Genomic DNA, 1,152,220 nt, shown 5'->3' on the forward strand with positions numbered 1-1,152,220 from the left:
TCACAAGTATCCTTGAAAGTGAAAAGAGGAGGCCGAGAAGGTCAGAGGGATGTGGGGTGACTCAGCATGCTGTTGCTGGCTTTGCAGAGGGAGGGAGGGGACCCCAGCCAACGGATGCGGGCAGCCTCCTGAGGCTGCAAAAGGCAAGAAAAGTAATCCCTGCGGAATTCCCTTGCGGTCCAGTGGTTACGACTTGGCACTTTCACTGCTGTGGGCCTGGGTTCAATCGCTGGTCGGGGAACTGAGATCCCGCAGGCTGCATGGCTCGGCCAAAAAAAAAAAAAAGTCATATCTGCAGCCCCCAGAAAGGAAGGCAGCCCTGCCAAGACCTTGACTTTGGCCCAGTGAGACCTGCATTACATTCCTAGTCTGCAGAACTCTGGGAGAACACATTTCTATTGTTTTAAGCCCCAGTGCTAACGGCACTTGGTGAAGGCAGCCCTAGGAAACTAATAGAAACGTCTCCCTTCCCACTTCTGGAGGCCAAGGTGTGGGCAGGGCCGTCCCTCTGAAGGGCCTGGGGAGCGGGGGGGCGCCCTTGGCCTCTTCCAGCCCTGGTGTTCCGCACCCTCCTCGGTGCCCTCGGCCTGCGGAAGCATCATGCCGCTCTACATCCCGGTCACGTGGCCGTCTCCCTGGGCGCCCGTGAGTCCGGATTTCCCTCTTCTCGTAAGGACACCAGTCGTTCTGGATCCGGGGCCCAGCTTGATGACCTCATCTCATCTTGATTCCACCTGCAAAGATCCTATTTCCAAGTGAGGTCACACTCACAGGGTCGGGGTGGACACCATTCAACCCAGCACAGCAGCTGGCGTTTCTCTACCAGGACGGCTCCTGGGAAGCAGGTCTGTTACAAGGAGGGTCTGGCCTCTCGCGCCCTCTGGGGTGCTTTGAGTCTGGGCGCCCGTGTGCCCACTCTGCACAGTGGTGTTGGGTGCGTGGCTTTTTCTGTGCCCTTTCTTTCTCTTTTTGCCCCCGAGTTTGTGGTCCCCTGCGTTTCTCCCTAAGGCTTTGGCTAGCGGTGTGAGGACACTGGGAATGGGGGTACCCCACACACCGGGGGCCCCTCTTGACAGGCTCGGGCCCCTGTGGGGAAGGGCCTTTGAAGACCTCCGCACCCCGTACCCCCCTTCTTGCTCTCTGGACTCAAGCCCAGCCCCCCACCTCCAGCCCCGGCAGGGAGAATGTCACGTTGGGATTCCACCCCTTTCCCACGACCATAACGCTCACTTTATGCAGATGCTGGGATTTCATAAAGCTGTCTCTTTTCTCCATTCTCAAAACCACAAGAGACTCCAAGACCTCCCCTGCCCCGTGTGGTCTCTGGCTACCACCCCACTTTCTGGTTCCCTTTAGGGCAAGGTTAGAGGGATTTTACAGGTGCCCAGCCCTCCCCTCTCTGCTGTCTGCAGACCCTCCCGTCCAGCGCACCAGCCCTCGACGGTGGTCACCAGGGTCCCCACGTCTGACTCATCGCTCAGCAGGAGAGAGACTCGGTCTCCACTTCCTTCTGGAGAGACACCGCCACCCCTCACCCCCTTCGACCTTGAAACATGGGAGTGGCCGTGTCACATCCCTTTCCTCTTGTGCCCTCACAAATGCAGGCTTCAAGCATCCTCTACCCAAACCGGAATCTCCTGCCCAAATACGGTAATCGGTGGAGCAGAAACCCCTTTCGTCAAGATACTGATCTATTTTTAAGAACAACTGCTAATGACCGCAGCTCCGAGCGTCAGGGGAGAGTTGAGGAAGGATACGGAGAATTATGTGCAAGCGAGAGTTCCTGACTGGCCCGTCCACCTTCAACTCTGCCGCTGGAGTCCCAAGGTCAAGGTCAAGGGCTTCATCGTACATTTCTCCAAAGCTCCACATAGCTGGCCGCCTGCTCCTCCACTGCTATCCAACCCGTTTTGCTGGGACCCAGAGCCACTGGAAAATCAGCCTGGCACCTGTCGGGTCTTCACCACCAGGCGGCCAGGCTCCGGTGAAGTCACTTCCGTCTGGGTCCGCTCACCTGCCAGCCCCCTCTCCCCTGAGGCTCTGGTTTGGAGGATACACCAACACAGGTAAGCCTGCAGGTGCAACTCCCCGGCACTAGCTCGGCTTCCTTTGTGAGGCACGTGCCTTTTAGTCCATGTGGAAGTTAGTAAATGCTGATTTTTCATGGTTACACAGCCTTGCTGTGCTTTGGTTTTTCCCCTGCATTTTGTACTGTTCACTTATTTAATACGTCCTAGTTCCATAAAGCACTTTAAAATGTTATTTCCTCTAAAAGGCCTGATCTCCAAAAGAGCAAGGTGTTGCAAAGAACATTTAAAAACATCTGCTCAAATGACTTCATTCTACTTGAAAACGCCTGTGAACGACGTGGTTGGTTTTCGTAACAGCAAGTCACCGCGTGCTGTGTGGCGATTTCGGATTGTCACGGTACTCTGCTCTTCTCTAATGCGCTTTGATTTTCAAGTGGTGCGACTGTTTGGCACCAAGTGGAACAGTTTGAAAATATTGAAGACCGTCCATTTTTTATCACCTAGAATTTAGAAGTGATCAGGGTTTTGAAAAGAGGCCCAGTGTAATTTTGAAAGGACTTGCCGTTTTGAAGCTTTGCAGTGTTGTGCTTTCCCCGCCTAGCGAGAAGGGGCCACCTCAGCATCCAGCTATAAAGGGGGCGAAGGGCTCCAGCGGCCCCTCGGAGGTGCGACCCCTGCCAGTGAAGCGGGACGTAAGGACGGCAGATGGACCGGAATGTCCCCGACGGCAGCCTGTGAGGTCTCCGTCCGAAACCGGGAGGCTCGTAAGCTCCGTCCTGTAGGAGCTCAGCCTTAAGCCAAACCTTCTCTTTAAAGCCATCCGCGATACCGTGCGGAGACGAGGCGCTCAGGTCCGTCCACCTTCAGGGAAGAGAGAGCAGGGATGAGTGTCTTCCAGTGGATGACATGGACACGTGCCTTCTGAGGCCAATAAAAACCGGCAAAAGACACACGTCCAAGTCTCCAGGGCCTGTACTTTCCTAATAAAATCCCTACAGCAGCATACTGGTTTTGTGTACTTGCTTCTTCAGCTGCTGTTCAGAGCCATGTGGTGACCACAATCGTACACTCTCTAAATTCAGGTGGAAAGTTAGGGGCTGTCAGTTCTGTGCCTGGCTGGCTTTCTGGACAGGCTCCCCTCGACAGCAGAGCGTGTACCTACCTGGCTCTCTCCCTGGGCTGACTCCCAGCCCCCTCCCCGGGGTGTAGGGCGGCAGCCCACGCTGCGCCCCACCTGCCTGCCGCCTTCACGCGCCCCGGCCACGCGAAGCCCAGGGAAGCGCTGGCTCACCACACCTCCCTTTTCCCTTTCGTGCCTAATTCCCTACAGAGAAAGTGTGTTTTCTGACGGCACAGGTTAATGGTCTTCAGAATGCAACAGATCCTGAAGACAGAAACTGCACCTCTGGGGGATAATGTATTTCCTAGAGCAGTGCTTTCCAACCCTTCTTATTTATTTTTTTAACCCAAACTCACACCTTCAGCCCCTCTGAGAATTGGTGTTACACTGAGTCATCGGTCCTCAATCTGTCTGAACCCCACCAGTCACGACCTCCTTGTGTTTTTCTGTACTTTGTATTAAAAACAACAACAACAAGATAAATCAAAACGAGCAGGGTGTTTGCGTTTGTTTTTCTGTTTTCCCCAAACACAAAATTATATTTTAATACAGAGCAGGCTCAAGAATCACTCTCCTAGAGAAATCAAAGGGCTGCGTCAGGAACAGGTATTTTATTGTGACTTTTTGTCAGTTCCTGACCCAGGACCCTTTACCCTGTGACAGTCCAGGAACGCTCATGACGTCCACACGTAAACGCAAATACACGACGACTGTGGACAGACCACGCAGAGAAGGAGCCAGTGGGTCTCATATTCGAGGTGCTTTTTATAATAAAATTATACCAAAAATACAGCAACAAACAGACAACAGTTTATTAGACAAAATGAGAACCCCCATGTCGCGTACAACACAACCAGAGTCGGTGACTGCGGACAGCTCCGGTTCACAGTGAACACTCCCCACCGTCTCCAATCACACCAGTGCTGTTCAGAAGAGGGGTTTCCTTCCACCCACCGTGGTGGGTCTTTAGTCTCGACGGTACCAGAATGAAACCGTACACAGGACTGACCAGGCAAGGTTTAAAACATGCGTTAGGCTGCTCTGCAGGTCGAGACGGAACACACGGTCTTAAATAGTTTTTAATGAAACATCACGCTCCTAAGGAGAGAGCAACAAGAAAGCAATGGCGACGGTTTAAACGCTCAGCGTTACGTGAAGCGGCAGACGGAACACAGCCACCGGCCGCCTGTGCCGAGGACCCGCACGGGCAAGACCTGTGGCTCAGGAGACAAACCATCAACGGGACTCTCCTATAAACCCTCGGCAGCACCTGACCACACTTCTATTTCTTAACAAACCCTCCCCTTCCTCAACACAAACAGATGTTTATTCATCAGAGGAGAAGAAAGCGAGAACCTGTCCTGTGGGAAGGAGAGGACGAGGTCTGTTTGACACACCAGGAAGCCAACCAGCACGGGCGTCGTCTCCCGAGACTTTGCGCCGCGGCAGCAGGTGTCTGTCAGAGGGCAAACCAGCTGCAGGGTGACCAGGGGCCTTTAGCAGGGCTCAACCACAGGAAGGCACTTACCTAGGCCGCCGGGGGGGAAAAGAAGGAACCAACCCCAGCACCATGCAAGTTTTAGGGAAGTCAGCTGTTTGCTCTCCGAGCCCCCAGAGCACCTTCCCACGGATCTGTCCGTCCATCTGTCCGTCCAACAGACCTGACGGGGGTGCAGGAGCATCAGGTCCTCCTGCTGGCGGGCGTGCCGTTTGCTCTAGACCGCTGCAGGTCGTATTTCACGGAAACAATAAGGAAGAGCAGGAGGGTAGCTCCTTGAATAGCAGCCAGAAGAAAAAAGTAATAGTTCAAATAGCAGCCGTTGATGTTGCCTAGAGAAAAGAAAAGAAAAAGCAGCACGGAAGCTGCACTTAGAGAGAGAGTTTAAAAGATTTTATGTATTTAACTTGGTTCCTACGAAGGTCAGGGTGACTTTTAACTGTGGTCATTAAAAAAGGAAAAAAAGGCCTTCCCTGGTGGCGCAGTGGTTACGAATCCGCCTGCCAACGCAGGGGACACGGGTTCGAGCCCTGGTCCAGGAAGATCCCACATGCCGCGGAGCAACTAAGCCCGTGCGCCACAACTACTGAGCCTGCGCTCTAGAGCCCGCGAGCCACAACTACTGAAGCCCGCGCACCCTAGAGCCCGGGCTCCACAATAAGAGAAGCCACCGCGATGAGAAGCCCGCGCACCACAACAAAGAGTAGCCCCCGCTCACCGCAACTAGAGAAAGCCCACGCGCAGCAATGAAGACCCAACACAGCCAAAAATAAAATAAAATAAAATAAAAGAAAAGAAAAGAAAAAGAAAAAAAAGAGAGAAAAGAATCCTACCCCTAATTCAAAATACACAAGTGCTTTGTTTCCAAAGCCACTGAGAAGTCAGCTGCATCTCAACACGGGCTCCGGGCTGGGGCCTCCTGCTCCCCACGTGAGGAGGAGCCCCCCACGGTCTCCACGCCAGATCCTGCAGCGGACGGCCCTCCTCGCCTGGGTCTGCAGTCTGCACATGTGCCAAGACGGCGTGCGCATCGGGCCAGGATGCAGCCTGGACGTCACGTCAGGTGTGAGTGCTGGACTCCCGCGTCGTCACCTGACCTCAAACAAAGCACCGTCACAGGCTGGGACAGACGGCTGGACGCACACTCCACGCACCAGGGGGACGCACAGCTTGCTTTTCACATTTCTCCTTAAAAACTTCAGGCTGCAGGCTGAGACACAGGCGCCTGCTTTCACCCTAAGAGCTGACACACCGAACGGCCGACTCTGCCCCGAGCACCACGCGAGGCGCGCTACGTGCGAGGCTCTGCTCGGTGCCCGACCAGTGCCGAGGCGGCGGAGCTAGGGGCGCGGACCGCGGCGCTCCACCAGGGAGGCTCAGACCCCGGCGTCTGGGTCTCGGGGCCCAGGTTCCCCGTCTGTCAAATGTGGAAACGGCACCCGGGCCACGTGGCCGCCTCCCCCTCACAGGCCCCGTTAGGAGCCCCAGTCCACACGTAGGTCCGGGGCCACCAGGGCTGTAAACCTGCCGTCTGTCCCCTGAGAAGCGGCCGCGCGGCGTGGAGACGCAGGGCTGTGTGTAAGGACACCAGAGCCGCACACAGCGCGCCACCCCGGCTCCCAACAGACGGCCGTTGCCACAGCCCTGGAACGGTGGACCGCTGACGCCGCTGGTCGGACACACTGCCGAACAGAGGAGCAGAGAGGGGCGTTTCGTCAGCAGCGCCTCTAGAGGATGCTGGCGTGTTAGGAAGAAAGCGGCTGTGCTCTCTGACCGGCTTCAAAAGCATCTCCCACTGGCTTATTTAAGACGCCAGACTTCCTCTCCTCTGAAGGTCTCTGTCAAGCTGGGTTATTCTGGAGCTTCCTTTTTCTGCCTGAACGTATACTCATTAAAATCAGATGTTTAACACTGCTTGTATTTAACAGAACTAATGAACAGATATAATACACATGTTTGTATAATAAGCACTCGCATGTTTTTAAAGAATTCTCACTCCTTCAGGCTGTAGAAGACAACGATTTCGTAAGTTTACTGCTTTGGGGGGAGATCCAGTGACACGAGAGCTTCTACCTGACCGTGCTGTTTCTTCAGCAGGGGTCACAGAGCCGAGACAGCGGTTAGGGCCTCGCTGCGAGCGGGCTCACCCTGGTCACGGAGACCCCGGCCCCCCCGGGCCCTGGTTTGCAGACGCCAGCGCTGCAGTGCTGGTCGGTGGCCCCGCGGCAAGGCTGTCGTCACAACACCAATCACGCCGTTCTGAGCGCCAGCTCTGAAACATCCACCCTCCCAAACTAAAGAGTCATTTACAACTTGCAAAGCTCAAAGCGGGCAGGCCGAGCAAACTGTACACGGTGTTTTCCCTGCCAGGGCCGGTCGCAGTCTGGTGTTAGGAAGGGTATTCAGAACTGGGTCCACCACCTAGAAGTGATCACCCTGTACTTTCTTGGGCCTCTTCACAGACAGAAGGTAACTGCATATAAAGACGGTAAATTTTGGGTGTTTCATATTTGATCAGACAGACTCCTGGGCCCCAATAAACATGGGTCCCCCAAACATATGCACAAGAACATTCCCAGCTGCTTTATTTGTGACAGCCTCAAACTGGAGAACCCACGAACACCCACACGCAGCAGAACAGATAAATGAATTCTGACTTATTCGTACGACGGATACTCCGCAGAAATAACAAAGAACCAATCACTGGGATGACCCTGAGAACTCAGTGCTGAGTGAAAGGCCACGGTCACGGCAGAGGACGAGAGAGGACACAGGACTCAGCGGGGCCGACGTCAGAACAGAGTTCATCTTGTTGGGGGCCGGGGGCTTAACTCAGAAAGGACAGAAGGAACCCTTCCGCGTCCTGCATTCTGATCTGGATGAAATGCACACCAAGCTGTGCCCTTGAGACCAGTGCCCTTCACAGTACGGATGTGACCCCCCATCTGAATAATAATAATAATGAGGACAAGCAGGCCTGGGGAGGACAGGGAGAGCGGAAAACAACGAGGTGAGAATCTGGGGACGCTTCCTTCAGACGTGGTCCTGGAACCTGGCAGGAAGTTATCCACGTGTCAGTCAGGAAATGCTGAGCCAGCCCCACTGCCGCCTGAGCCCTAATGCAGGCAGACCTGCCGAAGGGCAGAGCGGGGAGAGCCCAGGACACAGAGAAGCCGTGAAATCTGGGATCACACCTGCTGCTCCTCCGACAGGAACAAGGACCGGGGGGCGGGGGGAGGAGGTGTCACCTGTCCCAGTCTCTCTCCAAACCACCGCCCATGACAGCCACCTGCCCCTAACGAGCGGGAGCCGACCTGCCACGTCCTCTCACATCACTGGACACGGGGCTCCGGGCAGAAAGGACTGAGGGAAAACAAGGAGAGGCCACCTTGCACTCGTGTAGAGGGCAGCCGATCCAGGACACACGACAAGGCGCTTCTCTCTCGTGAAAATAGCACAACAAACAGAATCCAGGTCCAGCATCTGGCCACGTGCGCCACGTGCATCAATACTGGACATAAACCTCACAATGAAAAGTTTTAAAATTACCTGTCGGAAGTAAAGGACGAGTGACAGGTAAACTACCAGTTATTAAATTAGTAATGGCTGGCGGGGGGGGGGATGGATTAAATCACTGGAAAGCAATGAGAATGACAAAAACCAATCGATCCTTTAAGATACACGTGAGAGTAAAAAAACAGAATCTATATCTTAAGAACTACCGAGGTGTGGTCCCTATAACAAGTCTTTCTTTGAAGGAGGTCTGTCGCACGTACAAAACAGATGACGTGACAGCAAGAGCGCAGGAGAACTCCCAGAACCCTGTGTACCTGGACTTACCCTCCAAGGGGCAGGAGAAATGGGCACAGCCCCTCCTCAGCACAGCCAGGAGGGCCTGCCCCGCACACCACTGGCTCTCACAGCCGCACCGGCTGGACACATCACCAATGGAGCCCAGGGGCGGCAGGGGCTCTGGTTCTGGAAGTTGCATCAGGGGTCTCTGGGCCGAAACGCCCCCCTCAAGACGGGAATTTTAACTGAATCATGGGAGGGCTTTTGGAATTCTGCAATTTCTGGAGAACAGCCTCTACGCTTTCACCCGATTTTCAAGGGGATTTAGAACCTACAAGTGGCTCAGTACCCAGGGGGTACTGAGCACAGAGAAGCCACAGAATCTGGGATCACACCTGCCGCTCCTTCTACAGGGGACGGCAAATGCCACATGCCTAAACAAGGAAAAGCAACACGGTGGTTTTTACTGGTAAAACATACAAAGAAGAAACACACCTCCATCTCCTGGGTCTGTTTAAAGGCTACCATAAATACGGAAACAGCAAAGCTTTCATCTCTCGGGAGTGATTTTGCTCAAGATGCCACCTACTGGTATTAGCTGTAAAATCCCATTATGATTGATAATGAGTAATACTTGTTTTTAACAAGGCAACTTATCTCTTTTTTTTTTTTTTTTTTTAACAGCAGGAAATTAAAAGGTACCATCAGGAAAAGAAAAAAAATACGAAAATAAGATACTGGGTTGGCCAAAAAGTTCGTTAAGTTAGTGAATACGTTGTTCAATAAAGTTCTTCATGAAAATGAAAAACGTGGCTTTACTTAAAACCAAACAAACTTTCTGGCCAACCCGGTAAATGAAGGGAAGTTTGTGATACAGATTTTATTGGCCTCGTATTAAAATAAAACTAGTGCTGGACCTGAAGGTGGGAGGGTCAGTCTACTCATCACCGACACGCCGAGAGAGGCCGACCTGGGGCAGGAGAGGCCCACCCAGGAGACCACCAGGGACGTGGGTAAACGAGGGGAGGCGGGCGGTCTGACGGGGCGCAGGGGGCAGGCCGGGGGCGCTGGTCACTGCCTACGACGGGGAGCGGGGCCGCGAGGGGGGCCTCACCGAAGTCCGTGTGGCTGCTCATCCACCCGATGGCCTTGAGGGACACCAGCGCCAACAGTCCCGAGCCCACGAAGGACCCGACGCCAGAGAAGAAGAAGAACAAGCCCATGATGGCGCTCTGCATGGACTTGGGGGCGGCCGAGTACGCGAATTCCAGGCCTGGGGAAGAAAAGGAGGGCGTCTGGGGAGAGGAGCGGGGTGCCCGCGCCGCTGCCCTCAGACCCCCGGGCTGTGGGGCGCGGCTCTGAGACCGCGCCGGGCTGGCTGCTCGCCTCCTGCGGTCACAGCCCCTAGAGACTCCGGGAGGTGGCCAGTCACCTCCCGCCCTCACCCCTGAAGGCAGCATTTGACTTGTCAGCTCTTGGAATTTCTCATTCCTCATGGAAAGAGTCTGAAGAAGCAAAATTTGCCTACATTCTTAACTAACGGGATTTTGCACACAAAGTACTTACACTAAAATGGGGAAATCTACTCAGGAATTCTATCTGAAAGGCAAGGAATTTAAGAACAGTTTCAGCAGGTGCATCTATAAACCGAATCACCGCTGTAATAAGCAGACATGGAGATTTGCACCGTGCTCTAAAGGAAGGGCCACCCCATGCAACTTATTCCCTCCTCAAGTTCATCAGCCAGCCCGCGAGAGCTCTGCAGGAGGCAGGAGAGGTGAGAACCGCCGCCCTCCCAGCCCCACCGCTCTGGGCGTCACTCATTTTCTCCTTCCCTCGCTCGCAGCAGCTGGGAACAGGCCTGCACAGGATTTACTTGTCCACGTGTCACCACGTGATCTCACCAATAGGGAAGAGAGGCCTGTGAGAACAGGTTTTAAAAACTAGGTTTGCTTCCTTATAAATCTGAACGAAGACACTGAGAGCCAGGCAGCGAGGGACCCCTGAGGCCCGGCCGCGGCGGCAGGACAGCAGGGCTCGGTTACTAGCAGGTGCCAGGCAGCCCCTACGGGGGGTCTTCCTTCTTCTAGCCTCTCTCCTGCGGACCCTCTACGGTAGGTGAACTGCACGTTGATGTCTTGAGGATCCTTTTACACCAAGAAAGGAGAGCCTCAGCCGTAGCCTGCTCTTTCCTCACCAATTCACAATCTGCACCACAAGTGCCCGCCAGCACCCACCAAGCACTGTGCTGTTTCTGTCTCGACGCAGCCTAACAAAGAAGGAAACAGCACGGGCTTCATCGTGCTGCGACAGGATTGGACGCGGATGGCCCGACAGGAAGGAAACCTCACCTGCGATGCTCGCAAATATTTCACTGACGCCAATCAGCACGTACTGAGGGACCTGCCACCAGATTGGCAAATCCGCAGCATAGTAAACGACATTTCCAATGGTCTGGTTAATGGTCTTCTCCTTCACGAGGTCCAGCCGTTTGCTTTCCAAAATTCCTACAATTCATAAGTAGGTTATGAGCATTTACTCATTAACATTTGCAATTAAACTCAAAAACTAGATGCTTGGTACAAGATGTCTGTTGATGATTCTGAGAAATACATGAAAGGATAATGCCCAATGACATAGCTTCCCCCAGAACCCCCCGACCTCAGGAATCTCCCTACTTTCCGCTTCCGAGGTAGGTTACTAAAAAACAGAGGTCACATAATCCATACTTCATGGGGACGCTCTGCGGTGCCTTATAAAACCAGTGTTCTACATGGTTAACGCAATCCTCACATCTCTGGATTGCTCACCTAAACACCTTTTATTTCTTTTAAAAGGAGGAGCAGGGGAAACCTAAACAGTCCTGCAATAAAAAGATTAATTGTGCTATTTACTTATCAGAAGGTAATAAATTTGGAGATGTTTTTCCCTTCAAGAGAAGGGACTTAAGCTGATTCACTGATCGTCATCACTATTACAACTACCACTACTACTACTAATGCCAGTTTCCTTGTGTAGACGGGCTTAACCTTATCAGCAAAGTAGAGTCGTCCCCCCTTATGCCTGAAACCCAGGACAGTTCCACATCCTACATATACTATGTTTTTTCCTGCACACACATACCTCTGATAAAGTTTAATCTATAAATCAGGCACAGTAAGAGATTAACAACAGTAACTAATAATAAAATAGAACAATTATAACAATATACAGGAATAAAAGTTACGTGAAGATGGTCTCCCCTCTCTCTAAATATCTCATTGTACTGTGGGTATTTTCAGACCACTGTTGACCGTGGGGTCACTGAAACCACGGAAAGCAAAACCAGGGATAAGGGGGATGACTGTAGCCCGGACTTTTCGAACCACCCTCTGCCCTCAGCAGCACCAAGACCTCATTGGATCATCGGTCATCTGTCTCGCGGGGCAGAAAGACATGGGAAAATAAGCAAGATCAGAAACAGCGACTCTCCACAAAACAAAAGATAAGCAGATCAAAATAACGCTTAAAACAACAACGTGTAGGACCAATTTCTTAAGGTAAAGATGTCGCTAGGTTTTGTTTTTAAAGGGTTCTAATTGCAAATGAAATAACGGGCCATAATATCTAATGTATATGTAAAAATATACGTATTTAAAACCGTATGAGGAAGGACAGGAGTCTGGGTAGAGGACCACGGAATATATTAAAAATATTCCTTTTAAAACCTGAGCATGGGGGTTTCCCTGGTGGCGCAGTGGTTGAGAATCTGCCTGCCAGTGCAGGGGACACAGGTTTGAGCCCTGGTCTGGGAAGATCCCACATGCCGCGGAGCAACTGGGCCCGTGAGCCACAACTACTGAGCCTGCGCGTCTGGAGCCTGTGCTCCGCAACAAGAGAGGCCGCGATAGTGAGAGGCCCACGCACCGCGATGAAGAGTGGCCCCCGCTCGCCGCAACTGGAGAAAGCCCTCGCACAGAAACGAAGACCCAACATAGCAATCAATCAATCAATCAATCAATTAAAAAAAAAAACAAAAAAACCCCTGAGCATGAGAAAGGACCAGGGTATGACTGACCGGATGAAAGACAAACTTTGGAATCTGCAGCCCACAACACATCTCAAATGAAATGCCCAAACAAAGAGAAAACACATCAAAGGGCCAAGGGCAAGAGAGACCTCCCAGAGGTGAGTCGACCTGCACACCCGTCCTGCGGCGGAGAAACACAGAGCGGGCCCAGGCGTGCAGAGCGCTTGCTGCCCCGGAAAGGGGCGCGTGCGGCTCGGCCCGGCGGTCCTCAGGACGCGGGTGGCGGCACCAGGGGCCCCGTCCACAGTGGCAGCTCTGCTCCCTGGCAGGGCAGCGGGCAGCGCCAAGGGGGCTGTGGCGCCTTCAAGGCACAGGACAAAGCGCCGCGGGCTTCCTCGGCGCGGGCCGAGCGCCAGCCAGCCCGGGGCCGCTGCCCTGAGACCGGAAGGTCACCGCACTGTGTTGGCCACTGACCCTCCGGCTGGAAGGGCTCCGTCCAATCCAAGAGCAGAGAGGGAAGCACCCACTCAGCCTGTTTTAGGGGAACAGATACTGAAGCTGGAGAAGACTCTTGTCCTCCACAGGAAAGGCAAGAGAGGCTTAAGACAGTGCATGTGTGTCTGTGTGCGTGCGTGTCTGTGTGTCTCTGTGTGGGTGCATCTCTGTGTGTGTGTGTGTGTGCGCGCGCGTGTGCGGCTGTCTCTGTGCGTGTGCATGTCTCTGTGTGTGCATGTCTCTGTGTGTGTGTCTGTGCGTTGTGTCTGTGCGTGCACGTGTGTCTGTGTGTATGTGTGCGTGTCTGGCATGTGTGTGCCTGTGTCTGCACGTGTGTCTGTGTGTCTCTGTGCGTGTGCGTGTTTGTGTGTGTGTGTGCGCACGTGCGCGTGTTGGGGCAGTACTGGTGGGGACGATACACGGATCTAGTACTTCTGCAAGGCCTGGCAGAGAACGGAAGTAAACTGTCGGACGGGATCTGCTCTGCGCTCTTATTAGTTAGGAAAGCATGACTCTGTGAGGACTGGGGGTGAACGGGTAACGGAAACGAAGGGGCAAGGGGGACACAAATAACGAGGGTCGAGCCCCAAGAGGCAAGAACGTGAGAAATCACTGAAGCTCCTCTCTGGTGGGCCGGCTGGCCGGGCAGCGCAGAGAACAGAGGCCGAGGGAGAGCGCGAGCCCTCCAGACAACAGGGGCTGCGCAGCCGGGAGAGAGGCCGGCAGAGCTCCTGACGGACGGGACCAGGAGCACGGGCAAGGCCGACGTAAGGGCAGATGCTGGGAGAGCCGGCAGAGCCATCGACGGGCCAAATTCTTCAGTTAAAGACACGGACTCACATCAGGTCAAAACGAAAGAAAACCCAACGCTGCGGGCGAGGCAAGAACTGAAGCGTAAAGCGGCAGAGGACTGCGTGAGGCAGAGGCCGAGCAGAGCCACCGAGAAGGGAGGCGTGCCAACCTCAGCGCGCGGGCATCAGGAGAACACGCCGAAGGTCAGGCGCACGGCCCTGCGCCCGGGCGCCGCCTCGTCCACGCTCGCCGCGAGCCCGGGAAAAGCAAGCCAGAGCCGGCAGCCGGGCAGAGACAGGGGCGCCGAGTCTCAGCGACCGTCGGGGTGTGAGCTGGGCTTCCGCCGGGCCTGAGGGTCCCCGGGTGCGCCCCCGGCCACAGCGCTACTGCCCGAGGACGGCGCGTGCCCTCCCCAGGGACGACGCAAGCCACAGACCCTCGTGAGCGAAACGCCGCCATCTGCTAGGAATGCAGCGAGGCTCCGAGACACACGAGCCCTGCCGGTCCTCACCAGAGCGAGCAGGTGGGAAGGTGAGGCTCTGCCGGGCAACTGGCGGCATCGGAGACCCAAGGGCAGACCCAGGTCCCGAACTTTAGGGGCACTTAACACCTGTGCCCTCGCGGGGCTCTGTTCCAACGGGCCTGCGCTTCCGCGTTCACCAGACCCCGCCCACACCACCGCATCCCTGCACACGGGCCGTCGCCGTGATCCCAGGCCCCTGGCAGCACTGGACTTCAGGGCTCCTGCTACAAGGGATCCGACCCACCAGCCGACGGTAGGACAACCTGCGAGCCATCCTATGCAGCACCCCACGAACGTTTTTAGAAAGTAACACTGGCCAAAACGGAAGCCTTGAAGTCCACGGTACAGAATTATAAAGCCAGGATCTTTCCCAACTCCTCAATTAAAGCTTTTTCATTAACAAATGGATAAACAAAAGCATCAATATTATGAAATGAAAAAACTTCTCTAAAATTACTCTTGGATCAAAAAGAAAATAAAAACCATAGTTTCAATATTCGTAGGAAGAAAAAACACATTACAACAAATCAAAGCGCAAGAGACCTTGGTAAAGCAACAGTAACAGGCCAATTCATGCCATTATGTGGTTTTTACTGTTAAGCAAGAAAGAACAAATAGACGTGAAGAATTTAACTCAAGAAATGAGAAAAAAAAAACCCCACAAAACAAACCAAAGGTAATAGAAATTAATATCTTAAATTCTTCACTTAGAAAACATAAAAACAATCAAATGATAAATTCAAGACAGACGTCTAAGGGAAAATTATAAAATACAGTCTTGGCAAGCCTAACAAAAAAAGAGCACATAAAAAAGGGAAACTAGACATGAGGAAGGAAACACAACAGCTTTATTTAAAACACTATTTTTATCTCCATTCTAACAATTTTTCTAAAACTCAATAAATGATTTACTAGGGACCTTAAAAAAAATAAAAAGCTTAAGTGATTCAAGAAAAAACAAGATCTGTACAAAACTGAGAAAAAGGTAGAAAAGTTTTATTTCCTTTCAGAGAGGATGTACTCATATGATTTTCTAGGCAAAGACGTGGAACTTCCTGGGAGCAGACAGATAATCCTCATCCTGTTAAAATACTCCCTGCCTTCAGAAATAGGGAGTTTGGACTTCCCTGGTGGCACAGTGGTTAAGAATCCACCTGCCAATGCAGGGGACACAGGTTTCAGCCCTGGTCCGGGAAGATCCCACATGCCTCGGAACAACTAAGCCCGTGCGCCACAACTACTGAGCCTGCGCTCTAGAGCCCGTGAGCCACAACTACTGAAGCCCATGCACCTAGAGCCCACGAGCCACAACTACTGAGCCCAAGTGCCACAACTACTGAAGCCCGTGCACCTAGAGCCCGTGCTCCGCAACAAGAGAAGCCACCGCAATGAGAAGCCTGCGCACCGCAATGAAGAGCAGCCCCCGCTCGCTGCAACTACAGAAAGCCCACGCACAGCAACGAAGACCCAACACAGCCAAAAATAAATAAATAAACTTATTCTTTAAAAAAAGAAAAGAAATAGGGAGTTTACCAACACCTTTTATGAAGCTGTATAACCCTGACACCAAACCAGACTGATGTTGGTTAGACAGAGACGCACAGTCGCTCAATAAAAGCAGATTATTGAGCAGATTGGAATTAGCAGATTCCAATCAGACCTTTTAACAAACAGGGTGTATTTTAGAAATTCAGGAACAGTTAAATACCAGATGTTAAAATAAATAAAAAACATGAGCAGCCAAAGGCAGGGAGGTGGGGTGGAGTAAGGAGGGCATGCAATCCTCCTGAAAACCAAACTAAGATATTTGAGAGAAACTCAACGTTCATTTCTGCCAAAAACACAAACTTAGATATAGCTAAGATATTTAACATCGTCAGGAGTCCGTATGCAGACTAAGAGGCGAGAGTGAACTTTCCACGGTGAGGAGGTGAGGTGCTCTCAGCAAAGTCAGGGACACAGGGGGGCGCCCATCACCACCAGCAGCCTTAGACAAGGCCGGGCCGCCCTGCCAAACAAGGAGAGACACAGGGAGGCGTGGCAGGAAGGCAGGAAAACGGGACTCCCCGGTGGTCCAGGGGTTAGAACTCAGCGCTCTCACTGCCCAGGCCCGGGTTCAATCCCTGGTCGGGGAACTAAGGTCCCACAAGCCGTGCGGTGCGGCCTGAATAAACAAATAAATAAATACCTTCTTTTTATAAAGAAGGCAGGAAAAGAAACTATGTTAATTTCAAGACGAGCGACCGTCTGAAAATAATTCACTGAAACTCAGAATTTTAAAAAATCTCCTAGGTGAGAAACCAAAATACATAAAAGCAGTTAGGAATAAACTTAACATAAAATGTATAGGACCTAAATGAAGAAGCATATAAGACTTCACAAGATGTCATAAACAAAATTAAAGGGAAAATGAAAAAAAATGGGAAAAAATATTCGTAAAATGAGATAAAATTCTGAGTAGTGACAATCTACACTCTATTACAAGAAAAACCCACTAGAAAACTGTTCACAACACACGAACTGTACACAGAACAGAATGTCTGACACATTTTGGGAAGAAGTCTTAAGATCACTCATAGTACACATTAAAGATATACAATGCTGTAACCCTTCAGATAAGAGAAGATGAACAGAACACAATAATCAGTGTGACAAGGGCACGGTGAGATCAGACTCGCATCGGCACGCGGCTCTGGCCCTTTCATGCGACATGGGCACACGTGTGCAGACGTGTCAGGGTGTACACACAGCACTGCTTCAAGTAAGGACAGACTGGAATCAACCATCATGTTTAATAAGAGGACTGGTTTTAAAAACTGATAGTACGGCCCAAAATGGAATATGATGTCGTTGTCAAAAACCATAATTTAAATTTGTAATTGACTTGGAAAAATGGTATGTATTATATATAGTACACAAAAATAGCTTATAAACTGTGAATAGTTTGTTCCATTTCTGTTGTTTAAAAAAGAACAATTTAGCTGTAATAAAATATTCTGGGAAGATATAAACACAGGTGTAGGTGTGTCATCACTGGATGGTGGGATCAGGGGTGAATTTAGGTCTCCTTGCACTTTTATCTATGTATTTTTAACGACCGTGGATTGACTCTAGGATAACAGCTTTTAAAAAAGTGCTGTGGACCAGTGGTTCTGAACTCCTTCCTAACGAAAGCTATGACCCAGAAAAAGGCCCTCAGATGATCCTGTCCCCATTCCAGGCTGCTCTCATGCCCCGAAGCCCGGGCACCGACTCCTGCCTAAAATCCGCTGTGGTGACAGAGCATCCACGGCACGGCTGGGAGGAAGAGCAGACCGTGAGGCACACAGACGGGTACTGCCAGCCTGGGAGGACGGAAGGTAACTCTGTCATGTACACACATCAAACAAGGATGCAGTGATTACACTTCCAAGGAGTCAAGAAGTAAAGCAATTTCACTGCAGTGATTACCTAAACACCCAACAACAAAGGACTGCACGTGAATGTTTGACACGGAAGGATATTTTAGGTTTTTTTTTTTTTTAAAGCAGGTGACAAAGGAAGTATAAACACACACACATCACATCATACATAATTTTTCCCATGCACTTGCAGAATGGTGGTAGAGGATTTCCTTGGGTGGTGGAATTATGAGTGCTTAAATCTGTGTGTATGTGACAGAGAGAGAGAGAGAGAGAGAAGGAAAAGGAGGAGGAGGAGGGAAATGGGGGGAGATGGCTCATCTGTATTTGGGGGATTTTTCTACCTCCCAGTAGTAACAAGCATAGCTTTTATTACACTTTTATGGTTTCCTTACACTTAGTTTTCCTTCATCAGGCTCAAATCTGCTTACACATCAGGATCTCATTTTCGCAAACACAGAAGGTGTGTGTGTATGTATGCAGAGACACACAAACAGGATTAGACAGATACACACCATCCCAGGAATGAGCATCTCTGGGGAAATTACAGTTGATTTTTATTTTCTCCTTTATGTTTCTAAGGTTTCCTTTTCTCCAGTGAGCATCTATGATGTTAGTAAATTAAGAGCACACAATATGACAAATTAACACACTTCTTTTTTTCTCAAGCAGACTAGAAGAAACTCCTTGGACATGCTTCATTCTCATCTAAGAAAATTTGAAGAAAGAATTATTACCGGCAGGGATGGTACTAAACGGAAGATCCTGATTTATTATGGTTGAATGTAGTAACTTAAAAGGCAAAATAGTCACTTTTCTATTAAAACTTTGGTTTGCTGCAATGATCTCAGGTCTCTATTCAAAGGTCATTAATGTTCCAATTAAGTAATATTCACTGGAGCTGGAAATGAAAAGGCACGTAACACCGGTTACTGCTTACATTAAATTTAATAAATTGTGCTTAAGTCCAGTTGCCAGGTATTTAAACTCTTTAAACCAGTGACCATTAAGCTCCTTTCCAGCATCTGGCCACTCAGCAAAGAGAGCCTCTTTAGGACACCAGCCTCAGCGGTCTTCCGCGTGTTAAGTGATCAATTCAGATGCTGAAGTTCAGAGCGGTCGTGGTCACACGGTGCAGAGCACCTGCCTCTCCGCAGGCGCCCGTGGCCACCTGACGGCAGCCTGACCTGCTGAGCAGTAAGTCAACTGCCGGCACGGCCCGCGCTTTTAAGACAGCGCTGCCTGCCCCGCTGGACAACAGTCACCCGTCTGCTGTCGCTTCCCACGTAAACAGGCAAAGAAACCACCGGGAAGCCCCCGGGGTTCTCAGGGCAGCCCGGAGAAGCTATCCAGCCATAAATGAAACTGGAAGACGAGACGGTATTAGAGGAACCAAAGCCGGAGTCTGCTAGAAGATGCCTGGGGAACCGGCAACCTCCCCTTTCCCACAGGGAGAGGACAAGGACTCCTTTCCAAGGGTGTGACTGGCTGGTCGGGGCACAGAGAGGGGCTCCCCGGGCCGGGAAGAAGCCGGGCCCACGGCAGGCACGCAGGGCACCGCCCCGGCACGGCGGCTCTGCCCACCACCGACTCTGCGGCGCGAGACCTGCAATCAGAGCCCCGCTGTAATCCAGCTCTCGTTTGCTCTGGCTTTTACTTCCCCATGTGCACCGCACTGGAAGAGAAACGAATCACACAGCAGAAACGTCATTCAGACACGCCCTCCCTTTAACTAGCTATTTGATTAAGAAAGAACATAACTGTCCCCTAAGATGTCCCAGCGTCTGCAATCTAGACGTCTTAAGCCTAGGGACTCATTTCTTCAAATCTACTGAGTACTGTATCAGTAGCTAGGCCTATACTGAGAGCCACGTTCGCCCTGGCGAGAGTGGATGAGGCCGCTGTGACGCGCTGTCGGGAAACATTAAATTCCATCTCAGCCGTGCTCACCATTACGTTCCTCACAACAGAGGTGATATAAGGGTGACTCAGGAACAGCAGCTTTGCTTGTCTTGTTATGTAACTAAGCTATTTCACGGTTCAATCATTTTCAAATATTAATGAAGGAAGAGCTCCAAAGCAAGGTGAGAAAGTCGGCAATACCTCAGTTTTATCAGCACACGATATGTCAGCTTATACTTCAGAATCTAAGAATTATGCAAACAGAATGGAGCCCCCAAAAGGTGCGGGAATACTCAGGCATTAGTTCTAACCTCTTTCTCTTTTTCTGGAGGCTGGAGGCTGGTTACAAACCTGTATTTGATTTAAAAACAAAACAAAACAAAAAAACCTTTCGCTCCAGGAAGATGTACGTGAAATTTTACATTTAAAAGTGCAAAGGGTTCAGGGCATATGGAGCTGATTAATGGACCTGACGTTAAGAATCATAGCTCTGAGGATTATTTAGCACCTCTAATTTATGACATTTCATCTACCCAGCAGTTAACAGTCGTCTGAAATCTAAGTCACGAGGAGCCAACAAGCCGCCTTTGATTCAACCCACAAGTCACTTTCCAGAGCGTTTCACCGGTTACAGTTCTAAAAACAACAGACAACAGGCAAATCCTTAGGAAACAAATCTTACGCTTCATAAATGAAAAACTAGAAAGTGAACACCACGCAGGTTTGGAATAACCCGTATATGTCCTCTTTTGAAGTACACACACTTCCTGAGTGTCACGCGGCGTGTGGCCACCTTCCGCATCACCCACAACCGGAGCCAGAAACGGCTTCTCACCTGCTGCGAAGGCCGAGCACATCACGAAGAACATGCCCACCGCGATCCTTTTCAAGGACGATGGCAGCAGCCCGTTTCTTCTCAAGATGGGATCCACCAGTTTATCTTTCAAGGGGATTAACAGGAGGATGAGCACAGCATCGAACATGGTCAGCCAGGCTGCCGGAAACTGCAAGCGGGAGACACAGGAGACACCTGCTTATTTTTCTGCAGTGTCGGCAGTCACTCGTTTGACAACTAACACCTAAATGGGAAAAGCTTATTTCAAGCATAGTTCATTTGTACAAAGTATAACCTCCTAGGAAAATAGCCCGTTTCAAGACACTGGTACTGAGAAAAGGCTTCCATTTCTAAAGGGATTTGCATTTGTTCTTCTGTGCTTTCTCGGGGGAAAGAAGAATCAGGTGAAATATTAACGTCAGGAGTCAACTTAATCTAGCAAAGGACAGAACCAATGGGAAACAGTCTCAGAAATAAGTAAAAATTCCATTTCAATAGGAATGCTTTTGGTTCAAGCTAACTGCTGTCATTACAAAGTATCTACCATTGGTAGAAGAAAGCCATTTGTCACGTAAACCCCCAAAGACAATTTTCAGATCATTTCAACTGTTCTCACCGTATGAGGATTGGTAGTAATACTGGAAATTTCTGGAATCTTCAAATGAAGACTTTGTAAAACATACGTCGTCTGCATCTGGGTGTAAAAAGCAGCTGTCATTACACGAGCACGGCTGTCACTCACTCGCAGCGTGTGCCCTCCCCCACACTACACTGTGCTGAGACTTGCAACGCTCAGGTTTGAAAACACGGGTCAATTATTTGGTCACCATAAAAGTCGTCTGGAGATGAACTTTGAAAAAGAAGTAACCATTATCCCAATAATATTAAACCATATTAAAAGGCGGGGTCTGGAAAAACAGAAGCATCCCCATTCTTAGCTTCGTTTTAAGGTTTTCAAAACATTTCAATCAGCAAAAATGAGTCCGTAACTAAAAACAAGATTCCAAGATCCTGAAGACTCATGACAAAGAAAGCCAGGAACCCTGCGCACTTCAGGGATGGCCAAAATGAGTGCCGGGGTAGCGTTCACAGGGAGATAGAGGAAATTAAACCTGAATGTCACCACTCACTTGAAAATACACTGTCCAGTAAGGTATCAAAGCCAAGAAAACGGGGACAATCTTGACAAGAGCTTTCACATCTTCCACTTTATCTTCCGGGAATGGCCCTCCATGAGACATCTTACATGAATCAAACAGACTGTGTTTAGAAGATTGCTGAAAGACTCCAATGCCTTCACTTTGGGAAATAAAATGAAGGAATTAGTTTTCTTCCACCCCCAGAAATCAATTATTTGGTAACAAATTAAGTTTGGAGGTAGGAAACCAGCTTGCTGTGCTGAATTTGCTTAAACGCCATTCTGTTACCTACTAACCGTCCCCCCAATACAGCTACCTAGATTATTCCTCAACACTGGGACACATGGACACAGCCGGCAGAAGGATTTCCTAGCCAGAGTGAGAATGTGGCCACCATCCTTTTCTTGAGACTAGGAGATACGGTAGGAGCGCCCCTCACCGTCTGACAGGTGGCTGACCTCATCCCCAGCGCTGTCACACCGGCCACCAGCCCCACTGTGTTGGGGAAGGCCCGCAGTTTCATCCGAAGCTAATGACAACTACATCGGCTGCATCACTGGGTGAGCACTTGAAAAAATTACTGTGCCGGACTGTTTGGATTTTAAATTAGGTCATTTATCACACGTCAAGACTTGACGACCACACCGACTTTGTTACAAGCCCGAGCTGCTTTACTGTTACACCAGTGTGACCGGGAGGGAGGCTCGCAGGGAAGCCACCAGCTCTTCGGCAACGGAAGAGCCGAGGGGGGAAGCGGCGACGCTCCTGGCGATGACGATAACGTGACGATGTGACCTCCCACGAAAGCGCCCTCATCAGCTAGCTACCGTTAACCAGGCTCTCACTAGCTTACTGAGGCCTCGCACTGACCCTATGAGAGGGGGCCTTTCCCACCGCACGAGAAGGAAAAGACGGCTTTACAAGGTCATTAACCTGCCCAAGGTCGTACAGCCCTAATCTGTGCATAAGGAGAGCACAGCTGGAGAAGTCTCTAGACCACCAACTTTTCTGCAAGCTGGTCCTCTTCTAAGACTTCAAAAACCAACCTAAAGGGAAAACAGATTCCTAAGTCCAAATTGACTTCACCACGCCATGTGTCCATGAAAACCCAAGTGTCCACAAAGCAATGGTGTTCTCTTGCAGAACTCTCTACCAGGTACCACCCACATAGATGCACTGAAAATTTAATGATATGTTTTGCTAATGGCATTCAATCTGTAGCCTAAACATCCAGGATCTGAAACCCTGCTTCTGCCTAATTAAAATGAGGCCCCGGTAAAGCACTACTGCTTGCTGCTGAGGCAATGAGGCTTCAACTGCTAAAAATTCTTCAGTGTGGTCCCACCAGCTGCAGTTCTGAATTATAAGTCTGAATGCCACACCGACCCACTAGAATTCCAGGGCACTGGGATGGTTAGACGTGCCGGAATTCCGCACGGGGACAGCTGAAGCAGCTAGAGACGTTTAGCCTGGAGCGAAGGGGCAGGGCCACAGAGCTGCTTTGGTACAGCTTCAAATCTACCACGTGGGAGGAACGTCAGACAGCTGTTATGGTTCCAAGGACATAAATTAGACACACGCAGACAAGCCATGAGGAGGCAGACAGACACAGGGTCGGCCTGCAGAAAGAAGGTTCCTGCAGAATGTCAACCTCTGGCTCAGGGACTGAGCGCCCATCTCGACACCTGCCTTGATCAAAATATTCCGAGAGGCTCAACTCCAAAGGGTCCTGGGGACCTTTCTGGGGGGATGGACATACTCTGTATCCTGACTGCATTCTGGTTACACGATGGAATCTGTCACAATTCCCAGAACTGTATAGGTAAAAGGGACGTATTTTACTCCATGTAACTTATGCATCAAAAAGTAACAACAAAAAAATTCTGAGGTCTCTTTTTGAGCTAAGTTCTGGACTTTTCTTCATTAACCTGCATCTAGGGTGACTGACCTTCCGCCACAGTTTGCCCAGGACTCCCCGGGACCCGGGACCTTGCGCTTTAAGACCTCAGGTCGTGGGCAAGCAGCGCTAAGCCCGGGAAGTGCCCTGCAAAGGGGGTGATGCAGTCACCCTACCTGCATCTCGGTTCTGCCCTCCTGCCCTTCTCAAAGAGCGGCTGCAGTGACCCCTGGGGGACGGGCCACGCTGACCCGCGCCGCAGCTTCCTGCTTAAGGAGCACAGACAGGCAGCGACCAAGTAAGTGACTGCTTGGTTTCTCACTCAAAAGGAGTGCATCGAGTAGTACACTGGCTCTTCGATGCCCTCGGCAAGGTTCTGTCTTTATCACCTTACATGACTACGTCGTCGGGGGCCTCCATCTCACATCAGCAGTGAGAGGAGGGCCAACGTGCAGGTTAGAAATGAAAAGCACGAGCCCAGGAGGGAGGCCGCTGGTCTGTCCTTAAGATGGAGACAGAAGTGCCTCACACCCGCCTCCTGGAGCTGGTGTGAGACAATTCAACCTCAGCCCCGTGTCCCCCTCCACGGTGAGCACAGGACAGACAAAAGCCAGCACTTTACTTATGACGGTTGGTAAGTCACGTGGAAAACTGAGCCTGTGATGAGAATAAAGTGCTCACCCACTAGGACTGCGTTCCCTGATTCGCTTTTGGGGGCAGCACGAATACACCAGGATCCTGAACACGTCAGTGAAGGCGCTGCCATCGGGCGGCTTGGTGATGAAGAAGGTCTGGCCGCAGAGGAAGACCACGAAAGCCACTCCGATGCAGACAGCGGGGATGATGTAGCCGGTGACAAAGCTCACATTCTGCTGAATGTAGGCAATGCCCCCCAGAGAAACGATCGCTCCCAGGTTAATGCTCCAATAAAACCAATTAAAAAATCTTCTCGTGGCTTCTGGACCGCGATCTTTAACCTAAAATAACCGGGAGGAAAGAGACTTAAAAACGTGTGATCATCCTCAAGGACGAAAAACATATACGATGTTTTCATATATTACTATATCTTTATATCAATTACTGTTGTCCTCACAGCCTTTAAGAGATGCAGCACATGGGAATTCCCTGGCGGTCCAGTGGTTAGGACTCTGCACTTTCGCTGCCCGGGCCCAGGTTCGACCCCTGTTCAGGGAACTAAGATGCAGCCAAAAAAACCAGAAATGCAGCCAATCAATCAAAATGGTGTTTACAGATACAACTGAGGGTCCCCTGACCAAAAAAATGTATCTTACGCTTTTAATTACTACAGATTCTGGGTAGTGTTTCTCTTAACTATACTTAAATCCAACAAATCCTAGAGAGTTTCTCCAAGTGTCTCCCGTGGACCACCTGCTTTGGAAACGCCTGGCATGCTCCTTAAAAATACAGACTCACAGGACCCACGTTCCAGGACTACCCACTCACCATCTCTGGGGTTGGGGCCCAGGAATCTGCATTTTAAACAACTTTCCAGAGGACTTCTACTCACAGCCATATAGCTCCACGCCTTGATAAATCTGGAACAAGGGGAAAATTACAGACAAACTAAAACCGCATGCTGTTTTTAGGCCAGGAAGCCTCTCACTGGAATCAGGAGACGTTCTGATAAGGACAGAGATCCCTGGAAGGTGCAGAAATCACTGATTTCCTGAACGCAGACAAACACAAGCAGGTTCTAGGTGCGCACTCTCCCCAAGACCTGCCCAGCCGGAGCCCGTCCTGGCGGGGACAGTCGTGTGGGGTGGGCACCCCGTGACGTCCCTCCCTGAGGATGGCTTCTCACATCTGCGTGGACACCACGGGAATGTGCTCTGCGCCAGCCAGAGTCATTCCTAGCCAGTTTCACCTCATAAAATGTTTAAACAAACTTTATTAGCTAGAGGCTGACGCTGGATCGTGTACAAAGACTGTCAGGTGTTGCTGTCTTGGGAACTTCTGTTGTCTCATCCTTAAGTTACAGGTTACGAAAAGGCTGGACAATTCCTGGTCCAGTAACAGATCCGAATTCTGATCCACAGAGCAATCTCCTTTCCTAAGTGAGAGAGGAGGTTTTCAGTGGGGGCCTAAACAGCCAGTTGTGACGCACAGAAATCACCTTTTCAGCCCTCATATTATGCAACATGACACTTTAACCTCTACTTTTTAAGATCAAAGTACAGGCGTAAATATAGTCAAAATCGCTTGTCCCTCCAAAAAAATTTAATCCAAAATGATTAAACATGGATATTGTGATAACAAATAATATGCTTGAAGTAATTATCTGGTAACCACCGTCTCAAACTGAAAATCTGAGTTTTAAATAAACCGCAGGAGGAGGAGGAGCTTAAACTTGACTCCCACCCACGTCAGAAGTGAACAGAGGTCCTAGACCAAATGCTGGCATGATTACTGAATAAATGATCTGTACGGAGGATGTCGTACATTTCTAAGACAGACAGCTCTCCATGAGAACACAACGCGTTTATTTTTTTATTGTTTTTGGCTGCACCATGCAGCTTACAGGATATTACTACGCCGACGAGGGATCGAACCCGGGCCCCCCGGCAGTGGAAGCGCGGAGTCCTAACCACTGGACCGCCAGGAAGTCCCCACAGTGCGTTTAAATGACACTAAAATGGACTCAAATATTCATGCTATCCTGGAAACAGACCACAGGGAAGAAAAAACTGTAAGCAGACACGGTTACAGAGAAAATGTAACTAAAGATATAAAAACAAGTAATTAGAGTGGAGGGAGGGAAAGTTTAAAAGGGGGCCAGTAAACATAATATCTAAAGTTAATGCAGGGGCTTCCCTGGTGGCGCAGTGGTTGAGAATCTGCCTGCCAATGCAGGGGACACTGGTTCGAGCCCTGGTCCGGGAAGATCCCACATGCCGCGGAGCAACTAAGCCCGTGAGCCACAGCTACTGAGCCTGCGCTCTAGAGCCCACAAGCCACAACTACTGAGCCCACGTGCCACAACTACTGAGCCCGCGCGCCTAGAGCCCGTGCTCCACAACAAGAGAAGCCACCGCAATGAGAAGCCCGCGCACCGCAACGAAGAGTAGCCCCGGCTCGCCGCAGCTAGAGGAAGCCTGCGCGCAGCAACGAAGACCCAACGCAGCCAAAAATAAATTAATTTTGTAAAAATTAAAAAAAAAAAAAAGCAGACAATATACGTATTAACTGAACTACATCTCGGCCCTTCCCAGTATCTACAGTGGCACGGCACACATCCTGGCCAACTTGGCAGTCGACTTATTTGAACTTCCAAGTGTAATTCACTAAAATTACTTCAGGAACCTAAGCCTATCACTAGACCCTAAATAACCACATAGCAGTGATTTTTCTTGAACAAATGGGAAGCCGGCTCCTATAAACCGCAGGTCACATGCCTCCGTGCCCTGGACTGACACCCGCACTTCATGTGGGTCACGTTACATCACCGTCCGTACACCTGCCTCCCGCCCCACCGAGCAAGGATAAACAGCACCATCATATGACCGGTCAAAAGACACGGCTGCGGCCAGCTCAAGAGAAGCGCAGCTAAAGGAACAGGATCCTGGGGAGTGAGTCAGGCAGTCGGCTGATTTGGAAAAATTCCTTTAAACACGCAACAGCGCAACTTTTTTTCTCCCTCTAGAAAAAATGTATCTTTGCTCTCTTTGTCTGTAAAAAAGAGTTCCTTCAGTTCACTCTTTCAACTACAGGAGCCATCCATTAAGAATGACTGTGACCTTTGAGGAAGGTTAATCACTCGGGGGAAAAGACAGGGCTGACGTGATTTACATCAGCATCACCCCGGACTCTGGTGTACATCTTCCTTCAAAAGTCAGCTAAGGCCTCCTTCTCAGGGCTGCACAGCATGACCCCATTCATCTCTCACTCAGAGGCTTTCCTAGAGGCCCTGTATCGCAGACAAAGGCATCAGTGATAGAGAAGCATAAAGGCACCTTCAAAGTATTACTCAGCCATAAAAAAGAATGAAATAATGCCATTTGCAGCAACGTGGATGGACCTAGAGACGATCATACTAAGTGAAGTCAGTCAGACAGAGAAAGACAAATACCATGATATCACTTATATGTGGACTCTAAAATATGACACAAATGAACTTATTTCCAAAACAGACTCACATAGAAAACAATCTTATGGTTACCAAAGGGGAGAGCTGGGGGAGGGATAAATTGGGAATTTGGGATTAACAGGTAACACACTACTATATATAAAATAACCAACAAGGTCCTACTGTGTAGCACAGGGAACTATATTCAATATCTTGTATAACCTATAAAGGAAGAGAATCTGAAAAAGAATGTATATAAATGTATAACTGAGTCACTTTGCTGTACACGTGAAACTAACACAACACTGTAAATCCACTATACTTCAGTTAAAGAAAAGAAATCCTGGGAGTTCCCTGGTAGCCTAGTGGTTAGGATTCCCTGGTGGCCTAGTGGTTAGGATTCGGCGCTTTCACTGTCGTGGCCCGGGTTCAATCCCTGGTCTGGGAACTGAGATGCCGCAAGCCGCGGCACCTCTGGGGGACGCCTCTCAAATCCCCTTCAAAGACCAGCCAGCACCTGGCACAGAGCAAGCACCTTGGCTGAGGGGTACTAACATTTTCCTTTTACATGTTTTTTTTCACTGAGATACAATTCTCATAATAAAAAATTCACCCTGTTGAAATGTACCACTCAGTGGTTTTCAGTCTATTCACAGATGTGCAACCATCACCTCTATCCAATTCCACATTTCTTGTCGCACCAGCAAGAAACCTCCTTTTACAGTAGCTTCCCTTTCCCCTCTCCTGACTCCTGGCAACCACGCGCCTCCTCGTCTTTATGGAGCTGTCTATTCTGGACGTTTCACATAAATGGAATCATGTAACATGTCGTGTTCTGTGCCTGGCATCTTTCAGCGGCACGATGTTTTCCAGGTTCATCCACGCTGAAGCACGTACTTCACCCCTTTTTACTGCTGAAGGATACTTCACTGTATGGAGAGACCCCACGTGCTTTATCCTCCCATCAGTTGATGGACATCCCCTTAACTTTTCAGTAAAAATATTTTTAAACATACAGAAAAGTTGAAAGAATAGTAAAGCATACACTTCTATAGCCTTCATTTACAGCCTTAGTTCCTTTTCTGTATATATATATGAAATACTCTTTTGGCTGAACCATTTAAAAATAAGTTACGGCATCATCATTTCACTCCAAAGATTTCATCATGAATCTCCTAAAAATAAGGCCATTCTTCTACATAAACACAAACCATTATCACACCTAAGAAAATTAACACCAATGCAACTTTATCTAATATGTGGTCTATAATCAAGTTATCACAATCGTCCCGATAAATGGCTTTTAGAGAAGCTGGGCTCCAATCACGAAGCACATGTTGTGTTTGGCTGTCAAGTCTCTCTGATATACTTAAATATAGAGTGGTTCTCCTTTTTCCATGGCAGTGTCACGTTAGAGAAGATGAGGTCAGTTCTCTGGCAGAAGAGCACGTTTCTTTTTAAGGTCCACATCTAATTACACACCAAAAGAGCGCAAATTCTGTCATGTCTTCTAGAGAACCTCTACAGAACCACTCATTCTTTTCAGGAATGTTAATCCCTCGTCTATTATCTACTGGAGAGCAGGAACTTTTAAGTCAGACTTTCCGGGTTTAAACCCAGCTCCTCCACTCACTTGCTGTGGACCTGGGTAGGTCAGACCGCCTAAGCCTCCGTTTACTGTAAAACAGGGACAATTAGGGATATAAATTGTTGTGAGGTGTTAGATAAGATCGCATAGGAAGAGCACTCGGTTCAGTAAGGGGCATAACCTGAACACTCAGGGCGCACTTTAGTCCTGTGGCCTGGTCTTTAAAGAAGGGTAACTCCCAGTCCTGTGCCTTCGCGGTTGGCCCGTGAGCTGCCGGCACCCCCAAGGCCAGAGCCACCGTCACAGAATGCCCATCTCAGTTAAAGGACACATTAAGAAATCAGACCTGCACCTAAGCCCTGGCCTGACCACTCTCTACCTATAGGACAACAAAAGAAATAAATCTTTTTGCACCTCCATTTCCTCATTTAAAACATGGGTATAAGATTCACATGAGGTTCAAATGAGCTCAAGTATGGAAAGCACATTCCATGGTGCAGAGAAGGAAGTGAAAAATTCAGGACATTAGGCAACTATTATTTCCAACATTATAAGGTGTCGCCTTTCACAGGTGTGATTAAAGTTCAGATTCAGAGGCCAGGCTCTTGCACCCTGGCTCAGTCATGTACTAGCTCTGTATCACTGGGCAAATGATTTAACCTCTCAAGCCCCAGTTTGCTCATCTGTAAAATGGGCACGGTAACAGCAGAGGAGTCCTGTGAACTGACAAGAGTGCTCGGCACAGGGCCTGACGCACAGTAAGCCCTCCGTAAATGTTTGCAATCACATGGCTACTCAGCGCAAAACCCCAGGAGTTATCCTCCCTGTTGCTTGCATAAGATCCGCCAGCAATCCCGGCCCCTCTACCTCCATAACTTATCCTGAATCCACCACTTCACTCCATGTCCACTGCCCCATCCTACTGCAAATCTCTAACCTCTCACCTGGCCAGTGAAACAGACTCCTGTCTGATCTGTCTGCTGTCAGCACTTCCCATACGACCTAGTCTCTACAGCCGACGTCCGCAAACTTTTTCTGTGAAGGGGCAGGGTGTAAATAGTATAAATTTTAAGTGACGTTCAGCCTGTCACAACTACTTGATTCTGCTACCATATTGTGAAAGCAGGCACAGCGTATGTGACCAGGAAGGTGCAGGGCTGTGTTCCAATAAAGCTTTACGTGTAGAAGCTGAAATTTGAGTGTCCTATCATTTTCATTTGCCACAAAAATATTCTTTTTACTTTTTTCCTATCGTTCAAAAACCTAAGTATCAGTCTTATTCTTAGCTTGTGGGCCCTCCAAAAACAGGAAGTAGACCAGATTTGGCTGGCAGGCCGCAGCTGCCAGGCCCACGCCCTACAGAAACTGAATTTTTTAGAAACATAAATCAGATCACATTACCCCCTGCTCAAACCCCAAAAAAGGCTCCCTACTGTATTCAAAACAGACCGCATACTCTTTACAAAGCTTCACATCACGAAGCACCTGCCTGCCACCCCTGTTCCCACTTCTTCTTTTGTTTGAAACATACTTGTCGCATAACCTTCCATAAGTTTAAGGCATACAGTACGTGTAGACTTGGTACACTGATGTGTTCTGTACTGCAACACGACTGCCACGGTAGCTGTAGCGTCCCTCTCTTCTGGCCCCAGGGCCTTTGCACTTGCGGCGAGCCAGTCCAGAAACTCCTCTGCTCTCCCCCAGGTCTCAACTCCTAAAGGCCCCCCCCTAAAGGAAGGAGGCCCCTCGGTCTGCAGCCCCCGCGCGCCAGCGCCCACCCTGCGCGGTCCCCCGCGGTATTTGTGTTTCCCGGTCCGCGGGCGAGCCCGCCCCCTCGCCCCGCACCTGCGCGGCCCTCACCTGGTCGGCGCCGAAGGGCGTGATGTTGGCCTTGACGGCGCCCACGCCCAGGCCCACGAGCACGAGCGCGGACAGCGCTGCGGGCGCGCAGTAGCGGGCGGGCGCGTCGGCACACGGCGTTGCCGAGCAGTTGCGGACGCGCGTGGGGCGGGGGGCCCCGCAGAGCGCCGTGCGCGTGGCGGGCGCGGCCAGCAGCGGGAAGGCCAGCATGCCGAGCAGGTAGAGCGCCAGGCTGAGCAGGATGGCGCGCGCCCGGCCGAGCCGCGCGTCGGCGAGCCAGCCCCCGAACGGCGACACCAGGTAGGTGAGGCCCATGAAGAGCAGCAGCGCCTGGCTGGCCTGCGCGCCCTCCCAGCCGAACGCCGTGCCGTTGAGGAACAGCACCAGGTTGGCCGTGACGCCGTAGAAGGCGGCGCGCTCCAGCAGCTCCGTCAGCAGCACGGCCGCGCACGCCGCGCGCCGGCCCTCGAACGCCGCCCGTCGCGCGCCCAGCAGCGGCGTCCGCTCGTCGCCTGCGCCCGCCATGCGCCCCACCGCACGCCGGCAGCTCCGCTGCGCAGGGCTCAGCCCGGCTCTCCCGCCGCCGGCGCCGCCGCCGCCCTTCTCGCGAGACTGGCCCCGCCGGCCTTCTCGGCCCGCCCCGCGAGCGGCCCTATTGGGCGAGCCCGCAGCACCGCCCGCCGGGACTTCCGGTTCCGCCCCGGAAGCCTGCCCGGGCGGGGGACCTGCTTCCGCTAGCGGTGGTGGCGGAGGGCTGGGGTGTGACCCCAGAGAGGGTTTTGAAAGTGAAATCAGAGGCAGGCCCTCCGAGGTTCCGAACCCAGACTTCTTACGGTGGCTTCAGCCTCTGCCTGCCCTCCAGGCTAGTTTGCTCAGGCTGGCCCCTGCTCCCGCGCCCGGCCTCCTGCCTCCCTGCCCTGGGACCAGGTTTCTCTGTGCTCTGTTGACATTGCGAGCAGAGAGTTCTTTGTGGCCGTGCGTTCTGTGCATTGTAGGATGGGTAACGGCATCCATGGCCTCTCCTGCACTAGATGCCCGTGCCACCCCGCTCTCCAGTTGTGCCAACCAAATCTGTCTCCAGACGTTCCCAAATGACCCGCGGTGGAGCAAAGTCGCCTGCACTGAGAACCACCGCCTGAGAACAAGCTCAGAGCCTTGTTTCCTTGTCGCATGGCTGGCCTCCTGTTTTCCTTCAGCCCTCAACTGGAGTGGTGACTCCTTGTAAGCATTTCTTGACCAGCCCATCTAAAGTGGATCCCACGCCCATCCCCTTACCCTGTTTTAGTTCCCCCCATGGTAACTGCCACATTTTTTGTTTATTCCTTTGTCCCCAGCTTGTACGTGGTCCCCGCAATGATGAGCTCCATGGTGGCAGGGTTCTTGTGTGTCTTGTTCTTCACCATGCCCTCCGGCAGCTACACCAGTGTGGGACATTACACCGGAGTGGAGCGGAAGGGTGTTCTCCAGAAACGGCCTCCAGCATGGCTTCAGAAATTGGGACCCAGGGCTGTCATAATTCAGTTCATCTGAGACCATTTCTTCTTCCTCCACCCTTAACTCCAGCTAAAACCAGGATGGGGCAATTACCTGGGAAGTGGGCTTGCTGGTAGGTCATCTGGGTAAGTAGTCCTTCCTAAAAGGCTTGAAGTAGCATGTATTAACTTTTTTATTTTTCAAAATGTCTGATATCTTGACTGTTGCCTAGCAAGGTGCTGGCACACAGTAGGCAGTAGATACATATTTAATGAGAGAATAATCGGATGCCAAAATAGGACTTGTCCCACCCTATCCATTAGTGCTAATCACCTTCAGCTGTCAGCTCAAATGTCACTTTCCTGATCTTCCCAGATTAGAACAGATCCCCCTTTTAATATGTCATTAGAGCACAGTATACGTTTTTCTTACACCGCACCCATTATAATTTATAATTATTTATTTTGTGAAGCTCTTTAGCAGCTGTCTTCAAAGCTAGGAGGAATGAGATGTTGTTTGTTTTGTCCCCTACTATATTCCTAGAATCTAGGACAGCACTCGCCAGTGATAGATATGTGTGGAATTAACTGAATAAGTGAATGACTGAATATTTGTTGAATTGTAAATGGTGCCGGAAGAGTGTCTTACGTTCACCTAATTTTTTTTGAGACTCCCGTGATGTTCCACAGCATGTATTAGTATCCTAATTTCGCTAGTGGAAAAAGCAAGCCCCTCAAGATGCCGGTCTAAGATCACACATCTCGTAGGCATTAGAACTCAGACTTGAGTAAAAGGCTCAAAACTAATTGCTAGTCCAGTGCTTCTTCTACACCCCAGCTGGTACATAAGTCAAAAACCACGAGTATCTGTTTTAAGACTGACGGCGTGATACGCTCAGGCAAAGAGCAGAATAACATTAAACATGGAATGAAAATAAAGCCGTTCACCTTGAATCATGTGGTGACTTAGTGGTGAAGCTCTGCCCAGAACAGACGTACCATTTTGGATGGCAGCAAAGCTAGCCCAGTTGGGTTGTCTTGTTTGAGAAGGATAAAGCCAGGTGAAAGGGGGGTGGGAGGTGGCAGTGACAGAGCTTAGGATGTGCACCCAGGACTCGGGAGCACTTGTTGCTGGTCCGCGGGAGGTCTGCTGTGCACCCCAATCTGTGTACCAGAGGCTGCAAAACAAATCCAGCGGGCAGAAATGTTTTCATTTGGTTGCGATGTTTAAAAGAAGCGAACCAAGACCATATAATTCAAGATTCCATTTCTATGAAATGTCCAGAGTAGGCAACTGTATGGGGACAGAACGGAGACTGGTGTGTGATTGCCAGTGCTGGGGGGAAGGGAAGATTGGGGAGTGACCGCTAAAAGGTGCAGCGTTTCTTTTTGTGGTAATGAAACGTTCTGAAATCGTGGTGATAGGTGCACAACTAAAAACCACTGAATTGTATACTTTTTTTTTTTAAGGAATTCCTTTTATTTTTTATTATTTATTTATTTATTTTTAGCTGTGTTGGGTCTTCGTTTCTGTGCGAGGGCTTTCTCTAGTTGCGGCGAGCAGGGGCCACTCTTCATCGCGGCGCGCGGGCCTCTCACTATCGCGGCCTCTCTTGTTGCGGAGCACAGGCTCCAGACGCGCAGGCTCAGTAGTTGTGGCTCACGGGCCCAGCTGCTCCGCGGCATGTGGGATCTTCCCAGACCAGGGCTCGAACCCGTGTCCCCTGCATCGGCAGGCAGACTCTCAACCACTGCGCCACCAGGGAAGCCCCGAATTGTATACTTTAAATGGATGAACTGTATGGTATGTGAATTACATTTCAATAATGCCGTTACCAAAAAAAAAAAAAAAGTGAGCCAACAGTTAAAAATTGGGAGGTTTCACATATAAATTTGGATGCCCTGCTGCTCTTGAAAACACAGACGGGAGCCCTGGCAACACTGGGACGTGTGGCTGCCTGCGACACTGGTGAGCACCTCCCGCTCCTGCTTGAACCACGCCTCTGGTATTTGTGCCTTTGCGCATTCTTTGCAGGTCACAGTGCCAAAGGGCTGAGCCTGTGACCTGCTTTGGTGAAGAGACTGGCAGAAGCGTCCCTGAGCCAGGCCTGAGCGCAAACCTTAAGAATTTCTTTTGTGCCTTGGGAGCCCTGAACCAGCTACCTTGCTGGAGAGACCACGCATTGGGGGAGATTCTGCCGCTACATGGAGAAGGGGTCCCGGTGCCTCAGCCTCCCAGCCCACCTTCCCGATGAAGGAAGACACACAAGTAACCACCAGCAAGACCAACAGGACAAACTGCCCAGCTGAGCCTCCACCCAGATGGCAGAATTAACAGATCGCAGGTGAACAAATTACATAGTTGTCCTGTTAAGCTGCTAAGTTCTGGGGAGGTTAGTCAGGCAGCGTCAGGTAATGAGAACACACCTGCCTTCCCCCAGAGCCATGATCTGCTGACACCAGGTAGCCGCCCCTGCCTTTAGACGGGCCACCAGCTGTCTGGCTTACACACATCCTCCCAGCTCTCTGTTGTCTTATTTTTCTCCCAGTAGAGAAATCGTTCCCCGCATCTGCACTGTCCACTGTCCAACTTAAATTCGCTCACATTTCATACAGTGAAGTATTTTGTTTCTCAGTCATACCAGCCACATTTCAAGTGCCCAGTGGCCCCCGGTGACCAGTGGCTGCCACATTGGACAGCACAGTACTGGTCACTCCACCGTTACAGAAACTTCTGCTGGACAGCCCTGCTCTGTATTAACGTGCAGCGGGCCCGATTGGCTGTTTGTCACCAACATCCACACCCTCTTTCTCCCTGCTCCCCACCAGCTACCCATAGAGCTCAGAAGAAACCAGCTTCATCTTTGTTTCTGGATCTGACTAGTCAACACCAGTGCTAAGTCTCTAATGCGTCTTCACAGTGTTCAGAAACCCGGACTCTAGCCATTCTGCATGTGAATTTCCCCTGGGACCCAGGAGAAGACAAGTGACATAGATGGGCCCAGTCAGGCTAAAGGAAAGGACTTTTACTCAGTGACTGCAAGAGAGATACACCCTTCCAGACCAGGCGTGAATTAGGACGCCCATAGCCCTAGTTGCCAGGGGGGGGGGCAGCTATTTCACAATCATGTGATAAGCCAGTGTAGGATGAAGCCAGCTGTGTGGATAGCACAGTAAAGAATCAAAGAGATGTCACATAACAAAAGATAGTAAATCTGATATTGTTTAAACCACTGTGTTGGATTTTCTGTTAACGTGTAGCCGCAAATCACCTATTGTGATTCGATCAAAAACTGGGAAAATAAAAAATATAAGGGAGGGCAGCCTGATATTTCTCCCCACACACACAGCCCAATTCACTCTTAGAGTTTTCTCTCAGAAAACCGCTCGTGGGCTCTAGAGCGCAGACTCAGTAGTTGTGGCTCATTGGCTTACTTGCTCCGCGGCATGTGGGATCTTCCCGGACCAGGGCTCAAACCTGCGTCCCCTGCCTTGGCAGGCAGATTCTTAACCACTGCGCCACCAGGGAAGTCCTCTTAGAGTTTTCTGCCTGGTCCCTGTGATCAGTGAGCTCGCAGCCTGTGTACTAAGCCCCAGTGATTGAATACCTAAAGAACTGATAATTGATGTACGTTGAGTCTCGCCACTCTGTTGGGTATACTTGTGATACACCCCCTGTTCCTGAAAGTAGTCGTATGAGTCTCTCCCATGCACCTAAAATAATCAAATAAATAAAAGACCTAACTCATACAGCAGGCGTCCAGGGATAGGTGACACCGTCTTATCAAGTTTTATGGGCGGCCTCTTTGCCTCCAGGGCCCTCTGGGAAAGAGGACCTTACCGCAAGTATGCTTGTGGTGTGGGCTGGAATTGGAAATGCGCTGTTTGCTCAAAACCCAGGGCCCTCCCTTCTCCGCCGTCACCCTGTCCCCTGTGCCTTTCTCGGAGCAGAACTCAGAGAAGATGCCCTCTGATGGGAGGTATTCAGAAACCACCCAAGGTGGAGGGCATTTCAGGGGCTGCCCAATTTCTCTGACTTCTCTCGTGATGTTTCTGCTTCTCACTTCACATCTGCATGGCTCAGCCCTTGCAACCAGACAGTGGCATGTGCTTACGCACAGTTTCAGCTTCCTCAAAACGCTGGCTTACAAGTAGTCATCGTGGACTTTCTCCACCTCCACGCGTCGCTCACTCGGTCAACAAACTGCTGACCACCTTCCCCACGTGTCATGACGGCTCCTTGTCAGCACTCACGGCCAGTGCTTCTGCTTTTCTGTTTCCCAGTTCCCTGCAGAGGGACTTAGGCCCAGCTCATCTTTGTGCATCAGGCCATGGCATAGGTCACTAGCTAAAGTCGCAGGCCGTGTCATCGGTCTTCCGACTCTCCTCAGGTATGGAAAGTTGTCAGAAATTCTGTTTATTGCAGGGAGTCCCTGTTGCAACAGTATCTGGCTGGGGATAATCTAGGTAGAAGCAGAAAATAGAAGGACTAAAAACAGAGCCAACCAATGGAATGGAATCAAGTCTTATTTTCTGGAGCCCAAACCAGAGCCATACTAACCCGCCTTTGTGAGAATGAATTCAGCTTTCAGAATGACCTGTGTTTTATTTTTACAGAAGATGTGAGAGCATGTGACCAGGAAGATGGGTTTTGATTTGACTTTTTTGAAGCACTCGCTTTATTTGACCTTTGGAGTAGCAACCTCTGCTTCTTGGGTTCTTTCCCTCCTGGGTTTTAAAGACCCACAAGACATCTGCAAAAGTCGGGCATTCACAGATAGAAAGAGGGCGGTATAAGAGGGAGTGAGAGAGTTAAGTAAAAGAAAGTGAATTTCTGTTTCTTCCTATTTGAAGTACAAGATGTGAACAAATGTGGGACCACGCCTAACCATCCTCTTTTAACTACCACTTTTAAAAAATTCCTTATAAATAATTTATGTTGCAATCATAAAATAGATAATTGGTAGTTAAAGTGTATTTATTTTGAAAATTAGGCCTTACAGGAAAGATCAATGGAGATGCATCCAAAGGATAAAAATTGAAGCACATACATAAAATAATTCATCATGTGATAATTAAAGGTATTTCCAATCCATGGGGAAAAGAATGGATTATTCAATAAATTCTGTTGGAAGAAAGTAAATGTGGGGAAAATTGGCTTCACATATTGTACTGACATAAATTCCAGATGGATAAAATATTATCATGGACAAATTGAAAAGATAAAAGCGTTAAGAGAAAATTGGGCAAATATAAAATCTCAGGAGGGGAATGGTTTTCTAAGCCTAACACTAAAGCCATAAAGGAAAAGTTAATTGATTTGACTCCATAAAGATATAAAACTTATCTGTAAAAAAGAAAAGAACAATTGCAGTTAACAGCAAACAAACTGAAAAAAAATATTTGAAGTACATATGACAAAGTTGCTGTCCTATTTTATAGAGTTCTTTGGCATCTTATGAAATGTATTGGATAAGCATCCAATAAATAAAATTGGCAAAGTGAATGTCCAGGCATCATGGGGAAGAGCTGTCCCGTGGGCCTAGTCAGCACCTATTCCTCCTCTGGTAAGAGAACCTGGATTTTCTAGGGAAATCAGTGCTCCCTGTGGTTCAGGTAGGACTGGCTGGTCCCCTAGGCTAGGAATGGTCATGTGACCTAAGCCCATCCAATCAGCAGTAGTCCATCTATTGCACTACAGCGGCTGGTTCAAAGATGGACATGCGACCCAAATTAGTTTAATCAGAGCTAACCCCATGACTTATTCTGGAGTAACCAGGAAAAAACATTCCTCTTTCTGCTAGATTTGGAATTATAAAGATGTGAGCCTGGAGTTGCTGGGAACCATCTTGTGAAACCCAAGAATTAAGCAACCCAGAAGAAGGTTGAAATGAAGTGAGAACGCCCTTGTTTCAAAATGACATTTTCTAGGTCTTGGTTCTGACCCTGGCTTAAAGTAGCTTCCCCCCCAACCAGACATTTCAAGTGTGAGCCCATAAATTCTCATTTTGATTAAGCAAGAGTGACTTTCTGTCATCTGCAATTGAAAAAGCCCCAACTAATACAAGCAGTACATACACATGCCTGCACAGAGAGAGAAAAGAAAAAATACAATGCCCTTCAGGAAAAGAAAAATCAAATTTCACCGATGATTACAAAATGCAAAAAGAGGGATGCTTTGTCACTTGAATGGAGAAATACCCAGTGTTGGCAATGTTTTGGTAGATGAGTGTGCATGTAAATGACCAATGCAGAGTTACATTGTACGACTGTTCTGGAGGACAATTAGTCACTTGTATGAAAACCACATTTGCCTACACTTTGAAAGTGCAATTCCATTTCTGGGAACTTAAGAATGTGTGCAGAGACTTAGCTATAAAATGTTCATTGCAGTGTTGCTTAAAATAGCAAAAAGATTAGAAACAGCAAAGATACACGATAAGAAGGCACTGGTTAAATAAATTACAGTGCTTGCATACACTGTAATGTTATGAAGTCACTCGCATGTTACTGTAGAAGTAGGTTCTGAGAAGTATCGCTGATATGTCATTGTATTAGTTTTCTGTGCTGTGTAACAAATGACCCCAACCTTAGCGGCTAAAACAACCGGCACTTATTATCTGGCAGCTCTGCAGGTCGGGAGACTGGGCATGCCTGACTGGGTTCTCAGCTCAGGGTCTCACGAAGCTGACAGCGAGGTGTGGGTGGGGCTGAGATCTCACCTAGAGTTCTTTCCAGCTCCTGTGCTTGTGGCCGAGTGTAGTTCCTTGAGGTGGGGGGGTTGGGGGCCCATCTCCTGCTGGCTGGCATTTGGGGGCTGCTCTCAGCCCCTCGTACCTGCCAGTACTCCTTGTCACACAGCCCCCCTTTATCCCCAAAGCCAGCAATAGAGAATCTCCCTGACATCGTATCCTCTCTCATACTTTGCATCTTTCCAACATCAGGAAATGCCCAGTCCCTTTAAAGAAACAGCTGTTGGGTTTGACTCACCCTGCATATGGAGGGCAACTGATTTGGGAACTGAATCACTTCTGCAAATTCTCTTCACAGCACCACCTGGATGAGTGTTTGAACTGGAAGAAGGTGTAAAACAGGAGGTGGGAAATCTTGGGGGCCAAGTTAGAATTTTGCCTATCACAATTGCAAAAAGAGCAGTTACTCCCCCCCACCCCAAAGTGTAGAGTGTTCCTATTTTTTTGTAGCAATCACACACAAAAAGCAGGATACAAGTCAACAACTGAGTCCAAAAGAGAGCCAAAGAATCATAGTAAAGAATTCACATTGCCTGTGTTACTTCGGGAGGTCTCCTGCTTTCTGTGTCTCAGTTTCCTCGTCTGCAAAGTGGTGAGAACCATAGTACCTACCGTCTAGGACTGGGAGGAGACTGAGGAGCATGGCAGAGTGCTTAGAACCTTGCCGAGCACAGGTGAGCGCCACTGTTACGATGATTATTTGTGCAGTCTGGAAAAACTTGAAACCAAAGTGTTCATATAGCCTTTTTCTCAGATAGTGGGATGCTGTGTGATTTTAAAATTCTGTTTTGTTTATCTGTATGGCTATGTAACAAAACTTGGTTGTGTAATAAAAATAAATTGAAAATTTTAAAGGTTAACTATGGGCCTCTGCAAATAACAGGTTGTTCCTGGAAGCAGTTAGAACATCTTCCCTTTAGTACACCTCCAGTGTGCACAGAATTGGACTTGTGTCTCTTCCGTAATTAGAAATAGGAAGCCTTATAGCTGCACCAAATGCTGTCAGGCTCACTGTCTCATTCAGCAGTGCTGAGAATCTTTGGGGTGAGCGTCCTCCTGCTGAAAAGTTACGAAATGAGTCTGCCCAGCCATCAAAACAGCAGTGGGAGTCATAGGCCTGCTTTCTTGCCCAAAGCTCACAGGGGAAATCACTTACTCCTGGTTGACTTCCACATGTTCATTAAACAACACCAGAAGGAACTAGTTACTTTCAGACCAACAGCTTTTCTTTTTGCATTTGGTCACTTTCAAGTGCTGTCAGTGAAAGCCAGGAAAAGGAAGCATCGCCAGTGCGCTTAAACCACAGTTCAGTTCTGCGTGTATCTTTTTTTTTTTTTTTTTATGAAGATCTCTCTCTCTGTTTCTGTCTCTGTCTCTGTCACACACCCAGCACTTGTAGTTCTCAGTACTATGGAGAGGAATGATGGTGCAAAGATGGAAAACTCTGATGGAAATAAAGAAGCAGAACGCCTCACTTATTAATATCATGAAGGGAAAAAAAAGAAAAAAAGATGTCAAGTGTTGCTTTTTTTTTTTTTTTTGTCTGCACCACGTGGATTGCAGGATCTTAGTTCCCGGATCAGGGATGGAACCCAGGCCCTCGGCAGTGAGAGCGCAGAATCTTAACCACTGGACCTACAGGGAATTCCCCTGAAGTGTTGATTTTTATTACAGACCCATTTCTAAAGTCAATATGCCCACAGTGCCCTCCCTTGAAAATGCTATCACTTTTATACAGGGTAGATAATTTTCCCTGGTGCTAGGAACTAAAGAGATGGTCTGAGCAAACACTATGATCAAAGGAAAAACAAATTTTTCTCTACATATATTTTAAGACCCTTATGTTAGAAGCATCTGGATAAATCTCCTAAGAGATGCCAACAACCTTTTCTGTTCTACACCGCCCCCCCTGGAATTATTTCTACATTATTCAATAATAACACTGTTGTCTTCGTACTCTTTTATATTACCTACTTGGGAGAATCATAAAAGACTTCATCAAAATGAACTAATTAACTATGATACTGTTTATAGTTCTTATTTTCCAAATGGGTAAACGGAAGCCATGAAAGCATAAAGTTATGGGCCCCTAAAGATATGTCAGAATCTCTTACCTCATGGAACTGGTGTATTCCAGAAAAATCGAATAAAAGCCAGCTTCAGCCTAGCAAATCCTATTGTGGCAGCACTGACTTTCACTAAAAAAAAATCAGGAATGTACTCTCATGGGAATAAAATCTCACAACAGAGCAAATTCAGTGGTTTTATTTAATCCAACAAACATCTGTTGAGGGCCTTCCCAGTGCAGGACTTTGTCCCCAGCAAGCGGAGGTTAGAGTGGTGAGTGAGCTCAGGACCAGGGTGAGGGGTGGGCTGACCACTCCCTGATCATGAAACAGAATGGGGTCAGTACAGAAGGGACAGAGAGCATGGGGGGGGGAGGGGGAGGCCTTCGTACATGCAGCCATCTGTGAAAGGCGCCTCTGAAGTGGATTGAATGGTAGCCCTGAAAAAGGTAATGTCCACATCCTAGTACACCATTTTATTCAGGGTGGCAATGTACCCAGCTAACAGACTGTATTTCCCAGCTGCCTTGGGTGGAAGATGTGGTCATGTGCACAGTAAGATAAAGTCACAGACGCGGTGTGTAATTCCAGGAGGGGCCCTTAAAATGAAATGCACCATTTTGCCCTTCCTTCTTGCTGGCCTGTAATGTGAATGTGATGGGTGGAGCTCTGGCAGTCACATTGCACCTAGAGGCCATCTTAAGAATAAAGGCCAGGGACTTCCCTGGTGGCGCAATGGTTAAGAATCCACCTGCCAATGCAGGGGACATGGGTTCAAGCCCTGGTCTGGGAAGATCCCACATGCCACGGAGCAACTAAGCCCGAGCACCACAACTACTGAGCCTGCACTCTAGAGCCTGTGAGCCACAACTACTGAGCCCGTGTGCCACAACTACTGAAGCCTGCGCACCTAGAGCCCATGCTCCACAACAAGAGAAGCCACCGCAATGAGAAGCCTGCGCACCGCAACGAAGGGTAGCCTCCGCTCGCAGCAACTAGAGAAAGCCTGCGTGCAGCAACGAAGACCCAACGCAGCCAATAAATAAACAAATAAATGAATAAAATTTTTTTAAAAATAAAGAATAAAGGCCAAACAAGACCATGCTGGAGAAGAAAGAGAGAGGTCTCTGTCCCTGGTGACTATGGAGCCAAGATATAAACTTCAACTTCTAACAACAGGAATACAGATTGAGCTCACAAAGGAACTGAAATGCACCTACAACCACTGTGGTAAACTGGGGAGCTCAGGTCCCATCTGTTAAACAAGGAGGCCACCTGACTGGGGGGGCTTAAATGCCCAGCTTCTTCCTTAATCAAACCAAAACCTAAGCTGCAAATGCCTCAAGGTTACAGAATCGAAACCTAAAGACAACCAATCACGAAGAGCCAACTAGACTTCCAGCAGTAGCCAATTAATAATTTCCTTACTTTGCTTCTGCCTTTTAGGTATGAAAGCCTCACCGCAGCTACTGTTTGTGGGCCCTCCTGGCCGCTTCCGGTTCTGTGCTACCCAACTGGAGTGAACTTTTGCTCTAACTAAAATTTTAAATAGCCCTCAGTTTCTCTCTTAACACTTCTGAAGGGGCGCCTGCTTCTTAGCTCTGTTTACTGTGGGAAAGATGGCTACTATTGCCCCATCTCTCATTTTCAAGAGACACCAGAAGTCCCTGGTGGTGGTCCCATGGAAGTGGACACCGCTCACCCTGGTCCCTGTGGGAGGGACTCGGCCATCACCCCTGGTGCCGGCCACCATGGAAAGGGGCCCGCGGACCCCTGGTCCCCATGGCAGCAGCGCGCAGCCAACCTGGTCCCTCTGAGTGTGTGTGTGTGTGGTGGGGAGCCTGTGGCCAACTCTGGTCCCTGTGGCAGGAGATTGTGGCCACCCACCTCTTATCTCTGTGCGAAGGGACCCGAAATCACCTCTGGTGACAGTCCCCATGGAAGCAGACCTGCGGCCGCTCCGGGACCCCCGTGGGAGTCTCTTCTGGTTCCCTTGGGGGCCCGAGGATCCCCTGCCGCTGGTCCCGTGGGAGAGGCCCCGCGCCCCGTCCCCCACCCCCCCCGGACACGCCCCCGTCGCCGCCCCGCGCGCCCCTGACCCCCGGCCCCGGAACCGGCGAGCGCGGGCGCGGCCTGGGGAGCGGCGGGCGGGCTGACGGACCCCGGCCGCCCCGGCCCGCGTCCCCGCCCCGCCCCGGGCCCGGCCTTGGCGGGCGGTGGACGGCCGGGCGGCGGCGGCGGCGGCGCCATGCGGCTCCTGTTCCTGGCGGTGCTCCGGCGGCACACGGGCAACGCCATCACGGCCCAGCGCGTCCGGTAGGTGCGGCGGCGGCCCGGGTCCCGGCGGGGGCACCGGCCGGGGGCGCGGGGGTCGGCCCGGCCTCCCCGAACCGCGCGCCCAAACGGACCGGCCGGAGCGCGCGGGGCCCGGGGAAGCGCGGGGCGGCGAGGGCCGCGTGTCCGGCTCCGGCGCGGGTGCCCGGGGCCCGCCCGGCGCTGCGGTCCTAACGCTCCCCCGAGGCCGCTCGGCCGGGGACGCCGCTGGTGCCCGGCGCCGGGGCGGCCCCGCGAGGCAGGCAGCGCGGCGGAGGCTGCTCGGCGTTCTGCGGCCGCATCTCGGCGCGGCCGTCGTCACGGACGCTCCGTATGGATCGTGAGCGCCCTAGGTTTGGGGAGGCGGCGACGGAACGCGAAGTCGGGGCTTCGGGACGCGGCACGTCGGCGGGGACGGGAGAGAAAGAATACAAACACATGGGTATAAATATGCAGTGATAGCTCTAGACCCGTGTACACGCACCCGCGAGGGCCAATTGTGCGCGTGCGCTGTTTTAGGCGGGTTGCTCCGGGGAGACCTCCGTGTTAGAGTGACATTTGCGCGGCATCCTGGGTGCCACGAGGGTCCCTTGAAGCTGGGGCGGCCTGGCGGGGGTGGGAGTAGGGGTGGACCAGGATTTCCAGGCAGAAGGAGCAGCAAAAGTGCAAACCAGTGTTACTGGACCTGCCATCCAAAGTAGCCTTTCCTTGGACTTCCCTGGTGGTCCAATGGTTAAGACTCTAAGCTTCCACTGCAGGGGGGCACGGGTTCAATCCCTGGTCTGGGAACTAAGATCCAGCGTGCCTGCGAAGTGTGGCGAAAAAACAAAACAAAAAACCCCACAAAGTAGCCTTCCTTCTTCTCCTCTGCCGTTTCCACCTTCCCCATCTCCTTGCCTGGTTATCTTCTTAACATTTATCTTTTCCTGCAGTTATCTTGTTTTCTAGGTTTATTCCTCCCCTTTTTCTCTTCTCCCTGCTGGAAGGTAAGTCCCCAGGGCAGGGAGGGAGCTGATTAGTGCCCGAAGTTTCATAGCAGCTTTTCTTTCTTTCTTTTTTTTTTTTTAAGCAAACTGACTTGCATCATGAAATTTCTCAATTGACTTCCCCTCTGTGGGCCTTCTTCCTCATCATCCAAATGAGTGATTGGGGCTACACCTCCCCTTTCACATCCCTTTCTCCTCAAATATGTTAGTTCTCCTAAAGAGCAGCAGGGGCAGGATACGTCAGTCTTCTGAAGTTTAGGGTTAGGTTTTTCCCACGAGGATTTTCACGGCACAGGTTTATCTTAAGTCAGTGGCACCGCCATCACTCATTTGGAAGGCAGCTATGCTCACCACTGTTTATTTATTTATTTTTTGGCCATGCTGTGCGGCCTGCGGGATCTTAATTCCCCCACCAGGGATCGAACCCATGCCCCCTGCCGTGGAAGTGCGGAGTCTTAACCACTGGACCGCCAGGGAAGTCCCAGCTGTCACCCATTTGGACATAAACAGCCAGGAGGTACATGGTGGTCTCTATCCTCATGGAGCACATTCCAGTGGGGGAGAGAGAGATTGCAGGATTAACCAGAAATGAAGGAGGTGACTGGGGCTGCGGCTTCAGAGGAGGACTCTCTGAGGAGGTGACATTCCGGCCAAGACCCCAGTGACAGAAGGAGGCAGCCACTCAAGGATCTGGAAGGATGGATGGACCTGGGACAGGGTAATAGCACGGACACAGGTCCTGGGGCCAGAGCAAGCTTGACAGGCTTGAGAAACAGAAAGAATCCATGCTCTCTGGACTAAGGCAAGGAAAGGAGGTCAGAGAGAGAGAGGGGCCAGCCCAGCAGAGCCTGCACCCGTAGTTCATGCTGTGGAAACTAGAGAGAACATCCATTATTTAACACCCCACTCCTCACTCGAGCTGTACACCGGAGCCCAGATCGTCCAAAGGCTTGCAGCCACCAAAGGTCCCTCAGGGGGGCCAGGCGGGCACCTCCACGGACATTCAGCAGGGTGCAGGGCCCTTTAGTTACTTTGTTCTGTGTTTTCTTGGCTGTGCATGACGCGGAATAAAGATTGTTCTTTGTGCTTTGCTCTCTCTTCAGAGCCAGGCTTTGGTCTCCCCTTCACTCAGGAAGGATGGCTGGGGGGGTGGGGGGGAAGAAAAAGGGAAAAGCGGAAGTTGCTGGAAGACATCTTCTGTCTTGTGAAAGCCTAGGTTCCTTGAGGAAATGATGCTCGGTGTCCTGAAGGGGAGGGGGAGGGAGGTTTCCATGGTGACAGACTTCCCTGGGAGCCAATTACCAGGAAGCAGTGAGAACCAGAGGAGCTCCTCAAACGTTCTCTGGGGAAGACCCCTGAGACCCTCCAGGGACCCTGGGCAGCAGCGGAGGGAACCCCCCCCTCCAATGAGTAAGATCGGGGTCCTCATCAGTCTAGCAGGGGAGGGTGTCTGAGTTAATTAAGAAGGGACTTAGAAGGAACGAGTCTATTCTTGCACACTCAAGCTTGTAGTTGTGAGTGAACACCCGATACATAAATAGCGATGCTGACTTGTGATGGGCACATCCGTACAGGACTGGACGTGTAGGATGCTCTGGGGAACCACCCCAGGCTAGACGTGGGACGGTTCAGGCGTCGCAAACTGAGAGAAAGACACAAGCTCTGGAGCAGACCTCCTGCCTTCACAAGGCGGCTTCCCTGCTTAAAATCCCTAAGATCTAAGCCAGGTTACATAATGGCAGCTCAGACCTGCCACACAGGCTTGTTATGAGGATCAAATATGAGTTAATACGTTTTCAGTGTTTTGAACCAGGCTTGGTGCTTAGTACACACTGAATAAACGTGGGCTATTCGTAAGAATATGAACGTGAGTTGGCGAGGCAGGGAAGGGTTAGTGTTGGGGGGTGTCTCAGGCAGAGGGGCAGCAGGTAGGATGTGGGCAAGAGCGGATCCCTTCCCAAACTGAGTTGTGCAAACTTAGCAGAATAGAATGTTCTAGGTCAGTGATTCTCCATGGGAGCAGAGGCCAAGAGAATGTGCAGAGGAGGAAGGAGTGATTTTGCCCCCGGGGGCATGGAGTAGTACATGGAGGCATTTTTGTTGTCGCAGCTGGGGGTGAGGGGCTCCTGGCATCCAGTGGGTAGAGGCCAGGCGTGCAGCTACACACCCTGCAACGCTCGGCACAGCCCTACGACAGAGATTGAACGAGCTCAAAACGTCCGCGGTACCGAGGCTGACAAACCCCGCCCTCGGGGGAGTCTGCAGACGTGGCTGAGAGGCAGGTAGGATGCAGGTCACGCAGGACCTGCAGTTTTGTGCCAGGCACGGGATGCAACCATGAAACGCTATCAGATTGATATGTCGTCGAAGATGGTTTGGGCTGCAGCCTGAAGGGTGGATCAGGATGGTGGCAGAGGAGATGCCATTTGGAAGTGACATATTTAAGAAGTGAAACGCACAGGGCTTGACAATTGAATGTGGAGAGTGTCAAACGACAAAATGAATACAATTTAGTGATGACGCTGATTCCCCTTATTCAAGGGAAAACAGTCTATGGATTTGGGGGGCACAATGCCTCCCAAGCAGCCTAGCCCTCTTCTGAGGGATTTTGGCTGAGAGCGAGTTTTATAGAATCTCAGAAGCAACAACATGGAAGCAGGGCATGACTGGCTAGGCCATCGGGGATTTCCTTACAAGGTAGCAGGCCCTATTTCTCTAGGGTCAGGGACCCCGGCAAAGACGAGTCAGAGCATCGTGACTGATGTGTATTGTTTCCTTGATCATGAGGCCTGTCCTATAACACAGACTGACTTACGCTGAGATTTGTGACATCAGCCGGGCCATGAGGTGGCCTCCACTTTGTGGGTCCTGATCTACAAATTAACTTCATCAGGAGTGAGAGGAAAAAAAAAAAAAAATCCACAACTTCCTTCATTATAGAGGGAAAATACTGAGAGAAAACCAAGAAAAGCTGGGTATATTGGGGTTTTTGTAGTAACCTTGGGCCTCTGCTGTCGAGGAGTTTTTTAGAAGGTGTAGGTGATGGAGAAGGCATGTGGGGGGAATATTTGTCTGCGGATTGATAACTAGAGAGGGACTGTTTTATTGTCTATGTTGCACCCTACATATCCTTCGGTATAATCAGTCTGCCCTGGGTCAGGTAACTTTCCCTTCTAACCTAGGGGCTGTTTGCCAGAATTTTTAAAACCCTAATCAGGGCCTACTCTCTGGGGTTGTCTCCTAAGCACTTATAAATGTTAGAAACCTGCGTCAGAGGTGTTTTTTCACCTCTGAACAAAAAGGAGCTCTGTTTGGGGTATGCGGTTTACTGGCACTGCTGCGTTGGCTCTTGTGTGGACGAGAACCAGGGAGCCTGGCCTGCCCAGCAGGGCTGCTGTCTGCACCTCCATCTGGTCTGTGTCCCCATGGTGTCACCTGACTCAGCTAGAAGACGGGTGCAGCGAGGGGACCCACGGGTCCCCGTTCACCTCTAATCCCCTGGGGCTGCCAACAGTTTCCAGAAGAACCAGGCAATGTTGAGGATCCTCTAAATCAGCCGAAGGGGTTCAGATCAGTTGCTAACAGTAAAGGTCGAAGTTTAAATTGCACAAGTCATAGATGTAAAAAAACTAAAAACAAAACAGTCACACCGTTGCTTTAGTGATGAGGTAACAAGGGATCAGAGTTTCAAAGTGCGCCTCCTGCTAGGCTAAAATAAATAGCAGAGCTGAGCAGTTGGCCAGAGATCATCCACCTGCACACCCAGAGGTATTTACTCTCTGACCATTTCCAGGGAAGGTATGCTGACCCCTTGCTCTAAACCGGACTATCAGAGACTTGCTAGACTACTGGGCCTCACACCTAGAGTTTGTCTGCAGCACTGCTAAGGGTTTAGGGAAATGCAGGAAGAGAGATGGAAAAGAAGGGAATTCCCTGCCAGTCCAGTGGTTAGGACTCTGCACTTTCACTGCCAAGGGCACAGGTCCAATCCCTGGTTGGGGAACTAAGAGCCCACAAGCCGCAAGGTATGGCCAAAAAAATTTTAAAATAGAATACATACATACATACAAAATAAAAAGAGAGAGAGATGGAAAAGAAGAAAAGGTGAAGGATTGAGGCTTGCTAGGTCCAGAGTAGGGAGTCCTAGAAGTCAGTGCTTGGATGAGTGCCCTGGCACCCAAGTGAGTGCAGTGTCCCCGAGTGAGAGCAGCACTTGTACAGTGGCTGTGACTTTGTGTTCTTCCTTCTGTGGTTCTTCATCTGGAAAACGGTGTATAAAAGAGTTTTTATTTGAATGGGAAGCACTTTAGATAACAGAAGCAAACAAGACTTTCTGGAAACTCACTGGAAGGGAAAAAAAAAAAAGGAAGAAAGGCAAACATCATGGCATCCAATGCAGCCCTGACCCTACTGCCCAGCTGCCTTCTGCTGGTCTAAGTTTGAATTCTGCTGTGAGTGCCGAGCATATGGGAAGGAAAAAAGCCTGAGCCTGTTCAAGTTTTCTACTTTTTCTTTAGAAGATGCCAAGGAAATGATGCCGAAAACTTGACCTCTGTGCCCCGGTGCCAAATCGAATCTCAGAAGCAGAGTTCTGGGTGAAGTAGAAAACAATAGCTTTATTGCTTTGCCAGGCAAAGGGGGTCACAGTGGGCTAGTGCCCTCAAAAACTGTGTGTCCCGACCTGGGAGAATTTGGTGAGGAGTTGCTTTGGTTTTTGTTTGTTTGGGCCGAGCCACGCGGCATTCGGGATCTTAGTTTCCCAACCAGGGATTGAACCCATGCCGCTGCGGTGGAAGTGTGGAGTCTTAACCACTGGACCGCCAGGGAAGTCCCTGAGGAGTTTTATAGCAATGGGTCAAGGGCGGGGTTGCTGATAAGGATCAGGGTGTGTGCAGGGCCTACATTCCTTTAATCTGGCCTCAGGTGGTCTCCTGGTGAGCTTCTGTGGTTCTCAAGGTTATCAAACTGTGACCTTCTCTCTGGAATGAAAACTGCTTTATCAAGTAGTGAACATCTTCCATTTGTTGGGGGTTTTAGTTCTTCAGAAGAGCTCAAAGGTATTGTTCTGTGTATCCCTTGAGGTGGAACCAGGACCCTGCCCCAAGGTTTCTTTTTTATAGTTTTATAGTTCTTTTTATAGTTTCTTTTTTTTAAATTAATTTTTATTGGAGTATAGTTGCTTTACAATGTTGTGTTAGTTTCTGCTATACAGCAATGTGAATCAGTTATATGTATACATATATCCCCTCTTTGTTAGATTTCCTTCCCATTTAGGTCACCACAGTGCATTGAGTAGAGTTCCCTGTGCTATAGAGCGGGTTCTCATTAGTTATCTATTTTATACATAGTAGTGTCTATATGTCAATCCCTAGCTCCTAATTCATCCCATCCCCCTGCTCTATTGTGTCCTGACTCCTCCCCCCTTGTCTCTGCATCCCCTCCCTCCGCTGATTAGCAACTGTTTGAACCTGCCCTTTGGGACTCAGGGAAGGTCATGGAGGCTGCAGCGTATTTCCTACAAACAAGAAATGGGGGACACAGAGGGGCTTCTGAGCCCAGTAGCCCCACAGGGTCCTGCTCAGTTTCAGAAACTTCAGAGGTACATTAAGTCAGTGGGAAGAGGCTATTTCCTTTCCTTCCCCTGATGTAATCATTGTCGGTTATTGTCTTCATTTGGCGAATATTTATTATTGAGCATCTCTAGTGGGCACAGCACTGTGAAGACCCTGGGCGTGGAGCCAGGGAAGGACAGGTGAGCCCTGCGGAAGCCAGCAGCCGTTCAACCAGAGAATTTTTAGCACATCAGCTCAGTGCTAAGCCCTGTCATTCGAAAGAAGTTTCCAGCCTTCTAGCACGGACATACGATTACACAGATTATTTAATTACAATATGATCAGTGCTAGGAAGAAGTGCTGGGTGGTAAGAGTATGTTCAAAGGACAGACCTAGTTCTACGGGGGGGCGGGGGGGGCGGGTCTGGGAGGCTCCCCTGAGTAATAGTTTTTTCTTTCTCATACAGTTTTTTTTATTGAGATATAATTCACATACCATAAAATTCACCCTTTTAAAAGCATCCAATTCAGTGGTTTTTAGTATATTCATAAAGTCACACACCATTGCCACTATCTAATTTCAGAACATTTTCAGCCGTCTCAGAAGGCACCCCAGACCCATTAGCAGTCACCTCCCCATCCCCCCCACCCCAGCTCTGGGCAACCGCTAATCTTTCTGTCCCCATGGATTTGCCTATTCTGGACATCTCATATAAATGGAATCATACACTATGTGGTCCTTTCTGAGGACTTTACATAATGCATCAGTACTTAATTCTTTTATAGCTGAATAATACATTCTGTTGATGGGCATATCACATTTTGCTTGTCCATCCATCAGTTGAAGGACGTTTGGGTTGTTTCCACTTACTGGCTACTATGAATAGTGCCGCTGTGAACACTTGCGTATGAGAAATAACTTTTTAAGCTGGGGTTTCAAACCTGTAGGTTAGCTGGGTGAAGAGGGAGAGAGGTTGGGAACAGCATTCCTGGCCAAAGGAACTGTATGTGCGGATGCCCTGAGGCAGGAAGGGGCTTGTGGAGTTGAGAAGCCGAGGCAGCTGAAGAGCCAGCAAGAGAGAGCACCCGGCCTGGCAGGCGTGAGCCAAATCATTGCCACAGTGAAGGCTCTGGATTGAATGCTAACAGGATTACAGGGCGAGGGACTGAGGTGGCGACACAGGGAGGGAGAGGATAGATTCGAACATGATTTGGAAGGACCTGGGATGATGCAGCAGAGGAGAGACAAGATGTCAGAGATGCTCGTGGGGCTCTGGTGTGTGCTGCTGAGTGAGCAGTGGCCACTTCTCACTGTGTTACTCAACCGAACCTTGGGTCCACTCGCCCGATGCACGGCAAAGCCAATCTACTGACACCAGGTTGTGGTGAAGGAAAGTACAGTGTTTATCGCAGGTGCCAAGTAAGGAGAATGGGCAGCTCGTGCTCCAAAGACCCGAACTCCCCAATGGTTTTCAGGGAAGTGTTTTTAAAGGCAACATTTGGGATGAGGGCTGCAGGGTGCATGCCTTTCTTTTGATTGGTTGGTGGGGAGGTAACGGAGTGCTGTTCTGGGAATCTCAATCCTCAGCCTTCTGGTTCCACCCAGTCTGGGGTCCACATGCTTACGCTCAGTGTGTAGTCACCATCCTCCACCTGGGAGGGGTCTTAGTTCTTGCAGAACAACTCAAAGAGATGCATCAGACTGTTATCTGTATCACTTCAGGAGGATCTAGGACTCTGTTTTATCACTGAACTATTCTTTCTATTTTTTTCTTCTTCTTTTTTTAAAAATTTTTTCCTTTTTTATTTACTTTCGTTTTTGTTGTTTTGAACTATTGTTTCTTGACTGCTTCTACTCTGTTTCTGTGTCCCCTCCCTTTCCCTAAGTAGTGACTGCTTGAGTCTACTCTTTGGAATTCAGGGAGGGTCTAGGAGACTAAAGCCTTTTTCTCCAAACAAGAAACAGGAGACAGGGAGGGGCTTTGGGACCCTCTGAGGTCAGAGGACTGTTGCCATGGAAGGGATGGAGGGGCATGGGGAAAAGATAACCCGCTGTGGTTGGAGATTCTGATGGCTTACAAGGAGCTAGATGCAACAAGTGGATTTTATATCAGCGAACAAGAAAGGCTCTAAGCTGCTGGTCTGTGATCCTCACAGAGATTTTCAGCCTCACGTCACTGAAAACCCAACCCCAATCAGCCTGGGCAAGGACTGAGATTTCACGGCTTATCCTATAAAAAGTCTGGAGGTGGAGCGGGCTTCAGGTGTGATTTTGCAGCCAAGATGACATGGACAGGAGTCAGTGGCTCTCTGTGTCTTGGGTCCACTTCCCACTCCTGTCAGGTTTTCTTTCCTAGCACCTCCCAACCCTACATCCATCCAGTTCAAGCCCAGCCAGAAACAGTGAGTTTGAGTGTCTGAAAGTGCAGCCCCAGGTCCCAGATTGCATACCCCGGGGTGGGAGTGTGCGTAGGTGGGGTACTGTGGTTGGATCCGGGGGTTGGGTGCTTCCCGTTCAAATGAGTGACGGGGACATTCAAGGCTGCAGGAAGCAGGGACATGGCAATGGATGCTCTGGAGGCCACACGTTTCAGAGTGAAGGCTTTACTGATTCTTATCCATGAAGGAAAGGGGAAAAGCAGACCTGTGAACTTTTGAAGACTTAAGGGAATAACAAACATTGTTGGCATTGAAGGAGCAGGAAATAACTTGCAGGGGAGATGGTTAAAATTGGGAAGTTTTTTCACAGAAATTCAAATACCTGGCTTCTCTTGGCGAACTGGCAGAACTGGCCACCATGAGACGGTGTCTTCATGGTACCCGCTGTCTAGAGCTGAAGAGGATTTAATCCAGCGTGTTCACACATAAAGGGAGCCGCGTGTGTCATTTAAAACGTTCTAGTAATCACTTTACACAAAGCAGAAAGAAACAGATTAAATTAATTTTAGTAATACATTCCCATGAACTCAGTACATCCAAATATCATTGCAGCATGTCATCAGTACAGAAATTACGAATGAACTGTATGTGTATTTTACACTCAGCACCACTCTGTTCAGACTTGCCATGTCCACAGTGCTCCGTTGGCCCACTTTGCCTTATTAGACAGTACAGGACTGACCCCTGCAGATGGGACCTTTCTCTCCCGTTTGGGGGAGGGCTCCTCATGCCTTATGGTCCCCACCGCCCCCCGTCTCCCCATTCATTTATTTCAACAGCCTGAGCCCAGCAGACATTTGGGTTTGAGACCTGATCTAGACGCTTTGCCTGTTTTGTGATTGTATTTTTGCTTCCTTTTAAAAAGAGTGATTTCCTAACAGTAATTCTCTTGAGTACAGGAATCCCATTAGAATTGCATTAAAAAAGTAGATACACTTTACTGTTTACAAAACACACCCACAAAGATAACATGCACAGTAACACCATGTCCTGCAAATGGGTTATCATCTCACTTCATTTACGGAAAGGCAAGGGGGACAGTGCTCTGTGCAGTTTACCTTTCCGAACTGGGGCTCACGGGTTCACGCGGGCATTGCATCCACACAAAGACCTTCATCTCGCTGAGCTCCACCACGGATTCAAGACCAGCATCGTTTCTTTTAATGTATCAGACAGTCCTGAAATATTGTCAGAGGGTAACATTTCACAGTTCAACACAGGTGACTTTGCCCCACCAGTGACATGACACTGTTTCCCCCCCAGGTGAGCCTTGGTTGACATCACTGGGCTGCCAGTAGGTGCTGTGTCCTGTGAGAAACATTGGTCCCAGCCAGCTGTTCACGCTCAGAGGCCCACAGCGTGGGATGGCCTTAAGGAATATTAGACCCCTGTTTCCCATCTCAGGATCATGCAGGGGCTCATGGCTATGGAATGGAATGCAATTCGTGTTGCCTGCCCTATCTTTTTTTTTTTTTCTTTAATCAAGACATCATAGTTTATGGAAATTCACATAAGTTAAACACACAAATGATTAAGCTTTTTTGTGTACTCAGTTAAAGGGGATGGCTTTCAGCCAGGTGGAAGCAGGTAGAGTCCCACTGAATCTTTGAATCTTGGGTCAGGGGTGTGCAAGGAGCTTCAGTCAATTCCTGGAACATGCTCAAAGTCTCTTTAATTTATTGGAGATGCTTTCATTCTCAAATAAATAAATAAATAAAAAGCCTTCCTTAAGCCAAATAAGCCAGAACTCCTGGGACATAATAGGTGCTCAGGGAATTTATTAGTTGAATCAAGTTATCACTCACAGAAGTGATGCCGAAAGCTCGGCCTCTGTGCACCAGTGCCGAATCAACTCTCGGAGACAGAGTTTTGGGTGAAGTAGAAAAGAGTAGCTTTATTGCTTTGCCAGGCAAAGGGGGACACAGCGGGCTCCTGTCCTTGAAACTGTGTGTCCCAATCCAAACTTAAAATTGGGAAGTTTTGGGCTTCCCTGGTGGCGCAGTGGTTGAGAATCTGCCTGCCAATGCAGGGGACACGGGTTCGAGCCCTGGTCTGGGAAGATCCCACATGCCGCGGAGCAACTGGGCCCGTGAGCCACAACTACTGAGCCTGCGTGTCTGGAGCCTGTGCCCCGCAACGAGAGGGGCCGCGACAGTGAGAGGCCCACGCACTGCTTGAAGAGTGGCCCCCGCTCACCGCAACTGGAGAAAGCCCTCGCACAGAAACGAAGACCCAACACAGCCAAAAATAAATAAATAAATAAATAAATAAAGCTAGTGTTGAAATGCCATTTGAAAATAGGCTTAATAAATCAAGAATGAGCCGTTATCTGTACCTAACCACCCCCATCCCATATGCCCTACCCTATAGATTCTGCATCAGCCAGAAATCTCTCAGGTATGGATTTCCTAAGTAGAATTCATATTGTCTCTTTTCCATTTATCAGCACCTTTTTATTTTTGGCTTCTCATTTTAAAGTTTTAAAAAGATGGAATAACAATTATTTCACCCATCCTCTGAAGCACGTTGCATCCTTAGTTTTGCACGATGTGTATTTTTAGGCTGAAGCGAGCTGATAGCTAGACTGCCTGCAGGCTTCTGTCCTGGCTCTGATTAACAGTTGCCATCAGCATTTCCAGACGATTTCGGGGGTGCGTGGGGCGGTGGCAGTGTTTGGATCAGCATTAACAGTGGAAATGATAAGATCAAGATACTCAGCATGCTTCAAGAGCAGAAGCCAACTCAAGTCTCCAGGCCTCCTAGTCTTTCTTTCTTGGCCCAGTGACAGCTGCAGTCTTGTGCGTTTAATTTACAACACAAAAGAGAAAACAGAGAGAAAATTTAGCATTCCCGTAGTAGAGTAGGTGATGATTCTCACCATATTCCCCAGAATGGGTGCGGGCTTGAGGATTTGAATCTAACGTTTCTTCAGAGGTCCTGAGTTCCCCTGAGGCTCCCAGGGTATAAGCAGGTTGGTCATTTTATGGTCATTTTGCTTAAAGATTCTAGATCCTTCATTCTTCTATGTTTACTCTTATTATTTGATACACTGTTGCCCCTAAGTGCAAGCCAGCTAATCCATCTGGTGTTCAGCTGAAGAGTAACAATCTTTATTATTGCTGGAGTTAGCGGGGGAAAAAATGGCTATATTGGGTTTAAACTTTGTACTATAGTATCTTCTGGATGATTTAAGAGATTTTCAAGGGTAATTTTAAGTGTCCTTGATTGCCACCTATGTGCTGATTTTGTGGTTTTTTGTTTGTTTTTTTCCAATTTTTTTTTTTTTTGGAGTATAGTTGATTTACAATGTTGCATTAGTTTCAGGTGTACCGCAAAGTGATTCAGTTCTCTACACACACACACACACACACACACACTCACACATATTCTTTTTCAGATTCTTTTCCATTATAGGTTATTCCAAGATATTGAGTATGGTTCCCAGTGCTATACAGTCGGTCCTTGTAGGTTATTGATTCTGTAATAGAAGCACTAAGTACAATGTGACTGCCTCGTTCATATAACTGCATCCCAGAGTGATTGTGGTAACAATGGGCTCGGAGAACAATGGAAACAGTGAGAGAGACGGCTGTGTTAGGAGCAGGGGCTGTCAGATTTCACCGAAGGCAGCTGGCATTGGGGAACGTCGGGACATGGTCATGGGGCTCAGAAGACATGATGCGTTGGGTGTCCTGCAGGTGGAAGGGCTGGACTGGAGCTAAGGGTGTCAAGAGTGGGATGCGCCTGGCTGTGCAGGGGATGCAAGCTATGAAGGGTGCTGTGTGCTAGGCTAGGGCGTTTGGACTTGATCCCAGAGACACGTTCAGCCGTTAGTTTATTCCGTAAGCAAGACAGATCCAGGCCCCATTCTCATGGAGTTGACAGTTGGGCTGACTACCCCAAGCCATTTGAGGCTTTTTGTTTTGTTTTTTTAATTTTTTTTTGTCTGTGCCATGCAGCATGCAGAATCTTAGTTCCCCAACCAGGGATCAAACCCGCGTCCCCTGCAGTGGAAGCACAGAGTCTTAACCACTGGACCGCCAGGGGAGTCCCCATTTGAGGGTTTTAATGAACCTGGTTGGATTGGTTGTATATTCACGTGCACCTCAAACAATTTTAAAAGATAATATATGCACCTGGTCAAAGAATCCAGCCACGCAAAATGGTGTGTGATGAGAAGATAATCTCTCCCCCACCCTGGTCCCTGGTCCTCTTTAGACAGAATCATCATTATCTATTTCTTCTGTATCCTTCTAGAGATGTTCCGTGCACACATACTATATATGCACAAAGTGTTCTTCACCTTGTGAAGAACACTTCATTAACAATGTGTCCTCTTTTCATTAACAATGCATCCTGGAGTTCATTCTAAATGACTTCACAGTGATCTGCACTCTTCATGGCATCAGACCTGAGTACCTCATATGCGCTATAATATAACTGGTCCCCGACTGATGCTCACTGAGGTCAGTGTTAGTCTATTTGCTACTTCGGATATGGCCTCGGTGCTCATTCTTGGGTGCATGTTTTGTACTGATATCCAAGTGTGTCTTTGGAATCAGTTCTGAGAAGTGGAGTTGTTTGGTCACAGAGTTTGTGCATTTTAAATATGTTAGCTGTTTCTACTTTGCCCACAGAAGAGGTTGTACCAGTTTACCCAGTATAGGAATGTTTATTTCATGAAGCCATAGGCAGACTTTTGATCTTTACAAATTTTCTACATTAAAAGGATGACTGAAGTTGATCACCATTTCTCATATTTAAAAGCCCAATTGTAGGGGGTTTTTTGTTTTTGTTTCGTTTTGTTTGGCATGGACTGAAATTTTATGGTGATACCTATTTTTCTATTGGGTTAAGTTTTTTTCTTATTGACTTACGAGAGTTCTTTATATATTAATCAAATTAGCTTCTTTCCTTCTGTAAGTGTTGTAAATAGTTGGTTTTTTTTCCCCCCGGTTTCTCATTTGCCCTTTGATTTTGCTCATGCTATTTCTGCCATTCAGGAAGTTTCTTTTTGGTTTATCAGATTTGTATTTTAGATTTCTGTTGCAAGGAACTGAACCGGGGTGAGAAGAAAAGAGACATATTTGAAAGATATTTGGGAGGTAGAATGGAAAGGCCATGGAGTATTTCTTGAAGCTAATGATAATGGGTGACTTTTGAATTCTTGATTAAAAACTGAGTCACAGATGCCTAAACACAAACTTTGAGAAACAGGAGAAAAAAATGAAAGCAAAGAATTAAAGAAGGGAGCTTTCTGATACAGCAAATGTCACTGGAAATGGCCGTGGGTGCCTTGTGTCTCAAGGCTGCCAAGCCTTCCTGAATTAGCCCTTCATCCTGCTGGCCTTGGTCGCAGCCATGACCCCAGTCCCAATCCTGGTATCTGAGACTGGTGGATGAAGGTATTTTAGGTGGATTGTCTCTAAAGGACAATTCAGAAAATATGTATTATTAACTTTTGATTTGATTAATCTTTGGATTGATTTTCAGTTTTAACCACAGAAGCAACTTGTGTCCTTTTAATGTTTTTTTCTCCTGTCTTTTTCTTTCTCTGTGTGTTTTTTGATAAAGGGACCATCTAGAAGCTGCGGGTCACGTGTGTATTCTGAAAGATGCCTTGGACTTTGAAAGCCCATCTGAAATTTCCGACTTCATCAAGGCTGAGAGCTTGGAGGCAGCTATGGCTCTTCATCTATATAGAGGGGGTAGACTTTTGCCAGGTAACCCCCCTTCCCCAGAGGTGGGGCACTAGCAGTCAGGAGACCAGAGCGCCTGCGATTTCAACTTAAACATCCATGAAGCAGCTTATCCCCGCTCAGAAATGGAAGGGATACAATCTTTTTGCTTTGCTCTTCTAAACGGAGTAATTTTCTAAAAACGATGTAACTACACCAATTGAGAATGGATGCATATACACTGAAGCTGTTTTTACGGCATGAAGAGTCTTTTTTTTTTGCAAGTTTTTTTTTAAACTATTTATTTATTTATTTATTTATTTATTTATTTATTTTTGGCTGCGTAGGGTCTTCATTGCTGCGCACGGGCTTCTCATTGCGGTGGCTTCTCTTGTTGCGGAGCACAGGCTCTAGGCACGTAGGGTTCAGTAGTTGTGGCATGTGAGCTCAGTAGTTGTGGCTCACGGGCTCTAGAACACAGGCTCAGTAGTTGTGGCTCACGGGCTGTAGAACACAGGCTCAGTAGTTGTGGCACACGGGCTTAGTTGCTCCGCAGCATGTGAGATCTTCCCAGACCAGAGATTGAACCCATGTCCTCTGCACTGGCAGGCGGATTCTTAACCACTGCGCCACCAGGGAAGTCCCTACGGCATGAAGGGTTTTATCCTGAATGTTTTTGATGTGTATTTCTTAACTCAAAGTCTAATTTTCAAAAGTTAAAAATGGGACTCTTTCACAAAATATGGAAGTGAGCACATAAGAGAGAGTTTATTCAACTGATTTATTAATGAAGAAACTACTAAGATGCTAAAGCCAGTTTAAAGAGCATTTGAGGGACTGAGATTTTTTTTTTGAATTTTATTATTTTTTTTATACAGCAGGTTCTTATTAGTCATCCATTTTATACATATCAGTGTATACATGTCAATCCCAATCTCCCAATTCATCACACCACCACCCCCACTTTCCCCCCCTTGGTGTCCATACGTTTGTTCTGTACATCTGTGTCTCTATTTCTGCCCTGCAAACCAGTTCATCTGTACCATTTTTCTAGGTTCCACATATATGCATTAATATACAGTATTTGTTTTTCTCCTTCTGACTTACTTCACTCTGTATGACAGTCTCTAGATCCATCCACGGAGGGACTGAGATTTGAACAGGCTAGGATTAGGTTGGCTGCAGAACTGGTTATGTCCGGCAGGGCAATCAACCCGTAAGCTTTGGGGCTTTCTTTTCTTTTTTTTTTTTTTTTTTGGCCGTGGTGCATGGCATGCGGGATCTTAGTTCCCCAACCAGGGATTGAACCCGTGCCCCCTGCACTAGAAGCTCAAAGTCTTAACCACTGGACCACCAGGGAAGTCCCGAGGGTTGCGGGAGCTATCTTTTCTACTGGTGTATTAGTCAGGGTTTTCTAGAGAAACAGAGCCAAGAGGAGGTATAGATATAGACATAGATACAGATGTAGGTATAGATACACACACACATATATGTACGTGAAAATTTATTATAGGGATCGGCTATGTGATTATAGAGGCTGAGAATTCCCACAGTCTGCCATCTGCAAGCTGGACACCCAGGAAAACCGGTGGTTTCATTCAACCCGAGTCTGAAAGCCTGAGAATTGGGGGGCTGATGGTTTAAGTCCCAGTCTGAGTCTAGAAGCCCAGGAACCAGGAGTGGTGATGTCCGAGGGCAGGAGAAGATGGATGTCCCAGTTTAAGCAGAGAGCATGAATTCACCCTTCCTTCCCCTTTTAGTTCTATTCAAGCCCTCAACGGATTGGGTGAGGCCCACCTGCATTGTTGAGGGAGATGTTCCTTCCTCAGGCTACAGATTCAAATGCTAATCTTTTCCAGAAACATCCTCCCAGATACATCCAGAAATCATGTTTTACCAGCTCTCTGGGCCTCTCTTAGCCCAGACAAATTGACTTCTAACATAAACCATTACAACTGCAGCAAAATGATTTGCATCTCTGCCTGCACAGTATTGGATGCAACTTCACAGAGCATGAGCTCTTAATTAATAGTAAATACTGAGGTCAAACAACAGTACCTTCTCTTAGAAAATGAATCCACGGGGACCTTTAAACACTGCTTCCAGGCTTCCCTGGTGGCGCAGTGGTTAAGAATCCTCCTGCCAATGCAGGGGACACAGGTTCGAGCCCTGGTCCGGGAAGATCCCATATGCTGCAGAGCAACTAAGCCCGTGCGCCACAACTACTGAGCCTGCACTCTAGAGCCCGCGAGCCACAACTACTGAGTCCATGAGCCACAACTACTGAGCCCGCGAGCCACAACTACTGAGCCCACATGCCTAGAGCCCATGCTCCGCAACAAGAGAAGCCACCGCAGTGAGAAGCCCACGCACCACGATGAAGAGTAGCCCCTCCTCGCCACAGCTAGAGAAAGCCCGCATGCAGCAACGAAGACCCAATGCAGCCAAAAATAAATAAATAAAAATAAAAACAAAAACAAAAAACACTGTTTCCTTGGACCTCGAAAGGATGTGCATGCAATCATCGTCTTGGCTTTAGCTACAATTTTTGGATATTTCTTCTTAACCCTCCTAAGGCCAATTTGACTTCACTGAGAGCCCAGCGGCCACCGGGTAGAGGCAGGACAGATAATTTTGTTGTTGAGCCGTGAGTGGCTTTTTCCAAATATGAATTAAATGACATGGCAGTGGCAGCTTTTCAGGAGATAGTATGTCACTTGAGGCCCCAAATTACCTACAGTAATCATCATACGGGGATAACACTTCACTCAGCAAAATGTGTCAGCTTCTGAAATTTTCAGACATTTCATTGCTAAAGGTGACTTCCTGTTTCCCTGCACTGTATCAAACCTTATTTAATCTTCCAGCTCTCTCTCCTGCTTCCCACACCATAGGAAATTGGACCCTCTCTTCATATACAGGCCTTACTTTGTATATTTAAGTGCATAACTTAGCGATCTTTCCGAATCAGTGCTTATGCTGAAAATCGGTCAGTCCCAGTAGTCGGCTGAGAAAAAAATCGCGTGGTTTCCTGAACCTTGCTTCTTAATCAGACAGCTGATGCTGCCTGTTCCTTTAGGTTCAAGCCTAAAGCATGTTCTCAACAAGAAACAGAGGAAGAGATGAGTCAAAACCTTAATTTCCCTTTGCTGTGTAACATATTCATAGATTCCAGGAATTACAGGTGGACATCTTTGGAGGCCATTATTCTACCTACCACAGACCTTTCTCTGGTCCCCAAAGATTCAAGTCCATCCCACATGCTAAAATCATTCACCCTATCTCAGCATCCCCCAAAGTCTAAGCCCATGGCAGAAGAGGAATCATCTCTACCACACTCGCCTTTCCGTGTCTGCCTGGCTTTTTTGTATTTTTGGAAAAGGTCACACCAGTCCATAGTAAGAAATGCAAACAGTATAAAATGTTATAGAGAGAAAAGAAGAAAGTTTCTCTCCTGTTCCAGATCTGTCATCTTCCGGGTTCCTTCTTTTTTTTTTTTGGCCACGCCGTGCAGCTTGTGGAATCTTAGTTCCCCAGCCAGGGCTCGAACCTGGCCCCTCAGTGAAAGCATTGAGCCCTAACCACTGGACTGCCAGGGTCCCTTCTATAGAGGCAACAGCAGCTAGGTTTTTTCTGTTTATCCTTTCACAGGTGTTCTTTGTACAGAGAAATGTATGTTTATTGTTTTCCTACACACATATTGTGTTAATCAAAATGCACTTGATTTTTTTTTGCTTAAAAAAATTTTTTTTTTAAGTTTTCATTTGAGTTTTTTACTTACAGCCTTTCTGTACCTCTTGTGTGTTATTGGTGTGCTTAGTAGCTGAAGGCTGAATTCTTCGCAGTAAAGTGAGAGGCACTTCACCAGAAAGAAAAAAGATAGAATCTGCTCATTTGCGTGACAAAACACTTCTAAGGCAGATACAAGGAAAGATCTGTACCTTTTCCACTTACGTATTGAATCTCAGTAGAGATGGCTTGTTTGAGAAACCCCAGTATGAACTCAAGTTAGATCTGGTCTGTTTAGTGGTTTGCCTTTGCTCTTTTGAAATTTTTATTGACCTCTGGTAGTCCTTCTGGGGAACGCTGTTTGATGAGCACAGTTTAACTTGATCTGTGCACGCTTGGTGCCTTGTGAAATGACCAGGCCAGGGAATGTGCCTTCCATCAGCCCAGGGCCCTTCATTCAGAATAAATACGGCCCCGGGGGGGAGTCCTTTTCCACTTGACACGCGCAGCATCTCCAGTATTTTTGGTTCCCATATATTTGTGCCCTCCACGTTTTATCGTTGCTGTTGTACTGTGTGTGCCTGAAGATACAGTCTGTGTCTCTTTCCTCTCCCTCTTGGTTCCTTGCCAGCACGGTGACTGTTACTATGAACAGCAGGTCTAAATTTGAAGCCCTCTTTTTCTGTCATGAACACCAGTAGCTCCAGATTAACCCATTTCCGAACGATACGCTTGGCTTTGATAGATGGAGGCTAACATTTTTCATGTGTTAAAACTGAAAGCAAATTGATTTAAAATCGTCTTGTCTCACGTGATTAACCCCATGTCATGTTCATAACAGTGACACCTGTACTATTCAGAAGAGCTGGGTAAAATTCAACAAACAACCAAATATGCTCCCTACGTTCTGGGAACTTCAGTTTTTGATATCGTTGCTTTGGGATGATTAGCGAGGGGTGTTTCCAAAGGTAAACTGTGCTTTGTTAATTATCCTGTTTTGCAGGTCATGGAATTCCTTTTGGAATCATCTTTGGTGGAACTGATTTAAATGAAGACGTTAAGCATGGAGAAAAAAACAAAGTGATGGGAAAAGTCCTAGAAGAAGCCAGGTAATACTTAAGAGAATTTCACAGGAGTTAAGCATCTAACCCTTTTGGATGAAATTCACTGACACAAAAAGACAGAGGAAACCAGTAGTTTGGGAGGTTTACATCTTACCATGTAGAATCAGTTTCTTTCTTTTTGTTCATCTTTCATTTGGTGCCTGTTTATTTTGCCACAAATAGTCATTGTAAACAAGTTATTGCACTTGAATAGTTCTTTGACTACAGTTAATATTGGACTGTAGAATGTTCTTAGAATGTTCTGAGTGGTGGAAGAAACAGAATTCTTGCTAAGAGATGAGACGGATAAACTCAAGCTTTATTAGCACACAAATTGGGGTTGACTTTGCATCAGGTTTGCCCAAGCAGAATATTTTTTCCAGTTTTCTTGAGATACGATTGACATGCAGCACTGTTTAAGTTTAAGCTGTACAACATAATGATTTGACTTGCGTACTTGAAACGATGATCACAGTAAGTTTACTGCACATTCAGCATCTCGTATGGATACAAATTTAAATAAATAGAAAAAAAACCCCTTTTTTCCTTGTGGTAAGAACTCAGGATTTACTTGCTTAACTTTCACGTGTAACATACGGCAGGGTCAATTATGTGTATCATGTTGTACGTGACATCCCTAGGACTTATTTATCTTATACCTGGAAGTTTGTACCTTTGGTTGCCTCCATCGAATTGCCCCTTCCCCCCTCCCCGCCTCTGGACACCACGAATTCAATCTCTTTTTCTCTGAGTTTGTTTGTTTGATTGGTTGGTTTTGAAGTATAATTGACCTACAACCCTATGTTAGGTCCTGTTACACAACATAGTGATTCAGTATGTGTCTACATTTGAAGATGATCCCCACGATAAGTCTAGTTTCCATCTGTCACCATACAAAGATGTTACATAGTTACGTACTGTATTTACTGTCTATCCATCTATGTGATTATTTTAACTTGCTGGTCTCTAAGTTCAAGCACATTTTAACAATGCTGCCTTTTTACTTCCCCACCCTGCTCCCCACAACATTTACTGTTTTTGACGTCGTATTTTACATCTTTTTGTTTTGCATCTCCCTTAACTACGTAGATTGTGGTATACAGGTGATTTTCCTACTCTTTGTCTTTTAACCTTCCTACTAGCTTTATACATGGCTGATTTACCACCTTTACTGTATATTTGCCTTCACCAACAAGATTTTTTCTATGGTAATTTTCATGTTTCTAGTTGTGTCAAGTGGAATCTCTTTGACGTGACTCTTAACCTATACGGATTTCTGGGCTATATATAAACCGTTTGTGAGAGCGACCAGCGAGCGGGTTTCTCAGTGGGGTCACTGTGGGTATTTTGGGCAGGATAGTTATGCATTGTGGGGCTGCCCCGCGTGTCCCTGGCTCTGGACCCTGCGTGTCCACAGCACCTGCCGGGTACTGCAGCAGTTAAACACACCTGCCCATGTTGCTAGCCCCTGGGATGGGGGTAGTTATTGCCCCTGGCTGAGAACCCAGAGCTGTACTTCCCAACCTTTTTCGTGTCGAGGCATTCTTAGAAAATGATAATATCTGTACAGCATTCTGGAGCGAACTGGGAGGCTTGGTGGGGAAACAAAAACACCCCATTTTCTCTTTATAACAATCACAGTCATAATAACTGACATCATAATAACATTCAAATCCTCTCTGTTCATATAAAAATTGTGAAAAAAAGAGCTAATGAAATCGAAAGAAGAAATATACATGCGTACCCAAAGCAAAGCAAAGCGCTCTTCTTGGCAGGCTTTCTGGGGTGATTCCACGCAAGGATTGGCGTGGGTGGACGTGATCTCTACCCCCCGTGCACCCACTGGCTGCTGATGAATCAGAGTCTCACCTGCCATCGAATCACCCTGAATTCAAAGCTTACCAAAAACCCAACCAGTACTGTTGAAGCATCCTTTCAACTCTAGTAAATTTTTGAATCATTGTGGAAAAAAAACCAAAAAACCAGGTGATGAATTTTTAAAATGTGGACACACTGCTTTATTAATTTTTTAACCACTTTACTGAGGATTGATTGCCATGCAAAAAGCTGTACGTAATCAACGCACACAACTTGATGAGTTTGGAGATCAGTGTACACCCGTGAAACCATCATCACAATTTATGCTATAACCATGTCCATCACCTCCAAAAGTTTACTCCCACCTTCTTTATTTTTATTATTTTATTTTAATTTTTATGATAAGAACACTTAACAGAAAATCTACCCTCTTAGCAAATTGTTTACATACAGTATTATTACCTGTAGGCTCTCTGCTGTACAGGAGAGCTCTAGGGCGTATTCATCTTGTACAACTGAAACTTTGTGACCTTTGACTAATACCTGCCTGTTTTCCCCTCCCTCTGTTTCCCCCTCTCCCAACCCCTCCCATGCTACTCATGCTTCCATGAGTTGGACTACTTTAGATTCCACGTGTCGGCGGAATCCTACCGTATTTGTCCTTCCGCATCTGGCTTGTTTCCCTGAGCATAAATGTGTCCCAGGTTCATCCATGTTGTTGCAGATATCAGGATGTCCTCCTTTTTTAAGGCTGAAAAGTATTCTAGTGTATGTGCATGCCACATTTTCCTTATCCATTCATCTGTTGATTGACATTTAGGTTGCTTCCATGTCCCCAGTAAGTGGCCAACCATGAATTTTCTTTTTTCTTTCTTTGTTTTTTAATTATTATTATTATTATTTAAAATCCTTATTAGAGTATAATTGCTTTACAATGGTGTGTTAGTTTCTGCTGCATAACAAAGCTATACTAACCATGAATTTTCTGTGGCTCGTCTGTAACCCTCGCATGGCTGAGAAGCTGTGGGAATCCAGACTTCTTCACCTGTATGTAACTGTCCCATTTCTGATCCATACCAAGGACAGAACCCCAGGTTCTATTTCGCAGCCTAGTTTTTTGGTGGGGAAAGATAGGTGTCAATCTTGCCCCTTAAAACTAGGATTACAAATAGATGGCATTGCATTTCAGGACCCTGCTTCTTCCTGAAGACTTCCTGGACATAAATGTGGAAATGCAACCTTTTTAAAATAGAGTGCGCTCCGTGTATGTGTGTGTGTTTTACAATAAATGAAGGTATTAAAGCAGTGTTGGCTTACCTTGAAAGGTGATCTATCATTATAGGTTTTCTTCTTATTGTTCTTACACTCTAAAAATTTATTGCCTTAAGATTCCTGCAGTTTGTAATGCACTGTCTCATAGAAGGAAAATCATTCTGCTTGGGAGAAACAATATGGAATGAATTCATCTTATGATATTATCATTAGCATTATTCATTATGTTGTTATTAAAACACACATTGATTTTTATTTGGGGATATTGATTGGAGTTAGTGGGCAGGGAAGTTGCATGAATCACCCATTTCTTGTCCGACACAATACAGCATACTCTTCTGTAGAACAAAGCATTGAACTTGTCTAGCTTTATAACAAGTGTTTCATTTAAATAGTTATATTTTCCCTATAAGGTATATTTTTCAACTTTTTTAGTATTGAAAACTTTTCCTGTATGGTATAGTATGCGAACTTATTTTAGCATCCACTTGTTGGCTTATGAATATTACAATAAGTATTTGGTAGTTATAAACACCAAAATTAAATAAGGAGTATTTGAAATTTGTGGAAATTGTTTAGTGAAGGCTTATCCAGGTGCATATTAGAAAAACTTAACATTGCCAAGCAAATGAGCAAAAGAGACTTTGTATGAAATGAATTGCCTCACAAATACTCTCACGATTATGGAATCAATGGCACGTGAAATTACTGTTTTGTAGGTCAAAACTGGTTGAATGTTGGTAATTTCATATGGTTTTTGAGCTACAGTGTTACTAAAGATGTTTTTGACAAACAGAATTCTATGTCAAAGTAAGTATGTTTTGAAATGGCAGTGTTCAAGCAAAAGTGCAAAAGTGGTACTTTTATATTTTTCCTAAAAAATGTGTTATTTTATTTTTTATGTTACCTTAAATAGTATTTTATTTTTTTTTATTTTTTATTGAAGTATAGTAAATTTACAGTATTGTGTTACTTTCTGCTGTATAGCAAAGTGATTTAGCTTTACATATATATACACTCTTTTTTAAATATTCTTTTCCATTATGGTTTATCACAGGATATTGAGTATAGTTCCCTGTGCTCTACAGTAGGACCTGTTGTTTATCCATTCTGTATATAACCGTTTACATCTGCTGACCCCAAACTCCCACTCCATCCCTCCCCCAACTCCCCTCCGCCTTAGCAACCACCAGTCTGTTCTCTACGTCCGTGAGTCTGTTTCTGTTTCGTAGATAAGTTCACTTGTGTCCTATTTTAGATTCCACATATAAATGATATCGTATGGTATTTGTGTTTCTCTGTCTGACTTACTTCACTTCGTATGATCATGTCTTGGTCCATCCATGTTGCTGCAAATGGCATTATTTCATTCTTTGTTATGGCTGAGTAGTATTCCGTTGTATATATGTACCACATCTTCTTTATCCATTCATCTGTCTATGGACACTTAGGTTGTTTCCATGTCTTGGCTATTGCAAATGGTAGAAATGTGTTATTTTAAATATCTTTATCTTCCAAGGATCTTTGGGCTAGAAACTCTCTTAAAAGGTAATCTATTAGGTGGGTGTAAAGCCAGGGCCACTGTTTCTATATGAGGAGCCACAAGAAAGACCGTGTTATCTGTGGCCCTGGAATAAGTGGCATGTCTTTCAAGTTAGCTCCAGTTCACCCCTCTGACTCCGAAAACATTTTCACATGCACCTTTGAGGAGAACCTTCCCAAGACTCTCATCCTTCCCTGCCATCTTAAACCGATGCTGTAGCTCCTACTGATGCCTCATCTCGGGTCCCGAAATGAGCAGGACGTGATGGTGGGGACGGTCACATGGGTGGGGGACGGTCACAGTCAGCCGCCAGGCTACCATGCACACAGAGTCCGCTCCGCTCACCTGGGACATTTTCCTGCTCTTTCCTCCCCCTCTCCACCCATCCCTCCCCCTCACCTGCTTCCTGTTGGAATTTAAGGCAGAACTGTTCCTTCTCTTACTTACACACGTATACAGGCAGCAGGTATTTTTGCCCGTCTCCTGGGTGCCAGACACTCCAGGGGCTGGGGAGGCGGCCATGAACAGAGCAGTGTTCCAGCTCGTGCGGAGCTGACATTCTCACCGAAAAGCAGAGCATCACGCTTGCCAAATGAGCGGCTTTAACATTCCACAAAACCCACCTTGAGAATTGCACTTGTGCATTTATTCATAAACGCTGTTATGGGGTAAAATGCTTGGTCTTTTGTGTTACTGACCTTATTCTTTGTTCGATGGCTCTTCTTGCTTTTGGGGTCTTTTTTTTTCTGAAAGTTTTAGGCTGTCAAATAATTTGTTCACTGGCCACATGGGGTGCCCTAATGTTTTGCACAAGTCCCAGTAGCGGTGTTAGTACTAGTAGAAAATAATAATAGCAGATGTTTGTCAGATGTTAAATGAATTAGGGACCAGGAACTGTGACAGGCAATTTACATGCATAGTTTGTTCTTTGTTTGATTCTTAAGTTTCTCATTTTTGCAGTTTTCCACAAAGGAAGGTTTCTGCACTCTCCTTGCAGTTGCTATTTTGTTGCTTTTCTCTCCTTTTTATCCTCATTTCTTGGAGTAAAGTTGATGCCCTCAGAATACAGTTTATTTGTGTTTCTTGCCAATGTTCGGGGGGCGTGGAGAGCATCTCATAAGTGATGCCAGCAGTCCGATCCCTACTGGGCTCAGATGCAAGGTCTGATGTGGTCTGGTCCTGCTTGCTCACGTTTATTCTACCGAAAGGGAAGGATTCCGTATTTCTCCCTTAAGTAAGAGGCATGCAATTGGCTGTGTCTGCGATTGGTGGCTGGTTTTGGGAGAGTGGGGAGGGGGAAGAAGGAAGGCTTGGAGAAGACACAGGCAGGGGGACGTGAGCTCCCCTTTCCAGGTCATGCCAGTGGGGAGGAATCATCTATTAAGGGTTCTGGTTTTTTCTTTCTTTTTTTTTTGGCCACACCAGGTGCCGCTTGCGGGACCTTAGTTCCCCGACTGGGGATAGAAACCGCGTCCCGGCTGTGAAAGCACTGAGTCCTAACCACTCAACCGCCAGGGAATTCCCTATTAATGGTTCTTGGTTGCAACAAGTTTTACTGCACTGTTTGCGCACTGATGACTTTCTATTTCTACCACTCATACATTTGTTAATTGGAATTCTACTATAAGGAAGAGTTGTCTGTTTGACCCCATTTACTTATTCAATTATTTAGTTACATCAACATGGACCCATGGCTATTTATTTTGTTTGACTCTATGGGTTACCCATCACTCCTATTACTTATTTTGGTGCCCAAATCCCCCCAGCCATGGCCATTGGAGATATTTTGTTGACTCCTGCATCCTTTCGACAAGCCCTTGCCATGTTTTGAGTGCTTTCTACTTTCTGGCCCCATAAGATGTTCCTGGTTCATTCCACGTGTACCCAGTCCTCCTTCTGGAAACTGCCATTTCTCGATGAATGGGGACATTAACTTTCCTAACCCACGAACATTCAGTAAATCTTGAACACTTTTGCCTAGTTTTCCTTTGGCGAAGCCAGTGGACCGGATCACCTGCCCCTGAATTTTATCTAAGTTCCTTGCCTCTCTAGTGCATCTTGTTTTCTGTCTTTTTTTATTTTTAATACATTTATTTATTTTATTTTTGGCTGCGTTGGGTCTTCGTTGCAGCGCGCGGGTTTCTCACTGTGGAGGCTTCTCTCCTTGCAGAGCGTGGGCTCTAGCCACACGGGCTTCGGTAGTTGTGGCACGTGGGCTCAGTAGTTGTGGCTCATGGGCTCAGTAGTTGTGGCTCACAGGTTCTAGAGCGCAGGCTCAATAGTTGTGGCGCACGGGCTTCTTTGCTCCACAGCATGTGGGATCTTCCTGGACCAGGGCTCAAACCCGTGTCCTCTGCATTGGCAGGCGGATTCTTAACCACTGCGTCACCAGGGAAGTCCCTCTTGTTTTCTGTCTTTATCTCTGCTTCTCTCACCTTCCATGAAGGAACAAGAAACATAGGAAGTTTTGAGCTTCATTTGTTCATTTTCTGCAGACAGAACTTTTTTTTTTTGGGTGTGAGTGGAGATGAAATCTAACAGCCAATGACCATGACTAATAAAGATTGATCGCCCTGTAAATTCAGCTACTTACCTGTCTCTCACAATTTGTTCCAAAGAGCTGTTTCACAGTTATGTTAGTTAGATTCTGCCCTAATCATTTTCATTATTTTTGCTCACTTTCCTAGATTCGCTGTCGCTTTCACGGAGTCAATGAAGGAAACGGCGCAAAGGCAGTGGGTACGTGTTCATTTCGCGTTCTGATTTGGGTTATGCTGGTGAAGTTGCAGGATCGGAGAACAGAAAAGCAGTTTTATTAGAGCTGACATGGTTCCCATCGGCACCACCCATGGTGGCGACAGCACTGTGTTGTGTTTCCCATATGCTGATGTTTTTTATTTGGGTAGATACTCTTAGACCGTCACTGATTTTTTTTGTTGTTCTTCTTGAATTGCAAAAATAGCCCAATAGCCAGCTCTTTTCTTTTTTGTTTTTTTGTTTGTTTTTGCAAATCTCTCTCTCTTTTTAAAAATAATTATTTGTTTATTTGGTTGCACTGGGTCTCAGTTGCGGCAGGCAGGCTCCTTAGTTGTGGCATGCGAACTCTTAGTTGCAGCATGCATGTGGGATCTAGTTCCCTGACCAGGGATCGAACCCGGGCCACCTGCATTGGGAACGCAGGGTCTTAACCACTGCGCCACCAGGGAAGTCCCCGCCAGATCTTTTCATGCTTTGTCTGTTTTCATTTTATGTGCTCAGATGGGATGATTTATGGACTACACTGTAAATGTTGCAGCATCCTTGTACACTTTGGGAGTAGCAATCCCTTAGGTGGCAGCTGGAGTTTCCTAGGCTGGACTCTTTATTTGAAGGGCTTTAATGACTAGAGGGCTTTGTACCTCTACAAGTTAATGCACTTACTGACTTTTAAAATTCACTATGACTTGGCGGGGTGGGGTGAAATGAGCTGGCGGGAATCTGAATCCTCCGTGGGGAGTTCTGTAGAGGACTGGCGGGGCAGGTGTGTGCAAAACTAAAGAAGAAGCCAGCTGCAAGGTTGCTTTCCTCTGGTGGATCGTAGGCACGATGCTGTTTTCTCAGATGGTGACCCCTGCAGTGCCCTTGGGCCACCAGCGTTGCTGGTCCTTGTGCGTTACCAGCAAACCGTTGTGCACAGCACTTAGGCCCTTGTCATCTGGAGGCATTATTCCTGTTGGTGGCATTTTACAGGCTATGCACATTCTTTATCTATAGGCTTTCACTTTGTAAAATCTAACGCTTGGAAACGGCTGCAATGGGACAAGGGCAAATGCAGTCTTTTGTGGGGCTGGTCGACCTTTGCCAAAGCCCAGAGTGCTGTGTGCACGTGAACGTGAAGATTCCCTGCAACCAGAGTGTGCATATTCTTATTTTTTACCTCAAACTCCCCAGGCAGAGAATCGAGGGTGCATTTTTCAGTGCAATGTAATGAATGAAAAACGGCAAGCTTCCTGGCTCCGAGTTTCGTGTTTGTATCAGTTTGACTGTCCATCTGCCTTACGGCAGTGATGTACCAGTGGTTCTCAAAGGGGGGGTCCCTGGGACTCTTTCAGGATCTGCACAAAGTCAAACCTATTTTTGTCATAATGCTCAGACATTATTAAAGGCACGATTAAAGGCAAAAGCCTTTTTCACCATGTGAAGAGCAGTGCCGAGGAAAACGGCTGACGCCTTCATCATCCTGAAAGCAGGGGTACCCATCTGCACCGATGGATTATTCACCACCACCCACTTATAGTTAAAAAAAAAAAAGAGCCAGTTTTTCACTTAAGAATGTCCTCGATGAAGCATAAAAGTGATAAATTTTTATCAAATTTTAACCTCTGAATACATGTGTTGTTTTTAATGTTCTGTGTGACGAAACAGGAAGTATGTATCAGCTCTTTCTGCTGCCTCTGAATGACGGATGGGGGTTACCTTGAGCAAAGGCCCTGGTGCAACGTTGGGGTTGCAGACTGAACCAGCCATGTCTTAACACAATTTTTTATCTGAAGGAGTGGTAGCCAAACTATGGTTACTCAGACTTGGGCATTTGGCAGTCGTTTTCTTAAAAATGACTCGATCGAGTGAGTCACTTCAAGAAAAACAACAGACAGTATCTATTGCCAACGATATCATTTAAATTTTCAAGCAAAAATTAGAAGCTGGTAAGCCACCAGGAGGTGGACAGCTTCCCCTTACATCCTTCCCTGATGAGATCAGTGGTTGTGTTAACAAATGTGAATTTTTTTTTTTTTTGGATGCTGTATAATGAAATGGTTCAACATTTGCGAGATCTGCATCACTCAGTGAACCAATAGTTTTCAAATGACTAATACGCGGCATCACAGAATCATGCATAGGTAACAGATCCATCAAAGTGCAAGATAGACCTCTGGATTCGAATATATCAGGGTATGATATAATTTCAGGTTCCATATTGCAACTAACCTTTAAGAAGCTACCGTTTGTTGAGTTTTGGTGTCATGTCCAAGAATAATACCTATAATGATCTGAAAAGGCCCCTTAAAGGCCCATATTAAAATACTCCTCCCCTTTCCAACTACCTATCAGCAAGAAGCAGGATTTTCCTTATACACTTCAGCCAGAGCAACATATGGACACAGATTGAATAGAGCAGCAAATATGAGACTCCAACGGCCCTCTGTTAAGCCAGACATAAAAGAAAGCTTTTCCCTGCTGAAGCAAGTTTATCCTCCATGATTTCCCCCCCTTTCCCTAACTTCTCAGTTTTAAATGTCACCTTTGTCCATAAAACCTATGGCCCTCCAAAACTGGTACAGATGTGTTCACTGCTGTATCAGTTATTTTTGCTACATAACAAATCACATCAAACACAGTGCCTTAAGACAGCCATTTATCATTTATTCTTTGTGTTGTCTGGGCGTTTCTGGCCGGGGTCAGCTCAGCGGGTCTGGGTGGTCCAGCGTGTCTTTGCTCACGTGCTGGGGCCTCGGCTGGCATGGCTGGGACAGTTGCTGTCTCTCTCCATGTGGTCTGTCACCCTTTATTAGGCTCAGCGGCAGGAGAGAGCAGGCATCAGTGCATGAACAGGCTGCAAGCTTCTGCCTGTGTGTTGTTTGCTACTGTCCTGTGGGCCAGAGCAAGTCAAGCATGGAGCTATAGCCTCTACCTCATTATGGGACGATCTTCAGGGTGGCCTTAAAAAGCAGGGATGCAGGGAGGGGGCGGTTTATTAGGTCCATTTTAATAATCCACTGCACTTAGTGCTTATCCCTCGAGATTGTAACACCTATTTATTTATTGATTTATTGATTGATTTTTGGCTGCGTTGGGTCTTTGCTGCTGCGCGCGGGCTTTCTCTAGTTGCCGTGAGCAGGGGCTACTCTTCGTTGCGGTGCGCGGGCTTCTCATTGCAGTGGCTTCTCTTGTTGCAGAGCACGGGCTCTAGGCGCAGGGGCTTCAGTAGTTGTGGCACGCAGGCTCAGTAGTTGTGGCGCACGGGCTTAGTTGCTCCGCGGCATGTGGGATCTTCCCAGGCCAGGGATCAAACCCGTGTCCCCTGCATTGGCAGGCGGATTCTAAACCACCGCGCCACCAGGGAAGTCTGGGATTAACTTTTCGTTGTAATGATGAGAAAACTGCGTTAAATGCATAGACCAGTTACATTTTGGGCAGGCTTGCTAGCAGTGGTGAGAATATCTAGCAGTGTCCTGTTGAAAGATCTTTTTCTTGGCTGCGCCGCGCGGCACGTGGGATTTCAGTTCCCCGACCAGGGATTGAACCCGGGCCCTCAGCAGTGAGAGCGCCATGTCCTAACCACTGGCTGCCGGGGAACTCCTGAAAGGATCATCTTGCATGTCAAGATTAAGTTGACCGTTTGCCTGTCACCCAGGAGGTCAGCCACACCAAATCTACCCTAATCCTAGGTTAGCAGTCTTTGTTTTCAGACAGATGCTTTTCCAAATATAATAACAAGGCATTTGAAGAAAGGAATGGAGAAGTCAGCAAAAATTGTTTTGTCTTGGATGATGATGTCACAGGCAGCATCAAAAAAGCTCATAAAAGAAAGGATGAATTTGTTTTTATTGTTTAAAGTTGTGGAGGTTAGTTATTAAATTCGAATGTGAACCTGTTTTTTAATACAGCTTTAGTACTTTTTTTTTGGTGGATGATTTTTCAATAAAGTTCAGCTCAATACCTTTATTTGATTAGTTTTTGCAAATGGAAACTGTGTAGAAATAATATAAAGGTTCATTGTTCAGCCATATCTATGTAATGCTTTGAGATGGATTTTTGTGGAGAGACTACTTGTAGTTACGTGTTTGGAACAGTGATGCAGTTTTTGAGTAGTTAAGTTTCGTGCTGCATTATTGAACTGCCAGCTTTTGTTTTTAATTCTTTCTTCTTTATTTTGGTGAGCAGGCTTGGCTCAGGTACCAACTTAGTTAACCCTACATAATTATTATCAAACCAGAATCAAATTCCAATTATCCCAGGTTAGAAAGATTTATGGTCTTTGCTTCTTACTGCTTTTGTGATTTCATGTAGAGTCTGTATAGATAAATATAGTTTTGAGCATAAAATCTGGCCTAAAACTTGTTATTTTCTCAAACTTCATTTTTATAAAAACACATGCTCACTCTTGATACCAATACTGTTAATAGAAATACAAAAATGCAACCTACAAAGGTGAGCCATGGATGTAATTTACAGTTTTCTGCGAGTCACATTTTTAAAAGTAAGTGGAAACAAGGAAAATCAGTTTTAATAATCTGTTTTACTTAATCCACCTCCTGGAGTTAGCCAGCCTGCAAAGGATAAGGGTAAGGGTACTCTCCCCAAGACTGCCCTCACTTTTGACACCAACGGCAAGTTCAGGGGGTCCCCATAACCACCCTCAAGTTTGAGAAATGGCTTGAAGGACTCAGAACTCACCAAGAGTTACACTCGCTGTTATGGTTTATTACTGGGAAAGGATACAGACTAAAATCAGCCAAAGGAAGAGACGCAAGGGGCTGGTCCTCCATCGCCCTCTCCCTGGTGCAGTCAAGACATTTTACCCTCTGGCTATTGATCTGTGATCATCTCAACCTCCAGTTATTGATCTGAGACATATGCACGGAGTTTTGCCAACCCGGGAAGCTCACTGAGTTTGGTGTCCAAAGTTTATCCTGGGGCTTCATTGCATAGACTTGATTGATTGATTGCGCACATGGTTGAATCCAGTCTTCAGGCAGATTGATACCACTTGGCCCAAAGTGCCCAATTTCCATCACATGGGTGGTCTTTCCGGCATGGCCAGCCCCTACCTAAGACTGTTAGCTGTGGCTGTTCTCACCATGCCCCTTAGGAATCACATAGATTATTTCCTAGAAGCCCAGGGCAAAAGCCAGACCACCTCTTGGCCAAGGCCAAGTTCCTAACTGCTCAGCTACTGTATCCAAAATCTTATTATTTCAACACATGAGCAATATAAAAATGCCTAAGGTGCTATTTCACATTTTTTTGGTACTCCGTCTTTGAAATTGAGTGTGCATTTTACTTTTCGGAGGCACATTTCCATCCAGACCAGCTCCGCTTCAAGGACTCAGTAGCCTCACGGGCCCAGGGCTGCAGTATCGGACAGTGCAACATACCACAGATATGCACGTGGGGAGCATCCTGTTTCAAGATTTCCAAAACGTATGCTCCGATCTGGTCGTGGGAGACATATTAACACGAAGGAGACATATTAACACGAAGGAGCAAAGGAGTTCAACATATTTTGCAAGCTGTGGGTTAATTTCAGCCCTCTGAGAAAGCTAGGATGCTCCTTTGGAAACATTATTTTGGGACCTACTGTATAGCACAGGGAACTTATCTCAATGTTTTGTAATAACCTAAAAGGGAAAAGAATCTGGGGAAAAAAATAGATACGTCTGTATGTATAACTGAATCACTTTGCTGTACACCTGAAAGTAACACAACGCTGCAAATCAACTATACTTCAATTTTTTTAAAAAAAGGCAATGAGGGGGAAAAAAAAAGAAACATTATTTGGGAGGCTGTGTTGATGATCATCTTCTGTCTCTGGCTGACTTTACACAAATTAGTTTGCTTGCATTTCGATAAAGAGAGCTTTACTTTATCTCTTTTAATTTGAAGTGCCGTTGTTTGGGCCCGTTGTTATTTTTTGTTTAGTGTTGTTTATATCAGCCTTAATTTGACAGCGTGCCTACTCTGTAAGGGGCACTGTCCCAGGGGGCTTTTCACTGGCGTCTGCCTGCTGTGTAGTTAGTACTTAATCATCCAAGTTCAACATCGGGCGTGTTTTGGGATGGTGCTGCTCTGTTGCTTTGTGATATTATAACCTTGATTTGGTGTTTCTAGGAATTTGATTCACTGCACATGTCTAACTGTGATATATGCATTGTGCAAATCTAAAACTAGTCTAAGTAGAGTTTCGATTTCTTGCTACAGTGTGTAATAGACACTCAGAATGCAAATTTGGGCACTTCTAATTCTAGCCCATGTTTAGAATACTTTCTCTAAATTCACCAGACTTTTACCAGAAAATGTAACTATTTCACCAGTATAATTAAAAGCAAATTAGGTATACACATACCTTAATCGAAGGCTTTTCTCTCTGCAGAAACAATGATTGCGGTTTAATTTGTCTCCACTGGGTTCAAAACCCCACAGGTCTGTGTAAAGTTTAACTGCACTGTTCACATGCTTTTCCTAATAAGTACTCAGCTAAGAGGACTTTCTCTAAATTCAAATATTTATTTATGAACTATTTAAAAAAATCTTGAGCATGAGTAAATACTGTTTGACACAGTTACTGAATTCAGAAGAAGCGCAGTGATAACCAGCATGGCACATGGATACACTTTGTTGAGGTTAGTGCTGAGCTAAGCTTCCTGGTATTGTTACTTTTTAGTGATTTTGTTTAATTTGGAAACTTTGAGTCCCTGCCTTCTGGGGCCTAATTTATCTACCCTGCCTTGGCACTCTTTAAAGAAAAATAACTTTCTGGAAGCAGTTAGGCAATACCTAAAGAGATATTTTACTTTCATTGTGTACATATACTCATCACAATTCTTTTGGAAATTGAAATACAGAAAGCAAGACAGATCTCATTGGCTGTCACATGCCCGTTCAGGGCACAGGGGAGCTCAAAAGGCTGATGTAGGTGATAGTTGTTTTCTAATCTGAATGAGCTGCCTCTCGCCTAATTGCTGAATTATGTTGTCCTTTGAATTACTTGTTACTTCTTCTTCTTCCTGCGTGGCCCGTCGCTTTGTATTTGATCATCTCCAAAAATCACGTTGACAGCGCAGGAGCTACACAGACCACATCTTTTATTATAGTTTCTGTTGTAATGTGAACTTAAAAACATTCACCCCTCTGTTTCATCTTTGGAAACCCTAGTTTGTATGCTGGCCCTCCCCACAAATATCCTGTAAGGGAAACTCCAGGGATTGGTCATATCCTAGGAAGCTAATCATTTTTAATAACTTCTATTAAGATTGGCTTCCCTCAGAGATTTCTTGATAGAACTGCGAGTGTTTTTTGCATTTTTTTTCACCATGTGAGATCCCTGGGAATTGAAAAGTTTTAAAGGAACTCAAAGGATGGAGAACTCATCAATTTCAGAGCATAGATTCTGAGTTAAACTTTCCCATGACCTGGGGCACAAACTTTTGGAATGATCAGAAGCATTGCTTTAATTCATCAGATTGCAAAGGCAGAGGACAGTAGGGGAAGCTTTTGAATAAAATCAGCAATGATTCCATGTTATTTACTCCATAGATTTAACTGTATTTTTTAAAAAATTTTATTTATTTTTGGCTGTGTTGGGTCTTAGTTCCTGTGCTAGGGCTTTCTCCAGTTGCGGCAAGCGGGGGCCACTCTTCATCGCGGTGCGCGGGCCTCTCACTGTCGCGGCCTCTCTTGTTGCAGAGCACAGGCTCCAGACGCGCAGGCTCAGTAGTTGTGGCGCACGGGCCTAGTTGCTCTGCGGCATGTGGGATCTTCCCAGACCAGGGCTCGAACCCGCGTTCCCCACATTGGCAGGCAGACTCTCAACCACTGCGCCACCAGGGAAGCCCAATTTAACTGTATTTTATTTTTTAATCTTCCTGGGAATTTTCTTGCTGGCATTCCTATTTCTTGAGTTGCTGGGCTAGATTACGTGTTACACATGCATCCTTTGATTTTGCCCAGGGTTGTTTTAGTTTCATCTTTATTTATAGCCTGTTTCAAGTCAGATCCCATAAAACTGGATCCCAATTCAGTTCTCAGACTTCCTCCCCATCTCATTTGTGGATTTTTTCCTGTTCTTTTAAACAGAATTTTTAAAATTAATTAATTAATGGATTTATGGCTGTGTTGGGTCTTCGTTTCTGTGCGAGGGCTTTCTCTAGTTGTGGCAAGCGGGGACCACTCTTCTTTGCGGTGCGCGGGCCTCTCACCATCATGGCCTCTCTTGTTGCGGAGCACAGGCTCCAGACGCGCAGGCTCAGTAATTGTGGCTCATGGGCCCAGCCGCTCCGCGGCATATGGGATCTTCCCAGACCAGGGCTCGAACCCGTGTCCCCTGCATTGGCAGGCAGACTCTCAACCACTGCGCCACCAGGGAAGCCCGATTTTTTCCTTTTCTTGAAAAATCTTTCCTTGTCTGGTTCAGTTGCAGGAATTTAGTGACAAGGTTGTCCCCCCTCCTTTTTATTTTGAACATTACTATTATTATTATTAGTTTGCCACGCCATGTGGCTTGTGGCATCTTGGTTTCCCCGACCAGGGATTGAACCTGGGCCCTGGCAGTGAAAGCACTGAGTCTTAACCACTGGACCGCCAGGGAATTCCCTGAACATTATTTTCTTTCCTTACTTAAAAACAATTTCTAAGGAAAAAGAGAAGAGGGAGAAAAGAAGAGACCCATGTCCCCTGAAAAATGCCCAATTTCTGTGTTTTGTGATGTATTTTGAAAGCTAGACACTTACAGGCCATGATTTCTTCTAAGTAATTTGTAGCTATTTTTAAATGACTTTTAACAAAGCCATCATCAGAAGTTGTAAGTTAATATTTTTGCCACCTGGAGAGGATGAAATAGTGCATAGATTTTAAAAGTAGTATCTATTGTGGTTTCCATTTGGTAGAAAGTTTAATTTCAGAAGGTTATATTAATAAAAGAATGGGAAATCTTTTTGTTGTTGCTGTCTGTCTGGTATTCCATTATAAAAAGGCATAAATGAGCATTTGGGTCTGTTACAATGTCACATGTATTTATAGGTATTTGTAGAGCACTGACTTTTTATATTTAGTAGTGGGTCAAATTAAGTAATGGTTTCTCATAGACATTAAAAATGGAGAAAAAAATGGAAAATCTTCCCTCTCCACCCTTCCTACATACACACACACACACACACACACATAAACACACACACACACACACACATAAACACATAAACACACACACACACACACACGAGTCTTCTTTTTCATTTTATGCATCAATGAGCTGATCTTCCAAGGGAAATGATATATATAAGGACTTCGACTCATGTTGTTTCAAGGCAAGTGAAACAACAATAAATACTGAGCAAAGAAAGCCAATTTGTATTTAGAGCATTTTAATATAGAAAATGATTTTCAAAATCAATATAAGCCAATTGGCTTTTGCCAGATCGCTTTTCTTACCATGATTAAAAATAACTCAAATGCAGATTTCCTTTATACTGTGCCTCTGTTTTCTAGATTTGCTTGGATAAGATCTTCAAATACCACTCATGACATGTTTTAAAAGTCTATATTGGACTTGATACTTACTTATTTTGGGGGGGAGTTCAGTAGATTTTGGGGAAATAATCCTCAGAGATAGGTAAAATCAGCAGATAACCCCAGACATTTCCATATAGAGTCAACTTATTCTGTTTATAGAGTTGAGATACCCTTTTAATTAATTAATTTTTGTTTGTGCCCAAAGGAACTTTCTTGAGAGGAGCATGTGGGGTTTACATATTTCTAATTGCACGGCACAGTTCTAATGAAAATAGTAGTAAGGCTGTAAACTCCATTTTGCCTGACAGTCATGAATTGAATTTATATAGAATTATATTGAATCTGTTTTTGTCAAACACTTGTATTACCTTTAAAGTTAAAATGCTATCCGGGTATATTTTTGACAGTGCTTCAATATCCTTCTTATGGACGTTTTTTGAGCCAATGTTGTAGACTTAGGTCTGGTTAAAGAAGAGGTACTCTTAGCCTGCACTCCATTCCAGTACAATTTTCTTCAGCTTTCTAGTGAAATTATAATTTAACAAAAAGGAATATTTTAGGGCTCTAAGCTAAACTCTGATTTCAAATGGCTGCTATCAGCCATTTTTTTTTCCATTAAGGTTAATATCTTTTTTAACCAGTAGAGAAGAGATTTTTGAAGCTCTTTTTTTGCAGGCTCGCTATTTTACGGGCATTTTAAAAGGGGCTGCATCCTGCTATGTGGGGTATTGAGGAGGATACTCGAAGACTTTTAGAGGTCTCAGGTACCTCTGATGGATAAATATAAAATGTAATGCTAAGGTCAAAAGCAAAACCAAATCAAGACTTGTATCTGTACCAACTTCCTTTTTTTTTTTTTTTTTTTGGCCGTGCCGTGCACGGCGTGTGGGATCTTAGTTCCCCGACCAGGGATTGAACCCGCACCCCCTGCATTGGAAGCCTGGAGTCTTAACCACTGGACCACCAGGGAAGTCCCTCTGTACCAACTTCCGTTCAGCCGTCCTAAGATGGCCAGATGCTGCCTCTCCCAGAACCTTCCCATCCACCAGGCAGAGGGCAGGGTAACTCCCTCTTCTCCCCATTGATCGTCTCTCCCTTGTCGGGACTGCCTCACCTTTAGTTTGTTTCCCAAAACATAAAGCTGATTTGAGGATGAAGGTCAAAGTGGGTCAGCAGACCACATGCAATACGCAGGATCCTGGTCACCTTGAGGACCACCGGGGGCCCTTCACACACATTTAGGTAGAGAGAGCACGAAGATGCAACTTCTGTGGTGGCCACTCTTTACCTAGTTTAGTCGTTTCATGCATGGAACTGATATTTAGGCCACATGGTAGAAAGATGCACCTTTTTAGACTTTATCACCAAAATGACCATATCTTTGATCACTTACGAGAAACAGCCCTCTGCACCTACTTGACCCTGCTGCCCTTTAAAGCGGATTTCTCACTCTGCTCCTGTAACATCCACCTTTGGGTCTAAACCTGATTTTTAAAATATTTATGTCACTGTTTCAAAACGAGCTTGAGAAATGGATTCTTTTTCTCTCTAGTAGTTTTGTGAAGTTCCGCCAGAAAACACCACCAGGGATAGTAAGTTTATATCTGGGGACACATATCTAGATCAGTCATGCAAGTGTCACGGTGTCCCTTGATGTCAAAGAGGCTTTTGGGGAGGTCCTTACAGGGTCCTTGAGACCAGTCCATTCACATCCTGGAAGAATCTGCCCCCTGGTGCCTGTTCTCTTGTTTCCCAACATACTGGGTACCCCTCCTCCTCCATCCCCATCTCCTCCTCCATCTCCTCCTCCATCCCCATCTCCTCCTCCATCCGCATCTCCATCTCTATCTTCATCTCCTTCTCCATCTCCATCTCCTGCTCCATCCCCATCTCCTCCTCCATCTCTATCTTCATCTCCTCCTCCATCTCCTCCTCCATCCCCATCTCTTCCTCCATCTTTATCTTCATCTCCTCTTCCATCTCCATCTCCTCCTCCATCCCCATCTCCTCCTCCCTCCCCATCTCCTCCTCCATCCCCATCTTCTTCTCCATCTCCGTCTTCATCTTCTTCTCCTCACTCCCTCCTCCCCTTCCCCCTCCCCCTTTCTTCTCCAAAGGTGGGGAGTGTACTCTCTCTATTCAAGGATTTGTATCCACAAACAACATTTCCCAAAACTTCTGCCTTCAACCTCAGCTCCTGATATGCACCTGATGGGCTGTATCCTTGGCATGTTCTCTGTCTGAGCTTCATAACTTTTCTACTAACATAGTAACTATAAGTTTGTAATATTGCATTATGCCTGATTTAAGGGACATCTTTGTACTTCTTACCTTAGATAAGCTGTGTTTTTAATGGGCTAACCCCCATTAAAAGCAGAGGTAACTCTTTGCTCTGATAAAGTAACTAGTCTGTGAGTGGCTGTGTAGATGATTCTTTGTGATGTTTTCCAAGAGGATATTTTATATATATATATTTTTTTTTAATTAAGCCTTTCTTACAACACTTCTTAATTTTATTTATTTATTTATTTTTGCTGTGTTGGGTCTTCGTTTCTGTGCAAGGGCTTTCTCTAGTTGTGGCAAGCGGGGGCCACTCTTCATGACGGTGCGCGTGCCTCTCACTATCGCGGCCTCTCTTGTTGCGGAGCACAGGCTCCAGACGCGCAGGCTCAGTAGTTGTGGCTCACGGGCCTAGTTGCTCCGCGGCATGTGGGTTCTTCCCAGACCAGGGCTCGAACCCGTTTCCCCTGCATCGGCAGGCAGATTCTCAACCACTGCGCCACCAGGGAAGCCCCAAGAGGATATTTTTATGGCCTTCATTTTATTTCTAAACAGCAATGGGAATGGACTCGCAAACTTACTTTTTTTTCTTTCTCCCCTCTTTTCAAAAGCCACATGCTAAGGATAAGATCTATGTCCAGAGTCAAGGTAAGAAATTTTAAATATATATATATTTGAAAAAAAATGAGTCTTTTATCTTTTAGAGATACCTACTGAAATGAAATAACATGATGTCTGGGATTTACTTGAAAATAGTAGAATGGGTACACTTTTATTATTTTTAACATTAAGATAAAAATAGGAGTACATTATAAAAGAATAATTTAAAATGTAGAAGAATGGATAAAGAAGATGTGGCACATATATACAGTGGAATATTACTCAGCCATAAAAAGAATGAAGTAATGCCGTTTGCAGCAACATGGATGGACCTAGAGATTGTCATACTGAGTGAAGTCAGACAGAGAAAGAGAAATACCGTATGATATGTGGAATCTAAAAAGAAATGATACAAATGAACTTATTTACAAAGCAGAAACAGACTCACAGACTTAGAGAACGAACTTATGGTTACCAGAGGGGAAGGGTGGGAGCAAGGGATAGTTAGGGAGTTTGGGATTGACATGTACACACTGCTATATTTAAAATAGATAAACAACAAGGACCTACTGTATAGCACAGGGAGCTCTGCTCAATATTATTTAACAACCTAAATGGGAAAAGAATTTGAAAAAGAATAGATACATGTATATGTAAAACTGAATCAGTTTGCTGTACACCTGAAACTATCACTACATTTTTTTTTTAATAAATTTATTTATTTATTTATTTTTGGCTGTGTTAGGTCTTTGTTGCTGTGTGCAGGCTTTCTCTAGTTGCAGTAAACGGGGGCTCCTCTTTGTTGTGGTGTGTGGGCTTCTCATTGTGGTGGCTTCTCTTGTTGTGGAGCATGGGCTCTAGGCACGTGGACTCAGTAGTTGTGGCTAGCGACCTTCAGTAGTTGTGGTGCACGGGCTTAGTTGCTCCGCGGCATGTGGGATCTTCCCAGACCAGGGCTCGAACCCGTGTCCCCTGCATTGGCAGGCGGATTCTCAACCACTGCGCCACCAGGGAAGTCCCTATCACAGCATTGATAGTCGGCTATACTCCAATATAAAATAAAAAGTTAAAAAAATAAAATAAAATGCAGATCACAGATCACTTAAAAGAAGTGCAAATACTCTTATCAGTGGCATGTTTACAAAAGGAAAAAGAAGAGCTTGTCCGTTTGAGTTGAGTTGGGGCCCCAGAGCCCTCTGCCTCCATCTCCAGCCCTCCCTGCCCTCCCCAAGTCCTGCCCCTGTGGTGGTCTCTGACATCCTTTCCTGAGACCCTCAGTATCTCCTAAACACATCTAGTAAACCACTGACCCGCAAAATAGAGATCAGGGAAACAGTAGCTCCAAAGAACATGTAGCTGATTCTGAGCTTAGGTTTGAACCCGAGCTGAGCCCAGGGTCACGCGTACAAGTCCACCTTATAAACATCACATTATCAAGGCCCTAGTGGTTTCAGGAATACTTTTAGCAGCAGAATCACTCATCAAATGAACTCTTTCTTGGAGCCCCCATTTAAAAAACGATGCACTGAGTCAGTATGCATAAAAGGGATGTGTGAGTGTCAGGGCAGGCCTGGGGTTGGACCTTCCATTCCTCTGCCACGGCCCCTGGTTTATAGCCACGGAAGATGTTGGTGCTGCAGGAAAAACATGGGCTTTGATGCAGCGCGTGGGTTTGGACGCAGCCTCTGACACCTAACATTTTGTATCCCGATTAACCTCGATGAACCTCAGTTTCCAGCCGGATAAACTAGAGGACTCAACCTGCTTAACAGGGCTTAAGGGTTTCCAGGACCGGCTGGAACACATCCACTCACAGTCTCTGCTGGGGCAGGCGTGGAGTGGACTTTACTACAAACTTTACTAACTGTCGTTTGTATTAGTCAGTGTGAACGGCCAGCTTACAAGTGCCTTGGAGAGGCAGTTCGACGACTTAATTTACATTCCATAAAATTTCACATCTTTTCTGCTCTCGAGATAATCTGTTAAACGTTGCCTCTGGATTTTGGAAATCTTAAAATGTTCATTTTTTCAGAGAACTTTAAACTGAAAGCTGTCTGAAAAAGTGACACAGATAGCAGGAAATTATGTATGATTTACAAGGTTGAGATGAGGAATTTTAAATACAGACATAATTTCTATGTAATTTCTTTTAGAGTTTAGTTGGGAATGTTTTGGATACCTGTCACCTATGTGCATTTTTTAGGAACTTAAGCTTTCTGTGACTTAGAGACAGTTTGGCCCAGGAATGGATGGTGGGGTTGAAAGTGATGGATCTTTTCTCCTTGGGAACTGTGGGCGAATTTTATTTTATTTTTTATTTTTGTTTTTGGCCTCACTGCGTGGCACGCGGTATCTTACTTCCCCGACCGGGGATCGAACCCGGGCCCTCGGCAGTGAAAGCGCAGAGCCCTAACCACTGGACCGCCAGGGAAGTCCCCTGTGGGCGCATTTTAAACCTCACAGGCTTGGAGGGATTCATGGGAATTCAGCAAAGCCCTCAGAACTTTAGTTCTTTATAAGAACCGAGTATGACGATTATTTGAATGTCAACACAAAATAACTGGTTATGTCTCAACAACATGAACTTTCTTTTGTTCTCTTTCCTTTGACCCAGGAATTGCAACAGTGCCGAACACCACCTTTAACTGGAACACCTTCCTTCAGCGTTCAGGTAAGAGATGAAATCTTCTGGTAGGATTTTGACGCAAGTGCATCTTGCCAACTTGCATCAGTTCCTTGCTAGGTTCACATGGTTTTGAAGAAGAGGCTGTCAGGGTCGAAGAAATGGACTCTTTGGGTAGAACAAAGGAGGGAGCAAGGCACGATTAGAACAAACTTCGCTTCTCCCCGTTTGCCGAGGTGTCATCAGTGGTCCCGTCCCGGTGAGGATGGGCATGCAGCTGAGATGCAGGAGGAAGAGTAGTGCCAGCCTCTCTGACGCTGCTCTTCGGACAAACCTCCCAAACACCTAGTATCATGTGACATTTGTCCTTATTAAGGATGCCAACCTCCTGTGTTCATTCGGTGTTACTTTATTAGCTACACACATAAGAAGTGACTCTTGTGGGACTTCCCTGGCGACCCAGGGGTTAGGACTTGGCGCTATCACTGATGGGGCCGGCTTCGATCCCTGGTCGGGGAATTAAGATCTTGCAAGCCGCGTGGCATGGCCAAAAAAAAAAAAAAAAAAAAAATGTGACCATTGTAAGATGGAGATAAGATTAAGAAACAAACTTTTAAACCACTTGAAATCTCAGCACCAAAAAGGAACTGCTATTAGTGTTTTGATATATCTTTCTCAACAATTTTACATATCTATATTAATGCTTTTCATGCATTTATATATAATATTAAATTATAGCTGTATTAACCTATTATATATTTTTGTCTTTTAAAATCACGTAAATATATAAATATGTGATATTTGTATATTTATTGTAAATGCATAATATGTATGATACCTATATTATATTATATATAGATTATATATAGATTATATATAATTAGGTGTGACTTTATATTTTATGTTTAAATAATACATATGTATAAATAATCATATATATAATGATTTTTAAAAGACAAAAGTAGAGTCAAACTGTACTTACTGCTCTAACCTGCTTTATTTATTCATTATGTTAGTAACAATATGAGCTAACTTATTCATTTTTAAAAATTTCTAAACTAAAGTAAAATTTACGTGGCGTGAAAAACAGACCTCTAGGGTAAGATTAGATGAGTCCTGACAAATGTATAAATACCCTAATCCAGACAGATCACATTTCCACTGCTCAAGAAAGTCCCCTCTTGTGCTTTTCCACATTTAATTCCCATCCCTCTGTAAGGGACCCCTATTCCAATTTCTGTCATCATCGATTCGTTTTACCTGTCCTTGAACTTCATCTAAGTGGAATCATACAGTAAGTACTTTTTGTGTCTGGCATCTTTTTTTGCTCAGCGTAATGTTTTTGAGATTCATGCATATTGTGTGTATCTGTAGCTCCTCCTTTTTTATTACCGAGTCCTATTCCATTGTATGGATGTGTCACACATTGCTTCTCTGTTCTCCTGTTGATGGACTTTTGAATTCTTTTCCATTTTTACGTACTATAAATAAAACTGCTCTCCACGTTCTTGTGCAAGGATTCTGGTGAATAGCTTGAGTGTAGGGTGGATACACGCTTAACTTTATAAAAGAAGAGCCGAAGAGTTTTCGAAAGTCCTGTACCATTTTACAGTCCCACAGACGTTGATGAGAGACCGAGTTATGACACGTCCTTGCCAACAATTGCTGTGGACAGTCTATCCAATTGTAGTTATCCTAGGGGATCCTGAAATGGTGTTTGACTGTGGTGTTGGGCATTTACGTGTCGATATCTTCCTTGGTGAGGTGTCTAGCCAGGCCTTTTGCCCAAATGTTTTAGTGTGTTGTCTCTGAATTCTTGGTCTGCAGGAGGGTTTTGTGCCTTCTTTTTTTTTCCCCGCTGGGTACAAGCTTTTTGTCAGATACATATATTGTGAATGTTTTCTTCCATTCTCTGGTTTACCTTTTCATGTTCTTAACTATGTCTCTTGAAGAACAGAGGTTTTAAATTTTGTTCAAGTCTAGCTGATCAGTTTTTTCTTTCATAGTTAGTCCTTTTGAGTCCTGCCTAAGAAATCTTTGCCTACCCTAAGGTCAAAAAGATATCTTCCTTGTTTTTTCCTCCAGAAGTTTAAGCTTTTCCATTAGGATTGTAATCCATCTGAAATTAAATTTTGTGTGTGGTATTAGGAGGTAGGGATCGAAATTCATTTTTTTCTGTAAATTCCAGTATCATTGAAAATGTTTTTCAGTGAATTGCTCTGGTTCCTTTGCTGAGAATCAGTTTACTGTGTGTGTTCCTTTGCGTCTGTATAAATCTACCCTTATGCCAGTATCATGCTGTCTTGTTGGTGTAGATTTATGGTACGTCTAGAAATCAGATAGGGTTAGCCTATGACTTTGTTTCAGAATTGTTTTAGCTCATCTAGGTTTTTTGCATATCCATATACAAAATTTAGAATCATCTTGTCAGTTTCTATAAAATCTTGTTGCATTGAATCCACAGATCATTTTAGAGAGAATTGCTTTCTTAACAATAATTTGTCTTAAGATCTCTGAACATGATGTGTCTTTCCATTTGCTTGGGTCTTATTTATCTTCATAATGATTTTTACAGGTCTTTCATGTCTTTTAAAAATATTCTTAAGGATTTTATTATTTTTGATGTGCTATAAAGGTTTTCTTTTTAATTTCAGTTTTGAATTTTAGTTGTTGCTAGTATATAGAGATACACTTGATTTTTGTAATACATTGGCATTATATCTTGAAATATAAATTTGTTGGTTCTAATTACATCATGTTTTTAATTCCTTTATTGCATTTAACATTCTATAAATGTATCCAAACAATCCTTTTGGCTGGGAATTTAGATTTTTTAAACACTTTTTGATATGCAGTGATGAAAGTGCTAGGATTTTAATCTTCATATGTTTGCCCAATTGTTTTCTTAGGAGCAATTCCTAAAAATAGAATTGCTGGATTAGATTATGCATTTAACCAGCGCTTTCACACATCTTACATGAGGTGTAGGTGTGTCTCCTTGGAAAGGTGACATCAGGGTGCACGTCCATCAGTGGAGCTATGAGGGTACCATGTTCTCTACATGCAGCGCCATTGCGTTTTCTGTGCGTGTTATGATCCAAACATAATTACGGTGTTTAAGCAAAGTTTTATTGTATTGTACAATATCTTTAAGTGTAAAAAGTTTAGTTGTCCACAAATGAAGCCCCTAAGCGTATGCTATTTGGGATTATAACTGCCTTACAGGCTGATCAGCCCTGTAATTCTGGTAAAGGTACTAGAACAGCTAAAATTATCTCAGCAAATGCAGTTTGAGGCCTAAGAAGTCATCTCTTTTAACCTGAAATACTTCTCTCTAAAGACGACAATGCAGAGGTACGATTGGGGGAGTTGAAGTTGCAGGTCCTGCTGTAAATCTCAGAGAAGAAAGTGAAAATGCAAAATCAGTGCCCTGCCCTCAGCAGACAGGAAGACACCCCAGGCCTGTTTTTACTCCGAAGACTTCAGACAAAACCTCCAACACATACTCCGTGTCAGCGTTCGCTTCCCTTGAAAAGAAGAAATTTCCAAACATTTGATTAGAAATAATTTTCCAAGTGTTTTACATCAATCTCAGCAAGAATGGCAGAACTCTTGTCAGCATTACAAATGAACCCACACCATCCAATTGCTTTATCATGTCAGGAAGTGTAAGCCGTTATTCAGAACCAGGAGGCCCATTTTAAATGGCCTGTTGTAAGGTTATTCCATCCTCTGTATATCAGAGGTCACTGTTGCGGTGTAACTAAGATTCATAATTTCCAAAAGGAGAGTGATTTGTCATCAAGGTCTGTACCCTGATGGTTGCTTGTTTTCACCGGTCTTACTGTTGAGTGATTAACGGAACAGCCAGGAGATTTAAAATACTCCGCAGACAACATCCCCTCTTGGGAATGTTGGCTTCAGTTTACTCTTAATGTGTGCGATCAGAAGCTGTAAACGCGTTCAGAATATATGGGCTCAGGGAAGCTCCGGCGGGGACTGTGGGAGCTGACTGCTGGAGAATGGCTTAAGAGTTAAGATGGAGAATTCAGCGGCGTCTCAGGGTTTTATGATCAGGTGTCTGTTCTCATTTCTACAGTCATTCATCTTTGTCAACTTTCAGACTCCAGAGGTAGACCATCTTTCTCACCCGTCCTCTATCTCACCCTGGCCTCTGGAACATTCTAAACCTATGATTATGTTTTGTCACTTCCACTCTGGGCTGAGACAGTGAAAACAGAAGTTACAATGAATTTGATGCAGACCGTTAGTGATCAAATACTCACCCTCTGGATTTCTATGAACTGTTAACCTTGAAATCAAAGGTAGTGGGTTGGGAAGGGCCTCACTGAACACTGAATATAAATAGGTGGGTAGCGGATTAGTCCCCAGGGTTTATAGTCACCTTCTTAAATATCTGATGTCAATTTCAGGGTTAATTTTCCTTTAAGGTATGTCTCGGGTTAGCTGAGAATGTTCAGTAATATCTCTAAGCCCAAGCTAACAAATTAACTAAGTCTCCTTAGTTTAAAACATGAAATCAGTTTTATGCCAACCAGATTCCATGATCAAACAGGTCAACTAGGAACAAATAAAGAATAAAATAGATTAAAGGCACTAAGTGGCATTGTTATAATTTTTCACGCGATGTTCTCATTAGCACTTCCGATCCGAAGGTATGTGTTTAGACATCAAGATAGTTATCTGGTCTTTGTGTTTTCAGGTGCATCTTAAATGTTATGATTCAGTGATCCAGGATTTTTGCTTTTAAATGCCAGTAAGTAATGCATCTAGAGTAATGGTGCCTCTCAGGCCATCAAATCCCGAAACTGTGAAAGCTTAAACTTGACCCGGACACACCTTCTTGGTTTTTATTTTCATTTTATTTCTATTTTCATTGTTTATTTAATTTTCTCTCTCTCTTCCTTCAAACTCTATTTGTATTTCTATATGGAAACTCTCATATGCAAAACTCATATGGTCATATTTTCCTTCCTCAGGCTATTCCTAGGAAAACTCACTTGTTTTTTCACATGGAAAATTCATGTCATTAGATCCCTGTATGCGTTCACAGCCCCCCAAATGAGATTTTTCAGCTAAAAGTCACTAAGTCTAATCAACAGAAGTTCTTGAATTCTTTTCTCCTTATAATCACGCATGAAAAAAAAAAAAAAAAAAGAGCTGCTGGAATAGAAAACGGCAAAGAAAGTGGCTTAAACGTGGATCGGGTTTCTATTCTAGAACCAGCGGACGGATGAGTCACTTAGAGGATTTGGGAGCGTGGTGCTTAGTCTCTTGGGACCGCTAGGGTGCCAGACCATGAAATCAACACGTTTCGTTGTGGAGATAAAAATACCGTTCTCCAGGAAATGGTAATATCGGAAAGACACGTAAATGGTTGCATTTGTAAGGGATGAGTTCCAGCCCTGACTTGTGCGAATCCCAGATGTGAGAGGAAATGTAAAGAGAAGAAAAATAAGCTTGGGGTTCAAATGAGGAAATGAAATCTACTAAAAAAATTAAGTAGGTACCTGCCTCACCTCCAAACCTCTAGAGGCCAGCACGTTTTAGTTCTTTTTTAAAATCTGAGAATGAACACGGTGCATTTCCCTGAAGTTGGCCAAGGCCCTGGGAGAAGCTGAAATGGAATTACTTAAGAGTTGATGCGTCCATGAGGTCGGGCCTGAGACCTTAGTTGTTTGATCAGGATTTTTGAACTTCATTTCCTGAAAACGATATTGGTGTATGTGAAAAGTGCATGCAAGCTCTCAAACCCAAATGCTGTCTCTGCATTTAATTAAGAAAAAAATATTTTTTTTAATCCTAGAATAAGACAAAGCCAAAAAACAAAAAACAAACAAACAAACAAACAAAAGACAAAGCCTTTGGTTCTTTGTTTGATCCTATGCTAATATAGGTTTCTAAATTCCCATGACATTTGATCTCCTGCCCAAGAAGAAGAGGGGGAAAGAGGCAAGAGAATATGGGGTTAACTCCTTCTCTCTCTAGGGTCTGGTAGGTCGGGGGGGGGATCTCAAAATCAGTTTAGTGAACTGGGCAGCAGCACCTTTAAAAATTGAAATGAAATAGAATAGAAAATATCAGAGCGCCTTGTATGCAATAGGTCTAAATGATTCTTTGAAACTGTACTGTGTCTGTGTGTGTCTGTGTGTCTATATGTATAAACACATATTTCATGTGTACAGGGTTGCAGTATAGTGTGTACATCTTACTGTAAGTCATAGTCAGAACATTCTGAAGATCAGTGTTGTAAATTATGGATTATTCTCTCTCGAGGTTGGCTTTCCTAGGGATCCTGGGGTGGGGTACGTAGAGGGCCACTTTTCTCCAGCTTTACCTCACCAGAAGGCCAGCGGGTCTTCCGAACCTGCTGTCCTGAGTAGCTAACACGTGTCAAATCGAAGTCAAGGAACAAAGTAGGTTTCCAGAATCTACACTTGTCACAAAGCAAAAATAAAGAATTAGATGCAGCCTTTTTACCGAGACATCACATCGGTTCTTAAAATAGGGCTTTCTTTGGATGCCATCTCTGGATGCCGTCTTTGTGTTTGTTTTGTTTTTGTATTTACTTTTTTTCAATTTGGTAATACAGTTTCTCTGATTTCCCCCTCTTTTTGGTACTTCCATGGTTCTCCTTCTACCTTCCTTTTTTTCACTCCTTTTATATAGTTGAATGGATATTCCATGTATTTACATGATGATGATGATGTAAGGGATGTTGTATCCTTCTCACTGTATCACACCTGGAGACACGTAACATCACCTTCTTCCATTACTGGCGATTTTTTAAAAAATATATCAACTCTGTGTGTGCGTGTGTGTGTGTGTGTGTAAATCCATGTGCGCTGGGTTAAGTTTTCCTCCGTTAGTTAAGTGGATGTCTTTCTCGGTTTCCCCATGTCCAGGTGTTATATTTCCTTTGTAATCAATAAGTTATTTTTGAGAAGGCACTTGTAATTTCTGTCCTCATCAAACTTCCCCTCACCAGTTTTAGCATTCATTGATGGTTCTTGCCTAACTATGTAGGTTTTGGCTGTTTTTCACACCTGACCTTCCTTTCCTTAATGGTATTCTTCAACTTGTATCATTTTTAAATTTTTATTTATTTTTTATTATTTTTATTTTTGTTTTATTTTTTTGTGGCCGCACCACTCAGCACACAGGATCCTAGTTCCCTGACCAGGGATTGAATCTGTACTCCCTGCAGTGGAAGCGTGGAGTCTTAACCACTGGACTGCCAGGGAAGCCCCTGCATCATTTACTAAAGAGAAGAGCTTGTCTCCTGACCCCAGATTCAAATGCCTGACCTCAAATTCTTCTGATCTCAAATTCAAATTCTGGACATAGCCTCTAGCTTAAATGTTTGGTCAAAGAAGTATTCACTAAGGTCTGTTTTTCTAAGATTAGTTTCAATACTGAAAATATAGGAAAAATATATAACAAAAAAAACTCAACATATCTTAATGAAATTGTCAACAGTTAATTCAGAGACTGTAATAATGGTTTAAGGTTTTTCTAAGAGGACATCTGAATCTTAACATTTCAGTAAAGGCTTTCTCCAGTGCTGGTTATGAATTATTATTATTATTATTAGCTTTTGTGATTGTGTCAGAGTGCTGTCAATATATCTTATTACATTCATTCTAATTATATTACTACTCAAGACTTAAAGCACAGAGGGAATGAAATTATTTGCATTAAGAATTGGATAAATGAATGAAAACCTTCTCCTTGAATGATTTTATGTCCAATTACATATGTTTGGAAGCGGTGAAGTTTTAGGCTAGCTTGGGTTAATATTAATAATTTCTTTTTCTTTAATGAAATTTTATAAAGAAGGCAGGGTGGCTTCTTTTCTTTTCTTTTCCTTTTGTGGGGATCCATGCCATGTGGCTTGTGAGATCACAGTTCCCCGACCAGGGATTGAACCCAGGCCATGGCAGTGAGATCGCCCAATCTTAACCACTAGACCACCGGGGACTCCCCAGTATTAATCATTTCTGTTGACTGCATGATCTATGGCTGCCGAACAGACCTCCTCAACACATGGTGACTTAAAACAACCGCCATGGATTTTCTCGTGATTTTGCGGATTGGCGGTTTGGACTTGGGTCACCCCTGCTTCCACTGTGTGTGCTGGGCTCACTTGTAAGTTGGGCTGAGGCCTGACGGGTCCTGCATGCGTGGTTGGGTCTCTCTCCACCAAGTCTCATTCCTAAGGAGGCAGCCAGGCCTGACTGTAAGGCCAGCAGCATCCCAGTGGGTGGGACGTTGGACACCAGGCTTCCCATGGCCAAGACTTGGAAGTCACTCCCGCTCTGTTATTGATGCCAGTCACCAGGTCAGCCCAGCGTCTAGGGGTGGGGAAATGGGTTCCACCTCTTGCTGGGAGGGACCACAAAGAATGTGGCCACCTGCAACTCGCCTTACACGACAACTTTCAATGTAGCAAACCTAAACCTCTTATTTTATGTATCTGTGGGCACGTATACATTGCACGCGTGTCCCTATATATAGACATATATGAACTCAAGAGGTACATATAAACCATCTTTCTAGTTTCATAAAGAAAAGATTCTTCCTAACTGGAATTGCATGGAACTATTTTCTAGGACCTGTGGCTGACATTTCAGTAATAACTGAGTCAGTTCTTATCACCTCACCCTTCTGCATTGCAGCAAAAGTACCTTTACTTTATTAGGCCAAGTTCAGCTCAGGTTGATTCATCAGGAGGAACAGTTAGTTCATGCAGTGAAATGAAGATAAAACTTAGGCGTGGGAGCAGCTGCCTGAGAGGTCAGAGCCCAGCAGCCTCTGAGCTGTGTCTGTGGGGCCACTGTCACCGGGTCATCGGTCCAAGTCCTCTTCGTTGAAAATACCCTGAACTCTTCTGTTGCAGAGATTAACCAAAGCGCTGACAATCTACATGTGTTTCTCCTGATCTGTGGACTCCGGCAAGTGAAAGACCCTCTCTATTTGGTGGATGCATTCTCGGGTATGTGTTCTCAGGTGACCCTTTGCCTGTGGAATTCCACTGGGGTCCCTGTCTTCACGTGTCTCTCCTTAGGACTTTGAGTTTTCTCATTTTTTTGGCCCATCAGCAGAACTGTTTCTAGATTGTTACTTTGGAAACAACTAGAAAAATAATCTCGCTGTGTAGTCATTTCAGTTGTTTCCTACTTTCCTGTGCCCTCAGCTTCTGAGGAAGTCATAAAACACAGCCAATAATGATAAGTCTAAAATAATTTTATCTGGCAATATTTTACACATGCCAATTTGTATGATACATCTGGAGTTTTGTTACATTGCTTAAGTTAATCTATAGACTCTTCAGTATATTCTAAAATCCATATTGAATTGTGATGGCATATCCATCCTAATTACCTAATAAATTAGATATCTGAATAATGTGCAACGTTCTAGAAAAAAATATTTTCCTTAAAACCATAAAATGTCAAATACTTACATTTAAAATAATTATAAGTTGACTAATATGAATGAAAGCAAAATGATATGAAATCATTTATATTGTAGCGTAATTAATATTAAACTGATTTATGTTTTCAGCTGTGACTTAAAACCATTTTAAAAGTCTTTTTTTTTTCTTTTTTTCTCCCCAAGAATGGCATCAAGAGGAGCCCAACATTTATATGGTTATCGTTGGTCCTGAAGTAAGTTGATTTGCCATAAGCATTGATCTCATCTCTGTTTCCTCTTTATTCTTCTTATATATTTTCTAAAATCAGTTTCTGTTACTTTTCTAACCCAAAGTTTATTTCTTTCTTAAGTAAATAAAGTCTGCTTGCCTTTTTAACAATGAACACCAGACCAAGCTTAAAGATTATGAGGCTTTATAAGTCTTTACAATTAACTTATTACTACAAAGGGTAAGAAATTCTTACGGGAATACAGAGGAGTCATGTAAGGAAAGTTCATGTAAGTCGGTGTATAAGGCAAACGTTCCATGTGGTCCAGATCGTCTTTGAAACTTCCTGGAAGTGCTCAACTGACAAACACAGAGCTGTTCCTTCACCCAAGCACTGGATTAAGCCATTGACTTGCATTCAGGAGCCGAGCGGGGTGGAAAAGCACAAGAAATACAGTCTGCACTGGGGCATGTCCTTGCCTGTCAGTGGCCGTTGTCTGGGGAACAGAGACCAGTGGCAGGGCTTGGAGGTGCTGCCTGTCACTCCCCGGGACTCGGGATGTCCCCTCTCCCCTCCGGCAGATCCGGAGCAAGCATGTGCTCTGTCCCAGAGTCAATTCTAAGTGCTCAGGATGCAGAGAGTCTGGGTGCTGACACACTGGTCATCTCATGAAAGTGAACGCTGATTTGCTCCAAGCAGTTTGGAAAATAAAATACGCATCCCGCCAGGTGGGATGTAACACCGCAGTAACAAGGCCTTTTCTTTTTTCGTGGGGCTTCTGTGCCAGGGCTGCACGGTGCATCCCCTGCGCCCTACGACGGCTCACGCTTCCTTTCCCTTTTGCCCAGCGGGATGGCTGAGTCTTTGCATGTTCAATGCCTGCATGACCTCCCTGTTCTGTTCTGTAATTCCTCCTCTCGTGGTTTCCTAGTTCCCTAGGGACCCACCGAGCATGCAGGGGGGGGTGGCAGGCTTTTCTTTCGAATACTAAAGACCTTTGGAAATACTACATTTACCTCGACAAAGGCCCCCTAAAAACATATCAAGGGCTAGAATCTGTGCAGCCACATTGGTTGTCACATGGAAGAAGAATCACCCCATCATCCATGTTCTTTGTTGGTATAACAGACACTCACACACACAGGCACGCACATACCCAGGCCTGCACGCACATACCCGCATCGCTCACACGCTCAGGGCCAGCCTTTTGATGGTTAACAAGATAATCCCTAGTGCACTAATGAATGCATGTTGAGCAATGAATGTTAAGTCCCATAGTGGCAAAGTTGTTACTATTATTATTATTTTAATTCTCTTTCCATCCTCCTGTTCGAAGAGCATGATTGACTGGAAAAGTTTTAGTTTGATGCTAAATTCCTTGCTAACCAAGAGAGAAGGCCTGGGGTTAGAGCCATGGCAACAACAGTTATCCTGAAAAAATTTAGCAATGTGGCTTTCTTTTCCATTGTTTTTACTTTTATGGTTTTGTTCTACTTATGGTGTGTGATACTGGCTTTCCAACGCTGAAAATTTCCTTTAAAAATGAATTGATTTCGCAAAAAGTAGTAAATAAGCAATAGTACAGCTGGGGCACAGATGTGACAAATTGTGAAAGTACGCAAATAGCCAAAGTTTGGGAAACAGTTTTTATCGAGAATCAGTCGGTGTGCCCAGTGGAAGAAATACCGAAAGAACAACACTTGGTGGAGAAAAACGTTCGCAAACATCGGGCTAATGATGATCTGATTTCTCTGTTTGACTTTTTCTGTCGTGTTGCCTGTTAAGGAAACCTAGAGGGAGGTGGCAAACTTCGAAGCACTAGTTTAGCACTAAATATGTGCCAGAAACCCTTTTCCAGAGACATGAAGACCAAGGCAGCATTTGAGCTGATACAGAGGTCAGAGAAGAGGGAGTGACCAGGACACGTGGTGCTTTCCTGCATTTATTAAGCACCTTCATCTTTAACTCAGTTGCCTACAGGTGAAGGATGCCATTTGTTTCATAAAGGCTTCCTAAGTCATAGTCTTTTAGAAGAAACACTGTTGTATTGTTTTTTACATTAAACACTTAGGAAGGCTTTTCCCTTCTCAGGACAAAGATATTTATTCTGCCATTTGTTTTTGGAACATACAACATTCCCTCTAACTTTAGTTTGCCTAATTTTAAAAGAGCAGTGAGTGTAAAAAATGTGTCTCTTTCCTCCTAATTTCACTGCAGGGAAACTTGTCCCTCAGGCTCCAGGTTGGGAGGCGGTAGGGGAGGGTGGAGACTGTGGCCAACTGTGGAATGAATGGTGGGCGGGGCACGATTCAGCCACAGCAAGGTTTGCCTTCAAAGATGCAGCCTCCCTTGTCAGGCTTGCAAGAGAAGCCACAATCCAGAGGCCTTTTTCTTTCTCTCTTTTGAAAAAATGCCTGTGTGTGTGAAATGTCTTATTTTTAACTGCTGGGAACTAATTAGACAAACGTACTTATGCTTGTGCATGCGTGCACACACACACACACTCTCTCTCTCTCTCTCTCTCTTTCTCTCTGTTTGCCTTGTTGGCCCTACAAAATGCATCTCTGTATTTTCTCTTTTGTAACTTCCAGAGGGAGGCAATCCGAAGTGGTTTTGAGCAAAGGCTGTCATGACTTTGCCTGTTAAGGATCAGAGAGCAGAGGGTGACGTGAGCTGGGCGAGGCAAAGCAGGTTTGCAGGGACCGTGGAAAGACGTGTCGTGGGAAGCTTAAGTACTTCCGCAATTCCAGTGGCCCCTCCTCTCTTTTTCCAAACTAGTCTAACAAATCTCTGATATACCTGAGGACGGGATGCTTACTGGGCAAGTGCGGGTCTGGGACGAGTCTTGTAGAATGCCCCACCCCCAGGGCCCCCGTGGGACCGTTCTGAAGCTGCATCTTCAGCCACCGAGCTGGTTTGCTTGGTGCAACAAGGGAATGAATGAGAGAAAGAGGAGCCATGGAAGGGCGCTCTTGAGTGAAGGGTGGCGAAGAGTTATGACCTGAGAGTTGCTAGTCCTTAAGTTCGTTGCCACGAATCAGTAACAGTTCGCAAGCACTTCTTCCACAAGGCACTCCACTATCTATAACTAAAAACCCTCTAGGAAACGGGGAAAGGCATCCTTGGGTTGCAGATTTGCTGCTTAGCAAAAGCGAAACCAGCCGTAAGCGCCTGGCACTGGTCAGGCAGGCGCACTCGGCCCAGAGCTTTACTGAGACTTGCTCACTTCTCCTCCACCGACGGGAGAGACTGGATCTTCCAGATCTAACTCTGCCTGCAGGGATGCAGCTGCCTTCTCAGCCTTGCACGGACCTGAACGCAGAAGCCAAGGCTTTGGACCCGACTAGTGTTGATCTGTCTTGGTCCATCCGGGCGGCTCTAACCAAGGACCGCAGATGGGGTGGTTGACAAACAGCGGCGATTTATTTCTGACGGTTCTGGAGGCTGCGAGTCCAAGACGAAGGTGCTAGCATGGTCATGTTGTCGTGAGGACGCTCTTCCTGTCTTGCTGCGTCCTCGTGGTGGAAGGGGCGAGGGAGCTCTCCGGGGTCTTTTGTAAGGACACTAATCCCATTCATGAGGGCTCCAGCATCATGACCTAAGCACTTCCCAAAGACCGCACCCCCCCCCCCACCAATACCATCACCTTGAGGGTTAAGATCTCAACGTATGAATTTTAGGGGGGACACAAGCATTCAGCCCCCAGCAATATCCCTGCCTTGTAAAAGGTCTTCATCAAATCTAAAGAGCCATTACAATAGCCATTACGGCAAACACCTTAGTGTCATCCTAGCAGACAGAATCATTTGAGTTTCTAAATTTCTAAGGCAGCACTTGGAATCCAATTAGTCACAGACTCCTTCAAACCTCTTGTTTCCTTCTTGAGTCCCTCTTCCCTACAAAAGATTTTTTTTCTTTTTTTTTTTTGGCCATGTCACACCGCTAGTGGGATCTTAGTTTCCCGACCAGGGATCGAACCCCGGCCCTCGGCAGTGAAAGCGCGGAGTCTTAACCACTGGACCGCCAGGGAATTGCCCAAAAGACTTAAAACCAATACATGTAGACACACATTTCAGATCCTCCAGTGATTCAGATAAGGCTAGTGTCTGTTAAGTTTTATGTTTGTTTGCTTTTTCTCCATATGCTGGTCAATGTTTAAAAACGGTTCTGTTGGGGAGAGCGGGGTGGGATGCCCTGTTTTCTAACAGCCCTGTTGGCCTATTTCTATAAAAAGCTTTTACCACGGCCAGACAGCAGGTAAAGCCAACTCCTGCACATTTTACATAGTGACCCACTACACACACACACGCACACACACACACACCAGAAACAAGCTTTATTAAACAATACTCTTGCTTCATGTATTTCACACTCTGATATTTTAAAAAACCTGTTCCATGTCTCTGCTTTGCTATTCCATGTCATTAAAATAAAGGTTATTTTTATTCCAAAATTGATTTCATGATGTGCTCCCTGATCTGAAGTTTGGACAACACTGACTTGGGCCATGCTTGATGGTGTGTGTTTGTGTGTGTGTGTGTGTGTTTCTCTCCATCCACTAAACATATTCCCTCTTGAAAGCCAGTGCCTTGGCTGCTTCCTCAGTGGAAGATTCCCTCCCCACATCTTGGGCTGGCTCAGATATGCTTCTCCTGACCCCTCAATTTAAACAAGCTCTTCCCCACCATCATTGTAAGCTTTCCAAGCATCTATCAGTTTTCAGCATCAAGAATTCAATTTAACATCACTTTTGAATTCAGAACTAGGAGGAGACTAAAAGGATTTTACACTTGAAATTGAATATCTGCTACAATGTTATGGGTTAATATGCTGATCTTTTGGAAATAGATTTGAGAAGTGGGTCAGAGGTCAAATCTTGGGACACATTAAGATTCATCTTTTAACCATTATCTCTTAGAGTAGCTCAAACACCCCGGGTATTACAATGATCTTTGACATCTACTGTGAGTACACTCTTCTTCCACTCATCTTTTTCTTTGATAACTGCTAAGCTCAGTGACTGAATAAACTCTTTAAGTCTAAATTACACACTTTTGGAGGACTGTAGCCTTTCCAGGTCATGTGCAGGGTCTCTTAGTACAAAACTGCATTGACTCTGTTAGTTAATTATTATTAACTAACCTACTATTAGGGCCTATTATTAGGGAACAATCGCAGTGCATGCAGCAGCGATTCCCTCTCTCTCTGTCCACGTCTCTGCGCGGAGCCTGGTCAGATCCGAGACCCCAGTGAAGACCTGGCTACGCAGCTCAGCCAGTGCCCCCTTGGATGCCGCATCCGTCCAGCTTCAGCCCGAGGGAATTTATTAGGAGGTGACAAGGGCTACTAAGACCAGGTTTGGCTGCATCCATTTCTTAGTCTCTGGATCATTCCCTTCAAGGTCCACGGTCCAGCGTGGGTTACATCCCGCCAGTTTGTAAGGAGGGGAGCAGGCACCCGATCCCACTTCCACCAGACCACATGCAGCGGGAGGAGGTGAGGAAGACGCCCAGACGAAGCAGCGGAAGAGGTGAAACGGATGCCAAAGAGTCAAAGCAAAAAATCGATGAGCACGGCATATGCGGATTACCTGTTTGCTTTTATGAGTGATCAAACAAGAACTGGATACTTTCATAGGTCACTTAATGGAAATCAATGTGGCCATTACTTGTTCTTGTTTGTTGTCCTAACCAGACTGCATGCTCCCTGGGGAAAGGGGCCATGTCTATTCTAGTCACTGGGATATGTCCGTATGCCTGCAGCACAGTGGCACTCAGCAAGTATTTCTTGAAGGAATGTACAAGGAGGTAAATAAAATTATATATATATGTAGTGGGAGAGTGAAATTGTCCACCCCAAAATGTCTCTTTGGCATGCGGATTATTATTTATTATTATTTCTAGCTGTAAACAATCAAGGCCCAAAAGACTCAGGAAGAACTTTTGACCCTCCCCCTAACTGCCCAGAGAATGTCGATGGAGGACCAGGAAGGGAGCGTCACCACAGGTAACCACAGCATGAACTAGGTGTGGAGACAGGGAGGAACCCAGCAAGGTCTGTTTGTTAAATTCCTCTCTGTGGCCCATTGTCTCTGCCTGCCCCAGCAAACATTTGTTCACCAAACATTTGCTTTTCCATCTCCATGTGAATTGCCTTCCTTCACTTTGAGGTCCCAAACCCCTACCCTCCACATCCTCTTCTGTCTTTAGCTGATAACTTAGTTTTCCTGGGTCTCTCCCATGTATACATGTAATTAAACTTGTGTTTGATTTTTCTCCTGTTCATCTGTCTCACGTCAATTTAATTCTTAGAACAGCCAGAAGAACCTCGAAGGGGAGAGGAAAATTTCTTCCTCCCAGGCAATATACATACAATTATATGCATATGTGTATATGTGTTCATACATATACATATGAAGGTACATATATACAACAATATACATACTGTTCATGTAAATGAACACGGAAGTAAATGAAGATGTCCAAGCCTGTTGAAGTTTTGCTCACAAACGTCAGCATATTGCGTCAAAGGATGACACAATAAGGGGTAATTGCTACATTAAATAACAGCTGAGCACCATTTTCACTGCCAAGAACACTCTTTCCCTGAGGGAAAATCACTGAGTAAACACCAGGGACCAAACATAATGGCCACATTGATTTCCATTAAGTGACCTATGAAAGTATTCAGTTCTTGTTTGATCACTCATAAAAGCAAACAGGTAATCCGCATATGCCGTGCTCATCGAGTTTTTGCTTTGACTCTGACATCCATTTCACCTCTTCCGCTTCTTCGTCTGGGCGTCTTCCTCACCTCCTCCCGCTGCATGTGGTCTGGTGGAAGTGGGATCGGGTGCCTGCTCCCCTCCTTACAAACTGGCGGACGTAACCCACGCTGGACCGTGGACCTTGAAGGGAATGATCCAGAGACTAAGAAATGGATGCAGCCAAACCTGGTCTTAGTAGCCCTTGTCACCTCCTAATAAATTCCCTCGGGCTGAAGCTGGACGGATGCGGCATCCAAGGGGGCACTGGCTGAGCTGCGTAGCCAGGTCTTCACTGGGGTCTCGGATCTGACCAGGCTCCGCGCAGAGACGTGGACAGAGAGAGAGGGAATCGCTGCTGCATGCACTGCGATTGTTCCCTAATAATAGGCTGAGCTCTTTTTCAGGACATGTTAACTAACAGAGTCAGTGCAGGCTGGAGGTGTGTCTGCCAGGACAGGGGAGCCCAGGGCCTGGACTGCATACAGCATTCACATTGGTTCCTGCCGTGTCCAACGGCCGGGCTCGGAAGGCAATTATCACACTCTTCTTTGGAATAGTATTGCTGTGCTTTTTGAGTGGCATTACCTTTCTGCCAACGATTTATAAAATAGAGTAAATGTTCTTGTGTGTGCTTTGTATTTTAGATGCGATACATATGTTTCCTTCTGTGGTCATTCTTAGCAAGAACATTTCAAAAAGCGGGATCTCAGTCCCCTGTGAAATCTATCTAATCCTTCATTACTGTTTACTGCTGGCAAGTTAGTTAACACCTTTGGGCCAAGATTGCATCATCTGTGTCAGGCAAAGTGTAGTCTTGCATGGCTGTGTAGTAGAGTGGTTGTGTGCTAGCTGGGTGAACTTCACTGCTCCGGGCCTCAGTTTTCCCCATCTGTAAAGTGGGTGTGACTAAGAAAACGTAACCTGCCTCATCGTTTCTTGAGAGGCCAAAATGAGTGCATACTTGGCCCAGCGCCTGGTTCGTAGGCGGCATTGTACAGGCATTACATGAAAGAACTTTCTGTGCTGATGTTTCCTTTCTGTGTTGACATGCTAGAATTCTGTTTTTGCTGCAGAATGGTTTAAGGCATTGGTTTTCTCTTAAAGCTTCTTTGATCTCTTGGTCCAACCATCTCGGCAAAGCATGTGGTTTCTGCTCGCGGCGGTGGGGGGGGGCCTGGAGTGGGTGCATTTTCTGATACTCTTTGGTAAGCAGTGTGGTAGGAACATTCAGCTCCAGCATGACAGCTTAATGACTTTCCACCGTAATTTCGTATATCAAAGATGATTTTCCTTAAGCCTGGGAGTTGAGACAATATACTTTGCTGGAAAGTAAATAAGCTCAGAAGGAGGAAATGAGAATTTTCTTTGCTACTTGCAGTGTTTTCACTTTTTAAAATTTCATAACATGTGCTTTCATTAAATAAAAATATCTACCCTTCTTTTTTCCTTGCCTTGTGTTTTGTTCCCCTTGGCTTCACTAAGAGATTTGAAAATGAACTGATGCGGAAGACACACCCAGAAAAGTTTAATGCAGTTTGTACTTTCAACTTGAAACTTGCTGTTGTTATACCTTCAAAATTTTAGTTAAAGGGTTAGGTATTTCAGCTGTCTTGTAAAAAAAATTTTTTTCCCTTCATGAATTCTTTTCCCCTAAATAGTTAATCATGAGAGCAGAAAAGTGTTAAAAAAATTAAAAACAATGGGGCTTCCCTGGTGGCGCAGTGGTTAAGAATCTGCCTGCCAATGTAGGGAACACGGGTTCAAGCCCTGGTCCGGGAAGATCCCACATGCCGCGGAGCAACTAAGCCCGTGAAACACAACTACCAAGCTTGCGAGCCACAACTACTGAAGCCCATGTGCCTAGAGCCTGTGCTTCATGACAAGAGAAGCCACCGCAATGAGAAGTCCACGCACCACAACGAAGAGCAGCCCCCGCTCGCCGCAACTAGAGAAAGCCCGCACGCAGCAACAAAGACCCAATGCAGCCAAAAATAAATAAAATAAATTTATTTAAAAAAAATTAAAAACGAAGAATTTCTAAGTAAAATTTATCACAAGTAAAACATGCATGTCAGAATTAATGTGTATTGCCAAAAGAAGCCTTTCATTGCACTGTTTATCTTTTCATGACAGGATGTTAGGGTTATAATGCAATTCAGTGGTTTAGGATAATTTGAATGAAAAGGATCAGAAGTGGGAAATGGAAAGGTAGAGCCAGTATAGAACTAGCATGACCTTGGGAGGAAAATGAACATGTCTAAGGAGAAGAGATGGACAAGTACCCCAAAAAGTAGGCCCACTTTTGGTGGGAGTTTGGGAAGAGATGTTACTTCTGGTTTGGATAACCGGGCAAAGTTTCTCTGAAAGGTGACATTTTTCTGTGCCTTGGGGGATGAATGGGTTTTAGGGATGGAGGGTGGCATTCCTGGTGGAGAGGAAGACATGCAATTAGGAGAGAGGTGAGAAGTGGAGAGTAAAGTTTACGGAGTCTGTGCTCATACTGCTTGCCGCATGACAGGCCAGTAAATCAAGAAACGAGTAGCTGGGGCAAGGAACAGCAACTTTATTCGGAAAGCCAGCAGACCGAAAAGATGGTGGCCTAGCGTCCCAAAGAACCATCTTCCCTGAGTTAGAATTCAGGCTTCTTTTATACTAAAAGTGGAGGGGGTGTGGTTGGTTGTCACAAACTTCTTGGAATCCTTTGTTCTTGCAGCTGTCGGTGAAAGTCAGATCAGGCTGTTCCTGTAAACTTCCAACAAGACAAATGTTATTCTCTGTTCTGCAGCTTTTTATCTCCCTATGAATGGAAAAGTGTTATAGCTTGAAGCATGGGCTCTTGTATATTTCAGACTACAGGCAACATTCTTAACTTGTAGCAAAAGCAGTAGAATAGGAAAGTTAAAGTAAAAGAAACAGATCCAATATGGAGTCAGATTTGTTCTTCCCTGTTACATAAATAAGTAAGTAGGGAGGGGTTCCGTAACCCACATGTGCTTTGTGTAAACTATATGATAAAAATCCTTTGAGTAGAAACCAGAGGGGCAGTGGAACTTGGGTAAGAGTGCCATCTCCAGAGTCAGACTGCCTGAGTTTGACTCCTGGCCCAGCACCTTCCTAGCTGTGTGATCCTGGCTAAGTTACACCAGCTCTCTGAGCTCCACTGTCCTCCCTCCTAAAGTGGGGATAATGACTGCAGGATTGTTGGCAAGAAGTAATGCACACATAGGACTTGGCGTAGCTTAGGCCCAGAGTAAGCAGCGAGTGAGTACTGACTGTTAACAGCAGTAAGCAATAAATCGTGCATGGCTTTGAGTTTATTCTTTAAAGATCTTTCTAGCAATAGCATTGTGTTTGTAGCTCCTTGTGTCCCTCTGTAACCCCACTGTTGCCCCTAGCTTGCAGAGCTCCAGCGTAAGGACAAGGGGGCTGAGTAAGGAGGTCTCTGTACACTGGCTCCTGCAAAAATGACTGCCTGCAAGTCCACGGAGGGTGAAGCCCCCAGGAAGCAACTGACTACAAAAGCCTCTTGCGAGAGTTCTCCCTGAAGACCTAAAGAGACATTTCTCCAAAGAAGGCATACAGATGGCCAACAGGTACATGAAAAGATGCTCAACATCGCTAACTATTAGAGAAATGCAAATCAAAACTACAATGAGGTATCACCTCACACTGGTCAGAATGGCCATCATCAAAAAGTCTACAAATCGTAATGCTGGAGAAGGTGTGGAGAAAAGGGAACCCTCCTACACAGTTGGTGGGAATGTAAGCTGGTGCAGCCACTACAGAGAACAGTATGTAGGTTTCCTAAAAAGCTAAAAATAGAGTTACCACATGATCCAGCAATCCCTCCCCTGGGCATGTATCTGGAAAAAACTATAATTAAAAAAGGTACATGCACCCTTATGTTCATAGCAGCACTGTTCACAATAGCCAAGACATGGAAACAACCTAAATGTCCATCGACAGATGAATGGATAAAGAAGATGTGGTACATATATATAATGGAATATTACGCAGCCATAAAAAAGAACGAAATAATGCCATTTGCAGCAACATGGATGCAACTAGAGCTTATCATACTAAGTGAAGTAAGTCAGACAAAGACAAATATGATATCACTTATGTGTGGAATTAAAGTATAACACAAATGAACTTATTTTCAAAACAGAAATAAACTCAGACACAGAGAACAGACTTGTGGTTGCCGGGGTGGGCGGGGGCGGGGAGTTGGGGGGTGGAGGAGGGATGGAGTAGGAGGTTGGGATTAGCAGATGCAAACTATTACATATAGAAGGGATAAACAACAAGGTCCTACTGTAGAGCACAGGGAACTGTGTTCAGTATCTTGTGACAAACCATCATGGAAAAGAATATGAAGGTTACATATATATACATATATATATATATAACTGGATCACTTTGCTATATAGCAGAAATTAACACAACATTGTAAATCAACAATACTTCAATAAAATAAAATAAAAAGGGTGCACCCTGTACTGGAGAGGTGGAGAAACTCATCGTTACAGGACTGTAGCAGCTTGCAGAAAAAAGACATTATCACGTCCACTGAACTTCTGATTGGCAGGCGTTCCTTCCCGTGTCTGGTGCGAGAAATTGCTCAGAACTTCCAAACAGATCTGCACTTTCAGAGTGCAGCTACCTGTACTTTGCGAGAGGCCAGCAAGGCCCGTCTGGTTGTCTTTTTGGAAGACACCAGCCTGTATGCGATCCATGCCCAATGTGTAATAGTTAGGCCAAAGGACATCCAGCCAGCATGCTGCTTACACCGAGAACATGCTTAAGACGACTCAGATGGGAAACCTGTCATTGTTTAAAAAAAATTCTCTTCTTGTTTGATAGTTCTGAACGTTAGATTTTTTTCCCCCCAATGGATGCAAAAGATACCTAAGTGTATGATTGTTGAGTGGAAAAATAGAGGGCAGAAATCAGGGATTGGCAGTTTTTCCATTTTCATTTTGTATGTGATTTTTTTTTTAAATTATTATTTATTTATTTATTTATTTATTTATTTATGGCTGTGTTGGGTCTTCGTTTCTGTGCGTGGGCTTTCTCCAGTTGTGGTAAGCAGGGGCCACTCTTCATCGCGGTGCGCGGGCCTCTCACTGTCGCGGCTTCTTGTTGCGGAGCACAGGCTCCAGACGCGCAGGCTCAGTAGTTGTGGCTCACGGGACCAGTTGCTCCGCGGCATGTGGGATCTTCCCAGACCAGGGCTCGAACCCGTGTCCCCTGCATCGGCAGGCAGATTCTCAACCACTGCGCCACCAGGGAAGCCCCTGTATGTGAATTTTTAATGTAAAAGCAGAGACAGTAATTCAGGTCATAATGTTTCAGCAAACAAGTTTCAGAAGTTGAATTTTATAAAAATTATAAATAAACCTGTTAAAATATTCTGGATAATGCCAGCGTTTGGATTTTCTTAAAGCAAGTAAATTTCTGTTTTTAAACATTTTTATTGAAATATAGTTGATTTGCAATGTTGTGTTAGTTTCAGGTGTACAGCACAGTGGTTCAGTTATACATATATACATACATGTATCTCTATTCTTTTTTAGATTCTTTCCCATTATAGAATATTACAAGATATTGAGTATAGTTCCCTGTGCTATAAAGTAGGACCTTGTTGTTTACCTATTTTATATATAGTAGTGTGTATCTATTAATACCAAACTCCTAATTTATCCCTCCCCTCCTCCCTTTCCCCTTTGGTAACTATAGTTTTGTTTTCTATGTCTGTGAGTCTATTTCTGTTTTGTAAATAAGTTCGTTTGTATCATTTTTTTAGATTCCATATAAAGCGATATCATATGATATTTAAAACAAGTAAATTTCCAGCTGATGGCAACTTAATGGTCTTTGCAGCATTTTAATCGTATGGTAGATTCCATCCATTCACTACACTTTTCTGAGTTGCTTTACATACCTGTGTTTAGTGGTTTGTGTCTTCTGTACTGTTCCTGCAAGTTTGTTATTAAAATAAATTAAGCTATAAAAAAAGTCTAGGAATAATTTCAATTTCTTTAGGCATCCAGATTTGCTGTGTTCGCCGTCAAAGTGATGTCATGATCTCGGGGATGTAAGTGTGCTTTGCATTTCTGGTTCCTTGGGATACATCTCAGGCGTATGAGTAGTTTGAAGGATTTGGGGTTACATGCACACACAGCATTTCCTTGCCAAATGGAACTTAAATGAAGTTTCTGGAAAACACAAAATTATTCAGTTAGTATGATAAACTCTCTAGGGATATCATATTCATTAAACTGACTTGGTTTGTAATTCCTGGTACCTACTGGTGAAGTGTGAATGAGAATAGAAATTGAATCTGCTTTCACTTCTAAGCTCATCAGCAGTAATAGGACAAGCCGGCAGACACTGCCTTCCTAAAATGTGTTTACACCCTCATCTGCCTCTATCTTTGAAGACACGTTTAGAATTTTGTCTTACACATGCATAAATTTAAGAATATTTTGTCAGTTATTTTAAAATTGTTTTCATTGTTAATAAAACCAGTGGAGGGGTGGTGCAGGGCAAAACCAGTCTATCGATTGTTTCATTGAAGAGTTTGCAGTTGGATGAACCAGATGTGATAAATATCTTCTGCAGCTCCATCCTAACTAGGCTTTATAGGAACACTGTGACAGATGGAAAAGTATCCCTTAAGATCCTCTTGGTACCTCAGTAAGTAAATTTACCTGAGAAGAGCTCATTGTGCACAAAGAGTATTATAGTTTGGCTTCTGATGGTTGGGAATAAGGTGTGCTCCTCCGTGGATACAATGCTTACCTTCAGGTGTTCGAGTGTCTTTCTCTTGCTGAGAAATGTGGCAGTGTCACTGGGAACGTACGCATTTGAGATTAAGTGTATACATATTTTTGTGTTAGTGGTGCAATCTGCAGCTTTCATTCTTATTCTTTTTAGAAGGGCTTTGATATTTAACTGTGTTCTTCTACTACTTGTATAGCAGTTACTATGTCTCAGAAATAGTTGTAAGCGCTGTACGTGTTTCTCGTTTTACGAGATGAAGAACCCAAGGCCCAGAGACGTGCATTAATGTGTGCACAGCTGTGTGGCTAGTGGCTGGTTTTGGGGGTGACTTCACCTGGGCGATCTGTCTCCAGAGCCCCTCTCAGCCTGTACCGCCTCTCTCTCTGGCCTCTGGATATCTACATACAAGTTTGCTTAAAAACACATGGTGTCAAAAATGTTGGTATAGCGGATCAGCTTGAAAACACTGCTATTAATTTTTGCATTAATTCAACAGACATATTGACCACCAGGGATGCAATAGGACAAAACACGGTGCCTGTCCCAAAGGACACATTTCCTCCAGATGTGAAATAGGAGTGAAATGCAGACTCAAGAATATTAGATTGTAACTAATTAAAAAGTTGGACTTGGTTTTTTAATTAATTTATTTATTTTTTATTTTTTGGTTGGGTTGTGTCTTCGTTGCTACGCATGGGCTTTGCTCTAGTTGCGACGAGCGGGGGCTACTCTTCATTGCGGTGCGTGGGCTTCTCATTGCAGTGGCTTCTCTTGTTGCGGAGCATAGATTCTAGGCACATGGGCTTCAGTAGTTGTGGCTCGCGGGCTCAATAGTTGTGGCTCGCGGGCTCTAGAGCGCAAGCTCAGTAGTTGTGTTGCACGGGCTTACTTGCTCCGCGGCATGTGGGATCTTCCTGGACCAGGGCTCGAACCCCTGTCCCCTGCGTTGGCAGGCGGATTCTTAACCACTGTGCCACCAGGGAAGACCTGGACTTGGCTTTTTAAAACTTGCAATATAATTCATATGCCATAAAATGCGCTATTTTAAAGTATATAATCCAGTGGTTTTTAGTATAGTCACAAAGTGTTGCTACCATCACTCCTGTCTAATTCTGGAACATTTTCATCACCCCCTCAAAAATCCCACACGCATTAGCAGTCATTCCCCATTCTCCCCACCCCCCCGTCCCTAGCAACTACTACTCTACTTTCTTTCTCTATGGAATTGTCTATTCTGGACATTTCACATAAAAAGAGCCACAATGTATGGCCTTCTGTGTCTGGCTTCTTTCACTTAGCATCATGTTTTCAAGGTTCATCCACGTTGTTGCATAAATCAGTCCTTCATTCCTTTTTGTGGCTGAATAATATTTCGTTGTATGGACAGACCACATTTTGTTTCCCATGTGTCAGCTCATGCATGTGCCCTTGGCTTTAAAATTGTGTGTCTGGGAACGCTCCCTGTTAGAAATAAAATTTTAATGTGATCAGATCCTTTGTCTTAGAGGTACCAAGGGTTCCAACTCCTTCTGCCTCAAAGGTTTTATGACAAAATCCACCACTGTAATGGACCAGACAATCCTTTCAGTGAAGTGTTGTGTTGTCAGATTTTCCCTTGACTATAAGTGACTTCTGTTTCAAGACCTTGAGTTGGGTGGACGGCTCTTGCGCTTTTGTACCTGGGGCTTCACCAGGCTCTTATCTTACAGGCCAAACAGGAAACAGGAATACAGTTGGCCCCCTGTATCTGTGGGTTCTGCATTTGTGGATTCAACCAACCATGGATGGAAAATATTCAGAAAAAAAATTCCAGAAAGTTCCAAAAAGCAAAACTTGAATTTGCTGTGCATTGGCAACTATTCCATTGCATTTATATTATATTCGTATTGTAAGTAATCTAGAGGGATTTAAAGTATACAGGAGGGTGTGCATAGGTTATATGCAAGTACTACACCATCTTATATAAGGGACTTGAGCATCTGCGGATTTTGGTGTCTGAAGGGGTCCTGGCACCAACCCCCTGTGGATACTGAGGGACGACTCTATATGTATATTTCTTTAAACTTTCTCTCAAGTCCTTCTCTTTTCCTTATTACTTTGTAGTAGCTGGACTCAGGGCTATTATTTCCTATTTGATTTGTTTTTTCCCTATCTGAATTGTTACGTTTGGCTCTGTTGCCATAATCTGCAATTCTCTTGAGACTTAGATTCACTTACGGCTTTTCCTAAAATTCATCTTTGTCTCTTTTCAGGTTGATCCAGTGTTCACAAGGGAAGTAAAAGCCAAAGTAAAGAGGTAAGTGTAGGTGTTTTGCAGGAGAGGAAACCTAGTGACCGATAAATGATCCCAGTTGCCAGCCCTCGCCGTGTCCCAGGCTCTGTTCCCAGCAGTTTGCTAATAATTCCTCCTTTAATCGCCTGTGCGATCAGGGTGATCCTGTACCATCCTAGGCGCTGTTATTTTCCCCATTTACAAGCCAGGAAGCTGATACCCTGGAAGCATCAGCAGTTCCCTAAGGGGCGGCAGCACGGACACACGTGTGAAGACGTGCAGCCTCACTAGGTCAGGAAGTTCCCAGGAAACCCACTTTGAGGTTACAATTGTCACTGATCACATCGGCCAAAACTGAAAAGACTTAAAACCTCTGCTGGTGAGGGTGAAAATTGCTGCCACCCCTTTAGAGGGCAATTTGTCAGAGTCTTTGTTATCAATTGCATTTGTCTGCCAGTAACCCAATGACACTGGCTTACACACCCTGGGGCTTAACTGCTCACATAAAAAAATCTGAGGTCGTTGGTCCAGGACCAAGTAAGACTTCAGCTCCTGTCTTGCTGTCCTGCGGTCCCTACCTGTGGCTTCCATCCCTAAGGTGACAGTGGCTGTAGAACTCACGCATCACATTCCGAATTTTAAGTGGGGAGATGGGGAAGGGCAAGAGCCAGAAGGGTTACCTTCCATTTGGGTCAGCCCCTTTTTTTTTTTTTAATTTATTTATTTTATTTATTGGCTGTGTTGGGTCTTCGTTTCTATGCGAGGGCTTTCTCTAGTTGTGGCAAGCGGGGGCCACTCTTCATCGCAGTGCGCGGGCCTTTCACTGTCGCGGCCCCTCTTGTTGCGGGGCACAGGCTCCAGACGTGCAGGCTCAGTAGTTGTGGCTCACGGGCCTAGTTGCTCCGCGGCATGTGGGATCTTCCCAGACCAGGGCTCGAACCCGTGTCCCCTGCATTGGCAGGCAGATTCTCAACCACTGCGCCACCAGGGAAGCCCTGGGTCAGCCCCTTTTTATGTGAATTTCCTCACACCCTCAGGTTTCCAGCTCTTCTCACTGGCCACACCATCACCCCAGGGGACTGGAAAACTGATTTCATCCCCATATGCCATTAGGTGTCTTTATGTTGCTCATAGATACAGAATGCATGTATGTAAAAGTATAACCAATTATGTGAAAGGATAACCTCAAAATCCTGAGACTGGTGGAGAGGGGTAGGGGATGGGGAAGAATGTCTGTATTTTTGGGTGAAAAAAAAAAGAAAACAAGATAAAACCTATGTGACAAAGTGCTGGGAACCTGGGTATTGGTTGAGTTTCTCTATTTTACTATTTCTCTGTTTATGATACATCTATGATTCTCTTTCTTTGTATCTTTAAAAAAAGAAGTGAAGAAAGGTTGCATTATTAGGAAAGGTTTGTTTTCTAAATCATTCACAGAAAAAACGGCAAGAGCTGTACCTCTGACGTCCAGTATCTGAGAAGCACGTGTCTCCTTGGTCAGAGGGCTTCAGAATGACAGCGGGTGTGTTAACAGGTTTCCTCTCTCTTATCAGGGATGGATATAGAATAGATTCTCACTCCAGTATGGTTTTCTGTATTGAATCCTTTAACAGTAATGCTTCCCTGTGGATCTAGGGTATTTCTCCAAAATTGTCGTCTCCCCTTCTACCAGCCCCTCCCCGTAAGATTCCCAGCCGTAAGCTGTCTCTCTGCTCCATGTTGTTCCAGGACTGCTGGGGTACGATTGATCGGGGAGATAGCTCAGGAAGACCTCCACGCGGTCATGAAGAATTGCTTCGCGGTGGTGAATAGCTCTGTCTCTGAAGGCATGTCAGCCGCAATCCTGGAGGTAATGATCTAACGGGTACTGAAAGTGGAAATATGAAATTGTCCATCACCCCTTTTCTCAGTTATGGAGGTGATGCCTTTGTCAATAAAGTTGTGCCCTTCTCAAAGCTAACAAAGTGAAACGGCATTTCCTCGGGAGTTCTAAAGTCGTTTTTAAGTTCTGTCTGGGACTTAAGAATACTATTTTCTTTCTCCTTGCCATTTTTCCTTGCCAGCTACAAATTGAAATAAAACTAGGATAGTGTCGCCTCTCTGACTTGCCACTTAGCTTCAACGGGAAGACGGCTGAGGCTCTGAAGGGTCGGGACAGGATGTGGGGTGAAGGTGTGTTTTGTAGGGAGCCTCCTTTTGTCTTGATTTCTTCTCCCTCTTTTCAGTGTGTCCTATGATCCCAGAATTTAGGGGATAAGAAAGGGTTGGGCTTGGATTTCCCTGGCGGTCCAGTGGTTAAGACTCTGTGCTTCCACTGCAGGGGGCAAGAGTTCTATCCCTGGTTGGGGGGCACAAGTTCGATCCCTGGTTGGGGAACAAAGATCCCGCAGGCACTGGCGCAGCCAAAGAGAAAAAGAAAGAAAGGGTTGGGCTTGTGCACATGGCAGGGGGTGGGGCTTCCTACATGGAGGAGAGTAGTTGCAGATGCACAAGGCGGTGGGGATGAGGGTGGACCTCATCTCTCTGTCTGGTGTTCAGCTCTGAAAATCTCTTACGCTACTTGGGCTAAGTGTGCACAGCCCAGCACAGCCCTGCAGTCTGTTGCTGGAGTTATCTGTGTTTTGCAGGGAGAGGCTGAAATAAAAAGCCCCTGCTCTTGATCCTGGCAGCCTCTGGATTGAGTGTATCAGCTCTTGGGTTAGAGGGACTTAATCCAACCTCACAGCCCTTTGCAATCTCTTCTCCTCACTGAGCGTTTTACGTGATGGGGTGTCTTACCAGGATATCTTAAACTGCTTCGTGCTGATGACCTGAGTAATCCCCAGCGTGCCTCTAATGCAAAAGGATTTTCCTTTCCCTTATTTTGCTGTCGGTTCACAGCACACTGGGTTCCTTTTCAAGAGTGATCTTAGCAAAGAGGAGACTCCGTCCCTCCCGTCATAACCAGCTTTCAGTGCTGGATTTTCTTCATATCATTAAATCACAAGCCATCCCTCGCATGGAATCTCCTTTAGTTCTCACACAATAGATGCCTTGTAAGTCCTCTTGGTTAGCGCATGATAAAACTTGCTGTAGAAACAGAAACGTTTGGCGATTGGCCCTCCAGGTCTTTAAATCGTGTTTCACATCCCCCTTCTCAGGACGCTGGTTTCTTACTTCAGGGTCTACTTAGAGCGCTGCTATTATTTCATCATAAGTATTTGTAACATCCATTTATTCCTTTGGATGCTAGTTGAATTTACCATCCAAAGTTACAATTTGTGAATTTCAGTGTTTCAGAGACCATGGTAAATAATTAAAGCAGGGAAAAAAAATCATGCTCCCTAAATTTAAGAAATGACTGATGTCGCATGCCTAATATTTTCTGTGAATGTGGCATCATTTAAAAAAGCAAACAAAGAAAACCAAAAACAAAGTATTGTGGGCAGGGGTAGTATATACTGACGCCTGTAATTCCAGTGTTCAGAAGCTTTCAAAGCACAGAGCTTGGATTTGTAACGTGTTCATCTTCAGCCAGATGTTGAATACCTCAATACCTCAGTCTAAGCCTAATGATTAGCATTAATCTCCGTTGTGGTTTAGAATCAGCTTTCGACCAGAGTCACTGGAGCGATACATTGTACTCTCCCTGTTAGCTTTAAACATGTACATTCTTACAGTACCACATCCTCAAGCCATTGCTGAATCGCTCCTTTGTATGTAAATACACATTTTTTTCTCCCTCAACTTCTTAAGAAAAGGTAAAGTGGAATTTGGGAATGATTTTATAACCAGCACACGCAGCAGTTCATTGCAGATGAATTGCTGTCAAATTTCATTTACTTCAAAGGAAAGGCAGCTGTTAGCAATTCTGTCTGCCTTCAAATGTCGACACTGTGTTCCTTTTGAAAATTCCAAAATAACCTTTGGGCTGAGGGTTTTGAATGAAACTGATTTTAGAGGAGTCCTGGAGGGTGGATTTCATTAGAATCAATTCAAAGAACCAAAGTGGTTAATCACAGAATAAGTGCATATCACTTTTGAAGGAAGGGATCCTTTGACCTTTCAGAATTAGCTTTGTTTTGTCATGGAAGCATGTGAAAATCCATTTGCTATGACACACTTCTTTTGCTGATAAACTCCAAAAATCAAGCGTTAGCTGGATGCCCGGGCACTAGAGTAGACACCCCTACAAAGAATCTGTTGTTTCAAGTTTGGGCTTATTATGGAGTTGAACTCTACACAGAATTAGAAGAATACAAAAAATTATTATTATCATTAATTTTTGTTTTGTTTTGGCCATGTGACATGCGGGATCTTAGTTCCCCGACCAGGGATCGAACCTGGGCCCCCTGCAGTGGAAGCGCGGAGTCCTGACCACTGGACCGCCGGGGAAGTCCCAGAAAGTTATTTGCTTATCCCACTCTTCCTCCCTGGGCTCTCCTCCCTGCCCTGGAGCTCACACACACCCACCCCCCAACCTCCAGGTCAAAGTTTTCACTGCCCAGAGGAGAGGAAGGCATCTTCTAAAGCAAAGAGCAGTAAGAAGGTAATTCTTGGGCTCTTAGCTTCCAGGCCCAGGACCTAGTGATGAAAGATTCATTTCAGGGCTTTTCAAGGATAACTGTGACCCTGTGTCATTTTGGCTAATTTCAAAAGTGTGTGGGGCAGAGCTGCGCCCTTCCCACTTGTAAAACGGGAGGGCTTTTGGAGTTGTCACAACTAGGAGGCTGCTACTGGCATTTAGTTTGGCGGGGAGGGAGTGCAGACAGGCAAAGTAGTTTTCAACGTGCAGGACGGTCTTTGCGTCAAAGGTCTGTCCCCAAGATGCCACTGGCATCCCCGTCGAGAAACGCTCTAAACTCCGTGGTGTCAGATCCAAACGCACTGTGCGTGCACATCATTGGAGCCCTCGGACCGGCCGCGTCCCCACGTGACAAGCAGTGATCAAGGTGCTGGACGTATGCCCAGTTAAGGCCACTGAAATGCACGCAGACCTCTCTGCAAGGAAATCTGGACCCCAGAGGTTTCAACCTCGGGTGTGCATCAGGATTCCCTCTGAAGCTTAAAAAACCATCGGTATGCGTGGCGGCGCCCTGCAAAAGCCCTCTTGGCTGTGCTGACGCGGAGCCCTGGTGGCCGTGCTTCCAAAGGCTCTTCTGTGTGTAGACTGGGGGCCGTGTCTCTGGAAACCTCTGTTAGCCCCGCTGAAGACGGTGCACCAGCGACAAAGCTTTTTAAAAAGGTCAAATAGGAAGCTTCCACCTCCCTGCTGGAAGGTTGAAGAGCTCATCGGGGGGCAAGAGAAATTCAGTGACTGCAAACTCGACCGGCTGTTAGGTGCCCCTTCAGCTCTGATGTTTCCTCTTTTTTTGTCCCAAAACGGGGCCCCAGATTCCAGGTTTGAGCGACTCTCTGCTCCAAGCCCCACCCCCTCCACTGCCCCTTTCCCTCCACTGTCACGACCAGAAGGGGTTCAGAGGGTGAGCTTGCCCATCTCCAAACACCGTCTCGCCCAAGACATTGCCAGTCCCGGTTCTCATCAGGACCAGCTTCACAGCACTGCTGTATTCTGGGACTTTGCCTTTCTTGCAGACACAGTTTGTTTTTAAAGAGGTGACTTCACACCTGAAGAAAGTGACTTGTGAATCAACCATCTGATTCCTTAATGCCATGTCTTGGCTCTATGAAAATAGCATTTCCACGTGCTTACTTATTCTTAAGATGCCTCCTTTCTTTGTTTTTCTTTTTTCTTCTATTGGAGTATAGTTGATTTACAATATTTTGTTAGTTTTAGGTGTACAGCAAAGTGATTCAGTTATACATATGTCTATGTATCTATATTCTTTTTTTCTGATTCTTTTCTATTATACGTTATTACAAGATATTGAATATAGTTCCCTGTGCTATACGGTAAATCCTTGCTGTTTATCAAGACGTCTCCTTTCTTAAAGACAGTTTATTTATAAGAGGGGACTTTGAAATTAGTTTTCTCTGAATATACAGCTTTCAGAGTACATTTAAGTATCATCTTCCTCCATCCAACTCACAACTTCAAGACTCAGATTGTATTTCTCTCTTTCTTTTTGAGGAATAGTTGATGTACCTTATAAGTTTCAGATGTTCACCATAGTGATTCACAATTTTTAAAGGTTATACTCCATTAAGAGTTATTATAAAATATTGGCTATATGCCCTGTGCTGTACAATATATCCTAGTAGCTTATTTGTTTTATATGTAGTAGTTTGTACCTCTCAACCCCCTCCCCCTATCTTTCCCCTCCCCCTTCCCTCTCCCCACTGGTAACCACTAGTTTGTTCTCTGTATCTGTGAGTCTGCTTCTTTTTTGTTTGTTTGTTTTTTTACGGGGGGGATTCCACATGTAAGTGATATCACACAGTATTTGTCTTTCTCTTTCTGACTTATTTCACTTAGCATCATGCCCTCCAAGTCCATCCACGTCATTGCAAATGGCAACATTTCCAGACTGAATTTCATCCTTTCTGCTGAACTGCAGTTTTCCTTGAAGGCAAGGAGCATGTCCTCTGCAACCTTGAACCCTCCCCCAAAGTCTAGCTTTGTACCATCAATAATCAATAAATATTCATTGGATTGAGCAAAGCTAAACTACTATACGGTATCACCTCTTTGACTCGCCTTTAATCAACTGGTCTCATCACCCAAACCTCCTGTGTCTTGCCCTTTGCAGGTTGATGATTATTTGTTGAATGAGGGACAAGGAATGGGTGATCTCACTGGCCCACGGCCTTACTTGTGTGTTGGGTGCTTGGTGTGCACTGGTTGATATACAAGTAAGTCTGTACTACAGGAGGGATGACGGGATCTTTTTTTTTTTTTTTGCTGAAACAGGGATATAAACTCTGTCCTCCCTCAGGATCGGCCGGTTCTGAGATTCTCTGATGGCCAGTTTTATAGACCTACATTTACATCTTCATATCTGTATTTATAGAATCTCCTCTCAATCTGTGTGTCTGTCACAGTTTCTCCAAAATACACCGATGCTTAACGACATCAGTGGATAAATGTACCATTTGGATTGGAAGATGCTCCAGGGCCCACCTGGGACAGAGAACGATGAGAACAGAGCTAGCCGCGTGCCCTGACATGTGTGATCAGCCTCTAGCGCGCCTCCCCTTTAAAATGAGACGGTGGGGTGAGATGAGACGGCCTGGAAGGTCTCATCTACGTGGAAGATTCTGCAGTCCCTTGACAGATGCCTGGAAATGGAATCACAGTGGGTCATGCCAGTTTGATGCGCTAATGACCTGAACAGGGTGACGAGCAGGGAGAGGAGCCATCAGACATCATGTCGTCTCACTCACCGTGACTATATTATGACCCTGTAACTTACATGGTCAATGTCAGCTTAAGCCATCAACCACCTAAGTGGTATTTGTGCAGAATGACATCTGAAATTTTCATTCACTCTGGAAAGTTTAGCCCCTCGTTCCCAAATGATAAAACTGGAGCCCAGGAAGAGGTCCGGTACCGGGTGTCGAACTTCGACTCCGTTTCCCCAGAATGACTGATGAGCAATGAATTTGAGACCCGCCGTGTTAGTCGAGGGCAAAGCCTCCACCAGGGCAAGACCAAGGTCTCACAAGTCCTGGCTTGTGCCCTTCTCCAAAATACCAGACTGCACCCACGGTATGTCAGAACCCAAGGTCCAACCAGTGGGTTCATAAAGCACCTGGGACCCTAATGTTGAGATGCGGCCGTTTGGGTCACTTTTTGCCTGTGCTGCTGAGTTTCCTTGTTTGTAGTTTCCTGAGTGTAGTGACAGTGGAAGGTCCCAATTTTTACCCTGCACGGTGAGAGCGGAATATCACGACTCGGAGACTTTCGATGACCATGAAAGGCCGCCAGGAGAGGCCGTCGCGGTGCTGGGGAGGGGGCTGTGCAGCGGGGGACGAGCAGGAGAGCTCCAGTCCGAGCAGCCGGCCAGCTCCACCGCCTTCCCCGATGGTGGGAACAACATCGTCTCGGGGGCAGAAAGGAGGGCTGTCCTCTCTCCTCCGACCTCATCCAGGGCCTGGATCTCAAACCCAACGTGTACTGGGAAGACACAGGCGACAAAGAACCGGAAGACCAGGTGCGCTCACCAAGAAAGCTGCTGACAAGAAGACGATCATAGTGTGAACCATTGACATATAATTAATTTACGTTCAGATGCTTCTGGAACATTTGATCCGCAAGCATTGGTTGAGCTCTTAACTATGTGTCACACATGGCTCTGGGCACTTGGGCGTTGGTAGCGTTTGTGCCACGTGAAGTCCTTGGTGTCAGAGCTTCCCATGGTAATATACTAAGCGGCTGAGGTTGGGGAACTTTACCTTTCTGAAAACCGAATGTCACCCCTTTGTGACCAAATTGTTTATTACGTGAAATTAGACACCGCCTGCCGAATTGGAGTGCCTAAAACATCCTTGTGTACAGTAAGAGCCAGAATATTGGTTTGCTGATAGCATCCCCTCAGGGCTGCCTCTGGACACCAAGGTGTGAAGGGATGTCCCTCTCACCTGCTGAAAGGCACCAAAGGCACCGGTCACATGAAAGTTGGGTTGGCCCCTGTGAAAGTCACCATGGGAGAGTCAATGTAGAGAGCTGAAATGGAGCTGGGAAGGGCTGGCCTCATCCTGTATGTTTCTAAGTGCCCCGCTACCGGGCAGGTGAGACCAGCACTGCATGCCGCGCTTCTGGGCATCTTTTTGAGGCCTCGATGCCGGGTTGTGCCAGACTATGGGGTGCCCCAGCCTGGCTGATCCCAGCCCTTTGGGACCGGAAAGGCTGCCTAGTGGATAATCGGAATGATAAATCGTGCTTCTCCTCACTGTTGTGCGTGTGCCAAAGGGACGTGTGCGGCCCTGGTGGCATTCGTGTAGCTGGCGCTGGAAGAAAATTACTCGTCGGGGAAAGTAACGATGGTGGTTAAAAACGTATACTCCACGCTGCCGCCGAAGAAGTGTCCACTGAACAATTGGAGAGAGAGGGTTTCTTTGTGACATCGCGGTAACGATGTCAGACAGACCATTACAATATGTAGTGTCCCAAGACTCGCAAATGCAGTCAGTCATTAAGATTCAGTATGCAGTTGGAAAATCTGGGGTTTGGATTGGGAAATCATTTTCGGCAAAGCTTTTGGGGTACTTTCTCTGCGGTGCCAGGGGTCCAGTTAAGCTAAGACGTTATTCTCCCACAGACTGGCTCGTCTGGCCGCAGAAGCTCTTACGTGATCGCCCACCTCGCCTTTGTTCTTTTCGTCCTTTTAGGCGATGGATTTGGAAGTCCCTGTGTTGGCAAGGAACATCCCTGGGAACGCGGCAGTGGTGAAGCACGAAGTTACAGGATTGCTGTTTTCCGACCCTCAGGTAAAGGCGAGCAACTTCCCCATGTTCACCTGGTCTGAGTAGCTTTCGTTTGTGTGCGGTGATCAAGAGTCTGTGATCTGCGTCTTTGTGATTAGCTCTTGGCGTTCCCTCTATAATCAGTAGAAGAGTGTGTGGGGCAGTGTCACTGTGGTCACATGGGCAGCTGCCTGGACGTGTCCCTAAAAGAAACCTAGGGACTTTCAAGAAACCCGAGACTTGAGTTCTGTTCCTGAGGCCGCTGGTGATGATCACCGTGACCTTGAGGCAGTCCCTTCCCCTCTTACATGCTTGGGTTTCTGGCTTCTTTTTTTTTTTTCCATTTATTTTATTGAAGTATAGTTAATTTACAGTATTGTGTTAATTTCTGCTACACAGCACAGTGACAGTTATACATTATATACGTATTTTTTTCATATTCTTTCCCATGATGGTTTATCACAGGATACTGAATACAGTAGAGCTTGTTTGTTTATCCGTCCTACAGATAGTATTGGGCTGGCCAAAAAGTTCGTTCAGGTTTTTCTGTAAGATGTTACTTTTTGGCCAACCCGATAGTTTGCATGTGCTAACCCCAAACTCCCAAACAGACTTCTGGTTTCTGAAGCAGGCACTCTCCAGATACCATCCTACACTTCCAGGACATCTCCTGGTGTTCGGAAGACTGCCATGTATCTGCTCCCTTGCAATCCTTCAAAGCGGCGTACGGAAGAGGCAGCGTAGTTGTGTTTATCCATGTGTGTATCTGAAATTAGAATAAAGGTGAATGCAGCTGACAGTGGGCACAGCTGGTGGACCCAGTGTCATCTGGGGCACACCTGTGCGCCAGTGCCTCCCAGGACATGTGTGAAGGGGTCCCGGTCACAAAGGCTGAGGTTCCAAGGATATGCCTACACTTGAAGCCCTTGGGACCCCGTGCAGGGCGGGTAGCCCGAGTCTCCAAGCTCCGTCTTGTCCGCCGTACAGTTGCAAGAGCTGATGATGGCGCTTGCTCTTGGAGGCGTGGTGTGGGCTGAAGGGGTTGATACACAGGGCTGGGCCACGGGCACGGCGCGCGGCCAGGGCTCTGGGTCCCCGTTAGGACCCAAAGGAGAGCCCACTGCTGCTGCCTACGGCTCGTGTTCGGTGGCAGCAAAAAAAGAATCTTAGGCCCATCCTTTGCTCTTCAAGTCTTTGGATTTAGAAAGTAGGTTCTACTCACTATCATCTTTATGAAGGCACGTGTTACATGCAGAAATAAAGGGACTTATAGGTACAAGCTCGGGTCAACTCCAATATTTGAAGATTCCGTTTTTCAGCTTTCCTGCCGCAGGTATTTAATCCCAGATCGCTCCCCCTTCCCCTTCCCCGTAGTATAATTATGCGTCACCTAGTTTCACTGCCCTCTTAGCACAGTCACACGAACAAGATGGAAGCCAGCTTCCCTGGGGGCGGGGCGGGATTGCAGGGAGTCGGGCATCACCCGGTGCTGTGTGGATGCAGCCGCTCACCTGGGAAGCAACTGAAAGCGCAAAGGGCAGGCCCGGGGCTTATCAGTGATTATCTAACAGAAGGTACATCCAACACGAATGCCTCTCCTTTGAATAGCGACCCCTAAAAGCTAAAACGATACCAGCACACGAAGAGTGTGTAGCAGTTCCTTGCCGATCCTCCAGACAAAGGCATGTGGCTTTTTACCACGTCCTGCATCTCTCAACGTCAACGCCAGCCAAGCTGGAGGTCGCAGAATATTGTCTCCCCGTGGGCAAAGAGATTTTATTTTCATCTCCCCAAACCCAGTGTCTATTTATTTTATAGCTCGATTTCAGAGCACTATAATTTTGTCAGTGAGTGTCTGAACAGCCATCACTTATAAATGGCTGTATCGGGTCCGGTGCTAGAACGAGAGCAGTTTGGTATCCTGACTTCATTTCATGTTCCTTGTAAGGCATTCCTTTCAATATTTGCAAATAACTGTCCTATCTCTGACACGTCCAAGTTATTTCTGCCGGTTACCGGCTTCCTGTGAGCTATCAAACGCAGTTCCGCAGCACTCATACAGTTAAGGCGTGGGCTTATTTTGTTTCCAGCGCTTCAATGTTACTTTTACAAAGGATGTTAAAAAAGAACAGAATGCTCTAGGTTTCATCTGGGGGGAGGCTGCGTTTTTTTAACACATTTTGAAAAGTGTGCTCGACGCGGATGTCACACGTGACTTTGTTTTAGAGTCACGATCAGACTCTACCTAGCACGGAGTGGGAGCTGTTGCTTCAGAGCAGACATGCGTTTTCCATAAGTCAGTGGCCTTGGTTACGGTCATCTAGGCTCAGGAGCGTGGACGGAATCAGCCACTGGTTTGTTGCCAGTGTTTGCAAGGTTTATTCCAAGTGTGTATTCAAATAAGTATTCAAAGCTCCATTTCACTTATTAAGAAGGGACTTCCATGCCAGGGTGTCAGCCTCATAAAGTTAATGTAGATAGATGCATAGATAGATAGATACATAGATCCATACATAGATAGATACATAGATACAGACAGACAGACAGACATATCGAATGCAGAAAAATCATACTTTGGATTTTCAACAAAATGATGATTAAAAGTATTCAGCTGTGGTAGGAACAAAATAATCTCTATTTTTATACACCTCAGCCCCGGAAAACCTTAATTTAAGTGAAGCTTTCCAAACCTACTAAACATTGATTTTTTTTTTTTTTTTTTTTTTTTGGTTACTGCGACAATCCCATTCTTTTTAAGAAGAAAAGAACTGAGCTATTTTATGGCTACATTTTATAGCTTCGAAATTAAAATCCATTTGACGTTTAATAGAAACTGTGAATCCATTTTCTCTCTCAAGGACAGACTTTCGAAGTGTGGCCCAAACTAATTTCGCTGGGAGGTTCTGTTTGTTTTTTAGGCAACTATAAAAAAAATCATAACTTTCGGAATAATGATAATGGTGACAGCTAACGTTTATCGCATGTGTGTTATGTTCCGGTGTCTGTTCTTTGCCATCAGCATGGATTTACACTTTTATTAAGACTGTTTCATTTTAAATCTTTGACTTTTTTTTTTTTTTTTTTTTACTTTATTTAATAACTTCAACCTCAGGAAGCCAGTGTTCTTTTTTTTTTTAATTAATTAATTAATTAATTAATTAATTTTATCTTTGGCTGTGTTGGGTCTTCGTTTCTGTGCGAGGGCTTTCTCTAGTTGCGGCAAGCGGGGGCCACTCTTCATCGCGGTGCGCGGGCCTCTCACTATCGCGGTCTCTCTTGTTGCGGAGCACAGGCTCCAGACGCGCAGGCTCAGTAGTTGTGGCTCACGGGCCCAGCTGCTCCGCGGCATGTGGGATCCTCCCAGACCAGGGCTCGAACCCGTGTGCCCTGCATTGGCAGGCAGACTCTCAACCACTGTGCCACCAGGGAAGCCCTAAATCTTTGACTTTTGATGGTCAGTCAACAGTTTAATGTTTGGAAGAAGCAAGGCGTGTTGGAGATACATCAGCCTCCAAACTTTTGTTTGCGCAGAGCTGTGCTTGGGTCTTGAGTTTTCCCCCTCGAAATCTGAGTGATCCTGGACACGTTTCTTCTTCCTGTGCTCGTTCCTTGATCTGTAAGATGCAGGTAATGATGCCCGTCTTTGGGGAATAGCAGAAAGCACGTGGGGTGGAGTCCCGTCCCTGGGCTCAGAGGAAAGCCGCGTGGACGCAGAGTTCATCATATTCACGGTGCTCCGCTGGGTGAAGTTGTTGGCTGCCGCTCGGGAGCTGTACAGTCTGCTGAGCTCTTAGGCTTAAGCAGTGGAATTAAGCTCAGTACAGCAAGACGTTCTCCTTGTGAAATCTGGCCAGCATCATGCAAAATATCATTTCTCTCTTTCTTCTTTTTATTTTTTACTTAAAACAACTTTTAACTTTTTAACCAAACATTTAGAGTTCTTAGATGTTAAATACAACTGTGATGTGTAAGCCCCCAACCAGTCCCTCTGAAATGTAAAAGCACAGATGCAAGCTTGTCCAGTGTTTGTTGGATTTCCATTTAAGCCCAAAGGAAACTCTGGGCAAACTCTGCGTGAACCAAAATGGAAGTCAGTCCAACATTTTTTTTGCATGGATTTGTCCACAGGGTGACCATATTGTTCATTGTGAAAAACCAGGTACCTTTGAGAGTGAAAGGGGTGTTATTGATAATTATGCTGGGGTGACGGCCATGAACCTGAACCAAATGCTGCAGGTAAAGACCGTCTGCTTGAAGAGCTGGGATCAGATGCATAGCTGGTATTTGTTAGGGATCAGCGGTCCGTCCAGCCACGCAGGGGAGTTACAGTTTTCTAATAGCCACGTTGAAAGAAAATAAAAAGAAACAGAGGAAATTCATATCAATAATATATTTTATTTAGCTTCATCTCTCCAAACTTGCATCATCTCAACATGTAATCGATATAAACAATTCTTTTCCCCATCCCACCTGCCCATAGAACTGACCTTTGGTTTCAGTGCAATATAAACAATTTTTAATGAGATCTTTACATTCTTTTTTTTTTTGGAGGCTCTGAAATCCTGTGTGTATTTTACCCAGCAGCTCATCTCAACCTGGAGATTAAACTTGTATCGAAATACTTGGTTTGCATTGAGACTCCGTACCATTTGCAGCTGAAAAAGTAGATTCACTGTCCAGGTTGTTGCAAGTAGACTTGTAAAGCTTTGTAATACCTGAATCAAGCACCAGTGTTACAATTTCAGTTTAAGTCCATTCAGGTGAATAATTAAAAATGCAGTTCCCGGGCACACTGGCCCCATTTCCAGAGCTCAGAGTGGGTGCTGGACGGCACTGCTGCCAGGAGAGGGAGCGATGGGGCAGGTGGTCCCAGCCAGGTCTCCTCTGTGTGCCGGGCACCACGGTAGGGACCCTGCCCGTTTCTCTTACTAATCCTCACGGGAACCCCCCCGCAGGTGTTACTGTGATGATCCCAGAGAGGGTGAGGCATTTACCTTCGAAGCTCAGCGGGAGATGACGGGGTTGGGACTCGAAGTCTCAGCCTGATGGCTGCTCGGCCACCCCTGAGAGCGCTTGCACGATTCCTCGTGTGGCTGTCTCTCCCTCTCCCTCTGTCTCTGTCTTTCCTTCTTTCTCTGTCTCTGTTTTTCCCTCTATCTCTGTATGTCTCTGTCTCTCCCTTTGTCTCTGTCTCTCCCTCTCTGACTCTCCCTCTCTCTGTCTTTGCGTCTCTCTCTCCTTCTTTCTCTGTCTCTGGCTCTGCCTGTGTCTCTGGCTCTCGCCCAGTTTTCTGTGCCTGTCTCTCCTCCTCTCTGTGTCTCTCTTTCTCCCATCTCCATCTTTCCTTCTTTCTTTTTTTTTTTTTTTTTTTAAAGAAATTCACGTTCTTTTATTTATTTATTTATGGCTGTGTTGGGTCTTCGTTTCTGTGCGAGGGCTTTCTCTAGTTGCGGCAAGCGGGGGCCACTCTTCATCGCGGTGCGCGGGCCTCTCACTGTCGCGGCCTCTCTTGTTGCGGAGCACAGGCTCCAGACGCGCAGGCTCAGTAGCTGTGGCTCATGGGCCCAGTTGCTCCGCGGCATGTGGGATCTTCCCAGACCGGGGCTCGAACCCGTGTCCCCTGCATTGGCAGGCAGACTCTCAACCACTGCGCCACCAGGGAAGCCCCTCCTTCTTTCTTTATCTCTGTCTGTTTATGTCTTTCCCTCTATTTCTTTCTCTCGCCCTCTATCTGTGTCTCTCTCTGTGTCTCTGTCTCTGTCTCCCTCACCATCTCTCTCTTTCTCCCTCCCTCGCCTCCTCTGTTGCCTGGGCAGAGAGGGGACACTTTTCCATGGGGCCGTCCTCTAAAAGGATTCTGCTCACCATGTTGTCCGACTTCCTGGGGAGAACGGACCTCTTTCTAAGGCCCAGTCCCGCTTCGCTTCTCTGCCTGTGGCTGGTCCCTGGGGTCAGAATGACCCAGAGGGCTGGAGGTGGTGGGGGGAGAGGGACGCCTCGGGTGGGCACAGCGCGGAGCGGTGCTGCGCGGAGCCGGGCCGGGAGCCAGTGAGGGATGGAGCTCAGGGCCCTTCCCGGCTCTGGTCCAGGCTTTTGCCCTCCCGGCCGGCAGGCAACGTCTGACAGTCTCTTAAAATAGGAGGACGGGAGGACAGTTTCTCTTCTGCTTGTGGACTCTCCACCCGCCTTTACGGGGCAGGAGGCTGCATCTCGGACCTGACCTTCCGGCCTGACCTCTGCCGGCCGCCCGTGTCTCACAGGCTACGTGTGCGACTCTCAGACCCGCCGGCTGTGCACACCCGCTCTGCGTGTGAACAAGCACCTTGAGGTTTGGGGGCTTTCTTTTTTGAAAGTGAGAGTTTTTAGCTACTTTATTAAATATATTCAGTTTCAAGGCTCTGACCATCCATGATCGCCACGATGCAAAACGTGTTCACGTGTAAAAAATACCCCTTCCACATGCTTTAAGAGGAATAACTGTGTTTTGCAATCTATGCGGCATGAAATAGAATTTGATATTTAGAAAACCAGCTAACTGTAGTTTGGGGGCTTGCGATTAGGAGAGCGGCCTGCCTGGCCCAGCCTGACCACACCAAAGGGACCCTCGGCCCCAGCGCTGCCGGCTAATGCCCTGCCCATCACCCTGTGAGTTTGTCCCTCTTCCCGGGGGCCTGGTGGACTCTTCTGGTGACGAGATGTCAGGACAGCAAATGCGGTGCCCAGCCCGCTCCAGGAATCAGCCCTGTAGGTGCGTTTGCAGTTGATCCTGAAATTCAGAGTAAGGAGGTGATGGTGACTTCTTGGCACTTGCAGAATTCAGGTGAGTGGGCTGTGCAGGACCCTCGGGGGCTGCAGCTGCCAGGGTGACGCTGTAGGAGAAGGCGCGGGACCCCGGCAGCCGGCTCAGGCCCCCTCCCCGCGGCCTCCCGGCCAGTGCGGCGGTGCGCACACACGAGCAGCCCCGCACCACCGTCCTGGGCTCTGTAGCTACGTGCGGCTTCCATCTGTCTCCGCCTCTCAGGGGCTCTGCCCCCAGAACACTGCTGTATCCAGACCCTTACACCCTCCCCCCATTCCAAGGCACTGCTGGGTCTTGTCTGGACGGTTAGAAGAGCTTTCTCTGCTCCATCCCGTGCACTCTCCTCCTAGCAGCCAAAGGGACCTTTATAAAATGCAGATGCCGTCCCATCCATCCCCGGTGCAAAACCCCTCTGTGACTTCCTGTGGCCGCAGAGAAAAGGCACCTCCCGGCTCAGCTTCCGGGTCTCCGCGCCTCTCTTCCTCTGCTCCCTGCCCACCCCTGCTTCTTCCCGCAGCCGGGCCGACAGGAGCAGCCTCCTTCCCCCTCGGCTTCACTGTCTCTTTCTTGAGAGGCTTCGGTGGCCCCCAGTCTCCCTCCCCCATCTTCTCCATCCCCCCCCCCCCACCCCGTGCTTTTCCTTCGTAACCCTCTGCGCAGTTCATACACGCGCCCTTGCTTTTATCGTACGTGACCTCCCCGCCCGAATGAATGAATGCCCCCTGGGGTGGTGGTCATGCTGTCTTATTCACGTGGCCCCTCGTGGTGGTCCTGGCACAAATGGGTGCTCCGTAACTATCGGAAGAGGTACTTACCCCAGGGCATTAAAGGGATGATCTTTCTTGGAAAATAACCAGACGCCTTTGGTTATTTTACTTTGACGTGAATCTACACCGCATGCCACCCAGGTGTAGTTGAACTGCTTTCTTTTCCTGTTTTCTTTGCAAAGTAGCACATGACAGCCTCGGCCCCTGAACTCTGCCCGGACTCCAAGGTGTCCCTCCTTGGATGGTTCTTTCCACGGCCTCGCTGAAGTCAGCATTCCTTGGGTGACACTGCCAGTTGGTGTCCTGTTCATGCCATCTCCCCCGAGTACGACCGGGATGACTTAACTGCAAATTTCGTCGCACATTTCTTCTGGGTTTTGCTCTTTCCCTCTGACTTTCTGCCGCTGGCAGCGTGCCCACCAGAGCCATCTCCCGGGTCCACCTCTTCTCTTCCAAGCCTTTCCTCACTTCCTTCCCTTTCCTTCCTGACACCCTCCTCTTCCCTGCCTCCGAACCAGCCAGGGGAGCATGGGCAATTTTCTGCCAGCTCGTGTATTGAAATGACGCTCTGGTCGGAATCCTGGGAAGCAAGAGAGTGGGAAACGCAGAGAATATTCACTATCCTTGCTTTTAGTTTAATCAGTAGTTCCCAAATCTCATGGATCTGTGCGGTAGCTTTGTGGGTTTGCTCCATCCTCCCGTGAAGCAGCCAGGCCTGGTGGAAAAGGACCTCGACTCTGGGCTGCACTGTCTGAGCTTAATTCCCATTTCTGCCACTTACTGCTGTGTTACCTTGGGCAGGTTCCTGGACCTCTCTGTGCCCCCGTTTCTGTCTCTGTGAAAAGAGTCATAGTCATAGCACAGAGTCCTCGTTCCTCTTCTGCAATTCCAAAATCCAGAGAGCACTTGAAAACCAGTTTTATTTTTAGTAAGTTGGGTGCCAAAACTCAGTTGGCAGCAAACTCACATCTGAGCTGATGTGAAGTTATTCGTGGCTTTGTTTATCCTGCTTGGTGGGACGATTCTTAAGTGTGATTTGGAAGTTCTGGTGTGTTGTTCATGGGGCGCTGTGTTAGACCCCTGGAGGGCGTATGTTACTAAAAGGGCACGTAGACCATTTTATTAAAAACCCCAAATCCTGGATTCTGAAACATGGCAGGTTGTTACCTGGGTATAAGCTCTTGATAACTGTTGACTGTTGTTATCAATTCTGACCAGTTCTGGCCCCCGCGGGAGGCTCTTGGCCAGAGACCAGGTGTCACCGTTGAGAAGGCAGAGAGCAGGTTGGCACCTCGCCGAGGCTTTCTGCTTGACTCAGCCAGGCACAGAAGAGAACTGAAAGGCGGTTCGCTTTCTCACCAGGTGGTCCACGGTCGTTCACTACCGCTACCTCTCACGGGCCACCCGAGAACAGTGGTCTAGATCACAGGCCGGAGCCTCCAGGGCTCTGCCCCATCTCTCCTGGGCATCGCTGGGTTTGGGACCTGGCTGTGAGCTGGCTTGTTAGATGCGAGCTCAGCAATTGTCCTATTAAAGGGCCTGAGCTTGCAGTGTGAGTGAACAGGACGCATAGCCAGACTCTGCAGCCGCCAGTCTTGGAAGGGACGGGCGGGAAAGAGCCAGATCAGACTCGCAGCTGCCGCCATTCAACGGCCACGGGTCACGGTCAGGGGCCCGAGCCCCTGCCACCTTCTCCGGCTCTGCATCGGGCGGGCGGTGTGGGTGGGGATGATCTACCGGGAAATTGCTTCTAAACCTACCCAGGTTGGCTTCTGTTCCAACATCCGCCCAAGATTCTCACAGCTGTTGTTGATATTCGTTTTAAAGTCAGCCCTTCTCTCTAACCATCACGTTGTCATGTGAACAAGCAGCCCTCCCCAAACTCAGGTATCGCTGCTGCAAGTTTAAACGATAGGCTGACCATGGAGAACAGTATGGAGGTTCCTTGAAAAACTGAAAATAGAGTTGCCATATGATCCAGCAATCCTACTCCTGGGCATATATCCAGAGAAAACGATAATTCGAAAAGATACATGCACCCCAATGCTCATAGCAGCACTATTTACAATAGCCAAGACATGGAAACAACCTAAATGTCCATCGACAGATGAATGGATAAAGGAGATGTGGTACATATATACAATGGAATATTACTCAGCCATAAAAAAGAATGAAATAATGCCATTTGCAGCAACCTGGATGGACCTAGAGATGATCATACTAAGTGACGTCAGACAGAGAAAGACAAATGTCATATGATGTCACTTACATGTGGCATCTAAAATATGACACAAAGGAACTTACTTACAAAACAGAAACAGACTCACAGACATAGAGAACAAACTTACGGTTACCAGAGGGGAAGGTGGCGCATAAATTAGGAGTTTGGGATTAACAGATACACACCACTATATACAAAATAGATAAACAACAAGGTCTTGCTGTATAACACAGGAAACTATATTCAATATCTTGAAATAAACCACAATGGAAAAGAATATGAAAAAGAATATATATATCTGAATCACTTTGCTGTACACCTGAAACTAACACAACATTGTAAATCAGCTATACTTCAATTAAAAAAAAAAAAGACTGGGAATTCCCTGACGGTCCGATGGTTAGGACTCCATGCTGTCACTGTCAGGGGCCTGGGTTCGATTCCCCGGTCAGGGAACTAAAATCCCACAAGCCGTGCGGTGAGGTCAAAAAAAAAATAGACTGAAGGTTTATGCTGGATAATTCCAAGGCTACTTGCACGTTCTTACAAGTGGTCCCCGCTTTACCCAACGGCAGGAGTCATCGAGAGAACAGATAACGGAATTATCATGTGGCCACGTGTACATATACATCATTGTGAACGATGGCATGTGGATGAAGCTTAACACTAGACCAGCGAATGCTGTTTTGTGTTAAGAAAAACAAGACAGACGCGTGCATGTCACTTCTAGATGGATCTTGAAGTGTGATTCTCGCAACTTACAGTTGTCAATAAGATGAATCTTTCTTTTTTTTAATATGTCAATTTATTTATTTATTTATTTTTGGCTGCATCGGGTCTTCGTTGCTGCGCGCAGGCTTTCTCTAGTTGCGACGAGCAGGGGCTGCTCTTCGTCACGGTGCCCGGGCTTCTCATTGCGGTGGCTTCTCTTGTTGCGGAGCACGGGCTCTAGGCATGCGGGCTTCAGTAGTTGTGGCTCGCGCGCTCTAGAGCGCAGGCTCAGTAGTTGTGGCTCATGGGCTTAGTTGCTCTGTGGCATGTGGGATCTTCCCGGACCAGGGCTCGAACCCGTGTCCCCTGCATTGGCAGGCGGATTCTTAACCACTGCGCCACCAGGGAAGTCCAAGATGAATCTATTCTGTGGCCAAATAACTTGTGTAAAATAGGGTTGGCACAGTTGTCCATCTTAGACTAGTGTTTTTCGTAGTCTGACTCTCCAGAATCTCCTGGAGGGGAACTATTAGAAAATACGCATGTGTTATGGACTGAATATTTGTGCCTCCACACACTCACCCCCAAATTCACATGTTGAAATTCGAACCTCTCCTGTGATGGTGTTAGGAAGCGGGGCCTCTGAGAGTCCATTAGGCCGTGAAGGTGGAGCCCTCACGAATGGCATTAGAGCCCTAATATAAGGGACCCCACAAAGATCCCTCGTTCCTTCTGCCATGTGGGATTATAGTGAAAAGACGACCATCTCTGAACCAGGAAGCAGGTCCTCACCAGACACCGAATCTTCCAGCGCCTTGATCTTGGACCTCCAACGTCCAGAACTGTCTGCTGTTTATAAACCACACCCTGTCTGTGGTATTTTCTTATAGCAGCTCACACAGACTAAGACACCATTCCTGGACCTCGCCCCTGACCTACCCAGTCAGAATCTTAAAGTGAAGTCTGAGGACCAGAGGCACAGACTAAACCTTAATTAACTCCAGGGTTCCGAGGAAAACCACGATCCACGATCGAAACGACAGCACGTCTGTCAGTCTCCAGAAACCTCCTTGTCAACACGTCCCATCAGTGAGCTGTCATATTCGAAGCATCTGGAGAAGCAGCTTCAGGGTTGTCTAATTGAACATGCCTTCGGAGCCTGAAATCCAGAGTTGTTATGCAATTGACTTCCGCTTCTCCTGGAAGAATACGTATGTATCCCTTACAGAAGGTGGTCGGAATGCAGTGCTCTTTCAAACCATCCCGTGTTCAGTCTGCCAGCTCCCGTGTTCTCTCTGCATGAGACGTTTGTTTCTCGTTGAGGGGCTCCCCCCTGCCCCGTGGCTTTCAGCTGACACGGTTATGAGAAGGATCCCAACAGGGGTCTAAATATCCATCCTGTAAAACTGACACTGCTTCTCATGCCCTGGATCTGGCTGGTACCTCAGGGCGACAAGGCAGGTCAAAAGGATTTAGTGAGAAAAAAACTTTTAATTGAAATGTAGTTGATTTACAATATTATATTAGTCTCAGGTGTACAGCATAGTGATTCAATATTTTTATACATTATACTCTATTTAAAATTATTGTAAAATATTGGCTGTATTTCCTGTGCTGTATAATATATCCTTGTAACTTATTTATTTTATACGTAATAGTTTGTACCTGTTTGTACTTATACCCCTATCTTGCCCCTCCCTCCTCCCCTCTCCCCACTGGTAACCGCTACTTTGGTCTCTGTAGCTGTAAGTCTCTTTCTGTTTTGTTATATTCATTCCTTCGTTGTATTTTTTAGATTCCACCTATAAGTGATATAACATACAGTGTTTGTCTCTCTCTCTCTGCCTGACGTATTTCTCAGTGAGTTTTTTCCACCAGCAGGGACTACTCAGAAAGGAAGAAAACTCTGAAAACAGTCAACTGCTAATTGAATAATTATGGAAACAAACCATGGTGTTTTACATGATTTTTTTTTTTTAACTTTAGAAATCTATAACCTAAGCCAGTGTTTGCACACCTGTGGTCCTGGGCTGGGTCTGGTCTGCACACATGTTTTGTTTAGCTTGCTGTTTACTTAAAATTTTGAATTACTTGTTGGTATTTAGCATGGAGTGCTTTTACATAAATATGCCAAATTTCGACTTCTCTTGAAAAACACAGCAAACGTGGGAACAAGTGGAGGCCCCTACTCACTGAGGCAGCCGGGGTTCGGCACTGTGGGCCTTCCCCGCCGGGAGCCGGCGCGCGCTTGAGTTTCCAAGTCTGATCTAGAGCAGTGCCTACATCTGTCTTTGAACTCTCTTAAGATGTGGAATCCCAATACTTGGTTTCTATTTTCTTTTGTTTTAGTGTGTGTACCCTTTAATGCCTCATAACTTATTATCATGAATAATTTTCAAGAATAGATCATTACATCGCATAAATGATGAATTCTCCCCTCCCCCCGTCAAGGCTTGGTGAGCGGATACGATGGGTGTTCTGGCGCATTCTGCAGCTGGCAGTTATATAAAACCTTTTGGGCTTTGGCTGGGATGATGATGAATTGGCATTTGTACTTGTTTCCTGGAAGTTTTGCTACAGCTCTCATGGCGTGGTCCTTTGGTCCATCGGATGAGTGTCTGGTCGCTGGTACGGGTGGTTGCTGGGCATCTCGGTCCAAGTGGTCATTCATCCTCCAGCAGGCTACCTCAGGCTCCTTTATGGGGTGGCCTCAGGCTCCAAGAGGGTGAGAGTGGGAGCTGTTAGACCTTTTGGAGCTTTGCTTGGAAGTCAAACTACATCACTTCTGACCTATTCTGTTGGTCAAAGCAAATTCCAGGGCCAGCCCAGATTCAGGAGATGGGGAAACAGACCTCCTTCCCCCTTTATTGGAGGAGTGGGTGAGCCCTATTTCAAGGAGACGTCATGCAAGGATGGGGGACTGCGGCCACCATCTTGCACACAGCAAATGACAGTCTGTGTCAACGGGCTTTTCTCATTGTCCGCACGCGTGTGTTCAGAGTATTTATTGCCTTAGTATTTAGTTGCCTTAGGAGCTGTTTTAGCCCAGAAGAAAATAATCCCAGGGCCTCAGGGAGTGACTCTTACGATTCAAGAGTGAGATTTTTCTTTCCTTCTCTTTCTTTTCTTTCAGCCGCCCAGCCAGGGTTTTTTTGTGTTTTTTTGTTTGTTTGTTTTTTTATTTTTCCAGCCAGGGTTTTATGCCAACGGCCAAGATGTTTCCCACTCCTTACCCAACTCTCTCTTGCTTTGTTTAAGTCAGTGTTTTTTGTTCAGTCTTCCATGCAGAGAAGAAAAAAAAAAAAGTGCGCTTTATCACATCCTATTCCTAGAAACTCTCATTCAGGATTCTGTTATAAAATGGTCATATATTCTACAGAAATCATAAGCAGGGGGCTGGGTTTTAGCCAAAGTGTCTGCATCAGATAAATCAAAGATATGACCAGCATCATAAAATAATGTACCAAAGCTGTAAGCCTCTCGAATAATTTTAATAAGAATGTTGTTCTCCTATGAGATGGGAATAAATAAGTTACATTTTTATTATAAAAAGAACACCAATTTACCATAAAGTGTATATATACTACATAAAAATATAATTCCACTCTATTGTAAATATTGCTCTTTATATTGCTAGCTATAAAAAATCATCCAACTGTTAATTAACAATAATTTTGAGAATACGTGGGCGTTCCTTGTAAACGGCAAAGCACTGTGCATTAATCTTAGGCACTGTTGCCTTATTGGAATTTACACGGGTTGGGAAATCACAGTAATAATGATAGCTAAGTCTGGGCTAGGCGCTGCCCTGAGTTCTTTGTATTAACTCATTGAATCCTGTCAACACGCTATAAAGCAGGTACTGTAATTATTCCTAATTTAAAGATGAAGAAACCAAGGCTCAGAGAGGTTACGAAACGCACCCAGCATCACTCCCGTGAAGGGTAGGGTGTGAATTTAAATGCAGGCCTCCTGGCTGGTGAGCCCTGCTTTGACTTATGTGCAAATATAATAAATAATGCGTGTTCCCCTCCCCCCCTGAATACTCTTTAGCAATCAAAAGAATTCTAGTTCTTTCCAATTATGAAGGGCTTTGATATTAAAAAGTGGCCATTTTTTCATTGCATCAGCGTCTGCAAGCATCAATAAACATAGAGCACAGCACACTTCCTCCCTCTGAAGCGACAGAAGGAAAGTGTAGAAAATCGAGGCCGGTTAAATCCCCTGTCCCCTCCTTCACCCGTGGAGTCTGGGGCAGGGCAGGGCTTACCCATCCAATGCCCACCGCCCCTTTGGAGATGATCACTGTGGGGCCCAGAGAGGTTAACTAGCTTGCCCAAAGCCACACAGCTAAGTTATGTGTCGAAGAAGGATTTGAACCCAGATCCGAACCAGTGGAAGCCTGGCCCTTTCCACTGCACCAGGTGATGTATCACGATTTGAAGACACACTCCGTGCCCAGGAAAGATGAAAGGATCAACACAATGGAGAACAAACGTGGCAGGGGTAGTGTTGTCTAGAATACAGGAGCTCAGATTCTGGAGTAAGACCTGACTTCCTATCTCAGCTGATACAAAGGAGGGAAGAAACTGTGGATCTAAGATTTACTGTCAGGGTCAGGACTCAGTGACCGTGAGAAGCAGCAGCTTTGAGCGATCTAGGGAAGAAAGATGGGGAAGCAGAATCGATGACGACAGTGTTTTTCCACGATGTTCACCCTCGCACGTGTGTGTGTGTAATTTCTTAGTCCCAATGTTTGCGCTAACTCGCATCCTTCCGAAAGGCCCTTTTCTCCAGAATACGGTAGGTGGGCAAAGGAGGGACCAGGAGCGAAGGCAGACACGGGCTTTTGGATGAGTCTGCAATCCCCCTTCACCAGTTACTTATCTCTCTTTCTCCTCCACCTCCTTCTTTGCAGGAGTTTGTTCGGCTGGCAAAGAGACTGGGGGGCGATCCGGCGTTAGAAAAACAAATCGTGGCCAACGGAAGGGAGTATGTGAGAATGTATCATTCGTGGCAGGTGGAGAGAAACACCTATGGGCACCTGGTCAGGATGCTGGAGGGAAGCAGTGAGGACTAAGGGCGTGCCTGGTGCAGTGAGATGCTCAGCCCTGGGCAGGTACCCAGGGGCAGGGCTCTGGGCAGACACCCAGGGGCAGGGCTCTGGGCAGACACCCAGGGGCAGGGCTCTGGGCAGGCACCCAGGGGCAGGGCTCTGGGCAGGCACCCAGGGGCAGGGCTCTGGGCAGAAGGGCCATCCAATCCAAATCAAGCCGGGTTCACGGGAACCGTAGATTTATTTGTCCTAAGACGATTCATCCAGAACCTCTCTGTGCTTCCAGCCCAGATGTGTTTCCTGATCAGTCCTCATGGAGATGCAGTACTAATTGGGGCAGGGTAACTGGTTTTAAGGGGCATCAGGGAGGGAGTTTGATTAGCTGCTTTAGGACTTCTAGGGACAGTAGGGGCTTATTTGTAAGCTGTCACAGGGAAGGGTAGGCCCCTCTCCCCTGTCTTCTGATGACCTGTGACCCATCACTGTCTGTTCAAAGAGCAAAAGCAAAAATCAGACGTGTTGGCTGAGAGGGGTACTGGCAGTGATTATAACGTGGTACAGACCCTGAAGCCAATCTGGGGCCCCGACGGATGTGCGGCTGGGCCCCCAGGCTCTGCAGGCTTCCTTCTCTAAACGCTGGAAACAGTGCTGTGCATGAGTTGACCTAATCAGTCATGTAACTGAAAGAGCAGGGAGTGCTCTAAATAAGCAGGCAGACCCCCGCTCCCCCCATAGGCTCCACCCACCTCCTGGTTGAATTTGGGTTGAAAACCAGTTGGAACAAAGCCCATATCGCCCATGGCCTGGAAAATACTGGAGCCTGGCTCTTTGGGTTCAGCATCAGGGACCCAGCATCAGGGATACAGCATCAGGGACCCAGCATCAGGGACGCAAGGATGAGTGTCGATCTGGTCACCAGCCTGCAGCCCATCGCAGGACCGGCACTCAGGTCCCCTTGACCTTATCCAACACGGGGCGAGTTTAGCCAAGTGTCGTCATCACAGTAAGGACATCCTGGCTGCACCGGTGCTGCATCCCCCAGACCCTGTGCTTGTCTTCCTTGGTGGCGGTATTTGCCTCTGTTGGATCCTGAAATCCCTGCTCTCTCACGGACGTTCCATGACAACAATTGGGGGTGAAATGCTCCGTTTCTCGTGGGAGGTGAGGAAACGACCGGGTCCAGAAGAAGGAGACGAAGCCGGCTCCAAGCCCGTCAGAAGAAGCGTTTCCTTAGTGTTTGTTCCAATACCTGCAGGCCCTGGAGTGGGGAGGAGGGAGCTGCGTCATCTTTGCCTCAGACTTCACGACATCTTGGACTCTTTTCTTTCCAACCGTCCTATTTTTGTAAACGACCAAACCTACATCTTGTTTTTAAAAGAGTAAACCTCAGACCGAACATCTTAAACTCTAACGACTTGGGGATAAGAACAGCACGTTTATGGACTCTGTACCGTGTCACTTCCTGTGTCGTTCCGCGCCTCAGTCTCAGAACAGGATCCCTCCCCACAGGCAGTTACCTGGAACCCGAAGATACTCCTCGCAGCCAGGATTAGCTGTCCTGCTAACAATACCCCTCACAACCCCCCCTTTCTTGGCATCTGAGGGTCACTAGGGTCGGGGCTCCCCTGTGGCCATAGCGAAGAGAGGGAGGGAGAAGCAGAGCCCAAACTCCAGGTGGACAGCTCCATGTGAGTCTGGAATCAGCGATGCCAGCCTAAGAAAAGGCCACGTGTTGTCCCGGGTACCAACCAGCAATGCTGCTGTTGATAAGATGCTGGTCGTCGGGAAGCTCCGCTCTCGTCCTGGTTGCGTGACACGGTAGGTGCCTCGCTCCAGTGACCCTCGGCCTCGTTCATTCGTGTCTTTATGGAAACACTCACACGTGCTGCATGCCCTTTGGGGAAGGGCGTGTTGTTTTTAAATGAATAAAGTGTCACCATCCGCTCTAGAGAAAGAGCCCCTGTGTGTTCCTTTCGTGAGCCTTGTTCTGCAAGAAACAGACCCTCCACACCCTGCCGTCCCCGCACGTTAAAAGAAGGAGACACTGGAGCATCTCATTAAGAGGGCATTAAAATGCAATTGCGATTTTAATACCAAAGTATAGACGTAAAAAAAAAAAATGCTTTTCTATAAATGTTCTAGATGCTCTCAGTTTCATACTCAGTTAACTTTATGTTTAAACATTTTGTGTATAGTTTCCAGTTTGCTGATGTACAGGTGTGGAGGACTCAATCCACTTCCAGATAGAACTAAGATACTATAACCTTCACACGCGGAGGGAAGATGCATTTAATATAGCATGGTGTTACCTAGCAAAGAGGCACTGTTCACCACTGGCGTACAGCTTCTGCCGGAAGAAACCTCCTCACCCTTCTCCCACACTCTCACAGCGAAGTTAAATACAAAAGCATCGTTTTGATCTGAAAGGCTTATCAGGTATCTTCAGGTTTCCAAAAGCAGGCTCTCCATGCACATGGGAACAGGCGGTCCAGCCTGATGCCCGGTGCAGCCAGCAGACCTAGAATGTGCTGCTAGCTGGTCTCACCAATCAGTTACGGATGGGATGTGGAAATCGTTTGCACTCTCAGCCGGCGTTGTGGCTTCAAGGGTTCATTGCATTTCTGTGTCATCCTCGGTAACAGTAGTTAGCACAGCTGCGTAAACTCTTCCCTTGAAGCTGCGTGGTACTTGACCTTGCAGTTCGTTTACTGCAGCCCTCATGAGATGCTGAAAGCTAGCTCTTGTCTTCTTCCTCCTTCCCTCCCTTTTTCGCTTGGCTCTCCCCATGCCCCAGCCTCCCATCCCCTTTCTGACCCAATCTCCCCTTGGAGAGTCAGGGGACTGACGTGGAATGACACACAGGAAGTCTTCCCCACCCAGAGCCAACCCTCACCAGGGAGGCCACTTAGTAAAGCAGCAGTTCCTAGCCTCGGCTTTTAAAACTCCCGATGCTCGGTCTGCATCTCAGACCAATTACATCAGAGTCTTGGGGTCGGAGGTACCCAGACCTAAAGCTTCCCTGGTCCGACGTACAGCCGCCATACACCGCTACTGGCTGGAAACCCCCCCCTCTTGAATACGGACCAGAATTTCATAGAAAACAAGGACCATCAAAGAAAACGTTGGATTGTGACTCTGTATTCAGAAATGAATCCCAGCACTAAGAAAATAGGTTACATTGGTCTCATGTTTACTAAGATTCATTTCTGCAGGTAGAATTGAAACTCGAAGCGCAGGGCCAAGAAATACTTTGCACCAACAAGTAAACAAAACCATCCACGGGGATTTCATCAGTATTCCCCAGAGCTTCTCTTCTTCCTTTGATGTTGAAGTTTTCTTTTGCAGCGTCTGCCCTGTCATCACCCTTACAGTCACTCGTTACCTGGTTCCGTCCTGCCAGAGCCTCATTTGCCTGGGTTTCAAGTAATTCTCCAAAATCCTTTTCATCAATTTCAGGGAAATCCTGCATTTTCTGCAAGGTTTGCGATTTTACTTTTTAGTTGATTTACATTGTGTTGGCATTTAAACACTTTGAACATGGGACAGTCATTAAGAGGGGCCAACTTGACACTGGATGGGAGGGTATCAATTAGGATTAACTCATTAGGGTATTAGTTAATATTAGGGTATTAGCCATATTAGGGTACGGCTGACAGAAAATCCAAAAGAACGGTGGCTGAAGCAGAAGATGAACACATCTTCTTTTTCTGTCAAGTAAAGAGATTAACAAAGCACAGATGGTGTTTCCCGGGGTCAGGGACTCAGACCCCTCCATCCTCAGTATGTGGCCATCTCTACCTCATGGTGTAAGGTGGTTGCGCAAGCTCCACCACCATGCCTGAATTCCAGACTGAAGGAAGATGGAAGGCGGGAGCAAAGATTTATTTCCTCCCTTTCAGGACAATTCCTGTTTCTGAGTACATACCATGCCCACACCCAGTTGCAAGGGAAGCTTAGGATTGCAGGCTTCTCTCTCAGCAGCCATGTGCCTAGTTAAAAAACAAGGGTCTATTAACAAAAGAGAAGGGGATGAAAGACCAAAGCAGACCATCCTAGAACTATGGGACAGTTTCAAAAAGTATAGTGTGCATAATGAGAATGCCAGAAGGAAAAGAAAGAGAGAAGGAAGCAGAAGAAATATTTGAAACAATAATGACAGAGTTCTCAAGATCAATGTCAGACACCAAACCACAGATTCAGGAAACTCAGAGATCACCAAGCAGGGTAAATGCCAGAAAAATACACACCTAGGGTTATCATATTCAAACTACAGAAGGTCAAAGATAAAGAAAATTCCTGAAAGAAGTCAGAGGGAACAAAACCCACTTCACTTAAAGAGGAAAAAATATAAGGATTATATCTGACTTCTGTTATGGATCCATGCAAACAAGATGAGATTGGAGTGAAATATTTAAAGTATAAAAAAAAAAAAAGAGAGAGAAGGGGAGAATGCCTATTTGGAACAGCTTGCAGTGCAGTAGCCACTGTGGAAAACTGGTTTTAGATTCTGTAGTCGTTACAGCCATTCTACATTTTACTAATCACTGAAGACCTTTTAATGCCAAGAAAAGTGTCTTCCACAAGGTTTTCATTAAGCCTTGAAGACCATCCCAACACAGCCCACCTTTTTCTCCCCAGGATCCCATTTGTATACAAGCCCTCAGCCAGGGCCGTGTATCCATTATTATCTCAGACCCTGCAGCTCCTCAATTAAAAATTCAAGAGTTAAAGAGTACACGGGCTCCCATCTAAATCTCCTACAGTGTTTCTCTGTGTTAGGTGAAACACAGCCCTGGAAGACACAATAAAATGAAGTGTACTGACCTCATCTACGTAATCCTGGTCTTTCCACCGGGTGTTCTTCTGGTTACCCTGAATGAGTAAGCACAGCGCTGCTCATGTCAGAAGGTCTTGGGAAGTATTGTAGAAATCGTTTCTGAAATGATCCATGAGCCAGAGTTTGACTGAAACAAAGCAAGAATTTGCATTGAAAAACAAGATGCTGGGACTTCCCTGGCGGTCCGGTGGTTAGGACTCTGCACTTTCACTGCTGTGGCCCGGGTTCCATCCCTGTCTGGGAACGAAGATCCTGCATGCCGCGTGGTGCAGCCAAAAAATAAATAAATAAATAAATTTTAATTTATAAAAATAAATAAATTTATATATATTTTAAAAAACCACACACACAAGATGTCATGAAGTTCCAACATGCGTAGTGTTTCGGTTCAGTGTTTAGCAACAAAAATCTTGCGTGGTCAAAATTATCTGCAAAGACTCCCCACAAGTCTGGCATATTTGGTTGTGTATTTACAGCCCCGCCCATTAAGTCACGTGCACAGGCAAGTGTTAGAACCAGGGAGGGAGGTTGAAGAACGTCACCCTCTGAATGTCTGGTTATCAGACGGTTCTCATTTTATATATAGAACTGAATCCCTAGAAGCACTCCCTGTTTCCCAGTGGGGTTTGTTCCATTCCCTTCTCATGTTATCTATCTAACCATCCATTCATTCAGCCAGTATTTCTTTCTTTTCCCCATTGAAGTATAGTTGATGTACAATATTATATAAGTTATAGGTGTACAATAGAGTGATTCACAATTTTTAAAGGTTATCCTCCATTTATAGTTATTATAAAATATTGGCTGTATTCTCTGTGCTGCACAATATATCCTCGTAGCTTATCTCATACCTAGTAGTTTGGAACTCTTCATCCCCTACCCCTATGTTGCCCCTCCCCCCTTCCCTCTCCCCACTGGTACCCACTAGTTTGTTCTCTTTATCTGTGAGTCTGCTTCTTTTTGTTACATGCACTAGGTTGTTGTTTCTTTTAGATTCCACATACAAGTGATATCGTACAGTATTTGTCTTTGTGTGACTTATTTCACTTAGCGTAATGCCCTCCAAGTCCATCCATGTTGATGCAAATGACAAAATCTCATTCTTTCTTATGGCTGAGTAGTAGTCCGTCGTACACATGTACCACATCTTCTTTCTCCATTCATCTGTGGATGGTCACTCAGGTTGCTTCCATAGCTTTCACCAGTATTTCTTGCAGTAGTTGAGGCTGGCACTGCTCCCTGGTGCAGATACAGCAGTGAACACTCTCTGCCCTCATGGGGGGTCTCTTCCTAGTGGGCTTAACTCTTCCCACGGACATGGATGGATGCTTGCCACAAGCAGTCAGTGAGCGTGGAGCCAACCCTCAGGAAGGGGTCAGGATCGGATCAAAAGTCAGTGAGAACATGACCCACAGGGCAGTTACACCCCAAAAGTTGGAATGAAAACCGCATCCAAGGCGCTACAGCTAATTTCTAAGAGAATTTTATTAGACTCTAAAGGAACTTCTGGTAAAAATGAATACAAAAAAAGGTGTGTGTGTGTGTGTGTGTGTGTGTGTGTGTGTGTGGTGGGGGAATTTTAAAAAATAACTTCATCTTTATCTGTGGCCACAATCTATTTTAAAGAGATTATTTTACAGTATACTTCTTTCTTCAAACTCATTAATAGTCCTTGAAAATCCAGTCTGAGAGAAATATCTTCCCCCCAAATTACACAATTCTGCTAAATTACAAAAGAAAAAAAAACTAACATCATGATACCTTTCTCAGTAGAAGCCCTTGAACTCATTCTACGACCTTCAGAAAGCCTCAGCTATAAGGAGAGTCATGCTTCATTTAAAGTGGATTTTCTTCTTTAGCATCTAATATAAAAATATGCTAAGTATTTCTCCCAAATCAGAAAGGTTAATAACCAGACATTTGCAAGAAGCCAGAGAGTGAGGAGCAAAGTAATAGTAGAAGACTAGCTTTCTGACTTGGTATTTGGTGCAAATTCCTCCATTTTAGAAATAGTTGGGAAAACAGCTCACAGAGTCTAAAGATCTGCTAGATTTCCGCTTGCTAAGAAGGGTTTCCTCTCTGTGTTACCGAGTCTAACCTCACACAGCTCGCTGTACAACGGGTCAATAAAGCAAGAGAGGAGGTGTAGGACAAGGAAAATGAGCTTTATTCGACAAGCCAGCAGACGGAGAAGACGGTGGACTAGTGTCCCAAAGAACCATCTTCCCGGAGTTAGAATTCAGGCTTCTTTTACACTAAAAGGGGAGGGGTGTGGCTGGTCGTTGCTAACTTCTTGGTGCTGGAATCCTTTGTTCTTGCATCTGTCCTCCTAGGTCAGGTCACTGTGTTCCTATAAACCTCCAACAAGACAAATGTTATTCTTGTTGTGCAACTTTTTATCTCTATATGGGTGGAAAAGTGTTACACCTTTAAAGGTCAGAGCCTTGAGAATGAGCTCTCCTGTATATTTCAGGCTCTAGGCAACATTCTTTTACAAAAAGTGCAGAGCCAGCATGACTCAGCACAGGCAACAGGACACAGGGGTTAGAGCTAAAGGAATAGATCCAACATGAAGTCAGGTTTGCTCTTCTCTGTTACATCCTGTACTTTTCTATCCGGTCTCTCCCGATGTCTAAATGCATTTAGAGCTCAGTGGGCATATAAACGATGAAAATACACAAAGTGCTTGAAAAAGCAGCTGCATTTATGACTTAAAATGGTGTCATTACTCCAATTCTGTCAGTAATCACAAACATTAATTGGACACTCTCTGTGTCCTGGGCACAGTGCATCATGCTGATGACCTTGAACTTCAGCCTTGAACTTCAGCCGAGCCCTGTGTTCCTGGAAAACAGCAAAAGTTAAGAAATGCTCCCACATGCTTATGTTCAGGGAAATGGTTTACTGCAAAGGACTTCCCTGCCCCACATGACTTAGATGAACTCAGGGATGCACCCGTGTGTACCTCTCCTTCCCCAGGTTCTGGTCCAGCCTCAGCCTGAGCCAGCAGACAGCCCATCCATCAAATCCACCACCTGCAATAGGCTGGCCTCAGGACACAGCCTTCTCCCACTCATCCCAGTTCCCCACACCCGGCCCTCTCTAGCCTTGTGTACTCTCCCTAGAAAATAAAAACTCACTTTGCCTAAACCTACAAGACGCTTGCAAATGTTACGGTCAGGGGGTCCTCTCTATTGCGAGAAATCCTCAAGAATCCTTTCCAATAAAATTCCTCTTTACTAAGTCAGGATTTGCTTCTTATTTGACAGTGCCTTATCTGCAGTATCTCAATCCTCACACCAGCCCCGTGACTTAACAGGTGAGGAAACCGAGGCTATGAAACTGGTCCTGAGTCACGGGGCTGGAAAGGGATGGAGCCAGGAAGCATACTTAGCTGGGCTGCTTAGAGCATTTTCTCCTCTCTCTCTCTCTCCGTCATTCTCCTCTGCTCCCCCCATTCTCTTTCTCTCTTTCTCATTCTCCCCCCTCTTCTCTCTCTCATTCTCTCTCTCTCTCCCTCTCTCTCTCTTTCTCTCTCTCTCCTCCCTTTCTCTCCTTGTCTCTCTCTCTAACACTACATGTTGGAGATATGGACTATCTCCATATTCCATGCAGTTAGTAGTTAGGTAGACTCTAAGGAATCTAGTTTGCACACGAGTTAGACAAGTGTTCAACCCAAGTCAAAGGGAACTGAAAAGGAGCAGAATATGCGACCCCTAAATGTGCCACTTTGGCATACGGATTATTCTGAGCTAAAGTCAGTACCAAGATAGGCCTGCACACACAAACGTTTCTAAATAACACTCATCTTCCATTCGTTTCCCCATCTATTTACCTTCCCACAGTTTATTGCCCCTAGAATCTCAAAACCCTTTTCCTTTGTCTTGTCACTTCTCCACAAATATCTTGCCCTTTGTTGAAAGGGTATATAAGTCTCCAGGTCTGACCACCTCTGTAGGGTTTTCATTTCATTTCTGTGAGCCTCCATATGCATATGAAATAAACCTTTTCCTCCTGTTCATCTGTCTTTTGTCATTCAGATTTGCAGGACCCCAGCCACTGAACCAAAGGGGGAAGAGGAAAAAGGGTGTTTTTCCTCACTTAAGTTTTAATATCAGCGCGTTTATTTTGAATGAATTACATAGAAGAATCGCTCTTTGTTGATAAGTAGCACCGAGATGGAATCTTGATCAATAAGTCTTAAATAAGATTTTGTTGTTTTTAGAGTGTTTTTTCTAGTAGCCTGGAAACAGCTGTTCGCTGGATAACCTCATAAGCTATGATACTGCCTTTATGCAAACTTTTTTTCTGTTTTTTGGAGGCAGAATAGTATACCAATATATTAACTAAGTATATATATTTTGCACACACACACACAGATGTGCGTTAATTCTTTATGAAAATTAGACCATTTTGAGCTTATTGCATTTGGGTGTGGAGATGGGCATTGCCTGACCAAAATCAGATGCGAAAGTCAAATTCTTGGTGTTGAGTTGCTAAGAAGCCTTTTGAATTTCAGGAGAGAGAAAACAACCGTCTTGAAAACCAAGGCTTTTGAATTGCAAAGCAGGGGGTTTTGAGAGAGAGAAACGTTCTGCGGGTCAAAAGACAAGATCTGGACAGTGTATCAGAAGCAAAGTCCCGAAGGACCTGAGGCATAGCCTCTGTGCTTTCATTATCAGATTGGAAAGAAAACAGCGGCGGAGTCAAGTCACCTGGGCCCGGGAAGTGGGCCCAGGCTAGGGCTTTGGGGGTTGCGGGGGAAGTGTTGGGAGGAAAGCCTGGAGCCTGGGGTACCGGTGGAACAGGATGCGTGTGCCCTCCTTCCCCTCCTCCGCCCTGCCTGGGGATGAACTAAATCAGGGACCTGGCAATCAGGGCACAGAAGACCCCTCCCCTCACGGAGCTTTGGCCGGGTGGTGGGCCCCAGAGCTGCATCCTGCCCCCAGTGGTCTCGGAGCTGGAGGGGAAGCCCCCTGTTCTAAAATACAGTGTATTGATGGAAAATCTGAGGTGTAGCAAAGCAACAAATCAGCTGCCATTTCACAGACAGTCTTTTTACTCCCAGCTCCCAAGAGGAGGAGCACACCGTGTGTTGAGGGCCACACAGGGAAGCACCAGGGTCCATCAGGAGACGGAGGGAGCCTTTATTGTGGTTTCCACAGGCAGGAACGTGCTAAGCAGGGTGAGTGGCATTGGGATGGGCTAGTGTGGACGCTTTCAGGAGCTCTGGGGCATGGGGGCTGCCTCTGGTTCGCAGGGACTTGGCCCTTGGGGATTAGGATGGGGATAGTGGCCCTGAGTGTGAGAGCCCCACAGGAGAGGTGATTTGGATGTGGCTCTGGATTGGTTGGTTTGCATTTGAAATTAGGCTCCTGGCCGAGGACTCCTCCCAAGGAGTGGGGAGCGCGAGGGGGGGTGGGCAGGAGGTCGAGGCAGGGTGACTCAGGCCCATCCCTGCGGTGTCCAGAACAAGGCATGTCCTGCACGTGCATGCAGGGCAGACGTGAAAGCATCACGTTTACAGAAGCAAGTGTAACGGGGAAGAGCTAAATCGGACTCCACGCTGGATCTGTCTCTTTCACTGTATCTTTTCATTGTAACCTTCCGTTGCTTTTATTATTATAATCGTACATAATGGCCTGCCTCGGGGAACCCTGCCCCTCTGATGTTCGGCTCACGGGGAGACACCCTGACCTGCCCACCTGCGGATGGCTGCAGAAAAGAAAAAGCTAACACATCCCCTCCCCAAGGCTGGCCATTCCAGGAGATGTTTTGCAAGACTGGTGGCCCTTTTACTTTACTTCCTCACGCCCTCTCCCTCTCTGATTCTGTAGAAGAAACCGGCATCCAGACCCAGATGAGATGGTTTTTCGGAGACACTAGTCTGCCGTCTTCTCGGTCTGCCGGCTTTCCGAATAAAGTCGTGTTCCCTGCCTCAGCACCTCGTCTCCGATTCATCAGCCTGTCGTGCGGTGCGCAGAGCGAGCTTGGACTCGGTAACACTAGAAATATGGTTAAAATACCATATTTCAGTGTCAGAGCCCCGGGGGAGAAAGGAAGGGGAAAGGGGAACCCTGAAATGGTTGTGTTTAAACCTGATATGCAAGACAATAGTAATATTAATAATACCAAATGCTACGGAGAGCTCACCATGGGTCAGCCATGATTCTGAGTGCTTTCTGTGGATTTAATCTTCACAATAAGCCTAAGAAGCAAGTATATTTATGATTCACATTATACAAATGAGGAAAGAGAGGCATAAAGAGGCAGAGGATATCTTACGGCACCCAGTTTGTGGTGATTTGTTACAGCAGCCATAGGAAACTAATACATCCATAAAACTCAACCTTAACTTGCCTGTGAACAGTACCCGTAGTACTGTTCTAGATGCTGAGGATGAAAGAGAAAACAAACTTTTCTGTAAAGCTTCCCTACTCCATCCTCCTTTATCAGGTGCAATTCTTATGTCTTCCTCTGTATTATCTCTGGTCCTTGTACTTAAGGACCATCGATCATTCCCTGAGAAGAAGACCAATTTTTCATTCACGTCTCTTTCCCTAGGACATTGCACAGTGTGTGGCTGAAAGCATGTGCTCAGAAACTACTTGGTGAATTAAATAAAATTGCAGATTTTTTTTTTTTCTCTTTTTGGCCGTGTCACGCCGCACACGGGATCTTAGTTCCCCCATCAGGGATTGAACCCACGCCGCCTACAGTGGAAGCGTGGAGCCTTAACCACTGGACCGCCAGGGAAGTCCCTGAATTAAATTAAATTGAATTATAAAGTTTTAATAAAGCCTTTTCAAAAGAAAAAAAAAAAAAAGGAGGCAGAGGAAATGCTGACATGACAACTTTACCCGGAATTGAGCGGTCGGGTCTTTCTTGTCCAGCGGAATGAGAGCCTGATGGCGTCTAAGTTAAGTTGCTACAGCAGATGCTGGGATATGTCCTTCATGCTCTCCAGCAGGAGGGAGGACTTCTTGCTCTCAGCCCTGTCTGGTGATGGCCCAAGTTAGAGAGCTTCCTTCCTGGAGGGCCCCCTGAGTCCAGGGATCAGCTGATGTGGGTTGTGGAGGCCCAACCTCCTCGTCCTACCTTGGACAACTCCGTGGGGATGAGTCCTTCTTTGGGTGAGCATTGCATCTCTGTGTTTCCAGACGCTTCTTTTCCTTTTCTTCCACAACAGTCTCCATCTCAGGGTCTGGTTCCTGGGGACCCCAACCTGTGACACTTCCAGAAAGAAGACATCTGATCTTTCCCACACTTGAATACATGGCTTGAGAAAGTTGCATCGACCACGTACAACTTTCTACATTTAGTACCAACTGTTCTTGCTTGAGAGAATATAAATATCATCCGATATGTCTTAGGAAGGCAAAATCTTTCTGAACTCCTAGTCAGAAAAAGTGATGGAGTTGTCAACTGAAAAAAATGCACAATGTGAGAGTTGTGAGTTGAGTTTTATTTGGGGCAAAAATGAGGGCTATAGCCCAGGAGACAGCATCTCAGATAGCTCTGAGAACCTGCTCCAAAGACGTGGTGGGGGGCGGGGGGGAGGTCAGCAGATACGTGACTTTGGTGAAGGGGTGCGTGCAGTCGAGCACACATCTTGGCAGAAGGTGGCCGCTGGTCACGAGGAGCAGATGTCACCACTCGTGATGTTAGTGCTTTTCCAGACATGAGGAGATGCAAGAAATTAGGCTCATAAAATCTTCTCCTGAAAATGTCTATCTGAAGGCCTGTTCTGCCAGTTTTTCCCAGAGCACCGAGCGCCTCCTTCCTGATCTCCACCCTGAACTCCTTTCAGGGGGTGTTGAAGGTCAGCGGCTGCAGTGGCCAGTGACTTCATCCTTGTAGAACCAGAGGGCGAGTGACAGTTTTTATCTTTTCCGTGATGGTTTATTACAGGATATTGAATATAGTTCCCTGTGCTATACAGTAGGACCTTGTCATTTATCTATTTTATATATAGTAGTTTGTATCTGCTAATCCCAAACTCCTAATTTATCCCTCCCCCTTGGCAACCACAAATCTGTTCTCTGTCTATCTCTGTGGGTCTGTTTCTGTTTTACGGAAGTTCATTTATGTCATATTTTAGATTCCACACATAAGTGATATCATATGGTATTTGTCTTTTTCTTCCTGACTTACTTCACTCAGTATGATAATCTCAAGGTCCATCTATGTTGCTGCAAATGGCATTATTTCATTCTTTTTATGGCTGAGTCGTATTCCATTGCATATATGTACCACATCTTTATCCATTTATCTGTCAATGGACACTTCGGTTGTTTCCATGTCTTGGCTATTGTGAATAGTGCAAGTGACAATTTTTAGTTGTCAGGGTGAGGTCAGATCCCTGCTACTGGCCCACCTCTGCAGGAAATGAGAAAGAATTCCCCAGGTGCCCACCCTATCCTTTAACTCTCTTTGCTGGGGCTTCCTTCCCCACCTTTACTGTTGACAACCCAATACACGCAGGTGAATCTGTATTGAGATGGGTGTTTTGCAGTTACCCCCTCTCCCATTTCCACGACTCTCTAATAATCATACTAGTCTTGCGGCCCCAAATCCACGGGCATGGGTGATATCACGAATAGAATTTTCAAGGTGTTAAAAACATAATTCTACAAATGCGACTATGTCAGGCTTCATTTAACACATTAATGAGGGAATCGGTGGGAAATCAAAGCCAGTTTAAAGGACATGAGGAATTGATGTCTATGTAGTCAGTGAAATTCTAAGAATTATAAAATAGGATCAGGTAAAACTGTAGTTATTGTGGTTGGCTTCTCTAAATCATTTGCATTGCAATTTGACAAAAATTATTTTAAATATCTAATTGTTCAGATTTGTAACATGTCTGATTCCTAATCAATTACACACACACACCTACACACACACACACAATCTCCTCCTCCGAACTCTTAACGCTGGCTACAATTAGTTGGTCCAGGAATGAACATTCAATCCAAGATAGGCAATCAGAATCTCTCCCTGAGAATTTTGAGATGGAAAGAGAGAAAAATGCAAGCAGACTGTGGAATGAGGAGAGAGAGACAGAGAGAGAAAGAGAGTTTAAGGCATTCATTTTCCAGAATCTGGTTGTTCCTGCTGTGTTTCTTGTCTTTGGTTTAAAGTGACACCCCCTATCTTTAAAATAGATTCTCTGTTTTGCTTCTGTCAGTTTGAGTTGGATTGCAGTGACATTCTTATAATTACCTGAGTGCTGCTGGTGAGCAAGGCTGCTTGGAAGTCTGGAGCGTCATTAATACAGGGCACCGAAAGGTCAAGTTTAAAAGCTCTAAGCTTGAGCCCAGCCTTCGTGGCTCCTGAGGTTCCTTGGCTTGTAGCAGCATCACTCCAATCTCTGCCTCCGTCTTACCCAGGGTATTCTCTGTATGTTATGAACTGAATTGTATCAAATTCATATGTTGAAGCCCTGACTCTAAATGTGACTGTATATTGAAGGTAAGGCCTTTAGGGAGATAATTAAGAAAACATAAAAGCATTAGAATGGGACCCTATTCCAATAGGACTGGTGTCCGTATAAGAAAAAGAAGAGCTACCAGAGACCTCTTTTGCTCCCCCCATGCCCAGAGGAAAGGCCACGTGAGGACACAGCAAGAAGGCGGCCGTCTGTAAGCCGGGAAGAGCGGTCTCCCTGGAGACCAACCCTGGTGTCTCCTTCACTTTGGACTCCCAGCCTCCAGAACCAAGAAGATAAATGTCTGTGGTGCTAGCCACCCCGTCTGGTATTTTATTTTGGCAGCTTGAGCAGACTGATGTACTGTGTCTTCTTTTCTCTCTTCTAAAAGGACACTCGTTGGATTTCGGGCTCACCCTAATCCAGGGTGATCTCATCTTGGGATGTCACCTTACTTACATTTGCAGAGATGCTTGGTCCAATAGGATCATGTTCCAGGGTTCCAGGTGGGCATATCTTTGGGGGCCCAATTCAACCCACTCCACCATCAGGCGTAATTTTTAGCCAATTTAAGACCACCCAGGTATAAGCCAATGCAGGGCCTCTGTTTTTATAGAGCGTAACGTGTGTGGCACGCTCCGGAGTTGTGCAGTGTACGTGGTCTCCTGCACAGACGCAGGCGACCTTCTGGGAATGTGGGTGGAGGGCGGGGCATTTGACACCAGATCCCGCGAGATCATGTGGAATCAGGAGGCTGGTCCAGTGGAAGAAGGGAGAGCATCAAAGCCCCCACTAAAGATGTGAGCACTTTATAGCTACTTTATTTATTTATTTCTTTATTTTTGGCTGTGTTGGGTCTTCGGTTCGTGCGAGGGCTCTCTCTAGCTACGGCAAGCGGGGGCCACTCTTCATCGCGGTGCAGGGACGGCTCTTCATCGCGGTGCAGGGACCGCTCTTTATCGCGGTGCGCGGGCCTCTCACCATCACGGCCTTTCTTGTTGCGCAGCACAGGCTCCAGACGCGCAGGCTCAGCAGCCGTGGCTCACGGGCCCAGCCGCTCCGCGGCATGTGGGATCCTCCCAGACCAGGGCTCGAACCCGTGTCCCCTGCATTAGCAGGCAGATTCTCAACCACTGCGCCACCAGGGAAGCCCAAGATGTGAGCACTTTAAAAAATCATCCAACTGTCATGTGCTTATCCTGGGAGTGGAATGGGTGTAAACTCTCTTTAGGACTATTTGGTTTTCTGTATGTGTGTGTATACCTATATATGTAGATAAATGTATACACACAGAGTACACAGAACAGCTTCTCACTGAAATAACACTGTACTGATTCCTTCCTGCAACTAGCACTAAATATATATTTTTTAATATATGTATACTTAAATCCATACATAAATATATATTTAATGAATTTATTTTGACTTATAAATTAAATATTTTATAAATTTATAACTAGTTCTAAAATTATATGTATTTGTAAATATATAAATAAAATAATAAAAATTAAAATTATCTATAATTAAAAATAAAATTATCCTATTAATTTCATTAATTATAATTTATAATTATCTATAATTAAAGGTAAATTGTATCTATAATTTTTTTTTTTTTTTTTTGGCCGTGCCACGCGGCATGTGGGATCTTAGTTCCCCGACCAAGGATCGAACCCGCACCCCCTGCATTGGAAGCGTGGAGTCTTAACCACTGGACTGCCAGGGAAGTCCTTGTATCTAGAATTATTTATATATAACCAAATACACAAATATAAATTATTATTTATGTATTTTATTAATTGTAATAAAAATTATCTATAGTTAAGAATAAAAAATTATCTACAATTGTACATACAATATATTGTATTTACAAAATACATGATGTTTTATATATATGTATATATAGAACAAAATATATAAATATAACCTTTGACCTAGCCATTTAACTTTCAGAAATTTATCCCAAAGACACAATCAGGGATGATTAAAAGCTTGTATGAAAGGTAAATCCATCACAGTGTTAATTATAATGGCCAATGATTTCAAGCAATGCAAATATTCAGAAATAATGGATTGGTTAATTAAGTTACTGTATAGTTCTTACATGGAATAGTGTGCAGCCTTTAGAAATTATAGTATAAATGATATGACTTGACAAGGAAACACAGGCACCCTAGTGTGTGGAGTATGATCTCAGTTTTATTAAAACTTACACATACATGTGCATAAACCAGAACCTGTAATGGTTCACGCACGTGTATTTGGGTGAGGTTAGGGTTAACATTTATTTTCTTAGGTGTTTTTTCTGTGGCCTTCAAGTTTCCCAAACTGACCATACGTTATTTTTGTAGGTTAAAAATGATATTTTTTAAATAATTAAAGAGATGAAGCAGGAAAAGTAATCGCTAAGCCCTGACATCTCCATCCCTCAGTGACTATGTCTCGAGTTCCCATTAGATCCAAACCCTAATATGAGACGGTACCATGTGATTTCTGGAACGAACTAGCTGAGGCCACGACCCAAAATGAAGGGCATCCGTTCCCTCTTTTTCTTAGATGTCTCACTGGAGCGATCTCTTCAAGAAAGAGTCTTACAGATCTTCATCGAGAACAAAAACTATGTTTCATTTAAGTATTTCATGGGCCTCTGACTTAAGGCTGTATTTCAGTCTTCTTGGAAGTAGTTAATAAAATAGTAGCGAAGGGGGAGTTGGACGCAGACAAGGACACACTTCAAATACGGTGCCCTAGGGCTGAAAGTGGAAATGTTTATTTCATACCCAGACCAGCACCTGACTTTAATCTGAGAAGGTGTTTTTTTTTTCCCCTTTTTTTTGGTGGTTTTTTTTTTTTAACATCTTTATTGGAGTTTAATCGCTTTACAACGGTGTGCTAGCTTCTGCTCCACAACGAAGCGAATCAGTTATACATATACACATGTTCCCACATCTCCTCTCTCTTGCATCTCCCTCCCTCCCACCCTCCCTATCCCACCCCTCTAGGTGGTCACAGAGCACCGAGCTGATCTCCCTGTGCTATGTGGCTGCTTCCCACTAGCTATCTATTTTACGTTTGGTAGTGTACAGATGTCCATGCTCTCTCACTTTGTCCCAGCTTACCCTTCCCCCTCCCCATATCCTCAAGTCCATTCTCTAGTAGGTCTTTGTCTTTATTCCCATCTTACCACTAGGTTCTTCATGACCTTTTTTTTTTTTTTATCCTTAGATTCCATATATATGTGTTAGCATACGGTATTTGTTTTTCTCTTTCTGACTTACTTCACTCTGTATGACAGACTCTGGGTCCATTCACCTCACTACAAATAACTCAGTTTCATTTCTTTTTATGGCTGAGTAATATTCCATTGTATACATGTGCCACATCTTCTTTATCCATTCATCCGATGATGGACACTTAGGTTGCTTCCATGTCCTGGCTATTGTAAACAGAGCTGCAATGAACATTGGGGTGCATGACTCTTTTTGAATGATGGTTTTCTCAGGGTGTATGCCCAGTAGTGGGATTGCTGGGTCATATGGTAGTTCTATTTTTAGTTTTTTAAGGAACCTCCATACTGTTCTCCATAGTGGCTGTATCAATTTACATTCTCACCAACAGTGTATGAGGGTTCCCTTTTCTCCACACCCTCTCCAGCATTTATTGTTTGTAGATTTTTTGATGATGGCCATTCTGACCAGTGTGAGATGATATCTCATTGTAGTTTTGATTTGCATTTCTCTAATGATTAATGATGTTGAGCATTCTTTCATGTGTTTGTTGGCAATCTGTATATCTTCTTTGGAGAAATGTCTATTTAGGTCTTCTGCCCATTTTTGGATTGGGTTGTTTGTTTTTTTGTTATTGAGCTGCATGAGCTGCTTGTAAATTTTAGAGATTAATCCTTTGTCAGTTGCTTCATTTGCAAATATTTTCTCCCATTCTGAGGGTTGTCTTTTGGTCTTGTTTATGGTTTCCTTTGCTGTGCAAAAGCTTTTAAGTTTCATTAGATCCCATTTGTTTATTTTTGTTTTTATTTCCATTTCTCTAGGAGCTGGGTCAAAAAGGATCTTGCTGTGATTTATGTCATAGAGTGTTCTGCCTATGTTTTCCTCTAAGAGTTTTATAGTGTCTGGCCTTATATTTAGGTCTTTAATCCATTTTGAGTTTATTTTTGTGTATGGTGTTAGGGAGTGTTCTAATTTCATCCTTTTACATGTACCTGTCCAGTTTTCCCAGCACCACTTATTGAAGAGGCTGTCTTTTCTCCACTGAATATGCTTGCCTCCTTCATCAAAGATAAGGTGACCATATGTTCGTGGGTTTATCTCTGGGCTTTTTTTTTTTTTGGCTGTGTTGGGTCTTCGTTGCTGCATGCGGGCTTTCTCTAGTTGCGGCGAGCGGGGGCTACTCTTCGTTGCGCAGGACAGGCTTCTCATTGTCGTGGCCTCTCTTGTTGCGGAGCACGGGCTCTAGGCACACACGCTTCAGTAGTTGCGGCACGTGGGCTCAGTAGTTGTGGCTCGCAGGCTCTAGAACTCAGGCTCAGTAGTTGTGGCGCACAGGCTTAGTTGCTCTGGGGCATGTGGGATCTTCCCAGGCCAGGGCTCGAACCCGTGTCCCTTGCATTGGTAGGCAGATTCTTAACCACTGTGCCACCAGGGAAGCCCCTGAGAAGGTTTAAGGAGGAGAATTGAAGTCAACTTTCCAGTTAACTCTGGGGTGGTGTGTAAAGGACCAGTATGGCCAATGTTGAAATTAACCTAATTGAAATTAACCGTTCTGTGACTGTCAGTTTGTCAGCGTGTCAAGTCCACCTAAGACCCTACCCTGTGAAATCTTGACATTTGGTAGCAAGTGTGCTCAGTGGATTCACTGCAGGCATTCAGGATGCCAGCTTCAATTCAAAGGTAGCCAGAGTCACCTCAAGATTTAATGACCAGCCCAGGAGCGACGAATTAGCCAAACGTGGATGATTTCTGAGCTCGCAGAGCTAATCTCTCATTATTTCATAACCTCAGTTATTAGAATCTGAAAACCTCCAAAGAAGGGGCTTTATTTTTCCTGGTAGAAGGCAGTGGTGGTGAACTACAGTGGAAAAAAGAAACTAGCCCTCTTTCTATATGAGCAGTTTATAGCACGAATCAACTCAGAAACATATAATTAATACGTCATTATCATTAGATGGGAAAGCATCATCCATCTTTGGACTTTCTTGTCCTGCCTCTGGCTGAGTCTTCACTGGTGAGCAGTGAAGCTCAAACAACAAAGCTGCAGTTGGGGAAAATCTTTTTGGTTAATCTTTATCGCCCATAACACTTCAATGAAAAAATAAAGAAACAGTTTGTCAAGAGCTTGTCACAAGCCATGGAGGCTTCCATGTGGAAACGAACCATTTAATGCCTCAGTGGGAACCAAGGATTTTTCATTAAGTTGTCCAGTGTAATTTCATCATTCTGGAAAGTATTCCGCTTTCTTCTGTTCTTTTGGGTTGGATAAAAGCTAGTCGTTAGAAAGTCGACAGCTCTATTTAGGTGCCCAGCTGCATGGTCAGGGCAAAATTCTTGAAGCACGCGCTTAAGAGCCATTATTTACCACTTCACTCTTAATTGATTTGTGAGTATGTCTTTTCATGATTTGTTCTTTCACGATGGACACTTGATTATTATCTCTGTGCCTTCAACTACAGTCCATTCTGATCTCATCCAGGTTTGCCTCGGATGGGGTTCACGCATTTATCCATTATCTGTTCACTCAACAAATAACCTTTGACCATTTATTATGGATCAGACACTGTTGTAGACATTGGGGAGTTTGGCCGTGAACCAAGAAGGGCAAGCATCCTACTACCCTCACAGGGGGCTATCTTCTAGAGGGCCACATTCCTCACATTCCCGGACATAAGGACCTGTTTCTAGACCTACCAAGCCTTTAGGGAGATGGGAACCAATGTCATTTCTATCCCTTTACATGACATATCTTTGACTTGCGTAATCACCCTTCTAGATAAAGGTTATTTTATCGGTTAAGCTTAATTTAATCAAGCATTAGCTGACATCTGATGGGGTCTGAACCATTTTCAGAGATTACTTGTGCCACAGAAAGGCCCAAATTATTACCGGGGCCCTGGGGAAATAAAATGAGAAGCAGTCACTGTAATCGAACGTTAAGTGATCCGTCAAAATTTATGTGTGCAAACACGCCCATACATGCACACACATGCACACGTATCTCTAAGACTTTCACAGAGAAATGTTGCCCATCGGCTTATAGAAGCTATCTTTCTTCCCCTCTCTTTGGATTCAACATGAAATGGAAATATGTTACATGGACACCGGCTACTATGTCTTTTAAACAGACGTTTTAAAAATATGTTTGAAGGGGGACATCCCTGGTGATCCAGTGATTAAGACTCCGCGCTCCCAATGCAGGGGGCCCGGGTTTGATCCCTGGTCAGGGAACTAGATCCCACATGCCGCACCTAAGACCTGGTGCAGCCAAATAAATAAATAAATATTTTAAAAAATATGTTTGAAGTTCCCTAGGAATCAAGGCTTTTTTTTTTTTTTTTGGAATTTGTAACACTTTATCAAGGTCACACTGTTTATAACATTATATACGTTTCCCATGTACAACATTATATTTTCACTTCTGTATACACTGCAGAGTACTCACCACCGAAAGTTTAGTTTCCAGGAATTCCCTGGCGGTCCAGTGGTTAGGACTTGGTGCTTTCACTGCAGGGGGCCTGGGTTCAATCCCTGGTCGGGGAAATAAGATCCTGAAAAGAGAGAAACTGGGGAGTTACCCAATAGACCAAAAGTTTAGTTTCCGTCTGTCACTGTACCGTTGACCCCCTTTACCCATTTTGCCCTCCCCTCCCCCACCCCTTCCCCTCTGATAACTGCTACCGTCTTCTCTGTATCTGTGTGTTTGTTTTTGTTTGGTTTGTTTCTTTCCCTTTTCTTGTCTTTTTTCCTTTCCTTTTCTTTTCCTTTTATAGTCCACATATGAGTGAAATCATATGGTATTTTTCTTTCTCCATCTGACTTACTTCACTTAGCATAATGCCCTCAAGGTCCATCCATGTTGTCCCAAATGGTAAAATTTCATCTTTTTATGGTGGAGTAGTATTCCAGTGTGTGCGTGTGTGTGTGTGTGTCTCTCACACCTTCTTTACCTATGCATCTATCGATGGACACTTAGGTTGCTTGCATATCTTGGCTGTTGTAAATAAAGCTGCAATAAACGTGGGGGTGCATATAGCATGGGGGGGGGCTCATGGCCCCTTCCTCCATCTTCAAAGCCCACAGCATAATATCTTCAAATCTCACTCTCTGCCCTCTGCTTCTATCCTCACATCTCTCACTATGACTCTTCTGTTTCCCTCTTGTAAGAACTTGTGATGACACTGAACCCACCTGGATGATCCAGGAGCTTCTCCCCATCTCAGGACCCGTAACTGAATCATACCTGCAAAGTCTCCTTTGCTATAAAAGGTAACAAATCCACAGGCTTCACGGATTAGGACATGGACTTCTTTTGGTTGGGGGAGTGGGTCATATTCCATTTACTACAACGTCTAAACTGAGAGTTGGGGGAGGGGACAGAAACGTAGAGCTAATTTGATTAATCCACATTCCTGGCTTCTGCAAATCCGTTTATTCCAGGTCTGTCCTATGAATGTGTCATTTTGAGAATCAGGTGGCAAAGTGATCAGCTAACTACTACTCAGAGAACATTGATTAAATCCTACTGATACTGACTGGGGTTCTGGGCCTTCCCCAATCAATACAAATTGATCAGAGGCCAGAGAAGAAATTCAGGCAAGGCTTTGTTGGGGCCCCTGCTGCAGCAGGGGGGAGCGAGAACCAGCAACAGGTTCCTTTGCTGGCTCCCCGAGGCAGGGCGAGCTGGTTCCTTATATGGGGTGAGGGTAGGGGTGTGTCCAGGGGTCGGGCCAGAGGCGTGGCTTAAGTAGTCTGCCCACCCCTTTGTGGTGGTGTGCGCAGGGCGTATGCACAGCGCCCTGCTTTTGCTCCCAGCTCTTCAGAAGCAGCGGCTGGGTTTTTTTTTTTTTTTTTTTTTTGGTCTTTTTGTATCTTGTCCATAACTCGCCCCAGCTGTGCATGCACGCAGTTATTTTTAGTCCCTTATAACTTCTTTGTATTTTATTGCTTGAGGAGACATTTGTCTAGGTGCAAGCACTGCAGCAAAGGGTCCCAGCTCCCAGCCTGTCTCACTACAATGCACATTTGAGCCATCTCGCACTAAGTAGGTTCTTAGTGAGATTCTGTGGAATTTATGAGTGATAATCGTGAGAGCTTGCACTTATGTAGTTCTTCCTTTGTTTCAGCTCCTGTTTTATTACATTAATATCAATCTACACATTCTAGGCAGAAGGTAGTAAAAGCTTTCTCTGGAGGGTTATGGTGTTAATACATTACTGAACTTTTATTTTAGTTAAACCTATTCAGTTTTTTCATTATTTTCAAGGAGTGCTATCTATAGAATTGACTCCCAATGGTGTTGGGCTTCTAATTTCAGCTTCCTTAGAAGACTGTTTCCCTGGGAGTAGGAGCAAAGATTAAAATTGGGCCTGAACAGCTGGCATTTATCAGGTGTCAATAAACCATTTCACTTAATAGCTCTTCTTTTTTTAAACTTTTATTTATTTTTTATTTTTTGGCCGTACCGCGCAGCATGCAGGATCTTAGTTCCCCAGCCAGGGATTGAACCCATGCCCCCTGCAGTGGAAGCTCAGAGTCTTAACCACTGGACCTCCAGGGAAGCCCCTTAATAGGCTACTTGTTGTTCTTCCACACTGTCTTTCATTAAAACAATCAGCAATGATTTAGGAGAGGAGCCCAGAAAGAGGAGGTGGGAGGGCTGCAAAGTTGACCCCAGTGTCTTGCCAATACTCATCGAGAGTCTATTTTCCTACCCCTGGGTGGGAATCAGTCTGGCCTTTTGACTTGCTTTGGCCAATAGAATGCGACAGAACCAGTGTCTTATGAGTCCTGAGTCTGGACCCAAGAAGTGCTGCATGTTTCTGATCGTTTTCTTAGGAACCTGCAGAACCGCTACGTAAATAAGCCCAGGCTAGCCTGCTGGAGGATGAGAGCCTTGGTGGGACAGAGAAGAGCCATTCCAGCTGAGGCCGCCCTAGACCATCCGGCCCACAGCTGACCACAGATACATGGGCGAGCCCAGCCACAGTCAGCGAGCGTGGCTTAGATCAGCAGGGCCACAGATTCCTGAGCAACAATTATAATAATTAACAAATCATTACAATAAATTATAATTCATAAACTATCGTATATTACAATTAATAATAACAATACATAATAGTAAAAAATAAGCCATCCATTTTCATTCCAAGTCACTGACATTTGGTGTGGCTTTTTTATGCAATAATAGATAAACAAAACAGAGTGAACTTGGGTGGGCTCTTCAGGCTGGATCTAAAAGAATCACAAAGATGCTGGCCACGTTAGGGTCAACCTTTTCAAGCATCATATTGTCTTAACTAGTTCTAACTCAGAGGTAGTAACGTGATCTCTACAGTTATTAAAGCCAAACTGAGTCCATACTTTAAAATTGGGACATTTCATAAAGAAATCCCAATTTTGGCCTCTTTCCAGAAAAATGAGGCATCTGTTGCTGCTGAGTGTGCCTTCCCCAAGGGCAGCAACGTGCTGCGGTGACTCTCGGCTGCTGCTTCTGGGGGATGGATGCGCGCTTACATCCTCGCCGCTTGGTTCTGACCCCTGTCGTCAGTTGCAGTGTTGAAAACCAAACCGGAGCACGCTGGAATGTCAGGATTCTAGCTCCTGGCTGACTGCACACGTTTAAGGTCGTCCTTCTGCAGCCAGACTGCTTTGAGCTGAGCCCCGGATATGCCATTTTCTAGCTGTAATAGCAGGTATACTTCTCAATCTCTTTATGCCTCGGTTTCCTCATCTGTAAAATGGGAATACGAAGGTAACTGACTCTACAGGTTTGTTGTGAGAATCCAGTAACTTATGACATGCAAAGTGATTTGTCCAGTGCTTGGCACCTTGAAAGCACTAGGTGAGTGTCTGCTATCCTTATCATTATGATCTTTATTAATTTCTGTTCCCTGTAGGTATGTGAGTTTTAAAACTTCTGCTCGACTTCCCTTTTACTGCTTTATCTCCCACCCTGTTCCTGTGCTATGAATTTACACCAGTGAAAAGAAAGGACAGCGGTTTGGAATATAGATTGGGGACATTGTAAGATTCCTAGGATATAGATTTTCAATTCTGTGTGGAGGTTTTCCCTCGACTCCATGGTAGGAAACATCTCTAGGGCTATGTTGCCCTTAAGAAAATCCCACAGGTACAGCCACTTTGGAGTGCAGTTTGGCAGAAAATATTAAAAGTAAAGATGTGATACCTGGTGACTAGGAAATTCCTCTCCTTAAAGGGCACTCGAGCTTCCCTCTCATGGTGCATGGGTAGTCAGGGTAGCGTTTGTGCCAGAGTGATGATGTTGACAATAAATTTCGTTCTTAAAAATGGACAAAAATAAAGTTGGCTTCCTTTCCGTGTAGAGTTCCATGAATTTTAGCAATGTATGGATTCATGGAATTAGCACCAGGACCAGGATACAGAAAATTCCTTGTGCCTCCCTTTATTTATTATTTTTTCAAGTCAAATAGTTTTTTTATTTCTAAACCAAATTTCTTTTCTAGATCCTTGCCTCTTTTATTTTTCTAAAATTTTTAAAATTGGAGTATAGTTGATTTACAATGTTGTGTTCATTTCTGCTGTCCAGCAAAGTCAGTCAGTTATTTACATACATATATCCACTCTTTTTTAGATTCTTTTCCCATCTAGCTCACTACAGAGTATTGAATAGAGTTCCCTGTGCTATTCAGTAGGTTTCTTTTTCTTCTAATTAGTTAATTAATTAATTAATTAATCAATTAATTAATTAATCTATCTTTGGCTGCGTTGGGTCTTCGTTGCTGTGCGCGGGCTTTCTCTAGTTGTGGCGAGCGGGGGCTGCTCTTTGTTGTGGTGCGCGGACTTCTCATTGAGGTGGCTTCTCTTGTTGCAGAGCACGGGCTCTAGGCGTGTGGGCTTCAGCAGTTGTGGCTCGCAGGCTCAGCAGTAGTGGCTCACGGGCTCTAGAGCGCAGGCTCAGCAGTTGTGGCGCATGGGCTTAGTTGCTCCGTGGCATGTGGGATCTTCCCGGACCAGGGATCGAACCCGTGTTCCCTGCACTGGCAAGCGGATTCCTAACCACTGCGCCACCAGGGAAGCCCTAAGCAGTATTTTTCTGTTTTAAAATCTAACCCCTTAAATTAGCAATACATTTACATGGTACAAAAATAATATCCCTGTTCCCCTTCCTCCTTTCACCCCAAACAGGTCATTATTTCATTAATTAATTGTGTATTATTACAGAGCATCTTTATGCAAGCAGAAGCAAATACAAAATATATTCATACTTTCCCCACTTTTTCGTAAAAATAGTTGTCTGCTATACATACTGTTCTGTAACTTGCTTTTTTTTTCACTGAAATGTGTCTCTGTCTACATCAGTACACATTTTTCTCTTTCCTTTTTTCAGATGCACGGTGTTCGATTATATACTTTATTGGATAGTATAATGTAATTTATCCAACCAGTTCCTTGCTGATAGACATATGGGCTGGTTTCAATCTTTTGCTATCACCATTCAATCTTTGGCAATGCAGCAGTGAATACTCTTGTGTACATGTATTCCTGCATTTGCACATATATGGGTGGGATATATTCACAGCGATAGAGTAGATGGGTCAAAGGTATGTGCATTTGTAATTTTGATGAACATTGCCAAACTAATCCATATGGAGCTTGTATCAGTTTACGCTTTCACCATCTACGTAGAAGCGTCTGCTTTCCCTCAGCCTCACCAACACAGCGTGTCGCCATGCTTTGGGATTTGTGCCAACCTGCTAGGTTAAAACATAATATCTCAATCTGCTTCTAATCTATACTTGTGATACTAAGGAGTCAAGTTGAACCTTTTCCCATATGTTTGAGAGTAATTTTTTTTCCCTGTGAACTTTCTGTTCACAAATGGCATTTTCAAGTCTCTAATGAAAGACCTGGTTTTCCCGTACCGGGTCTTTCATTAGAATACCTTTACCTCCCTGCAGTTTGGGGGGGTTCCTCAAGACCACCCTCAAGTTCTTGATTCACTAGAAGAACTCCCAGAACTCATCAAAGCTGTTATGCTCATGGTTACAGTTTATTGCAATGAAAGGGTACGGAATAGAATTAGCAGGTGGAAGATGTGTGTAAGGTAGGAGTACATCATGTGTAGCTGGCTTAGCTTAGAGGAGTAGTACTTCAACACGGGCTCTTCAGGGGATTCCTGGATGACCCAGTTGGAGACACCTAGAGTTTGAGTAGGGGGAAACACTGGGTCAGGGCTCTTGTATTAGTCAGGCTGGGTTAACTGATGTCAACAGTGGCTAACACGGTTTGTTTCTTGTTCATGTAATAGTTCGGGGCATGGGTATAGTGGGCATCCTTCCACATGGTGACTCAGGAACCCAGGTTCTTTCCATCTTGTGGCTCTGCCCTCCTGTAGGGCTTCTTCATTAGGCTGGTAGATGGGGAGAGAGCCTATCCAGAGGCTTTCTATGGTCCAGACCTTAATTGGCAGGTATCATTTCCACCCACATTGCATTGACCAAATCTCAGGCATTTGCTTTATTCCACTGCAAGGGACACTGGGAAATTCAGTTTAGCTGTGTTCCCAAGGGGAAAGGAAATTGGGTTTTGGTGAATGCTTAGCAGCATCTGCCACAGTCACTGAACTAAACAGCTTTATCTCCTTGCTTTTTCCTCACTGCTGGGTAGGACTGAGTTCACCTAAGCTCGCTAGCGTCAGAAGCAGGGGTGTGAGGTCAAGGAGGGCCATGATACAGGAGGAAGGAAGGCACTTCAAAGGGGGAGACAGCCAATCAGCCAGGAGGGTTCCCTGATGAATTAGTAAATGCTGGCTCCAGAATCTTTCCTGGATCACCTGTTAGTGCCTTCCTTGCCATGCAAACGTTGCTAAGTATTTTTAGCAAGACCAAAAGTTCCCTTAAGCACCATAATTATCTCCGTTGGGGATATCAGGAGAGTTTACAGTTAAAGCAGGAGTCGGCCTTCTGCCCTCATGATAATAAGGTACACTCTGTGCTGTGTTTATGGCTTTGGGACAGAACATTCCTGCAGCAGCCTTTTCATATGAACTGGGGACTCACTTGTCCTTTGGGGAGCCAAAGAGACATAATTTGTCATCAGTAGAGCAGGGTGAGCTATTCTGACCCACACAGCTCCCACCTCAGGAGGGAAGAAAATCAATCAGCACTCTGTGGAAAAGCTTCCCTTGTTAGACCCAGCTCTGATGAGACCCCGGGGGTCTTGCTGGTCTGAAGGCAGCACACAGACTGGCTTCCGTGGAAATGAAAAAAAAAAAAAAAAAAAAAGCTGAGGTCATGCAAGAGAGCTTTCTCAGAAACTGGGGGCTGTCTGAAGAGAAATCGAACCTGGGCATTTGGATCCCCCAGGAGAGAAGTCATCTGTCGGAATAAATGGCCTGAGAGAGAGGAGGTTGATTGTGAGGGTCAAGAGAGTACCGTTGGGGGTCAGATCCCCCAGATTTGAGGTTAGGCACCTCCAATGACCAGCTTTGGGGCTGTGGGCAGGTCCTCTGTTACCTCGTACGTGTGAAGCGGAGCCTGTCAAGTGAGTCCTCGACTGGCCAGCAGAGGCTGATTGTTTTCCAGTCAAAAATGACCCTCAGATCTCAGAGACTGGCAACCACTGAGGTTCATTTCAGGCTCACATCGTACGTCTATCGTGATAGAATGGCTCCCAGCTGCGATGCTGCCACTCTTGTGGCCGAAGAAAAAGAAAAAAGGTGAGGACCATTCAACGACACTTAGAACTTCTTCTGGGAAGTAACGAAAGGCACGTCCGCTCACATCCCATTGGCTAAAGCAAGTCAGTGGTTATGCTTGACGTCACGATTCTCCCACAGAGGCTGGTCCTTAACGGAGAAGCAGGAGCGACTATTTTAAACAACTCTACAACCTACCCCAGATCCACAGTTCTTCGTTCAGATCCTTCGGTGCTCAGCTGAGCTTCCAGATTTACAAATTTCCGAGTTTCACACACACACACACACACACACACACACACACACACGCTCGATCTTTATTATCTATCTGTCTATCTATCATCTATTCTGTCTACCATCCTTCCATCTATATATCTATAGCCATCCATCTTCACCTATCTATTTGCCTACCTATCTGTGTATATAGATATACACTATATACAGTCTCTAATATATAATATAGATATATAATAGATAATATGGAATAATATATTATGTAAAATATTTATATAGAGAGAATATATAAATATAGAGAATATTTATATGTTATATATTATGACTATATACATATATACTTATATATTTGTATATTTACTACATACACCCTTTTTCTCTCTCCCCTAATATAAATTAATATGCTCTCTATGTATGGCGTATACATTCCCTCTCTCTCTCCCTTTATCTTTTTATTTATCTATACATAGGGAGAGATAGTGTATATATATAGAGAGAGAGAGAGACAGACAGACAGAGGCAGAGAGAATGAGTGTAGTGTATATACAGTTAGATAGGTGTATATATAGTAAAATACTCGGTGTTGCCCACCCCTGGGGGAGCACCCTATCATAAAATTGTTTAATACTTACGCAGCAAAACGCGTACAAGAGTTATGTAAATGTGCTAAATAAGCACTTTACAGAGGTCCTCATTATTTGACCAGCACAGAGTTTTGCTGCAAACCTATGAAAAACGTTTCTGGATTTTGAGATTTATTTTATGGATTTCGGAGTTGTGGGTGTGTGAGGACGAGGAGAACCCTTCGTACTCTCCCTGGCATGGAGCAGGACCTGAGTAAACGTCGACACTGTCCTACGATTTTAGGAATTGTAGGTTGTAGCGCATCCCTTTGGCAAAACCAACCACAGGAGACAGGAGGATTGAGGAGTGACAGTGACCATTCAGGAGACACTTCATGGCCCGAACCAGGAGGAACTCAACCCAATGGCTCCCTGTCCTTGGAGGAAGCAGGGACAGCAGGTTAAGAAGATGATAAACTTATGTTTGAGTCCCAGCCTCAGCATCTCTTAGTGCCTGACCCGGGAAAGGTTACCTAATCTTTCTGTGCCTCATGGTCCTCATCTGTGCAATGGACATTCTAAATTATTTTGTCTGAGGTTTTTGAGATGATACAAGAGGTCGTTTCCCTCGATGGTAAGTCATTGCTTTCATCAGCAAGTAGTAGATGGTGGAGAAAAGCTATAACCTTTGGGGGGAAAGCATGATATGCCCAGGAGACAGTTAGGAAAGGAAATCATTGTAGGGAACATTCTTAAGGTTACAATCAAAGAAGGCAAACTCCTCACTTGACTGACAGGCTCAGAGGGGTAAAGTGACTTGCCTGAGGTCACACAGGAAATCCTTCACACAGCCTGCCTTGGGGCTTCTATCTTCTGATACCTATTTTGTTTCTGAAATACAGAATCATATCCCTTTATTTTTCGAATACAGAAGCAAATAGTCCCAAGTTTCTTAGTATCAGCAACCAGTGTTGGTGTGAATTCAGGAAGAATGGAAAGTGATCTAATAAGTACGATAGATTGCGAACGCATTTACAAATCCGTGGTCAAGTGCAAGTCATACCCATGAGAGCCAGGGCCCTAAAAGTTTCCTGCAAGACAGAAATGGCAAATTCATGTTCTGAAACACAAGCCGATCTGGAGTACTCAGCAAGCGTGCAGTCTCCAAGCCCTGGGTTAAAATTTAGAAATGACTGTCCCAAAGTATTCTTTCCCTTTGAGATGTCACCACAACCGAAGGCTGCTGAAAACTGTTCAGGAAGAAGTTATGCCATGTCTGCCTGGGGTGCTGTCTGGGTGGGGAAACCTATAGACTGTGACAGATGTCAGGAGACAAGTATATACAGGTATAAACTGTGGCAACTGGATGCACCAAATGAGATCCTTCCAAGAAATATTTTTGGCTGCTCAGTCTTTGGACTTTATTATTCCTCCATTAAAAAAAAAAAAAAAAAGAAAAAGCAGGGACTCCCCTGGTGGCGCAGTGGTTAAGAATCCACCTTCCAATGCAGGGGACACGGGTCCGGGAAGATCCCACATGCCGCAGAGCAGCTAAGCCCGTGCGCCACAACTACTGAAGCCCGCGTGCCTAGAGCCCGTGCTCCCCAACAAGAGAAGCCACCACAATGAGAAGCCTGTGCACCACAACGAAGAGTAGCCCCCGCTCACCGCAACTAGAGAAAGCCTGTGTGCAGCAACGAAGACCCAACGCAGCCAAAAATATAATTAATTAATTAATTAATAATTTTTTCAAAAAGAAGCCCAAATTAGTTTCTGCGGCTTACACTAAAGAACTCTGAGTGAAAACAATGGAGTCAAAACCATTCTTTTACAAAATTTTGATCTCATCTCATTCTGTTAACTTTTTAAAAATTGTGATAAAATATGCATAGCATAATATTTATTATTTAACCATTCATAAGTGCTCAACTTCATGCACTCCCTATACCCAAAACGTTTCATCGTTCCCAACAAAAACTCTGAACCCATGAAACAATAACTCTCCACTCCTCCCCCTGCATCCCCAGTAACTTTTGTTCTACTTTCTGTCTCTATGAATTTGACTGTTCTAGGTACCTTGCGTAAGTGGAATGATACAATGTTTGTCCTTCTGTATCTGGCTTATTCTACCAAGCATAATGTTTTCAAGGTCCACCTATGTTGTAGCATGATATCAAATTTTCATTCCTTTTTTGTTTTGTTTGTTTGTTTTTGTTTTTTGGCCGTGCCACTTGGCTTGCAGGATCTTAGTTCCCCAGCCAGGGATTGAACCTGGGCCTTCAGCAGTGAAAGTGCCAAGTCCTAACCACTGGACCGCCAGGGAATTCCCCTTCATTCCTTTTGATGGCTGAATAATGTTCCGTTGTAGATACACACCATATTTGTTTATCCACTCATCTCTTGATGGACACTTGGGTTGTTTCTGCCTTTTGAATATTGTGAATAATGCTTCTAGGAATGTGGGTATATGAATAACTGAGTCTCTGCTTTCAATTCTTCAAGATCATTCTTGCTGATCCCTTACAAAGGCGCCATGCTGGAAAACTTCATCTCTCTCTCTCTCTCTCTCCTTCTCCCTCTCCCCTTCCCTCCCCCCTCTCTCTTTCTCTCTCTCTCTGTGGGAAAACCAGCACACACAACTTCTTATTTCTCTTACCGAACAAGTGTTGATGAATCTGAATTTAATTGTCTCTACTTTACTTTGGGGTTCTTCTAAATCATTAGTTTTTCAGCAAAGCTCTTTCATTATTTCCAGAACATTACATGCTCATTTGTAACTAGGGACCTCAGCAAAGCCATTCCCTTCCTGCTTCCTTCCGCATCCCCTGTGAAAACTTACCAGTCCTGTGTGCCACCTCTCCAAGGCTTGCAAAGTAATAACAGCCAATCTTAACTGAATCATGTCAAAAATAATGGATTAACATCACTCTTCCCTGGGAACACATTTGCATCTGCTTAGGACCTAAAGCATCTTAACTTAAAGCAATGTCACCTGCAGGGATTTGTGGCATCCAGCTACCTAGATGGTGGGAAGGATAATTTGAGTTTGAGGACTTTTCTAGGTTAGGAAGCCCCCTCATCACAACAGCTGACCATCAATCTGGCTGTCAGCTTTGCACAAAGAAAGATGTGAGTCAGCCCCAAAAGCTGCCCCCGCCCCCAGCCCTGGCTAGCTGCTTGCATCTGCTTTGCCAGGGAACCCTGCGGATCCTGAGAGAGAGGCTATTTTTCACAGCCCCTCTCTCCCACTAACAGCCAGAACATCCACTCAAAGTTCATTTTTGTTTTTGAGAGATGTGACATTTTTTCAGTCAGTTAATGACAAACTGGGTAATTGAAGTGTGTTGGTCTGGGATGATACTCAGATCAGGGGAAGACATATGGCTCATATTTGAACTTGAGACTTTGGGTGAAAGAGTAGGAATCTGCGTCTGCACACACACACACACACACACACTCTCTCTCTCTCTCTCTCTCTCTCTCTCTCTCTCTCTCTCCCTCCCCAGCTGGTCTCCACAAGTCACAGCTGGTAGCACATGGGTGCCAGCTGGTCCTTTCAGGTGGGTGTTTTGAAGTTTGTTTTAAGTTCTCTTTGTACCTTGTCTGGAGACCAGCACATTCCAGAAGCGCTGCTTGTATTCTTCACCTGTAAGGGGGGTGGAGGGGGGATGGGAAATGCCTCTTTCTCCCAGTGGGTCCGTGCTCGTTCGCCTCTCGCCAGCCCGCGCTGCAGACAGTACTCAGAGCCATCTTGTACACATTGCAAACAAGATCCTGGCCCACCTAAGAGCTTCTCGTTGCTCTGAGAATCAAAACCTGCTTCCTGTATCACAGCCACCGAGGTCCCCGCCGTATGATCCCGCCCCTGACTCCAGTCTCACCTCCTGGCACTGGGCACTCAGGGTCCTCCCTGCCCTCTCTCCTTAGCCCCTCTGGCCTTCCTCCTGTCCCTCGGGCATGCTCCCCCTGGGCCTCTGTGGTCCTCTCTCCTGCGATAACCAGCCCCCCGCCCCGTGCTCAGAAGGCTGGCTCCAGGGTCACATCCTGTACAGAGACCTCGTGGTCCACCTTCTCCAAAGACCCATCTACTCAGGACTTGACTGTATCACCAGGTTTATCATCTTCACGGCACGGGTCAGTGTCTGAAATGACCCAGTCCATTTACTGCTTTCCTCGCTCACTCTTTGCCCCCATCTCCATCCCTTACAACGAACGAGAGCTCTGCGCGGGATCCTACACCGCTAACGCTGCCCGGCCAGCAGAGGACGCTCGAAGGAGACGTGGAAAATGAATGAATCCTTGTACACCTGTAATTGTATAACATCGTACATCAACTATACTTCAATTTAAAAAAACGTAGTTTATTCGTTGAAACCTCAACATTTAATTGAAAAAAAGATTAAGAATAAATAAAACAGTGAGTACGAATACAAACAAAAGGAATGAATGGATGGATAAGCCCCTTGTGGAACTGCCAGAAAATTAAGCGACATAAGCTCGTAGCACCGGGGCTGGGCATGCAGTTGGCGCCACATTAATGTTGTCTGTCGTTATTACAGTTGAGAAGTTTCACTGGAAGGTAGAGCTCACATCCGGGCCACAGTTCAACTTGGTGCGGGTTTCGGAATGTTTTTTAAAACTGAGCCACTCATAAAATGCTGGAGGGTTTACGTTAAATCCCGATTTCTAGATTCTTTGCCACTCCCCCTCATCACCCCCCGCCCACATCAGAAAGTCTGGCGGCGACACCAGACTCACATTTCTCATGGCAGCAGCTGGCTGAGGTGCTGCGTTTCCCTGGGGGTGTCTGGCCTGCCTCACCGCTGCTGGCACTATTGGCCCGGCCCCCGCGAGCATCTGAGTTTGCAGGACGAATGGGCGCCTGGTGATCCTAGCAGGAGCCCTGATTCCTCAGGGTCTACCTCTCTGAAGCAAGGGCAGGGCTGAGGCAGGGGAACTGCAGTAAATCTACGCTCTCTTTCCTGACACTCCAGAGCCCCAGACGCATCCTCGGGCCCCTCATGGCTGTGTGGTCTGGGCTGCAAAGCTGCGGTGCCTGGGTTTCCCTGAAGCAGACCGGGGTGGGGGGTGGGGGTCCCGGATCTGGCTGACGCGTCTGTGGGTGATACTCCTCCAGCCCCCAGCTCTGTGCACCCACGTGAGCACGGGCGGCTTAACATCCCTGCGAGAACTCAGCAAGGGGCCCTTCTGACGCAGGAGTGGTCCAGGGAGCGATTAGGATGGAAAAGTGTCCTGGCTTTTCCTGGCTAGGAAGCTTCCCACTCTGTCACCCCGGAAATATATGCCGCTGCCGGATGCTGGGCTCCGGTGGCTGGGGCGAGGGGCGCGCCCTGGGGCTCTTTGAAAGTGGCGGAGGGGACAGGAGAATGGTCCCACGCATGCGCATTCTTTTCTGAAAGGCTCATTGTTATAATTCGCCAGCATAACTAGGGTGTGTCTTTTCCAGATGCCTCAGCGTAAAGTATTGATTGGTAAGGAGCTTTCTCTGGAGCAGAAAAAACTCTTCCCCAATCCTGTTTGGTCTAAGACCACTCTTTTCTGAGGTTCACACTGGTCACAGTAAATATTTTATGTTCAACAGGCTTTTTATAACATCTTAAGAGTCTCACGGTTACAGAATTTTCTCCCTAGTCGATGCTTCCTGACGACATATCAACAGGCCCTTTAATCTCATCAATAAAAAGCTTGTCTCAAAAAAAAAAAAAAAAAAAAAAGCTTGTCTCCAAGCTATATTTTCAGGAAGATTTGCTTCAGGGAAGCATGCCTGCAGACAGCTAATTCCATCTGTGGAGTGTGACTTCTTGTTATAACCTCATGGATCGATTTATATCATCTCTAGAAGATTAGGGGACTCATTTTGGGGGGTTCATCCAGTATTCTTTGGTTGCTAGCGACAGAAATTAATTTTGACTAATTGTTTTCCCCTGGGTCAGCTTTCTTTCTTTCTTTCTTTTTTTTTTTTAATTTTTATTGGAGTATAGTTGATTTACAATGTTGTGTTAGTTTCAGGTGTACAGCAAAGTGATTCAGTCATACATACAAATATATCTCTATCTCTTTTGATTTTGACTAATTTAAAGAGAAACAGCCTTTATGGGATATCTTACAAAATAAAAACTGGGGGGAGGGATAAATTAGGAGTTTGGGATTAACAGATACACACTACTATACATAAAATAGATAATCAACAAGGACCTACTGTAGAGCACAGGGAACTCTACTCAGTACTCTGTAATAACCTATATGGGGAAAGAATCTAAAGAAGAATGGGTATATGTATACTTATAACTGAAGCACTTTGCTGTACACTTGAAATTAACACAACATTGTAAATCAACTATACCCAGATATAAAATAAAAATTAAATTAAAAAATAATAAAAAAGATAATAATAGATTTCAAAAAAAAGGAAATTAGGCTGGAAACTAGACTTAAAATGGACAAGAAAGGACCAAGGGATGAGAACATGCGTAGGGTGCAGAAACTGGGGGCACCTGGGTGGACATCCTTTGAGTGGAGGAGATCCAGGCATCTTGATTGACAGCTCCACCAGACTGCATCTGTTAGGGGAAACGTAGCTCCTCCAAAGCAAATTTGCAATGCTGTCACCGGATTAAGGGTGATACCAAAACAGCAAAACAACACATGACCACCATGCCCTCTTTTATTTTTTTTTAATTTTTAAATTCTTTGGACATAATGCAATGCCTTTCAAAAGGCAACTTTTCAATACAAACTTTAAAATCAATAATACCAACTTTTTCTCTCTAAAACTTGCTGTAGCAAGTCGAGGTGCTTTATTCTGGCATTCACAATTGAGAAAAACGTTTTTTTTTTTTTTTTTTTTGGAGGAGCTTACATTATTTTTTTCTTTTTTTTTTTTTTTTTCCGCACACACACACTGTATTTTATTTTTACAAGAGATAGATAGACTGACACCAAGCATTGTACATGGATGACCACAACAAAAGCAACAATGATTGCAATTACCAAACATGAAACACACTTATACTATGTCATAATATTGACATTCAGTCCAGTAATCCTCCACTGTAACAGCTCCTTTACTTTGCAGTGAAAATTGATTTGTATATTCTTTTCCTCTGAGTCCTTGTGGGATTTTTTTTTTTTTTAATTCAGACAGAAAGTCACAAAAATTATACTCATCCTCATCAGTTCACTCAGTCCCATGTAATTAATTTCTTTTTTTATCTTGATCTTTTGTTAGCAGTTTTATGAGTTCATCAGTTTTTCATTAGAGTTCTGAAAATGCTTATTCATTCAGTTCAGCAGTACAGTCAGTTACCAGAAACCTGTACTTGTCAGAGTCTTTTCCATGAATTTCTTGAAGATGAAACTCTTTTATAGGAACATATTTGCAAAATCATCAGAGTACACCCAGAACTGTCTGTAAATGACAAAAGACTTAAAAATGACCATGGTTAAAGATTTGATGAAAGTTCATAATAATGCAGTTGACAAGAAAATTAGTTATTTCTGAGATATACATTTTAAAGTAATAACTAGGATTATTACTTATAACATTATACCAGAACATATAAGATTTTTAGACGTTTCCTGTAATGTCTGAAACATTTATATTAACATATTTCCATACATATTTCCATACAAATACAAATATAAGATTTTTAGAAATTTCATGTAATGTCTGAAACATTTATATTAACATATTTCCATACATATTTCCATACAAATACAAATATAAGATTTTTAGAAATTTCATGTAATGTCTGAAACATTTATATTAACATATTTCCATACATATTTCCATACAAATACAAATATAAGATTTTTAGAAATTTCATGTAATGTCTGAAACATTTATATTAACATATTTTCATACATATTTCCATACAAATACAAGATTTTTAGAAATTTCATGTAATGTCTGAAACATTTATATTAACATATTTCCATACATATTTCCATACAAATACAAGATTTTTAGAAATTTCATGTAATGTCTGAAACATTTATATTAACATATTTCCATACAAATAACCCAATGAAAGTTTAGTATTAGTTGTTTTGTTTGTTTTTTTATACTGCAGGTTCTTATTAGGCATCAGTTTTATACACATCCGTGTATACATGTCAATCCCAATCGCCCAATTCAGCACATCACCATCCCCACCTCATCGCAGTTTTCCCCCCTTGGTGTCCATATGTCCATTCTCTACATCTGTGTCTCAACTTCTGCCCTGCAAACTGGCTCATCTGTACCATTTTTCTACGTTCCACATACATGCATTAACATACGATATTTGTTTTTCTCTTTCTGACTTACTTCACTCTGTATGACAGTCTCTAGATCCATCCACTTCTCAACAAATGACTCAATTTCGTTCCTTTTTATGGCTGAATAATATTCCATCGTATATATGTACCACAACTTCTTTATCCATTCGTCTGTTGATGGGCATTTAGGTTGCTTCCATGACCTGGCTATTGTAAATAGTGCTGCAATGAACATTCGGGTGCACGTGTCTTTTTGAATTACGGTTTTCTCTAGGTATATGCCCAGTAGTGGGATTGCTGGGTCATATGGTAATTCTATTTTTAGTTTTTTAAGGAACCTCCATATTGTTCTCCATAGTGGCTGTATCAATTTACATTCCCACCAACAGTGCAAGAGGGTTCCCTTTTCTCCACACCCTCTCCAGCATTTGTTGTTTGTAGATTTTCTGATGATGCCCATTCTAACAGGAGTGAGGTGATACCTCATTGTAGTTTTGATTTGCATTTCTCTAATAATTAGTGATGTTGAGCATCTTTTCATGTGCTTCGTGGCCGTCTGTATGTCTTCTTTGGAGAAATGTCTATTTAGGTCTTCTGCCCATTTTTGGATTGGGGTGTTTGTTTCTTTGATATTGAGCTGAATGAGCTGTTTATATATTTTGGAGATTAATCCTTTGTCCGTTGATTCATTTGCAAATATTTTCTCCCATTCTGAGGGTTGTCTTTTCGTCTTGTTTATGGTTTCCTTTGCTGTGCAAAAGCTTTGAAGTTTCATTAGGTCCCACTTGTTTATTTTTGTTTTTATTTCCATTACTCTAGGAGGTGGATCGAAAAAGATCTTGCTGTGATTTATGTCAAAGAGTGTTCTTCCTATGTTTTCCTCTAAGAGTTTTATAGTGTCCAGTCTTATATTTAGGTCTCTAATCCATTTTGAGTTTATTTTTGTGTATGGTGTTAGGGAGTATTCTAATTTCATTCTTTTACATGTGGCTGTCCAGTTTTCCCAGCACCACTTATTGAAGAGACTGTCTTTTCTCCATTGTATATCTTTGCCTCCTTTGTCATAGATTAGTTGACCATAGGTGCGTGGGTTAATCTCTGGGCTTTCTATCTTGTTCCATTGATCTATGTTTCTGTTTTTGTGCCAGTACCATATTGTCTTGATTACTGTAGCTTTGTAGTATAGTCTGAAGTCAGGGAGTCTGATTCCTCCAGCTCCATTTTTTTGCCTCAAGACTGCTTTGGCTATTCGGGGTCTTTTGTGTCTCCATACAAATTTTAAGATGATTTGTTCTAGCTCCGTAAAAAATGCCATTGGTAATTTGATAGGGATTGCATTGAATCTGTAGATTGCTTTGGGTAGTATACTCATTTTCACAATGTTGATTCTTCCAATCCAAGAACATGGTATATCTCTCCATCTGTTGGTATCATCTTTAATTTCTTTCATCAGTGTCTTATAGTTTTCTGCATACAGGTCTTTTGTCTCCCTAGGTAGGTTTATTCCTAGGTATTTTATTCTTTTTGTTGCAATGGTAAATGGGAGTGTTTCCATAATTTCTCTTTCAGATTTTTCATCATTAGTGTATAGGAATGCAAGAGATTTCTGTGCATTAATTTTGTAACCTGCAACTTTACCATATTCATTAATTAGCTCTAGCAGTTTTCTGGTGGCAGTTTTAGGATTCTCTATGTATAGTATCATGTCATCCGCAAACAGTGACAGTTTTACTTCTTCTTTTCCAATTTGTATTCCTTTTATTTCTTTTTCTTCTCTGATTGCCGTGGCTAGGACTTCCAGAACTATGTTGAATAATAGTGGTGAGAGTGGACATCCTTGTCTCGTTCCTGATCTTAGAGGAAATGCTTTCAGTTTTTCACCATTGAGAATGATGTTTGCTGTGGGTTTGTCATATATGGCCTTTATTATGTTGAGGTAGGTTCCCTCTATGCCCACTTTCTGGAGAGTTTTTATCATAAATGGGTGTTGAATTTTGTCAAAAGCTTTTTCTGCATCTATTGAGATGATCATATGGTTTTTATTCTTCAATTTGTTAATATGGTGTATCACATTGATTGATTTGCGTATATTGAAGAATCCTTGCATCCCTGGGATAAATCCCACTTGATCGTGGTGTATGATCCTTTTAATGTGTTGTTGGATTCTGTTTGCTAGTATTTTGTTGAGGATTTTTGCATCTATATTCATCAGTGATATTGGTCTGTAATTTTCTTTTTTTGTAGTGTCTTTGTCTGGTTTTGGTATCAGGGTGATTGTGGCCTCATAGAATGAGTTTGGGAGAGTTCCTTCCTCTGCAATTTTTTGGAAGAGTTTGAGAAGGATGGGTGTTAGCTCTTCTCTAAATGTTTGATAGAATTCACCTGTGAAGCCATCTGGTCCTGGACTTTTGTTTGTGGGAAGATTTTTAATCACAGTTTCAATTTCATTACTTGTGATTGGTCTGTTGATATTTTCTGTTTCTTCCTGATTCAGTCTTGGAAGGTTATACCTTTCTAAGAATTTGTCCATTTCTTCCAGGTTGTCCATTTTATTGGCATAAAGTTGCTTGTAGTAGTCTCTTAGGATGTTTTGTATTTCTGCAGTGTCTGTTGTAACTTCTCCTTTTTCATTTCTGATTTTATTGATTTGAGTCCTCTCCCTCTTTTTCTTGATGAGTCTGGCTAATGGCTTATCAATTTTGTTTATCTTCTCAAAGAACCAACTTTTAGTTTTATTGATCTTTGCTATTGTTTTCTTTGTTTCTATTTCATTTATTTCTGCTCTGATCTTTATGATTTCTTTCCTTCTGCTAACTTTGGGTTTTGTTTGTTCTTCTTTCTCTAGTTTCTTTAGGTGTAAAGTTAGATTGTTTACTTGAGATTTTTCTTGTTTCTTTAGGTAGGCTTGTATAGCTATAAACTTCCCTCTTAGAACCGCTTTTGCTGCATCCCATAGGTTTTGGGTCGTCGTGTTTTCATTGTCATTTGTCTCTAGGTATTTTTTTATTTCCTGTTTGATTCCTTCAGTGATCTCTTGGTTATTTAGTAACATATTGTTTAGCCTCCATGTGTTTGTCTTTTTTACGTTTTTTTCCCTGTGATTCATTTCTAATCTCATAGCGTTGTGGTCAGAAAAGATGCTTGATATGATTTCAATTTTCTTAAATTTACTGAGGCTTGATTTGTGACCCAAGATGTGATCTATCCTGGAGAATGTTCCGTGTGCACTTGAGAAGAACGTGTAATCTGCCGTTCTTGGATGGAATGTCCTATATATATCAATTAAATCTATCTGGTCTATTGTGTCATTTAAAGCTTCTGTTTCCTTATTTATTTTCATTTTGGATGATCTGTCCATTGGTGTAAGTGAGGTGTTAAAGTCCCCCACTATTATTGTGTTACTGTCGATTTCCTCTTTTATAGCTGTTAGCAGTTGCCTTATGTATTGAGGTGCTCCTATGTTGGGTGCATATATATTTATAATTGTTATATCTTCTTCTTGGATTGATCCCTGGATCATTATGTAGTGTCCTTCCTTGTCTCTTGTAACATTCTTTATTTTAAAGTCTATTTTATCTGATATGAGTATAGCTACTCCAGCTTTCTTTTGATTTCCATTTGCATGGAATATCTTTTTCCATCCCCTCACTTTCAGTCTGTATGTGTCCCTAGGTCTGAAGTGGGTCTCTTGTAGACAGCATATATATGGGTCTTGTTTTTGTATCCATTCAGCCAGTCTATGTCTTTTGGTTGGGGCATTTAATCCATTCACGTTTAAGGTAATTATCGATATGTATGTTCCTATGACCATTTTCTTAATTGTTTGGGGTTTGTTTTTGTAGGTCCTTTGCTTCTCTTGTGTTTCCCACTTAGAGAAGTTCCTTTAGCATTTGTTGTAGAGCTGGTTTGGTGGTGCTGAATTCTCTTAGCTTTTGCTTGTCTGTAAAGCTTTTGATTTCTCCATCAAATCTAAATGAGATCCTTGCTGGGTAGAGTAATCTTGGTTGTAGGTTCTTCCCTTTCATCACTTTAAGTATTTCATGCCACTCCCTTCTGGCTTGCAGAGTTTCTGCTGAGAAATCAGCTGTTAACCTTATGGGGGTTCCCTTGTATGTTATTTGTCGTTTTTCCCTTGCTGCTTTCAATAATTTTTCTTTGTCTTTAATTTTTGCCACTTTGATTACTATGTGTCTCGGCGTGTTTCTCCTTGGGTTTATTCTGTATGGGACTCTCTGCGCTTCCTGGACTTGGGTGGCTATTTCCTTTCCCATGTTAGGGAAGTTTTCGATTATAATCTCTTCAAATATTTTCTCTGGTCCTTTCTCTCTCTCTTCTCCTTCTGGGACCCCTATAATGCGAATGTTGTTGCGTTTAATGTTGTCCCAGAGGTCTCTTAGGCTGTCTTCATTTCTTTTTATTCTTTTTTCTTTAGTCTGTTCCGCAGCAGTGAATTCCACCATTCTGTCTTCCAGGTCACTTATCCGTTCTTCTGCCTCAGTTATTCTGCTATTGATCTCCACTTCATTTAGTTGTTTTTCTGGGGTTTTTTCTTGTTCCTTCATCTGGTACATAGCCCTCTGCCTTTTCATCTTCTCTGTCTTTCTGTAACTGTGGTTTTTGGTCCACAGGCTGCAGGATTGTAGTTTTTCTTGCTTCTGTTGTCTGCCCTCTGGTGGTTGAGGCTATCTAAGAGGCTTGATGGGAGGCTCTGGTGGTGGGTAGAGCTGACTGTTGCTCTGGCGGTCAGAGCTCAGTAAAACCTTAATCCACTTGACTGTTGATGGGTGGGGCTGGGTTCCCTCCCTGTTGCTGTGGCGATCAGAGCCCAGTAAAACCTTAATCCACTTGACTGTTGATGGGTGGGGCTGGGTTCCCTCCCTGTTGGTTGTTTTGCCTGAGGCAACCCAACACTGGAGCCTACCCGTGCTCTTTGGTGGGGTTAATGGCAGACTCTGGGAGGGCTCACGCCAAGGAGAACTTCCCAGGACCTCTGCTGCCAGTGTCCTTATCCCCACGGTGAAACAGAGCCACCACTCGCCTCTGCAGGAGACCCCCCAACACCAGCAGGTACGTCTGGTTCAGTCTCCCCCAGGGTCACTGCTCCTTCCCCTGGGTCCCGATGCACACATTACTTTGTGTGTGCCCTCCAAGAGTGGGGTCTCTGTTTCCCCCAGTCCTGTCACAGTCCTGCAATCAATTCCCACTAGACTTCAAAGTCTGATTCTCTAGGAATTCCTCCTCCCTTTGCCGGACCCCCAGGTTGGGAAGCCTGAGGTGGGGCTCAGAACCTTCACTCCAGTGGGTGGACTTCTGTGGTGTAAGTGTTCGCCAGTCTGTGAGTCACCCACCCAGCAGTTATGGGATTTGATTTTACTCTGATTGCGCCCCTCCTACCGTCTCACTGTGGCTTCTCCTCTGTCCTTGGACGTGGGGTGTCCTCCTTGGTGAAGTCCAGGGTCTTCCTGTCAATGATTGTCCAGCAGCCAGTTGTGATTCTGGTGCTCTCGCAAGAGGGAGTGAGAGCACGTCCTTCTACTCCGCCATCTTGGTTCGAGAAAAACGTTTTTTGCAAGCTTCATAGAAAAACATTGGAGCAAATTAAAAATCATTGCAGCAATGTACAGAGATCTCATATTCCTTTGATTTCCCCCTTCTTTTTTGATTTCTACATCTTTTATATTATGAGAAGACATTACCAAAGAAAAGACAATAAATTACTACAAAAGACAACATTGGTGCTTAGGGAGAAAGGATAGTGAAAATCAGCTCTTTTATGTGACCAAAGAATCTCTTTATTTAATGTCCTTATTAATGTGCACTGAACCTAAAAATGTGAACATCTAGGTATATATATATATATATATATATATATATATATATATATATATATATTGCTTAATTCCAGTTTCACCTGCATTAGATAAACTGTCTTGTAACTTCCTTCTTAAGGAATAATTGTTATATGTTCATTTCTTTTCCTCAATTTCTCACTAATCTTCAAATCATTTTGGAGTAAATAGTACAGTAAGGTATTATATAAACATGAAACATGTAAGTACTACAGTAAGGCATTATACTATATACCCTCATTTTAAATTTAATTTTATTTGTTTTTTAATTGAAGTATAGTTGATTTACGGTGTTAATTTCTGCTGTACATCAAAGTGACTCAATTATACACCTATATACATTCTTTTTTTAATATTCTTTTCCATTATGGTTTATCCCAGGAGATTGGATATAGTTCCTTGTGCTATACAGTAGGACCTTGTTGTTTATCTATTCTAAATGCAATAGTTTGCACCTACTAACCCCAAACTCCCAGTCCAACCCTCTCCCTCCCCTCCCCCTTGGCAACCACAAGTCTGTTCTCTATGTCTGTGTGTTTGTTTCTGTTTCATAGATAGGTTCATTTGTGTAGATAGGTTCATGTTTTAGATTCCACATGTAAGTGATATCATATGGTATTTGTCTTTCTCTTTCTGACTTACTTCACTTAGTACAATAATCTCCAGGTCCATCCATGTTGCTGCATCTCTTTTTTATGACTGAGTAATATTCCATTGTAAATATGTACCACATCTTCTTTATCCATTCATCTGTCGATGGACATTTAAGTTGTTTCCATGCTTTGGCTATTGTGAACAGTGATGCTATGAACATAGGCATGCATGTATCTTTTTGAATTATAGTTTTGTTTGGGTATATGTCCAGGAGTGGGATTGCTGGATCCTCTGGTAATGCTATTTTTAGTTTTCTGAGGAACCGCCATACTGTTTTCCATAGTGGCTGCACCAACTTACATTCCCACCAACAGTGTACGAGGGTTCCCTTTTCTCCACACCCTCTCTAGCATTTGTAATTTGTAGACCTTTTTTTTTAATAGATCTTTATTGGAGTATAATTGCTTCATAATAGCATGTTAGTTTCTGTTGCACAACAAAGCGAATCAGCCATATGCATATACATGTCCCCATATCCCCTCCCTCTTGAGCCTCCATCCCACCCTCCCTATCCCATCCCTCTAGGTCACCACAAAGCACCGAGCTGATCTCCCTGTGCTATGCTGCTGCTTCCCACCAGCCAACTATTTTACATTTGGTAGTGTATATATGTCGATGCTACTCTCACTTTGCCCCAGCTTCACCCTCCTACCCCATGTCATCAAGTCCATTCTCTATATCTACTTCTTTATTCCTGCCCTGCAAATAGGTTCATCAGTACCAATTTTTTTTTTTAGATTCCATATATATGTGTAAGCATACGGTATTTGTTTTTCTCTTTATAACTTACTTCACTCTGTGTGACAGACTCTAGGTCCATCCACCTCACTACAAATAACTCAATTTCGTTTCTTTTTATGGCTGAGTAATATTCCATTGTATATATGTGCCACATCTTCTTTATCCATTCATCTGTTGATGGACACTTAGGTTGCTTCCATGTCCTGGCTATTGTAAATAGTGCTGCAATGAACATTGTGGTACATGTCTCTTTTTGAATTATGGTTTTCTCAGGGTATATGCCCAGTAGTGGGATTGCTGGGTCATATGCTAGTTCTATTTTTAGTTTTTTAAGGAACCTCCATACTGTTCTCCATATTGTCTGTATCAAATAACATTCCCACCAACAGTGCGAAAGGGTTCCCTTTTCTACACATCCTCTCCAGCATTTATTGTTTGTAGATTTTTTTGATGCTGGCCATTCTGACCGGTGTGAGGTGATACCTCATTGTAGTTTTGATTTGCATTGCTCTAATGATTAGTGATGTTGAACACCCTTTCATGTGTTTGCTGGCAGTCTGTATATCTACTTTGGAGAAATGTCTATTTAGAGCTTCTGCCCATTTTTGGATTGGGTTGTTTGTTTTTTTTTTTGATATTGAGGTGCATGAGCTGCTTGTATATTTTGGAGATTAATCCTTTGTCAGTTGCTTCATTTGCAAATATTTTCTCCCATTCTAAGGGTAGTCTTTTCGTCTTGTTTACGGTTTCCTTTGCTGTGCAAAAGCTTTTAAGTTTCATTAGGTCCCATCTGTTTATTTTTGTTTTTATTTCCATTTCTCTAGGAGCTGGGTCAAAAAGGATCTTGCTGTGATTTATGTCATAGAGTGTTCTGCCTATGTTTTCCTCTAAGAGTTTGATAGTGTCTGGCCTTACATTTAGGTCTTTAATCCATTTTGAGTTTATTTTTGTGTATGGTGTTAGGGAGGGTTCTAATTTCATTCTTTTACATGTAGCTGTCCAGTTTTCCCAGCACCACTTATTGAAGAGGCTGTTTTTTCTCCATTGTATATTCTTGCCTCCTTTATCAAAGATAAGGTGACCATGTGTGTGTGGGTTTATCTCTGGGCTTTCTATCCTGTCCCATTGATCTATATGTCTGTTTTTGTGCCAGTACCATACTCTCTTGAGTACTGTAGCTTTGTAGTGTAGTCTGAAGCCAGGGAGTCTGATTCCTCCAGCTCCGTTTTTCTTTCTCAAGATTGCTTTGGCTATTCGGGGTCTTTTGTGTTTCCATACAAATTGTGAAATTTTGTGTTCTAGTTCTGTGAAAAATGCCAGTGGTAGTTTGATAGGGATTGCATTGAATCTGTAGATTGCTTTGGGTAGTAGAGTCATTTTCACAATGTTGATTCTTCCAATCCAAGAACATGGTATATCTCTCCATCTGTTTGTATCATCTTTCATTTCTTTCATCAGTGTCTTACAGTTTTCTGCATACAGGTCTTTTGTCTCCTTAGGTAGATTTATTCCTAGGTATTTTATTCTTTTTGTTGCAGTGGTAAATGGGAGTGTTTCCTTAATTTCTTTCTTTTTTTTTTTTTTAAAGAATTCCAAGATACTCTTTTTTTGTTTTTTTTAAGGACACCAATTGTACTTGAACATTTGTTACTTTAAAAAAAAATTAATTAATTTATTAATTTATTTATTTTTGGCTGTGTTGGGTCTTCATTTCTGTGCGAGGGCTTTCTCTAGTTGTGGCAAGTGGGGGCCACTCTTCATCGCGGTGCGCGGGCCTCTCACTATCGCGGCCTCTCCTGTTGCGGAGCACAGGCTCCAGATGCGCAGGCTCAGTAGTTGTGGCTCACGGGCCTAGTTGCTCTGCGGCATGTGGGATCTTCCCAGATCAGGGCTCGAACCCATGTCCACTGCATTAGCAGGCAAATTTTCAACCACTGCGCCACCAGGGAAGCCCCCTCCTTAATTTCTCTTTCAGATTTTTCATCATTAGTATATAGGAATGCAAGAGATTTCTGTGCATTAATTTTGTATCCTGTTACTTTACAATATTCCTTGATTAGCTCTAGTAGTTTTCTGGTAGCATCTTTAGCATTCTCTATGTATAGTATCATGTCATCTGCAAACAGTGACAGTTTTACTTCTTCTTTTCCAATTTGGTTTCCTTTTATTTCTTTTTCGTCTCTGATTGCTGTGGCTAAAACTTCCAAAACTTTGTTGAATAATAGTGGTGAAGGTGGGCAACCTTGTCTTGTTCCTGATCTTAGTGGAAATGCTTTCAGTTTTTCACCATTGAGAACGATGTTGGCTGTGGGTTTGTCATATATGGCCTTTATTATATTGAGGTAAGTTCCCTCTATGCTTACTTTCTGGAGGGTTTTTATCATGAATGGGTGTTGAATGGGTGTTGTAGGTTTTTCTCTTTCATCACTTTAAGTATATCCTGCCACTCACCTGCAGAGTTTCCACTGAAAAACCAGCTGATATCCTTAAGGGGATTCCTTTGTATGTTATTTTTTGTTTTTCCCTTGCTGCTTTTAATATTGTTTCTTTGAATTTAATTTTTGTTAGTTTGATTAATATGTGTCTTGGTGTGTTTTTCCTAGGGTTTATCCTGTATGAGACTTGATTAACTCTTTCCTTTCCCATATTAGGGAAGTTTTCAACTATAATCTCTTCAAATATTTTCTCAGACCCTTTCTTTTTCTCTTCTTCTTCTGGGACCCCTATAATTCGAATGTTGGTGCATTTAGTGTTGTCCCAGAGGTCTCTGAGATTGTCTTCAATTCTTTTCACTCTTTTTTCTTTATTCTGCTCCTCGGCAGTTATTTCCACCATTTTGTATTCCAGCTCACTTATTCATTCTTCTGCCTCAGTTATTCTGTTATTGATTCCTTCTAGTGTATATTTCATTTCAGTTACTGTGTTGTTCATCTCTGTTTGTTTGTTCTTTAGTTCTCTTAGATCTTTGTTAAACATTTCTTGTATTTTCTCAATCCGTGCTTCCATTCTATTTCTGAGATTCTGGATCATCTTTACCATCATTACTCTGAATTCTTTTTCAGGTAGATTGCCTATTTCCTCTTCATTTATTTGGTCTTGTAGGTTTTTACCTTGCTCCTTCATCTGTGACATATTTTTTTGCTGTCTCTCTTTTTTTTTTTAATGAGTGGGATTGGGTTTCTGTTTCACCAGTTGTTTGGCATGAGGCTTCCAACACTGGAGTTTGTAGGCTATTGGGTAGAGCTGGGTCTTGGTGCTGAGATGAGGAACTCTGTGAGACCTCACTCTGATGAATATTCCCTGGGGTCTGAGGTTCTCTGTTAGTCCAGTGGTTTGGACTTGGAGCTCCCACTGCAGGAGCTTCCGCCCAACCCCGGGCTCTCGAACCAAGATCCCACAAAGCCACGTGGATGGCAAAAAAAAAAAAAAAGAGAGAAAAATAACAAAGTAAAAAATAAAATTAGACTAGGAAATTAACAGATATGTTAGAAAGAATGTAAAAATAAAAATATAGATGAATCAACAACCAGAAGGTACATCAGTAGCACAATAGTAAAAAAGAAGAGGAGGGAAAAAAAAAAAAGGCAGGGGAAAAGGCCTTGGCTGTGGAGGGCGGGGCCTAAGCAAGGGCGAGGTTTGGGTGGTGGGCGGGGCCAATGCTCAGGACCCACAGGGCTGGAAAAGGCCCTGGGGGCCATGGGGGGCGGGGCTTAGGCTCAAGGAACAGAAGGGGCCCAGGCGTGCCCCCCAGCCCTGGTCTCAGAAAGCGGGGACCTCACCTGGGAGCCCAGCAGGCTTCCTGGGCTCGAGTGGGCGGGGCAAACGCCCTCCTCTCCTCTCCTGCTCCTCCGGTCTGGGAGGGCCTCTCGTGCCTGCCTCTCCTGTTCTCCGCTTGGCCTCCTTCCTGTGCCCCCAGGACCCATGCGACCTGGAGGGGGCTTTGGAGGGCAGCAGATGGCCTGGGAGCTCAGCAGGCTCCCCGCCCCAGTGGGCCAGGCCATCGCCCTCCGCTCCTGTCCCGCTCCTGTCCCGCTCCTTCTGGAGAGTCCCTCCCGCCTGCCTCTCCTGATCTCCCTGGCCTCAGGGGCACCGATCCTTTCTGGCCTCCACTTCTCCTCCCCCCTCAGTCCTTCCCCCTCATCCTACCGGTTCACTCTGGGGTTCCTCCCATTTCCTTGGGTGTCAGAATCTCCCACCAGCAGCCGGCAGGCGCCCTAGTTGTGGGGAGACACTAAGTCTGTGTCTTCCCACACCGCCATCTTGACTCCGCCCTCCGTAGACTTTTTAATGACGGCCATTCTGACCCGTGTGAGGTGGTACCTCACTGTAGTTTTGTTTGCATTTCTCTAATAATTAGCGATGTTGAGCATCTTTTCACTATGCCCTCTTTTAACTGATCCTCTCTTGATGGACGCAGTGGTTGTATTCAAAATATTTAATAACTAGTACTAACCCTGACCAATCAGAGTGGACCTGGTTCTGCACACCTGCAGGGGCACAGCAGTGAACATCAGCTCCACTGCAGGTACACACAATTGCACTCTTACAGAACTTTTTCCCTCTCCTGAAAGCTGGAGAAGTAAAAATAAACACATCCTGGTTTCTTGTTTGCACTGTCTTCCTTCTCTGTAGATTCATCTCTGGATAATTTTTGAGCCCGTATGTCTAACAGGATGAGCATTGGGTTAGGAATTCTGACATTCTGTCATTTCGACTCATCTTCAATCAGGTCCTGTTGTTCTACCTGGGGTCTCAGGGTTCCCACTGTAAAACTGGGGCAAGGAACTTTTAAATCCAGTTGAACTCAACAAGTTTCTTAAGGTCTGGTTCACCTAGCATCTCTCAGCAACGGGTAACCAAGTCGTTAATTGTAAAAAAGCTATATGCCCTGAATGAGCCGGCCACTCAGAATCCGGCTGTTTCCTTAGACTGAACAGCAAGATCACCTAGAAGTTGAAGATTTCGGTCTCTCATGTGGATAAAAGTTAAAAGTACACGCACTAGTGCCTGTTTAGCATCTCTGCTGTCAGAGCTAGCTTTACACAGAGAAACCTTCCCCTCCAAAAAAAAAAAAAAAAGAAAACAATGCCAAAATGGGGTCTGTTTTCGTCTTGAAGAGCAACAGCTTAATGTCTCAGCCATTTAGAAACCAAATCACCGGTATGTTTACTAATGAAATATTTCATGCTCTTTGGAACCTTTGAGGGGAGAAAAGACAAATGCTCAGGCCGATCTATAAATCACGTTAAATAATTTCTATTCTTTTCCAAGGAAACTTTTCACCCTCTGTGTGTTATATTATCTGTGTGAAACAGACCCTGGCAGAGGGAAAAATGACAGGATACTTTAAGCAAATTTAATGAAGTAGCTCCAAATATTGTCTCAAAATAAATGAAGTGAATAATGCAAGAGCGTATTCCTGGGTCTCTTTTCACAACAATAACCATTGTGTGAACCACACACCAGAGGCCATTCAGATGGATAGCTGAGTGTAAAGGTGCCACTGTGATGTATTACATACCAGGAGACAATAGGCAGCTTCAATTGCTGTATTTGATTTCAGTAATTCTTTGCGTCCAGGAACTGGGAAGAAATAGGAGGGGAGGGGAGAATGAGAATTACAGCCCTTTCGAGCCCAAGTTTTTGCTTTAGATTCCATCAAATAGCCCAGACGGGTTCTTGGTTTTTTGCTTTTGGTTTTTTTGGTTTTTTAATTTTATTGAAGTATAGTTGATTACAATGTTGTGTTAATTTCTGCTGTACAGCATAGTGACTCTTATACATATATATTCTTTTTCATATTCTTTTCCATTATGGTTTATCACAGGGTATTGAATATAGTTCCCTGTGCTATACAGTAGGACCTTGTTGTTTATCCATTCTGTATATACTAGTTTGCATCTGCTAATCACAAATTCCCAATCCATCCCTCTCCCACCCCACCCCTCCTTGGCAACCACAAGTCGTTCTCTATGTGCGTGAGTCTGTTCCTGTTTTGTAGATAAGTTCATTTGTGTTGTATTTTAGATTCCACATATGATATCATATGATATTTGTCTTTGTCTGACTTACTTCGCTTGGTGTGATAATCTCTATGTCCATCCATGTCACTGCATGGGTTCTTGGGTTTTAACTCTTCTGGGTCTATTGGTGGGACCCCCTCTGTTTTCTGAGGGAACATTAGTCAGAAATTAGCGGCTCCCATTGGGGTGGACCTTTGTCATCTTTTTTTTTTTTTTAATGTACTTTTTTTTTTTTTAAGAATAATTATTTATTTATTTATTTATTTATTTTTGGCTGTGTTGGGTCTTCGTTTTTCTGTGCGAGGGCTTTTCTCTAGTTGCAGCAAGCGGGGGCCACTCTTCATCACGGTGCGCGGGCCTCTCACTATCGCAGCCTCTCTTGTTGCGGAGCACAAGCTCCAGACACGCAGGCTCAGTAGTTGTGGCTCACGGGCCTAGTTGCTCTGCGGCATGTGGGATCTTCCCAGACCAGGGCTCGAACCCGTGTCCCCTGCATTGGCAGGCAGACTCTCAACCACTGCGCCACCAGGGAAGCCCTGTCTTCTTTTGATTGTGCAACACTGGCGATCCCTTTAGGGAAGCCCTCACTGTTCTCTGCTGTAGAAGCTGAAAGAGTAAGATTCTGTCTCTGACGGCGAGGGGTCAGCACATGACCTGGACTTGGCCAACCTGATTCTTTCTCCAAGATTCTGATTCTTGAGTAACAGGTACAGGGAGATAGGGGATATAGGAGGTCACACCTGTGGCCGGGACATTAAGTGGCTTTTGTCACCTTTGCTGTGGTTTCCAATATCTGGGTCTCTGTAGTCCCCTTGGTTCCTGCTCATTTCCCAGGTTTTTTATCCCTGTCTCTGATATCTTTCCAATAATGGGTCAGTTTCCGTTGCTTGCCACCAAGAAAACTGACCATCTTAAATAAGCTTCTTAGAAGAAAATGCCATTTTTTTGCCACAGGGAAAGAGAGGTGAGGTATTTTTAAAACATCCTGGGGCTGAAAATAAGAAGATAATATGCCAAACACTCATTAAACTCTTGCTGTATCGGAAATGGTTAAGTAGTTTGTATCTGTTAACTCAGTGCTCACAATTATATTTTAAGGGAGTTCACTATTATTTCCATTTTACAGATTAGAAAATGAAAGGTGAGAGATGATCAATTACTTAAGTACATCAAAGTAAAAAGTGGAAGGGCCAGACATTGAACCCAGGGAGTCTGGGTCTAGTTCTTGCTTTTTAAGGATATTCCATTGCCTCTCTTGAACGGTAAAACTGCCCACACTCAAGATAATGCCAAACAATGAGGCAGGTCAGGAAAGCCTCTTACTGTGGTCACAAGAATAGTGACTTATTTGGTGGACAAGGTTTATTTTGATGCTCCTGTGGGTTCTCTCTGCATCCTCTCCAAACAAGGTACCTGAGAGCAATTTCCCATCACTATTGCCAGTTGTATCACATCATTTAGGTAGCACAGTAGGCTAGAAATATTATTAATTTGGATATAATGGAGGTGGGATTTGCTGCTTTTGGCAATTATCTGGCAGCCGTGTGCCCTCTGTATAGGTCCTGGCTAAGCTTCCTGTACCTGGTCCCTCTCAAGCCTTGTAGAATTAAGATTCCTCTATCCAAGGACATCATTATCTAGTCACATCAAGGCCTTGCACACATGTTACTTTGTCATTTTCATACCGTCAGTGGACAGACAGCATAGCAAAAATGCCTAAAATTTTACTCAAAATGGCACGTGAGAGTTAGGAGCTCTGGTTACTCAGAGTCATCTTTGAAATCAGGAAAGGTGGTTTTGGGGTAATTTCACAGTAGCACAGCTGGGGATGCAAGAGGCTTGGTAAGCTTTCCTTGGGGCTTCCTACAATGCTGACAGACCACTGCCACCATCTCTCTTGGGGAAGGAGGAGCCTTTATTGATTATCACCCAGCCCAGACCTCAGGAATCCGTTAATAAAGATTTATCCTTTGTGTTGACTGCAGAATTCGTAACTTGTGTAAGATTTATGCATCAAATTACTCCTTGCCCCTCCCACCCCAAGCTTCAGCCTCTGTTCTTCATGGGATTACTTAAGCTTTACCTGGCTACCTTTTCTCCAGGTATAGCTTTTCTGGCTTGGCCAACCTCCTTCTCATCTTGCAGATTTGGAAATACAACCCAATTACTCTCAATGTCTCCCAATTACTGTCCAGGTCTTGCATCTAGATGAGCACATATTTTTATTCTTCTTTATTCTCCACTGGGTTGATAAGCATCACGGACAGGTCTACTTATCATTACCTTGTGGTAACGACCAAGTTGAGTGAGTTCTGGGCTCAGCCTTGGCGTTGTAAATGCATGATCGCCAGCGCAGCCCTGTTAACAGATTGAGAAGCTGCAATTAATATGATAACGTTTCATGCAGGACATTTCATCTGCAGATATAAATCACAAGGAACATGCATTGTGTTCAGCTAAGGTGAATTCAGCTGAATCACTGAGAAGTTATGGTCTCACTGGGACAGCTGAATGCCTTGAAAACAAAAGTAGAAAATGAAGGAATTAAAGTGAGTTTTTTTTTTAACGATTTTTTTTGATGTGGACCATTTTAAAAGTCTTTATTGAATTTGTTACAATATTGTTTATGTTTTATGTTCTTTTGTTTTTTTGGCCGTGAGGCATGTGGGATCTTAGCTCCCCAATCAGGGATCGAACCCGCACCCCCTGCATTGGAAGGTGAAGTCTTAACCACTGGACCGCCAGGGAGGTCCCCTAAAGTGAGTCTTATCTGTAGCAGACATACACAGATGTAAGTTGGGATTGTCACCTTGAGTTGCTGTGTGTATGTGTGTACATACATGCCACATGTATCTATGAAACAGGGATTAAGAATGCAGGCTCTGGAGGTAGCCTGTCTAATTTCATATCCTGGGTCTGCTACTTATGAGATGTACGATCTTGGGCAAGTACCAAGGAACTCAGAATTTGAGCCCAGGCATTCTGGCCCCAAGTCCAGGCCTTAGGCCACCGTGCTGTACTGCTTCTCTAGCATAAATAATAAGTCAAGAAGACAAAACAAATATCCTTCCCGCTCCACCTTTTGTCCTCTGATTCTTTCCAGAGTCAAACAGAGTTACTAGTTTCTTATTTTTTAAGATTTATTATTGTTTTTATTTTTTAATTGAAATATAGTTTCAGGTGTACTGTACAGTGATTTGATATTTGCATAATTATGAAATGATCACCACAATAAGTCTAGTAACCATCTGTCCCCATACAAAGTTATTACAATATTATTGACCGTATTCCTTATGCTGTATATTACATCCCCATGACTTATTTAATATATGAATACAGGTTTGTACCTCTTAATCCCCTTCACCTATTTTGCCCCCCACACTCTCCCCTCTGGCAACCACCTCTTTTTTCTCTGTTTCTACGCATCTGTTTTTTGTTTTGCTTTTTATTTATTTATTTTTATTTATTTATTTATTTTTAGAGGTGATATTTTAAATTTATTTTATTTATTTTTTGGCTGTGTTGGGTCTTCGTTTCTGTGCGAGGGCTTTCTCTAGTTGTGGCAAGCGGGGGCCACTCTTCATCGCGGTGCGTGGGCCTCTCACTATCGCGGCCTCTCTTGTTGTGGAGCACAGGCTCCAGACGCGCAGGCTCAGTAGTTGTGGCTCACGGACCTAGTTGCTCCGCGGCATGTGGGATCCTCCCAGACCACGGCTCGAACCCGTGTCCCCTGCATTAGCAGGCAGATTCTCAACCACTGTGCCACCAGGGAAGCCCCTGTTTTGCTTTTTAGATTCCACATATAAGTGAGATTGTGGTATTTGTCTTTCTCTGACTCATTTCACTCAGCATAATACCCTCTAGATTCATCCACGTTTTCACAAATGGCAATATTTCATTCTTTTTTATGGCTGAGTAATATTCCATTGTGTATATATAGTGTTTATTTTTGTATATGGTGTGAGGATGTAGTCCAGTTTGATTCTTTTGCATATAGCTATCCATTTTCCCCAACACCATTTATTAAAGAGGTTGTCCTTTTTCCACTGTATATTCTTGCCTCCTTTGACATAGATTAATTGACCATGTAAGTGTGGGTTTAGTTACTGGTTTCTTATGTATTGCTCCAGTAATAATAGATTTTGATTAAGCGTGACCTAGTCCTAGTCCTTATATCCACATGTTTGACTTAATGATAGAACACAGAGTGTTCCATATTATATAAAGACGTCCTTCATTCCTTTTAGGATGCTTTACATAAACTCCACGGCATAGAGCTGTCCCTGGTGTGAGACACGGTGTGGGCACTCCTGCTAGAGTTGACATCATGCTGGTGAACAGGGGTGTGGGCAGCTCAGCCAACACCCAGGTTGACTTTTCCAGAGCCACCCACAGTGACAACACCCCCTTGATGGCACTGGTGGCACTGTGGCCAACGTCTTCCCCAGAGACACCTATTTTGATGATGATAGAAGGGGGTTCCTGGGATCCTGTAGTGACTTCATATGTCCAGGGAAGACCCTACGGACCCTCTATAACCATGGAAACTATAGAATCCTATGTGGCAACAGGAAGCCACACTGACTCTGGAGACTAAAGAATCATCATGGCCTTACCAACATGTATCAGTTAGCTATCGCTGTGTAACATCCAAGCACAAAAATCCAGTTGCTTAAATTCATAAATATTTCTTTAGTTCCTGAGTCTGTGCATTGGCTGGACATTTCTTCTGACCTTGGTTGGGCTTACTGATGTTCCTATGTCAGTTGGTGAGTTGACTGTTAGATCGATTTTGCTGATTTTGGCTGGACTCTCGGGTGTCTGGGGCCTTGACAGGATGACTGGATTTCCTTTACTGCTCTACATGACTCATTCTCTGGCAGGCTACCCCAGGCTTGTTGACAGGGAGGCAGCGGGCTCCAAAGAGTGAGAAGGAGCAGGCCTCTTGAGACCTAGGTGTGGAAAAGACACAGTGTCACTTCCACCATACTTTGTGGGCTAAAGCAAGTGACAAGACTAGCTCAAATCCAAAGGGTGGGGAAATACACTCTACCTCTTAATAGGAGGTACTTCAAAGTCATGTTGAAGATGGTGTGAAACACAGGGAAAAGAATTGGAGCCCCTTTTTGCAGTCAATGCATCACACCAGTAGAGTATACTGTCCCAGAAGCTTGGAGACACTTACGGGTTGAGAAGAGGCCTTGGAAGCCTGTACTGACCCCTTGGGGCCTGAGATCTGTTTATAACCCGGAGACCCAGAGGAGCCCCATGGACTCTGTAGCCAGTTCCCTGTTTATGGACATTTAGATTGTTTCCAGGGTTTTGTCATTACAAAGAGCTCTGCAAGAAATATCCTTAGGCCTACATCTGTCTTTGTGCAAATGTGCAGGTCCAGTTGTGGGATAAATCGCCTAGTGTACTTTGGAGAGAGAGTCTTTCTTTTCGGGGGGAGTGCTTGTCGAGGTATCTAAATAGCTCCACACAGGCTCCATGCAAGAACGGATCTCCTTGAAACCTGCTCCTAGAGGCTGATTCATCATCGGAGACACCAGTGTCTGGGGCCAGCGGCCATCCTCTGCACCCAACCTCTACTCATCACCCCTCCCCAGCATTCAGCATTGTTCTTCCCGACAGCATTCTACTGACTGCTTCTCCCGAGGATCCCTCTGCCGGGCACGCTGAGCCAAGGGCTGCATTAAATCAGATCTCTGTTGAATGGCTCAGTAATGCAGAGCACCCCGAATCCAGTGCTGCAAGCCAGGGCTGTTGTTTAAGGAGAGCATTCTTTGCCCATCTCTGACCTCAGGAACCCACCCAGCACCTGCAGGTGAAAGCCAAATGCTAAGAGGAATGCTATTGATTAGCACTGGAAGGGAGAAGACCGCAGAGTCTTAAATGCTTATTAATGGCTAGAAAAAGGACTGATGCTGGGATTTCCGGCATGACGATAAAAGGGCAGAGAGCGAAGTTAAAGAACTGGAATAAAAAATCTCAGCATTGAGCGGGCTGGTTCCCAAGCCTGGCTATACATCAGAGTCAACTGGGGAAGCTTTTAAAAATACAAACTCCTAGGCCCTGCCCGAGCCCTACCAACTCAAAACTTCTTGGGGCGGGGTTCGGGGGAGGATCTTTCAAGCCATATTTTGTAAAAGCTCTCCAAGTGGATTTTACGAACTGCTGATGTGGTCCAATGCTGAAATCCACTCCTCATCGCCCGTGAAAGATGAACCCCGTGATATTTACAACCATGATAAATTCTGTTTATGAGGACTGACTGTAACCAGGCAAAGTGCATTATTTCATCATGTCTCCTCCCAACTCTCTCTAGACGTACAATTATTAGTCCCGTTTCCCACGTAAAACAATTGAGGATTAGAGGGATGGACTGAACAAGTAGGCACACAGCTGGGGAGTGGCTGAGCACAGATTCAAATCAGAGACCATCTGATCCCACAGCCTCTGCTCTCTTTATCCTGAGCCGCTTCTTCTGTAAAACGGGGTTAGCAGGGGCCGCAAGCTCAGACCCTCACCCATGATCCCAAAGCTTTTGCTCTCAACCCATGGACTTCACTGCAGCACTAAGGAGAAGGCTTTTGCCCACTGAAGATAATGCCCGCAGACTGTTCTAGGTCCCTCTGTCTCTGGGGAACATAATAAAAAGAGAATATAGGGCTTCCCTGGTGGCGCAGTGGTTGAGAATCTGCCTGCTAATGCAGGGGACACGGGTTCGCGCCCTGGTCTGGGAAGATCCCACATGCCACGGAGCAGCTGGGCCCGTGAGCCACAACTGCTGAGCCTGCGCGTCTGGAGCCTGTGCCCCGCAACGGGAGGGGCCGCGATAGTGAAAGGCCCGCGCACCGCAATGAAGAGCGGTCCCCGCACCGCGATGAAGAGTGGCCCCCACTTGCCGTAACCAGAGAAAGCCCTCGCACGAACCGAAGACCCAACACAGCCAAAAATGAATAAATAAATAAATAAAGTAGCTATAAAAAAAATTTAAAAAAAAAAAAAAAAAAAAGAGAATATATATATTATTTATATACATATATGTGAAGTGTGTGTATGTGTATACACACAGATGTGTGTACAGGCATGTGTATATAGGTATATGTATGTATGTGCATAAACGTTTATGTATCTATATATGGACATGTCTGCATGTGTATATGTATGTATACATGTGCATAAAGGTATATGTGTTTATAGACGTATATACGTGCGTCTGTGCATGTATGTCTATTTATCATCTCCACACATATGCAGCCAAGGAGACTGGGATCCACAGGCCTTCTTTGCACCACCTCTGGGAGAGCCTGTGAGATGGGCTCTAGGGCCTGTGGCACAGCTTACCCATTGTCCCCAGAATCCATTCTTCTTGTCTTCCTTTTAATAAAAGAATTCCCCGCCCTTGGCCCTGGCACAGGGCAGCCCAGGTGGAGACATTTCCCAGTATCCCTTGCAGCTACGGGTAGACCCATGACAAGTTCAGGCTAACCGGATGTGAGTGGAAGACAGATGAGCAAAGTCAGGGTCACGGCCTTCCAAAAGGAGATTGCTCGCTCTCTCCTGCTTTTCTTTCTTTCTTTTTTTAAAATTTATTTATTTATGGCTGTGTTGGGTCTTCGTTTCTGTGCGCAGGCTTTCTCTAGTTGTGGCAAGCGGGGGCCACTCTTCATCGCGGTGCATGGGCCTCTCACTATCGCGGCCTCTCTTGTTGCAGAGCACAGGCTCCAGATGCGCAGGCTCAGTAGTTGTGGCTCACGGGCCCAGTTGCTCCACGGCATGTGGGATCTTCCCGGGACAGGGCTCGAACCCGTGTCCCCTGCATTGGCAGGCAGATTCTCAGCCATTGCGCCACCAGGGAAGCCCTTCTCCTGCTTTTCATTTCTCCCTTTTCTCCCCGTGGGCTGGAATGAGGACACCGTGGTGGTGACACAGCTCTGAGTGGTTCTCAGCCAGAAGCACTTTTGCCCGCGCCCACCATCAGGCACCTGGAAATATTTGGAGATGCTTTCCACTGGCACACGGGGGAGGGGTGCCTCCTGACACCTTGTGGGTAGAGACCAGGGGTGCTGTAAAACATCCTATGATACACAGGATCGCCCCCTCCCCCAAATAAATAATTATCCGGCATCAAAATGTCGATTGCGTGGAGGTTGAGGAAGGATGTAATAAATGTCTCTATTTCCTTTTTCCTACAAGCTTAGCTTGTACCACAATAGGAGACTTTATTAAAACATAGGGCACCAGAGATACCCAAATGATTGTGACTTAGATGCCATCCTGGGAGACCAGAAATGCCCTTTTATTATCAGGAAGTATATAATAGAAAGACCAGTTTTTAATGATAAGATGTTTGATGGAAGGCAAGAGACTGACGCTCTCATTAATACAAGCAAAATATAATTTCCAGGAAGGCCACTGGGAGCTTTCAGAATCACGGGGGAGATTGGAAACAGGCAGGGAGCAGGGTAGCTTTGGAGACTGGGAAGCAGAAACTACAAAAATGGTTCCAAGCAGGAACAAACTGGATGAGTAACTCCTGATGGGATGGATGTATTTCATTGGCTTCTTCTGTCCTCGGGTCACTTGTTTGAGAGTTAACGGCCCTCGAGAGCATCTACCTGGTTAGCCAAGCTTAGACTCTGAGCCCACCTGCTGGCTGGGCACCCAGTACAGATCTGAAGGCTGTGATTCAGGGACTCTCCAGGTGACCTCTGACTTTTGTGACAGAAGATCAGCCACCTGCCTGTACTCTCCCACCAAGCATGCACACAACAGAGTAAGGTAATCGCAAAGGAATTTGGAGTGACAATAGGAGATGGGGTTGGATGCTCTTGTAGCCCAAACCAACGACGTATATTGGGAAGTCAGGAGGTGAGATTCAACCTCTGGCTTTGCCACTGTGACACCAAGAAAATTCCTTTGATATTTTGGGGGCCTGATTATCAAGACTAGAATCTCAGATGATCCACATCCTCCAACTCAAAGTTACTCAGATCCACTCAAGCAGGTGTAGAAGATGATTAATAGCTGCTGGTAATAGATTACCCTCCTTGCCAAGATCTATATATTGACACATACAGCTCAGGCCATTTTTCTGTCCAATTACACATCCGCCAAAAAAGGGAAAATTGTAATTGCACATATTGATCTATCTCAGTGGTTTGAGGGGCATCAAGACTGACTGGGAATTATCTTCAAAGCCTTCATATACTTGAAAGCATCTCAGAAGTTGGGAGGAAACAGAGCATGGTCTGCTGTGTTGTGAATAACCCGTCTAGCCATAGAAAGGCAGTGAGGGAATCTCATCATCCCATTCATCCCACTTGAAATCACCCGAGTTTGAACCACGGGTGCTCTTGTGTCTGGTGAGTGGGGAGCAGGGCCAGGAGTGGGCAGGCTGATCTGCTTAGTTCCTCCCCTTCAGGGCCTTACACCTAACCTCAGAGCAGCTAATCTTTCGTCTCTGTGGAGGTGCTCTAGGAGTGAATAAGCAGTGGGGACCCTTGGTTGATATTGGTTGACCTTTCCTGCTCTCTGTCCATTCCCCTTTCTTATGGAAATCAGAAAGCTCCCCTACATCTTCCATGAGCACTATCCTTCCTTCAACCTCAGCCATGTGATTTGAAGGGGGATGATTCTACCCCCCTGCTGAGGAGGTGGGTATAGGATGGATGTCTGCCCCATCAAAGATTTCCATTATCCCCCAGTGATAAGGTGACTGGTTTGAGAATGGGCACCTAACTCAAGTCAGATCAATGACTCCAGTTCTGGATTTTTCTTGGAGCCATTGGGAAAGATATGATCCCTTTCCTTAGTGGTTGTCTGGGCTGTTGGATATAAGCCAATCAATGTGGGGAAGGCCTCTTTTTTGCTACTTGGAGAGAGCCTTCCTGAGAAGGTTGGAGTAGCCAGTCTCCAAGATGGCCCCCCTATGATTCTTAGCTCCTGCTATTAAGGGCCTTGTGTGGTTCCCTCCGAAACTGAACAGGACGAATCTGTGTTACCAACAGAATAGTGGAGATGATGACATGTGACTTCCAGAGTTGGGTCCTAAAGACACTATGGCTTCTTTCTTGCTGTCTCTTGGGTCCCTGGTTCTGGAAGCAGCTGCTGCCATGTTGGGAGGTCACTCAAGCAGCCATTAACAGAGTTGTGTTCAAAGCGTCCTAACAACAAGCACTAACTTTGCAGAAGCATATCACCCAGCCCCAGTCGAACTGTCAGATGCCTGCAGCCCCAGCTGAGAGATCCTGAGCCAGAACCACCAGAAATGCCATTCCCAGACTTCTGACCCTCAGAAAGTGTGATGAGTAAAAAATGTTCATTGTCTTAAGCTGCTAAGTTTTGGGGTAATTCGTTCTGCAGCAATGAATAACAAACACATATTGTCAGCCTGGGCTGTGTCTAATCTTACAGCCCTGAGAAATGTGGACTTTCTAATGCATCTTGACGACACCATTCTTCCAAACGGGATTGTCCCGAAGATGAACCTTACGCCATCCGGTTTTCATTAAAACCCTTTCTTCTTGGCACCGTGGTTTGGGTTCTGTCTGGTTCCATGAAGGAGTCAGTTCTGCAGTCCTGAAAACATCGCTGAGGGATTCTTTAGGCCACAGACTCATTATTTATGCTTTCTCTCTCTCCTCTCTCTCTCTCTCAACCACAGTTATTTTCAAACACCTTAAGGAGAACACTGAGTTTTGCATATTCCTCGAGGCTTTTTAAAACTGGGGCGATTGAGATTTTGTTGATTTATCCATGGAGGAAAATACAATCAGGGAAGTCTTCTCATTTGTAGGTGCCTGAGCTCTGCTCCAGGGACCCTCCAGTTTCTGTGCCTCTCCTCCCTGCAGTAAATCGTAGGTGACAGGCATGTCTGGGAGAATGGCCCTTGGGAACACAGAGATTCACACAGAGAGCAGCGAGAACTGCCTGGTGTGGCATCGGAGGCTCCCACGGCTGCCAGGGTGAGGGATGGCTGGGGATGGTGACCAGGAAGGTGCCCCCTCAGGGCAGAGGGGGGCCTAGGATCATCCTGAATAGTGGAAATGGATGGTTCCCTTTGGGGCAATGAAGACTTTGAAATATCAGTGGGATATTAAGTTTAACCTGGTGACTTGATAGATATTCTTGGGTTTACAGTTTCCTAAGATGATGGGAAAAAAGAAGGAGCAAAAGAAAAATAAGGGTCTCATCTTCTAGGACCTCCATCTATCTACTAGGAAATTATAAAACTCCACTTCCCCTGGGGTCCGTTTCTCTCCTGGGGCGTAGCACTCTCTCACTGTTCTAAGGCTGAAAAACCCTGATCTGTTTTGGTAGATGGGCACAAGATTCAAATAGGTGGCTGGTTGGAGACAATGACCTTCAGTAACCCCGGTTCTCCATAGATCTAAGGCTAGAGCAGTCAAGGGACAAAAGAGAGGTAGTGCCAAGCTCATGGCCAGAGGGGACGCCACCTAGCAGGGTCCCCAAGGATCCTCCATGACCAATTCAAGATGGCCACCTTCACCAAGGGCTATTGATGTCTTAACGACTCTTTCTGCATCCACACCAAGAAGAGCTTGCTACTTGGTGAAGGTCCCATGGATAGCCTTACAAGGTCACTCCAACCATCTTAAATAGGGCAGCTGTGGTCTTCTTGTGTGATAACCTTGCTTGCTATGGCAAAGCTTTGCATCATGAAGAGGAAAGCACAGGAGAGGGTGTGGAGAAAAGGGAACCTTCCTACACTGTTGGTGGGAATGTAAATTGGTGCAGCCCCTATGGAGGACAGTATGGAGGTTCCTTAAAAAACTAAAAAGAGCTACCATATGATCCAGCAATCCCATACCTGGGTGTATATCTGGAGAAAACTCTAGTTCGAAAAGATGCATGCACCTCAAAGTTCATAGCAGCATTATTCACAATAGCCAAGACATGGAAACAACCTAAATATCCATCAACAGATGCATGGATGAAGATGTAGTACATATATACAATGGAATATTACTCAGCCATTAAAAAGAATGAAATAATGTCACTTGCAACAACATGGATGGACCTAGAGATTATCATACTAAGTGAAGTCACACAGAGAAAGACATATACCATATGATATCGCTTCTATGTGGAATCTAAAAAAATGATACAAATGAACTTATTTACAAAACAGAAACTGACTCACAGACATAAAAACAAACTTATGGTTACCAAACAGGAAAGGGAAGGGAGAGGGATAGATTAGGAGATTGGGATTAGCAAATACACACCACTATATATAAAATAGATAACCAACAAGGACCTACTGTATAGCACAGGATACTCAATATCATGTAATAACCTCTAATGGAAAAGAATCTTTAAAAAGTTATATAACTATATCTATATCTGTATCTATCTGTATCTATCAATCTATCTATATATAACTGAATCACTTTGCATCCATCTGAAACTAACAACATTGTAAATCAGCTAGATTTTAATAAAAATTTTAAAAAATGAAAAAATTTAAAAAACAAAGCAGAAAGCATAGAAGCCAACCAACCTAAGTGGGGCTTAGCTGGCGTCAACGAGCAGGAAGTGGCAGCCAGGAAGTGAGAGTTTCTGTGGCTCAGTGGTGAAAAGAGTGGTGCCCTCAGAGAGCAGCAGTGGCCACCAAGCAAACCACAGGAGTGGGGTCCGTGGAGGCCCTTCCAGGCAGGGCCACTGCTATATTGTCAAAGATACAGTGGTACAGGTGAAGACATGTCACTCAGCCAGGTGACATTGTCTCCATGTTGCAGGTGATGAAGTTGAGGCTGGCTTGTGTTGGTTCCCCGGCTGCATTACAGAATCCAATCTTAGCACCATGAAACGCTTCAAACACCAACATGGGAGGAGCTTCAAGGCGGCAGAAGAGTAAGACACGGAGATCACCTTCCTCCCCACAGATACATCAGAAATACATCTACACATGGAACTGCTCCTACAGAACACCCACTGAACGCTGGCAGAAGACCTCAGACCTCCCAAAAGGCAAGAAACTACCCACGTACCTGGGTAGGGCAAAAGAAAAAAGAAAAAAGAGACAAAGAATAGGGACGGGACCTGCACCAGTGGGAGGGAGCCGTGAAGGAGGAAAGGTTTCCACACACGAGGAAGCCCCTTCGTGGGCAGAGACTGCGGGTGGCAGAGGGGGGAAGCTTCGGAGCCGCGGAGGAGAGCGCAGCCACAGGGGTGCGGAGGGCAAAGCGGAGAGATTCCCGCACAGAGGATCGGTGCCGAGCAGCACACACCAGCCCGAGCAGCTTCTCTGCTCACCCGCCGGGGCGGGCGGGGGCTGGGAGCTGAGGCTCGGGCTTCGGAGGTCAGATCCCAGGGAGAGGACTGGGGTTGGCTGCATGAACACAGCCTGAAGGGGTTAGTGCGCCACAGCTAACCGGGAGGGAGTCCGGGAAAAGGTCTGGAGCTGACTAAGAGGTAGAAGACCATTGTTTCCTGGTGCGTGAGGAGAGGGGATTCAGAGCACCACCTAAACGAGCCCCAGAGATATCAAAAAATACCTAGAAACAAATGACAATGAAAACATGATGACCCAAAACCTACAGGATGCAGCAAAAGCAGTTCTAAGTGGGAAGTTTATAGCAATATAATCCTACCTCAAGAAGCAAGAAAAATCTCAAATAAACAACCTAACCTTACAACTACTGCAATTAGAGAAAGAAGAACAAAAAAGAAACCCCCAAAGTTAGCAGAAGGAAAGAAATCATAAAGATCAGATCAGAAATAAATGAAAAAGAAATGAAGGAAACAATAGCAAAGATCAATAAAACTAAAAGCTGGTTCTTTGAGAAGATAAACAAAATTGATAAACCATTAGCCAGACTCATCAAGAAAAAAAGGGAGAAGACGCAAATCAATAGAATTCGAAATGAAAAAGGAGAAGTAACAACTGACACTGCAGAAAGACAAAGGACCATGAGAGATTACTACAAGCAACTATATGCCAATAAAATGGACAAGCTTGAAGAAATGGACAAATTCTTAGAAATGCACAACCATCCAAGACTGAACCAGGAAGAAATAGAAAATATGAACAGACCAATCACAAGCACTGAAATTGAAACTGTGATTTAAAATCTTCCAACAAACAAAAGTCCAGGACCAGATGGCTTCACAGGCAAGTTCTATCAAACATTTAGAGAAAAGCTAACACCTACCCTTCTCAAACTCTTCCAAAATATAGCAGAGGGAGGAACACTCCCAAACTCATTCTACAAGACCGCCATCACCCTGATACCAAACCAGACAAAGATGTCACAAAAAAAGAAAACTACAGACCAATATCACTGACGAACATAGATGCAAAAATCCTCAACAAAATACTAGCAAACAGAATCCAACAGCACATTAAAAGGATCATACACCATGATCAAGTGGGGTTTATCCCAGGAATGCAAGGATTCTTCAATATATGCAAATCAATCAATGTGATAAACCATATTAACAAACTGAAGGAGAAAAACTATATGATCAACACTGATTTATGATAAAAACCCTCCAGAGAGTAGGCATAGAGGGAACTTACCTCAACATAATAAAAGCCATATATGACAATCCCACAGCCAACATTGTCCTTAATGGTGAAAAACTGAAACCATTTCCACTAAGATAAGGAACAAGACAAGGTTGCCCACTCTCACCACTATTATTCAACATACTTTTGGAAGTTTTAGCCACAGCAATCAGAGACAAAAAAGAAATAAAAGGAATCCAAATCGGAAAAGAAGAAGTAAAGCTGTCACTGTTTGCAGATGACATGATACTATACATAGAGAATCCTAAAGATGCTACCAGAAAACTACTAGAGCTAATCAATGAATTTGGGAAAGTAGGAAGATAGAAAATTAATGCAGAAATCTCTTGCATTCCTATACACTAATGATGAAAAATCTGAAAGTGAAATTAAGAAAACACTCCCATTTACCACTGCAACAAAAAGAATAAAATACCTAGGAATAAACCTACCTAAGGAGACAAAAGACCTGTATGCAGAAAATTATAAGACACTGATGAAAGAAATTAAAGATGATACAAACAGATGGAGAGATATACCATGTTATTGGATTGGAAGGATCAACATTGTGAAAATGACTATACTACCCAAAGCAATCTACAGATTCAGTGCAATCCCTATCAAACTACCAATGGCATTTTTCACAGAACTAGAACAAAAAATTTCACAATTTGTATGGAAACACAAAAGACCCAGAATAGCCAAAGCAATCTTGAGAAAGAAAAACGGAGCTGGAGGAATCGGGCTCCTGGACTTCAGAGTATACTACAAAGCTACAAGAATCAAGACAGTATGGTACTGGCACAAAAACAGAAATATAGATCAATGGAACAGGATAGAAAGCCCAGAGGTAAACCCACACACATATGGTCACCTTATCTTTGATAAAGGAGGCAAAGATATACAATGGAGAAAAAACAGCCTCTTCAATAAGTGGTGCTGGGAAAACTGGACAGCTACATGTAAAAGGATGAAATTAGAACACTCCCTAACACCATACACAAAAATAAACTCAAAATGGATTAAAGACCTAAATGTAAGGCCAGACACTATCAAACTCTTAGAGGAAAACATAGGCAGAACACTCTATGACATAAATCACAGCAAGATCCTTTTTCACCCACCTCCTAGAGAAATGGAAATAAAAACAAAAATAAACAAATGGGACCTAATGAAACTTAAAAGCTTTTGCACAGCAAAGGAAACCATAAACAAGACCAAAAGACAACCCTCAGAATGGGAGAAAATATTTGCAAATGAAGCAACTGACAAAGGATTAATTTCCAAAATTTACAAGCAGCTCATGCAGCTCAATATCAAATAAACAAACAACCCAATCCAAAGATGGGCAGAAGACCTAAATAGACATTTCTCCAAAGAAGATATACCGATTGCCAACAAACACATGAAAGAATGCTCAACATCATTTATTATTAGAGAAATGCAAATCAAAAGTACAATGCGATATCATCTCATACCGGTCAGAATGGCCATCCTCAAAAAATCTACAAACAATAAATGCTGGAGAGGGTGTGGAGAAAAGGGAACCCTCATACACTGTTGGTGAGAATGTAAATTGATACAGCCACTATGGAGAAGTGTATAGATGTTCCTTAAAAAACTAAAAATAGAACTAGCATACGACCCAGCAATCCCACTACTGGGCATATACCCTGAGAAAACCAGAATTCAAAAAGAGTCAGGTACCAAAATGTTCATTGCAGGTCTATTTACAATAGCCAGGACATGGAAGCAACCTAAGTGTCCATCATCGGATGAATGGATAAAGAAGATGTGGCACATATATACAGTGGAATATTACTCAGCCATAAAAAGAAACGAAATTGAGTTATTTGTAGTGAGGTGGATGCACCTAGAGTCTGTCATACAGAGTGAAGTAAGTCAGAAAGAGAAAAACAAATACGTATGTTAACACATATATATGGAATCTAAAAAAAAAAAAAGATTATGAAGAACCTAGAGCAAGACGGGAATAAAGACGCAGACCTACTAGAGTATGGACTTGAGGACACGGGGAGGGAGAAGGGTAAGCTGGGACAAAGTGAGAGAGTGGCATGGACATATATACCCTACCAAATGTAAAATAGATAGCCAGTGGGAAGCAGCCACATAGCACAGGGAGATCAGCTCAGTGCTTTGTGACCAGCTAGAAGGGTGGGATAGGGAGGGTGTGAGGGAGGGAGATGCAAGGGGGAAGAGATATGGGAATACATGCATATGAATAACTGATTCACTTTGTTATAAAGCAGAAACTAACACACCATTGTAAAGCAATTTTACTCCAATAAAGATGTTATAAAAAAAAAGATATAAATGGTATCCATATTGGAAGGGAAGATGTAAAACTGTCACTATTTGCATATGACTTGATAATTTATATAGATAATCCTAAAGTCTCCACCCCAAAACAAAAAGAACCAAAAACCAAAAAACAAAACAAAAAAAAAAACACCAACAAGGGAACACAGAGGACTTCAGGCAAGCTCAGCTTTCTTCCCAGGAGCTGAGGCCACACTGAGGTCTAAGCCCAGATTTCTGCCCACATCTGCCACTCACAGGAGTGGGATTGGAACCACGTTCAGTCCTGCTGTTTTCTGACCTTAAGCTGCCTGGTGGGTCAAGGGAGCCGGGACAGGAGCCAGGAAGCATGGCTGAGTGGAACTTGCCTCCTCGGAACTATAGCACCAGCGTCTCTATGTCGATACACGTGCTTCAAAGGGTAGATTGGGAGCAGGGCCGCCAGTGGAGCTGGGAGGCCCAGCCAGCACAGAGGCCTTTGGGGAACGTCGGGCTCCTGGGCGACATAGCAAAGAGCAAAGCAGAGACAGTCCGTTCTCGGCTGCCTAATTGGCTCACACCAGCTATGAGGCACTGGCAAGAAAGTCCCCAGTCGTTTTCTTCAAGTTGGTAGTAAGAATCCCAATTAGACCTCAAGAGACCTCTTCCCTCTCAAGATGCTGTGTTTGTTATGCTCCTTCAGGCCAAGCTGACATTGGCAACCAAGTCATGCAGATCCTTAAAGGGGAAAAAGGACCCAGTTTGGCATGAATCCGGTGCCCCCTCCCTCTGCGTTCCCATCTTTACAGGAAGGTTGGCTCTCAGGAGTCCAGCCACTCAATAAACCAAGCAGCTTCTACTGGACGACTAGTGTATTAATCAGGTGGGAGTAGGTACTGCTGTAAATAAACCAAAATAGCAGTTAGTGAAACAGAATAAAGGTCTCTTTCTCGTCAAGAAGGGTCTGGGAGGGTCCGATCCTCTCCAGAGCCACGAGAGTCCTGCAGCCACTTAGGGACGATCCCAGACTCCCTCCAACTGGTAGTACTACATGCCAACGTGTGTCTTCCCCAAATACCATATGATATCACTTATATGTGGAATCTCAAATATGACACAATAAATAATAAAAAAACAATAAAATAAAAGATGACAGAAATGAACCTATCTATGAAACAGAGACAGATTCATGGACATAGAGAACAGACTTGTGGTTGCCAAGGGAGGGGGGTGGGTGGGAGAGGGATGGAGTGGGAGTTTGGGGTTGGTAGATGCCAACTGTTACATTTAGGATGGATAAACAACAAGGTCCTACTGTAAAGCACACGGAACTATATTCAGTATCCTGGGATCAACCATAATGGAAAAGAATATAAAAGACGAATGTATATACGTACGTATAACTGGATCACTTTGCTGTACAGCAGAAATTAACATTGTAAATCAACTATATTTTAATTTAACAAACCCCCCCAAAACAAAAAACATATGTCTTCCCGGTCACGCAGGCAGGATAGGAGAGAGCGTGGGGCGCTCACTCACACTTGCTCTTGACCGCCCCTTCTGGGGGTGACCTGTCATCCCGGTTCACTCGCTGCCAGAACTAGTCACGTGGACCCAACTGAACCGCAAGGCTGGCTGGGAAATGTACCGAGAACGACTGTCTCTACCACAACTTCCATGTGTCAAAACACGCCCAAGTATTTGGGGGCTCTAGACAAAGAAGGGAAACCCCTCCCTTCCCTGGGGATATGACAAAGCCAGAGAAATGTCTATTTGTCAGTAGACTTTGGAGGTACTGATTGTACGGGGCACAGCTGGCAGGATTCTGACTAAAGTGAAGACGTCCACACAGTGAGGTTGATCGGGGAAGAGGGGGGATATTTAATTCTTACCATGCTTCACTCACAGACAGTAAGCCAGCAAGGTCTGTATAGAAAGAGAGGAGAACAGGTATTATCTTCTACGCCCCTCTTGAGGGCAGGAGTTGCATCAACCTATATTTGTCACCCCTGAAGTGACCAAATCTGAAGACTTGTCTACTGGCCCAGGGGAAGATGCTGGTGTCACATCTATGAGGCAGCATAACTACATTATAGTAGTTTCCTAAATTATTGTTCAGTTTCCTGGTTTCCACTAGGTGGCCAGCTTAATTTATCAGACTATGCCTTCGTCACTCATGCTCTGTAAACCATTCATTGTCTGTCTGCCCAACCATCCACTCACTCAAACGTTCATCCATCCATCTATCCATCCAAACATTTGTCCATCCATTCAAGCATCTAATCATCCATCCGTCCATCCATCCATCCAAACATTTGCCCATCCATTCAAGCATCTGATCATCCATCCATCCATCCATCCATCTGAACAGCCATCCATCTAAACAGCCATCCATCCATCCAAATATTTGTTCATCCATTCAAGCATCTATCATCCATTCGTCCATCCATCCATCCATCTGTCCATCCATCTAAATAGCCATCCATCCAAACATTTGCCCATCCATTCAAGCATCTAATCATCCATCCATCCATCCGTCTGTCCATCCATCTAAACAGCCATCCATCCATCCAAACATTTGTTCATCCATTCAAGCATCTATCATCCATTCGTCCATCCATCCATCCCTCCATCCATCCCTCCAGACAAATGTTTACTGAGTGCTGACTCTTGCTAGGCATGGCCCTAGTCATGGAGTACACAGCAGAGGGCAGGTAGGACTACATCCTTACTCTTCTGGAACTTACATTCTGCTAGGGAAGACACACAGCAAACAAGAAAGGCAGTACTTGGAAAGGACAATGCCAGAGTTGTCTACGGAGTCTGTAAGATGGGATGATAAGAGAAGGGGGACTTGAACGGGAGGGGGTGTGAGGCTACTCTAAGGGGGGCAGAGAAAGCCTCACTGAGGATGTGACATATGAGCTGAGACCTGAATGGTAAGGAGGGGTCAAGCCTGTGACAGTACGGGAGAACAGAGTTCCAGAAAGGAGAGGCAAAAAGGGCAAAAGCTCCGAGGTGGGGATAAGCATCTTTTGTTAGAAGAATAGACACAAGGAAACCAGTGGGGCTGGAGTTAGTGAGCAAGAGGGGCTGCAGTGGGAAATGAGGGTGGGGTGATGGGCACCGCTGCATCATGTTGGGCCTGTTGGCCACGATACAAAGTCCAGATTTCACTCTAGGATTTATGGGCATCTATTGGAGGGTTTTAAGCTGGGGAGTGACATGATTTGAATTATGGGTTTTTTTGTTTGTTTTTGTTTTGTTTTGTTTTGTTTAATTAATTAATTAATTTATTTATTTATTTTTGGCTGTGTTGGGTCTTCGTTTCTGTGCGAGGGCTTTCTCTAGTTGCGGCGAGCGGGGGCCACTCTTCATCGCGGTGCGCGGGCCTCTCACTATCGCGGCCTCTCTTGTTGCGGAGCACGGGCTCCAGACGCGCAGGCTCAGTAGTTGTGGCTCACGGGCCCAGTTGCTCCGCGGCATGTGGGATCTTCCCAGACCAGGGCTCGAACCCGCGTCCGCTGCATTGGCAGGCAGATTCTCAACCACTGCGCCACCAGGGAAGCCCCTGAATTATGTTTTTAAAAGGTCACCCTGTTAATTTTCATTTAGCAAACATTGACTGTCTACTTAGTAGATTCATTTAAGAGCCATGAAATGCTCTGGAGGCAGGGGGAGCAAAGGAGAGCAAGACAGAAACTTTTAAACTTATAAAACAAACGTTGGCCATCATGCTTTGAGTCTATTAGCGTAACTGGCGGATCTTACTAGATTGAACATCAGGGAAAAACCACCGTGAGAAATTCAAAGTCTGGCTGTCCTGGAAAGAGGAGGGGACACAGAGTCTGCTGGCCCATGGGACTCTTTCATGGGGATCCAGCCAGAGAGTGATGGGTGGGTTTCCAGGGTGGACCCACGCAGTTTGTTTGTGAAGGGATTTGCTACCTCTTCTTCAGCATGAACCTCAATTTTCTGGGGTCCTGTACATGCGGTTCCAGGGTCTTCCTGAATGTCCAGAAAGCAAAGCTCATGGGAATGGAATTGTGGGCAGGAGAAGTGAGGAAGCCAGGAAGAGCCAGTAGGGGATCCATTGCTTTGTGGGCCCAACATCCATTTTTACGGCAAAAATATCTTGATTCTCCCTTTGAAGTTTGTCCTTTCTCACTCTGAGTCCCTACTTTTTTTGTTTTTACCGGAGATTTAATGTACATTTATTCTTAACACGTGGACCATAGAGTATAATGATTTCACACTGAATAAAAGATATCCATTAAGCCAAAGAAGGAAAAAAGGAGGAATTTACATCAAGTTTTAGCTACATTGTTTGAAATACAAATATGTAGATTTTATCACTGAAAGAAATCTCAATTGTGTTTCTTCATCAGAAACTTCAACTGAACCTAGAACTTTTCCACACCTCGATTAGAAAGAAAACAGAACAAAACAAAAACCCAGAAAAAAAAATAAACTATAAGTTGATTGGCTGCTGAGACAGCAAGGCACTAATCTCTCCCCCAGGCTCCAGCTGGAGGGAGATGTCTGTGATGGAGGCCTGAACATTACATTTTGCAGGTGACAGACTTGATTTATGTTCAGCTTGTGACTCCAGTCAGCCAATAGGGGTCAATTGAGGGACTTTATCTGAAAGTGTCAGGACACTTACTGTCTTTACTCTGAGATTCTTTGCTGTGAAACTGCCAAGGATAGGGCTTCCGGAGGCCACTGTATGGAAGAACTTTCCCTGAGCCTCAAGTCAAACAGGCAAATACTAAGCCCAGAGTAAGAAAGGGGAAGAGATAGAACCCTGGGTCCAACCATTCCTGAAGCCAGCTTCACCTCCGCTTGTTCAGTCCTATGGAGCAATAAATTGTGTCCACCTCCCCTATTATTTTTCCTGAAGTCCAGTTAAAAAACAATTTTTTAAATCACTTGCAATGTAAACATCAGGATAGGACTTTTCCCCTCCTAAGGGGACTACTTCCTCCCTGGAGTGGGTAGAATTGTCTCCCTCAAAAGATGTGTTGAAATCGTAACCCTCAGAACCTCTGACTGTGGCCTTATTTGGAAAGAGGGTCTTTGGAAAGAGACAAGGGATTCCAAAGATTGCCAGCAACCAACAGAAGCCAGGGAAGAAGCATGGGACAGATTCTCTCCTTCACAGCCAAGGGAGGAACCAATTCTATTAACTCCTTGATTTTGGACTTCCGGCCTCCAGAACAGGGAGAGAATACATTCCTGTTGTTTTAAGACCCCTAGTTTGTGATATACCTCCCAAAAGACATGTAGCCTTTTTTTTTTTTTAATCTATTTATTTACTTATTGGCTGCGTTGGGTCTTCGTTGCTGCACGCGGGCTTTCTCTAGTTGTGGCGAGCGGGGGCTACTCTTAGTTGTGGTGTGTGGGCTTCTCATTGCGGTGGCTTCTCTTGTTGCGGAGCACGGGCTCTAGGCGCGCGGGCTTCAGTAGTTGTGGCACATGGGCTCAGTAGTTGTGGCTCGCGGGCTCTAGAGCGCAGGCTCAGTAGTTGTGGTGCACGGGCTTAGTTGCGCCGTGGCATGTGGGATCTTCCCGGACCAGGGCTCGAACCCATGTCCCCTGCATTGGCAGGCGGATTCTCAACCACTGCGCCACCAGGGAGGCCCCGAGACACGTAGCCTTAGCACTCTTCAATCCTCCTATCTACAGGAGGCTAGATTAGCACTCCGCCTGCCCCATCATGTGATACACACGTCAGATGGGGCCAGATGCAGGCACAATGTATGGTAGAGAACTTAACGGGAAGGCTTTTGGGGCCAGTCAGGGGTCAAACTTGCATCCGGATCTCTGGCCACAGCATCCTCTCCGCTCTGCCCCTGTCCATCATCCCTCAGGTCATCACTGATCGCTGGGCAGGAGGACCTGAGCCGCCCTGGGGGAGCATCCCTCCTTCACCCGCATTCCTGCCGGAGCCTCCGTGGCTGCGGCCACAGCCAAGCGGGGGGGGGGGGGGCGGGGGCATCCCCGGTGAGGCGCTAACGACTGCAAAGCGGGGGGGCGGGGGCATCCCCGGTGAGGCGCTAACGACTGCATCTTGGAAAGTGGCACACGGCGTAGTTAACCTGCAGTTCTGAGCTTCCCCAGAGGGAAACAGACAAACCACTCTCTTGCTCTCCCAGGGTGTCCTAGCACAGCCTCATTTGTAAAGTGGGTGTGAAACCCAGGAGGTGGTGAGGCTTTTCTAGATAAGACACGTTCCTGGAAGCCCAGTGCCCTGGTGGGTCCGCGGAGCAGTCAGCTGCCCTGGGTCTGCACACAAGTTTAGCTGCCCTAGACCTCTGGACAGAGGTCGGTGTTATGGCTTTAATTGTGTCCCCCAAATTCAGGTTTTGAAGTCCTGACCCCCCAGTAACTACATGTGACCTTGTTTGGAAATAGGGTCTTTGTGGATGCAGTTAGTTAAGACGAGGTCTTCATGGAGCAGGGTGGGTTCTACTCCAACTTGCCTGGTGTTCATCTAAAAAGGGGAAATCTGGACACGCACACGGGCGCGTCCTGTGGAAAACACCACGTGAACACGGAGACAGAGCCGGGGTGAAGCGGCTGCAGGACAAGAGACACCAAGGGTGGCCGGCCACCCCCGGGAGCCGGAGAGGGGCTGGACCAGAGTGTCCCTTAGAGCCTGAGAAGGAACCAGGGCTGTCGACACCTGATCTCAGACTTCTGGCCTCCAGACCGTGGGAGAGCACATTTCTGTTGTTCAAGCCGCCCAGCTTGCGGGACTTCGTGAAGGCAGCTGGTAACGGATTGCTCAGGTCTGGGGCACTAAAAGCCGCAGGAAGCCATGGCTTCCACTGGGGGGCGCTGATGATCCCGGTCTCCATGGGCTTGGGGGTCTGGTCTTAGCCAAGAGGACCTGAACTGTCTCAGGGAGGGGGGCCGGGGGGTGGCGCGGGAGGTGGAAATGAGCAAGCAGGGCAGGCTACGAGGAACCCAGCAGCATCACTTATTTTATTCACAGCCCCAAAGACACCCTGTTGGAAAGTCAGTTCGTTACGACGTTCATAGCATTTCTTTCTCAGGCTCTGGGCGCACAGAGGGCTGTGTGATCATCGTAAGCTGTGTTCTCTAGGCGATGTTCCCTCTCTTCCCAGGAGACACAGGGGTGCGCTCTCTCTTTCACATAACGATACACTTCTGATTCTGTCTTGAGAATACACAGCTCCCTCCATCTATTTTTGTTTTCTGCACCTGTGGGTTAGAGACATGGCTCGGGAGAAGTATTTCCCTATTAGAAGAGAAACGGTGACATAGACGGCAAATGAAAGTTTGCCCTCTGGGTTGGGGAGAATGGGTGTGGAAAGGCCTGCAGGGACGTCTGTCTGCCTGGAGACGACAGCAGCAAATTCACCATGTCCAATTAGGGCCAAGCTGGATTGTAAGCCCCATTTTTTCCAGAGTGTCTGCATTTTCAAGAGAAGGCAGAGATCCAGATTTTTTAGGTGAAATGGCCAAAGTCTTAAATGTTGACTCAGTCTTCTTCTATTCTGTAACCTGTTTTATTATCCTTCATACAATTTATGACCATCTGAAAATTATTTCGTTTGCTGTTAATCCCCCCAGCCCCGGCTAGAGGTAAGGTCTTTGAGCGTCGGCCTGGGTCTGTTATATTTACCGCTCACCTCCTGTGTTTGCGCTAGTTCCTAGCACATAGGAGGTGCTCAATAAATACCAGGTGAATAAGTGAATGATCCATCACTTGATACTGTTTGCACAAAGACAAGGATTTCACACAACTTCTTTTTCTGGGGAATCATCTTGGGACTGCATTTGATTACTAGAGGAATCTAAAACTCAACCTTTTTTAAAAAAAGCCCCAGCCCAGAGTCACCACGGGCACATACGTGCCTCAGGAAATTGACCTCTGAACGTACGTGTGAGATCCAAAGACAGGACAGAGCCCTTTTTGCTCCAGCCCAAAGGGAGGCTGGACTACACGCTTGCCTGCCGTGGTTCTCACTTACTGCCATCAGTCAGCAGGCTTTTAGCAGAGAATTGCACATGTGATTGATTTGCAAATCCTTTCAGGTCCTGAAGGAGAGATACTAGTACACAATGTACTTTGTCATCATGTGTCAACATCGCCTCAATGCAGAGAGAGGCATTATGCTATGTAAGACTGTAATTAGATTGTTGCTGGGATCCTTCAATCTGCTTTTTCATTTCCCCAAAGCTCAGCTTTGGAGAGCCATTTGCCATGGATGCCAGCCGCTGGGAGGGGGTCAGTGTGTAGAAAGACAAAGGACAGCCATAAAAGCCGCAGAAGGCAAATTTTATATTTACAGTCGGTAAGTTTATAAATATATATTACATTCTTACTATCTACAATACATTCTGCACGCAGACAGATTCGAGAGGGGGCAGCGGCAGCGTTATGAAACGGAACATCACGCGGGAAAGAATGAAAGAAATAAGAGGGGGTTACTGAAAGCAAAGGATTATCCTTGAAAAGGGGTGACAGTTTAATCACCCAGCCAGACAATGTCAGTAAAGCAGGGGAGAGAAGCAGGTAGCTGATGGCTGCTGGAATCTCAGTCTTAGAGCAAACGGACAGCACCTTAGTTTGGGGGAGAGTGCTGAGGTCGAGAGGGTGAACTGGTGGAATTTACACACTTGATCTCAGGAGAATTCAATTATATGCATAGAGACTGAGAGAGAGAGAGAGAGGAAGCAGAGAGACAGGTTCAGAAAGACACAGGGACAGAGAGGCACACAGAGAAAGAGAAACTGACCTTAGAACCCAACGCTCGAATAACCCAGCTCTCTGCCCCATAGGTGGTTATCTCAGGTCCCTCCATCCCTCCAAGGTGGAGAAGAAGCCTCCCATGCCCCCCCCCCGCCCCCTGTGTGTGAATGGGCCAGGCTTCCTGCCCAACCCACCTCATCGCACACCCCGAGTCCCACCTCTCCCCGCCCTGTACCCTCCGTGTGGACACCCAGATTTATCTCATCAGCCTTGAGCAGCAGACTGGTTGAGACCGTCCAGCCGCATCACAGAAGAGCCCTCCCTCCTCGCTTTCCAGAAAAGCAAGGGGAAGGAGCATCCCTGAGTGCTGAATTCCTTGTGAGCGCTGCTGACCCGCAAAGACCAGCCTCTTCAAAGAAGGACACGTGTGAAGTTCGCCCAGTGGGGCTTCAGTGTAGAATGTCCCCTGGTGGTTGGACACAGAGGCCACAGTGGAAGACAGGGAATGGGGACACTGCCCTCCACTGCCGAGCGACCAATGACTTTTGGAAAGGTGGCGATGTGGGGTGTGGGGGGAGGAGGAGTACAAACGTGAACATAGTGAATTTGCTTTAAAAAAAAAAAAATGTCTGGTTCTTCGAACCCAGTTGAAAGTCTACACCCAGGCTCCCTAGTTTACTAATAAAGGGATGCTCTGAACGGCTCAGCGGGTTTTTGTTTGTTTGGGTGGTTGTTCTTGGCATCTAGTTACAAAGGTATTGGTGGCCTATTCGCCCTCTTGTTCCCTTTCAATCCTTGTCAGCGATTGCCTTGCTTTGCCCCAGGCTTTGGGAGATAATTAACTCGAAACTCGAAACTCTTGCTTCCCAAGAGCTGCCTCTAGATGGCGCTAGACTCCACCTCTGCTTATACTCACAGCCAGATGTGCTGCCCGAGGTCCAGTGACACGCTTCCTCCCACCCATCCCCTTAAGCCCCCAACCTGAGTCTCATTTTTCTCCTGTGGTCCACAACATTGAATACGTTAGCTGTGTGGCTTTGACAATATCCAAATTGCTTTGATCAAAGAAAGTGAGATGGCAAGAGAGGGATTGTTCTTTCCTGGAGGCTCTCTGAAGTTCAGTGATTCAGAACTCGTCTTTCCTCCAATTTAAAAATCTTGCCATGCAGGATAAACCCCTTAACATTGACAGAAACATTGGACCCTGGACTGTGGACCTCAATTCCAAGTCGGGGCCGCCCCAGGGGAGCCAGGGTCATTTTCTGTGGCTCTGTGGATAGCGTCACCCTGATCTTGTCCTGTCTTTTTATTTCCCCACCGGGCACACCGTTGCCCCACATCCCCAAGTTGAAGGCCGAAAGGTGAGTGAGAACCAATGTCTGTGAAGGCCCGGCTTACACATCTTCACGTAATCCTTCCATGTAGCTGCGTGACTCCTGGCATCCCCCAGGGTCCAGATCCTGGCAGACCCAGTTCATGGCATCCTCACTGCTGGTCGCTATGGAGTTCACGGTGGGGCATCTATCATCCGTAGAGACGGTGGTGAAAGTGGTGAACTTCACTCTTTTCCTTTTTGAGGTGGGGGACGTTGGGGGCTCACTTTTCTGATCTGTCCCATCCATGAGTGTGGGTCCTGAAGGTTTGAACAGCTGTCCGTTGATGCTGTTTTGGGAGTTGCTGCTGAGGAGATACTTACTCTCCTCGAAATCCATGCCCCTGTCGATGGCAGTGATCTGCTCATCTTGGGAGGAAGCCAAGTTGATGTGATTCTCCAACAATTCGGCCCGGTGGCTCAACCCGACCCAGTCATGGTACTGACTCATACCTTCTTGTTCTTCGAAGGGAACCTGTTTGTGCCTGTACTTCAGTGCAAAGGTCACACAGTTTATTAGGAAGACCAAAATGGCCAGGCAGAAGACACCCAACAGGGCATACATCCCAATTTCCAAGTCGCTCAGCCCTTTGGAGGCCTGTGTGAGATCATTCTCATCCATTTCCCCATAGCTTCTGGGCAGGTCCACCTGGGCTGGGAAGCTGGTGAGGTCAATGGAGATGGTCTGCAAATGGCTGTCATCATCCAAAAGGCTTTCCTGGCCATGGTTCTTCTGGAAGGTGGACCTTTCCGTTGTAGAGCCCCTTCCTTCCATGAGGCCCACAGAGGAACTGCCGTAGTACCGTCCCTCTTGACTCCGCCATTCTTGCGAGGGTTTTTTGGGTCTTCTGTCACTGACATTATTATCCAGGTGACCTCCTGCCCCCATGTGTCTGCTGTCACTGGTGTTGGGATTGGCATCGTTTTGGCCAAATTTAACTTTGATGTTGGCCGTCCCCACAGCCAACACACTCTTCCGCTTGGATTTCTGGCATGATTCACAAATAACCATTTCGACCTTCACCAGGGCACCCTGTCCTTCGGCTTCAGCGGTGATTATAGGCCACTTGAATTTGGGGTCTTGGTGGATCGAGACCACCTTCTCATCCAGTGATGTGGCCATCAGGGAGAAGTCTTTTGCATCGTAAATATCCAAGGGGGTGACAGAGCCATCACTGAATTGGACCCAGCAACTGATGGCCGCTTCCTGTTGAAGAAAATAAGTAAGTTCATCAAAATGGGCCCCAAAGCTCACTGAATACAAAGTCTTAGTAAAAATAGACACTCTGTCGCAAAGATAATACTACAAGAACAATGGGAAACCTTTTATGCAGTGTAGAAATAAGAGGCAAGAAATACTAAGGGTATGAAAGAAAATGAATTCTTGTAAAGATGTAGAAGCCAAAGAAAACTACAACAGCAAAATGACAATGATGAAACAGGACCAGGAATAACACTCCCTAATAAGATTTGCTTTCTTTCCTCAGGTGTTGAAAGAAAGATGGCTTCTTTCTGCGGTGCAAGATCTACTTCTGCATAGTAATAAACTGCATATCAAAGGAGATTTACCGGTTAGTGGGGTCATTTACAAATGTTACACATTTAAACGAAAAATATTTATTACGTTATTTTTAAGTTGCTTTAATACCGAGTCTCCGTGCATTACTCACAACACAGGTTAAAACCCCTAACCTAAACAAGGGTGCCCCAGAGGGGCTGCGGGCTTTGGTTGTGTTGGTCCTGCTACATCAGCATCTAAGGATGGGTTTGTATTGGCTTGTGGACAGTCTTGGCTTGGAGGTGAAGAGTAAAACCAACCAGCCAGAGAGAGGGTTAGGGCTAGGGTTAGGGCTGGGGTTAGGAAGGGTTAGGAAGCTTTCTGTTGGGAGAATCTTTGTCTTCCCATCCACTCTCCAGCCCAACCACTTGGGGGAAATTGGGAGACCCAAAAGTAGCCAGGGTCAAGACTTGTGTCCATCTCAATCCCTTGTCTTTCTACTTTGTTGCTTTAGACCAGGTTTCCTTGGGACTAGTCTGTCCAGGGAGATGGTAATAGACAAGATAACCTCTAAGCCTTCAGTTTGAGTGAAGATGTCATTGGCCTTGACAGCGAACTGGGAGACCCATTGCTCCCTCCCTCCTCCTAGCTCCCGGAGAAGCTGTTCCACCCCAAACCCAGAAGGATGCACAGCCCTAAGAGGCTTGTGTTCCTGCCCACCTGGCCACAGCTGATTGGACCCATAGGACGGCTGCTGTCAGAGCCACTCACCTCTGCAGCTCTGAGCCAGCCGGCATCTCCCGCTCCAATTTGAAATAAGCAAGATGGGAGTGAAGCACTTAGTGGTGGGAAGATGAGTGGGAGCTCATATAAAACTGGAGAATGAAGCCCCACGATGGATCGGGTGTAGGCAAATGTCTGGGCACAGCATTTATTTAATGAGATAATGGACATGAGACCCCCCCCCCCAGTTTCCCCAAGTTCTTATAGCTGGGGTCTAAGAGGGTCCCACTATCCTTGTAATAAATCCTGTGTTATTTAAACTTGCTTGAGGGGATTTCTCTTTCTTGCAACCAAAGAGCCACCGACCACGACAGAAGTTAAGTTTTCCTGGTGGAGTCTGGTCTTTGGAACTGAGAAGGGAGCTTCTCACATATGACTGGGGGTCTCTGCTCCTCCTTCAGCACAGCCAGTAAGTACTGACCTTGTTAGCCATCGGCTTGGGCTGGCTGCTAAGTGGAAAATGCCTCCAAGACACAGGGCAGAAGCCACTGGATGTGACCTTGGTTTACCTGGGCCTTCTGATTGGCTGTGAAATTGCAGCTGGAAATTCAAATGCACGTTGGATTTCTTGAAACTGAAATGTTGGAGCCAAGTTGCAGGCAGGGACTAAGCTCCATCCAAAGCAAGCACGGAGCAGACCTCAGGGTCACGTGCCTAGCTCTGCATGTCGGAAATGGATTAGCTCTGTGGCCTTATTCTGTCTTATCGCTTCCTTAACTCCTAACTGGCAGTCACCTGATTTGATCGCCCCAGGAAGACAGGAAGAAGCCTCGGGTTATTTCTCCTCTGCTATCTGTAACTTGCATCCTGGCTGGCATCATGCCCTGCGAAAAGGGAGGTTTGTCTTTGGCAAGAATTTGTATCCGTTATTGAGACCATCCACTTTCAAGTGCTTTCTAATCCAAACCCCTGCACACAAAGACCACAGTGAAAGGGCAAGGGATTAGCTAACACCTGGCAGGGGAGCCTTCAGTGATGGGTACGGGCTGGGAAAATGGTAAGGCTCTGTGTGTCCAGGGGCGGGTCCAGCCTAGCCCACCTTCCTGCCCATAGTCACAGCCTCAGCAGGTGCAAGAGGGGGCCCAGATGGTAACGTACCTGCCGAGGGGAGAGCTTCCAGGAAGCGCTCCTGACCAATAAGGAAAGCTGCCCGAAAACCCCCTATGTGGGCTGGAGGCCTTCTGGCATCCCCACAGGAGGACAGTCCTGTCTCATGGGGCGCAGAGAATCAGTAGCCTGAGACCACTGTCCTTGGGCATTAAACAAGGCTCACCAAAGTCTCCATCCAATTTCTTTCTAAGAAATAAAGTTTCTCCATCTCGGATGAGGGAGGAGATCAGATGACATTTCCAAGTGCGCTTCCAACATTCCTCTGTTTGGAAACCATCGTAACAACACACAAACATGCACCACACGATACACACCACAACACGTACACATACACAACACACACTACACACTACACACATACATAACACAAACACACATATGCACAGCACACACACATACACACAACACACACACTCTATTAGCGCACACTGGTTTCCAACAAAGAGAAAAAAGGCCATGACTGATGTCACCACCGGCTTGTTACCTCTGCTTTGAGCTAAACGACAAATGTGGAAGCATCTCCTCCAATCTCCTTCCGACCCCCAGACCCGTTTCCCCGTTTTTTTGAGCAGGGACTTAGCAGAAGGCTGTGGACCCCTCCTTGGAGTCTGTTCCCGCCCTCGCTTTCACGCCACTGCTCGGGGAGGTCAGTGGGGTCCAGAGCCAGGACCGCCTGGGTGGGGAGAAGCAGCACAGGTGACGCACGATGGGGCGCGAGGAGACCGCGTCCAGCCTCTCTGCTCCTGGTGCCTGTAATCCTTCACTCCTGGCAACCTTGCTGTCTGGCATCTCCGTCGGGGGGCGCTAGGAGGCCTGAGGCTGAGCAGCTGCCCCTTCACAACGCCTTTCCAGACTGCGGAGCACCCGATGTGCGAGCCCACTCTTCTGCGGGACCCTCCACCCCAATTAGTGGTTCCACCACACGGGCAACATGATCTACGCGTGACCTCACCCCACTGTGTGACCTCACCTGACGTGTGACCTGCTCAAGGCGGAAGCCCACCCAGTGAACGACCCCACTGACATGTGACCCAACCCCACCACGTGACCCCAAGAGACGTGGGATTCCCCCGCTGGTGTGGGCCCCACCTGCTGTGTAACCGCACCTGATGTGTGACCTCACCTGGGTGTGACCTCACCTGATGTGTGACCTCACCTGATGTGTGGCCTCACCTGGGTGTGACCTCACCTGATGTGTGACCTCACCTGATGTGTGGCCTCACCTGGTGTGACCTCACCTGATGTGTGGCCTCACCTGGGTGTGACCTCAGCTGATGAGTGACCTCACCTGGTGTGTGACCTCACCTGGTGTGTGACCTCACCTGATGAGTGACCTTACCTGGTGTGTGACCCCCCCCCATGTGTAACCCCCCCTGGATATATCACCCCACCTGGTGTGTGACCTCACCTGGTGTGACCCGCCTGCTGTGTGAGCCCCCTGACATGTGACCCCTTCCCACGGTGCCCCATCCCCACCCCACACCTGTCTGGGCCTTTGCAGAAGTTCTTGAGCCACCGCGGTGGCGAAGATGGCTCTGTTGCTCCCAGGGCTGAGCTGCAGGGAGAGGGACAGCCCCGCCACCAGCTGCACCCCGAGGTCTGTGATCGTCACCTTCTCGTCCAGCACGGTGATGGTCTTCTCGGCCAAGATGGCATCTGACAGAGGCGACAGGATCTGAAAGGCAGAACCGACACTGGAAGGAAAAGCTCTCTGTGGTTCCAGAAATCCCCCCGATGGTGTAAACGATGCACCGTGCAGGGGGTGGATAGAGACAGACAGAGCCAGAGGAGCCGGAAAGAGCAAAAACGGGTCTTTCCCACTCATGCCTTCTGCTAAAAGATACAGCTTGCTTGTGAAAATATAGCCATTTTTTAAGTAACAGCAAGATGGATATCAAGGAGTGGATGGGGTAGGACCTGGCCTCCCACCCCCAGCATCAAATAAACTCCACTGCCTACCATGCACTGCCCTCAGACCTTGAGAGGAAGAATGAACATTTTCACTCATTTCAGCACTAACTTTACGATTCTTCTAACAGCATGGATCATTTCTACTATTACTTAGTGCATATTTTGTTTAAAATTATTTTATGTAAATAATTTGTTTAGTGCATATTACTTAGTGCATATTTTGTTAAAATTATTTTACGTAAATAATTTGTTTAAAAAAGCTTCATAGTGTCATAGAAAAACAGTTTCGATATGCTAGCTATATATGTCTATATTTCTCTCTTCTACACATGATCACCAATGACCAGTTACACTCAAAGAAGAGACGGTCGGTCCATGTACCACCTAAAGCATCCTGTATGTCACCGGGAGCTCGCACTCTACACTTTGGGGAACACTGAGCAGTGACACTCAGTTGCATTTTGGAATATCAGCTTGCGTCCTCTGATAAACTCAGCTGTGAGTCCTACCCTTGACGCCGATGTCCCAAAGTCTCATTTGTCTCTGGACACCTGTGATGCCCTGGGGAATGAAGCTTCCGTTCAATTTAGACCCTGAAGAGGAAATCCTGCTTTGGAAGATTGTCTGTGGAAGCACCTCTGCTCTCCCCGCCCCTCATCCAAGTTACAAAGTGCTGATTTAGACTCCCCTCTACGAATCCTTAACCTTCTGGGTGAAACAGGTTTCATTCTCCCTTCCCCAGCTTTTTTGACGTATTTCTCTTTTCAAGTTGTTGGTGATATTTATGAAGATATATCTCAAGATAGTTTTCCCTGGATTCATTAAATTCCTTTGTCAAAGCCCCATATTTCTATTCAAATACCTTCTTCAGTTTCTAAATCTGGTTAGGACAACTTGAATGGCGCTGGGTATGAAACATGAGTCCCCAGAAGAAAGTGGCCAAATAAATTTATAACTCAGGAGGACTCAGTGGGCATAAATAAGAGGGAAAAACGAAGGGTCTCAGGAGCAGATGCCCCACTAGGACAATTTTCATGTTTCACGCATGGGAAGCTGGCCCATTCACACTCATTGATTTTCACAGAAATACTTGATTTCTGAACAGTGTTTTATTGCGTCTTTGTATTTAAATGATCATTTTGAGTGGTTAGTGTCAAGCTGTCGTCTTGGTTCCAGTTTCCAGATATCAGCATCACTTTAGCCCATGGATCAACTTTAATTTAGATCTTTCAAGCAAAAGTCAACTGTGAAGATTACAAGTGCTTGTCTATGGGGCAGATATGTTTTGTTTGACATAACACTTCAAAATGGGATGAATGGCCATCCTTAAAAAACAGAGGATTTCGTATGAAAGATAGATTTCTAGCTATTCTGGAAAAGTTGCAGCATCTCTCCACACTGGGCTCCCATTTCCTCTTGGCACCTTTTGGAGATGAGTAGCAGCCTCCCTTTGCCACACTCCTCACCACTCCCTATTGTCCTCCTAACACTTAGGGCCCAAATCAGTCATCCTCTTTCACCTGATGCCCTGGCTGCTTTCTTCACAGAGGGTACCTTCACAGCTTTTAGAGAGCATTGGAGCATGTGACTCCTGAGTCCCAGTTCAAAGTAATTTACTTTCCCCCTTGAATAAAATGATCTCTTTTATTTTTATTTTTTTCCAGTGGCTAAATTATTTTATTAAATTAAGTATGTCATTTGCAAATGGTTTCATATGAAAATTAAAAGCAAAGTTATAAAACATTTTTAATAAACAGTACAGAATTAACAGCAAAATTACATTTTCTTGATTGTACAAATAAAAACATTTTGTTTCTGATAGACTGAAAATTTTCTAATGTATTCTCCAACTGACAGCTGCAATATTCTATTTTAATGAGACGTCTCAGGGTTAATTCAATCATTTGATAATAATGGGTTCAAAAATGATCTCTCTTAAATATCAGCCCATTTTCCAGAATGTTTTAAATCTTCTACAATCTAATATAGTTTCACTTTTAACTGCTTTAGAAACCTCACTGTTTGGCTAATAGGATGATCACCTCTTCTATAAATGGGGCAGTCACTGAGGAACAATATTTGCTCTCAGACAGGAGGTAAGTAACTCCCAAGTGACCTCCCAGAACCGTGTCTTGTGAAGGTGTTTGTTTTAAAGCTCTCATGTTGCATACTGGTTCACCCCATCCATTCCTAGCAGTAGGTGCTTACAAGACCAGTGGAATCATAATAACTCTGTTGCTTCCTTCAGTACATTTCTGAGATGCTCCAGGTTTCGTCATGTGGCAGGCTGGGACCTGGTGGAGACAGCTGAGCTTCATGGCGGGATGGGAAGCTTTTCGGTGACCATGGTCAGTGAGGTGGAGTGACCAAGTGAGAAGCTGCTGGCCACACCCATGATTCTGATGAGCTTAGCCCACCCCAAGAGCTTTTTACAAAATATTTTTAAATTACAAAAATTTTATTTTATATTGGGGTATGGTTGATTTACAATGTTGTGTTAGTTTCAGGTGTACAACAATGTGATTCAGCTATACATGTACATGTATCTGTTCTTTTTCAGATTCTTTTCCCATTGAGGTTATTACAGAGTAATGAGTAGAGTTCCCTGTGCTATACAGTAGGTCCTTGTTGGTAGTGTATATATGCTAATTTCAAACTCCTAATTTATCCCTCCCCAGACCTTTCCCCTTTAGCAACCATAGGTTTGTTTTCTATGTCTGTGAGGCTGTTTCTGTTTTGTAACAGTTCATTTGTATCATTTTTTAAGATTCCACATATAAGGTTTATCATATGATATTTGTCTTTCTCTGTCTGGCTTACTTCACTTAGTATGATCATCTCTAGGTCCATCCATGTTGCTGCAAAGTATTTCATTCTTTTTTTATGGCTGAGTAGTATTCCACCACATCTTCTTCATCCATTCATCCATCGATGGACATTCAGGTTGATTCCATGTCTCAGCTGTTGTAAATGGTGCTGCAGTGAACATTGGGGTGCATGTATCTTTTTGAATTCGAGTTTTTGTCTTTTCCAGATATACGCCCAGGAGTGGGATTGCTGGATCATATAGTAGCTTTATTTTTAGAGCTTTTGCCCCAAGATGGTAACATCCACCATGTCTTAGAGACAAATAATGTCTTGGAGTTTCAAACATGACCCATCCTGAGAAGCCAGTCCATCATTATACCTCTTCTGTTGTTTATTTGACAGCTTCTTTCAGTCTGTTCACTCTGAAAATGGATACTGTCAAATAGAGGTACCGTATGATCCAGGGATCCCACTCCTGGGCATACATCTAGACAAAACTCTAATTCGATACACGCACCCCAATGTTCATAGCAGGACTATGTACAACAGCCAAGACATGGAAGCAACCTGAATGTCCATCTACAGATGAATGGATAAAGAGGATGTGGTACAGATATACAATGGAATACTACTCAGCCATAAAAAAAAGAATGAAATAATGTCATTTGCAACAACAGAAATGGACCTAGATATTATCACACTAAGTAAGCCAGACAGGGAAAGACAAATATCATATGATATCACTTATACGTGGAATCTAAGAAAATGATAAAGTGCACTTATTTACAAAACAGAAATAGACCCACGGACATAGAAAACAAACTTATGGTTACCAAAAGGGAAAGGGGGGGATAAATTAGGCGTTTGGGACTAACATATACACGCTACTATATATAAAATTGATAAACGACAAGGACCTACTGTATAGCACAGGGAACTATATTCAATATCTTGTAATAACCTATAATGGAAAAGAATATGAAAAAGAAGAGATGTATACATATGTATAGCTGCATCACTTTTCTGTACACCTGAAACACAACATTGTACATCGACTCTACTTCAATTAAAAAAATAAATAAATAAAAATGGATATTGCTCTAAGTGACAACAAACAGCCGAGTTCTTGTCTGGGTAGAGACGTGACAGGAATACAGAGAGTCTTTGCCTTGGGGGTTTCTTACCTGAATGGTGGTCATCCCGAGCTCCTGGCCAATCAGGACTTGTCCCCCTTGCAGCTTGGCAATCCGGGGCTCCTCCACCTGCATGAAGTCCTTTACCAGCTCCGTGATGTCCACCTGCCAATCTGAGCCCAGCAGGTGGGCCAGCTGCCCCCCGGGCTCAGCCACCTCGGCCACAAACTGAGTCAAGACCCGCACCATGGCATGCTGGTACTGGAGAGCGCAGCCCCGGCCTTTCTTCTCGTCTTCGTCCTCTTCCTCGCTGTCCCGAGCTGGCCTGTCAAGGGGTCAGTTCGATTGAACAGATGCTGATTTGTTGGGTCAACGGTTGGGGGCGGGGGGTGAAGCATGGCAGGGGCTGCAGAGGTGAGTGGGCATGAGCCCTGCCTTCGGGGAGTTCACAGCCCAGGGGGGAGGGGCTCAGACAGATGTGCAGGGGTGTTGCTCAGGAGATCTGAGCACTGCTGTGGGCTGACCAGTACTGACCAGTCAGAATGGGCTGGTGTGGTCAGCAGAGTTCTAAGGTGTCCCCTCTGAGCCCCATATCTCCTGGTATTCACTTTGTGAAATCCCCTTCCCTTTGGGTGTGGGCTGGACCTAGTAAAAGCTTCCTCCAATGAAAGATTACAGCGGGACTTCCCTGGCGGTCCAGTGGTTAAGACTCCACGCTTCCGATGCATGGGGCACGGGTTCAATCCCTAGTCGGGGAACTAAGATGCCACATGCCACGCAGTGTGGCGAAAAAAAAAAATTACAGCAAAAGTTATAGAATGTCACCTTCAAGATTAGGTTTTCAGAAACTATGACTTCTGTCTTGTTCAGCCCTCTTTCCTTGGTTCTTCTCTCTTGCCTGCCCTGATGAAGTCAGCTGCCATGCTGTGTGCGGCCCTATGGAGACGTCTTACAGCTGGAAACAGCATCCTCTGGCCAACAGCCAGTGAGGAGCTAAGACCTCCCAACAACCACATGAGCTTGGATGTAGATCCTTCCCCACCAGAGCCTTGTGATGAGACTGCAGCCCCAGCTGACAACTGGACTGCAGCTCGCGAGAGACCCAGCTAAGCCTTGCCTGGATTCCGGATCCAGAGGAACTGGGAGATAATAGGTTTTTCTTTCAAGCCACTTGGTTTTGGGATAAGCCACTAAATTACGTGGCAATAGATAATTAATAGAGTAAGGCCCTGGATGACCAGTGTAGCCCTACAAACCAGTACCCGAGGGAAGTGAGTGTTTAACTCAAGGTAAGGTATTTTGTGATAACAGATGCAGAAAGGACCAGGCAGGAGGCAGATGTTAGCAGATGTTAGCTGCTCCCTCGACATCTGATGCCTTATGTGCCGTCAGTCCTTCCCAGCACCATCACGGTCTCCATCAGAAGAGCCGCTCCCTCCTCGAAGTGGTTCTCTTGCCGTATCTGAGCTGGACAGTTGTGACAGCATCTGGACTGTTCACGATCACACTCGGCCAGTCCTTGGGTGAGTCTTTCCCTGCAACCACTTGCCCTCAGTAGCGTCAGTAATCACGCTGAACTCCATTCTCCCCACTCAACCTCAGAAACCCCCATGGTTAAGGAAAGGGGCATTGCTGAAACCATCTTCCAACGGCACACAGGACCCAAGCCTTCATTCCTGAAGCCCTGCCCTCTCCCAGCTGCCATAAGAACTCAAAGGGGTGGACTTCCAAGGGAAGGAATATAAAAGCTGTCCCTCACCTAAGTACCAGTTCACTCCTCCCTGCTGAGTACCCAGACTCCAGGAATATCTCCTTGTCTAAGTCTGCACATGCTCACTTTTGACTTTCTACAAGTCCCTTGTATACGATTCCTTAAGCATGGGTTTCTCCAAGGTGACCAAGTCTCTGAACAAAACTCTCTTTGTACCTGATGCCTGTTTATTTGCCTGATGTGGGGGGTGCAGACTTATCAGCCCATCTAACGCCATCAGAGTGATGCACCAGGCACACAGGTGACAAGCTTCGGACTTCATCTCCCCAAGGGAAAGTGATCTCAGTGTTTCTGGGCTGGAGGGACAAAGAGACTGCCCAGGTCAGCCAGCATCTGTTCAGACAGCTCTCTAGTGGACCTCTGTTGCCTGGGTCCTCCAAGAATCAATTCTTCCCTCCTCCTGGTATTGACCTCTTGGTTCAGGCAGGGTTGACCTCTTTCCCTAGCTCCTCTGGCCCCAGCCAGGGGAATGTGGCTTCAGCCTAGCTGGCCAATCAGTGTATTCTGTCTCCTCCCCCTCCCCTCCTCCCTTCCCCCTCCCCCCTCCTCCCCCTCCTCCTCCTTCTCCTCCTCGGCTACAGTGATTAGATCAGGAATGGACATATAACCCAAGTGAGGATAACACTGAACTCCAGGATTCTTGCATGAGTTATTGGGCAAGAGAGGACGTACTTTCTGCAGAGTCGCAGAGAAGGTAGAGTGAAAGTCTGGAACCTCATGAGAAAAGCCTGATGGGTGATGAAGCCAACACAAAGCAAGCAGGAGCCAAGAGGTGGAGAGAGAAGCAGTCCTTAGGGTACCAAGGAACCCCTGGGACCAGACATGCCTGCAATCAGCTACCCTGTAAGTTTCCGTCTTCAGCCTAAGCGCACTTGGCTTGGGTTTCTGCAATGGCGCCTGACCTGCACACCCACCTCTTGTTGGAGACGATGGGGACTCTCCAGCCCTTGATCTGGTTGAGCTCGGTGTCCGAGACCTCGATCTGCAGGGGCAGACGGGGCGCCCACACCACCATCTCCAGAGGACTGGTCAGGTGCTGGTAGGTGAAGTTCACCACCACGTTCACCTTGCCCTTCATTTCCTTCCCGTTGACGAAGACGTAGTCACATCTGTCAGAAACCTGGGAAGAGGGGAGAGAAGGGTGGGGGACGCATGAGTTTTTATCACATCCCGAAGGAAGAACAAGAGAAAGCGGCGGAGGAAAGCAGCGTCGTGACTCTTTTGGGGTCACAATTATGAGGAGTTAGTCCTAACGCGGACACTGGATTTTGCTTTCTGAGACAGCAGAGGCTGTGATGACAGATGCCACGGGGCCCCCTCCACCTCTCCTGGGAGCTCTTCAACTGGGTGGGTACACTCACCCCTGCCTGCTGCAGGTGCTTTGCTGCACCTCCTCTGACAGACTGCCCTTAGGTGCTGGAGCCGAACCTGCAGAATTACCTGGGTGCTCGGTACCACTCAGCCCACCTTTCTGCCCGATGACGACTTCCTGGTTTGCCTCAAGGAGGGACGAACCGTGTGTGCACAGTTCATGACCCGGAGCTCCCCTGGGGATCGGCCGAGGCTCGATCTCATCTGAAGCCATCCCGGCTCCGCTTCTCCCCTTTCTGCATCCAGCCTCCCTCACTCCCGTACGGATGTCTCCAGAGAACACCCTCGGCAAGTCACGTGCAGACAAGCTCCCATCTTAGCTGTGCGGGCAGATTCCTCGTGGTTCCTGGGAACGTCTCAGTGGGATTCTCCCCACCTGCCCGCCGTGGTAACTAGCTCAGTGATTCACTTCCCGTCGCTTCCATTTAGGTGTCCTGTCCTGCCCCCCCACTCCCACCTCCACGTCCTGGAGTCAGTCCCCAGATACACCCGCCGCCCTCGAGTCCGTGGCTCAGGCTCTGCTTTCCAGAGAATGCAGACACGTTAATCCAGGCCCCTGTCAGCTCATTTCATCCTCAGAACAACCCCAAGACAAGCATTCCCATTAGCCCCATATTCCAGATGAGGAAGCTGAGAGTTAAAGGAGCTTGACGGTGGTCCCACGATTCGGCCCTGGGGTCTGGCTGTGGAACGCACGTTCACAGCTTGTGCTGCTGTACCAGACTGCTCCCCTCTGCCCACGTCTGAGAGAAAAGCCAAGTTCAAAGAAAAGACCTTGTCCCCTTGTCTTTGTCTCCCAGCTCTCCAGGGGAGCTCGTGCTCATCCTAAACACGACTTGGGGTAAAGCTTTGGGGTCGTGTAGTAGCATGAACGATGGCCCCCAAAGATACCAGGTCCTAATCCTCGGAACCGGTACGTTACCTTATTTGGCAAAAAGGACTTTGTGGGTGTGATTAAGTTAAGGATCTGGAGATGAACAGATGACCCTAGATTATCCAGGTGGGCCCTAAATGTAATCCGAGTGTCTTTACAGGAGAGGAACAGAGGGACATTTGACCACCGTGACAGAGGAAGGACATGTGTCACCAAAGCAAGATGCTACACGGCCGGCTTCGAGGGTGCAGGACAGGGCCAAGGAATCCAAGGAAGGAGTCTCTAGAAGCTGGAAGAGGCTGGGAATCATTCTCTCCTAGGGCCTCTGGGGGGAGTGCGGCCCTGCTGATACCTTGTGAAGCTGATGAAGGACTTCTGGCCCCCAGAACTGTGAGAGAATAAACATGTGTGGTTTTCAAGTAACTTTTTTTTTGGCCACACTGCACAGCTTGTGGGATCTTAGTTCCCTGACCAGGGATCGAACCTGCGCCCCCTGCGGTGGAAGCGCAGAGTCCTAACCACTGGGCCGCCAGGGAAGTCCCTAAATGTGTGTGGTTTTAAGCCACTGGGCTTGTGGTCATTTGTCCCAGCAGGAGATGGCCACAGAGAGGGAGAGCAAGGATGGGCAAGGGCCACGAGGGCTCCTTCCCTGCTCTGGAGCTTGGCTGGTTGAGCTTGGAGGGAGGATGGGCAGGAGCAAGGCCCCCGGTTTATTGAGCACTTAATACGTGCCCGGCCGAGCAGCTGAACACATCCCAGGCGTGGTCTCAGTGAGTGGTCACGAGAACCCAGGACGTGGGTGCCGTTACTGTCAGTTCACGGGAGGCCAACCTGAGGTCCAAGACATTAGGTACCGTTTCCCAAGGACGCACAGCTGGGAAGTGGAAAAGACCAGACTCAGCCCAAGTCTGCCCCCAGCTGCCCCGCCTCCGGCACGGGCATCACTCTTGCCCGGACGCTCTCTCGCAGTCTGTTGTTTTTTAAAGGACGCAGGCCTTCCCTCCAGCACTTAGAGGGGTGTGAAGGAAAGCAAAGCAGGAATCACTAGGTTGTTCAAACATCTTAGAAAGGATTGCTGATGACGGCCCCTTTGATCTTCCTGGTGAGGAAACAGGGGCACAGCACACACATGGGGGCACTGGGAGGCTTGGCCTCCAGGGGATGGTCAGTGATTCGGAGGGAAACACGGGCCCGGGTCCACTTATGAGCTGGAGCTGGTGGTCCTCCTATAGCGGAAGTACTTAAACCTGATTGAAAGGCAGAACGGAACCAGCCCAGGTGGTTCTATTGTAACTTGTGTCCTGGCCACGGCCCTTTCTTCTTCAGGGCTAGCGAGCCTTGAATCTTAGGCTTTCTCTTTTTACCCCTTTCAAATCTGAATCAGGCTGAATTGCCACAGATGAGCCGACAGAAAGAGAGAGAGAGAGAGAGGAAATACTGACAAGACTTGGTTTCAGAAAAAGAAGCTGTTTCATGACCTTAATTTTCTGGGCCCTCTTGCCAAACCAGGGGTTCTAAGAAAAGACACGTGGAGATCATCGTGGGTAAAGGCCCATCCCCTCAATCCCCCTGTGGACGAGAGATGCAGACGCCTGGTGTGCTGGGCATAGTCATGAGCATAAAATTAAGTCTCCACGTGTTTTTGTTTTGATTTTAAAACTCCGTGTTTTTTCCTTGAGGAAATAAGAAAACGTTGGGGCTAGACACGGGCAAAAAGGATGAAGAAGGTAAGCAGAAGGAAAGCAGGGCTTGACACCTAGGCAGTTACTCTTAGCAGACATGCGTCGAGGCAGCTGATGCCCGGGACTTGGAAGGCCAGTGCTGGGTTGGCGAGGTAGAGATGGTGTGAGTGAGTGAGTGAGTGAGTGAGTGAGTGAGTGAGTGTGTGTGTGTGTGTGTGTGTGTGTGTGTTTACATCAAGTAATAAGAACAGCACCCACCTTTGATGGGAGGTTTGTAAATCTCTGCCCCCAGCCCCTCTGCTTTTCCGTGCCCGGCCCCTGTCCTTGCTCTGCGCGTGGAAGCATCACTAAAACTGTCTGCCAACCACACCTGGTTCTTCCTTGGTGGCATGGTGGGACTGTCCTTCTGGCTCACCTGTCTCACTCACCCGTCGGCGATAAGCTGTGAGTGGAACCGACACGGGTCACCTCCTGCGGGAACATTTTAATTTCCCACGAGGGACCTTCCAGAGGTCCCTGTCCCTCCAGCTAGGGGCCCGGCGGGGGAGGAGGTGGGGGCCGCCCCTCCAGCCCGGGCTCCTGAGAGTCTGTGACAGGGACAGCCCCCCACAAAGCCACAAGGGATAGGCGGCATGGGTGGCAGGTAACGCCTCTTGTTTGAAGTCACTGATATTTCAGATTATTTGTTACATCACATTGATGGAGTTTATTCTGACCACTGCAACATGCCTGGGCATAATCTGATTAATAAAAATAATCTATTTTAATAAAAAGAGAACGACAAGTCTGTTCTCTGGGTCTGTGATTCTGTTTCTGTTTCGTAGACAGGTTCATTGGTGCTATATTTTAGGTTCCACCTATAAGTGATGTCATGATGTTTGTCTTTCTCTGTCTGACTTACTTAAGTATGACCATCTCTAAGTCCATCCATGTTGCTGCAAATGGCATTGTTTCATACTTCAATAAAATAAATTAAAAAAAAAATAGAACGCACCAAATTAACGGATTGAGTAGGCTAGGGCTGGGTGAATAAGATCTACGAAGACAGATAAGATAATGAGGTGGCGGCTGAGAGGATCCTAATTCTTGCAAACTCGAAACAAGCCAAGAATGTAATTGGGGTCTGCACCAGGGGTCAGAGGTCTTCGTCTTATACGGGCTACTCACGCCTCGTCCCTGAATGCCAGGGTACGGGACCTCCCCGCCTCAGGCTAATGACTTTCTCGTGGGGGTAAGACGGGAATAAAGACACAGACCTACTAGAGAATGGACTTGAGGATACGGGGAGGGGGAAGGGTAAGATGTGACAAGGTGAGAGAGTGGCATGGACATATATACACTACCAAACGTAAAATAGATAGCTAGTGGGAAGCAGCTGCATAGCACAGGGAGATCAGCTCGGTGCTTTGTGACCACCTAGAGGGGTGGGATGGGGAGGGTGGGAGGGAGGGAGATGCAAGAGGGAAGAGATATGGGAACATACGTATATGTATAACTGATTCACTTTGTTATACAGCAGAAACTAACACACCATTGTAAAGCAATTATACTCCAATAAAGATGTTAAAAAAAAAAACTGCATGCAAACAAATAAGTAAAAGGGAGGAGACACATGGGGCCTTTCAGGCTGCACCCTGGAGGAGGGTGTGTGTGAAGCTGCAGAAGGATTTGAGTAGAATATAAAGACTGAGGGCTCCTGGGGGAAAGACTTTGCGGGTAAGTGAGTGGGGTTTACTCAGCCTGTGTGCTGGGGAGTTTGGGGGCATGACACCTGCCTCGGGGGGACGGATGCTCGTGAAAAAAGCGTGGCCGTGAGTCTGTGGTACCGCTGGGACCTGCTAGTTGTCGTCCTTGCATGGACGGGACTCCAGCCTAGGGGGCGTCAGAGATCTTTCATTTTTGGTAACGCTTGTGACTCAGCCCGGCCGCTGCAAGTTATGGCTGTTACTGCCTTGCTGGCTCTCCCGGTCTCTTGCTGCTTCCAAAGACTTTCAAGTCTGTTCAGAGGAAGCAGCAAAGGAAGAGAAGGAGGAGGGGGAGGGGGAGAAGGAGGAGGGGGAGGGGGAGAAGGAGGGAGGGACGGAGAGAGACTTTGAAGGGCTTCCTCTGACGTCCCTGGCCTCACTGGAGATGCCTGGTGGTGGTGAGGTCTTCCCACCCCTGCTCATCCCTGGGGCAGTCTGTGGCCAAACACTGGCTGTATGAGCACATCTTAGGACAACCTCTGCAGCCCCTCTCAAACTCCAGAGCCCGCCTGGGGGAGCAGGGTCTCCTGAACCCCACCTGTGGAAGGCTGAATAACGGCTCCCAAAGATGTCAGGTCCTGATCCCTGGAACCTGTCAATGTCACCTTCTATGGAAAAAGGGTCTTTGTGGATGTAACTAAATTCAAGGTTTTGAGATGAGAGCATCCTGGATTACGGGCCCCGAATGCAATCCCAGTGTCCATATCCGGGAGAGGCAGAGGAGGCTGGACATAGACGAACAGCAGCCCACGTGGAGAGAAGCAGATGAGGCAGACGCTGGAGTGACGTGGCCATAAGCCAACGAATGCCGGCTGCTACGGGCAGCTGGAGCAGCTTCTCCCCTGGAGCCCCCAGAGGGAGCACGACTTCAGCCTCCTGGCCTCCGGACTGTGACACAAAGCATTTCTGCAGTTTTAAGACCCAGAGTCTGTGGTCGTTTGTGGCAGTGGCCACGGAAATCTAACACGCCATCCTGGCCCACCTCTTCCCCTGTCGTGTTCTGCCCCCTCATCCCTCACCCCCTTACTTCCTGGGGGTCTTTCCTCAATGAGTCTCATGCACATGGTGCCTGAGCTCTGGGGAACCTGACCTAAGACTTGTTGACCTTCATTTGGGAAGACACCAGCCTGACACCCCCAAGGGCAGACCTGGCCCCCGACTGCATCCTTGACGTCTGCCCAGGACAGACCAGCTGAGAAGTGTCCTTGCAAGAGCCGATGGGGCAGAACTGGTCCTTCCAGCCCAACATCCGTCTTTCTCTCCATCTACCTGGACGTTGCATTTGAGTGTTAAACATTACAAACTCCCCCTGGGAGCTGAACCAGAGAAACGGGATGGTCTAGGTGAGCTGACAAGACCTGTTCATTCCTTCTTGTCTAAATACAAGTGACTGTACACGTCCAATAATTCATGGCAGTTAAGTTAAAATGAGGTCGTTCAGGTGAGAAGAGATTAGGACACACGGAGAGACGTCAGGGGTGCTCACATGCCGAGGGCAGACCCGGTGAGGACACAGGGAGAAGGCAGCCGTCTAAGTGCCCAGGAGAGAGGCCTCAGGAGAAACCAACCCTGCCAACACCTTGATCTTGGACTTCCAGCCTCCAGGACTGTGACACAATACACTTCTGTTGTTTAAGCTCCCCTGGTCCATGGTATCTTGTTATGGCAGCCTTAGCAGACTAATACAGCCTTCAATCCAATCCCTAGAGATTGTTTTCCTACTTCTGGAGGAAATGGCCAGCCTGAATGTGGGGGAGGCTGGCAGGCAGCTCAGGGGACAGCTGGTTCCTAAGGGGGCTTCTCTATCAGTGATGGTTAAAGCTAGCATTGACGACTTTTATTACCCGGCACCTTTCCAAGGGCCTCCATGCAGGGACTTGTTTCATTCTGACAGTACCCCAACAACGCAGGAAGTATTATGATACCCACTGTACAGATGAGCAAACTGAGTCACAATGAGGTTAGGGGAGCTCAAGTTTGCACAGCTAGGAAGTATTGGATCTGGGATTTGAATCCAGGCCATTCTGGCTTCACAGGCAGCCATCCTGTTCCTTACATGAGACAGTGTGATTATGGAGCTCTCTGGGAAGCAGATGCTGACATGGTTTATGAGGCAGTGACATCTGTGAAGGAATAAGGAAGGAATAAGGATGGGTAGGAGAGCTCTCAGATCAGATGCCGATCTGACAACAGTTCTTCCAGCTCAAACGAGTAGTTTGGAGCCAGGATTGGATGCCCAGTGGAGGAGCCCTGCTTTGGTGAAAAGGACCAGACCCTTCTACCACCCTCTTAGTGAGAAGCTGGGGCTGCCCCCAAGAAGAGTGTGAGCCAGCTTGAAACAGGGTCCCAAGGAGCTCACAGCTGGAGGATGTCAGCTGCCAGGGCTCCTTGAAGCAGAGCAGAAAGTGTTACTGAACCGAACCTAGGTCTGCTCACCCAACGCACAGCAAAGCTGATCTACCGACACCTGGTTGTGGTGAATAAAGTACAGCCTTTATTGCAGGGCACCAAGCAAGGAGAATGGGCAGCTCATGCTCAAAAGACTCAAACTCTCTGATGGATTTTAGGGAAGGGTTTTTGAAGGCAACAGTGGGGGTGAAGGTTGCAGGGGGTGAACACTGGTTGGTGGTGAGGTAACAGGGTGATGTTTCAGGACTCTCCTTTATCAATTTTCTGGCTCCAGCAGGTCTGGGGTCTATGTGCTGGTGGTCAGCATGCAGTCAACTTCCTCCACCTGATGGGGGTTTTAGTAAGGATATGACTCAAGGATATATGGCTCAGGATATTATCTACAGCCCCTGAGGAGGAACTAAAGGTCCTTGACTTTGTTTCATGGTTAAACCATTATTATTTTATCCTGCCTTACTACTTTCCTTTGTTTCTACATTTTCTCACTTCTCTGATTAAATTTGCTATTTGCGGGGCTTCCCTGGTGGCGCAGTGGTTGAGAATCTGCCTGCTAATGCAGGGGACACGGGTTCGAGCCCTGGTCTGGGAAGATCCCACATGCCACGGAGCAGCTGGGCCCGTGAGCCACAATTGCTGAGCCTGCGCGTCTGGAGCCTGTGCCCCGCGACGGGAGGGGCCGCGATAGAGAAAGGCCCGCGCACCGCGATGAAGAGCGGTCCCCGCACCGCGATGAAGAGTGGCCCCCGCTTGCCGCAACTGGAGAAAGCCCTCGCACGAACCGAAGACCCAACACAGCCAAAAATAAATAAATAAATAAATAAAATCAAGTAAAAACTTTAAAAAAAATAAAAAATAAAAAAAAAAAATAAAAATAAAAGGAGTGTTTTAAAAAAAAAAAAAAAAAAAAAAATTTGCTATTTGCAACTTGGGGAAGGCCTAGGAGGCTAAAGCTTTTCTACAGACAAGAGGCAGGGGACATGGTGGGGTCTGTCCCTGGGAAGGTCCCATAGGGTCCTATTTGGTTTCAAGAGCCGTTTTTGGAAGGAGCATCTGGGGGCCCTTCTGTGTCACCACAATGGGTCTTTTCTTATGACATTGAATAGGGATATTCTGGCATCTTTGGAATCATCTATATTAGGTAGCCTATTTGTTTCCTTCTAAAACCCTAAATTTAAGTTCCCAAGAAACTCCATTATTTTAAAATCAAAACAGAACATTTTTACACAACCCTACACTCTCACTTTGTCTTTCCTGGGTCAGAAGGAATAACACATTCAGTGAACGTTCTCTTTTCTTTGTTCTCAAAATTATCCACCATGTGGCCTGTGTCACAGGGTCACCATTGTCTTCTCATGGTTGCCAATGAGTGCTCTGATAAAAAAGAATTTTAGTAACAACCAACCCAAGTAACTCTTGCCCTGTGCCAGTCTCACACTGTCAACATTTGGGGATGGATATTTCTTTGCTACAAAGGGCATTGTAGGAGGTTTAGCAGCACCTCTGGTCTCCACCCACTACATGCCAGCAGCTACCTCCCATCCAGCTGTGACAACAAAAATGTCTCCAGACACTGTTAAACGTCCCTTGGGCTGAAAAGTCACCCTCCGTTGAGAACCATCATTTTGAGCACTTTTTCGTTTGTTTGTTTTTTTTTAAACATCTTTATTGGAGTATAATTGCTTTACAATGGTGTGTTAGTTTCTGCTGCATAGCAAAGTGAATCAGCTATACGTATACATATATCCCCATATCCCCTTCCTCTTGCGTCTCCCTCCCACCGTCCCTATCCCACCCCTCTAGGTGGTATGACAAATTTTAAGCAAAGAAAAATGGGAATCGTAGAGCAAACGTCCATACACCCACCACCTAGCTTCTGTAATGAATACATTCTGGATGGGCTTTATCACACATCTATCCACTTTTCAGCCCTCTGTCCTCCTTTTATGATTCATTTCAAAAGAAGCAGCAAACATCCATTTTCCCTAAATGCTTCATCTCTCCCAACTAGAGTTCAAGAATCAATTCCTTTCCACTTAAAAAAAAAAAAAACTTGTACTATTGTCAGGGATGGAAAACTAATATCATTGTACATAAATAGAATTAACTCCTCTTAAATAAGGACAATGAAAACACAGCAGGGTTAGAAGAAACCAGTAGCACTCGTCCAGAATTTTTTCACAATGGTGGGGTCTGTGTAAGTTTTTCCTTCTGGATAAATCCCAAGGCAGTCTAGTGTCACTAAGCTCTGGATCCAGATGTTCCACAATGTTTTATATTATTCCAGCTCCTTCACTCACTGGCTGTGTGACCTTGGGCAAGTCACTTAACCTCTCTGTGCCTTGGTTTCCTCATCTGTAAAATGGGGGTGGTGATAATAGTTCCAGCTTCATGGGTTGTTTCAAGAGTAAATGAGTTAATATATGTGCAGTTCTGAGGCTTCTGCATGCAAACACTCAGTACAGCTATTGACCGCTCTATACCTTAGGGTCTAGTATGACGAGGGTGGCAGGATAGATGCACAGCAGCTGTGGGGGGTGCTGCTCAGATCTCCCTTCAGCAGGAGCCCGCCATCAGGAGCGCCATTTGCTGGCATCCGAGCATGGTGATGGCACAGGGTGGCCATTTTGACCCAATGTGAGCTTTCCAGGCCATCTGCACAACAGCCTGAGAATTCTGAGCTTTGCTGCAGGCAAGCTCCTCCTCCTGATCTCTGTCCCCACCAATCTCCTTTCACAGGGATCAGACCCACATCACAGTCTGCTAACTCTCACTCCCTCTCCCCTTTATCCTCCCCTCTGATTGATCTCTTGCACCTGTAGCTCTGCTCGCTCCTGAAGATGTACACTGACCCTGAAGGTGACCCACATGCTGGGATCTGAGACCCAGAGCTGAGGGAGGAAACAGAAAACTCTATCACATCTTCCACCTTTCCACCCTCATTTAGAAAATTCACCATTAGTGATTCATTCCTTTGGCTATGAAGCTTTTTGGTCCCTACTAACCAGAGAGAGAGCCACACTTAAGTCTTTTTAAAAAATTCTACATCATTTTTTCTGTTTAGTTGTAAATGTAACATATATACAGGTGAACATTAAACACATAAATAAGGTTGCATGAATAATTACAATGCAAACTCATATACCACCAAGCCAAGAAGTAACTGTTTGCTACAGAAGCAACCCCAACACTCTCCCTTTCAGTCTTATCAGAGGTGCCTAAGTAACAAGAGAAGAAGCAAAGAGATGCTGACAGGGGAATGGGAGGACCAGGGATGTGCTCTGCCTGCTCCCAGACTCTGCTCGGTATCTCACTGCTGGGGGGAGATACTGGGGGCCGTGCTGCCCGAGCCAGCCTGTGACCCTCCGTCTGAATCACGCGGGTGCTAGCTGGTCCTGCATCTCGTTGGCTACACACATGACACAGGTATACAAGGGGCAGGCAGGTCCTCTGCTCACTGATGTGGAAGGAGCCAGGATAGACCCCGAAATGAGAAAAGCCAGTGCTGCTACGCGTCAAGCGCCCACGCGGAGGCCAGACTGGCTGACAGGTCATCGAAATTCTCCTCGACTGGTTTCCAGAGCATCACTGCCCTCAGTCTCCAGGCGGCCCCCGCCACCCCCGGGACCCCCGGGGTCTCTCCGTGGCAGAGCAAGGAAGGGGTTTCTCTGCCTTGGAAGGAGTCCTGAGGACCCAGCATATAGCAGCCCGCAGAGCAGGAGGAAGTAGCAGCAACTTCATGTTTGAATAAAAGCTCCAGGAGGATATGTAAGGAAGCAGTGAAACCCACAGAGAGCGGGGGCAGATTAGGAGGCCCGGGCCATGGTCGGGGGTGGCGGCTGGGAGGTCTCGAGGGGCATCGCCCAGACCCTCCTTTGGGATGGACTGCAGTCGGCACCCAGCCCTCGCTGTCTCCCCTTGGGCTGTGCCTCAGCTGCAGAGGTCACCTCCTTGTGGCAGGTCACGCCCGGTGCATGAGAGAGGAGGGGGCACTGCCCAGCGGTTCAGCCGGCAGGGGACAGAGCCCCTGCTGTGGCCCGATTTCTCCCTCTGCCTGATGCTCTCCCTCTTTCTCTTCACTGGGCTTGATCCCTAAGAGACATCTTGGGACTTCCCTGGCGTTCCCGTGGTTAAGACTCCGCGCTTCCATTTCAGGGGGCACAGGTTCGATCCCTGGTGGGGGAACTATAAGACCTTACATGCTGAGCAGATAGGCCAACAAAGAAAAATAAAAAAAGACCTGAGACATCTTGGCCCCAAATTCCAGCTCAGCATCTGTTTCTGCAGAACTCACCTGTCTTAGTCAGCTCAGGCTGCCATTAAAAAATGACCAGACGGGGTGGCTTATAAACATCAGACGTTTATTTCTGCCATTTCTGGGGGCTGGAAGGACAAGACGATGGCTGCATCAGATCTGGTACCCGCTACCTGCTGCATAGACGGATGTCTTCTCTTTGTCCTCACAGGGTGGAAGGAGTGAGGGAGCTCTCTGGGTCTCTTTTATAAGGGCACTAATCCCAAAGTGAGGGCTGCATCCTCCTCACCTAATCACCTCCCAAAGGACCCACCTCCTGCCACTGTCACCTTGGGCGCCAGGTTTCAACGTATGGATTCTGGGGGGACACAGACCCCTCAGTCTATAGCACCACCTATGACACGAGCTTCTTAGTATGTCCTTTCCTCCAGGCAGCCCTCGATTTGTCTTGTGTTAGTGGAGAATGGTTCATGTCAGCAGGTTCCTCACCTTGAATGGTCATGGACCAAGGTCACGGTTCTGATGGCTGAGTTTCCACTAACAGGGTGCTACGCAAGATGAGGACTGACGACATTTCTCTGTTATTTGAAACCATGTGGAATATTGCCAAAGAAGAATAAAATCTAACAGATGCAGACCTCCAAGATCTTCTGCAGACCTACGATAGTGGATTGAATCCCCCCAGATTCCTGTCTAGCCAGCACCTCAGATGATGACCTTATTTGGAAATAGGGTCTTTGCACATGGAACTAGTTAAGATGCGGTCAGACTCGATTAGGATGGATTCTAAATCCAATGAGAGTGTCCCTGTAAGAGACAGAAAAGGACACACAGAGACGGAGGGAAGAAGGCCAGTGATGACAGAGGCAGAGGTTGGAAGGATACGGCCACAGCCAGAAGATGCCAGGAGCCCCCAGTAGCTGGAAGAGGCAGGAAGCCTCCTCCCCTAGAGCCTCCGGAAAGAGCGCGGCCCTGCCCATGCCTTGATTTTGGAATTCAGGCCTCCAGAACTGCGAGAGAATGAATGGAGTGACCCAGTTTGTGGCAATTTGTTATGGCAGCTCCAGAAAACGAGCGGACCTCCTAGGCGAGACCTCCCAATTAAGCCAATGAATCTCCATTTTGACGGATGCCACGGCTGATTCTCATTTACACTGACAGTTCAGAGCTACCGACGGGAGGGCGTCCCACGCCCAGAAAAGGGGTAGTTCTATTACCCTCTCATTCCACAAAGAACGGGCGGATCTGAGTAGCTTCTTACAAAGATGAAATCCACCCGTCTGTTCTGAAAGGCTCTGGCTTTGATTTCATCTTCTAAGGTGAATGAGAACGGATGGTGAAGCCCCCTGTCCCTCTCAATCCTTCAACAAAAGCCCAGCTTTCCTGGCTGCTTTGCGCCGTAGGATTCTCTGCTTAATATCCAGCAACGCTGGACAGCAATCCTTACGAGGCCAAAACAAATGCCATCTAAAACACGCGTCGCAAATGCAGCCTGATGGTGCATGTGTCGACTCAGCGTTACCTACTGAACATGTTTATTCACCACCGCCGTAAGTGACGTTACTGGTGGTACAGGGGTCCTGGACCAGCAGTTCAGGGGGTGCCCCTGCAGCACCTTTTGTTTGGTGGAGGTGGTGGGGTGGCAGTGCCATGGCTGGAAATGACTGCTACACTTCTGACATCCCTCCCTCCCTCCCCCTCCCTCCCTCCATGCATCCATCCCTCCCTCCCTCTCTCCCTCACTCCATCCATCCATCCATCCATTCATCCATCCACCCATCTATCCATCCATCCTTCCTTCCTTCTTTCCCTCCCTCCTTCCTTCCTTCCTCCCTTTATTATTTAAATAATCTTATTATGACTTATTTTTCTGTCTAACTTTTTTATTACCTACAGATAGGTGTACACATCATGACTGTTCTGCTCAGTGACATTTCACAGTGAACAAAGTCGTAACCTGAACCCAGTTCAGAGCCAGAGCACTGCGGTTCACACCGAAGCCCCTTATGCCCTTCCAGCCCTAGCCCCACCCCGACCTGGGTAATGGCTAACTGCTTTCCTGATATCTTTGCTTAGTCGTCCCTGTTTTCAGTCTTTGGTATAAATGGGATCACATCCCCTGTACTTGTGTTTGTGAGACTGATCTATGTGGTTCATTCCTCCTCATTGTGTGAATACACCGCAGTTGATGTACCCATTCTGCTATCTGTGGACATTTGGGGGTTTCCAGATTTTGGCTATGACACATAGTGCTGCCACGGACCATCATACACATGACTTTGGATGAACAGACATAGGCTTTTCTGTGGGTACATACGTGGGTCACAGAGTTTACATGCACCCCACTTTTATTTGTACAAAAAATGCACAGAGCATTCTTTAAAGATGCAAACTTATCATATTACTACCACATGACTCTCTGGACACTATTCTAAAAACTCATCCAAGGTTCTCCACTGCTTTAGGGTAATATAGTAGATTCTTCACATGAGCCGCCAGGTCTGACATGGTCTGGCTCCTGCTGGCTTCCTTGGTCTCATGCAACACAACACTTCTCCTTGACCCTGCATTTCACTGCCTTTCAGTTCCCTGGAGGTGGAAAGATGGGACAGGCTCCTTAATCGAGACTCCAGGATGTGATGGAATCCATGGATGAGTGGTTGGGTCTTGGACATCTAGAAGGGTGAGGATGGTGAGGAAAATCGGGCTCACCCACACCCGGGCATCATGGAACTCAACAGAATTGGCTGGAAATCACTTACTAAAGAGAGGTGAGGCCAGAACACATTCCTTTTCTATTAATAAATAACACTCAGACTGTATGAAAGAGAAGACACGTATGCACGCATAGTAGAGACATATTTCAGATAATATGGAAGTGGAAAAGTGAGTCAGGAATAGTGAGTCTGCTAGATGGACACCAGGAGCCTGCGGGCACCCTGGCCGTCAGGAAGGCTGAGCCCTGCCCCCAGGCTGGTGGAAGCCCGCGCCCAGGAGAGCCACGTCACAAGCACCAAGGTGGCACGTGATGTTACCTGGAGGAGTTCCTGCTACTTCCTGGCCGGACTGGCTGCAGGCTTTGGTGCAGGGGGCCCAGCAGATGGCAGGTGAGGGCAGCTACACCTCCCCTTGGCTGGACACGCTCTCTTTGAGGGCATGGAGGAGGGTGTAAGCAAACCATCTTAGGGCCCCCCGTTTCCCTTCCCAAACGGGACAAAAGAAGCAGGGTAGCAACCTTAGGCAGAAACATCCGGCACAGATTTCTTTGGCTTTTGACTGAATTTTGCGGTGAAAATGCTTCTCCAGGCCACCTGCAGAGAAGTTCTCCCTCCCCGCCTCTTGGCAGGCACCACGAGGAACTCCTATCTCCAGCAAGGTCTCCCACAGGGAATCCCTTATCCAGTGAGACCCCAGATCTGTCCTCACCCACAGAGTCTTCCTCTGGTGCACCCCTGGCAGGCGAGTGCAGGAGAGGCTGGGTCAGTTAGGAGATCTGACGGGTCATGCTAAGCCCGAGGGCTTGGCACAGAGATGGAGAAAATATGCTGTCGCTTCTCACTTAAAAAATGATGCAAATGAACTAATTTACAAAACAGAAATAGACGCACAGACATAGAAAACAAACATGGTTACCAAATGGAAACGGGGTGAGAAAGGGATAAATTAGGAGTTTGGGATTAGCAGATACTCACTACTATATATAAAATAGATAACCAACAAGGACCTGCCGTGTGGCACAGGGAACTATACTCAGTACCTTGTAATAACCTGTAATGGAAAAGAATCTGAAAAGGAATATATATATATATACACACACACACACACACACATATATATATGGCTGAGTCACTTTGCTGTACACCTGAAACAACCACAACATTGTAAATCAACTACACTTCAATCAAAAATAAAATGATAAAAAATTCTTCTTAGGTAAAGGAGCAGCTAACCAACCCTTGTCATTTCTTAGCGAGAAAGGCACAAGAATACTGCAAATCTAAATTTACATGACTGATGGAGAATGATAGTAATAACAGCTAACGTTTAGACAAGCCACAGCCTGGGAGAAAATATCTGCATGCATCTGATAAGGACTGGCCACCAAAATATACAAAGGATTCTTAAAACTTAACAATAAGAAAAAATAAATAAAATGGGTGAAAGATCTAAACAGATACCTCGCCCAAGAACGTACACAGATGGCAAATAAGCACATGCAAAGATGTTCCACATGCCATCAGGGAACTGTGAATTAAAACAACAATGAGGGCTTCCCTGGTGGCGCAGTGGTCGAGAACCTGCCTGCCAATGCAGGGGACACGGGTTCGAGCCCTGGTCTGGGAGGATCCCACATGCCGCGGAGCAACTAGGCCCGTGAGCCACAACTGCTGAGCCTGCGCGTCTGGAGCCTGTGCTCCGCAACAAGAGAGGCCGCGACGGTGAGAGGCCCGTGCACCGTGATGAAGAGTGGCCCCCGCTTGCTGCAACTGGAGAAAGGCCTTGCACAGAAACGAAGACCCAACACAGCCAAAAATAAATAAATAAAGTGTAAAATTAAAAAAAAAATGCTTCTATAAAAAAAACAACAACAATGAGATACCACCACACACCCACTAGAATGACTAAAATCCAGAACATTAACAACACCAAATGCTGGCGAGGATGCAGAAAAGGGACACTCTCCTTCATTGCTGGTGGGAATACAAAATGGTACACGGCCACCCTGGAAGACCGTTTGCCAGTGTCTTACAAAGCTGAGCATGTTCTCACAATATGATCCAGCAATTGTGCTCCTTGGTATTTACCCAAATGAGCTGAAAAACATACGTCTACATGAAATGTTTTTAGCGGTTTTATTCATAATTGCCAAAATGTGGAAGCAACCAGGATGTCCTTCAGCAGGTGAATGGATGAATAAACCGTGGTCCATCCAGACAAAGGAGTATTCAGTGCTCAAAAGAAATGAGCTATCAAGCCAGGCAAAGACGTGGAGGAACCTTAAACGCATGTTGCCGAGTGAAAGAAGCCTATCTGAAAAGACTACACACTGTACGATTCCAACTCTATGACGTTCTGGGAAAGGCAAAACTCTGGAGACAGGAAAAAGATCAGGGGCTAGGAAGGAGGGAGGGATGGATGAATAGGCAGAGCACAGAGGATTTTTAGGGCAGTGAAGCTATTCTGTATGATACTGCGATGGTGGATACATATCATCATGCTTTGGTCAAAAATCATAGAAGGCACAACATAGAAGTTTCACCAAGAGTGAACTCAAGAAAATGAAATAATGCCGTTTGCGGTAACATGCATGGACCTAGAGATGATCATACGCAGTGAAGTAAGTCAGAAAGAGAAAGACAAATATCATATGCTATCACTTATATGTGGAATCGAAAATATGACACAAATGAACTTAGCGATGAAACAGAAAGAGACTCACAGACATAGAAAACAAACTTATGGTTACCAAAGGGGAAAAGGGATAGGAGAGGAATAAATCAGGAGTTTGGGGTTAACAGATACACACCACTATATATAAAATAGATAAACAATAAGGACCTACTCTATAGCACAGGAAACGATATTCAATACCCTGTAATAAACCATAATGGAAAAGAATCTGAAAAAATATGCATACGTATGTATAACTGAATCACGTTGCTGTACACCAGAAACTAACAGAACATTGTAAATCAACTCTACTTCGCTAAAGACGAATGGAAACTATGAGCTTTAGTTATTAATAAAATATCAAAACTGGTTCAAAAAGCCCCCCTAGTGTTTATTATAGTATTTTCTATACTCCAGAAACTGTTCTAAGTGCTTTTCGTGTTTTATTTAATCTTTATAATAACTCAGTGAGTTAAGTATTGTTATCATGACTGTGTTTTTTGAGAGAGGAAACTAAGGCATCAAATGGCCCAGGTCACAGCCGTCAGGAATCTAAGCATCCTAGTTCCTGGGGCTGCACTTCCAGGCTCTCTCCTATACTGAGCCTCGGACTCCAACCCAGAACACGCCAGTCAGCTCCGAAATGACAGTCTGATCTCAGACGGCATGGCCATGCAAAGAAATACTGCTGTCAATAAGTCCAGGTTTCCTTTCAATGATTTTTTTAAAATTCATAAAGCTTTGTCATAGGTTGGAAGCATTTTAGATTGGCTTTTCAAGTCTGAACACCTCCTTGGAGATTTTCTTTTCAACTGTTAATTATTTTTCAGTATAAGAAATGGAAGTTGATACGGGTTCATGGTTTAAAGTCACACAGAACAGGAAGAAGCACGTGCAGTGAAATGTGAGCCCCTCCCCCTCCCAGCCTGAGCTCCCCGGGATCCCCACCCTGAAAGTAACTGTCGTCGTCAGTCTCTTGTGCCTCCTTCCAGAAGACTCTATGCATGCACAAGCATTTAAGTATATATTTTCTTATTTTTTTAGAAAACATGATGGCCAACATTCTATGTTCTGTGCTTTTTCCTTAAAAAATATAGCTTGTGGGTAGTTCTAAATCCTTCTCAGTCCATTTCAGGTTTCTAATATTCGAGAGTCTAAGAATCAAAGCCATACTTTTGAGTTGCCATATCCCACTCCTGGGCATATATCCAGACAAAACTATAATTCAAGAAGATACCTGCACCCCAATGTTCATTGCAGCACTATTCACAATAGCCAAGACATGGAAGCAACCTAAATGTCCACTGACAGACGAATGGATAAGAAGATGTGGTGTATATACAATGGAATAGTACTTAGCTATAAAAATGCACGAAATAATGCCATTTGCAGTTACATGGATGGACCTAGAGATTATCATACTAAGCGAAGTAAGTCAGAAAGAAAAAGACAAATATCATATGATATCACTTATATGTGGAATCTAAAATATGACACAAATGAACTTAGCGATGAAACAGAAACAGACCCACAGACATAGCAAACAAACTTATGTTACCAAAGGGGAAAGGGGGGTGGGGGAGGGATAAATTAGGAGTTTAGGATTAGTAGATACAAACTACTGTATATAAAATAGATAAACAACAAGGTCCTGCTGCATAGCCCAGGGAACTATATTCACTACCCTGTGATAAACCATAATGGAGAAGAATCTGAAAAAGAATATGTATATCTGAATCATTTTGCTGTACACCTGAAACTAACACAACACTGTAAATCAACTCTACTTCAATTAAAAAAAAAAGTAGGGGATGGTAGAGATTAAGTGTCTGATTTCAAGAAGCTGATGGTATCGTCAGCGGCAAAGACACACATTCAGATCATGGTGGGATTGAGAGAATGAAACAGAACCACTGCTAGGCTACAGAGGGATGAGGGAGGGGCATGGAGACAGGGGAAGAAGGCGATATTTTAACTGAGACCTGAATCTTAAGTCATGGGTCAACCATGAGAGGACATGAGCTGAGGGTATTTAGGAAGAGGAAAAAGCAAGTGTAAAAGTCAGACAACAGAAATGACCATGAAATCTTGGAGAAATAAAACAAGTGCAGGACACGATGGCCGAAGCCCAAGGGAGAGAAGCAATGTGGGTGAGTGGAGGTTGGCAGGGCCAGATCATACACGGTTAAGGTGAGGAAGTTAGATTTTAGTAAAAGCACTGCGTAAGGCCATTAGGATGCTTTGTGCGTGGGCCTGGTTTACATGTTTAAGAAGCCACTTTGGCTACTTGGTGAGACATAGATTGTGGGGAGCAAGGGCTGAAGGCAACGTCCCCAGGTGGGTGCTAATGTCGGTACGCGAATGTCTGAGGAGAAGCAGGATATTTGCACGGCAGCAGGGTACCACCCCGAGATTAACTGCAAAGGGGAAGAAGTGACTTCACGGTGGAGACACCTGGCCGACACCACCTCCGCCACGTCATCAAAGCGAACATCACTGGGGAGGAAACCACATGGATATCCCATCACATCACTTTGGGGCTGTGTTTGTCAGAAAAGCATAACCTCCATCTAATCAGGAGAAAATATCAGACAGATCCAAATCGGGAAACACTCTACAACGTATCTGACCGGGACTCTTCGAGAATGCCAAGGTCATGAAAAATAAGTAAGGACGGAGGGATTGTCCATGGGGCTCACCTGGCCCCAGGAGGACCAGTTGCACCCACGCCCCGGACCTCCAAGTCTCACCTGTAGGCACACGTACTTCTGTTTCTAAAAAAAGTTGAGTTATAACTTACTACCCCAATGTGCACGCATCTTAACTGTACAACTCGGTGTCTGCTTGCACGTGTGTACACCTGTACAGCTCTCCCGACTCCAGACCACCCGCAGCCCTCCCAAAGTATCCCTCATCCTTCTTTCCATCACTCCCCCACCCATTAACCCTGATTTTGGCTTTTCTTCCTATGGATTAGTTTCACGCGTTCTAGAACTTCTAGAGAAGAAATGATATTCCACGTCCTCCCTTCTTTCCGGCTTCATTAGCTCACCTTTAGGCTTGTGAACTATGTCCACGCTCACTGCTCTTGTTGAGCAGCGTTTCATTTTTCTTTTTTTTGTGAGAGCAGCATTTCATTGCAGGAACCCACGACTCTATGTTTATCTATCCTCCTGGCTCATTTCCAGCTTTGGGCAATCACACATGCTGCTGCTGTGAACGTTCTCATACACAGCTTTTTCTTTTTAATCTTTTCTTTTTAATTAAAAAAATTATTATTGGAGTATAGTTGATTTACAATGTTGTGTTAGTTTCAGGTGTACAACATAGTGACTCAGTTATACATATATATAATATATGCATATATATATATCTATTCTTTTTCAGATTCTTTCCTCATATAGGTTATTAAAAAATATTAAGTATAGTTCCCTGTGCTATACAGTAGGTCCTTGTTGTTTATCTATTTTATACACAGTAGTGTGTCTATGTTTATCCCAACCCTCTAATTCCTCCCTCCCCACACCCTTTCCCCTCTGGTAACCACAAGTTTGTTTTCTATGTCTGTGGGTCTGTTTCTGTTTTGTAAAGAAGTTCATTTGTATCATTTTTTTTTTAGATTCCATGGATAAGTGATGTCACATGGTATTTGTCTTTCTCTGACTCAGCCATAAAAAAGATGGAAATAATGCCATTTTCAGCAACATGGATGGACCTAGAGATGATCATACTAAGTGAAGTAAGTTGTATACAACTTTTGATGATGCATGCATGCCCTCATTTTTCTTGGATGAATTTGCTCAGTTCCGGACAGACCTATGTTTCATCCCCCGCACTTCCTCTTCTTTCTTGGCGGATAAAGTCAGTTTCTGCTGAGCTCTTGATGTAATTACATTTCCGCATCCCGTTACAATGTAGTGGCTGCAGCTGTAACTAATCCCAGGAGGAAGACGAGAGGAGAATGGACCGTTTACCTTCGGGATGAAGTACATCCGAACAAGCCTGGGACGGCGGGGGAGATGCCTGATGGTTATTAATGATGCTTCATGCTTTTCTGTCAGTTCCCACAGAGCCATGATGTGACCCGGATTAGAAATAATGGGACGTCTTCCTGGAAGTGTGCTCGTTGCTAGAGGGATTATGTATGTTGACATTAGAAAAATCTAGACCCACCAGTAGGCACTCTTCTGGGATACTATCTCCTAACAGAAATTGTATCCCAGAGGTTGAGCGCAACATCCTGGAAACTCATCCCTTCCATCCTTCTAGAATTTAGCAAGAAACTAGCTCAGTGGGTCTGAGTTATGCCAACATAAGAACACAATTCTGGGCTTCGCTGGTGGCGCAGTGGTTGAGAATCTGCCTGCCAATGCAGGGGACACGGGTTCGAGCCCTGGTCTGGGAAGAGCCCACATGCCGCGGAGCAACTGGGCCCGTGAGCCACAATTACTGAGCCTGCGCGTCTGGAGCCTGTGCTCCGCAACAAGTGAGGCTGCGATAGTGAGAGGCCTGCGCACCGTGATGAAGAGTGGCCCCCGCTTGCTGCAACTAGAGAAAGCCCTTGCACAGAAACGAAGACCCAACACAGTCATAAATAAATAAAAATAAAATAAATTTAAAGCTGCAGTCTCTATAAAAAAAAAAAAAAAAAAAAAAAAAAAAAAAAGAACACAATTCTTCCAGCTCAGGGCTCCTTAATCTCTGTGTGATGGAGAAAACTATTTCTTTTTCTTTAATTTCCATCTGGCACAGACTAACAGTTTTGTAAAATACAATAAAAATGTGTTTGTTTGGAGGATGTGTCAACGTTGAGTTGCTATAAGCCTTTCTATCAGTAGATGCTCACCCTTGACTTCTGTACCTGGCTCACTGAGGATGTGTAGCAGAGAATATGTGGGTCTGGGCTCATCCACGGACCACCCTGAGCCCACAGCGATGAGACACGGTCCTCTCCCTGGCCAGAAGCTTCCTCTCGAGACATCATCAACACGGCATTCCTTGCCCCTCCCAATCTCTTGCTAATTTACACAGTGCACAGGGCCAGATCACCTTCTGGAGGAGACGCCCTGCTTGCCCAGCCGTGCCTGACCCAAGCATGCCTCTCTGTGAGGTAAGGGGAGCTCGGAGCATTGCGTGCTTCTTAATAAATCTCCCTTTACTTTTGCTCAATGCGAAGCGAGAAGTACATGGACTTTAAAATTAGCCCAGGCCAGACGTACAGACAGAATGTTGAAATGCACTGATAATAATATCTATAATCACTCTCTATATTTATATCTATGTGTCCATATTCATGTAAATATCTGTGGCATCTATTTCAGTGGCATTCCAGAGCCAATTAAAAATCTTTGCGGGGCTTCCCTGGTGGCGCAGTGGTTGAGAGTCTGCCTGTCAATGCGGGGGACATGGGTTCGAGCCCTGGTCTGGGAGGATCCCACATGCCGCGGAGCAACTAGGCCCGTGAGCCACAATTGCTGAGCCTGCGCGTCTGGAGCCTGTGCTCCGCAACGGGAAAGGCTGCAACAGTGAGAGGCCCGCGCACCGCGATGAAGAGTGGCCCCCACTTGCCGCAACTAGAGAAAGCCATAGCACAGAAACGAAGACCCAACACAGCCATAAATAAATAAATAAATAAATAAATAAATAAACCCAAAGTTTTAAAAAAAAAAAATCTTTGCACTCAGCCATAAAAAAGAATGCAATAATGCCACTTACAGCAACGAGGATGGACCTAGAGATGATCATACTAAGTGAGTAAGTCAGCCAAAGACAAATACCATGTGATGTGACTTCTATGTGGAATCTAAAAAAATGATACAAATGAACTTCTTTACAAAATAGAAACAGAGTCACAGACACAGAAAACAAATTTATGGTTATCAAAGGGGAAAGAGGGGGCAGGGATAAATTAAGAGCTTGGGATTAGCAGATACAAACTACTCTATATAAAATAGATAAACAACAAGGACCTACTGTATAGCACAGGGAACTCTATTCAACATCTTGTAATAACCTATAACGGAAAAGAATATGAAAAAGAATAGATTTATACATATGTATAGCTGAATCACTTTTCTGTACACCTGAAACTAACACAACATTGTAAGTCAACTATACTTCAATTAAAAAAAAAATCTTTGGGTGGTTTTGAGACCTGGGGGACATGGCTTTCTCTCTGTTGTCTCCGTTTTTTCCTTTTCCAGCAAGATCTTGTTTGCAGTTTCTGGCCCCCAGACCTCTCCTCCAGCAGAGTTCCCGGAGCACTTGAATGTATATAAGGAAGGAACAGATGTCAGAAGCAGCGAGAGATGCTACAGTGGGTTTCTTCTATCTCAGTTTAATTAGCGTAGATAACATCTCGTGTACATGAGCTCATTCAAGGCTGCAAGCGTCCCATTCGTATCTAAGGAATTTGCCTAATTGAAGAACAAAAATATGACAGCACGATGGGGTGGTGGGTGAATGGTATGGGAATAACTACATGAAAATATGTACACATTTGGCAGGAATTTATATTAGGGATTGAATTAGCATTCCTGGAATTAACACAGGGTTCTAGTTCAATACATTTTTCAAGAGTCTGATAAAATGAACGAGAACCGAGAGTTTTTTTCTATCTTAGTAGCACTAAAATTTTAAATTTAACCAAGAGCTTTTCTCTTCCTTATTAGCATCAGGCAGTTACAAGAGAGGGCTAAATTCTACATGAAAGGACGTGTCATGAGCGCTAACAGATTGGGACGCTGAGGTGCCAAGAGTCATGAGGAAGATGTCACAGATGCGGTGATTTTGGGCGTGGGATGCCCTGCAGTTGAAGATGACATCGGAGGGATGCAGTCCAAACTAAGTCAGTGGTTTCAGGGAAACATTTAGAGGAAAAACATTTGGCGTCAAGGACCGACAGAAATGCCCATCAATCACAGAGGCCGAGAGAGAGGGACTCATAAAATGAATGAATACATCTGCGTCCAGGCTGTCTTATCATACTAAAGGTACCAAAGCACACATTTCCTTGATTAAGTTTTTTATATTTCTAATCACTCACATCCAAAGAGTGCTTTTTCTCCTCACCTTAGGATCTTTTAAAGAAAGACTAGCTCGTGGTGTGGAACAACGCACAGACAAACCTTTCCTGCCCCCTCATGCTAAATGCCTCACTGGCCCCAAATCCAAACAACCCTGGAGCTCCTGAGGCTAATTTCATGACAGCGGCTGAGATTCAACAATCATCAGATGTGGGGAGACTTGCCCAGGGCCTGCGGCTTCCGGCAGGTCCGGAAGGTTTCCCAGGAGCCAAATGTTTGTCCTTACTCATACACAAATGAAAGCAAATAAGCCAAATGCCCAAGAAAGTCGGCCATTCAAGAATATGTAAACAACCTACGCTCCAGGCCTTTGCTAAATATTGGGGCTTTTGAAAACGCTTCTATTCTACCCTCGAGTTTTGGCCAGGTTGAAAGCAGAAGGCCACAGAGACACTCCCTCAAGCCAAGAAAGAAGCAACTAATTCAACCACAGCAAAACAGATCTTTGCTTAACCGGTGTATCTAATTTTCTGAATGAAGATGTCTGGCTGATCCAGAGGAAGGGTGAAGATGACTGGCATTTTGTGCCTCCTGTGTCTTGTCTCACACGCGCTCACCTGTGATGGTCCTCCTGCAGTCAGCACCTGCAGGCGTAGCCCAGAAGATTGTCTCCGACTGCCACACTGACACCTGGAGGAACTGGTTCATGGGGTGACCAACCATCCCGGGTTGCCCAGGATGGAACAGCATCCTAGGAGGTGGGGCTTTCAGCACTCAAAGTGGGGCAGCCCTGGGCATATCAGGACAGCTGGTCCCCTCCTGTTGGCCGCCGGGATGCACGTGCACACTTGAAGTGCAAGGGCGCTAAGGGTCCTGGTCGCCCCTGGACCAGTGGGGGATGGGAGCTGGTAGGGGATTACTCCCCTTCGTGGTGTCGTGGGCAGATGATTCTCAGGTGCCCTCTGCATGCCTCCTATGAGGGTCCTGAGCAGGACTGAGCCCTGTGGCCCACAGCTCTCTGGTGGCTTTCCTCCTTCCCTGCGTCACTCTCCCCAGTCCTCCAAGCCTGAGCCCTGTGGCCCACAGCTCTCTGGTGGCTTTCCTCCTTCCCTGCATCACTCTCCCCAGTCCTCCAAGGCTGCTCCTCGGGATAAGTCTCCAAGATGAAGCACATGCATGCAAGCTCAAAAATCACAGCACTGCCTTTTGGGGGAAAAGCAGAAAGACACACTTTCTGAAATAATTTTGAGCACTGTGGTGCTTGCTGAGATGTGTCCCCCAGGTCCCCGTCTCTAGGAAGGAAGGGTGAGGTCCCCCCAGCTGCCAGGAGTGCGGCTGGAAGGTGGTCCTCCGCTGTCAGCCCTCGGCAGATGGCTTCCGCTGAAGAAAGCCACCTCCCCCAAGGAGGCTCTCCTTCCAGGGAGGCCCGCACCTGGCGACTGATCAGTGGTCGGGGGGAGCGTGCAGAGGCCCAGCATCCTCGCTCCAGCTCCCGGCCCCAGGACCCCCTTGGGGCCTGCTGAGCCCTCCTGGGGGCTGCATTGCACTCAGCCTCGCCTCGCCCCACCGTGCTCTGCCCCCTCCCTTCTACACGTGTGGATCCCCAAGGAATATCCTGCAAGCTAACCTCCATCTCAGGGTCTGCTTCAGGGCAGCCCAGCCTGCTCCAAGCACTTTCTAGAATATGCTAGACACTTGAGACACAACAGTTAAAAAGTCCTGTCTTCGTGGAACTTTAGGAAGGGATTTGGACAATGACCAAGATACAGATTCAGGGCACAACGTCAGGGAGTGAGATGCCCTGTGAAGATGCGTAAGGAGCGATGGGGCACAGAGTGAGGGCTCCTCTTCCAGGTAAGGTGGGCGGGCGGCATGTCCTGGGGGAGGAGCCATGCTCTAAAGAATCAGCCAGGGCTTCCCTGGTGGCGCAGTGGTTAGGAATCTGCCTGCCAATGCAGGGGACACGGGTTCGAGCCCTGGTCTGGGAAGATCCCACATGCCGCGGAGCAACTAAGCTCATGCGCCACAACTACTGAGCCTGCGCTCTAGAGCCCACGAGCCACAACTACTGAGCCCACGTGCCACAACTACTGAAGCCTGCACGCCTAGAGCCCGTGCTCCGCAACAAGAGAAGCCACCGCGATGAGAAGCCCATGCACCGCAACGAAGAGTAGCCCCCGCTCGCCACAACTAGAGAAAGCCCGCGCACAGCAACGAAGACCCCAACGCAGCCAAAAATAAATAAATAAAATAAATAAATTTAAAAAAAAGGACTCAGCCAGTGTAGGGACTTCCCTGGTGGTCCAGTGGTTAGGACTCCATGCTCCCAATGCAGGGGCCCCGGGTTCGATCCCTGGTCAGGGAACTAGAGCCCGAGTGCCGTAACTAAGACCTAGCGTGGCCAAATAAATAAATATTAAAAAAAAAAAGAAAAAAGAATCAGCCAGTGCTGATGGTCAGTGAACGACGGCACACTACAGAACATCACACCTGCCGGTTATCCCGGATGTGACTTAGATGCTGACCCACACTAAGACTGTGGGGCTGAGCCCACCAGGTGTGGTAGAATCATCATCACGCCCAGAGGCTCTCGTTCAACTGGACAAAGGTGAGAACCAGGCATCAGCGCTGTAACAGACCCCGAGGTGTTTGATGTGCAGGTGGGCTGGCCCCACTCACCTAAGCACTCATTCAGTTGATGCAAGTGGAAGAGCATGACACACAGATAACAAAAAGTACTCATGAGAAACCTAAACACACGTTGTCTTTTACATGCCATTACGTATGTACATAGTCACATGTAGCATATACATGACTGCATAAGTATGTGTGCACTCACATACAGAGCACATTGGAGAGGTATTCCAGAACCCAGTGCATTTTCCTGATTTTGGGGTCCAAAGATGCCCGCTTTGGGAGAAAACTCACGCCCGCATACAAGAGATTCTTGCAGGTCACGAGCAGGTATCAGAATCCAGCATAGTCCAAATATGTCTAGTGAAAAAATCATGAATAAGGACTTACCTAGCAATACTGACAACTTTATGCTTTAATACCAACCAATTCTATTTCCCTAAATTTTCCTGGAGCCTGTCAGACCCCAATAACCATTCTAATAATTAAATTCCGACTAAGAGCACACAATCTTTGCTCCTGGACCCTTTCAATGAACTAACCAAAATTAAAAGCAAACATTTTCTTAATATTTCCAAACTTTTGCAAGAGGACAGACACTGAACGTTTAGCTAGGCTTCACTTGAATGGTTTCACATTTAGTCATCCCAAATTGTTGAAATCAAGACTGCAGAGATTCATGGGCACAAAGCAATTATCCTCTGTTTACAAAAGAGTTGAATTCTAAGTTTTATCCTACCCTTCACTCTCATTTTTATTTGCCATGAGTAATTCAAAAAGCATTTTTAAGGGAAAGAAAAGCTGGTATAATCAATTGCTCTTAAAGAAATGTCTTCCTTTAAATATTTTTGCCAGGAATCTGTTTGTAAAATAGTAGAAAAAAATATATACATATATATGTGACTATATACATGTACATATAAAATATATAACATAACATATACATGTAATATACATGTAATACACATATAAAATACACATAATTAAATATTATAAATTATGTATATTGTGTATATAATTATAATAATATGATATAATATATCCTATATATGATATATATATTCTGTATATCCTAAGTTCCTAAATTAAGAGTGTCTTAAGGAAATAGGAATGTAGTCCTCACACTTAGAATTTTTGAACAGTTAAATTATGAGTAATTGTTCCTCTGGTCAATTAAAAGCAACAATTTCCATTTTCAGAGACCTTTAATAAAGAGACAAAGAAGAGATTTGTCCCAAGCACCCGTGGAGGTTGCAGATTAACCAAAAGATCATTGGGAAATTAAGTGGGATGTCACTGATTCTAGGTTAGCTGTCCTAGGCTGCAGGGGCCCTGGAGACTCACACATCAGGTTTCCCGTCAAGAGAGCCAGCTGCAGGGTGAGTAGCTGACTGACAGCCTTCGGTTGCTACAACTTTGGACCTGACGCAGTGTGTTCATCTCTCCATCTCTTGGCTGTGCTTCCCATATAAGTAACTATTTGTCGACAGTGTAAATGTCACTTCTTAGGTGTAGCTCCCTTGTGCAGTACACAACCTGAACAACCATACAGGGTGAACGTGAGAGCTGCTCAAACTTGGGCAAAGCATCTTACCTCTCTAAGTCTCTATTTCTTCTGTAAAAAGGGAATAATCTGAGAATCTCCGTCAGAGTGTTATCTGAGGATCCAATAAGTAAATGTTGTTGCTGTTACTATTATTTTCCCTCTTCCCCAGCTGCTTCTGGCTGATGGCTGAGCCTGGTGGTGCTGCCTGACTGAGCACCCCATGAGGGCAGCCTGTGCTCTGGGGACCCCGTGCGCTTGCTGGAACTTCTCAAACTGTGCTGAATTCGGGGCACCTCCTGCCCAGTCCCCCTTGCTTCCCACTCTCCTTTCTCAGGCAGCAGACCTGCATCTTTCTTTTTTTGTAGTAAGAATGTGTAACATGAGACTTACTCTCTTAACAAATGCTCGAGTGCACAAAACTGTCTTGTTAACCAAGGGACAGTGTTGGCAGATCTCTAGAACTTACGCACCTTGGAACTTTGCACCTGCTGAACAACCCCTGCATATCCTCAAATATCCATCAGGTGATAAAGAAAATGTGGCATTTACAAACCATGGAGTATTATTCAGCCTTGAAACAGAGGTCCTGCCACATGCAAGGACAGGGGTGGATGTGGAGGGCACGTGCACACCTGCAGCTTGATCTGAAGACTTCTCTGTCTTTACCCTGCCCTGTGCCCTTTATCTCCATGGGCGTTTCTCCAGTTATCTCCAGTAAATCATATCAATGTCCAATTCTGTCTTGGTGTCGGTTTTTTGTGGGACTTGAACAGACACATAGGCTGAGTCTGGTTATAACGATGCTGGTGGATATCAGGTGCTTTTGTCTCTCCAGCATTTATCCCCACTCTTCTTTTCAGGCCCTCCCCTTTGCCCCACCTACACAGCGACACTGAAGTGAGGTGGACCCTCCATCTCCACGTGGGCACCTGGCTCAGGACTTGCTGAGTAGAGCGTCTCATTTCCTTGCAGTCTTCAGTTAGTTGAAGGTGCAACTGGCCGATAAAAGTTCTATCCACGACAGTTGTTGGAGCTATGGGAATATAGGCAGGTATGTATTTCCTCCAGGGTTACTAAGCTGGAAGAAGATAAACTAAGAGCTGTTGGAAATCGTATTTGCCACCTCATAGAAGAGGCTGCCTGAGAACGAAGCTGGTACTTAGGGAAGTAGAGCCAAGAGATGGAGAGAGACAGGTCCTCAGGACATCTCTTGAGCTGCTGGATCCAGCAGTACCTGAAGCTCATAGGATTTTAAAGTTATAGGAACCAACACGGTATTGTGTATATATGTGTGTGTTTGTGTGTAAACTAGTTTGAGTTGGGTTTTGGTCACTTGCCAGAGAAAGAGTTCTGAAAACCCAAATTACTAACAACAGAGTTACGTATGACACTGCACTTTCTCCAACCAGTCTTGAAATGTTTGTTCTCATCAAGTACACAGACAGAGACAAACAGCATGAAACTCTAGCGAGGGCATGATTTATTGCTCTCCCTCTGCCCACCCTGTGATTCAGGACTGGCTCCGTTTCCTCCTTCTGACAATAGCTTTAGCTCAAGGTAATTCTTTTCCCTGATGCAGACAGGGGTTGGAAATGATTTAGAGCCTTTATTCTTTGCCAGACACTGTTCCAAGGACCCTGTGCACATTATCTCATAGAGGCCACATGAGCGATGTGTGAGATAATTTGTATTATTATTCCCATTTAATAGTTAGAAAACTGAAACTCCAAGAGGATAGCTTGTCCAGTGGTATTCAGTAAGTAACTGAAGGAGGCCTATTTCAAGCCTAGGCCGCCCACCTCCTAGCTTGGGTTCTTCACTGTTACACGAGATACAGGATTGTGTTCTTGGCCCTTACAAGGCATATTTCCAAGGACTGAGGGAGACTCTGGGCTCAGCAGGTCAGAAAAAGGTTGTCTGTGGTTAATGGTCTGATCTTTGATGGTGGACAGACTAGCCCACTGTAACCACTCGTTATGGGGTGACGTTGGGCACTTAAGCAAAGACCTAAATGATTCCTCTCATGGCCATTCCTTTGATTATCCCACTTCCGGGATAGACCTCATCCTGCAATTGGCACAGGTCTTGGCTGGACCCATCACAGCACCTGGCTACAGTGACTTGTCCAAGAATGTGCCCTCAACCCAAGCTGGACCAATCAGAGTCCTGCCCTGATATTTTGCTTCAAAGGAAAGTCTATGAAGAGACATTCTTTCATCCTCTCTGGTCATGGGTCTCCATGGTGGAAGAAATACATGAATTTCTCGTGACCGTGCTCCCATTGCCATGGGGAAAGCTTGCTGGGGGTAGGAGGAAATTATGTGAACACAGGCAGGAAAGACCAGCCAAGATGGAGAAATCAGAGACTGAGGACAGTTCCTCGGTCTTTTCTGATCACTCAAGATCTTGACAGTTCAGGGAGTATCATTCAGTTATTTGGGAAAATGCCCCTTGATTTGGATATGTCTGGTATTTACTCATGATTCAATTGAGGTTACGCATTTTGGGGAACAGTGGTGTGCCTGTCTCAGGGGGACATTAGCACCACTTCAAAACTCTATTCAAATTTGAAAAAGAATAGATACATGTGTATGTATAACTGAATCACTTTGCTGTACACCTGAAACTAACACAACAATGTTAATCAACTCTACTCCAATATAAAATAAAAATTAAAAAAAGAAAGTTCTATAGCTTCCATATATAAGTTCTAAATGAAAACCAATCATCATCATCATCGTCATCATCACCTTTTATGATTGCCAACCCTGTGCCAGGTACTGCGTGAATTACTTCTTAGTCACGAACTCATTAACTCTCACGAAAATCTGATATGATAGGTACTATCACTACCTCCATTTGTCAACTTAGAAACTGCGGGTCAGGGAGACTAAGTAACCTGCCCAAGGTCACACTGGTAGTAAGTGGTTAAGTTAGACCTTGAATCCAAGTCTTAGTGACTGTATGTCCCATATTATATTCACCCTTCCTCGAATCTGATATTCACCCCTTTCTGCCCATACAGTGTTCAGTGCTGCAATGTGTCTACTTTTCTAAATTCCCTTGAAGGTGCTTGGCTATGTGATACCTTTTGGACAATAGGAAATAAGCTAATGTGTTCTGGGAATATTTTGCTTTCCTGATATAGTTTGCACTCCTTTTGGTTTCATTCTTTGTCCTGTTTGGAATGTAGACCCATGGCTGGAGGTGAGGCAGCCATCTTGCAACCATGAGGCAACAAACCTGAGCAAGAAAACCAACCTGCTAAAGATGGTGCCGAAAAATGAAAGAAAGAGGCTGGCTCCCTGTTAGCATCGCTGAGCAGCTACAACAGCTCTGGACTCCAACCTGTGGCCTCCTTGTCACAAGTCCAATCACAAAAATAGAATTTTGGTTTTGTTTTTGTGTATGTTGCTACCGTCAGATCCTTGTTATTTTTAGTGATGTGTGATCCTGACTGATCCCCAAACACAAATACAGCTTCCTTCTGTTTAAGGCATGCTAGTTTCTAAACATTTTTTGTAAAATTTTTAGTCAAATTTGGGGGTCACCAAAGTCAAATGGCTACAGAGGGTATATACCATAATATAAATAAATGAGTTAAGTGTGAACTAGAAAGCTCCCTCCCAGGCAGAAGAAGAGCAGCTGTTAGATTATCTCGCCGTTGCCTTGTGAAAGAGGGGGTCAGCTACCAGTTATTTCATTTTCTAAGAGAAGCTATAAATCCCATTTTAATGTAACTTCTAATGTAACAATTCCAGATTTTAAAATCTTGGCCACTAGTCTAAAACTTTAAGGCCAAACACAATGTGTGTATTGGCTGCACATACCCAAGGACCTCGAACTGGCAACTTCTGACTTAGAATAAAAAGCTGGCATCATGATATTTATTTATTTTAGGGATATGGGAGAAGAAAAGTGCTTCAAGAAAGCAGGCTGGAACTTTGTGATCTTTGAACCAGCCATAAAAACAAACAGCAAAAACACGTTGACAAATAGAACCTTCTCACATTGCCACTGTTCATCAACACAGAGGCTGGAAACCATGAAATATTGTGACGGGAAGCCCGTTCTTCCAGTCTCTGCTGTGTCTCTAATTGTAGCACCCACACCCATGACCCCACCTTCATTCTGATGACAAATGGTTGCCCCCAGACTTAGCCTTGGACGCTGACTTTTAGAGGTGGAAACAGCAGCCCTGACTATTTTAGTAAGAGCACATTAAAATCCTCCCCTCACCCAAACACTGCCTTTTTTTTTTTTTCAATATTAGTTGAAGCCTGCAAGGATCAGGAAAGCTGAGTCCCAGTTTATAGTTAGAAAAACAGAGAGGGGAAAAAATTATCAATTCTCTAAGGTCCAGCAGGAGGAAGTTTGATGTTGCCTGGAGCAAATGACACGACTCTCAAATTTTTTCTCCTTCCAGTAGAGTTTCTGGCTCCAAAGAAGGGGTGTGTGTGTGTGTATGTGTGTGTGTGTGTGTGTCTGTGTGTGTGTGTGTGTGTGTCTGTGTGTGTGTGTGTACGTTGGGAGGTCTGAATGGTTTTTAAGTTGCTGTTACTTGCAGTGCTGGTTTTCAGAATCTTCGACTTCCATGGCTAGAATGGCCACCTAACCAATCAGATACCAGTTGTAAACTCTTGGTTCAGTCACAGAGTGGAATCCTGCTGAACGCCCACCTTGGTCACAGAGAAGACCCAAAGGGGTAAGGACAGAGGGAGAGAAAGGAAGCCTATTTACCCGACTGATTCCACTTGCCACTGGTAAATAATGACATCAAAGCACATTTGAAATCTTGTCTCTGCCGCAGAACTGTTGCCTGGTCAAATAAACAACTGGTTCTTCCAAAGGCTGTATGCACTTATTTTAGTGTATTTCAAAGTCTGTAGAAATACATGTGTTTTTCAAACCTGCCATGAACTTGTCCCTCTTTTTTGTTTATTAGGATATTATTCACATAACAATAATATTCAACAATATTAAGCATACAGTTTGATGGATTTTGGTGTTTGCATACAATCGTCACAATCAAGATACGGAACAATCGTTCACCCTGTGAGTGTCCTCACGTCCCTTCTTATGGGATTCCCTTCCTGCACTCCTGACCGCAGGCAACTACTCATTTGCTTTCTGTAGTTATAGCTTTTTTTTTTCCCCAGTATTTCATACAACTGGAATCCTACAGTATGGAGTTTTTTATGTTTACTTCTTTCATGTAGCATCATGTTTTTGAGATTCATTCACTCCATTTGATGGCTAAGAAGCATGCCCTCGTATGTGTGTAACACAATTTGTTTATCCATTCACCATTCACTGGACACCTGGGCTGCTTCCAGGTTTTGGCTTTTATGAATAATATTGCAAGCCCTGAATTTTGCCTTGATTTTTAGCCCTGCACATCACACTGATGGTCTTGCAGATATTACTTAGAAATATATAAAAATAGAGAGATGGAAATAACTTGGCTTTAAACAAGTTTGTCACTGGTATCACTAAAACCATGAAAGCCACAAGACAGTTGATGCCCTTGGTGTTTACGTTCCCTCTCAGGTTCAATGGCCAACATGATTAGATGGGAAATCATTCATTCAGCCAACAAATGTCAATTGAGCACTTTTGATGTCAAGCCCTGTTCTAGTATTTGGGGACACAATTGTGAATTAGATGGAAAAGGTCTTGGTGCTTTTGGAGATTACAGTTTAAAATAGGGGTTGGGGCAGGAGGTACACAAAGTGAAAAAATAAATGAACAAGAGCATTTTGGGTATTTAAAGGGCCTGATGGTGAGCCCTTTTTTTGATTGAGTGATCAAGGAAGGCCTCTTTGAGGGGTGTCGATAGGAAAAAAATGTGGTCGTTTAGGGAACTCAGTTGACAACTGTCTTTAGACTTAATTGAAAGAGACCAGGCATAACCTAGGACAAATTATTGAAAAATAGGCTTCTTTGGGGCTGCCCTCTAAAGACTCAAAACAAGCACCATTTTCATGGAAATGACAAGATTGTTTAAAGGTAAGACTAGCCGGAAGCAATAAATTGGACATTTTCTCATAAGTGGACAAAATGTATGTATGAAACAAACCGTGTCCCACTAGCCTCAGATTTGTGGTGCACCTTGAAAGGTGCCCCCTTGTCTCCTGCTCCAGTCCCAAAGACAGAGACCATCACCTGCACGTATGTCTTCAACATCAGCAGATGGTGACCTTGATCCTCTGCATGAGTGAAGAACATCATATGCCCCCAAAGAAACAATAACATGAATTAGAGATAACAAACAGATTTACAACCATGGTATCAGTTTTCATTTATATCCAGTTTCTGTGTGGTTCAGTGGGTTGGTTTTATATTCTTTGTTTACTGGGTGTTTTGCCGAGTTTAAAGCATTTATGAAGATCTGACATATTAAACTTGTGATTTTAATTGAATGCTTGGAATTTTATAATTGATTATGTTTATAATCAATATTTAAATCTCATTTCACCTCATCTGTAAAATTTGTTGAATTCAAAAGTTTTAAACTTGGAAATTGTCCATTTCCAATTGGATGTCCATTTAAAAGTTTTAAACTTTTGAATGGGAGTAATATATGACAACTTAGGGTGAGTTGACTGATTGGTTAAAGATTGATCAATCGGACAGGAGAGACAATACGAGGAGTTGTGAGCACTGTCTTCTGAGAGCAACGGTGCCAGTGGGAAATTCTCTCTCTCTCCATGGCTTTTCTTTGCTGCCCTCTAGTCATAAGTCTTCTCAGGCAAGCATGCCCCTTTGGGTGTATGACGTCTACTAGCAGTGCCAGGCAATTTTCCAATAATACACGCTAATTTCCAAGACTGACTTTCATTGGACCAAGCTGGGTCCCATGACCATCCCTCAACCAATCACTGCAATCAGAAGGATAAAATTTTCTATTCTGCAAGACTTGAGCCAGAGAGGGTTGAGTTGGTCCATTCAAACCACAAGAACACATGGGATACTCCTCCTGACCCTCCTCAGAAAACCTCAAGGGGAATGGCCAGGCAGAACCAACGTACCCTAGATTGATTAAAAACTGCAGAAATAAGGAGAAATAACAATTCTGAGTTCTTGGCAGCCCATGCAGATGAAAAGCTTTTTATTGAATTCCTGTGCTTCTATACTATTCTTATTTTCCCCCTGAAAGCCAGTACAGTTTGAGAACTCAAATGATGCCCTTCAGAAGAGAGGTGAGCAGATCTGCTGACCAGCCTGGTGACCCCGTCCACTTTTGCGCTCCCAGAGGAAATTCCCTGGATTTTTTTTGAAAAATAAATTTATTTATTTTATTTATTCATTTTTGGCTGTGTTGGGTCTTTGTTGCTGTGCACCGGCTTTCTGTAGTTGCGGCAAGCAGGGGATACTCTCCGTTGTGGTGTGCGGGCTTCTCATTGCGGTGGCTTCTCTTGTTGTGGAGCACAGGCTCTAGGTGCACGGGCTTCAGTAGTTGTGGCACGTGGGCTCTAGAGCGCAGGCTCAGTAGTTGTGGCGCACGGGCTTAGTTGCTCCGTGGCATGTGGGATCTTCCCGGACCAGGACTCAAACCCGTGTCCCCTGCATTGGCAGGCAGATTCTTAACCACTGCGCCACCAGGGAAGTCCTGGATGTTTAATTTGGAGCTGTCTTGTGACAGCTGAGCGGCTGCCCTGATTCATTATTTAGCATTTCTCTTGCTGGACCCTTATCTACTCAAAGAGCTGATCAGTGGCCTGAGGGCTAAGATGATATCTTCTTACCTCTCCTGGTATCCTCCCGTACTCCTAGCATTGAGGCTTCCCTGCAAGAATCTCAATTAACGAAGAAGAAACGGGGGGGAGAAAGGAAAAGAGGGATAAACCAGGGTGAAGGACTCAAGAACAAGCAGAGCATGGAAAAGACACAGCAGGAATCACGTGCTTGTCGCTCTGTAGTAGAGGTTATGCTAATGGCCCCTGATCACTCATGCCCCCCCGACAGTGTCCAGATCCTTGGGGAGTCTCTTCCCACATCGGCTCTGGGCTTCATGTCAAAATGATAATTTTCCAACTCACTTTGGCTAATGTAACATCAGTGAGCATGACACAAAGGCTTCTTGCTAGGTGCCTACCTGTCCTTTAGGAGCCCAGGAAGCCCCAGCCGGCCAAGTGGAGAAGGCTGATGCAGGAGAACCGAGGCCACCAGCTGACAGCCTAGCTGACCGCCAGACCTGTGAAAGGGTGTCTGAGATCATCCAGCCCTGGGTGGGCTTCCAGACGACTGTAACTACTTGTGAGATCACTGCAGAGTAAGTCTCAATTGCAGTCATACATATATTTGCATATAACTGGTCGTTGTTTGAAGCCACTCTGGTTTTTCATGCAGTAATAGATAACTGATACACACTCCATTTGCAGTCATCGAAGGCAGTATATGTGTGTGTGTTTAAACACATATATGAATTATTTATATGCATGTATTATTTTATACGTGCATAGGCTGAGACACAGTGTTCCTACAGAAGCACATATAACCAAAACGAAAGTTGTAAAAAGCAAGGCTTGCTTTTGCTACGTCATGCATGTTATTTCCTTTCTTTTCATTCCATTCTTTCTCTTGTTCCCTCTCTTCTTCTTTCTCTAGTTCTGGTTAACCCACTAAATTGATTTCACAATCCACTAATGGCTCGTTACTCACAGTTTGAGACCCTGACCTAGAGAAGAGGCTTTTAACTTCAACGAGGAGGGAGGGGTTGGGGGGATGAGCTTCCAGTGGTCATTCCTTAAATTTATATGAAGATTTCTCAGTGTAAGTGGGCATGTACGTTTTCCAGGACAGAACCACAGATTTTGTCAGGTTTAAAGACCCTGCCACTCGTCCTGAGAGTCACCCTGTCTGGGTGACATTATCCACAATCACATGGTCACCAAGGTGACGTGACAGTGATACCCTGAATCTCTGTCTCCAACCCTGAGCTCTGGGCTCACAGCCAACAGCCTATCGGACATTTCCAACTGGATGTCCATTAGTTTCCAAACTGTTTCAATTTTTTTATTGTGTGAAAAAATTTTAAAATAATTTAATACACGTAATGCCTTTCTTTCAATTTACACTCTGATACATTACAAAGTATTGTTCACTTCACAAAACAAAACCATTTCCAGATAATTTTTTGACAGTATCCAGAAGTACGTAAGCTACAACCAACAAATCTGTACAGTTGGGAGGAACGATAACGGCAGGGACCCAGCAGAAGCATTTTGACCCCTCTGGGGCAACAAAGTCCATCCACACGGTCCTTGGGATGTTCCAGGATGACAACTGCAAGTCCCCTCTGCCCCAAACCAGCTCCTCCTGCCATTTTCCAAGCCAGAAGCCTGGGAAGGCATGCTTTTTTTTTTTTTTGATTGAAGCATAGTTGATTTACAATGTTGTGTTAATTTATGCTGTACAGCAAAGTGACTCAGTTTTATACATACATATATATATATATATATATATATATATATATATATATATATATGCACATATATATTCTTTTCCATGATGGTTTATCACAGGATATTGAATATAGTTCCATATGCTATACAGTAGGACCTTGTTGTTTATCCACTCTCTATATAATAGTTTGCACCTACTAACCCCAAACTCCCAATCCACCCCTCCCCCACCCCCTCCCCCTTGGCAACCACAAGTCTGTACTCTATGTCTGTGGGTCTGTTTCTGTTTCTTAGATAAGTTCATTTGTGTCGTATTTTAGATTCCACATATAAGTGGTCTCATATGGTATTTGTCTTTCTAACTTATTTCACTTATGATCATCTCTAGGTCCATCCATGTTGCTGCAAATGGCATTATTTCATTCTTTTCAATGGCTGAGTAGTATTCCATTGTATGTATATGTACCACATCTTCTTCATCCATTCCTCTGTCGATGGACACTTTGGTTGTTTCCATGTCTTGGCTACTGGGAATAGTGCTGCTGTGAACATTGGGGTGCATGTATCTTTTTGAATTAGAGTTTCGCCTGAGTATATGCCCAGGAGTGGGATTGCTGGATCCTATGGCAACTCTATTTTTAGTTTTTTAAGGAACCTCCATACTGTTTTCCATAGCGACTGCACCAACTTACCTTCCCCCCAACAGTGTAGGAGGGTTGGGAAGGCATTCTTGGTGTTTGCTCAACACCCACCAAATCAGTCACCCAAACTGTGTTGATTCTACCCGTTTTACCTACTAGACATCTTCACAGATCCTTTCCTCCCGTCTAGACTTTCTGCGGTTCCCCTGGTTCCAGTTCTCATTATCTGTTCCCTGGACTGTCACCGTCCCTATCCACTTGCTGGCACGTTGTTTTGATTTGTCAGGTCTAGTTTCTGCCACAGCTACCAGAGTGGTCTTTGAAAATCACCAATGTTATGCCATCACTCACCTGTTTGAATCTACATTAGTCACCCAAACACCATCCACGCTACGGAACGACAAATAGTTAACACTCCTTTGCAAGGAAGAACCACACGTCACCATCCGACCCCTGCTCACCTGTCCAACTTATGCGACGTCCCACCTCTCACTATAGTTTTCAGCAACGTTTCCCTCAAATCGACAACGCTCTTACTCTGCATAGCCAGCTGGCAAACTTTTACACATCTTCCAAATCTCAGCTAAATATTGCCTTTTCTAGGAATAATAACAACACAGTAGTTCTGCTGAGGACAGAACCCCCTCTTCCAAGGGCTTCCTGTGAGTTAGTTCATCTGAGCTGCACACAGCCCGACCAGAGAGGTGCTGCTTGTATCCTTATTTTACAGATGGGGAAACAGGCACAGGCTGAAGTTCATAGAGCTAATGAGAGGGCACAGCCAAGACTCAACCCCGGGCAAGTCTGGCTTTGAACTCACACTTTGTTCACTAAAAAATGCTTTTTATTTGGAAATAATTTCAAACTTACAGAAAAGTTGCAAGAATAATACAAACAGTGCCCTTGACCTACATTCATCTACTGTTAATATTTTACCCATTTGCCGTAGTTTGTTCTAACCATGAGTCTATTATCTATCTATCACTCTATCAATTTATCTATCTATCTATCTATGTTTTCTTTTTGAACAATATGAGAGTGAGTTACATACATCGTGGCCATTTGCTCTTAGAGACTCAAGTATGTTATTTCTCGAGAACAAGGATATTCTTCTTGAGAAATACATACTTCAGTCTCTAAGAGCAAATGGCCGTGATTACCATGGTACAGTTATCAAATTCAGGAAACAACATTTTATTTAAATTCATCTAATCTTCTGTCCATATTCCAATTTCCTCCAATGACCCAGGAATCATTTTTTTCTCTCCAGTACAAGAGCCAGTCTTAGATTGGGCATTGCATTAGGTGTCATGGTTTTTCTTTAATTTGGAACATTTCACCATATGATATCGCTTATATGTGGAATCAAAAAAATGATACAAATGAACTTATTTACAAAACAAAAACAGACTCACAGACTTAGAGATCGAATTTATGGTTACGGGGGGTGGGGGAAAGAATAGATTGGGGGATTGGGATTGACATATACACACTACTATATATAAAATAGATAATCAACAAAGACCTATTGTATAGCACAGGGAACACTGCTAAGTATTCTGTAATAACCTAAATGGGAAAAGAATTTGAAAAAGAATAGATAAAAAAATTTTGGAACACTTCCTTGACCTTTTGTTCTCTATCACAATACTGACATTTTTGAGGGATATCGCCAACTTTTCAAAATAAGATGTTCTCCATTTGGGGTCAGTCTAACAGTTTCCACACGATTAGATAACTCTGTGCCTTCCCAGCTGGGATGCTACCAAGGGGATATTGTATCCTTCTTGGGGGGAATCCCATCATAGGCACTAGATGTCCATCTGCCCCTCATTAGTGATGTTAACTGATGCCCTGGCCAAGGTGTTGTCTGATTTCTCCACCCTAGAATTACTACTTTTTTCCTCCTTGCAACGAATAAGCTTTCTCTGGGAGACACTTAAGACGGTGAGAACATCCTGTTCCATCAAACACCCCCTCCCACCCTAGATTTAGCATGACTGACGATTCTTGTCGGAATCAACTTCAGTATTATTGTTTCAAAATCATGACTTTCCATTTCTAGCACTCCACGTTTCCTGACCAGCACCTGCACATATGCCATGATTTCCTTCATTCTTCCAGATTTAGGCATCCCTCATCTATTTCCCCATGCTACTATAATAGTAATGTATTGCTTTGCAATTGTTTTATTTACCTAGCTTTTTCCTCTATTAAACCTACAAGCTAATTGAGGGCAAGCACCCCACCTTTTCCACTTTGTATCCGCAGTGCTTATGAAGAGCTTGTCCTAAAATAAGCACTCAGTATTTGCTTTTGAATGAGATAAAATCTGTAGCCTAGTGGGGTAGACAAACTAATGGTCCCCCAAAGATGTCCACATCCTAATCCCTGGAATGTAATGCCTTACGTGGTATAGGGAACTTTGCAGATGTGATTAAATCAAGGCTCTTGAGATGGAGACATTATCTCTTTGGCTACCCCAGACCCCTTCCTGGGACCCTCAAGACATGCCCATTATACAGCAATTAAAAAGGGAAGGGCAGGCTTCTGGCATTGCCTCTGTGTCTGCTGCCTGCCTCTGCTCTGGTTTTTCTACGCCTCTGCTACCTTTGTTATGTATTTGTATATCACCTGTCCAAAACCCCGTGCCTTTAATATTATTATTTAGTTACTCTGTACCTTTTATAAATTCCAGCTTGATTGAAGTATAAAATTGTAAGATATTAAAAGTGCACATGGCGGGGCTTCCCTGGTGGCGCAGTGGTCGGGAGTCTGCCTGCTAATGCAGGGGACACGGGTTCGCGCCCTGGTCTGGGAGGATCCCACATGCCGCGGAGCAACTAGGCCCGTGAGCCACAACTACTGAGCCTGCGCGTCTGGAGCCTGTGCTCCGCAACAAGAGAGGCCACAATAGTGAGAGGCCCGCGCACCGCGATGAAGAGTAGCCCCCGCTTGCCGCAACTACAGCAAGCCCTAGCACAGAAACGAAGACCCAACATAGCAATCAATCAATCAATAAATAAATCTTTAAAAAAAAAAAAAAAAAAAAAAGTGCACATGGCGAAGATTTGATGTATGTATACATTGTGAAAGGATTCTCCCCATTTAGTTAATTAACACATCCATCACCTCAGATATTTATTTTTTGTGTGTGTGAAGATTTAAGTTCTACTCTCTTAGCAAATTTCAATGATACGATACAGTGTTACCACCTATAGTCACCACAGTGTACCTTAAATCCTTACACCTCATTCACAGTATCTACCTTTGAATCAACTGTTTTAAAATCAATTCACTTTATGAATTATATGAAACATTTAAATAGCTACATAGTTTTTTTTTTTTAAGTTTTTTGATTTTTAATTTTTTTAGCTGCACCACAAGGCTTGCAGGATCTTAGTTTCCTGACCAGGGATCGAACCCGTGCCCCCTGCAGTGGAAGTGCAGAGTCTTAACCACTGGACCCCCAGGGAATTCCCTAAATCAATTCACTTTAAAACAAACAAGCAACACATTCTGGCTTTCCGTGGCTGGGCTGGGACATTTTCCCTGTGGTCTCCAGCCTCTGTTGCTAGGTGATAGGGTGTCGAAATAGAGCATTTTTCTATACTCCTGCCAACTTGAAAATTCCATCAGCCGAGGTCTTAATGCAGAGACTCCAACCCATCTCATCTTCAATCTGCATTTTGATCAGTGTCAGGGGAGGGAAAGCAGGGGCAGTTGGGCTTGTTAACTCTCCAGTCCTCTTAACTTTCTGCTCAGTGAGGCAGGCGCACCACGAATGTGCTTGAAAATCCCCCGGGGGGGACCTGAGATAGGTCTGGGGTCTGCAGTAAGGAGCAGTTTGCCTTGGGCCGGCCGCCCTTTCAAGAATCTCCAGCCACTGCTGCAAGGGTGTTTTCTCACCCAGACAGAGAAGGATTCTGGAGCATCAAGGGAGAGAATCAGCATTCCTGGAGGCCGGCTCTCTCTCTCTCTTCTGTAACACAGAAGTTATATCCTGCATACCTGGCATTTCCTCCTGTAAATTTCACACCCCCCCCCCCGCACCCCGCCCCACCACCTTCGCCTTCCACTGCTCTGAATCACAGGTCTTTGCAAACCAAACCATTCCCAGGCTTCAATGTCAGCTGCCTTCCAGGTAGGTCAGGCCACCTGGAGGTAGGGGTGGGGATGGGTAGGAGTGGGGATGCCGGGGGATGTCCCCACTCTTTCTCTCTTGTGTTTTCCATAGCATTTCTGGTAGGGGCTGGGTCCCTCCGTGGTTCTGGAGACACCGCCTCCTCCGTTCATCCTTCCAGACCTACTGCTAATGGTACGTGCTGTTGCTAATCTCTCGATTCTTCCATGATCTCCCCTTTGCCCTTTCAGCTCCTTGACACCAGTGCCACATCTTAAGTTGCCTCTCTGGAGCTCGCTGCCTTGGTTTCCAGTGTCCTGAGTGGACTTTGCTTAACGCACTGACTTTGTGTCCAGCCAGGTATGGGGAGAGAGGAAGGATTCAGACACGATGATGTATCAGGTGCAGGCCAGAGAGACGTGTGTAAGGCATCCTTGGAAGAGGGTGCTCACCGATCACAGAGTTTAAAGGTGGCACTGCCCACAGCATAGAGTCTGAATATGGTGGAATCAGGGGGTTTCTGCCTACATAAATGGAAATAGATGCTCTGTCGCTTTTCTGTCTCTCCCCTGAGGCTGGATCTCGGCGTTCAGGTCCCAGTGAAATGTCACAACCTCCTAGGCTCTGCTGGGGAGACGGGAAGAAGAGCTGTACATATTAATCATTTCTACCTTCGACTTTTCTGTGCTTCCAGCTGACTTGGTGAGGCATTTTCGTACTTCTAAACAAATATAATAAATATTCCATCTGACAAGTGAATCAGTGCTTTTCAAAACTGCCAAATCAGAAGGAAGCTGGCTTTTCAAAGAACCCCAGGCTCGGCTGGTTATGGCCGCCACCAGCAAGACCAGGATTTCCTGGGGACCCCCTCGTTTTGACTGAGAATCAGGACAGAGGCAGAGTTACCAGGTGAAGTTTATTGGGGTGACTCTGGGGGTGGGTGGTGGTGCCCCAGTATCTTTGCCTGTGCGCCTGGGATGATGTTGGCTCTGATTTCAGCTGGGAGTCATTTCATGGACCGGAACCTGACATGGGCAATGAATTTTGCAGGAGTGAAGCCCTTTAGAAGTCGTAAGGTGATACATCACAGCTGCCTGTTCCAGGCAAGACCATTCAGAACATTTACTAAGTTTCTGGTTATTCTTTCACTGTGACAATTTTCTTTGAAAATCATAATTCATCTTGTGTTTAAAATGCATGACATCATCACGTTTCATCGGCTCTTTTCTGACAACTGAGAACAGCTTGATAGATTGCTGGGTGGTCCGCCGACCACCGTTTGAGATGTTCTGGGGAGGCAGTGAGGGGGAGTGAGACAGAGACAGTGCGCTGGTGGGATTATAGTTCAGCAGGGTAGCAGAGACACAGGCAGGGACCAGCATCCAGAGGGACACCTGTATCATTCAGATCTGAGTGCTACCTTCCTGCACATTTTCAGAAACTGTGGAAAATATGCTTAAGTTTCCCCAATTTTGCAATTTATATTAGAGAGCCAGGCTGAGATGACACAGATTTATTCAATAATTCAACAAATATTGACTCTTTAGCATCCATGAGGATTCAAGATTTACAGAGTTGTGTAGAAGATGGATCTCGCTTTTGGGTACTGTTTCTTCAACGTTTGGCATCCTCAGATCATTTAATGAGGATTTGGATGCAAAACACAAATTTATAAATAAAAAATAATATCTTAAAATTTAATAACAATGATACTTATATTACTAAGAAGGATCGTATTTCTGATAATTCCCTGTTACATCTCTGAGTCAATGACAGATAGCTTGCACCCTAAGCCGTTTTTCTCACTCACTTGGTTACTTTTCTCTCCCTTCCTTCCTTCCCTCCTCTCTCTTTCTTTCTCTCTTTCTTCCTTTCTCTCTTTCTCTCTTTCTTTCTTCCTTGCTTTCTCTTTCTTTTTCTTTTCCTTTTCCTTCCTTCCTCCCCCCTTCCTTTCTTTCTTTTGTTCAAGTTTTTTTTTTTTTTTAAATTTGGACAATTTTTAAAGTCTTTATTGAATTTGTTACAGTACTGCTTCCATTTTATGTTTTGGTTTTTTGGCTGCGAGGCATGTGGGATCTTAGCTCCCTGACCAGGGATCGAACCCACAGCCCCTGCATTGGAAGGCGAAGTCTTAACCACTGGACTGCCAGGGAAATCCCTCTTTCTTTCTTCCTTCCCTCCTTTTTCTTTCCCTCTTTCCCTCTTTCTTTCCCCCTTTCCCTCTTTCCCCCTTCCTTTCTTCCTTCCTTCATCTCTTTCTTTCTCTCTTTCTCTCCCTGTTTCATTCTTCCTCCCTTCCTTCCTTCCTCCCTCCCTCCCTTCCTTCCTTTCTCTCTCCCTCTCTCTTTCTCTCCCTTCCTTCCTTCCTTCCATTCTTCCTTTCTCCTAGCTCATCAGAGACAGCAGGTAGAATGCATTGGTTCTAACAGTTCTGTATGTCTGAAATGACCACAGACCCAGAGCTTTTGGTGTGGCTTTTTTTTTTTTTTTTTTTTTTTTTTTTAAACAACAGATCATTTTATTTTTTTTTATTTATTTTTTTTTTTTTTAAAGGATTTTCTTATTTATTTATTTATTTATTTATTTATTTTTGGCTGTGTTGGGTCTTCGGTTCGTGCGAGGGCTTTCTCCAGTTGCGGCAAGCGGGGGCCACTCTTCATCGCGGTGCGGGGACCGCTCTTCATCGCGGTGCGCGGGCCTTTCTCTATCGCGGCCCCTCCCGTCGCGGGGCACAGGCTCCAGACGCGCAGGCTCAGCAATTGTGGCTCACGGGCCCAGCTGCTCCGTGGCATGTGGGATCTTCCCAGACCAGGGCTCGAACCCGTGTCCCCTGCATTAGCAGGCAGATTCTCAACCACTGCGCCACCAGGGAAGCCCTTGGTGTGGCTTTTAATTGTCAACTTAGAATTGTTTCCTTAGAATTATGTAATTCCTGCCCCTTTTGCTGCACACCCCCTAAAAGGACATACTCCCAGGACGTCTTTGATCACATTTACACCTCTCTGGCATTACAGAGTCAAGATCAAGAAGCATATTGTTGACCACAAAATAATGAACAGAATATGAAGTCATCTAACATTTCTTTCTCATACACACAGGGAACAGCATACACACAGAACTAACTGGTCTGTATGAAACTCACGTTATCAGTGATTCCTTACATTTGTAAAATAAAATATTTGTGAGAATACACAAATACGAATGATTGCTTTTCCACCTAGAAAGCCACCTGATAAAGGAACTTACCAATACCGTATCGCACTCTCTCTCCAAGCATCTCTCGCATTCAATTTGCACCTGACTTTGCAAGCTTCTTAGAACTAGTGTGCTATGTACTCATTTTATGGTACAAGGAATACATACATCTTTGTTGGTGGTTATGTAATTTTGATTTCTTTACCTTTAACCATGATGCTAGTTTGGCACAAAAAGCATTATGTAGCTCTTGTTATAACAGTTGTATTAGAGAGGTACTTCTTTTGAAATGTCGCAAACATTTCCATGGCTTCCTGTCAGTTTAATAAAATCCAATTTTCAGGGAGTCATTATCATTCTTACTAGTTAGTCTTTTCTCTTTCATAAAAGCTCATCATATTTTCAGATTCACCAGCCTCAGTACATTCAGATCTACACTTGGGATTTGTCCACTCTTTATGTTAATATCATCATTCTAGATAAAATACTAACATTACTATTTTAATCACTCAGTTTGACACTTAGTTAGCCTGTGTGGAATCACTGACCTATTTTTATGAATTCGGAATATAACGACAACACGATAGAAGCAATCCACCTTGCATACTTAACAAATGTCAATGAAACCCACAAATTATATAAAAATACATTAGCTGATATTAATTCCACCCTGATCACTGAATGTTTGCTGCAAATAAAACCCCAGACCATCTGGTCTTTACAGTGCCCACATAACTTTAAAGTTGTAATGATTATTAAGAACAGAATGCGGTTTCTTTGATAATCATAGCTCATCTTACAATGTGTGACATATCTAACTCCATTGCTTTTTCCTCTGCAGCTGTCAAAGCACTCGCTAGATGGCTACATGTAATCTATTAGGAGAAGGGTGTGGAATTTATAGCACAGTGTGTTGGTGGAAGAGTAGCTCAGTTTGGCTGGAGAAATACATTTTGACAGGTGAGTGGGGGACAAGATGGGACTGGGGAGGAAAGCAGAGGCCAGATCGTGAAGTATCTTGGTACTGATGAGTGATAGGTCAGGTTTATATTTTAGTAGCTTGGAGAGGGTAAACTTGGGGACCCAAGGACGACGTTGGGAGTTGTTGTAGAAATACGGTTGAGAGGTGATGGTGGCCTGGTTGAGGAAAGTCGTGACAAAGAAGGAGAGAAGAGGACAGCTTGAAAATATATATATTAAGGAAAATAAGTCTCAGATCCTGAGCAGACTTAAGTGGTAGACTCCCAGTTAACAAGCACATATGTAAGTTGTGCAGGCAGGAGGAGGAAAATGAAGAAGAAGGAGCAATCAGGAATGACTCTCTGCTTCTGAAATAGAAAATACAGGTGGATAAGGAGGTTTCAGAGAAACAAATGCTGCTTCTGATTCTGGACATCTTGCGTTCAAGTGGTCCACGTGACAAGTGAGCTGGCACGTGGCACGGACGCCGGAGCTCAGGACAGGCAACTGAGTTGGAATTCATATTTAAGGATCATCAGTTGGTGTAAATTTGTATCCAGAAGTTAAGTGGAACCATGGAAATGGGTGGAATCCCTCAGAGTCACGAGTGACATCATGAGCGATGAGGAGGCAGAGGACGGGACACCTGTGTTTAAGTTGCCAACTGAAGAATGTCGCCTGCCATCCAGGTCCACAGGATTGAGGCATTCGCCACTGCAGCCACTGACCTTCAACACCCCCTGAAAGGAGTTCAGGGTGGAGATCAGGAATGCGGTGCTCTGTGCTCTGGGAAAACTGGTGGAACAGACTTTCCGATAGATATTTTTGGGAGAAATTTTTTGTGAAGCTGGATTCTTGCATCTTCCCATACTTTGAAAAGCACCAACAACATTGACTAAGACATCTGCTCCTCCTGACTGGCAGAAACCTTCTAGCGAGATGTGTGCTTGGTTGCACGTACCCCCTTCGCCAAAATCACATACATACTGACCTCCCCCCTTATCGCTTCAGAACAGTCTCTCAGAGCCACCTGAGAGGCTGTCTCCCAAGCTATCGTCCTCAGTAAGATGCTGAATAAACTCGACTCGCAGCTTTTATATTGTTGTTGTTGTTTTTTTTAAGTCAACAACGTCTTAGCCAGAAGGATGAGTCATATGAAGGAACAGGAGAAAAACTGGAAGAGTGTATCGTGGAATTTCAGGGAAGAGGGTTTTTCAAGGAAGAAAGAGTGGTCAATTTTGGCAAATGTTGCTGAGAGTTCAAGGAGGATGAGGAAGGAAAAATGTATCTTTTTTTAACAGTGGTTCTGTGTGACCCTGGAAGGAGCATTTTTAACCAAGTGATATGGTAGATGACAGTAGGTTGGGGGTTGAGAGTGAATAGGGGATAGGAGAGGACCTCATGGGTGCAGATGATGCTTTCAAGACGTTTAGCTGTGAAAAAGCCCCAATCTGGTCACTAACTGGAGGGACACCTATATAGAAGGTCATTCCTTTTTTTTCCCTTTTATTATGGAAGGAACTTAAACATGTTGACGTCTGGGGAAGACACCTGTCAAGTGAGACAGATGGGAAAGACAAATATCATATGACATAGCCTATACGCAGGATCTAAAAACAAAATACAAATGAACTTATTTACAAAGCAGAAACAGACTCACAGACATTGAAAACAAACTTATGGTTACCAAAGGGGAAAGGGGGGGGGAGGATAAACTAGGAGTTGGGATTAACAGATACATACTATTATATATAAAATAGATAAACAACAAGGACCTGCTGTATAGCTCAGGGAACTAAACTCAATATTTTGTAATAACCTATAAGGGAAAAGAATCTGAAAAAGAATATATATACATATATGTATATATATATATGTATATATGTGCTGTACACCTGAAACTAACAGAACGTTGGAAATCAACTATACTGCAATCAAAATACATAAATAAAAAAGAGAGATAGATGGGATATGCAGAATAGAAAAGGGAAAATTGAAAAGACAGGGGCAGTTGGGATTCAGAGAGAAACAGGTTCAGCTACAATTCTAAGCATAGGAAGGCCACCTCATCCCCTGTGACAAGAGGGAAGGAAGTTGGGATGACTATAGATGCAGGTGGGTATATTAATCTGTTTCTGATTTCTCTGTGAACTAAGAACTGAGCTGTTGCCTGAGAGGAGAGAGGTGGTAGAGTTAAGCTAGAAGAGCACGGGGCGGGCTTCCCTGGTGGCGCAGTGGTTAAGAATCCACCTGCCAATGCAGGGGACAGAAGTTCAAGCCCTGGTCCGGGAAGATCCCACATGTCGCGGGGCAACTAAGCCCGTGCGCCACAACTACTGAGCCTGTGCTCTGGAGCCCATGAGCCACAACTACTGAAGCCCGCGTGCCTAGAGCCCGTGCTCCATAACAAGAGAAGCCACTGCAATGAGAAGCCACTGCAATGAGAAGCCCGTGCACCACAACGAAGAGTAGCCCCCACTCGCTGCAACTAGAGAAAGCCCACGCGCAGCATGAAGACCCAACACAGCCAAAAATAAATAGATAAAATAAATAAATTTTTTTAAAGAAGAAGAAGAGCATGGGGCACGTGTAAAATACCCACCGCTGAACGTGGAGTGAAGCACTTGTGGAGCTGAGATGAGCTCTGATTTGAGGAATCCAGGACCATCATCAATTACACAATGTATCACGGCTGATTGTGTTTCTGAAGGAACCTACGCTTTGCTACAGCATCAGTTCCTGGTGAATATTTGTTGGGCGTCTGTTGTTTTGGTCTTCACCACACCCACTGCATCCTCTGTTAGATACAGAATTCCTATTTTCCTTGGGGAATCACCTCTCCCCCACTCACGGGCCAGGTGGTTCAAACAGCTCACTTCAGAAGTGGCATCACCCAGGTCTAGCTAGTCAATCAATTCCATTCTGCCTGGTCACATGGACTGGTTCAGAGATGGGCAAATAACCCCAAACTAGCAATCAGACTCAGCTCCAGGACACTAGTTTGAATTACTGGAGAAAAGAATGTCCCTTTCTGTTGCATTGCTGACAGCGTGGGTCATGTAACTGAATCTGCTGATGTCCACTTTGCTGAAGAATGAAGCCAACATGCAAGCACCAACATCCCTAACATGCAGGGATGGGTAGAGACTGGTCCTGATGACAGTGTTTGAACCCCTATACCTGAAATCAGAAGCACCCCTGGACTTTTCAGTTACATGGGCTAATAATTCCCTTGGGGATTAAATTTTCTGACCTTCCAAATGAAGGGTCCTGACTACTACAGAAGGACATGGCCTGATAGATTTGGGCACGGAAAGGAAAGTTCTCAGAGGTAACTAAAAAGAAGAAAGCGACAGGACTTGACGACCGACTGAACATGAGAGATGGCGAGACAGGAGTTTTCCAGTGTGAGTGACTGGAAAGACGGTGGTGCTACTTAGAGCAAATGCAGGTCACGAGTGGACGGAGGTAACAGACTTGGCTTTAGACGAACTGATCTGAGATGCGGCTGGATCACTGCAGGCAGAAAAATCTATGCAAACAAGGCTTTGAGAATTCAGGGGATGTAGCGTTTTATGGAAAAACATGGTTCATTTCTCTCAGAAATGAGAAGTATAGCTGCAGGTGTGGATCAGTAACCTGAGGGTGAGAAACAGAGAAGGAATAAAGCTGAAGACAGGACCTTGTGAGATGCCCAATTTGCAGGATGGATGAAGAGAGAAGTCACAGAGGTAGGTGGGAAACCAGGAGTCCTGGGAAGTGGGAGGATGTGAATGTAGGCAGATGTTATGAGAAAAATAAACATTTTACCAACAACACTCAGAAAGACGGGAAAAGACAGGTGGTTGGAGTGGTCTGAGGTGGGGACAGGGCAAGGAAGGTCATTCGATGGTCAGGACAGCGAGGGGCTGAAGGAAGGAACCAAGCTCAGCTGAAGAGCATAGGGCATGTGTTACGGGATCGGAGAGGTATGTGCAAGTCATCCTGAAGTTAAGGAGCTGAAAAGGGGCACAGACTGAACAATAAACTCAACACCTGTAGAGGCCCTCTGCTGTTTCTTTTATTCCCCCAGCTTCACTGAGATAAAGTTGACTTGCAACATTGTATAAGTTTAAGGTGTACCATCTGATGATTTGATACATGTTTATACTGCAAAATGATGACCACATTAAGGTTAGTTAACATCTCCAGCACCTCACATAGTTACCTTTTTTTTTTTTTTTTTTTGTAATGAAGACTTTTAAGAACTATGTTCTTAGCAACTGACAAGTATATGATACATTATTGGTAACTGCAGTCACCATGCTGGACATTAGATCCCAGAACTTAACTGTCCTATAACTAAAAGTTTGTACCCTTGGTCCAACATCTTCCCATACATCCTCTACCCGACAGCTCCTTGCAACCACCATTCTACTCTTTGTTTCTATTAGTCCATTTTATTATTTTTTGATGTTTTTTAATTGTGGTAAAAGTCACATAATATAAAACATACTATTTTAACCATATTTAACTGTACAGTTCAGTGGCACTAGGTACATTCACATTGTTGTGCAACTCTCACCATCATCCGTCTCCCAGATTTTTCACCTTCCTGAACTGAAACTCTGTCCCCATTAAACACTAACTCCCCATTCCCCCTCCCCCTCAGCCCCTGCCCCCTGGCATCCACCAGTGTACTTTCTGACTCTATGAATTTGGCTATTCTAGGTACCTCGTATAAGTGGAATCAAACAGTATTAGTCTGCACCTATTGTAAACTGGAATGCATTTTTAAGGTTATATTAGTTTATTTTTTAAAGATTCTACATGTAAGTGATTTCATGCAGTATTTGTCTTTATCTGATTTATTTCACTTAAGATAATGCCCTCAACATTCATCCATATTGTCCTAAATGGCAGGATTTCCTTCCTTTTTATGACTGAGTAATATTCCCTTGGATACATATACACCACATTTCTTTATCTTTTCATCCACCCATGGACACTTAGGTTATTTCCACACCTTAGCTGTTGTGAAGAGTGCTGCTATGAATATGGGGGTGCAGATATATCTTCAAGACAGTGCTTTCCTTTCCTGAACACATTGTTAGATGCACCTTTATTCCTTGCGCTTAAAACAATACTGAAAACAACAACCAAAAAATCTGAGCAGAAGCATTTAACTGAACACTGTAGACGTTTAAAACAGGCTTCAAATATAAAAACCCAGAACTTTCTGGTTAGCAAAGCTTTCTGCAGACATTTAGCATGATAACTGATTTATCTCAAGGAGCTATTTCAGAGAGCTGGGAAACATTTATAATAGATTCCTTCTCTGTTAACAAAACAAAGGCAAGCATATAACATCTCACTTCGAAACCAATCCTTTATGTGTTTCCAGTAATTTTACAATCTCTTATGTAACTGTTAATGTGTAAGAAGTTAGATCATAATCCCACTCTTTTCTTTCAGCTTCCAGTAAAGCATTACTTCCCAGAACTTGCTGGTTTTATGTCAAACTGCTAGGTTCTCCCTACATTTACCTTATCGTTTTGGACAATTCCAATTTTTTTCCTGACTTTTAATTTTTCACAGCCCCAGCAATGCCAAGATTTTTGTTAGGATCTTGTTTAAAAGCTAAAGCTTTGAGCAGATTCCGAGACGAAACTTTCTTCTTCCTCTATGTGCTCAAACCCACTTCTTTTTCACTGTTACCCTAAATCCCTGAGTCATAAATTTCTCTTTGCTTCTTTCTACAACCTGGATTGATTCTCACCTGGTGGGCACATTAACACGCTGGCTGGCTTCTCTTCCAATTATTTGGTACCTTGGCCATTCTGGACCGTGAACTGTTTTGAGTACCAGCTCTCCTACGTAGGAAACAGCTAAACAATCCCCTGAATCCTCTGCCCTCTTCTCTCTCCTCAGGCCCTAGAACTTGGAACTTATACTCCCTTCTTGAAAAATAGTTGGAATAGACAGGAAAAACCTAAATGCCCCTCATTAAGAAACAGATTAAATAAATCATGATACATCCACACCACAGAATACTACAGAGCGGTTAAAGCAGAATGATGCAATTCTATGTATGTGTGATATTGTGATTCATAATAAGAAATATATATTTGGTCTTCTCCAGGGTTCCTGGCTCACAGCTCCCCAAACCCTTGGAATTTCCTCAGCTATAAAAACAATGGGAGCATCTTTTGTTGTAATATTTGGTCTCTCATCCTCAGTTCCTGAAAAACTGTTTCAGAGCCATAAAGATGAAATGGGTGTCTTATTATTCATAACAAGCCTCTTTCCACCTCAACAGCGTTCATGCTAATGAGGTGACTTTTGGAAATCCTTTAAAGGTGGGGAAGCTGCCTGCCAGGGGAACTACCCTTGAAGAGAGTGCTGGAACGTTCATTCCCACTCCCTGATTTTCTGGAGCAAAAGGGAGAGGGGCTGGAGGTTGAATCAATCACCAATGGCCATTGATTGAGTCAATTTTGCCTATGTAGTGAGGCCTCCATAAAAACCCCAAAAGGATGGGGTTCAGAGACCTTCCAGGTTGGGGTATCAGAACACATCCATGTGCCACTGTGTCAGGGCCCAAACTTCACTAGGACAGAAGCTCCTCTGTTTGGGACCCCATCTTATGTATCTCTCTCTCTGCCTGTTGATTTGTACCCTTTAATATCCTTCATAATAAACCAGTAATCTAGTAAGTAAACTGATTTCCTGAGTTCTGTGAGCCATTCTAGCAAACTAGATGAACCTAAGGAGTAGGTGTGGGAACCTCTGATTTATAGGCAGTTGATCAAAAGCACAGGTGATGACCTGGACTTGCAATTGGTGTCAGAAGTGGGATGGGGGTGTGTGTCTTGTAAGACTGAGCCCTTAACCTGTGGGATCTGATGCTGTCCCCAGGTAGAGAGTGTCAGAATTGAGCTGAATTGTAGGACACCCAGCTGGTGTTGGAGAATTGCTTACTGGTGGGGAATTCCACCCCTCCCCCCAAACAGACACACATTTGAATTGATTCCTGAACTTTTAGTATGCTTATCTGATATGATCTCCGAGTTTTAGGGTTAAGTGGAAAAAGCAAGGAGCAAGACCCTACAAATAGTGTGATACATTTTTGTATCAAAAAGGAGGGGGTTAGAACTGGATGGGCATTCACTGGGCATTTGAACTGGTTGCTAAGTAGAATGGGTAACTCACTTGGATGAGCTGGGCACTGGGGTTCAGGTGTGCCTTTACATCATTTAAGGCACACCTTAATGTGTATGTCACATTAAGGCACAACTTAATGTTGTCTGTCCTCTCTTGCCTTTACTGTCAAGACAGCATTAAAGTTAATATATGAGTCCTATAACCAGACAGCCTGGGTGCCAATCCTGGCTTCTCCACTTACCGTGAGTCACCATAGGCAAGTTATTTAACCCCACCGAGCCTCAGTTTTTCCATCTCTATAGTGGGGATAATAATAGTACTTACTTTATATGGTTGTTACAAAGATTATGTGAATTAATATGATTATTAATTGGCTCATAGTAAGCACTATATGAGTGTTAATTTTTATATAATCCCTGGTTGGAACGCTTTACCATGGACATGTAAAGCCTTTGGTAAATTAGGGGAAAATGTGTGAAAAAAATAGATGAAGGTAAAAGAGTAAAACATTTCACACACAGACCCTGATCTGGACTCAAAAGACCTCTTGTCAAGCCCAGGAAATGAATGATCTTTTCTCTTCACTGCCTGCCACCTCAGCTCCCGGCATCACCAAAGATGAAAGCAGAGAGAAGCAAGGCTGCCTAGAGAAAAAGACAGTACTTTTGAAAAGGACTGAATAACAGTGTCCACATGCAATAAACACCAAAGGACATGGTACCAGAGGTTCTCAAGCTGGGGGGCTCCAGGCATCAACTTGAAAGTTGACTTGAAAATTCAAATGAACACTTGGAGCCTCCATCCCACCTTCTATGGTGAGACCTTTCCTGGCCTGAGAAACTGAAAATATCAAGAGCTTCACACTCTTCCTGTCAGTTCAGTTTAGAGCCCACATCCTCCTTGCCTCTTGGTCATGACCCTGTGGTTCTCTTTGTACATCCCTGTGACCCCTGCATGGCCAACGCCAAATTCTCTTCCTCCCCCTCCCCCTCCCAGAGGGAGCAAACACACCAGACTTTTACTGATTGTTTCAGAGTAAGAGAGGGGTCTGCTGGGCAGAAGAGGACAGACAACAGTTCCCCCTGCATGCTGGACAGACTGCCAGCAGCACACAGTTGCACGTCCGACCACTAGGGGGCGTCCCTTGACCACGGAGCTCCATCGTCTCTTCCTGGTCCCTTCTCTTTTCTTCCTTCCAAATGTCAGTCTCCAACTTCTAGGTTGTTGCTTCTGTTCTTGCAGCACTCGCTTCATATTTGTCCCCTCCTTCCAGATGATGTCTCGTCCTTAGGGTTAAAGACGGTGGCGGGGTGGAGACAGTGCCGGGTGGAGGGAGTAGTGGCTTACTTTCTGTCCTTCAACAGCTATTAAGGTGGCTTCCTAAATCTGTCAGCAGTTTCCCAAACCCAGGTTCTCTGATACAGCGTTGCCTCTCTCTCCATCCCTCTGCCAGGCAGAGGCGGGGTTGGAGGACCATTGAAACAGTCATCCAGGTTAGGCCACCTGTCTTATGCCGACAAGCGGTCACCACAGGCCCCCTTGAGGATGACCTACTTTGCTGTGTCAGAATCTCATCATTCTAAAAATGGAGTGTTAGGAAGCATCTAATGTCCTGGAGAAAGGGGGCAGTAAAAACCTTGGGGGTTTCTAAAGCAGGGCCCCCCTAACACTCCTTTGGTTCTAGGAAGGAGGTAGATTTTTAAAATCATGTGAAGGTATTGAATGACCCCAAGTGGGGAATTCATCAGGAGTAAATGACTAGTCTGCCTTGGTGACTCAGGATTAGGACAAAAGCCTAATGGTTTGTTTTTTTTTTTGCAGAGCATGTGGTTTCACCTTCTGGAGTGTCATGTTTTGGAGAAAAATGGTTTTCAGTTTTAGACTAAATTGTGTGTCTCTCCCCACCTCCAATTCATATGTTGAAGCCCAATACCCCACTCCTCCCCACCACTGCCAAATGTCTTTGGAGATGGGTCCTTTAAGGAGGTAATTAGGGTCATAAGGGTGGGGCCCTAATCCAAGAGGACTGGTGTCTTTATAAGAGAAGGAAGAGACATCAGGGTCCTCCCCACTCCCCCGGCCCTCACCCATGCACAGAGGGAAAGCCATGTGGGAACACAGCAAGAAGGAGGCCATCTGCAATCCAGGAAGAGAAATGCTGGAAACCAGCACCAATGGCACCTTGATCTTGGACATTCAGCCTTCAGCAGCGAGAAAATAAATTTCTGTGGCTTAAGCTGCCCAGTCTGTGGTACTTCGTAACAACAGCCCGAGTAGGCTAATGCAGTGAACGTGTGAAGTGAGTGAGTGTTGATCTTGGCATCTGTGCAGGCCTGTCTCAGACCTGGGTTAGCAAGGTCTCCACCTCCACATCAATCACGTGGCCCCTGGACTCTGCAAACCCAGGTCTTGACAGTGCCGCCACGTGGCTGCCGGATGCAACAGCGGTTGTGAACCTACCACAGGGCGACCTGTATGGGTGGGAAACTTCCCACCCATGCCCCCTATCCTCCTTGTTCTCTGCAAGCCCCTGTAGTTCTTGGACAATGCACGAGTGGGTGGCCATGGAAAAGAAGATTCTAGACATCCTGATAATAAGGCAGGTGTGTGCTTAAGAAATTAGTTTGCAACAATACAAGAGGTAATTAATTGTATCTGTGTCCAAATTGGTGAAGCGTTTCATGAGATAACAATGCTAAAGCAGCTGCAGCAGTTATTGTTTTAAATAGCATTTTAATTTCTTCCTCCGACAGCCAAGCAACAGCTACTATGAATTCAGTGAGCTTTGGGACTGTACTGTGTGTGTATTTTTTTCCTCTTTCTGCCTCTTTGGGTACATTCTCTGCCCTTCCCTGTCCTCCCCCAGGAAGCCGACGGCCATGAATCAGATCAACAGATCTCCTTTTCCCACTTAGATTCTGGGCTGGGTTTGACCAAAGGAAGACATTGACAGGAAATCAGACGAGGAGCAGGGAAAGGCTGGGGTATGTATTCCTCCCTCAGCTCCGTGCAGGGGTGCTGACTGGCCCCTGGTGCCTCTAGTTCCTGTATACACGGGCACAGCTACTCAGGGGCAGTGTCTCTCCTGCTGTGACTTTTCCTGGGGTCCAGCACCAGCTCCTTCTCCCTGCCCCTCCCCACCCCAGGAGTTAATGGTTTCCCACTGTTACTGTTTCCCGGGTTCTCCATATTGTCTGCCCACACCTCTGAAAATGCCCTTCATTCAATTCTCTTCAGTTACCTCTTCCAGTTTCCCGCTAACCCTGAGTGGTATAGGATAACGGACTCCTTAGTCTACTCTCGTTCAATTGTCTTGACTCCTTAATCCACTTCACCCAAAATTACAATCTACTCTGTAGGAAACAGGAACGTTTAGCTGTATCAGCTGGATGGAAATTGGTGCCTAATGATTGTCTGCTCTTTGTTCAAGTGTGTGATTTCTGTGACGCTGCATGGTCTCCTGTAGGACAGAGGACCCCAATACTGTGACCTTTTCCAGCAACTCAGCGACTTTCCCCATGGGCAGCTTGATTGATAGATATGCAAAGTCTTCAGGAAAAACCCACAATGCATGCTTGGGCTCTGGAGGCTGGTGGGAGATCATTTCAGCTCCCGGCTTTGTGCCCACCAGGACCACCTTCCCCGGTCAGCTAGTGGCAAGAACTGGATATGATCCATTTGCTCTGAACCAAGTTAAGCATTGACATCCCTGGTACCCACAGTTCTACACTGGCCTGGTGGCTCCTTCACCACAATGAGATCTGACTGTGCACCCACTGGAGTGGCTGCAATGAAAAGGGCTAAAGGCATCATTTAAATATTGCTTGAATGTTGGCAAGAACGTGGAGCAACTGGAACTCAGACTTGGTGGGTGGGAAGTCTGGCTGTTTCTAATTATAGGAATCGTATCCCTAGCTTATGACCCTGAAATTTTACTCACATTTACAGGAAAGCCATGAAAATACATGACCATGTAAAGACTTATAAATGTTCACAATGGTATTCATATGAGCTAAAAACTGAAAACGTCAACACGAAAACACACAAACAGTGGTATATTCAGACAATGGAAAACTACTCAGCCATTAAAAGGAAAGAATTATTGATTCACACAATAACATGAATGAGTCTCAGAAATATTGCACTAAATCAAAGAAGTCTCCCACACATACTGAATGATTCCATTTATGTGAGATTTTGAGACAGGCAAACTAATCTATTGAGAAAATCTCAGAAGAGGGCTAGGGTTGACTGGAAAGGGGGAATGAAGGAACTTTCTTGAACAGTGGTAATATTCTAGGTCTTGACAGGTGTTTAGGGTACACAGGTGTATGCTTTTCTCAAAACCCATCACTGGGGCTTCCCTGGTGGTGCAGTGGTTGAGAATCTGCCTGCTAATGCAGGGGACACGGGTTTGAGCCCTGGTCTGGGAAGATCCCACATGCCACGGAGCAACTAGGCCTGTGAGCCACAACTACTGAGCCTGCGCTCCGCAACAAGAGAGGCCACGACAGTGAGAGGCCCACGCACCGCAATGAAGAGTGGCCCCCGCTTGCCGCAACTAGAGAAAGCCCTCACACAGAAACGAAGACCCAACACAGCCAAAAATAAATAAATAAATAAATAAAACCCATCACTGGGTACTGTTAAGATTAGTGCATTTCATGCCATGTAAATTTCACCGAAATAAATGAACTGAAAACAAATATTGCACTCTAGTTAATGATAGGCATACTTAAGTGTTCAGAGGTGAAATGTACTGATGCCTGCAACTAACCTTGAAATATGCAAAGAAATAGATCAGTGGTTGTAGGTACAGATAGATAGAAGTGTAGTAAAGTAAGTACAGCAAAATATTAATTGCAAGAAAACTAGACCCTTCCTGACCTGTTTCCTCCAACACTATTCTCTATATGAATTCCTCCCACCCCCAGAATGGAAAATGACTGCCGTTACAGATGAAGATTTGGCCACGGGCAGGGCAGTGTCACATCTTTCTTCCTTTTTTCCCCTGCAGAAGATAAGCATGTTAAACACAAAGCATTAGAGAAAGTTAAATAGTGACCCCAAGAGAGCCATCCCAGGGAGCCTCGAATTCTTCTGGCTAGATTTTCCCTGTGTTGTTGCTTTTGGTGTAAGTACAGGAAAAAAATAAATCAGAAAACCGACACCTGTGTGACCACTGGCAGAGGCAGGCACTGCCCTGGGATGCATAATTTATGATCTGATTCCCTTAGAAGAATCGGCTTACAGGGTCCCGGTGACTTGCCAACAGCTAAGACCAACACCTAAAACCAAACCATGATGTTCTGTATTAGGGATTGAACATCTGCATTCTCCCAAAATGCATACGTTGAAGCTCCATTCCTTAATGTGTTGCTATTAGGAGGGGGAGGCTTTAGAAGGTTTACACGAGGTCATCAGCGTTAAGACCCCTGTGATGGCACTGGTGACCTTGTAAGTAAAGGAAGTGACGGGGGCACTCTCTCTCTCTCTCCCCACTGAGTGAGGACACAGAAAGATCGTCTGCTAGCCAGGAAGAGGGCTCTCACCAGGAACTGAATCTTCCTGTGCTTTGATCTTGGACTTGCCAACCTCCAGGATGGTGAGAAAGAAATGTCTGTTGTTTAAGCCCCGTCCCCACCCTCCCTCCCCGTGTATAGTATTTTGTTATGGCAGCCAGAGCTGACTAAGACACTCGTGACATTATTAATAGTGACCATCCATTTTATAGCTTACTAGGGGCTGGGCACTGATTTATCATATTTACATGTATTACCTTAATGCTCCCAGCCACCATTTGAAAGCGCAGCTATTATCACTATTTTATGGGTGATCAAAACTAGGTCCAGTGAGGTTATGTAAGTAGCCCACTTACACAGTGAACAATTAGGGGCTGGGACCTGACAGCTAGTCTTTAGGATTTTAAATCAGGCGTCAGAAACTCACATGCCTGCAGGGCTCAGGCAGGAAAAAATAAGCGGTGGGCTCTGTGTAAATGGGAACACCTGACTGGACCGTTCACTCTCACTTGATTCAGTGCTGCGGTTGAATAGGGGCTGATGGAGACTGCAGCAAACTGGAAGCCGACCCCCCCGGGTCTGCTTAAAGGGCCAGATGGATTTCAGTTCCAGCTGACGTCTGATGGGCATGAACGTGGGCTGGGTGTTGCAGGTTTTTTGATATCTCAAGTGCAGGCCAAATCTAGATTCTGACTTGCAAGAGCTAAATATTTAAATATCAGCAACAGATCCAACATTAAAATGCTGTAATTAGCTAATGCTATGTGACTATTAAAATATAGTATTAGGGGACTTCCCTGGCGGTCCAGTGATTAAGACTCCGAGCTTCCACTGCAGGGGGCACGGGTTCGATCCCTGGTCGGGGAACTAAGATCCCACATGCCTCGCGGTATGGCAAAAAAAAAAAAAAAAAAAAGTATTAAAATACAGAAACAAACAATAACAAAAAACTAAAATATTTCTGAACAGAATAGGGAACCTCTGGTGTAAAACTCTGGATGTAACTATTACATAAACTGCCAGGCATTTCTGGTCCTAGGCAAAGGACCATTTGGGGGGGGGCGTGGTCAATGGCAGAGACATAAAAGGCACAGTGCTATTTCCTGGGATTGCTCAGCATCTGAGAAAACACACAGATGCCGAGATGGGTAGCAAGCGGAATCTTCTTAAAGTGACCTCAGGAACTCTATATGTTCCTTGGTCAGCAGACTCGTTGGGGCCAGTGGCTCTGGCCATCACACAGTGGGAGGGATGCAGTAAACTCAGCATCGTATGAGATCAATGGCTTGTTCTCCCCTGCAGGAGGGGCGGCAAAGTCCCCAGCTACTAAGCAGCTAGCTTCCCTGACAACTCCTATAAACAGCTGGCATCTAACACCAGACTACCGGTGTCTAGGTCGTCTGCTGGTTTACCAGCTGATAGGGTTGCTTCACACCTGCCAGGTAAAAAGCAACAGCAGCAGCAAGGGTCAGGGCCCCTCTGCAGGTACCCTGCAGCCCTTGGTCTCAGCACATCTCTCCATGGGATGATGAAAGATCAGGGAAACTTGCCTTCTCTCGCTGCTTCTTGATTCATAATTTTCCCCTTAACACGTATTGTGTGACATTGTGGACTTTGCCTTAACTCACTTTGCACAAGAGGAGACATAATGTAGGTCTACAGGATGTGCGTCTCTGTAACATTTAAATAATCTAATTTAAAAAAATAGATTATTTATTTATTTGTTTAGGTTGCACTGGGTCTTTGTTGTGCCACATGGGATCTTTAGTTGCGGCATGTGGGCTCATATTTGTGGCATATGGACTCAGTTGCAGCATGCATGCGGGATCTAGTTCCCCAACCAGGGATCGAACCCAGGCCCCCGGCACTGGGAGCACGGAGTCTTACCCACTGGACCACCAGGGAAGTCCCTGAATAATTTAACTTTGAATTCAAAGGGCAGTTTGACAAGTTGGGAGCCAGCCCACGCCCCGCATTCAGAGTTTCTAAGATATGCGAGCTCAGGGAAGTGCAAAGAATTACCTTGACCCAGAATACTACAGAGGCTGCCCTAAGCACAGGGGCTCATGCACTCTGTAGCTGCTCAAGGAATGTGTGAGGAGGGTTGGCGGGAACCCTTCAGAAGAAGAAAGCTGTCAAAAATAAGTCTTATTCCTCTGATCTTCTCATAGTGGTTTCCAAAACAATCAAGCCTTTTGCAAAAGGTAAAAATGATAGCCATATTCACAGAGATAAGATGACAAATTCAGAGTTAATAGAAGGAAAAGTACCAAGTCATGATGATTCTTGGAAAAATGTATTCTCTTTTGAAAAAAGTTATTAGCAGTGGGAAAATTGCAGCTTTTTCTATGAGATAGAAGTGTGGTTTCTCAACAGAAAGAAAAGTTCCCACTGCAGGTAATGGTTTCACTAGAGTCTTCTCTTTAGGCTTTTCATTTCACCCTCTCATCCTTTTTTCCCCAATAATATAGTTCGCATACCATAAAAACAACCCTTTTTAAGCGTGCAATTAAGTCGTTTTGAGCATATTCACAGAGTTGTGTAACCATCACCACTTCCAATTTTCATCACCAAAAACAGAAACCCTCGACCCATTAGTAGCCACTACTCTTTCCCCCTCCTGCCGGACCTGGGCAACCAATAATCTACTTTCTATCTCTATGGATTTGCCTCTTCCAGATATTTCATATAAATGGAGTCCTACAATATGTGGCTTTTTGTCTCTGGCATCCTTCACTTAACAGAATGTTTTCAAGGTTCACCTGTGTCGTTACATCCCTAGAGCCGTCTCAGGGCTCCCCAGCGTTGGCACTATTGACATTTGCGGCGGGGTAATTCTTTGTTTCGTGGTCCTGTACTTTGTATTGTAGGCTGTTTAGCATCATTGCTGTGTGCCACCCACTAGATGCTAGTAACATCCCCTCTCATTTTGGCGGCAACCAAAAGCATCTCCAGATATTGCCAAACGTCCATGGGTGGGGGGAATCGTCCCCGGTTGAAAACCACCGATCAGATCAAACCTCTTCCCAAACCTGTCCCCCAACTCCTATTACCATGTAAATAAATAAAATCCGGGAGGTTAATTTACTTCCTGAAATCACACAGTTAGCTAGTGGCCGAGAGAAGGACCAGAACTCTAGCACTTGATACCTACTTTATGTCTTTTTAGCATCTACCTTTCAAATTTAACTTGACTGAAATCAGGCTGCTTTTTACCCAAAGAGCATTTTCCTAAAGCAGTGGTTTTTTTTTTTTTTAATTTTTGGCTGTGTTGGGTCTTCGTTTCTGTGTGAGGGCTTTCTCTAGTTGTGGCAAGCGGGGGCCACTCTTCATCGCGGTGCGTGGGCCTCTCACTATCGCGGCCTCTCTTGTTGCGGAGCACAGGCTCCAGACGCGCAGGCTCAGTAGTTGTGGGTCATGGGCCTAGGTGTCCGCGGCATGTGGGATCCTCCCAGACCAGGGCTCGAACCCATGTCCCCTGCATTAGCAGGCAGACTCCCAACCACCGCGCCACCAGGGAAGCCCAAAGCAGTGGTTTTTAAACTTCATCATGCAACTAAATCATCTGAAGGGCTTGTTAAAATACAGATTACTGGTCACCACCCTCAGAGGTTTTGATTTGGTTGTTCTGGGGTGGGGCCCAAGAATTTGCATCTCTATCCAGTTCCCAGGTGATGCTGATGCTGCTGGTCTGGGGACACCGCTTTGAGAACCAGCGGCTGAGAGTAAGCTCGCCCTACCCTTTATTATGGACTAAGACTCTCAAACACAAGTACCTGCTGTGGCCAGGCAGGAAACATAACTATGAGACATGGCGGTGTGAGGATGTTGTAGCTGGAGCTGTGGCAGCCATTCTGTGACAGTGAGTAAAAAGCCAAGAGAATCACTGGAAGCCAGGTTGGAGCCCTGATATCAGGGGCTGCTGACACAGTCACATCTGGAACTGGCAACCTCTGGGCATGTCACCTTGTAGAATGGATTATAACTCCTATTAACCACTTTTAGTCTGTTGCTCTATTATTTTTATCTGATAGCATCTTGAAAGATCCATTCCCATCTTAGAATGTAAATATGCTGAGGGAAGTTACTTCATCTGTTTTTGGTTTATCTCTGTATTTCCATTATCCGTTATCGAGGAGCGTCTGACATTCAGAGGGGTTTCAAGATGTACTTATTGAATGAATAAATGAATGAATGAATGAATTTACTGCTATGACCCTTGTCAAGCTTCAGGCATCCATATATACCATTTTCATTATTTTTGCCATGTATCTAAATACCACTTCTACTATTACTTTTTTATTTTTTAACAAAAATACCCTTAACATTCTTCCAAGCAAAATATTTGCAATCCCAGTTTTGATATGTTACTTGTATTTTTCTAAGAGAGTAAATGAAATACACAAATACTGGGTCTCAAGAACATCCATCTATGTACCACCTAGAATCCTCATGCTTGCTATGGGTTGTAGTCATGTCCACACTTCAGGATGCCCTGCTGGACCACAGCCAGTCCCTAATTGGGTCCAGGGCAGTCTGACTCTTTCGTGAATAATGAGAAAGTCTCCAAATCCCTTTCTCATTTAGAGCCGCTCCTTCTAGGTCAGGGGTGAGGCAATGAGGGGAAATTGTTCCTGAATGCTCTTATCATATGCAAACTGTGAATAAATAAAAGATAATGACATCTGAGGCTGGTAGAAAAGATCCTCAAGGCAGTAACTAATTCACCAACAGATTTGGGGTACGGATTATAGTGAAGAGAGCAAGCAAATATGCCCAGTAAGTATTTGTTGCTCTAAAGATTAATATACCTTGTCTCCTCCAAAAGTCTCTAAAATGGACTCTATTTTTAGAAAAACTACTTTTGAGGTGAAGGACATGATGCTTTGTGCTCCTGGACATTTCTCTTACATCGCACCTAAAAACTGTAAAAAGGATGTTCCCTAATGAGACGTTATTTCTCAGGCCAGCTCAAGCAGCCTTTTTCTAGCTGCCTCTTTTTGTCCAAACCCCGATTATTTCTCACCAAAGAAGATTTCCAGCCTGGGGGACTCTTCAGCCCATGAGTGGATGATCTTTTCAACACCGGCAGTTTCTGACTCTCATATTGCATTAATCCAATCTTCTTTTGTGATATATTTATGCCGATGTTCAATTCTTCCACCTTTTCCTTCCCACAGCCTCAATTTCCTCTCTAATTCTTTTTGTCCTGATAATATCATTTTTGTAGCTAAGTCATAGGCTGTCACTTTACATTTATGAACGGAGCAAGAAATGTGCGTGGTTATTTTTACGAATGTCCATAATGACTAATGCATCGATCGAATCTCTAGGAAGGGGTTTTAACTTCTACCTAATGGATTGTCCCCCCCCACTGCCCACCCCAAATGCTCAGCTTTTTAACAATCTGCCTGTGCGGGACTGTGTGATGAAAATCTGTCATTCTTTTTCAGATGTTCTTTTAGATATTGTGAAGAAAGCCAAACCTATCTTCCAATTGCTTGAATTTCAGAATAATTTTAAGTTGTGGTTCGAGACAAGAGGGAAAGGCCCATCTATTTTAATAAAAATTGGACGAGAATGAACTTAGCCTGGCTATATAAATACTCCTCCAAAGTCATAATGAGGCCATCTGAAGAAACGATGTTCTGCTTTTGCAAGGGAGATGCAGCGTGGTGGGCTGAGATGACTCCAAGGGGGATATGCAGGGCCAGGTTCTGATGCCACCTCTTACTTGTTCATCTGATATCAAGCATGTCACTTCACATTACGTATTTCAGTTTCCTTATCTGCCTTACAAGTTTTTGTAAATGACGGGAGTATAAGAAACTATTCAGAAACCTGTAAAGTGCTACATAAATAAAATCACCCTAATAAGGCTAGGCCAGCTTGACAAAATTTATTACTGTCACAAACGCAATGGTGCTTTGTCTACCTACCTTCCTAGAATTAGTATCCTTAGCTTTCCAAGCTTGTTTTTGTCACACCCAGGGACCGTCTAGTTTTAGCAGAATGGAATCTCCTATAGGGGTTAGGATGTAAGGCAAAATATTTTAGAGAGCCCACACCCCCCTTTCAAACTCCTTAGAGCAGCATGGCGTTGGATCTGGAGACTGTCTCAGTAATTCCAACACGGTCCCGCCTCCTCCCAGCACTTGACTTGGTCACCGTTTCTTCGGTTGGGCAGTGGATCCAGTGAAGGGGCTTGTACCAGGGACCACGCTGTGGGGAACTAGGTATTTACAAAAGCTAGTGCAGGAAGAAGCTCACATCCAGAGAAGCATCTGGGGAGGAAGATGGTCAGGGGAAGAGGAGATTCTGGCTCCCTTCTTGCCATTGCCCCCAGGGAGCTCCTCTGTGTGTGGAACGTGGGTGGAATCTTATTATTTGATTAAGACTTCTGTCTCTAAGCTCATGCATGTACTTGACTTTCCATGACCAATTCACACACGAGGTGGCCCCACTGGGCTCAGAGGCAGCTGCCATTTATAGCTATGACTCCTGAACTTCAGAAAATCTTCCCACCACATGGCAAAGGCCATGGAGAAAGTGGGTCTCCAAGAGATGTCTGAATATTCAGATGCTTTTGTTCTCTACGCTAGAGAGACGACTCCTGGCCTTCTGGAACTTGCCATCCCCTAGCCTCTTTGCTTGGATGACTCTCTCTACAACCCAGCAGAAAATACACTTCTTTTAATTACATGCATTAAAATCCATTTTGAGGCTTTTGTTGTGGCCTCTGAGACAACGTGAAACATCTCACTGTCAGTAATTCGCTTTGCTGAAGGGCAGCCAACGATGGCAGGTCTGGCACTGCTCGTCACAGATGTGAGGACCGAGTTCAGAGGTTAGCGTCTAAGAAATAAAACGACTTTCCTCGACACGCGCCGTGGGCACTGCCCAGGGCCAGCTGTGACGAAGCAAAGTGCCACGCGCAGAGGTGTATTCAGCCTGAGAAGAAAAACTGCCATTTGGGAAACAGTCTGTCAAGCACGTTGGAAGGGAAATATGCCAATACAGCCAAGGATCGCCTTCAGTGGTCTTGCCCAAACTTCACGGTTACTCTTCTCCTTAACATGGCGCATGGCTTGGAGATTCCTTACCAATGAAGGCACCCAGAGTCCTGAAAAGTCTGTTGGTAAAACCACAATGGGTGAGATTTAATTCTCAGGAAATGGGGAGTTGATGGAACTAAAGGAAAAAAGAATGACGTGAGATACTTATAGGTGGAATCACAAGGAAGGGTTACACTCACTTGTAAGTTAGGTTCTAAGTCAATGAATTCATTCATTAAAACGAATGTTTATTGAGGGCCTAATGAGTGCCTGGTGAGAAATGTCCCCATATGGGCTCCATCAGTCAATACAACAAACAGAAATCCCTGTTCTTACGGGTCATGTATTCTACTGAGGGTAAAGAGACAATGAACAATCAATATGATAAATAAGTACGTTACATAGTAAGCTGGAAAGCGATCCGTGATATGGAAAACTAGATCAGAGTTAAGGAGGATGGAGAGCCCGTGAGATTTTAAATGAGATGAGTAGCCTAGGCTTCCTTGAGGTGATATCTGAGCAGAGACTTAAAGAGGATGAAAAAATAAGAGTAGTCAAAATGACTATCAAAAGCCCTTAAATTGCTTTAAAAAATTATAGAATACATGATATGGGTGAAAAAAAAATGGCTGCATGTTCAGCCCATGCACGTGCATTTGCTACTGGGCTTTGCTGAGGTCGCTACCATCATGAGATCTATGTCTTCACCCCTTGCACCTGGGTTTGCTCCTGTGGCTGCTTTGACCAACGGAACATTAGCAAACGTGAAACAAGCCGAGGTTTCCAAAGCACGTGTGCAGTGAGCTTCTTCCCTTGCTACCCCTGGAACCCTGGGACCATGGTGAGCATGGCAGGAACTAGCCTGCCCGAAGATAAAAGATGCATCGCAAGTCACACCCGCACCCGAGCGGGATGCCAGACCGTAGACCGTCCTGCCCCAGATGAGCAAGCCAGGTGACTGCAGCCCTGTAGATGTCAACTGAGCGGGCCTGGGGTGAGGGGTGGTTCAGAGAAGAGCTGCTCTTTGCCACACAGGTGGGGAGGGGCAAAACGTGGTCTCTGGAGGAGGATGGAAAAACCATTAGCAGGAGGGGTGGGATGGATGAGGAAAGAGCAAAAGGGGCCGCAGTCCGTACACAGTCCCAGCAATGACTCCCAGAAAACCCAAGCCCGAGCTGCTGTTTCCCAGTGCCAGGGAGGGGGCCCCTCTGGAGGCGGCTCTTTTGGAGAAGATAAAGGAGCTGGCTTCTCAAGCTGCAGAAGGACAGCTGTATAGAGTTTCCAGGTTCTCTCCAGTTTGGGAGCCAAGACACAGGGGTCGGGGGGGTGGGAATCCCTGGTGTCTTTCTCTGTGGCAGACAAGGAATCTGGTGTGATGTTCCCCAACTGTTTCAGGACCCAGAGGTGTCGGGGGACGTTGGTGCTGCTTCCTTTATTTCCATCCTACCAAGGCCATTGAGCGATCCAGGCTTGGAGAAACCATGGCTTCAGACCCACAACGAATTGTACAGTTTCTCACTGGCTATGCAGTGCTCACATAGGAACCTGCTGCACTGTGGTCTTATGAAACACGAACTTGGGTCTGATGAAGATGGGGCAGCTTTTATGTTGTCACCAGCTTCCAGGAAGTGACACCAGGGAGGTCAGAGCACTGTCACAAATGGCAGAATCTACACCTGCCATTCTCTCTGGACCACTGCCCAGTGAGCACCATTCAACAGGTGTGCAATTTATTCTCAAGCAGCACAAACAGGGAGGAGAGGGCAGTCTGTACTTAATTTTCTCCTCCCTCTGTATACGTTCCCCGGGCAATGAATCCATTCACATGGTTTCAACAGCTAACTTACATGAAAGCAACTGCAGCTGGACACAGCTAGCCCACAATTCTTTGATCAGCACCCTGAGTCATGCTGAGTGCCTGTATATGCATTTATCCACTTGTTCACATACTCATTCAGCCATTCACTTATGGATTTATTCAACACTGACATACTGAGCCGCTGTGTGCCCTGCACTATTCTAGGCATTCAGAAGATGCTGAAGCCAAGATAGTCAGGTCTTTGCTTTCATGGATCTTAGAGGGAAACTTTCAGATAGTGTTAAGCTCTGTGAAGGAAATGATGGGAAAGATTAAGTAGAGCAATGGGATGGCTTAAGATGGGGGTGGTCAGGAAAGGTCTTTGAGAAAGTGACATTTGAGGGTCGAGTGATGGGAAGGAGGTGGCCATCCCTGGATCTGGGAAAGAGCGTCACAGACAGGAAACAGAAAAGGCAGAGCCCCTAAGTCCCTTCTTTTGTCTCCTGGCTCATCAAGAATTGGCCTCCAAGAGAAAAGGAAAGAAGACCAGGGTAGTCATAACATGGTGAGTGGGGGTAACGCGGTCATAGAGAGGGGCAGAGGCCAGAGGACATGAGGCCTTATAAACCACGGAGAAGAGTTTCGATTTTCTTTCCTGGTGGGATGAGAAGACACTGGAGGGCTTCAGCAGCGAGAGGACACGATCTGATGGAGTTTATGGGGCCACAGAAGGAAATACGGAGACCCAGAAGGAGGATGGGGCAGTTATCCAGGTAAAGGGTGATGGTCGCTGGACTCAGGTCGTAGTAGTGCGGCTGGGGTGTGTGAGCAGATAGAGGAAATGCTGTGGGTAATACAAACTCGTTATAAACCAACTAAGTTCAACCACTTTCCTGCACATCTGCTCCTTCTCTTGCTTAAAGGCCAGGTACTGCCCTCCACCCAGAATGCTGGAAGCCCTCTGAAATTCCTCCTCCTCCTTCATTTCTGACACCCAATCGGTCATCTAAGCCTGCAGACTGCATGGAAAGAGAGCCTCTACAATGCATCCTCTTCTCTTCAGCCCTGTTTTATCATGTCTCGCTCAGATTATTACAGTGACTTCCACACTGATCTCTCTGCCTCCGATTTCTCACCTTGCTTTGACTGATTCTGCACCATGAGGGAGATTTTTCCGAAATGGAAATCTGAAGATGCCATTCCATTTCTGAAATCCATTCAATGGCTCCCATCCCTATAGGATAAAGCCTCAACCTTGGCAGGGCACACGTACTGCTCCCTAGATGATGCTTTCCCACCTCTCCTGCCTTATTTCCCAGCGAGGTCCTAGCCCTAACTCTAAGCAAACCTGCCAGGCGTAGAATCCAGGCTGTTTTCCCCTCTATGCCTTGTTAAAAGCCATTCCCTTTGCCTAGGATGCATTTCTTCTAAACCACATACTGGATGAGAGTCTGTTTGATCTCAGATGACCCAGCTTCAACGCCATCCTCTGACCATCCTCTTCCACTGTGTAGCTGTGACTACTCCCTCCTGTGTGTACCTGCTATACTCAGTTTATTTTTCTATCATCTCCCATGTAATTCTTCATTGCACTATTTCGAAAAACTGTTTTTCTTTTAGTGCAGACAGATTTCTCTGTTTCTTACTGCCACCATGTGTTTTATTCATCTCAGTGTCCCTAGCACCTAGTAGAGCATCTGACACACATCAAACACAGAATATAGCCGGTGGAAGGCATGAGCGAAGGTAAGAAGGATTTCTCTGCCACCCACATGAATGAAATGTGGAGCAAAAGCAACTGACCTTCCTGTTGACTGGTGCATCCAGCAACCAGAACATAAGCAACACCAAAACCAACCACGCTTGCCTTGGTGGGAAGGTGTACTGGTCAGGGTTCTCTAGAGAAACAGAACCAGTGGGATTTATGAGTGTGTGTGTGGGTGTGTGTGTCTCTGTGTTTGTACACATATATTTATATATACATCTATAGATATCAGTGGATATCTGTATCAGATATCCATACCTGATATAGTGTCTATATCAGATACTTTGCTATATCTATGTATCTATTTATCTACCTTTGTATCTATGTATCTATCTATCATCTATGTATCTATGTATCTATCTTTGTATCTATTATCTATCTCTTTATCTCTCTACAGATCTATGTTTTTGTATCTATGTATCTGTATGTATATTTGGCAAAGATATAGATATATTATATATAGAGAGATATTAGATATATAGATATGGCAAAGTGTCTGATGTAGGAACTCTATCAGATGTATATATGATATAGATCTATGTTTTTACAACTATGTATCTGTATGTATATTCGGCAAAGATATAGATATATTACAATATATATAAAGATATTAGATATATAGATATGGCAAAGTGATGTAGGAACTATATCAGATGTATATATCTGATATATAGATATAGATATATCAATTGATAGCTATTGATATTGATCTCTGTCAATGTTTCTATCTATCTACCCATGTATTTATGTCTCTGTCTATCTAGAGAGATTCTGAGGAATTGGCTCGTGAGATTGTGGAAGCTGGTAGAACCAGAGTCTGCAGGATAGACCACCAGGCTGGAGACCCAGGGGAGAGCTGACGCTGGGGGGTGAGTCCAAAGGCAGCCTGCTGGCAGAGTTCCCACTTCCTTGGGGAAGGACGGCCTTTTTTCTATGAAGACCTTTACCTGTAGACGAGGCCCACCCACTTTACAAAGGGCAATCTGCTTTACTCAAAGTTTACTGATTTATAGGTTAGCCTCACCTAAAAACTAACTTTACTGATGCATCTAGAACAATGTTTGATCAAATACTCAGGTACTGTGGCCTAGCCACTTCGACACCCAGACTTCACCGTCACGCATGGGAATGAGAGCATCCAGCTGTTTGGCTCTGTGCTGCTGTGGAACACATTGCCCCAAAGCTCAGTGGCTAAAGCAACAACCACCTTATTGTTTCTCGAGATCATGGGGGTTGGCTGGAGCCCATCTGGGTGGTCTCCTGCTGGCCTCCACTGGGATTTCTCATGCTGTTAGAGAGCAGCATGGCTTGGAGGGGATGGCTGGGAGGCTGAGACTCCCCTCTCTCTCCACCGGGCTAAATAAAGCTCCTTTATGACAGCTGGATTTAAGAACAAGTATTCCAGGAGCCAGCCCGTGTGTGCACTTATCAAGCCTCTGGTTGCATCACTCATTGGTTAAAATTGCCACACGGGGCTTCCCTGGTGGCGCAGTGGTTGAGAATCTGCCTGCCAATGCAGGAGACACGGGTTCGAGCCCTGGTCTGGGAAGATCCCACATGCCGCGGAGCAACTAGGCCCATGAGCCACAACTACTGAGCCTGCGCGTCTGGAGCCTGTGCTCCGCAACAAGAGAGGCCGCGATAGTGAGAGGCCCGCGCACCGCAATGAAGAGTGGCCCCCGCTTGCCGCAACTAGAGGAAGCCCGCGCACAGAAACGAAGACCCAACACAACCATAAATTAAAAAAAAAAAAAAAAAATTGCCACACGGCTAAGGCCAGCGTCAGTGTGGGAGAGGACAAGATGAGGGTGCCAATACCAGGGGGCCTGTTAACAGTCAACCACAGCAGTCAATGCCAGGCTGCATGGCAGTCTTTGATGCCAGAGGGCACGTTACAGGCGGAAGTGGTACCCTTGAGGCTCCCAGAAAGGAGAAATTCCTGTCACTGTCTTCTCACCAGTGAGAAAGTTCTCTGGAGCCAAAGGCCATTTCCTGTCTTTGTTTTCATCACCGTGCATCTGTAAGAACTTACCTTTACCTGTGCCCCAGGTGCATTTCCATTTCCACAGCACCGGAGCTCTTAGATTACAGAACTTCTAAAAGGAACCTTGGTATATTTTAGGCCTGAGGTTACTTCACAATGGCCTTTCAGCCACATTTGGCTCATGGAATTTGTTTCTGTTTTTTTATTTTTAACATGTATCTGTTGCCACCATTTAAAAAAAAATGAGAGATTTTACTTTCAAATGATGAATATACAAACAAAATATGGTATATCTATAGAACGGAATATTATTTGGTCATAAAAAGGAATGAAGTACTATCCATACACGGATGAACCTTGAAAACATGATGCTGAGCGAAAGAAGTCAGTCACAAAACACCACATATTTAATGACTCCATTTACATGAAATATTCAGAGTAGGCAAATCTATAGAGAAAGAAAGATCAGTGGCTTCTTGATGCTGGGGGGTGGGGATGGAGAAATGGGTAGGATGATAGCTAAAGGACATAGAGTTCTTTTGAGGGCAATGAAAATATTCTAAAATTCACTGTGGTGATGGTTGCACAACCCCGTGACTCTACTTAAAAAGCTGAACTGGACCCTTTAAATGGGTGAATTGTATGGTATGTGAATTATATCTCAATAAAGCTGTTACCAAAAACAAAAAAAAAGAAAGAGAGAGAATTTACCTAAAAATCTGGGTTTCTAGTTTCTCTTGAAGAGTTACTGGCTCTGGCAGCACTGGGGCTATGTCTGGTCACAGGGACGATTATTTGGGGCTGACTGGTGGCTGGCCCCTTGAAGTGGGGACCTCCTCCCCAGTTTTACAGAAAGCCCACCACTCCCCGTCTTCCCTCCGAGATTAAGTTACACGCCGGATGCGATTTATCGTTGAGCGAATGTCGTTTTTCTTTTCGTGGAGGCATGTTTCCCTGTGACCGTGGTCTTAACCCAAGAGAGACAAGAAAAGCTGGCCTGGGAGACTGATGTGCTCCTCAAACAGCCCACCACCACCCACAGGACCCACGCGTGTCGCTGCCCCGCTCCCTGCCACCGCTGAGTCTACCGTCCTTGGCCAGGCAGACTCTAACGGAGTCAGGCAACTGTGCACCCCCCTCAGCAACAGGGCAGGGAAGAGGGCAGGATCCGGACAGGCTCCAGGAGACGCGGGGATGCTCTCCTATCTCATGCCTCTCGCTGTCAGAATTCCTCACGTCTCACAAATGATCAGTACGGGACCCAGAAACTGGTCTCATTTCAGGAGCGCTGGTCTGCCTTTGCATTTCAATAGAGGACCAAGGTTTTCAGAGCTACGCTCCCCTGCGAGCTATCCTTTGTATGAGCTCTAAGAGAAGCGTACTTGCCGATGGGCTTTTGTGGGGCAAAAATGCTCACAGGAATCGGGGGCTTAAGGGCTGTGTCACTCCTGGGCACATTCACGGCATCCCCGTAACCTACAGAAGGGCTACACTGGATTTAGTCTCCTCATGGCTTTTATATGTGAAGTTCAAGACCACCCATCCTCAAGCACAATCCACTCTAAGAAGATGCACTTGTGATCACATCCTCAGGGCGGTTTTGTTTTTCCCCCCAGTGGCCTCTTCTTTTTGACCCTGTATTGTTCAGCGATAGTTCATTTAGCTGAGTCTGACTCAGAGAGGGCTTCGTGCTGCTACCCTTCCCGCACTTCCTCTTTCCTACAAAATCATCTTTGGTTGTTTCATCAGAAATGTGGTACATTAAATTCTGGGGAAATCTACCCAAAATAAGAATTCAGAGTAATGATAGTAAAGCTGATCCAAGACCTCAGAAAAAGAATGGAGGCACAGGTTGAGAAGATACAAGAAATGTTTAACAAAGAGCTAGAAGATCTAAAGAACAAACAAACAGAGATGAACAACACAATGGCTGGAATTCCGGTGAAAAACAGGACAGGTGTTCGGGTGAAGGCAGGACATGGGCCTGTGTGTTTCTGCTTCAGGTGACCTGAGCTGACCCAAGCCTGAGCCTCACACGAGAAGAACGGGGACTAATTTGCTAAATAAAGCAAACAGAACCTGGGTAGAAATTATTTCATGGAATCTCAAGGCTAAAACCAATGCACATGAGCTGGGTTGAACCTGGGCTGAAAACGTTTATTTTCTAAAATTACGGAATCATCTTGGAATTGAACTTGAAGCTGATCTTACAGGTTAAAATTCCCACTTCTACCTCCAGGGAAAGAAGATGCAGGAGCTCGTTTACGCCACCCCAAGAAATGGACCAAAGGATACACAGAGCGTCAGGAATACGGATGATCACCTACATATGAAAAAACATGTCTAAGGTTTCAAGAAAAGATGATTTCTGTTATCTGTCAGCATTAGGATGAAGGGTGTGGCAGGACAGAAAAAAAGAATCACATTTTCAATTCAAAAGAGCTTTTAAAACAAAACAAAAGAACAAGTTATCACATGGCAAGTTCTTGATTAATTTGTCCACCTAGAAAGTGATTTTTCCCCCAAATATATCAACAGTTGGTGATTTAGTATATGTCCAACATTCTAAGCTTGCTTCTCAGAGTCAGTTGGTTTAAGATTTCCCATAGGAATGCTTAAAGTTTCTATCTATCTATCATCTATCTATCTGCCTTTCCATCTGTCTATCCATCCATCATCTATCACTTATCTATCCAACAATTCATCTATCTCTATCTCTATCATCCATCTATTATCTATGTCTATCTTTCTGTCTATTATCTGTCTTCTATCTATCATCTATCTGTCTTCTTATCTATTATCTATCTATCTACCTATCATCTACCTATCAATCTATCTAGTTTGATAGGTAGTTATATCTAGTTATATCTGCCTTTCCATCCGTCTATCCATCCATCATCCATCTATCATCTATCTATCCATCAATCCATCAATTCATCTATCATCTCTATCTGTCTATATCTATCATCCATCTGTCTATTATCTATGTCTATCTGTCTATTATCTATCTGCTATCTATCATCTATCTACTTATCTATTATCTATCTGCCTAAACTATCAATCTATATAGTTTGATAGGTAGTTATATCTAGTTATATCTGCCTTTCCATCCGTCTTCTAACTGTGAGGCTTGTAGCTCTCTGCCTTCTAAGAAGTGATGAATCATTGTGTGACACTGGAGCTTTACTTGTGTCTTTTCCTGTAGAGTAATACTTCTAATGAGTGCAAAACAGAGCAATTGGGAATTTCCACAAAGAGGGATACCTGTGCTTATTGGGGTAGGTAATAATCTCTCCACTTTAATGCAGTCATATGTCCAAGCAGCATTGTCTGATCACTTGTGTTCAACCTTCACTGTTTGTCACTCTACGCATGTGCCACCTGTCTTATCATTTACTAATATGTTTCTTTACATCTTCTTTATACTAACAACTTTTAAAATTTAGTCTGGTCCCAAGGAAGAAAAACCGTAAAAATCACAGTTGGATGTCCCAGACATGTTATCCTAGTAAACATTAGAATAAATAGAAACCTACTAACATAGAAAACGTTCTTCTCACCCTCTAGGAAAATGATGTATTCTACCTTAGAAAACACTGCATGAAAGGATCCAGGACATGAATTTTCCTTAAAAGCAAACTGCTCAGTGTGTGAACCCTGGAGGCCTTCCAAAATCGCTATTGTGTTCTTTCAAAGTCTTACCTCAGGGGTGACTTTTCCTTTGGAAATGGCATTCAGTTGTAGGTTGCTATTCAGTGAGAGACTGTTTCTCAGTTCTGAGCCGTGGAAAACACAGCAGTACTCACTGTTCAATTTCTCTGAGCTCATAATTCTCGCCCTAAATATCAGATGCACCCCACCCAGTGAAACACATCCCCTTGGCCCATATTTGGGGTGACCACGCATCCTGGTTGGCCCAGGTCAGCTTTACACCTGTCATCATGAATACTGTCTCCTTCCATTCTCAAAAGTGGCCCAGGGTGAGAAATATACTAAATTATATTCTACCCATAAGCTGTCCCGATGACACTACTCCCTCAGCATCTGAAATCTCAAACACAGCGTCTGTAACATTTAACTTCATTTCTCCTCCCATCCCCCATGAACCTGCTTCTTCAGTATTTTGATGAATGGAACCACTGTCCCCAAATACGCTCAAGCCACCCACGGCTGATCAACCAAAGGGGTCGGGATTGCAGGATAAGAGGTTGTTCTATTGGGGGAGGGTAGTGTTCCTGAGAGGAACTCTCTCTGGTCCTCAGTTCCCCATGAGAGAGGAGAGGAAAGTTCTTGAGAGGTTACTGTCCGTCAAATCATCAGAAGGAAGCCCCCCCCAAATCACCTATAGCATTTGGAGGTGTCCAAACTATCCCCTCTCACAAAGCCAGAGGCTGATGACCCACGATCTGAAAGTTTGGGAGCCCATGGACCAATAAAATGCCTGATACTGCTTGGAGATAATGAAAGTGAGAATAAAAGGATGGTTTGATGTGAAAACTCTCAAGTTGCCAACTGAGAGTAAGGAAGAGGGCTCCTGCTCAGGCTCTGGAATCGGGGCCAAGAGATTAGATAATGGTGGGGGTGAGGCATGCTCGCTGGAGGCAAGAGGGACACGCAGAGGAATGTGGAGCACAGCCCCACCCATTCCTGCAAAGTGCAGCTGGATATGAAGGGCTGTGCTGGCCTGGAGCCAGCAGTCCAGGCATCCCTACTGATGGATAAAACGTGTGATGTTCAATCTGGAAGAAGATGTGCATGGCCGCAGCAAGCCACAGGAGACCACGTATGTGCATGGCCACGGGAAGCCACATATGTGCATGGCCACGGCAAAAGCCACGGGAGACCACGTATGTGTGTGGACAAGCCACAGGCGAGGCCACGTATGTGTGTGGCTGCAACAAAGCCACAGGAGACCACGTTGGGTTTTTCTTTCTCCTGTTGTGTCACCTCCAAGCCAGAGACGTTTGTTCAGGAGAAAAGGGTGTGTGTGACACTTCTTCATCTAAATATCAAGAGAGGCACATCCAGTTGGCTGAGAAGTTGGCAAGATGGCAGTGGTAAGCAGGGCAATGTGCCTCCAAGGAGGCAGACATCCTGGTTCTTGGAAGCTGTGCATAGGTTGGGTTACATGGCAAAGGGAAATGAGGTTGTAGATGGAATCAAGGCTGTGATCAGCTGACCGTGAGCCACAGAGATCGTCCTGGGTGACTGCAGTGGGCCCAGCGTAGCAGTGGAAAACAGAGGCAGAAAAAGAGAATCAGAGAGAGCTGTGACCTTGGAATAACAGACCAGTCAGAGACGCAAAGCTTTGCAGATGGAGGCAGGGGCCACAGACCAGGGGCTGAGGGGGGCCTTTATTTACTTACTTTCTTTTTAAAAAAATATTTATTTATTTATTTATTTGGCTGCACCAGATCTTAGTTGCGGCATGCATGCAGGATCTAGTTCCCCATCCAGGGATCTAACACGCGGCCCCTGCATCAGAAGCGCGGAGTCTTCACCACTGCACCACCAGGGAAGTCCTTATTTACTTTCTTAAAGGCAGATTTTAAATTTTAAGTGGGAACATCTTTGAAGTTTTAGCCAATACACCTCCTGCTTTGTGCATCAGACAAACTTTCCCTAAGGATATTGAAAAGCAAAAAAATAAATACCTTTTTAAAAGCATTTGCCTAAAGCAGACTTTACAAGCCTAGGATTCTGTCCCTAAAGGACGACTAATTTCATCTATCCTAAGACTGCTCTTTTCTCCTTCCCGTTGTATAACATCTCTGAAACCAGGACGCACTTTACAATTAACAGTGTCAGCCTTGGGTCATGTTTTTAGCTGTAGCATTTTTCTTTCTTAGTGGTATTTGAAATCAATGTGAAAATCAATGATGGATTAAATCAGATGAAATATGAAAATTGATTTATTCTTTCATTTTTTATAAGTATTGCATTTTATTATTTTGTTATTATAGCTATTGTAATCCTTTCTGTTTTTACGAGTTTTGCTTTCACTCACAGACAAAACTGGAATCACCACTGGTTTCAATATAAAACCTATTTTTTCCTAGTTTTTGTCCCCTTGCTTTATTGAGATATACTCAACATACAATATTGTGTAAATTTAAGGCGTACAATGTGATGGTTTGATACAAGTATATATTGTGAAATGATGACCATAATTAGGTTAGTTAACACCTCCACTACCTCACATGATACTGGTGATGATTTTATTTGTAGTGAGAACATTTAAAATCTGCTCTCCTAGCATCTTTCAAGTATATAATACAGTATTATTATTTTTTTCTACATGATGTACAGCTTTATTTTTTGGGAGGGGGTACATTCTTTTCTAAAATTAAAAAAAAATTTTAAATTGAAGTGTAGTTAATCTACAATGTTTTAGGTGTACAGCAAAGTGATTCAGTTATATATATATATATATATATATATATATATATATATATATATATACACACACACATTCTTTTTTAGATTCTTTTCCATTGCAGGCTATTACAAGATATTGAATATGGTTCCCTGTGCTATACAGTAGGTCCTGATTGTTCATCTATTTTATGTATTGTAGTGTGTATAATACAGTATTATTAACAGTATTATTAACTGTAATCACCAGGCTGTACGTTCGATCCCCAGAACTTACTCAACTTAAAACTGAAAGTTTGTATCCTCTGACCAACATCTTTAGAGGATGATGAAGTCAAGGAAACAGATTTTCCCCTAGAAACATCCCGAAAGGAATGCAGCCCTACTGACCCTCTGATTTCAGCCCATATTGGCCTTCTAATCTACGAAACTGTAAGATAATTAATGTGTGTTACTTCAAGTCAATACATTTGTGTATTTTTTTTACAGCTGCAATAGAAACTCATGCAGACTTCCAGGGGGTTCGAGCAGCCCCGTCACCAGCCATCCATCCTCTAAAGCAGCCGGAGACCTCCCGCCACCTTCAGACGGATGGCGGCCCCGCTCTGGTCCAGCCCTGCCGGCTCCCGGCCCCATCATGGTCAAGGCACGGTTCTCGTCTCCCCACAAGCCTTCACCGACCTGCCCCTCTCACCGTTGCTCCCAGCTCTTCGCCGACCCTGTCGCTCACTCACTGCTCTCCACTGGTGCTGCTCTGGTTCCTCCCACACACCGAGGGGTTCCCACCTCCGGGCCGTCCTTGCCCGAAACACTCCCGCCTCTGCTCTCACCGACGCACTCACTCAGCTTCCAGATCTGGACCCAGCGCCACTTTTTCAGGAGGCGTGTACATTTTATATACACATATATATGTGCACACACATACACCTTGCTGAAAAGGCACAGAGGAGGAAGATAGGATATATGTATGAAACTATTAAATAGGATATAGGACTACACATATATAAAGGATAAATATAGAATATATATATGAAAAGAGGATATCTATATATGTGGAACTATTATATAAGATATAGAACATATACACTACACATGTATAGGATAAATATAGAATATATGTATGAAAATAGGATATTTATGTATGTGAAATTACTATATAGGATATAGGACATATGTGCTACACATATATAGGATAAATATAGAATATATATATGAAAAATAGGATATTTATATATGTGAAACTATTATATAGGATATAGGATGTATATACTATAACATATGATATATATATGAAAAGACTATGTAGGAAAATACAGATATATAGGACATATAGAAAAGTGAAACTATCTCTTCTTTTCTTCCCCTATAAAGGACACTATATAGATGAAACTTTCTTTCGGATATAGATAGATAGATTATATATAATATACATACATATATGTAATATGTATATTAATATGTAAATAAATAATACACAAATAGGATATTTACATAGATATCCTGTTTTTCACCTCCATGGAAGAAACTATGTATGTAAAACTATATATAATATATATGAAATATACATATAGGATATATATCTGCCTATATATGAAACTATATATTATAGCTTATATAGGATATAATACATATAAGAAAATATCTCCTACTTTCCTTCTCTGTAAAGTATATATATGAAACAATATTTGTGAAGAAATATATGTAGGATATAGGAGACATATATACATGAAAATAGGATTTTCTGTTTTCCTCTTCCAATTGTGAGGGCAGGACTTTGTTTTGCTCACTGCTGAATCTACAGCACCTGAACCATGCCTTCTGTGCATCGAAAACTCAGTATTTGTTCAATAGTTTATGTTTATAATTAAGCTCTTCATTAGACTAGTTATAAGCATTTCAGTGCAGTTTTAATTTTGAATACCATATGGGAGCCTCCATAATATTTTCTGAACTTTGGGCCTCTACAGTCTTAATCTGACTCTGTAAAAAAAAAAGTATTTCCATGTACAGTGGTGGCCCAAATGCTCATCTCTGGTCTTCACCAATACCTGAGCATTACCTGGGCTGGGCCTCTGCTGTTTCTTACGGCCTGACTTGTGATCAGGCCTGCTGGGGAGGCCTGGGATTTGGGATGGATCTCTGAACCCTCCATCCAGTTAATTTGTCGTGAGAAATGTTGCTCAGAGATTTGAGGGTCCGAAGAGGACCCTCATTTGCGATTTGAAACCACACTGATTCTTCTCCTTGACTGTGACCATTGCCTCCAAACTGAGAAATCTAACTCACTAGTTTTACTTGGAAGGGCCCTAAGCTGGGTTTTTATCTTGGTCACAAACACTCATTATGCTCCTGGCACTTTCTCTCCCTCTCTTCTTGGATCAAAGATCACTCCCTCAGGGGAAAGCCAGCAGAAACTTCTGCAACTCACCCTAAAATTAAAATCAAGACTCTGTGTCAAGCTCTTGTGAGACAGAAATCCTCAGTGCCAGGCCCTGAAGGACAAATAATGAAAAAAAAAAAAAACCCAACCTTTTGGCCAAGTATAATCTCAAATTTTGGATTCCACATGTACATTTTTGCCATCCTTTTTCCCCCTATTAATTTTAACTCTGTAGAAGCAGAAGATAAGGATGTGCTGCTGGGTTAGTACTAATTATTACTGCTATCTTCATTAATGAGAATTTCTGATGTAAGTTGGGGTTTGAATCACAGCAGGTGTGTTGTACATTCAGATACATTTTAAATGTGATGTGCGAGCTGGTAGCTGTGTGCCTCATTTTACCACCAATGAGGTTTGACTCCTAAATCATCATGCAAAACACTACCATTCTTTTGTTAGGTTTCAAAAGAACAAAGCAATGGCTTTGTGCCAATGACATGCATCCTGTACATGATACAGTCTTTAAATGCCTGAGCACTGAGTCAGAGGATTTAAAAGGGCTTATGACTCATATCTCATGCCTTAATGCACCTGTTGTCAACATGTTTTCCTTCTTCATATAACAATGTCCTTGTCGTCACAGAATTATAAGTCAAAGAAATAATTTCCATCACAGAAATGGAGGGGAATTAGCCAGGCTCACCATTATAGGCGTGTTAGAATCCTGGAAGGTGCTGTGCCTGCAATTTGGGCTTCTGCCACCAGGAGGTGCCCATCAGGAATCCTTTCACTGATAATGAGCATCTGGCTCCAGGTGTACAGAGATGATGCCTATTGGCATCTAGCAAACAATACATCCGAAATCCAAATTTCACAAAGTATGTGTGTTAACAAAAAATCACTGTAACGGAAAATACCATGGAAAGGGAATGGAAGATCTGATACTTTGTGCCTCGCTGGATGTTTATTAATGTTCAATACAAATCTGGGTTTATTCTACCATTGATTCATTCCACAAACATTTATTTATTAAGTAACTGCTATGTGCCAGGCCTTCAGTTAAGTCCAAGAACACAGAAATGAGTCTGACAAATACCCAGTCTAGAATGTCTCCAAAACTGGCAGTCGTGTCCACACGTAAATAACTGAGGATAACCACATTCCAAGCACAGTCACACCTTTACCTAAGAGTTAAGGTCTAAAGAAAGGTGCCTTCACCTCTAGTGAAATTACTCTTGAAAAAATTTTTAAATTGGGGCTTTTTGGACCATGAATGTACTGTTTGACCTCTGAAGTCTGACTTTTGTCATTTTGATCTTTAGCATCTTGGAAGTAACAGTGTACAATCCTCCTGCACAGACTAATTGCCTACCCAGTGTCTGAGAAAGAAACACTCAGCCCCTGGCTTCTTGTTACCATTTAAGCTGCCACAGAATCCTAATTAGCTGTCACAGTTCTTCCTCCATGTAGGAAACAGAAAACATGGAAGAGCAGCCATGGAGCTGGATCCCTTTCCTCCTGACCTTGTCTTTACGTCCAAGATATTATTATCTCTACAGCCCCCCTCATCAAATCTTTACTCTTTTTTGAACCAGACTAACAGAGCCATTTTAATACAATTCCGAAAATCACCCATCAACTCGATATCCATCATCAGTTGGAACTCCTGCATACTTTCTCTTGGTCGTGGAGGAAGTCCCACCCACCATCCTTGAAATGATCTTGCTTTTTTTTTTATGAAGGTTCAGGGAAATTCCACTGCACAATGAATATATAGATGTCTCCTCACCCCAAAAGAGGAGAATGTTGAGCTGGGTTGTTTATTGATTTTTTTCCTACTGAAGGGAAGTTTCCCTTGAATATCAGAATCTTCCATGTCACAGCCAAGAGATGGAGCTCTTCTCCCTGGTCCACTTTATGACTTCATAGATAAGATCCTTCCTTTCAATAGCTATCAATGGAGTGGCTGCCATTGTTCTAGGCACCGGGAAATCAGCAATGGTCAAACCAACAAGGCCTTGGCCTCATAGGGGTAGACAGTGAACAGATAAACAAGGTCATGGTGATAAGTTCCAAGAAGAAACATAAACCAGGAAGGGGGATGGGGAGTGACGGAGCTAGAGTGCTGCCATGTGGACTGGGGACTTTGGAGTTAAGACCTGAAGGAAGTGAGGGGGTGAGCTGTGTGTGCATCTGGCAGAACAGACAGCAGATGTGTGGAGGTCTTGAGGCAGGAGCATGTCTGTGAGGTCCCGTGAATCTCCAGAAGGCAGTGTGGCTGGAAGGAAAGTCAGGAAATGAGGTCAGATGGTGAGGGTGCACAAGGGAGGACGGGGAGATTGGGTGGTCTTAGTGGCAACTGTAAGGCATTTAGCTTTTACTCTGGGGGAGAGGGAGACGCCACAGGAAGATCTTGAGTGGAGAAGTGATATGATGTGACTCACATTTCTAAAGGAATGCTTTCACTGATGGGTTGAGAATAGTTTTGGGGATGGAAGACAAAGCCAAGAGCAGTAACACCAGTGGGGAAGCTTGGGGAAAGTTCACTTTACCTTCTAACCTTGACCCCACTTATTCAGTTCTAAATTAAACTTGGAAAGATTTTGTGCAGATATTCCTGAAGTTAGGGATGTAGCTAAAAGGTAAATTGCTACTCATAAAACAAGTATACAAGTGATCAAAGTGGCTCTAATCGATTGATTTCTCAACACAATGCAGAACCAAATTTGTCATAAGAATGTTATATCCATCTTACAACTGAAGAAACTGAGGAACAGAGAGTTTAAGAATCCAGGCCCGGTTCTCATTTGTAAACATCAGAGCCAGGATTTAAATCCAGGCAGTTTGGCATGACAGCCCAAACTCTTAAGCACTGTGTGTGCTCTTTTTGTACAGCAATAGTCACGCAGGATGCGGCATTGGCTGCACCTTTAGATCGGACGTATGCTGCTCAGTTTGCTGCTGTCCCCACTACTCCATATTTTCTTTACACATTTAAGTTATCATGTGGATCTTGTATTCTAGGGTTATGATCCCTGGCCTTAATGTTCTCCAAGATCCCTTATGTAAATTCTCTATAAGTGAGGTGGTATGGAGAGGTTATGTGGTTTCTTTCTAGGTCAAAGATGCCAAAGAGCTTTCATCTCTTATACCCATGATAGATGGTATTGAGAAGGACTGCCAGGAATGTCTGAGCATAATAGAAAGATGCGCTATATATTCGACTGGTGATGCTGAGTATTTTGTGTGAGGTATGTTTGCTGACGCTACTCTTGGCTAACCCAGGATGGAAGGCAAGGTTGGCTTGCCCTCTCTGACACACTTTATCCCATTTTCCCAGTTTTCCTCATTTTCCCAGGAGGCAGAATCTCTGCTTGTCCTGATTTTTACTCTCAAAGAGGACAATGATCCAAGCAAGTTCATCCTGACAAAATTTTCAGGAGTGGATATATACAGTCTCTCCCATAAGTACGTTCGATTTGACAAAGGAGTGCAGGGAGAATTAATGCTTAGCCCAATGGTATGATGTCTTGTTGAAGGGACTGCTAGCATCCATGCGTGGAGGAGGTATTTTTGGCTGGGAGTGTGGGCTCTCCATGTGCCACGGTAAATAATCACCCATGAAGGAAAGGCCTGCTCAGAGTCCTTGAACAGAGGTGGGCAAACATTTTCTGTAAAGAAATGGATGGTAAGCATTCTTGGCTGTGCAGTCTCTCTCACAGCTACTCAACTCTGCCACAGCATTGCTAAAGCAGCCATGGACACAGCATAAATAGATCGGTGTTCCTAACTTGTTACCATGGCAGCCGTAGTTTGCCAACCCCTGTCCTGAAGGATGAGTGATAGAAGCGAAAACAAAACGGGTATCATGAATCTTGGTTTCTAATGATGTGTCAAAACTCTGTGAGTTCATAGCAGCATTAGTCACAATAGCCAAAAGGTGGAAGCAACCCAAATGTCCATCGATGGATGAAGAGATAAATGAAATGTGGTCTATCCATACAAAGGAATATGATTCAGCCTTGAAAAGGAAGGAAATTCTGACCCATGCTCCAGCATGGCTGAACCTTGAGGACGTTACGCTCGGTGAAATAAGCCCGACACAAAGGACAAATACTGTATGATCCCACTTATATGTGGTACCTAGAGCGGTCAAATTCAGAGACAGAAAGTAGGATAGAGGCTACCAGGGGCAGGGAGAGGGGGGAATTAGTGTTTGATGGAGACTTAAGTGTTTAAATGGGTATCGAATTTCAGCTTTGCAGATGAAAGAGTTCTGCAGGTGAATGTTGGTTGCACAACAATGTGAATGTACTTAATGTCACTGCCCTGTACACTTACAAATGGTTAAGATGGTAATCTTATGTTATATGTATTTTGCCACACACACACACAAACAAACCTCTCAGTGCCTGAATTTCCTCATCTGAACTATAAGGATAAAAATAGTACTATTACTTGGGGTTGCTGTGAGGATTAAAGAAATGCTCACCTGCTGGGTAATGAACACTCAACACTTATAGAATCACTGCTATTTCTATTATTATTACTGGTATAGTACTTCTATCCACATTTAACCTGTATCAGGAATCAAAACCTACTAACAATTCTGAAATGATGCTTTATATGTTAGAAACTGACAGGTGGATAGAGAAGAAGAGAATTAGGATCTAAAAGGTGGGTCTATGTTTGAGGAAAAGAAATACTGTTTTCTCTAAACTAAAACATTTATTCTTAATCAAGCAACAAAAAATTCTGACACTAGTAAGTCAATTTCAGGGTAGGAACACTATTATTTGGTGTCCAAATAGGATGCTGTGGTAGGAAGAGACAGCACCAGATACATGGACAGAGTTAATGCCGTATAGCCTACAGGCTCTTTTTCTGCCTCTGAAGCTTCATTTGCATCCATTAGGGTCTCCACCAATGGTGAGGGGACAAATATGGGTCCAGTCCCTGCCTCCAGCACGTGGTTTCACCCCACTCTGTAGATACAGATTCTATTCCTATAATGAGAGATTTATTTTCAAAATAACCACCCATACAACCTAAATGTCCATCGACAGATGAATGGATAAAGATGTGGTATCTATATCTATATCTATATCTGTATATATATAGAGAGAGAGATATACAATGGAATATTACTCTGCTGTAAAAAAGAATGAAATGATGCCACTTGTGGCAACATGGATGGACCGAGAGATGATCATACTAAGTGAAGTAAGTCAGACAGAGAAAGACAAATATCATATGATATTGCTTATATGTAGAATCTAAAAAAAAAAAAAAGATTCAAATGAACTTATATACAAAACCGAAACAGACTCATAGGCATAGAAAACAAACTTATGGTTACCAAAGAGGAAAGTGGGGGTAGAAGGATAAATTAGGTGTTTGGGATTAGCAGATACAAACTACTATATATAAAATAGATAAATAACAAGGTCCTACTGTAGAGCACAGGGAACTTTGCTCAGTATCTTGTAATAAACTATAATGGGAAAGAATCTGAAAAAGAATATATAGATATATATTTCTGAATCACTTTGCTGAACAGCAGAAACTAGCTTAACATTGTAAATCAACTACACTTCAGTTAAGAAACAACCAACTCAGCAAGCGTTTCAGGAGTGATACTGGAGTCCAAATCCATCTTCTTTGCTGTGTGTGAAGTGCAGTTCGCTTTGCAATAGAGCAGCTGCCCCGCGGGCAGCTTTAGGGGCTCTTAAGTGTCCCTGAGCCCCACAGCTCTGCCAGTCCTAAGGGGCTGTAGGGGGTGTGTTTTGCTTCTGCTGCTGGGAGCCCACCAGCCCACTCGGTGGTAAGAGCACACAGAGCTCCCCTGGGGCACCCCTGCCCCCTTCCCCCCTCCCCCTCCTTTTCTCAGTTCATGTGCTTTGAGGTGAGGTAGGCTTTGGGCAATCAGTGTTAGGGCGCCTGGGCTTCAAGGATAAAGAGGTCTCATCAGAGCATATCCCAGGATTTATACAGGACTGGCCTAGAAGCCATATATTCTTTTCTCTTGGATTTGCGCCAGTTCTGAGACATCCATTTTGCTCCCACAAGGGGCAGTCTCTGTGAGAATGAAACTCATACAGAAGAAAGTGTGGCTATAGGTGAGGGGGTGGGAGAGACAGAGACAAGAAGAATATTCTCATGGTATCTCTTGAGGTTCTGAACAAAACCCCCCAAAACTAGCCCTGAATGAACTTTTCACTTACATCAACCACACTTATTATTATTTTTTTATATAAACTTATGTCAGTGTGGGTGGGATTTCCTGTTATTTCCAACCCCTAAGAATCACAAAGGATAGTCTCATCAATATCTGAAATGCATCCATGAGCAATCCACTGCGTTCTTAAAAACCCAGCATCCTTGGGAGGCATAAGGTATCACGCCTTCACATAATTTACAGTTCAGCGTGAATAAGTCTTCCAGTGATTTCCTGAGAGGAGGTTTTGATATGGATGGAGGAGAGCACAGGAGCTTACTGGGCCTCTGGCTGGGGAAGGAAGAGAAAGCAAATAAAAATAAAGAGATGGGGGGCAGGGGAGATGGACTTTAAAGACAGACCTGCTGCTCAGAGGTTTCCCAGGAGCCTCTGAACAGGTGTTGAGATGCTTCTCCAAGGACCCCTTGGCTTTCTTTCTCAAGGGCCTCTAAATGACACCAAAACATTATCTACACCAAGTGATTCTCTTTCAACACCTGTGATTCACAGAGCAGCATGGTGACAGCAGTGTAGGTTGTAGATTTTGATTTTTAAGTTTTGCATCAGGTGGTGAGTCCTGTGGATGGATGTGAAATTGAATGCAGGGAGCTTCTCTACTTTCCTTGAGTCTCTGCATTTCTGACGGTGATTTCATGACTCCCAAGATGACTCAAGTCATTCGGAACTCTTTAGGGTACAAATATCAATGCAGACTTCTTTGATGACTGGTATGGTAAGACTAACACAAATTGCTTTGCACAAAAGGACTCCATTCGCTCTTATTTAGGAAGTGGTGTGGTGGGATTCAAGTGTTTGAGGAGTGTCATAAGGAACTGACTTTTCTGCACAGCGGTTCTGGCTTCCTCTGTTGTTTTTAACTCCCTGGCAGGCTCTTTTCTCAAGATGGACCCTAATAACTCCAGCATATCCTCTCAGGGATGAGGAATAAGAACAAAAGGAGATAAAATGCTTCTCTTGCAGGAGTTCCAGCCAAAGTCTCAGGACTGCATCTGACTGGCTGGGATTGGATACTGGGTCTCTCCCTAAGCCAATGACAGTGTCCAGAGGGATGCAATGCTTTGATTGGCCATGACAGGTCACATGGCCGCTGAAAGCTGAGATGGACACAATACCATTTAAATTGCATGGATTTAAAATAAATGAGGGACTTCCCTGGTGGCGCAATGGTTAAGAATCTACCTGTCAATGCAGGGCACAGGGGTTCGATCCCTGGTCCAGGAAGATCCCACATGCCGCGGAGCAACTAAGCCCATGAGCCACAACTACTGAGCCTGCACTCTAGAGCCCGCGAGCCACAACTACTGAAGCCCGTGTGCCTACATGCTCTGCAACAAGAGAAGCCACCACAACGAACGGCCCGCGCACCACAACAAAGAGTAGCCCCTGCTCGCTGCGACTAGAGAAAGCCCACGGAGCAATGAGGACCCAACGCAGCCAAAAATAAAGAAATTAAATAAATAAATTTGTAAAATAAATTAAATGAGCCACGGGTATGAAATACACACTGTGGGAATACAGTCAATAACTATGTATAATATCTTTGTGTGGTGACAGATCATAACTAGACTTATCGTGGTGATCATTTTGAAATGTATAGACATATCAAATCACTAGGCTGTGTACCAGGAACTAACATAGCGTTGTAGGTCAATTATACTCCACAACCAACCAACCAAACAAACAAAAGAGATGAGATTTGTGGTTACCAGAGGCGAGAGGTGAGGGGAGGGGAATTGGATGAAGACAACCATAGGTACCAACCCTTAGTTATAAGATAAACAGGTACTAGGGATGTAATGTACAACATAATAGACAGAAGTAACCCTGCTGTGTGTTATACATGAAAGTTAAGAAAGTAAATCCTAACAGTTCTCATCACAAGAAAAAACACTTCTTTCTATTTCTTTAATTATGTATCTATAGGAAGTGATGGATGTTCACTAAACTTATTGTGATAATCATTTCGTGATGTATGTAAGTCAAATCGTTATGCTGCACACTTAAACTTACACAGTGCTGTATGTCAATTATATCCTAATAAAACTGGAAGAAAAAAATAAAATAATTTAAAAAAAGAATTTTGAAAAAGAAAGAAAAAATTTGCACAAATTTACTGCAAAGACGTGGAGGAATTTTCTAGAGAAAACCAGGTTATTGTTATCAGAAAAAGGGTAAATGAAAGCTGGAGAGACAAAGCATACATGTCCATGATAGGAATCAGCAGTGCTTCCTAAAAGCTGTACAACCAAGAAGAAACGCACAATGGATGATATACCCAATTCATAATAAATAACCAACAAATAGACTTTCTGGAATATAAAATGACATGCAGAGTGTTGCAAACCGGAAGCTGATAAAAGTGTAAGTAATAGACCTCCCCAGGGGTATGTGTGGTTTCTGAGATCTTTCTCTTCTGCAGGTTCACCTTCATAGTTTCCTTAGCGCTTTCCTGGGGCCATGATGGAGAGGGTCCTCAATAAATGATAAACCAGATCGAATGGCATATGGTTTCAATGATAAGAAATAGCAACGTGGAGCAGATTCATCACAGACTTCATGGAAGAAGCGCATCTTCAACAGGACCTTAAAAAGTAGGAACAACTTGGATGGGTCAGAGCAAGCTGGTCAATGGTCTCTTGGTTGAACTTCCCGATCGTGGTTCAATAAATGCTCGTTTGAGGAAATAATAATAAAGTTAAGTAAACCACCCCTCTGCTTAAACTCTTGCAGTGATTATCTGACATCTACAGGACTCAAACCCCAGGACCTGGCTTCCATGGCTCCCCGGCATCTGAGTTAGACTCTCTCTCCAACTACATGTCTTCACGTCAGCTTGTGATGTTTGCCTAGTGAAATGAGACCCAGTTTCCTTATTTTTCAAATGAGGATCTTGCCCGTCTCTAGAAGTGAAGACCATCACTGCGCCTGGTACGTCGTAAACGCTTCAGAGAAGGGAGTTATTTTTATCATTATCATGAACGATCATCCTCCCACATTCAAGCCATGCTGAGCTCCAGTAGTTTTCCAAACATCCCATGATCGCTCACGCCTCTGTCCACTATCTTAGTTTGGAGTCTCTTTTTTTAAAAAAATTAATTAATTAGTTCATTTATTTTTGGCTGCGTTGGGTCTTCATTGCTGTGCACAGGCTTTCTCTAGTTGCGGCAAGCGGGGGCTACTCTTCGTTGTGGTGTGCGGGCTTCTCATTGCGGTGGCTTCTCTTGTTGCGGAGCACGGGCTCTAGGCGCGTGGGCTCAGTAGTTGTGGCACGTGGGCTCAGTAGTTGAGGCTCGCGGGCTCTAGAGCGCAGGCTCAGCAGTTGTGGCGCACGGGCTTAGTTGCTCCGTGGCATGTGGGATCTTCCCGGACCAGGGCTTGAACCTGTGTCCCCTGCATTGGCAGGTGGATTCTTAACCACTGTGCCACCTGGGAAGTCCCAGTTCGGAGTCTCCTGAGAGCAGAGCCTGAGACAAGGATTAGCTGTAGGCAGGAAAGTGGTTCATGGCAGCAGATATGAGAAAGGTAAGGAAGACAAGAGGAGGAAGGAGGGAACAACAACAAAAGGTGTGCTGTTGATTTGGTTGTCCCTGGAGCACGTGGGACTCAGCCCTGCTGGGGGCTTCTGAGCAACTGCGTGGAAGGCACAGACGTTCAGAAGGATGGAGACGGCAGCTGCTCTATGGGTGTAGGGCTGCCCCTGGAGATGCTCACTCCCCAGAAGACTGAGAAAGCTCTCCCAGCTTTGGAAATATCCCTGAGACAGATAAGCTGAGAGGCTCACCAGGCTCTAGGGTGGGACACCGTCAGAGCATGTGCAACAACTTTCTACTTCAGTTACAGCTGAAATCACAGGGGGCCAAGGTAATACGGCCACACAGCACCAAGACCACCTCTGACCACCTTCCTTCATGCTGTTTCCTCTGCCTGCCATGTCCTTTCATGTCTTTTACAATCTAGCCAACTGGATGTATATTCATTCTTCAGGTCTTAATTGAAATATTTCCCCTGAAAACGCTTTCATGATTCAGTTATACATTTCCTCTTCAGTGTTCCTTGTTCATTACTGCACTGTTCATTCATTCATTCCACAAACATCTGCTGAGTACCTACTACAGGCCTGGCATTGTTGTAAGCGACAGGGATACAGCAGCGAATGAAGGGGACCAAGGTAGCACTGCCCTCATGGAGTTTACATCCGGTGAGACAGTGTGACAATAAATAAAATGAAAATTTTGACTATATAATACAGTTGAAGACATATAAATATATGATGTACAATTACATAGACTAGACTATAAATAGATGACATATATGAAAAAATATGATGGATAAAGAGGAAGCAGGGATGGAGAAAGGCAGGGCTGTGTGAAAATTTTACAAATTTGTTCAGGAAAGGCTTTGGCAGGAAGGTAAAGGAGAGAGCAGGCTGGGCAGCCATCGAGGCGAAGAGAGTTAGCAGATGCGGGAGGAGAAAGGGTTTCTGAACTGTAAGAGGAACAGCAAAGTCTCCAGCGTGGCTGGAACAGAGGTAGCGAGAGGGAACTTGGCAAGAGCGAGGTCGGAGTTGAGGCAGGCGTGGCCGGCTGGGCTGCACTTGCCCCGTCCTCATCAACACTTTGCCTTTTCCTTTGAGACGGGAGGAAGCCAGTGGATGGTTCCGAGCTGAGGAATGACATCACCAGGCTTGCACTTGGGTCAACCCGGCTGCTGCATGCGGCCAAGGTGGCCCCTGGGAAACCAACCAGGAGGCCACCGCTTTGACCCAGGAGGGTTACGGTGGCTTGGAGTGGGGTGGTGGCGGGACACCACGGGGAAGGGTTGGCTCCTGGCTCCTTGGTGCGTTCAGATAGCACTGCCAGCAGGGTTTGCTGAAGGATTGAATGTGGGAGAGAGAGAGAACGGGAAGTCCAGGCTGTGCCCTGCTGCTGCTCTGACCCACTCGAAGGATGGGCGTACCATGCCCTGGGTGACGCGAAGGGGCTTCTGGAATAAGCGGGCGGCGGCGTACCATGTAACGCGTCACAGGGCTCCGTCGTCTTCCCCCCCCTCCGCCTTCTCTCCAAGCAACTAAGGACAGGTATGTGCCTCTAACCTGTGGTCTCACATCTGAAACGGGCCCCAGCGCTTAGCGGCGATTCAAAGCTGCGTTTGTCCACTGCCCTCTCGTGGGTGCAAACGCGCCCTGGGGTTCTCGTGGGGGCAGAGAGGTCCTGCGGTCCCTGCGCAGAACAGGCAGGAAGGCCAGTGGGCTCCGCCTAGTCCCGGGACCCCAAGGATGGGAGTCCCCCTCCCCGGACCGCACCCCTCGCCAGCCTGGGGCGTTTGCTGGCATCTCACAGCATCAGAGGAGGTGCCGGGATGCCTCTGTGTCCGCAGTGGGTGGTGGCGTGTGACAAAGCCCTCTCCCCTGCCGACTGGCATCGTGCTGCAAGCTGCCTGGCAGAGCGAACTCAGTCCCCCGCCTGGTGCATCCCCCCGAGGGCCTTCGTTCTAGATCACTTCTGCGTTCAATTTAAAAGGAGAAAGAAGAAGCCGGAGGAAAGGAAAGAGTCTTCGGCACTTACACGAGGCCCGGCGGGAGCTGGGCACCCCGTCCCTAAGTCAAGGAGAGTTCTGCGGGTTGGCCAGGGAAGCGGAGAACGGCTGTGAATCAAAGCTGGGGGTAACTGTATACTTTATACCCACACTGATTTTCCACAAACGCTTTGGGCACTGAAATCACCTCAGAGCGTGTCTGCATACGTGCTCATCTAGCTTCTGACGCCCCCTTCCCTCCCCTTCCCAGCCGGGCGGTCGGGGCACAGTCACCTCTGTTAGGATGGTGGTCCCGCATCCCTCGCGACCCCCCCAGGAGGTGGCGAAGAGGCCACAAGCGCTTGGAAACGCGGAAGGTCAGCGCATCACAGACCTAGACTTCTCCCCAGACCAGTCCTCGCCCTGTTCTATTCCTGGGCAGGCAATGGAAGCGGCAGGATAACCAGAGCGGGATGGGGGGGTACCCCGGAGGGCCCCGTGGTCCCAGCGGGTCGACGAACACTTATGCCGACACGACAGCGCGTTTCTGCGGGGGCCGGGAGGTGTCCACTTGCCTTAATGACGTCTTCGTCGGAAGACCGGCACTCCACAGCCTTGAGCTCTGTCACGGCGCTGTCCTCCTCCACGGAGACCACCTTCACCGGCACGGCCACCGTCTTCCCAGTGAGGATTGCTGTGTTCAGAATCTCCGCCTCCTGGAAGACCAAACGCATCCCGCGGTCACAGCCCTGCACGCGCGCGTGCGGCCCGCCCTCCCCAGCCTCCCTGCAGAGAGCTCCACCCCTGCTCAGGCTCACAGAGCCCGGCCTTGGGCACCGGCCGAGGGGTCACGGCGGCCGGGAGGTAACGTTCCGCCATCACCCAGACTTGCGCAGGGAGAGGATGATGGAGAAGGGGTATCATGTGTAGGGGCAGAGGAGCAAATGTGTCACTAATATTGTGCTTGACAAACCTCACCATGTGCCAGGAACTGTCCTAAGCACTTCATAAATATGGACCTATGAACTCTCACAGCATCCCAACGCGCGTTCGTATTCGCTCCATTTTGTGGATGGCACAGAGAGGTTTTGTCATTTGCCCAAGGTCACACAGCTAGGAAGTAGTGAAGGTGGGATTTGAACCCAGGATGTTCAGCTCCTGAGTCCATGCGTTCGCCATTCCAATTGGTATAAATCCACACAAAATGATTCCAGTGTAAGCAGTCAACTGTTGGCCAGAGGAGCAAGGTGCCTAGATTAGTAATGATGCAGGGGGCAGGCAGAGGCTGTGAGAGACCCTCACTCTGTAGTCTGTCCCTCAGGCTTCTTTCACTTCCTGTCAATTTTCACATCCTGGCCTCTGTGCTTGTCTGGAATGCTATGATGGCCCCAGTGACACTCCCAGAGCCCCATCAATGTGACAGACGCATGCACAACACACACACACACACTCAAGCATGCATTTTCCCTACTAAACACTCCCTCCAGAGCTCAGCTCAACATACGTGTCCTCTGGGACACCCTCCGCTTGCCCCTGTTATTTGCTTGCAGAGGCTGAGGACATGACAGCCCCTCAGAGCCCCGGAAAGAAAGGCAGGGCCTCTCCTTCAGGCACCCGACACAGCTGCCGTTTTACTGTTACTTATAGTCGTTCAATCCTTCCATCCCTCTTCTAGGCGGTAAGCTCTGCGGGCTGCATTTGCTTTCTGCTCACCAGAACCTCGCCCAGAGCCCGTGGAAGGCCTGGAGAAGGGCCCAACAGGGGAGGAAATGGAATTCACATCAGCATGAGCATCTCCTTGCTGTGGACCTCAGTCCTCTGTGCATGAGTACCTTCTTTTTTTAATTTTAATTTTTATTGAAGTATAGTTGATTTACAATGTTGTGCTGGTTTCAGGTGTACAGCAAAGTGATTCAGTTACATATATACATATATTTATTCTTTTTTAGATTCTTTCCTATTATCAGTTATTACAAGATATTAGAGTTCCCTGTGCTATACAGTAGGTCCTTGTTGTTTATCTCTTTTATACATAGTCGTGTGTATCTGTTAATCCCAAACTCCTAATTTATCCCTCCCCCACCTTCCCTTTTGGTAACCATAATTTGTTTTCTATGTCTGTAATTCTATTTCTGTTTTGGAAAGAAGTTCATTTGTATCATTTTTTTTAGATTCCACATATAAGTGATATCATATGATTATCTGTCTGCATGAGTCCCTTCTTCTTGGCACTGGGTACGCAGGTGACTTTTCCCAGACACTGAGCAATGATCCTTACTCTGCACTTCTCTCCCCAGCGCGCCCATGCCTTCTTCGGCTACTCATATACTGTTGTGGCTTGTGAACTGGCACAGTCCTGGGAGATCATATGAGCCCATTTCTCAGATGGAGAACACTGAGCCCTAGGAATCTCATTCTTCTCTGCAGGGATTGTCACTTCCAATCACGTGGAAATCAAAGTCCCCGCGTAACCTGAAATCTCTGTATAACAAGACTTCCGAGTTCTAGCCCATGGCATTCTCAGTTCAAGCCCCGTTCATCACATGTCCATCGTGTTCTAAGAGGTTCTGTGTCAGCACACACACCGAGTTTCCTCTGTCAGTCTGAACTTGACTGACCTAGCCTTGGTACAGCAGCAAGAAAACATCTGCACAGGCCCTAGGAGCTGTTTAGGGAGGCTTTTACATCTCTTAGAGACAGACTTGCACAGATTCTGGTTCATTTGGTTTTCATGTGAAATCACAAACGCCTGTTTAGCCGCACGCCAGAAGAAGGCGTAGAAGTTTATCATCTTAAAATTACATAACTGTTTTCCTTATGTTAACTTTCCATTTCTTATATAACATCTTATTTTTCCTTTATAGGACTTGGTTCATTTTATACTTAGCTCATTTGGTTTAGCCTTTGGAAATGATAATATATATATATACACATATATGTATATAAATATATATTTTGTTCCTTTATTTTAATTCTAAAAGACAAGACGACAGTTTGTAATGTTCCTGAATTTCAACGACCATGCCTCAAACTGTCTGAATATGCATAGGCCTCCAAATGCCCCATTGCTTATGCACCTTTTTTTTCCTCCCCTGTGGGTTCCCAGCCAGATTTTGTTTTATTTTGGGTACAAACATAGTAAAAGAATAAAGGAGCCTAGTCAGAATGTGACGGTACTTTCCGTTGCCTCTGGGAAGGAAAAAGGCCGGGCGTATTTTTCTACTCTAAAGGGTAGAGATCCAAAGGAACTATTCTTCCTTTGGGAAGAAGTGGAAAAAAGCATTTTAACTCTCGGGCCCAAACTGGCCCACTTCACAGGGAAAAAACAGACTAGGGGAGCAGCATTAGGACACCAGTATCAAAGGAAACAATTCTGCACATCAGTGGTGGAAAAGTAAACAGCATGTCTGCTCCAACTCAAAAGGCCTTTAATGCATTTGCAGTCAGGTCAGCATCACGAGAAACGACCCGGGGGTAACCAATGAGCAGCTGTGAGCCCGCACATCTGGGGTGTCTCCTTATCCTCTAAACAGAAAGCATCCCTCTGCCTGCAGGATATCGGTGGGGATTAGGGACTGAGATTTCAGGCTTGGTATTCCCCTGCCTTCTCTGTGCAATTCTTTGACATCGAGAACCTTCTCTTACTCTGCTCAATATTCGGTAATAACCTAAGTGGGAAAAGAATTTGAAAAAGAATAGGATATATATATATATATACGTATATATATGTGTACAGAGTATATATATATAACTGAATCACTTTGCTGTACACCTGAAACTAACACAACATTGTTAATCAACTCTACTCCAATATAACATAAAAATTAAAAAAAAAGAAACCTAGATCAAATCCACCCAATAATCCATGGACTTCATGGTTATACAAAGCAATATATTCCCTACTGCTTTTTTCTTTTTAAGCTGTTGCTGTGTTTTGTTTGAATTAGTTAAGTTTGTTTCTTTCACTTGCATTAATAAAGTTTTGAGTAGTGCAAAAAATAAAATAAAAAATAAATAAGGTGGAAAAAAAAAAAGAACCTTCTCTTGTGCATCACTGGCTTTCTCCAGGACGTGAATGGTGTGTGGATGGCTCACAAAAGTCTCTAGACAAGAGGGTGGTGGTGAAAGTGCCTGCTGAGCCCTGGCTTGGGCTGAGACATGATCCCATAAAACCCTTGAACTCAGCTGCCTTACTGCCATGAGTTCGCCTTATCAGAGCCCCTGCGCCTAGGAAACAGAGGCAGCATCTCTGGAGAAAGCTCCGTGTCAGTTCTTACTGATAGTTCCATGCTCGCCTTCTGCCACCTGGACATCCTGTTCTTGCCAGTAAGTCCTTCCTGGGAATCTGACAACACAGCTGCAGAACTTCAGGGTCACCAGAGGATAGGAGGGAGTGTGGGTGGGGAAAGAGAAGCTGACTGTGGCATCAGAAAAAGGGACAACCTCATGAGTGAGGCCACACATCCTTTTCTTGGAACCTAACTAATTATCAGCTATTGTAAGGAAACAATAACCGTCCTCGTTTTGCTGGAGAAATGATGACCCGCATCTCGGTTTGGAAAGCCCCTAGAATAGATGCTGGGACGAGGGCTCAAGGGCCATTTGTTTGGGAGGTTCAGGAAACTTCAGGAAGGGAGTGGGGAAGGGATACAGGGAGGAAGAGACAGCCAATGAGGGTGTGTGTCCTGCCAGCGACCACAGTGGAGACTAGAGCTTAGTCCTGCAGGGGTTGATCTCTTTTACGAAATAATATACCGTGCATTTTATATATTTCAATATGTTGAAATGGAATATGATATATTTCCCTGCGGGGAAGTTATCTGAAATACACCCCTAAAAATAATTCCACGGAGGGGTAAGGGAGCTGGGGTATTTATACATTCGTCCAGCCTGCTGTGTGTGCAGGCAGACAGGCTTCGACAGTCCCAAGGAAAGCTCCTGGCAGACGGTGACACTGGGAATTGGTCTGGAAGGGTGTAAGGGAAATGCATACAGCATCGACAGTCTGCTGTGACTTAAGTGTGAAGTAATTTGTCATATGGAGGTCTAACGGATTGGAACCAACATTAGAGTGTTTGTTTGTTTTTTAAAAATTTCCTCCTGCTTCTAGGATTCCAATTTTCTCTTTGTGTATGAGCACAGTCATTTGTTCATATGCACTCTTGAAAATTAATTTTAAAACAGAGGAGAAGATAATGGGTACAGGAAAACATTACAGGAGATGGGGAGCAGTCTAAAACACGTCAAAAACAGAAATAGACTCACAGACATAGAAAACAAACTTATGGTTACCAAAGGGGAAAACAGGACAGAGGGATAAGTTAGGAGTTTGGGATTAACAGAGACACACTACTATATATAAAAGAGAGAACCAACAAAGACCTACTGTATCGCACAGGGAACTATACACAATATCTTGTAATAACCTATGAGGGGAAAGAATCTAAAAAAGAATATATATGATGACGGAATCACTTTGCTGTACACCTGAAACTAACACAACATTGTAAACCAACTATATTTCAATAAAAAATTTTTAAAAACACATCAAGAGATGGATCTGTGTGTTAGAGACAGTTTGTAACTCACCCAGTGTGCATTATGCCTTCCTGCCTACTTACGAAAATGCCAATTTCATTTGAGGCTGTAAAATGCCCAGCTAAAATTATTACATTTCTTTGGCTGCACTTAAGCTGTGACACAGTTCTGGTCTGTGACATATAAATGGCAGTCACTGGGTGAACCTTCCATGGAAGTTTTAAAAAAAAACAGATTCTGAAGGTTGTTTCGTGCTACCCCTTTCTTCCTTCCCACTGTGCACAGATGATGCCGGAGTTGGCGCTGTCTCTTGCACCCCCAAAGCTGGAGTTTGCTGTTAAGAGCCACATGGTTCAGTGTAGTTGGTTAAGAGTGAGGAAGCTCATATGGGACCATTGGGTTCAAATCCCACCTTTGACACGATTCACTGGGTGACCTTGGGCAACTTAACTCTTCTTAAAAAAATTTTTTTTATTAAATATAATTTTTTTTTGACTTTTTGGCTTAGTTCCCCAAACCCGTGCTCCCTGCATTGGAAGTGCAGAGTCTTAACCATTGGACTGCCAGGGAATCCAACTTACTTAACTCTTGGTGCCTAAATTTTCTCAACTATAAAATGGGGATAACAGTACCCACCTCTTGCGTTTGCCCTAGGTTTAGGTGAGTTTATAATTGCAGAGTGTTTACAACACTGCCTCGTGCCTAGGAAGTTCTAAGTGTTCGATAAATACAGTAAGAAGTCCCTTACATACGAACCTTCAAGTTGCGAACCTTCAAAGATGCAAACGTGCGTTCCATCAACGTCCGGTGTGAGTGAAGTTGCAACTTGCCCTCCATCTCCTATTTCTGACGATCCTTCAGCTCTACCATCTCCCACCTCCTCTCCTCTTCCAGTCAGTACCTCTTCTTGCCTGTTCACTCGATGTCAGTCCCTGGATGCCAGCTGTTGTACTGGTACTACTGTACTTTTCAAGGGACTGTATAGTAAGATTAAAAATGTTTTCTTTATTTTTTGTGTTTGTTTTTTACGCATTATTTGTGTGAAAAGTATTATAAACCTATTACAGTACAGCACTATATAGCCGATTGTGTTAGCTGGGTACCTAGGCTAACTTGGTTGGACTTGAGAAGAAATTGGACCTACGCACCCGCTCTCAGAATGGACCTCAGAATGGACTTACTGGACCCAAAGGTGCATGATGACTGCAAAGGAGTAGTGTCCCCCAGAATTCCTGTCCGCTTGGAACCTCAGAATACGACCTGATTTGAACATAGAGTCATTGCACATACAATTAGTTAAAATGAGGTCATGCTGGGTTTGAGTGGGCCCTAATCCAATGACTGGTGTTCCCCACAGGAAGAGAAAACACAGTCAGAAGCACAGGGAAGATGGTCCTGTGAAGATGCAGGTGGAGATGGGAGGGATGCAGGCACCAGCCGAAGAACATCAAAGATGCTGGCCTCACCAGGAGCTGGAAGAGGCAGGAAGTGTCCTTCCCAAGAGCTCTCAGAGGAAGCATGTCCTGTTGACAGCTGGATTTTTGATTTGGAGATTCCTGAACTGTGAGAGAATAAATTTCTGGTTTTTTTTTTTTAAATTGAAGCATAGTTGATTTACAATGTTGTGTTAATTTCTGCTGTACAGCAAAGTGATTCCGTTATACATATACATACATTTCTTTTCAACCTCTTTTCCATTGTGGTTTATCACAGGATATTGAATATAGTTCCCTGTGCTCTACAGTAAGACTTGTTGTTTATCCATCCTACATAGAATATCTTACGTTTGCTAACCCCAGACCCCCAGCCCGTCCCTGTCCCCGCCCCCTTGGCAACCACCAGTCTGTTCTCTATGTCTGTGAGTCTGCTTCTGTTTTGTACATAGTTCATTTGTATCATATTTTAGATTCCACCTATAATTGATATCATATGATATTTGTCTTTGTCTGACTTACTTCACTTAGTATGATCATCTCTAGGCCCATCCATGTTGCCGCAAATGGCATTGTTTCATTCTTTTTTATGGCTGAGTAGTATTCCACTGTATATACGTACCACATCTTCTTTATCCATTCATCTGTTGGTGGACATTTAGGTTGTTTCCATGTACATTTCTGTAGTTTTAAGCCACTGCATTTGTGGTGCTTTGTTAGGGCAGCCCCAGGAAACTAGTACAATGGCTGAGCCCCCAGGAGAAGCAGCCTGGATACTAGATGCCCTGCAGCATTAAGCTGGGACTGCTTCCTCTGAACACGTCTGGAGAGAAGACTAAAATCCTGCTTATTTCATCCTTCTGTGTTTGTGTGTCCTGTTACAGATAATCACAATCCTATCTGACACACCCCGGAAGGAAGAAATCCTCATCAGTTTTCACAGGTCTTAGGCTGAAATAAGCAAGTTAAATTGCCTGTTGTCCCGTAATGAGAAGAAAACAATGTTTGGACCTTCAACATTCCTGTGGCTTTTGGAGATCATTTTAACACGTGGTTTTGAAACGATCCCACGGATGTTAAACTGGACAAACGTGGTTGGAATAGAATAAATGCGGTGTCAGCCGCATCCACTGCTTCTTCTCTGAACGAAAGCATCATAAATGAAGCTTTGGGCACCCCATTGGAGGAGCGCAGAGAAGGACAAACGTCCCATTAAACAAACAGAACGGAGAACAAATGGAAGCACCGCCTTCGGCTACGACGTGCGAAGCTTGGCTCCACGTCTGCATCTGGGAAAGTTGGAGGCTTATCTGATCAAAGCGGCACGAAGCCCCATCCCTTAACCTCCAAGCGGGGCGTTTCACATCTTTTAACTCAGTGAGAGAGAAATTTGAAAGATGGGCGTTATGAGGAGGTGGCAATAAAAGTTAACTGGCACACTCAGCTTGATTTTACTTAGATTTGCACAAAGATAGCATTTCCTCTGGGGGTTTATAAGGACAGAAGAAGAGGGTGTAAGCTCTCCAACAAACAAGATTTGAGTGAAATATCAAAGTAAATTTCCTTATAATATTTTTAAAGGAAAATAATGAGTTCCTGGGATGGACAGCTTTTGTTTTCACCTGCCCCAAGTCCTTCTGCGTAATAGGACTTCAGTTTTCCTTTGGGGAAACCATCCCTTCTTTTTAGGACTGAAAATCACCATAACCCTGTGTCGCTGGCCACAGAAGTCGGCAGACCTCTCTGAAGCTACGGCAGTCAGGTCCTCCTACCCTGGATTTGAACTTCATTCAAGGAGAGTGAGGCAAGGGCCAAGGATGTTTCGATTTCGTTCGTCCCATTGGCGGCACCTGGAAAAGTCTGTCATTTGTCCTCTTATCTGTATTTCCACTAAGGTCCTGGTTCCTGCCTTTTAAACTATTTTATCCACTCTCTGAGAGAGCCTGGATTCATTTGATAAATTCCTTTTTTAGAGGGTAGAACTTATGTTAAGTGTTCTCACCACACACACTAGTAATAATAATAATAATAATAATAATAATAATAATAATAATAATAGGGGAGGAAGGAAACTTTGGGAAGTGATGGATATGTCCATGGCCTTGGTAGTGGTGCCGGTTTCACAGGTACTACAGTAAGTCCCCTACATACGAATGAGTTCCATTCTGAGAGCACGTTCATAAGCCCATTTTGTTCCTAAGTCCAACAAAGTTAGCTTAGGTACCCACCTAACACAATTGGCTATATAGTACTGTACTGTAATAGGTTTATAATACTTTTCATGCAACTAATACATAAAAAGAAACAACACAAAAAATAAGGAAAACATTTAAAATCTTACAGTACAGTCCCTTGAAAAGTACAGTAGCGCAGTACAGGGGCTGGCATCGAGTGAACAGGCAGGAAGAGTTACTGACTGGAGGAGGAGAGGAGGAGGGAGATGGCAGAGCTGAAGGATCGTCAGCAATAGGAGACGGAGGGCGAGCTGCAATTGCACTCACGCCTGACGTTGATGGCTCAGGTGCTGGGCTCAGGTGCTGGTTCTTTGCTGGATTCAAGTCTATCCACCCTCTTGAAAAAACGATCCAGTGATGTCTGGGTAGTAGCTCTTTTTTTCTCGTCGTAGATGACACGGTAGCACTGGATTGCATTCTAAACGGCAGCTGCAACCTTCGTGTACCATTCTACGTTCGGGTCCTGTGCCTCCAAAACTAACAGTGCCTCCTGAAATAAGGAAAAGCCCCTTGCCATTTCCTGTGTCGTGAATCTCTTCGGTTCTTCAGTTACTTCTTCTTCCTCTTGTTTCTCACAAAAGCACAACCACCTGTAGAGGATGCACGCACGTGACAATGTATGCCAGACACGTGAACTAACTTATGTGATTGGACATGCGGACGCACGTTCACGGCTTTGAAAGTTCGCAACTTGAAGGCTTGTATGTAGAGGACTTACTGCATATACTTATCCCCAAACTCATCGAGTTGTATACTTTAAATACATACAGCTTTTTACATGTCAGTCATACCTCAAACGTGGTTAAAACAAACAAACAAACAAAAAACAGAATCATTTTCTTTTGCTTACAAAGAATCCTACTTGATAAAGTCAACCAGGAGACTTTAGATGAAAGCACATTGTTTTATAGGGTTTCCTTCTAATTCTTACTGAGAGGCAGACTTTTTATCTCTTTAACGATTATCAATTTGTTAGCCAATTTGCAAACTGGATACTGCGTTAGTTTGAGTTTTCCCCCAAAGCAGAGCCTGAGACAAGGCTCTGGATTGAGTTAACTTATTTGCAGGGGGTGGGAGTGAGGGGCGAGGCATGGGAGGCAGAGAAGGAGGGAAAGCCAACAGTCGGGTGTGCACAGGCTGGAAATACTCATCCCCCAGGGGTGTAACCTCCACACTTAGGCACAGGCTCCCAGGATGTAAGAAAAGCCCTGGACCCACCTGTGGGAAGTTGTCTGAACGACTCAAGCTGGGACCAGGTCAGGGAACTGCCCAGAGGAGGGCTGAGGGCATGGGACAGGGCACCAGTGACAGCAGCTCCAGAAATGGCCCCAGGTGTTAGAAAGTTTCTCCCATGTCGGGTAAGAAATTTCTCAGGATAAACTCTGGGACAAGTATTTTACTTAATTTTTTTAAAAAGAAACACACCTGGACATTCCTGTTTGCATGGAAATACGTGGGCAGAAATCACACTAATTTAAACAGCAGGTTTCAGAACTCATGCTTCTTTACTTGCCTGCTTATCATGCTTGGAGAGACTAAAATAACTTATCACTGAATAGGACCATATCAAATGCTCCACTGAAGCAAAGACACAAACATGGTGGCATCCCTACGGGTCATCAGGAGATGAAGAATTCACACACCCTGAATCAAGGGTCTGCACTGAGGGCACCCGCACCATCGGGGGGGCCGACCTTGTGCCTTTGGGAGCACAGTTGAGATCTGCCTGCAATTTGCAACATTCTTATTCTTTTCCTGATACTTCTGCAACTTCCTGTATTGCTAATAGATTTGTTTTTTTAAAAAAATAGGTACTCGGGCTTCCCTGGTGGCACAGAGGTTAAGAATCCACCTGCCAATGCAGGGGATACGGGTTCGGGCCCTGGTCCGGGAAGATGCCACATGCCGCGGAGCAACTAAGCCCGTGTGCCACAACTACTGAGCCCGCAAGCCACAACTACTGAGCCCGCGCACCTAGAGCCCGTGCTCCACAACAAGAAAAGCCACCGCAATGAGAAGCCCGCGCACCGTGATGAAGAGTAGCCCCCGCTCGCCACAACTAGAGAAAGCCCACGTGCAGCAACGAAGACCCAACGTAGCCATAAATAAATAAATAAAAATTTAAAAATAAATAAAAATAAAAAAAAATAAAAAATAGGTACTCGATTTCTTACCATATTTACCCACTCTTCAAAATATCTTGGAACTAATGTGCAGTTTTGAGAAACACTTGTGAGTCAAGGATCTTAGCTGCAGACAACAGAATCCACCGTAGCTCGTTTCAGCTGAAAGGGATTTGTCGAGTGTGGGCAGAGCCGTGCACTGCTGATGGACTTGAAGGAACATTCTCCACCCACCTCCCAAGGTCAAGGCTTGGAGCCGCAGAGTGGGCCCACCATGGGCTTGCCGCTTCTGCCACCATGAGGAAGCTGACAAATCAGGCAGATTGTTCTAGAATCTCATTACCTCTCCCCAAATCTCAAGCAGCCCAATGGATGCCCACATACTTCCTTGCCCCAGCGTTGGAAACAAAGCATCACAGGTGCCTCCAACTGGCAAAAACCAAATCACAAGCCTAAACCCTCACAGACACTTTGCTCTCTCTCAGGAGAGGCTGCATAAAGTAGGCTTTTGGAATTTACCTGGAGAAGATGAGATTTACACTGTGGGGAGCTCTAAGAACGCCAAGACGATACCTCTGGGGCAGCTACAAATGACAGCTTTCCACTAATGTATCAACACTACATGCGCTGGTATTTTCCTGATGTTAAAACAGAAGAAGGCATATTCTGCTAAGTCTGTTAATTCCCTTAAATTCACATTTTATCATATTGGCATTATTCACCCTCTGATTTTGATGCCAACTCCAATGACACAACAAATAATATCTTATGATTCTTTGTCCACAGCAGACTGCATTCTAGGACCTCAAATGTCAAAGGGATATAAGAAGAAGCGAGAATTTAGGTTTCATACTAAAATAAATACACTGCTGAGTTAAAGACGGATGCCCAGATCAGGCATAAAAATGATTTTTCCCCTTCTTGCCAAAATATATCATATTCAAATGTGACATTTAAAATATAGGTGAGGGGAAACCCTAAAACACCAGTATGGCGTGGGTACCCATCAATCAGAAGAGATGCCTGGCCAATCAGGCTAGATGTCAGTGGTTATGCCATGCAGTGAATTCCAGCTTACACCAGAGAAAGGAAGGCTCAACAAATATGCCATTTGCGCCTCTGTATTTTCCACCCTTGCTGTTAGGTAGGGCCATGTAAACACTTACAGTCACTAAAATGTTATTAGGGTCAATGTTGTTTGCTACTTCTGGGTTGAGGCAGTGAAGCTTTCAAGCACAATTATCCATTCTTTCTCATCACCTGCCCTGACTGAAGAGGCTGCACATTCCAGGTGGCTCAGCTCCAAGATGGTAGAGCCTGTTAAACCCAAGTCAGTGTATGGAGAAGAGCTTCCTGCTGCCCCATGTAGGACATGAAGCAGGAGTAATAAAAATGCTTTCCTTGTCTTAAGGCAATGAGACGTCAGAGCTACTTGTTACTGTAATATAACCTAATCCACCCTGACTAATACACATTTCCCAACTCCAGTTTCAAGAAGTATATATTCATTGAGTTCTGGACTGTGCCCCCAGCCAAAGTAGATGGCTCAGGTATGAAAACTCAACACTGCTAGGTGACTGGCCCTTCATCTCCTGGTTGACGGGCCTGATTCCTGTTGAAATAAGCTGGGGCAGACCCAGCCTAAGTCAGCGGGGGACCGAACATCTCTGCAGCCATGCTCTTCCTCAATGTGATTCCCTCACCGTGGTTAATTTCTTAAATCTTTTCAATGCACTTCCCAACAAAGATCAATAACCTAGTAAATAGAATAGTGACTCATCACCCTGTCTTTGTCTCTTGCTTGTTTGGTCAAGCTCTCTTATTCCAGCACCCCTGCCTGCACCCCTAATGAATACCAAACATGCCAATTCATACCACATTAAACAGAAGAGCCATTAGATGACCATGGAAATACTCCATCTCATTAGTGATAACGGTGCATCACGATAAATACTCTCTGTGCTTCTTTTAACAAGTGAAAGCATCAGTCAATTTGGCACCTGCATTGCAAACAAATTTATAAACCACTCTGTTTTTTTAAGGTACATCAGCCCTTGGGTTTAATGGCTGTCGTGTGGTATGGAGAATTATTTCAGCAGCCATATGGGGTAAAATAAAATTATTCTCCCTCTCGTGGGGAAGCAGGGAAATGTCATACCGCGGAGCCCAAAGGAGGCTGGCGGTCTGCTCATGCCTTTCACCAGTTAGGCTGTTTTTTGGACGCCAGTGAACCACGAACCACAATGCACGGTGCATTTACTTTTTTATGTGAATTTAAAAATCTTACCAAGGTTACACAACCTCGTTAAAATATTACATTTGTGATAAAAGGTTTATCATAAGATACCACGAAAAGCCAACCCACCCATTTTTGTTCTCAGGTAACCACTTTCAACTCTCCTACTATGTTATGAAGACTTTTTTCCATATATCTAAATATCTAAATAACATGCTCTATTACAGTTTCTTGAAGTAGTAGGTTCAAGTATTATCTACTGATTTTCTGGGATGATGGATGAAATCTTCTCTCTCCCTCCGCAGTCTTTTCTGTCCCGGTTCATATGATTAGGTTCCTGTTTTGGTCCCTCTATTAGCCATCTTTTTCATTTTAAGCAAACATACCTCTCATCAAGAGATAACGTGTTGATTCCCGAGTGGTTTAAAAGTCTGTTTGCCCAGTTTTGACACTCTTGCTATGCAGAAGTGGGGTCTAGGGAACCTCCCCTGCAATACAGGCTGGCCTTAGTGACTCATGTCTGAAGCTAAGAATGCAGTGGAAGTGATGCCCTGTTATTTCTAAGGCTCGGCCATCCAAGGCAAGATAGCTTCCACCCGGTTTTCTCCCTGGGGACCCTTGTTCTTGGAGCGCAGCCGTCATGCTGTGAGGAAGCCCAGGCCACTGTCATGTAAATGATCTGGTCGGCAGCTGAAGTCCAGCACTGACCCACCAGATACATCAGTGAGGAAGGCTTCGAGGGGACTCCCCCAGCTGCGCAGAAGCCAGCTAGCTGAGTCCTGTCAACTCCCAGAACCACGCCAGAAAACAATATAAATGACAATCGCCTTGGTTATGCCACAACATGCACTTTCTTATGCAGCGAGAGGTAACTGAGACCCCACACACCTTATAAATGGAGAATATTAGCGCCGCTTAAATGGGCCTTCGGCTCTTAATACCACCTTGACCTCCCAACTTTTCTCATTTCTAACTTTTCCTTTTATCCTCTCAAGGTTGATAATATCTACATTGTGTCCTGAAGTATAATGAAGCCTCCGGTGCTTTGTACAAAGGTTGAATCTAAAAGCTGGAAGCCAGTAATGGATCCATTATACTCATACAAATATCGTTCACTGGGGAGCAGAGGTTCTCTGTCTAGATGCTATTGATGTTTGGGGCCAGAAAAGTCTTTATTCTCGGTCTAGTCTCTGCACTTTACCTATTTTGCAGCATCCCTGACTCAGCACACGAAATGCCAGTATCATCCGCCTGTTGTGACGGCCAAACATGTCTCCAGACTTCACCCAATGCCGCCTCAGTTGAGAACCACCGTGGTAGGACTAAATAGGGTACTAGGACCCATTTCTTTCCACTCTAATATTTACGGATGATGGTGTTACTGATCGCCTGTCTCTTCTACCTTCCTCAATTTATCATTTTCACAACCTTCACTGTTGTCAAGCTCTTTACCGACCTCTCCATTCTCCTGGGGGGTCTTCCCAGCAGAACTTTCCGTGCTTCTGTTCCAACAGATACATTCTCCAAGCAAACTGCACAGATGTAATTTGGGGACTTTCCTTTACTAGATTCAGGGTTTAATAAATATATGCACCAAAGGATGGAAAAAAATTTTAAATGCTAAAGCAGGAGGGAGGGAAATCCTTGATTTTCTTCATCAGCAGCAATTACAAACTCTACTGTCTACAGGGTTTCGTGCAAGCAGGACTGGCTGTCTGTAGTACATGTGCCTTTGAAAACTGAATATAAAGAAATTTTAAAAATCATTTTTTTTTTTTTTTGGGCCAGTGGAGCTCGCTGTTAAAAATGATCCTACAATGGTAAGATCAAGGTCCAGCTCAAATGCTACATCCTTCTTAATCTCTCCAGGTAGAAACAACTGTGTAAATTTTACTATAGATATTATAGAAAATAAATTATATATGGAGACAGTAGAGCATAGAGTGAAGGATATTGACTCTGGAATAAGGCAGCCTGGCTTTGAACCCCAGTTTCTATACCTACTAGCTCTGTGACTCAGGCAAACCAGTGCCTGCACTGTGCCTCAGTCTGTCCATCTGTACAATGGGGGCTGTAAACGTTTCCATGTTATTGGGTAGATGTGAGGATTGTATGCATGAAAAGTACTTAGAACTGTGACTGGCTTGTGACAAGCAAAAATACATGCTAGCTATAACTGGACAAAACTAAAATTCAGAAAGATACATGCACCCCTATGTTCATAGCAGCACTATTTACAATAGTCAAGACATGGAGACAACCGGAATGTCCATTGAGAGATGAATGGATAAAGCATACGTGATACACACACACACACCATGGAATATTACTCAGCCATAAAAAAGAATGAAATAATCCCTTTTGCAGCAACAAGGATGAACCTTGAGATTATCATACTAATTGAAGTCAGACAGAGAAAGACAAATATCACATGGTGTCACTTCTCTATGGAATCTAAGATACGACACAAATGAACTTATTTACGAGACAAAAACAGACTCACAGACATAGAGAGCAGGCTTTGGGTTGCCAAGGGGGAAGTGGAGTGGAGGAGGGATGGATTGGGAGTTTGGGGTTAGTAGATGCAAACGATTACATATAGAATGGATAAACAACAAGGTCCTACAGTATAGCACAGGGAACCATATTCAATATCCTGTGATAAACTATAGTGGAAAAGAATAAAAAAATACATGCTAGCATTGCTATCACCATCCACTCTGCCTGACCTCAAGACCCCTTCCAGCCCTGCCTCGCACCCTGTGGGAGCAGGAGAAAGGGAGCCCAGTGTGAAGGATTTGAGCCCCAGCTTTACACAGCTAGGCGACCTTGGGCACATCGCGTATGCTCTCGGGGGCCAAGTTTTCTCATCTTAAAAGAAGATCTAAATGAGATATGGTAGAAGCCTCCCTCTGTGTTTCCTGCTCAGGCTCTGGACTCAGGCTTCCTGGGTTCAAAGCCCAGCTTTGCTACGTTCTAGTTCTACGACTTTGCAAGTTACTTAAACTCTCTGCCCCTTGTTTTTCTCATCTGGGAACAGAGTTCTAGATAGCATCTATCTCTGAGAGTTCTTTTGAGGAGCAAAGGAGTTAATGCATGGGAAGTGTAAAAACCGCGCGTGGCATCATTAAGTTTTCAGTAAGGTTGCTTATCATCAGTAGAATCATGCGGTACACACCATGACAGATACATATTCAGTATGTTCTTGGCAACTGACATAGCGAGAGAGGGAAGGAGGGAGAAGCAGGGAGACAAAACCATCACACCATTCAGTGAAATCCTGCTGTGTGCTGGGGGCAGGCGGGAATTCTCTGTTCCCTCAGTCACTCTCAGCAACAAAGCCCCTCCCACTGGGAGCCCCATACCGCACTGACAGTCACTCTTGGATTAAGGATGTATTTTTCACACACAGCCTCCCCACCCAGAAGCCAACGATGTCACCTGGTGCTCAACCAAGGAACGCTAATCTGCTTCAACGCCGGAGGAAAAAACGGGAGGTTTTGAGGCTTCTAGACCGTACCTTATCAGCGGTTGAAGGAATTTTCAAGGGCAAGGTGGACTGCGTGTTATTTTCACGTCACGCATTCACTTTGGAACCTGAAATCCCATAAAAGATGGACCTCCACTCCCATGTGCAGTGCCTGGCACACAGCAGGCTTGCAGAGAGACGTGGCTGAATGCAATCTAAAATCATGAGTTCATGCAGATGGCCAGCAGGCACACGAAAAGATGCTCACCATCGATAATTATTAGGGAAATGCATGTCAAAACTACAAGGAGGTACCACCTCACACTGGTCAGAATGGCCATCACTAAAAAGTCTACAAATAATAAATGCTGGAGAGGGTGTGGAGAGAAGGGAACCCTCCCACACTGTTGGTGGGAATGTAAGTTGGTGCAGCCGCTATGGAGAACAGTATGGAGGTTCCTTAAGAAACTAAAAATAGAGCTACCATGTGATCCAGCAATCCCACTCCTGGGCATATACCCTGAGAAAACTACGATTCGAAAAGATACATGCACCCCATTGTTCATAGGCACTATTTACAATAACCAAGACATGGAAACAACCTAAATGTCCATCGGCAGATGAATGGATAAAGATGTGGTACATATGTACAATGGAATACTACTCAGCCATAAAAATAGAATGAAATAATCCCATTTGCAGCAACATGGACGGACCTAGAGATTATCATACTAAGTGAAGTGAGTCAGACAAAGAAAGACAAGTATCATATGAGATCACTTATATGTGGAAGCTAAAATACAACACAAATGAACATATCTATGAAACAGAAACCTACTCACAGACCTAGAAAACAGACTTGTGGTTGCCAAGGGGGAGGGAGAGTGGGGCAGGGAAGAATTGGGAGTTGGGGGTTAGCAGATGCAAACTATTAAATCTAGAATGGATAAACAACAAAGTCATATTGTATAGTATATGGAACTATATTCAATATCCTATGATAAACCGTAATGGAAAAGAATATGAAAAAGAATGTATATATGTGTGCGTGTATAACTGAATCACTTTGCTGTACAGCAGGTATTAACACGACACTGTAAATCAAATATACTTCAATAAAATTTGTAAAAAATTCATGAGTTCTTGGCCACATTCATTCTTCATACAAATCCACATCAGGTTTATTTCTGGAGGAAACATCTGGGCAGGACTGCAGGATCATGCAGCTCAAACCTGGAGCATTTCTATTCACATCCATGTTTCCTATGGAGGCTTTCAGAGCCTCCAGGTGAGGGCTCACATGGCATCTCAAGGGATGGGGCAATTCTCGTACAGTTTGCTCTTGCCTTGAGTGGCACCGTATCTCTTGGTGCAGACAAATGTGCCCGGACTTGGTGTCTCAGGACGTGGTATCAAAGCTTTGGTTTCAACCAGGGGCCTGGGAGGTGATGATGGTAATCTGGTGAACCTGGGTCTCATGCCTGATCAAAAGTGGGCAGTTTTAACTCCAGCTAAGGGATGCCTTGTAGGAACGTGGACCTGGGGTTTGCACATTTCCAGATTTTTTGAGAGAAGCCAAGAATCAATATTTTTATGTAAGATCTCCTGATTTTTTTTACATTTGGCTCACCTTTGGTGAAAGCCCCTTGGAAGCCCAAACAAAACACACGTACAGGTGGTGTCGGCCTGTGGGCTCCCATCTGTGACTTCTGTCCTAGTAGATAATAATCATCCCTAACAGTAAAGTCCTTTTGGATAAAAACGGGAAGAGTTTGAACTCTACTTGTCTGCACTCCCCAGCGAGGTGAGGATTTTCCCAGGACCCCAATTCATCTCTTTGGGTCACCCCATGACCCGTGCTGGCTGGGAATAAGGTCCCCTTTATTCTGGGCCACCTGAAGAAATCCCCTGGTATCACAAAAGCACTGCTTACTTTTGCATTACTAATTTCAAATCTTATTTAGCATCAAGTTTCAGAATTAAGAAGCTAAGTGACAGCTGTTTAATTAGCTCCTTAAGCTGATTAGACAGCATTATTGAAATCCCCTCAAGGAAGAATGTATAAGTGTAGGGAGAACCCAGGGCCATGCTGCTGTCACTGTTTAAATTTTGTAAGATGCTAAACCAATCAGCCAAGCAGTCTTGACATCTTCAAGGATGTGGTCAAATATAGATTTTTATTTATTACATTGACTGCTACAGAAGACTCCAAATGATAACAGTAACACGAACTTCTTTAGATCTGCTAAGGAAACGTGTCCTGCATTGAAAAAAAAAAAAAAGAAAAGAGAAGAAAAAGGAATTTATTGGGGGTTTCTCAAAAAGCACTTTATGATGTGCAGAAATCCCAAGTGTTTAGTTGTGTTGTATTAGGAAAAGGGTTTGAATTAACCTTTGGTCCTCACATAATGGGCTGTAAATCCGCCTCCTAATTAATAAGACAAAGGCATATTAATGAGTTTAAGACTTTAAGCCAATTTTGTCTTCAACATTTTTGTTTTTAAAGTGGAATTTCCAAGGAAGAGAGGAAGCCACCAATTTTTGCCTGATTTTAAATGTGAGTCTGAGGTTGGCTGGACATCCCAGCACTGGAGAAAAGAGTACAAAATGATGGATTTTTTTTTTTTATTTCCACTTTTTAATCCCTGTCTGGGCAACATTGAGCAGAAGAAGTGAAGAGAATGTCAAAGATCTCGCAGCAGAAAGAGAGGCTTAGGAGAGTAAATTCCCATTTGCCTAAATGTTTTAGAAATGGAACATAAGTTAAACTTAAAAATTTTTTAAATTTCGTTTTTAATTGAAGTATAGTTGATTTACAATGTTGTGCTAGTTTCAGGTGTACAGCAAAGTGATTGAGTTATACAAATATATACATTCTTTTTCATACTCTTTTCCGTTATGGTTTATCACAGGATATTGAATATAGTTCCCTGTGCTCTACAGTAGGACCTTGTTGTTTATCCATCCTATAATGGTTGGCATTTGCTATAAGTTTAACTTCTGAATTGAGCTTTAGGGGGATGTTTTCAGGAGGCTGGGGAGGCATGGTCTGATACAGATTTTGTGGGCTGGTTGTGTGTGCTGAAAATTTCACCTCCTTGCTCAAGGCGCAGAGGTTTTTGTTGTTATCTATTTTCCAGACAGCGTATGGAGACATAATTCACATATTATACAGGTCACCCATTTAAAGTGTACTGTTTATTAGTTTTTTTAAAACATAAATTTATTTATTTATTTTTGGCTGTGTTGGGTCTTCATTGCTGTGCACGGGCTTCCTCTAGTTGCAGCGAGTGGGGGCTGCTCTTCGTTGCAGTGCACAGGCTTCTCATTGCAGTGGCTTCTCTTGTTGCGGAGCACGGGCTCTAGGCACGTGGGCTCAGTAGTTGTGGCTCGCGGGCTCTAGAGCACAGGCTCAGTAGTTGTGGCGCACGGGCTCCGTTGCTCCGCGGCATGTGGGATCTTCCCGGACCAGGGCTCGAACCCATGTCACCTGCATTGGTAGGTGGATTCTTAACCACCGCGCCACCAGGGAAGCCCTATTTATTAGTTTTTAATATATTCATAGGTACATGCCACTATCACCACAGTAAATTTTAGAACATTTTTGTCACCTCAGAAAGAAACCCTGTATCCGTGGCTTTTCTTCTCCTCCAATCGCCACCCCTACTCTGACCCTAAGCAATTACTCATCTATCTCCTGTCCCTAGGGATTTCTCTGTTTTAGATATTTCAAAGGAATTGAATTATGCAATATGTGTTGTTTTTTTTAACCTCACTTTTTTTTAAATTTTAAAAATTGAGATGTAATTGATGTATAATATTATATGTTACATGTATAAAATATAGCGATTCACAATTTTTAAAGGTTATACTCTATTTATAGTTATTACAAAATATTGGCTATATTTCCCCATGCTGTACAATATATCCTGGTAGCTTATTTTATAACTAATAGTTTGTACCTCTTAATCTCCTACCCTTCCCTCTTCCCTCTCCCCACTGATAACCACTAGTGTGTGGTATTTTTTAGATTCCACATATAAGTGGTATCATACAGTATTTGTCTTTCTCTGTCTGACTTATTTCACTTAGCATAATGCCCTCCAAGTCCATCCATGTTGCTGCAAATGGCAAAATTTCATTCTTTTTCATGATTGTGTAATAGTCCGTTGTATATATATATATACTACATCTTCTTTATCCATTCATCCATTGATGGATGGACACAGGTTGCTTCCATATTTTGGCAACTGCAAATAATGCTGCTATGAACATCGGAGTGCATGTATCTTTTCAAATTAGTGTTTTTGTTTTTGTTTTTTGGATATATAACCAGGAGTAGAATTGCTGAGTCATGGGATAGTTCTATTTTTAGTTTTTTGAGGAGCCTCTGTACTGTCCTCCATAGTGGCAGCGCCAATTTACATTCCCACGCACAGCGTAGGAGGGTTCCCCTTTCTCCGTATCTTTGCCAGCATTTGTTATTTGTGTTTTTTTTGGTGATAGCCATTCTGACTGGCTTCTTTTACAAAGCGTAACGCCACCAAGGTTCATCTGTGGTGTGGGGTATGTCAGCGTTTCATTCCTCTCATGGCTGAATAATATTCCTCAAGCCGTGGAGTTTTACTGTCTTCCATTTTGCAAAAGTCAATTCTAATGCTGTTCAAAACGGAGTTTGTAAATTAGGGCTCTGTAGACTGAATCCAGCCCACAGACATGCTTTGCTTGGATTATACAGATTTAATTCTTTTTAATGGGTCACAACATTTAAAAATTGGGACATATGCAAAAATCTGGATTTTTGGTTTGTCTTGAAAAATCAGAGGTGTAGGCGATTCTGGGGCATCATTCAGTGGGCATGGAGTAGTGACCTCTCTCCACTTCACCAAGTTCCACTTCTCTGTACAACATGGCCGGCCACAGGAGGCTTTGAATCTGGGGTCCGTTGTTTAGATCGTTGCAGACTGGCAACACGTGTAGAATTCAGCAATGCCAGGATGCAAACATTGCCCAGTCCCAACACTAAAGCTAAAATGTACAGGAAAGTATGAAAGACACAAGGGTAAGAACTCAACTTCCTTTATGACACTTTTTTTAAAGCAAATTTTAAATCCAGTGATTCACTGCCCTCCCTGATAAGAAAGTCTGACATATGACAAAAATACCATTGAGTGCACTTAACATATATCAATCATTGACAGCTCTGGATGTTGGTGAGGGTTCTTCTAAGAAACTTAAACTTCATTTATGGCCTCCAAACAGCAATTCCATGAAACTCAGCATGAATATTTAACTTATGTCTGTTGATAGAATCCTCTTGATATTATAAAGTATTTGCTCTTTGAAAATGGGGGAATTTTTGCCTATAGCCTTGAATGAAACCAGCTGTCAGGCCCTTTTCCCTATCACTACAGAAAAACGCATGTCAAATTGTCAAAGGCAACTGAATTTTCCATAGGCTGGGAGAAGTTTATTGGTTTTATGAAACCAAGGAATTAATTCAGTTGAGGTGGAAAGGACATACAAAATTAAGAAACATGAAAGGGCTTCATTTAACTGAATGGGTGCACCTAAAAGTGGGTCTTGTTTAGCATCTCAACTCTCCAGGGGGACTGTAAGTGGTTCTGAGTGATTTTCTGACCTGCAAGCCACAGGGATCTCAGCAAGACTTATTGGTGGGGCTTGGAGCCCAGCCTTGATTATCTATGCTAATGAGGATTCAGTGGTACCGCTAATTTGAAATGGTGTAAAGTCCAAAAGTCATTTGCAATTTGGCCCCGGAATACATTATGTGCTTTTTCTTTTTTTCACCAGACAACTTCTTAATTATGTTTTTCTTAGGCTAATGTAAAAATGAATTTGCATGTCTTGAGCCCAAACTAATTAGGAAGAGAGGGGACACAATTAACACTATTCTGGGAGGCAGGGGAAAAGTCCATCTGGGATTTTAAATTGGCCATAGTCGCCTGTGCATTGACTTCAGCCTCATAACGTCTCGGCCGTGGAAATGCTTTTCAGGGCCCTCCTTCCCTTTCTTGGTGGTGGCAGTGGCCGGTGCTGCATTTCAGAGGGACAAAATCAGTCTTTTCTGCTGCTCCCCCGGCCTGAGCCTTTATGTCACCCAGTCTCTTCTCGGTATGCAAGCCTCTGATTCTGTGATTCCTGGGTGTGGCTTTCTTCAGACCAGAGAGATGCATGAGGATCACGGGGGCTTGAAGCAAATGAAGATGCTTTACGGACCCTATTTCCAAAGGAAGCTCTGCTGACCAAGCTCATGGAATCTGATCTTACTCCCAACCTGTCTGAAACTACAGAGAAACGTGTGCTGCAGCAAAGCAGCTGCATTTTCAGGGTGTTTCCGGGGCCACGTTGCCATGGAAGATGGTACCCTAGGAGGTGATGTCATTCAGTCCTGGGATATTGAAACCAAGCAGGACCCTGTGGGGCTCCTGGGCACAAAAGCCTTTCTGTGTCCCCTTCCCTGAGTTCCAAAGGGCAGGTTCAAGCAGTTGCTCATCAGGGAAGGGAGGGGATACAGAGACAAGGGAGGAACAGTCAAGGCACAATAGTGCAAGCTTGGGGCAGGGTCCTGGTTCGGAAGGAAGGGATATACGTAACAATAGCTTTGAGCTCTTTGGCAGAACTAAAACCCCACCAAATGGGGTTAAGATGTTAATTATTTGATGAAGAACTCTTCATTCCAGAGAAGGTCACGGTTCGCCAATCACCCCCTGACGCCAGATGATCTCTGGATTGATCAGCAACCCGCCCCTGGACCGTAAGACTCCTCACAACCAGCCCTCCTCCCCCGGGTCGGGACACACAGTTTTGAGGGCATTATCCCGCTGTGGTCCCCTTTGCCTGGCAAAGCAATAAAGCTACTCTTGTCTACTTCGCCCAAAACTCCGTCTCTGAGATTCCATTCGGTACGAGTGTACAGAGGCCGAATTTTCAGCTACAATATTCACATTCTGTTCATTTCCAGAATACGTCTCCAGCTCTGACCTTTCCCATGAGCTCCAGACTTAAGACGCTCCCTACCTACTCGACCCCTCTGCCGGGGTGTCTCAAACTCTCTGGGTCCAAGATAGAACCCGTGAGAGCCTCCCTCAAACCAGCTCCTTTTCTTCAGCGCTCCGTGCCACTGGGCGGCTGGCTGCTGCAGCCAGAGCCTCAGGTACCATCATTCACTATCTTCTTTAGCTCACGCCCCACGTCACATCCATCCACGAGGTCCCGGCCGTGGGAATGGTCCTGTGAGCGTTGTTCCAATACGTTCTGTCAACCCAGCCACCTCCTTCCGCCTCCACTGCCATCACCTTAAATCAAGCCATCAAGATGTGTAGAAGTCAGGGTTATGAAAAAGCCTGTGAAGCCACCCATCTTGTTAATTTTACTCCATAAGAGAGTACTTGACACTCTCAGAAATCATTTTTTCCCCTCTGAATTTATTGCCTGTTTGACCACATCAGAATATAAGCTCCAGAAGGGCAGGGCTTTTGTGCGACCCCTCACCAGCCCAGAGCTGACCCCAGGAGGCAAGTGGGACGCGCACGTCAGACTTCAGAGGGTCACGTGCTTAACGCGGGACTCATCAGTACTCCTTGAGTTGGTGTTGAAGTCCTTCCCATAAACGTCCATCTTCAGCAGACACTCTGCATTATGGCCAGGTTCTCTTTGATATTTTGTTCCACAGTGAAAGCTAAATACATCCTTGGTGGATCCTCGTAGAAATATCTCTTAGCGCTCCACATTTCCTGGCTGGAATTGGGAAATCTTATCACATCCATTACAGCTCGAAGTGAAAAATGAGTCACACGTCTAAAGCGACCAGACTTCATTGGACTTTGTCCAATTCAGAGCAAGAACTTAAGGCAGTGTTGCTTCATTTGCTGGGATCGCCACGCTATGACCACCGTGTGTCACCATTATCGTCATTATTTTTTATTTAGTTCAGCTGGACTTTGGCAGGAGTGTTCCTACTGATGGACAGCCAAGGCAGCATCTGCCGCTGATGAGTTCGGCTGGTCGCAGCACAGTGTTTATGAGCCCAAGGCCATGGGTCCACCCTACCTGGCTGTAGTTTTGCTCAGAATCAGCCGCTAATTTTTGGAATAAATATTCTAAGCAAAACAGAAAGACAATGACATCGAATATAAATGTATCTCATGACTTTCAAACCAAATCTTTAACCCAAATTCTGGCCAGCAGCTTAACACGTACAAGAGGAAGCATGGACATATCACAGCCAAACCATCTTGTATTCCTAACACTCTGGGGCACTCGAGGTTGAGCCCAGAGCACTGGTTCTCCACCAAGGCTATGGAGGATAATCCCCCAGGGAGGGCTGAAAAATACCAATGCCAGCAAACCCACCTCGAACCAGTTATATCAACATCTGCAGAGGGAGACTCAGACACCAGTGTTTTTTTTGTATCTTCACCAGTGATTCTAACCCAATGGTCCTCACACTTTGCTGCACATTAGAACCACCTGGGGAGATTAAACATACTGATGCCGGATCCTGCACTCACGGATTCTGATTTAATTGTTATGGGTTGCAGTCCGGATCTTGGGAGGTTTCAAATCTCCCCAAAGTTCTCATGAGAACCACTGAGAATCATCTCTATCCCTAAAGGACGGTCACTTTCCTTAGTGATTCAAAAGCACCCTCCACTCTGTCTGATGTATAAAACACCTGGCCCACGCACCAACATGGCCCAAGACAAATGACTAGACAGAGAGTGCAATCGGCAAAGCCGTGTGAAGCAAGAGATTTACTGCTCCGTGTTGAAGGAATATTAAAAGAGAGTGATGGTACCGTAAAGGAAAAACAGAAGCAAGGGAAGTCGGCTGAGTGCAGAGCTAAATTCAGGAAGAACCACGTGGGCTCTGACTTGCCTGTTGGTCCCGATCTGGTCCAGAGATTTCAAGCTGTAGCCCAGGCGAGGCAACTGCCTCATAGCTCCAGCTCTTCTTTCAGGTCTCCACTACAATTACCATCACCTCAGAAGGGCTTCTTCTCAACCTGATTTACTATTGTTTGTCCCAGGTCCCCACCTCACAGCCACCTCCCCACCCTTCCCCCATTACGACACCTCCTTTTTCATCTGCAGCTGGAAATGATCTTATTTGTATACATATTTAGTTTTAAAATGTAATTTATGAAATATTATTACATGATGTAAACATGAAAATAATTAAAATGATTGAGTAATTAAGATGAATTATTTAAACTTTTAAGATGTCCACCTCCTATGCTAGACGTTAACATGTGTGAGCACGAGAAGGGTGTGTGTTTTGCTCACGACTCTGATCCCATCCCAGGATGTAATGATGCACAGTGCTGGCTTTCAATCATCCCTGAATGAATGGATGGATGGATGTTACCACGGTTTTTAGAAAAAAAGAATTTTCTTTCCCAGACTTATTATTCTTCTTTTTCATACTCCAACCCCCCAAACGGTAATTTTTCTTTCAAAAAGGATGTCCTGCTATAGTGGCTTTGAAAGCTCTTATATCCTAGCTCATTATAGGATATATTTTTGGTGAGAGCAGGATTGATTCTGTGAAATATGCTTCCTAGTATATTGGAGAAACTGAAGCACACAAGGTGATAAATACCAATGCAACTTGGGAGAATAGATTGAAATCACAAACTGATATTAATTTTTTTTTTACATGATTGGGTCTCTATGTAGCCAAGGGTCAACGGATTAAAATAAAAACAGCAAAGTATATATTTTAAAAATCACTACTGGGCTAAGTTTTGGAATAAATATTCTAAGCAAAACAGAAAGACAATGACATCGAATACAAATGTATCTCATGACTTTCAAACCACATCTTTAATGAGGGCTGTAAAGACTACTTTGTTTTCCTGAGCCATAAGTCAGATATGCGCATAAATACAGGATTTGAAATGTAAATTCTGCTCAGCCTGTGGCGAAACGTGACTTTAGGAGTTTGGCCATTGAGAAGAATTTGTAAAAGTGATTGTAGAAAAAAATTCAATCGAATCCGTATCTTCTTTATTGCAATGCAGGAAGGATGCTCAGAAATTAAAGAATGGAAATTTAAAAAAGGGAAAAGCATGAAGATCATGCTGTTGGTCATTTGCAAATCTAGGGAGGTTTGGAAATGGGGAATTGAGAAGCCATTATGAAAAGACATGATTGGTCTTATTATATTCTTAGAAAGTCCCCCAAGTAAAGGCTTCCAAGCCTTTCTCATTGTAGGCTCTGCAGCAACGGTTAAATAGCTAATCTTTTCTGACTGGTTCCAAGAGAATTTATGTTAATGCCCCACTCTGTGCTCAAGAAAATAAATCTGAACCTGACTTTGGCTTTCAAAGCCTGTGCCTTGAAAAATCTACATTCCTCCAAAATCTGATTTATAATGACCTGTAGTCTTGTTCTCACCTGCCCCGAACACAAAACCCGTATTTCTTTGCTGCTTTTTTACCAGAATGAAGTACATTTCATGAAATTTCCTACTTTATCTAAATCTCTTTAAAATACCATAGGCACACAGACTCACAAATCCATAAAGAGTGCCAATAGTAATGACTTCTTGTGTTAATTGGATAGGTTTTTAATAACTGATACAGAAGTACTATTATTGTGGGTGAATATAATGATTTTTATTCACAAAGGCAATCTATGTGAGTGAAATCCATTATCTTAAAAGTATTTTGATAAGGATAAATCTGTGGAGAAAGGGCTATATATCTCGCCTGCTATTGTTAACTCCATTAAACATGCTGAATAATTAGTTGGCCGAAGACTCTCATAAGATGCACATTAAATGGGTATTTAAGGCATATCTGAGACACTTCATTAAGAGTGACACGGTAAGCTTTACTGCGTACCTTTAATAAACATTCTAGTTAAATTAAAACTTAAATTTATGTTCACTCTTACACTTTCTTTGACAACAGAGTATTGCCTTGAAGTCTATTTTAATATTTTTCCTTCACAAGAACCAGTCCTGGCCATGTTACGTATTTCATAACTGCTGTGTTTAGGTATAATTTACATACAATAAATTCAACCACTTTAAAGAATTTGACGTTTTAGTAAATGTATACAATTTTGCAACTACCACCACAATGCAGTTTTATTTAAAAAAAATTTTTTAACATCTTTTAAAATTTATTTTATTTATGTATTTATTTTTGGCTGCGTTGGGTCTTCGTTGCTGCACATGGGCTTTCTCTAGTTGTGTCGACGGGCTTCTCACTGAGGTGGCTTCTCTTGTTGCAGAGCACGGGCTCTAGGTGTACAGCCTCAGCAGTTGTGGCACACGGGCTCAGTAGTTGTGGCTCATGGGCTCTAGAGCGCAGGCTCAGTAGTTGCGGCGCATGGGCTTAGTTGCTCCATGGCATGTGCGATCTTCCTGGACCAGGGCTCGAACTGGTGTCCCCTGCATTGGCAGGCAGATTCTTAACCACTGCGCCACCAGGGAAGCCCTTTTTTTCACATCTTTATTGGAGTATAATTCCTTGACAATGGTGTGTTAGTTTCTGCTGTATAACCAACACAATGCACTTTTAGAACATTCCATCACCCCTACAAAGTTCCTTCATATCCCTTGGTAGTCAGTCCTGACTCCCAATCCACAGCTGATTTTTTCACTAGTTTTGTGTTTTCTGGAAATTTCACATATGTGTCGTCATACAATACAGCATCTTTTGTGACTGGTTTCTTTCACTTAGCATGACGTTTTAGAGATGACTCTATGTTGCTGTGTATATTAGTCATTTTCTTTTTCACTACAGAGTAATATTTCATTATGAGGATATAACACAACTTGTTCAGACATTTGCCAGTTAATAAATATTTGGACTGCCTCGTTTGGCTATGATGAATAATGCCGATTTGAATATTCACATACATGTCTTTGTGTGGACATATGTTTTCATTCCTTTTGGAGGGTGGAAACACTGGGTCACATGGAAGTTTATGTAACTTTGAAAATCTGCCAGCTGTTTTCCAACAAGGCTGTACCGTTTACCTTCCTGCCAGAAAAGTATGCAGGTTCCAGTTTCTCCACATCCTTTCCAACACTTGATCTTTCATATTTTAGCCATTTTAGTGAGTTGTATAGCTGTATCTCATCGTGATTTTACTGTGCATTTACCTAATAACTAGTGCTGCTGAATATATATAGATTTTAGATTTTATTTACTATTTATTTATTTATTTATTTTTGGCTGCGTCAGGTCTTAGTTCCTTTGCGGCACGCAGGATCTTCGTTGAGGCATGGGGGGTCTTTTGTTGAGGCGTGAGGTTTCTCTCTAGTTGTGGTATGCAGGGGTTCTTTTGTTTTTTGGTTTTTTTCTCTTCTCTAGTTGTGGTGCACAGGCTCCAGGGACACGGGCTCTGTAGTTTGCTGCACGCAGGCTCTCTAGTTGAGGTGCACGAGCTCAGTAGTTGTGGCATGCGGGTTTAGTTGCCCCGCGGCATGTGGGATCTTAGTTCCCCGACCAGGGATCGAACCCGCGTCCCCTGCATCGGAAGGCAGATTCTTTACCACTGGACCACCAGGGAAGACCCTTGAATATATTTTTAACGTGCTTATTTGCCATTTGTATATCTACTTTCATAAAGTGTTTATTCAAATAAATTTGACTATTTTTATAGGACTATGTGCTCTATATCCTGATTTATAGGATTGACATTGAATTATAAGTGTTTTTAATACACACTGGATACAAATTCTTTGGAAAAGATGTTATTTTTTGAGTCCCTTTGGTGTCCTTGAGTGACTATAGTATTGGCATAATCCTGGCCTCATAAAATAAATTGGAAACTTGCTTCTAATTTAAAAGAGATTGTGCAGGTTTGGTATTGTTGATTTTTTAAAATTAAACACCTTTGTTGGTGTATATCTGTCATGCAATCAACCACACATATTTAAAAGTCCACGGCTAAGTGTTTTATGTATACCTGTGACATCACCTTTACAATCAATACAATAAACATAGCCATCAGCCTCAAAATTTCCTTGTGACCCTTGGTCATCCTTACTTACACCCCTGCTACCACCTCTCTTCCCCACCCCATCTCCTGGCAAGTATGCTCTGCTTTCTGTCACTGTAGATTGGTTTGAATTTTCTAGACTTTTATATAAATGGAATCATTAAATAAGTATTATTGTAACATACCACTAAGTTTGAGAAAACCTGTATTGAGGGTTGAACTGAGACCCCCCAAAAAGATATATTCCAATCCTAATCCTCAGTATCTGTGAACCTTATTTGGAAATGGAGTCTTTGTACATGGGATCAAGGTAAGATGAGGTCTTACTGAATGAGGGTGGGTCCTAATCCAATGACTGGTATCCTTGTGATAAAAGGGAAATTTGGACACTGACACAGAAAAGGGGGAATGCTACGTGACCGCCATGGCAGAGGTTGGAGTAATGCATCTACAAGCTAAGGAATGCCAAAGATTGCAGCCACCAGGGTTAGGGTTAAGGTTAGAGAGGCCAGGAAGGATTCTCCCTTAGAACCTTCAGGGAGACAGCATGGCCCTGCTGACCCTTTGATTCAGACTTCTACCTCTAGAAGTGTGAGAGAGTAACTTTCTGCTGCTTTAAGCCATCCAAATGTGTGGGAATTTGCTAAGGCAGCCTTACGACACTAATACACTTTGTCTGGAACAATTGTGATTTCAGTCCCCTGGGTCTGGACCCAGATTTCCTGAACATGCTCCCTCTCAACAGTTTAACAGAACTGGTCTTCTCTTAGCAAGGAAAAGGGAGAAATGGCCGTTAGGTTGGCAATCAATGATGTCCGTCTCCCTGTCCCAAAGGATGGATATCCATTCTTTCGCATTAGAGATAAAAGTGGACTCCGTGTTATCGCAGAACATTTGGAAGCTACATCTAAGCATAAAGAAGAAAATAGACCTAAGCACGAATCCTACCATCCAGACAGAACTACTGTTAAATTGTCATTGCATATCCTCCAGGACTTTTTCCAATATGTATGAATATTTGTTGGTTTTATGTATAAAATGACTCCCTAGTTTGCTTGTGTCATGTGGATGCCTCGCATTTCCTATTCTATTGCTAATGTACACTTGTTCGATCCTGGTCCAGTAAATTGGTTGGAATTTCCCCCAAGATAGCAGTAATTATTATGCTCAAGTAGATGTTACATCACAGAGGGGCTGAGGTAGCTGGGTCATCGTCAATTCTTAGCAAGTTTGTGTTGAATGAATAAGAACTTTAGAATGATCCCAAATGAGCTTGTATCCACCTAGACAATATAATGTTTCTAAACGATAACATCAAGAAGCCGAAGAATGAGGCAAGTAATCAGAATCAGCGCGCAGAATAGCTTCTTGATTTGTGATTAAAAAAAGAAGGCTTTGTGATTTTCAAGTGTTGAATTCACCTCTGTCATCATTATATTTTTATGGATATTTTCTCCCTCAGACTGAACTCTTCAAGGTCGAGGCACTGGGCCTTGTTTATATTTGCACTAATGCCCGATTTCTAAGGTACTTACTTCAAGTTCAATATACGCATACCTAAGCCTATACTTCGCCCACAGACTTGGTTCGCTTCAGTTTTCCTCATCTTAGAGAAGGACATTACCTTCTCTCCAGGTGTTCAGGCTATCAGCCTGGGAAGTTCACAGACATCTCTTCGCTTCCCTGTGCATCACTGTGTTCTGCCTCTATTCAGCCTTCTGAATCTCCCCCTAGCCAATCCCCCTCTCTCCACATCCATCCCAATCCACAGACACCCATCTCCAAGCCGCCATGCTCTCCTGCCTGTGTTTTGGCAACAGAAAGGACTCACTCGTCGGCTCACGCACCTCTAAACATACTCCAGCCAGAAAACGCCTTGTAATCTCCTGGTACCCCATTCCACTTGCCCTTCCCTACCCCTGGCCCCAAACCAACTTCAATACTTTCCATTGCTCTTGGAATAGCAAACCTTCCTTGACTGGCTCCCAGGCTCGGAGTGATACAAGCCATTTGCTACCTCTTCCTCCACCATTTATGACACTTTCCCTGCTCTCTGTTCTCCAGTCGGATTCCTGCTTCCTGCATCTCTGTGAGATGCTCCCTCCTGCCCCAGATTCTCTGCATGGGCTGTTTCCTCAACCTGGAACACCGTTCCATCCCCTGGGACCCTGGTTCCCTCCCATCCACCCTTTAGATCTCTGAGTATCACTTCCTGGGAGAAAGCTCCTCCGACTTCTCTTAATAAGCCAGTCTCTGTACTGTAGCTCTTCTAGCACGTCCTAGCTCTCCTTCATAGTACTTGTCAGAGACAAATTTTTATATTTATTTGTGTAATTATTTGATTAAGATCTATCTTGCTCACCGGATTCTGTGCTCCCCAGGGGCAGAGACTGAACGGAGTGCTGGGAAAAGAGCAGAAGACCAAAGATATTTCCTGAATAGATGATACAGAAAAGGAATGCAAGAAGGGAGAAAACCAAACTTATTTAAGGAGAGAAAAAAATGCATTATCCCCTCTGATCTCACTATTCTGAAGGAGAGAGAGAGAGAGACCCTGAAGACTGATCCACTGATCCTGGGTGTTTGGTCAAGGGGTGCTTTGCGACATCCACTCCTAGTGGTCAAATGGGTCTCAATTGGGACACTAGAGTCCATCAATCAAAATGTCATTGCACAAGTGGCTGTCAGACCTATTCTTTCCTATCCCTGGCAAATGGGATTTTACAGCTTCTCCCATTGACTAGTTCTAGAGTTTAATCCTCCTCCATTCAAGAAAGGTTTCCTTATGTCTAAAAAATTCGCTTTTCATCTTAGGGGAGGAGTAAGGTTTCAGAAGCCTCTTATTTTTGGTGAAATATTTATGCATTTAGAAAGGGTACGGAATGTGTGTATATGGGTACACGGATAGATAGATCTATCTACGATAGATAGATAGATAAAGACCATTTTTATGTCCCTTATACTTTTTGCTTTAAAATCTGTTTCACTTGATAGTTATATAGCCACAGTAACTTTCCTTTGGTTAGGATTTGTTTAGTATATGATTTTACAACCTTCTACTTTCTTTCTGTGTCCTCATTTTTTAGGGGGGTGTGTGTGTGTGTGTTTAACACAAACATACAACGGGTGTATTATATTTTTTAAGCTTAGTCTGACATTCTGGGTCTTTTAATTGCGGAGTTTAATTCATTTTCATTGGTTATCATTACCTATATGTTTGAATTCATTTCTTTTGTGATTTGTATACTTCATGCTTTCTATTTGCCTAGGCTTTTAAAATGTGTGTGATTTCTTATGTCTCCTCTTCTTGTCTTTTTTTTTCTGATTTTTGTTTTTTGTTTTTGATTGTTATTTTCTCCTGTCTTTCAATTTTTCTTCCTCTTCTATTTTCTATACCCTCATCTCCCCACTATTTTCAGTAATTACTCCAGAGATTTTATTTTTAATGGTCCATTGATTCATTCTTTAATCATTTAATTGTTACTGAACTGTGACAAAATGCCAGACCGTGGGAATGTGAAAATGAATAAAGCATCCTTGAGGACACTATAGTTCAGTGAGAGAGGCAATAGTTTTAAATTAGGGTCTACAAGTATGGCCCAAAGCCTGGCTTTCCCATAGCTTGTGTATGGAAAACACTGTTAATGGAATGCAGAACCTAGACTTCGCTTCATGATTCTGTTCAAAACCAATGGTTGGATTTAGCCCTCCAACACAGCAAGGCAAAGCAAAGCAAGCACACGTATGCATGCACCCACACATTCACACACGTGCTTTTGCCACCTCTGGTCAGAATAGATGAACCATCATACAAATCTCTAAATGCTTTTCTGAATGTAACGTAAGCATGTGGAGCCTAATAGTTGTAGTAAAAGCACTTTTACTTGCTCACAGCTTTTCCTCGTGGTAGGTATTTCCTATTCAATTTTACAGATGAGGACTTGTGAGTTTAGCAGTCAGGAGAGTTGAACCCAAGATTTATGAACAAGTCTGGCCCTCTTTCTATTATACTGCAGTTGCTGGATAAGCATAATTTGCATACAGGACATATTTAGGTGATATCTGCCTTGTTGTTGGTAGGCTGTAAAAGTGTATACGGGTTAGACGCCCTGGGGGCAGGGCATGCAAACCCCAGCTTAACCTAGGTCTACTCTTTGCATACACGTGCAGGTGCTGAAGCAATATAATTTTGCACCCCAGATTAGAAGAGCTGCAAAGGGTGTGACCTTTGGCTGATCTCTTTGTCGACACAGGGCTTCATCTCCAGGTATTTTGTAAGTCTCACTGTTCTCATCAGGTGAGATGTGATTTCCATTCTTGTATAGGTGAGTTTAATGAACAGTAAATTAGATTCTTTAATGGGATTTCCTTTAGCATGAATGAGAAATATACAATGTCAATATCAAACAGCAAATTATTCTTGACTAATTTTTTAATGGGTTTAGCTAACAGCCAATTGAATACATCTTAGATAATCACTTCTATGACCCCCGCATCTTGGAATCTTAATGAACTGTTGAAATGCTCTCGTTTTGATGGATTTCATTTTCTTGGGTAAGTGAAGCAGGTACCTGCCTTAGGTTTACATCTGGAATCTTAACACCCCTCAGGGGAGGAAGTGCTGGGGACTCCAATAGTCAACAGTCACTGTTCCCACAAGGATAGGGGCAGCAGTGAACAGTGAGGGGCACCACGGAAAGTGAATGCCACCGACCACAAAACAAAGGACAAACGTTAACTTGTCTCCATGCATGTTGAGTCTACTGTGGAGAAATGAGAAAGGGGCGAGAAATGAAGTGGAAACTAGGAAAAGTGAAGAGGGTGGACTTAGAAAGATTGGTTTATTACACCAGAAAATAAAAATCTAAAGAGCAACTTAACAGCTCTCTCTTAAGCACTGAACAGTATTCCATTGTCTGGCTGTGTCTCCGTTGGGTTATTCATCTGTTGAAGAACATCCTGGTTGCTACCAATCAGGGCTCAGTTATGAATAAAACTCCTCTAAACATTTATGTGCAGCTCATTTCTTATTATGTTAGTATATATTTCTGGATAAAGACAGGTTTTGCCCTTGGTCGATTTCTGATGTCAGCTGATAAATTAATAGCTGTCACCGCCCATATTTTTATGGGGTTGTGGTGTGTTTGTAAAGGGCAGTGACAGACAATATAGTAGGAGACAGGGTATTGCTATGGGCTGCAAAGCAAGTAGTGGGCAAAGCGGTAGAGAGAGAGGAAAATTGACACAATATAAAACAGAACGTGAGAACTGGCATCCCAGAAGGCAGACCTGGTCCACAGATGGGTTCTGCTTAGCCTGCCTAGTGTTAAAAAACAAAAACAAAAACAAAAAACAGAGTTACTTGCCAGCCTTTAAAAATCAGGAAGTTTCACATAAAAATAAAGAATTAGGGATTTTATTGAAAAAACTGGAAAATCTGCCAACTCGAGGTGTTATTCTGGCAGACATCATTTGACTGAGTTGAGAGACAGCTGCTCCCCTTAGGCTAGAATATGTATTGGTTGATTTGTCATCTCTCCTGCCTGGCCCTTTTCATAGCATCCACTGACTTCTACAGGCATTTACGTTTTTCATCTCACAAAGAAGGGTACCATGTTCATAGAGAACTTAAGGCAACTGAAGTTCTTTTAGAGGAAAGATCACTAGAAGAGAAAGGAAGGATGGTGTATCATGGCAAGACGGCAACAAGCAGAAGCATCGAGGCTGCTTTTTCTTTTCAACATACGAACCTAAGCTGGTAGAAGAAGAGAGATGGAAATCAGTGGAAAGAGATGGAATAATAGCTCAACAAGGTCACAGAGGATACTGTACACAATAGGATCAAAAGTTCTCATACCCGAGGGACTTCCCTGGTGGCACTATGGTTAAGAATCCGCCTGCCAATGCAGGGGACACGGGTTCGATCTCTGGTCCAGGAAGATCCCACATGCCGCAGAGCTACCGAGCCCATGCACCACAACTACTGAGCCTGCGCTCTAGAACTCATGAGCCACAACTACTGAGCCCGCATGCTGCAACTACTGAAGCCCGTGCGCCTAGAGCCTGTGCTCCACAACAAGAGAAGCCACCGCAATGAGAAGCCCGCACACCACAATGAAGAGCAGCCCTCGCTCGCCACAACTAGAGAAAGCCCGCGCGCAGCAATGAAGACCCAACACAGCCAGAAAAAAAAAAGTTATACCTGAGACATGCCAAATACATTATTATTATTATTTTTTGTACAGCAGAAACTAACACAACATTGTAAAGCAACTATATCCCAATTAAAAGAAAACAAAAACAAAAACAAAATACATTATTATTTAGCGATAGGCCAGTTTCGTTCATTTACTGGAATGGGAGGGTCTTTTATGGTCCAGAATAAATTATATACTCATACAACCAATTTTTTTCTGCTCATTAAGTTGATAACAAAGGTATGAAAACTGCACACACTATAGTAGGGATTTTTTTGTTTATGTCTCTTGTTCCTTAATCGAAAAGGTGTTTCAAAAGCCTTCTGAGTAGCTCATTTTATTTTCTAGAAAAATGTATGTCAGCAAATTGCTAAAGCTAAAAATCTGGAAGTCAAAGTACAGATTTTCTTTGGGAAGTGGACAAATTGTTATCAATTTATATTTCACTAATTCTTCAGATTTGGGCTTAGTCGTAGAGGTTTTTCTACATTTCAGGCCTCAGAACATAAACAGGCGGACTTCACATGTGCGGAGGGCAAGGATTGGGATCAACATGTAAAATGATGACATTTACAAGGGATGTCTAGACCAGATTGCCAGTTTCTCCCTCTCTGGCTTTCAGAATTCTCAACACATATTAAGCTATCAGCCTCCTAAAATATTACTAAAATATGTCATGCTCTGGATTTGGCAACTAAATGATATTTTCTGGTATATAGATGACCACAAAAACCAAATCCTGAACTGCTTTCTCTCCTGTAATATTGTTCTGTGGCTTCTCATTCTTTTTCACAGACAGGAAACAAAATTTTAATGTAAATTGTCCTGATAAGATTCACAGGGACGTGGAACAAAGGATAGACACAATACTATCGAAAATAACTGGACACAATACTATCTAGAATAACTGGATATAATACTGTCTAGAATAATGAGGCAGAATACTATCTAGAATAACTGAAATAGTCACTAGCTCTCAGGAAAGTTCCCTCATAAGGGGGGGGATGTCCTTCCACACTATCTCAAGTCAAGGTACAAGGTTGGCTAGTGTGGAAACAGAAAATGATTCTGCCTGGCTAGAAAGGTGTCACTGAAATTGGAGGCTTCCAGTCTCAAGGAGCAGTTTTTCATGATAAAACTTGAAAGAATAGGAAACTCTTTGTGCTTTGAAGCAACAAAGTTCCAAGCTAGCAATGACATTTTAATAGATAAATAAGATTGCACTGATTGAATATTTACATACGTATAACACAAAATTTAGGTCAAATCTATAATTATTCTCTATCTTGATATCATGGAGTGGAACATCTGCAAGTCTATTTGCAAAGAAGGGTAAAACGTTTTCATATCAAATTCAAATACCTAATAATTCGAATCACTTTTGACTTGTGATTTTGAGACAAAGGATGATTGTTGAAGAATCTACCCGTGTTGAAATGTTTGCTGAAGGAAACAGCATTTGTTCACTTAATGCTGAAACTGTCATAGATGGTTGATTTCCCCATCAACTTTGTGCTAGAATTCAATATAATCCTCTGATCTCACACTAATTAACTCAGCTATCATGAAAGGATGCTGTAGACACTCTTAATATTATAAAACAGTGAAGATATTCCTCCTTGCAAAATTCATTCTACAAGTAAAATGAAGATAACTCTAATGGATTAACTTTAAAATCGAATTCAGAATCTCATTGTGGTATAGCATAGAAATCACTGAAAGTGCTAAATGAGAACAAAATAAATGGTTATTTACTGCCACACCAAGGACTTAGAAGCTAATGAGAACAGAGGGTTTATTTTAAATTAAAAATTCTGTTTTAAATTTTCTTTTCAGACAAGATTGGTTATTATAGAAGCTATCTCATCTCTAAAATCCCACGACACTATAAGACAGCTCATTAAGCATAATAAAATCACCTTACAATCATGTAGGTACTTAGTCACGTTTCAGAGCACTGAATTAAATTGAAAAATCATGTTTATAATCAGTGCTTCCTGGGGAAGCCCTAAAATGCTTTCCAAATCTTTGACTACCTGAAGTACCCCGTCACATCCAGGCATCATACAGTTGCTTGAAGAAGGTCTTCATAGAATTTAGAACTACCTGCAATTACTATGTCCATTTATTAGTTTATTCATTATCTGTCTTGCCCCCCCAGAGGAGGCACCACCAAGAAGGGGTTGGAGGATACACTTGGTTGTGGAGGGAGTGAAGGCAGCTGTTGTCCTCAGGAGGTCACTGTGTGACAGGTGAGTGGCTGTGGTCCTGGCCGCCTAGCCTCCGTCTAGCTGCCTCTGCTGGCCTTCTTCCATGTCTCCTTCCAGATGGAATCTCCCTCCCTTTGCCCCTGCTGGGTGGCCTGGGTGGTGACTGGTATGGAGTCCCTTTGCCCTACTGGCTTCTGGTTTGGTTCCTGGATGGGTTCAGCCAGTGGGAAGCACCAGAGAAGTGGGAAGCTCTTGATGGAGGGAAGTTAGCACCTGGTCCTCCTCCTTGCAAGTTGTCCCCTGATGGCTCCATCCCTTTTACTGAAGGTCTCTGTAGCTATAAGTCAGCCTTAGCCACACAACCCTCTCTGTCTCCCACTTCTGATAATTACTTTCTCTTCTCACCCAGTCAGGTCTCAGGGGTCTGCTGTCACTATTCATATCACATCCTGTGAACATCTCTGCTAAATTCTTTGTTAAAATTGCCTCATATCTCCTAATGTGAGTGAGTCATGTGTTTTCTACTGGGACCCTGAACGATCCACTGTCCATTTTCTAAATGTGGTTCTAGGGTTTCCCCTGTGATTCTTTAAGCCATTCAGTATCTTTTCACATATATTCCTTTTCTGTCTCTATCAGCCAAGGGAAATATCTGTTATTGCAACTGAGAGCCCCAGTGGACACAGCAATTGGTCACTCCACATGGGCAAGACCCTGGTCCAGCCATGGGGACTGGCACATAGTAGGAACTCAGTATATGTTTGCTGAATGACTGAATGAGTGTGGCTAATGAAAGAAGACTGATGATCCAACATATGTCACAATTATATTGCAATGAATTCTGGAACATTCAAAGTTGTTCCCCTGGAAAATCATCTATTTACTTCATTGCTCAAAATATTCTTGGAAAACGATGCGACCAACAAGGGCTTAATTTCCAATATATACAAACAGCTCATACAGCTCACAAACAAAAAACCAAATAACCCAATCAAAAAATGGGGAGAAGACCTAAACAGGTATTTCTCCAAGTAGACATCCAGATGGCCAATAGGCACATGAAAAGATGCTCAACATAACTAATTATCAGAAAAATGCAAATCAAAACTACAATGAGGTATCACCTCACACTGGTCAGAATGGCCATCATCAAAAGTCTACAGATAATAAATGCTGGAGAGGGTGTGGAGAAAAAGGAACCCTGCTACACTGCTGGTGGGAATGTAAATTGGTGCAGCCACTGTGGAAACACTATGGAGGTTCCTCAAAAAACTAAAAATAGAGTTGCCATATGATCCAGCAATCCCACTCCTGGGCATATATCCAGAAAAGATGAAAACTCTAATTTGAAAAGATAATGCACCTCAATGTTCATAGCAGTTCTATTTACAATAGCCAAGACATGGAAACAACCTAAATGTCCATCGACAGATGAATGGATAAAGAAGATGTGGTACATATATACAATGGAATATTACTCAGCCATAAAAAAATGAAATAATGTCATTTGCAGCAACATGGCTGAACCTAGAGATTACCATACTAAGTGAGGTTAAGCCACACAGAGAAAGACAAATATTATATGATAGCATTTATATGTGGAATCTAAAAAATGATACAAATGAACTTATTTACATAACAAAAACAAACTCACAGACATAGAAAACGAACTTATGGTTACCAAAGGGGAAAGGGGTAGAGGGAGGGAAAAATTAGAAGTTTGGGATTAACAGAGATAAACAACAAGGTCTCATTATACAGCACAGGGAACCATATCAATATCCTGTAATAAACTATAATGGAAAAGAATCTGAAAAAGAATATATATATTATATAACACAACATTGTAAATCAACTATACTTCAATTAAAAAAAATTCTTCAGAACTCTTCTTTTGGAATTACCTTCTTTTTTTAAAATCTTTATTGGAGTATAATTGCTTTACAATGGTGTGTTAGTTTCTGCTTTATAACAAAGTGACTCAGTTATACATATACATATATCCCCATATCCCCTCCCTCTTGTGTCTCCCTCCCACCCTCCCTATCCCACCCCTCTAGGTGGTCACAAAGCACAGAGCTGATCTCCCTGTGCTATGCGGTTGCTTCCCACTAGCTATCTATTTTACGTTTGGTAGTGTATGTGACAAAGAGAGAGAGTGGCATGGACATATATACACTGGAATTACCTTTAGAGTAAAGCAGTTCATTATATGTGTAAATTGCGTGGAGGCAAGCGCTTATTTCAATTTGCTCAGCAGCACGCATCCTTCTCAAGTCCAATCCTCTTGCACATCTAATGAGGGTCTGGGGCAGACAGAGCACTTCTGCACAGGGTGAATTTAAAAAAGCCATGAAGTCCCCAAGCTGCTCTTAGATCAATGGTCCCTCTTAGACCAAATGTCTACTTATGCTTAATACAGTGAGTGATTCATTCATTTTTCTCTATGGGGCAGTTTAAAATGATTTAATGACAGAGCTGCCCATTTTCCCCACGAATATATGGTGCTAGTGGCTGACCCTGGGGAGGATGACCAGATCCTCCAAAGACAAGAATACACGCCCGCCTGGAGTCAGGTTCTGGTCCTTTGGGGGAAGTTCATGTACCCCAGGCTCATGAGATGGGAGGAGAGTGGGAGTTCCTAATTCATACTACTTCTACCCCAGATTTCCTGGTGCAGAGGAGTTGTATTTTACATAAGAGGTAGTTTAGGTCAGCAGGTGCATAAGGTCAAACTCTGTGTCATCAAAAAGAGTTTTGAAAATCGGCTTAATTGCCCATAAATTCCAACTTCCATGGTTTCATGTGTGCGGCCCTGCCCAAACAATTCTCATGCACGATGAAGTTTGGAAGCACTGAGCAAGATGAAAGGAAGGGGTGGGAAGGCAGCTCCCATGTGGACCCTAGGCCACTGAAACTCCTCCACCTTGAGGTTAACCATCCAATCCCTTGCATGGATGAAGGATGGATAAATAATTCTCAAGCGTTCCTGCTCGTCTGCAGGAAGTCCTTCAAGCCTCTGACTTTCACATGTTCACATTTTCCTTGAAGACTCCATGAGATGGAGAGGCTGCATGTGGTGTTAAAGTGTTAAGGTCAGGGTTTTGGGCACAAACTCGGGCTATCACCTACCTTCACTCTCCCCTTCTTCCAGGACACAAGGCTGGACTACATTTCCCAGCTTCCCTTGCTGCCGGGTGTGGTCACGTGACTCAGAATGTCCAATGAATGGACTGAGATAGAATAACGAATGCTCCTTGGAGCATCTCCTTTAAGAGGGCAAGGGTGCCTGCTGCATGTTCTTTACCGACTTGTGTGCCTGGACCTCAGATGCCATGCCTCTAGCGAGATGGCAGAGACACAGGATAGAAGGAACCCAGGCCCCTAGATCACTACTTGGATGAGAGCTCCTTGGTAACTGCAAGTGACACCCTGTAGTTTTATGCGAGTGAGAAATACTTCTATTGTAGCTGGGCCATTGCACTGGGGGGCTTATTTGTTACAGCAGTTTAGTCTCCCTAACTAATAATACAAGGTAGTCAAACCATTCACCTATTTAATAAATATTTATGGATCTACATCCATGTGATGAATAGTATAGAGCCTCCCTGACTTGTATAATTCAAATTTTCAAAACCTGAGAAAATGAGAGGATTGTTTAGAAAATAAAAGGAGGGACATAGGCATAAGATCTCAGGCCAATAAAGAAAGAGAAGAACCAGAATATGGACAGAGTGTTTTGTCTAGAGCAGAGGACTGGTTGTGGGATTTGCTTGTCCCCCTGAGATGGAAGGGCTGTATCCCTGTGTGTGTGTGTGTGTGTGTGTGTGTGTGTGTGTGTGTGTGTGTGTGTGTCTGCAGGGGCAAGGGGCAGGGGGCAGGGGGTACCAGGAGAGAAGGTGATTTCTGACCTCAGGCTTCTCGCCATCACTGCTGGGGAAGCAGTGGGAACCCACAGAAGCGACTGCTGGTGAAGCCAGGCAGAGCAGACCACGGGTTGCCTCCTGGAAAGATTCCAAGTTCCCAAGCCTTGCCTGGAACCCTCAGACACCTCCCAGTTCACGCGGCCAAGATTACCGAGGCAATGGCCCCCCAGCAGTGACCCGACTGGGTGGGCGATCCGAGGACCCGATGGGCCCACCCCACCCAAAGTCCCAGTACGCTGAGCTCATTCACCACACGTTTAAATGACCTCAGAAACAAACAAAATGACACCAGGGTTAATTTTCCAGCCAAACCATAAATAATGGGGTCTGGGTAAAGTAATTAAGTTGAGTGACAGCAAAACAAAGAAATATTTCTTGGTGAACTGAGCCTGTCCACTGAGATCTATATCCACTAGAGTCAGGCTTTGGGTGTTGAGAAAAACGGAGACCTCAGATCTCCTGGCCAGGAGTGGGTTTTCTGTTCCGTGCCTCAGCTGAGCCAAGGGTGGGCGTAGCAAGGCAAGTAGCCTTGGAAGGAAGTGCAGATTTAGCTGGCTCCTTTCTGGTGCCTTTTGGGGGATGCCTCTTTTGTTTTCACTTCACATTGTGGGAGGGAAAGGGACCTACTTTCCCGCAAACTCGAAGACTCCTAGCTGAGCATCTATGCTTCCAGGTGAGCTGGGATCTGATGATTCTTCCCACGGTAAGAATTAGGAAGAGAAATAAACGCACAGTTGTGAAAAATTAATCTCCTACCAAAGCCATTTGAATCGAAAAACCTCTTTGAAAGGAACTGGGAGTGGGCAATAGAAAAACTCAAAACGAAACCCAACCTCGCAGACTCTCCCAGAAGGGATCGGACTTACGGATGCTGGCTTTCTCAGCTGAAGTGGAGGAACTGATGGAGCAACAGGCCGATTACTGACGTTATCTTACTGTGGGAGGGTCTGGTGCCAAAAAGAACTGAAGGCACAAATCCTCCAGCCAGGGCATCCCCATCATGTGGGGTTTTGTGGGAAATTACCCAAAGGAGAAAACTGCATGACAAAGCAAGACTCAAAATTGAAGAGGGCTTTGAAAACGGTGCCTGTGCTTCATGGCATCCCTTTGAAGGGTGGGGAATTTGAGTATGAGCATGGAGTGTTACGTGGCCTTGGTGCAGTGCCCAGCTCTGCCACTTACTGGATCTGGGACTTTGGCAAATCAATCTTCTCCAGTTAATCTCTCAGATCCTTCAGTAATCAAATGGAACTAAATAAGAGTATCTAAATTGTAGAGGTGCAGGGAGGATTCAATGAGATCGTGTCTGTAAGGAGCTTATGGCAGTGCTTGGAACATTCAAAGGACTCAACGAATGTTATGGAGTTTTGTTTCTCCTAAGAAGGCATGCCTGACAAGGACAAGGCTCTTATGACCACTTCTGGGAGGGGCCCCGCCCAGGGACACGTCTGTGAGTCTTCTTTCTCATCTCCCCCACCTCTTGCATCCCCTTAGGGTCTACACATGTCTTTATTTATGTTAAGCAGGTTGCAATCCAGTCTTTCTAGCCTTGAAGTCTCATCTCTCTCTCTACACTGTCCATGGGTAGTGGTCAGGACTCTTTGGTTGCAACCCACAGAGAACCCAACTCAAGCTTAAGCTGAAAGGGAATTTATTGCTTTGTAACGGATGAGTTCAGGCAAGGCTTGATCCAGGGGCTCAAACTGTGTCCCCCTGCAGGGACCTGATTACACCCCATCTCAAAGTGTCAGCTTTGCAAGAGTTAGCAAATAAAAATACTGAATTTCAGATAAACAATTTTTCTTTAGTAAAATTATGTTCAAATATTGTATGGGACATACTTATACTAAAAATAATTTGTTGTTTTTTAGCTGGCAATCTTATGGCTTTATAAGTCTTCAGTTTCCACCTCTCTCTCACTGCACCCCCTAAGTGCAACCCATCTCTGTTCTCCAAGATCAGCACTCTTGAGAGTAAAATAGCCACAGTATTGCCAGACTCCAAGTCTTCAAATGATGTCCATAGAGGGAGAGGAAAATAATTTACAAAGGCGGGAGGTCTCTCTTTTTCAGAAGCACTAGCAAATATCTCCTGACCCCTCATTGGCTTTGATCGGGTTTAAGAGCCGTTCAGGAGCCAATCACTACGTCCTGTTGGGTGGAGCACCGTGAGTGGCTCACATCGCTCCGGCGCCACCCCTGTAGCTGGGAGTGGAGTTAATCCCACCCAAGCCACGGCTGATAGAGGAAGATGGCACTGTCTGAAGGATTCTCCCGTAACGAGGATGGCTAGGTGCTGGGGGTCGGAGGAAACGTGTCCATTTTCCCAAGTAGCTCTTCTCTGATACGACGCATCTTGTTTTTATTGTTTAATCACCAGCAGGAATCCTAGCTTTGAGGCTTCCTGGGATTTTAGGCACCACCCATAGGCAATTATGTGAGCAGATTCTCCAAGAGCCCACTCTGATGTTCTAGGACCAGGTCAGAGACCCACCACGTGATACGCAGCGTCCTAGCTCTCCTGGAGAGGCCACGTGTCCACACGTGACATGCCAAAGGGACTTGGGAAGAAATGAGCTCAAGGAAGAGTGAACTCACCTGTGTTCGACAGGTAAGCGGAGCTCGGCAGCAGAGGCTGTTCTCGTGGCACCCCCTTCCCCGTTTTGACCACCACCCGCCTTTCTCCTGCTCAGGCCACCCCATGATGTACTCCCAAGGAACCAAAGCCTCTTCCCATGCCTGCCGAGTCCAGGGGTGAACATGTGACTCAGGTCTGGGCAATCAGAGCTTTGCATTCTTTCGGGCACAGCAATGGGTCTACATATGGCTATGTGACTTGTGCAGAGATAAGGCAGCAGAAGAGTGTCACTGGGGTTTCTAAGAGATGCCACTGGATTTGAATCTAGGAGGATGGAACTTGAACTTGAACTACTGTGGGCATCCGGACACCACATGGCATTAAGCTGTCTGGGAATGGAGCGGGCTCAAGGGATGGAGAGAAAGCAGATCCCAGTGACCTTGTTTGAGCTCCTGGATCCAGCCACACCTGAAGTCAGTGCTCACTGACTGTCCTATTACCTGTTATTTACATGCGATGTAGAGTTACATGAGCCTTTTCTACCTAAGCCATTTTCGGTTAGGTGATCTATCTCTTGCAACTAATAGAGTCCTAACTGATGCAACAATTAAGAGAGGATGCACAGCCCTCACACTCCACTGTTTAAATAGGACACACTTTTTTTTTTTCCATAAAACTAGACACATGTGTTTGAATTCTATTCGAATCCCTTCTGGATGGCTAATCCTGGCCAAGTCATTTAAATTCTCTGAGCTTCAGTCTCCTCATTTATACAGCTGGGCTAGATCCCACCTAATTGACAGGGACTGAGGATTGCTTTTGAGGATTAAATGAAGTCATCTACGTAAATCAGAGAGTACATATATGAGCCAGTCAGAACACTCTATCAAAGGTAATTATTACTATCATCAACATCATGATTAACAGTAATTGGAGTATCAAACATGCACGTATATAAGGTGACTCTATTCTGGATCTATTCTGCAAAAACGGAAAAGGTGCATTCCATGCCTATAAATTGCTTATCCTCAAATTAAGGAATAAATCATTCCTAATATATATTGGCTTATAGTCGGCCAATGGGAGAAATCATTTCTGAATGGGAAGTTATGTGACAGTCCTAAATGAATTCCGATTGACATCTGCAAGGGGAAGGATAATGACCCGAGCCATGTGTTCACTTTTTGCCTTGGTGCCAGAAGCCAGTCAATTTGCTAGTCAGTCACGGAAGACAGGCTGCCTGCTTTGCATTCACTCATTTGTTCAATTTTTCATTTTCTTGTGTAATATTTCTAGGCACCCATTATCTGGGCTTGAATGGCACTGGACATAGATCGCCTCCTTTCAAAGAACTTACAGTGAGAGAAACAGACAGAAAATAAGCAAACAAATAGATGGACTGGATAAATTTAGAAAACGATAAGTGCTATGAAGTAAATACATAGGATAATGGGGTAATGTGCGTCCTTGGTCCAGTTTCGGGAAGCAGAGTCCGAGATGGGGTTTTGGGGTGTGTGACTTATTGAGGGAGTGGTCTTTAGGAAACACTATACAGTAATGAGGGAAGCAAGAATATGTCTCGAGCGGAGTCCGGGCTTGGTGGAACCTCACGGGCTCCTAGGGTATCAATCATACAGCATGAGTGTCCACAACTTAGATCCATACATCAACCAACCGTTGGCTCCGGGCCACCCTCAGGAGAGGGAAACGGGGGTATGAACATCAGTGGAGATGCTGGGGTTAGAGTTTAGATCTGGGGTTCCCAGCTTAGCAGTGAAAGAAGAGGGCTGTGTGTGGAGGCTTGGGTCACTCTCAATTTGGGGAGTTGAGCTGAGCTATCCAAGGAGACCAAGAAGGAGTGGGCCATGAGGTGGAAGGAGAAAAAGCAGGAGAGCCTGAGAGAACAGCAAGTGTCTGGAGGGAGGGAGGCATGCACTGTCTTAATTCCACCGGGGGTGGTGGTCAGATGAGAAGAGAGGGGCCACCCCTTGACGGAGCAGCCTGGACTTCCTTGGTGGCCGTGAGAAGAGTGGCTTCAGCCATGTGGCAGGGACCGCAGCTGCCTCAGACCGGATGGAAAAAAAGTGAGAAGTGAGCCAGGCACGAAGACATGCATTGAACAATGTTTCCAGGAAAGTGGCTTGTAGCTGGAGGAGGAGGGGGAGGTCTAAGGGAGGGTTTTTTTTTAAATTGAAGACTAGTTTATGAACCATACTATATAAGTTACAGGTGTACAAGCTAGTGATTCGCAATTTTTCAAGGTCATACTCTTAAGTTATTACAGAATATTGGCTATGTTCCCCGTGTTGTACGACATATCCCTGTAGCTTATTTCATACCTAGTAGTTTGCACCTCTTAATCCCCTGACCCTATCTTGCCCCTCCCTCTGCCCTCTCCCCACTGGTAACCACTAGTTTGTTCTTGATATCTGTGAGTCTGCTTCTTTTTTGTTCTATTCACCAGGTTGTTGTATTTTTTAAGATTCCACCTATAAGTGATGTCATACACTATTTGTCTTTCTCTGTCTGACATTTCACTTAGCATAATGCCCTCCAAGTCCATCCATGTGGCTGCAAATGGCAAAATTACATTCTTTTTTTATGCCTGAGGAGTATTCCATTGTATATATACACCACATCTTCCTTAACATTCATCTGTTGATGGACACTTAGGTTGTTTCTGTATCTTGGCTGTTATAAATAATGCTGCTGTGAACACTGGGGTGCATGTGTCTTTTTGAATTTGTGTTTTCCTTTTCTTCAGATATATATCCAGGAGTGGAATTGCTGGGTCCTATGGTAGCTCTATTTTTAGTTTTTTGCAGACCCTCCATTCTGTTTTCCACAGTGGCTGCACCAATTTATGCTCCCACCGACAGCGTAGGATGGTTCAAAGGGAGGGTTTGTATTCGTCTGTGTTAGCGAAGCTCGGCCTTCAACAACAGAAATGTAACTTTCTCACAATTCTGGAGGCTAGAAGTCTGTGATCAGGGTGTCAGCGGGGTTGGTTCTCTCCCTTTGGCGTGTAGATGGCTGTCTTCTCTCTGTGTCTTCACTTGGTCATCCCTCTATGTGTGTCTGTGTCCGAATCTCCTCTTCTTACAGGGATACCAGTCACTAGGGTCATTAACTTAACTTAATCACCTATTTAAAGACCCTATCTTCAGTTACATAATCTTCTGTGGTGCTGGGGTTAAGATTTCAACATATGAATTTGAGGACGTTACATTACAGGATACTACAGCATATTTTCTTGTTGATACAAATGGGAGAAATTGATGATGCAACAGAGAGGAAGAAGTCTCAGGTGGCCATGTCCTTAGGTGGGTTAGAGGGGATGGGTCCAGCGGCACCAGCACAGGGGCTGGTCTCTTCCCGGAAACCCCTGTAGCTGAAAAATTCCCTCCACAACCTACACTTGTGTATTACTGCTTGTCATGGCTGCTCATGTACTATTTGTTGAAAGGATGTACCAATAAAGCAGAGTTTCAGCTAATTTCTTATGGTAATATCCTTGATCATGTCAAAAGACCTTAACTGTATAAGCAATTAGCTTTGAAAATATCAGTTCACCCAAAGGCATAACAAACGAGTTTTCTAATTATTCTTCCCTGCCAGAAGCATCAGCTGTTTTGGTCTTTGACAGGAACCTTCTAACCCTTGTAGGTATGCCATTAACTTCTAGGTACGTACTGAGTTCTGGGCATGTTAAAGGTATAAGGCAGATGTCCCAAACTCAAGTGTCTGCTGGGTTGGGGAAGTTTATGATGGGTGAATGACTACAGAGGGTCAGAGCCATGAGATTCTGGAAAGTACACACTGCAACTGAAGAAATAATTGTGGAAGAAAGTGGGTTCAGGGCTACCTGATGGGTCTTTCACAAAAAAGGCAGCAGGACCCAGGAAAACCTTGAGTGTATCCTCATCGATATGACCCTAGAGGCTCCAGTGTGCCACCTCTGGTCTGGGGTACCACCACCCCTTTCAGAGGTTCATGGTCCATGCGGGGGAAGGTGGGGAGGTTAGCAAAGTCCACACCTGAGGTGTTCAGAGCACAGCTCAGGACAGGACCAAAAAACAATAACTTGTTAATACTTGTGTTCTAGGTACCTCATCCTCCAGAGTAGTCCTACCCTTCCCCACCCTGCTCAGTGACCTGGAGGTTGACCAGCATGTACTATCCATGGCTCCTTGGCCTTGGGTTTCCAGTTGGGTTAGTCCAATGGGGAGCTCCAGCAGCAGACCAGAGAGAAGGGAGAAAGTAAATCTCAGGATTCATTCCCCTGCTTGAGCACCTACTCTTCTCTGCAGGCTCAGTGCTTGAGCACCTACTCTTCTCTGCAGGCTCACTGCTTGAGCACCTACTCTTCTCTGCAGGCTCACTGCTTGAGCATCTACTCTTCTCTGCAGGGTCACTGTGGGCTGGCTGTGTCCTCTGCCGGAGGCCATTGCTCATGCTCAGCGGTCCTCTCCACCTAGCGTCCCTCTGGATTAGAGTAACTGCACCCTCTACTCGTTTCTTGAGATCTCCGGGTGGAAAAGCTTCCTTGCTGTTACTAATCCTGACACACGACACTGTGCCTTGTTGCTTCCCTGCATCCCTTTATTATACTCCTCTCGAATGCCCCCCATTTCAGTGTCCTTTCTTTTTTCTGATGGGATCTAGAAAACACCAACAATGTTGTTGACAATGTTCTAACTGGTTGGAACTCACTTCATCAAATACTATATTATTCCCATTTTGCAGGCAGTAAGACTGAGGTGTAGACTTGCCCAAGGTCACACAAATGGTAAGTGGTGGAGCTGGGGTTTGAACCCAGGCAGTCTGTCTCCAGATGCTGTGCTCTTGACTGCCATACAGAGGGAAGCTCTTTATACCAAGGTAGGAGGAGGCCACATTGATCAGGACAGTCTTAAAGATGAGCTATTTTAACTGCGTCCTGAAGGACGGACATATGCAGAGAGGAGAAAAGGAAGAAGGAGGGAAGGCCACACCAGACGTACGACTGCTGTGAGCAGAGGAGGGGATTCTGCAGATGTGCCGAGGGGCTGACGAGGCAGCTCTTGTCACCCAAGAGTAAAGTACGAGTCCCAGGACAGGGGAAAAGGAAGCAGAACGACATGGCAGGCAGGGTTCTTTAGAATCAATACGGAGAGTCTGAATATAAGACAGTGAGTGTGAATAGTCAGTATGATATCAGATTCAAGTGACAGGAAACTAGTTGAAAATAGACTAAGAGAAAGAAAAAGGAACTTGTGGATTCATGTGACCGGGAGTCCAGGGGTGGGCGTAGCCTCAGGGGCACTGGAGTCTGTGACCTGAAGGAGATCATCGGTCCTTGCTCTCTCCATCACTTGGCTCTGCTTGCCTCCATCATGGTGGTCACTTTTAGGCAGCCCGTCCCCCAAAGTCCAGGCTGCCATCATCCTGAAAGGTCCAGTCTGCCATCATCCTGAAAGGTCCAGTCTTGGTGGGAAGAGAGCAGTCCTCTCACAATAGTTCCTACAGAATCCAGGACTTCACTCTGAGCTGCATGGCTGGGGTCTCACGCTCACCCATGGACCAGTCACCAGGGCCAGAGGGATGACATGCTTTCATTGGTCATTCCAGGACCAAATGACCACCCCTGGAGCTGGGAGGTGGGGTTGGCCCCATCTAAACCATGAGGACTAAGAGTGGGGCAAGGATGGCTCAACAAAGAAAACCTGGGTTGAGCGTCAGGCCACTAAAAGAACGAATGTCCACTATAACGGTAGATGGCAAGCCACAGGAAGTTCTTGAAAATGAGGCGACATGGAAGAACTGTCTGAGAAATATGCTTTTGCTAGGCACGTGGCGTGTAGAGCTATCTACGTGGCCAATAATCTACAGTGTTGTCTAAAACACCTGTACGCCCTTCCTCACCTTACCTGAGCCCCATCTCCCCCGGAGTCACACCCAGTGTTCTTCCTGTGACCTGCGTAGCCGTGCACGAGGGGTCGAGCTACTCCTGCATTCTCACTGCTTCTGTGAAACCATCTCTTCTCTCCTCCCTTTGGTACCTAAACTCCAGCCACCCTGGCCACCTCCGTGGGTCTGCATCACTCTCCCACGGCAGGTTTTTGTACTTGGTACCCTCTCTGCTTGCAGGGCTCTCCCCCCAGAAATCCAGGCGCTCCATCATTATCTTCCTGCAAATGTCATGTTCTCAGTGACGTCTTCTCAGACCACCCTAACCAAAATTTCTAACCCCTCCCCTCCCAGACACTGCTGTCGCTCTCACAGGCTTTATTTTATTCTCTTTAGCACCTAACAGAGCATGCATCTTACTTGTCTCAGTTATTATGTCTTCCCAACAGTGATGTAAAACAAAGATTTTTTTGTTTGTTCATCGCCTAGCTTGGCACCTAGTAGGTGCCTAACAAATAAACACGTTGAGTTGATTGGATGAATTCCACCTCAATCTGCTCCACTGGGGGTTTCTGTCTTGGCTACTAAGGTCACTGATGGCCTTTGTGTTGCCCTATTGGACGGACATTCCAACCTTCTTATCTTTGCAGAGGCAACATTAAGCACAGTTGTCTTCCTGACTCCTTGAAACACTTTCTTGTCCCGGCTCATCAGTGTCCAATGACCACCACGCAGTGCTCCCTCTTCAGCCTCCTGGGCTGGCCCCTCCCTCTGTGCTCAGTCTATTAGGAGCCAAGTGCCAACAGACTGGGACTTGGCTCTCTCCTCCTTCCGTGTTCACCTCCCTCCATCTCCGCTATGACCACCCGATCTCACCCAGATAGACGAGTCTCCAAATGTTGCTCTATCTTATCTCTCTCTGGACCACCCCACATCCCCACCCATTCTTCACCCAGCATCAGAATGAGCTTTAAACAGCTATCCCCTCGCTGGTTTAAAAGCCTCCAGTACCTTCTGATCACACCTTGGAATCAAACCCAACGTCTCACAAGCCCTGAGCTATGCGCCCCCCCAACTCTCTGAGCTCCCCCGTTTCATTCTTTCTCTGCATCATCACATTCCAGCCACAAGTGCCTTCTTTCACTCTTCAAACAGGCCAATCTGGTTCCCGTTTGGGTTTTTCCACTAGCTGTTCCCTCTTCTAATTACACTTTTTCTGATCTTTGCGTAACCAGCCCTTTCATCTTACTCAGATCTCAGACTTTGTCAGAGGGAAACTTCCAGATACCCCAGCCTAAGGAGGTCCTTCCTATTGCATTACCTTATGTCCTTTCTTGAACAGTACTTATTCTGATATTTTCTCCCCACTCTTTTTTCTCCTTCCCCTCCTTCCTTCTTTTTTTTTTTTTTTTAAAGAAATTTCAGATTTTATTATCATATGTTGACACACCTAATAGGGAATATAGTATTTCTATCCCCTCTATTAAGCACCTTAAATATCCTAAGTAAACATAATAAATACATAAATGAATCCTTAAAATGGAAGAAAGGAAGAAGATAGAATTTCCAGATTGAAGAATACTAACAAAGAGGATATCTCGAAGTCTAGAATTATGGTGGGGAAATGCAAAATATAGAAGTGACCTAGAAGTATACTTGCAGTGATCCTATTATTCTGAATTTTTACTTGGAAGCCTAGTTCTAATTTTATCATACAAGAAATTTTACAGAAATTCCCTTTATAACCAATTTTACTGCAAACTTTAGCCTGGAAGGGACTGAAAATCCTATATGAAGTCTTTCCTTCCTTCCTGATGTCTGTTCCACTAGAATGTTCGTTACACAAAAGCAGGGATTTTGCCAACTTTGTGCTCCGCTACATTACCCAGGCCTAAAATGGTGCTTCGTATGTAGCAGACGCTCAATAAGTATTTGTAGAATGAATGAATGAATTCATTAACTGTTCATGGACAGCATGGCAGACAATTGAGAGGTGGGTTATCAGCATAGGATTACTGCAGAGGGGGAGGAGATAAGCCTGGTGACGCCGTACTTAGAATCCTCAGGGACCCTGGTTCTCAGCTCTGCTTCAGCTCCTTCCCCCTCAGTCCCACTGGCAGTCTGGTCCTTTGTGTCTCATTATTGGGTTAGAGTTAGACCCAGCTTCCTCCAAGCAGAGACTACATCTAATTTTCATGCTGTATGCAGAACCCAGCATCTTGTTAGTGAAAGTGCCAGAACAACGGGGCTTCAGCTCCTGCCACTTAGTGATGGATGGAACGTGACCAAGCTCCTCCGAAAGGGAAGGCAGAGGCGTGAATTCAAAGGGGTACCATCTGATGAGTGAGGGACACTGACAGCCGGACCAGAATGGGAAAACCTGGCTGAGGAAGAGAGGAAAGGGTCTCACAGGAATCTGATACGCTCTGGCTTTTCAGAGCTGCAATTTGCTTTGATTCTGTTCTTGGTGCTGGTGTCCTGTAGGCAGAGAAGTTTATGCTGGTTCTTCCTCTGTTCTTTTCTCATTTTTCTTCCTGCAGTGATGTACCATCAGCACCTCTGCTAGAAAGGTAAGTGCTGTCAACAGCAGGTTCCTGCAACCAAAGCTAAATAGCAGCATCAGGATGAGAAACCCAGCCCCCGCCTGTCTGGCCTGGTTACCGCAGAAACCGCCTAGAACACAGGGTACCACCTGAGTTTAAATTCTCAGACTGAAGAGTCAAGGGTGACTTCTGGAAAATGAAGGTATTTAGACAATCTATTCAAGAACTGTCTGCATCATTAGGCAAGATGGTACTAGCCTGCATGTGGAATCTTGTATTTCTGTGAAAACAAAGTTTCGCGACATACCCTACTTAAATGCCATTAGAATCAAGTCTAGACAAATCTCCATCAAGTGACAGAATACGAAATGCAATCGCATATCTAGAGGGTTTCCCTCTGATCTCTGGAAGTGCCTTACATCCTTCACAGTCAAAATCCCATAGGGTTGGCCTGAGCGTGACAGTGTCAAGGGAACGGGTGTGTGATAACAGCTTACGGCTCAAGTCGCAAAAATATGTGCTTTCTGTTTTACTAGGCAAGTGAGATTCTGAAGTGTTCCACCAACAAAAGGCTGAGTGCTTTCAAATTGGTCCTCATCCTCCAAGTTGGTCACATGTCAAAATATTAGCCCCCCTTCGGAATTCATCACAGATAATTACAGTCATGACAAGGTTTAACTTGCATTTTAAAACTGGTTGTCATTGAGTATCTTCCAGGAGCATTTGTGGGCCTGGTTTTCTGAGACGCAGGGATACTTTTGCCATAGACAGTGGTTCCCCATGACTGTTGCCTCGAAGCCTTCATTGTTGAGAGCAAATAAAGGAATAAGGCTCATATTTTATAATGCCACAGACGTGCACACAATGGTTTTGTTGTTGTTTTTTGGAGTATATTTTCCTTAAAGCTGTAGCTTTTAAGTCATGTTTGTGAAGCTGATTTGAAAAAAAAAAAAAAAAAAAAAGACCAAGCCATGTTTTACTGAGACTGAGTGATGCCGTCAAGGGAAACAAGACTAAAAAACCACCAACAACAAAAAAACAAAAATAACAACAACAACCCCCCCCCCAAAAAAAACCCCCAAAAGCAAACAAACAAAAAAAACCCCAGACAATCCACTCTCAGAAAGAAGACTGGGGGCTCCCTTTAGTGGGTATTCAAGAAGACTGTTATTCTCAGCTTTGTAACATCACAGCTAAAAGCAGGGATAGTGAGTTTTCCTGTAATGTTCTGGCTCGAAAAATTATATCTCTTCTGTAGAAGGAGAGATCTCAGGAAGATTTTCCTTCTCCAAAGTTGGGGTGGTTGAATGTCAGGTACTAAAACATCTCAGGGGTGATAGGACCAGAAAGAAAAGGACACCCCAAGCCACACAGCACTTGGCTCTTCCAAAGAAGGTCCCTGGGGCACCAGAGATGACACCGGAGCTTGCTAGCAATGCAGAGTCCCAGGCTCAACTAGACCAACTCAATCAGTCTTCACTGTAACCAGATCGCCAAGGAATCTGTATGCAGATCTGATCTGGGAGGTACTTTTCTATCAAGTCAGGGGATCAAGTCATCAATAACCCTTGACTGTAATACCGAAGGATCACCTACCAGCTTTTTTTTTTTTTTTAATTTTTATGGGGTATAGTTGATTTACAATGTTGTATTAGTTTCTGCTATACAACGAAGTTAATCAGTTATACATATACATATATCCACTCTTTTTTAGGTTCTTTCCCCACATAGGCCATTACAGAGTATTGAGTAGAGTTCCTTATGCTATACAGTAGGTCCTTATTAGTTATCTATTATATATATAGTAGTGTGTGTATGTCAATCCCAATCTCCCAATTTATCCCTCCTCCCCCATCCTCCCCCACCATCTCCAGTAACCATAAGTTTATTTTCTACCTCTGTAACTCTATTTCTGTTTTGTAGACAAGTTCATTCATAGCTGTTTTTTTTTTAGATTCCACATATAAGTGGTATCATATGATATTTGTCTTTCTCCATCTGACTTACTTCACTCAGTATGATAATCTCTAGGTCCATCCATGTTGTTGCAAATGGCATTATTTCATTCTTTTTATGGCTGAGTAATATTCCATTGTATATATGTACCACATCTTCTTTATCCATTCCTCTGTTGATGGACATTTAGGTTGCTTCCATGACTTGGCTATTGTAAATAGTGCTGCAGTGAACATTGGGGTGCATATATCTTTTCGAATTATGGTTTTCTCCAGACATATGCCCAGGAGTGGGATTGCAGGATCATATGGCAACTCTATTTTTAGTTTTTTAAGGCATCTCCATACTGTTCTCCATAGTGGCTGTACCAGTTTACATTCCCACCAACAGTGTAGGAGGGTTCCCTTTTCTCCACACCCTCTCCAGCATGTATTGTTCGTAGATTTTTTGATGAATGGTCATTCTGACCAGTGTAAGGTGACACCTCATTGTAGTTTTGATTTACATTTCTCTAATAATTAATGATGTTGAGCATTTTTTCATGTGCTTTTTGGCCATCTGTATATCTTCTTTGAAGAAATGTCTATTTAGATCTTCTGCCCATTTTTTGATTGGGTTATTTGATTTTTTTGATTTTTTTTTTTTATATTGAGCTGCATGAGCTGTTTGTATATTTTGGAGATTAATCCCTTGTCGGTTGCTTCATTTGCAAATACTTTCTCCCATTCTGAGGGTTGTCTTTTCGTTTTGTTTATCGTTTCCTTCGCTGATTCATGATTAATTTTGTAATTTGAAATCCCACAGATCTTAACATCTTAACACTTAAACTGATGAGCCTCTTAACAAATTGGATATTTCTTTACTTTTGAAACACAGTCTTGTCCTTAAGTGTGTTTGCACCTGACTTCTAATACAGGACTCACCATGTCTTTATTTTGCCAGTTATGGAGACTGAAAAACACACCTAACTTAGACACGTCCTGTACTTGCCACGGTAAAGAAGATACATTCTCTTTGCTGTGCGTCCCATCGTTGTGGAATAGAGAGGATGAACTTTAAAGGACCAGCTTTCCCCTAAAAATGGGGAGCTGGGGCATGAATGTTAGAAAGAATGGTGGCTACTTTGTTCCCCCTGCCTCTCCCACTACGGGAACACTTTTACTCAAAATTGCGGGCTCTTCAAGCTTACAGAAAACAGGACAGAAAACTACAATGAGGTATCACCTCACACCAGTCAGAAGGGCCATCACCAAAAAGTCTACAAACAATAAATGCTGGAGAGGGTGTGGAGAAGAGGGAACCCTCCTGCACTGTTGGTGAGAATTGGTACAGCCACTGTGGAGAACAGTAGGTCCTTGTTAGTTATCAATTTTATATATAGTAGCATGTATATGTTAATCCCTATCTCCTAATTTATCACTTCTCCCCACATTTCCCCTTTGGTAACCATAAGTTGGATTTCGAGATCTGTGAGTCTGTTTCTATTTTGTAAAAAAAAGTTCATTTTTATAAGTACAAGCATTATGGAGAACAGTATGGAGGTTCCTTAAGAAACTAAAAACGGAGCTACCATAGGATCCAGCAATCCCATTCCTGGGCATATATCCAGAGAAAACCATGGTTTGAAAGGATACATGCACCCCAATGTTCATTGCAGCGCTGTTCACAATGGTCAAGACATGGAAGCATTGTATGCATGGAAGTATCTGTCAATGTCCATCGATGGATGAATGATAAAGGAGATGTGGTACATATATACAATGGAATACTACTCAGCCATAAAAAGAATGAAATAATGCCATTTGCAGCAACATGGATGGACCTGGAGATTATCATACTAAGTGAAGTAAGTCAGACAGAGAAAGATAAATATCATATGATATAACATATGCAGAATCTAAAAAAAGATACAAATGAACTTACCTACAAAACAGAAACAGACTCACAGACTTAGAAAACAAACTTATCATTGCTAAAGGGGAAAGGTGGGAGAAAGGGATAAACTGGGAGTTTGGGACTGACATACACACACTACTATATATAAAGTAGAAAAACAACAAGGATCAATGTATAGCACAGGGAACTCTGCTCAATATTCTATAACAACCTAAATGGGAAAAGAATTTGAAAACGAATAGACACATGTATATGTATAACTGAATCACTTTGCTGTGCACCTGAAACTAAGACAACATTATTAATCAACTATACGCCAGTATAAAATACAAATTAAAAAAAAAAAAAAGAAAACAGGACAGAGTCTGCTCCAACAAAAGATGCCCCTGCAGTAGAATACTTGGGTCTGGAACTTCTCAGAGGATGGCACTGGGGGAGGTTTCAGTTAGTGCCTGCATATGGCGTGAAAGCAACACACAGTGAGATGCAGGGTCCCCACTTTATTCCTCCATCAATGGTTCTGAGGACATTACAGGGTTTGATGCTGATGTGATTTGATCATCCTTCAAACACTGCCAACACCTCCACTTTCTTTTGCTTTTAACAAAGAGCAAGAAGCCTTCTCCTGGCAAGGAGATGCACTGGGATTGTTTGCTTTATAATGCTGTTATTTTTAGAGTTATCTTATCGTAAGCAATCATAGCAATAAAGGCGATATAAAGTGTCTTTTAAAACATATTTATTAAAGGAAAAGTTGAGTCTGTTTGAAGAAGAGCATGGAGCTGTTTGCAGAAGTAGGAACACAGAACTGCCACGCAGGTTGTCCTCGCGTGACTAAAATTGGGCCAAGCCTGCTGTGATATAAACAATAACGTGTTTATTCATATTTAGCATCGGTCTATTTCTGTGCCACTTCCCAGCTTTGGAAAGATGCTAAAAACGCAAAACACGTGCTCAGAAAACGCAAACTCCTTGTAGAGTTGAGTTACCAAAACAAATCGTTCAAGAGGGACCCAGGGCAGCTCAAATACCTCACCCCCCAAGAGATGGGAGGACACAGAGATGAAGGTCAGAAGGATCTGTGTTCCATCTTTTTTCATCTGCAGTCGTTTTCAGATCGCTTCCAGGTCCCAGGTCTCTTGTGAGTCACTAAAACTATTCTTGAGATCAGGGAACTTTCTTGCCCCCAAAGGAGCAACGTCTACAAGGGTGTGAGCCTAACCGGGTCTTTCAGACTCTGTCCGTTTAGGAAAAGAATATCTACGTAACTCCCCGATCATTCTTGCATGCAAACTTTCTCTTTATATTGTTACCCAAAGATAAAATGTTTGCTACCCAAGGCACCATTTCGTTGAATAGCAGCTTTGATGGGAACTGAGTCATTGGCAACTCTGAAAAACATACTGTCAATCTGCGGGGAGCGTGCAAAAAAAAAAATTTTTTTTTTTTTTGAGATAGCTTTCAGGGACACTGATGATAAATCTATGCAAAGAGAGCTACTTACAAGCCAGGGATTTATGGAATCTGCCAGTTATTTGTGTCTTTGCTTTTGTCAATAGCAGTACAATTTGCTGTTGGTGTGGAATTAACCACCGACCTAAATCCTAGCAAGCTATCAAAATCTGTTTCTCAGATAAAGTCGTGCAGGAGTGCGATACATTTATCAGTGCCAGGCACGAGGCCATCCCACAGAGGGGGCTGTTTGCAACTCCTTTCAGCGCCGGACAAAGTGGGGAATCAGAGATGAATCACAACCGACTTACACGAAGAGTTTTCAACCATCACTAAGCGCTCATTGTTTAAAAAGTACAATAACACGATCGCTGTCTCCTGGTTTCCTGCAAACTATTTAAGGATAATGACACCCAATTTGTTTACCTAATGCACAGCCCCAGGAATTACTGACAAGGCCAACATGATTTATTGTTCTTACATTATGCAAAGTGCTCCGGGGAGATCATGGCTCATTATGCAAAATCAAAACCATTGCTGTTCACTTGAATGAGTCCCAATGTGTCACTGCCAGGTACCCTCCTTGACTGACGACAGTGTTTGTTAGCGTGCCACTGCCGAGGAGTTCAAGGCAAGACCGAAATGCAAGTACGCAGTCTTATGGGGGGAGATGCAAGTTTGGACCAAAGGCTGGGCTTCCATAGCCAGCATGAATAAAGCAGCACAGAAGGTGTTCAGTAATAAAAAGGTGAACTTCAGGGTCTTAAAACACAAATGGGAGAGAAAAAAGGTGGCTGTGTATAAAACAGAAACTTTACAAACAAGCCTGCCTTTCTTCCTTTATTTTTCTGGCTAGAGGGATTTGGACTTGTGTGCCTGTGAGTCTCTTTAAAAAAAGAGATTTATTCTTCTCAACCACCAGACTTAGCGGTATGTCTGTCAGATTAGAGCTTCATCATTACTTTGAAATATTTGATATAAAAAAAGTTCATTTGATTAGCGATCTACTCAGATTATCACAAAAAATTTCAACATTAAGTTTGTCAAGGGGAAAAAAAAGAGGTAGCTTCAACTGTTGTACATTTTTGAATGCTTGTAAAAAATGATTAAAAAGATTTTTAATCAACTACTCATCAATGCTATCAAGAATTTGAAAGGTTCATTTAAAAAAAGATTTGATGCGGCCATTTCAAGAATAAAACCAGTTATTTAAAAGTTATGCTCAGGCATGCCAGGTAAAGTTTCTCATTAAGAAATTTAAAAGGTTGTATTTGGAAGTTATAAACAAATTTAGTATCTAACGTTTTTCTTAATTGCTTGTATTGTGTTTTTCCTATCATAATCATACCCTCATAAGAAATATACCACTTTTTCAGGGACCCCCATAGATGCTCTGAAGACCCTCTCAATCCCCCCAGGGCTGCTCAAGTGTATACAGATGATAAAGCTTGGGACATGCTGATACCGAGAATGATTTCATAGGGGTAAGAACGCCCCTCTCCTCATATCATCTTTGAAGACTTCCATCTCTCTGTAGAGACCAATGTCCAGGCCTTAGTTGAGTATCAGCTTTCTGGTCGACCCTCTGCCTTTTGCAATGAGCGAATCCAAGGCAGGGGGAGAGATCAGAGAACTCAGGAACAAGGTGGTCCAACAATAGGTCCTCCAGACAGACCTGGTCCTAGGCCAGCTTGAGTCTTTTTTCTTTTTTTAACTTTATTGAGGTATAGTTGATTTACAATGTTGTGTTAGTGTCAGGTGTACAGCAAAGTGATTCAGTTATACATGTATCCATATTCATTCTTTTTTAGATCCGTTTCTCATATAGGTTACCACAGAATACTGAGTAGAGTTCCCTGTGCTATACAGTAGGTCCTTGTTGGTTATCTATCTTATATATAGTAGTGTGTGTGTGTTCATCCCAAGCTCCTGATTTATTTCTCCCCCCACGTTTCCCCTTTGGTAACCATAAGTGTGTTTTCTATGACTGTAAGTCTGTTTCTGTTTTGTAAATAAGTTCATTTGTATCATTTTTAAAAAAATTAGATTCCACATATGAGTGAAATCATATGATATTTGTCTTTCTCTGTCTGACTTGAATGTAAGTTGGTAAACCACTATGGAGACAGTATGGAGGTTCCTTAAAAAACTAAAAATAGAACTACCATATGACCCAGCAATCCCACTCCCAGGCATATACCCTGAGAAAACCATAAGTAGAAAAAATACATGCTCCCCAATGTTCACTGCAGCAATATTCACAACAGCCAAGACATGGAAGCAACCTAAATGTCCATCGACAGAGGAATGGATAAAGAAGATGTGGTACATATATACAATGGAATACTACTCAGCCATAAAAAAAGAACGAAATAAGGCCATTTGCAGCAACAGGGATGGACGAGAGATTGTCACACCGAGTGACATAAATCAGCTTGAGTCTTAACTGCTCTCTCCTTTACATACCACCCCCAACCCCTGCAAGCCCTCAAGTGCAATGCAAGCTTTCACAGCACATTTCCTTGAGGCCTCTATGAGTTTAGCACAGCAGCAAACTTCATATCACGGTGGTGGACATCAAATGAATGATGAACTCAGAGCTGGGGAAGGGGAATCCAGGGGCTGTCATTCCTGGGAATGACCCAATGACAGCAACTGCACACACACAGCCCCGAACGCTCCTGGGTGATGCTATGTTACTGCCGGGTGACTAGAGAAGGTCAATGAAATACCTGGGGAGGAATTCTTCAAAGAAGGGAAGGGATTAGTACAGAAGGGAGCAATAATGATTTCATTCCAGACCAAACACTCTAAGACTCCATCCTAACCCCAGTCTTTCATCTGGGTCCCAGCCATTCTTGGCTTTGAGACTAGAGGGCTACACCATCAACTTTCTAGGGTCAAGTGACCATTTAACTGCATTTGGATTCCTCCTTAGGAAACAGGAGAACTACCGCTGTTTGAAAAAATCACCTGTGGCACGAAGGGCTTCTGTGGACTTTGGGTCTGGGAGGAATAAAGAGAATTTGGCTTTAGAAAGAATCCTGCTTTCCTTCCTTCAAAGAAATCTACTATGTAGTCTTAATAGCCAGCCCTGGATGGTCCAGAGGGTAAAAGCAATGCAGAGAAATGAGCAGAAGACAGGATAAACATCATGGGCATCAACAACTTGCTCAATCTGGGACAATATTTATTTAGACATCATTTTGTTGTTGTTGCTATTTAGATCAGAGGTCTCCCACAAATGCCTAGATGGGGCCAAAAATGGAGGAGACTGGGTGGGTCCTGAGGTCAACTGGAAAATGCAGTGTCTGAATTGGACAAGCTCAGCTGGCTGTGACCAAGCTGAGCTTGTCCAATTCAGACACCTGCAGTTTTTAGTTTTACAAGAGAACTCAGACATCCAGAATTGACATAAAATTTGCCGATGTTCAACTTAGCAGTGAAGTTTAATTTCGTTTTCTTTTAGAAAAAAGCTCTGTGAGTCATCAAAATGCCCTTCAATAGGTGAATGGATAAATAAGCTGTGGTTATTGTTTGTAGATTTTTGGATGATGGCCATTCTGACCGGTGTGAGGTGATACCTCACTGTAGTTTTGATTTGCATTTCTCTAATAATTAGTGATGTTGAGCATCTTTTCATGTGCTTTTTGGCCATCTGTATATCTTCTTTGGAGAAATGTCTATTTAGATCTTCCACCCATTTTTTGATTGGGTTGTGGTTAATAATGAAGTATTCTTTAGGGCTAAAAAGAAATGAGCTATCAAGCCATGAAGAGACAAGGAGGAAGCTTAAATGCACATTCTTAAGTGAAAGAAGCCATCTGAAAAGCCTGCCTACTGCCCAATTCCAACTTATGACATGGAAAAGGCAAAACTGTGGAGACAATAGAAAGATCAGTGTTTGCCAGGGGTAGGGTGGGGGGATGAATAGGGAGCACAGAGGATGCTGAGGGAAGTGGAAATACTCCATATGAGACCATTATAATGGATACATTTCATTACACATTTGTCCAAATCCATAGAAGGCACAACATACAAGTGAACCCTCACGTAAATTATGGACTTCCGGTGATAATGGATGTCAGCGTAGGTTCATCGCTTCTAACAAATGCACCACTTTGGCAGAGAATGTTGACAAGGGGGTCATGCCTTTGTGGGAGCAGGGGGTGAAAGGGAAATCTCTGTACCTTCCCCTCAATTTTGCTGTGAACCTAGAACTGCTCTAAAAATATAAAGTCATAAAAAAAGGTCCTGAGTAGCCCAAGCCCAGCATATCTGACTCATGGGACACCAGTTTGCAGCTTTTGATTCAAAAGGAGAAGTTACTATCATCTAATTAGTGTGTAAGAAAGACACTTAGGGAAATAGGATTTTCTCTCGCAGGGTTAATGGTCGGTACCTAAAACTCGGTGAAGCCAGTAGCACATTAAGTAAGTAACTCTAATGGACCTTGGCAAAATGGCAAAGGATTCTTTTTTCCACTTCCTTTGTTTCTTAAAGAAATTTTAGGAATGAGGACTTCGTACTCATTTAGGAGAGAACTGCCCGAGAGTTCCAGCAACTTGCAAAACATCATTGCTAAAACTGCAAACCTGGAGTAGAAATGGTAACCACACTTCATGCTGTTTGAAAAAACAGTCTGACAATTCCCTAATGTCTACAATCTTTAATATTTGATTTCTTTTTTTTTTTTTTTGGTAGAAAAGCCCAAAACCTAGGAAATCTTTTAGCAAGAGATTAAATAATGAATTAGAGCCAATACTTTAAGGGTGTTAAGTCAATGGGAATCCCACCATCTCTAAAGGTGGAGCTTTTGGTCTCATGAGTGAAAACTGAGAAATCGTGCAAAAAATTTTCTGTCCACCCTTCCCCACGGCTCTGTCACACGACTTGGAAAATCGATAGCAGTACAAGTATCCTATGATGATCTCATTTTTTTTTTTTTAAGGAGCTGCGTCCATTCCCTTCTAAATGACAGGACTTCATAAAGGACAGAGTCAGATAATTCCATTGTATCTGAAGTCCAGTACGTTAATGTAGCGTGAATTAATTTTCTTGGTGTTAAAGTGCAAACTGGGCTAATGAAAGTGACACACTGACTTTTCTAGAGAATAATGTGTGGCTTATGAGGAACGACAGCAGAAATGAAAATTAGCCTCAAGACAATGTTAATTATCTTCTATCCATTAGCAGGAGGGGAACTGAATTACTCATTTTATAGCAAAGAAAACCCTGCTGGCTTCCTAAAGGGAAACTATAGTATTTAATGTTCTAATTAAGGCTAACAATGTAGCTGTATAGAGAGAAGAGAAAGTGAAACACACATAGATAGAAACTGTGAGTGCCATCTTGTTGAGTTCTTTTAACACCCTTATCATCCCTCTAATTTGTAAGGAGGTAAGTCTTAAAAGGCATTCAAGACAGGTGCTACAATGGCAGTCATTTCTATGACACACACACTGACCCTGGGAACGCACAAAGCCGGTGTATTATTGCCGATATAATTTAAACCAATATAATTGTGTTTACAGTGGAGTCATAATACAGTGTTTGTTTTTTCCAAAACAAACAACAAAAAATGAATATCAAATGATTGATTTTTTACAACCAACGGACATTTCCATAGGTCTTTTACCAAGTCCAACTCCCTACTCCGCTGTGGATCTTCAGAAGCCGGCTGAGATGGGCTCATGCTAAGGCTGCTGGTGGATATGTACGGACTTCCCAGCGGTGTGAGCCTGAATTCTGTGGATGCAGAGGCATTTGTTTTGCAAAATCTGGAATACTGTGGCTAATCTAGATTGTCAACTCACTGAGAACGGAGAGAAACTCCTTGATGCCCAGTGGCAGAGTGTAGCGCTCAGATGTATCCAATTATCTTGTATGTCTAGATAAACGGGACCATTAAACCCCTATCCCAACTCTGAATCTGCTCTGGTGGTTGGATGCTAACAGTTCACAGCTCAGGAACCCCTGAGAACTGCCTTTCGCCAATGGGACCTGCCTCCCCTGGTATTATCTGGAAGGTTCTGCCCTTCTTGAAAACCACCCAAACCACTGCCCAAGTCGGACTGATCGGGAAGACAAAAGACCATCTTCTTGGCTTGAAGGGGGCTCATCTCAGTGATGCATTCACACCCTAGAGCTCTCCATGGGGTGAGGCTGAGGATGGGCTTCCCTGAACCTTTGCCTGGCTTCTCACTCAGCTATCTGGTTCCTTTTCCTTCTCTCCTTATAGGTTTCTCCTGAGAACGTTCCCTCAATTAATCACTTAGACGAGAAACTTCATCCCACTCCTAGAAAACCCAACCTGAGACAAGAGTCATAGCCGTGATATTCCTAACCCAGAAATAAGAGTGAAGAAAAAGCGAACGGTTCCTGAGAGGGCAGCTGTAACCTGACTCCATCCTGGGCGGAATTCCAGAAGGAATAAGGCACCTTCAGGTAGGGTTGGGAATATGAGGGCAGAGGGAACAGAGCCTTCCCCCCAATTCCATCCCAGAGCATAAACTGGGAGCTGACAGGGGGTGGCCCCTGAAGACAGCAGCTGAAGTATAAAAAGAATCTGCATGAACAGACTCACAGACTCAGAAAACAAACTTATGGTCACCAAAGGGGAAAGGCAGTGGGGGGGGAGGGATAAATTAGGAGTTTGGGATGAACATATACACACTACTATATATAAAAGAGATAAACAACAAGGACTTACTGTATAGCACAGGGAACTCTACTCAATATTCTGTAATAACCTAAATGGGAAAAGAATTTGAAAAAAAAATAGCTACGTATATATATAACTGAATCCCTTTGCTGTACACCTGAAACTAACAGAACATTGTTAATTAACTCTACTCCAATACAAAATAGAAATTTAAAAAAAATAATCTGCATGAAAATAAGGGTTGAGACAGACACGGACCTTGCTACATCTCCCAGTGGCATAGGTAGTAGAAAGGGCACAGTCGTGGCTCGGAAAGCTGGCGTGTCTGCAGAGGCCAGTGGTCCCGACGAAGACCAGTATCATCTGGGTTGACCCACAACCCCAGGTGGAAAGAAGGACTGACCCGGAAGTTCAGTGACCTTCTCTTGAACCCAATGCATGATGCGGCAATAAGAAAGTCCATGGAATTTGTACCGGATCCTGGAGAAAGTGTGAGTTCAGACTTTGGATCACCTGAGATATAGGTGGAATGCAGGAGTAAATGAAAATCAAGTTGAGAACTAGAAAATTACATACATTTACATTTCTTGCATGGCTAAGTTACTGAGATAATGGTTGTACCCACTGGGCTTCAGAAGCATCTCAGGTCCTGATAATCTGTTGGATGCTACGGCCCCAAAGCACATGTTATGAAAGGTAAAGTATCTAAACTGAAGCATGGGGCTGGTGGTGCTTTTCTCACTTGTGAGGCCAGATGAAGGCACCTTGGTCAGTCTTGTGGGTATAACATTAGCGTTTCTGGGAACCTGTATCTGAATGTGTGAGTTACCTGGGCACAAGAAGAGAAAAAAAATCTTTGATTCCCAGGTCTGCTCAGAGGCTCTATTTACACTGAGTAACAAAGGGGACTTGTCAGGCAGGAGCTGACAGACATAGATCTGTCATTCCTTTATTCGTTCACTCAGGTATTCATGAATCACACAACTATTTACTGAGCGTCTACTATAAATTAGGCATTCTTCTTGGCTTTGGGCATTTAGCAGTGATGGCAGTAGAAAAGGACTCATTCTGATAGGATTACATTCTAGAGGAGAAGAAAGGCAATCCATAAATAAATTATCAATATAATTTTAGACAGTGATAAGCGCTCCAAAAATGATAATCTCTGTTTCCTACATGTCAGACCCTCTCATGAATGCTTCACAGGATTCACTCACTTAATCATGATAAAAACCTCACGAGATGCGTGAAATTGTTGTCCTAATTTGATAGAAGCAGAAACAGAGGGACAGAGGGTGGAGAGATACGCTCAAGGTCATGGCTAGGAAGTGGTGGGACATAGTTTGCAGCCTAGATAGTTCGGTTTCGGTGTCCATATGACTGTGGTTGGCTGTCACCAGCCTGGCATTCTACTGCGGCCAAGTTATAGACGCGCCTCGCCGCATTGCTACACTGTTGCACACTCAGCAGGACAGGACAGCCTGGCAGAGGGGACTAAGTGCTGGGGTCAGACCGGGAGGGCTTCTTCAGATAAGATGCCCAGGAACAGCCTCGCCAAGGAGATGACCTGCAATCTGCAATCTAAACAATGGAAAGGAACCTTCTGGATATCAGCTAGATGTCCTCTAGGTGACATCTAGAGGAAAAGTATTCCAGGCAGAGGAAATATCAAGTACAAAGCCCCTAATGTGGGAATGAGCTTGGCACCTTAGCAGGATGCAAAAAGAAAGCTTCACACCAATTGGTCCCTACAAAGGGGAAATTCTCAGCAAGGGACCCCATCCGCCTACAAACTATAGGAATCCCTTACTTTTACCATCTCGGACATGATGGGGGTTTATGTGGTTCGTATGTTTGACCCAAATCATGTACCTCGTGCACTTTAAAATTTTCTTGGTGTGCATTAGAAATCCATCCAAATTATCCATGTTATCTATTTTTTCTCTCACTTCTTAAATGGGATTATTATGCTTGCATACATATTAAAATACCTTCGACTAGTTTTTTTCTAAAGTACTGAATGATTGTCAAAATATCTCTTTGAAAATGGAATTGCTCTCCATTCCAAATGATGGACAGATAAGGCAAGCGGCCACAGAGGGTTAACTGGCTGGGCTTCGTACTCCAAGACTCTCAGGCCACTTAACAAGATAAGCATAGTAGTTCCTCTATGACGGAGACTTGTCCAGACAATTTCTGTTCTCTCATTCAAGGAAATCATGCCTCGGCGGGTAGTGAGCTTGCAAGGGCAGCCCCCAACAATTCCTCATCTCTGTGTGGTGGAGGAGGAGCTAATTCACCCCCCTCTCCCGCCCACCTTGAATATGAACTTGCCCTGGGATGATTCGACCAACAGAACGTGCTGGAATGACATTTGAGGCCATCAGCAGATGGGCAGCTTCTGCTTCCTTATTCTTGAAACACAACCCTAAATGCTCCCACCTAGAACCCAGCCATGAAGCTGTGAGAAGCCCCCGTCGGGGGAGGGGTCACGAAGGAGAGCCAAGGCTCTCCAACCCAGCCGTGACCCAGCTCACAGCTGACGGCCACATCTGGGCATGCAAGCGAGGCTGTGAGACCATCTGGGACATTTCAGTCTAATCCAGCACCCACATGACCAAAGTCCCCACCTACATCCCTTGGAGCAGAAAACTGCCCAGTTTGTCCCATAACCACGAGAGATCATAAAACAGCTGTTGTTTTAAGGCATTCAGTCATAGACAGCTAAAACAATCCCTTAGTGTCAAATATTGTGCCTGAACAGACTGAAGGCTGAGGGTTCTTTGAGCTTGGAAGCCATGGCTCCCGTCATGCTGACATTCAGGTCAGAAGGGAATGTGACACACAATTGACCCTGCAATTCCACTGCTATGTGGACACCCCAAAGAACTGAAAACAGGCAAACAAAAAAATATATGCACCTGTTCATGGCAGCATAATTCACAACAGCCAGAAGGCGGAAACTCCCCAAAAGCCCATCAACCGATGAATGGATTAGCAAGATATGGTCCATCCTTACATAGGAATCTGATTCAGCCATAAAAAAGGGATAAAGTGCTGACACATGCTACAAAATGGATGGACCTCAAAAACATTATACCAAGTGAAGGGAGTCGGACATGGAAGGTCACATATTGTATGATTCCATTTATATGAAATGACCAGAACAGACAAATCCATAGAAACAGCAGCATGCAGATTGGTGGTTGTCAGGGGCAGGGGGAAGGGAGTGGGAGGAACTATTTCATGGGTACGGGGTTTCCCTTTGGAATGACAGAAATGTTCTGGAACTCGATAGAAGTGGTGGTTGCATAACTTTGTGACTGCAACCGAATTGTTCACTTAAGTGGTTAATTTTATGTTATTTGAATTTCACCTCAATGAATTACATTTAAAAGCAATTATATTACCTTCATGCCACTAAGACAGTATCCTTAAGTGGTGACGTTGTCCTTTGTGCAGGAGGGACCTGTTTAAATCTCAGATCGGGACCATAATGCAAGAACAGGTCAACAGTAAACCAGATAAAAGGTACCATGCTGATTCCAAGAACTGGGAAACCATCCCCAGGTCACTACTATTGATCGATGACATAATTAGAGAAAAATATGTCATCGTAAAAGGGAAGTGATTGAAATTTATTTTCACCTTTATTTTCTCAAGTAAGTTCCTATTTTGATACTTTTATATTTAAATCAAGTTGCCTAAAATATAGATGTGAAAAGTACCTACTTTCTCCTTCCATCATTAGAAAAAATATAATTTCAGTCCACCCCACTCTTCTCTTCCTACACCAGCTATATTCTTCCTTCTGTTTCTGCAGTTTATCTATCAGAATCTGCTTGTCAGAGAGACTGCTAATCTAGATTTTTCTTTAGCCATAGTTTGTGGTAGAAATGATGGAACTTTACTAACCATATCTCACAGTTTCATATTCTATTTATTCAGATTGATGCTTTTTAAAAACATGTTATGGAAGTCTATGATTTTCTTCTAGCTAACAAGAGAGGTTTTTAATTTTTTTAAATGAACAGTTTATAGAAGGCTGTGGCCACCAACCCCTGAGTCCAATTATGGAGAGAAGGTTTCTCTAGTTTTGGGTTCATTAGGGAAAAAAACCAAACTAAAAATAAGATAACTAGAATCAGAGTTTCAGACATACCAGCTTGCTACAAGCCACTTTAGATCGTTATACAGGGAAACCAGCTGATGACAGACGCAGAAAGAGTGCAGAACCCAAAATATATGTGGGCCATGGTGTTTCACTTGTGGTGGCAACTAAAATTCAGAAAACATCACCATGGCCATATTTGAAGCTGTCCTGATCTTCTTATAGATCAGCTGAGATATATTTTAGTTACAAGGAACATGGGTAATCTACTGGGAATGTGACCAAGGAGACAGGCTTGAAGGAGTACATCGTGGGGTTATTTTTAAGAGTGAAAAGTTGGAAGAACAGGACATGGGTAAATAAACCACCGAGGGCTCAGCACACTGAGTGCTACTGTAGTGGCAACGATGCTTTGTGCTCATCACGTTGCATCCTCTTCTGGGTACCAGAAACACAAGATTTCTCTGTCTCCCTGATCCTTAGGCCGGGAGCATGTGATGGAGAGCTGGCAATCGGGAATGAGAGCAGGGGACGATGCGTTGTGTCTGTTCAAAAGCGGTGAAGAGCAAGTGTATGCCCCTAGGACCCAGATCTTGGAGCCTAAATAACGTCTCCAATAAAAGGAATCAGGGATCCTTGGAGAAATGGCAGATTCCAGTCTGTGACATGAAAAGTACAAGGTGAGCCTGGGAACTCTTATGATGGTGGGAAATTTAAAAAGTGCTCAAAAAAAGGATGGTGACATCCCCAAAAGACACAGGACCAACTGGAAGCGTTTTAAATGGACACATCTGGGATCATCTGAGCCAGAAACTCTATCATGAGAGTGATGGATTATATTCCACAGAATAAAACAAATATCCATGGGCCCATAGCTGATATAAACACATAATGGAATACATAAATGAACTGCAATTAATAAATATAGAAGGAATGATGGAAATAGAAAATCAGCAGGGGCAAACTCCACAGTGATGATTGTTTCGGAGTAGAATCATCCAAAGATGCTACAATTCGTGGGCAAAGTATGACAATTAATAGGATATTTACATAGTCTCAAAGTATCTCTGCAGTTATTTAATACATAGGGGAAAACAGAAACATCACAGTTGATAAATCTGGCAGATGCTATCTTAACCAAACGCTCCAAGCTAACCTCACCTGTAACAGGATATAATGACATCATCCACCTGCCAATACAACACACCGAGAAAGGCACAGCATAATTTCCATGGTATTCAAGCCAAAATAGGACATCCTGAATTTAATCACAAGGAGACATTAACCAAACCCCAACTGAGGCACATTTTACAAAATAATTGGCCAATATTCATTAAAAATGGCAAGGTCATGAAAAACTAAGACAGTATAAGGAATTACCCCAGAGTAAAAGTGTATAGTCCTGGACTAGCTCAGTCACGCCAGAAAAGGGCATTAATGGGTGGAATTCAAATAGGTCTGTATTTAGTCACAGAGTTCCATATCAGTGTTTATTTCCTGGTTTTGATCATTGCACTGTGGTTATGTAACACGTTAACATTTAGGGAAGTTCAGTAAAGGGACTATGGGAACTCTTTCCATTATTTTTGCAACATATTTTTAAGCCTAAACCTATTTCAAAATGACAAGGGAGCAAATACAGTCCATGTGTTTCCTTCACCCCTCTCTTTCCCTTCCATGGTATTCTTGGAAACCATGCATTGAGGTGGGAGCATCACGAAATGGAAAAAGCCTGGATCCCTGAGTCACCAGATGAAAAAGCTCCTTGCCAACCTGACGGTAACTCTACATGAGTGAGAAATACATTTTTGTTGTGCTAGGACCCTGAGATTTCAAGGAACATTTGTTACTGTATTATAACCTACATTATTCTGGTTAACATAGCTATGTGATAGTTAACGGGAATAGCTGGTTCTATGTGTAGAGACGTGGATTGATCTCTAGAAATATTGCTGGTTAAAGAAAAAGGAAGTTGCAGGACAATAGTTTCAGAATGACACCTTTTATGTTGAAATAAAACTTCAAAAATTCAATATAGGTTTCACCTGTGCAAGAATGTGTACATGTATGAGATGTGGATGAATGTGTAGGAAATGTGTATTTTTAACATGTGCATGAATGTGTATATAAAAGTCTAGGAAAAGGTCAAGAAGGATACACAATTGAAACAGTGGTCATTCCTGATGAGGCGAGAAGGCATCAGAATGTATATAGGATGGGAATTTTATCTGCATATTTAAAATATGATAATATATTCAGAAATCATTCTTGTAATTAAAATTCAGAATAAAAGCAGGCCGTCTGTTAACTTGTTGACCTCAACGAAGTGATTTGTAAACCCATGGCAAAGATGTATTTTCATAACAGACATCATTAGTCTGGTAGGGCCAGACTCTCTATTTACTGTATAATGAAGTTGCATTTCCCGAGAGGATAAAGTCTCAGAGTCAGAGCAAAAGGCAGAAACAGCAAAAAGTTCATTACTCTTAAAATTTTCCTTAAACTGTCCATAAAGTACAGTGTAGATGGTTTCATGTATCCAACGCAATACAGTGATTTTCATGGACTTGAATATTAAGGAATCATTAGGCTAAAGAGAGAAGCCAGACAAAATTCTAGTTGCAGATGTTTGGGCTAACTCCCTCCAACGTTAAGTATACAATCCCTAACAGTCAATGGCTGGAAAAACAGCCCTGCATGATTTCTTCTATTTTATTTTAATACTTTGTGTCTCTAGTATAAGGCATGCTAACAGATGTGTCCATTGTTGGAGAATTAAGTAAAATAATAAAGTTTCATCTTCCTGGGGTTCATTTCCAAAGATAGTTCGTAAGTTAAAGTAATTACAGCCCAACTTCACTTTACGAGGCTTTCTTTTTTCTTTCTTTCTTTTTTTTTTTTAAATTGGAGTATAGTTGATTTACAATGTTGTGTTAGTTTCAGGTGTACAGCAAAGTGAATCTGTTATACATATACATGTATCTACTCTTTTTTAGATTCTTTTCCAATACAGGGCATTACAAAGTACTGAGTAGAGTTCCCTGTGCTATACAGTAGGTCCTTATTAGTTATCTATTTTATATATAGTAGTGTGTACATGTCAATCTCAATCTTCCAGCTTATCCCTCCCCCACCTCTTACCCCCTGGTAACCACAAGGCTTTCTTAATGGGGACTACATCTTGTCTGTAGTCTTTGCATTTGGCTCTTCCTTACAATGATCTGGAATAATTACAATTCTCTTGCTTTCTTCTTGTTCATCCAGACGTTTTGTCTTGATCTGAGCTACTGAACTGCGACTCAGTCCCCCATCTCTCTCCCCCTACCCGCACCTGGATGGACCAACTTTTGAGACACTTATTCAATACTTTTACAACAGCAGGTAGGCAATGGACTAAGATGCCCAGTAAAAATTGGGGGCACAGGCTATGAAGTTGGAATCTGCGGTCTCTTCAAGGTTAGTTTTGACTTGACTGTTAAGATAGCCCATGGACTGCAGGGTTCCCTCCAGCCACTCCAGAGCTCCCTGGTTCCCTCTGGGATCCTGTGTCACTGGGAGAGGGAGGATGGTGAGGGAGAGAAGATGGTTGGGAGAAGGGCTCGGGAATGATTATAAGGCCATTGCAGAGCAATGATTCCTGGCCTGAGCAGAGGCTGGGAAGCTGGGGAAAGTCAAAGTAAGCATCACATCCAAGGGAGAAGGCAAAAAGGTTTGCTGCAGGGAATCAGAAAGACAAAGTGAATGGGTTTGAAGAAGCCCACGTGAGAAAACCAGGAGGTTAGGGCTTCCCTGGTGGTGCAGTGGTTGAGAGTCTGCCTGCCAATGCAGGGGACGCGGGTTCGGGCCCTGGTCTGGGAGGATCCCACATGCCGCGGAGCAACTGGGCCCGTGAGCCACAATTGCTGAGCCTGCGCGTCTGGAGCCTGTGCTCCTCAACGAGAGAGGCCGCGATAGTGAGAGGCCCGCGCACCGCGATGAAGAGTGGCCTCCGCTTGCCACAACTAGAGAGAGCCCTCGCACAGAAACGAAGACCCAACACAGCCAAAAATAAATAAATAAATAAATAAATAAATAAAACAAAAAAACTGGAGACATTTAAAAAAAAAAAACAAAAACAAAACCAGGAGGTTAGGGGAGACAGGGGAGAGAGTGAGTGAATGTGAGTCCACAGCGCAGCCTGTGGTGGGGAGGAAGTACTGCAGGCTGAGATGATTAGAGCATGCCTGTCACATATGATGGGGTTTATAATCAAAAGAATATACATATATCAATGGAACAGGATAGAAAGCCCAGAGATAAGCCCATACACATATGGTCACCTTATCTTTGATAAAGGAGGAAAGAATATACAATGGAGAAAAGATAAGTCTCTTCAATAAGTGGTGCTGGGAAAACTGGACAGGTACGTGTAAAAGAATGAAATTAGAACACTCCCTAACACCATACACAAAAATAAACTCAAAATGGATTAAAGACCTAAATGTAAGGCCAGACACTATCAAACTCTTAGAGGAAAACATAGGCAGAACACTCTATGACATAAATCACAGCAAGATCCTTTTTGACCCACCACCTAGAGAAATGGAAATACAAACAAAAACAAGCAAACGGGACCTAATGAAACTCAAAAGCTTTTGCACAGAAAAGGAAACCATAAACAAGACGAAAAGACAACCCTCAGAATGGGAGAAAATATTTGCAAACGAAGCAACTGACGAAGGATTAATCTCCAAAATATACAAGCAGCTCATGCAGCTCAATATAAAAAAAAAAACCCAATCCAAAAATGGGCAGAAGACCTAAATAGACATTTCTCCAAAGAAGATATACTGATTGCCAACAGACACATGAAAGGATGCTCAACATCACTAATTATTAGAGAAATGCAAATCAAAACTACAATGAGGTATCACCTCACACCAGTCAGAATGGCCATTATCAAAAAATCTACAAACAATAAATGCTGGAGAGAGTGTGGAGAAAAGGGAACCCTCTTGCACTGTTGGTGGGAATGTAAATTGATACAGCCACTATGGAGAACAGTATGGAGCTTCCTTAAAAAACTAAAAATAGAACTACCATATGACCCAGCAATCCCACTACTGGGCATATACCCTGAGAAAACCATAATTCAGAAAGAGTCGTGTACCACAATGTTCACTGCAGCTCTATTTACAACAGCCAGGACATGGAAGCAACCTAAGTGTCCATCGACAGATGAATGGCTAAAGAAGATGTGGCACATGTATACAATGGAATATTACTCAGCCATAAAAAGAAACGAAATGGAGTTATTTGTACTGAGGTGGATGGACCTAGAGTCTGTCATACAGAGTGAAGTAAGTCAGAAAGAGAAAAACAAATGCCGTAGGCTTACACATATATATGGAATCTAAAAAAAAAAAAAAAGGTTCTCAAGAACCTAAGGGCAGGACAGGAATAAAGACGCAGACATAGAAAATGAACTTGAGGACACGGGGAGGGGGAAGGGTAAGCTGGGACGAAGTGACAGAGTGGCATGGACATATATACACTCCCAAATGTAAAATAGATAGCTAGTGGGAAGCAGCCGCATAGCACAGGGAGATCAGCTCGGTGCTTTGTGACCACCTAGAGGGGTGGGATAGGGAGGGTGGGAGGGAGACGCAAGAGGGAGGAGATATGGGGATATATGTATAGGTATAGCTTATTCACTCTGTTATACAGTAGCAACTAACACACCATTGTAAAGCAATTATACTCCAATAAAGATGTTTTTAAAAAAAGAATATACATATATATGTATAACTGAGTCACAACATTGTCAATCAATTATACATCAATAAAATTTTAAAAAGAGAGATGGAAGAACATTACTAAAGGACAAACTTACGTCAACTGGTGCTATTCACATTCTTTGTATGATTCATTGAACAAATCCATTCTCATCAGTAAGAAAAGATACTGGTCCCTGTAATGATACTTCCTCTCCCATTTCCCAAACATAGCTCTGATGTGGTCAGTAGAGCAATAATGGAAGAAATCTGTCGACTTCCTCCCCATTAGCCTGCCTGAGCGGAGCAAATACCAACACCTGAGCAGCCAAAGATCCTCATAAAAAAGAGGGAACCACCCACATATGCCTCTTATCGCCAGTCAGATCACACCCACGAGAGCAAATGAGGTTGATCCACCCTTTAAAGAGAATCCTTTAACTAGAGAAGGGCAGGGTTAATTACCAAAGGAAACAGACTAGCACACTTCAACCGATTCTCGGGCATCTCAATTCCAGCCTCAGATTTATAAACTTTACTTCTGGTTCCTTATATCCTGCCACCAATTGTCCTTGGTATAGAAGGACATGGATAAATGCAAGTAGAACCACCCAGAAAGTCCAGTTGGTATTACTGAGGATTATAAAGACATTATTTTTAATAATATTCGATGATGAATAATACAGACGTACACATGATCAGTTATGCCATTGTGTGGGACAAGATGTGCGAATAAAAAAGTAGAGAAGAAAGCAAAAGGAGAGAAAAATCTTTTCCTGGCTTTCAATTTCCAAAAGTCTACACTGGAATAGAAAAAAAAAATACAGCCAATGTTAAGATTTGAGGGACTACTCAGTGAGTAATAGCAAGGGTCCTTTAACTTCCTGAATTTGCTTCCTCAAGCTAAAAACAGGGGAAGATAGTCAGTGAAGAAGTGGGGTTGGCGGGTTTCACATAGAGTCTTTGACTTCAAGCTAAGGAGAGATGGGATCTGAGAACAGAGACTCTATTCCATTACTTGTTCCCTGCGGCAAGTTCCCAGGGATGTGGAGAGTCTCCGGAGAGAGGAATTGCCTGAGATTTCACTAGGCTGCCAGAGCATCTTGGACATGTACCATGCCCTGGGTTGTAGAGAAGCACACAGTTCTTGTGTGCCCAGGAGTGGCTTGGAAGTAGCCAAGAGAGCTTCTGGACCTGAAAAGGTGCTTTACTATATAGATGAGGGTAAAATGCTTTTCCCAGTGGCTTGTGTGCATAGGAATTTTCATGGACCAATGCGTAAAAGCCAGATGGGAGAGCTGGCATCTCAGAAGATGCTCACATGAACAAATTATATGCACTCAGATGTCCCCGTCTCCATACGCTTTGGAAATACATTCTGGGACTTCCCAGGATGTAAACAACCCAAGAAGAAAAGGGGAGGTGGGGCTTCACAGTGACTGAGATTAGGTTTCTGACAACTAGCCTAGCAGAACTTGGAAACTTGAAACAAATCAAGTTATTGAAAAGTAATAAAAATATTTATCTTGCACCTTGAAGTTTATGGCTCAGGACACTATTCCCATGGATGGATCAAGAACATTTATGTAATCAGAATAGTGAGTGATACGGACCAAAGTTCAATGTTTCTTCCATGATTCAGAACACATTTCAAGATTTTCGGTGCCTCACATGCAAATTATGGGTACCGGGAAAATCACTGGCTGGCAGATCTTTATGTCTGTTTCCTAATCTGCAAAACAAGGTCATTGGCTGAAATATTTTATAAAGTGAAACAATGCAATGAAGCTTATCGTAAAATCATAAAGCCTGTCAGAAAATTGCTTGCCCTGTGTTAGTGATTTGGGGCTCAAACAAGGAAGGCATCACGGGGAGGCGTCTCCCCATGGTGTGTGAAGATGTTTAGCAGAGGCCCCTGTTCAGGACAGAGCCTCTCATCAGGGCCAGAGCCTTTCTCACTAACCCTGTCCAGACAGCCAACCTTCCGTCTCACAGCGGGAGCTTGTTGGACAGGTGACACCAGCTAGGGCTGCAGGAGGGGCTCTGGGAGGGTTAAGTATTTCTTACATAGAGTTTCAGCTTGTCTTCCTGTTTTCAGTACCACCTCACACTGATTTCCAAGATAACTGGAACCTCCAAGTCCTGAGCTTTTTTATTCTCTCTCTCCCACACACACACACACACTGCCTCTCTCTCTCTCAATCAATATATCCCCCAGACCTCTCTGCAGGTGCTTAGCTACCTCTGGTCTGCTAATTCAGTGACCACCTGAGAGTCTTCTTTCCACAATTTCAATATTTTGTTGAAATCTCTTATATGACTGTTTACTGTTTTCTTCAGGTTATGGGTGTTTTGAAAAAAAGATTCTTCACTGTTGCGATGGTTAATTTTATGCATCAGCTTGACTGGGCTATGGGGTGCCCAGACAGTTGCTTAAAACATTATCCTAGGTGTTCTTGTAAGGAGGTTTTTGAACGAGATTAACATTTAAAGCAAATTGCTCTCCATAATGTGGTGGGCCTCATCCAATCAGTTGAAGGCCCGAGTAGAACAAAAAGAACGGCCCCTGCCAAGCAAGAGAGAATTCTCCTGCACACTGCCTTTGGACTTCAGTGCAACAGTGGCTCTTCCTGGCTCTGTAGAAGACGGCCTTTGGCCTCACACTGGAACATTAGCTGTTTGTGCCCTCAGTCTGCTAGTCTACTCTGCAGACTTCAGACTTGCCAGACTCCATAACTGTTCTTTATAATAAATCTCTTCATATATATATGTGTGTATATACATATAAGATTCTGTATATATACATATATAATGTATACATACATTATATATACATATATAATGCATATATGTGTATATGTATATATACATACATATATAATGTATATATGTGTGTGTATATATAAACATATATATGAAAAAATAAAAAGTATAGATAGGCAGACCTCATTTCATTGTGCTTCGCTTTATTCTGCTTTGCAGATACTGTGTTTTTTTTACAAATTGAAGGTTTGTGGCAACCTTGTATCAAGCAAGTCTGTCCATGCCCTTTTTTCCAATAGCATTTGCTCACTTTGTGTCTCTGGGTCCCATTTTGGTCATTCTCTCAATATTTCAAACTTTTTCAGTATTATTATATTTGTTACAGTGATCTGTGGTCAGTGATCTTTGATGTTACAACTCTGACTTGCTCAAGGCCCAGATGATGGTTAGTATTTTTAATAATAAAGTATTTTTGAGTTAAGGTATGTATAGTGTTATTTTAGACATAGTGCTATTGCACACTTAATAGACCACAGTGCGGTGCAAACATAACTTTTCTATGTACTGGGGAACCAAAAAATTCACGTGACTCACTTTATTGTGATATTTGCTTATTTGCAGTGGTCTGGAACCAAATCCACAGTATCTCTGAGATCCGCCTGTATATATACTATTGGTTCTGTTTCTCTGGACCACCCTAATACAATCATAAATATAAGTAAACAGTCCACCACAGAAATCTAGATTTGGCAACAATAAAGCCTTTTGATTGTGTTGTATGCATTGGGAGTATTTGAATGCATTATCCCATTTAAACCTCCCAATGGTGTTGTAGAGAGATGCTTGGATTGAATAACAACTGCCAAAAGGAAAATGGCAGTACAGGTATTTGTTAATATTAAAAGTGTTTTCAGCTTTATTGAAGCATAATTGACAAATGAAATTATAATATATTTAAAGTGCAGAATATGATGATTTAATGTATGTATAATTGTGAAATGATTACCACAATCAAGCTAAATAACCCATCTATCACCTCACCGTTACCTTTTTATTTGAAAGAACACTTTACATCTACTCTCTTAGTAAATTTCAAGTAAAAAATATAGAATTATTAACTATAGTCACCATGCTGTATACTAGATCCCCAGAACTTATTCATCTTATAACTAGAAGAGTGCACCCTTGGGCCAGCATCTCCCCATTTCCCCCACCGCCAGACACTGGTAACCACCATTCTACTCTCTGTTTCTATGAATTCAACTTTTCTTTATTTAGATTCCACATATAAATGATACCAGAGAGTGTCTGTGTTTCTCTGTCCAGCTTATTTCACAGTCTCATGTCTTGGAAGGAATGTAAGTTGGTGTAGCCATTATGGAAAACAGAATGGAGGTCCCCCCGACCCCGCAATTTAAAATAGACCTACCATTACTATCCAGTGATCCCATTTCTGGGTATATATCCAAAGGAAATGAAATCAGTATCTGGAAGAGAGATCTGCACCCCTGCGTTGCAATGATTGCAAACTTATTCACAATAGCCAAGATATGGAAACAACCTAAATGTCCATTGATGGATTAAAAAATGCACCATATGTATACAATGGAATATTATACAGCCATAAAAAAAGTAGAGAATCCTGCCACTGGTGACAACAGAACAGATATTTTAATCTAACTACACTACACCAGGGTTACCTCTCTAATCACCTCTAAATCACCTTTACGTTCTGTTCTAGAAGCAACAAGATATTCTTTGGGCAGGATGAAAGAATCTCCTGTGTTACGTACTTTGCCTTCATGCTTTTCACAGCCATGCAGCATGATCAGTGGACACGTGTTAGAAGCTTCCTAACCATGCTCTTGTTTCTATGGCTGAGTACTAAGTACATCTGGATGAAACCTGTAATTCTGTTTTACTGAAGTCTATCTTCCTCCCCATAGTTCCATAATGTCCTAGGTGTGTGAGGTACTTTAAGGCATCTAAGAAAGAAAAGGCACCCACTTCTTCCAAATAAATCATAAATAGTCACTCAACCTGTGTTGTACAGAAAGCAGAGCCCGAGGCAGAGGTTATGCGCTATGAACGCACGAGGGGCATGCCAGCCTTGGGGCAGGAGTGCCGGAAAAAAGGAGAGGGGCGGGGAAGGAAGGAAACTGATGAACACACACGAAGGAGCTGGCCAGTGTTTGATATCACGCATGACAAATTGCCCACATTTGCCAGACTCTTTTCTGGGAGACCATACTAATGGATGCTTCTCAGATCCATCCACCTGGGGAGGGATTTATCCACTAGTTTCCATCTTTTGTTGGTCAAAGGTGTGCCCTGCAGGATGCTAATTCCTCTTTGCTTCTGGGTAGCATGTGTGTACCTGTCCAGAAAATCTTGCACATTTCAGAGCGAACAAGAGAGCCCTAGGGCGGGACAGCACAGGCCTAAGGTCAGGCACTGTTTTTTTGTGCCAAAGCAAATTCCCTGGTGTCATTAGGGAGTTTAGTGTTACAGCAGTTGAAAAAAACAGCCCAATGTCCCTGAACCAGGTAGACCTGGCCTTCAGAGAAGGTCTGAAATGGCACAAAGATGTGTAACTGATACAAATTCTTTAGTCCAGCTCTCTTACGCTGCCCTCCAAAGGCCATGCTGGCTAAATTTCACAGTGGGTACAGGGCAAGTATCTTGATGCTAGTGTTTAAGCTCCTGGATCAAGCCATACCTGAACTCTATGTGCAGACTGTTTCTTATGGAAGTCAACCAATATCTCTCTTCTGTTTCACCTAGTTGAATTGGGTTTACAGTCACTTGCAACAAAGGGTTTTAACAGTTTCACATTAGATTGATGTTTCTCAAAAGCACATTTTGGTCCCAAATGATATAAAGAATCATTTACAGAAAGCTAGGGCAGCTCAGAAAATGTTTTATGTGTGACAACTCATGACAATCTCCACCATCCCACCTCTCATCAAACTGGACATTTTTAATGAACAATTGACATTTTTTTAAAACTCTTGGAACCTGCAGACACTATTAATAATCAGATATCATTTTCACATCTTCATTCGCACTAAATTTAATTCACTGCTGAGACAAGAGGGAAGGGTACACTACATCTTTCTCAGATGTCCTTCAGGATGTTCTCATAGTGGTGCTAAAGAAGAGGAAGCTATCATGTCTATGAACCTTTTGTGCTGTAAAGTTAAACCAGTTTCTTCAATGAAACATCCCAGCCTGACTGCTACCCAGTCGCGCTTCATCATTTTCATAGGCAAGCGTCAAACCTCGAGCCCTTTCCCTGTGCTTTCAAAATCTGAAATTAGTCAAACACAAAGATAACCTGAGCGCTTTAAAAGTTGACCAAAAAAGGTGCAAAAATGAAGAAAAAAATAAAACCTCACACTTTTTTTTTTTTTTTTTTTTTGGCGAGTCTCTGCACATTTGGAGTTTGGGCACAAAGAAGATTCATAGAACAATGACTGTTTTAATGGGCCTTTCAAAATGTACAGGGAAGCCAACTAATCTTAGAGGCGATGGTGAATACTTGAGCAGCTACTTAATAAAGATGCAGGAGTGTGTGGTGTGAATGCAATACTCCCTTTGGTCAATCAATGCTCAGAGAAGCTATTAACCCACAGAGCAAAAGGCACCTTGCCAGATAGCTATCTGTAAAAGGAGAGAATTCTGAGAGTCACAAAAATGGGCATGTCATTGACCCGTTCAAGTAAAAAGACATTCGATGTTGTTTGGTAGCCAGGGCTAGGGATGGAAGAACTGGGCTACAGGTAACCACTGGGCACCTGCCCAACTTAAGAGCTCACACACATACAAGTACCTGTTAAGGACCTTGTATTAGTTTCCTGTTGCTGCTGTTAACACATGACCACAAGCCTGGTGACTCAGAACAACGCAAATGGATTCTCTTTCACTTCTGCAGGTCAGAAGTATAAAAGCAAGGTGTCCACAGGGCATGTTCCTTCTGGAAGCTTCAGGGGAGAATCTGTCCCCTTGCCTTTCCAAATATCCAGAGGTTGGGACTTCCCTGGTGGTCCAGTGGTTAAGAACCTGCCTTCCAATACAGGGGACGTGGGTTCGATCTCTGGTTGGGGAACTAAGATCCCACATGCCGCGGGGCAACTAAGCCCGTGCGCCACAACTACTGAGCCCACGCGCTCTGGAGCCCGTGAGCCACAACTAGAGAAAAAAAAAAAGCCCTCGTGCCACAACTAGAGAGAAGCCCGCATGCTGCAACAAAAGATCCCACGTGCCGCAACTAAGACCCAACGCAGCCAAAATTAAATAAATAAATTTAAAAAACATATACATATCCATACATATCCAGAGGCTGCCAGCATTCCATGGCTTGTGGCCCCTTCCAACATCACTCCAATCTGTTGCTTCCCTCCAGCCTCCTCTGAAAAATCCTCACGTGCGTGTCCTACTGTAGCCAATTCTCTGCTTCTCTCCTTTATCAGGACTTTTGTAATCACATCCATATGGATGACGAAGGCAACCTGCTCGTGTCACACCCTTAACCACATCTGCAAAGCCCCTTTTGCCATGTAAGTTAACACTCCCAGGTTCCGGAATTAAGGATGTGGACATCTTGGGGGCCATTATTTATCCCACACAGTCTTGAAAGCGGATGATTGAAATCAAAGCACAAACTCTCATTCTAGAAAGGACTGTCCCATTGGAGCAAGCCCTGGGTTTGGCTGTGTCATTTATTCAAGCTTCTTGCTAATGCTTGATTTTTTTCCAGAGTCTGGTTTCTCAGGTCCCTGTATTATAAATATCTGGATCCTCTTCTGGGTGTTTGTATAGGGCACCCCCCACTACAGAGCTCGGGGCCGGGGTGAGGGCTCACGGCACTGTCCCACTCTCCTTCTCTGTCTCTTAACATTTATTCAGTAAATGTTGAGCAAAGGCCTTTTGGGAGATGTTTAAAGAAAAGAGACTCATACAGGAGACTGAAGTGTCCATGGTAATTTACCTCCTCATCAAACTTGCTTCCAAAGCATAGACATTCTTCTTATTTTTCAGATTGGGAACCAAAGCACTTCAGTTGCATTAGGCACTGTTCTAGGACTTTTATGTATTACTTAATCACATCTACCCTCCTCCCCAAGCTGAGTGGGTGGGTATCACTGCCTCATTTAACAAATGAGGAAACTGAGGTTTAGGGAGATTAAATGAAATACCCAACACCAAGAGCAAATAGGTGGCAGATACAGAATTCACTCTCAGCCTTGTCTAATTTCCGGGCTCTGCCTTTTAAGCACCATATTCTATTGTCCCAAATGATGATGTCTCTGGGAGGGAACAGAATATTTTAGGCAGGTGCATTGTTTTTTGTTGTTGTTTGTTTGTTTAATTTTTATTTTATACTGGAGTATAGTAGATTAACAATGCTGTGTTAGTTTCAGGTGTACAGCAAAGTGATTCAGTTATGCATATACTTGTACCAATTCTTCTTCAAATTCTTTTCCCATTTAGGTTATTACAGAATATTGAGCAGCGTTCCCTGTGCTATAGAGGAGGTCCTTGTTGGTTGTATATTTTAAACATAGCAGTGTGTATATGTCAATCCCAAACTCCCAGTCTATCCCTCCCCCCAACCCTTCCCCTCTGGTAACCGTAAGTTCGCAGGTGCATTGTTAAAGACCTTCACAGCACCAAAAGGCCTGGAGAGCTATCAACTTTTTTTTCTCTTTTTCTCTTTTCTTTTCTTTTCTTCTATCTACAGCATTTATCTTAAGGACATACACTGTAGCTACTGTGAATCCTAGCAGATTCCCAGGCTCCAAAGGCTTTGCTTATGAAGAGTCAGAACGGGGCTTATCCATATTCATAAGGCTTGTCTGCCACACTTCCTACGGCTGGGCTGGTGCCTCCGAAGGGCTCTGCCTCAGTTAGCCAGCGGCGTACCACACGGAGCATTTATTCTCAGCATCCCTGACCCATGCATCAGCTGGTGATACTCTGCTTCAGACTGCGGGTCAGCTGGGCTCAGAAGGTCCACAGAACTTGGCTCCAGGCTCCACATGGGGTTCAGGTCTGCTCCACATGTCTTCTCATTCTTCTGGGGCCGCCTGACTACGCGGCATGTTCTTCTCATAACGATGACAGAAGTTCAAGAGGGGAAACCTGGCCACGTAAGCACATCTCCAGCACCTGCTCCGCTCACATCCGCCAACATCGCCTTGGCCAAAGCAAGTCGCGTGGCTAAGTTCAAAGTTAACGGGAAAGGAAGTGAACTCCATCCACCAGCAGGCAGGGACGCAGCTATAAAACATGGGACGGAGAGCTGGGGTCCCAGTGTAATCCACCATAGCCTGTTCATATCTGGTTTGTTTTCCCTCCCTGATGGTGATCCCCTCACTTCTACATCTGCTTTGATGGAGGAAGAACCAAAAAGTAAAACCCAATGTATTCTACTCCACTTACAAGTTCCTACTCTTAATTCCATCCCCATATATTGAATCCACCCCCAAGCTCCAAGCATCAATGTTTCCACCCGATTCTTCATCTGCACTGTCTCACTGCAGCCCACCTCCAACATCACTGGATGCTCAGAGCCTTGAAGTAGTGCCCTTGACTCAATACATCCCCTCTGGTTTTAACACACTGGCTGGGGTGATCCTTTAAAGTGTAAACTCCCTACCTTTCAACTCTGCACTTACAATAAAATTCAAATTCCAGATCATGCCCTAAAAGACCCCATCTTCTCCAAGGCCCTGCCAACCTCTCTCATGTCATCTTGTAACAGTACCCCACTCTGACCTCGTGTCCCAAGCATACCTGGGTCTTTTTTTTTTTTTTCAGCTCATGAGTAAGTTATTTATTTAAGCCATCTCCTGCCATAAGCAAAGGGATGAAGATCAGTATAATGGTCATCAAGTATAATGGTCATCACTAGATACAAGAAGGTGAGCTTAAGGTCCCCTTTAGCAAAGGGACGGAAGATCAGTATAATGGTCATCAAGTATAAGGGATGGAAAATCAGTGTAATGGTCATCAAGTATAATGGTCATCACCGGACACAAGAAGGTGAGCTTAAGCCCCCCTAACTTTTCTGGTCCATGTGTGCAGAGTAATGGCCCAAACTAGTGCTGTGGTCCCCACTGTAGTGGTCCAGGTTCTCTTTATTCATCTTCACAGCCAGTTGGAAGCAGATTCACATGAGGGTTCTGGACAAGGGTATGGTTACCATCTTCCCAGGGAAAGGGCTTGGACCTGATGCGGAGATGGGGGTAGCCGACCGACTCCCGTCTGCCCTCCTCTCCGGGGCGCGACTTCAGGAAGACGTCCAGCATGCTCACTCCCACCCTGGGGAGCGCCACGAGGCAGGTGAGGGCCTTCCGCACGCGAGCTGAGCCCTGCTCGCCGTGGGTACCACTCGACATGGGCCAACTCAGCTGCAGCCGCGAACGACCTAGCGGCCCAGATACCCGGGATCCGGCTGCTGCCACCATTTTCAACCGGGATCACCGCCTACCTGGGTCTTCTCATTTGTTGTTAGAACTTGCTGTTCTCTTTGTCTGGTGCCCTGGGACCCCGGATCGTCACACTGCTAGCCCTTCTTGATATCCAGGTCTCTTAAAGTCTAACTATGCTTATAAAGAAGCCCGCACCTTCCCACACCCTCACGACGTGGACCCACCACGAACTAAACTGTTCTAAACTGTTCGTATTTTGGTATCACTTGGGCAGTGCCAGTTTCTTCCTTAGAAAGGAATTTAACTGACAGCAGAGACCTTATCAGCCCGATTCAGCATTGTACCCCAAATAGGAAACACAGTGCGAGCTTATATTAACAGCTCTCTAAATATTGCATTGAATTCAAAAATGATCAAAGGCATCTGAACAAGAAACTCACACATGCTCCAGAAAGCTGGAGAAAGCATGGCTTCATAGAGATTACCAGAAACGAAAGCAATATTGCTCTAAGTCTGAGCTGCTCGTCAACGTCAGCTGACGCCTACACGCATCGCTGATACTTGGGAAGTGGAAGCTTGATTTGAGTTTCACAGAGTCCAAGTGTCACTGTCTTCCTGAGGCTTGGCCAAGGGCCCCCAAAGAGTAGGACACTGAGTTCTGTGTTAGTTACAAAGTCAAGGTAAAGGGATTGGGCAGGAATGCATGTCTGAGGACAGAGAGTTATGCGATGTATTGCAAAGCTGATGAAAGACAGCATGATAGGAGTGTGAGCTTTGGAGCTACACCGTCTGAGTTAGAATTTGGTCAGTTTCTTAACCTCTCTTAACCTCAGTCTCACCATCATTAAAAGGAGGACAATAATAGCGCCCACCCCCTAGGTTATCATGAAGATTAAATGGGTTAGTTCATGCAAAGCCCTTGTGAGCACTGCTTGCTACATAGTGAGCAATCCATCTGGCTTGGCTATTATTAGTATAAATAAATATTAATTTGGATCAAATTGTAGATACAAGCAGAGAGAGAGAGGGGAAAAAATCATAATTAGAGCTGTTAAATAACACTTGTTATAATTTTCTGTGGTGCCTTCTCAAAATAAGGTCTTCTGTAAATGCCACTTCAAATCTCAGAATTCAGCAACTCACCCACCAGCCAGCTGTCAGGGAATGGGTTTAACTCGTGGAAGTGGTTCTGTTCAGCCATTTCTTTTTCTCTGACAATGTTATCTCAGGGTTACCCAGTAGAAAAGTTACACTGCTTATTATAACCACAGTACAAACAAGGCCTGGGATTTATATAACACCTTGGATACCAAAAGCTAAAAAGCACATCTAAGTGATGCAGTCCTGCCTCTTTTCACAACATCCACGCAAAATCAAGAGTTTGATAATACTGTCCCCTGAGCAGATAAAGAGATTAAAAAGAAATCAAAGAACTTCTTCAGGGAGACCCAGTAGAGAAGTTCCATAGCTGAAAAGAGGTCTGAAAACCAATGTCAGCATACCAAGCCTTCTGTAATTTACCCGCCTTTACATTTTCAATTTGTTTACTTATGTTTCATCTCTTTCCAAAGAAGGAATTGGAAATATATTTAATAGGTCAAGTAAGAGATCCCAAACTGCATTCCATGGAACAATTACAGATGATGGTCATTGTGACTTGGGAAAAATCCACTGGCAAATAGGATTCCATGGTGAAGAAAATCTTAATTCCCCTCATGCAGAAAAGGATCGTTATTTACAGTTCTGGGTGGTCCTACCGTGGAGAATCCTGCTAACTTTGATTAGCCCAGCATTTCACATCCCTGGCAAAGCATTTTTTAAAATACAAAATCAATACTACTCAGAGCACCAGTGTCCCATGGATCATCTGTTTGGGACATGCTGACTTGAGGAAATCATGGTGCAGAGAACAATGAGGGTGATCATGAGAAATCCAGGGTCAGGGGACTGCATATCAGTCCAGACCACCACCATCTTTGCGTCCAGACCACCACCATCTTTGCGTCCAATTGCTACAGGTGGGATGCAAACGTGGCCATCAGCATCCTACAGGCCAAGAAAAAGGTAGGAATACGAGCAGTCCTAAGGGTCAGCTTATGAACAACAGGTAAATCTGGAAACAGATAGTTTTGGGGGATTTTTTGAGCCTTTAACCCAGGCTTCTTCTTCAAATATTTCAAGATTTGAAATAAAGAAGCAACACAGGACAGCGGGCAAAGACTACCCTGGATTTTTTTCCCTAAGCAAATTTAGCAATTCCAAATGCAACGCGTGACATTCATAGAGGTACTATTTAAACTTGTTTTAAAATTAGTGCTACTAGTTTGAAAATGGTAGTGTATATTAATGCAGAAAGATTTTAGAGTTTCTAGAAGTAGAGAGAAACTCAAAAACACCACGGAAAGGATATAATTTTTATAAATGACCGCAACTATAAGGCACCTATCGTGCACCTAACAGAGCGGGCATTTGGCAAATGACTCCCTTGTTGTTATTATTACTGCTATTAAAAAAAAAACAAAAAACAAAAAACACCAGTGGAAATACCACAGCTTAAGCTTCAATGCTGTGCTTAGTTGGTAATTCAAGCCTAGAGATTCTTTTTGGCAATGAACATCTGATTTATATGAAGGTCATAACCTTAACTCTTCTTCCTATTTCCCAAGCATCCCCAAATTTACATATCGAAAACTAAAGTTTTTTTGATTGCTCCTTGAAATCATGCCACCCCCTTCTTCACCTCTCCGGTTCGTAGCAAACACCTCCTTATTTCCATTTATTTGAAATCAGACACAGACTTATCAGGATCTTCTTCTTTCTCTCGATGCCCACATGACCATCCACCAGCAAGGCTCAACAGCTCTTTCTCGTTATTATACAGTTAGTCCCCTACATACGAACGAATTCCGTTCCGAGATCGCGTTCTTAAGTCCAATTTGTTCATAAGTCCAACAAAGTCAGCCTAGGTGCCCAACTAACACAATCGGCTACATAGTACTGTACTGTAATAGGTTTAGAATACATTTCACACAAATAATACATAAAAAACAAGCAAACAAAAAATAAATAAAACATTTTTAATCTTACAGTACAGTACCTCGAAAAGGACAGTAGTACCAGCTACATCACTGCTGCTTTTATGCTTGCTTCCGGACCTCCTGGGCTTGAAATAAAGGTACTGTACTACTGTACTCTATACAGTACCGTACAGTAAAGTACACAAAAGCACAACCACTTGCAGAGGATGAAAGCACATGACAATGTACGCCAGACACGTGAACTAACTTACCTGATTGGACACGCACACGCACATTCGCATCTTTGAAAGTTCGCAACTTGAAGGTTCGCATGTAGGGGACTCACTGTAACCTCAGGTATCTTGACTCCGCCCCCTTCTCGCTGCCCCTCCCTCTTCCATCGTTTCCCTGCGGGATGCAGTAAAGTAGTCCGCAAATTCTCCTGCTGCCTGCCTCGCTGCTCTCCTCCAATACAATCTCCACTCACAATGTATTTAAAATCCATAAAATATATATTTTAAAATTTTCTAATTGACACCGCCCCCCCCCCCCAAATTCTAACCGTTGAACTTAGAATAAAATCCAGATTCCCGCTTCAAGCTCATCTTGAGACACTTTTCTTTGACTCTTTGCCTTCTGGCCACCCTGGCCACTTTGAGCTGTTTTTTGCCTTAGAACCCACCTGTAGAAGGTTCCTTCTGTCTGCAGTGCCCACATCTCCTGCACTGTGTAGGACTGACATGTCTTTATCCCGCAAGCCTCAGTTTAAACACCACCTCCTTAAGGCTGACCTTCTCTGATTTTCCAAACTAACTGTCCCCCTTCTCCAATCCTTAATTCTCCATCACTATATTCTGTTTGATATTTTATAGCATGTTGTCTGATACGTGCAATGTTCACTTATTTATTTATTTACCTGTTCATTATCTGTTTCCTACATCTTTACCACTAACATCATGGGAGTGGGATTTATGTCTGCTTTATTTACCAAACCTTACACTTTACCTAATACATTCAAGACATGTGCACACACAGAGACATACATATTTGTAGAATATATGCATGATTGAACGAATGAGGAAAACTCCACAAAGGATTCTTTATGAAAAAGGAATATAATTTGATTTCATGGTACAGTATGTAAATAATTTGTAAAACATCCGTGAAAGGATGATTCACTAATTAATTCCCTTCCATTTTCTCTCTGTCACAAAACCCACTTTGGCCAATATATCAAAATACAAGCACGGCTTACTGACTATCATTTCCCTTGAAAATAATCAATGACCCCTTGCCTGTTTAGAAATCATAAATTGATTGCAGCTGCAAAATAAAATAATTCTCCAGAAAGAGCAGAATACTGCTTAGTTAATTCTGAAATGAATAATAAAACACGATAAACAGCCCATGCCACTTAGATGGATTTATTAACTAGAGTTTAGGAAAAGAAAGGGCAGTCATAATTCAGCCATTCCTTCTGGGCCATTCCCAGCTACACGTGCGCAGAGAATATTCGATGGAATGAGAATGTCCTACGTAAGTGGTCTCTACCTGCCAGGACGGGGTCAATAGCAGACTCTAGGTGGATATTGATTAATTCTCCATTTTAGATGTTAATCTAAATGACATTCTTAGAGGTATTATAAGGGACGTAGGTAGTTGCTGGAAAGGAAGTAGGTAACTGTAGCTTTGGGTCAAAATTTGTAAGGAAAAGTAAGTCAGGGTAAGTAGCTTATGTAAGAGGAGAGCCACAGAGTTAGTCTTTAGGATACACGGGATGCTCTTCTGAGCCTCAGTTTACTCATTCATTGGAGGGAGGTCAACCCTTCCTCTCTTTATGTCACCTGTGTAACCTCCTGAACAAACACACTCAGAAGCCAGCTAGGTATTATGGCTGTCAAGAGCAAAATCCATCATCATTATCTTCTCTAAAGAGTGAACTCCAGGGCTTCCCTGGTGGCGCAGTGGTTAAGAACCCGCCTGCCAATGCAGGAGGCACAGGTTCGGGCCCTGGTCCGGGAAGTTCCCCCATGCCGCGGAGCAACTAAGCCCGTGCGCCACAACTACTGAGCCTGCGCTCTAGAGCCCGCATGCCACAACTACTGAGCCCGAGTGCCACAACTACTGAAGCCCGCGCGCCTAGAGCCCGTGCTCCGCAACAAGAGCAGCCACCGCAATGAGAAGCCCGCGCATCGCAACGAAGACCCAACGCAGCCAAAAATAAAAAATAAATTAAAAAAAAAAAAAAGGAGTGAGCTCCACCTGGGTCCCTACGTTCCCTCTGGTTCTCTGTGAAAGTTGAGTCTTAACGTTCTTTTTATGGTTGCTGGTGACATGCTGCTGTTGTTAAACACAGAGGTTTAATAGGTGTTGTTAAACTGTCCACTCACCTATTTAATTACTAGTTCAGCAATTACTTTACCACAATTAGGCACCAAATTATCTCAGTAGCTTTTGTTCCAAGATTTGCCTTTACAGCCCTCTGGGGTTTGTCTCCTTAATATAATTTTGGCTCTATCTCTCGCCACACATGAACGTGGGTGGCGTCCTTAGGGATGAAAGTAGGACTGGGACTGGGGTGTCACGTGGTTAGAGGTGCTCTGTAGGTGATGATCCAACCTGCAGTCTGGTTTCAGAAGGACTCCCCGCCTGACCGTCTAGGGCAGAGCTGGGCTTCGTGCAGGACCTGTGAAATCTGACCTCCATTGTCCCTATTCGCTAACTAGCCCCCGCACATTCGGAGGACTAGGAGTCTTACAGACTGAACAATTAAGATGTGCTCAGTGAAGCTCTTATTGGAAAACGAAACACAGGGCACTCCAAGCTCACTGGAGGTTAAGAGGCGGTCAAATCACATAAAAGGGAATCCTGGAAAAAAAAAAAGAAAAGCGAAGCTAGAGCTCAGAAAACTCTAAGAAAGCAGCCTATAAAAGCTAGAACTGAGTCATTCTTTATACCTGGAACGTTCCCACGAGACACCTGGCTGAGCTGGAAGTGGTCAGTGGGAAAAGGTCACTTGTCACCAAGCAGGGTCACAGAAGGAAGCCAGATTTCTAAAAGTTTTGAGAAAAGAAAAAGAAGTTCTATGGACAGAAAATCTAGATGAGGTCTGACCAAGGGGGAAAACTGAAATTCTGATTTCACAAAGGCAAATGATTGCTAGAGGAAGAAAAGCCAAAAATACCTGAAGGTCTAAGTTTGGCCAGGGAAGGGACAGCTGGGGGGCTTGTGGTGAGAAGTGGGTCTTTTTTTAAATTTAATTTTTATTGGAGTACGGTTGCTTTACAATGCATTAGTTTCTTGCTGTACAGCAAAGTGAATCAGTCATATGTATACATATATCCACTCTTTTTCCTTTTTGTTTAACTTTGTATTTTCTATTGGAGTATAGCCGATTAACAATGCTGTGATAGTTTCAGACGCACAGCAAAGCGACTCAGCCATACATGTACATGTATGCATTCTTCCCCAAAGTCCCCTCCCATCCAGGCTGCCACATAACACTGAGCAGAGTTCCCTGTGCTCTACAGTAGGTTGTCATTAGTTGTCTATTTTATACATAGTGGTGCATATACGTCAGTCCCAATCTCCCTGAGGGAGGATTACAGGAGGGCAGGTGGAGGAGGGTTAATTTAGGAAGGTGGTGACATAGAGGGACCACAGAGAAAGCATCAGTAACCTGGAGCCAGCACCTGCCCTGCTCTTGCCGACCCTTGGGGGAGGAGGGATGCCGTTGGGAGCAGCAGTGATGTTTGGCAGAGGGACCCGCGCCGCGCCCCACGGAACGCGCAGAGAGACAGCCAGCAGGGAAGAAGCTCCACGTCCCTCCACTCCTGCCCTCTGGGCTCCCGCTGGGGCTTCCAGAGGCTTCTCTCTGGCCAAATCCGGCGGCAATCCAGAGGCTCTTGAAGTCCTTTAAGGCAGAATAGGCAAGAGGATGGCAAAGCAAACGGGTCTGCCCAAGAAAAAGAAGATTCCAGGCACAAACATCCAGGAAAAGGAAGGCTTTTGGAAAATGATATCAGCTACCAAAACACCTCATTTCCATTTCTGCTTCGATTCCATTGTCAGAAAGTCATCAGGGCAGAAGTGAGAGTGGTTAAGAAGGAATTAGACCCACACTGGGTGAATAATTTGCAAGCCATCACCGAGCCTTTTTAAGCGAGAGCAAGCCTCCAGAATTGGGTGTATCACTCCGAGGGACAGACAGACAGACTTTGTAGTGTTTTTACTGAACCTGTGAGGAACCATATACAGACAGAGAGGCCCCAGAATAATTTCCAATGAACAAAAATGGACAGGACAGAAAGTCAGTTATGAAAACTGCAGATCAGTAAGCCTGAAATCAACATAGACACAGGTGCAGAAAAGGTTGTTAAAAATATCATGAGTACTTTTAACAAAGAGCTACCAATCCCTAGAAGATGCTATGGCTTCATAAGGACATATCATGCCTGAATAACCTCCGTTATTAATTGGTTGGATCTTATATGCACCATCGTTTAATCATCCAACGAGTATTTTGAGCCCCTACTATGTGCCAGTTAATGTTCTAGGTGTGTAGATACTGCATCCATCAAGGTGGAAAAGCTCCCTGTGTTCAAGAAGTCTAAAATCTAGTGGGGAAGAACACTCGCAAGGAAACGTAAAAATAAGGAGGATAAGTTACGATAATTAAAGGTAAATCAAAGCAGGTGAGCCATGTGATGGAATAAACATGTCTTGATGGCGGTGGGTACAACACTGATTTCTTCACTGATTGAAGAAAACTTATACAGAAGGGCAGGACGAGTGATGAGTCAGCTGTGAGACATGTTTGTGGAAGAGACCTCCAGGCAGGGGAACAGCCAGTGCAAACACCCTGCGGCCAGGGCAAGGTTCAGGAACACCAAAGGATGGGAGTGTGAAGCTTACCAGCAAGGGAGTTGGTTTTAGGAAATGAGGTCAAAGAGGTAGGGAGGGACCAGACAATGAAGGGGTCTTTGAGTCTTAATAAGAACTTTGAATTTTACTTTAAGTGTGGATGGAATTGGATACAATGATCTTAGGCAGAAAGGATGGGTAGGTGTCTGGTGTTTCAAAAAGATCTCCCAGCTGCTACTGGGGAAAATGGATCAGGTGGGAGTGGGGGTGTGGCAAAAGTAAAGGACAGGAGACCACGTTGTTAGGGCAAGAAATTAAAGTGTCTTGAACTTGGGGAACAGCAGAAGAGATCAAACTCAAGGATATACTTTGGAGACAAAACAGGGTTATTGGTTGGCACGTGGGGTACGAAAAGTCAGTACCATGGACAACTCTTAGGTTATTGGTTTGAGAATAGATTTCAGGCTGAAAACATGAGAAGAAAAGGTTTAGGGAAAATTTTTTATTCATTTTTAGAATATGGTAGACATGTTGTATCTGGGATATTGGTCAGACAGTGACAGAATATCTCGCCGTGTTATTGTGGGCAGTGAGAAGTGATACGAATCTGAATGAGGGGGCATCTATGATTTATTCATCTGAGACATCTTTAAACACTTACTGTGTACTACGAACTGTTTTAGATACTAAGAATAAACATGTAAGAAAACACACAAAAATTCCTGCCCCCATGGACTTACAGTTTGAGGAACAAAACAATAAACTGAGGATCAAGTGAAATAGATGGCATGTCCGCTGATGTCTTGTACCGGAGTATTAGCCGGATATATGATCAGGTTCTGGATTTATTGTGAAGGTAGAACTATCAAGATCAACCAAGAGATTGGATGTGAGGTCTGAGAGGGAAGGATTCCATAGTTTGGGTCTGAGCAACTGGAACGATGGAATTACCATTGACTGAAACGGGGACATTTCCAGAAGGAATACGTTTGCAGGGTGAAGATCAGGGGTTTGGTTTAGGACATGCTAGTGTGAAACGCCTACTGAACAGCCAAGAGTAGTTGTGGCAACTGGAGTTCAGGGGAGAATTCCAGGCTAGAGACACACACTGTGGAATTATCAGTGACTAGATGATATTTAACATCACAAGAAGGGATGCAATCACCGAAGGATTAGATTAGGCAGAAAGGAACTCTTAAGGACTTCCCTGGAGCAGAACAGGTGGGTAGATGAGAAGGAATGAGAAAAGGGGTTCAAGAAAGTAGCCCATGAGTTAGGAAGAAAACGCTGGCACGTGTGTTCATCTCAGAAGCTTTGGAATTCCACAGAAGGTGCTCTCCTCATCCACGTTCTGTTCAGAATTCCTAATGAATTGAATGAGGACACTGAGAGGATGCTAATTACAGTTATACATGACATCAAGCTGAGATGTATCATCAAAATGCTCCATCACAGATTCAGGATCCTAAAATATTTCAAGGAGCTGGAATGACGATGGACTGCATCCAACGAGATTAGCTTCCTGGCCCCAAACCCTCCCTGAACCAGAACAATCATCGATAAGATACAGCTGAGGACCCTCATGTGAAAAGAGCAGAGATCTATGGAACTGGGAGTCGACAATGCCACACAGCTTCCCAAGAAGGGTTGTGGCAAACTGGCCAGCGTTCAGGGGAATATGTTGCCCCAAATAAGATATTAAAGCCCAGCTCCATTCTCTTCTTTGTCAGTTCATGCCCTGAATACTATTTTCAGTTCCAGGACTACAAATTAAGTTTGGGATCAAAACTGAGACTCACGGACAATTGAATGCTGAAAAGAAGAGAAACTGTCATCTCCAAGGACACTAACAAACCCAAGGGTATTTAGGGAAGAAAGCCTGGCGTAGTTAGACAGTGATAACAGATGAAAGAACTGAGAGATATTTAAACTGGAGAAAGACTGGATTTGCCAACTCCTCAGGCAGGGAAAACTACACTTTGCAGCTCTCTTGTAAAAGACGATGATGCTAGAAGAGGCCGGAAAGGTAGGCAAGGGGTAGATCACAGACAGTAAGTAGGCTTCACGTGCCATGTTAAGCATTCTGGTGTCTCTTCCCAGAGCAATAAGTCATGTCATTCACATGTTTCAAACAGAAGGTAGTGACATCATCAAAGCTGAATTTCTAAAAGATTACTGTCTGCAATGTAGAGAGCGGAGTGCAGAGGGATTAAGAGTGGATGAAACATATGTTATGACCGGAAATGAAGATAATTTGAACTACAATAGTGGCACTGGATATGGAAGAGAAGGATGGGTTTGAGAATTAGGAGGTAAAATCAAAAGTTCTTGGTACTGGGTTGAATATAAGGATACGGGACAGAGGGGTATCAAAGATGACTTGAGTGGGTAGTGAAATGGCAGAGATGCCATCCACTAGATGCTGAACATTACAAATCTCTCTCTCTGTCTTTATGTATACGTCACCTATAGCTAAATTATCTCTATCATTCATATTCATATCCATATTTTACCCATATCTTTACTTTTACCTATTATGTCTATGGTGTGGGTTTCCCTAAGAGATAGTGCATTATTCTCTATACCCAGAGAAGATCAATAAGAGCCTGTACAGTTCCCTAGTGGGGAGTGCTGTAGAGGGAATTCCATTATAACATGGAAAATTCACAGGCTGTTGTGAAACATATCACCACTGATCTAACAAAATGTCAAGAATTCTATTCAGTGGATGGGCTCAATGCGGCAGTATTTCATAGATAAGAAAAGGGAGATACGAAGACAGAAACTTGCCAAAGTTACTGTGAGAAGAGGTGACAGCGACATGGGTTTTATTTCTTGGGAGTCTCGTTTATTTTCTCCTGTCATTCAGAAAGCTCCTAACATCATCCATCTACCACTTAGTCATACCATAGCCCTGCTTTTTCGTCTTCCAGTTTGAAGATAAATGTATACAGGACCATTGCATGAAGTACACCTTTACCATCCATTCACGTGTGGGACTGATGTTTTACGTTTGCTCATCTTTAGGCACATAGATGTGCCTTATGTCCTGCATCTCTTCAGAGGGCAAGTGATGCTTCTGCATATTCTTACTGGCATAGTTCCACACTTGAACCCTGCTGGTTAACAAGTACCAGACTCTTTCTAGCCGTGTGACTTTCAGTAACTTACTGTCTTTCCATGAGTCTCAGTTTTCCCATCTGAAAAATGGTCACGATGCCTCTCACGTTCTTGTGAAGCTTAAATAAGAAGTTCTATAAAGAGCCTACCTGGTGAGTCAGGTAACAAAACACAGTAACCCCCTAGATACTCAATAAATGAGACAGTCTCTTTCTTTTGCAGGATTGAGCCCTTTTCTCAGTAATGGAATTGTATGCTTATTATGATTCCCCAACTTCACTACCACAAAGGGCATTTCTTTAAATTAAGGACAGAATTTTCTAGAAAGACATGGGCCCTGGGTTCCATCACTCTACCTGGATTCATAGACTGGGAGGTTAACTTTGCCACCTGTCTTGTATCTCGGAAATGAGTTCAAACTTTTCCTATTTTTTAAAAAGGTGAATCTGCTATACACAGCAAGAGGTAGGTAATACCTAACCTGCTTATATTCGTTAAAAGAATTAACTGGCTAGTCACACATATTTTCAAAATGGAGAAAGGCAAGATTTATGGATAGAACTCTCAGATCTCCGGTAACATGCTTAGCAAAATCCTTTTCTTAATTATTCCATTGCTTTTCCATATGTTATCTTATTATACTTGCATATAACTACAAATTCATAAGGACTGATAGCCTCTATTTCCATTTTAAAATTGTCAGGCAAACAGATCTGCATGAAACACAGCAAGCAGTTTAAAGGCTTCCTGCCCCACAGTTTGTTGCTGACAGGTTTAAGAAAAATAAGTTCTGTTAAAAAAATCACTTTGAACTGTAAGTACTACATCCCTCAGGTAGTAATTCTGAGGAATTCTGCTGCAGGGCAGTCATTCTGCTGTTTTACGGTACAGCTGCCTTTTTAGACAAGGCATAAAAAAGTCCCTTCTTCCTGTTACTGTTAATATTTCTCATGTTTTTACAATTAAAAAAGTTTAAAGAGTAACTTCTTCCATCTTTTCTGATCTAGTCATGATATTCTCTGACACATACGATCATTCTATTAGTAGAAAAATGGACACACATGCACTTGCTATGGCCTTGGGGATGAACACCAAGCTTTGTGAACACATTCCAAACAGAGAAATAAACAGACAAACACAATCTAGCCTTAGATGAATTAATCAACCAAAGGCTCACCACCGGCGAGCCATAGAGAATTAAACTGATTCTGAAGGAGAGTGCTGATTCTTTAGGAAAATGTGATTAGAATTAGTTTGGACTTGAGTTTCAGATTGTCCGATTACTCTGTTTCACGTTTGTTAAAATCCCTTTTGATGGGAAATTCACAGGTTATAAATAAACACATTTCAAGGCTTTAAACCTTGGCTGACGCTCAATCTTCAGCTTTTAATATCACCAAGCATTTCAGATCAGCTATGGATGATGAGTTATAGCAGGACAAATATGTTTGCTTCAGTAAGGACCACGGTGCCGTTGGTGATTTTCCGAAGGTGGGAAGTAATCTGTTTCCTACTGTACACAGGTGTGTTTTGCTAATGAAGGATGGGTTCTTTCTTCACACGTCTATTATTTTGATTTTTTGGTCACCTTTTCTATAGGAAGTTTTTCACTGTTTTTGTTGGAGGTTTCAAGGCTTGTTTTGTACGTGATATGGAAAGGTAATTAACTCCTTTCACTCAAAACCCTATGCAATCATATTTGTCCTGTATTTTCCTGCCAGGAATTTTCTAGGCAACTTTCATGTAATTTCATGCTTCTGTTCTTCCTTCCCTCCTTACTATCAGAAACCTGGTTTTATTCAAATATCCATCCTTACTTACAGCCTGTGGATTCAGAGAAGGCTTACGCTACCCGCCCTCTTAACCGAGCATGTCAATACTATCCCCTTGGCTATGATGAGTTTAGGAAGCCAGCCTTAGACTTGTCAGAGTATCCGGTGACTGTTTAGGGGCAGGTGATGGCCTCATCTGGCATGAGCTGACCAAGAGGAAAGACTTCCGTTTGCTAGTTGGAGGACAGCTGTTCTGCTTTCTCTGGCTGAATCCCTTTGCTCCAGTGGTTTGGTGATAAGCATGAAGGGAGCGTGGAGGAGAGGATCAAGCAACAGCCTAGCAGGACTGAAGGAACTACAGTGAAGCAGGGCTGGCACCTGCACCGGCCACCCCAGAGGCTGTCCCTCTCAGCTCCTTAGGGTGGGGCAAGAGAAGTTTGCTCGCTGTGTCTGCGTGTTTGAAGTGGGCCCCCTGTCTCTTGCGTTCTGAAAGTGTCTCAACCGATGACACACTGACAGCTGAGAAATTCAATAATAAGAGGCTTAGGCATCCCACAATCTGCTGGCCACAAGCTAAAGGCCCAGGAGAGCTGGCAGTGTAAGTCCAGGCGGAGGCTGAAGGTCTGAGAAACAGGGGAGCTGGTGGTACAAATCCCGGTCTGAAAGCAGGACAAGATGAGATGAGATGTCCCATCTCCGGGAGGGAGAAAAGGGACAAATTTCTTCCTTTTCTTAGTTTGTAATGTAATATTAATATAGTATAATATAGCATAATATTAAGAAAAGGAGAATAATAATAGACAATGATATAATATATATCCCCTCTCATCTGTCTGTCTGTCTCTGTCTAGATATATATATAGATATAGAGATATAAATACATAGATATAGAGGTAGATATATCTATGTCCCTATCTATCTATCTATCTAACTCCTATTGATTCTGTTTCTCTGGAGAACCCTAATACAGGAGGAGAGAAATGAATAGGGGAGAGAGAATAGGAGGGGAGAAATAGAGGAAAAGATAGTCTCCTCCACCAAAGTAAGAGTACAAAGTGATGTCTTCTTCATTTGCATTCATAACCTTCTCTTTGAAGCAAAAGAGAAATTGCGTTTAAGGATAAATCAATCACTTTTGTTTAGGCTAAATTTAAGGGATAATTGAGCCACACAACTGAAAAGAATGGTTTATACAAACGGAGAAGGCAGATTTTTTTTTTTTTCTTATTTGCCCACATGGTAAAGTTCTAACTCTGCATTTACCACTCGTCACACGAAGATTAATAAAGAACTTGTGGAATTGTTACTTAAAAAGGAGTTTTCTTTAATTCTACACCAACTCAAATTTCAGCATCTATTGAAATTTCCACTTTTCTTAGCATCTGTCAAGAAAATAATGTTTTTTTGTTGATAACTTCCCAGAGTTAAAGAAGACTGGGAAAATATTTCAGTCCCACATGAGACAACCACTACTTTGTGAAAACACATACTTTAATGTGCTATTTGAAAAAATTTTTCAAAAATTTTAATATTTTTTTCTCATTATGACTGCCACATAATTACCAACATGTTTGTATTTAGATTTTTCATGTTTTGTATGAAATGAGATTTCTCTGCTTTCCCATATGCTTTACAGCCAACACTGGCAAATGCTGAATGGCTTCTTATCTAAGACAAACATGGTCTAAAAGAAAGAAAATAAGGTTCCCTGGAGACTCTCTTATTTGGGGCTGTTTTTCACATGCTGTTCTATTACATGACATCTGCATCTGCATTTTTTTTTATTTTTTATTTTTTTAAACATCTTTATTGGAGTATAATTGCTTTACAATGTTGTGTTAGTTTCTGCTGTATAACAAACTGAATCAGCTATACGTATACATATATCCCCATATCCCCTCCCTCTTGCGTCTCCCTCCCACCCTCCTTATCCCACCCCTCTAGGTGGTCACAAAGCACCGAGCTGATCTTCCTGTGCTATATGAAGCTGCTTCCCACTAGTTATCTGTTTTACATTTGGTAGTGTATGTATGTCAATGCCACTCTCACTTCGTCCCAGCTTACCCTTCCCTCTCCCCAGGTCCTCAAGTCCATTCTCTACGTCTGCATCTTTATCCCTGTCCTGCCCCTAGGTTCTTCAAAAAGAATAAAATACCTAGGAATAAACCTACCTAAGGAGACAAAAGACCTGTATGCAGAAAACTATAAGACACTGATGGAAGAAATTAAAGATGATACAAACAGATGGAGAGATATACCATGTTCTTGGATTGGAAGAATCAACGTTGTGAAAATGACTATACTACCCAAAGCAATCTGTAGATTCAGTGCAATCCCTATCAAACCAGCAATGGTATTTTTCACAGAACTAGAACAAAAAAGTTCACAATTTGTATGGCAACACAAAAGACCCCGAATAGCCAAAGCAACCTTGAGAAAGAAAAGCAGAGCTGGACGAATCAGGCTCCCTGACTTCAGACTATACTACAAAGCTACAGTAATCAAGATAGTATGGTACTGGCACAAAAACAGAAATATAGATCAATGGAACAGGATAGAAAGCCCAGAGATAAACCCACGCACATATGGTCACCTTATCTTTGATAAAGGAGGCAAGAATATACAATGGAGAAGAGACAGCCTCTTCAATAAGTGGTGCTGGGAAAACTGGACAGCTACATGTAAAAGAATGAAATTAGAACACTTCCTAACACAGTACACAAAAATATACTGAAAATGTATTAAAGACCTAAATGTAAGGCCAGACACTATCAAATTCTTAGAGGAAAACATAGCAAGAACACTCTATGACATAAATCACAGAAAGATCCTTTTTGACCCACCTCCTAGAGTAATGGAAATAAAAACAAAAATAAACAAATGGGACCTAATGAAACTTAAAAGCTTTTGCACAGCAAAGGAAACTATCAAAAAGATGAAAAGAGGGGCTTCCCTGGTGGCGCAGTGGTTGAGAGTCTGCCTGCTAGTGCAGGGGACGCGGGTTCGAGCCCTGGTCTGGGGGGATCCCGCATGCCGCGGAGCGGCTGGGCCCGTGAGCCACAATTGCTGAGCCTGCGCGTCTGGAGCCTGTGCCCCGCGACGGGAGGGGCCGCGATGGAGAGAGGCCCGCGCACCGCGATGAAGAGCGGTCCCCGCACCGCGATGAAGAGTGGCCCCCGCTTGCCGCAACTGGAGAAAGCCCTCGCACGAACCGAAGACCCAACACAGCCAAAGGTAAATAGATAAATAAATAAGAAAATCCTTTAAAAAAAAAAAAAAAAAAGAAGAAGTGAAAGGGAGATCAGGCATCTAGATAGTTCAAGAGCTAAGGAGGAACTGGTAGGATGTAGGGTTCAAGGATAATTTAAAAAAAAAAAAAAAAAAAGATGAAAAGACAGCCCTCAGAATGGGAGAAAATATTTGCAAATGAAGCAACTGACAAAGGATTAATCTCCAAAATATACAAGCAGCTCATGCAGCTCAATATCAAAAAAACAAACATCCCAATCCAAAAATGGGCAGAAGACCTAAATAGACATTTCTCCAAGGAAGATATACAGACTGCCAACAAACACATGAAAGGATGCTCAACATCATTAATCATTAGAGAAATGCAAATCAAAACTACAATGAGGTATCACCTCACACTGGTCAGAATGCCCATCAACAAAAAATCTACAAACAGTAAATGCTGGAGAGAGTGTGGAGAAAAGGGAACCCTCTTGCACTCTTGGTGGGAATGTAAATTGATACAGCCACTATGGAGAACAGTATGGAGGTTCCTTAAAAAACTAAAAATAGAACTGCATCTGCATTTTAAAGTCTTGAGTTCTTATTAAAAAGACAACAAATGCTTCATTCATGTCTTGACAATACTTTTGGATAGTGAAGTCACCAGGTTTTGTAGAAGCTATGTAGTCAGACATCTGAATTCTCAGTCTTGTCTAATGGGTTTGCAGGCTTCTTTGCAGAGCAAATCTGCAACATCTATGAAAGTTCACCTCTACTGGGCAACATAAAGAGGCACAGTGGAATCCATTTGTGCCCCTTCCAGCATCCAGTTCTTTCCTCTCCCATTAACAGCCACAGATATTTCTTTGAGGAACCATTTCTCTTCCCCCTGGGTTTGGAAAAACGAAGATGTGCAATCTGTATAGTCTTCAGCATTTTGCTACCAAGAGGGAATCAGCCTGAGGATGAATCTGGTTCCTGGATGAGACTATGGATGAAAGAATTTCCAGGAAGCAGACTCAAATCCTTTGTGATATCATGTAACTTTTTGGAGTAAAATTGGTCAGAAGCCAGTCTTTGGACTTTGAGGTTATGCGTGTCTGGAAGACTTGGCTGGTTTCTATGGAACATCTGATCTACCCATTTCCTCAGTACTACAGCCTCAATTTTATTTAGGTTCAGACTTGCCATATCGCACACCCTTGGAGTTGTTCAATGATGCAGCCTTCTTTTGGAGCCTCTACACTTAGCCCAAAGACTTCGTTTCCCAGCATTCCCAGGTAGGACCGTGTGGTTACATTCTGACCAAGGAGATGTAAGCAGAAGTGGAGGGGGAGGCTTCTTATAGGAAGCAGATTCTGGTATTAGGTGACTTTGTTGGTGCCTTTCCTCCTTCCTCTTTAAGTCTATAACTCAGATTTTATGGCTGCAGATTCACTAGCCATTTTGGATAATAAGGTGATTTGAGAATGGAGTCCCATGGTAGAGAGACACACCCCGGTGGATCCTGGGCCCCTGGTGACCAGGAAGCCACCATATTTGTCTCAAAGTGTCTACCTCTGGACTTCTTTCCAATGCAAAAGAGGAAAAACTTCCACTGTTGTTAAAGCCATTGTATTTTGGGGTCTCTTTCATGTAGCCAAATGAATCCAATTTTACACAGTGAACCAATCAATTCTGATTTCTGCATAAACCAGTTTGGATTGAATTTGAAAATGTCCTAACAAATTCACTACTGTCATTCTGTGTCCACCTAAAAGGTCAGCTAAAGCTCTCCATACGGAACTTAGCCATTATTACTTACTATTTTTTCTTATTTTTTAAATTGAAGTATGTTGATTTACAATGTTGTGTTAGCTTCAGGTGTACAGCAAAGTGATTCAGTTATACATATATACATATAACTTACTATTCAAAATGTTATAAGTTTATTGAGTCATTTCATCCCTATAGGACATTCAAAGTTTATTTTTCCTTAATTTCTTGGTAAAATTGTAGAAGAAAAATATTGAAAAAAATAGTAAGTACTTCAATATTTTGTGCTAATATCCCAAAGCATACCTTCTTTCTCATTGCTGTTGCTACTAATAGCAGCAAAAGTGTTTATAGTACAGCCACTAAGTCCCAGATCCTGTGCCAGATATTTTGACTCATTAAATTTTACATCACCCAATAAGGTAAAATACCATTATTATCCCCATTTTCCAGATAAGAAGAATGAGGTGAAGACAGGTAATTTAACTTGAACAGGGTCCACGCAGTTATAAACTCTCAAGCCTGGGATATTAATTCAGTCCCATCTGATTCCTTCTACACCACCAACATGTTTATGGAGCTTTTACTGTGGGCTGGACACTGGTCTAAGTGCTACAGATACAGCATGAACCCCACAGGCCATGTCCCAATTCCCTTCGTGTTTGTAAGCTGAACAAAATCAATCTGTGATATGTTAGGTATCAAGAAATACCATGACGAGAAAGAAGATGAAGATAAGGGGGTCAGAGTGATTGAACATGCTCATTAGACAGGGTGGTCAGGGAAGGCTTTTCTGATGAAGTTGGATTTTACGGACCATGATCTTGACCACATGCTATGTAATGCCAAACTCTGACCCTGACATATAAGCCAGGTGGAGCTGGATGGTCTCTCAAAATTATGTGGATCCTGAGATCTTCCAAAATTTTGAGTTGGGTTTAGGTGGTCTCTCTTGTGAGAAAGATAAGTTTCACAGATAGGAGAGACAACAGCGGCTTGGAAGTTGGCATAAATGTCTGAAAAGCCTATGGATCATCTATGCAATCCCATTTTCTGAGAGGTGTTTTCACCTTCTGGTAATTGCTGCCAAGATTTCAGAGGTCTTGGAGTGAGCCAGGCTTTGAGAAATAATTCAAGAGGCAAGGGATTGTTGGCTCTGACATTCAGTGGCAAGTGTGCTCGTAAATCCGTTACCACCTCTCTCCTTCCTGTACCACCTTCAACTCTTTGATAATGAGGTTAATTGAAAGGTTAATGGAAGGTGTACAGCCAACAAATTTTGATATCATCCAGTGGATATCACCAAAGAGGAAGATGATGACGTTAACCAAACAGCATGAGGGATACTGAGGCAGATTTAAGAAGAATAAGGGTGGGGGTGAGTTTAGGTCTGAGGGTGGGGGGCCTCCCAGGACTTTGAAAAGATGTGAGACATTCATTTGATTGTAAGTGTCAAGAAGGGTTTGGTCAAGAGGGGAATTAACAAGCATGGGGCTGAGTTGTCAAACCTGAGATGTTGATCAAGGCTCAGACTCTCTGCTCTATCTAGCCTGAATCTTGTGGAAACTCTCCACAGAGTAGAATACGATGGGAAATGCATCCTTCTTTACTGCAGAAAATACGTTTCTTATGCTAATGTTACCTTTTAAATTTGTTTCTATTTTTAGGGAAGTCTTCATGCAAGGAGGTCAAGCTTTATAGCACGACTGGACCCCATGGGAGGGATGTTCTCAACCTCCAGAAGGAGGAACTGAGACAAAGATAAGAAGAGGCTATGTCTACATTAGACCAGCGATGGGCAAATTATAGCCTGCGAGCTGTAGTTTTTGTACAGCCTGCAGCTAAGAGTGGTTTTTATATTTGGGAGGAAAAAATAGTTTTTACATTTGGAAAAAAATCAAGAGAAGCAGACTTTTTTTGGTGACACATGTACATTACATAAAATTCAAATTTCAGCACCCAGAAATAGTTCTATTGGAACTGAGCCACACCCATGTGCTTCCGTGTTATGGCTGCTTTTGAGCTACAAGAGTGGGGTTGCCTTGCTGTAACAGAGACCGTATGGCCTGCAAACCTGAAAATATTTACTACCCGTGCCCTCACGGAAAACACTTGCCAATGCCATTGTTTCCAGCCCTATTTGAGCTATTGCTCCTTTTATATAACGAATGAAGTAGTGCTGACTTTATTATCCCAAAATAAGAACCATAATGAATATAATCTACCAACACACATGCTTAAAAAAATCAATATAATGTCTTAACTGAATTATAAAAGGAGAAATAAAAGCGAATCGTTTATAATAAAATAATATGTATTTCAATGCATGCATCTGGGGGCAGGAACTATATAATAAGACATAATGGTGCATCAGATACTTTCACCTGATTGTAGAAGAAGTGTGAATAACACAACCATCAGTGCATATGGACACGGATGCTTGTATTTGCAACACAAACCCCACAACTTTATTGATGCTGTTCCTTATCCAGAATGTCGATTGACAGGAGCTGATGCCATTGACAGAGCAACACAGCCATTGAGAGACTGTGGCCCATCAGGGAAGGAGGTAGGGGAAGCAAAACCCAACCTTTCTCTTCACCCAATATCTGATCTTCTTCCATTGCCTTCCATTGACTGGACCCAACCAGAATCCAGTGGACAAAGCAGCCCACTGGAGGCAATCCATACAGGAAAGACTCCAGGGGCATAGCTCAGGGTGCAGAAGAGTGGAGTGTGGGTCCACAGACCACGGGGCGAACGTGCAGACCACCACCTCAGAAAATAGCATGACAGCCCTCTCAGCTTCCCAAGCCAAAACCTTAGCACTGTACTGTCTAACCTGATAGCCACCAGCTCATATGGCTATATAAATTTTAATTAATTCGATTACATAAAAATTCAGTTCCTCCGAGATATTAGCCGCCCTTCCAGAGCTCAATAACCCCACGTGGCAATGGCCGCCATATTGGAAGGCTCAGATTTTAGAGCATTTGCATCACCTCAGAGAGTCCTATTGGACTGTACCATCTAGTCTAGGCTTTCATCTCTCCCATGCACACACGCTCCTTGTCTATAAGCAGGTTCTGATGGCTATACTTAGAAAGGACATCCTGAGACCTTCCATTTGTCTTCAATATCACCATCATCCTAGCCTAAGTTCTCATCTCTTTCCACTTGGACCATTAAAGTAGCCTCCAATATGGTCTTTCCATTTCCACTGTTGCCCCCTGCCCCAATTTGTTCTTCCCTTAGTGTTCAGTGTGATATTTTAAAAATAGATCATGAATCAGATGAGATTTAAACACAGTAAATCAGAATCCTACTGCACACAGCATGGCTGATTAGGTACCTAATCCCGTGTCTCCCTGCTCTGACCTCATCTCCCCATCTCACTATTCCCCAGCTGCACTGGACGTTCTCTATTCTGAGGTACATCAAGCTGGCCCTGCTTTGGCATCCACTTCTCCTTCTGTCTGGAAAGCCAGCTCTTCTTGGATCTGCCCATGTTGGATCCTTCTTGGAAGCTCAAATGCCACCTCTGCAGAGATGACCCCATCTCAAAGAGCTTGCCCAGCCATTCCTCCTTCTTCTCAACATCCTGTTCTATCTTCCTCCAAGCATAAATCAGTTCTGAATCCATCTCGCTCAATTATTTTTTACTTATTTTTTAAATTAAACTATACTTGATTTACAAAGTTGTGTTAGTTTCAGGTGCGCAGCAACATGATTCAATTATACACATACATATATTCTTTTTTTTTTTCATACATATATTCTTTTCCATTATAGGTTCTTACAAGATATGGAATATAGTTCCCTGTGCTATACAGTAGGTGCTGGTTGTTTATCTGTTTTATATGTAGCAGTGTGTATCTGTTAATCCCAAACTCCTAATTTATCCCCCTCCCTTTCCCCTTTGGTAACCATAAGTTTGTTTCCTATGTTTGTGAGTCTATTTCAGTTTTGTAAATAAGCTCATTTGTGTCATTTTTTTAGATTCCACATATCAGTGATAACATATGATATTTGTCTTTCTCTGTCTGACTTACTTCACTTAGTATGATCATCTCTAGGTCCATCCATGTTGCTGCAAGTGGCATTATTTCATTCTTTTTATGGCTGAGTAATATTCCATTGTATATATGTACCCCATCTTCTTTATCCATTCCTCTGTCGATGGACATTTAGGTTGCTTCCATGTCTTGGCTATTGTGAAAAGTGCTGCTATGAACACAGGCGTGCACATATCTTTTCAAATTAGAGTTTTCTCTGGATATATGCCCAGGAGTGGGATTGCTGGATCCTATGGTACATTTTTACTTATTTACCAGCCACCTCCCCTGAGCGGGATGCGAGCTCTGTTATCCCCTCCACACAAAGGCCAGTGTCTGGCACGTAGAGGGAACTCAGTGAATGTTTTGTGAACGGACTGCCTTTCTGTAGTGTCTACAAAATGAGTTACATTATGAGCATTTGTTCACTGAGAGCAGTTGGTTGTACAGTCTCTGGGGCTGTAATAACCACGCCACAGACAACAATAGCAGTAAGTGTCCTGATTTGTTTTGTATCATGTACCTTTAAAAGCCCTGAGGTGTAGCCACTGCTCTCATTATAAATCACCTCTGGAGAGGACAGCTCATTAGGGAGCATCAAAGGCAGCAGAGCGGGCTGAAAAGAAAAGGCTGTGGCTTTATTCGAAATAAATAATTCATTTTCCGATGACTTTTCCTATTTCAGTAAGACTTCTCAATTTCGTATTTTTATGAGTGTGCTTTCTTGCATTCGCATTTTCCAAAGATCTTTTTGCATACTGAACTGATCAACAGCCTTAACTTTGTTTTCACTTAACTTTGTTTTCGCAGTGCAGTGCACGGGGTTGCGAGCACAGACTCTGGAGCTCATCAGTCTAGAATCTACTTCCAGCTCAGCTTCTCAGCTGAATCGCTTGGGGGCCGTTCTTCAAACACAGTGTGCTTTCATCCATCTGTGAAATGGGGATAAGAGTAGTACCAGCATCAATGGGTCTCTGTTAGAACTGAATGAGTTAATCCCTATAAGGAGGTACCTAGAGCCATACCTGGTACCTAATAAACAGTAGGTACCTGGTGTCATTATTGCTGATGCTGTTTACGGGGGTCATGGTGACTCAACAGAAACACAAAGCAAGAGTGCGTCTTGGAGCAGAGATTTTTCTCAAGGCCTGCTGCAGCATCTTAACTTGCACTTGGTTGAGAAAGTGTAAAGATGAAAGCAGTGCTGTGCTATTCAGTGTGACTGAATTTTCAAAAAGTCTTGAGGAAAACAACAGAGGGTATCTGGCATATTAATTAACAGGCTGACACAGGAAAAGGGTATCACGAAAAGTCAAATAAAAAGGAGCCAAGAATCTGCTTTCATGCCAAAAATGAAAAAAAGAAACTTCATTATTGGAGCCAGAAAAGACAGTTTCCTTCCATAATTTGGGAGCCTTTTCTCAAGTTGTGATCTCAGAAGGCGACTGTCATGGCATATGACCTGCGCTAAGTTCACAAGTGATGGGGGATGAAGCAGCCAGCGTGACCCTATGCCACAGACCCGTATGTATTCCAGTGGGTGGTAAGACTGTTCTCTGGGCTTCTACTATGAGTTGTGACATGCCTTCTGCCAGGTGTGCACACGGGAAGGGGACATAGCTTGATAACAATCACAGAGTTGGCAGGAGATAATTCAGGGAAGGCGGATGTGCTAGAAGATTAAGTCCTGAGGGTTCTAAAGATTAGGGGAGGGTGCAGCGGATGAAAAGGCAGTTCGTTTTATTTAACAAGAGAAATGTATTCAATTCAGGAAAGCTTACTGAAAATGCATTTATTTCATCAGAAGCTTTACAATAGTAAATTATATGGTTATGAACATGTGGGTGAATTTTGTCTGTGAGGTTTACAGGAATGGAATTTCTACTGAATCCTAGATTTAGGAGGACATGCCCTGATCAGCAAGATTTAAGAAGATGCAAACAAGATGAGAAGGGAAGACGTTATTTGATGATTACTTTCTTGGAATCCCAAGAATTACAGAAGAAAGAACTCAAGATTCAATCAAGGAAGTGAAGGGTCTGGTGAAGTCTTAACTGCATGGCCCCTACCTGCCATTGTCTGGGTTACAGAGGCCCTTAATGCAAGCTCATGAGAAGAAGGCATTTGAGTTGGAAATAAATGGAAAGTCAGGAGTGGTGCACTGGAGTCTAGCTGCTTCTACTTTGGAAGAGGGACTTGGAGATCAGAAGGGTTTAGGTGGGGTTCAAACAATAAGGTGACATAAGGAAGGACTTGGAAGGTCAAATGGACATCCTGAGTTTAGGTCTTCCCAAGCATCTTGGGTATGGCTCTTGCCCCTTTCGGCTTCCAATGGTGTGATCTCAACCAGCAAAAAGAACTCAAGAGTGTCTGAATTCCCCAACTTGACTACTGACCTCGATGTGAGCAAGGAAATCATGCGGTAGACAGAGCAGAAGAGCCAATGAGAATCACGTCTGGCTGTAAGGATCCAGGAGGACTCCCTGGAGGAGGCGGCATGGGTGGCGGGCTATACAGAGAATTCTGAGTTGTATCTGTGCTCCCATGAGTGTCACGTTTGAGGAAAGGCTTGCAATATATCAAATTGCACCTCACAAAGAGCATATGGCATGTATGACTCTTTGATCCTGCTTAAAAAGCTCTGCTGGTCTTCTCCAAGCAGCTGCAGGCCTGGGTCTGGGAGACACACCTGTACTCTTATAGTATCTTATGTAGACACCATGAAAGGCTGCCACAGCCAAGTCACTTTAGGGTGAGAGTCCTCCTTTGATTTTTTTCAAGGATAACCTGCCTGTCCAGACTGTATCTCCTGACTACATTTCATCTAAAGTCACAACTCAAGTCTAATCACTAAAATTCAGTGGTCAAGGCTGAGACACAGCGAAATGAGAAACTCATCAGAAACCCAACACGGTAAAAGGGTGTGTCCTTACAATCCAGAGGAGAGCTGAGTCACACACATCCATTCCACACTTAGAACAGCTACCACAGTTAGGGTACCTGAACAGCCACTGCCCAACAGGAATGAAAATAATGTTTGTTTTATTTTAAAATAAAGAGCACATGTTAATATGTTTGAAAGGATATTCCACTAGCTAGATGAATATCAGTATCATCATGTCTGAATCCTGGCGGAAGCTCAAAACACTTATTTTAGCGGAAACTCAGGAGGCAGATAGGAGAGAAGAATAATGAAGAGCTTGAGAAACTGGGCACCCCCTGCCACCCCAGAAGGATGTGTTCCAACTCTTCTAAGAAATGCAAACATTGCTCTCCAGAATCTGACACTGACATGCAGTTACGGATATGTACTAATTAGATCAATGGTGATGCAAACTTAATGACCTTTTCCTCAGAATTTTCTCCCAAAGGACCAAAAAAAAACCAAAAAAAAAAAAAACAACAACGAAGATTTACCCACGAGATAGTAAGGCATCATTTCCTGAACAGAAAAAAAGACTAATGTGATAAAAGTCCTAGAAATACATGAACGGATTTAAAAAAAAAAAGGTTTTAACGCCATAGACATCAGGAAAAAATATGCAAAATATATCGAGGAAGAAATAAACGTCTTTTGGAAAATGAGCTTTGAATGGAAGGGCTTAACTGCATCTCATCTCAAAGCTTTCCTGGAGATGGAATTATACATCCTACAAAGAATAGTGAGTCGTGTGGTCACTCCCGAGTTGATCTCAAATCCTTAATAAGAGTACAAGGAGTCACGGCTGCATTTACTTTTAGCATTTTTGTCTGAAGATTATAGTTCTACCTATTCAAATATGCTGTGTGCGGGTATTTTAATATTTGGAGGTTTTACGAGAACACATGAAACAGGCATGTTTTTTCTCCTTGGATATAATTAGGGGGAGAGGAAGGATGTCCATTATGGAAAAGATCAGTAGATCTGACTACATAAAAACTAAACAAATACCTCCCCCCCAAACTTCTGCATGCTATTATATATACGATCTGCGACATCAGAAGGCAAACGGTAAATTGGGAGGAATATTAGCAGTATGTCGATCAAAAGGCTGGTATCACTAATACATGGAAACTGAAAATAGAAGGTGGTTTCCAAGGGCTGCGAGTAGGAGGGGGACTCGTGTCGAGTGAATACAGAGTTTCAGGGTTGCCAGATGAAAACATCCTGCAGATCTGTTGCACAACAAGGTGAAAATATTTAACAGTAATACAGTGCACAGTTAAAAGGGATCGAGATGGTAAATTTAATGTTTTGTGCTTTTAAACAACAATGAAAAAAATACTTTTTTTAATGACAAAATAAGAAGCTGAATTGCCAATAGGAAAAGAAAGTTGGCTAAGATCAAATGTTTAATAAGGAAATGTTTAAAATGTAAACAAAACAGGGCCAATCAAAGCCACACTGAGACATAAGTTTTGCTTAACAAATTGTCTACTTTATGATTTTAATATTCTGTGCTAGTGAAGTTGCAGGGAAATGGGTATCATTATACACAGCAGGTGGAATAGTAAATTGGTTAAACTTTACAGAAGGTAGTTTGGTGACCATTATCAAAAAAATATTATAGTATTGCAAATCCTTTGATTCCCATCCTTTGATTCAAATGTATTTCTAAAGGTTTATCTCAGGGAATTAATCAGAGACGTGTGCAAAGATTAGAGGGCAAAAAGGTAAATCATAGGATATTTTATAATAGAAAATCCTTTAAACATTTTAAGTTTGTGTGTTGGTATCATGGAGATATACAGAACTTTGGGGTTGTGTCTAAAACTAGAACTTTTTTTTGCCAGTGCCAATAATTTTTAATATATTTTAAACAAGCTTAACATAATACATTGAAAAATGCACAGATCATAACTGTACATCTCCATGAATTCTCTCTTCTAAAGGTAGCCACTATCCTTAGCTTTATGGTTTAGTTTTGCCTGATTTTTGAACTTTATGTAAACACAACCACACAGCTTCCCTCTGCCCCGCTTCTTTTGCTCCACGCTGTATTTTTTTAAATTGAAGTCTAGTTGATTTACAACGTTGTGTTAATTTCTGCTGTACAGCAAAGTGACTCAGTTACATATATATATATATATATATATATACATTATATATATATACATTCTTTTTAAAAATATTCTTTTCCATGATGGTTTATCACAGGATATTGAATAGAGTTCCGTGTGCTCTACAGTAGGACCTTGTTGTTCATCCATCCTATATACACTAGTTTACATCTGCTAATCCCAAATTCACAATCCTTCCCTCCCTCACCCCCCGCCCCCTTGGCAACCACAAGTCTGTTTTCTATGTCTGTGAGTCTGTTTCTGTTTTGTAAATAAGTTCATTTGTGTCATATTTTAGATTCCACATATAAGTGATATCATATGGTATTTGTCTTTCTCTGTCTGACTGACTTCACTTAGTATGATCATCTCTAGTTGCATCCATGTTGCTGCAAATGGCATTATTTCATTCTTTTTTATGGCTGAGTAATATTCCATTGTGTATATATGTACCACATCTTCTTTATCCATTCCTCTGTCCATGGACATTTAGGTCACCCCCATGTCTTGGCTATTGTGAATAGTGCTGCTAGGAACACAGGGGTGCCCTCCCAAATCTGTTCTCCATGTAGTGCTCTTCTAGAAAGATACACCAGTGCCACGGCTGCTGTGCTGAAAACCTTCCAGTGGCCCCCCCATCACATTTAAAGATTCACCTCATTCTAGCTTACAAGCCCCTGTGGGACCCTGAGCTCAACTCAAAGTATTCTGTCCTCATGGACTTCGTGGTCCAGGTGAGCTGGCCTTCCGTCTGCCTCTCTAACATTTCAAGAATGTGTAACACAGATGAGTAGATAAATAGATGCAATGATACCAGATGTCTTTCAAAATCTCTCAGCGAATGTATAATGAACAAAAACAAAGTGAAGATGAAATGAAATGGCAAAAGCTCTGTTTATGGAAGGTAACCCTCCTAAAAATGGCAAAAGTCCTTTCACCAGTCAAGTCAAAGGTGAAATGAAGCAGCTTTCTCTGGAAAAGGGACTCAGAACACTCCAAATACAAAAGACTGGGGGTCGGGACTCTGAAGACTTTACTCTGAGTTCCAGAGGAAGATGCTCAGATAGTATTAGTAAAAACTCATCAGACCAAACGTGTTTTAATGCAATTCATTCATTTCAGTTCAAGAATCAGTGAGCATCCCCCAATGTTCCTAGCAGCATTATTTACAATAGCCAAGACACAGAAACAACCTAAGTGTTCATCAACAGATGAGTAGATAAAGAAGATGTGGTACATATACACAATGGAATACTACTCAGCCATAAAAAAGAACAAAATTTTGCCATTTGCAGCAACATGGATGGATGTGGAGGGCATTATGCTACGTGAAATAAGTCAGACAGAGAAAGACAAATACTGTATGAAATCACTTATATGTGGAATCTAAAAAATACAACAAACTAGTGAATATAACAAAAAAGAAGCAGACGCACAGATATAGAGAACAACCTAGTGCTTGCCAGTGGGGAGAGGTGGGGGACAGGCGATATAGGAGAGGGGCAGTGGGAGGTACAAAATATTGGGTGTCAGACAGGCTCAAGGATGTACTGTACAACACCAGGGTATAGCCAATACTTTGTAATAACTGTAAATGGAAAGTAACCTTTTACAATTGTATAAAAAAATCAGTGAGCATCTACACAGTTCCTAGCACTCTTCTTCTCTTAGGATCATTCCCTTCCCTGAAAGAATTTACAACATAATTGCCAAGGAATTATTTATCCTTTGCATTCTGTAACTAAGTGATCATAGTAAAAGCAATCATTTATTGTATGTTTGACTGTACTCGGCACTCTTCCAAGCCCTCTTGAATTATCATTTTATCCTTACATCAACCTTATGAGTAAGTATTATCTCTCCCCCCTTTATAGATGAGGAAACTGAGCCACAGTGAAATTAAGCACCGTTGCATAGCTAGTAAGAGCAGACTAAGATACAGGTGTCTTATTTTGCTTCCCAGGAGGCTCATAAAGATGAATACAGAATGGAAAACACTCAGGTGCCGGGATGAGGGACCTCTCTGAGCCTCAGTTTCCTCATGTGGAAATGGAGGAGGATTGTTTCAAATACTGCTCATCGCCTCAGAATATCTAATCTCCTCTTGTTTCCTTGTAACAAAACCTGAGCAATGTGCCATGCTAAAAAATCAATTTACAAGCCTTCCTTCCAACTAAGTACGTCCATATGACCAAGTTCTGGCTAATTGGATATACCCAGAAATATTATGTTGGATTCTTGTGAAGACTTCTTGCAAGGGAAAAGGAACTGACCCAGTTTGATCTGCATTCTTACTTTTTCTGGTAGGCAGAATATGGATATGCTGGCTGGCATTCCAGCAGCCATTTTGGACCATGAGGTAACCATGAGGATGGAATCTATACCCTTGACTGCTGAAGCAGAAATAAAGATGGAGCCTGAATCTCAGATAGCATGGGGAGCCATACCAGCCCTAGACCACCAACCTTAGGAGTTTTTTTACATGAAAGAAGAAACCTACTTGTATTAAAGCCACTATTGGCCTGGGTAGAGTGGAGTGAGTGGGGTTTGTTAGGGTTATGGTTAGGGCTTGTTCTCGGCCAAATGCAATTCCTAACTGATAAAAGGGTCAGCTAGGTCTTAGCTGAGATTCTTTCTAGCTCTGCCATTACACACACGCTTCTGTGATTACACGTATCATAGCCAGAAAGGTTGATGTAAGGTGAGAACAGTTTCAGAGACCAGCGGCGGACAGAGAAAGGGGCTCTTGTGAGCGTCGGGACTCCTGTGAGTTGTGAAGAACAAGGGGGTTTGGAACAGGTGGACAGTCCAGGTGGGAGAAATGCTGAGCGAGGGAACCAAGCACACCGCCCGATGCAGAGCCAAGCAACGGAAGCCGCTCAGAGTATCGCTAAAAGCTCATCAGACCAAAGGTGCTGAAAGGGAGCAAATTCAAATAATTACTTATTTGAGACAAATGGTCTCGCCATCCCCAGTAATAGAACCACTAATAGCCTAAACGAAGGAGTGCTGCTGTCACACGTGAAATAATGTACCAGGGGAGGCTCGGTGCCTTTAAAATAAAAGAAATCGTTAATAAGAGCCCTGATCAACTGAAGGACCTCAACAACTTGCGTTTCCTAACGAACAGCATAATAACTAACTTATTGTCACTAGGCAACTGTCCGTGTCACCTTGTCTTGAAAGACTGATTCCTGACGTCCTTTCACAACCACATAATAACACTTGTCAATAGTTCCTAATAGATGGTGAGGGGGAGACAGCAGGCTGTCAACGGATGGGTTGACCGATCCCTCACTTCCGACAGTAAAAGTACTTTTGTAACAGGAGAAAGCTCAAATTACTGACCGCAGACTCACAATCTCAAGGCATTTGCACTGGGAAAATTCACATTAAGAAAATGTGTTATTCCTTTGCAGAGAGGCCCTGGGGAAAGGCGGGGCTAGAAAGGGCGTTAGTGTGCTTTGTTTAGGTGAACCTGGGTGATTAGTCTTCCCACAGACACTGTATTCCGTTGCATAGCAACCAGGGGGTGGGTCCTTTCAAGGATGAAAGCCCATCTCTGTTCCATAAATCCTAGGAAACACGTGGACAGACCTAGAGTCCTGAATCATTTAGAGGTAGATGACAAGTTATACATAGATGGCCTGTGAATGAATTATAGTTAACTCTTTCTTAGATAGGCTTGATTAAAAAAAAAAAATTAGCTCTAACAGGAACAAACTGGTGTTTCGCTTTAAAACTATATTAACGGCTTCTCTTGAAAAGTCAGTAGATATTAAGAATTCAGAATCCGGCTTGGTTTTCCTTCATGGCAAACATGGCAGGGCCTTTTCACTGGGTAGGTGTTTGTCAAGTCACCTGCCGCATTTCACTCAGATACTTGATCTGTTTGGTCTCTGCAGGTGTATGTGTTTGAGATCCTTGAACAGTCTCCAATGTATCATACAAACATCTTGATTAAATCATTAATACTCTTCATATAATGCAAGACCCAAATCTAATTCCTGGATTTTGGTTATTTTCTAAAGGATATTCTAAAGTATTATTTAGAAAAACATTTTTTCAAAATCGGCGATCTGCAGTAACTTCATCATTCAGTTTCCCCTCACCCTGGTTCTGAGCTCACTGGTATGTCCCCACTGTGTGTGGGTCACGGTGTGGTACCTTGCCTTTCCCTGAGGTCTGTATTAACAACCCAGGGCAGGGACATTCTTACCATGGCCAGTGGGATGACGCCAATCAAGTCCTTCTGGCTCACGTAGATCTTGGAGACGCCCAAGTCAGATGTGATGTCTCCTGGATATTCAACCTGCCAGGTAACAAGCTGTGTAGCTGGCGGGTCACTGGGCTCTTGGACTTCTACGTCGATCTGCATGACTTCATAGGAGGCACCATCCGCACTGGAGAGAAGGAGAGAACAACTTTGAGGACTGGGGTGGGCACCCTCGGCAGGCAATGGACTATTTCAATGTGTGTTCGCATCGTCCCTGCAAAGAGCTTGTCAGAAATGCGATCCCCAATGTCCACTGACAGATGAATCGATAAAGAAGATGTGGTACATTTATACAGTGGAATGTTACTCAGCCATAAAATAGAGTGAAATAACGCCATTTGCAGCAACATGGATGGACCTAGAGATTATCATACCAAGTGAAGTAAGCCAGAGAAAGACAAATATCCTATGATACCACTTACATGTGGAATCTAAAAAAATGATACAAATGAACTTGTTTACAAAAAACAGAAATAGACCCACAGACATAGAAAACAAACTTATGGTTACCAAAGGGGAAAGCAGGCGTGGGAGTGGAGGAATAAATTAGGAGGTCGGGATTAAAAGACACACACTACTATGTATAAGATAGATAAGCAACGTGGATTTACTGTTTAGCGCGGGGAACTATATTCAATATCCTGTAATAACCTATCACGGAAAAGAATCTGAAAAAGAATATATATGAATCACTTTGCTGTACACCTGAAACTAACCCAACATTGTAAGTCAACTATACTTCAATAAAAAAAAGAAAGAAAGAAATTCGATCCCCAAAAGAACAAACAACCTTTAAGAAGATTCACAGCCTTGGCCTGGCCTTAGACACCATCACTCAAACTTCCCAACCCTTGTTTTTTGTGAACTTCTCAGAGTCCCCAGGACAGGTGTTTGTGGATAATTACGGGAAATGCTGATTGAATCTCCTAAATGCTTTCTTCCCCGTGCTCCTTCTAGGAGGATGGAGGGTAGGATTCTTTCCCCCACTCCCAGAAATCTCTTTGCTGCCTATATTGGATTTTCCAAAGCCACGGTCCATTCAAGTTGGGTGCACAGAAGTTTAAAGGGCTTTGAGGGTGATGTGGTTTTGTTAGCCAGTGGGGGTGAGAGAGGATTGCAGAGAATCAGAGCTGAGGCATGGACAGGAGAACGGGCCGCAGGACCCACACGGATGAACAAGGAGAAGTGGCCAGATGTTACCTGGCTATAGCAGTCATTCCGACAATGATTAGTTTTTAGACAGTCTGGGTTTTCTATCAACACGTATCCTGGGGCTTCCCTGGTGGCGCAGTGGTTAAGAATCCGCCTGCCAATGCAGGGGACACGGGTTCGAGCCCTGGTCTGGGAAGATCCCACGTGCCGCGGAGCAACTGGGCCCGTGAGCCACAACTACTGAGCCTGCGCGTCTGGAGCCTGTGCTCCGCAACAAGAGAGGCCGCGATAGTGAGAGGCCCGCGCACCGCGATGAAGAATGGCCCCCGCTCGCTGCAACTGGAGAAAGCCCTCGCAGAAACGAAGACCCAACACAGCAAGCAATCAATCAATCAATCAATCAATAAAATAAAATAAATAACTAAATAAATAAAATAAAATAAATAAATTATAAACACGTATCCAGAAATGAATCCAAGTTAGAGTATCAGGATGATTTTTGCAGCTATTTTGGTTAGTTTAATTTACTGGCTACCCCTTCTTCTTTTTCATAGTCTGCTTTTATAAAATGTGTGCTCTTCTAAGTGACAGGTTAAAAAGAAAAAAAAGGCAGAGGTGGTACCAGCCACTCCCTGAGGGAAGAAGTGAAGAAATACAGGTGAGAATTCACCTGGGAGGCAGCAAGGAGAGACACTTTTTAACCCTTCGTGACCAAAGCCACTTCCACCTACCAGATCATTCTCTAGAGATTTGAATTTCACATAATTGCAAAATGACCACTGACTCTGACATCTAGAAGGACAAGGTTTGGCCTTTTATATATATATATGGCCAAGCTATTGAGACATCTTTATCACACCATCAAACCCATGCAAATGTATCAATAAGAAGCTCAGAGATAAATGGTGTTGATTTCGGAGAGACTCCTTCTTAAAGTAAGGGATGAGGTGGGATACTGGGATGTCAGGGGTGACTAGAATAAGAGGAGAGAGGGAGGGAGGAAGGAAACAAGAAGAGGAGGAGGAGGAACAAGAAGGGGAGGAGGAGGGCAAGAAACAGAGAAAAAAGATCAGAAGTACTGCCCAAAGAGACAGCCCCCGTCACAGAGGTTAAATTCCTGCATGAGCACTGATCTCTCACTCAGAACAGGAGTAGCTACAGTTGTTAAGAATCCACTTCCCAATGCAGGGGACACAGGTTCGAGCCCTGGTCCGGGAAGATCCCACACACCGCAGAGCAACTAAGCCCGTGAGCCACAACTACTGAAGCCCGCGTGCCTAGAGCCCGTGCTCCGCAATAAGAGAAGCCACCGCAATGAGAAGCCCGCGCACCACAATGAAGAGTAGCCCCCACTCGCTGCAACTAGAGAAAGCATGTGCGCAGCAACGAAGACCCAACACAGGCAAAAATAAATGAACTAATTATTTTAAAAAAGTGATATCTATCTATCTATATATAGATAGATATACAATGGAATACTACTCAGCCATGAAAAAGAATGACACGCCATCGGCAGCAACATGGATGCAACTAGAGACGATCATAATAAGTGAAGTCAGTCAGAAAGAGAAAGACAAATATGATATGATATCACTTATATGTGGAATCTAAAAAAAGGGTACAAATGAACTTATTTATAAAACAGAAATAGAGAGGCACCTGGTTTTCAAATCTTACAAGACTCACTCTCTCTTGGCTTCTGAAAGAAAGATGTTGAACTCTTTAAGAAACAGTGGTTGCGATAAGAATTAGAAACAAACTGTGTCAGCCACAGTGGACTGATCCCCTCTCTAGGTTTCTTTTCCTAGGACACATGCCATTGCCTTTTTGGAACTTCAAACGAGGGTTTCCACAAGTACGGGAAACTTGGGATTGTGATGCTAGAATGCATCCTGGTTTTTATATTTGGAATTCGCAAGCTTGTCGGTATTCCTTTCCTGTTCATGAAATGGGGCAATCCTTCTTTCGGCTGTTCTGAGCCTTGCCTTCTATGTTTAATCACAAGGAAAGGGAGAGTTGCAGAGCAGAACTGGTAAGAGTTGAATTCAGAAACTCAGCTCCACAACAGAGGTGTATGGGAATTCCTTCAGAGCAGTAATTCCTCATACGCAGTAACGTGACCCTACTCCATACTTTACACCGTTCCCTCCTATTTTTTCCTTCCAGGTGCACTAACCTCAAGCAAACTGAACAATCCTGGCCTCCAGTGGAATATGGGGCTTTCCGTACCCCCATCTCCCCACCTTTTACTCATGGAGTTCACTTTATCAGAAATACCTTTAACAATCTCTCCGTATAGTCAAATTCTTCCCATTCCGCAAGACCCACCTAGAAGAACATCAGCAATAATTTTTAAAGTGCTCTATTTACTTCATCTAATTTTATTCCTGCAGTAACCTTGCATGGTTGTCCTATCAAGTTTGATTTTCTCTTTTCCCTTAGATCCCTTGTCTGGCCAAGATGTAAAGGAAACACAGTTTCTTTTGAGCTAACTTTCCTCTATCTGACGTGCTGATGAAAACACCTTAAGTTGGGAATTCTCAACCTGGCGACCAGAGCAAACTTTAGGAAGGCTGTGTATCCTGAAATTGTATGTTTTTCTTGAGTGACTCCTTAGTTTGCACGAGCTTCTCAATATTTCTGATGCAGGAGGGTGTGTACCAGGTTCCTGACAAGTTCCTCTGTAAATTCTGCATATGGTGATCTAGCTTTGAAATAGCGCATCATGTGTGTCTTGTCGAGTCAGTGGAAATTTGAATTTTAATAACTTTTTGTAAATATTTAGCACTTGAGAGCTTCCAGAACGCTTGCATATTTGGCAATATTTACCACTTCTTCATGTTTACCTGGAAAGCTAAGGGCTGTACCTTTGCAGTTGGAGTGTGCGTTTGAGCCTGAAGCATCCTGAAAAGAGTAGCCACGCTTAGCCTGTGTGGCTAGCACAGAGGATAATGCCTGGTATCTGCTGTGTCACAGGAGATAAATAGAGTAGAATTAAGTAGAATTTTATATAATGTGTCTGCATATTTTACATGCGGTGGTTCTCCACGTTACCTAGGCATTAGCGTTGCCTGGGCAGGGGTAACTTTTCTTGTGGTCCAGTGTTTAAGACTCCCCACTTCCACTGCAGGGGGGCACGGTTTGATCCCTGGCCAGGGAACTAAGATCCCGCATGCCACACATCAAAAAAAAAAAAAAAAAAAACTGCCCAGGGGAATTTTACAAATAAACCAACGGCCGGGCACCGCTCAGATTTCTGATCGTTCCTGAGTGGTACCAGGCACCAGTTTTGTTTTATTTTCTCTTCTTTTTTCTCTTCTCTGCTTTTCTTTTCTTTCTTCCCTTCCATTTTCCTTTCTTTCTTTCTTTCTTTCTTTCCTTCTTTGCCTCTTTCCCTCTTTCCTTCCTTCCTTCATTCTTTTTTCCTTCTTTCATTCTTCTTTCTTTCTTTCTCTCTCCCTTTCTTTTTTCTTTCCTTCTTTCTTTCTCTCTCCCTGTTTTTCTTTCTCTCTCTTTCTCTCTCCCTTTCTTTCTTTCCTTCTTTCTTTCTTTCTTTCTTCCTTCCTTTCTTTCTCTCTCTGTCTACTTCTTCTCCTCCTCCTTCTCTCTCTCTCTTCCCTCCCTCCCTTCCTTCCTCCCATCTTTCTGTCTGTTCTTTTATCCAGGTGATTCTATTATGCAACCAGGATCATGAACAACTGTGTTAGAGGTTTATAAAGGTTTAATTATGTGGATATGCATGCTCTTGGACGTATTTTGTGTATAATGGTATCAGAAACAGAATGTCCTAAGAGAGTGGATTTGGGAAATATGGTCAGTAAAATCGTGAAGACACAGATGAAGCAAGAAGAAGAAATATTCAGGGTTTCTGATGTCCATGAGTATGAAAGTGAGGAGGGACAAGAACAGAGTTCCAGCCAAGGGGGGCAGGGGGACTGGATAAGCATAAAGCGTTCAGATGCCACTTCTGGTGGCCCTACACCCAGCCCCACCCTCCCTACCTCCCTGCTGTCCAGCCCCCATGGGCGAGTCAAATAGCAACACGGATGGGCAACGCTCGATGTGTGAGCTCCATCTGGAAGGCAGTACTGCTGTTGAGTGTGGGCAGGCTTTGCTTGGAGAACACTGCAGTCACCCACGGAGAGGCTCAGGGCTGGACCACATACAGGCCTCAGAACACCGTGGGCATGGAGCTGCCTGCAGGTTTGGTTTCTCCCACTGGTGTAGCTGCTACCAGCACAGATAAGCTAAGAAGCCGCCTTCCTGCCCTGCCTTACTTGCAGCTGTCCTTTGTATGGAAGACAAGAGAAGTGGGAGCAAAGGAAGGAACGCGGGCTCTCATGGGCACCTCACATCCCTACTGGCTGGTTCCACGTGTGTGAGTTTGGAGGGATCTTCTGGTAGTTTATCCTCTTTCACAGACAAGATGAATAACATCTCCTCGATTTGAGGAACTCTTCTCATTTTCCAATAACGTTCCCCTACGTGGGCCCCTTGGTACCCTGGGTTCAAAATCTAAGCCTTTTAGATAAGCAACAAGGACTTACTGTATAGCACAGGGAATCATGCCCATTATCTTGTAATAACCTACAATGGAATATAATCTACAAAAATACTGAAACACTACGCTGTACACCTGAAACTAACACAATATTGTAAATCAACTATACTTTAATAAAAATCTAAGGTTTTTTTCACTAGGAAGGGCTCCCTTTGAATAAAGACACAGGGTTGGTGACATAGCCTGAGGCCTCCCCAAGTTTAAGGAAAATAAAATGCCCTTTCAGGGAACAAGACTCTGGGTCAGTTCAGACACAGGCAATGACCACATCCTCCAGGGCCACGGCTCCAAACTCCAAGAAAGAAAACTAAACGTGAGGCTTTGCAGGACCACCTCAGTGCATCCCAAGGCCAAGAAAGGGCATCGTTTTCAAACAAGAAGAAAAGCCTTGTTTGGGGATGGTCATGCTTCTTTTTCCAGAGTGATGGAATAACTAACCTTCATTGAGTACTTTTAATGTGATAAGCACTGTTTTAAGGCCTTTTTATGTCTTACATCACACAACCCTCAACGTATTCCAATAAATAACTGTTATCTACTTGCAGTTTGTAGACTAGAAACCTAGGCTCAAGAAGGGGAAAATATTTGTCCAGGGTCACCCAGCTACTGCGTGCAGGAGCCAGGCGATCTGGTCACAGGATGCCCACTCCTGACCACTGGGTTCCAAGCCCCCCACCTCTTTTTCCAGTGCGAGGACAGGCATGCTTACTAGCAATGAGGATCATTAAAGCAACTTCTCACCCCGCCAGTAGAAACGCAGGTCAGGACATTACACAGGGCTTCTTCGAGACCCCCAAACTGGATGCTCTGAGTGAATTCTGCACATGCAAAGCTGGGACATTTCTGTAACAAGATGCTTTGAGATGAACATGTCTTGACGGTCTCCTGACAACTCTTTAAGTTCCGTGATGTGTCGATAAATCAAAGCAGAGATGTGGAAACGAGAGCTTTAGATACGGAAGCCTACCATTCATTTGGAGAGATGAGAAACCAAGCAGACACAGACCTGCTAGCACTAGAAGAGTTAAGAGCTAAGTGTTTGAGATGCAAGTCAATGCATCTTGAAGTTACCTGTATTTTTCTCCAGTTTAGAAAACCAACATATTATGGTAGGTCCTTACGAAAAAGCATACCAATGATCAGACCGCGTTCTGCCACCACCCACGTGGGCCACTGGCTTCCACCGCAAGTGTGAGTGTCGCAGGTAAGTTCCTGGGGGGGGTGGGGCAAGAAGAGAGTGAAATGCCATTTCCAACTTAGGTTTTTCCAGATGGCTCTCTAAAAGATAAATGGGTGAAATTTCTGGAAACAAAAGTAAAGCCGGAGAGAGGGCGAATCTATATCCGAATGACCTTCAGATAACAGCCCTTAGGAAATAGTTGGAGATTTCTTCCCAGAACTTCAGGACACTTTCTAGAGGTCATATGAATGAGAGCCATTTATGGCTGGGGAGCAAGTTATGGTGGGCAGTGTCAGGGTTCCCTCCCAAATCTCTTCATATCCCTTCATCATTTCCACATGCCTTACCCCTGGCTTCCAAGTGCTTTCTCTTTTTATAATTTTAGGTTTTTTAGTCTTTATACAATTTTTAAAGGTTACTTTCCATTTACAGTTATTACAAAGTATTGGCTATATTCCCCATGTTGTACAATACATCCTTGAGCCAACAGTTTGTACCTCCCTGGCGCCCAGCCCTATATTGCCCCTCCCCCCCATCAGTGGTAACCACTAGTTTCTTCTCTATATCTGTGATTCTGCTTCTTTTTAAAATTATATTCACTAGCTTGTTGTATTTTTTACATTTCACATGTAAGTGATATCATACAGTGTTTGTCTTTCGCTGTCTGACTTACTTCACTTAGTATAATACCTTCTGGGTCCATCCATGCTGCTGCAAATGGCAAAATTTTGTTCTCTTTTATGACTGAGTACTATTCCATTGTGTGTGTGTGTGTGTGTGTGTGTGTGTATACACACACATCACATCTTCTTTATCCATTCATTGGTTGATGGACACTAAGGTTGTTTCCATGGTGTAAATAATGCCGCTATGAACACAGGGGTACATGTATCTTTTCAAATCAGTGTTTTTGCTTTTTTCAAATATATACCCAGGAGTGGGATTGCTGGATCATATGGTAGCTCTATTTTTAGTTTTTTAAGGAACTTCCATATTGTTCTCCACAGTGGCTGCGCTAGTTTACATCCCCACCAACCGGGTAGGAGGGTTCCCTTTTCTCCACATCTCAGTGCTTTTGTTTTTCATGATATCTACCTGTGACTTTCCTTGGATGGCTCTTCTTGAGTTTCTGGAGCCATCTTGCCCACAAGTGCAAAGAGCTGCACGTGCCTCAGTGCTTCCTGCCCTGGGAGGTGGCCCTTGGCCAGAGTCTGATGATGCAGCAGGCAAGCCCAGCTCCCTGGCCTCCAGTTGGGTCAGTTGGGGGCACTGTGCACGCTCCAGAATCTCCCCATGGGATTAGGCTGAAGCCACCCTGCACGTAACTTCCGAAATGGCACTAGCGCTCGGGTTCTTCTCTTCTTCTTTCACTCTCTCTGCTCTCTTATTGGTTTCTCAGGAACTCTTCCATCATAAATCACTTGCACACACATTCTTGTCTCAGGGTCTGCTTCTTGGGAAACTGAAGGAATTTTTCAAGTAAGGAGGACACCAAGGGCAACTGACAAATGCTATGTGAAAGATTCTGGCAATGAAAGAGAAATGAGGAATGCGTGAAGGGGCGGAGGGGCCATTATTCAAGGTACTAAGCTGTCCTAGCTCCACTTGGAGAAATCCTCCCGACCAAGCCAATATTTGTCTGCAATGGCATTCTGGAAATCCGCATCAGACCCAGACACGGGCAACCAGATGTCTCCCAAATGCAGGAGCCGTGGTCCTTGTTTTCCTTCCCTTCACATCTCATTTTCAAGATTAAAATAAGGATATTACTCAAATTGTTTCTTCTTAGACATTATCACAGGATTAAAAATTTCCATTACTGACATCTTTTTTCTAGCTTTTTCATTAGCATGTTCAGAATAAAAACTTTTCATTATGAAGTAAAATATACTCAATCCCTTTAATGCATGTACTTTATAATGAGATTTTTGTCCCCATAAATTTGTCTTCTCACGTCCTCTTGTTTCTGCCTTATAATACTCTGAGGTCTGGTAACCAGAGTTATTCTAGAGAAGAAAAATGGAAAGGTTGCAGCTTGAAAGAAATCATGCTGCATTTCTTCCTTTTATTCTGTGCTTCGTTGCTCTCTGTCCCAATATTTACTTCATTCATTCATTCATTCATTCAAATGATATTTCTGTAATTCTTACTTACTGGACACTCTTCTGGGTGGTAGAGATGCAGATCCAAAGTTAGCTTAAAAAGATGGAGATCCAGCGGTCGCCCAGACCAAGATGATTCTGAGCATCTCTTTCCATCTCCACACGCAGTGACATCATTTTGGTAACTTGACATTGACTAGCGGGGGCAATATTTTTTTCTTTTTTAAAAAAATTTTTATTGGAGTAGAGTGGATTTACAATGCTGTGTTAGTTTCTGCTGTACAGCAAAGTGAATCACTTATACATATACATATATCCACTCTTCTTTAGATTCTTTCCCCATATAGGCCGTTTCAGAGTACAGAGTAGAGTTCCCTGTGCTATACAGTTGGTCCTTATTAGTTATCTATTTTATATATAGTAGGTGTATATGTCAATCCCAATCTCCCAATTTACCCCTACCCCCCCTTACCCCCTGGTAACCATAGGTTTGTTTTCTACATCTGTAACTGTATTTCTGTTTTGTAGATAAGTTCATTTGTAACCTTTTTTTTAAGAGTCCACATATACGCGATATCATATGATATCTGTCTTTCTCTATCTGACTTATTTCACTCAGTATGACAATCTCTAGGTCCATTCATGTCGCTGCAAATGGCATTATTTTGTTCTTTTTTATGGCTGAGTAATATTCCATTGTATATATGCACCACATCTTCTCTATCCATCCCTCTGTTGATGGACATTTAGGTTGCTTCCATGTCTTGGCTATTGTAAACAACGCTGCAATGAACACTGGGGTGCATGTATCCTTTCAGACCATGTTTTTCTCCAGATATAGGCCCAGGAGTGGGATTGCTGGGTCATATGGTAGCTCTATTTTTACTTTTTTAAGGAACCTCCATACTGTTCTCCATAGTGGCTGCACCAATTTACATTCCCACCAACAGTGTAGGAGGGTTCTGGGGGGGGGGGAATATTTACACCATGGAAATTGGCAAATGCCATAACTCAGGGTTCCCTCCGAACCCCCAAAGAGCAGAGAAGATCCTTGCTCTTCTCAAGCATACAGTCTAGTGGGGAAGATGGTCACGCAATAAGCTGTCACTTCAAAAAGCGTAAATTGGCCACTGTAAGGAAAGGTGAGAATCAGAGGTAGCTGGCGAGATACAAGCTATGTTAGAGGACCCTGGTGTAGTCAGGGAGACACGGACACGTTCGCTGGGGCACCAGGGCTTGGGCTGTGATCTCTATACAGGATGGGTTCCAGGCAGGAGGAACTGCACATACAAATGCCCTGTGCTTGGGGGAGCAGGGTGGGTTGAAGAAAACAAACGAAACTGGTGTGGATGGAACACCCAGAGGGCTTGGAACTGAGGCATGAGATGCAGGGTGGGTAGAGGGAGACAGTCCTTGTAGTCACACTCAGAGCATCTTTTTTTTTCCAGAGTCAGAAAACTACGGCTGGTCAGTCAATTCCAGCCATAGCTTGTCCATGCACAGATCTTAGGCTAAAAACAGCTTTGACATTTTTAAACATTGTCAGAAAAGAAATAAGAATATGCAGGCTAAAACCCCATCGTAGTATTCCCCCACTGAATAAAGTCTTCCTTACTGTTAAAAAAAAAAAAAAAAAAGAATATGCAGGCTAGAAAGCATATGGTACACAAAGTGGAAAGTATTTACTATCTCACCCCTTACGGGAAAAGTTTGCAAATCTCTGCTCTTTATCATGAGAAATTATTAAAACTTTTAAAAAATAATAAACTAACATTGATTTCAATATGTAAATGCTTGGGAAAAAAATCACCACTAGAAGAGATTAGGAGATGGGCAAATATTTATTCCCACTGATGAAAAAATAAATTTGGGTTTAAGAGTTGATCTGAGACTGTTCTGAGTAAGAAAAATAGGAAATGAAAGAGCACGGGTGCAGGCAGAACCCCTGGAATAAAACTGCAGCTAGGATAAGAATTCACAGACCAGACTTATTTGTATAAGATAAGAAAAACTATAGAATGACACAGAGAACTCTATTCAAAATCCTATGATAAACCATAATGGAAGAGAATATGAAAAAAAAGAACGTATATATAACTGACTCACTTTGTTGTACAGCAGAAATTAACGCAACATTGTAAATCAACTATACCTCAATTTTTAAAAAAAAGTACAGAATGGTCTCAATTGAACTAGGAACAATAGGTCAAGCCAAATTATAGATCATTGTAATGGGAGAAAAAAATGGAAAAAAAAAAGTGACATTCTTTCAGATGAGTTATGAGTCCTACAAAAAATGTCTGCAGAACATTAGCATTTGAAACAGAGTAAGGGACATTCTTCATTATGTGGAACCATCTGTCATCCTGGGCCCTGCCCTATACGTGCTGAAAGCAAACCCCAATTATTATGACAATTATTATTATGCTGAACCACACCCAACACTCTCTAAAGAGAAGCACAGACCTGCTGCGTGTCTAGGACCTTTAGTCTGATTTATCTGTCCTTACGGAGTCCTTCCCTGAACCATGTGGGGTTCAGAAGTGGTCATTTCCTTTCTTTTCTCCCAACTGCACACCCTGTTTTGAACACCGCGATACTCCACGTAAAAGTATAAGTGTAGGATCAATGGGGATGAAGGTGGGGGGATGGACAGAACAATAGGAGGGATCCTTGCTGAGGCCTCTGGCTGGGGGGAGAGAAGCAGGCAGTGGTTACTTGCTCATTCCACAGCGCGGGGGGGGTGGTGGGGTGGGACAGTCTCCCTTGAAACTTGCAACCACAGCTACCCTCCATCTGACCACCCAGTGAAGGTTCCTGACCAGGGCATGCTGGGTGGGTTTGCAGTGGGAATGCGGAAAGAGGGTTTTCCAGATCAGTCCACGGATGGGTGGGGTCAGGAAAGGCTCCCACAAGGAAGTCAATCCAAGGATAGGTGAGGTCTCCCCTGGAAACGTGGCCACCACCTTCTGGGCCAAGAAATTCCTGATCCTTCACCTGGATTCCTCCCACTATGCAGTATGGCTTTTGCCTTCCTCGTTCTGACAACAAAGGTGGCTTGCAGAGTCTGCATTTCAGCCTATGGCTCCTTCCTGGATAGGCCCACTGCTGGGGTCTGATGGAGGGGACCCTAGGGGTCAAGCAGTCAAACCACGTATGGGTTTGTCCTTGTCTAGAAACACAAATGAAGTTTAGTAGTCAGGGCATCCTGGGGTACACCAGGACACTGCCACCTGCCAAAGCAGCCCTAGAGCCCCACAGTCTAAATGGGAGTCCATCAAAAGGGTGAACGGTTTGAAAACATCACGATGGCTACAGTGTTGAGAAAGGATCAGAGGAGGACCAGAGAATACCCAGTAGAGATTCAAAAGAAATGAGGTTGTAGGAGAGACACACTTGAGCTTGGGTGGGCGGTAGGAATTTGCAGGACTGATGCTCATGGTGTACGTATATGAGCTTCTGTCTTGATTTTAAATTTTAAGCTTCTGTTGGTAGAGCCACTGTCTTCCTGCCCAATGACTGTCTCCACTGGGTACCACCTTCTACTGCAGATTTGCAAGGAAACAGACACACCACAAAGGTATTCACTGCTCCTGATAACCGCAAAGACACTAAAGCATACAGACCAGCCTTCCCTGCAGCAAGGAAGGGTAAATGAAGAAACTGAAAGCAGGGAAGATACTTTAAGAAGTATAGGGGCTCCTTGTATCTGGACAAAGACTCTGTGATGTGTCATTGACAGAAACATAGACCTCATTCAATGATCTCTCCTCACTCAGCATCTGCGTCCTAAATGTGCATCATAAACGTCACTGTTATGCAAACTATTATACAGAGAATGGCTAAACAACAAGGTCTTACTGTATAGTACAGGGAACTATATTCAATACCCTGTGGTAAACCCTAAGGGAAAAGAATCTGAAAAAGAATGTATATATATGTATAACTGAATCACTTTGCTGTACAGTAGAAATTAAATCAACTATACTTCCATTAAAAAAATAGAAAAAAACAGATTGAAGTTAAAACAATTAACTAAATGTCATTGTTGATTGCTATTTGTATATAGAATGTAATCACATGCAAATACCACGCAAATGTACCGCAAAGGGATATTTTTAATCTTTTAAAAGATGTCATATTTAATAAAATCCACCAATGGAATCTTGGATAGAATTGCTTGCATTACTTGATTCACACATGACATGATTGACAAACGGGGACATGGCAGACATGTTAGTGTTTGAGATAGAGAAAATCAACAAGGATGATGACAATTTAAGAACTTCAAAATCATATGACGTGACTAACAAAAGCACGAGATAATCCTTTGATAAAAGTTGATGAACACCTCGATTACTTTTTCAAAACTGATCAAAAATGAAAGAGGGTTTTTTGTTTTTCCTTCTGAAAGATTACCTCTCCCACCCAATCAATACTGGTTTCAGTCTTTATCTGAGAATAAGGCCATAATTCTAACTTTTGTTTATTTAAGGTGAAATAACCTGATCTTCTCTGTCTTAAGCTTCACTTATAAATGGCAAGTTCCTAATCAAACTCATTTGTACCTACTTTTATTATGACATTTCAACCTCTATTTGACATAGATGGATTTTTTTTTTAGAGTATAGTTGATTTGTTACATTGATACATTTTGATACAATGTTGTGTTAGTTTCAGGTGTACAGCAAAGTGAATCAGTTATACATATACATATAGCCATTCTTTTTTAGATTCTTTTCCCATATATGCTATTACAGAATATTGAGTAGGGTTCCCTATGCTATACACTAGGTCCTTATTAGTTAGGTATTTTATATACAGTAGTGTGTATATGACATAGATGGACTTTAAATGATTTTTTTAAAGATTATGTATTACCCTCAGTGAAAGAGGGTTTCCAACACTCACAGTAAAAGAGACACAGGGATGAAGTGGGAGGGATGGAGAGTCAGAAACCACGAAAGGTCTCCGCTCAGAAACAGGAAAGAAAGGCAAAATCCTATTTAAAAGTGAAATGTTCTTGGAGTGATCCTGGAAGTGCCCCCCCACACCCTCCCATCCCCATCAGGAAGTGTTTTCCACCTGTGAGTTGAAACTTCTGCTGCAGACAAATATAGAAAGAAAAATATAGTAAACTCTTTCCTCTCCGTATCATGACATTTTCTTAAACATATTCACTTGGAGATGGAGAGATATTTTATGTATTTCTTTTCGTTGGGAGTTTTTTTTTTTTATTATTTAAAAAATCCGATTTGTACAGACACATTAGCATCTTGCCAGGGCTGCGGACGGGTAACAGGAATGCCATCAACTCTGCTCAGCATCTCGATGAAACCCTAGATGTGCCTTGGGCAGAACGCACAAAATCAGAATACAGTGGAACTGGCAAGGAAGGGGAGCAACCTAATTATGCGCAATTAGCTCTGAATAGCTCAATCTCTCCTCTTTGGGGATCAGCAAGAGGGTCTATCTTTGAAACACCAGCTCTGCGTGCAGGCTCCTTCACCCTTGTAACTCAGATTGACAATTGTACATGGCATGGCGTTTCCCCTTAGTCTTTGCTCTTGATAATTATTTTTTTTAATTTTATTTATTTATTTATTTATCTATGGCTGTGTTGGATCTTCGTTCCTGCGCGAGGGCTCTCTCCAGCTGCGGCAAGTGGGGGCCACTCTTCACCGCGGTGCGCGGGCCTCTCACTATCGCGGCCTCTCTTGTTGCGGAGCACAGGCTCCAGACGCGCAGGCTCAGTAATTGTGGCTCACGGGCCTAGTCGCTCCGTGGCATGTGGGATCTTCCCAGACCAGGGCTCGAACCCATGTCCCCTGCATTGGCAGGCAGATTCTCAACCACTGCGTCACCAGGGAAGCCCTCTTGATAATTTTTAATGAAAAATATTTCCTCTGCGATTTACTGTATAGTACAGGGAACTATATTCAATACCTTGTAATAACCTGTAATGGAAAAGAAAATGAAAAAGAATGTGTATATAATACATATATATATGTATAACTGAATCACTTTGCTGTACACCTGAAACTAACACAATATTGTAAATCAACTACAGTTCAATAAAAAAATTTTTTTAAATTAGTATTTCACAACTTCAAAAAATGTTTCCTCTAATCCCTCCACTTTTATGTATTTATATTTTAAGAAGAACACACTAAGAGGAAACTCTATCTCAGCGGGCTATGTCAGCAGACGGGTCAAAGGAAGGCAGTTTGGAATGAAATTCTTTGCGTTTTGACAAGGGTTTTTAGTGCCTCGTCTTAGGGGAAGCACCATAGCTCACAAGTGATGGCCAAAGAACTGTCTCTATCAGGAAAGCAAGGTAGGATTCCCCAAACGTGCGCCTCTGACAGCTAAATTGAATGTAAAATCTTAAGCACAAAAATCTAACACCGTCAGCTTGATCCTGAAAGAAACGACAAGCAAAGACGAGTTTTCTTTATCTAGCTGTGATCACTTTAAGCACGCAGTTGAATTGCTGGAGTGGAAACAAAGGTTCTCCGTTCACGTGAAAATGCAAACAGGATTATAAATTGATAGAGATGATCATCCTAGCTCTCCCAATGGTTTTCTCAACTCCCATCCGATGCGACAAATGAAAGCACTGAGAAGCTCAGTTGTTTTATTCTTTCGCAATAAAAAACCAATTAAAATATGTATCTAGGGGCTTCCCTGGTGGCGCAGTGGTTGAGAATCTGCCTGCCAATGCAGGGGACACGGGTTCGAGCCCTGGTCTGGGAAGATCCCACATGCCGCGGAGCAACTAGGCCCGTGAGCCACAACTACTGAGCCTGCGCGTCTGGAGCCTGTGCTCTGCAACAAGAGAAGCCACCGCAATGAGAAGCCCGTGCACCGCAACGAAGAGTACCCCCTGCTCGCCGCAACTAGAGAAAGCCCTTGCACCGAAACGAAGACCCAACACAGCCATAAATAAAATAAATAAATAATTTTAAAAAAATGTATCTAGTTAACTGCTCCTAGGAAAGTGAGCATTCTGTTTCTTTAGGCTTACCTGGTCCACTCCCACATGAACAAGCCACACCACACCCCATGATCAATATGTAATTGTGCTTCAGCCCCTCACGTGCTCCAGGTCTGAGGCTGAAGAATTAATTTGCTGGTTGAGTTAACAGAATGTCAATGAATTTCTCGGTATAAATGTCAACACATTCACTTAAGCTTCATGATTTAAATATAATTAAAGATAAACTTTAAGTCAATGTTGACTTTATGGTTTGGAACATGATGGGTGATTTGCTGAAGTCTCACAAAGCTGCTGGGAAGGAGAATTTCATCAAGAAGTTTGTTTTTCTCATAGAAGCAGTTGTGTTTGTTATCAGTTTCAAGTGAGGAAAGAGAAGTCACTCACATTATTTTATTGAAGGCTTCAAACATCCACCTATTAACCTTCACAGTTCAGGTCACTCCCAGAGAGATTTTACAGCGTGGAAGTTTATTTGGTCTTTGTGAATATTCTCTAAATGAGATGGTAGCTATAGGCAGGGAAATGTAGTGGTTGAGAGAAAGGACTTTGGACCGAATTACACTCAGAAGAGAATCCTATGTTACCAGTTATGTGATCTAATATTTAATCTCCTTCAGCTTCAGGTTTCTCAACTATAATATAGTCAATAATCACAACTACCTCGGCACAAATGATCCCATTTAATCACCATCACCAGGGCAAGGACTCTGTCATACATCCGTGCAGGTCGTGCACTGCCCAAGTCAAAGATATACCGCACTGACTGTGTGAATGATGGCCCTAGAATTGTTCAGTGCACCACCCGCACACTGTACTCAGAGGGCTGACCACCACACCAAGAGATAGATGCGACTGTTGATTAATTACCCATTTTCATATCTGTTTCTCTTAGCAGAGAGTAAACGTTTTGAGGACAGGAAATATTCCTTCCCTTTCTTCTCATTTCCTTCCTCCCCCTTCCCTCCCTCTGTCCCTCCTTTCTTTCATTTCTTTCCTTTCGACTGTTTCTTTTACTCAGACTTTATAGACCCTATATGTTCTAGGTTCTTAGATTAGTATTCCATAATGGAGTGATTCGATAACTGTGTGACCAATGTTGGATTTACTCAAAATCCATTCTCCCCTCCCTCTTTACCAACAGAGCCTGATTTGTTCAAGTTGAAAATACCTACCCCCCCCCCCAACAAAAATATAACTGACTGGGGAGCTAGGTTATGTGTATATTTCTGGCCAATAAGATATAAGCAGAAATCTATTTTGTGGAGCTTCCAGGAAACAAGATTTTCCCCTGATAGAGAGGTGGAGTTTCAGAGGGCATATGATGTTCACCCACCCTCCTTTCTCTTTCTTTCCTGAAACACTGATGTGATGCCTGGAGGTGCAGCTGCCATCTTGTGATGGTGAGGTGGCACAGGAGGAAGGTAGAAGAAGGAGACCCCATTGCATCATTTAGCCATCACACCAGCCATGGAGTACCTACCTATATCTTTTTGTTGTTTGGGATACACAAACCCCAATGTTTTAATGGTAATTATGTTTGGGCTTTGGTTACGTGCAGCTGAATGCCATCCTAATAGTACAGAGAGGGTGTATACCTCTTGCTGTGTGTATCTGCGGTGTCTGTGTGAAGGTCTGCTGGGATACAGGAAACAAAGCCAGGAAAAGGAATGTTTGCTTTTCTGGACAGTATGTGACAAACAGAATGCTCATTGCCCATCTCCTTAATCAACAACCCACCTTTAAAAAATCTAACTTTATAAAAATGATCTGTTCCTCATGCTGTTTTTTGGGGTTTTTTTTTTTTTTCTTTTAATGTAGATATCGGTCTTGCTGTATTAGCAGTTCTATATCTGAGCCTTGTCAGGCGAATTAGGTAAGAAACTGATGGAATTCAGCTGACGGCACACTATACTAATCTGGAGAATACAATCACAAGGTTAACCCATCATGTTTAAGTGCTCACAGGTAGCTGGATCTGATCCACAGGAGCCAGCTCCCCCTCCGTCATTTATTCTTGAAACGTCCCGCCTCGCCGTTGAGAAGCAACTTGGGGCAGATCTAAATAGTTGGGGCTCTGTCTGCCAGAAAGCTAATTTGCAAAGATCGCTGCATGCTGAAAGTGATATGAGACATGACAACTGAATTTTCCAGCAGCAAAGAGAATAGCCGAAGGCATGGACAGTCATCTTAAGCTACAAACAGGGAAAGGGAGGGGGAGAAGTTTCTCTTAAGAAGAGATTAAAGCCAGGTGAGATCAAGTCATTTTAGTGTGCTTGTAAGCTCTCTTTATCTTTGACACGTATAAGGATATAGGACTGGGAAAGAGAACTCCAATTTCAAACACTACAAAGGCCAACAGGTTACACAGTGAGGGGCGCAGCCAGCTGAAGGAAAACAGCAGTGGCAGACACTGTCATCAACCGGAGGAGGTTTCTGGAAAGAAATGCAGTATTGGCAGAACTTCTGATTCTTTTAAAAGGAAAACCCATCAATCCGCTTTTAAAAATTCAAAGCTCCTGATTATTAAACATTGAAAACGAATTCAAAAGTTCTTAAAACCCCATGTAGACCAAACAAATATGTCTTCAGACCAGGTTTGGCACAAATGGTTTGCAATGTCTTCAAGGAAACTTAGAGACTGCATGTTTCATCCTTTGTTGCCACAAAGCTGTGAAAGGGATAAAGGTTTCTGGAGAATCCTCCTAACTTTTGACATCCATGGTTTCCAAGCAGGGCTGGCCCATACAGTGCTCGTGTGAATTAGTTCACTGCCCCTTCTCTCCATAGTGACAGCTCATGGCAAGAGGCATGAGGTTGGGGTTCAGAGCCTTTTGCCTGCAGAACAACTTGAATAATCAGCCTTGTCCATGAGGGGCCTCTGCTAGGTCTTAATCTCAGTATAGAAGGTATATTCTCTTCCCTCCACATTTGGTAAGTCCACTTTTCTTAGTAAAGATTTTACAGAATAAAGTAACACTAGCTATATGACCTATAAAAAAGATGATTTTTATGATGATGACAAAGGTGGTGATGATAATAACGATGATGATGGTGGTGAAGGTGATGGTGATGGTTATGGTGATGATGGTGATTATTATGGTGGTGATGATGATGGTGATGATGATGATGGTGGTGATGGCGATGACGATGATGGTGATGATGATGATGGTGATGGTGGTGGTGATGATGATGATGATAATGATGGTGATGGTGATGACGGTGGTGGTGATGTTGATGATGGTGGTGATAGTGATGATGGTGATGGTGATGATGATGGTGATGGTGATGATGATGATGATGGTGATGGCAATGATGGTGATGGTGATGATGGTGGTGATGATGGTGATTATGATGGTGGTGGTGATGGTGATGATGGTGATGATGGTTATAATGGTGATGGTGATGGTGGTGATGATGATGGTGGTGATTATTATGGTGGTGGTGGTGATGATGATGGTGATGATGGTGGTGATGGTGATGGTGGTGGTGGTGATGGTGATGGTGATGGTGATGGTGGTGATGGTGGTGGTGGTGATGGTGATGATGGTGATGGTGGTGATGGTGATGGTGGTGATGGTGATGGTGGTGATGATGGTGATGGTGATGATGGTGATGGTGGTGATGGTGATGGTGATGGTGGTGGTGATGATGACAATGGTGGTGATGATGATGATGGTGATGGTGGTGATGGTGATGATGGTGAGATGGTGGGGCATTGATTAGACATGGAAAAATACTGAAGTCTATACATATCTATACTTATCTGCTAAACTTAGCTCAGTGTTGTGGGGTTATCAAAAGACACTTAAGAACTCATCTGCGCCACATTGTCTCACCACGCCACGTCATGACCATGAACGGCAGGGCACTTGCTGTTGGGCCAACATATGTTTTGCAGTCCAGATTCTGATTATACCAATATGCTGTTTGTGATGGTACTTAATGTGTGGGCCAGGCCGAGCATGTGATACAATTTATCCCTCAGTTGTTACGAAGAAAGAAGGGGCTGTTGCAGTCAGCCCCAGGCCGGGGAGGTTTGCTGCTGCCGTTGGATAGGTGGGTGTCATACGGCAGAACTGAGGGCTGTGGAGCAGGTAGAAAAAAATATGCATTACTGCTTTTTTTTTTTTTTCCTCTATCACGTCCCCAGTATTTCTTTCAACTAAGAACCAGTGTGGTCAGCTGAATAATGACCCCCAAAGACATCCACATCCTAATCCAAAGAACCTGCAAATGTTTCCTTATATGTCAAAAAAGACTTTGCAGCTGTGACTAAGATAAAGCTCTTGAGATGAAGAGATTATCCTGATTATTCAGCTGGGCCCTAAATGTCATTACAAGTGTCTTCATAAGAGGGAGATTTGGAGATTTCAACACAGGAGAGGGAGAAAACTATGTGACAGGACACAAACAGAAACTGGAGGGGTGCGTTTTGAAGATGGAAGGAGAGGTTATAACCCAAGGAACACAGGTGGCCTCTAGAAGCTCAGAAAGACAAGGAAACAGATTCTCCAACAGACCCTCCAGAAAGCCCTAGCCCTGCTGACACCCAGTGAAACCCAGTGAAACTGATTTCAGACTTCCAGATCTATGAAAGAATAAACTTACATTGCTTTAAGCTACACGTCTGTGATTATAGAGGTCACAGGAAACAAATACAACCACGGACTCCCTCTGTGTTAGAAAAACCAACTTACTAGGGCAATGTGCTATTTCAAATATTTAGAAGGTCACATGCCAAGTGCTATAGACTGAATGTCTGTGTCCCTCCAAAATTCATATGTTAAAACCTAACCCTGGGGACCTCCCTGGTGGTCCAGTGGTAAAGAATCCGCCTTCCAATGCAGGGGACGCGTGTTCGATCCCTGGTTGGGGAACTAAGATCCCACGTGCCGCGGGGGAACTAAGCCCACGTGCCGCAAACTACAGAGCCCACGCACTCTGGAGCCCACGCGCCGCAACTAGAGAGAGAAAACCCGCATGCCACAATTAGAGAAAGGTCCGCACACCACAACTAGAGAGAAGCCCACGTGCCGCAAGGAAAGATCCTGCGTGCCGCAACTACGACCCGATGCAGCCAATAAATAAATAAATAAATAAAATATATTTTTTTAAAAAACCCTATGATATTAAAAAAAAACCTAGCCCTTAATGTGATGGTTTTAGGAGATGGGAACTTTGGGAGGTGATTAGGTCATGAGGGGGAGCCCCCATGGATGGGATTAATGTCCTTATAATAAAAGAGACCCCAGGGAGCTCCCTGGCCCCGCCCACTAGGTGAGGACACAGCCAGAAGAAGCCATCCATGAACCAGGAAGAGGGTCCTCACCAGACAATGAATATACGGACGCCCTGATCTTAGACATCCCATCTCCAGAACTGTGAGAGATAAATGTTTGTTGTGTAAGCTTAGTCTATGGTATTTAGTTATAGCAGCCTGAGAGGACTAGGACCCCAAGTTTTTTTTACATAGACACATGCATCTGAATGCATTGTGGAAAGTGATTTCATGCCATCACTTACATGAACAAATCCTTCCAGCCTAATTAATTACCCCTCCACCACCCCATCTTTCAAACCTCATTCCAATAATAACTGTATTTAAGTGATAAAAGTTTGGGCCTCATAAAAATAGAGAAACAGAGCAGGACCTTACACTCAGCATCATGAATTTGCTAAAAAAAAATTAGGTAGGAAACTTGTTGGTGTGTAAATAAACACTTCCTATTTCCCATTGGTGTCATCCGGGTCACATTTATATTAACTCTAGAAGGCCAAGATCTGGTTAGCCCTTAAAGATTTCAAGATATAAAATTAAGCCAAGTCAACTGAGGATTATGGTAGGGTAATATTTTTGAAAAAAATTAACTGGTTATTTTCCTTTTTCTTCCTTTCACCGCATTCAGGCAGAGAGGATAGTTGGTGCTTAGTGTTTCTGGGAAACAAGAAAAAAATGGAGTTTACTTCCTGGCTGTTAAATTTCAAAAGTTTAGGGTCTCAGGGAAATACAAAAATAATAAATAAATAAAGGAAAGAAATGAAAATCTTGAAGAATAAAAAAGAACGTGTAAGAATGCGTTTCCTCCACTGCCCAGAGAATAGTCCAACATGCTTTCTTCATTGCCCGGGGCTGCGGTAGCAGAATATCACAGACTGGGTGGCCTAAACAATAGAAATTTATTTCTCACAGTTCTGGAGGCTAGAAGTCCCAGATCAGGACCGGTTCTGGTGAGAGCCCACTCCCAGGCTTGCAGACGGTCGCCTTCTTTCTGTGTCCTCACGTGGTGGAGAGAGAGCTCTCTCTTCCTCTTCCTATAAGGACACTAATCCTATCAGATTAGGGCTCCACTCTTATGACCTCATTTAACCTTAACTCCCTCTTAAAAGCCCTGTCTCCAAATACAGTCACTTTGGGGGTGACGGCTTCAACATGAATTTTGGAGAGGGGAGACACTATTTTGTCCATAGCTGATGCCTTGGTCTGTGAGTGGAAGGGGATTCAGAGATGGTAGGAAGAAGAGGTCTCTAGGTGAGATGTGAGGACCCGTGCTGAGGAGAACAGAGTCATGGAACAGACTCACAGCCTTGTTTTGCGAAAGCCAAGGCATCATGACCAGGACCCCAAGAGCTGTGCTGGGCATTTTCAGGTTGCCTGTGAGTATTGCCTTTTGGCCACTGCAGCACAAGTCCTGTCCTGAGCGACAGCAAGAAGGACACTCATTTTTGCCCCAAGACTACTTAATATACTTTGACTTACTTGATGTAAACAACCCATTGCCCCAACAGTATTTCAAGAAGCATCAGAGAAGGAGGAGAGAAGTTGGTAGGGTAGCAGTAGAGTGGAGTACAATGCTTCAAAAACTCTACTTGGATGGGGCTTCAGGTCACCCCTGGGGAACCACCAAAATGTACCCCAGCTCCAGGAAACATCACAACGACCCCTACCTGGCACTCTCCCTACCTGGGCAGAGCAACAGTACTCCAGCCACTTAGAATAGCTATGCCTTTGCATGGTCGACCAGGCGAATTCTCAAAGTGACATAAATGTCAGCCGCAATGCAAAGCACGGGGAGCTTGGGTGCCCTCCAGCTTACTTTATCTCTCATCATTTCTGCCACAACGAATCCAACGGTCATTTGCCACTTTAACTAAAGGAGATAATAAACCAACATCAAATATATTATGCTCAACCTTATAATAATTCAATAACTTATTCACTACAGCAGTCAGTAAACACAGAGCAATTTACAAATAGCCCAGTCACAGGAGATTGTGATTCAGGCAAAACAAAACATCTGCAGTTGTGTCTACACTGCAGACTCAAAATCGGTGTCATTTTAGAACAGAGGTTTATGGTGCTGGCTGCATGTTGGGGATCACCTGGGTTGCCAGGTAATACTGATGCTGAGGTTCTGCCTCCCACAGAGTTTGATTTAATTGGTCTGGGGTGTGCTTTGGGCATGCCTTTGGGTTTTAAAAAAAGTTGCCTTGCATGATTCAAATATAAAGCCATGATTGAGAACCACCATTTTTGAGTGCAAGGAAACTAAACTGTTTTGGGGCAGTAATCCTATCAGATTTGGAGAGGAAGTGTGGAGAAGGGACCATTTAAATCAATGTCCTCACCTGGACAGCATATTAGAATCACCTGGATCAGTTGAAGCCTCCGCTGAATTGGAGGTCAGCATCCCCTTCTCCCCATTCCTTCCTCCTCCACTTCCTAATAGTTGTATCTCCCCAAAGCCTCCTCCCCCAATAAAACTTCTGCACCCAACTCTTTTCCTTAAAGTCCATTTCCAGGGAACCCTACCTAAGAGAAAAGCTCTGCAGAATACATAACGAAGGGAAGGGATACAGATTCCACTTTTGATATGATAGGCATAGGAGATGTTACGGGCTGAATGATATCCCCCCAACATTCATATACTGAACTCCTATTCACCCCAGTACTTCAAAATGTGACTCTTTGGGGAGAGATGACTCCTTTAAAGAAGTCTTTAAGCTTAAATGAGGTCTTTAGGGTGGGTCCTAATCCAAACCAATTGGTGTCCTTGTAAAAAGAGAAGATTGGGAAACAGACACACACAGAGGACAGGCCATGTGAAGACAGAGAGAGAACATGGCCAGCTACAAACCAAGGAGAGAGGCCTCAGAAGAAATCAACCCTTGAGCTCAGATTTCTAGCCTCTAGAACTATGAGAAAATAAATTCCTGTTGTTTAAGCCACCCAGTCTGTGGTCCTCTGTTATGGTAGCCCAAGCAAACTAATACAGAAGGCTTCTCTGGGCATTGGGCATTTCAAACAAGTCATAATTCAAGAGCGATATGAACCATGGGGACATCTTAGAGAACAGCATTCCAGAAAAGAGAAGAGCAAATGCATTAAGCTCTCAACCTACTGAGAAATGTTAAAAGAAACAGAATAAAAATGAAATATTCTTCCTAATTGTTGAGATATTGCCAAGGGCGTGGTCTGCCATATTCCATAGTGGCCCTTCTCTGAGGACCAATATAAAACATCTACTCAGGTCTTGTTACCAAGAGAAGTTGTGCATCTACTGAGTATCTAGTTTGGATCCATTCTGTGGTCACTTTGAATCTTTTACTTGATTGCATTCTTTGGTCTGTAGATCACTAGGACTTTTAGAAAGAAACATCTGGTCTACCCCCTGCAACTGTGCAGAACCATGCGGTGTATATTTCCATTATGAAACCCCACTAGACTTTTCTGTCTCCATCCAAGTTTTCCTTTCCTTTCCTTTTCCCTAATTATTTATTTTTTAAATCTTTTCTATCATTAACTAGAGTCATCAACCACTTGAAATCATTTGTGGAATGAAGTAGGTATAATTACACCAACTATGAAGTATTCATATCGTCAGTATGTTTGAACTACGGTCACCATCTTCAAAGTCAACACATCACATTATTTTGTAATCTTATCAGTTTCTGCTATTGCTGGACAGTATCCTGAAATATTTGCGTGCATCTCTTTTAATGACATTTAATAATCACTACCGCCTCTTTTCTTTTTCAAGGTCACATCAAAATAATCACTTCCTCAAAGTGAAACGTCAAAATATAGTGGAGAACAATTAGGTGCCCTACACCTCAAAGGGTATTTTAATTAAAAGCTGTGAGGGTATTTTAAGGGTGAGAACATGTACATCATACATCCAGTTCTGTAGAGCCAGGCAAGTCCAGCCTTTGAGGCCGCCTTCCAAGTCTAAAGTGGATATTACAAAGTTGATCAAAGCAACGTTACTTTCAGTTATCCAGTACTTTGGGGGCAGTTCTGCCACTCAGCACTCTTGAAGCTAATTGAAAGCTGTGGTCAGGCTGTGTCCTGAAACACACACACTTTCAAAGTTGTCAATGGCTAGGAGTAGGTTTCTCAGGAGCTAATCAAAGGTTTTGGGGGGAACCTGAGGCAAATGATGTCAAAGCCAGCTGAAAGCTAAAGAGCTTTGCCTGAAACAAAAAATTAAATAATGGGGTCTCTCCATGCTTTGCTAGCTCCCTCTTAGGGCTGTCTGCCCTGAGCAGAACGGGCCAGCTCTAAATGGAAGAATGCTGCCTGGTTTTCCATTCAGCTACTTGCAGGATCCCACATCCTAGCTATCGGGACTCGGTGAACTGTGGCAGAGCTGAGCTATTTTCAAACCTAGCCATCAGCACCATTATTGCTGGCTGTACATTTTTAGCGAGGACTCGGATGCCTCTGGGAGGTTCAGTCAACACAAATGGCAGAGCTGACGGAGTAAATTTTGCAATAAATGTCTTAAGCAGATTCAGAGACAGAAACAAATATAAGCTCTGAGTGGTATTTTCAATCACGACATATGCCTTTGGATGCTGTAGGGAGTTAATTGCCCGGGAATACTGGTGTACTCAATCAGATAGGTCTGTTGAGAATAGGCCTTTAATTCAATCAATGGATTACATTTAATGAACCTGATTATGGGTAATAAACGATGAAAATGTGTTATCCTGGGGAGGGCTTTCATTCTAAGATGTGATTTAATGTTGTGGAAATACTCTTTCAGTTCTGTCTAAATTTGTTCACAGCCCTGCTGTCAATTACACACACACACACATACACACACACACACACACACACACACAGAGAGAGAGAGAGACAAGCATAGGTGGTTAAATTACATGCTTAATAGATTGTACTCAATAAGAATAGAAAGAAGGGAAGACATTCTGCACAGTTTTTAGAGTTGCACCTATTGTCTAGGTGGCAGCAATCACCAAAGGTCTATGAATGAATGAATAAATGAATGAATGAAACTGGGCTGAAGATGTCTCTTTCCACAACAAGACATTTGGATTAGTAAGTGGGAAATACATATAATTTAAAAAGATACATGCACCCCAATGCTCAGTGCAGCACTATTTATAATTGCCAAGAAATGGAAGCAACCTAAATGTTCATTGACAGATGCATGGATAAAGAAGATGTGGTATATATATACAATGGAATATTACTCAGGCATATAAAAGAATGAAATAATGCCATTTGCAGCAACATGGATGGGCCTAGAGATTATCATGCTAAGTGAAGTAAGTCAGACAGAGAAAGACAAATATCATATGATATCACTTATATGTGGAATCTAAAAAATGATACAAATGAGCTTATATATTGTACAAAACACAAACAGACCTACAGACATAGAAAACAAACTTACAGTTACCAAAGGGGAAAGAGGGGGAGAGGGATAAATTAGGGGTATGGGAATAACATATACACACTACTATATATAAAATAGATAACCAACAAGGACCTACTGTATAGCACAGGGAACTCTACTCAATATTTTGTAATAACCTATAAGGAAAAAGAATCTGAAAAAGAATACACACGCACACACACACGCATAACTGAATCACTTTGCTGTACATCAGAAATTAACACAACATTGTAAATCACCTATACTTTAATTTAAAAAAAAAAGAAAACAAGTGGGAAATACAACTGTTGAACCTGAGATTTAATCACAAACCTACATTATCAGAAACACCCTTAGTAGTAGGAAAAAATGCCAGTATTCCTCTCCTGGCATAGTTGAGTTTTAAAAGGAAAAAATATTCCACAAAAATACGTTTTATGAGAGGTGGTTGACAAGAAGCTTTCACACATAAATTGAGATGTTACAGAAGGAGAAATATTTGCTTACAGACATAGCCCACAGACCTTGCTGAGCTGTATAGCTTATTTTCTTGCAATGCCAGTGACAAACCAAAGTTGGCCTTACATTGCTTTATAATATCTCTCTGGTATTCCCTAGACCCTGAAACTTCTTCATTTCATCAGTTCTAAGATGACTTTTTCCCTTTTACATTTCCACCCCTTTGAAATTGGCATGATGGCGTTGTCTTTTTGCAAATGTGTGAACTTGGTTGTTTCACCGCTGGTGTACCTGAATAAATGCCACCGTTAGATATTTTTTAGTCAACAATCCACTTCAAGGGACATTTGAGGGAGGAATATGAGTCCTGGCTGTGTTCCGAAAACCTTTCCTTGACATCGTCTGGAATATCAAGAAAGTGTCAAACTCTAGCATTGCTGCTAGAAGGGGTGGCAATGGTTTGGAAGGGCATTCTGAAGACAACAGTTGAGAATCCTTTTACGAGATGCTTTCCTCTTGAAGGTGAGAGGGTATTATTGGGCTGGCCAAAAAGTTCGTTCGGATTTTCCATACGATGTTACAGAAAAACCCAAACATACTTTTTGGCCAACCCATACATACTCTTCAAAAACGGGGTCACTGATAACTCAGAGCTGACGTGACTCAAAGAAGTTAGACTCGATAGGAGAGGGTTAGAAATGCCATAGCCAATTAATTTTGCTCTATCTTCCTTTATGTGATAAAAACCTGAGTCTAAATGAGTCTAAAAGAGATCTTTCATTTAGCATAAACAATTATGAAGAAGAAAGATCGTGTCATAGTTTAAATGGCAGACCTTTTTCTTTTTTTTTTTTTTTTTTTTTGTTTATTAATTAATTCAGGAAAATATTTATTAATGTGACTCAGGAAAAGTCAATAACTTCTTTGTGGTGGGACAGATGTTTTCAGAAGTCCTTCCATGGAAACTTGCTCTCTTCTTATTAAAAGCTGAGTTTAGAAACAATTTCCAGGTAGGAAGCAGTTGCAGGAGATCAATTATTTAAAGTTTACTTATTCAGGAAATATTTAAGTGCAGACTAAATGCCAGTACTGTTCTAGGTTCTAGGGAGCACTTGAGAATAAGACTGACAAGCCCTTGTTCTGCAGGGGCTCACATGGAGTGAGGAGGGAGAAAGGCAATAAACAAATATAATAAACACAACACCAGCTGGCAATAAAGTGGGCTGACTTGGCAGGGTACCTGGATTGCTGCTTCAGATTGAGTGGTTAAGGAAAAGCATTCAGATTTAAGGCAAGACATGAATGACAAGGAGTCAGTCATGCAAAGGAAAGGGAGAAGTACCAAAGGGCACAGCTAGGATGAAGGCCTATGGTGTGAACAAACTGCTGTGTTTGCCGACCAAAGGTACAAAGCAGCATGTCTATTTGCAGCAATATGGAAGAGAGAGAGAATGGCTAGAATGCTGATTGTCCTTAAGAAGATCTGCAGGAATTTGTTCAGTAACAAATTAGAAATGGCAGTAGATTAAGCTATACAGAAATAGTTGGATGAAGACTCTGTTTAAACTGTATCTCTGAGCTGGTGCAAGGGGATTGAGAATTTCCTGAAATTAGTATAAGTGCCCTGATATGAGGAAGTGACCACTTTGAGTTAGACAAGCCTGGAGATTGAGAAAGTGAGGAGCACAAAAAATGATGAGTAGAAACACAGAAATAGAAGAGTTATGGTTAGGATAAGACTTTTCCAGTAGCAACATGTTCCACATGTTGATCTTACTGGCAGCTTAACTCCAGTGTGCTGTACCAATATTACCATTTATTATGTGCGTCATAGCAGTGGAAACACAGGATATAGGACTAAGGATTTCACCAATACCTTAGTGATACTTAGCTCTAGCACCACTATCACACTATTTATCTCCTGTAATGTGGGAATGCTCTGTGCATCTTTTTTTTTTTTTTTTTTTTTTAACCTAGAAGTTTTTTTTTTTTTTTTTTTCATTGTACATGGATGACCACAACAAAAGCAACAATGATTGCAATTACCAAACATGAAACACACTTATACTATGTCATAATATTGACATTCAGTCCAGTAATCCTCCACTGTAACAGCTCCTTTACTTTGCAGTGAAAATTGATTTGTATATTCTTTTCCTCTGAGTCCTTGTGGGATTTTTTTTTTTAATTCAGACAGAAAGTCACAAAAATTATACTCATCCTCATCAGTTCACTCAGTCCCATGTAATTAATTTCTTTTTTTTCATCTTGATCTTTTGTTAGCACTTTTATGAGTTCATCAGTTTTTCATTAGAGTTCTGAAAATGCTTATTCATTCAGTTCAGCAGTACAGTCAGTTACCAGAAACCTGTACTTGTCAGAGTCTTTTCCATGAATTTCTTGAAGATGAAACTCTTTTATAGGAACATATTTGCAAAATCATCAGAGTACACCCAGAACTGTCTGTAAATGACAAAAGACTTAAAAATGACCATGGTTAAAGATTTGATGAAAGTTCATAATAATGCAGTTGACAAGAAAATTAGTTATTTCTGAGATATACATTTTAAAGTAATAACTAGGATTATTACTTATAACATTATACCAGAACATATAAGATTTTTAGACATTTCCTGTATTGTCTGAAACATTTATATTAACATATTTCCATATATATTTCCATACAAATACAAATATAAGATTTTTAGAAATTTCATGTAATGTCTGAAACATTTATATTAACATATTTCCATACATATTTCCATACAAATACAAATATAAGATTTTTAGAAATTTCATGTAATGTCTGAAACATTTATATTAACATATTTCCATACATATTTCCATACAAATACAAATATAAGATTTTTAGAAATTTCATGTAATGTCTGAAACATTTATATTAACATATTTCCATACATATTTCCATACAAATACAAATATAAGATTTTTAGAAATTTCATGTAATGTCTGAAACATTTATATTAACATATTTCCATACATTTTTCCATACAAATGCAAATATAAGATTTTTAGAAATTTCATGTAATGTCTGAAACATTTATATTAACATATTTCCATACAAATAACCCAATGAAAGTTTAGTATTAGTTGTTTTGTTTGTTTTTTTATACTGCAGGTTCTTATTAGGCATCAGTTTTATACACATCAGTGTATACATGTCAATCCCAATCACCCAATTCAGCACATCACCATCCCCACCTCATCGCAGTTTTCCCCCCTTGGTGTCCATATGTCCATTCTCTACATCTGTGTCTCAACTTCTGCCCTGCAAACTGGCTCATCTGTACCATTTTTCTACGTTCCACATACATGCATTAACATACGATATTTGTTTTTCTCTTTCTGACTTACTTCACTCTGTATGACAGTCTCTAGATCCATCCACTTCTCAACAAATGACTCAATTTCGTTCCTTTTTATGGCTGAATAATATTCCATCGTATATATGTACCACAACTTCTTTATCCATTCGTCTGTTGATGGGCATTTAGGTTGCTTCCATGACCTGGCTATTGTAAATAGTGCTGCAATGAACATTCGGGTGCACGTGTCTTTTTGAATTACGGTTTTCTCTGGGTATATGCCCAGTAGTGGGATTGCTGGGTCATATGGTAATTCTATTTTTAGTTTTTTAAGGAACCTCCATATTGTTCTCCATAGTGGCTGTATCAATTTACATTCCCACCAACAGTGCAAGAGGGTTCCCTTTTCTCCACACCCTCTCCAGCATTTGTTGTTTGTAGATTTTCTGATGATGCCCATTCTAACAGGAGTGAGGTGATACCTCATTGTAGTTTTGATTTGCATTTCTCTAATAATTAGTGATGTTGAGCATCTTTTCATGTGCTTCGTGGCCGTCTGTATGTCTTCTTTGGAGAAATGTCTATTTAGGTCTTCTGCCCATTTTTGGATTGGGGTGTTTGTTTCTTTGATATTGAGCTGAATGAGCTGTTTATATATTTTGGAGATTAATCCTTTGTCCGTTGATTCATTTGCAAATATTTTCTCCCATTCTGAGGGTTGTCTTTTCGTCTTGTTTATGGTTTCCTTTGCTGTGCAAAAGCTTTGAAGTTTCATTAGGTCCCACTTGTTTATTTTTGTTTTTATTTCCATTACTCTAGGAGGTGGATCGAAAAAGATCTTGCTGTGATTTATGTCAAAGAGTGTTCTTCCTATGTTTTCCTCTAAGAGTTTTATAGTGTCCAGTCTTATATTTAGGTCTCTAATCCATTTTGAGTTTATTTTTGTGTATGGTGTTAGGGAGTATTCTAATTTCATTCTTTTACATGTGGCTGTCCAGTTTTCCCAGCACCACTTATTGAAGAGACTGTCTTTTCTCCATTGTATATCTTTGCCTCCTTTGTCATAGATTAGTTGACCATAGGTGCGTGGGTTAATCTCTGGGCTTTCTATCTTGTTCCATTGATCTATGTTTCTGTTTTTGTGCCAGTACCATATTGTCTTGATTACTGTAGCTTTGTAGTATAGTCTGAAGTCAGGGAGTCTGATTCCTCCAGCTCCATTTTTTTGCCTCAAGACTGCTTTGGCTATTCGGGGTCTTTTGTGTCTCCATACAAATTTTAAGATGATTTGTTCTAGCTCCGTAAAAAATGCCATTGGTAATTTGATAGGGATTGCATTGAATCTGTAGATTGCTTTGGGTAGTATACTCATTTTCACAATGTTGATTCTTCCAATCCAAGAACATGGTATATCTCTCCATCTGTTGGTATCATCTTTAATTTCTTTCATCAGTGTCTTATAGTTTTCTGCATACAGGTCTTTTGTCTCCCTAGGTAGGTTTATTCCTAGGTATTTTATTCTTTTTGTTGCAATGGTAAATGGGAGTGTTTCCATAATTTCTCTTTCAGATTTTTCATCATTAGTGTATAGGAATGCAAGAGATTTCTGTGCATTAATTTTGTAACCTGCAACTTTACCATATTCATTAATTAGCTCTAGCAGTTTTCTGGTGGCAGTTTTAGGATTCTCTATGTATAGTATCATGTCATCCGCAAACAGTGACAGTTTTACTTCTTCTTTTCCAATTTGTATTCCTTTTATTTCTTTTTCTTCTCTGATTGCCGTGGCTAGGACTTCCAGAACTATGTTGAATAATAGTGGTGAGAGTGGACATCCTTGTCTCGTTCCTGATCTTAGAGGAAATGCTTTCAGTTTTTCACCATTGAGAATGATGTTTGCTGTGGGTTTGTCATATATGGCCTTTATTATGTTGAGGTAGGTTCCCTCTTTGCCCACTTTCTGGAGAGTTTTTATCATAAATGGGTGTTGAATTTTGTCAAAAGCTTTTTCTGCATCTATTGAGATGATCATATGGTTTTTATTCTTCAATTTGTTAATATGGTGTATCACATTGATTGATTTGCGTATATTGAAGAATCCTTGCATCCCTGGGATAAATCCCACTTGATCGTGGTGTATGATCCTTTTAATGTGTTGTTGGATTCTGTTTGCTAGTATTTTGTTGAGGATTTTTGCATCTATATTCATCAGTGATATTGGTCTGTAATTTTCTTTTTTTGTAGTGTCTTTGTCTGGTTTTGGTATCAGGGTGATTGTGGCCTCATAGAATGAGTTTGGGAGAGTTCCTTCCTCTGCAATTTTTTGGAAGAGTTTGAGAAGGATGGGTGTTAGCTCTTCTCTAAATGTTTGATAGAATTCACCTGTGAAGCCATCTGGTCCTGGACTTTTGTTTGTTGGAAGATTTTTAATCACAGTTTCAATTTCATTACTTGTGATTGGTCTGTTGATATTTTCTGTTTCTTCCTGATTCAGTCTTGGAAGGTTATACCTTTCTAAGAATTTGTCCATTTCTTCCAGGTTGTCCATTTTATTGGCATAAAGTTGCTTGTAGTAGTCTCTTAGGATGTTTTGTATTTCTGCGGTGTCTGTTGTAACTTCTCCTTTTTCATTTCTGATTTTATTGATTTGAGTCCTCTCCCTCTTTTTCTTGATGAGTCTGGCTAATGGCTTATCAATTTTGTTTATCTTCTCAAAGAACCAACTTTTAGTTTTATTGATCTTTGCTATTGTTTTCTTTGTTTCTATTTCATTTATTTCTGCTCTGATCTTTATGATTTCTTTCCTTCTGCTAACTTTGGGTTTTGTTTGTTCTTCTTCCTCTAGTTTCTTTAGGTGTAAAGTTAGATTGTTTACTTGAGATTTTTCTTGTTTCTTTAGGTAGGCTTGTATAGCTATAAACTTCCCTCTTAGAACCGCTTTTGCTGCATCCCATAGGTTTTGGGTCGTCGTGTTTTCATTGTCATTTGTCTCTAGGTATTTTTTTATTTCCTGTTTGATTCCTTCAGTGATCTCTTGGTTATTTAGTAACGTATTGTTTAGCCTCCATGTGTTTGTCTTTTTTACGTTTTTTTCCCTGTAATTCATTTCTAATCTCATAGCGTTGTGGTCAGAAAAGATGCTTGATATGATTTCAATTTTCTTAAATTTACTGAGGCTTGATTTGTGACCCAAGATGTGATCTATCCTGGAGAATGTTCCGTGTGCACTTGAGAAGAACGTGTAATCTGCCGTTCTTGGATGGAATGTCCTATATATATCAATTAAATCTATCTGGTCTATTGTGTCATTTAAAGCTTCTGTTTCCTTATTTATTTTCATTTTGGATGATCTGTCCATTGGTGTAAGTGAGGTGTTAAAGTCCCCCACTATTATTGTGTTACTGTCGATTTCCTCTTTTATAGCTGTTAGCAGTTGCCTTATGTATTGAGGTGCTCCTATGTTGGGTGCATATATATTTATAATTGTTATATCTTCTTCTTGGATTGATCCCTGGATCATTATGTAGTGTCCTTCCTTGTCTCTTGTAACATTCTTTATTTTAAAGTCTATTTTATCTGATATGAGTATAGCTACTCCAGCTTTCTTTTGATTTCCATTTGCATGGAATATCTTTTTCCATCCCCTCACTTTCAGTCTGTATGTGTCCCTAGGTCTGAAGTGGGTTTCTTGTAGACAGCATATATATGGGTCTTGTTTTTGTATCCATTCAGCCAGTCTATGTCTTTTGGTTGGGGCATTTAATCCATTCACGTTTAAGGTAATTATCGATATGTATGTTCCTATGACCATTTTCTTAATTGTTTTGGGTTTGTTTTTGTAGGTCCTTTTCTTCTCTTGTGTTTCCCACTTAGAGAAGTTCCTTTAGCATTTGTTGTAGAGCTGGTTTGGTGGTGCTGAATTCTCTTAGCTTTTGCTTGTCTGTAAAGCTTTTGATTTCTCCATCAAATCTAAATGAGATCCTTGCTGGGTAGAGTAATCTTGGTTGTAGGTTCTTCCCTTTCATCACTTTAAGTATTTCATGCCACTCCTTTCTGGCTTGCAGAGTTTCTGCTGAGAAATCAGCTGTTAACCTTATGGGGGTTCCCTTGTATGTTATTTGTCGTTTTTCCCTTGCTGCTTTCAATAATTTTTCTTTGTCTTTAATTTTTGCCACTTTGATTACTATGTGTCTCGGCGTGTTTCTCCTTGGGTTTATTCTGTATGGGACTCTCTGCGCTTCCTGGACTTGGGTGGCTATTTCCTTTCCCATGTTAGGGAAGTTTTCGATTATAATCTCTTCAAATATTTTCTCTGGTCCTTTCTCTCTCTCTTCTCCTTCTGGGACCCCTATAATGCGAATGTTGTTGCGTTTAATGTTGTCCCAGAGGTCTCTTAGGCTGTCTTCATTTCTTTTTATTCTTTTTTCTTTAGTCTGTTCCGCAGCAGTGAATTCCACCATTCTGTCTTCCAGGTCACTTATCCGTTCTTCTGCCTCAGTTATTCTGCTATTGATTCCTTCTAGTGTAGTTTTCATTTCAGTTATTGTATTGGTCATCTCTGTTTGTTTGTTCTTTAATTCTTCTAGGTCTTTGTTAATCATTTCTTGCATCTTCTCAATCTTTGCCTCCATTCTTATTCCGAGGTCCTGGATCATCTTCACTATCATTATTCTGAATTCTTTTTCTGGAAGGTTGCCTATCTCCACTTCATTTAGTTGTTTTTCTGGGGTTTTTTCTTGTTCCTTCATCTGGTACATAGCCCTCTGCCTTTTCATCTTCTCTGTCTTTCTGTAACTGTGGGTTTTGGTCCACAGGCTGCAGGATTGTAGTTTTTCTTGCTTCTGTTGTCTGCCCTCTGGTGGTTGAGGCTATCTAAGAGGCTTGATGGGAGGCTCTGGTGGTGGGTAGAGCTGACTGTTGCTGTGGCGGTCAGAGCTCAGTAAAACCTTAATCCACTTGACTGTTGATGGGTGGGGCTGGGTTCCCTCCCTGTTGCTGTGGCGATCAGAGCCCAGTAAAACCTTAATCCACTTGACTGTTGATGGGTGGGGCTGGGTTCCCTCCCTGTTGGTTGTTTTGCCTGAGGCAACCCAACACTGGAGCCTACCCGTGCTTTTTGGTGGGGTTAATGGCAGACTCTGGGAGGGCTCACGCCAAGGAGAACTTCCCAGGACCTCTGCTGCCAGTGTCCTTATCCCCACGGTGAAACAGAGCCACCACTCGCCTCTGCAGGAGACCCCCCAACACCAGCAGGTACGTCTGGTTCAGTCTCCCCCAGGGTCACTGCTCCTTCCCCTGGGTCCCGATGCACACATTACTTTGTGTGTGCCCTCCAAGAGTGGGGTCTCTGTTTCCCCCAGTCCTGTCACAGTCCTGCAATCAATTCCCACTAGACTTCAAAGTCTGATTCTCTAGGAATTCCTCCTCCCGTTGCCGGACCCCCAGGTTGGGAAGCCTGAGGTGGGGCTCAGAACCTTCACTCCAGAGGGTGGACTTCTGTGGTATAAGTGTTCGCCAGTCTGTGAGTCACCCACCCAGCAGTTATGGGATTTGATTTTACTCTGATTGCGCCCCTCCTACCGTCTCACTGTGGCTTCTCCTCTGTCCTTGGACGTGGGGTGTCCTCCTTGGTGAAGTCCAGGATCTTCCTGTCAATGATTGTCCAGCAGCCAGTTGTGATTCTGGTGTTCTCGCAAGAGGGAGTGAGAGCACGTCCTTCTACTCCGCCATCTTGGTTAATCTCCAGACCTTTTTCTTATGGCAATCAACATATTAGTACATTTTATAACCTGTGGCACTTTAGCTCCAATAGAATACGGTAGTAACAACATCCACTTACACGAGAAGGCAATTAATAAGGTACGTTCCTAAAAACTCTAGACAAATATGTAATAAACTGCTAATTATCTTGAGGATTCACTTAGTAGGCAAACACATAATGCAGAAAAGAAAACTTTCCATTTCTTTACAGGAAATATTTTTAAATGATCAATACTCAAAGACTGCACATTTATGGTACTAATTGAGTATTTTTAATTTAAATTTACATTGAGATAATTGTAGTTTCATGTACAGTTATAAGAAATAACAAAGATCTCCTTTACCCAGTTTCTCCCAATGGTAACATCTGTGCAATATCACAGTCAAAATACTGGCATCGATTTAATCCACTGATCTTATTCAATTTCTCTGGTTTTACTTGTACTCATTTGCGTGTGTGTGTGTGTGTATTTAATTCTACACAATCACAAGTATTGGTTTCTGTATCCATCACCACAATCAGAATACCGAAGAGTGCATCATGACAAGGATCTCTCATGTTGCCCTTTTATGGCTGCACCCATATCCCGCCCGTCTCCCTGCCCCCCATCCCTAATCCCTGGCAACCACTATTCTGTTCCCCATATCTAAAATGTTATCATTTCAAAAATGTTATATAAATGGAATCATAAAATATGTAACCTTTCAGGACTGGATTTTTTTTTTCCCACCCAGCATAAGTTTCTGAAGATTCTTCCAAGTTATTGCATGTATTAATAATTCATTCCTTTTTATTGCTAAATCAGATGTTTTAAAGAAAGAAAATGGATACTGGACCTTTTTGAGTATTGTTTTGAGTGGGTATTCAGATAAGTGTATGAAGAATGTCATTTGTGTGGTCTCCGTAAAGGATAGAAGTGATCCTTCGAAGCTAGTAGTAGCAAATTTCATATAAATCTTTTAATCACACCTGTGAGGTGATAAGAGGGCTGAAAGATACAGCTGAAACTCAGCAGTAATTCTAGAAGCTTACTGTATCTGAAATCATCTTTTCAACACCTGTATTTTCTTTTAACAACAAAGTTACTGCTAAGAGCAACTATGCCTTTTGGTATGTGATTTCTTGTTTCTTTCCTCCTACAAACTCATAGATATACAAATAAACAGTGACAAAGTTGCCCAGAAAACCTAGCAAATGAGGAAGATTAGGCTCTGAATGACTCACAAAAGGATCATCTGCCTCTGAGAACACTGGAAATTACTTCTATCCTTTCAAACAATCACCCGACTTGGAATTACAGCTTTTGATTGCAGTTAGGTTTGGAACATTCTTTCTGGGTTTTTTTAGAATTTATTTAACAAATGCTTCTAGAGTGCCCGCTGCCATGTCTGAGGTAGATTTTCTTTTTATGATTTCCATTTTTCACGTGAGGAAATGTAAACCCAGTATGGTTACAAGAGTTTCCCCGGGGTTCTGTGGCTCTAAAGGGAAAATCCAGTATCTGATTCCAGGCAGTCTGAGGCTAGTATTGCCTCTACCCCCTTCTCATTGTTTACACTTTTCACTGAAGTATGTGATACCTATGCCACGTAGCATAGGTGCAGACGACTTTTCACAAAATGAATCTGTTGGGTAATCAGCAACTGGATCAAGTAACAGGAAATTAACAAAGTCCCAGAAGTTCCTCTCCAGATACTGCCCTTTTGCCAAACAGTAACCACTTATCTGGCTTCTCAAAGCATAGATTTGTTTTGCCTGTTTTGGTACTTGAAGTAAATGAAATCACAGAGAGTGGACTCTCCTATGTCTGACTCATTTAATAAAACCTCATCCCTATTGCTGAATACAATCTTAGATCATTTATTCTCAGAGCAATATAGTATTCCATTGTGTGACTGCATTGGGATTTATTTATTCATTCTACTCTTGAAGAGCATTTGAATAGTTTGCCATTTGGGGCCATGTTCTATGAATATTCTAGTACATTATCTTCTGGTAACATACATGCACCCATTTCCTCTGGAGTATAATTCACTCAGGAGTGTAATTGTTGGGTCAGAATCCATAATCTGGGCTTCCCTGGTGGCACAGTGGTTAAGAATCCACCTGCCAATGAGGGGACACGGGTTCGAGCCCTGGTCCGGGAAGATCCCACATGCCGCGGAGCAACTAAGCCTGTGCATCACAAGAGAAGCCACCACAATGAGAAGCCCGCGCACAGCAATGAAGAGTAGCCCCCAATCACCGCAACTAGAGAGAGCCCGCGTGCAGCAACAAAGACCCAACGCAGCCAAATAAATAAATAAATAAATAAATAAATAAATAAATTTACATTTAAAAAAAGAAGGTGCAGACAAAGAGTTGCATTGAAAGTATTTGGGGGACAGTTGGATTAGCAAAACCTTAAAACCTTATGTATAAAAAGATGAAAATGCAATATTCAGCTACCTAGTCAACTATGAAAATTTAAAAGAGCTTATTGAAACTTTGAGTGAATTCAACAAAACTGAACAAAGCAAAACAAACAATGAATAATAGTCAAAAGACAGCTGGCAACGAACTGCATCACAATAGGATGGGCTCCACAAAGCTGTCTGGGGGTAAATCTCCAAGAGACTAACATTAGGTAGGACTCCTGGGGATTTAGACCATGCTTTTATCTTTTCTGCAGATAAAAACATCTCAAAACTCAAGGTTATCCCTGGGTTCCTAGAAAACAAATGAAATGACAACACTGCTTTCCTGGGTCTATTTATGGAAACAGGGTCTACACCAGGTTATCGTTCCACTTCTTCCTCAAGGACAAACCCTGGCTACTCAATGTGTGCTCCACGGGCCAGCATCTCTTACAACTGGTTGAAAAGAACACTACCAGGCCTGCTCCAGACCTCCTGAAGCAGAATCTGCATTTGAACACAATCTCCAGGTGATTCATACCTACATGACAGTCTTAGAAGCACTGCAAAAAAATGCCCTCTATTTCTTCCCATGTTAGGCTACAAGTGTTTTTGCTTCCGTTTTAAAGTATCATGTTCTATTTTAAATTTTTGGAAAATTCAAAAGAGGAAGCCAATCATCCCTCTCTCCCAAGACAGAATGTGTTGATAGACCCCCTCTTTTTTAAAAGTGGTGATGGATTTTATTTTATTTTAATTATTTATTTTAAAAAAATATTTATTTAATTATTGGCTGCACTGGGTCTTAGTTGCGGCGTGTGGGATCTTTAGTTGCAGCATATGGGATCTAGTTCCCTGCTCAGGGATCAAACCCGGGCCCCCTGCATTGGGAGCACGGAGTCTTAACCACTGGACCACCAGGTAAGTCTGATAGACCCTTATAGAGCGAAACCGTTCCATTTATCTCAAATTGTCTATAATATACACACATCCTACAAACTGCAGTTTTGTCCCTCTCTGCATCCCAATGAGCATTTTAAACGGTTAAAGTGCTTCTTAAATTTACTGGATTACAGATTTACTAGGATATTTGCAGAAAAATAGCTTTGTATCTTGGTTATTCCCAGTGACCTGAAAATAAACAAGTTATGCATTCATCTCCCATCCACCACACTGGCTCAGTAATTGATCTCTGACTCTCTGGTTGGTTTTTAAGAGAACAAGACTGCAATTTCCCTCTTCTTTAAATATGCAGCAAGAATTAGTCGGAAACACAAATCAAATTTCCTATGCACTGACAGGAGAGTTAGGAGACAAGATTAACTGCTAAAAATGTGTCTCTGTCTTATCTTTAGGTTTAATAATTTAGAGCTTGAATTGTTTGCTCAGAAGGCAAACAATGTCTTCTGTTGCATATTTCATGATTGTGTATTACAGACAGCAGTGGGCGGACCCACTGGTGCCCACTTCACGGATCCCTCGGGGAGAGGAGCTTTATTAGGGAAGAGGAGGAAGAGGACGGGATCAACGCTGGCATGCCAGCGCAGAGGCTCAGAGAGAATCAACGCATCGCAGTGAGCTGAAGAACCTCTTAATTAATTTCCACCGGAGACAGGCCACTCTGTGGTGTATGCAGTTCACGGGCTGTTTCTGCAACCTCCTGTTCCTGATGTTCTCTCTACACACTGGCCAATTAGGACAACACGTCCCGGATAATTCACTGTGCCCGAGTCCTGTGTAACCAACTGGTTTACGGGACGCACACAGCCCTAATCCCCTGTTACAATCAGGCTATCTGATGCTGGGAATGGAACGAGCTCTGCCCAATTATGGAAACAGTAACAACAGCATACAGCGATTGTCTGTTTCAAAGGGCTGAAGACACTAATACTAACACCAATACCAACACTAATACTAACCCTGACCCAGCACTAACACGAATACTAATACTAACCCCGACCCCAAACCCAACACTAACACAAATACTAATACTAACCCTGACCCCAAACCCAGCACTAACACGAATACTAATACTAACCCTGACCCCAAACCCAACACTAGTACTAATACTAACCACGACCCTAAACCCCACACTAACATGAATACTAATACTAACCCTGACCCCAAACCCAACACTAACATGAATACTAATACTAACCCTGACCCCAAACCCAACACTAACACGAATACTAACCCTGACCCCAAACCCAACACTAACACGAATACTAACCCTGACCCCAAACCCAACACTAATACTAATAACATTAACAACAAACCCAAACCCAACACTAACACGACTACTAATACTAACCCTGACCCCAAACCCAACACTACTAATACTAATACTAATCCCGACCCCAAACCCCACACTAACATGAATACTAATACTAACCCTGACCCCAAACCCAACACTACTAATACTAATACTAACCCCGACCCCAAGCCCCACACTAACATGAATACTAATACTAACCCTGACCCCAAACCCAACACTAATAACAGTAACACTAACACTGTTACAAATACTAACTCTGATAACTAACACTTAACACAAGTAGTAACCCTAATAGTAACAGCAACACTAACCCTAACCCCAACACTAACACAAATGCTAATACTAACCCTAACGCTAATACTAACCCTAACGCTAATACCAATACTATCCCTGACTTTAACCCCAACACTAATACTAATGCCGGTGTTGATGTTAATACTGTGCTATGTTCATACCAATATGAATGCTAATACCATGCTAATACTGAAATGAATGATACTCTATAAATAAAATAATAAAAGCTAACATAGATTGAGCATTTACTACTTGCTCTAAGCTATTTAAAATATTGACTCATTTAATTCCTAAAAACCTCTCTGAAGTAGAGATATTCCCACTTCCAGGAACAGTTGAAGAAACCGAAGCAGAGAGTGGCTAGGTTACTTGCCCAAGGTCAAATGTCTGATGAAGACAGAAGATTTGAAGATGGGCCGTCTGATGACATAGTTGAGGCTTGTAATTCCCCTCCTGCCTGGGGAAATTTCAGGTCTGAACCCCACAGATGGGTTCTAGGACCTGCCGTATAGGAACCACTGCTATCAGCCAGCGTCGGGACCTCCTCTTTCAGCATCAAGATCCCACTTCACAGCACCGAGAGCTCACCACCAGCCGGGATGCTGGAGGACCAGCTGGGGAGGAAGATGGTTGTGTGACAGGGATTATCACTGTTGTGGATGCGTGGATGTTCCTGTACCTTATAATATCAGTAAACCTTTCTAGAGTATAGTCTACACCAGAGGCTAACAAACTATAGCCTAGGGCAAACCAGGCCTCTCTCTGCTTTTGTACATAAAGTTCTATTGGAACACAGCACACCCACCTGTTTACAGATTATCTGTGGATCTTTAGCGTCACAACGACTGGGAGTGAGTACTTGTGCCGTCAAAGCAAAGGTATTTACACCCCGACCATTTTCTGGTCTATAATTACCACCTGGACATCCTTACCCCTTCACCTCCCCCTGCCCCCATGATGATCTGGAGTCCACGCCACTGACCAGAAACAGGTTTCCAGTCCTTCTGAAGTTTCTAGAAAGCTGCAGATAAAAGGCACAGATGAGTCAACTCAAAGTGGTTTCAACCACAAAGAAAGCATTAAGTGCTTTTTGGAACTAAAAAGATCAGATTGACGCTGGCCTTAGATGCGGAAGGAGCCAGAGATTCCCAAGGTCCTCTGGTCTCTACGTGGTTGAGCCATGAGTCAGGGCAATTCTCCAGAGTAGAACCGAGCTGTTCTCACTGGCAGAGTGGGTACAAATGCCGGGAGGCAAATGATACGACTGTCCGTTATCACCTCCCATTTGCTGATTTCAAAGGACTGTTCTTGGCCCTCATGTTTCTTCTTGCTGGTGACCCTGTGATCACCAGTCCTCCTAAGCTTGTCACCTGACACCACCCGGGTCAACACTTTCTATCTCAGGCTATCTTATCGAGAGAGGGCATGGACTCAGGAGCCAGGCTGCGTTCTTAATCCCAGCTCCACACTCTGGATGGGATGCTGGGAAAGTTACTTAAGTTCTGTTCATCTTAATTTATTTATTTGTAAAATGTGGGTCTTAATATTACCTATCATAGGATTTGTGTGAATCTTAATTATTTAATACGTGCTAACACACATACATACATATGCACCATATATATATCTAGCACACTGTAAGTTCTATATATCTGTTAATTATTATATCTGCTGATTATTAAGATCATTATTCTTTCCATGGCTACCTTTCTCCCCTTAACCTAAGAAAGTCAATCCAAGTTTCTGCCATTAGCATGCTTCTTGTAATTTCACTATTTTCCTTAGGTGAACTCACTTCTACTTGAACACTGACACAATAATGACGTAATAATAAGATTATTAGCAGATGATATGGTGTGCTTGCAATATACCTGTTCTAAACATTTTGAATGTATTATCGTAACTGTTGAGAAAGCCCTCCCCTCAAAGGATACTGATAGGTCGCTGGTGATCTAAATGAGATCCCGAGGCCAGCTGCATAAGGATCACCATTAACTTGTTAGAAATACGAGTTCTTGGGCCCCCAACTATGTATACCAAATCAGAAACTCTGGGTGGGGCTCACAACCTTTGATGTAACACCCCCTCGCCCAATTTTCATCCCTTATGAGAATTTGACGCACATAAAATTTGAGGACCATTGTGATGTGATAACCCCATTTGAGAGTATCTGCACTACACCAAATGTGACAAAGTCAAACGCTTATAAGGACCACACAGGTAATTCAAGTGAATAGACTGGGCCAGTAATAAGAAAAACAATAAGACAAGATGGATGGTAAATGGCTCATGACAGTCCCCTTCATGTTGAAATAAGCATCAGAGGGAGGGACGTGGCTACCTGGAGCTGAGTCCCACCTTAAGACTCTACTCATCTCCAATCTATATTACAGATGTTTTTGATTTTTCAGGATGCTAGATGCCCAGATTTTCAGGTGAAAGCCCTTCATCTTTCAAACAAGGCATGCAATTAATTTTAATTTAAACACGATTCAAAACCACATCCCATGTAGCAACCTAAATGTCCACTGACAGATGAATGAACAAAGAAGATATGGTATATAAATACAGTGGAATATTACTCAGCCATAAAAAAGAATGAAATAATGCCATTTGCAGCAACATGCATGGACCTAGAGATCATCATACCAAGTGAAGTAAGTCAGAAAGAGAGAGACAAATACCATATGATATCGCTTATATGTGGAATCTGAAACATGATACAAATGAACTTATATACAAAACAGAAACAGACACAGAAAAGAAACTTACGGCTACCAAAGGGGAAAGGAGGTGGGGGAGGGATAAGTTAGGAGTTTGGGATTAGCAGATACAAACTACTGTATATAAAACAGATAAACAACAAGGTCCTATTGTACAGCACGAGGAACTATATTCAATATTCTGTAATAAACAGTAATGGAAAAGAATATGAAAAAGAATATATTATATATTCTTATATATACATTTATCTTATATATATCTTTTATATATATATATATATTTGAATCACTTTGCTGTACACCAGAAACTCACACGACATTGTAAATTAACTATGTTTCAATTAAAAAGCAATCCTATGGGACCACGGAAGACATATCTGTGGAACAGACTGAGCCTGTGGCTCTGAGCTTCTGATTTCTGATCTAGACCGTGAAAGTTCCTGGAAGGAAGGGCTATGCTGAATGGACCATCTTTGCCCAGTGTGTGTGACTGCAGAGGCACAGAATGGTGTTCACCGAATAAATGAGTGAATGAATGAATAAACCAAAACGGGCACTAGCCAGCTCTTTGTTAAAAACGTCAATCCACCCTGGTGTGCCAATCTGTTTAAATGGTCAAAATTTAGAGTCCGTGACTTCCGGGGATTTTTCTCCTCTCTTTCCAGGAGAACAGTGGTTGTGTCTGAGGAGTGGCTGAGAGTATGTTACGGGGTTTGCTGAAGACATACTTAACCTTCTTCCGTTTGGATGGCGCGAGGCCAGACTGCAGCCTTCATGTTCTCTTTTTGAGGGCAGCAAAGTTCACATAATTGCCGTCGGCTGCTTCTCAGAAGCTTGGTTACATTGAAGACTACTCTTTTTCCCCTATCCTGAACAACGTTTCAAAAGCCCCTCTGGAAAAGTCTTGAGTGGCTGTGCTCTCATGAAGATAAATAGACTCCAGCTGGCTTGAACACAGCCAGCAACTCATGGCAAACTGAAGTGGTTTCCCTCTTGCAGGTAACATCCATCACTCAAAAATGCCCATCACAACCCACAGTGGTGCATGTACATAGAAGAAGAGAAGCAGGGCTCGCCAAGTACCGACCCCGGGAAACATAAATATCACCCCAGAACTCAATCACTGATCTGTCAGCCGCCTCCAAAGACACATCCACCTCGCGACCAAATAGAAATATTTGCTTGACAGGCCCATCATTTAAAATTAATATGGAAATAAGCGACAAAGCTTTTCATCATCACCACTTCCTCGTTAACAAGGCAGAATTACAAATTGAATTAAACGGCCTCCATCTCAAAGCGGTTTTGTGGCATTGCACGTTTTTCAGTAACAAGCCAAGAATGCTGAACCATTGATCAAACTCTGCCATCTCAGAAAGATGGGCGGGGAAAAAATAAAACTGGCTTCTGAGCTGGGAGGTGTAGCTGTTACTGTCAATTACGATTTCTTCTGAGAAACATGAAGAGATTTTATCCTGTCTCGCTGCTGCTTCCTTCAATACGTTTTTGTAAGAACCGGGAATACAAACCTTGAACATGAAAGGAGGTCATTACAATTGCCTGCTAAGCTGAAATACTTAACTCGGAAACTCGAGGGCTAGACCCAGTTGGTCGATAAAATTATTGAGATCAGTTGGCTTAGAAATGATAAGTGTTTTTCTCACTAATCACTAACTAAGGAAACAGCTAGATCTCTTGGGGCCTGCATTATTTCCTGGAAATTTTGTGGGAGGTTCTAGAAGTGATAAAGGACTCCCAAACCTGGGCCATCCCGGAGTTGGGGGAAGTCGGAAGAGGTACCCCAGGGGGAAGGAGTTTAGAAGCAGGGGTACATCAGTGCAGCATCTGATGACATTCTGGGCTTGGTGGCTCTGATATGCTAAACTGTGCCCATAAGATGCCTCCCCAAACGTACTCAGTGACATGTCCAATCACACCTGCTGAAAACACAACATTGAAAAGACCACCTGTTATATGATTCCATTTATAGGAAATGTCCAGAAAAGGCAAATCTCCAGACGGAAAGTAAGTGTGTAGTGGCCTGGGGCTGGTGGCAGGAAGGGAGATTGACTGCAAAGGCTCACGGTGATCTTTTTGGGGTGATGATGGTGTTTTAAAATTGGATCGTGGTGACGGTGACACAACTCTGTAAATATGTCAAAAGCCACTGAATTGCACACACAAAACGGGAACTTTATGAAATGTAAATTATACATCTACAGAGTTCTTAATAAAACATGACATTGAGGACTGTCATCCGTCCGCCGTGCTCTACATAAGCACCCCTCCAAGGGTATGAGCGCTCCAAACCATCTACGAGTTTCTACCACCAAGTAGAAGAGGAGACTCAAAATAGAAATTAACTTTTTTTTTTCGATTTGAATTTTATTTATTTTTTTATACAGTAGGTTCTTATTAGTTATCTATTTTATACATATTAGTGTATATATGTCAATCCCAAACTCCCAATTCATCTCCCCCCTGCTTCCCCCCTTGGAGAAATTAACTTTTATTATGAAATATTAGAGGTGCCTTTTTTTACCCATTAGCTGGGTGCCAATTATGATGTCTGACAGTGAGAAGGGGAGCGAGAATGAGGAAGTGGTATTCTAGCGTTAAGACTGGTGGGGTGGTGAGTTGCTAAAGCCACTTTGGAGAGGAATTTGGCTGTACTTGGTAAAACAGAAAATATTCATAACCCAGAGTCCAGTAACTCTCTAGTATATACCCGAGAGAAACTCTTTTTCATGTACTCATAGGGATATGCACGAAGATGTTCATTGCAATAATGTTTATCCCGGTGAAAAAGAGACAACAACAAAAATGTCCAAATAAGCAAATGAGCCAAAAAAGGATGTATTTATAGAGTGAAATACTATTTAATAGTTAAAATAATCTAGAAAAATGGTATAGATGATCTTATCTGCAAAGCAGAAATGGAGACACAGACGTAGAGAACAAATGTATGGATACCAAGGGGAAGAGGGGGTGGGTGGGAGAAACTGGGAGATTGGGATTGACACATATGCACTGTTGATACTATGTATAAAATAGACAACTGATGGGAACCTACTGTAGAGCACAGGGAACTCTACTTAATGCACTGTGGTGACCTAAATGGGAAGGAAATCCAAAAAAGAGGGGATATATGTATATGTATAGCTGATTCATCTTGCTGTACAGTAGAAACTAACACAACATTGTAAAGCAACTATACTCCAATAAAACTAATTTAAAAATAGTTTAAATAACCTGATGCATATATATATTTACATACATGGTATGTTTCTATGTGTATATGTATATATATTCACACATATACGAATACGGGTATGGATTAATCTCAAAAAGCAAATTCAGCGAAAGAAAAAATTGCAAAATGATATGTTCAGTATCATTATTTAAATAAATACACATCCACATAAAATTTAAAGGTGCACACCAAACCAAGGGCAGAGGTGGGTCGCGGGATGGTGGGGAAAGAGATGGGATTGGAGAAGGCAGTTGTGGAAGGAACTGCTGTCTCCCGTATTTCATTTCCCTTCCTCCTGCTAATAATAGGAACCTCTGATTTGTGCATTGAGCGTATGGCCCGCTAACCTCATACCACGTGCTTAGGTATAGACACGCAACTAAGCTGTATCCACTGGAAGATGAGAAAAAATCATTTGTGCAACCCCAAGGTCACATCCATAAGTGGGATGTGCTTATCGGCCACCTGCCCTTTCCCTTTCCTACTAACTGAAAGAAGGACTTGATGGTGTTGGGCCATTTGTGTCCAGGTGGACGAGGGCACCATCCTAGAAAACAAGACAATACAAGGAGCCTGGGTCTTATAAGACGGTGTAGAGTGGACCTGCCTTCCTTCTCTGGGTGGCTCGGCAGCTTGGATTTCTGTGGGAGAGATGAACAAATCTTTTATCCTCTTCACATTGCTAGTGATTCTTTCTTAAAGCATCTAAACTCAACACCCTACATAAGGTCATATTTAAAGATGATGTTACATCTGAACATTTTTATTTCTTAACAAATCCAAGAGCAAATATGATAAAACCAAATTGTTTTTCATTTTTATGGAGGTAAGCTATGTCTACATAGTTATTTCTACATCTGTGTTAGTTTTTGTGCTTTCCTGAAACTTTCAAATGTACCCAAGAAAATATAAAGACAGTCACGTCGCTTGTGCACCCGAAATTGTGGTTTAAGGTCTGTTTCCAGGGACTTCCCTGGCGGTCCAGTGGTTAAGAATCCACGCTTCCACTGCAGTGGGCCTGGGTTCGATCCCTGGTCAGGGAACTAAGATCCCGTGTGCCACGAGGCACAGCCAAAAAAAAAAAAAAAAAAAGATTCTGTTTCCACAAGGGATCTATCCATTTGTTTGGTTTGCGGGTAATTTGTTTAATGTCTCAGGCATTTATTTAATGCTTCTCCCAAGCCCTGAGCCGAAGAATAACCCCATTCTTAACCTTATAGGAATATTGTCAATATGCTCCCAGGTTTTTAGCGCCAAGGTCTATACAGAACCCATGGTCCCTTTTGAGCATCTCACCACACACAGTGTATCTCAGCATAGAAAACAGAGTGGATATTTATTAGCCTCTTCAAATAGCCTTTTATAAATTCCTCTTTGCCCTGTGAGCTTTCGGAAGAGTCTTGCTTCTCTGGGAGATGGAGTTTCCCATGCCCATCACTCACCAAGTGTGTGGTTGTCACTTAGGGTCAGAAACTAGACTTAACTGTGTTCTTGATGAACAGGGGTCTTTACAACTCCACCAGTCCTTAACCGTGTTATGCATTTAACCTTTGCAATGAACACCATAAGACTTCATGAAATATAGCCCCAGAAGGCAATGAGAGTGCTATCCATCAAAAACTTGATTGAACACTTTCTCGTTTCTTGATTCCATTAAGCCTATCCCGGGACTGAGGATAAACAGAGAAAAGAATCTGGGAGTTGAGAATTCAGGAAAACTTTAGTGACAATATCTTCACTGCCTGGGAACGTGTCTGACATAATCAGTGATCATTATGGGTTGGTTGAATGATTTTCCAATCAACAAATAATTCTATTCTGTCTCTGCCAACATTCTTCTTTTCCAGAATGGCCTAGAATGGAAAGCAAAGCTTGATAGCAGCACCCACTCTTGAGAATTCACATCCGCTTTAGCTACACTACTTTGATTCATCTCAAGTTACAGAGCCAAGAAAGCAAAGTCAACCCGCAGACATGGAGTTGACAGACTTCTGCAACCAAGGCCTCATATTTAGGGCCAATACTTTGGTTCCTACATGGGAATGTACTGGGGAAATAGTGTACGTAGTACCTGAAAGTCACAAGAGATGAGAGGAGAGTGGATGGGGGAAACTTGTAACCCAGGAGTTACAAGGGAGATCCAGAACGCAGACTAGGTGAAAAGGCCAAGTTCAGGGTTGGTGGGAACAAACACATAAGGCCAAATCTCCAAAATTATTCAGATGAGGCAGGTTGGGACCTGGGACCTGGGCCCCTTTGCTGCAAGGCCTGCAGCTGGACAAACGTCTCCTCCAGCAACGAAATACAAAGAAACTATAAGGGACTAAAAATAATTGCATGCATGCGCAGTTGGGGCAAATTACGGACAAGAAGATACAAAAAGACCAAAAACCCAACTGCCACTTCTGAAGAGCTGGGAGCAAAAACAGGGGGTCAGAAGCAAAAGCAGGGCACTGCCCATGCCCCCTGCACACGACACCACCAAAGGGGTGGGCAGACCACCTAAGCCACACCTCCAACCCCACCCCTGGACACACCCCTACCCTCACCCCATATAAGGAACCAGCTCGCCCCGCCTCGGGGAGCGATCAAGGGAACCTGTTGTTTGTTCTTGCTCCCCCACTGCTGCAGCAGGGCCCCAATAAAGCCTGGCCTGAATTTCTTTTCTGGCCTCTTATCAATTTCTATTGATTAAGGAAGCCCAAGAACCCTGGTTGGTATCACAGATGCAGGCATATCAGTCAACAGAGAGTCCTTTCAGTTTGAACTTGTAACAGATGCTGGGAACTCTAGCCCTGCCAATGGGTGAAAATGGCCCTCACCCCTCTTTATATGCAGAGCCATTTGGGCTACTCTGGCAGTGAAATTGATTCATTCTGCATCTCCAACATCCAATAAACGAACCTCAGGGTCCCATCCACTCAACACTGATGTTTTCATATCAGTATGATGGAAAGTGAGTTGTGTAATTTGCACTTTCTGGAAGAAAAATTCTTGGGGAAAATATATAATGTGGAAGCCAAGTTGCATATATAATATTCTTTGCATTAACTCTCAGTTGTTCCATTTGAGTGGGAAAACTACTATGACCTTTGTGGGAAAACCGTGAGTCATAGCGTGTTGGTCATTTAGAGATTATTCAACAAAGGAAACACACAGCACAATTTATCGTGGTCTGACTTCCCAAACGTGAATAAAGTTCGGCACTCACGTCAAGTCCTCTTAGGACATTTCTCCATCTATAGACCTGGGGTGAAGCATCTCCTACTTCCATTCCACCCCTGCAGTTTTCACTGAACCCCACTGTCAGTTTAATTTTTCTGCACTGAGTTTGGCCATGATGAAACTGCATGATTTGGGGCTGCAGAATGAATGCCTATCATTCTGACCTGTCACTGCTCCACCACCACAGTCTATTTACGAGGAAATGGTGAAAGGGCTCTGGATTCTGCAGAGTCCCTAGAGGGAGTGTACACATAAAGGTGATGGTTATAGGACCACCCAAGGTGCCAGTATTAAAAGATGTGCTTTACACACACTAACCCATTTAACCCTCCTCCTGACCATATGAGGAAGGAATGCTATTCTCCACTTCACGGATGAGCAAGTGAAGGCACAGAGAAGTTAAGCAACCCCTCCTAGGTCACACAGGTGATGAGCAGGGATTGGAGCCCGGGCTTCTGGCTCGAGTTTGCGTGCTCTTCCCTCCACTCCTCTGTTCTCCTGCCTCCTCACCCTCCGTGTCCAGCACAGTCTGGAACTCTCTAGACACGTGATCATGTTTAAGGATGTGAACAGACCCAGCAAGGTCAGCCTGCGGAACGACGCACTTCTTGATGCGTCCCCTGGCTCCGTGATGGTGGTGCCCGCGTCGCAGTACCACCAGGGGAAGTGGACAGAGGGGGATGAGTTCACAGGGAAGCCCAGCCACCAAGGCTCCACTTCCATCCATTTCCACAACCCAACGTCTCCAAGGACAGAAAACAACTACCCCAGGCAGTCTGGGGGGTAAATGTGCTTCTTGACTAGTCAGGTCCCATGTCTGCACTTAGCATCTACTTTTGGAATCTGTTGTTGTTGTTGTTTGTCTAGAGAATGGCAGAGAAAGATGGGAAACTCTTAGGGGAGTCTTGATGACCAACTTTTAACAGATTTCCTAGAAGTCTGCCCCTAAGGCTTCATGAAAGAAATCAAACTCATGTGGTATCTAGAATCCTACATTCGTTTGAGCCTGTACAGCTCCGGTCAATGACATTTTCGCTGGGGACCAAAAGGAAGATGGGCTGTAACAGTCCCTCTGAGTCCCTCTGAGAAGATGCCCAGGAGGCAGGGGTCAGTGCGTATCGCACGGGTCTAGATTTCCTCACTGGGGACTCACCGGGAGTGTTAAATCTCAGCTAGTCAACACGCCTCAACCCTTTAGTTCAAGGACGGGACATGGTCCATCCATTTCATTTTTTAACTGATGGGATAGAGAAAGTGTTTCTTTTACATTGGCCACGAGGCTGAGAGGATGGGCGGGGAGTCTGGTGGGACAGCTGGTGAAGACCAGAGAGACTAAGAATCTAGTCCTGGGGGTATTTCTCACAGAATCCAGAGTCAGCCTTATTTCTGAACGTCTGCTTACATACACCAACAAATTCTCCTTTGTTTAGTAGTTTGGATTGTGTTTCCAGCCATGGGTTATCAAAGAAGACCCATCCAACAGAATCGCTTACCAGGATTGTGGTAGGCTCTTTAAAAGTCCAACTCAGGACTTCCCTGGTGGCGCAGTGGTTAAGAATCCGCCTGCCAACGCAGGGGACATGGGTTCGAACCCTGGTCCGGGAAGATCCCACATGCCGCGGAGCAACTCATCCCGTGAGCCACAACTACTGAGCCCACGTGCCACAGCTACTGAAGCCCACGTGCCTAGAGCCCGTGCTCTGCAACAAGAGAAGCCACTGCAATGAGAAGCCCGCGCACCGCAACAAAGTAGCCCCCGCTCGACACAACTAGAGAAAGCCTGCGCGCAGCAACGAAGACCCAACACAGCCAACAATAAATAAATAAATTTATATATAAAAAAAAGTTCAACTCAGTGTTAAATACAACTTATTAAAGGACTTTAAACAATAGTCTTCATTAGAGGTCCTTCCTAGCCACCTCAATACCCAAAGGATAAAGTTCCCATGGCTTGAGTGATTCTCTTGCTTGTTATCAAAGACTTGTCAGGCAAGGCAACTGCTACAGTAAGCCTCAGAAAGATTAGAAGATTCAATCTAGAATGTTCAAAAGCAGCAAGTGGCTTTAGAAAATGCTCCCAAGCATGTCTCTCTTAGGAGAATCTAGACACATCCTTTAGAATACACACAAATCTCCCTAAAAAAAGACAGTGTAGCCAGGACTAAATTCACAAAACAGATGTTAGGAGTGATGGCAAAGCATTCACCTGAAGTGAGCAATCTCAAATAGAAAACCGCATTAATCATTTTAAATAGATTTCGACCTGTGAAAATTCAGCTCACACATAACTTTTGAGGAACACATCTGGTGGGGAAAGTGCAATGCACTTGTAATGGGGAAAAAAATCAGACAAAAGCAAGGACCCCTCCTGAACAATGTTCATTTGAACAATGAACAATGTTGAACAATGTTTGAACAATGTTCAACAATGTTCAACAATGTCAATGTTCATTTATGTGTCCGATTACCATCTCTTGGGCATCTACTGTGTGTCAGGCAAGGTTGTAACAACTGCAGATACAGAGGAACATGAGAGGGAAAAAAGGTCCCTGCTATAGGCATTCTGTTAAGTGACACTGGGTTAGTTTTATTTTTTTTTAATGAAAACATTTTTTTTATTTTAAATTTTAATTTTAAATAAATTTTTAATGTAAATATAATTGATTTACAATGTTGTTTTAGTTTCAGGTGTACAGCAAAGTGATTCAGATTTTTTTTTACATTCTCTAAAAATCATAAATTCATGACAATGCTGTACAGTGGATGGAGAATAATGAGGACATTAATTAGAAAGGTTGGTCAGGAAAGGCTCTCTGCACAGGTCACGTTCAAGAAAAGAGCTGGATGAAGGGAGAGAGCCAGCCAACAGGTATCAAAGAGAAGCGTGTTGCGGGCACGGGGCAGGGCACGAGCAAAGGCCCTGAGGTTGGCGTGTGCTGGGTGTGCTCGAGGGGATGGCAAGGGTGCAATGAGGTCAGAGAGAAAATGCGCCAGAAACCCTGCGGCCTTTCTCCTTGATAAACACTTTGGATTTTATTCTAAATGACACAGGAAGTTACTTGGAAGTTCTTTAGCAGAGAAGTTGTATTTTTTTGTATGTTAAAAAGAGCACTCATTTTTTCTTAAACATAAAAAATGGATGGACTATAAGAATAAAGGTATAACAATCTAATCGTGGGACCGTGGTGTGGATGTGAATAAAACGGGACAAGTCTTCTCAATGTATATCTTTCCATATCATTTTATTTTTGAGAAACTTAAAGGTTAGTTATTGAGAAAAACCATACATATGAGAATCTCCGTGGCTGCCGGGTGAAGGGTAGTCTGCGGGGCTGAGGGAAGAAGCAAGGAGGGATGTGGGAGAGGGGAGCTGGCAAGTGGCCCGATTAGGGTTTCTTTTGGAGAGCAGACCCAGCAGCATTTGCTGATGGATTCAGGGTGGGCCTTGGGTGACATAAGGAAGTCCAGGATGGCTCCTTCGAAGACTGCCATATTTCTTTACGAAGACAAATCCCTCTCTGCCGACCCTACCCTCCCACAGTTCATCACTTGTAGGGATACAGAGTAAGTAGAAGACTTCCTTTGAATCTTAAAAAAGAGGGGAAACAAGAGTTTATGAAAGATACCGGGTTTTTGTTTAGCATTCTTTTTTTTCTTCTGGAGGGGAAATCTTAATCAAGTTCTCTATTTTTAGATAATGGTGCATTAGACAAATTAATTAAAATGCCCAAACGTCCATAAAACTCAATTTGCTAATTCACTCAGAAACCCCATAGAAAGAGAAGTATCCTTCTTCATAAACATACATACATTTTCATGATGGTTATATAAAAATGAAATTTCAGACTTGTCAAGACTTTAGTTAAGTATTTGTATTTTAGAGTAATTCAGCTTTAGCTTTACAACCTATACTTTTTTAAAACAGTGCCTTTTTATATAATTTAACTGAAAGTGATTTAGGAACAAAGAAAGTTTTTTAAGCAGACTTCAATATATAGTTTTACAAAATACATTCACGTATACATATGTATACACCAATATTTATACATATACATACAAACGTATATACGTGCACCTGCATATATGCACACATACGCTTTGCATGTGTTAATGCATACATGCATATTTACGTATAAGCACACACATGTGCACACACCATATACACATGGTGCACACTGGGCATGCACATAAACTTTCAGTAATGAGATGACAGAGACCGGGCTGCTTCACAGGTCATGTGTTGTATAATTAGATTCTCACGTGAATGGCAGCAAGCACCCCACTCACCCCAAACTGTGCAGTATGCCACCTATACTCCCAGGAGTAGCGCCCTCAGATACAGACACAGGAGATGTGAGTTCTGTTTCCAGCCTATTAATTTTTCTCCTTGCCTTGTTTCTCTCTGCCCCCAACACACCTTGCATATTAATGACAGATTAATTTTCTTTTATCAATGTCCCTATTAGATAAAGCAAAGGTCCCCTTGATCCAAGAAAAACTTCTATAAGAAAAGGCAACTCGAAGTGAATCTTCTTAAGCCAGGGTCCAACGTTTCAAAATCAACAATGAAAAAACATGTTAAGGCTTGATTAAGACTTAATTTAGGAAGCTAAAGTTATTAAAATCAGTTTGCTTCATATCACATCAGCAAAATTTAGGTCCTAATTGCAACTATAGACGGATTCTCAGGAAAAGCAGAGAATGCAAGGCAAGTCATTCCCTAATTAACACAATTTTTACAGAGGTTAAAAATGTTCATTTGTTAAATATAAACCTTTAAAATGCAACACCACACTTGTAACTCTCTTGGCCATCTCTTCATCGGTAAGGATCGTGGAATACTTACAAATGGGAAGTGGCCCTACCCCTCTACCAGTCTCTAAGAAGTTCAGAGAAAAAGGCGTAAGGCTTTAATAAATTTATTAATAAATGATAATTTAATAAAGTCATGTATTTGTTTTATTGGACACGAATATAAAAATATCTAAACCACCATGGTGGGATGATTTGAAATGTCATCATTAATAGATGCTAAATTATTAAAATACACAAGTTCGTTTCTGGATTTTAAAAGTCTGTGCCATTGACCTATCTTTTCCCGAGAAACCTTCCTTTCCTGGCAATCCAACCGAATGTAACGTCCTCCTGACCCTGGGCCATCATCCCTCCCAACACACTGTTTTATTTTTACCATCACTCTTGTCTATAAGCATTTTCTCTTTGTCTCCACATATTACAACATAAGGGATCTTGCTTTCTTGCTTATCTTCAGCACTAGGACAGTGCCTGACATGATACATACTCGCTGAATATGAATTTTTTTCCATTTCTGTATCAGCATTATGTAGTTATTAGCACGTAGATTTATAGTTTATTTGTAGGATGTGTCTTCCTTCGTTACGTCCTTTTTTATGAAATCTTTTGGCTCTTTTAAGCATTTGTTCTTCTAGATGAATTTGAGAATTATTTTGTTATTCTTCTGAATACCCTGTTAGGGTTTCAATGAGCGTAATATTGCATTTATAAATTAATTTGCTGTGAATCTACCACTTCTTGGTATCAGCTTTTTTTTTTAATCATCTAGGAATATGGAATGCTATTTCCATTACTTAAATCTGTTTCTTACCTCTTAGTTGAGTTTGGGAGTTTTTTCCATGTTGTTCCCAAACAACTGTTCTTGAGTTTATTATTGGATATTTGACATTTTTACACAAGGCCATTTAATACCATTGAGAGACGTTCAGAGGAAAAATAACAAAGTATGCTCTGGGTCAGTGGCTCCAAACCTCTTTGGGTCATGAATTTCTTGGAGAATATGATGAAGTTTAATGACATTTATGAACTCTCTGTACATATGAAATGTGTGTATGTGTGTGTGTCTGAGTTTCATGGGTTCCACGACCACGGGTTGACCATAAGTTAGGTAAACCTTCTGTAATGACTTTTTAAGTACAGAAACTGACACACAATCAGAGAGAAATCCTCTTTGATTTAAAGAGATCATTATGTCCGTATGTCTGTACTCCAACTTATGTCTTTCTTGGGAAAAAAAAAGAGTGAGGAATAGAGGTAAATTAAGGTAGAAAGCCTGTCCATCTGACTCTTATACATACGCATGCACACGCACACGCACCTGTGTGCTCACAAGTTCAGGAGAGGACAAGCAAAGCAATATGAACATTTTTCTGGATCCTCCTGGAGAAATCATAAAAATGTTCTGTGCCTTTAATCATTTCTGTTCCAGCAACAAAAACACCATGGGAGAAAAATTTTCATCCTGTAGATACTGAGAACCTGGTGGGTGAATCACTTGTAGGAACTGTGAATGACTGCATTCAGCAATTTGGGAGGTTATTTTGTCAGCAGAGTTCTGAAACGCCCCTGGATTGTTCTAACTTCCGTAAAATACACAGAAGCATTTCTTTACATATGGAGTGTGAAGGCACTGGGTATAATATAAATAGTAAATACACATATTTGAACAGTATTTTATTTCATATTTATATGTTACCGAACTCTGACTGTGGAGCTTAATAATGCATATAAGATAGTAAACATCATTCACTCAATTTGATACACACACAAAAACACAACTCAAATGCCTGAATGGCCCAGAAAGTTGGGCATGTTTATAAACGGATAGACAAAAAACTAGAGGGTTGTAAAATCTGTTAACAGCATTTAATTGGGTAATTGAGCATTGCCCCATCGGTAATGCTCCAGGAAACTGATATGCTTTTAGAATAAATCTTTGTTTTTTTAAACATTTTATTTTAAAATACTTCTTTTATAATGACCATTCACATAATAAAAATCGTAATCATCATAAGCACTAAAGCTATTTCCACTCAGAGAGTAAAAGGCATACTATCACAATACAAAAATTCATTTGAATGATGAATCCTAGAAAAAAAATCTGTATCTAATGAGATCATTGGTCAATATTACATGAACAGAGACCGATAAAATGGCATCCCTATTGGTTTCTCAGGATACAGCCCTTAATTTAAGGAGGTTACCCACCACCCACACAGAAGCCGACTCAGCAGCTGAGTGTACTGTGTATCCGGGTGCTGTGAGTTCTTGGGCTCTCACCTTGACAGCTTTCTAGGGCTGTCACCCTGGGAATTGATGGACAACCGTAAAAAGGGCCCAGCAGCCCAAACCCAAGTCCAGTCTGAGTGAAACTGCATTTGGAAAGAACTGATGCTTTCATGGCTGCTTTTAAAATCACCCTTTCATGCACTCAGATACCTCGTTAAAAATACTGGGTCCTCGTAAAAAAGATGTTGGTGCATGTGTTGGGATTAAAGGGAAGATGTCTTGACATTTCCCAAGGGCGGACCGTTCCTTTACAGGGATTTTATGTCCTCTAATACTTTGATCACCTGCTTGGATCACCTGGCATGCTTGTTTCCACACAGAGATACTGAAGTGCGGGGAGTCTATGTAACTCACCCCAAATACAAGTTGATTCTCTCATTTTTCCAAAGAGAATATTTCTCCAAGTTTCTTTTCACCCAATTGGATATATCTATATTTATATCTGTAACTCTATGATATACATAAGCCTTTAGGGATATAAATGAACTCATCAAATACCCAATTACACAATTTTAATATTTCAAAAATTATGTAATTGTGACATATTGATTTGGAAATATTTTTCCCATGCTGAAATTTTATGATAATTTTGTACAAACTCTCCACATATCTTTTCAACATAACTTCACTTAATTGGATACACACACACACACACACACACACACACACACTCACACTATATATGTAATATATGATATAGAAGACTTTAGGGATATAAATGAACTCATCAAATACTCAGTTATACAAACGTCTTTAAAATTATACAATGTATACAGTGATATATTGACTTCGAAATGTTTATTTTTCTCATGCCGAAATTTTATAATTTTGTACAGACTTTCCACGTCTCTTCAACATAGCTGTCTTTGTCACAGACATAATTTTTTTAGTGATTCAAGATTTTTTATAGATTATACTCCATTTCAAGTTATTATAAAATATTGACTATCTTCCCCGAGCTGTACAATATATCCTTGTAGCTCATTTATTTCATACACAGTAGGTTGGACCTCTTACCCCTATCGTGCTCCTCCCCCTTCCCTCTCCCCACCGGTAACCACTAGTTTTTTCTCTATTAAGTCTGTTTCTGTTTTGTTATATTCATTCCTTTGTTTCATTTTTTAGATTCCACATATAAGTGATAATTTGTCTTTCTCTGTCTGACTTACTTCACTTAGCATAATACCCTCCAGGTCCATCCATATTGTTGCAAATGGCAAAATTTCATTCTTTTTTATGGCTGAGTAATATTCCATTGTGTGTATATATAATGTATATACCATATTATGTATATAATGTATATACCATATACCACCTCTCACAGACACCATTTTTCAATCGCAGTTTTTCAGAACACACGGTTGTTACCCCCATAAAGGTTGTTTGAGGACATATGTAACCACTTATGATATTAACACTGTAAGTTTTACTCCAAGTTGTGCAAATTCCTTCATGTAATATTTGGACAGTTGATTTTCTCATTTACTCTGTAGGTGTGTGCTCATGAGCCTTCAAAACTAACTGCTTACTGTATTGCTTTTTAGACTGAATCTTCTAAATCATGTTTGCAATCACGGTCATTTCCTCGGGAATAATAGTTTGTTAAATTTCATCCCTCCCCCGTCCCTCTGATTTTGTTTAAAATCTGTCCTGTTAAGCTCTGTAAACTTCTAAAGCTAGCATTGGTTGAGTGAGGTTCAGCTGATGTGTCTTCCCCAAATGGTTATTAGCAAGTAAATAAGACGGTTTCAGATGCTCCCCGCTTTCTAGAAATCTCGCTATGATCACACTAAGCAATGTTTCTTTTGACAATCTTTGTTTTCACCAGCACACAGGGCTACAACGTTTTTCCCATAAGCAATTATATTTAGCACAATGTAATCCTTGATTTTTACCTTTACTGCTGTCTCAAAGTTATACGCTTTAAAAAATAATCACTTTGGTATGTGTTCAAAATCAAATGTCATCATGTAAGAAACTTCTTAAGAACTTCAATATAAGAATCCTCCCTCTTTTCTGAAGGATGACTTTTTGGGGAAACTCACCTTATAGTTGTGCATGTAAATGTCAGACACCTGAATTAACCCTAGAATTTGACTCCAAAACGTACGCTCTCCTCATTACACAGCCATTAGCCCCATGTGGCTATCCAGCCCTCGAAATGTGGCCAGTGAGACTGAAAGACAGAATTTTAAATTTTATTTCATTTTGATTTAAATAGCCACAGGTGGCCAGTGGTGTCCATACTGGACAGTATATTATGAGTTCACTTCCATGGAATAATAGTGAGAAGCAAGAAAACAAAGACCACATGGATTTAAAAATACCTGGTTTATTTATCCTGGTCCCAACAATGCCATGGGATGAACAATGCTCGTGCCCAAGGTGCCCGCAAGCAAGCAGGCTCAGATATTCTCTTATTTACCTCCCAAGCCCTTCTTTATATGTTCTTACACTTTCTCTTTGCAAGCTCTCCCAACCCATCTCCTAATTCCTCTTCACAGGTGGTGCTTACAAAACAGGTGTCACTATCGAGAACTGCTGTTGATGTCATTTGAATAGGATTCTATTGTTTGTGATGTAATTACAGGAGCAGGGGCCAACAATTGAGCACACTGCAGTGGTACCCAAGCAGTTCAAATGTAGGCAGATCCCAGCTCCAGTGGTGAAACCCCACACATTTTTTACTATTACAGCCTTGCAAGAAATAGTCTTGTGCATATCCAGCTTTTCGTATACTTGGCAGTGTACACCGGAGAGAGATCTCTTCACATGGAATTGCTGGTCAAAGAGCGCATGCCTGTATAATCATTGGGATATTGTCAAATTCTCTTCCTTGTGCCCTTTTCTATTCATCAGAAATGTAAGAGGGTCTCACTTCCTCACGGCTATGCCAACAGAGGATGCTGTGAAACTTTCAGTCTTTTATTAATTTGGGGGGTGAGATGTGGTAGCTCAAAATACTTTTCATTTGCATTTCTCTTTTTATGAGCAAGATTGAGCATATTTTAATATGTCTAAGGACCATGTGCTTTTACCTTCTGCAATCTGTTTATATTTCTGACCGGTTTTCTATAGGGCCATTGATCTTTTTTCTCCTCTGGTTTTAAAATTTCTTACAGGGATATGGTCAGGTCTGTCTTACGATCTGTAGATATTTTCTAAAGCTTGTTATTTTCGCCTTCTTGTGAATTTTTCCCATGCACATCTTTGTTCATGTCATCCTATTTATCTTTTTCCTTCTGAATTTAGTGTCCTAGAAGACTTTTTTCTCAGTTTCAGATAATAGAGGAATTCATCCATATTATCTACTAATACTTATATTTATTGTTTCAGTTTGTTTTGTTTTTACATTTAAATCTCTGATTCATTTGTTATTCATCCTGGTATGATATGTGCAGAGCAGATCCAATTATGTCATTTTCATATGGCATCTCCAGCTATTCTCATACCTCTTATTAAAAACTCCATCTTTTCTCCACTTATTTGTGATGCTACTTTCTCTTATAATAAATTTCAGTATGATAGAGGTTTTTTGTTTTAAAATTTTCTACTATGTTCTATAGATTTATCTTGCTACCCATGTAACATACTGCAAGGACCAATACTATAATCCTGCTTTAATTACAGAAGATCTCTGATGTGTTTTAAGATCTGATCGGTATACTGCATCATATTCTTCTTGTTCAAGCTATTCCTGAATCTTTTTGTTTGTTTATTCTTCTAAATGAATTTTTAAAGAAACTTGTGTAGCTCCAGAAAAAAAATATATAATGGTAATCTTACTGGAAATGCATTGAATTTATTTATTACTTTAAGGAAAACTGACGTCTTCATGATATAAAGACTTCTTATTCAAGGCCATGGTATATCTTTCCATTTCAAGTGTAGGTTATTTTTTTTTTCTTTTGAACATTTAAGACGGTTTTATAGTTTCCTACATTTTGGTTTTGAAATTTTTTTTGCTAAGTTTGTGCTTCAGCACTTTAATTATTATTATTATTATTTTTTTGCTATAACAAGAGGGATCTTGTTAACTGTTTTGTTGTTGTTGCTTGCATATATAATGGCTATTAATTTTTGTGCTGATTTTTATAAATCCATTATTTCGTTATTTTGTCTTACTCTTTTTCTTAGTTTTCCCATTGATTACTTGGAATTTTCTGGATACATAATTATATCATCTGCAAAGAGAGATGCTTTCACGGCTTCTTTTCCAATTCGTGTGCCTTTAATTGCTTTCATCTGTCCAATTAATGACCTGCTATCACCAATGCAATGTTAAATGGTTGTGAAGAGAACGGACATCTTTATTTTGTTTCTGGTTTTACAGAATTCCTCTCCTTTTGTTAAATGGCTCTAACACTAGCTTTCTGCGAGACTTGAGATTTTCGAGTCCTAAGCTCTCTGAGGTTTCGAGGGGACACGCAGCCCTTCAGCTGTTCATCCCTACACCCCTCCCCCAGCCCCTTCCATCCACAGAGACCTCGACATCCCCTCCTCCCAGGTCCCCAGTCCCCGTCTTTCTCTGTTGTGTGTTCATAGCTTTTTCATTTCTTTCCTATATTTTATATGGTACCTTGGCAGGGAAGGATGTAATATGTGTGTATAATCCTCTCCTTAAACTAGATTTATCAAACGAGAAGTTGACTGAAATATAATCCTCTCGTCCACCACCTTTTTCTGTTCATGTGCTTTGAAAATTAGTTTCTTATCAATAATCTGCATTGGAACAATTAGCCAAAATGCCAGAATATCTCATTTCAAAAATAGTACAAATACACACATATATATATAAAATATCAATATTATTTTAAATTTATATTTAAAAAAGAAATATATTTAATATACATATGGAATACACATATATATGACAGACTATCCTATATATAATATACATATCTATGACATATATATATATATTTATGACAGACATATATATGCGACAAACACTATGGTAAATGCTATAACAGAGGTTTTAGACGGTGAGTTAAAATGTACAAAAACACTCATTGCTTTTGCAGAGTCTAAATTCCTGTTTGGTTTTTTTTCCCAATTCGCGAATCACTTGGTTTATTCCACACAATTACCACACAGATTAGTCAAGTAGTGAAAATAGAAAAGAGGGGAACGAGCCTCTCCAAGAAGTCTGGGAAGGAGGAAAATTCCTGTTTTTAAGGAAATAAAATATTACCGGGCTCTCTCTCCAAAGCATGAACAGCTTGAATAAACTGACTTGTTTATTCAGGAACCCTGTGTGGACCACATTGCTAGTCATCTATCCAAAATCCAGTTCCCTTTTCTCCATTATAAGAACCCCAATTTTGCTTGGGTTGGCAAAGATCCTAACTTTGATAAACCCAAACAATGACTCCACTTGCCTATAGGGTGGCCAGGGCACAGTTTTGCCCAGCATTTAGGATGCGAAAGTCTGCTGGGGATTCTGAAAACACCTTGCTTTCCTGCTGCAAGTGTCACCCCTGCCTCGTTCTTTCTTCAGAGGAGGAAAGAGTGGGAGGAGCTTTCTGAAAACCAAGAGGGAGAAAGCCATGCTTTGGGGAAAGAATAGTGGAAATGAGCCAATCTCGGACTTTCGATGCATCGAGCCTTGGGCCGTCTTCATCTGGACTAATTTTTTTTTTTTTGAGAAAAATATAATCCTCTTTTGGGTTAAATAGGTCAAATTACAGTAGTCCAGTTTTGGCCACAAAGATTCAAACACTATCCAATCAATGCACGTTTCTGGATATTTAATATTATCGGTTTGAGATCAAAAATTCCTATAGAAAGTAAGCTATGCTATTTCCTACAGTTTGGGAATAAAACTCATTTGGGAAGATGGGGTGACTTTTGCACCCTGAGAAATATAGGCTATATTAGAAAACATTAGATAAATTCCTTTTTCAGCAAGCACTATTCTAGAACCTTTAGCCTTTGGAAGATGGTAATACATCCCCAAGGTTTTATGTTCCACAAATATTTATTACATGCCAGGTACTTCGGCTAAGTGCAACATGAATAGGAAACTCTTACCTAGACCTTGGAGAGATTATACTCTATCTATTCTAGGAGACAATCAAACAATATGCTAAATACTGTAATAGAGGTTTTGGACAGTGATTTATTGAAGTACAAACAAAGGAGTAATTATTCTTTCCATGAAGTCATATGAATTAAGTATTAGGAACATCTTAGCTGGCCATGAATTAACAATGTCTTACACTCAATAAGCACTCACAAGATACTTTGTAAATAAAGATGTTAAAAAAAAGATACTTTGTAAATGGAATTAAAGCATTTCACCCTCCAGGGAGAGCACAACCCACACATACCTTTGAGTGCTCTGGCCCTGTGATGCTTTATTATAAAGAACCAAAATCAAGTCACTACAACTGAACTTGTGTGCCTGGCTGACTCCTGTTCAGTCTCCCGGATCTCTTCGTATAAGCCGGGATGCCTTATTACTCTTTCTCCTGACACCAGACACTTTTTCTTCTTAGCGCTTATTACAATTTTAAGTCATGTGTTCGTTTTGTGTTTATTTTTAACGTCCGTTATTCAAACAATATTGGAACCTTTAGGAGGGAAGGGAATGGATCTTTGGCTCGTTATTTTTTCCAAACGTCCAGCACATAGTACACACTCAATAACCACGTTAGCTAAATGAATGAATTTCAGGGTTGCTGTGAATATGTGATAGCCATATTTGAACTTGATATTAATAAGTCATTTCTTCCTTTGCAAGTAGAAGGTCTGGTTTGACACAGAGACCATTTGTGATAGGGAAATGTCAAGACAGAAAGGAAGTTCTAGCTTTATAATTTGAAAAATATCTTATACAAGAAACACAGGTGAGTGGACATAGATAAATAATGTTTTCTGCCCGGGACTAGATTCACTTCCCAATACTGTCTCTGACCCAGAGGAGCTGTGACTCAGGAGACATCTGCTGAATTACCTTTAAAGTGTAAATGTCATTCAAGGGCAGTGGGGTCCACCTGTGGACCTCGCCTGCAGTCCCCACGTTAGTCTCTAGGTGGCGCCATAGGATCCACGTCTTTTGCAATGATGCTCTCCATCCCACATCCTCCAGCAAACTCACAAGTGCATTTGGTTGCACGGAAAGCAAGCAGTGCCCGCCTTTAGGGACCATTCATGTCAGTAAATCTGGTGATCAGACAATAGGTGGAGGCTTTGAGATTTTCACTGAGATCAACGAGAGCCTGATTCTCCTTTGGGGAGATCAGACCTCTGCTATTCTTCACTAATTTTTGGCCACTCTTGGTTTAGAGGTGGGTTCTGTTTGGCTTAAGAAAGTTAATACTTTCCCTTCTGTATTGGGTTGCATAGTAACCCTCAAATATCCATGTGTACAGACTTTATGAGGATGCCAAAGCGATATGCATTCAATAGAAACTGTACTTCGAATTTTGAATTTTGATGTTATCCCAGGCTAGTGATACGCGGCACAATCCTCTCTTGGGATTCTGGGCAGTGGCAGCTGCATCTCCCATCAGCCACGCCATCACCAGGGTAAACAACTGACACACAACCATCCTGGGCCCAGACCACCATTCTGTTTTTCACTTTCACTACAGTATTTAACAAATTACATGAGACATTCAACACTATATTATAAAATAGGTTTTGTGCCAGGTGATTTTGTCCAACTGTAGGCTAATGTAAGTGTTCTGAGCATGTTTAAGGTGGGCCTGGCTAAGCTATGATGTTCAGGAGTTTAGATGTATTAAGTGCATTTTCGACTTATAGTATTTTCAACTTAAGATGGGTATATCAAGACATAAGCCCATTGTAAGTCCGGGAAATTGTGTACTTGGAACCTCAGAATGTGACCTTATTTGGAAGTAGGTTGTTATGGTTGTAATTAGTTAAAATGAGGTCATACTGTATTAGGGTGGAACTTATAAATCCAGCAGCTGGTGTCCCTAAATCCCAATGGCTTCTCACAAAGGCAGATAAGAAGGCCATGTAAAGATGCAGGGGCACAGATGCACGTGGGGAGAAGGCCATGTGATGATGGAGGTGGAAATTGGAGGCATGCAGCTACATCCAAGGAACACCAAGGATTCCCGGTAACACCAGAAGTTGGAGGAAGCAAGGAAAAATCCTCCCCTAGAGCCTTCAGAGGGAGCACGGTCCTGCCTACACCTTGATTCCAGACTTCTAGCCCACAGAACTGTGAGAGAATAAATTCCCGTTATTTGAAGCCCCCCAGTTCATGGTACTTTGTTCCAGCAAATTAGGTGCAGGAAACTAATACACCATCTCTTTTGTATTTTCCTTGGGGAGTCACCATTTCCCCAGTTTAACCCCCAGGTTCAGGTGGGGCTGATGCCATCACCGTGTTCCCATGGTGATCACAGGATCCAGACCTGGTCAATCAGCCTTGGCTGTGATGGGGTCAGGAAGAGAGATATGACCCAGTTTTGGTCAACAAGAGAGGAGTGAATCACAGAAATTCTGTGGAACCTACTGAAGAGTCTCTGTTTCCCCTGGATGCTCTGGGATAAAGATGTGAGTTCAGGCACTACGGCAAGTATTTTGTCACCATGAGGGAGACAGGTGCTGGCAGGAGACGTGTGTGCAGCTTAAAGATGAAGACTTCTACAGAAGACTATGGCAAAGGCAATAACAACCCTGCTCCTGGTAACATCACTTAGGGTAATTAATGAAGCTTAGCCTGAAACCAGAACTAACACTCTACTTTTCAGTGGCTCGAGCTAATATTACCTTTCATGGGCAATCTACCTCAACTTGTATTTTCTGTTACTTACAACCAAGAAAATCCTAAATATATATATTCTTGAAAAAGGCTATACTATATATATAGTTTTCTTCACTGCATCTATGTTTAACCCTACCCCACATAAATGTAAATTGCGAAGTCCGTGGCCTTTTGTTTCAGAGGTAGCAAGTTATCTTTAGAGATTATATATAGCCATGTCTTTTTGTAAAATGTAAACTTATCTGGGGACTAACATTTCTAGGGGGAGGGTTAATTTTTGTTTTGTCCTAGTTGACTATCCCTCACCATCTAACCAAAATGAACCTAGGATATTAAAACTGTTGTAAGTAAAAATTTAAGACAAGCTGGGCAAATTAGTTTCATCTTGAATGGCCATCCTTAGACCCTGGTAGTAATTTCTGGAGAACAGTGTGAAGGAGGATTCTGAGTTCATGACAGCTCAGGGGAAGAGTGTGCTGTGATCAATTAATGATGCCTGTTAGAGCAAGATGCTGTATATCTTTAACTATCACAAAGAACATTCTGAAGTTCATTTTAAAAGATTACACATTTTGGAGGGATTATCTGGGCCACTGCCATTTGCAAGAATAATTGTCAGTCATCTCCACCTCACACCAGTCAGAATGGCCATCATCAAAAAATCCACAAACAATAAATGCTGGAGAGGGTGTGGAGAGAAGGGAACCCTCCTACACTGTTGGTGGGAATGCAAGTTGGTACAGCCACTATGGAGAACAGTATGGAGGTTCCTTAAAAAACTAAAGATAGAGCTACCATATGGTCCTGCAATCCCACTCCTGGGCATATACCCAGAGAAAAACACTCCAAAAGGATACATGCACCCCAATGTTCACTGCAGCACTGTTTACAATAGCCAAGACATGCAAAGAACCTAAATGTCCATCAACAGAGGAATGGATAAAGAAGATGTGGTACATACATACAATGGAATATTACTCAGCCATAAAAAAGAACGAAATAATGCCATTTGCAGCAACATGGACGGACCTAGAGATTGTCATACTGAGTGAAGTAAGTCAGACAGAGAAAGAGAAATGTCTCGTATGGTATTGCTTATATGTGGAATCTAAAAAGAAATGATACAAATGAACTTATTTACAAAACAGAAACAGACTCACAGACTTAGAGAAGGAACTTATGATTACCAGGGGTGAAGGGTCGGGGGGAGGGATAGATTGGGAGTTTGGGATTGACAGGTATACACTGCTGTATTTAAAGTAGATAACCAACAAGGCCTACTAGCACAGGGAACTCTGCTCAATACTCTGTAACAACCTAAATGGGAAAAGAATTTGAAAAAGCATAGCTATGTGTATATGTATAACTGAATCACTTTGCTGTACACTTGAAACTAACACAACATTGTTAACCAACTATACTCCAATATAAAATAAAAAGTTTTAAAAATTGTCAATCATCTCCACACAAAACTGTCACTGACAGGCTCTGCTAGTTTTTACGTGAGTGCTGTTCCAAATCATGTCTAAAACAGCAGAGTGTAGTTTCCCGCGATCAGCATCATGGCAGACCTGTCCAATAAACGAAGAAAACAGCAGGGGGAAAAACGCAAGCCAACAGGACAGCCAGAACAACCGACAGGAAAGCTATTTTCTACACTTGATCTTAGCCAAAAGGCCGAGAAGCGATGGGAAAGCTATTTTCTTTTGCTGGCTTGTTTGTGTGCTTTGTCACGGAGCTCAGGTCCTGCAGGAAGTCACAAAGGCAGGTAATTATTCCTGCTGCTAAGAATCTGTCAGCCCAACTGACTAAATGGTGAGGGATAAAGCCCCTGGGAGACACCCTCATTTCTGTCTGCCTCTAAAATCTGTCTCCAACTAAACCAATACAAAGTAGGTGCAACCTCCAAATGTTTTTTGAGTACTGACATAGGATACCCAATATTAACCTATTAACTGGCGAAACATTCCAGGAATGTTTATATGTTTCCAGATTTAATCATTCCATATGGTGTCAGAAGTGGGCCTTTGGTAACTAGTCTTCATCCAGTTAAGAAAATTCTCACCAATTCCTACAATTTGAATTTGTGTATCTACTTTAAAAACCAAGAAATGGCATTACATTTTGAGACATTTTATTTAGATGTTTATGAGACATCCGTTGAGATGAGCACATATGTGTTTTCATTTATTCTGCTGATCAATGACATTAATCCAGTCATTCTCATCTAGGGGAGATTTTGCTGCCCAGGGGACATTTGGCAATTTCTGGAGATATTTTTGATGGTCATATCTGATGGTGGAGGGTGCTATGTATGACATCTAGTGGGTAGAGGTCAGAGATGCTACTAAATATCCCACACTGCCCAGGACAATATCCCCCGACCCCTCGACAAAGAATTATCTACTCCAAAATGCCAGCAGTGCTGAGGCAAACACACCAGTCTGGAGAGATGGCTAATGCTGATCCCCCTGATGTCCTAATGCTGAATTCCTAATGAGCTACAATCCAACATAATCTCGACTTGGTCATATTCTTAATACATGGTTGGATTTGATTTACTAATATTTTATGTAGGATTTTTGCACCTATGCTCGCAAGTGGTTGACATTTATTTTTCTTTGTTTTTCAACTCTTGTCAAATTTTGTGATCAGGGTAAAGCTAGACTCATAAAATAGTTGGGAATCTTTTCTCCTGTCAAATTTTATTTATTTATTTATTTATTTATTTATGTAATTTATTTATTTATTTAGATTAACATGTAGTACAATTCCCTCTTAGGGTGTGCATTTCTGTGAGTTTTGACAACAGCATAGTTATGTGACCACCGCAATAGTAAAGATACAGAAAAGTCCCATCAGCATTCCCCCCAACCCCAAGATGATTTCCTTGTCCTGCCTCTTCATGGTCAAATCCTCCCTTAACTTCCTTCCTTCCTTCCCTTTTCTCTCTCTCTCTCTCTCTCTCCCCTCCTCCTCCTTCTCCTATATTCTTAATTTTAAAATTAATTCATGCTCATTGCCATTAATCAAACCACACAGCAATGTCAAATAATGCTTTTCTATTTTTCTCTTATTCCCACACCTTACTGGCACTAATGTTAGTATTTAAGAGAATATTTACATACTTGGGGATTAGGAAATGTCCTCTACAAGAGACTACAATTCACATCCATATAATTTTAAAACTTTTGCTGGTGAAAGTCACCACCAGCAAAACCAAAAGAGGCGTGTGTGGTTGCAATATCACCATACAGAAATGTTGCCTACTCGCCATAGGACGAGAGCGCCTACAGTGGATAAGACAAACAATGAGAAACAAAAACATTAGCAGAGGGTATCAACAGACGAGTCCCCAAAGAGAAGCTGCTAAAGGCCAGGAAACATCTGGAAAATGCTCTTCCTCATTAGTAGTCAAGTCAATGCAAAATAGAACCACAAAGATAACACTTTTCCTGATCAGATTAGCGAGAAATAAGCGAACATCTAAGTCTGGGAAGCTCACTGGTAAATAAGAGCTTTTACAAAGCAATTCAGACAAATGAATTGCTTCAACATTCTGATAATTAATCTGGCCAATGTCTATTATCCTAAAAAACTCAACATATTCTTTGACCCATAAATCTCACTTGGGAATCTATCTACAGTAATAAAGCCACCAGTAGGTAAGGATGTGTGCAGAATTATTGATACTGACAAAAACACTGGGAAGAGATTTACCTGTCAGTAGGTGAATGGCTGAATCAATTATGGTTAAACTATTCTTTCGATTATCATGCAGATTTTTAAAAAGAGAAAGAATTCATTCTATAGGTATTGCTCTGGAAGAACATACAGAACATACGTTTAAGTAAAAATATGTTAATCCCTTATGAAAAAACATGCACACACATACAAACACTTATTTAGACAGGTGCGGCCGACAGTTTAAGTCTGAAATGAGATCATCTGATAGTTTCCTTTCTTTCTTTTTCCTCTCCTGCATGGAAACATGAAGACGTGCTCCGCAGATTGGAATCAAACTAAGGATGGAGATCAGCCACCGTGTACTCACATGACGGAGTGCATTGCACATCTCTGCACTGGTGACGGTCCCTGCACCTGCCCTGCCTTGTCACACGAAACACACTCTCTTCTGCGACATTTTGGTGACATTCGCATTAGAGGCCTGACTCTTCCAGAGTTGGGGTGGCGAATGGATTTCAAGAGCCAAAGTTGGTTGACTGGTCGTGGCAGCCTGAAGCCGTATCAGGGCTCAATGGGAAAGCATCATGATTGATCACCGATGCCTTCCACACATGGGGGAGGGGACCGGCGAACGAGAGTCTGCATGCTGCCAACCTAGTTCTAGATGCTGCTCAAGACAGGTGTTCTGGGATGGGAAACAGAAATCGCTGTGTCCGTCAGTAGAAGACACTAGTACCAGATACCTTCAAAATGTCTCCATGCATAAATAGTAACTCCTAATATTATCTATGGTAATATCTGTTGACTTGAAATAGAAAGATGTCACAACTTTGGACAAGGAAAGTCCACTGCATCCTAATTTTTTAAAATATATTGTCCAATCAGAGCCATTTAGGGCATGAAATTCGATTCATTAAAGCCAGACAGATCATAAGTCTAAAAGTCCTTCAATTTTTTTAAGGATTTTTTTTTTGATGTGGACAATTTTTAAAGTCTTTATTGTATTTGTTACAATATTGCTTCTGTTTTATGTTTTGGTTTTTTTGGCCCCGAGGCATGTGGGATCTTAGCTCCCCAATCAGGGATCGAACCCACACCCCCTGCATTGGAAGGTGAAGTCTTAACCACTGGACCACCAGGGAAGTCCATACTTCAATTTATAATAGCCTCCTTTTTTTAAAAAAACTTTTTGCCCACATCCTGCGGCATGTGGGATCTTAGTTCCCTGACCAGCCTCATGGGAAAGTCTCCTGGGCAGCTTTGGCTGAGAAAATATTTAACACTTTTAGGAAATTACATAAAAATTTTCCAACCTTTTAAAAAAATCACCTTCACAAAGATGTATTATTTTCTATGAGTATTATAACTGTCTGCTACTAATGACAGTTGGATGTTGATGGTGATGATGATGATGATGGTGATGGTGGTGATGATGGTGATGATGGTGATGATAATAATGGTGATGATGATGGTGGTGGTGATGGTGGTGATGATGGTGATGAGGGTGATGATGATGATGATGATGATAGTGGTGATGATGGTGATGATAATAATGGTGATGATGATGGTGGTGATGATGGTGGTGATGATGGTGATGGTGGTGATGATGATGGTGATGATGGTGGTGATGATGGTGATGGTGATGATGGTGATGGTGGTGATGATGATGGTGGTGATGATGGTGATGGTGGTGATGATGATGGTGATGATGGTGATGATGATGGTGATGGTGATGATGATGGTGATGGTGGTGATGATGATGGTGGTGATGATGGTGGTGATGGTGATGGTGGTGATGGTGGTGATGGTGGTGATGATGATGGTGGTGATGATGGTGGTGATGATGGTGATGGTGGTGATGATGATGGTGGTGATGATGGTGATGATGATGGTGATGGTGGTGATGATGATGGTGGTGATGGTGATGATGGTGGTGATGGTGATGGTGGTGATGGTGGTGATGGTGATGGTGGTGATGGTGGTGATGATGATGGTGGTGATGGTGGTGATGGTGATGGTGGTGATGATGGTGATGATGATGGTGGTGATGATGGTGATGATGGTGATGATGAAGACAATAATGATCATTGTGATGATGGAGACAGTGAAGAAGGTGATGATGGTGATAGTGATGGTGAGGGTGGTAACAGTGATAATGATGAAAGGACATGAGGATGGGGATGACATGATGATGGTGATGGTGGTGGTGATGATGATGAAATTTCGAAGCATCTCTGGGCATTCATGATTTACTTTCCAAAAAGCTACTTGTAAGTCTTTTCATTTGTGTCCAAGGGGAGTCTATGACAAAACTTCCACAAACAGGACTTCCACTGTTTTTACCATGAAGTTTCCCAAGAATGTCATACTTTTCTCCTCAATTCATACCAAGAATATAGGTGTTAAATATTGGGGCTGACTCTCCAATAAGACACTCACAGTTTTTTCCATCCCATCATCCTTCCCTTGCCTCACCCTGATTTTTGGCTTAGCCAAGGCATTTCTACCTTTTCTGTGATAATACTCTTTAGCCTTCAGAATTCTTCCTGTTTTCTGATGACTCCTAAACATGAAGAATTCTTCACTGTGAAATGACTTTGGGGTTTTAAAAAACATGTATTGAAGTATATTTTAAATAGTATTTAATTCAACCATTGCTGGTGTACATTTCAATTATTTTAATTACATTTACCAAGTTGTGCGACCATCACCCTAGATCAATTTGAGGATATTTCCATCATCCTAGCAAGATCTCTCATGCCCATTTGCAGTTAATCTCCATTTCTACCCTAAGCCCCTGGCAACCACTAATCTACCTTCTGTCCCTGTAGATTTGCCTTCCCTGGATATTTCATGTAAATGGAATCATGCAGCATGTGGCCTTGTGTCTGCTTTGTTCACTTAGGATCATGGTTTTGAGGTTCAGCCACGTTGTAGTATATATCAATAGACCATTCCTTTTTACTGCACAGTATTCCTTTGTAGGACTAGAACACATTGTGCTTATCCATTCATCAACTGATAGGCATTTGTGTTGTTTCCAATTTTTGATTATTATTAATAATGGTGCTAAAATCATTCATGTGCAAGTCTTTGTGTGGATATATAATTTCATTTCTCTTGGGTAGATATCTAGCACTGAAATCGCTGGGTCACATGGTAAATTCATGTTTAACATTTTAAGACAAAGTTTTCCAAAGTTGCTGCACCATCTTCCATTCCCATCAGCAGGACAGGAGGGTTCCTGTTCTCCACATGCTTGAATTGTAGGTTTGTCTTTTAATCCCTACGTTTGTTCCATCGGAATGGAAGCTTTTATATTCCAGTTGATTTTAACCTAATTTACATTACAGGATTAAGATACACCTAATGTTCACAGCAACACTATTTACAATAGCCAAGATGTGGAAGCAGCCCAAGTGCCCAACAACAGATGACTGAATTAAGAAGATGTGATACATATGCATTGGAATATTACTCATCTATAAAAAAGAATGAAGCACTGCCATTTGCAGTAATGTGGATGGACCTAGAGAATATTATGCTTAGTGAAATAAGTCTGACAGAGAAAGACAAATACCATATAATATCACTTATATGTGGAATCTAAATAATTATACAAATGAATATATGTACAAAACAGACTCACAGATATAGAAAACAAACTTGTGCTTACCAAAGTGGAGAAGGAAGAGGGGAGGGGTAAAGTAGGGGTATGGGATTAACAGATACAAACTTCTATACATAAAATAGATAAGCAACAGGGATTTACTGTACAGCACAGGGCATTACACCATTATCCTGTAATAACCTATAATGGAATCTAATCTGCAAAAATACTGAATCACTATGCCGTACACCTGAAACTAACACAATATTGTAAAGCAACTATACTTCAATAAAAAATATTAATCTCTTTTGAAAAACACTTTGGAAGCACCACAACATGCAGATGACTAATGACCATGGTGGTCAAGAATAAAGTGACCACACACACACCCCCTGATATATTTTAATCCTGCCCTGCCCTTCTTTCTGAAAGTGGAACTTTGCTCCTATTTACATAGTCGACTAGACGTGATTCTGTGATACTGACGTGGGGAGCAGGATATGGTATTTGCAGCTGACATTCACCGAACACTTTCCAAGAACAAGCATCTACTGAAGTAATTTCCAGCTTTATTGTGTGTAATCTAGAAAGACCCACTGAAGCAGCTTCAGCTGTCTCCATCCACAGGTTCATAGACTGATGTTTGGAAAAGTTCAGTACATTCCTCAGGGCCACACAGGCCGTAGAGGACTGAGTAGACACATGAAGACCTGCTTGTTCCATCATCAGATCTCTGGGGGGAGAGTCTGACAATTGGTGCATGTTTGAGGAAGAATGGGACATTGCTGTGTGTGGCGCACAGATTTTCAGGGGCCCATGAAACTGGCAGCTGAGAGACAACCATCTCCCCATCAAGATCCACTGAAGGTCACTGTTTGTATTGGCTAGAAATTATGTTCAGGTGCTTGTAAGTGAAACCAGAGGAGCGATTCATTTTTCTCAAATGCCCACAAGTCCAGAAGTAGGCACTCCAGGCTTGCATAACATCTCCTTGTGTCTTCATGACCTAGTGCATGGCCTTCACCCTATGACTGTCTCATGGTCACAAGATGGCTGCACCATCTCAGTCCTTCTGTCAATAATTCAGGAAGGGAGATTATGAAGGAGAAAACAAGGAGAAAGGAGGCTCCCTGAGCAAAAAAGCAAAACCTTTCCAGAAACCTTTTGGGAGCTGTTTCATAGGACCTCGCCTATGAGCAGAGGAGACTCAGAAATGTAATCTTATAGCTGAGACAATTAATTCCCCAGTGCAGAGTCGGGATTTTATAATAAGAAGGAGGATGGGGAAGGCAATGAGCAGTAGCTGCCACCTTAATGTCCAAATGTCTCCCATCACGCTGAGATGCTGAACAATGTCCTCCCTCTTTGATCCTGTCTTAAACTGTTAAACTATTGGAAGAAGCATTTGCTAAGCATGAAGTTCTAAATAATAATAGCAGCAGCTGATACATGGTGCTTACTCTGGACCAGGTACTCTTCTCTAAGCTCTTTGCGTGTATTAATTACATTTAAATCTCACAAACATCATGTGAGGGAAGCACTATCATCATCACCATTATTCAGTGGGGACACGGAAGCACAGAGAGGTTGAGTAATTTGCCTCAAGCCACACAGTCTGGAAGTGGCAGAAGTGGGAGGGGCCACGGGGCAGCGTGGTTCCAACGTACCTGTTTCATTCTCCTGACCCACTGCCTCTCACAAGCAGAATGTGTGGTCTCGTTCAGAGACCTACAACCTCGTAAAAGATGCATGACCTTGACCAAGTTACTTTCCTCCTGCTGAAGCTTTCTTGCTCGTGTGAAACGGGGGTGATGACACAAACCTCAGAGGAAGTTTGTGAGGAATAAACAGGATCCCACACGTGAGGCACACACACTGAACGATCCTCGTAGTATCAGTGCGTTTGCCGAACTGTTTATCATCTACTCGATTTGAATCTCCTTTAGGGTAAGAACAACGACATGTGGATGGTTCGAGAGGGAGACAGACGATCTAGGAGGTAAACGTGCAAGGTCTGGCCGAGAGATAATGCTCCATCACTTCCTCTCGTGTTCAGAATACAGAGCCTAATATTACGGAAGCTCCCTCTGTTTTTAGTTCGATCCTGGTCATTTCCACTCCCTTTGCATCCCAGTTTTTGTAAGAAAAATGTAAAATTAAAACGTACTTTTAAGAGAATGGGCTTGCGGACACAGGAAGGGGGAAGGGTAAGCTGGGACAAAGTGAGAGAGTGGCACTGACATATATACACTACCAAACGTAAAATAGATAGCTAGTGGGAAGCAGCCGCATAGCACAGGGAGATCAGCTCGGTGCTTTATGACCCTCTAGAGGGGTGGGATAGGGAGGGTGGGAGGGAGATGCAAGAGGGAGGGGATATGGGGATATATGTATATGTACAGCTGATTCACTTTGTTATACAGCGGAAACTAACACACCATTGTAAAGCAATTATACTCCAATAAAGATGTTAAACAAAAAAAAGAAAAAAAAAATGTACTTTTAAAAAACTGCATTTCTGCAAAAAAGTAAATTTTGTAAATTTCCTACAGGAGGAAAATAAAATAGTCGATCTTAGGATACCGCAATGCGATAAGTATTAAGACTTTGATTTTACTTCAAGGGTGATTTTCACTTTAATTGCTGTATTAACAGATTTTCCAGGTACTAAGCCCCACTGAGCTGATCCCAATCACCATTTCCCACCTTATCTCTGCTCTTATGGCTGTGTTTTCAAACCTCTCTAGGATTAATGGAAATTTCTGGATGGGTCATTTAAGCTTCTATAAAAATGTATATATGATAGTAAATGTTTTCACCTGACAAACAAAAACACAAAACCCATGAAGAGTGGATACAGGGACAAAAAACAAAAACAGAAGCACAAAGAAGAGAAAACCAAGAACATGGTAGGTCAAATGTAACAGAACTGGGGATAAGAAATCCGTTTCTTTTATGTGAATTTATAAATCAATTTTTAATTGGATAATTCGGCATCCAGGTGTACTTTACAAATATGTCACAACACAACAGCATTATGTTAACAGAACATCAAAACACCTTTCCTTTAAAACAAAAACAAAAGAAAAATAAAACCTTCAGGGCCCGAGTGTGAAATTTAAATGATGAAGACCAAAGAGGTAAAGGCTTCGAATTTGCATTTTTCTATTTTGTAACTTTTTGATTAATGCTATCCATGTTCAAGAATTCTTAACAAGTGTTATTACTTGGATGAGGGATTTCATTGCTTTTATTTGACATAGAGGGTTCAAACAGGAACTCTCATTTTTATTTATTTTTTTAGCCCTAGGACAAAATCTAGTTTTCCTTGGTAGAGAAATGGATTAGCCATGGCCAGTTCTCAATTTTACATATTCATAGAGGCTGACATAAAACACTATTTGGCAAAAAAACACCCAAAACAAAACAAAACCCGAAAAACAATATTTGGCTTCCGGAGGCATTATGCTTTTTATGTAAATGAATGACTTGGACATTTTCTCAAGGGAAAAGCTATTAGGATTCATCACCTGGTCCTCACTCCTTAAGAAAGCACTTGATGAGAACAATGAATTCCTTTCACTACTGAGGGGGTGGGAAGAGAAACATGCCATCAGCGGTGGCTGGATGTTGTCATTTGGACACAGAAGACTCCTTGGGAGCAGCTGAAAAGTGTGAATTTTGCCCCTTAATTGCACTCAACAGTTCAACATCACTCATCAGAAATCACTCATCGGAAACGACCAGGTCTTCGGGAATCGCGCCCTAACTCTACGGGAAGATGGATTATATGAGCTGGGTCTGTCAGTCGGGGTTCAGCTGACATTCACAGAAACCCCCCTTGTGGTGGAGGAAGGGGGTTAAAGATGGGATGACTTTACAAAATCATTGTCAGCGCTGGAGAAACTGGCCCCAGGGTGGGATTCAGGAACCCACGGAGGAGGACCACCACGGAGCAGCTGCAGACTTTACTAATTAGGAATCCAGAATTCAGGAAACACTGCCCCACCAGTGGCTCCTGGGACACACGTCAGCTCTCGTCGGGGAGGTTTTGCCAGAATTGCTGGATCCAGAACAGCGCTGGCCCTGCCAGGTCCACACCAGGAAAAGGATGCCTGCCGCCTGCTGCTTTTCTTGTAAGGTAGTTTCACGTTTTGATTCTGTTTGAGAGCATCTGATGGACAGATCCTTAATCTGCAAGATCCTGGCTGCCAGGGAGTCTGGGAAGTAGAGTTTTTAGCTTTTCTGTCTTTAAAGTCTCAGAGGATGTTGACTGGGCCAGCTGACCATTTCTGCCCCATCTGGGTTTAAATCCAGCTCTGCACTTTGCCTGTGGAACAGCCCTAGATGCCACTCTGCCTCATTTTCCTCATCTGCAAACAGTGATAAGCGTCACCTTTCTCATAGGGTTGAATGCGAGAATTAAATAATCTCTATGAAGCCCATGACAATTTGCAAATGCACAAGAAACGCTGGTTACCCGTGACTTCCCTGACCTTTCCCGTGGGTACGATTCCCCAGCTGCCAACAAGAGCAGACTCTGAGATGGAGACTCACAGGAAGGAAAATGTTCTGGCTCCTTAAACTTGGGGAGGGAAGTGGGGAAATTGCTAAGGGGAGTGGAGGAGACCAGCATATTTCTCAGCCAATTTAGATTGAACACCGAGCTCATACTCTGGCTGGGCTTTGCGGATGCATACCTGGTGGAGGGAACCTGGCCTGAGATTAAGTGTTAATGCTGGTCAGCTTAGACCCACTGGGCATAGGTCCCAGGAGCTCAGGTTCATGTTCTTCTGCCTTACTCTGGGGAGCTTCCGAGGATGGGAGCTGGTCCCGCACATCCTTAACATAGCGAGCGGGATGGACGCCTCCCACCTGTATCTCATCAGGTCCTCACAACTTCCCCTCGCGGGGGCTACTGTCCTTAGCCCATATTTGTGACAAAGGACACTGAGTTTCACAGTGATTCAGTGACTCGACAATCCCAGCAGCTGAGTCCAGAGTCTGCGCTTTTCCAGTTCAACATGCTGCTCTCCTGGATTTCCCAAATGATTATCCCTCTTGGCTACAGATGTTCCAGAAAGCCAACTTCTTTCCTGTTTACCTCTCACAGGATATGAAGGGCAAAGACACATCTGTCATGTCTGGGCTGAGAGCCTGAAAACCCAGCTGCCTGGGGTGTCTCTCATCTTCTCCGAAACGATGCAAAAACGGGATTCCTTTTGGATACTGGATGCCAACCTGTGGGCCCTACTTTACAAACCAGATCCAGCTTCCAACCACACGTTCCCACCTTTATCACTCCTGCTCTGGTGCAAGCCATCCCGGATGATTACAGTAGCCTCACTGGCCTTCCTGCTCCACCGGGACCCCTACAATTTCTTGTTCACGCAGCAGCCAGAAAGGACTCAGAAGAGGCACCCCCCCCCCTCCACTGGTTTCCCATCGCACTCTGGACAGAACTTAACTGCTCGCCACCTGCCCAAGTCCCCGTATGATCTGGAACTGGGCTACTTGGTTGACTCACCTCCTATCGTACCCCGCCGCTGCTCTGCTCCGTCCCCACTGGCCTCCTTGCTTTCCTGAAGCACAGCACTCACAATCCTGCCCCAGAGCCTTTGCACTTGCGATTCTCTCTGTCTTTACTGCCCTCTTCCCACATACGTACAGGACATTCAGGTCTCTGCTCAGATGTTAAAACATCAGTGAGAACTTGCCCTGCCACTCAATACAAAATTTCACTGAACCTACTCCATCACCTTGCTTTATCCATCTCCAAACACTTATCATTCCTCACAGGTTACGTACGTATGTATGTTTGGATTTTACTTCCACCCACTAGAATGTAAGCTTCTTTTAATGCATACCTAGGTCAGAATTTTTTTTTTTACTTTTTAAAAAAAATTTTTGTTGAAGTAGAGTTGATTTACAATGCTGTGTTAATTTCTACTGTGAGCAAAGTGATTCAGGTATACATAGATATATATATACACATTCTTTTTCATATTCTCTTCCATTGTGGTTTATCACAGGATATTGAACACAGTTCCCTGTTGGACCTTGTTATTTATCCATTCTATATATAAGACTTTGCATCTACTAATCCCAAACTCCTAATCCATCCCTCTCCCTCCCCCTCCCCCTCGGCCACCACAAGTCTGATCTCTGTGTCTGTTAAGTCTGTTTCTGTTTTGTAGATAAGTTCATTTGTGGCCTATTTTAGATTCCACATATAAGTGATATCACATGGTATTTGTCTTTCTCTTTCTGACTGACTTCACTTAGTATGATCATCTCTAGGTCCATCCATGTTGCTGCAAATGGCTTTATTTCATTCTTTTTTATGGCTGAGTAATATTCCATTGTATATCTGTATCACATCTTCTTTATCCATTCATCTGTTGATGGATATTTAGGTTGTTTCCATGTCTTGGCTATTGTAAATAGTGCTGCTATGAACACAGGGGTGCATATATTTGTTTGAATTATAGTTTTCTCTGGATATATGCCCAGGAGTGGGATTGCAGGATCATATGGCAACTCTACTTTTAGTTTTTGGAGAAAACTCCATGCTGTTCTCCACAGTGGCTGCACCAATTTACATTCCCACCAACGGTGTAGGAGGGTTCCCTTTTCTCCACACTCTCTCCAACATTTTGCTATTTGTAGACTTTTTAATGATGGCCATTCTGACCGGTGTGAGGTGGTACCTCATTGTAGTTTTGACTTAAAATGCGTAGGTCAGAATTTTTAAGTACAAGCAACAGAAATCAACACTGATGGACTTAGCCAGAGAAGGAAGGTGAGACAGCCCCAGCATCTCCCAGAGGAGGAAAGCCAGGCTCAGCATTAATCATCTGGGAGCAGAGGTAGACAGGATGCTGCAGACCTGGCAGCACACGGGCATGTGATGCTCTAACAAGCAGAAAAAGCTGAGCTCACCTGGCTGAAAGCTTAGTACCTGCCGCGGAGGTCGCTGTTGCTGCAGGGACCACGTGCATCACACCTCACAGCCATCCCCACCTGACCTGCTTCACACCTGTACGTTACTCTCCCGGCCACTGCAGGCAACTGAATTTGATGGTCAAATCAACCGTAAAGGTTGGTTTCTCACCTCCTCGCTTTTCCCACACCACCTCTCTACTTCAAATGTTCTCCTCTCCATTTTCCTTGGCGAACTCTCGATTCATCTTAGGGCCTAGCTCGCCAAGAGACTCCTGGAACCCCCTGGTTTGAGCACCTTAACTCAATGCTCAGATAAGGCACCTGTGCAGACCTGTATTCCTGCCCTTGCCCCATCACTGATCCCTCCTGCTAGGACCAAGAGCCAACATCTATGGTCCGGCACTGCTCTACGAATATTATATATAACCAATCACTTATTCTTTACAACGATCCCACAAGGAAGTATGGTTTATACCATCTTCATTTACAGAAGAAGAAACTGAGGCACAGAGGGTTGAACAAGCTTGGCCAAGGATATTCACCCAGCACGTGGCCAAGTCAAGACTTAGTCTCAGGTTACCTGGCTCCAGAGTCCAGGTCTCTATTTACTATATGAGACTATCTCTCCTGTACACTAGAGTTTGTTTATTGAAATGTCTCCTTCATTAGTGAGAAAAGTCCTAGAAGGGAGGGGATTTGTCTCTTCCATCCTCTCCTTCTGTTGCTGCATCTTCTCTTCTGACCTAAGAAGGATATTTTCATTCTATGGTAACCCACATCTACTGTATGTGAGACCCTAGAATGTCGTTCAGGTCTGTATAACCCTGGAAAGAATACCAGGGATGGTGTTCCAGGTTGCTTCTCCACCAAAATATTCCCCTGGTGACACTTCTCTTGTTCCTTGGTTATTGGGTACGAATCTAGAATCATAAACTTAGGTGTGCAAGAAACATCAGTGTCTCTGTTTTCTACAGCTCAACTCACTTTCTGATTCCAGACCCAATCCGTCTGCCTGGTGGGACATTTAGCCTTTGTTATGCTCAAGGATTTTCCCCCAATCCTCTTGTTAAAGAGTTTTAAAAGAATGGAAACGTGATCATATTTGTATTTCCAAAAGATCAAAAAATTAAATTAAATTTAAAAAGACCTTTGACGACGTCAAGTGTTGGTGAGGATACTAAGTAACTGGAACGTTCCTACACTGCTGTGGGGAGGGGTGGAACCTGGCATAACCAGTTTGGGAAAGTGTTTGCCAGTGTTCATGCTCAACATACCTACTCCTTGCAACACAGAAATCCCATTCCTGAGTATACACCCTCGGGGAATGAGTGCTCATGTTCACCGAAATGCACATGCAAAGATGTTCAGAGGAGCATTCTTCATAACGGTCCCACACTGGAAACAACGCAATTACCCACCAATCAACAGAATGGATAAATCCTGTGCAGTAGACCCATGCAATGGCGACCACACAACAACAAAAGAAAACACTCCTCCTTACAGTAGCATAGATCAATCTTGCTGCTATAATTCTGAGCAAAAGAAGCCAGACACAGAAGAGTGTCTACTCTATGACTTCATTTCTGTGAAGTTCAATAACAGGGAACACTAGTTTATGGTGAGAGAGGTCCAAGTAACTCTTCTCCTCCAGTGGAGGCGGGTCCTGGCACAGAGAGACGAGAGCGTCTGTTGGGATGATGGAAAACTTCTGTATTTAGATCTGGGGGGTGGGGACCTGACTGCATGTATGACATTTCATCACGATTGACACTTAAGACTTTGCACATTTACTGTATATATTAGAACTTGATACTTTTAAAAATTATATTGTTCTATCACCAATTAGGAGTTGAACAGAAATCAATTGTAATTAAAGGGTAACTCAGACATAATATCACAGAGCAGTATGTGTTTTGAGAATCAATTTACTTGTCAGTTCCATGTATAGTATGCCATCTGCTTTGAAAGTTTTGTTTTTTTTAATTTTTTTTATTGCAATTCTCAATGGAATCGCTTTCACAATAGCTTCTTGGCCACTAATTCCTCATTCCAAATCCCCAGGTTTTATCCTGGCACAGGATTAAAAGTAGACCAATAGCTACAGGATTCACAACTCTTTTCCAGGGCTTTCCTCCTACAAACAACACTGCAGGAAGTTAGGGGGAAAGGACACTAAAGCAGGATTTGGGACTTTGGGAATGACTAAATACATAGGAATTAATATTAAATACCCCAAACTGGAAATGCACAAAGTTAATCAGGTTCACCTTTGGGAGCAGATTCCTTTCTTTGCGGGCTCTGAAAAGCAGTATGAGAACTTCTGTTTGAAAAAAATATCCTCATCTGCTAACAGAAAAATCCCTGTAAGTATAAGGTCAGTTCAAACGCCTGATGGCCAATGCTCTGCTTGCATTTATGGTGAGACCATGTTTTGGTTTTTTTTTCATTTTAAAAATTGCACTACAGTTGATTTACAACGTTGTGTTAATTTCTGCTGCACAGCAAAGTGATTCAGTTATACATACATATACATTCTTTTTTTTAATATTCTTTTCCGTTACGGTTTATCATAGGATACTGAATATAGCTCCCTGTGCTATACAGTAGGACCTTGTTGTTTATCCATCCTATAAATAATAGTTTGCATCTGCCGACCCCAAACTCCCACTCCACCCCTCCCCCAACCCCCTCCCCCTTGGCAACCACAAATATGTTCTCTATGAGACCATGTTTTTTAACATTAGCTTAGGTCCTCCCCACTCTCTGGCTTTTTTCTCTTTACCCACTTTCTCTCCACCATTCACACATAGGCTTGTCTGTTCTGTTCTTAGTGTTCAGCATAAGGGCAGGCACAGAGTGTCTTCCAGGCACTGACATTTTTGAAAGTGTGGTAGATTATTCTACCGTTTCCAAATACGTGCTGGCGCTCCGTTTGGTGGGATTCTGCTTTCCTGCCTATTGACATCAGGCTTGGGCATGCGACTCGCTTTAACCCACGGAATGTAAGCAGTCACGGAGGGCACTTTGGGGCAGATTCCTGAAGATTTATGATGTGGCTCTAAGATCTCAGTTTTCCCCAAAACAAACATGTCCTGAGAGCAGCAGCTCCTTTGCTCTTGTCCCAGAATGGCAAAGAGGAGGCCCATAGCTAAACATCACCAAGCAGAGGCTGGCAGTGAGAGTAAAAAGGAAGCTTCGGTGGGCATGAATGAGCCCCTGAGACTTCGGGTTCATCTGTTACCTAAGCTGACTTCTACAAAATATAGTTCTCCTAGGAAACGGGAAAGATGCAGGCGCATAGAAGAAGAAGTGGATTTTGGAGGATCCGTGATAATTTAAGAGTGAAACTTCCCGTTCTCAAGACAAAACGTCGTTTTTTTTCAAATAACTTTACAAGGTAGATATTTGAAAGGAAAGCAAGGAATGAGCAGAGATCGTGGATGTCTGATTAAAATGGCCAGGTTATCTCCCTAAGTCTCAGGGAGACAAGGCCGTAGATGATGAAGAGATTTAGAGACTGCAGAGCCATGGAGACTGTGACTCATCTCTTAACTAGAAGCAAGAACCCAGAGAGGAAATGACTGTGGGGTGTGACGAGGCAAAGGACTCAAACAAGAGGGTAGAGTTTCTCCAGATTCAGCGATGTAAGAGCACGATGGTAAACATCTCACGTGTCCCACAGACGCACGGGGGTATCTAAGAGGCATCTCCATGCAAGTGACCTGTAGCAGGACAGATTCAGGATGTAGAAACAACCTGGACAGACCCACACCTGAAGTCCAGGTAGACCTCAGACATCTCAGAAGATGTCAGGTGGCTAAACGATGGTCAAATCCGACCTCCCTTCACCTTCCTCTTGAATGCTTGGCAACTGCAGACCACTCAGAACGTAGATACAATTGTCCAAAGAGACTGGGAGCCTGGAGAAGCAGGGTGAGTGTGTGAAAGAACCTGAGTTGATTGAGATTGATGGGCCTTCTTCCAACAGAACGGAAGTTTGAAACAGACACTAACTAAGATCAACTATAGAAAAATCATATTAAGTCTCCCTTATGCGAGTTTTTAGATTGGGGTTTGTATCCATCACTATTCTATTTACCAATTATTTTTGAGGTCTTCATTTATCTAAGTTTGATTAGTAATTTTATGGATTTAGAGTCCAGTCAGGAAAACACCGACTCTGTCTGGAGTTTAACAGGGTGACTTTAATCCAGGGGATTAGTTTAGAAGAGGCTGGATGTTCACAGAGATGTGAAAAATTACATGAACTTATCTGTATACACAATCCATTTCAGCAAAAACTTCAAAAGGTATTGGAAGAACCAAAAACCATACGAGGAAATAGCGAGGCAACCCAGGGATCACTGATGGCAGGAAGCCACTCACCTCTCTAGGGAAGGCGGTAACCAGAAGGAGGTGGTCTTACCAGAGCCAGAAACGGAAGCCACCTGATAGGAGTTGGAGTCACAGCGGGGAGGCATGACTGCTGCCAGAAGCAGAGACAAAGAGACAAAGAGACAAAGAGACGTGGGGGTGGGGGGGAGAGGGAGTGGGAGAGAGAAGGGGGAGAGAGAAAGGGAGGGAGAGAGACAGAGAGAGAGAAAGAGACAGAGAGGGGGAAAGAGAGAAGGAGGGGGGAGGGGAGGGAGGGGGAGGGAAGGGAGGGGAGGGGGAGGGAGAGAGGAAGAAGGGGAGTAGAGGGGAGAGAGAGTGGGAGAGAGGAAAGAGAAACCGTCCTGAGTTCTCCTGTGTCTCTGCTCTCAAATCTCCTAAACTTGTCTTCCACTGGCTGAACCTTACCAGCATCCAGTGAGCAAGGGAGGCTGAAAAATGGAATTTGGAACAATCAACCCTTTGTGATCGGGAGTAGAGCAAGGAAAGTGTGAAGAAGGGATCTGTGAGCAACCTGCCAGAAATGCCTGGCCCTACATCTGCCCAGATAATTAGTGCAGCCATTCTTGGGAGCGAGCTCCGTGCCTCCGTGTTAAAGTAGAAATGATCCTGGACTTAAAAGTCTCAAGATTCTTCTCTTTCCCCACCGTGTAACCCTGGGAAAGTCACTGAACAGCCCCCATGTCCTGAGGGATACCAGCCAGGGCTCACAAAGCGGTGAGGGGGTGGTGGAGTCTTTGGATTACCCACCCAATCCCCCTCCATTCTGTCGTGGCACCTCTTGAGTGGCACAGACGGAACTGGAACAGGGTGCGGGAAGTGACCGGAGTCTCAAAGCACAGCAAAACACTGAACACATATTTATGGTTGATGGTGCTAGAATTCACACCCAACACAGCACAAGCTGCATTTGGATAAGACGGGGGAGGGGGACTTTCCTTCCACGAACACAGTCCAAATAAGGACAAGGGAAAAGTCACATGCATTTTGTTCGAGACCCAAAGTGTTTCTAATTCCTGACCTTTACTCATGTTGGTATACGACAAGAAACAGCCTCACGGATGCCATGGGATGCCGCCCAGATCCCTGTTTCTGGATGAAGGCAACGATTCCCCAGCTGATTGGAGCATGGGGGGGGGGGGACAACCTCTGGGAATTGCCCCCGGATAAAGAGAAGCACCTCCCCTGGGGTCATGCTCCCTCCCGGACAGAAGCTCCCATCAAAAGACTGGTCAAGGTGAATTGCAAAGACCTGGTACCCTGGCTTCACCCCAGCTCCAGAGCTCCCCTCGGGGTGGGCTGAGACCTTTGTAGAAACCACACTGAATATGCCCAATCCTGCTTTCGCCATAAGCTTTTCCCAAGGACACACTTCCAAACACGCCCTGTACACACCAATCTCCATCTCAGAGCCATTTCCTGGGGACCCCGCCAGAGATAAGTGTGCATTTCAGCAATGGGATCCTCAAGGCTACCTGCCTCCTGCACTGTGTCCCACGCCTCAAGGTCCCTATAACTCCGTGGCACTGCAGAACTCTAGCATTTGAACCGTCACGTCCCATTCTGATATCATCAAAAACTGCTTTACATGCCCTCTGATGGGAGGAAAAATATGGGAAGATAAAAGCGAAGCTTGTTGAGCAATGACTCATCCTAAGACGGATGCCCAGGTGTCCTTGGACACCGTCTCCCATGGTCTCCCCGACTTCCACCTCCTTATCTTGCCCTCACCCTGCTTCCGCCTCTTCCCTTTCTCCCTCTCTCTACACGCCCTCTCTTCCTGCCCCCTCCCCGCTTCCCAACTGCAGTTAACATGTTTAATTTCCACCCTCTTGCTCACAGCTTCTCTCCTTTCCTCTGGAGAGCCACCCTCCTCTGTTACTGGCCCATGTGATCCAGAAGCTGTGTACGCTTTCCTCCTCAGATCCAGAAATAAGCATCTAAACCAGGCCTGGTCGATAAACATATTTCATATTCTTTGTCCAAAGCCATCGCTTTCAGTTTGCCCATTTGATCCGAATGACTACAATGATCTAAATCCAGCATTTATTTTTCTCTGAACTGACAAGGGAAAGAGTTTCTTTCTTTCAGAATCCAGAGTACTAGGATCTGAGCCTTCAGTTTCTGGAGGCCATCTTTTCACTGCCTGAGGTGTCTGCCTGAGACTAAAGCCAACCCAGAGGAAAGAGGAGACAAAGGTGGAAAGAGGTTAAATGATGGCATCATCATATGAACCCCTGGATCCAGCTATACCTGACGCTCCCCCCACCCTGGATTTTTCAGTTTATGAGTCAATCAATTGCCTTCTAGGCTTAAGACAGCATGGGTTGGGTGTCTGTCCCTTGCAACTTAAAGTCCTAGAGTTCATCCAAATAAATCGATCACAGCAAATCTCACAGCACAGCCCTACACGGCACGTTTTTATTCTTAGGCGTTGCAGGTCAGGCTTCCCAGGAAGCTGACTCTGAGGTGGATTTACACGCAGAGAGTTTACGGAGGAGTGTTACTGGGACAAACATCTGTAGGGGAAGGAAGGAAGGAAGCAGGAAGGAAGCAGGATAGGGCAGAGGGAAAAATCGAACTGTGACGCAGTCACTGGGAGCCTATCCCCGGGGAGGTATGGAGCTTGGGTGGCCCTTCAGGGCCGGAGGTTTTACACAGCTATGTCCTCCAGTCACTGGACACGGGCTGCCTCCTGGAAAGAAGCCAGATGCCCTGGGTGCTGCTCAGGGCAAATCCAGAAGAGGGGCTACATCGATATGTATTGGCTGTTCCCCTCACTCCCAACCCCAGTAGCCAGGGGGGGAAGAACCTCAGGGCTGGAGCAGAAGATCTGCGGGGCGGGGGGCAGTGCACCAAGACCCCCACCACTGGGGCAGCGAGTCCTCGAGGGCAGAGAGAATGGGAGACATTCGAGAGAATATGGTGTGACGTGGTCAGTCCTTCCATCCCTAATACCCAGGGCTGCATGACTGCTGCTTAAACGTGACACAGCCTGACTTCCAGGGGTGTGCAGAGCGCCCTCCAGAGCCGTGCACCTTAGCTGCCCCGCTGGTTCCTATGCAGAAATGACTTATCTATTCATTCGAAGCTACCTGCTGAGAATCCAGTGTGCCAGATGGAGGAGGTACAGCAGGGAATGAAGGGGACAAGATCAGGGCCGCCACACGGAATTAGACATTGAATCAGTATATGGATGAGCCTATGTATTTATTACTTGATGCTGAATGTCCACTTTTGACATGAACATTTCTCAGATCTCTGTCCTTAAAGAGCCCAGCCCTACCCTGCCTTCTGAGCAGTAAATATATCCACTGTTCCACGTGCTACGGCCAAGGCAGGTGCATGAAACTCAATAAAGGGAGGGAATTAAAAGCTGCAGTCAACAATATCTTTCAGGCTTCGGTTTTTCTCCTTTTGTTACTTTAAGAAGGAAAAATGCTGTAAGGGGTGAGTTCTTTATCAGAAACAGCAACTGCGCCTGCCCACGTTTAATCAACTCTTCTGGCGTGAGACCAGGCTGGCATTAGCTGTCTTCTGGAAAGAAATGCCTCCGATTTTGAGCATACGATTAGCGTGGGGCAAAGTCCCCAAGTGGACACAGCATTATTTAACTATCATTTTGACTCTAAAATAGGCTAATCTGAGGCAATGAAAACCCACAGCTCTGGAATCCGAGATGCTGAGTTTGTCCTTCACAGACAGAAACTGACAACTTCTCTGTTTCTCTTTGCATCTCCCCTGACGCAGGGAAGTGACTTTTCGGCACAGAAGCCAGTGAACACATGCACAGTTCGCTTTTCCAACTACTATTCAAAGCTGCACTTTCTCCAATTTTATCTTTTCTTTAAAGAGTTATTTTTAGCTCAGTAAATAGTCTGGCTCAGGGATTTTCTACTTCAGTCATTCTGGAATCTGATGTTTGTTCCATATGCATGCAAATGGCATGCTTATGCAAACTTAATATTTTTATTAAATTGACTTGCTTTCTTGACTTAAATACATTCATTTGGAAGGGAAGTTTTATTGCACAACTGTTAAGTGAAAATGGTGTCATTTGCCATAAATAGAAGGCAGTCGTAAACATAGGCAAGGAGCAAATAAACAACATGATTAATTCTAAGTGTATACTGTTGGCTGCCAAAGGCTCTGCCTCTGACTTATATTTCACTGTGAAAACTGAGGGAAGCGAATACTGGGGTTTAAAGACATCCTGGAATGAATGGATAAAAAAGATGTGGTATATACACATACAATGGAATATTACTCAGTCATAAAAAAGAATGAAACAATGCCATTTGCAGCAACATGGATGGACCTAGACATGATCATACTAAGTGAAGTAAGTCAGACAAAGACAAATATCATATGATATCAGTTATATGTGGAATCTAAAAAACGATACAAATGAACTTATTTACAAAAAACAAAAACAGACTCACAGGCATAGAAGACGCACTTATGGTTACCAAAGGGTAAGGAGGGGAAAGGGATAAATTAGGAGTTTGGGATTAACAAATACACACTACTATATATAAAATAGATAAACAACTAGGACCTATAGCACAGGGAACTATATTCAATATCTTGTAATAACCTGTAATGAAAAAGAATCTTAAAAAGAATATATATATGTATATATGTGTGTGTATACGTGTGTGTGTGTGTATAACTGAATCACTGTGTTCTACACCTGAAACTACCACAACATTGTACATCAACTGCACTTCAATTAAAAAAAAAAAAAAAGTGCATCCTAGTATCAAATAGAGCCTTTCTCTGTAAGGGAATCCGCATGGTTGGAAAAGAAAGGAAAAGAGGTTCACGTTCTTACCCTGTGAACCATCGTTATCTACTGCTGGGTCCACGTACCTGCATTGCAGCAGCTTCAGCTTTCCTAGATATACAATAACGTAAATATTATACACGGTCATTCATTTGGTGATGTGGAAACAACATCAGGATCAGGAGACCTTAGTTCCTTGTCTCTGCCACTAAACTAGCTGTGTGAAACTACCTGATCACTTTGCCCATCTGGGTACCACTCATCTGAGTTGTAATAATCTGTAAGTCTGGCTGCCAGCAAACCACGAGCTCCGGGAAGTCGAAAATTACATCTTATGCATTGCTATCTTCAGGACAGGCACAAAAAGAGATAAGGTCTGTAGAACTTTCAGCATGATGCTCGGTGCGTTGTAGGTCCTCAGTGAATTTATGTGTTGAATGTCTGTGCACCAGGCACTTCACATGTTAATCTCTTTACTCTTGACAATTATACAACACAGTGTTCATTCTGTGTGTTTTACAATTAAGGAAACTGAGGCTTACTTTGGTTAAATAACTTCTTCAAAGGATGTAACAATATATGAAGTGTATATATATATATATATATATATATATATTTAACTTTTTTATTTTGAAACACTTCAAGCCCACAGGGAAAATAGAGGCAAAGACATAATGAAAGCTTGCAAATCCTGCACCTGGATGTAAACGGCTGTCTGTGCTTTGCCATATTTGCTTCATCTCATACTGAAAGGCAGAAGTACTTGAACGTAATATAGTAGTTTGTTATTAATTCCTACACTATACTTTGTGCTACAGACTGAATGTTTGTCATCTCCCCCCACCCCAAAATTCATATGTTGAAAGGCGATGGCCAATGTGATGGTGTCAGGAGGTGGGGGCTTTGGAAGGTGATGAGGTCATGAGGGTGGAGCCCCATGAACGGGATTAGTGCCCTTATAAAAGAAGCCGGAGAGCTCCTTCTCCCCTCCTGCTATGTGAGGACCCAGCAAGACGTTGGCCGTCTGCAACCCTGAAGAGGGCTGTCACCAGAATTCACCCTCACTGCTCCCCGACCTTGGACTTCCAGCCTCTAGAACTGTGAGAACTAAATTTCTGTCCTTTCCAAGCCACCCAGTCTGTGGTATTTTGCTATAGCAGCCCGAACAGACTAAGTTCCTATTTGACACAATGCCACTAACATATCACAAATCAAATATTTTCAAATGACCTAAAGTAATAAGACATGTTATGTACTCCAAATCTTCTAAAAGAAAGACAAGGTACCCAGGTATTCCACCTAGCCGTTAGTCGCCAATAAAGTGTGGTGAAGATTTTGCAGCTCTCTCTTACCCCCATCTGACTTGCCTGCTTTGTATCTTCTGATAAGTGAGATTTCACTGTTCACAGTGGGAATAGAGTTTGATTGAGGGGATGGGGAGGGTGCGGGAAAGAGCATGACTATTGGTGTTGGGAGGTCCAAGGTTCAAATCCCGGGTCAGTCACTTCATCAGTCTTGGGCATTCATCTATTAAATAGTGACAACTAAAAAAAATATCAAACTTCATAAAAATGCTTTGCAAATAAGTTACTTGAGGACAATGTTTAGCCCTGCCTAGTGTTCAATTAAGGAGCAGGGAACTGACCAGGTCAAGTTCTAATAACCTTGCAGTGGGTGGTTCAGACTGCACTATAAGTTTCCACCACACCTACTGGGGCTTCTGAGGCTTAGGAGAAGGCTCTGAGGTGCAACACATCTTTATGTCTTCAGATTTTGTTGGGGAAGCAACCATTATATGACCCTACTCTCCTAATCCACACCCTAAGTGTGGAGCGTTCCTGAGATGGAGGCCAGGTGATGAGCGTTGTTTGGTCCAGATTCTTCTTCCATATTGGGAGAAGCCTTTCCCACGGAATGAACTTCACGATATTGGCCAAGAATGTGGTCATATGACACCTGGCACCAGCCCCACCAGCATATCTGCCCTCCATGGGGTGGAATCGAGTCTTCAGCTACAGCACGAGAGGGGTACCTGCAGCCCATTGCCTGGTGTGGGCTTTTGGGAGGCGCCTGTCCCTTCTTCCTGCGAAGAAAGCATGCCAACCTGTGCCTCGTGTGTTGAGCCCTCCTTGGCATCTCCAAGCCTGGAGAAGATGCAACGGCCCTAGGTCTGTGGGCATCTACTTCCGGTGCTTGGCATCATTAGGATCTTTGTCCTTCACACCATGGAAGGCCTCCCTTGGGGTTGGTAGGTGGATCTTCCTGACTCCCCCGGCCACGCTAGACACCAGCACGAGTCCTGTAGAATCTCAGCATATATGTGGTTGCTTATACAAATGCAGCTTCAAAACGACATTGACAACCAGGTTGGCTGTCCATCCAATTGGTCAGCACCTTGGAGAGGGATGCGATGGGCGACGTGAATATGCTGTCTTCTAGAACCTCACAGTGTGCAAAAAATCTCAGCACACGGAGTATGAGTCCAGGGTTTGAAAAATCTACATTTTCCTGCAGTGTGGCCCTCGGTATCAGCCAGCCAGCGACTTCCTTGGGTACTCCAACAAGACAAAGCAAACCTCCTAAGACAGAAACCATGGTCTACCCCATGCTGGGGGATAAACGGATATGTTTGATTAGTTTAAAGTGAGTGTCCTGGTCTTGTGATGAGGGATTTTCAAAAATGATTTTGACTCTCAGTGATTTTCAATGATGCTTTGATTTCAGTCTAATCCTTATGTAAGTTAAGATACCAGGTATGACTTTTAAGTAGAAGTGAAATGCACTCCTATTAGAAAAGAAAAAAGCGAACTCTTCTATGTTTTGCAAAATTATTAACGATAATGTGCTGATAGTAGCATCAGCAGTGAAACTTGCAAATTCCTCTGCTTCTCTGCAACAAGCAGGTATTAGTGCTTATTAAATAAATCACTTGGCATCCAGACACGCATTTCGTCCCTGGGAAGTTTCCATAACTTCTTATCAAGGTTTCCTGGGCTCTCCAGCAAGTGTGTCTGACCTTTGCTTCCTGATGCAGTGAAGTTTAAATCATGGTCCACAGATGCTCTGTCCTCTGTGAATGCTCACTTCATGAATTTCCCACAAAGTGACTGAAGCTCCTCAACGTTGTCAAGGAAGATAAAATACACAGATGCCGGCAAGGAGGTCTTCATAAATATACATCACCAAAATCCGCTGGAATTTATCCAGCTGGCAACACGGAACTATGATAAACAGGCATTAATCATGCAGAAGCATCGTTAAAACTCAGATCTGCATTACTGCATAGGTGCACCCCTTTATGCATCTTGTCTCCCTGTGTAAACTTTTTGCTGCGTATCTGGTGCCTGCAGACTGAACACTAGTTACAGCTCCTACGGAACTCACACAGAAGTCTGAGTGGCAATCGCAGGGTAATAAATCATGTAAATTAATGAAACATTCAGAAAGAAGGGAACCAGCATATGGGTAACCAAGCAAAACTATTATGCAAAAATCTGTAAAGCCAAAGAAAGAACTTTAAGAATGAAGCAGAGGCAAAGTGAAGTCATTAAACATGTCAAAAATCAGACACCTGACTATAGAGGTTTGTCATTGTCTCAATGCGACCTGCCTAAATTGAGGTTTTTCTTGTGTAACAGGAAAGTCAGATAAAGGCTGGCCAGGATTGAGTAGCAGCTTACTGAAGGCAATAGGAACCCAGGCAGGAGGGGAAACTGAAGATGTATGTCACTTAAGTATATTCTCCTAGAAGCTCCACCTGGAAAATTCCACGTGTGCTTATTACAAGAACCATGTCACGTGCCTTCTTAGTGGCAAAGGAGTCTGGGAGGATGGTTTCACCTAGAACACTGCTCGCTCCCACTGTTAGTGGGGAGCGAGTGCGAATTGATCTTAGGTAGACAAACAGCCATCTGCCACGGTGACACAGAGGCTAGAACAAATAGTTCATCTTGAACCTGGGTTCCTTGAGGTCAGTTTAAAGAGACGAAATGCTATCTCCCGGCCCTGGAGCATGTTTCCCGTTCCTCGTTTCCTCGGAGACACCACATGGGAATCATGATGGATGATACCTCCCCACCATTCCATTTGGCCCACTTTGCAGAGCAGCTAGGAGAAGTACTGGATTTTGCCTGAAAAGAGGGCAGTGCAGTACAGCGCCTGCTTGGGGGTGGCGGGGGGAGTACTGTGCGGACCGAGGGGAGAAATTCTCTCTGTTCATTGTGAGGACAACTGTACATGGATGTGGGCTGAGAGATGGAGAACCAAGGTCCTCAAACTTGCTCTCTCGTCTACCAGTAAAACTCGGAAGCCACCTCCGAAGGGAAGGATGCAGTTTTCAGCATCCACATCCATCCACATTCACAAAGGGATGCTGGTCGCATTCCTTCCTCTTGCTTTTCCTCGATGTTGACTTAACTCCTGTCGGGGTTATTACCTTCATCACAACCCAAGTCTGCGACTGCGTTTCCCAGCCAACATCCGGGAAAATGAAAGGGTGTTCAAATCGGTGGTGAAGTTATCTTAACAGAAACATCCTGGGAATTCATAAGTTGATCATTTTTCTTTCTAAACCTTTGTTGATCCACGGTTTCTGAGTATTTTTTAAAAGGAAGGAAGGAAGGAAGGAGGGGAGAAAGGAAGGAAGGGAGGAAGGAAGGAGGGAGGGAGGGAAAGAAACCTGTTTTTTGCCTCTTTTGGTTTTAGATTCACTCATGCCCCTCCATCCCCCATGCTGTGCAACAGTTTAACCAGGATACAGTGTAAAGATTCTTTTGCAACATTTTAGGATTATCTTTGTAATTCTAGCTCTTAGCACAAACCCAGGCATATGGCAAATTATCTAAAAAATCTTTGCAGACGAAGTGAGTGACCACACCTGTTTGTTTCTGCCTCTGGGCTTCTGCGTGTGGCAGTCCTTTGCCTAGAATTCCCTCCCACAATGTCCCATCCTTTCTAAACCCCAGCTGTGTTCAAAGAAGGGGTTAAAGCTGCTTCCTCCAACTGGACAGGGTCCTTTCTAATAACAACACATGTTCATCTCAGTTGGTTGCAAATAATAGAAACCTCAAACTAACTGAAGCCAACAATAATCATGTAAAAAAGGATTTATCTCACATGCAATGAAACAGTCTAGCAGTGGCTGGACCCAGGGCTTCAAACCAGGTGCAGGCTTAGCTGCTTCCTCTAGTTGTTGTTTTGTTTTGTTTTTTTCTTTTCTTGGCTATTTTCTAGCTTTATTGGGGTGTAACTGACAAATAAAATTGTCATATTTCAAGTGTACAATGTGGTGATTCCTCTTGACTGGGCGATCTTCCCTGTGACTTCACTCCATCCCCTGGACAGGCCCCGAGAGCTCCAGGCTTCCGTGCTCAGTGCCATTAAACCCAGGGGATTGGAACCGTCTCTCCTTTGATGTCTACCCAACAGTCCTAGAATTGAGTCCCATCATGTCTTGTTGACTTGGCTAGGGTTCTATACCCACTCTGGGGCTAATCCCTGTCCCTACTATGTGTGCACGTCTGTGTATCTGTGTTTGTCTGTGTGTGTGCATGTGTGTCTGTGTGTATCTGTGTGTGTCTGTGTGTGTCTGTGTATATGTGTGTGTATCTGTGTAAGTGTCTGTGTGGGTCTGTGTATCTGTGTGTGTCTGTTTATATGTGGGTATCCCGGTGTGTATCTGTGTGGGTATCTCTGTGTGTATCTCTGTGTGTGTATCTGGGTGTATCTTTGTGTGTATCTGGGTGTAACTGTGTGGGTCTGTGTATATGTGTGTATCTGTGTGGATATCTCCGTGTGTGTATCTGGGTGTAACTGTGTGGGTCTGTGTATATGTGTGTATCCCTGTGTGTGTATCTGGGTGTATCTGTGTGTGTCTGTGTATACGTGTGTGTATCTGTGTGTAGGGGTGTGTGTGTGTGTGATGCTGTGTTTGCTCTCCTCCTGTTCTCATATCCCCCCTGGAGCCAGTGTCCTGTCATTTACTCGACCACATGACAGGACGGTACAGGAGAGGTGGCTGGAGCTCTATTTCTCATACAGACACTAAGCAGCAACTATAACCTTCACTCTCTATCACCACTCATGCTACACCCTGTATTATAAACCTCTGTAGAGTCTGATTACCCCTCAGGCCAGAGCTCCTCAAGGTCACATGCTGTGTCTCTGGGCTCTGTTTCCTGCCAGTGCTAAACAGAGTGCGTGACTATCACGCGTTTCCTTGAATGACAGTTTTGAGCATCACTATTGCCATTGAACAAGGACATTTAACTCTTCCTGAACTACTGCACGAGAGACACTAAATTACTATTAATATTGAAAATACACTATGGAATTTTGGAAAAGATGAGACTTCAGATGCAGGGCTTCGGGTGTAAGGCCCTCCCCTCAGCAGTGATGGAGCAGTGGGTGTGATGCAAGGGACGGACTCAGGAAGCAAAGCCAACAGGGGCAGAAACATCTGGGAAACAACCAAGGCACGTTCTTGTGATTTTCCTTGTGAGAACATCATACAAGGGGCTGCCACTGACTTTAAGAGGTCTCCCATTTTGCTTCCAGCTGGGGGATGAAGGAGTTCTGAGATGGTTGATTTAAGGCACTCTAGACACAATGATACTTCACTAGCGAGTGAAAAATGTCTTTACCAACATGAATAACCAAATGATCCTTCAGTTGGTGTATGACACAAGCTTACGAAGCCTTGCATTTGTCCTTCAAAATGGCAAGAGCTTTCTCCCTAGAAATCACCTCTTCAGTCATTGCATTAGCCAAGGATGATACGGTCTAAGAAAGAGCTGACTCTCCTGCAAGAGGATGTACTTCCTGTCTCTCTCTGCCTCTCCTCTCCAGTTTGCCAACACTTCCTTCTGAGCCATTGTCTATGACTATCATTGCAATCCAAGAACTCCATGTCTGCAAACACTGGGCGTGACCTCCCATCTTTAATGATGACAACCAAAGTTCAGTGCAAGAAATCCAGCTAATTAACAGCCAACCTTTAGAGCGTTTGAAAAGAGTCCAAAAGGCAAACAGCACTCATAATCCAGCTTGAATGCCTGGAACCACGGGCAAGATGTCTAAAGCAGACAGATGTAGGTATGGGAGCCCAAAAGCTCGCAGGGTTCATCAATTAATATAGTCAAGTGTCTGGGCTCTGGATGCTGATCCCAAGAGGGAAACTGAGTTTATCCAATAAACATGTATTTGGGTTCTATTACATTCTAGAATTATAAAAGTGTAAGGCAGTCAAAGACAAGTATAGAAAGCCACAGAGATACAACACATAGAGTGCTGAGGCATGAGTGATTCCAGAGAGTAGTTAAGAATGAGCAAAGCTTGGGGGCAGGGGGTGTTGACATCCTGGGTTCAAACCTGACAGCAGCACTTAAACGCTGTGCATCTTTGGGCAGAGTACTTAACCTTTCTGAGTCTCCATTTCCCCAACTTTAATTGAGAATAATCATACACTTGTCTCACCAAGCTTTTCTTTTTTACTATTACAGGAGGTAAGATGAATGACTCAGTTACTATTTTAAAGATTACGGATTTGAGGTGGAAGCTGACTTCAGCAATGCGATTACAACACATTGTGATGACAAACACACAGAGTAGAAAGGGGAGAAAAGGAAGACAAACATCTTAGAAGGAGGAGACTGGGAAAGGCTTCCCAAGAGAGCACCATTTCCCTGGGTGCTGAATTATTACTAAGAGTTCTCCACGGCAGAGGGGGTGGGGAGAGGAAGAAGGGAACTGCGGGCAGAAATCACAGCACGTGCAAAGCCATCGTGTGTTCTGGAAGGGGTCTGATACATGACCCCTTAAAGCTCTTTCGCTTAAAGGGCAGGAAGCAGTGCCTCAGGAGAAGCTGCTGGTGAGATGGGTTTAGACCATCTTGTAAGGACCTTGCCTGACGCGAAAAGGAGATCGAACCTGTCCTCTGGGGAGCCAGAGGCTTTTAGTTCAGGGTGACACAATGGCTGTGTTTTTCCCGAAGGACAACCCTACTTTTCGTGTGTAGAAGGGACTCACAGGGAGGGACAGGGCAGGCAGGGAAACGATTTCAGGGCCCATTGCAATCACCCAGGCAAGACACAACGGTGGGAGGTGAAGGGCTCAAGAGACGCTTAGTAGATGGAACACCCAGAACCACGTGATTGATTGGATGTGCAGAAGAAAGGATGCTGCAGATGTTAAGAGAAAAACCTCCACACTCAAAAAGCACCTGCTTCAGATCTTCATTTTGCCACCTAACCACTCTGTCTGGATATATTATGATGCCTGCGGATACGGTTTCCTCATTTCTCAAGTGGAGATAATTTTAGTGGCTCTTTTTTAGGACCCTCATGAGGATTAAATAAAAGAACATATAAAAAGTTGTTAGCATAGAGCCAGATACATGGAAAGCATCCAGTAAATGTTAGTGGCTGTTATCACTGATTTTATTACTGTTGTCATGATAATGATCGTGGTGACACTGGGGAGGGGGGCGAGGAAACACACCGAGTTCTGTGTTCTCCCCACTCCCGGCGAGCCTGTCTCAGGGGTCCCCTGGCTTAGAAGACAACCCCAATATCTTCCCTTCTTTCCAATCACTGACTCCCTAGTGTCTTCAGATTCTTTCTGGAACAAATGGAGCTGGCCTTCCAGATGGCCCTGCTGCTGCAGATATAACGCAAACAGTCCTTGTGCACGAAATCAAGAGTTTGTGTTTGTCCCTAGAAAATGAAGTGGCAGGGCTACCAACCATTTTCTTTTGAGCTGGAGATAACATAGGCCTCTTCATCTGCTCCCTTTATCAATAAATGATCTTTAGAGCTGGGTTTTCTCTATTTATATCACCCCTCCCACCAACCCATCTGCCACCCCAGACACACCCTCCTTCCGTCTGCTCTGCTCTGGGACCCCCTATAGGCTGCATCTCTGAGATCCCTTACTTTCTGGCTTCTGGTTGGTTTTGGACAAAGGGCAGAAGAAGAGAGCGGAAGGGGTGTTTATACCCCAATTCTACCCTGATTTGCTGCCCAATTTCTGACAGGAGCTATGTCTCTCCATGGTGAGAGCTCCTACCCCCGGGGCCTTCCTCCAGTGGTCCAGTCGACCTGCACTCTGATGATATCATTTTCTCCCTCTGTCCTGCAGACCCGGGGCAGTAAGAGCTTCCTGCTGCTGTTGGTCACTTATTGGGTCTTTCTTGCTGCCCACACCTCTGAATAATCTCTGCATAACTGTTCCTCTGCACACTCACTGTGGGTCTCTTCTGTTTCTTGGCGAGACCTCGGCTGTAACAACAATAAATGGGGTAAAAACTCAGCCGGGCTGGCTCATTTTTGGTATAAGTCCCCCCTCTCCACTGCAAAGGATATTTAAAAAATTAAAAGTAAAACAACGATATAATAGTGTTGCTATTTCACAAGCTGGTATTTGCCTTACAGCTGAGTAGGAAAGGAAGGGGATTGTGTTTTCCTTTGTTCTCTTTTTTTTTTTTTAAGATGGGATTTGAGTCCACTGATAACGGTATCACAAGACAGAAGCTAAAATTCATTATAATTTTCCGCCTTTTCTACTAAAAGATCTTCTGAAGTGGCTTAATCAGACGCATCTGATAAGGTTAATTACACAGTAAGCTTTGGGCATCACACAGAGAAAAAAATGGATTTGGAAGAACTGCTGATGAAATTCGGTCCTAAGGGGATTTGAACACACAGCCTTCCAAGCAGGAAGGAAGAGGCGACAAGCTAAAGAACGGAGTTCCAAAGGAACACCGCGCAGGTGCTAAATTATTCCCCAGAGAGGCCCACGGTGGTTATGAAATTCATCAGATATGACCTACAGGAAGACTGGAATTGAACACACACACATAAGTTGGCTCTCCACTTCTGACAGTTTCACCCAGCGAAGTGGAGAGAGATGACATCCAGCTCCCGGCTGGTAGGTAAGACCCTACCTGGGAGGGTCCATGAGTCATGGACCTGGGAGCTGGAAGGCAGCTCAGAAACTGTGGACTCCACTGTCTCCCTTTAGACAGAAAAAGGAAAAATATTTTTCTCAATTATCAAGAAAGAGCCCAAGGCTAGCGTTTGCTGTCTGAGGCTTGGAACATCACAAGTTTCCTGAATGAGCCCATCAGGGCTCGGGGCTCAGCGGGTTGTAATGATACCAGAAACACCTCCTTGTGGTGTTCCCTGAAGATCTCCGTAACTTTCCCGTCACCTTGGCTCCTGGTGACATTCTGCTGGATGGATATCCTGGGCCGCTCAGAGAACCACCCAGAAATGAGGACGGGCTGCAGACCGGCAGTCCTATTGGTGTCCACAAAAGGATCCCTTCTGCAGTCAAAATCAAGAAAGTAGCCGTTTTGTTCAATGACCAGGATCAGAACACTCTTTCCTCATTTGCAATGCTTTGTTTTTGCACACTCTAAACGACGGGTCACGCTAACTCAGTCATCGATCCATCAAATGTTTATTGAGCCCCCGTTACTTGCCAGGAGCTGTTCTTGGTGCTGAAGTGACGTGGTGGACAAGTGAGACAAGTTTCCATGATGGTGGGCCATGCAGACCATGGCAAAATGATTTCCATTTGTCATGGAAGTATGTATTTCAGAAAATGTGAATTGCCTGGCTAGAAGTATTCTAGAACACTGGTTAAAAGCAAGACTGCATCCAGGCTGGGGTTATGAATTCTTGAGCGATATGAATATTTGGGACTTGCAAAAGAGAAACTGAACTTCCCAGCAATTCTCAGAGGATTTTTGAAATCACAGGTTATTCTTAACAATACTTCCAACATTCTTCACATCCTTTACTCATTATTATGGATAAATAAAGTGTGTCTAATAAGTACTACTTTTTAGTTGCATTTACAAACAACAAGAGCCCATGGTGAATATTCCAACACTAGAAAACACCAGCGAACATTTTGGGGTAGCCTCTGAATAAATTTACATTAAGATTTCATATCAAGGTTAACAGCAATCACAGATTGGGGTGTTGAAATGGCTGATTTAAGGACTTATTTTGCTTCGAAGATATGTTATTTCTTGATATGTCATCCCAAGTGTTGACATAAAGTATGCTGTGTATAAAAACATTTTGCCATTTCTTGTATTAGCAATAATGAAACTCACTGCTAGCAGAAGACAGGGCCTCCAGCAAACATCGTAAGGGACACAGTTACAAGCAAGACCCATTAGATCACAAGGGCTTCAGTCCTACGTGTTGTGGCCTCACTGTTCCCAAATGTCCGCCTTATCCCTCAGTGCCGCTCCCGGTGTCCCCTCTCTTGTTTTTCCCTTGACTTTGGTGGATCCTCCTGAAGCAGGACATCTCCGTGTGGTTTGTTAAGCTTTAATACTTGTGTGAGAATTGTCATACTTTTTCTAGGTTTCCCCACTCATTTTTCTCAGGATTCAAGATTTGGAAGAACAGATGTTTCTCAAGACAGGCTGGGAAGAGATTCCTGCCTGGGAACACTAACTCATGCTGTCTGGGTCTGAGGAGCAGCTGTGCCACTTCCTGACACAGGCCAGCTTGGTGACTTTGGATGTGTGTGCTAACCTTCTACGGGACTCCATTTCCTACTCTGAAAAGGGCATAAAAATTAGCACCTATGTCATGGAATTGCAGTGAGATTCGATTCCTGAAGGTGTAGAAAGCAGTGAAAACGGCGTTTGGCATGTCATTAGCACTGAATAAATGTTAGCTGTTGTTAAAAAGGTTACAGTGGGGGATTGCTAAAGACCACATACAGATGACAAGGGATGGATCGCTGAACAGACGTACTATGTGTTTGCATATGTGCGTGTGATCAGTGCCTATAGAGTTCAGAGAGCTTGATCAGAAGGAGAGACACCAGGAGAGCCACACACACACAGACCTATTAAGGTGATCATAAAGACCTTACTTCCCACTGAGGTGCTGATGACAGACACCCCCATTTTCAGATGCCTGTGGCTATAAAGGCAAACTCAGACTGCCGGAGACAGAAAAATGGAAGTGAAGTTGAGAAGCAGGTGTGTGAAGCATCTCACTGGATATCAAGTGTGCATTAAATGAGCTAAGGTAACGCGGGCTTGTCGGATGTGAACGGAGGTGGTCCTCGAAGAGGTTATGGGGCTCTCTGGCTGCCAAGCTCACCAGTGTGAGTTTAAGTTACGGCAGAGCTGGAAGTTTTAAGGCAACTCTGCTGAGCAAGGCTGAAGGTGATGGGGGTGTCCAGTCAATGTAACTATGAAGAGTAGAGGCTTAGAGGAAATCAGCTGGATGGAGGAGGGAAAGACAAGAAAGCACAGAGGCTTGAAGTTCCGGGTATTTTTACTGGAAGGTTCCGTTCAGGAAGATGAAGCAAAAGCCAAGAGAAAGACCAAGAACCAGAAAGGGGACTCCGAGAGCAAAGCCACGTGTAATCGGCTAACCTGAGCTTTTCAGTGGATGCAGGGAAAGAGATTTGAACAGAAGCCCTTAGAGGGCAGGAGTAAAGATGTGGACTGAGAAACCAGACCCAAAGGCTCTGTTAGTCCTGAGAGGTGAGAGGGGTGTTTTGTTTGTAGATAGACATAGATGGACTCGTATGAAAAAAGTAAATAAACAAAACAAAACCAAACACCAAAAACCAAAGAGAAACCAGGAAAGTGAGATAAAGTCTTTATCCTTGTGTCTCATGAAAGGATCAATCTAAAATTCCATCTTCCTTCTGACTCATTCATTTGTCTTTTTGAGGGTCTTCACATCAAACTGGAAAGGCTCGTGGGGGCTGAGCAGATGTGTAAGCTCTTCTGCAGAGACCAAGGAAAGAAGAGGAGACAACCAAGTGATGGGTGATGGGTACAGATAGGCAGATACATACAAACGAACATGTTCTTCTCAAAGATGGAAGGTTCAGTTCAAGAAGACTAAGCAAGGAGGCATTATAGGATAGACGTTCCAGGAAACTCCAAGACCGTATCTCATTGGATTCTCTAAAATTCCAGAAGGTAGGCATTGCTCTCTCGTGTCACAGATAAAACATTTGAGCAGGAAGAGTTAAGCGACTCACTCCAGGCTTCAGAGCCAATAGGTCGTGAGCTGGGAGTTGAGTCAGATCTGAATGACATCAAAACCCAGGGCATTTCTCCTAAGAGGAGTCCTCAGGCAGAAGAGGTAGGAGAGAAGAGAAATTCACAAACTGAGGAGAAGTGAATCTTTGGTGTGAGATCACTGTAGGGGCATCTTGTTCTGAAAGTTTAAAGAGAGGGATGAGTGGGAGATGCTGTTTAAAGGAGAGCTTATGAAGTTCATTCCATAGAAGGAGAGAGAAACGGAGACAGAGACCAACAGAAGGTGGTGGAGGTGGAAAAACAGAGAGAGGGGACCATGGAGGAAACCTAAAAGGAAGGAGGGCGGTTAATTTTCATCTTAAGATGGACAAGGAATTTGAAACATTGAAATGGTATCACAGACCAGAAAAAAAAAAAAGTGTTACAATCTGAGTTGTAATTTTCGCATTTGTACGATGGAAATAAAATGATGCTTAGGGCAGGGTTTTATGGCTGCCTTTGCAAAGGAAATGATTATGAAATCTATGCGGTTAATAAACGCTATTCACATTACCACTCTCTCAGCCCTCTGACTATTGTGGAGGTTGAAGCATAACACACCCAATTAATTTCACAATGGCACTAAATATCCCTCTTTGTTAGACAGAAATTGCCTGCACAAACAAGGCTCCAGCAATTAAATTTTGGCTACCCTTGGGATATGGTAATAAAGAATTCTTTTGTCCAATTAACAATTTCAAATTGATTATAAACGGGACTTGGCGAATGCGAGGTCAAGGCAATAGAGAATTAACCCACTGAATTCCAAGCCTTCCATGGAATGAGACACGTACCCCATACCCTGTCCATCTTGTGTCTTTCACTGTTTTTATGAGAAGGGAGGTCTTGGCAAACAGAGAGGCAGGCTCCGTCGCCTTTGATTCCGGAAACCTAACCCAGGAATTCTCAGAGCCCACAGCAAACCCCAAAGATCTTGAACTGAAAAACACCTGAAATCCTTAAGAGTTCTGATCTAAGGGACACACAAAGGGATATTGGGTCCAGCCAACGTCACTTGTTCCTCAGATACAGTGGATCAGATTGTTCTGGACAAGAGCTCACAAGGGAGACAGTCCTTCCTGGGATCAAATTTTGGTTTTCTCTCCTACTAGCCTTGCGCAAGCATATCCCCTTAACATCGAAAGAACTTGGTCAAGATGAACAGCATCCCCTAGCCCCATTTCTCTCATTAAAGATAGGGATATTCATAGTTTCTGTATCGCTGGATTAACATCAACAGTGATTGACACAATGCAAGTAAATCGCTTAGCAGAGAAAGCACTCCACAAATAACAAATCATTGCTATTTAAGAATATTTTTGTTCTTGTCATTTGCTACATGCCCAATCCAATTAAATGTCAAAGACTGTCATGTCTGGTCTCCCATTCAAAGTTGGTTTGGCAGGAAGGACTAGTGTAACACTGGTTGGTTGAGTAGACTTTAGGTTTCATATAAAAATTTACTTATCCGAGCCTCAATTAATCACTCCTTCTCATAGTAATAGCTGTTATGAATCTTCTACTACCTATAATAGCACTTGACAATGACATTCACTCATTAACTCACTCATTCAATGAACATTTGTTAAATACACTCTGTGGGGAAAGCACTGTTCTGTAGGTACTTCAGAGATCATTTGGGAACATTGGACAGTCTTCCTGCCACGATGAATTACGTGTATTGCCCCCAAATTCACTATGTGTGCTCTTATTTGTTCTCACACATTACTTCCTTAGCCTGGAATGCTTAGTCCCTGGTGGCCTGTGTAGGAAACTCCTACTCATTCTTCAACATGTAGCTTACATGTCACTACCTCCAGGAAGTCTTCTCAGATATATCCAGGGTTGCATGAACAAGGTAGATTCTCCAAAGTGTCTACTGAGCTACTTTGCACTGCTGTAATTATTTACATCTCCCCCTTTAGTCATCAGCCCTTAAGAGGTAGAAATCTGACAAACAGGGAATCCGACAGATACTATGTACTTAATAAAAATGTATGTTAAATGAATAATTGAGAATAAAAATTTAAATATGCATTCATGATTATAATCCAGCCAAGAAAATAAGTACTACTGCTTTTATAAGTACCTGAATGAAAAAGTCAGTAACACAACTCTGGCTTAGACCAAAAAATTAATAATAATTTATTGGATTATATTCCTGGGAAATTCAAATGGTGAGTCTTGATCCAAACCTGGCTGAATTTAGAGTTTAAACTCTTGTCTTCAGGACGTGCTTTTAGCCGTGCTTTTCTTTATCTCAATTTTATTCCCAAGCAGATTCTCAAAGATGGTGATTGAGCCCTTCCAACATTAAGTGATACCAGCTCCATACCACCCGTGGAAAGAGAGCTATTTTCCTAGTAGCTCCAGCCAAAGTCCTGGGATGGGATCTTATTGGCTATGCTTGAGTCACATGATCATCCCCAACCAATCACTGTGGCCCAGGGGAGTGGGCTGTTCTGATTGGCTGAGGCTGGATTACCTGCCCACACCTGTGAAAGGGAGCAGGTTCCCCTCACACACTCAGGATGCAACAAGGGGAAGAAGAGGCAGGGATGCTGGGCGGTCAGAAGAGCAGACCTCCACCTTTCAAACCTTATAAAGAAAATGAGATGCATCATAGGAATTCGGAAATGATGACAGGGCGGGCATGGAGGGGTCAAGGCATTTGCACTTGGCCTTCAAACCAGGAAGAATTTAGACAGGTAGACGGGACTCATGGGAAGAAGTCACAACAGGGTGATGCGTCCAGTTTTGCGTTTGAGCAATTATAATGGGCTAAACATTTGGAAATACAGTTTAGAACCAGCTCCCCAAAGGCCTTGAGTGCTGGGCTGCAGGCGCTGAATTTTATTTGGAAGCCAGTGGAAGACCACTGGAGCTTTTCACTTGGAAGGAAGAAGGCTGGACCCTATTCGTGCTTTAGAAAGATGAATCAGGCAGCTGCGCGTGCTATGCCCCGGGCGGGCGTGGAGAGAGCGTTTCAATCATCCAGGTAACAGATAACGAAGGCCTGGCGTTCTAAGAAAAGCACACGGGACACGGGGATTGGGGAGCAGCTGGGTGGGGAAAGGTCGCTCCTGAAGTAGTTTTTCCACCCAGGCCAACTCCTCACTTCAGCCATTCGGCGTCTGGGGATGGCATTTATGAGAAAAGCAAAGATGTTTTCAAGCGCTAGCATTACGAGAGGCATTACGCACAGCTGCATTTTTTTTTTCTGGCTTCTGCTTCCCAGGGGTTGCTTTTTCTTTCTCTTGCAGAGAGAAGAGGGCGGTGAGCTAGGAAGGTGAGTTCCGTCACTCTCTGGGGCGCTCGGACCCTGAGCAAGGCCACTCGTGGCTGATTCCTCCCAACGGTGATGACCAGAGACACAGGAGGCAGAAAACCACATCCCTGGCTCCCTTCCTGGACACACGCACATCAGCATTTATTATTGCAAAAGACACGTGGATGATGCCGATGAAAATGTCACCCAGGCATCATTCCTGCATCCCCCGGAGGTTGGGGTGGGGGGACAATGAAACAAACAGAGTTCGTCCCTACCCCCAGCTTCAGAGAAGCTCCGAGCATCTACCCAGCCTCCGGAGACCTTCCGTCAACAGCTTCTGGTCTTTGTTTTTTTTACCTTTTTGGCTTTCCAAAATGCAAATCACGAAGGCTTCATCAAAAATGCAACTAGATCCATAACTGTTTCCCCAGTTGTATCTTGGTGATTCCACTTCTCTCAAATGCTCCTCAGCAGCTCTCCGTGTCTCTCTTCACACTTCATGAAACAATATTTTCCGTAAGATACTTCGCAAACTGCTCTCTCCCCCCGACAGCCGTATATTTCTAATCACGCCAAGCCAAGGGTGCGTGCCGCATGCTGCATTTTACTTTGCTTTATCTTTATGGTTAGATAAACCAGTTTTAATGTCACACCTTTAAAGTCTGGCTTCTTCCAGATGGAAACAGATGTTTTGCTTTCTTGAAGGTGCCTTAATGAGCCGTTCTCTGAAAGAGGCCCAAGTGGTTAAGACAGGCTACTTAAATTCTCCTCTCTTATGCTATGCTCCAAACCTGCATGTCACCTAACAGGGTGGTCCCCAACCTTTTTGGCACCGGGGACCGGTTTCAGGGAAGACAGTTTTCCCACGGAAGGGGGTGGGGGGGGGATGCTTCAGGTGGGACTGCGGGCGATGGGGAGCAATGGAGACCAGTAGGTGAAGCTTTGCTCGCTCGCCCGCCACTCACCTCCTCCTGGGCAGACTGGTACTGGTCTGCGGCCCCGGGGCTGGGGACCCCTGACCTAATACATTAAAACAGCAAGAAAACAAAACTTTTCCTCCCTGACTTAATGAAGACAATTGGCCCACAAACAAGGGCCCTTAAGATCAAAAAGAAAAAGTTTGGTTACATGCTCTAAAGATACAAGAGACTGTATCTTTAAAACAAAATTTTTTTTTAAATACGGTTTTTTAAAATTATTTTCTTATTTCAAAGTAACATACGGTAATTGTAGAAAATTAGGAAAATGCAAATAAGTAAAAAGAAGGAACAAGAATCAGCCACAAATATACCGCTTGTATATAAGTTTTTTAATATAAAGCAATTTGGGTATTTTCTTTCTTTACTTTAAACTGTGTACCTTTGTAATCTATCTACCTACCTGTCTGTCTATCATCTATCTCTTTTCAATGAGGTCAGACTATACATACTTTGGGCGGTTTCCTTTTTTTCCTTCAACAATATGTCATAGATAGCTTCAACAGAATTACTTTCAAGTAGTTCTTTGCTTTTCCCCCATTCTCTTTCATAGAATGACCTGATAGCTCTTTAATACTGTACATTCATTTATTTTGAATTATTTGACATGGTTTTTTAAAAAGTGTTTTTGTGAACAGCCTCATAGTAAGTTCAATTGGTTTATGAAGAATTTTAACTGAGAAAGGGTCAAGGCAGGCAAAGAAAGCACAAGCAAAATGACCAGAACTAGAGAAGTGTTAACTAGAAACATAATATTCTGATCTTTAAATAAAAACAAACCACTCCAATTCCCAACTTGTCTCAGAGCTCTTGTGACTTATATTTCAATTCAACTTCCATTATTCATAAATTGCTATTGTAATTGTATTCCTATGAGTGACGCAAGGGCCTGTAGTCTCACAGAATGATTGCCTTTTAGATATTTACTGCATGTTTCACCCATATGAGACTGTATCTTATGCAGTCATTCAGAGAGAGCAAGATTGCTACTTTTTTGTCTTCCGTTAGTACAACAGACATTTATTCATTGCCTCAAATCAAGAGGTTAAAAATGTCTGTCTTGGGCTTCCCTGGTGGGGCAGTGGTTGGGAATCCGCCTGCCAATGCAGGGGACGCGGGTTCGATCCCTGGCCTGGGAAGATCCCACATGACGTGGAGCGGCTGGGCCCGTGAGCCACAACTACTGAAGCCTGCGGGCCTGGAGCCCGTGCTTTGCAGCGGGAGGGGCCACTGCAGCAAGAAGCCCACGCACCGCAACGAAGAGTGGTCCCCGCTCGCTGCAACTAGAGAAAGCCTGCGCACAGCAACGAAGACCCAACGCAGCCACAAATAAAAATAAATAAAATAAATTTATTAAAAAAAATAGTATCAGAACTATTGAAAATAAGGAGGAAAAGTCATCAGACAAAAAACGTTTTTCCATCTTTAAAAAAAAAAGTCTGTCTTGATGAACAGATAAAGAAGATGTGGTACATATGTACAATGGAATATGACTCAGTCATAAAAAAGAATGAAATAATGCCATTTGCAGCAACATGGATGGACCTAGAGATGATCATACTAAGTGAAGTAAGTTGGACAAAGACAAATATCATATGATATCGCTTATATGTCAATTTAAAAGAAATGACATACAAATGAACATATATACAAAACAGAAATAGACCCACAGACATAGAAAACAAACTTATGGTTACCAAAGGAGAAGAGGGGGGAGGGATAAATTAGGAGTTTGAGATTAACAGATACACACAACTATATAAAATAGATAAACAACAAGAACCTACTGTACAGCACAGGGAACTATACTCAATACTTTGTAATAACCTATAAGGGAAAAGAATCTGAAAAAGAATAGATACATATGTATATGTATAACTGAATCACGTTGCTGTACACCTGAAACTAACACAACACTGTAAATCAACTACACTTCAATAAAAAAAGTCTGTCTTTTCTAGTTTCTATGCATGCAAGACATTTTTGCTTTCGAGTCTACAGATGCTTAAAACAATTAACGGGGTGAAACGTGATAGGAGTTCTCAAAGTGTGTCCCCAGCACCAACTAGGACCTTGTTAGAAATGCAAATTCTCCAGACCTACTGAATCAGAAACTCTGCGAGCAGGCCCAACGATCTGTGTTTCTACAAGCCCCCCAGGCGATTCTGATAAGTGTTAAAATTTGAGAACCACTCCTGTAGGGTAACTGAGGAGTTAAAAATTAAAACAGTCTAATAAGAGAACAGAATGTTTATTCCATCCATCACTCAAGCAATCACTGATCACCTGTTCTGTTCAAGATACACGACGTTGACCATGCCACCAGGCACAGAGAGTGAGAATAATACTCATTATTGCTGCTGCAGTATAGCTCTTCCTTTCTTACAGAGCCAGACAGAATGACCCTTGTATGCTTCTGAAATTTACGCAACGCCTTCAGATTACAAAGGGCCAAACACTGTGGGTTTCCCGCTGGGGCAAATCTGAGTCAAGGGAAATAAGATTTTCCCCTCAGGAAGCTGAATGGATAAACTTCAGCTTCAGTCTTCACATCACTTCGATTTTGTCATTTGTTGTCTCTGTTGAAGATCAAAACCCCAGAAGCACCTCTAAAGTGGAATCACAGAAAATGTTTGGCAAGCTGCAGCTAAGAAACTTGAAACTGAAATTCTCCAGCCCCTGTTGGACACAAAGATAACCTCTATGAATTGCCTCCTCCCCTTCTCACTGGGGTCATATTCCCCTTCAAGCCTTTATAAGACACGCTGAGTGGAAAAGGTACTGACTATGTAATTTTGAAGAGGGATGGAGAGTGGCTGCTGGGTCTGTGTATAGTATGGGAATCAACCTGGAATCTATAGATGAGAAGATATTGGGCTGATCAATCTTTATTCCCATGCAATCAAGCAAAGTAGCGTCTTTGGCTCTCCCCATAGACAGCTCATAAAATGGGGGTATTGATCAAGGGGTCTAAATTTGTCATTTTGACTATAAAAACAATTTGTTTTGTGGAATTGTCATAAAAGATGAATGCATTTGGGTGACGAACTTCAAAAACAATTCCTCTGGGTAACTTTGCAAGGCTTTGCCGCAGGTTTCTTTATGAAGTTACCAAGCAGTTTTCAAGTATTTTTATGGGTGTGTGCGTGTACATCATTTTAGGCGACTGAAGTGCCTACCAACACATCTGGAAGTGTAATTCATACCTTGCAATCCTCTGAATGACAGGATTAATAAACTAGCATTTATTAAGGACTCCCTATCTTGTGTCAGGTGTTTAATGGGGTTTTACTTATGATTCCTGATTGAATTTATCCTCCTGATAATTCTATGTGTGGGGTATTTACTTTTCGTCTTTATTTTTCGGGTGAGGAAATTATTGCTATAGCAGTGATGTCACGTGCCCAAGGACACATAGCTAGTAAGCCAAGAGTGGACTCAAGGCTGTTTGTCTCTAAATCCTGTATTTCTTAAGGGGGTTACAAATATTGCGGAAATTGTACATGCCGGGTTCCAGGCCACATGACAACATGCAACGATGTGTACAAATCTAGAAACAGCTTCTTCCCTCAAAAACGGACATTTATGAAACGAGTTGCTCCTTCAAGGGGCTATAACTAGCCCATACATTGTCTTAGCACCTTTTGCCCCTAGGAAAGCAGAGGAAGGTTGCCATTTGTGGTGAGAGTCTGCAGGTAACCAGGGCTACATGTAAGTTAGTAAACGATCAGAGAACTAGTCCGCAGGGGAAGAAGAAAAAAGTAGAATGTAATAGAGATGAGGGATCCTGAGGACCCAGAGAGACAGAGAGAGATAAGAAAGTAGGTACCCGGGCTTCCCTGGTGGCGCAGTGGTTGAGAATCTGCCTGCCAATGCAGGGGACGCGGGTTCGAGCCCTGGTCTGGGAGGATCCCACATGCCGCGGAGCAACTGGGCCCGTGAGCCACAATTACTGAGCCTGCGCGTCTGGAGCCTGTGCTCCGCAACAAGAGAGGCCGCGATGGTGAGAGGCCCCGCGCACCGCGATGAAGAGTGGCCCCCGCTTGCCGCAACTAGAGAAAGCCCTCGCAGAGAAACGAAGACCCAACACAGCCAAAAATAAATAAATAAACAAAGTAAACAATGCCTTAAAAAAAAAATTCTTTAAAAAAAAAAAAGAAAGTAGGTACCCGAGAATTCTGGGGACCTATGAAAGCTGACCATGTGTCTTCCACTAATTTGTAAGTATTTGGATCTTCAGCATGAATCCTTCATGACATAAGCAAGCATTTGTGAGTTTCTCCTTGTGATCGAATATCCACTTAACTAGGATATAAACTACAGTCTATGAGCTACAAGGAAGCAGATATTCAATCTTTCTTCTTCATCATTGTTTCCACATGCTTAGCACAATACCGGGTACATCACAGGTACTCCACCAAACATTGACCAATGGGTGAATTAATTCCTTAAATACGTGTTGTTGGAAACCACGTTTCTGTACAAACAACACAAGCCAACCCTGAACCCCTGATCTGTGCCTTCTGGGTGGAACTCTGGAGACTTCAACAACAGGGCTTTCCAAAACGCAGACACTGGCAAAGTGGGTCAGTGCGTCCCCTTTGTTTTCCTTTCAAAGATCTGTCTTCTCCCCTTCTAACAGTTCCAATGCCTGTATTAATTCAGGTCAATGGATGACAGAATTATTTCTCAAAGCTAATCCTTCAAAGGCATCTGCATTATAATAGAGGATTCTGGGATACAACAGTCTTCCAAACTGTAGAAATACTATTAATAACTACATGTGTACATAGATACATTCTCTTATAAAACATTCCCCATTAATTTGTTGAGTGCTTGCTCTGGTCTAGGTCCAGTGATGCTTTAGGTAATTTATTATGTTTGATTCTCACATCAATCCATCAATCGGGTGAAGCAGGTGTGATTATTCTCTTGCTAGGGCTGTAGAAACTAAAGCTGAGAAGTGAGATCTTTTGTATAAGTTCACAGAAAATAAGTAGAATAATTGGTGCTCAAATGATGTCCATGGCACCGAAGTGTGTAGGGCTGACATCCAGCTCTCTGTCCTTTTGTTCAGACTAAACCAGGGTCTCTACTGACCCACTGTCTGGAGTGGAAGGGATCCAGTGACAGAAGGCTGGACAGATACACTTCACATTATGCCACACCGGGAGGTGAAAATTCCATCAACTTGCATGGCTCACGTCGACCATCTCTAACCTACAGGCCATGGCAGGGGCAGTTACAGGCAAAGACTAAATCATAGGATATCTCTACCGGCTCAGCCTACCGGTCCACTTGTCCAACTCATGTATCTGACTGTCATGCCAGGAGATATTTCCGGGAATGTGTGACATTGACCTGTAGATGTTGGCACCATATTCTAGCTTCTAAATATCTGAGAGAGACAGAAAAAGAGAGAGGAGAAGACACATGGAAAGCTAAGGTTCTAGGCAGGCTGTGCTGGGGGGGGGAGAAGCTTTCCTCTGCCCTTCTAGCTTCTTCTGGCTGGTCTAAGACTTGTGAAGCAGATAAAGAGGAAAAAGTCAAACAAAAGTTTAATCCCATGTATACCTGGAAGAGACCCAAGAAAACTGAATAACTCACCCAAATGGCTGAGACCCTCACCTTACATACCATCTTCAGCGAAAGGCAAAAGAGGATATTGGGGTAGAGGTTTGGGACCTCAAAGGGGAGGAAGGCAATTCACATGGAGATGGAAGAGCAAATGTTTGGTAAACAGATGTTTGCTGAGCCAGGCAGAGACAATGGAACACAGAGAGGAATTTAACAGACCTTGCAGGTTCCCTGCTGTCTCCATGGCTAGTTCAAACTATGGTACAGGTCCTAGATCTACATTCTTTAGGCAACTAAGGGGAAAGGTAAAAACTTCCTGAGTCTTCTGGGTTTTTTTAAAAGAATAAACCTAAATGAATCCTCATGCCAAAGAGACACATTTTGGGTAGCATATTTTGCTCTCCTCCAGTCTTTGGCCATAATCTGCTCGTTCACTGAATATTTCCTCTGTCCCTACTCTGCGCTAATATCACATAGTCACTCCTGAGCATGCAAAGGTGAATAAAAGACTTTAGGAAGCTTGTACGTTGGAGGAATTAACAGGAAACACACAAGGGGGCAAGACCAATGTGTATAATTATAAACTGGGTCATTGCTATTAGCAGGCTGGGTCTTGAGAGTGCACACCAGGGGGGCCCATTCACTCGATGAACAAGAAAAGTGACATTAACTGAGACATAAAGAGTAAGCTGGACTCTGCCCCGTAAGTAGTGAGGGGCCAGCATAGATGAACATCCTGGTGTAGAAATAGCTTGGTGTTTCAGTAACCTCAGAGAAGGCCACTGTGCTGGACTTTCCCAGATGTGGGGAAGGTGGGATGCTGAACTTATTAGGTAGGCATCTCCCATCTCCCATCTCCCATTCCTGTGCTACTCATTCTGTGCACATGACTCTTCATGCAGCCGGACCTGTACAAACAGGCTTCCCTCCACAAACTGCTTCTTCGATTCAGGGAAGATAGAAGAGAACACACATAAGGCACAGAGAGGGAAAATAATGGGGTCAGACCTTCTTGAAAAGTAGATTTTGTCTTCAGTCTGTCCAACACAGTATTTTCAATGCCCCCTCTATAAAACAAATATTTTGTTTTGTCCTCTTTCATCTCTAAAGTGAAATTCATAGATAAGGGGATTATCTACATCCATAATTCAAAAGAAATATAATGACTTAACCATAAGGTAATGGATCAATGAAAGGAAGGTGATTTCTAATGAAATAATATGCACGTCAATGTGAAGATGCACCACATGACTACTTTGAAAGGCACGATGAAGTCATCAAAGGCTTTTGCCATTTGAAGACGTATCATGAATGTGATACCATGTAAAGTGATAGAATTCTCTGGAAAGCTATACAACTTTTGAAAAAGTTCTGAATTCAATGGAATGCAATCTTGTTTTGCGCCCAGTGATTGCATCCTCAAAATTTGGTGTACATTAAAACGATGCAAAATACATTGTGTTTATATATAAATAGCATCAAGTAGTAAGATCAAACACTTATAAATAGGCTACCAATCTTTCATCACCATTGTCCTGTAGGGCATTTGAAAATTGTGTGTGCATGCAGGACTCGATTCTCTGTTGGATGGACAGTCCCCCGCACTGGAGGGCATTCAACATCCCTGGTTTGTGTCCACTAAACACCAGTGGCACCTCCCAGTAAGTGTGTCAACCAAAAATAATGCCTCCTACACATTAACAAAATGTCCCCTAGGCATATGTGTGTGTGTGTGTGTATCCATGTGTGCACGCAGTGGGAGAGATTGTTATGGAAATTTGTGGGGCTGTTGCTTTTGGGTGGGGAATCACCGTTCTGAGAAGTGATGCTGCTTGTGACCAGAATGACGAAGACACCAGGATGACTTCCCAAGTTTTACATGACCAGGTGACCCACGGCCATATTGAAATATATTTACGTATTAAGAAAGGAGAATGAAAGCAACATGATAAATGGAATGCCATATTCCTGAAAAGAAAAATTCATAATTTCAAAGGCGTCTGTCCACCCACCAATTAACCTATAAATTTATTACAATTCCAATGCACATACCAATAGTAGTTATTAGGAGATTTTCCAAGACAATTTTTAAATCCACATGAAGGAGGGATCTGCAAGAATAACCACCACGATTTTGCAAATGGTGAACCATTACGAAGGAAATGTGGTACCCACGATTAAAGGCAGAAGTATAAAGTTCATACTATTAAAACAGTGTTATACGTGTTCAGTGGAGAGGGGAGCAAGGGATGAAACAGAATATTGAGTCCAGAAATAAATGGATTGGATTCACATATAGAGATTTAGTACACACCAAAATTGGGCACTTCAAATCAGCAGGAAAATAAGACTATATATTTAGTAAATGGTCTCAGAACATTTTGGCTATCCATGGCAGAGTTGGCGGAGGGGAATCTTTAAGGTGCCTGTGAGTTCAAATAGAAAAATGAGAAAATGCAAACTGAAAGAGTACAGAAAAGTGGTTACTGCAAACAAAGTGAATCAGAAATGGTAGAATGTAACAGTAGATTCGATGTAAAGAATGACCCCTACCCCCCAAATGAGCCAGTGTTGAAATTCAGGATGAAAAGCTGCATGATGGTTAAAGGTCGCAGTGCCCTGACTATTCATTTTTCAAGAAATATTTTAGTTTCTTCTAAAAAATAAAATAACATAATTAATTAATTAACTAATTAATTGATTTGTGGATCCCCTGCACAAAAACTAAATTAACTCCCAAAGCCTTGGCTCTCTGACTCTGGGTGTTCCACACTTTGCTTAGGTAAGAGAGTTGCTCGGGTGTGCACAGCCTGGCCCAGGTTACCTTGACCTTGATCATCCCATCACTACCTGGGGCCAGTGACTGACACCTGCCACTCAGTTTGATGCGAAAGCTCACTTCTCTAAATTAATTAAGAGCACGTCTCTGAGCTTGCCATGCTGGAATACTGTCAGGCACACTTTCTCAACCTGGACATTCTGAGCCAAATAATTCTTTGCTTTGGGAAGTGACCCTGTGCATTGTAGGATGTTTAACAGCATCCCTGGCCTCTACCTACTAGATGCCTGTAGCAAACCCCTCTCCTGCCAAAAATGTCTCCAGAATTTGCCAAATCTACCCACACTGAGAACCACTGATATGAGATGTGGTATTTGATTTCTCTTGGTAGTTACATGATAAGAACATACGCAAACTCTTCAGCTGTCTTAAGATTCCTCTGCGCTTTACAGGTTTAACATACTGAGATATTCTAGGCCAACTCTCATATATGCCCCGGGCCCAAATGGAGAGGCCAAGGGAAAGACAAAAAAAAAACTAGATAATTTTTTAAAGTCTTGTATTTTCTTCACTAGATTGTCATCTTCTATTCCAAAAGTATCTCCTCCTCTTAAACCTGGCCTCTTCTTCAAGGTCTAAGTTTGGAGAGAATCAGGTAAAAAATATATTTGACCAAACTGACAAGGCTAGGGTTTGAATTGGTCCTTCATCTGTGGGGCAGTTCAGAACTTGCAGGCCAGTATTTCATTTGGAACTAGACCGAGGCACCCAGCGGTGTCTCTCCAGCCCACATCCCTTCAGTGTGCTGAGAGAATCTCCCTCTTGGCTTCAAAACTGACTACATATGTAGCTGTGTCCAAAATGTCTTGTATAACTAGCAAATCTCAGAGGCTGGGGAGTGTTCCTGGATCCCCACCCTAAACCCAAGAGCAGGGATGCAGGATGCTGACTTCAAATTTTAGAATCTGAGCTTCATGAAGAAGTTTTCTTTGAATGGGACTGAAGCTACAATAAAATGTGACTACCTGCCTTTTTTTTTTTTAGGATTTGGTATTATGCCCTCCAACCTCACAAAGACTTAAAATATGTTAGAAATACATAAAAAAAGAAACCTACACACATGGATGAGGACGTATTCGCTGAGCACTGCTGGAGCCGAATTCATCGTTCCCTTCTCTCTGCTCCCTGCCCTCGGCGGGATTTCCAGCGCCTGCATCTTTATTTTACACCCAGTTGGTTGGGACCATCTCAAGAACTTGGTGTTGAGATGGAGCTCTTTCAGACCAGGGTGTTCTCTCAATCACCTTTGAATCTTCAGCACCCAACAAAGCACGTGAAATGACTTTGATTTTAGTTTGTTAACAAAGTATGCTGAAAACCAGCCCCTTATTATTAAGGGAAGTAGGAAGGGATTGGACCACATGAATAAGCCCTGGTCAAACAAAGCAAAACAAAACCCCCATTTTGCTGCAAATTTATAGACGCTGTAGCTAAGTCGCGAAGGAAGAGAATGATCTTCTTTACTGGTTGAATGTCTGGATTGGAGATCAACTCTGGAGTTTCTGGGAGGATGGAATCCTGATGGACACGACTGGCCTTCATCACCTCTTAAATATTTATGGAGCTCCCAGGATGTCCCAGGCACTGGGGATACAGGAGTAAAATAGTAAAAAATAAAGTAAAATAAGATCCTGTAGCCATCCAGTGGAAGATGGTGCTCTGGGGACCAGCCAAATCCTCGGAGAGCCTCAAGCAGAGCTTTGAGAGGTGCTGTACAATAGAACTTCCTGCAGCGATGGAAATGTTCTCTAATATATGATCATCTCATCCTGAGTCACATCTCTGAGACCCCACATTCAAACATTTCTTTAGGGTCAACTGGAGGATTGTGGATTTCCAGGGTCTAGATAAATTTGTTGCCATATTTAGAAAGTAGGACAGTGCGAAGTGTTGGCAAGAACATGGGGAAAAATGACTCGTCCTGCAGAGCAAGCTGGAAGAACTTGCTGAAATGAAGTAGACACGTCCCCTCCTCCCCAGGGATTCCCTTCTGAGACGCACCCAGAACGATTCTCACGTGGGACCGTAAGGCACACGTGTGAGGATACTGCTGCAGCATCGTCTGTGCAGCAGGGCTCTGGAGCAAACCTGGTGCCCTCGATGGGGATGGGCAAGCACAACGTGGTCCATGACCTCTAAGGAATATTACACAGCAGTTAGAGGTAGCTCACTAGAGATATACACAGCCACACGGATGGACTGTATAATCACGGGGTCACATGATTAAAGTAGGAATCAGAAGAAGCTCTATATCAGAAGTCCAGAGATCTAGAACAGGTGGTTCCTATTGAACTAGAACTTAGGGAAGAGATTCCTACACAAAAATATCCCATAAAACTCTACAAGAGCCACCTTTATGTAAAAGGAGAAAAATATAAAACAATTTACAGAAGGGGAAATTCAGTGGACCAACAAATATATGAAAAGATTCTCAATCTTAGTCATGGCAAAGGAAACGGAAACTAAAAAGATACCAGCTTTCACCTACAATATTGTCAAATTTAAAAAATTAACCTTTACTATGTGCAGTGAATTAGTAAATGAGCTCTCATATGTTACTCGTGATAATGTTAAGGGCCACACCTTTTGGGAAGGTCATTTGGCAGTGTTTACTAAGATTAAAACTGCATATACCCTTTGACCAAGTAAAACTACTCTTGGGACTTCCCTGGCAGTCCAGCAGTTAAGACTCCAAGCTTCCACTGCAGGGGGCAGGGGTTCGATCCCCGGTTGGGGAACTAAGATCCAGCAAGCCATGCGGGGCGGCCACAAAAGAAAAGACTGCTCTTGGGTGGCCCCCAGTGAGCCATTTCTCCCAGTATTCACACCATTCTGTACCCACCCATTGCAACACACCCACATAGATATTGGACTTGACCATGAAGTCCCACTTGCATTGGCCAATGGGACTTGAGGAAGTATGAGACATGAAGAGGTTCGGATCACTCCCTCTTGGAAACCTGAGACCACCATGTTGTCAGAAACTCCAGCCACGTTGAGAGACCATCTGTTGGAGAAATAAGGGGCCCAGCTGACCAGCCAGAATGAGGTCCCAGACCTACGGCCTTAGTAGAGCTGTTTCAGCCAAACCTAGCCATTCAAGCAATCCCAGCCGAGACCTCAGATGTCACGGATTAGAGCTGAACCATCTCCACCACGGCTGTAGCATTACTCCAGTGAGTGGAGTGGTGAAAACTGGATGCAGCCAGGATGTCCACCAACAGGGGGATGATGGAAGGACTACATCCATCCTATAGACGCATGTGTGAGGACCACAGAAGGAAAAATCTTACACCCGCCCATCCAAACACATACCATCCTATCATAAGTGAAAAAGCAAACGGCAGCATCGTGAATAATCCCGATTTTGTAAAAATACATTCAAATCCTTAAATAAATGCAAAATAAATGTGTGTAGGAGCAGGAGAAAAGTGGAAGACTGCACTGGGTTGTTGACACGAGTTATTTCAGGAGGGTGGGAGGAGGGACGTGGTGAGGTGGAGATTATTGACTTTTTAAATGTGTTTTGAAAGTAAGGCACTCATTACATGCACGACTCTGCCAATTAAAGAAAATCTAATGAGAAAAATGGGAGCGCAAAACTGGTTTTTAAAAAAGATCAGCCTCTGAAAAAAATCAACATCAGAAAACTCGGAGAGTAAAGCTGAAGGTGTCTGCAAGAAGTTTCTCTCACGAATTTTAAATGCAGCATTTTTTTTTTTTTTTGCCAGCCTTAAATTCAGATTAATTCTGTGAAAAGTTTCAGTAGCCTTTTTCCACCTGGGTTTTCAAGATTCATTGAATATGATTGTTTGGCACTTTTCCTAGCAAGTTCCACTGGAAAGGGCAAACATCTGGTTTTATCTCTGGGAACATATTTACTGCATGTCTGTGTGTTGCAAGAGGTGTTACTAAATGATCAAACCTTCCAGAGCAAAAGGATTTTGATTCCTTTTGCTCAGGAATTCAAATGACCTGAAAGCTTAAAAAAAGATCTTGTTTTCTAAATACCATACTCACGAAACAAATGGCCCCAAAATGCTGCTGTCAGATAGGTCCCCGTCATTGTGCTTCTTTTTTTGTAGGAAACTTCTGCCTGTATAGTAGAATCTGGACAAATTCATGCCAATAAGCTTGACTTTTTCCTTCTTTTGTCTAATATGTTGTTCTCTACTTTGCCTTCCCATTGGACTCTTCCAGAAGGCTCTGGAAAAAATACAGATGCCTGGGACCCACCCAGAGATTTTGATCTAATTTGGATGAAGCCTGGACGTGAGGATTTGGGAAACAAACCTCAAGTGATTTTAATCTGTACCCAACATTAAGAGCCATTGGTGTTATGATGAATATAAGTCGTAACTATTCTCAACGAACACTTAACATATTCTTATCTTGTTTTTTTTCGAATCCATGACAAATTGAATTATATTTCACATAGTTTTATTATGAACTTCATTTTATGGAAGTTGAGTCGTTTGAAAATTGGTAAAAGAAGTATCATTTAATTTAAAAATTCTGCTAACCAGGAACATAATTTAGAGTGAACACAAGCCTTGTGTGAATGCTAGAGGTTTTCAGAGGCCGGCATGTGTGTCTCCACGTCAAAATATCAATGCCTCACTTGAAACGGACACAAAATATAGTGTCCAGGACTCGGTGCTGTAATTAGGTGGCATTTCGTAGCTCTTTTGTAATATTTTATCAAGGTTGTAGCATTTCTTTCACAAAATTCCTTCCATAAACCCCTGATAAAAAATATCTGCATTTCTCAATGATTTTTCTCTAATTTAGTTTGAACTTGCCAAAACATACGTGGACAAGCTCTCTTTAAAATCATGAACTTTCCCTGAATTGATCTTTACTCAGTTCTTTATTTTTAAAAGTATGTTTCGAGCACTTGATTTACTGCCTCAAATTCCCCTAAACTCTTCCCCTGGACCATATACTTCTCCAGGGGACAGAAAGTTTGTATTCACAGTGCTAGGCACACGATAGGGTAATTAAATGCCTGCTCCCCTGGTTAATATTTTTGCCTGGCAATGTTGTTTGCTATAAAATATCATCCCATGCACTAGAAAGGTCACAAATACTCTGGCTTATTTGAGGAAAGGTCATCAGCTCTCCGGGGACTTGACAAGTAGTGTATTTGCTCTATGAGTGGTGAGACAGACTTCATCTTGTTGCTTTTCTCAAAAGGTCTGATGTGTTCTCTTGCGACTCCTGTGTCTTCATCAGCCCAGGATACTATAACAAAGTACCACAGACTGGGTGGCTTATAAAAAACAGACATACATTTCTCATAGTTCTGGAGGCTGGAAGTCCAAGATCTGGATGCCAGTGTGGTTGGGATCTGGTGAGAGTCTCCTTCTAGGTTGCAGCCTTCTTGCCTCCTCTTATAAGGGCACTAATACCATTCGTCGGGGCTCCACCCGCGTGATCTATTCACCTCCCAAAGGCCCCACCTCCAAATACTATCACACTGGGCATTACCATCACACTGGGCATTATGACAATGACTTCTGGAGGGACACGGACATTCAGCCCATAACATCTTGATCTGGGGAAAGAGTGGCATCCACTCTCCCCTCTCCTCTCTGTCCCCACTTCCTGGGAAAGTTAGAGGCAAGTTAGCATCCTTAGCTCATTTACCCAGTGCTCTCCACAGAAACTTCAAGGAAGTTTATTAACTGAAATCACCCCTAAACACAGCTTTCTTCCATTTATTAGAAATAGCTGGCACATATCAGAAAGAACGCCACATAAGAAATCCACCACCACAGTGAGAAGCCCGCACACCGCAACGAAGAGTAGCCCCCGCTCACTGCAACTAGAGAAAGCCCGCGCACAGCAATAAAAGACCCAACACAGCCATAAATAAATAAATAAATAAATAAATAAATAAATAAATAAATAAATCCAAAGATCTGGGTTTTTAGAATGTGACAATAATTACAATACAAATATCACTGACTGGGCTCTTACTAAGTGGCGGGCGGGGGTACTCCTGTCCCCAGACCCCATTTGTAAGGGACCCTGCTCGGTCACTCCTCCCCATGGGACCAAAGGGGCAGGGTCACCTAAAACTGTGACACGCTTCTAGACCATACTGTGGGGACCCAGGGGACGTAAGAATGTGAGTGTAAGTGTTTAATTTGGAAGGTGATCTCTAGAGCGGCCACAGAGGAATGTGAACGTTGCGAGGGAAGGGAAGGACGCCAATACATGGTGTTACAGGGCATGTGAATCACTGTGGGCAACTGGGTTCAGTGTCTCTGGGGAGCCCCATAGATCTCGCCCCAGATAACCCAACTGTGCACGGGTGAGGGAGCAGGTTGGGAGCAGCTCTGGGTGGCATGAACCCCTGACACATCCAGCATGCCCCACAGATGAGCTGAATGCACTCCAGCCATCAAAACAAACAAACAAACAATGACAAAAAAATCCAGGAAAGTCACAGGCGACTGCATTTGGCAGTTGTGAGGCGAGCTTTCAGGGCTATGGTGAGGGCAGTGGGGCTAGGAGTCAGGCAGTGTCAGTGTTCACCCTCCGGGGACCCTACAACGTGGTGTCCCAATGGACCAAACCCACTTCCACATCTGCACATCCTCTTCCCTGAAGATCCTCTAAAGGATGGACCCACCTTGCCCATGTGTTTACGGCCAGACCCAAGTGGTGGCCCGGGGGCAGCTCTCTGTAGAGGGCACCAAAAGGACTCTTCAAACGCCTGAATGTGTCCCTCGTGGTTACTGAGGCAGTAAGCGTGGGACGTGGTTGCAGCCTGCTTGTCCCACGGCAGGCAGACTCCAAGGCAGAATCTGAGGACTCACGTCCAAGAATTCTGAACTCTAACGTGGCATCCCAGGTAGTTATGGAGGTAGATCTGTCATGGCGGGAGGACAGAGCATCTTTTAGTTATCAGTTTGTTAGCTTGATTTACAACTCTCGAGCATGGAGACCTATGTTGTGTGCAGCAGGTGCTGTGGGTGCCCCTCCTGTGGTCCTGGGCTTCCCTCCTCAGGTGCACTCAGCCTGACTTCCAGCTGCCAAGTCGGCATCTCTGTGCCTCGGGGCTTCTGGTTACTGCTGGAGTCTCCTCTGCTGCCAGGACAGCAGGCCAACAGGCAGAGGAACGGGGCTCCCGGGAGCCACTTCCAACAAAAGCTTGACGGGCTTTGGGATAGAAGCAGCCCAGGTTCCTCACCCTGGGGTGGACGCTCTCAGAGCTTCCCTGTCAGGGGGAGGCTACAGTCATCCACAGGAGGGACGTGCTTGATGATGCCTTTTATTGGCTCTATTCCCTTCCTGGTGTTTTCCTTCGTGTCCACAAAAAATATCTGCACGCCGATGTTTGTCTCAGCACCTGCTCCGGGGAGAATCCAAACCAAGATGGCGCATGGGCCTCCATTGACGTGCTTGTCCCAGGCCTACAAATGTGAGGTATGGGCCTGGCGTGACCACTCTGTCTCATGCACAGTGGTTAAGAATCTCACTCACTACAGCCAAATGAACGAGGTTTTGATGATCCCCATTCAAAAAGGCTTTGAGCGTCAAAGTCCTTTGTCCAGAGTCCCAAACTAAGACCTAAGATAATAATAAAAAATGCTTGTGATCTCAGCTCTGTCCCTTATTTGCTGTGCATCCTCGTGCAGGTGGCATCTGAAGCTCATGATGGGGATGATGGGGAGGTCGTATCCACCTGACCTATTTACTGGGCTGCTGCAAAGGTCCAGGGAGATGATGACACTGAGAGATCAGATACACTATAAACCACAACAGGGATATCAGGATTATTATGTCCACGCTGCCCTAACCTCAGGAGCATGGAATTGGGCCCCCATCTCTTCTCTACCTGTTTATCGTTTTCTTGTTTCATCCTCCTTTTCCTCCCCTCCTTCCTTCCTTTCTGAGGATTGAATGATAAGAATGAGGATTTCTTATTCTATGAAAATCACTATTATTTCGAAGGAGGAATTTTTCTTCTAGAATCAAATTTTTAAAAAGATGAAATTTTCTCCTTGAATGTCCCTCTTTCTCAGTGTCACTTCAGCTGAACAAATACTAAGGTCTTTACTCTGGACTCAGCGCTCTGCTAGAACCATGGAAGCATCAGACATCGGCATTCCTACTCAAAGAGCCTACCAGCTCTTGGGGATACATGTCATCTTTAATCAATGTTTATTGGATCTCAAAAAGTGTTTGGGCATCGAAAGAGAACAACAATATAAGATACTACCTTATTTATTTAAAATAAAATAAGGGATACTTGTAAATGTGTATGTGTCACTTGTATATGTTAAGTGACACACATTCACTGGCTCTATGGTGTTGACAATTGCAGCTGTAAATGCTATTTGGCTTTGGCTTTTTAAAGAACACCATTTTTTATGTGTTTTAGTCCTGTGAGATCATTTGAGGGAAATGGGAATCATTAGATTAGAATATAATTATCTCTTTTAAAACTTTTATTATTTTCTAAAACATGCAAGTAGTATTTCTAAACAGTAGATGAGTTCATAATTACAGACATGCAAGTGGATTTTTAAAATGATCATTATAAAATTCCACCATCCAGAGATAATCACATTAGCATTTTGGTACAGATTTTCTGAAGTCTTTTAAAAAAGTATCTATAATACAACAGTTGTCCACACGACTAGTTGACCCATCCCTTCAGAACAGAGACTAAGCCCTCCTTCTTACTGGCCATCTGGTCAATGAGAGAAAGAGAAAGAGAGAGAGAGAGACATAGTGTATCTAGGCAACCAGAGGCCCACAGAGACAGAGACTAAATTCATGTGCCTCCCGAAATTATAGTAAGCATGCTCTTTCTTAAAATGCTTTGGGCTTAACCTATATCAAGGATATCTTTCCAAATCTATGTCATCATATCTAATGGCCGCATGCTATTCTGTTTAAGGTAGCTACTATAATCCATTTGGTCAATTCCAAATGACTGTATATTTGAGTTTTTCTAGTACTGATCTACTATATACAATACTCAGAAAAAAATAAGCTTCTACACTCATTTCAGTGCACTTGACATACTTTGCCAATATATTTGCTGTAGGTCTCCAGATATCCACTTGGGTTTCTAAGACACACAAAAAAATCAGTTCCTCCAACTCTCAGCCAGAATTTGCAAACTGATAACCCACAGATGTATTTTGTTTGTCCCAGACAAACAATATTTCCAATATTTGAACATGCCATATGAATGTCTGAACGTCTTCTTCCTCAGAAAGATCTCTGGCCACCCTAGATCTATAGCCTCATCCAGCAACAACAAGCAGGGTCTGAGTTTCACTGCCCTGTTAGTCTGCACCCCAGTTTCCACAACAACCCCCCTCCCCATACCCCACTCACAGTTTGTATGCTCATTTATATTTTCTGCCTGCCCTCACTCCCGAGTCATTTCAATGTGTGACCCTCTGTTGGCCGCCATGCATTTCTTTGTCATTGAATGGCATCAACCTTTGTCATCCTACAAGCATTGGAATCTGGGCCAAAATATGAGGTCCCAGCAACTTCAAACAACTGAGTCTCCTTGAGGCTGAATCTTCCCTCTGACCCTATCACCTCGTTAGCTCGTGACATTTGTGAATATCAAATGTGATAACTCATGTTGAAATCCCTCTGAATACAGCACCATCCCCAACGAACGTGTGGTATAATCATCAGCCGGTGGGGAAAATCTTCCTGGTCTATTAATATGACCACTTTTGACTGCTATATAAAAATGAGGGCAAGGGTAGGTCAGGAAGACCAGTTAGGCTACTGCCCCACCCTATAACATAACAAAACACAAAATGTACAATATTCATGTAAACAATGCTCATTGGCTGTTCACCAAAGACCATTTCTTCTCATTTGTGGCACAGAGCTAGACTACATTTCCCAGGGTCCCTTGTTGCAGAGATGGTCATGTGACTGAGGTCAACAGACCGTGAACAGAAGTGATGTGCGGTCACTCAGAACAATCCCAACAACCTCTCCCATGATCCTCCCTGCTCTTTCCCTCCCTTCATTCCATCCTCATGACTTCGGTAACCTTGGAAACTATGTGCCAAAGACAATGGGACCAAAACTTGAAGGAGCCTGGATTTGTCCATCTTTGCTTAGTGGAGAACTATCTATTAGCAATACCTGTTTGGATTTTATATGCATTGGAAGTGAACTTCACTTGTGTATGAGCCATTATCAATTTGGGTGTGTTTGTTAAAAGAAAAAAAAAAGAACGTTCCTTATTAAAGAGTGTCAATGGAAATAATCAATAAACCAATATATAATAGGAAGAGAAAAGAATTTTATTCATGCCAAACTAAGGACTATAGACCAGGAGACACAGATTCAAGAAGCACCTGAATTCTGTTCTGTCGAACTACAAAATGGGGGAGGCTTAGAAAGGCAAAAACTGCAAAATTACATAAGTTGTTTCTCAAAAATTAGGACTGGAGCTGGCAAGAAGTAAAGGTGCTTATTAAGCAAGGATTGGTTGGGGTCTGAGATGGTTGCTTAGTTACAAGGAGAGACCTTAAGACCATAAGGTTGCAGCTGGCAGATGCTAACAGATATCGTTTTGAGAATGGTTGGCGGTATCCTTGAGTCTGATACAGTTCAGAAAAATGCAAGTTCTCAGTAATACAGGAACGTGTCTAAACCCAAGTCCACAATGGCCACCCAGCTCCATTTTTGATGTTTGAACCACAGTTACTACATTTTGAGTTTTTAAAGGCATTCTTTTATTTAATGGTTAAAGCTTAAGCACAATGCATGTTTAATAGGCCACCAAGAGGTTATTTTGGTTACCCTGAAGTTCAAGTGAGATCACGTAGAAGCCAGAACGACTTCCCCACACCTCAATATGTAAAAATGTCTTCCATCAGTAGTTTGTAATGTCTGAAAGATTATCAGGTCGAAAAACTTCCCGGATTTAGTTATGAGTTTCTTTTCTTTTTCTGTCTTTTTTTTTTTTTTTTGAGTTAAAATTAGGAAGAAAAAATAGCAAATGTCAGTTCCAAGCCAATTAAGAATAGATTTGGTTACAAATGCAGTACTTGGAAACTCATCATGAAATACTTCCTGGGGGACACATCTTCTTGCTCACAGAGTTTGCTGAAAAGCAATTAATTTTTATTTTAAGAAAACATGAGAGAAACAGACATTTCACCAAGGAAGACATACAGATGGCCAAGAGGCACATGAAAAGATGCTCAACATCACTAATCATTAGAGAAATGCAAATCAAAACTACAATGAGGTACCACCTCATGCGGTCAGAATGGCCATTATCAAAAAATCTACAAACAATAAATGGTGGAAAGGGCGTGGTGAAAAGGGAACCCTCCTGCACTGCAGGTGGGAATGTAAATTGATACAGCCACTATGGAGAACAGTATGGAGGTTCCTTAAAAAACTAAAAATAGAACTACCATACGACCCAGCAATTCTACTACTGGGCAAATACCCTGAGAAAACCGTAATTCAAAAAGAGACATGTACCACAACGTTCCTTACAGCACTATTTACAATAGACAGGACATGGAAGCAACCTAAATGTCCATCGACAGATGAATGGATAAAGAAGGTGTGGCACATATATACAATGGAATATTACTCAGCCATAAAAAGAAATGAAATTGAGTTATTTGTAGTGAGGTGGATGGACCAAGAGTCTGTCATACAGAGTGAAGTAAGTCAGAAAGAGGAAAACAAATACCATATGCTAACGCATATATATGGAATCTAAAAAAGCCTAGTTGCAGGGCAGGAATAAAGAGGTAGATATAGAAAATGGACTTGAGGACATGGGGTAGGAGGGGGAAGCTGGGGCGAAGTGAGAGTAGCATCGACATATATACACTACCGCATGTAAAATAGTTGGCTGGTGGGAAGCAGCAGCATAGCACAGGGAGATCAGCTTGGTGCTTTGCCATGACCTAGAGGGGTGGGATAGGGAGGATGGGAGGGAGACGCAAGAGGCAGGGTATATGGGGACATGTGTGTGCATATGGCTGATTCGCTTTGTTGTGCAACAGAAACTAACACAGTATTGTGAAGCAATTATACTCCAATAAAGATTTTTTTTTAAAAAAAAGAAAACACGAGAGAGCTTTTCAGTACAAAGCAATCAAGAAAGAAATCTGTGTATAAGGTGCTAGAACATAAGTGCACTTAGATGGACAGCAGAGAACATCTAATTATATATCATATTATTAAATACACCATCACAGAATCCCAATTGGTGCACAAAATATAACTATATGCAGCCCCCGTTTTTCTATATCACCTTGCATATTCCACTCATTACCTAATCACACCTTATAATTTTCTTTTTGCCACGTTACTCATTAGAAGGTCTTTTTTCTCCTCAGACGTCCAAAGGAAATGCAGTGTACACACAAGACAAAGTTGACTTTGCCTTTCATGTGATGACAGTACCTTTTTTTTAGCAATGACACCCTAAATTTTGTGTGTAGGGGCATCTATTTCCCATTATTTAGAGTCACAAGAGGCTGCCCTACCCTCAAGTACCTAAGTCTGCCATGACCAAGCCTGGACAGTGGGGCCTGTCTATACTCTAAGGTTCAGAGGGACACATGGCCCGAGGCAGATCACAGAGTTACAGACCCGGAACTTTTGTTGGGATCACTGTGAATTAGCAATCCTTTTTCCTGACATTATTATCTACATGGTGGGCCCAAGCCACCACATGGAGTCTCCTGAGAATAATGAGTAACAAAGCTGAGTCCAGCAGTGGACAAACCACGCCCTCAAGACACCACCATCTGTGTCCACATATCCAGCTGTACCTGAAGCTACGTACGCTGTGTACTTCCAGGTCCTTGAGCCAATACATGTGTGCTCTCTCATTTTTGTTTTTGTTTAATTCTGAGTTGGGATTCCATCACTTGCAATCAAAGGGCCCAAATTAATCCAACAGTGAATGGAAAAATATTTTCCTATAGCTACGATGATTAAGCATCTATTCTATGACAGGCATCAAACTTGGTAATGCAGAAACCCACTCAAATGTCCAAAACAATATTGAAGGTGATGTCAGTTAACATTTATTAGGTGCTCGCTGTAGGCTGGACAGTACTCTAAGTAATTTTTATGTTGAAATAGTAGTAGATACATGTTGTTAAAAAATTCAAACAGTACAATTTAGTGTACAATTAAAAGTCTCTTCGCTTTCCCAGACCTCATTCCCCAGTTCTTTTCCTCAGAGTTAATACTACAGCCAGTTACTCTGTAATCTCTCGGGAATATTCTACGTAAATAAATGTGCATAGTAATAATATGCACAGATACATGGAGGTGAGGGTGCATTCATTTTTAACCCGTACAACACCAGTTAACATTAATTGACTGGTTATCATGGCCTAGGTATAATTTTAAACACATTACACTTGTTATTTCATTCTCATGACACTCAGGACGTAAGTCATCTTATGAGGAAGATGAAACTCGGACAAATCAGGGAAACCAACAAGGCAGTCGCCTTCCAGGCGTGAATTCTAGAAGCCACTCTGCTCGTGGACATGTTAGGAGATCGATAAATATAACATCCCAGTTATCCACTGGAGTTTGCAAGAAATCGAGGGATGAAGCTCAACTCATGCTGTCTTGTGATCAGGGTTAGGTTGTAGGATGCGTCTCAGGAATCCCGTTGGGAAGGTGGAGGATTCTAAAACCTTTCCCTTCCATGTGAGGAAAAGGGAAGCCTCCTACACCGTCCGTGGGGATGTAAATTGGTGCAGCCACTATGGAAAACAGTATGGAGATTCCTTAAAGAACTAAAGATAGAGTTGCCATATGAGAGCTAGCAATCCCACTCCTGGGCATATATCCGGAGGAAACTCTAATTCGAAAAGATACATACACCCCAATGTTCCAAGCAGCATTATTTACAATAGACAAGACATGGAAACAACCCCAGTGCCCATCAACAGACTAATGGATTAAGAAGATATGGTATGCACATACAATAAAAAAGAATGAAATTCTGCCATTCGCGGCAACATGGGTGGACCTAGACAGTACCATGCTTAGTGAAATGTCAGACAGAGAAAGACAAAAATTATGTGATATCACTTATATGTGGATTTATTTTTAAAAATTTTAAAAATACTACAAATGGATGTATATATAAAACAGAAAGAGACAGACATAGAAAACAAACTTGTGGTTACCAAAGGGGAGAGGGAAGGAGGGCTGGACAAATTAGGGGTATGGGGTTAACAGATACAAACTACTATGTATAAAATAAGCAACAAGGATTTAGTGTATAGCACAGGGAACTATATCCAGTATCTGGTAATAACCTATAATGGAATCTAATATGCAAAAATACTGAATCACTATGCTCTACACCTGAAGCTAACACAACACTGTAAATCAGCTATATTGCAATAAAATCTTTCCCTCTCTGTCTCACTCCCACCACCAAGTCTAGAGTTTGGGGCAGAACCCCTGTTGGAAAGTTAGAATCAACAGATGCAAGCTCATCCAACATTCCTGCCTCACGCTGCTGGGGATGGAGAGGAAAATTAAGAGACACAATCCCCATGGTTCAGGCATTTAATAGAAACTTGGATTTAGGTGGAAAATTAGGTGGATGCCACCTACCTAGTAATAAGAGGCCAGAAATGCTTCTCTAGTGTCTGTATATGGACCCATGAAGAGTAAGCTATTCGTGTTTTATTTAGCATCCTTATTCAGTTTACAGGGAATTAAGAATCAGAGGAGTTAAGGAATATGCCTAAGGTCACACAGCTAAGTATCAGGATTGGAAAATCTCTGTCTCCAAAATGTGCACTCACTGTCATGAGCTGTCTCTCAGAGACATGCTGCATTGAAACACAGGGGCCGCCTACCTACAGGCACACCTTTTCTTTTTGACATGACTCATGCATCTAATTTTCTTAACACCGTAAGCATATGCCTGCCATGTGGACAGGATATGCAAATGACTTGTTTGCCTTGGCATATTAAGAAATGAACAAAGCAGTATAAATCAGCTTATATGTAATGGATTATTCAGCTTTAATCACTGGCATTGCCTCCAATTCTATTCCTGTGCCTCTGCTGGTTTTGATAATATTTTATTGTAGAATTATTACCCCTCCCCCTGAAAAGAAAAAAAAAAAAACAACAAAGCAAGTCATATCCCTCCTCTAACCTCACCAGTATCTTCCCATCACTGAATCGAATCAGATGTCTGTATCCTGGCCTCGGTCCTCTCTCTCTTCCTCTCAGCTCTAAGCACCCTGGCCTCTTGTTGATCCCCAAACACTTGAGTGGTTTCCCCTGCCTTCAACAGTGGATGTCCAGCGTCTAGAACAGCGCTTGGCACGTGGTACATGCTTCGTAATTATCAGCTGAATAAATGGGCAAGCATTTCCAGGCAGGGCAATGAGCATTTGAGGCCCAGCATTTGAGGCCAGCATGGTGAGTAGGAGGAGAGAGGCTCTGAATGACAGGGTACTGTAGGTCTGGAGAAGGGGAGCGGGCAGAGGCGGGCTTGGTTGTATTTTGAAAAACCTAATTTTCTCAACAAAGGGGTAAGGAATTTAGCCGTAAGATAATATGTGTTTCAACTGTCAAATCAGATTCACACCAACAATAGATCAAAGCCATCATCAAGCTTTACCAATAGTTTCAAGGATACAAATGTCTGATAGACACAGGCAAAGCGGGAACTGCTTCAGGACAGTAGGTGTGGACGTTCAGACTTTTCTCCTCACTTTGCACACAGCTGGCCCAGGTGAACATCTGAGGTCTCCAAGCGGTGCATGTACAGAGTGCATGTCACTTAGAAGAAAGCTGGCAGTCATCAAGCATCTCGGTTTTATATGCAGGTGGTCACTAGCTGATGTGATTTTCCTACGAGCCATGACCCATAACTCCATCGATTCCAGTTTTGTTTATGTGGGCAAAGAATGTCTCCTGCCATTTCAGTAAAGAAAGGATGTTGCAGCCATCAAGCCACTGCAGCCGCCCCTGAAGGTGCATGCAACCCTGAGGGGATTCAGGATGGAGAAAAGCAGGATACTGACCCTAGATAGTTAAGGTTCATATCAAAGGAATCATTTCAATAAGCCCAGACTCTTACATCTTCCCATCCATAGAAAAGTGTTAAATTCATTAAATTGATATGTCTGGGTTTTGTGATTAGCAGTAATCTTTTGATGTTCCACTACATGTTTTTTTTCCAGCAAAAACTTTTATATATCCTGGCTCCTCCCAAACCTCTTTGGAGTGGTCCCTCAGAGCTCTGGGAGAGGCCGCCATCTACCATAAGCAATCTTAGGCTAAAGTATTACCGAGATAAGGACACTTCTGCCAGCAAGTGCCAGGAGGTCTGTCATTATGTTACTGAATTGGTCGACTGGACCCGTGCTGGGGTCCTAGCCCCAGCTGAGGCCCCCTGTCCCGGCCAGGGAGGTTCTTTTTCTGCTCGGATGAGCGCAGCCAATAAGGAAACCAATGCTGAGACTGGAACAGCACAAGCTTTTTTATTCAATGGCCAAAGAACGGAGAAGTTGGTTCGCAAATCAACTTCTCAAGCCAATTCGGGCAGAGACTCCATATATAAAACAGGGTCAAAGTAAAAGGGAGGGAATTGGCAAGAGTGGGGGGAATATTCATGACGTATCCAAGAACAGGGGGTGTGGTTCGGACGCAGGACTGATGCAACTCTCCTTTTCGGTCCTTGTCTGGTCTTCTCCGGTGGTTGTCATGGCAACTGTCAACTGTCATAGCACCAGGTGTGCGTGTCATTTAGCTAATGCATGACAGTGAGCGGATAATGAGGCGCAAGGTCCACTGGGAGTCAAGTCTTCTGCCATCTTGGACCTCGGTGGTTCTAGCCAGTTCTTGTTTTTCTTTTTGCACCTTCCTCCTGAAACTGACAGTAATTGGCTTCCATTTGAGGGAGGGGCAGGGGGTATGATCCTGGGATGACCGCCTTGGTAACAATTAGTGAGCGGACGGGAGGTGAGACGGAATCACCCGGCTTCCTTCTTTCTGGTGGTGTCCCCACCACTGCCTCCTACACCGAGGGAGAGAATTGTGAGCCTGCTGGCTAATAAGCCCTTCCTTCCAAACCAAACACAGATGGAGAGCTTTGAAGGGTTTTAAAAAGGGAGCAACACATGACACGATTAGACTGTCTTTTTATTAAGGAGTTGCTTCTGATCACCCTCTAAAGAGAGGGGCACTGCTTTAACATCCTTGGGGTGAGGACCACGGCTCGGGTTTTTTTTTGAATCTCCTTCCACCCTGGGGTAAAAATGCCAACCTCTCAACAAATGTTTTTTGAAGTGATTACAAAGTAATTAGGAGTTTCATTTTGACTTTTACAAATTCATTACAAAATAAGATATGATAAATGGAAAACACGGTAGGTAGGGGATCTAGAAATTCACTATGAAAACACAGAGAACAATACACATGCTTTTTCTGGCAAGAGATTTATATGGAAGCTCTATTAGTGGAGAGCTTAAATGTTTTCATTCATCACCGTACCCTTCACATTTAGTACAGTACATCCATACAATTAATATTTTCCTGAATGAATTTATTGAACGAACACCAGCAAAAAGAAATTCTAAGCTATTGAGAAGGAGAACTGCTATATTTAGTAGTGCACATAACGGATGGGGGTGGCAGGGTTGAGATTTAAGGTGCACATGCACTCAGAGAAAATTACTAAGCCCTTTAGGAGACAATCTTAAAAATCAGGAGACATGCTCAACTGGTTTTAGCAGCAATGGAAAAAAAATATCACGAATGATGACAAGGCTGGCTTGTTGAAGAAAGAAAACTGTTTGGCCCTGTCAGTCTGGACCCCCTGATGCTGAAAGACTAAAGGCTTAAGCAGAGCACAAAGGGGGCAATTACACTAGTTAACGCGGGAAATGATGTTGGCATGGATAATGGGCAAGGTAAGGATATATTTCGGAAACGTTCCAAAGTTCGCAGTAGGCAACTCACCAGCCAGAGATATTCATGTGGGAAGAAAAACAATATGGATCTCAGTAGTAATAATATTATATTTCCCTATTGCAACTTAGAGTGTGTGTTGGGGGGAGATGGGATGGGGAAGTCGTGAACCACCAATACAAGGAGAGGAAGAAGAAAATCCCAAAGGTTTCAGTGGTTTTTGCAAAAGTAAACACTATGCATCGACCAAACCCAGAATGCAGAAGACTACTGAAAGTCACGGGGTACCGATTATTTCCTATTTGCCTCCCCTTCGCCCAAGATTCATGTTCCAGCTCCTGTGAACCCAGGGGCTGACTCAGATGGACCACATCCCCCAGGGGCTCAGATCAAGGTCTCCCCTTGGCCTTCAGCTTCCAAATGGGTTTGCCAATGGGATTTCTGGCATGAGACTAGAAAAGAGGAGGATAGGTGTGGGTTTTCTTTGCCACTTCTCTGCTTTATTCCGGATTGCATATGGCGGCTGTATTCCCTCAAAACTCTAGCTTGTGACAGGTGGTCCCTCATCTGTGAGCCCACCACTTACTGGGCCCTGTAACTCTGCTCCCTTCCTCCCCTTGTCAAGCAAGAGTCATGGCTTACTACCCTTGGGAGTCTCTGGGGGCACCAGTACAGCTGTTATTTCCCTTAATCCCGCTCTGACCTCACTCTTTACTGAAGTCTCTTCCATTCGAACAATCTGGAGTTTCTTGCTGGAACCCTGGCTCATACGAAGTACTTCAGATTCTTTCACAAGGTATTTGAATACATCTAGAATTCCAGAATGACCTGGGAGTGTCAAGCGGCTATAGCTGCAAGGCAGAAACCAACTGTCCATTGGCTTCCGGAAAGTCTTAGAGAAATCCCATTATTTGAGGCTCTTTTTTTCTTACTTAGCTACAGGATACTGACAAATTTCCCAGCCTTGGTTGTTGTGTTTCCCCTTTGAGCAGTGAAAATTACATAGATAAAAAGAAATCACACTAAGACCCTTCCCCCGTGGCTCACCTTCCCACGTGAACCCAGAGAGGAAAAAGGACATAGGAAGCCCAATAATAAAATGTTCCAGTGGTTTCTCAGAGAGTTAAGTATCTCCAGGCACCATTAGAATGAATATCTGCAGGGCTGTAACTTCAAGATGAGACACAGCCTACCAAGATGTTGATGACTAGAAACAATGCTAATTGCAATTTCCCAAATCCTTCTCCTTCTCAGAAATCTACTGGTTGGTTTGGGTCAGAATGCAGAGTTTTGGGTACAAAGCAAGTCAAATACACTTTTAGACAAAATAAAATAATCTACTCAGTCTAGAATAATGTCTCTATTGAGCATCTCCTGTTTGCCTTTATCAGCTAAGCTTCTTTGGTGGCAAGAAAGAGAGTTTGATTCAAGGTTGTTTAAGAAGAAAGAAGTCTCATATGGGAATATAGGACCACCTTATGGAATCTAAGGCTGGGGATATACGAGGACTCAGACAAGATCCGAAGTTAGGGGTCCGTACGGTCAGGGCTCTCTCTCTCCTCACCTCTGCTACACCCCAAGCATCACCTCCATTCTTTCTCTATTTCTCTATCATCTTCTATTTCTCTGCCTTTGAAAAATATGCCTGCCAAATACAGTAAAGTGCCAGCTTGCCTCTATTCATTCATTCATTTAAAATATTTATAGATTCCTTATCACATGTACTGTATTATTCTAGGAGTTGGTGAAACCGTAGGGAGAAAAAAAGGAAGGTGACAAAGTTACTGCTCTCATGAAGTTTGCTTTCCAGTGGGAGATACAGGCCATACAAATAAATAAATAAATAAATAAATAAATGGTGTGCTACACGATTTATTTTATATTTTGTCTAATTATTTACTATCATATAACTACATAACATAATAAAATCACATCCTAGAATATGTAAGTTTGACCTTTAGAAGATGGCTTTACATTGTACATTATAAACCCTGGAGAGAGGACCTGGGTGACGTTGATCAGAACAGATCATTGCACTAGAGAAGTGAACAGAGTACGGTCAGAAATTAGTGTAACATGAAAAGCCATGGATATGAGGTTAAGCATGCTTCAGATATTCTTTGTGTTCCTAGAGTAGAAATGCAATGTTCTACCAGTTGACCTTGGTCCGTGAGATCAATGGCGAGGACGGAGGTATCGTTAACAAGGATGCAGAGTTTTGACCTTCTTGGACCCACAAGGACACATAAACTGAGCACACCAGTAGAGTCTGGTCCCAATATAAGAATTGTTCCTAATGTTCAGATAAGGGGCTTCTTCTCCATGCTGGTGACATCATGAAGAAAACAAAATGAAGCAAAATGGATAGGAATGAGGCATTATGTGCTACTAGAAACGCAATTTGGGGACCTTCTCTGTAGGGGAATCTTTAGGGTAAGTTTGAGGAGGAATTTGAGTACAATCTCACCAAGAGTGAGATCATACATGGGAAGAGTTGTCTTGGTCATGGTGGTGTCACTTGATGTTTCCCCCATAGTGAGATCCAAGTGGGGAAGCAACTCACATGACCTCATCTGTCCCCTTGTTTCCAGCGAGGCTTAGAGGAGCTCCCTGCGTGGAGGAAAGAGACCACCCCAGCCTCTCAATGGCTGTCGTGGGTTGCCTGGACCACCAGCGGTTGTGAAGTCTGCATCTCTACCCTTGCTGCCGTTAGAAAAGGTTAAACACGCCCAGAGGACATGGGGTGGGGTCTTCCCAGACAGAGTGAGGCATTTAAGTGTCTGCTCCAACACTTGATGAACAAAATATGTCATTGCGTGTACATACGCTCAACTGCAGCCTCAATGTCCCACTTCCCCTCTCTCCCTGCTCCTGATGGACAAAGAGAAATTCTATCACAGGTTCCCAGGAACATGCCTACTGAAAGCAGCTCTTCTGCCTCTTCCCTGTTTGCCCATTTCTGTTCCCCTCTCACCTGAAAAGAACCTAATTATAGGAATGAGATCACTAAGCAATTTAACCGAATTCCTGACTTGTGCTCTCCTGAATGCACACCGTGCCTTGCCTAACCTGTTGATTCTTTCCTAGATTAAAAGAAGTCAGAATGAAGAAAGCAATTAAAGAATGACTAGATCTCTACCCCCAGGGGCCCCCTTAGCAATCCTGCAGGCAGATCACTGAGGCAAGATAACATCTGAAGAGTCAGCCAGTCTGCACATAATGGAGAAGGATGCAGAACCCACACCGCCCCAGGAATTCCCTGGTGGTCTAGTGGTTAGGACTCTGTGCTTTCACTGCTGAGGGCACAGGTTCAATCCCTGGTCGGGGAACTAAGATCCCGCAAACTGCGCAGTGTGGCAAAACCAAACAACCAACCAACCAACCAACAAACAAAAAAACCCAACCTCCTGCCTTGATGATTCACTGAGATTCTTCCCCCTTTTTTCCTTTAAAAACTGTCATGGTTGAGCACAATCTTCGGAGTTGGTCTCTGGACAGGAATCCACCTCCCCAGATTACTGGCTTTTCTGATTAAAACTACTTTCCTTTCTACTGACACTTGCCCCTTGAATTACTGGTTTTTGAGTGGTAAGCACCTGAACCTGAGTTTAGTAACACTACTTGCTCCCGAGCCGGATTCCTCTCTGGCAGGAAACTGGACGTTCAGCTCCTGAATGGCCACCACGACCCAAATGCTTAATTGCATTTGTGTTATTATGCATCTCATTTTCTACACCGATGACCCTGGTTCTTTATGGGCATTTGATAAAACATCACATGGGAGTGATAATAAGTGTTTTATGGCAATTCCAATGGTTTACAAGAAAACTGGGCAGGTAAAATGAGTTTAGCTTCAAGACATTGTAATTTCAATTATGATAGCGTTTGCTTCTTTTCTGTTTTCTCCCTATAGTTTTCCCTGTAAATGAGGGTACAGTTTGAGCACCTTCTGTCTACCCCAAAGCACAATACCCTACATAAAGAACAGAACCTAGAAATTTCCGCATCAAAGTAAAATTAAATTTCAGGCTATAGAAAGAGGTGCAAAATGAAATAAAGCTTCCAGGATTAAGGGGAAATTCATACTTAAAATGACAAACAAAGTGAAAACCGTTTCACAGAGATTGAAAGACTCAAGATCCATCTCCTCAGATTAGAAAAATGAGGCAGGGGAGGAGAAATGGAGGTTTACTTAGACGATCCTAAAATACAATCTCACGTCTCATGATTTCTGAGGCTGCTAAGAAAAGTAGCTTGGGGAACCACCCTGCAATTTCTCCCCCCCCCCCACCAAAAAAATCTGATTACATCAGACAGATGTGCTCATTTCTCATTTAAAAACTTTCTAAAACCTCCAGACTTCCAGAATATCCTCAAAGCAATACATGGAAAAAAACTATCAAAAGTTTGCAGCAGATTCTAAATTCAACTAAGGCTAACTCCCAGATGGGAGTTGGTGATAACTGCCTTAAACATCCTGAGACCTGGATTCTAACAGTCCAGGCTCAGAACAATTTCTCCATCTGTGAAATATATGTCTTGGACCAAACAATCCCTACTCATAATTTCTGTGCTTTTCTTAATTCAAGTGATGTTGGGGACCACCGGGGAGACAATATCAAGTATTAGATAATGGCTTCTCAATTTGGCAAAAGATGGGAAATCACAGGATAACAAATGTTAATATATTCCCCACTTAAAGTCACAGATCAAATGAAGAGACACTCAGAGGACACCCTCCCAAAGACTTAAAAATTTTGATATAAGCAGTACCCATATTTAGAAGCCTAGTAGTCCCTAGCTCTATATCTTTAGTCATTTAAAATAATTGCTTCTGCACACTGGCTGGAACCGGAAGTTCTTCTTCTTGTGCCATTTTTGCAATTCTGTGACATGTACTAGAAAATAAAATTTGACATTTTTATACTAATTAATGGTATATAGTCAGAACTGTAACCTGGTGTATAAGACAGGTCTGCAAAGGGCAGAAACCCAGCTTCAACTGGTTTTAGCAAATAGACATGATTGGCTCATGTCTGTGACAAGCCTAGGGAAAGTATGGACTTCAGGTAGAGCTAGATCTAGGTGTAAAACATGGCTATAAGGAATCTGGACCTCACCTTCAATTGGATGCTTTTCTCTGCGCATCTATTCTCAGGAAGAGTTATGCCACGTTACTGGCAAATTAATTACCAGCCGCTCTAAGTTTGTATTCTACCATTCCATGTAGAAAGAGCAGAAAGAAAAAACAAAAAGCTTATTTCCTGCAAAAGTCATGGGAATGATACTCATTGAACCCACATACATATCTCTCACTCATCTACCTATACATGTGTCCAGGGGAATTAGCTAGATTTGGACCACGTTGCTGTCTCCCCTAGAGTTGGAGGATGGAGTTAGCTCTACTCCAAGCAAATGAACTGAGAATTGGGGAGGATTGGTCCCACTTTTATTTAGTTATGTGTTAGTCTGTCTTTTGCCCGTAGAATATAAACTCTATGAGGGCAGGAAAGTTGTCTGTCTTATTTACTACTGTATCCCTAGTACCTATAATACCGAATATCACATAACAGGCACACAACAAATATTTCATGAATGAATGAAAAGAAGAATAAATGATGGTCAGCCAAAAGCAACAGAAGTCCAGTACCCAATTTATTTTGTAACCTTATAATAAGTATGGAGTATCTGGCTGCAGTCCACAAATCTGTAAATCACCAGAAATAGACTTACAGACATCAAAAGCAAACTTATGGTTACCAAAGGGGAAACATTGGGGGGGGGGGAATAAATCAGGAGCTTGGGACAAACACACACACACACACTACTATATATAAGATAGATAACCAACAAGGACCTACTGTTATAGCACAGGGAACTCTGCTCAATATTCTGTGATAATCTGTATGAGAAAAGAATCTAAAAAAGAATGAATGTATGTATATGGATAACTGAATCACTTTGCTGTACACCTGAAACTAATACAACACTGTAAATCAACTATACTCCAATAAAATTTTAAAAAATTAAAAACCCGGGCTTCCCTGGTGGCGCAGTGGTTGAGAATCTGCCTGCCAATGCAGGGGACACGGGTTCGAGCCCTGGTCTGGGAAGATCCCACATGCCGCGGAGCAACTAGGCCCATGAGCCACAATTACTGAGCCTGCGCGTCTGGAGCCTGTGCTCCGCAACAAGAGAGGCCGCAATGGTGAGAGGCCCGCGCACCGCGATGAAGAGTGGTCCCCACTTGCCGCAACTAGAGAAAGCCCTCGCACAGAAACGAAGACTCAACACAGTCATAAATAAATAAATAAATAAATAAATAAAAGACCGTGAATTTCTTTAAAAAAAAAAAAAAAATTAAAAACCCAAATCTGTAAATCGCCAAGACTTATTTTACATTGTTTAGTACTTTCCAATTGCCTTAATATGTATGTGTCACATGCAGAGTCTACAGAAGATTCCCCATCTGGAGAAGGAGATAAAAATCCCAAACAGTAACATATACACACTACTACGTACAAAATAGGTAGATAACAAGGACCTAATAACCTATAACAGAAAGAATCTGAAAAAGAATATATATATAACTGAATCACTTTGCTGTACACCTGAAGCTAACACAATATTGTACATTAACTATACTTCAATTTAAAAAATGGTTTAAAAAATCCAAAAAAGCAAGTGAATTATGGACAGAGTGTTATGGGAGCAGAGAGAAGAGACAGATCCTTTTATCTTTGTTCAGGGGGCTAGGGATTGGCGATGCCCAGAAATGGGGACATTTAAGCTGAATAATAAAGCATGTGTATATTTGGATAGGCAGAGAAAGGAGGGAAGGGCATTGCAGGCAACAGAAACAACATATGTAGATGCACAGAGAATTTTTTTTAAAAAACAGTCTTAAATATTTTATTCACATACTTTTAATCTACACACTGCAGCTGTTTTATAGATTGCATTTCACCGCATCATCACTTAGCTCACACAGGAATCTACCCCAAGTGGTAACCACCATCATCTGTACCATCAAGCTTTTTTAAACCCACTGAATCAATCATAACAATACCACGGAGGGGGTTGAGATGCAGGTAAAGAAGGATGAGAAACAGGCAAAAAGATGGACCCAAGTTTCTGGAATGTTTCTTCTCTTTGAAGCTGCAGCCGAGAGTCTAGTAGGTGTTCCTTCTTTTCCTTCTGTTTTGAAACATAATCATCCAGATTCTTCCTTTTCCTCCTTCTCCCCCTCCTCCTCCTTCTCTTTTTGTTTTCCTTCCCTTTCTCCTTCTTCATAATCTGAGCCATCGCTCGACTGTTCTCTTCTCTCTCTGGAACTCCAAAGCTTCCACGCCCCCTGCAAACTCATCTAAAGCCTATTAATTCCGACATCCAACACTTCATCACTGCGGACCTGTTCCTCTCTGGTTTGGCCCACTGCCAGTCAACATCGTGGCCTTCACGCTGTCCCTCTTCTGTGTACTCTTGAGTATACAGTCCAATCCACCAGATTCGTGAAGGACGATTTTATCCTCTCCTCTGAGAGGTTGGGAACAGCCATGAGCTTCAACTTGAGGACGGCAAGTGGTGCTGGAGGCATCTACGGACCAGACATGCTGAATGGACAGAGAGATTCTAGAATCTGAAGGGCTCAAGAGCGTGCTACAGAGTTTTGTTTATATTATACAATATTCTTTTCAGTTTTTAAAATGCTATATAATATGTGAAAGGTAGTGCTTTGGAACTCTTTTTTCAGGTGTTGGCATGGAGGGAATATTTGATTTTAAAAAATGAAACTGGGAATATCTGAGGAGAGAATCAATTCAGATCAATGGCAATGACGACAATTAAGCACTGACTGCAACGCTGGTTGAAGCTACGGACAAACCAAGACATGAAAGTATAAAGGAAAAAAAAAAAAAAAAAGACCCTGTGTCAGCAGTAATAGTAAAACTGAGAGCACCCTCTAAAGAGTAGGGAAATAAATAAAGTTTATAAGAAAAAAAAAAAGCAGACAGGAACTACATCTATTCATATGTGTATCCCCATGGCTAGTATGACCTGGCTTATAGTTGATCTTCAATAAAGGTTGATTATATAAATTAAAAAAAAATAAAAAGAAAGAAAGTATAAAGGAAAAGGACATTAAATAAGCCTTTACTTTAAAGTAATTTCTCGGGACTTCCCTGGTGGCGCAGTGGTTAAGAATCCACCTGCCAATGCAGGGGACGTGGGTTCGAGCCCTGGTCCGGGAAGATCCCACATGCCATGGAGCAACTAAGCCCGTGCGCCACAACTACTGAGCCTGTGCTCTAGAGCCCGCGAGCCACAACTACTGAGCCCACATGCCACAACTACTGAAGCCCTTGCACCTAGAGCCCGTGCTCTGCAACAAGAGAAGCCACCGCAATGAGAAGCCCGTGCAGTGCAATGAAGACCCAATGCAGCCAAAAATTTTTAAAAAATTAAAAAAAAATAATTTCTCTCCTTCTCCTCCCCAAACATCCTCTTCTTCATCCTCCTTTTCACGAATAGAAGTATTGTGTAAGAGAAAGAGACTGTTTGAATGCTAGATCTGAAAATTCCTAGCTATGTGACCACGGGAAGGTTACTTCATTTACGGACCTGATGTTTCCTCCAGTGTAAAAAGGAAGAGTATCTATCCTGGAAATTGTTATAGAAATTAAAGGAGATGCCACGTGTATCAAAGTGCCTGTAAATGCATACCCCAAACCACGTATACCGGATAAACTAAGGGTTTTAAAAAATACCTTCAGGGAGTAATCAGGTACAGGCAGACCTCAGAGATACTGCAGGTTGCATTCCAAACCACAATAAAGCAAATATCACAATAAAGGTAGTCACAAGAATTTTTTGGTTTCCCAGTGCATATAAAAGTTATGTTTACACTATACGGTAGGCTATTAAGTGTGCAACAGCATTATGTCCAAAAAACAAGGTACATACCTTAATTTAAAAATACTTTATTGGGACTTCCCAGGCGGTCCAGTGGTTAAGACTCTGTGCTCCCAACGCAGGAAGCACGGGTTTGATCCCTGGTCTGAGAACTAAGATCCCACGTGCCGCACCGCGCAGCCAAAAAAATAAAAAAATAAAAGACTTTATTGCTAAAAAGTGTTAACCATTGTCTGACCCTTCAGCGAGTCGTAATCTTTTTGCATTCCTAACATCACAGATCACCATTGCAAATATAATAGTAATGAAAAAGTTTTGAGATATTGTGAGGGTTATGAAAATGTGACAGAGAGACACAAAGTGAGCAAATGTGGCAAAAACGGCGCCAATAGACTTGCTCAATGCAGGGTTGCCGCAAACCTTCAATTTGTAAAAAACGCAACATCTGCAAGATGCAAGAAAGTGAAGCGCAATACAACGAGGTCTGCCTGTATTAAAAATGAGTGAAGGGTCCTGGTCCTCAGGACTGTGTCCTGATGCAAGCTGGACGGTGATTCCTCCGACAGAGGGTACCCACTCCACTCGCACTGATTGTAGCCACAGTGTGGCAGACCCAGATCTTGTCGATTTGCCTGAGAATCAAAAGGCTACATTTGGATGCAAAGTTTCCCAAATTCTAAAAGCACAGGAGGAGGGAAATAAAATGTATATGTAACCCTGATCTGGCCTGCAGTTCACCCTACTGCAACCCGATTATACACGTTGTTTATTGAAGTTGCCACTTTGAGCAATCAAACCAATTGCATGATTCAGAACCTCCCTGCCTGCAGTACGGAAATGTCTAAACCTGTGCCAGCTCAATTTCTCTGAGGCCATTTTAGAGGACTCGGTTTCTTTTCCTTATCACCAGAAGGCTGTTTTAAACACTTGGAAGGTCAGATGAGGCCATATTTAAAAGTTAACTTACTTTTCAATGAAATTTATTGAAGTACAGTTTGCATACTATAAAGGCACCCACTTGAAGCATATAGTTGGATGAATTTTGACAAATGTATTCGGTCATGTAACCACAATCAAGTTATAAAACAGATCTATCAATGCAATAAGTCCCTTGTGAATCTGTGTAGTCAATTTCCAGCCTCTCCACTGCCCTAGGTAACCCCTAACATGCTTTCTGTCACTATTGTTTAGATTTGCCATTTATCGAATTTCGTAGAAATGGAACAGTACACTATGCACTCATTTGTTTCTGGCTTCTTCTACTCAGCAAAATGTTTTTGGGATTCATCCATGTTGAATGGATGAAAGCATCAGTACTTTACTCCTTTTCATTTTCGAGTTTTATTCCATTTACGAGTATTTGGAAGTGTGTTCATAAATTCACCTGATGGGGACACTGGGTTATTGTGAATAAAGCAGCTGTGAATAAATATGTAAATATAAGTCTATCCGTCTTTTTAATAACTAATAGTGTTGAGTATTTTTTTCACGTGCTAATTTACCATCTGTATATGTTCTTTTGTGAAACCTCTGTTCAAATGTTTTGTCCATTTTTTAAATTGGGTCACATTTGTCTTCTCTCCTGGATGCCAGTCCTTTGTCAGCAATATGATTTGCAACTATTTTCTCCCAGTCTGTGAACTTGGTTTCAATATCAAAAACAATATTCTGTATTTTACAGAGTTTCCACATCCATCACCTCATTTTATCCTTAGAAAAAACTTGCCAGGGAGGGAGAAGACACGTTGTATCTTAATATTTCAGACGAAGAAAATAAGAGGAGAAAAAATGACTTAATTTATGTTACATAGCTGTTAACCGACAAATATCGGGCCATTAGTTTAGACCTGCCGTGTTTTTAACCACCTCAGAATTCACTCACTGAAAGGTAAGCAATATGAAAAGCACATTCTTTTTCTTTCTTTCTTTTTTCTTCTTTTTTGTTCCCTGATGTATCTCCAGGGCTTAGAACTGTGCCTGGAACATAACAGTCGCTGAAATAACTGTTGACTAAATTCCTCTCTCTTTTCATAATAAAACTAAGGTCTGACTGATAGAAAACTGCCTCTCACCCAACCTCTGTGTTGCCCTGACTGTTCCTCTCCATCGTGTGACCTAAGTCCCAGCTGCAGCGATTGGTCCAGAGACAGGCACATGACCAAGGCTGGTCCAATCAGAGTAAGTCTCAGGATTTCTGGAGGAATTAATTAGAGAGACACTTTATCGTGTCTTTCCTACTGGATTGGAAAGTGGGATGATTTGATGCTGGAGCAGCTGTACCCAATTTGCCATGAAGAGAGGTGACCTTTCTGAGGATGTAGTCAGTGCAGAGAAGAGCCAGATGACAGACAGAACTTCAGTAATGACGCCAGCTTCTAAACTACAAATCCAGATTGTGTAACAAAACAACAGTAAATATTTACCATCCTCATGTTCTTTAAGGTCAAAGATTTTGGAGCAGCTTAGTTGGGTTGTTTTGGCCCAGGGTCTCTCAGGAGGCTTCAGGCATCCGAAGGCTTGACTGGGCTGGAGGACGTGCTTCTGAGGAGACTCAGGCACAAGGCTGGTAAGTTGGCACTGGCTGTGGCAGGGATGCTTCCGTGCATTCCCACATGGCCTTTCCATGGGCTGCTTGAGTGTCCACATGTCATGGCAGCTGGCTGGCTTGGCCCACAGTGAATGTTTCAACAAAGAGCAAAGCAGAAGTGATGATGTCACTGACGATCTAGCTTCAAAAGTCACACATCGTCACTCTGCTATGCTTTATTCATTAGAGGCAAGCCACTAAGTCTGACCCACACATAAAGGGAGGGTTATTAGACTCCGCCTTTTGAAGGGAAGAATGCCAAAGAATTCCTAGACATTTAAAAAATTTATTTTATTGAAGTATAGTTGATTTACAATGTTGTGTTACTTTCTGCTGTACAGCAAAGTGTTTCAGTTACACATATATGTGCATCCTTTTTATAATCTCTTCCCTTATGGTTTATCACAGGATATTGAATTCCCTGTGCTATACAGTAGGACCTTGTTGTTTATCCATTCTATATATGAGTTTGCATCTGCTAATCCCTAACTCCCAATCCATCCCTCCCCCAACCTCCCTCCCCCTTGGCAACCACCAGGCTGTCTTTAGACATATTTTAAAGCCACCACACCAGCTATACTTGAAGCTCTACTTCAAGAGTTTTTTTGTTTCATGAGCCAATAATTCCACCACTACCATCTCCACCAAATCTCCTAGTTTATTCTTTTTTTGCACCTTGAGTAAACTAGCTGGACCTGGGTTTTCTGCCACTTTCACTAGAAAGAGAGAATCCTAGCTGATATAGAAATCAGAAATATGTCTTCTCATTCTAAATGTAGCATTCCTTCTGATACACCACAGCTGTCAAATTATGGTCTGATTTTTGACACTGAAAGGCTAGATTTTTATGTTGTGTATAGAACACTGGGGCTTCTTAAAAAAATCAGTAGTAATGCACACATCTCTCATCTTGCTTACCTCAATGAAATAACATAATTTATCTGTGCACATGAGCTGCATGAACATGCAAGGCTGTGTTTTATTCTCTTTGCATCCCCAGTGCCTAGCAAAGTGTCAGTTGTAAATCAGATGTTTAATATACATTTGATGAACAGGGCAGATTGAATTGCACTGCTTGAGATGAGTGTCAGTGTTTAAGATGGTTAGAATTCTGCTTCTATGATACATTCTTTTAATAGTTATGATTCGTTGGAAGCTGGAGTCCCTCCATCAGGAATGCAACCCTCCAACTGCAGCCCTGTTCTTACGGGAAAATATGGTCCAGTGTGAGACAAATATGCTCTACGATTAGTGATGTTCCAGAATGCCCGGTGATGGAAAACAAGAACTGCTTATAATAGAATTGCTCTTTAGTCATTCAGAGAGACTCATTTAATCAAAGCCTTCCAACACCAACTGCTGCTTTGTACCATGAGAGGCAGTTTTCAAAGAACATTAACTCTTACATCTCCCCAGAACCCCAATTCAGCATGTTTTTTAAAATTTTAAAAATTTATTTATTTATTTATGGCTGCGTTGGGTCTTAGTTGCGGCATGCAGGATGCTTTCGTTGCTTTTCGTTGTGGCTCGCGGGCTTCTCTCTAGTTGTGGCGCATGGGCTCCAGAGCGCGTAGGTTCTGTAGTTTGCAAGCACGAAGGCTCTCTCCTTGAGGCGCGTGGGCTTAGCTGCCCTGCGGCATGTGGGATCTTAGTTCCCCGATCAGGGATCGAACCCACGGGTCCTGCATTGGAAGGCGGATGCTTTACCACTGGACCACCAGGGAAGTCCCTCAGCATGTCTGGAAATCAGGATTTACCTCCTAAGCACCGTGGATACAATACTACCCACTTTATTTTACTCATCTCTTAATCTAGATGCCTATCAATTTTCCCAGTAGGAAAGCAAACACAACTCTCCCCAGAAGTCAAAACTCTGTGTCTCATTACTATCAGTAAGTTGGTTTTCAGACTTTCACTGCCTTTTAAACTCATTTCAGGAAAGACTTTTTGTACACACACCTCCCCTCACATACTAGTTATGAATAAAATGAATATGAATAAATGAATGAATAAATAAATAAATGAATGAAGAGTCTGAGAAACAATGAAATTTGACATTTGAAACTTTATTGGCCTTATAAAGTCTTGGAGGGGCACTGACAACGAGGCAAGAATCACACCAAGTGCTTTTCAAGCATCGACCTCCTCCATCCTTAGGACCCCTGAAGGCATGTGTCACTATTATGTCCATTTCACACATGTGGAGAGTGAGATTAGGAGGCCATATATCCTGGCCAACGCCACACCGCTGACAGGTGCCAGGGCAGGGACCCTGTGAATCCACATTACCGTTCACTTAACCACTAAGTTTTCATAACTCGGGGGACCTTACTTGAGTCAAACGATCTTTTAGTGCAGCACTGTGGCCGAGAGCTCAAGCTTGGAACCCGTCTCCTTGGGGTTTGAGACTTCGTTTTGCCAATACTGCAGGAGTGAACTAGGGAAGTGTCCTAGATTCCTTTTGCTGCTGCAACAAATTACCACAAACTTAGTGGCCTAAACCACACACATCTACTCTCTTACAGTTCTGGAGGTCAGAAGTCTGAAATCAAGGGTCAGCTGGGCGGGTTCTTTCTGGAGACCTCAGGGGAGTATCCATTGCCTTGCCTTTTTCAGCTTTTAGAGGCGGCCTGCATTCCTTGGCCCCTTGGCCCTTTTTTGAATCCTTTAAACCTCTGATTCCACTGTAACCTCTCTATTTCTATAATCAAGCCTTCCTCTACTTCCCCCATATAAGGACCACTGTAATCACATTAGGTCTACCAGGATAACTCACGATAATCTCCCCATCCCAGGATCCCTAGTGTAACCACATCTGCAAAGACTTCTACCCAGTGAGGTAGCATATTCACAGGTTCCAGGAATTAGAACATAGACAGTTTCTGGGGGGAGGGAAGGAGGCAGGCATTATTCAGCCTACGCCAGGGAGTCACTTAGGTTACCTAAATTTTGCTGGATCTCCGTTTCATGATCCATAAAATGAGGATGGTATTTTTGCCTTTAGTGTTGAGAGAATGAATCAAATGAGCTCAGCGTAAAGTAGTTATAGGTAAAACACTTAGAAGATGTTGGATCATACTCATCTCTTAATAAGTGGAAGATATTAGCAGTCGATTTACTGTTTGGAGGTGTCCCAAAATAGACATTATACTGTAATGAAAAGGGCTAATCTGAGGTTCTGGGAATATCTAAAGATGGAGGAGATGAGGGAGGGGACTAAAGACAGCAAAGCCATTGGGGCTGGAGGGACCACAACTGCCCACCCAGGGTGGGATAGAGCTGAGCTCCATCTTCAGTGGTGTCAAGCCATCTCATTGCCCTATGTTAAAATAGCCCTCGCCAATAAATACTAAATGAAATTTCCCTTCCATGCAAAATTCAATTCACATCTTCTCATAAACCCTGCCTAAGGCTTCTGCTACAATTTCTTAGGCTAAAACCCCTCACAAGATCACTCTGAAATTAGTCTGGAGGCAGTTTTCTCTGTGGCAGGCATGGGTGAATAAGGAATAAGGGGAAATTATGCTTTTTTTTATATTTGTGCTTTAAAAATAAAATTCAACTTCTGATACTATCCATTGAATCAGAACTTGTTGATTTCCTTTATTTTATATGATTTCGATATATGTCCTAAGAGTATTATATAATGGATCAATTCCAATGTATCTTACTAAAAGATAAGCAAGGTACATTGTATCTCATCAGCATTGCAAGTATTTTCATTAATCCAATCCAAAGTGAGTTTAGCTTTGTGTTCTTAAATGTAAACACACACAAAAAATGTACAATGTATGTAATTACTAAGATAATCAGAAGGCAATCATTTTTCAAAGATAATTCTTTTTCCAAGGAGAGTAAACGATTTCATGAATACCTTGACAGCTCCCTTCAAGCCAACCCTGTTTCAGTCCTGAAGAAAACATGTGTATTTCTCTATGGCAAGTTTAGAATAACAATAAAAGAATTAAACCTTCTGGATATTTTATGTAATTAATAAAACTAATCTATGCTTATTATAAAGACTGGCAAATGTCAACAAATGAAGGACAGACTTTAATATCCATGAGAACAGATATTGTTTTGTTTAGCATTGAACCCATGTACAATACAGTACCGAGCACATGCTAGGTTCTCAAAAAAAAAAAAAAAGGTGTAAGGTCTGAATTGAACAGAAAATAAATATCACCCATAATCTCACTGTTATTAAAATTTTGTGATAGAAATTTCATTTTTAGCCTTTGGACTATGTTGTATGTATGTGTATACATATCAGTAAATTAAGAGCATTTTCTTGTATCAATAAATCTTGAAAATAGCATTTTATTGGCCCTGTCACATTCTGCTATGTGAATATGATCAAGTTTTTTAATCATTCCCCTATCCTTAATGTTTAGTGGATTCTAAAATTTTTACTATTAATTAAAGTGTGAAGACCATGCTTAATATTTTTGATTAATTATTTAGGATAAGTTCCTAGAATATAGGACCAAAGGGTTAGTAGTCAACATTTTAACAAATCTTGGCACATACAGATATATTGCTTTTCTGTATGGGAACTTCTATGAAGATTTTCTGTTGTTTGCAATTATACTCATTTGAAGTTCTACTAAAATATGCTTTTCTCAAATGCAGCATAGAGGGGTTTAGGCTTTAACATATTACAGATATTTTGTCCTTGAAATATGTCTCGCCCCACATTTTTTTTTTTTTTGTAGATAGTGGCCACTTTAATTCGCGCAATGATTGATACAAACCATTTGAAGGCAATAAAGCAGTTTGACACACAGAATTTTTTGGCATGAAAGTGGAGAGGGGGTGAAGAGAAGAGATGCTAACATTTTGCCTCACCCCATTTTAAGACACCTAAACTTTAAGGAAGGGTTATTAATCTGGTGTCCATGGAGATGGAATTCAGGGATCTTGGATGGGAAAAATGCATCTTTATATATATATTTATCTATCTAGCCATGAACTGAAATCTGTCTATCTATCTATCTATCATCTATCTACCTATCAATCTATCTATAACTATCTGCCTTTCTATCCGTCTATCCATCCATCATCCATCTATCATCTGTCTATCCATCCATCCATCAACTCATCTATCAACTTTATCTATCAATCTATCTATCAATCTTCTATCTATCTAGCCTTGAACTGAAATTTAGCATATCCTTCAAAAATAAATGCAGTGGAGTTCACTAAAGAACAAGTTTTAGGAGGAGATTAACCAAGATGGCGGAGTAGAAGGACGTGCTCTCACTCCCTCTTGCGAGAGCACCAGAATCACAACTGGCTGCTGGACAATCATTGACAGGAAGACCCTGGACTTCACCAAGGAGGACACCCCACGTCCAAGGACAGAGGAGAAGCCACAGTGAGACGGTAGGAGGGGCGCAATCAGAGTAAAATCAAATCCCATAACTGCTGGGTGGGTGACTCACAGACTGGCGAACACTTACACCACAGAAGTCCACCCACTGGAGTGAGGGTTCTGAGCCCCACCTCAGGCTTCCCAACCTGGGGGTCCGGCAAAGGGAGGAGGAATTCCTAGAGAATCAGACTTTGAAGTCTAGTGGGAATTGATTGCAGGACTGTGACAGGACTGGGGGAAACAGAGACCCCACTCTTGGAGGGCACACACAAAGTAATGTGTGCATCGGGACCCAGGGGAAGGAGCAGTGACCCTGGGGGAGACTGAACCAGACGTACCTGCTGGTGTTGGGGGGTCTCCTGCAGAGGCGAGTGGTGGCTCTGTTTCACCGTGGGGATAAGGACACTGGCAGCAGAGGTCCTGGGAAGTTCTCCTTGGCGTGAGCCCTCCCAGAGTCTGCCATTAACCCCACCAAAGAGCACGGGTAGGCTCCAGTGTTGGGTTGCCTCAGGCAAAACAACCAACAGGGAGGGAACCCAGCCCCACCCATCAACAGTCAAGTGGATTAAGGTTTTACTGGGCTCTGATCGCCACAGCAACAGGAAGGGAACCCAGCCCCACCCATCAACAGTCAAGTGGATTAAGGTTTTACTGAGCTCTGACCGCCACAGCAACAGTCAGCTCTACCCACCACCAGAGCCTCCCATCAAGCCTCTTAGATAGCCTCAACCACCAGAGGGCAGACAACAGAAGCAAGAAAAACTACAATCCTGCAGCCTGTGGACCAAAAACCACAGTTACAGAAAGACAGAGAAGATGAAAAGGCAGAGGGCTATGTACCAGATGAAGGAACAAGAAAAAACCCCAGAAAAACAACTAAATGAAGTGGAGATAGGCAACCTTCCAGAAAAAGAATTCAGAATAATGATAGTGAAGATGATCCAGGACCTCGGAATAAGAATGGAGGCAAAGATTGAGAAGATGCAAGAAATGATTAACAAAGACCTAGAAGAATTAAAGAACAAACAAACAGAGATGACCAATACAATAACTGAAATGAAAACTACACTAGAAGGAATCAATAGCAGAATAACTGAGGCAGAAGAACGGATAAGTGACCTGGAAGACAGAATGGTGGAATTCACTGCTGCGGAACAGACTAAAGAAAAAAGACTAAAAAGAAATGAAGACAGCCTAAGAGACCTCTGGGACAACATTAAACGCAACAACATTCGCATTATAGGGGTCCCAGAAGGAGAAGAGAGAGAGAAAGGACCAGAGAAAATATTTGAAGAGATTATAATCGAAAACTTCCCTAACATGGGAAAGGAAATAGCCACCCAAGTCCAGGAAGCGCAGAGAGTCCCATACAGAATAAACCCAAGGAGAAACACGCCGAGACACATAGTAATCAAAGTGGCAAAAATTAAAGACAAAGAAAAATTATTGAAAGCAGCAAGGGAAAAACGACAAATAACATACAAGGGAACCCCCATAAGGTTAACAGCTGATTTCTCAGCAGAAACTCTGCAAGCCAGAAGGGAGTGGCATGAAATACTTAAAGTGATGAAAGGGAAGAACCTACAACCAAGATTACTCTACCCAGCAAGGATCTCATTTAGATTTGATGGAGAAATCAAAAGCTTTACAGACAAGCAAAAGCTAAGAGAATTCAGCACCACCAAACCAGCTCTACAACAAATGCTAAAGGAACTTCTCTAAGTGGGAAACACAAGAGAAGAAAAGGACCTACAAAAACAAACCCAAAACAATTAAGAAAATGGTCATAGGAACATACATATCGATAATTACCTTAAACGTGAATGGATTAAATGCCCCAACCAAAAGACATAGACTGGCTGAATGGATACAAAAACAAGACCCATATATATGCTGTCTACAAGAGACCCACTTCAGACCTAGGGACACATACAGACTGAAAGTGAGGGGATGGAAAAAGATATTCCATGCAAATGGAAATCAAAAGAAAGCTGGAGTAGCTATACTCATATCAGATAAAATAGACTTTAAAATAAAGAATGTTACAAGAGACAAGGAAGGACACTACATAATGATCCAGGGATCAATCCAAGAAGAAGATATAACAATTATAAATATATATGCACCCAACATAGGAGCACCTCAATACATAAGGCAACTGCTAACAGCTATAAAAGAGGAAATCGACAGTAACACAATAATAGTGGGGGACTTTAACACCTCACTTACACCAATGGACAGATCATCCAAAATGAAAATAAATAAGGAAACAGAAGCTTTAAATGACACAATAGACCAGATAGATTTAATTGATATATATAGGACATTCCATCCAAGAACGGCAGATTACACGTTCTTCTCAAGTGCACACGGAACATTCTCCAGGATAGATCACATCTTGGGTCACAAATCAAGCCTCAGTAAATTTAAGAAAATTGAAATCATATCAAGCATCTTTTCTGACCACAACGCTATGAGATTAGAAATGAATTACAGGGAAAAAAACGTAAAAAAGACAAACACATGGAGGCTAAACAATACGTTACTAAATAACCAAGAGATCACTGAAGGAATCAAACAGGAAATAAAAAAATACCTAGAGACAAATGACAATGAAAACACGACGACCCAAAACCTATGGGATGCAGCAAAAGCGGTTCTAAGAGGGAAGTTTATAGCTATACAAGCCTACCTAAAGAAACAAGAAAAATCTCAAGTAAACAATCTAACTTTACACCTAAAGAAACTAGAGAAAGAAGAACAAACAAAACCCAAAGTTAGCAGAAGGAAAGAAATCATAAAGATCAGAGCAGAAATAAATGAAATAGAAACAAAGAAAACAATAGCAAAGATCAATAAAACTAAAAGTTGGTTCTTTGAGAAGATAAACAAAATTGATAAGCCATTAGCCAGACTCATCAAGAAAAAGAGGGAGAGGACTCAAATCAATAAAATCAGAAATGAAAAAGGAGAAGTTACAACAGACACCGCAGAAATACAAAACATCCTAAGAGACTACTACAAGCAACTGTATGCCAATAAAATGGACAACCTGGAAGAAATGGACAAATTCTTAGAAAGGTATAACCTTCCAAGACTGAATCAGGAAGAAACAGAAAATATCAACAGACCAATCACAAGTAATGAAATTGAAACTGTGATTAAAAATCTTCCAACAAACAAAAGTCCAGGACCAGATGGCTTCACAGGTGAATTCTATCAAACATTTAGAGAAGAGCTAACACCCATCCTTCTCAAACTCTTCCAAAAAATTGCAGAGGAAGGAACTCTCCCAAACTCATTCTATGAGGCCACAATCACCCTGATACCAAAACCAGACAAAGACACTACAAAAAAAGAAAATTACAGACCAATATCACTGATGAATATAGATGCAAAAATCCTCAACAAAATACTAGCAAACAGAATCCAACAACACATTAAAAGGATCATACACCACGATCAAGTGGGATTTATCCCAGGGATGCAAGGATTCTTCAATATACGCAAATCAATCAATGTGATACACCATATTAACAAATTGAAGAATAAAAACCATATGATCATCTCAATAGATGCAGAAAAAGCTTTTGACAAAATTCAACACCCATTTATGATAAAAACTCTCCAGAAAGTGGGCAAAGAGGGAACCTACCTCAACATAATAAAGGCCATATATGACAAACCCACAGCAAACATCATTCTCAATGGTGAAAAACTGAAAGCATTTCCTCTAAGATCAGGAACGAGACAAGGATGTCCACTCTCACCACTATTATTCAACATAGTTCTGGAAGTCCTAGCCACGGCAATCAGAGAAGAAAAAGAAATAAAAGGAATACAAATTGGAAAAGAAGAAGTAAAACTGTCACTGTTTGCGGATGACATGATACTATACATAGAGAATCCTAAAACTGCCACCAGAAAACTGCTAGAGCTAATTAATGAATATGGTAAAGTTGCAGGTTACAAAATTAATGCACAGAAATCTCTTGCATTCCTATACACTAATGATGAAAAATCTGAAAGAGAAATTATGGAAACACTCCCATTTACCATTGCAACAAAAAGAATAAAATACCTAGGAATAAACCTACCTAGGGAGACAAAAGACCTGTATGCAGAAAACTATAAGACACTGATGAAAGAAATTAAAGATGATACCAACAGATGGAGAGATATACCATGTTCTTGGATTGGAAGAATCAACATTGTGAAAATGAGTATACTACCCAAAGCAATCTACAGATTCAATGCAATCCCTATCAAATTACCAATGGCATTTTTTACGGAGCTAGAACAAATCATCTTAAAATTTGTATGGAGACACAAAAGACCCCGAATAGCCAAAGCAGTCTTGAGGCAAAAAAATGGAGCTGGAGGAATCAGACTCCCTGACTTCAGACTATACTACAAAGCTACAGTAATCAAGACAATATGGTACTGGCACAAAAACAGAAACATAGATCAATGGAACAAGATAGAAAGCCCAGAGATTAACCCACGCACCTATGGTCAACTAATCTATGACAAAGGAGGCAAAGATATACAATGGAGAAAAGACAGTCTCTTCAATAAGTGGTGCTGGGAAAACTGGACAGCCACATGTAAAAGAATGAAATTAGAATACTCCCTAACACCATACACAAAAATAAACTCAAAATGGATTAGAGACCTAAATATAAGACTGGACACTATAAAACTCTTAGAGGAAAACATAGGAAGAACACTCTTTGACATAAATCACAGCAAGATCTTTTTCGATCCACCTCCTAGAGTAATGGAAATAAAAACAAAAATAAACAAGTGGGACCTAATGAAACTTCAAAGCTTTTGCACAGCAAAGGAAACCATAAACAAGACGAAAAGACAACCCTCAGAATGGGAGAAAATATTTGCAAATGAATCAACGGACAAAGGATTAATCTCCAAAATATATAAACAGCTCATTCAGCTCAATATCAAAGAAACAAACACCCCAATCCAAAAATGGGCAGAAGACCTAAATAGACATTTCTCCAAAGAAGACATACAGACGGCCACGAAGCACATGAAAAGATGCTCAACATCACTAATTATTAGAGAAATGCAAATCAAAACTACAATGAGGTATCACCTCACTCCTGTTAGAATGGGCATCATCAGAAAATCTACAAACAACAAATGCTGGAGAGGGTGTGGAGAAAAGGGAACCCTCTTGCACTGTTGGTGGGAATGTAAATTGATACAGCCACTATGGAGAACAATATGGAGGTTCCTTAAAAAACTAAAAATAGAATTACCATATGACCCAGCAATCCCACTACTGGGCATATACCCAGAGAAAACCGTAATTCAAAAAGACACGTGCACCCGAATGTTCATTGCAGCACTATTTACAATAGCCAGGTCATGGAAGCAACCTAAATGCCCATCAACAGACGAATGGATAAAGAAGTTGTGGTACATATATACGATGGAATATTATTCAGCCATAAAAAGGAACGAAATTGAGTCATTTGTTGAGAAGTGGATGGATCTAGAGACTGTCATACAGAGTGAAGTAAGTCAGAAAGAGAAAAACAAATATCGTATGTTAATGCATGTATGTGGAACGTAGAAAAATGGTACAGATGAGCCAGTTTGCAGGGCAGAAGTTGAGACACAGATGTAGAGAATGGACATATGGACACCAAGGGGGGAAAACTGCGATGAGGTGGGGATGGTGATGTGCTGAATTGGGCGATTGGGATTGACATGTATACACGGATGTGTATAAAACTGATGCCTAATAAGAACCTGCAGTATAAAAAAACAAACAAAACAACTAATACTAAACTTTCATTGGGTTATTTGTATGGAAATATGTTAATATAAATGTTTCAGACATTACATGAAATTTCTAAAAATCTTATATTTGTATTTGTATGGAAATATGTATGGAAATATGTTAATATAAATGTTTCAGACATTACATGAAATTTCTAAAAATCTTGTATTTGTATGGAAATATGTATGGAAATATGTTAATATAAATGTTTCAGACATTACATGAAATTTCTAAAAATCTTATATTTGTATTTGTATGGAAATATGTATGGAAATATGTTAATATAAATGTTTCAGACATTACATGAAATTTCTAAAAATCTTATATTTGTATTTGTATGGAAATATGTATGGAAATATGTTAATATAAATGTTTCAGACATTACATGAAATTTCTAAAAATCTTATATTTGTATTTGTATGGAAATATGTATGGAAATATGTTAATATAAATGTTTCAGACATTACAGGAAACGTCTAAAAATCTTATATGTTCTGGTATAATGTTATAAGTAATAATCCTAGTTATTACTTTAAAATGTATATCTCAGAAATAACTAATTTTCTTGTCAACTGCATTATTATGAACTTTCAACAAATCTTTAACCATGGTCATTTTTAAGTCTTTTGTCATTTACAGACAGTTCTGGGTGTACTCTGATGATTTTGCAAATATGTTCCTATAAAAGAGTTTCATCTTCAAGAAATTCATGGAAAAGACTCTGACAAGTACAGGTTTCTGGTAACTGACTGTACTGCTGAACTGAATGAATAAGCATTTTCAGAACTCTAATGAAAAACTGATGAACTCATAAAACTGCTAACAAAAGATCAAGATGAAAAAAAAGAAATTAATTACATGGGACTGAGTGAACTGATGAGGATGAGTATAATTTTTGTGACTTTCTGTCTGAATTAAAAAAAAAAATCCCACAAGGACGCAGAGGAAAAGAATATACAAATCAATTTTCACTGCAAAGTAAAGGAGCTGTTACAGTGGAGGATTACTGGACTGAATGTCAATATTATGACATAGTATAAGTGTGTTTCATGTTTGGTAATTGCAATCATTGTTGCTTTTGTTGTGGTCATCCATGTACAATGCTTGGTGTCAGTCTATCTATCTCTTGTAAAAATAAAATACAGTGTGTGTGTGTGTGGAAAAAAAAAAAAAAAAGTTGAAGAAAAGAATGATGTAGGTATACATACTAACATAGAAAGAGCTTCAAATATACTGTTGAATGAAAAAAAAAAAAAAAAAAAAAAAAGACTTGGGCATATGTTGGTGAAATACATCCTCCTTCCATATCCAGTATCCTAGAGGGATTAGTTCCAGGACCTCTGTGGATACCAAAATGTGCAGATGCTCAAGTCCTTTATATAATATAAAATGGTGTAGTATTTACACATAACCTACTCACATACTCCTGTATACTTGAAATCATTTCTAGATTGCTTATAATACCTAATACAATGTAAATGCTATGTAAACAGTTTCCTGCAGGCAAATCCAAGTTTTGCTTTTTGCAACTTTCTGGAATTTTTTTCCCTGGGATATTTTTGATCCGAGGATGCGGAACAGCGAATCGGAGGGCCAAGGAGCGCTGACTGTGTGGGCTGAGTGAATGCAACCCCAGGGCTTAGCAGGGTGCTGGCTGGGTTGAACTGACCTGTGGAGCCCCGTTTCCTTTCTAGGTGTGGCCTCTGGAGCCCGACTCTGTCAGGACCAGCATCTGCCCCTTTAGGGAGGACCCCCGTGCACACCGGAACCTTTGGCGTGCCGCCCGGCTGCAGCTGCTGCCCCCGCGGGCCTGGCGGCTGGACGCGCCGTGCTCACTACCCGCTGAGGCCACACTGTGCTGGCAGGCACCGGATGGGGGCCCCTGCCAGCCGCTGGTCCCACCGCTGCCCCGAGAGAATGTCACTGTGAACGAGGCTCTTGAGTTCCCATTGCTGAAAGGCCACCCCAACATCTGTGTCCAGGCAAGAAAGGGGCGCCAGAGAGCCGGGCTTGGGGTCAGGACCTCCGCGGACTCCCAGACAGTCACTGTCTTCTGAATCCATTTTATCCTTGGGTCCCTGGAGCAAAGTGGTTACCAGCTTCCTGTTTAGGAGTTCCACTATTTACTTCACCAGTGCCTGGCGTGGGACCCTGGGCACCTCACCTTTCTGAGCATCAGTCTCCTCATCTGTTTAATGGGGATGATAATAGTAACTATTGAATACTTCATAGAGTGGTTATGAAGATTAAGCAAGTGCTTCACCTTAGCAACGGGCACAAACTAAATTCTCAATAAATGTTAACTGCTTTGAAAAAAAAATAAAAAATAAAAAAATAAATGCAGTGGTGACAGTGACTTTTCAGCAACAGAAGTCACAGTGATCTTCCTATCACATTGCATTTGTAATAGAGATTTCAAAATATATTCCATCCTTCACGTATATTTAAAAGCGCAGTACTTATCACATGTGCTGCTAGTCTTCGTTCTTAGGGTTTTATTAAGGAAGCACATATACCCCATCACAATGGAAAATATTTTGAAAGATGTAAAAGAAAAATCTATGCACACAACCATGAAGCCGTGTATGCTGACACACATCTTCATTCCAACTTATTACTGGTACTTAACAATCATTCTCTCCACACAGCCCCTTCAGGAATCCATATTGTCTCATTTCTTTGCTAGGGCTTCACACAGGTTTCCTCTGTAAGGATTTGTTATAACAAGCACCTACACACCACACAAAATGCTGTTCTCATCCACCATCCATTCAGCCTCAGGAGTGTGTAATCAAAACCACATTTAGCAAGTATCTCAGACTTCAAGAGTTCCACGAGGAAAACGGTGAGTGGTTATAGACAAACACAATACCCATGACAAAAACTGATGTCGACTGAATTGAAAGAATACCTTGGTATGTTTAAAGAGCCTCACGTGACTTCTGCGCATCGTGAAATTGATCCTAACACAATTACATCCTTCCTCTATAGGTATTCTGTCTGCAACTGAAAAAAACAACAACACTATTTTCTTCTGAAATATTTCAGACTTCAGATTATAGGAAAGGGGTCACTGACCTTGCCATGTGAGTCATCCTAGGCATCTTATTTCTACGGTGTAAAAACTGGATCTACCTTTATGACAAAGATGAAAGAGCCAGAGTCCCCTGCATTTACTGACTGGCATCTTTTGTTTAAAGAAACAAAACCTCTTTAAAATGGTGAGATGAAAGCTTTTACTGCTGCCTGTAATTAGAGTGGCTGGTCAGTGGGTCATTTCTCCTCCTGATGACTACAGAGCATTTAAACTGAAGTTAAGTTTTCCTTTGAGAGGAAGTTTTCTAAAACTTATAAAAGAGCAAGTTTATATAAAAAGAAAAGGAAAATAAATTTAGAAAGAATTCAGGTAACCTGGTGCCTGATAACTTAGTGGATCCCAGTGAAAAGCTGAAAATCAAGAAATTTAAAATGAGATCTAGAAATTGTATATACAGCCACCCCTCAGTATCTTGGGGGATTAGTTCCCACCCTCACCTCCACAAATACCAGAATCTACGGATGCTCAAGTCGCTTATACACAATGGTGTCGTATTCGCGTATAATCTATGCACATCTTCCCATATACTTTAAATCATCTCTAGGTTACTCATAATACCTGATGCCATGTAAATGTTACATAAAGAGTTGTAAATACAATGTAAATGCTATGTAAACAGTTGCTGGTGCGAGCAAATTCAAGTTCTGCTTTTAGGAAAATGCTAAAATTTTTTTAAAAATATTTTTGATCTGCAGTTGGTTGAATCTGCGGATGTGGAACCCGTGGATAAGGAGGGCTTCCTGTACATGGACTCATAGAATATGTCATGTCATGTGACCGGCTCCTACCTCTCAGTATACTTCTGAGATTTATCCAGGTTTTTGTTTTGTTTTTTGGGGGGTTTTTTGCCATGCTGCACAGCTTGTGGGATTTTAGTTCCCCGACCAGGGATTGAACCTGGGCCCTCGGCAGTGAGAGCATGGAGTCCTAACCACTGGACCACCAGGGAATTCCGTATCCACGTTTTTTCATGCATCAGGAGATAGTTCCTTTTCATTGCCATGTAGTATTCCATTGCTAAAATGTAGCACAGTTTTTAATCCACTCACCAGCTGATACACATTTGGGTTATTTCCAGCTTGGGCTATTGTGGAAAAAGCAAAATTATGGATTCAGAAAAGAGACAAGTGGTTGTCTGGAATTAGGGAAGAAGTGGGGATTCATGGCAAATGGGTAAAAAGGGACTTTTTCTGCTGATGGAAGTGTTCTTAAACTAGATGGTATGATGGCTGGACGAAAAAATAAATTTTCTAAAACTCATTTAACTGCACACTTAAAATGGGTTAATTTTAAGGTATATGATTTATAACAAAACCTGTTTTTTTTAAAAAAAAGAGCTCTAGGTAGGAATATAAAGTCCCATGCCCTTATTGCTAATTTTTCTATGTCTCAGTTCAAGTACCATTCCTAAGAAGTGAAAGTCCACCAGGCTAACTGCTGACAAAATCAATCACCAGGGTTAAAAGACTAAAAAGTTACCAAAGAAACTCCTTGAACTGGCACACAGCACGGAAGATGAGGGCTGTCAGAGAAAGGTGCATTTAGAAATGATAGCAAATCCAAAACATGGACACTTAAAATAAGACATCCCATCCAAGAGAACAATAATCAGAGTGAAATTTTTAGAACATAAGAAACAAGGTGATGCTTTTCACAGTTGGACAGTAAACAAAGCTTCTTTGGATGGATCCCATCATTTTTCTTTTGTTTCTTTTTTCAATGTTCCATGAAATACTATTATCTTTCTAAACTGCTCCCCAGGCCTTCAAGAAATAGATGATCCAATTTACAGCATTTGCTTCAGCAAGCTAAGCACACCAGGGAAACCTGGGGGCTTCGAGATGCTTGGTAGGGTGCTGACAGCAAAGGATGGTCGTGGAGGGTGAGGGCACAGATCAGACACTGGAGGTCCGCACAGCTACATGATCAAAAAACTGACTCTCCCACAGAACTTGGCCCGCACTCTCAAAAGTATCTAAGGTACGCGGAAATCTGTGCACCTTTTTTTTGCAGTGGAGACTTACCAAAACAAATATGACTACAAAAGCTCATGAGCCTTTTAAAATTAAAATAATTTTATATTTTGCATTGTGCATATATATTATGCATACATATGTACTTATAAATATAGACATGGATAGGTAAGTTGTAGATATGGATATATATGTAAATACAGAGACAGAGATAAAGATATACAGATAAATAGGTACCGATTTATATAGACATAGACGTGTTTTTTCCTGTAGGACTTTTATTGATAATGTTTTCCATGTTTGGAAGGAAGGACCCTAAGGGCTATGTATCCATGGCTGTAAACACACACATACACACACACCTGTGCACATACACACATTCACTGAAGTTTCAAGTTCAGAAATTTGCATGAAGACAAATATTAGCCCACGGTTTTCTTGACGGGATGTTCTCATGTCACATCAGGTATTTCTGCCACTGCAGACATTTTTGGTCATTCCAATGAATGAAGATGCTTTGTGAAATCACAAGCCCAGGGCAACTCAACATTAGCCATGATCTGTGACCCTGGAGAGTGTTTATGAAGTATTCTGATGAACACCAGCAAGTGGCATCATACAATTATTGTTGCATAAATAGGTTATTATTTATGCTGCATTGGTGTAGCTCTAGCAGAAAAAACAGTCGGTGTTTTTTATTACAGCGCCCTGGAGATCCTATCCAAAGCAAAGGCCATTTCCCCAGTAAAGATGTGCAGCGGTAACTCACTGCTGTTACCCGCTGAAAGTGGGTGTTAAATAATTTAATTCTAAATTTGGTAGTCTACTTGGAAATGGGAGATGTTAAATACCAAATATATGGATGTAATAAAAGTAAAGCAACACAAGGGTAAATTAAGGCAAACCTCACACTTCCCCGTGAGACTGCCTAATGGGATTGTATGCGTGTCAGGAAGTGGAAAATGAGTCAGCCCGAGGTATAATTTCATAGGGAACTAGACTCATAACTCTCCTTCACTGTAATGCCACGTGCTTGAATGATCACCGCCTCCTTTCCGAGTCTATATGTTTCTGATGGGAGTGATACAATGGGACACAACTCGAATGCTATGTTAGGAAGATCTTAAAGCGCTCTCTTCCAGGATGCCTGCCCGACATCCTTGCACACCTTCCTCTGGGCTGTCTTTCAAATGCTGGTCTTTTAAGTAGCAGCCATGCCTCATCCCGTTTATATCTATATTATTTCAGCATTTTTCTGTGGGTCTCTTTTTAGAATTACTAGAGTGGTATCATACTGTACATGTTATTATTCAAGTTTCCCACTCCCCTTAACATCACATTTTCAGGTCAAACTGAGACAGGCTGGGACCTGGGACCTGGGACCCTCTGCTGCAGTGCTTGCACCTGGACAAACCGCTCCTTCAGCAACAAAATACAAAGAAACTATAAGGGACTAAAAAGAACTGCTCGCATGAGCAGTTGGGGCAAGTTATGGACAAAAAGATACAAAAAGACCAAAAACCCAACTGCCACTTCTGAAGGGCCAGGAGCAAAAACAGGGTGTTGGGAGAAAAACAAAGGTACTGTGCATGCCCCCTGCACTCAACACCACCAAAGCGGGGGGGCAGACCACCTAAGCCAAGCCTCTGCCCCGACCCCTGGACCCACGCCTACCCTCACCCCAGATAAGGAACCAGCTCGCCCCACCTCAAGGAGCGAACAAGGGAAACTGTCCTTTGTCCTTGCTCCCCACTGCTGCAGCAGGGGCCCCAATAAAGCCTTTCCTGTATCTCTTATCAATTTCTATTCATTCAGGAAGGCTAAGCGCCCTAGTTGGTAACAAAATTAATGTTGATAAACATTAATAAGGACATGTAGGCAATTCTTCATAATTGCTGCATAAGTTTCAATTGTATGAACGTATCATTTTTAAATCAATTCACCTTTTGATGGATATTCAGGTTGCTTTCAACAGTTAGCTGTTTTTTAAAAATGCAACAATCAACACTCTTGTGCACATCCCTCCATATCCATGGCTAAGCTTTCATCTGGAGGAGCGGTACCTAGACCTGTCATTTTAGGGTCACGTGGATGCATGTTTTTTTGGGTTTTTTTACATTATTATTTATTTATTTATTTATTTATGGCTGTGTTGGGTCTTCGTTTCTGCGCGAGGGCTTTCTCCAGTTGCGGCGAGCGGGGGCCACTCTTCATCGCGGTGCGCGGGCCTCTCACTGTCGCGGCCTCTCCTGTTGCGGAGCACAGGCTCCAGACGCGCAGGCTCAGTAGTTGTGGCTCATGGGCCCAGTTGCTCCGCGGCATGTGGGATCTTCCCAGACCAGGGCTCGAACCCGTGTCCCCTGCATCGGCAGGCAGACTCTCAACCACTGCACCACCAGGGAAGCCCCGATGCATGTTTTAAAAGTCAGTAGCCAGTAGGTCCTTGTTGGTTATCTATTTAATATATAGTAGTGTGTATATTTTAATCCCAAACTCTTAATTTAACCCTCCCCCTCCCCTTTGGTAACTTTCTGCCAATACGATTAGGAGAAATGATATCTTGTTGTATTGGTAACAATACCTTTGTCTGTTGTATCCCTAATGCAGAAGTTATTAAAACAAACTTGAATGGAAATGCTTCTGACAACTTTTAAATGTAAAGACAATCTTAAAAAATGACACAAATGAACTTATATACAAAACAGACTCATAGACTTAGAAAACAAAGGGGAAAGGTGGGGGAGGGATGAATTAGGAGTTTGGGACTAACGTATGCACACTACTATGTATAAAATACATAACCAACAAGGACCTAATGTATAGCACAGGGAACTCTACTCAATATTCTGTAATGACCTATATGGGAAAATAATCTGAAAAAGAATAGATACATGTATATGTATTACTGAATCACTATGCTGTACACCTGAAACTAACACATTGTAAATCAACTATACTCCAATATAAAATATAAAAAAAAAATAAAGACAATGGGGAACCATTGTTCACACTTGATACAGACTCCATGTACAACTAATGTAATTCATCTGGTACTTTGAGAAATTGTCAGTTAGGCTGTGGAAATAAAGTATAATCTTTCATATCTAGGAGGACCTGGGTATGTGTGCTGCATATACTATGTAGTCATTTTAACAATTTAAGGACAATTAATAGATGGGTTTTCTTGAACTGATGTTCTTGATTGATTATTTCAAAGTGTGTCTGTTCACATGTAGGATTATATAAGAGTCTCACAATAGTCCAGCGAAGGCTGACATTGTTAGGGCCGATGGTACAGAACAGGATGTTTTACCTCTTGTTCCCTCTCTGGTGAAATGTGAGACAGCTAGCATAAAAATGAGAAATGAATATTAGATTTCCTGAATCTTACACCCATTCTCTTCCTACTCTTTGTGAAGGAATTATCTTTCAGATGGTAATATGTATGACTATTATAATCCATAAGAGCCAATGATAAGGATACTGAAAGCATTTAAGGCATCAAAAAAATCCCACTCACCACAGAAAAGACATAACATTTTGATAACTTTATACCATTGTCTCAGGTTTTGTTGTTATTAAACTCAGGTTCTGGATGTCAGTAGAGCTGAATGAACTGTCTCGCCGAAGACAGATTGCTAGAAAATACCTCTAATCAAATTATCATATTAATAAAAAACCTCAAGATCTTTTTTTTTCCATCACTTGATCTGTTATCCTGAAACAGTCAAGCAGCAGTAAATTGCAATCATTAAAACTGCTTTCTAAAGCAAAATCGAACATTTTTAAACAATCTATAATATCTCCATTATGAGTAATTTTTGCCTGGAACCACCACCAAAAAAAGGCCAGATCTTTCTGGCTTCAATTTTGGACAAGTCAGCAGATGAATTAAGCATCCCAAAATTGTCAGTATGCCACTCAGCAATAACAAGGACAGATGTCCAGACACTATTAAACAATTTTCCCAGCCACGTTGCATTTTAACTTTATTTTTTGTTTGTTTTCCATATCTTATCTTTTCCTAATTAAAAAAAAAAAACCTATGTTCACTATGGGACTTTTCAAAAATACATACTGAGTCAATGAAGGGGACATACTGAGTCATGAATCACAAGTAATATCGCCATCATAGACAACAGCCTGATTGAGTATCTTCTAAATTTTCCCTGTCCTATATTTATTGATAAACAAAATTGGTATTATCTCATAGGCCCTTTTGTAATCAACTGATTTTCATAACAGATTTATCAAGATATAATTCATATGCTATAAAAGTCACCATTTTAATGTTTACCATCCAGTGGTTTTTAGCTGAACAACCATCAGCAGTATTTAATTTTAGAATATTTTTATTACTTCTGAAAGAAACCTCATATCCATGACCAGAATCTCTCCATTTTCCCCTCCCCAGGCAACCACTAAGCTACTGTGTCTAAAAATTTGCCTCTTCTGGACATCACATATAAATGGAATCGTACAATGTATGGTCTTTCTTGGCTGGTTTATTTTACGTAGTACCATGTTTTTAAGGTTCATCTATGTTGTAGCATCTATCAGCAGTTCTCCCTTTTTTATTGCCAAATAATATTCCATTGCATGGATAGATCACGTGTTTGCCCACTCATCTATAATTATATATATATATATATATATATATATATATATATATATATAATATATATATATATATATATATATGACAAATGCTGCTGTGAACTTGTGTGTTCACATATGTGGACATTTGCTTTCAGTTCTCTCAGGTGTAGAACTAGTAGTGCCGAATCTTATGGTAACCAGGTAATCTCCAGCTGTTCCTGTGGTCATTCTTTCTATGTACTCTTGCTTGATTGGTTTTCAGGTGTTTCTCTTTCTTATTTTCACTTCTTTCTCACTCTCTCTTCTGAAGGTTCTCCTTCTCTTAAAGTTTTCTCTCAAGTTCACTGATTTCATTTTCTACAGCAGCAAATCCAGTAGACATTGAGTTTCTCACCCCATCTTTATCTCACATGGCTTCTTCTCCTTGCTGGCCTCCTCTGTCTTTGATGATACCATGCTTATTTTGAATCTGAGACCACTGATCAATGGTTGAAATCATCTCTATTTCATGCACAAAGTTCTGTCTTTGTCTCTGATTTTTAAGAGTTTTCCCCAAAATTCTTATGGTGATATTTTCATATGCCTATGGGTATTCTGCCTGTTTGGGTATCTGCTCCAAAGGTGTGCTCCTCACCCAGTAACGGCCTTTTACTGTTACTGGTCCAGAGAGGAAATCTTGCTGGTTTTGACATGTCCATGCTCACCTGTAGCAGCACCTACTGGCGATATTAGGAGATAGGCCTGATTTTTTTTTTTATGCCTGGGTCTCCTCCACTCACATTCCTGGTCCTTTTCTTTTTAGTGCACAATTAACACTGGCGATCTTGGGGGTTCCCTGGTGGCGCAGTGGTTGAGAGTCTGCCTGCCAAAGCAGGGGACACGGGTTCGAGCCCTGGTCTGGGAAGATCCCACATGCCGTGGAGCAACTTGGCCCGTGAGCCACAACTACTGAGCCTGCGCATCTGGAGCCTGTGCTCCGCAACAAGAGAGGCCGCGATAGTGAGAGGCCCGCGCACCGCGATGAAGAGTGGCCCCCGCTTGCCGCAACTAGAGAAAGCCCTCGCACAGGAGCGAAGACCCAACACAGCCAAAAAATAAAATATAAAAATAAATAAATAAATAAATAAATAATAAAAAGATTACTGTTAAAAAAAAAAAAGACTGGCGATCTTTTCATCCTCCTTCAACCCAGTCCTGCAGTTTTCACAGACACTTCTCCATGTTTCTAACATACGCATGATAACTTTTCTTATTTATTATTTATTTAATTGGAGTATAGTGATTTATAATGGTGTGTTAGTTTCTGGTGTACAGCAAAGTGATTCAGATATATATGAATATGGTTTATTACAGGATATTTAATATATTAAATGTACTTAACAAGCACGGGCAACATCCTGATTGAATATCTTCTAAATTTTCCCTGTCCCATATTTATTGATAAACAAAATTGTTATTATCTCTTTTCCATTATGGTTTATTACAGGATTTAATATATTAATAGTTCCCTGTGCTATACAGTAGGACCTTGCTGTTTATCTATTTTAAATATAATAGTTTGTTTTATATATACTAGTTTGTAATCATAACTTTTCCAGTGCATTGCTAATGTGGATCTTCACACCCTTATTACATTTCACTGGAAATTTCCATGGGAACCTGGTAGAATGAAGGAGATAGTTAGGTACCATGCTCTTTCCATCATCCTATTGGAAATCCCACAACATTTATTCTTTATAGAGTTCTGAGATCAAGGTTTCTGGTTCCCCAACCCATCCAGTTTGCTTTTCTCTTTGGAGCAGAAAACTAATTCTGAGTTAAGTATACTGCTGCCCGTAATACATGATGTTTCTCACTTCCCTCTGAAGTCTGGTGTGGCCATGTGATTAAGTCCTGACCAATGAGAGGCAGGAGAGTATTGGGGGTTGGCATGAGTTTCTAGAAAAGTTCCTTAAAAGGAATTGACCCAGTGGCAAAGGCTCTTTTCTGTCAGTTTTCTTTAGCCTGCAATGCAGATGTGATGACTGGCACTCCAGCAGCCATATTAATCTATGAGGATAAAAGCCATACATTAATATGGTGTTAAGGAAAGATAGGTGCCTGGGACCCTGATAGTACTGAGGAGTTGCCATGCCAGCCATGGCTTGCCTACATCAGGGCTTCTTCGATGTGACAGAGAAATAAACTTTTACTTTAAGTCACTTTATTTTGTTAAGTCACTCCTATTAAATAATCAAACCTAACAAATGTATTATGAGATGGATTTATCATGCCAGGATACATTTTTCTGAACATACATTCATGTTTGTAATCTCATCTCTGTATACTTTAAATATCTTTTTATTTATGGCATCTCATGTTACTACTTAAGCTATATTTGTTTTAAAATGAAACATGTTGTCATGGGGAAAACAAATCTGAATCTATATTGTATCTCTTTCTTTTACTTTAACCTCTGTATTCTATTGCTTTTGCTACAAGTTAAGAATTTGCCTAGAGCCTGAAATATACAAGACAGCCTATTCTCAAGGCTCTGAGCTTTAAAGATATAACACTTTTCCATTCCTATAGAGATAAAAAGTTGCAGAAGAGAGTGTAAGGTTTACAGCAGCTGCAAGAACAAAGGATTCCAGCACCAAGAAGTGTGCAGCAACCAACCACACCCTTTCCTTTTCAGTATAAAAGAAGCCTGAATTCTAACTCGGGTTAAGATGGTTCTTTGGGACACTAGTCCACTGTCTCCTCGGTCTGCTGGCTTTCCGAATAAAGTCACTATCCCTTTCCCCAACAACCCGTCTGTCAATTTACTGGCCTGCCGTGTGGCGAGTGGTCCGAGCTTGAACTCGGTAACAAAATTACCTATGAATAAATGGAAAAGCAGTATAGTGTGAAGGATTATAAACAGATAATTATGAAAAAGGATTAAATCGAACTATGTACTCTTGCTTGTCTACAATCTATTAACAAAAGATAGAGATTTTATAGACGTATTAGCCCCTAAAAGAGAAGAATTTCTCTTCCATCAGTAGTCTTGCTGGAGAACTGTAAAGCACATATGTTTCTGTCATTCAAGTTTATTTGACCCCATTTCTTTGTACCACCTAAAGTCATTTAAATAGCAACTGTGGCAAACTCTGGAAAACACTCATCTGTGCAGAGAAGAGCAAAGAAATAAAAAGTATGTGACTTTTGTTACACATTTATCTAAGTTTACATAGTGCTCTAACAGTCAGCAAGACTCAGAAAATGTCAAATGGAATTTGATGGACAGAGCGTACTTAGTTATCCTGCTTCTGTTCCATAGTATTTCCTGGCAATGCTTAGTCAACACAGATCTGACAGCTGTGGGTAACATTCATATGTTAGTACTGTGACGGTAAGGCGTTCAAAAACCAAAGTTCTTCAAAAAACAAAGGATGCATTTCAACTTAGATAAGAATCTCCACTCATTCCTGTTGAGTTCATCACTAGCACAAGTGTCTCCTTAATCCATAAAATTACACCTATCACAGGGACTTAACTTCCTTAAGGCAACTTCACAATCCATGGTGCATTATTAGCAATACACAATCCATGACTCTCAAGCTCATAAAGGCTCCCTTTTTTGCATTCCAATGATCTGATGCTGACTTTAAAGAATAACTGAACGTCAAAGAGAGTGGGAAGAAGGTATAAAGCAAAACAGCTTCTGAAGCAAAACCTACTAATGTGAAAACATCCACTCCGTAATACGTTCTCCAATTATCCTTCAAAGAAAAGAGAAACAGATCTTCTGGTCCGTTCGCTATCCCAGAGAGTGGAGCATGCTTCTTCTGTATTTAATTCCATAAAGACAGAAGTGAAATAAAAAATTTTGAAGTGAGGATAAAAGTTGAACATAGAAATGAATGTATCGTATTCAAAAAAGTCTATTTTAACTGTATATATTATATTGAATGGTAATACATGCACATAGTAAAAAAAAAATCACAGTCCAAATGGCTCACAGTAAAAAGTAATTTACGTTCAGCATTCTCCCCCAACTTGCCAGCTCCTCCCAGTAGAAACCACTGTTAGCCCCTCTGCTCAGAAAGTATTCTTCTCTGGGCTTTCCCCAAATGGGGCATCAATATAGATGTTGTTGTGCACCTTCCTTTTTTGAACAGGTGTATCAGAGGCCATTCAATACGTGTACGTACAGATTTGCATCATTATACACAGAGTAACAGAGATATAGTGTAACTCCAGAACATCACTAAACAAGTATTTATGGAGAGCCTCATGTGTCCCAGATGCTGCTGTAGGGACTGGAAACAGCCATCAACCAGACCAACACGGTTCCCCAACTAACAGAGCTTAGAGCTTGCATTCCACGGCTTCCTCAGTAAGCAAAGCCTTCCTGGCTTCAGTGTAAGAACTGGATTCCGAAAAAAGAGAATAAACCTCTGCATCATCATAACATATGTGAGTACATAAATCCCATAAAAATGTACATGTGTATATAGGCACATATTTAAACACCTGTATCATATATATGTTCTGTATACACGAACTATGTATACATATATGACATATTACAAAGACATGTAAAGTACTGTATATGCACATATAGTATTCTATATACACACGTACACATATATTACATACATAGACATACACATGTGTGTTTGTGTATGTCTGTGTGTGTACATATGCTTCTTCCATCATCTAGACCCATAGCAGGAAATAGAAAACTGACATCAGAATCTACAAAGGGATAAGGAATATTCTCCATAGTGAATGGCATGCTGATACCAGACCTTTGAAGGACTAGGTTGATAGTCCATTCGGGGAATTTGTTTCTTAAAGAAGATACTGTTACAGATGAAAGGGAAAAAAAAAAATGGCAAGGACCACACCTATGTATGATTCGATATGTTCTAGAGCTGTTGATTTTTTGTTTCATTTAAGGAAGTGTTAAAACCCCTTGGGAGTGCCTGCCTTACGTGATCCATAAAAAGGCAGCTGCCACTTTATACCTTAATGGGGATCAGCCGTCCTGGTAAAGTTTCCTTATTTCTCCATACGCCCAAGACGACCTGAATGAATACTTAGCCAGAAATGTAATAAAACGTTTCAAAACGGTTCAAATCTCTCTGCATTTCATACATAACACTACAATCACTACTACTCCCACTAATCCGCAGAGTAAATGGCAAGAAGAAACAAGAGGGAAAATCAGCACATTGGTTGAGACTTCTCCCAAATCCCCCCCACTCTTTCTGGTAAAGAATAGTAAAATATCAATCCATCTATCATCTACCTATCTATCAATCTATATCCATCTGGTCTACCTATCTATCATTATCTATCTACCGAGCTACCTACCTATCTGCTTATCTATCTATCCTTCCTAATTTTTGCCAACTTCGCAACACAAAGGAAACCTTTCATGGAGGTGGCATCTCATTTCCCAAATCATATCACTGGCACAGACACCTTCGGAAGTGAGCTTATTTGTAAGCTCATGAAGGTACTCCGTGTAGCACAGCATTACTATGTAAACATTTGGGGCAGAACTCAGATACAGACTTCTCCTTTTCCCCCCTCATCTGCTCTACAAGCAAATCTTCAAGAAAAAAATCTTGTAACACTGGTCACAAAAGGAAAGTCACAGGCCAGAGCTTGACAGTTGATAACCCGAATCCCAGAGCACCCACATGAAACAGAGGAGCACAGAGGGAAATCCACATCATATCACCCCCAAACTGGCATCCAATGATGCTATTTGGAAATAAACCCCCAAAAAGCAGAATAGCTGTCAGCTGAGATTCATGACCTCTATATTAGAATAAATAATGGAAAATAAATATTTTCCAAACATTGAGCTATAAAGTTCAAAAAGCTGACTCCTGAAATAATGCTACATACCTAGGATTGGTCCATTCATAATTATTTCAATTGCCAGCAACATAAAGGGCAAAAATCAACCAGCCTAAAAGTGGCAAAAACAGGTGACCAGATCAGAAATATCTTAGAGCCACAAACGAGGTTTCGGGAAACAGAAATAAAAAACCACTGAGTTTCCAAGTCTCTGCCCAGCTGTGAAGAGACTGTTTCTAACTTGGTGGGTATCAGAGACAGAGTCACAATTCCCTATAATTCCACAGCAGATCATTCACAGGTCCATCAGAAAATCCCGGCACAAAATGCAATCCACGCATTATATTTAAATCGACACGGCAAATGTGGAAGGCACCTCTGTGTGCCACGAGATCGACAAGCTCTGGGTGTTTTGTTTTGTTTTGTTTTACAACAAACTCTTGTTTGAAACACTTGCAAAATGGGCCATTTTATCAGAGCTGCCCAGACTTTTCATTTTACCTAATCATATGGATTAGAAAGAGGCCGTGTTGCAGTGGAACATCATTTCGAGATAAATTCCATTTGCATGGAGTAATCCCTGCAGGTGACCCGGAGCTGTGCTGGGATTGTAAGTAGGTCCACTGTGAATAATAGCCCACCTTTTTCCAAGTGAAGGATTCTATCCATCTCACCTGGAAGCACTAATAATACAGACGACGCACCCCAAGTGCAAACCGCGGTGGAAGTGGTTGTCAGCAAATTTGGGAAAAAGGAGGCCACCGCTGCAGCGAACCTGAATATATGGCAGGCCGCTGGGACTCACCTGTTTTCCGAGCCAGCCGATTTCTTCTGACAAACGATGACAGCTGGTGTGTACTTCCCAGCGTAATCTGTGCTCTTCTTAACCTCCCACACGGAAGGGCTGCTGGCTCTCACCCCAATGATGTTCATGCCTTTCATCACCTTTACCCTGTTGGAGACAGCAAATGCACAGCTGAGACGGCTCTGGGGCATCCCTGGGTTACCGCTGCTTCCGGGGACACAGTGCACTTAATGGCCCATTGTCGCCTGCCAGGTGTAAGCTCGTGTTTAACAGAATTTAATCACACATTGGCAATCCCCTTCCAATCCATCTGCCCTGATTTCCCCCCCAGTCATTCCTTCCTTTAATAGAGAAGCTAGGAACAGTACACTGACATACGCAAGCATCAGTCACGTAAAGAAATAGAGTAACGCTGTGCTAGTGGAAGGCTTTGCTTTTAAGAAAATTAACTGAATACCCTTAGACTGTGAAAACTAAATAGAAAAAGGAAATTCATTAACACTGCAAAAGTGGGATTAAAAATAACAATACACATTCACTGAATGCCTTTTCCATGCCAGGCACTGATGGACCGTTCCTCTGTATTATCTCATCTAATTTCCCAAGCAACGTTCCAAGCTCAAAGGTGGGGAGGGGCTGCAGCTCAGACAGGTTTGGGAATCATGATGGTTCATAGCAAGACACAGGTGCTGAGAGGTGCACAGATGCGCCTGACTTCTACGCTTGTGGTCCTCCCGTGACATCACCATCATCGTCATCACCAGGACCATCATCCCATCATCATCACTGTCACAAAAAACCAGGCGCTCTTCTGAGTTCACAGCAGTTTCATTTCATTTCACTCTCACACACGCCCTGCGAGGTCAGTACCATTTTCATTTTCACTGACCAGCTGAGCAACCGGGGGATCAGGCGGCAGGTGACCCAGGATATGAAACGGCTCCCAACCACAGCGCCGGGCCAACCAGGCTCGGTGCTTTCCGTGGCATCACATAAAACTTCCTGGTGCCGAAGCCACTTATTTGACCTGCTCAAGTCCTTCGGTACCCAACACTGGCCAGTACCTGTCCTGAGACCTAACATCTGCTTAGACTTTAGACAAATTTGCCAAAGCAGGTGTGCCCTCCACCACAGACTTGGCTTATTATTTCTCCCCTCCATTCACTTATTCCTTCCTTCCTTCCTTCATGGAAAGGGACAGGTGACAGGCTTATAGGTTTTTCTCTAGGATATCAGAGAAGCCGGATGAGAGAGGTAGAAGGATGGTTTCCTAGTATGCCCTAATGTTTCTGTAAGAGATTTCAAGTGAAAAAACATATATGGGACCCCCCCCCCGCTCCCCAATTACCCAGAAGGAGGAGAAAGTTTCTGGAGGTTGAATTAATCACCAATGCCTAAGGATTTAATCAACCATGGCTGTGTAGTGAAGCCACCATTAAAATCCAAAAGGAGGGGTTTCAGACAGCCGCCAGGGTGGTGAAGAAGAATGCCCCCACGTGACACCATGCTGGGCTCCAAACTCCAAGAGGACTGACGTTCCTTTGCTCTCGACCTCACCCTATGAATCTCTTCATCTGGCTGTTGGTTCCTGTGCTTTAATATCTTCGGTAATAAACCACTCATCTGCCGTGTGGCTGACAGAGTCATGGTGCTCCGGCCAGGTGTCAGGCCTGAGCCTCAGAGGTGGGAGAGCCGAGTTCAGGATACTGGACCACCAGAGACCTCCCAGCCCCATGGAATATCATTCAGTGAGAGCTCTCCCAGAGATCTCCGTCTCAACGATAAGACCCAGCTCCATCCAACAACCAGCAAGCTCCAGTGCTGGACGCCCCATGCCAAGCAACTAGCAAGACAGGAGCACAACCCCACCCATTAGCAGAGAGGTTGCCTAAAATCATACTAAGGTCACAGACACCCCAAAACACACCACTGGATGCAGCCCTGCCGACCAGAAAGACATGATCCAGCCCACCCACCATAACACAGGCACCAGTCCCCTCCGCCAGGAAGCCTACACAAGCCACTGAACCAACCTTATCCACTGGGGGCAGACACCAAAAACAACAGAAACTATGAGCCTGCAGCCTGTGAAAAGGAGACCCCAAACACTAAGTTAAGCAAAATGGAAAGACAGAGAAATACACAGCAGATGAAGGGGCAAGGTAAAAACCCACCAAACCAAACAAATGAAGAGGAAACAGGCAGTCTACCTGAAAAAGAATTCAGAGTAATGATAGTAAAGATGATCCAAAATCTTGAAAATAGAATGGAAAAATACAAGAAATGTTTAACAAGGACCTAGAAAAACAAAGGAGCACACAAACAGTGATGAACAACACAATAAATGAAATTTAAAATTCTCTAGAAGGAATCAATAGCAGAATAACTGAGGCAGAAGAATGGATAAGTAACCCGGAATATAAAATAGCGGAAATAACTACTGCAGAGCAGAATAAAGAAAAAAGAATGAAAAGAATTGAGGACAGTCTCAGAGACCTCTGGGACATTAAACGCACCAACATTCAAATTATAGGGGTCCCAGGAGAAGAAGAGAAAAAAGAAAGGGACTGAGAAAATATTTGAGAAGATTATAGTTGAAAACTTCCCTAATATGGGAAAGGAAATAGTCAATCAAGTCCAGGAAGTGCAGAGAGTCCCATACAGGATAAATCCAAGGAGAACCATGCCAAGACACATATTAATCAAACGATCAAAAATTAAATACAAAGAAAAAATATTAAAAGCAGCAAGGGAAAAGCAACAATTAACATACAAGGGAATCCCCATAAGGTTAACAGCTGTTTCAGCAGAAACTCTGCAAGCCAGAAGGGAGTGGCAGGACATATTTAAAGTGATGAAAGGCAAAAACCTACAATCAAGATTACTCTACCCAGCAAGGATCTCATTTAGATTCGACAGAGAAATTAAGACCTTTACAGACAAGCAAAAGCTAAGAGAATTCAGCACCACCAAACCAGCTTTACAACAAATGCTAAAGGAACTTCTCTAGGCAGGAAACACAAGAGAAGGAAAAGACATACAAAAACAAACCCAAAACAATTAAGAAAATGGGAATAGGAACATATATATCAATAATTACTTTAAATGTAAATGGATTAAATGCTCCAACCAAAAGACATAGACTGGCTGAATGGATACAAAAACAAGCCCCATAGATATGCTGTCTACAAGAGACCCACTTCAGACCTAGGGACACATACAGACTGAAAGTGAGGAGATGGAAAAAGATATTCCATGCAAATGGAAATCAAAAGAAAGCTGGAGTAGCAATTCTCACATCAGACAAAATAGACTTCAAAATAAAGACTATTAGAAGAGACAAATAAGGACACCACACAATGACCAAGGGAACAATCCAAGAAGAAGATATAACAATTGTAAATATTTATGCACCCAACATAGGAGCACCTCTATACATAAAGCAAATACTAACAGCCATAAAAGAGGAAATCGACAGTAACACAGCCATAGCAAGGGGCTTTAACACCCCACTTTCACCAATGGACAGATCATCCAAAATGAAAATAAATAAGGAAACACAAGTTTTAAATGACACATTAAACAAGATGGACTTAACTGATATTTATCGGACATTCCATCCAAAAACAACAGAATACACTTTCTTCTCAAGTGCTCATGGAACATTCACCAGGATAGATCATATCTTGGGTCACAAATCAAGCCTTGGTAAATTTAAGAAAATTGAAATCATATCAAGTGTCTTTTCCGACCACAATACTATGAGACTAGATATCAATTACAGGAAAAAAAATGTTAAAAATACAAACATATGGAGGCTAAACAATATGTTACTAAATAACCAAGAGATCACTGAAGAAATCAAAGAGGAAATCAAAAAATACCTAGAAACAAATGACAATGAAAACACGACAACCCAAAACCTATGGGATGCAGCAGTTCTAAGAGGGAAGTTTATACCAATACAATCCTACCTCAAGAAACAAGAAAAATCTCAAATAAACAACCTATCCTTACACCTAAAACAATCAGAGAAAGAAGAACAAAAAACCCCCAAAGTTAGCAGAGGGAAAGAAATCATAAAGATCAGATCAGAAATAAATGAAAAAGAAATGAAGAAAACAATAGCAAAGATTAATAAAACTAAAAGCTGGTTCTTTAAGAAGATAAACAAAGTTGATAAACCAATAGCCAGATAAAAAAAGGGAGAAGACTCAAATCAACAGAATTAGAAATGAAAAAGGAAAAGCAACAACTGACCCTGCAGAAATACAAAGAATCTTGAGGGATTACTACAAGCAACTCTATATGCCAATAAAATGGACAACCTGGAAGAAATGGACAAATTCTTAGAAAAGCACAACCTTCCCAGACTGAACCAGGACATAGAAAATATGAACAGATCAATCACAAGCACTGAAATTGAAACTGTGATTAAAAATCTTCCAACAAACATAAGCCCAGGACCAGATGGCTTCACAGGTGAATTCTATCAAACATTTACAGAAAAGCTAACACCTATCCTTCTCCAACTCTTCCAAAATATAGGAGAGGAAGGAACACTCCCAAACTCATTCTATGAGGCCACCATCACCGATACCAAAACCAGACAAAGATGTCACAAAGAAAGAAAACTACAGACCAGTATCACTGATGAACATAGATGCAAAAATCCTCAACAAAATACTAGCAAACAGAATCCAACAACACACTGAAACGATCATACACTGTGATCAAGTGGGGTTTATCCCAGGAATGCAAGGTTTCTTCAATATACACAAATCAATCAATGTGATACACCATATTAACAAACTGAAGGATAAAAACCATATGATAATCTCAATAGATGCAGAAAAAGCTTTCGATAAAATTCAACATCCATTTATGATAACAGTTCTCCAGAAAGCAGACACAGAGGAAACTTACCTCAACATAATAAAGGCCATATATGACAAGCCAACATCGTTCTCAATGGTGAAAAACTGAAACCATTTCCTCTAAAATCAGGAACAAGACAAGGATGCCCACAAAACCACTATTATTCAACAAAGTTTTGGAAGTTTCAGTCACAGCAATCAGAGAAGAAAAAGAAATAAAAGGAATCCAAATCGGAAAAGAAGAAATAAAGCTGTCACTGTTTGCAGATGACATGATACTATACATAGAGAATCCTAAAGATGCTACCAGAAAACTACTAGAGCTAGTCAGTGAATTTGGTAAAGTAGCAGGATACAAAATTAATGCACAGAAATCTCTTGCATACCTATACACGAATGATGAAAAAATCTGAAAGAGAAATTAAGGAAACACTCCCATTTACCACTGCAACAAAAAGAATAAAATACCTAGGAATAAACCTACCTAAGGAGACAAAAGACCTGTATGCAGAAAACTATAAGACACTGATGAAAGAAATTAAAGATGATACAAACAGATGGAGAGATATACCATGTTCTTGGATTGGAAGAATCAATATTGTGAAAATGACTATACTACCCAAAGCAATCTACAGATTCAATGCAATCTCTATCAAACTACCAAAGGCATTCCGCACAGAACTAGAACCAAAAATTTCACAATTTGTATGGGAACACAAAAGACCCCGAATAGCCAAAGCAATCTTGAGAAAGAAAAACAGAGCTGGAGGAATCAGGTTCCTGGACTTCAGACTATACTACAAAGTTACAGTAATCAAGAAAGTATGGTACTGGCACAAAAACAGAAATATAGATCAATGGAACAGGATAGAAAACCCAGAGATAAACCCACGCAGATATGGTCACCTTATCTTTGATAAAGGAGGCAAGAATATACAATGGAGAAAAGACAGCCTCTTCAATTAAGTGGTGCTGGTAAAACTGGACAGGTACATGTAAAAGAATGAAATTAGAACACTTCCTAACACAGTACACAAAAATATACTGAAAATGTATTAAAGACCTAAATGTAAGGCCAGACACTATCAAATTCTTAGAGGAAAACATAGCAAGAACACTCTGTGACATAAATCACAGCAAGATCCTTTTTGACCCACCTCCTAGAGTAATGGAAATAAAAACAAAAATAAACAAATGGGACCTAATGAAACTTAAAAGCTTTTGCACAGCAAAGGAAACCATAAACAAGACGAAAAGACAACCCTCAGAATGGGAGAAAATATTTGCAAATGAAGCAACTGACAAAGGATTAATCTCCAAAATTTACAAGCAGCTCATGCAGCTCAAAATCCAAAAAGCAAACAACCCAATCCAAAAATGGGCAGAAGACCTAAATAGACATTTCTCCCAAGAAGATATACAGATTGCCAACAAACACATGAAAGGATGCTCAACATCACTAATCATTAGAGAAATGCAAATCAAAACTACAATGAGGTGTCACCTCACACCAGTCAGAATCATCAAAAAATCTACAAACAATAAATGCTGGAGAGGGTGTGGAGAAAAGGGAACACTGTTGCACTGTTGGTGGGAATGTAAATTGATACAGCCACTATAGAGAACATTATGGAGATTCCTTAAGAAACTAAAAATAGAACTACCATATGACCCAGCAATCCCACTACTGGGCATATACCCTGAGAAAACCATAATTCAAAAAGACTCAGGTATCACAATGTTCATTGCAGCTCTATTTACAATAGCCAGGTCATGGAAGCAACCTAAATGCCCATCAACAGACGAATGGATAAAGAAGATGTGGCACCTATATACAATGGAATGTTACTCAGCCATAAAAGGAAACGAAATTGGGTTATTTGTAGTGAGGTGGATGCACCTAGAGTCTGTCATACAGAGTCAAGTAAGTCAGAAAGAGAAAAACAAATACCATATGCTAACACATGTATATGGAATCTGAATTAAAAAAAGAAAAAAAAGGTTCTGAAGAACCTAGGGGCAGGACAGGAATAAAGTCGTAGATGTAGAGAGTGGACTTGAGGACACGGGGAGGGGGAAGGGTAAGCTGGGGCAAAGTGAGAGAGTGTCATGGACATATATACACTCCCAAATGTAAAACAGATAGCTAGTGGGAAGCAGCCGCATAGCACAGGGAGATCAGCTCGGTGCTTTGTGACGACCTAGAGGGGTGGGATAGGGAGGGTGGGAGGGAGATGCAAGAGGGAGGAGATATGGGGATATATGTATACGTATAGCTGATTCACACTCTTATACAGCAGAAACTAACACAACATTTTAAAGCAACTGTAGTCCAATAAAGATGTTAAAATAAAAACATATATGGAATGGAAGGGATATAGTAAAAGGACAATGCAATACATCGCAAACAGATGTATAAACTGTTGCAAAAAGTCATGTTTCCTGTTGTGTTTTCTGTTCTTAGTCCCTTGAGGAAAATAAAAAGGGTTTTGAAGCAAGAAAGCCAGGGGACAAATGGGGCAGGTTGACGGGTGACTGGGCGGGAGATGCTGCCAGCAGGGGCAGTCCTGGAGGAGGAACACTCCCCAGATTTACAACCGTGGTACCTGTATGAACACAGAGGCAAGGAGATGGGTCCTGAGTCCATCTCTTAAAACCTCGCTCTTAGATGATCCAGGCCACCCCCTGATATTAGGAGCAAGGCGGGAGGAAAAGATGATGTGTTTAGGACTGGCGCTTGGCGAGAAAAGGACACGCCTACTAGAACTAAGAACGCTCTCTCCCACAGAAACAACTTGAAGACATATTGTGCAGAAGAGTTAACACTGCAGCTCTGAGACCACCGCCCTAGAAAGGCCTATTGGCAAGGCTGGCCCCTGACTGGCATCTGGAAACTTGGATTTCAGGAGGGGTTCCCCAACTCCTTAATAAGAGGGGAACACTGAACCTATGTTTCTTGTGCAAACAATACAGTTGCTGCTGGACACCTGCTTTCTTTCTGGTGGTCTGGAGGTATGGTGCCTGCCAGGCAATGGTGCCCAGGGGACCCGCCCCCAGTAAAAATTCTTGGCCCCCAGGTTTGGATGAGCTTTCCAGACAGACAACAGTTTACCCCGGTTGTCATAACTCATTGCTGGAGGGATGAAGGGCATCCTGTATGATTCTCTGGGAGTGGACTTTCCTGAGCTTGTGCCTGGTTCCCCCAGACTCCGCCCCATGTGCCTTTTTCCTTTGCTGAATTTGCTTTGTGTCCTTTTGCTGTAATAAATCTTAGCCATGATTATGACTCTACACTGAGTCCTGTTGAGTTTTCCTAGCAAGTCATCAAACACAGGGGTGGTCTTGGGGACCCCAAAACACATACTGATTTGACTGGTCTACAAAGACAAGAGGAATCGCTTCTCACATGTGGCCCCCAGGGCTAAAGCTAGCATTTTTAGAAGGTAAGTGCCATGTAAAAATGTTTTGTGTTGTAAATAATCCTTGTAGAAGCCAACGTTTTGAACGCAGTCATTTATAAATTGGGAATTGCATGCACAGGCCAGAAAGCCATCTGACCTTTTGGTGACACATGCTATGATTCCTCATTTAAATTGTAAGCAACCAAGATGGGGTGGTGGAAAAAAGTTCAATTCACTATGGACAGCTGCTATTATATTAAGATGAATTCTAAGGGCTGTCCCAATTACTGTGTACTGGAATTTTATTGAATCAAATTTGCTTTAAATAAATAGGTCATCAACCTGGATTTGGCAATCTTTTTATTATACAGGAGCTATCAGTAGCTAGGCCTTTTCTGATATAGAATGGGCTCTTATTTTTCTTAAATTTTATTCACAGGTAGGTCACTTGGAATTCAGATAATGTTTCTGCAATGAATCATTTTTAAGTTCTTAGGAAAGAACATGGTTGCATATTTAACCCAGAAGTACCCGATATCTGTTGCTAATAATTCTAGGGCAACCACACAAAGTTGTAATTTATAGCATTATTTCTAAGGGGAGATTCTGAAATTTAGTGAAGGGCAATAGGAAATTGTCTTTTGTAGACACAATGTTTTCATAAGAGAAGACACATATCTACAGCATATTTCAGATGTTCTGAACTGGATAAGGGGTCCCTGATCAAGAGACATCACTGAATAGAGTATGTACAGCAAGAATGAATGTGTGCAAGAAATCGAGTGGTTATTTCTCAGAGACACATCTATGCTATACACTGAACACGGTTTATGTTGGGTTCATAATTTTGAAACACTTAGAGCTGAAAGTGGCAGCGTTTTGGAACTATTAAGATAATCCTTAGAGCATGTGAAATTTGGCTTCACTGGGTCTGAACCAAATGCTAATTACTTCCTTTGTTTATGACAGCTGAGTGACTTACATTCATCAGTGGAAGTTTTATAACCTACTTGTGGTTCAATAAATACAGGTTACACTGACAGCTTCATTACACAGAGATAAACATAGCACTTGATTTCCAAAGACGTTTGTTATATATTTACACTTAATAATATATCTACTATAGTGATTTGGGGAAAAGCCATAATTTCCCCACCACAGAATGCACATGCACTGTGGACTGGAATAAACACTGCTTGGCTTAAGGGTATATTGTGTTTTTAAAACATAACAGAGCTATTGTGTGTGTGTGTGTGTCTGTGTATACATATATACACAGACACACACACATATATATACACATACACATATACACACACAAATATATCCATACATAGACATATATACAAATGCAAACATAAAAACACACACATATATATGCACATAAATATAAACACAGAGATATACACACATAGACATACACAGATATATATACACATACATGTGTACACACAGACATATATACATGGACATATATACATACATATATACACATACATACATATACACACAAATATACATACATATACACACATATATACACATACATACACATATACACAAATATACACATACATATACACACATATAGACATACATATATACACACACAGACACACACACATGCATACAGTGACATATACACACATGCACACACAAACACATACATATACACACACATATATATACATGGACATATATGTAGGCACAATACGTATATATACACATACACACATATATACACACATACATATATACACATATACACAACACATATACACACAGAGATATATAGGCACTCACATAAACACACATTATGCATGCATATACACACATACATATATAGGCACATGCCCATATATACACACACATACATACACACATATATGTGTGCATGTGTGTGCTCCAAGCACAGTATCCAGCAACAACGGAAACAGCCAGCAGCGTGGGCCCCGAGCTGTGGTGTACACATTTTGTTTCTGCTCCACCACATCCCACCTCTCACGTGCTGGGCAACAGAAGGATGCAACACACTGCCAGGTGTTGTGGGTTTAGCTAGTGGCATCCTTTCTGATTAACTGATGGGAAACCTGTCTTTCCCCATTGGGAAATTATCCACATTTATGCACATATTCAGAGTATTAAAAATTGCTATTGGAAAATTATAAATATTTATACTATAAACCTGAAAATATGCAATAAATATGAATGAGATTTTTTTTAATTTTAAAAAAAAGCCATTTTAGAGCTAAATGAGTCCTGTACATAATCCTCAGTCTTTCCAAGCATCTGGTTTTCCTCTGACTCTCAGTTCATTCATAAGAAGGTTCCAGGGACCCATCTTTCCTAAGGGCACAAATTCAGAACAGATGTGGTGAGCAGAAATAGGACAGACGGGGCTGCACACCAAATGGGAAGCACACCCGCAGGATGACTATGGATACCAATGGTTAGAAGCTTTGGAAGATGTGACGGTCCCCCCCTACCAGCACCCCTCCCCCCACCAAAACTTAAGATATAAATGCCTAAAGCAGGTCATGAATATTATGAGTAACACTAGGTGAGTAAACCAAACCTGTCCTTTGTTTGCTTATTTGGTCATTGGTTCATTCAACAAACACTTTCTGAGTCCCACCTGTTTTCCAGGCATCATTCACAGTACTGGAAATTCATTAAGAATAAAACATACATGCTTCCTCTTGACATGGAACTAACATTCTAGTGGGAGAGACAGAACACACACACATGCACTCACACACACATTTATTATGTTGATAAGTTCTATGAAGAAAAAGAAAGCAAGACAGGGAGATGGAGAGCCCAGTATGGGGTGGCTATCTTAGAAGATTGATTTTATTTTATTATCCACATACCTGCAAAATGGTAAAGCCAGCAACCAAACCATGTGGGCAAGTAGAACGGAAAAGGGTATACTTTGGGGGGAAATTTTGCCACCCCAAAATGTGGTATTCAGATTATTTCAAGCTGAAAACAAACATGACCCAAAAGACTTAGGAAGAAACTTTGACCTTCCCCCTAACTGCCTGAAGAATTTTGATAGAGGGCCTGTTACAGGAACTGAGCTGTCACCAGAGATACCTGCAAAGAACATGGACCAGGTGTGGTGAGGGGAACTCACAGAGGTCAGAGACCTCGCTGTGTCCCACTGTCCCTGCCTGGCCCAGCAAACACTTGTTCACCAAACATTTGCTTTTCCATCTCCATGTCAGTTGCCTTCCTCCCCACTAAAGTACTAAACTCCTACCCCCAACATCCTCTTTTGTCTTTAATCGAGGATGGTATTTAAGGTGATGGCTTTGGCAATACTGGCAACTTACTCAGCTTTTGTGGTCTCTCCCCTGTATACATGTGATTAAACTTTTGTTTGATTTTCTCCTGTTCATCTGTTTCATCTCAGTTTAATTCTTAGACCAGCCAGAAGAATCTAGAAGGGGAGAGGAAACTCTCCTCCTCCCCAGCAATACACACTGGATATCTTCTAGATTTCATTTGATCTTTGCCTGGCATGTGAGCGGGGAGTACAATTCTCCTTGTTCCTATTGAAAATAGACCAACACCCAATAGTCAAGGATGCTATTTAAATATTCCACAGCTCATTATGTGAGACTCCAGTTTACAGATTCCTTGGGAAAACCAAAGCCTTGATATAGACCAGGTCCCTTAACACAGCCTCCCAATAAACGATGGCTGAGTTGGGAGGAGGTGGAAAAGGAATGCAGAAGATGTTGCACGAGCACATCACACTTCTGGAAAGACAGGGCAAGTTATTTGCCTCATTGGTACCAAAGCATTAAGTGACCACACTCTCTGAACTTCCCATATGTCCATGATTAGAATAGGGCCACCTCATTCTTTAAATGCTATTGAATCTCCCATCGTGGAGTCATCAAATAAATCAGCATACATGCAAGAAAAAACGTCCTATTCTTTGTCGAACATAATGAACTCTACAAGATACAGTGGGCCAAGTCCATAATGCCCAGTAAAAAATCATTTTTCTCATTACTATTATTATTATTATTATTTCCCTTGTTACATAGAAACCCGGACACGTATTTTGAATCAATCTTCACTCTCCTTCCATCTCACCCATACAATAGTCACTACCCAAAGCCCTGGTTTTCCTAAAAAAGCAAAACAAAGTGAAAAAAAATCCATCCGTGCATTCTCGTGGGAGGTGGAAGATGCAGACTTGAAGTTCACATTGGTCTTAGAAGTTCCATATTTCGCCAAGGCCATAATCTCAGCAGAGCAAGCAGGATGAGTATTTGCAGAATAGCAAGCCTGGGTGGCCTTCCTCAGTAACTAGTGTTTGGGAACATTAGACCCCCTTCCCTGTTCCCAGGGCACCGAGAGGCGCTGGGGGCTGGGATGTGTCTAGTTCCCGGGTTTGGGCCAAGACCTAATTTCATTGTCTCTTATGAGCCCCAATCCTCTAACTTCACTACAGCACATAACAGAGCTGGACTACCGTTTTCTCTAGCCTTCAAGGTTACCAGGGTTTTAGAGGGACTGTTTAAATATACTTCTTTAATTAAGGGAAACATTCTAAACTAAAGCCAGAACTATGGTTAACTAACATATTTTCAGGGACCCTTTTCTGAGGGATGGTTACTTTTTTTTGTTTTAGAAATATATATTTTTAAAATGTATTTATTTAATTTTTTTTTTTAATAAATTTATTTATTTATTTTTGGCTGCGTTGGTTCTTCGTTTCTGTGCGAGGGCTTTCTCCAGTTGTGGCAAGCGGGGGCCACTCTTCATCGCGGTGCGCGGGCCTCTCACTGTTGCGGCCTCTCATTGTGAAGCAGGCTCCAGATGCGCAGGCTCAGTAGTTGTGGCGCACAGGCTTAGTTGCTCCGTGGCATGTGGGATCTTCCCGGACCAGGGCTCGAACCCGTGTCCCCTGCATTGGCAGGCAGACTCTCAACCACTGCGCCACCAGGGAAGCCCTATTTAATTTTTTTTTTGGCTGCATTGGGTCTTCGTTGCTGCGCACAGGCTTCAGTAGTTGTGACACGTGGGCTCAGTAGTGGTGGCTCGCGGGCCATAGAGCGCAGGCTCAGTAGTTGTGGCGCACAGGCTTAGTTGCTCTGCGGCATGTGGGATCTTCCCAGATCAGGGCTCAAACCCATGTCCCCTGCATGGGCAGGCGGATTCTTAACCACTGCACCACCAGGGAAGTCCCAAGGGATGGTTACTTTTTAATTAACATTTTTTTTTCATTGAAAATAATCATACAGGCATGTTGGTGAATGTTCCAATATTACAAAGGGGGAAACATGAAAAGTTTCACTGCAGACTTCTATCCCCCTACTTCTCCCCAGTTTAGTGTCCATTTTCTGGGCGATCAACACATTGAGAAATGTAGATCTCTAAAAAATACCAATGGCAACACACTGTACGCACTTTTACACATCTTATCTATACATAAAAATGTATCTTGTAGTACGTCTATATCAGCATTTAAAGATCCACTTCCTTCTATGCACTACTCCAGTGTGCAGATTTATTTGAACAAAATCTAATTGCCTGGTGTCATCTGATGGACCCATAGGGGGCTTCCAATCTTTGCTACTACAATCTGTGCTTCAGAGAATTTCCATACACAACCAGCTTTGCACGCACACACAGCAGGTCTACAGTGTAAATTCCTAAAAAAAGAAATTGCCAAGTCAAAAGAGATGCCCATGTACAATTTTGATAGAACTTGCTAAATTACCACTCAAAGAGATTCTACCAATTTGCACGTTCACTGAGAGTGTCTTAATGTGTCTTTTTGATCACTACAGATCTAATCAAAACAATATTTCATCAAGTCTGAGGGGACACTGAATATTTTTTCATATCCCTATAACCTTTTTTACTAAATGCCTGTTCACATCCTTTGTCCATTTTTCTATTGTTTTGTTGGTCTCATTTTTAATGTCTATTAGAAAACTGATTAGTAAGGAAATTAGTCCTTTGATTCATCTGGAATTCATTTTAGTGCGAGAAGTGAGTGAAAGAGGGATCCAGCCTTACTTTTTACCCATATAGTTTCTACAAGCACTATTTATTAAATGATTCACCCAGCATCTGTTGATTTAAAATGCCATCTTTAACATGCACTAAATTCGTCTTTTTTAGGCTTATTTTTGGCCTCTCCATTTGCTTTTATCGATCTGCCTTCTCATGAGCCAGTACCCAAATGTTTTACACACAATAGCTTATGACGTTTTAATATCTGGACGGGCTATTTCCTTCTTATTCTTTCCTTTTCTTCCGGAGTATCTTGATGCATATTTCAATCGGAATCATTTCTGTCGGCACATTTTCAAAGGTGGCCTTTCAGTTTGCAAGAAAAAAGAAAAGGAAAATGTGCTCCTGTAACATCCTTCTCTGAAACTGAAGCTCGTACGTGTCAATCAATTGGTGAGGGGTGATGGCCACAGCTGAAGTTATCTCTTCGAAGGGTAACAGGCAAGTGTGCTGCTGTTGGGCGCAGGGTGACTGCTGGATCCGAACACACCACCGGCTGCTTCACACACAAGGTTCTTTACAACAGTGATAGCCTTCCAGGGATTTGTGGTTTGCCTTGAAAGTATTCCAGTTCTTTGGGGAACAGCCTTGGGTCCATGTGTCTGATGGGGCTACCCTTAGCCAATCAGCACTCTTCTTCCTTCTGGTCACAGTGGTCCGGTCCAATCAGCACTCTTCTTCCTTCTGGACACAGTGGTCCAGTCCAATCAGACTGATGGGCTTGGGAATTTTCCAGGATCTACAAGAAAAGAACCGCCTCCTGCCCCCCACCGGATTCTCACCCCTGACCTATCCAGAGCCTTGGGAGGGTGTGGAACTTGAGCTATTGTGCTGTGCAGGGACCGAGCTTGAAGTGACTCCAGGAACCTGGAGGAGAGAGATGGGAGTCTGGCTGGTCCTTGAGTCCTGACTCCAACAGTTAGAAAAGAACGGAGACCAGGCCTGAAGATTCCTCAAGCAGACAAAACCACTTACCCACATCAGCAAAACGAAGTGCAGCTTCTTTCATGAACGTAAGTGAAACTGAACTTAGCTTATGTCTTGTAAGTGCCTCTGATACTCACAAAAGAAACCTAAGTCATCTTCCTAAAAATGATGTAAGATCATCACTTTGAACCAATCCCCTGCCATCTGGAAACCCCCGTGGTAATAACCTATGGTTGTAAAGGTTAAACCATCCTCATGTCCATGTTATAAGCCAACCCGTAACGTCATGCCTCTGAGCTTCACATCCATTTTGAACTTGAAACCTCCCAGTTGGAGAACTGTTCTTATAAGCACGATAAACTCTTACTAAATACTATTCAATTGATCTGGTGGCTTTAACTTGCTGTTTCTGGATTTTTGACATAACCATGTCTGAAGCAAGATCTACGCCTGCCTGTTCGTTACCAATTCCCCATTAGCTATCACCCATCCAATTCCCCTCCACCCCACATTTTAAATTTTGTTTTAATCATTTCGAGTTTGGGCTTTTTTTTCTTTTCATTGTTACCTTTACTTTTTTAAAAAAATGTGATAAGAACACTTAATGTGAGATCTACTCCGTTAACACATTTTTAAGCGCACAACACCGTATTTTATTCATTATATCTGCAAAGACTGTATTTCCAAATACAGTATCTCCACAGGTACCGGGAGTTAGGAATTTAGGGGGACAGAACTCAAGTCACAGAAAGGTCAATTCAGTGGGTTCTCTGAGAACTCTAGTGGACAGCCTTTTATTAATGCAATTCCACCCAAACGTGATAGACAATTAAAATTGGTTCTACCCGATATTCTCCAACTAAAAACTGACTAGAAAACGTCCCGTGAATCAATTAGTGAATGTGTCTTTGCTTAAAACTCTAATGTTGAAATAACACTTTTTTTAAATTAATAAACTTTATTTATTTTTTTTAATAATATTCTTTTTTTTTTTTTTTTAAACCCCACATTTATTTATTTATTTATTTGTGGCTGTGTTGGGTCTTCGTTTCTGTGCGAGGGCTTTCTCTAGTTGTGGCAAGCGGGGGCCACTCTTCATCGCGGTGCGCGGGCCTCTCACTGTCGCGGCCTCTCTTGTTGCGGAGCACAGGCTCCAGACGCGCAGGCTCAGTAGTTGTGGCTCACGGGCCTAGTTGCTCCGCGGCATGTGGGATTGTCCCAGACCAGGGCTCGAACCCGTGCCCCCTGCATTGGCAGGCAGATTCTCAACCACTGCGCCACCAGGGAAGCCCTAAACTTTATTTTTTAGAGCGTTTTAGGTCTACAGCAAAATTGAGCATAAGGAGAGAGATCCCCTGTGTACCCCGTGTACCCCTCCGCATACACACAACCTTCCCCCACCAACACCCTGTGGCGCAGTGGGTGGACCTACAATGACACCTCACCATCACATCTCATACTGTGTTTCTGGAGAGGAAAATCAATACACCACATAAAAGAATCTTGTCCAACAAAGAGAAGAGATGTGTGGTTGCCAAGGGGGAGGGGGGTGGGGTAGGGATGGAGTGGGAGTTTGGGGTCAGCAGATGCAAACTATCATATGAAAAATGGATAAACAGCAAGGTCCTACTGTAGAGCACAGGGAACGCTATTCATTATCCTGTGATAAACCAGAATGGAAAAGAATAGAAAAAAGAATGTATATATGTGTATCATTGAATCACTTTGCTGTACAGCAGAAACTAACACAACATTGTAAATCACGTGTACTTCAATTAAAAAAAAAAAAAAAGAATCCTGTCCGGAAAATGGTATAATTTTGCAAGGGCAGTTATGGAGACAAGATGTAGCCTCATTTTACAGATGAAGAAACTGAGGCACAGAGAAGTTAAGCAAGTTGCTTAAAGTCACACAACTAATAAATGGTTAAGAGCCAGTTCCAGGAGCCCTACTCTTACCCACTATGTTCTACTACGACTTTTCTCTCCCCGTAGGGTATCTTTTGGCCACCTTGACAGTCCGCGCCCTCAGCTACCTTCCCTGTCCCTCCAAGGACACATGGGGACTTGGCCCATGGATACCTCTATACCACACAATTACCATCAGGCTGACACAAATTTAGACCTCGCCTCACCAAACCCTGATGATCAGGTCGTTGAGTAACCAACCCTTTAGGCAATCTCCTCTCAGAACCCAAACGCTGCTTGCTAGCAGAGACCCTTCTGGCCTTGGAGTTCCTGATGACTTTTCTGGCAAATTCCTCTCTTCCTGATCAGGGTTTCTCTGCCCCACTGGTGGCAACAGAGACACACAGCTCACCGTGTTCCCACTACCTCTGGCCCCTTTCTTCTTTCCACAGTCCCTCAGGCCCACATTTATGTCCTCAGAGGTGGGATTTGGTCTTTCCACATCCTCTTCTCCCCCTCCCCCTATACATTGTGCAGTATAACACAGTCTATTGATTCTGTCAGGTCTCCCTCATGGCATGTGACCAAGGCAGGCAGGGATCAGGAAGATTGCCAAGAGATTCTTCTCTCACTCCATAAACCTGACTTTCCAACGGATGGTCTCTCTGAGGACGAGAATCCCACTTTGGAAATTAGGACCTGAATATTGACCCTTTTTATTTCTCTCTTGGACTTCCAGCTGTACCATTCCCCACCACGCCGCCATGGGGTGGCTTCAACTCTTTCAGCTCCCCCCTGAATTCCACACCTGTCAGCTGCCCTCACACGTTATTGGCCAAAGCAAGTCACGTGACTACACCTACCTTTAAGATGTGGGTGGGAAAGGTGATCCTACCACCTGCCATTCCTAGGCAAACAGATGCCTTGAACTAAGAAGAAAGTCGTTTACCCACACGAAAGTATTTCCAAAAAATTATCAACTTTCTCATTTTACAAATGAGAAAATAAAGACTTAGAAGAGATTAGAAAGACTGGCTGTTTCCTTATAACACCTGAGTGGCCTGTTAGACACCCAAAGGAGAGGGGACACTTCGGACATGTACTGTCACTTGCTGAGCATGGCAGTTGGTAGGGCTTTACTCAGCTTTTCTTCCAGGTACGAGGTAGGATTTACTTCTCCATTTCCCTTTGAAGTGAGGTATGGGCTTGTGGGTCTGGCCAATAAAATGTGGGCTAGAGGGGCATGCATCACATTTGGTGAGGCTGGAAGAGTTAAAGCATGCCCCCAGTGACTGTGAATGCTCCAGATGGTGGCTTTCCCATCATCTGGGACCCCGACTGAGGATACACCAAAGCAGAGGCACCAGCAGATGTGTAATGTGACAGAGAAATAAAACTGCGGTTTCAAACCACTGAGGTCTGGGGGTTGTTTGTTACAGCAGCATAACCTAGACTATACTGTCTCTTAGAGAACTCCTTCTCTGACTGCTTTTCCTAGTAGCAAGTAAACTGAAAGCTTGAGTAAGAATCTGTGAAGGTTTACTCAGGCTGGATTAGGTAAGAGGCAAACTCACCTGGTAGTCATGGGAAACATTTATTCTTTGGGTAGAACAGAGAGAATTTTCCAGAATCTATGGCATTCACTGGGTGAAAAAGGACACATTCCATTTTTTAAAATGTATTTTATTGAAGTATAGTTGATTTACAGTGTTGTGTTAATTTCTGCAGTACAGCAAAGTTATGCATATATATATGTTCTTTCTTGTATTCCTATAGTCCTATAGAATTTGGCAATATCTTTCTTTTGATGCAACTTTTTATAAATTAAAAAAAATTTTTTTTAATTTATTTTTTATTGCATTATAGTTGATTTACAATATTGTGTTAATTTCTGCTGTGCGGCAAAGTATTTCAGTTATATTGTACATATATATATTCTTTTTTACATTCTTTTTCATTATGGTTTATCACAGGATATTGAATATAGTTCCCTGTGCTATACAGTAGGACCTTGTTGTTTATCCATTTCTATATATAATAGTTTGCATCTGCTAACCCCAAACTCCCCATCCACCCCTCCCCCTTGCCCCTTCCCCCTTGGCAACCACAAGTCTGTTCTCTATGTCTGTGAATCTGTTTCTGTTTCATAGATAAGTTTATTTGTGTCATATTTTAGATTCCATATATAAGGGATACGTGCCGTTTTTGAAGCTAGTTATTATTCCACCGTGATGTGTTTTCCTGTATCTTTATATTTAAAACAATCCTGATAGAGAAACTTGATGCTGAAACCTTGGGAGCCAAAGATGAGGACTTAATCCCTCTGCTTTCACACCTGGAAAGGGGGGTTTATTCACCAAGGGAAGGCTCAGGATTCGTCCTCTCTGATTGCCCCTCGGAGGCTGTTCTTTTGTGCTGTAACTCCTGAGACTCCTGAGTGACACTGAAGCAGAATCCTCAGCGGCACGCCTGAACTAGCTCCTCTGTTGACACTGCGTGGCGGCCCTGCACAGCCCACATGCTGCAAGGCTGGTATTTGTCAGCAGCCGGCTGCTTCACTTTCTACAACACTTAAGGAACAATTTCACAGCCATTACCACCCTGCAATCACGACACTGGCTGGAAGCTAAGTATTTAGCTGGTTGCAAACTACAAAGCAATCCAGGGGAGGTGAAGACAGACACTTTGATAAATAAGCAGGGACAGCTCGTACATTTTAATCAGTTGACTAAAATCTCCATTCAGCTTCACTTTCATCACCTCAGTCCACTTGGTGTTTAGCAGATACGGGAGATTGCCTTTTCCAAAGACGACCCCAGCAGCATCTGTCTCTGGTCCTCCATGCCCTTCCTACACTGTGAGCTTGTCTCTCCTTCCAGGAAGGAGGAAGGCTTGCATGGAGGGTGAAAGAGATGCTATGAGACTGTGAATTAGGTCATAGACGATCCATCAGCTTCCACGGTCTTCCCATGATGCTGAGCAGCCCCTGAGCAGTCTGAGACTGCCATGCTGTAGGGCAGCCCCACCGCTAACGAGGCCATGTGCCAGGGTCCTGGCTGACAAGCCCAGCTGAGGTCCAGGAAGGAGCAGGCATCCAACATCAGGCATGTTCGCAGTGAGACTTCAGAGGATTCCCGCCATCAGTGGTCTTGTCTGACCTCTCTGAAGCCTTCCTGGTTGAAGCCTCAATCATCATGAAGCAGAGACAGTTACTGTGTATACAGCAGTCCCCAGTGCCTGACACACAGAATCCACCAACGTAAGAAAACGATGGCTGTTACAGCATCAGGTTTGGGGTGCTCTGTTATGTAGCACAAGAAAGTACAACAGCGTTCTGATGCAAAACTGGAAAACCTTTGCCCGCCTGTCCTTGGTTTCCGTTGGAGGCTAGGCTCTACCTGGGAAGGTGGGTCTCTCCCTCGGAAGTCATAAATGGCAGCCCATGGACTGAATTTAGCCTACAAGTCTCTTGTCTGACATCGTTTTATTCCATTTTGAAAATCTGAACCAGTTGTTTTAAAATTAAGACATTTCTGGGACTTCCCTGGGGGGTCCAGTGGTAAAGAATCCACCTTCCAATGCAGGAGACGCGGGTTCGATCCCTGGTTGGAGAACTAAGATCCCACATGCCGTGGGGCAACTAAGCCCACACGCCACAACTACTGAGCTTGCACGCCTCAGAGAGCCTGTGTGCCACAACTAAAGAGAGAAAAACCCTCACGCCACAACTAGAGAGAAGTCCGCGCGCCGCAAGGAAAGAACCCGCATGCCTCAACGAAGATCCCGCGTGCCGCAACTAAGACCTGATGCAGCCAAAAATCAATCAATCAATAAATCTTTTAAAAAATAAATAAATAAAATTAAGACATTTCCTTTAAAAATCCACATCATTGGCTTGTCTTGAAACATAGTATTGATATAATAATACTTGATCTGCTGCCTTAAACACCAATCGGCTGAGACCACCACCTGTAAACAGTACACGTGTTCTTCAGTTTTCCATGGTCTCCACCATCCCCTAGTGATCTCCAAACACAAACATCTTTCTTACACCCAACCTGAATTAATTCACTCAATTTTATTACCTGCCCGTCCCCTGAAGGCAACTGAGTTTGGGACCCCTGCTTTTGCCCTTGGAATTAACAAAGGGTCCGATGTTGCTTTTGCATCAGCAACTATAGAGTCTAATGATTTAAGTACGGTCCTGTGACATTAAACAACAAGGGGAACTCAACGTCCTCTGATATTTTGGTTGAGGTGATGAATATATTACTGGAAAGACAGAAGTAACATACATGGGCAGAAACAACAGTAAGTCCTCTTCTGACTGGAAAGTCCTTGTACAGAGATGAGTGAGGCTTCTCTCCTGCTCTAAATTCCTTCCCGTAAGACTGGAAAGGAGGATGTCTGTTGAGGCCTGAGAGCCAATGAATAAACTGTGTTCGGAAAGAAACATCACAAAGAAACGAGGAAGGTGAACGAAGGTGAACCCATGTGTTACACGGACAACTTCCAGCAAAACCGTTCTCCCTATTCCTGATGGAGTTTCAGTCACTTGAATTATTCTCTCCTCTAGCCCTACTGTGACTTAAAACATCCAGTCTTCCAAACAGTGTATTCTCCCCAGCTATTTTACTGTCTCTCTGTGTCCTTCCAAGACACCAAATATCCCACCAGTTCTTAGGATGCCAGTGAAAACAACGCCAATAGGAACTGCACCGTGTCACTAAACCCAACACAATGCCTTCTTGCCCAACTTGGAAAGAGAAGCTGATTATACAGAACTTAAACTCATTGTTTACTGGGGCTCAACAGCCCGGTGGCATTGATGTAGAGCTGGCTGGGTATCACCCAGATTGAATGCGTAAGAAAATATTTAACCTACAATAGAGCATATTTGAATTTGAGGATGCCCTAATGAAAAGGCAGGTTTGTTCCAAGCATTACCTTTCAAAGAGCAAGCCTGCAGGTGGCATGACCTGGGTCTGCAGCCACAGAATTACCCTGCATTGACCCCCTGGCAAGATGGTAACTTGAGAAGAGTTGGATTGTCTACTGGGTAGAACAAGTGTCAGGCCTTGTGAAATACACTCACAAAAAAGCTAGGGAAACAAGAGACATGTATGGCTAAGGTATTGATCTATAAAAGGACATAGATTGTCATCAGAAGAAAAAAGATTTTTTGGACTTTTGAAAATGTATTTTGTAGTTCATATTTTATTTCTATTTCAAATTAATTAGCAGAAGAAAGTGGATCTCATGATCTGACAGTGCCCATGACTTTTAAGGTTCTTAATGTGACTCTGCTAATCTATGTCAAATCTCCCCTAGAATCTGAACAAAGTGAAAACAAAAAGGAAAGATAAAGAAAATAAACTTGCTTATGATATAGATTTAAGTGAATAGATTTTTTCTGACATTATAGTTTTAATTGTTTATGCTCCTTCCTGTAGATAATATAGATGAAAATAAGAAAGCTGGGGGCTTTCTTGGTGGTGCAGTGGTTGAGAATCCGCCTGCCAATGCAGGGGACACGGGTTCGAGCCCTGGTCTGGGAAGATCCCACATGCCGCGGAGCAACTAGGCCCGTGAGCCACAACTACTGAGCCTGCGCGTCTGGAGCCTGTGCTCCGCAACAAGAGAGGCCGCGATGGTGAGAAGCCCGCGCACCACTATGAAGAGTGGCCCCCGCTTGCCGCAACTGGAGAAAGCCCTCGCACAGAAACGAAGACCCAACACAGCCAAAAATAAATTAATTAATTAATTAATTAAAAAAAAAAAAAAGAAAGCTGGGCACATATGTCAAAATTGGATAGTTACATCTTAGGCGATTGGGTCACAAGTGACTTACATATTTTGCTTTGCATTTTCTCCATCAAGACACCACTTTCTATCAGGAATATGCATGAATTATGTACGAAGGGAAAGTTTAGAAGATGTCACATGCAGTTTTACATTTCCTTTTTGCCTTCATTGCTTGCATATATAATTGGGCTTAATACAGCCTTGAGGAATGTGCAGGGCAAAGGGAAAAACATTCACTTGTTTTCTGAGCTGTTCATCCTCGAATGTAAACATCTGCAGCCGACCATCCCCCCATCAATTGTCCGCACTTCCATCCCCCCCATCACTTGTCCATGCATCAAAGTGGGAAGCAAAGGTATCTCTGTCTGGGCTACTACTTCTGCCAACACCTGACCACTTGGCATCTGGATCTGCACTGGGCTGAAAGAGGTCCCTGAAACTCTGCTCCACCGCTCCAAGCTCAGGCAAATCCCGACACATCCCTCATTACCACGGGGTGCCTCTCACATCTTCCTCTGGCAATGGACTGGGGCTTTATCTCTCAAAGGTGCTGAAGTGAGAAGTACAGGGTTGTCTCTGTATTTGATGAAAATTTGCTGGAAAGATCTCAAATGCTCCTTTCTATAGTAGGTTACCCTTCTTTTAAATCAGTGAATGGAAATAATATCACAATTTTACTTGGACCTGTTTTAACATCAGATGACCCAGTAACCTAGTCGCCTGGCTTGCACAGATCCTGAAAATGCACTGCCCAAAAAGGTAGCCCCTGGTCATGTGACTCTATTTAAATTTAAAATAGTAAAGATAAAATAAAATAAAATCAGCTCTTCAATGGCATAGCCAGAATTCGAGAACGTGACAGCCACATGCAGATAGAGGCTACTCTGTTAGATAGTACAGGTAGAGACCATGGAAAATTTCATGGGATAGCAATGCCCTTGAATAATTTTTACAAAACTAGGCACGCCCAGGCACATTTTAAAGTTGACATTTAAAGCTTTCCCCCCTCAGCAACAAAGGTTGAAATTTTCAGTATATTGTAACGACTGACATTTTAAAATTAAACTGTTGTATCATTCTTTTAAAAGTATTCACTGGAATCGAAATATCATGCTGATTTGATATCCACCATTATTTGTTTTTAAAAGGTACACAGACAACCCCTTCTTTACCAGGTTTGAATTTTCTGTTTCTTCTCTTTTAGTTTGCATATCCATTTTATTTCTTTCAACAGAATTTTATCTTAATGTGTTCTATTTTTGTGGCAAAGTCTTTTATTGATCACTCTGTCATACTTCTCTGCAACAAATATATGTATATAAATTCAAATTTATTTTTCCTGGTGTCCGGAAGTCTCTAAATGTGGTTTTTAAAATTCTAGATTGAGACGCATTACAATTATGTTCAGTACGTGCTTAGGAAAAAAATATAGATCTATAACTTTGAAAGAATAATTATTCAACATAAGACAGTGAAGGATTAGTGGAAAGGCATTGATTAATAACAGGAATGGGGTTATATAGTCAGGAGAGTCTATCTTATGCTCAAGTAACAAACAACCCTGACTCTTACTGGTTTAAATTAACAGGTTTATTTTTTGCTCAGATTTGACATTCTATGTGGATAGGCAGGAATTCAGACTGATGGAACTCATACTGTGATGGTGGCATCATTGCACGGTGCTTTAGAATTTGCCAACCAAAGGAAGAGAGAGCATAAAATATCACCATGTGTTTTATACATGCTTCTGCATGGAAGTGATGTATATTTTGGCCAAAGTAAGTCACATGACCGCAGCTTATTTCACGAGACCAGAGAAATGCAAGGCTCCTGTAGGGTCCCATCCGGATAGAAAAACTGAAGCAAGTCTAGAATGTTCCAAGTGGAAAGTATTTAATACTAGGAAGCAGAAACTATTGGCAAGCTGGAAATGAGGGCTGGGAAGCTCCTTCCAACTATCTCCACCATCTGCTGCATGAAAGTGGATGATTTCCAGCACCATCTCCCCAGCTGCTGGGAATCTCCACCACCTCTGAGAAGCCACAGGAGAACCATGCCTATTCTTTTCTACTTTCCAAATCCTCATGCGTCTCCTTGGCAGACTCACCCAGAATGACGTGGGAAAAGGGCGTCTGGGAAGTGAAGGTGCAGGTTTCTGCTCCGAGATGCAGAGAAGGATATAGAAGGGGTATCAATTATGGTGAGTTGCTAAAAGATGCTCTAGGTTCAGGAACCTTCTTCCCCAGTTAGGACATATCAGTGGATCACAGGGCGCATTTCATGTAATGCAAGAATAAGACGGTCAACTTCTGTCACAGTCCTGCATCTCAGTGTCATAGGTGTGGTCCAACGCACTTTGTTACAGCGACATCACTCAGGGCTCTCAACTCCTTAGAGGAGAAAAACCACATCGTGATCCATCCTCAAAAGGGATGTTTTAAGGTCTGACAATTCGATCAGGTTCCCCTCCTGCTTTGTTGAAAGCAAAGCATTAGAAATCACGTGGTTTACAAAGGGATGTGTTATCTAGCCATTAGAGTAATCTGCTTTCTCAAAGGCATGCACCGACATCACTAAACTGGCTACCGGTTGTCAGCTCATATGCTTTTACCCCGTAGGGCAATCCATCATAGGGAGATCCTCCGTGGGTGAGTAGAGCAAATACGAAGCTGACCACCTTGACGGGTACTTTCTTAGCAGATCAACTTTAGGAAAGAAGTAGAGAACTCAGAAAACAGATTCTCTTAAAACGACCTAAGTCTATATACTCCTTGAATGGCTTGGTATAACCCCAGGCATACACATGCCCCAGTTTAAAGACCTTTACAATTTAACAATTTCTTCAAAATTCCCAAAGAGGAATAGAGCTCAGGTAGATGAATAATCACAGCACAACCCGCCAACACCCAACTGAACACACCAGCTATTTTTCTTCCAGCAGCTACAAAGACTCTGAGTTTTCTGCACATGTAATATTTTGTACGTCTTGAGAGGTTACATGAGGTACTACCTGAGAGAACAGAGAGGAAATCTATTTTAATTTCATTCCTCTTCACCTAACATGCAGAGGTTAGGATTTAACCTTGAACGCTTCCTCCTCCCTAAATCAGAAGTGTTTATTAATAGTCTTTCTACCTTGGGCTCAGTGTTGGAAGATACCCCGCAGAAGTCGACTAGACAGATTCTTTGATATTAAACCCACTTTAAAAGACTTCAAGTTCTCTATAATATTTTTTGATGTAGAAAGAACAAGCATACGTTGCTTTCTGTCGTGTGAATCTAATCTAAATCCGAAAGATACAAGGGAAGTTTTCATATTGAAAATCTGCTGGTAAAATAAGAAAAGACATGGGCATGGCTTCAAGTAAGAGGAGACGTGCAAAGTGGAGTGGGGTGTGGGTGGGAAATGAACACCTGTAGGGGCCAGAGAAAAGTATAAACATTAAAAGAAGGCATATTTTGGTTCAATGTGGAAAGTGCCAGAGCACTCAAAACTAACTGAGGCTTAAGGAGGCAAACTCATGAAGTGCTGCAATCTGTAGATTTCCAAGAATGAGCCCGATTATCCATCGGTGAGATCCAAGGGTCTTAACAGTAATTCCCCTACATATGAATGAGTTCCGTTCCGAGAGCACGTTCGTAAGTCCAATTTGTTCGTCAAGTCCAACAAAGTTAGCCTAGCTACCCAACTAACACGATCAGCTCTACAGTACTGTACTATAATAGGTTTTTAATACTTTTCACACAAATAAAAAACAAACACAAAAAATAAAACATTTTTAATCTTACAGTACAGTATCTTGAAAAGTACAGAAGTACGGTACAACAGCTTGGCATACACGGGCTGGCATCGAGTGAACAGGCAAGAACTAAAGATACTGTACTACTGTACTCTATACAGTACTGTAAAGTACACAAAAGAACAAACACTTGTAGAGGATGCACGCAGGTGACAATGTACACCAGACACGTGAACTAACTTACGTGATTAGACATGCGAACGCATGTTCGCATATTTGAAAGTTCTCAACTTGAAGGTTCACATGTAGGGGACTTGCTGTATTTGATAAATTAAAAACATTTAATATGCATCATCTGCGTACCTGGCACTTGCTAATTGCTAGGGATATAGCAGCACACAAAATAGTCCCAGTTCATACTCTCACAGAGCTTATCACCTAAGTGGAAATGAATCAGTCAGGTTAGGGCATGTGATGCTGCAGTAACAAATAACACCTACAAAATAAACAACGCAGGTTTATTTCTCATTTGTGCACCTGCTCACCCAGGGTCAATGACTTCGTCCCTCAGGGGGGGCCAAGAGAGGTTGTACCATCTGGAATGTTGCCAGACCACCACTGGAGAAGAAAAGATGGAAACTTTTTCACACCAGTTTTTACTTGCATCCACCTCAGAGGGACTTGTCACTTTCACTTATTTGTCCTTAGTCTGAGTAAATAATATAGCATGCCTAACTTCACGGTGATGGGGAAATATAACCCACTTCTCTTCCTAGAGAAGATATTAGTGGATGGTAGCAATGGCCAATCAACGGAGACAGATGATAAGTGACTGATAGATCATGGTGAGCGTTAATGAAGAAGTCGTCTAAGACGCCATGGGAAAGTAAACAGGGGATCTAATTGAGGTTGAGAGATTCAGAGAATGCCTCTCCAAGGGGATGATGCTGAATTGGGGACGGAAAGGAGCTAGTAGGATAAGAACCTAAAAATCCCGTCCCACTTAGAGGGTCAATGACCTTATCATTCTGACTCTAACTAGACTGTACCTATGCCTAATGCAGGATAAACACTCTGAATATCTCATCCAACCAGTGTCTGAGCACCTGTTATGTGAAGTTCTTTCCCAATGCCCTTGCATGAAAGCCTGTGCCCCTCTCTGCCTGTGTTGCTATTCACCAGGGACAGAAGGCAAGGCTAGCTTCTCCAGAACTAATCTCATTTATGGAACACTAAGCATGCAGTCAGTGCTGTTGTTCATAGAAAAACGCTCAGAGTTTCTTCATGCCACTCTAAGAGTTTCCCTGATTGAAAATCCACAGCCGACAAGAACCAGGAGTTCCCGAGGTACCGCAGGAGTTAGAATAAATTATGGAGAGCAGTCTAGCACAACATAAGCTATTTAGAGCTGCATAATATACCCCGCAAACTCTTATTAAGGGCTGCGGTTTTCAACCCTATGAGACAGAAGCTAGTTATCATTATGCATCACCATGAAAGCAGATTAAAATTAAATCAATTTGTTTATCTCTGGGTTCTGTGCCCAAACTAACAGTTCAGAAAGAAGAGCATTCTGTCCAGATAACAGGACAACCCTCATTCAAATCGAGACATTAAAAATATAAATCTCGGGAGGTTTCAGTGCTGAATTTAATTATCAAAAGAGCAGAAGACCAGCTTATGAATGGTTTACACTATGAGTTAGAGCTGGAATCCTTGGACACCATCCACTTGAATTAAAGGTAGGTAAAAATTTTCTGTATATGATAATTCCGATCATAAGTGGATTTCTCTCCAGAAAGAGAAATGCCACTTTATTTTGATGGCTTTTGTATGTGTGTGTTGGTATATATACATACACACATTTCTTTTAAAATATTTTCCAGTGAAACATCGAAACTTTGGTAGAATACTCTATGTATGTAATACTCTATGTATTTATTTATACTCTACGTATTTATAAATTAATAAAATTTATGGAGGCCTTTGGCTTCAACTAACCAAGGATTTTCTCCAACTCCCAAGTATCTGGCTCAAAGGTACATGCCTCTGAGTGTGGATAATCTATTACAGCTGATTTCCACTGGACGGTCCACGCCCAGGTAATTCTTGGATTCCCAAATCATGTGTTTGACAAGTGACATTGAATTTAGCGATTTTTCCATAGTAGAATGTAACGGATTGGGAGCATAAACTACTCTCAGTCAGGAAGCTAATGTTGCTTCAGGACCAATTAGCCCAGTTTAAAGAGTCATCCTTACTAGCAAGCAACACTACTTTTCATCAAATCAGTTAGGAAATCATTCACAGACAGATAACCAGACAACAGAGAACAGATTAGAATAGAGAGACTGTGAGTAGCCCTGGGTCCCCCAAACCTCCTGGAATCTCAGGGAGTAGTAGAAATAGCCCCATCCTAGCAGAAGGAAGACCCGGATTCCAGCTCAAGATCGGGCAATCACTAGCTCTTTTTTTCTTAGACAATGAGCCCGACAATCTCCCTGAACCTCAATTCTCAAGAATCAGCAAAGCCTGTGTGAGTACAAGCCCTTAACCACTGCATCCTCTGCCATTCCCCGAATTATCCCCACGCTCCCATATGGGTGTTTAAGTGCCCATGTTCTTCCTTGGTCTAGGATGTACTACGACCTCTTCCTCACCAGGATAAATCTCATGCTTCCTTTGTGACTCCGTTTATAGAAAGTCCACTAGTGAAGTCATCCCTGATTTATCCTTCTTTGACCAAGTTAGATAAACTTCCCCTGTTCTCCAGCAGTCCTTCTATTATGGCATCTACCACCTTGCATGTAATCAACATGCAATCAATGTGTAATTTATCATACTAAATAGCAAGCTCCTTTATCTGTGTACTTCTCATCAAGATCACCCTAGCCTCTAGCAGAGCCTTACGCATTATAGGTGCTCAATTAAAAGGGTGATATCACATGGGTTATTTTAGGGGGTGCTTTCATTTACTGCAGATACAAAACTGGGATACTAAAATTATATAACAGAAGATAACTGCGAGATATAACTCCTCAAAATAACATTTAAACATACAGCATTTCTCTGTCCTCTCCATTCCTCTGTTCATCTCTGTAAAACTTCCAAGACCTTGTTCAAGGACCATGGTGACATAAATGTCCACCTTCCGTAGGAAGGTGACATCAACGTCCACTTTTCCAGAATGCACGCAGCTTTGGTTTGCTCTTTTATGTATTTTTGATCCTCAGTGCTTTGGTTCTGTACACAGGTGCACCATAGTTGCAGATATATATGGATGTTTTTCCCCATCCTTCTTTCTTCTATTCCTCTCTTTACCCTTCTTGAGGGATAGAAGGACCACAACCCAGTCCTTCTACAGAGACCCAGAACTGGTCAGCACAACAGAACAGTTAACCTATGTGAAAGCTTACGAGAGAGATGTTCATTTCTCCGGTAGATACTTAGTTCTCTAAAATCTGAAGGACGTAAAGCCTCCTCCTGCACTGAACATCAAAGATCAAATAAAGCTGTCCTTTCAGGAAGAATTCCTGGGGACCCTGGGGGAAGAACAGCCTGATTGGGAAAAGATATAAGATTGTCAGGGAGGAAAAAGAGAAGGTTGATGGCGAATGAAACCCTTACCTGAATGTCCAGCTGAGATGGAGTTTTGTATCCGGGGGTAATAATCAAATGATTTTTAACAACTGGTACCTTACTAAAACCAGTCGGAACAGCCATGTATTCTTATTTAGCTGCCCCTGATCTGGGATGGCGGGGTCAGGGGGCGCTGAAAGGAAATGGTACCGAAGAAAGCATCAAACCCTTGGCAGAGCTGATAGGAGGTAAGTGCTTATTTCTGAAGACAGAGGCCTGCTACTTTTACACACTGGCAGTATTTCAGGTAGACTGACAGAGTGAACAGACCAAGAGGAACATAATAACAACAGCATAAGGTGTTTCACAGGATTTTCACTTATTTCTCCCATAGAATCTGGTCTATGCAACAAATTTACTGATTATCTTGTCAACCTGCCTGATTTTTCAGATGAGAAGACAGACACAAGAAGTTGAATGACACCCCCTTGGGACTTCCCTGGTGGCGCAGTGGTTGAGAATCCGCCTGCCAATGCAGGGGACACGGGTTCGAGCCCTGGTCTGGGAAGATCCCACATGCCACGGAGCAACTGAGCCCGTAAGCCACAACTACTGAGCCTGCACTCTAGAGCCCACGAGCCACAACTACTGAGCCCACGTGCTGCAACTACTGAGCCCTCGCACCGCAACAAGAGAAGCCACTGCAATGAGAAGTCCACACACCGTGACGAAGAGTAGCCCCCGCTTGCTGCAACTAGAGAAAGCCCACGCGCAGCAACAAAGACCCAACACAGCCAAAAATAAATAAATGATATAAATAAATTAAAAAAAAAAAAGTTGAATGACACACCCGAAGTACAAATCACTGATCGGTGGCAGCACTGGCCTTAGAATCTGCTTCTCCTTGACTTGTTGAATTTATTGAAATAAAAGCAGGCATTTTTCTGATGGGTCATGTGACACAGTTGCAGTGCGGTCATAGGATCTGACAGGGTTAACAGACTAAAAAGAACTTGAAACAATAGCCAGGTGCCTTCTGGCGAGACAAAGCTTGAATCCTCTGGGCCAAGGTCGTCTTCTTTGCTCCTCAATAACTTTGAGGACAAAGGGCCTCACGACCTCCTTGGACAGCTGTCTGGAGCACCTGCTATTTTGTCACTCACCTTTCTTTAACTCTTCTTTAGTTAAAACAGTGCATTTTTGTTTCTCCAGAGAACATTTCCCTCACCCACCCCCGAAGCCGTGCGGCTTGGGTGGAAATGACCCTTCTCTCAGTTGCAAGAGGGTTCTTGATGGCTTCTATCAGTGATTCTCCAAGGATAGCCTGGGTACCCGCAGGGAACCCCCAAAACACTTTCAGGGATTCTGCAAAGTCAAAACTATTTTCATAATGAAACCGAGATGCTACCCACATATTTTACTATGCTGTCATTTGCACTAATAGTGCAAACGCAACCGTGGATAAAACTGTCACCTTAGCACGAATCAAGACAATGAAATCAACCTGCGCTCCTAATAATGATATTATTCATGGTATAACACAAAGTAAAAAAAATGCCAATTTTACTAAAGGATGCCCTCGATGGAACAGTAAAAATGATTATTTTTTATTAAATGTGTCCTTGAATACATGTCTTTTTAATATTCTGTGTGAAAACTTTATGTATACACTTCTACTACATACTGAGTTCTTAGGGTTTTCTTGAGGAAACATATGCATGCTATTCTCTGAGCTGTGAGCTGAGCTAGCTACTTTTATTTTCATGGAACACCACTTTCATTAAAAAAATATCTAACAAACTATGGGTATTCAGTTTGCATATTTGACAAACAATAATGAACAAAGCGAGCCTGCCATTTCAAGAAAAACATCTGACAGTACTTATTACCAATGATCCAAGTACAGCTTTCATGCAAAAGGTGAATTTTGGAAAACTAATATCTGCCACTGTGATTTCTGAAAGATTTTCAATGGGTACAGGCTTCTTCTGATGAGACTGCTACTGATGTTTAAAAGCAGCAGTGAATTTTTGATGCTGTGTAATAAATGGGCCACTATATGAAAGTTGTACTTAACCAGTGAATCAGTATTTTCCAAATGACCAATGCATGATGTTATAAGTCATGTTTAGGTAAGGGAACCAGTCAAAAGTTTTAGTATCCACATTGCCACTAACCTTTAAGAAGCTACATGACAAGTTTTGGTGTAGTATTAAAAAAAATACACACATACACACACACACAATGATCTCTTTTCCAACTACATCTACATGTGAGGCCAAACTCTATCTATACATCAATAAAAACAATGTTATCACCACAGATTGAATGTAGAAGCAGACATGAGAACCCAGCTCTCATCTGTTAAGCCAGACTAAAAAATTTGCAAAAATGATCAAGAGTGCTACCTTTCTCATGAATTTTATTTCAGCTTGGAAAATAGAGTTGTATTTTATAAAAATATATCATTACATTAATGTGCAGTGGCTTTACAGTTGTTTTTTATTTTTATTTATCTGTTTTATTTTTTGGGCTACGCCGTGCAGCTTGCAGGGTCTTAGTTCCCCAACCAGGGATCGAACCCGCACTCCCTGCAGTGGAAGAGCAAAGTCTTAACCACTGGGCTGCCAGGGGATTCCCAGCTGTTTTTTTTTTTTTTTTTTTTTTAGAAATTCACGTTCTTTTTATTTATTTATTTATTTATTTATTTATTTATTTATTTATTTATTTATGACTGTGTTGGGTCTTCGTTTCTGTGCGAGGACTTTCTCCAGTTGTGGCAAGTGGGGACCACTCTTCATCGCGGTGCGCGGGCCTCTCACCATCGCGGCCTCTCTTGTTGCGGAGCACAGGCTCCAGACGCGCAGGCTCAGTAATTGCGGCTCACGGGCCCAGTTGCTCCGTGGCATGTGGGATCTTCCCAGACCAGGGCTCGAACCCGTGTCCCCTGCATTGGCAGGCAGATTCTCAACCACTGCGCCACCAGGGAAGCCCCCAGCTGTTTTTTTTAAAACAAATTCATAAATACACATTTTTTTTCATTGCTGAGTTTTAATTTCTAATGTGGTAATAAGTATTGATAGGTACGATCTAAATAGACAAACATTTTTTGGAGTCCTCAATAATTTTAAAGAGTGTGAAGAGAGCCAGAGACAAAAAAGTTTGAGAACTTTTAAGCCAATCAGTGCATCCCAACGTCTGGCCATCGTAGGTGGTTTCAGGGATGGACCTGTGACCTGAAGAGAACAAAAGTTAAGAAGATGTTCTCAGACCTCTGGAAGAGAAAAAATTAATTTTATCACCCACTAGGGCTTCCAGGAGGTGTGTGTTATGGGACCTTCAAGGCGAGAGCCGACAGCTGCTTGGGTCTGACAGCTCCACACAGGATATGGTGGAACACCCAAGTCCGAAAGCAAAGGTCTTGGGGATAGTGTTTGAAATGCTGAATTAAACCTCCCTAAAGGCACCTTGTACTTGGCATGTTCAGTTTCACAAGTATATATTCCCTTCGCTGTTAAGTCAGTTTGAGTGTTTTCCGTCACTTGCCACCAGAAACCTAACTTATACAATTGCCCCGGATGATAGCCTATCACCCGACAGTCAATAATTCATGGCACTGACACATCAAAATTCCCTTCCGCTAGAACTTGAGGAGAGTTTTATATCCTGGGAAGCAGACATATCCCCAGAAGACTTATGAATCATTATTTTATGACATAATTTTCCCTAGGACTGTTTCTTAGACATTAACTTTGATCATCTTGACACCATTATAGTTGAATGTATCTGTTGTATTTTAAAATCTCAAATCAAATTGTTCTCCTCCCTGAGAAGTCCCCCTGCACATCTGCAGAAAGGCCGGTCATTTCCTAAAAAATTTGTTTCTAAAAAAAAACCTTCAAACACGTGAAACTAACATAACATTATAAATTAACTAGTCTTCAATTTTAAAAACCCCACAGATTAAACTAACAAAAAAGAACAGCGTTTGAAAATATTATGTGACTACCACACAGTAAGGAGAGCATAGAAAGTTTCTATTAAGCAATAAAAACTTCTTATGTTGTTTCATTATTTTATTGTATTTTATATGTTATATTAATAGATTATTATCTTTAATGTTATATTAGTATACCATTATATTATGTTATTTTATTTGCATTTCTAATCCATTATCATATGTTTGAAGAGAATCTGAATGCTTTTTATTGTTCGGTTGATTCAACAGAAATGAAAACAAAGTAGGTACCTGTTTACCTGTGGACTTGTTTTTTTAAAATTTATTTTACTGAAGTATAGTTGATTTACAATGTTTTGTTAATTTCTGCTGTACAGCAAAGTGATTCAGTTATACATATATATATATTCTTTTCTTTCTTTTTCATATTCTTTCCATGATGGTTTATCACAGGATATTGAATATAGTTCCCTGGGCTATACAGTAGGACCTTGTTGTTTATCCATTCTCTACACAGTAGGTGGCATCTGCTAACCCCACTCTCGCAATCCTTCCCTCTCCCACCGACCTCCCCCTTGGCAAACCTGTGGACTTCTATAGTAACTAGTTCCACAGGTCAGGAAGTTAAATATAGTACAAACAGGGACACACTATCCACTCCTAAAGCAGTGATTCTCAAACCCTGGCACACATCAGAATCACACTCAAGGCACCAAATCACAGGCTGCTGGGTCCCACTGCCAGAGTCTGTGACTCAGCAGGGCTGGAGAATTTGCATGTCTCCATTGCCAGGTGACCCTGAAGCTCTTGGGCCAGGGGCACACTTTGAGAACTGCTGTCCAAGAGTAACTTAGAGCTACATGCCACAGGTAGTTGTTAGATATTAAAGCTTCAACCAGCTAGATGTGGAAACACTAGAGAAGCAAGAAGATTTGAGGTAGGAGAGCGTCTTCATTCAATAACCAAATCAGTAAGATTTCACATGGATGGTCTTCTCATTATAACATAATAGAGATCCTCTGACCTTGGTCAATGTACCTATCACGCCAGCAGCATTAAAAGTACACAAATTACCTATTGCATAGCACAGGGAATTATACTCAATATCCTGTAATCTATAATGGAAAAGAATCTGAAAAAGAATAGATATATATGCATAACTGAATCACTTTGCTGTACACATGAAGCTAACATAACATTGTAAATGAACCATACTTCAATTTTAAAAACCCCACAGATTAAACTAATAAAAAAAGAACAGTGTTTGAAAATACTATGTGACTACCACACAGTAAAAAGAGTATAGAAAATTACACCGGTTGGTAATTGTAATTGTATGATGGCATCTTTTTCTCTACCAAAATATTTTCTTTAATCTTCTTTTCTAAATTTTCATCCCAACTTTTCAGAAGTTTACTAAACTTTATATTGAACAAAGAAAAAAAAAAAAAAGTCCAAGGAAATCAGAGGTGGAAACAGAACTGGAGGTAAACTTGGACATCTGGGGACAGTTTCAGTACACAGGTACAAAAAATAGATAATGGTTTTTAGATCAGCGTTATAGTAAGATGCTCGCCACCCGCCACAGCAATTATGCAAATGTCACCATCTTCTGGATTTGATCAGTGATTTCAATGCCCGCTAATACCCTCCTGTGTGCTCATTACCATAAGAAGTGCGGGGTGACAGAGAGGTGAATGAGAATAAAAGCATTTCTCCTCTGTATGACACTGCAGAGTGAAAATATTTCAGTATTCAAAATTTTAAATACAGGTTTATTTGACTTTTCAAAACTACGTTTGTAAAAGGTGTAAAGCGCAAAATGAAAGTACTGCTCAAGGTTATACAACGTGCCAATTTCCAGAACACCCATCCAAGCTGATCCTCCGGGCTTTGCAAAGGAACCCGGAGGAAGAAGCAGCTTCATTTCACCAAGCTCCACTGTGAGGGGACTGCCTGCTGGAAACGGACACCTGGCACCAAAACTCAGGGTGAATTATCACCCAGTTGCTGCTACCATATTGGGAAGAGGGAGCTTTCTATTTTCACTGTTGGGTTTTTGTGGGAGGTGGATGGAAACGTACTCTGAGCGTTTTTTCATTAAAGTGGTCATAGCTCATCAGCTCAGAACCCCTGTAAAGCAGCTGGTGTGTGATTTTTCCTGGGCGGCAAATAAAGCCAGCTGTTCCTTCAACTCCAAAGGAAGGGGCTCTTACTTAGTTAAAAAGAATGAAATAATGCCATTTGCAGGACCATGGATGGACCTGGAGATTATCAGACTAAGTGAATTAAGTCAGACGGAGAAAGACAAATATCATATGATATCGCTCTATGCGGAATCTTAAAAAAAAATGATACAAACGAACTTGTTTACAAAACAGAAACAGACTCAGAGATTTAGAGAATGAACTTATGGTTACTGGGGGAAAGAGAGGGTGAGGGATAGATTGGGAGTTTGGGATTGACATATACATGCTGCTATATTTAAAATAGATAACCAACTAGGACCTACTGTAGCACAGGGAACTCTGCTTGATACTCTGTTAATAACCTAAATGGGAAAAGAATTTGAAAAAGAATAGATATATGTACACGTATAACTGAATCACTTTGCTGTACACCTGAAACTAATGCAATGTTGTTAATCAACTCTACTCCGATATAAAATAAAAATTAAAAAAAAAAGTATTAAAATGAAAAAAAAAATAAAGGAAGGGGCTCTTAGTAGAGGAGCAGGATGACAGAATAAATTTTTAAATATTTCTCTGTTGGCTAAATAAGGCCACCCAGAAATGACTCAGTAGAGACAATGGTGGGATCAAAAGACCAAACAAACAGTGGGACATCAGTTAGGATGCTTTGGCTTAATGTAACAAAAGACCATCTATAAGCTGCTTAAATAAGTAAGGAGTTTATCATCTTACAAACCATTAAATACAGAGGCAGAGCAGTATCAGGGTTGGTTAATTTTGCAGCCCAGTAAAGACTCTTCTTTGCTGCTATCTAAGCCTGTGGGCTTCCTCTCCTCATGATTCCAAGACGGCTACGGTACTTCCAAGCTTCTCAAGGGGGTGCAACGACATCAGTCTTAATTTAGTTTTATCTAGAATTATACTCTGAGGCAGGACTCAAGTGCAAGGAGTTTATCTGAGAAGCAATTCCAAGAATCACCAGCAAAGACTAGAAGACAACTTGGAAGGAAAGGCAACAAGTTACAGATTCATTATTAAGCCAGTTGCCACTACAGCTAACTTCTGGTTAATCCTGCTGGAAACTCTGATAGCCAGCGTGCAATACACAGACCAGCGTATATGCAACTGCCCTAGATATTGGATGAGGGCTGCTCCTGGGGTTGCTAATTCCATGGCAGTTGTCCCCAGAGGGATGGGCAAAGTGAACACCAAAAACAGTCCCCAGAAGAAGAAGTGAGGATCCTGGCTGTTGATGTTGGGTGGGAATGTACCAAAGTGATAGGAGCAAGGAGATGTGGTCCAGGCACCAACAGCACCTGTTAAAACATCCATCAGACAAGAAGGGGGTTCCCTCCCATATGCTTTACGGTTGGTGTTACTAGTGATTATAGCAGTGATACTGGGAAAGGGAAAATCGTTTCTCAAAAGTCCCTTGGGTCACATGCCCACAACTGAACCAATCATCGACATGCATAACCAGATCCCTCAGGCTGGCCTGGTAAACCATGACGGACCCTCCGGGGCTGGAAGGGCGTCTTATTCCTCCAGCCCAGGAAACATAAAGGATGAACACAGAAATGACCTGGGCTCCGCAGTCACCAAGGAGAAAGAGTGGAGGGGCTGGTGGAGGAAAGCAGTCCTGTTTGGGGGAATTAGCCTAGGTTAGAGAGAATTCCATTTATTTAAATGTAACTGGAAGAGAGGACCTCTTCTTCCCTGTCCCCAGATGGATACTGCTGAACAGAAATTTAATTCTTACTGCAGGGGGGCTAAAAATCCCTGTGAATGTTACAAGTTATTTGCAGATTACTCTTCACTCTCCATTCAAATATTAATTTAAAATTTAAAATGTGTGCAGGGAATGGAGGTGGGGGGCACATATAACTTAGCAGTGCTTTGTAGAAGAACTTAGTGGTCATTTTGAAGCATGGGCATTCACAAAGCTTATCTCTGTAAATCTAGGGAGTGACCATTTGAAAGTAAACTGATCCCATTCTTAATCCGATATTCCGGATGCAAAGGGAAGAACGCTACCCACTACCTGAGAGAATGGAGAAAAAGGCAATAAGGAGAAACTTGAGAAAACATGTCATCCTTCATGACAGATTTTAGACAGTGCAAATCAAGAGAATGAATGCCTGCTCTTGGGAGATGAAGATAACAGTCAGTCAAGAAATACAACAGCTAAAAGCAATAAGGGGTCTCTGGGAATTACGCTGATGGGGATTGTTGAAATGACTTTCTGGCCCAAGAAGAAGCCACTGCAGCTCCGGGTGCCACGTCAGCAAAGCAAAACTCATGTAACTTTCACATCCCTATAAATGCTCCGTTTAACCAGAAACACAGCATATCCAGACAGCCAATCCGAAAACGCCAAACCAACTCTGGGCCTTCTCACCCCAAACAAGGTTGAGCCTGTGGCCCCAGAAATTGATGTTTTCTCTTTTTCTCTGCCTTTCTCTTTAGCCTTTATCCTAGAAAAGCTTCCTGCCTTCTGCCCCGTTTTGCAGTCCTCTGAAAGGAGACTGCCAGCTTCATGAAGCGTTATTTTGCTTGCATCGCCTTCTTTAATCATGAAACAGGGAATACGAGGAAGAGGTAGAAGAGGAGCACACCCTAGACCTGCTCCCTCAGGCTGCACAGAACCTAGAGCACTGAACTCTGCTCTGCGGGAGATGGTGCTGGCCGTGGACCACAACCGGCTTCACTGCTCCTCCCAGTGAAGACACACTTACATCCCAGAGTGTCATCCACACTGACTCAGACATGGGGACACACTTACATGGGACATGAACTTGAATTGTGTAAATTCAGAACAGCGCAATATAAAACACGTTAAAAAAAACCCTTGCTGTATGCACACTATTTGAAATAGCACTGAACTGACTTGACATTACATGTAAGTGATGCGGAGCAGGCAGGAATAAAGACCACAGCCCTGAACAAACAGGGGGAGCGTCGCAGACAGTGTTTGCAGACTAGAACGGGATGGTGGGTAGAATATGGGGAGACAGGTGTGGATAGAGGGCAGAGGGGTCTGCTTATGAACCGGAGGTACACCCACAGCAAGACTTCCATTTCGAAATAATCACTCCTTAGATACTGTTACTTGGATTCTGGGGAAAGCCAGTTCAGTGCGGTTGAAGTCTTTTCTTTCTTTAATTGAAGTATAGATGACTTACAGTGTTGTGTTAATTTTTTTCTGCTGTACAGCAAAGTGATTCACTTATACATATATACGTTCATTGTGTGTGAATATATATAAATATATATACACAATCTTTTTTTATATTCTTTTCCATTATGGTTCATCATGGGGTATTGAATATAGTTCCCTGTGCTCTACAGTAGGACCTTGTTGTTTACCCATTCTATATATAACAGCTTACATCTGCTAACCCTAAGTTTTCTCTTTTAAATTAGTCTGATGGCCACAAAAGAGCAAAGCAGCTTTGTGCGGGGGTCTTGGGATGACTGAATATCCAGGGTGGTAGCCTTGGAGACCCCATGCCTGTAAGGGGTGGCCAGTTCTTATAAGGGGATGATGCTTCAGCCAGTGGACAAGATTCATTACCATGAGGAATGGTCCACAGCACGGCTGGAGATAAAAGGAAAGAGCAGAGGACACTGAGGTGGGCAATTCTACAGAGACCTGAGCCCAAAGCTTCTGCTTTCCCATATGGACCAGAAGAGCCTGATCCGAGAAAAGGGAGGGGGATGATATTTTCACCGCTCCAGTAACATTTATCAAGTACCCAGTAGCTTCAACTTCTGGAGTCTCTACCATGTGGAATTCAGAAGATGTCAGGTTAAGCAACATTATGTTTAATTTTCACAAGGACTCAGCCTAATAATTATTACCTCCATCTGTATCTCAGGAAGTTGGGACATCTGAGGTTCAATGACTAGTCCAGGCTAACTCCGTTAGTAAGTGGAAGAGGTGGCATTTCCCTGTAGGTCTCTCTGACACCCATGTCTAAAGTTGTTCACATTCTCCACCTAGACTTTAAAAAATAAAACTACGGATCATGACAATTTGGAGGGTTTTCTTTGTTCACATATTCACAGTAGCTTTATTTCTAATAGCCCCAAATGGAAACAGCCCAGGTATTTACCAAGAGGAAAATGGATAAACAGTTGATAACATTTTCAAACAATGAAAAATTACTTAGCAATAAAAGTACTGATACATACGACTACATGGATGAATCCCAAAATATTACTTTTGAGTGAAGGACGCATTCATTACGCAGAAGAGTATGTGTTGGGCTTCCCTGGTGGCACAGTGGTTGAGAGTCTGCCTGCCAATGCAGGGGACACGGGTTCGAGCCCTGGTCTGGGAAGATCCCACATGCCGCGGAGCAACTAGGCCCGTGAGCCACAACTACTGAGCCTGCGCGTCTGGAGCCTGTGCTCCGCAACAAGAGAGGCCGTGACAGCGAGAGGCCCGCGCACCACGATGAAGAATGGCCCCCGCTTGCCGCAACTAGAGAAAGCCCTCGCGCAGAGGCGAAGACCCAACACAGCCATAAATAAATAAATAAATAAATAAATAAATAAAAATTTTTAAAAAGAGTATGTGTTGTATGATTCTATTTATAAGAAACTCTAGACCAGGCAAATGTGAGCTGTGAGGGAAAACAAAATAGAATAAGGATTGCATCTGGTGGGGGAGAGATGGGACTGACCAGGAAAGGGCATGAGGGAAATTTGTGGGGTGATGGTAATGATCTCTATCTTGAGAGCGTGATACCTTGGTTGGAATTCATCAACTAGTACATTTCAAGGGAATCATTTATTGGAACTCATCAACTACTGCATTTCATTGTATGTCAATTTTATAGTAGGAAGAACGATAAACAAATATTGAACTCTAGTTAATGATATGCGTGCTGAAATATTTAGGTGAAGTGTATGGATGCTTGCTAATTATTTTGAAATGCATCAAAAATAAGATGGATCAATAAATGCAAAGACAGATACACTGATAAATGTATGATAAAGCAGACATGATTAAAATGTTATTTGTAGAATCTAGATGATCGGCATGGGTGTCAACTGTAAAATTTGATTAACGTGACGGCATGTTTAAAATTTTTTATAATAAAATGTTGGGGAAATATGTATGCCTGAACTCCATCCATTTTGAATCAGAATCTTTGGGGATATTAAAACCCAAAAACTGGGACTTTCCTGGTGGCACAGTGGTTAAGAATCCGCCTGCCAATGCAGGGGAAATGGGTTCAAGCCCTGGTCCGGGAAGATCCCACATGCCGCGGAGCAACTAAGCCCATGCGCCAGAACTACTGAGCCCTCCTGCCACAACTACTGAAGCCCGCACACCTAGAGCCCGTGCTCCGCAACAAGAGAAGCCACCGCAACGAGAAGCCTGCGCACAGCAACGAAGACCCAACGCAGCCAAAACTAAATAAATAAATTAATTAAAAAAAAAAAACCAAAAACTTTACAAAAATTTAACACAAGCCCAAGCTGTTACACACACCGGAATTCGTATTTCTGTTTTTCTAGGGAATGGATGATGTTACATGAGCAGGAGAGGCAGTTGTGTGCAGAGCAAAACACATTGCAAAATACGCTGACGCCCGTTCACTTGTCTGCCAGTGCAGGGGTCAGATGTTATGGACGCCCTTTTGAGCAGGGAGGAAGCTGAAGTTCAGAGAAGGAAAGTGATGTGTCCCAGCTTACACAGCAACTCAGCATCCGAGTTATAAGGAACATCTAGGAATTGGGTCCACGGCTCTTTCCCGTATTGGGGAATCTAAGGTTCACTGTATCCTTCAGGGTTCTCAGATATCAAATGACAGATGATGGCATACGAAATCAAGTAAATGAGAAAGACCTCCAGCTAAGGAAGCAGCAAGGTCAAAAGGATAGAAGTTACGAAGAAGCTTGATGCCAGAGAAGAGGAGATGCAGATGCCAACCATTCCACCATGGAGATGGCTCCTCGTAGAGATGGAACCAGAGGGACAGTGCCGCCAAAAGTCTATAGGAGGGCAGGTCATTTCCTCATCGCGTCTGCTAGGCGGTACGTATCAAGTCTAAAGAGATCTTTCTGCCACCCAGAGTGTGTAAGGATGTTTTTCAGAAGAACTGGTCATTGAAATGGAAATTCTCAGTTTCCCGGCTGATTTTCATCACATGAGCACGGTTGATGGTCCCTGCATTATTATGGCTTCCCAGCTGCTGTCTGTTGAAATTATTCCATGCTCTTTGCTTGCATGCAGGTGTTAGAAATCTCTCCAAAAACCAGTGAGTAAATAAATCTTTACGGTCAAAAGTGAAATGATTATAGGAGCTGGTTGGTAACGTAAACGGGCTGGGTGTCAAACAGGAAATAGGAAGTGATGGTACCTGTCCGAATGGCCGTCACCAAAAAGTCTACCAACAACAAATGCTGGAGAGGCTGTGGAGAAGAGGGAACCCTCCTGCACTGTTGCTGGGAACGTACATTGATACAGCCACTACGGAGAACAGTATGGAGGTTCCTTTAAAAACTAAAAATAGAACTACCATATGACCCAGCAATCCCACTACTGGGCATACACCCTGAGAAAACCATCATTCAAAAAGAGTCATGCACCCCAATGTTCATTGCAGCTCTATTTACAATAGCCAGGACATGGAAGCAACCTAAATGTCCATCGACAGATGAATGGATGAAGAAGATGTGGTACATATATACAATGGAATATTACTCAGCCATAAAAAGGAACGAAATGGAGTTATTTGTAGTGAGGTGGATGGAGTTAGAGTCTGTCATACAGAGTGAAGGAAGTCAGAAAAAGAAAAACAAATACCGTATGCTAACACATATATATGGAATCTAAGAAAAAAAAAAAAGGGTCATGAAGAACCTAGGGGTAAGACCGGAATAAAGACACAGACCTACGAGAGAATGGACTTGAAGATATGGGGAGGGGGAAGGGTAAGCTGTGACAAAGTGAGAGAGTGTCATAGACATATATACACTACCAAACGTAAAATAGATAGCTAGTGGGAAGCAACCACATAGCACAGGGAGATCAGCTCGGTGCTTTGTGACCACCTAGAGGGGTGGGATAGGGAGGGTGGGAGGGAGGGAGATGCAAGAGGGAGGGGATACGGGAACATATGTATATGTATAACTGATTCACTTTGTTATAAAGCAAAAACTAACACACCATTGTAAAGCAATTATACTCCAATAAAGATGTTAAAAAAAAAAAAAGCACTCTTTTTTACTTTTTTTAGACAAGGGGGAGATCCCTGCCAGAAGTTCTTTTTTGTTTTCCTGATAAATTTATTTATTTTTATTTTTTATTTAATTTTTAATTGACGTATAGTTGATTTACAATGTGTGTTAGTTTCTGGTGTACAGCAAACTGATTCAGTTGTGTATATATACACATATATATACATACATATATATATATATATCTACACATATTTTTTTCATATTCTTTTCCATTATGGTTTATTACAGGATATTGAATATAGTTCCTGGTGCTATATAGTAAATGCTTGTTGGTTATCTATTTTATATATAGTAGTGTGTATATGTTAATCCCAAACTCCTAATTTATCCCTCCCCCTCCCTTTCCCCTTGGTAACCATAAATTTGTCTTCTACCTTTGTGAGTCTGTTTCTATTTTGTAAATAAGTTCATTTGTATCATTTCTTTAGATTCCACATATAAGTGATATCATATGATATTTGTCTTTGTCTGACTAACTTCACTTAGTATGATAATCTCTAGGTCCATCCATGTTGCTGCAAATGGCATTATTTCATTCTTTTTTTATGGCTGAGTAATATTCCATTGTGCATATGTACCACATCTTCTTTACCCATTCATCTGTGGATGGATACTTAGGCTGTTTCCATGTCCTGGCTATTGTGAATAGTGCTGCTACAAACCTTGGGGTGCATTTTCATTTTGAATTAGAGTTTTCTCCAGAAGTTCTTTATCTTTGGGGAGGGTTGGGGAGGAATTAGTAACTGGCTACAGATATAAGAACAAACGCTCCAAATATATAGATAAATATCTATGTCCAGATGACCTTTTTGCTATTTTCTACTCCAAGTCTAGATCCCCACACAGATTTTGACGATAAACTAGCACCGCAGGGGAAGGATACTGAAACAGGTAATACACATTCTTGAGGACAGCCGGTTGATTTCCACTTGGTTCTTTTGGGCCGGTGGAGCAGGTTGATCTTCACGGCTGGTTTAGTAAATTTACTGCCACAGTCCCGCGGTGAGGAGAGAATGACCACATCTCAACATAAAAACATTTATTCCAATCTCCCCAATAGGATTAAGTCCATTAGGCAGTGAATCTTCTGTTGCAACATTGCTGTGATCAGACGGACTTCATTGCCTGGATTGTTCCCCGGACGTTTAGAGCACATTTCTCTCTTTTCTGAATTTGACCGTTTTTCATCATTTCCTCCTAAGACCACGTTAAATGATTCCCTTCTGTCTTTCTGGCTTCAAATCTGTTACATTATGTTCCCTTTTAGTTACCACTAAAGATACATATTTAGTTGATTTCATCTTCCTTCATAAATCAATTTCTTCAGTATCTTGGTTCATATGTTGTTCTTTTTATTTTTAATTTTTTTCCTCCTACAAACCCCTTCCGATTTGCGTGCATCTCTCTGATAATAAGGTGCCTGCAATGAAATGCACTTTTCCAGGTTTCATCTCATTTGTGAGGCTGAGACGAGCAAACCCTTCCCAGAGCTCTCTGCCACAGCTCCCGAGACATCAAGAAAAGCCAGATCAGCGTGGTCCCTTTCCTGACACAGTCACCGATGAAACAGATCTTTTTAGCACACGGCCACCCCAAAGTCTTTCTTACAACATGTGAGGCCCCAGTTCCCATCAATTACCCGTTTTTCATATCACAAGTTCACTTTAAGGTGCAAATTCTTCCAAATGCCATTTCACTTTTTGCCCCTCTTTCTCATCATGCCCAAAGAAGAGGACAAAGGATTTCACTCCCTTTCCTCTTGGCTGCCTGTGTGGAGGAGACATGACGGCTGTATCACTTAGGGTGCTGTAGCAGAGACCAAAAGTAAAAGCGTCTTCAATAAAACAGCAGTTCATTTTTTATTTTTTCTATTTTTTAATTGAAGTATAGCTGATTGACAATGTTGTGTTAAGTTTCAGGTGTACAGCAAAGTGATTCAGTTATATTTTTTTTTAAGATTCTCTTCTCTTATAGATTATTGCAAAATATTGAGTATAGTTCCCTGTGCTATACAGTAGGTCCTTGTTTTTTATCTTTTTTATATATAGTGGTGTGTACATGTTACTCCCAAACTCTTAATTTATCCCTCCCCCACCTTTCCCCTTTTGTTTTCTATGTTGGTGAGTCAGTTTCTGTTTTGTAAAGAAGTTTATTTGTATCATTTTTTTTAGATTCCACATATCAGTGATATCATATGATATTTGTCTTTCTCTTTCTGACTTATTTCACTTAGTATGATCATCTCTAGGCCCATCCATGTAGCTGCAAATGGCATTATTTCATTCTTGTTTATGGCTGAGTAGTATTCCATTGTATATATGTACCACATCTTCGTTATCCATTCATCTGTCAATGGACATTTACCTTGCTTCCATGTCTTGGCTAACAGCAGCTTATTTATTACGCTGTGTAAGCAGCCCAGGGCTCATATGGTGGTTCAGTGGTGATGGGCTTGGAGCTCCTTCTGGCTTCACTCTCCTTACTGTCCTGTCCGGGAAGGCTCCCTTCCACACCCTCCTCCGAACCAGCATGGAGGAGGGAGGGAGACTTGAGGGCCGGCCGCCTTTCTATGGCACAAGTGAAAACTGCACACGTGGTCTTCGTCACATGGCATAGGGTGTCACCCAGCGCAAAGGAAGTTTAAATGTCCCGTCTTTATCATCACGTGACCAGAAGAGGTTGTGGTTGTGTTATAATGAGGAGGAAAAAGGAGAAAAAAAAAAAGAATGTTAAGGACAACCAAGAATCCCAAGCATCCACAAGACGGATGAAGGTAGAATACCGTCAGATCATTGGGAAGGGAGGAAGATGTAAATAAACTCTGAATAGCAGAAGAAAACCCCGGAATGAAGTTGAGGAAAAGAGACATTGTGAAGGTCCTGGCAAAGGAGATTCTCTCCCTGGCTTTCTACAAGTTCCTGAGGCAGCTGTGAATGACAACATCACTTACCTACTACAGGTGTCTTCCCTCTGAGGATGGCTGTGGGGAGAAAGCCCTACAGCATGCACCCTCCAGGTCATAAAACGTTGTCATGTTTCAGTATCAACTAGAATATCATAATGTTTCGATATCAACTAGAATAGCACACTCTGGAAGAGGCTGAAACAGAAATGAACACATAGGGTGCTTTGTAGTGTTATGACACATGCCACTTTCTCTTATTGAAAACAGCATTCACAACAAATAGAGAATTAATTCCACCATTCAATCAACATTTAGAATGAGATTGGTTTTTGGTTTTGGTTTTGTGTTTTCAGAACTGTGATGGGGCCATAAAGATACTTATCAAGTGTCTGCTATGAGACAGTCCCTGAAGGTACAGTGCTCGATGATTTTTTGAAAGTCCTGCCCTCAGAGAAACTTTTTTTCAAGAGGCAAGCGTTGTTAGCCAAATAAATTTGTGCAGAATTCATTCCTACAGGAATGAGAAAACAGGAAACATGGAGGGTTTTGAGCTCAAGAGTGAATGATGTGATGCATATTTTGAATGGATCATTTTGATTGCTTAAGAGTTAATTGAAAAGATGAATGAAAAAAATCATCTTTCCATAAGAAACTCGAGATGGATCCACCCTGACAGTGAAATTCAGCACCAGCAACAAAAGTAGTCCTGAGTGAGTAACCTAGAGAATTTGCACTGATCAAGTTGAATATGGATCTAACATTTGAAAAAACAAAAAACAAAAATGGCTTTCATTGCTCTAAATCACATTATCTGTTCTAGTTTCCATTGTAAAAAGTAGCATATTTCCCTGAATCTAAGACACCACCTATTTGCAAGACGTGTGAGTGTTCATATATGACTAGGAAGGCAAAAACACTGCTGAATATAATTCTAAGACACCACCAAGTGTAACACCCATCTGATTTCAGGAGTGAGAAGAGAGAGTGACTCGGAATTGGTAAAACATGGTGAGATGTCTTGCTTTCCTGTCGCAGATGGTCTTCTATCCCCCGGTTCTACTGATCAGCTTTCTAGATGGAACAGTAGGTGGTGAGAACAACGAAAAGGCAACCCCAAATTGCAGACTGTTGAAAGACCACTCTTGCCTCTCCTAAGCACTCTGCAATTAGCTTTGCTTTGGAATCTCCCATTTCACAGGATAATCCAGTAGTCCTATAGAATTTGGCAATATCTTTCCTTTGGCCCACCATTTTTTTTTTTTAATTTATAAAATTTTTTTTAATTTTTTTTTATTTAAGTATAGTTGGTTTACAATTTTGCATTAATTTCTGCCATGCAGCAAAGTGATTCAGTTATACACATACACACATTCCTTTTTATATTCTTTTTCACTGTGGTTTATCATAGGATATTGAGTATAGTTCCCGGTGCTATACAGTAGGACCTTGTTGTTTATCCATTCTATATATGTAATAGTTTGTATCTACTAACCCCAAACTCCCAGTTCATCCCTCCCCCACCCCCCGCCCCTTTGGTAACCACAAGCTTATTCTCTATGCCTTTGACCCAACTTTTAAGTATGTATTAGGCAGCTATGTTTACAGACGTCTGAAAGGATAGAGGCACAAGAATATTCTGCAGCACTACATGAAATGAAGACTGAAGACAAGCTAAATATCCAACAGTCGGTGACGGATGACATAAATCGTGGTACATTTACCCAACACAATACTATCCACAAGTTAAAAAGAAAGAGTCTGCTCTATATGTTCTGATATGGAACTTACATGGAAATACCACATAAGATACATTGTTAGTGGACACAAAGCAAGATGCGGAACTGTGCTTTATTAATATGCGTGAGGACAGAACGCGGATTATACAATACCGTCGACCCTTGAACAACGCAGAGGTTGAGGCAATGATCCTCTGTGCAGTCAGAAATCTGCAGATAACTCGGTGGGCCTCCGTATCCACAGTTCCTCCACAATCTCAGATTCAGCCAACTGCTGATGTAGTAATCACAGAACTTGTGGCTTAAACACGAACCAGGAAAGCCCAGAAGCAAGCCCCTTGTTGTTGGTAGGGCCTTGGAAAGCTGTCAAAATGGGACCTCTAAGGATTTCTCTTAGTCTGACATCAAATGATACGTAATAGGCGGTGGCTTAAGATCAGGGTGATACGTGGAGAGGTAGGGGAAAGGAAAAGCGCTGGTGAACAGTAGCTGAAATCATGCAAGCTTTAAAAACCCTAGAAGCTTTAAGGAACTTAATATTTTAGAAAACTCCCTGTCAAGTGGAGGAGTTCCCTATGACATTTGATCACAGCTGCCCTTGCTTCTACCTCCCGAGGACTGAAGGTGAGAAGTATAGCCTTGAAATTCAGCACAATGCTTATTTATTTTAGCCTAAAATAGTGAATACTGAGCAACTAAGGAAAAACCTCTTCCACTCAGAAGTCGGTCTTCATTCTTTGAGAATTGCTGGTTTCCCCCCAAAGCCAAAACCATAATTTGGTAGTGTTTGGCATCAATATTTTTTCTCTTAACTCATAGTCTCTACACTTTCCCTGCCTCTTGCTACCCATCCACTTTCCAGTACATTTAAAATCAGTCCAAGCCTTTCCTGGCTTTCAGGTGTCTGAGACCTGATTTATTTCATTGATATATTAAAACACACTTGAGTTCAGCCCATGTATGTGACCAGTTTTCCTTGCCTTTCTCCCATGCTGGGTAATGGAATTTTTACGGCATCATAAAATATCTGGGGTCACATGGCGTTTTCATCTTCTGTTTCCTTGAGTTGGTATCGTTTTACCAGCATGCCATAAAGGAAAGCTTCCTTCACCATCATTGTGCTGTCTGGGACCCTACCAGCTTGTATGTTGCAAGTCAGAACGAGAGACGTTTGAAGCATTTGACTTCCCTGACCCTAGATGTACGCTTGTCTCTCACCAGTTAACCTATTTTCGTAGTGATTGGTCTTACGAAATGTGTATTCTGACTGTTGAAAGAAATTTCACAAGACCCAGACCTCAAAGGGCTCTAGGTACTCCTGGACATGATTTCATGCCAACTGGGGAATGTATTCTGGCTTTCATCTCCCTGCTTCCCTTCCCATTCCTCCTCCTCCTCATCATCATTATTGAGTAGGCAATATATATATATACATGAAAAAATTACAAAGTACAAAGATATATGCTATCAGAATAATCCTCTATCTAACGTCTCCCAGTAATCCAGTTTCTGAGCTGTGTCCTTTTCCTTGGGTCTCTCCTTTCAGACATCTGCTTTTACCTACATATAATTCTTGTTATATATAAGGATTATAGAAGATATGTAGTCGTATAGACAGTTGACCCTTGACCAGCATGGGTTTGAACTGTACGGGTCCACTTGTATGTGAACTCTTTTCGATCAGAAAGCTTTAAAGGTTCCATTTTGACAGATTTCCAAGGCCTCCTACCAAAAACGAGGGGCCCACTTCTTTCTGGGCTTTCACGGTTCATGTTTTAGTCAGAAGTACCGTGATTACTACATCAGCAGTTGGTTGAATCTGAGACTGTGGAGGAACCGTGGATACGGAGGCCCACTGAGTTATCTGCAGATTTCTGACTGCACAGAGGATCATTGCCTCAACCTCTGCATTGTTCAAGGGTCGACGGTATTGTATAATCCGCGTTCTGTCCTCACGCATATTAATAAAGCACAGTTCCGCATCTTGCTTTGTGTCCACTAACAATGTATCTTACGTGGTATTTCCATGTAAGTTCCATATCAGAACATATAGAGCAGACTCTTTCTTTTTAACTTGTGGATAGTATTGTGTTGTGTAAATGTACCATGATTTATGTCATCCGTCACCGACTGTTGGATATTTAGCTTGTCTTCAGTCTTCATTTCATGTAGTGCTGCAGAATATTCTTGTGCCTATATCCTTTCAGACGTGCTATAGTTCACATATAGCTGCCTAATAAATACTTAAAAGTTGGGTCAAAGGTGTAGAGAATAAACTTGTGGTTACCAAGGGGGAGGGGAGTGGGGGAGGTATGAACTGGGAGTTTGGGGTTAGTAGATACAAACTATTACATACAGAATGGATAAACAACAAGGTCCTACTGGTATAGCACCGGGAACTATACTCAATATCCTATGATAAACCACAGTGAAAAAGAATATAAAAAAGAATGTGTGTATGTGTATAACTAAATCACTTTGCTGCACGGCAGAAATTAATGCAAAATTGTAAATCAACTATACTTAAATAAAAAAATAAATTTAAAAAAATTAAAAAAAAAAAGGTGGGCCAAAGGAAAGATATTGCCAAATCCTATGGGACTATTGGATTATCCTGTGAAATGGGAGATTCCAAAGCAAAGCTAATTGCATAGTGCTTAAGAGAGGCAAGAGTGGTCTTTCAACAGTCTGTAATTTGGGGTTGCCTTTTCGTTGTTCTCACCACCTACTGTTCCATCTAGAAAGCTGATCAGTAGAACCGGGGGATAGAAGACCATCTGCGACAGGAAAGCAAGACATCTCACCATGTTTTACCAATTCCAAGTCACTCTCTTTCCTCACTCCTGAAATCAGATGGGTGTTACACTCGGTGTGTCCTACAATTATATTCAGCAGTGTTTTTGCCTTCCTAGTCATATATGAACACTCACACGTCTTGCAAATAGGTGGTGTCTTAGATTCAGGGAAATACGCTACTTTTTACAATGGAAACTGGAACAGATAATGTGATTTAGAGCAATGAAAGCCATTTTTGTTGTTTTTTTTTCAAATGTTAGATCCATATTCAACTTGATCAGTGCAAATTCTCTAGGTTACTCACTCAGGACTACTTTTGTTGCTGGTGCTAATTTCACTGTCGGGGTGGATCCATCTCGAATTTCTTATGGAAAGATGATTTTTTTCATTCATCTTTTCAATTAACTCTTAAGCAATCAAAATGATCCATTCAAAATATGCATCACATCATTCACTCTTGAGCTCAAAACCCTCCATGTTTCCTGTTTTCTCATTCCTGTAGGAATGAATTCTGCACAAATTTATTTGGCTAACAACGCTTGCCCCTTGAAAACAAGCTTCTTTGAGGGCAGGACTTTCAAAATAATCATCGAGCACTGTACCTTCAAGGACTGTCTCATAGCAGACACTTGATAAGTATCTTTATGGCCCCATCACAGTTCTGAAAACACAAAACCAAAACCAAAATCCAATCTCATTCTAAATGTTGATTGAATGGTGGAATTAATTCTATTTGTTGTGAATGCTGCTTTCAATAAGAGAGAGTGACACGTGTCGTAACACTACAAAGCACCCTATGTGTTCATCTCTGTTTAAGCCTCTTCCAGAGTGTGCTATTCTAGTTGATATTGAAACATTATGATATTCTAGTTGATACTGAAACATGACAACGTTTTATGACCTGGAGGGTGCATGCTGTAGGGCTTTCTCCCCACAGCCATCCTCAGAGGGAAGACACCTGTAGTAGGTAAGTGATGTTGTCATTCACAGCTGCCTCAGGAACTTGTAGAAAGCCAGGGAGAGAATCTCCTTTGCCAGGACCTTCACAATGTCTCTTCTTTTCCTCAACTTCATTCCAGGGTTTTCTTCTGCTATTCAGAGTTTATTTACGTCTTCCTCCCTTCCCAATGATCTGACGGTATTCTACTTTCATCCCTGTTGTAGATGCTTGGGATTCTTGGTTATCCTTAACATTATTTTTTTTTTCTTCCTCCTCATTATAACACAACCACAACCTCTTCTGGTCACGTGATGATAAAGACGGGACATTTAAACTTCCTTTGTGCTGGGTGACACCCTATGCCATGTGACGAAGACCACGTGTGCAGTTTTCACTTGTGCCATAGAAAGGCGGCCGGCCCTCAAGTCTCCCTCCCTCCTCCATGCTGGTTCGGAGGAGGGTGTGGAAGGGAGCCTTCCCGGACAGGACAGTAAGGAGAGCGAAGCCAGAAGGAGCCCCAAGCCCATCACCACTGAACCACCATGTGAGCCCTGGGCTGCTTACACAGCGTAATAAATAAGCTGCTGTTAGCCAAGACATGGAAGCAACTTAAATGTCCATCGACAGATGAGTGGATAAATAGGTTGTGGTACATATATACAATGGAATACTACTCAGCCATAAAAAAGAATGAAATAATGCCATTTGCAGCTACATGGATGGACCTAGAGATGATCATACTAATTGAAATAAGTCAGAGAGAGAGACAAATATCATAGGATATCACTTATATGTGGAATCTAAAAAAAATACAAATAAACTTCTTTACAGAACAGAAACTGACTCACCGACTCACCGATAGAAAACAAAAGGGGAAAGGTGGGGGGCAGGGATAAATTAAGAATTTGGGAGTAACATATACACACCACTATATATAAAATAGATTAAAAAACAAGGACCTACTGTATAGCACAGGGAACTATACTCAATATTTTGCAATAACCTATATGAGAAGAGAATCTGGAAAAAATATATAACTGAATCACTCTGACCTGTGGATACACCAAAGAAACAGGAATTGCTTAACGCCAGAAACACAGAGCACTTCCTAGGGCTTCCCCCTCCATATTCTGAAATGGTTTTAAAAGCTTTCCTAAGCTGATGTAGGTTAGTAACCCCATAAGCCACACAACCGCATTTGAGACAATAATTTGCCTCTGGTGATTTGCGCATTTAAGATTCGTCAAGAGATTTTATTGACGGTTATCAGGTAGACTGCCAGCTAAGCCAACATTAATGGCCACATCCAGAGGAAATTAATACGCTGTTTCCCTATCTGTCAGGAGCAGTGATGGTCAAGAGAGATTCTCAGCGATGCACAGCAAGTTGCCTTCCGTTTTCATTGGAACAAACATAAAGAGAGATAGATTACATACTATACATTAAGCCAAACTATAGGGAATATTTGGAAGTATGGCATCCAATCAAAAATGGCTAAAATAATTTTCCACTGAGATTAGAGAATGTGTGTGGCCAAAAACAATTTCAGTAATTATATTCATCATTGCACCAATATCTTCAGAGCTTTCCTAAGTCCTGTAGAAATTATCCCTCAGTACTGTACACTCTGCCTTTTCATACTGATGTTTCCCGTTTGCTAATCTTGTAGGTTTCTTGGAGCAGATTCCTTACCATCCAAGTATATCCTGTCTTCCACCTCAGACACGTTATGTGTACTTGGTATGAACATAACTGACACTTGCTGAAAAGCTTTCCATACCTGGGACTGCTGCCTGGATTGTGGACAGATCACTTCCCATGGCTCTAAGAATGAAAGCAATGTAAATTTACCTTATTTAATAGACTCGGGGTCTATAATCAGAGACGGGGAGAGTGGAAAGCAAAGTACGAAGCCATACAAGTTAATAGTTTCTTTTTACACAGGAAGAAACGAAGGCTGGAGAGAATTAATTTGCTCCTAGACACAGATCATGTTCCAAGTGGACCCTGGGTGGGAAACCCGATCTCCTAATTAATTCTCAGTGAAATCAGATACTATGCACACATGAATGTGAATAGAAGCTGACATTTAAACCTGTCATTAATACAACAACACTATATCAAGTGCCTGCTTTGTACCTATGCTGTTTCAGATCGTGAGGGTAGATTTATGGATCTTATATTCTAGGGAGGTGGGAGGAACACAGGTAGTACATATGTAAAACAAGGTAACTTTAGGAAACAAAATGCAGTGACGTAACAGGGATGCCCCTGGTTGAGGATAGAGATCACCTCCCTCCGTGGGGCATCTCCAGTGAGTTAATAAGAAGCAGTCAGCCAAAATGGCAATGTGAATTACTGGACCCGATTCTTCACCCCTTCCTGGATTCACACCCTTTGCTATATGACTTCACAGTTCCTCCCATGAAAGGGACAGGGACATTTCTCCATCCCTGACTCTGAATTCAGCCCATGGGACACGCTTTGGTTAATGGAATGAGGCAGGCAGGCCTTTGAGCCAGTTCTCAAGAAGTCTTGTGTATTTCCATCCGCGCTCCTGCACTTTGTCTGTGGCCATGACAACATCCCTAGGCTGGCCTGCTGAACCCGGGAGCGAGAAGAGAGGCACGTGGAAGACAGCCAGCCCCAGAAGAGCCAACCGGTTGCAGATGTGTGAGAGAGCCCAGTCGAGACCAGCAGAACCACTGAAGTGGGCCCAGCCTGCATCAGCTGATCTCTAGCCAACCTCTGACTATCTGGTGACATAGGACCCATAGGAAGGCTGACTCTTTCAGTTCATGCTGCCTGTCTTTAGGGGCTGTCTGCTCTGCAGCCCTGTGCAGCCATAGCTGCATTGTATGTGCACACAGCTGCACTGATACGCTTGGGAAGAATGTCTCCAAAAATGGAACAATAATGTCGAATGTTCCAAGGCAAGTTCAGGTCAGACTTTGAGGAACAGAAAGGAGTCCAATGTGACTGAGCAGCTCACTAAATGTGTGGAAGCCCACAGAACGTCGTTCTAAACAAGTAGAAAGGGGCTAGAGTGAGTGTGGTCCCGTGGGACATGGTGGAGATTTTATCACAGCTACAATGGAAAGATATTGGAAAGCTGTAAGACTAGGAACTGACACGACCTGTATAACTTGTTGATACATAACTGAATACTCTGCAGAGCATCAGATACAGGCCGGTGAGACAAGAAACAGGTAGATGAAAGCAGGCTATTTCAATAGTTGCCATGAGACGATATACTTCTTCATGTCCCTGAACAAGTGTATTATATACGTGTATGTATGTGTGTGTGTGTGTGTGAGAGCACATATATATAATACATATATACATGTATTATATACATACTACATTACATGTATAATCAGTTTTACATATACAAATATTTTATATATATACTACATTACATATATAGTATATTATATATATTACATATATGATCAGCCTTATCATATACGATACATACCGTACCTATATATTATATATGTATATATGTATATATCTATATCTGTATTTAATAGTGGATAATATTATCAAGATAGCGGGCCATAGTTGTGCTGATATCAACTGGGGGAATATTAAAAAGAATAGTGATATAAACCTGCTCGATTTATTTGCATAAGTCGGTGACCAGAAAGTCATAAAATATTTTTCAGGTCCTGAAATAGGTACAGTTAGAAATAAAATATACCCCAATCTTCTGTAATGAACACCCAGTATTTACATAAAACAGAGCTGTAGCATTTCCCAGGGTGATAAGTAAAATGATTTTATAAAGAGAAACGTTCCGTCAGAATTCCCCAGAAGCAAATAACACACGTACACAGTCCAAGTAAGAGCGTCCCCTGAGAAAGCAGTATCACCTCTCAACCCATCCTATAAGCAGGTTCCCTCAGGCAGTCCGAGGAGGAAAATGTCATTCCCCTTAGAGGACCATGGAAAAATTCTTTGAAAAATAAAAATGTATAGCCTGGAAATCCAAATATCATGTTTAGGTTCTCACCTGCCCTTTAACTATGACATAGCATTTGAACTTGTAGGTATACTGGCTGAACCATTCTCTGCAGATCACTACATGCTCCAAAGGTGGCTCTGCCATTATCCATAGACCGACCATTTCCCAGCTGGGTCCTACATTAGATGCGCTTTATTGATGAGTCCACTCAAACATGTTTTTTTAAATGCCATTTGAGGGACTTCCCTGGTGGCCCAGCGGTTGAGACTCCACGCTCCCAGTGAAGGGGGCCCGGGTTCGATCTCTGGTCAGGAAACTAGATCCCATATGCTGCAACTTAGAGTTCGCATGCTGCAACAAAAGACCCCGCATGCTGCAGCTGAATGATACCGCATGCTGCAACTAAAAGATCCCACACGCTGCAACTAAGACCCGGCGCAGCCAATAAATAAATAAATATTTTATAAATAAATAAATAAAAATTTAAAATGCCATTTGAAAAAGAGCAGTGGCATATCAGAATTCAATCAAAAGTAGTAGGGAATACAAGAATTTCAAAGGTGGGAGCTCAGCCATGACGTTCTTTGCACACACAAAAAAAATCTACAATAAAATTCGACCACAAATATAAATTTTTGAGGGGTAGAATCCTGGCACACTGTAAGCAAGATTCCTAGGACAGACTCTTAGGAAACGCAGGAGTGTTTTCACACATTTTATCTTCCATGAGAAAAACGCATCCTACGAAATGCTCCTTTTTTTTAAAAAATTCTATTTATTTATTTATTTGTTTGTTTGTTTGTTTATGGCTGTGTTGGGTCTTCGTTGCTGCGCGCGGGCTTTCTCTAGTTGCGGCGAGCAGGGACTACTCCTCGTTGCGGTGCGCGGGCTTCTCGTTGCGGTGGCTTCTCTTGTTGTGGAGCACGGGCTCTAGGCGGGCGTGCGGGCTTCAGTAGTTGTGGCTCGTGGGCTCAGTAGTTGTGGCTCGTGGGCTCTAGAGCACAGGCTCAGTGGTTGTGGCACACAGACTTAGTTGCTCCGCGGCATGTGGGATCTTCCCGGACCAGGGTTAGAACCCGTGTCCCCTGCATCGGATTCTCAACCATTGCGCCACCAGGGAAGCCCTGAACTGCTCTTTATTCCTTTCTGGGCTGCTGAGGAACACAGTGCAGCCTGGAATGACTCTCAGGCGTGGCTGCAAGGGGGCTGTAAAGACAGACGTGCTGCAGGTCAACCCCCCACCCCCCAGCCATCTAAACTCATCAAACGAGACTGACATCTGAGCAAAGCATCCAGACTCTGGAGTTTCTGTGGTTTTTCTTCACCCCAAATACAGCCATCGCTCTCTCCCTCTCAGCAGCACGTTCCTATCTCTATCACAAAATTAAAGGTAAATTTTTGTGTGTTTGTATTTTCTATAGTCACTATACTTCTAGGTTTGTATTGGCCCTAATGGCAGAAAATAAGCAAAAAATGGTACAATCAAGGTAAATATAAGTCAAAGCAATACCACCAAGAGAGGAAAAATAAAAGCAACAACAACCAAAAACAATGGATGGAAAAGTCATGTTTCACTGAAAAACTGCTTTGATTTCTATATTATATTGGTCGTGGATATTGGATATCAATTTCCCTGTGTTCCAAGAAGTTTTTCCCTCTTAATCTGATGCCACAAGCCATATTTCCACCTCTTCCTCACCCAAAGTCCATGTGGATTGGTGGGTTGATTCTATCCCAAGCTGAGCTGGGCATTTGATCGAGGCCTGGACCATCATACCTTTTCATAGTATTGCATCATATTTGTCTCACAGATGGATATTTGATGTGATTAAACCAGCCACAGAAAATCCCTAGGCTTCTGAGGGATACTGGGGACTACTCTCTTTGCCCTGGGATTGTTCAGGGACAGAATGCACGCTTGAGGTTTCTGGAAGCCATATTTTCATCAAGGAGGGGAACCAATGGAGAGCAGAAAGCAGGGCTGAGAAGCAGAGAAGCATTTATTGCCACTGGCTGTGTTTTAATCCTAGAACCAGCCACACGTGAAAGCAGGGCCACCCCTGGAATTCCCAGTTTTATGAACCAATAAATCCCTCATTCTGCTTAATCTGGTTTCAGTAGCGTTTCTGTCCCTTGCAATTAACACATTCACAACTGATATATTTTGGTGCATGTCGTTGTAATTCTTTGTGTATAATCTAAGGCAGAAGTAATAATAAATATGTGACTTGAAATTACAGAAGCTGTAAATACCAGTGGTTATATATATAACCTTCATAAAAAAATTCCCTTCCAGTCAAATAAAGAAGAATTTGAAACCAACACATGACTACTCCTATCATATAATTTGTTTCGTACATTGGAATGTATAATCGGGGCTTCCCTGGTGGCGCAGTGGTTAAGAATCGGCCTGCCAGTGCAGGGGACACGGGTTCGAGCCCTGGTCTGGGAAGATCCCACATGCCGTGGAGCAACTAAGCCCGTGAGCCACAACTACTGAGCCTGAGCTCTAGAGCCCACGAACCACAACTACTGAGCCCACGTGCCTAGAGCCCGTGCTCCACAGCAAGAGAAGCCACCGCAGTGAGAAGCCCATGCACTGTAACGAAGAGTAGCCCCCGCTCACCACAACTAGAGAAAACCCACGCACAGCAACGAAGACCCAACGCAGACAAAAATAAATAAATAAAATGAATAAATTTATATAAAAAAAAAAGAATGTATAATCGCTCAGAAGTTGTGACATTTTACATAAACTTAGAACCACAAAAAAGTTCACTGTCATGAATCAGTAGAACTCATGTATTTTGTAATTCATGCATTTTAAATGTTCCATCCATATCTCATGAATGTTGTCATGATCGCTTGTACTGAATGGATTATGATTATTTATTTCCGTCTCTCTAGTTGGAGTCTATTCACGCTTGTAACTTCAGTACATAGGCAGCGTCTGGCAATGAATCTGTGCTCCGTCAGAACATCTGTAAGGGCCAACTGATAACATTAAAAGCCATCAGGGGACACGGGGAGGGGGAAGGGTAGGCTGGGACGAAGTGAGAGAGTGGCATGGACATATCCACACTACCAAATATAAAACAGATAGCTAGTGGGAAGCAGTCGCATAGCACAGGGAGATCAGCTCCGTGCTTTGTGACCACCTAGAGGGGTGGGATGGGGAGGGTGGGAGGCAGGGAGACGCAAGAGGGAAGAGATATGGGAACATATGTATATGTATAGCTGATTCACTTTGTTATAAAGCAGAAACTAACACACCACTGTAAAGCAATTATACTCCAATAAAGATGTTAAAAAAAAAAAAAGCCATCAGGGAAAAAGGTTAAAGGTGAAAGCTGGGCAGCCTGTCTCTGTTTATTACAACCACACTGTGAGTTAAGAATGTGCAAACATCTACCCATATCTCAATATCCTATCTTCCCCAAAAAGCGAATACTGATGCCAGGACGTATTAATGTAGCTATCAAGAATCTCTTTAAATTTTGCTTCTAAAAGCAGACAGCAGTAAGGCCTGGATGCAGCTGGCTTATTTAAATGTAGGGAGGAGACAATGACAAAATGAAAAGCACAAGAAAAAATAGTTGAAGAATAGAAAAAAGGAACACAGGAGAGGAGAGGGAAGTTGAGTTAATATTGGAAGTTTATACCAGTCACCTCCAACTCTCATGACGTCAGCTTTCTGGCCTAGTGACTGCATTTCTTTGGGCCCAGTATTGATTTCAGTCACAGGGACGTATGCTATTTTTGATTCAGAGCATCACAGATATCATCATGTCCAGACCTGACCCAATCGCCTAGTCTCTGGTAATTGTTTTCAGTTGAACGAGGAAAGAAAAGATGCATTCAAATCACTATAATGCAACTAACCAATCGGAAAATGACATAGATAGGGAAACTCCCTCCCTCATGCCTGAAGCATCATCATACTTAGATGCTGAAGCATGAGATTTAATTATCATTGTCGTTATCTAAGCTTGACTAGCTGCAAATGAACCTCAAGTTCCAGGTACACATCCAAGGCACAAAATTAAGATGCTGTCAGCAGACTTAATATTAAACAATACAAATGCGTACCTTAAGAAAATAGTTTTAATTAAAACAGCCTTGCCCTTGGGAGAGAGAAGGGGAGTGAACACTTGGAGACGTGAGATATCAATTTCAGAACAAAGATTTTTCCCACTTGAGTGACCTATCCACATATTAATTTTAGAATTTTCCTCTTCATAGTGTAGATATTTATAAAAATGAATCACTTTTCCTTAAAATTTTCCTTATTTTAAGGAAAATCCAAGACAAACCCAAGATGACCTTGATGGGGCTTACTCTTAAAGGTTCACATCATTGGTCCTCTTTCAGATTTTTTTTCTCACATATTTTGTAGTTTGTGTTCTGTGTCACACACAAAAACACATCAAAACATGATGGGTGTGATTATAAAAGTGACGTACACTTGTGGGGGACATTACTGTGGATCTCCTCTCTTACAGATTCATCCCTAAATGTACATGTACAAAATACAAAGTAGGAGGCAACTGGAAAAGGACACAGATGCCCTCACTTTAAATCCTCAATATTCTATGAAGGTTCTAACCTCTCTCTCACCTCCAGGAAAAAAACGACCTTGTCGCATCTTATATTCTCCTGAACAGTCCTTGATTGACACTTGGATGTCAGGGCTAGAAAATTCTCTAGTTTCTTTTGTAATAACTTCATACCTCCTACGCAGCTGTTCAATTATTAATGGGGCAATTAGGGCTCCAAATATAGTATTTGTATTTAGGGAGAAAATGTGCTGATTAGCAAACACTCATTTGGAAGCCTTGAGAGTCACGTTTCCCACTGTAAATTAATAACCAGGCAATGGAGTTTTTCATATATCCCTATTTTTACGGGTTGGAGTTCTTGGTTGCAGTCAACAGCAGCCATATTGAATCTGCGAAGGCCAGATAACCAGGCTTAGTTGCTTGGAAGCCAGAAACAAGGCAGCCAGGAAAAAGGCTCTGCTCTACCCCAGAACTGTTGTAGCAACAATATCACAGCAGATGTTACTCCTTCTGTGCAGCTGTACAGGCTACGGATTAGATGACACACAAACCAACAGAGCCGGCTGGGAAGGACCAGACCCTCAGCCGCCATGCTTCGTAATTTCTCTGCACAGGGTAACCTGAGCTTTTATGGTGCTCACTTCTCCCCCTCGGTCTTGTGAGCGGTGTCTCCTTGGGAGAGCAGGTTATAGACGGAATCCTAGCTACGAAGGTCTTTGGGAAATGTCATATTAGGTTTTTTTTCATCCTTCACAGTATAAAAGGAAAGTTGGAAGGGAGTCAGAGTGGGTATGGATGGAGACAAACTATAGATGTCTCTACAGACTTTCTTGAGTAAAACCTGGGGCAACTGGCAAGGAAGATGGAGAAGGATGAGCCACGTGGGGAAGCTGCTAAACTTCCCCTGTATCCACGAGGTGGTGTAGATTTTCTCAGTTACCAGCTTGCTTAGAGAGAAGCCTGCAGAGAAACGGAGCAGGGACGTAGCTTTGATGGGAGTGGATGACAGTTGAGGACCAGGCTTAACAAGATGGAACCCGTGAGCACACCAGCATCGCCCTCCATCACTCCAACCCGAGACAGGTACCACCAAGCTGCCTGAAACTAAGAAGCAGCTTCCTGGAAAAAGGCAAAGAGAACTCCAAAAGAATTGACCAAAAGAACCACACTGAATTACCTACGACCGACTGAGATGACTTTTCCGCCGCTTGGGTAGAAAGAAGGGTGCAAGAAAGAGAAGTTACCTTAAATTTGGAGGAATACAACTGCATCTCTTACGTACCTGAGTATATCATCTGATGTAAGCACCCTCTACAGAAATGCTTGGTGTAGAGTGTAACTGTCAGAATGAAGCCTTATTCGAAAGCATGCGTTTGTCCATAGAAAGGGCAGTAAATGCAATCGTTCCTTTGCATTTCCAACGAGGCTTTATTATGCTCTTCCACCGTGGTTGGTTTCCTTGTCTCTCTTGGCAATGAAGAAAGAGAATTTGTTCTCATCTCTGGATCTCCAGCACTAACATAGTTCCTGGCTTTTTGAGCACAGGTGGTCCCCACGTTTATCCTGAACAAGAATCCACGGGAAGAACTCAGAGAATTCAATAAAGCTGTTACACTCACAGTTACGGTTTATTACAGACTGAAATCAGCAATGGGGAAAGATGCATAAGGGCAGGGTCCAGGAGAGACGAGATGCAGGGCTTCCTGTGGTCCTCTCCAGCAGAGCCATACAGACAGTGTGTATTTCTCCCATCAGTGATGTGTGATAATATGCATGGAGTATCGCCAGCCAGGGAAGCCCACCTGAAGCTTGGTGTCCAGAGATTTTACTGGAGTTTGGTTCCATAGGCATGGCTGACCATCTGCATGGCTGACCTTAGTCTCCATGTCTTAGTCTCCATGTCTTAGAGACTTAGTCTCTCAGTCTCTCACCTTAGTCTTAGCTGCTCCAAAGATGGAGGTGATATCGTCCAGATGGGTCAAAGGCTCCGCCATAAATCCTACTGTTGGCACAGACTACCTGGCATGGCCCAAGGTCCCGAGGTAAACAGAGATCCTTATCAGGCAGCACATTCCAAGGGCTTGAAGGTTGCCCCCGCAGGAGCTGGAGACTTAGGACCCAAACTGTCTTCTGACAAGGTTAATCTTTCACTGCACCATTCAGTGTTTGTTGAATAAACAGCATCTCTGACGAATGAATAAATGAATCAATGAATGAACGAATGACCAATTCCAAAGTAAATTAAATAGCGACTTCCCTGGTGGTCCAGTGGTTGGGACTTCGCCTTCCAATGCAGGGGGTGCGGGTTCGATCCCTGGTCGGGGAGCTAAGATCCCACATGCCTTGGGGTCAAAACAACCCCCAAAAATCATAAAACAGAAGCCATATTGTAACACATTCAATAAAGACTTTAAAAATGGTCCACATCAAAACATCTTTAAAAAATAAAAATAAATTAAATACGTATTTTAAATGCCTCTTTCTGTATCTATGAGCACTTAGATTTCATACAGGCTTTCCTCTACAACTCTCAAAGATCTAGAGGTTGCTTGCGGAGTTGTTCATGGCATGAATTCATCTTTTAATTCCATCAATCAGCTTATAACATACTTTTCGAGATCGGCATCACCACCACCCAAGTGTACTGTACCAGATAATGATCCCGAGCCCCCAGTGGATGCAATGGCAGGGGTAGAGGAGACTGACAGATGACGAGATGTTTCTTCTAGATTCTGTGAAATATTGATTGCTTTGGGGAAACCAGATAACACACTGCAAAAAGAACAGAATCACCACCCACAAATCCTTGGCTTTTAAGCGAAAATCACTGTGAAGGAACAGTGAAGTGTGTTTTAAGGAGTTTTAATTCAGCCCTCTTGACCCTGCAGCGTCAGAAATAAGAATGCTGATGTTTATTCATTCAAAACGCACCGGCTTTCCACTTAGCAGACTAGAGGAGTCTGCAAAGGCTAACGAAATGCCAACTCTTCCGCAGGGGTTGGGCTGTGATTCCAGCCGGGGAGACTAAAAGCTCTCTTTCAAAACCCATCTTCGTTCTATCCAGATCCAGAGTTGTTCTTCATCCGCAAAGATGAAGCCTATGTCGATGATGGATGAAGATTCAAATGTCACAAGAAAAGGTAAGAAAGTCGTGAGGCAGGACAGCTCTTAGATAACCACAGCTCACAGCTGACAAATGACGGATACCATTAATAAGAGGCCAGTTCGTTCCCTGAATGGAAATGCAATTGATTATCTTTTTGAAACCTGTACAGAGTCCCCTTTTTATTCACTTTGTTTCTGGGGAAAAAATGCTGAGTTTACAGATAAAGAACAAAACTATGCGCCCTGTAGAAAACTACGTCACTCCTGTTAACGGGTAAACCCAAAATATCAATTTATTGATCCATCAGCTCCTGTCTTTCTCTCTGTCTCCGCACCATCCTTATTCCTTCCCAGCCCACAGTTTCCAGACAACTCTCGTCTTATGTTGGCTACAAAGAAACCTATCAGAGAAGGTGGCTCTCAAGGCTCAGGTGTACCCCCAACCGCCTGGTGGGCTTGTGAAAACACAGATGGCTGGACCCCACCCCCAAATCTTCCAGTTGCATCGCTCTGGAAATTTTTACTTCCAGTAAGCTCTCAGGTGATGCTGATGGTGTTGATTGGGGAACTACCCTTTGAGAAGCACTGCCTTACAGATTCATCAATATATCACTCAAAAGAAAATTACAGGCGTCTTAAGCTAGGATAGGGAGGTAAGTAACAAGAGCACAGTGATAAGGGGCAGCAGGAAAGCGGACTCGTCTGACCTCTAAGGTCTTGTCAAAGATTCATGATTCATGCCACCCTCCTTCCCTGGGCATGAGTGGTCTCCCAGGAAATACAGTGGCCTCTTGCAAGGTTATAGGAAAACTGACAATGATGCGGGGCTTAAGGTAACTGATCATGGTTATTGACAAGCTTAGATTCTGTCTTCTGATCACACCAGGGAGGGGCTGGTGCTGCCCCAACCCAAATGCTGAGCTGGCAGGTTGGGCTCAAGATTCTGCCATACCATCCTCCTGTTTATGCACTGGTCCCAAATCCCGCTGGAAGAGGAGCCAAGGCTTTCTCCATCGAGCTCAAGAGCTGGGACCCCTCCCCTTTAACACTTTAACCCTGCTAGGTCTCCACGTGCTGCTCTAGACAGCAAGGCTAACAGGGACCCACACACCTGCCACCTCTCCTATTTCTGTGATTTTCCCCCCCCCAAAAGCAGTGTTCCACGGTTTTGTGTATATGCCTCTTGCCCATCTGCCATTGTTTTCAAGACAACTAGAAAAAAAAGGATGAATTTTTTTGGGGGGAACATGGATGTATGATCCAAAAGCCTTTGTAAGAGGCAGCAGAAAAAGTTAACAGGTTTTCCTCCCTGGTCATTTTTTTCATATGCCTATTACTGCAACTGTATGCCTCTCTCCAAACAGATGGATTTTTTTAAGAGTAAAGATTATGTTCTCAGTCAACATTTCTCAATGCTGTGGTTAAAGTGGAGATTCTGATTCTGTAGGTCTGGGTTGGGGTCAGAAATTTTGTCTCTAACCTGCTCCCAGGTGATGTGGTCCAAACTTACGTTTCGCATGGTCTTAGCTCACATTTCTCTTTTTTAATCTCATGAGTGTAGAAGAATAATTAGTACATAGTGGGCCCCAAATTTAATAAACACTTCTTTAATAGGAATATATAAGCACTCTACTTCTGAATCAGTCACAATTCTCAGTTGCAAGCAACAGAAACCAGCTCTGGTGAATTTCAGCTTGCTTGTTGAAATTAACAAGAATCAATCGCAAGGACATTGTCCACAGAATTGATGAGAGCTTTGGGGATGGGCAGGAGGTTAAAAACAGGAGTACTGATGGGGGTTTTGGAGCTGGAACAGTCTGGTTAGAACCTTGTCACTCAGAGGGAGAGGACCCTAATCATCACTTCTTTGTGCCTCTGTTTCATATTCATAGTTCGTGGAAGGGATGCCTGGTTGGCTTGGTTTGGGCTATGTGCCTGCTCTACACAGGAAGACGCTCCACACAGGAGAGATGAATGAGATCCATCTCTCTAGACTGTATCCAGTTGGTGAAAGTAATGCCACTGAAGGAATCAGGGCTGCCCTGAGAAAAGGAAACTGTCTGATGGGTGTGGCAGAGGGCACCCATCCTCTTAATTCAAGAGAAATTAATGGGATCAAGCTGAAGATCATCAGTACATGTCCTGGGTCATTGATTTAAATGAGTCTGTGTTGACCAGCCTTGAACTGCTATTATCATAAGAAGAGTTTGTCACCAGGAGTTTTATAGAAACATAGAAACCAGACCCCTTAAGTCAGAGTTTCGAAATCAACAGGTTTCTGATCTTGAGCAAGTTACTGAGTCTGAATAATAAGGATAATAATACAGGATTTAAATCTTGCTCATCAAGTGCCCATCGATGGATGAATGGATAAGCAAGATGTGGGATTTACAGACAATGGAATATTATTCAGCCTTAAAAAGGAAGGAAATTCTGACACAGGCTACAACATGGATGAACCTTAAAAATAGTATACTAGTGAAAGAAACCAGACACCGAAGGACAATCCTATGGTTACACTTATGTGAAGTCCCCAGAGCAGTCACATTCATAGGGACAGAAAATAGAATGGTGGTTGCCAGGGGAAAGGGCAAATGAGGATTACTGTTTAATGGGTACAGAGTTTCACTTTTGGACAATGAAAATGTTCCGGAAATGGATAGTAGGGATGACCGCCCAACTATGTCAAAGTACTTAATGCCACTGAACTGTACATTTAAAAACGGTTAAAATGGTGAATTTTATGTAATGTATGTTTTATCACAATTAAAAATCTTGTTGAATTAAATGAGACCGTACATGTGATGAGAAAACACTCAAAATGTAACAGGTAGCATTTAACGCCTATGTCCACTTACCCAATAGAGAGTTTTCCATGGTCTATGTATCCTATGAACTGATCAGCATTAATTCACCCATTTATCCTATGTCTGCCCTGTGCCAGACAATGGATCTGGTAGCAAAAACGCAAACACAAATAAGACACAGTCATGAGCTCAAGGAACACACTCTCTAGTGGGGATTTACCCCTCAATTCCTGCCCGAGACAGGCACTTCTGCTACAGCTCATGAAGACAAAGGCACATTGCTCTCCTTTAGAAACCAGATAAAGAGAGGGAAGGGGGCAGTACGTTATCACCTTGAACGGACACACGCGCTATACTTTTTTCCATCTTAAAACTGGTAACCCAATCCCTCTAAATAGCTCCAGCAACAATATTCCTTAACGTATTAATGGATCCACTCCCTGTTCCAATACAAAACCCTCACTTCTATTTCTTCCTTGTCACCCACTTCAATAAAACATTTAAACAACTCAAAACACCTGAGATTCCTTTTCTAGAAGTCAGGCCATTTCCTGGAGGCTTGGGGATTCTGTTGGAGGTGCTCTGCGAAGCTATCATCCAGCCAAGCAGAAGGAAGAAAAGAGTTCTGATCGCTTCGGGCCCCACGTGCATGTCCAGCATCACTTAAAATTTCAAATGTATAAATTTGGGGGCTGTATTCCTCGGATTATAAGCAGGCAAGGAATGGATGACATTAACAGGAAAAAAAAAAACCGATTAGGAGGCCGATCTGTTCGTCCATAAGTGAATTACAAATGTGTTCGTAGGATGTGTTAGCAAGTAAACAGCACATAATCGGAGGGATTTACAGGGCTATTAGGTTAAGTACCGACAAAAGTGCATTAGTCAGACACTGCACTAATGTTCTTATAACAGACCTGAGAAGCACTGGTCCAAATTGCTCCCCAGGGAGAAACTCGCATTCACCTAGATCCAGGAAGAAAGCAATGTCATTAATCCCCCCCACCTCAGGGTTGCAACACCTCTGAGTTAGATACTATCACTATCTAGATTTCACTTAGGAGGAAACTGAGGCATGGAGAGGTAGAATGACCTGCTCAAGCATGACCATACTGCTGGGTATTTTTAGGGTAATTAACATCAGCTGCCCTCACACTTTACACTCTGATTGTGCTGCCCTATCCAGGAGGGATTCTCTTGTCTGTAGTTTTGCTTCTGGATTTGCATCTTGGGGGGTTTTCCTCTCCGTTATCCCCCAAGTACATCTGAAATGAACATGGTGGAGGAAATGGAGGGCTGCACAACTTTAACACCTGTTCCTTCTTCCTGGAAGCTGGGGGACCCAAGGTTTATTTTAAGCCTGACACAACAAAACTTTCATTCTCACTCACCCCAGGTCCAATGTGTATTGTCTGGCACTCTCCTCCATCCACTGACTCAAGGAACCAGGCCCCCTCCATCCTGTGATGCCATCCTATCAACACGATACTTCCAAGTTCATCCCATCCCGGGAAGAGAGAAATGGAGAAGGCACACTGATGCTGACTTTCCCTGGACTTGTGCCTGGGATCTGAGGTGATGTACTAATTCTCTTCACATCCCTATGTGCCAGAACTCAGTCCCATGGTCCCACCTCAGACCACAAAGGAAGCTGGGGATGTAGGAAGGCCAGTGGACTGCAGGTAATCATGGTCATCTCAGCAACAACTGGGGTGCAGAAAAGCCAGCATGGATACCCAGGCAATGTGGCTCTGGAGACAATGCTCTTGGACATTAGTCAGTTAGCGGTGTACTTAGGTACAAATAACAAAAATATAACTAGAGCGGCTTAACCAAAGAGGCATTTATTCTTCTCACATCACAGAATGTCCAGAGGCAAGCTATCTCTATGATAGTTTTAATAGCTCCGTGATGTCAAGATCAGACGGAGTCATCTTAGTTGTAATGAGGCTGGAAAGGTGGGTGAAAGCTTTGTCATGAGTAGCCTGGATTAACCAGAGTTCGAATACAGAGGAAGAAGATAAGGGGACAGCTGACAGCCAGTCGGGGCAGATCCAATCATTTTGCTCTACTCCCTCTTGGTTGGAATACTTCTATCCCTGGAGCTGAAATTCCAATCACATTCATCTAAAATATCTTGGCTGTTGTGAACTACAGTACTGAATTCTGCTAAAAGGGAACTGAACTTCATTGAGGAGTTACAAACGGAAGTGCCCACAGGGGCCAGGTAGATAGAAAAAATGAGCGAAACAGACTGGGTGGGGACCGTGGAAAAGTGCGATCCACGCGCACGTGCCCCAGGGAAACATGGCGGGTGGCAGCTCTCGATGTCAGCAAGTCATGGCCACACAAAGCAAGTCATCCCACATCTCCTGGGACTGCAAATGATACTACAAATGTGGATTTTGTGTGACATATCCTGATTCTAAGAGGTTGGCACTTGTTAATTAATTTGTAATCTGCCTTTCCGCCCCCAAACCTAGAATGGTTTCTGCATTCCTGAATCACAGCTGAGACGCTAACAGAATAGATTTGATCAAGCAGGAGCCACTGGGATTCAGAGAAGGATAAAAGTCCAGATGGACATGAATCCCTACCCCCGGTCCCAAGATCAAGATCCGGTTAAGGGACGATGGGGACCAAACCTGCTTGATGACAGGGAACAAGGTAAGAACGAACTTGGGATTGGATTGAAACTAGGACCCAGGCTGAAGGATCTCCAGCAAATCTGCTGATGCCGAGTGACAGAGTTTCTGCAAAGAACACACAATACCACCTTGTCTAAGGTCTAAGGAGCGATCGAGCCCTGAGCTCCATGCTTGTGGACAAAGTTTATGTTTGGGAATGTCCCTGCCAATGAAGGACTTATTACCTAATTAAAAACGGAGTCACTTAGCCAATTTCCCCATGTTTAGCTAATGTCCCAAAGTGTTCCTATTCGTAGGTATTCATCTGTCCTGGGTTATCCCATCCTCTCTGCCGCTGTTTGATTTTTTCACTTTAGCCAAATTGCCTTCCTTTAAACTCAATTAACTTTTGCAAGGAAAGGTATCACCATATCCCCATTTGCTGAACTAAATTCTCGTAATGTTCCCATTACCAATTCCTGTTTTCAGTGTTTTAAATAGGAGGATCATCTGTCATTTGGTGTAAAGGTCGCCATCAGTAGTGTTAATGAAAATCGTTAAACTTGCTTTGATTCAAAGTGAGCTTCAGTCATCATTTTCTTCTTAAACACCACCAAGAATTTTTTTTAAAGGACATTTCATTTTACCATCGAGTGCACTGCCCTAACGGGAGAGGGACATTTAGGACATAAAAACCAAACTTTTCTCTAGAAAGATATCCAGAATTAGCTGTATTTGATTACAGAACCCTAAAATAGCCCAAAGTCACCCAATCCAAGTCAGCAGTATCTCCGTTCTATACATATCCATGTCTGCTTTTGTCTCGAAGCCTGTTCCACCTACGAGAGCCGTCTGCCAAATCTTTGGGGTCATCTTTGACTAGGCTCGCTCTTGCTAGCTCACAACCGGCCCACCAGAAAATTCTGGCAACTCAAACTTTGAGACTGAGCCAACACCCAGCCACCTGTTACCACCCCTCCCTGCCCCCACCAGGGAGAGACACCATCTCCTCTGGTCCAGACTATCACTGTAACAGTCTCTTCTATTTGTTACCAAACAAAAGTTTGTGTGCCCGACGCACAGTGAGGCCAAACAAACCCAAACGGCGGAGTCTGGAGCAGAGAAAGGTTAATTGCAGGGCCAAGTAAGGAGAACGGGTGGCTTGCGCTCAAAACCCCAGAACTCTCCGATGGTTTTCAGGAAGAAGTTTTTACAGGCACAATTTGGGGTGAGGGCTGCTGGATGCATGACTTTCTTCTGATTGGTTGGTGGTGAGGTAGCAGGCGGTGCTCCAGGAAGCTTGTGCTCAGCCTGAAGTTACCCATCCTCCACCTGGGTTGGGGCCTGAGTTCCTGCAGAAGAACTCAAAGGTATCGTTAGGTATACCCCTCGAGGAGGACCCAGGGTCCTGCTTTAATCACTGCACTATTGTCTCCTGACTGCTCCTCTGCTTCTGTATCCCCTTGCTTCTCTGGTTAGCAACTCTCTGAATCTGCTCTTTGGTATTCAGGAAGGTCTAGGAAGCTGAATGAAGCCTATTTTCCACAAACAAGAAATGGGGGACACAGAAAGGATTTGTACCCCAGAGACCCACGGGGTCCTGCTCAATTTCATATTCTGCACACAGAAGCCAGGGGCATCCTTGGAAAATACACCAGGCCACGTTATGGCCAGATCCAAGCCAACAATGGCCTCCCATATTGCTCAGAGTGAAGTCGAGGTCAAGGTCAAAGTCTCTCCTGCACCTTCACTGGCCCCCATGTTCCTGCCCATCCCCGCCCCTCTGACCACGTTCTTCCCTCTTGTTCTCACTCCAGCCACAACTGCCTCCTTGAGTTCTCCAAGCCAAGACGTGCTGGTCTCCAAGCCATTGCCACAGCTGGTCCCTCTGCCCAGAGTGCTCTGACGCCAGCTCTGCCCACCAAGGAGGCCATCCCTGCCCAAACAAGGAGCAGTCCCCTCCCTCCCATCACCCCAACCCTCTTCTGCTGCCGTAGTTCTCTCCAGAGCACTTAGTACTGCCTTAACACGGAACGTGTCAGGGAGGAAGAGAGTCTCCCCGCCGCTTTTCGGTTCTTCTGGCTGGTCAAGTCCAGCAAGAAAATGATCCTTAGAACCAAGGACAGGAATAGAAGGGAAAGGTGACATTTCAAAGGAGGAGACCCTCATTACACTGAAACCTGAGATGACTGAACATGTCTTAGTATATGTTACCACCCTTCTGCTGCTTTCAAGAAGCGTCATGACAGTCCTAGCTGGACCTCATAGGATCAAACACTCTCCTGCCCGACGCGAAGGAAGAGCTAGTGACGTAAGCCTGACGTCGACTCAAAGGAGGAGGAAGAAGGCGGTCTTTCCCCCCTCCCCACTTTCCTTTGATTCTAACAACGCAGCCTGCTTAATTCTCGGGGCAAAGCCCCCTCACCTACCCCCTTGTATCCCTCACAAGCATCCTGTATGAATAAATCTACTTCTTGCTTATCACTTTGTCTCTCGCTGAATTCCTTCTGTGCTGAGACACGAAGAACCTGAGCTTCAGTAAGTCCAGACACCAGGTGAGTGATTCTAATTAAGAGACAGTGGGTTCAAGTCCCAATCTGAGGTGCACAGTTTCACCAGGAAAACTGAGTAAGTTGTAATATGGCCAAAGGCGTCACCTGAAATACGATCCTCAGCTAAAGACAAAAGAGCGTGTGGGGATGGCGGTTTAGGATCTCAGAAGGGAGGAAGGCAATTGACACGGAGATGGAAGAGCAAGCGTTTGGTGAACGAATGTGCTCTGGGCAAGGAAGAGACCAAGGAACACAGACTGGACCCCATCCCTCCCTCATCACACAAAGCCCATATTCTTTGCAGAGATCTCTGGTGGTCGCTCTGTTCCCAGCTACACCCCTCGATCTAAATTCTTTGAGGCAGTTAAGCGGGGGGGTTGGGGGGGGGGTGGAAGTTTCTTCCTGAGTCTTTTGGGTCTTGATGGTTTTTAGCTGGAAATAATCCGCATGCCAAAGAGGCATTTGGGGCTGCCACGTGTTGTTCCCCTGCAAATGCATTCACGTCTTTATTTTCTCTCTCTCTCTCTCCACTAGAAGGTACATTTCACGAGGCAGGGACTTTGCCTATCTCTTCACTATTGCATCCCCACTGGCCACAACCGCGAGCTTGGCACCGTGTCTGTACTCAACAAATGATGCACATGAACGAGGCCGCTGGTCCCCGATTTTAGCATCCTATTAAAGTTAGCTGATGCTCGCGGGTACCAGGCACGGTCCCCAGTCTCTCAAACATTCGCACATTAAATCTTCCAACTACGTGAGGAAGGTTCATTATCCCATTTACCAACGAAGCGTCTGAGACCCAGAGAGGCAAGAAAACATGCCAGAGGACACACAGCTGCTTGACAGAGGCAAGCTGTGAACCCAAGTGGTCTGGGTCCAGGGCGCCTGTGCGTACCTGCTCACAGCCACTCCTGCTGAGTGCTGTTATTTTATTTATCTATTTATCATATTTGTCTATGCCCAGCACCCACTTGACTTTTTGCAAAAGTGAAGAAGGTTGTACTTTCTCTGACTTAAAACCCTGAAAGGTCATCCATCCTCAGCGAGGGAGGGGACTTCTCCTTTTCTCAGAAAGAGATGCACTGGGTCCATGGAGAATGATCTCGGTTTAGATACACACGCTGAGCCCAGCGAAGGTGGAAATGTTGGAAAAGGGAGTCTGCTAGACCCTGGGGGGACACCTGCCACCAAGGAAGGCAGGCCGTGCTCTCAGAGCTTCAGTCCTGGATGGGAGGCAAGGAACAAAAACCTGCAGATCCATTAAACATGGCTGCGACCCTGGGAATCTGCAGAGCTGCCAGCACACAGGAGATGCTCTATATGCAAACATAGGGGAGTCCTTGAAAATCTTAACATATCACGGGGGAAACTGAATGTGAATAAACTGGGGGGAAAGTAAACCTAGGAAAAGGTTCAAAGGTCAGACACTGAAATGGTTCTCTGATGTTCCACATCCTATATCCTGGGGCAGGTCCAGCTTTTCAAAATATAGAAAAAAAAAAAAAAAAAAACAGCTAATCCCCACCTCCCTCAGGTGGGAGAAGATCCATAACTATACCAGCCAATAGGGCTTGCTTTCTTCTCCGCACTCCTCTACTAAATGTTATTATAAATATCATGAGCCACTGGCTATTTCTATAGTGGAGACATGCCTGCTTTATCTCCCCAGCACCCCTGTCTTATCTGTATGGTCCCAGTGGAGTGTCAATCATGGTACCCTACTCGCTAGTTACAGGCATGACCATGTGACACAGGACGGCCAATTAGAATAACCCATTCTCATTGCCATGGTGCTTGGCTAGGGCATGGACAGATGACCCAATCTAGGATGGTAAGAGCCCTCCTTTGGACTCTGTTACAGCCAGTGGGGTAAACCTGGCTTTGGGCGGGGGCGCCGAGGAATAAAAGTTAAGGCTGGAGTAGGCATCTTTCCAGGATATATGGTGCAATGTAAGTTCATCAGCAATAGAGGAAAATGAAAATAACACACAGAGGAAATCAGAGTTGAAAGGAAGGTAAGAAGGAGAGAGAAAGAGAGAGAGAGAGAGGGAGAGAGAGAGAGAGAGAGAGAGAGAGAATCTAATGGGAGAACTTGACTAAGTGGATCCAGCTGTCCAGGAAGCCAGAAGCATGCTTTTTGCTTAAACCGGTTGGACTTGGGTTTTCTCTCTTATTTAACAACAACCAAAAAAATCCCTAACTACAAATTTTAAGTAACATTTTCATGTTATTGTGTTGTCTTCCTTGCTGGATTCTCAGCTCCTTACAAAGCAAGAAACTCAAACAGACATTTGTCTATATCTCTCCACCTCAACCCTAGCACCCAGCACAATTTCCTGCCTATAGGGCATCGTTAAATAAAATATTTGGTTGAATAATCCAGTACATGAATGAGCTCATCATATCCCCTTGCCTTTGTTTATCTTATCTTGCTTTCCTGGAAAACTATGTGGCAGAGAATATATAATCTTTAATTATAAAGCATATCAAAATTTATTTAATCATCGTCTCTTGATGGACATGTAGCTTGTTTATACTTTTTCAACGTTACAATCATGATTATCCTTCTCCATGTCTTTTAGGGGCTGATGCAAACATTTCTCTATAAAAATGAATTCTACGACCATGAGGGCTATAAGTCTTCAACTTTCCTTTAGGGTCCTGGCAGGAAAAAGCTGGAATACCCAAATGGAACATTGAAAAGCGTTTTATGACGAGCCTATTCACAGAGATGTGGATGAGATTAAGAAAAAGCTATATGGGACAGCGAATCACTCTGGGACAAGGAGCTCTGTAGAGCCCAAAGGGACAAAGGGAGGGCACAATGACCAGGACTCCTCAAGACCAACATGAAATACCCACTGCAAACGCAGAGGCTGCCAGTAAGGAAAGCAACCACGGTCAACTCAGGGCCCATTGGGAGGATGACAAAGGAAAACGCCTTGGGCTCATCTTCTACCTGACCTCAGATCTCCTGCTAATGTGCCCAGTGGTTGGGCCCCCCAGAAACTAGAGGAAAAGTGAGCCCATTGGTTCACTGCATCCAGACATCCTCTCCAGGCACAGAGCAGAGAGAAGGGAGGAGAAGGGCTGTGGCGAGGCTGAGGGGAATGCCCGTGCAATGCTACTGGAAATCTTGTTATTTTCCCTAGTGACGTGGGGCAGCTTCTACCCTTCCACACCTCACGGTACTCAGTCCCACTGCTGGTACCGGCAGATGTCTTAGCACTGGCCAACTCGATAGGTAAGGATATTGCCTCATGGGCTATTTCATTTCTCTGTTGACCATCTTTTCATAGTCTCATGAGCTATTCCAATATCCTCTTTGGACTTGCCCATTCATACCCTTTGCCCGTGTGTCTTTTGGGTATTCATGTATTTTCCATTGATTGTGAGGAGGTCTTTATATTTTCTAGATTCTACTGAGCCAGTCTTTTCAAGACCATCCAGTTCTGGCCCTGGTACCCAACGTTTTTTAAAGTTTCAAGAGAAAGATACAGAAATATAATTTTCCCCAGTCAAGTGACATTATTCTTTGGACCTGTTTTCACTCTTTACAAATTACTGTTCTACTCCACCCTAGGAACCTACACTCCAAAGGTTTGTTTTTGTCGTGTCGATACCCAGAGAGCTAGTGAAGGGTAAAAACAAAAGCAGAGAAGACAGTTCTGTCTCTAGGATCAAAATGTTCGCACGACTCTGGTCTCCCCAGTAATGAGCACCTCCTCTGTTTCAGACTGACGTTACTCTTACAGTTCTTGCAGATTGCTTCAGCCTGCAGACCTGCAAAGCAATTACTGTCTCCAGCAGTTAGGGTGTGGTTGAGATCCGCCACACTTTAGAAACACTAGTCAAACATGAGCTATTTCAAAGAGAGCCCTGCACAGGAGTTGCATTATGTAAAGACAGGATTTATTACCTACAACACAATTAGTTACTGTACACCCACAGGAATTTCTAACCCCCTCTACTTGTGTAGTTGCATTTAAACAACACCTACTCAGAGGGGGTATGTGAAGTCTCAATTTGGGATGTTTGAAGATGATTGCAAATTCCATAAATAACCCTGTCTAACCTTAAACAACTTAACTTGGAGAACTGCTCTTCCTGTCGAAAAGGATATAATTCACTGTAGCTGTAAGTGGTCCGTGGCTATTATAAACTTATCAACTTACAGTTGTTTTCCACTTGTGTTTCCTTGGAACACTAGCTTCGAATGGAATTTTAATCAGTATCAGGCTGAAAACAAAAAAGCTCCACGGTCTATTAACTTTGAGAAACACTGAGTTAAATAAAGCTAAACAGGTCTCTCCTCTGTGTGCCTTCTCAGAGGCCCTACTGGTGCAGGGCTTTGAGATGCTCTGGGGGGTAGATCCAGGATGCAGTGTTCTCCAAACCTATTTCATGATAACCTGGGTTATGGGCTGTATATGTTCCCCTCAAATGATTTTAGAATATCAGCTTCCAGAAGTTTCAGGAATCTCTGATCAGGAAAGAATTAGCTGTTGCTATTTATATTATGTTTCAAATTTTGCTGAGTTTCTGAAGGACAGGTCCAAGAGAGGGCAAAGTGATATTGCAGGGGGCAGGAAGGGTGGAGAGACAGAAAGTCTGCTCAGGCATGACCCCTGGATGCCACCGGATGTCTTACCAGTGGGTGGAATTGGTTGTATCACAGACAAAGTGGTTGTTAGGCTGAGAGCCTTGGCCAGTCATTCATACATTTTTCCTTCCTTCAAGAAATATATATTGAGCACCTACTACATGCGAGAAACTGTGCTCGGCTTTGGGGATTCAGCAGTAAACAAGAAGGACCTGATCTCCAGCTTTGTGGAACTTACTGTCTAACTGGGGAAACATACAATAGGCAAGTAGATAAATAAGTGAACAAGGCAATTGCAGAAAGTGATTCATGTCACTAAGGAAAATGGAGAATGAGGATATTGGGTGTGATCACCCTCTCGCCTCCCCTCTCTCACCTTCTAGTGAAATTTCTTCACTCACTTCCTACCGTCTTTAGAAAAAAGGCAGAATTCCTTACGATGGTCAACAGACCGCATGGGGCCTTGCTTCTGCCACATTTCTGTTTTTATCAATTCCTCTCTCTCTCACACCTTCTCTGTCTCTCCCTCCATCCCTCCCCTTCTGCTCCAGCCAAACCCAAGCCCACCTACAATCCTCGGCTCCCATCACAGTGCCTTTGCACATGTGCTATGCCCTCCATCTGGCATATTCTTCCCTCCTCTCTCCCCCTAAATAGGCTCCTTATCTTTCAGATCTTGCCTAGAGCATCTCTGCCCCCAGGGCAACTTCTCTTCACACTCCCGTGAACCTTCTCAGAGTATCAGGTAAGGCTCCTTGGTGGCACTTACCAGAATTATAATGGTGATTTCTATTTCCCATGTCCCTCATTCTACCCCTCGCGCCTAGAGCAGCGCACTATATAAAGTTATGCTGGACAAGTTTTTGATGAATGAGTCCATCAAAGCTCAGTTCACCTGTCTTCTTCGACCCCCTTCTTCCACCTGGAAGACATCATCCTCAATCCCCTTAATTTATCTCCGCCTCTTCCGTCGTATCCATCTGCCACCTTCTTGCCTACAGTTACTGAAGCTCATGTCTTATGTTTCGTATGACTTTATTTGCGCTCTTGTATTTTACTTAGGAGTTCAGTCCTCCAGTGAATGCATAAGAAAGAAAAATTGTACCATCAAAATCATCCTTGAAAATCCCTCCCCCCACAAGGTCAGTATTTATGACTTTGTACACAAACCTGTGACCATATATTGTCTCTCAGTGTGGCCACAGAGAGGGGGCAGACTGCTGTATGTTGGTAGAGCACCAGATGGTACAGCGTGGCCCCTGTTGAGACACTTTGTATAAGAATATGAGCACAAATAGTTGAATGTCTGAAGTTAGCTAACTGTGTATCTGGTAAAAGTGCAATGTATTCAAGGGGGAGGGGCACATGAGGGGTATGGAAATTCAGAGACACAGTATATATTTTATTAAACTACATATAAAATAGATAGCAACAAGGATATATCGTGCAGCACAGGGAATTACTGCCATTGTCTTGTAATACTTTTAATGGAATATAATCTATAAAAACACTGAATCACTACGCTTTACACCTGAAACTAATATAATACTGGAAATCAACAGTACTTCAATTTTTTAAAAGTGCAATGTATCCTTGAAGAGCAAAATTTGTTTCTGATTTACCTTTGGATTTAGACAGCAATTGAAAAAGAGCTTTGCACACAGCAGGCAGTTAATGCATATCTGCTGGGTGGTTGGTTACCTAGTGTTTCAAAAGTGGCGTATTTTGATACATACCAAATACACAAAAAGCGTTTGCATGTGAGGTTGGCATGAAGATTTTCCAGATGTCCCCGTTGGCCTGGGAGCTCGGGTTTATGCTTGTTGTCTAGATATAATAATGGGTACTGTCTATTTTCAATTGAAAAGTGCTCTGGTTTGGAACGCAAATTATATGTGGCATGTGTGTGTTCGAGAAAAACAGACAGATGGAGACAGTGCAGCTCAATGGTTTATGTTTGGAGTTCAGGGCAGTAGACACAGAGAATGAAAGAAAAGAGGAAAACACACTGCCAAGGTTCAGAAGACATCCAGGAATCAGATGGGGAAACCAGGAATATGAGGACTGCAGAGGCTGTTCATTCTTTGTACAGGGATTGTCTTGGAATAAACAAAAGGGGTCAGAACATTTCCCATGTCATAGAGAAATGAGGTCTCTGGGAACACTGCTAAGAAGGAAGAACCTGAAACGCTGAAAGAAAGCAAATAGAGACGGGGCTGTTAGCCAGACCCAGTGATTTCCACCTCATCTGACGTCTAGTGATCACAGGAGTTCTCAATAATAACTGATATTTACTGAAAGCTCATGACATGCCAAGCCACATGGTGAATCCACCCCAGGCCTATTCTTTTTTTTTTTTTTTTAATAAAGATAATTCCAATATTCCTCTTTTTTTAAATTAATTAATTAATTAATTTATGGCTGTGTTGGGTCTTCATTTCTGTGCGAGGGCTTTCTCTAGTTGCAGCGAGCGGGGGCCACTCTTCATCGTGGTGCGCGGGCCTCTCACTGTCGTGGCCTCTCTTGTTGCGGAGCACAGGCTCCAGATACGCAGGCTCAGTAATTGTGGCGCATGGGCCCAGTTGCTCCGCGGCATGTGGGATCTTCCCAGACCAGGGCTCAAACCCGTGTCCCCTGCATCGGCAGGCAGATTCTCAACCACTGCGCCACCAGGGAAGCCCCCCAGGCCTATTCTTTTACAATGACTATATGGGGTACAGCACTATAGTTATGATTATACCCATTTTACAGATGAGAACACTGGGGCTCAGAGATGTTCATCAACTTGCCCAAAGCCACCAGAGTAGGAGGTGGAAAAGCCGGGATTCAACCCAGGGCTGTGATGTCAGAACCTGCTTCCTTCAGGGCTCCTGTACACGTGCTCCTGGATAGAGGTTAAAAGCTCTGCACAAAAGCCCTGCACTGTCCAGACATCTCACCCAGTACCATCCCATGAGAAAGAACAGAAAGCAACAAAGTCCAACCTTAAGAGTAAAGGCTTCATCCGACCATCAAAAGGAGCAGAAAGGATTTTCAACATACCTCACAAACCTCCAAACCAACAGAAGCAATGGATTCAGATATGGCTTTTGAAACATGTTACCTATGAACAAACTTCATGTCATAATGACAACGAGTGAGGGAAATTCTGCACATCCAAACTGAGTGTTTAGAAGCACACACTTAGAAAAGCAAACAGGTTCTCGAGGAGTGAAGCAAAGCGGGTGGGGAGGAGATCACAGACCTGATGATCCCTGGTGAGGCATCTGATAAACTCTAGCTGGGAAAAGACCATTTGGAGACAAAATGAGACATCAGGATTCCGCAAAGTCTTGCCTCCCAGACAGATGAACCTTCGTTGAAGAGCTGCATTCAGATAGTTCATATCTTTCTGACTGACAATCAGAAGGAGGAGAACTTGGTGAGCAACGCCATCCTAAGGAAGAATCCCTTGTTAACAGTTGTGACCGTGACTTGTGGACAAAGTGTGTCACAGCCTGCCATTTTGGTAAACAAAACATGTTGTGGCCATAAAGCCATTAGTCTTTGCAGCAAGCCCCCCGCACCATGGTGCGCCCAGAGGGGAATTCAAGATGAAGAAAAACAGGATAATGGCCCTACAGAATTAAGGTGCATATCAAAGGAACAATTTCAACAAGCCCAGACTCTTGCATCTCCCCATTGTCGATGAAAAATTAATCAGTTGATCTAACAGAGAAACGGAAAATTTTATTCGAGCCAAACTGGAGGATTATAACCTGGGAAGAGCATCTCAGAAAGCTCCCAGAACTGTTCTGCCCAGAGGAAGTCAAGGCACAGTTATTTAAGTTTTTTGAGACAGAGGGCTGTGCATTAAATGTTGTATCATTGACAGCTTACACGATCCAGACCTGAGCATCACTGCGTCCCCTTGCAAGATGAAGAAGGAATGTCACCTTTTAAGGAGTCGTATTGCTGATGCTGGGAGAACGCTGCTCTCTACGGCTGAGCAGGTATTGCTGCCGATGGCAGAGGTTTGGCGGATGCATGATGCAGATACACGATGCCCAGGGGGGGGACAGAGGAGGCCAAAGAACAGAGACATTTTTCTTTCATTTGAATTCTTCTTGTCTTGCCGTAAAATATAAATTTTATTTCACAGTTTCCCCCTTTTGGTCATTACTTTTTTGGTAGAAAGCATTAGGTGATCAAATATTCAGTCCCTCGAAGCCAGGGTGTTTGCTATCCCAAACGTATCACACGGGAACCTCAGAATTTGACTATTAATTCACATATAAGTAAAAACAGAAAGTATTTAAAGGAATTTTAAAAAGCCAAAGGAAACTATATGAAGACACTGCTACAGCATTATTGACAAGCGGAGAACCAGACAAGCATCATCAATGCACCGTGGCCAGGAAGAGTTTGAAACTGAGCAGGACCCTGCGGGGGCTCCTGGGCATGGAAGCCTTTCCAGGTCCCCCGTTTCTTATCTGCAGGTCAAGGCATACACATAACAATACCTTTGAGCTCTTCTACAAAACTGAAACCCCCCAAAAATGGAAGATTATAACTACTTGATGAAGCATTTTTCAGAGAAGATCAGGGGACCCCCTGAGGCCAGATTAACGGAGCGCAGGGCTTGCACACACCCTGCTCCTTACCAGCAACCCCGCCCTTGATCCATTGCTATAAAACTCCTCACCAAATCCTTCCGGGTTGGGACACACAGTTTTCCAGGGCAGGAGCCCGCTGTGTCCGCCTTTGCCTGGCAAAGCAATAAGGCTCTTCTTTTCTACTTCACCCGAAACTCTGTCTCTGAGATTCGATTGGGCACCGGTGCACAGAGTCTGAGCTTTTGGGCATCAAATTTGCAAGTATTTTACTTCTTACTCGTGAAAGATTATTAAGGATACTGAAAATTATAATTAGGAAGTTAGTTTAGCACACTGGGAAACAGTTACATGTAAACGGAAAAAGCTAGACCTGAACTGTGTCTGTATATAATTATGAGGAGGGAAAAATCCTGCCCATGTGGCCAAGGACTGAGTGAGAAAGAGAACACAGAGCAAATGCAATGTTTGCTCAGTCTGAGTGGTAGGGATGGAGGTGTTATTTGTTTTTCCTTGCTGCTTTTTAGGCAAAAGGAAGAGAGAGAGAGACAGAGACAGAGACAGAGACAGAGACAGAGACAGAGACAGAGACAGAGGGAGGGAGGGAGAAAGGGATGGAGGAAGGAAGGAAAAAGTAGAAATACTATGCTCAGCTCTGATGAGATTAATCCTCAATTCGAAATTCATTTACAATCCTCTGTTTCTCCCCCTTCCTACAGAGTTGGAGCCAATCTTGGAAGCTCAACCTTAGAGCCATTATAATAAGGAGCCAATCTCTCTCTCATTTTACCTCCTGTTTCCATCCTGACTGTGTTTTACTTCCCCTGGATCAGCCTCCAGGCCACTAGATGAGGCTTTCGAGTCTGGGCACTTGGCTGGCCCCTCGTGGGAGGTCACCCCATCTGCTTTTTTCTCTATTCTAGCTATGAATCTTACGAAAGCAACCAAAATAATCTTAAGACTCTCTCTTATATGAACTCTTTCTCCTGTTAATCCCATCCTCCCACCTTTAATTCCTGCCTTTGCAATAGCGAAGGTCACTAGTGATCCCCTTAGTCTAGACACTGGGTGCGCTCATTCACACCCCCTGTAGTTTTCCCTGCACTCTGGCCCCCAACCCCTGCCAACACCCCTAAGTAGACTGCAAACCCCATGGTCACTTCTGATTAACTTCAAATCCCATGTGAATGAAAAATGCTGCCTGCCTTTTCAGTAAACAAAGGACGTTACAGCCATCAAGCCATCACATTACAGAAGCCCAGACCCTGAGGAAACTCAGGATGGAAACAAGATGCCTGCCATCTAGCAGTCAACTGATGCAGACAGCACCCCTCCACCGTCCCCCTCAACAGTGCACCCTGAGGGGACTCAGGATGGGAAAGAACAGGATACTGGCCCCGGATAGCTGAGGGGCACAGCAAAGGAATGGTTTCAGTGAGCCCAGACTCTTGCATCTTCCCAGACATAGAAAAGCACTACATTCCCCAACTTGAGATGCCTGGTTTTCTTTAACTAACAGTAATCTTTCGATGTTCTGACTACCTGGTCTTTTGTGGCAAAAAATCCTATAGATCCTGGCCCCACCCCCTGCGTCCTCAGAGCGGCCCCTCAGAGCATCTGAGAGGCTGTGCCCTGGGCGTAAGTCTTCAGTGTTGTCTGCCAAAGAAAACATAACTCTCAACTTTTAGTTGTGCATTTTTTTTTTTTTTTTCCAGTCAACACCCACATAGGGGTAAGTGTGGAGCCCGGCTTATAACAGAAGGCAATTCACATGGAGATGGAAAAGCAAATGTTCAATAAACGAAGTTTGCTGGGCCAGGCAGAGACGACGGGACACAGACAGGATCCGATCTCTAGGGCCCGTTCCCTCCCACCACACCCAGCCCATTTTCTTTGCTAATATCTCTGATGATAGCTTTCTGGAAACAAACCCCCCATCTAAGTTTTTTTTAGGCAGTTAGAGGGAAGGTCAACTTTTCTTCCGGATTCTTTTGGGGCTTTGCTTGTTGTCATCTTGAAATAATCCGCATGCCAAAGAGACGTTCTGGGGTGGCAAATTCTGCTCCCCTATGTCACCACATTACGAAGGAAGCAAAACCAGGTACCAGCTGAGATGAACATCTTCCCCACAGGCTTTGGCTGACTTGTGCCTTGTATTTTTTCTGAATGCGTCACGACACTTAACGCGTTAGAGATCAACCATCCAGGGGTTGAAACCAGGCAAATCTGAAGTTTTCAAAAGTCACATAGTTTCCAATTCTTATAAAGAGTTTTTATCTGTTTAAATTCAAGATACAATATAAACCCAATGATCTGACTTCAGTCCAAATTAGGGAAATGCTGGACGTTGCTGGGGGAATCTGATCTGTAGGACAAACTTCTGGCTAATACCTGGGCAGCAAGAAAACTCATGACATCTTTTGTATTTGTCACCTGAGAACAAACAGAAGCATAAATACCTGAATTCCACAGGAAAGGGCACCTACTAAGGGTTCAGTAAGCACAGACTCTGTGGCTTGTATTCTTCATGGGCGTTAATCCCCTTTGAAGTTCAGGGGACCAGGATTAACGGCCTGAGCCTTCCCCAGTTGGATTCATTTTATCAGCTCTTTGGGAATCTAAATACCTCCGAATGACGTCTCGCGGTCTTGGTGGAAGTGTGATGGATGAGGGCAGAGGCACGGCAAGGAAGCCGCTCACACGCTGTCAGGGTCCATCACACTCAACATCCATCGCCCGTTTACCCCCGGGCCTGACAGCCTTCTTTCAAATTGGTTCATTTTCTTATTGCCACAGAACCACTAATGCGTTCTTCACGGGATACTCGGGAGGGAGAGAAACGTAAACACGACCGCTCTGGAAGTGTCTGCCACGAATCTTAAAAATAATCCGCCAATAACTTCTGAGCTTTGGGTTCCCATCTAAGTTAATAGAACAATATTAAAAAAAAAAAAAATCCTTCTCCCCTAAGATCTGTCTCTCTTACAGAGGAAGCAATGAACTTGTGCTGAACCTACTACGATTCTCAGAATATAGTCTATTCTGCCTGTTCTCCCTACAACCGCCCACCTCTCCCCGACCTGAGGTTGTCCAATCCTGGGGGGCCTCCTGGAGGTGCTACCCTTGGGCTCAGTTCAGTGCCTTGAACTGAGTAGGTGCTTATGACATTGTCCAGTATGGACAATTTTTTAAAATTCTAAGTTTATTCATTCTCCTGTAGAACTTCAATTCTGTTAGAATCTTGGGCGCAAACCTGATGCTTTTTACATCTCTTTCTTGGACTTCACTAAAGGGTTCATGGGACCAATCGTTTTGTATCTAAATGAAAATGTCAGACAAGGAAAACGAAATCTGGAAGTGTCAGCACTGGAATACCTTATTTTAAAAAATTCATTTAAGGTAATTTGTTTTATAGAAAAAGCTGCATCATTCCTGCCCTCTTAGTATTTTCTGGGCTTGCACATTAAAGTGAAAACAAAGAGGTTTTTCCTTTTTTAAAACGTGCATTAGAGTTTCATTCACACCTAAGAGATTACAAAAATAAATAATTTTAAGCTGCCAATCTTCACTTTGTGATTTATTTATTTTAAAATGTTACGCTGCTTTGGGGAGCAGAAACCGTGTCTGGGTAAGGACTTGTACCTCCTGGGCATCGTGGGCTGCTCCTTTCTTGAAATCTTTGAGTTTCCAAGCCAAGTCTACAACTGTCATAAAACGTCGCCCCATAACGTAGCTCTCTTGTTGCATTTACATATACATAAAGCAGACTGAATTACGAAAGAGAACATTTCTAAACCTTCTGTCTGATGGCAATCCTCACCTTCCCCCATGGTCCCAGCAACCACGTACCTGACTGTGGCATGGATATTATTTGCCTAAAAATGTTGGTGGTTGAGGTCTTGTGTCATTTCATCTCTGCGATATCTCTATAAGAGGAAGTCCTAAAAAAACCTAAACACATGCAAATGGAAAAGAGATTGCCCCACAGAGAGATGGAGGTGAACAGGGGCGAAGCAGCCTCAGAAAAAGAAGGAGAAGTAATGCAGGTGAGTCACCTGTCTGTCCCCAAGACCTCGCTTCCTGGCAAGCACCCTCTATCTCAGTAAATACCTTCCCTTCTCTGCCATCTTCACTCCAAGCAACAGCTAAAATTGAAACCATCGGTCAGAGGCAAGTACTTTGTCTTCATTTGATGGCAGAGGGCTCTCATCGCTCGGAATCAAAGCAAGTTTCCATTGATTACGTTAGGCAGAGATGACGATTAAATATTTGGAGAAGTAGTTTGTCAACACAGAGCTTTGTCCACATTCCCGATCTGGTTATTCCCTGGCGTCTGCCCAGGGGATGAACAAGTATCTTTGTACAGATGCAGGGTGAGCGTATGTGAGAGAGAGAGAGAGACAGAGTGAGACAGAGACAGAAAGGAGGAGGAAAGCGCAGGGGGGAGATGGCCTGGATTCAAAAGTCAAAAGTGTTAAAAAAAAGAAAACCACAAGCCCAAGATGGAGTTACATATGTGAGGCCACCAAACTGGGGCTTAATATCTAATTCACCTAATTGAAGCTTCAGCCTCCAAAAATGTAGTCTTAACCGGTCGGTCAGGAATTTGCTGGTCAGCACCAATGAGGTCACCTATCACAAGGGCCCTCTCCATCCCCTGAAGGAAGATAGAGTATCTGACACATAGACCCCTTCCTTCCCTCACAGGTAGGTTACCTAAGCCCCAAATAATCTTTTTTAAGACCTCTTTGTCTTGCCTTTAAAAGCCTCTCCCTTTCTCTAGCCCTCTGGAGATCCCCTCTCCTCGCTAGATGGGAGGCTGCCCCTTTCATGAGTCGTTCAATAAAGCCAATTAGATCTTTAAAATGTACTGGGCTGAATTTTGTTTTTTAACAAAAGTGAGATCTGAATCTCCTTTTCATTCAGGGTGAACTTTTTCTCCACTTTTTGGCAATCGAAGACCATGTCAAAACTAAGGACAAATGAGGATCAGACAGTTACAACACAGCTTTGCATTTATAAAGTACCCAAAATGAGAAGTGACTTAAAGATGCCATAGACATAAAACTGCTGGGTACCAAATCCCCCAACACTGACACACACACAATACTGCCACATGTATTTCCCAGCACTAAATGGAAAAACACACACGGGTCAAATTTCCAAAGCAAAGATGACTCAGGTGTACATAAGCACTCTAACTGCTTTGTTTGTAAATTCCTCCCCACATCAGCCTACAATAGCTTTTTTTCTCAAAAAGCTTTTATTTAACTCAAATAGCCTTTTTGGTTAAGCTTACTCCTTCCCTAGGCAAGTGACTCACCAATTTGTTCAGTTAGTTACACTGTATTCAAATCTAGACTTTTTCTCTAAACGTTACACTGAAAAATGAGTTTGTGAACCTGCTTTTCTCTTGGATTTTCATAAAGGGAATTATTTGAATACCTTGCAAAGATCATTATTAGGAAGTTTCCTAAGTTTTCTTTTTTTCTATAAAGAAACCCTGGATTAAACTGATAATCACTCTTCAGTTTACTTTCGACACAGATCTAAAAATTCTAGGATCAGGTTTGCATATTTCGTGGCAGGCGTGGTCCTATGTCCATGACCCAGAGGGCTTCATGCCCGCCTCAGCTTGACTACACCTTAGCCAGGCTTCCCCGACCTTCAGCCCTCACTGAATCTAGACAGCCTATCCATAGAGGCCCCTCCCTCCCTTTTTTAGAGCATTTATTCTAGAAACCTTGTCACCAGTAAGTTCTCTCTCTGCCCCTTTGAGGTGTTTTAAAATCTTTTAAAAAGCCTCTTGACAGTTTTGAAACCCAGTGGATGTCTTTCTCAAGGAAGGACCTAGGAGCCAGCCCTTTGAAAAGTAACTTCAAGGGAGACAGTGCCCTCGGCCTCCCACTCTTCTAGGAAGGGAAGGAAGGTGGGTGAGAGCCGTGCTCTTAAGTTGTCAACCTCCCTCCGGTCGGGAAGACGTGAGAAAGTCTACTTTCCTTTGGATCAAGTTGATTAGCACACACGGCTGGCCTCAGATCTCACATCCCAGCTCTTGCAAACCCCTCTGTGTCCTTCTTCAGGGGAGGTGAGCTCAGACTGGGTCCTGGTCTCTCTCCTCTGTTGCAATAGCTTTGAATAAAGTCTTCTTGCTTGTTTAACTCTATCCAGTGCAACATTTTTGCTTTGATACCTGTTTTAATTCATTACTTGCTACAACAGAATTGTGATCTAAGTATTATCGTTTCTCCATTTTACAGGTAAGGGGTCGTGACAGGCCCCAGGTCCCACTGAGTGTAACTGCTGGTAGTCAAACTCAGACTGAGACTCAAATTCCAGAGCAAACTTCTTACCCCACACAGAGTAAGGAGACATGCTTCCCTGGAAATATCTTACAGGTTACATTTCTTAATTCTCACCCTTAAGCCAACTCCTTCACTGTAAGTGCTGATGGCCACTTCTCTTCATTTGCAAAATTCGAGGTGAAAAAAAAAAATCAATATGAGCTACGAATCTGCCATGCCTCTACTGAAAAGACCCTGAAACAGTTCTGTTGCTTTCTGGAGACTTTGAGAAAAGGACTGAGTATGAAGCTACTTCTCAAATAGCTTCTCTGTACCCAAAACGACACAGGGGTCAGCCCGCCAGCCAGGTACCGGAGGACATTCTCTATGCACCCATAGACATTTCAAAGGGACACAGTACACCTAAAAGAAGATGGCGGAATAGCTAGAACCTTGTGTCCTTACTTCTTTTATTAATTTGAGCTTACACCATTATCTTGATTTCAGAACAGCGGAGAGCCCTGCATGAAACAGCTCCAGTAAGTGAGATTCAGAGTACAAAGCTACCTGCGTTTCCCAGTCCTCCTGTATCCCTGTTTGTAAATTCCATGAAGCTGCACATTGTTCTAGAGGAAAACAAATCATCTGACTTTGAGGATGATTTCTCCTGTGATAGCAAGGGAGCAAGAGTAAACTCCACGTTGCATGGGAAGCCCGGATTTGCTGCCTAATGGCTGATACATAACCCCCAACCTTCACCCATAAATATTGGGACACATGCGGGGTAGAAAGGGCATTGTTCTAGGTTCAGCCCAACCACTTGGATGATTCTGTGAAAAGAGGTGATGCAAAGACCACACGTGGAATCTTGAAATTAAATTTCCTTTTTCGCTGCCAAAAATTTAACAAAAAATATTGTTCCTGAATCACTGAAGGCATATGGAAAATGGAACTATCAAACCTTTTAACAGTTGTGGATACTATTAGCGCCTCTTTATAGAACGTATTCTCGGCTTTGGCAGGGGAATTTATCAACCACATAGGTGTGATGTTTGTGAGCATCATTCCCAGGTCAGCATAATGTGACAAAGCGGTCTCTGCAGTTATGTGTCTAAAAGGTAATTAACGCCGAAGGCGTCCACATTGCTTCCTCATTTAGCATGGCAAGTGTGCAGGCACCTTAGATTAAGTGGAGATCCACGGAGCCCTGCGAAAACCAGGCGTTCCCAATGGCAAAAAACAAAACCCAGGGGTGATCTTTGCAAAAGAGGATGCATTTCTAATCATCCAGTTCTTGGAGCAAAAAGGTCCACCACGAATGGACTTCAATTTGAGTTGGCAGTTTCTAATACTGTATGAAAAGTAATAACTGTGAGAGATACTAGCCATCAGGAAACACTTATTTCTATTGTTTCACTATGTACCTGCACGGAATGTTCTTCTTGTAGCTCCTGCTGATTTTTCCCACTTCATAGCCCTGTGCCCAGCTCACTGCCCCGGTAGCTTAGACTACTGGCAGAACATCCCACCTGGAGTCCACATTTGCACACCGGCTGCTCTAAAGAACATTTTCTACAGGGCAAGCAGCAAGCAACACCTTAAAAAATGTAAATCACAAAAAACTAAAAATAGAGTTGCCATATGATCCAGCAATCCCACTCTTGGGCATGTATCTGGACAAAACTATAATTTGAAAAGATACATGCATGCCAATGTTCACAGCAGCAGCACTATCTACAATAGCCAAGACATGGAAGCAACCTAAACATCCATCAACAGATGAATGGATAAAGAAGATGTGGTACATGTATACGATGGAATACTACTCAGACATAAAAAAGAATGAAATAATGCCATTTGCAGCAACATGGATGGACCTAGAGATGATCATACTAAGTGAAGTCAGACAGAGAAAGACAAATACCATATGATATCACTTATATGTGGAATTTAAAATATGACACAAATGAATTTATCTATGGAACAGAAACAGAATCAGGGACATAGAGAACAGAATTGTGGTTGCCAAAGGGGAGGGGGTTGGGGGAGGGATGGATTGGGAGGCTGGGGTCAGCAGATGTAAGCTTTTATATATGGAATGGGTAAACAACAAGGTCCCACTGTATAGCACAGGGAACTATATTCAACATCCTGTGATAAACCAAAATGGAAAAGAATATAAAAAAGTATGTATATATATATATGTATAACTGAGTCACTTTGCTGTACAGCAGAAATTAACACAACATCGTAATTCAACTATACTTCAATAAAAATAAAGTAAAAAAAAAGCGAATCCACATCGCCTCCTGCATTTCACGTGTTTTCCAATGAAGCCTTCGAGAGCCATCAGGAAACTCTACAAAGCTCCACTGTGTCCTGGCTCAAGTGAGTTTCATCCCGATGAGCCTCATGCGGTCACAGACTCTCAGACCCCTCCCTCCCCTGCACTTGCTCCGCCTGGGCCCCGGTGACACGCAGCACTATAGCACCCCCCTGAGGAGCTACTGGCATAACATCTGGAGCCAAGTTGGGGGCTGTGGCATCTGAGATTCATTCCACTGCCCTTATCTTTCAGAAGAGTTCAAGCAGCTTGGAGTATGCTGTTCCTTGTACAACAGCAAGTCCAGCAGCAGTGACTTTTGAGAGCCCATTATTCTATTTTCAGATTTTAACCGTGCAAATGTCTCATTGCAGCTCATTTTGTGGCTTACTGAGCCGCGTTATATCATGAACATTCTCCAAGTACAAACTGAACATGTCTCAGAGAACAATATTACAGCTCCATCCCATCTTAAACCAAGCAGAAAATCCAGCGGTTTAGAGGTGTGGGGATGGCAGGACTGCTAACAGACAGAGGAGATGATGGCTGGGAGGGCTAAGGCTACATGATCTGAGATTAACTGGGCAGCTCTGAATGGAAGGGGTGTCTGTTGTCAGACAGAGAGAGAGCGAGAGAGAGAGAGAGAGAGAGAGGATGGAAATGGTGAGATTTCATCATAGACGCTGAACAGTTACAACAGCATATGCATTAGATCACCTTCTTTAACCAAAGAAAATACTCCCAAGTTCCACTCTCTGTGATTGCGAAAAACAAACCCATCAGATCCCAAGCAAGAGAGGGCAAAAGGCCCTCATACACAGCAAGTGTTGTTATGGATGTCAGCCCTAGAAATGACACAGGGGCTGGTTCGTGTCCAGTGAGAAAGAATAGCCCCCGGGAGGAAGTACAGTAAATCAGTGACTGTAGCCAGAGTCACTGCTTTTTTACAGATGCCCAGACCAACCAGATGAACTCTCTCACTCCATCCTTTGACTGTCTCCACTTCTGACCCCTGGGTCCAGCTTATCCTGTATTCTCTCACCGTCCAAACTCAGGCCAAGCTTCCAGGCCCCAGCTCAGCAACCAAAGCTCTCCCCGAGATGGACTTGTCCCTAACAGGCTCCACGGTTTGGGATCGGCTACCTTGCTCTGAGCTTCATTTTCTTCAACTACCAGAAAATGTAGAATTTGGACAAGAAATGTGTCTTTCATACCCCAGGTATTCAGGTAGACCCTTTGTGACTTTTTTCGGAATGCATACACCACCAATCTTGTTATAGACTAAATACTGTCCTTTTTTTATAAATTTATTTATTTTTTTATTTATTTACTTTTGGCTGCGTTGGGTCTTCGTTGCTGCACGCAGGCTTTCTCTAGTTGAGGCGAGAGGGGGCTACTCTTCGTTACGGTGTGCAGGCTTCTCATTGCAGTGGCTTCTCTTGTTGCAGAGCACTGGCTCTAGGCACACGGGCTTCAGTAGTTGTGGTATGTGGGCTCAGTAGTTGTGGCTCGTGGGCTCTAGAGCGCAGGCTCAGTAGTTGTGGTGCACGGGCTTAGTTGCTCCGTGGCATGTGGGATCTTCCTGGACCAGGGCTAGAACCTGTGTCCCCTGCATTGGCAGGTGGATTCTTAACCACTGCGCCACCAGGGAAGCCCTAAGTACTGTCCTTTAAATCAATTCACTTAAAAAACACATTTATTTTGAAAAGAAACCTCATGTTATTACTGTAAATTGAACCCCATTAGCACTCTAGAAAAAGTCTTAGTTTGGTAACGGTATGTCTTTGACACCTATCTTTGCTGAAATCAGAAATTTTCAAGAGTTAGAGACATGTTAAACACATTCTGACTACAACTGAGAATTTCTCCTTGACATCACCAAAAGGACTCACAAATAATTTGAAAAGGAATTTCTTTCTCAACTCTGGGCTCACATATAATGTGTGCTGAGTCACTGAACCACCTAAAATCATTTCACACACCCTGATGAAGGGGTTGGCAATCTACAGCCCATCCATCCAATCCTGCCCACCACCTGCTTTTGTAAAGAGTTTTATTGGAACACAGCCCAGGACAGTCATTTATGTATTTTTTGTGGCTGGTTCCTCTACACAGCAGAAACTTGAGTAGTGACAACAGAAACTGTAGGACCCACAAAGCCAAAAATATTGACTATCTGGCTTTTTACAGAATATGTTTGTCCACCCCTGCACTAGTGGATGTATGCAATTCTTAGAACATCACTGTATCTACGAAGCTTCTTCCCTGAGTGCATAAAGCTCCTTCCCTTTACTTCTCAAACACATTTCTGTTACAAACTCATCACTGCCTTAATTGTTTGTCCATGCATCTTGTGGCTTTAATTGACTATCAGTTCCATGAGGCAAGAAGGACTCAGAAAGAACGTTACTTTGGAATCAGAGAGCCTGAAGTTGTGAACACAGACAGGTGATTAACCCTCAGGAGATAAGGTCTGGTTCCTTATCACGAAAGGAGGAATTATAATACCTATTATGACAATTAAAGAATAATAAAGGTTCAGAGAAAACTCTAATTCAAAAAGATACATGCACCCCAATGTTCACTGCAGCACTATTCACATAGCCAAGACATAAAAGCAACTTAAGTGTCCACTGACAGATACTATGGATAAAGAAGGTGTGGTACATATATACAATGGAATACTACTCAGCCATAAAAAAGAATGAAATAATGCCATTTGCAGCAACATGGATGGACCTAGAGATTACCACACTAAGCGAAGTAAGTCAGACAGAGAAAGACAAATATCATATGATATCACTTATAAGTGGAATCTAAAAAGTAATACAAATGAACTTCTTTACAAAACAGAAACAGACTCACAGACACAGAAAACAAACTTACAGTTACCAAAGGGGAAAGGGGGGGCGGGACGCGGGGTAAATTAGGAGTTTGGGATTAATACACACACACTACTCTATATAAAATAGACAACCAACAAGGACCACTGTATAGAACAGGGAACTCTACGCAATATCTTGTAATAACCTATAGTGGAAAAGAATCTGACAAAGAATATATATAATTTATATATCACTGAATCACTCTGTGGTACACCCGAAACTAGCACAACACTGTAAATTAACTATAATTCGATTAAAAATGGTTTAAAAAAGAATGATATAGGTAAACCACCAAGCACGGCCTATCACACTCAATGCATATTTTGAGACTGAATGAATGAAAAAAACCCATCAATCAACGTATTTTTAACACACTGATTTTTCTCTTCATTCCAAGTTTAAAGCCCTTAGATCTATTAGTAATTATACCCAATCAACGTTAGTCTAGTCGTCTAGGGCTACAATGTCCAATAAGGTAGACGCTACTCAATGAGATGCAGGCCTCTTCTTAACTGAGCTGTGCAGTGGGTGTAAAACCTGCACTGGATTTCAAAGCCAAGTACAAAACAGAAGACTGTATCATGAATATTTGTATGCTGACTATATGTGGAAATGACCATAATTTGTATTTCTTGGATTAGATAACCTGTTTTATTAAAATTCATCCATTCTGTTTGTTTTTGTTTTTAGCATGGCTACTAGAAATTTTTTTCTATTTATTGATGTATGTATGTATTTAATGGGAGTATATCTGATTTACAACGTTGTGTGAGTTCCAGGTGTACAGAAGGGTGATTCAGTGATACATATACATGTATCTTTTCTTTTTCAGATTCTTTTCCCACGTAGGTTACTACAGGGTATTGAGTAGCATTCCCTGTGCCGTACAGTAGGAAATCCTAAATTCTATACGTGACACACACTTGTGGCTCACATTATATTTCTCGCGGCCACCACTGCTCCATGGTTGACAAAGCGCATTTCTCCTTCATTGTTCACCACTGCCACTGAGCAGGAATGACCTTGCCCATCTTGCAGAGGAGGAGGCTGGGTGTCCAGGAGGCTAAGTATTCTGTCTTGAAGGGGACTTGCTCATAACTGCCGGTGCCTGGACGCCCACTCCTAACCTGCCTACCACATAACCAAGCCTGTCTTGGTCACAATGGTCAGCTAGGGCTTCTGACATCTCTTCATACCCACGTAAAGGAGGGGCAAAGGCTTTTGTATCAGGAAATATTTCAGGAACACAAAAGACGTTGCTGTATTAGAGTCAACATCCATGTGGACACCACCCAGTTTAAGAGGTAGACACTCTTCCCAGATCCCACGGGACTCTCTCCTTCCCTCAGAGAAACTACTACCATGAACTTGCATTTATCACCATGAACGTGTGTTCATCATTCCTAGGTGTGTTTTTATACAAATATATGTATGCATGTAAATATATTTATACAAACATGGGCATATACACACATGCATATATGCACACAGATATATATATACATATATTACATGTAATATATATGCATGTTAATATATATTTGTTTTTAATATATGTGTTTTTAGTATGTATGTGTGTATATTACACATGAGCCAAACAGAGTACTAATTTGCCTGTTTTTCAAATTGCTACAGGATCACATCATGACCTTTCAACAACCTGCTTTATTTGCTGACTGTTTGCATTTTGGGGGGAATTTGTCCATTTTGATCCATAAGCGCTACTTTTTAAACTCACGTCCATTGCACTATTGTATGCATAAGCTACCTGGTTTGTATCCAATTCTTTCCCTGATGGAAGCTCAGATGGTTTCTAATCTTTCTCTATTACAGTGACTGGACATCTTTGCAGCTGCCTCGGGTTTCAGATGCAGAGAACTTCAAAGGTGTCTGTCTAGAAGAACTGACAGGTCACAGAGGAAGACCCTCTACTTGGCTAGATATTGTCAAATTGCTCTCTTGGGCAGACACACCAATTTCCACGCCCACCGCCGGGGAACCAGTGTTCCCATTATCCCACCTCCCATCAGAATTTACCTGCCAATAGGATAAATGTGAAATGACATCATATATTTTGCGCTTTCCTGGTTCCTGGAGACACAGAGCGTCTTATTGGCTGGTGACATTCTTTCCTCTGAGAATGGCTTATCCATGCTCCTTACTAGATTTTCTATTGTGTTGTTTAGCTTTTTCTCACTGATTTGCATGAGATCCTTAATAATTCTGATCTTGCGTTACCCTTTGTTGTTTCAGACTCAGCCTGCTTTATGATTCTCTTGTCATATACTTTACATAGTGTGCCAAGCACAGGGCCTATGCTTGAAAAAAAAAAAAAGGATTAATGATGAATTGTTTTCACCCTTAAGGATGTATCTGTTTATGTTCAATTGTGATACAAGTCGATTTTATCTGCAACAAATCCTCAACGCCTGTCTAAACAACTGTATTTTATTAATGCAGAATTTGATTTCAATGAATAATGAATGCATCACATAAATGGGAAATTCTGCTCTAAAGTTTTCATATGATACACACTTTCACTCAAATAAAATTTATTAGAATAGTGTTATAAATTTGTTGGTATAATTGGTAAACTAAAACCTCAGAATGAATTAACAACAGACTGCCAAGCAAAATGGATGAGTCCCGCCAAACCTAATGGTAAACACACTTCATATGGCCTCACTGGGTATGCTGGGAGGGGAGAGAAAACCATCTACTGTGGGCGGGCATAACTCTGCAGGCCTTAGGTTCGTTTTTTCATTTAATCCTCACAGTAATCCTGTAAGGTAGTGTTGGAATAATCTGGGGTATGCCGCCCCCAAATGTGCCTCATGGCATATTATTTTGAATTAAAGTTACTTAAGAAATGGCCAATGCAAGAGAGACACTCTAACCTTCCATTTCTGTCTCCCTGAAGCAGGAAATAAATCTCCCATGAGAGGGGATTTGCATCTGGAGGTAGAAGGACACCCTACCGCCAGAGATTGGGGAATTCAGGCCAAGAAGCCTATATAAACAAACCTCGCTACTGTTTTAACTGACTACCCCAAGCCCCAACTCTGTTTACATTCTTCACCAACTGAGCACCAAAATCTAAGTTTCTTTGTCCTGTCAGTTCTTCACCAGTTGATTATTCTTGGTCTAAAAAGTATAAAAGCTCCCTGCTTTGGCCACTTCTTAGGTCCCATTTCTATGAAACTGAAACCGAGCAGAACCCAGTGGGGCTCCTGGGCACCGAAGCCTTTCTGTGTCCCCCATTCCTTGATTACAGGAAATAGGCTTCATTCAGCCTCCAAGACCTTCCCTGAGATCCAAAGGGCAGGTTCAAACAGTTGTTAATCAGGGAAAGGAGGGGATGCAGAGACAAGGGAGGAACAGTCAAGACACAATAGTGCAGCCTTGGGGCAGGGTCCTGGTTCCCCCTCAAGGGATACACATAGCAATAAGATATTGAGCTGTTTTGCAGATACTGAAATCCCCACCAGGTGGGAGAAGTTAACTGCATGCTGCCCACAAGCCCTAGACCCCAGACCAATAGGAACCAGAAGGTTGATGCCGAATCCCACTTACCTCACCACCAACCAATCAGAAGAAGGTCCATGAGCTGACCACGCCCTCTTTGAGCCATTGCTATAAAAGTCCTCACTACCCACTCCAGGCTGGGGGACACAGTTTTGAGGGCATTAGCCCACTGTGGCCCCCTTTGCCTGGCAAAGCAATAAAGCTCTTCTTTTCTCCTTCACCCAAAACTCTGTCTACAAGATTTAATTCGGTACCGGGGTACAGAGGCCAGATTCGGCTTCAAGACCACCGTGTTGCAGGAGTAAAATTTTTTTATTTTTCTCCCGTTCAACTGTCTTGCATCAATTTTACTATCACTCCACCCACAGCACTCAAGAGGGGTACAGGGGAAATTTTCCCCTCCCTGACAGTGGATATTATTTTCCCGTGTTTTCAAATGAAGAAACTAAATACTCAGGGGGGATCAGAAACTTCCCTAAAGTCACAACATGAGTGATGGGGTCAGGACTCACACCCAGATCTTTTATTTCTTATTCAACAAGAATTTTCTTCTAGTGCACTAGGTACTGAGTTCCAACAAGATGAGGGATCATCACTGAACTGGCTTCCAAATGCTTTCTCTTATGGATCCATCCCCAGATGTTGAGGATGGTAGAGGGTAGCTTGGAGTTGCATTGTCAGCTATAACACACCCCCTGCCCGCCCCCCCCCCCCCGGCCTCCCCCCAAAGTCATCAATTAGCTAAATACCAACATAAACATAAGAAAGCATTTCAAAAAGTAAGAGAGGGGGACTTCCCTGGCGGTCCAGTGGTTAGGACTTCGCCTTCCAAGGCAGGGAGTGCGGGTTCGATCCCTGGTCAGGGAGCTAAGATCCCACATGCCTTGCGGCCAAAAAACCAAAACATAAAAAAACAGAAGCAATATTGTAACAAAGTCGATAAAGACTTTAAAAATGGTCCACATCAAAAAAAAAAAAAAAAAAAAAAAAAGTAAGAGAGGGCACAGAATGAGATGGAAACCTTCTTTATCATTTGATTGTGAACTTGTTATCACCCATCACTCTACGGTCTTTGCAAAAGAATTATGATGAATACAACTATTCTTCTCTAATCCCTAGAGAAACCTTAACTCTAAAAAATGTGGTTTCAGTTACATTCTTTATCAAATTTGCAAACTATTTCAGATGCACAGTAAGACATAGGTACCTCACACTCAGCTAAAGAAATGAAATATTACAAATCCACCTGAAGTCCCCACGTAACTTCCTTACTGTTTGCTTCACCACGGGAACCCCATCACCCCTCCACCCAGCCACCAGGTATCCATTCCTACCCTGTACTTGGCGTTGCAGTTCGTATGTATATAATTACACTCTCAATACACACATAAATCTACATCTATGTTTATATGCAACTATTTTGCAAGTTTAGAGAAAGTATATCACACTGTCCATGCCTACCTAGAATTTGATCTTTTTCCCTCACTATTGTGTATGTGATATTGACCCCACTGTAGTGCGTTCATTCTCTCTGCTGTAGAATACGCATTGAATAAACATTTCCTAATTTATGTATGCATTACTTTTTGATAAACATGTATGTTGTTTCCTGTGTTTTTCTATTAAAAGCAATGCAGTTTTGAACAGTCTTCTATTTATCCTAGTTGAGATGAGCAAGAGCTTCCACAGAAATAGATAATTTAAAAAAAAGAAAAAAAAACAGAATTACTGGGTCATTTGCCAGATCATGCATCTTCAAATCAACTCCACGTGGCCAAATCACTTTTCAAAATAGCTGTAACATTCGATCTCCTCACTGGCAACACGTTGGAATTCCCATTGTTTCATTTCATCCCCAACAGTTGGTCTTGTCACACTTCTTCATTTTTTCACTCTGACGGGTGTAAAACAAGTCCCTTGATGTGGTTTTAATTTTCCATTTCCATGACTTTATTTCATTTCATTTCTTTGTGAAATTGAGCATCTTTTCTATGGCCATTGACGATGCAGGTTTCCTCTCTTACGAAATCACCTGTTCACGTGTTGTTTTTCCATTTTATTTTGAATATTCTCCATGATGGGGCAGCTGCTAATGACTTTTTACACCTTGAACGCTTTATAAATAGGTTACTACTACTTTGTTTGAGCTTGAATATTGGCCGGCTCGTAGGTAAACAGGGAAATCAGAAGTTAGCATATATAAAGCCCCAGCGCGCCCCCAAAGCCACTTTATCTTTCTACTTCACTGGCTACTGAATCCAACCCAGCATCCTTACACATGTATCAGCAGCTGGCCGTGGTGTTCCTTACGCAGTCCTTAATCCCAGGCAATGAATGGGTTTTTGCCGAGTTACCATATTCCTTTCTGGACGTGCCAGTATGCTTGTGATCGTTTTGTTTTTTGTTTTTTTGTGTTCGTTTTTTTAGATTTTTTAAAAGGAAGCTTTATATTGCTGAAAATAACAGGAAACCAGTATCAGGGGCTGCCAACAGAAGGTGTCTTCAAAAAGAAACACAATGGAAGGAAAACACCGTCATGAAAAACCAGCCTTGACGGTGTTCCTTGCCTGTTCTTTTTTGCTTGTTTGGTTGGTTTTTTTTGTTTGTTTGCTTTCGGGGTTTTTTGTTTCTGTTTTTTATTTTTATTTTGTATTGGAGTAGAGTCGATTAACAATGTTGTGTTAGTTTCAGGTGCACAGCACAGTGATTCAGTTATACATATACATGTATCTATTCTTTTTCAAATTCTTTTCCCATTTAGGTTGTTACAGAGTATTGAGCAGAGTTCCCTGTGCTATACAGTAGGTCCGCGTTGGTTATCCATTTTAAATACAGCCGTGTGGACATGTCAATTCCAAACTCCCAATCTATCCCTCCCCCCACCTTCCCCCCTTGGTAATAAATTGGTTCTCTGAGTCTGTCCCTGCTCTGCAAACAAATTCATCTGTATCATTTTTCTTTAGATTCCACCTATAAGCAACATCCCATGATATTTGTCTTTCTCTGTCCAACCCACCCCACCCAGCATGACCATCTCCAGGTCCATCCATCCCTTATTCCCGGGCAATGAATGAGTTTTTGCCTGGTCACTGTATTCCTTTCTGGACGTGCCGGTATGCCTGTGATCATTTTGAACACTTAACCCTCTCTTCCAGCCAGGAGAGAGCCACTGTGATGCCGAAAACAAGGACTTAATCACTTTGATTTAAAGATGTAATACCCCGTGTTAGCTGAATCTATTCTCTTCCTTTGTGACCGAGCCTCATTAATGCTGTAAGGCAGGGGAGCTATAGGGGGATAGTGCACACCCGTGGTTCCCAATTTATTTTTAAGCTTGGTTCATTTACACAAAACAAAAGATCCATTTCTTAGGCTGTTTCCCCACCATTTCCTATTCCCCAGTGCGGGGGAGGAGGTGGACTGCACTAGCAAAAATAAGCACAGAATTGGGAAATACATACATTTTATATGTTTAATATAATAAATATTATTTATATAACATAAATATACTTAATGTAATATGTATTATATACTTAAGATAATAGAATATATCATAAATTTCCCCAAATTGTACTTATTTATTTATATATATTGCACTTATATTTATAGACATACCTGAAGCAAAGGGGATATGAAAACAGTTATATTTAAACCACTGCCTGTCTTTCAGTGCAGCTAATGGAAACTTCCAGGCTATGAAAGAAGTAGTCTCTCCAGCATCACAATCATTCTGAAGTTAAACAAACAACCCCAAACAAATTAAGTGGATAACGCTGAGGGTAAAATAAGCAGGGTCGTTCATAACTGAGAAGCAAGAACAGCAACGACTGAAAACTGCAAACAACTCAGGACGGACATCTTCTCACGGCCATTCTCTGGCCACACGTGCACACAGTAGGGGCTTTGTATTATTGCAGGGGTTATGGGGCTATAGCCTCTTTAGTATAATAACAAGGTCTTCAGCAAATTGCAGTAAAATACTGATTTTAGTCTTTGAATTCCAAATTTCTGTAACTTTGATAACTCAGCAGATTCCTAGGAGCAATCTTTAGCCACATGTAAAAATGAAATCTATGGCCTTGCAAACCATTTAAAGAATCAAAGCAAGGGTGTGCAGCTTTAGATCAGTTGGCCTATAAGGGGGCTCTGCTTTGAAGCCCAGTTTAGGAATCACCAATGTAACACATTCTTTGAATCAAGGTAACCCATTGGAATCCCTGCCTGGTTCTCTCCACCAAGAAGAGAATCATCTATTTCTGATAAAGTTCAGCAGGAGACTGCGGGGCCCGCCTCTGTCTAAGAAATTTTGATGGAGAACACTCATCCATTCATTCATTCACTTATTCATCCATTCAACAATTATTAATACATTTTGAGCACTGCTGGTAAGCAGAAAAATAGCCCCCAAAGATATCCATGTCCTGCTCCCAGGAACCTAGGACAATGTTATATTACAACGCAAGGGGGAGTAAGGGTGCAAATGGAATTAGTCGCTAACCAGTTGGCCTTAACATCAGATGATCTTGGATTATCTGCGCAGCCTGATATAATCAGAAGGGCCCTTTTTATGTAGAAGAGGGAGGCAGAAGGTCAGAGTCGGAGAGAGATTTAAAGATGTTACGCTGCTGGGTTTCAAGACGAAGGAAGGGGCTACAAGCCAAGGAAGATAGGCGGCCTTTGAGGAGCAAAGAAACAAATTCTTCCCTGGAGCCTCTAGGAAAAAATGCATCCTGGCCCACACCTTGACCTTAGCCCAAAGAGATCCATCCACTTCTGACCTACACAGAATATAAAATTAGTTGTTTCAAACCATCACATGTGTGGTCATTTGTTACAGCAGCTACACGACACTAACACAAGCACCACTGTTTGCCAGGCATGTGCGAGGGGCTGGGTGCAGAGACATAAGCCCAACGGGTCTGTTCACACGTCTCTGCCCATGACCCCACCGTCGGCCCACACCCCAAGACAGTAATTAAGACAACAAACCATAATATATTTTAAATTGCCTTAAGTCCTTGAAAGAAGTTAATGTGATGCTAAGGAATAAATGAAGTCGACACATTTTAAGTAAGATGGTAAAGGAAGCTCCCTCAGACAAGGTGGCCTTTAAGGCAGCCAGGTGAAGAAAAGAGAGATGAGAGCCCAGTTGGAGGTCATGATGGTTGGACATACAAGAGGAGACATGGCCGGAATAGGGCTGGAGAGGCAGGCAGGGCCCAGATCATGCCAGGCCTGTTTGGTCTGATTTCAGTCTAATGCAATGAAGCCACTGGGACAACTTAGCCTGACTGCCAGCTTGTAACCGAAAGTGGGCTCTGGCTGATTGCTGCTCAAAAGCCAATAAAGAGGCCAGGCTGGTGGAAAGGAAAGTTTGCTTTATTTTGGATGCCAGCAACCTGGGGAGGGGGACGCCCGTCCAAAAGCCGACTCCCCCCAACTGACAATCGGGGCCAAGAGCTTTTATAGACGGAGGGAGGGGCCTGCGTGCAGAACCAGCACAGGCAGCTCCGACAGGCATCTTGAACTTGGTCATGCCATGGTCTGATCAGCGTCCTCTTGATTGTTCTAAGTACAGTTAATCTTCAGTTCCAGGGTCGGTTTGTTCCCATTTCCTTGAGGCCAGTTCTCGGAATTGTGGCAGCTCATGTCATGGCTACAGCCTGGTCATCATGCAGTTAACTTCTTCCACGTGGTAGGGGTTTCAGTGTCTACAAGACAGCTCCCAGGACATGGCTCAGGATGTGATCTATAGCCCTTGAAGAGGAACTAAAGGGCCCTGACTTTGCCTACTGACCAAACTGTTATATTATTATTTAGTCTTGTTGGATGGTTTTCCTTTGTTTCTTCATTTTTCTCACTTCTCTGATTAAACTTATTCTTTGGCTAAAGTATTTCCACAGACAAAAGGCAGGCGGAGGACATGGGCGGGGGTAAGGACCATAGGGTCCTGCTCTGGATTTCAAGCTTACGGTGCAAAAACAGGCACGCAAGTGCATCGTGAAAGATAGTTCTCCTTGGAAGAAGCCTCAAGTTACCTTGCAGTTCATTCTATTTTGCTACTTTTACTTTAAAACTAACTGAATCAAGGGAGAAAACTGAGAGTAGGTAATCTTGGATAAGATTAATTCGCATCAGAAAAAGCCAGCAGTCACTGCAGGACTGGAATTCAGCCGCCCACCAACTGTAACCCGCTGCATTTCTGGATCAGTGTTTTTCAGCCTTTAATTTTTTCATTATGGCTCCCTAGGGAGACTTTTTTTAAATAAACTTTTAAAAATTTTAGAACCGTTTTAGAAAAATGGCTAAGAGTACAGATCTAATCTGTAGAGCTAATCTACCCCACACTCAGTATCTTCTATTCCTATAGTACATTTGCTACAATTCGTGAACCAATATTGGTACATGATTAACTAAAGTCCATAAGGCATTCAGTTTTTTACCTACTGTTTTTTAGGGATTTCCAGGATCCTATCCGGGGTATCATGTGACATTTTTTCATAAAATCTCCTTGGGCTCCTCTTGGCTCTGACTGTTCCTCAGACTTTCCCTCTTTTTGATGACCTTGCCAGTCTTGAGAAGTACTCACAGGTATTTTGTAGAATGTTCCTTAATTGAAATTTGATTTTTGTTTCCTGATTAGCCTGGGGTGAAGTATCTTTGGGAGGAAGTCAATACATGTAAAATGGCATTTCCCTTATATCACGTCAAGGGTACGTGCCCAACTGTGGCTATGGGGAGCTTTTTTCAGGTGGCTTCTGTGTCTCTGGCATATTGCCGTGTGTGTGTGTGTGTGTGTGTGTGTGTGTGTGTGTGTGTGTGCGCGCGCGCCAGCACTTCCATTACAAGATGTTCCAGCCCTCAGAAGCTTTGTTACACATATATTTCCTAATCACTTTTCCCTATGCAATTTTAAGACCACAGATGCACTGTATATCTGTGAAGTACTTTAAATATATCTGTATTTTCTACATAATAAGGGAAATATTCTTTTTGTCCCCCACCCCGCCCCCGGCAAAGAACCAATTATATGCCTTTGGGGGGCAATTCTAACTGCACTGAAAGTGCATGATCTATACCTATATTTACCACTTCAAAAAAAGCCATCACCATAATGGTGCCAGGTCACCACATATAGTTCCCAGCCTGCTCCTTGCTAGAGAGAACAATTGGATAAATGACTGACTCCTGTCTAATTTAGAATTGCTCTTTTTCTTAAGGGCTGCTCAAAGACTCAGGGTGTTTGACATCTGCTGGAGGGGGAAATGCATCTATTTGAGAGAAATGAAAAGGGTATATACCATTGAAATGGAGGGAGAGATTCTAAAAACCAAAGAAACCAACAAACCACAGCCTTTCATACCTAGAACACTTTCCTGCCATTTCTGTCTCCTCTCATTCCCTCGAATTCCTCTCCTACAGTGTTGGATGACTCTGAGTTTTCAAACTTCACGTAAGGACACCGATAGCTGACTTCACAAACCGTGGGCAGCCGTGTTCATCACCCCAGCGTGGTCTCAAAGCCCTTCATTTGTGCTGTAATTGGCTAGAGCCGAAAATGAGCTGCCGGTAGCTGAATCAGAAAACAGCAACGTCTTAAAAGAGCCATTTCTGGGATGGGGCTGCATTTTGTCTCTCTTTGGATAATGCAATATTATGAAAAGAATGCAAACACACAGAAGCAAATGTGGTGACTTTCTGCGTGCTGAACCGTTTGGATACAGGCGAAAAAGTAGCCATGGAGTTACAATGTTAAGTGAACAAACTTCTCATTCGGTTTCTCTAGCCTGCAAGCGGGCTCCTGTGAACCGAGGCTCTCAGGATGCCCCAGCGCCAAGCCAGCCCCCGAAAGAGCGGGCTCTGATCCCTTAGGTAACAATGCGGAAGGACAGAGCTGACCCCAATCTTTCCACCATCAGTAGGGATAGTGGAAACAAAGTCTCCAAGCAGCCCTATAACCACCACTCAAATATATTTTTGCAATTAAATTCTGAAGGTCATCATTTCAGAGGGCAGTCTCCCCTTCGAAGCAGCAAGGGCTTGAGGTCTATAAAACTGCATGGGTAAGTGAATGGCAATGAATGCAATGGGCCATTTGCCTTTCTCTCATATGCAAAGCACTTGGCATCCAGTCACAGGTGGTGATGGTCTGCAGGAAAACAGCTGTGGTTAAAGGAAGGAAAACCTGAAACTGAGATGCTGAGTGGTGAACACGGGTTGCTGATAACAGACAATTTCCTGAGCTTGCAGACAAATCACATGGGCTTCTGAAAAGGAGGCTTGGTACCTGGCATTTTCCTTTGTGTATTTGACTATTAATTCAGAACACCCTCAGGCCATCGCCACCCTGGACTGAGCACAGAGGTGGGTGGTAGATGTGAACCAACCAACCAATTCTCCTACTGGAACCTGCCTTCCAGCACCTTGGGACAGTGAACCATTGAAATCAAACAATACAAGGGGACTTCCCTGGTGGTCCAGATGTTCAGACTCCATGCATCCACTGCAAGGAGCACGGGTTCCATCCCTGGCTGGGGGACTAAGATCCCGCATGCCGCACGGTATGGTCAAAAAAAATACAGGTAAATAATGCAATTTTAGGTAATGATACGTGCTGGAGAGAACTGCCCTGGAAAGTATCTCTGAGGAGCTGACATTTGGAATAGACCTGCTCCCTGACAAAGCACAAACTATGCAAAGATGACAGGGAGGGACTTCCCTGGTGGCGCAGTGGTTAAGAACCCGCCTGCCAATGCAGGGGACATGGGTTCGAGCCCTGGTCCGGGAAGATCCCACATGCTGCAGAGCAACTAAGCCCATGTGCCACAACTACTGAGCCTGCGCTCTAGAGCCCATGAGCCACAACTACTGAGCCCGTGTGCCACAACTACTGAAGCCCACGCGCTTAGAGCCTGCGCTCTGCAACAAGAGAAGCCACCGCAAACAGAAGCCCGCGTACCGCAACAAAGAGTAGCCCCCACTCGCTGCAACTAGAGAAAGCCCACGCACAGTAACGAAGACCCAACACAGCCAAAAATAAATAAACAAATAAATTTATTTATTTATTTATTATTATTATTTTTTTTAAAAGACAGAGAATGAACGAGCTTTCCAGGCAAAGGAACCCACCAGAATCCAATAACCCCTGGTGATGACAAAAACCAGTAGTTTGAGCAATTTAGATAAACAGTTGCAAATAACTTAGGTAAAGTAACTCAGAGAGGTCTTAGAATGTCTTCTTTCATGTCTCCCACAAACCTTCAACAACTGCCCTTTGTCTAATAGGGGATTTATTCCTTGTCATTAGTCAACAATTCATGGCTTACTCCCTTCCCCTAAATTCATTCCTTACTTTCAAGCTTTTCATCCTATGAACGTCAGCTCCACAAATCAGCATTTCAGACTATCAGGGAAACTACAGTAGCAAACACCAAATGGTTCATTTAAGATGGCTACAAATTCTTTGCTACTCCTTCCGTTGGAAGGTGATGTCTGATTCCCTTGCCCTGCAACCTGGGCTAGTCTCCATGAACTGCCTGATCGACAGAATGGCTTCTGAAGCTAGGTCCTAAACAAGACTGCAACTTTAGCTCAGTTCCTTGAACCATGAATCTTTGGAAGCCAGCCTCTAGGTAAGATGTGGGGCTATTCTGAGCCCACCGAGCTGTGAGAAGTTTGGGGATGGAGGATGCAAGGCCACATGCAAAGAGGCCAAGGGCACCATGGTGCTAGGTATGTGAGTTTAGGAGCCACTTTGGCAGTGGGGTCCCAGCTGACGGCACTTGGAGCCGAGATGAACCTCCCGACTGAGCCCTTCCTGAGTTTCTGACTCAGAAAGAATTGTCAACAAATTAAAAGCTGTCTTAAGCCACTAAGTTTGGGGTGGTCCCTTATACAGTGATAGAGAATCAGAATACATCTTTTTTATCAAGAATCCCAGCATGATCAGATTGACTGTGAGGCTACTCAAAAGGAAACTTCCTAAAATGTTTGCCATAAAGGGAAAAAAGGTCATTTTCTTATAGTCCAGCTACTTAGAAATTCTCAAAAACGAATTAGTGTTTACTCACGTCCCCTGCTCCTATAAACTGTAAAGGAGTAGTCAGCTTGAAAAGTTGTTCCTTCGTGAATTGAGAACAACTTAACTTTCTCCTAATAATGAGTAAGATAATAGGTGAGTAAAAAAACAAACAAACAAACAAAAAACCCAGAAACAAAAGCCAAAACCCTGCTGCTCTTCTCTGTTTTGTGCAATTAGTCTTAAGAACACAGAATACCTTTTTTTGTAGATTATTATAAATAGTTTTAGCAATATTACAATATATGACAGGGTAGAGTAGATTTTGATTATGACTATTTTCCTACAAAATGCCATTCAGCTCTTTAAAAAATAATAGCTATTTCAGAGATGGATGCCGCTGGATTTATTGAACGGTAGTCTCTAAAACCTTCCAAGTAGGTATAATGAACAAACGGGTTGCTATCCTTAAGTGAAAACCAAGGAATTTTATTTGGGAACGCCTGTGAGTTAAGAATAAAGCGGATGGGGCTTCCCTGGTGGCGCAGTGGTTGAGAATCTGCCTGCTAATGCAGGGGACACGGGTTCGAGCCCTGGTCTGGGAAGATCCCACGTGCCACGGAGCAGCTGGGCCCGTGAGCCACAATTGCTGAGCCTGCGCGTCTGGAGCCTGTGCCCCGCGACGGGAGGGGCCGCGATAGAGAAAGGCCCGCGCACCGCGATGAAGAGCGGTCCCCGCACCGCGATGAAGAGTGGCCCCCGCTTGCCGCAACTGGAGAAAGCCCTCGCACGAACCGAAGACCCAACACAGCCAAAAATAAATAAATAAATAAATAAATAAATAAATAAATAAGAAAATCCTTAAAAAAAAAAAAAATACTGCTCTATTAAAAAAAAAAAAAAAAAAAAAAAGAATAAAGCGGATGAGAAATAGAGGCACAGACACAGAGAACAAACGTATGGATATCAAGGGGAAAGGGAGGGGGGTGGGATGAATTGGGAGATTGGGATTGACATATATACACTATTGATACTATGTGTACAATAGATAACTAATGAAAAAAATTTTTTAAATTACAGCCTCTGATGGTCTTAAATTTTCTATCTGCCATTGTAAAATGTCCTTATGTGAAAATATTTCAGAATGGAAAAATAAAGCCTACAAACTTCCTCTGTTTAAAAAAAAGAAAAAAAATAGTATAAAGTGGATGAGAGGGGCTTCCCTGGTGGCGCAGTGGTTGAGAATCTGCCTGCCAATGCAGGGGACACGGGTTCGAGCCCTGGTCTGGGAAGATCCCACATGCCGCGGAGCAACTGGGCCCGTGAGCCACAACTACTGAGCCTGCGCGTCTGGAGCCTGTGCTCCGCAACAAGAGAGGCCGCGATAGTGAGAGGTTCGTGCACCGCGATGAAGAGTGGCCCCTGCTTGCCACAACTAGAGAAAGTCCTCGCACAGAAACGAAGACCCAACACAGCCATAAATAAATAAAAATAAAATAAATTAAAAAAAAAAAAAAAGTGGATGAGATCACCAGGAGGGATCAAGTAGAGACCCAGAAAGAATGCTATCTGAGTTGTGAGAGGAATTATCGCTGGGTCATGATTCAGAGTTGCCATCTCCGTTCCCAGAAAAAGACAAGAATTATGCTTTACCGGAAGGGGTGAGAGTAACGGGTCGTGGGGGAGGATGGAGGCTCGTGGATGGGATCAAATACATATTGTAAAAGAAGAGATATGCCCCAATTACTGGAGGTGATAGAGTAACATTATATGGATATATGAGGAATTGATAAATAAATGGGAAAGGTGATGCATTCTGTCCCCAAGTGCTTTGAGACCTCCTGGGGATCTCATGTCTAAGATGCAAATACAGCTCCAGGGAAAGTTGTAATGATGTCGTCTTCTTATTATCACCTCTGAAACAGGCGCTTCCTCTCTCCTGCTTCTTTTGCTTGCGTCCCCTATTCATTATACTCCCGACAAAGGTATGCTTGAACTGGCTTGTGGCCATCCAATATGGAGAACCACGTCAGGTCGATGGCTATGTCCAGCGCTATATTGAATACAACTCACTGACGCGGCCTTGCTTAATGTTGGCGTCCGTGTTGATCCCAAAGTCTGGTCCAATCAACCGTGCAAGAATAAAAGACTCACATGGCATAAAGCTGCAGGCTGGTGCTTTCCTTAAAAGAGGGCTGTCCAGCTCCAGCTCAGGTACAAGAGCTACTCATACATCTTGTGCCAAAATGTACCACCTTGACACCCCTTGTTTGTGGTGCTGAGGATACGCGACGAACTGGCAGAAGATACGCCAATGGGATTTGGCAAATCAGTCTCCAGGACAGAGAGTTTCTATCTTATTTTCTCAAACTGACATACTCTTGACACAATTTGGTGAGAACACCACTATTGCCACCATCAGGACTGAGGCAGGAGTTACCTGGGGGACTGAAACCCACTACCACCAACATCCCTCTGTGAACTAAGAATGTCACCTGCCCTATCAGTAAACAAGCCCTCAGCCACTGCAGCTGCCCTGCTCCCGGCTGACTGTGCACCCTGTGGGGATTCAGGATGGAGAAAAACAGGATACTGGTCCTAGGTATTTCAGGTGCATATCGAAGGAATGATTTCAGTGAGCCCAGACTCTTGCATCTTCCCAGACATAGAAAGCACTAAATTCTTTAACTTGTGTTGGTCTGGTTTTCTTTAATGAACAGTAACCTACTCACGTTCCAACTACCTGGATTTTGTTGCAAAAGCCCTTATATATCCTGGCTCCCTCCCTTACCTCTTTGGAGCCATCCCTCAGAGCTCTCGGAGAGGCTGCCTCCCAGGTTTAAGTCCTCAGAAAGTCCACCTAATAAAGCATCATTCTCAACTTTTAGGTTGTGCATTATTTTTTAATCAACATCTCCTACAATGTTTATTTTTCCAAAGTCCAACTTACTTCCCAAGTCTTAATGGACCACTCAAATACCACTGCTAAAATATAAGCCACAGTGTAGATCACCTAGAGGGGTGGGATAGGGAGGGTGGGAGGGAGGGAGATGCAAGAGGGAAGAGATATGGGAACATATGTATATGTATAACTGATTCACTTTGTTATAAAGCAGAAACTAACACACCACTGTAAAGCAATTATACTCCAATAAAGATGTTAAAAAAAATAAAATAAAAAATAAAAATTACAGTAGGACTATACTAATTGCATTTTAACATTGGATTAAAATAATAATCAAAAATTTTAAATATTATTGATAGAAAATTTTAAAATAAAAAATATCTAGATGGAATTACCAATACTTTACATTTTACTTTATTACATTTGTTTTTATCAAATTATTTTACTATCAAAACTGACTGTAAATATCAGAACCCAAAATAAAGCTTTTTACTTTAAATTAAAAAAATAAAAATAAAAAAAAAAATAAGCCACAGTGTAGCAAGTTGGGGAAGCAGTATCTAAAAGTGAAAAAAAAGTCTCTTGTAGGAGAAGCAGTTTGCATGGTCTGGGTCCAAGGGAATCGCCCACCAGTGGCCACGTGTATACAGTGCCTCCTGACTTGAGCTGGTGTTTGAAAGCCACGGACACATGCACATTTCTGCGGCTATCCCAAGGCCACTACATTGTCATGGAAATGAAGCTGCCACAGGTTCACTTCTATTCTTCAGGGGCTTCTGGAGTTAACAAACAAAAAGAAACTCCCTGGGCTTCCCTGGTGGCGCAGTGGTTGAGAATCTGCCTGCCAATGCAGGGGACACGGGTTCGAGCCCTGGTCTGGGAAGATCCCACATGCCGTGGAGCAACTGGGCCCGTGAGCCACAACTACTGAGCCTGCGCGTCTGGAGCCTGTGCTCCGCAACAAGAGAGGCCGCGATAGTGAGAGGCCCGTGCACCGCGATGATGAGTAGCCCCCACTTGCCGCAACTGGAGAAAGCCCTCGCACAGAAACGAAGACCCAACACAGCCATAAATAAATATAAAAATAAATAAATAAATAAGACCTGGTGCAACCAAAAAAAAAAAAAAACTCCCTGAAGAGCTGATTTTCGCAGATTGCAAAACACATTTCGAAAATGAAGAAGAAGGTGGAAAGGTTATTTGGTGCTCTGAAAACACAGTGCTCTGGCGATGTGCTAAGCTATTAGTCTCTGAAGCCCCATTAGCCACGAGAGTGGACCTCAGCCTCATACCTCTTATAAGGGCCAAACTGTAGTCCACAGCACCACAGCTGAAGGACCATTTGATGAATCTGATATTCACCTCAGGTCGTAGGTGGGAGCACAGTTACATGTGCCTTTAAAACATTCTCTCCAGCTGCGTCTCTCTGTTCCCACCTGTTTTACCTCTGGACGCAGCAGTACTGCTAAATGAGCAAAGGAATCAAAGCAAATGCTTACTTGCATATCTATCGGTATATACACATTCGGTTAGTTGACAGGTGACCGAAGCATTTCACTATGCTTTGGCCAAATACATGCTCCCCTATGAATTACATGCTCCTTGTCATCAGGGGTAAAGAAAAAGAGAAATAAAATAGCAATGCAGCAAAGACGGAGCTGGTATTTTCTCTTTCCTGCTTCATAAGTTTGCCCCCATTGAATTCATCAAATAACAGAATTTGACAGAGTCCACAAATCAGTACAGGGCTAGGTGTGCCCTGTGGGATATTCGAGTCATATAAGAAGTCTATGATGGGGGCAGCGTGGGATGAACTGGGAGATTGGGATTGACACATATACACTATTGATACTACTGATTCACTTTGTTTTACAGCAAAAACTGACGCAGTAGTGTAAAGCAACTGTACTCCAATAAAAAAAAGTCTATGGTATCTTCTTAGATGATTGGCTGGAAGGGTAAATATGATTAATATTTGAGAAAGAAGGAAACAATTAAGCTCTGACACGTGGTACAGCTCAGAAGTGTAATAAAAGTTCAGGTGAGGGAATATTCTCGGGTGAGAGCGGGTAGGTTAGCTATTCTGGCAGGACACATGCTAAGAGCCTTGAGATCAAACACGATCCGTGAGCTGGACGTAAGTCTGAGCCTTCTCTTCGTGGTAGCCAGGCCATACATCTCACAAAGAAGATGAGGATAGGTCTAACTTTTGCCTTAAACTCAGAAGTCTCTTTAGAGTGAAGACAGCATCAAGCCATCTTTAAGTTGCATGTGGAGCTGTTTCCACTCAGTGGAATTTTCTGGCTCATCCATTTGTGGATGGTCTCTTACCTGGTCTGCCTCTGCTCCCTGAATTACTCACAAGGAGTAGCCAGGTTCAAGCAGGGCAGTCTTGTAATTCAGTAAAGCTAATGACCTAGGTGGATAGAACACACAATCTTGGCTTTTTCTGCCCAAGGCTCAAATCAACTGACCTAACAAGACAGGTAAAAATATGAGTCATTAACAATTAGGACTGGACTTCCCTGGTGGCACAGTGGTTAAGAATCCACCGGCCAATGCAGGGGACATGGATTCAAGCCCTGGTCTGGGAAGATCCCACATGCCGCGGAGCAACTAAGCCCGTGTGCTACAACTACTGAGCCTGCGCTCTAGAGCCCGTGAGCCACAACTACTGAAGCCCGTGTGCCTAGAGCCCTGCTCCACAACAAGAGAAGCTACCACAATGAGAAGCCTGCTTGCCATAACTAGAGAAAGCCCACTCGCAGCAATGAAGACCCAACACAGCCAAAAATAAAATAAATAAAATAGACAAATTTATTTAAAAAAAAAAAAACAATTAGGACTGCATTGGGCTGCAGGTAATAGATTTAATCACAGCAGTTTAAAAAAAAAAAAGGGAGATCTTTTTCCCGTGTGAAAGAAATCCAGATGCAGATGAAAGGCAGAGCTGGAGCTGTGAACTGAAGAAGTTATCAAGGACTCAGGCTCCTTCTAGCTTCCTGCTACCATACCTAGATCATGACACTCAGTCTCCTGGTCTCAAGTTTTATTCTCTACACCCATCCTTATGTACCATGAAGGAAGAAGGGTGAAAGGCAGACAGTGTGCCCTGGTTACTTCTGCCCTCTTTTATCAAGACAAGAACAGTGTCCCAACAAGTCTCTTCCAAAGCTCTCCAGTTAGATCTCACCAGAACATACTGGATCACTCCAGGGTCTCAGAGTGTGTGGGATTTTCTATGGGCACTTTAAGAGCAGACCCTGCTTCCGACAGCTCTCCAGCTCTCCCGCACGCAAGCTCCCCTGACCTTCAAAGCCAGATGTTCTGGGGCCTTGTCTTCCTGGTTCAGGACCCCAGGGCTGGGGAGCCTGATGTGGGTCTTGGATCCCTCGCGCCTTGGGGAAAACCTCTGGGACTGTAATTATCCTCCTGTTTGTGCGTCGCCTACCAGAGGTGAGGGTCTTGACTACACTGCATCCCTGCCCCTCCTACCTATCTCATGTGGTTCCTTCTTTATATCTATAGCTGCGAAAAATCTTTTCTGCTAGTCTTCAGGTCATTCTCTTCAACAGTTGCTCTGTAGAATAGATGTGTAGTTGCCAAGGGGGAGGGGGGTGAGGGAGGGATGGATTAGGAGTTTGGGATTAGCAGATGCAAACTATTATATAGAGAATGGATAAACAAGGTCCTACTGTAGAGCACAGGGAACTATATTCAATAGCCTGTGATAAACCATCATGGGAAAGAATATGAAAAAGAATGCACATATACGTATAACTGAATCACTTTGCTGTACAGCGGGAATTAACACAAGATTGTAAATCAACTAGACTTCAATAAAATTAAAAAATACTTGCTCTGGAAGCTGTTGTAATTTTGGTGTGCTGGGGGGACAGGTGAGCTCGGGGTCTTCCTATACTGCCATCTTGGCCACACCGGAAACTGAAGATTTTAATTGGACGCTTTGCCCCGCCCTGAATTACATGAGTAGTTTACTAGCAAGAAATAAGGGGGAAATGGATGTTGGCTAGGCAACTAGCAGCTTTCCGCAGACTGACCACGAATTAATTGCCCATGATTGATAGCAAATCAACGTGTAGTCCATCTGTGACTATCCAAGTAAAGGAACAAAAGGAGAAGAGAGACTTTTAATCCATGGCAATGAATATAACCCCCTCCCCAAATACTTATATTTGTATTATGAGATTCCCTTGGGGGAAACCCTCCTCCATGTGATCATGTAGTGCTTTTTACTTTCTGTTCTCATAGGCACAAATCATATGGGATTAAGTGACTTCGAAAATTATTCTCAAATTAGGAAAAATCACTCTTTGGGGGCCTTTTTCAAAAGTCAGCCTACAGTATTTGTCTTTGTCTGACTTACTTCACTTAGCATAATGCCCTCCAAGTCCATCCATGTTGCTGCAAATGGCAACATTTCGTTCTTTGCTACGGCTGAGTAGTAGCCATAAAAATGGCAAATACTCTATGAGATCACTTATATGTGGAATCTAAAATACGGCACAAATGAACCTGTCTACAAAACAGAAACAGACTCACAGACATAGAGATCAGACTTGTGGTTGCCAAGGGGGAGGGGGATGGGGGAGGGATGGAGTGGGAGTTTGGGGTTGGCAGATGCAAACTATTACATTTAGGATGGATAAACACCAAGGTCCTACTGTAGAGCACAGGGAACAACATCCAGTCTCCTGGGATAAACCATCATGGAGAAGAATGTCTATACGTGCGTAACTGAGCCACTCTGCTGTACGGCAGAGATTGGCATGACCTTGTAAATCAACTATACTTCGCTAAGAAAAAAAGAAAAGACATACAGTTAGCACTTGCTACCCACAAAGACTCCCGCAGCTTCTGTGTAAGAACAGGCACGGGGTAGGTCCCAAACGCTACCCTCTTTCACACTTACCAGTGGTACCTCCAGCTTGGCTGAGGGGCAATCCTAGGTGTGGAGATTTCCTACGACCACACAATAGCAGTGATGTTCCAAGAACGGGATGACCAAAATCTAACCCAGATGGAAAACTAAGAACCAGAGGGATGTGTAGCTCTATCAGCCTTGGGAGATACTGCTGTCTTTCATGGAATGTGCAGTCCTCAGAGTGATGCCAAGCAGGGCTCAGTATCTGCCTGATAGATATGAGAGAAAGGCAGGAAACCAGAGCACATGCAAGATGAAACGGGGCAAAAGGCAGCAAAACGTGGTTCTCATGGAAAATTAGAAGCAGAAAGCAGAGGGATTCAGAAAGGGACTTGTGTTACATTTTTTGTCTGTTTGTTTTGGTATTTTTAATTTTTATTTCACATTGGAGTATAGGTGATTAACAATGTCGTGTTAGTTTCAGGTGTACAGCAAAGTGATTCACTTATACATACACATGTACCTATTCTTTTTCAAGTTCTCTTCCCCTTTAGGTTATTACAAAATATTGAGCAGAGTTCCCTGTGCTATACAGTAGGTCCTTGTTGGTTACCTATTAAATACAGCAGTGTGTATATGTCAATCCCAAACTCCTTATGTTTTAATATTCTATTTAAAATATTGACCTCTTTCAGACACAGAATAACTGAACATGTCATCATTTGCCAAGTCATCTGCAAACAGTTTCATGGGGGTTTGTAGACTTTCTAACTAAGATATGAGCATCTCTATGGGTAGAGATTATTTTTATTACCATTTTTTCTGTATAACATGTACATATATATATATATATATTAGACCACCTTTTATATACATATACCTATAACATGTATTTTTCACGCTGTGATAGGCATATAGGAAACATTCGAATACATTTTGATTTATTGCCTAATAATTAAGAACTTCAAGGCACTAATCTGTTTTAGCACATTTTGAAAAAATCTGCAAAACCCATATTCGATGCCTTTCTTCTGTATTTGAGAACCACCCAGATTGAACTTGGGAAGTCTTGAGGGGCCTTCAATCACTCTCTCTTTTTATATGAAGTATATTCTATTTTAATTCTTCTTCCAAAGGAAAAAAAACCCCTCATTTCTCTCTTAGGCACACTATGGAAACAATGGCTCAGAAATCCTCCCCGGGGTGCCACCAAAAATCTGAACTGGGGTTTGAGCCGGGGGGGAGCCAAGAGCTCGGGGAATATTGGGAAGACACACGTGTTGACATTTGGCAGGAGTCTGTACAATATTTCTCCCTCATTTGCCAAAGCAAAAGAAACAAAAAATGGAATTTGGAAGCTTTTGTTAAAAAATCTTGGAACTATTTCTGATGTTTCCTTCTCATTGGAGTGAGGAAGTACTAAAAATTTCTTTTGGCAAAAGAGAGAGGAAACGAAAACAAGGAAAACATTGAGATATAAAAACTATTGTTTCAGAATATCCCAAGCAGAGGCAAAAGGAGAGTAAACACTGACAGCCAGAGGAAAGAAGCCACGTGGGTAACACTTTTCATATTCAGGAACTTGTATTACTTTGGGGGGAAGACAAGCAACTTAAGATCACTGGTGGATCTCAATTTGTGCAACAGATGTGCTCCAATCCCTGGTGAAACAGTTGTTTCCAATAGGTTTCCAATGTCAAATCAAGAATGAGTTTCCACTATATTCAATATCCTGTAATAAACCATAATGGAAAAGAAAATTATATATGTTTATACTGAATCACTTTGCTGTACACCTGAAACTAACATAACATTGTAAATCAACTACTCTTCAATTTAAAAAAAAGTTTCCATGAAAAAAAATGCACCCCAATAAATTAAGGTGAGTGCATTCTTGGATAAGAAGAAGCAAATATGTCTAGGACCCTGGCCAGGGAAGGCTTTATCATCACTGTCAGAAATCACAAGACCAGCTGTTTAAGTTAATTAAAGAATGTAGCATATTGGTTAAATACCAATGGGAGTGTAAGAAAGTGAGAAAACAGAGCTGGCTGAAGTGGTAAGGGAAGGCTATATGGAAAAGATACGATAGGGGGGCTGAAGTGTTTAAACAATCTGGAGCAAGGCTGGGGAACCAAGCATGATCACAGGAATAACTGGGTAAGGTCACGGGGGAGAGGAAATCCCCAAGGAAACAAAGACACAATTCTGAGTGGAGGTACTGATGGATCAGAAGGCAGTCCACGGTGTAGGGTACGGGGTTAGGCACCCTTAACTACTGAAACAAATACAAAGAGTTCATTTGTAAATTCAGGAGAGACCGTAGCTCATCTGACCTGGAAGAAAAGAGATGGAAAAGCAAGGTAGCAAAACAACAGCGCTGCATGGCTTGCATTCCTCTAAATCACAAGCCTAAGAGTAAACAACAGAACAAGTGGGGATCAGACCACAGAAGATGAAGGGTTAAAGTAAAAGGAAACGTAAAGCATTTTTAACGTCAGGATGTACTTCCCAACTCCAGGTTGCTCTAGTGATAGAATTCCTACCTCATAGTAATGACATGATAATGGGGGGAAAATGCAAAAGAGGTAGACAGTGATTAAGGGCAAAGTGCCGTGTTATCTACCTTTGAAGACCAAGAATAAAATCATGAGGGATGTGAGAGAGACGGCCATGGACCAAACCAGCATCACCTGAGCACATGGCCAGGTCTCATGTTTTCATGGCCTTTGAGTGATGTTAACCACGTGACCAGTGGCATCTGGCCAAACGGTGTCCATTTCCAGGATGGTCCAAACTCCCTACACGACCCTCCACACTCACTTCCTACCTACTGGCTGGAAGTGAAGGACTTCAAGTCCTGTAGGATGGCAGAGCCTCAGTCCCCCCATCCTCCATGGAAGCTCCCTAATGAACACTGAACTCTGTGTGAGCAAGATGCACACATGTATCTGAGATGTAGTGGTTGGCTTGTTACAGCATCTGGAGATACCTACGCTAACTAACACGAAGAGAAAGACCACGATTTAGGTAACCAAAGCTAACCAGAACCTGTATACTTGAGAAGAAACAAAAAGAGACCATCTGGGTTGAGGCTGACAGCAGCAAGGTCAGTGTTAAATTAACAAGAAATATGGAGTTAAAGATTGATAGTGTTTCATACAATTAAATTCATCCATTTGACATGTTTGTTGAGTTCTGACAATTTGATAGAGCCATGTGATCATGCAATCTACATGCATGTATATCTGTATGTCTGTATATATGTATAAATATTTTGCTGTCTGTTTCTATGAGTTTTCAGACCTGTACTGATTCAGGTAACCACCGACACAATCAAGATACAGAAGTTTCCTCACCCTCCAAACTTCCCTTGTGTTTCCTTTTGTAGTCAAGACATCTCTCCTCTCAATCCCTAGCAACCACTGACCAATTTTCCATCCCCATACTTTGCCTTTTCCAGAATATCACAGCAATGGAAGCGCACAATATGTGGCCTTTTGTGGCTGGCTTCTTTCACTTAGCATACTGTCTTTAAAGCCGATTCTTAAGAAATGTTGGTGAGAGGGAAAAATGACACAAAAGTGGTGAAAGTTGGTAACTGATGGATCTGGGCAACTGGTTCATGGAGGTTCATTATTTCATGCTTTCTACTTTCATACATGTTTGGAAATTTCAATAATAAAACAGTTTTAAATTTTGAAAAAAATAATGTCTGTTTCCCCTGGTCGTATATAAGCACTGCTGCTTAAAAGGACTCTAAAGACGGGACTTCCCTGGCCGTCCAGTGGTCACGACTCTGAGCTTCCACTGCAGGAGGCACAGGTTTGACACCTGGTCGGGGAACTAAGATCCCACAAGCCGTGCAGCGCGGCCACAAAATAAAGAATAAATTAGTATCTCTTTAAAAAAAAAATTTAAAGAAACCAAAGACCCTGGACTGAGAAAAAGCCTGGACTCATTCAGGCCACCTGGTATTGGAATTATGCTGGTATCCCTGCAAGAGGCAGGGAGTAAACAACTGACAGTTTCTAAGGCTGCAATTTTAGGATCTGACTGCTTCCAGCATCTAACGAAGCCAAGAGGCAATGTCCTATTGCAAAAACCAATATGAAACCTTTGCTCCAGCAAAAACCAATATTAAACCTTTGCTCTTTTCCAATCTGAGAATCCCTTAAGTTTCTGATTCAAAGGCTCGATAGAGCAGAAATAGGCCAGTTCCTTCTCTAAGATGAAACTTACCTAAAATGAGGGAACCTACTGTAAACAACGGATTTTGCCCCTTTTCCAAGGTGACACAGGTCTGTAAGGAGAAAAGACCTAATTTTAGGCCTGAGTACCGTCACCCCATCAGCCCAGCACAGAGAAAACTCCTGCTGGCAGACTGCGGATGACAGGAGAAGCCTCAAATCTGTGCATCCGAGATCCTCTCCATTTGTACTTGTCTGAAAGATAAGCCCCCCTGAGTTTTCTTTGCTGTTAATATAGTCAAGAGTCTGAGAAGCAGAATTAAAATAAATCTTCCTCAAACCAATGGAAAAGGGCATCAGGTGCTAATTTTGAAGGCATCAAGGAATTGAAATCAGCTTTGGAAAGGGCACATTTTCTGAGCAGCATGTTGGAAATCCTGGCAGCCCTGCCATGGGTTGTCCCTTCTGGCGAAGAAAACGGATAGATCCGCCTTAAGAAAAGGTGGCTTTTCATGCACTTCGATTTTACTTAGGTAGAGAATGTCAGAAACTTTATATTCTTCTGAGAATGTGTATTCAGTTTCACCAAAGTAACCGATTTTCAGACATCTTTTCCCAACAAATCATGTCTGTAGTAGCACAGCGATTCTCTTGTTTGATTAATTCTTGGTCTAAAAGATTCCAGACTCCCAGACTGAATTCTTAACTCCACATTTATTTTACATTTTAATCCTAAACCCCATCCATTCTGGGGGAATTTTCCACATAGAATGTGGCGCTGGATTTTATGACACCAGAATCAATATTACTCTCTTACATTCTGGTTGCTTTTAACATTTTGGCCCTCAACAAATAGTTTCCTCCGCTTCTTTTGTTTTCTTTCAACAGTATCTAGAAAGTGGTAATATACTCGTCTTCAGAGCCAAATGAGATTGTCTACCAGTAAGTAACGAGAAATGCCTAGAAAATACCAGGTGATTATGGTAGAAGAATGTAAATCCTGATGAGTCAAAAGATCAGTGAGAGGATGGCTATAAACTTCTTTGAAGATTATTGTGTAGGTGAGAAAGGCAGTCTGGAATTCAACTAATATGTCATTCCATGATAAACAAGAAGGAAAAGTTTCCTTAGGGTAATAATAATAGCCTCAGCCAAGGATGATCTGCGCCGTGAGGAGACATTCGGCAACGGCTGGAGACATCCGCAGATCACAACTGAAGGAGGAGGAGGGCTGCCAGTTGGTAGAGGCCAGGGGTGCTGCTCGAAATCCTACAAGTCTTAGAGCACTGCCCCCCCTCCTCACTCCCCACACAGAGACACAGCAAAGAAGTATCCAGGCCAGTCAGTGGCGCTGGGGTTGAGAAACCCTGCCTTAGGATAAGAGCTGGGAAAAACTTAACCACAGAGTCTGAGATGCAGGACCAGAGGTAAAAGGTCGTCCCGTTTCCACATCAGCAAAGCTGGGCTCTACCAACACATAGAGAATCTTTTAGCGCTTTTAAGTTCATCATGGTCTTTGGCTTTACATGAATCAAAGCGCTCGATCCCCAGAGACATATGGGGATCGACTATGTGTCAGACACTGCACTGGGGTTTTGAGCATGAGCAAGAAAGCAAAGAGGTCTGCTCACGTGGAGCTCAAAGAGGGAGGAGACCAAAACAGTCAAAGCACAATGACCCAAACAGCTGAATTCCAGGCAGTGGTAAGTTCTATTAAAGAACATAGTAAAGCAAGATGATGGCGAGAAGGGAGGGACCCTGCTTGAGATGCAATAGTTAAGGAAGACCTACCAATATCTATGTATCGATAGCCGTCAGTCATCCACACACCCACCCATCCAGGTAACCACTTATTCATGTATCTTTGTATCTGTGTATCTATCTACCTACTTATCCATCCATCCATCCATCCATCCATCCATCCTCTATATCTATTTATCTGTCTTCATCATCATCATCATCATCTATCGATCATCTATCTATCTGCCTTTCTATCCATCTACACTATCCCTTCTTTTGCCCTCACTTTTCTCACCTAATGTCTTGGAAAACTTTCATATCACAAAAGCTATATAGTCTTCTGTGAATAGTATTATGCTAATGTAAAATAACCAATATCCCTTTAATGAGCACTTCAGTGATCTGCAGATATTGTTCTATTATCTTCTGCATTGAACGGCGTGGAATGTTACTGCGGAAAAGTCTACAAACAGCCTGAATTTCTTCCCCTGGTAAATGACAAGGGACTCACTTTTTCCTTACAAAGCATTTTGAAATCTGGCATGTATCACTCACATACACACACACGTACATAAGTATATATAAAGCATTAATTGAAATTAGATGTATGTAGTATAAAGCAAAGAATATATATCACAAATGAACAATTTAAAAGACAATAGTAAACACTCTTGTACTAGCACCCAGGTTACGAACTAGAATATACCCAGTATCTTTGAAGCCCCCTGCATGTTTCTCCCCATTAATATTTGCATTCTCCCCACTGAGACCTATTATTCTACATTTTGTGTTCATCTCCTTGTCATTTTTTATAGTTTTACCTAAATGAATGTATATATCCATCATCCATGAATAGTTTGTTGTTAATGTATGCCTAATTTTTAATCTTTGCAAAAATTTTTTTTTCTGAATCTTTCAATTAAATATTTTATATCAGAGATTACCCATAGGGATATAATTGAATCATTTTCATGAACGTATAGGATTCCATTGTAGGAATATGTCAACATTTATTTATCCATTATCCTCCCAACGGTCATTTGGGACATTTCCAGTTTTTTGCTATTAAAACAGCACTGCTATGAATACTTATGTACGCCTTCTGGTAAACAAATACAAGAGTTTCTCTAGATTCTATACTTTAGAAGCGGAAATTTCAGGTCATAGTGTGTGCATATCTTTGACATTACTGGGTGTATTTCCTAAAAAGGCGGCACCAATTTTGCCCACCAGGAATAAATGAAGGTTTCCTTTGTTCCACATTCTCTACAACTTGTGGTATTATCAGGCTGCCTGACTTCCGGCAACCTGGTGGATATGAAATTGAAATGTATAATAGTTTTAATTTGTTCTTCTCTGATTTCTAAGGAGATGGAGTATCTTTTCGATTTATTGGCTACTTTGTGTTTTTTCTTCTGTGAAATGTCTGCTCATTTTTTTACCCATTTTTCTTTTTGGTTATTTTTCTTAATGAATTAGAAGCATTCTTTATATATTCTGCATCCTAATTCTTTGTTGGTCTTGATGTGTTATAAATACCTTCCCCCAAATTATGGTTTTTGATATAAAAAAGTACTTCTTTTAAAATATAGTCAACTGTATTAATTTTTCCTTTGTGGTCAGTGTTTTGGTGTCTTGTTTAAAGAAACCTTTTCCTCTCAGAGCTTGTAAAGATATCTTTTAGTATTTTCTTCCACATTGATTTCTTTTTTTCCTTTGAATAACAAATTGATCTGAAATTGATGTCTAAGAGATCTGATTCCTTTTTTTCTCATTTGGATAATCAATGTCTCAGTGTCATTTCTGGAAAATGCATCCCTTCTCACTGATCTGCAATTGTAGTTCCCTTACACAAAATCTCCTTTTTCTGTTCATTATTCTATATACCTATCGTGTTCTGCTATCACACTGTTTGAATATCTCTGACTTTCAAATAACCCATCTATATTTTTCTTCTTAGTGAGCCACCTATTCTTGACCGTTTGATCTTCATATAAATTTAAAAATCAACTTGTCAAGAACTTGATTTGCATTGGATTGGAACTGCATTGACTCTACAGATTAATATGGGGAGAACTGTACACCTTTCTATCTCTGAACATGGCATATCCTATTTCTTCAGTTTTTTGTGAATAATTGTTCTACCTGAATGACTAGCTGATTAGCAATATGATTGAAATTTCACAATTAGGATATGTCTTGGCATTGATTTTCGTTACTCATTTTTTTTCTGTAACACAGAATACCTTCAGATCTACAGATTTAACTATTCCTTAATTTTAGGAAAAAATGTATTTGTGAATAAATTTTTTTGGTTCATTTTGTGGAATTCTTAGCTCTAGGACAGTAATCATCCTTATATTGGATTAACTTTCTTCTTCTCTTCTTCCAAGTTCTTTTTTTATATAAATTTATTTATTTTATTTATTTATTTTTGGCTGTGTTGGGTCTTCGTTGCTGCGCACAGGCTTTCTCTAGTTGTGGTGAGCGGGGGCAACTCTTCGTTGCGGTGCGTGGGCTTCTCATTGTGGTGGCTTCTCTTGTTACAGAGCACGGGCTCTAGGCACACGGGCTTCAGTAGTTGTGGCTCGCAGGCTCTAGAGCACAGGCTCAGTAGTTGTGGTGCACAGGCTTAGTTGCTCCATGGCATGTGGGATCTTCCCGGACCAGGGCTCGAACCCGTGTCCCCTGCGTTGGCACATGGGTTCTTAACCACTGAACCACCAGGGAAGCCCCCAATTTTTTTTAATCTTTGCATTTCCCCAGCACTCACCAAGATTATCTCCATCTTTTCTATATATGCCAATAATTCCTCTTTAAACTATGTCTATTCTGTTCCTTGTTTTTAATTTCTATTTTGCACAGTTTGGATCTTCAATTCATGTATTAGCTCTTTGGTCTACCTTATTATCTTTGTCATTATTTCCTTTTTATATTTTAACTCTTCATTTATTAAGTTCATGTTCTCTTAAAAATTTTTTCTACCCATTTAAACACTCACAGAAAAATATTACTTTTGGTTTATGTTACTTCCCAAATGAATTATTCCTCGCTCTTATATCGTTGTATTTCCTTCCTTCCTTCCTTCCTCCCTCCCTCCTTCCCTTCCTTCCTTCCTTTTCTTCTTCCTTCCTTCTTCCCTTCCCTTCTGCAATATATTTACATAGATGGACTGCCATTTCTCTTGTAATCTGATTCATGCCCAACTTGGACAACTCTGGTCCACACCCAGGCCTTCTATTTGTGTGGATAGAACATGAATGAGTTTCACTCAACATGCATTATCTTACAAAATATACACCAACACCTGAGTTTTCAACAGCCTGGGGTCACGGAGAGAGGAGGAGAGTTCAGGCAGGGCTTTGATGGATGGAATTAGGACCTGTTCCCCCTTTATGCAGTTTTTCAGATGATCTGTGCCTGAGTCCACTCAATGCTTTGCGTGTGTGTGTGTGTGTGTGTGTGTGTGTGTGTGTGTGTGTGTTGAGATGGGAAAACGGAAAGGGAGAGAGGGTCAGTATTGTATTTCTTCCATCTGCTTGGAAGAACCTTGGGCTCCAGATTACACCGCCGATTCATCTCTGGGTCTGGGATCCTTGCTTTCGATAAAGACAAGCATCCCTGGATGATCTCTTTTATCATCAACAATCCTTCCACTGCCCAAAATGAGAACAGAAAAGAAATACGAACACTGATTTTTCACCTTTGCATAAGGAGTTCACAGCCTGAAGAGGAAAAAATATTATCTTGCCCCTCTGTGTTCTCTTTCTTCTGCCTTTGGCTCTTTCCAAATTTGTTATCATACTTATGATGTTTTCTCTTTGGGTAAATTCATTTCTGCATTGCTTACGACCCTTCTGCCTTTGCTCCCAGCTGGGGTTGACACAACTGACAAACCTTCATGATTGTCTCTGCTTCTGGTACAATATGGAGTTGACCGGAAAAGATATTCTGCTTTCATAAAAATTATCTTTTCAAACGGCTACACCCACAGGGTCAAGTCAGGGAACAGAAACCACAGCAGATAACTGACCAGAAGTACTTTAATACAGAGGACTAGTCACAGAGGGGCTGAAATTGCTGACAGAACAACTAGATGATGGTGATGCAGCCCTGATATAAATACCTGCAGGAAGTCTTTTCTCCTAGGTTCAGAAGGACAAAGCAAGGAGGGGGGACCATAAGAGGTCAACGGCAAAGTCTCCCTGTAGGATTTGGAGCCATGGTACAGGGTGCCTGGCGGGAGCTGGAAGCACAGATGGACGAGCTTTCTGGCCTGAACAGGGACCAGGGAGCAAGAGAGAAAGCTATCCCGACTTCTCCCATCTTCCCGGCCTCAAGATTCCTGCCATTGGGTCCCATTGGCCGAACCCATCAGAAGCCAGATCTAGGTCGTGTAGGGCATCTGGGAAATGCAGGTTACAGAGGTGGACCTACTGAGAGTCACAGCAGAGCAGGAGAAGGGTGAGCAGTAAACTGCAGAGCAAGCAGCCCCAGTGCATCACCTCTGTCCTTCCGCAAGTAGAGCTTGCTGGCGAAATTTTCTATGATTGCTAATTACTTACTCCTGCAGCTAATAAGCTACCCTAAAACTTAGTGCTTTAGAACACCACCATTCTGTTACACATCACTTTTTATGTACCAGGAATCTGAGCAGGGCTCAGCTGTGAGGTGTGTCTGCCCCACCTGGAATTGGTGCGGTCCCCTGGTGGTACTAAGCTGCCGGCTAGCTGGCCTACAGCAGCCAAGACAGCTTCACGCACGTGTCTGGGGCCCGGGCAGGAACGGCTAGAAGATGGGGATCACCAGGTCCCCCCTCTCTCCATGCAGCGTCAGAGCTTCTCATGGGATCTCCCAGAAGACGAGCTGGACTTCTTACAGGCGGCTCTGGGCTCTAAAAGCAAGTGTTCCTGGAAACCCAGGTGGAAAGTCACAGCTTCGTAGAGTGTCTAGCCTCAGAAGTTCCAGATCCTCACTTCTGCTGTATTCTACTTGCAAAGCAATACACTGAGGCCAGATTCAAGGGGCGAGGGGTAGGGAAGAGCATCTAAGTATATAAGCCATGTTCAGGTGTCATCTCTCTTCAAAGAGGCTTTGAAGGAGGGGAAACCGCACACTTGCGGTCAGATGCACTACGTTGATTTTTGAACCTACATCACTCAGCTGATTTCTGTCTTACTCTTAAGCTGATGCCTTCCCCAGGCCTCTGTGTGTTGATGCCGGAATTTTTTTTGCTGGATTTTTAAAAATCAATTTACTTGCATACCTTCAAAATTGGGAGAGAGAATTCTGACAACTGGGTCCGCTCTCCTGTCTCCTACCAGCAGGTGCTGAGTCAGTCGCTTTCCTAAGTGATCCAAGAAAATGCCTCTTCAGCAGCTTTGAACACGCTCCTTCGTTTGTTTTCTTCTTCATCGTTTAAGTCGGAGGTGACCTGCTCCTTGCGTTAACATGGCCCTCTTTCAGAATGAATTGACACTGCTCAGTGTGAAGTGACCTGAAGTCATCTGTTTGCATTTCAGCTGATACCTGATGCATCCCTTGGTTGACGGGTTATTTCCTAAGTGCCTGATCTGGGGCCATGCAATCTGCTCAAGGCTCACCTGTCGTCTTTCGTTTACACCGTCAACACCTGGAAAGGTAAGAGCCCAGAGACTGAGGCTCAGTGACCTTCGATGACCTTCCCAAGGGTGCACAGGCAGTGAGGATGCCAAGATAGGTGCCCGTGGTCCTGGCTCCATGCCCTGTGCTCTTCCTCATAAATCCATGTGGTCTCCAATAGGTCCGCCCCCTGGATCTGAAATTGCCATTCCTCGTGGTAATGATCAGTGTCTGAAGTGCCTGGAAGGGCCCACAATAATCCACCTAGCATCCTTCGGAGCTCTTTACTCTGCAGCGACTGGTAAGCCTGACAGATGCTCATGATGGTGGACACACCTTCATCTGTCTATGCTCCAAAGCACTGTCTTAAGTTGGCATCTCATCCTGCCAAACAGACCCCCCACGGTCTCTCTCACAGCACCGACTACTCAGTACAGGGCTGGGTCTGTGTCTCTTATTTGCTGTTACATCCCCAGCACCAAGCTTCACACTCAAGAAACATCTGCTCAATAAGGGAAATGTTTCAGGTAATTCATTCTCTTAAGTGCTTTTAAAAAGAATGAGATTTAGGAGTATCGGTGTCTACCTTCCTGCCTCGCATTGATGAAGAGGGATTTTCCAAAACATGGGTTCTGGGATATAGATCAGCGAGGGCGAGTTCTCCGGACCTCAAAGTAAATGTGTTATGAGCTCTAGGGCGTCTGTCAAGTTATTCACCTCTTGTGTTTCTGTGTCCAGTTCTGGAAAACACAGGTGATAAAAGCACCTACTTCGTGGGGTTGTTCTGAGGATTAAATGTGTGAAAAATATTTTAAGCACTGAGAAGAGTGTCAGACACAAATAGATACTTAATAACTGCTGGCTATTATTATTACCATTATTATTATATTCAGCTATCTCCCCAAACTTCCTGGACCCAGCACATCATTCCTGTGTTCCCACGAGTAACCCAGAAGAGGTACAGAGAAATCACATCTGAAGGTGCTGGGAGAAGGATATGAAGACATTCCCTCAATGGCCTCTGTGGCTAGCCGACCAAAGACCACCTTGGAAATGGAATCTCCATGGATACCAAATGAATGAACAAATGACACTGAAGACCAAAACCCATCCCCAACTCCTCCCCACCCGGCGTTGTGTAATCCTCTACCATCTCCCCACTCCTTACCAGCCCGGAACACAGAAATGTGCTTGGGGGCAGGGAGAGGCAGTAACACTCTGAAATGGCTGAGTGTTCTCACCCAACATGTATCTACTTTTGCTCACCCAGATTTGCAGACCCAAATTCACACCAGCCGTCAGAGCAATCAGCCGGGTACAGCCGTGATACACTAGTGAACCCAGCCCTTTCCCTCCAGTGGCTTTCAGTCTGGTTGAAAAGGAGCCTGTCAGGTGGGTCTACCACGCAGGGGATGTGATAAGGTCCTTACACAGAGATGACGGTCAGCTCAAGGTTACAGAGTATAAACAGCAATGACCAGGGCTTCCCTGGTGGCGCAGTGGTTGGGAGTCTGCCTGCCAATGCAGGGGACACGGGTTCGAGCCCTGGTCTGGGAGGATCCCACATGCCGCGGAGCAGCTTGGCCCGTGAGCCGCAATTACTGAGCCTGCGCGTCTGGAGCCTGTGCTCTGCAACAGGAGGGGCCGCGATGGTGAGAGGCTTGCGCACCGCGATGAAGAGTGGCCCCCGCTTGCCGCAACTAGAGAAAGCCCTCGCGCAGAAACGAAGACCCAACACAGCCATAAATAAATAAATAAATAAATTTAAACAAAAAAAAAAACAGAAGAAGAAACTCATCTAAAAAAAAAAAAAACCAGCAATGACCAGAAGCTGGCATAGCCAAAGAAGATCACAGAGAGCTTTGGTTGCAAGACTTCGATCCCCAGAACCTCTTCAACTTAAAACTGCAAGTTGGTACCCTTGGATCAACATCTTCCCTTTCCCCCCTCCCCCCAAGCCTCTGGCAGCCATCCATCTCTTCTCTGTATCTGCAAGCTTTTGTGAGGTTCCACATATAAGCGATAGTATACAGAATCTGTCTTCTCTGACTTATCTCACGGAACATAATGCCCTTGAGGTTCATCCATGTTGTTGCAGAAAAGATAGAAATCACTATCTCAGAGACGTATCTGCTCCCCGCTGCTCACTGCGGCGTTATTCGCAATGGTCAAGACATGGAAACAACCTGAGTGTCCACAGTGGATGAATGGATAAAGAAAATGTGATGTATATCCACAATGGAATATTATCCAGCCATCAAAAAGAAGGAAATCCTTCCACGATCTTCTAGAACTCCCAGCCCTGCCAAGTGGGCCAAAGTCAAGTTCTCTTGCTCATGAGATAAGCCTCCCACTAGAACATGGGCAAGAGATTCAGTGAAACCTCAGGCAACTTGCCCAGCACCAATCTGGGAGCACAGCTGGTGTCACCGTTGGTACCCTCCTCCTTTCTTCTCCTCCCGCAAGAGGGTCAGAGCCGGCAACCTCGGTCCAAAAAAGTATCGCTAGAAAGGAACCATAGCTGTCAGGTGACAGAGGGATTCTTGAGCCGGAGGCCACTATGGATTAACATCTTGAAATGTGTGAAGCCCGTGAAGTTGCCTGCAGAAAGGCTGCGTGTACTGTTACACAGCGGAGTTTGCACATACATGCATTAAACAATGTGACTCAATTATACAGGGTGGGGGGCACAGGGGACTGAGAGAGACAGAGAGAGAGAGAAGGTGGTTTGAATAGTTAAATTTCTAACTTGACCATTCTACTCAATAAGCATAGCCCAGGAGAGCAAGAAAGATGACACGAACCCAATGGCTCCCAACTCCAGCTGCACGTCCGAATCTCCTGGACGCCTTTTTCAAAAGACTAACACCAGACACAATACTGTAAATCAACTATACATCAATTAAAAGCAACAATAATAAAAGAGATAATGAAAAAGATTGAAGAACCATTTTTTTTAATCTGTTCACAGTATAGCTTTAGATTTCCGTTACCTTAAGGTATATGAACTGTTAATAATAGACTGATAAATTACTTAAAGAAACCCATGTGCAGACACTTAGTTTCATGGGTATTTTTGTTACTAAACGAAATTCTAACACCAAGGCTTCACCCCAGACCGGTGCTGGGGCCAGAGGACCTTAGGAGCAATCACCACTGGAAGCAGTGGTCTCAGCTCATCTCAGCTCCTGGTCCCTCTTACAGCACAAGTACCCCTAATACGGCTGCACCTGACCCTTGTGATTTTGTATACATGACATGGCCTTGAAATAGACCAACTCTCTCACCTCAACTCTAACAGAAGAACCTGCTCTCTGGCCCCTCCCTTAACAGAAGGTACATGGAGTGAACTCATGGAACCAGTGACAGCCATTCGATCCCCCAGTAGCTGACGGGTGTCCAGGGCGGGCCAGGTAGTGTATGAGAAAGGAGGAAAGGGCAGAGAGCAGACCGAAGTTTCTGCCCTCCTGCAGCACGCATTCAACCGGAAGTAAAAAACATGTGGCAGGTACAACTTAAGGGATTTTCCAGAAAAGTTGGACTCTACCCAGTGTTCCCTTCATTCTAAACTGGGAACCTCCCTCTGCGTAGGAGCTGAGTTTTTTCCCGACAACCACAATCATAGTTTTTCACTTGCAGGGGCGATTTTATCCCCGAGGGGACATTAGGAAAGAGCTGGACCCACCTTGGGGTATCAAGATTCGGGGCTGTGTATACAGTGGGTTGAGGCCAGGGATGCTGCTAACCATCCCACAATGTACAGACCAGACTGCCCCTCACAGCAAAATATCATCTGATCCAAACGTCAACAGCCAAAGGCTGAAAAATGTCTACTCCTTTGGATTATAACCCAAACTGTAAAGTAAATATCCAGATGCCCTTACTGAAATAAAAGAATGACTGAATAAATAAATACATGAGGGAGAATAAACAAATTTCACCTGCAGGATTCCAAAACAATTTACGTAAATATACCACCCAGAAGGAGTGTAATTCCATAATTGTGAGCTGTGGATCATCACTTCCTTCTGGAAAATACAGTATAGGGAGTGCAGAAAAAAGCAACTTTACAGACGAAAAACTCAAGAAATACCACCCCAGCCAGCGACCAAATTTCACAGCAACAGTGATTAAGTCAGGGTAGGAGTACGTGTTCTTGATACAATGCAATGAAAATGGCATTTTTTGTTTGTTTGTTCTTGAAAATCCCAATTGGCTTTTATTTCAAGATGATGGGGGAATGAAAAAGAGCACAGAGATACACCTGATGTCTTTGTGCCTTTACCTGTGCTGTCCCCTTTGCCTGAAATCCCTTTTTTTTTGGCCCATAAAACCACTACGTAATCAACAAGGACCTACTGTACAGCACAGGGAACTCCACTCAATATTCTGCAACAATGCATATGGGAAAAGAATCCAAGAAAGAACAGACACATGCATATGCACAACTGAACCACCCCACTGCACACCCGAAACCAAGACAACACCGCAAGCTAACTACATTCCAATCAACACAAAACAAAAATCAAATTAAAAAACAAACAAACAAACAAACAAACCCCACTATATACTCTCCACTCCCCCAGGGCCAGGTCTCACTCTATCATGCTCCTGTCCCTCAAATAGGACTCATCTCTCCTTTTTACTCATCTGTATATTTCCTGACATCCTCAATAAATGCTTCTTCAGCGGAAAGGTGAAAGAGAATAAAGGGGATGATTTTAAACTCTTGTGGTTTGCAGACGAATACAAAAACAACACTTTATCTCTGTGCTGTTTTACCCCCAAACCCATTACTTCGGTCTAATCACGAGGAAAACATCAGATAATACCAACAGAGGGACATTCTTCAAGAAGTCTGAACCGGAAGTCTCAAAGCTATCAAGATCAACAGAAACAAAGCAAGTCTGAGAAACAGTCACAGTCAAGAGTAGTTAAAGACATGATGACTAAATGTACATGATATCCTGGGTGGGAGCCTGGAACAAAAAAGGGGCCATGGGGCAAAGACTAAGGGAATGTGAATGAGTGTGGACTTCAGTGAATAATAATATTGGTGCACTGATTGTGACAAATGAATCAGGCTAACGAAAGATGTTAATTACAGGGGGAAACTAGCCACCAGGCACGTGGCATTGTCCTGTACTGATTTCACAACTTTTTTTGTAAATCTAAATATACTGTCAAACAGGAGGTTTATTGAAAAAAGATGGAATGCCCTCCTTTCTCTGTCTGCCTCTCACTCCACTCTGCTCCAGAAGCAAGTCCCTTAATTCCCACCTTAATTAATTCCAACTCCCTTAACTCCCTTAATGACAAACGGAGACGCAGTGCCAGGCACAGATGTCACGGACCTGTGCAGGGTTTCGAGATACCCAACTTCATCCTCTTCTTTTTTTAAATTATTATTTCTTTATTTATTTATTTTTGGCTGTGTTGGGTCTTCGTTTCTCTGCGAGGGCTTTCTCCAGTTGCGGCAAGTGGGGGCCACTCTTCATCGCGGTGCGCGGGCCTCTCACTATCGCGGCCTCTCTTGTTGCGGAGCACAAGCTCCAGACACGCAGGCTCAGTAGTTGTGGCTCACGGGCCTAGTTGCTCTGCGGCATGTGGGATCCTCCCAGACCAGGGCTCAAACCCGTGTCCTCTGCATTGGCAGGCAGATTCTCAACCACTGCACCACCAGGGAAGCCCATTCTCTTCTTAAAAGTACCCAGTTTTCTCGGAGGGAAATACTGCCTCCCCGGGATACGCTCTTAGTGAAAGATGATTCCAGGAGCCCACCTCTCATTCTGGAAGCCACACCAGCTCCCTCTGCTACCCCGGGCACAGACAGCAAGTAGGTATGTGAGCCACTGGGAGCTTCCCAAGAGTCTTTGCACCTTTGGTTATAGTAAGAACAGAAGGAACTTTTGAAGGAATTCGTTGTGCCGGGCCGGGGAGGGGTGCTGGGCAAGAAGGTTGTTGCATCTACACCAAGGGTATCGTCCCCCTCCCACCCTGTGCATTGCCAAGGCTAGTGCCCTCGTGCCTTATTAATTCTTGAGACCCAAAATACACATCCAACGAACCTTTCATGTATTTATTTTCTTAGATTAGCAGGCTGGGATTTATGGCCTGCAGCTAAGAATATTATTGGCTACACCAGGGCATAGTTTACCTGAAATAGAATAAGGAGAGATCTTTTCCTGGTCCAAGGCAGGTTCAAAAGCTACATCATTCAAGTGAATCAAGTTCAGGGCCAAACCACCTCAAACCACCACATATTATTTCTAACAATTGAGATTCCCAAACCACCAAAGAATATCTTTTGAGGCTTATCAACCCCAGGCCCACTTTGTCCCCTTGTCAAATATTCTTACTTTATTCTCTTTCTCTTTTGTTTACAACTCTTACCTTTGCAAGAATATCTACTTGGTAATAATGCCTTATTCGGAGATGGCCTTAGATCTGACCACAGTCTGGGCACGAGATTCTTAACAAACTCTTGAGTATTTAGCGTGTAAAACTGTAAAGACTTCAGCAAAGTATATGTATTGGTTAATAATTAACAATATGTCCATTCATTCATTCATTTAACCAATCTAAGCATATCTCTGACTTTGAGAAAAGCACCCAGGCATCTGAGTGCCATGCCTCTGTTCTGGACCTTTCCACCTGCATTTCCTGGAGTATCAGGGAACCAAGCTAATGCTATGCAGATATTTGGTTCCAGGCTCACATTCAGATCTGACAACCAGACTCCTTTGAAACTGACTTCCTGTGGGAAGAAGCAACCAAAAAGTAGGTGGGAAAGATGAGCAAGAAAGAGCTTTCGAGGCCTTTGATTCTCCAGACACATAATCAGGTGATGAGAGACCTAGGATGCTTCTGACAGCAGCTCTCTGTCGGGGAAGGAAAGGAGATGGGGTGGTGAGAACACGCAAGAAAGGGTCCAAGTGCTCTGGGATGCTTCTGTTGTCCACTGGAAGGAAAACATTTTCTGAAATTAAAAGGGATCCTTAGATGTCTAAAGAACAAAAGCGTTTTGCTTTTCTTCCTTTGTGGAGGTCTGCTTTGGAAGACTCGAGCTCCAAGAGAGAACAGAACTTCTAAGATGACAAAGAGTCCCATCCCGGTTTTCCTCTGTGCCATGGTTAATGCACACGCGTGCGCACTCCCAGCTATTTTTGTAAATCGCCCTTACGGATAATTTGCACGACAAACCTTGTTTCCCAGGATGGAAGCCGAGCCCCTGTGTGTAGCCACAGAGATCACAGGCGCAGAAGCGACAGGAAGGTGGCAGTAGTTGGTCAAACACTGCCTGCAGCAGGAGTCCTGTTGGAGGCAGGTACTTTGGTCCCCCCTCCACCCTGGCCATCCTTAAGTGGTGAGGGAAGTCCTGCTGACAGCGGATCTATGAAACATTAGCCCAGCTCTGGACCTCATTAGCACTGTCACCGCTGAGTCTAGAAACACGTCACCATTGCTGAGGAAAGCACCCAAGGATACTTGGCTGGCTCCTTCAGGGTTATTTACAGCAGATGGCCAGACAGAGCAGGCCCGAGCTAATTCTAAATATTTGGAAGCTATGCTGAACGAGTGTCAAATTGGCTTCATTAAAAAAGATACACAGTTTCATTATTTTCTAATTAGGAGAATTCCGACTAAAGGCTAAAGACATTACCAGATCCAGGTTTCCCATCAGCTGTTTTCATAAACAGATAAGACTCATTCCTAATTAGAGCATGTTAAGTATTCAACAGGCACATTATTAATGCCAGCCTTTAACAAGACGGAAAGTGTGTCACTTTACCAACTTAAACACACGTTCATGAAATATTTACTGATTTACTATTGTCTTAACTGGAAAACTGATATCTTAAAAACACCTTTCTAATTGATGGCCTCTGAACACATACACTTTGGCTCTACATCCAAAATTTTCCAATCTTTTGACTTGTAAACAGAGCCACCCAATCTAGATGCTTCAAATGTGCTTCTTTCTGAATCTGCAAAGACTTGGATCCTTTTAGATTATGTAGCCCAGGAGCAAATTTCTCCTGGCCGTGTCGCAGCTTGCCGATGACAAGGCAGCCCTCAGGACCCAGAGGAACACCTTAGTGGGCAGTGGATTGTGGTTGGATGCACAGCTTTTTGTGAAATTTAATTCTACATATATAACCGATTCCCAAAAAAACAACGATGTGGATATCATCTCCTGGAGAGTTAAAACTTTAAGAGATTCTGGTTCGTAAACCTGGGTCCAGGAAATCAACCATCAGTAGTTGGCAAACAGAAAAAATGTCGGAATATATGAAATCGTGTGATTTCCCCTTATTCAAAACCTTGAGTTTCCATCAGCAAAATATTTCTCTATATAAACAGCCATCTCCACGAAGAATATCATATAAGAGCGTTGAGCCTGGGAAAACCAAGCACAGAGCTAGCACACCAGCCAGAGGGCCCATGACCAGCTCAATCTAGGTCTGATTTCTGAAGAACAGAAAGGAGAGATCATGAGGGCTCAGACCCACAGATGTGTTTATGTGCCCTAAATCTCTGTGCTGAATCCCCAGATGCACCTCCAACCCCAGCCAAAGGTTTTACCTTCCAACCATCAGCCAAGTTCAGTCATGAGGTTAATGCTGTCTATTGGTTTCTGGTTCTTCAGTTGAGATTAAAAGGGAATTCCCAGCACTAGGTCACAATCAACAAAACTGAAATGTGCAAAGTATAAGCAAAAGAATGACTCCTTTCTTCAACTCACCCACCGCTTAACAAACACAGAAAGAAAGAAGTTTAAAAAAAAAAAGAAAGAAAGAACGGGAGAGGGAAAAGAGGGCTGATCATTACTGGATGAACTTTAAAAACCAACATATAAACGTGTGCCACGTCCACGAACACTCCTCTGTTCAGAGATCGTAAACAAATCTGATTAGATGGAACTTCAGATCAAGTTTCTGGCGTATGCAGCAATGTCAGGACATATTTAGTGACCTCACAACACTGATACCAAATAGCTGTTACAATCAGACTCATCTGTGTTTAAAACAAACGAACCAAAAAACTGTTATGAAAATCCAGTCAAGCCAAGGCAAGTAGCTTTCCTCCCATACTACATTCCAAAGAGAAAACGCACTCAATTCTTCTTCCCAAAGCTCACAGTACTCATGTTAAATGCCTCGTCTTTGGTATATTCTTATACAAGACACTCGACGGGTTCTACGGGATGGCCTTCACACTTTTTGCTCTTTTATATTTTGGGCACTAAGCTCTGTCTCCAGAGAGAAACAAAATGATAACTTTGAGGTTGGTACCACAGAGCGCACTTAGAACTCACACGTTCGGAAGAGATCTTGAGTTGGCACAGGTGCATCCCCTATTCTTGCCGACAACTGTTGCCATCCCATTTGCAGGCTCATTTCAACTGCGAGCCATTTATCCTAAAACCTGCTGAGAACCGCCTGAGCCAGGGCAAGGGCAGAACCTCAGCCTCCCGGGCTTTTCTGGGATGGCCCGGAAAACCTATGAATAAGAAGGTCTTCACCACCCCACTGCCAACCCGGAGAGATCCAGCTGGTCTCTCGATCTGACAGTGAACACGGAGTCTGTAAAAACTGCAAGGACGCTTCTACCCCGGACAGCGCTAACACAGCTCTCCGGATCAAACAGACGGGGTTCCCAGAAGCACCCTCTGACCTTGGAGATGCTACAGGGAGATACTCCCAATGAACTCACCTCAGTGTGAAGCGGTCCTCGGTGGAGTTTTTGGAGATGGAGACGGGAAACGTCAGCACATCTCCCTGCCTCACCGTCTTGGGCACGTACTGCACGGCCACGTGGTTGTCCAAACGCAGCTCTCTCAGGGGCGGCCGGCTCGGGGTCTGGTAAAGAAAAACACTCCCGATCCTCTGCAAGGGAGGCCCCGACTCATCGAGGTCGCTGCGGCCCGTCCGCATCCCTCCGGCTCTCCGGGCACAGTCTCCGCGCTCGTCCCCGGGCTGCAGGGCGTAGTAGAGCTCCACGGGGCTGCCCTCGGGGGGCCCGGGCGACTTCTTCCTCCCGGCCACCACCGTGGGGGGGCCGAACCAGCCGGCCGGGAGCTCCAGCTGCGCCACGCACAGCCCCAGGGCCCCCTGCAGCCGGCAGCTGCCCCTCACCTCCCGGGTCTCCCGGAAGGCGAACACGCGCAGGCAGGGCAGCCTCTGCGCGGGGCCGGCGTCGTCCCAGTCCCTGCCCACCACGTGGAACAGCACCTGCACGCGGGGCCGGCTCAGGGAGACCTTGTCCCGCAGGATGTGCGCTTTCAGCTTCCAATTCAGGGAAAACGTGCTGGTGAATCCAAACGGGCTGGAGGGCAGCATCAAGTCCTGGGGTACCACCTGCTCGATGGCGAAAGGCCCGTAGCTGGCATTCAGGACGGGGAACCTCTTGGATTTGTAAATCAGAAAGGACTCCACGCGCGACTGCAGACTGGAGTTTCTCATGATGTCCTGGTTGGCTTCCTTCAGGAAGAAGGACACGTCCGCATGGTGGATGTGGTAGGTCACTGGGAGGTAGGTGGGCAGCAAGGAGAACCTCTGGATGCTTTCCAGGATGCCTCGGCTCACCACCACTGTCGGAAGGAAACAGGGTTCAGGGGTTAGAAACTCCAGGGCAAGGATACCAATATTTCACACCTCTTCGCACCTCCCGCCCTTTATACGGACTGACTTACCTTTGCACTAATTACGCAATTCTTTATCCAAAAGGTCTTACTTGAATCAACTCATCTTATAGGAAATATATTTCTTTAAAAAAATTGATGCCACTGGAGTAGACAACAGGCATCATTGGCCATGCATAGAAGCTAAGTGTGCACATAAATAAATTTCAAATCACGCCTTTAATTTTCAGCTAGCGGTCTTGGTGCCTTTAGGAGGCGATGGGTTATGCCTAAGACTTGTTCTCTTTTCGTTAAAGGGAGAGATCCTCATGAGAAAGGTCTTAAGAATGTGCTGGCATCCAACAGAGAAGGGCATTCCCGTTAACTCAACCAGATGGACCAAGATTGGAAACCAGAATGACTTTCTCAGCATGTGGTTTGAGGCTGTGTCCATATCCTACCCAATACTATTTTATGTTCCACCAGATACACACGCTGCACGTAAGGACACACTGACCGTCGGGAAATGATAAAGGACGTTAAGGTGGGCAATCACATATCACTTGGACATCACACACTTTCCCGGGGGTTAAGCTGAGAGATGGAGAGAAAAGACCTCAGAAGGATAATGCTAGGAGGAAACCTCCAGAAACAGATGAGATGGGCTGACCATGTCATGTCGGGTCCATGTGTCCCTAGAACCCAAGAACCAAGGGAAGCCCATCACTCATCCTTCGTGAAAGCTATGTTGATCCCAATGCACAGAAAGCATTCTTTTTTCTTTTTTCCTTACTAAGCATATCCCTCCCTCAGGGGGAACATTCCAAAATGTTATTTTTACATTGTGCCTTATATTCTGGAAGAAAAACACAGACACAGAAATTACGTAATTCAAGAACCAACTTAACAGGCTTTAGAAATGGAAATTATTGGCTCTGGGATCACTGACTTTCTAGGCAAAGCTCCCCAAGTTATCTGAAGCCCTTCTCATTAGTTGCCCTGTAATTATCACTGGTTCTTTTGCAGTAGAAGCAACTCAAGCCCTGACATTCATCGGGCCAAACTGTTTCAGAGGCTCACGTGAGCACACTTTCCGATGCACGACGCCTACATGAGCCTGGACCCCTCTTGGCTGTTGTCTGTGAACAGAGGAGAAAGCAAAGGACTCAGAGAAAGGGGTCTCGACTGTGGCTTTGCTGCACAGATCTCGAGAGAGAACAGGCAAGTCACTGAGCCTCTCCGCCTCTCCTGGACTGGTCTGAAGTAGGAGGGCACCAACGAAAGTATGGCGGCCCCCATCCAGTTCTAACAGGGCAGGGCACTCAGCTGCGGTCCATCCTGCTTCTGGACAAGAAGCCAGCTTGACACACACTCATCCTGAGTTGATGGACAGCCCCGAGGGAAGGGCTCCCTCAATTCCACGGTATCACCCAACTCAGGCCAGGCTGAGCGCCCCAGTTCAGCAACCAAGGCGTCTATGGCCCCGAGCCATTTGAAACTTCCAGTATCTGAGCAGTTTCGATTCACCCACGTGGCGATTTCATATGATTCAACCTAATACATCAGAATTTCTTTTTCAAACATCAGAATATCATAGACCTCACAAGAGACCTCATTCCTTTATCAGGACTACATTTTTCTTAACGTTCTGGAAATCCCTCAGGATTTATATTTTCAATAAACGTGTATTGTCACATGTGAGTTTTTCGTGAAAGTGAAGCACAGGCAGTGAGTTTCGTGCTCATGTTCAGGGTTGAAGCTTTCTCCTTCATCCCATCTCTGGGTACCACCTCCCCTCCCCCACTTTGCTGGCTACACTCCTGTGACTGCTCAGGCTGTGTCATAAATGTCACTTCTCTGGAATGCCTCCTCTGACTGCATGATTCTGTGTTTATATGCACCATCGATGTCCCTGTAGATCTCATACTTCCCTATCATAGGACTTCATGCTGTTCTGTAATTCCCTTCATGCCCCAGTGGGTTACATGCAAGTGAGCTGAGATGACATATGAGCCTTTTCTCTGCTTTATTCATACTCCTTAGAAGAGCACCCGACAAATACTAGCTTCTCAGTAAATATTTGAGAAATGAATGAATCAACAAATGAATTATGCTTCCAATATTACAAAAAGCAGATTATATTTTCACAGCAGGATTTTATATGCTGTCTCCTCCGTTGCCATCACTCTATAATTAGAATCCTCCATCCTTTTATCCCATGAAGAGCTCCACGTAATCCTGGTGATAAAAGACCTACATCCATCACACAGTGCCCCCTGATCCTTTTTTATCTTTTTTAATGTCACTGGAGTAGAGCTGACTTACAGTGTTGGGTTAGGTTCAGGTGTACTGCAAAGTCATTCAGTTATACGTATACACGTATCCATCCTTTTTCAGATTCTTTTCCCGTTTAGGTGATCACAGAATACTGAGTAGAGTTCCCTGTGCTACACAGTAGGTCCTTGTTGGTTACCTGTCTTATCTATCGTAGTGTGTAGATGTGCATTCCAAGCTCCCAATTTATCCCTCTCCCCACCCCACGGTTCCCCTTTGGTAACTGTACGTTTGTTTTCGAGATCTGTAAATCTGTTTCGGTTTTGTATATACGTTTTAGAAAACGATACAAATGAACTTATTTACAAAACAGAAACAGACTCACAGACGCCCTGATTCTTTTTGTTTGTTTGTTTGTTTATTTTAATTTATTTATTTATTTATTTTTGGCTGTGTTGGGTCTTCGTTTCTGTGCGAGGGCTTTCTCTAGTTGCGGCGAGCGGGGGCCACTCCTCATCGCGGTGCGCGGGCCTCTCACTATCGCGGCCTCTCTTGTCGCGGAGCACAGGCTCCAGACGCGCAGGCTCAGTAATTGTGGCTCACGGGCCCAGTTGCTCCGCGGCATGTGGGATCTTCCCAGACCAGGGCTCGAACCCGCGTCCCCTGCATTGGCAGGCAGATTCTCAACCACTGCGCCACCAGGGAAGCCCTGATTCTTATAAATGCATCTTGGCACCACTCGGGTTGCCATCACACCAGCCTGTCATTCACCGTAGACACTGCTGAAGCCAAACAGCCAGGTTATAGACAGTTAAACATTGATACCAGACACCGAGGCTCCCTGAACTTTCCTGTTGAACATCTGACCCCTATTTGAGTACACCAAGCTTAACTGTGCAACTAATTACATATTCCAAAGGCAACGGCTGTGGGTCCTCTGACTTTACTTGGGAAAGCAACCAGGGGAACACCATGGGCATCATTCAAAGGGAAGTCATTTCTAAGCTTCATTCCACGAAGAGCCTATTTGTCTTTTCGCCTGGTATCTGACCTACATGTTTATTGCTTTAAAATGCTCCAGGTTGACCTAAAGCTAGTGTTATTTCCTTGTTCTGTCTTTTTTTTTTAAACAAAATTCAAAAAATAATGTTCCACCATGCACACAATAGATTAAGAAGTAAAACTCATTATCCTCAAATCCCCACGGGGGGGGGCTATTATAACCTACGAACATCAATTCCACATAAAAAAAAAGAGCAAGGTATCAAATAACAAAGAAGTTGCACGTGGTAAATCTCACTTAATAACCCATTAAGAAAAAAAATTACATTTGATTTTGGTGCTGTGACTTTATATGCTTATTTGAAAGAAAGTGACATGTTCCCATCGTTAAGCAACGCAGTGACCTCATAGAGATTTTCTATTAATTTAGCATTTTGAAAAAATAATTTCCCCTAAATAAGACTTTTACGAAATCTGAGAAAGACGGTGATTTGAGCACAGACCTTTAAAATTTCCCCTGAGTGGACTCAAAAGCAGTTAACTAAGGGAGTATGGTAATAAGTAAAAATCTGCGTCTGTGTTGAATATTCAGTGCAAACTGCACGCCCTGGCCTGGGAGAATTACTGAGAAATTACATGGGATACCAATGCTTCATGCAGAAAATACAGCATGGTGAGGGTTGCCAGATACAACATACAGGAAACCCAGTTATGTTTCCATTTCTAATTGACAGAAATGTTGCATGGGGCATACTTATAATTAAAAACAAAAACCAAATTTGTTGTTTATCTGAAATCCAAATGTTACTGGGCACCCTGAATTGTTGTTGGCTAAATCTAGCATCTCTAAGCATGACATCATAAAAGAAGATGACAGCCTGGTGGAACTACCCTGATACTTCTAAGAGCAAAGGCCACTGTATCCCAGGGATGCCCTGCACTAGGTAACGTTCCTGACGCTGGCTGCTGACAACATTTGTAATCAGCTGAATTGAAAGACTCAGGAGTGAGTCGGACCACACTGGGCAGAAAACCCCAGAATCAGGGCCTCTTGCTGATTTGGAGCAGGAGGTATGACACGGCCTCACTGTGGACTGAGTCCAAGCCAAAGCAAAACGACTTACAGGAAACTGGTCCCCAGTGTAGCAGCTGTACCAAACTGAGAGAAGGGACTTTACAACAATGGTCTGGGAATACCAGGAAAGCCAACGCATCCCCATGCTACTCAGGCTGCTGCACCACCGATATGGGAACGTAGGGCCAGCGCCCTTCCAGGTGGACGTTTCATGTGCAGCTCTAACAAGAGCAAGTGGAAACCAAATGGAAAGAAGAGGAACCCGCTCCACTGTGTCAGGGAAATTCGAATGCGCTAGAGGCTACCCTCATTCAAGGGCAGCTAGAGAGAAGGCAAATACAGATGAAAAACACAAGGAGAATAAAATGTTTGTTTCATAAATAAAAACTGCAATATCAAAGAAGGGCATTTGAAAGGGCACTGAAGAGATAGAGGAACAACAAAGCTTTGAAGGGTAGTTACCACAGAATACTGATGTATATTTTACACAGAATAACTTCTACGCTCTCGCTAATCAAGAAAATGCAGGACCCCTGTTATTTTATAATGAAATAAGACTAAGATGGAAGAAGATATGGCAGTATTAAAAGTAAGGGATTTAAAATGGTTTCAGAAGCAATAAAAAAGATATGAAAAGGCAGAAAATTGAATTTATCCTGTGAAAAAGAGAATTTGTGAAGCTTTCCCTAAAGCTAAATGGAAAAGACAAGAAATGAAAATGAGGATCAGTGGCAGGCTGCAAACATGAGACACATTAGATGTATATACAGAGAATAGGGCTTCTAAGAAAAATAGCAGAAAAATGCAAAAGAAGCATCATTAAAAGACAACAGAGAAAGGAAAACAGTCCTGGGGTAAAAATAAATAAATATTTCACTGAATTCCAAGGAAAACTGGAAACACCACCTTTTAGGTATTTCCTAAAGCCATTTCTTAATGTCAAGGATAAATAATTCTATAAGTGCTTATTTAAAAATAAAACGAAAATTCAAAAAGAAAAAACTCAAACTGGCCTCAGTTGTATCTACTGTACAAAATTAAGTCTTAAAAATGATAAATATTTCCATAAATCTGATGGAGAATGTTCAAATTGAACAATTCTCTAACCTAGAGGTTTTCCTGATAATATGTGAGGACAGTAGAAAGATGCAAGGTTACATCCCATCTATCCTTCCTTAAGAAAAAAAAAACAAACACTGAAGCCTATTACTCAGGCAGTCAGGAGGTGGTTAAAGTGTAATATTCAGGAACAGGAAAGTCATGACATAAACATGAAAACATTTAAGCATCAAATAAATTCAAATACAGTTTTAAATGTACGCAAAACCAACAAGGTCAAAAGTTATTGATCAAAGAAAAACCATAATCCAAACATTATATTATTTAAAAACCATAAACTTGGTAAAAATGCCAAAAGAAACATGAAAAGAAAAAAAGTAAAAGGGTACTAATTTTGTATATCCATAGAAGTGGCTTTATTTTTGTCAACGGTAACCAAATAAATATATATTTAACTATAATTTTTTGTTTGTTAATTTTTTTTTATGCTGCCAGTTTTTTTTTTTAAGAATTTCACTTTATTTATTTATTTATTTATTTATTTTATTTTGTCTGTGTTGGGTCTTCGTTTCTGTGCGAGGGCTTTCTCTAAGTTGCGGTGAGCGGGGGCCACTCTTCATCGCGGTGCGTGGGCCTCTCACTATCACGGCCTCTCTTGTTGCGGAGCACAGGCTCCAGACGCGCAGGCTCAGTAGCTGTGACACACGGGCTTAGTTGCTCCGTGGCATGTGGGATCTTCCCAGACCAGGGCTCGAACCCGTGTCCCCTGCATTGGCAGGCAGATTCTCAACCACTGCGCCACCAGGGAAGCCCCAACTATAATTTTTTACAAGTTTAAAATCAGGCTGTTTGGCTTACAAATTGGGAAGGGAGAGAGAGAAAGAGAGAAAACAGAAACAGCTCATTGAGTGATACACTGAAAACACAGAACATAGATCATCAAGAAAGAAAAATGATAAAAAGCATAAAATATGATGAAAGGAGTAAGAACAAATTTGTTAATTATGACACTAAATATAAATGAGTTAAACTCTCCTGTGAAAAGACAAACACTGTCAGGATGACTCAAAAATTATAGGACAATGAGTTTAAATTGTCTGCAAGAGAACTCCTAAATAAAGTGACTGAGAGATTTAAAAAAATAAAAATCTGAGCATAGACATTCCATAGTGGGTAAAAAAAAAAAAGAATAGCACAACTTTAATATCAGAGGATAAAGTAAATTCAAGAGAAAAAATAACTACCTGGGTTAAAGGTCTTAATTTTTATTGAAAGATACAATTCACAATGCATGTACAGTAATAAATATTTTAAGCAAAAATATATCTCCAAAATTAATATAACAAATCTCTTAAAGATACAATTGAAAAATTGATAGTAACAATTTTTTTGGAAAATATTATATACCTCCTTTCCCAATCTCTGACTTATGAAGGACGGAAAAGTTAAGTAAGGCTAGGAAGTTATAAATAATATAAATTATGAGGTTGTAATTTCTACAAAGGATACTCTTATTTATACTGTTCATGGACTCTTGCTAAACCTCATATACAAAGCCACAAGAAAACCTTTAAAAAAAATCACAAAAATAACTGAAATTGTATTCCATGATTCCATGAGCATATGTAATAAAAATATATGGCGCAGGGGTTGAGAATCTGCCTGCCAATGCAGGGGACACGGGTTCGAGCCCTGGTCTGGGAAGATCCCACATGCCGCGGAGCAACTGGGCCCGTGAGCCACAACTACTGAGCTTGCACGTCTGGAGCTTGTGCTCCGCAACAAGAGAGGCCACGACAGTGAGAGGCCCGCGCACTGCGATGAAGAGTGGCCCCCGCTTGCCACAACTGGAGAAAGCCCTCGCACAGAAACAAAGACCCAACACAGCCAAAAATAAATAAATAAAAATAAATAAAAAATAAATAAAAAATAAAATTTATATTTGAAAACAACAAAATCTTAACATAAAGAAAAGAAGACTTTCTATCTCCAGTAAAGTAGGAATAAGAATGCAGACCAAAACTCAAAACCGAAACAATATCCAACTTAATATGAATTGGATAGCTTTCCCCAAGAGTGAATGAAGGTCTCTCTTCATGGACCAGAAGGGTCTAAACATGCTTAGAATGGCAAGACCTAAGGATGTAGCAGACCCCACAGTAGCTGTGGTTGATGGGGAAACCTTGGCACTTCCTTGTTTCCTGTGACCTTGCCTGGTCCCAGGTGAATGTGTCAGAGATAAGAAGGAAAGCAGATGGCTTTACTCAGAGCTGGGACACACTAGGTATTCTGTGAGCTTCACTACGTTCCTGAAAACCCCAGACTGAGATGAGAGGTATGCCTCTAGGAACTTGGATTAGAGGTTGTTCAAGACACAAAGTCAAATCAAAGTTCCTAACTGGCTCAGCTCACCCCCCTTGCTCCTTCTTACTCCTGGGTACCAGGGCTGCCCTATGCAGAGATGAATAATCAACTGTCCCACTCAACCCCTAACACATGCTCAGCTGATGCCTTGTACCTTGGAATCCACCAGAAAGGAACTCTCTCATCTTCCCTCCAGCAAATCTGACAGCAAGTTAGAATTTGCTACCCATCTTTGCCTATGATGATAAGCATCTCCTTTTCCTTCAAAAATCAGTCCTTAGGGTCCAGCAACTTTTCCCTATTTCTCCCTCTCAACTGGATAGCTCATGGCAGTATAAAAACCTAGTATACTCAAACTTCAGAAACAAACAAAACTGGCCTTTGACTCTCAATCCTTTTTTCTCTACCACCTCATCTCTCTGCTTCTCTGTATACACATATGTAGGTATAGAGTCACTATTATAAATATGCTTTGTACCTGTTTATATTTATGTCAATGATCGTAGACAGCTCCGTAAACATGCATGCACACACAAACACACACACAGTGTTGTCTATGGTCACTGTCATGGGCCATATAATGCCTCCCGCCAAAGATATCCACAGCCTAACCCTCACCTGTGAATACATGACCTTCATGGCCAAAGGGACTTTGCCGGTGTGATTAAGTTAAATGTTTTGAGATGGGAGATGATCCTGGTTTATCCAGTAGGACCAATGTCATCACAAAGGTCTTTATAACAGAATGCTAGGAGGTCAGAGAGAAAGAAGATGCTTCTTCTGGCTTTGAAGATGGAGGAAGGGGCCATGAACTAAGGCATAGAGGCAGCCTCTAGAAGCTGGAAAGGCAGGGAAATGATTGTCTTCTGGAACCTCTGGAAGGAATGCTGCCTGGGGAATAATTTTAGACTTCTGACCATTGCCTTTCTCTTTTAAAGATTGGAAGTGTCATTTACGTTGCTTTATATTATTTTCCCCCTTTTGTAGATAAGGTAATCGAGAGTCAAAGGGACGGACAACTTGACCAAGGTCACACAACTAGTCAGCGCCCAGGGGGGACTGGAGAAGGTAGGTCTAGGGCAATGGTGGCTGGACCTGGCAGGCAGGTGCAGACTCGCAAGAGCTGATTCTATGCATCTCCTTCCAGCTCCACATACAGTAACTTCAGGTGGGTAGATGCCAATCGCCCATGGTGGGTGTGTTTACACTACGGACATTGGCAAACCCTACAGACCAGGTGTCCATCCTCCCCCCCATCAGAGCCAGTGATTAAACATTGATCCTGTTGATCTGCTGCCTGGGCTTGAATTCGCCACATTCCACTGTGATCTTACCACTTTTTCTGTTATCGTTAAAAAGATTTCCTTGGCTCTCCAACGACTCCCATGTGAAATGTACATTCTGTAGCTCAACGTTCAAAATCTCTGGGTATTCACAGCCATCCTCCCTTCCCAGCTTCGAGATCTTGCTATCTGCCACATCTAACCTACGCTCCGACCAGACTGAGCGGTCATTCATCAAGTGCAACCCTAGGTTCCCTCTTCTGCTGTTCTCACCCTCCGGGTTATCATGCTTTCTCCCCAAAGCAAACCTCTAACAGGAAAATGGCCATTTGTTCTAGAACACTGCATATGAGGGCCTCCAGATCGAAGAAGCCCTCCCCCTACACCCTGGCCAAATGGGGTCTATGTCTATGCAGTATTTTGATTTCTCCTTGGATGTGTAGCAAATTCTGCTTTGTACCACACTTAAGGGAGTTTGTCTCCCCCACTAAATTATTTATTTAATGATAACACTTACTTCGTTACGGACACTGTTCTATACTCTCTAGAATGATCAAAGAATGTCATACTCCCAGCACCCCCAGGCGCTAGGTGCTTTTTAGCATTCTCATATCACAGTGAGGAAACTGAGGTCCAGAGAGGTCAAGGGACTTGCCTAAAGTCACACAGCTGGTAAACGGCAGAGACAGAATTTCAACCCAACAGCCTGGCTCCTTTAGCACTAAGCAATGTGACCCTCAAGGAGGGATCCAAGGACCCAGCCCTGTTGCGTTCATCTTTCCATATTAAATCATGCTTTTGCCAGAAGGTGACTTGAGTTTCAATGGCACTATGCTTGATTAATTCCCAGTGGTACACAGAAAAACGTATTTTTAAAAATTGTGGGGCTTCCCTGGTGGCGCAGTGGTTGAGAGTCTGCCTGCCAATGCAGGGGACACGGGTTCGAGCCCTGGCCTGGGAAGATCCCACATGCCGCGGAGCAACTAGGCCCGTGAGCCACAACTGCTGAGCCTGCGCGTCTGGAGCCTGTGCTCTGTAACGAGAGGCCGCGATAGCGAGAGGCCCGCGCATCGCGATGAAGAGTGGCCCCCGCTCCCCGCAACTAGAGGAAGCCCTTGCATAGAAAACGAAGACCCAACACAGCCAAATAAATAAATTAATTTAAAAAAAAAAAAAAAATTGTAATTAGCCGTGCACCTCTCTTAATGAATACTGGAAAAATATAATTCGTACATTAAGCCCAAGAGTCGTGATTGTTATAGCTGAGGTTGACACAAAAATAGGTACTTTTTGGTGATTGGTCTACAGCGGCTGCTTGAATTTCACGTCCAGGGCTTTCAGGACCTGCTGTTGCAGCAAAAGCTGGGAGATGACACGTGTGATGCCCCCAGAACCCAGCACAGAGCTGAACACATTTGGGGGGCTCATCACGTATTCTTTAAGTGAGAAAATGTTAGCTCCGGGGAAAGACACAGGTTGTCCCTTGGGATCTGTGTCAGGAAAGGGACAATTTTTGAAGACCTTGAAAAGAATTGCATCCCTTTTACCCTTTCCCCCCAGAACACTGCGGGGGGAGGAGGAAGGGGTAAAAGTACAGGAGAAAGGTCCATTTACAGAGATGAACACATTTACTTTATACACATGGTTAATTTGCTTCTAAAACATTGAATTTGTTGCTTCCGATATTTCAGAAGGGAATCTGTCTCCGTTTCTCAAGCACATTTTCATACTTTGAATGATTAAGGAAACTGGCATCTGACTGCAGCTTCCCAAAGGAGCCTGACAGCTAAAGAACGTAGCCGGCGGCAAATGCAGCAGATTTAAGTGTAGATTTAAGTGTGAGAAGCACTCTAGCTTAAAGAATAATTTGTTACGAGAAATGTGTTTGGAGGCTGTGGAGTTCTCTTTAAAGCAAGATACATTTCTGTCTTTATTTGTCCTGTCATTCGTGGCAGGAATAATTGTGCCAGGAGCTGTCCGAGGTGCTGGAGAGACAGGATTAAACAGAAGGAATGAGATCCCTATCCTCGCGAGGCTGACATCCTAGTGAAGAGGGCAGATTAAAAAACACAAGTAAAGAAGTGAACTCATGTAATGTAATTTCACGCGGCAGGAAGAGCCATGAAGAAAAATAAACGAGGGGGCACAGATGGAAGCATGGCCAGTCAAGTAGGCCTGTAACCTGAAATAGAGAGGCTGTAAGGAGAGTTATACGTTCCCATATATATTAATCATTTTTAGTCCCTGTCAGCCTTTACATTTCTCTAGCTAAATGCAAAAGCCTGGAAATCAAATGGAAATTCAGGCAGCCTTAACCAGAGGCTTTCCACCCCAGGACTATTGAGGATAATTCTTTATTGCAGGAGGTTGTTTTGTGCATTGTTGAATATTTATCAGCACCCTTGACCTCAACTCACTAGATGCCAGTAGAACTCCCCTGCCCTGCTGTGACAACCATAAATGTCTCCAGACGTTGCCAAATGCCCCTCAGGGTAAAGTTGCCAGATAAACACACAGGGCATCCATTTTTATTTGAATTTCAGAATAATAACCAATACTTTTCTTAGTGTAAGTACCAAATATTGCATGGGACATTCATAGTTTATCTGAAAATCAAATTTAACTGGGCATCTTGTATGTTTATTTGCTGTATCTGGCAACTCTAATTGGGAAGCAAAACCATTCCTATTAGAGAACCATCACTCCAGTTTTACAATTTAGGAAATTGTACGTATATATGCCACGTACATATGTAAGCAGGCACGCGTGTCAGTCATGGATATATATGTTGAAAGGCCACAGCAAATGCTCTGACCATCCAAAGTAGCGAAGGCATAACTGCAATGACCTTCCGGACAAAGTGAGTGTAGGAGACCCACTTAGATGAGATTCTATTACCAGAGTCTGAAAATAGAGATAAAATTCATGTCACACTCAACATGATATCTTTTTCCTTACAGACTTGACACAGAGTTTTTAATATCGCAATGAACAAGGCTGCCCAGAGTTCAGTCATAGCTACACTCTCATACAGGGCTCATGTGAAAGCGTAATTAGGGTCATATTTCCAGGAGATGAAGACCTGGAAGTACCTAATACCTTCTCAATACCTCAGAGAAGCTGGAGTTCCCTTTCTCTCTGCCCCATTCATTGCATGCCTTGGAATCTATTCCTAGACATAAAAAAAATAAAGAAATGCTCAGAAAAGTTTATATTGTTAGAATGTTCAGCGCAGTGTCAGGCTTAAAGTGAAAAATTAGCAACAGACTAAATATCCAGCAGAAAGTCTACGTAACCACTACACATCTATTAAAACAGCCAGAATCCAAACACTGACAACAGCAACTGCTGGTGCGTATGTGGAGCTACAGGAACTCTCATTTCGCGCTGGTGGGAATGCAAAATGGTGCAGCCGCTTTCAAAGACAGTTTGGCGATTTCTTATAAACCTAAACATACTTTTTCCATACCATCCAGCCATCATACTCCTTCATATTTACCCAGAGGAGTGGAAAGTTTATGTCCACACAAAAGCCTGCCCAGGAGTGTTTACAGCAGCTTTATGCATAATTGCCAACCTTGGAAGTGACCAAGAGGTCCTTCAATAGATTAATCGATAAACAAATGTATCCATTAGTGCATGCAAAAGTGAGGAGGAATCACATGTTAGAAGAGGGACAAGAGAGAAGGGGTCCGATTCCTAGGTGACCCCAGTGCGGCCACATTAGCTCGGATGTTTACGCAGGAGAGAATCGATTTCTAGTTTGTTTCAGCCACTGTTACATTGTAGCGTCTGTTACTCACAGCTGAACCTAATCCTACCTTTAAGACAGAGTCACATTTTTCTGAACTCTGTGTTCCAGCAATGGGCTCTCCATGTATGGCCCCCCCACTGGCAACATCAATATCACCTAAGACTTTGTTAGAGATGCAAATTCTCAGGCACCACTGCAGACCTACTGATTCAGACACTCTGGTTGGGACTCAGTAATCTTTGCTTGCACAATCCCCCAAGGGATTCTGATACTTGCTACAGTTCGAGAACCACTATTCTAGTCAATTTCCATAAAATGCTTCTGCTATATAATGTGCAAACATGCATGCATGACTGCAAACATACATAAAAATCCATCTGCAGAAGGATTTTTTGCGGTTGTTCAAATGGAGATCCCTCTTATCCCAGAGAATTTTTTTTTCCTAATTAAAAATTGCAAGTAAGCAGCGTTTTTCTCAGTAAGTTCTACCAAGTGAAAGTGAACTAAAGTATCTGGCTCACCCAAAACCTGGTGACTCTCAGAACAGCTATCATCGTAGGGGCAGAGGCAGGGAGAGGTGCTAGAATCAGGGTAGCATTCATCATTCCCACTTCTACCCAGGGAGAAACTGAGCTCTGAGCAAATCAATAAAGTGACGTGTAGCCAGGTGCTGTATGTTCTATAAGCACATGAATCAGTACTATTCTACTTGTAATTTACACAGATAGCAGTCCTTCTTGGTGATCATTGGCCTTAGCTGACTCTCTTGCCAGCAAAAAAAATAAGTAAAATTAAAAAAAAAAAACTGCAAGACTACTTCAAATAATGTGTGTGGAAGAGCTTTGGGCTCTTAGGAAGAAGGGGGGGTGGTGATAAATCCAATGTAATTTTTTTAAGATGTAATCAGCCAGGCATCCTAGACAATCTGATTTAAGAAAGTCTGGCCCCATCTACACCTGGCATGTTTCACTTGAGCTTCTGCATACAAATTCCGTAACTACTCTGATGGTCTTATCTGGTAACTATGACTGACAGGGAGGCGTGTGAGTTCTGGCCATAATTTTTGAGGTTGCAAAGAATCAAATGCAGAGGAAAAAAAAAAAAAACCCCTCCTGCTGTCACTGGGTGCAGGGCTTCTCACCCTCTGGCCGTCATCGGAATCACGTGAAGGGCTTGCCATGCTGGGGCTTCACTGCAGAGCTTCTGATTCAGGAGGTCTGGGGTGGGACCCAAGAATTTGCATTCCAACAAGTGATACTGACGCAGCTGGTCCAGGGGCCACACTTTGAGAACCACATACTTCCTGCATCCTAGGCCTGGAAACTCACCTGAGAACTGTCCATATGGGTGGACAAAAAAGATACCTTGAGATGCCTTGTAAGGCCATGTACAATGTCCTGCTTGACAAGGCTGTGCCCTCTGTCTCCGGCTGTGGCATTCCCCCCCGTCCACGTCCCTCCATGCACACTGCCCTTCATGCCCTTTCTCAAAGGCACTAAGCTAACTCCTGCCTCAGGGCCTTTGCACTGGCCCCTTCTTCTGCCTGAAAGGCTATTCCTTTTACGTGGCTAACTCTTCCTCCTCGTCCAGGTCTCAGCATTAGAAGCACCTCCAAGTGGCCTAAAGTAGCCCTACCTGGTCACTGCCTCATGCCCTGCTTAGTTTCTTCCCATCTTAAATTGTCTTTTCTATTTGCTTTCTTGATTAAACCTGAAGACCCCTCCTTCTTTGTTGGGTCCTTGGAGCTGAGATCTGACTCGACTTGTTCACGGCTATGGGTTCAGGACCCAGAACAATACCAGGGAACAGAAGGACATTAATTAAATGTATGAGTGAAAGAATAAACAAATGGATAAATGAAAGGATACTGGGCAAACAACTCAAAGCCAATCTCTCTGTCTCAGGGTCAGCAGCTCATTACCCCCAGACCTGCCCTTGAGATGGTCGTAACTGCTGAACCTTCCTGAAAGCCCCATGAGATAAACCCTAGTGAGGAAGACGCCACCTGAATACAGAGCATTGACTTCATTTCTCATATCTGACCTCATGACAACGCCTAAACACCCCCGACAGCCGGATACACACGCTGAGTATGTAGGGAGAGTTCATTAAGTTGCTTATATTAAAACTGGCAGAGTGTCACATCTCATAATTTTTAAAAAGTGTTTTTATATTAATGTTTAATTAGTTCAGGGATTAAAAGCCCCACAAACAACTTTTTTCTCCCTCTCTGTTTTCTGAGGGCCAAGTCAGTTTGAGCGATTTAATCAATATACCAAATTCTCTGAAAAAGGGTAAGAGATAGAGAGGGAATGAAAAGGCAAGATGGAAGAGAAGGAGGGGGAGGAGGATGGGGATGGAGGAGGAGGAGGGAACGACAGGGAAAGAAAAATAATACCAACAGGAAATGGCAACCAACTGCCATCTCCTCCCTGAAGTTCACTGGAGCCCAAAGGCAGACCTACAATCAAAGACAAGTCAAAAATGCCAACAGCAGTACAGGATGCTTGGAGGAGAGTTTATCTAGTAGAAATGGGGGCAGAGAAAAACAATCTGTGCTTCAGTGGAAACTATGCACACTATTCCAGGTTTTCAGATTCTGATTCTATGGGAGCTATTTTACAAGGCTGTAGAGAACGGATAGTAATTCAAAATAATTCTTGTCTATAGCTATGCAAATCAGCTCTCTCTGGAGGAGGGACCACCCTTCCCCCACTGCTGGAAAAGTCAGGTTTGTGTCTGCACACATGCATTTCGACATTCCTCCTGTGTTTCTTTGCCTTCTCCTTTGGATCGCCTATCACATCTACTGGGTGTCCTCATTTCATTAATGAGTTAAATAAAAATTTAACACATGTTCATTTTATATCTGTAGGAGAGTCATGGCTTTACCTCTATTCTGAAAATTATCTTTTAACAGGGAAGAAGAAAAGAGACTGTGGGCGTCTTCCAGATCCCATGCCTGTGAGGATATGAAATTTTGAGATTCGCTCCGCTCACTCCTGCCAAACACATCTGCACTCTCCCGAAATTGCTCACATCGGTACCATCGGGATGTCCCACGAAGACCCAGCACAGCATCAAAGAAAGAAAGAGAATCACAAAGTATAGCCCATGTAGGAAGCCATCATGATCATCCCAGAAAAAAAGTGAAAGGGCTTCCCTGGTGGCGCAGCGGTTAAGAATCCACCTGCCAATGCAGGGGACACGGGTTTGAGCCCTGGTCCTGGAAGATTCCACATGCTGCGGAGCAGCTAAGCCCGTGCGCCACAACTACCAAGCCCATATGCCACAACTACTGAGCCTGCGCTCTAGAGCTCGTAAGCCACAACTACTGAGCCCGCGCTCCACAACAAGAGAAGCCCCCGCTCACCGCAACTAGAGGAAGCCCACACACAGCAACGAAGACCCAACGCAGCCAAAAATAAATAAATTAAATAATAATAAATTTTTAAAAAAAGAAAGAAAAAAGTGAAAACCTCGTCTGATGAACGGGACTAATACATTTCCAAGCAGAAAATGATCATTATGTCTCACGTTTTAATGTCCAAGTTCCCAGAGGTAAGAGTTCCTAATTCCCAAAAGGGAGATACAGCAAGGTGACCCAGAAAGATTGATCTCGGGTGGCCTCGACCTGCAGCTGCTTGAAGCAGGGTTTCGGATCCCGGCCAGTGACTGAGGTCAGGTCGCGGTGGTGACAGCACTGAATCCTGGCCACTAGACCAGTGGCCAGTGACACGAGCCTGGCCCTACGGCTTTGCAGGAAAAGAATTCCCACAAAGACGGAAAGTAGTGAAGTAAGTAAAGTGTTTATTAGGAGAAAAAAAGAGTACAGTACGTGTGGATAGACACATGGGCAGCTCAGAGAACGAGTCACACACCCTCATGGTAGTTTAAATCACTTATATGGGGCATTTCTTCTGGGTTTCCTTTGACCAATCATTTTGATTTGCCTGGTTCAAAGTCCGTATTTGGTCTAGCTCAGGATTTTCCCATGCGTGCGCGCACATCTCTCAGCCAAGATGGATTCCAGCGAAAAGGCCTCTGGGTAAGTGAGCATTAGTCGGCATCACTGCCCCTTCGACCTCCAAGGAGCCTTTCTGCACATGTGTAGTCGGGGAGGCCTCCTGACTTCGACAATGAGGAATATGTGGTCTCTTATCTTCTACCTGGGCAGGGCCCAGCCTCCTCTCTCAATTGTCCTGTTATTCCCGGCTCGGAGTATTGGTTCACAAGGAACTCAAACCGTTTGCCCTGAGGGCCCATCCGTGTCCTGCCTCAAGATGCCATCCCCGGGAAGATTTGGGAATCACTTCTCTATTCTGAGCAGCTTCAGACTGGCAGTCTCAAGTGTGATTTGAATGCAATTGTAAAAAACATGAAACTTGTACAGTCTGAAAATAATGCAGCTAGCAAAAGGGCCATCCCCTGATTCAAAGGGCCACCGGATGATAAGTGACGTCCTCCAAAACAGGTGATGTGACTCGGTTACCTGGAAAGGTAGATGAGCTCTGATTGGCCAGCTGCATAGAAAAAGCATTTCAGAAGTCAAGTGAGGAAGGGGGTGCTTCCTGTGAGGGTAACGGTGACTCTCCCTGAACAGTGTGTTAACTAACTAGTTAAACAGGAGCATACGTCTGTTTGGAAACAAGGTCCATTGAATTTAGCTCAGAAATTAAAAATCTTAAAACGAGTGGTAACGTAATTGACCAAATTTTCTAAAAAGTGTGGTAGGTAAAAGAATGTCCCCCCAGAGGTGCTCATCTCCTGCCCCAGCACCTGTGAACATGTACCTGACACAGCAGAAGGAACTCTGCAAATGTAATGATGGTAAGTACCAGGAGATGGGAGGTCATCTTGGAACATCTGCGTGGGCTCAGTGCCATCACAGGGGTCCTTCAAAGTGGAAGAAGGATGCTCTGTCCATCAATGTAAGAGGGGTATTAAAGTCCCCTACCATTATTGTGTTCCTCCTTTCACGTCCTTTAATATCTGCCTTATATATTTAGGTGATTGCCAAGACACAGAAGCAACCTAACTGTCCATTCGCAGGTGAATAGATAAAGAAGATGTGGTGTATATACACCACGGAATACTACTCAGCCATAAAAAAAGAATGAAATTTTGCCACTTGCAGCAACATGGATGGACTTTGAGGGCATAACGCTACATGAAATAAGTCAGAGAGAGAAAGATAAATACTGTGTGATATCACTTGTACGTGGAATCTAAAAACTACAACAAACTAGTGAATAGAGCAAAAAAGAAGCAGACTCATAGATACAGAGAATAACCTAGTGCTTACCAGTGGAGGAGAGGGGCAATAAAGTGGTGGAGGGAAAGAGGTACAAACTATTAGGTATAAAATAAGCTACAAGGATATATTGTACAACACGGGGAATACGGCCAATATTTTATAACTATAGAGTATAACCTTTAAGAATTGTGAATCACTATATGGTACACCTGTACCTTATATACTATTGTACATCAACTATACTTCAATTTTTAAAAAGTGGAAGAGTGAGGCAGAAGTGGAGGTCGGAATGATGGGATAGGAAAGACTCAACCCACTGTCACGGATGTTGAAGAAGGTGGCAGTGAGCCAGGAGCCCAGGAATGCAGGCGGCTTCTAGAAGCTGGAAACATCAAGGAAACAGATTCTCCCTGAAAACTTCCAGAAAGGAATGCAGCCCCAATGACACCTTGCTTTTAGCTCAGTGAGACCCATGTCAGACATCACAAATTTGTGTTATTTCAAGCCACTAAGTGTGTGGTGATTTGTTACAGAAGCACTAGAAAAGTAACACAGCTGCCAATGATGAATTAACAGGGGGACCAATCCGCATGATCATAGCATCTGTTTTTCAGGGACATTCAGCATCCGGAGCTAGGAATGGAGCAGGTAAACACTTAGGTGGAATTCTGCTAGGCCTGCAACTAACATGCAAGACATCTTTGCGTTAATTAGAAACGTGTCCCTCTTTCCAGGCCAGTGGTCTCATGGCAGCCAGCACAGCTCACAGAGTGCAACACAGACTGGCCTTTTAGCTCCACGAGTCCTCTAGCACGGGAGCGCTTGTGCAGTGCACAACCTGAACAACCACACACGGCAGCCTGGAGAAGGGATCATGCCACGCACCTTCATCACAGAAAGCTATTTCTCTCTATGCAGGTGAAGAAAATTAATCTGCATTCTAGAGAAGAGGGGCACTTGGTTTCTTATGTGCTGTGCATGGGACACAAGTTCGAGCCCTGCTCCGGGAAGATCTCACATGCCGCGGAGCAACTAAGCCTGTGCACCACAACTACTGAGCCCATGTGCCACAACTACTGAAGCCCACGCACCCAGAGCCCGTGCTCCACAACGAGAAGCCACCACAATGAGAAGCCCGCACACCGCAATGAAGACTAGCCCCCGCTTGCAGTAACTAGAGAAAACCCACGTGCAGCAACAAAGACCCAAAGCAGCCAAAATAAATAAATTAAAAAAAAAAAAAGTGTCTCTGCACATAAATGGGTCAGGACGCATATTCCCAAGTGTTTGGTAAGTGTTGCTTGCTTGCTTGTCTGTTTTTTGAAAGCTGTCAGAAAATCCAAATCTAAGCAATTTAAGCAAGTAAGCAATTTCTTTTACCCTAAGATCTAAAGGCCCCAGAGGCATCCAAAGTGAGAGTCCAGGTACACTAGCAGCACCATCCCTCCTATCTGTCTCCTCCAAAATGAATGGACCTATTTTCAGGGTGGCTCACTGACGCCAGCAACCCCTAGCAGCTCCTGGCTTATCTTCTCCCAGGGTCCAACCCAGTGAAAATAGTAGCTTCTCTTCCTTAAACAGTTTAAAATCCCAGGCCTGATGACCATTGGTCCAGTGTGGGTCATGTGCTCGTGACTCAGCCAAACACAGTGGCCAGGGAAATGGAATATGCTACTTGGCCAGGCCTGGGCCACATTTCTGCCCTGACACGGGTGGAGTCATTCCCCACATGTGTCCCTAGACTGAGGCGCTGGGGCAGGGGTATAGGAGGTTCCCCAGAGGATGTCAAGGAGGTAATAAAAACATTAGTGTCTGCTACATCATGTTGCTGTGAAAGTTTTATTCCCAGTTCAAGTACCTAAAACTGGAACAGGCCTGGTGTCCTTATTTTATCCATTCTGATATTCACACTTTTGCATTTCGGTTTCTCTGAAATCAGTTTACTTATAAAGGTGTTTTACAGGAAAAGTGAGGAAGAGAAGGAAGAGAGAGAAAGTAATATCTTTTGTGTGTTTGCGAAGCGTCAGGCACTTTTTATTTCTGATATTGTTCGGCGCTCATGTAGTACGAGAGTAAGGAGTTTATTATCCCCATTGAGCAGTTAGGAAAATTAAGGCTGAGAGAACTGAAGATGTTCAGCCCACTGAGCTTGAAAGTGCCCGAGCCTGGATTTGAAGGAGGCTGTCTGATTCCAGAATGTGAGCTCTTTACCTCTAATATGCCCAGCTTCACAGCAAAATGGGGACTGATTTATTATCAAAGTACTAGTTAGGGTATTAGAAAGAAGTAATTTCCTTTCTACTCATCTCTGAGGATGAATATAAGTTAGAGAAACCACCACACCCCAACACACACAAATTGTTAATTTATTTTCCTCCTAATTTATGTCCTTTTAATAAGACAAGGAATAAACAGCCAATAATTAACTCATTTTCTACCACCATTTTAAGAAAAAAAAAAATAGAACATGAAAATCAGGCAGTGAAGGGAAAGTTAAGAAAACAGGCTCTAGGTCAGGCAGCCTGGGTTTCTGCCCAGTATAACCATTTGCTAGCTTTCTGTCTTGCTCGCTGTGTAACTTTGGGAAATCATTTAATCACTTTTTAATCATTTAATTAAATTAAATTTAATCATTTAAGAAACTCTTATCCTCAGTTTCTTTATCCTTAAAATGGGGATAATAACAGCATGTGCCTCATACAGTTGTTGAGAAAATTCCATGAGTTATTTCATGTAAGTGCTCAATACACATGAGCTAGTATATAATAAATATGACTGTTTTCAGAAATGGTAATCGGGCCATTCTGTTGAAAAACCCACCAGAAGGTACTGACATATTCAAGACATAGCCTAAAAGAATAAAGAGGTGAAAACTTGTTAGATCCAGCTCAGTTCCATAACAGAAAAATGTATTTCCTAGAATGGAAAAGATGCTCGAGTCTAAAAACAAGACTAGAGGCATACCATGATTTACAACACAATTACAAAATATTTTTCAGTAGTTCTCCCTCGAAAGGTCGGAATCCAGATGAATGACAGACACAGGGAAAACCTTAATGGTTTATTTATTTATTTATTTATTTATAAATTTATTTATTTTTGGCTGCGTTGGGTCTTCGTTGCTGCGCACGGGCTTCCTCTAGTTGTGGCGAGCGGGGGCTACTCTTCATTGCAGTGCACGGGCTTCTCATTGCGGTGGCTTCTCTTGTTGCGGAGCACGGGCTCTAGGCACGCAGGCTTCAGTAGTTGTGGCGTGCGGGCTCTAGAGCACAGGCTCAGTAGTTGTGGCGCACGGGCTTAACTGCTCCGCGGCATGTGGGATCTTCCCAGACCAGGGCTCAAACCTGGGGCCCCTGCATTGGCAGGCGGATTCTTAACCACTGCGCCACCAGGGAAGCCCAATGGTTTATTTTTACCATCAGATATTTCTTCATATAGGACACATTTCTGTGTGCCTCAAGAAACATACAGTGTTTCCCATAAGGGAAAAAGTGCTTTTTAAAGCACCGAGTTCTATAAACATCGGGTAGCTGAGACGCTCTGAAAATGATCCGTTAAGTTATTTATTCTACCAGAAAGTGCTTATTTGAGAGCCCTGGGTCCTTCTGTGAAGTATTTGCCTAAAACACTACCCACCATCATTTCAAACCTTTGATTAAATGTTATGCCTCTCGGTGACAAGTTTATTTCACGCTGACAGAGGAAATACCTGGTTCTAAACGTTACGTCAGTATTTTTTAAACAGGGCTTTGGAGACTGACTTGCTTGTTTGTTTACTGCCTTCTTCAAAGCTATTTAATGGCTGGAATTTGCCAATCAAAATTTATAACCAGTGGTCTAGACCCATTATTCACCGCCCTACCCCCCGACACACACACACACACACACACACAAGTTTCAAGTGGGCCATTAAGGATACATAATCAAGAATACAGTAAGTGTTCTAATAGGACTAGATTTTGCAGTCATCCTCAGCGTGGAAAGGATCCACGTTAGCTGTGTGATACACCATGAGTTAAAGACAACGTTTTCCTAAGACGCTGCACACGTGAGTGATGCCAGGCTAATCTCAACAATTTTCTAACTTAAAGTGTTGACATGACTCTGTGATGGTCCTGGTAACTGAGATGTGTAAAGAACAGAACCACACCTAGGACTGTCCTACTCGCTGAAGAATCCAATCACAAGGGGGCTACATCCGCATAGTGCTTTGCGTGGAATTTGACAGGAAACAAAAGGAGGGCAGGGTGCCCTGATGCTGTCATGTGACAGGAAAAAACAAATCTCCCTCCATATTGGATCTGTTTCTTTCACTTTAACCTTTGTACACTATTGCTTTTGCTACAAGAATGTTGCTTATAGCCGGAAATATACAGGAGAACCCATTCTCAAGGCTCTCACCTTTAAGAGTATAACAATTTTCCATTCATACAGAGATAAAAAGTTACAGAACAGAGAACAATATTTGCCTTGGAGATTTACCTGAACATGGTGACCTGACCTACATGCACAGCTGCAAGAACAAAGGATTCCAGCACCAAGAAGTTTGCAACAAACAACCATGACCCTCCCTCACCTGGCCTTTAAAAATACTTTGCTGAAACCCTTTAGGCAGTTCAGGGTTTCGGGGCACGAGCCACCCGTCTCCTTGCTTGGCCCTGCAATAAACCTTTCTCTGCTCCTAACTCCAACCCTGCTGTTTGTTTGGCTTCACCGTGCGCTGGGCGCACAAACTTGCATTTGCTAACAGTCACCTTCTCTTGGTGCCCAGAAATAATCCATGTCACTGTGTTTCTAAAAACAAGAACCTAATTAGGGTCCTGCCCAGAGAGGAGAGGGCCATTCTAGTGGGTCCTTGAACCTTACTATTGGAATCGAACTGGGAGGGGGCGCTCCTTGGCCAGGGGGTACTCTGCTGATGCTCCTAGATGAATCTCCTAATCCCTCCCCAGTTGATCACCGAGAACTGGGTCCCGGGGTTTGCCAGCTGGGATGCTTCAGTGACAGATGACTATATAGGATGGGAGTGAGATGTGCAGAACCTCGGACCCATCGTGCATCCTGCATGTATAGACCCTCAGAATAAAGTCCTGGTGGTGACACGGATGTGAACAACCATCATAAATGCATCCCATGAGAGGGTGCATTAGTGAGAGCCTCCCACCAGGAGGGTCTTCCCACTGGGCTTTCCAGTGGGCCATGCTTCTTACGCAGAAGGTATAAACTTATGTCACAAACCTGGGTCCCAGGAAATCTAATTTTCTTAATTTGTCTATTAACACAATTTCATTGCTTTTGTAGCTCCTCATTCTACTGCGTGGTGTAAACTGAATTCCAGCCCATCTGTAATTTCCCAATGTTGTGTCCAATTTCCCTTGTGTGTTCAGGTGATAAATCCCCAAGAACCCAGATGACGAATCATCTATTTTGATCCCAGGCTGCTTTTCATATGTTGACAAATCTGATTGATTTCTCCCTCTCCCATATCAATAAGCCATTAGTTTCCTAATTCCTCCCTTCCAGGGAGAAACGATGGGGTCCCTGAAGAGCAAGCTGCAGCTGAAAACACACAATTGGCTTGAGAATCCATCCAGACCAGGCAGAGAGCACCACTGGCTCATGGCTTAGCATTCGGTGAAAACTGAAATGCCAAATGCTTGTCGTTCTTCCCCCGGCTGAGACCACCCCCCCCCCACCTACAAGCACCTGTCCCATTAGTGACAAACTCCATGTATTAGTTTGTTTCCTGCAAAAGGCTTTTCCACGTCTCCTTCACCACCAGAATATCAGACTGTAAGAAGGTAACATCCTGAATATCTCAGGGGTGATTTAAGAAATGTGTAGTCCTCCATTTCTTAATCTGGATGCCCAACACCCCTGACACAGCTTCCCCGAGTAGGGAACAGTTAAATAGAGGCCCAAATGAAGGTAGGAAGTGGCCACACAAATGCTGCTGGAGATGCTTTCCAGGCTGGGGAGACAGCAAGTGCAAAGGCCCTGAGGCAGGAGCAGCCCCACCCAGCTCATCAAAGGCACATGAAAAAAGTGAGGGTGTCTGGATGGAGATGCAAGAGGTACAGAGAGAGGAGGATGAGGTCAGACACAGCCATGGGCCAGACCAAGCAAGCACCATGAAGACGCTGAACTTTATTCTATGACTGACTAAAGCCCTTGAAGTATTTGGAGCCAAACTAAAGCGATGGAATTTATGACCGAAAGGGTCTCTTGCTGGGCAGGCAGCTGGGTTAGGAAGCAACAGCAACAACAAATCCCAGGGGTTCAGTGTGGATGGCGGAGGTGGTAAGAAGTCATTAAATATGCCTAATTCAGCAAATTCAGGGAGGAGGTCTGGGGATCCCTCCTTAGCTGAATACATTTGCCCAAAGAACGGGAGCTCCATTCCCATCTCCAACCCTCGCTATCAGCATCCCTGACTCTTAACAACAGGGCTGAGTCATAGCAGGATTCTCAATCCTGGCAGCAGGTCTGGCCATTTTAAAGAAATACAAATGAACTTACAAAACAGAAACAGACTCACAGACTGACAGAAAGAACTTATGGTTACCAGGCCGGAAGGGTGGGGGGAAAGGGATAGACTGGGAGTTTGGGATTGACATGTACACATGGCTGTATATAAAATAGGTAACCAACGTGGACCTACTGTATAGCACAGGGAACTCTGCTCAATACTCTGTAATAACCTAAATGGGAAAAGAATTTGAAAAAGAATAGATACAGGTACATGTATAACTGGATCACTTTGCTGTACACCTGAAACTAACACAACATTCTTAACCAACTATGCTCCGATATAAAATAAAAATTTAAAAAAATAATAAAATATATGGGAGGAAAAAAAAATAAAGACATACTAATACCCACTCCCACGCCCATACTGATTTCTTTGTATGGATGTAGCCCAAACGTAGAATTTTTAAATATTTCCAGGTGATTCTGAAATGCAGCTGAGATGAGCAGCCCACGACCAGATGGTCTCCAAGGTTCCCTTTTCAATCTCTTAGGACAACAATGTGATTGTCCCCATTTTAGTGACTCAAAGACCAAGACTGAAAACAAAACAAAGCAGAACAAAATAACAGGGATATGTACGTCCAGGTCAGAGAGAGAGTAAGAGGGCTGGCTGCAACCCTGTGGGTCTCTCCACTATCCCTCCACGCCACCCACGGTTCATGTCACTAAGATCTGGTTACTCAGCACAAGCCATTTTTTTTTCTAAAGTGACTTGTTATCAAATTAAGTTAACAACTCAAACGTGGAACGTTAAGTGTGGAAGGATTGATAGGTTATCACTGGAAGAAATTTTGAAACTGCAACCTTAAAAGCCTGACATATTTTTTGAACTGATGGGGGAGGGGGGTGGGGAAAGAGCAAGGAGACCCCTATTAGCATTGCAGACAGCTAACCCTGCCCTGGTTTATGCAATCTTCTTACTCTCCCTCACCCATCCTTTTCAATCAGGAAATTGTATTCTTTTTTGATCATAGGCTGTATCCAGCTTGTCAGCATTTCTCTACCAGGACCATTATGCTGCCTCTATTTCTGCATCTCTTTTGTAGAGCATGTTAAAAAAGTTTTTTTGAAAGAATGGGTAAGAAACCAGAAGGATGGCAGCCCGTTGAGAGCATTGTCAGGGTTGGGTGCGGGTAGAGAGGGGTCTCCTAAGAGTCCCCTACTTCATTCCATCATAAAAGAAGAATACAGACGCAGAAAGTAAAGAATGCAATATGACATGATGCCTGGGGAATCCATCAGTCCAGAAGCTTTGCTAAAACCAGAACAGAAATAAAACATTCCCTGTTTTCTTGAAAGCATTATCAAAGACATTCACATCTAAGAGTATTTTTTCTTGTTTCTCAATTCATTTGCCCACAAGTTTTGTTTCTGAGTGAGCACAGCTCAGAGTTTTACTCTTTAATAGGAGTAATTATAATTAATGTGCAGTCCACTCAGTTTTGCCCAGAAATTCTTTCTCTCCAGCAATCAGCTGCTTTCTCTTGGGAGAACTCTGGAAAGTGGACAGCACAGAGCGAGGAGTAGTCATGACCTGGGAAAACTTAGCAGGACCAGCATAGCCTGCGAGACTTGGTCCTCGTAAGCATATCAGATGCCTGGGAAGCAATGGCACTTTTGACTTGGGAGTAAATTCTGTTTCCCTGAGTTCAGGTTCTGGCCCCTTGGAAAGGAAAAGAGCCAGTTTCAAATCCCCTTTTTAAAATTCTACTTATTAGAAGTAGAAGAAGACCTAAATAGACATTTCTCCAAAGAAGACAAACAGATGGCTAATAGGCACAAGAAAAGATGCTCAACATGGTTAATTATTAGAGAAATGCAAATTAAAAGTACAATGAGGTACCACCTCACACTGGTCAGAATGGACATCATTAACAAGTCTACAAAATAATGAATGCTGGAGAGGGTGTGGAGAGAAGGGAACCCTCCTACACTGTTGGTGGGAATGTAAATTGGTGCAGCTACTGTGGAGAACAGAATGAAGGTTTCTCAAAAAAACTAAAAATAGAGTTGCCATATGATCCAGTAATCCCACTTCTGGGCATATATCCAGAGAAAACTCTAATTCAAAAAGACACATGCATGCCTATGTTCATAGCAGCACTATTTATAATAGCTAAGACATGGAAACAATCTAAGTGTCCATCAACAGATGAATGGATAAAAAAGATGTGGTACGTATATACAATGGAATACTACTTAGCCATAAAAAGAACAAAATAATGCCATTTGCAGCAACATGGATAGACCCAGAGATGATCATACTAAGTGAAGTAAATCAGACAGAGAAAGACAAATATCATATGATATTGTTTATATGTGCAATCTTAAAAAAATCATCCAAATGAACTTATCTACAAAACAGAAATAGACTCACAGACATAGAAAACAAACTTATGGTTACCAAAGGGGAAACTGGGTAGCGGAGGGATAAATTAGGAGTTTGGGATTAATATATACACACTACTATATATAAAATAGACAACCAACAAGGACCACTGTATAGAACAGGGAACTCTACTCAATATCTTGTAATAACCCATAATGGAAAAGAATCTGAAAAAGAATATATATATATGTATCTCTGAATCATTTCTCTGTACACCTGAAAATAACACAACACTGTAAATCAACTATACTTCAATAAAAAGTTGTTTTGAAAAAATTCTACTTATTAAATTCCAAGGTTGCCTTCACCTGGCAAAGGAGCAGCTGCAGTTGTGAAGAGTTACATAGTGGGCACTGGTTCTACAGTATTCCAAGAGGAAACTGTCATTTCCCCAAACTCATGCATGCTGAGGAGGAAGCCCAGGTAGATGGTGGCAGAATGTCACCCTCACAGGTCTTTCTGTTCCTTCTTTTTTTAAAACTCTCCCCACTGCCCACAGCAGATGTTGTAACCTCGGCTGAATCTGGCTCCAGAGACTGTTTTACTTGATTCTGCATGGTGTTACTGAAATTCACAATTAGCTCTTAAAGCCAATACTGATAAAACAGAAGATTTCAAATAAAAATTTTGATTTTACATTTTTTCTTTAAAACACTGCATGATGTGAGAAATCTGTGAATCCCTCACCATACTGCAACAAGCCACAGAGCTGTGCCCTTTAGATGGGGCACGAATTCACTACTTGGCCACAGTCCACACCCAGCCCTTATGCCTCATTTATGTCACATACTTACTCCGACGGGCATTTGATTTTTTAATCTCTAGGCTGTAAGATCATTCACAAACCCCCCAGATGTTTAAAATGATCATTCTGGCTACTACAGGGAGACTAGGTAGGGTGGAGGGAGGAAGGATGAAGAAGAAGGACCTGACGGGGGATGTGGCAGTAATCCAGGTGAGAGAAGATGGTGGCTTGGGCCAGGGTGGCAGCAGTGTTGATGATGAGAAGTGGCCACGATATGGATATGGTTTAAGGCAGATGTTCTGTTGACAGATTAGACACGGCGAGAAGGACACACAGTGCACTTAGCCCAGCCAATCTTGCCTATTTTACCTCCCATCCCATTCTCCCCAGTTTCCTTCCCCCATCGCAAAGCACAATGGAAGAATCAGAAGAGAGAAGCGGAGCAGCTGGCCATCCAATGTCAGAGATGATGGATCCCAACAGCTTGGCACTGAGAACATCAGTCACTCATGACGGAACAAGAACAGTACTGGCCAGCAAGGGGAGACCCAATGCCAGCTCCCCTTGAAGAATAAAACATCACGATACTTAATTACCCTTAATTAGGTATCATGCTTGTTCTATTCATGCCGCCCTTGTATTTGGACCTAATGAAAATGTAAGACGTCATGGATAAAGAGAATATATTTACAAAAGCCACAAATGATGTCCAAAAAAACCCTTCACCTATTGTTTTAGGGTCTTTCAGCCACCTGAAATAGTTTCTGCCCCTTTCACCAAAATTCTCTTCAGAATATAAAGAATCGGGTCATATTCCACCTCTTCAGTGAAGCTTTCTTTCTGATCAACCTCATTTGATCCCATTTCTCTCTGAACTTCTACAGCAATTATTATTTGTTCAGTTCATTGTGCAAGTAGCCGCAGAGTTCCAGGCAACATTCCCTCTATTATTCTGGAACTGCTACTTAGATTATTAATTGTTATGAACAACAGAATACTTTATCAAATCCATAACCCTATAAACTCAATTAAAATGAAGTTTACCCAAAATGAGATCTTATATTCTTTGGGCACACTGATATGACAAAAGAAAAACACTTCCATATTTTAACAAAAAATGGAAATGACTTGTTTAATTTAGAATTTAATTCCCAGCAAATTCTCTGTTCCCATCCACCCGCAGTGTTCTTAGGGCTTTAAAAAAAAAAAAAAAAAAAAAAAAGGATAAAGTTCTAAAGTGTTGGAGAATTTGGTTTCTCTACTCACAGAAATGTAGCTTCATGTGGAGACATCATAACTAAAATTTCCAAATACATCTAAACAAATATACTAGTTCTCAGTGGTAATATAGTACAGAGACCAGGAGACAATCAAATAGCAAAGAAAGTGCATATACAAAAGACAGGGACTTTAATCCTCATAGATAAAAAATATCATCAATCAATGTTATTTCCACAGTTGCTAAGATATTAGATGCTAGAATAAATCTGAGTCACCCATGTGACAGTATGACAACAAAATATTAAAAGTTAAAGGTTACAAGGATTTGAAAGTGACACATCCCAAATATTATAATTCAGAAAAAAAATACTCAAAATTAGCCACAATTGTTTGCCCACCACCTAATTACATGGCAACAGGAACTGTTTAATGAAACTGTTAGCATTCCCTATCCTAGTTTTTTATCACATTTTGCATTCTTGCTTATTTAATTGTCTGTGAAGGGCAAGAACTTTATCCTGCTCACCATTTATCCCCAGATTGTCACACAATATCTGGCATTTAGAGAGACTTTATCCAGTACGTTAATTGTGGAGTAAAGCATAATGGTTATATAAATTAGGCAGCTGCTCAAATGACACATCGGAATAAAAACATGTAATGGTCTGGGGATATTTTCATCATACATGTATGTACCAACATACATTGATATTAGATATTTGAAAACAGAAACGCAGAGCCCGGTATACTTATGCATATAAACAAGACTGAAAGAACAAAAGAGTAACGAAATAGAAAACCCAATAACAAGTTAGGCAAAAGACTGGAACAGACACAACCACCAACAGAAAACTCATGAGCATCATGTAGCATTTAAGAAGCCATACACAAACAGCTACAGAGTACAGGATGCTATTTGCATAAAATCCAAGAACAGGCAAAACCAAAGTATGTTCAGGATGATGGTTACTTTGAGAAAAGGGTAACGGGAAGTTGTAGGGTCCCAAGGAAGTTCTTTTTTCCCTTTTCCACATTGATGGAGGTATAATCCACAGATAAAATTGTAAGATATTTAAAGGGTACCCTCATGATGATTCAATACACTTATACATGGTGAAAGCATTCCTTCCACCTAGCTAACATCCATCACTTCACACACTTATTTATTTACATATAAATAAGAAATGTATGTATATATAAGTAAAAAGAAACTTTTGAACATTTAAATCCTACTCTCTTAGCAAATTTCAATTACATAATATAATGTTATCATCCTTAGTCACCACTGCATTAGAACCTCCGATTACTGTTTTACATTAGTTCCTCAGACTTTATTCATCTTATAGCTGAAAGTCTGTACCCTTTTCCCAACCTCTCCCTATTTCCCCAGGCCCCAGCGACTACTTCTATCTCTTGGATATGTTAATTATTTATAATGATTCATTTGTTCCGTTTTCTTTATAGACGTTATACTTCAATAAACAACATTTATTGTTAAATATTGATATGGCTTCTCACTGGGTATCGAATTGATGATTGATTTGCTGATTTTCTTATTTTTGCTCATCTGTGTTGTTTTCTATTTTCCACAGTGATCAAGTATTACTTTTTCTTCAATCTACTTTTATTTATGGGACATAAATATTCTATATCAGTATATATCAGTCACATTTTGTACTATAATATTCTACTACAGTTACTCAGCAACCCTCTATGGGTAGACTTTTGGACTATTTCCAGTTTTTTCTTTATAACCTTGTTTGTAACGAACATCCCTATAGAGGTATCTTCGTATACTTGTGTTATTGTTTTCCACAGGAAAGGATTACTTTTAGAATAATACTTCCATAATATCAAGAAGTATTTTTATTTTGGCTAGACCGTTTTGGACTCCTATTAAAGTCCCACAGGTCGTTGTATCAGGGAAGCTGCAGCACACAAGCAATGGAGTTACTGTGGCGCTTTCAATGCAGCAAAACCCACCGGGGGAGTTGCAGTACTCCAGGTCAGCACCAGAGGGAGCCACCACTGCCCCGGCAGAGAGTCCAACTGTGCTGCCTGAAGGAATAAACCTGAGCCTCCTGCAAACCCCAAGGATTGTCCTCCTGGGACACCAGGCTGATGGAGAAGGCAGGAGGGTGAATAAGATGCAGCAAACCGAACGTGATCATTCCCACTGTGTGGAATCCCTGCCCTGCTCCATCATCGCATCCTCTCTGGGTCCTCCTAACTCATGAACGACGGGTGCGACCCCCCCATCTCTCCTTCTCTCTCTCTCTCCTCTCTTTCCTTGGAATGTTATCTCACCCTCCTCTGGATTTCCACTCGTACAAGCACATGGTTCTTTTGCATCCGCTATTTTCTTCCGTTTAGGTAACAGACCACCTTGAAGACAAACTGTATTTACTGCTGTTTCTCTAAAGAAGTTACGTGCCCAGCAGAAGTCACCCTCTTTATAGACTGCTCGTTTATAACAGTGTGACCCTTCTTTGTTAGGGTACATCTAGTTTCCCTAGATGTGGGTTTTGCAGAAGCAGGAATAAATATTCTTTTACTAGCTGTAGCGATACGACTCACCTGGAGAAAAATGTATCTCGTATCTGAAATACTGCTCTCCCCAAGTATTTTCATAAGCACTTTACACATAATATAAAACATCGGGTAATTCTGAAACAAATATACAATATTCCAGGGGTAGCAAAGAGAACAGCAGGAAAAGGGATCAGAGAGGAAGAAGGTTGGCAGCGGTGATGGAGTGACAGGCTTCCTGAGGAACTACTGTTCCAACGGAGAACGATAGTAAGTGTTTATATTGAAAAAACTTAAATTTGCCACATATAAACCCCAAGATTAAAAAATGCTCAAAGACAGACGAAAATGGACTTACTTTATATAAAAATGGATCTGTACTTCTTAAAAGAGAAAGAAAGTCTGAGACATAGATATTTTGAGAAACACTGATGCGTTGGGTGGCTTTTGCTCGAAATCAACCTAAGACGTAGTTTCTCAACCCAACGCGACTGCCATTTAGGGCTGAATGTTTTTGTTGGGGGCCTGTTCTGTGAAGTAGGATGTTTAACAGCATCTCTGGCTTCCACCCGGGGCCAGCAGCATCTTTTCCAGGTGTGACAACCAAAATCGTCTCCGCACATTACCAAATACCCTTTTCATATTTTCCAACTAGCTGCCAACGCTGACCACTTGGGCTATTTCACGAGGAAATCTTAATTTCTTCTATCTCTTATCAGAAGATAAGGAATCTCTGAACTTGGCTTCCACTGTTGGGCTAACTGGTTTGACACAGCTCGCAGCCGCTTTAGAGGGTACCCCAACCTCTCACTTACCCACAGTCCTCACCACTCGCTATAGTTCTTCAGCGACGGTGTCCATTGCCACGTGCCATGTGGTCGACACTATTCTTTCCATCTTACGCTTGTTAGTTTCACTCACATAGATTTCACCTTTGGCCCCTATGGGATCTGAATTTGCAGAACCTCCTCCAAACACAAAGGACCTAGAAATTTCTGCTATGAACAAAATAACTGATTTTTGGCAGATGAAATACAAATAGCAGTAAAGGGAGTTACCTAAACATCAACCTTAAAAACAGTCATCATGGTCTCACCGAGACACAGAGCAGCTGCCCATTACCTGATCTGCTGGGGGAAAACTAGCTCTACACTCTGTTCATCTCTTCAGTTCGTAGCCCTCGCGGCAACGTCACCGAGACTCATCTGCAACCAAAACTGAAATTTAAAAAAAAAAAAGGTTGCCCCCCGATAATCTACAGGGCCATCCATCATGCGACAGAGTCTGCAGCAACTCTATAGCCAATAATGCACCGTATCGATTGGCCATTACTGAACAAGCAGATTAAATGACTCCTCCGTTCATTTATCAAAATCTTATTTAAATCGTCTCAGCTATCATATCCTACCAAATACCAAGAAGAAGCAATGAGATTAGAGATCTTGCCGCTAAACCTAAGTAGCTGCATTAGTCCTTGCTGCGTAATGGATGGACTTAAAATAACCATTGTCGGCGGCCACAGTCCCACCAGACACAGGGACAGAATAGATGCTTTTGCAGGAGAAAAGAAGGAAGAACGGAAAGGAGGGGAGGGGGAAGGGAAGGAGGGAGGGCGGGAGGCTGTGTGAACACAACATGCACCAAGCATTTGATATACAGCCTCATACTAAAAACTCCAGAGATAAAGAAGAAAAGAAAAAAATCCCAACACATTACAGCAAGACATGGGAACACCCATGTGGCAGGGTAAGCTCTTCACCATCTACTGGGGGACGAGTTCTCCTTGGAGATGGTACCACCCATCCTAAATGATCCAGTCAGACCCACGCTCCCTGATTCTCTGCCTTTTATCACAAAAGCAGACTCACGTCAAAAGCAAATTCTTCTGAGCACAGTCATACCAGGAATTTTAATTCCCAAAAGAATAGGGTCAATGCCATCTGAAGAGTAGAACCCAATTTCCTTCTGCAAGAAAACTCTGTTAGAAGACAGTGAACCCTCACCCCATTGGGTTCTGTTCACCCTATGTGACCCAGGAGGAGGGAAGGGGACCCAGAGCTGGTAGGAAAGCTAGCTTGTCCTAGTTCTCCCTCAGGTGATGGGACCAGAGGCCACTCCATCCTTCTGCCGGAAGCGGCACCTCATTCCTGCCCAGTCCCAGGAGGTGTGAGGGGATGCGTGGGTCATCCACACACGCACACAAGTCCCAGCCCCGCGCACCTGCCCTGTTCTGCTTCAGAGGCTTACCTGGCCTTTCAGAAAAAGAACGGCTTCAACGACATCTGAATTCCCACTACCGGGGACAGGTGAGGGGGGATGCCCAGGAGGGAATACCTCCCGCCTCCCAAAGAACTGATGAGCCCCCAGCCGAGATAAGGTGTGTGTGGAGGGGGGGCAGGCACAGGGAACAGCAAGAGGAAAGAGGAATTAGCCCTCCACCCACCCCACGGCCCCCGCTGTGAACGCCAGAGGAAAAGAAGACACGCCCACAAAGCCAGTTTCCTTGGAGTTCCCTCTAATACAACAGAGGAAGAATAACCCTCTCCTGGGGGCAGAGAGGGGATCTCCCAGGCTGTCTGGGTCACATGCATCATGGCCCACTGAAATTCACCTACAGCAAGCTCTACTTAGGATACGGCGTCAGGAAACTACACGGGGTAAACCATCGCAATGAACACCGAGACGGATGCTTTGCTTCCTCGCTCGCATTTGTGCCGCACTTGTCTGCTCTGTGTGGACGGCATCCACTGGGCATCACGTCTGCTTCAGCTGAGTTCAGGCAGCGGAAGGGACCAGCAGGAGATGCGGGGACGCAAAGGAAGAAGTGGCGAGTCTCCTCCGTGCTCGCTCCCCTCTGTGCCTCAGCCTCGGTGGAATGATCCCTCTCCTGAAGGCACCTCTCTCCGGGTCCCAGTCTCAAATTTCCCTTTCCCCGCCCCCAGGCCAGGCGTCCGTGAGTCCGCCCCACTTGTGCTGCCCCAGGGTTCGGTCCCTTAACTCTGATCACACCTCCGTCACTAACCCCATCAACACACTCTCTGCAAGCATTCATCTGGAGTTTGTTGCCCATTTCCTTCTAGAATTTTGACTCATGCACTAATGCAGAAGAATTTTGTGCCTTTCAGAGTTTAAGCTTTTAAGATATTCACATATCTTATCAACACTTCTATAATACATTCGGCAAACGTTCACACCTTTAGTGGTTATTATATAGCAGGCATCATTGCTGGGCCTGGGCAATTCAAATGCATAAGGTGGGGTATCTACCCAAAGACGGTTGTTTTCAATGCTGGAAATCCCTGTCTTTTCTGGTATGTCTATTTCTACCCCAGCAGCTACAGAAGTTTTCATCACTCCAGGTGTCAGCACCCTTGCTACGCTTACACATACTGATTCTACTGATTGACACCTAATTATTGATGACTGGAAAAAATATTCTAGGGCTTTCGAAGATCTCACATCCCCGACACAACAGAGCATAAATGAAAGCATGGTGGAAAAATACATTATTTTCTGGCTTGTGCTACAAAGTCTTTTTTGTACCCACCGAAAAATCATTTTAAAACCACTCAATTCCTTTAAAAAAATAGTGAGGTGGTTCTATTATAAGATGAATAGATGATTCACTCTGGAAAAGTAAATTGATGGGATGGGAATGTATTTGTACTTTTCTGCCACTTTCTGTTAGCACAAGGATTCATTCTATACACCATTCAGGTACCCTCAGATCCTCCGATTTAATTATGACATTAAAGATGGATGCCATTTTCATATTTTGGGGTCCTGACATGTCCAACATACAGCCTTGTTGAAGAGCTTTGGAAAAAGTATGGTTTGTATCAGTGCCATCTCCCAGTGAATTTCTACCCTGGCTTTGATGTAAAGTGTCTCCCAGGTGGAACAGCACAAATTCTTGAAATACTGATGGATATTACTTCATATTTCACAAACCGAAACATACAGGGCAGGTGTAGCAGGATAATATTTGAAATATGAAGTCGATCTCCCCGCCCAATGCCTGAATACCCTTGGTACAGTCGGCCCCCATTTTCTGACGGGAGATACACCATTTCTTGCTGTTGTCTCAGATGAAGACAGAGCCCAGGAAGTTCTTCCTTGTTTTTTGGGTTCTTTTTTGTTTGTTTGTTTTAAATTTTTTGGCCGCGCTGCATGGCATGTGGGATCTTAGTTCCCTGACCAGGGATCAAACCCACGTCCCCTTCATTGGAAGCACGGAGTCTTAACCACTGGACCACCAGGGAAGTCCCTCTTCCTTGTTTTTGATTGTTAAAATGAAAGTCCTATAAAAGACGGGAAAGGATTCACGGTGTAGGCCATAGATGATGAGTTTCAGTGAGGTTCCCGGGGGCAGAGATGGGTAGGAACACAGACATTGACGGAGCCTCTCTGGAAGGGATCTGGCCCCTGCCCCATGGAGTAAGCCAGGCCTGTGCTTTTTTTCTTTTTTCTTTTTACATGTTTTTAATTGAAGTATCGTTGATTTACAATGTTATGTTAATTTCTCCTGTACAGCAAAGTGTCTCAGTTATACATATATATACATTCCTTTTCATATTCTTTTCCGTGACTGTTTATCACAGGATACTGAATATAGTTCCCTGTGCTCTACAGCAGGACCTCGTTGTTTATCCATCCCATGTATAAAAGCTTACGTCTGCTGACCTCAACCTCTTACTCCTCCCCTTCCCCACCCCCTCCCCCTTGGCAACCCCAGGTCTCTCCTCTATGTCCGTGACTATCTTTCTGTTTCATACACAGGTTCATTTGTATCATATTTTAGATTCCACATATAAGTGATATATGATATTTACCTTTCTCTTTCTGATTTACTTCACTGAGTCTAATAACCTCTAGTTGCATCCATGTTGCTGCAAATGGCATTATTTCGTTCTTTTTTATGGCTGAGTAGTATTCCATTGTATATATGTACCACATCATCTTTATCCATTTGTCTGTCGATGGACATTTAGGTTGTTTCCATGTCCTGGCTATTGTAAATAGTGCTGCAGTGAACATAGGGGTGCATGTATCTTTTTGAATTAGAGTTCTGTCTGGGCAGGCCTGTGCTTTGAATCAGGGTAGACCCCAGGGAGAGAGGCAGCCAAAGACTCAGAGAGCCAAAGGCAGCCAGTGCTTGGAGAACCCCTTAGAATACCCCGTGCCTTAAGCAAGGATCCGGCTGAGAAAGGCACTAGATCTGAAAGAGCCTCGTGCACACGAGGGGAACCTCCGCGGACGGATGTGCAAGGATGAGGGAGGATGACGAACATTTCAGAAGATGCAAGTGTAGGTGAATGACACGAGGAACCCAGACGGCCACCCCAGACACTCCTGGGCACAATGCATGCTCCCCGGAACTAGGACAAAGCCTTGGCACTGGGCCAGCTGGGGGCCCGCTTCTCCCCCCACCCCCGCCCCCGTGCAATGAGTTCAGAACAGAAGCTGACTCAAGTTACAAGGAGGGAGTCTCTGGGGCGTTCAGATCCTGACCTCAAGTCTTCAAATCTCATCTCCATCTTCTGTTCATTCTGTGACTTCAGGGACCTGTCTTGACCTCTCTAAGTAGCTTTCTCCTCTGTCAGCTATGGGGATTAGCAGCAACCATGTCCTAGGGTTGATGGATTTAATGTGTTGATCCATGAAAACTAGTGTCCAGCACTTTGTTAGGCCTCAATAAATAGAAGCCATTGTTACAGAACAATAAAGACACATTCCTTTACCAGCTACTCCTCATGTGAGAAAGAATAACCAGGTCTCAAAAGACTCTTAAGTCACCAATAAGACATTGACAAAGATCAATAAGTAAATGCACGACAGCAGCAAGTGTGGAGAAGATCATTCTTATCTCTCAGGATGGCAGGAAAACTAAGAGGAGGAAGCACTTCAGCTGTGACTCAACTTGTAAGTTCTGCAAAATGGCGGCCCTGCTGGAGGACCACTGAGGCCATCAGGATTGGGTCTTTTTGCACAGGCCGCTGAATTAGAAATTAGGCAATATGATTTGAAGTCCTGACTCTGTCACTTTGGATGAGCCATGCAAGGTCCCAGGGACTTCCGCAGCTTACCTACAAAATGAGGACAGTCTTCAAGGTGCCGTTTTAGCTTTGAATGTCTGAGATATTGACACACTGGGCAGCGTCTTGAGGTTTTCATCTTTGAAAGAAAATGGCAAATCACCACAGCTGACCTCAGAGACTTCTAAAGAAAGCCGATTCCAGGCCCGTGACTGGGATCGTTATTTGTTCCTGAACTAATAACATCTGTGTCTAACATATCACACAGAATACAAAGTGAGGAGCTGAGTGTGCTAGTCAGGGCTTTTCAGAGAAGAGAACCAACAGGAGATGACAGATAGATAGATGATGATAGATAGATAGATAGATAGATAGATAGATAGATAGATAGATAGATAAACAATAAATAGATGGATAGAAAAATGATAGATAACAGATGATGGATGGATGGGTGGGTAGATAGATAAATGATAGATGAATAGATAGATGATGATGGATGGACAGCTAAATGATAAATAGATGGACAGATAGGTAGATAAATGATAGATAACAGATGATGGATGGATGGATGGATGGATAAATGATAAATATGTTGGTAGACAGATAGATACAGACATAGATGAGAGAGAGATTGATTATAGGAACTGGCTCATGCTGTTAGAAGTCCCATGAGGGACCTCTGCAAGCTGGAGACCCAGGAAAGCAGGTGGTGTTATTCATTCTGAGTCAGAACCTCTGAGAGCCATGAGTGCTGATGGTTGAGGGCAGGAGAAGATGGATGTCTCAACTCAATTCGAGGGAGAAAGGGTTTGTTCTTCCTCCGTCTTTTTCTTCTGTCCAGGCCATCGAAGGATGGGATGATACCCTCCCGTGTGGGTAAGGGTGATCTTCTTTACTCAGTTCCCCAATTCAAATGTTAGTCTCTTCCAGAAACACCCTCCCAGACACACCCAGGAATCATGTTTTACCAGCTCTTCGGGCATCCCTCAGCCCAGACGAGTTGACACCTAAAACTGACCATCACACTGGGTAAAGAATATTAAATGCTTTTGTGGTGGGCTCTCCTGACAAAGGGAAGTGCCTTGTGGCAGGTACATGAGAATGACTTCCAACCAAAAAACGTTTTTAGGTTCAAATACTGAAAAGTTTCAAGGGCAGCCTTCTGAGAAAAGGCAGCTATAGAGAAAATGCATTCCTTCTGTGTTCTTAAACAATTAAGATTTGCTCCTTGTACAGCTGCAGAAAACACATTCCATTCCAACAAAACCAGCCACGTGTTCCACGAGAAGTCAGTTTCCCTGGGGTGCCTGTGATCTTCCGTCCCTCAGAATCCTTTAAAACAAACTGTCAGGTGGAGACACGCGTTGGTGCAGCCCCCCGTCCTCCAGCTCTGGTGACTCTGCTTCAGTCTCCATCCCAGAGACTGAAATTGATGAAAGCCCTGTTCTTTGAAGCACTGGAATGCAAGAATCTCATCAATTTCAACTGCCTTCTGGCTTCCAGAAGAGAAACCTGCTGGGAAGTTAGACCAAGGACTCTGACCCCCGCACAACTGAGAAAATGAACACACCGCCTTCGTTTAAAGTGACTGAGGATCCACCGGGGGAATCACGCTGTGAAAGCATCCCCGAGAAGGCTTTCAGGAAGCTCTGTCCAATCCCGGGGTAAAAATCCAACCTCTTGTCCTGAGTCTTTGATCACAACCACCTCGGCTCACCTTGGTTCAGGCACCTGCTTTCCGTGTCTCTGCTCATGGTAAGAAAACCTGCCCACGTCCATGTCCCCTCCCTCCTGTGTCGGAAAATTCCTAATCTGTTCTTAGGGTTTATAGTAGACAGAAGAATGCCTTCCCTCCCCTCCACCAAAGAAATCCACATTCGAATCCTCGGAGCTTGTGAATATGTTACCTAACAGGGCAAAAGGGGCTTTATAGATATGATTGGGTCAAAAATCTTGAGATGGGAGATTATTCTGGATTAGCAGGGCGGGCTCTACGTGATCCCAAGGGTCCTTAAGAGAGGGAGGCAACAGGAGACACAATGGTCATAAGGAGTTGGACCAGGAAGACAGAGAAGGGCTGGGAGCGGGAGGGCAGCCTCTAAAAGCTGGAAAAGGCAAGGAAACTCCCCTGGAGCCTCCAGAAGCAATACAGCCTTGCTGATACCATGATTTTAGCTCACTGAGACCCATTTCCGACTTCCGACATCCAGAAATGCAAGAGAAAAGAAAAAAGTGTGTGTTTAAAGCCACTAAATCTGTGGAAATTTGTTACTGCCACAATAGGTAATTAATCCAGGTATTTGTCATGTTGTAAACTGCCTGAGGGCTATGGAGCCAGAATGTGAGGGTAACTAACTTTATCTTTGGTGTGTATATATATATATGTGTTACTCAGTCATAAAAAAATAATGAAATAACGCCATTTGCAGCAACATGGATGGACCTAGAGATTCTCATACCCAGTGAACTAAGTCAGAGAAAGACATCATATGATACCACTTATACATGGAATCTTTAAAAAATGACACAAATGAACTTAGTTACAAAACAGAAATAGACTCACAGACACAGAAAACAAACTTATGGTTACCAAAGGGGAAAGGGTGGGTAAATAAATTAGGAGTTTGGGATTAACAGATACACACTGCTATATATAAAACAGATAAACAACAAGGTCCTACAGTATAGCACAGGGAACTATACTCAATATCTTATAATAGTCTGTAATGGAAAAGAATCTGAAAAAGAAAAAAATACATATATATATATACACACGTATAACTGAATCACTTCGCTGTACACCTGAAACTAACATAACGTTGTAAATCAACTACACTTCAATTAAAAAAAAAAAATTCATCTTCCTCATCTGTGCAAGGGGGGTACTAGCTCACAGGTTATTTTAAAGATTATTACTCTTCAAACAATGCCCAGCACATATCAAGCACGAAATCAATGTTCGCTTTCACTATCCTATTGAATGTTAATTTTTAACTGTTTACTATTGCAAATGCTACAAAGTTAAGATAGCTCCCAGGGAGGTACTTTCCTTAAATCTGTGTGGAAAGCATTATTGTTACATTTAAAGATTCTACTCCAGAGTCTCCCGGAAAATTCCTATTTAATTATTAAAAGTAGGTGGGGAAGGAGATTTTTCTTGCCTACAGCAAGAGGAGACAGGCTGAAACGGAGCCCATGACAAATACATATGCCTGTGGGTAAGTGGAAAAAGCAGCGCTAAGTGTAAAGATTATGGATTTTGCAGCCCCGCATGTATCCCAGAGTCTTAACGCTCTCCAGGCTTTCAGGGCTGGAGGAGGGTGAGGCAAGAGAGGGGCCCAGAGCTCAAAACACAAGGAGGCGTTCACTCTCCAGCACAATCCCTGGACTGCAGAGCTGGACTGAGTGCCCAGGGCACCCCATCCAACTCACCCTGGTTCCACCCTGAGCAGACCCCAGTGAGGAGGAAATTCTCAAACTGAAGACTCGTAAAGACCTGGGGGAAACATGTAATGGCACGGAGGCAGAAAGTTGGATTCATCTATACAACATCACCTTCAAAACCAATCAGGAGGATTGGCTGGAAAGGCTGGGTAGGCAAAGTTCTACCCCATAGCATTTGTTCATCTTTAGACCATTTCCTTGCAAGAGTGACGCTTCCAGATGGATGACAGATACATAGATAGACAGATGCATAGATAGATAGATAGATAGATAGATAGATAGATAGATAGATAGATGACAGATAGATAGATAGATAGATGATAGGTAGATAGATGATGGATGGATGGATAGATGGACAGATGGATGGATGGAAAGGCAGATAGATGATAGATGGATACATGGATGGATAGATAGATGATAGCTGGACAGATGGAAGATGACAGGTAGATAGACAGACACAGATAGACAGATAGATGGTGGATGGACTGACAGCTAGATGACAGATAGGTAGATAGAAAGAAAGGTAGATAGATGATGGAGAGATGGAGAGATGGATGGACAGATAGAGTCAACATCCACAAACGCAGACCTAGTCATCGTTCCAAGACCCGAGGTGGTCCTGCTCAGGGACCTGGGAGTGTCTCCTCGGCTGTGTGGCAGTTGCCACCTTCTCACAACCAGCCCCCATGGACAGTCGTCTCACTCCACCCATCCCCAGCATGTCCTGGTCCTGTTACTCTGAATTGAGAGCTGGAGCCCCAGACTGCATGGGTCCAAACCCTCCACCTCCCTCACTAATCTCCCCGTTGCTCATTTTCTGCATTTCAGAATGGAAACCCTAACAGTGGCAAGAGGACACCACACGAGTTGATGTCTGTGTCGGGTCTTAAGAGTCGGGTCTGGCACGTAAATGACGGCTGGAAAGTGTCAGCTGTTGGCGTCATCATAAAGAACAGCATGTGTGCTGCTCCTATCTGTAGGTCCCTCAGGACACAGAACACACAGAACACAGCACACACTCAAGAGGACATTTGTTACATAAATAAAACAAGAAGCAAATTAATGAGCTTGTGGGGCAACTTCCAAAGATAAGGATGACGTAAACAGTTCTTCTGTGTAGAACAAAGGTCTTTGATTCTACCTTTAGCCCATAAACCGTTCTTCCCCACTTCCAAACAGAACCCCCCGGGCCCTACTGAGTGAGGATGCTGGGAAGCTCTCAGGTGGGCCAGGTGTGGACACAGCTCTTAGGGGGCGCTGCGTCCATCAGTCAGGCACCTGCCCCAGAAGAGTGAGCCAGGCCAAGGAACGAGCGTTCCAAGACCGAGAACAACATCTACAGATGAATGACAAAGAGTCAACTAATCGACTTTCCAGCTCGAGGAGTGGCACTTACAAGGGCCTTGGGGAAACAAGAGGTTTGAACAATCCGGTCAGAGAAGCCAGGGTGACTGCAGCACGGCAAAAGACAGGCTGGTTCCAGGTCATGCACAACCTTGCAGGTCAAGAACCTGCGTCTTATGTCCACACTGCTGTATTTAAAACGGATAACCAGCAAGGACCTACTGTACAGCACGGGGAACTCTGTTCAATGTTATGTGGCAGCCTGGATGGGAGGGGAGTTTGGGGGAGAATGGATACATGTATACATATGGCTGAGTCACTTTGCTGTGCACCTGAAACTACCACAACATTGCGAATCGGCTATAATCCAATAGAAAATACAAAGTTTTTTTAAAAAAAGAACCTGCGTCCTCTCTTGACCGCAATGAAGATATCAAACGATTTTAAGCTGGAGAGGGATTTGATTTCACTTGCACTGGGAGGGGGATGGCTTCTAAGGAGCCAGGAGCGGAACTGGGGGAGACCGGTGGGGACATGAACAAGCAAAAGAGATGTCATTGTCCTGGACCAGCATATAGTGAAATAGGAGATGAGGAAACGTCAGGGGACTCAAAATACATTAAGGGGAACTCAGGACTTGAAAAGAACCATAAAGCTTGGGGGTGGGCAGTGGGTTGAGGTGCTCTGTAATATTGAAAAAGAATGTTTTATTTTTTTCTCTCTCAATAAAGAAACACTATTTCTCATATATACACCCAAGCCATTCTTGCTGGGAGGAAAGAGATTTCATCATTTATGTAATCCTTTATTGAGGACCTCCCAAGGCTTCAGTATTTGGTGACGAGGGTAAAACGCTTTATACCCTAAAGAAGCCCCAGTGCAGTGGGAGAGACACAGGGTTCACGGAATTTCAGAGTACAGCCCTGGTCTCCCCGTTCCAGAACCCGCTTCTCCTGCAGCCTCCCCTTCTCCGTGGACAGAAGCCTAGCCTTCCCTTGCTCAGTACCCTCAAAGCCTCTTCGTCTCAGGCTCCATGTAAAATGTATCATCCAATTCTGTTGGCTCCATCTTTAAAAGATGTACCAATGCCACTACTTCTTCCCACCGCCAGGGCTGCCTCTCTTACCTGGTTTCCTAACTGGTCCCCCCCCCCCCAACTCCTGCCCGTTCCTCCCTAGAAATCCGTTCTCCACCCAGCAGCCAGGGAGACAGCTATGTTGGAAGTCAGCTGAGGGAAGCCCAGAGGCCCTCCAATCCCTTCCGAGGAAGCGGCACTGCCTCTACAACAGCCTTCCGGGGCCCGAGCCACTCTCTTTCCGCTCCCTCCATCCAGCCACACTGTCCTCTGCCCACTGACCGGATCTGGCCAGCTGCCCTCCCCACCCGGGCCTTTGCATCTGCCGTTGCTCTGCCTGGAGTGAGCTTTGCCCAGGCATCCGCATGGCTCATCCCTTGCCTCTTCCAAGGCGACACCCAACTGGTACTTTCTCACTTCCACATGTTTTAAAGTCACACAGACACACTTCAACTCACCTCCTTGCTCTATTGTTCTACCTAGCACTATCACCATATATGGAGAGAGATATAGATAAGGATATAGACGATAGAGATATAGTAAATATGAGTTTAAACATGGGTTTGAACTGCGAGGGTCCATTAACACCGATTTTTTTCAATACTAGATACTAACAGGACTACAAGATCCTTGGTTGGTTGAATCCATGGAGGCAGAACAGCAGACATAAAGGGCGGCCGACTATAGCTATTTAATTTATATGCGGATTTCCAGCTTCGAGGAGGGTGGGCACCCCGGACCCCCTCCACCGCATTGCTCAAGGGTCAGCTATATGTGCATGTATGTTATATAGTTATTTATCTGTGTACTGTCTGGTCCCCATGATTAGGATGTAATCTCCACCACCAACCGCAAGAATCTGCTTCCTGTGCATCTAGTACAGGGCTTGGACGCGGCACATGCTCGATGAATACTTGTAGAATAAATGGGTCACGATTTAGAACAAAGTAGGCAACAAAACAGAGGGTTGTAAATCGGTATAGGCACAGAGCACAGCGGTTCTCTCTGCCTGTTAAAATGAAACAATGTTGCAAAAGACAATTGAGTCTAAAAGCATCTCACTGTAGTTTTTTTTTTTTTATATTAAGACTCAATTTTTTTTTTTAATGAATTTATTTATTTATGGCTGTGTTGGGTCTTCGTTTCTGTGCGAGGGCTTTCTCTAGTTGCGGTGAGCGGGGGCCACTCTTCATCGCGGTGCGCGGGCCTCTCACTATCGCGGCCTCTCTTGTTGTGGAGCACAGACTCCAGATGCGCAGGCTCAGTAATTGCGGCTCACGGGCCCAGTTGCTCCGCGGCATGTGGGATCTTCCCAGACCAGGGCTCGAACCCGTGTCCCCTGCATTAGCAGGCAGACTCTCAACCACTGCGCCACCAGGGAAGCCCTCACTGTAGTTTTGATTTGCATTTCTCTGATGATTAGTGATGTTGAGCATCTTTTCATGTACCTGTTGGCCATTTGGCTGTCTCCTGGTTAACTTTTTAAAACCAGGAGTTTTTCATTTATAAATTGTGTCGGGGCCATGTTCCCATTCAGCCATGATTGGACACCTGCTACCGTCATGAGATGAAGGGCGTATTCTCCCATCCTTCACCTGTCCCATCACTTCCTGTCTTTCCCAACTTCCCAGCACTCATCAGCTTCCTCATAGCCATGGATTCAGGATCCTGCCTTTAAAATGCTGGCTGAGGGACTTGGCTGGCGGTCCAGTAGTTAAGACTCTGAGGTGGTCCAGTAGTTGAGACTCCAAGTTTCCACTGCAGGGGGCATGGGTTCGATCCCTGGTCCAGGAACTAAGATCCCGCATGCTGCACAGCACAGCCAAAAACATTAAATATTAAAAATAAAAAAATAAAATAAAATGCTAGTTGATACACGAAGGTAACTTTGGAAGTCGTTTGCTTTCGGACCACCTCAGCCAAGGCTACAGACAGCACCATTATCACACTCAATAGGACATCAATAGGACATTATCACTATGATAAAGTGCACAGAAAAAACTTCTTGTATTTTGTGCATTACACGTGGATTGTCTGACAAGGCCACATGTGCATCTATCGACAAGGATTTGCAACTTCCCTACTAACATGGTGATGACTTTGTATTCTGTTGAAGAGTTTTCCTTAGAAAGCTTAAAGCCATTTCCAAATGGCTTTGCTGGAAAGGAAGCTGGTTTTAGCATAATTTCACTCTTTCACTTTGGCTATCCTCACTCTGCTTTGTGATCTTAATTAAAACCAGCCTCATCAGAGACTAATTCATACATTAATTTTGCATATTGTGTCACCAAACTTCAACTATTATTTGCTTAACAAAATCCTAATTCTTTAAAATGACAAGGAGAGAAACATCAATTTGCAACTGCTCTGCCCCCCTCTCCCCGACACACACTACCGTGAAGATTTTTTTAAGTGAATTATATTCCCACCTTCTCAGATGTGGGGAAAAAAAAATGAGATGACTTCAGTATTTTTTGAATGTTAAAAAGGGGTTAAATTTTTGCTATATTTTAAAGGCTTATGATTACAATTTTACACCCCTACACACACACACACACAAACACACACACACACACACACACACACAATGTGTGTGTGTTCCATCACTGGAAGACAACACAAATGTAAGAAATGCTAAGGGGGCTTCCCTGGTGGTGCAGTGGTTAAGAATCCGCCTGCCAATGCAGGGGACATGGGTTCGAGCCCTGGTCCGGGAAGATCCCACATGCCGCAGAGCCACTACGCCCGAGAGCCACAACTACTGAGCCCGCGTGCCTAGGGCCCATGCTCTGCAACAAGAGAAGCCACCGCAATGAGAAGCCCGTGCACTGCAACGAAGACCCAACGCAGCCAAAAATAAATAAAATAAATAAATTTTAAAAAGAAGAAATGCTAAGAATGTGAGACGTAGGTCCAGTGGCACCTGGTATATACTCTTCTCTTACATCCTAAGAAAAGGCTCTGATTCTGTCAGTATCTTGATAGCAGGAATTTCTGAAGGAAGAGCCAGCAAATCAAACTTCCATGCATCAGAACACTGGGAAAAATAAGCCTTAAATTCTTTGTGGCTAGAAACCTCTATCAAATTATCCTTTGACACTATTTGGAAATTTCAAGACTCTAACATTGCATCCAGAGGGTTTTGCCTGCTAATACACGACTCAGGACTCTCTAGCTGCAAGCAGAAGCAGCAGGGTGGCTAAACTGCAACCCAGGGAGACTTAAGAAGGCTCTAGGGGTTGATCACTGCGATACTGCTATTTATAAGAAGAAATATACATCTGGTCTTTGTCCCCATTTCTGGCATAGAGCTCACCAAACCCCTGGAACTTCCTGTTAGGAGAGCTGGAAAGGTATCTTTGGTGATGTTAATGAGGTGACTTCTGGACCACATCTAAGGGTGAAGGGCTGGCTGGCAGTGGAGCCAACCATCTGATTAGAGGGTTGGGACTTTGTCACTCCCATCCCCACCCCATCCCCAGCTCCACGCTGACCACAGGGAAGGGGAGACGGGCTGCAGGCTGAATCGACCGTCAGTGGCCAATGATGTAATCAGTCATGCCTCTGTAAAGAAGCCTCCATAAAAACCCAAGGGGACTAAGATTGGGAGAACTTCGGGGTTGATGAACGGGTGGAGATTAGGGGAGAGCAGTGCCTGGAGCTCCATAACCTTTCCCCATGCCTTGCCCTGTGCATCTCTTCCATCTGGCTGTTCCCTGAGTTATAGCCTTTTATAATAAACTGGTAATCTAGTGAGTAAAATGTTTCTCTGGATCTGTGAGCCACTCTAGCAAATTAATCGAAGCCAAGGAGGGGGTCATTGGAACCTACAATCCATAGCCGGTCGGGTCAGAGGCACAGGTGACAACCTGCACTTGTGACTGGAGCCTGAAGCTGGGTGCGGTCTTGTGGGACTGAGCCCTTAGCCGGTGGAAGCTGATGCCGTCTCCAGGTAGACAGAGTCAGAGCCGAGTTGAACTGCAGGGCACCCCGCCGGTGTGGGAGCCCTCCTACTCCACCCCCAACACACACTCCTTGGAACTGGTCCCAGAGCAGCAGCCACTGAAACAAAACCCGACCTGGCAAGGACAGAGCCCTGAGCAGCTTTGGGGATTCAGGTGTGAGAACCGGAAGAAATCATCTCCAAGATGCCCCAGCTGCGGTAAAATAAATCCCCACCATTTCTGGGTTTTGTGCCACGCCACTGGGAAATAGCATCTGATTGGTCCAGTAGCGGCAGGACCACATGCTCCTGGCCAGGAGCGGGGAGGTGTCTTAACTGATATGTCCACCGAGCCCGCATCCAACGGAGGAAGGATGGTACCCAAAGCAACTTTGGCAGGAGGCTGCTGGAGGAACGGGACATGCATGCTCAACAGGCAAAAGCCACAGATCTCCATCAACCTGTACGTTACATGCAACTTTCAGGACCAAAGGGCATGGCTGCTTGCTCCTGAGGAGGATCTGCTTAGGGCAAGTAGAGTGAAACTTCTCTCTCAAAAAAGCTGGAGATGGTTGTCTAAACACAGGCTTCTCTGTAAACCCAGATTTACTGGAAGCATTTCTATCACTGCAACCACCCTCAGAACTTAAGGATAAGAATCTTCCAAAAATCCCTTTTGATTTGCACCTCGCATTAACAGCAGGACCTCCCAGACTGAACACCCCACGGGCATCCTTTCTCGGCGCTCTTGTCTGGGAAGTGCCAAAAGCGCTGCGATATCGAAAAATTCAAGAAACGCAATGTAATGTATAAAGTCCTTTAACGCCAGTAGCTCTTGCATTATTCAGATCTGAAAGAAACCAGAAAGACTCTTTTCCCCTAAACTTCATCCGCTTGATTAAAAAAAAAGAATTATTTCTTTATAGGCCTTCCAAAGGTTCTCCAAATTACAAAGAGATTCCGGTAAAAACACTGCAGACCAAATCCTGGATTTTCACAAATCAGTAAGCACATTTATTTAAACAATTTAGAATAACTTGAAATGCTTTCTTTTCCTGAAAAATAAGGGTAGACTGACAAGTTAATTGAAAAAAAGATACGCACACTCATACACAATCACACAATATTCAGCAAGTACTGGAAATGACACGCTTAAGATTCATCAATTTCAACAAAAGGAAATTAAAATAGCACATTTCCTGCGTGTTTTCTATTATATAAGGCGCATTTGTCCACTTGATGACTATATATGACTCTCTATTGATGAAAGGCACTGTGCTAAGCGTAGCGGGAAAATATCTTTAACTATTACTTGATGTATGCCTCCCTGTAATTCTTTTCTCATCTTCGTCGTAAGATTTTCCTTTATTCCTTCTCTTGGTGCCTCCCTCCCCCCACCAGGCCCTGATACTCCCAGGTTTCAAATTCCCCTTTCTGTTATAGCATAAATGCAAAGAATAAAAGCAAACTCTTTGAGTGTGAATAACCAAGGGCCACCCAGCCCTATACAATAGATTCTAAAGAATAATGTGTTTCATTCAAACTCTTAGAAGATAATTTTCTGGTTTGAGGAAGGGGAACAGATACGAAGAAAAGAAGAAGAAAATAGATGTCGGAAAGAGAGTCTATGAAATGGTACTTTACTCTGCCTGCTCCTCAGAACCGCCTCCAAGGGAAGCTGGGGTGAGGTGAGAGAGAACCCCTCCCCTTCCAGATATACTGGGGGGTCCCAGAGCAGAGGCAATCTGTGCCCTCCATTTCCACGTAGAATCTTGGGCGGCATCCAGACCTACCAGAGTCCCCCGCTTCCTCCACGGCAAGAAAAACCAGAGAGCTGATATGAATGGCTGTTAAGTCAGGACGCTTGAGAAACTGAGGCAACACCACTAATAGTCCGGTGACCCCAAAGAAGAAGAGGAGATCTATTCTCCCCGGGTCCACGCTCTGGGAAATCATGGGTCTGGCCCTATGGTAGAACTAGATCTGGACCAGCCAGCCAGGGAGCAGACGAGAAGATGTTCTCAGAAGATGCCAATACAGATGCAAAGGTGGAAAAGGCTGGAATCCGGATGGGATAACGTGCATCTAGCTGAAGCCCCATGACCTGCGACTCAGATCCCGCCCAAAGGAAAAAAAGAGGTGGCCAGAAAATCCTCAAAGATGACATTTAAACCGCAGTGCTTTTCCACTTGATTAAGTAGCCTGAAAAATCACCTCCACTGGGGCAGGGGGTTGTGTAACATAAAGAATAAAGAGACAGCAATTCTGTCTTCAGTAGCATGTCGTCTGGACAAAGACTTGGCTCTTAAAATCGAGAAACATTCCAACTTACACTTACGTGGGGACTGAAGGCATCTTGTGATGTCTTAAGTAAATCGAGCAGAAATGGGTTTGGGAAATCTGCTGCGTTTTTCATCAGGACAACACAGAGACAGGTGGGCATTTTCCTACGGCAATAACGTTCTGTTGAGAAATACTGTCCAAAACTTGGAAACAAGGCAAGAGCGTGACTTCTGTCCTTCCATTACCATTGGTTAACAAGCTTGCCCAAGGGTTGTTAATTGTCTAGAAGTCACCCATGTTCGGCTTGGTTATTTACTACTGGCCTGGGGTCTGTACACAGTGAAGCTATACATTAATTTGGGGTTACGGCTTAATGCCCTGTGGGACATAAACCAGCCTTGCAGCTAACTCGGCAAGCTCAATGTTACATCACTTTATCAAGCTGCCCATAAATACCCAGCTCCTCCAAGGTGCTCAGAGCCAACCGTGCCATCTACCAGGTTTCCTCATTTACAAACTAGGGGTGTCACACTCATGGTAATGTTGACATGTGTTCATGATATATTTTTATGAGAAGTGTTAGTACATTTTTGACAATTGCATTGAGACACTAAAAACAGGGGATGAAGTACCGTATTAGTCCTAGAACTTGAGCCCCCGGGATCAATCATACTCATTCACATACTGGGATTTTAGAGGTAAACAAAGCAAGTGAGTGTCACCCATACTCATGTTTGCCTCTAGGGATGAGTTATCTGTTTCTGCCTCTTCTGTGTTCTATCAGGTGAATAAAAAAGGGGAGTTTCTCCGGCACCCTACAGTAGCTAATGACTCTGGATTTGGAAAGAAAGGGAAGAGAATTCAGGGGGAGACTTGAGGGCAGCGTGCTCTTTCTCGGACAAGGTAAGAAGATGACAGAACCCTACTTCCCGCCCATACCTGCCACAAGTACAAGGTCAAGCCTACCTTCTATGAACGCCCGTCTCTCCTCCAACAGCCTGGTTTTCTCAGGCCCCAGTTCTGGTCACCCCACCCAGACAGCCACGGGGGAGATTCTCTAGCATAGCTGGGCCACCCAGGTACTTCCCGTAATACCCATGATCTTACTTTGGCCTGGGCCACATGATATACACATCCAAATAAAATCAAGAACACAAGTCCTATCTGTCCTTCTGCAACCAGTTTATGTCACTTAGCGTAGTGACAAGGAAAAATACTGTGTGATTCCACTTCTGTGAGGCACCTAAAATAATCAGGCTCATAGAAGCAGAGAAGCAATGATGGTTTCTAGGAGGGGAGGGAGGGGGGTGGGGGGGCATCTAATCAGTGGGTATAAAGTTTCAGCTCTGCAAGATGAACAGGTTCTAGAGGTCTTCTGGAAACAGTGCCCACAGCTAACAATACCACGTCGCACACTTAAAATGTTAAGTGGGTAGATCTCACGTGACGTGTCCTTATCACAAGAAAAACCGAAGCAACATGTGGTATTGCACCCACAATGGAATATGATTCTGCCTTCAAGAAAGCAAGAAATTCTGACATGTGTTACAACATGGATGAACCTCGAGGACATCAGATTGCGTGAAATAAGCCAGACACCAGAAGACATGTACTGTGTGATTCCACTTACGTTAGACGCTCAGAGTCATCAGATTCACGGGAACAGAAAGTAGATGGTGGGTACCAGGGTCTGGGGGCCGGTGGGATGAGGACTCAGTGTTTAATGGGTGCAGAGACTCACTTTTACAAAATGAAAAGAGCTCTGGAGATGGATGGCAGTGATGGTTGTCCAATACTGGGAAGGTACCACTGTTGTGTTCACTTAAAAAGGGTTGAGATGGTATATTTTATGCGACACATATTTTACTACAATTAAAAATAAAATTTTTAGAAGAAAACAGAACCAGAGTTCTAAGGAATGATTTTATTCAGTGCCAGAATAATTCAAATCAAGTTTGTTTATCACTTGCCCAGCGGCCCAGCATGACAGCTTGTCACAGGGCTCTACCATCAGCAGCTGGCATCCCACCCTGCCTCCTTCAGGGCCTGAAAGGTTGGGAGGGCTCTGACACTTCCTTCCCTGGTGGAAACCATTGTCTCTCACCCTCCCTGAGCATCTCTCCCTCCTTGTCTCTCTCAACCTCTCCCCACCCCTTTTCCAATGGATGGCTATTCCTTAGAAGACACTAGGTCTTATCATTACAGATATGTGGATTCAACACACACAAAAATTACTTTTTTTGGCAGATTCCTTTTTTTTAATTTAATATTTATTTTATATTGAAGTATAGTTGATTTACAATGTTGTGTTAGTTTCAGATGTACACCTAAGTGATTCAGTTATACATATACATATATCCATTCTTTTTCAGATTCTTTTTCCATTTAGGTTATTACAGAATATTGAGTAGAGTTCCCTGTGCTGCACAGTAGGTCCTTATTGGGTATCTATTCTATATATAGTAGTGTGTATCTGTTCAGCCCAAACTCCTAATTTATCCCTCCTCCCCTTTCCCCTTTGGTCACCATAAATTTGTTTTCCAAGTCTGTTTTGGAAATAAGTTCATTGGTATTTTTTTTAGATTCCACATATAAGTGATATCATATATTTGTCTTTCTCTGACTTACTTCACTTAGTATGATAATCTCCAGTTGTATACATGTTGCTGCAAATGGCATTATTTTGTTCTTTTTTATGACTGAGTAAGATTCCGCTGTGTATATATATATATATATATATATATATATATATATATACGACATCTTCTTTATCCATTCCTCTGTTGATAGACATTTAGGTTACTTACATGTCTTGGCTACTGTAAATACTGCTGCAATGAACACTGGGGTGCAGGCATCTTTTCACAACACACACAAACATTCTGTTGCAATAATTATGAAAATGAAAACAAGCTAAAGTCAGAGCCAAGGGAAAAGGGAGAAGACCACTATCCAATTGTGTAATCTAACTCATCACTCCTAAGATGTGCTGAAGAGTTCTAACATCAAAAATGAGATTTAAAAGCAGCCCCCATTTACTAGCAGGCAGACTTTGCCATTATTTAAAAGATTAAGAGCACCTGTGGGATGATGGGATCCTGGCATTAAGGAATAATCCAGTATGAGATGTCTTCTTTTTTTCATTTCATGCTTTGTGGCAGAGGGTCACTGCTAAAGGTTGCCAATTTAGTTTGTTCTGACTATGTATCTGTGGTTTCAAATACCACCTATAGGCCGATGACTCAAAAATTCATTTTCTCAGCCAAAATCCTGCCACTGAGCTCCAGACCCCTGTGTCTAGCTGCCTACTCACCAGCTTCATCTGGATGTCTTGCCGGCATCCCGAATGCAACTTGTCCAAAGCCAGCCTCAGGATCACTCCTGCCCCCATGTGCTTCTTGCCCACAGTCTGTTGTCTAAGCAGAGGGTGGGAATCCCGGGGACCCCCTTGTCACTTGCTTTTCCTTCATTCTCAAAGTACTCGTCTGCCAAGTCCTCTTAAATCCACCCACTTTTCCCCACTGCTATCACCGTAACCCGTGTCACCTCCTAAGCCAACCCTGTGGTCCTTCTTGAAACCACTCAATGCAGCGAGAGTCAATTACTCTTTGTTCCTCTTTAACGCAAACACGACCATGCCTCAGCTTTGCAGAAAAGCTTCCAAGAGCATCCACAGCTTAGGGAAAACCCAAGATGCGTCCACCCAGGACCTTCGTGTGCCTCCCTCTCTTCATCCTCACCACCGGCTCCCCCTGCCCTCACTGTGTTATCCACACGGGGCTTCGTTATTTTACTGTTTTGTTAATGACACTGGCCTCCTTCCTGCCTCAAAGTATTTGCTCATGTTATTACTCCCTCTGCCTCGCGTGACTTCCCTTCCTCCTGTGTGATCCCTACTCCTTCCTTATGATCTGGTCTCCCTGGCGTGTACTCGGGAAATCCTCAGGAACAGAGCAAATGCCACTGCTGGAAATTCTTATAACACTTCCGACCTTAATTGTGCTACCACTGAGATTCATTATCTGGAGAAAACCATAATTTGAAAAGAGTCGTGTACCACAATGTTCACTGCAGCACTATTCACAATGGCCAGGACATGGAAGCAACCTAAGTGTCCATCGACAGAGGAATGGATAAAGGAAACGTGGTACAGATGTACAATGGAATATTCCTCAGCCACAAAAAAGAATGAAATAATGCCATTTGCAGCAACATGGATGGACCTAGAGATGATCATACTAAGTGAAATAAGTCAGAGAAAGACAGATACCATATGATATCACTTACATGTGGAATCTAAAAAAAATGATACAAATGCACTTATTTACAAAACAGAAATAGACTCATAGACATAGAAAACAAACATGGTTACCAAAGGGGAAGGGGGGGGGATTAAATTAGGAATTTGAAATTAACATATACACACTACTATATATAAAATAGATAATCAACAAGGACCTACTGTATAGCACAGGGAACTCAACTCAACATTCCGTAATAACCTAAATGGGAAAAGAATCTGAAAAAGAATAGATGTCTCTGTGTGTGTGTGTGTGAGTGTGTGTGTGTATATATATATATATATATAAAACCAAAAAAAAGAAATTCATTATGAATGTGACTTGTTTTTACTTGGTGTCTGCTTTCTGCACTAGGATAAGCACTGAGTGACGGGTTACTCTTATTTAAGTCACCTCTGTATCCCTAGAACATCCAAATGCCTGGCAACAGGCGGCCATAGTATAGATATTTTTTGTATGAGTGAGCAAAGGAATGCATGATTATAACGTGTATCCAAAGTGGTGCCAATCCCTCTAATAACAGATATGAAATTTAACTCATTCGGCAGCTTTTGTACTTGTATAAAAATCCTTCCAACCTAAATATTTTCTGAAGGACCCAGAATTGGAAATATTGGAACTTTCATGCCTTGGAACTTTGTTTCTAATTCTTGTTTTGGGAAGACATGTTTGGAACTTCTAAGCATTCCTAGCCTCAAATCTCTTAAGGTTATCTACTAATTTATAGATGTATAAACTAAAGCTCTACAAGGGCAGTGACGCATAAGTAAATCTCAGCCTTGCAGCACTTGTTTCATTTCTTATCCACTGAGCTATGTTCCCACACTGAGACTATCCATTTGGACAAAATTTAAAGAAAACATTTGTTGGAATTGCGCCTTCGGTCATTTTCATATGCCGCTGAAAAAGTGTAAATTAATATAATCTTTCTGAAAGAGAAACTGGCTCTTAAGTCCGAAGACCCTTTGAACCAGCATTGAGAGTGGAAGCCTGGCCCTCAGGAGACAAGAGCTCGAAGTCTGTACCACTCATCTGTAAAATGGAGATTATTCTAATGACTTGCTCATTAAATGAGAGTATCCAAAACTTACAGTGCCAGACACACCTAAGAATTAAATTTCTGTCATTATTTTATCACTCCTACATGTAGGGATTTATCCAAAAGGAAAAATCAAAGATAAGCAACAGCTGACGCGTATCAACGTCGTTACTGACACACCATTGACAACAGTGAAACATCAGACAAAATGTTGTTTTTAGGTAAATAAACCAGTGAGGGAAGACAGGATAAAACACTAAAATCAAACTTCCCGGAGACCACTAAATGTGACTGTGGACCACGACATTTCCTCTCTCTGGATACACAGGAAGTCTATCCTGAGATTCAGAGAGGGTCACATGTCTGAGATTTAGCCCATGGAATGGACAGACATGATTAAGCCAGTTCCAGATCTGGTCCTTAAAATCATGCCCTTTTGTTCCTCAAAAAAAACTAGAGTTACCATAGGATCCAATAATCTCACTCTTGGGCATACATCTGGATAAAACTCTAGTTCGAAAAGATACACGCACCCCTATGTTCATAGCAGCACTATTCACAATAGCCAAGACATGGGAGCAACCTAAATGTCCATCAACAGATGAAGATGTGGTACATGTATACAATGGAACACTACTCAGCCATAAAAAAGAATGAAATAATGCCATTTGCAGCTACATGGATGGACCTAGAGATTATCATACTAAGTGAAATAAGTCAGAAAGAGAAAGACAAATATCATATGATATCGCTTATATGTGGAATCTAAAATACGATACAAATCAATATATCTATGAAACAGAAACAGACTCACAGACAAAGAGAACAGACTTGTGGTTGCCAAGGGGGAGGGAGTGGGCGAGGGATGGATTGGGAGTTTGGGATTAGCAGATGCAAATTATTATATATAGGATGGATAAACAACAAGGTCCTACTGCAGGGAACTATATTCAATATCCTGTAATAAACCATAGTGGAAAAGAATATGAAAAATAGTATATGTATAACTGAATCACCTTGTTGTACACCAGAAACTAACACAACATGGTAAATCAACTATTCTTCAATAAAATATCAACTAGAAAAAAAATCACGCCTTTTTAGATGTCCAACACTTTCTCTCCTTTTCACATTGATCTTGGAAGCCGTATGTTCCAGAAGAATCACTGTATGATTCAAGCAGCCCAGATACCTGGGTCAGAGCATGGAGGAGTTCCTCAATAGAGAACCTCCAATCAGAAACTTTATATAAAGGAGACTTTTCATGATGAAGAAATATATTTGCTGTATGAAACTACTAATAGTCACGATTTATGTGTTACCACAACCGAAACTTGTCCTATCTTGACTAATAGTTATGCCAAAATACATACATAAAATGGAAAGTAACTGTTTATGATCCCAGATAAATAAAAGTCCATAAATATGCATAGAAAGAAAGGAAGGATATTCACCAAAATGTCAACAGTTGCTCTATCTGAATTTAATACATACTAAGTGACTTATTTTCTTTTTTACTTCTATATTATAATACTTGTCCTACGGATACTTTCATAAACCGTATTTAGTTTCAAAATAAATTTTAAAATAATAAAAACACATATCATCACACAGCCAGATTCACTCCAGGAGTTAAACTTTTGGCATTGAATTCATCCAGATCATTATGATATTAGAACGCGCTGAGAGCAATTATCCTCCAATAAAGATGTTTAAAAAAAAAAAAAGAATACTTTGAGAGAAATGATGCTTGTGGCTAGGACTATGTGGTGGGGAGGAATAGGTGCTTTAAATATAGGAATTTAAGTAACAAAACAAGCACACCCAGCCTGAGCCCATTTGTATTATAAGTGTATTTAATAGCACCTGGCATAGTGCATGGTACACTGAAGGCCTTTAGGAAACCCTAATTATCCTACGGTTTATGCATCTGCACTCTTCTGGTCTATTAGGAGATAAATGCCTTAAAAATGGTAAGAACAACTCAGTAAACATGGGTTGAAGGATCCTACTGCAACATCTAAATAATGCTTTATATGTGGTACACTTTTGCTGTAATATTAGCAGAAAGAGTGAGCTTTATTCTGGAGCAGACACTCCCACTCTCCAGCATTGGGTTGGTCGCCTCCCATACAAGGCCAAGTCCACGTACCCTCCTCCCCATCCTCAGATTGAATCCACAAGCCTGAACTCTGTGCTCGGCTGCCCCCTCCCATCTCAGGCCCCAGGATGAGCCCCTGGGCTGGACCAACCCCCGTGAACCTAGAGGATACAGTTTCCCCCAGCACCTCGGAACTCACCTGTAGCACCACAATGGATCTGGCTTCCCAGGCATCTGCCCCGGAAGAGCTGATAACAGCCTGGAATTGCAGGGGCACTTCATCCAATGATATTTGGGAGTCACTAAGGAACTGACAGATAGATTCACTTCCATCCACCCTGCTGGACTGCCCCCCCTCTCCCACGCGCACAAAAAAGTGATAGCACGCAAGCTTTGCCTCAGAGTCTGCTTTTTAGGAAAGCTGGGCTGACAACCCCGGGCATCCATGTCTCTCCAGGTCCGCTTTTAACTTCCACCAGCTTCTGTCTGCAGCTACGACAGGTTCCTGGAAGCTTGAGTCCACATCCCCTCCCCAGAAACGAACTTGCAGACCTGGGCTAAGTCATGAGACGATTGCATTTTCCTGCCAACCGTGATGGGTGCACATGTGAGCCCACAGCCAACATGGATCCCAACAGGTGAACATCAAGATACACTATTCAAATGCTGGACTAATATGCTCGCTTCCCCTCTGGACTGGGGTCAACGCAGCGATTTTTCTGCCGTGACAAACACCAGCCTGAGGATGAAGCTGGTCACCTGGGCCAGGACAGAACTGGGACAATCAGAGAGAAGTGAAGCCAGAGCTTCCAGTATACCATTAAACCCCTGGATCAATCTGCACCTGATGCCAACTATCCCTAAATGTTTCAATTACGTGTGCCAATAAATTCTTCCCATTGTTTAGGTCAGTTTGATTTGTCTTCTCTGTTATTTGCAAACAAAACATGCTCAGTGAGGGTAGGGATGGATATTTGATTATCTAAAATGGTTCAAATCTAATCTCCTATTCCCACTGATAACATGAGCTGACAACCTCTGTCTGCTTAAGGTGGGCAGACTTGAGTTTTTTTAAAAATCACCCAATGCTTCTCCAAAAGGGTTTGTTGTTTTTTTTTTTAAATCCCAGAATCAGGCTCTATTACAGTAGTCTCATGACTTAGCCCTGGTCTGCAGGTTTATTTCCAGCAAAAGGATGTGGGCTCAGCTTCTATTAGAGACTATTCCGTCAGAATACAGAGAAGTATTCCAGCTCTGCTCAAAATCCCTGTTCTGTGCAGGTATTTGGACTCTGTCTCCTTCCCACCCTCCTGAAGTCGCTGGCAGTTATGCTGATTTTAAGTGCAGCGTTTGCATTCTGCCTTCAGAAGCAAGTAGGTGAGACAGACAATGCTAATGGCTGAAGACGCCTCCTCAAAGCTGCAAGCTCCGGGGGCTTCCTGTCACGCCTATTTTCTCCTGACTTAGAGCCTGGCCCAATTCACAAGAGCCAGGCAGTCCGTTTCTGGAGTCTTTAGCCATTTATCGTGCAAATCAACTGGTTCATCCCAGTTTGGGGAAATGGATTGAAAAGCTATTGTCGTCACTCTCACAGCCCCTAGCATCAAGTCGCTGAAAAAGCACCCAATGTTTTGTGCCACCCACGCAAATACACTAGGGTGGGTGGAAATACATCTATTGAACTCCTACAGTGGTTGTTTTTCCTACACCTTGCTTGAAAAGTACAGAAGGATCTATTCTGTGCAGATAGAATTAACAGCCCACTAACTCACAACTCCAAGACGCAGTTTTTAACAATTAAATTTCTAAGAAGAAACACGACTCATAGTTACCACACTAAAGGTAGCAAACTGGACTCCCAGGGCTGAAGCTGACCTATATGAATGTATTTTTTAAATTGTACTAGAACTCAACTTTTTAAATGAGAAATTCCATGTGAAATATCTAGATTTCTGGCTTTTTTTCTGAATTATCAAAACATCAGCTGCCCTGGGTGTGGCATCTGGAATGTCAATCATCAGCTTCTCATTGTCTTATACCAGCCTGCTTTACACATATGTGTCACCTAAAACTGTTCCCTCCTGTTATGTGAGTCTTTTAAAGCGTATCCTTAGAGTACAGACTTGTGGTTGCCAAGGAGGAGGGGGGTGAGGGAGGACTGGATTGGGAGTTTGGGGTCAGCAGATGCAAACTATTATATATAGAATGGATCAACAACAAGGTCCTACTGTATAGCAGGAACTATATTCAATATCCTGTGATAAACCATCATGGAAAAGAATATGAAAAAGAAACGTGTATATATATATATATATATAGATACATAGATAACCGAATCACTTTGCTGTACAGCAGAAATTAATACACTGTAAATCAACTATACTTCAATAAAAAAATTTTTAAATAAAGCATGTCCTGTTTTTGTTATTGTTTTCAGATTGACATCTAACTGCCCATGAAAATCTTCCCAGTAAGACATGACAGTGTTGAGAAAGGCTTTGAATAATAGAAATCCTCTGTGTTTACAGTGTAAACTGTGATTATCTCATCATATTCATTTTTTGTTCTTTTTGTTTTGCCTCCTAAGAATTAGAAGCATGTAATATATATTAATACAACGTTTATGGAAAATCAGGAAAGGAAAACAGGAAACCATAAAGTCTCTTCTCTCCTCCTGAATTTCCACCCCAAATCCAAACTCTAATAAAATAGTAGGGTCAACAAAGGTGAAAAAGGAAAATTACTTCCACACAACAGGAAAATAATTTGAAAAAGAACTTCAAAAATTATAGGCTTTTCTCACCAGTGGTCTTTTCCCTGGATATAAACAGGTTACAGATGTTCCAGCAACAATCAGATTCTGAGAAATCAGTAGCATATTCCTTGTAGAGAAAATACTAACACACACACACATGTATTCACATGTGCATGTATGTATGTGATGAAGTAACATGGCAGACTCTTCATTGCCTGCTAATAACCAACCTCCACCAATTCCTTGAAAACAAACTATCTGTTCAGGTAGTAAAGAAATACAGGTTCCTCTCGGGCAGCAAGAGAACCCATTCTGGGCCTGGGATTGGTCTAAAAGCAGGCATATGATCTGGTTCGGGCTATAGGAAAACATGTGTGTGCTTCAGTGCTGAAGTGTGTATTATCTAGATTCTAGAGGGAACCCCTGGGGTCATCTGATTCTAGGGAAGCTACTTTACAACTGTAGGTTTTAAATAACCTATCCTCACTAATATCCACACCCATTCCCCAATAAAATGGCAAAGCCATTTTAGGAGAATGCCCTGTGTGTGTGTGTGTGCTTCTTTATTTCTGTGTTTTGTTTTTATCTTTAACTGTCGTGTAATACACAATACACATACTAGAAAAGTTACCGTCTCCACCATTTTGAACTGTACAATCCAATGGCATGAAGTGCATTCACATTGTTGTGCAACCCTCACCACCATCCCTCTGCAGAACTCTTTTCATCTTGCAGAACTGAAGCTCTGTTCCCATCAAAGCCTAACTCCCCATGGTCCCTCCCACCCTCAGCCCCCATCATTCTTCTCTGTGTTTCTCTGAACTGGACCACCCGTGAGAACCTCACGCAAGTATCTGTCCTCATGCAGCATCTGTCCTTTGTCTCTGGTTTATTTCTCTTAACATAATGTCCTCAAGGTTCATCTATACTACAGCATGTGTCAGAATTTCCTTCCTTTTTAAGGCTGAATACTACTCCATTGTATGTACATACATTTTTTAATCCATTCGTCTGTCAATGAACACCTGGGTTGCTTCTACATTTTAGCTATTATGAATAGGGTGTTCAGGTATTTCTTTGTGTCCCTGATTTTGGGGTACATGCCCAGCAGTGGGATTGCTGGTTCTTGTGGTAGTTCCATATCTAGTTTTTTGAGGCACCCCCATACTCTCTTGCATAGCGGCTGCACCCATTTACATTCCCACCAAGAGTGCACAAGGGCTCTGTTTCCTTCCATCCTCCCAACACCTGCTGTCTCATTTTTTTCAGCAGTGCTCATCCTGATGAGTGTGAGGTGGTCTCTCCTTGTCACCAGGTTTTTCTGCCTGGAAGTGCATCAGTCACTTTGCGATCGCCAAGTGACAAGGATGAGGAAGAAGCCAACACAAGGGTAGAGCTTGGGACCTGATGGCCCGTCAGCAGCTACCATGATGCTAGCAATCACCTCCTTCCAGACTTCTGTGAAGATGGAAAAATCTACTTCTGTTTACTTACGACACCCATAAATAGGGCTCTCTGGTTTTCTAGCCAAAAGCATTCATCATGTGATAGCAATCTATCATGGAATTTCAGCAAACTTTTAGGACATGTTGGGGCTACATCTTATGTTGGCAATTTGGTTCTGAAGTCACCAGCCAAGGAGAAAATCACATTTGTTTCCAATTATCTTTGAATCTCTCCTCCACATAAAATACAGTTAACATGGTGGACGTAAGCAAAGCTCTATAGACTTGGCGGTTGCAGAGGAAAAGATTATATACTTGGGGTTTGAAAAAAAGACTATTTCATCTTATGAGAACTGTGCTGATGGGATGGAAGAGGAGATGTTTATCAGCCAGAAGCTGGTGCTGCCGCCCCTGACCTCCTGACACTGCCCAATTTCAGGCTGTGTGAGGACACAAGACGCCCCCGTCCAAAAACTGCCTTGACTGTTGAGGGAAGCAAGACCTCCTGACACTCAGGTAGAGAAGATGAGGTCTTGGGAAGGACTCGTTTGGAAGTTAACCAATCCTGGGAAGGCCATTACAAAGGGGTGCTGACCACATGCATCTGAAGGAAGGCCGAGTACTCGTCCAGGAGGAGCTTTGGGTTCTATAAAGGGGTATTTATCCAGGGGAGTAAATATTGAAGGTTGTAAAGAATTCATACAGCTGTCCAGGAAAACAGACCATTAAGGATACATTAAGTGAGTTAGGCTAGGATACACAAAATGGAATTCTACTGGTGATGGGAGGGGCCGATTTCCTTATTTCGGTCACATTTATGTACCATCTTGGAGACAGGAATTCTCTCAGTGACATGAGAATGTGACATGAGAACATGTCACTGAGAACCAGCTGCGGTAAGTGTCTTATGTTTAATCGAATACTTGCATCTCACTAAGATCTGAGACGCACACAGCACCGAAGGCCCCTGAGGATTGTAAAGTTTTTTGTTTTGTTTTGGTTTGGTTTGATTTTAATGTTTTGGATTCCAGACACTTGGAATGATTCGATTTTGGAATTCCAAATGATTTAATGCTTTGGATTCCATTACTTGGAATGATTTGGATTTAGAATTCTGGATGATTTAATGATTTGGATTCCATATACTTGGGAATCGCTTGGGCCATTTAATTTGAAAAAAGAGTCAGAGGATCAAAGATGGGGACAAGTGAAGTATTTCAAAGAAAGCAAAGGTATCAAATATCTAAATGCTGCCCACCACTTGCAGAAAGGGCTTCACATCAACACAACAGTTGCATCCAATTTCCTGCAGGAAATAAATAAATCCAGAGGCACTGCCTGCAATGGACCCTTGAAAACTCAGCTCTCGGGCAGCACACATGTGGATAAATCATGAGTTATTGTCTCTTCCCACTTTTTTTTTCATTTGCACGTAAACAGAATCTAGATGTTTCTAAAAGGAACAGGAAGTCCTATCAGAGCCCGAAAGGGACTATTTAAGGTAGCAGAAGCCCAGGACTGGGTAACTGTGTTGCTGAAAATTCCAAGAGCTGGGTGAGCCCAGGCCCCTGGACCTGTAAGAACAGAAGGGCCGTGCTCTTAAGGCAGTTGAAGCTGGGACTTCTCCCCCATCATTTATCTTCCTTAGCATCTTTGAGGAAAGGAGGAGACGTAGATGCTGACAGAGTGCACAAGATTCATTGCTGTACCACTGAGAAAAAGAAGTAAGAGGAAACAGAACTCTTTTCATCTCTGGGGCAGAACGGCACGGGGGAAGAGGCAGGGGATTGTTCGAGGGAACTGGGAGGGAACACAGGCTGCTTTTTTTGTGCATTGGCCATGCTGGGTGCCTGGAGATTTTGGGCACAAATGTCCTCTGGGCAGAATAATCCCATTCCTGGGGGATTCATTCTGATGAAATAATTGCATAAAAATCCAGAAAGGTATAGTCAAGCAATCACGAGTTCAACGTGGAAAGCCTACTGTGTGTTATGTACTGTACCAGGTGCCAGGGCTGCAAAAGTGAACAGACGGATGTACTGCAGTGGAGGGAGTGAGACGGAAAAGAAGGAGAAAGCAGCAAACAGAGAATGATCAGAGCTAAGAAGACAATAGAAGATGACAGATGTGCAGTAGCAGATAAGGGCATCCAGTTTCGATGAACTCAGGAAAGCCTTGACTGAAGAGGTGGAATTTGAGCGGAGGGCTGGCTATCAAGAAAGAGTTGGGTGAGTGAAGATGTGGAAGTAGCAGAATATTACAGGCAAGGGAACAGCTAGTGCAAAGGCCCTGAGGTGGAGGTAAGTTTGCCTTCTCTCAAGAACAGAAAGAAGGCTTGAGAGACTGAAGGGTGTAGGTTAAACATAGCTTTGTACACCCCAAAGATGTTCAGACTAGGATCATCCAGACTAAGGAAGAATGGAAACAATCTACATGTCTGTGAATGCAAGAAAGTTTAAACAAATAGTAGCACATCACTGGATAAAATATGCCTGTGTTAGCTGGGATGCCAATGTCAGGTGGATGGGGTGGAAATTCCAGCTCTACCACTTACAATCCATGGAAACTTGGGCAAATTCCTCAACATCTCCATTTTCTCAGCAGTTAAATGGGGATAATAATGTAGCTCTGTGGGTTATTGTGAGTTTTTAATGCTTATAAAGATTGTGCATGGTGCTGGGAACATTGTACACCCTTAGTAAATGTCCGGTATCATTATGAGGTGGAGGTTGGTGATACCATGGTGAACAAAAAGCAGGAGAAGAGTATCAATCAAATAATCACACAGATCAATGGAAAACTGCATCTGTCCTAATCTCTAGGGTTGAGATTTTCTGGGTGCTGTGACAGCATCAAGAGGAGCACTGATCCCATCAGGGAGTGTGAAAGCAAAGTATCCCCAAGGAAGTGACACTTTACCATGCTTTCATGGGGACACATTACATGTGTCTACGGGCTCCATTTCCTGTCATTCATCTCTACTTCTTTGCAACTCATTTCTTTCTTCTTTTCTCCTTTCATAGCCCACGTCCCTCTTCTTCACAGGCCCACCCTATAGCTCTTAAGAAAATCCTCCTTGGGTCCAAACTCACGAACAGTGACTGCCCATGGGTCTTGGTCCCAAGTCTGTGTTTGCCAGGAAGGGATTTTCACGGACGCTACCTAAATCAGGGGTTATCCCAACGTGAGGTCCACCTTAGACAAGCAGGTGGGGTGTCACTGTATTTGCTGCATTGTGGTTGAAATCACTTTTGGATGGGGTGGAGAATAAGCTGGGATGGAAAACCCAAAATTGGTGGTAAAAGTTAGGGAGTGAAGGGTAACCTGGGCAGACACTCTAAACACATGATCACTGTAGTGACACAGTGATTATAGTAAGAACAGAAATGTAGAGTTTCTGATAACATGGGAAGGGAAACAAAAGCACAAAGCAAACTCACATACACAAGGGTTGTGGCTACAATAAATTATGCACATATGTGGGCAAAGACTGGGACGGAACTGGCAGAAATCAGAGACACGGTATTACACTGAATTTGTTACTGGCTCAGCCTCCAGAATCAACTGGATTCCAACCAGTCCCTGCCATTTCCCACAGGATGGCCTTGGACAAGCTGAGTGATCCCTGGGCCTCAGTTTCCCCACATCTGCAAAAGTGGTGGTAATGACAGCTCGTACTTCACAGAACTCAGAGGATCAAGCTGATGAATAGGATAAATAAGCGACACAATGCCAGCATTCATCTGGAAAGCACTGAGTCAATGGTAGCCATGACTGTCAGAGCCGCGGCATTAATTGGACTGCAGCTTCCTTTCCTTTCCTCACGTTTTTTTTTTCTTTAAAAACAGAAAAAAAAAAAAACACTCTCCATACGTGCTTAACCTTAATCCCCACAGAAGTTAAATCATCCAAAGAGGAAAAGACCTGTGTTCTGCAGCTGGTGACTAGTTAGAGAGTTGTTGCTGTGAATTCTGATTTATATCCTGTCTTTATTCAAAGCATCCCTCCTTTCCTCACGCACTCTTTCCTACCCCGCACCCCCATCCTTCTGCAACCAGGGCTCTGCATAACCAGCACCCCCCAAAATCAAACATTTGGCCTCAACTTATCTGATGGCACTCCAGCTGCACACTCCACGCGTCAACCTTGCAAAGTATCTTGCTGGAGGGAATGTCCTAATTCGCCGAAGAATCAGGCTTCTGAAACCCGGCCGGGCTGCACAGAGGGATCTCTCTCAGGCTACTGGAGGGAAGTACAAATCGCCTCTGTTCCCAGCTCAGTGCTGCTAACGGATTCTCCGGGCTGTCGCATTTCTGCCGCCGTTAGCATTTCTGGGACAGAAACTGAGGCCAATTAACCAAGTGATGGAAAGCAACCCGCGTCTGTAGAAGAGACGTGGGTAGATAAATACACAAAGTATAAACGCTGGAGAAAATCAAGGAAGTGAGGATAAAGCCACATAGATGACATCAAGTCATATGTGCACTCTGTTAAAAGTGACTTCATTCTCGTCCCCAGGGACACCCCTCCCTCTGCACTCTTGCCATATAGCAGCTACTAGAGGCATTAAATCTGTTGCATAAACACACACACACCAGTCATAATTATGGTAAAAAATATATACACACACACACACAAAAAAAAATATATATATATACACACATGTATATGCATACATATGTGTATATATATGTGTGTGTCCGTATATATGTGCATATGTATGTGTCTATGTGTATATATATACACACATATATGCATATTTTTTGATACTGAGTATTCTATGCTACCTTGCTTCAACAATAAGAAAAAAAAAATTCTCTTCTGTCTTGGTGAGAAACCAAGATCCAACAACTAACGAGCCTCGAAACGGAGTTGTAATGAATTTTGTACTTGTACTGTGATTTGAAAAAAAATCATTCCAGGAAGGTTGAAAAGAGGGTATATATCTTTAAACCCTTTGCTCCGTAAAAGTAAAATCTTGGGAACGAAGAAGGAAAAGATGATATTCCTGTGCTGGGATGCTTTGAATCTTGTTCAAGATGCCAAATACTCCATAATGCCTTGACTTCAATCCCAGGAACCGTGAAACACCCAGGAGGGGGCCGCAAACTCTGCCCCCGGGGCACCTGCTGTAACACACCTGATGCTTGAGAGTTCAAAGGGCTACTACCAAAGAGATTTTAGGACTACTGTTTGGGAAGTCTTTTTAGAAGCTGAGATGGAGAAGCTCAGCCCCTTCCAACAATTTTGTTCTTTCGTTATTTTCAAATACTAGTGACCGCCCACCCCCAATTTCCCAGTCTCCCTCTTTTGGTTCTTTCTCAGGGGCCAGTGGTTGACAGTGGAGTGAGCCCAGCCCTACTCGAACACTTCCTGGCTATTAGCTACTAGTTAAAGAAGCAGGATGTCAACCCGTCATACCTTATACATCACAGAAAAATGGAAGCCTTCCTTACCTTGCTGCTTCTGTTTTGTTAGCTGTTTTGTAAAAATTGCTCAATTCATTTTTTCAAGCATACTTGTTGATAAACATATTTCAGTTGGATACTTAAGAAGGAAAAGACTGAGTTCCTTCATGACTTATGGAAGTTCTTGCTCCTTAACCAGGAAAAAAAGTAACAAGAATAACTTGCAGGTCTGTAGCTGCATTTTTAGGTAATAGGCTTCAAAAAAATTCCCTCTTTCCAGGGAGGAAAAAAAAAGACATCCTCTTTAATCATCAAGTCCATTGCTTCTTTCACTGTTTTTAATCAACCTCTACACACTTGAGTAGGAAAATAAATCTATGCCTTTGAATAGTGGCATTTCCAACCACAAAGTCAGACACTGGGATGTCTTTTTGTATTACCAATGGTGTTTTTAAATTTCTACCACATATATGTTCAATTCTGTCATTTTAGAAAATTCTGGGGAATAGCTGAGTGGGTCTATACATTGTAAGACTCCCCCAGGGCAAAATGTCATTTGTGGTGTTTGTTACTGTTATATCCTGTGCCATTCAGCTAAGCAGGAACGGCAAACCCAAACTCCTAGGGTTTCAGGGTGACTCTAATATTGTGAAGGTGAAAACTTAGTCAGGTAGGAGCTGCAGGGAATTGGAGCTCATGCCCCATCTCGAGAAGAAGTTAGGACTCTGTTGATGATTATACAGAAGCCAGACACCCTTATTTTTCCCTATGTGACATTGACAGATTTTTTTTTAATGGCAATTAATCCAAACTTTAAAAGAAGACAACTCTGTGAGGACAAATAAAATACATCTGTGAGTTACATAATCAACAGCTTCTCCACTGGACCAGAACAGCCACCTAGCCTGTCCCATTCCACCTCTGACTTTCCATCATCAGAACCACCAAAGAGTAACTATTTCACATCCTGTGAATATGGGACCGTTTGGGAGACTTTATAAAGCACCTCTCGAGGACTTTCCTCTTCTCTTGTAATATACCAATTTCTTATCACGCTTTCAGAAAATACAAGGGCATCATCAACTATCGCCAAGTGCACCCCAAATATCAAACAAAAATCTCAAATGCAAAAACATTTAAATTTGAAGAACAAAATGAAGAATGACAAGTTAAAATCACTCCACAAAGTATGTATCATTTTTAACAACTGAAGACAAAGAATCTATAAAAAAGGACAAACCAACAGAAACCCTTTCTCCCTCCCCCCAGTATAAAAGAAAACTATTTTCATAAATTACCCTTTTGAATGAAATAATACCATTTGCAGCAACATGGATGGACCTAGAGATGATCATACTAAGTGAAGTCAGTCAGAAAGAGAAAGACAAATACCATTTGATTATCACTTATATGTGAAATCTAAAATATGACACAAATGAACTTCTCTATGAAACAGAAACAGACCCACAGACATAGAGAACAGATTGTGGTTGCCAAGGGGGAGGGGGGAGGGATGGATTGGGAGTTTGGGGTCAACAGATGCAAATTATTATATATTGAATGGGTAAACAACAAGGTCCTATTGTCTAGCACAGGGAAGTCTATTCAACATGCTGTGATAAACTATAGTAGAAAAGAGTGTGACAAAGAATATGTATATATATATATGGATAACTGAGTCACTTTGCTGTACAGCAGAAATTAACACAACTTTGTAAATCAGCTATACTTCAATAAAAGAAACTTTAAAATAAACAAATAAATTGCCCTGTTTCAATTTTAAAAAGTTTTCCTAATTTGCTCTACAAGCTCAACTACCCAGATTACATAGTTCCCAAGCATGATGCTCAAACAATCCGGGGTAGACTCTGGGTTCAATCCTAAAGTCTTGAGAATCTGCATTGATCTAGAATGAACTCAGTTGCCAACATACTGGTAAAAAGCATCTGGAGAATTTGTCAGTAGTTATTTCCAGCTGTTTATTATTCCTGGAAGACTCCTCGGAACACTCGGCACCATCGAGTTCGCATTAATATGACTCAGTCACCCCACTGGGTACCGTAATCCTGTGCATCCAAGATGCTTTAGAAAATTGTTTGCAAGTTGCTGTTGCATTGGGATGATTTTTGACAATCTGAGACTTTTACACTAAATAAATGTTTGGAAAGGATGACGGTAAAAGATAGTAGCTTTAACTCTGACCCAGATATGGTTTTATTTTTACTTATTTGGGGATACAATGCTGTGCGGAAGAAGTTGCTATATTCCCAACACTGAGGAGCTTAAATTTTTGTACATTTTTTGTTGTTGTTGTTGTTGTTGTTGTTTTTTTAAGAAATTCACGTTCTTTTATTTATTTATTTATTTATTTATGGCTGTGTTGAGTCTTCGTTTCTGTGCGAGGGCTTTCTCTAGTTGCGGCAAGTGGGGACCACTCTTCATCGCGGTGCGCGGGCCTCTCACTATCGCGGCCTCTCTTGTTGCGGAGCACAGGCTCCAGACGCGCAGGCTCAGTAATTGTGGCTCACGGGCCCAGTTGCTCCGTGGCATGTGGGATCTTCCCAGACCAGGGCTCGAACCCGTGTCCCCTGCATTGGCAGGCAGATTCTCAACCACTGAGCCACCAGGGAAGCCCCTGTTGTTGTTTTTTAATTTTTAATTTTGGGCTGGGAGTTCTAACATGTCTCTTTCAACCACACCTGGACTGGTCCATCATCATCAGACAGCTCCTCCTGCTGCACATGACAATGGACTCCGCTTGTGAATACAAGGACAATAATAAAGGCCCCATGGACAAAAAAAGGACAGTGGTTTCAACAAGTTTATCTGTCATGTAAATGTCCTCTAGTGCTAAGCATTCTAGGACTGGAATTGTGCCTTCATGACCAGAAGGGAACTTGGCTCCTTCCATCTTTTCCCACCGATGTCTTTAAAAATTCTCATGAAACATGGTGGTTGCATCAGTTCCAGCCATCACATCCCAAATCCAGGAAGGACAGAAGATTAACGAAAGGCCCTTGCATTTTAAGGACACTTCTGGAAGTTTCCATTTGACACTTCTGCTTGCAATCAAATGGATACACCTAGTTACAAGGAAATGCAGTTTTCACTCTAGGTGGCCATGTCCTTTTTTAAATTAGGGTCCTGTTTTTAAGGAAGGAGAACAGATATCGGGAGAGACAATGAGAAGGCTCTGCCTTAGTAAGGGTCCCCGCTATTTTTCAACTACAGCCCCTGTGCTGGCAAGTCTCATATACTTATGGTTCAGTATTATTATTATTACTAGTATTATCATTATTATTAATTATTGACTCTTGTGGGGCCACATGCATTTACATATAATTCTCATAGCCATCCTCCAAGGTAGCACTCTCAGCCCCGTTTCATCCGGGAGGAATCAGGCCCAGAAGCTAGAGCTGCCCAAGGAGACACAGCACGTTGTGTTAAGAGCTGAGCATTCCCTCCAAAGTGAGGAACATCCTGCTGCCTCGGAGATGCCCTACAGCACACCACTTCCTGCTGACCTAGTCCCCGCACACCTGGCTTCAAATCGACTGAGATGCATCTCGCTCAGCCTGCCCAAGTCTGGGGACTCCCTGTTGTTCTGACACTTGGGTATCACATACCCATTCTCACTTGAAGGATGTGATTTGACCCATCAAGTAATTATTCAGCCCTACTCTGTGCAGGTCACTGTGTGAGCTCTGACCTTTCTACCCATTAGGCATCTGCAGGCTAGCAGGTCTTAAAGAGGCAGCCAGAGTTTTAATTTAGCTCACAGGTTATTTTTTTTGTGTGGGGGGGGGTGGAAATAAAATGTTTTAAAATCTTTTGTGAAAATGAGTTACTAACCTTTAAAAGTCAGGTTTCCCATCAAAATCTGGACGTCTGTCTTCTCATAAGAAAGAGGACTGGTAACCCTGGGCCCACATTCCCATCAGGATGGAGAAGCGGCTCCCTCCTTTACCTAGGATGCATCCCCATGGAGACCACGGTTCCACCCCGCCTGCTTTCACTTCAATTCACTCTACCTGCCTGGCTCTGGGGGCATTTGAGTTTATGACCCATGGGAAGGGGGGAGGGAATTACACAGGTAGGTAAGCTCCAGGCAAAGGCTGTAATAACTGAATTTCAAGCTTCCGCAAGCCCTTGTACCTGTTACATAGATAAATAACTAAAAAGGACCTCAGGGCAATTAATCCAGGATCTTTTATCATCATTAAATTGAAGAGAAAATTGAAACAGTGGCTAGAATCTCTCTTTGATCTATAGCACAGGGATGTTAATAACCACATTTCTGGGGAGAGAGCTGATTAACACGGAATTTAGTGGTATTCCTGTAACAGCCATTATCAGGAATGTTCTTAATAAATGAATTTCTGACTAGCTCTTGAATATATGAATGAGCGGATTCTTTGGGTTGCTGTGGCCGTTCGTTCTTGGCAAGTGAAAGCATCTTGAGCTTTGGGGGCTCAAAGGAATATTTGAGGGGTGCAACACGAATGGTAAAGGGTTATTTAGTCAAAGGCTCTGTTGCAAAATACATTTTTTTTTAAATCTATAACATCCTAAGATCAGGGTTTGGTTTTAAGTTTCTTAAGCCTCCCAGTAGAAACTAACAATACAGAAATTACCACATTTGTCTTTCTTGGCCCTTTATCTATAAATGTTAAGGTGGTTCATCTGTCTTAGTCCATGCACACCTCATAATATTTCTGACTTGTGTGTCATAGAAATAGTTCCAAGCATGAAATGAGACAGACTTTACAAAGCAGCCTAGGAAAAATTCTACAGATGGCCATATCTGAGGCCTATGTCTGAGTGTATTAGTTGAGGTACTATAAAAAGTGACCCCAAAATACAGCACTTATACAACACGAGTTTACATTTTTTCTCACATAGGGAGTCTTGGGCTAGTAGGGCAGTTCCAAAGTTTCACCATGTGGCTTCCAACTCTGGGTCCAAAACAGCTGCTTCAGTTCCCACCATCACATCTACATCCCAGACAGTGGGAAGCAAAGATCCAGGAAGCACTTTAAATCACTTCTCACTTCTCACTGGCAAGAGCTTAATCCCAGGGGCTCACCAAACTACAACAAAGGTCAGGAAATGCAGCCTTGAACTATATCCCAGTGCCCAGCTAAAACTTGGGAGTTACACTATTAAAGGAAGAAGGTGAGAAAGGATCCTGGTAAGCTATCAGCCATCACACCCACACTAGAGAAGGGAGCTCTTCCTGAATTTAAAACACAAAAAGTCCAAAATATTCATTGCCTTTCTGAACATAGCCTCATATACAATGCAATAACTCTTGAAGAAAAAGACAGAGGAACATTCATGAAAAGATTAATGCATCACATGATCCCCAAAGTAAATATACGTGGAACCATGTAGCCCAGCACTTCAGACCATGCGCTCTGCAGTTGGACCCTTTGTATTGGGGTTTAGGAGATATTTGGTCCTGTCCAAACGTCCATAAGGCATTTGGTCCATGCCAAAAGGTCCTTGATATACGGTCCTGTCCAAAACCATCTGGCATGAACCAAATATGCTCACGGACATTTTAGATAGGACCAAATTTCAAGGACCTTTTGGTGTGGACCAAACGTCTTATGGACACTTTGGACAGGACCAAATGTTCTGCAAAGTGTATTTGAATGCTGCTTCTAGTCTTTTCTAGCTGTTTGACCTTGGGCAAATGATTCATTCTCTCTGTGCCTTTGTTCTTTACTGGCAAATACTGGATAAATATGGAACCTATCTCAGTGGGATAGTGTGAGAATTAAATGGCATAATGCTTGCCAAGCTATAAAATCATGCCCAGCTTCAATCCCCAAAATCCTGCCTGCGCCCCAGACAGTGGGAACGAAGGGAGATCGTGGGAACCCATGCTTATTTCTTACAAATCAACGTCAGTGACGTGGCATGGGTTACTCCTGCTCATATCTTAGTGGCCAGAAATGAGTCACACAGTTTCACCTAGCTGCAAGGGAGGCTGGGACATGGAGTCCTGATGCATTTTGTGCTCTGAAAATTCCAACCAAGAGGCAAGTACTCCACAATGCAGCTCAATTCCTGTTCACTGGAACCCCCAATCATCTTTCCAGAACCGGGTGCTTTTTTGTTTGTTTCTGTTACCTTGGTCGTGTGGTTGGTAGGTGAAGTCTTTGCTAGTTAAGTATCACCCCAAACTTGGAAACCCAGTATCCTTCTGCTTCTCTGAAACGGTCACTCCAGTTTCTTGAAGCTTTGGGGTTTGAAGACTCATGCGAGAGGTTTCTGGAAAGAGCCACCCTATCAGACTCATGGTTTTCGTTCCAAAGCCCTCCAAACAGACAACTCTGAGAGCCCAGGGATAGGTCTGATTCAGTGCGGGGTTCACAGTTAACTGAAAACTGGTGAGCTTTGGTCTTGCCTCAGAGGGTCAGTGGGGTTAGAAAAACACTAAACAAGTCCTATGTTCAGAGACGCAAATGGTCAAAAATAGGGTCATAAATATGATCTCAGTCTGCAAAGGATGTTGCTGGTAATAAATTGCTTTCCTCCCCATCATCTGTGTTTTATTCTCAGAACCTTCCATGGATGTGTTACAGTGCTTGGAATCGCCTTTTTCTCATACAAGGCACAGGGCTCATGTGTGGCCAAACCGGAATTATAGCCCAAGTTCAAGTATTTTCATTTGTAGGGCCCGGATGTGCAGGGCAAGTGTTGCAGACAAAAGCAATTGGGAAAACAGGTCTTCTGTCTTCAAGTTCTGACAGTTGTTTGATTTGAACCCCGTGTTTGGAATAACTTCAATTTTGAATATTTTGGTTGGAATCAAAAGCTCGGTACTTGCGTTTTATGAAAAGTGAAGCCGGTGGATAGCACTAAAGCCAGTGTGTGAACAGTATGACTATTAAAAATATTTAACAACTGGTTGAATGGTGCTTGCTGGTATCCTGTGCCAGACCTATCAGCAAGGATCACTTTTGCCTGTGAAGCAATAAAGGGTCGTAGATGATCTTTGAAATCCCTCAGCAAAGCACAACATTATAAATGATCAGAACGTCTTTCCGTAATTCCAACAGAGTCAGAATCTTCATGTTTGCTTTTATCTACCTTCTCCTTCTTCCAAGATCAGAGGAGATAACAGTTTCTTTAGAACATCCCCAGGTAAAGTCACTGGCTGGCATTTAGTGCCCATTTTGTAGGAAAAACTCATCTTGAAATCCGAAAATTACGCTCTGGGTAGCAGGAAGCTCATTCCAGGAAGAAAACGAAGCATCTCCCATCTGTGCGCACGGGGTGTAATTGTGTAATTGCCCTCATTGGTGTTTTTTTCTTCTTCTTCTTCCTTTTTCAATTCTTAAATTGACTCTTTAAAATCCATTTTCTTTATCATTCACCATTTTCAAAAGTATTTATTCTCCCAGCATGGTATGGCATGATTCTTCATTTTCCTTGGAGCTAAGGTAATATAAACCCACTCCCAGCCCATGTGCCGGCCACGCAATTTCTCCCTTTTTCTCTTCCTCTCATCTTTGTTATGTCTGAAAGCACACTTAAAATCAATGAAGTTGAGAAGTGTATGATTTAATTCCCTCCCATTAGCAAACAACCTCTGGGTGAGTTGAAGGGCAATCCTGTCAGGGTCATTAGGAGACTCCATCATTAGGAGGCTTACCCTGCCGCGAACATTCCTCGGGGTCCAGGGCAGAGGGCTTGCATTTTAACCCCATACGCCACGGAGAGTCAGGAAGTCATCCTGTGCCGAACGTCCCATCGCGTGTGCACACAGCAACTTTCTGAAGGATGCACCACAGCCTTCTGGCCAATCCTCAAAAGCCATCTCTGGTACCAGCCATGTGACACAGGTTCAACACTGGCAGTGTGAATTTTATGACACCCACCACCGTTTCTGCTTGAATAATGGACAATCGGCCCACTCAGTGGCGAGCTTATCTTTGTTGCCACCAACATACCGTGAGCTTTCAGAATCACGCGCTTTCACGTGACAATCCAAAATCCCCTGCATCGGCGGCCTCAGAGCCTTTTTTCAGCTAAGATGCACTGGGTACCCACTGTTTGCCAGGCACTGTGCTAGGTGCCAGGATAACGGTGATGTGATGAGCCGAGCAGACGGTGTGCAGGCTTCCTGGAGCCCCGAGCCTGGCCGCTTCCTGGCCCCCCACAGCCGGCCTGATCCACTCATTTACACCACCTTCCTTGTCCTGCTCAGGTCCAACTTTTCCGTAAGTTCTGAGGTCAGCCCTGCCACTCTGGGCGCCAACAACCCTTAGGGGACCAAGTCTTCTCGTAAGTAAAAGGGTTATGATAGTATCCGCCTCCTGTCAGGATTAGGCTAACACACAGGGCTGCCTGGTACCCAGAACGTGCTAAATAAGTGGTGTCTCTGGACACCAATCACTCCCCAGCCACTCAGTTGCTACATCTTCCAATGAACGCTGCATACATGAAGCAGAGTGGCCTTCAGAACCACTGACTCTGCTCAGATGTATAAATCTTCCCACGCAGTGTTGGTGTGCAGCCTTTGAAAATGTGGCCTCTTCCTGCATGGCTGCTGAGGACTGAATCGTGTCCCCCCCCCAGATGCATATAGGGAAGCCCTCACACCACCCCCGTGATGGTATCTGTTAGGGGGCCTTTGGGAGAGGACCAGACATAGATGAGGTCAGGAGGGTGGGGCCCCATGATGGGATCAGTGGCCTTATTAAGAAGAGGAAGAGACACCTGGGCTCTCTCTCCACCCCGTGAGGACACTGTGAGAAGGTGGCCGTGTGAAGCCAGGAAGGGGGTCCTCACCAGAACCCACCAGGCTGGCACCCAGGTTTCGGAATTCCAGCCTCCAGAACTGAGAGAGATAAATCTGAAAGAGATAAATCTCCGTGGTTTAAGCCACCCAGTCTATGGTACTGTGTTATGGCGGCCCGACTGGACAAACACAATATCTCATATGGGATAAATGTTGGCTAAAGGATGCACCAAGCTCTTTCCTATTGTAAACATTTAAGTCACCTCTTTAAAATAAGTGTGACTGTCAAATGAACTCTTGTACGAAACAGAAAGAGACTCACAGACACAGAGAACAGACTTGTGGTTGCCGGCGGGGGGGGGGTGGGGGGGGGGTGGAGGAGGGATGGAGTGGGAGTTTGGGGTCAGCAGATGCAAGCTATTATTTATAGGTTGGATAAACAACAAGGTCCCACTGTACAGCACAGGGAACTAGATTCAATACCCTGTGATAAACCATCATGGAAAAGAGTATGAAAAAGAATATATATGCATGAGAGTCACTATGCTGTACAGCAGAAGTTAACCCCACATTGTAAGTCAACTGTTCTTCAATTTAAAAAATCTCTAAATAAGCGTGACTGTGAATATCAGATTTTAAAGAATCATCTTATCATTTGGAATAACAACAGTTCGTGACTGGTATGCAGTTTTTAAAAATCTGAAGCAGCCCTCCACCCTTTCTTTATAGATCAGAATTCCTAAAACATAACTGATCTCTGTGATCCCCAAATTACGGCTCCTCAGATTGCCACGTGCGCGGCCCCAGATCCAGCCAATGCGCCTCTAGGTGCCCACCCGGCCCCATCCCCACTCCCAGCCGCATCTTCTCAGCTTCACGCTGCCCTCGCTTCCTGCAGGCAGGAAGCAACCGTAAGTGCATCCCACTTCGTCTAAAAGAAGATGGGGACAGTGGGGACATACGTGCCCTCCAGAGGAGTTACCGAACCTTCATTCTGGCTGGTTATCGTCACAAGGAACTGTTTGTTACGGCTGCCTGGTGGCTGGCGGAAAAACAGAAATCCGAATTTTTTGCATGTACTCGCCCAATTTTTAAATTTTGGAAACTAACCAAAATTCTTAACATTACCGTGTGAGCAGATGCTTTGGGAGCTTCAGAAAGCAGGCCCTGCAGGACATCACGGGTAACCTCTGGCATCAAGCCCCATATAGACCTGGATAAGTGACACAAGCTCTCCTGTTCTTGAGGTGAATTCACGGCCATCAGCAGGGGACAGGAGGAAGCTCAGAAGTGACCGTGTTCTAGGGCTTCCCTAGTGGCGCAGTGGTTAGGAATCCACTTGCCAATGCAGGGGACACGGGTTCGAGCCCTGGTCCGGAAGATCCCATATGCCGCGGAGCAACTAAGCCCGTGAGCCACAACTACTGAGCCTGCACTCTAGGGCCCGCGAGCCACAACTACTGAGCCCACGTGCCACAACTACAGAAGCCTGAGCTCTAGAGTCCATGGTCCGCAACAAGAGAAGCCACCGCAATGAGAAGCCCATGCACCGCAATGAAGAGTAGCCCCCGCTTGCCGCAACTAGAGAAAGCCTGCACGCAGCAACAAAGACCCAATGCAGCCAAAAATAAAAAAATTAAATAAATAAATTAAAAAAAAAGAAGTGATTGTGTTCTGGAAAGGACCCCCGCCCGGCCTCCAGCCTCCCCTGGCAGGAGTTGCAGGGGGCCCAGTGTCCGTGCTCTGGAATAGCTGTGTCCTCTGCCGCCTCTACATCATCGTTGTCAGGTGGAAGGAAGAAGCTCCAGAACCTTATGGGCTGCCGGCAAAAGACCTTTCCCCTCCCCCACCCACCCCTCTCCATCTCTCTGTGCCTCAGAATTAAGCACTAATCAATGAAACAGAAAGAGACTCAGAGACTTAGAGAAGGAACTTAAGGGTTACGAGGGGAAGGGTGGGGAGAGGGATAGTTTGGGAGTTTGGGATTGACGCGTACACACTGCTATATGTAAAATGGATAACCAACAAGGACCTACTGTAGAGCACAGGGAACTCTGCTCAATATTCTGTAATAACCTAAATGGGAAGAGTTTGAAAAAGAATAGATACATGTATCTGTATAACTGAATCACTTTGCCGTACACCTGAAACTAACACAACATTGTTAATCAACTCTACTCCAATATAAAAAAAAAAGAAAAAAAGAGAAACAGACTCACATACGGAGAGTACAGACTTGTGGTTGCCAAGGGGGAGGGGAGGTGGGGATGGATTGGAAGTCTGGGATTAGTGAATGCAAAACTATTATATAGAGGAGGGATAAACAACAAGAACCTACTGTAAAGCACTGTATTCAATAGCCTGTGATAAACCACTATGGAAAAGAATATGAAAAAGAATATATACATGTATAACTGAATCACTTTGCTGTACAGCAGAAATTAACACAGCATTGTAAATCAACTATACTTCAAAAAAGTAAATTTTAAAAAAGAACTAATCAGTGTATGTGCTTTATCCTCATCTATTTCTGACGCTACAGGAAGCCCCAGACTCCCTGATCAGCCCCCACCCTTCAGGCTCTAATCCACGTGCATTAATACAGGTACAAGTGCAAGCACCCCCCGACCCACCCCACTTCCTGTCCCCTATCCCACATTCTGTATATTCTACTTGCTTTTCTGTCCCCCTTCACCAGACTATAAGGATGGAGGCAAAGATTTTTATCTCTTTTGTTCACTGGTGTGTATCCAGGGCCTGACAGTGCCTGGCATGCGGTGGGTACCAAAGAATCTGTGGTGAATGGATGTGTAAATGAATGATTGAAGGGATAAGTGAATGCAGGAATACATCAATGTAGGACTAAATGAACGTGTAAATGAATTAACTCATGAATGAATGCAGGAATACATGTATGCATGTGTGCAGAGATGCATGAGTGAATGCAGCAATGAATGCATGGATGCATGGGTTCATGAAAAAATGTAGGAATAAATGAATGCATGCATGAATGAATGCATGGCAGAACACACTGGATGATGCCACGGGTTTAAGCCTGGAGTTGAGTGCCCGCACGTCTGCAGTGGTCCGGTATTTCCTGGCTTTTGTAAACAGAAGGCATCAGGATGAGTGAATGAACATGGCTCCCATCACCTGGACCAGAGCACGCCCACTTACCTTTCTGTTAAGAGCTTGGGCTTAGCATTAAGATTTTAAGCTAAAAGGTAAAAACTGGTGCTTATATTTTAAAAGTATGAACCATCCCTGTCTAAGTAGAGCAAAGTTGGAACGAGAAAAAATGTTACAAAACAAGGGCATGCACACACAACACGAGTTGGTGAGAAAGGCATAAATTACAAAGCTCCTTTGTGAGCAATAAAATACAAGATGATGGGGCTGATCTATCTGTAAAGCTATGCTCTTTCACCAGTTCCTAAGAGGCGACCAGGGCATTAGAAATATAGAATTTTGACCTGAAGGTGATTTGCGTAACAACAAAACCCCCAGCCCATCTTTCTGTCTGACCAGAACAGCCCACTGCAGGAGCGCAGGCATCTGAATGGCCACAAGATTAAAAGCTTCCGTGTTACTCTGTCTCAGCAAAGCAGAAAGTCCCTAAGGCACAGGAAAACACGCCTCGCTCCACAAACCTTTCAATGTGTACCTGACTTCCCCGTAATCAGAAATGAAGTTAATTTTTATTGAATTTCCTGACAGCTAGCTCCTTCAAGCCTTTTTGTTTTTCAATTTTACTGACTCTATTTATATGTGGGCTGTAAGTTTCACGGCTGATGCTGGTCCATCAGAGCTGCCAAGGTGTGGAAAGGACCCCATATCCCAGAAGGAAACCTACAGGAAGGCACGTGCAATTAATCAGTTCCCTGACAGGAGCAAAGACAAACTTTCCCGGGCATGATGTCCTAGTGTCATGTTTCTTCCTTCACTCCAGGGCAATGATTTCATTCGACATCCGACTGGATGGTTTCATGTCGTCACAGAAAATAAAAGAGGGAAGGAAAACAGTGAAGGCAGGAGCTCCAAGCGCATTTGCGTGGGATGGGCCAGTGGGGACTCCCACTGAGACAGTGAAAGAAGGGACCGGGCAGGACACACAGCAGATGGGGGAATCCTGAACTGTACGTGGCTTTGGACAGCTCTGCCTACCCCAAATCAGGGGAGGCCAACCCAGGAAATACCACTCCCCTTCACTGCGCAATCTCTACCAAAACCTAAAAAGTTGAAAACTTTAACCACGTTACTCCAAAATGCCTTCATTTTACTAAGGCTTGACCTTAAATTTACAGATATTACCATTTTGGCTACCAGTGACTTGATGGAAGGAAGGGAGGGAGGGAGGGAGGGAGGAAGGAAGGGAGGGAGGGAGGGAAGGAAAGAGGGAAGGGAGGAAGGAGGGAAGGGTGGAAGGAAGTGAGGAAGGAAAGAAGGAAGGAGGCAGGGAGGGAAGGAAGGAGGGAGGGAGGGAAGGAAGGAGGGAGGGAGGGAAGGAAGGAGGGAAGGAAGGAGGGAGGGAGGAAGGGAAGGAGGGAGGGAGGGAGGGAGGGGGAAAGACCATGGGGAGGAAGGAACGAGGGAAGTAAAAAGAACGTCTTCCACAGAAAGGGCCTTCCTCATTTTACAGATGGTATTAGGATTCTCTCTCTGAATAGCACCAGCTCCGCCAAAGAATAATTTTGTGACCTTGGGGATATCTTTCCTCTTCTCTGGGCCTCTTTCCTCCCAGTACATGGAAGCATAGCACTAGATGGTCTCCAAAAATTCTGCAGTTCAATCTTACTGCCAAAAAAGGTTAAGTTTTATTTGTCCAAATTGTCCCAAAAGTAGTAACAACATTTAATTGATTTGCCGTAAAATCTCAGTCCTGTGCATTTCAAGAAGGACCACTTTCCTCCCAAGAGGAAACACCATTCCAGATGCTTCTGGTAAAGCGTGGAGTAAACCATAGGTTTACCTCTGCTCCCCCTCACCTGAAACCCTATTAACAAGACCAAATGGAATTTGAGGAGGAAAAGGAAGACGGCCACCAGGACAAAGAGCATGCAGGACACACAGCATCAGATGTGTGGTGACCGCCTGGGGAAGATAAAACGCTGATGAAGCAATTAGGCAACTGTGTTTCCAGAGCAGAGAAGACAGCAGCCTAAATGCCCAAAGAGAGGGGCGGTGCTGGAGGAGACAGCAGATGGTCCCTGCTCATCCCAGAAAGACCCAGACCTAGAAACATCAGGCCAGGGGAGGTGGGGGGCAAGGCAGGAGCCTGAGAACAGGAGAAGTGATTCAAGGTTTGTACACCAATCCAGACCCCTAAGTCAGCCTCTCCTCCCCAAGCATCCAGGTAACTGCCCTCAGGACACAGGAAATTTACACAAATTTGAGTATAAGAGAAACCAGGCCTTCAAATAGTGCCTCTTCTGAACTCAATAGCTGGTGAAACAAAGCCATGACAAAGGGTCAGCAGGTTGCCGAAAATGGGTATTTCTTTTCTCTCTTTTATGCCCACAGACATTCAGGAATTAGATTTTCTTTCTTTTTTTAATTTTTATTGGAGTATAGTTGATTTACAATGTTGTGTTAGTTTCAGGTGTACAACAAAGCGAATCAGTTACACATATACATATATCCACTCTTTTCTTTTTCTTGTTAAGATTCTTTTCCCATACAGGGCGTTACAGAGTATTGAGTAGAGTTCCCTGTGCTCTACAGCAGGTTCTTATTAGTTATCTATTTTATGTATAGTAGTGTGTATATGTCAATCCCAATCTCCCAGTTTATCCTTCACTCCCCTTGTCCCCTGATAACCATAAGTTTGTTTTCTGCATCCACGACTCTACTTCTGTTTTGTAAATTTGTACCCATTTTTTGGGGGGTTCCACCTATAAGCAATATCATGTATTTGTCTTTCTGTGTTTGACTCACTTCACTCAGTATGACAATCTCTAGGTCCATCCATGTTGCTGCAAATGGCATTATTTTGTTCTTTTTTATGGCTGAGTAATGTTCCATCGTATATATGTACCACATCTTCTTTATCCAAGGAATTGGATTTTCTCAAAGAGTAGCTTAGAGTAGATCCCTTCTAGAATTCTCGGTTTAAACTATTTCCTGTGTTCTAATGAATGCCCCTGGGATCAATTCCAAACACTAGAATAGAAGCTTTTTGAGAGTGGGAATTTTGTCTTTTGTGTACTAACATTCTCAAAAGCGTGTAGCTTAATAATCTGCATGTATAGTTGTATAAAATAGGAAGCATGAATCAAAGCTTGGAAGTTCAAAGATCAAGGATGGGAGATTACTGCCCATCTTAATTTTCAAAAGAAAAAAAGTCATTATTTTTCGGCAGGATGGATAGATAAACACATACACACACACAGATCGCCATACTCAAAGCAGAAGACTATCTGAGGTCTTCAAGAAAGATTTCACACACAAAATATTTAACCAAAATATGATTCAACTCAGGAGGGAGAAATATAACCTAGGACATGGATTGGTTCATCCATCCACAGAACAAATATTTATGTAGCGTGTACTTTGAGCCAGACACTGTGCTAGGTTTTGGGGGACTTGTCAGTCACCAACTCAAGGAACTAACATTTTCTCCGAGGAGTTGGTATTGGATGTAAAAGACAAGGAATCAAGCTATGGAAGGAGCTGGGGAAAGAGCTTTCGAGGTGGATGGAAGAGCAAATCGACAGACAGGAGCTTGGCATCCGTGGGGAACGGAGAGAAGCCAGGGAGGCTGGACCGTCGTGAGTGACGAGCAAATGATCGGAGAAGTTCAGGAGATAAAAAGAGATCAGTTCCTGCGTGAGTCACAGTGAGGAGTTAGAAGTCTGCTCTAAATCTGATTGCAAACCATGGTGGTGGGGGGAGGGAGGGGTGGTTAATCCAGAATCTGCAAAATCTCCTTCAACAGAGACTAATACAACATCATAAAGCAACTGTACCCCAATTAAATAAATACATAAACAGAATTTAAAAAAAGAATCTGCAATCTCCTACAACAGAGACTAATACAACATTGTAAGGCAACTGTACCCCAATTAAATAAACACATAAACAGAATTTTAAAAAAGAGTCTGCAATCTCCTTCAACAGAGACTAATACAACATTGTAAGGCAACTGTACCCCAATTAAATAAATAAACACATAAACAGAATTTTAAAAAAGTATCTGCAATCTCCTACAACAGAAACTAATACAGCACTGTAAAGCAACTGTACCCCAATTAAATAAATACATAAATAGAATTTAAAAAAAGAATCTGCAATCTCCTTATGTTTATGTGTTGACACATCTTTTCAACGACTGATTAGAGACAAGTGTGGAAGACAAGGGTGGCAGCAAGGAGCCCCCATAGGAGGCTCAGGCACCAGCCAGCAAGGACACGATGGCTTGGGGATGGATGGGCTCATGGAGACGGGGACAGGTCAATGGACTGGGGATCTATCGAGAAGGATCGTGGGTGTCTTCTACATTTTTGCCCTATAACCACAAAATAAAGAGCCTCAAAATCTTATTGTTTTAAATGAAATATAGTTGACTTACAATGCTGTGTTAGTTTCAGGTGTACAGCAAAGTGATTCAGTTCTACATATATATATATATTCTTTTTCAGATTCCTTTCCATTATAGATTATTAGAAAATATTGAGCAGAGTTCCCTGTGCTATACAGTAGGTCCTTGTTGGTTATCTATTTTATATAGAGTGGTATGTATGTGTTAATCCCAAACTCCTAATTTATCCATCTCTCAAGATCTTGTAACCATGGACATTTCTCGATAACCCTTTGAAATCCACTAAGAAGCAGAATGTGTCTTTCATCCTGGGTGGTCTATCAGGACAGCATGTGTCTACACTCCATAAATGAGCACACAGACTCCTTTTTGTTATCATTGTCATAATTCTGTTTTCTCTACAAATAAAACATCTTGTATCCTCCCCAGCAAGCCCAGTATCTGAAAGAAAAAGAATGCTTAATAGATACTAGTTGAATTGCATCTTAATAACTCTCCAGAGAGTCAGATTATCTTGATTTAGAAGTTTCTGAATTTGTTTTCAAAAGAAAAAAATTGTAAACTGCCAACCATCCAAGGGTCAAATGTAGCGGGACCTTTAATCCAGTATTTCCTTTCTGTCATGTATATTCTGGTGACATATCCCCAATTTCAGTCTCCACTGGACATGTCATAAGTTTAACGTCAACTGCATACGTTTCTTTCATTTCAATAGCTTGCATAAACTGCCTGGCAAGACACAATCAAATTAGCAGTGTCTGGTCAAAGGCAACAGGGCAGAGAAGAGGGTAAAATCAGTGGAAACTGTCTCATTAGAATCACAAAGGCTTACATTTTTATGAGTTGCTTCAGGAAACAAGTTCTGAAATATACTGATCAAAAGCAAAATGGCAATAAAACTCATGAAATCATACCTGCACACTGACAACAAAAGAGAAATTGACCTCTAACAATTAATTATGTGGAACATTTGAATAGTATAGAAAGTTATAAAACCTGTTTCATCTTTTTTCAAATAAACTGTTGCTTCTAGAACAAAGGAGTGAGAGAAATAAAGCTACTAACTCTGTCAAGCAAGAGAGGTGGTGAAAAATGTTTCAAATGGCTTAAAAAACTACCACTGCCTCTAACCCTGACCAGTTTAGAATACAAAGGAAAAATATTTTAATTTAGACTCTTTTGCCGGTCCAATCACAAACATCCTCTTCTTTGGGAGGAATAGACTGAATTAACCTCCACGGTAACCAATCTGTGCTTCCCCACACATTTCCAAGAACCAAGGTCATGTTTTCCAAAATCTAATTACCAAATGAATCTTTCCATTTCTGCCCAGCTTTCAGTTATTTTAGCCACTGATGCCTGGAATCCTGGCTGAAAAAAATCAATTTGAAAAGCAAACATTCTAATAGCCATCAGCAGAGTTAGACAATCTACAGATACGCTTTTTAGAAAGCATGCTCGATACACCCCCTATTTTGCTACACATTAGGGCGAAGACCAAAAGAAGCTATGGGATCTCCTTTTCCCACACTCTCGCCTCAGAGAGGAGAGAGATCCCATTTTGAGTTTTCCAGGGTGTTGGAAAACTATTTGTTACAGTGCTAAGCTACAGGGGTAAGTGAACTGATCTCTTAGAGTGCCATTCAGACTCCAAAGTAAATGTTTGAATTACTCTGGGTAGAAAAGTCCCACATTACTCATCTCTGGACGGACTAAACATCACAGTTAAGAGATGATTCCCCCATGGCAGCCTAGCTTAAGGTATGTGCACTGCTATATGCTTCCTTTTCATTGTGTCAGTTATTGAAGGGCAAAATAGAGGCCCCAGCGTTGGAGTTCATTTCAAACTATCCCTCTTGCCATCTATGTAATCTTCTTAGGATCTTTCAACTCAAAGGGCCTCAATTTCCTCACCTGTAAAATGGGAGCAATGTGTACAGGGTCGTTATGAGAATAAATGAGACAGGATATGTTAAATGAATAGCACATGAGAAGCATTCCATAAATGTTAGCCATTTTAATGAGCACTCATTCACTCATTCATTCTTCATCCAGTAAACGTTTACCTATTAGCTGTTAGGTATGGTGCTAAGTACAATGTATGGCAAACGACCAGACCTAGTCCCCAGCAGCATGGAACACACGGTCTAGTGCAGAGGGACAGGCATTGAACAAATCAGTACACCCATACATACATAAGAAAATCTGTGATAACCGCTAGAAAAGAAAGATGGTTCCTTAAGGGACTTACTGCAGACCTCTCACTAGGATTGGCGGTTTCTGAAAAAACGATCTTTAAGAAAGTGACTTTAGGGTGGTCCCTGGTGGTCCAGTGGTTAAGACTCCATGCTTCCACTGCAGGGGGCGCAGTTTTGATTCCTGGTTGGGGAACTCAGATCCTAGCATGCTGCCCACGACTTGGCCAAAAGACAGAAAAAAAAAAAAAGTGACTTTAAGGTGAAGACTAAAGGTTGAACAGACATTATCAGAGGGAAGAGTCAGGGAAGCTCATATGTGGCATTTTTTTTCTGACTGGAATTTATTACATTTTCACTTAGTCTCGAAAATATTAAAAAGTCCAAAGAAAATTAGTATCACCCATAATCCACCACCAAGAGGCAAACTGGTGTACATTCTACCAAATGTTTCTTTCTAGGATATATATATATATTAGGTGACATTATATATACCCACACACATGAATTCTTAGCCCTGTATATGTATGTGTGCATTAGAACCATCATTTTTACTTACTATTATATTTTGAGCCCTTCCCCATGCCCTCAAGAATTCTGTAATAAACAAAGATGTTGAGAATATATTTGAAAGTGGATGCACATCATCCAATTTTTTTTCCATAGGAAGAATTCTCCAGCTGGGTTGTGGGATGAGAGGGCAGGAATATTTTAATGTCTCTCCTAAGTATTGTCTTTGAAATATTTGTATGATTTTACAGGCTCCACTCTCACCAGGAGTATGGGAGCGTCTTTTCACTCTACTGCAGGTTAGGTCCCTAAACCTCTGTCACTGTGTAAGGGGAGAACGGTCCCACATCATTCCTATTTCTTCAGTTTAAATAAGGAATGAATATTTTTCAGATTTTATTTTAGATTATTTTGTGAATTGCCTGTTAATATACGGTCTTATTTTTCTATGTTAGCATTGGTCTACACCTACTTGTTAAAAGCACACTGTATGTTGTCAGGCATTTTGAAAGTGCTGACACAGGTCAGCAAGACATTTTTAAAATTTTAAATATGGTATTTTAAATATACGTAATTTTTGTCTATAAGTAATCAGAGCTATAGACGTTTTTAAAGCTGTTCTTTTATATGTACACACACTATGGCCAGGCTTTCTGTTTTATTCTATTGAACTTCTTATTCTTAAGCCTGTACTGCAGTATTTTATTTATTTTTAAAGTGTGTTTTAATATCTTACAGTGAAGTGTCTTCAAAATTACTCTTCCTTTAAATATCTGTCTTATTACATACAGTCATTTGTTTTTCTAAATTAACTTCAGAACTATTTTGTCAAGTTACCCTTAAATAAAACACCGCTATTTTGATTGGAAAGGTAAAATTATAGATTAATTCCAGAAAATTATACTGTATAATGTTGCCCCTTCCCTAATTTCACATAAGTGGTCTTTTCTGCCTTCATTTACGTTTTATAGATTTTAGTTTTGTGAACCAGTTCCTTCAATTTTCTGCATTTTTATTAAGTTCTTCCTAGATCGTTTATATTTTTGTTATTTGTGAGTGGGATCTTTTGTCCACGTTATTTGCAAAGTAATTGTTGCTATTTTGGGGCAACATGACAGATGTCTGAGTTTCTCTAATCCTCTAGAAAGACATCATACCTTCTCTCAATAATTATTTTCCCCTTGCGTAAATAAAAAGAATATACACGCGTATATGCGTTTCTGGAAGAAAGTTAAAGAATACTATTAAACTTTATTTCATGTGAGCAGGCAGGCTGAAGAAAACTGGCTTTGGTTTCTTATTTAGCACCAGTGTACACACATTTATCTGAGTAATCTAATCTTGTACGTGTGTTCCCGTTATTATTTTTTAACATGAAGGAGGTTTACCAAAGGGAGGTGAATTATTGACTTGTATTCTTTATACTTCTTCATATTAAAGACATTAATAACAACTTATAATCCATTCTGAGTCTGTCCACTGGTGAGTCTGATCCTTTCTTGCCTTATTGCACTGACTGTAATACAGATTCTTGATTGTTTTTAGCCTCAGCCCTGACAGAGGATGCACACAGCCCGGGGCATCCCGAGGCACGCACTGTGCACCTGCTGAAATGCAGACGCTCCCGGGTCCAAGTCCCGTCTCACACCTGAGAAAGTGCACAAGACCATGGCCAGGTAAGAAGAACTGGGTCATCCAGATCGTACTGTATCCTCTACAGTACATCACCTAAGGACGTTGATAAATACACACAGTAATAAAGAAATAGTTTTGACCAGCCTCACAAGTGATTCTGACAAAACAGTATTTCGTGGCACCAAAGCTACTGGCCTCACTTACAAAAGCACTGCTACATCACTGTGTCCACAGTGGGCATCCTACATTGCGTTGTTACTTATATTTTGCCATTACACGTAATGTGGCTACTGGACTCAGACACTGTGTATAACTCTGGGAAAGTGTCACCCTATTCCTATCGTACTGTTTCTATTTCTTTAAATCAGACATGACTACTGGATTTAATCAAAATTGTTGTTGGCATAGATCAGGAAGTCACCTTTACCCTTAAAAAAACTAAAAGTAGAGTTACCCTATGATCCAGCAATCTCACTTTTGGGCATATAACTGGAAAAGAGGAACACTCTAATTCAAAAAGATACAGGCACCCCAGTGTTCACAGGAGCACTATTTACAAATAGCCAAGACATGGAAGCAACCTAAGCGTCCATCGACAGATGAATGGATAAAGAAGATGTGGTGTGTGTGTACATATATATACACAATGAAATACTACTCAGCCATAAAAAAGAATGAAATAATGCCATTTGCAGCATCATGGATGGAACTCAAGATTATCAGAGAAAGACAAATATCACTTATACCTGGAATCTAAAAAAATGATACAAATGAACTTACTTACAAAACAGAAACAGATTCACACACATAGAAAACAAACTTATGGTTACCAAAGGGGAAATGGGGGGAGGGAGGGATAAATTAGGAGTTTGGGATTAACAGATACACACTACTATATATAAAATAGATAAACAACAAGGACCTACTGTATAGCACAGGGAACTATATCCAATATCTTGTAATAACCTATAATGAAAAAGACTGAAAAAGAATATATATGTGTGTATATATATATGTATAGAATCACTTTACTGTACGCCTGAAACTAACTCAACATTGTAAATCAACTATACTTCTATTATAAAGTTACCTTTAATAACACATTTCTTAATATTATACCATTCTTGAAGATTTTTTAAAGTTTTTGGTTTTATTAATGTATTATATTACTCCACTTGACATGTCAGTATTTTATTGGAGATTTTTACAGTTATTTTTATGGGTGAGATTTTTCTTTAAAATTTCTTTCACTATTTTTTCAATTTTCATTTGAGGATTATGTGGCCTCATAAGATTCACCGAAAGAGCTTTATTTTTGCCTATGTCGTGTTTATATTTCCTTTCCATTTATTTCTGTTTATATACAATGGAAATGAACATTTCTTTAAAAATCACAGGAAAACATCATATAAAAACATCTAGGCCCAATCCCTTTTTTTCAGGGTAGGAGGGTTTAAATTAATAATACTTTGGGTTTTTTGCTAAAGACTCATTTGTCATAATTTGTGTTTCTGTTAAAATAAAAAAAGTTTCCCTACAATAGCATTTACTGCTTCTGTAGTTTTTATTTCTATAAACACTTTTCCTACCAAATCTAGCTCTTCTAATTCTTGCTTTCCCCAATTTCATCCGATTCTGCTACCTTATCTCAACTTCCAGTTCTTACTTTATGAAGTCTGCCTTTCTCAAATGCTAAAGAGATGTCTTCTAACATTTACTTGTCCTGTGTATCAACATTTTCTTTCAAAACCGTACACACCCTCTGCATCCTTATTAACACCATACTCTTTTATCTATTATGTAACCAAATCATTTCATTCTGTTAACTGTTTCTCTTTCTTCAACTTTGATTAAAATTTCTATCCAGCCAGGTACCATTTGAGGGATGGAGGATCTTTTCTGAAGATATTTTACTTTTCTCCTCTTTGCTTTTTGGATTCCCCCACTTACATCTTTAGCCAAAGGTCTAACCCACTTTAAATATTTACTTATTTACTTACTTATTTATTTTTAATAAACTTATTTATTTATTTTTGGCTGCGCTGGATCTTCGTTGCTGCACGAGGGCTTTCTCTAGTTGCGGTGTGTGGGCTTCTCATTGCGGTGGCTTCTCTTGTTATGGAGCAAAGGCTCTAGGTGCGTGGGCTCAGTAGTTGTGGCGCACGGGCTTAGTTGCTCCGCGGCATGTGGGATCTTCCCGGAGCAGGGCTCGAACCCATGTCCCCCGCATTGGCAGGCAGATTCTTAACCACTGCGCCACCAGGGAAGTCCCTAACCCACTGTAAATGTTTTCAGTTCCATGTTTTGGGGGCATCCGTTGTCCTTTGGAATAATTCCCTAATAATCCCCTAATCCCATAGTACTTCTTTGTTTGGAATAATTCCCTAATAATCCCCTAATCCCACAGTTCTTCTTTGAGAAACGTTAATTTCCCAGCAACACGACGTACAACCATCAGCTAAGCCCTCCTCAAGGGCACCCAGAGTATCCTGCTCCCATGGACCTGCTGCTTCACCCATCACCATGGCTGCCTGAACCTTGGTCTGCCTGCACAGATGCTTCATTACATCACTGACTCTAATCTCAGGTTAATATGATTGGGGGACTCCCGGGCTGGGGAGGCGAAGGAAGAGAAATGCCTCAGAAGGTTCCAAAACTAACTGCTGTGCACTTATCATTAAAGACCCCCACATGCCTCTAGGACACTTGTTAGACATGATTAATGAGTTATGGAAATGCACAGTCTCCTCCCGTACCATCCGACACCCGGGGGGAAGCCGTTATGGATGAGGGCTTCACCAAAGCTCTGTCCACGGACACTACCCTTGAAGGCTGCAGATATTCTGAATTCTGGGTCCCATGCCTATCTTGGTAAAAATATCCAGTTTGCAGTTAGGGTTAAAAAAAAAAAGATGTTCAATTTCAGAGTTACCACAGGATTCATTTATCCCATATAGGAAAAACAGAGTAACACATTTAAAAAAAAAAAAAATCTCTCCAGCTTGGCAACAAGACATGAACATGATTAAACTGATGTATTATATTTATTAATATAAACATTCTGCAGAGCCAAACACGTTAAGTGTTTTTAAGTTCCCTAAAGGAATGAAAAGAGCTACGATAATTAGTAGAAACATATCTAAACTCACTGAATTTGTATTAATTTAACTGCATGGAATTAGCCCAATTAGGGCAAAAAAAAAAACCCACAGAAGGTTAAGTAGTGCAGGAAGATTCTCAGCCACAGCCCCATCTAACTTGTGCCCTGGAGGAAGCCGGGGATGCGAGACGGGCTCCAATGTGAGCTCAGGGGGCCTTACTGCCCAGGGTCCCCTCTGCCGAGGGGAGCATCATCGAGAGGGAAAGAAGGGTCGGGTGGGGAGGTGAGACTGAGCAGCAAGGCAGGGTCCGGCTTTGCAAGGGCTGCCTGGTGCAGAGTTCCTGGTTTCTGGCTTGAGCAGAAGTTGCAGACCAGTGACCCCCAGGCCAAATCCAATGTCCCAAATGCTTTTGTGTGGTCTGCACGACATTTGAAAAAATGAGTGCTTAAGAATTGGAAGATTTCAGGGACTTCCCTTGCGGTCCAGTGGTTAAGACTCTGAGCTTCTGCTGCAGGGGGCACGTGTTTGATCCCTGGGAGGGGAACCAAGATCCTGCGTGCCGTGCGGTGCAGCCAAAAAAAAAAAAAAAAAGAATTGGAAGACTTCACAGAAAAATATAAATTTCAGGCATCCTTCGGATGCGGGAAGTTCTGCCGGGCCGGCATTGCACCGGTCAGCTGTCCCTGGGGAGGGCAGATTCTGCCCCTGGTGGGACACAGTGCCCTCCACCGCCTGGTTCCTCCTCATCAGCCCAGTTCTGAGTCACTGGGTCTCACACTTGCCCACATCGTTCACTCTCGCGATCTGCCTGGTCCTCATGAGCATGTGTGTTTTCCACTCCTGCTGAAGAGGAATCAAGAGGCCCTGATGTTGAGGATTACTGGGGCAATGGGCACGGGGTTGTCAAGAAAGGGGGGGGGGGAAGCCGTCTCTCCCCAGCCTCTGTGAGGCTCCCCCAGGGTAGGGTGGCACAGGTCCTCTGCACTCAGCTCTGCAGCCTGGGGGCTCAGACTCTGCCCTTTGTGTGAGGCTTTTCATGTTAAGTCCCCATCATATTTCTGTCAAAGCTCATTTTGCCCTGGGATGCTAGCACAAAAATACTCTGGTCACAGGACCCATTGCCCCAGGCTTACATGTTTATTTGTTACACCAGCTTCAGAATGGAAACTGTCCCTGATGATCATCAAACTCCAAAGAAGCTGTCTGTGTGACATGAGGCCCAACCCCCAGTCTCCCTACTGGTGCCTGAACGTTCCCCACAAGAAAGCCCAGCATCATGTACTTCAACATGCGGCTTCAGAGAAACCCCTCCAGAGATGCTAAGATACAGACTTCACGAGGGGATACATCTTGCTATTGATACAAGAAATGTTCCCATATTGAGGTGTGAAGTCATTCTGGCTTATGCATGAGTTCACTTGGATTTGATGTTAACTAAAATAGCCTGTTTGTGCCTATCAAACAGACACTGTACATTTGTTTTCATTATTAAAGAAAAGGGCGCACTGACCAGAAGTAAAGAATGTCCACATTAAAAATAAACACTGGGACTTCCCTGGCGATCTGTGGTTAAGACTCCGAGCTTCCACTGCTGAGGGCACAGGTTCAATCCCGGTCAGGGAACTAAGATCCCACAAGCCATGCGGTGCAGCAAAAAATAAAATATAAAATAATAATAATAATAATTTTAAAATAATAAAATAAAGAAAGATTAAATGCCTCCGTTCCTGGGACACCAATGCTGGTCCTCCTTCAATGATAAGACTCCCTTCCCAGGTGCCAAGGCCATGCTGATTCCCTGTGTAGGTGCTGATCCGGTCTTCTTGAAACCTTGAAGGAATGTATTCCTAACTCGTTTGATGGTCTTTGTTCTGACAAGACATAAAACTATGCTGAAAACCATGCTTTTCAGGTGCAGTTCCTTAGAGCTATCTGACAGGCTTTCTTCCGGGCTAGAGTCCTCAGTTGGGCTCAAATAAAAACTCTTTTCTATTCCTATTATAGGCTGTTTACTGATTATTTTCATCGCTATTACTAATCTTTCCAAGATTTTAAAGGGGGATGGAGGGAGCAGTGGGGAGGGAGTTTAAAGGAAGAGGGTGTGTTTAGAACCGAAGCCTATAGTCTAAACCAGGGGTCCCCAACCCCTGGGCCGTGGACCCATAGCGGTTTGGGGCCTGTTAGGAACCGGGCCTCACAACAGGAGGTGAGCGGTGGGCAAGCGAGCGAAGCTCCATCTTTATTTACAGCCGCTCCCCATTGCTCGCATTACCGCCTGAGCTCCGCCTCCTGTCAGATCAGCGGCGGCATCAGATACTCATAGGAGCGTGAGCCCTACTGTGAACTGCACGTGCGAGGGATCTAGGTTGCACGCTCCTTATGAGAATCTAATGCCTGATGATCTGAGGTGGAGCTGAGGCGGTGACGCTAGCGCTGGGGAGTGGCTGCAAAGACAGATCATCATTAGCAGAGAGGTTTGACTACACAGAGACCATAAGGAATCAATTGCTTGCAGACTCATGTCAAAACCCTATCGCTGAGTGGCGAGTGAAAATAAGCTCAGGGCTCCCACTGATTCCACATTATGGTGAGTTATATAATTATTTTGTTATATGTTACAATGTAATAATAATAGAAATAAAGTGCATAATAAATGTAATGCACTTGAATCATCCTGAAACCATACCCACAACGGTCCGTGGAAAAATTGTCTTCCACGAAACTGGTCCCTGGTGCCGAAAAGGTTGGGGACCGCTGTGCTGAACTCCTAAATTAAGGGGGAAGGGGTTCAGAACGGATGCCAAGGATGGAGAAAATGGAAGCTCAAAGCACCAAAGGAAAAAATGTTCATCTTTCAACGAGTCTATATGGAGATTATTATGTGTCAGGCCCTGCGCTAGACTCTGAGGCACCCCTGAGCTCCTGGGTCTCTCTCTTCATGAAGTTGCCTGGTTAGGGCTCCAGATATGGAACAATTCTGTCTTGTTCGCGGTACACAGAGGCAAGGAGTGGTGTGTGGAAGCCTGCAATGGGGCAACCACGTTTAGGGGTTCAAGGAAGGAGTAATGGGTACATACTGCCCTCTGAGCAATTTCACAACAGCCAGACACACCTTGGCCTTTAATCAACACAGCTACAGCCTGTGAAGCCTACAGACGTGTCTGAGCATGTAGGATATTGGTTAACGGTGGGGTTTTTCCCCCTTTTGGTTTAACATAGTTGCCAAATGAAAAATTGAGAGATTTTTACATGAAGATGCAGATTTTCTGAATTCTCTTGGCAACCAAGACTGAAAGACCTAAACACAACTGGATGTCCGTTCGCTGTGACCATCATTACCCGCCTATGGTAGCCGAGGGCCAGCCTGCGCCTAGGAATAGGGGCCCCTCACGCTCCCAGCACATCACTCTGGGCCCTGCTCTGCACTGTTACCTGCCTGTCCAGGAAGGGTTGTGACTTTGGGAGACTGGCCATAAGTGCCTCCCCGCCGAGGTGGCATTCACCAAAGAAGCCGTAATACCCTAATCCTTCCGTTGAAGTTCACAGATGGAAAGACGTACTTCTCCATCCCCAAGCCCCACCACATCCAGTCCCTACACTACTTTATAGAAAATTTAAAAATAGAATATTCTTTCTCAATTGGTCATATTCTGCACCGCTTCTCCCTCACAGCCCTCGTGTATAAACTGCTCCTATTCGGCACTGCTGCTGGTGGCTTTTGTAGCTTATTTTTGTAAAGCTAAGAGAGGATTTAATATGGTTGTTCAAATCCGTCTTTGGTTTTTCCTTGTCTTCTACCTGAAGGCAATTCCTGCCTGCGACAGGCAGGCAGGCTGAACCTATTCTGATTAGGTTGGACCAATGGAGATGAAAATAGCTACATGTGATTGAGGTCCAAGAGTAGCTGAAAAACAACCAAATAGCCATTCACTTACAGCTGCCCTACATTATTCCATTATCACTCTTTTTAAGGCAATCTGTGCTATCTTAGATAGCACTCTGGCTTAATATTCAGAATCATCCGCGGAGGTTGATTTAAGGGTGCTGATTAAGACGGAACAATGAACTCCAGAGCAGCAGGAAGTCTTGGGAATTAGCATGAGAAAAACCTTAAAAATGTAATTAGTTTGGCTAACAAACTCACACTGTCTTCTGATTTAATACCATGTCATTACAAAATATAGGACTCTATTGAGGAAACAATGATTTCAATTCTCAGCTGAAAGGAACTAGGTTCATGTTGAATATGATTGCTAATGATGAAAGAAATTTGTCACACAAATATTGTATGGTACAGCTTAATCACAGACATCGACGCCGTACTCTCCTACCCTTTCTGCCTAATAAACTCTATTCTTAATTCAAGTCATGGGAATAGCAGAATTAGATCTCAGACAGAGATGTGGAATAAAAACAGGGACCCCGAACTGCCATAACTCATCTACTCAAAGAAAAACACTATCAAATTGGGTCAGAAAACAAAATCTACCCCTATGCGAAAACTGGAAAGGGTAAAAATAAAGACTGAGCACTGGTCAATCAAGAAAGCAGGGGTTGCAATAGGAATATAAGAAAAAGTTAAGTTGAAGATCAAAAGAACAAAACGAGAGAAAGACAATTTATGGATATGAAGAGTAAAATGTACAATGTAGACACAGTGATTATAAACTCTTAAGGGCTTCCTTGCATAGCACTGGAATATTAAAAATAGAATTAAAGATTGAAATATATAAAGCAAAAGTTGAAAAACGGAGAAACTGGGCAGAACACATTAGAAACAAGAAATATTTTACATACTACTCTTACTTCTGACAGATCATGTGCATGAAGAATGGAAGGAAGAAAGCAGCTACAGAGAATGTGAAAAATATAAGTAACACAGTTCACTTAATAGCTTTCTCTACACATGAAACTAAATATTACAAAGACTATGCTTTTTCAGATGTGCAAAACCACTTAGGAAAGATGTCCACAGGAAACGTCAATAAATCCTTGAAGAAGAAATAAGACAGAGTAAACTTTTGGACCACAATCTAGTAATACTGAAAGCAGCTCTTTTGCCCCTGTCCTGTTTGCCCATTTCTGTTCCCCTGTGACCTTAAAAGAACCTAATTACAGGAATGAGATCACTAAGCAATTTAACCGAACTCCTGACTTGTGCTCTCCTGAATGCACACCATGCTTTGCCTAACCTGTTGATTCTTTTCCTAGATTAAAAGAAATAAGCATGAAAATTTAAGTAGTTAAAGAATGACTGGCTCTTCAGCCTCAGCAGTCCCCTTAGCAAACCTGCAGGGGATCGCGTGGGCAAGACAACATCTGAAGAGAGAGTTGGCCAGTCTGCACGCAATGGAGAAGGACGCAGAACCCACCCTCCTGCCTCAATGATTCACTGAGATTCTTCCCCCTTGTTTTCCCTTTTAAAACTATCATGGCTAAGCAGAACCTTCAAAGTTGGTTTTGGGGACACGAGTCTGCCTTCTCCCCAGACTGCCTGCTTTCTGATGAAAGCAACTTTCCTTTTGACCAACACTTGCCTCTCAAGTATTGGCTTTTGAATGGCAAGCAGCCGAACTTGAGTTGGGTAACAATATTCTGCTATTCTAAAATAGGAAGAAAATAATGGCAACAAGCCAACTACTTAGATATTTATGAACTCTTCAAGCAAACCTTGGGTCAAGTTGAAATCAAAGGTGTTTGCAGAATGGCTGATAAATCATTCCGATGAGAACAGAACGTATGGGATCCTGCAGTAGACATCCTGGGGAGCCCACTCTGTGAGTCACTGAAGGAGGGCCCCCCCCTGAGTTGGCTGGAAGACAGCCTCCTACAGAGAAGTAGGGCAGAGCTTCTCTGTAACACTGTGTCTAACGAACACATCATCAATATTATCAAGCCCTCTGTTTTTGTTTTTTTGTTTTTTGTTTTTTTTTTTTTTTTTTTAATTTTTTTTTTTTTTTTAATGATATTCTTGTCTGCTTACATTCTTTTTATGTATGTATGTATGTATGTATGTATGTATGTATGTATGTATGGCTGTGTTGGGTCTTCGCCTCTGTGCGAGGGCCCTCTCCAGCTGTGGCAAGCGGGGGCCACTCTTCATCGCGGTGCGTGGGCCTCTCACTATCGCGGCCTCTCGTTGCCGCGCACAGGCTCCAGACGCGCAGGCTCAGTAATTGTGGCTCACGGGCCGAGTTGCTCCGCGGCATGTGGGATCTTCCCAGACCAGGGCTCGAACCCGCGTTCTCTGCATTGGCAGGCAGATTCTCAACCACTGCGCCACCAGGGAAGCCCCGCCCTCTGTTTTTGAAAACCTACTGACCTCAATGTAGCTCAGGTATAAAGTAGATTAGAGGCTCTGGGAAAAATGGCAACTGATGTACATGGTGTTCTTTTGGTTTTTGTTTTTTGTTGTAAGAATCCTGTAGAAAGATTAATAATAAAAAATGAGAAGCCTCCAGTTAACCTAGGAAATGTGAGCAGAAAAAATAAATGATGAAAATTAAAAATGAGAGAGGGTAAATAAACACAGATACTCTGGAAATTTAAAGGCTTATAATACTGTATAAGTTAACCCAATGTTGGGACTTCCCTGGTGGTGCAGTGGTTAAGATTCCACGCTCTCAATGCAGGGGACCCGGGTTCAATCCCTGCTCAAGGAACTATATTCCACATGCATGCCGCAACTAAGAGTTCACATGCCACAACTAAGGAGCACATGTGCTGCAACTAAGGAGTCTTCCTGTCACAACTAAGACCTGGCGTAACCAAATAAATAAAATAAATTAAAAATAAAATAAAATTTTAAAAAATTAACCCAATGTTAATAAATTACAAAACTTACCAAGGAACTGCTCCTAAGGAAAAGCATTTGTACTTAGGAGGAGAAGAGGAAGAGGAACATCTAGCTAACCAATAATAGAAGGCAACTTTCCAACCTGGAATCTACCAAAAACCTACAACAAAAAACAAAAATTAATGGTGAAACTATACTGTACCAGCATTTTTATTAGGAAGAAGGGCAGAATACTTCTATCACCAGCATTTATCACTAGAGATCTAGTGAAGAGAGGAAACAAAAATAAATAAGCAAGAGATATATTGGATTCAAAAAAAAGAAAAATATTATCCTTTGCAGACAAAATACCCATATATTTTAAAAAATCTAAGATACTCCACAAATCTGAAATAGTCTGGTTTTCCTTATTTTAAATATCTGAAGAAAAAAAATCACAAAATGTTAACATTTCCTCATCTGGGATGGTTAATAAATAAGTGACTATTACACTGTTTCTGGTTTTGTGTGTCTGTGTGTGTGTGTGTGTATAATATGTGTGTGTATGTGTTTGTGTGTTCAACCTTTAGCAAAAAAGGGGCAGCAGGGGATGGAAATCAGACTACCTTGGTGGCTTGAAATGTAAATTGTTTCAAATAGTCAAGGAAAATATATACACAATCACTGTTTAACCTGTTCCCCAGCACACAGAAAGAAGAGCATTCTAGAAAAATACCAATATAGAAATGCATCAAAGATAGAACTTAAATAAAATTTTAAAAAATTTAAATCAAATCAGTTTTGGCAGGATTATGTCTAAGTGGAATCATTCTAGGAATAAAAAGGGAAACATTAAAACATTTATTAATTTATTATTCAGCACATTAATAGAGTGAAAAAGAAACATACAGAACCATCTTTAACAATGCCCAAAAGATCCATTTAAGGGAAATCAGAATCACCCCTAACTAAAAATTAAGTCCCAAGCAAAATAAAAAAGAAATGGGTATTCTTAAAGAAAAAAAAAAAGTATTAATATTTACCACTAATGATATTGCATGCCTAGAAAATCCAATCAAAACTACATGAGGGCTTCCCTGGTGGCGCAGTGGTTGAGAATCTGCCTGCCAATGCAGGGGACACGGGTTCGAGCCCTGGTCCGGGAAGATCCCACATGCCGTGGAACAACTAAGCCCGTGTGCCACAACTACTGAGCCTGCGCTCTAGAGCCCACGTGCCAGCCTGTGCTCGGCAACAAGAGAAGCCACCGCAATGAGAAGCCCGAGCACCGCAATGAAGAGTAGCCCCTGGTCGCCGCAACTAGAGAAAGCCCGCGCGCAGCAACAAAGACCCAACGCAGCCAAAAATAAATAAATAAATAAATACTACATGAAAACATCGTTGCTCATCTTTCAATATCTTAGAATAACCTATAATGGAAAATAATCTGAAAATATATATATATCTAACTGAATCACTTTGCTGTATAATTGAAACACACTATTGTAAATAAACTATATGCCAATAAAAAGAAAACTATAGGAAAACGATGATAAGAGCATTCAAGGAGGAGACAGTCGACATAATTAAAACACAGAAACAAGGACTTCTTTATACGAATCCATAACCAGATATAAATGCAATGATGGGAAGATTCCATTTATAATTTTCAAAGAAAAACACAGTATCAACGAGTAGATTAACAGGAAACTTGTCAGACCTCTTTAAGAAAATGTTTATACTATACTCAGGAACAGAAAATGTTTGGGAAAAAATGACAGCTATCAGTTCCTTTCTAAGGTAATCTGTTGGCTCTGACATTTGTGTACCTTGGGCAGCGATTGCGGTCAGTTTTGCCCTGCGTCCCACCCCCTTCCTCTGAGGCTCACACCAGCTGGTGTTACCCCACCTCCCATTCTGGGTCCCCCCCCCAATCCCTGCTTCACCACAACACCTAAAGTCACCCAGATCCTCAGTGTCTGGCGACATTCTCAGTGACCTCAACAGCCACAGAGGTGACCCTCCAACCTCTGGGCTCCCAGTTCCTTCCCTCCACCTTCACCTTCTGAGGTGGGCAGAATTACGGACCCCCTGGAAGATTCCTGCCCTAATCCTGGGGACCAAGAGTATGACAAGATACCACCTTTGAACATGTTACTTTACATGGCAAAACGGACTCTGCAGATGTGATTAAGGTTATAACCGACGGTCCTTAAAGTAGGGTGGCCGCTCTGATCATCGGGGTGATGGGAGCCCTTCAAAGCAGATGCAGGAGAGGAAGCCCGGCTGAAAAGCAAGAAGGGTGCCCTGTGCCACGGCTGGCTTTGAAGACGGGGCCAGGAAGGTGGGAGATCCCAGTGAGCAAACAGGGACCTCAGACCTGTGCCTCCCAGAAACCGGGTTTTTCCAACCGCCTGAACAAGTCTGGAAGCAGATTGTCCCCCAAAGCCTCCAGCTGAGAGGCCAGCCTGGCAGACACCTGGTTTTCAGCCCTGTGACACCCTGGGGGCAGAAAACCCAGCTGGGCCCACTGGGACTCCTGATGCAGAGAACTGGGAGTAACACGTAAGGAAATCTGATCCACTCTGCCACTCATCCCCACTCTGTCTTCAGAAGAAACTGTGCCAGATCCCAAATGCCCACACTCTCACCATCAAGTCCTATCCTAAGCTCTCTCCCTCCTCCAGCCCCCCTCTCTTCTGCTTTCATGGAGCTAATTCTCTCCATCTCCGTGGTGTTTCCACAAAAGGCACCTCTGTGGTGTCACTGAGCATAATTCCTGGCTGTGGGATTTCAGCATCTGCCCTGCAGCCCTCCCCAAGTCTCTGTGAACTACAGAAGGTTCTTTGTAAAAACCATTCTTCTGCTTAAAGTTGCCAGGGTGGCTTTTCTCACTGGTATCAAAGAGCCTGACTTGTACAATCATGTCCTACTATTTTGCATCTTCAAAAAAATCCCTTTTCCCTTTTACACACGCTCATTATTCAATCCTCTATCTTTGTCAAACCTCTCTAAGAATCGTCTCTGGAAGCTGTCTGTTTCCTTCAATTCAGTCCTCAAGACTTTCTGTCTCCACCAGGCCACCGAAATGCTACCAGTCATCTCTGCCTTGGAATCAAAGGGTCAGGATCTATCCATCTGGACCTTCAACAGCATTTGATAGTATCAGCACTCTCCCTGCATTGAAGCATTCTTTTCTCTGGGGTACCACCAACTCCTGATATTCCTTTTACCTCTCTGGCCACTTCTCAATTTCTATTCCTGGATAATCCTTTGCCAGACAACTATTAAATGTTGGAATCGCTCAAGACTTGACCCCTTCTATTTTTTCTCTACTCTCTCTCCCTAGGAGAGCTCATCCGTCTTCCAAATCTAAACACCATCCATAATTTGTCACCTCCTAAACATATATGCCCAGGCCCAACAATGCCACCAAACCCCAGGTTGGCATATCCAACGTCTACCTGACAGAGCCACTCAGATTTCTCCCAAGTTTCTCAAATGTCCGAAGCAGACCTTATGCGTTGCTTCCTAACCTTGTTCTCTCCACTTTTCCCATCTCCATCAGGGGCACCTTCTTAGCGATAGTTCCTCAAACCAGAAATAGTTGAGTCATTCCTGATTCCTTCCTTTCCCTCACCCTGCCCACGCAATCCTTCAGTAAATCTTGTTAATCTCACTTGCTAAGTATCTCCCGAACCTGTCCACTTCTCTCCAGACCCAGTCATCACCCTAACCCTAGTCCTACTCATGACTTTTGTGGACCACGGTGAAGAGGTACCACAGGTTTCTTTCCTTCCTCCCTTCCCTGGAATTCATCCTTCATCACTTGTCAGTGTGAACTGAAAAAACATAAATAAGATGATCTCACTTCCTGTTTAAAACCCTTTACTGGCTTCCTATTTTCCTGTGAATAGAACCTAAAGTCCTTGGTCCAGCGGTCCTAAGTGTATTGAACTCTAGCTTAGCTTCCCAATGGCTTTTCCAAGGTCAAAGTCTTTCCCAGCCATGACCGTCTTTACTAGCCAAGGGCTGACCACGCCAGCCAGCATTCAGTCCCTCCCACGACTTTCTTCCTTTCCCCAGGACCACGGCTCTGCTCTCGTTCTTCGGTGCCTTTCTCCTGCTATTCCTTTTACTGACACCTTTGCATCTTCCATGAGTCAGCTTAAGCTTAACTGTCACAGAGGCTGTTCCAGACAAGCCTATCTCAAGCTCCTCCATCACCTGTTACTCTCCGTCAAATTACCTTTTCCTTTCCTTCCATTTGGAATCACGTGCTCCCCGTTTGTCCTCAGACTCCCCCGCCAGTCTAAGAGCTCCATGAGATTAGAGACTTTTCCTAGAACACCCAAGATGCTTAGTGGCTGTTTACTGTCAAACTATTTCAAGATATAAACAAGGGTGTTAATGATGGTGCAGTAATTCACCTAAGGGCATTTGCTAAATAAAGCTTAGTACATACACACAGTGGATGAATATGCCGCCATTAAGACAGTGATTTAGTTTCTTGTTCTATAAGAACATGTCAGAATCCAGAATATATTGCTGAATAAAAATAGCGGGATGCAAAACAGCGAGTACGATATGATTCTTCCAGGCACTGCTTGGGAGAACTGTTAAGCAACATGATAAATAAGTCCCTGCCACCTCTCCTGGCGGATTGCACATGCACCCAGCAATCGGGACCAATCCGCGCCTGCAGCTATTCGGATGGGTGAATGTTCCTGCTCCCACACTTCCAAGCCCCAGGTGCATCACTTGAAGACCATTTGGCCGATATGCTGTCAAACCACTCCAAGCCTTTCTTTTCAATTAGATGCATATGCAATCTCTCTCAAGGACTTAATTTTTGTTTCTAAGCATAGGTGGGTCTGTGCTCGGGTGTGTCTGTCTGTCCGTGTGACTGTTGGAAAGTCCCCCAAGCATGAGTGGTATTTTCTACGGGTGGTGGGATTTCAGATACTGTTTATTTTTCTGATCTAGGCTTGTCTGCACTGTATGAATTTCCTACAATTAGTTTGTATTCGTTTTCCAATTAGAAATCAGAGCTCTTTTCCTTTGGCAACAGAGACAAGCACAATGATTGAGAAGTGGTTTGAATTCAGTGTCAGTTCAGGAAAGCTACTGACCACCGAGAAGCATCGTTGGTCACTGCAAACCAAGATGACTCATGGCGTTTCGTTTGGTCTGATTTTCTCTCTCCTCCCTCACCAGGCCGTTGGGATACAACGGCCAAGGAAACTGGGTGCAGGATTACCTGCTCTGCCCACGACTACCTCTTGCCTAACATTTACCTTGAACAATAAAACCCGCCAAGCAGGCAACCACAGTCAGACTCTTAAAAAAAAACTGCCTTATTTCTACCTCAACACTTCAAATTATATTTTCTAGAGCCCTTGCCCTTTTTTTGAGAATGTAAAAAAAAAAATCTGCCAGAATATAAATATCTGTGCACATGGGACTACAAATAAAAACATCACCCTCTGACAAATATGATCTGCATTTCTTACCATGTGTTGGGAGTATCTGTCATTTGTATGCCCCACATGGAGGCCAGTGGAACACAGGGAGATATTAGCTCCATTTTTCCAGACAGAAAAACTGAGTTACTTACCATGGGGCTAAGTGATTGCAAAAGGCCCATTCGACCTTCCATCCTGCTTGCATCAGAGAAAAATTAAGTATTAATTACATGAAAATAGGTGTAAAATAAAACACACACAAATAGAAAAAGTCCAAATAAAAGAGAAGCAAATTCTATGTTTGAGCCCATAAAAGAACGATAAAAATGATGAATACCACAACTAAGATGAAAGGGTAGATATCTATTTTGTAATCACCAGTCTTCCCAAGTCTAGGGGAAAAGGTTTATTTCCAAGACACATATCAAAGGCTGCCTGTGAGCTCATCCTAAGACTATTTATTGTATAGCTTCTGTGGCCTCTCCAATCTGAGGCCTTTGATCACAGCATTTGCCAAAACGAATGCCTATGATGTGCTCATGCATGAATGAATATTTCTAAAATACTGAGATCGTTCTATCAGAGACAAAAAATCCGGAAAATAATCACCAACAGGAACATAAATAGACACCATATTTTCCTATTCAAATAATGAGTCAGCTTTTATGACAGTCATCCGATTTTATCCAAGAATAGCACTTGGCTAATTAGACAGGAGTCAGTTTAATAACTAGCTGACATTAATAAGAAGAGACATGGATTACATGAAAAATTGTTTACGACTGCAAAAGAATTGAAAAAAACTGGTACAATATTGTATGAAATTGGAGGGATCATAAGTTCATTCCTTATAAATATGCAAGGGCTACAATTAAAATTCCTCACAGTCAAAGCTTCACTGCACCTCAATATATTCATGCATTCATTCACTGACAATGTATTTATTGAAGACCTACTAAGTGTCAGACACTGTTACGTTTTTCTGATGTTTTATTTCTGCAAAGGACAAGAAACTGAGTGCTTTAGCGGCCGGCGACCACAAGCTTCTTGGTAATCATCCCTCACTGGGAAGACCAGAAGCAGAAAAGTAATCAGAGGCAGAAGTCCACAGATTCAGTCTCTGCCTTGAAGAGATTGGGGAAATCAAGCTGGGCCTTGACAACCAAGCATCTTCTCTCTGTGGAGCCTCAGAATATTCTCGCTCCGTTTTCAGTTTGAGAAGTGAAGGAGGCTTCATTTCAGCCAACAGGAAGAATGGAAGGAATCAAGACAAAAAGTGAAGATAAGAAGAGACGTGTGTGTTTATGTATTTTTCCAAGATGGCGGGTTGGCTTGAAGCTGCCATCTTGGAAATGCAGTCTTCAATACCTGAAGGCTGTATTGACAAATGCATGCACTTGAGTGCTCACGCAGCAGCTGTGTTCACGGGGCACAGGGAATAGGGTGTTGTTGTCATTCCTTAGGAGCTACTGGAATTGACATAACAGCGCTTTCCCACCCCCTCCCCTGCCACTTGCACACATTCCCTGCCTTGCTGGAGAAAGCCTTCAAATGGAAAGAAAACACAGGTTCATCCATCGAATACAAGAGCACTTTCTTGGACTATAAATTGCTTAAAGACAAGGACATTTGTTTTATCCTTCTTCAAACCACCCCACCCTAGAGTGCCAAACACCACACTTCACTCATGGAGGCTGACTTATGGAACACTCAAGAACAGGAGCCAGAAAGGAGAGTTGGCCTCTAGCTTCATCTTTCATTACAAAATAATCGGGTAGATAAAATATGCTTAAAAATCATAACACCGTGTAGACGTTAACTTAGATGCTGGGTGGGGAATCCCTAGCTCTTGAGATCTGGGTAATACTGGTTCTAGCCCCCAATTGCACCATACATAAAGGTACAAATCCATCCTAAGGTGTTGTGTGTGTGTGTGTGTGTGTGTAATTTAGCACACTGATTAACTGTGTGGACTCTGGCATCTGTGGAATCTGACCTCTGGCATTTTTTTTAACCTGTCTAAATATCATTTCCTTCACCTGTGAAATGCGAATAAAAACAAGCTTATCAGTGAGAATAAATGTAACATGCTTTGAACAGTGCCTGGCATATACTAGGGGCTAAGTGTTAGTGGTCAGTGATGCCGTTGGTGTTTACCACTACTACTAGTACAACTACTGCTATGATCATCACTATTGTTTAATTCCATCTTTTCCTCTGATTCTGGGCATGTTTTTTTTAAACAGTCAGTCAACAAGGAACTGCTGCTCACCTAAAGTATTCACAAGTGTGATACATAGTATTTGGGGGCTGAGGCTGGAGGTGGGAAGGAATCCCAAGGCTAACTGGGAGCAAAAGCTCCCAACAGTACCCAGGCCACTCCTGCTCTCAGATTCTTTCTGACCCCACCTAAGGCTTATCTTAGCCTCCCCCGCCATGAAGAGCAGAGGGTCACTTCCTCTCCTGGCTCCTCTCCCCCTCACCTCTTTCCTCTCCTCTCTCTCCTCATCTCTCCAATCTCTGAGATCTTGGCCATGGCAGGAACCAGCTCCCTCAATACCTGAATTCTTTCAAGATATTTTTTTTTCCTCTGAAGACTATTCTCCTTCTACCAGGAATTCAAGGACCAGTTGCTGGAAATAATGCATTTCAACCTCATCATAAGTATCAATATTTACAAAGCTCTTTTCCATCCGTTGCTTCATTGGCACCTCCTAACAACCCTGCCAGGTTAGTGGGGATTACGGTTGCCCCTTTGCAGGAAAGGGAGCCAAGAGCAGGGAGTCTACGGGGTTTACTCAGGTGTGGCAGAGCTAGGACACAAACCAAGGGCTCTTCACGCACATCTGGCATTGGTTTCCACTCTGGAACATGACCCATACCTTATGCAGATCTTGAAGTCAGATTTAGCCACAAGATTCTCTAAGTGGAATGTTAGCATTTCATTGGAGGTAGACCAGATATCCGTTTATATCAAAATACACTTGCTTATGTTTTATGCCCAATACAATACCTTGAACTTCACTTGGAGAGCGCCAACTGTAAATAAAATACGTGTGAGGGCTCCTCCATGAAGGAGTTTACATTTTGGGTCTAAAGATATGACCTATATGCATGCAAAAGCTAGAACAAAAGGTAAAATTCAATTAGGTAACCCCCAATTTTTAATTAATAAATCCGAAAAGAGTCAAGAAAAGCTCTGATCCATCTGACAAGTAGCACAGGTGACGGCAGCCTCTCTGGTCTGCCCCTCCAGTCTTATTCTTCACTTTCCTCCCCTCCTCCCTTCCCCTGTCTCTCCAGCCCTCATCCGAACCTAAACCCAATCTAAACCTGCTCCAAGAATGGAGCAAAATTAGCCACGCTAAGGTGGCATTTTCTGGTTCTGATTCTAATCTTACACATCCTGTATTAAAAGCAGTCCATGGTCAAAATCATTTGTAAAACACTGGGCTCAAGGAATGGAGACAGGTTTCCTCCCTGTGGGACTTCTTAGAGTACCATAACCATGTGTGTAGTAAGCTTGCATTTCTCAAATACATTTAACCAGAGAGGACCTTATTTCACGGAGAAAGTCATGGGGTTGGTTTTCTCAGGAACACACCAGCAAAATGCAAACTACGTGGAGAATGACTGAAGGAATTCAAAGGGCTGAACTTCCAAGGGTTTGAATTTTAACAAGTGAAAACGACAAAGCAAACTGGAATCTCCATCATCAAAAAATAAGCCAATGGAGACCTACAAGGCCTTAATTTCCAAAACATACAAACAGCCCACACAACTGAATAACAAAAATAGCAAACAACCTAGCAAAAAATGGACAGACCTAAACAGACGTTTCTCCAAAGACAACATACAGATGGCCAAGAAGCACATGAAAAGATGCTCAACTTTGCTAATTATTACAGAAACGCAAATCAAAACTACAATGAGGTACAACCTCACACCAGTCAGAATGGCCATCATTTAAAAGTCTACAAATAATAAATGCTGGAGAGGGTGTGGAGAAAAGGGAACCCTCTACACTGTTGGTGGGAATGTAAATTGGTGCAGCCACTATGGAGAACAGTATGGAGGTTCCTTAGAAAACTAAAAATAGAGTTGCCATATGATCCAGCAATCCCACTCCTGGGCACATATCCAAAGAAAACTCTTAATTTAAAAAGATACTTGCACCCCAATGTTCATAGCAACAGTATTTACAATAGCCAAGACATGGAAGCAACCTAAGTGTCCATCTACAGATGAATGGATAAAGAAGATGTGGTGTGTGTGTGTGTGTGTGTGTGTGTGTGTGTGTGTGTGTATATAACTCAGCCATAAAAAAGAATGAAATAACGCCGTTTGCAGCAATGTGGATGGACCTAGAGATTATCATACTAAGTGAAGTAAGGCAAACAAAGAAAGACAAATATCATATGATATCACTTATGTGTGGAATCTAAAATATGATACAAATGAACTTATTTACAAAACAGAATCAGACTCACAGAGAATAAACTTATGGTTACCAAAGCGGGAAGGGGGGAGGATAAATTAGTAAATTGGGATTAGCAGATACAAACTAATATATATATAATAGATAAACAACAAGGACCTACTGTGTAGCACAGGGAACTATACTCAATATTTGTAATAACCTACAAATGAAAAGAATCTGAAAATGAATATATCTCTGAATCACTTTGTTGTACACATGAAACTAACACAACATTGTAAATCAACTATAATTCAGTAAAAAATAAAAATAAAGAAAATAACATACAAAAGCCAAAAAAAAAACACAAGTAGGTGAGAGCAGGTGCTGTAGGTGAACGACCGAGACCACAGGCTTTCTGTGTTGAGGAGCTATTTTTTGATCGCCTACCCCTATGTCAGGCAGCATGCTTGGTGCTGAAGGTGTCATAGTGAAAAAGACAAGACGTGGGCTTTGGACTCGTGGAGCAAATTCAGTGGAGGAGACAGAAAATTAATATATCAGAGAGAACATCAGAGGAAAGCTAGAGCATCAAAAACATGACAGGACAGAGGGCAGCTGTGGGGTGGTCAGCTCCTACTGTATAGCACACAGAACTATAGTCAATATCTTGTAATAAACTATAATGGAAAAGAATCAAAAACAGAATATATGTATATGCAAAAAACTGAATCACTTTGCTGTACACCTGAAACTAACACAACATTGTAAATCAACTCTACTTCAATGGTTTCCAGTGCAAAGATAAAAGAATGGAGTCCTCCTGCTGACCAAGGATGGGCTTGTAGCATGAGTGAGAAAGGAATCTTCTTTGCTGTGAGCCACCTGGGTTTTGTGGCTGTTTGTTGATGTCACGTAACAGAGCCCGCTTCCTCAGGAGGGTGACAGGGAGGGGTGTGTGACCCTCCGGCCCTAAGCTCCCCTCAGAGTTGACCTGTGTCACTCTTGCGTCTCCCCTGACGATTCTACATGGTGAAAGGCACCCAGGGCTCAGCCCTTCTCGCCCCAAGAACACAGTCTTTTATCAGGAGTAAAGACGTCCCCTTTGAACTAGACCCTGGTGAATGCAGCCACTCTGGACCAAACAAAGTGCTGGGACCCTTGCACAAAGTGACAACCACTCGGGGTCAGGAAAGGCCACCCAGGTGCCCCACGTGGTCACATCACACAGTGAATTTCAAAAGCCAGAACGTAGGGCTGGGACTTGACCTTACAGCATGAAGCACACTCAGCCTGATCACAAGGCACAGTGGGGTCTAAAGGCGTCTGAGACAGGGAGCCCCCAGAATGCTGCCGTGAAATACGAAGTGTCAGGGTCCTTTTTAAAATAAAAATCGCCTGTATTGAAGGTGCGCAACGCGATGATTTGCTTTACGCGTACAGAGTGAAACGATCACCGCCGTCAAGCTAGTTAATCCGCCTTCTCACACAGGTTCCATCTTGGGGGAGCTGAGCGCACCTGAAATCTACTCTCGGTTAATTTCCAGTACTCGGTACAGTATTATGATTAGAGTCGCCATGCGGTCCATTCCTCTCTAGACTTGTGCATCCTACACAACAGCAACTTTGGGGCCCGCGGCCAGCATCTCCCCAACCCCGACCCCCCCAGGATCGGTCCGGGACAAGGGAGGGCAGCAGTGATGGAAAGGAGGGGAGAGGTAAAATAAGGCAAATAGAAACCTTGCTATGAACTACATGTGAAAGAAAGAAGAGGCAAAAGCAGTTTGAAGATTTTCTCAGAAGCTGAGTACATGAATTATGCCCGGAACTGAAATGCAAAACCCAAAAAAAAAAAAAAAAAAAAAAAGGCGGGGGAGATGGGGCTCTGCTAAAAGCTTTATTCTAAACACAGGGATTTGATGAAATATGAAAATATTTTAATGAATATAATATGATCGTTATTTGGTGGTTCATCAGGCAATGGAATCTCTCACGGCAATAAATACTGACGCCGGCAGGTAACAGTTGAGCCCTTCTCTCCCTTCGCTCTCTTTGCGTGCCTGACTTCCTTAAATCTTTCCTACGAACCTATGAAATAAATACTACTACTAGCATCCCCGTTTCCAGGTGAAGAAATTGAAGTTTGAAGAAATTAGGTAACTTGCCCAACGGTACCCAGTTAACAAATAGAGTCTAGAGTCTTGGCTCAAAATTCATGCGTTTGTCCTTAGATGGTCAGGGACCACTGAGAACTCTGGAACACAGGATAAAAAATATGAACAGTTGTACCGATACTGCCTTACTTCTTTTTTACCTGGTTCTCATATAAGCAAAGGGTAGAATTTGCAAAATACTACTTAGTGCAATTTTAGCTTTATGGATTATTAGAGTCCACGGTAATTTCTGTCCTTCCTAATTATTAGCTGTTGGAACCCATGTTCTAAGCAAGGAACCTCCAAGGCAACTTAGCACTTCTTGCTTCCTATTCTGACATTTCACGAAATTAAATTTTATAACATTCCTCACCGTAGACGAAGACATCCTTAACCAATGAATTAGAACGTCTCAAGTGTAAAAAGGTGTCTGAGGAAGTTGCTGTTTGTCACGGGAAGAGAAAAGTTCATTTTCAACCGCCCTCACCTCGACTAAGTGCATTCTGAGCTAACAGATGCAAAGTGCTTGGAATTATGTTTTTAATGTGGATATGGAAACTGAGAAAGCACAGCCATTAAAAAATAAAATATGTAGAAGCCGCCTGCCACATTCACTAAGTGATTAAAAACGTAATCTTCCTGAAGAAATGTGCCACACATTTGTTTATATTAATGTTAATAACTTGCTAACTAATGATAAATGTATGATAATTTATTCTAAGTGAAATGAAGTGTGCCCTAAAGACAGACTCTGTAAATGAAAGCTTATGCTCACCCAAGTTTTGAGCAGGCACATGAATAACTATATTCTTTTACTGCAGTGAAAATGACTGTATGCAAATTAGATGCAAAGGTACCCACAGTTGCCAAATAATGGCAAAACAGGGGGAGGGGGGGGTGGGTCTCAGAAGCAGAAATTATTGCAAAGCCTCTGTGAAATGATCTTGGGCTCTTTGCAACGGCTCAGAAACTCCTCTCACAGGGCAAGAGAATTTTCAAGAGACTGTTCTCTGGGCATATTTAAGATTCAGGATTCTCAGTCTGGGTTTCTCCCTACATAAATAGCATTAATAAAAGCCTCCTAATGTGATATTGTGTGCATTTAGAAATCATCAAGCCAAACTATTTCTGGGAATTTAGAAATTATATAATTATCCATATAAATAATGTTAACCATTCTAAGTTATTCATGCAGATACATCTCAAAATATCTATTAAGCATTCACAATGGTCCTTCTTCCCCTCATAACTATCATCTATGATGTTGGTACCATATGACACTGAAATTAAAATCATGGTATTATTTGTGGCAGACGTGGTTGGTGACCCATCTGAAGACCTTTATCCTCCCTCTTTGCTGGAAGGAAGGGAGGGAGGGAGAGAGGAGGAAGGAAGGAAGGAAGGAAGGAAGGAAGGAAGGAAGGAAGGAAGGAAAGAAGGGTAGCTATCACCAATGTCAGCACTCAGAATGTTACATCAAACCCCGTTCAAAACTCCAGATAAAACCCCAGGCTCTAAGTGTGTCTCCTTTTGAGCTATATTTCATTTCTTACTTGTGAAAAAGAATCCAGAGTGTGATCTCACTTAGCTCCATATCTCTCAGAGACAGAGTGGTACAGTGGTCAGGCTACATTATCTGCCGGCACTTCCGACTGTAAACTCGGGATAATAATAGTATCTACTCCATGCAGTTATTGGATGGATTGAGGAAGAGAAAGAGAAGGAGAGAGACAGACAGACAGACAGAGAAAGACAGAGACAGAGGGAGGAGAGAGAAAGAGAGAGATGGGTAGATGGATGATATACACATGTCTTCTAGGATGGCACGTGGAATACAGTAAGTATTTTAGTACAGTAGTTATTATTATTACAATGGTTATCACAAAAACTGAAACCTGAGTGTTTTAGTCAGAATATTCAGTAACTGGTGACAGAAAAGTCAACTTAATTGGATATAAGCTGAGAAGTGATTTTTACTGCTACATGCTACTTAAATTTCTAAGTGGCAAAGGGTTCAAGTGTCCAAATGGTCTCAGCGTTTTCTCTCTCCCTCTCCCTCCCTCCCTCATTTTCTCATTCCTCCCAGATTCAGCCTATGAGTCAGCTCCACCCACAAGCAGCCCCTCTGCTACCTTGACCTTGGAAGGGTCAAGGTCAAGGGAAATGTAACAGGGACTACATGTGATTGGCCAAAAAAAAAAAAAAAAAAATTACCATCGAGCCCTTTACAGACAAATTTTGCTGACCCATGCACTATACCATGGGGCAGCCTGTTTACTTATGACCCGGGGATTACATCTGGCCAATTTTTGTCACAGGACAGTGGGAGGATCAAGCCTGATATCTACGGAAGCGATGTATGGCTTACCCATCAGAAGACAGGCAACACCAGCATTGTCTGTCCTCCTTCTGGGTCTCTGTTTTTGTCCCCTGCGGGATGGAGGGCTGATTACACAGGTTCAGACGCTGCCAGGATGTGTTCAGCTCTGCCTGTTACCATTGCCCCAAACCTGACCATGATCCCACGGAAGGCTTTCTTTATTGAGTTTCACATCTCTGGGTCCGGGGAAGTCCATCCTAGGTGACGCCGCCAATGACCCCACTTTCACCTGTCAGGGAGCTTCTCTCTCTGTGGTTCAGTCCTTCTATTGCACGTCTCTCTCACAAAGAACCAGAAAGATCCTCTGATGCTTTCTACTGCTTCGCATCTACCCCAACTCCAGCTGGTCACCAGCAGAGAACTGCCCTTGATATATCGGATTCTTCATGCTGATGTCACTTGCAAATTACAAACAGCTCTTGAAGATTTCCAGGCTTTGTTCTGAAAAATCCTCGTGCCTGAGTTTTAGGTTGCCCTTTGGTTTAGGTGTACGCTGGCCCCTGAAACACTTCTCTAATTAAAGCTGTCCTAGGGTTTATTTATGAAATTTGCAATGGAATTATTTTTAATACAGACCATAAGTCAAACACCCTCACTCACACACACACACCCAAATGCAAACCGATTTCCCTTAACTCACCGTTCAAGAATATTTCCTGTTTGATTCATTTATGTTTTTTTTTTTAATGTGAGTTAGTGCTTTTTATGAAGAATAAAATGGGAATTCTGCAGTGGTCAGGACTCCGCACGTTCACTGCTGAGGGCACAGGTTCAATCCTGGCCAGGGAACTAGGATCTCACAAGCCCCGCGGCCAAAACAAAAAAAAAAAACAAAAAAAACCCAATAAAATTACACCAACGAGAAGTCCACACCCCTGCCCCACAGATACCTTCCTTAAACAAACAGCACTAATTCCCACCCTCTCCCCTAGGGCAACACATCAAATCATTTGGTGTGTGTCTTCCAGAAATACAAACTTCTCAACCAAATACAAAACCTAGGTCTGTGGATCTCCATCCACTGCTGTCACCAAATGCCCGCATCCCTAAAAATAATGGGAGATTTTTTAAAAAATTTCTGCGTGCTGCATGGGGCGGGAGGTGCCCAAGATTTTTCACTTTGAAACAAGCTCTCCAAAAGAGTCTGCCCCCCAGCCTTGTTTTGGAATCGCTGGCGTGGGTGTCAGCCCAGTTGCCCTCTCCCCAGAGGGGCTTTGGGAGCCTCTTGAGAGTCTGGAGCTTTTCCTGCATTAAAGGCAGTAGATGGAGGGGTCACACGGAGATCTGCAGATGGGACCCAGGCCACAGAGGGGCTGTGGACCAGCGCAACATTGTAAATAATCTGAATCCAACCATCATAAGTGGAAATTGCATGTTCTACGTTTCCACAAGCTGCATACTAGACCCTTTTATTCCTCAGGACCCAGAGCTTTTCCACATTCTACCAGGAGCTGATAAACTTGGCAAATGAATGCAAACTGAACAAAAGTTAGATAAACAGCCTGCCTAGATCTTAAAATATACCTGCTGCTGAGTGAAACAGTAAGAAACAGAAGCAAGGATGTAACATAACACCCATCAAATGCATTAACGCATACCTACAAACCATGACTATTTATTTTACAAAGATACATGATATTTGAGGCTCTGTATCAAATGCCTTAGGACAGGCACCCCCGGGGAAGAGAAACAGACTAGGGTTAGGAGGCAAGGGAAAAGCAGAAAGTAAAGCAAGAGGGGGTCCTGCTAGGGGATTTAATGACAGTCTGACCTCAAACTGTTAGGTTAACTCAGTTTTCTGTATTTGAGGTTTTCGGTTTTTTTGTTTTTTTTTTTTCGGTTTGTTTTTATTAAGACTGTTCTTTAGAGCAGTCTTAGGTTCCGAGCAAAATAGAGGGCAGGGTACAAAGATTTCCCTACGCCCACACATGTACAGCTCCGCCACCAGTCACCATCGACATCCCCCCCAAGATGGTCCATTTGTTACAACTGATCAACCTACGCTGACACATCAGCAACACCCAGAGTCCAGAGTTTACAACAGTGTCCACGTTTTTTTTAAAAATACATACATACATTTATTTATTTACTTACTTATTTACTTATTCATTCATTCATTCATTCATTCGGCTGCGCCGGGTCTTGGTTGCGGCATGCGTGTGGGATATAGTTCCCTGACCAGGGATCAAACCGGGGCCCCCTGCATTGGGAGAGTGGAATCTTAACCACTGGACCACCAGGGAAGTCCCAAGGGGGTCACCCTTGGTATCGTACATTCTATGAGTTTGGACAAATGTATAATGACATGTAATCCACCATGAAGGTCTCATACAGAGTATTTTCACTGCCCCCAAACCCCTCTGGGCTTTGCCAAATTCATCCCTCCATCCCCACCCCCCTAGGAACCACTGATCTCGTTCCTGTCTCCATAGTTTTGCCATTTCCAGAATGTCATAGAGTTAGAAGCATACAGAGTGTAGCCTTTTCAGATTAGCTTCTTTCACTTAGTGATATGCATTTTATATAAAGTCGTAAAACCAAAGCACACAAAAAGATTATTATATGAAAAAAAATGTACTCATTGGAAAAGTCAAAAAACCTTGAAATTTATAGTTGTCGAATTCTGTAGCAGGATATTTACTGCAGGCCAAATAGCCACGTACTTTCCCCAATTCTCCCAGCACCTCTGCAGTTGGATGCAGCCCCGTGATCACAGCTGTGGCCAAGCACTTCCACAGGTCAAAGACACAGCCTGGCTTACAACTGAGCATTCGGAGCTGGTGTGCGACCAGGCGGTCTCTCCTCTGCCACAGGGAGCCTCCAAGCCAGAGGGCACACCTGCCAGCTCTCTACTCTTCCACCAGCCTGATCCCTGCACATGGGGACTCTGCCGTCCTGCAGGAAATGCGTGATGAGGGTGAGAAAAAACCCTGTCCAGTCCTGAGATTTCACCGTACTCAGCATGTCCCAAGAGTCCCAACTGATGTAACTGTATCCATACATCATTTGCAATCCAACTATTATATTTTTACCTATTAATTGAATTTAATGTGGAGCGAGTGGGTTTCACATGTTTGAGACAACAGAGGTGGAGCCGCTAAGAGTATGGGTGCTACCAGGTCCTTAAAAGTCTCCACTACTATCGTTGCACACCTGGCAGAACGCACCGCCTCCAGCATCTCCCTGATCTCTGCAGGTTGGCGCTTGGATCTCATGATCCTGGGGTCCTCTGGGGACAGGAGAGAGAGTTTTCCATCCACTGGCTGTCAATATCTATACGTTGTTTTGCAGTGTCAGAGAACTGTTGTTTGTGAGCTAAAGAGTTCTTAAATTGAGTGGATTGCTTGTGTCTCCAGGGATGGAGCCCGAGTGTGTACGTGTGAATACCGATTGGGAGCAGGTAATATTACACAAGTACGTTCTGCATTTTCTAAATATGAAGTCGTATACATTATTAGCTCTTTATCAAGCAAAAGTAGTGCTTACCTACCAACATAAGGACACTGTTTTCCTTCTATTCACATAGAAGAAACACTTCCCATGAATCATTAAAGTCAGAAAAAGGGTCCCCTCTCCAACACCGTAAAAAGAGATGAATTACTGCAGTAAAACAACTCCCTACCTGTCTACTGATGTTTACAAACTCACAGTTAGTAAAATACAGCAGTCTTAGGTAATGATTATTATACTTGTATCTCTACAAACCTAAAGATTTGGGCAGCTTAGAAAAAATTACTTTGTGGCTGTAGGTATTAACAGACTAATTAAGGCAACCGTTAACAAATCTATCCCCCTAACTGATTCCAAATTTTACAAACCAAAGAAGAAAAAGCAAATGAAAGGGGGGAAAAAATCTATTCTTTACCCAGAGGGAAAAGGAATTTGATTCAAAGACATTTGCTAGGAAATGAAAGACATGACTTTAGCGTTTCATGTGTGTGACCACCACCATTTAAAATAATGTCTCCGAGGAGAAATTATGTAATTTATACAGCAACAGATGTGCTGCCGAAATCTAACAATTATTTTTATTTTATTAAAGGCGCTGCTTGCTTCCATTTGGAATATGTACATTTGTGGCAAATACTTTCTGATAATTTTCTCATTTGACATCTTCCCCAAAAAAGAATTTATTCTCAAGAATATTACTTTTTAATGGGAAATCAATCTGGAAATACCCAAACTAAACTCAAGCCCTGAGTGTTATTCCCAAGGTGGGGAGTTTAGTAGTCAAGATTTGAGTATGAAATTCACACATGCAAATGAATTTACTTAAATTACTAGGTTTACAAACAAAATGTCTTCTAAAGCTTTCTGTAGGATCAAAAATAGCACCTTGATTTTGTCATCCTCAATGAGGCAAGTTCTCTAAATAGAAGCAACTATGCTTTTAATGGAAAAGGAAAGAAAGAAGAAACGTATTCCTACTCCAAACTTGCTCAGACCTTACTGATTTTTCCACCAAATGAAAAGCTTTAGGGGTTTCTGACTTGTTGTTAATATTTTTAACCCAAAACTTAAATGCAGACTATTTATTCCCCCACTACGTGCCTGTGTCTGCTTCAGATTGAATGGGCTGTGACCTCACATTACTTCATGGGCTTTTCTGGCTCTTTGGAGCCCATGAAATATACATGAAATGCTTTCGTGCCACCTGCAAATGAAAAAGTCAAGTAAAATTTACAGTATGGAGGCAGAACTCCAAAAGCCCTGGTATGGCTAATTTAATACATCTGTCATATACAGTTACACACAAAATGTAATCCAAAACATCTATTTTTTTTCCTCTCTTCAGACAAAAAATAAAGCAATTGCCCAGATTTGGAATTAAACAGCTGTCCCACCAAACAAAGATATGCACTTCTGACTTTTTTATGAACTAATAACATTTGATCATTCAGCGTGCTTTTCGGGGCAGTGGCTCGCTCCATTACAGAAACTGCTACACCGAATTCCTGGTCTTAAACCGTTTAAAACTGTTTAATATAGATGCGGCTCTGTTAATCATTGCTAAGCTGTATTTTAAAAAAAAAATCTGTGATATATTTGAGAAAGGTTGTCCTCAATATAAAAGAAGCTCTTAAAAATTAAAAAAAAAAAAAAAAAGATGGACACCCCGACGTTCAAAAGTTAACCTAGGACATGAAAACACAAAGTTGATTCTCAAAAGAAAAGAAATAAAGGGGGGAAACCCACAAGAAGATGATTTAACCTACTGGCAATCAAAGATATGCAAGTGAAAAGAATAAAGAGATATCCTTTTCCCTCACGATACCAACTGCAGCCAAGGGGGCAGGGAACTGAGGTTCCCAACACCACAAGCCCTGTATTGACTACACCTTTTTGGAGGCAAATGTAGAACAAGATTTTCCAAGTTCAAAAATTAAAGATTTTAAAAATATTCTTGGCCTCAGAAATTCCACTTTTAGGAAACTGACTTTTAATAAGATGGGACAAAATGTCATAGGACATGGCTATAAAGAGAGTTATCACAGCACAACTGCGGAAGCACGAGAAACCCTGCACCAAACTGCAGGAAGTCACGGGGAAGGTCTGAAAAGAGAGAGAAATACACACGCCTCCAGGGCCTCCAACAGAGATACACAGTAGGTGCTCGAAAGAGTGTTTATAGCCCAGGGTGTATCTGATTTTAGCAATGAAAAACGTGAGGGCAAACCAAGACAAACTTTTCTGAGCTCTGGATTCACACACCAGGCCAGCAAGGATTCAACCCACTGGCTTCTGCATTTTTCATTGTAAAATCAAAACGCACCCTGGGCAGTAAACAATATTTTCAGTACCCACTGTGTACGTATGTGTGTTTGTGTGTGTATTTGAACTTACATTCACACATAAATAAATACATAAACATATATATACCACATATATTATACGTAACACATATACAGTGCAAAAGTATATTAGCACAGCAGTAAGTATATAATTCACACATAAGCAATATTTATATAATCTTTACATATATATGTATAGACCATATATTGTATACTACATAGGTATATATGCATATAATACAATATTATATACTTATATATATTTTCCCTTATGTGTGAATTGGGTACACAAAGTACTATAATAAAATATTATATTCGTTATAAAATGTAATCTCAGAACTTTCTATCCTGTGATAAACCATAATGGAAAAGAATATGAAAAAGAATACACATATATGGATAACTGCATCACTCTGATGTACAGCATAAATTAACACAACATTGTAAATCAACTATACTTCAGTAAATTTTTTTAAAAAGCTTTTTTCTAAACATCGTTTAGAATAAAATATGAATTGTATATAAGGAGAGGCTCCACTATTTTCATCCCACACCCCCCCCAGTGCATCACCCTCTACGGAAACCACTGCTCAGAGAGGCTCATTTTCTCCTCCTTTCAAACGCAGCTGGGGTCACGGACAAGCAGTGAGGCTGGGAGGGGAAGGGACCTGACCGTCGGGCAGCCCTGGGCAGGGACCCACACCCCCCGGGCTTCAGTCCCCTCATCCATCAGGCTCCAGCCAGCGCCGCCTCACAGGCCTGGCATGAAGAAGAGTGACATGCGTGTGTCAAGTTCCTGGCACCCAGGGATAGATCCCTTCGTTTGAATGTATGTCCAGTGGTGCTTCGCTGTAAGTTCTCAGTACACAACAAGTAGAAATAAAAAACAAAAACCTTCCAAGTTTAACCCAGGAAGCGAAGAGTCCTTAGACAAAAGTAAAAAAAAAGGATAATGAAGACCTTCTAAAATGCACAAAGTAAAATAAAATTTCCAGTTCGGTGTGCTATACAAATGGCCCACTGGCCTTCCTGAGGCCCCAGCAGGAGGCTCATGAAACAATCCGTTCTCCAGCAACTACAGATGTGGGTCCAGCTGGCCCCTTACTGCCCGGGGACTGAGCAAGTTTCAGATGCTCTCTGAGCTCCTGTCCCTTATCTGTCGGCACAGACGACAGAGACCAGCCCCCGCAAAGGACTGCTGTGCCAATTAAATAAGAAAACACCCTCAAGACCTACTGTACAGCCCAGGGAACTACACTCAGTATCTCTTAATAACCTATAATGGAAAAGAATCTGAAAAAGAACATATATATATATAGCTGAATCACTTTGCTGTACATCTGAAACTAACATGACATTGTAAATCAGCTATACTTCAATAAAAAAATATTATTGGGAAAAAAAAAGACAACACCCCACTACAAGGGCTGACATGCAGTAAATGCTTAAACACTTGAAAGTATTACTGTTAATAAAATCACTAAATTTAAGAATAATCATTAATTGAGTTTGCTGTTGGATGATAAAACCGTGGGAGTCTTTAGGAATAGTATAACTTAAGTTTATTCAACTTTATCACAATGCAGAGGTACAAATTTGGGAACAGTAAAAAAAAAAATATATATATATATATATATATATATATATATATAGACACACACACCCAATATATATACACACATATATACATATAAAACACATTATATACGATTGCATAATACATATGCTATATGCACATGCACGCGCACACACACACTTATGTGTGCGTGTATGCATATATAGTGTATGTAAGTCTTTTATATATTATATATTATATAAGTTTTAAAACTCTCAATAATATAGCCACCAAAAGTTTTCAAGGTGCTAGCAATCATGTGCTTCCTCCTTGGAGAGTATCAAATCTCAACTGGAAGAGAAAAAGATTCTGAAAATCCACTTCTAAGATTAAAAGAAGGAAAAAATCACCATAGGTGGGTGTTGCAAAGCCCCCGTAAGATCGTCTAATTAGACTGACTGATTTTTTGTCTCCCTCATCAGAGCTGAGAGAGGCTGGAAACCCCAGTTTAATCAACCCTAAGCCCCCCTGCACCTCCGAGGAAACCTTTCCTTCAAAGCCACGAACTTCAGCCAAGAGTGTGTTAATTTTACCTTTTGTATTTCCTGCCCTCCTCTATGGTAATAATGAGGTGAGCTGAAATGTTAATGATATTCGGAATTTTTATTTAAACTCCTTCTTATACTTTTGCCCTAAGTTCTCGCCTTTTAATAGACAAAGTTACGATTCACAGGGAGAGGTAAAGACAGAGAGAAAAAAGTAGGAACAATGAGAGGCTGAAAGATGAATCCATCAATACTAAAACATTAACTGTATTTCAATGAGAATCCCCCAAAGTACCAAAGCGATAATCTCAGGACTATTCTGTTGGATAAATAGGTCTCTAGTCCCTTTAATAAAAATTAAAGTAAGATAGAGAAGTAATAACAATATTATCATATTACATATAATTATATGTAATTATATATAATTATCCATTAATATATAATTATATATTATATAATATATTAATATACAAGTATATGTTAATTACAATTAATATAATAGTAACAATAACACTAATATTCATTAAGTGTTTACTCAGAGCCAGACCCTGCACCTTTGTGTTTTAATTTCGTTAACTTGAATATCACAACAATCCAGTTTTTCCACCAAGTCCGACAGACACCCACCCCTGAACATCCACTCAGAGATTTCAGATAGGTCACAAACCAGCATCAAATAAGTCAAAGTCCCACCAGGAGGAAGTTATTCTCTTTTCCGTGTCTTTTCCACCCTATTGATTTACACCAGGAGAACATTCAGTTTCATGCTGCTGTATCTCTGGTCTCTCTCTGGATGGAGCTATAACAGGTCATAGTATCTAGTGAGAGAACCTTCATCCCGTTACTTTTCACTGTGTTTAATTTTTATTTCTATTTTTCATAAATAATTCAGGTTTCCCATTTATATTTATAATATAAATATAAATACATTTTTATTTAAAAGCATCTCTTTCCAAAACAAAGAACATTAAGCAAACAGTAGTACTGTTGGTTCCAGATATAGTAAAAATTGTAAAGGTGAGACACAAGTAACTCAAGTTTGGAAATCTTTGGCCATGCCCATCAATGTGGGTAGTCTTCTTTTTTCCTTTTTTTATAAATTTATTTATTTTATTTATTTATTTTTGGCTGCGTTGGGTCTTCGTTGCTGCGCGCGGGCTTTCTCTAGTTGCGGCGAGCAGGGGCTACTCTTCGTTGCATTGCACAGGTTTCTCACTGCAGTGGTTTCTCTTGTTGCGAAGCAGAGGCTCTAGGCACGCGGGCTTCAGTAGTTGTGGCACATGGGCTCAGTAGTTGTGGCTTGCATGCTCTAGAAGGCAGGCTCGGTAGTTGTGGCGCACGGACTTAGTTGCTCCGTGGCATGTGGGATCTTCCCAGACCAGGGCTCGAACCCATGTCCCCTGCATTGGCAGGCAGATTCTTAACCACTGCCCCACCAGGGAAGCCCAAATGTGGGTAGTCTTTGAAAAGTACTGTCTTCAACAGACTGCTTAACTCTGACGGTATTTCTTCAATGTATTTGATGGCAGGACCCACCTTCTAAAGAAGAATCTCCAAAGATTGATCTACACAGGGTCCCTAATCAGTCCACATAAGACTTTCATTTCAGAATTTTTTTTTAAGAAGCTAGATTTGCTTGTTTTATTTTATTTCATTTATTTTTTTGGCTGAACCACATGGCTTGCAGGATCTTAGTTCCCAGACCAGGGAGTGAACCCAGGACACCGCAGTGAACGTGCCGAATTATAACCACTGGACCACCAGGGAACTCCCATCATTCCAGAATTTTTTGAAACATGAAAAATGACACATTTTAAATTAAAAAGGAATATGACTTAATAATAGATTAAGATTTTTTATAGATTTATTTATTTTTATTTATTTAGGCTACGTTGGGTCTTCGTTGCTGCACACGGGCTTTCTCTAGTTGCGGCGAGCAGGGGCTACTCTACTTTGCGGTGCGCGGGCTTCTCATTGCAGTGGGTTCTCTTGTTGCGGAGCACGGGCTCTAGGAGTGCAGGCTTCAGTAGATGTGTGTTTCATGGACTCTAGAGCACAGGCTCAGTAGTTGTGGCGCACGGGCCTAGTTGCTCCGCGGCATGTGGGATCTTCCCAGACCAGGGCTCGAACCCGTGTCCCCTGCATTGGCAGGCAGATTCTTAAACCACTGCACCACCAGAGAAGCCCCTAGATTGAGATTTTTAAGAACACATCTATTGAAAATATTAAATTCTAAAATACTGAATTTTTCAAACATTTATCACATTCTTACCATAATGGAATACTTAAAAATTATGACATGGGTCCAGCTCATATGTCATTATAATTTCACAGGAAACACAAGACATAATTCAACTACAGGGAATGGAGACCAACACAAAAAATCATCCAATGAAAATCATCCAATTCTAAAATGAATGATATTGACAAAGTACTTTTATAATCAAAAAGGGAAAGGATCAAAACTACCCAAAGAAACAACAAAAAAAAAAAAAAGAGAGAATTATCTCTGGGGTCTTGTGGGCAAGATGCTTGGACGAGAAAAGGTGACGCTCAAATGTGAGGAGGTCTGCTGCAGCTTTTGTAGTTTAAACCTTCTCCATGTTCCATTCTTATGAAATATTTAGTCAAATCTAGGCTGTGTTTCTGTTAGGAGTGAATACTTTCTGGATAACGTGAAGAGGTGCTGTCCCTTTTCTAAGGGACAAGGGTCTAACAGAGACCACATTCGGGATGAGTTCATGTGACAGTTTCTGTGTAATTCAGAATGTTTGTACTGCAAACAGATTGCTTTCGTAATAAGAAAACACCATACCGGGGCTTCCCTGGTGGTGCAGTGCTTGAGAATCTGCCTGCTAATGCAGGGGACACGGGTTCGAGCCCTGGTCTGGGAAGATCCCACATGCCACGGAGCAACTAGGCCCGTGAGCCACAACTACTGAGCCTGCGTGTCTGGAGCCTGTGCTCCGCAACAAGAGAGGCCGCGATAGTGAGAGGCCAGCGCACCGCGATGAAGAGTGCCCCTGCTTGCCACAGCTGGAGAAAGCCCTCGTACAGAAACGAAGACCCAACACAGCCAAAAATAAATAAATAAGTTTAAAAAAAAAAAAAAAAAAGAAGACATTAGTGTCCAAGGGGCTGTTAAAAAAAAAAAAGAAAACACCATACCAATCACACAAAAAAAATGACTACTGATAAACTAATAAAATAGATACTGAAAGATACTTTCATGACCAGGTTAACTAACATGTAACCTGGAATCTATCAGAACTTATCCATCCCACGGAATGGGCATCCTTTTCTATCTTGTCAATATTAAGATGCACATTTTAACATATCTGAAAACGGGATAAACCTTACAAGATGACATCTTATTTCCAATGACATACAGCAACTTAAACCAATTCCATTTTATGTGCTGGTAAAAACTGAGAGGGAGAGGGAGAGAAAGGTAGAATAATTTCAAGGATGCAGGTAAGCCTGGGAATTATTCTTCTACGTGAGCATCTGTCCTGGAGGGAGTGTGAGGTGGGGGACACACTCATCTACCCTTTCTTCAGACTGCTGGGTCCCCCTATGCCTCTCATAATGCAAGTATCTTGCTGAGACAAGTGTCAGTCCAACATTTAGGGATATTATTTAATCACTATTAAAAGATCCAACCTTTTCACCTGAGGCTCAGCCGAAGAGAGAGGGATCTTTTCCAGCTTTGAAAGAAAACCTTCCTGTACTGGACAAGGCATGTGAGCCCTTCAAGTATGTCTAAAAATGATGGAGCACCTCTGCGCTTTTAGACACATCTAAGTCTAAGCAGCTGCCTTACGCCTACAGTAGTGAAATCACGCTGGCAGTTCCAAAAGAGCCATGCCCTCTCCCTCTTAAAGTTCCAGAAGTCATCCTTCCCTTAGCCAAGGGATTGAATCCCAGCCCTTCACAGACTAATAACAATAGCACATCGAGTTAGAATGCACTTTCCATTTTAGCTTTAAGCGGTGGAAGTCACACGAAGCGAAGCACTCTCCATTTTAAAAAGGATGGAGTCACCTAATTCATGAGACAGGAGGGACATTCAGGACATGTGGCCATCGTTATGCCCCACTGTCAGCTAGCACTGACCTCCTTCACCACTGACCTCAGGTCAGTGAGAAGGTTTGGGACTTCCAGACAAAAACTCCCACGGAATAAACCAGTAAAATAGTTAAAACACTCCTTTTCTCTGTGTTCTCAAAACAAGAAGTTTACCTGTTGGTAGAGACAGAACTGGTGAGGCCAGCCACTTTCCTTATTCATTATTTTTCAATATCTAGAAGGAAAATATATTCAAACTATCCAAGGGAAATAAACGTGGCATTGAACATATATACACATATGTATACATATATGTGTATAAACAGGTACATTTTTTTAAACATGCATCCAAAGTAAATCTGTTTTGCGGCTAATAGTCCAGCGATGGCTAATAATCAAAACACCACTTTCCTACAAGAATGTCTAGATGCAGAATAAATTGCTGAAAAATAGGCAAGTCTAAGAGTAGCTTCTAAACACCAGAGCAAACTTGGTTTTCCCTCATGTCACTGTTCTAGAGCTATTAAGACTAGCATGTCTGTCCCACATTAATCAGAAATCAATAACAGCAAAACCATTTATAACCGTTTGGGGAAAGCAAAACTTGGAAGGCTAGAAGGATCATGTCTATATAATCACCACAAACTGCCTTCTATCTTACTAGGTTTAAATCTACTAGATTTAAAAAAAAAAAATTTCTAGATACATTGTATTCAAATGTTATCCTGCAAAGGCATGCCTCCAAAGTTAGTTACAAATGCATGTTACATTTATCCCAAATTAAAATGATTCTCAAGAGCGAAATCACCATGTCTTAAACAGGTGTCAGTAAAATTCAAGTAAAATGATCCTAACAGGTTTCTCATTATTACTTGGCATGGGCAGTTGTCATTTAGATTACCCACATATTTACCATCACTCTTCCTGCATTTGTATGCTTTCCCATTGGGGGTCATGTTCCTTTTATTTGAAAAATGCCTTTTAGTATCCCTTTCACTGAAGGTCTGCAGTGACAAATTCTCTTTGTTTCTGTTTGTCAGGAAACATCCTTATTAAGTCTTCATTTTTGAGTCATATATTTTTTATACATAAAATTCTAGGTTTTAACAGTTAATCCCCCTCCTGCGTTTTAAATATGTGGTTCTACTGTCTTCTGAGTTTTATTTCTGTTGAAAGTCAACTGTAAGTCTTACTGTGGCTTCTTTCAATTTAAATGTCATTTTTCTCTTTTTAGCAGTTTTATGATGATATACTTGGATGTGATTTCCTTTGCATGTATGCTGGGGGATGTCATACATAGCACTTCTTGAATCTGTATCTGCGGCTTCATGTTTTTCACCAATTTTATAAAATTCCCTCTCTCTCTCGCTCTCTCTCGCTCTCTCCTCTCTTTGCTCTTATTAATATTTTCTGTGGACCTATATTCCAGTTCACCTCTCCTAATTTGCTCTTAAACCAATTTATTATATTCTTAACTTCAGTTACTCTATTATTCGGCCCTTGAACTTTCACTCAATTATTTTGTATATATTCTAATTCCCTGCTAAATCTCTCCATCCATCATGACATCTATTTTCTTGCATACACTTCTTATAGTTATTTGAAAACGCATTATGGAAATTCCAGTATCTGGATCACCCCTGGGTCTGTTTCTGCCCCCTCTGCCAGTGGTCCTGGCCTTTGGTGTACCTAGCAATTTTTGATTGAATGCCAGACAATGTATATGAAAAGCCGTAAAGACTCTGGATTACGTTAACTCCCCCCAGAGAGGATTTATTTTGCTTCATGTAGGCAACCGGAGTAAGGGAAGATGGTTTTAATCCAGCCTGCCACTGAACTATTTCAAGGCTGATTTTGAGTTCTGGGAGGGTTAATCTATTGCTGGTTCACCCTTATTCTTGGCCTCTGGCCCTCTGGGAACCCCAACTAAAAGCCTGTTTATGGGCCCAGGTTCCTTGGCAGGTCCTGAACTGCATTTTTGTCTCTGCTCAGTAAATGCATAATGAGACCACCGAGAGCCCCCCGCCTATCAGCTCATCAGCCTCTTAGCTGCCACTTGCTCTGTAATTCCTCAGCCTTTCAACTGCTGCTGTTAGTTGGCAAATACTTCAAGAAAAAGAGGAGACAGAGGCAGAATGATGGGCTCACTTCTAAGCTTTCTCCTCCTCTCTGCCTTCTTAAACCCAGTCCCTGCTGTTTTCATAACCTTGATCTCCAGTTATGATCTTTCCAAGTCCGACGGACTTCCAACAACTCTGATCTACTTTGTTCCTTCTTAGCTGTGGCTCAAAATCTGGACGTGCCTTGAGTCAAAAAGTGGTTCAGAATATGAGGAACACTCAATGCATGAACGCATGTCTCTTTTGTGGTGGGTTACAGAGATCTGCACATTCTATGACACTCCTCCCATGGAGAGATGAGGTCTGCCCTTGAAGCTGGGCAGGTTCTGTGACTGCTTTGACCTACAGACTATGGCTGAAGTGATGTTCTGCCCTGCTCCAGGCGCAGGCCTTAAGAGCCTGGTAGCTTCCCCCTCCTGCCTCTTGGAGTAATTGCTCTGGAAGAAAAGAGGTGCCTTGCCAAAAAAAAAGTCTGACTACTCTAAAACCTCTATGTTATGAGGAAGCCCAAGCTCACCACATGAAGAAGCTACACTGCATCACCCAGCCCAAAAGACAGACATGAGCATGGAGAAGCCTTTGATAACTCCAGCCTCGACTACCAACTGCCTACGATGGTAATGGGGACCCCAAGCAAGAATGACCCAGCTGAACCCATCAAGTCCAAGAACCATGAAGGATAATAATAAATTATTTTTTAAATTTTTACTGGAGTATAGTTGATTTACAAGGTTGTGATAGTTTCAGGTGTATGGCAAAGTGACTCAGTTATACATATACATATATCCACTCTTTTTTAAGATTCTTTTCCCATATAGGACATTACAGAGTACTGATAAATTATCGTTTTAATACCCTAACTCTGTGGGTGGTTTGATTCTCCGTAACAGATAACCACACATCTTCTTTCTTCAAGTTTTGGCCTTTTGGTAGTCTGTCCAGTGTGTGTGTGTGTGCGCGCATGTAGTGTGTGTGTGTGTGTGCGCGCATGTGGGGTGTGTGTGTGTGTGTGTGTGTGTAAAATGTTACTCCATGTCACTGCTTGACCTCAGTAAAAGATCTAGTCTAATTCGAGACAGCCTATCACACAGATAGAGACAGAAGTCGTGCCCACGACAACCATAAAATCATTCACTAAGCCTTCAATGCAAACAGCAAGTACAGCAATTTTGTTGTGTCAGAGTAACAAAGACAGACCCTTGTGGCTGGTCCCCTCACTCCATTCGGGCCTCTCATCAAGTTCACTCATCAGAGACACACTTTCCAACCCTCCTCTGCTGAACAATATCCTCTGTCATTTTTAACTCCCCTCACCATCTTTAACTTTTCTTTGTAGTACCCATCACAACATCACACATCTATACTTCTCCTCTCTGCAAAGTCATCTCCGTAAGTGCTGCGTGACAGTCTTTCAGGCTCTTTGCAACGTCTGGGCACATGATAGGAATTCACTTCCCTACCCAGACAATGCATTCGTGCATGGCGACATGGTGGGCTGTGGCCAATGAAAGGTGAGAAGCTGACATATGTCCCTTCAGCATGAGGAGCCAGAAAACACTCTGCCACCCTCTCTTTCCCTCCACGGTGTGATCAGCCTGGGTCCCAGAGTGAGAAGAGTGCCAGGCAGAACCCACAGCTGAAACTCAATGGATACACAGGGTGAAGAGACATAAATCTCTGTTGTTTTATTTTTTTTTATAATTCCATATATAAGTATTTTTCTTTTTTAAATTTAATTTATTTTTTATTGAAGTGTGGTTGACTTACAATATCTTGTTAGTTTCAGGTATACAGCACAGTGATTCAGTTATATATATTTTTTTAAGATTCTTTTCCCTTTCAGGTTATTACAGAATATTGAGAATAGTTCCCTGCGCCACAGAATCTTTGCTGTTTTCATTTAAACACCAGAAATTCAGGGGACTATGTGTTACTGCAGCATATCACAGCCCATCCTGACTGCATCACGCATTAACTTCCTGTGTTATGATCACTGCTAGAGGCCAGTCCCCTTAGTACCTGGTGTTGTACATAAAAAGTATCTGAAGATGGTGAACAAATTTAAGGAATTCTCATCCCAATGTATTTAACAAGTAACTAAGTTTTACAGACAACAAATAATTCTCTCCATGATAACACTTCAAGCCTAAGGGCAGAATTTCATAGAAAATCATCTATCCCCAAGTTTGCTATCATTTTACTTGATTTTCTTCGTAAGTAAATCATAATCCAAACATAACATTTTCTCCAAAGCAAGTTGTTCACCTTCACTCACCCAAATTATCATGTTTTTAAAGAAGGAAAAAAGAATATTATCTGAAACAGAGGCATGCTGGCTCCAAATCAGAAGCATTACATGTAATTTGTGGCTTAGCAATGACTTTGCATCATTAGCAGATTATTAACCTACTCAATTAACTTGTAAATAAGTGAAAGTTGCTTGCCCTCTGGACGGACCACGGGCATCACAATTCATTCCAGTAGGATTTCCCCTCTGAGCTGCAGGTATTTTCTTTGTATTTGATATCTGAAATACTCAAAGATAATTTCCTAATGGTCCCTTTGAAAATTATCACAGCAGTTTTGTAAAGACTTCAGGTGCAAATAGTCCCTTAAGGATCTGCCCTTAAAGGAAACGAGGAGGAATCGGGACGTAGAAGTGACAATTATTGTTCCTTGATATAGAAAAAGAACTGTCACCTAGTACATAAATACTGTAGCTTAGTCTTAAGATAAAAATGGCTCGTTTTGATAAGTTGGTCCTAGCAGCAAGGAGACCTGAAAATCAAAAAATATGCTTTTTCCAATGAGGAAAAATGAAGAAAAATATCTTAAGAAGGTAAAATAGTCCACACAACTCTCAGCCAGGGTTACTATATGGGTAGAAGCATGTACTAGGCATCTGCAAATGAGAAGTTTTATTTTTAGGAAAATTTGAGCACTTTGGGTTTTTTCCTTGCGTTTGTCTTTTTGATTAGATACTTCAATTTCTCCCATTTCTCACTTTGAATCATGAAGATTAAAAATCATTCTGAGGGACCATTTGAATCATCACTTTCAAAGACTCAACTGACTCCTTGATTATTTTGAGATGAAACCAACCAGGTTTAAGGTCCCTTTGCCCCGTGTGGGTTAGCACATGTCTGATCAAGGAGTCCACGGTGAAGAAGAAATGGATTCTCATGTTCTCACACATCTTCTTTTTTTGCTTTGCTCAGTTCCATCCCATTGACCCTGTTAATACCCCCCTTCTTGTTACACCCCAGCCATCTTTCTTGCCAATCCTCCCTCTTGTCTAATTGGAAAGTTATCATTTTCACACCCCAGACAGGAGTGTGGACTCAGTAATTAAAAGGCTCCAGAGAAAAACATGTTCTATGCAATCACGGACAGGAGGTCGTAATGCTACAGATCAGACCATAAGCATCTCTGGTTTTCCAACTTCCATCTTTACAAAGGGGCATCTCAAAGCCTCTATGGTGGGATGGCCATGTCTGATCTATTCTCATGTTCCAAACCCAAAGTTATTTCATTTTGTTATTTTTCTGAATAAACACACAGCTTTTTAAAACATTATTTTTAAGGATACAAATGAGCTCTTCTAAAATGAGGAACTAAATTTAAAGCAAATACAAACATAAAACCATACTTCTGGCTTTTTTTTGGTTGGGGGAGGGGGGCACAAATCCTCCCTTAGTTTGAGTAATCAATCTAAAACAAAGATCAAGACCAAAAACCTTGGGATGTAGTTTGCTTTGACTCTACCAAAAACTGTTTTATTTATTCAATAATTAAACTTGAATTTACTAGAGTCGTATGGATATAGCTACCCGTGATGAATACATATACAATATAATTATTAAATTACAGCACCACTGACCCCCCCAAAATATATATATATATACACACACACACATAGCTTCATCACTGTGGAAAACTATTTGGTCTAGTTGGTCACTTTATGAATGTTACTGATCAGGGAAGCTGGGGACAAAAGAGCAGGAAGGAACTAATCTTTACAGAGGTCAACTCCTTGCCAAGCATTTCCTACATGTTTTCTCATTTCAATCTTGCTACATTCCTATAACTGTGACATCAGAGCAACCCATCATGCAGATAAGAGAACTGCGTCAGAGCATGTTCAGGTTAAACAGTTAATAAACAAGCAGAGCTGAATTATTCACAATAGCCAAGACATGGAAACAACCTAAATGTCCATCAACAGATGGATGGATAAAGAAGACGTGGTATATACATAAAACGGAATACTCAGCCATAAAAAAGAAGGAAATAATGCCATTTGCAGCAACATGGATGGACCTAGAGATTATCATACTAAATGAAGTAAGTCAGACAGAGAAAGACCAATACCATATGATGTCACTTGTGTGTGGAATCTAAAATATGACACAAATGAACCTATCTATGACACAGAAACAGACTCACAGACAGAGAGAAGAGACTTGTGGTTGCCAAGGGGGAAGGGGGGTGGGGGAGGGATGGATTGGGACTTTGGGATTAGCAGATGCAAACGATCGTATATAGGATGGATAAACAAGGCCCTACCGTACAGCACAGGAAACTATATTCAATATCCTGTGATGAACCATAATGGAAAAGAATCTGAAAAAGAATGTATATATATGTAGAACTGAGTCACCCTGCTGTACACCTGAAACTAGCACAACATTGTAAATCAACTCTACTTCAATAAAATAAATTTAAAAAAACTAAGCAGAGCTGAGATTTTCCCTTGTCGCTGAACGACCACCTGAACACACCCATGGGCTCTCTACCACGTCTCTCCACAGCACACCTCACTGCCTAGCTTGTCCAATAGGGATACTTGGGAATGTTCATTAACAGCCAAGAGAAAAACGCTCACAGACGTAACCATGGCCTATCTGTTTGGTAAGAGTTTCCACTGCAATGGAAGCTTCCATATATTAGTAGACTTGAGCTTTGAAAACTCTGGCCCCGACTTAATTCTTGGAGTTCTTTAACGTGAGAACTGAGGAATGAGTAAACCCAGGTCTGAAACCAGGGGCGACTCTCTCTCCAGTGTGCACTTGACTTTGGCGGGGCCATGATGGGGAGCGTGACGCCAAGACAGAGGAGGGAGCAAACCAGACGGGTTCCCTCCTGAGTTCTGGGCAGAGAATGCTCCAGAATAGCTCAACACTCAACCCACCAATAAATCTGCCTTTAAAAAAAAATTATTTTATTGAAGTATAGTTGATTTACAAAGTTGTATTAATTTCTGTTATACAGCAAAGTGATTCAGCTATACTTCTATATGTATTCTTTTTCATATTCTTTTCCATGATGGTTTATCACAAGATACTGAATATAGTCCTCTGTGCTCTACAGTAGGACCTTGCTGTTTATCCATTCAGTATATAATAGCTTGCATCTGCTAATCCCAAACTCCCAATCCATCCCTCCCCCACCCCCCTCCCCCTTGGCAACCACAAGTCTGTTCTCTGTGTCTGTGAATCTGTTTCTGTTTCATAGGTAAGTTCATTTGTGTCATATTTTAGATTCCACACCTAAGCAGTATCATACAGTATTTGTCCTTCTCTGTCTGACTTACTTCACTTAGCATGATAATCTCTAGGTCTATCCATGTTGCGGCAAATGGCGTTATAATAATTCTGCCTTTTAATTCGGCCAGGCTGGCCCTTCTGAGGACATATACCAGTTGCTTATTTTAAAGCTTATGGATTATATACAGGATGGATAAACAACAAGGTCCTACCGTATAGCACAGGGTACTATATTCAATATCCTGTAATGAACCATAATGGAAAAGAATATGAAAAAGAATGTACATAGAAGTATAACTGAATCACTTTGATGTACACCAGGAACTAACACAACACTGTAAATCAACTATACTTCAATACAATAACTCTTTTCAAAAAAAGCTAATGGGAAAACTTGCCATGCAAATATGAAAGCGGATGTAAGTGGGACAAAAATGTCACTGAAAGGCGACATAGAGTTTTGCGTAAATATGAGATGTACACTATGTAGGGTTTCGGGGGGGTGTTGAGCTATAAATGTTGCTCTGATCTCTCTTTGTTTGTAGCGGTCTAGGTGGGAAGAGGACATTTTATAAACATGTTCTCTGTAGAAACCAGAATGTTTTCTCAAATATTCCCAGAGTAAGGAGCCTGACGGGTCAGAAATTGGTGTCATTCCATCAGAGGAAACTTTCTGCAAATATATCTGAACCTTTTAGGAAGGGTAGAAAATCAACAGACCGAGCTGCATATTTGGTACAAATGCTTTAATTACGATCAACTATGAGTTATTAATATGTACGCTAGGACACACAAACTGAGGACTTTTCCATGGCAAGAAACAAAATAAATGTTTTCTTAATTAGTTTCTTTTAAAAGAAAAGGGCCATCAAGAAATAACACCAGCCACTTTGATCGGTTCTAGCAGATTCAATCCTATGAAAACCAATTTCATAAGCAGTTACTGGTGCGTGTAGATCTCAGCACTGAAATAAGGGTGAGACTGAGGTCGATTAGCTACTTTGGAGGGACAACATCTCAATATTCATTCCAATATTGGCTCCGTTTGGAAGATACAGCCTGTAGTCTGAATCCTTTTGTCCAAACATCCAACACAGATGTAGGCAAAGGCAGATGTTGCTATCCATAGGGAAAACCGACTTCTACAGAGTGAATCAGGACCCAATTTGCATACGGAGCTAAGCCCAGCACGTGCAACACGCTATCTTCTCCATGCTGAATAGTTTCCCAATTATTTGGAAATGAGTTGACTTGCTTTTCACATTTAGAATTTGAAAACCTCCCAACTCATTATAGACTTTTTTTTTCTTTCTTAACCCGTCAGAAGAGATTTTCCTCTCTCTGCCATCATAAATAGTAAATAGAAAAACTGTTCATTTATCACAAGTTGCTACATTGTGGATGCAATGGTACACACGCCAGCATTTACACTGCTCTCGGCTGGAGATCACTGTAGCTTTAGGAACACACAGAAGCCGGTCTGAAAAGACAAGGGTATTGACTACAGCATTATTTACCACCATGAAAAATTAGAGGCAAGCAAAGTGTCCGCCATGATAAAATAAATGACAGGATGACAACATCGTTTGATGTTGTAAAATCTGTGTGTGCCTGTGTGCGGCTTCCCTACAGCCGTGCATGTTGTGCACTGCACAATTCCAGGGGACATCCACGTCACAGTCTACATCATGGGCAGCAACTCTGTCTGTAAAGGGCGAGACAGTCAAGATTCTGGGCTTTTCAAGCCGTAGGTCAATGCCACAACTACTCAACTCTGACACCTTAGCAAAAAGCAGCCAAAAACTTTATATTTGGACAGTGAATTGGAATCTCATCTAATTTTCACATGGCATTAAAAAGCATTCTTCTTTTGATTTTTTTAAACCATGTTCCAATGTGAAAACTGCTTTTAGCTCAAGGGCCGCACAAAAACAGGTGTCATGGTGGAAATGACTGTCGACCCGAGGGCCACAGAGTTCTGACCCCGATCTGTATGAATGTCACCAAATGAACTTGTGCCCTATACAGTCTGCACTGCCTGACACAAAAACCTCGTGCAAACGCAAAAACAAAGTCTGAAAATTCTCACACCGAACTGCGAACAGCTGTTACCTCTAAAACTTTTTGGGGTGCGGCTACTGATGAAGAATTTGCAAGTTTTACCTTATTTGCTGAGTATATGTATTTTTTCTCAAAAGAAATGCACAAGCAATTCTTTCCAAAGGCTGTAAAATGAGACGGAGCTAAAGCTGACTGTGTGGGGTCCACACTTAGGTAAAAGTGACTCCCCTGGAAGTCCAAGCAGCGGGAGGCCCCGGGAGACGGACAGGAAGAGCTGTGTTTACAGAGCAGCACACTGGGGTGACGACAAGGCTTCCTATGCTGTCCTGAAAGCTGGCTCCACAAGGGAGCGCTTTATCACAATTCATTAAACCGTCATTGGTGTTTCATGGACTTTTCAGTGCGTGTTTTTCGGTGGATGATGGAAAGAGTTCCCAAAAAAGATTCCAGGATAGAGTAATCTTTCTTCTTCTGAATACTCTCCAAACTCCCCTGAAACAATCAGGAGGCTGAGTCTGGTCATTAAAAATTAAAATAAATTGGGCTGTAATTAAATATCACATCTAAATTACCACCCTTTAGGCCACTGCACTGACGCAAGGACTCCATTCGGTATGATAGAAGGGAGATGGATGGAAATTTTCTCTGAACTGTGTAGAAAGATCTGAGACCCCATCCCAGCTTAAGAAATACCCGTTGAAAAATCAGTCCATGGGACTTCCCTGGTGGTCCAATGGTTAAGACTCCGTGCTTCCACTGCAGGGAGCACAGGTTCGATCCCTGGTCGGGAACTAAGATGCCACATGTTGCATGATGCGGCCAAAAAAAACAAAAAACAGAAAATAATCTTTAAAAAAAAAGAAAATGATTCCACAAGAGGATTTCTTTGTCCTGTGTCCCACACCTCCATCTATGCCTGCTGGAGTTGGCAGTTACAAAAGGAAAGTTACAAGATACTACTGTGTGTAATCCACTCTGGCATAATTTAACTTTGGAAATCACCATCGTTTTTAAATGAGAGATAAGGGCTTCCTAGACACTTACAAGGATGCTATGGTGTCCTAAACCCCCAAAGAGAAGCACACGGAACAGACCAGGGATAAGGGGGAGATTCAGCTGGCTGGAAGGACAGTGCTAGAGTACCATATGCTAAGGCTCTTCTCCCAAGGTCAACGCCTCACCCAGCCGAGAGCCAGAAGAAGACATACCTCGCAGAAAACCAAAGCAATGACTTCTTCAAGCTTCACTTGGGCTGGTGTCAGGAGCCCAGGACACTCCCCCGTTCACTGCAGACTGAGCCTCATTCTTGAAAAGCCTGCTTTGGGGTTGACTGGGAATCTGGACATAGAAGAGCCTTTGGGGGCTGGATCCCTTCAAAAGGACCATCAGCATCTGTTAAGGAGGGCAGATGACCAACTTCCAGCCCCCCATGGCTGCCCTCCCTCATCTGGTCCCCTGCCCTGCCCTCAGCCCCTTCAGGATCCAATTCTGTATCTCTTCTCCTGTGCTAGTTTTTAAAATCACTCCAGGCGCACTGGTACTTTTGTCTTTTCTTACAATTATTTATGTAATTGACCTCTCTTTCTGAAAATGACTCAAGTGTCCTGCCGCTGGTGGCTGCTTGGTTATCACGTGCTGGGCAGTTCAGGGGAAGGGGTAGGACCAGGATGACCCCAGATAATTCTGTTTTTCTTTCTCTGTGTGTGTGTGTCTACTTCTCCACATGTTTGATTTCCTCTCTCTTTCCTCTTCCTCTTTCTAATTCTGATGCCGCTTTTTGTGTGTATCTATATGAACATTTATTTCTCCATGCCTGTGTTTAGGGTTCTTTCTAGGTGAATCAATCCCTCTCCCTCTCTCTCGCTCCCTCCCTCCCTCCTGCTCTTCCCTCTCTCTCCCTTTTCCCTTCCCTCCTCTTCCTCTTTCTGTGTTTCCCATGCCCCACTCAAGATTGCAAACATCTACAGGAGCCACTAAGAAATCGGCTGAATTTCCCAGAGCAGGTGTTTTGTTCTGGGTCTTCAGAATGAGTGTGATGTTTCAACTCAAATAAACAGTCCGTGGAATCTAAGTAAGGAGGTTTGGAAGAGGTAGAAGAAAATCGTGCACAGCTCTAAAGCAGGACACAGATAGAGGTTCCAGAATATGGCTGGACTACATTCTGCTTTGCAGCTTTAGTCTTTTAAGGATGTTTTCGGGGGCTTCCCTGGTGGCACAGTGGTTAAGAATCCACCTGCCAATGCAGGGGACACAGGTTCGAGCCCTGGTCCGGGAAGATCCCACATGCCGTGGAGCAACTAAGCCCATGCACCACAACTACTGAGCCTGCGCTCTAGAGCCCGCGAGCCACAACTACTAAGCCCGCATGCCACAACTACTGAATCCCGCACGCCTAGAGCCCGTGCTCCGCAGCAAGAGAAGCCACCATGATGAGAAGCCCGTGCACCACAACGAAGAGTAGCCCCCGCTCGCCACAACTAGAGAAAGCCCACGTGCAGCAACGAAGACCCAACGCAGCCAAAAATAAATAAATAAAAATATTTCTTAAAAAAAAGGATGTTTTCTGATTTTCCCTATATGGAGAGATCCTGGACTTTAATATTCCTAAAAAAGTTTCCCACTGGATAAAAGAGAATAAATTTCATTTATTTAATAGGACATCTGTGTGTCTAGGGTCGCCAAAGTTTACCACGTGAAACGGGGGAGAGAGAAGACGTGAGGACCTAAGGTAAAAATTGTATGTACTCGAGATCATCTCGGAAAATCCCTTAAGCTTCCAGTAACGCACAGTACGTACTCTAATACCGAACTGTTACGCCTCCTGAAGGGTCAGGACCACACAGCTAGACAAAAGAAAGGTCACACACAGATACCCAGCAACCAACCTCTTGCCCTTAGCTGGCCGTCACTGCCTGGGGGCCATCGCAGGTGACCCAAACCCAAGTCAGCCTGCTTGCCTGGAAGTTTCACGTGTTCTGCTTTAACCCGAAGCTTCTATATAAACCAAAGTCATGTTAACAGATCTTTTTTTTTAAATTTTATCAAAGTATAGTTGATTACAATGTTGTGTTAGTTTTTTTTTGTGATAAAGCTGTTATTCTGTATTTAAATTCAGTTTAATTCAAAGTGATTCTTTTTTTGAATTTCTGAATTTTATTTTCTTTATTTTTTATACAGCAGGTTCTTATTAGTTATCTATTTTATACATATTAGTGTATATATGTCAATCCCAATATCCCAATTCGGTGGTGGGATGAATTGTTGTGTTAATTTCTGCTATACAGCAAAGTGACTCCGTTATATAGATATATATATATTCTTTTTCATATTTTAAAAAAATATTTATTTATTTATTTGGTTGCGCTGGGTCTTAGTTGCGGCATGTGGGATCTAATTCCCTGACCAGGGATCTAACCCGGGTGCCTGCATTGGGAATGCGGAGTCTTAACCACTGCACCACCAGGGAAGTCCCTCTTTTTCATATTCTTTTCCATGATGGTTTATCACAGGATATTGACTACAGTTCCCTGTGCTCTACAGTAGGACCTTGTTGTTCATCCATCCCATAACAGATCTGTTCTCTTAATGTGAGTCTTAACAGGGAACACAGGCTTGAAAGCACCTATCACATGTTTTGCACACAGTAGGTACTGGGTTAATTTTGCTGGGTGTGAATTCTGCGGAGGGCCACGTGCAAACTGTTCTGTTCAGTGCAGCATTATGGAGGAGAACCCTTCTGCCCTTGGCACTGGGTCCCTGCTGGGTGCTTGTGCCCCTGATCTCTGGTCTCTGTCTCCCTGGGATTTGCATCTTATTGGGGGTGGGGGGGTGTTCTGGGGGAGGGGACGGTTTTGCTCGACACCTAAGAGTAAGGAGAGCACACTCACTCGCAACTCCATTCCATCGCTCCAGCTGGAGCCTGACTGCCCACGAGGAATCAAGAAACACCCTGAAGTGTTTCCAGGTAAGAGCGCTTCATCAGGTTGAACAGGCAGGACGGTAGGTCACGAACAAGGAGGAAAGTAATGCAATGAGGCAAAGTAAGGGAGAGTCACCACGGGGGACTGGTCTCAGTTTTCTCACCTGTAAAATGAGGCAGCACACGACTAGCTCTCATTCAAGTCCCCATCACCCTCCCCTCCCATAACCACCTTGTATCACACCCTCTGCCTGAGTGTGCGGTGTGCAAGGCATGCAGGGAGACCAAGCCAATGAGGCTTCCAGGGTGGGGGGAGACCCAGAACAGCCCACCTGAATCAGGCTCTTACCGCATTCCAGACACAGTTCCATACATCACACCTCATGCACCCCTCACCCATCCCATGAGGTAAGCGCTACTGTCACCCCACTTCACAGAAGAGAGAATGAGATGGAGCCCCCGGTTACAGGACCAGTGACGGCAGGACCAGGGTTCCACCCGCGCCTGGAGCAGCTGTTCCTGGATCCGTAAGCACAATCACCTCTCCACACCCCACAGGAAAAGCACCGCGACGGGGTACACGCAAGTGCAAGAAGAACCAACCTCATGGAACAAAAGCAAATTCATGGTGCGTGCTGGCCACCGGGAGAGGGTTTTAAAACCACCTTCTCAGGCTTCCCTGGTGGCGCAGTGGTTAAGAATGCCCCTGCCAACACAGGGGACACGGGTTCGAGCCCTGGTCTGGGAAGATCCCACATGCCATGGAGCAACTAAGTCCGTGAGCCACAACTACTGAGCCTGTGCATCTGGAGCCTGTGCTCCGCAACAAGAGAGGCCGCGATAGTGAGAGGCCCGCGCACCGCGATGAAGAGTGGCCCCCACTTGCCGCAACTAGAGAAAGCCCTCGCACAGAAACGAAGACCCAACACAGCCATAAATAAATAAAAATTAAAAAAAAAAAAATTAAAACCACCTTCTCCACAGCACATACGAGGTAGCATTTATCGGGGGCCAGGCATGCCCCCCACTCACGGACGCGATCCTTGCCTTGTAACCGAGCAGGACCCTGTGAGGCCTTCGCAGAACAGACCCTCACCCACGTCCTCTACCTGCCTTTTGTCTGTAGAAAAACCGTAGTCAAAGAATAAATGTAATCAGAGAAATGAGAAAATGCAGAAAGGAAAACAGTCAAGCAAGACAAAATAATAATACTTGAGCCATTAAACAAAGTCAAGGACCTTTAGTTCTTCCTCAAAGATTATAGATAATATCCTGAGCCAAGTCCTTTGAGCTGTTTTGCAGATACTGAAACCCCTTCGGGTTGGAGGAAGTTAACTGCATGCTGCCCACCAGCACGGAGACCCCAGATCAGTTGGAACCAGAAGGTTGATGCTGCCGACTCCCGATTACCTCACCACCAACCAATCAGAAGAAGGTCCACGAGCTGACCACGCCCCGCTCCTTGAACTACTACAAGACTCTTCACTAACCCCCTCCAGGGCGGGACACAGCCTTATGGGCATTAGCCCACTGTGGCCCCCTTTGCCTGGCAAAGCAATGAAGCTGTTCTTTTCTCCTTCACCCAAAACTCTGTCTCCGACATTGAATTCAGCATCAGTGCAGAGAGGCTGGGTTTTGGCAACAGTTTCACCAGGGGATTTGGCAACAGTTTCACCAGGGGATGACGTGGTACTGACACCGCCCACCGGAGCATCTTCCACGGCAGCAAAGCCCAGGGCTAGATGTGGACTGACCCTTCTCCTCCCCAGCGCCTCACTCCCAGCCGCTCTCCCAGCTGAGCCAGAGGGGGGTCTAGTCAATCACCTTTCACAGGCACCACCTGGCAACGTCAGACCTGTTTTGTGTGGCCCACGTTGGGGCCCAGGGCGTGCGACCCCAAAATGTGTCTCAGTGGCATACGGACTATTCTGAACTAAAGCGTCTTAAGAAATGTGTGTTTGCCGAGGGCGAGGAGGGAGGGGAAGGGATGGACTGGGAGTTTGGGGTCAGCAGATGCAAACTGTTACATAGAGAATGGATAAACAACAAGGTCCTACTGTAGAGCACAGGGAACTATACTCAATAGCCTGTGATAAACCATCATGGAGAAGAATATGAAAAAGAACACGTATGTGCATAACTGCATCACTTTGCTGTACAGCAGAGATTAACACAACGCTGTAAATCAACGATACTTCAATAAAATTTAAAAAAAATAAAAGAGGGACACCAATGCAAGAGGGACACTCTGATCCTCCTGTCTGTCTCCCTGAAGCAGGAAATAAAGGTGCTCTCCCTGTATCTGGATGTAGAAGGACACCCTTGTCATCAGAGATGGGAGATTCAGGCCAAGACGCTGGTATAAAAAACTCTGTTACTTCTTTACTTGACTACCCCAAGCCTAACTCTGTTTAGATTCTTGACTAACTGGGCACCCCAAACCTAAGTTTCTTTGTCCTGTCAACTCCTCACCAATGTACTTTTTCTTTGTCTAAAAAGTATAGAAGCTGCCTGCTTTGGCCACTTCTTAGGTCCCAGTTCTACGTGACCTCCACACACATGAATTAAAATGTATTTCTTTTCTCTCATGCATCTGTCTTGTGTCCATTTTATTATTAGTCCAGCCACAGCCCTCAAGGGGAAATCTTGAGCGAGGGGAAATCTCCCCCCTCCCTAACACCCACATATATTATCTTTTCTTTTTAATGAACTAGTTGCCCGCATTTTTTAAATTGGGATGTTTCCCAGAAACACCTGGATTGACAGTTTCTCGTGGACACTTGGAAGTCCCGGCCACAGGGCACTCACCCTGCACCTGGGAGCAAGCCCTTGGCCTTGGGTGGCAGCGGCACCGATTCGTGGCCTCCACACCCCAGGTCACCAGCCCCACTCGGCCTGCCGCCCCCCCTCCCCTCCCTTTCCATCACCCGCCTGCCTCTGAAGAATGCAACCTGTTAAGACAAACTGCACAATTTGGAAATAAGGCAACAAGCTCACGCGTGCCCTGTTAAAAATCCTTCGAAAACACTCAACAGCCACATTGAAATGTCACGGCATCCTCTAGGGAAAGGGGACTCCACTGGACTTACTATTTACTATCGATTAGAGCCCAGACTCCATACGTGGAGATGTTAAAGTTGCAGAAGATTGACAAGCTGCAAACGACTTTCGTCCAGGAGAGATGCAAAGCCTTTCTGCCACGTGGAAAAGAAACCTCAGCGGTGACTGTTTTACTGCCCACGGGGTATCAAACTTTACAATCCTTATTCCAGCTTTCTTTTACTTTTCCCACTGAATGTGTGTATGTGTGTGTGTATCAGTTTCTCACAATCCCCTTTTCCCTAGATCTACGATGTCGCCGACTCCAAATCTGGCTTACTTTGTTCCATTAGGTTTTTAACTTAACATTCTGAAAAAAATCACAATTTTTAGAACGTTCTTCTCTGACAAACCTTTGATTCCTCCAGCGGGATGAACCCAGGGATGCTCTGGGTTCCACTGCAGGGGGCGTGGGTTCGATCCCTGGTCCCCGGTCAGGGAACTTAAGATCCCACAAGCCGCGCGCTTTCAAACTCATTTTACGAGGCCAGTCTTACCCTCGTAATATAACCGAGCAAGGACACCACACACACACAAAAAAATGGCCGATATCCCTGATGAACACAGATGCAAAAATCCTCAACAAAATATTAGCGAAATGAAGTCAACAACATCAAAGAATCATACACCATGATTAGGTGGAATTTATTCCAGGGAAGCATGGATGCTAAATAAATAAATAAATAAAAATAAAATAAAATATAAGACTGACTTGGAAAGCCACAAAATGCAGACACTCTCACCCCTACATTTCAACCCCCCAAATGAGGTGGGAATTTCAAGTTCAGTAGCCAACCAGGGAAAATGCATCCTTGCTGAGGACTTGCTGGCTCTCTCCCTGCCTGATGAGACAAGGAGAAACAGACCCACCTTATGGAGTGAAGGAGCCACCAGTGTCGCTGGACGGCTGCACATTTATGATACGTTCAGTGCACAGGCATCTCTCTGCCCGCAAAGCGCAAAGCATACCTGACCTTTCTGTTCACTCTGAGCCACCAGTTCAATCTATTCCATCTGTGCTGTCTGAACTTTCCATTCCCAGTAGATTCAGACTAATTCATCGCAGCCACTGAGGTTGATCGTTTGTGTCTTCTTGTCACATCCTGGGGGCTGCCAGCTGACATCCTTAAGAAATTTTAGAAGTAAATCTAATAGAGGGCCTTTCACACCCTCTATTAGATTTATCTGTTTATCTGAATTCCATCAAGAGGGAACACAAGTAAAATCAGACCTAGAATGGGTCTGGGATTCAAAAGCTCTTAGCTAAGCCATTTACCTACATGCTGCCCAGAACCATTCCATTGTAATAAAATAAAAACACCGTTCAAAGTTGACACCACCTAGGCTAAATGCTTGATGCTTGAAGCAAGATGAGCTTAGTTTTACAAATTTTTTTTTTTTTTAAGGATTTTCTTTTTAATTAATTTATTTATTTATTTTTGTCTGTATTGGGTCTTCGGTTCGTGCGAGGGCTTTCTCCAGTTGCGGCAAGCGGGGGCCACTCTTCATCGCGGTGCGGGGACCGCTCTTCATCGCGGTGCGCGGGCCTTTCTCCATCGCGGCCCCTCCCGTTGCGGGGCACAGGCTCCAGACGCGCAGGCTCAGCAATTGTGGCTCACGGGCCCAGCTGCTCCGTGGCATGTGGGATCTTCCCAGACCAGGGCTCGAACCCGTGTCCCCTGCATTAGCAGGCAGATTCTCAACCACTGCGCCACCAGGGAAGCCCTACAAATTTTTTTTTAAAAGGCCACAGCAGCCAAGCTACAGGACAGAAGCACCTGACAACACGCCTTGCACCTTGATGGAAAGAGGATACTGGTGGATGCAGACCCTCCCTCCACAGCAATGGAGGGATTCCAGGGCAGACTGAAATGAGGATTCAAGGCCACTCATCAATTCATTCAGATTACTGAGGCATCGAAAAGGAACGTGGACTTGGAACGGGCAAGAGGCTGGCTGTCAGACAAGTAAGTGCTGTGTCACATAAAAGTCACTACAGGGAACTCCCTGGTGGCACAGTGGTTAAGAATCCGCCTACCAATGCAGGGGTCATGGGTTCGAGCCCTGGTCCAGGAAGATCCCACATGCCGCGGAGCAACTAAGCCCGCGAGCCACAACCACTGAGCCTCTGCTCTAGAGCCCGTGAGCCACAACTACTGAGCCCAGGTGCCTAGAGCCCGTGCTCCGCAGCAAGAGAAGCCACCACAACGAGAAGCCCGCGCACCGCAACGAAGAGTAGCCCCCACTCACCACAACTAGAGGAAGCCCGTGTGCAGCAACGAAGACCCAACACGGCCAAAAATAAATAAATAAATTAAAAAAAAAAAAACTTAAAAAAAAAAAAGTCACTACAATTTTTAGGCTAGGGCAAGCGTATGAATTACAGACCTTTGTGTCTGTGTCTGCAAGCGTGTGAATTACAGACCTTTGTGTTTTAAGCTGGGCTTAAAAGGAGATGGTTCTTCTGTGGGAATGCTGGCGGGGAACATTGGGAACCCTTACCAAACAGCAAGGGGTTGGTTCTGGACCATCGCTAAGGGAGCAGCCCCAAAGTACGGAAACCAGCAGGTGTCCAGATGCAAAACCGCAACCTTCTTGCGGGGTTACCCCTGCCGAGACTGGGGTGCAGAGCATGTGACATTTCACGTTAAGATGGGGAGTCTACTATTTTAAGTAACCTGCTGGTCAGTTCTTTTGTAAAATAAGTAGTCTTATTTTTTGCACAGCCTAATTTTTCCAATTTACAATGATGGATTTTTGTCTTTTGGTTTGTTTTTTGCGTATATCCAGTTGCCTACAGCACCCCTTACACATTTGCACCCAAGCGAGATGCCCATGAGCCTGGCCAGGACTGCTTCAGGATAACACATGTGTCCTAAGAGCTATCAGGAAATGAGAGCACTGGGAACTATATTTAATATCTTGTAATAATCTACAAAGGAAAAGAATCTGAAAAAGTATATACATATATATATATACACACACACACACACACACACACACACACATATATATGTATAACTGAATCACTGTGCTGTACATCTGAAACTAACACAACATTGTAAATCACCTCTACTCCAATTAGCATAAATAAATAAATACATGTAAAAACATATATATATATATATTGGGACTGGTGTGAAATGAGTGGCTTTCCCCAGAGAAGAAGAAAGTCTCCTGTAGCCCCAGCACATTTTAGTATATAAAATACTAGTGAGGTGATATCATGGTTGGGCTTTTTTGGGTGGAGGAGAATAACAGAATCTTTCCCGTCCTCTCCTGGTGACAGCGCTCCCGTGAACTACTGCAGCCTCACCCATCGGTAGAGTCCATTCTTCCAGCAACCGTGTTTAGTCTAGGGCTGTGGTGGTTTTGAAATATGTCTGCAAATTCTTCTGTCACTCATCCCCTTAAAGTGGCAGCCTATCGCTGCCAGCCCCACTGCAGGCTGGAACTGCTATTCGCTTCCAAAGAGTAGCACGTGGTGGAGATGATGATGGGATCACAAAGGGCATGGTAGCACCCAGCCTGCCCTCTCCGGGTTGCCCTCTCTGGGGAAGCCAGCGCCACCTTGCAAGGACGCTAACAGCCTTGACAAGTGGCCCAGTTGGGAAGGAACCAAAGCCGACTGGCCAGCCTTGGGAGAGAGCCATTGTGGAATAATTCTCCATCCCGGCCAAGCCTTCAGATGATTCCAGACTTCAGCCTTCAAGCCTTCCAGCTGAGGCCCCGGACATCGCAAAGCAAAGAGAAGTCACTCCCACAGGGCCCTGCCTGAATTTCTGTCCTAGAACCTGAAATGATAAATGGTTATCTTGCTTTATGTCACTGTCATTATCTGGAGGTTGTTTGCTCCTTTCTGTCATTGTCACCATCCAGAGGTCGGTTATTATAGAGGAATTGATAACTAATACAAGGGCTGAGCACATGCCCACAGGCAGTCCAATAAGAGGAGGGGCCTTCGGTGGTAACCATGGGAAAAGAGGAGGTGTTTTTCCCACTGAACATGAAGCCTGGGGGGATATAAGTCAGGAGCTGCTGGAGGCCACCATGTGAGCAGACTGCCTGAGAAAAAGCCAATCCGGAGAATAGAAACAAGAGATGGGGAGAGACTGAGTGCTGATGATGTTACTTGAGTTGCTGGATCAAGCTATGCCTGAAGGCCACCCTGGAATTTTTAGTTGTTTGAGCCAATACATCTTACCACTACCTGTGTTTTTACCTTAAGTCAACCTGGGTTGGAGTTCTCTCATTAGGTGTTCAAAGACCCCTGACTTCACACACTCAGTTTTTCCTGGGCTGCCTCTAGCATAGTAGACTAGGTAGTACACTTGATCGGCTATGTCCTTCTGAGGCAAATGGGTAGGTGCAAATGTTTGGAGCAAAAGCAATCCTGCTACCTTGGCCACAGCCAATTAGACTAAGGATTAGGGAAAGGCAGTCCAAAAGGGGTGAGGGGTACCCAAACTCCTTGTGATTCATTATGGAGCCTGCTATCATGAACTTCTGCTCCTTACAGGGTCTCTTATGACAGAACCTATTTCCTAGTGGGAGAAGTTGGAAATACAGAAAATAAACAGGCACACAAATAAATACACAAGATAATTCCAGATGTAAATGAGTGCCGTGAGAGAAACAGGACAGAGTGTGGCCCTGGGGAGCTACGTGCACAGACTGGGCAGGGAAGACCCCTCCCATTGTTTGCCAATCGGGCACCGAATGCAAAGGTGTGAAGCCTGGGGAAAGATTTCCAGGCAGAGGAAACAGCAGGTGCAAACACCGTGAGAAGGAAATGAACTTGAAGGTGGAGCTCCACGAGCAGACAAATGTGTCCGGTGTGGCTAGAACATGGGGAGGGTGAGGGGATACCAGGAGATGAGTCCAAGAGAAGCAGGAATGAACACTGTGCAGAGAACAGTAGGAACTTGGGTTTATTATAGGTGTGATGGTCTGCCTGGCGTTTTCTCCAAGCATCCTGGCTGCTGTGTGAAGAATGAACTGTCAGGAGTAAGATCCAGCAGGCTAATCCGTAGGCTGCGTGGACTCAGCACACCTGATGGGATTACTGGCGGTGCCTCTGTGCCTTCTCTGCTCTAAACTCTTTACAGCTATCATCTCACTGAATTCTCACACTCCCATGAAGGAGTCATTTTCTAACTTGCATCTGGGAGTCAAAGGAATGGAGGAACAGCCTTGCCCGTGGTCAGGTGCCTAGCGGGTTGAGGGGTCTGGATTTGAACCCCGGCAGTCCGGCTCCAGAGTCCCATCCCGCTGTGATACTTCCCTTGCTGTGTTCCAGGTCGGAGGTTATCCCACTGTTTCAGACCGTTGTCTGCCAACAACCCAGAGGCCATTGTTAGGAGTTGGTTTGGGTTTTCCTATCACGCTATTGTGGTCCCAACTCAACACACCTGGGGGTGAAGATGTACGTTCAAGGCGACACCAAACCTATAGTGATAAGTAGTGGTAGCACGAGGCCAGAGATGCGGTGGGGTTGACTTCAAGTGGGTAGAAGGCACTTCTTGGGATAAGAGAAATCATCTATATCTTGATTGTGACAACGCTGACATGCTGCATACATCTGTCAAAATATCACTAACTCTACAACTGCAATGGGTATGCGTGATTGTAGGCAAATTACACCTCAATAAGACAAATAGAATTCATTAAGTCTATATTCACTTCTAGTAAATAACTTCTTTGGATTTCAGTGAGTATATCCTATACACACAATGAAAAGCCATATTACAGCTTCCAGCAGAACCTCCTGGAAGATGTATGCATGAGAAAAGGCTCCTTCAGTCAGCCCCTGTGATCCAGGTAAACTCCATCCATGCAGGATTTCATGGAGCAAAAGCATCTGGGCTGATCCAACCCGTCCCACCCCTATGCCCTGCGCGTCTGTAGGCAGGTGCCAGCCGTATGCACAGCTGATTCAAGCAAAACCTGGCCAGATGCTTCAGAACCCCAAGACCGCACAACTGGCCTTCTACGGCTGAAACAAGCTGATATTCCGGAAGTTCCTTTCTCCAGCAGCTCAGGATACAACAGACTGCCCCCCATGCCCTCTCTGCTCCCCGTCCTGCCCCCAGCACTTTGGCTGTCCTCCAGCAAAAGGAGCAAGTTCAGAGGCACCTGTCTGGCCATGAAAAGGCAGGGAGTGAGGCAGGAGCCCCCAGCAACAAAGCGACAGCAGCTTTACATCAAAGATCCAGACTTCCAAGGACCTGGACCCCGCTTCACCTCTGTGGGTTGCAAATTGGCCACTCTTCACCGTACCCAGCCCTTAGAACTATTCTCAACCATCACAGTGTTTCTGTTTTGCTTTGTTTCTTACTTACTTTTGAATGTGAATGTCTTAAGGCAGGACAAGACACTCCAGCACCCCCTGCACCCCATTATATTTTGTCCTATGCCCAGCCAATTCCCATAATTAAAACACCTCCTGGCATCTAAAGATATGTGTCCATCAACTCTGCTTTAGACAAAACACTGCAAGCAGACACCTGCTCAAAGTCAGCACCAAGGCACGGAATGGCCTGTCTTTTTCAGCTTAATTGTATGCACCAAATTAAATATAGTAAACTAGAAAAAGTAATTCTTTTTCAAAGTACGCAAGAAAATCCTTTTTCATCTGAATTAAGAGCAATTATCTTGCTATGCTTCTTGAGCTCTACATCACCCAGTGGAGATTTATGGAAGGAAGGGTTTAATGATTAATTTTTCCACCCATGGGTTTGCAGCACAAGATGAATACACATACATGTCTATATCTATATCCGTATATGTCATACCCATACCTATATCCATACCTGATATATTAAAAACTCTACCTGGCCTCTGTCTGGGTCCCTGTCACCAAGCTTCAAAAACCCTTGGAATTTTCCTCAGTGATAAAAGACTTTGTTACTCACAAGTGTATACTAATGAGGTGACTTGTGGGTGGGCCCTTAGAAAATGTCAATGGAGGGGCTGACCACACCAGAAACACCAAGCAGGTAAGCAGAGGGATAGAACTTTCAGCTCACATCCCAATCTCTGGGAGATGAGGAGGCCAATAGTTTAACCAGCCAAGCCTTTGTGATGAACTCCATAAAAAAACCTCTGACCTCTACACTCAGTGGAGCTACCTGTTGGTGAACACATCCAAAGCTGAGAGGGTCATCTACCCAGATTTCCCAAACAGAGTTCATCAAAGCTCTGCGTCCACTGCCCAGACCTTGTCCTGGGCCTCTCTTCCATTTCTGTCTGTTCCTGACTTGTGTCCTTTATAATAAAACCATCATTGTAAGTACGGTGTCCAGCGAGGTCTGTGAGTTGATCTGAAACCAAGTGGGGCCCTGCTGGGGCTCCCGGGCACGGAAGCTTTTTGTCCCCCGTTTCTTGTAGGCAAGACTCCAGCCTCCATGACCTTCCCTGAGCTGAGTTCCAAAGGGCAGATTCGAACAGTTGCTAATCAAGGAAGGAGCAGTCAGGAAGCCACCTGAGACGAGATTAAAGGGACCAGAGAAGCTCAACAAGATGAGGAGACGGGACTGCCTGAGACCCTGCACCCCCCCCCTCCTCTTGTCAGCAACCCACCCTTGAACTATTGCTGTAAAACTCCTCATCAAATCCTCCAGGCTTGGGACACACAGTTTTTGAGGGCAGGAGCCCGCTGTGTCCCCCTTGGCCTGGCAAAGCAATAAAGCTCTCCATTTCTACTTCACCCAAAACTCTGTCTCCAAGATTCGATTTGGCACCGGTGCAGAGGCTGAGCTTTCGGCATCAGTTCTAGCAAGTTATGAAACCCCAACAAAGGTCACGGGGACCCCCGAATTCGTAGCCAAGTTGGACAGAAGCACGGTAGCCTGGGGACCCCCCCTTGCAGCTGGGGTCTGAAATGAGGGGGGTCTGGTTGGAATTGAGCCCTTAAGAGACAGAAGAGTCCAGTGGCCACTAAGGCTACCAACCCCAGAATCGGGACCCTGGGACACACACCCACTTCTATTCTGAATGAGCCCGTGACCCAGGAGTAGTGGAAATCTATTGTTCATCCATGTGTAGTTGCAACTTGGGCCTTAGGCCAAAGACAATTCATCATGGAACTAACCATCATGGAACTAACCAATTCATCATGGAACTAACCATGATCCATTGCAAATCCAATGACAGTCAAGTCAGAAACTCTTGGGAAAGCCTCAGGGCAAAGCAGTGTTCTCTTTCTTTTCTGCTAAAGTTGCCCAGTGGATAGGACGCAAAACTGGAGTTGTTAACAGTCATCCTGGCACCGTGAGGGCAGGTCTGCCCCAAGAATGAAACCAACATAAAATAAAACAGAGCCAAGAAACAGAAAGAGGTGGAGTCCTGATGGCGTCTCTACGCCAAAATGCAGAGTACCCGGGCCTTTTAGTTATGAAAGTCAGTAAGTCCCTCTTTCTTTGTGAGCCAGTTTGAGTTGGGTTTTCTGTCATTTGCATCCCAATGAGTCTTGAAAATACGCGAGGCTGAAATCCACTTAAACTCTTCCAACAAACAGAGGCAACTTAGGAAGCCTCTAAATATTGGTTCTACTCGGTAGATGCTGAAACCAGCTCACACCAGCTTTCAGGAGCCAAGGGCTAAATCTTCAGGAATTTGGCAAATCACTTGTTGAACTCTTAGTAGCTTGCAATTAGCCACGCATGTGTGAGAACCAATTGCTAAACATTTACCAGCAAAATAATGGTTGTAATTCTTGAGTCAAAAAAACTATCTTCAGAGGTCAGAGGGTGGTTCAAGGCCAGTCTTCGAACCCCCTCTCAAAATCCCCCCACAAGCCCCTCGAGCTTTGATGTTCCCTTCTCATTTCCAGCCTCCACAGGTCGGGCCCCAGGAACTGGAGGAGAAAGGGATGTGGAGAAAATGCAGGGTCCTATCCACATCTGCCGGGTCTATGTAGACCTCCCTTTTTCACAGTCTAGACTCAGACAAAGATACGGGCTCCTGAAGGCTGTCAGATTCTTCAAAGCTGCCTAGACACACCTTCCAGTAAGTTCCATCCAAGACCAACACAAGACCACTTTCTAATTTATGGACTTCTCAGCGTTGACAGTGGGCTACACACATAGGACAAAATCCCTCTACTGAATTGTTAAAGAAACAGACAGCAGAGCCTGTTTTAATAATACCCGGTCTCTTTTTCCCGATAGGAGGAACTCTCCCCAAGAAGAAGTAGGAGTTGAAAGGCACAGAATCCCTAATCCGAAGCGGAAACATGGAAGACATTTACAGCATCGAGAATGTGAACTCTGTGATCTTGATCTCCAAACTGAACATCGCAATCCACTGTGATGCAGCCTCTGCTCAGGGCCCCCAGCTGCGGTATTATCGCCTCCGCATTAGCTGTTCAAATAAACTTTTTCTCTTGACTGCAGGATGACTGAAGAACATACCTTCCTCCCAGTCTAGAAGCTTTAAAGGCCAAGTCTGCTCCCCCCAAGGAAGAAAAGAAATACAAGGAAGTTGTTTAGAGTCATGTTGTTCGTGTAATGTGTCCATGTAAGAGCCAAAACTGTGAAATTTTCACAGCAAAAGCCAACGAACAGTTCTGAAACCGAGCAGGACCCTGTGGGGTTCCTGGGCACAAAAGTCTGTTTCCCTCCCACCCCGCCCACCCACGTTTTCTTGTTAGTGGGAGGCTTCATTCAGCCTCCAAGACCTTCCCAGAGTTCCAAATGACAGGTTCAAACAGCTGCTAATCAGGGAAGGGAGGGGATGTGGAGATAAGGGAGGAGCAGTCAGGAGACAATAGTGCAGCCTTGGGGCAGGGTCCTGGTTCCGCCCCAAGGAATATACATAACAGTATCCATGAGCCCTTTTGCAGATACTGAGACCCCCATCAGGTGGGAGAAGTTAACTGTCTGCTGCCCACAAGCACCCCAGACCCCAGACCGGTCGGAACCAGAAGGTTGATGATGCCGATTCCCAACTACCTCATCGCCAACCAATCAGAAGAAGGTCCACGAGCTGACCACGCCCTCTTTGAACCATTGCTATAAGACTCCTCACTACCCTCTCCAGGACAGGATTTTGAGGGCATTAGCCCACTGTGGCCCCCTTTGCCTGGCAAAGCAATAAAGCTATACTTTTCTACTTCATCCAAAACTCTGCTCCGAGATTCAATTCGGTACCAAGGTACAGAGGCCGAATTTCGGCCACAGTTCTCAGTGCACTTTTCAGACACCTCTATGTCTATGGGGTGTAACCCCAAACGCAAGTTTCTGGGTTAAATGCCGAAGGGGGATGTCAACTGTCCATGCCTGGATGGGGAAGGTGATTTCTCCCACATCAACAAATCCATTAATAAAGGATGTACTCTGCTCGAGATTCAAATAAGTTAGAGCAGAACGTGTCCTTGGAAATCATGTAAATTCATCCTTCACACAATACAGATACAGAGAGACAGACCCGGGTGCCTTTCAATAAACATCAGAAAGCATATTCCACGGAGGCAAAGATTTCTTCTTTCAGAACAGACTAGGCAGCGGTCCTGGGAATACCTAAATCTTACTCTTGTCTTGTTGGAAGACCTAAACCAGTCACATTTCTGGCCTGATTGCTCTATTAGAAAAAGAAAGTGAGGGAAACACTTAAAAATTCTTGTACTACGATTGTCGTAGAGGAGACACTGTTTTGATCGAATAGTTCATACGGTTATTTTTCCTTTAATTCATTGCATCAGACATGCAACAAAGACTATTTATCTTCAAATCTCTTTGTCTCTCCTTCTAAGATCTGATTCGAGAGGGGCCCTCTGAGCAGATGCATTATTCTGATTGTGAGTAACAAAATGGAAAGGCACACTGCATGCCAAGAGGGAAAAAAAGCTGTTGTGATTGTCATTATCACACCATTTCACTGACTTACTGGAACTCAAAGAAGGGCAGAAATGAAGACAATTAAAAGAGAACCAGATTGCTGTCGCCTACATGATTATAAAAACAAACAATAGGAATTTAAGCTGATTTGTCAAAAGCAGCAGGAAGTTCCAGCAACAGAATTTTTAAAAGCCCAGCTCTTTGCTGAACTATTCCAATGGTGAGACACTAAACCAGCGTGAACCCCTTGCACAAAGAAGGACGCATCTCCTCGAGGTGCTACTACCTTGTTTCAAATCAGCTCTTTTACAAAGAGACTCAATCAAATCCACCAACAATCAAACTCACAAAGATCTGACTTCACAAAAGCAAAAATATACCCTTTGTTTTCATTTTTGTGGGTAAAAAAAAAAAAAAAAAAAACAGGTTCTTTTTGAGGATAAATTTCATATAATTTGTGAGAGAAAAGTATTCCAGGAAGAACTGAGAGTTAAGGAGATGACAAATTTTTTGAATGTAAATTGGATCGTGTCCTGTGTTTTTAAAGACTCCCATCAACTTCCCATCGATTTACCCTCTGTGAACTGTTTTCTGCCTGCATCTCGGATTCCACTGCCTACTGTTCTCTGTATTGGCTACATCCCACCCCCAGGAACCTGCTTACAACAGGGGTCAGAAAACCAGGGATCCTGGATTGAATCCAGACTGCCATCTGTTTCCACACAGCTGCAAAGTGAAAATGGTTTTTACGTTTTTAAATGGCTCCAAAAAAAAAAAAAAAATAGAGGAAGAATATTTCATGACATGTGAAAAGCATATGAAATTCTAATGCAAATGATTATAAATAAAGCTTTATTGGAACAGAGGCAGGGACATTTTGTTTACACAATGTCTGGCTGCTTTCACGTTGCAACGAGAGAGTTGACTGGCTGTGACAGAGATCGTAGGGCCCGCAAAGCCTCAAACACGTGCTAGTTTGCTGAACCTGGCTTAGAACATCAAGCTTACTCACACTTTAGGACCCTCACGGGGACTCTAGAAAGTTCTGGTCCCAGATATCCTCATCAATGCCTCAGGTCTTGTCTTAACCGGTTCAGCTGCTGTGACAAAGTACCACAGATGGCATGGCTTATAAAGAACATAAATTCATTCCTTACACTTCTGGAGGCTGAAGTCCAAGAACAGGGCGCCAGTATGGTCAGGTGCTGGTGAAGATCTCCTTCCTTCCGTGTGAGAGGGCCATTTTCTCACTGTAACCTCACATGGCACAGGGCAGAGGCAGGAAACAAGGGCACTAATCCCATCCGTGAGAGTCCCACCCTCATGACCTCACCTAATCCTAATCACCTCCCAAAGGCTCCACCTCCTAAGACCATCACATTGTGGGTAGGGGTTTAACATCGGAATCTGGGGGAGAAACAAATGTAACAAGGGTCTCTACTTAAATGTCACCTCTACTGGGATGGCTTTCCTGACCACCTCACCCACAGACCAACCCACCTCACTCTTGATTCGCTCCGTACTACTTCCTTCCTGGCGCACAGCATTTCTGAAATTATTCTGTACATCACTTTTTTATTGTCTGCCTCCCCACTAGAATATAAGCTCCATGTGAGCAGACTCTTCTGTCCTATTCACCACAGTGCCCTGGCACATGCAGGCGCTCACCAAATATTGAGTGAATGATGAATGAATGATTGAATGAATGAATGAACTCACAGCAGAGAAAGCACCAGGATGACTGTTTGGCCTGAACTTGCTATGCCCAAAGGACCTCCTTTACAATGCTGTGTTAGTTTCTGCTGTACAGCACATTGAATCAGTTATACATATACATCTATCCACTCTTTTTTAGATCCTATTCCCATATAGGTCGTTACAGAGTACTGAGTAGGGTTCCCTGTGCTATACAGGAGGTCCTTATTAGTTATCTCTTTTATATATAGTAGTGGGTATATGTTGATTTTTTAAATTAATTTTTATTGGAGTCTAGTTGATTTACAGTGTTGTGTTAAGAAGCATTAATTATTAAATGTAAACGTTCAACGGCCTTACAGAATTTGGGCATTTCTTCTGCTCTGGTCCTCTTCTATCTTCTGCTTAAATGTAATAATAGACTCAAAAAGTAATGAAACGATGCTGTCCTGACACCCTTAGAAAGGCCTTGTAGGTTCAAATTAAGACAGTGTTAAAGGGAAGAGACAGGGACATCCAGCAGGCTCGGCTCAGAAGAGCGACACTGCCATCCTGGCCACTCGATGGCCTGGAGCTGCAGTTCAGGGATGGGACGGGTGACAAAATGAGCGAGGCCGGTTTGGTGCGGGGCCTGAGGCAAACAGCAGCCCTTCAGCCCCCACTGAGGGACCCCCGCCCAGGCTTCCAACTTTCAAAGGCACCAGAGACCCAAACGCACGTGAACTCTCCCGGTGTGAAAATGTCGACAATTAAGAAAACAACACCGACTGATCAAACACATGCCTACAGGCAATGTCTGACCTACCAGCTGCCATTCTGTCAACTCTGGCCTGGAGATTTCCAAATAAACCAACGTTCCCATATTCACTCATTCATTCATTATTTACAAGAGCTCTGAACCACTTCTCTGACTATGTCCTCAGCGTTGGTAAGTGGGCTTCCTCATGCTGTACACGAATTTTCACCATTAACCATTAAAGGGGCGGGAAAGGAGCCCAGAAGTGTTCATTCCATTCCAAATACAACTGTTTGGTGATTTACACTCAGCCCTTAGCATCCTCATCAAATCATTATTTCCAACTCAGCAAGAGCTCTCCACTTAGAAGCTTGGGTTGAGATGCAGTGGAAATAACGGCTGGCACTTCTCCCAGCTGTCTCCACGGCCATGGCTGTACTCCCCCCATGAATATATTTGTCAAGACTCTTTCAGCAACAAATGACACACACCTAAATCAAATCAGCTTAAAGGAAAAAAAAAAAGAGTGAGAGAGATTTTACTGACTCATGTAACTGAACTGTTCTGGGGTCAACCGGGTGGCTTCAGGCATGGCTGGATCAAGCCTCAAATAACACCGTCACACTTGTCTTCTCTCTGTGTCTTTGTGTTGGCTTCATTCTTGGGCTCTATGAGGTGGCCCGCAGCAACCCCAGCTTGCATCACCCTTACTGCCATTCATCCCCACAAAATGTGACCTTATCTCTTCCAAGGTTTCCACCGAAAGCCATGAAACTGTCTCCCATTTACTGAAACTGGATCAGGTACCAAGCCTCAGCTCAATCACCGTGGCCAGTTGGATGGAATGTGATGGCTGCCTCACTCCGGGTCCACGTACCCACCTCTGGAACCAGCCTCACTCTAGGGACTGATATGGGGGATGGGGTGACTCCCCCAGGAGGAAACAAGATGAGGCTGTGAGTAGTGGGATGTAGGCTGGGTGTGCAAACACACTTTCCGTTCACTGCGATGGGCGTGAACCTCTCCCCACCTCAGAATGCGGTATATCTTTATGAAGAAACAACCTCCTTCTGACCTCGTGAAGAAAGAACAACAGGAAACTATCACTACTGTCCTGAGACAGAGTGAAACGGCTAAGGTGCAGACACATTCGGACAACCACACACGGGTGAGATGAACTACAGAGAGATGCTCGTGACCTTTCCTTAATCCCAGCCACTTCCCGCCCACGTGTCAGACTCAGGAACCCCGCTGATCGATAGCTGATTCTACCAGGCGCTTGTGAGCCAAGGGAAGCATATGCCCCTATTTGCTCAGCTGAGAAACATCCTTAAACACTTCGGACAAATAAGGTCAGACAGTGTCATTCATCTGCCTCCTACTGGCAGCCTGCAAATCAACAGGGGCCAAACAGCAGGCATGCTCTTCGAGATCAGCAGCCTAATTCTACCTGCTAACCAAACACACACACACACACACACACACACACACACACACACACACACAGCGACAGATAACCTAACTAAGCCTCATCCCGCAGCCTCCCCGCAGAGCTGTTCGCACTGATGAACACGCATTCCAGAAAGCTGACTCCTGGGTGTCTCTCCTCCCAGCACACCAGAGAGATTATTCTAATATCTTCTTATCAACCACTCACTGTACCATCCACACGTGAGGCTGCACGGACTTACCTTCGACCCCCGAGTGATGACTAAAGCCTAGAATCGATCTTACAGACGGGGGTCACTTTCTGTCCCTTCTGCCCTAAGAACTGAGACCCTCTGTATCCCCAAGGCTTAACCAACGAGACTGAAAACTAAGACCATCTACATCGAAACGGCCTTAAGATCTGTTGCAGGAAATTCCCGTCCAGGAAGATAAGACTGTGAAATAATACGGAACCCCACTGTTGGCTTCAGGAAACTGCTGAAAACTGTTTTGCGGAAACAATCTATTGCTCACCTGGGCAAAGAGGCCCGTTTTCAGAGCAACATATGGCTCACCTGGCCTCAAAGCTCACTTATAAAATAACTGTGGTTCTTCCCTACAAGCCCCTCACTCTGCTGTCTACCTGATCCCCAAACTGAAAGACTTGCCTTAAGCTAGTGGTGCTCAGACTCCAGAATTCTAAATATCCATCCCTGACCTCCCTTTTCTGGGATACTACTGACAGTCTCAAGAGGTGCTTTTTTTTTTTGGCTGTGCCGCGTGACTTGCAGGATCTTAGTTCCCAGACCAGGGATCGAACCCAGGACCCGGCACTGAAAGCACTGAGTCCTAACCACTGGACCGCCAGGGAATTCCCAAGAGGTGCTTTTTTTTTTTTTTTTACTGCAGTAAGTAATAAAATGAGCTCTGATTAATTAGGCGATTATACTGGAGGTCTTTGGGTGATGAATGGCTGCCACCTCCGGGGATTTCCTGGAACGTCCCTGCAGATTTCATTCCCAGGCTCCCATGTCAGCTGGCTGTAGGCAGGGCTGGACCAATGAGAGCTACTGGCAGGAGACTGGAGGGTCAAAGAGAGAGATGCCAGGGCTTCTGTCCCCTCACACTGGGGTGTCTTCCTTACTCTGCAGTCAGCTGCATCGTTTTCTTTTGGCAGTCCAGCAGGTAACACCTCTCCTGGAAACAGGGCAGTGGGGACCCATCTCCTCCCCTTGTCCCTTCAGTCTGGAGATGCTGGGGGTCCCTGCTCTAGGCAACCTCTGAATTCCCTCAGCTGCCCCCAAAATGAAATAAGACGCTGCTGTGAGAAGTGGGATGGATGCTGAGTGTACAAACATACTTTCTTTCCACTATGGTGGGCGTGACTCTCCTCCCCACCCAAGAATGTGGTATATTTTTATGAAGAAACCACCTCCTTCAACCTTGGAAAGAAAGAACAATAGTAAACTATCACTATTGTCCAGAGTTGAGACTGAGTTTCTTCTACTAAACTGATGTCTTCTCCTAAATTCCCTGTGTGGACAATATTTTGACATGCTTTCTGTTTTCCTGGTTAAACCAAAAGGGATACATAAAATAATTCCACTAAGGAAGTAAATGTCGTGAAATAAAACCCGAACACCACCTCATCCCCGTATCACTGCCCCACAGCACCTGTGCCTCAGAGTCAAAATCACCTGGGAAGCTTTCAGAACTAGACCCTTGTCTGGGTCCCACCACAAATCAAATAAATCAGAATCTCTGGGTCTGTATTTTTAAAAAGTTTTTGCCTAAGATGCAGAGAAGGGGGGGGGGGGAAGGACTGCTCCCCTCCTAACAATAACAACAGTAACAAAAACGCTGGATACACTACAGACTAATAGAGTTTCACAAACACATCAAAGAGTTGAGGTTGCAGAGAAACCAAATAGCCCGAAATCCAAGAAAAGAGAGGTTCCTTCAAAACGACAAGAGACACGGGTTCACCTGTGCCAGAGCTTAGGCAGAAGAGACTCCAGGTGCCGTGCAGGTGGATTCTGGTATTCAAGGTGGACAACCTCATGGCCAGATGGGGGATCTTGGCAAAGAGATGGAAACTTAGAAAATGCCAGATGGGAATGTTAGAAATAACATAATAATGAAAAGCCTGCAGTCAGAGATGAAGAATATCTTCAATGGGCTTATTCGTAGGCTAAACATGGCTAAGGGAAGACTCAATGATAGGTAAACAGATCAAAAGAAGTTATTGAAACTGCAACACTACGAGAAAAAAAAGAAGAGTGAGAAAACAGAGCATCTAGGACCTGAGGGACAATGTGAAAAAGTCCAGCATATGTGTAATTGGAATCACAAGAGAAGAGAGAGAGAAAAGAAGGAAATACCTGAAAACAGAACAAGTGCTATTCCCCAAAATAATGAAAGTTATCAAACCACAGACCAAGAAGCTCAGAGAATCCCAACCAGGATAAATAAATGCAAAAGAGCACATCTTGACACATCTTATCCAAACTGCTGAAAAAGAAAGAGAAAGAGAAAACTTTGAGGGCCGCCCAAGCAAAAAGACACATTACAAACAGAAAAACAAAGGTAAGGAGGTAAGGATTTCAGTAGACTTCTTTTCAGAAGCTATAAAAGCCAGGAGACAGCCAAGTAACATCTATAAGTAAATACTTTCAGAACTAAAAGTAACGGTTTTTCAGAAAAGTGAAAACCAGGAATGCATCACCATCAGATAGATCTCTGATATGAGGTTCTTCAGGAAGAAGGAATATATTACCAGACAGAAACTTGGATCTACACAAAGAAATGAAGACTTCTGGGAATGGTTAAAATGTAGGTAGATATAAAATCCATTTTTTTCTTATTTACAGTTGTTCTAAAAGATGACTGACTGTATAAGGCAAAAACAATAACAATAGGAAAAAGCATAAAAAATTCCTGACCCATGATAAAAACTAAATATTCATTTCCTTCCCCCATTTCGTTTTTTCCAGTAAAGAAAATACGTTAAAAAAATAACAGTAATAACTATATACTGTGGGTTTATAGCATGTGTAAAAATTTAAAAATGACATTAATAAAACTAAAAGTGGGAGAGAGGAAGTGTAAATATACTTTCTGGAGGTTCTTACGCTATATGTGAAGTGGTGTAATATTCTTTGGAAATTAGATTGTAATAAATTAGAAGTCTGTATTCAAAACTCTAGGGCACTTACTGCAGTGATCTGAAAAAGGTACAAGTGAGAATTCCCTGGTGGTCCAGTGGTTGCGACTCCTTGATCTCACTGCTGAGGGCCCAGGTTCAGTCCCTGGTCGGGGAACTAGGATCCCACAAGCCACACAGTGGTCAAAAAAAAAAATAGGGTACAAGTAATAGCCCAATAGTAGAGATAAAATAGAATTATAAGTAATGTTCAATTAACTAAAAAACAGTCAAGGGGGTGCACAAGGAACAGAAAGAATATCATACAACTAGGAAGATGGTAGATTTTTTTAACCTAATCAGATATGAAATTATATAACATGTAAATTGTCTAAACACCCCAATTAAAAAACAGATTGTTGGAGTGGATATAAAACAACACCCAGTTATATGCTATCTAGAAGACACACACTGTAAATATATAAAGACATTAACCGGTTAAACTTTTTTAAATATGGAAAATATACTATGCAATCACTACCAAAAAAAACTGAAGGAACTATATATTAATGACAGAAAAAATAGACTTCCAAATAAGCAATAATACAAGGGGGAAAAAAAGAGGTATTATATGCTCATAAAGGGGTCAATTCATCTGCAATATGTAACAATCCTAAATGTGTTTGCACCTAACAACAGAACTCCAAAATACATGAAGCAGAAACTCACAAAACTAATAGGAGAAACAGAAAAATCCGTAATTATAATTGGAGAGGTCAACACTCACTAATGGAAGGAACATGTAAACAGAAAGTCAGTAAGGATATAGGATATTTGGACAACACTATCAATGTAACATTCTCTTCAAGAACACAAGGAGTGGGGCTTCCCTGGTGGCGCAGCGGTTGAGAATCTGCCTGCCAATGCAGGGGACGCGGGTTCGAGCCCTGGTCCGGGAGGATCCCACATGCCGCGGAGCAACTGGGCCCGTGAGCCACAACTACTGAGCATGCGCGTCTGGAGCCTGTGCTCCGCAACAAGAGAGGCCGCGATAGTGAGAGGCCCGCGCACCGTGATGAAGAGTGCCCCCACTTGCTGCAATTAGAGAAAGCCCTCGCACAGAAACGAAGACCCAAAACAGCCATAAATAAATAAATAAATTTATTTTTTTTAAAAAAACACAAGGAGTAGTTAGCAAGATAGACTATATTCTGGAACATAAAAAATACACAAAAATATAAATGAATTAACATCCTACAAAGTATATTCTCTGAACAAAATGGAATTAAACTAGAAATCCATAACAGAAAGGTATCTAGAAAATCCTCAAATGTTTTAAAAGTAAACAACAAACTCCTAAATAACATATGGGCCAAACAGGAAGCCACAAGGGAAATTATGAAAAAACTATATAAATTGCATGAAAATAAAAGTATAACACAAAAGTTTGAGAGACAGTGGTAAAACAGTGCCCAGAGGAAAATCTGTAGCATTAGATGCTTATATGAGAAAAGAAGAAATGTCTGAAAAAATGATCCAAGCTTCAATGTGAAGAGACCAGATAAAGAGGAGAAAATTAAACCTGAAGCTGAGAAAGGAAATAATAAAGATTAGAGCAGAAATCAATAAACATGAAAAAAAGAAAATAGAGAAAAATAAAATTGAAAGCTGTTTCTTTGAAAAGACACGTAAAAATCTTAAACCTCTAGCCAGACTGACCTAGAAAAAAGAGAAAAGAACATGCAACTAATTGCAGGAATGAAATAGGTGGCATCACTACAGATCTCAAGGCATGAAAAGGCTAGTAAAGGAGTATTACCAACATTATTTCCATAAATTCAACAATTTAGATAAGCCAGACCAATTCATAAAAAACACAACTACCAAAACTTACTCAACATGAGATAATTTGAATAGCCCTAACACTATTAAATTGAATCTGTAATTTAAATGTTTCTGAAAAAAATATCCAAACAGAGGCAGTTTCATCAGAAAATTTAAACCAAACATTTAAAGAAGTACTAGCACTGCATTTATAGTCTCCTCCAGAAAACAAAATAGGAGGGAACACTCCACATTTCACTTTATGAAACTGGTATTACCCTAATACAGGAACTAGACAAAGATAGTACATAGAAGAAAACTACAGAAAATAACTTAGATACAAAAGCCCCACACAAAATATCAGCAAATCAAATACAGCAATGCATTGAAAATTATACCATGACTAAGTTGGGTTTGTACAAGGAATACAAAGTGAGTCAATACTTGGAAATCAATGTAACCCACAATATCAACAGACCGAGAAAAATCATATGCTTGTGGCAACTGATGCAATAAAAGGATTCGACAAAGTTCAACATCCATTTATGATAAAATCTGCCCATAAATTAGGAACAGAGCAGAACTTCTTCATCTCCATATTTTTATGAAACCTACATATTTCATAAACATATATATGCATCTACAAGAAACCTAAATCATAGTTAATGGTGAAAGACTGAATGTCTTTCTCCTAAGATTGGAAACAAGGCAAGGATGCAAACGCTCCCCACTTTTACTCAACATCATACTGGAATTTCTAGCCAGTGCAAAGGGAACGAGGGGAAAGGCATATAGATTGAAAAGTAGGCAATGAAACTATATTCACAAATGACGATTGTCCATAAAATGTCGCCAAGAGTCCACCCAAAAAAAGCTACTAAAATAAATTAGGATAAAAGGTCAATATATAAAAATTAATTTTATTCTGTATATTTGCAATAAATTCACATTTTAAAAAGAATACTATTCACAAATAGCACCCGAAAACCTGGAACACTTCGGTATAAATCTAAAACGTTTGTGTGGCATCTGTATTCTGCAAACTATAAAATAGTGATGATAAAAATCAAAGAAAGCCTAAATAGTCAGATGTACCATGTTTGTGAATTAGAGAGTTCATTATTATTAAGATAGCAGTTCTCATTATTATGAAGGTGTATTTTCTGCACTTTCAGTGCAATCCCAATCAAAATCCCAGCAGAATCTTTTTTCAGAAATCGAGAAGCCAGTTCCAAAATGTATATTGTAAATCAAAGGCTAGAATAGCCAAAACGTCTTTGAAAAAGAACAAAATTGTATGATTCCCATTACCTGATTTCAAGATTTATTTTAAAGAGCAGTAATCAAGACAGAGTGGTATTGGTAAAAGGATAAACACATAAATCAGGGGAACAAGACAGACTCCAGAACATGCCTACCATACACAGTCAAATGATCTTGACAAAAATATGAAGCCAATTTAAGAGAGAACAGTCTATAACAATAAAATATGCTGGAACAACTGAGCAGTCATATGTAAAAATCTAAAACTTGACCCATACATTGCAACGTATACAAAAATTAACCCAAAAGAATCATAGACCTCAGTGTAAAGCCTAAAACTATTAAACTTATTAGAAAAAAAAACAAGGGAAAAGCTTTGTGACCTTTCTTTTGGCAAAGATTTCTAAGATATGACAAAAGCAATTCCATTAAAAAATAATTAGACTTCATCAAAATAAAAAGGTCTGCTCTGCCAAACATCTGTTAAAAGACATGACATGCTATAAACTAAGAAAAAAAAATTCAAATCACATATATAATAAGAGACTTGTATACAAGGTATACAAACAATTCTCAAAACTGAATAAGATGACCCAAATTAGTTGCCCATTTTAAAATAGAAAGAATTTGATCAGATACTTGACCCAAAAAAAAGATACACAGACAGCAAATAAGCCACTAAAAACTGCTCAACATCATTAGTGATTAGGGAAATGCAAATTAAAATCACCATGAGAAACCATTACATGTGTATTAGGCTAAAATAAAATCGCAACGTGAAAACAAGTGTTGGCAAGGATGCACAACAGCTGGAACGTTACACAGTGCTGGTACAAATGGTTCAACCATTTTGCAAAACAGTCTGGCAGTGTCTTATAATGTTAAACATGCAGGTTCCACATTGCCCAGCAATCTCATCCCCAGGCATTTACGCACAAAGAAATGAAAACATAGACTGACACCAAAATGTGTCCACAACCGCGGATGGTAGCTTTATTCATAATAGGCAAAACTATTAGCCACTCTGGCGTCTGTCACCTGGCAACGGATAAACAAACTGTGGTACATCCATACCATGGCATACTACTCAGCAGAAATGAACTCCTGACACATGTGTAACAGATACGAACAAACCTGGCTCCACATTGGATCTTCTCTAAACTTTGTGCTCTGTTGCCTGTGCTGAGTCACGCTGGCTCTGCACCTTTTGTAAAAGAATGTTGCCTTTAGCCTGAAATATACAAAATAGCCCTTTTTCAAGGCTCTGCCTCCCAGGCTTGACCTTTAAAGGTACAACACTTTATATTCATAGAGATACAAAGTTGCAAAAAAGAAAATAACAATTGTCAGTGTTGAAGGTTTACAGGAACATAGTGATCAGACCTGCACGGTCAGATGCAAGAACAAAGGATTTACCACATCCCCTCCAGGTCTGGCCCGCACCAGGAAGTCTGAAACAGCCAGCCACACCTAGTCCCTTTTTAGAGGACAAATGTTGGCCAGGATGTGGAGAAAAGGGAACCCTCCTGCACTGTTGGTGGGAAGGTAAATTGGTGCAGCCACTATGGAGAACAGTATGGAGGTTTCTCAAAAAAACTAACAAGGGAACTACCATATGATCCAGCAATTCTACTCCTGGGTATATATCTGAAAACAACAAAATCACTAATTCTAAAAGACACATGTACCCCAATGTTCACAGCAGCACTATTTACAGCAGCCAAAATATAGAAGCAACCTAAATGTCCCATCAACAGATGAAAGGATAAAGAAGGTGTAGTATATATACATGAATACTACTCAGCCATTAAAAAAAGAATGAAATTTTGCCATTTGCAGCAACGTGGATGGACTTGGCATTATGCTAAGCGAAATAAGTCAGAGAAAGACAAACACCGTATGATGTCACTTATACGTGGAATCTTAAAAACACAGCAAAGTAGTGAAAATAACAAAAAAGAAGCAGACTCACAGATACAGGGAACAAACTAGTGGTTACCAGTGGAGAGGCAATATAGGGGTAGGAGAGCAAGAGGTACAAACTATTAGGTATAAAATAAGCTACAAGGATATATTGTACGACATGGGGAATATAGCCAATATTTTACAATAACTATAAATGGAGCATAACCTTCAAAAATTGTGAATCACTATATTGTACACCTATAACTTATATAATATTGTACAGCAACTGTACTTCAATTAAAAAATTAAGTTTCTTGAGATTTTATGAAAAAATTTTTAATTTAGATTTTAAAATTTAATTTAAAAAAAGGTTTTTTAAAAGAGGAAACCTGATTTCTAACTGGGGTAAGATGGTTCCTTGGGACCCCATCTTCTCTGTCTGCTGGCTTTCTGAATGAAGTCACTATTCTTCACCCCAACACTTCATCTCTCGATTTGTCCCACCGTGTGGGAGCAGTACTAGCCTGGACTCAGTAACATCTCCAACAGCCTGGAAGAATATGAAATGCACTGGGCTAAGTGAAAGTTACATAAGGTATGGTAACCTGTATATAAGATTTGGTACCATGCATATAACATTCTGGAAAAAGCAAAACTTTAGTGACAGGAGACAGATCCATGGTGGCCAAGGGATGAGGGTAGAGGGAGAGACTAGCTCTGGAAGGGTAGGAGAAAACTTTGGGGGGTGATACAAATGTTCCCTGTCTTGAATGTGGCAGTGGTTACAAGACTATATGCATTTGTCGAAATTCACAGAACTGTACAAAAAGGTGAACTGTACCATCAGGCAAATTTACCTCAATTAACCTGATACTCACCCGCCCCACCAAATACCTTCTCATGAGATTCCAGTGTGCAGCCAGCGTTCAGAATTCCTGCTTTACTTCTCCACATGGACAGATGTTTTCCCTTGACAGCTTTGCTTCATGGTTCTCAGCCTTGATTTCACACCAGAATCAACTGGGGGGGAATCTCTCAAAACCCCCAATGCCTGGATGTCAACCCTAGGATATTCCGATTTCCTTGGGCAACGGAATGTTGGAAAACTTGACAGTTGATTCTAACATGTAACCCAGGCTGAGAACTACCACTCGAAAGGCAATGCTTTTTCCAAGAGAATGTTCCTCTCACTCTGGAGAGAAAACTTCTAAAACTATGTACCCACTCGCACATTTAAGAACCGATATCTAATATTTTTCATCAGAGTTTCAACAGTTGCTAAGCATAAAGTTTCCTGCGTATTGTACACCTTGACATTTAAAATGAAACTGTTACATCACTTTTAAATGCATCCATTGGAATATAAATAACAGAATGACTTGACACCTACCTTCAACCATTTATAAAATCTTTAAAAAATCTTCTTTAACAATGGAAATCTTACATTGTTCCTTTTTCCCCTAAACTCACATTTCCATTCTGGTTCCCATACACAATTTTATCCTAATGTAATATACCTTTTTTTATTGAAGTATAGTTGATTTACAATGTTGTGTTAGTTTCAGGTGTACAGCAAAATGATTCAGATATATATAGATATATATCGGTATACATATAGATTCTTTTTCAGATTCTTTTCCATTATGGGTTAGTACAAGATATTGAGTATAATTCCCTATGTCCTTGTTGTGTATCTACTTGATACACAGTAGTGTGTACATGTTAATCCCAAACTCCTAATTTATCCCCCCACCCACTTTCCCCTTTGGTAACCATAAGTTTGTTTTCTATGTCTGGGTTTATTCCTGTTTTCCATATAAGCTGTTTAAATGAAGAGACCAACAAGGTATTAATCTCTAAAATATACAAACAGCTCATAGAGCTCAATATCAAAAAAAAAAAAAAAAAAACCAACCCGATCAAAAAATGATCTAAATAGACATTTCTTCAAAGAAGACATACAGATGGCCAAGAAGCACATGAAAAGCTGTTCAACATTGCTAATTATTAAAGAAATGCAAATCAAAACCACAATGAGGAATCACCTCACACCGGTCAAAATGGCCATCATCAAAAAGTCTACAAATAACAAATGCCCGAGAGGGTGTGGAGAAAAGGGAACCCTCCTACACTGTTGGTGGGAAGGTAAAGTTGGTGCAGCCACTATGGAGAACAGTATGGAGGTTCCTTAAAGAACTAAAAATAGAGTTGCCATATGATCCTGCAATCCCACTCCTGGGCATATATCCAGAGAAAACCATAATTCGAAAAGATACATGCACGCCAATGTTCATTGCAGCACTATTGACAATAGCCAAGACATGGAAGTATCCTAACGTAATGTACTTTTAATCTTGAAAATAATGTACCCATCATCCTATTACACTTTCCTACAACAAAAATATAGGTGTGTCTATACTGAACTTAAATTTTTTTGTTTCTTCTTACTGTAAGATTCTCAGTATTCAAAAGCTTCAAGTTGGCATTGTTACAATTATATTATGACACAGCATAAATACATTACACATTTTGATAAATTTTTTTAAAAAATAAAAAGTACTTCTTTTCTTGTAAATGTACCTCTTAATGAGCTATGGGGGGGGGGGAGTGTTATGCTGCTTTGATTAAATTTGTAATTAATAACTGTACCTGGGGGACTGTGGAGGCTTTAACACCTGCGAGAAATGAATCATACAGAGCAAGACGCTAGATGGATGAGAGGTACCTTTCTATTGTAAATTCAAAGAAGGGGTGTGTGTGTGTGTGACAGAGAGACAGAGAGAGGAAGAGACAAGATGCACGGGGTAATTGTAAATTAACTTAGAGGGATCAAGTTTCAGAGCAAATACACACAGAAGCTGAGGATTTGTAAATGCATTTCTTTCCAAATATCTCCACTTACATACCCCTCAGAAGGGCTTTGCATGACCCCTCCATTCAAATATTCCAGTGTCAAGGGCACTCCTCCAAATAAAGAAATCATGTAAAAACAAAGTAGTAAACAAAATCAAGCAATTCCTGGAAACTAAAAGTAAATATTATCCAGCAGAGATTGTCAATTCACACAACCCCAGGGCCCAGCGAAACAACATAAATGAGTGAAGCTCTGCGGATTCCAGAAACACTGGGATTCCACTCCAGAGCTCATTTCCCCACATTGGACAGGCACCCAAACCCAGGGCACCAGTTCTCTAGTAGTCCAAGCCCAGGGATAACGTAACTAGGAAAGAAAAGAAAAGAAGATGGACCCAGTGCAGAGCGTCTGGTGGTGACAGCAGCTCTCCTGCCGGGAACCACTGTTGACATGCAGAAGCATCAGGGCCGCTCACCACGGAAAAGCAGCAGGAAAACCCAGGCTCTTAGGAAAATCTGCTGATCTCAAAATAACGACAAGACCTTCACCGCGAAAGCCACACAGAACGTATTTACAGGCCACGCGCACCACCTGATACCATCTGTCAATCAAACGCCACACCCCTGACATCCAACTACAGGAAGAAATCCGAAGGCTTTTAAAAAAGATATTCAATATCTTTAAGTTAACCTTAAAAACGCATTCGAATACACAGTAGGTGCAGACAAATACTGTTTGATTCCACTTATACGAGGTACCCAGAATAGCCAAACAAGTACATTGGTAGATGCCAGAAGGGGGGGGAGGGGCACGAGGGGTGGGGATGGGGAATAGGGAGTCAGTGTTTAATGGGGACAGAACTTCAGTCTAGGAAGGTGAAAAATTTGGGGACTGCCCTGGTGGCGCAGTGGTTAAGAATCCTCCTGCCAATGCAGGGGACACGGGTTCGAGCCCTGGTCCGGGAAGATCCCACATGCCACGGAGCAACTAAGCCCGTGAGCCACAACTACTGAGCCTGCGCTCTAGAGCCCGCGAGCCACAACTGCTGAACCCGTGAGCCACAACTACGAGCCCACACACCTAGAGCCCGTGCTCCGCAAGCAAGAGCAGCCCCTGCTCTCCGCAACTAGAGAAAGCCCGCGCACAGCAACGAAGACCCAATGCAGCCAAAAAAAAAAAAATTCAGGTGGATGATGGTGAGAGCTGCACAACAATGTGAATGTACTTAGTGCCACTGAACTGTACAGTTAAATATGGTTAAAATAGTATGTTTTATATTATGTGACTCTGACCACAACAAAAAAAATTTTTTTTAAAGATTCTTGTAATAACGTATAATGGAAGAGAACGTAATAAAATAATATGTATTTATATATTTATATATATACGTATAATTGAATCACTTTGCTGTACACCTGAAACACAACATTGTAAATCAACTATAATTCAATAAACATTTTTTTAAAGGATTTTTTTCTTCCTTATCAGTTGAAGGCATAAGGCACCCTACTGCTTTATTTGCTTTGCATCCTTTAGAATCACGAGGCTTGCTTTTAAATTCCAATCGTTAAAGAATAGTATAGTCCTTTCCCTATCAAAAGTCTCTTTACCACATCCAAAGTAATTCTGGAGAAATTACTTTAGGATAGTTAAAAGGTGACATTTGGCCCAAATGTGCACTGCAAGCTTTGGTCCTTCCCAAAATGTAAATACTAGATTATCTATAATACCAGAATATCCTGGAAACTGTTCTTCCACATTGTTCTAAGGTTACATTTATCTGAAGTACAGGCAAAACCCAACTCACTAATGTGTATTGCCTAATTAAGGAATTCAGCAGAACACTCGATTTATGAGGACCAGATATGTAGAAATTAAAGGGAAAAGTCAGAACTCAATGGTAAGCTGCTTTTACACTTCTGTACACCAAAATCACTGTTTTCCCTCCTTTTGTTGACACAGTTCCCTTGAAAATGTAAATAATATTATTTAAGCTGTTCTTTCTCCCTTTCAATAGAATTCTCAGTTGTTTCACTGATCTCACATTTCAAAATATTGAATGCTTGTAAAACAAGCAATTGTGTGTTTTGATGTTTGCTTTTAACAGCCCATAATGCAAATATTTATTCACAACAGTAATTTCCATTGTGCATAGTTTTTACATCTAATTAAGGACTCTGAAAAATTACAATCATTCAAACAAAAGCATAGAGTGCATTTAAACAAACATCAAAGGATAATGTAACTTCTCTGAGAGGGGACAATTCTATACTGGGAGTTGTCGTCTGGGCAAGAATACAAAATTCTCTTTACGGTTACATATGTGAATATTTTCATATTAGGGTGGAAATGAAAATGACACTGAGAGTGGAATATTGCTATTTATATCAAGCCTCCAGCATCCATCTCTCCACTTTTGGTAAAAGTATTCTGAATTATTTTGCATAAACTGCCTCTCATTTTCTTATCGGGTGGTCTAGGTGGGTTCCTACTCCAGGCTCCAAAGGGGAGCTTATTGGCTAAACTTGAGCCAATCAGCCTGCACCTATCCCGTCCTTCTGTGCTCAGTCACTGATTCAGAAGACTCACAGAGCAATGTGGACCTTTAAGAGGCGGGTCCAGAACTTTGATGGAACTGTTGAGAGATATGCTCTATTTACTGAAATTAGGGTAAAGAGGTGTAATTCTGAGCTGGGGAAGCATCTTGCTTAAATGAAGGACAGTGTGCGTTACAACAGAACCAATACAGTTAAAGAGAAGCAAAGAGAGTCTAGGTCCCTTTGGCATCACATGAGCACCTGGATCAAGCCTTGCCTGATGTCAATCACCCCCAAGAGACTGTTAATGTTTACCCAGCAAATATTGGGTCAGCCAAAAAGTTACACCCGAATGAACTTTTGGGCCAGCCCAATACATTCTCCTCTACATTTCCCAGTCCTCCCTGCAGTTAGATGGAGGCCCTGTTTCTAATGCTGGTCAATGGGATGTGGGTACAATGAAGCCATTTCCAAATCTGGACTTTAAATGCATCCCACGTAATCCTCTAGGTCCTCTCATCCCCTACTGTCATGTGTTCAAAATGGCGTAACTACAAAGTCAAAGAGGGTCAACTAGACTCTAACCAAAAAGAAATAAACCTTCATCAAATTAAGCCACAGAGACATGGGTTTTTACTCATCTATATATTACATATGTAATATATATATATATGTATGTGTAATGTATGTATGTATGTTTTATATATATGTGTGTGTGTGTGTATATATATATTACAACAGAGCTTACCCATCATACTAGCCCATCCTCACTAATGTATCCCTTAGGCAATTTTAGATTTTTGGTTTTGTACCGGCACCCAAAATATGTCTAGTTATTCATCCCTAGAAAGTATTTCCTTAAATAAATCAAACTCAGGCGGAATTCTCCCATCCAATCCATGGCTTCTTGGGGAAGCCATGCACTCTGCTTCCTAGTCCAAAATAGGAGTCTCAGCTGAAGACCTGCTTTGACTTCTTCCTTCACAGCATGTGTTAAAGGTTGACTGAGGAGAGTAATCTAGAGGCCTTTGGGAGGATAAAACGGGTACCTCCTCTTGAGAGCCTCCAGTTCAAAGAAACCCAAGGAATACTTTCAAATCGTAGAAGACTGTCTAGAAAAACCAAAACTGAATCAGCCATTAATTGAGCACATATTCACCAACACCATGACCAGCAACATGAGAAACACACAGTAAGGGTCCTTGTTTCCTTCCCACAGTCCTCTTGGGAAGAGAAAAGTTACACAGATGAGATATTTTAACATGACTTTTTGCAAGGTCGCTGAAATCAATTTTAACAAGATGAGAGTTTCTTTGGATACCGAAGACTGGCACATTTCACACCAATTGAGGGTCTCTTCTGGTGTGCCTTCCTGAACTGAAGAGGCTGGTGTCCTGACAGCAAGGTGGGCAGGGATCTCTTGATTCTTGGGTTCCAGATCTGTCTTGGGTGCCACTGAACAGATGCACCCAATCTGAAACCCAGAGAGAGACCATGAGCAAGGAGAGGCAGCAGCTACACGAGATCAGTCCTTGTTGCAGAGCGCAGAAGAGTGCTTGGTTCGGTGGGGACCGCCCTGAGGGAGGGTAGCACTGGATCCTACGGGCGCTGAAAGGAAGGCAACGGTGATAGCAGGATCTGGGCCAGAACAGGAGATATTGTGGTTGGGGGTTTCTGCTGTTCCTCCCCCAGCCTGGGTCCCTGGTGTGCACGGCGGGTCTATACACCCCCTCACACAATTCAGGAAATCCATCTCTGCCAGAGCAGATTCTGTTGTCAGCAACTGAGAACCTTGGCCGACAAAGAAAGAGCAAAGACCACAGAAAAGATCTCTTAAGGGTTCTAAGGGGAAATCAAGGCTGCTATTCCTTCCTCTCTCCGCTTAATCAAACACGTGTCCATACCTGTAGTCGTTGGCTTACCCGAGACAGGTATGAGTTCACGTCTCAGTCGCCAGCACTTTGAGGGCAGAGTTGATTTCATATTCATTGACACATCCTCAGAGCCTGTCTCACTGTGTTTGCAACTTGCCCTCAACAAACTAATTGTTGGATAAATAAATCAAAGCCCTTGGTGCTTAGTACGGGTGACAGTCCCTGTGGCAGACAAAGTATGAGAACTAGGTCAATCTTAGGGCTGAACTTGAAGAATTTTTGCTGTATTTAAGCAGCAGGGGCCCTTTTAATTCTATCAACGTCACAGAATCAAGGAATTCAGGTTTATTTATTTTTTAATAAATTTATTTTATTTATTTATTTTTGGCTGTGTTGGGTCTTCGTTGCTGTGCATGAGTTTTCTCTAGTTGCAGCAAGGGGGGGCTACTCTTCGTTGCAGTGCACGGGCTTCTCATCGCGGTGGCTTCTCTTGTTCCGGAGCACGGGCTCTAGGCACGCGGGCTTCAGGAGTTGTGGCACGTGGGCTCAGTAGTTGTGGCTCATGGGCTCTAGAGCACAGGCTCAGTAGTTGCGGTGCACGGGCTCCAGTAGTTGTGGTGCGCAGGCTCTAGAGCACAGGCTCAGTAGTTGTGGCTCACGGGCTTAGTTGCTCCACAGCATGTTGGATCTTCCCAGAGCAGGGCTCAATCCCATGTCCCCTGCATTGGCAGGCAGATTCTTAACCACTGTGCCACCAGGGAAGTCCCAGATTTCAGGTTTAAATGTCCACCTGTTGTTTTGATTCTGTTCTATAACAGTGTTTCCCAAACAGCATGTCCTGGAGAGATTTCATCTTCCCAGGTAACTAAATCACATCCTTCTCACTTAATTTCTAAATGCATTTTCATTTTCCCTCATAACCTTGAAGCTGCAGGCTCTTTACCTCCACATTATCTGTTGACCGGAGTCCTCTTCACATAGCATCCCCAGGAGCACCCACTGTAAGCAATTCTGCATCTTCCCACTGGCCACAGACGGTATGACCTCACCCGCTCCAACTGCACAGCCTTCAAGAGGCAAAGCATCGCAGGGCCCTGGACCGCACTTGGAGGAAAACAGCTTCGGGGCCTTAGAAGCCACATCCTCGATGTGACTCTCTCCATGACACATTTTGAACACTTTTCAGGGCCACCAAGGCACTCAGCAAAGATTGTGGGGTACAGCAGACACCCACAGCGCCATCGCTAAGGGCATCAAGGTTCAACAAAACAGATGCTTTCACATATCGCTAACACCTGTACAAAAAGGTAAGCCTGTCTGGAAAAGAGAGCTTGTCAACAAAAGCTCTACCCATACTCTTTGGCCTGCCTGGTAATTAAATAACTGCGACTCTCTTTAAGAAAGTAACTCAAAGCAAAAATTATGCACAAAGATAATTATTTCCTCATAATAGCAGAAAACCATAAATTATATAATTGTGCAACAAGAGCTGAAAATTTTCAGCTATGGCGCAGACATTAAAAATATATCCCTGATACATTTTTAAAACATGAGGAAATGCTTATATAAACATTATGAACTCAAAAAAGTCAAAAACCAATTAGTGTCCCAGAGACAGTGTGAACACAACTGCTTTAAAAATTCATAGAAAAACAACTAGAATGAAAGACATCAAACTGTTGAGGCAGTCATCTTTGGGTAGTGAGATTATTTATTTTTACCTCTCCCTCATGTCAGGATTACTTTGAAGTAGCTTACAAAAAATAAATGCACTGGGATAGAAGGAGTAAGCAAGGAAGCAGACAAGAGAGACAGAAGAAGGAAAATAAAATAAAGCCAAGGATGAAGCTGAGTCACAAGATGGGTCTCTTAAATTCCTAGACTTATAAATAGCAAAGTTGGCTCAGAGACTCCTAGGAGTTCAAGCAAAGACAGACACTTGGAAATTCACTTAGAAAATTCACGGTGTTCATAGGATAAAGTGTAAACTCTTTCTCAGGATAAACACAGCTTTTTTTTTTTTTTTTTTTTCCTGGTACTAAGGCCTGAGAAGTATTTCTTAGAAAAGGAACTTGGGAAAGAACAGTTTTTGTTTGTTTGTTTGTTTGTTTAATTTTATTTATTTTTTATACAGCAGGTTCTTATTAGTTGTCTATTTTATACATATTAGTGTATATATATCAATCAAAATCTCCCAATTCATCTGATAAAGTCCTTAAATATCCCTCCACTCTGTCTCTGCACACGTCCCTCTCAAGCTCCTGGCTGCTGTCCTTCCCCAGCTGGCATTTACGGCCCCAAGTTCAGTGGGCTGCACTATCCACTTGTCTCAAGTGTTAGGCTGTTCTGACTTCAGACCTTTCCCAGAGCAATTCTGCCACACAGCATTCCTTGCTCTCTTGTGAACCTGCTCCTCTAAGGAAAGAGCATTCCATCTGTTGTCACAGCCAGTCTCTGATACAGATGTCCACCATGGAGGGGCTGGGACGGGGTCCTGGGACGAGAGCCTGCAGACCGTGCTCAAGGTCGACACCGGCCATCAGACACCATCAGGCACCCTTGAACCGCCAAGGCTCAGTGCCACCCAGGCGTGGTTGCCCAGGGTGTTGACAAGGGTGCTGGAGTGAATGCAAACTCGATCCCCAGCTTCAGAGAGCAAGAAACACACGTCTTCCTTTTTATGGCATGGAACTTTGTTTCTATTTGGATTCCCCATTTCACCCAGTAGCCAAACAATATCCCCCACCTCCAATTATTACAGAGATCACGTGTAAATTCTGAAAGATTCAAAGTGCCCGCGACAACCAGGAGGGTTCACTTCAACGACAGACTTTGTCATTGGTCCAAGTGGCATCCGGTCGCCTGCGGTCAGTCCAGGCAGACCACAGACAGGCCTCCGTGATCCTGACCTCAAGGCCTCCTCAGACTGATTGGGCTTCCTTCCGCCATGTCTGCTCCAGCTTCCTCGGCTGATCCAGAAAATATTCTGCCACTCTCAGCACCCCGCTGGAGCTCACTGCCCAGTCACTGCACACAAACATGCCTTCTGCTTTTTACAGCAGGTTCTCTGCCTCTATGAATCTCCAAATATATTTGGGAAACCTAACTTACATCGCTCTAACTCATCCTTGGAGTGAAGTGACACAGAGCATCTCAAAAGCACTCTGGCATCTGAGCTAACCTCTAAATCCTCCTTCCCTCTCCCCCCATGAAAAAATATTTACTGAGGTGAAGAAGGAGAGAGTGTGCCAAGAAAACACATGCCCATGAACATATGTTTTTCCAAATCTTTTGTCTTTTGCTGGAAATCTAAAGTCAGGAACCTGGCTTTTCTGTCCTGGGCTTTCTGCTGTAGCAAGAGGCAGTGGTTGCCATGTTTCACCTGCTAAAGAGATGAGACTTAGAGGCTGATGAGGATTAAGGGCAGGCAGAGAATTGGCAACATCAACATCGGTTTTGATATCAAAATCTTTTCCTGCCACAATGTCCTAAGAGATTGTGTCCAGAACCTTGAGAACCTCAGCGAGTTATATTATAACTTAAGCATCTCCCCACCTACCAACATGGCTTTCCCGACCAAACACACAAACAAAAACAACAACAACAAAAGTGAAGTCTGACTGCCACCTTCTTTACTTAGTGAGTCTGCTCAGCGATTCTCCCATAAACATAAAAAGATACCATTTTTCACATGAGGAAAATAACCAATGTCCCTAAGGGCTAAAAACTCTTTGTGACTGCCTGTCTTTTCAAATGTATATCCAAATCTCATTTCTAGGCTTTAGTTCAGAGAAAGAGAGAGAGAAAAGTTTTTATTCCCTTTCAACTGTTTCAAATATATTTCTTAACCTTGGTTACTGCTGTCCTGTCATGACAATATGTACTTAATCTCTTTTTGAATATATGTCACAAATCTTTTTATTTTAAGTTCAAGGGCCTTCCTCCCCTACAGATTCTTTTTTTTTTTTTATGGCTGTGTTGGGTCTTCGTGTCTGTGTGAGGGCTTTCTCTAGTTGCGGCAAGCGGGGGCCACTCTTCATCGCGGTGCGTGGGCCTCTCACTATCGCGGCCTCTCTTGTTGCGGAGCACAGGCTCCAGATGCGCAGGCTCAGTAATTGTGGCTCACGTGCCCAGCTGCTCCACGGCATGTGGGATCTTCCCAGACCAGGGCTCAAACCCGTGTCCCTGCATTGGCAGGCAGATTCTCAACCACTGCGCCACTGGGGAAGCCCCCCCTACAGATTCTTAATTTCTGGAAGTTGATGGGACAGACATCTTGGGTGATAGGTCTGTATAAAAGGGACCCTTTGAACCCTCCTACACTGTTGGTGGGAATGTAAGTTGGTGCAGCCACTATGAAAAACAGTGTGGAGGTTCCTCAGAAAAATAAAAATAGAATTACCATATAACCCAGCAATTCCACTCCTGGGCATATACCTGGACAAAACTATAATTCAAAAAGATACATGCACCCCTGTGTTCATTGTAGCACTATTCACAATAGCCAAGACATGGAAACAACCTAAATGTCCATCTACAGATGAATAAAGAACATGTGGTACATATATACAATGGAATATTACTCAGCCATAAAAAAGAATGAAATAATGCCATTTGCAGTAACGTGGATGCAACTAGAGATGATCATACTAAGTGAAGTAAGTCAGAAAAAGAAAGACAAATACCATGTGATATCGCTTCTATGTGGAATCTAAAACATGGCACAAATGAAGCTATCTATGAAACAGAAACAGACTCACAGACATAGAGAACAGAATTGCGGTTGCCAGGGGGGAGGGATAAATTAGGAACTTGGGGTTAGCAGATAGAAACTACTACATATAAAACAGATAAACAACAAGGTCTCACTACTGTATAGCACAGGGAACTATATTCAGTATCCTGTGATAAACCATAATGGAAAAGAATATAAAATAAAGAATGTCTATATGTGTATAACTGAGTCACTTTGCTGTACAGCAGAGATTGGCATAACATTGTAAACCAACTATACTTCAATTAAAAAAATAATAAATTTTTTAAAAAATCAGTACTCCGACACTTAAAACATTAATAAATAAAATCTAAAAAGAAGCCAAATCTTGAAAAAAAAATAAATTAAAAAGTTGACCGAAAAAATTAATTAACAAAATAAATAAAAGGGACCCTTAAAACTGACATTTAAGTGAAGACGACCCTGGCTTCAGGTTGTTGGGTGATCCTCTTAATTCTTCCTAGATTTTTTTTAAAGTAGATTTTAAAAAATAAATGACGAAAGTGATACAGGAATATCCTGAGTCTTTGGTCTCATGTCACGACAAATCCACGCTGGATTCCTGTGATCACCACTCACTTCTGCTAGCGCCTTCACAATATTCTCCCCGTAATTCATTCAAGCTTGTTGTCTGGCATCAAAAGTCAAACTCACCAATCCATATGTTCACAGAACCCAACATTCTCCTTTTGGAAACAGGAAAAATATTTGTCTGCTTCCATGCTACATGCTTCTTCCTCGTTCTTTACAATTTTACTAAAAAGCTACCCAGACTTTTAGTCCCGGTGAAACAGAGGTCACGTCAGTCTCCCCTCCCCCAGGGCCCACGCGTGTTAGCGAAGCGGATGAATGATGGGATGCTGGGATTCAGAGAGCACAGCCGAAGACTCTTCAGCATTCTGGCCTAGGAGACAACCACACAATTTCACGTCATCAGATCACCCCCTCCACCTCTGTAACAGCCTTGGGATTAAAATCCATGTTTTAGTTCCTTTTAGGTATCATTCCCGATTGCTGTTGGAAAAATGAAGGCTGAGAAAATTAAGAAACAGGGCATTCACTTATTCATTCCTTCAACAAACAACAAGCCACATCCAAGGCTCAGAGCTGAAACTCCACAGAAACCCCTCTGCACTCAAACTTCAGCACGTCAGGCCCCACATGTAATTTTTGCCTGACAAATGGATTCATTTTAGTTATTATACATAATCACGAGCAGAATGTAAAACGGTTAATGGTGTGGGCTGAGGCATCGGAATTCAGACTGTGACACTTCAGTTGTAACAGCTTGGACAAGTTACTTCTCTGAGTTTCCATTTCTGCATCTATAAAATGGGGTGAATAAAATCTAACCCATTGGGTTTATCTGCAAATTCACAAAAAACACTTTCAGCAATCACTCAGTGCAGTGCCTGGCATACAATTTTAAATTACTTTAAAATTCGCTGTTATTATTATCGACAAAAGTATTTCCTGCAACACTCTGAACTACTGGGGGGAAAAAAAAACAGCATCAAACCATTTTACTGCTGTGCAAAGCTTCTTTCAGCAGTAGTCTACAGTCTTAAGGATACTTAAAAATTTATTGAGCCCTTGCAGGGTCCAAAGTACTAAACTCAATACTGAAGAGAAATCAAAGGGAGAAAAATACACAGAGGCTGCCTCTAGAAGTACTTAAAATTTAGGAGAGGAGACAGAAAATGGTTTTAGAATGTGTCGCCCCCGTAGAAGGTTGAAAAGTGCCTCCCGACCCTCACCAAAAGACATCTGCGCCCAAATCCCTTGAACCTGTGAATGTCACCTCATTTGGGGGAAGAGAGGGGGCGAGGGGTCTTTGCAGGTGTGATTAACGTAAGACGGGAGATGATCCGGATTACGCCGGTGGTCCCTAAATGCGACCACGTGAATCCTTACATAAGAGGGAGGCGACGGGAGGTTTTAGACACAGAAGAGAAGGAGCCATGAGGACAGACCCAAGAGAGATGGGAAGACACACTTCAAGAAGTGATGTTGCCAGAAGGTAAAGACCGCCGGCAACCATGAGGCGCTGGCACGATTCTCCCCTAAAAGTCTCCTGCCAACACCTTGATTTGGGCCCAGGGACACTGATTTTCGACTCCTGGCCTGAGGAACTGCGTGAGAATGAAGTTCTGTTGTTTTAAGTCACCGTGTTCGCGGTCATGTGTTAAGGCAGCCACAGGAAATTTACAGACTCTCTGATTCAAATCCATCCGTACCCTCCTTCTACCCCTCAGCAGTGCCTGGGAAGGGGCGACCCCAGAATTCATCCCCCGCCTGGACCATTCTGAGAGTGAAAGAGGCTGCTATTACTAGCCTCACCAGGATGCCATGGGCAACTGGTGCTGGTCCAGGTGAAACAGGACATGCCACGGATATCCCCACACCCTACCTGACCGCAGCCCATCTCTAGTTCACTTCCCACCCTGTCCTTTCATGCAGTACCACAAGCTCCACGGCTCTTTCTCCCGGCCACACTGGCCCTCTGGAGTCCCCGTACGTGTCTGCACCCTCCCACTCACATGCCCCCTCCCTGTAAACACCAACCCATCCCTCAGAGGCTCTAAGTCCAATGCCAGCACACCTGCGCTCAGAGATGCTTGCCCTGTCCCTCTAGCACATCGCAGTTGAAAGTCTACATTCCTTTACGTAACATTTTTATACAATGTAGAATTACATTTTTATGTAATTAACATCTTTTTCTATCTCCTCTATAAACTGCCAGTTCCAGGAGGACAGTAGCCGTATCTGTGTGGGTTTTTCTCACTACTGTAATCCTATGGCCAGCATGGCGTGGGGTATACAGTTGGTGCTCCAAAAGCAGTTATTGCGATAAAATAAGGAAGGAGAGGGGACCAAGAAAACCAGGAGAGGAGAGGAAGAGGGAACTGAACACCGAACTGGTGGGTCTTGAGCCCATGACTTAAAACCGTGGACGGTGTGTGCACTTTACAAGCTAGTGGAATGCCTGGCAGTGAACTATGCTGGATCGAGCGACACTTTAGTACGTTCCTAACCCTGTGTCCTCAGAACACCGGCAAAGAGTTCTTGCAGAATTCCATGCTCACTCAAAGCCTGTGGCCTTTATTATTTGTTGAATCATCAAATTTTATGGATTTATGGATGAAGGAATGGATGGATGGATGGATATACAAATGAAGGGATGGATGGATGGACGCATGGAAGGATACGTGGATGGATACATGGATGGATAAAGCCTGGTTGAATAAACGGGTGAATGGATAAATGGACAGATGAATTTAAAATATAGGGTAGTATAAGCTTCCGCAATAGGGTATTCTTGGAGTTTTTGTCTTGTTTTTCATTTTTTCTCAGCTTTCAGAGTTGAACTAAATTAAACAGATCTTAATACTTAGAATTCTAAATTCCTACGCCTGTAAGTATTTTTTATAAGATCATATTCAGTACCTAACTTTTTAATTCAAGAGAAATGAAACGTCTTGGTCTCCCCATTTCCTCTCCTTTTAATTTTGAGTGTTTAAATGTAAGCAGTAAAGTTTAGTCTGCCTCTCTCTGTGTCTCTGTCTCTGTCTTACTCTCCCTCCCTATCTCTCTCTCTCTCTCACACACACACTCACACACCCCAAACGCGCTCCCTCCTGGATACTTCTTCCTCCCCTGAGAGCCCAGACGAGGCGTCGCTGTAAACCAAAGCTCCTCCCAGGCCAGAGCGGTGGGGGGATATTTCCCAAATCAGAGGTGACGCTCAGCCACCCAGATGCCTCACTTCTGACCTAAGAGGGACGCTATCAACGTGGAAACACTCTGCGCGAAGGTGCCCTCACAAAGCCACTGCACAGGAGGCTGGCTGCACTCGGCCACGGGATGCAGGCAGAGCACGTGCCCAACACGGCCCACGGACGGGGGTCCATCACCGCAGCAGCTCCTCTGCCGGGATCCCAGACCTCTGAGTGTCTGCTTCTCAACGGCATTTGCAAGAGAATGTAACTCCGGGGGATGCAGGTCAGGGTCATCACAAGCAGCCTACACAGTGCCACCTTCCTGACTTTGTATTGAAAACCTGCCTGGCTCTTTGCCCATCTCTAGTCTCATTAATTTGTCTTTGGGCCCCTTTACTTTCCATGCCCTGCCCCCCACCCCCATGAAGCGAATAGCAACATGTTAAAACACATCTGCAAGCTGGCCCAGCTGTAATCTGCATCAGGTTCCCCAGGAAGACTAGACTCTAAACATAAAACACAAACTCTCTGACAACTTAGTATAAGGCTATTCTCCAGGAAAGGCTGGGACTGCACAACCGTGCTGGTAAAAACTTTTTGTTTCATAATAGAGTTCCCAGGTCCCAAGGGATAGATCTGCAAGCGATGAAACTTTATTTTTATTTGATTTGCAAGAGATCTATGAGGTTGCTCTATGACCAATCACTTCCTGCTCATAAAATTTAAACATATGGGTTCAAAGACGTTAGCCTGGTAATGAAAATGTGCACATCTGTTCCTTCGAGTCTTCATCTTTGGAAAGAACTCAGGCAATGCAGTAAATATAAAAATATGCTGAAACACATCTTTAATATTTGGTAATAATCTCCACCTTTCCATCAGACCCAGACAAATTAGGCACTTTGGATGGTGTGTGTCTATGCATATGTTTCCTTCCAATTAAAATTCTCTTAAATATAGTCCATCTTGGATTTCAAGCTTTTTTAGAACTTTCAGGTGGTCGGAGGATCTGAGAGGGGAAAGTGATGTGAACATATGGGAAAAAGAACTGAATGGTCCATGTATTTAGAATTCATATCTGCACCAGGAAATTTTCTACAACTGGAAGGTTTCAGGGCTGTGAAACTCAAACTATGTCATAGGCTGGGCTTACAGCATCCTTCCACAAGCCGAGACCTCCACATCAGAGTTCCTCACGTTAAGGACATTTTCAGTGTCTCCACTTGAAAAGTTCCGAACTATCAGGGGAAATACGGTTCTCTTCGACCCTGCTCAGTCTAATAAAGGAATCAGTAACAGAACTACGTGTGTACCTAACCGAGGAAACATAATAGGTCATATTTACAAAGCTATTCTGTACCTTAATAAAACCTTGTTATTCCGGCATAAAAACAGAGAAGTCTATTCCTATTATCAAATCAAGCGACAACCAATAAAAAACATGCCTCGTAGCCACAGGCAAGTCTGCTGGGCTGTTGTTGCTGTGGATCTGGGGTTTTTTAACCTCACGTCTGCCCGGGGTGGATTCACTGAATTCGTCGAGCTTTTCTTCCGTTTCTTGTGCACATCACAAATCCCCGAGGCGCTGGTCCTCAGAATTGTTCTAACTCATAATTAGGAGACATGAGCCCATTATGACCACATTTGAAAAGACAGCCAAGCAGGGTGGGCATAGGTCACCCTCTTCCTACATCACACCAGCACAAAAGCCGGCTATTGTCAGATCTAAAGCAATGTAACCTCAGTGATGCCTGAAGAGCTCAGAGAACAGAAAATTCCTGTAATTAAAAAGGCTCTGTGCATGATAATTGGCTTTGAAGTTTCTGAGAGCCATCTCATCTCAAAAATCTTCTCAGGAAAAAACAACTCTGTTTACAGGGATTTGGGGACACACATGAGAGACTGCTAAAACGCTCCGCTTTGCTCCTTATACATTTCTCTGTAGGAAAGAGGCCCCTGTGGGGCCCACACAAATAAAGAGACCTGATCAGTAAGGAGAAAGAATGGCTGGTCCTTTCTACAACCTCCGGTGTGAATCGAATAATTTCCCTTCAAGGAATTCGTGTCCTGAGCTTCCAAACTTGCTGTGCCAATGACAGACTGGGATGGAGACAGATGAGGAGGCAAGCAGATGCGGAATCCCCGCCTTCCTCACAGCTGCAAGTCAGGGGCTCTGCTGGGATAACGCAGGTGACAAGCAGGGTTTAAACTCCGCGTCCAACCTGCACGGATGCTGCCACCGGACAAACAGCCACAGAAGGCAAAGGGAGACAGACACCTCTCTTAGAGAAACCCAGGGCCACCTCTCCGGAGCTAGCCCCATGCCACAGGCACCGGAGCCCACGATGCACGCGACAGCACTCCCATACATAGGCGTGCTCCGGCATGATTTCCTCACGGGTCCGTGCCAGTAGGAAAAGTCAAGCCCAAATTCCAGAACCTTTCCAGGAGGTCCCTTCAGTCCCTTCCTCTGACATCTTGCTCAGCCCTCCCAGTGCCCACCTCTCCTTTCAAGGTTCTCCACGGCCCCCTCCCAGAGTGGAACACGCGATCGGGTGAACGAGGCTATTTTTCCGCCCCTGGCGGTCTCACTCAGGGCCTCCAACCCCAGTCTTTCCGGGGAGGCACCTGCTACAAAGGGGCAGCGGGCAGGACCTCGGCCGCCGCACGCGCGCGCGTGTACACGCACAAACGCACACCCACACCCACTCTGCCGGCCGCCCCCATCCATGCACGCCCTCCCACACACTCCCTCCCAGCAAAGTTCGTCCCGGGGCCCCAGGCGGCGGCGGCGTCCCCTTACCTTTGGAGAAGAGGGCGGCCAGGCTGACGAGCACGGGGGACCAACGGGGCCACAGCGTTCCCATCGTAGACGCGCACATCCCGGAGACCCGGGGCGCAGACCTGCGGCTCCCGGGCGCCGTCTGGGCGGTGAAGACACAGTCGCCAAGCGCTCGGAGGGCCGGAGCGGGCCGGGAGGGCGAGGGAGCGCCGGGCTAGGGGCGCGAGCGGCCGCGGCGCCCTGCGTCCTCCTCCCGCCCGTCCATGGCCTGCGGGAGGCGGCACCGCGCGCCGCTCCGGAGTTGCTCTCCCGAGTCCAGCGCGCGCGCAGGCAAACCCCACCTCCCTTTCACCCCCACCAGGATATTTTTACTTTCATCCACGCGGATTTGTTCCTTTTCGTTTACCAGCGAGGACTGGCCCCCAGGTGGCCCCCAAAGGGCGCCTCCGGGAGCGCGGGGACGCGGGGCGGGCGCCTCCGGGTGGGCTAGCGGGCGACGGCGGGGCGGCGGGGCGGCGGCGACCGGGGCGGAGGCGGCGCGGGGACCTCCGGCCGGGTGGCCGGACGCCCGGAGCGGCGCGGAGCGCCCGGGCGCACAGCCCCCATCCCGCCGGGGCGCGCGCCGGCGCCCGAAGTTTGGCGGGGCGCAGCCGCTGCCCGCGCCGCCCACTCCGGCCCGGCCCCGGCCCCGGCCCCGGCTCTGGCTCGAGGGGCCCTAGGCGCGCGGCGCGCACGGCCGGCTCCGGGGACGCGGGGCTGCCCCTGGCGCCGGAGGGAGGCGCGCCACCCGCGCGCGGAGGAGGACCCTCAGGCCCGGGAACCTCGCCGCCCGCGCGCCGCCCACGCTCCGCCGAGCCCGCCTCCGGCACGGACGTGCGCGCCACGGAGCCCCGTGCGGGCTAGGGGGTCTGCCTTAAAAATTAGTCTTTTTTAAAGAAGCCCCACCCTTTCGGAGTGACAGCCGCGAGCCCCAATCCGCACAGCCAATCCCACCTCCCCGGGTCTGCCCCTCACCCACCCTCCCGGCCACCCCGCCCTGCGCGCGCGAGCGGGAGGGGGGCGCCTGGAAGGCGGGCGAGGACCGGGCGGGTTCCGCCCGCTCGGAGGAGGCGGGAGGGAGCTGCCCGCTCTCCCAACAGGTGTCAGGAAGGCCTTCTCTCGCTCTTCAGACCTCAAGCTAAGGGCAAGTCCTACAGCCTGGGGGTTTCTAAGGCTCTCCGCCTGCCAGTGAATACAAAGATGCCTGTAGAGGCCCTCATCCCCGCGCCTCAATCTCTGGGTAGGAGGACCTCTGACTTGCCAGGCGTCCTGAAGGTCATGCTGACCCCACCCCTATCCTGGAATGACCACCAAGTCAGTGATCCTAAAAGAATCCCGTCCTGACTCCCCGCTGGCCCATTTGGAGCTGGGAATGGGTCCATTAAGGGCCAATGCGGCCTTGAGAAGATAAGAGAGAAGTTCTTCATTTATCCTTCCTGAATCCCTAATTAAGACACCCCGGAAACCAAGGCCACAAAGCATCAGCGTATGATTTTAGCCCAAGGACTTACCCACGTGAGCTTTTGAATTAACCAGATCAGAAATCAGAGCGAGGGAAAGCGTTTTGGATATATAAAGAATACTGCAAACCAACAACAACAAAGTCAAATGAGGTGAATTTACCTCAGTAGGTAAAAATGGGTCATCATCATCCGGCCAAAAGAGAGCCACAGATGTTTTAATCTAGATGCCGGTGGTTGCAAAATATACCAACACTTTAAGAGTGTTGGACTTCCCTGGTGGCGCAGTGGTTGAGAATCTGCCTGCTAATGCAGGGGAAACGGGTTCGAGCCCTGGTCTGGGAAGATCCCACATGCCGCGGAGCAACTAGGCCCGCGAGCCACAGTTACTGAGCCTGCGCGTCTGGAGCCTGTGCTCCGCAGCAAGAGAGGCCGCGATAGTGAGAGGCCCGCGCACCGTGATGAAGAGTGGCCCCCGCTTGCCACAACTAGAGAAAGCCCTCGCACAGAAACGAAGACCCAACACAGCCAAGAATAAAAATATAAAAATAAATTAATTTTTTTTAAAAAAAGAGTGTTTAGCTTTCAAAGTTTCAAAAGATTGTCTGTCTGGGTTTCACTCCTGGTGACGATATGTGCTTCTACTTTATTCTATGTTTAATTTTCTGAGTGTCTGTCCTGTTTTTCTTTCCTTTATTTCTTAAACGTTCTGCCTTTTCTCTTTGCATCTCTCTCCTATAAAAATTCTGAAGAATTTGTGCAGCGAAGAACCTAAGAGATTATACATTTCAGTGCTTCTGAAACTTAAGTTTCGACATCACCTGGGACATTGAGAACCGCCCCCCCATTCATCAGGTCCAGGTGGTACTCAAGATTCTGCATTCCTAACAATTGCCAGGTGATGCTGATGCTTTCCATCCAGGGACCACTGCTCTAGTCCACTATCCCTTCCACCTCAGTGAAAGGGAAATGGAGGCTTAGTCCCCGACACACCTTCACCTGGCCTCTTGGTGGCAGAAACAGTAAACTGCACAAAATGCCAACTCTAGCTTGCCAGAGTCAGTTTCAATGTGAAACTGAGTCTATTTTAAAACATTTTTCCACTTTATTGACTAGGAACTAGTGATCCCTATTCTTTACTCAAAACAATCATTTTATATATTCTAAATCAAATTGAGATATTCTTTTCCAGAATTGCAATCACTAGATACCTTTTTTGGGGGGGGAGGTGGTATGTCATTGCAAAAGATTTTCTCTATCTGCATCCTCAGGACTAAAGGTGGCTGACAGATTCCATGTTAAACCATTTCCCCATTATACACAGTTGGCTTACAAAGTTTTTTCTGCTCTTTGGTGTGGAAGCTTTTGGGGGAAGCTGCAACTCCAGATACCCGATCAGTGGCTAAAATAAGATGTAAGCATGGCTACTCACGCTCCAGAATGCTGTTCTAGCTAATACATCTAATCTTCTTTGGGTAATTAGCACAACTAATCCTGGGAGAAGCAGTGCCTTAGGAAGACTTGGAAAAGACGGCTGAGGCCTGCCAGCTCTTTAGCTGTGTCCCAGGCCTCTGGGACCACTTCCCATCCGAAGTGCCTGCCTTGTGTCTCTCAAATTAATTGTGAGAAATCTGCTTTCCTCCAAGAATATGTGTTTCCTCTGCAAGGCCATAAATCAATTTGTAAGCCTAATTTTGTCAGTAATTAAATAGTACTAATCGTTCGTGCTGTGTGGATTAGGCTGTGACACCAGGCAGTTTGGGTTGTCGTCTTTCCATAAAACAAAATGTTTTTCTGCGGCAGTTTCCAGAAAAATTAGGAGATGGTAAAGGTGGAATTCAAGGATTGAAGGGAACTGTCCAATTGGTGGTTAGAAGAGGCTTCGGGGTACCGCAAGGATGGGGCATTCTTTAAAACGGAGTCAGTCCTCTTCCAACCCTTCTGATCACATCAAGGAGAAAGGCTCAGGCCTGAGCAACTCTTGGAAGAGAACTTTTCACAATTGCAAAGCCCTTGCTTTTAAAACAAAAGGCAGATCTTTCTGTTCAGAGTGACAATGTCTAGCTAGAATTTGTGAATGTGGTTTATTTTTACTTTAATTATTAATATGTTTGATGTCTCAGTTTCCCTTTAGTGATGTAAGTTGCCTTTTCAATTAAGTTACCTAAGTCTTTGAAGAATGCGCTGATTTCAAGGAGAACATTAAATCACTACTGATAGGACATGTGTCACCTTCCCCCCTTGACAAAAGTCGTGAAGATGGTGAGAAGTGCCTGAAGTCTGAGAATCATTGGGATGAAACGTGAGCTACCAGATCAATCCCTCCTGAGGGTGCAGAGGGACCTTTCTGAAACTTCTTTTCTTCTCAGTTTCCCGAAATTTGTGGAATGGCCAGGAAATAGAAAAGGCCATATCCAACAACTTGTCTCTTTCAAGAGTGGCAACAGCATTCCGCTGTGGACTGCACTGTTCCCAGCAGGGATACTTCTCGCCCTTCCTGGTGAGGCTGAGCAAGGTCCTCCCTCCAGACAGAGTCCCCCCTGGAGCCTCCCCATGAAGTACCTTCAAGGATGGTGCAGGATCTGCTATTCTCTGCTTCCCGCACGTGGATGGCGATACTTCTCAGCCCCCTTGCAGGGGACCAGTTAAACGTGAGTGGACGTGATGAGGGCACTACTAAGATGAGGCAGTGACAAGCCCGCCTGTGACTGTCCACAGGGCACCTCCCCACACCCCCACCAGGGGGGTTGAATAGACCACGTGCTTGAGATGGTACAGCTGCTCCAAGACGGTGGGACCCCCATCAGCCAGCCCAGAAGACCTAGGGAGGCAAAGCCCCCTGCAACCCACATGAGACGTCTGGCAGGAGAAAGGAATCGTCATTCTGCAGTTCTGGGTTCTTCTGGGTCACCATAGTGAAATCTAGATTCTTCTTCTACTCTCCCCCCCCTCTGACTCTCCTCCTCCCAGGGGTCCACAAGCAGATGTTAAAAACCCAGCATATGGGAACTCTCCTAGGTAACCCCCAGCCTCTCCAGGTAACCCCTAGGTGAACCTAAACACCTGGAGATCTTCTAGAAATGTGACTCGGCTCGTCTGACCTGACATCCCACGCTGGCCTCCCAATTCCCTTACACCAACCCAAATCCCGACAAGGCTCTGCGTATCTCCTATCCGTCCCCTGACCTCACCTCCTTCCTCGCTCTCCCTGGCTTCTCTCAGCCTCAGCTGCACTGTTTTCTTTCGATCCTCCCAGTGCCTTGAAGGCACTTCATGGGGAGGCTCCAGGGGGGACTCTGTCTGGAGGGAGGACCTTGCTCAGCCTCACCAGGAAGGGCGAGAAGTATCCCTGCTGGGAACAGAGGCAAGTCTGCCTCTGACGTAAACCCACCTCTAAAAGACCTCCTGGACTTTTTCATTCACTTGTCCATTCATGGGAGCCTGTGATGTATGCTTAATGTTCACCAAAACCTCGACCTGTAGCCCAACCACGCACCCTGACCTCCCTAAGGTTAAGGTTAAGTGCGGCTATAGGTTGAGTGGCCAAAAGAATGTGGATGGAAGTGATGCCCGTCTCTTCCAGGAAGAGCCTACCAAGCATCCCTCTGGCGTGATCCTCCAAACTCTTTTCCCACATCTTGCAGCTGGAGGCCAAAGTCCAGTAGGGAACCCCAAGGCCCCCAGCAAAGACAGAGTGACGAGATGGAGGGAGGCTGGCCCCCCTAAGTGTGGAAGGTCACGTTCTAGCAATGGATTTGGGGCCAGCAAGAAATAAGATTGTATCGTGTTAAGTCACAGGAGTTTGAGAGTTTCTTTGTTACGACAGCTGATGTGAATAATTCTAACCAATACACCTCCTTTGATCTCAGCCTGGCTCCGCAGAAGCAGGAGTGGGGTACAAGCAAAGCATAAAACGTAATCCATCCACGTCCAACTCTACCCACCAAGAAATGGCTTATAGTCCAGTGGAGGGAGAAACATGGGCACCTGGAACCACTGCTAAGCTTTGGACTAATTATGATACATATCAGGAGAGCTCAAAGAGGGAGGTGTGGCTTTGCACTGAAGTGATGGCTGCACCAACTACACTGCACCAATTAATGGCCATGCAAGATGCTCTGGGTCCTGCACCAGGCACCAGACAGAAGGCAGTGTGGAGCTCCATGCTGCCCTTATACTTGATCTTATACTTGATCTCTTGGGATCTTTAGAGTGTATCACAGAGAAGAAGTGCTGGGACTTCCAAGGGAGGGTCCTCGTGGGCTGGGGTACTCAGAGGAAAGGGATTTAGGTGGATCCCATACTCCATTCACTACATATTTATTACGTGCCTGTTATTGGCCAGGTACTGGAGGTTTAGCAAGTGTACAAGCTGCCACTGAGCTTATAGTCTCCTGAGGACAGGCAGACAACAAACAAGCAAACTGAGAACAAGATACTTTCAGAAAGAGCCTAAGAAGAAACTCAGGACAGTGTTTAGTTAACTTCTGAGAGGTTGGGCAAGGCTTCTCTGAGAAGATGGCCTTAGAAAGGGGACCTCACTGGTGAGAAGAACCCTCTGTGTACAGATCAGGGTCCTAACCACGTCTGGTGGAGGAAACAGCAAGTGCAAAGGCCCTGAGGTGTGAAAAAGCTGGGAGGATCGAAAGAAAACAGTGCAGCTGAGGCTGAGAGAAGCCAGGGAGAGCGAGGAAGGAGGTGAGGTCAGGGGACGGATAGGAGATACGCAGAGCCTTGTCGGGATTTGGGTTGGTGTAAGGGAATTGGGAGGCCAGCGTGGGATGTCAGGTCAGACGAGCCGAGTCACATTTCTAGAAGATCTCCAGGTGTTCCGAGAGCAGCACCTAAGAGGCAGGGGCCAAGCGTGGGCTCACCAGCCTCTCTCCCCCTCCTGGACCCCCTGCCTTCCTGCCTTCACAACACGTGGCCTCTGTGTGGCCACTGGGTGCCAGGGAGGCTGGTGAGCTAAGAATCCCACGCCCGGAGCAGGATGGGCTCTGCCGTAGCCAGGGGGGCTGGCCCCCTGCACGCCGAGTCCTTTCCCACTTTCCTGTCTAATTCCTGTTCCCTGTGTTCTGGCTTGAAAACACTTCTACTCATTCTTCATCTGCCAAAATCTCAATTGTGGAGCTCCTCTACGTGCCCTGCACTGGCTGTATTATCCTCCAGGATGGAGAAAACGGGCCAGCAAGGCTGATCAGCGTGGAAGTCCAGGCCAGGGCAGGAAATCTGTCTGACAGCGTGTGGCTGGGCTGGCGGCAGCCCGCGCTTGGAGCGCCCGCCTGTGTGGTTCTTGGGAGCTGCCACTTCTCAGCCTGGTTGACCGAGGCTCCTCTGTTGAGGGTGGGCTGTCTGCGCACAATCAGGGGGGAAATGGGGGTGTCGGTCTGAAGGTCTTAAACCAGAGAGCATCCTTCCCAAAGAAAGAGCCAGCCCCCGCCTAATCCTTCAAGAGCACTTGATCACAGACAAAAGAGAACGCTGGCGCGGCGACCCGTGTTCTGACCAGATCCTGAGCCAGGATCCCATGGTGAGCACGACGCATCCCAAGAACCCAGTTTCTCTTCTCAGCTCAGCACCAAGTGGTCTGATTTCTTTAGCCCCTTTGAAATCAGCGTTTCCAGTGGACTTGAAAGGCTGGGTCTTTGGTTCCATACACCTTTGTCAGGGAGTGAATTAACCCCTTTTTGTGGACTTTGAGTCAGATGTGCACATCCCGGGGTTGTGATGGATGGAAGGAAATGGCTCCCCATCCCTGGCCAAAAAAAAAAAAAAAAAAAAAAAAAAATTTATGAAAGTGACACAGAGGGAGTTGATCCTGCCCCGGAGGAACTCAGAGCAGCCACAGAAGGAAACGCTTTATTTGGCAATTTGTAGAGTTTGCCAACATCAAAGGGAAAGTGAGCACTGCAGGTTGTTACAAGCAAACATTCCACAGCTTCAAAGCTGAAATCTGAGGACATTTTCAAGGGACTAATTTGGAAGTTATTTAAGGATGCTTTGGGAAATAAACAAATGGAAGTAATAGGGCTGGGGAGACTTCTGGCTTAAAAAAACTCTACTTTTTCCTCTTAATAAAAGTCCTCTGAGATCACCCAGTAAATCGGGTGCACGCTCCAATTTCTTCCCGACGGCTAGCTTTTCTCAACAGTATAGAGTTCTCTGCTTGGAATTTCAATAACTTACTCTCGTCTTTTCTCTCACAGATATGTTGGTCCAAGTCAGGATGTAGGGTCCCCACCTCCAAACGGCCACAAAAGTCTTTAAAAAGATTATTTCTAACAATTCTCAAATACCAGTTTTTCATTTTGTCCAAAGGTCTCTGCCAGTTTGGTGTTTAAATTGATCAACATAGGAGTCATCCAGTGTGATTAAATATGATCAATTATTTGTAAATTGATCTTTGTCTCATCACATGAGACATCTCGAGAAAATGACCACTGACATCAGTGATCTATTTGGGTGTAAAAGTAAATGCAGTGACCGATGCTGTCATGCTCCAATATATCATTGGAGGGATGGTTTAGAAGAGTATTTTCAACTCTAACCCCCAAATAGTAAAATATATGTGATGCTGGATAAATGTTGGTTTTGTGGTTATTTTAATGCATAGGAAAGGGGGCAAAGCAGCACCTAGAAACGAGACCGTCTCAAGATTTCCTTTTGCACAGCCATCAAGAACAGCGGAGCAGAACTGTGGTCCCCTGGCGCCGGGGCGGCTGGGGGTACCGCCGCCCGGACTCACAGCATCAGTGGACCTGCAGCGACCTCTAGTGCTGAAGAGGTAGCAGCTCATCTTATTTTCCCATCCAAGAATAAACGAATTGACATCCCCCGCTGCAATTAAAGGTCACAAGCTGTCATGTTTTAATTAGTCAAATTATATTTTTTAAAACTAGAAATGTATCTTATCACATCATTTTAACAAACGAAGAAGGTTGCCAAGCCCTTTGCACGGTGGTGAAGGAAATCCTGAGGCTGGAACCTTGAGCCTTTTATGCTCCTAAAAGTGTAAATAAAAACATCGTGGAATTGACTTAAGAATTAAAACATAAGCACTTATACCGCGTGCGCCCTCCGTAATACTTGAGTTGAACTTGGGTTGTTCTTTAAAATCTGTCAAGCAACTGATCATTTTTAAATGGGCATATGCACCCATGTTGATTATTCAAATGAATGTTTCCAAACAATAGGATGCTAGCAGTATCCTCCATTTTCTCAGGATCAAATGGGTCTCTTAAGTAAAGGCAAAATCCCCGGTTCCTGTGGGGGAGTTTAAAGAGTTGCATAAGATATGTTCATAGCAACACTATTTACAATAGCCAAGACATAGAAACAACCTAAATGTCCATCAACAGATGCATGGATAAAGAAGATGTGGTACATATACACAATGAAATACTACTCAGCTGTTAAAAGAATGAAATAATGCCATTTGCAGCAACATGGATGCAACTAGAGATTATCATACCAAGTGAAGCAAGCCAGAAAGAGGAAGACAAATACCATATGATATCACATATGTGGAATATAAAATGTGACAGAAATCAACCTATCTACGAAACAAAAACAGACTCACAGACATAGAAAACAGACTTGTGGTTGCCAAGGGGGCGGGGGGTGGAGGAGGGATGGAGTGGGAGTTTGGGGTTAGCAGAGGCAAACTAGTATATACAGAATGGATAACCACAGGGTCCTGCTGTAGAGCACAGGGAACTCTATTCAATATCCTGTGACAAACCATAATGGAAAAGAATATAAAAAAGAATATGTGTGTGCGTGTGTGTGTGTGTTAAAAAAAAAAAAAAAAAAAGAGTTGCATAAGAAAAAGAGATCTCAGATAGAGAGAACCCTGGGTCCTGCTCCTGGAGAAGACCCTTTACATGTGGTTTAGAGATGAGTGGGTTAGTGAGACGTCCGGAATCATACCAGTGTCATTGACAATGGCAATGACCATTTAAAATAGAGAATCTTAGAGCTGGGCAGCCTGGCCATCCCCTACTGCAATCCTCCCACATTGGATGTGAGCAAATAAAAACCAGAAAGAGAGAATTCATTAACTTAATTATTGCTGCCTTTTAAAAACACTGCTACTAGGATAAAATAATCTAGGAAGTAGAAGTCTGAGCATAAATTGCTCCTGACCATCAAAATTGGCCCCTCCTAGTCATCATTTTCAGTGAGATCCAAAAGTAGCTACTACGGAGTATCTATCTGCAGCTGCTATATATGTTTAAAATAAACTAAAATACAAGTGGTTGGAGTTTCTTTTCTTTTCCTTTGATTCTGACATTTCTGTACTGGGGCCACTATGGAAATGACTTCTAGAAAATCTATTATGAGAAATGTGTGCTTAAAACATATTTACTTAGCAAACATTTCAAAATTCTTTCCAAAATTAGCCTTCAAGAAGTTACAGTTTGGGGACTTCCCTGGTGGTCCAGTGGGTAAGACTCCACGCTCCCAATGCAGGGGGCCTGGCTTCGATACATGGTGGGGGAACTAGATCCCGCATACATGCTGCAACTGAGAAGTCTGCATGCTGCAACAGAAAGATCCTGCATGCTGCAACTAAGACCTGGAGCAGCCAAAATAAATAAATAAATGAAAATAAAAAATAGGGACTTCCGTGGCGGTCCAGCGGTAAAGAATCCACTTTCCAATGCAGGGGACGCGGGTTCGATCCCTGGTCGGGGAACTAAGATCCCACATGCTGCGGGGCAACTAAGCTGGCGCACCTCTAGAGCCCTCGAGCCGCAACTAGAGAGAAGCCCACGCGCCACAAGGAAGAGCCCGCATGCCTCAACTGAGACTCGACGCAGCCAAAAATAAAAATAAGTGAAAAAATAAAATAAATCTTAAAAAAAAAGGAAAAGAAAAAATAATCTGAACTTCATCAAAATTAAGAAATTTAAAAAATAAAGTTACAGTTTGACTAAAATTTCCATGGTATCAAAACTAGAGTTAAGTGGGAAGCAGCCGCATAGCACAGGGAGATCAGCTCGGTGCTTTGTGACCACCTAGAGGGATGGGATAGGGAGGGTGAGGGAGATGCAAGAGGGAGGAGATATGGGGCTATATGTATATGTATAGCTGATTCACTTTGTTATACAGCAGCAACTAACACACCATTGTAAAGCAATTATACTCCAATAAAGATGTTATACAAAAAAAAACCCCAAAAAACTAGAGTTAATTACATATGCGCCCACTTTGAGTAGATGCTTTTTAATAACTGGCAGGTTCTCAAACCATCGACCTTGCTGCCATATCTAGCACCACTGTGTTTCAGCTACAAGACTGGCCCCCTGGTCACGATGACTGTCTGGAGGTGGCACCTAAGCCCAACTCATCACAGCCCTGCCCCAGGACCTTTGCACCTGAAATGAGGTGGGGGGAATCCATCTCCTTTTGGATACCTGGAATACATGATGCAAAACTGAGAAGTTGCTGGCCATGTTACCACCTCCGAATGATCTGGAGGAAGCAACACAAGGAGAATAGAGTTTAAGAGACAAATCCTGGCTGCCGCTCCAGTCCCTCACTCTGGTCATTTCTCACGTCCCGTGAAATATCCTAGTTTCCACATAAACTCTGCTTCTTTAAGCTAGTCCAGGTTGAGTTGGTTCCTCACTGCCAGAAGATCATCTTTCATCGTTCATCTCTCCTCTAACCTGACCCACTGGTTGAGCTACTGTTCTACCCGGGTTGAAGAAACACTGGAAAGACTGAGTCGGCTTTTGACACTCCTTAGTCAAAACCTCGCGTGGATGCCACCTCCGTGAAAATCTCAAGCCCCCAAGTGCCCTCCAAGGCCGGCTGTGGGCTGCCCCTCGCCCACGCACAGGGGGACCGCTCCTCCTCTCCTGCCCCAGCCAGCCCTGCCACGCCCCCGGCACACAAGCTGTGCCCCTGACGCAGGGCCTCCGCACAGACTGTTCCCTCTGCCTGGAACACGCTTCCATCCGATACCCATATGGCTGGCTCCCTCACTTCATTCTGGTCTCTGCTAAGGATTCCTTTGTCTTCCTTGGGCACAATATTTAAGTGGCAACCCCCATCGCTTTCTCTCCTCTTACGCTGTGTTGTGTGTCCTGTCATTTGTCAACACCTGTCTCTCTCTCCCACCTGGAATATAAGCTCCCTGAGAACAACAACTGTGTTTTACTCACGGCTCTATCCTCACCGGCCAGAACACTGCAGAAAAACGCAGTCCCTCTGTAACATTTTAAAAAACAAGTAGGGGGCTTCCCTGGTGGCACAGTGGTTAAGAATCCACCTGCCAATGCAGGGGACACGGGTTCGAGTCCTGGTCCAGGAAGATCCCACATGCCATGGAGCAAGTAAGCCCGTGCGCCACAACTACTGAGCTTGTGCTCTAGAGCCCGCGAGCCACAGCTACTGAGCCTGCGTGTCACAACTACTGAAGCTCTTGCACCTAGAGCCCGTGCAACAAGAGAAGCCGCCACAATAAGAAGCTCGCACACCGCAACCAAGGGTAGCCCCTGCTCGCTGCAACTAGAGAAAAGCCCGCGCACAGCAACAAAGACCCAAAGCAGCCAAAAATAAATAAATAAAATAAATAAATTTATATTTAAAAAAGACCCAACACAGCCAAAAATAAAATAAATAAAATAAAATAATTTTTAAAAATAAATAAAAAATAAAAAGCAAGTAAGTCAGAGAAAGACAAATATCACATGATATCACTTATATGTGGAATCTTTAAAAAATGATACAAATGAACTTATTTACAAAACAGAAACAGACTTAACGGTTATTGAAAACAAACTTATGCTTACCGAAGGGGAAACCTGTGGGGAGGGATAAAACAGAAGCCTGGGATGAGCACACACACTATATGTAAGACAGATAACCAACAAGGACCTACTGTAGAGCACAGGGAACTCTGCTCAGTACTCTGTAATAAGCTAAATGGAAAAGGAATTTGAAAAAGAATAGATATATGTATATGTATAACTGAATCACTTTGCTGTACAGCTGAAACTAACACAACATTGTAAATCAACTGTACTCCAATATAAAAGAAAAAAGAAAAATCAAGTAATGAATCAGCAACTCCTTCCCCACCCTCCCCCGTCTCCCCCAGCCTGAGGGGAAGTGTGCTCTCCAACCTATTTGAAGAGGACACTGCTTGGGTACTATTTACCTGCTGTCTTTGGGCAGAACAACTGGTCAATTTAATGAATTTAACATTGAACTCCAGCTTGCAGCTCACTTAATTAGACCACTTATTTCACTGATGGGAAAGCGGATACTGAGAGAAGCAACGTGACTTGCCTTGACTGTATTTTCTTTTCCAACAGGGCAGGGGTGTTAATATGAAACTCACCACAACTGATTATTTCCCAGTTCTCCTGTCTACCAGATGACTTCCTGAGGCAGTGCGGCGGGGTGGTTAGAGGGGTGCCCTAACCCATGTGTTTGGATTTGAATGAATAGCTGTATGACCTTGGCCAAGTTACTTAACCCCTCTGAGCCTCAGTTTCCTTAACTTAAAAAAAATCTAGAATATTACTATCACCTAACATGTTGGGCTGTTACAGATTTAATTGAGAAAACCCACATAAAGCATCTACATGGTACTTAACATCCTAGCATATAGTTACCATTATAATAGAGAGCTATTGTTAGTGACTGTTTCCTGCAGGAATAGAAATGTATTTTTCAAAATGTCATGTTTATCTTTGTCCAGTTCCCTATTTAACTATCTGCACAATTTATTGGGTTTCTGCAGGATCCAGGCCAGGAACAGATTTTCTTAGCAAGATGTTGAATCAGCCTGTCTGATCCATGAAGATCAGACTTATAAATGAAAGTCTTGTTTGTATCATGCTCACATTAGATCTCTTAAAAACATCAGTCATTAAGAAGTCAGAGAGACAATGCATGCAGATCAACTTTACTCATCCTGGAGTTTAAGAATCTTGCTCTTTTCTCAGTTAAAGTTTTTCTTTTCTGCACACACACACATACACACAATCCAAGGCTTGGAAAACAGCAACAAAACAAGATGCCTTATGTAACTGCAAATTTTCCACGATGGAGAGTCCGCGGGTGTTAGTTCTGTTTGTTGATTTTTCATTTGGTGCACACAGTTAGGAAAAAGTGCTGACTAGGACAAAAACCGTGTAACATTTCCAGGTTTTGTTCTTGAGTTGTTGCACCTCCAAGTTCAAGGTGAGTGTCAGACTTGCCATTTTAAAATGGTGTTGCTGGGGTGTTTATATAACTTTTGCAGCGTGGCAGGAAGATAGAGCCGCTCACCTGCGCTGGGGGAGGGAGCCCTGTCCAGAGCTCAATGCCCCCATGGTGAGATAACTCAGTGGAGAAAGGAACAAGTGCCCTTCATCTTCTCCCAAGGTCAGTACAGATGCCCGCTTCCCCCTTCCTCCTCCAAAGCACCCTTGCCCTTGACGCTCTGCCTTCAGGATGGTTGGGGAAACCAAGGCCACTTGAACTAATGCTAATAAATAATAAATTATTCATTGCTAATTCCCATCATTTACTTCATCCAATAACGCCAGTCTCTCCCCACCATGCTCCAAATAAACATCCTTTCCCGAACTGTAGCATCGTATTTTCCAAATATGGCCACAATGATGTCACCAACCATCTGATCTTCTCAATGTGATCTTAACACCCTCCCCCATCAGGAGGTGGCATCTCTATCCCCGACCCTCAAATCTACATGGGCTTGTGCCTCACAAGTAGCCAACAGAAAAGTGATGCCATGGGACCTCCAAGGTAAGTCAGAGAAGGTAGGTCACCTTGCTCACTGGAGCCCTTGTTTGTGGCGCCTTGCAGTGTCGTGAAAGAAGTCTGACTGCCTGTGGGTGGGGCCAGCTGAGTCACATGGAAAGGTCATGTGTCAGTGTTCCAGGGAGGGGTCTTAATCTTCAGGGCCTCTAGCTGAGACCCCAAATAGGCGAGTCCAAGAGCCTTCAGATAACACCAGTCCCCGGCCAACTGGTCAACCCCTGCGCAAGGCTTCCAATCGAGGCCCTGGCCAGTGTGGAAGAGAGACCCAACCCTACAGTGTGAATTCCTGACCCGCAAAATCTGTGACCATAAAAAAAAAAGTTGTCATTTTATGCCATTGAATTTGGGTGGTTTGGTAAGCAGTATGGGTAACCAGAACACTTGCTAACAGCAAAGTAGTCCTTTGTTAACTTCAGCTCAGCTCGATAACTAATTGGACATCTACATTCTGCCAGTCTCTGGGGATAGAGAAATCGTAAATGGTCCCTGTCCTGCGTTCGTTGTGACCCGTGAATTTGTAAGTTAAAGAAAGCAACCCACAAATTGAAAATTTGAGGGTAGATCCTTCAGGGATGGCTGGATTCAGGTGGTCAAATGTAATCACCAGGGTTTAGTCTCTCTCTACCTCTAGGCTTGACTTTCCCCAGTGTTGACATCTCTCTCTGGCAGCCCCTATCCATCCAGTGGCCCCCGCAGCTACTCTCTTACAAATCCACAGCCCCAAATCTAGCGGGAAGGGAACTCCTTTTTCTGATGATTCCCACAATAGTTCTCAGTCTGACTGTTAGCTTCTCAAATAGGACCACAGACCCACTGCTTAATTCCTGTGACTGGAGTCTGGGGATAGTCTGGTTGAATTGGATTTGAGCTGTTAAAGCTACCCAAACCACACGTACTGAGAGTAGGAAGGGCTGTTTCACCAAGGAGAATCCTACTGTGGTTATCCAAACAGAATGGTTGGTGAGCATCCAGTAACAACACAAGACCGTACACCCTGCTCCACTGGAGGGAAGAATGGTTATATCAGTGTGCTCAAGAACGTCCAAGAATGTGACCACAAAAACTCTGGGGGCCTCCTCCTCCTTTTGCAGATGAAGAAGTCAAGACACAAACACTTTGGTGGCAAGTCAAGATTGCACATGGCATCTGTGGACTAGATGCAGGTGTCCTCATAGCCAGTGCCTGGCTGCTTCTACTGACCTGTCCCAGACCATCAATCCCACACTTCAGACACACCCTTGACTTCTGATCTCCAAATGGAAGGGATTTAAGCTCATGATTATTATTTTTTTAAATTAAAGTATAATTGATTTACACTATTCTGTTAGTTTCAGGTATATAGCAAAGTGATTCAGTTATATATATATATATTTTTCAGATTATTTTTCCTTTATGGGTTATTATGAGATATTGCATATAGTTCCCTGTGCTGTACAGTAAATCCTTGTGTTTTTTAATCTACTTTATGTATAGTAGTTTGTATCTGTTAATCTCATACTCCCAAGTTATCCCTCCCCCCGCTTTCCCCTTTGGTAACCATAAGTTTGTTTTCTAGGTCTGTGAGTCTGTTTCTGTGTTGTAAATAAATTCACTTGTATTATTTTTTATATTCCACATCTAAGTGATATCATATATTTGTCTTTCTCTGTCTAACTTACTTCACTTAGTATGATAATCTCTGGGTCCATCCATGTTGCTGCAAATGACATTATTTCATTCTTTTTTATGGCTGAGTAATATTCCATTGTATGTATGTACCACATCTGCTTTATCCATTCCTCTGTCGATGGACATTTAGGTTGTTTCCATGTCTTGGCTATTGTGAATAGTGCTGCTATGGACACTGGGGTGCATGTAACTTTTTGAATTAGAGTTTTTGTCTTTTCCCAATATATGCCCAGGACTAGAATTGCTGGATCATATAGTAACTCTATTTTTAGTTTTCAAAGGAACTTCCATACTGTCTTCCATAGTGTAAACTCATGACTATTGACTCCAACTTCAGATAAATGGAACAGTAAACCAGAAACAAGTTCTGTTCGTTTTTCCTGACTTCCACCTTGTCAAACTCAAATCCTTAAAGCCCCCAAATCTTGCAAAGTGTAGTACGTGAAGGGCAGCCTTGTCTGGTTCAGTCCAATGGCTCACAGCTCTGTTCCTCTTAGAGTAGATATGGCCAAGGGTAAGATATTGCCCCATCTAAGCCTCAGTTTCTTTACCTGAAAAACAGGGATTGGGGATGAGAGTAATGTTCTGAGCCTAAGCTGAGATGTGTTTTTGAGTTCATGGGATGGATGAGATACAACATTTGGTTAGCATGGGTTGATTTGCAGGGTATGGTGGGGCTGGCCAGGAAGGTTTTCTGAGCAAGCACCTCGTGGTAGAAATGGGAAGCTGGTTGCAGTCATAGGTGTGTTTTCTGCAAATCCTCCCATAACTCCTTGTCCCAGACACAAGACTGGGCCTGTGGTCTATACTGGACCCACCATACCAGCTCTGCCCTCTTCCCCCAGGCAACAGTGACTGGTCCATGGGATGGATGTGTAACCCAGGAGGGCCAGTAAGAGTCCTTCCCTGAGAATTTTCAAACTGGATCTTGGAGATAGAAGCCCTTATTTCTCCTTGCTGAAAAGCTGAAAAGCTGTGAGATCCAGAGCCGCCAGTAACTGTGTCCTTCACGAGGTAAAAAGCAGATCTGAGAGAATTAACCCAACGTTTAGTGAGCAAAAGAGAATCCCGAGGGAATCTGAGAGTCTGGTTTCAGATTTTCTTCACACCAGATCTGTGCCTGCACCTTAAACCATTTTATAACATGAACCAATGAACTACTATTTTGCTCGAGCCCTTTCGAGACGGATTTCTGCTGAGTGATGGCGAACACCATAGCCTCTTCTCCAACTATACCTGAGAGACGACTTCTAAAAGAAGTAGTGACAAGTAAGGGGAGAGCTAAAACAGTGAAATTTGGGCATCAATGCCCATGGCCTCGTTTGTTCTCGGGGACACAGGGACCCTAGAGTTATAAGGATGGAAGAAATAAAACAAGATATGGAAAGTTTCTGGCTCATAAGAGTTACTCAATAAATATTATCTCTCTTTATTATACTTATCACATGTATACATATCTGCAATTTGCATCAGTAACAGACTTTCAAAGGATATTGACATTCCATTGGCCTTAAAAGCTACAGTTGCAACTACAACAAATGTTCAATTTTGATTGTTAATTTTGTCATTATTCTGCAAGTGTGTCTAGCATTAAATCTTCTGAAGAGTAGAACACTCATTCATTAATTAGTCATAGAGTACAAATAACCATTTATCCTTCATTGTTAGAATCTAGGGTTCCTGCTGAAAATGTCTTTTGCCTGCCAATACTAAATAGATTTTTCGTTCTTCAGCCCACTGCCATTTATCTTTTCCCCATCAGTCTGTGGAAACCATTTCCAGTCGTGCCACACGTGACCTACTAATTGCAAATCTCAAGGATGAGTTTAATTTCTCTAACACTCTTATTTCTCTATAACACTTAACACGACCCACTTCTTTCCTCCTGAGGCTGTGATCCCATGGCTTTGTAAAAATTTTTTGTTGTTTTTTTTCTCCTTCTCTGATTCCTCCTTAGTATTAATCAGTGGGTTTTTTCCCCCTCTAAATACCTCTTAAGTATCCTCTGGGAATATATTCTTTCTTCAATTCTGTGTACCCTCCTTGGCATCTTATGGGCATTACAGCCTCCACCAGCAGCCATGAAGAGATGGCCCCATATCTAGCCAAGAAATTGCTCCCAAGATCCAGACTGAATTCCCAAGTGCCTATTAGACACTTTCTATAGGCTATTAACATTTAATTTTTTTTTTCTAATGTCACAGAGGGACTTCCCTGGTGGGGCAGTGGTTAAGAATCTGCCTGCCAGTGCAGGGGACATGGGTTCGAGCCCTGGTCTGGCAAGATCCCACATGCCGTGGAGCAGCTAAGCCCATGGGCCACAACTACTGAGCCTGCACTCTGGAGCCCGCAAGCCACAACTACTGAAGTCCGCGTGCCTAGAGCCCATGCTCTGCAACAAAGAGAAGACACCGCAATGAGAAGCTCATGCACCAAAACAAAGAGTAGCCCCAGCTCACCGCAACTAGAGGAAGCCCGCACGCAGCAGTGAAGACGTAACACAGCCAAAGATAAAAACAAATAAATACATTAAAAAATAAAAACTAAAAAACATCATTCTTTAAAAAAAAAATAATGTCACAAAATATATACCTTCTATCCTCTTTTTCTGTCCCTTGTATCTATAAATGGCCTTAAATATTCCCTAGTTGTTCACTGAATTTGAAAATCTTCTCAAAGACTTACCTCCCCCCCTTACCCCCTACATAAAATTAATTATCAGTCTCTGCTGACTCTTCGTCCTAAATACATAAGAATTTTCTCTTCCCCTCCTTCCACACTGCCACCGCCCTGGTTCAGGTCTTTTGTTTCCCATGTAGGATGTTGCAGGAATCTCTATGTTATCTTCCCTGCTTACCTCCTTTCACCCCTGCAAAATCACAAGAGTGATGTTATTAAAATACAAATCAGATTGTGTTCCCTTCCTGCCTAAGCTTTTTATGACTTTCCAATACCTGCCGGATCATGCCTCAAGCCCTCACAGGAAACTTGTCCCCTGTCAAGCCTCATCTCCCACCTCTGTTCCACATATTCAGGGGTCCAAACTCTGCAAAAGCAGCCCCTTGGGTTGATGGAGCTCTTTTTCAGCTCTATGCCTTTATGGGTGCTCTACCGTTTTCTTGGAAAGGCAGCAGTTTTCCTTTGCTTCCCTGGTGAACTGAAGCTTGAAGACTTAGATGACATGCCATCTGTCCCAGCATGCCTTCTCTGACTTCCCCAGGAAGAGTCACACTTGTCAACCCAAAATTCTGACAATCCTGCACTTGAATGATGAAGCCTCATTCCCCTCCCATGGAGTGTGGGCTGGACAAACCAACTCACCCCTAATGCCTAGAGTGTGGCAGAAACTACGGGGTGTGACTTCTGAGACTAGACCTTTGAAGGCATCCTATCTTCCCCCTTTTGCCCTCACGTCCTTAGAACATGTGATTTGAGAGAAGTCAAGTGCTGGCTCATGGGGATTCTCAGGCTGCCCCATGGAAAGAAGCAGGTGGCTAGGATTTGAAGCCTCTGTCGACTGAAAAAATGTACAACCTAAAAGTTGAGAATTATGGTTTATTCAGTGGACAGAACTGAGGACTTAAGCCCAGGACACAGCATCTCAGATTGCTCTGAGGGACCGCTCCAAAGAGGTAAGGGGGGAGCCAGGATATATAAGAGTTTTTGCAACAAAATCCAGGTAGTCAGAACATCAAAATGTTACCGTGCATTAAAGAAAAGCAGACATCGCGAGTTAATGAACTTAGAGCTTTTCTACGGATGGAAAGATGCAAGAGTCTGGGCTTATTGAAATCATTCCTTGGATATGCCCCTTAGCTGTCTAGGGCCAATATCCTGCTTTTCTCCATCCTGAATCTCCTCAGGGTGCACAGCTGGGGGCGGCTGCAGTGGCGGAGGGCTTGATGGCTGCAACATTCTTTGTTTACTGATGCGGCAGGTAGCATTTTCCACCCACCCCTCCTTGCAACAGTAACGCAAGTGAGGCATGTAAAAGATGCATCCTCCAGCCACAGACAAGCCTTCGATGATGCAGCCCCAGCTGACATCTTGGCTGCAACCACGTGAGAGACTCTGAGTCAGAGCCACCCAGCTGAGCTGACCCACCCAGAATTCCTGACCCACAGAAACAATGAGATAATGAGCCTCTCTCTAAGCCAGTAAATTTAGGGCTTGTTCTATGGCAGTAGATAACTAATATAACCAAAACCTGCCAACCAGCAAAATAGTTTGATAATTGTCCTGACAGTCTTTTTCTGTGCATATTTATACCCCATTCCCCTCTCCCCTCCCCATGCTATATATGGCTGGACACTTTGTGCACATCTGTCATGGTTTTTCACAGTTGTAGAGATCCCAGACGTCATGTTACCTTCCTTTATCAAACCACTCACTCCCTGCCGTTGGAGATGAGGTGATTTACAATTGTTTGCAATTAAAAGCGGCTTGGAATATTACAATAGATTAAAATTTTAGTGCAAGATATTTCCCTCAGGATAAATACTATGAGTATAATTGCTACATAAGAGAGGACATACAGTCCTAAGTCTTTTTTTTTTTTTTTTTATAGCTACTCTATTTATTTATTTATTTATTTTTAGCTGTGTTGGCTCTCCGTTTCGTGCGAGGGCTTTCTCTAGTTGCGGCAAGCGGGGGCCACTCTTCATCTTGGTGTGGGGGCCACTCTTCATCGCGGTGCGCGGGCCTTTCACTATCGCGGCCCCTCTGGTTGCGGGGCACAGGCTCCAGACGCGCAGGCTCAGCAGTTGTGGCTCACGGGCCCAGTCGCTCCGCGGCGTGTGGGATCTTCCCAGACCAGGGCTCGAACCCGTGTCCCCTGCATTAGCAGGCAGATTCCCAACCACTGCGCCACCAGGGAAGCCCCCAGTCCTAAGTCTTTTAATAAATATTTCCAACTTGTCTTCCAAAAAAAATCTGAGCCAGAAATGTACAAGACTACAGATTTCCTCAAATTCTAAACACGTGGGCAGTTTTGGCCCCAGGGGGATATGGGACGTATGTCACATGGGAGACATTTCTCAGGGTCAGTACTAGAGGGAGATGGTGCAAGGGGCATCTGATGGGTAGAAGGTTGGATGCAGAATGACCCTTCCCCACAAAGAATTATCCAAAAATATTAATAGTGCCAAGGTTGAGAAATGCTGTCTAACCAAAGATACCAGGGTGTAGTCAAAAGTGGTTTGCCATTTGATAGTTGAAAAGCATTAGCTCATTGTTTTAGATTGATTTTTAAAATAAATTTATTTATTTATTATTTTTTTATTTTTGGCTGTGTTGGGTCTTCGTTGTTACACGTGGGCTTTCTCTAGTTGTGGTGAGTGGGGGCTACTCTTCGTTGCGGTGCGCGGGCTTCTCATTGCAGTGGCTTCTCTTGTTACGGAGCACGGGCTCTAGGCGCGCGGGCTTCAGTAGTTGTGGCTCGCGGGCTCTAGAGCGCAGACTCAGTAGTTGTGGCGCACGGGCTACGTTGCTCTGCGGCATGTGGGATCTTTCCAGACCAGGAATTGAACCCCTGTCGCCTGCATTGGCAGGGGGATTCTTAACCACTGCGCCACCAGGGAAGTCCTTAGATTGTTTTTACTTTTATTTTTTGTTTGCTTCTAATAAGTGTACATTTTTTTTTCACATATTTTCAGTCCTGTTTGGTCACTTGCCTACTCACTACTTTTCTCTATTTCTTTAATAATGTGCTAGACTTTTAAGGTGGTTGGTATGAGTCCTTAATAAGATGTTAATGCTTTGTTGTACATAGCAAATATTTTCCCCCAGTGGTTCATTAGCTCTTTAATTTTATTTATGGTCTTTAGGGCATGAGGAAATTTGTTTTTGTTTTTATGTAGTTGAAACCATCAACTTTGAAGTTTCTTCCTTGGCTCTCAAGCTTGGGAGGGCTAACTTCACACTGAGAACTGCTAATTAATCACCCTGTTTTCTTGGTTTCATTTCCTTAGATTTAATTCTTTCATTTATCTGAAATTCATCACACTCTATGGTGGGAGATGAGCATATAATTCTCTTCTACATCAATAACCAATTGTCCCAATGCCAGCAATTAAGCAGTCTTTGTCTCCCCTCCGAATAGAAATATAAACAGTATGTTTAAACTTCTTAAGAGCCTAAAAACAACATTTGTGAGATCATAGATATTATGAGGCAATAAGTCACAATTTTCCTTATGCATTAACTTGTCTTAGTCACGAGAAAATGTAATTATAGACATACACTGAGTGTATTTTACCTGAATTGGTACTTCACATGAATGGTTAGGAGTTTAATATTTGGTAGCCAATCCTAAACCAACCCATTTTGCTTTTCTAGTATAAGGTTACTCATGAAAAGGAATTGCTTTGTTCCAAATAATGCATTGTTTGCTACCATACAGCGTGAACACATAACAACAAATTTTTTTCATATTTCATGGAGTTTTAATCAAAGCTATTTCATGTACCATGGCAGAAATAAAGCTTTTTCTTCTTGATCCCCATTGCAGGATTTTAATAGCCATATTAAATCTTAGTTGAATAAGAAGGAATCCCCTCTCAAATTTACAAGTGTCCTCAGAAAGTGCTGTGGGATCTGGTTTCATTATTAGGTTTTCTATCGACTGGACACAAGGCTGGTAAATGCTGCAATAAAAAAGCTTTCATTAAAATAAGGAGGTAACTCGCCAGGTGAACTGTGTCTTATTGCCATTTTTATTTTCTTTATTATGGATTTATGTTTCCAAGTGCATTTATTTATTCCCTGTTCCCTGGCAACTAGGAATGAGGGGATGCTTGCTTCAGAGAAAAGTGGCCTTTGCCCTGGGAGCTCTTAGTGCGTATGGAGAATGACCCTGTGGAAGAGGTGGTTTATGAGAACCCTGAGCATTTACAGCCTGGCCCGAGGAGCCTCATGAGTAATTTGGGCCACCTTACACTGTCACTCCCACTGTCTCAGGCTCCCCTGGGACCCACCAGGTCTTCTGCGCTGCTCCATCCTCTGAGGACACAGCTTTCCATGGAGTCCCTCAGCCCCAAGCATGCACGATTTCCTTTTCTCACACCGTCTCTCCTCTTCTCTCCTTCTGCCACTTTCCCCCTTCATCTTTGTCTCCTCCCACTCCTTTGCAACATCAACATAGGTCCAAAGACCCCTCTAACCTGTCCCCTCATGGTGGCTTCTGGCAACCGTGTTTGCACAGTGAGAGACTTTCTCTGTTGGCCACTGTTGATCAGACCATTGGTAGGTCACTGTCACAAGCCAGACCCACCAGAGAGCTTCCCCACAGGAGTGTCTAGGACTTGTGGATAGGTGTCTTCCATCTGCTGCAGGAGCTGAGCTGCAAAGGAGGGCACATTACAGACAAAGAAGAACTGAACTCACTAGCACAGAGCAGTGGATAAAATGCAGAGCTCGTATAGCTGCATTCCATGGAAAACTCCTGGGTATATATTTTATATTTACTCAAGTTCTCATGAGATTTCTGTTACTTTCATCCAAACATACAAAATTCCCCCACAAAATTCTTCCCATGATAACATGACCAACTTAGCTTACTTATGTGTAGGGATGGTATTAGGATTATTAGAAATAATTATTGAGATTGTCATCAAGTCTATATTTTGTATAAATTTTCTTGCTGTGTGAAGAGAACATTCCATCATGGTCTAGATGAGGGTTTACATATATGTTTATTTGAATTGGATAAACTGGACTCCAGTGACTGACTTAGAGACATGAAGCTAAATAATGGATAAAAAAATGTAAAGTCTAATAGGTAAAAATAAAATTTAAAAATCACAAGAAATAATCTGTGGGAAAAAGACAAAGGAACCAGATGAGGATAAGGAACCCTCATATATTCATGGCAGGACTTTTAAATGGTGCAGATGCTTCAGCCATTAAAAAAAAAAAAAAAAAAAGAAGCACTGACACAGGCTACAATATGGACAAACTCTGAAAACATGATGCTGGGTGAAAGAAGCCGGATGCAAAAGGCTACATACTGTGTGATTCCATTTATATGAAATGTCCAGAGTAGGTAAATCTATAGGCACAGAGGTAAATTAGTGGTTGCCAGGAGCTGGGGGTGGGGGAAGTTGAGGGGTGACTGCTAACAGGTATGGGGTTTCTTTTTGGGGTGATGAAAATGTTCTAGAATACATAGTAGTGATGATTGTACAGTCCTCTAAATATGCTAAAAAGCAACAAATTGTACACTTTAACATGATGAATTTTTTTTTAATTTAGTTTTTTAACATCTTTATTGGAGTATAATTGCTTTACAATGGTGGGTCAGTTTCTGCTGTATAACAAAGTGAATCAGCTATATGTATACATATATCCCCATGTCCCCTCCCTCTTGCGTCTCCCTCCCTCCCTCCCCATCCCACCCCTCTAGGTGGTCACAAAGCACCAAGCTGATCTCCCTGTGCTATGCGGCTGCTTCCCACTAGCTATCTATTTTACATTTGGTAGTGTATATATGTCCATGCCACTCTCTCACTTCATCTTAGCTTATACCCTTCCCCCTCCCCGTGTCCTCAAGTCCATTCTCTACGTCTGCGTCTTTATTCCTGTCTTGCCCCTAGGTTCTTCAGAAGCTTTCCTTTTTTCTTTTCTTTTTTTTAGATTCCACATATACGTAACACGATGAATTTTATTTTATGTAAATGCCATCTCAATTCTGAAATAGAAAAAGAAAGCAACCAAGAAGGAAGAATAAGTGTTATTTGCTCATTGGACTGAGCCCACCGAGATTTCTCCCTGCTCTGGACCCTCCTGCCTGCGGTTCTCCACTGGGATGGCCTGTTTCAAAGTCCCTCCTATGAGAGTCTGCTTTTCATGGTAGACTGAGTGTCAGCTCCTTACGCTCGGAGGCTGTGTCTTGGGTTCAGGATCCACCAGCACCATGCTAGAGCAAGGCAGTTGGTATCTATTGATTGACTGATTGTTAAATGACTGATTCCATGAGAGCCATAAATGCCCGGCCACTCTGAGGAGGACGGGAATGTTGTTTAGGCGAAATTGGAAGACAAGAGGGCAGATTCAGGCAGAAGGAGCTGGTTTCCTTGGTAATCAGGGGGTGAATCCAAAGAAAAAGACAGGTTCTTTGGGCTGGAATTAGAAGAAATAGGAGACATTGAACGAAACAAACTTCTCCCAGATCCAGACAGACACTGAGCTAGGAAAAAGGCTGTACTCTCTTCCTTCCAAGACGAAGGAATCTCTGTTAAAGAATGTCAGTATGCTCTGTACCCACAACTCCTTCTCTCCCCAGAGGGGCTCCTCAAGTCTTTAAGTGATAGCTGCAGAAATGACAAGAAAAAAAAAAAAAGATATCTCAAGTCTGGGATTTCATCATAGTTTCCATTCAACCCCCTTAAGAACAGCAGCAGTGGGGAATCATGCACAGAACGCACTAAACCCGAAAGAAGTGAGACAATTCTTCGTCCACATCCCCAGCCTCCTACACGGAGCTTGACACAATGGAGATTGCTAGAAGCATCTGGAAGAGTGACACAAACCCTGAGAGCAGAAGATATAATCAGAAGTGACAAGCGTCCTCAACAAGTTTCTCAAAATTCAACAAGTGAACACTCCTGCATTTTGCCTGCTCTGGATCCATTCTTTGAAGATAACACAGCTCCCCCAGTCAAGCCAAGCAGGTTGGATGGTGCTGACCTCAGCCCTAGTCCCGGGATGGACGTATGGTCCAGGGATGGTCCATCAAGCATCCCACTCCTCTGCTTCAGTGATTGGTTGAAGGATGGGCACGTGACCTCATCAGAGCCCATCATGCCTCCTCTTAGGTCTTTTGCTGGAGCCACCAGAAGGGCAGTAAGAGATTAGGAGGTGGATCTGAGCTGCACCATTTGCCATCTCAACACCATGAACGGATAATGCTGCCTGGGAGCAAAAACAACCCAGAAGACTGGAGAGCTTAGTGGTGAAAAGAGACCAGTCTATTGTTTGAGCACCTGAATCCAGCCATACCTCCATACCTGAAGCGAACACTTCCTATCAACTTTATGGTTTTATGAACCAAATCCCCCTTTTTGCTTCTGTTAGTCTGAATTGCATTTCTGTCATTTGCAACACAGAGTCCTAACTAATTAACCACCAAATTGCCCACAACATTAAAAACAAAATGGATTGCAGGATCACCAGGTGACATGGGACCCTTTTTCAGAAGTAGTGAGGCAGCTCTCCACTGCTGTATTTCTTCATTGGTTCACAAGATAAAATTTTACCTGGTACTTGTGATTTGTTAGTTGCTATGGTACATTCAGAGGAGATGACTAATGGTTAAAACACAGGATCTGGAATGGCCAGAGCCAACTGTGAGCTTGGACCTCTTTCTTAGCCCTACATCACAATGTTATGGTGGGAATTTAATCAGATCATGTTTGTGATCCACACAGCACAGTAACTTACACATAGTTTACACCCCTTAAATGTCAGCCAGTACTCTTAAAAAGTTCAAAACAGGGTCACTGCTCTCAAGCAGCATGCAATCTAGGAAACTTTTCTGCATGAAACAGTTGCAGTTAATTTCCTTGACTAAAAAAAGCCATGTAAGGATTTCAAAGCATCTGTACAATCATTTATCTTAACAAAATCTATGACCGCAAGTGAAAAGAAACCTAGAAAAAATAAATAAATATTAAGCCAACTGCTAATGAGATACTGTTGTATTTCTTTTAGGGATGGCTAATTGGCTTCTGGCAGCCTTAATAAAGGAGGAGAAAATGACACACAGCCTCAACGTAATCAAAGGCCCTCAAAATTAAACAATTCCATGAATAATTCACTCTCAAATCTGTTTCATAGGAATAAAAAATGGAAAACAATGGTCTGTTCCCCAACTGACATCAGACATGCACAGAAAACACCCAAGATATCAAATTAAATAAGCACCATTAATAAATAATTTGAATTGCATTGCCTGGTGTGTTGAATAAACAGCATCTGCATCCCGAAAGCTCAGGGGCCCTCAGCAAAGACAGAAAAGGAGGAAATTCATATTCCATGGGGGGCTGGTTTATATTTTAATAATGTATGACCATAAACACTGCATTTTCCTTTTCTATTTAATTATTATCTAATAACAAAACGTTGGGGCACTAATGGGATTTTCAAAAGTAATTTTTCTTTAATTGCATCCCTTCCATCTGTGCCTCTTATTTTCAAGCAGAGAATTGAATTCAAGCCTTTCCAGGCACTGGGTGTGGTTTCTCCCCCTTCCCCACCATCGTCCATCCCGCACCACTGACCTTGCTTTCAGATCCATCCTGCCTCCGCCCCTACCCTCTTCTGCATCGCAGAGGCTTGACCCTTAAATTTCATTTTTCCCCGGGATCCCTGGCCACCTGGTTTCTCACTAGGTTGGCCAACAGGGGCTCAGGTGGCAGGAAAGGTGCCCCCATGGCATCAGTTCTCACCAGGGAGCCTCAGAACTGCCACTTCCCTCCGTGTCCTTCTAGCCCTAGGAGTTCTGATTTCCCCACCATCCTCCGTTTGGCTTTTCCTCTCTGCCAACGATTTTGACAAGTGCCCCAGATCATGCCCTCCTGTCAAGTAGCTGTTGTGGACTGTATTCCTGACCAGACACTGACTGAAGTACCCACTCCCCATCCTTTTCTGCTCACACTTTTCCCCTTATACCTCCTGATGCCTCTTGACCAGAAGATGCTACTTCTTCTTCCCCTGAGGCTTGCATCTCCCCTGAAAACACCACCTCCTGAACAGCCCTCCAGACTGGACCTCTATCCAATGATCCTCAAAGGATGCCTTCCATCTCCTGGTTCATGATGTTCAGACAGAAAACTTCTGCTGAAGCTCACACAAGCATATTCTCTACCCATCCTGGTGTCTCTTCAATTTTGACCTTTAAGACAATCTACCAGTTTTATTGAGGACTGGTCCAAGGCACTTTTCTAGCGTTGCTTTGGGGCCACTTCCATCTGGGAGCCTCATGTGATGCTCTGTCCTCTTTTTCCCTTCACATCCTCACATCTTAGAGGTTATGAAGAGGAAACTCATCCCAGCTCTACTGAGTGTGTGATCTTGAGCAAGTAACCTCACATCTCTGAGCCTGGTTTCTTCATTCTTACACCAAATTGTTCCTGAGGTCCTACGATGTACAAGGGAAATAGTAGTAAACAAGATGACATAAACCGTGTCTTATTGCAGTTATATTCTAGCAGAAGAGAGAAGCAGTAATAATTAATTTTCCTTATGTTGCTTCTAAAGATTTAATTATTACTGTGATAATTAATACAAGGGAGGAATATAAGAGCATATCATAAGGGGAGAAAGATATATATATCTTTTTATATATGTAAATATAATGTATATAATATAATATATATAATGTATATTATATATAATATAATAACATAATATAATATATAGTAATTATGATATATATAATATAACATATCTATATCTATATCTTTATATATATATATATTTATTTTATTTTATTTTTTTCCTGAAGCCACCATCTTCTCCCTTGGTCCTTCCAACCACAATGCTATGAAATTAGAAATGAACTACAAGAAAAAAAAACTGTAAAAAACACAAACACATGCAGGCTAAACCATGTTACTAAACAACCAATGGATCACTGAGGAAATCAAAAAATACCTAGAGACAAATGAAAACAAAAGTACGATGATCCAAATCCTGTGGAGTGTGGCAAAAGCAGTTTTAAGAAAGAAGTTTATAGCAATACAACCTTACCTCAGGAAACAAGAACAATCTTAAATAAACAACCTGATCTTACACCTAAAGCAACTAGAGAAAGAAGAACAAACAAAACCCAAAGGTAGTAGTAGGAAAGAAATCATAAAGATCAGAGCAGAAACAAATGAAATAGAGATGAAGAGAACAAAAGAAAAGATCAATGAAACTAAAAGCTGGTTGTTTGAAAGGAAAAACAAAATTGATAAACCTTTAGCCAGACTCATCAGGAAAAAAAGGGAGAGAGGTCAAATCAATAAAATTAGAAATGAAAAAGGAGAAGTTACAACTGACACCACAGAAATACAAAGGATCATAAGAGGCTACTACAAGCAAGTATATGCCAATAAAATGGACAACCTAGAAGAAATGAACGAATTCTTAGAAAGGTACAACCTTCCAGGACTGAACCAGGAAGAAATAGAAAATATGAACAGACCAATCACAAGTACTGAAAGTGAAACTGTGATTAAAAAACGTCCAGCAAACAAAACTTATTGTCACTTATTAGGGTGAAAGCAAGCCAAGTTCTGGGTATTGTTGCCTATGGCTGAATCTTGCCGCTCTCTGCGCAAATCAATGTCTGCCCTCAGGCACATTGATATCAACACTTAGATCTCTCAATGAACTCAAAGGACAAGATTGCAAATGTCAGGCTCTCTTAATAATTAACATAAAGGCCATTTAACCAATAAATGGGCCACCTTTTCTCCTTTGTATCAAGCAAATAATTCAAGCCAACCATCAATCTTTGGCCGTTTGATGTTTCACTTAGAAATGAGACTTTTACAACCCAACCCAAACTGGCAGGCATAAGGAAAAAGATAATTTATTAAACCATGTAACTGGAAAGGCTCAGATCTGGCTTTACCCATGGCTTAATCTGAGGTCAAATGATGTCGTGGAAATCTGATTTCTCTCTCTCCCTCTCAGCTGTACTTTGATGCAGACTCCATTCTCCACCAAGCTCTCTCCTCCTGGGGGCACAGTGGTTGCAAGAGTGTCAACCCACAGCCTCCCAAATTCAGGCCAGGTGATCAGGAGTCTTCTGGTGGATCTTACAAAGCCCTGAGCCTCATTCTGATTGGACCTGCTTAGGTCACGTGTCCATGCCTAAGCCAATCAGCACGGTTGGAGGATACTGTGCTTGGCCCCCTGGACCACTCAAACTAAAACTAGAAGGGAAATTGAGGGCTATTACTGACACTTAGGAGTCTAGAAAGCCAAATCAAAATGATCTCCTCGACCTCAAAAAAGCAGAAAAGTGGAAAATTTCACCATCGTTTCTGCAAAGTTCTTAACCTCTATAAAAATAAGAAGTCACAAATTAAGCAGGATATATACATATACATATATACACACACACATATATATATATCATCATCATCATCAATTCTGGCTCTTACATGACAGGTTGTCACTCTCACTGAACTTCTGTTTGGAGGACAGGCCGTTTGCACTTCTTCAACTCTGACTTCTTCAACTTCAACTTTAAAAAAGCATCACCTGTTTCTTACTGACCTTTTAACGATGTAAGCACTTAATTCACACAATTTTCTGGACAATTAATCTTACAGACAGGTTCCTGCTTGCTGGAGTTAAAAACAGAACTTCTGAAAAACAAACAAAAATAATCTTTAATATATGTGAAAGTTCCCCAGACTTCTGTAATAAGACACACCTTCTATTCTATGACAGGAATTACAGGGGCTGTATTAGTTTTCTAGGGCTTCCATTACAAAGTAACACAAGAAATTAATTTTCTCACATTTCCAGAGGCTGTAAGTCTGAGATCAGGGTGTCAGCAGAGTTGATTTCTTTTGAGACCTCTCTCCTTAGCTGGCCATCTTCTCCCTGTGTCCTCACATGGCCTTCCCTCTGTACATGTCTATGTCCTAATTTGCTCTTCTTATAGGACAACAGTCATATTAGATTAGATCACCCATATGATCTTATTTTACCTTAATTGTCTTTATAAAGACCTTATCTCCAAGTATAGTCACACTCAGTGGTACTGAGGGTTAGGAACTCAACATATGAATTTGGGGCGAGGCACACAATTTAGCCCATACCAGCGGCTTCACACTTTTGCTGATAAGAACAGTACTCTTTCTGTATAAATGAAAATGAGACTCATGATATATAAAAATCCTATACAATAAGTTCCCTACATATGAACCTTCAAGTTGAGAGCTTTCAAAGATGCGAACTTGCATTCTCATGTCCAATCACCTAAGTTAGTTCACGCGTCTGGCATACATTGTCACGTGCGTGCATCCTCTACAAGTGGTTGTGCTTTTGTGTACTTCACTGTACAGTACTATTTAGAGTACAGTAGTACAGTACCTTTATTTCAAGCCCAAGATGTCCAGAAACAAGCGCAAAATCAGCAGTGATGTAGCTGGTACTACTGTACTTTTCAAGGTCCTGTGCTGTAAGGTTAAAAATGTTTTCTTTATATTTTATGTTTGTTTGTTTTGTATTAATTGTTTGTGTGAAGAGTATTATATACCTATTACAGTACAGTACTCTAGAGCCGATTGCGTTAGTTGGGGACCTAGGCTAACTTTGTTGGACTTAACGATCGCACTCTTGGAATGGAACTCGTTCGTATGAAGGGGACTTACTGTAGTTGCATATTATTGCCTTTGCCATCAAAACGTGAACACATTTTAACCATCCTCTCCGCAAGGGAGATTGCAAGGGACATAAGGAGATTCAGACTCAGAAGTGTGGACCCTTCAGTAGGGTGTGGGACCAGCACGGGAGGGACCTGAGTGCACAGCTGTAGCGTGTGTCTGTCCAGCTTTGCTCCATCTGTTCTGGGAGCAGCACCTGTTTTCCTTGGAAGAACCCCCAGCCCCCAGTTGCACGTGGCCTTGGTAAGCCTGTGACACAGGCTAAATGCACCAGATTGTCTCTTCCAGGAATCTTGAGCTCCATGACAACGATGGGAGATGGGGGGGGGGGCGGGGGCCTCAATGCCCAGGTGCCTGAGATCAGGATCACGGCCCTCTGTCCTCTTAAATCCACCTTCTCTAGCTCTTTTGAGGGACTTGTAGGACATTATTTGTAACTATGTTGATCCCAAAGCTGTCACACCACGGTAGTGCACCGTGCACCCAAGCCACCTCTGTGTACTTTACACTAGGAGACTCAAAGGGCAGGAAGGAACCACTTAAGAGAAAGGCTGGAAAGGACCCGTCTTTTTGTAGGAAAGTATCTCTGCTGTTTATTCCTGAAGAGCAGCATGGAAAAGGGTCTATGTGGGTCTTCAGGGCATGAGACCTGAGGGGCCCTTCTCCAGCCACAACCCTACGTGCGACCCTTTGGGCCCATCATAGGTCATTGTAAGGCTTTGATTGACAGGCTCATGGGGGCTGCTGCCCTCCCCACACCAGACGTGGTGAACAGCCAGAGTTCTGAGTTTTCTGGAAGGATTGGCATCAAGGACTCAGGTCCCCTGGGCCGGCCATGCTCATGTGACATCCACCTCCCTAGCCGAGGCGTCTGCATGTGGAGGCCTTTTGATGGGTCCCCCGGCTGAGGCACTTTCCTCCTCTCTGACCCTATACTTTCCCACCCCCAGCCCTTCCTCATCCCCTGGCTCCAAAGATAACCAGTCAGGAGGCTTTGCGGAGGCCTCCTCCACACTGAGCTCATCTACCTGACCCTCGCCCCGTGCCGTTCTGCCGGGAAAAATAGAACATTGGGAGCTGGAGCGTTTCCGTGTTTGTGTTTTGTCTCTTGCCTGCATCGTCACAGTACATCAATAAAGGCTTCTTCTTGTTGTCAGTTTGGTTCATTGTCCTCAGTGACCCCCTGGACACCTGGAAGCTTGACAAGAACCCCTCCCTGGCGGTGGGTCTTCTTCTGACTCCTGCTCAGTTAGCACACCTCCGCCCAGCGGCGGTGACCAGGGCTGTGTCGGCCACTGAGCTCTGAGCACAGGCAGTGGGAGTGGCGCTCGGGATCGGCAGGGAGCATGGAGGACACACCTTGCAGAGGTCGCAGTGGAGGTCCCGGCAGCAGAAAGCACTCGGTTCTATATCCAGGGTCTTTCTGGGTGCATGGGCTCAAGCCCCTCTCAGCCTTCTGGTCACAGTGTTCAGGCTCTGAATTCCAGGGAAGCAGCTTGAGCCATCTCCCAATACCCTTGGAAAGAGCAGTTGTCTGGGTTAGAAATCCGCTGGGCGGCATCCTGTGGGACACTGTATTCCCCAGTGAGGAAACCAGTGTGCTATTTTCCAAAGAAGGTGAATAGATGCTGGACTGCCAAGAAGGAAATGTCCAGTGCAGTGAGACATCTAGAAAGGAAAAATCCCAGAGCCTGAGAAGGAATGTTCTATAATGGGATTCTCACCCAAAGCCTTGTCCCTCTTAAGCCTGGAATAAACCGGTGGGGATCTAGACCTGTGGGTGCAGGGGAGACTGAGGTAGATGGGAAGAGCATATTAGGACTAAAAACATGTCAGGCCATAGGAGCCTGAAGCCACCTCCACAGTTATCTCATGTCTTCCTGGAAACTGTAAGATGAAGTGTTCTCCGGCCTCAGCATGAAGCCCAATCCAGCCTCTGTACACTGACACTGAATTAAATCTTGGAGAGAGGGTTTCGGGTGAAGTAGAAAAGAATTGCTTTATTGCTTTGCCAGGCAAAGAGGACCACAGCAGAATAATGCCCTCAAAACTGTGTGTCCCGGGGCTTCCTTGGTGGCGCAGTGGTTGAGAATCTGCCTGCCAATGCAGGGGACACGGGTTCGAGCCCTGGTCTGGGAAGATCCCACATGCCGCGGAGCGGCTGGGCCCGTGAGCCACAATTACTGAGCCTGCGCGTCTGGAGCCTGTGCTCCGCAGCAAGAGAGGCCGCGATAGTGAGAGGCCTGTGCACCGCAATGAAGAGTGGTCCCCGCTCGCTGCAACTGGAGAAAGCCCTCGCACAGAAATGAAGACCCAACACAGGCAAAAATAAAAATAAATAAAATAAATAAAGAAGCTTTCATAAAAAACAAAACAAAACAAAACAAACTGTGTGTGCCGACCTGGAGGGGGGTAGTGGGGAGTTTTATAGGAATGGTGCAAAGAGGGCGTGGTCAGATCATGGACATTCTTCTGATTGGTTGGTGGTGAGTTAAGTGGGAGTCGGCATCATCAACCTTCTGGTTCCTATTGGTCTGGGGTCTACGTGCTTGTGGGCAGCAGACAGTTAACTTCTCCCACCTGATGGGGGTTTCAGTATCTGCAAAACTGCTCAAAGATATTGTTCTGTGTATCCCTTGAGGGGGAACCAGGACCCTGCCCCAAGTCTGCACTATTGTGTCTTGCCTACTCCCCCCCTTGTCTCTGCATCCCCTCCCTTCCCTAATTAGCAACTGTTTGAACCTGTCCTTTGGAACTCAGGGAAGGTCATGGAGGCTGAATGAAGCCTATTTCCTGTAATCAAGAAGCAGGGGACACAGAAAGGCTTCCGTGCCCAGGAGCCCCACAGGGTCCTGCTCGACTTCAAGGCTTCATGCTGCCTCCCCTCACAGGCATGGGTTTACTGGCTGGTCCGTGTCCATCTCCATCCTCATCCATCACCTCAGCCTCCCATCACTGGAGACTCTCCTCTTGTCCTCAGGGGCAAGATGGATCCCTAGGCGCTCTGTGTGGATACCAAAGTGTCACCCTTTAACTGCAGCCTCCTGGACAGGCTCCCTGCTTTATTCGGCACCCGTGGCTCCAACTTCTGGAATTCAAGCCACCCTTTAGAGTGTCATGGTGCCTAAGAGCTTAAGCTTCATGGGAGCAGGAACTTGGGTGTGAGTCCTGATTTTACCACTAACTGGCTGTGTGACCCCGAACAAGTTATTTGACATCTCTGAGCTTAGTTTCCTCTTGTACAAGATGGGGATGATAATGAGGCAGGAGATAGATGGGCTCCAGGCTAGACATTTACAACTGGCGTCCTGTTCACACTTTATTGTTCACACTTCCTGGGGGGGAGAAGAAGATGGGCTCCAGGCCGGACGTTCATTACCAGCACCCTGTTTACATTTCCTGAAGCAAGAGACAAACGGGCTCCAGGACTACATATTTATGGTGGGACTCCTGTCTATATTTTGAGATCTGCACTTCGATATAAGAAACAGCAACAGAAATAGGGTAAATAACCGGACATTGGACATTTTTATGGCAGGGACAGAGTGGGACTAAACCCTGTTAAAAGATCAAGAGGTCATACATTTCCCATCCTTGGGGCAAGGGAGACATTGCACATGCGCAGAAAGCCCCCTTGGGGGTCAAAAAGGAGGGGGCACCACCCCATAATAGGTGATGCTAAGGCCGTCCCATAGGCCTCTGGGCTGGAATCCATCTTGGAAAGAAGCTGCGCACGCATGTTAGGGAGGGTCCTAGGGCAGGGCAGGTGTGGAGAAAGAAACCAGATAATTGGCCAGAGGGGAACAGAGACCCGGAAGAACTGCCCCATATAAGTGACCTAACCGCCTCTTTACTGGGGTCCTCCTCGTTAGGGGGGACGCCCACACCCTTCCTCTCCAGGTGTGCATCTCTGCCTTGCTTCTGTCTTAACTAAACAAGCTGTTTCTCTGTGTGCTCTCCCACTTGTTGTTGTGCTGTGTCCCTAATAATAAACTTTGTACCTGTTTTTACAGTTTTGCCTCGGTGAGAAATGCGTTTTTCACTGGGGGCAAGAGCCAGGGGGTGTGCTGGCTGGGATTCCTGGTTTTCATCCAGGCTCCCCAGGTTCAACTCCCAGGCAGGAAATTAAGATCTCGCTTCTCGCCACCACTCACTGCTGCCTCTCTGAGATCAATAATAGTACCTTCCTTAAAGGGCTGCATGAGGATTCAATGAGAAACCATAAGTTAAATACTTAGCACGTAGTGTTCACTAGGGAGCATTAATTGCTAATGATTTATTGTTATTCATATTATCCAGTTTGCCTATATCATAGAGCAGTACAATAAAAGAATCCACTGCTCTGGTTCACTTTCTTCCCTGGAGGGATTCAAAGAAGTCATCTGGTTCTCAGCAAGGGCTCGGAGGACTTTGAAGGTAAGCAGGGAACTTCCCAGTGGAACTACAAAAGACTTACAGCTTTTCAAGTCAGCTGTAGACTTGCTATCATATATAAACTATAAGTTACAGTAAAAAAAACCCCAGTAACGCTTCAACAAAGAAACTCGGATTCTAGACCTGGGAATAAAGAGAGAATCCACGCTGCCCGGGTTGGCAATAGATTTACGTTGGAACCAACAAAAATGCCTGAAAAACAAACAGGAGCCCCACGCAGATTTCTGAACTTCATGCAGCAGACTGCAACCGGGAAAGATAATTCATCAGCATAAAAACAAACATCCATTTTACACTCACACGGCAATGAGGATGTTCTTATTTGCATAATGATGGTGATTTGCATATGATAAAAATTCGCCTGAATGAGTGTCGAGCTCGAAATACATTCAAATATGATACCATCGGTACAATTTTCTCAAGGATCCCAATTTAATACTATTTATCTAATGAAAGGAAAAAAATAAATATTGGCTGTAACATCCCATTATGCTCAAGAGTTGGTTTTAAATTACACTCAAGTAAGTGAGTGAGTGGCATTTGCCTTTCTTTACGGGCAAAGCAAAGACTATTGTCTATAGGTGAGAATCCTTCCACTTGATATGGAGGCCTTCAGCCACGTACACGCAAAATTACCTGCACTAAGGATTTGCTGCGTGAACACAATGCCTCCCCTGTAGGTTAGGCACAAGTCAAGAGCAGAAGATGTACCTTGAAGATGGATGTCCTCAAGGAAAGGGAAGGGAAAAGGATGGGAAGAAAAGAAAAAAAGAAAAGAAAAGTAAAGAATAGATATCCTTAAGGTGTGTAAAAAGTGCATTACTTCCAAACCTGCAGCACAGACAGAAACAGAAGTATAGCTGAAGTGTCTCTAGTCTCCATGTCTTAAGCCCGAACGGTACTGGAAACTACCTTCCATCTGGCTCAGCAAAATAGAGAAATGCAGCGTGGGCCTCTTTGGGTCTGATTGCGCCTCGGATGTTTTCCACGTGGCTGTCTAAAAGATGCTGTGTGTCCCTCTTTGCTTCCTCCTGCCTCTGCAAGTGGGTGGACAGAGCCTTCCTTTAATTTCCATTCCCAAGAGAGGGTCTCTGGTGTAATCAGAACCAAAATAGTATTTGTCTAATGCCCACATGCATGCAGCACGAGGCTTGTGAGTGCACGCAATCCGAGTCGCCGTCCTTCCCACTCAGACGGAATGTTGCTGACGGTGAGGTTCTCTGTACACGGCTGGGGCTGGAGCGGGTGGGGTGGGGGGAAAGGGTGAAGAGTCTCTTCCATATAACATATGCCATTCACACCAGTTATCTTTTACAGTGTTGGACTGCAACCAAGAGTAAGAAATGGATCTGATATTACCTGAAACATACAGATCTGTGTGCTGCTTGCGCAAGCTCACACATCACAATTGAAACAAAATTTCAGAAAATGATTCTTATTCGACTACCTTTATTGCATAAAGCATCTTGTTATTTTCTATCCCACCCTGCCCTGTGCTCAATTACTTTACACCCTGCTATGGCATGGCCTCCCCTTTCTTTCTTTCTTTCTTTCGTTCTTTCTTTCTTTCTTTCTTTCTTTCTTTCTTTCTTTCTTTCTTTCTTTTTCTTTCTTTTTTTAAGTGATGACCTCTACATTAATTTCAACACTCACGAATGGACTAAAACATTCTAAAAGACAGGTAAAAAAAATCTTAGGATTTGTGTGTTAAGGACAGACTAATACACCCTATTCCAAATGTTTCAGGTTCGTTTCTGCTTTCTATTAAACTTCCTTTTTCTCTGCCTTAAAAAGTCAATTCTTTGGACCTATTACCTGTGAGTTATTGAACTACTGTGCAAATTCTTATGGGAAAACTAAGGTTTACACTTAGAGAAATGAGATGGTCGCTCAACAAAGGTTATAGAAAAATAAATAAAGAGCTTCTCAACCAGAACTGTGGTACAAGCATAAGAACTCGCCTCTGGATTTGGGGGCTAATTTGAGCTTTTATCTTTAAAGGAAGGTGCATTTTGAGCTAATAAATGAGAAATGTTCCCGTCAACTATAGTTTAAATATCTGTATGTAAAGCAAACCTATTGACCTAACCATCTGAAACTACTTAAGGTCATTATTCCGGCCCTGTCAAATTTGTAAGAAGTGTGATGCTATCTCTCACTGATCTACCCACGGCAGACATCAATAGTAGATCACACTACTCGTGGCCTGTGAACCCAGATTAGACTTCAGAATCTCCCTCCCTGGAAGCCTACACCTGTCAATCTTAGTTGGAAAGGTCGATGAAATGTACATGAACCTAAGTCTACACAAAGACAAGTGTGAGGTCTTTCAAGTAAACATCAGATGGTTGACAAGCCTTTACATAGGTGAATATTTCACTTTTCATCCAGGAGATTCTGGTGTTGATTAATCATGGCTAACGTCTGAAATGTGTTTTTTTTATTGTTTAAGAAAGAAAAAGAAAAAATATTGGATTACTGTAAAAGTTCTGGGTGGTAAAGAAAAGAACTTCCTCAAAAATTACTGGCAGTTGTTCAGAGTTATCTTTAAAATTTCTTGCAGCTCTGGTCTTCAACAATTAAATAATAAATAATAAATCAAAGGCAGTTGATGAATTTAGTTTCACCAAGTCCTAGCATGGAAAAAATACTGCTTAATAAAGAATGAGGATATTTATTTACTTCTCTGTATGGATTCAACAAGTATGTATTAAGCATCTGCTAGGTTATGTAGGTTAACTGGTTTATAGTCATCTTTCTAATGATGGAATGAAGTAGTTAGTTAAAACGTCTATGAAAAATAGGTTTTTAGATCTTTTATAAGAATCTTTGGAGAATGTAATAACAAAATGAGCTGCCACCACAAAGATGAGAAGTCACAGAGGCAGAAAATGCAGCCGTGCCCTGTGCAGTGTTTGTTGATATTTGTATCCCCACACAAACGTATAGCCTGGGGAAGGGGACTGAGCTTACCCTGAGATGGCCATTCACAGAACCAACTAGATGCTGCTTTGATTTCTAAGACCAGCCACACTGACCAACAACTGACCAAGAGAGTTGTTCAGAGTCCCCCAGGAGGGATTTTTGCCCCAGTGACATTCTGTTTTATCCATCTTAACTATTGACACACCCAGAAATAATGTTTAACTACATATCTGGGCATCCTGTGGCCCAGTCAAGCTTTATATGTATACGTCTATATAATATATATATGTATCATGTAGAAAATATATCATATGTAGACAATATATATCATATATAGAATATATCATACACATAGAATATACATCATATATAGAACATATGTACCATATGTAGAATATATATGATATATATTCTATATATGATATATAGAATATATCATACACATAGAATATACATCATATATAGAACATATGTACCATATATAGAATATATATGATATATATTCTACATATGATATATAGAATATATCACATGTAGAATATATATCATATGTAGAATATATGTATCATATGTAGAATATATCGAAGAGCATATATATCACATACATAGACTATATATCATACATAGATTATAATATATATATATATTCTTTGGAGAACCCTGACTCTACACCTCCTCTGCCTACAAGGGCGCAGTGACTTCCATCCCATGCAGCATAAAATCCAAATTCCTTACAGTGGTCCACAGGGCCCTGCATAACCCAACCCCATCATCTTGAGGACCTCACTTCCCCCACTGGCCCCCTTCCTTACTGAGCTGCACCCACACTGGTCTCCCTGCATTCTGTCCCCTCTCTCTGAAAGTCTTTCCCCCCAAACTCTTTCTCACTCTCTCTAACTCTTTTATCAAATGCCACCCTATGTGAAATATCCCCAGGACCTGAGAACAACACCTCACCATGACAGGGTCCTTTCTAATAGGTCCACCACTGCTGTACACTGGAAACTAACACAATACTGTGAATCAGCTATACTCCAATAAAAACTAAATAATAATAATAGGCCTCTTAGGCGATGGCCACTCTTGCATCTTTTGAAGACATCTGGGCAGCTGCTGAGTCACACGCGTCTTCCAAGCCGATGTTTGCAAGTCCATCATCACAAAGTTCTCTTTTGTATAAGGAGTTGCCTCCTTCTTTAGTCCTTTATTAAAATGAAAATAGTCTGAGCTAACAAATTATTTACCATGTTATTTCCTTAACACCTCAGTAAGAAAGATTATGTCAGATAAAGTTTTCTTCTACCCAGAGAAAGGAAGCTTAAGAGGGAAGTATAAAAACCATCCTTGTCTCTCCCAAAAAGAAAGTGGCACATTGTTTCTTTTATTAAAATTTAATTTTATTTAATTTTTTTACATAGCAGGTTCTTATTGGTTATCTATTTTATGCATATTAGTGCATATATGTCAATCCCAATCTCCCAATTCATCCCACCACCACAGCCCCCAATATTAAACTATTATTTATTTATTTATTTGGCTGCGCTGGGTCTTAGTTGTGGGATGCTGGATCTAGTTCCCTGACCAGGGATCGAACCCGGGCCCCCTGCATTGGGAGCATGGAATCTTAACCACTGGACCACCAGGGAAGTCCCAAGAGAGTGGTACATTGTTTCTATTTTACAGGTTTACATAGAACAGATTCTGAAAAGGGCTCTTAACTTTTCAAGCTCAGGGGTTTTAAAATTTGCCAATTTTAGAGTGGATTTTCAGTGCAAATTCTCACTTCAATCATAGCAAAATTTATTGGGTTGGTGTATTTGTTTACTATGGCAGCTGTAACAAATTATCAAAAAGTTGGTGAATCGTCACAGTTCTGGAGGCCAGAAGTTTGAAATCTGTTTCACTGGGTGTCAACAGGTATTGGCAGGGCTGGTTCCTTCTGAAGGTCCTGGTGGAGAATCCGTTCCCAAACTTTAACAGCTTCTGGAGGATGCCTGCATCCCTTGGCTTGTGGTCCTTACCTTGAATTACTCTAATCTCTTGCATCCATGATCACATCCCTATTTCTGCGGTCAGTCTCCCTCTGCCTCCCTCTGCTAAGGGACTTGTGATTACATTTCAGACCCACCCAGATAATTCAGGAAAATCGCTTCAGCCCTAAATCCCTAATTTAATCATCTTTGCAAAGTCCCTTTTCCTTCTAAGATAACATCCACAAGTTCATGGATAACTTTAGGGGTCGTTATTCACCCTACACAGGGGGATTCTCCTGTGTGTGATAAGGTTGATTTTCACTGATGGTATTTTTGACACAGATAAAAGACATTAGCTGAACTCGAAAACTGCCAGGAGAGATTGGGGATATTAATGAAATCCAACATGATTCAGGCAAATCAGGCAAGGTTTAGGGGGTAACTTTCAAACAGGAAGAATTAAGGTGTAACTTTCAAGCGAAGGGTTCAAGGAGTGATTTTTCTTCAGCATCATTCAAAACAAAAGAGTTGCTTCATTTTTATTTTATTTTCAGCATTGGGATATCATTGGAATTGTTAAATAGGCATCCAAGACAGCTGTCCTGAAAGGGACAGCCATTGTTTGGCAATATCGTTTATTTCTGATACATTCATTTAGAAATCAGTCCCCCTATCTTGCAGTCACAGCTTTTATAAATAGAAAAGGCATGAAACTCTTAATGTAGTTTGAGCATTTCTGGGACCCTTCCTCCAGTGGTCATTTATGTTTCAGGAATAGAAATGAGTACACTAAGAGGTTGCAACAAAACGTAGGTAAATTTAATATACAGATATTTGATAGGGATGGTCTCTTTCAACAAGAGAGCAAAGAGGGAAATCACAAAAGAAAAAATATAGATAGGATAGATTGAATAAAAACTAACTTTTTCTGAATGTCAAGACACACATATGCACACACAAATACACACACACTAATAAGGCAAATGAACACTGGAGTAAATATTGGTATAAGCAAAGGATTAATATTTTAATGTATAAAGAGTGCTTGCAAATCAATAAGTAAGAGGTGATGCCGGTGGTTAGAATTTCGGCAATTTTAGGAGAGAGGGTATTCTTATCAGTAAATCTGCAGTTCTATCCTAAGTTGGCTGTGGTTTTCAATTGCTAATTTTTTTTTGGTAATCTCAAATTAATGTTACTTTGGCTTTATTATTATCCATTTAGTTTCCTATTGAGGTTTTTTTAAAAAATAAATTTATTTATTTATTTATTTTTGGCTGCGTTGGGTCTTCGTTGCCATGCACGGGCTTTTCTCTAGTTGTGGCGTGCAGGGGCTACTCTTCATTGTGGTGCGTGGGCTTCTCATTGTGGTGGCTTCTCTTGTTGTGGAGCACGAGCTCTAGGCGTGTGGGCTTCAGTAGTTGCAGCACACGGGCTCAGTAGTTGTGGCTCATGGGCTCTAGAGCGCAGGCTCAGTAGTTGTGGTACATGGGCTTAGTTGCTCTGTGGCATGTGGGATCTTCCCGGGCCAGGGCTCAAACCTGTGTTCCCTGCTTTGGCAGGCGGATTCTTAACCACTGCGCCACCAGGGAAGTCCCTCCTATTGAATTTTGATTGACTTCACCATATGTATTAGAGCATACACAGTTGCATATTTTGGCCTATATTTCTAATAACTAATGTTGGAGCTATGCATACATCCATTTATCACTCATTTATGCATCCTTATTGATTAGGCTGATGCATGAATAATTTATACTCTCATCCTATCTCAAAATATACTTGTACAGTGGTATTTTATTGGTAATATAGTTCAGTATTATTTAAACAACCTATGATATATTATTGTAAGCTAAGTTTAATTAGATAAAGGCACAAAGGTGTTTTTTTTTAAATTGTAGTCAGAATAATGTCTAACACTTATACAACACTTACTAAAGTACATCATTTGTTGTGCTTCATTTGATTCTTACAACTCTATCAGGTGGATAATGCTATTTTTATTTTTTTTTCATTTGAAGGTAAGGAAACTAAAGCACAGAGAGGCTCAATAACTTACCCAGGGTCCCACAGAAAGAAAGTGTCACGATGGAAACCCAAACCAGGCTTTCTAGCTCCAGGGCCTGGACTCTCAACTGTTATGTTATTCTGCCCCTCCTTACAGTTTCGTAATAGATAATCAGGTACCTGAGATCATGATCGTCTCACAAACTCAAATAACACATGGGTCAGTAATGTTCCTCTTCAATTTTTTTTTTTTCTTTCCCCAGCATGTCTGCTGGAAAGCAGGCATGAGTGAGGAGGTGGACTTACAAGTCTTTTGCCTAAATTGGCCCTATGATCATCAGTGAAGTTCCAGCTCTCAGGGTCCCCAGTGCCCTGCTTCTGGGCAGCCCCGCTGGCTTCCTAAGCAGATGGCCGGATTCTTCTGGAAGGCAGTGGTCCAGTGTCCTCAAGCATTGCTGGAGGAGCGTCAGGGTTCTCAAGAGCTGAGCGGTCTACATCGTGACATCCATCCAGTCACGACCTCCTGGTCCCTGAGGGTCACTGCTTCCCGTCTGTGAGCGAGAAGGGTCCTCCCTGAAGCACCATCTTGGTGCCCTGTGTGCTGATTATTAATTCAGCGGCCAGAGCATCTGTCACCACGAAGATTCACTGAACCCATCCACGGGGACCTTGCAGGTCCACTAACAGGGCACCATGCGCTCCCCCAGATGTTCACATCCAGGGTTCCGTCGTCAGGCGGGATGACTTCTATGTTTATTAGTATAAAAGAGAGCAATCAGCTGAAACCCTGGTACCATCTGGAGGAAAATCGATGTCTCTATATTTAGAGCAAACGGAATGCACATGTCTGTGCAAGTACATGCCAAAGGCGTGCTTGACACCCCACTTCTCACTTCCATTATTTACCAACCTGGAAAAACAATGCCTTAAGCCAGACTCTGGGCAAGGTCCTTGTTTATAAGGAATGTAGAAAGCAACCCATAGAAATAAGAAGAAGAGTGAAAGCAAACATCACCCACCAGACATCACTGGAAAACACAGCTTTCCTATCCTGCCCCAAGCTCTGTTTTACAGAAGTCCAGCGGCCAGCTTCTACTTCATAAGCAAAGGACATTATGTGCCAGACGTGATGTCCTCCTGGACCTCATGGTCCTTGCTCATGCTTGAGTCATTAGAGCTCTGTGTCGGTTGCATGGACGCTTAACTGGATCCCTGGTACTCAGGAGGTGTTTATTAATTTGTCATTCATTCAGTGCAATGGATCTTAACTGTCAACTGTGAGCAAGGCAGCTGGATAAGTGTCTGCAGTGGACAATCGCATTTTCTTCCAGCTTTATTGAGGTATGAATGATAAATAAAAATCGTCTGCATTTAGGCTGTCCAACACGATGTTCTGGTCTACATCGTGACATGATTACCACAATCAAGCTATTTGACATATCGATAATTTCACATAGTTACCCTTTTTTGTGCTGAGAATGCTTGAGATCTCTTAGTGGAATTTATTAGGCTTTGGAGTTGCAGCCAACAGAAAGGAAGTCTGGCTAACTGAAGCAGAAAAGAGATTGACAGAATCTTGGGTAACTCATAGGCGCTCTGGGTGTAAAAGCCACACAGTCAGCAATGCTGCCCGGAGTGGTGTCGGGGTTGAGGTGGGAGAAGACAGGTGTGTCCCAGCTGCTGTGCAGATGCTGTTCTGCCCGTGCGGCTGGTGGGCTGTCTCTGATCCACAGCAGAGCAGAGATCTTCCCATTTTAAACCTCTCTTCCTGGAGCAGCGCAGTGCCTTTGAGAGTGCTAACCTCAGCCTCGGGCAAGCCTTCTCCTGATGGTGGCACTGGCCAGCTCCTGGGTTACCTCTCTTTTGGAGAATGATGGGCACACACATATATTTCCTACCCTCCCCTGTTGCTAGCTATGGCCATATGTTTGAATACTGGCCAGGGAAATGTGGGGAACTGGCATACACACGCCCAGGCGTGCCCTGTAAACACTGCCGTGCTTGGTCATCTTTCTCTGCCTCTGTGCACTGGCTTATATAGAGGATCTAGAGGAGGGCAGAGCCACAAGATGCAAAGGACTTGTGTCATCACCTTCCAGATAAAAGAGTCTCTGCCAACTCACGTTGGGTTGTGACATGAAGGAGAAATAGACTTATTGTGTTAAGACACTGAGATCCTCTAGTTTATCTGCTCAATCAGCCATAATAGTTATCTTAACACAGAGATATCATCAGAAGTAGCCCATTCTATATACCAAAAAGTTCATAGGTTTTTGTTCTTTTATTTTTCAACTTACAGATTACCAATGACCTGTAGGTATTCTCCTCAGAGTTTTCTGTGTTTTCCAGATCCTTTATAAAGGAAATGTTTTCAAATATGGGAAAAATCTTACAAGGTTGGTTATGAAGAATTTGCAATAATGTTCATTTAGCAATTCATTCCTGGTACCATATTACTCTGTAATGGAAAAATAAATAATAACCTTTATTAAAATTTTAAAAGGGATAGAAAGAGACCCCCTTCCTCCCACCAAAAGTAATAATATTGGGACACAAGGTACTTGAGCTATTAGGAAATCCATCGAGATTTCAGCAAGAAAATATTAAACTAACATGATGTTGAGACATGGACCAAATAAAAAATGCTATGATTCTATAAAAATATATATATATATCCATAAAAATATTATGAATATGTATTAAAATGACTAGTGGCATTTCTGTAATATCCATTGTGAACTGATGGCTTTACTATCATCAATAATCATTAATAATCGTTGCGCACCTGAGTACTCTGTATTTTTTATTTATTTAACCTTCACAATGCCATTTAGTTAACCCCCAATCCATTTCCAAATTCCCTTTCTGCTGTTGCTTTCCACTAAGGATGGAAAACCAAATATCCCTTTTCCTACAGCAAACGGAGGCCTTACAACACAGTACAGACCAATAACATGTAAATAGAAGTTTAGAGGGTAGGGTAGGGTAGAGGCAAGTCTGGTAAAGCTTGCTTTCTCATTAAAAATTAACACATTTGGGGGACTTTCCTGGTGGCGCAGTGGTTAAGAATGCAGGGGACATGGGTTTGATCCCTAGTCCAGGAAGATCCCACATGCCGCGGAGCAACTAAGTTCGTGCATCACAACTACTGAGCCTGCGCTCTAGAGCCGGAGAGTCGCAACTACTGAGCCTGAGCGCCACACCTACTGAAGTGTGCATGCCTAGAGCTCATGCTCTGCAACAAGAGAAGCCACTGCAATGAGAAACCCACGCACTACAATGAATAGTACCCCCCTTGCACCGTAACTAGAGAAAGTCCGGAAGCAGCAACAAAGACCCAATGCAGCCAAAAATAAATAAATAAAATAAATAAATTTATTAAAAAATTAACACATTTGGGAGAAAGGGAAAGGAAAGGAACAGCACAGCTACCACTATCCCCAGTTTATTCCTGCCTTGACCACTGATATGATGGCAGGAGCTGCAGCAGCCATGCTCATGAGGTAAAGATTAGGGGAATCCAAACATAGTCTTTGGACATGACTAAGCCACTGAAATGATACATCAGGACTTCTTTGTTGTGAGAAAAACAACTCCCTACTTGCACAAATTACTAGCAATTCATGTGTTTCTAATTGATATATCTTATCTCCGTATGACAGATGAGGAAATTGAGGCAGAGGGAGATTAAGTGGCTTTCCCAAACTAGTGAGCAACTAAGCCAGTGCCAGATCCAGATCTGTCTGAATCCAGAGTCCGTACAATTAATTACAACCCTACACTATAGAAAGAGTAGAATAGGCAGTCAAGAATATGAGCATTTGTTCAGTCCTACTTAGGAGCGAATTATGTTAACTTAGGTGAAAAAAATATTTGATCACTAGAAACACTTCTTGATCATGAAACAGGAGAAATTCATCAGGTATGTTTTCATAGCTTGGATGAAATATCCTTCAGGATAATCTATCCTCCCACCTGTCTCTGGATCCATGTGTACCAGACTTCTCTGCTGATGAATTAGCCTGGGAAGTGGCAGGCAGGATTGTGAGGGGCTCTAGAAAGTTCTAGACCGTCACAAGTGAGCTTTTTGGTGTCTTTGGTGCCTGGCTGTGAGGACTTCGTGCATGTCTCCCCAGCCAGATGCTCCCCGGGTGAGCTGATTTTTATCAAAGCTGAGAAGCAAAACTTGGCAGAGGAAACTGCCCACCAACCCCAGGAAGCAAGGCTGTGAGTCCTCCGGGCTGCTGAGCACAGACGAAATAAGGGCAGGTGACAGTTACTAGAGCAGCACCCTTCTAGAACATTCTGTCAGAGGGTATCAGATTGTAGACACGGAGCCGGTTTTTTCCTCCTTGAGTGGAATACGTAATCCAGTATCATAAAGATGAAGTGACGTGGTGGGTTCGGGAGAGGCACAGTAACCTTGAAGGTGTTAAAGTAGTTCGTTGGCTTCTCTTACATCTTTTCTTGCCAAAAAAAGCTGGAATTCTCAAAGGCACCAGAGACTGTTTTGCCTCGGCTCAGATTCCAGAGACAAGGGTGACAGCTGTTGAGCGCAGTGACGGTGGTAGCAGGAGACGTCCTCGTAATCCCTGTCTCCAGGCTCCTCCGACGGAGCTTGCTGGAACCCTTAAATTAGTCAGGACTCTTTTCTGCAAGATGGGGAATGTATTGTCTCCTGGGCTCTGAAGAAAGGGTGGGCAAGTAACCGCAGGAAGGGCATGAACGCTAGGAAAATCGGAACTGGGATTTGAAAGACACTTGGACCGTTTCTTCCGCGTTTTATCCCTCTCTATGCAAATCAGTTTTAGTCTCTCTCTCTCCAGGGACCTGAATTGTTGTTGTTTTTTTAAAAAAATATTTATTTATTTATTTGGCTGTGCCGGGTCTTAGCTGTGGCATGCAGGATCTTTAGTTGTGGCACGCGGGATCTAGTTCCCTGACCAGGGATCGAACCCAGGCCCCTTGCGTTGGGAGCGCGGAGTCTTAACCACTGGACTGCCAGGGAAGTCCCCAGGGACCTGAATTCTTTGTCCAGTGGGAAATGTGGCCGCCCACAGCTCCCAGGTTTTATGGACACTGGTCCCACTACCATCAGGGATTCTTTCCCAGTTCCAGTTCTAAATATCCTTCTCTGATGGGCTTCAGTTTGCTGGCAGCCAAGGGCTCATCCGACATGATGGCATGGAGGGACGGCCGGGCGAAAACGTGACCCACTCTTCTGGGACCATATGATTTAGCAGGTCCCAGAAGGAACTTGTTTCTAGAATAAGGGGAGATGCCGACAGCAAAACAATGTGTCTCTTCATCCCCTGAGGCACGTGACAAGCGTGGTGAGAGCCTTTTCCTTCTCCATCTCTGCATCTCATAACTCCTCAGCTCCTATCTGTCTCCGGGCTGCTCTCACAGGAAATGCTGAGCGTATTCAACCCCAGAGCGCAAAGTGTACAATCTACAGTGACAAGCGTTAGCAGCGTTTGTTGATTGAACAATTTCCAGAAAGCCTTGGCCATCTCTTGTGTTAGGAAAAAGAAGTCTTAATCTCACATAGCAAGTCAGAATGGGAATATGACACCTTCGAGTGGCATTGCCATTTTCTTCCCACACTCCCACCATACACACACACTTACATTTGGTTTTCTGATTTGTAGCAGTAGTATTCTTAAATTAAATTTTAATTGCACCGGGAATACATGTATATATTCTCCTTGTAAGATGCTGAAATTCAAGGATAACACTGAAGTTCTCATCTACTTCTGCCTCAAACCCAGATCCCTTTCCTTCTTCCCCAGAAAGAATCATTCATTCCTGTTTGTTTTGTATCTTCTTGGACTTTTTTCTATGAATTTCTATGCATCTTTTGGAGCTGAAGACTTGAGAGGTGTGTGTTTGTTGTGTGTTTCAGTGTAGGTTTATCATGAAAAGTCAATAAACTTAGATAACTTTACAGAACTTTTGTATTCAACAATATATCAAGGAAATATTTATTCATCTTTATGTGTAGGTTTGCCACATTCTTTTAAACTACATTTTTCTTACTAATGGGCATTTTAGGTTGTTTCCAGTTTTCCCCTGTTAACCTATGCTGAAATAAATATCTTTGTGTGTGGAAGGGAGAATTTCCCTAGCGGAAATTTCTAAGATGTGGAATTGGTGCATGCTTTTAAAATACCAATTTATGCTCCTATCAGAGGTATAAAAAGATACCTGTTTCCAACATACTCACCAACACATGATAATAACAGTCCTTTTAACTTTTTATTATCATTTTCTCAAGTGGCATTTTTTTACTTAAATTATTTTTATTTATTTATTTTAGCTGCTTTGGGTCTTCGTTGCTGCGTGCGGGCTTTCTCTAGTTGTGGCGAGCGGGGGCTACTCTTCGTTGCGGTGCGCAGGCTTCTCATTGTGGTGGCTTCTCTTGTTGCGGAGCACAGGCTCTAGGCACGCGGGCTTCCATAGTTGTGGCTCGCGGGCTCTAGAGCGAAGGCTCAGTAGTTGTGGCGCACGGGCTTAGTTGTTCCGTGGCATGTGGGATCTTCCCGGACCAGGGCTCGAACCCATGTCTCCTGCATTGGCAGGCGGATTCTTAACCACTGCGCCACCAGTGAAGTCCCTCAAGTGGCATTTTTAAAACCTGAAATGTGACCCATGAAAATTGGGTTTGTACATTATAGGCAGCTGATGGGCAGTTACAAAATGTGAAGATGATTTGAGGAAAGCATAGCATTTTACTAACAAAAGCTGACTTTTAAAATCAAGTGACTTAATAGATGCAGGATTTTAGCCATTCACTCACCTTTACAGTTATTAGTAAAATTGACAGTCCTTGTAAGTGATATACACGTAGATTCCAAACAAGGTGTCATTAAGGAGCTTCATTTTACACGCATAATGGAACAGCAGCTGCTTCTTTGCCCACAAAAGAACAGTATTTTTTAAAGGGTCTTGAAGTCAGAAAAACATTCACAGACTTGATTCCGTAATAGACGGCACTCTGGATGCATGTGTTGGGTAGAAAATTGAACTGGAAGAAGTTTAAAGTCCGTTCCAACTTTGGGAGCCGGTGTGTCTGTGAGTCATTTGGTGATTCTCAATCACAAGGATGACTCATTCATTCAACAAATTTTGATTTCTTTCCTGCCATCTGCCAGCACGGCTCTGGATGTCAGGAAAGGAGGAGAGGACAAGATGGTCCTGGCACCTGCGCTGAGTGCTGGGAGCAAACATGCAGGTTGTCGTGATGGAGAGAGACTGCAGGGGGAGTTTAGGGCACACAGGAAGGGAAGGGCACTCAGGCTCAGCTGGTGAGGAGATAACCCATTTAGAAAGATTTAAAGGAACTGAATTCTGGGATGAGGTCCTGAGGGAGGGTCTAGAGCCTGTTGCCTGGCCGTCTTCCAGGGCAGGGAGGACCATCAACTTTATCTAAAGAGAGGGGACTGGATGCAGTGACTTTTTAGCATCCTTTCCAGCTTTGGATTTTTCAGCTTTCTAAAATATTAGCAAATGTCGTATAACTGAATATCTTTACTGTACAGCAGAAATTAACACAACATTGTAAATCAACTATACTTCAATCAAAAAAAACTGGAAAAAAAAGTGTAATGAAAGCCCTAAATAAATAGAAACATATCCTAAAAAAAAAAAAAAAAAAAAACAAATCTTACACCTTAGCTTTTCTCTCTGTGGACCCAGGAGTCCACACCTGAATGACATGGTCAGCTCAGTGCAAAAGAAACAGGTTTCTGTATGTTTCATGGGTTTATCCAGTTGGGCTTATCTTTAATTTCCTTCTCTATGAGTGACAGTAAAGTACAGTAAGAGCTGGGAGCCAGACTGCCTGGGTTTGAACGCTGGCTTGGTCATACTAGCCAGATGACCTTGGGAAAGTTCCTTGACCTTTCTGGGCCTCAGTTTCCCCATCTGTAAAGTCCTCATAGATCCAGGAAGAGTAAGCTACTTACCTGTGTAAGGCACTGGATGTCTGACACATGATAAGCACTTAATATAACCTAGCTAGCCTCATCCTGGGGACCCTCCTCCTATGTCCAACATGGCATCAGGGTTCCTTGAGGGGAGTTACACAGGGGGACACAAGGCCCAGGTAGGTTGCCATTTTTCTTGTGCCCACAGAGGTGGCCTCTGAGATGACGGCTGAGGTGGTGAACATTCCCCTCCAGGCCCACCCCTGGCACACAACTGTCTTTCCAGGAGTCTGCCCAGGTCTGCCCAGCACCATCTTCCTAAGCATATCTTGTGCCTTCTTTCTCTGGGGTCTTGACCCCTTCACATCAATGCCAGGAGGTCCATATAGCCCTTGGCCTGTGGAAAAGCCCCTCCACGGTCCTTCCTGCTTCTGAAGTGGATAGTATTGTCCCCAAGTCATCTCTCCACCCTGGGGTATTAATTTGGGGGCAAACCCAAGAGGTTTCCCAAGCCATTTCTGCTCTCTTCTCCATCACGTCCTGAGATATTGAATGCAGAGCTGACTTTCTGCTGGGGGAGAGCCAGCAGTGCCTAGCTGATGTTCCAGAGGGGAGGTTGGGGAGAGGTTGGTAAAGGGACCATTGACAAAGGTGGAGGCAAGATTACAGGAACCAAACAAAATAGGACACCAGCAAGAAAAAAGCCCGAGGCCACCTCAGGTCCTGCAGGGACAGGGAATCTTCCCTACAGGAGTTGAGGGGATCAGTGGAGGGGTGTAGCCCACTGGCAGTGACCCTGCCAGGGGAACACTTAGCCCTCCCTCTTTCCCTCTGCTCTGTCTTCTGCCAGCGTGTCTCATTAGCCAATTCCAACCCTAAGACAACTAAACTTTTGATGCCATTCATGAAATGTAGTCCCCTGAGGCATAGAGCAGTGCAGAAGAATCTAGAAGGACAAATGGGAAATGTCTAGTTCAACAAGCTTCTGCTCTGATCTGCAGTGACAAACGCTAGGGTCTTCTCTGCAGGAAAGAATTTTCGTCACACTTGATATAACTTCTACACTCAGGGGAACAGACTGAGGAATTCAATCTCTGCACACTCCTGACTCCCGTTAGCTAAAAGTTGACCAATGAACAATATACGTGCAGAAAAAAATACCAATGTGGTGACAGTTAGTGCTGCCCTCCGTGGTGGAAAAGGGGCAGACACCAAATGCCATCAGATAGAGCGTGCACAATGTCTGAGGGATGGGCTTCCTATTCACAGGTAGAATCGTATTTAATCATAAGGTGGAGAGAAGAATTTGCTACCTCACATCCGATCCATAAATTATTCCAGTATACTTAAAGAGTCGGGTTCATTGATTTATAATACAGTTCATTTATGAAAACCAAACTTATTTCACAGATGACAGCAGCTGCTTGAAACACTCTTTAAAGTGAAGGTGGCCTGCAAATTATCCACTGGTTTCAACTGAAACAAATTATTCATGAGGAATGCAGAGTCAGCAGGTAAGAGGCTACCTATTAATCCCCGACGGGGGGAGACTGTATCGGTTATCTGATAATTATTTCAACACTTCAAGATGGGCAAACAACGATTTGATGGGGAAAGGGAAGTGCCAGGGGAGGTGGCAGGTCCACAGTAGCAGAGAAATGTCACACATAATATATAAAAAGGCGTTTCAAGGCTACTGATTTTCCTCTTTTACAAGAGGTAAAGTGGGTATATTAATAGCTTTGTAACAAGTTAGTAGGAATTTCGCACCGAAGAAGAACACGCTGTTATTATCTCACAGTTGCTGTGAGTGAGGAGTGTAGGTGTGGCTGTGCTGAGTCCCCTGAGAATGTAATCAGGTGTCGTGTGTGTGTGTGTGTGTGTGTGTGCGTGCGCGTGCGCATTAGGTCTCATCCGAGTGCCCGGCAGGGAAGGGTCTGTTTCCAAGCTCACCCTGGCTGTCAGCGGAGGTTCCTCCTGGCTGCCCTGGGTTCCTTACCTTGTGTGCCCCCAGCAGAGCCACTTGTTTCGTCAAGCCCACAAGAGGATCCTAGCAGGACGAGTGTTACAATACCGCGTTCTATAAACCCGTGCGCCCCATCGCTCGGCTGTCTGCTGTCGGTTAGAAGCAGGCTGCAGTCCTTGCTGCACCCCGACACTTGGGGAGGAGGTCACACGAGGTGTGAACGTCAGGAGGTGGGAGCAGGGGGCCCCCTGAAGAATCTGCCCCAAGGAGAAAGGCAAAAAAATTACACTGGGGGAGGAAAAGGAAGCTGAGAAGGGAAAACACAGTAATAGACATAAAAGTTGCAAGAAGTAGCTCAAAAACATGGGTTATTTCTGGATATCTGAGACTCTGGTACAACGTAAAGGAAGAAAACATCACTCTTAACAAATGCCAGGAAGAAAGCCTCAGCCCTTATTTTATTTGGTGTAAAACAGTCCGGCGCCAAGCGCTAACCAAAGGAGTTCCCAGCCACTTCAGAGGAAAGAGCTTTTACCTTTTTCTCCCCAAGAAAGCCCAGTCTAATATGGTTTCCCTCACGGGTTTGCATTTGCATCTCAGCTCTCTGAGAGGCACACCAGCTCCGTGCAAACAGACCTGCCCCTCCTAATCTCCTGTAACAGCTGAGTGATCCTGCCCTAGAGTGGTACTTGGGGGCCTTAGGGTGAGGCCGTTCATGGAAGCATCTAAGCTGTTTTCTGCGGTTCCCATGGAGATGTCGACAGGGAGGTCCAGCAGCTTGGCGTGGCCCCAGGAGCCCCACAGCGTCGGGCTGGGGACAGAGGAAGAGGAGGTGAGGACATAAGATGATATCGTGAATGGCCACGGAAAGCCCAGAGGGGAGAAGGAGCTGGCAGGGCACAGAGAACAGGGAATGAAGAAGGCTGGGGCAGGATGACAGAAACCGCGCCAGAGTAGAAGTTACCCCAGGCGGGAGCCAGCCCCACCACCCATCCCAGTCTGAGTTACTGATGCAGTGATTCAGCTCGAAAAAGTCCCAGGCTGACCAGCCCAGCTCTGCAGGGACACATCCCCCCAGGATGTCACTCACCCAACACAGGGATGCTATTTTCTTTTTTTTTTTTTTAGTTTTTAATTTTATTTATTTATCTATTTATTTATTTTTGGCTGTGTTGGGTCTTTGTTGCTGCACGCAGGCTTTCTCTAGTTGTGGTGAGCCGGGGGCTACTCTTTGTTGTGGTGCACTGACTTCTCATTGTGGTGGCTTCGCTTGTTGCGGAGCACGGGCTCTAGGCGCATGGGCTTCAGTAGTTGTGGCACACGGGCTCAGTAGTTGTGGCACATGGGCTCAGTTGCTCCGCGGCATGTGGGATATTCCCAGACCAGGGTTCGAACCCGTGTCCCCTGCATTGGCAGGCAGATTCTTAACCTCTGTGCCACCAGGGAAACCCCTGCTATTTTCTTTTGAGATCCCTTTCCCTTCGTGACCACTGGTGGTTTCTCAAAAGGGCTTCCCTTTGGGAAGATGGCTTCCCAAGAGCTTCCTTTCTCACTGAACCCTGAAAGGAAAATTCAGACATCACTACCCCAAAGCAGGAGCCATGCACCTTTGAGTCTATGTGACATGATCGTATCACAAACAGTGAAAATAGTTCTCCTTTGTAAATCCTCTAATAAATTAAATGGCTGAAAGGGTAGCTTGGCATCTTGGAGTACACTCAATAGATGGAACTGCAAACCTGGTCTCTGGGTATCCACCCAGAAATCAGTCATGTTACAAGAGCAGAGAATCACCCACCTCGTTTCACCAACTTTCTAACCCATTTTAAAAGGTAAAATGTCTTTCATCCTTTGATTCTGGGGGCAACTCGAAAATAAGCATGGAATTCATTACCATGGGTTACGCATGCCCTTGGCAGGGATTTTGGAGCAGGTAAAAAGATTCATGGATCTTCTCTAAGCAATACTGGGAACAGTTGAGCTGGGTGGCTAGGACAGGATATTAATGATTACGAGGCCAGTCCCATACAAGGTAGCTTCTTCGGAGGTCGGAAGGCAGGTACACATGTCCGATGTCACAAGAGGGCAAGCACTCGAGTGACCCGATATGACTCAGCCAACAAGGGTAAAACAGCTCAGAGCTGGGCTCCCCACTGAAGGACATCCTTCAGTCCCCTTCATCAGGTACAGAGAGCAGCCCATTGGCCATTTCATCTCAGCGAGGGCATAATGGAGATGATGGTCTCCAGTGGTGTCCAAGAGGATGACATGAGCTGTCCTCCGGGGATAATTTGATGCCAAGAGGGTGGGTCCTGTAGGCAGAATCAACCCAAGGAACAACATAGGAGCTTCAGCGACCATAGTAAAAAGATGACTTCATAGTGCTTGGCTGCATTCAAATTCAAAGTGTCTAAAGTAATGGTCACTACGTTTTTTAAACACCGTGAAAGAAACCCATTTTACAGTCTTCCCCCGGTGTCAGTACTGCTGGTCTGTCTTTCAAGCACACAGCAGCTTTGCCCTTCCTGGCCTCCTGTGTTCAGGTGGGTCCAGGTTCAGTTCTGACCAAGCACAAGTGCCCGTGGGGACCCTCCAGTCACGGCCACGGCGGGCAGCAGAGTTGGCAACAGCATTGATAAGAAGGCCCAGCGTTAATCAGTTTTTATTACCACTGTGATTTTTACCAAATATGGAGGAAGCCGAGCTCCTCCTGTTACTTCCTTGTCTGAATGAGATGCTCAAGTTCACAGCTTCTCTTGGAAATGAGCCCGCACTGCACTGACTTACAGGAAAATGGGCTGCAATCCATATCCCCACAATAGGAAATTGAACCTTAAGGTAATGTCACAGTAAGGGATGCATGGAATAAAATCCATTCAGTTATCCCAGGTTCAACTTTAATCTGAGAGAAGCTTCTTAATTGCCTTGGCTGGACGGCAGGTAATGGAAAGGTTAAATTGGCTTTGGACTTTTATTTTATTTATTGTGAGATAACAGATTTCCAATATGGAGCTTCCTTCAGAGGAACAATAAATTACTTTCTGAAATATAGATTATGCCAGTAATGGATGAGCTAGATATAAATGGAATTCCAGCATCTTTGGAATGTACCTTGTGTGCATTTTTCTAGAAATTGGAAGAAAAGAGGGCACTATTGTGGTGAAATAAAACAGCATCGCTGACATATAATTATACACCCTCTAAAAATGAGTGGCCAGTGCTGACTAAACAGAAACACAGAATTGAGTATTCTCAAGAAGTTGAAATCCTCAAACGTTAAAAGAATGACGAAAAACATTAACCCTTCTTGTTTATAAAACAACTGAGTACCACCACTGAGAATATTAAAGGTCATTCTTTTCTGGGCTCTTTAAGATTTTGCAGAGCTAGTCAGGGTCCTGAGAACACAGGGAAGGTAAAGTCAGTAGTTTCTACAAACAAGCACTCAGCATTCACCATTTTATTCTATTTTCTGAAGAAGTACAATGAAAACCCAAAAAGAAAATGTTCTCTAAACAAAGCACCCTTTGTTGTTCCTATTTGCTCCATGGATGCAGGCAGAATTCATGGGTGGAATGCATTGTTTCTTTATTTGCTTTGAGCGTAACACTTGATGAGTCTTTCTGGACAGAAAAAAGTGAAGCTCAGATTTTATTCTAGAAATAAGAAATGGATGTAGAGGTGCCAAAGTATTTAAAATTTTGTTTTCTCCATCCAAAAAAATATTTATTGAGTGCCTACTCTATACCTGGGCACTTCTCCACACACTAGGGAAAAGGCAGTGCATGAAATGGACAAAACTGACATCCCATGAAGCTTGTGTCCTAATGGGATGGACAGGGAATTAATGAAAAGATGTCATCATATGTTAAAGGGTGATACATGCTATGTAGAAAAATATGTTGGAAAGGGGGTCAGGGAGTGTTGGGATGAGGGTGGAGGGCTGCAATTTTAGATAAGATGGTCAGGGAAGGTCTTGCTGAGACGATGACATTCAAGCCAAAATTTTAAGTGGGTGCAGAAGACCATACAGAAATCTGGGGGTATAGATTTTGCAGATAGACGCAGGTGTTCTCAAACTTGGCACTATTGTGGGGACTGTCCTATGCATCATAGAGATCTAGTAGCATAGCTGTTTTCCATCCACTATATCCCAATAGTATCTCTCAATGTCTATTTCATGTGCCTTCTGTTTCCTTCTAGGACCCTGAATAATGCAACGTTCATACGTTAATTTCATGCATTTTCTAAACCTAGGAAAGAATGAGAAGTTGAGCTTACCCTACCCTACAGGGTTTAGTCCAGCTACGAGGACATGGTTTACATCTCCTTCCTGCCTCGTTGCTGCTAGCTTCAGAATTGTCTTAAAGAAGCAAACAGAAGCACACAACAAAGAAACACATTTGGCTTTTAAAATAAACCTTGTTAAATAAAAAGACTTCCAACAAATTCTGTAGCTGGAGGCCTTCCGCCATATTGACAGGCACCAGAAACACCACGGCAGCTGTCTCTGAAGTTTGCAGCCTTTCAAACTTCTACGGGGGCTGGTGGTGGCATGACTGACAGCTCGTCTGCAACCTGGGAGAGGGCAGAGTGCATTTTGCGCCTGTGGCATTCCAATTCCAAGGACCATCGCCAGCAGACCGACAAAAATGAAAGCAGGAATTAGAGTTGCCTCTTACAGGCAGGTAACTTGGGATGAGAGATTTAGACTGAAGGTTTGGGAAACGAATCTAATGGTTTAAAGTCCTCAAGGCAAGTATACACCATGCATTTGTTTTTTTTTTTTCTAACGTACCCAAAATGAGTCACAAGACAGGAGGGAAGCATAGGTAATATAATAATGACATAAGCAGCTTTGAGTCCAGGGGGATGAGGACACGGTAGAACTTGAGAGACTATTGTTCATATCACCTAATATTTTCTGACCATTAGAAATCTAGACTTCCACTTCTGGAAAGATGGATTAGATATATTCCTCTTTCTAAGTACAGCTAAATTGCATGGACATTGCATATGTAACAAACACAAGGAGACTCTGAATGGTCAAGAGAAGAAGGTAGATTTCACATAGACCTCAAGACCAAGGATCAACAGAATGGTCATTTTCCTGGGTTTTCTTTATGTCTCATAAATACCAGGTTGCTTAGTACTAAAAAAGCTGGCAACAGGAAATGCCAGTGGGTGTAGACAAAAAGACCCCCAGTAAATTTTCTCTGTTTAGGCAAAGGAACAGGAAAGGGGCAGCCTCCCAAGATTGAAAACCTTCAGACAATTACTACACTGCTCCAGCTACATACCGCAGAAAAAAACTGTGGCCTCACTCCCTCCACCACCAGCAAAGGTTGAGTGGAGAGCCTAGATTTCCAGCCTCATCTGGCAGAAATGAGGTGTTCCGATGCCTCTGTTGGACTAGTGTCAGAGAAGGCCAAGTGCGGGCCTGGACATCCATAGCTTCCAGGGGCAGCAAGGCCAGCCTCCCCACACTGTCAATGGATGAGCAGCAGTAATGAGGTAGACCTCCCCCTCCTAGAAAAAATAGTATCAGTGGAGGTCTGAATTCCCACCCCCACCCAGCAGTAATGAGGAGCCTTTCCCCCCAGGTGTCAAAGGACTTTGAGTGAGGAATCTGGGCAGACATGAGGCAATGCTACTTGCTCCCACCCCACTGGAATTTTGTCAGAGGAATACTACTAAAACAGAAGATTTAAACAAGATCCAGGGGATTCCCTGGTGACGCAGTGGTTGGGAATCCACCTGCTAATGCAGGGGACACGGGTTTGATCCCTGGTCCAGGAAGATCCCACATGCCACGGAGCAGCTAAGCCTGTGTGCCACAACTATTGAGCCTGCAATCTAGAGTCCATGCGCCACAACTACTGAGCCTGCAAGCCACAACTGCTGAGCCTGTGTGCCACAACTACTGGAGCCCGCATGCCTAGAGCCCATGCTCCGCAACAAGAGAAGCCACCACAATGAGAAGCCCGCACACTACAACGAAGAGTAGCCCCCACTCGCCACAACTAGAGAAAGCCCACGTGCAGCAACAAAAACCCAATGCAGCCAAAAATAAATAAATTTATTTAAAAACACAAAAAACAAGATTCAAAGTCAGGGCGTAATACCTAATGTGACCAGATTTCAATAAAAAATCCTTCATCATATAAAGAATTAGGAATACATCAACTTCAATGAGAAAAAACACTCAATAGAGGCCAATGTCTAGATGACACAGGATTTTAGAGCAGCCATCATAAAAATGCTTCAACAATCACAAACAGACTTGAAACTAATGAAAAATAGAAAACTTCAGCACGTAGGTATAAAGTCTTAGCAAAGAAGTAGAAGATGTAGAGTAGAACCAAATAGAAACTTTAGAACTGGAAAATAAGTGAAATGAAAAAGCTCAGTCAATGGGCTCAACAGCAGAATGGATGGGACAGAGGAAGGAATCACTTGACTGTAAAATAGAACAATAGAAATCACCTAATTGAAACAGAGAGAATAATAGACTAAAAATAGAGATAGTGGGACTATAATAAGAGATTTAATATTTGTGTCATTGGAGTTCTAGAGAAGAGAAGAGAGGTGAGGCTGAAAAAGTATTCCAGGAAATAGTGGCTCAAAATTTCCCCAATGTGGCAAAAACAAAAACAAAAACAAACAAATGAACATCTGGCCGATCTTTTTAGGGTATCATCACTGAAATGAGTCAGTTCAACTATGTCCCACTCCTGTATCACTCTGCAAAGACTCAGATTGCTGAAAGAGAGCTTGATGACACTAGAATGGATTACATGCTCATTGATGGTGAGAGAGACCCTCACACAAGACCACTTGCAATACGGAAGAGCTCATTTTTCAAAAAAGAAATTGGAGTGTGTCTTAGTCCATTAGGGCTACTATAACAAAAATATCATAGAATATCATAATGGTTTAAACAACACATCTATTTCTCACAGTTCTGTAGGCTGGGAGTCCAAGAGCAAGTCACTGGCAGGTCATGTGTCTGGTGAGGCCCACTTCCTGGTTCATAGATGCCATCTCCTTGCTGTGTCCTCACGGAAGCGGTGGAAGCGGTGAGGGGGCTCCTTGGGGTCTCCTTCATAAGAGCACTAATCCCATTCGTGAGGGCTTCACCCTCATGACCTAATCACCTCCAGAGGTCCCACCTCCCAACACCATCACATTAGACGTTGGGCTTCCAACATATGAATTTTGGGGGGATCACAAACATTCAGCCCATAACAGAGAGCTACAGCTCAAAGAACTGGAATGGATGCTGGTAGACTAAAGTAGGCTGTCCACACAACTCAGGAAACATGTCAGTGTGACCAGTCATCACTATGCGAGCGCCCCATTGCAGGTCAACCATAGGTGAGAAATGAACATGTTCAATAGCTTTACTAGTTGGAAGGACAGGGATTTAATATGAATCAATGACTTTCACAGCTTTGTGTAGCTGTAAGAAAAGGCAAGGAGGAAAAAGGAACATCATAAAAACAGGATTGCCTTTTTGCCTGGGCAAGAGTTTTCTGGTGGCAGTTGTTAAGAATCCAGTTTGTTGTTCCAGATGCAATACCTAATCTCTCCCACTGTTCAAAGCATCACATGAGTCAAAGATGGAGATAGAGATGGTGTTGGAGATAGAGTTGTTCCTACAGAGAGATGGAGAGATCCAGAGGCAGAATGCACATCTATTTGTATCTGTCTGTTCAGTTTCCTTCTGGAAACAGGGTCCATGCCCTGGTGGTTGGGATAACCTAAATGAAAAGGCAGTTTGCCCACTGCTGAACCCCCAAGAGCCAGAATAGTACCTGGAACTCAAAAAACATTTTTTAAAAAATAAATTTATTTTTTATTTATTTATTTTTGGTTGTGTTGGGTCTTTGTTGCTTCGCAGGGCTTTCTCTAGTTGCAGTGAGCAGGGGCTACTCTTCGTTGTGCTGCGCGGGCTTCTCATTGCGGTGGCTTCTCTTGTTGTGGAGCATGGGCTCTAGGCATGTGTGCTTCAGTAGTTGTGGTTCATGGGCTCAGTAGTTGTGGTTCACGGGCTCCAGAGCGCAGGCTCAGTAGTTGTGGGGCAAGGGCCTTGTTGCTCCTCAGCATGTGGGATCTTCCCAGACCAGGGATTGAACCCGTGTCCTCTGCATTGGCAGGCGGATTCCCAACGACTGCACTACCAGGGAAGTCCCTCAAAAAACATTTCTTAAATGGTTCCTGAACAAATACCCAGACTGACAACTAGTAGCCCCACATGGACCCCTGATTTTTACTTTTATTTCTTTTTCTTTTTTGTTTCCATTTATTAGAGTCTATTTTTTAAACTTTTTATTTTATATTGGAGTATAGTTGATTAACAATGTTGTGTTCATTTCAGGTGTACAGCAAAGTGATTCAGTTATACATATACATGTATCTATCCTTTTCCAAATTCTTTTCCCATTCAGACTGTTACATAACCATTGATTAGATTCTAACAGGTTCCTTTAAACTGGGTATAATGTTTGCATAGAAATTGAATCAGTACCGTTTTCCTGTTTAAGAGTGGGAAGAGATCTCTCTTGAACTGCTGATTTCATATCTTAATAACTCTACATGGCTAGAGATTATGAACTTTCTTTCTTCTCTTCCTCTTTTTCCTTTCTTCTTACATGACTAATGTTATGATAAAATGTGGATCACTGATTTTTAAATCACTCCTCTTTTGCTGTTTTGATGAATCTTGAACTCTATTATAAGGTTCCCACCTTGGAGCCCATAGAACAAAGATTCTTGCTGCCGTAGTCCTTTCCACAAGTCTACTGACAGCTCTATTAGGGCTTGGTTCAGAAAATAATTACCCACTGTTCCCATCCCTCAGAAACACAAAGAAGTCAATTTGGCTGGTGTCATGGTCCTACTGGGCTGTGACGCTCACATTGCCTTTTTTCCCCTCTTGAGTGAATCCCTCAATTAGCAAAATGCACCTCTTTGTCGCTGGATTTACATTTATTTCATGAGGTTTGGAGAAGACTTGATGCTGAATCCAGCCTCTGAACAGTGACACTGAATTAAATCTCAGAGACAGAGTTTTGGGTGAAGTAGAAAAGAATTGCTTTATTGCTTTGCCAGGCAAAGGGGGCCACCGCTTGCTAATGCCCTCAAAACAATGCGTTCTGACCTGGAAGGGGTAGTGAGGAGTTTTATAGCAATGGTTCAAAGAGGGCGTGGTCAGCTCGTGGACATTCTTCTGATTGGTTGGTAGTGAGGTAAGTGGGAGTCGGCATCATCAACCTGGTTCCAAACGGTCTGGGGTCTAGATGCTTGTGGGCAGCATACAGTTAACTTCTCCCACCTGGAGGGGGTTTCAGTATCTGCAAAATGGCTCAAAGATATTGCTATGTGTATCCCTTGAGGGGGAACCAGGACCCTGCCCTAAGGCTGCACTATTGTTTCTTGACTGTTCCTCCCTTGTCTCTGCATCCCCTCCCTTCCCTGATTAGCAACTGTTTAAACCTGCCCTTTGGGACTCAGGGAAGGTCATGGAGGCTGAATAAAGCCTGTTTTCTGTAATCAAGAAATGGGGACACAGAAAGGCTTTTGTGCCCAGGAGCCCCACAGGGTCCTCCTTGGTTTCAGACCCGCAAAGCTGAACTGGTTTAGTCCCTGCCCAATTATGCCAGGGAGCTGCCTATCTGGCCCCCTGTGCCCAACAGGCCAGCCTTCCTCTGTTCCTTGGTCTCTGGGTCTAATGTGTTCTATTATGGCCACAAAGATGGGGTCGAGCCATCAGCTGAGGGTGAGGGAGCCCAATCATCTTCCCAGGTGAGCTGAAATTGAGGTCAGGTCTGCACATGAGATGGAGAATTAGACAGAGTCCCAGCTGCTGCAGAAAACAGCTGCTGGGTTATGCGGCGGCTTGGGGTGTGGGCAGCTCCCCAAGGTGTGGAAGGGGCCCTGGAGTCCTGCTGACCACGAACAGCCCTGTTCCATCCCAGCCAACAGCCCCGACCATCCTAGCAATTCTCCTTCTTAAAGGCAGATTTTTTTCCCTCTCTGTGGTCATTTTGCTCGTTGGAGCGGTTCTGCTTTTGTGATGCAAAACGGTTCTCGGCTGCCAAATCCAGTCCCTGTAAATTCCTTCCAGCTCAGCCAATTTAAGAAATGAAATGAAGAGAGTCAAAACAAGGGGAGGAAGAAATGTGTCGCGGGAGAAGATAACAAAACACGAGCATCACTTTTCTCCCCCCTCTGTGAATATCCTGGAATTTGCAGAAACGTGTTTTTCTGGCTGTGTGTGAAGTGGGTGAGCCACTCCTCTCAGTAATTTGAATCCAAACAGCACCTCGCTTTCAAGCCCATAATAGCCAGAGTGTGATGAACCACTGCACTGTGTCTGTTACATGAAGGCACTGGGTGTTTGGGAAGGAAAGCATCTTCACATCACTCACCATCCCTGAAATAATAAAGACAGTTTTGAGAGGAGATTCAAAAGCCGCAAGAAGCTACTGCAGAAGGGGTCAGTAGCAGCAAATGTAGACAAAGCTAAATCACTCTAGAAAGGAAAGGGGCTCACCCAGAGATTCTGCTTGGCCAGAGCAGACTGACCCAGAAATCTCCTCCCACCAGACCCTCAAGCTTTGTGTGAGATGGTCCGAGTCCAAGATCTTCAAAGGAAGGTAAACAATTGGCTCTAAATTCAAAAGCAATCATGAGCCAGAGTGGCTAATTTGCCTGGCACATTCTGTAAGACCCTCTGTGACACTGTGATTTATAAAAAGACATACATATTTGGTCTCCTTTCCCATTCCTGGCACAGATCTCCTAAAACTGTTGGAATTTCCTGTGATGGGAGCAGTAATGGTGTCTTTTGTTATATTAATGCGGTGCCTTTTGGAAAGTACCTAAGGTGAGGGGGGCAGGGCGGCGGAACTAGTTGCCTGTGGAGATCCCTGGGATTACAGGGATGGATCTTTCAGTCTCACCCCCCTGACCGCTGGGAAGGGAAGAGGGTCTGGAGGCTGCATCAGTACCAATGGCCAATGATTTACTCAATCATGCTTACGTAATAAAGCCTCCATAAAACCCCAAAGAGAACCCCCAAAGGGGTTCAGAGAGCTTCCAGGTTCTTGAACACCTGTTGATTTGGGGAGAGAGGCACCCAGAGCTTGGAAACTCCATACCCTTTCCCTATGCCTTGCCCTGTACATCTCTTCAATCTGGCTATTCCTGAGTTACAGCCTTTTAATCTAGCAAGTAAAATGGTTCTCTGAATTCTGTGAGCCGCCCTAACAAATTAATCAAACCCAAGAAGGAGGTCGAGGAAACCTCGAATGGATAACCTGTTGGTGAGAAACACAGGTGACAACCTGGACTTGCGATTGGCATCTGAAGTGGGGGGGGAGGGGAGGTGGTTTTGTAGAACTGAGCCCTCAACCTGTGGGTCTGATGCTGTCTCCTAGTGGATAGTGTCAGAACTGAGTTGAATTGTAGGATACCCAGCTGGTGTCTTGAGAATTGCTCGGTGATGGGGAAAAACCCACACATTGTAATTGGTGTCAGAATCAGATCTTCTATTATTAAGAAAAGGACACTTATGACATTTTAAAATGGAGTTCCCAGAAGGCAGAATGAAGAATTTCAGTCATTAAAGATTTCCTAGGAATTGCACTTACGAGTTTGGGGATGGTGGGAAGAGGTTCCAAAGGGTCTTGGCTGGAGGATGGGGGTGGGAAGACCAAAAAAATATCTCGCCTCATGTCTCATTCTTCTATTTCTCTTTCCTTTGTAGTTTTAAAGAAATCACACTCTGAAGAGAAAGGCAATTCAGAGATAAAAGCTCAATTTACATGCATTTCCTTTGGGGGGAGGAAGGTGGAAATCCAAACCCAACTGGAAATCATGTGGGAGACCTTACTTGTCAATATTCTAATAAAAATAACAGACATGGAACTCAAGACAGAAACACATACCAGAGTTTAATGACCAACCAGCTTCTAGTTACTGGAATATTTCAACTCTGGCTGGAGATCCCCCTTCCCTCCAAAACACTGAAGACTGAATAAGTAAATAAATATATATTTAAGTTCAAACAAATAAAATTTACTCTCATCTTTGATGAGTCTTGTTTCGGTTCGGGTTAACCCCATTTTTATTTCACTAGCACCACCATCCCTCCAACGATTCCTATTCTTTTGTCACATTCAGGATAGAGAAAACAGATATTTTTCTCATCGCATTTTGCCAAATCTCTCATTATTTTGAGAGAACTCCTGAAATAATTATTTCACTTCTCTCACCCAGGCCCCACCTTTCTGAAGGTTGCCTGATTACCAATCGTAGAGCAATTTCAAAATCATAATAATGAAACTATCCTTTTATAGTTTTCTTGGCGATTTTCAGTAGGGTCACTTTGAAATGTCACTTGTTTGGGCAAAGCAAAACCAATTACTCCACAAAATTCCCCCCCCCCCCAAGTACATGATCACAGTGGAATGTTTTTTTGGAAAATACTACAGCACATACAAGTTAATGGCGGGACCAGGGGACTCCAGGAAATCGATGAGCTGAAATACTGTCAGACAAATTGTGCGCAGACGTTAACTACGTACTCAGTTATGGATAACACAAAGAGCAGCCTTCTTTTGACGTTACTAGTGACTGTAACGCTACTACCTTTAATTATGCCTCTGCTGTCTATTCCAGAACACTAACTCTTTAGAAAAGGAATGCATGGCAATTCTTTGTTAATCACCAGTGGGACATGCACTTGCCCAAATAGTGGATGTAGTTTGTTAATGTGTTTACTTCCCAAGTCTTGAAATCTATTAAGAAACCTGCCTACAGGAAAACTGTCTGACAACTAACACCAAATTCACTCTAATGGTATTGGAAAGTTTTGTGGTTACCAATTACCAAGGGCAGCACCTTGCAAGAAAGGGTGGGGGGGGGAGGGCAGAGGATGTCGAGACCATGAATCCATTGGGGGAGACTGTCTACTGAATATTTATATAAATGAATGTCGCTGTATCAGTGTTAGGGAACTAACAGTTGCTGGGGAAGGGGAATACAGCCACACTGGGATACTTTCACACCTGAATTCACATCTAAGACTCTTTCATCACTAGTTACATGGAAGCAGATGGAGGTGAATAAATCAGTGAAGGCTCACCTATCCAGAACTTGGAGGAGCTTTTTCTGTGTGTATGAGAGGGGGGAGGGGTGAAACAGCAGAAAGGAGGAGCTTGTGGGAAGATGACTTTATTTCTTCAGAGGAATAAGAAAAATAGTCTTTCCTGAAGAGGTAAAAAGAGAATGAGAAATATGTGATGTGACAATTTGATGAGCAAATCTCCAAGGCATAATTAGGTGCAATGTACAAGATATGGCAGATTGTTTTTTCCAGAGATGGCCTTAAGGATGTTTCCCTCCCACGTGATTGTCTACACAAGGTCCTCACCACTTGACACAAGGTGGAGTCTATTTCTTTCCCTTTGGATTCAGCTGGACTTCTGATAGTACAGCGGAAGTGACATTGGGTTTCACAAAAGGCAACTTAGTTGAAATACTCACATTTGGAGCCCTGAGTCACCATGTAAGAAATCAACTGGCCGCCATGTTGTGAGGAAGACCTGTGTAGGCATGCAGGCAGCCCTCCAAGTCTTCAAGTGTTTCCGACCAGACACCAGACTTGACAGTGAACAAGCCTTCAGACAACTCCAGCTCCTGGCCTAAAAGTCTTCCCATGCGAGGCCCCAGACATCATGGAGCAGAGAAAAGCAATCCGTGTAGCACCCTCTCCAAATTCGTGGCGCACAGAACCCATGAGCATAACAGTTTTGTCTCAAGCTGCTAAGTTTTGCAGTAATTTGCTGCTCAGCAATTGTAACTGGAACACAGGGAGGGAAGGGCCTGGGGTTGTTTTGGAGAACTTCGTAATATATGCTCACTTCTCTGGCCAGTAGATTATAAACTCAAAATGACAATATCGTAAAGGGAGAGGTAGGAAACACGTTTAAACATTTTTTAACGCTTTAAAAGATTCTGAGTGCATTAGCGAAAATTTGAATATGGACTGAATATTAGAAGATATCATGAAATTAAAATTATTTTGATAAAGGGTGATAATTTCATGTATTATGTTTATGCTGGACGAAATCCATCATTATTCTTAGGAGATGCCTGTTTAAGGATTAAGAGGTGAAGCAGCCTGCGTCCTGATGTCTGTAGTTTTTACTTTCAAGTGGCTCAACATCGGCAACAAAATTGAGAGAGAAAAGAAAAAGAGAGAGAGAGAGAGATGGAAAGAGGGAGGGAGAGAGGTGAAAGCAAATATGGTAAAATGTCAACAATCCTTGAATCTAGATGGGGGGTATTTGGGATGAAAATAAAACGGGGAGGAGAAAAAAAGTGAGAGAGAAGGAAAACTTTCAATTTACCTTTCATAGAATCGTAAGAAGTAAAACAATGGAAAAGATTGTGGAATAGAAGGGAAGACTAAAGACTCATGGAATTCCTGTTCCTGGTCCCATATGCTGATCAGTTTATTTGGAACCAAGATGACAGGGAATTAGTTACATTGATAGCACCAGGCATTTAGCAAAGTAGACAATTAGTTCAATAACAGTGATCAAAACAAGGGCAGGACTTTCTCCTCTCACGATTACACAACTGCAAACTGGAATGCCTACAGGGTCTAGGAAAATACCAAAATTGAGGGAACCCAGAATGTTTAGATAATAATAAATGAAGGCTGACGTTCTGTCTACAGGGGCAGCCGGCACATAGCTCCAGTCTATTGTTGCCATTCAGAGACAGGAGCCAAGCGTGGTCTGATCTTCCAATTTTTTTTTAGAAGCCAGAGATCGAATTATTATGCGAGAACTTATAATTTTTTTTGACATTACAATACTTTATTGATAAATTGAAAGTAGAGCTAAAGCATGAGTATGGACTCAGCAGATGAAGTTTTTTTTGCCTTCCTAAATATTAAAAGAATTTTTTTTATTGGATTATTGTTGATTTACAATGTTGTGCTAGTTTCAGGTATACAGCAAAGTGATTCAGTGTACATATATATATACTCATTATTTTTCAGATTCTTTTCTCATATAGGTTATCACAGAATACTGAGTAGAGTTCCCTATGCTATACAGAAGGTCCTTGTTGGTTATTTATTTTATATATACTAGAATGTGTATGTTAATCCCAAGCTCTAACCGTAAGTTTGTTTTCGATATCTGTAAGTCTGTGTTTTGTAAATAAGTTCAGTTGCATCATTTTTTAAAAATTAGATTCCACATAAAAGTGATATCATATGTTATTTGTCTTTCTCTGTCTTACTTCACTCAGTATGACAATCTCAAGGTCTATCCATGTTGCTGCAAATGGCATTATTTGGTTCTTTTTTATGGGTAAGTAATATTCCATTGTATACATGTACCACATCTTCTTTATCCATTCCTCTGTCAATGGACATTTAGGTTGTTTCCATGTCTTGGCTATTGTGAATAGTGCTGCAATGAACATAGGGGTGCATGTATCTTTTCAAGACCTTATAATTTTTAAATGCTAAAGATGAATTTACGAATGTAAAAATACAGTGCAGGTCAAATAAAACTCTTCTCCATGTCTTATTCAGTTTGGGACACAGCTAAAATAAAACCTGTCTAGGCTGACAGGGTGGCTGGCTTGGTGTGGCATCCTGTTGCACTCTCATTATGTTATCTTCCTCCCTGAGGGTGAGAAGTAGCATGGCTACACTTTCCCGAATCAAAGTCCTCCATATACAGGTCCAGGGACTCTCCTCCCTTCCATAACACCTTCCCGCCAAATGTTCAGGACCTCCTCTGAGGGCATGTCACATCCTGGACCTTTGAAGGGCAAGTTCCCCCATGGTGTAAATTGATCCAAGTCTTAGGAACAGGCAGGTATCATTGTTGAGTGGTGGGTGAGTGATGGATGGAAGGAAGGATGCCGAGGGTGAACATTGCTGTGGGTGCCTGATGGAGACCAGCTTGCCTGAGGATGCTGTTTCTAGGTCTGTCTGAGAGGAGGTTTGGGCTCATAACTCCATCTCTCTTGTCACCCTCTTTGCTCCCTTCTACCCCAGGAAAACATGATCTATCATAGAACAAACTCTGGATGTAATGCATTGTGTCCATTTTATACCCCGACTCCCCTCAGAGCCCAGGTTCTAAAGTTCAAATTATTTTTCTGCTGCAACACCAGCTGCATAAACCCCCAACCAAAGACCAAGGTTGAGAAGGAAGAAAACACCATGAAGAAAAAAAAAACACATTAAACATATCGTCCTATACCTTATATTGTATAAACATGAACAGAACAGATGAAGGGAGCAAGGGAATTCATAAAATTCATAAAGTGAATCCAGAGAAGAGATTAGTCCACAGAACGACTCCCTGTGATTATTACTTTGGAATGGGCCATCACATTACCTCCAAGCTTCCTGGAATCTACATGAGGTCAGGTTCATGTCAATGCTACTGTCTTTTCTGGATAGAAGTCAGGTTTCAAGCAGGTTGCTGAGTGAAACTCTAGGGCTGTAGGATTGGACCATGGTTGTAACTTGCTGAATGCTGCCCTTTTTGTTGTTGTGTTGTTTTTCTCTGCTTGGAGAAGAAGGGATGGTGGCCACAATGGTCCTAACCAGGAGTCCAGAGATAAGAGATGGCTTGGTCTCCCTCATCATCTGATGAAGTTGGGGAGGGAAGGCGCCCGGGCAGGGGTATGGAGCCATTAGGTATATGGGATGTCTCAGTTCGGTGCCCCAACAAGTTCAACCCTAGACTTATCAATCAACTTCGTGATTGGTATTTGGTGGCTTTGTCCTCTATGAGAACGTGCAGGGCAGCAACCGTAATTCATGCGATACTGGCGGATCTGATCTACATGTAGGAGTCGTCCTGCTTGATCAGACATGAAAGTGGCAAGGTTGTCGTGCAGTTAGCCCTTTGCTCATGGTGCCAGAGTCAACGCAACCTTGACTTTTACATTCACAAACCACACAGCTGGTTTCCATGTTCATTTTCAAGTTCTAGCACTGGTCCGATCATTACAAGATTTTCTTCTCTCTAGGAAACTGCAGATGTGGGGTAGGAAGAGACCTGCCTCTGTGCCTTTCTGATGCTGAGCTGATGGTTACATTTCTCATCAAGCATTTATAAATGTACCTTATGAATTATTATTTTTAAAAAGAGACACTAGGTTCCATTAAGATAAATACATAGATATTATTTCTCTTCCATGTTTCATTATGGGTGAAGCAGAGGGTGTGGGCGGCCATGTTGGTGAGGGGGAGGGTGTGGGTGGCCATGTTGGTGAGAGGGAGGGTGTGGGCGGCCATGTTGGTGAGGGGGAGGGTGTGGGCGGCCATGTTGGTGAGGGGGAGGGTGTGGGCGGCCATGTTGGTGAGGAAGAGGGTGTGGGCGGCCATGTTGGTGAGGAAGAGGGTGTGGGCGGCCATGTTGGTGAGGAGGAGGGTGTGGGCGGCCATGTTGGTGAGGAGGAGGGTGTGGGCGGCCATGTTGGTGAGGGGGAGGGTGTGGGCGGCCATGTTGGTGGGGGGAGGGTGTGGGCGGCCATGTTGGTGGGGGGGAGGGTGTGGGCGGTCATGTTGGTGGGGGGAGGGTGTGGGCGGCCATGTTGGTGGGGGGAGGGTGTGGGCGGCCATGTTGATGAGGAGACGATTTGGGTTAACATTTGCAATGTCTTAATCACATTGGGCTCACATATCACTACCTCCTCTGCCCCCTTTCTCCTTTTCTTACTTGAGACGAAGTTGCTGATGTAGCAGTCTTCTTGCAACCACAATATCTTTGTTTTAATCATCCTTTTGAGAGAGGAGCATTAGGAGGGGCCTGCAGGTACCCTAGTGAAGGTCGTCCAAATGAGGATAAAAAGCTCTACAGAAATCATAAAGCTCCCGAGGGCACAGGAAGTACCAAGCGCTCTCTCGCTGAAGGGACTAATAAACCAGTAAATGGCTGACCCTGGCCTCATCTCTCCAGCCTATTTGTTGCACAGATAAAGGAGGAGTTTTGATATTTGCAAAGACAGGTGGCAAACTGCAGCCTAATGGGGCCAGGACAGAGGCTGTGTAAGGTGTCGTAGTCTGTGACACTTAGTGGCTCTACCATGCTTCAAGGAGAGAAAGCCAGCAAACAAAGTTTCTTCTGAGACAGGAGTCAGCAAACTTTTTCTGGAAAGGGCCAGAAAGTACATGTTTAGGCTTTAAAGACCATACAGGCTCTGCCACAACTACTCTGGCTGCTGTAGCACAAGGACAGCCATAGGTATTAGGTAAATGTGCGTGGTTGGGTTCCAATAAAACTTTATTTACAAATACAGGCAGGGGCCCTGCTGCAGTCTGTTCGTAGGTTACTGATTCCTGTTCTAAGGCACTACTAACTTCAAGATGTTTTAGGGAGGCAAAATGTATATTACCAGGTCTCACCCAGCTGGGCTATATTGTATGAAGGGTAGACAATTATTGTTTTTTTTTAATATAAATTTATTTATTTTTTATTTATTTATTTTTGGCTGCATTTGGTCTTCATTGCTGTGAGCAGGCTTTCTCTAGTTGTGGCGAGTGGGGGCTACTCTTGGTTGCAGCGTGTGGCCTTATTGCCGTGGCTTCTCTTGTTGCAGAACACGGGCTCTAGGCGCGCGGGCTTCAGTAGTGGTGGCTCACGGGCTCAGTAGTTGTGGCTCGCGGGCTCTAGAGCACAGGCTCAGTAGTGGTGGCTCACGGGCTTAGTTGCTCCGCAGCATGTGGGATCTTCCTGGACCAGGGCTCGAATCCACGTCCCCTGCATTGGCAGGCGGATTCTTAACCACTGTGCCACCAGGGAAGTCCCAATTATTGTCCTTTTATATCAGTTATTGGCCACTAATTCCTATTTTGAATGGGCTCATGATGTCGAAGTCTCCAGGGGAAAAAAAAATGTAAATTGTTGATTTTCATCACCAATGCAAAACCAGATGAGGTCATCAGAATCACAGAGTAGAAAGGTCAGCAATTCAAAAGACTTGAGTCTACATCCTGGTTACAGGGTGGGAACCTCAGACTTTCCAAGTGTTGTCCAGGTACAAACTGTCCTCCAAATTTAAATGCCTCCATCCTCCCAGGCAGGGTTGCACCCAGCCTGGCTGCTGAAAATAATCTCACTATGACAAACAGGAAATCCTCAGTGGAAGGCAGCCTAGAAGATAGAAGTATAGCTTTTTTGTGTTTTCTTCTTATTTTATAAAATTAGTCAGCCATGTGCCTGTGTGTGTCACGCCATAAGATGGCAATTCATGGGAGAAAAAATGTCACTTTTCATAATTCAGAGGCTAGAATGATTGCACTGCTCCTCCAAAACATGAATATTCCCAACCATTATACAAGCATAATAGCATTTGACAGATGCACGGGAAACACCATGGAACCAAAGAGTCATTTGTCACTACTGGCATTTCAATTGTCAGAGTCTGGGAGTTCTGTTGGACCTTAACATTTTGCTTCTGATTAGAAACAATCAAATGAAAAGTGCTGTGTTAAAAGAAGTACACGAACCCTTAGAAATGTACAAGTATCCTACTTTTTCAAAAATATACCAGGAAAACCCACATGTGCATGTAGGATGGTTCCAGTTTGGAGTTTGAATTCTGAAGCCATTTCAAGCATTGTTCTTGGTGAGCACCTGCCTCCTTTTTGGGTTAGGTCAGGAACATTTTAGGCTATGGCCACCAATGAGTCCAGGAAAGACCCCTTTATAGGCAGGAGACTGATCCTGGGATGTAGGGCTGGAAAAAGCCCTAGTGTATCGGTACAGACACTCGGAAAATGGAGGATGGGTGCAAGGAGGAGGAGAAGGCAGCATGGTATCACCAAAAGGGCCTTTCCATTTACTATTTCTGTGACCCAGAGAAATTCACTGTGTCTTCATTTTCTCACCTTGGAGGCAGAGGATGTGAAAGGGTTTGAAATTTGCAATGAGATAGATGGATCTATGGGATCAGGATTACCCTTATTGCCCTGTGGGACCTAAGAGGAGTGCGTGGAGTGGGGTGGAGGGGTGTCTGGAGCACTTAGTGATGGTCAGTGTGACACTAGCAACAGGCTGGGAGGTGAGATGCATCATCACCCCCTTCATCATCATCATGATCATCACCTTCTCCATCATTATCACCATCACCGTCATCATCATCATCATCTCCCTCATCATCATCATCTCCCTTCTCCTCCTCATCTTCTCCCTTATCATCATTATCATCATCATCTCCATCATCACCATCACCATCATCACCATCATCTCCCCCATCATCGTCATCTCCATCGTCACCTTCTCCATCACCATCAACATCATCACCATCACCACCATCATCACCATCTTCATCTTCATCATCATCCTCAAGGGAGAGAAAGAAGAAAATAGTGAAGCCCAATTAGAAAATATTGAAGCCCAACAGGAACCCAAAGACCAGTTCCAGCTCACAAATATTTTATTTGTTCCATGTAATGTGGCCACCCTATATTAAAAAAAAATAATGCAACATTTTAAAGCTGAGATTTTTCACATAAAAGCCATAAGTTCTCTTAAAATGGGAAGACTGAATCACCTTGGGCTCTTCCACTGGGAACAGTTGACTACAACTGAGAAGTCACTGACTTCTTTAGAAGAGACATATTCTTTCTAATGCACCACTGTCCTCACCACTCCCTATTACCTAAAGACCGTCAGCTTTAATAATTTATATTGCCTGATCTGTTCTTGCAGGTATATGATTTTGCTGCTCCTACATTTCAAAATTATTGATTCAGATTTTTTTCCTAATTTGCCAATTTCTCCTTTGAATGGGTGAGTGCTATACGTACAAATGGTACTTTTGTACCTGAATATGCTATTCAGGACTACACACGTGCATGTCAGGCAGATGTTTGCATCCATGTACATACATTGGGGATTGTCATGGCTGATGCTCTGCCACTCCTTTGCCATCAGATTCCCAGAAGATTGAGGTCTTCTTAGGATTCTGTGTCCCTTCCTGGTAGAATCTTATCCAGATTTCCATGTCAGATCCTCTAATAGTCATTCTCCTGATCTTATATTCTGCTTGATTCACCAAAGCTCTACCCAGTGTCTTTACACCAGAATCCTACCTGGAAAACCAGTCCCCCCAACACCTACAGTCTTTCATGGGACCTTAAATGAATCTACTTCCCTCTCTCCCTTTGAAGAGTTTCATAGTTATCAATATGCATTTCACCCTCTATATCTAAAATATTGGAATGTCAATAATGCCTTGTTCAATAAAACACACAGAGGACTTTCTTATTATGTCAAGGTTCGTAAAACTTTACTTGAATTGTTAGATCACTGGCACAAAATGATAAAGGAGACTGCTGAGTCAGAAGAAAATGGCATTTTTTTTTTTTTTTATTGACCTGAAACTTTCTTCCTTTTTTGAAGGAGTTTGGCCTATTCTCTTCAACATTTTCTTTCATTAAATTAAACTATAGGGACAAAATAATGACCAAAATGAAAGACATGATATGATGAGAGTTAGGAAGGGGATGCACAGACTGATTTAAGACTATTTAATAAGAGGACTTGTCTGGTCTCTGGCTTCTAGGACACACTCTCTGAAAAATCTAATGGAGAATTAATGATGAGACATTGACAAGGAGAAAGGTGAGGCTTGGGTGGGATAGAACATAGGCTGTTTGCCTCAGTCCCATTCCTACTCTCCGGTGCTCTGCTACATTGTAGGGAGCTAAGAGTCTGAAAACTACATTTCCAGACTTCCATACCGGCCACTTCCTGTTAGGTTCTGCCAATGAGAGGCAGTGATGGGAGACTACATAGTAGGAAGAAGAGAAAAACAATTCTCCTTCTGCTTCTTTTCTGCTGCATCTAGAGACAGTACAATAGTGGCAATTACAGCCCTGGTCCAGAGAATGTCTCTTGAGATGGGACTTTGAGGGAGACTGGTCAGCATTGTCCAACGTGACCCCTTTGAATGCTGATTTCATAAGTATCTGAAACAACACTCAAGGCACAAGTGGACATTTTCAAATCAACGATTGGAGAAAGCTCAATTCCCAGGACCAACCCTCCCACACATTCTGTTCTCCTATGTCTGGTTCATTCTGTAGAGCAAAAAGGAGATATTTCCTGAGAGATATCTCCAAATGAAAAAAAAAAGTATGACTTATATGGACTGAAAATAGCAGATGTGCATGGAAGAGCTGTTTGGATGGAGAAAAAAAGTGTTAATTTGTCTTGGAATAACTAAAGTTGTAAGATATTAATCATAGACACAGTTGATTCCATGTGGAGTGACAGGACATGAGTCTTCTCTATGTGTTTTTCTACCTGTAGATTAAAAAAGAAAACCACAGAGTTAAAGAACGTAAGAGATGGAAGAAGTTTTAGAAATCACCTAGTTCAAGTTTTCTATTTGTCCGTAATGATGGAGAGGTGTTTAGTCTATAAAATCTTAGTTCTCTCCCTCCTTCTCATCTCGCATTTTGACACAGGTAATCCTTTGGTTGAAAAACATGGGTAGCCAGCAAATAGAGGTGTTTATTATTCAAGGGATCTAGATATCTCTAGAAGAAGGACATGTTGGAAGCAACAGGGATGCAGCTGTGTCTCAGAGAAACTGGAATCAAGGACTTGAATCCTGCAGGGGAGATTTATTTTTTGCTGTTGTTGCCTTTTCCTTATCTCTATTTTGCAAGCTGTGTGTCAGCTTTCTTTGTCATTCTTTCTGCATACCCAATTTCTCCACTCTCTGAGTCCCCTTCCTTCATCTACTGAAAGGTAATTTAAAACAACACACATGACTGATGTGTGGATTCAATGTGATATATACACAGAGCCAGGCACACAGCAGATGCTCAATAAATGGAACTTGAATGATAAATCTCTTTAATTTATTTATTATTATGTATTATTATTATTATTACTATTATTTATTTTTTGGGAGGCTATGCTGAGCGACTTGTGGGATCTTAGTTCCCCAACCACGGATTGGAACCCCGGTCTTCGGCAGTGAAAGTGCAGAGTCCTAACCACCGGACCACCAGGGAATTCCCATAAATCTCTTTTTCAAAAATTGAATCATTCTTAGAATTGTTTTAGTTACAAGGACTGAAAACAGTTCAAACCTCTTTAGAGATCAGCTAATTGAAAAATCAGTGGATATATTGGTGTCCAGAGCCACTTGATTTAGGGGCTCCAACAATGTCCCTAGAACTCAGTTTTTCTACGTATCATAGCTCTCTTGTCCCCATATGGGCTTCATCCTAAGATTCCACATGGCGGCAAGATGGCAGCCAGCAGGTCAAAACCAAAGCCATCCAGGTCAAGTCTGGAGAGAGGTGTGTGGGGTGGTGAGGGGTATGAGTGTGTGTTTCTTTTTCACTAGTACCGAAAATACCTCAAAACCAAAACAAAATAATTTCATTCAATGACATAGGTTCTAATTTATTACATTGCTTATCCCTGAACCAATCGCTATCTTCGGGGGAGTGTGATTTTCTGATTGATCAGATCTGAGTCACTTGAGGAGCCCGGGAACAGTGGGTGGGGGTCAACTCAACCCAGTACACCTGTACTGAGTGTGAGAGAAGAAAGGGTGAGTTCCAAAGAGGTAAGTCAAATCTCTCTTCTCTGGAGAAGAGGAATTGGATGGTGGGAAGCCAAACATCTATTATCTGCTATAATCAACCCTCCACAAAACACACCAAAACGCACCACAACAGAAAGAGTTATATGGATACACATTTTTGTCTACTTAACAATCCCCTCTCTCTACAAACAGTAACCCCTTTTGGAAAGTTAGCCCCTTTCTGGAAATTTTCTCTTTGCTACCTGCCCTTGCATTTGGCTTACATGGGAGCTGACGTGTTTTTAACGGAATCCAACACCCATGGGTACCTGGGTGGAGCCATGCCAATAAAGCTCCTCCCACAAACTTTTAATTTTAAAAGGAAGAAAATCCAGTTCCTTTTGTCTTGGGATGACTGAAGTTTTAAGATATTAGTCATAGAAACAGTTGATATCCATGTGGAGAAACTGGGTATTCAGGAAGAATGACAAATAAAGCTGACACATAGCTCACAAAGCAGAGACAGGGAAAAGCAACAACAACAAAAATAAATCTTCCCTGCAGGATTCAAGTCCTTGATTCCAGTTTCTCTGAGACGCAGCTGCATCTCTGTTGCTTCCGTCATGTCCTTGTTCTAGAGATGTCTAGTTCCCTTGAACAATAAACGCATCTATTTGCTGGTTATCCATGTTTTTCAACCAAGAGATTACCTGTGTCTAAATGAGAGATGAGAAGGAGGGATAGAACTAAGATTTTATGGCATAAACGCTTCTCCTTCATTACGAACAAATAGAATTGTTATTACTAGCTTCTGCCTTCTGATCAACGTCTACAAAAAGATCGATAAACGCAGGTCACCATGGATCATTTGGAGGTGGTTTGATTTGAATCTTAACCCAGTTAACCCATGCCACAAACTTCCACATCTTTAACTGAACCTGTGGGAAAATATATTCAGCACACCCTTCGCTGAGCTTCTCTTCATAAAAAAAATATTCTCCATTCAGATGGTGGAAATACTTTTAATATATTTTTACATTTTATTCATTTCAAAATTTAGGGACAGGAGAAATCATGCTTATGGTGTGCATTTCTAAGAGTCTGACAAGGGCACACAGTTGAATAACAATCACCAGAAACAAAACACAGGCGTTCCATCAACGCCTCCATTTCCCTTGTGCTGCCCATTTAAAATCAATTCCTCTCCAGCCCCTGGCAAACTCTGATTTTTTTTTTTTAAATGTGGCTATACATTTTCCTTTCCTAGAAGGTCGTAGAAATGGAATTCTAAAGACTGTAGCTTTTTTCACCCTGGCACCTTTCACCTGCACAATGCATTTGAAATTTATAGGATCGTTGTGTATATCAGTTCATTCTTCTTATAGCTGAGTAGTATTCCACGGCATAGATGCATCAGGGTTAGTGTATCCACCCATTAGCTGAAGGGCATGAACGTGGAAACAGGAGGCAGATGGATCATTCTGGGGGGAATGGTAGCAGCACAGAGTGAGTCTGAGTTTACACGGAACCGCCCACCACAGCTGTGGCTGGATTCGGAAGTGGGCTGGGGGCTGTGAAACGGACACCAGCTGCTGGTGAGACGCTGGGACAGACAGTGCTGGTTTCCTACCCTATATCCATCCCTCTCCCCTTTCTTTCTCCCTGCCAGAGCCTGCCAGATACTCGGTGAGAAGGTCAAGTTACTCACGATGTCTCCCATTTACTTGTTTCCCCTGGTCTTGGACCTTAGTTGGCCACCGCTGCCCATTCATTTCCTTCACGGCTATTTATTAATTGGAATGTGCATAAAGCATTACTGGAGACTCTGGGGGCAAAACAGTGACCAAGAGAGGTCGGGGGTCTGCCCGCTCGATCACACAGGCCAGAGCATTAGGGACATCTAACCAAGCAAGAGGTCGGTGGGCTCTACGAGCTACTACGGGGGATACAGACATCACAGGACCACCTGTCCTTGCCAGTGACACGGGCACAAGGGAAAGACGTTTAAGCTGAGAATTGCAAAACGAAAATAGAGTTTCCCAGGGAAGAGGGTATGGGCCCTGAGGGCCCCTGGCCCACTGCCTCCAAACATCCTTTGTTTCCAGAGAGAAACCAAATGCTTTTAAGGGCGGCATTTTGGGAAGTTGGCGGCCCCATGTGCTCTGCTCTTTTGAGAAGCTGAGGAAGCACATTTTATTTCCACGCGAATGATCTGACAACAATCCACCCAACAATTTCTTTTTCTTAAAAACATCCTAACGGAACTGAGCTGAGGTCCTTACAGAAACTCCACTTGAAGATTTAACACATTCCAGGCAGCAAGACAGGAATCAGAAACTGCCTTTGTCTGGTTCCCAACACAGGACGGACTGGGAGGGGGTGATGGTACTCATGACCAGAAGGGCAGGTGTGCGGCTCTCCTGGGGCCACACCTGGAGAGAGGTCCCAAGTTGTCCGGAGACCAGCACTACCAATCCTGAGCCATCAAGAGGGTCCACCAGCTGCTACCATCAAATGTGTGCACTGGTTCTGGGAAAAAAGCCCAGGCTGACTACTGCAAAGCCAGACTGGGGGATCATTTTCAGAGGCAATTAGGAAGTGAAAACCAAGTAGCTACGCAAGGGCATCATTTCTAGAGATGCCTTGGGACTGAAAATACTCTCGGGCGTATAAGAATCCAAGATAATGTGTCATCAGCCACCTAACTGGTACCTGGGGAGACTTCACACGTGCCCAAGCCTCCTGCATACCCCCTCCCCGCACCTTGCCAGGCTCAGAAACACAGAGCTCCAGATTACACTGCTTTAAAAGCCTTTCTGAGCTCGTTCTTCTTCCCTGCAGTTTGCTAAGCCCTTTCTGTGGACCATTATCTCAACCTTGGCAGAGATCCTGTGACTTAGGTCATCACCAGGATGCCCAAACCCCCCTTATTTGCCTGGGGGGGGGTCCCAAGTTTGCACCTGTTCTCTCAGTGTGATTATTAACAGCACTCCCTTTGCCTCCCAGAAGAGTTCCAGTTTGGAAGATAAATTGTATGTCTATTATCCCATTTTACATAGGAGAATATATGAGAATACAGCGCCCTGGGTTGTATCCGGGAAGCAGCGCCCCAAGCTGACAGTGTGACTTGGGTGGCGAAGTCTTTGGCTCCAGAAATGAGCACTCAGCATTTCCATCATCCTGGCCACGAGGGTGGCATATAAAGAGGACCGGCCCTGGGCTGAAGCCAACCGAGGAAAATGGAGCCAAGAGCATCAGAGGGTTCCGACACGTGTAAATAGCCTCGTCTAGGTCATGAACCCCAGAGCTGCGTGGTTAAGTGTGTCATTTAACCCGTCCCACCAGTTTGGTTGGGTTTCTGCATTCGAAAGTAGAACAGTCTAGAATAATTCATTGATGGATACAGAGAGGACCAGGGGTCACATACACCACCGCAGGCGCAGGAAAGCATCCTCTGCAAACCACCACCTTTCAGCCTCTGGGCTGGGGACACTCGCCAGCCCCACGTTCCCCCCTGGTGTCCGTCCGGCCCCCACCCCGCTTTGGCGCACTCGGGCTGCTGTCTGGGATTTATTTCTAAGCGGGGAGGAAGCGTGCAGACCCTCTCTGGCAGAAGCTGCGGTCTGAGCATCTCACCCTCCGTCCCCCCGCCCTCCTGCACACCGGCCTGCAGATAACGTGGCAGCAGCATTTGACTTCCAAAGACAGCCCAATCAGATCCCTTTCTTGAGGTAATAATGCTTCATTTTCTCCCTTTTTGTGGGAAGGAGATCATCTCCTACACCCTCCTTCCCAGCTAAACACATCATCAAAATTTAACTTCCTGCATCTGTGTGTGATAAATAGGGCTTTGCAGAAATGGGCTGCAAACCAATATTCATCTCCCTCCCCGCCCCCCCCAAAAATAAAAGGACACCAGCCAATCATTTTCTTTTGAAGGGAAAAAAGGAAAGGTGATGCGAGCAAGCCACAGGAAACTCACGGTTGATCTGGACCCTCCGAGTCACAGGAACGGGTGGGAAAAAAACGGGTGGTCATGAAGAAAAATGATCAAGTGGCGAGGCAAGAGAAAATGAGACTTTTTTTTTCCTGAACGTCATTTAAATGAAGTAGATCATCTCTATAAACTTTATATAATGACTCCATCAGCTCCTAGAACTATAGAAAGCCCCTCCAGCATCATTTCTTTAAATAGATCACCCACTTGATTTAATTTGATTTTTTGCTTCTTCTGTAAAATCATTTATTTTACAGGATTGAAAACATATCAATCAGACCCACAGACATAGAAAACAAACTTATGGTTACCAAAGGGGAAAGGTGGGAGAGGGATAAATTAGGAGTTTGGGATTAACAGATACACATTACTATATACAAAATAGATAAACAACAAGGACCTACTATATGTAGCACAGGGAACTATCTCAATTATCTGTACACCTGAAACTAACACAACATTGTAAGTCAACTATACTTCAATTAAAAACAAAGGTAAAAAAAAAATAGCATATGATATTTGTCTTTCTCTGTCTGACTGACTTAGTATGATAATCTCTAGGTGCATCCATGTTGCTGCAATGTCATTTTCATTCTTTTTTATGGCTGAATAATATTTCACTGTATCAATCAATGTGATACATCATATTAACAAATTGAAGGAGAAAAACCATATGATCATCTCAATAGATGCAGAGAAAGCTTTCAGCTAAATTCAACACCCATTTATGATTAAAACCCTCCAGAAAGTAGGCATAGAGGGAACTTTCCTCAACATAATAAAGGCCATATATGACAAACCCACAGCCAACATCATCCTCAATGGTGAAAAACTGAAACCATTTCCACTAAGATCAGGAACAAGACAAGGTTGCCCACTCTCACCACTATTATTCAACACAGTTTTGGAAGTTTTAGCCACAGCAATCAGAGAAGAAAAAGAAATAAAAGGAATCCAAATCGGAAAAGAAGAAGTAAAGCTGTCACTGTTTGCAGATGACATGATACTGTACATAGAGAATCCTAAAGATGCTACCAGAAAACTACAAGAGCTAATCAATGAATTTGGTAAAGTAACAGGATACAAAATTAATGCACAGAAATCTCTTGCATTCCTATACACTAATGATGAAAAATCTGAAAGTGAAATTAAGAAAACACTCCCATTTACCATTGCAACAAAAAGAATAAAATACCTAGGAATAAACCTACCTAAGGAGACAAAAGACCTGTATGCAGAAAACTGTAAGACACTGATGAAAGAAATGAAAGATGATACAAATAGATGGAGAGATATACCATGTTCTTGGATTGGAAGAATCTGTGAAAAATGACTCTACTACCCAAAGCAATCTACAGATTCAATGCAATCCCTATCAAACTACCACTGGCATTTTCCACAGAACTAGAACAAAAAATTTCACAATTTGTATGGAAACACAAAAGACCCCGAATAGCCAAAGCAATCTTGAGAAAGAAAAACGGAGCTGGAGGAATCAGGCTCCCTGACTTCAGACTATACTACAAAGCTACAGTCATCAAGACAGTATGGTACTGGCACAAAAAGAGAAATATAGATTAATGGAACAGGATAGAAAGCCCAGAGATAAACTCATGCACATATGGTCACCATATCTTTGATAAAGGAGGCAAGAATATACAATGGAGAAAAGACAGCCTCTTCAATAAGTGGTGCTGGGAAAACTGGACAGCTACATGTAAAAGAATGATATTAGAACACTCCCTAACACCATACACAAAAATAAACTCAAAATGGATTAAAAACCTAAATGTAAGGCCAGACACTATAAAACTCTTAGAGGAAAACATAAGCAGAACACTCTATGACATAAATCACATCAAGATCCTTTTTGACCCATCTCCTAGAGAAATGGAAATAAAAACAAAAATAAACAAATGGGACCTAATGAAACTTAAAAGCTTTTGCACAGCAAAGGAAGCCATAAACGGAATGAAAAGACAACCCTCAGAATGGGAGAAAATATTTGCAAATGAAGCAACTGACAAAGGATTAATCTCCAAAATTTACAAGCAGCTCATGCAGCTCAATATCAAGAAAACAAACAACCCAATCCAAAAATGGGCAGAAGACCTAAATAGACATTTCTATTTCAATTTCTATACAGATTGCCAACAAACACATGAAAGAATGCTCAACATCATTAATCATTAGAGAAATGCAAATCAAAACTACAATGAGATATCATCTCACACCAGTCAGAATGGCCATCATCAAAAAATCTACAAACAATAAATGCTGGAGAGGGTGTGGAGAAAAGGGAACCCTCTTGCACTGTTGGTGGGAATGTAAATTGATACAGCCACTATGGAGAACAGTGTGGAGGTTCCTTAAAAAACTAAAACTAGAACTACCATATGACCCAGCAATCCCACTACTGGGCATATACCCTGAGAAAACCATAATTCAAAAAGAGTCATGGAGGGATTGGAGAAGATGGCGGAAGAGTAAGACGCGGAGATCACATTCCTTCCCACAGATACAGTAGAAATACATCTACACGTGGAACTGTTCCTACAGAACACCCACTGAACGCTGGCAGAAAACGTCCGACCTCCAAAAAGGCAAGAAACTCCCCCCGTACTTGGGTAGGGCAAAAGAAAAAAGAAATAACAGAGACAAAAGAATAGGGACGGCACCTGCTCCAGTGGGAGGGAGCCGTGAAGGAGGAAAGGTTTCCACGCACTAGGAGCCCCTTCGCGGGCGGAGACTGCGGGGGGCGGAGGGGGGAAACTTCAGAGCCACGGAGGAGAGCGCAGCCACAGAGGTGCGGAGGGCAAAGCGGAGAGGTTCCCGCACAGAGGCTCGGCGCCGAGCAGCACTCACCAGCCGGAGAGGCTTGTCTGCTTAGCCGCCGGGGCGGGCGGGGCTGGGAGCTGAGGCTCGGGCTTCGGTCGGATCGCAGGGAGAGGACTGGGGCTGGCGGCGTGAACACAGCCTGAAGGGGGCTAGTGCGCCACAGCTAGCCCGGAGGGAGTCCGGGAAAAAGTCTGCAGCTGCCGAAGAGGCAAGAGACTTTTTCTTGCCTCTTTGTTTCGCGGCGGGCAAGGAGAGGGGATTCAGAGCGCCGCCTAAACGAACTCCAGAGAAGGGCGCGAGCCGCGGCTATCAGCGCGGACCCCACAGCAACAGGGGCGCAGAGGGAAAATCGGAGAGACTCCCGCACAGAGGCTCGATCAGCGCGGACCCCAGAGACGGGCGTGAGACGCTGGGGCTGCTGCTGCCGCCTCCAAAAAGCCTGTGTGTGAGCACAGGTCACTCTCCACACCGCCCCTCCCGGTAGCCTGTGCAGCCCGCCACTGCCAGGGTCCCGGGATCCGGGGACAACATCCCCGGGAGAACGCACTGCGCGCCTCAGGCTGGTGCAACGTCACGCCGGCCTCGGCCGCTGCAGGCTCGCCCCGCCTCCTCCGTACCGCTCCCTCCCCGCGGCCTGGGTGAGCCAGAGCCCCCGAAGCAGCTGCTCCTTTAACCCCGTCCTGGCTGGGCGGGGAACAGACGCCCTCAGGCGACCTACACGCAGAGGCGGGTCCAAATCCAAAGCTGAACCCCAGGAGCTGTGCGAACAGGGAAGAGAAGGGGAAATCTCTCCCAGCAGCCTCAGAAGCAGCGGATTAAAGCTCCACAATCAACTTGATGTACCTGCATCTGTTGAATACCTGAACAGACAACGAATCATCCCAAATTCAGGAGGTGGACTCTGGGAGCAGGAGATATTAATTTTTCCCCTTTTCCTTTTTTTTTGTGAGTGTATATGTATATGCTTCTGGGTGAGATTTTGTCTGTATAGCTTTGCTTTACAATAGCTTTATTTTACTTCAATATATTATTGCCTCTTTCTTTCTTTCTTTCTATTTTTTCTCCCTTTTACTCTGAGCTGTGTGGACGAAAGGCTCTTGGTGCTCCAGCCAGGCATCAGGGCCGTGCCTCTGAGGTGGGAGAGCCAACTTCAGAACACTGGTCCACAAGAGACCTCCCAGCTCCACGTAATACCAAACGGCAAAAATCTCCCAGAGATCTCCATCTCAACATCAAGACCCAGCTTCACTCAATGACCAGCAAGCTACAGTGCTGGACACCCTATGCCAAACAACTAGCTAGACAGGAACACAACCCCATCCATTAGCAGAGAGGCTGCCTAAAATCAAAATAAGGCCACAGACACCCCAAAATACACCACCAGACGTGGACGTGCCCACCAGAAAGACAAGATCTAGCCTCATCCACCAGAACTCAGGCACTAGTTCCCTCCACCAGGAAGCCTACACAACCCACTGAACCAACCTTAGCCACTGGGGACAGATACCAAAAACAACGGGAACTACGAACCTGCAGCCTGTGAAAAGGAGACCCCAAACACAGTAAGATAGGCAAAATGAGACGACAGAAAAACACACAGCAGATGAAGGAGCAGGCTCAAAACACACTGGACTTAACAAATGAAGAGGAAATAGGTAGTCTACCTGAAAAAGAATTCAGAATAATGATAGTAAGGATGATCCAAAATCTTGGAAATAGAATAGACAAAATGCAAGAAACATTTAACAAGGATGTAGAAGAACTAAAGAGGAACCAAGCAATGATGAAAAACACAATAAATGAAATTAAAAATACTCTAGATGGGATCAATAGTAGAATAACTGAGGCAGAAGAAAGGATAAGTGACCTGGAAGATAAAATGGTGGAAATAACTACTACAGAGCAGGATAAAGAAAAAAGAATGAAAAGAACTGAGGACAGTCTCAGGGACCTCTGGGACAACATTAAACGTGCCAACATTCGAATTATAGGGGTACCAGAAGAAGAAGAGAAAAAGAAAGGGACTGAGAAAATTTTTGAAGAGATTATAGTTGAAAACTTCCCTAATATGGGAAAGGAAATAGTTAATCAAGTCCTGGAAGCACAGAGAGTCCCATACAGGATAAACCCAAGGAGGAACACGCCAAGACACATATTAATCAAACTGTCAAAAATTAAATATAAGGAAAACATATTAAAGGCAGCAAGGGAAAAAAAACAAATAACACACAAGGGAATCCCCATAAGGTTAACATCTGATCTCTCAGCAGAAACTCTGCAAGCCAGAAGGGAGTGGCAGGATATACTTAAAGTCATGAAGGAGAAAAACCTACAACCAAGATTACTCTACCCAGCAAGGATCTCATTCAGATTCGATGGAGAAATTAAAACCTTTACAGACAAGCAAAAGCTGAGAGAGTTCAGCACCACCAAACCAGCTTTACAACAAATGCTAAAGGAAATTCTCTAGGCAAGAAACACAAGAGAAGGAAAACACCTACAATAACAAACCCAATACATTTAAGAAAATGGGAATAGGAACATACATATCGATAATTACCTTGAATGTAAATGGATTAAATGCTCCCACCAAAAGACACAGGCTGGCTGAATGGATACAAAAACAAGACCCATACATATGCTGTCTACAAGAGACCCACTTCAGACCTAGGGACACATACAGACTGAAAGTGAGGGGATGGAAAAAGATATTCCATGCAAATGGAAATCAAAAGAAAGCTGGAGTAGCAATTCTCATATCAGACAAAATAGACTTTAAAATAAAGACTATTACAAGAGACAAAGAAGGACACTATATAATGATCAAGGGATCGATCCAAGAGGAAGGTATAACAATTGTAAATATTTATGTACCCAACATAGGAGCACCTCAATACATAAGGCAAATACTAACAGCCATAAAAGGGGAAATTGACAGCAACACAATCATAGTAGGGGACTTTAACACCCCACTTTCACCAATGGACAGATCATCCAAAATGAAAATAAATAAGGAAACACAAGCTTTAAATGATACATTAAACAATATGGACTTAATTGATATTTATAGGACATTCCACCCAAAAACAACAGAATACACATTTTTCTCAAGTGCTCATGGAACATTCTCCAGGATAGATCATATCTTGGGTCACAAATCAAGCCTTGGTAAATTTAAGAAAATTGAAATCGTATCAAGTATCTTTTCCGACCACAACGCTATGAGACTAGATATCAATTACAGGAAAAGATCTGTAAAAAATACAAACACATGGAGGCTACACAATACATTACTTAATAACGAAGTGATTACTGAAGAAATCAAAGGGGAAATCAAAAAATACCTAGAAACAAATGACAATGGAGACACGACGACCCAAAACCTATGGGACACAGCAAAAGCAGTGCTAAGAGGGAAGTTTATAGCAATACAAGCCTACCTCAAGAAACAGGAAACATCTCGAATAAACAACCTAACCTTGCACCTAAAGCAATTAGAGAAAGAAGAACAAAAAAACCCCAAAGCCAGCAGAAGGAAAGAAATTATAAAGATCAGGTCAGAAATAAATGAAAAAGAAATGAAGGAAACAATAGCAAAAATCAATGAAACTAAAAGCTGGTTCTTTGAGAAGATAAACAAAATTGATAAACCATTAGCCAGACTCATCAGGAGAAAAAGGGAGAAGACTCAGATCAATAGAATTAGAAATGAAAAAGGAGAAGTAACCACTGACACTGCAGAAATACAAAAGATCATGAGAGATTACTACAAGCAACTATATGCCAATAAAATGGACAACCTGGAAGAAATGGACAGATTCTTAGAAATGCACAAACTGCCGAGACTGAACCAGGAAGAAATAGAAAATATGAACAGACCAATCACAAGCACTGAAATTGAAACTGTGATTAAAAACCTTCCAACAAACAAAAGCCCAGGACCAGATGGCTTCACAGGCGAATTCTATCAAACATTTAGAGAAGAGCTAACACCTATCCTTCTCAAACTCTTCCAAAATATTGCAGAGGGAGGAACACTCCCAAACTCATTCTACGAGGCCACCATCACCCTGATACCAAAACCAGACAAAGATGTCACAAAGAAAGAAAACTACAGGCCAATATCACTGATGAACATAGATGCAAAAATCCTCAACAAAATACTAGCAAACAGAATCCAACAGCACATTAAAAGGATCATACACCATGATCAAGTGGGGTTTAACCCAGGAATGCAAGGATTCTTCAATATACGCAAATCAATCAATGTGATACACCATATTAACAAATTGAAGGAGAAAAACCATATGATCATCTCAATAGATGCAGAGAAAGCTTTTGACAAAATTCAACACCCATTTATGATAAAAGCCCTGCAGAAAGTAGGCATAGAGGGAACTTTCCTCAACATAATAAAGGCCATATATGACAAACCCACAGCCAACATTGTCCTCAATGGTGAAAAACTGAAACCATTTCCACTAAGATCAGGAACAAGACAAGGTTGCCCACTCTCACCACTATTATTCAACATAGTATTGGAAGTGTTAGCCACAGCAATCAGAGAAGACAAAGAAATAAAAGGAATCCAAATCGGAAAAGAAGAAGTAAAGCTGTCACTATTTGCAGATGACATGATACTATACATAGAGAATCCTAAAGATGCTACCAGAAAACTCCTAGAGCTAATCAATGAATTTGGTAAAGTAGCAGGATACAAAATTAATGCACAGAAATCTCTTGCATTTCTATACACTAATGACGAAAAATCTTAAAGTGAAATTAAGAAAACACTCCCATTTACCATTGCAACAAAAAGAATAAAATATCTAGGAATAAACCTACCTAAGGAGACAAAAGACCTGTATGCAGAAAATTATAAGACACTGATGAAAGAAATTAAAGATGATACAAATAGATGGAGAGATATACCATGTTCCTGGATTGGAAGAATCAACATTGTGAAAATGTCTCTACTACCCAAAGCAATCTACAGATTCAATGCAATCCATATCAAACTACCACTGGCATTTTTCACAGAACTAGAACAAAAAATTTCACAATTTGTATGGAAACACAAAAGACTCCAAATAGCCAAAGCAATCTTGAGAACGAAAAATGGAGCTGGGGGAATCAGGCTCCCTGACTTCAGACTATATTACAAAGCTTCAGTAATCAAGACAGTTTGGTATTGGCACAAAAACAGAAATATAGATCAATGGAACAGGATAGAAAGCCCAGAGATAAACCCACACACATATGGTCAACTTATCTTTGATAAAGGAGGCAAGCATATACAGTGGAGAAAAGACAGCCTCTTCAATAAGTGGTGCTGGGAAAATTGGACAGGAACATGTAAAAGTATGAAATTAGAACACTCCCTGACACCATGCACAAAAATAAACTCAAAATGGATTGAAGACCTAAGTGTAAGGGCAGACACTATCAAACTCTTAGAGGAAAACATAGGCAGAACACTCTATGACATACATCCCAGCAAGATTCTTTTTGACCCAGCTCCCAGAGAAATGGAAATAAGAACACAAATAAACAAATGGGACCTAATGAAACTGAAAAGCTTTTGCACAGCAAAGGAAACCATAAACAAGACCAAAAGACAACCCTCAGAATGGGAGAAAATATTTGCAAATGAAGCAACTGACAAAGGATTAATCTCCAAGATTTACAAGCAGCTCATGCAGCTCAATAACAAAAAAACGAACAACCCAATCCAAAAATGGGCAGAAGATCTAAATAGACATTTCTCCAAAGAAGATATACAGATGGCCTACAGACACATGAAAGAATGCTCAACATCATTAATCATTAGAGAAATGCAAATCAAAACTACAATGAGATATCATCTCACACCGGTCAGAATGGCCATCATCAAAAAATCTAGAAACAATAAATGCTGGAGAGGGTGTGGAGGAAAGGGAACACTCTTGCACTGTTGGTGGGAATGTAAATTGATACAGCCACTATGGAGAACAGTATGGAGGTTCCTTAAAAAACTACAAATAGAAATACCATACGACCCAGCAATCCCACTACTGGGCATATACCCTGAGAAAACCATAGGTCAAAAAGAGTCATGTACCAAAATGTTCATTGCAGCTCTATATACAATAGCCAGGACATGGAAGCAACCTAAATGTCCATCGACAGATGAATGGATAAAGAAGATGTGGCACATGTATACAATGGAATATTACTCAGCCATAAAAAGAGATGAAATTAAGTTATTTGTAGTGAGGTGGATGGACCTAGAGTCTGTCATACAGAGTGAAGTAAGTCAGAAAGAGAAAAACAAATGCCGTATGCTAACACATATATATGGAATCTAAGGGAAAAAAAAAAAAAGGCCATGAAGAACCTAGTGGCAAGACGGGAATAAAGACACAGACCTACTAGAGAATGGACTTGAGGATATGGGGAGGGGGTGGGGTGAGTTGTGACAGGGTAAGAGAGTGTCATGGACATATATACACTACCAAATGTAAAATAGATAGCTAGTGGGAAGCAGCCGCATAGCACAGGGAGATCAGCTCGGTGCTTTGTGACCACCTAGAGGGGTGGGATAGGGAGGGTGGGAGGGAGGGAGATGCAAGAGGGAAGAGAAATGGGAACATATTGTATATGTATAACTGATTCACTTTGTTATAAAGCAGATGCTAACACACTATTGTAAGGCAATTATACTTCAATAAAGATGTTTGAAAAAAAAAAAAAAAAAAGAGTCATGTACCAAAATGTTCATTGTAGCTCTATTTGCAATAGCCAGGACATGGAAGCAACCTAAGTGTCCATCAACAGAAGAATGGATAAAGAAGATGTGGCACATGTATACAATGGAATATTACTCAGCCATAAAAAGAAACGAAATTGAGTTATTTGTAGTGAGGTGGATGGACCTAGAGTCTGTCATACAGAGTGAAGTAAGTCAGAAAGAGAAAAACAAATGCTGTATGCTAACACACGTATATGGAATAAAAAAAAAAAAAAACCTTCTGAAGAACCTAGGGGCAAGACGGGAATAAAGACACAGACCGACTAGAGAATGGACTTGAGGATATGGGGAGGGGGAAGGGTAAGCTGGGACGAAGTGAGAGAGTGGCATGGACACATATACACTACCAAACGTAAAATAGATAGCTAGAGGGAAGCAGCCACATAGCACAGGGAGATCAGCTCGGTGCTTTGTGACCACCTAGAGGGGTGGGATAGGGAGGGTGGGAGGGAGGGAGATGTAAGAGGGAAGAGATATGGGGACATATGTGTATGTATAACTGATTCACTTTGTTATAAAGCAGAAACTAACACACCATTGTAAAGCAATTATACTCCAATAAAGATGTTAAAAAAAAAAAAAGAAAGGGCAAGCCCCAAAGTGCAACTACTTTCAAGATTTGGCTTTCATCACCTTGACCAAAGCAAGTCACACAGACAAGACCAGTAAATATAGCAGAGGATTAACCCAGGGCATGGATACAGAGAGGTGTCGTTTATCACTGGGGATTAATATGACAATATAGCACTGTCCTCCCTCTGGTCCCTGTGATTCCTGGTCCTCCTATAGGCAAAATATACTTACCTCTCCCAAGACACCAAAAAAAAAAAAAAATTTTTTTTTCTCTGTATTATGTATGTACCACATCTTCCTTATCCATTCCTCTGCTGATGGACATTTAGGTTGCTTCCATGTCTTGGCTATTGTAAACAGTGCTGCAATGAATATTGGGGTGCATGTGTCTTTTCGAATTATGTTTTCTCCAGATATATGCCCAGGAGTAGGATTGCCGTATCATATGGTAGCTCTATTTTTAGCTTTTTAAGGAAACTCCATACTGTTCTCCATAGTGGCTGTATCAATTTACATTCCCACCAACAGTGCAAGAGGGTTCCCTTTTCTCCACACCCTCTCCAGCACTTACTAATTTAGACTTTTTGAAATATAAAGGAACTTATTTACAAAACAGAAACAGACTCACAGACTTCTAAAACAAACTTATGGTTATCAAAGGGGAAAGGTTGCGGGAGGGATAAATTAGGAGTTTGGGATTAAGAGATACAAACTACTATATATAATATAGATAATCAACAAGGACCTACTGTGTAGCACAGGGAACTCTACTCAATACTCTGTAATAACCTATACGGGAAAAGAATCGGAAAAAAGAATAGATATATGTATAACTGAATTACTTTGCCATACACCTGAAACTAACACAACATTGTAAATCAAATATACTCCAATATAAAATGTAAAAAAGAAAAGAAAACATATCAACAAAGCATTGATCCAAGAGATGAAAGACGTCACCTCCCAATTCTTCAAAATTGGTGCTATTTACTTATTGAAGAAATGCTGGTAAAAATTCCAAACAATCCAGAAGCATAGAAAGAAAGAAAAAAAAAGGGACCCTTCCCTCCTCACTTCCTACACCTCCCCCCGTGTCCACCCCCATCTGATTTTTAATGACTGTTCTATTAGGGAATCTGACTCCCAGGGCAGTGAACACAGTAATGAAAGCTGAGTCCCACTGCAGGATGTTTGCAGTTGCGGTGTCACGCGAGCTGATTCAGGAAGAGAAATATGATAGCCCTGGGTAGATGGTGAGCCAGAAATGGCTAGATGTCAAAAATCTCTCCTTCCCCTTCCAATATGAGTCCAGCCAGCGACCACTCCTCCCAGCTAGCCTCTGACATCATGGTCTTGCCAGTAAAGTAGGCCAGCATGTCTGGGGACTGTCTGTTTCTCCTCCACCTTCCCTCAGGGGCCTGCTGTCCAGGGCTACCCTTGGTCCCGTTGCTGTGAGTTACAAGGCAAACTCCCACTATGGGAAGCCATAGGGGCCTGCTTGTTACAGCAGTGAGTGCGGCCATAGCCCATCAAGGTGCTACCTCTTCCCCCCGCTACACACACCAGTGGTCCAAGCACAAGTGACTTTTCCTTCAGTCTCTAACAGTACATGCGCAATTTATTTTTAAAAATTCTAAATGTCTGCAAAAATCTTCTCCATGCAGGTGTGCTTAAAAATGACACATCTTGTTACAAAACCACAAAGGTGTTTCTGCCATAAGCAAGCAAAGTGGTAATGGCTCAAAGCTCTGTGTCCTCAAGCCTCAGGCTTCCCCTTGGGAATGTGACAGTATGCCCGTGTCAGGCAGGGATCTCCAGAGACAGGGAACTAATAGGCTATATCTATATAGATACATATACACAGATAAAAACATATATAACATACATGTACATCTGTTACAAATAGAATACCTATATATACTATATATTATATATGGGATACATAGGCTATAATACATAAATTATATATAGGATACAAAAGAGATAGAGATAAAGACCAAAATCTATAGGGCAGGCCAGCAGGATGGAAACTCAGAATTTCTATGTTACAGTTTTGAGGCAGAGTTTCTTCTTCTCTGGGAAACCTCAGTTTTCGCTCATAAGGCCTTCGACTGACTAGGTGAGGCCCACCCAGAGGATGGAGGGTCATCTCCTTGACTTAAAGTCAGCTGCGTAACTGTTAACCACATCTACAAAATACCTGCACATCGAGACTAGCGTTTGACCAAACAACCGGGCACCATAGCCCAGCAAAGTTGACACGTCGAAGTAACCATCACAACACGCCTCACAGCATTGTGGGCTCCTTGGAACGGGTGTGGTGTGAACCACATGAAGTTTAACCAGCAGAGTGATTGGATTCTTTGCAGTCGGATCGGGGTGAGGAATGCAAGGCTGGACCATGATTCACAGTGTGAGGTCCTCGACAGAAACCTCAGTCTTCCTGTGCATGGGACTGGTGAAGGATACAGGTCATCAGAACCTTCTAGACCTGGACAAATGGTCTCTGTGTCTTTGGTTCTTCAGACTCTGAAGTAAGCTGCTTTGGGCTGGGGCTGGGAAACAGCAGAACTAGGAGAGAAGTGGAGGAGAGAAGGAAGACGATGGTATCTTGACAAGGTCGCTCCAAGGTCAGCTCAAAGTGGAGGAGCTTGGGAAAGAAGGCAGAGGGTGTCAGATTCCTAAACCAGGCACCTGTGAAGGGGTCCGCAGGCCCCGGGAACCCAGAGAGGCAGCAGCTGTGGTGCAATGCTGCCACCCCGTGTCCCTAAAGGGAATTGCTGCCACCAGGTTTTCTGAATTCATCCAGCTTGTTCCTTCACCCATCCATCCAGACCTTCTATGCAAATAGCTCTCCTGGAAGCACAAAGATGCAGCACAAACTAAAAAAAACGTAATCACTAAATAACCACCCAGGTACCGATAAAGAGACAGCACACCCTGCTATTGTTACACCCAGGATGTCAGCTATCTTTATTGAGCACATAGTTACATGGTTCCAGGCCCTTAGAACCAGTTTCACTTCATCAACACTGCAATCCTGTGATGGTTGAAACAATACCTGTTACAGATGGTAAGAGTAGAGCTCAGAGAGGTTACACAACGTACCCTAGACCACACACTCAAACTACAATGAACATAGAATCTGAACTCAAGCCAGCCTGTCACCCTATGCTGGCTCTCTGTTCTCTATCAGCTTTGTCCAGCAGAAATGTAATGTGAGAGACATATTGCAATTTTAAAATTTCAGCAACAGCCACCTTTAAAAAAGGCAAGAGAAACAGCTGAAATTACTCTTCATTGTACATTTTATTTAAGCCAGTATATCCCAGACATTAGGATTTCAACACATCATCAATATACAAAATTATTAGAGACATTTTGCCATCTTTGTTTTTGGACTAAGTCGTCAAAATCTGAGCTTTGGTTTCTGTTCACAGCACATCTCTGTTGGGACCAGCCACGTTTCCAGGGCTCAGTGGCCACGGGACTGGTGGCATCTATGTTGGACATGCTGCTCTGATGATAAAGAGGTATCTGACTCTGATAACACGAAGTTTTCCCTGAGGAAAGCTATTGTTTTTGTCTCGTTTTTCAGTCTAATCCATCGTGGTAACAGTAGTTTTGGCCATGGTGGTAGCTAGCTGACATATGACAGCACCTATGCCATGAAGATGCCGCACGGGCACCTCACAAATGATCCCATCCTGTGCCCCATTCCCTTGAATTGGGCTTTTCATTGGGATTCCATTGAATTTACAGACTAATTTGAGAAGATGATTTGTATCATCTGTCACATGCAGGCCACAGCCTCCTAACCAACACGCATCTCTGTAGTTCTTCAAGGGCAGTGCATCTTTGTCATCTCAGCATTTAGCCCAGTGCCTTGCGTATAATTGGCTCTCTATAAATATTTTTGGTCTGAGTTAATTTAGGAGTCTGTGGCCTGAAGCCTAACTTGATCCGATGAGAAGTGGGGATTTCATGTCAATCCTTCTACACCTTTGATAACTTATTTCAAGCAGTTTGGCCTCTAGGTGTCTGTCGTTCACAGCCTGAGCCTTGAAAACACATCTTACATTAACTAAGCCATCTGAGAGAAAAATGAATAGGAAGTAATTTAGGAGATGAAACAGGTAGGGCTGTGGACACTTATCATCTTTACTGAAACGCTTCATCTCTGGGACCGGGGTGGGGAGATGTCTAAGTTTAGAAATGCCCGGACAATTCATCAACTCTAGACGTTGACGTGAGGTGAAATAATGTCGTTAGCTTGTAAAATAGAGGATTTTGTTTTCCCTACATCTGTCCATCTATTTTATGGTTGGTTCAGCCCTGCAATAAAATGTGAAGGAATTAGAAAGACTGCCGGATTCACTGCTCCTGGAATACACTTTCTGAAATAATAGACCATGTGGTGTGGACATTAGGTCCCGGTCAAGAACTTTTGATGCAGATCGTGCATTCCAATAGCTTTCTAGTTCTCCAGCTTGGCCAAGAGATGCTGCCGGTAGCAGAAATGCGATGACAATTAACATGTGGCCCATTGAGTTACACCTTCAAGCGACCTCATAAATCAGGAGACAAGTCATGACAAAGTTGTCTGCTTCAGGACGGATTTAAAAAGAGAGAGAGAAGTTACTCCTACCAACATGGATTAAGCACAAAACGTTATTCTGAGCGCAAGACATCAGACCAGCAAGAGAGTACATATTTTATGATTCCACGTATATAAAAACACAGAAAAGGCAAATCTAATCTATAGTGAGAGAAAACAGATTGGGAGTGGGTGATGGGGAAGGGATGCAAGAAGACTCTTTGGGGTGATGGAAATGTTCTTCCATGTCTTTTTTGTTAGGATAGTTACTTGAGTGTATTCATTAGTCAAAACTCACGGCACATGAAGAGAGGCTCAACGTCACTAATCATCAGGGAAATGCAAGTCAACACCACCATGAGATGTCACCTCACACCTGTCAGAATGGTTATTACCAAAAAGAACACAAATAACAAATGTTGGTGAGGGTGTGGAGAAAAGGGGACCCTCGTACATTGTTAGTGAGAATGTAAGTTGGTGCAGCCACTGTGAAAACAGTATGGAGGTTTTTCAAAAAACTAAAAATAGAGTTACCATATGATCCAGGGATCCCACTCCTGGGCATATATCTGAAAAATACAAAAACACTAATTCAAAAAGATACATGTACCCCACTGTTCACAGCAGCATTATTTACAATTGTCAAGACGTGGAAGCAACCTAAGTATCCACCAACATATGAATGGATAAAGAAGATGTGAGATATATACCATTCTGAAACATTTTTTCAGTTGTTCGTTCCGTTACTTGGTTGAGGACCATGGATCAGCAAACACTGACAGCACAGGTGAAGGGGCTTCAGGAAATAACCAGAATGTTCGCTAGTCTCAATATTTCCAGTAAACGCGTGGTTTATTCTTCCTCTAAATTCCTAGTCTCTGCTTGTACACATGGAAATCTCGGTCTCTTAGAGACAGATTCATTAGTCTTGGGAACACCTAACTGGTTGCCTGGAAGTCAATATGAACTTCCAGGCAGGAGATCAAGGATGCTGAGCATTCATTCATTCATTCATTCTCTTATTAATTCACTTGCTCATTATTTCACATTCACTTTGTTCATTATTTCCCGAGTGCCTGCATGGCGTTCAGCAATTTTATTACAGAAAAGTGAATTTAAATCTATTCTAAACACTTTACATGGATTAATTTATTTAATAGTAGCTGTCTAATCTCCACATGCAGAAAAAAAAACTTTATGCTCCAGTGAAATACTATTATTTGTCTAGAAGGACATCCTCCAGATTATCTGGTTGAGTCTCTCCTTGAACTATTTTACAACTCTCTAAGTTGTAGCTAATTGGAAGCGTTGCAAAAATAATTCTCATAGCAAATCCTACCAGGAATAGAAATTCTATAGTGGAAAATCACCTGATAGAGTTCCGGCTGACCCCCCCATCCCCTGAAAAGAGCATTCATTTCAACCTTCCTGATCTATAAATGTGTCTGTTCTTTGGATTCTCTTTGGAACTGGTTATAATATCTGTCTGGTTCCCTCACTGATTAGTGAGTAGAATAGAATACAATCTGTAACATGCATTCATTTTTTTTTCTGTATGAAGGTCATGATTTTACCTTTTTGGAGAATTATCTTTTAATGCATGATATCCTGGGAACCCTAATAATTAGTGGGATGGACAAGGGTACTGACACCCCAAATCACAGGAGATGGAGAACTGGCTTCTTGAGGTACCATCCAAATTCTGGTGCAAGGACTTTTTTCTATCCCTGTCCTCCTACACCTGAAGTTGTCCTAGTGTCTCACTCTCTGGGAGTGTGCTCCTCTTGTGACATTGATACTTCCAAGGTAAGGGGGTGAGCCCTGGGCAAAGTTTCTGGACCTTGATGGGGATGACGCCTATGGAATGGTCAACAAGTAAAATTGTGCCTACTGTCAAGAGGAGGTGCTCAGCAGACTCTGGGGTGAGAAAGGCTCACATGACATCTGATTCTGGTACCTGATGGAGGACGGGTGGGCTGCATGGCAGCCTCAGGTCCCCTGTGGTCCCAGGTGGTAGAGACTAAAGCGGGTCACACTGGTCTCTGCCCCTGGCACCTCTGTCTTCATTCCCAGTCACGTAGGTTCATGGTCTTCCTTCCCCCAGCCTGAGAAATGCTTCTGTCTCTGGGAGGAGCAATGAGTGGTGGTCAAGAATTACTTCTCAAATGAGTGGAGAGGGTCAAAAGGCATAAACTTCCAGTTATAAAATAAATAAGTCATGGGGATGTAAGTACAGCATGGTGACTATATAGTGTCTAGCATATTTGAAAGTTGCTAAGAGGGTAAATCTTTTTCTAAAAAAAATTTTATCCCCAAGATTTATTTATTTCATAACTGGAAGCTTGTACCTTTTAAAAAATTTTTTATCTTATATTGGAGTATAGCTGATTTACAGTGTTGTGTTACTTTCAGGTGTACAGCAAAGTGAATCAGTTATACACACACACACACACACACACACACACACACACACACATATATATATATATTCTTTTTTAGATTCTTTTCTCTTATAGTTTACTACAGAATATTGAGTACAGTTCCCTGTGCTATACAGTAGGTATACTATACAGTATACCTAACAAGTAGGTCCTTGTTGATTATCCAGAGAGTAAATCTTAAAAGTCCTCATTACAAGGAAAAAAAAAATGTAAACTATGTGTGGTAATACTTCTTAACTAGGCTTATTGAGGTGATCATTTTGCAATATATACAAATATTGAATCACTATGTTGTAGTCCTGAAACTAATATAATGTTATGTGTCAATTATACCTCAAAAAATATTTTGGGGGAGTGAAACTCTTGATACCATCCTCTTGAAGTTTTCAAAAATCAAGAATTGTTAACACATTCCAAAAATAAACAAACATAATATTTAGTGATTACATGTAAAAACTTCTGATGTATTTTACTTATGTAACTACTTTAGAATCATGATACTTCCTAGCAGATATCTTCAAAGATGATAACATTTCTTATATTTATTCCAACAATAACCATGATGATTGCTTCTTATCTATTTGTGACTCTAAGATGATCAGGAGACGGCCATTTATATGTGCAACATAATGATAAATAAAAGTTAACATGCATGAAGAAAAAATAAGAATTGCTTCTTTTATTCTTAACGTCCTATAACATGAGGTCTCGAAGGGCAAAATCCATCAATTGGCTTTTTCTCTCTGCAGTTTACTGTGCCATCCTCTTCCAGCTGCAAGGAACGCAGAAAGCCAACTCGGCAGAATGGGGGAAAATTTGGAGAAAACATAGGGAGCAAACTCCACATGACATCTATCAAAACATCACTGCACCCCACACAGAAATATCAACTCTAACGTTGAGAACCAGAAAGCGACTGCACCCCTGAGTCACAAACCCAAGGTCCTGAAGAGTAAGTAACAAATATAGCCATGTTGATGGGGATCCAAACTGCATCCTTGGGTAGGAAACATGCCCCAGGACTTGCTTCATGGGCTGGTAGGTGAGCTAAAGGAAGAAGGACAGCAGCGGGAAGAGATGCTCAAAAAATGGAGACCAGGATGATGTCTGTACCCCAATACTGATGAAACAAAACGCAAACTGCCTGAGTCCTTGTGAGAAGATGCTCAGACAAACACAGACACTGATATGAGACAGTTTCCTTCCCTCAGCCTCCTCTAAGAAAGCTTCTCAGACTTGCTCTGTGCCCACATTGCAATAGAAGGCTCAGAACCAAACCCGAAAGGTAATGGACCACAGTGCCTCCCAAGAGTGGTGTCAGCAACACAAAATATTCCAGCAAAGAGGCCGATTTCACACCCTTTCCACATATTTTTTAGCTGAACGGACAAGCTGTAGACGGCACAACCAATCAGAGGTGGAGATTAGTTCACACTCCAACATTTTGGATCTAAATTTCTGACTGTCATAATGCATGACTCACAAGAACATCTTGGTAAGTGTGATCATAGATTCGAGCTTAATGTTACAGGCTTTGAAAGAGCAGGGTGATAGCCCTATTTTTCAGTCCCACCAATCTGAAAAATGAGGAACTTTTTCCACTGGTGTCTTGGAGTCCAAAGCATCTTATAGATGAACAGTCAGGTACCAAGCTTGGTAAACAGTTGAGGCTGCTGCCCCCTAGAGGGGATTTTGGAATAAGAACTCTGACGCCAAAGCAGTTTCCTATCTTATCGGTGACATGAAATTGGATTGTCACAGGCTGCAAATACCTTTGGTTTAGGCTTTGTCAAAATTAAGATTAAAACTATTTCCCACAAGGTTTTAATCACTTGAGACAAAAAGCAGTTGATATGAGCACTTTTAAAACGCAAAGCTTTTTTTTTTAATAAAGAAAGAAGGTTAGTAAATATTTGCTTATTCATTAAGATAAAATTTAATTTAATTTGGATTTTATCAAAAGTTAAGTTACTTAAAAGACAAAGAATTTTCTCTTTCTAGGAAAGGATTTACTTTTAACTCTTCCATGAAGCATTAACTACTGTCTTTGAGAGTCAATGTTATGATTTTTCATGTGGAAAAAAAAAAGTGTGCCTTATGCACAAAATTTTGTGGGTTTTTTTAAACGACTATTTTTTCCAGAACATTCAAGTAGTTTAAAAAGTGCTGAAAAACTGAAAAGCGGGTGTATTACCTGCTTACAACATTACTTAAGTATAAATATTTTATTTACACCCAAACAGAATTCTTTATCCTTTTGCTTTGGTTTAGGTTAATTAAAAACTATTTAAGGTCATCACTTGATCAGGAGAAATTGTCAAGCACAATCATTCTCTTTACTGAAACTGAGACAGGCAAAGAAGAAGCTTCTGAAGACTTTGTTGATCAGTTTGCTTCCACATTTTTCCTTCTGGCCCAGGTTCCAATACGGCTCTGCATGCATTGGTTCTTATTTGCAGTTTTGGTGTTTTATTCATCATGAATTTTTTGCATTAATTTAAAAATTTGTCCTTAAAGCCAGGGCCCCAGGACCTGAACTAGGAAAGTCTCTTATAGAACCTTATACTGAATAGAATTTTTGCAGAAAACTGTACTTGATTATTAAACATTATAAGGTTATGACACATTTTTCATAGGAGATTGATTTTTTTTTTTCACCAACTTGGTGACCATTAACCTGAGTTGTAACCTCATTGATCTAACACTATTGAAATCAACCAACATCAAGGCCCTGAACCAAGATGGCAGAGTAGAAGGACGTGCTCTCACTCCCTCTTGTGAGAAAACCAGAATCACAACTAACTGCTGAACAATCATCGACAGGAAGACACTGGAACTCACCAAAACAATACCCCACGTCCAAACACAAAGGAGAAACCACAATGAGACAGTAGGAGGGGCGCAATCAGAGTAAAATCAAATCCCATAACTGCTGGGTGGGTGACTCACAGATTGGAGAACACTTATACCACAGAAGTCCACCCACTGGAGTGAAGGTTCTGAGCCCCACGTCAGGCTTCCCAACCTGGGGGTCCGGCAACCGGAGGAAGAATTCATAGAGAATCAGACTTTGAAGCCTAGTGGGATTTGATTGCAGGACTTCAACAGGACTGGGGAAAACAGAGACTCCACTCTTGGAGGGCACACACAAAGTAGTGTGCACATCGGGACCCAGGGGAAGGAGCAGTGACCCCAGGGGAGACTGAACCAGACCTACCTGCTAGTGTTGGAGGGTCTCCTGCAGAGGCAGGGGTGGCTGTGGCTCACCGTGAGGACAAGGACACTGGCAGCAGAAGTTCTGGGAAGTACTCCTTGGCGTGAGCCCTCCCAGAGTCCGCCATTAGCCCCACCAAAGAGCCCGGGTAGGCTCCAGTGTTGGGTCGCCTCGGGCCAAACAACCAACAGGGAGGGAACCCAGCCCCACCCATCAGCAGACAAGCGGATTAAAGTTTTACTGAGCTCTGCCCACCACAGCAACAGTCAGCTCTACCCACCACCAGTCCCTCCCATCAGAAAACTTGCACAAGTCTCTTAGATAGCCTCATCCACCAGAGGGCAGACAGCAGAAGCAAGAAGAACTACAATCCTGCAGCCTATGGAACAAAAACCACATTCACAGAAAGATAGACAAGATGAAAAGGCAGAGGTCTAGGTACCAGATGAAGGAACAAGATAAAACCCCAGAAAAGCAACTAAATGAAGTGGAGATAGACAACCTTCCAGAAAAAGAATTCAGAATAATGATAGTGAAGATGATTCTGGACCTCAGAAAAAGAATGGAGGCAAAGATCGAGAAGATGCAAGAAATGTTTAACAAAGACCTAGAAGAATTAAAGAACAAACAGAGATGAACAATACAATAACTGAAATGAAAACTACACTAGAAGGAATCTATAGCAGAATAACTGAGGCAGAAGAACGGATAAGTGACCTGGAAGACAGAATGGTGGAATTCACTGCTGCAGAACAGAATAAAGAAAAAAGAATGAAAAGAAATGAAGACAGCCTAAGAGACCTCTGGGACAACATTAAATGCAACAACATTCACATTATAGGGGTCCCAGATGGAGAAGAGAGAGAGAAAGGAACAGAGAAAATATTTGAAGAGATTATAGTCGAAAACTTCCCTAACAAACATGGGAAAAGAAATAGCCACCCAAGTCCAGGAAGTGCAGAGAGTCCCATACAGGATAAACCCAAGGAGAAACACACCGAGACACATAGTAAACAAATTGGCAAAAATTAAAGACAAAGAAAAATTATTGAAAGCAGCAAGGGAAAAACGACAAATAACATACAAGGGAACTCCCACAAGGTTAACAGCTGATTTCTCAGCAGAAACTCAACAAGCCAGAAGGGAGTAGCACAATATATTTAAAGTGATGAAAGAGAAGAACCTACCACCAAGATTACTCTACCTGGCAAGGATCTCATTCAGATTTGATGGAGAAATCAAAAGCTTTACAGACAAGCAAAAGCTAGGAGAATTCAGCACCACCAAACCAGCTCTACAACAAGTGCTAAAGGAACTTCTCTAAGTGGGAAACACAAGAGAAGAAAAGGACCTACAAAAACAAACACAAAACAATTCAGAAAATGGTCATAGTAACATACATATCGATAATTACCTTAAACGTGAATGGATTAAATGCTCCAACCAAAAGACACAGGCTTGCTGAATAGATACAAAACCAAGATCCATATATATGCTGTCTACAAGCGACCCACTTCAGACCTAGGGACATATGCAGACTGAAAGTGAGGGGATGGAAAAAGATATTCCATGCAAATGGAAATCACAAGAAAGCTGGAGTAGCAATACTCATATCAGATAAAATAGACTTTAAAATAAAGAATGTTACAAGAGACAAGGAAGGACACTACATAATGATCAAGGGATCAATCCATGGAGAAGATATAACAATTATAAATGTATATGCACCAAACATAGGAGCACCTCAATACATAAGGCAACTGCTAACAGCTGTAAAAGGGGAAATCGACAGTAACACAATAATAGTGGGGGACTTTAACACCTCACTTACACCAATGGACAGATCATCCAAAATGAAAATAAATAAGGAAACAGAAGCTTTAAATGACACAATAGACCAGATAGATTTAATTGATATTTATAGGACATTCCATCCAAAAACAGCAGATTACACTTTCTTCTCAAGCGCGCACGGAACATTCTCCAGGATAGATCACATCTTGGGTAACAAATCAAGCCTCAGTAAATTTAAGAAAATTGAAAGCATATCAAGCATCTTTTCTGACCACAACGCTATGAGATTAGAAATGAATTACAGGGAAAAAAACGTAAAAAACACAAACACATAGAGGCTAAACAATACGTTACTAAATAACCAAGAGATCACTGAAGAAATCAAAGAGGAAGTCAAAAAATACCTAGAGACAAATGACAATGAAAACGTGACGATCCAAAACCTATGGGATGCAGCAAAAACAGTTCTAAGAGGGAAGTTTATAGCTATACAAGCCCACCTCAAGAAACAATAAAAATCTCAAATAAACAATCTAACCTTACACCTAAAGGAACTAGAGAAAGAAGAACAAAGAAAACCCAAAGTTAGCAGAAGGAAAGAAATCATAAAGATCAGAGCAGAAATAAATGAAATAGAAACAAAGAAAACAATAGCACAGACCAATAAAACTAAAAGCTGGTTCTTTGAGAAGATAAACAAAATTGATAAACCATTAGCCAGACTCATAAAGAAAAACAGGGAGAGTACTCAAATCAGTAAAATGAGAAATGAAAAAGGAGAAGTTACAACAGACACTGCAGAAATACAAAGCATCCTAAGAGACAACTACAAGCAACTCTATGCCAATAAAATGGACAACCTGGAAGAAATGGACAAACTCTTAGAAAGGTATAACATTCCAAGACTGAACCAGGAAGAAACAGAAAATATGAACAGACCAATCACAAGTAATGAAATTGAAACTGTGATTAAAAATCTTCCAACAAACAAAAGTCCAGGACCAGATGGCTTCACAGGTGAATTCTATCAAATATTTAGAGAAGAGCTAACACCTATCCTTCTCAAACTCTTCCAAAAAATTGCAAAGGAAGGAACACTCCCAAACTCATTCTATGAGGCCACTATCACCCTGATACCAAAATCAGACAAAGACACTACAAAAAAAGAAAATTACAGACCAATATCACTGATGAATATAGATGCAAAAATCCTCAACAAAATACTAGCAAACAGAATCCAACAACACATTAAAAGGATCATACACCGTGATCAAGTGGGATTTATCCCAGGGATGCAAGGATTCTTCAATATACGTAAATCAATCAATGTGATACACCATATTAACAAATTGAAGAATAAAAATCATATGATTATCTCAATAGATGCAGAAAAAGCTTTTGAAATAATTCAACACCCATTTATGATAAAAACTATGAAAGTGGGCATAGAGGGAGACTACCGCAACATAAAAAGGCCATATATGACAAACCCACAGCAAACATCATTCTCAATGGTGAAAAACTGAAAGCATTTCCTCTAAGATCAGGAACAAGACAAGGATGTCCACTCTCACCACTATTATTCAACATAGTTTTGGAAGTCCTAGCCATGGCAATCAGAGAAGAAAAAGAAATAAAAGGAATACAAATTGGAAAAGAAGAAGTAAGACTGTCACTGTTTGCAGATGACAGGATACTATACATAGATAATCCTAAAGATGCCACCAGAAAACTACTAGAGCTAATCAATGAATTTGGTAAAGTAACAGGATACAAAATTAATGCACAGAAATCTCTTGCATTCCTATACACTAATGATGAAAAATCTGAAAGAGAAATTAAGGAAACACTCCCATTTACCACTGCAACAAAAAGAATAAAATACCTAGGAATAAACCTACCTAAGGAGACAAAAGACCTGTATGCAGAAAACTGTAAGACACTGATGAAAGAAATGAAAGATGATACAAATAGATGGAGAGATATACCATGTTCTTGGATTGGAAGAATCAATATTGTGAAAATGACTATACTACCCAAAGCAATCTACAGATTCAATGCAATCCCTATCAAATTACCAATGGCATTTTTTACGGAACTAGAACAAAAAATCTTAAAATTTGTATGGAGACAGAAGAGACCCCGAATAGCCAAAGCAGTCTTGAGGGAAAAAAATGGAGCTGGAGGAATCAGACTCCCTCACTTCAGACTATACCACAAAGCTACAGTAATCAAGAAAATATGGTACTGGCACAAAAACAGAAATATAGATCAATGGAACAAGATAGAAAGCCCAGAGATAAACCCATGCACCTATGGTCAACTAATCTATGACAAAGGAGGCAAGGATATACAATGGAGAAAAGACAGTCTCTTCAAAAAGTGGTGCTGGGAAAACTGGACAGCTACATGTAAAAGAATGAAATTAGAACACTCCCTAACACCATACACAAAAATAAACTCAAAATGGATTCGAAACCTAAATGTAAGACCGGACACTATAAAACTCTTAGAGGAAAACATAGGAAGAACACTCTTTGACATAAATCACAGCAAGATCTTTTTTGATCCACCTCCTAGAGTAATGGAAGTAAAAACAAAAATAAACAAATGGGACCTAATGAAACTTAAAATCTTTTGCACAGCAAAGGAAACCGTAAACAAGATGAAAAGACAGCCCTCAGAATGGGAGAAAATATTTGCAAACGAATCAAGGGACAAAGGATTAATCTCCAAAATATATAAACAGCTCATGCAGCTCAATATTAAAAAAACAGACAACCCAATCCAAAAATGGGCAGAAGACCTAAATAGACATTTCTCCAAAGAAGACATACAGATGGCCAAGAAGCACATGAAAAGCTGCTCAACATCACTAATTATTAGAGAAATGCAAATCAAAACTACAATGAGGTATCACCTCACACCAGTTAGAATGGGCGTCATCAGAAAATCTACAAACAACAAATGCTGGAGAGGGTCTGGAGAAAAGGGAACCCACTTGCACTGTTGGTGGGAATGTAAATTGATACAGCCACTATGGAGAACAGTATGGAGGTTCCTTGAAAAAGTAAAAATAGAATTGCCATATGACCCAGCAATCTCACTACTGGGCATATACCCAGAGAAAACCATAATTCAAAAAGGCACATGCACCCCAATGTTCATTGCAGCACTATTTACAGTAGCCAGGACATGGAAGCAACCTAAATGCCCATCGACAGATGAATAGATAAAGAAGATGTGGTACATATATACAATGGAATATTACTCAGCCATAAAAAGGAACGAAGTTTAGCCATTTGTAGAGACGTGGATGGATCTAGAGACTGTCCTACAGAGTGAAGTAAGTCAGAAAGAGAAAAACAAATATCGTATATTAACACATATATGTGGAACGTAGAAAAATGGTACAGATGAACCGGTTTGCAGGGCAGAAATAGAGACACAGATGTAAAGAACAAACATATGGACACCAAGTGGCGGAAAGCCTTGGGGGGGGGGTGGAGGTGGTGGTGTGATGAATTGGGCGATTGGGATTGACATGTATACACTGATGTGTATAAAATGGATGACTAATAAGAACCTGCTGTAAAAAAAAATAAATAAAATTCAAAAATTCAAAAAAAACCCAACACAGTAGAATACAAAGGTTAAAGTAAAAGAAACATCCAATATGGAGTCAGATCTGTCCTTCTCTATTACATCAGGACCTTGGTAGCCTCCTGGGTAGGGGGCTACAGGACACAGGCTTCTTTTGATTCTGAGCAGTGCCTGAGAGAGTCGTCCATGTAATATCAGTAACAGGACAAGGTTGTCTGTTATCACTGCTAATGATGAACAGTTTTAGAGATTTTCACTAATGAAATAAGAAAGGTAATGAAATAGTCCATATGAATATTATTAAAGAAGGAAAATTATCTTTTTGTCAGGCCAGATTGCAAACCTAGTCTCATAGCAAATGATTAAAATTAATAAGTATTAAAATTACCAATAGAATTTTGAAAGGGGGCTATATACAAGATAAATATACAAAAATCAGTAGCTTTTCTCTGTATTAACAAATGGAGAGATTCACTCCATATTCATAGATGAAACAACTTATTATAAAAATATAACTCCTTCTAAAATTAATATATAAGTTTAATGCCCTTCTAATCAGAATGCCAATATGTGTGTGTTTGTGTGCACATGTGTGTGTGCTTAAATCAGGGTTAAGTGGTTTTAAAGGTCTACCTTGTTGATTAGGTTGTTTAGATTTCTATGTCTTTGCTCAATTTTTGTCCATTTGATCTGTCTTATACTGAGAATGGTGTGTTAAATTCTCCGTACAGTGTATTTCTCTCCATTTTTCTTTGCTTTTCTACTTTACATAGGAGGAACATTCACTATCCCCATCCAAGAATAACCGCTATCTTTACTTTTGACACCATAGATTAATAATTTTCCCTGTTCTGTGCTTAAATAAATGGACTCATATAGCAAAAAAAAAAAAAGAAGAAAAAAAAAAAAAAGAAATCAACCAACATCAAAGCTATGTTGATATGGTTACAATTAGGAACATAGCTAACATTCTTCCTTGGAAATATTGATTTTCAGGGAAAATTAACAAGGGGCTCTAACAATGTTTTGAAACACAGTAAACAATGTAGATGTTCCATGACAAGAGTTTTGTTACTAATCCAACAACAATAAACAAGTAAAACAGGACACAGTTGATCAAAGATAGACTCTGGATGATTTTATTAACATCTTAACATCTTGCTGTAATCTGACTCCCTAACAGAACTCACTGAAACTAAGATGCTTCTTTTTAGCTATGTGATTTTATCATCTTTTCTTGGTTAGTAAATTAGCTAGCATACAAGATTTCCTACTAAATTATAGTATATAATATATTCACTTGACAAAAATGTTTCCTTATTAAAGCCCTTCAAAATGGCCTTTAATTATGTATAGTAAAGATGACAATTTTTTCCTAAAAATGTTTTTTGTAGCCCTGGGACCCATCAGAAGTGGCCGGGCTTCTTAGGAAATAGAGCGGATGGCCTGATGCACCTAAGGGTGACTTGGATTGATTCTGGGGCTGTATCACACTTACAAGGAGTGTGCAGTCAATCAAAAGTGCAGCCTTTTGCCCTGATCTCCCTCACAGCCGATCTTCTGAATCTGAGAGGTCAAGGCTTTCTATTATTTTTTGACATTAAAATATATTTAATATTCTCAGAGGGATAAGAGAGGATGTTGATTCCACTGAAGAAGAACAATCTATTATGGAAAAGAATTAGAAATCATGAATAAAATATTTAATCATCAAAATTTAAAAAAAAATCAAAAGACAATGAGGAACAGAATAGATACAGATTCAGAGAAAATTACTGAGTGGGAAGATCAGGCAAAGGTATTTCCCCAAAACACAAGAATAAGGACAAAGAGTGCTGGCAAAAACAGCATAGGCTGTTAATATCCACTATTAGCAAGGTTTTAGAGAGTCTGGCATTCTCAAATATTTTTAACGGGAGTATAAATTATTAGGTTTTTCTTATGAGGCTTTTTCTAGATTTCTTGCCATGTGAAGGCTTTCTATTATTTTTATTACATTTTTATCATGTTAGTTCTGACTTGATGCTCCTGGCCATCAGAAGCTTCTGAATGGTAAATATATTATTTAAATATCTGCTTTTTCTGGGTTATCCCTAAATCTGATCATCACGCTCCAAGTCTTTGATAAAATGGTTCAACAGAAGTAGACGAGGGCCAGATCGTGGTGTTCCTACAGCAAAAACTGCCCTCAGGTGAATCTTCATCCAGTAACAGAGCAGATAAGAATCCATCTCCTAAATGCATCCTCTCACTTGCTAAAGTTCAGGTACATAGAGCTGAGGTATTCTCAGATCAAGAAATTCATCCCCAAAAGGAAATAAAATTGGCTTTTTGGGGGGGCTTCCTCTTGGTAAATGTAAAAAAACTTCACCGTTTTCTGTTTGAAGGCTCACAAACCAGGTAACTACTCTTCCTTACCAGTCAAGAATATTTCAATTATGGATGACAGAGACCATATAAAAAGGGCTTAAGAAAAAAAGGAAGTTATAGGATTGAAAACTCTAGGGGTAAGTCTAGCTTCAGGCATGGCTAGATCAAGGGGCTCAGAAATAGTCACCAGGACCCAGTCTCTCCTGAGCTTTCATCTCTGCTTTCACATATGTTGACTTCATTAATAGGCAGTTTCACTCTGTTTGGGAGCAAGATGGTACCCAGGATCTCCAGGATTCATTATATTAGCTATAATTCCAGTGGGAAAAGAGTCCTAAAAAGATTTGGAGTAGAGACCCCTTGGCCTGCCCACCCAGCTTGTATCAGTCTACTTGTATCAGGTCTACTCCTGGGCCAATCCCTGCTGCTACCCATGGCAATGATCTGATCGGCCAGGCCTGGGTCAAGTGGCACCTGTACAGCCGAGAGCGGGGGGTCAAAACCATGCAACCCAAAATGAACAGAGAGTGAGGTTTCCAAAGAATATCATGTTGCTGGTTGCAGGAAAGACAGACTAGATCCCCAGAATACAATACAGATACTCCTTCCATAATCCATGACTTGAGGGCAGATGCTCAGGTTTATAGGTTTCTGAGCTTCATGAAGGCTGGGGTGATATTTTCTTAAGTACTGTCTTCCAGCATCTATATTTTTTGGATCATCACTCCAGCCAATATCCTCCAGCTTTTCTGTGACCACAATTTCCAGTATTACTAGCACCTTCCGGTCTTCAATTTCTGCTAAGTCCCATTCCCTCTATGTCCCCCTTTGAAGCTCCTCTTCAGTTTTCTTTATAAATTATTTGTATATACATCTATACAGTATAGTCCGTCTCCCTATAATGCTCCTTTATGAAAGAGTTCCTTTAAAAAAAGACAGAAAGTGCTTAGCCAAAGAACTCCTTCAAAATAATATTTTTTTTTCTACTTTCATCCCTTTCAATTACATTTTGAAAGAAAACCTGAGAGGACCCACTGACTTCTCAATCGCTCTGGTGGGAATAGTTGCAAAACACTTGGTTCATACCTCTTATGTAACATCTAACCTCCCTCCCTTATATGTTATGTGTCCGCCGGGTTCCAGCCGCTCTCCCCGTGGACCTCGGGGAGGGCTTATCCTACCCTGCTTCTGTTTAAACACTTGTCAGCCCCTAACCCGGCTGTTTTGCACAGCAAGGCATAGCAACATCATGGCCGGATGAATTAACTGACCATCTTGGCAAGCACCAGTGTTGGTCATGCTGATATTCTTCAGTTCAACCAGAGCAGAGCTGCAAACCAATCTTCAACTTCCAGAATTCCCAGGTGATTCTTTTTGCAGATTGAAAAGACAAGAAAAGTTGTAGGGGGTGCTTAAGAAATGTGGAAATGCTGATTTTTTTTTATATGTTGCGGATGTGCGGAGGTGACCTTCCAACGTCAAGAAGGAAATCCAGAGAAGGAGCCAGAATTGCACGGCTGGGAGCTGAGGGCCAGTTCACAGCTGGACTAATCAGGTCCCAGCGTGACCCACGGTCCCTTCTCTGGCCTCTGTCGTGTAGGCATTGCTGAGATGAATGCGTACAGGTGTGTCTGCTCACACACCCCGCCCCAAAACCTGGGTGTCTCAGCACCTACGAGAGGAAGCCCCAGGGCCTGAGGCTGCACACTGCTGGGTGGGAATTGTGCAGAATGCCTACCACTACTCTGTAGCGGGTGGTGATAGATCTCCCACCGTTGTAAACCTGAGGGTTGTGGCTGGTCTTTATTGTTGTGGAAATCTCAAAATGGTAACCCGCTGGCTGCAACCAGCTCGGACACAACTTTTCTTTGCCCTGGATGTTTTTTTTTCTTGACCCAATTTTTTAAAATTGGGAGATATCCTAGGAAAATAAGGCTTTTTGGTTTCTCTTTAGAAGTCAGGATGTCTGCAACCCAGGGCTCACATTTTGACATCCTGGCATGCTTGCCCAGGTCGGCAAGCCATGGTCCGCCGGCCAAATCTAGTGCAGGGCCTGGTTTGGTGAATAAAGTTGTCCCTGCTTTCAGCCTCATCCGTTTGTTTTCCTATTGTCTACGGCTGTTTTCCTGTGATGTCGACCACTGAGTAGTTGGGACACAGGCCGCGTGGCCACAAAACTTGAAGTATTTACTATCTGGCTCTTGACAGATGTTTGTGGAGACCTGGCCTCCAGCTGGTAGGGCTGCACTTGCGGTAAGAAATCAGCCCTTGAGTTGGCCGCAGTCCTCACCACTCTCAATTATCTCTCTGATGCTGTCAGTGGCCATTTATTACCATGCACTTTAAACTTTTTATTATTTTATTTTTATTATTGTACTTTTGCCTCTCTTGTAGGAGGGACACTTTTCCCTTGAATCAATTATTTATCAAAATGAATAACAAAAGATAAACTGTTTTACAAAAATAAATAAACAAATCGATAAGGATATAAAGCTATTTCATGACAGAACTGAATAATAACCCTAGATGTTAACATGCAAGAGATGTCTGTGCACAAATAAAATTTTTAGAATATTTCAGGGTGGCTTCCAATGTTTCGGGAAGCTTCCTGGCCCCTGAAGGATTGGTGGTTGCCTCTCTGACTTTATATTAATTAACCTCTACTGAACCCCAGTCCTTGCATCTCCCTAAATTGACCCTTATTTATAAAATTATCTGGGATTCTCGAAACATTCTCTCCAAACCACATGGTGACCATTCCAATCTCTTGCTCGCAGGATGTAGGGCCGAGTGCAGTTATTAATTCTAAGAAATTCTTTGCCAATGAGGAGTGGAAATCCTCCCCCAGAGACTCCCTGATGAACATCGATGGGCTGCAGGGCCGGGAGGCTGTGACTGGTCCCCATACAGGTGTTCACACCGCGGGCAGAGCCACTCCATCCCCGCTCCCCCATCTCAAAGCCCCTCCCCCCTTCCGGTGGCAGAGCTCCAAGGGGCTGCGCGAGGCTCAAACGTGAAGAGCTAGTCCTTTCTGAAGGGAGGCGATCCCGGGAGAGGAGAAGGCGGCCACTTTATTCAGCAAGCATCCTCTCTGCCTGTTAGGGCTGCTCACCGCCAGCAGGTGTATTGGGAAGGCTGCACGGAGACCTGCACTGGGAGACCCCACCCACCTGCCAAGAGGGCCAGTTAACACCTGGTTTCCTTGCAGGATGAGAACGGCTTCCAGATTCCCGTGTTAACTGCATCCTTGCCTGTAGCTTAGCTTCAATTTGGGTGCACAGGGCAGTTACCCACTGAGGAGGGCCGCTGGGGTGCAGGACTCCCATAAGCCATCTCCTCCCAGACCGCTGACCACAGGGACAGGCCAGCAGGACACTCCCTGAACAGAGGTGGCCAACTTGAGGCCACCGCAAGCAGCTGATCCCACCTTAAAGAAGCCCACGGTAAGGCCCTCAGGGTTTTTTGTTTTATGTTGTGTTTTTACTTTTCAGGACATGACAAATTTCCCTGGCACTATTTCTTCTCCTCCATACGGGTGAAATAAGGTTGGATCTAGTAAGTAAAGTGATAGTGTCTTCCTAAGGAATTGTCTATCTAGAAAACACAGCTTCCCTCTTTCCTCTCTGCTTCGGAATAAACCTGGAGGGAAATCATTTGCGAGAAGGAAATGTATTTGTTGTGGCTACGAGCGGGCAAAGGCAGGTGAGATGTACAATAACACAAAGTTGTATCACACGGGTGGGATCATGAGTGCTTGTCAAGTCCTAATCATTTTTCTATAATGTTATGTGGAAGTTTTAATAAAACTCCTTCATGGAAATTTATTGGAATTTTAGATCCAATTTCCCATAAACGAAGGAGGAGGAAAAATAGAAGAATGACCTATAAAAGGGTCAGGCATCCTACCCACTAGGATGGCTATGATTGAAAAAACAGAATGCAGCAAGTATTGGCAAGGATGTGGAGAAATGGGAACCCTTGTGCACCATTGGTGGGAATGTAAATTGGCGCAGCCACTGTGGAGAACAGTATGGAGGTTCCTCAAAAGATTAAACAGGATTGCCATATGATCCAGCAATTCCATCTCTGAGAATACACCCACGAAGATTGAAAGCAGAGACTCAAAGTGATATATGTTCACCAAAGTTCATAGCAGCGTTACTCACAATAGCCAAAAGCCAACCAAGTGGCCGTTGATGGATGAATGGAAAAGCGGAATGTGGTCCATCCATGCAGTGGAATATTACTCAGCCTTAAAAAGGATCCTCAAGGTTTATCTATGTTGTAGCACATATCTGCATATGTGATAAGACAGTCATAAAAACACAAGTACTGTATGACTCCACTCATATGAGGTACTTAGTGTAGTCAAATTCACAGTGACAGGAAGTAGGATGGTGGGTTGCCAGGGGCTGGGGGCAAGGGGGGGCGCTGCTGTTTAATGGGGACAGAGTTTCAGTTTGGGAAGATGAAAAGTTCTGGAGGTGATGGTTACAGGACAATGAAAACACTACTGAACTATACACTTAAAAATGATTAAGGGCTTCCCTGCCTGCTAATGCAGGGGACATGGGTTCGAGCCCTGGTCTGGGAAGATCCCACATGCCGCAGAGCAACTAGGCCCATGAGCCACAACTACTGAGCCTGCGCGTCTGGAGCCTGTGCCCTGCAACAAGAGAGGCCACGACAGTGAGAGGCCTGCGCACCGCAATGAAGAGTGGCCCCCGCTTGCCGCAACTAGAGAAAGCCCTAGCACAGAAACGAAGACCCAACACTGCCAAAAATAAATAAATAAATAAATAAATAAAATTAAAAAACAAAACAAAACAAAGCAACCATTTTAAAAAAAAGATTAAAATGGTAAAATTTACGTTATGTATATTTTATAAAAATGAAAAAAATCCCATTTGCAAAAAAAAAAAAAAGTGTTGTGAGCCAATGCTATTTTTGGAGAATTTACCATCATTTTGGAGAATTTACCTTATCATTCCATCTCAGGGGTGTCAGAAGGATTAAGAGACACAAACTACTATGTATAAAATAGATAAGCAACAGGATATATTGAACAGCACAGGGAATTAGAGCCATTATTTTGTAATAACTTTTAATGGAGTGTAATCTGTAAAAAATACTGAATCACTATGTTCCACACCTAAGACTAATATAATATTGTAAATCAACTATATTTCAATTTAAAAAGAGAAAGAAAAAGAAGAGACTCTTCACACACACTCACATGCACAGCAGCCATCTAAAACATTTTTTTTTTTTATATTTAATACCAACAAGCAAGGATGCAGATATGCGGGCACAGAACACAGCGTAGAAGAACGCACGAGATCAGCTTAGCCACAGAGCCAGGCAGCATTCCTCCTGGGAGGGGGATTAGGGTATGAGGTTTAAGACGACTCTGATGATCTTCAATAGAGAGGATTGTTGTCCCACAAGTCTTCACTCCCTCTCTTTGGGGTGGGGTATTTTTCACACTTCTTGCCCCATTATTCTGGTCTTGGTCATGTGACTTGCTCTAGTCAATGGAATGTGAGCGGATGTGATGCAAGCAAGAGATTCATGGGCTTACATGGGTGGGATGTGTCCTTGCATTCCCGCCACCCACCCGGAGAAGACAATGCCAGGGCTCATCCCAGGGAAGACCCAAACCCACAGCCTTCAGCCTGGGGCCCAGCCCAGCCCAGCTGAGATCATTCCCTGCCCCCTCCAATATCCTACAGACTCATGAGCAAGAAAAGTAATGTATGTTGCTGGAAACCAAAGAGATTTGGTGCTTGGTTGTTACACGGCAAAACTGACTGATACACTTCCTATAACACTAAGAAAATCATAACATGTCACAATGTCCTGTATGTTGTGGTCCCTGCCCACGTCTCCGACTCACTCCCTATCCTGTAACTGCACTGGCTTCTGCCTGTTACTTCAATTCACCAAATTCAGTCCTGCTTCAGGATCTGTGCACTTGCTGTTCCCTCTTCCCAGGAAAGCTTTTCCCCACATCTTAACATGAAACTCCACAAGGATGCACTGAACAAAAGACAAACAACCCAAGTTACAAGGGGGCAAAAGACTTGAATAGGCTTTTCTCCAACGAAGATATACAAATGGCCAATAAGCACACGAAAAGATGCTCAGCGCCATTAAGTCATTAGGGAAATGCAAATCAAAACCACAGTGAGATACCCTTTCACACCCACTAGAATGACTATAATTATTTTTTAGAAAAAAAGAAAAATAACAAGCATTGGGAGAAGGATGTGGAGAAATTGGAACCCTCCTACGTGACGGGTGGGAAGGGAGAATGGGGCCTATGGAATGCAGTTTGATGGTTTCCTAAAAGTTAAACATAGAATTATCATCTGACCCCACAATTCCACTCCCAGGTATAATCCCCCAAATTCAAAACAGGTACTCAAACAAAGGCATGTACATGCATGTTCATAACAACACTTTTCACCATAGTCACAAGGTGGAAACAATTTGTGTTATAAACAAACTGAGATCTATCCCTACAACGGGACATTATTCAGCCATAGGAAGGAGTGAAGTCCTGATACTTGCTACGCTATGGATAAACCTTGAAAACATTATGTTAAGGGAAAAGAGCCAGACACAAAAGGCCATCTATTGTATGATTCCATTTATATGAAATGTCCAGAATAGCTAGATCCACAGAGACAGAAAGCAGATGGGTGTTTGCGGGGGGCTGGGGGCCGAGTCGGAGGGGGGGGAGTGACTGTTAATGGATTGGAGGGTTCCTTTTGGGGTGATGCTAATGTTTTGGAAGTAGTCGGAGATGGTGGTTGCACAACATTGTAAATGCACTAAATGCCACTAAACTCTTCACTTTAGAACGGTTAGTTCCATGTTATGCAGTTTCCATTGCATTTACCAGAAAAGACGGCATTGAGCCCCTTTATCATAAAAACTGTTAACAGCTCGCGTTTACGGGCACTGACCCTGTACCAGACTCCATCCTGGGCTGGAAAGGCTCACTTAAGCCGCACACCAGCCCTGGGCGAGGGGTCCTGTCAGTCCCACTGACGGATGAGCACACGGGGACTTGGGGTGCTAATAAGGTGCCTGGGTTTCCAAAGTTACTGAATGGCGAAGCCAAGACGGAACCAGGCATCTGAAACCCAGAGGTCCTACACTGAAGCCGCGGCCTCTGCCAGATGGGCTCCGGGCACTGGAAATTCACCAGGACCGTGGCTACTTGGTGGCTGTTCTCGTGGTGCTTCCTTGTGGAAGGGTCGGGGGCAGACAACGAACCAGTCACCAAGGGCGTGAAGTGCCCTCCACGCCGTCAGCCCCAGGCGACTTGGCCCACTAGGGGGCTCCACTGGGGTCTCCACTTGGGCTGAGCTCCCAATGCCGGGAAGCTATTCAGTGGGGGAGGGGACCAGGGGAGCGCAGATGGCACGGCACACACAAAGGCCCGGGGGTTGAAAGGAGCCCGGCAGACTCAGGGAACCAAAGGGAAGACAGACAGTGGGAACTGGGCCTCCCAGCCTGCGGGGATGGGTAAAGGGAATTGGGATCTCAGGTTGCTGGAACAGGTGAATCAACAACGGAAGAGTCCGAGGTCTTATTCGGAGCCCGGGAGGGGTAAGGAGGTGAGCTCCCTTCAAAGGCGGGAAAGCAGCTCTTTCTCACTTGCCTCCCTGCCTGGGGGCTGAGTCTGTTAGGGCAGAAAGGGCATCTGACAGTCCCGCCAGTGGGCTCAGGCTTTCACTGGGGAACTTAATGGCCCCTGTACCTCCAGACTTTGAGCCGGAGGGGACCCTCCCCAAATAGGTCCCAGTGTTGACTCATGAATAGACTGGGAGGAATGGCCGTGTCCCCCTGGAAGGAATGGGGAGCAGAGAAGGTGGAAGAAGCCGGTGGGAGGGGGCAGGTTGAGAGAGTCAATCAAGAACCTGGCAGCAAACAGGTGAGTGCCTAGCCAGCATAGCACCGGGTCCCAGACATCCATCCGGCCGAGACCCTGCGGACCCCTCCCCCCCACAAACCAGGCATCCCCCCAGGTCCTGCGTTCCAGGCTTCCAGCCCCAGAAGCAACCCTGAAATACATCCCCCCTTTCACACTCACCATATTCATTCTCGTAAAGGAAAACACCAGCCAAGGCTCATGTCGGAAACATACCCTTCCTCGGTTGTAACTGGAGTTGGCTAAGGATTCAGGAGTTTGGTGAAAATGAACAAAAGAATTCTATGAGAGTTAACTGTCTCTAGTGGAATTTATTATAAATAGGATCTTATATTTTTTATTCTTTGTAAGTTGTGTGCTACACACTTGTTTCATCAGTAAAATTACGATACATGTATATATAATGTGTGTATACGTGTTATATATATATGTGTGTGTGTACATGTACATTTCACCCCAGAGAGCCTGTTATTAAACCTTTTCAAGCAAGAATACTGCACAAGACCCTCTACCTTCGTGGAATTCATGGAATTTTCATTCTGGTGTCAAACACCAGGGTGACAGCATAGGGAGGATGGAAGAGAATTCAGTCTAAAGAAAAATAGGTGGATGTGAGCCGTGATGGAGGAAGTCAGGGAGAAAAAGCATTTAGTGTCAGACTCCCCCACCTGTCCCCCGCCGGAGAAGTCACCCTGACTCACTCTGCAGTCCACCTAACAGTGTGAGCTTGGGCAACCTACTGGATCTCCCTAAGACTCAGTTTCCTCATCTGTAAAATGGGAACATAAGCATAATCACTCGGAGTCGTCATGAAGATGCATAGTCACTAAAACGTAATTTCTGAGAGCCTGACCCTGTACTCATCTCACTGACTCTTCCAATATCCCTAAAAACCACCTGTCCATTTTGAATGGGGAAACTGAGGCAGAGGGAGGTGAGGACATTTGTCTCCACAGCACAGAGCTGCTACAGAGAGGACTTAGGCTCTGAGAGCACAGAGTCAGCACCCACACCCCAGATCTCTGTGCTCAGCTGCCTGGGAAGACGCCCAGCTCAGAAAACGTCCAATAAATGTTACAGGCCAGCTCACTTTCTCTGGACTCTGTCACCTGCCTCCTAAACCCGAAATCCACAAAAATGCAGATAAACGTGGCTCATTGGCATTCCAAGAAGGTGCCCGCAGCCCCCTGGGAGAGCCCCCAGCAGGAGGAAGAGGATTTTCCCATCAGGCACAGCAGGGAGAGCATCCCTGGCCTCGGCCTCCGGCAGTGTCCCCGGCACGCCACCAGGTGGCGGCATTTGCACGAGTTACACGAAGGCTGACACAGCAGAAACTCCTAAAGTTGAAGCTTGCTGTTTCCCACTCTGCTTCCTTTGTTCCCTGCACAAGACTCTAGAAGCTCACCAGACCCTGGTGCACCATGCCCCACACTGTGACCCTTGATAAGTTCGTCTAGTCCCTTGTGGATGCATCTGTCCCCGCCCTCAGAGGTCTCCTCCACACTCACATCTCTGCGGAGCTCATTCCAGCCCAAGAATACCCCCCGCCCAACAGCTGGCTCCAAAGGAAGACTCGGGGCCTGCTGTCCAGGGTCACCGATGCCAAAGAGAAGCGTCCACCCAAGGGCCAGACATGGCCAGAGAGTGAGACCTGGAGGGGCGGTTGTTAGGAGATCAAGCATGCACACACGGACCCCCGATGTTCACACATGTGCACACGTACATGCATGCAGACACATGCACGCACCCACTCTTTTTTTAAAATTAATTAATTAAACTTTTTAAAAACATCTTTATTGAAGTATAATTGCTTCACAATGGTGTGTTAGTTTCTGCTTTATAACAAAGTGAATCAGCTACACATATACACACGTTCCCATATCTCCTCCCTCCCGCATCTCCCTCCCTCCCACCCTCCCCATCCCACCCCCCCAGGTGGTCACAAAGCACCGAGCTGATCTCCCTGTGCTATGCGGCTGCTTCCCACTAGCTATCTATTTTACATTTGGTAGTGTATATATGTCAGTGCTACTCTCTCACCCTGTCACATCCACCCCTCCCCCTCCCCATATCCTCAAGTCCATTCTCTAGTAGGTCTGTGTCTTTATTCCCGTCTTGCCACTAGGTTCTTCATGATCTTTTTCTTTTTCTTTTTTCCTTAGATTCCATATATATGTGTTAGCATACTGTATTTGTTTTTCTCTTTCTGACTTACTTCACTCTGTATGACAGACTCTAACTCCATCCACCTCATTACAAATACCTCCATTTCATTTCTTTTTATGGCTGAGTAATATTCCATTGTATACATGTGCCACATCTTCTTTATCCATTCATCCGATGATGGGCACTTAGGTTGCTTCCAACGCACGCACTCTTACAGGTGCACACACACATAAACACACTTGCACACAATGCACACATGAACGCCCATATACACACTTTCACACTTTCCAGGTATGCACAGGCATATGCATGTGGACACGTGGACACAACGCACACATGCATGCGTATAGGCAAGGGTGCACATGTGCACACACACACACACACACACACACACACGGCCTCCTAAACAGCAGGCAGCATCTCCAGGGTTGAATAAACATTTGCTGAGTGAGTGAAGACACGCACGGGGTCACTGTGGATGGGCCCCCTCTTTCCCAGGGCCTTTGAACCCACCGTTTCCTGGCTTGTTTACTACCTTCTCACCCGGCAAATTCCACTTAGACCAGCTCTGGCAACCTGGGCTCTGCAGGATGCACTGGCCCACAGATGCATTTAGTGTGGTCCCCTGCGCGCTAACAATTGTGTGCGTTGTCAACAGTTACAAGCTGGGAGATTTCATACACACTCACAAAAGTCCTGTGATCTGGGAGAATCAGAGACCTGGCGAGGTGAGCTGGTGTTTCTACAACCCAGCAGTGGAACCAGCCGAGCAGAGGCTGTCTCTCGGGACGGGGTGGGGGGTCACCCTTTCCCACAGGGCAAGTGCCCTTCGTCCTACTGGACTTCATCAGTCACCTGCTTGATGCCGGCAGGCTTTTGAATTTGCAGCTCCTGATTTCCACGTTACTTCCTCTTCCAGGAAGACTGTCGTGAACCCCTACTCCAGTGAGCTTTGTTTGTTTTTTTTTCTTCCATCAGAGAGAAGATTTGTTTATACAGGCCAACCTCGGAGATACCGCTGCATATTTGTTTCCAGGCCACTGCATAAAGAGAGTCACACATTTTTTGGTTTCCCTGTGCCTATAAAAGTTATGTTTATACGGGACTGTAGTCTATTAAGTGTGCAATAGCCTTATGTCTAAAAAGCAATGCACATATCTTAATTTAAAAATCCCTTATTGCTAAAAAATGCTAACCATCCTCTGAGCCTTCAGAGAGTTGTAATCACATCACAGATCACCATCATGGAAGTTTAAAATACGGAATCACCAAAGTGTGACACAGAGACACAAAGTGAGCAAAAGCTATAGGAAAGATGACACCGATAAACACTCGATGCAGAGTGGCCACAGACCTTCAATTTGTAAAAAACACGTTAGCTGTGAAATGCCCTAAAACGAGGTCTGCCTGTATTTCCTTACATTTTCTATAAAAAGGACTGATGTAGCAAGGTCTACTATAGCGTCAATCCCCTGCCTACCTGTCTTCTGTTTCCCTTCAGGGACCTGGCAAAGTAGAGGGATGGCCTATTCACAGCAGACAACATCCCTGGAGTGCCTACACTTCCCAGGCTCTGTTCTAAGTTCTTTCCGAATTCCCAGTTTACAGAGAAGGGGACGGGTGCAGAGAGGTTAAGTGACCTGGCAGGGCCAGGGGTCAAACCGAGGCCACATAGGCTCTGAGTTGCTGCCTTATCTTGCTCTATGCCGACTGCAGGTGGACCTGGGGCTACAGGTAGGGGAAGGCGGGTGTAACTTTCATGCAGGGCTCAGATCTACTTAATCATGCTCTGATTTCTCCTGTCCTGAGCAATCCAACTCTTCCTGTCCTGAGTGCTTCCTGGGAGCAGGTAACACTTGCATCCTGACTCTTCTCCAAGGCCTCTGGGTGCATCCTCTACAGGCCACATGATCTGATGGGACGCGATCCCTTGCATTCACCCCACTGGCACAATCCGACACCCCCTGGGGTGCCAAGACCCGGCCTGCATGGGGTGCCCCCTGTGTTTCTCTTTCCAAGGACCCCGCAGGGGCATCACAGGAAGCAATGCTCACCTGCCCATTGAAAGGGACTCATATTAATAACCCAGGAAGCCGTGCCCAGATGGTTCTTCTCTCTGGACCGCCTTCCTTCCATCTGCCCTGTGCTGCTCACCCTGCCCTTGACACTGGAATGAAAATTCCAGAAGGTCAGGGGATCTCATCCAGTACTTTGCTGGTGAATATCTAACAAACAGCTCTCTGGGGGAAAAGGTATGTATACATCTAAATGTCATATAAATTTTACTACTATAATTACAGTTTATAAAGAATAATAGCATTTACAGAGAAATTAAATTATATTAATAATTTACTTATATTTAATAATAGATGAATAACAAATTAAATAACACAATTTGCAAAGCATACAATTTACAGAGGATAATAAAATAGTCCTCTTGATTGTAAGCTCCGTAGAACAAGCTGGTTTTCACAGAATAATGTAGACTGTTTTTGCTGAATGCTTGAATCCTTAGCCAACCTGCGTTTGCCGTGGATCTAATCCCACAAACATTGGTTGATGTTTTCATTGACGTTCAGGAGGAAGAATATAAAGCAACGAAGATGCTGAAACAAAGTTCCGATGTCAGCACTTCACTAATTTGTCAACAGCAAATCTTTGCTGAATCAGATCATCGTTTTCAAATACGAGAAGAATATTTCCTTGACTTTTTGGTACTCTTCTCAATGTAAATGTATTTGTAAATTTAACCTGCATGATTAACACTTTTCTCTGTTATGTTCTTAAGTCTAGACAACCAACAAAACAATGAATGAGCCCCGATTCATAGTATTTGCCAATGACTGTGGTGTAAATACTCCCACCAGGGCCAATTTCAGCCTAACCGCTGAGACATCACAGAATGAGAATTAGGAAGAGGCCCTCGATAGCAGAGCATTAGTTTTATTTATTTATTTACTTATTTATTTTTGGCTGTGTTGGGTCTTCGTTGCCAGTTGCGGCGAGCAGGGGCTACTCCTCTTAGAGGCGCGGGCTTCTCATCGCGGTGGCGTCTCTTATTGCAGAGCATGGGCTCTAGGTGCATGGGCTTCAGTAGTTGTGGCTCATGGGCTCAGTAGCTGTGGCTCGCGGGCTGTAGAGCGCAGGCTCAGTAGTTGTGGTGCACGGGCTTCTCATCGCGGTGGCGTCTCTTATTGCAGAGCATGGGCTCTAGGTGCGCGGGCTTCAGTAGTTGTGGCACGCGGGCTCAGTAGTTGTGGCTCACGGGCTGTAGAGCGCAGGCTCAGTAGTTGTGGTGCACGGGCTTAGTTGCTCCGCGGCATGTGGGATCTTCCCGGACCAGGGCTCGAACCCGTGTCCCCAGCATTGGCAGGCGGATTCTTAACCACTGCGCCACCAGGGAAGTCCAGCATCAGTTTTAATTTCACCACATGGATTCAATGGACAGAAATCACCTGGAGAGAGAACAGGAAAATGTAAAATAGTTAGGAACTAGTAAGTTTGGGTGTTGATCCCCTTCACTGAAAATATAATCTATTTAATTGTAAGTTGATATCATTTTTTTCAAAAAGTAAGGACTGTGTTTTACAAATGGAGTGAAAAATTCCTGAAAATGTAGCTGTTGGCTCTTGGAACCACTCTGAACGGGCCCCAGTGCCCCCCGGGGTTGGCTGGTGCTGCACCCCTGGCCCCTGACCATCATCTCTTGCATGGTACCCACTCTGTAAAAGCTTGGTCGTTCTGGACGTACTGGAACCAGAGCATCCAACGTGAGCCCATGTGCCTCAAAACCCATCCTTCCCTCGAAGCTCAGAGAATGTTACTGCAGGAAGAAGACCCACAAAATAACCTGCTCCTGTACTTAAAAGATCCACAGGAAACCAAGGGTGCACTGGAGCTACTGGAGAAGATGAAGAACCCCCATCCCAACTGGGGCAACTCCACTATTGTCCACTTCCTTTACTGGAGTTCTAGGCTGAAAGACACATGCACACATACATGCAGGCACATGCACATGTGTGTACATACATGCTCATGCATATACACACATGCACACACACACACATGCACACAGATGCTCAAATGCACACACACACACACAATACTGATTTGTCCACCAGCTGGGAACACACAGGCTCAGAAGCAGCTAGAGCTCAAGTTTTCATCTTCCCCGGGAACCTGGTCTCCGCTCCACTCTCCCTGTCTCTCTCTCCATAGCTGTGATCTCCACGTTGTCTGCATCTCTGAACCCCCAAATCCCTGAAAGCTGATGCTCCCCATCGTTGCCTGCATTTCAACTGCCTGCAGAGCTCACAGTTAATAAGAAACGCATGGAAATGTGGGGTGGGTGTGATTCCAGCTCACATCTGTGATGGGTGGTCTACCCACCAGGGCATCTATTGTTGCCGGGGTGGAATGCGGGGGCAGAGAAGGGATGAGGGCCAGGGAAGATGAAGGGACTGGCATCCTTGGGAGAAAAAGAAGCTCTCGAGTTATCCCCTAAAGTAACCAGCACGACATTCTTATCAGCATTTCTGAGTAGTGATGCTGTTAAGGGCCCTGGGCATGCATGCCTTGCTGTCTTACCCCGGCCTTGGGCTGAAGCAAGCAATGCACAAAGGCAGGAATTTCTAAGGCCTGGATCCCTCCAGGTAGTGAATGACCCGGACTCTGGAACAAGGCAGATTAGGGCCAGGAGAGAAGCACCGCCCATCAGCCACGTGTCTGTGGGCAGGGATTCGTGGCTGGGGTCTGCGCTCCCAAGGAAGGGACAGCCACGGGTCCAAGGATGGCTCCAGCCTCCCTGGAAGCTGGCGGAGAAGCTTCCAAGGGCTTCGTGAAAAAGGCAGGAAGTTCAAGATCCTTTTAATGAGTTTACTCAGCTTTCGGAATATCAAGTATTTGTTTTCCTAAGACTGGAAAGAAAGGGTCAACAGCCGGCCCCATCCTGGGCAGCCCAGCTGGTTTGTCCTCAATTTGCCTGGGCCTCCAAAGAGCTCACGGTCATCAAAGGCCTCTCGCACCTGAGGCCCCATCACCCGCTGCCTGCAACACAGGGCTTGGTAATCCGCTCAAATCCCCAGGCCAAACACTGGCACCAAACAGCCCTGCCCCAATGTCGCTTTGAACTTCCATCCCAGGAGGCGTTCTGGTTTAAGCAGGATGGTCTTTGAAGAGGAAGTCCCTGCCTTCTGTGAGCCGGACAGGAGGACGGACCCGGGCAGGGCTGAGGTGCGGATTTGCCCAGCCGGCCCTCCATCCTCTGTGGCCTGTCCTGTATCCTCCAAGGGCTGCCCACTGGCCTCCCCAGGGCTGCTCTATCCCTTTAAGGTCTTCTGTAATGTTGAATTTTGACATACTTTCAGACTTACGGAAAAATTGCAAGAGTAAAGAGTAATACACAGTATTCCTGGATACCCTTTATTCAGATACCCGACATCTTAACATCTTACTATATTTGTTCTCTCTCTCTCCTTCCATATATACACACATGCACATATATATATATATATACTTTTCCCTTTATCTTTCAAAAAATTAATCTCTAATGATACAATTAAACTCATTCTCCTTCTAAAAAGCAAACACGTTCCAGGCCCAGGTAACATCCTGCTTGACCACACCCCCTTCCCACTTGGCCCTCCTGCCACCCTCCACAAAGGACCTTTCCCTCTGCACGCGGGTCATGCACGTGACTGGAATCATGCTACTCGTCTTCCTGTACCTTGTTTTCCATCAGTCCACACCGTGCTTTTCTCTACCCTGCACCGTGTTTTGTTCTCTCAACGATTTATCTCAGAGATCTTGCCAAACTCGTACGTAAAGTCTACATCATTCTTTCTTAACTGGTGTCATTTTGTTTTTTCTCATCAGATTGGCCAGAAAATTAAAGTTTGATACTATCAAGTATGAGGGAATGTGTTGGGGAGACATTCCCATTGGTGGGAGTGTAAATTAGCAGAGAGGCTTTAGGGCAACTTGGCAAACCTACTGCAATTCAAAATGCGTCTGCTGTCTGACCCGCGATTGCAGCTCTCTGGATCTAAGGAGAGATGGGGGCTCAGGCACATAGGGGCACGCAGCAGGGCTCACCCACAGCCTGGCTGCATGCCAGCTTAGAAGCTGGGGGATGACGGAGGAGATCATGCCCAAGATGGTTCTCAGCCCTGGCAGCCCATGAGAACCCCGTGCAGGTGCTTTCACAAACAGCCATACTCAGGCCACATCCCCAGTGATTCAGTTTCATTTAGTTTTCGGTGGGATTCGGGCATCAATATTATTTAAAACTCCTAGGTGGTTCTGCTGTTCAGCCAGGATGGGGAACCACCACTCTGATGACTGTGGTAATGATGGTGATGATGGTGATGATGGTGATGGTGATGGTGATGATGGTGATGGTGATGATGGTGATGGTGATGATGGTGATGGTGATGACGGTGATGGTGGTGATGATGGTGATGGTGATGATGGTGATGGTGATGATGGTGATGGTGGTGATGATGGTGATGGTGATGATGGTGATGATGGTGATGATGGTGATGGTGATGATGGTGATGGTGATGATGGTGATGGTGATGATGGTGATGATGGTGATGATGGTGATGATGGTGATGATGGTGATGGTGATGATGGTGATGATGGTGATGATGATGATGGTGATGATGGTGATGGTGGTGATGATGGTGATGATGGTGATGATGATGGTGGTGATGGTGATGATGGTGATGATGGTGATGGTGATGGTGATCCCTCCTGACCTCTGGATGGTAGCCAGCCAAAGTGGTACCTTCTTTCTGTGACTAGACCTAGGGGTGACTTCTGAAACCCACCTTCCTGATGGTGGGAGGGCTGGCAGTCTCCCGGTAGGCCAGCACCGCAGCACTGGGGGAGCCCACCCGCTAGGCCTTCCAATGAGTTTGCAAGAACCTAATCCCCTGTGTTCAATCCCTTCCTGCTCAAGGTAGCTGGAACGGTTTCCATTCCCTACGACTGAATCTGGACTGATAAGCTTCCTCTCCCACCACCCACCGCGCCTCAGCCTTACTGACACAGGTCTCACCCTGTCACGCAGTAACACGGCGTTTGCCCAATGCAGGCCTGTGTTACTCCTTCCTGGAAATCCTATAACAGCAATCTTTGGAGTCACCTTGCCTCTGGCTCTCCACATTATCATTCCAGCCCCTACGAGGCCTCGAAAATCCCATTACGTCCCTCCTCTGGTTGGGTTCACAGCTGCTGAGGAAGAGAACACTCGAAAAGATTTAAACATTTAAAGAGTTGACTTATCGCCAAAACCCACGACTGACGTTTGTTACCACCTGTTGGGCTTCGTCTTAAGAGCTTAAGGTACGTTAATTCATTGTATTGTTCTAAGAACCTTTTGAGGTAGGTACAAGTATGATCCCCACTTCTTAGGAGGAATCTGAGAAACAGAAGTGATAAGTGATGGGACTTCACGTATATTTAAGGGAGAGGTGGGCCTAGGAGTCAAGATCAGGCCTTGTCACAGCAAAGAAGGGAATTCATTTTATATCACGGTCCACACACATCAAATGAATCAGACCTCTCATTAACTGATACACTTAGCATGTATTTTGCACTAGGATATTTTCTGATTGATTTCTTTTCTACCTTATTGATTTTATTCTAGTCCATTTTATCCAATTCTGTTCTATTCAGTACGATCTATTCTGTTAATGCGCATAGACTCTGATACTGCCTCTTCTATTCCAACTTTATTCCATCCTCTTCTCACCTCTTCCATTCTTTCCTTCTTAAGTGGGATTCTAAGAGAAGGAAGCCCTGGCCCCAGCCATCCACTGTACATAAACAATTAACTTCCCCTAGGCACCTCCAAGGGCACTAGTTGTGTCCCATCCTTGAGAGAGTTGAGGAAAGGTTTGCAGATCATTTTCGATGATCAAATAAGAAAGCCTGGTTTGGAGTCTAAAGTGATTTCACACCGCTACTGGGTCACTCATTCCATCTGCCCTTCAGCCTCTGAGGTATGTAAAAGAGTCACACCCAGGCAGGGCTAACATGTCAATACACCTCAGGTTTTCGCAGCCCTGTTTGAGCATTTGTTTGCTTTTTTTTGTTTTTAACATACCCGGAGTTCCCTAAATTGATTGGCACCCGTCTCTGTCAACCTCCAAGATGCCTGACCCCTCCCTCAGCATTTTCCATGGCTCCCTGCTTCTTACAGAGTAAAGTGCAGTCTCCGCATTTTGATGTGTAGGATCCTTCATGGCTCAGCTTCTAGCTGCCCCCGTTGCCACTCCCACTCCTCCTCTCTGTCCTCTGACCACACTGCTGCGTCCTCCAGGCTTCCCTCAGGGACTGCACCTGGCCTTCCATGTCCGGCTCTGGCAGCCCTTCTCTCCACACCCTTTATGCCCCAGGTTACTCCCCAGGGGGAAGGGGTGGCTGTTTGTCTGTCCTTCTGAAGCCATTTAAGCCATTTAAGCAGTATCCCGAGGCCGTGTGAGGCAGACCTGGTGCTGGGCACTGGAGATGCTGCAATGAAAAAAAAAGGCCTGGTCTTTATGCTCACGGAGCTCAGTCTCATTAAAGAATATTCATGATCCATAACATCTTTATGTGGTACTTATTAGGTGTCAAATATTGCTCACAGCACTTTACATATATGTGCTCACTGAATCCTCAGAACAACCCTGTGAGGCAGGTCTCACTGTAATTCCCACTTTGCAAATGAGGGCAGAGGCACAGAGAGGGTGAGTCATTTGCCAAAGGCCACACAGCTTTTGAGTGGTCAAGCTGCAACTGAACCCCTGCTGTCGAGCTCCACAGCTCATGCTCTGAAACATTTAGTTAAAAACCAGAGTCTGCACACAAAAGAGAAGCACAGAGACAATCCCGGGGTCTTGACATGGTCTGTGCACTCAGGAGAGGATTTTCTCTGTCTGTACTCTGCCGCAGGTGGATTCTGCCCAAATTTATTTACTGATGACTCCAAATTTATTTCTCAGACTCATTTATGCAGCTGCCTCCTTGATATTCCCACTGAGATGCCTAATCGGCCCCTCAAACTTTACCTGTCCCCCCCAAACTCATCTTCCCCACACTCATTCCCCTCCCCCACCCCCATCCTAGAACCAACAACCTGGTCCTTCCCGTAGCTCGGCCCGCATCAGCATCATCCACCTCGCCTCCTTCTCGCGTGCACGTGGGACCCATCAGCAGGATTACACCCAGCATCCCACATACCTGCCTTCTGCCACCACTGGTCCAGCCTCAGGGCCTCTCCCCGGACTCTGCCCAAGTCCTAACCGGGCTCCCAGCTTCCTTTCTCAGTTTCTTTCCAACACAACAGCTACAGGCTCCTACTAGGATGCAAATCAGAAAATGCCACTCCTCTGCTTAAAACCCTTCCAGGCTCAAGCAAACACATGCACATGTGTGTTCACAGTATCACTATTCACAGCAGACAAAAGATGGAAACAGCCCGTGTCCCTCTACAGATGAATGAATAAGCAAACTCTCAGTATATGCCCATGGTGGAATATTATTTGGCCATAAAAAAGGGACAAGTGACTGATTCATTCGACAACATGGATGAACCTCAAAAACATTTTGCTAATGAAAGCACCCAGTCTCAAAGGGTCACCTATTATATGATTCCATTGGTATGAAATGTCCAGAATGGATGAATCCATAGAGACAGACAGTAGGTTGATGGTGGCCAGTGTCTGGGGGGGAAGAGGAATGGGAAAGTGTGCAGGGTTTCCCTTTAAGGTGGTGTAAATATTTTGGAACTTGAGAAAGGGGTGGTTGCATGACATTGTTTATTTATTTTTATTTATTTATTTATGGCTGTGTTGGGTCTTCGTTTCTGTGCGAGGGCTTTCTCTAGTTGTGGCAAGCGGGGGCCACTGCATGACATTGTGAATATACTAAATATCAATGAATTGTTCACTTTAAGATGGCTCATTTCATATTACGTGAATCTCACCTCAATAAATTATTATTTAAAAAACTCTCAATAGCAGAAACTAACACACCATTGTAAAGCAATTGTACTCCAGTAAATATGTTAAAAAAAATAAAAGTAAATTTAAAAAAATAACAATAAAATAAATAAATAAATAAATAAATAAATAAATAAATAAAAACCACTCAATGGCTCCCTACTGACCTCAGAGAAAAGTTCAAGCCCTGACAGTGTTCCCAGGCTCTGGACCTCGGCCTCGCTGCCCTTACCTCTCGCTCTGGGCCCTTGTCCACCCCTCATCCCTCCACCCCACTTCTGCCACAGTGGCCTCCACTCCTCCAACAGGCCAGGCATGCTCCCTGCCCAGGGCTTTGAATTTCTCTTCCATTTTTCTGGACTCCCTTGTCTGAGCACCTGCTTACGGCTCCTCTGGCCTCCGGTGGGTCTGCACTCGTGTCTCGCCTCCTCCGACCACTGTATTTAGAATGGCAGCTTCCCATGTGGCACTCCCGTCTGCTCCCTGCCTTATTCCCCAGAACCCTCCTCATCCCCGAACACCTCTTTCCTTACCACTCCTGTTGACCGTCTCTTCCACCTGGAGAGTGCTTCTGCGAGGGGAGGGATTTTTGTCTCGGATTTTTGTTTTTGCTTGTGTTCACTGCTGTATTCCCAGCATTTAGTTCAGGGCTGGGCAGGCATTCTCTGTAGAGGTTAAGATAATAAATATTTTCGGCGATACAGACCCACATGGTCTCTGCTGCAGCTACTCCATTCTATGGCAGTAGCTCAAAAGCACTCACAGACGGTGTATAAATGAAGGAGCTTGGCTGTGTGCTAACGAAACTTTATTTGTAGACACTGAAATTTGAATTTCATATAATTTTCATACATCACAAAATATTCTTCTTCTTTTGACTGTTTTTCCCAACTAGTTAAACACGGAAAAATAATTCTTAGCTGGTGGGCCATGTGGAAACATGTAGCCATCTGGATTTGGCCCTCAGGCCATAGTTTGCTGACCCCTGATCTAAAACAGAGACTGGCACATAGTAGGTGCTCAATAAATATTTGATGAATGAGTGAATGAATGAATGAATGAAGTGACTTTTGGTTTCAGAGGTGAAGGATAAGAAGGATTAACCAGGTAAGGATGAGAGAGAACCAGTGAGATGGAGGGAACAGGATGGGAAAGGTGCTGATACAGAAAGGAAAGCAGCTCATTCCAGAGCCTGAGGAAGCTCAGGGCGGCTGGAGTAGAGAAAGCTGAGTGCCGAGGATGAGGGTAGGGAGGTAGCGGGGCCTTGGCGTCCCTTTGTTCATGGCCGTTGTCACAGTGCGGCTGGGTAGTGATGACTAATGCTGATCCTGGATTTCCCTGTGCCAGGCACACTTACACATGCCTCGACAATCACTTTGTCCTCCCAGCCCTCCAGTGAGACAGGCACCGTTCTTATCCTCAGTAGACAACTGTAGTAATTGAGGCACAGAGAGGTTGGGTAAAGTGCCCAAGGTCACACAGATTGTACGCAGCCGAGCTAGGATTCAAACCCAGGCAGTCTGCCTCCAGAGCCATTCTCCCAAGTGCTGGGGTCTCACAGACGAGTAGGATTGCCATAGTTAACAGATAAAGTATAGGACCCCCTGTTAAATACAAATTTCAGGTAAACAAGGAATAACATTTTAGTATAAGTATGTCCCGTACACTATTTGGGACATACTTATGCTAAAATTATTTCCAATGTTTATCTGAAATTCAAATTTAACCAGATGTCGTGTATTTCATCTGGCAATTCTATGGCAGGGCACAGCCTGAGGAGAGCAGAGCTCAGCAAGTGCTGAGGATATGAGGACGGGACTCTTTCTTGTCAATCTGGCCCGTTGTGCTCCCAAGAATGCCAGCAGCGGAAAGTGCGAGCATCCAAAGTGTGGGGTGGCAGGATCACATTTAATGACCTAGAAGATGCTTAGTGAAAAGGAGCGAGCTGGAGACGGGGGACCGTACAGAGAGCCCTCGAACGCCGCACCTACTTGCGGGCACCCTGGCTGAGAGTCGGGCAGACACCCTGGTCCCTCTGGAATTCTCCACGAAGTGCCACTTGTCGCACTCAGGGTGAGAATCAGAGGCCGCTTGGTGACCTGCACGGAACCGGGCAACAGGACAGAGGGGCACAGCCCCCACCCGCCCTGCAGCTGTCTACCGGGCACAGTAGCTTCTAATTCAGAGGAAAACTCACGCTGGGCAGCTCAGGTCTTCATCAGGGAGACGAGGAAGAATGCTTCTCTGCTGCTTCTTTCTCTCCTGCTACAAAGAGGGCTGAGGGCAGTGGGTGAGCTGCGGTCACTGCCCAGAGCCCTGGCAGGCTGTCCCGGCTCACCCGGCTCCTGGATTAAAAGGTATGGGGGACAGAGGCGACCTCTGTGAACCTTCAAGGCAACAGACATCTCTTCTGGGAGCAGAGCCTTTGTTAATGAATTTATCAATGCACTCCTTGAATCCACCCTATTCCACTTGCTAAGAAGAACAATTTTTGCCCAAACTTACAACTGCTGAACAGAATTGGGGAAAGAGCGTCAGGTGTTGCCTGGGGAAGTGGCAAGCTATCAGTTCCAGTGTTTTCCCATCACGAGGACCCTGGTGATAAGTTTGGGCCCTGGGCTTTGAGAGGGCTGCTGGGAAGCCAGCGTTTATGTAGACGAAAGTGGCTTAAACCTTGAAGAAGCTGGAAACTATTATGTGTATCTATGGGAACCAGACAGGTACATGATTCAAGTGGACTTGATGTGTTACAAAAGGGATCAGTGGGGCCAGGGGCAAATTGCAGACTGCATGCCCCATCTAGAAGGGGAGACCGCTGCTTAGCTTTGGCTGAACGTTGCCATTGGTGAAAGTACGCCAGGTCTTCCAACTTTTCAACTAAAGTTGGAAATCTAGATTTTTTACAATGTAAGTTCTCCTAAATTCTAAATATTGTCAACTACATTTTTAAAGAAAGAAATGTATGGGACTTCCCTGGTGGTCCAATGGTGAAGACTCCACGCTTCCATTGCAGGGGCCGTGGGTTCGATCCCTGGACGGGGAACTAAGATCCTGCATGCTGCATGGCATGGCCAAAGAATAAAAAAAAAATTTTAAAAACAATGTAATATCATATGGGAAAACAGAATGCATCTGTGGGCCAGATTTGACCTAGGGACTGCTAGCTTGTGATTTCTTATTAAATTATACTGCTGTCTCTGGGTATAGCAAGAGCCATGACTACAATTCACAGGTGTGTAGAGAGATGTGAGAAGCCGTGGGTAACAACATGCACACACACACACAGGTGCACACAATGAGAAAAGTTGGGTTGGAGAAATTTTATTCAAACTTGAACAATCAGAACATCTAGAAGGAAGGTATTATATTCCAGAGTCCATGATTAACTCTAACTGCAGGCTAACTTATAATGAGCACTTACTGTGTGCCAGGCTGGACCCTTGAGATTTTATATGCACCCATCCCATCCTCAGGAGCATGCTGAAAGGTAAACGCTGTTATCATCAGCCTCCTTTTGAAGATGGGGAAACTGATTTAGATTTTCACTGGCCAGGCACCTCCATCCACTTCTTAGAAGTGCGGAGGGAGGGAGGAGTTGCTGAGAAACTCACACGGGGGATGTTCTGACCCAAAGGATACTACTGTCTCCCTCTGTGAAAGGCACTGACCCTGCCCGGGGCACCCTGAATGCCAGCGCATGTGATGCCCACACCCTCTCCTTCCTCGAACTTCTGAAAGCTGGTTGTGTACGTTTCCAAACGTGTTTATGCCAGCTGTTATCTGTCGCTGTCAGCGCACGATTTAATAAAACGTAATCTCAACTGGTGAAATGTGAACGCAAAATTGTTTCTGTGAAAAAATACTTGGCATACTTTGGAAAAATTTAATCAAAGCAGGTCACCAAAAAAATGGCCTTCAAAGTCAATGTGGACCAGACAACTGAAATATTTGGGTGATAAATCACGAAATGCATGAAAGAATCCTGGGCTTGGATTGTTTCTGAGATGCCTTTGTGACCTCACTGCACTTTACAGAGACACATGTGCCTTTTGGACATGGTTTTGCAACAAGGAAAGTGGAAAGCCTGTCAGAAGGCTCCTGCTCAAGGAACAGAACTCATTCCTGCACTGAACTATTGGCAAATCAATGCACATTTCCTTTCTTTGCTGCGCCACGTGGCTTGCGGGATCTTAGTTTCCTGACCAGGGATCGAACCCACACCCCCTGCAGTGGAAGTGTGGAGTCTTAACCACTGGACTGCCAGGGAAGTCCCACATGCCATATTTTTAAGTTAAAAGAAAATATTTTTGTCTCTGTGTGTTAACTCATCATCACTGTTCTAAAGTCATCGGTTACTTTCCAAAATTTCCACAACTGAGATAATGTGATTCTGATGTGGGCGACATAAATTATTTTTGAAATTCACAAAGTCCACATTCGGGCAGACCTCGTTTTATTGCCCTTCCCAGATACTGAGTGTCTATAAATTGAAGGTTTGTGGCAACCCTGCATCAAGCTTATTGGTGCCACTTTTCCAATAGCATTTGCTCACTTCATGTCTCTGTGTCACATTTTGGCAATTCTCACAATATTTCAAAATTTTCATTATTATTATATATGTTATGGTGATCTGTGATCAGTGATCTTTTTTTTTTAGTTTTTAAAAATTTATTATTTATTTATTATTTATTTTTGGCTGTGTTGGGTCTTCGTTTCTGTGTGAGGGCTTTCTCTAGTTTCGGCAAGCGGGAGCCACTCTTCATCGCGATGCGCGGGCCTCTCACTCTCGCGGCCTCTCTTGTTGCGGAGCACAGGCTCCAGACGCGCAGGCTCAGTAGTTGTGGCTCACGGGACCAGTTGCTCCGCGGCATGGGGGATCTTCCCAGACCAGGGCCCGAACCCGTGTCCCCTGCATTGGCAGGCAGACTCTCAACCACTGCGCCACCAGGGAAGCCCTGTGATCAGTGATCTTTGACGTGACCATTGCAAAAAGATTATGACTTACTGAAGACGCAGAGTATAGCTAGCATTTTTTTTAGCAAAAAAAGATTTTAAAATTAAGGTGTGAACATTTTTTAAGACATGATGCTATTACACACTTCACAGACTACAGTACAGTGTAAACATAACTTTTATATGCACTAGGACACCAAAAAAATTGTGACTTGTTTTATTGCGGTATTTGCTTTATTGCGGGGGTCTGGAATGGAACCTGTAATATCTCCAAGGTCTGCCTGTTTAAGCAAAAAGGAGGCTCCTTGAGCTTCTGTCAACAGTGCACAGTGGGAGAATTTACTGCATAACTGGGTTTCTGTTACTGCCTCATTTCGTCCCCTGTTCTCCCATGTACCTTTTCACTGCATCGTTTTCCTCCTCCTGGTTTCCCCACCTAGCCGGCTCCACCTGCACGCCCTTCACCCACCCACCTGCACGGTTGGCTTGTGATCACGACACAAGGTGCATCTAGGCAATACGTACTGATTTGAAGAGCAAACGCTCAGTTTGCAAGGAAAAACCCTCTGCCCCAACCGAATCTCATTAAAAACACAGAATGGGGCAAGTTGGCTAACTGTTTTCTCAGATATCCTTCGGGGGGAACTGTCTCAAAGAATATTAACTAAATCCACAACTTTTTTTTTTAATTTAATTTTTATTTCTTATTGGAGTATAGTTGATTTACAATGTTATGTTAGCTTCAGGTGTACAGCAAAATGATTCAGTTATACATATACCTATATCCATTCTTTTAAAAATTCTTTTCCCATTTAGTTTACTACAGAATACTGAGTACAGTTCACTGTGCTATACAGTAGGTCCTTGTTGATTATCTATTTTATATAGAATAGTGTGTATATGTTAATCCCAACCTCCTAATTTATCCCTCCCCCAACCTTTCCCCTTTCGTAGCCATAAATTTGTTTTCGAAGTCTGTGAGTCTGTTTCTGTTTTGTAAATAAGTTCCTTTGTGTTTCAAAAAGTCTATAAACAATAAATGCTGGAGAGGGTGTGGGAAAAGGGAACCCTCCTACACTGTTGGTGAGAATGTAAATTGAAGCAGCCACTATGGAGAACAGTATGGAGGTTCCTTAAAAAGCTAAAAAAAGAACTACCATATAATCCAGCAATCCCACTCCTGGGCATATACCTGGAGAAAACCATAATTTGAAAAGATACATGTGGGCTTCCCTGGTGGCGCAGTGGCTGAGAATCTGCCTGCCAATGCAGGGGACACGGGTTCGAGCCCTGGTCTGGGAAGATCCCACATGCCACGGAGCAACTAAGCCTGTGCACCACAACTACTGAGCCTGCGCATCTGGAGCCTGTGCTCCGCAACAAGAGAGGCCGCGATAGTGAGAGGCCCGCGCACCGCAATGAAGAGTGGCCCCCGCTTGCCGCAACTGGAGAAAGCCCTCGCACAGAAACGAAGACCCAACACAGCCATAAATAAATAAATAAATAAATAAATTTTAAAAAAGAAAAGATACATGCACCCAAATATTCACTGCAGCACTGCTTACAATAGCTAAGACATGGAAGCAACCTAAATGTCCATCAGCAGAGGAATGTATAAAGAAGATGTGGTACATATATAACACAATGGAATACTATTCGGCCATAAAAAAGAATGAAAATATCATTTGCAGCAACATGGATGGACCTAGAGATTATCATACACAGTAAGTCAGACAGAGAAAGACAAATATCATATGACATCACTTATATGTAGAATCTAAAAAAATGACACAACTTTCTTCAGTATTAGCCTGGGAATATATCACCTGCCAGTCATCTGGGACAACATGCCAATGTCCATCTTCAAACTTCAAAAGTCCTCCCTTTGAATCTTGCTGTGGACTGAGGTGGCACTTTGGACCATAGTGATTCACATACACAGAGCAAATAATGACATATTCTAGGAAAATCTGGGAGGGTCCCCACTTTTTTCCTTCCGCTCTCTGTCTGTCCTGCTGATAAAGATGTGGGTAACCCGACTTCTCCATCCAAACAAGCTTCAGATGAATGTAGCTCAGATGCCACAGTCCAAAACAACTTAAAGACAGTTTTTAAAGAACTACATAGATGAAAATTTCATTAAGAATGAGATTGAGCACAAAAACAGACATATAGATCAATGGAACAGGATAGCAAGCCCAGAGATAAACCCACGCACATATGGTCACTTTATCTTTTTTTTTTTTTAATAAATAAATACATTTATTTATTTATTTTTGGCTGTGTTGGGTCTTCGTTTCTGTGCGAGGGCTTTCTCCAGTTGCGGCAAGTGGGGGCCACTCTTCATCGCGGTGCGCGGGCCTCTCACTATCGCGGCCTCTCTTGTTGCGGAGCACAGGCTCCAGACGCGCAGGCTCAGTAGTTGTGGCTCACGGGCCTAGTTGCTCCGCGGCATGTGGGATCTTCCCAGACCAGGGCTCGAACCCGCATCCCCTGCATTGGCAGGCGGATTCTTAACCACTGTGCCACCAGGGAAGCCCTGGTCACTTTACCTTTGATAAAGGAGGCAAGAATATACAATGGAGAAAAGACAGCCTCTTCAATAAGTGGTGCTGGGAAAGCTGGACAGCTACATGTAAAAGTATGAAATTAGAACACTCCCTGACACCATACACAAAAATAAACTCAAAATGGATTAAAGACCTAAATGTAAGGCCAGACACTATCAAACTCTTAGAGGAAAACATAGGCAGAACACTCCATGACATAAATCACAGCAAGATCCTTTTTGACCCACCTCCTAGAGAAATGGAAATAAAAACAAAAATAAACACATGGGACCTAATGAAACTTAAAAGCTTTTGCACAGCAAAGGAAACCATAAGCAAGATGAAAAAAACAACCCTCAGAATGGGAAAAAATATTTGCAAACAGAGCAACTGACAAAGGATTAATTTCCAAAATATACAAGCAGCTCATGCAGCTCAAAATCAAAAAAACAAACAACCCAATCCAAAAATGGGCAGAAGACCGAAATAGACATTTCTCCAAAGAAGATATACAGATTGCCAACAAACACATGAAAGAATGCTCAACATCATTAATCATTAGAGAAATGCAAATCAAAACTACAATGAGGTATCATCTCACACCGGTCAGAATGGCCATCATCAAAAAATCTAGAAACAATACATGCTGGAGAGGGTGTGGAGAGAAGGGAACCCTCTTGCACTGTTGGTGGGAATGTAAATTGATACAGCCACTATGGAGAACAGTATGGAGGTTCCTTAAAAAACTAAAATTAGAACTACCATACAACCCAGCAATCCCACTACTGGGCATACACCCTGAGAAAACCATAATTCAAAAAGAGTCATGTACCACAATGTTCATTGCAGCTCTATTTACAATAGCCAGGACATGGAAGCAACCTAAGTGCCCATCAACAGATGAATGGATAAAGAAGATGTGGCACATGTATACAATGGAATATTACTCAGCCATAAAAAGAAATGAAATTGAGTTATTTGTAGTGAGGTGGATGGAGTTAGAGTCTGTCATACAGAGTGAAGTAAGTCAGAAAGAGAAAAACTAATACCGTATGCTAACACGTATATATGGAATCTAAAAAAAGAAAAAAAAAATGGTTCTGAAGAACCTAGGGGCAGAACAGTAATAAAGAGGCAGACGTAGAGAATGGACTTGAGGACACGGGGAGGGGGAAGGGTAAGCTGGGACGAAATGAGAGAGTGGCATGGACATATATACACTCCCAAATGTAAAATAGATAGCTGGTGGGAAGCAGCCGCACAGGGAAGATCTGACACAGTGCGGGCTGAGGGTCAGAAGATCCAGATCAAGCTGTTAGCGGGGTTGATGTCTCCCGAGGATATGAGGGAGAGTCTGACCCTGGCCCCCTCCTTGGCTTGTAGACAGCCGTCTTCTCCCTGTGTCTTACATCATTTCTTCTCTGTGTGTGTCTGTCTCTGCATCCAAATTTCCCCGTATTATAAGGACCCCGGTCCTATTGCATTAGCATCCACAGTAATGACCCCACTTAGCTTACAGATTCCCTCTGCACAGACCCTGCCTCCAAATCAGATCACATTCCGAGATTCTGAGGATTGTGATTTCAACATATAAATTTGGGGGGTGGGGAACACGACAGGTCTCTTACAAATCAAGTGGCCACGGGTCCTTGTAGATTTTCTCTGGTGAACATATATGTGCCCTTCTGTTGGGTGATGAGTCTGCTTTGAGTCGAAAATCATGGTTGTTTCCGTTTTAAAAGGAGCTTTAAAAGATGTCAGCCCCACCTAGGATGCAAGGCTATACACCTGGGGACTCAAGGAGAAGCCAGAGTCTTAACCCACAGACGCTGGGTCACACAGATGCTTGGAAAATTCTGGGCTGCAGAGCTTTGCATCTGATTGGGCATGAAATCCTTTAAAAAATAGCTAAAATGGGCTTCCCTGGTGGCGCAGTGGTTGAGAATCTGCCTGCCAATGCAGGGGACACGGGTTCGAGCCCTGGTCTGGGAAGATCCCACATGCCGCGGAGCAACTAGGCCCGTGAGCCACAACTACTGAGCCTGCGCGTCTGGAGCCTGTGCTCCGCAACGAGAGAGGCCGCGATAGTGAAGAGGCCCGCGCACCGCGATGAAGAGTGGCCCCCGCTTGCCGCAGCTAGAGAAAGCCCTCGCACAGAAACGAAGACCCAACACAGCCAAAACTAAATATAAAAATAAATAAATAAATAAAAGATTACTATTAATTAAAAAAAAATAGCTAAAATGTATTGAGTGCTGGCTAGTGGGTAGGCACTGTGCTAAGTGCTTTACACCCAGTACCTCCTATAATTCTACCAGTTCCCTGCCTGTCTGGAGACCGATGAAGACACTGAAGGTCAGAGAGGCTAAGTATCATACCCGAGGTCACATAGCAAGTGAGCAGCAGAGCAAAGACTTGAACTCGGGTCTGTCTAACTCTAAGCCTGTGCTCTTAACCTCGGCCATGATGTCCTTACTTCCACAGGTAACAGGAAACTGACTGAAAGAAAAAGAACACCCAACTCCAAAAGGCATAAGTAGTTGGATACTTATTATTTCACCTTATAAAAGACCACAAGCAGACTCAGGGTTGGTCATCTCAGTGGAGCAGGAACCACCAGGTCCTTTGCATCATCCTTGGCGTGTTGGCTTCTGTCCTCAGATTTGCAAGGTGGGGTTGCAAGATGGCAGCTCCAAGAAGCATCACCTCAAGCAACATCTTCCAAAGGTCTGAAGGGGAGCGGTCCATCTGTGGGTGTAGGAACTTGACCCCGTGGTCCGGCAAGTCCACGGCAATTCCATGGCTTTGAACCCAGGTGGCCTGCATCCAGGGCCACCCTTTCAACACTAATCCTAACATGTGGCTCATGTTAACATAGTGTTTCCTTAATCAGTTCTGTTTTCAACCAGAATCATAACATCTCATAGTGATATCATGAACGCCTTTGTCTAAAATATGGTTTGTGCAATAAGTGATAATTCCACAGAATTACTGGCCCAACTGACACAAAAGATGCCCTGTGAAAATCAGACTCTCTGAGTTCAAACCCAGATTTGAAACTCCCTGGCTGGGTGACCTGGGAAAGCCACTGAAGCCGTCTGTATTGTATTTCCCTTATCTCTAAAATGAGCAAAAACTCACGCATGTCCCGCCAACCTCAGAACTCAGCCGAGAGCCTCAAGCGTGACAATGCACAGGGTCATGTTGGAGAGCTCAGGCCAGCTTTCCAGGGCTGGCCACTACAGTGACAAACGCTGCCCTATTTCCAGCAGGCAGGCGTCCCCGGACTCTGTCCCAGACACACGCTTGTCAATGGAGCTGAGAGCAAGACAGAGCCTTCTGGGTGGTGACTTGATGGAAACTCCAGCTTAGTGTTGGGAGATGAATGAAAGCCACACTCCCCCCCCCCACCCCATAAAGGAGAGAATCTGAATTTGCTCCACATCACGTTTAGTGACAGCAAATGTTGCAGTATAAAGAATGGTTTATTTGGACTAAGTGTCTCTCCTGTCCCAGGCACTGGGACAAATTAACCTTGATTATTTTGTAGTCACCTTTTGGAAAGCATGAAGACAATTGGCTGTATTTTTCAGTTTTGTACTAATAGCAGGCATATGTAGACACCAGTGACTGTCTGTAGTTTAAAATCTGACAGTAGCTTGGCTCAGATTATAATCATGGCTTGAGAAGTCATCTTCTCCTTGTAGGAAGGTCAAAAACCATATTATTTTTGCTATCTTCAAATGTAGCTTTAAAAATAATTTAAAAAATTAACTTCAGCGAAAGAAAGTGCTTAATGAATATTATGTTCTGCAGCTTACCTTCCTTCAAGACCTCTTCCCATCTTCCCAATTCACACTGGCCTGTGTGTGCAAACTTAGCATCAATATCACGTCGTGAACTGCAAGACCCTTGAATTCAGACGGGTCTTGGCCAGCCTGAGAAAACTTCAGAGGGGGTGGAAAGCAGTGGGATGTCCTTCTCAGAGTGGCCACTGGGACCCGTGTCCGACCCTAGATGGTCCGGCTGCAGGTCACAGCTGCAGAAGGTGTGGGAGCCCATGTGGTGTCCAGGAGACCAGGCTGTGCTGGGTGAGAGAGACGGGCCCTGGTCCCACTGCAGCATGGGGCGCGGCGCCTTCAGGGCTGCAGGAGCGCAGCTCCATCTCAGACCTTTCGGTGGAGACCTCAGGGATCGCTGATTGTCAGCACGGTCGTGACGGTCACCAGCAATGCTTCCCGACAGGGATGGAGGTCTGCCCTGGAAAGAAAGCGATAGACAATTAATGAACACTTACTTTGTGCTGGGCACTGTGCTGACAGTTTCAGATGTACTGCTGTGCACCTGTTATGAGCAATGAGAACTAAGGATAAGGGACCAGAAGGAAGCAGTGCCCACGAGTGGCTGAGAGCGCTGCCCTGGATGGGATGGCGGGGAAGGCCTCCCGTGGAGGTGATGTGGGTGACGTTTGTGCAAAGGCCCACGTGCAGTCGGCACAGAGCTGTGGGCTAAAGAACCAGGGTGGGGGCAGCAGCAGGAGCAGAGAGGAGCTCGTAGCACAGCTGGGGCCTTGGCGGTGTTGTGAACATGGTGGGAACCCCTGGAGGGGCAGGGAGAGCAAGACTTGCAGGTGGTTTTGGAAGAATCGCTCTAGTCTTGGGTGGAACACCGAGTATGGAGGAAGGATGGGGGAAGAGGTATGAGTGAGGAATCTGTGGTCCAGGGAGGAGGTGATGGGGGCTGGGTGTAGGATTGGGAGCTGATTTAGAGGGAGAGATTCCGGGAGTCGCCCCGACCCACAGATAAGAAGGAGAAGTTCTTGGAAGGCAAAGCAGAGCTGTTTTATTTATTTATTTTTTAAAATACAAATTTAAATTAAAAAAACTTTTTGTATTGAAGTACTATTTTTTGTATTATTTTGACTTATAATGATGCAGGTGTACAGCAAAGTGATTCACATATAATATATGTAGTGCATATATGTATTCTTTTCCATTATAGGTTATTACAAGATATTGAATATAGTTCCCTGTGCTGTAGAGTAGGTCCTTGTTGGTTATCTATTTTATCTATTTTATATATAGTAGTGTGTATCTGTTAATCCCCAATTCTCAATTTATCTCCTGCCCACCTTTCTCTTTTGGCAACTCTAAGTTTGTTTTCTATGTCTGTGAGTCTGTTTCTGTTTTGTAGACAAGTTCATTTGCATCATTTTCTTTAGATTCCACATATAAGTGATATCACATGATATTTGTCCTTCTCTGTCTGACTTACTTCACTTAGTATCATAATCTCTAGGTCCATCCATGTTGCTGCAAATGACATTATTTCATTCTTTTTCATGGCTGAGTAGTATTCCATTGTGTATATGTACCACATATTCTTCTTTTCAGCAAAAAATAAATAAACTTATTGTCTCCAAGAAGTACAGGGTAGACCTGGTTTTGGGCAAAACTGAATGTAAAATTCAAGTCCTTTCTTCAGAGTGTTCTCTCTCTCTCTCACGCTGTTTCAAGCATCTGAAGTTATGGGACAGGAAATATGACAAGAGCTGTACCACACGGCGTCTCGTTCATTCCTCCCCATAACCCTAGGAGCTCTGCCCTGTCATTGTGCCCATTTCCCAGATGAGGACACTGAGGCTTAGAGAGGTTACGTGACTTGCCCAAGGTGACAAAGCAGGAGGTGGCAGAGCCAAGGTCTCTTAGGGAACAATATGCAAGCTTTAAAAAAAAAAATTAAAAGATGAACTACCATTCTACTTATTAACAGAATGTGACAAAATTTGCCTAAAATCGACATAGGTAAAGCAACATTCCTTCTCCACGTGTTATGGCATAAATGCAGTATAAACTCCATTTTTCTCATTTTAAAACAGTGTCCTAGTAAGACAACATTGTAAATCAACTATACTTCAGTAAAATAAGTTAAAAACAAACAAACAAAAAAGCGTCCTACGGTCAGCCAAGTAAAAGATGAGAGTCCATTCAAAGGCTCCACTCGACTTTTCTGAGACTATTTTTTGTTTTCTCTCATAATACTTCATATCCCCAGTAAAGCAGACCTGCTATAAAATCACTCTATTGCTTTTGTTCCTGACTATAAAAGTGATGTCCATTCACCCGAGAAATAATCACTAGTAACAGTCTGATATATTCCTTCTCATCTCTCTTACCCCCAGAGCTTATGTAAATGCTAGCTTGTGCATGTGTAACTGAAAACATATTATAATTCATGTCTAGTGAGAAGCATATCTTAAAGAAGAGAGAAATTGTCTTGTAAACACGAGGAGATGCAAGGGTCCCGGCTGTTCCCAGATAAAGGCAGTCCCGGAGCCCCTTGGAATGCCAATGCTGTCCTGCTGACCACATCACACTTCCCGGAGGCTCAGCGACAATTTCCTCTCCTCTTTGACCAGATGACATTATCATCCACTCAGACTTTTTGTTTTGCTTTGTTATAGACTGTTTTTGAAAGTCTCCAGACTTCCTGTAGACTTGTTTGTTTTCTAAGCTTTTCTTGTCCACTGTCCTTTCCCTTAACTACGTAGATCCAGGCAACACTCACTCTCAACGGATCCCCTACCTCTGGTTTTATTTAATGAGGAGCTAGGTCTATGTGAGGCAAAACGAAGATAAACAGACGATTGTGATGGTGACGATGACGTCGATGACGGCAGATAATCCATTTTCAAACACATTTATATGCCAGTTGCAGTGTTTAGAGGTTTCCATGCATTCAGTCACTCAATGCTCAACACAATGGCCATTTTTCAAATGAAGAAACTGAGACAAGCCATTTGCCTGAGATCACACAGTTGGTAAGAATCAAGTGCTAGTCTCTTTGACTCTAAAATCCATGTTCCTAATCACTTATAAATATTGCCTCCAGGGGGATAAAGGAAAAAAGAGATAGATAAAGAAAAAGGAGAAAAACAAAGAAAAATGAGGGAAGATGACAGACACGTAGGTGAAGGATGTCTCTTGGGCAAGACAACCATAAAACCATGAGGTTTCATCTTTGCTCAAAAGCTGATTGTATGGATGGTCAAGGAAGTTGTCTCATAAACCAGGCAGTTATGCAGCAAAATTAGGCAGGGTGTGAACAAACGCCGAAAGAATGTATGACTAAAGTTACCATGAAGAGAGATCAGTAAGAGTGTGGGTTGGAGAGGGAAGGCTTCTTGAGGAGGTGGCTGTGAAGCTTTGGAAGATGTAGAGGTCTTAGAAGAATTACAATTCTTTGATACCCCTCCCATGGAGAGAGGGAGTCTCTGTTGTTTCCCCTTGGATCCGGGCTGGCTTGTCACTGCTTCACCCCATGGAGTACAACAGAAGTGACCCCTGAGGCTGGGTCCCCAGAGGCCATGCAGCTACCACCTTCACTCCCTGGAGCATCATCTGTAGAGCCCCCAGCTGCCCCGTCAGCAGCTCAGCTACCCTGGGATCCCCACACTGGACACTCTGATGGATGGTCCCAGCTAAGCCCAGCTCTGCTGAAGCTTTTAGAGCAAGATATTTTGCAATCCAGCAGGGTATCAATAACCAGCTTAGCAAAATACAATGCAGAAAGCAAGCCACTATTTGAAAATATTATTTCTGGATTATTTGTTCTCACAGAGTTGGGTTCAGATAGACGGAAGAGAATTAAGTATTAGAACTAATTATTGTCACTTAACTTACTAGGAGTTTATTTTTTCCAGTGTTATAAGGATTCTGGAGGCAGCCTACCCTAACTGCTCTAGGGACCAAGTTCTTCTTCTCTCTTTGCTCCACTGTATTTATTTGTGACTTTTGCCCTTATGTTTGCAAGGTGACTGAGCATTGCAACCACATTCCAGAAGGTGAAATGTTAAGGTCAACAGGCAGAGCCAGATCAGCCTACACCCCTTAGAAGAGTTTTCCTGAAAGCCCCACCCACTAATATCTGCTTCAACCTCATTGGTCAGGATGGGTCACATGACCATCCCTCACCCAGAGGGGTTCTGGGAAATTGAGTTCTTCAGGCACATGGTGTCTCCAAGCAAATTGGGTTTCTGCTAGTGAGGGAGAAGAGGAAACTGAATATTGTTGACCAGTCCTCTGAAATTGTGCCCCCTGGATTATTCCAGTCCAAGACCCTCCATGAAAACAGGGGTCTTATGCTCTCTGCTCCTCTTCCCAGTGAGTTAGAAGGGGGCCTGGCACGTAGTAGGGGCTTGACAAATATTTACTGCATTTTGCCAAGAGAGTCCACACCAAGGTTCTTGGAGGTCAGACCCAGTGGTCAGGAGATGAAGAAGAGCAGCACGAGGCTGGGAGGGGAGGGCAGGGCACCTCAGACCCAGGAGCCCTGCTTTTTTTAACCTGCTGGTTCAAGCTTCCAGCTCTGACAAGAAAGTACAAATATAGGAACAGCACATACTCTTGTAACTTATGAGTCAGAAACAAATTCAGGTCAAATTTGTTGCAACAGATCTAGAGAAAGAAAGGCATTTTGCTTCAAAAATTCACTTAAATAATTAAAGAAATGGGTGCAAAGAACCCAGGAGCCTCCACCCCATCGTCTGCTGGGGTCACATCCCTGTTTCCTCGCAGATGTCCTTCCGAGTGGGAGTGGAATCATACTGCTGCCGAGAAGCAAGTCTTCGGAGGCTAGCTGATTTCCCTCTTGGGAAAATTATCCTGACTATCAGCCTGAGGTTTCCTTTCCTTTCATCCCTTGTTTCTAATACTGCCTCCATGGGCCACCATGAACAATGGGCATCCCTCCTTGATGTTTAGCCCGGGTGACGCTTATCACATCAGTCTTTGCCTTCAGCAGCCAAGTGGCTTTAATGCTTACAGTGTAGGAGACCTACGTGCCCCAGAGGCTGTTCAGCCTCATGGGTGGTGGGAATCGGGAGGGGCTGGGAAGCTACCAAAAGTCATTAAAAGTAATTTGGTTCCAGGTAACAGTTACACCCCACGTGCGTGGCTTTCTTCCCATCCACCCAAGACAGCTCTGGGCACTCGCCCTGCTGCTCTAGGAGTGGGGTCCAGGAGGCCCCGGGGGAAGAAACTGGCGGGACAGAGAATGATGGCAGAAGCCTAGAGTGATGATGAAATTCTGAACATGAGGTTTATAATCCTCTTGCACAGGTGCAAGGTCAGGTAGAGGTGAGAAGAGAGGCAGGGATGAAGATTTCAGTGGACATCTCCATGGACCACAATGGGTCCTACTTCTCCTGGGCTCAGCCATCATCCCTGAGTGTGTACACCGCAAACCCCCACTAGGGGTTGCAAATGTAAATGCCTCCTGGGGCTGACCTGGTAACATTGTTGAGTGTATAGGCTGGGCTTGCCGTGGGGGGAAGGAAAGCTCTGCCTAAAGAGGGTGCTGTTACCCAGCCCCTGCCAAGAATCACCGTGAGACGATGAAGATGTGAAGTAGCAAAATCCTGGATTTTTTTCAAGAAAAGGAGGACGTCAATTCATTTACTTTACATTTCCTGGTCTTTAAATTATGGCAGTTTAAACAATTCAAGCACTGTGCAAGTCAAACAAATATCTGAGGACAAATCTGGTCCACCTGCCACCAGCAGATAACCTCCCACCCAACATCCATCTTGATTTAGGAGATACATGCCCTGGAATGCCTTCCTCCTGCAGGGCTGAAGTTTTTTGTTTTGTTTTGCTTTGTTTTACTATTTCAAGTTCTGACTGACCCTTATATGTTCCCTACTGGTTTTACTTCGAAGCAAAAATGTCTTACATACGTGTAACCTTTGTGCTTTTAAAAGGCTTTAATATCTTTCATCGCATTCAGTCTTCACAAAACTGGAGGTAGACTGGGCCATCCCATTTCCAAATAAAAAGTAAACAACTTTAGTAAGCAACTTTAGATAACTCTTGATAATTGCAAGATCCATGTTTAAAACCAAAGATTCTGTCTATTCCTGAGAGTAGAATTGAGCGACCTACAGACTTCTTTCCAAGTTATTCTAAGACTTGTAATTCTAGATCCTTTCTACTCAACCACACCAAATTTCCATTTCTGGGATTTATTCTCATGAAACAGACCAAAGAAGACCTAGGGAGTACTTGAGAATGATACACAGATATGGATAGAATTCCCCAGCATGTTTTCTGCTGGCATGACATATTATCAAGTTGGGTCAATCCAAATTCCTCAGAGTTCAGCCCCCATGTCAGTGAGCATTCTTTGCTTGTTGCTTATAGCAACATATTTGTCTCATTAAAGCAAAGGATCATTTACTGGAATTCTACAAGGGAGCTCCCATCAGTAATGGGAAGGCTGGAGGACTAGACTTGGAAAAAGAAAGTAGCTCCAGGGACCTCCATAGCAGGAAAAGCTTGGAAGTCTCATCAGTTGCCACTGGGATTAATCTGCTTAAATTCATTAAAAAAACAAACAAAAAAAGAAAATACTTTTTTCTGTCCTGGCAAATGTCACTCCAATTTAAAACCCATGGGAGAAAAGTCTGCTACCCGTCACTGCTGGAATTTTGATGACCTGTTGGAAAAGATTTGGGACTGTCTGAAACTAGTTGAGCATTTACACCAAACCCAAAGGCCAGTTAGTTGGCCAGATTACACGTCCCCAGTGGTGCTGCCTTACTCTGGGACCATGGTGGAGGATTTCTGCATGAAGATTCACAAAAATCTTATCAAAGAGTTTAAATACACTCTTGTGTGTGGGTCCCTCTGTGAAGCACAATCCTCAAAAAGTGGGTAAAGACCATACGTTGGAGGACGAGGATGTCATTCAGATTGTGACGAAGTCCCCTTCCCCACCTGCCGGGTCAACCATAGCAGCTTTCTCCATGATCAAACACCTGACTCCAAGCCTTTCCTGGCCTTGGCAGCCACTGGATCACGATACAGGGGAGGGAGAGGGAGACACCCAAATTGGAACTTCACTTATCTTAACTTGGTGTCACCTTGTATGTTGAGCTGCGTAAAAGACCTGGTTGGCCAAAAAAAAAAAAAAAAGAAAAAAAAGAAAAAGAAAAGAAAAGAAGGAAAAGTCCATTTGGCCAAGTTTGGATCACATGCCCATGCCTTGTTTAGAAGAGGCAGATGACTTGATGTACAGACCCACTAAGACTGCACACTGAGGGTAGAATTCCTTAAGAGGCTGCTTTCTGAAGTCCATTCTCCCCTCCTCCTTCCGGGCAGAGATCTAGTTTGGCATTCCCCAGCCTCCTTTGCAACTAGATGTAACCACATTCCTCTGTCCTGGCCAGAAGAATGTGAGCAAAGGTGACCCCATCTGGCTCAGGAAACGTCTCTTGCCAGGCTCTCTCCACCCATCAGCTCGCTGGAATGGTGGCTGCTGAAGGTGATCATGGAAGCTGAGGGTTAAAGGTGGTGGAGTCGAGCTTAGCCTGGGTCCCTGAGTGACCACATGGAGCGGAGTGCCCCACCTCTACTGCCTTGTGCATGAACAAGACATAAACTTTATCAGGTTGAGTGATGGATTCTGTTAGCTACAGCAGTTTGGTCTCTCTTAACCTATAAATGCTATTACCCAAATAAGGGTGAGTGGTCTTTTGGTGGTCAAAAAACAAGAAGCACCCCCTGTATTCACAGAGAAGGAATTGAAAGGAACCTCTAAACTCATGTGCCTGACGTGAAAGTACCATCCCCGCTTTTTTTCAACATGTTAGGAAGAATTTGGCCCATTTGGGGAATTAGAATAACCCAGCTTCTCAAGTGCCATCTGTACCGGGTCACATATAACTTGGACACTCCTCAGGGTCCCTCCAAGGAGCCACATACAGAGATCACTGGGTCCTCTCCCATCCCCCAGCTGGTCTGTGAATTCTCATAAATCCCGATCAGCAGGGCTGGTCTCACTGCTAAGCATTCTGACTTTCCTCTCCTCCCCTGGCACGTTTTTCTGCCTAATCCAGTGATAACAGAAGCTAGAGGATTTACCCACCTTCTTCCCTGCCCTTGAGGTTACGGAAAAAACATAACTCATAAACCTGGCCTCACTGGGGGCCTGACACTGTGACACAGAGACACAAGATCTTTTTTGAGCACTTGTGGGAAAATCAGAGAGAGAAACGGCTGGCCCATGCAAGCATTCCAAGCCCAAACACAATAATGAATTTTGCACACATCAGTGGGTTCTGACTCTGTTGCCAATTAAACCCTCCGTGGGGGGCAGGCAGTCCACTTAATCTTCGCTGCCAAAGACACAATCCCCCCAAATACCACAGGGATGGGGGTGGGCGGAGGGGTGGAAACTGTATTACAAAGACGACCCCAAATCCTACCCTATTTCTCTGAAGTTTTCCTCATTCTTTTTCAGTCTACTCATCCCTGACTCTGCCCATCAGTAAGGAATGACCAGATACATGGAAAGGGCATAAGTCCCCCCGCTGACCTGCATTATCCGAAGTAGGAGTCTGTGTACTTAAGGTGCCAGAAAAAGAGTGGTCCAGCTACCCAAAGGGTGAGTGTTTTTGCTTAATATGAATTCAAAAGGAGCTTCTGAAATGAAAATGAAGGGGATGTGGGAGTTACATAAGTTGTGGTATGAAATTCTGCCCATAGCGTCACTTAGAATCAAGAGGTGTTTGCCTTTTCTTTCCTTCTTTTTTTTTTTCTTTTTAAAAGAAGAACCCCCAAGGGGCTATAAAATCAAATTTATATTTAAAATAATCTTCTTTAAAAACTCAGCTTAAAAGAAAAACTGGCCCCATATTTAATGATTGAGCTGGAGCCAAATGACAGCCTGGGAGATGCCCCCCCTTTGGAAACAGGGCCTCCTGGGTTCAAGCGCATCGATGCCCTATAGTTCGCTCTTTATCCTGGCAAAGCACTGGCTGCCTTGGGCCTCAGGTTTCTAGTTTGCAAAACAAAAACAATGATTTAAAGAGACTGTAAAGTTTCTGACACATAGTAGGAGCTTATTCAATGCTAGCTATTACTATTATGAGCCGGGGTGTTTAAACAGAGCTTAACTTGCATTTCCTGTAGGGAATTAATTAACTTCTTGGCTTTTAAAAAATGTTTACGGTTGGCCTGGAAGAGTCTGGTAGAAAAGAAATAAATACTAACCAGCCTTTGTATAATATTGCTATTTACACACGCAGAAGAATTTTTGTACATACTACTTTGTTTCTCATTACAACTCTGAAGCGGCCAGAACTGGTATCCGCTCTATTTTCTCTATATTTTACAGAGGAGAAAACTGATTATATATTAGATATATTAGGTATATGTGATTTTATACATTATACTTAATATATAATCAGTTTTCTCCTCTGTAAAATATATTTTATGTATTATATGTGAGTATATATAGATATATATATGTATACATATGTTATAGGTGTATTATACATATGTGTTTACATGTGTATCATGTATATATGTATACATATGTGTGTTTATATGTGTATGGAATATATATGCATGCATATGCGTGTTTATATGTGTGTGTGATCCTGTGTGTGTACAGGTACACGTGTGTGTATACTCACATACACACAAAAGTCACGCAGGTGACAGTAGTTAGTGATGACTGTTTACTCACTGAACAAAGAGTATTTGAGCTGAAATTTAAAGAATGAGCAGAACTGGCCCAAGAAAGTGTTTTTAAACGGGAACAAAAAACACAGAAGACACACAAGTGATAGGACCAAATTAAAAACTCTGTACAGCTCTCGTGACCGCAAACAAAAGAGAAGCTAGAACAGGAAGGAAGTACTTGCAAAGTATATCACAGGCAAAGGACATTTAGCCCGGGGAGCCCGTGGCACATTCAGGGGGAGACGCACAGCAGGAGATCCGAGGAGACAGGGCCCTGGGAGTCGGGAAGAGCTGGGTGGCGGCTGCAGTCACGGGCGTGGAGGAGATGGACCCGGAGGGGTGTGCAGAGAGCGGGGAACCGGGCCAGAGCAGAGCCTGGAGGACTCGGCCCTGGGAGGGAGAGGTGGGGAGAAGAGGAGGGAGTGAGGCAGCAGGGCGGGGGGACGGTAAAGTGGGGAAAGCAGGGAGCAGAGGCGGGCGGGAAGGGACCAGTGGAGGTGGAGGGCAGCGAGCCAGACTCAGGGGACATCACCTTCCAGGGCAGTCACAGCGGGGAGAGGAGAAACATGGGGCCGCCGCGTTGGGGGAAGCTTTCTTTGTTGCCAGGGGTAGGTTTTGTTTTGTTTTCAGTGATGCAGGAGGCTTAACCTCTTCCTATTCCGGAAGGAAGGAAGGAGATGGGCCTGGGGACCAAAGCCCAGGAGCCTCGGCCATCAGCCCAAACCTTGGTCTCTTTCTACAGAAAGATATGGTCTCCATGAGAAGCTCTTCTCACAAGACCAAAGCAGCGGGCCCCGCAATAGACCGTGAAGCCAACTTATCTTTCTGCAGGAAGGAATAGGGACGCCACGGACCTGGTGAGACACAGACTAACCCAACAGCCCACCTTTATGGGGCCTTAGTCCCCGCCGGTCAGATTTCAGGCTGGAAAGAAATGTTGGCCAAGTGATGGGAAAACTACGATATTCCCACAAAGAGAATTTGGGAAGATGTAGATCCTGAAGCTTGGCCTGTGCCTGGCAGGGCCCCAGGGCATGCTGAAGGGGATGGTATCTGGCAGACCTCAGCATTACAGAGTTTAGACATGCCTATTCTGTTCAAACTAGTTATGTTAACGCTACGTCAATATACTTTTACAAAATCAAAGCAGTAACGTGGCTAAAGAAAGGCAGGACAGTGGTGTGGCCGAGCTCCAGCCCAAGGCCGGACCACCGGGTTCAAGACCTGGGCTCTGCCCCTGCAGCCGTGTGGGTCCTTGGTGAGAACTTACTTTCTCTCTTCTTGCCTTTCCCATCATTAAAATGCAGTTACCTCACAGAGACCTTGTGGAGATTAAACAAATTCCTACACATGAAGCACTTAGCACAGAGCTTTGGCATAAATAATAGCTACTTAGAATACAGTAACACCAGAAGGGCCTCCAATGACTCCTTTGACCATCGCCCTCAGTGTGGTACCCCGCCCTTTCCCATGGGAAACCATACTTGCCCGTTTCATGCGTATTCCTCTAAACCCTTTTCAACTGATTTCCATGAATATATGGACAAGAATATGACCTGGTAGATTCCCATTTTTACATGAATGGCATCACACCCTATAAATCAATATGATGCTTGTTTTGACTCAGTAGCATGTCTTAGAGAGCAGTCCATGGACTAACATGTGGGTCTAAGTGACTTTCTGGGTTTTTTTTTTTCCTAAACGACTTTCTTTAATCACAATAATCCACCATACGACCCTACCTGATTTGAGCCATCTTTGGTCACCTGGGTCAATTCCTGTTTGTCATAATTACAGGTAATATGTCTGTAATATCCTTGTTCCAGACTTTAAAAATTATAAAACATTCCAACATGGACAAATGTGAGAATAAGATAACAAAACTCACGGCCCCTGCCCCTAGACTCAACCATTATCACCATTTTATCCCAATAACTTCATCCGTCCCTTTTCCTCTGGTTCTCCTCCCTCCCTCCCCCTCCCCCTTCCTTTCTCCCTTATTTGGAATATTTTAAAGCAAATCCCTGACTTCATGTCATTTTGCCCCTGATTTCTATCCCTAAATAGGAACATGTCCACTCCTTTAAAGGTATGGCGATGGGGTGAGGGTGGTTTCAAGAGGGAGAGCCCCATTTCTCACCCTGGGAGACGGACCGCTTGGCCGTAGGCGCTGTGACACTGTTCAGCGGGACGAAAGGTGCCTTGCAGGTGAGAAGTGCCGTTTTCATGATCACTGCTGGAGAACGTTCCCGAAAATACAGGAGGAAAGCCACAGCTCTCTCCTGACTTTTTGGGCCTCACATTGCATCACAGTTGTTACAGATGTTTCAGAAATCGAGACTTATAGACCACCTGCGTGCTCTTGGTGTGTTCTGGGTCTCCTCTGGTGTCAGCTGAGTTTGGTAAGTCCCTGCCAATCCTACAGCACCTTCCAGCACCCAAGGAAGTGGCTCCCACAGATTCGGTGGAGACGAGCAAGGCACTGGTGGTGCTCAGTATGCAGACACGCCCTCCTCGCTCACGATGGGAGGAGCCCTGTTGTCATTACCGCCATTCCCCATATTTAAAGCAAGCTAACAAAACATGGCAGTCAGACACCCGGGGTGCTGTCGGATGGAGGGATCCGGCATCGGCTGGCAGGGCCCCCTGGTTGATGGCAGTCACTGCTGGGTGAGAGCTGGGCCATCTCCCTTCACGAGAACTCTGAGGTCAGCAGCGCTGATACCCTCGGCATCGAAGTTCTAGAACACCTCAAAGAGTCGGGACACAGGGCGGGTGCCCAGCCCAGCAGCCCACCTGCAGGGGCCTGTCAATCATCCTCTGGGCAAGGATGGTCTCTCCTCTGTCTGCACGTTCCAGAGGCTGGCTGAGTGGCTTCGGATCCGAGTTTTCCTCGGGCACCTCGTGTTCTTAGCTTGACCGTGTCCCGAGCAGAGCTAGCAGGGAACACTCTCCAAATGTTGGTGGTTCGTCACCTGCTTAGGGTGATGGTGTTGGGGACACGTGAGGAGGCAGCTTCCCTGGACAAGGATTCTTTGCCGCCATCCAGGGGCTGCAGGGCAATGGTTGCCCCTTGGGTCCACTCGAATGGTCCAGCGCGAGGCCGGCCTCTCTGGCTGAAGCAGAAGGAAACGCCAGGAAACTCCAGAACACAGCAGACCCAGGCCCAGACGTCTGAGGCTCTGGTAGCTGCTAAATTCCAGGCGTCCTTCGATGTGTCTGATCTTCCCAGGTGAGTGGGAAAAGCAAGGGTGCTTCCTCTTCCCGACCCCTCCGCTGCCCACGCCCTTCCCTGAATTTTCCAGTATTATGAAGCCCCCCCGGGAAGGGCTGAGCAGTAACTCCACTGCCTGCCTTCCCACGAAGCGGCCCGCGTTTCCTGCCACCCCCATGCAAAGCCGCCGCTTTGCACATCTCCGTCTGAAGAAAGATAAAAAAGGAAAACCCTCGAGGAAGATAACGGGCTACACAATGCCGCGCGTCCAGGGCCCGCCCGCGTTCAAAGCCCGTGTGCTCGATTCTACGTGCGTTTCCTGTGCCCCTCACATCCTCCTTCCCGCTTGGTCTTTCATGTCCGAACTGCAGAGATTCGCCGGGATGGATTATAACTTTCTTCCGAGGTGAGATCAAAGGGTCTGTGAGAGGCCTGCTTGTCTTTTTCTGACAAAGCAAACTTCCCAACGTCTGTTACGGGGCAGTGCGGCTATCAGGAGGCTGCAGACTTGCCCGACTTTCCGGGTGGGATTTTCAGCCCCTGCCCTCCCAGAGGTAACAGTTGAGCTCTAGAAACGCGGGGGCCCGCGTCTGGATGCTGAAGATACACCGGCAAAGGGGGCAGGCCTACGCTGGTTCACACCCCACCAAGCAGCACACCTGGAGCGTGACGTCATGCTGTTGGGATGGGGCCCAGAGCCTCCCCGCGTACCCAGGTGGGGTTCTGTCTTCTTGAAACAAACGTGTATGAATCCCACCTGCACCGCTTGAGGAATTTCTCCACGGGGACGTCCCCAGTGTCACCAACATCCTGCTCTACGTTCAGAAGTTGAGATTATCTATCCTCCTTTGGAAGCTGCCCTTGGCTCCCTCCCTACCTGTTTCCTGGGGGTTTAAGTAAGATCTTCCCTGATTTGTGACTTCAGGGCTGTGGGACAGTAATAAAAGTGGCTGTGCTTTTTTTTTTTTTTTTTTTAATTTTTATTGTATATTGAACTACAGTTGATTTACAATGTTGTGTTAGTTTCAGGTGTACAGCAAAGTGATTTGGTTATACATATACATGTAACAATTCTTTTTCAGATTCCTTTCCCATGTAGGTCATTACAGAGTATTGAGCAGAGTTCCCTGTGCTACACAGCAGGTCCTCGTTGGCTACCTATTTTATATACAGTGGTGTGTAGCGGCTGTGTTTTCTTTTTCCAGAGAGTTTCCTGTCCGTCTCCAAGATTAGTTCCAGAGGCCCTGGGAAGGAGTATGTGTGTCTGTATGTGTATCTGTGTACATGTCTTTTGTAAGTGTGCATGTGTGTGTGTTTGTGTGTGTTTATGTGTATGCGTGTGTGTGTGTACTTAAGAAAAAGGCAGCGTTTGCCCTCATTCTGTTTAGAGTCAGACTTTGTGGAAGGTGCTTTTGCTTTTTCAATCACAATCCAGGCCCTTGGAGTCCAAACTGCAGTCAATGCCCTTGTGTTGACTTTCTCTGCCCCCAACAGGCCAATCAGCACAGGAAAGAAAAGAAAGACACAACCTCCTAAGGCTTTATTTAACACCTACTCTTTCAGCAGGGCTTCTGCCTGTTAGCTACTGGCATCAGTCTGGATTCCTTTGGTCCGGGCAGTGGCTCCTGATTACAGCCAGGAAAACAATAAGGCCCTGAGTTGAACTGTTAGGGACCCTGGGCCCCCGGGTGGGACCGACTCCCTCCTAGCAGGGCCCTGACCTACGCTGGGCCCTCAGACCCAGATTCTGGCTTTCACAACCACTGCATCCAGCCAGGGTCCACACGGGTGAAAACGCTTCAGAGATTTGCCAGATTTTCCAGTAAGGCGCTGTAATTGTTACCGACCAGGGTTCTTGGCCCCCTTAATCAATAGAAATTGATCAGAGGCCAGACAAGAAATTCAGGCAAGGCTTTACTGGGGCCCCTGCTGCAGCAGGGGGGAGCGAGAACCAGTAACAGGTTCCCTTGTTTGCTCACTCCCCGAGGGGTTGCGAGCTGGCTCCTTATATGGGGTGAGGGTAGGGGTGTGTCCAGGGGTCGGGCTGGAGGCGTGGCTTAGGTGGTCTGCCCGCCCCTTTGGTGGTGTTGAGTGCAGGGGGCATGCACAGTGCCCTGCTTTTGCCCCCGACCCCCTGCTTTTGTGCTCCTGGCTCTTCAGAAGTGGCAGTTGGATTTTTTTTTTTTGGTCTTTAGTATCTTTTTGTCTATAATTTGCCCCAACTGCACATGCATGCAATTATTTTTAGTCCCATATAATTTCTTTGTATTTTGTTGCTCAAGGAGAGGTTTGTCCAGGTGCAAGCCCCGCAGCAAAGGGTCCCAGGTCCCAGGTCCCGGCCTGTCTCATAATGGTAGAAAGAGGATTCGGAACTGGGCTGAGAATCGGCACGGGCAGCTTGGGTTAGTGGGTGCCTGTGTCATGTGCATCCCCTCACTGACCTTCATCATAACCCGGAAAGAAGCGGCGATGATCCCAATGTACGGATAAGAGTCTTGAGGCTCAGGGAGGTGAAGGGAACTGGTCAAGGAGCACCAGTTTTCACGGAAGGCCATGAAAAGCTGCTCAGCATTACTGGTCATCAGAGAAACACACACGCAGCCCACACCAGGCAACCTCTTCACAACAGCCCAAAGTGAGAACGACCGAAAATCCATCCACTCATGCCAGAATAAAGCAAATGTGGTCTCTCCGTGCAGTGGAACATTATTCAGCCACGGAAGGAAGGGAATACAGATGCCTGCTGCAGCGCGGACTATCCTCGGTGAAAGAAAGCGAACACAGAGAGATACACACCGTGTGATTTTGTGTGTATGAAATGTCCACAACGGGCAAGTGCATGGACACAGGAAGCAGAGTGGTGGTCGCCAGGGGCTAGGGCAAGAGGAATGGGGGTGATTGATGAAGGGGTACAGGGCTTCCTTTGGGGGGATGAAAATGGTTTGGAACTAGATAGATGTGGGCTTTGCACAACATTGTGAATGTACTAACTGCCACAGAATTGTACACAATTAAATGTTTAATTGTATGTAGTGTGAATTTTACCCAAGAAAAAATATATAACTAATAAAAACAAAAACAAAAACAGAAACATACTGAGATATGCCTACTCACACACAAGGATGGCTAAAATGATGGACAGCACCAAATATTGGTGAGATGCGGGGCGGCCGGACCTCTGGGGCATCCTGGGTGGGCGTTTAGGACGGTGTAACTGCTGTAGTAGAGTGCTAGGGCTGCTGTGACAGAGGCCACAGGCTGAAGAGCTTCAACAACAGAAAAGTACTTTCTTACTGTTCTGGAGGCCGGAAGTCCAAGACCGAGGTGTCGACAGAGTTGATTCCTTCCAAAGGGAGAGATCAGCTCCAGGCTTCTCTCCTTGGCTTGCAGACAGCTGTCTTCTCTCTCCGTGTCTCCACGTCATCTTCTCTCTGGACATGTCAGTGTCCAAAACCCTCTTGTTATGAGGACCCTCGTCATGTTGGATTAGGGTCCCCCCACCATATGACCTCATCCGAACTTCCTTACCTTTGTAAAGCTCCCCCCCCTCCCCAGTACAGTCACACTGTGAGTTAGGACTTCATCATATGAATTCTTGAGGGGACCCGATTCAGCCCATAATAACTACTCTGAGAAATTACTTGGCAAGTTCTTAAAACGTTAAACATATACTTACCATACCATCCACTAGTTCTGCTCCTAAGTATTTACCCTGAGAGAAATGAAAACATATGTCTCCACGAAGGCTTACATATAAATGTCAAAGCAGTTTTATTCACAGTGGCCCCAAACTGGAAACCAATGTCCACTAACAGCTGAATAGACATAATTCACCGTATGGTTGTAAGTGGAACAGAACTCAGAAGACGGAAGGGCTAGGTGGTTCATTCGGCAACATGGATGAACCTCTAGAAGGATTAACTTGCTTCCTTTAGGTCCTTCCTTTAGGTCCTTCCTTTAGGTCCAGGCATTTACAAAATGTTTTGGGGGGGGGTCAAAAAACGGAAAGACTAGAACTAGTTGAACATGTGTCTCTTAGAAGATGAGAATCTTCTCAGAGGATCAGAATTATCTTTTTCTTTCTGATTTGCCAGTTCTGAACCTCGAGATGGCCTTTGTACTCAGAACGAAAACATCTTCTATTAAAGAACGCGAGCAGGATGGAGAAGATCTGAGCTCTCCAGAGTCCTGGGTCCTGTGGCTGTAAGAACAATGATCTAGAAGAGGACCTTAACGGGGAAGGAGGAATGGCAGCTATCTATCAAAAGAAACAGGAGAAAAGGCTCCGTGATTTAAACGGCCGTGGATACTTGCAATGAAACCTCTGGGGAGAGATGTCAGTGCAATGCTGTAATTTAAATGAGAACTGGTAATATGGAGAATGGCCTCCCCCATCCTGGTCCCTGGTCCTTGAAGAGTTTTCTTCTCCAGTAGGAGCCTCCCGTGACACCATGGTTTCATTTAATTTATTGTAAGAATGTGTGTTGCTGGTGAGAAGACATAGAAGGCTGACAGGTTATAACGCAGACACTTCGTGGGGGGAGACCGAGAAATTGTTTCCCGGGATGAGGGGGCACAAACCTGAAGTCAGATGCCAGGGTGATGAACAAGTAGAAATGCTGTCATTCCATCTGCTATCAAAGGTTGGGTCGTTAAAAATTGGGGGTTGTGTTGAGAATGGAGAGCTTCTTTCCTGAATGCTCAAGCCAGATCTAAAGTTTGTGTGTCCACCCTCTTACCTCCTGGACCCTGTGTACACCAGCCCCCTGCCCCCTGCTCCCACCTTTTCCCATCACGAAGCTGCCTGTATTGTAAAGTGTCAAGTGTAAATACCAGGGTATTACGAGGATCGAATGAAATAACAAGCAGGAAAGTGCCTGGCAGCGACAGGTCCCACTTAATACTGCTGGAATACTTGTCGGGGAGGGAGAGGGAGTAGGGTCCGGGCTCACAAGGGTTGAGTCCCACCTCTGACATTTCCAAGCTGGATGGCTTTGTCTCCCGGTTGAAGAAATGGGTATAATAGTAGCACCTGCTTCCGTGGGTGGTGGAGATTAAGGGAGTCGGCTGGGATCATTTCCAGCAGATGGGATTCTAGAGCATCCCAGCAACAATGCGTGAGTGCTGCTGGCTTGGCCGTGAGAGACAGTGGGAACTATGAAGGACTCAATGAGAAGAATTCCTAATCCCTGAGCACCTCCTATGTGTCTGGTTGGCCATAAGCACTGACCATACCCCATCTATGCAGCCCGCATTCCGGTCTTCTGAAATGCAGGTGATCCTACACCTTGGGAGGAAACCAAGCCACAGAGAGGCCAAGTGACTTACATGAGCCTTTCCGGCCAGTTGGTGACAGAACCAGAATTCAAACCAGGGATGTTGTAACTCCAGGACAACTTATCATGCGGTTTTCAGTGAAGGGAGACCTCATCAGCCAGAACATCCAGGAAAAATTTTGTAGGCATAGGAATGGACCTAAACCCAGATTCTGCTGTTTTGGATAATTAATTGTGCACTGCTCCCCCGGAATCTGTCTCCCCAGCTGGAAAACAAACTGGTCATTCACCCCAAACTGATTTACATCTGTGCACCGCTGTGTGCAATAGACAAAGAAGAAAAGTCAGTTTCTTAAGGAAATGTTTAATATGAGAATAATTCCATTTAGGGGCAATGGGTACCATCACCAGCACACTAGAATTCTCTTTGTCTAATACGGAGATCTCTGCAGATTTACCTCTGGGCAAATAATTCAAGCCAAAGGAACTATTCGAATGCGTTCATCCCTTTCCTTCCTTCCTATCTCCTACCTGCTCCTCTCAAACGCACACATCCTTAAAAACACATCCCAAATCATTTTGCCCACCCTGATATACCCCTACTGACCCTTATGCAACCAAACATTTTTCCCATAGCAATAGTTTGAAGACAGTAAACTTTTAATTATGCCGCATTCAAAGGGAGAGCTCCTTAAGTCATCATCTCTGGCGCTTTCTTTTCATGCAAATATGATTCTGGGTTCCATGGGAGGTCTTGATTTTTAAGAACTCCAGATGTTCAAAGGAAGCAATCGTCATGCTTTCTCTCTAAGTGCCTTAATGGAAAGTTTGCGTCTAGCATGTTTCAAAGTCCCCCAAAGAGAAGCTTTCATACTCGAGAGCAAAGTAACTGAATTCAAAACTTTTATTAATAATGTAAAAGGCTTGTGTGACACACAGAAGCTAGAATGACACCGGGAAATCAGAGGGGACTTTGCTTTATCAAAGAGCCGCCAGAATAAAGGTTGGTCTTGATTGGAGGGAAGGAGGGAGGGGGCTGAGGGGGGGGGGGTGGCGTCTGCATGGAGAAGGAGGTCAATGCCTTTCTCTCCCTAGAACACTAGTTCTTATCCAACTTTGAGACCAGGGTCTGCCAGTGCTGTCCTGGGAAGTGCCTGGGGGCTCTACAAGAACACTTGTGGGTATCGGTTTTTGATCCAGCTCTGCTGACCTCCCCTCTGGGGGCCAAGTGGCTATTAAATGTTTTCCCTCAATGCCCAAGCAGACCCTCGGCTTGTAACGAGGGAAGAGGCATCATTTGCTTCTTATTCTTAAAGCAGCAAATTGCCCACATCAATACCAGGTGCTGACTGAAAGGGTCTTCCAGACACCCATAGCTGTTTTCTCCAGATCCTTAGTTTGTTACCGAAAGTGGGATCTGGCTGCTTGCCCCTCGAAAGTGAATACTCGAGGGGCAAGGTTGGTGGAAAGGAAAGTTTGCTTTATTTTCGAGGCCAGCAACCTGGGTGGGGAGGGAAGAAGGCGGACTCGGTCCAAAGGCCGACTCCCCACTGACAATCAGGGGGCAAGAGCTTTTAAAGGGGAGTTTCAGGGGTGCACAGCCAGAGGGAGGGGCTACATGCAGAAACAGCACAGGCAGCTCCGACAGGCATCTTGAACTTGGTCATGCGGTGGTCTGATCAGCGTCATCTTGATTGTTCTAAGTACAGTTAATCTTCAGTTCCAGGGTCGGTTTGTTCCCATTTCCTTGAGGCCAGTTCTCGGAATTGTGGCAGCTTATGTCATGGCTACAGTCTGTTCATCACGTAGTTAACTTCTTCCACCCGGTGGGAGATTCAGTATCTATAAAACAGCTCACAGGACATGGCTCCGAATATTATAGCCATGAAAGAGGAACTAAAGGTCCTTGACTTTATTTAATGGCTAAAGTATTATTCTTTTGTCCTGTTTGACTGCTTTTCTTTGCTTCTGTATTTTCTCACTTTTCTAATTAAACTTATTCTATGCCTAAAATTTTTCTACAGACAAAAGGCAGACAGAGACCATGGTTGGTGGGGGGAGGGGGGAAGAACTATAGGGTCCTGCTCTGTTTCATGTTTGGTTTTGGAAAATGTGGCATATTTGATTTCACTTTGGTTGCTTCTAAATAAGAGGTCAGTTAACTGACCTTGATGAAGTTTATTGAGTTATTGAAGTTAACTCAATAACTATATTAACTTACATCATTCTCCTCTTTTCCCCTACGCAACCTCCAATTATCTGTGTTCTAAGGATTTTTTTCTTAAGTCTCTGCAATTAGGAAACAAAAAGAACCTCAATTATTGTGTTGTTTCCTTTATTTGGTGCCCCTGCTTGCAGAAATTTAGGTATAGTCATGATTCTGTTTGACTTTTTTTTTTAATGTATTTTTATTTTTCTATTGGAGTATAGTTGATTTACAGTGTTGTGTTAGTTTCAGGTGTACAGCAAAGTGATGCAGTTATACATACACATATATTCACTTTTTTAGATTCTTTTCCCATATAGGCCATTACAGAGTATTGGGTCTTCATTGCTGCGCGCAGGCTTTCTCTAATTGCGTCAAGCGGGGGCTACTCTTCATTGTGATGTGTGGGCTTCTCACTGCGGTGGCTTCTCTTGTTTTGGAGCACTGGCTCTAGGCGCATGGGCTTCAGTAGTTGTGGCTCGTGGGCTCTAGAGTGCAGGCTCAGTAGTTGTGGTGCACGGGCTTAGCTGCTCCACGGCATGTGGGATCTTCCCGGACCAGGGCTCAAACCTGTGTCCCCTGCATTGGCAGGCGGATTCTTTAACCACTGCACCACCAGGGAAGCCCTGTTTGACTTTTTTAATCAAACAAGTATAGTATCATATTAATAAGAAATTCTGGAGAAAGTTGGCTGTGTGGTAAAGGAAAGAGGTTAGAAACTGCAGGAAACACAGGCAGTGGAGTGTTGCTGGAGCATAAACTATGATGCTCGTCTCTCTCTTGCTTTGCTGTCAACAGGTCAGATTGGCAAGTAGGGTGACCAACTGTCTTGGTTTTTGGCAAGCCGTGTGGCTGACAGAGTCTTGGTGCTCCAGACAGGTGTCAGGCCTGACCTTCTGAGGTGGGAGAGCCAAGTTCAGGACACTGGCCCACCAGAGAACTCCCAGCCCCACGTAATATCAAATGGCAAGAGCTCTCCCAGAGATCTCCGTCTCAATGCTAAGACCCAGCTCCACTCAACGACCAGCAAGCTCGAGTGCTGGATACCCCATGCCAAACAACTAGCAAGACAGGAACACAACCCCACCCATTAGCAGAGAGGCTGCCTAAAATCATAATAAGGTCACAGACACACCAAAACACACCACCGGACGTGGTCCTGCCCACCAGAAAGACAAGGTCCAGCCTCATCCACCAGAGCACAGGCACTAGTCCCCTCCACCAGGAAGCCTACACAACCCACTGAACCAACCATACCCACTGGGAGCCGACACCCAAAACAACGGGAACTATGAACCTGCAGCCTATGAAAAGGAGACCCCAAACACAGTAAGTTAAGCAAAATGAGAAGACAGAGAAACACACAGCAGATGAAGGAGCAAGGTAAAAACCCACCTGACCAAACAAATGAAGAGGAAATAGGCAGTCTACATGAAAAAGAATTCAGAGTAATGATAGTAAAGATGATCCAAAATCTTGGAAGTAGAATGGAGAAAATACAAGAAACGTTTAACAAGGATCTAGAAGAACTAAGGAGAAAAAAACAATGATGAGCAACATACAAAATGAAAATAAAAATTCTCTAGAAAGAATCAGTATCAGAATAACTGAGGCAGAAGAACGGAAAAGTGATCTGGAAGATAAAATAGTGGAAATAACTACCACAGAGCAGAATAAAGAAAAAAAGAATGAAAAGAATTGAGGACAGTCTCAGAGACCTCTGGGACAACATTAAATGCACCAACATTCGAATTATTGGCATCTCAGAAGAAGAATAGAAAAAGAAAGGGACTGAGAAAATATTTGAAGAGATTATAGTTGAAAACTTCCCTAATATGGGAAAGGAAATAGTCAATCAATTCCAGGAAGCACAAAAAGTCCCATACAGGATAAATCCAAGGAGAACCATACTAAGACATATATTAATCAAACTATCAAAAAATAATTACAAAGAAAAAATATTAAAAGCAGCAAGGGAAAAACAACAAATAACATACAAGGGAATCCCAATAAGGTTAACAGCTGATCTTGCAGCAGAAAATTTGCAAGCCAGAAGGGCGTGGCAGGACATATTTAAAGTGATGAAAGAGAAAAACCTACAACCAAGATTACTCTACCCAGCAAGGATCTCATTCAGATTCAATGGAGAAATTAAAACCATTATAGCCAAGCAAAAGCTAAGAGAGTTCAGCACCACCAAACCAGCCTTACAACAAATCCTAAAGGAACTTCTCTAGGCAGGAAACACAAGAGAAGGAAAAGAACTACAATAACAAACCCAAAACAATTAAGAAAATGATAATAGGAACCCACATATTGATAACTACCTTAAATGTAAATGGATTAAATGCTCCAACCAAAAGACATAGACTGGCTGAAAGGATACAAAAACAAGACCCGTATATATGCTGTCTACAAGAGACCCACTTCAGACCTAGGGACATATACATACTGAAAGTGTGGGGATAGAAAAAGATATTCCATGCAAATGGAAATCAAAAGAAGGCTGGAGTAGCAATTCTCATATCAGACAAAATAGACTTTAAAATAAAGACTATTACAAGAGACAAAGAAGGACACTACATAATGCTCAAGGGATCAATCCAAGAAGAAGAGATAACAATTGTAAATATTTATGCACCCAACATAGGAGCACCTCAATACATAAGGCAAATGCTAACAGCCATAAAAGGGGAAATCGACAGTAACACAATCATAGTAGGGGAGTATGTCCACTTTCACCAATGGACAGATCATACAAAATGAAAATAAATAAGGAAACATGAACTTTAAATGATACATTAAACAAGATGGATTTAACTGATATTTATAGGACATTCCATCCAAAAAAAAAAAACAGAATACACTTTCTTCTCAAGTGCTCATGGAACATTCACTAGGATAGATCATATCTTGGGTCACAAATCAAGCCTTGGTAAATTATACACTTTCTTCGCAAGTGCTCACAGAACATTCACCAGGATAGATCATATCTTGGGTCACAAATCAAGCCTTGGTAAATTTAAGAAAATTGAAATCGTATCAAGTATCTTTTCTGACCACAACGCTATGAGACTAGATATCAATTACAGGAAAAAAATCTGTAAAAAATACAAACACATAGAGGCTAAACAATACACTAAATAACCAAGAGATCACTGAAGAAATCAAAGAGGAAATCAAAAAATACCTAGAAACAAATGACAATGAAAACACAATGACCCAAAACCTATGGGATGCAGCAAAAGCAGTTCAACGAGGGAAGTTTATAGCAATACAATCCTACCTCAAGAAACAAGAGAAATCTCAAATAAACAACCTAACCTTACACCTATATCAATTAGAGAAAGAAGAACAAAAAAACCCCAAAGTTAGCAGAGGGAAAGAAATCATAAAGCTCAGATCAGAAAAAAATGAAAAAGAAATAAAGGAAACAATAGCTAAGATCAATAAAACTAAAAGCTGGTTCTTTGAGAAGATAAATGAAGTTGGTAAACCATTATCCAGACTCATCAAAAAAGACTCAAATCAACAGAATTAGAAATGAAAAAGGAGAAGTAACAACAGACACTGCAGAAATACAAAGGATTATGAGAGATTACTACAAGGAACTCTATGCCAATAAAATGAACAACCTGGAAGAAATGGACAAATTCTTACAAAAGCACAACCTTCCGAGACTGAACCAGGAAGAAATAGGAGATATAAACAGAGCAATCATAAGGACTGATATTGAAACTGTAATTAAAAATCTTCCAACAGACAAAAGCCTAGGACCAGATGGCTTCACAGGCGAATTCTATCAAACATTTAGAGAAGAGCTAACACCTATCCTTCTCAAACTCTTCCAAAATATAGCAGAGGGAGGAACACTCCCAAACTCATTCTACGAGGCCACCATCACCCTGATACCAAAACCAGACAAAGATTTCACAAAAAAAGAAAACTATAAGCCAATATCACTGATGAACATAGATGCAAAAATCCTCAACAAAATACTAGCAAACAGAATCCAACAGCACATGAAAAGGATCATACACCATGATCAAGTGGGGTTTATCCAGGAATGCAAGGATTCTTCAATATATACAAATCAATCAATGTGATAAACCATATTAACAAATTGAAAGAGAAAAGCCATATGATCATCTCAATAGATGCAGAAAGATCTTTCCACAAAATTCAACACCCAGTTATACTAAAAACTCTCCAGAAAGTAGGCATAGAGGGAACTTACCTCAACATAATAAAGGCCATATATGACAAACTCACAGCCAACATCGTTCTCAATGGTGAAAAACAGAAACCATTTCCACTAAGATCCGGACAAGACAAGGTTGCCCACTCTCACCACTATTATTCAACATAGTTTTGGAAGTTTTAGCCATAGAAATCAGAGAAGAAAAAGAAATAAAAGGAATCCAAATTGGAAAAGAAGAAGTAAAACTGTCACTGTTTGCAGGTGACATGATGCTGTACATAGAGCATCCCAAAGATGTTACCAGAAAACTACTAGAGCTAATCAATGAATTTGGTAAAGTAGCAGGATATAAAATTAATGCACAGAAATGTCTTGCATTCCTATATACTAATGATGAAAGATCTGAAAGAGAAATTAAGGAAACACTCCCATTTACCACTGCAACAAAAAGAATAAAATACCTAGGAATAAACCTACCTAAGGAGACAAAAGACCTGTATGCAGAAAACTATAAGACACTGATGAAAGAAATTAAAGATAATACAAATAGATGGAGAGATATACCATGTTCTTGGATTGGAAGAATCAACATTGTGAAAATGACTCTACTACCCAAAGCAATCTACAGATTCAGTGCAATCCCTATCAAACTACCAATGGCATTTTTCACAGAACTAGAACAAAAAATTTCACAATTTGTATGGAAACACAAAAGACTCCAAATAGCCAAAGCAATCTTGAGGAAGAAAAACGGAACTGGAGGAATCAGGCTTCCTGACTTCAGACTATACTACAAAGCTACAGTAATCAAGACAGTATGGTACTGGCACAAAAACAGAAATATAGATCAATGGAAAAGGATAGAAAGCCCAGAGATAAACCCACGCACATATGGTCACCTTACCTTTGATAAAGGAGGCAAGAATATACAATGGAGAAAAGACAGCCTCTTCAATAAGTGGGGAAACGGGACAGGTACATGTAAAAGAATGAAATTAGAACACTCCCTAACACCATACACAAAAATAAACTCAAAATGGATTAAAGACCTAAATGTAAGGCCAGACACTATAAAACTCTTAGAGCAAAACATAGGCAGAACACTCTATGACATAAATCACAGCAAGATCCTTTTTGACCCACCTCCTAGAGAAATGGAAATAAAAACAAGAATAAACAAATGGGACCTAATGAAACTTAAAAGCTTTTGCACAGCAAAGGAAACCATAAACAAGATGAAAAGACAACCCTCAGAATGGGAGAAAATATTTGCAAATGAAGCAACTGACAAAGGATTAATATACAAGCAGCTCATGCAGCTCAATATCAAAAAAACAAAAAACTCAGTACAAAAATGGGCAGAAGATCTAAGTAGACATTTCTCCAAAGAAGATATACAGATTGCCAACCAACACATGAAAGGATGCTGAACATCATTAATTATTAGAGAAATGCAAATCAAAACTATAATGAGATATCATCTCACACCGGTCAGAATGGCCATCAACAAAAAATCTACAAACAGTAAATGCTGGAGAGGGTGTGGAGAAAAGGGAACCCTCTTTCACTGTTGGTGGGAATGTAAATTGATACAGCCACTATGGAGAACAGTATGGAGGTTCTTTAAAAAACTAAAACTAGAACTACCATATGACCCAGCAATCCCACTATGGGCATATACCCTGAGAAAACCGTAATTCAAAAAGAGTCATGCACCCCAATGTTCATTGCAGCACTATTTACAATAGCCAGGTAATGGAAACAACCTAAATGCCCATCAACAGATGAATGGATAAAGAAGATGTGGCACATGTATACAATGGAATATTACTCAGCCATAAAAAGAAATGAAATTGAGTTATTTGTAGTGAGGTGGATGGGCCTAGAGACTGTCATACAGAGTGAAGTAAGTCAGAAAGAGAAAAACAAATACTGTATGCTAACACACATATATGGAATCTAAGGAAAAAAAAAAAGGGTCCTGATGAACCTAGGGGCAGGACAGGAATAAAGATGCAGATGTAGAGAATGGACTTGAGGACACGGGGAGGGGGAACGGTAAGCTGGGACGAAGTGAGAGAGTGGCATGGACATATATACACTACCAAATGTAAAATAGATAGCTAGTGGGAAGCAGCCCTATAGCTCAGGGAGATCAGCTTGGTGCTTTGTGACTACCTAGAGGGGTGGGATAGGGAGGGTGGGAGGGAGACGCATGAGGGAGATGATATGGGGATATATGTATATGTATAGCTGATTCACTTTGTTATCCAGCAGAAACTAACACACCAGTGTAAAGCAATTATCCTCCAATAAAGATGTTAAAAAAAAAGAAATTCCTAAATTTGGTAGCAGATTTTTTTTAAAGATTATATATATATGTATATTTTTCTTATGGGTGCTCCAAATGGAATCCAGCCAGGGAGAGGATGATTACTAAGCCCTCCCAGTCTTTTCCTCCTAAGCATTTTCGTTTTGTTTTGTTTCAGCCGTGCCATGTGGCATGAGGGATCCTAGTTCCCTGACCAGGGCTCGAACTTGTGCCCCCTCTCCCATAGTAGAAGCGCAGAGTCCCAAACACTGGACCACTAAGGAACCCCCATCCTAAGCAATTCTTGTGAAAAAAGGATAGGTAGCCTGTTTAAATCTTAACTTTTCATTAAAGTGTAACACAAAAGGAAGGGTCAAAATCATGAATGTGTTACCCAAAGAATTTTCTCAAAGAGAAGGCACCTTTGTAACCAACACCATACCCATAGAGAGAATTTTGCCGTCTTCCCGGAAGCTCCCCTGTGGTCCAGTCACTATACCGCTCACAGGCTGACTGCATTTCTCACTGGTGTCGTGCCATGGGTGCTGCCAAAATTGCTTCCAAAGTGCTTTTACCAACTCACACTCTCCCAGCGGGAATCAAAGAGCGTGCTTTCCCACACCTTCCCCAGCCCTGGCTACAGCCAAACTTTTCAATCATTGCCGATCCAAGAGATCAAAAATAGTAGGTCAATATCATCTTACTTTGGACTTTTACAATTATTAGTAAAGCTAAGTCTTTTTTTCCTTGTGTTTATTGGCCTTTTTCTGGAACACACCTGTATTGCTGTCTCGCGACAATAGGAAAAAAAGAAAAGAAAAAGAAAAACAAACAAAAACACCTGGTCTACACATCGGGATCTGGCTAAATAAATTATGGGAATATACTGGCAAGAGATGACCCGGCAGTTACTTGAAAAGAATGAGGTACAACTATAATTGCTCTACAAAATTATCACCCAGATATAAATGTAACGAGGAAGGCAAGAAACCAAAGCTTGTATGATAGGATCCAATCTTGGTTAAATTTTTTAAAAAAGTATGTGTATCACAGAATTCTGGACGAATATTCCAGAAATCATTCACAGTGGTTATCTCTGTCCGCTGAGACTGAGGAGAAGATGGGAGAAGATTTTTAGCCTTTAATTTCTTCTTAAATAAACATTTTATTTGGAAAGTTTTTGATTTACAGAAAATGTGTAAAGATAGTACAGAGAGGCTATGAACTTAAAACTGTTCTAAAAACAAAAGTGCCCTCATTTTGTAAAAAGTAGTACAGAGAGTTCCTGTATGTTTCTCGCCCAGATCCATACCCGGCACGTCTGTCAACGCTAAAACACCAGCTCCGGGACGTTCCTGTCACCCTAGCTCCATGCTCTCCTTGGATCTCACCAGGGTCCCCAGTAATATCCCTCTTCTGCCCCAGCATCCCATCCGGTGCCACACTGGATGCAGCCCTGAGATCCCCTCACTCTCTTCTCATCATGGGCATTTCAATCTCTCCTCCTTTTCCAGGACCTTCGCTGATGGGGTGGAGGAGCGCTGATCAGGAATGTTATAAAGTGTCCCTCAGTTAGGGTTCGTCAGATGGCTTTTTCTTGATGAGACTGGGTGTGGGGAGAATGCTGCAGAGGTGACGTACCCTCCCCTTTGCACCACATCAGGGATAAAGGACATCCACTTGGTACCCTGGCGACGGCAACCTTGACACCTGCGGTGCCTCCACGCCAAGGCACTGCTTGTCCCTTCTGCATCCTCGCCTTAGAAATGAGTCTCTATTGGATTCCACAGATAAGTGATGTCATGTGATATTTGTCTTTCTCTGTCTGACTTACTTCACTTAGTATGATCATCTCTAGGTTCATTCAGGTTGCTGCAAATGGCATTATTTTGTTCTCTTTTTTTTAATGGAAGTATAATTGATTTACAATGTCATGCCAATCTCTGCTGAACAACAAAGTGACTCAGTTATACACATATAGACATTCTTTATTTTCATATTCTTTTCTATTATGGTTTATCACAGGATATTGAATAGAGTTCCCTGTGCTCTACAGTAGGGCCCTGTTGTTTATCCATTCTAAACGTAATAGTTTGCATCTACCAACCCCAAATTCCCAATCCATCCCTCTCCCTTCCCCCCTCCCCCTTGGCAACCACAAGTCTGTTCTCTATTTCCATGAGTCTGTTTCTGTTTTGCAGATGGGTTCATTTGTGCCGTATTTTAGATTCCACATATAAGTGATATCATACATATTTGTCTTTGCCTGACTTACTTCATTTAGTGTGATAATCTCTAGCTGCATCCATGTTGCTGCAAATGGCATTATTTCATCCTTTTTTATGGCTGAGTAACATTCCATTGTATATATGTACCACATCTTCTTTATCCATTCATCCGTTGATGGACATTTAGGTTGTTTCCGTGTCTTGGCTATTGTGAATAGTGCTGCTATGAACACTGGGGTGCGTGTATCTTTTCAAATTTTCTCCAAGTGCAGCCTGCCCTCCAGGGGCGGGGCCGGGGGCCGGAAAGTCTCCCCTCCCAGAGGGGGAAGATCCACACATTGTATTTGCCACTTTTCTTTTACCTTGAAGCCAGCCCTTCTGTAGCATCTTCAACCTGTGCACAGACTCCTTCCATAATTTAAAAATATAGTTCCTGAAACAAATGGGAGCTGCTGATCAAAAATCAAGGGTAAGTCTCCTTCATATTTTGCCAAAAGCAAATATTTTGTTCTCTGGGAAAGAAAACACGTGCAGTTCACTTCCCGATCCTGGGCAGGGGAGATCACGATGACTCCAGCTCTGTCTCGAGGAGCAGGTAGGTGTCCCAGATGAAGGACGCTTTGAGCCAAGACCCCAGCCCTGGGCCAGAGGAGGCTGCCAGCATTCCGGGACCTGCTGCTGGGGCCACGTGTCGAATGGGGGAGGGGGGAGGACGAGAGGAGCCGCGGTGCTGTCAGAAGCGCGCAAGAAACCAGAAACTCATTAGCTGCAACCTCAGCTGTGACCTTTGCCCCGCATGTGACCTTGAAAAAGCCTCTTAGCTTCCATGGCCACTTCCGTGGGGATCAAGTGAGCATTCCGAGTCCTGCCTGCCTGCGTGGAAAATATCTTTTGATGATTGATTAGCTAATGCTTGGAAACAGCGCCGGCGCTCGAAGCCAGGTCCCAAGAAAGTGCTAAGCAGTGTTATTAAGGGATCAAACAGGAGGGCTTTTGTGTGTGATGCCAAGATGATTTTGTTAAATTATGAAACTTGCTTTGATAAACTGCCTGGAGGTGTCATCTGTGACATGCTTAATGTTTTTTTTTTTTCCCACTTCCCTGAACTTATTGAATTATTTGTACACAATTTATTTTACTTTCATAGGGCATTAAATTACTCTGAGACCTTGAAATATTTTACAGCCAATTCAAGGGATCTAGAGGCTGTCAGGAGAGTTTTTGAAGAATTTCTGTCTTTAGGAGATGAAAGGGGGGGAGGATACTGCAAATTGAGCAGGGGGGGGGACTCATGGTGTGGAAAAGGAGCTTTCAACTCTGTTCAGCGTGGGTCCTTTAAATTCACAGCCGCTGCTGAAATGTTCTTATAAACTACACCAAGGAATTGGAGTGCATTTCGTCATCTCCGTAACTTAACCAGAAACATTGACTGAAACCTTTTATTATAGGACATTTGAAATATGTATATAAATAGAAAGAAGAATATAATGAATCCTTGTCCGTATCATACAGCATCCGTGGTCATCAACGCAGGACCAACCTCGTGTCTTTGCTACCCCTTCTCACTCCCTCAGTCCCATGGGTTATTTTGAAGCCAAGTCCAGATATCACAGCATTTCATCTGAAAATAAAAAAACATTTTTTAGTAGGATAAAAGAGTTGTAGCCACTTCCTCTGGGATATGCCAACTGTGACATTAAAAGAAGCCCTGGTCTGTCCCTGGAAGGCAGTTGAAACCATTATGAACACTTGTTTTTGTTCTGGTGACACTGAAGCAGCTCAGTGGCTGGAAGAATCCAAGCATTAAAAGGGCACCATGGTCCTGGCTGCTCAGCTTGAAGAAAGGGATGTCCAGACAGGTGGGAGAATCCCTGGACGTCTCTACCTCACTCCCACATCTAAGCCCCGGCCCTGGGAAAGCGAGCAGAAATGTTTGTCTCGGATCACGTGTGACATCACAGAGCTGGGCCTCCCTGCTTGGCTCTGCTAACCCATGACCCCTCTTTCTTCAGCATCTTCTTGCAAAGCAGCCTCTTCTACCTTTCCTCGGCTGTGTCTTTCAGAAGCTACTAGCGGTACATTGCCCCAAGTATCACAGCTCGCAAACGTTTCTGTATCTCAGGATCTCCTGGGCAACTTGTTAAACATTTTATTATCATATACACATTATTTGGTATAAAATAGATAACCAACATGGACCTAGTGTATAGCACAGGGAACTCTACTCGATATTTTATAATGACCTATAAGGGTAAAGAATCTGAAAAGAGAAAGAAAAAAAAATATTTATGTATGTATAACTGAAATCACTTTGCTGTACACCTGAAACTAACACAGCACTGTAAATCAACTATACTTCAATTAAAAAAAAATCTTACCTACTCTCACACTTCACTGATGGAAGTGTACATCAATGATGTAACCTATAGGAAGTGCAACTAGGCTGAAACTATCACAATTTTGAAATGCTCATATCATTTGACACTTAAAGAGGACTGTGTCTTAGGAAGACTTGCCCATGTGTGAACGACATGCATGTGGCATATTTCTCATAGTCAAAGACTGAAAGCGACCTGCATGGCCTGTGACATAATAACATAAGTGAGGGCCCATCCACACAGGGCAATATGGTGCGGGCATTCAAAAGAATAAGGACCATTCTCCGAGATGTATGGTTAGATCCAAGGTGCAGAACTGCAGAAACAGAATGTTACCACTTGAGAAGGGAAAATAGAATATATGTGCATGTATTTCTGTGTAGATACAGACATACAGAGATGGATACTTATACATCTATTATACTTTCACAAAGGAGATCAAACATATTTATACACATAGATTATACACACATGTGTTTTATATATACATGCTTGCATATGCTCATATCTACTTTTGTCTAAACATATGCATGTAGATGCCTAAAATATCTCTTCAAAAATACCCAAGAAATAGCAGCAATGTCTGGTACCTTCTGAGGATGGGAACTCAGTGGCAGGTATCTGGGATGGGCAAGAGGAAGACTTATTTTTCACTTCATATTCTCCAGTCCTGATGAGTTTTGCACCCTAAACATTCATTACCTTTTCAAAAAGATAAATAAAAAATTTGTTCAATGAAGCTGCTTGGACCCCTCTCCAGATCTACTGAAGCAGAAACTTCAACCGTGGGACCCAGGAACCCATATTTTGAGCAAACCTGCTCTGGGTATCCTGATGCACTCTGGTGCTGAGAATCTCTGCCCTCCAGCTCTGCCCTTTTGATCTGGATTAATCTGCATTTATGGCGTGTGCAACACAAGATCTTTTCAAGTGGGTATGCTTTGTCTCTCCAATTACTTAAGCTTCTGAGGGCAGGGGCTGATTTTTACATCCATGCATGGAAGATAGGAAGGTTCTGAAATGTACTGACTTCAGTAAGTAGCCAAAAGGCAGGAAGACAGTAGCCTGATACTCAAATCAGTTCTTGGACTGTGTGTGGTAGATAAGAGATGACTGCTACTCCCCGCATTGAGAGATGGAATTAAATTCCCTTTCTCTTGAATATCAGGTAGCCTCGTTGACTTGCTTCATCGGTAGAATACGGTAGAAGTAATGAGACTTCTGGGACTACATGGTATGAAGCCTTGCAACTTGGAACACTCATTCTGGAGGAAGCCAACCCCTATGTCATAAGTCAACCTACCATGAGACCACTGTGCTCCGAGGAAGCCCAAGAAGCTCCTGCAGAGAGACCTGCAGCCAGCAACCCCCGTCGAGCTCCCGATCAACAGGCAATACCAGCCTGCCACCCATGCAGGGTGAGTGAGCCTCTCAGGACTGGACCCTCCAGCCCTGACTGAGTTGCTGCAGCCAACACTGGGTGGAGCTGAGACAATCTAGTCCCACCATGTTCCACCCAAATTGCAGGTTCTTGAGCAAAACAAATGCTTGTTGTTGTTGTTTTTTTAACCCTAGGCTTTGGGGGTAGTTTGTTGTTCAATAACAGATAACTGGAATATTCTACGTACATGAGGCAATTGTATGCAAGTGTTGTATGATGCTATTTGGATCAAAAGGTCCTCTTGACTCTAACTGATGAATGATTGCTCCCATTTTTGAACATTTACCATATGCCAGCCTGTATGCCAAGTACTCTCATTAAAACCTATAATTATCCTATTTTCCAGAGTTTACGGATAAGATAGGAAGATAAATGCGAAGCACGCTACCAACAGGGACGTCTCTCCAGCCCTCCCTTTTCCTTGACCCAGGTTCCTCAGTCATACAGCTGCAGCAGCGTGTGACCAATAACCGGGTTGGGATAACATGGGCTGTCATCTAGACAAGAGCTGATTGAACCAGGAAGGGATGTTTTACCTAAGCTGGGCTAGAGTCCCTCCCCTGGGAATCGGGAAGTGGCCCTAAGAGATTGTCAACTCGATCTGACTTGAAAATGGGAGAGAAGTGAGTGGCTTTGGCATCAAGTGGACTAAGAAGTGATGACGGTCTGAACTGCAGCAGACATGCCCGGGTACCACCGAGATAAGACAGGACACAAACGTCCCCATAGCGATCCTGGCCTGAGGTCCAGCTAGTCCGGGGGCACAGTTGCATCTGTCCTCTTGGGTTTCCCCAGGAGAGTTTCCATTCTTTGCTTTTGCTGGCTCTAACTGGTTTCTGGGGTGGTGTTTTGTTTGTTTGTTTGTGGTTTTTGTGGGGGTTTTTTTCCGGCTGCGCCGTGCGGTTTGCAGGATCTTATTTCCCCAACCAGGGACTGAACCCGCGCCTTCGGCAGTGAAAGTATGGAGTCCTGAGCACTGGACCACCAGGGAATTCCCAGGTTTCTGTTGGTTTCGATGAAAGTAAATATGATGTGGTTCAAAGAGGGTCATTTTCCTAAGGCCCCGAGCATCACAGCTCTCAGACTTTCCTGTGCACCAGGATCTCCCGGGCAGCTGGTTGAAAGCCTTGCCTGCTCGCACACGTCACTGATGGAAGGTATCCATTAATGCCGCTACCCGTAAGGAGAGCAGTTAGGCTGAAACTATCACAGTTTTGAAATGTGCGTACCATCTACCCTGAAAGAGGGCTGTGCCTTAGGAAGACTTGGCCACGTGTGAATGACAGCCATGTGGCATATTTCTCATAGCCAACGACTGAAAGCGACCTACATGGCCTGTGACATAATAACATAAGTGAGGGCCCATCCAGGGCATTCCCTGGCGGTCCAGTGGTTAGGACTCTGCGCTTCCACTGCAGGGGGCGCAGGTTCGATCCCTGGTCGGGGAACTAAGATCCCACATGCTGTGAGGCACAGCCAAAAAACAAACAAAAAAGTGAGGGCCCATCCACACTGTGCAATATAGTGCAGACATTCAAAAGAATAAGGACAATTCTCCAAAGTGTATGGTTAAGTGAACGATCCAAGGTGCAGAACTGCAGAAATAGAATGTGACCATTTGAGGAGGGAAAATAGAATATATGTGCATGTATTTCTGTGTAGATACAGACATATGGAGATATGGAGACTTGTATATGTAATTTCATAAAGGAGACCAAACATATTTATACACATAGATCACACACACACACACACACACACACACACACACACACACACACACACATATTTTAAGACACATCGTCACATATGCAAATGGGAAGGTCAAGGTGGAAACCCCGGTCTGTGCTCCTGACTCCTTAGTTACCATGGCAGGCTGGTAGACCTTCTCTTTCTCTCGCTACGACTTAATGAAATATCAGCAAAGCTAAAGCCTCCACAACTGCACTCTTGCCTCTCCTTTGGCTCTAGAAGTGCAGCCCTCTCTCCATCCATCCAGCTGATTTTTGGATAATCATTTTAGAGTAAGTTGCAGACATCAGTATCTTCCACTCCTAAAAAGGGCAGTACACAACCTTCCCTGATCTTCTATTCCAAAACCTTACCACACGCATGCCCGTGACTTGGCATTTACAAAGCTTGCTGATTTATCCAGCCGGGTGAGTGGTAGGAATTTGTAACCGACGCACAATTAAGAGGAGATGTGGTTACTGCACCAGAGCTTTCTTATACCACATTTTATTACAAAAATGTTAAACATACAGAAAAGTCGAAAGACTCACACAACGAATATCTGTGTACCTACTACCTAGTTCCTACTATTAATATTTTCCTAGTTTGATTTATCATATCTCTCCAGTGATTCTTTTTAAATGCATTTTCAAGTCGGCTGCAAACATCAGGATTGTCTTCCACACACACATCAGCCCCAGACCTCTTGTTGACTGTGTTCTGTAACCAAGGCATCTAATGTCCATCCCCACCATCCCCAGAGTTACCAGTATATTAAAAAGGAGAAGGAATAAGCAACCTTACGGCATTAACTTAGGCTAAACTGTGATGTTTATCATCATGGCAGGAAAGATCACTGACAGCATCTATTTCTCAATTAGATTTCCTCCATGCTAAATTCTCCCTGTGCACCCGGACAATGAAATAAAAAGAAACACCGTACAGGTTTGGGTCTCTACCAGTGCCTGGAATTCAGTGGCAGATCTGATTTTTTAAAAATTTGCTTGTATTTTAGAAGTTCTGTATTATACGGGTAACCCACCCACTGTACTACACTCTTTTCCTTTATTCCCTCTAGGGAAACCTTTTATTAGTTATCAGATCTCTAACATGAAACACGTGGTTAAGAGAAAGTAGTCTCAAAAAAAAAAAAAAAAAAAGAAAAAAGAAAAAAAGAGAGAGAAAATAGTCTCATGATTCTTTCCCTGACTTCCCGTGTCTGACGTCTGCATCTCCAGACTGACAGAGATTAATGGGCAGTTAACCACGTGTTGTCTTCTCTCTGCTTCATGCCCTGCAAGTTTTATTTTTTCAAGCAGTTGTAAACTTTTGGGGATCAGATACACCCAGTGGATCTTAGCAAGGCTGAGTGAAGAGAAGAGGAAGTGGGAAGTCAAATGGAGAGTTATAAATATTGATAATAGTACTAAGATGTATTCAGCAATGACTGTGTCACACTCTACACCAGGCCCTTTGCACATGCGATCTTTTCCAATCTGTTCAATCCCGTCAACAGTTCTGTGAGACGTACACCACAAGCAGTGAGCCCTCTTTAGGGGATGTTTCTCAGTTGGGTACCCAAAGCCCAGTTTAGGAATTTTCATAAAAATGAACTCTTAGGGATGGATCTAGCTTTGGAAAGAATAACAGAATATTCATTGTGCACTTGCTACATTCCAGCCGCTGGCTGAACACACAGCATTGTGCTGCCTGAGTTGACTTTTGTGGTGCTCCGAGGGAAGTCCTGTTATTTCCCCTCATTTTATACATGAGGAAAGTGAGTTACAAAGAATCAAGAGCAAATCTTTCTAGAGAGTAAATGTTTCAAAAACGGGCTATCTACAGGTCAAATTGACTCTGTTTCTGAGTTTAAGAGCCCAGGAATTTCACCACTTAGTTCAACTGACACACACTGATGAAGGGCCTCCCTTGTACCAGGGGCCGGGGTCGGGAAGCTAAATGATGTACAGCCTTACACGCCCTCGATGGCATTTAGTCCAACTAGATGGATCATCCATATTCCACTCATGCACTGCATGATTGGCCTCTAGAAGGAGAACCAGACAGATGGTCCAGAACCATGGGCTACATAATCACATGATTATCGTTGGGGTGATTCGTTACACAGCAGAAGGTGAGTGGGGCTGCGGCTCTGGGGGAAGAAAGCAGCAGATCGGGCAGAGGCGGGAGCTGAGCTGCAGTGCAGTCACTCAGAGCCTGCGCCACCTCTCCGGGGCCCTGAGGCTGGGATGGCCCTGCATGTTGTCCCAAACTGGGGCACAGGGCATGCCTTCAGGCCCCGGCATTTATCAGTCACCAGATGCCCGCTGGCCCTGTGGAACTGCAGCGTGACCTTGTGCAGGGAGTTCTCTGTAGCCTGGAGATTGCGGGGCGATCGCTGGGAGGGGACTGATGTGGAGCCGTCCGTCACCAGCTGGGAGACGAGGGCTTTCGTCCAGAAAGGATGGAGTGCAGTGGTGCAGTGTCCCCTCAGGCTCCAGGCACTCAGGACGGCTCTGACTTCTTTTCGGCTGCGCTGTCAGATCCGTGCAGACCAGTGGTTATGTGATGAAACGTGGAAACGACCTGGTAGATCCTCAAAGCTAAACAGAGGCCACATGACCCAGCAGTGCCACTCCTGGGTGCGCCCAGGAGAAATGAAACATACATCTGCACAGAAATGTGCACACAAACACTCAGAGTAGCACCGTCCACAATGGCCCAAACGTGGAAGCAACCCCAGCGTCCCTTCGCCGACGACACGATGCACAGAGTGGCCTGTGCGTACGACGGAACTCGACTCAGCCATGAAAAGGGATGAAGCACTGATGCCCTGGCACCGTGGATGAGCTTTGGAAACCCCGTGCTTGGGGAGGGAAGCTGGCTCACAAGGGCCTTATCGCGTGAGTCCTTTTACGTGAAATGTGCAGAACAGGCGAATCCCCAGAGATGGAAGTGAATTAGTGGCTTCCGGGGGCCAGGGATGGGGGCGTGACTGCTAACGGGTAGGAGTTTTCTTTTGGGGATGATGGCAAATGTTCTAACACGAGATAGTGGTGATGGTTGGACAGTTCTGTGAATATAGTGAAAGCCACTGAATTTTACACGTTTAAACGGTAATGATATGGATTATCTGTGTGTGTGTGTGTGTATATATATATATATTTAAAAAATATTTTTATATAGATTATATGTTTATATTTTTATATTTATATATATCGTATATGTTTATATATTTAGAAAATATATATTACATATATTTATAAATGAAAGCCTTCGAGGCAGAAGGTAGGGGCTGAAAGCCTGACTCTGCTTGTGACTGTGTGACTGTGAGTAAGTCTCTCGACCTCTCTGGGCCTCTGTTTCTTCATCTGCAAAGTGGGAGCGATAACTGGGCCGCCACAGGGAGCCCAGAAGTGAAGGGGTCTGTGTGCAGGCCGTGCTCAGCTCAACGATGGGCGTGCAGTATGCGACCCGTAAGTGTTCACTGTTCCTACCCCGTGTCCCTTCCCGCCTGTCCCCGCTCAGCCCCGTCATCTGGACCTGGACCCCTGCAGATGCCTCCTCCCATATGCATCTTCCAGCTCCCGTCTCCCTGGGGAGGGTCTACTCTCTGGGCGCCCATCCCACCTTCATGCACAGAGGTTGGAGCTGCACCCAAGCCCAGGTCCCCGGCCCTGCCACTTACTAGCTGTGCCTCCTGGGTCAAAGCCAGCTTCTTTCTTGAGCCGACTTTTGCTCAGGTGTGAATGGGAATCCTAAAAATAAATAGCATAGAGGGTTATCGACATCATAACTAATAGTATAAAACAAGTCCCGAGAACAAGCGCGATGGGGAGTTAATGCTGAACGTTTGCCGTGATGGGTACTGTTAACTTTCTCCTCTCCTTTCCCTCTTCCTGGACCGGCTTGCCATCCACATTCAACGTTCAACAAGCCTGGAAGAAGGGCTTCTAGGTGCCAGGGACGACCCCTTTTCATTTCACCCTCACTATAATGCCGTTTGAGAGATGAGGAAGCTGAAGCCCAGAGAGCTTCAGTCACTGCCTCAGGGTCACACAGCTGGCAGGGGCCACTCCAGGTCCATCGGCCTGAAGCCTGCGCTATTTCCACCACACACCAGTGTCTTCTAAGTGATGATATGCACCTCTGTTGGCTCACAAAGAGATTTTAGGTGTAATGCAGGTAGACATTAGCACAGAAAGGCTACTGTATTTATGTATATTTTATTAATAGGAAAAATATTTACATTTACCTCCAAGTGGTCATTTGACAGATATTTTTGCTTATCGTGAAGCCAAGATAGAAAGTCAGTCGATTTTTTTTAAGTTACAGTAAAATAATATTGTAGATAGTAAGTGCCAAAAAAAAAAATGTAAAAGCATTTTTGTCCCTTTCCCCACACACTGAACTCACAATAAGGGTCTGAAGTTTCCGCCTGGAAGAGTTTCCTGCTCACAGCAGTTGCCGTGCACACAGCACACGACTTTTTGTGCAACAAAAGTCTATCTAACAATTGTGCAAATGACCAGAAGGAAATACATGGGGGGAGGGGAGCGGCGGGGGCCTGGTGGAAATTGGCATTTCCGTCCCAACTGGAACCAAAGCAAATGTGACTCACTTCGGTGCATCGAGTGATATTTTAAAATCTCAAACACAGAAACGATCTGAAAAGATTCCGCCTCTGGGTTTCATCCGGAAGAGCAGGAAGCAGCCTGGCATCAGAAATCAAGGCTTTTCCTCATTATTCTCCATCACTGTGTGACACTGTGATGCTTCCCCAGCCCCAGCTGGAAGTCCAGCTCTGTCCCTCCTGCCCTTCTCCCTGTCCTCACCTGGGGCATCATTTCCCAGTCCCTCGGTGAACGGGAGGAGAAGGTAATTAGGGGACAACCAAAGGTGTGGAGGGAAGTGTGTCACCAGGACGCCCTGCCGGCCCATCCTGTCATCCGGGTTTCTCGATGATGGCCGGGTAGCCCTGGTTAAAGTGTGGTCACATTTTACCCCAAAGCCTCTTTTTTTTGGGGGGGGGGTGGTAGGTGAGTTTCTTCAAGACAATTTCTAACTTCCTGTGACCAGGCCATTGAATTCTAACATCCTGCTCTGCCAATGACCTTTAAGCGCTGCCTTGCAACTAAACCAGCAATGAATAATAATAATAATAACAACAATAATAATGATAGCCATTAGGTATCCAGCTCAGTGCCAGGGATGAAGTGAGCATTTTTCCAGCGTTCCCTCTTCAATTCTCACTCCAATCTGAGAAGAAAGGATGAAGGTCCCCTTTAGGACCTGGAGAAAGTAACTTTCTCCAGTTCACACACCTGGTCCGAGGCAGAGCCAGGATTTGAACGCATAGCCAGGAAGGCCCCTGCAGGCGGGGCTTTGGGGAGCTCAGCTCCATCCCTGGGCCTCGCACAGCCCTCAATGAATACTTGGTCAATGAATGCATGTCGCACTCTGGTACATCTTCTGATGCAGAGGTTCTTGGAGACGAGCCGTTATTAAATAAAAAACCCCCGAACAAGGAAGGAAGATGATATGGGACGCTTCCCAGGGCGTGGCTCAGCTCTGTATGTGACAGCGAGCCCAGCGGGAAAGGTTATCGATTCTCAGTCCACCCCTGGGTGCAGCTGACCGCATCCTAAGTCCATCAACCGCCACCGCGACAGCCCCGCCCTCGGCAGCCCCAGCTCCCTCTGTGCCGGCCAAGCAGGGGTGCTCTGGGCGGTGGCCTCCCGCAGAGGAGGGGTCGGCCGGCCCTGGGAGCTGCGCATCGCTTCACACGTCCGTCCTTGTGTGAGCGGCTCTCGCGGACCCGCTGGCGCCTTTCTTGTGCGCAGCAGGGGTGAGGCGGTTATGAGAAGCTTGTGCGCTTCAAAGAGCAGGCGGGCCGGACAGGGCTGCCCTTTCCGCGGCTCCTTCCCAGCTCCCAGCTCCACGCCGGGCTGGTCCCCAGGCCGGGCAGAGTCTCTGAGCCCCCGTGGGGCTGCAGCCCCCAAGCCAAGGCCCCGGAGGCCCGGCCTGGGTCCTGGGGTCCCCGCTGGCCGCTGCTCTTTTCTCCCCCTGGAAACTCGCTCTAAGATGCTGGGGAAATGGGAGGGGGAGGGGGAGGAGGAGGCTGGGGCCCGCCCCGCCCCTCAGGGGTCAGCAGAGAGCATTGCCTCTCAGTGCCAGGACTCCATCACTTATTAAGAAAGGAAGCCTGGGGCAAACAAGGCCTCGGACCGACCTTGCCATCTTTTATTATTCTGAACTCAAAGAATGGTACAATTGCAATAAATGTGGCCAATCCAGAACATCAGGACTTCTCCAGAAAAATAAAGGCAATGTCCTCAAGAAACTATGAAATCGACCTTGGGCCTAATGAGAGCCATTTGCCCTTTATAACGCAGAGGATGCGTTCTGTTAAGGCTGCCTGCCCGCACCGGGTGGAATGTCCTAGGCCTGGCTGTGCTGCCTGTAAGGTCACCGCAGGGTTTATTTTAAAAGTATGCAAAAAAAAAGTACTGCCTCCCGGTCAGTACTGAGTACTGAATACTGAGTACTGAGTACTGAGCTCGGCCTGGTAGAATGCACCTTCCTTCCTTCCTACCGGCGTGTCTGGGGGCTGCAGAAGGACCCCATTTGGAGGCTGTGGGTAGGCTGGAGGTCTTTTCTGGAAGCGAGCTCAGGCCAGGCTGAGGAGGGGGACGGCGAGGGGGTGGGGGACTCCGTGAATCCACCCAGCCAGGCCAGCCCTGGTCTCCATGACTACGGAGAATGTTCTAGAAAAGCAAGGGCGATGTTCACCTCAGGGCAGGAGGCCTGGTGAGCAAGCCGCCCATCCAACTTCTCATGTTGTGGGTTCAACGTGAGCCAGAGTGGAAATTCCCAGGAACCCCTCGGGGGTCTGAGACCTCCAGCGCTGGGATGGGGGGAGCAGGGGCTTGGGCGCCCGGCAGAGATGGGTCCCCTCCCTACCAGCCTCCTAAGGTTTGTGTGCTTGTGTGTGTGTGTGTGTGTGTGTGTTTGTTTTTTTTTTTTAATCCTCCAGAAAACTATGGCTTTCCCGGCAGCTTCAATTAAATCTTGGGCGCCTTACCTCGAGTACTTACACTGCTGACATTTCAAAGGCCTGATCCTCTTGCTTGGCCGATGTTTTCTCTTGCAGGATCCCCGAGGAAGAGCATGTGTCTGGGTTTACAGTGAGTCCCCTACGCACGAACCCACAAGTTGCGAACTGTCAAAGATGCAAACCTGCGTCCGCATGTCCAATCACGTGAGCCAGTTCACGTGTCCGGTGTACATTGTCACGTGCGGGCATCCTCTACAAGTGGTTGTGCTTTTGTGTACTTCACTGTACAGCACTGTATAGAGCACAGTAGTACAGCATCCTTATAGATAGAATTGAATCCAGCAAGGAACCAGCACCTGAGCCATCAACGTCAGGCATGGGTGCAATTGCAGCTCGCCCTCCGTCTCCTATTGCTGACCATCCTTCAGCTCTACCATCTCCCACCTCCTCTCTCTCCTCCAGTCAGTAACTCTTCTTGCCTGTTCACTCGATGCCAGCCCCTGGATGCCAGCTCTTGTACTGCACTACTGTTCTCTTCAAGGTCCTGTACTGTAAGATCAAAAATGTTTTCTTTATTTTTTGTGTTTGTTTTCTATGTAGTATTTGTGTGAAAAGTATTATAAACCTATTACAGTACAGTACTGTAGAGCCGATTGTTTTAGTTGGGTACCTAGGCTAACTTTGTTGGACTTACGAATATACTCTCGGGACGGAACTAGTTCGTTCGTAGGGGACGTGCTGTATTTCTGAACAGCAAATGAGATCCTCCAGGACCCTTAGACTCTGCAAGACTGGCCCCATGGCTCCAGCGGGGGCAGAGGGGACCCCTGCAGGGCAGGTCAGGCTGGGCCCACCCTCGTCTGCTGCCTCTTGGCCTAGACACCCAGGCCCGAAATCCAGGACACATCACTGCAGGCACTAAGGGAGCAGGTCAGGAGCTGCTTCTTGCTGGTAGGAGATGCAGGAAAACTCCCCTTTCTAGTGGGCTCTTTGGGTTTAGGTTTTTGAGTCTGTGGTTCCCCCCAGAAGATGTCCATGTCTTGATCCCCAGAACCTGTGTCTCTGGGGAAGAAGGCATTGCTGGCGTGGTGGGTTAGGGGTGGGGAGATTACCTGGGTTAGGTCACCAGGGGGATAATGAAATGGGCAAGAAGGTGGGGAGAGGAGGCAGATGTGATGCAGAAGCAAGAGGTGAGAGTCATTCCAGGAGGGGACGGGAGCCAAGGGGTGCAGGCGGCGGCCTCCAGAGCTGCAAAAGGTGAGGGAAGATTCTCCCCCAGAGTAGCCTCTGGAGGGATGTACCTCCGCCCACACCTTGAGTTTACTGTATTGTATTTTTAAAAATTTTTATTGGAGTATAGTTATATATACAATGGAGTATAGTATATATTTACAATCTTGTGTTAGTTTCAGTTGGACAGCAAAGTGAATCAGTTATACATACACATATACCCACTCTTTTTTAGATTCTTTCTGCATGTAGGTCATTACAGGTCATTACAGAGTTCCCTGTGCTATACAGTAGGTCCTTATTAGTTACCTATTTTATATATAGTAGTGTGTGTATGTCAACCCCAATCTCCCAATTTATCTCTCCCTGCCCCTTACCCCCTGGTAACCATAAGTTTGTTTTCTACATCCATGACTCTATTTCTGTTTTATAGATAAGTTCATTTGTACCCTTTTTTAAAAAAATTTCACATGTAAGCGATATCATATATTTGTCTTTCTCTGTCTGACTTACTTCACTCAGTATGACAATCTCTAGGTCCATCCACATTGCTGCAAATGGCCTTATTTCATTCTTTTTTATGGCTGAGTAATATTCCATGGTATATATGTACCACATCTTATTTATCCTTTCATCCATCCATCGATGGACATTTAGGTTGCTTCCATGTCTTGGCTATTGTACATAGTGCTGCAATGAACACTGGGTGCATGTATCTTTTCGAATTATGGTTTTCTCCAAATATATGCCCAGGAGTGGGATTGCAAGATCATATAGTAGCTCTATATTTAGTTTTTTAAGGAACCTCTGTACTGTTCTCCGTAGTGGCTGCACCAACTTACATTCCCACCAACAGTGCAAGAGGGTTCCCTTTTCTCCACACCCTCCCCAGCATTTATTGTTTGTAGATTTATTGATGATGGCTATTCTGACAGGTGTGACACCGTTAATTTTAGCCCGGCAAGACTTGTATCTGACTTCCGGCCCCCAGAGCTGTAAGACGACAGAGTTGTGCTGTTTAAGCCTCCAGGTTTGTGGATGCTTGTCCACCAGCCAGAGCAGACTGATGTAGACAAAGCCCCGTCCCACCCTGACCTTGACCCTGCTCAGTGACCGACAGCCCAGAGGGCCCTGCCCTCCTTCCGTGAGGGTCCAGCTGGAAAGCAATTAGCAGATGCAGCCTCAGGACGCTACAAGCAGGAATTCTTATCCATCCCCAAAGCAGACACAGCTTTGGACCCCAAGAAACGGATCCGGAGACGAGGGGTTTCCAGCAGGGCATCCAAGCCCGTCTCTGCACGCTCAACGCCCCCAGCAAACCCACTGCGGGTTCACTTCCCCCTCCCTCCAGTGGGCGGTCTTCTGGACGTGTTGCCCTCCAGCAGAACTAATCAAGAAGATTACAGGGCAGGCCATGCGAGAGGATTCCTTGGCTTGCTGGGAGAAACCAGAGGAAAATCCCCTGGCCCCATTTCCCCAAACTTTCCTTTGATTTTTTTTTTTTTTTTTTTTTTTTTTAAAGTGTCTTCATCACAGATTTCCGGATGCGTCGTCACTGGCGGCTCACACAACAAGTCCTGGCAAAAACCAAAGCCTTACTTCTCATTGGGCTGGAGGAAGTTTGAGCTGTGCCCACCCCGCCACCCAGATGCACAAAGGAATAAACTCCCCCAGCCCAATTAAGGAGCAGGGGCTGGGATGAAAGGAATTCCAGCCTGTTGACAAACTGTAGTTCTCATTTTCACATAAAAGTCGCAAGATGGAACTTGCCGTCCAGTTGGCTTGGGGAGGGGGTTCGCAATGTGGGCGGCAGGAGGCTTACAACGGATGCGGAGCCTGGGGCATCCCTGCTGGGGTCCCGAGCTGCCCATCTTCGCTCTGTTACCCTGCACCGTGGGCTCCCGGCTCGTACAGACCAGCCCACTCCATGGAGCAAGGCGGCTGCAGGATGGCAGGGGCGACAGGTTGGTAGCTCTTTGCAAATTCGGTCACGTCATGTGTGCGGCGGAGCTGACACTACCACCCACTTGCGGGCTGTGAGCGGGTTCGCAGGGGTGTCCGCGTGGAACGCAGCATCGGGCAGGAGCGTGCTCTCGGAAATGGCAGTGCTGTTGGCATCTGTGTCGTGGTTGCTTACTCCCCATCAGGACCATCCCCCCCCCCCCAAGTGCCGCCCTCCTGGACCAAGAAAACTGGCCCACCCCCTCCCTCCTTGTAGAGTTCCCCGAGGCCCGGGGGAGAGCTGGCCACACAGCAGGTGCTCAAGAACGGTTCTTTTCTTTGATGTTCCCTGGCTGCTGGGGTTTCTTTTTTGATGTGGGATCTGCGCTGCACACCCCCAGGTGTGAGTGCAGGGGTGGGCGGCCGTCCCTGTTAGATTCTACTTGCTGAAACGGGCTGGGGCCTGAGACTGTGCCCCTTACACACTCTCTCACACACACTCACACACTTACACATGCACTCACATGCTTACACGCTTGCACATCTTTTCACACAATCCCACATTCATTCACAACAGATACTCACATTCACACACTCACAGGTTTGCACAGGCACACCCCCCCAAACCTTGTTTGCACACGTGTACACTCTCCCGCTCACACCCCTTAATGCTCACACACAGTACGCACACTCGCCCACACGCTCACACCCGTCTTGGCAGGACCAGATGCCTGGCCTCTGCAGCTGCGCCCAGGGCCCAGCCGGGGGAGGGGCCATCCAGCTGGCGGTGGAACATTCCTCAAGACGGGAGGCCTGCCTGGCCCAGGGAAATTCCATCCCCTCCAGGCCGGCTGACTCTGCCCTTCTTTCCCTGGAGGCCTGACCTCGTGCTAGGGACGCTGCCCACAGGCTGGGCCAGGGACACCATTCTTTCCCCGGGGGCCTGGGGACACATTTGCTGCCCACAGAACTGGCCCTTGCAGATATGACACCCGGTCTGGAAAGCCAGGCACGGCCCCATGAGGCTTCCACGCCTGGCACGCCTGGGATTCCTCCCGTGCCCTTCCCAGCACCACGGGTCAAGTCCCAACTGAGAGCCCCGATGTATTCCCAACCGCTTCTCACGGACGCTCCTGGAAAGTGCATCACATCCTTGTGGGGGCCCTAGTCATCCTCTCCACACGCACTGCTGACCTCTCCAGGGCCTTGATGGGAGTGCGTAAGCGGGGGCCTGCCCGGAACACCCCCCAGCCCCACCCCGCACTAGTCAGTGCACCTGGGGCCACAGCCGCTGGAGGCTGAACCGGAGAGAACCCCGGAACCTGGTGACAAGCTGGTCACCCAAGGGCGGGTCCTGTAATTCTGCAGCTGCTCCTGAGGCTGAAAGACATTCCAAGCAGGGAGGGTCCTCGAGGCACCACGTGGCACGTGCCACTTCCCCAGCCTCGCTGGAGTTCCCATCAGATCCAGGGTCTGCAGGGGGGCTGGGGACCAATCCTCTCAACAAGCCCTGTGTGAGCCAGCTTCCTTGGGGTTGGGGGTGTTCGGAGGGGGGCAGTAACGGAAGGTCCACCAAGCGCTCCCCCAGCCCACAGCTATTTCTGACCGACCTCCTTAACAGTGATCTCCATGGAAACAGCCCAGATATCCATCAACGGATGAGTGGAGACACAAATGTGACCCATCCATACAATGGAATATTATCCAGCCCTAAAAAGAGACGAACTATTGCACGCTACAGCATGGTGTTTTTGAGTACTTAGCCTCAAAAACACTAGGCTAAGTGAAGGAAGCCAGGCACCCAAAGTCACCTGTTGTATGATTCTATTTATAGGAAATTGACCAGAAGAGGTAAATCCATAGAGACAGAAAGCAGAGTGTTGGTTACCAGGGTCTGGGAGGAGGGAGGGATGAGGGGTGATGGCTAACGGATACTGGGTCTCCTTGTAGGGTGATGATAAGGTTTGGAACTAGATAGAGGTGGTGTTTGCACAACATTGTAGATGAGCTAAATGCCACTGAATTGTACACTTTAAAATGATTTATTTGGTCACGCACATTTTACCTCGATTTTTAAAAAATGTGATCTCTGGTTTTTAAAAGGCTAGTTAATATTCCAAAAGACACATTTGACAACAAGAAAGTCCCTTTGATTTGTGGCCCAAATGCTTAGAAGTCAGGAGCTCTGCCCATCATGGAAATTTCATAAATAGCTGGGCATTGGTTTTACTTGGAAAATTGGACCAGACTGCTTGGCTATTAGCTTAGTTATGTGTTACATGCAAAGGGTCAGACACCTCTAACTCACAATTTCAGTTGAGTGGGGGAAATGAAGCCCCAAAGCCTTAAACTACTATGTTAAGACAAAACCCCTTAGCCATGCTTTTCCAGTGGGCCCTTGGTGAGGGGCATCTAGTCTGCCCTGTGACAGAAGAGGAGAATGTGACCACCCCAGGTGGTGGTGTGAGGGGTGGGGGGATGGGAGTCCATGGGCTGGGAGCAATCAAGAAGAAAATGGAAAATGGAGTCGTTTGACTCGTGCAAGATTTTCCTGTTGTGTACCTATTGAATGTCTTCAGGCAGCAGACTTTTTCTGGGTGCTGGGAGAAAAATTAAGTATAATAGTCACCGTGGCCCCAGCAATAATAATAACACTAATAATAATAATACCCTTTACGAGGGTGTCACATGTGTCAGCTTATGCAGTAGCTGGTATGACATTGGGCAACCCAATTAATCTTTCTGCATCTGCATGTCCATGTCTGTACAACAGGACAAATAATAGTGTTCACCTCGTGATGCTGTCATAAATATTAAACTAAGGCTCAACAACAAATCTTCCATTTTTTAACAAAAGGTTCAACTCACATTGATTGTCAAGGATTAATGTCATCTGGGTTCAGTTCCACAGTGCTGATAGGAGAGACATACGTTACATTCATATGATGCACAATATTTCTAAAGAGTTTCACCTGCATTTCTCAAAGTGATGATACAGTCACTAGTCTTAAGAAGTTTGCAAAGCTATCCAGGAGGTTGGACTGTGTGCATGAACGAAGAGATAATACAAAACAAAATAGTGCAAAACAAAGGAGATAATCCACAAAAATCATAAAATGCTCTAACAAAAAATATGCTGTCTGTTTCCAATGTGGTCTTGGGAAGGCCAGTTCTAGATTACTGTCCCATGCTGAATTTAAAATGTCTACTGAAATGAAGATTAGCTAGTGGTTCTAAAGGAAAGATGAAAAGATTCCCACAGGCAACGGCATAATGTTGGAGTGGGACAGGATAGAAAATCCTAATAAAAGGAAGCGATAACATCAGGAAGCATAAATCCATTTTCTATTATTTCAGCCGTGTGGCTGACAGGGTCTTGGTGCTCCAGACGGGAGTCAGGCCTGAGCCTCTGCAGTGGGAGAGCCGAGTTCAGGGCATTAGGCCACCAGAGACCTCCCAGCCCCACATAATATCAATCAACGAGAGCTCTCGCAGGGATCTCTGTCTCAATGCTAAGACCCAGCTGCACTCAACGACCAGCAAGTTCCAGTGCTGGACACTCCATGCCAAGCAACTAGCAAGACAGGAACACAACCCCACCCATTAGCAGAGAGGCTGCCTAAAATCATAATAAGTTCACAGACACCCCAAAACACAACACCGGACATGGTCCTGCCCACCAGAAAGACAAGATCCAGCCTCATCCACCAGAACACAGGCACCAGTCCCCTCCACCAGGAAGCCTACACAACCCACTGAACCAACCTTACCCACTGGGGGCAGACACCAAAAACAATGGGAACTATGAACCTGCAGCCTATGAAAAGGAGACCCCAAACACAGTAAGTTAAGCAAAATGAGAAGACAGAAAAACACACAGCAGATGAAGGAACAAGGTAAAAACCCACCAGACCAAACAAATGAAGAGGAAATAGGTAGTCTATCCAAAAAAGAGTTCAGAGTAATGATAATAAAGACGATTGAAATCTTGGAAATAGAATGGAGAAAATACAAGAAACGTTGAACAAGGATCTAGAAGGACTAAGGAGAAAAGAACAATGATGAACAACACAAAAATGAAAATAAAAATTCTCTAGAAGGAATCAGTAGCAGAATAACTGAGGCAGAAGAACGGATAAGTGACCTGGAAAAAAAAATAGTGGAAATAACTACCACAGAGCAGAATAGAGAAAAAAGAATGAAAAGAATTGAGGACAGTCTCAGAGACCTCTGGGACAACATTAAATGCACCAACATTCGAATTATCGGGGTCCCAGAAGAAGAAGAGAAAAAGAAAGGGACTGAGAAAATAGTTGAAGAGATTACAGTTGAAAACTTCCCTAATATGGAAAAGGAAAGAGTCAATCACGTCCAGGAAGCACAGAGAGTCCCATACGTGATAAATCCAAGGAGAAACACACCAAGACACATATTAATCAGACTATCAAAAATTAAATACAAAGAAAAATATTAAAAGCAGCAAGGGAAAAGCAACAAATAACATACAAGGGAATCCCTATAAGGTTAACAGATGATCTTTCAGTTGCAGAAACTCTGCAAGCCAGAGGGGCGTGGCAGGACATATTTAAAGTGATGAAAGAGAAAAACCTACAACCAAGATTACTCTATCCAGCAAGGATCTCATTCAGATTTGATGGAGAAATTAAAACCTTTACAGACAAGCAAAAGCTAAGAGAATTCAGCACCACCAAACCAGCTTTACAACAAATGATAAAGGAACTTCTCTAGGCAGGAAACACAAGAGAAGGAAAAGACCTACAATAACAAACCCAAAACAATTAAGAAAATGGTAATAGGAACATACATATCGATAATTACCTTAAATCTAAATGGATTAAATGCTCCAACCAAAATATATAGACTGGCTGAATGGATACAAAAACAAGACCCATATATGTGCTGTCTACAAGAGACCCACTTCAGACCTAGGGACACATACAGACTGAAAGTGAGGGAATGGAAAAGATATTCCATGCTAATGGAAATCAAAAGAAAGCTGGAGTAGCAATTCTCATATCAGATGAAATAGACTTTAAAATAAAGACTATTACAAGAGACAAAGAAGGACACTACATAATGCTCAAGGGATCAATCCAAGAAGAAGAGATAACAATTGTAAATATTTATGCACCCAACATAGGAGCACCTCAATACATAAGGCAAATGCTAACAGCCATAAAAGGGGAAATCACCAATGGACAGGTCATGCAAAATGAAAATAAATAAGGAAACACAAGCTTTAAATGATACATTAAACAAGATGGACTTAATTGATATTTATAGGACATTCCATCCAAAAACAACAGAATACACTTTCTTCTCAAGTGCTCCTGGAACATTCACCAGGATAGATCATATCTTGGGTCACAAATCAAGCCTTGGTAAATTTAAGAAAATTGAAATCGTATCAAGTATCTTTTCCGACCACAACGCTATGAGACTAGATATCAATTACAGGAAAAAATCTGTAAAAAATAGAAACACATGGAAGCTAAACAATATACTAAATAACCAAGAGATCACTGAAGAAATCAAAGAGGAAATCAAAAAAATACCTAGAAACAAATGACAATGAAAACACAATGACCCAAAACCTATGGGATGCAGCAAAAGTAGTTCTATGAGGGAATTTTATAGCAATACAATCCTACCACAAGAAACGAGAAATCTCAGATAAACAACCTAACCTTACACCTAAAGCAATTAGAGAAAAAGAACAACACCAAAAAAAACCCCCCAAAGTTAGGAGAAGGAAAGAAATCATAAAGATCAGATCAGAAATAAATGAAAAAGAAATGAAGGAAATGTTAGCAAAGATCAATAAAACTAAAAGCTGCTTCTTTGAGAAGATAAACAAAATTGATAAACCATTATCCATACTCATCAAGAAAAAAAGGGAGAACACTCAAATCAATAGAATTAGAAATTAAAAAGGAGAAGTAATAACTGACACTGCAGAAATACAAAGGATCATGAGAGATTACTACAAGCAACTCTATGCCAATAAAATGCACAACCTGGAAGAAATGGACACATTCTTAGAAAAGCACAACCTTCCGAGACTGAACCAGGAAAAAATAGAAATTATAAAGAGACCAATCAAAAGCACTGAAATTGAAACTGTGATTAAAAATCTTCCAACAAACAAAAGCCCAGGACCAGATGGCTTCACAGGTGAATTCTATCAAACATTTACAGAAGAGCTAACACCCATCCTTCTCAAACTCTTCCAAAATATAGCAGGGGGAGGAACACTCCCAAACTCATTCTATGTGGCCACCATCACCCTGATACCAAAACCAGACACAGATGTCACAAAGAAAGAAAACTATAGGCCAATATCACTGATGAACATAGACGCAAAAATCCTCAACAAAATACTAGCAAACAGAATCCAACAGCACATTAAAAGGATCATGCACCATGATCAAGTGGGGTTTATCCCAGGAATGCAACGATTCTTCAATATACGCAAATCAATCAATGTGATAAACCATATTAACAAACTGAAGGAGAAAAACCATATGATCATCTCAATAGATGCAGAAAAAGCTTTCGACAGAATTCAACACCCATTTATGATAAAAACTCTCCAGAAAGTACGCATAGAGGGAACTTACCTCAACGTAATAAAGGCCATATATGACACACCCACAGCCAACATCGTTCTCAATGGTGAAAAACTGAAAGCATTTCCACTATGATCAGGAACAAGACAAGGTTGTCCACTCTCACCACTATTATTCAACATAGTTTTGGAAGTTTTAGCCACAGCAATCAGAGAAGAAAAACAAATAAAAGGAATCCAAATCTGAAAAGACGAAGTAAAACTCTCAGTGTTTTCAGATGACATGATACCAAACATAGAGAATCCTAAAGATGTTACCAGAAAACTACTAGAGCTAATCAATGAATTTGGTAAAGTAGCAGAATACAAAATTAATGCACAGAAATCTCTTGCATTCCTATACACTAACGATGAAAAGTCTGAAAGAGAAATTAAGGAAACACTCCCATTTACCACTGCAACACAAAGAATAAAATACCTAGGAATAAACCTACCTAAGGAGACAAAAGACCTGTATGCAGAAAAGTATAAGACACTGATGAAAGAAATTAAAGATGATGCAAACAGATGGAGAGATGTACCATGATCTTTGATTGGAAGAATCAACATTGTGAAAACGACTATACTGCCCAAAGCAATCTACAGATTCAATGCAATCCCTATCAAATTACCACTGGCATTTTTCACAGAACTAGAACAAAAAATTTCACAATTTGTATGGAAACACAAAAGACCCTGAATAACCGAAGCAACCTTGAGAAAGAAAAGCAGAGCTGGAGGAATCAGGCTCCCTGACTTCAGACTATACTACAACGCTACAGTAATCAAGACAGCATGGTACTGGCACAAAAACAGAAATATAGATCAATGGAACAGCATAGAAAGCCCAGAGATATACCCACACACATATGGTCACCTTATCTTTGATAAAGGAGGCAAGAATATACAATGGAGAAAAGACAGCCTCTTCAATAAGTGGTGCTGGGAAAACTGGACAGCTACATGTAAAAGAATGATATTAGAACACACCCTAATACCGTATACAAAAATAAACTCAAAATGGATTAAAGACCTAAATGTAAGGCCAGACACTATAAAACACTTAGAGGAAAACATACCCAGAACACTCTATGACATAAATCACAGCAAGATCCTTTTTGACCCATCTCCTAGAGAAAGGGAAATAAAAACAAAAATAAACACATGGGACCTAATGAAACTTAAAAGCTTTTGCACAGCAAAGGAAATCATAAACAAGACACAAAGACAACCCTCAGAATTGGAGAAAATATTTGCAAATGAAACAACTGACAAGGGATTAATTTCCAAAATATACAAGCAGCTCATGCAGCTCAATATCAAAGAAACAAACAACCCAATCCAAAAATGGGCAGAAGGTCTAAACAGACATTTTCCCGAAGACATACACATTGCCAACAAACACATGAAAAGATGCTCAACATCACTAATCATTAGAGAAATGCAAATCAAAACTACAATGAGGTATCACCTCACACTGGTCAGAATGGCCATCATCAAAAAGTCTACAAACAATAAATGCTGGAGAGGGTGTGGAGAAAAGGGAACCCTCTTGCACTGTTGGTGGGAATGTAAATTGATACAGCCACGATAGAGAACAGTGTGGAGGTTCCTTAAAAAACTAAAAATAGAACTACCATATGACCCCAGAATCCCACTTTTGGGCATATACCCTGAGAAAACCGTAATTCAGAAAGAGTCATGTACCACAATATTCACTGTAGCACTATTTACAATAGCCAGGACATGGAAGAAACCTAAGTGTCCATCAACAGATGAATGGATAAAGAAGATGTGGGCCATATACACAATGGAATATTACCCAGCCATAAAAAGAAACGAAATTGAACCATCTGTAGTGAAGTGAATGGACCCAGAGTCTGTCATACAGAGTGAAGTAAGTCAGAAAGAGAAAAACAAATATCGTATGCTAACACATATATATGGAATCTAAAAAAAACAGTTCTGAAGACCTAGGGGCAGGACAGGAATAAAGACGCAGACATAGAAAATGCACTTGAGGACACGGGGAGGGGGAAGGGTAAGCTGGGACGAAGTGAGAGAGTGGCATGGACATATATACACAACCAAATGTAAGACAGATAGCTAGTGGGAAGCAGCTGCATAGCACAGGGAGATCAGCTCGGTGCTTTGTGACCACCTAGAGGGGTGGGATAGGGAGGGTGGGAGGGAGGCACAAGAGGGAGGGGAAATGGGGATATATGTATACGTATAGCTGATTCACTTTGTTCTACAGCAGAAACTGACACACCATTGTAAAGCAATTACACTCCAATAAAGATGTTTAAAAAATAAAATAAAATAAAATGTCTCCTGAAGGTTGAACAGGGAGGGTGGAGGAAGAAATTTTGGACAGAGAGTAGGAGCAGGCCTCTGAAAAGACACAACAAATGGGAGGATTTGAAGCCTCTCAGGAAAGCTGTAAAGCTGTGCACCCTGCAGACCTGGCTGAGGTTATGAAATACCCTCTGGGCAGAAAGGACCCTAGACAGAGAACCTGCCAGCCTTAACCAGGAGGGAATAGTTAGAGCAACATGGATAAGAAAGACACATTGGAAAAAGCAAAAAAAAAAAAAAGTCATCGCCATCACAATCATCACTATCACCACCATCACCACCATCACCACCATCACCATCATCACCACCATCACCACCATCACCACCATCACCATCATCACCACCATCACCATCATCGTCACCACCATCATCACCACCATCACCACCATCACCATCATCACCACCATCACCATCATCACCACCATCAGCATCATCACCACCATCATCACCACCATCACCATCATAGTCATCAGCATTAACATCAGCATCATCAGCATTTTCTGAACACTTGCTTGGTTCCAGACACTGCAAAAATGCTCCATGTGCATTATTTCATTTAATCCTCCCAACAGCCTTATGTTGTAGGTTCTACAATGACCCCATTTAACAGATGAGAAAACCGAGGCTCAGGGAGGCTAACAAGTTGCCCGAGATCAGACCCTGGGAGTGGCGGGATCGGGATTTGGTAGAAGCTGGGTGTTGTAACCACATGTGGCCACTGTAAGTGTTGAAGGATTAAGCCCCGTGCAAAGGAATCTGGGGTTCTCTCCATGCCTCCTGGCAGGGGGTATATTTTGCTGGGGATAATTACCATATGTGATTCTGCCAACTCACTGCATTTTACTAATTCTAAGACACATGTTTTTCATATACTAACATCTTTGAAGTTGGGATGGTATGTCATAGCTTGGTCTTAGATGACATATAATAATGGAATCAATGGTATCTTCAACTCAATGAAAAGTGAGGGCTTAAGTTCCGAGAAGGAATACGTTTCGTTTTTATGGCAGACACTGATTGTGTTGTTGTTACCATTAGAGTTAAACATTAAAAAGAAAAAGCAACTCCTCGATTAGATGTATATGTAAACGATCTATTGTTGTGTAACAAATAATCACAGAAGTTAGCAGCTTACAACAACCTTTGTGTTTTATCTTGCAATTTTGTGGGACCAGAATTCCACAGGGCTCATCTGGGTGACCTTCTCTTCCACTCGGCACGGACAGAGTTTCCTTGGAGGCATTCACCTATGGGAAGGGCTGTTCCTGAGGGCCCAAATGACGTCACTCACACCTGGAGAGGGACGGCTGTAGGGCTCAGCTAAGCTAGCAGCCTTGACCAGAGCACTGCCTGTGACCTCTCTAACACGTTGGCCTCAAAGTAGAAGGGCATCTTCCATGGTGGCTGAAAGCATATGTTCCAGGACCCCAAGGCAGAGCTGCAAGGCCTTTGATGGAGTTGCCTTGGAAGGCATGTGGCATCTCTCTGATTCCGTGCGGGAGAGAAGTTCACGAGGGCACGGGTGTTGGGAGGTGAGGACTGGACGCCATCTTGGAAGCTGGCTCCCAACCCAGGAATGAACAAGGCCTCCTTCACCATCCGCTCTGGATTCACTCGACGGCTAGTATTGGACACCTACTATCTGTCAGTCAATGTCCTCAGCAACAAATAAACAAGAGGCGCACGGTTCTGTTCTCACAGCAGTGACCCTGCAACAGGAGGTGGGGTGGAGAAGAGGCAGAAATATAGCAAGTAAAGCATCAATAGGGTAGTTGGGAGTAGTGACCCCCATTAAAAAAAAAAACTAATTAATTAATTTATTTATTTATGGTTGTGTTGGGTCTTCGTTTCTGTGCGAGGGCTTTCTCTAGTTGCGGCAAGCGGGGACCACTCTTCATCACGGTGCACGGGCCTCTCACTATCGTGGCCTCTCTTGTTGCGGAGCACAGGCTCCAGACGCGCAGGCTCAGTAGTTGTGGCTCACAGGCCTAGTTGCTCCGCGGCATGTGGGGTCCTCCCAGACCAGGGCTCGAACCCGTGTCCCCTGCACTGGCAGGCAGACTCTCAACCACTGCGCCACCAGGGAAGCCCAGTGACCCCCATTTTAAAGACAGACCTAGAGGGAGTTCCCTGGTGGTCCAGTGGTTAGGACTCCACGTTCTCCCTGCCGTGGTCTGGGTTCAATCTCTGGCTGGGGAACTCAGATCCCACAAGCCATGTGGTGCAGAGACAGACAGAAAGACCTAGATAAAGGATGGAAATAGGATTGATCTGAATGATGAACAGGAAGTGATTCTCTGGGGGAAGAGCATTTGGGGTGAAGGGAACAGCACGTGCAAAGGCTGTAGGGTAGAATGGAGCTCAGGTTCTCAAGGGACAGAGGACAGGCCTGTGAGGGGTGGCATGTGGGGAGATGGGGTGAACAGCTGGAAGAGCTTAAGAGGTGGGGAGGCCAGACCGGGGGGGTGGCATTGGAGGCCACGATAGACGGTGTGGGCTTTATTCCAAGTGGGACTGAGCCAAGGACTTGCCCCAAGGCAGGAGTCACTGGGTAGCTGAGCTTTGTGTGTCTTGCAACTAGCTGGGTACAACCAGGGGCGAGGTGGTTAGCAGGACCAGCCTGCCCTTAGCACAACTGCAACACAGGGGAGGCGCGTCTGCTGCACCCACTCACCTCCCAGGCCCTCCCCGACGCCTCAGGGGGCTCCCTCCTGGGGCTTGCCACTCCTGCCCACACTCGGGTCATGCATCTCACAGCCATACCAGGAAACCACGTGCAGGGCTTGGCCAGCCAGACAGGGAGAAAAAGGTGCTGAATGAAGTTGATGACAAGAAAGCTTCACCCAAGAGAAGGCACTGAAGCTCAGCCTAGGAAGGATTCCTCCAGTCTCTCTGTGTTACTTTGGACGTGTCTTTCGAAAAATCAAAGAAGGAGAAAAGTGACTCTTGTTTTGGCTGTCAGCGAGGTAGCCCCAGGGTTGCGTATAAGTACAGGGGAAGCAGTTCCGTTTTTAGAGTTCTAAACACATCAGACCTTCAATCGTGGGACATCTGAACCTGTTGTTTCACCAAGCTTTCTTGATTTGATTTGATATTTTTACTTTTTCACAACCCCTTTAGTCCTCCCCAAAGAGTGCAGTATACAATCGGTGCATAATAAATGCTTGAATAATAATTGTGTTAGGCAGAACAATGTCCTCCCCGCCCCACACTCCTGAAAGATGTCCGCATCCTAAACCTTGGAAGCGGTGGCTGTGTTACCTTCCAGGGTAAGAGGGACTCAGCAGACGTGATTAAAGTTAAGAATCTTGAGGGGAAATTGTCCTGGACTATCCAGGTGGGTCCAATCTAATCATATAGATACTTAAAAATGAAGAACCTTTCCCAGCTGTGATCACAAAGAGACGTGATGACAGAAGAAGTGTCAGAGAGGTGAGACAGCAATGACTTTGAAGATGGAGGAAGGGGCTGTGAGCCAAGGAATGCGGGGGTCTCTAGGAGCTGGAAAAGGGAAGGAAATGGATTCTCCCCCTAGAACTTCCAGAAGGAACACAACTCTACTGACACCTTGATTTTAGTCCAGTGAAACGTATTTTGGACTTCTGACATTCAGAGCTATAAGAGAATAAAAATTGGGGTTGTTTTAAGCCACTAAATTGGTGGTAATTTGTCAGGACAGCCATAGAATCTTTTCCAGGAATTCTAACTCACACCTCTTTCTTCTATTCTGTGGCAAGATGCACCTTCTCTTGGAAGATATATTCTATTATTTTTGAGATAGGGTAGGTTTTAGCCAGGACTTTTTCATTTACAAGCCCCTGAGACCCAACTCAAAATGGCTTAAGAAACAAAAAAAGGAGTGTATTGACTCACTTAAATGGAAAGTTAAGAGTCTGAGGCATGGTTAGATTTAAATGCTATCATCAAGAAGATTTGGTAGTATATTTCTACAATGGAATATTACTCAGCCATAAAAAGGAATGAAAGAATGCCATTTGCAGCAACATGGATGGACCTAGAGATGATCATACTAAGTGAAGTACGTCAGACAGAGAAAGACAAATATCATATGATATCACTTATATATGGAATCTAAAAACAAATGATACAAATGCACTTATTTACAAATGAGAAACAGACTCATAGACGTAGAAAACAAACGTATGGTTACCAAAAGGGAAAGGTGTAGGGAAGGGATAAGTTAGGACGTTGGGATTAACATATATACACTAATGTATAGAAAACAGATAATCAGCAAGGACCTACTGTATAGTACAGGAACAATATTTTGTAATAATCTATAAGGGAAAAGAATCTGAAAAAAAACATACATATATGCATAACTGAATCACTTTGCTGTACACCTGGAACTCACACAGCACTGTAAATCAACTCTACTCCAATAAGTAAATAAATAAGCAAATCTCCCAGCCCTGCCCTCTTCCACATGTCCTCACTCTCAGCGTGTAGTTTCCCCACAGCATCTCTAATTTAGAGTCCCCAGCTGACAACCTCTCTGCTTCAAGCCCAGTGGAAACAAAACATTCTCTCCCTCACCTGTGTGAACAAAAGTTCTCAGCTCGATGTTTATTGGCCAGGATTGGGTCACATGACTATCCCTGAACCAATCAAACGGCCAAAGAGATACAGTGCTCTGATTGGCCAGGTGTGATTCCCACAAGCATCCCAGTGGACAGCGAATGATGGAGGGTGTAAATAAAGAGAGAGGGTTCCTCAAAATTTCGGAGACTGTTACCCAAAGATGGAGAAATGGATGCTGAGTGTCAAAACAATGTCTGCTACAGGAATACTGGGCATTCACTGGTTTACTAGAAAACCAACTGGTTCATCACTGTGGCCTCTTCCATGAAACAGTGTTTGGGGGATATTGGGGCACCATTTTCAGAAACCATCCTTGCAGTGAACCCTCAGATCCACCCTTCCCTGTCACTCCAGCAAGAGATGAGGGCACTGCCATGGACGCTTTATTCCCATGTGAAAGTTTACCTCTGGGTCTGGTCACGGGCACTTAACCTCGGGGTCTTTTCCAGTTTCTCTACAGTTTCCCATCCTGCAGCTGCCCTCCTGGAATCCCTCCTGATTGTCTTCTGTCATGCTGGGACTGGGAATATTCACTCGTGTTTGTTTTCACAGAGTTTTCAAACTTGAGTCTTGGCCTTAAACCAGGGAAATAAGAGGTTTTTTCCATCCGCCCACCACCATCCCAAACTGGCCTCTGGAAAAGCCTTGGGAACATTGCGGGCAGGACTTCTGATGAGCCAGAGAGAAGGGTATCCCAGTTGAAGTTTCCAAACAAGCTAGGCTTGCTTGCCAGCCCCTAGCACCTGCCCACCGTGGTTGGGCTCCATGTCTATTGCCCAGGCGAAATCCTTCTTTCCTGTGAGTGGGGATTTAGCCTCTCCCAGCTACCCTGGTACCTTTTCAGATGCTCAGCAATGGCTCCAAAGGTGGAGACCCCATGGGGACACAGAGCCCAGGGCCCAGGCCTCTCCTCTTTCCCACAAGTCTCTGTGATACCAACCCCACCTTCAAGGTCCGACACTGCAGAACTGAAGGCCAAAATGCATTCACCCCAGGACGTCAGTCCTTCAGTGCAGCAACAGAGAGCGAGTCACAGCTAATTCTGCTTCGGCTACACTCAATTGGCACAGCCAGACCAAAATACTTTGGGCTAATTCATTTGGCAAGAGCATCAAAGCTCAAAGAGGATTGAGTCCAAGTTTTCTCCTCTTTTAAAAATAAAATAAAACAGAAACAAAAACAAATCCTGGCATGAAGAGTAGCAAAACTCTGATTACCTTTCATCTTCTGCGTTTGCTAGAACAGAGGTGCCGTGAGGGCATGACTCCTGTCTGGTTTTCCTCAGCAGCATTACCCCCTGCACCAAACGCCATCCCTGGCACACAGTAGGTGCTCAAGAAGTGTTCGCTGGATGGTGTGCTGGTTACTATTGCTAGCTAAGAAACCACTTGAAACTTAACAGCGGAAGACAACCGTGTTACTATACCCATGAGTCTGTGGGTTAAGAATTGGGATAGGGTACGACAGGGATGGCTTGTCTTTGCTCTGCAGCATCTGAGGTCTCAAGGTTGGGGGTGACTCAATGGTTGGAGCCTGGAGTCACCTGGAGGTCTCTTCACTCACATACTTGGCATTTGCTTTCTGTCGGTTTGGACTTGGCTGGGTTGTCAGACACAACACCTACATGGGCCTCTCCATGTGGTCTTAACACATGGGTAGCTTGGGTTTCCTCACAGCATGGCAGTATCTTCAAGAGAACCAGGAGGAAGTAGTGTCACCTTTTGTGACTTATTCTCAGAAGTCTGGTAGCATCACTTCTGTAGTCACCAGCCTGCTCCAATTCTAGGGGAAGGAACATAGATTTCTCCTCTTGATGTGAGAGTTGGGGTCAAAGTCACACTGTGAGAAGAGCATGTGAGATGGGCGGTGATGTTGCAGCCATTTTGTGACATACAGTCTGCCTCAGACGGTGAATGGGTGAGACTCCAATAGGATAGTCAGTCAAGGTATCTTTGCAGTGACATGCTCAACCCCATTCCAGGTGTTTTAAAGTAGTCATAGGCACATAAAATAGCCTTAAACATCATTAAAAGTGGACAGATTGATCTCAGATTCAGAGTTGGATTAAAAGCATCTTCCTGGAGAAAACAGCATATCAACCTGGGTGGTAACAGTGTTTGGGTTAAAAGTGAAGCCAGATCCATGTCAACATCCCAGTCATGATATTGTGCTGTAGTTTTGTCAGATGTTATCATTATGGAGGAGACTGGGTAAAGATACACCGGCTATCTCTGTGTTATTTTTTATGACTCTCCAATTATTTCAACAAAAATTTCAGTTAGAAGAATGTAAAGCCAGGCTCTTGCGATTCAAATCCCGATTCTGTCACTAATCAGCTGGGTCCATGCACACCCACAACTTAATATATCTGTGCCTAGTTTCTCACCTGTAAGATGCGGCCAACAACAATAGAGACTCCCTGTAATAGGATAAAATGCCTTTCTATTGGATCCACATGCATTCAAAACAGCACAAATATTCTGAACGATTGGAAAGAGAAAGCTAATGACTGCCCTGGAAAGATCACCACACCAGAATTTTTGCCCCAGAGATCTGCTGGACAGTTGTCTGTTAGCTGACTGATGTTGGCTTCAGGCGTTGCCTGAGACATCAGTAAAAAGAGCCAGGGTGAAAAAACATAGCAAGTGTTTAAAATACCTGGTCATTGGCCGAGGAGTCAAGACACACACGACCCCAAAGGACGACTTGACCAAAAACCTATGTGCTGACCATTTCCCAGACGCTGAAAGGCCTGTGCACGGAAAATGGAAAATCCAAGTTCAGAATCTATCTGGAGGATCACACACTGTACCAAGTTCTTTGGCTCTGGTCTCATATTTAATACTTAGAACAGGCTATAATACACTATTATGATCTTCCCCACTTGATAGATTAGCTTGTGAAGGCTCAGAGAGGCTGACATTTGCCTAAGGCCACACAGCTCAGATGTGGAGCCAACCACGGTGGGAAGCCAGTTGGCTGGCTCAGAAGTCTGTTTTCTTCTGCTACTCTTTCTCCTAGGCCTGCTTCTCCCTGCTGCCAGAATCAGAGACAATCCCCTCGGCACTCTGCACACCACGCTCCGACCCGCCCCTGAGGAGCCTCGTTGTTAACTCCTGTGCTTGCATTTTTGCCCATAGACGTGCTCGGATGGGAGCTTCTCCCCCTGCCAGGTGCACCAACGTAAGCAAAGCTGTGACTGACGGCAGCAGAGCTCCTCCACGCCCCACCCCCAGAGCTCCGCCGGGGCCAGCTGCGCCTGATGACTGTCGCACACGTGCCGGTGAGGGCGACCCCAGAAAAGCAGCCAGAGGGGCTCTGCAGCTAGACCACGCGTATTTAAATCCCAGCGGGATGGCCGTGGCCTCAGCTTCTCCATCTGTAAAACAGGCATCACAAGAACGCCAACACCATGGGACCCTTTGGAGGATGAAATGAGGTGATACCTGCACAGAGCTTTGGGCTCCCCAGAGAGAAATCTAGATAAAGTGAGCAAAAGAAAGGGACCAAAAGCATCAAATTCAAAGACACGTCTTCCCTGCACCTTCCTGGACTGTCCGTCTTATGGGGGGAGGGGATTCTAAAGCCTTTTCAGGACCCTCCCAAACAAAAGTGGAGGAGTATATTTGTTCTCAGATCCCATCTGCACCCTCTCCACCCTGCTGGCATCAAAGCAAGCTTCAGATCCGGGCTCCCTTGCCATCTGGCTTCGGGTAGATTCAAACAGAAAGAGACTGACCAAGGTAGGCAGAAGCGGGGAGCGTGGGGCGGAGGAGTCGGTGTCTTGCTCTCCGTCCCTCTGCTCTGGCAGATGTGGCTTTTCCCCCGTGGCTCCAGCGCCCACTGAGGGTCCCTCCACCTGGGTCCCTCTCCTGTTCTACAAGCCCCGGCCTCCGGTTTAGATCTGGCTGGTTTCCCAGGTCAAGCGACACTGTCTCCTCCTGCTGTCCCTCCAGCCCACGCGGGTGGTGGCTTCCTGCCCCTGCTACTCTCTGGGCGCTGACATGCCCTGTTGGGATGCTGCAGGATCCTGTGGGGCAGGGACGGAATTTGAAGCCAGGCATCTGCGTGAAGTCAAGACCCGCAGGTCCTGGACCACAGCATCCCTGACCCAACGAGCCTCCCCCGCAAACCCCAGATACTCTTGTAGTGGGTTGAACGGTGTCTCCCCCAAATGCATGTTCACCCCAGAAGGTGACCTCATTTGGAATAAGGGTCTCTGCAGACGTCATGAAGGTAAGGACTGAATGAGATCACACTGGATCAGGGTGGGCCCTCCATTCAATGATGGGTGTCCTTAAAGAAGAAGAGGACAAATAGAGACGCGTGATGACAAAGGTAGAGACCAGGATGAAGATTCTACCAACCAAGGAACGCCAAGGACCGCCGGCCACACCAGGAGTTGGGGAGACAAGGAACAGACGCCCCCAGAGGCTCCACGAGGAGCCAGCCCTGCCGACACCTCGGTTTCAGACGTCTGGCCTCCAGACCCGTGACACCCGCAGGTCCTTCATCTGGGATTTGACTCCACCGGCCCCTCCACCAACTGGGCGCCCCTGGGAAGTGGGTTCTCCACGAGGCCCAGGTGCAAAGTGCACAGTTGCCCTTTAAATACATTAAAAGAGATCCTGTGAAGAGCAAAAAAAAATAAACCCGATGAACAAGGTAAGACTTCAACTTGGACTTGAAAGATGGGGGAAGAACAAGACGAAGCGGGGCCCGGGCAGAATCCACCCAGCTCGGCTCCTGCTGCCTCAGGCCATTAAATCCCGGGTCCCGGGAAAGCAGCTCAGCTAGGCAGGCCCCTCCCGTGTGGACGTCTGGGGCCTGTGCCTGCCTAGCCTCAGCCGTCCCCGTGGCAACGGCAGACACTGGTCAGGGCAGGCCGAGCTGTGGCCCACCGGCAACCCCAGGGCTGATGGGGGACGGGCTGGGGTGGCAGGGGTGTGTGTGTGTGTGTGTGTGTGTGTGTGCAGGTGTGCATGGGTATGTATGTGTGAGCGTGCATGCACGTGTCCATGTGTGATGCGTGCATGTGTGTGAATATGCATATGTGCATATATGTGTGTGCGTAGATGTGCGTGCATGCATGTGTATGCATGTATACATGTGTGATGTGTGTGCATATGCATGTTTGTGTGTGATGTGTGTGTGTGTGTGTGTGTGTGTGTGTGTGTGTGTGTATGGGAGGGCCTGTTCCTTCCACCCAGTGGCTCCGCCATCCTCTGGGGCTCTGAGACCCCCGCTGGGTCCTCCATGCCTGGCTCACACATAAAGAAAGAGAGACGACATCCAGGAGAACTGGAGAGTTTGCAGGGGCAACCCTGGAAACATGACATCACCTCCTTCCAATGCCATTGGCCACACTGGGTCATGTGGCCACGTCCAACTACAAGGGAACCAAGAAAGGACCCATTCTGCATCCCGAGAGGAAGGGGAACGGGCCTGGGGATCACGCGGCACTGCCTCCCCGCCCAGCTCTGACGTCCGCATTCTCAGTGCGTGTTTCATGTGGGGTCAGCCTCCTGCCCCTCCCAGCTCTGGGGGGGCCGTCGCAGAACCCAGGAAGGCAGCCAGAGCCCTTGACCCTCTGGACACAGCAGGGCTGAGGGGTGAGCTTGTGAGTTGAACTGCAGTCAGAGTCAGGAAGCTTTGGGTCCCAGGAGTTTTGCTGGAGCTATTGGGGGACAAAAGGCCCTCTTTGTCTACTGTGTTTCCAAGGCAAGTGTGTAGCTGCCAGGAGCAAGCTTGCTGCCAACAGATGGGAGACCAGAGCTGAGGGATGAGAAAGTTGGATTCTCAGTGTCATCCCTTGAGACCCTGGATCCACCCATACCTGAAGCCCTACCCATGGACTAAATTCCCCCCTTTGGGGGCATAATTTAGAATTTGTGGGACTGTTTGTCATTTGCAATCAAAAGACCCCTCATGAAGGTGATGTGAGGCGTGGCTCTGCCTCGTTCTAATCTGAAGCATGAATTTTTCCTCCTAGGGACACTTGGTAAAGTGTCTATTGCACCATCTTGCTGCCACCCCCATGAATATTCAGAGACAGGGATGTGTGGAAAAATCCAACCAGGCTCCAAAATCTTTTCCACCAATCTTCCTCGAGAGAGAGAAGACATTGCTGAATATTGTATGGGCCTTTTAGGAGTCTGACACCAGCCCCAACCCAACAGTGTGTAGGTAGGAGGTAAGGGAGGGGCCCCAGGACAGCTGGCCCTATGCAGGCCCCTCACTGGGGCAGAAAGATGCATCAGTGTCCTATCATTGCTGTAACAAGTGAGCACGAACACAGAGACATAAAGCAACACAGATCTATTCTCTTACAATTCTGGAGGCCAGAAGTCTGAAAGGAGTCTAGTAGGGCTAAAATCCTGGTGTTGACCGGGCTGTTTTCCTTCTGGAAACTCTAGAGGAGAATCCATTCCTTGCCTTTTCCAGCTTCTGGAGGTCGCCTGCCTTCCTCTGACTTCAAAGCACATCCCCTGGACCCCGGCTTTCATCATCACGTCTCCTCTGACTGTGGCCCTCCTGCCTCCCTCTTATAAGGACCTCGTGATGACACTGGGCCACCCAGACGATCCAGGATAATGTCCCACCTAACCTCCTTTATGTCATCACATCAGCAAAGTCTCTTTTGCCAGGAGGCAGTGTCTCCACACGTTCTGGGGATTAGGACACGGGCCTCTTAGGGAGGCCACTCTTTGGCCGACCACAGAAGGTGGTCCAAGACTTCCACCAGGCTGCCTTCCACTTCCTCCTTTCCACAAGTCAGAAAAAACAAAACGACGCTCACAGGTTCAAATCTGCCCACAGATACCTCAGCCTGCACGGAGTCCTTAACAAATTCTATTTTATTACCAAGATACTCGATGCGGGTAATCTCACGCCAAACACTCATGTCCAGCTTCTGCTGAAAAATCAAAAGTTCTGGCCCTCCTGAGCCACCTTCCTCCATGGTGAGAACTGGCTGGAATTCCACAGGGGCTGCTCCTTGCGATGAAGCATGGACCTTCCAGTTTGCCCCAGACCTCACCACTCCCTCTTGTCTCTGTGTCCCTGAGGCCAGCAGTCAGCTGACACTTACAGCAAACTTGTGCTTCCTTATAAAAAGTCTTCTTACAGTGGAGATAAGGTGAGAGTGAGGTTTCTTGCACACATGTCTCAATTGCAGGGCAGAAATCCAAGCTGGAGTTCTTACACGTGGCTGACCCTCTTATGGATGCTTGCAGCCCGGCCCTGCAGGCATTTGTGCTTGTGACCCTCACAGTGAGTTTTTGTCTGTCTTGCCATCTGCAACCATATCCTTTGTGTAGCTTTCTAGCTTGACTGCGGAACCGAGTTGAATTATGCCCCCCAAAAGGATTAGGTTGGAGTTCTAAGCCCCAGAACCACAGAAGATGACTTATTTGGAAATAAGGTCGTGGCAGATGTAATTAGGTTAAGATGAGGTCAGACTGGAGTAGTCAGGGCCCCTAATCCAATAGGCCTGGTGTCCTCATAAGAAGAGAAGAGAAAAACACAGGGGCGAAAGCCAAGTGGGGAGGGGGGTGGAAATTGGAGCGATGCAGCTTTCAACCAAGGACCACCAGCATCCAACTGAGACCAGGAAGAGGCAGGAACCATCAGCGGGAGCACGGCCATGCCGACACCTTGATTTTGGACCTCTGGCCTCCTGAACCGTGCCGGGATAAATGTGTGCTGTTTCAAGCCACTTGGTTTGTAGTACGCTGTTTCGGCAGCCTTGTGAAATGAATACATTCACTAAATAAATGTAATCACATCATGTTCTCCACTTGAACTAAAATGATTGCCAGCTCAGAAGAGACAGTTCACTGACACCTGAAAACAAATCCTGTCCAAACTGCAGTAAAGAGCTTTTGTTAAAATTTCAGTTAAAGACGCCGGGCCAGTTTTCCTAAGTGGGATGCAGTAAATGTCTTGCTGGCACAAGTCTCCAGGGGACTTACCTGCAGCAAAAGCCCCAGACTGGCCCATGCAGTGTCCCCATGGCGCACGTGATGTCACTTCCGCACTTACACAGTCTGGGATCAGCTGCTCCAGGAGACAGCCTTCTGGGTCATCAGAGCTGCGTCTTTGACCTTGCGGTAGCTCGAATGGCTGAATGATGACAAACTAAACAAGGCAGTCTCCGTATTGCAGAATGTGCATTTAAGCCTAAAAGCAATGCAGCATGTTTACTTTCTCAGCCCGGCCAGCCCTGAGTACACAGTGAACCATTTCTCAAAGCTTGTTGGCACATTCGCTATGAAAAACAGCTTAAACTGGCCCAGTTGCCAGTCCTGGGGCATTTCAGCAAAATCGAGTTAGAAAAGCATTTTCTGTGGATGATTCAGACACTCCAGGTGTTCTGGCAATTCGTTGTTTGAGATGGAGAATAAGTAAAGTCAGCCTCTGGATGAGCCACGGGCAGCTCCCAGGATAGAAGCACTTGAATTCAGGGACAGGTGTGGGATGGACCAGGTGGGAAAGGTGGACCTGGCTTCGGGGTCTTCTCGAAGCTGGTGAGACTATGGCAGAGGGTTGGTCTGAAACTCAGGCAGTGGGGAAGCAACTTCGTTTTGAACAGGCCTGGTTTGGAAGAGAGGCAGGAAGGGAAAGCAGAGAAGGAGAAGGACCCGGGAAGCTTGTGTGGCTGATCTTCCCCCATTGGTGACAGAACCAAACAACAAGAAAAATGCACCCCAGCGTGTGCGTTGTCTTCTGAACTCTTCTTGCTCCTAGGTGTGATTTCAGAATCCAGTGTGATCATTAAAGGGAAAAAATGATGCTTTCCATTTTAGCTAGAGTGTGTCCCCATGACCATTTTCATCCAAACAGAGAAGAACCTAGTTAGATGGGTTCCTTACCCAAGTTCCCCAAAGAATCTGATGTCCATGTACTTCTGGAAATGGATTTTGTCTGTGGTTATCTGGAGTGTGTGTCAAGCTCTCTCCCTCACTGCCCCCGACCCCCATCTTAAGCTGACAAAAATGTAGACTTTCCCAAACTGAAAGAGTTGACCTGGGGGGCTCAGCAAGTTACAGCAGAACCCGCCAGTGTGTGGAGCCAGGGCTTCAGAGAGTGTGGCCCCCTGGCAGGGGGGGGACACAAGTCGCTGTTGCCCGTCAGCTTCTAGGGGATCTCGTGTCAAGTCTCAGACACGCCTGAGTCACCAGAACTTGGGGAATGAACTTGGCCTAGCACAGTCCTCCGTCCCGCTGTCACTTACCAAAGACCTACTGTGTGCCTGGACCCAAGGCTAAGTCTTAGTAGAGTGACTCATTGAATTCTAACTGCTAGCTCTGGATCGGTCAGGGTTCTCCAGAGAAACAGAACCAACAGGATATATAGATACAGACGTAGATGTAGATATATTTATTTAGATAGATGATAGATTAGACAGATGGATAGATAGGTAGGTAGGTAGACGGATGATAGATGATTGATAGATAGATAAAGACATTTTTTTCAAGGAATTGGCTTACACAGTTGAGGCCGGCGAGTCTGAAATCCATTGGGCAGGCCAACAGACTGGAGACTCCGACACCATGTCTATGTTACAGTGTTTTCTTTTCGTTTATTTTTTGGTTTTTTTTCATCTTTATTGGAGTATAATTGCTTTACAATGGTGTGTTAGTTTCTGCTGTATAACAAAGTGAATCAGCTATATGTATACGTATAACCCCATATCCCCTCCCTCTTGCGTCTCCCCCCCACCCTCCCTATCCCACCCCTCTAGGTGGTCACAAAGCACCGAGCTGATCTCCCTGTGCTATGCAGCTGCTTCCCGCTAGCTATCTATTTTACATTTGGTAGTGTATATATGTCCATGCCACTCTCTCACTTCGTCCCAGCTTACCCTTCCCCCTCCGCATGTCCCCAGGTCCATTCTCTACATCTGCGTCTTTATATCTTACAGTCTTGAAGCAGGATTTCTTCCTCAGGAAACCTCAGTGTTTGCTCTTAAGGCTGTCGGCTAATTGGATAAGGACCACCCACATCACGAAGGATAATTTCCTTAGCTTAAAGTCACTCGATTGTGGACGCTAACAGCAGCCATGAAATACCTTCGCAGCAACACCGCGAGGTTAGGGTTTGATGAAACCGCCTCACCGAGTAGACACATAAACCTGACCATCACATGCTGCATTTTCCAGATGAGAAATTAGAGGCTCAGAGAGGTCACCACCCTGCCCAAGGTCACAGAGCTAGTGATCAGTGGCGCAGACTGGCCGGCCGCGTCTTTGGATCTCCGTTGCCTGCGCTTTAAAACCAGCTAAGTGTCAATCACTTCAACTTCTTTTTTGTTTTTGGCCACACCGCGTGGCATGCGGGATCCTAGTTCCCCGACCAGGGATCGAACCTGCGCCCCCTGCAGTGGAAGCGCGGAGTCCTAACCACTGGACTGCCAGGGATGTCCCTCAACCACCTCAACTTCTGTTGACCTGAGTCGCAGGCGTGGGGCACAAGGGGGACCCCAATCTTGAGTGGGACCCAGGAAGGCAGAACATCCACCATTAAGCACGCCCTGTTGCCAAGAACTCTGTCCTCCCGCCTGAGAAGTTTTTCCGTGCAAGGGGATGGATGGGATGGTGACCCCTAGGAGATCCCAGTGGTACCCCAGCCCTATCCTAGTTTTGCAGGCCACCCAGAAATTTCTCCACTGCCTCTTCTCCTGAGCCCTCCTGCCACACCTAACCCAGCCCAGGCTAATGGATCTCTACAGAAAGAGAATTTTCCAGCAAAATACCATCTCATAATCTTTTTAAGAGGGGCTCTCGCAGAAGTAGGCATGCAACGACACTTAGCTCTCAAAAGCAATGCAAGAGGAAAAGCATCTGTCCCTACATATTCCACAGACCCTCCCGCGGGGTCCCAGGGACTGTCATATTGTTTCCAGTTGTGTTTATGGTAAACTCAGGACCATAAAATGCCTTTGTCGTCGTAAAAGACAGAAGGAGTCTTAGGAGATAAATTTTCATTCCAAAACTTTGAGGCGCATTTTCCAGGTGGTGGATCGAAACAGAAAAACATGAAGCGGCTCAGGACAGACCATTTTTCCCTCCAAGCCAGAGATTAAAAAGTGAAAAGCATTAGGTTAAGATGGAAAGGAAAAGAGATATTTTGCAAATTGAGTGTATACAGCCCGAGGAAAGGGCTGGGGGCTGAGTCCATGGAATGTTGAAAACTCTCCAAATACAGGCAAGAGGGGCGGGTCAGAAAGGCTGATGTGCAGATTCTGGGTTGCAAAGAATACAGCAGAGGCCCTCCTAACTGTCAAAGGGAGATGGAGGTGTTTTTGAGGGGCCAACTCCCAGCCCCGTGGATAGCTGCCTTGGGGCTCTGGGCATCACTTGACTCTGTGCCCTTGGATCAGCGTCTCCACCACTCTGGTGTTACCTCATCTCACCCCTGGAAACCTGTCCATCCAGAAAGGGGACTGAGGTGGCGTGGGGCTCGAGCCCTCCCACATTCTCAGCACAACCCCCAAACTGGATGAACAGCCAGCTTGCACTCTGCACGGGGAACAGAAACCAGAAGCAAGCTTGCCTTGTGTGCACCCCACACCAGAACCCCAAAATCAACCTCCTGTTGGCCCGGAACCCCAATCACCAAGCATTTCAGGGAGAACAAAACCACAGCTAGGGTGATTTTTCTAAAATGGTGTAAATATGACACTGAAGATAAAATGTTACATTGAGAAGTAAAAAACTGGAAATGATCTTAATGTCCAATACCGGGGGAATTCATGACACATTATGACACAATGGAGTGTGGACTGACCATCACAGTGATCTTTTAAAGGAATATTTCGTGATAGGGAAAGATTCTCATGGTATCTTATTAAGTGAACAATAAAGCAGGTTATGAAAAGGTAGGTACAGTAAGATTGCACTTACAGAATCATACATAATTGCGGTAGGTAGCCTTTCCAAAAAAAAAAACACCTCAAACCAAAAAAGACTGAAAGGCTCTGCGTGAAACAACAAAAGCATGGGGGTCTCCAGCGGGTGGATTCCGGTGTTCACTTTAATCTTTTTGCCTGTGTTTTATGTTTTACACACTTCATCTACGAACATGTGCTCATTCTGTGATCAGAAAGTAAGTTTTTATTATTATTAATAAGACAGCTTTGTAAAAGGGATTTCTGGGAAGGATCAAATTTCAGAGGATGGCGTGGTTGGGACCAGTTTCATGATAGCTCTGTTAGTGACGCCCGGCCCCCTCCCAGGGGCACGGCCAAGTCCACCCTTGGTCTGGATTCCCGCCAACATCATCAGAGCCACATCCTGTCACCCCACAGCTCTGCCTACCGCCCCTCCTTCCTGTGACATCAGCACCACCGGGCAGGCAAGGCCGAGGACACACTGGTTGAGTGACAGAGGAGGGAGGGTCGTATCTGTGTCTTTGCTGGCACTTGTGGACCCAGTGGACCAATGAGGGCCCAAAACCCTGAGTCCCAGAGGTGGACCAAGCCATTCAGGGCGCCCCTGGGTTCTCAGCCGCACAGAGGGGGTCATCGGCTTCCACAGCCACAATATGCAAACCATCCGTGTTCTTCTTCTTAACCTGTAACAGCTCAGAAGTCACACTCCGACTAGCCCCTTTGAGGGCTCTTTCCTCCCACCCAGCACCAAGTGAATGATGAAGGTCACAGGCTCTGAGGCAGTGGGCACAGGCTCTGCCCCGTGGCTCTCGGTGACCTTGAGCAGGTTGCTTAACCTTCCTGGCCTCAGTTTTCAGGGCTGTAAAATGGGGACAGTAATGTCTGATCTACCTCTGGCACTTGTGGCGAGGATTAGAGGATGTAAAAACACAAAGGAAGTGCTGGGGCAGTGTTGATATTATCAAAACTGAGGATGATTTCCACATAGAGCTGGCCAAGGGTTCTTCACACCATCTGTCCATCCATCCAAACTCTGGCCTGGGCACCACAGAAAGGGGAAAAAAAACCGAGACAGAAAGGAAATTCTTGTCTCCAAGTAGGCAACATCTTCAGAGGTCCGAGTCAGAGAGAACAGGACAGCTCTGGCCACACACAACAGCGTGACCCTGATCGGAGGAGAGATGAGGGGGAGGGGACAGTCAGCCAAGGCTGGCAGGACCAGGCACGCAGCTGTGTCACTGACGTCACAGCAATGTCTCCGTGCTGGTGTCTGAGGACAGACTTTTTATTTTGTTTGTTTTGTTTTGTTTTAACATCTTTATTGGAGTATAATTGCTTTACAATGGTGTGTTACTTTCTGCTTTATAACAAAGTGAATCAGTTATACATATACATATGTTCCCATATCTCTTCCCTCTTACATCTCCCTCCCTCCCACCCTCCCTATCCCACCTCTCTAGGTGGTAACAAAGCACCGAGCTTTGCTATGCGGCTGCTTCCCACTAGCTAATTTACATTTGGTAGTGTGTATATGTCCATGCCACTCTCTCACTTTGTCCCAGCTTACCCTTCCCCCTCCCCATATCCTCAAGTCCGTTCTCTAGTAGGTCTCTGTCTTTATTCCCGTCTTGCCCCTAGGTTCTTCATGACCATTTTTTTTTCTTAGATTCCATATATATGTGCTAGCATACGGTATTTGTTTTTCTCTTTCTGACTTACTTCACTCTGTATGACAGAATCTAGGTCCATCCACCTCACTACAAATAACTCAATTTCCTTTCTTTTTATGGCTGAGTAATATTCCATTGTATACATGTGCCACATCTTCTTTATCCATTCATCTGCTGATGCACACTTAGGTTGCTTCCATGTCCTGGCTATTGTAAATAGAGCTGCAATGAATATTGTGGTACATGACTCTTTTTGAATTATGGTTTTCTCAGGGTATATGCCCAGTAGTGGGATTGCTGGGTCATATGGTAGTTCTAGTTTTAGTTTTTTAAGGAACCTCCATACTGTTCTCCATAGTGGCTGTATCAATTTACATTCCCACCAACAGTGCAAGAGGGTTCCCTTTTCTCCACACCCTCTCCAGCATTTATTGTTGGTAGATTTTTTGATGATGGCCATTCTGACCGGTGTGAGATGATATCTCATTGTAGTTTTGATTTGCAATTCTTTAATGATTAATGATGTTGAGCATTCTTTCATGTGTTTGTTGGCAATCTGTATATATTCTTTGGAGAAATGTCTGTTTAGGTCTTCTGCTCATTTTTGGATTGGGTTGCTTGTTTTTTGATATTGAGCTGCATGAGCTGCTTGTAAATTTTGGAGATTAATCCTTTGTCAGTTGCTTCATTTGCAAATATTTTCTCCCATTCTGAGGGTTGTCTTTTCGTCTTGTTTATGGTTTCCTTTGCTGTGCAAACGCTTTTAAGTGTCATTAGGTCCCATATGTTTATTTTTGCTTTTATTTCCATTTCTCTAGGAGATGGGTCAAAAAGGTTCTTGCTGTGATTTATGTCATAGAGTGTTCTGCCTATGTTTTCCTCTAAGAGTTTTATAGTGTCTGGCCTTACACTTAGGTCTTTAATCCATTTTGAGTTTATTTTTGTGTATGGTGTTAGGGAGTGTTCTAATTTCATACTTTTACATGTAGCTGTCCAGTTTTCCCAGCACCACTTATTGAAGAGGCTGTCTTTTCTTCACTGTATATTCTTGCCTCCTTTATCAAAGATAAGGTGACCATATGTGCGTGGGTTTATCTCTGGCCTTTCTATGCTGTTCCACTGATCTATATTTGTTTTTGTGCCAGTACCATGCTGTCTTGATTACTGTAGCTTTGTAGTATAGTCTGAAGTCAGGGAACCAGATTCCTCCAGCTCTGCTTTTCTTTCTCAAGGTTGCTTTGGCTATTCGGGGTCTTTTGTGTTTCCATACAAATGGTGAAATTTTTTGTTCTATTTCTGTGAAAAATGCCAGTGGTAATTTGATAGGTATTGCATTGATTCTGTAGATTTCTTTGGGTAGTATAGTCATTTTCACAATGTTGATTCTTCCAATCCAAGAACATGGCATATCTCTCCATCTGTTGGTATCATCTTTAATTTCTTTCATCAGTGTCTTATAATTTTCTGCATACAGGTCTTTTGTCTCCTTAGGTAGGTTTATTCCTAGATATTTTATTCTTTGTGTTGCAATGTTAAATGGGAGTGTTTTCTTAATTTCTCTTTCAGATTTTTCATCATTAGTGTATAGGAATGCTAGTGATTTCTGTGCATTAATTTTGTATCCTGCAACTTTACCAAATTCATTGATTAGCTCTAGTAGTTTTCTGGTAGCATCTTTAGGATTCTCTATGTATAGTATCATGTCATCTGCAAACAGTGACAGCTTTACTTCTTCTTTTCCAATTTGGATTCCTTTTATTTCTTTTTCTTCTCTGATTGCTGTGGCTAAAAATTCCAAAACTATGTTGAATAATAGTGGTGAGAGTGGACAACCTTGTCTTGTTCCTGATCTTAATGGAAATGGTTTCAGTTTTTCACCATTGAGGATGATGTTGGCTGTGGGTTTGTCACATATGGCCTTTATTATGTTGAGGAAATTTCCCTCTATGCCTACTTTCTGGAGGGTTTTAATCATAAATGGGTGTTGAAGTTAGCTGAAAGCTTTCTCTGCATCTATTGAGATGATCATATGGTTTTTCTCCTTCAATTTGTTAATATGGTGTATCACATTGATTGATTTGCATATATTGAAGAGTCCTTGCATTCCTGGGATAAACCCCACTTGGTCATGGTGTATGATCCTTTTAATGTGCTGTTGGATTCTGTTTGCTGGTATTTTGTTGAGGATTTTTGCATCTATGTTTATCAGTGATATTGGCCTGTAGTTGTCTTTCTTTGTGACATTTTTGTCTGGTTTTGGTATCAGGGTGATGGTGGCCTTGTAGAATGAGTTTGGGAGTGTTCCTCCCTCTGCTATATTTTAGAAGAGTTTGAGAAGGATAGGTGTTAGCTCTTCTCTAAATGTTTGATAGAATTCGCCTGTGAAGCCATCTGGTCCTAGGCTTTTGTTTGTTGAAAGATTTTTTAATCACAGTTTCAATTTCAGTGCTTGTGATTGGTCTGTTCATTTTTTCTATTTCTTCCTGGCTCAGTCTCAGAAGGTTGTGCATTTCTAAGAATTTGTCCATTTCTTCCAGGGTGTCCATTTTACTGGCATAGAGTTGCTTGTAGTAATCTCTCATGATCCTTTGTATTTCTGCAGTGTCAGATGTTACTTCTTTTTCATTTCTAGTTCTATTGATTTGAGTCTTCTCCCTTTTTTTCTTGATGAGTCTGGCTAATGGTTTATCAATTTTGTTTGTCTTCTCAGAGAACCAGCTTTTAGTTTTATTGATCTTTCCAATCGTTTCCTTCATTTCTTTTTCATTTATTTCTGATCTGATCTTTATGATTTCTTTCCTTCTGCTAACTTTGGGTTTTTTTTGTTCTTCTTTCTCTAATTGCTTTAGGTGTAAGGTTAGGCTGTTTATTTGAGATTTCTCTTGTTTCTTGAGGTAGGATTGTATTGCTATATACTTCCCTCTTAGAACTACTTTTGCTGTATCCCATAGGTTTTGGGTCGTCGTGTTTTCATTGTCATTTGTTTCTAGGTATTTTTTGATTTCCTCTTTGATTTCTTCAGTGATCTCTTAGTTATTAAGTAGTGTATTGTTTAGCCTCCATGTGTTTGTATTTTTTACAGAGTTTTTCCTGTAATTGATATCTAATCTCATAGCGTTGTGGTCGGAAAAGATACTTGATACGATTTCAATTTTCTTAAATTTACCAAGGCTTGATTTGTGACCCAAGATATGATCTATCCTGGTGAATGTTCCATGAGCACTTGAGAAGAATGTGTATTCTGTTGTTTTTGGATGGAATGTCCTATAAATATCAATTAAGTCCATCTTGTTTAATGTATCATTTAAAGCTTGTTTTTCTTATTTATTTTCATTTTGAATGATCTGTCTATTGGTGAAAGTGGGGTGTTAAATTCCCCTACTATGATTGTGTTACTGTTGATTTCCCATTTTATGGCTGTTAGCATTTGCCTTATGTATTGAGGTGCTCCTATGTTGAGTGCATAAATATTTACAATTGTTATATCTTCTTCTTGGATCGATCCCTTGATCATTATGTAGTGTCCTTCTTTGTCTCTTGTAATATTCTGTATTTTAAAGTCTATTTTGTCTGATAGGAGAATTGCTACTCCAGCTTTCTTTTGATTTCCATTTTGCATGGAATATCTTTTCCTATCCCCTCACTTTCAGTCTGTATGTGTCCCTAGGTCTGAAGTGGGTCTCTTGTAGACAGCATATATACGGGTTTTGCTTTTGTATCCATTCAGCCAGTCTATGTCTTTTGGTTGGAGCATTTAATCCATTTACATTAAAGGTAATTATTGATATGTATGTTCCTATTACCATTTTCTTAATTTTTGGGGGTTTGTTATTGTAGGTCTTTTCCTTCTCTTGTGTTTCCTGCCTAGAGAAGTTCCTTTAGCATTTGTTGTAAAGCTGGTTTGGTGGTGCTGAATTCTCTTAGCTTTTGCTTGTCTGTAAAGGTTTTAATTTCTCCATCAAATCTGAATGAGATCCTTGCTGGGTAGAGTAATCTTGGTTGTAGCTTTAAATATGTCCTGCCACTCCCTTCTGGCTTGCAGAGTTTCTGCTGAAAGATCAGCTGTTAACCTTATGGGGATTCTCTTGTGTGTTATTTGTTGTTTTTCCCTTGCTGCTTTTAATATTTTTTCTTTGTATTTAATTTTTGACAGTTTGATTAATATGTGTCTTGGCGTGTTTCTCCTTAGATTTATCCTGTATGGGACTCTCTGTGCTTCCTGGACTTGATTAACTATTTCCTTTCCCATGTTAGGGAAGTTTTCAACTATAATCTCTTCAAATATTTTCTCAGTCCCTTTCTTTTCCTCTTCTTCTTCTGGGACCCCTATATTTCGAATGTTGGTGCGTTTAATGTTGTCCCAGAGGTCTCTGAGACTGTCCTCAATTCTTTTCATTCTTTTCCTTTATTCTGCTCTGTAGTAGTTATTTCCACTATTTTATCTTCCAGGTCACTTATCAGTTCTTCTGCCTCAGTTATTCTGCTATTGATCCCTTCTAGAGAATTTTTAATTTCATTTATTGTGTTGTTCATCACTGTTTGTTGGTCTTTAGTTCTTCTAGGTCCTTCTTAAACGTTTCTTGTATTTATTCTATTTACAAGATTTTGGATCACCTTTACTATCATTATTCTGAATTATTTTTCAGGTAGACTGCCTATTTCCTCTTCATTTGTTAGGTCTGGTGGGTTTTTCCCTTGCTCCTTCATGTGCTGTGTGTTTTTCTGTCTTCTCATTTTGCTTATCTTACTGTGTTTGGGGTCTCCTTTTCGCAGGCTGCAGGTTCGTAGTTCCTGTTGTTTTTGGTATCTGCCCCCAGTGGCTAAGGTTGGTTCAGTGGGTTGTATAGGCTTCCTGGTGGAGGGGACTAGTGCCTGTGTTCTGGTGGATGAGGCTGGATCTTGTCTTTCTGTGGGCAGGTCCACGTCTGGTGGTGTGTTTTGGGGTGTCTGTGGCTTTATTATGATTTTAGGCAGCCTCTGTGCTAATGGGTGGGGTTGTGTTCCTCTCTTGCTAGTTGTTTGGCATGGGGCGTCCTGCACTGTAGCTTGCTGGTTGTTGAGTGGAGCTGGGTCTTGGTGTTGAGATGGAGAGGTCCGGGAGATTTTCGCCGTTTGATATTACGTGGAGCTGGGAGGTCTCGTGTGGACCAGTGTCCTGAAGTTGGCTCTCCCACCTCAGAGGCACAGCCCTCATGCCTGGCTGGAGCACCAAGAGCCTTTCATCCACACGGCTCAGAATAAAAGGGAGAAAAAATAGAAAGAAAGAAAGAAAGAAAGAGGGTAAAATAAAGTAAAGTAAAATAAAATAAAGTTATTAAAATAAAAAATAATTATTAAGAAAAAATTTTCTAAAAGTAAAAAACAACAACAACAGCAAAAAAAAAAACGGACAGACAGAACCCTAGGACAAATGGTAAAAGCAGAGCTATACAGACAAAATCACACACAGAAGCATACACATACACACTCAGAAAAAGAGAAAAAGGGGAAAAAAATGTATATATCGTTGCTCCCAAAGTCCACCTCCTGAATTTGGGATGATTCGTTGTCTGTTCAGGTATTCCACAGATGCAGGGTACATCAGGTTGATTGTGGAGATTTAATCCGCTGCTCCTGAGGCTGCTGGGAGAGATTTCCCTTTCTCTTCTGTGTTCTCACAGCTCCCGGGGTTCAGCTTTGGATTTGGACCCGCCTCTGCGTGTGGGTCGCCTGAGGGCGTCTGTTCCCCGCCCAGACAGGACGGGGTTAAAGGAGCAGCTGCTTCGGGGGCTCTGGCTCACTCAGGCGGGGGGAGGGAGCGGTACGGATGGGGAGCGAACCTGCGGCGGCAGAGGCGTCGTGACATTGCAGCAGCGTGAGGCGCGCCGGGCGTTCTCCCCGGGGACGTTGTCCCTGGCTCACGGGACCCTGGCCGTGCCGGGCTGCACCGGCTCCCGGGAGGGGCGGTGTGGAGAGTGACCTGGGCTCGCACACAGGTTTCTTGGTGGCGGCAGCAGCAGCATTAGTGTCCCATGCCATCTCTGGGGTCCGCGCTGGTGGCCGCGGCTCGCGCCCGTGAGGACAGACTTTTTAATTAAGTGCAGTCCCCTCCATGTCACCATCACTGTGCCCCTACCCCCCAGGTGACTTAATGGGGACCCGGGCAGTAACCTCCTTTTTAAGGTGCTTCGACAACGCCAGCCTGAGGCCCAGGGTCCTGCCTTCTCCTTTCCTGGCTTTAATCCGGGCACAGGGACAAGCAGAGCTCAGCCCCCGGGGCCTTAGGGCCCTGCGAGACACAGGAAGACCTCACAGCTTGTTCACCAGCCAACCTCCCTCTGTCCGTGGGTCCCTCCCTCTTCCACGGCCGGGCCTCCTGCTGGCCTTGTCAGCCCCCAAGTCCAAGCCCACCACCAGCTCGCCAACAGCCGGCCCCACGGGGCAGGAAGGCCACCCGTCTGGTCCCGTGGCAGCGCTGGGAGACCTGGCTGGTGAGGGGGTCGGCTCAGAGGAGGGAGCACTTGAAGTCAGAGAATTATGCTGCTTTGGGCGAAGTGCTCTGTGGTTCCCTGCGTCTAAGACGTCCATCGCCGTGGTGCATCTGGGTTGAAGGTCGGACGATAACGGGGCATCCGTTTCCCGACACTCAGCAGCCCTGGGCCCACAGCCCTCACAGGGGAAAGCCCTGGAGAGTTAGAGGAGCCACTCAGCCTGTCTGAGTCAGGGCAGGCCAGCCGTCCTCCGAGGCTGCTGCGAAACAGCTGTTTGTGTTGGCAGAGCTGCCTGTATCCATTAGCCCGATGACTCACCTGGCTTTAGCTTGGAGCCAGAACCAAAAGCAAGATCCCAATGAGAACCCTTCCCACAAGTCCTAAGCCAGCCACCCCGTGGAGCTTCCCAAACAGTCATTAAGCTTCCCAACTCCTGCTCTGCACGTATAATTATGCCCACTTCACACGCAGGAAACTGAGGCAGAGACCTCCACTGGTTCAGATTTGGGGACTGAGCTGTCTCCGAAGTGATCCTGTCTCATTGTCTAGCCTAGAAGCAGGGGTCATCCTGGATGAACTGGCATGTGTTCCCCCAAGCCTTGGATCTGGGTCAGCCATCGCCTGCCCGCGGCCCCAAGGCCCCACCCCAAGTGAAAGTGACAGCAGCAGCATGGCGCCCAAAGAGAACTGGACCCCAGGGGTCCTATCCACGGGGACAGTGACCTCTGTCTCCAGCCAGATCTGCGCTCAGATCTGGAGATTTCTTGAGACTCTGAAAGTGCGGTATTTCTGTGAAAATATGGCAATGTTGTAAAGTTACTAATCAATTAAAATTTCTTTAAAACACTGCACAGGCCAAATAAATCATGTGTGTGGAGTGGGTTTAGGAACACATCTGGACCGTTTACCTAGATCAGCATAGTCTGACGGAATTGTGATGTGAGCCACATATGTGATTCTACATGTTCTAGTTGCCGCTTTAAAAACGTAAAGGTAGGGAGTTCTCCCTGGTGGCCTAGTGGTTAGGATCCAGGCTTTCGCTGCCGTGGCCCAGGTTGAATCCCTGGTCGGGGAACGGAGATCCTGCAAGTTGTGCGGCGAGGCCAAAAAATAAGTTAAAAAAATAAAAATAATAAAACGCAAAGGTAAATTACAGGTACAATTAATTGTGATAATATCTTCTATCTAACCCAATAATCCAAAATATTATCCGTGCAATGTGCCTCAGTATAAGGACTACTAATGAGATGCTTAAGTCTTTGAAATGCTGGGTGACTTTTCCCTTAGAGCACATCTTCATTTGTACTCGAACTATCTCAAGAGAGGGCAATTCGGACAAGCTCCCATGGGATCTGGGGCTGCCCTATGCGACAGCTCGGCTTGAGAGCCTATCAGATTCTATATGATTAGTATTTTCGGTAGCATTTCCATCGCCAGCACATTATTTCCCCAGCACTCAGGCCAGAAACTCCACTCACCCAACCCCCATCCTATCCACCAGGCAGAGAGCATTTCCAAATATCCCTTGAATGCATCCCTTTTAAAAAAAATTCCTCAACCTCTTTGACCTAAACTGTTTGAGTAGATACCTACTAAACCTCTCTACCTTCTGTTTCTACACCCTCTGCCCCAATACCTTCACACCACTGCCAGAAGGACATTTTGAAAGCCAGCATCTGACCCTAGGGATGCATCTCTGCTCGCCAAACGTGCTACGAAGCTTTGAGACACCGTGCCTTTGTGCGTGCTGTTCCCTCCACCTCGCATGCCCTTCCCCCTTGCTCAGTCTTTGGGATTCCTACCCACCTTTCTAAGACTGTTGAAATGTTGCCTTTTCTGGAAACCCCCCTCCTATCTTCCAAAGCAAAACAAATCATCCTTGCCTTTATCCTACCAGCCCTTCTCTAGAAGACTTGTCATGCAGTCCTGAACTTTCACTTGTGTCCTCTCTTTCCTGCCACTACTAGTTATTAGAGCACTCGGTATGTAGTGCCGCAGCCTGCCCAGAGTGGGGTCTAAGTGAACTGCACCCCTAGGCCTGTGTGGTACACAAGCCGCGTAAGTGATGGAGTGTTCTTTGTATCAGGCACTGCCGTTCACCTCTACATGTTACCGTTGCCCTGAGTCCTACTATTATTTTGCTGTTAAGAAAACTGGGGCTCAGAGAGGTGAAGCAACTTGCCCAAGGTCACACAGCACTTACGTGGTAGAACTAGACTCCAAACCCAGGGATCTGGTCCAACCACTATGTTAGGCCACTTGGGAATTCCTGAGTGGTGACAGGGAACAGGACTTTGTAATATTCTAGCACCGTGACTGGCACTCAGAATGTGTCATGTGCTTCTCGGTAAGAAGTGCAGGAAGATGCACTCCAGGTCTCGGTGCCCAGAACTTTGCCTGCCAGGCTTGTTCTTGTCTTCCACATTCAGGACGGATGTCACCTCTTAAGAGACCATCCCTGACCACCCCATCAAAGTAGTCACCCTTTCGCCACTCAGAGGGCTCCAATATATCACAGAGTTAGGACAATCAAAGTGCAGTAAGACTGGAAGACCTGCCCCATAGACACAGGCAAATAGAATCACGTGTCCCTGTGGTGAACCCTCTGCTCTGAGAGCCAGCAAAGGCTTTCTCCAAAGGTCCAGATAATAAATACTTTCCACCTTTCAGTCTGGACAGTCTGTTGCAATTACTCAACCCTCATTGTCTTGGGAAAATAGCCATCTGCAAAATGTCAAGGAGTGGGTGTGTTTCGATAAAACTTTATTTACAAAAGCAGGCATTGGGTGGATCACAGGACGTCGTTGCCAACTCCTGCCTCGTTTAAGGAAATAGTTGTCCTATAAATAAAAGAACCAGAAGACAGCTGTGGTCTGTGTTTAAACATTATCCTGAAATATAGGGCAGAGGCATTTTATGCAGAGGATTTGTTCACGAAGATCTTGCCTTTTGTAAATCTGCTGCATAATTCAAGGCTAATTTTTGCAAAGAAGTACATATCAGGAAGGACCTTGTCAGTATTTCTAGCTCAAAGGGGACAGAGCTGCAGCCATAGAGTAAATACAGTACTATTGACTTAGTATGCCAGGTTTCACATGATTTGATTTTTTCAACTGAATTTTAAAATTGGGGTGTAGGTACTACTATGTATAAAATAGATAACCAACAAGGACCTACTGTATAGCACAGGGAACTCTACTCAATATTTTGTAATAACCTATAAGGGGAAGGAATCTGAAAAAGAATAGCTATATATGTATGTATAACTGAATCAGTTTGCTGTACAGCTGAAACTAACACAGCATTGTAAATCAACTGTACTTCAGTAAAATAAAATAAGATAAAACTGGGGTGGAGGTGACATTTTTTCCAATTTTGTTTTAGTGAAACTCTATTAATATTTGTTGTACCAACCTACTTGAAATTCACATAATGTGAATTTACACAAAAGGCAGCCACGTGGCATCTGCCTCCCCGACTGGCCATAAGCTCCCCAAGAGCAAAATGTCATCTTCCCACCGCCCCTTTCCTCCAAGTGAGGGTCCCGTGCATGCTGCGTGGCAGACACTCAACACACACACACACACACACACCCATGATCTGAACGGAGGATCTGTTTTACCTCTAAGAGCAAATCAGGAAGGAATAAGCTTCAACTACAGCTGTGGCGATTTCAGGGAGATATCAGCGCTTTCTGATTACAAAGAATGTTAAACGCTGCAGCTTCCGGTGGTTCTGCAGTCTTTTTCTCTGGAAACTCTTTGTGTGTTTGTTTGTTTTGTAACAGCCATTCATGTTGGATGGCATAGAGACCCGACCTGGCAGGAAGCAGAAGGAGGGAGCAGAAAATATTCCCTATATCCTTCCAAACTTAGGATCTAGGATCTGAAAAATTCCTTCTCTACAAAGTATGGCCTGTGCCTTTTTTTCCATGCCCTGCACCAAGCACTTAAAATTCACATGTCACCATGGCCTCGTAGCTTTAATAAACCACATCAAAAGCATTTTGCAATGATGCTTCTTCCTCTATGAAACCTGAAGCCGTAAGTGGACCTGCTATTAGGCTGGTAATTAAGCCGCTCCCTGGGCCCAGTGGATACGCATTCAACCTGCCAAAAGATGATGCAACGCATGCCTTCCTCAGTGGGATCCTCAGGGCCCGACTCCCGTGTTCCCCCAGATACCTTTCTCCAACTCTGTGTGTAGCCAGGGAGGTACCAGTGTGTGAAACTCGGTTTCAACCACAAAACCCAACTGACTGCAGCAAGCAGCTCACCAAAGAGCCATGGGGTGACCAAAAAGATGGCTTCCCACTGTTCTCCCTGAGGAAGATGCAGCCACTCCAGTCAAAAATGCTGTCTCCCTCAGCTCACTGCCTTGGCTGTCCTCTGAGAAACCAAAACAGACCCTACAGATGCCTGTCCAACCCCTTTTATTTTCTCCCCTGCCGGCGAGGCCCGGCTCTGCTTGGGTACCTGCCCTCCTCCCCAGGGCTCCAGGGCTGCATCCCAGTTGGTCCATGCCAATCACAGGGCTCTTATTCCCCCAGCCTCTGTCAAACCATCGCCCTTTAAAATCCCAGATAGAGGGACCTTCTCTGGTTTAAGCCAGTTCCAGTTGAGTTTTGTCACTTGCTAATGAGACTCCTAACTAATGCAATGAAAAACAAATGCTCTAATACTAACAGACACTAACGTTTATGGGTGCCCCGTGCTAGATACCACGATAAGCTTTTTTCATAAATTATTTCACGTAACCCTCTCCATAACCTTTTGAGGACACAGCTCCCATATTACAGGTAAGGAGCAGATGTTCAGAAAGATTTAGTGAGCTATCTAAGGCTGTCTGCAAGGTAGGCATCAGCACTTGTGCGAAGTAGGAAAAGATGACCCCTTTCAGCACAGGGCACACAATTCGGTGGAATGAGATTTCAGGATGTTTCTGCAAATTGGAGGAAGGGGCAGACACAGGCCCAGGCCAGGAAGCATGGTTTAGGAGTGAGGTAGCGGGGGCTGGATTGCAGCTGCCTTGCCCCCGTAGCTAAGTGCCTTTGTGTGGGTCATGTCTGCACACCTGAACAGAGTACTACTGATGACCCCACTCCGATGTCATGCAACCAAGCCTGGAATCTCCATCCATCTGACCTCAAAGCTTCTTGACCGGCGTATCAGTTAGGGGCCAACCAGAGAAACAGAACCTACAGTAGGAGATAGAGAGATTTACTGCAAGGTATCAGCCTACGTGGTTTTTAAAAAAAATTTATTTATTTATTTTTATTTATTTTTGGCTGTGTTGGGTCTTCGTTTCTGTGCGAGGGCTTTCTCTAGTTGCGGCGAGCAGGGGCCTCTCTTCATCGCGGTGTGCGGGCCTCTCACTATTGCGGCCTCTCTTGTTGCGGAGCACAGGCTCCTGACGTGCAGGCTCAGTAGTTGTGGCTCACGGGCTTTGTTGCTCCGCGGCATGTGGGATCTTCCCAGACCAGGGCTCGAACCCGTGTCCCCTGCATTGGCAGGCAGATTCTCAACCACTGCGCCACCAGGGAAGCCCCAGCCTCTGTGATTTTGAGGGCTGCTGGCTGGGCAATCTTGAAATCCACAGAGCAGGCTGGAAACCTTAGTTCTCTTATGATCTTTCCCCTCTTTGTATGAGGCCCCCCCACATTATTGAGGATAACCTCTTTTACTTAAACTCAACTGAAGTGGATGTTAATCCCCTCTACTAAATACCTTCCCAGAAATACCTGGATGCAGGTTTCATTGAAAAGCTGGGGACGATGGCCTGGCCGAGCGGACACATCACGCTGACCGTCACAACCACCCGCGATGGCTGCTCTTCTCACCACGTCACAGGTGTTAGGCTGGAAGGGTCTCCGGTCATCCCTCTTCATCTGTAGGGGTGGCCCAGACTTGCCTGGTCCCCCCTTCGTGTCCCAGCGTGATTAGTTACATGGTACGTTAATCACATGTAAATCAAACCCTGCTAGCTTTTTGACCCTCCTGCAGGATCTGTAAAAATCTGCCCTTTCCTTTCTATCCCATCTCCTAAGCTCTGGCATCTTCTGCTTCTACTGTCAGAGGCTGAAGGGCAGCGGAAGGGAGTGATGGGGAGCCTGGCTTCAGGGTCTGCCTGAGGTCTTCGGGCTGCATGAGTGACTTTACCTCTTTGACTTTAGTTTCCTTCTCCATAGAACGGAGATAACAGTAGTCCCAACCAGGTGGGGCTCTAGCAAGGATGAAAAAAAATGACAAAATTCCTAAAGGGCTGAGAACAGTGCCCGGCCGGTGGCAAGTGTTCAATAAACGAGATCGCCATGGTGATCAGGACGCTGAGGATGCATCTCTGGTTCCCTCACTTCCTCCTGGTGCAGGCAGCATCTCTCCAGCCACAGTCCTGGTGATGTAGCCGCCCAGAGGCTTCCATCACAGAGGGGTATCCTAGGACGGACCCGTCCATCTCGCTGCCTGTACACACGGGACGGAACAGGAGGCGGTTCCTCAACGTCTTGAAATTATTTTCAATTTGTAATTATTACCTAGTCTTTCAGGAATGAAGGGAAATAAATATTTTCTAATATTCGAGGAACAAAAAAAGGACGAGGCTCCTCTTTCAGCTGCAGCCTCGGGGATTGAGAGGGCACGATCTTTTGTGTAGGATGTCAGTGTGGAAAAAAGTCACCCACAGAATTATTGAAAAAAACATGCATTGGGCATGGTTCTTGGTCCTGGGACTGCAGAGAGGATCGAGTTTGGAAGTTCAGCTTGAAAATTAGACTTTGAATACACATATAGGTTTATATATCTGTATTTAGATTATATAATTAGATTATGTATTTAATACATGTATATTAGACAGAAAGAGAGAGAGAAGGGGGAAGACATTGTCAGAAGAGAGAATCTTTATTCTTCAAGTTACCATTCTTAGCTACAAGAACAGTCACAAAGACCTTCCCAAGTGTTATTTTATGAAAAAAAAGGGTGAAATGCATGCAGGGACAGCAAAACTATCTTCCCTACCCTATTCTGGGCCTTAAAGAAAAATGAGATTTTGCATTTGAATTGTCATTTACAATGAGGAGAGCGGAGCAGGTGATCTGAATGAGTTTCTTTCCTGGAAGTGAAATTCACAAGGGAAACGAACTGTTTCTGAAAGCAGCAGAAATTCATCACTGCGTTTCAGATCTAGGCTGGAGGTAAAGGGGAAGCAGCCATCCTGGAAAGGGATCTGCAGCAACTCAGAGTGGTTCCAGCAGGAGGACAGGATCTCCGCAGCTGTGTTGCGAGGCCCACCCCCATCTTTGCTTCCAACTTGTCAGCTGCTTAATCCTGGCTAAATTCAAGGAAGAAGAGGGAAGCTGTAAGTGTAGCAGTTCGACTGGAAAGAAAAAGACTCGTAAATGATGCTATTGGCAAACTATCTTGCCTTCTAACCAATGAAGATAAATGAAGAAATTAACAAAGAATAGTCAAAAGGCGACTGACCAGAGTTTATACACTGGTTAATCCCAGTGCAAGACACAGTTCGAAGCACTTTTGAGTTGTCTCACTTAATCCTACCCCAGACCTTATAAAGGAGGTGTTGGTATTATCCACATTTTATAACAAAGTTCAGAGAGGTTAAGCAACTTGCCTGAGATCACACAGCTGAAGCCAGGGGTAGACCAACACAGGAAACTTACACGTGGTGTTTCCTCTACCTTTTCCTCACCATTTGTGACCCTAAAGAATCCCTTCAAACACAAGAAAGCAGAACATCAAAATGATAAGAAAGTGGCAGATGCCTCCCAGTCCAGGAGGAAAGGAAAAAAAGCCATAAACCAGGCCTTTGTCCTTCTACTGGCTGCTGACATGATACCAAAACAGGGGCCCTTTTCGAGAGTCCGCATTGAGTTCCTGCGCACCTCCTATCCAGGGGCAGGCAGGGCAGTGGCGGGAGCTCGGAGCCCACTGCCTGGTTTTGAATCCTGACTCTGCCCCACCAGCCGTGTGGCCTTGGCAAGTTACTCGGACTCCCAAACTTCGGTTCCTCATCTGGAGAATGGGAATCTCCCCTAGACCTGCTTCATGGGGGTCACGTGAATGGCTTAGAACAGTGCCTGGCACGGGTCAAATGCTCAATCAATCAACGTTTACTCTTGTTAGCACTTTAATTATTGACTTATACGATTATTGACTCGTATTATTTCAGGCCTAACATTGTCATTGCCCAAAACCCCTGCTCACAAATGTCATGCCCTGTTGCATCCTTGATGGTGCTCTCAGCTTCCACGGACACTGGATTGCAACCATCATGGCAGCTGCGGTGAACCCTGCACTTGTTAGCGTTGCTCTAAATGCTCCCCGTGTATCACAGCACAATCGTCCCCACAATCGAACCCCACTGCTGCCCATTTTTCAGTTGAGAAAACTGAGGCATGGAGACAGGAAGGAGCTCTCCCTAGGTCATGGAGCTAGAACATGGGGCAGGGGATTCAGACCCAGATCCTACATAGTCACCACCACGGGTCAGGGCTGCCCATGGTTTTGGCAAAGTGGTTTCAGACTCATCAGGGCAAAACTGGGAGGTTGGTTCTTTTTCCCTTCTTCTTAAGGCAGGACCAGGCTTGTGGGTGTCCCCGCTCTGTCCCTGAAGGGAAGGTTTCCCCATCTAATCCGCCCCCCTCACCTGTGCAGGGGCAGCGGCCTCTGGAGGGGGTGGTACTGACCCCTTCTTAGCATCCCATCTCAGGACAGGCAATGAAAAAGGGTCCCAGGGTGGAGGCGTAAAGCAGAAAGGAAACAGATGGGAAGGTGAGTAATTAAAGCAATATATACCCAACAGCCAAGGGCGGGGGGAGAAGGGGGTGGGAAAGAAGCAAAGCGATCATGTCCGAAACTGAAGTTTGAGCTCCTATCATGTGTGTTCATTTCCAAAAGACTGTTTCTTAAAGCTGTTTGGAATATAAATGCAAAACAAAATAAAACACACCCCCCATCCCTGCAACACACACACGCACGCCTACACACAAGAATGCCCTTTTGTTTCATTTTTCTGGAATTCTGTGATTTTTCTTCCCATAGAATTCTCCCCCCTCCCCCAAAGCAGCTCCGTACAGAATTACAGGTTTAGGTACTTTGATGGGGCCAGTTCTGTCAGAGGTGAAGGGTCAATTTGTTTGTATTTTAGAGCAGACGTGTGCTAAGCCTTCCTATATTTTAAACAGATAATGTCCTTGTAATGTGGAAGCACTTACATCGAAGGCCGGCTTTGTCCCCTTTTTCAGCGTGTGTGTCGCTCTTGCCCGTCTCTGTTGAGATGAAAAAGAAATACTGTATCTTTAAATTAGGAGGCGCCGGATAATGAATCTTGGGCAGTGAAAAGGCTAATGCCATGTGGAGGAGAAGGAGTTTAATCTAATTTAGTTGGAGGGTGTCTGTCTGCGGTGTTGTTTTTTGGAGTGTGGGAATAGAGGGGAAAGCTGTCCCCTTGAATGGTCGCTCCAGTGCCAGAAGCAGTGGGGAGCCGCGTAGACGCCAGTGATCCAAAGCCGGGCCTTGAAAGGGGGATTAGAGACATGCTCTGATTTGCAATTCACACTAATGCACCCCGTGGAACCTTTGGTAATATTTCAAACCACGTTTCAAGGGAAGTGGCCTTAAAATCGCTGCCTAAATTGTGCTGGGGAGACAGAGTGCCCTCCAGTCACCCGTTTTATGATGTGGATACTTTGCTGTTTGTTTCTCATCGCCCCACCCCCATCGCAACCTCTTCCGACCAGTGTTTTTAGGTGGAATTAAAACTTCTGTGCCCGTTGAATCTGCTGCAGCTTGCTTGGCTTCTCGGGTGGTACACGCTGTGTGTTTTCTTTAGTAAAGCATCACTTCAGATGACCAAAGGTATTTTCCTCGGAGAAAAATGTGGGGCGGTAGGGGTGGGGGGAAAGTGCACGCTTGCTTGGTTAGAAAGCAGAATTCTCCATGCCTGCTTTTTTTTTTTTTTTTTTTAAATCTGATAATAAGTGTCTGCAGAAACATAACCCAAGATGAGGTCAGGGAAAATGGCGCCTTTTGGTATCAGAGATCGCTCCGCATGTCAGTCAATTATTAGCATCTCGTTCTTACTTGAAAGGAGAATCGGAAACGTGCTGATGAAATACAAATATTGATGACAGTAGAAAATAAAGG

General features: G+C 43.7%; 4 protein-coding genes and 1 non-coding gene across 11 annotated transcripts; 2 read left to right on the forward strand and 3 right to left on the reverse strand.

Annotated features, from left to right (window-relative positions):
* Window positions 1-1,198: 1,198 nt before the first annotated feature.
* Window positions 1,199-31,565, reverse strand: SLC15A4 (solute carrier family 15 member 4). Of its 3 annotated transcripts, none has more exons than XM_057526587.1 (8): window positions 30,966-31,565; window positions 24,115-24,410; window positions 21,528-21,696; window positions 21,014-21,091; window positions 20,398-20,566; window positions 10,792-10,947; window positions 9,555-9,713; window positions 1,199-2,891 (listed from the first exon to the last, which is right to left on the reverse strand). In XM_057526587.1, the coding sequence occupies exons 1-8, from the start codon at window positions 31,488-31,490 to the stop codon at window positions 2,878-2,880; spliced, it is 1,566 nt and encodes a 521-aa protein (XP_057382570.1). In that variant the 5' UTR covers window positions 31,491-31,565; the 3' UTR covers window positions 1,199-2,877. The 3 variants fall into 3 exon arrangements, with proteins under 3 accessions (XP_057382570.1, XP_007189737.3, XP_057382571.1); XM_007189675.3 differs by lacking the exon at window positions 1,199-2,891 and adding an exon at window positions 3,892-4,980; XM_057526588.1 differs by lacking the exons at window positions 1,199-2,891; window positions 9,555-9,713; window positions 10,792-10,947 and adding an exon at window positions 3,892-4,980.
* A 106-nt stretch (window positions 31,566-31,671) lies between these two features.
* On the forward strand, window positions 31,672-146,544 carry GLT1D1 (glycosyltransferase 1 domain containing 1). Of its 5 annotated transcripts, XM_057526549.1 has the most exons (13): window positions 31,672-32,186; window positions 32,300-32,584; window positions 58,119-58,267; window positions 62,955-63,060; window positions 70,375-70,426; window positions 82,846-82,882; window positions 85,449-85,505; window positions 94,378-94,473; window positions 95,100-95,149; window positions 110,930-110,973; window positions 112,678-112,798; window positions 120,220-120,318; window positions 135,711-137,796. In XM_057526549.1, the coding sequence occupies exons 3-13, from the start codon at window positions 58,228-58,230 to the stop codon at window positions 135,870-135,872; spliced, it is 864 nt and encodes a 287-aa protein (XP_057382532.1). In that variant the 5' UTR covers window positions 31,672-32,186; window positions 32,300-32,584; window positions 58,119-58,227; the 3' UTR covers window positions 135,873-137,796. The 5 variants fall into 5 exon arrangements, with proteins under 5 accessions (XP_057382532.1, XP_057382530.1, XP_057382531.1 ...); XM_057526547.1 differs by lacking the exons at window positions 31,672-32,186; window positions 32,300-32,584 and adding an exon at window positions 43,363-43,571; XM_057526546.1 differs by lacking the exons at window positions 31,672-32,186; window positions 32,300-32,584; window positions 135,711-137,796 and adding exons at window positions 46,553-46,836; window positions 145,205-146,544.
* A 65,635-nt stretch (window positions 146,545-212,179) lies between these two features.
* TMEM132D (transmembrane protein 132D) lies at window positions 212,180-923,895 on the reverse strand. Its single transcript, XM_007189646.2, has 9 exons — window positions 923,732-923,895; window positions 741,149-742,025; window positions 606,199-606,345; window positions 433,809-433,992; window positions 317,923-318,063; window positions 225,233-225,438; window positions 222,599-222,872; window positions 218,179-218,370; window positions 212,180-214,511 (listed from the first exon to the last, which is right to left on the reverse strand). Exons 1-9 carry the CDS (start codon window positions 923,808-923,810, stop codon window positions 213,327-213,329), a joined length of 3,285 nt encoding a protein of 1,094 aa, XP_007189708.1. The 5' UTR covers window positions 923,811-923,895; the 3' UTR covers window positions 212,180-213,326.
* Window positions 251,360-251,432, forward strand: TRNAW-CCA (transfer RNA tryptophan (anticodon CCA)). The gene has a single exon. It is a non-coding gene; the product is annotated as a tRNA-Trp (tRNA).
* LOC103005124 (cytochrome c oxidase subunit 6A1, mitochondrial-like) lies at window positions 402,443-402,772 on the reverse strand. The gene has a single exon (XM_057526550.1). It carries the CDS (start codon window positions 402,770-402,772, stop codon window positions 402,443-402,445), a length of 330 nt encoding a protein of 109 aa, XP_057382533.1.
* Window positions 923,896-1,152,220: the final 228,325 nt, after the last annotated feature.

This window comes from Balaenoptera acutorostrata, chromosome 13 (assembly GCF_949987535.1).
Source record: "Balaenoptera acutorostrata chromosome 13, mBalAcu1.1, whole genome shotgun sequence".
In the NCBI taxonomy this organism is placed as follows: Eukaryota; Metazoa; Chordata; class Mammalia; order Artiodactyla; family Balaenopteridae; genus Balaenoptera; species Balaenoptera acutorostrata.

Excerpts from the sequence above, each read along its gene's own strand:
- GLT1D1 (XM_007189676.2), top strand. The coding sequence starts at position 46,640 with ATGGAGGCATTTTTGTTGTCGCAGCTGGGGGTGAGGGGCTCCTGGCAT. Across the intron at positions 63,061-70,374 it reads AAAGTCCTAGAAGAAGCCAG|ATTCGCTGTCGCTTTCACGG; the intron begins GTAATACTTAAG and ends TCACTTTCCTAG. Across the intron at positions 112,799-120,219 it reads TGTCAGCCGCAATCCTGGAG|GCGATGGATTTGGAAGTCCC; the intron begins GTAATGATCTAA and ends TCGTCCTTTTAG.
- LOC103005124 (XM_057526550.1), bottom strand. The coding sequence starts at position 402,772 with ATGGTGGCAGCAGCCGGATCCCGGGTATCTGGGCCGCTAGGTCGTTCG.
- SLC15A4 (XM_007189675.3), bottom strand. The coding sequence starts at position 31,490 with ATGGCGGGCGCAGGCGACGAGCGGACGCCGCTGCTGGGCGCGCGACGG. Across the intron at positions 20,567-21,013 it reads TTACTACCAATCCTCATACG|TTTCCGGCAGCCTGGCTGAC; the intron begins GTGAGAACAGTT and ends TCCCGCTTGCAG. Across the intron at positions 9,714-10,791 it reads AATATTTGCGAGCATCGCAG|GCCTGGAATTCGCGTACTCG; the intron begins GTGAGGTTTCCT and ends TTTCTTCCCCAG.
- TMEM132D (XM_007189646.2), bottom strand. The coding sequence starts at position 923,810 with ATGTGCGCGTCTACGATGGGAACGCTGTGGCCCCGTTGGTCCCCCGTG. Across the intron at positions 742,026-923,731 it reads GGCCGCCCTCTTCTCCAAAG|TGGTGGTGAGCCGAGGCATC; the intron begins GTAAGGGGACGC and ends TCCTTCCGACAG. Across the intron at positions 214,512-218,178 it reads TTCTGCAAAGGCCCAGACAG|GAAGCGGCCATCAGTTGCTG; the intron begins GTGTGGGGTGGG and ends TTTCTTCAACAG.